The following is a 1,110,799-nucleotide window of genomic DNA, read 5'->3' as shown; positions in this document are numbered from 1 at the left end:
ACTTATGTTTCTGATTATTACATCCCACGTTATAGCATGATGAAAAGCTGAAAATTGCGTTAAGATGCCATGTTTGGACGCCATTTTCTCAAAAACCCCACCTTTTAAAAATCTGATTTTTTTTTACGACTATTGGAGAAGTACCTAAGTATTTCATATCCGTTAACCGTTCATGCGGCTACAGCCCCTAACATTCGCAATTAATTATTGAAATTTCGATTTTTGTACTTGAAATGTAAATATTTCCTATGGGTATTTAGGTCCTATACACAAGGCGATTTGAAAGGGAGTATGGAAATTTTGAGGGATGAATCCTGACATCAAATCCAGTAGAAAAGTTCCCATAAACATAAGTCGAATTCCGCTTCGTTTTCGAGTTACAGGGTTTCCAACTCGGGACCCAAAATCAGCTCGCAACAGTGGAAAATAAAATCTAAATTTCGCGTTAAATCAGAACTGTGTGTTAAAGTTATGATGAAGTTCCGAAAGTTGATTTGTATCAAATACGATGATTTTTTACGTTAGTTTCAATTCGGTTGGCAGTGTTGCCAACTTGGTAGCACTTTTGTTTGTTTCCAAATGACATTACATGTTTTTTTATTTGATATTTGGTATTCATTAACGATTGTAAACATCACATGAAACACAATTTTCCCCACATCATCACAGTTTTCGAAAATTTACATGTATTTCATTAAAAGGCTTTATCTCGTGCGTTATTGATAGCTCGCAACATTAAGTGAATTTCACTTGATGTTTGCCATCATTAATAAAACCAAAATCTTGAATAAAAACTACGTCTTTGTAAGTTGTAATAATAATAATAATAATAATAATAATAAAAGAAGAAGAAAATTATTTTTTATTATTGCAAAACCTCTCATAACTCCACGCATTAAGTTCGAACTTGTTCAAGAAGTTCTGCTGCAACCACGAAACAGTTCATTACGTGATTCGGTGTCGTGAACATCGTCCTAGTGTTCTCTAGAACCATGAAAATTGTTTTAAGTGGTAACATGACATTATAGTGCACTAGTTACAGTGTTTATGTGAATAACAAGAAGTCCTATTACAGTAAGGACCGTATTAAATGTGTTGATTATTCTAAAAGGCATAAGAGGATTGTATACAGAAAGAATTCTTGACAAAAATTTTATCTTGCGGTAAAATATATGTATTGCGTACAGCGCGTCTGCCAAAACGTCGTATTAAGAGAGGATGATTATTTTGTAAACGGTGCTTTCAATATTTACCGTGAACAACGTGAATGTGTATGAGATATTGGTGACCACGGAAGAAGGTGTAAATATGAAATTATGCACCAGCAAGATAAAGAATCTGTTCCTCTCAATGTAGATTTGGAAACCATTAACCAGACAGTTAACATGCTAAATATGAATGTGTAGCCATTAAAACGGCAGTTATCGGTGAAACCTAGACTACGGTGAAGTATTCACCTCTCAAAATTTTTCATACTGCTTTTCACATCGCTTTGTGTACAGGACACAAATAATCATCCTCCCCTAATAGTACGTTTGGGCAGACAAGCTGTACGCAATCCATATATTTTACCGCAAGATAAATTTTTTGTGTAGAATTCTTTGTGTACAATCTTCTTACGGCTTTTAGCATAATCAACATATTTAATACGGTCCTTACTGTAATAGGACTTCCCCATTGTTATTCACACACACACTTTTAACTAGTGCACTACAATGTCATGTTACCAGTGAAAACAATTTTCGTGGTTGTAGAGAACACTGTTCACGACACCGAATCACGCAAACTATCAATAACGCACGAGATAATACCTTTTAATGAAATACATGTTTTTTCGAAAACTTTGATGATGTGGGAAAATTGTGCTACATATGATGTTCACAATCATTAATGAATACCAAATATAAAATAAAACCCACGTAGTGTCGTTTGAAATATATAAAACGATAATCATGCCTGTTGTTCTGTATGGTTGTGAAACATGGTCGCTTACTCTGAGGGAAGAACATAGACTGAAAGTATTTGAGAACAGGATCCTGAGAAGAATATTCGGACCCAAGAGGAACGAAAATGGGGAATGGCGGAAGCTTCATAACGAGGAACTACATAGTTTATACGGTTTACCCAACATTGTTAGGGTCGTCAAGTGTAGGAGGCTTAGGTGGGCAGGTCATGTAGCTAGAATGGAAGAAAGTAGAAACGCTTTCAAAGTCTTGACTGGTAGACCCATAGGAAAACGACCATTAGGAAGACCTAGGCGCAGATGGGAGGACAATATTAAGATGGATCTCGCAGAGATAGAAATACAAAGTAGAAACTGGATGCAATTAGCTAAGGATAGAAGTCAGTGGAGAGCTTTTGTGAACGCGGCACTGAACCTCCGGGTTCCATAGGCCATAGAGTTAGTTAGTTAGTTAGTGTCGTTTGAAAACAAATAAAAGTTCTACCAAGCTGGCAACACTGCCAACCGAATTGGAACTAACGTAAACATCATCATATTGATACAAATCAACTTTCGGAACTTCATCATAACTTTAACATAGTTCTGATTTAACGCGAAATTTAGATTTTATTTTCCACTGTTGCGAGCTGATTTTGGGTCCCGAGTTGGAAACCCTATAACTCGAAAACGAAGCGGAATTCGGCTTATGTTTATAGGAACTTTTCTACTGGATTTGATGTCAGGATTCATCCCTCAAAATTTCCATACTCCCTTTCAAATCGCTTTGTGTATAGGACCTAAATGTCAGTAGGAAATATTTACATTTCAAGTACAAAAATCGAAATTTCAATAATTAATTGCGAATGTTAGGGGCTGCAGCCGCATGAACAGTTAACGGGTATGAAATACTTAGGTACTTCTCCAATAGTTGTAAAAAAAATCAGATTTTTAAAAGGTGTGGTTTTTGAGAAAATGGCGTCCAAACATGGCGTCTTAATGAAATTTTCAGCTTTTCATCATGCTATAACGTGGGATGTAATAATCAGAGACGTAAGTCCTTTACATTTTCAAGAGACCTTGTGGAGTAGATTTCGATGCTAGAAGGAGATGGTTGGTATTGCTCGTGAGGACAGAAAAATAAATGTTTGAAGTTAGCAAAAATGTCACCAAAGCTGGCAACATTGCGAGTGAATTGCGCGATTCCTATTGGACCAATAAACGAATTTTGGTCCTCCACCGAAACATACAACTTTACACTCTTCCTGCTATTGCGATTATGTTACTAAGTACACTCGTTTCTCTACAATAAAATTTTTAGTTTGAAATGTTTCTAAGTTTTTCGAGCAATCCGAAAGGAGGGCAGCCATTTTGGAAGGCTGTATATCGAAGAAAATTTTTTTTTCAGCAAAAAAGGAAAAATATGGGTCTAATAATTTTGTATGTTGTTTCTTATTTTAAAAAATAAACTAAATCTGAGACAGTCGTGTGGACCACCCTGGACGATTTGAAATAGAATCACTCATCTGAACTTTAATAGGTTCAAGTAAAATTGAAGTATGTTGATGCAGTGGGGAACAAAATACATTGGTACAGTATACAGTGTGTCCATAAAAATACTATCATATTTTAAAGTGGTATTACATCGCTTTGGATAATCGTATTTAAATTAAATTCACCATATTTGAAAGAAAAACTCAAATATTTTTGTGCATATCAACAATAGATAATAATGTCAATAATGGAGGGGATCAAACGCAGAAAAACTAAATTCACTCATGTTTACTTTGTGATTAGTCTATATGGGTTCATTGTTGGATATTTAGCAGGCAGTTGCTGTTTCTGCTGGAGGTCACTTGGGAAACTTTTATGTTTCTGTACTGTAATGTTTTATGTGCTAAATTTATTTTAGTTGTGTTGTTATTAAAGAATAAGTTTTAAGGAGTTGTGGCAACCTCGCCACAACGAAGTTGATGTGTTTTCAGGGTGGCCACTCACCTGGAAAACCGGGAAAAGTCAGGGATTTTTTTAATTCTGGAAAAGTCAAGGAATTTTGATGAAAAACATGGAATTTTTACTCGGGAGAAAATTCACGTTCTGCTGTATTCCTAGCCATTTAGCCGGTTTATTTATATACAAAATAGCTTTGGTCGCTGGGGGCTTCGCCCCCAGATTTCTCCTTCCTTCCAGGTTTCGTTTATCTAGCTCTGCTGGTTTGGGCTGCGCATACTTTCTTCATATTCTTTTGTCATTTAGTGCTGCCCATGAATTGAGCTGGAGCGAAATCGGGACCATTTTGTAATTAACACACTTGTTTAGTTCGATGGCTGCTTGATTTCCAGAATTCGCTCGGGGCTGCACCCCTGCATCTTGTTTTGGTGGTCACGTGATTAATATAAAGGCTGAACGATAGTTGAGTATTTCTGCCGGAAGAGTTCCGAATGTGTGTCGAATTCCACAAAATGTGTGGAATTTTGGTTAATGCGTGTATTTCTATGTGGAATCAAAAACTGTGTGGATTCCACATGCATTTGTACTCAGTGGCGGCAGTACTTTTTGCGCCACACGATTAATTGGCCATACTTTTTTACAGATATTTGACCTTTTGACCACCAATTTGAAGTAATGGCATTCCCCTCCCCCTAGTTTTTACACCCAATTCCGCTACTGTATGTACTATTGTTCTAAAAAAAAAAAAGCTTCAAACAAATTTTTCTGATTTCTTAAAAGCACATTTTAATAGTGCTCGTTTACTTCAGTTCCGTTGTTTTGTTACACAATATTTCCCATCTATGTCGACCTGCTCCCCGGTTGCATAACCACCACACGCCACTGCTGGCACGACAAAACCTTTGGGACCTGGGCCTACCTAAAGTTGTTAATGCCGGCTTTCTAGACCGAAGTCCGCTACTTCTTAATACAGGTAGCTCCATAATTGTCCTCTCCATTCATTTGTGACGTCAAAGAACGATAGCATAACCTTGTACTGCAATATGACAGTGGTTGCTAATAAGCACACCTGGTGAAGGTATTGTATATTTGTTGTTAAATCCGGAGAAATATTTGATTGCAAATTAACGAATAATAAGTAGATAATGAGTAGAACAGTTTCTTGATTTGAATTTTGCAATTTTAAACCGATTTTATGTAAATTCTGTAATGGTGTTTCTCCAAGAAAATAAATTTAAGAATTATTGACTACTTATTTTTTAAACATATATTTGTTTAAAAAAGAAATGAAAATTTCAGTCAAGGGAGTTGAGGATTGTCGCAGGGTGCGGGCTCCACCTCCATTGGCCATTTCCTAGCTATGGGCCTGGATCAAAATAGCATGTTTTCTATTAATTCTTTTTCTTAACACATGGATTTCTTTGCCGTATAACTCACATGATTTGTGTTTAATAATGGTTTATGGGTTTGCAGGGCCGGCGACAGGGGAGGGGGAATAGAGGACAAATGCCCGGGGGCCTGGAATCACAAAAGAATAATTAAAAGCAATAATTTTACTGGAATTTAGGGGTTCGTGTCCCTGAGTTGCCCAAGGTTCCTATATATACCAATTTTAGATATCTCTAGAAATTTTCTGGAAAACCGGGAAAATTTCTGGAAAAGTCAGGGAATTTTGAAATTCCAAATGAGTGGCCACCCTGGTTTTGAAATATCACAGCACGTATAGTCTGGTGCAGGTTCAGCGTGCTTTTAGGCGAAGGTTTCAACATCAGTCTCCTACACACACGTCAATTTTGAAGTCCATTCATTTTGAAGTAAGTTTTATGGGTCGTTGCTGCATATGTCATCAAAGGAAAGGCCACTCAGGAAGATCATCTGTCAATGTGGAAATTGTGGAACAAGTGGTCGCCTGACTTAACGGTCTATGAATTCTTTTTGTGGGGTTACCTAAAGGATTGTGTCTATGTACCCTCATTGCCTCAAAACGTGCTAGACGTGCAAGTTCGTATCAGTGCTGCCATCCAATCCATTTCATCAGATATGTTGGAGCGTGTGTGGCGTGAATGGGAATATTGTCTTAATATCTGCATCGCCACTCGTGGGGCCGATTCAATATCTGCGAGGTAGAGTAAAAAATATTTAAGTTTTTCTTTCAAATGTGGCCACTTTCATTTAAATACAATTACCCAAAGTGACAGTATGATAGTATTTTTATAGACAAGCTGTATATGAAAGTGATTTATGTTTATAACGTTAACATATTATTCTTTAAAGTAAGCTGTTCCGAGTTATGTGATCTTTAGATAATATTGAACGAGAGCTCATCTGATAAGACTGGTATTACATCAACATGTCCTCTCTGGCAAACACTAAAAATCGCATACATGTACATGTTGACAAAGAAAAGAAAAAAATGAAGGGAGAAGTTGTTTTTAAGAAGATTCTTTCAAAATAAAGTGTCAATATAGCAAAATAATTGCCTCCAAGTCCCAGGCGAATAGAGAGTTTACTTCTAAGGCATCATAAACGATATAATACATATTTTTTTCTTTTGTAATATCATATCCAGGACAATGATTTTTATATTTTCAAGCAGACAATTTGGTTGTTAAGGTGGATCGCCACCCGAAAATCAGTACATATTTTAGCTCATTCCCTTAAGTACTGCGCAATGAAGCGATACATATTATAAATATTGTATTATAAGGTAGAGTTATGTTTCAGCTACAACACATGACACTGATTCATTTGGTGTGTTTTCTGATATCGAAAAAGGTAACAAATAAAAGAAAACATTTGATTTGTTTTACAATGAGCATACAAGATGGCACTTGCTGTTAGATTTTACTAGAAGTGCACATTTTTATGAAATGTTTATTTTTATGTGTAAAGTATGTTGAAGTAACAATCTTTTACGAAATAGATATATTGTTATGACCGTTTCTCGTGTTATGTTTCACATTTTATTTAAATATTAATTTACATTGAAGGAAATAGATTTTGAGTAGGAACTTGCGCAGAACGCCGTAATGCGTAATGCGTTGTTGCCAAATTTTTACGTTTACTGTTGTAGTCACAATAAGAAAATTCCTGAATTGTAGCGTTGTAGTTCGAGAAGCGAAACTTAGCTGTGAATTCCGGTAAGGATCGAAAATTAATTTCTCCAGTAAGTATCCAAGCAGAGTTCCATGATAAATTCCTTTATTATCTGCCATAAGCAAACACTCGACACTATCTGGCAACGCCACACTATACAAGCAACGAGAACACTTAGTGATCCACTTTAATTATGTAGAATAGGAAACAGAAGCGAATAAATCAAAGAAAGTGTTCTTTTTAACGAATTGAAAATTCTGATCTGTATATATTTTATGGGTTGCTGTCAGTCATCTTAATAGTTGTATACTGAAATACAACACACAACGCTTCGAAATTGGATGAGAAATTTAATAGTAGAATTTCAGTTATTTGTTCTCTCCTTGATTGAACTTTGCACATTCAGTTCTTGAAATGTTGAATATTTTTGGAACTAATAGTGTTCATTTTAAAGGACATCTGTGATCTCTCTCAAACCATTATAATGTTTTAAATATATGATGGTATTTGTAAAGATTGTGAACTTATTTACTACATTTGTGATTTGTATTTAACACAGATTATGCTGATAGTTTTAAAGTTATGTAAGAAGTGCTACTTCAGTTACCATTTCAAATTTTCGACTATTATATATATATATATATATATATATATATATAGTGTGTTTCAAAACAACACCGACAACGTTTCTGAGGTGATTCCTGACACCAAGATAAGACAAAAAGTATAGACCAACCTGGGTGCACAAATGCTTCCTTTCGGAATTATAGGCTGCGGAAAACTCAAGACTTCACTTAGGAATTAATATGTGTGCTATCCAAACATACATGTTTCAGAATTCTAAGATACTCACGCAACAATTTTTATAGAGGGAGTTTGGCTACGGATATATGATTTGAAAGTACTCAGCAACAACCTTTATAAAAATTGTTGCGAAAGTACCGTAGAATTCTGAAACATCGATATTTGGATAGGACACATACTAGTTCCTTGATCCGACTACGGTAGTTCTCATAGGTTGGGAGCTTTGGTCCTTTAAAGTTTATTTTTTCGAGTTTTCGGCAGCCTATAACTCCGAAAAGAAGCATTTGTGCACCCAGGTTGGTCTATACTTTGTCTTATCCTGGTGTCAGGAATCACCCCCCAAACGTTGTCAGTGTTGGTTTGAAACTCCCTATATAATATCAGTCCATTATGATTTGCCATTTAGTAACACACTAATGTGATATAGGAGAGATGGATTTTAATGTCGATCCATTTCCATGGAGATTAATGGATCTTTTCGATAGTTCCTTTTCAAATTCCACTAGTATGTGAATTTATTTATCGTTTGTTTGTTTTTTGTGAAATTAGTGTTGTTTAACATGACTAGTCAAGTTTCATGTCTTATTCTTTTTTTTTTATCTTTACAAAAAGAAATATACATATATATATATACCTTGGTTATCTTTTTTAAAAGACTTCTTAGTCATATAATTTGTTAAACGTTTAATTTCAGAGATAGGTCAGTCGAAGATCTCGAATAAATCATAATGTGCTTCGATTCTTTCTTCAGGACAAATTATTATTAAAAAAAAAAAAACATATTAATTGGGAACTAAGGTGCTTAATAATAATGTACTCTGTGTGTGTGTTTTTTTTTTCCAAAATTTGTTTGAGATCAACTTGTTTTCGAATATCATGAATTGTAATTGTAAATTTTACTAGAGTTTCTTTTTTAACAAATTTTTGTTGCAATTTATTGTTGTGGCAATACTTGTTTTGTACAAAAAGACTTCCAAATATAACATTTTTTGTATGATAATGTCTTTTCCTTTCTTAGGATTCGATATAGTTCATAAAAATAGAGTTAATCCTTTACAGCCCAGACCACAGAAAATTCCGTAATACATGTAGTTAAGACATGACTTCACGTGCTGCTCAGACTAAATAGGAATACAACTATTTAGTCTATAGGAATAAATAGAAATAAAAAATAAGTAGGTATTAAAATCTTACGTTCAAGTTTTACAAGCATAAACATCACTCGTCAGACTTTACAAGATAAATACTATCTGAACCTGCGCTCTCGACACAGCACATCATTCACATATGACCATCAATCTCCTTGTCATTCCTCACAACATTTGTACATGTCCCTTTACAGACACAAGTGAAAGACGTCTTGATAAAAAGCGGCTAGGGATACCATAAAGAGGAGATTTTTTCGATTATCTTTTCAATATCTCGCACCGTTTGCAAGATTTGAGCCTACTTCAGGTTGGAGTTTCTAATTCATGTATGATCTGTTTTCTTTCTTCTTGCATACAGTATGTAATAAGCAAATACGTTGTTACACATACAATGTCAATGAAATATGGTGTTTATTGGGCAAAACACTCCAAACAGTAAAGATTCATCTTAGATTGGAGAAATGATTATACTTAGTTTTTCATTATCCATGAAACAAACGCCTGAGAGATATGCAACCCACATATGTGTGAATATGTGGTGTTGCGATGCATAATTCGTAGAATATATATATTTTTTTGATTCAACATTTCCAGTGTACTCGTAAAAATTGTAATAAAGAAATAACGGTCACGTTCTTTAAATATTCAATTAAAACTGGATAATCTACACAAAATTTGGAATCGACCAGTGAAAACGGCACGTTTCTAGCACTTGTGGTTTTCGAGATCTCATTGTCGAAAGGATTGGAGACAAACACATAAACCTAGCATTTTAATATACAGGGTGTTTGAAAAAGAACTCCCTAGTTCCAAGTATAAATTTAATTGGGAAATGAATGAAAACATCAATGAGTACATATCATGGAAGAGAATTCCTTCAAGTTTTGTTTAATGTTGGTAGACTTCAACATGGGATCCATTTGTGGCCCTGCACACGTCGAGACGATATTCCACCTCTCGCCACGTATTCACCAACATTTCAGGTGTACTGTCCCAACCGCCGCGACGATTCTTTCCCGTAAATGATTGATGTCTCTGATCTTTTCACTGTACACATTTTTTGTGGCCCCAAAAGAAAAAGTCCAGTGAGGTTAAGTCTGGACTTCGTGGTGGCCAAGGTATTGGACTAGCCCTGCCTATCCACCTTTCTGGAAAGTGTGTCAAGAGCCGCACGCACATGGTTACTGTAATGAGGTGGGGCGCCAGCTTGTTGGAAAACAAGCCCCTTTTCCGTCTCAATATCGTCCATTTGGGGAAAGACGTACTCTTTCAGCATGTCATAGTAAACATCCCCGTTTATTGTTTTTTTTCTACAAAACTGAAAGAACCAATCACACGATCTTCCATCAAACCGCACCATACATTAAGTTTGGAAGAGTCATGTTAATGCTGAATAACTTCATGTGGAAGTTCTGCCCCCCAAATTCTGCAGTTATAACGATTAACTGTTCCACTGACATGAAATGTAGCCTAATCAGAAAAGAGTATTTTTTTTAAAAAGATTGACATCATCAATTCTGTGTAGAAAGTCAGCAGCAAACTCATACCTTTCGATTTTATCAGCAGGTTTAATTTCCTAATTGTAGACTACGCGTGGCCAATGACTTCTTCGAGCTCCGAACACAAGAAACACGGATCTGTTCAACATCATCTTCAGAAGTTCTCGGTCTACCTGATGATTTTGCTTTTAAAACACTACCAGTTTCCTTGAAAAGCTTTAGCCAATGACGGATAGTTTTTGCTGTAGGTGGTTCAGGATTTCGTAACGGGGGGAGGGGGTGCGTGATATGAAATTCTGAAGGCTCAGGAGCTTGATCAATGTAAACTACTTTACTATCAACATATATTGGTTTGTTAGGACAATAAAATGAGGATATGTTGGTATTTTAATAAACTATGAAGAAATCTCGAGTAATAAAAGAAGTATTGAAAAAGATTTTACAATATTTACGTTCCTTTCTTTGTTCATTCAAATATATTAATTTTCTTTTCATTATGATCTCAACTATTATAAAAAGTACATATTCACTATTATAAAAATTACATACTCAATAATGTCTTGTAAGATATTTTACAATACCTGCGTTCCTTTTTCTGTTGAATCAAATGCTAATAGAACTCTTTTTCCATATAAATTTTTGTTTTTATTATTCCGTCAACTACTGTCGGTTCCAAATGACAGGTTAAAGGAGTAGTAGAAAATTGTTTTTTGAAATAACATGTTTGATTCTGCAAGGATGCGATGACGAAAAATTATGATAAAAATGTCCACGCTGTTACTGAACGGCACTATGCTTTAGGAAGCTTGAAATCTCCCTGACTAGTAGCAGAAATTCTGAGAATTCTGTAACTTTTCTAGAAATTTCAAATTTTCTGATTCTTTCAGTATATTTCGCCACCATGTATTGCAAATAATACAAATCTCCTCATAAGAAAGAGTAACCAAAAGCTTCCTGTAGGTTTTTTTTTTTATTTTTAACGCTGATCCTTCTTTTTCTCATTTCATTTTGTTTCATCCTTATTTTTTTCATTTCTGGTCTCGAGGGGTGGTGGACCCCCCCTTGGCTACGTGCCTCACCTCGCTCAACGCGGGTATCTCGAGATTGAATTCGCACGGACTGCCGCTTACAGATTCGGCCATCATGAACCTCTTCATCACGCTTGCTTATGATTGGCTGAAAATGTCCACTTAGCAATAGGGCTATTCCAAATTTGTCAGTCCGCAAGGGTTTACTCCTTTAAGAGTCGTGCAGGTCCCTGAGAACGAAACCTTTCTTACGAACATTGAATAATGACAGTGTGCGAATTAGATAATCTATATTGGGGGGGATAAAATTAGGCCAAAGGACATAGTCTGAAAGTTCAAATTTCAAAATGAGACAATAAATGCCTTACCCTCATATATATATATATATATATATATATAATTTGCGTGTGTGTGTGTGACCTGTAATAAATGAGATTTATTAATTTAATAAATCTACCGACAATAACTATGCACATATATATTGTCTGACATGCACACACCCCACTAAACCTTTCTGAACGTGTTTTAATGTTGTACTCACTCTTGTCCCCGTAGCTCTCTATGGTTTATTTAGTTAATAATTTGGCTCGAGCGATAGCCATGATCACAAGCATATGTTAATTTTTCCACTCATATTGAAAGCTTCCACTTTGCATTAATACATACAGGTTGCGAAAAGAAACCTACTTCAGTCTTGTGAAAACCACGAAAATTATCAGTTAAACCGGACTTTTTTTTTTTTTTTTTTTTTTTAAGAAAATTAGATATTAGCCTATCAAATAAGAAATGGATTGTTGCTGGTCCCGATTTCTCACATCAAGGTCAAATCGAAGGCCAAATATTTAAAATCTCTCAATTCAAATTTCGAGCTTGTGCTTCTACTTCCCGCTAAAGCTGTGCTCATCACGACTTTTTTTCTCCAAATATCGATTCCGTGATGGGCACGGAAAGTCAACACTTAAAAATTACTTTACTGTTAGGTTGAAGATGAGTTGATTCACTATGGGCTACGTTATTCAAATAAAGTAAAACATTACACTGAAGTTTTTCAGACAACATTAATTGCGTGGACAGCAAACTGTACAGCGAAAAGATGGAAAAATGAAGGGTTAACTTAAAAAAAAAAAAAAAAAAACGCTCCAGTTGAAATGCTTATACAGACACGGAGAACCAGTCGTATCAACAAATGCTGAAACAAATCTTGAATTATTCGCTTATTCACCTAAAAATCACCTTCATTAACATGTCTGCTCACTAGGAGCGTATCCCCCCAGCGTGTACGTTAACATATACTTACGAGAGAATACCTATATCCCAGATTTTGAGTACAGTTTCAAAAGTTCATTTCCGTAAACTGTAAAAGCAGTGATTACCATGCTAATTATCACAAATTAAATGCAACTTTTGAGTTGCATACACACAACCTACTAGGGAATGAAGACCATGTGCTAACAAAGAGTACACTGGAAAATGAAATAACATGTTATAACAAAAATTAAAATAAGATGATAATCGATACAAATGTAGAGGATGAATAAGACATATCCGAACTTCGCCAAGTACGGTAGAAGCTATTTGTTTACTTCTTCTTGGCCAACCGCTAAGAACATTTATAAATCTATATGTGGCTTTGTTATACGCAATTAGTACATTCAAATTCACAAACGATGACGAACTGAAGGGTACGAAGGTACAGTTGCAAGTAACAATGTAGTCATAATAATATAGTTCTACTAAACAACGTTGAAAATAGTGGGTAATTAGGTGGTAAGTAGAAATGACCAAAACTGAACAGTTTACATCGATCATTTCGAAATACAGCTAGAAGATTAAATTTACAAGAAATAAAAAAAATCAGTGAAATTTGGAGTTACACTAAGCATAGTTTGAGGGGGAAAGCGAGCATCCCCGGTGGGGATACTCCAGCTGACTTCTTTGGGGGGGAACACAATGTGATTGAGGGGGAAAATTCCCCTCATCCCGCCCGGTAATTCGCACCCTGAATAATGAACTATTCGAATTGCGTATTTTTGGGGTATTATCAAACTAGCTGACGCCGAAGTGTCGCGGGAACTAACTTTGCGGCATAATAGTGTTCACTTTTGGTCGCCCAAGGAATATCATGTTCGAAGAACAAAATGAATAAAATTTAGAATTTTTGTTTCAAAGTTAGAGCCCTCAAAATGACGGTGACACATAGTTTTCTAACATTTACTGTGGGCAAGGTTCTGTTCGTATTTTATTTGACTGTTCTCCCATCTTTATTTGGATTGTTTTAGGTAAGTACATAGGAGTGTCTAAGTTAAACTTGATGTCACACACGAAAGGCAAAACTGTCTTTTCAGCCAAGGTACTACTTCTGAAACATAAACTGTGTCACGTTAGGTGTTATAAAATCCACGAACCCTTCCTGTGAGTAGCAACAGCATTCCTACAAGCCGGAAAGTCAGGAAAAAGAAATAAGGCCATCGAGTCCTGTAGGAATAATTAAAGCAGGATCCTTTTGTTTAGTGCGTAAGATTTTTCAAGACGATTACTTTTAAATCCTAGCCATTTCTGCGAACTATATAAGGATCAGTGGTCCTACACTTAGTGCTGTAGGCAATTGTTACCAGACAGTTGTTTGCAAATAAAAAAATTCCCATAGCACATTCCTCACATTTGGACGTTCTCCATACTCAAGTCATTATAAGGTATTCTTATGTGGAGTTTTACGTCTCTATCTCATTAAGAACTCCTTAATCACTTAGATGAGTGAGTGAAACTATTTTAGTTTTTCTAAGGGCAGTTTTTGGCCCATAAAAAGTTTCTATAGCACATTTCTTACCTTTTCCATACTTTTAGAGGTTTATGGAGAGACTGTAATGTCACGTCAGCATGTCACAGAATAATGTCAAAACTTTGCGCCTGATAGAGAAAACGTCACTGTCTAGGAGCGCAGTGGCCGACCCAGCACGGCATTAACAGACCACCTCGCAGTGTCGCTGGAACATCATCAATCACCCTACCTACAACCCAGACCTCGCTCCAAGAGACTTTCACCTGTTCCCGCACTTGAAGGAGCACCTAAGAGGCCGTCGCTTCGCTTCAGACGAGGAGGTGAAACACTTCGTGACAACGCGACTGAACACGGAAGGACATAATTTTTAGCAAGAGGGAACCTTCAAAGTTATCCCACGATGCGACAATTGCCTCAACAGATATGGAGACTGTCGAAAAATAACCTAATGGATGTACTATCTGTGTTGGTTGTATGAAATAATGTATACACGCTTCACTGCAGGCTTTGTAACTTTACTTTCTGATCACTCCTCTTATAATAGACTATTGTATCTTACATGATTCTTTACGAGTTTGTAGAAACACAAGCACAAATATTTAATTACCTTATTACGTTATTAAAAGGAAGCTGCTATTACAAGAGTGTGACGATAATTGTTTTTAGAATATAATTGTAGAATCTCACTAATTTTTGGATCAAAAGATCCAATATATTTCAGGCAAAAATTTTCTAGTGGGCCTTATATCTCGAGAACTACATATAGTGTAGCCAAAACCAAAACTACCAATTTACTCACAGTCAGTATGATGTGCTTATTCCGTAAAAAATACGGAAACTCGATTTAAGGACGTTCAAAAAATTTTGTGGCCTCTGATCCAAAAGAATATATTTCATGCAATCAAACATTTTCTTGTGCGCTCCATATTTTGAGAACTACAAAAAGTGTAGCCAAACCAAAACTAACAATTTAATCAGTATGATGTGCTTATTCTGTTAAAAATACGAAAACTCGATTTAAGGACCGTTCAAAAGTTTTGTGTGTAACGTTATTTTACGTATTTCTCTTTCGTTACATTTATTGCCCACAGTTCGAATATTTGGATATGTCAACACATTCAAGTACACTTAATTAATACGAAAATTTGCAATAATTAATGATTGCATAACCAGAAAATTAGACACATCACATACAACTCACAACTACCTTTTATTCTTCAAAATCTCCATTTTATTTATGTTTGGTTGTCATAGCAACTCTAAACAAAAAACTATCTGTGGTTGCGGTCCCCACAATTACAGATTAACTATATAAAATCAACATATATTCTATGCCACAGAGATTAATCTTTCATTGTTCATTTAAAATCAACAACATATATCATCTTCTTCTTCCCAACAGATTGTGCACTTTTAAGCACCGTTGCCCAAAATAGCTACAAGAAAAAAATGGAAGTAATTAATAGAATAGATATACAAATATCGTTGTATAAATGGCTCCCGACGAGGACTTCTTTAATTGGTTACAATTGAAGAAAGAATCCTGGACTGTTTCATATATTACATACTGGGTTACATTACTTTCCGAATAGCCCTCATTTATATATATATATATATATATATATATATATATATATATATATATATATATATATATATATATATATATATATATATAAATTATAATACATATATATTAATTTCATTTTATCTCATTCTTATATTCATTTAACAATCAATTCCATATTAATTCTATAAAATTTTCGACGAAGAGGACTTATTCAAAAACGCGACCCTTTTTGCTAATTAATTAGGTCCTAAAATAGATTCTTTAAATCAATGTCATTGGAGCTCATTGACAAATTAAATTACTACATAACTTATTTCTTCCATTTGGGCATACTTAAGATGATTATAAAAGATTATGAAAACACAATATTGATAAGTGAAGCGAATTACAAAGAAACCATAGCAATACTCAAAGTGAAACAAAATAAAAATTGATCAATATCATATCAAAGAATAATACAAATAAAGAAATTATCATATTAAGAGTCAATCTGAAAACTCGACATCATCTATATTAATCTTGGATAAAACTTCTGAAGGAACTAACGTCTTAATTAATTGTATCCCCGTACTTTCTTAAGGTGACGCCAAGAATTATGATCTGTATAGAATTCAAACAGAGTACAAATAACAAATGAAGTCATTACGGTATTTAAAGTGAAATAAAACAAAAATCAATTGAATATATTTTCTTGGACCCCACAACATTAGCTTAAGTTATATTACCAAAGAATTTGGTTAAGTTACATTGCACGCCAGAATCTTGTATACAGTTCTGCCTATTATTTGCTTCCACGGTACCTTTGTTTCTATTTTGAGAATTTCTGCCACCTATGAATCTATTATGAAATCCATTTCGCGCAAAGTTAAACTTATTGTTCGCTTGATTCCTAAATGTATTACGATTATTGTTCCTGTTTCTCCTAAAATTCGATTCGGTTCTATTCTCGTTACAATGGAATATATTACTACTTCTCGCATTAAGATCACCTTCTTCCCTGACACTAATGTTGCGAACAGGTACATAACTAACTTGATTATGATTAGTATTGGCTTGATTCCGATTCTGATTCCGATTAGCCTGCAACATAGATTGACTTTCAAAATTTTGCACTATCATAATAAGGTGATTGAAATTAACGCATTGTACTGAAATCAACATTTGTTGCAACTTAAAAGGTAGCAAGATTCGGATTGATGCTATTACACTTCATTCATGTTGGTATGGATTAATTAACTTCAATTCATTATATACGGATATCACAAAATCAGTGGGGGCCGCGGTGGCTCAGTGGTAGAGCGTTCACCTCTCGTGCTTGGGGTCCCCGGTTCGATCCCAGCCCCCACCAAGTGAACCTTGTGGTGGACAAACACCGTGTGCGTGGATTTTCTCGGGGTTCTCCCGTTTACTCCCACTTTCTTCATTCCATCATTTCATTCATTAATCATCATCACCGTCTCCTTTAGCCTAACCGGCATAACCGTTGGACGTAAAACTCAAAGATTTCATTTCATTTACAAAATCAGTGAGACTCTTATCCAATTTTGGGTTATAATGTCTATTTCGAACTAAGCCGTCTCTATTGGCCAACATAAAATCGTTTTCAAAATTAGAAAGTAAAGCATTTTTAAAATCTAAATAATTACGTAAAATACTTCTGATCGCTTTGAACCATACGGAACATGGTTGTAGTAAAACATGTGGCAGGATTTTCAAAAATTTAGATTTGTCTACTCCAATTAAATCACATTTCTCCCCGAACTTTTCTAAGAATGTGCTGGCCGGGATGTCTTCTGATCTTCCGCTAAATTTTGTTAGAGATCTGATTTCACTAAAACGAAAATGATTACTTTTACTAGTATGCTTACAATGTTTGGAATTTCCATGAATGTTTTTCCTGTGGTGAAATGAATGTTTTCTTCTCCCATCTCTCACGATACTAGCTTCACTATCATCCTTCTCTGAATATCCCTCATGTGAATCTTCTACAGCTACTCCGGGTTGATATGTCACATGTTCTGTGTTGACAGTTGGAAGTGGATCACCATTTGTAATACTAAACTTTTCTTTGAAGGTATTTGTTTCTTCTTGTAATTCCTTAATTTGACTAGTGTGTTCATTCACTAAAGTTTCAACCACTTCTACATAACTTTGTACATCCGTGAATCGGTGCAAAATCTGTTCCATCTTACCATCGGTTCATTCTGGTTTATAGTGTGTTTGTTGAGTTATTTGCTCTAATTTGTTATCCATTTTAATGTCCATTTGTTGAGTTATTTGCTCAAGCTTTGCATCTATTTGCTGAAACTTAGTATCCATCTGCTGTGATAATTCTGTCATTTGTTGTGACATCTGCTTCTGTTGCTGCGACGTTTGCTGACCAAGCTGTCTTATAAGATCAGCCACGTTCGTTGATGTGTCAATACCTAATATTGCAACATTATCAAATCACATTAAATCACGGATTCGACCGCCATTTTCAATCATGCATATATCTATATCTATCTGCCTTCCTCTCTCTCTCTCTCTCTCTCTCTCTCTCTACATATATATATATATATATACAGGGTGGTCGTGCATCAATGACGGAAAATTCCGGAGATGAATCTACAGATAAAAACAAGCAAAAAATGTCATATGAACATTGGGTGAATGCGGCTTCGTTTGGGTGCTAGAGGCGTCTGAAATGTCACCTTCCGAGGCGGCAATTCGCAATATCGCAAGAACGGAGAGAAATACGAATGTCTGGTCAAAAGATATCAAAGGAAACCCTATCCGAAGAATCCAATTATGCATAAGTGATGGCGAAATGGTGGCGGCGCTAGAGGCGGGCACAAAGAAAGTGAATGAAACATGGAGAAAAGTGAACAATTTACACTGAAAAATTGTAGGAGGAGATGTTACTTGGAACATGCAGCAACAAATGTTAATGAACAAAGGCAACAATGGCTACGCTGTAGGAACACTATGGGAGGCGGAATGTAGGGATACAGTATCTTTGTAACGGAGAGAAATAGGAATGTCGGGTCAAAAGATATCAAAGAAACCCCCATCCGAAGAATCCAATTATGAGCACGTACTGCGAAACAGTGGCGGTGCATGGAAGCTACAAAGAAACTATTAAACCCTCTTAGTGATGATACATGCAAATCGTACAAAACACGTACTTAAGATGAGGCCCATTGTTTTGTAAAAACAAGAGGTATTGTACTTAACGTGGTCAATATAATGCTGTCTTAAAGAAGGTGTTCAATATGTCCTCCTTGTTCTTCGAGACAGACAGTTATACGATGGCGTAAGGATTCTCTGACTTTTGGCAACAACGCTGGAGTTTGCCTTAGTGTGGCAAATGCAGTTCATATACGCTAGCGAAGATCTTCAATGCCATGCATGGGCCGTGTATACACGTGACTCTTCACGTAACCCCACAGGAGAAAGTCTAGGGTATTCAGATCGGGTGAACGTGGGGGCTATACTCCTTTGCTTCCACGATCTATCTACCTGCGTGGAAATTTTTCCTTCAGATATGCACGAATAGTGGGACATGAATGGGAAATGATGCCATCATGCATAAACCACATACACTGTCTTGTCCTCAGTGGCACGTTTTTAAGTAGAATAGGTAGGCCCTAGGTCAGAAACTAAAGATACGATATTGCTTGCGTTCAATCGCTGTGGTAAGAAGTGTTGTTTCACAATGTCGTCATCAATAATACCAGTCAACACATGGAATTGGAAACGCTGATGATGCTTGGTCTCTGCAATTGCATGCGGGTTGTTTGATCTATCAAAGGTCATTGCGGACATTTGTGATGCCATCCCGTAGGAATGCCTCATCCGAGAACAATATCTGTGCTAGAACTTTTCTCCGCGTTTCATTTACTTTCTTTGTGCTCCTTGGGCCGCCACTGCTTTGCCATCACTTATACATAATTAGATTCTTCGGATGGGTGTTCCTTTGAAATCTTCTTACCCGACATTCCTATTTCTCTGTTATACAGATACTGTATTCCTACATTCCGTCTACCATAGTGTCCCTTCAAGGTAGCCATTGTTGCCTTTGTTCATTAACATTTGTTGCTGCATGCTCCATGTAACATCCCCTCCTACAGTTTGTCAGTGTAAATTGTTCAGTTTTCTCCGCGTTGCATTCAATTTGTTTGTGTTTCCTGGCTCCGCCACTGTTTCGCCATCACTTATGAATAATTGGATTCTTCAGATGGGGTTTCCTTTGATATCTTTTGATCCGACATTCGTATTTCTCTCCGTTCTTTAGATATTGCAAATTGCCACCTCGGAAGGTGACATTTCAGACGGCTCTAGCGTCCAAACGAAGCCGCATTCACCCAATGTTCATATGACTTTTTTTGCTTGTTTTCATCTGTAGATTCATCTCCCGAATTTTCCGTCATTGATGCACGACCACTCTGTATATATATATATATATATATATATATATATATAGTTTTTTAATAATAATACGCTGGATCTCACGTCCACAATTGTTAAAAAGTTGGAAAGTTGGTTGCATACCTTTCAGGGTAATAATAATAATAATAATAATAATAATAATAATAATAATAATAATAATAATAATAATAATAATAATAATAATAAGCACAATATATAGCACAATTAGCTCCCAATGTTCACACTTCAAACCCTACACTTTTGAGTAGAACAGCATTTTCATAAAAGATAATTGAAATATAAGCACGTACATAGCAATTTTTTCGGAAGAAAAATGAAATGAAATCTTTAAGTTTTACGTCCCACGATTATGCTGGTTAGGCTAAAGGAGACGGTGATAATGAGAAATGAATGAAATTGTGGAATGAAGAAAGTGGAAGGAAACGGTAGAATCCCAAGAAAACCCACGAGCGCGGTGTTTGTCCACCACAAAGTCCACAAGGCGCTAGCTGGGTACGAACCAGTGACCCCAAGCACCGGAGGTGAACGCTCTACCACTGAGACACCGCGCCCTCTATTTATTTTGGAAGGGTCAAAAGTATTCGGGGGGTTCAAGTTCAATTTGAGGATAAATTATATTACAATTTGTAAACTTGCCCCTAGAATTAGACTAAATTTACACAAAAATCAGGATTTCGGGGGGTCCGAACCCCCAAATTCCATCCTCTGAGTTCGTCCCTGTTGAAACATCTACGTTTTATAGCCTATTCCAGACAGCAACGTAGACTACGAAAATACAGCATAATATTTTATAACATGGTTCATAGGATAAGAAACGTACTCACATGGTCCTTGGCAATTTTGAAAAAGCGACTATATTTTGTGTCATATCTGGAGATAACTACTAGACACTCCTCTACACACTACACACTTATGCGTACGTTTAAGATCCAATTAAATTTTTCATAATTCGAAAATATTTACAGCTTTATTGTCTGCCACACCACGCAATAAATCACACGACCAACTAAATGAAAGATACTTTATTACTGATAATTCATTCCACGACGTTTTAGTGTCCCCGAAACCGAAGGCGCTTGCAAAAAGTTCAGATTTAAAGGACGTCTTGAGCCGCTGTGGTCGGAGCTTCAAACTTTTCCATCTGTAATTGAGCACAAACTCGAGAGCGCGACGAGTTGAAGTTACTTCTCAATGAAATAAACCCTAAGATTTTAGACAGAAAGCTTGGTTTGCACAATTGCTTTTCTCAACGTGTCCGCAAGTCCGAAGAATGAGCGGACTTCGATATCCAAAGAAGTATCTGCCAAAGCATACAAAGAAACAATAGCACAGTAGTTTCGATAACATCTGTGTGGTCCTTCGGTAGGCTACACATCCCGCAAGAAGCTAAATTCTAAATTGTAAAATTGGTAGGAAGAAAGGGTAGTTTGGACTGCAGCCGTGGAAAAAACAAAAGACTCGTAGCCGGCTCGTATAGATAATTGAATGCTGCATCTTGAATGCACATTTCCATTTACTGAATGCCCATTTGTGAGAGAAAGAGAGATAGGGTCTGACTTTTGCTCACCATTCACTTTTGCCTTATTGCTTTATTTATCTCAGGAATTCAACCCTCAACTTTCCATCTCTAATGGCCATTGAATTAGCGACAGACAAATTTGTTGGGACATATCAGTCTTTTCAGAAAAAAATCTGGTCCGTTCAGAGCTTTTATATTACTGTGCGAAAAAGGAATGAACAAAGGGAAGCTCGAGGACACACCAGCGAGGGAAAGATCCCTGAATCTTATTAACTGGCTTCAAGAAGGAACTAAGATTCGCAGCTCTTTCTCCTGAAAGAAAAAAGGAAAACGAAAACAAACAAACAAAAAAAAAAACTCTGATTTTCAATAAACCTATACATTTACTATTTGGAATTTCTAGTCAACTTATTTTTAAGACAGAAAAGGAAATATTCCGCTACCATTAAAAGGTGCCAGTATGCCGTACCGTTGCGTACCGACAGAAAAATCAACATACACACACACACACACACACACACACACACACATATATATATATATATATATATATATATATATATATATATATATATATATATATATATATTCTCCCTTCCGCCAAGTTGCGGAGCTGAATTTAGATTTAAACGGCCGGAAGTGTCACTGTTCATCTTAGCGACCCCGAAAACTATCGATTCGACACTAATATCGGTCATTTTCAATAATTTTCATATATCTCCTCCCTCCTCCAAGATGTGGGGCTGAATTTGGTTTAAATGGCATCGGAAGTGTCATTGTTCATTTTAGCGACCCCGAAAATTGTGGATTCGACACTAATATGTCATTTTCCCCTCTCCCCTTCGCTCAAGTTGCACCTTCAAAGTGAAATAATAGAAACCATTCCGGACCTCATCTATGTTGAAAACTTTATCGAGGTTGGTCTGATTATTCAAGAGTTATTAAGTTAGAAACATAGTCACTTTCATTTTGATTGTAATAGATAATCTGTCGCACTAGAAAACATGCATTTGTTTACATACAGGATTTTGTACATAAAGTTTATATAAGCATCTATATTAAAATATTAAATAATAGTAATTATTAGCATGCATTATGTATTAAGTATTAGTGAAATTTGCCTACTACTCTTTCTCTTAAGAAGTAATTTGGTTAAAATGAACAAAACTTTACCAGACCAAAGAGCATATTGAGAACTCAGTTTTATTCAAGAGACCTATTTGTTGCAACAGAACACTTCATGTTGGTAGGCTTGTATGTAACTAATTAATGCATGTACCTGTATGTAACTGTAACTGTAACATATGTAATTAATGCACATCCACGAATAAAGGACATAACAGAAATAAGTGCACACTATTCATTTTCAACTAACTTAACCTGCGCTCTCTAAACAGTGCATCATTCACATATGAGCATAAATCTCCTTGTCTTTCCTCATATCTGTACATGTCCCTTTACAGATACAAGTGAAGAATGCCTTCATAAAAATCGGCAAGGGGTATCATAAAGGGGAAATTTTGTCGACTATTTTTTTCAATATCTCACACCGTTTGCAAGATTTGAGCCGGCTTGTGGTTGGAATTTCTAATTCGTATATGACCAGTTTTTTAGCATGCATTATGTATTAAGTATTATCTTTTAGCATGCATTATGAATTAAGTAAATAAATTACACACACAATTAATTATGTCAGTTATATACGGAGTTCATTAATAAAAAACTCTCCAAACAATGAAGATTCATCTTAGACTGGAGAAATGGTTATTCTTCGTTTTTCATTATCATTTGATCATGAAACAAACACCTGAGAGATATACAATCCCTATATACAACTATGTGATGTTGGAATATATAACTCGTAGGGTATGAAGCTTTACTTTAAAAAAAATCAGTACTCCCAGTGTACTCCTAAAAATTTAATAAAGAACTAAGGGCCATGTTTTTTTTTTTAAATGTTCATTAGAACTGGAAAATTTACACAAAATTTGGAATCGACCAATGAAAACGGTACGTTTCTAGCACTTGTGGGTTCAATATCTCATTGCCGAAAGGACTGGAGACAAAACATATAACCTTTTCTGTGGGGACAAACATATACGCGTAAATCTAGTATTTTAATACAGATAATAATTGGAATAGTTTTATTTTCGAGTGCTATATTTTAACATTCCCAATATTGAAATGTTTGAACTTATATTTTTCACGCGTTTTTTTAAAGGTTATCTTTACTAGTAAAATTAACCTAATACTATTTTCTTTATTTTTTCAATGTTTCCAATTTTTTCTTAAAGAAATCGAAAAAAAACTATTTTTTTACCAACAGGTTCAAAATTTCCGGAAATTTTACAACACTAGTTCAGATACACTTGTACTTGGACCAGCATTAAACTCTGATGTTAGTTCCGACCAAGTTCGCTGCCTGTCCTGTTTTACTAGTCTGCTCAGCCTACAACGTCCGACATATGTAATGAGGTGGGGACACCCAACCCATCGACGTTTGGACGTCGTTTCCCTTTGGTTTCGCCAATTGTTGAAGACACTCACCTCAGCACTCCTCGAACACCTGACAAGTCCTGCAGTTTCCGAAATTCTCGTGCCGAGTGTTCCTGAATGAGTACTTTCTTCAAAATAATATTAAATATTAAATATTAGAAAGATATTGCAGACATTCGAGTCGAGTCGAGATTTTTACGAGCTGTCTCGACTCGAAAATTCGAGTGGAAAATACGTTTGTCTCGACTCGTATCGAATTTTACAAAGTGTGTCTCGACTCGAATTCGAGTCGAGTCGAGCCGAGATTCGAGACATGTCTCGACTCGTTCGCATCACTAAAGAAAATAACAGAAAACAAGTGCATTAGCAGCAAAAATCACACGAGATACTTTCACTCCAGCTCCAACGGCGTACTGAAAAACTAAACGAAGAGGAAACGTGCTCAGAAACACACACAAAGTATGTGCTGGTCATTTGGATTTCAAAGCAGCGTCCATATTTCAAGTTGTTATAGTTCTGTCACGTTCGAATTCTAGGGGTAATATTGTAATATGCAATTTATTCCCTACTGGTTATATGACATCCTTTCCTGCTTTGTTACGTAATTTTAAATATGTGCATAATTTGTGATAGTTTTTTGTAACATCTAATCTTGCCAAATGATACTGCTTGTCAGTATGTTAAAGAAAATATCCTAACAGTTTGTGTGAAGCATGAGCGCTCTTGTTAATGTTTCTTTCTTGCGTGGTACATAGGCCTACTTTCTTTAACTAATCTTCCAGAGTGTCTCGTCTCAGTTTCAATTACTTTTTTTTTTAAAAAAAATGGTTATGCATGATAAATGGTTCAATTTGTATCCTATATAATTATAATTCACGTAAAGTTTGTGTATTTTCCGAGCCAGACCTGGCGCAAAGATTCCCTAAATTTGCTCATGTCCATTCAAAACTGTGACCAAAGTGAGTCATCTTGTATTAAGTCAGATATACCCACACCAACAACCAGTAGCTTACGTAGAAAGTTATTTCGGGAGGGGTCCGAACTCAATATGAGGGTATTTTATATTAAAATTCCTAAAATTGCCCCTAAAATTAGGCTAAATTTATAGAAAAGTCGAAATTTCAGGGGGGGGTCCGGCCCCCCAGGACCCACCCCCTGCGTATGTCCCTGCCAACTAACCTTCGTCTTATCTCCATTCGCATGCAACTCACGGTGTGAGGGCCTATACAACACAGACCTCCACATAAAGGGGCAGAACTTTCTTGGTTACCTTTTTAGTTCCGCAATTACGTTACAATGGTAGTTATCGTAGTGGCTAGCGCATTTGTCTTTAGCGCGCGAGGTCTCATGTTCGATTCCCGGTGGGAGAACATCGAAAGTAATTTAAAGGTTCAGATCCCACTTTAAGCTGTCTCATCCCGAATAAACTTCCTGTTGAGAAAGGACGAAAATTAAAATAATCAGGCAACCAACTTCGTAGTTATATGGTAATTACGCGCGTCTTTAGCGCAGGAGAGCCGGATTTGAGTCCTAATGGGAGTTGATGTGCTACGAATCCCACGTTAAGCTTTATGTCCATGTTTCATATTGCCTCATTGCTGAAAAGGGACGTTAAATTTGAAATCAACTAATCGATTGTCCCACAACGTTAAGTCAATAGTGGACGTTATATCTTTCTACGGGAGAGCCTTCAGTGCAAGCAGTTCCTGGTTCGATTCTCGATGGGGGCACTCGGTCGTAAAAGTGTAAAAAGCTTTTTCAGCCAGCCATCTTGAGTGAGTTTTTTCCCTGGGTTTCCCTCATTCACACCAGGCAAATGAAGGGATGGTACCTAACACACAGGTCCCAGGCCTCTTCTTTCCTTCCCTTTCCTCGGATAGTATGATTGCCGAGGGACGTCATCTCTCAAAATATGATGGGCTAACATGGCCATAGATGCAGAAAGCCCAGAAATCTTAATCCTACATCTTAAAATCTTTCTACGGGAGAATCAAATCCAGCAATACGTACACTCAGGTCCAAAATGATTATCGCATATCTATAATTGTCTTCTTGTAAGAATATAATTTGATAATGATTTTGCAGGATACTTTTAATACTGATACAATGTGTATAATCGGCAAATGTATATTTGGGATAAATTTCATAGGAAAAGAATTATAAATACGAAAATTAGAATGAGTAAAACAAAATGTTGCTAAATGGGAAAGAAAATTTCATTTTCGTTTCATTGTTCTTATTTACTGCTCTTTTGACATGAAATTTGCCACATACATGTCCTTGCCGATTATACACATCCCAACATTATAAGAAATACCGGACGAATTCGTTATAAAATTATATTCCTACAACAACATATTTATAGACATGCGACAATAATTTTGGACATGAGTGTACATTCCATTCTATATATAAAAGACCAGTTTTTAAATGAGAGCAGTTGACCTCTTATGATTTGCATAGAGTTTTGTCAATAATAATAATAATAATAATAATAATAATAATAATAATAATAATAATAATAATAATAATAATAATAATAATAATAATAATAAAATATAGAATTGAAAGTCTATACTTTCGTGTCTGTAAATGATAAATGAAAAGCGAATGCGCACCATTTTTGTCCAATTGAAATCCTCCTTCAAGTCAAAGGATTCTAATTTCCTACATGCAATTGCCGAAATATGGCTTTTGAAACATAAGTGCATGATATGTTGCTTTGAACAAGACTATACACAGTACAGTGCGGTTTGCCTTTGTTATTGCTGATGATACATAGCGGTGAAGGGAATTGACAAAAGCCGGTGAACAGACGGGAATAACCCTCAGAACCAGTCGCTTCCTCTCTTGGTTTTTGCTCTGGATTATTCCATACAATTTTTACACACACACACTCAGCTACGGTTTTCATGCTCTACATCCTTTCCTAGGTTGTTCGTAGTTCACAATTTGTGAATATTCACTAATCCTCCTCGCTCGTACTAATAGTCTCTAAATTTCCAACATTAAATTAAACTCTAGTTCCAAACACGAGAAATGGAATTTTAAATATAACATCCTTCTATTACAATTTTCAAAATCATATACAGAGCGTTCCAAAAGTAAGTAGATGATTTGAGAAGCCAATACCTTCTTTAAGAAATTTATTCTACAAAAACGATTGGCACAGAAAGATACTATAATCTATAGTTTTATTTTTATTACTTCTTAAAGATAATATTTTTCAAACACCTGCCCTTTGTAGCCTCCCACAATTTTGCTCTTTCTAAGGTGTTTTCCTTTACATATTTTAAAATCTATTCATTTAAAAGCCTGATTTCAGCTTGAATGTTCTATTTTAGATGTTCACGGCAGTGGCGTCGATTGGTCGTTAAAAGTGGAGGGGGGAGATATGATCTGAATATTTGTATATCAATATTAGTTTTCCTGGCTGTTTCCTAACATTTTGTTTGACGAAAGGTTGTATAACTAATAGGATACTATCTTTTTCAGTTAAAATACCATATATCGTACTTTATATTTTATTAAATAAATTGACAAGAGTAACAGAAGTAGGTACTAGCTCTTTGTACTCCTAAACAAGGAAGGTGTAAGAAGAAATTTGATTTCTTGCTCATGTATATCTTAAAATTCTGTCTGGAAAATTGTGTGATCAGATTATTTAATGACAAATTTGCAAAACAAATAGAAAGGATAATAGTATTTATAGTATGAATAATGAGGCTTGTTTTGTAGAAGTTACATTGAAACTGGGATTAATGAACAACTTAATTTTTAATTCCACACATGCTATTAAATGTATGTTATTACTTTTAGAAAATGGAAGACAGTGAATACTACAAGCATATGCTACATTTAAAGAAATATTTACTTTTGCAACTTCCCGGAACATGTTTGGTCCAGTTTTCACTTTTTTTGGACCACATCAAAACACAATACTTAGAATCACTCCACACTCCAGTTATACAAAATAATCCTAAAATCTAGAGTTATGTTGAATTCACTAAATTTAATTGTATATACATTCGTCCACCTCCAAACACATCACTTCACTCGTATATTACAGTGCAAAATAATGGAAAAGTTAGAAGTTGTTTCATATTATTCTCTTTCTAATCAATATTCCTTACTATTAGAAAGAAGAAAATACGTTTTTGGAACTGTCAATTTTTGTGCAATTAAAGAATGGCTTGTGATAAACTTCTTTTTTGCAAAATATTCTCTCAATTAGTTTCAAAGTGGCTGACTAACATATTGAGCCCTTGTAAGGAATGAAAATATGCTGGAATTGTTGAGCTCCAATAGGTTAATTTTTGGGTTATTTTCCGTGGCAATTAAAACCCAATTCCAGTAATTTTCTTAACTCAACGGGAAGACAATCAATACGTACTCACGTAACGGCAAATATTATTTGGCACCATGTTTCCTATGAACCAGTAGTACATACAAAAACTTTACATTTCCAAATGAAACTATATATCTTAATGGGCTACTTCAAAAAAGTGGGGGGCTACTGCACCCTTTGCCCCCCTAATCGCCGCCCATGGTTCACGGGTTGTGGTTTTGTTGATGTAGACCCTCTCCTTCAGGTAACCCCACTGGAAAAAGTCGCGGAATGTATGACAGGCCCGTATCGAAGGGGATCTAGGGGGAGCCTCCCCCGCCCTAAATTCTGGCTGCTCCCCTAAAAGTTTCACGGTAGAATGGCAAATGAACTATAATACGGTGATGAACTATAATATGGTTGCATCGGGCCCCACCTAACTTCAGCCGGGCACCCCCTACATTTTTGGGCTGGCTACAGACCTGACGTGTGGGATATGAAATTGCAATTTTCTTTAAAAGATCCGTTTACTTAGGAGCTTTGGTAACAGCTCCATTGTTTGTTTTGCCGTGTGAGGTGTGGCTCCATCCTGTTGGAACCACATGTCTGACACATTTTGTAACGAAAGTATTAAAAACTATTGAAGCATGACTCTATATCGTACACCATTAACAGTTGCAGAATGTTCATCTTCTGTTTCAAAAAAGAAGAAGGAAAAGAAGAAGCTCAGTGATGCGTTGAGCAGTTGCTTCATACCAAACTGAATATTTTGTGGGATAGATTTTTATATGTTTACTAGGCCTAATTTGTTCGGATGGAAGTAAGCCTCAGGAGTTATGATTAATCTAAGGAGAAAGCAGCATTATTCCCTACAGGCCGGTAGCCAGCCCAAAATTTTAGGGGGGTTCGGCTGAAGTTAGGAGGGGCCCGATCCAAAAATATTATAGTTCATCACCATATTATAGTTCATTTGCAAGTTTACCGTGAAAATTTTAGGGGGGCCCGCAAAAATTTAAGAGGGCGGCCCCCTAGACCCCCTGGATACGGGCCTGATTCTCTACGCAGTTTTTGGAAACGAACAGCATATTGCAATCACTGTTGGTAAACTATAGATTCAAATGATGAAGAAACTGAATTATATAGCCGAACATACGCAAGTACATTGGAACAAATTTAAAAAGTATCTAGCTTCTAAATGCATCTACTGAGAAACACGGCCAAGACTGAATTTTCAGTACTCTCCTTCTGTTCTGGTGCTTTGTTTTTCCCTCCCCTTCTTTACAATGCACTAAATTTCAAGACTCACCGCGAAACGCTACACAGACCCACAGCAAGGACAATGTTATAAATAGATAGGAGTGTATGATAAACAAAGTCATTGAATTAGAAAATATTTTCATCGTTAAATTAGCAAATATTACTACTGATATCTTAATTTATAGTTGAACATTAATGATTTTAATATATTGAAATACCGCTTTTATGAAGTTAAGACCATCCACTAAACGAGAAATTGTAGAATAGTGGGAATATCTTTTACAAATAATGAAAATTGCTGTAGTTTTAGATTCACGAAATAGTGTTAGCAGAAATTGTTTTAAAGAACACAAATAATTTAGATATATGACACCACATTGTCATTACTGAAACACGATTTAATATTCAATAGATTGTTGCGTGGATAACAACAAGGCATAAACATAACAGTTTCTACACCTGTAAACTATGCTAAGCATAAGTATTTCAAGTCTTATATAAAGGTAACCAGGAAAGTTCTGTCGCTTTTTCACCCACCACCTTCGAATATCAATGTGTCACTTAAGAGGTACCTGGAAGATCAAAAATAGTCCCCATCAGCATCGACGACCTTCTGCCAACGTTCCGGAAGGCCATGGATTCCATCGCGGTAGAACTAGATGGGCCGTGAAGCGGAGAAAATATCATGTGCATTTTGCACCTCTACTAGGGATTTGAACTGGCGTCCTCTAAGGTGATTGAACAAGGAACGGAACAGGGAATAATCGGGCGTTACAATGTCCGGGGAGTATGGCGGATGCAATAGTGTTTCCCATCCAAGACGTAGAATGGTGTCCCGGGTCATCCTACTCACGTGGGACTTAGCGTTGTCTTGTAAAAGGGGGACCCCTTTGCGATTCAAAAGTGTTGGCTCCAGAGTTTTGAGCTTTCTTGAACACGGCTCAACTGCTGACAGTACACGGTTGCATTGATGCTCTGACCAGCTGGTAGCAGTTCCTGATGCACGATGCCGTGACCAGTCCACTAAATACACAGGAGGACTTCCTTCTGATGCACGCTGTTTTCGGCTATTTTGGAACCAGTTCATTTGAAGATAACCAATGATGACGGGGTCTCGGAGCTTTTTACAGGACTCACTTCTCATTACATGTCAACACCCTGTCCAGAAATGTCTCCTTCCTCAGACGAGACAGCAAAGAAACACAGTTGTCTGTTCGCGTTACCTTCTGACCCGGAGTCAAATCATGTGGGACACATCGACCCAACTTGTAGTATTGCCCAAGTTAATGGAGGTCCTGCCGAATGGTCTCTCCACTCACACTGAATTGTAGTCCCAATTCCTTACGTGTCTAGTCAGTGTTCGTCTCAATTGCTGCCTGAAGATCTTCATTTTGTACATGTGTTCGTCTTCCGGCACGTGTTGTGTCTTCGAGTGTTTCGTCACCTTCCTTAAACTTGTTAAACCACCACTACACTGTCTGCGTAGTCACGACACTGTCACCAAAGGCCTGGCATATCTTCCACCTCGCTGCAGCGGCGTTTGAGCCCAGTTTGAACTCGTTCAGTATACATGCTCTTATGCCGCTGTGTTCACTATGTCCTTACGCAAGTTCACGGTATAACTAAACTGCCGCAACCAGGTAGTATGGTCTATATACCCACACCAACAACTGACTTTCGCCTTATCTCCATTGGCATTCAACTCAGGGTGTGAGGGCCAATGGAAAACAAACCTCCACAAAAAGTTACAGAACTTTCTTCGTTACCTTTACATAATTACTACGTCCGTTCATCTATTAGTCCGTCTGTTGACAAGTATCAGAGCAAAAACGGTAACAGATATCGAGAAACGTTATTTTGGAACCGTTTTAGGTCCCAGTACTAGGCATTATGTCATTCGTTTACCCTCTATTGAAACTGAAAGTGGTTGAAATCAACAATTTCTGGTATCAACATTGATCACCGTAGAACGAAAGCAGTTATAGATAACGACAAGCGGCTTTTTTAAAATCAATTAATAGCCTCAGGACAATATAGGCATACCATCTATGTTTAAGTGGGAGGCCGCGGTGGCTCAGTGATAGAGCGTCCACCTCTGGTGCATGGACTGCCTAGTTCGATCCCAGCTAGCACCAAGTGGACTTTGTGGTGCACAAACACGGTGTGCGTGGGTTTTCTTGGGGTTCTTCTTATTGTCTGCAGTCGACTGAACATTCCAAGCACAGGTTCCATCTCTTCCGTTAACTCTGTACTCAGACCGGAAGTGGTTCAATTAGTCATTTACGGTTTGAACGTTTATTGCCATAGAGTGAAAACGGTAGCAAATAACAAGAAGCTGTTTTTGCAAATGGTTCAACGTCTCAACACAACATATGACTATCTACAAAATTCTATTAAAACAGGAAGCGGTTTAAATTTACTATTACTTCCGATTTTAATACCGATTTCAACGTTTATTGCCACAGAATGAAGATCGTAACCGCGAGAAGTGCCTTTTGCAAACGAAGCGTCTCAAGACAACACACCATGATTATCCCATACACTTCCAAAAACCGGAAGTGGTTGAAATTTACTACTACTTCCGGTTTCAATACTGATTTTAATAGAGCAAAAACCGTAAGCGATATCGAGATGTGTTTGTTTGCTATTGATTCAGCGTCCCAAGAAGAGGTTGCGTGTTCTCCATTAATCCTCTATTTAAACCGGAAGTGGTTGAAATAAGTGATTTTTGATGTCAACCTTTATCGTCATAGAACAAAAGCAGTAAGTGATTGCGAGTAATAGCTTCTTGATATGAATTCAGGTTCTATCTTTGATCTTATTCCTCTATTGCAACGAGTAGTAATAGATGATCTATTACAAATTTGAATATTGAATTCACATAGTTTGGAAGTCTTATAGTACTCGCGCCGAGTCGAGAAGCTTAGGCTCTAAATCAATCATTACACTTGGGGAAAATTCAAACAGCTGAAATTTGCCAACAATGTTGCCAAATTTTGAAGACAGTGTGAAAGACTTTTAAAAAAACGTTTAAAAATCACCAATAACAACACTGAACAACAATAACCACAGTAACAATTATTCTAAAACGGTAACAAAAACACGAATAGTAACAATGAGAATATAATGCAACAAAAAAAACAAATAACAAAACGGAACTTGGCGCAAATCCGACAACACTGTATTCTCGGGAGATGTTTTCCGTGTAGCATGAGAGACGACACTGACAAAATGTGATGGGTGGGGGTTGACGACCGGAACACACCCTCGCGTTCTATTCGGTGGTGAAATCAGTAAATCTAGGTCAAGCTTCACGACTCGGCGCGAGTACTATAGTTTCAAAGTGTGAAACGATGCTAACTTTATTATTATTATTATTATTATTATTATTATTATTATTATTATTATTATTATTATTATTATTATTATTATTATTATTATTATTATTAAATTTCTAGTAATTTCCCCTTCAATTAAAGAGATAAACGCTATTTCAAAGAAATTAATCTTCTTGCCTTACAATATTCGCAGAATTTAACCGTTAGCTTTACCTTCTTTTAATCTTTGTCCATAAATTTTCTCTGGTATGTTGTAATAGAATTTGAGGAAAAAAAGGAAAGCTAAGAATTGTAATATCGAGCGCTTTTTAACTAAGAAATTTGGCGTCTTTTGGCAGTTATTGTATCGCAAGAATGACATTTAAAAATGGAATTAGTAGCTGGATAAGCCATACATTGTTTCTCGCACGTTCTCTTGAAGGAAACCATTCGTGTAGTTTTCCTTTTTTTTTCGAATTACAATTCGTTCTGTTGCAGCAGTTCATCAGAGAAAAGTATTTTACGATGACAAGCGACACAATAGAATTCCATGCGTTCTTCATTAAACTGCAGCGATTTCGTTTGAAAAATCGTCCATTTTCTGAAGAGATACTGAAGTTTAATGGAAAACAATGTCCTTCAACAAAGTCGAGAGTCACGTGTGAGGCGAAGACATGACATCGATTCTGACGCAGATGAATTTCTAATCTATTGATCTTTGTAATATGTTTGCAGCTGAGTTATGAGCTTCTAATCTCACGTACTAATTGTTTACTGTTTGTTCAACATCCGGACGTGGTCAATTTATTACTTTAGTTCTTGTGTTAGTATTTTCTATAACATTAACGAAATGAACAGCATTGCTTCTTTCTTGCCTCATCAGAAGAAATGAACTAGAAAAACTTACACGTAATCGTAAAAAAAAAAATGGTTCTTCATTTGATTTACTCTGTCCGTGTGCCACCGTAGAGGACACAGAATCTCAAGAACTACTGGTGGATCAACATCGATTTTGACAAAAATCAGGGCCGGCCCTAGGCAATTTGCCACCCCGTGCAAGTATCATTTGCCGTCTCCCTTCTTTCTTCAGAAATAACAAATTTTAAAAGCCAATATTTTAAACATGCTACCCGATCATGAACAACGAAGGGGAGGGAAAATGCTCTCGCACTCAGAAAGGCATAAACACTACAAATAGAATCTCGTTGTGTCTGTTCTTTTTTTAAATATTAACCTATTATGTTAGTGAATGATAAAGAAACACACATGCAGAGGGAAGATGGTAGTCTTTTTTATAGAATTCAATATTGAGTTTCAATCTCAATATATCAGTTTGCAATTCTAGTGCAACTATCTCTTTTATATTTATTTCTTGATTTTCCTTCTACATCTTTTAAAAGTTAAAAATAACTCTGTTTCTACCATGGGTGCCCGCAGGATTTTTTCCAAGGGGGGGGGCAAGACACACACACATATATATACATATATTTCACTCTCACACACGATCACTTTAAGAGACGTGTGCACACAATCTTTCATGTCAAACTGGTAAATTATTTTAGCACATAATGTAACTGCACGTCTGCAAAAGAAACAACAAAGAGCGAAATAATATTTTCAACTCAACTGATGGATACTGTCATTCAAAATACTTTGCCATTGCATTCATCAGGCTGAGTACAATCATTACTGAAAATATATTAAATATCACACTGGGGAGGGGAGTAGGTTAAAATCTTGGGGATGGGCTCGACTAAATTTTGTTACTCCTAGTCATTTATTTGAATGTTGATTTTAAAAGCAAACTTTTGTCCCCAGAAGAGCCTATAAATGTTAACCTCTTTCTAAAATCCAGGAAGGGGCAATTGCTTCCTCTTGCCACCCTCTGTGGGCGCCCGTGGTTTCCACCTTTAATGATAAGGAATTTGTTTGTGACAAAGATAAGACTACTTTTTTTTAGTAGTTTTTATATCAAAACTGTGAAAACTAACTAAATGGAACAGGTATTCGTTACTGTTCGAGAATGGAATTCTTGTATTCGACAACAATCAAGCAATTCCTGGTGAGATTTGTTTGACCATTTGCCATGTGACCGTAAACTAACGCTACCTAAACATAATTTATGAATGTAGTATTCAAATAGAAGGCAAGCTTACGAGGAAACGGTCTTAAGTGTAAACAACCGATTTGGCTGGGGTCCGGATATGTGTAGAATAGAATAGAATAGAATAGAATAGAATATTTTATTGTCATTGAGCTTTACAAGCAATAGACAACGTCCGAATGAAATATACATATAGATACAGATATATAAAATACAGATACAGATATATATAAAATAATCATTACATACAATCAGTTATTCGTTAATATTACATATATATACATATATATATATATAAAATAATCATTACATACAGACAATCAGTATTGGTTAATATTAAATATATATATAAAATAATCATTACATACAGACAATCAGTTATTGGTTAATATTATTATGAACAACCTAATAATATTTGAAATAAAGTGATACTGCAAACTAGGACACAATGTCTTGACATTCACTAAACTCTTGAATTGAGTAAAATGGATACGTTATTAACCAGTCATATAACTTTTTCTTAAAAACCTTAAATGGCAGCTGTTGTATGGAGGATGTTAGTTTATTAAATAGCTTTGGTCCTATAACTAAATAACTATTTTTGATCTTCGATAATCTAGTGAAGGGTATATCAATTTTCTTACACAATCTAGTATTATATGTATGTACTTCATCTCTGAGTGTCATATTTGCCAGGTTTTTCTTAGTGTAAAGTAGCACTTGATAAATATATACATTAACTACTGTCATTATCTTAAGCCTGATAAATAGTGGTTTGCAGTGTTCTTTATCATGTGTTCCAACAATAATCCTGATGGCTTTCTTTTGCAAAACTAGAACATCATGTGCTTGGCTACTGTTACCCCAAAGCAAAATCCCATATCCAATTATGCTGTGAAAAAATGCAAAATATGAATTCCTCAGATACTCATAGGGAACTGTATCTTTCAATTTTCTTAGCAGAAAGAGCACTCGGGAGAGCTTTGTACATACATATTTGACATGTTGTTCCCAGGTTAGTTGGCTGTCTATATGTATACCAAGAAATTTAACCTCAGATACATCATAGTTTCCTCTATCATTGCAGTGATTGAGACTAAAGGTTACTTTTTTTGTTTTATCTTGATTTAGCACAAAACCATTTCTTTTAAACCAGGTCGCTGCCTCTCTTAATGCGCCTTGAGCTTCTATATACACTTCTTCAAAGCTTGTATTTATGTTAAGTAGCGTAGTGTCATCCGCGTATAGAATTGATGTGGTATTAGTATTTAGAGGCAAATCATTTATCATTATTAAAAATAGTACCGGACCCAGAACAGAACCCTGCGGTACCCCATATTTCACTTCTAAGATGTTTGAATACATGTTGTTAACACTGACTATCTGTTTACGTTCCTTTAAATAGGATTTTACAAAGTTTAAACTGCTACTGTGGAATCCGTAATACGCTAACTTATCACATAGAATTTTATGATCAACACAGTCAAATGCTTTACTTAAATCGCAGAATGTAGCTAGAGCAAAACCCTTATTTTCAAAAACTTCACATATTTTTTTCGTTAGTGATTCTACTGCATCAATTGTGGATTTCCCAGATCTGAATCCAAATTGAGCTTCTAGAATTATGTTTTGCTCAGTCATATATTTATATAGCTGATCTTTAACAATAGTTTCCATAATTTTAGAAAAAACTGGAATAAGGGATATTGGACGGTAATTAGATGAACACGATCGATCTCCCGTTTTGTGTATAGGAATAACTTTTGCTATTTTAAGTGCTTTGGGAAAAATACCTTGAGAGAAACATTTGTTGAAGCATATTGCAAGGGGTTGCGCAATTTGATTAATTATAGCCTTTATAAGGTTGCTCGATATGTCAAATATATCCTTACTGTCCGAAGTTTTCATTTTTTTAACTACTTTTATGACATCATCAGGGCTAACATGGTTAATAACAAAAGAACTATTAAATGGAGTATGCTGACTTAAATACTGATACATATTTACATTAGTATCTGCATTGTTTTTCTTGATTTCCTCTACGGAAGTAACAAAATACGTGTTAAGAGTATCAGGCGACAGCGTAACATTATTATTGTTATTATTATTTCTATTGCTTACCTTGTTGATTATCTTCCATGCAGTTTTGCATTTATTTGATGATAATTCAATGCAATTTTCATTGTATGTTGCTTTCGCTACCTTTATTGCAGATTTATATTTACTCCTTTGAGACTTATAAATATCACTGGATTCACTAGTCATTTTATTCTTATATATATTATAATACTGCATTACTTTATCTTTCATGGCAGAGAGTTCTGGGGTATACCACGTTCTTTTACCTAACTTTGTTTTCTTTGATGAATTATATCGGACCACCCTTTTAGGCACACACATATCAAAAATATTTAGAAACTTTGTTAAAAAAAGATCAAATGTATCGCTGGCATTTAAATTATCATACCTAATGTTAAGTTCCCAGTTTATACACGATAATTGTTGAATGAAACTTTGCAAATTAGTTTCTGTGATGGGCCTAGTTGCTATAAGTTCGGTGGTGGGAAAACTAAAGTTGCAGGATTCTACTTTTGTTGTACTTAGATTGACTAGCAGGGCATCATGATCTGAGAAAGGAAATTGACATACATTACTGGTTAAATATTCCGTTTTTACATTGGTAAATGCATTATCTAAGCACGCTGTGCCTCTAGTCGGTTTACGATTAATCACTTGAAGATTATGTTGTCTGAGTAGATTAAGTAACTCATGGACAGTTCGTTTGTCAGTAGTCACATCAAAATGTGCATTTACATCGCCCCCTATTACTATCTCATAATTATGCCAGTTGCTGAGAAATGCCAATAACTTCTCCAATTTTTCTAAAAAAATATTTGGATTACTATCAGGAGTTCTATAAACAGATACAATTATTAACTTGTACTGATCCAGAAAAATTGCAGTTGATTCAAATTCACGTTCAGTATTAAGAAAAGTTATATCTAATTGACGATATTCTATTTGACTATTAACATAGATAGCGACCCCACCATGTATGTATATACTCCTACTGTAACTATTTGCCATAGAAAAACCATCTATATTGTTGTATTGGAGTTCACTGTCCGCACTCCAATGTTCACTCACACAGAAAATATGTAAATCATTTTCGTAGGCAAAATCTGAAATAAGGAATGACTTGTCCTTCAACCCTTGTACATTAAGAAAGCATAGTTTAAGAGCATTGCTGGTCACTGAGTGTGTATCATCAGCTTTATTAGATAGTTGGGCTAATTGGACAGCATTGACTGAAATCGGTTCTACTCCCTGACTCATATTACCTTGTACATTTGATCGTTTATTAACAGTTACATTTCTACTTATATCATTAATTTTAAGCGACTTTGTTAGGTTTGAAGTTTCCACCCGGCCCCACGAAATTTTCAATTCATTCATGGAGTCGGGTGATTTGGGTTTTCCTGTACAGACCAAGGCATCGCTATTGCCTTTTTACTTTCTAATGTAGTGGCTATGCTCTTATCAATTATTTCACAGATCTTTATACTTAATAGATCCTTCCCTGCTTGATTCAGATGCATACCGTGTTGAGTATACATTTCCCTACCTAACTTACTGATATCAACCATATCAACATTCGTGAATTGATTACATACTGCTTTTAGTTTTAAGTTAGTGGCTTGTACAGCTTCATTAACACACGATTCTTTAATAAGGTCGTACCGGTAAGGAATGTTTACTACTATTAACTTACATTTATTCAAAACAGCTAGTTTATTTCTAATCCTACTCACAGCCTCACAACCTTCATTCCTAGCCACATCATTTGTTCCACTTAATATTACTACACAATTACCTTCTTTATTTACATTGTTCGTATTGATGCCAGATAACACATCAACACTTTTCGCTCCAGGCCTGATGTTCCCTTGTACTGCCAACTTGTGTTTAGAATTGTCGCTCACTTTCATAGACAGTCCTCGACCATGACTATCACCATATATGTACACTTGCGACTCTGTCTGGAGCTTTCTTCTTGTACCAATCTTATTGATTGAAGCTTTGCGCACTTGGGATTGCTTTATCGTTTGTCCTTTGTTTGTGGGCATTCTTACACTTGTCTTCTTTTGTGAGTTTCCTGCCTGATTTACATTTGACCTCATATCCACTTCACTTTCGACGTTTTCTAGCACACTATATCTGTTTACACATACAACTGAACTATTTGAAACCACATCTGAATATTTTCTAGGTCTACTGTAATTTACTTTCTGCCACTGGTTGGGGTTCCTTTGAGTTTCAACATCTGATTCTACTGACTTTATTTTTTGCTGCAATGCCTCGTTTTCTGATTTTAGGGACTTTATGTCATCCTGTAATACGTTTATTATTTGTACTAAGCTATCAACATCTACATTGCTGTCACAATGGTTCGCTTTTACCGTACTTGAACTCATGTTTTCTCCTTGCACTTGCACTTCATCACTTTTAATCACACTTCCTTCCTGTTGTTCCTTGATATCATGAATCGTACTTTTTAATGTATTCACATCACTAAGCAAAATATGTACCATTTCTTTCAAAGACGAAACCTCATGTTCTGTCCGAACGCAACTAAAACACTTTCCCTTTACTGTGTCATTTTCCACTCGATCGTCGTTTGTTTGCGAAGCACATGAATTCGTCTGAATGTTTTTCGATCTTGATCGTGTTACTATTGTATTTTTGTTTTGAATCTTTATATTGCATGCTTCACAAACATTTAATGTTGTAGATTCAATGTTGTATTTACATTTTTTACACAGTTCCACGCTAATACCTTGTTTCTCTTCAGGAGCTACGGGTCGTCCAACTACACTTGCCGCCATCTTGACTCACCCCTAGTGTTACGGGAGACCGAAGTAGGAGACACGTATTTTGGCGTTTGGGCCCATACGCAGAAATTTCCGAAATACGAGGCCCCAAGGTGGCCATACATGCTACAACTAGTGATGGGCAGTGGGAATATTCCCGGTGGAAAGGAATTTAAAAAATGGGAATATACCCGGGGTTTTCCCTGGCCTATAAATTCCCGGGAAGGAATTTATTTCCATTTCTTTACTTTATCTTCCAAATTATAAGAACCATATGACTAATCACTTTATTTTAATGTATTATGATTTACTTCCAGGTTTTGAAGAGTTTGGAGGTTAAAAAATTTAAAATTATTTGACGGTACTTTATATAACTAATAATATGATTTTTAAAGTTCCATTTCCATTTGCGTTAAAAGGGGGTAGTTGTTTAGTATTGGGGGGCCAAAACTAGCAAAAAGTAGGATGATTTACGGAAGAAATGAGTTGATAGTGATGTTCAAGTAGACAAGAAAGTATCGACCACATTTGTTTAGGGCAGTACTGGATTTATACAAAACGGAAAGGTAAGTGGAAGTGATTTATGTGAGAAAAGAAAGTGAATTGTTGATAACGAATATAGAAAATAACGTGCCATGCAGAGCTCTAACCCGCCTTCATTCGCTAACGCTCGCTCTGCAATGCTGTTTGAATTTAATTTTGGTAACGTAATTTAATGTTTGAAACCATAAAATAATCGCATCGGAATAGAATATCGCAAAAAAGTAGGTGCAAAAGATGGCCCCCAAAGCAAAAGAACAGTCAAAATTAGCAAAGCACTAATTTACAAATGGAGAAAAGAAACCATTTTGTAAAGTAATTTATAATTATGTAGAAACAGAGATGAAGTGCTGTTAATAAACCCTGAATCACCATTAGTAATAGACGTCGGTCTGTCTCCTCTCTCTGACTCGAATTTCTGAAGAGGTACTCGGACTTCTTTTACATGTGAATTAACGTATGGAATTTCGGGAAATAGGTAGAATGAAAGGTCGTGTATGACAATGTTACGTGCTAAAATATAAAGATAAGTAAGTATCTTGCAAATGTTGTGCGCGCAAATGTTGATAAATATATAGTATGCGCAAATATTGATGAATTGGTGACACAGGTATCTTCTGGCATTTACCCAATTTAATTGGTTTATAACATTTATAAATTTAATGAGTTCATAATATCAGGAATAGAGTCAAGTTGAGCAAATCCAATTACATATAAATTTAAACTGATACTATATAATTTACTATATAATTTTTCACACATATTTAATTGATAGAACATATTATAAATAAATATACATTTATGCGTACTCTCCAAATATGATAAAGTGTTAATAAAGTAACGTAGTGCCGTTCAGAATATACATTTTAAAGAATCCTCTGTGGACAACAGTAATATTATGCTGTGATATAAAAATTAATTCAACTTTGAAATCATAATATAGTAATAGAATGCAATTTTCTTTTTGATTGAACATAAATTCCCGGATAAATTCCCATTTTGGGAATCTTCCCGGGAATATTCCCAGAGAATATTCCCGAAAAATATCTTCCCGGGAATTTACCCATCACCCAGACAACACGTACGTGTACGACATATGTGTCCTATCCATGCATAAGCCGTACATGTGCACATGTGCATTTGTGTTAATGATGAACACATACATAACCCGTGCATAAGCCGTACACGTGAATTTACGTGGATGAAGCACACATACCTAACTCGTGTATGTGCACATGTGCATTTGCGTAGGATATGCACACGTATATAACCAGTGACTAAGTCGTGCATGTGCACATGTGCATTTGCACGGATAAAGCACACATTTATATAACCAGTGCCTAAGCCGTTACGTGCACATGTGCATTTGCGTAGTTGAAGCACACGTACAGAACTCGTGCTTAAGCCGTTATGTGCGCATTTGCATTTGAATGGATGAAGCACGCATTTATATAACCCGTGCTTAAGCCGTTATGTACACATGTGTATTTGCATGGATGCAGCGCACGTACGTAACCCGTGCTTAACCGTTATGTGCACATGTGCATTTGCATGGATGAAGCACACATTTATATAACCCGTGCTGTAGCCGTTATGTACACATGTGCATTTGCGTGGATGCAGCGCACGTACATAACCCATGATTGAGCCGTGCATGTGCACATGTGCATTTGCGAAGATGAAACACATTTAAATTACCGGTGCTTAAGTCGTTGTGTGCACATGTGCATTTGCACGGCTACTGCACGTGTGTATGAGACGTCCATAATACTGTGAAAGTGTATACTTTTACTTTCATTCTTTTACTCTCATTCTCATCAACAATATAAAGTAACTTCCAATTTTGGTAGGTGTCGTTTTTCCTCCAGGCGGTTATAGAAACTTTTCGACGAATGACAGCTGAATGATTGTAGAAACGCCATAACGTCCGCTGAGCTAGGATACAAGATCAACAGGTGACAGCACTGTACTGTTGTAACTACTGTCAGATAGTTCATAGGTTTACAAAATTATTTTCGTTACCGATTACAGTAGAATATGTTGCGTTATTTGTTACTTGGCAAACATGTCAAAGATACTACTTAAAGCTTTGCTCGCTGCAAATAATAAACTTCAAAAGTAAAATTCTCACTGACAATTTTTAGTTACTTGTGATATACTTTGAAGGTGATGTCTTTGGTGTTACCCTGAGCGTTCAATCTACCAACACCACTCTCATCTATATCGATAATAGTACAGTAGCAATAACTGCTTTTCCATGACATCACTGCCGAATCTCTCTCCCTCACCTCACACTAACGCATCCCATGACACGTGGCACTTCCGCAAATTGGACACAACATCATTATTACCGAGAAGCTTTCTGCTTACAACCATACTATATTAGCAACCTGTATCTAACCCCAATAATATTCTTCATCTAGTACAGACATCACTCTGGCCATAGAGACGGCATAACCGTCTGCGGCCCGCCCATCGCCAGATGGGAATGAAAGACAAAGGAAAAAAATTGGTGTTATAGATGGTGTTACTGCGTAAGCCACCAAATATATAAACTCTTTTTTCCGTTGCATCTCGAATATGCTTTTACATCACCTCTGCACTACGAGGAAATCACCTGTGTTCTACATGTAAATCATCTGGGTACTGGGTGTCAATCACCTGTGTACTACGTGTAAATCATCTCTGTCGTACATGTAAATCATCTGGGTACTGCGTGTAAATCACCTATGTGCTACGTGTAAATCACCTCTGTCCTACATGTAAATCATCTGTCCTACATGTAAATTACCTGGTTACTGTATGTAAATCACCTGTGTGCTACATGTAAATCACCTGTGTGCTACGTGTAAATCACCGCTGTCCTAAATGTAAATCACCTGTGCACTACATGTAAATCGAATACGTGCTACTTGTAAATCACCTGCGCAGTAGGTGTAAATCACTTGTGCAGGACGCGTAAGTGTGCATTGCACATGTCCTGTGCACGTGAATATGTTGAATAGGACTTGTGACGTATATGTGCATCACATGTACAGACGTGCATTTATACAGATGATGTACATGTTGCATCCGTGCAATTGTACATGTACTATACGGGTACTGTACGTGCATTGTGCTGTTTGGGCACTGGCTACAACTAGGAAGAGAATGACATTACTTTTACACAACCGATTTGGCTGGGGTCCGGTTATGTGTTACGGGAGACCAAAGTAGGAGACACGTATTTTGGCGTTTGGGCCCATACGCAGAAATTTTCGAAATACAGGGCCCCAAAGTGCCCTACATGCTATAACTAAGAAGCGAATGACGTTACTTGTACACAACCGATTTTGCTGGGGTCCGGATATGTGTCACGGAAGACCAAAGTAGGAGACACGTATTTTTGCATTTGGGCCCATACGCAGAAATTTACGAAATAGGGACCCCAAAGTGGCCCTACATGCTATAACTAGGAAGCGAATGACGTTACTTGTACACAACCGATTTCGCAGGGGTCCGGATATGTGTTACGGGAGACCAAGGTAGAAGACACGTATTTTGGCGTTTGGGCCTATACGCAGAAATTTCCGAAATACGAGGCCCCAAAGTGGCCATACATGCTATAACTAGGAGGCGAATGACGTTACTTTTTCACAACCGATTTGACTGGGGTCCGAATATGTGTTACGGGAGACCAAAGTAGGAGACACGTATTTTGGCGTTTGGGCCCATACGCAGAAATTTCCGAAATATGGGGCCGCAAAGTGGCCCTACATGCTATAACTAGGAAGCGAATGACGTTACTTGTATACAACCGATTTGGCTGGGGTCCGGATATGTGTTACGGGAGACCAAAGTATGAGACACGTATTTTGGCGTTTGGGCCCATACGCAGAAATTACCGAAATAAGGGACCCAAAAGTGGTCCTACATGCCATAACTAGGAAGCGAATGACATTACTTGTGCACAACTGATGTGGCTGGGGTCCGGATGTGTGTTAACGGAGACCAAGGTAGGAGACACGTAATTTTTCGTTTGGGCCCATATACAGAAATTTCCGAATTACGAGGTCCCAAAGTGGTCCTACATGCTATAACTAGGAAGCGAATGACGTTACTTGTACACAACCGATTTGGCTGGGGTCCGGATTTGTGTTACGGGAGACCAAGGTAGGAGACACGTAATTTTGCGTTTGGGCCCATAAGCAGAAATTTCCGAAATATGGGGCCGCAAAGTGGTCCTACATGCCATAACTAGGAAGCGAATGACATTACTTGTACACAACTGATGTGGCTGGGGTCCGGATGTGTGTTAACGGAGACCAAGGTAGGAGACACGTAATTTGGCGTTTGGGCCCATACGCAGAAATTTCCGAAATATGGGACCGCAAATTGGCCCTACATGCCATAACTAGGAAGCGAATGGCGTTATTGGTGCAGAATGTTGGCCTGGGTTGGAATATGCTATAATATATGCAAAGGTATGAGACTTCTGTTTGTTGTTAGGTCCCACGTAAAAGGAATGTCGAATGTACAGTGTCCGATATTGGTAGATTTTCAATAAGGCCATGAAGTTGGCGTATGTGGTACCCATGCAATTCTGAACAGATGTTCAGGTGGAACGAGCCGTCGAGGGGGATCTGCTAACTACGAGGGTGTCAACGGAGCGGAAGAATGTTTCCGTTTTTCGCTTGTATTTCTATGGCTAGATTATGTGCAAATACATGTTTCAGAATCCTAAGGCACCCATGCAACAATTTTTATAGAGGCAGTTTGGCAACTGGACTATAGTTGGAAGTGCTCATCAACTACCTCTATAAAAATTGTTGCGGAAGTACCGCAGGATTCTGAAACTTGGATATTTGGATAGGGCAAATACAAATTCCTAAATAAATATTTCACCCGACCACGGTATTTCCCACAGTATTGCAGCCATGGAACTAAATAATAACACGAATTTCCTGCTTCCAATGGACATTTAATTTATTCATCAATGTGGTTTTGGTCTGTTAATATGAATCCTAGTTATTTGAAAGTACCCACTTTATCGAAAGTATTATTTTATATTTTGACGCATCCATAATTTTCAGTATTACGATCCCTACGAACTGTCATGCATTTAGTTTTCTAAGATATCATACAGATAATGGAATGAAGAATGAGAACAAATAGAAGAATATTATAGAAAGAAGAGTAAAAGAACTTTAAGCAATATTTTCTTTTGAGATTAAATTAAGCTTTTGCTTGAAGCCAGAGTCGACCTTTACCCGTTTGGATCGATTCTTCATAATTGAGTCCCACGCTCCATACTAGAGTTCAACATACTCTCGGCTTGTCAAGTACAAACAACAACATACTGCAAGTCGGCTGGGAATCTAAGTCCAACCAAAATTGTTCACAGTTGGCCCCACACCTCCTACGACCGATCCTCCATGAAGGTTAATGTAATTTTTTTAGTGAAACGTTTAGCTGCACCACTTAACGTGGAATCCAAACCAAACAATCTGAGTTTCCTAGTAGATATAGCGTTAACGTACGTGCATTCGGTGCGGAGGGCCCATATTCGATTTCCACAGAGAACCCAAATGGTTTGGACCTCACGTTCAGCTGTAATGTCAAGTCTTATATAGTCTCGGTGCTGAAAGAGACGTTAAAGTCTAAATCAACTAATTTGAACCACATACTCCAAACGAAATAAGTTGTTGATATTTAGCTCAAAATGTGTGATGGACAACCACAAAAATGAAATATTTTATTTAACATTATCTAGAATTATCTTGTAACCTAAAGAAAACTTAAAAATGAGTAAATGTTTATAAAACAATTTATGGCCGTTTTGGGGAAGAACCAATAAGAACGGGAACAACTTTTTTAAAAAATGTAATGACGTTGATTATTTTTAACAACTTTAAAAGCTATCCAACACATAAATGTTAATATTAAATAGTGTAAATTATATAAATAATTGTTAAAAACATTTTCTAAATTTTATTTCTTTTAAAACAATTCCTTGAAGGCACTGTAAAGAAAATTACTGTAATTGTTTATGCCACGAATCGCAAGCGTGCAGGTTCCTTTAAAGTAGTGGGTAAACTTTTTAAGGAGAGAGCCAAAGAAAAACTATTTAGGCTGGAGAGTATAATTTATTAAAAAAGAACACTGGTATATTTTACAAAATTCTTGTAATGTAATGTTACAGACGCTGATCAATATAATTATTAAAAGTTTGTTCGTAATTGTACTTTTAGTTTATTATTCTTTAAAGGAGATTCAGCAAAAAGAAATCTTAAATATTTCAAAATTCAACTGTAATTAATTAATATTTTTTTATTTATACAAAGTGCAATACAATTCAGTTTCTGAAATCGTTGCCAAGCACTGATGTCATCTACCTTTCACAAGTCAACGTATAAAGTCATGCATTCACAAATATGATAAAGTTAATTCATAAGTACACGTTCTTACAATTTTATCACAAATACAAAAACCTCAACTCGAGTCAAAAATTAAAACTACTTTGCTTTCCGAAGTCGAGTTGATTGCAACAATAAACTTATATAAAACAAACCATCATATCAAAACTAGTTGTTACTAAAGTTATTTTCCATCAATCATCAATACTCTACACAAATAATCTGAGGTATATGCATGTTTCATATTTGTCAATGCCTAATCATGACTCAGTGCTTGGAAAATTTCAATAGACAGAACTAAACGTAAAAATACACACATTAAAACATTCAGAGAAAATATTAATCTTTCGTTTCAACAACAACAAAAAAAGTTTTAGATTTTACTGTAAAAATTATCAATGTCTAAATTTATTTTTTTTAAAAAATGATTATTCCTATAATTACAATAACTCTCGCGTAAGTCCCGTTGTATGTAAATCATAGATAGCACATAACGTAACCGCATAGTGAAGGTTACAAGGTCGATATTTGTCGAGGTTCGTCTGTTATAGAGGAATGAGGAGTGTCCGATAATTTTAGTATCATACATGGATTTGGCAAATGAGCATAGTTTCAGCCATCCGCCACCTACGGCGCTAGTTGTAGATAAACACGAATGCCGACTCGTTTGGAAAACTGGTCTCGCTAAGAAGTCAGCTCAGTTACTCTGTGAGCGAAACATGTAACTGCGCCTGAAATTCACCGGCAGCTGGTAGAGGTTTACGGAGAGACTGCAATGTCTCGTCAACATCTCGCAGAATGATGTTGAAAGTTCGTGGCTGGTAGAGAAAACGTAACGGACAAGGAGAGCAGTCGCCGACCCAGCACGGTATCAATAGATTTGAACACAGCTCTCGTGGACATCATCAACCACCCTCCCTATAGCCCGGATCTCGCTCCAAGAGACTCACCTGTTCCCACACTTGAAGGAGCGTTTTGGATGCAGTCGCTTTGCTTAAGACGAGGAGGTGAAACACCTCGTGACAATGTGACTGTACACGCAAGGACAATACTTTTTATCAGGAGGGAATCTTCAAACTCACCCACGATGCGACAAGTGCCTTAACTGATATGGAGACTTTATCGAAAAATAACCTATTTTATATACTATCTGTTGGCAGTATTGTTCATATGAAAAAATATATACACGTTCTACTACAGACTTTTTAACCTTACTTCCTGATCACTCCTCGTATTCATAAATAGTTTCATTGGACGTGGCTCGGTTCATCCTAGCTACGTGGGGCATACCGTTGTCCTGAAATCATTTGCGATTCAGACATGCTGGCTCCAGAGTTCTGAGTTTTTCTTGAACATTGCCCAACTACTGACAGTACACCGTTGCATAGCTGCTCTGGTCAGCTGGTAGCAGTTCCCGATGCACTATGCCGCGAGCAGTCCACCAAACAGACAGGAGGACCTCCTTCTGGTACAGTGCTGGTTTCAGCTATTTTGGAACCGGTTCATGGGATGCTAACCAATGATGACAGTGCCGTGGAGCTTCGTACAGTACCCACTTTTCATCATATGTCAACACCCTGTCCGTAAATGGCTCCTTCCTGAACGAGACAGTAAAGAAACACAGGTGTCTTTTCACGTTGCCTTCTGTCATGTGGGGCCCATCAACCCAACTTGTAGGGCTTTCCAATTTGTTGAAGATACTGCAGAGTGGTTTCTCCACTCACACTTAACTGTAGTCCCAGTTTCCCACATGTCTGATCACTGTTTCCCTCAACTGCTACCGTAAGATCTTCATTTTGTACATGTGTTGGTCTTCAGGCATGTGGTGTGTCTTCGATTGTTTCGACACCGTCCTTAAACTTGTTAAACCACCCTTGCACTTTCCGCGTAGTCATGACAACCACACCAAAGGCCTGGTATATCTTCCGCCCCGCTGCAGCGGCGTTAGACCCCAGTTTGAACTCGTACAGCATACACGCCCTTATAAAGCTCTACGGAGGTTTCATTTTCACTCTGTCCTTACACAAGTTCGCGGTGTAACTGACCTGCCACAAAAAGGTAGTATGTTGGATATACATACACAAACAACTGACTTATCTACATTCGCTTTCAACTCATGGTATGAGGGCCATTTGAACAGAGATCTCCACAAAAAAGGACAGAACTTTCTTGATTACCTTTAGAGAAGATAAGAACCTGGGGGGAGCAGCCAGATCCCATACTGTGGTAGGTATATCATTGGTTTACTATAAACTTTCAAAATTGTATAAATAATAAATTATTTTTGTCACTCAAAAACCTGTGGTCCGTATCCCCCGCCACCCTAGGCTATATCTCAACTAAGGAAAGGCTTTATTCTGAATATCTACGCAAGAACAGTTTAGCGAGTTAGTAACGCGATAGTTCGAAATATCACCTCATACACCAATATATATATATATATATATATATATATATATATATATATATATATATATATATATATATATATAACCGTCAAAATATGATGGCTTCGTGCTGAACTAGATGAATAGATAAATTGCAATTACCCCGCACCAGTTGTTCTTACGCCGCTTCTGGTTCCGGATACGATTCTCGATTGGAGAACACAAAAGTTAAATTTCATTTTCCTTACTCATCCGTCTCTTTTAACGTAAGCTAAAGAAACATTTAAGTCTGAGATCAGCAACGTAAAATAAATATAGCAATGGAGACAAAGAAGATCCTTGAGGTACGCCAGAGTGTAAGAAAATTTTGTGTGATTGAGCGTTGTTAATAGAAATATATGCAATACGTCCGGTTAAGAAGGCATTGATTAAGCGTATATAAGGTATGGGTAGTAGATAATTATGTAATTTGTATATCAAGCAAGGATGCCAGACTTTATCAAATGCCTTTTGCAATTCAAATGTAACTAAACAAGAAGGAAAGCCCTTATTGTATTGGTTATAAATTGCAGTGGTAAGTCGTAATAGTTGATCTAGTGTCCTGAAGCGCGGTCGGAAACCAGCTTGATGGATTGACAGCACAGGTGTTCGTGAAGCCGTCGAACGAGTATACGTTCGAATATTTTGCAAAGACAACTTGTTAAATGGATGGGACGATACGGATCGACGTCAGATGGTGGTTTCTTTGGCTTAGAAAATAAAAGAACTTTTTAGTATTTCCAATTGAGCGGAAAGAAGCCAGTTCGCAGGATGAACGTATAAATATGACTGAGAATCAGAATGAAAGAAGGAGGTGTATGTTTGATGAGAGCATACGTAATGGAGTCGAGTCCAGGTGTCGTATTGCGTTTAGTTGCTAAAGTAGCTCTGATGTCATCCGGATGTATGGTTTGAGTTAGTGGATTATTAGGTTCCAGAACATGCTGGTCAGATGGTTGCAAATGAACAGATGTCGGATCAGCGTGACGGTTGATCGAAGATTGAAGGCGTTGCGGTGGGTGGTATCCAGGAAGCGGAGTGAAGATATCTTGAAAAAATGCAGCAAAAAGATTCGCCTTGTCGATGTCAGTATAAAGAGCTTGATTGTTGTGAATAAGAGGGTAGGGCGTGCGAGACGTTTTGCCAGTGAGTCGATGGAATTTGCGCCAATATTTGCTGGGATGAGTTTCCGTGGTAAGAGTGTTACACGTTTGAATCCATTGTCTTTTCTTGTAGATTAAAACGCCTTTTTAATTGCTAGCCGAAGGCTAGCTCCCTTGCGAGGATTACGCCCTCTATCGAGGGTGAGAGGTGCAGAGACTGCGGAAGGAAGGATATTGGAGGTGGTCTATGGGAAGTAAGAATAAGCGAAAAATCATTTACTTTACTTTAGACCATAATGATTGGTTATGACTTTTATTTTATTTTATTCAATTGCAACGGACATTATGAACTTTGTTCATAATCATGAGATCAGGAGAAAATATAAAGACAGCGAAATGCATATCACAGGACAACACAAGGAAATATTAGTTAGACGAATGCAGATCATCTTCTTGTCCAGGGGCTGCTTTGGACAGTGATGTAGACAAGTGGATCCCTGTAAGCACAATAGGTTACAGTGCAGCGTATGTAGGTGATATATGAAGTGGAAGGTGATCAGAAGAATAAGCTGAAGCGACAAAATGGTCTGGATGGTCTGGTGGAATGGTTTTGAGATATAAAGAGAACAGTAGGAATACAGGGCAAGAAGAAAATTTATATCCTAAATCATAGTGGCGGTCGGCGTCCATAGTATCCAGAAGTAATGGATGACGTTACTGAAACCGGTTAGTAATGAACTTTACAAGTAACTGTTCAAGATGACAGAGAGAGGAAGGAAAAGTGATAGAGCTTATAAAGCTCCTGCAACGGACTGGGAAGCTTGATTCTATAAGTCAAACGAAATGCATGTCTGTGACGCTGGGCCCAAAAATATGGTTACATTGCTCTATATTGAAGGAATTGAAAAGGTTACTTTGGATTAATGTGCATTTTACAAGACAATTCTCTTTTGGCTTGTCACAAGCTAGCAACAAAGAAAGGAAACCTTTGAAGGTGACTGATGTTGCTTTTACTGCGCCAATTTCGTAGGATGTTTACTTGTTGAAGGTTATACTTACTCACCAACAGGATACACTATCACGATTTTGACAACGTGACCCCGCATTAATGTGCGGAAATTGGTTAAATAGTTAAGGATCTATGGATAAGTCTAGAAATCATGTCATTGAATTCTTCCGGCGGTGACCGTCACGCCGTCCACGCGTGTACATGTGTATCATGCCATGTATCCTGGGTGCGGTCCTTGCTAAGAGCCAACCAGAATGCAAAAGATCAATAAGTTTCCATATTTAGGGGTCTGACGCAAAAGGATGAACTAACTGATACAAGGCTTGGGTGTGTCCCTCGAAAAATAATAAAAAGGGACCTCAAGGTTTCAATATATTCATTCGGAGCTTCGGAGATACGAGAGTTGAGATTCGAGACGCAAGTTGTGAGCTGACAATCATCGTCAAAGTTCTACGAGCTACAAGACTGCTCCTATAAGGTGTGTACGAGCACTTGTTGCATCAGCAATTTCAAGTTTAGAGATGTCATGCAGTACTTCAAAATGTACTGTTTACCTGCAGTAAAACTTTCAAGATTAAGAACTGTTGTCGCATATTCGTATTGCATCTTCCATCTCCAATAATTTAAATATCTGAATAACTTGCCTGTTAATCGATCTATATTAAGGTACAAACTATCAAATGAACTATCAAATATTAAATAAGTCTTGTGAATCACTCAATTAAATGTTGTTGTATATTATCATTTTAGTATGTAATAAACTTTTTAGAAATATTGTTGTCATTCCCCTAGATTAATCCACTGTTCCCATGTAAATCATGGTGTAATTGAATTATATTTCTTTTGTGACAACCGCTAAGGAATTAGCGTGAGCAGTTTTCTACATTATGTGGAATTTAACGAACTAAGTAAACAGAAAGAGACCTGTACATCGTAACAAATGGGGGCCCTCCGTGGCCTTTCTTCCTTTTTCATTTTTTGGGACGAAAAATTTTGTGGTGCCGCTATCAAGATCTTGTAATTTCTGATAGAAAGAAGGTAGTGCAGCGATCCAAGCGGGATGACTATATGTTAGAACTGGGAGTAAGAATACCTTATACGTATTAAGGATTGTAGTGGGTTGCAATCCCCTGATGGTACCAACTAGATGTTTTAGTAAATTGAGCCGAGCATACGTTTTGCGAATGATTGCTTGAAGATGTTTCCGCCAAGTTAAGTGATGATCGATGATGACACCTTTAAAACGTTTTTTTGTCCGTCGTCCTGTTAAAGGGTTTTGCCCTTTCTTCGGGTAAGTGCATCATATATAGAAAAGCTGATTGTACTTTAATGTGGTTGGTCTAAGAGGTGTACATATTTAATATTTATTCATTTATTCATTTATTGAGTACACATACATACAGAGAGGTGATTGAAGGGTGAAAAATAACATATAGTGAGAATCAAACATATGATGGGAGGCCAAGTGTGCAACAATAATATTGTAGAAAAATACATTTATTAGCATGCCGTGCTGAGTTATGGCGAATGCAAAACTGAATTATTGTAGTGCAGGATGCAGTGGGCAGAGAAGTAGATGAAGATGGAATGCAGTGCTTTGGACACCACATCACAGGGTTTTGTTAGTACTGACGAATGCAAGTTATCCTATGTTCCTGGGGCGATTCAGGAACTGGTGAAAACAGAGGAAGTCCATTTTAATACGTAGTTACAGTGCATATGATGGGTAGATGAATGATGAAAGCTCACGTGGTTCGTAGATGTGAGAGATTTCGAGATCCACTCCAGCATCATCTACTTGTAAATGATAGAATGTAATGAAGTGCTGGACATGAGTATCGACGTAAGTTGAAGGCGCGTCGTGATCCCGATCGTACCGTAGGATATCAAGTAACATGGGATGCTGCTGGTCAATTCGCTTTCAAACGTACCGAGTACGAAGCTGTTCGAGATGATGCAATAAAGGTGGAAAATCAATCAGCTCGTAAAGTAACCGTGTCGGATGCGGTAAGCGGATGCAATGTACTAGGTGTAGAGCATGACGCTCTAGGATAGCCAATTTCTGATAGAATTTTGGCGGTGCGGATGTCCAGGCAGTGTGCCCATATATTAATGTACTGCGCATAAAGGCGTTGTAAGTATTAAGTACTGTTAATGCTTTTAGCCTCCAGTTGTACCGACTAAGCGCTTGAGTAGGTTGAGCCGATTTTGTGCTTGGCGCACGATCTTGGTGAAGTGTGGATTCCAGGTAAGTTTGGAGTCAAATATGACACCAAGACAGGTATTTCACGCCAGGACAGGTGTATGATTTTCTTGAAGGTTTAATGGACTTGGATTCCTGTATATTCGTGAACGGCGTCTACGTGCCAGGAAAACAATAGCCTGAGTTTTAGAATTAATACTTAATAGAATTAATACTTAAGTAATAGAATTAATATTTAACCGCCATATATTACACCAGTGAACGAATGCGTCAATTGCCGTTTGCATGTTTTTACTGATTGATTGCACTGTCCGTGCCGTCGTGAAAAGGCAGTGTCGTCAGCAAACTGAAATATGCTTATGTTGTGTGGGACAAGGTCGGCAACATACAATAAGTATAATAGAGGAGACAGTGACGAACCTTGAGGATCGCCAGATTGTAGGAAGATCGGATGAGAGAGTGTTCCGCTAAGAGAGATATATGCTAGCCTCCCTAATAAGAAGGAATGTATGAACCTGATATATGAAGATGGTAGTTGATCGTTATGGAGTTTGTAAAGTAAACCAGGGTGCCAGATTTTGTCGAAAGCTTTCTCTACATCAAAGGCTACCAGACAAGAAGGAAAACCTGTGTTTTATTGATTATAAATAGCCGTGGATATTCGTAATAGTTGATCCAGCGTACTAAAATGAGGTCGAAAACCGACTTGGTGAAGTAGGTTATGTGTTGCAAGGTGAGCGTGCATGCGGCGGACTAGAATTCGTTCCAAAATTTTACAGAGGCAACTAGTGAGGACTGGACGTCAGGCGGGGGTTTCTTAGGTTTCGGAAAGAGAAGAACCTTTGAGTATTTCGAGTCGATTAGAAAAATCCAGTTCGGAGGAAGAAAGTTTATATGGTGCTGAGAAAAAGAAGAATAGAAGGTGGAGCTTGCCTGATGAGAACATACGTAACAGAATCAAATCCTGGTGCAGTGTTGCGTTTACGGAATAATGTTTGGTGAATAACGTCTGGTTGGATCGGAGTAGTAAGTTGATTATTGGGTTCCAAAGAGTGGTTGATAGATGGGCGCAGAAAAGCAGAAGATGGATCTGTAAGTTGGTTTATTGACTTTTGTAGGCGTCGCGGTGTATGCCAACCTGGGAGAGGTGTAAAAATATCTTGAAAAAATGAAGCAAACGTATTAGCTTTATCCATATCAGTGATGACTGCCTGATTATTTTGAACAATGGAGTATGGTGTGCGGGAAACTGTCCCTGTGAGTTGATGGAATTTGCGCCAATATTTACTTGGATGTGATTCACTTGCAAGTGAGTTACAAGTTTGAATCCAATGGCGTTTCTTATATGCAGCAATATAATTATGCGTAATCCTGAGGTATTGGCGATGAAGTCGAAGCTCTTCAAGATTACCTGTAGCGAGATACTCGCGATGTGCTCGACGAGAAGCTGATATGAAAGGTAAATAATGAGGAAGCAATTTTGGTTTATGCAATTGTATTTCTGTTGTTGGAATGGAACGTTGTGTTGCTTCTTGAATAGATTCAGTAAGATTAGCAATTGTCTGATCAATATCGCATTGTGTAGTAAGCATGAGTAATTTATTAACAGCAGTTTCCAGGTCGGAGCGATATTGTTCCCAATTAGCTCGTTTGTAGCAGAATACTTACTGAGGAGGTAGTTTAGATTGAGAGCGAGGAGAGCAGTGAAGTGTAAGTGTGATAGGCATGATCACTACCTATTGAATCAAGCACATCGATATGAATACTCTGCGAGAGAGATGATGTAATGACATCAGGAGTACTATTGCTGACGTTGCGTGTAGGCTTCGGTAGAACATGGAACTCAGCAACTGTTTTAGTATGCAGAAAGTCGAGAAAGTTATTTTTGTCACGCTGTGACCGGCTATGAATGTTTAGATCTGCCATGATAATATAGTGCGTAAAGGTAGAATCGATGTATCAAAAGAAGTCGTAGTTGAGTGATGTACCTGGACGAAAATGTATGGTGACAAAGGTGACAGTGCGGCCTCGAAATTAAATAGTCGTGACATTATGCTCAGGTAGGTGGAGTGTGAGCGTTAATGGAACAGTGACTGCTCGATAAGGAAGGTGTTGGCTAACACCTATAGCTGTTCCTCCATAGACTCGTGGACCAGATGAAGCATCATGTCGGAGTAAGTGATATGTCGGAAAGTAACATTGGAGATGTGCTGCAAGATACATTTCATTAAGTGCAAAGGCTGCAATTTGTTCTTCTTGAAGAAGCCGTGTAAAAAGCACGTGGTGTGTTAAGCCTGATCGAATGTTAAGAAAAAGTAAGCTATAAGCCATAATTATATGTAGTATACAAGTGTATATAGAAGTACCCATGTTAAACGTAGACTTCTATTGGTTGAATTTGAAAGTGAACTGTAGGTCCGGAATAGGTAGCATGAAGTTGTAAGTTAAACAATAATTTGGCTGCATATATGATCTGGTTCAGGATGTGGTTGCGATCAAAAAGATGAATTTTTCGTAAAGAAGCGTAATAGGTCTTCAACGGTTATTGGATGGTGTAACGAATTTGCTGGCGGGGTTGGAGTGTCAATGGAACGTATCGGTACAACAAGCTCTGGTTTAGCTGGGTTGGGTTTAGGCTTAGCTTTACACTTGTAGCCATAAGTAGGATGTCTTTCAGAACATCGGTCACAATGTGGTGGTTCCTTAAGATTTGGACAGTTTTTTGTAGAATGTTCAAGTGAACAGTAGCCACATTTGATAGTATTTGGAAACTCAGATGTCGGATGAGAATTGTATTGTTGACATTTCTCGCATCTAACCGGTAGAGGTGCTGGTGTGCGAGATGGTTCAACCTTGTAACGACGCCGGTATAGATATGCACCGTTGAGAAGAAGTTGGTCGATCAACTGTTTTTGATCAGTAAGAACGTGGACTAAGTATTTTGGACCCTAGTTGTTGTTAATACGTATACAACATTGGACAGGTAGTCCTTCTTGTTGCAATTCAAGAAAAATTTCTTCATCTGTGAAGTCGGGTTCTACGCCACGAATGACAACAGATAACATTGGAGGACGCCGTGGTGGAGGTGGTGTTTTCCGTCCGCTCGAACTTAAAGTTGATATTTTTGCTTTCAACCCAAAAATCTCGTAAGTAGCTTTGTTCCGGACGTGTGTGGCGACGTTTGGATTGGCCGGTTTCAGGATTATGCACCGACGTGTCTTGATGATTTCTCGTATTTCTGAACGAGGAACGTACTTTACTAGTTGTTGAAATACAGCACGTACTGAATCATATTTTGGGTTATAATCGGTTAACAAGAAGTTATAAACTGTTTCTTTGTGTGACATTGATTAATATTCAGCAGAAGTGGATGCCCAATCCATATTAATGCTGACACTATTAGCAGCAATAGGATCTGCGATTGATGTAAGGCGTTGTTTCTTCGAGTCTAATGTTTGCTCACCATCGGAAAGAGATCTCGAACGAATTCGTTGCCCGTTAGTTACATATGATGCATAACTTGTAGGAACAGTTGTGGTAGCTTGTACTACAGTCTATCTCTGACAAGTTGATAGGAAGTTGTATCCCCACTACGGATCTGCTAGCTGTCTACTGTTTCAGACGGGATTGTGTTGCTGTTCCCTTTAGTAATACAAGCCCCCATTTGCTGATATGTAAATATTTTTTTAAAGTGTGCAAACAACGGATTGAAACTCTCATATTAAAGTGTACGTACTTCTTGGTTCTTAACACATTAAAACAGAGTAACCAAAATGGGTTAACAAATAACTGTCAACTCAATTTAAGTATGCTCATTATTTTAAACGGCGGGGGTGTGCAGAAGCGTTGGAATAGCGGACTTTGTCTGCTATTCGAGCGTGCATTATAACTGATGGCAGGGTTGGACCTTGTACACAATTTATTGTGTCGGCACGATTATTTTATCAGGTATCTTTTTTGTTAATACAGCAACATATGCATGAAAAAAATGAAAGGACATCTTTAGTTAACGTCTCGCAGGCATGCCATATAAATTAAGGGAGACTATGATTATTGAAAATGAATTATAAGTAAGGAATGGTGGAAGATGAAAGTGGCAACAAATGGAAAACCCGAGAAAAACCACTGACACGATGTCTTTAGCCACGAATTTACATGACCAAGGATCGAACCGGAAGTAAGTAACTTATCACTGAACGCCCATTTCTCCTTAGCATATGACAAGAAAACTAAAAATGTGTCGACTCCTTTTCCATGAAAACAGTATTCATACTGTATACAAGAAAAGGAAAAAGAATGCGAGTCAATTCCAAATAACCTAATAGTGATTCAAATTAGAGCAACTAAAGCAATGTTTAATACTATTTTCCTATTACTTGTTTTTGCTTGCCAAACTCGCGTTTCCGTTTTCTCCAGCAGTCGACTTCGTGTTGTACTTTTGCCCCTAGGAAGTCTTATTTCTTCGTTGCGGAATTCACTAGATATTTTTCATATTACAATTACTTGCTGCATAAAATGTTAACGGGTACAGCAAACTTTATATAAAACAATACTTACACGGTCCTTTGTCTCTTATCTTTTTTATATGAAGTGGAGGTATTGTCAATCTGTAACATAATGTAACGAAGCGACTTGAATAGAAAAATGTTCTTTAAAAAAGATATTTTTTCCTTCTAACATTAAATGAAAGAATCAGCATAAAATTGATTTATAAACAACTTGTTGCTATACTTTTTTAAAATGGTCAAATCAATATTTATTAGGCCTATAAAATACATAAACAATGCTATATCCTTTTCTTAAAATAACCGTATTGATTGAAGTTGTGAAAGATGGGTGGGTTAAAGGTAGTGAAAAGGAACAGCAAACTCCCTCAGATTGACACAAAGCGCGCGCGTACTGGAGTGGAAAAATGAGGTTTTAAACACTACTGAATGTCTCAAACATTTCCTTCCCTGTCAGGGGTGGTATACCTGCCTTCCTCTCTTGCGGCGAGAAAGAGGAGGAGAGTAGGGGAGTTTTCTTGGTTTCCTATCAACTAGTCTGAGATAGAGTTTAGACGTGTAGTACAGGCAACAATTCGCGGTTGCGTTTTTTGCCGACTATGTGGGCCAATATTTAACGGAGATGTGTGAACAAGATTCGATTGTCCGTGAGCATTGCCTGAGTCCGCCATAAGGATGAGGAATACTAGGGCCAAAGCCCAAACGAATATGAAAGAAGATGAAAAGATGATTAGATGAAATTCAAAAAACACGGAACCCTTCGAAAGTCATAACTTCCGTCAATCCTCTAAGTGTAGTATTTGTGTTATGCTCACAGGTACGTGTTGCAATACCTCGTCCTCGCTGACACAATAACACACACAAGAGAGGCTAGGTTTCTTGGTAAGGTATGTTTAAAATGCCTTTTTAATCGTCGTCCCGTTTAAAGGGTTGTGGCCTTTCTTCCGGTAAGCGCTGCAATGTAGATCTATTGTCTCTATGGAAATGTAGGTGGTCTAAGGGTTGTCAGGTTTATTATTTCTTTATTCATCATATTTATATTAAACATACATGGATTGAAATGATTCCAGGAAAAATATATATAAAACACAAGCAGTAATAGGTTGATGGCTAGAAGTGAATATTGGCAGTTATTACATAAACACAAATTATGAGAGGAAACGAAAGTTGAGGGCTGCAGTAAGAAAATGAACAAATGTAATGAATTGATGAAATGCAGTGCTTTGGACGTCACATCACAAGGTTATGTTAGTTCAGACGAATGAAGTTATCTTCTGTTCCTGGGGCGATTCAGGAACTGATGAAGACGGAGGAGGCCCTTGTTAATAGGTATTACTGTACATATGATGAATAGATATGAGATGAAAGTTCATGTGGTCGGTAGATTGTATAGATTTCGGGGTCCAATATGGCATCATCTAACTGTAAATGATATAATGTCATGAAGTGTTGGAGAAGGGTGTCAATGAAAGTTGGTGGTGCATCGTTATCACGGTCGTAGCGGAGTATATCAAGTACCATAGAATGGGGCTGTGCCATACGTTTGCTCATGTAACGTATACGAAGTTCTTCGAGGTGCGTTAATAATGGCGGGAAATCGATCATCTCATAAAGTAAACGTGTTGGATGGGATAGGGTTATGCGGCATGCTAGGCGTATAGCATGGAATTCTAGTATAGCAAGTTTTTGATAAAATTTTAGGGGCGCAGATGCCCAGGCTGTATGTCCATAGGTTAATGTACTCCACATGGAGGTTTTATACGTATTGAGAACGGTATGTGCCTTTAATCCCCAGGTTGTGCCCACTAATCGTTTGAGAAGGTTAAGTCGATTTTGCGCTTGACCTATGAGTTTGGTGAGATGTGGAGTCCAGGTAAGATGAGTGTCAAAAATGACACAGAGATACGTAATAGTACTTGAAACTGAAATAGGCGTAGGATCAACCTGAAGGCGAAGTAGATTCGGGTTTCGATGTACTCGTGAACGGCGTCTACGTGGTAAGAAAACTATGGTTTGTGTTTTGGAAGAGTTAATATTTAACCTCCAAATATGACACCATCGCACAAATGCATCAATGGCTACTTGCATGGTTTTATTAAGAGATTGCCAAATGTGGAAAAAGCAGTGTCGTCAGCAAACTGAAATAGTGTGGTGTTATTAGGAATAACAAGATCAGCAACGTACAGTAAGTATAATAAAGGAGACAATGATGAGTCTTATGGTACACCAGATTGCAGCAAGATAGGATGAGATAACGTTCCATTGATTGAGATATAAGCTAGTCGTCCTATTAAGAAGGAGTGTATGAAGCAGATGTACAAAATTGGCAGGAGGTAGTCACGAGTGATCGTGATACTTCGGTGTATAGTAAGCCAGGGTGCCAAACTTTGTCAAAAGCCTTTTCCAAATCAAATGTTACAAGACAAGAAGGAAAACTTGTATTATATTGATTGTAAATAGCTGTGGTGAGACGGAATAATTGAACTTGAGTACTAAAATTTGGTCAAAATCCAGCTTGGTGTATTGGAAGAAGATTATGTGAGTGAAAATGGTCGTGCATGCGACGGACAAGGATTCTTTCTAAGAATTTGCAGAGACAACTATTGAGGTGAATAGGACGATAGGATGTGACTTCTGATGGAGGTTTCTTTGGTTTAGGAAAGAGAAGCACTTTTGAGTATTTCCAGTCGAGTGGAATATATCCAGTTCGCAGAATAAAGGTATAAATGGTGCTAAGAAAGAGTAGAAAAGAGTGAGGCGCTTGTCTGATGAGTACATATGTAACAGAGTCAAATCCTGGTGCAGTATTCCGTTTACCTTTAAGTGTATTACTAATAGTTTCGGGTTGAATCGGCATGGTTAGAGGATTATTTGGTTCTAAATCATGATCAACAGGCGAACGAAAGAAAGGAGAAGCTGCATCGGTATGTCGGTTTATAGTTGATTGCAAGCGATCTGGTGTATGCCAACTGGGTAGAGGTGTAAACATATCTTGAAAGTAGAAAGCAAAAATATTAGCCTTTTCTGCATCCGTAACGACTGTTTGATGATTATGAACAATGGGGTAAGGCGTACGAGAAACTCTACCTGTTAATTGATGGAACTTGCGCCAATATTTTGTTGGATGGGTTTCATTAGCTAGTTAGTTGCAAGTTTGAATCCAGTGGCGTCTCTTGAACGCAACGATATAATTATGAGTGATCCTTAGGTACTGGCGATGAAGCCAAAGCGCTTCAAGGTTACACGTAGCGAGATATTCACGGAAAGCTCTCCGGGATGCTGAAATAAATGGTAAATATTGCGGAGGTAACTTAGGTTTGTGTAGCTGAACTTCGATTGTTGGAATGGAACGTTGTGCTGCGTCTTGAAGGGCTGTAGTAAGTCCAGTGATTGTTCGATCGAGTTCGTATTGTGTTCTAGGCATTGTGAGCGTAGTTATGGCAGTGTCTAAATCGGTGCGATATTGTTCCCAATTTGCCTTTTGATAGCAGTAGACCTTCTGAGGAGGAGGCTTCGGCTGAGTGTTGGGAGAACAATGAAGTTCGACTTTGATGGGGACATGGTCGCTACCTATGAAGTCAAGTACAGATATGTGAATAGACTGAGATAGTGAAGATGAAGTTATGACTACGTCAGGAGTAGTGCGATTGATAGGACGTGTAGGTTTGGTAAAGTATGAAATTCAGCTCGTGTTTCATTCCGAACAAAAACGAGAAAGTTATCTTTGTCACGTTGGGAACAGCTATGAGGTCGGCCATGATAATGTAATGCCGGAAGTTAGTATCAATATAGCGGAAGAAATCATAGCTGAAAGCTCTGCCTGGACGATAGTAAATAGTAACAAAGGTAACTGTTTTGCCTCCAAAATAAATTGTCGTGATGTTGTGTTCAGGAAGGTGAAAAGCAGGTGGAACAGTAACTACACGATAAGGAAGACTTTGCCGAATACCAATAGCTGTGCCTTCGTAGAGACGTGGTCCAGTTGGAGCATCGTGTCGAAGTAAGTGATACTTCAGTATATAGCATGTTAAATATGGTGCAAGGTAAGTTTCATTAAGAGCAAATGCGGCAATTTGTTCCTCCTTGAGGAGCTGTGTAAAGAGTAGTTGGTGCGTCAACAGTGATCTATGTTAAGGAAAAGTAAATTGTAACTCATAATGAAAGTGAATATAAGTCCGTAGGTAGAGTTGTCCATATCAAACATAAACTTCAAGTGGTTGGATTTGAAAATGCACTGTTGGTCCGGAATACGTTGCATGTAGTTGTAGATTAAATAACAGTTTCACTACGTGCATGATTTGAGTTAGAATACGGTTGCGAAGAAATGGGTGGATGTTCTGTAGTGAAATAGTGAGAAAACGGAATAGGTCTTCGACAGTAACTGGATGGCGTAACGAATTTGCTGGTGGAGTTGGTGCGTCGACCGAACGTATTGGAACAACTAGTTCAGGCTTAGCTGGATCAGGCTGAGGCTTAGCTTTACATTTATAAGTGTACGTTGGGTGACGTTCAGAACAACGATCACAACATGGTGGTTCTTAAAGGTTTGGACAGTTTTTTGTAGGATGTTCGCGGGAACAATAGCCACATTTGGTGCTGTTTGTGCATTCAGCTATTGAGTGTGAATTATACTGTTGACATTTCTCGCAACGAACAGGCAAAGGTGCTGGCGTGCGAGATGACTCAACGTTATATTTGCGTCTATAGATATATGCGCCCTTGGATAGAAGTTGATCAAACAGGTGTTGTTGATCAGTTAGCACTCGTACGAGATAAGTTGGCCCCTGGTTGTTCTTGATCCTAATACAACGCTTTATAGGTAGCCCTTCCTGATGGAGTTCAGCAAGAATTTCGTCATCAGTAAGATCAGGTTCTGCACCACGAATAACTACAGACAGCATAGGAGGTCGCCGTGGTGCAGGAGTTTTGCGTGTACTCGGTTGTAAAGTAGAAATCTTTGCTTTAGTCTCAAAAACTTCATAAGTTGCCTTGTTGCGAACATGCGTAGCGAAATTTGGGTTACTGGATTTCAAAATGATGCCACAGCGTGTCTTAACAATTTCACGGATCTCAGGCCGAGGGACGTACTTGACTAATTGCTGGAAGACAGCACGAACAATGTCATACTTCTGATCGTAGTCGGTTAGCAAGAAGCTGTACACGGGATCTGACTGGTATTGCTGATGATGATTATCGGCAGAAGTGGATGTCCAATCCATACAATGGCTGTCAGTTGTAGTGTGATTAACATTGGAAGTAATTCGTTGCTTCTTTGAATCTAGCGCTTGTTCGCCATCAGAGAAAGATCGAGAATGAATTTTGTGTCCTTTAGTGATGGAGTCAGCGTAGGTAGACGAAGGAATAGAGTTACTGTCTGAACGAGGTGTTCCCGTAACAATCCTTGGCTGCGTCTTTTGACGACCGTTAGGCCCGATGTTAAGTGGTGGAGGTTGTAATCCTAAATCCTGACCGAGATTGGTAGATCCGTTAACTTTCCCAGTGTCTGTCATCGTGATAGAGTAGCTGATGGCCGAATCCCATATGAAGATGAAAAAAATGAAAAACATTTTAGATGAAGTCCAAAAACAAGACACCCTCCGAAAGTGAAAACTTTCGTCAGATCTCTAAGTGCTGTAATTGTGCTATGCTCGCAAGTACGTATGCTATACTTGGTCCTCGCTGGCACAGTAACTGACACAAGAGAGGTTAGGTTTCTTGGTAAGATATGATTAAAATGCTTTTTTTAAGGGTACAGGAATAGGGTTAACTTTATAAATCTTTATTCATCATTTTATTTTATAGGAGCAAAAGAGTCCTCTACTCCCAGCCATTAGAGGGTTACGCCCTCTCTTTGGCAAGGATTTTTAAAGAATTGCTATTGATGATAAGATAATTGAAGATGGGCTAAGTGCAGAAAATATGAACATAGGGATTAGTAATCACGTAATAAGTCTCATTTTTTTTGAAGTAATAATTTAAAGTTGAGTGCAGATATGAGATTCAGGTGCTAAGGTACTAATAGGAATTAGAATACATGATAATAAATATAATAAAGAATAATGATGATTATGATGAATGAGGTGAAGTGCTAACACGCCACAAACATAGTTTGATTAGTGAGACGGATGCAGAGTTAGATCTTCTGTCCCGGGGCGACTCGGGACTAATGAACACATGGGGAAGTCCTTGTTAATGGTGAGGATCTAGTGCTGAGATGGAAAAAGATGCGGTATATGATGATCAATGACGTATATATCATATATTTCCCTTTCAGCCGCAGGAAGGTGCTCGTGTTTCACATATAGAGATACGAAAATATTTAAAGGTGAATGTTTGTATCGATAGGCTGCGTCGGTAAGAGCGTCTGTGTGAAGGATGTCCAAGAAAAGTGGATGGCCTGTTTGGATGCGAGAGCTGATGTATCTCAGGCGAAGTTGTGCGAGATGCTCGGTGATCTTTGGAAAGTCTATATATTCATATGTGAGCCACGTTGGGTATGGAAGTTTAATTCGATACGACAGTCGAATAGCATGCCGTTCCAATATGCTGAGTTTTTCATAGAAAGAAACAGAAGCATTGCACCAAGCGGGATGCCCAAAAGTAAGGGTCGGACGGAGGAACGCTTTATATGTATGAAGCAAAACATCGGCTTTTAGTCCCCAAGATGTTCGTGTGAGACGTCGCAGAAGATTTAATCTAAGATTAGCCTTCTCCGTTAGTTTTTTCAAGTGAGCATTCCAGCTAAGCTTCGAATCGAAAACCACGCCTAGATAGGTAGCAGTGGTGGATGGGCGTACATGATACCCATCAACAGTTAGTTGTAAGAGAGTTGGGTTTCTATGGACTGGAACGACGCTTAGGCGGTAGAAAAACCAGAGCTTGGGTTTTCTCGGAGTTGATCTTTAACTGCCATTTCTTGCACCACTTGACGAAATTATCGAGAGTTGTTTGTAAAGCTATGTTAAGCTGCACAGTTTTGCCGAGAGCTAGAAAAGCTGTGTCGTCAGCATATTGAAAAGTAAAGACATTGCGTGGTACAGAAGGGATGTCGGAAGCATACAAGACATATAGTAAAGGACTGAGAGCTGATCCTTGGGGTACTCCAGTAAGAGGAAAAATCGGCCAGGAAAGTGCCGTACCAACTGTAACATAAGGAATGCGATTTGAAATAAAAGAATATATTAGTCTGAGATAGCATATAGGAAGATTAAACGACTGCAATTTTTTAATGAGACCATAATGCCAAACCTTGTCGAATGCCTTCTCTAAATCCATGAGAATGAGACATGATGGAAATGCTTTGTTATACTGATTAGTAATTATTGAGCTGAGGCGAAGTAGCTGGTCATTTATGGAAAAACCAGGGCGAAACCCCGCTTGATGAACAGGTAGCAGAGAAGTGGTATCAAGGTACTTATGGAGGCGGCACACGAGAATTTTTTCTAGTATCTTACTGAAAACTGAGGTGAGTTGGATGGGTCTGTAAGAAGTTACTGAATGTACATGTTTATTCGGTTTATGGAACATACAGATTTTGGAGACTTTCCAATCTGAGGGGTAAAACCCGGTTCTGAGGATGAAATTGTATATTGTGACGAGGAGTAGTAAGAGAGATGGCGGGGCTTCTTTGATATGTCGGTAAGATATCGTGTCGATTCCAGGTGCTGTATTCCTTTTCCGTTTTAGTGCAGAGTGTAGTTCATCGACAGTGATGGATGAAGTAAGAGGATGATCTAGGTTAATAATATGCTCCGTGGATGGTTGTAAGGTAGGAATACAAGAGATATTGGTCCGTTCACAACGATTAGAAACAGCTGTAGGCGTAAAAACGGCCTGTAACTGAGCAGCAAATGCATTTGCTTTGTCTGCGTCAGAGAAGAGAGGAGTACCGTCGGCTATTAGAGGATATGTGATTTTAGTGCTTTTGCCAACAAGCTGGTGAAACCTCTTCCAATATCGAGAAGGATGTGCTTCCTCGGATAAGTTGTTACAAGATTTTATCCAGTTGCGACGTTTATATGCAACAAGATAATTACGTACCGCTCTTTGCCATTGGTGATGTAGGCGTAAATATGCATCGTTCCCAGTTCTATAATACTCTCGAAGATGGCGTCGAGCTTGCTGTATGAGTGGAACATATGTCGGCGGTAATTTCGGTTTGTGCGGATGCACTTGTTCGGTTGGAATATGATGCTTAGCACTAGTTTGTATTGCCGTGGTGATAGTTGTAATACAAGATGCTATCTCGGTTTCATTAGTTGGAGGCGTTTCACTGTGAAGTCTGCGCTCAAGGTCTTGCCGGAAAAGAGGCCAATTTGCCTTATCATATCGTGGAACATAGCGAGGTGCAATTTCTTGGCGTGGTCGTTGTCCTCGAGTGAGTGTTAGTTTCACTGGATGGTGATCGCTCCCGATTGAGTCCAGAACTTCAAGATGGCAGTCAGTAAGAAGATTTAGCGATGTAATGACAACATCGGGTGTAGTCTGACTTATATGTCTGGTGTGCGAAGGAAGAATATGGAGATGTAATTGGAGATTGTCAGTTAAATACTGATGAAACTCTGCTTTCTTACGATCACTTCGACTATGTATATTAATGTCCGCCATGATAATAATATTTCGATAATTATTGGCAATATGTTCGAAATAGTCTAGCGGGATAGGTTGTCGTGGTCGAATATAGATCGTACTAAAATTGATGATTATGGACGGAAAATATATGGAACAAAGAAGGTATTCCGGCAAAGTACTAAAAGCTTGTGGGTTGTACGAGCGAACTGGATACTTTGGAGGAAAGCCTATTGCAACTCCGCCTTGAGCACGAGCTAGGTGATCATGATAATCATGACGTTCTAGTTGATAGCCAGGAATGCGGGCTACCATGCTCGGTTTCAAAGCAGTTTCATTAAGCGCAAAGACGTTGATATGTTCCTCCAACAACATTGCTTCTAATAACAGTTTATGCTGCGAAAAGGATCGAATATTGACAAATAAGAAAGTAATCCCCATAATGAAAAATACTATGCAGATTGTACTAAACAGCAGTTTCCAGAGAACCAATATGAAAATGGACATAGTTGTTAGAATATGTTGCATGTAGATTGATATAGAAGATGGATTTTGCGGCAGAAATGATGTGATGAAGAATATTGGCTCGCTGAAAGGGAAATATATTTTGAAGCACCAGACTGATGTAGCGGAGAAAATCTTCGATTGTTAGCGGTGGTAAGATGGATTGGTTTGGTTTAGTGGCCGTGTCAGTCGTTTTTAGCGGTACTGTTAGCTCCGGATGCTCGGGAGTTGGCTCTGGCTTAGCTTTACAGCGATAACTGTAGGTTGGATGAAGTCCACTGCCACAGGTGTTACACTTGGGTGGTCCTTTTAAGTTTGGACATGCTTTGGTTTCATGTAGACCCGAGCAGTATCCACACTTAGATGGATTAGAGCAATTTGCTGTAATGTGGTCATTGTACACCTGACATTTTTCGCAGCGTATAGGTAAAGGTCCCTGAGTTTTAGAGGGTTCGACACGATGTATTTTCTTATAAATTGGAGCACCGAATCGTAACAGATAATCGATTGTCTCCTGTTGCTTAGAAAGCACCCGGACCATGTAGGTCGGACCATTATTATTTCGAATACGAATGCATCTGTCTACTGTAATCCCCTCCTGTTTTTGCTCCTCTTGAATTTCAGCATCGGTAAGTTCAGGGGAAACACCCCTGATTACAACCGAGAGATATGGTGGTTTGCGAGGTGGTGGAGGTTGTTTCTGCCGTTTATCTGTTAATTTTGTAAGTTTGGCGCTCTTACCGAAGATTTCGTAGGATGCTTTGTTGCGAATGGTAATACCAAAATCTGGATCTTTCGATTTCAGAATATAGCCGTTTCTAGTGGGGACGATTTGAACGAGAGTATCCCGTACCCGTGGAACGTATTTCATAATTTGTAGAAAAATCATTTTAGGATTGGTGAACTTTGTATCGTAGTCTGTAAGAATGAAATGATAAAGAGGATTGGCATTTGACTGTGCAGCAGCAGTAATTTGAAGCTCTGGAATAGTATTATTACACTGTGGATTGACTTGAATGTCCATAGATTCTATTGGAGACCGTGACCGTATCCGTTTTGCTGACTGTATTGAATCATTTGATGGATGTCTCTCTCTAGATGTAGACGGGATTGGTTGACTTTCCCAAGAAAAGTGCCGAGTGCGACGAGAAGGTACAATGGGTGCCGGTTGTGCAAGTGCAGAGCTTGAGTTTGCAAGAAGAATAGCAGGTAATCCGGAATGTCGTCCTAGAATCGATTGTCCGTTAGTGTTGCCAGAGTCCGCCATCGTAATAATGTAGCCAAGGGCCGAAGCCCAAATGAAAATGAAAGTGAAGTAAAAGATGATGAGATGAGATGAAGTTCAAAAAGCAAGTCGCCCTTCGAAAGTGAGAACTTCCGTCAACCCTCTAAGTGTTGTATGTGTGCTTTGCTCCCAAATGCGTATTGCAACACTTGTTCCTCGCTGGCACACTAACTAGCACAAGAGAGGTTAGGCTACTTGATTCAGTACGATGTGATTAAAATGCCTCAGCTCCAACCTCTAGCTTTTGATTTACGGTTATTTGTAATTTCACGTTTAAAAAATACAAATATTTAATCTATGTGTACTTTAATAAATTATTTAAAGATATCTTTTTCACAAGGTTTATTTCTTAAAATTAAATGTCGACTAAAAGCAGGGAATTCGTGTTACTACTCGGTTCAAAATCTCTTGTCGTCGCGAATTCTGTCGAGGAATTTGAAGCTTAAAATATATAAAACGATAATCATGCCTGTTGTTCTATATGGTTGTGAAACATGGTCGCTTACTCTGAGGGAAGAACATAGACTGAAAGTATTTGAGAACAGGATCCTGAGAAGAATATTTGGACCCAAGAGGAACGAGAATGGGGAATGGCGGAAGCTTCATAACGAGGAACTACATAGCTTATACGGTTTACCCAACATTGTTAGGGTCGTCAAGTCTAGGAGGCTTAGGTGGGCAGGTCATGTAGCTAGAATGGAAGAAAGTAGAAACGCTTTCAAAGTCTTGACTGGTAGACCCATAGGAAAACGACCATTAGGAAGACCTAGGCGCAGATGGGAGGACAATATTAAGATGGATCTTGCACATAGGCGCAAATCTGTCTTCAACATTGGGGGGGACAGGTAAGACGTTCCCATATATATATATATATATATATATATATATATATATATATATATATATATATATATATATATATATATATATATATATATATATATAAGCGATGTTTAAAATATTTATGAAGTTGAAAAACAATGCTGTGAAGGATCAGGGGAGCAGAATTGTCTTCAGTGACGTATTTAGGAAGCTGTCGGGCTCCTTCTCCCCTCCAAATAATTTGTTAGTTTTACGCATTCCACGTACAACAATAATCCTTCTTACCATTTCTAAGAATGTCATTGACTTTCCATTTTCTTATGCTTTTTGTTCAGAAATAATACTGTATTTGTCAAATTTCATTCCATGTAAGAACTGCGTCCTTAATTGTTCTTTCTGTCATCCTTTCTATTTTTCTGTTTCTTTTTCTTGACGTTACTACTTTCATTTCGCCTATCATACTTTATCGACCGTTGTCAGTTGTGATTCAAGTTAGCCGTCATCAGTAACACCAAAACTAAGAGGAGTTGATAAGTGAAACTAGTGTTCCACACCAACATGCGCGGATATCAACATGACAGGACTTTAGTTATTATAACAAAGGAACAATTATATCGTTTAGTTATTTTTAAAAGAAGGAAATGTTTGAATTAAAGAAAATTAAAACGGGGGAATAATTAGCCCGGGAAATTAGGACGGCCAAGAGGATGCTTTCTTTTTCTTGTATGAATAGAATAAAGGGTTAGATTCACTTCTAAATTTTTGTATCATATCATATAGGATTTATCGATCTGTAATTCTAGCCATTATAACTTCAATTTATGCATAAATTAAAATATATTTAATTCTCAAACTCAGGTGGGCAATTGCCCACTTCCTTCCTTGTGTTGTGCATAGCCCTCGAAAGAAAATCCTAAATACGCCATTGGTTGGCTTCAACATTGGAAGGTGGGCAGATTTGAGGCTTATTCTAGATAAGGGAGATGAAACTCATATTACGGTAGATGAATCTGATCAACTGTTGTAGAGTATATTATATATTAGGTGATGTAGATGAAGTAGTAGTACATATCAGTATTACAAATCACTGCCGTGAAAACATTCTGAAATCTGAATACATGCATATTTATAATTGGTATGTTTCTAATTAGGCATCCACAAAGATCCACGTTAAAATTGTTTTATAGTAATATAATAATATAAATGACGACTTCCCCAAAACTATGAAGAAAGAATATCAATTATGTATGACGCAACAATACTCTTTGAGCAAAATGATTATAATCTCAATAACACTACAGGAATCGTTTCAGAAATCTGACGCATGTCATACTCTTTACTTAACAGATGTAATCTTAAGATTATAGAGAAAAATATTCCAGCAATTGAATTCTTTTCTTTGCTTACGAAACATCCTCTCTTAAAAGAAAAATTGGGACACGCGGAAATACGTAGGAACAAGCCATGGTTCGAACTAGCAGAGAAGAGAAAACAGGCAAAATTACGTTGGCTACAAAATCCGAATGAAATAACTACACAAAATTTCGTAGACATCAGGCGAGGAACTTCCAAAACTTTTAGAACAAAGAAACGCGATATTTTGAAAGCTAAAATTTAGGAACTTGAAGATAATAGTAAAAATAAAAACATTCGGGACATGTATACAGGGATCAACAAATTTAAGAAAGGCTATCAACCTCGTTCTTATATATGAAAGGAAGCTGATGGAACAGTTCTCACTGATACAGATAGCATTTTAAATAGATGGAAAGATTTATTTGACGATTTGCTTAACACGCAGCAAAAAACTAATGTGTGTGGAGAAAGGAAGATACACACCGTAGAACCATATATTCCAGAACCCAATCTAATAGAAGTAAAAATCGCTATAAAGAAATTAAAGAAACACAAATCTCGGGTGTAAACGAAATTCTGGCTGAGTTAATTTTAGCTGGAGGCAAAAAATTATGGAACAAGATACACAAACTCATTCTCCTTATCTACAACAAGGAAGAATTGCCACAAGAGTGGGAAGAATCAATCATTGTTCCAATCCACAAGAAAGGCGACAAAACTGACTGTAATAATTATCGAGGCATCTCTCTGCTGTTAACATCCTATAAAATCCTTTCAAACATTCTATTAGCAAGATTGGCAACATACGCAGATGAAATTTTTGGAGATTATCAGTGTGGATTTAGACGAAATCGATCAACTATCGACCAAATATTTACCATTCGCCAAATACTCGAAAACAAGCGGGAATACAGTAGTCCGGTACATCAACTATTTATTGATTTTAGAAAGGCTTATAACTCGGTTAGGAGAGAAACATTGTACAACGTTCTTACAGAATTTGGAATACCGAAAAAGCTAATTAGATCAATTAAGGCATGTTTAAATGAATCCCAAAGTAAAGTCCGGGTAGGAAAATTTTTGTCCACGAGCTTTCACGTTAAGAATGGCCTGAAACAAGAAGATGCGTTGTCGCCATTATTATTCAACTTTGTCCTGGAATACGCTATAAGGAAAATCAAAGATAGCAACCAGGGCCTACAGCTGAACGGTGTTCACCAGGTTATGCGTACGCTTATTATGTAAATTTAGTAGGGGATGATAGGAGAAAAATAGAAAGAAATGCAGAGGTCTTATTAGACGCGCTTCCATGGACATGGGTTTAGAAGTAAATGCAGAGAAAACTAAATACATGGAAGTGCGTCGGGACCGTAATACGGCAAGTTATGTATGTGTTAAAATATTAAATAATACTTTTGATAAAGTGGATACTTTCATATCTAGGATCAATATTAACAGACGAAAATCATATTCACGAAGAAATTAAATGTCGACTAAAAACAGGGAATTCGTGTTATTATTCAGTTCAAAACCTCTTGTCGTCGCGAATTCTATCGAGGGATTTGAAGCTTAAAATGTATAAAACGATAATCATACCTGTAGTTCTGTATGGTTTCGAAACATGGTCTCTTACTGAGTGCAGAGCATAGACTGATAGTATTTGAGAACAAGATCCCGAGAGAAATATTCGGACCAAGAGGAACAGGAATGGAGAATGGTGGAAACTTCATAACGACGAACTACGTAAATTATACGGCTTACCAAACATTGTTAAAGTCATCAAGTCTAGGAGGCTTAGGTGGGCAGGACATGTAGCCAGGATGGAAGAAAGTAGGAACGCTTTCAAAGTGTTAGCGGTAAGACCAATCGGAAAACGACTATTAAGAAGACCTAGGCGCAGATGGGAAGACAATATTAAGATGGAGCTCGCAGAGATAGGAATACAAAGTAGAAACTGGATCCAGTTGGCTAAGAATAGAAGTCAGTAGAAAGCTTTTGTGAACGCGGCATTGAACCTCCGGGTTCCATGGGCTATAGAGTTAGTTAGCTTACGAAGCATGAGTAGATGCCTAGGCTGATTCTACAAATAGATTAAATGCACATTTACTGAAAAGATGGGTTCTACTGACATTGGATAGTCTATATACTCTTCGTGTGCTAGGGCCTAGGGGAGAGGAGGAGATAAGATTTCATATCAGGTTACGTCACGCACAGTCGCACGCCTTCATTTTCATTAAAAATGGAAAAGCCAAAAGAAACAAATTTCATCTCACTTTCCTTTGTGGCAGTCGGACACAACTCATCACAGTTTTCTGCAAAAAGCACTTTTCAAATCGGATTATTGGGAGAGCCTCCAGTTTCAATGTTGGGGGGGACATGTCTTCCCATTTCCCCGGAATTTGTGCCCATACCTACAGCTGAGACAACTTTCCAGCATGAGGAGAGGGGCATATCCTCCTCTAGCATTTATTGCAATTTGTGCCCAAATAGCGGAAGTGGAATTAATACATATTGATGAGACTACTAAACTCACTACAGCACGAAGTTCAGTGTGAAATACTACAGAATACGATTCTTTTTTTTTTTAATGGAAAAGCCAAGAGAAATCAATTTCATCTTACATTCCTTTGGGGCAGTCGGACACAAATCATGACACTTATCCGAAAAAGCACTTTTTAAATCAGATTATTGGGGGGGACAGTCCCCCTCAGGTCCAAGATTGGGGGGACATGTCCCCCTCGTCCCCCCGGGATTTGCGCCAGTGATCTTGCAGAGATAGGAATACAAAGTAGAAACTGGATGCAATTAGCTAAGGATAGAAGTCAGTGGAGAGCTTTTGTGAACGCGGCACTGAACCTCCGGGTTCCATAGGCCATAGAGTTAGTTAGTTAGTTAGTTATTTCTTAAAATTTTTAATCTTCAAAGGCTTTGTATTTTAATAAGCCTTCTCCAAAATCAATGCAAATGAATTGTGCTGCCATCTTTGGAGTTCTTTAAACAATAAGTTTGGTGGCGTTTATATGTTTGTGGCAAATCCTTTCGACAATGAGATCTCGGAAACTACAGGCTCTAGAAAGATGACGTCTTCACTGATCGATTGCAAATTTTGCGTAGATTGTCCAGTTCTAATTGAAACTAAAAAAAAGAAACATGGTCATTATTTCTTTATTACATTTTTACGGGTACACTGGAAGTGTTGAGATTTAAAAAAACTAATGCCTCATATCCTACCCATTATACATTCCAACACCAAATAATTGTATAAATGGGTTACATACCACTGAGGCACTTGTTTCATGGCCAAATTATAATGAAAAACGACGGATAGCTATTTCTCCACTCTAACAGTAAGTTGAATCTTTATTGTTTGGAGTGTTTTGCCCAATAAACACCATACATCACTGACATTATAATTAATTGTGTGTGTGATGTATTTGCTTATTACATACTGCATGCAAGAGGAAAGAAAACACTGATCATATATGAATTAAAAACTGCAATCTGGAGCAGGCTCAAATCTTGCAAATGGTGTAAGATAGTGAAAAAGTATTCGACAAAATCTCCCTTTTATGGTATCTCTTGCCAATTTTTTATCAAGATGTCTTTCACTTGTGTCTGTAAAGGGACATGTACAGATGTGAGTAATAACAAGGAGATTCATGCTCATATGTGAATGATGCGCTGTGTAGAGAGCTCAGGTTCAGATACTCTATATATTAAAATACCAGTTGAGAATGCTCCAAGAGCATTGCCAGAACGAACTTAAAAAGGATGGAGAGATGGGGTGAGAAGGATAACTGGCATTGTTCCTAGATGCAAAAGTAAATCTTTTCATCCACACCTTCTTTTCTTTTTCGCAAAAATTAGCAAATTATCATCTCTCTGTGACTTACAATTCTCGAGATATGGTTACTTAAATATCTCGAAGTTCAAAATATTTTGGCCAATATCTGGGCAACGCTGGCCAGTTAGCCTGTAGACAATTAATCAGTAGCGATCGGTTACTATTTGGTACCAACATGTTCACCATTCTCTTAGGTACTGACCAACACCAATATGATTTCTGAGTGACTTATGGTTCCCGAAATTTGGCTCATTAAGTCTCCCGAAATCGTAACTATCTTTTGGCCAATACCACGGAAACGGTAAATCATAAAAATATGATATTAGTGTTAATCAATCCCTAATAGAATGTTATAAATATTTTCGTACTGATATTAATTGATGACCACTATCCAACTGGTCACTGTCCAAACCAGTGCCCAGCTGGACAGTGGCCACCGGTTAATATTTAATACCAAAATATTTACAATTTTCTTAGGTATTGATCAACATCAATATCATCTCTCTTCAAGATATGGTTCCCGCGAACGGTAAGTCATAAAAAGATGATATTGTGTTAATACCTAAAACTATGTTAAACATTTGGGTACGGATAATAATTGGTGGCCACTGGTCAACTGTAGGGATCCGCACGAGTGGAGTCGAGTCGAGATTTAAGCCTGTCTCGACTCGTCTCGAGAAAATGTTGTCTCGACTCGAAAATATGTTTCTGTCTCGACTCGTATCTCGACTCGACTCAAATTCGAATCGAGACGTTTCGAAATTCGAGTCGAGATAAAAATACGAGTTAAAATGTACGCACACATCAGCCACACCATTATGACTACATACCTAATTTGTCAGTATGTCGACCCTTGGCACGGATAACAACAGCAACACGTCTTGGCATGCACGCAATGATCCTTGGTAGGTCGCTGAAGAGATTTGACACCACATATGCACACACAGGTCACCTAATTCCCGTAAATTCCGGGGAGGGGCGATGCGCCCTGACGTCACCTTCAATCACATCTCACAAGAGAACCTTCCGAAAATGATAGTTGCAGTGAAAGATATGGCCTATGCCAATTGAAAGAGCTGTAACAGAGATGAGCTTTCCCAAAAAATTAGCTGCCCATAGCAATAGGTTCAAGAAATATAAGGGGTGGAAGTTCGGGAAACAGCAAGGTTGGACAAGGGGGAAAAGTGCAAATTCCGCAAAAAGAGGGAGGCACGGCAAAATGCAATGCTGGCAAGTGATGTATAGAAAGAGACTTGCCACAATAGGGAACAAATGAAGGCCACCAGTAGGGTTAACAGTGTTGCCAACTGCAATAAAAAGTACATGTTTTGCAAAGAGCACTATATGAATTGAGTGCAATATTCAGTGTCATGTAGAACATAAGATTTGGCGTGTATAATCAGTGGTACAATCTAACAAAATAAAATAGAAAAAACAGGAAGTACGAAAATATGGAAAAGGCGAAGTTGGCCATAATGCGCCACATTTGATCACGAGCTGTGCATATTAGAATGAACAAAACAAGAAGCACCGACTATGCAGGAAACCGACGTACCTAGAGTCGAAAAGAAAAACGAGTTCCAAAGTTGGCAGTACTGGCCATAACCATCCAGACGAGTCTAATATAGTTAGGCCACTCGCTTCACACACACACACACACAAAAATCCGACAACAGGCATCACTCGGAATGCATCAATGGTAGAGTGATTGAGGCAATACCAAGTCGGGGAACATGAAATGGTTGGGTTGAGCCAACAACCTATAATAGAAGTAAACATTATGTCATGGTTGGGTCGTATGTGGGAATATACAGGGTGTCCCACGAAACTTTGTGACCTGAAAGATTTGAGAAATGAACAAAAATGTGACGGATCCAGTTGTGCAGGAATATACCAATGTCAGGGAATGATAAAAGTCTGTGAGAAGCAAGTGCCCCCAGGATCTCCATCATAGGGCCCCAGGAGCCAACTTCAAACTTTCAAATGGCAACAGGGACCGAGTGGTACTTCTCTCGATAGATCATGGAATGTGCAACAACACATAGGAAACATTTGCTATATGAAGCATGTTTTTCAAAATGGCCGCTACAAATATATGTTGTGTCTTAACATGGCATCGAACATTGTGATCTCAAATTGCTGCGTAGCGAAAAGAGATGTTGCAAATCCAATTGCACAGGAATGTGCTCATGTCAAGGGCCAAGAAAACTTTGTAAGAAGCAAGTCCCCAGGGTCCCCATCATAAGGCTCGAGGGGTCAACCGCAACATTTCAAATGGGAACAGGGGGCGGATGATATTTCTCTGGATAGATACAACACCGCCTATAAGAAACATTTGCCATATGAAGCGGGTTTCAAAATGGCCGCCAAAAATGCACGTTGTTCTTCTTAGGTGGGACACTCTGGATACATCATATAGGCAGTGATAGCACTGCGGACAGCAACACACAGCAGATCAAGTCTTTGATTATGTTTGCTTTCTACTGGTGTGGATATGTGATAGAAAGACTACCAAAGGTTCCGACACCTCCAGAGTACTGTTTCGAGACATTCACAGGCGATCATTGTACCATGTATGACGGATTGGCAGTATTCCGCTGTGCTCACTGCAAATGTATCTTCTGTTTGGACCATTGTCTCATCGAACAATTGCACGTACAATGTGGACGAGCATGTACAAACGATGCGAAGGCTAATGCCTCTTCCGGAATTTTCTTTTTGTGAAGCGAGTGGCCTAACTATATTAGAATTGTCTGGACTTTCATGGCCAGTGCTGCCAACTTTGGAATTTGTTTTTCTTTTCGACTCTAGGTACGTCGGTTTCCTGCATAGTCGGTGCTTCTTGTTTTGTTCATTCTAATATGCACAGCTCATGATCAAATGTGGCGCATTATGGCCAACTTCGTCTTTTCCGTATTTTTCGTACTTCTGTTTTTTCTATTCTCTTTTGTTAGATTGTACCACTGATTATACACGTCATATCTTATGCTCTACATGACACTGAATATTGCACTCAGTACATATAGTGCTCTTTGCAAAACATGCACTTTTTATTGCAGTTGGAAACACTGTTAACCCCAGTGGTGGCCTTCCTTTGTTCCCTATTGTGGCAAGTCTCTTTCTATATATCACTTGTCAGCATTGTATTTTGCCGTGCCCCCCTTTTTTTGCGGAATTTGCACTTTTCCCCCTTGTTCAACCTTGCTGTTTCCCGAACTTCCACCCCTTATATTTCTTGAACCTATTGCTATGGGCAGCTAATTTTTTGGGAATGCTCATCTCTGTTACAGCTCTTTCAATTGGCATAGGCCACATCTTTCACTGCAACTATCATTTTCGGAAGGTTCCCTTGTCAGATGTGTTCGATCGGGTTCAGATCCGGCACGTTGGGGACCAGCACATCACTTGGAACTCGCTCCTGAGCTCCTCGAATCACTCCATCACACTCATGACCTTGTGACATGGTGCATTATCTTGTCGAAAAATGCTATTACCGTTGGGAAACATGGTCGTCATGAAGGGGTGTGCGTAGTCTGCAAGCAGTGTGCAATACGCCTCGGCCGTCATGGTGCCTTGCTCGAGCTCCACTAGACACATGGATGCTTACGTGAATGTTCCCCAGATAATAATTAAGCCGCACCCAGCTTGTCTCCGTCCCGCAGTACAGGTGTTAAGGAGCTGTTCCTTGGAATATAACGGATTCGCACCGTCCCATCGTAGTGATGAAGAAGTTATCGAGATTCATCAGACAATGCAACGCTCTGCCACTATTCCAAGGTCCAGTGGCGATGGTCACGTGTTCATTTCAGTCGTAGTTGGCGATATCGTGGTGTTAACATTCGCACATGAATGGGTCGTCGGCTGTGGAAGCCCATTGTTAGGAGTGTTCGGTGCACTGTATGTTCAGACTACTGTTGTAAAGGCCTAGGAGAAAAAAAACGGAAATTTTGGGTTAAAAAAACAGTGTTTTACGGTATTTCCGAATTTGGAAAAAAACGGAAAATTTGGATAAAATTGAAATTTTCGAATATTTTATTATATTATGCTTTCAAAATTAAAAGTATTCTGTATTTACTAGTTTAAAGTTAAGATAATTGAGTACTTACGTTTCTTGTATTAGAATAAGGAAATTTTGAGCACAACTCATCCAAACACTTTAAAGTTAGCACCGTGATAGAACGGAGTTATGGCTACAAAATAAACTAAAATATAATCCTAGTTAGCTTAATTAGTATAGACGGATTAAAATTATCTTGAGCAATCTTATGAAGTTCCCACATGATGGCAGGGAAGTGTTAAAATAACGGGGCCAGAATCATTTTAGTTAATATGTTAAATCAAACATGTATTTTATAGAGGTCTTCCTTGTTCCATGTAAAATTTCCGGAAATTTTGAATCCAATATAAAAAAATCATTTGTCCGGAAATATTGGCAAAAACAGGAAAATATAGTTTAAAAACTATTTCTTGGCCTGATGCTAGGTATCTTACTTGCTGTAACATGTCTGCAGCATATACAGTAGGAAGTCGAAAATCCGAACTAATTGGGACCACAGGTAGGTAGTTTGGATTTTCGAAACTGAACAAGAAAATGCCATTTAGGCTTACACATACTGTACAGTATGTTCCTCTATCGATACCGTGGTTATTCAGTACATACAGTAATTACAATACCGTACGTAAAGCTACTTACATTTAATATTTCTGAAGAACCTGCTGGTACACTAAATTACACTGATCTTGTAAGTCACACTTAAAACTTATAGGCCTAGGAGAAAATAAAAAAAAATAAAATTATGTATGACAAACAATTACGTATGAATGAACTTTTGTAAAAATACTGAGTTCACACAACGTCAACGGACACACTATTGTTTGTTTATCGCTAGCGTTATATTAAGACAAAATGTAAAGAGCTTCTAGGGACTGCGTTCGGATTTTTGACGTTCGGATTATCGACGTCCTACTGTATATACAATGTATTTCGCTAACGGAAAAAAAATACTTAAAGCAACAGGTTTATTTCTACTTTTTAGTTTTCTGATTTCTGGTAAAATCCCTCTTTATTCTTTGTATAATTTTTCGAATAACAAAAAGAGATATGATTTTATTTACACATACACACATATACTGCACAAGTGAGTAAATTTGAGCAGCGAGATACATTAAATGGTTACGTATGTGAAACTTTCGTCCGTTATTATCACAGACTAGGAGAATACCCGCTTTTCGCACGGGGGGAATACGTTTCATTTTGGACACGAAGAGCACAAAAACTGTCACCAATAACCTTATGGAGCCTCAAAACTATGAATTCGACATTAATGTAGGTAATTTTCAATTATCTTTACATGTCACCATTCCTCCTTAGAGTACTAATGGGACTCAATATGCCGTACCGTTGCGTACAGACAGAAAAAATCGACATATATATATATATATATATTCTCCCTTCCGCGAAGTTGGGGGTGGATTTGGATTTAAACGGCCGGAAGTGTCAATGTTCATCTCAGCGACCCCGAAAACTATCGATTCGACACTAATATCTGTCATTTTCCCCTCTCCCCTTCCCTCAAGTTGCACCTTCAAAGTGAAATAATAAAAAACATTCCGAACCTCATCTATGTTGAAAATTTTATCGAGATCGGTAAAATTTCCAAACATTTTGAAGCCATTAATAAAAAAAATGTTCGGAAATATTAGCAAAAACCGGAAAATATAATTTAAAAACTATTTCTTCGTCTGATGCTTGTAATCTTACTTCCTGTAACATGTTTGCAGCATTATACAACGTATTTTGCTAACAGGAAAAATACTTAAAGCGACAGGTTTTAATTTTAAATTTTTAGTTTTCGGATTTCTGGTAAAATCTTTTCTCTTTATTATTTGTATGTTCTTCGAATAATTCAAAAAGAGAGATGATCTTATTGACACATACACACATATACCGCACAAGTGAGTAAATTAGAGCAGCGAGAAATATATTAAAGGGTTGAATATGTGAAACTTACGTTCGTTATTATTACAGACTAGCCGAATAGCTTGCACGGGAAGAATACGTTTCATTTTGGACATAAAGGGCACCAAAACTGCCACCAATGAACTTATCGAGCCCCAAAACTAATAATTCGACACTAATGTCAGTAATTTTCAATTGCCTTTACCTGTTCCCGTCCTCTCTTAGGAGTACTAATGGGACTAAATTTGTGGATTTAAACGGCATCTTCTGTTCATCTCAGGGACCCCGAAAAGTATGGATTCGACGCCATTTTCGATCATGTATATATCTATATATATCTTTCTCCCTTTCTCTCTCTCTCTCTCTCTCTCTCTCTCTCTCTCAGATATATATATATATATATTTAATAATAAAGATGCCGGTATGCTGGATCTCACGTTCACAATGGTTAAAAAATTGGAAAGTTGTTTGCGTATCATTCAGGGTAATAATAGTAATAATAATAATAATAATAATAATAATAATAATAATAATAATAATAATAATAATAATAATAATAATAATAATAATAATAATGAGCACAATTAGCTTCCAATGTTCAGACGTCAAAACCTACACTTTTGAGTAGAACAGCATTTTCATAAAAGATAATTGAAATATAAGCAAGTACACAGGAAATCTTTGGGAAAGAAAAATGAAATGAAATCTTTAAGTTTTACGTCCCACGGTTATGCTGGTTAGGCTAAAGGAGACAGTGGTAATAAGAAATGAATGAAATGGTGGAATGAAGAAAGTGGAAGGAAACGGGAAAATCCGGAAAAAACCCACGAGCGCGGTGTTTGTCCACCACAAAGTCTACACGACGCTCGGATCGAACCAGGGGCCCCAAGCAACGGAAATGAACACTATCACTCAGACACCGGGCCCCTATTTATTTCGGAAGGGTCAAAGGTATTCGGGGGGTTCAAGTTCAATTTGATGATAAATTATAATAAAAGTTGTAAACTTGCCCCTAGGATTAGACTAAATTTGCACAAAAATAAGGATTTCGGGGGTCCAGACTCCCAAATTCAACCCCCTGCGTTCGTCCCTATTGAAATATCTACGTTTTACAGCCTATTCCAGACAGCAACGTGAATTAAGAAAAGACAACATAATATTTCAAACATGGTTCATATAATAAGAAATGTACTCACATGGTCCTTGTCAATTTTCAAAAAAGCAACTATATTTTTTGTCATATCTGGAGATAATTACTCGACGTTCCTCTACACACTACACACTTATATGTACGTTTAAGATTCATTTAAAATTTTCATAATTCGAAAATTTTACAGCTTTCTTGTCTGCCACACCACGCAACAAATCACACGACTAACTAAATGAAAGATACTTCATTGCTAAAAATTTATCCCATGTGGTCGGAACTTCAATCTTTTGCACCTGAAATTGCTTCTGAATGCGAAAAAAATAAGATTTTAGACAGAAAGCTTGGTTTACTAAATTGCTTTTCTCAACGTGTCCACAAGTAACAAAAGTGAGCGGGCTTCGATATCCAAAGAAGTTTCTGCAAAGCATACAAAGAAACAACAGCACAATAGTTTCGATAACATCTGTGTGGTCCTTCGGTAGGCTACACATCCCGTAGGAAGCTAAATCTTAAATTGTAAAATGGGTAGGAGGAAAGGGTAGTTTGGACTGCACCCGTGGCCAAAACAAAAGACTCGTAGCCGGCTTGTATAGATAATTGAATGCTGCTTCTTGAATGCACATTTCCATTTACTGAATGCCCATTTGTGAAAGAGAGAGAGATAGTCTGACTTTTGCCCACCGTCCACTTTTGCCTTATTGCTTTATTTATCTCAGGAATTTAACCCTCAACTTTCTATCTCTAATCGCCATTGAATTAGCGACAGACAAATTTGTTGTGAGACATCAGTCTTTTCAGAAAAAAAAATCTGGTCGATTCAGAGCCTTTATGGTTTATATTGCAGTGCGAAAAAGGAATGAACAAAGGGAATTGCGAGGACGTACAGCGAGGGAAAGATCCCTGAATGTTATTAACTGGCTTCAAGAAGGAACAAAGATTCGCAGCTCTTTCTCCTGAAAGAAAAAAGGAAAACGAAAGCAAACAAAAAAAGCTGATTTTCAATAAACCTGTACATTTACTACACTGAGAAAAATTCGTTCTCCGAACAGTGGTATATTGTACAAATATACGGAATACTTTTGCTTACTAGAGAAATCAGTACGGAGCATACGTTATCCGTATGCTACATAGGTACTGCCCTAAGATGTTACATCATGCCGTTGCATCTAACGGTTTTCCGTATATTACATGCAAATACTTGTTACATTAATCAGCTATATATGTTATATACGTCCTTTTTGTATTAAGATCCTGACAGCCTATATTGTTTCATACACAAAGTACGTATAGATGGAACACTTATACGGAGGGTATTGTAAAACATGCGTTTTCAGTTATACGTCTACTGTACGTTAAGTCCAAAAAGTACAGGAATTACTAATGTAACCTAACTTTTTAAGTACGCCACCTACAATTTTTTTCTCAGTGCATTTGGTATTTTTTAAAGTTTCTTGTCAACCCATTTTTAAGATAGAAAAGAAAATATTCCGCTACCATTAAAAGGTGTCAATATGCCGTACCGTTGCGTACAGACAGAAAAAATCGACATATATATATATATTCTCCCTTCCGCGAAGTTGGGGGTGGATTTGGATTTAAACGACCGGAAGTGTCACTGTTCATCTTTGCGACCCCGAAAACTATCGATTCGACACTAATATCGGTCATTTTCAATATTTTTTATATATCTCTTCCCTCCTCCAAGTTGTGGGGATGAATTTTGATTTAAATGGAATCTGAAAGGTAATTGTTGATTTCAGCGACCCCGAAAATTGTGGATTCGACACTAATATGTCATTTTCCCCTCTCCCCTTCCCTAGAGTTGCACCTTCAAAGTAAAATGACAAAAAAACATCCCGAACCTCATCTATGTTGAAAATATTATCGAGGTCGACCTGATGATTCAAGAGTTATTAAGTTAGAAACATGGCCACTTTCATTTTGATTGTAATAAATAATCTGTCGCACTAGAAAACATGTACTTGTATTTGTTTGCGTACAGGATTTTGTACATAAAGTTTATATAAGTGTCTATAATAAAATATTAAACAATAGTAATTATATGTTTTAGTGCATGAGTATTAGTGAAATTTGCCTACTGCTCTTTGTCTTAAGAAGTAATTTGGCTAAAATTAACAAAACTTCACCAGACCAAAGAACATATTGAGAACTCAGTTTTATTCAAGAGACCTATTTGTTGCAACAGAACACTTCATGTTGGCAGGCTTGTATGTAACTAATTAATGCATGTACCTGTATGTAACTGTAACTGTAACATATGTAATTAATGCACATCCACGAATAAACAACATAACAGAAATAAGTGCAGACTATTAATTTTCAACTAACTTAACCTGCGCTCTCTAAACAGTGCATCATTCACATATGAGCATAAATCTCCTTGTCTTTCCTCATATCTGTACATGTCCCTTTACAGATACAAGTGAAGAATGCCTTCATAAAAATCGGCAAGGGGTATCATAAAGGGGAATTTTTTTCGACTATTTTTTTCAATATCTCGCACCGTTTGCAAGATTTGAGCCGACTTGTGGTTGGAATTTCTAATTCATATATGACCAGTGTTTTCTTTCCTTTGGCATGCATTGTGTTATAAGTAAATAAATTACACACACAATTAATTATTTCAGTTATATACGGAGTTCACCAAAAAACTCTCCAAACAATGATGATTCATCTTAGACTGGAGAAATGGTTATCCTTCATTTTCTTATCATTTGGCTATGAAACAAACACCTGAGAGATATACAAACCCTATATACAAGTATGTGATGTTGGAATATATAACTAGTAGGGTAGGAAGCTTTACTTTTTCAAAAAGTTCAGTACTTCCAGTGTACACCTAAAAATTTAATAAAGAACTAATGGCCATGTTTTTTAAAATATTCATTAGAATTGGACAATTTACACAAAATTTGGAATCGACCAATGAAAACGGTACGTTTCTAGCACTTGTGGGTTCAATATCTCATTGTCGAAAGTACTGGAGACAAATATATAAACTTTTCTCTGGGTACAAACATATACGCGTAAATCTAGTATTTTAATACAGATAATAATTGGAATAGTTTTATTCTCGAGTGCTATTTTTTAATATTCGCAATATTGAAATTTTTGAAATATTTTTAACTCGTTTGAAAAAAGGATATCTTTACTTGTAAAATGAACCTAATACAAACATTTTTTAAATTTTTTTTGAATGTTTCCAATTTTACCGGAAAGAAACCGAAAAAAAACGAGTGTTTTACCAACAGGTTCAAAATTTGCGGAAATTTTACAACACTAGTTCAGACACACTTGTACTTGGCCCATCATTAAACTCTGATGTTAGTTCGGACGAAGTTCGCTGCCTGTCCTGTTTTACTAGTCTGCTCAGCCTATAACGTCGAACATATGTAATGAGGTGGGGGGGACGTCGTTTCCCCTGGGTTTCGCCACTTGTTGAAGACACTCACCACAGCACTCTTCGAACATCTGACAAGCTCTGCAGTTTCCGAAATTCTCGTGCCGAGTGCTTCTGAACGACTACTTTCTTCAAAATAATATTAAAAATTATAGAAAGATTTTCGAGACATTCGAGTCGAGTCGAGATTTTTACGAGCTTTCTCGACTCGAGTCGTTTCTCGACTCGAAAATTCGCGTCGAGAAATACGTTTGTCTCGACTCGTCTCGAATTTCACAAAGTGTGCCTGGACTCGAATCTCGACTCGAATTCGAGTCGAGTCGAGTCGAGATTCGAGACAGGTCTCGACTCGTGCGCATCTCTAATCAACTGGCAATTGGCCAAACCAGTCGCCAGTTGGATAGTGGCCACCGGTTACTATTTGTTACCAAAATATTTACCATCCTCGTATGTATTGATCAACATCATTGCCATCTCTCTACAACTTATGGTTCCCGAGCTATGGCTCCGTAAATATCTAGAAGTTGGCCATTTTTGGCCATTATCAATTGAATGGTAAGTCACAGAGAATTGGTATTGGTGTTAATCAATACCTAAGAGGATGGTAAACATTTTGGTGTCGATATTAATTGGTGGCCACTGGCCAATTGGCCATTGGCCATACTAGTGGCCAGTTGGACAGTGGCTACCGGTCACTGTTTGGTACCAAAATGTTTACCATCCTTTTAGACATTGATCAACATCAATATGATCTCTCTATGACTTACGGTTCCCGAGATATGGCTCCTTAAATCTCTGGAAGTCGGCCATTTTTGGCCAATATCTCGGGAACGGCAAGAGTGACGTGAAAATTTAATCATTTTCTCTGATAGTTGTTGATGCTCTATCGAATGCAGGGCTCAAAACTGAAAAAAATCGTAAACAACAGACAGACAGACAGACATAGATAATTCAGTAGCGAGCTTTTTCAAGTTCGTTGACTAGGTTTATATGTTTGTCCCCAATCCTTTCAACAATGAGATCTCGAAAACCAGAAGTGCTAGAAACGTGCCATTTTCACTTGTCCATTCCAAATTTTATGTAAGTTGCTCAGTTCTAATTGAATATTTAAAAAAAAAAACATGGCCGTTATTTCTTTATTACATTTTTAGCGGTACACTGGAAGGGTTGATTTTTTTTAAAAAGTAAAGCATCGTATCCTACGAGTTATACATTCCAACACCACATAATTGTTTACAGGGGTTGTATATCTCTCAGGCAGGCGTTTGATACAGGGGCAAATTATAATGAAAAACATAGGATAACTATTTCTCCACTCTAGATGAATCTTTGTTGTTTCGAGTGTTGTGCCCAATGAACGCTATATATCACTGATATAATTAATTGTGTGCGTAATAAATTTGCTTATTAGGCTACATACTGCGTGCAAGAAGAAAGAGAACACTGATTATACATTGATTAGAAACTACAACCGGAAGTAGGTTCAAATCTCGCAAACGGCGCGAGATATTGAAAAGATAATCGATAAGATCTCCCCTTTATGGTGCCCTTTGCCGATTTTTATCAAGACATCTTTCACTTGTGTCTGTAAAGGGACATGTACAGATGTTATGAGGAATGAGAAGGAGATTCATGCTAATACGTGAATGATGCGCTGTGTAGGGAGCACAGATTCAGCTAGTCTATATATTAAAATGCTAGGTTTACATGTTTGTCCCCATTCCTTTCGACAATGAAATCTCGAAAATATGCAGTTTTCACAGATCGATTCCAAATTTTGTGTAGATTGTCCAGTTCTAATTGAATATTTTTAAAAAACATGGCCGTTGTTATATTTTTAGGTGTACAGTGTAAGTGTTGAAATAAAAAAAAAAAGCATCATATCCTACGCGTTACATTCCAACACACATTTTTATATAGGGGTTGTATATCTCTCAGGCGTTAATTTCATGGCCAAGTGATAATGAATATCGTAGGATAACTATTTCTCCAGTCTAGATGAATCTTTATTGTTTCGAGTGTTTTGCCTAATGAACACCATATATCACTGACATAATTAATTGTGTATACTGCATGCAAGAAGAAAGTAAACACTGACGTACATGAATTAAAAACTCCAACCGGAAGTAGGATCAAACTTGCAAATGATGCAAGATATTGTAAAAATAATCTAAAAAATCTTCCCTTTACGGTACCCCTTGCCGATTTTTAAGAAGACGTGCTACACTTGTGTCTGTAAAGGGACAGATGTTGTGAGGAATCACAAGGAGATTCATGCTCATATGTGAATGATGCGCTGTATAGAGAGTATAGAGGTTCAGCTAGTCTATATATTAAAATGCTAGGTTTATATGTTTGTCTCCAATCTTTTCAACAATTAGATCTCGAAAACCACAAGTGCTAGAAACTTGCCGTTTTCGCTGATCGATTCGAAATTTTGTGTATATAGTCCAGTTCTCATTGACATTTTCAGAAACCGTGTCGTTATTGTTCTATTCAACATTTCAGGGGCCGTTTTGAGCCCATAAGATTAACATTGTTGCAGGTCGAGACTGCGGTGTTAGGCAACCAGTAGAGAAGTTACGTATGGCGGGTTGACGGACATTGCAGGCTCTTTGTTTAAATCTGAATGGCAAAACTTACTGCATGCTGACAACTTCAAAGGCATCATGAGACGTAATGATGCCTACTTGGACAGATAAGGGATTTATTAGAAAAAGTATTTCCACCTGTAATCGTGTTACTTCTACAAATGTGCTACAAACTCACTCCAACATCTATACATAGCAATTCACTTCCTTTGTGAGTCTCCTATCCTTTACTTGTGTGAGTAAGTAGACATGCACAGTGGGAAGGAGATTCATAGTCATAACAGAACGATATGCTGAGTAGACGGCGCAGATTCAGTTAGTACTTTTGAAAAAGTCATCACAGAAACTGGATCAAACATGAACGTATTGATTGCTGTCCAACTTCCTCACTTCTTCGTCTATACACTCTATATTAGAAGCTGAATTTTTGCTGCGTGCGATGTGAAACTAAGGCACTAGTGCGAAAGTATTTTAGATCACCCAGCACACAGCATATCGCCCAATTCGAAAGAAAGAAACACCACAGAACCTGTAGAGGGTAAGTTCATCTTTGTTGGAATTTCGCATCACACTGGCCACTGTAATGGCAGGCTGATTGTAGCGTCTATACAGGACATGCTGCTAGTAGTATGAAGGTTATTGGTCAACATGATAAATGGTGTTAAATATGTACCGCATTCTGTTTTCTTTTAATCCCAGGACAGCACCAGCGAACGTCTAGGGGAGACTGTTGCACGTCGATTACAATGTACCTTTGATCACCCAGTGGTTTCTTTATATTACTGCTACCTCTGGAATAACAACTACAATATATTCCAGGAGTTGTTTACAAGTGAGTGGACTATTAAAGTTCATAGATGTGCAAAATTAAATCCTTTTTTTTTTTTTTTTTTTTTTGTAATTGTTGTTTCATTTACTCGGAAACACAAATCTGGAACACAAATAAGTTTCCTGGTGAAGAGGGATGAAATTGCTTTTAAAATGACATTCTAAAATGATTTCAATAAGAAAACCGCAACAAACTAGTCTTGCTCGTGAGACTAGTTTCAACGAAACCAACATGATACATTCTTTGATAACTTCACATGAAAATTTTCACAAGTGCTATGGCTCTTCCCCCCGACCCGAAAAAAAGAAACCAAGATGAAATAAAGATTAAGACTGTTCAAAACCCATCAAAAACAATTTGACCTAAGAGCGCAAACCAGGAGCCTACTTCATCATTGAACTTTGCAACTTTTCACTTTGCGCTTTGCAATTTGCAGCAAGGTTTATGTTCCACGAAAAAATGTTTCTGCATAGTGAAAAGTGCAAAGTGTAAAAGCGAATACTTGTAAAGACTTTGCAGAAATGTCTGAATTTTGTTCCACCATCAGCTTAAAATCAGTGGTTGAAATGAGACGGTATGTGGTGGTATGCCATACCGCCTCTAGTTTTTCAGTGACGAAGGCATACCACCTCTGGTTTTTCAGTGATCAAGACATACCGTTACTGGAGAGTAGATGCTAAGTATCTTTAATATAAATCCATTTTTATACGTAGTAATTGACGAATATCTTTGCACGTAAAAAGAGTTTATTTCTTATTGTAATAATTTCTAAGTTGACAACATCGACATTTTTGTTATCTTTTGCCTATCTTTTGATTCTAAAATGCGATGTCTTCAAAGAAGTTCATCTAGTTTGTACTTTGATGTGTCATGTTGATTTTTTTCTTTCTTGTGTATATGTGTGTCTTGCCTTAATACATATGTCGTGTTTTGAGCATCGGCGAATTTAGGGGTTGTTTGCTGTGGAGGGTGGATATTCCGGGAGGGGGTCCGGGAGTTTACCCGCAGGAAATTGAAACTCGTTTTTTTTTTTTTTTTTTTTTTTTGAGAATTTTCGTGTACGAGAACATGAAGGGAATATTTTTAAATAAAAATTTTCAGAAAGTTGTTCGCGGGGGATGAAAGTATCTCCATATCCCTCACGTAACTACAGAGAAGCTCTTCAATGCTTTTGAATCATTATGTAAATAGAAATGCAATCTTTCAGTCAACATTGCATCTTTTAGTTTGCAAGTTGCATTGTATTTTGCAAAGAGAAGTTTGGCTCTGCCTTAGTAATTGACTAAGAGCCATTGTCGTTTGAAAGTGTTTCAGAGATGATTATATTCATCAAGTTATGAATCAAGTGAAGATGTGCTTCCTAAGGGAGTATATAAAAACAGAATCAACTTCCACGACATTAATTTATTTCAGTTTAAAGAATGCTTTCGTTTGAAGAGTGAGCAGTGATGAAAATTTTCCGATTTATAAAAACATACTCCACTTATTCCTACGTCGTTGTTTAGTCGAGATGTGAGGTGGAAAATTTTCTTCTATATTTTTCCGGAAAATTTTACGTTTTTAACAAATGTCAATGATCAAGTAACAATTCGTCAGTATTCATAAAATTGATTGAATTCATATATAAAAACGTTAAAAAGTGAAAGATCGTTTAAAGAATCTGAAAACTTTCATGGTTCAGACAATTTCCAGTACGATGTAGGAACTAGTGGAACAATTTTTCATGAATCGAAAAATTATCTGTCCTGTACAGTGATGAAAATTTTCCGGAAAATTTTCCGATTCATAAAAACATAATCCACTTATTCCTACATCGTTGTTTAGTCGAGATGTGAGGTGGGAAATTTTCTTCTATATTTTTTCGGAAAATTTTACGTTTTTAACAAATGTCAATGATCAAGTAACAATTCGTCAGTATTCATAAAATTGATTGAATTCATATATAAAAACGTTAAAAAGTGAAAGATCGTTTAAAGTATCTGGAAATTTTCATGGCTTAGACAATTTTCAGTACTATGCACGAACAAGTGGAACAATTTTTCATGAATCGAATGAATAAGTGGAGTAAGTTTTTATGAATTGGAAAATATTCATGACTTTTAATAAATTGAAATTTTAAATAATAGAATGGGATATTTGTACTCTACGAACTCGAGGTATGTTCTCTGCACTTTGCACACACACACACACACACACACACACACACACACACACACACACACACACACACACACACACACATACATACATACACGCACACACACACACACACACAGAGAGAGAGAGAGAGAGAGTAGTTGAATCGAGTTGATTTTGAGTTTAACGTCCCTTTGAACAGCGACACCATATAAAACGGTACCAACTGATTAACGTGGAATCCGAACTACATGAGCTCCCGCTGGGAATCGAAGCCAGGTTTTCCATGCCAAAGGCGCGTATGCTAACCGCTTAGCAACGAAGGAGCTCGCAGAGCAAGAGAGAGAGAGAGAGAGAGAGAGAGAGAGAGAGAGAAATACTGTAAAATTTTATTTCTCAACTTGAAATAGAAAATGTTCCGGTTCACGAGAGATAATTGGAAAATTATAATTTGTTGCTGACTAACTTTCCTCTACTGAAATTCAATTTTGTAGCCCTATGTGCAGTTAAATATAGTGGAAAATTTTCCACCTAACATCACTATACATAATATCCAAAATTGTCAGGCCTATGAAAAGTGTTTTCCACTTGTTTCTACATAGTGATGAAACTTTTGCGATCTATGCAAATTCCTCTCACTTGTTTCTACAGAGCAATAAAACTTTCCGATTCACAAAAAAGTTCTTTTACTTCTTGCTTCAAAATGATGAAAACTTTCCGACTCATAAAAAGTTCTTCAATTTTTCCATATAAGGCAGAAAATATTTCGATTCATGAAAAATTGTTTAACTTGTTCCTATATAGTACTGAAAATTGTCTGAGCCATGAAAATTTTCAGATTCTTTAAACGATCTTTCACTTTTTAACACTTCTGTACATGAATTCAATCAATTTCATGATTCCTGAGGAATTGTTACTTGATTACTGATACTTTTTTAGAACGGAAAATTTTCCGGAAAAATATAGCGGAAAATTTTCCAGGGAAAATTTTCTACCTCATATCACTAAGAGTGAGTAAATAGAATTAGAATTGGAACACACATTGAACCGGCTTTGAAAAAAAATAACAAAACGTAGTAAAGCCCCATCAGCAAGACAACAAGTACTTCTATGCCTTCATTCATTGGCGTCAATAGTACCTAAACTTTGGGGGTTGGGACAAAGTACCGGAGGGACTAGGGTGTCTGTAATACCACAGAAAAGCGGAGTGTCCAAGGGTCCTCCCCCTAAAAAGAACTTCCTATATACCATTTTAAAGTACTTTTGACTTAAAAAGAAAACAAAAACTTATTTTTTTGTTTTGTTTTATCTTTATCAGTTTTTTTCCTTAATGTGGTTTTCAAACAAACACACACTTTACAGTTTGTTTATTTATTAAGCCTTATTTTACAATTTTAGTTACATTTAAATGATGCATATCAAGAACAAAATAATGATAAATGATAATGTGAAGTGAATACTAAGAGACAATAAAGTTTTGAAAACTGGTTTAAGGTCTACTAGTCTACAACTAATGTAAATGAGGCTTAACAGTGTATAGTTAAAAAAGTAGTTGAAAATTATTATTATTATTATTATTATTATTATTATTATTATTATTATTATTATTATTATTATTATTATTATTATTATTATTATTATTATTATTATTATAGATAAACTAAACTCGATTGGGAGCTTGCTATCTAAACAGACAGTTTGTTACTTTACACGCTAGCCAAAGGCTAGTCTATATTATAAAATTGAAAGCGGCTATGTTTGTGACTCCTAATCGCTTGAACCACTCGACCGAACTCGATCGAATTTTCAACATAGATGAGGTTACGGGCAGGGAGTGTTTTTATCGTTTCACTTTGACTATATATTAGGGGAGGAGAAAGAGGGGAGTTATAATAAATAAATAAAACTAAACAACTTTTGAATCAAACGACTAATCTCAGGCCTGTATTTATATATTGTGCATCCCTGTGCTCCAAATAATTCCCCCCCGCACAAAATCCCCCTGAAAATTACCAATATTAGAGTCGAATTCACAGTTGTTGGGGTTGTTGAAATGAATAGTGACAGTTTTAATCCGATTCAACTTCAGTCTATGCCATTCCCCAGGGAGGGGACGATATTTTAAAAGTAATCGAAAACGACAGATATTAGTGTTGAATTCATAGTTTTCGAGGTCGCTGAGTTTAACGGTATCAGTTTTCATGATGTTCAAGTTACCTTTATCCCATGATGTGGGGGGGAGAGAATAACTTTTTTAAAAATGATCAGATAAGCTAGCTAATTAGTAACTACTGTAATTAGAGCGAATTAAACACATTAACATATTTTCTCGTGCTTGCTCGGGTCCTTGTGGGTTGCTAGTTTTAAATATTGCTTTATTGTGAATCTTAAAAAATAATCCATAATTTTTGCCGGTCCCTAAATTCTGCTGCCCTGTGCTCGAGCACAGAATAGCACTTACCTTAATAGAGGCTTCAACAATCTCAATCAAATTTTTAACATATATGAGGTTTGTGTCTGGGTTGTTTTTTTTTTTTTTTTATCATTTCGTTTTGACGAAGCAATGTAGGGGAGGGGGAGGGGGGAAGGAGGGGAGATATACAAAAATCAATATAAATAAAATAAAAGGTGACTAGGTTTGTAACTTAATAGGCCTTATGAAGGGTTGTTTTGACTTATGATTAGCGTCATACTAAAGAGTTCTACTAACATATATTTTCTGCAGTAGTCAGGCCTTTAGTATGATGCTAATCATACGTCAAAACGACTCTGCATAAGGCGGAATAACTCTTGAATCACCGGGTCGATCTCAATTAACTTTTCAATATAGATGAGGTTCGGGGCTGGAAAGTTTTTCATAATTTCACATTGACGGTATAACTTATTGGAGGGGAAGAGGAGGTGAGATATAAATAAAAATAAATAAAACTTAATGCAGATTCATACTGACGCGTGATTAGTGCCATACTAAAGAGTTCGACTAACATATGTTTCCCGCAGTAGTCAGGCCTTTAGTATGACACTAGTCATACGTCAAAACGACTCTGCATAAGACGGTATACCTCTTGAACCACACAACTGATCCCAATCAAATTTTCAACACAGATGAGGTTCGAACCTGGCATGATCTTTGTCATTTTACTTGACGGTACAACGTAGAGGAAGGGAGGGTGAGAGATATATGTACAAAAATAAAAATTAAACTGACTGTCTTTGTGACTTCATTATTCTTGAACCACTCGACCGATCTCATCCAAATTTTTAACATAGATGAGGTTCGAACATGGAATGGTTTTCATTACATCACGTTGGCGGTAGAACTTAGGGGGGAGTAGGGGGGAGATATATAAAAATGAATAAAATAATAACTCTTGAACCTTCCAACCGACTTCGATCAAATTTCAACATAGATGAGGTCCGGGTCTAGGATGATTTTTGTTATTTTACTTTGACAGTGTAACTTACGGGAGGTGTAAGAGGAAAGACATTTATAAATGTTCGAAAATGACCGATATTAGTGTCGAATCTATAGTTTTCGGGTTTGCTGAGATGAACAACGACACTTCTTATGCCTTGCCCCGTAACAGGGGTGAAATGAGGCAAGAGAAATATAAAAATCATCGAAAATGACTGATATTAGTGCCAAATCCATACTTTACGGCATCGCTATGATGAACAGTGACACTTCCGATGCTGTTTAAATCTGAATTCAGGTACGCAACATGGGAGGAGAGGGGAGAGAAATATAAAAATAATCGAAAATGGAGAGCGCTTTAGTAATAGTAGAAAGTGACTAACTAACGGAACATATTACCATTTTCTCTTAATTTAACCGGGCGGAGCGGGTAATTGATGCTAGTTATTAATAATAATAAAACTCGTCATATCATAGAAACTTTGGATTTAGCATCAGAAGCCGATGTTAGGATTCTGACCTTTATACTCCACACTTCACATAGGCTGCAACCATTAGATATTTCAGTATGCTCTCTCTTTAAGGCCTACTACATCCAAGGTGTTAAAGCGTGGTCATTAAACAATCCTGGAAAGACAATGGGTATCTATTCTATTGAAGAAATTGTAAGTCAAGTTTATCCGCGAGCTTTAACAACGAGCAACATAACTAGAGCCCGGATCTTTATGTGCTAAAATACTGTAAAATATTTATTTTTTATGTGCTAAAATTGAAAAAAAATATTTTGCGTAGGAGGCTCCTTTGTGGCAATCGAGCATAAATCATCACATTTCTCCCCAAAATAAAACACATTTCAAATCGGATTATTGGGGGTAAATTCCTTCCAGTTCCAAGATTGGAGGGGACAGATCCCCCTCATACCCCTAGGATTTGCGCCAGTGTCTGTATGCATGGCGAGTATAACGTTTTGCAAGTTTTTTTAAATCGCAAATTATAAGCGGTCATATTTTCGAAAACAAGAAACCGTACTTCAAACTAAACCAATCACAGTGGATTTTTCCATAGTAGTACAACTCGACCTAATCTGTAAGCATGTGGAATACAACATTTTGCAAGCTTTTTATTTGTAAGTTATAAGTGGTCAAATTTTGCGTCATCCGATCGGGGTGAATCTTGGCGTAGTCGTACAAATTGACCTGGTATGTAAATTTGTGGAATATAAATTTTGCAAAGCTTCTGTTCACGAGTTCAATGAGATCGAAGTTTGCATAATATTTTTGAAAAGAAAATCCCATACTACAGGCACATTGTATCTGAATGGATCTTTGTATGGTGATAGATGTTGACCTTGTATATAAGTATGCGAATTATTTCCTTAGACAGACATTTCGTTCCAGAGTTCCGGGCGGTCAAATTATGCTTTATATATTCGAAACAAGAAAGCACACTCCAAACTAAACCGATCAGTGTGAATCTTAGTAGTACCTTGACTTCCTCTGTAAGGCTAGTTTTAGACGGTAGCATTTATCGTAGCATTTCTCGTAGCAAAAATCGTATCATCGATATCCTACCGTGTAAAGTAGTAAATGCTATAGCATTTCCAATGCCATAGCATATCCTATGGCATTTCTTGTCGATAGATCCTGCTCTATTTCGTAGCATTTACCCAAGCATTGCTGGTCCGATTGCAGCGCCGTAATGTGTTCAAAGGAAGCGAAAGATTTTGTCCCAATATATCCATGCTCTTTGTTTTGTGTGGAAAATTGAATTGTAGTAAAGAAAAATGAGTTGGAGTAGGGATGCTCTTTGCCCACATACTTCTTTCTAGTTTCCTTTCTTTAATATAACCGGCGAGAACTGTTGTTACAACCACTTAGCTACCTCATGCTTTAGTTTCGGAGACATAATTGCGCTCTTTTCCAGTGATTTGTTGGCCACGTCACGGCAAGATGCTTATCAAAATGCTACCGTGCAAAAGAACCATATACTTTTGATGCTATAGAATATTATACGAGATTTTTGGCAGCACGTCTGCAACGATAAATGCTTCCGTCTAAAACTAGCCTAAGAATGTGGAGTATAATGTTTTGCTAGCTTTTTATTCGCAAGTTATACACGGTCAAATTTTGCATCATTTACTCGAAAACAACAAAGCATAAGCTAAACCGATCGGTGTGGAACTTGGCATAGTAGTACAACTTGACCTTCTCTGTAAGCATGTGGAATATAATATTTTGCAAGCTTTTTATTTGCAAGTTATAATCGGTCAAATTTTGCGACATATATTCGAAAACAACAAAGCATTCTCCTATCTAAAACTATCGGTGTGAATTTTAACATGGTTGAGGAACTTGGTCTCCTCTGTAACGTTGTAAAATATAATATTGCGCAGGCTTTCTGTTCCATACCTATGGGTAGTCAAATTCTGGTCATATTTTCGAGAAGCAGAAAAAAAAAAACAGATCGAAATAACCCGATCGCGCTCAAACTTTACCTGGATGTAGAACTTAACATACTCTATAAGCGCGTCAACTATTATGTTGTGCAGGCTTTTGGTTCCCGAGTTATTGGTGGTCAAATTATCGTTCAAGTTTCATAAACAAAAACCTGTATATATTTAATCATCCGATCTGGATCAACTTTGACATTTTTATTTGTTATTGTAAATTTCATTTATATCTTCTTTTCATTATAATGTCATATAAGAAGAAAAACGTTATGTATATTCCATATAATTTTCAATATTTGGACGATACCAGGTACTCTACATTTAATATGAGAATTTTCGTCACTGCATCTGAATACATATGTGCAGACGCAACTAATACTTGGCGCGCTCCGCATCTTTCATTTGTTCATTAATATTAACCGGAAAAAGTCGTTGTCGTGCGTAGATTACGCATGCGTGAACGGAAGTTAAGAAGCCATCGCCCAAGATAACGGTAGTTTGTCCACGGTAAGTGTTTAATGATTTACTAAAATTAACGTAACCTGATTGAAAACAAGTCAAATTTCGTTTGAGACTCACAGCAAAAGGCTCTTACAGTTTTTCCCTGTGTGAACCTGGCTCTAATGTCAAGTTATTGTGTGAATTTCTGTATCAAGATATGGCGGTGTAACTCTGGACTTACATCCAAGTCATTGAGAGAATTCATTGGAAGAGACTACAACCGGTCTGTCTTACCAGTTTTCATAGAAAATATAGAGGTGGACTTCAAATTATTGTCCAGTCAATCATCATTTCAACAGTTGTTTTAAGGTCATAGTACCTGGTAAGTAGAGCGAATTTTTTCCGACTACAATCCGTGGTAGCTACATTGAGGCCACATAGTTTAATTACATAGGAATGGAATATTCTGATTGTACCCCGTAGCAAGATTTTCTTGAAAGAACTGTCATGTTCCTGTGTGTGTTTCTAGAAGAAATATGTGTATCTTTCGTACTTCTGTCAAAGAGTAATTCGATAAATGTATATTGTGACTTCATAACATTATGCTACAATGTAGGAGGAGGATAACCCCCTTACTATCGAAATTTGTTGGCTAATACATGATTTTCGGCTTCTTGTAACAATTTGGATGACAGTTTCATTCACCTATTTATAATTAGATTCATGTAAAAGTAACAAATCATTAAGAATTATGTAATTATCGGACTATATTAATAACTTTGCCCAAAATGATTCAATACCCCACAACATAAACTTAATGAGAATGAATGAACTGGACATCAAACGCATGAAAATAACTATTCACGTATAAAATTCGAGGTTGTATTAGGTAGGCGCGTATTTTGGAGTTATACAATGTGAGATTACTAACATTTGATACATTAAGTTATTTTTTCCCGGAAAAGCATGCGATTCGTTAATTTCCTTGATATTAAAAAACTGACTTTATAAATAAGATAAAAATCAAAGACATGAAATAGAAGGAAGTTAATACATACAATTTTTTAATTGCCTGAACTGCACATTAAACTATCAAATATACAATTTTAAACAGAATTAGATTATTTTATTGTACAGGCCTTAATAGCACAGCATGAATGTGTTTTCAAAGAATTATTGTAGTAATAATAATAATAATAATAATAATAATGATATAAAAATATAAAGAAAACTAAATTTAATTTTTACAATGATACAAACTGTTAAAATACACAATGGAATAAAATTTCGAGAAAATAAGCTGTTAATATCTGTTGAATGCCTCAAAGAATTTAGTTTCTTATCCCTGACATGGCATAATTTTATACCTATTAAAATTTCTATAAGAGGAATCTTCAGAGATAGTCGTTACGATATTTAATATCTAATTTGGAATAAAGTCTGCCAATGTTCCAGCAGAGTAAACGTTACTTATTTTTGTTATCAGGTGCAGACAATTTCTGAAGCTAACAAAAAATAAGGATAACGAACACCTGCTAGGAATTGCATTTCAATTATTATTTATTTATTTTATTTTATTTATTTATTATTTTTTTTAATGCCTCAGAACTAGCCTGAGACCCATAAACATTGGATTTTCTCGTGTAAAATATTATTGGCGGGACAGATTTTCACTAATATTTCAACTTTTAAATCATTCCATGAATTCACTTACTGTACTTGTTTGCTTTAGTTAAAGCATCGATTGAAGTCATAATGGATTTTTTTCTTCTGAATAAAAACTATTTCATCATCAATTTGGAACTTGCTAAAGAAAGAAATGATAGGGTTTCGACATTAAGCCAGATCAATGCATAAAGATTCGGGCATGTGTACCGGTAATTTTCTCGTGCATGTATACCGGTAATTAATAATTAAAAATAATAAAACCTCTTATTTTAAATATAACACTATAACTCTCGCTTGAGGTATGTCGTTTGAGATATATGCTCAGCGTAGAAAGATTGGGAGTAATTCACATTAAATTTTATAAATAAAATTGAGTAATTGTGTAAAAGCAAAATTTTTTGACAAAAGAGTGCAAGGTTAGTACTTGTCAGTCATCTAGAATTGTGAACTTTTTTGTAGTTCTTGTGTAAATAAGTACAAGGGACTGTTCATAATATGCTAATTGTTCTATAATGATTTGTAAGTTTTAATCAGGGGAGTAAATCAGTTCTCCCTATTAAACGTTTAATCATCAAAAAAAAATTTCGAAAAAGCTTTTAACAATACGATTTCATAATAAATTCGATAAACATTCACACGTTATTAAAAGTGTAAAAGAAAAAAAGAAAAACACTTCGGTTAGCTTGGATAACTTGAAATTGTATGAAATCACGAATTACTAATAATGGGAATTTCCATCCTATAAGATAAAAAATAGATGTATTGTAAAGTTGGTAGTACTCAGAAAAGTATCTAACTCTTTAATTAGCAATCGGCATTTTTGTCTAGGTGTAGGATAGATTCGTTGATTACGTATCATAGAAAACCAAGTTACTACGAGATATAAGAAAATTTAGTACTTGCAATTTCTAATTTTGCTTTATATTTGTTGAAGGGTTATAACCCTAGTTTGAAGGTTCATTCATAAACTTAGACTCCAGCTAGAGTTCGGAGTTTGTGTGTTGAGAGTACTGGAGTATCATCGACTGATACTCCTTTAAATAATTATTGCTAACAATGTCTTCAAATTTACTCTTCTTAATTAATTTTTATTTTGTAAAGTTTAACGATCGACTTTCATAACATCGGTACAGTGTTATACGGAAACATTAGAGAGGTATTAAAGATAATATACCACAGTCACGCGTAATGTACCAATTGTATGGGTGTAATGTATTAATTACCTTATGAATCCCATCCAGATCTTTGATTTTCTTTTCTTCTCTGCCTTTTTTCTCTTTTCTCGTAAATGAGTTTATAAATATAGTGATTCAATTAAGCGTTTGCTGCCTCTATTGCGTAAATACTGGAAGAGTTGCAACAGACCATGTCAAGTACCGTAGTATATTTTAGAGAGTACGGTACTCTCAGATAAACGAATTGTAAAATGTGTGTATATATCTTGGGTAGAAATGGTTACGGTTAGTTATTCCTACTTTTTTCCTTAGAGGAAATATGAGTTTTCTTGTGCAGTCTCGGTTAAAAGTTTCTCAGGGTATGCAGAGGAGGTTTATACATTGAATTTCCGTTATGTAATCCCCAGGAAACTTTTACTGTAATTGTGCCATCTCCAGGAAAATATTAATCTCTCATCTCCTACATAGTTTGGCAATAAATTTGGAACAAAAGGATTGGTTTCTTAATAGTTTTCTTTAACATAGAAAGATGATGATTCTTTGTAACTTTCCGAAATTTTATTTAAATAAAACTCCGTTTATAAGTCCAGGGTTCACACTGACCTCAAAAGTCAGGGAAAATCCTAGAAAATCAGTGATATCCTTCAAAATATGACCAGAGTCAGATAAATTGCTGTATTTCACAGCAGAGTCAGGGGAAATGTAGTCATATTTTACGAAAATATTCACAGTTTGTTACTCAAGTGATGTTAACAAGCAGCTCACAGGAAATAATGAAGTAACCTCAAAGACTCGCCACAAATTCAAAAAGGTTTATATATTAAAATGCTAGGTTTATATCTTTGTCTCCAAACAAAAGTTTGTGTTTGTCTTCAATCCTTTCGACAATGAGATCTCGAAAACCACAAGTGCTAGAAACGTGCCGTTTTCACTGATCAATTCCAAATTTTCTGTAGGTTGTCCAGTTCTAATATAATAACATAAGCATGTCCGTTCTTTCTTTATTTATTACAATTTTCAGGGGTGACTGGAAATGTTGAAGGTTTAAAAAGTAAAGCGTTATATCCTACAAGTTATACACTCCAACACCACATGCTTGTATACACGGGTTGCATACTTCTCAGGCGTCCGTTTCGTGACCAAATCATAACGAAAAACGAAGGATAACCATATTTCCAAGCTAAGAAGAATCTTTATAATTTGGAGTGCTTTGCCATGTACCACTGGCATTATAATTAATTGTGTATGTAATGCATTTGCTTATTTCATACTGCATGCAAGAAGAAAGAAAACACTGATCATACATGAATTAGAAACTCCAACCAGAAGTAGGCTCAAATCTTGCAAACGATGCGAGATATTGGAAGAACAATAGAAAAAGATCTCCTGCCTATGGTACCCCTTGCCGGTTTTTATGAAGACGTCTTTTGCTTGTGTCTGTGAAGGGACTTCTAGAGATGTTGTGGGGAATGACAGGGATATTCACGCCCATATGTGAAGGATGCACTGTGTAGAGAGCGCAGGTTCAGCTAGTGATTAAAAAACAGGCTGTAAGAAGATAACTGCCTTTAGAAGTAAAGAAACTTGAGTACCAAAAGATGTTCAAACTTCAAGCTTTGAAAGAACAAGACATTAAAAAAAAATTACAATGTTGAAGGAGCAAGAAAGTGTAATTGCAGGGGCGTAAATAAGGGCCCCGCATTCCAGGGGGGAGCCAAATCGTGAAGTAAGACGTAGAGAAGGGTCCCACTTCTTTGTGTGCGAGAGGGCCCGCAAATCTTTAGTTAGGCCACTGTTTGGTTGTATTCGTAGATACAGAGAGAGACCAAATTATATGTATACTTGTTTATGTTTGAGAGCTCCTCCGTGGCTAAGCGGTTAGCGTACGCGCCTTTGGCGCGGGAGACCCGGGTTCGGTTCCCGGCGGGAGCTCATGTGGTTCGGATTCCACGTTAATCAGTAGGTCCACGTCTCATATAGCCTCGCTGCTGAACGGGACGATAAACTCAAAATCAACTCAACTCATTGTTTATGTTTGAGTGTGTTGAGAATATTGATTAATCTACGTTTTTGTTTAACCTGCGTTTGATACTAATGTTTCATGGTATTCCAAATACCCAGAATAAGAATTTATAATGAGTATGTTTATGTTGTATTAAAAGAAAAAAGGAAAGCATTTTGTAGCTATGGGATTATTTTCTCTCCTGAACCTCACCATAAATGATAGCGTTCGTAATATCACGGGTCAGGGAAAGTCATGGAAATTCAGGGATAAGTACTTGAACTTAAGTACCCGTATAAGTAATTTTTTTTTGTACACGTTTCAACGTGTTCTTTTCATCATCCTCGGTATGTGTATTGAGGAATTTTTACTATGATCCAAGGATTTATATTGTCAGTAACATTGTTTTCCGTGGCGAAACCCTTGTACTTCGTTGACACTATGAAGAAAATCTTGCATTTTAGTTACTTGAAACGTTGATGCACTTTTGTATCACACAATAAATATTCTCCTGTTACCATGTTCAGGGATGGAGAACGATCTTATTTTAAATCTACGCCCTTCTTGATTAGAATTCCTGAAACTGCAAACTATCAGAAATTACTTCTGGTTTTCATCTTCTGATTACATGTAAAGTGAGGTCTTCAGTTAATACCAACTCAGATGTTAACTGTTAAATATACACTTCAAAGAATTTCTCTGTTTCAAAAACATATATATATATATATCGTTTTTTTTAAGGAAATTAGCTGAACCTGCGCTCTCTATACAGCGCGTCATTCACATGTGAGAATGAATTTTCTTGTCATTCCTCACATCATCTGTACATATCCCTTTACATGCACAAGTGAAAGACGTCTTCATAAAAATCGGCAAGGGGCACCGTAAAGGGCAGATTTTTTCGGTTACTTTTCAATATCTCTCACCATTTGCAAGATTTGAGCCTCCTTTTGGTTGGAGTTTCTAATTGTATGATCAGTGTTTTCTTTCTTCTTCCATGCAGTATGTAATAAGCAAATACATTACACACGCAATTAATTATAATGTCAGTGGTATATGGTGTTCATTGGGCAGAGCACTCCAAATTATAAAGATTCTTCTTATGGAGATATGGTTATCCTTAGTTTTTCACTATCATTTGGCCATGAAAAGGACGCCTGGGAGGTATGCAACCCGTATATACAATTATGTGATGTTGGAATGTATAACTCGTAGGATATGATGCTTTACTTTTTTAAAATTTCAACATTTTCAGTGACCCCTAAAAATGTAATAAAGGAAGAACTGGCATGTTTTTGTTATTTTATATATTCAATTAGAACTTGATAACCTACACAAAATTTGGAATCGACCAATGAAAACGGCATGTTTCTAGCACTTGTGGTTTTCGAGATCACATTGTCGAAATGATTGGAGACAAACATATAAACTTTTCTTTGGAGACAAATATATGAACGTAGAATCTTAATATATAGATAAAAAAAATCAACTGCCGATTTTGAAACAAGTTCTTAAAACGTTTCGTTGTTAAGTATTCCTGGCCCTTGGTTCCAGTACTATATCTAGTAGATTTCCCTGTAGCGGAAAAATTCATCTTTCATTCATTTTGAACAAATTCTGATTATAAATACACATTGCATCTCCTTCCCTTAACAGATGTAAGCTAAAACCTGAAGTTGCTGATCAATAACTCGGTAATGAAAGGTCTCCACTTCACCTAATTTGAAATATATTAACTTAACATGTGTATGAACTATCATTGTGTACAGGTCTTTGGCTCTTGAGTTATTCCTCCTGAGTTGGTGTTGTCCAACTTTGGGATTTTGACTCAAGTTTAAATCTGACTGATGGTACGTAACTGGAGAACTAAAGATTTGCACACTGATATTTCATATGCATATTAAGTTCATAAAGGTCTACCAGCATGCCTAAAACTGGTCAAGATCAGTTTAGTTCCATTTATCCATTCCGTATTAGTGAATATTATGTGATAGAGTTACTATAGTCAGAACCAAAGGACTACAGGAGATGATTGACAAAATAGTTGACACTGGAAAATTGTATGGAAGGGAGATCAACATCAAAGAATCGAAAGTCATGAGAATATACCGTGGGAACACGTCCTTACGGATCAGAGTAGAACAAAGAGAACTTCAAGAGGTCGATCATTTCAAGTATCTGGGAAGTATTTTGACGAGAGACGCTTACTGCAGCTAAGAGATCAGGTAAAGAATTGGCAAGTAAGCCAGTTGGACTGGACACTTACAAAAGAAATTGTCTTCATACTGCCATAGAAGGGAAGATGGAAGGAAAGCGAGGAATAGGAAGAAAAAGAGCACAATTGTTCGATGATTTAAAAAATAGAAGAAAATATTGGGAATTAAAAGAAGCTGAAGATTGAGAAACGTGGAATAAACATTTCCAGGCGCAAACCTTTTAAGAAAAGAAGAGAAAACAAAAATTTTAGCCCCAGGATATGCTAACGTGCAGAATAATTAACCCTTTTAAGATACGGGTTTTTTAGGCGTTTTTGTTGACTTTCAGTCAAGAAGGCACAGCATCATCCCTAATTATCGTAGGATTATGGTTCATACGTAGTTTTATTCAGAATAGAGTAGGTTTTCAGACAGTACCACTCACATGTCCCTATCATGTACCTGAGGGGATTTTAAAAGGGAAATCGGAATTTTTTGACCAAAAAAAAAATCTTCAAATTTTATCCCTCCCCCCTTGGGTCTGTGCACAAACCTGGAAAAAAATCTTGAAAAATACTACGTAGTGTACTAATTACTTGTGACAAATTAGAATTTTCTTTCTTCAGTAGTAAGGGCGGGAAAAATGTTTACCCGTGTAGGGAGAGCACCAAAAAACGCCCTCCCGGCGGGAGCTCATGTGGTTCGCATTCCACGTTAATCAGTAGGTCGACGTCTTATATAGCCTCGCTGCTGAACGGGACGTAAAACTCAACATCAATCAATCAAAAAACGCCAAAATTTCACTAAAATGCACCCTACAAAATTTTAAAAAATCCTCCTGATACATTCCTAGTTATCGTAGGATCACGATTCATACGCCGTTCTTTTCATAATAGGGGAGCCTTTCAGACAGTATCACTCAGGTGACCCTCGGACGTCCCTAAGGAGGGAAAAGTTGAGGAAAATAGGGATTTTTGTTAAAAAATCCTTTTTTCCCCATTTTTAAGCCCTCTGGCGCGGCCCTGGGTAAACATACAAATCTGCAAATCACTTGCAAAAATAGTACTTGTAATACTAATTACTTGTGACAAATACCAATCTCCTATCTTCAACACTAAGGGCGGGAAAAATTCTTTCCCTCTGTTGCGAATATCCCCAGAATTTGCCAAAGATCCTATGGAAATTTTCAAAATTTCCCGCCACGTCCCTAATCGTTGTAGGATGATGATTCATACGTCGTTCTCTTTAGAATAGAGTAAGCTTTTAGACATTGTCACTCGCATGTCCCTCGGACGTACATAAGAGGGGAAAAATTGAAAATACGGATTTTTTTAAAATCCCTTTTTCCCATTTTGGGGCCCTCTGGCGCGACCCTGGATAAACATACAGGTCTGGAAATCACTTTCAAAAATGGTACAAGTACTAATTAATTGTGACAAATACTAGTCTCCTATCTTTAATACTAAGGGCGGGAAAAATATTTTCCCATGTGCGAAAAGCGCGCAAAGCACTCCAAATTACAGTAGTAACAAAAAGGATATGTAAAAATCCCTGACGTATCCCTAATTATCATACAATAATGATTCATACGTCATTTTGTTCAGAATCGAATAGGCTTTCTGAAAGTACCATTCCAATGTCCCTATCATGTACCCGAGCGGAGCGATAATCGCGAAAGTTGGATTTTTGGTCAAGAAATATTCCTTTTTTTTTTTTTTTTTTACCCGTTAGCCCCTCTGAATCCCCCTTCTGTGTTGACGAAGAGATCCGAAAAAATTCAGATAAAAACTAAAGGGTCCACTGATTGTTTGTGTAAAACTTCAGAAATCCAGGGTTAAAGAGAAGCTCACCAAAAAATGTTAGACCACACTAAAAGAAAGAGGGAATTTGTAAAGTGATGATGTCATAACCCCCTATGTTCTGGCGCTCGGAAGCGTATAGACCCTTCCAAGGCTTTCTTCAGTGCCTCCTCTCTTGTATATTAAAAAATTTTAAAAAAAGGAACTAAATAGCTTTCTTATCTTTTAATCGAATTTTGAAGACACTACCATTTCGTAGTAAAAACTACGATATATCTGAAAAGGGTTAATAATTGTTTTTTGAAAATTTAACCACATCCAAACCGCAGCTTTAAGGGTTGATAACTCGATAACCAAAGATCTGTACAGCATAATATTTCAGAATGTGCTCCAATGTGTATGAATCTCTTCAACGCCTACTACCATGCCAAGTTTGGTCAAGATCAGATAGGTTTTATCGATCGTTATTTATTGAAATATCTTCATTTCACACCAAATTGATGGGCCAGATCCAAATTTGGTGGTCACTGAGTCGAGAACTAATTGTCCGCACACCATATTTCTTATAGGGTCTGAGCGCACCATCACCATGCTAAGTTTAATCAAGATTGAATAGTATCGTCGACAGTGTCCTTTCACTAAATCGAACCCCAAATATGGTGGCCAATAACTCAGTAACCAGAGGACACCACACAATAATATTTCAAAGGTGTACCTAACTCATGTTCCATCACCATCCCGATTTTGGTCAAGATGAGATGAGTTCCGTCGATTGCATACGATATATATATAGTATCTGTCACTGATTTTTTAAAAGATAAAATCAGATGAGGGACGAGAATAGAAAAGAGTGATATTTAAGAGCATAGAATCAGTGGTTTGCTTTCATATCCTTTTTTTTTTTTTTTTGTTTTTTTTTTGTTTCCTTTTCCTTTTAAGAAAGTAAAGAAAGAAACTAAATACATAATGTTTTTGTAATAGAAAAACTCTTTAAAGTGTATATTTAAGAGTTAGCGTTGGAATTTGTGTGGGAGTAAATTTATTTCTTTAAAATCGTAACACATGAAAACGAACTATTTGGTCTAGGAATTAATTCGTGCGGGTGGACAAGAGATGGCGCAACGAACGGAGCGTCCCACAGTTCCGTGTATCCACACATGTGTTGCAAACCCCTGTCATCGCGTATCGTTCGTAGTATAGGGCAGTGGATTAAAGCGTCAACAACACCAGTTTGTAGTTAAGTGACAATGGCGCAATTTGTGCCTGATAAAGTGTTTTTGCGGGGTGTCCTGCTGCATTACTTTAACATGCAGAAAAGTGCGACTGAAAGTCATCGTATTTTGGTGGAAGTGTATGGTGACCATGCTCTAGCTGAGCGAACGTGTCAGAAGTGGTTTGCACGGTTTAGAAGTGGTGATTTCGGCTTGGCAGACCAAGAGCGAGCTGGACAGCCAAAAAAATTTCAAGACGAAGAATTGACAGCATTGCTCGAGCAGGATTCGTGTCAAACGCAGGAACAACTTGCAGCAGCATTAGGCGTTGATCAAACAACAGTCTCCAAACGCTTGAAAGCCATGGGAATGATTCAAAAGATGTCACATTGGGTTCCACATGAATTGAAAGACAGAGACGTTGAAAGACGAAAAACCATTTGCGAATTGCTGCTTCAACGACAGAGCAGAAAGGGGTTTCTGCATCGAATTATTACGGGTGATGAGAAGTGGATCCATTACGAGAACCCTAAACGAAAAAAGGCCTGGGTGAAACCAGGTGAACCAGGTCCATCACAACCAAAACGAGATATTCACTGTGCAAAGGTTATGCTGTGCATATGGTGGGATATGAAAGGTGTGGTGTACTATGAGCTGCTGCAACCGGGTGAAACTATGAATGGAGAACGTTATCGACGACAATTAATGCGTTTGAAGCAAGCTCTGGCCAGAACACGACCAGAATGGGAGAACAGACATGATAAACTTATTGTTCAACATGATAACGCTCGCCCACATGTCGCAAAACCGGTCAAAACCTATTTAGAAAATGTCGGATGGGAAGTTTTACCCCACCCGCCGTATTTACCAGACGTTGCTCCTTCGGACTACTACTTGTTCGATTGCATGAACAACGATTTGATTGGACAGCGGTTTACTTCTTCAGAAGATATCGAAACATGGGTCTCTGACTGGATCGCTTCCAAGGATGAGGACTTCTTTCGCCACGGAATCCGTACATTGCCTGACAGATGGGCGAAAGTGGTGGCTAGCGATGGACAATATTTTTCTTAAGGTATTTATGTATTTTGTGTTTGTACTACAGCTTCAATGTGTGCGTACCAACCGCACGAATTAATTCCTAGACCAAATAGTAAGACGTTAGATTATGGGTGCAGCTTTAAAATAAGCTGGTTCTCCATCCCTCAACATTTTTTACCAAAGAAGTAACAGGAAGGCACTCACTGCGTGAAACGGAAGTAAATCAACCCTTCAAGAAGATTCTTTCGAAGTAAATTAAAGCTTGTGTATAAAATTTCAACGAAGTACAACGAGGATTTCTCTACGGGTAGAAATATTACCGGTAAAGTGAGTTCACAAATCACGTAGAAATTCCTTAATGGACTCATGCAAAGGATGATACGAAGTGCAGACATAGACGAAACGTTAAGTTAAAGATAAATATTTTATTAATTATGTTGAAGATCAATATTTTATTAATTATGCATCTTGTCAGTCCATTAAGTAATGTGTAGAGTAATGTTGAAAGATCGGTTTTCTGAACATAACTTCGGTTACGTATTTCTGTACAAATTTATCAACTAGTGTAGTATTCACTTTTTGTTAACTTCTCGCGTACTTGGAAATCTTTGAAAAAAGAAATTTTACTTCTAAACACGATTTTACAATCAACCTTGAAAGTTTCACTCTGTTAATAAAATTACCTTCAACAATTCACTTGTCTATTTTCGAGTTTGTCTATAATGTGTCAGTAAAACATTTTTTTTTTTTTTTTTTTTACTTCGTTACAATTATCATTGGACAGTAATTTATAAAAGAGGTAAGTAGGTTTCTACTGAACGTGTATAGTCAATATCGGTGAAAGTTGATTATATAGGAGAAATATAGTTAGTTCTCCATTGTGATTAAATATTGTTACAGCTATTATCACTATCCAAAGTTTTCAATCCCGAGAGTGTCCAACAGACTTTGTTGATTGGGTGCCCAATTCTACTATTTTAATATTTTCTCAGTTTCTTGTATGTACAGTTGACATCGTAAGATGAAAGGAGGGTAAATTTAATTATTGCACTGAAATTAGCGACCTTTCGCCACCGTCGATCCCGCCCACACTTCGGTTCTGCATCAGGCAGCTTTTATCATTGTGCAGTCAGTAACGGTTATTTTTATGAACATTCCCATCGTGAAGTTGAGTAAGTTTTGACAGTAAAAACCGCGAATTTGATTATTTAATTTGAGTGGAAATTCTGAGTAATCATTCATCAGTAATTAATTTTTAATCGTATGGTTGAATGTATCCATATCATCCGTGATCTTATTATAAAGGTTGTAACAAATTGATGCCATTATGCTATCACGGATATTTAGTAGTTCCTTTAACATGTTCCCGAATAAAACGAAAGTTAAAATATGAAGGTATCAAGAAAGTTTCCTTTCACAGCTGTGAAAATACAGTAGACTTCCAAACTATGTGAATTCAGTACTGACACCAATCTATAAACTTCCAGGGATAATGAGAGATGAAACCTAGAGATACAGAACAACAAAATATGTGTTCTTGAAATGAAACCTTGAAATACAGAAGAAGATGTATGTTTCCTTGAAATGAAACGAAACCTAGAGATACAGAAGATGGTATGTTTCCTTAAAATGAAACGAAACCTATTGTTGCTGAAGAAAATAGTATATTTTCTTGAAATGAAACTCAGATATACAGAAGAAGATAGTATGTTTCTTGAGACACTGAATCTATTCCATAAAACCATTTGTCGTTATTATAGTTTTGTCCTATGTCAATCAACATTGAAACAGGAAACAGTTGACTTGTGGCGATTTGAATAAAGGGTTAACGGAGGGAATACCTGTTGGACGCTGAATCAATTCCAAGAAACCACTTCTCTAAATGCTTTCTACCGTTTTTGCTCTTATGTAAATCAATATTTTAACTGGAAGTACTAGTAATTTTTAACCACTTCCGGTTTCGATAGTGATACGAGTGGAGATTGTATCTTTTAAGATGCTGAGTCGAATTAAAAAGAATCATTTCTGGCTATCTTTACGTTTTTTTCTTCTTTGGCGATCAACGTTGAAATCGGGGATAGTTAGTTTCTACCATTTTCAGCTTGGATAGAAGGGTAACGTAGGAGTCGCAGACTATTCTTGGGACACTGAATCGATTGCGAAAAACCTCTTTTCTCTATCTCTTACTATGTTTTTGCTCTGATACCTGTCGGCAGACGGACGGACATAGCTGCTCTGTAAAACTTCCAACATTTATTCATAATATGGTTTGGATATCTAATGAAATCTGGCCAGTAAACATCTATATTTTAATAACCTTTGTTAGTTCTGGCAGTATCATTGCCTTCAGCAGACACATTATCTTACGAAGGTATCTCAGTATACTTAAAGTATTAAGATATGTAAGTATAAAACTAATTAAAAAGCTGACATTAACATGAAAGGAAGATTCTTATTTACTCTTAGAAGTGGTGTCCTCTTTTTTTAACAAACTTCCCTCGGAATATCGGGAAATAAGTGGAAGGGTTGGAGGAGGGAGTGAATTCAGCCTGATATAGCATATGAACCATATTGTCAAAATCTAATACTGTAAATATACGTGTTTTAATTGCATAGTGTGTCGTGTTGGAAAGAATACGTTGTACTGCTTGAAAAAGACACACCGTTCCACGTTAGATTTTGGTAAATAGGGAAGAGATACAGCATTTCCTTTCTAATTATTGGCAAACTACTTTTAAATTAAGGGGGCGCGATGGCTCAGTGGTAGAGCGTTCACCTCCGGTGCTTGGGGTTCCTGGTTCGATCCCAGCTCGCGCTGTGTGAATTTGTGGTAGACAAACACCGTGCTCGTGAGTTTCCTCGGGGTACTCCCGTTTCCTCCCACTTCCTTCATTGTATCATTTTCATTCATTTCTCGTAATCACAGTCTTCTTTAGCCTAACCGGCATAACCGTGGGACGTAAAACTTAGATTTCATTTTATTTTTTAAAATTAAGAACCTTAAATTTTCTTTAAAAAGGGAGAATGGCTAAGCTTTCAATTTTACTTATAGTTAGTACTCATGACCTAATGTCCTTTGATTTATATCCAAGTAATTGAAATTTCCCTTTATTTCAAAGATAGTACTTTTTCATTTAAACTATAGGCCCGGAAAAGTCTGATGAAATGGATTTGGTTCAGTAATACACTGACTTCCGAAACGCAATTTATTATGTTCGAAACCTGGTCGCTCCATGTTGGGCTTTGTGCTGGATAAACGTTTGTTTTTGTGTGTTCTGGCGTACCAGTAATTTTAATACTTTATTTGATAGAAGGACAGAAGTGCTAGAGTTTAGGTATTTAAATATTTAAATTGGGTTATTAGATTTGAGTTACTTAACAAAGGTGCATATCTGCATCTGGAACTGTTCTTTATGAATTGAAATGTTTTTATTATCTTGAATCGTTGGTGTATCATTGGAGATTTTTATTTTGCTCATCGTATATAACGCTATCGCTGCTGTGTCATGTGAGCACTACTGGTATGATTGGTTCATTTGTATTTAACACTCACACATACAAACTTTAGTTTCATTTAAGGCTGATCTGATTAACCAAATGTCATACTTAAGATTTTTTGCATTAAGATCTTAACTAATTTATTCCTCATGAAATTCGTAAATGGTTCTTGGCTTTTTTCGTAACTGTAGTATCAAAGCTAAGCTTACCTTTCAAAGTGCTCATGTCACAAGACACCCTCTCTCTACATGTCACGACTTCGGAGTTAAGAGGTTTCTGAATAACAAGATCACCTGGCAGTCATTTGGTTGTGCATATTACTCTGATGCTGGAAGAGAAGCTGCTGCTGCTTCATGGTAGTGGTTGGAACTTTTATAACAAAATATGACGTAACACTCAGGAGTTTAAGAATAACTATTACTGAGAGTGTTTCGTTTTTAGAGTTCCAAACTGTGTTATGCATAATTGTATGAAGTCAAACAGAAGGGCTCTTCCGTTCGTCTGTCTGTCAACGGGTATCAGAGCAAAAACGGTAAGAGAGATCGAGAGATTTTTTTCTTCAATTATTCAGCGTCCCAAGAATAGGTTTCACCTCCTCCGATAATATGTTAGTCAAACCGAAAGTGCTTGAAATTAGTGGTAGCCAGTTTCAACGTTTTTCGCTGTTCACCATCCGTAACACGCTGTCAAAACTGGAAGCAGTTGACATTTACTACAACTTCTGGTTTCAGTACGGATTTTAATAGTACAGTAAAAGATACAACAAAGTGTTTTTTCGCAGCTGATTTAGCGTCCCAAGATCAGGTTCCATATTCTAGTCTAACTCTCTATTGAAATCGGAAGTGATAGGAATGAATCATTTCCGGTTTCTACGTTTATCGCTATAGAAAAAAAATCGGTAACAGGTTAGTGACAATCGGTTTTCTGGTATCGGTTTAGCGTCTTACGGAAACATTTCCACCTACAACACTACCAAAACCGAAAGTAGTTGAAATTTGCAAGTACTTCTGCTTTCAGTACTTATTTTGAAGGAGCAAAGTCGGTAAATAATTTCGAGAAACTGTTTTTTGTAATTTATTCAGCGTCCCAATGATAAGTTCCATCTCTTCCGTTCACTCTCTATTTAAATGGGAAGTATTTGTAAACCGTTTTCGGTTTCGTTCATCGCTTTAGAACAGAAACTATAATAAATAGCGACAAACGTTCTTTTGCAGTCGATTCAGCGTCTTAAGAGAATTTACCATTATTACTCTCAACACACTACCAAAAACGGAAGTGGTTGAAATTTGCTAGTACTTTCGGTTTCAGTACTTATTTTCATAGAGCAGGAATGATAAGGGATATCGGTAAACAGTTCTTGACAGATTCAGCCTCTCAAGAATGAGTCTTCTTTCTACTTTTATATATCTGTTGAAGCTGGAAGTGGTGAAAAATTGACTTTTTTCTTACAACACTGATTTCATAATGGATGAAATGGAAATATTTAGCAACTAGCAGTTGTTTCATGTCGATTCATTACCCAGAATATGTTTCACCTTTGGTGTTATTCCTCTATTGCAACAAGAAGTGATAGACCTCAATTACCACTTCCGGTTTTATTGTTAACCTCCATAGAGTAAACAGTAAGACGTATCAAGTAATTGGTTTTGGTACGGAATCAGCGTCTGAGGCACAGAATCTGTTATTCATCGTATTAATCTGTTGCAACGGATAGTTACAGATGTACTACTCCAATTTTGAGTATTGAATTCGTGTAATTTGGAAGCCTACCGTAGTTTTACACTATGCAACGAAACTCACTTGTTTTAATCCAGATGTAATTTGATTTATCATGACGAAAGAAATTGAAGAGTAACGAAATTCACTGGACGTAAGTGCTATCATTAGAAAGTGTACTATTAAACGTGAATTATGGAACGTTTACTTTTCTGTTGAGTAATGCAGCAACGGTGAAATGCAATAAATATATCTGTGGTATTGTATTTTACTATCACTAATTAAAAATTGCAAGTACAAAACTAAAAATTAAACTCCTGGCCACTGTGGAGTGTTTCGAGGGATTGGGTCCAGTTTGTTCGAAGAGGAATTGCAAAGGAACCGAACCGTTTCTCCAAATTGGACAAGCTTCTGCATTTTCTGCATTGTACAAAATTGCATATAGAGATTACTATAAATTTGAATAAGTTTCTACTAATTTTTAGCACATACCAACAGGCATATCTGCTGTTAAGGTGTGTAATTCTCGCCGATTACATTCTTACACTGATACATAGAAAATTGCACAGTACATTCACCAGTCATGTAATTACATATTTTGTACACTGTCATACTGTATTTTACTGCACTACACTACCTTATACTACAGCACATTCTAGGAGCTTCATTTTGTAGCATTGGTTCAGGTGTGTACATATTCTTTGACCTTGCATTAGCAAACTATTCCCAAGTGATTTACTTAATTCCCTCGTTGCTGGTTTCTTTGGTTTCCTCTTTATTTGACCATTTCCTTGCAGACATCTATCCATTTTCACGTTTTAGCACATCATAAATTAGGTTTTCGTGCACTTAAATCGTGTCGTTGTTCCCATACAAGGCGCATATATTTCTCTTTAGCTTTGATAACTTAATCATCAAGAGATATTGAGACATGCGACTTACCACTGATGTTCACTATTAAAAAGTCTGAAACAGACAGTTTCGCTAAAATGTTAAAACGTCAGTGGGGCGTGCTGTTGTAGGGTTAGTAGGCCTAATAGGAATATGCTATAAGAATTTTGATGTTTCCGCTATCCCTCACCCTCGAGGAAACTGTTGGTTTGGAGTATTATGCACGAAGACGCTCAGCACTGACAAAGCAGAAGAAAATGTTAAGACATTTTCACATCTTTTTCAGTAAGTGTCGAGGCATCAGTATTCATAGTCTGTCAAAAGATGTGTTCTAAGTTACCCGTAAACAGAACGGAACATGCGAAAAACATGATAACTGTGAAAGTACTGGAATGTACTAAATATGAATTTCTCTATCGTGTATTATTTTGAAGATATTTCGTAATATACATGTAGTTTCTAGTGAATTCCTCAATTATTGCTTTCTCGTTTCCGAGTTAGGTGAAAACATTTCCGTATTAGGCACAAAAATAAATAAATAAATAAATAAATAATATTGCATAACCAATTTCTTGGCTGGGACCATGGAATTTGTTGATAATGGGAATGTTTTCGCCGTATCCACCTTCCACTTTGAACAAGTTTTCTATATATATTTCCCCTACTGAAGGAAACTAGTACATTTTTTTTTTTTTTTCGGAGAATATGGTCATTGTATGAAAGTGGCAAGTGCAAAGTCAATATGAACGAAGACCAACTAAATATTATGGAGCAGTCGGCGCAGTGTTACATATTTATGTTGTTTCCCTTGCTGAAATAGCTGGTCTTATACTTAAGTTTTCTTTCTTAGACTTAATTTTCTTTTGTCTTTTCTTACAATTTAAATTTTGAATAAGAAGGTAGTAGCTCGCGTGTTGTCTCCTCAGTTTGATTGGTCGTAGTAGCGCATTAAGCTGAACGGTTCGATACCCATTTTGTATTGTATGAGTCAACGTCATATCGTAGACTGTAAATAATAAGTGTATAACTCACAGATGACGAGAAGAACCCTAGCAGAAGTAGTGTGACGTAGGTATGGGCTCGCCCACTTTTCGCACGGGGGTTTCAAATGACACCACGGAATAGCACACATAACTATACCCGGAGTGGCAGACGACATCTAAATATAGACCACACCTTAAAAACCGAAAATGGACTTGACCTCGTCGTTGACCTTTCCCCGCTACCCTGTTTTAGGGTTCTTCTCGTCATCTGTGAGATGTAGTTGCAAACTTGGTAGAGTCTTTGAATATTTATCACAATGTTTTTCACAAACTGTGATCGTAGATCACAAGTGGTTCTCGAGGTATACTGTAGTGGTCCTCTTAGATAGATCATTAGTCAAAACGAGAGAAAAATAGTTGAGAATTGGTAATTATAAAAAGTAATAGGTTAGACAATTTGGTAAGATAAATATTATAGAAATTATAATAGTTTGTAGAGATATATTACTATAAAATATTTTTGATAAGTCATCATTATACCAATATAAAATTAAGAATTTTAAATTAATACCGTAAAAAAATATAAGTATCCCGGTAATAACATATCAAAACAAAAGAAAAATGATCAATTAGCTTCGAAGCGTAGGGTGGTTCCCAGAACATTCTAGTAAAAGTAGTCCCTTGAAAAAGTATAAGGAACGCTAATATGTAGGATAACTCAAGAGTTTTCATAATTAGCATTGCGAACATTGAATGATACTCTGCAATACGGGCTAGTGTATAATTGGCACGAGCTATGGAGAGAACTTTGACTTCCAGTGTGCATCCTTGTATTATCGCCAGAAAAAGAAAAAAAATACATACTTTCTCAAATTTTCTTTTGTAAATAACTTTGAAATCTGATGACAAGTTTGAGTTTACTTTTCTTTCGATAAGAAAAAGGCAAATATATAGTGTATGGCACCAGCTATTTGTCAAATTTGTTTCTTCAATCCAAAGTTAAGGGAAAAATAAAATTTTGTGGAGGCTGTATGCACTGTCAGTGAAAACGGAATAAGGCTTGCACAATGATTGCCTGATTTGAGTGTTTATTGATGGAGTTGACCACAAAAGTTGTACTACAGGGTGCAGCAGAAGAAAGTAGCATATAAAGTTCAGTATGAACAGTGTGTATGTTGGTTGGAAACTTAATAGTGGCTACTATTTAATAACTACTAATAGAAAGGGATACGTGTGTCAAACTTCTATAGTCCTTCAGCGAAGTCCACAGCGGCCTCAACAACTCGTTGTCAAGGACATGAAAGTCCAAGTATCCCTGTATTAGCGTTTATTCTGTTTCTGATTCTAACGGAGCAGTCTTCGGGAGTAGTCCGGAAGCGAATGCCACGAATCTTCATATTTGGGATTAAATCATAATCATACTTAAGCCCTTCTTCAGTGCCTTTTGTTTGTTATTACTTAAAATTCCTAACTCGTAAAATTATTTATGTATTCTGAATATTTTGATTAAACACAATTTTGTGGTTGTTCGTAAGACGTGTGGTACGTCATGCGATGTGCTTCCTTGTTATTTGAGAATTCCTTTACTACATAATTTTTCTTTCTTTCTTCCTTTCTTGTGGTTCCATGTTTAAGCATCGGAGACGTTCGCCTTACATAGTTTAGAACCACATGCGCTTGCATGTAATCTCATGTTTGATTTAAGAGAGACAGTAACGGTAGTAATAATAATTTATTACTTTTAATTTGTATAATAGTAATCTTTCAATAACATGCGTGCACTTGCTGGTCTTTCGCGCCCTCAATTTCGGAGCTACTGCTTTATTCTAATTACATTTGTGAAACAATATTTATTTATTTATTTATTGCTGAGTTATCCGAAACAAAATGTTTGCCATAGGAGAAGTGAAAAATAGCAAAATAATTCCTATTTTGTGTTAGGATTGGTATGTATGATCAACACTGTGGAATGGGTATGTCAAATAATTTCTTTGCTTTCGGTGTGCGAATACATATACTTCACGTTTGTTGTCGTATAGATATGTTTCCTTAACTTTGATCGATTTATTCTGTATAGTTTTTTACTGTAATGCTTATGGATAAGAGCAAAACATGGCCATTACAAGCTCCATAAATATCGTAGTATCTTTCTTTGGAACCCACGCAAACGAATAATGCCAAAAGGGGTTCATAGTGGCTCAGTGGTAGAGCACTCACCTCTGGTGCACGGGGTTTTTGGTTCGATCCCAGCTCGCGCCAAGTGAGCTTTGTGGTAAACAAACACCGCGTGTGCATGAGTTTTCTCTGGGTTCTCCCATTTCTTCCTTCTTTCTTCATTCCACCATTTCGTTCATTTATCATCATCACTGTCTCCTTTAGGCTAGTCGACATAACTGTGGGACTTCAGATTTTATTATTTTTTTTTTTCAAATGCCAAAAATATTGGATAAAAATTCAGCCTACAATGCGAGAAGTGTAGTCTAAACGAATTAAGTCTGAGCCGAATCACCACACCATTGCCTACTTCACTTCTCGCCATGTCAGTTTATGCTCTTCGTTATTAATTTCTTTAGTTTGTGTCTTCAGAATGCAATGAATGATTAACTGCTCTATTGTATGGTTTGCTTTTAAAGAGTAAGGTTAAAGCTGGCCAACTCCTTGAAATATTGTAGAGAAAATATATGCACAGTACATTTTCCTTGTTAACGGACGAAGCAACAAGGGTCAAAGATCTCTGCAGAAATTGTGTGAGAAGAAAACCATATTTACATTTTCTCTCTCTCTCTCTCTCTTTCTCTTTTTTTTTTTTTTTTTTTTTGTTTAAATACCGGTAATTCGTTTAAATGAAATGAGTCATTAGCAATGTTTGCATACCGGAAACGATAACTGAAGTGGTGAATATCTATATTGATAAAGCAGATAAGGGAAAGTTGATCGGTTTATTTCATGAAAATATGATTTCCTCTTGTACGATGACTAAGTATATTGTAAATCAACTTTTTGGTGTTTAAATACTTAATCTGTATTCAAGCAAGTAAAAGACTGCTCATCTTTGTGTTAGTTTCACGTATAGCAATAATATATATTTTTGTAATCCTTAGAGTTACTTAAGAATGCCAAATGAATACTCTTTTAGAAATATGTTTTTAAACATTAAAATACACTAGGAAAGCGCGTCATGGTCAAACGGCAGTGCAAAACGTACTTTCAAGATTTCTTTGTGGTTGATAGTGTATACAGTAGTACTGTAAATAATTCGAGTAATTCATTATTCGGATATTTGACAGTATTTGTTGTTCGAATATTCGACAATGTTCGTTATTCAAATTACTTTCGAATATTCATTAAACGAACAATAATTCGAATAATGAACAATTATCCGAACAATCGTTGGAATAACGAATAATTTTTCGAATAAATCGTTTTGAATAACGAATAATTATTCGAACAAATCATTTGAATAACGAATAATTATTCTAATTTTAACAGCATTAGTGTATAGTCACCTAAGTCACTGTGCTGTATGAGTCGGTAGGTTTTGGTAGTAACGAGGGTGCAAGGACGAATTGTAGGGAAATGGTATTAAAAAGAAAGAAAAAAAAAAAGGAAAATAACATGTTGACGTCAATTTATTGCTTATATATGAAGTATTTATTATGTTATTTGATTGTACGTTCTAGGTTAAAAAAAAAAAAAAAAAAAGGGAATAAACTATAATTCCTACATACCCATGGATTCAAATGTAAGACTGGCACGTCTTGTAAATACTAAACCTAGCACCTCTTGCGAGTTGGCTGCATTTGGGTGTTGATTGATGTTAATAATTTGCTATCTTCTATTAGATACTTGTTTTGCTTCCTATATTTTGGGGTTTCGCTTTTGCAGTTAGCCAGCTGTTCTTATTAAATTGTTAACAGCTTTTCCGAATTCTTTTTCAGGAGTGGGACAGGGCAGTTCTGTTCAGGATGCGTGAGTACAAGATAGTGGTGCTAGGAAGTGGAGGTGTGGGAAAATCAGCCCTGACAGTCCAATTTGTGCAAGGGATTTTTGTGGAGAAATACGACCCAACGATCGAGGACAGTTACAGAAAGCAGGTCGAAGTGGATGGACAGCAGTGTATGCTGGAGATTCTAGATACGGCGGGCACAGTAAGTTTGAATGTATTTTGCGTGGATGTATTTTCATCCCATGTTCGGAAGACAAGATGGAGTTTGTACAGCAGTGTGAAATACGTGTTATTTGTACTGCGTGGAAAAAGATACATGTTTCTCTCTGTAATAACTTGGGCATCTTTGTTGTGACTCTAATTATTATTATTATTTTCCATTTATTTAATTTTGTAAAGTGCAAGTTGATCCAGTATGCTATAATTTTAATTGTTCTGATAATGATGCGAGGAATCGTAGATTACAGAATTTAACCATATGTCGTATTTGTTAATGCGTACCTGATAAGATGAAAGTATAAAGATGGGCAAAAACACATGACTGTTGAAATAAATGAATAGTACGTTTCATTAACTTCTAATAATGATTTGTCACTAACATACAAAGTGGTGAGGTGTTACCTTCTTGATGCTATGTTTGAAAATAATTACTTTCAAATGCTGTACATTGTGTTACACACATTGTTGACGTTGCTTTCTAAAGCTTTTCATTAACCACAGCAACATATTTTGCCAGTGTCATTTATTTGTAATATTCCTGAGAGCAATAAATATGGGTGGTTATGTTGCATACTCGGTACTTTCAAGATATACTGTGTATAAACAGTATGTGGAGAACATGGTGGCCTCATTTATGTTTGCAAATCTTGAGATTAAATAATGAGCCACGAAGCAAATTATGAAGCTGTGATATAGCTCCATGTAAGTGATCTCGCCATTAGTAGTATTGATTCTTGGGTCAAGGAAGTTGTTCAGCATGTCTACGTCAGGTACAGTGGATACTGTCACTGTATTGACATAGTCACAAAATAAGGCTTAATTATATGCGACGATGATAGAACACCAAACTCGTACATTGCGACTATTCCAAGGCCTGTGATGTGGCTTACGAGGATTGTGAACGACTAAGTGTCTGCGGTGAATAAGTCAATTAATTTATTCACTTTCACTGGCAACAAATTATACGGTTCGACAACTTACGATTCTGAACAACATGGCTCCCAGACATAGAAATCATAAGTTGGCATGAAGCATACATGCTGGACATATTCATATTTTCGTGTAGTTACTTTTCCTAACATTTATTTTTTTTCTTTTGTACATTTAAACAGGAATAAATATTTTTGTTTTGCCATAAGGTTTATAGATAGGTAGTGTTTGCGATAAGGTTGTGTATCAAGACCTAATTTTTAGTGACGTGCCATCTGGATTCTGTGGAAATGAAAATGTAGGTCTTTGAAGGATCCAGGAAATACTTAGCCGTCACAGGCCTAGAGCTGCAACATGCCTCTCAATCGCCCTTCATTTACTTCAGGTGGCTAAATTAAACTTCTGATCGATACTTTATTCTGCACGAACGAATCTTGGTTAAGCTCAGAGAACACACTTCTTGAAACTTGAAGTACTCAGTGAAGAACCATGTGATCGTGCATCGCATCAAAACTTTCTCTGAGTAGTACCCGTAATGCTGTATAATAGTTGTATGTCTATTTAAAAACAGTCGGGTGTTTTTACTCATTTACGTATTTAGTTTTGACTAACACACTACACAACAAACAGAAAACTGTAATTTTATTTGGAAGGTTAAGAATGATTATCATAGCTTCGTACACTAAAATATAGATGGTATAGACCTATGAGTATGTACAGACGTCTGTTAGGGGATCAAGTTTCAATGTCAGTTTATTTTTAGTTATGTACTAGGCAATTGGGCGTACAAAGCTTACTTATGGCCAGTTATTTATTAATTTGTTTTGCCTAAAGATGACATGATATGTCAAGTAACGTCTTGTAGACGAAAAAAGTGTATCAAATGGAGTAAAAAGTATTACTTTATATGGGAGAAATGTTTAAAAGAAGTATGAGAGGAAATACTTATCTGTAATTGGTTCTGTATGCCAATGTTTTGGGAGTGATTTTGCTATGTTCTAGTTCAGAGAGGAAGTTACAGGTCGACATTCAAAAATCGATAATCCGACTCCTTCAGATTTCTGTTGTACTAAACACATTTTCATATTTACCGCCTTGCGTGCCACTGTTCTCTACAGGCGCCGTTTGTTTCAATGGTGCTGCAGTTCTTAGGCACTATTTTATTCAGTTGAACTAAACTTCTGTTTCGTTTAGTTGGTGAACAGTAAATATTAATTTGCTTTTTATTTACTGTTCAATTTTCTTTCTATAAAGGACTGAACAAGTCTTATTTTCTGTTAAATATATACAGCATATATAACCATTCAAAATCCAGCATTTTTGAAAATCTGGTACTCCTCAGGTCCGGAGGCTGCCAAATTTTTTAACGCAGACCTACACAGGAGAAAACTAAAGAGCAGAATATAAAGGTTTCGGTGGCTGCACAAAAAGCTATTCCTAACAACAATTCCCGTGTTTCTCAATGTAACTTGGGTTTTAGTCTTCCAAAATAAAGAGCACATTGCTTTACTTGCTACAAATTATTGAATTCCTTCAATATTGAACGGAGTTGCAAGGATAGTACTGATTGCTGATCCTTGAGTTTTTAATTGTTGAATAGTATTACTAATAATAATAAACCAGAAATCTCGTTACCCTGTATTGGGTGATTGATACTTCTTTTCACTTGCTTTGACACTAAATTAGTAAAGAATTTAATATGAATGAAAGGAAACCTTAGTGGAAGGATATTCTAATTAGGAATCTCATCGATTCTCACTGTTTGATTTTCTACAATGCTCCTGGGTTTTCTCGCTTTGTGGATTCTTTTCATTTTACAGATTATTCACCTGGTTTATCGCCTTTAGCCTTAGTCTTGAAATTCGTCATGTATAGTCCCGTTCACAAAAATATGTTCTCTTGATAAATGTTTCTACCAGTAATTTCCATATTGATCAACTAATTTCAGAAGTTTTCGTGATATTAAAACTCACTGAAGAACGAAACCACTTTAGAAAGAACGAGAATATACTTTCCACCGTGTCAGGTAAATGTCAGGTTTCTCAGTATTCATTGACTCCTTTTTTTACTGGACACATTCTAAATACTTTATTCATAAGTAGCTAAAATGCCCGTTCTTCGCACGGGGAGAATAGTTTTATGGAAAATATAAAGGTAACTAAGAAAGTTCTGTCGCTTTTTCACCCACCATCTTTGAACATTGATGCGTCATCTAAGACTTACCTGGAAGGTCAAAAATAGCCCCCATCAGTATCGACGACCTTCTGCCAACGTTCTGGATGGCCATGGATTCCATCGCTGTAGAACTTGGTGGACCGTGAAGCGAAGAAGGTATCAAGCGCATTTTGCACCTCTACTAGGGATTTGAACTGGCGTCCTCTAAGGTGATTGTCCAAGGAATGGAACAGGTGATAATAGGACGGTGCAATGTCCGGGGAGTATGGCGAATGCAATAGTGTTTCCCATCCAATGCGTAGAATTGTATTCCGGGTCTCCTAGCCACGTGGGACTTAGTGTTGTCCTGTAACAGGAGGACCCTTTTGCAATTCAAAAGTGCTGGCTCCAGCGAGTTTTTCTTGAACACGGCTCAGCTGATGATGGTACACAGTTGCATTGATGCACTGACCAGCTGGTAGCAGTTCCCGATGTACGATGCCGCGAGCAGTCCACCAAAAAAAAAGGAGGACCTTTTTCTGGTGCAGTGCTGGTTTCGGCGGGTTTGCAACCGGTTCATGGAATGCTTACCAATGATGATAGCGCCATGGAGCTTCGTACAGGACCCACTTCTCATCACATGTCAACACCCTGTTCAGAAATGGCTCCTTCCTCAGACGAGACAGCAAAAAAAAAAAAAAAAAAAAAGTTGTCTGTTCGCGTTGCTTCTGGCCCGCAGTCAAATCATCTGCGACCTATCGATCCAACTTGTAGTGTTTCCCAAGTTGAAGGTGCTGTCGAATGGTTTCTTCACTCACACTGAATTGTAGTCCCAGTTCCTCACATGTCTGGCCAGTGTTCACCTCAATTGCTGCCTGAAGATATTCATTTTGTACATGTCTTTGTGGTGGACAAACACCGTGCTCGTGGGTTTTCTCGGGGTTCTCCCGTTTCCTCCCACTTTCTTCATTCCACCATTTCACTCATCTCTCATCATCACCGTCTCCTTTAGCCTAACCGGCATAACCGTGGGACGTAAAACTTAAAGATTTCATTTCATTTTCATTTTGTACATGTGTTAGTCTTCCGGAACGTGGTGCTTCTTCGAGTGTTTCGTCACCGTCCTTAGACTTGTTAAACCACCGCTGCACTGCCCGCGTAGTCACTACACCCTCACCAAAGGCCTGACATATTTTCCGCCCCGCTACAGTGGCGTTTGATCCCAGTTTGAACTCGTGCAGCATATACGCCCTTATGACGCTCTGTGGAGGTTCCATGTTCACTCTGTCCTTAACGCACGTTCACTTTGTAACTGAATTGCTATAGCTAGGTAGTGTGTTGGATATTCCCACACCAACAACTGACCTTCGCCTTATCTCGATTAGCATTCAACTCACGATGTGAGGGCCAATTGAACACAAACCTCTACAAAAAAAGCTATAGAACTTTCTTGGTTACCTTTATATTTCAATCCCCTTTCCCTTAGAGGGGCCGCGGTGGCTCAGTGGTAGTGTTCACCTCTGGTGCTAGGTGTTCCGGGTTCGATCCCAGCCCCCCACAAAGTGGACCTTGTGGTGGACAAACACTGTGTGCTGTGTGGGTTTCCTCGGGGTTCTCCCGTTTCCTCCCACTTTATTCATTCCATCATTTCATTCATTTCTCATCACCGTCTTCTTTAGCCTAGCCGGCATAACCGTGGGACGTAAAACTCAAAAATTTCATTTCCTTTTCCCTTAGAATATTTGAGTTTAACGTCCCTTTCAGCAGCGAGGCTATATGAGACGGAACCTACTGCAGGGCTTTTTTTAAGCTACCTTTTTGTATCCAAATGGATACCCAGTCCCAGAACTTGGATACCCAGGCTCAGCAGTTTGGATACCAGTGCTCCCTATAAAAATCTTTAAATTACTGGAAGAGTACTTGAACAATAAAGGGCCTATCCAGTTTGAATGATGTAAACAGACCTTTTGGGAGATGGCAAAAATTCAGCTTAAATGTGGAAGAGATTATGCATATTCTAATTCGAAAAGCAAATTGTCCTAAAATGGATGGAATATACTCAAAAACAGCACGAAACACTAACATTAATGTCAATGGAAAATCTACGGAAAACAAATAATTCCTCCACTTATCTCAAAAAACAAAACAGGGAGATGGCTGAAATTAAGTTCCAAATGTAGAAGAGACTACGCAGATTCTATATTCCTAAAGCAATTTGTCCTAAAATGGATGGAACATAGTTAAAAAGCACGAAACATTAATATTAATGTCACGAAAAATCAATGGGAAACAAGAATCTCCTCCACTTATGTCAAAAACCTGAAGAGGGAGATGTCTAAAAAAAGAAATTGTCCTAAAATGGATGGAACATAGTCAAGAAAGATCACGAAACATGGAAAAGTCAAGTCAATGGAAAATCAGTGAAAAAAGTGTTGTCCACATATCTCAGAAACTGTAACAAGGGGATGGCTAATAGAGAGCTTATTGCAAAGATATAGTGAAGAGCTTATAAATGATGTATAGCACATACAGTAGGGTAAATATAGGTAGAACATTGTCAAAAATCAAGTTGATTGAGTAAAATCAATAATAATGATAAAGTATATGTGTCTTCTTCGAATTACCCAGGTCACTCCACGCGGAGGTTACGTGCTTGAAATATCACATCTTGATTTGGAATCTCCAGACTCGATTTAGCATGCAACGTGACTTTTGATCTGATCACGTGAAACCGTCTGGTGCTTATGGTAAACCGGATAGGCTCTTAGTTGAAATACTTGGTTCGCTTTCCAGAGATTCTCAATTCTCATTATCGCCCAATTCCAGTCTTCTCAAAGATTGTTCTCTTTAACGTATCCTGGCCTAAACATTTTCTGGCAACCAAACATTTCATGTCGGCTATGGGCAATATCGCTATTTGAGATTTGTTTAGACAATTTTTCTGACATAATTAATAGATGGCACAAACTTGTAAGAAAGTAAGAGATTGTCCACTTAGTACAAAGCGCTATTTTTAACAATTTTTGACCCTCTTTGTTGCACAGTTACCTTCAGTGGAGAGGCTGAGCTCCAAAATTTTAGGATTTCTTTAGGAAACGAATCAAATGTTACTCATAATCTTCAAGCCCCTTCTCCCAAAAGTTTGGGATTCCTATACACGAAATATTCCTAGGAGAAGCCCCTATCAAAATATCTTTATAAATCTGTCGCTATTACCTTTGTGCCCATCCACCTTTTCCCGTATACTCAGATACTAGAATCTCTAATACTGAGTCACTGTATACTTTTCCGTTTTTTCTTCAGCGCGAGTTTTCTTAAATATTGCCAGAAAAAATCCTTTTCTTTGGTAATCAATCAATGCCATTTATTCGGGGATAGTAGATCATGTTTAAATTCCGTGACAGTAATTGTAATACAGGTATTAAGACTGCTAGTGATATTAACGGCTCTGTGAAGCCTTTGGGGAAAAACCTACTCAATTATATTCTAAACATGTAAGAAACCAAACAATGCAATTGAAGTGTGAAAATAATACTAGAAATTAATCAGTTGTAAATAGAATAACACGCTTTAAAACAGGAGAGATTTAAACCATAAAGATAAATTTTGATTACATTGTTTCTTAAAAAATAAAATATTGGTAGTAATATTTAGTATTGAATACATACGTATACACCTAAAATGATTTCGTTAGGGAAATGTTTAGTCAGGCTCACATATTGTTATTTCTTTGTTGAGTTGTTTGTCTTGTATTGTGTGTTTTTTGCCCTCTCCATCTCTCTAGTCGCGTTTCTTTGTCATTGTCCTGTCTATGTCCAACTTAAATATATGGATATAAAAATAAATAAATGAAGGAAAATATCCAATCATGATAGCACAGTATGGTTTTATCTTTAAATACCGACCTGAGGACGGATCTGAGCCAAAATGTAAAAACATGTCTGCTCCTGTATTAATGGCGATGTGTTAAATCCGAAATGAAATGGCTAGCAAAAGTCTGACAAATACGTCATTTTGTATGTCATTATTTCAAAAGTGTACATTACACAAAACTGCGCTTTAAAAACTCTGTGCGTTTGAATTTTGCTATGTGTGTGTAAAGGGCCCTTTTGTGCCTGGATACCCAGTAGCGATTTCTTAAAAAATGCACTGACCTACTGATTGACATGGAATCCGAAGCACGTGATCTCCTGCCGGGAAACGAGCCCGGGTCTCCTACCCCATAGAATATTTATTTCAATAAAAGTGTAATAAAATACAGAAGACACTCTACTTTTGGCAGAAATATTGAAATCTCCTAACACCACAGAATACATCTTTTAATCAAATTGATATGAATAATAATAAAAAGTTTAAAGTGGGTTCTATCCATCTTCCAAAAGTCATTTCGAACAGGTCAGTCATTTTCCCGCCCCGAAAAGTATGAACTCGACATAGATCTGTCATTTTTGACATTTTATTTTTCACGTCCCCATTTCTTCTGCCGATGTGGATGGAGTTAAACAACATTAGAAGCGTCAGTGTTCATTTCAGCGACCCCAAGAACTTATATACACGCCCCTCCCCTCCTCCTCTTAGGTGTGGAAGTGGCCTTACCCTAACTGGGGGGATGAACTTGGATTTAAAGTCCATCGAAACTGTCACCAGTCAGCTCATAGACCTCAAAAACTGGATTTGACATTAATATCGGTCATTTTCGAATATTTTTTATTTTTTTCTCCCTTCTCTCCCCCTAGGTACTAGAGGGGGGGGGGTCTTACCCTCGACAGTACTTTTTTTTCCAGACAGCAGGTAATATGTGGGTCAAGTTTAGTTAAAATAATTCCAGAGTTATTTCAGACATGCATTCCACACATGCATCCATATTTTTATATATATAAAGATTAGACTGGCTTAAATGGTTTCAGCATATGTATCGTAACTCGATTCAAATGAAAAGCTGAAATTTTACACAATGTAATTTTGTTTCCTCTTTGTTTTCGTCTAGTGATCGCTTGTCTGTATTGTCTGGAACCAAATAGATAACCGTTGAATGAAGTGGGAGTAGGCAGTGCACTCCGCAATCGAAAAAAGTTGAGCAGGTTGTCTTCGTTCTTATATAATTAGTGTGAAGGTTTTTAGTGATACGTTTTCTCCCTGCATGCTGTTTGCCAGGAAACTGTCTGTTTAAAGGTTCTTGACAGTTTCCGAGCATGCTACCGTCCTCCAACTTGTCTGCTACTGTGGCAAAGATTGCAAGTTCCTTCTTCTTTTTAACAATTCGAAACGACAAACAAACGTTTAAGTCTGCGGAGCTATATTGCGCACAAAGTTAAGATTGTAATCCTTAAAATAATGTCATCTCGCAAATTATAAATTTTAAACAGTATCAGATCGAATTTGTACACGCGGCTACACAGGAAGTCCAACGGATTTTTTTTATCCCTAAAGGTTGCTTTTGCTCCATACTCAGAGATGTACTAAGTTATTACTGCGGGGAGGTTTTTAGTTTTGATATACAAGGATTGCTGTAAGAGGAGACCAATGAATGTGCATTATAAAAGATGATTTTGTTAAAAATCTGTAGTGAGACGTAATCGTGGAAAGTGTAATCAGTTTCTTATTTTTGCCATAGTGTTTAATACATACCATGGGTGATACCAGCGTAAGAGCTTCAAAGTTGGTGAAAATTTAAATGATTAATGTATCTTGTGATATCTCAACCGAGTTAACAAAAGATCCTGTGGTATAAGGTACTCGTCGGTCCCACGTCTAATTTCGTTTTACTTTTTTTAGTATTACAGTAATCAAACAATAATACTAAAATTTATCCGCGTAATTAATTAGTATTTAGATTTATTTATGTATTTTTTTGCGCATTACCAGCATCACCAGCATTTATGGCCTTAAACCCATTACATATGAGGAATGACGTCCCGTGGCGAGGATACTATCTAGGGTAGAAGGAAAGCGGCCTGGGAAATGTCTGTTAGGTAGTATCCCCGGATTTGCCTGGAAAGCCTAGGAAAAGCCTTACTTACGATGCTTAGCCTGAAAAAGCTGTTGAACGAGTGTTCCCACCGGGAATTAGTATTTAGAAAATACTGATTAATGAAATAATTTGTATTGTGTGTATCTTTTCCAATGTGAGTAATGCTTTCGAATTATGGCGTCGAACTGCCCAAGAACCAAGATATTTTCAATAACATTGTTTAGTACAGTAGTATTTTGTACCTAGTGAAAAATTATTACGTTTTTCTTTGATTTCTGCAGTTCCTCGATTTCACTGACTTCTCACTGTGTATGTGGGTTTTCTCGGGGTTCTCCCGTTTCCTCCTACTTCATTCCACCATTTCATTCATTCTCATCATCACAGTCTCCTTCAGCCTAGCCGGCATAACAGTGGGACATAAAACTTAGATTTTCCCCCCAACTCATTGCATATACTTAACGCTTAACAAGCTTGTTCCATCTATCTTCCCCTAATTTTTGTTGAGGAAACATTTGTCTGAGTCGAAACTGCAAATTCGTCAATATAATCTCGGGACGTTCTGTACACGAAAATATTTCACATTTTTTACCAATCAAGTGAAGGACTAACTCCATGTCAAGTTGTCAAGATCGGATGATTTCTGTAGACCACGTTTGATGTATTTACCGTCCTAAGGATTGATTTGATGAAAATCAAATGAAGATGGGAAAAAAATTGGGACAGAGGTAATGAGTACTTCTAATGTACGGAAAGTAATGGATAGGAAGAATATTAATGGAAGGAGGAAACGTCCGATTTAAACTTGTTTTTACACACACAGTCCTCAGTAGCAAAGAGTGAAAAAGTAATTGAATGAAAGGATTTCCTACTTTCATTAATATATGAAATAACAACCATGAAATGGTGTTCTCAATATATGGACACTGGATTGTCCAAGCACAGCAGCTAGGCTGTGGTACATGCCATGTGGTCTGAGTGGAGAGCACCAATAACAGGGGTGAGAGCGTGTTTTGCTGTTCTGGGAAGCGGACTGGGTGACTCAGTAGTTAACGTATCGGTATGGAATACCGGATATCCCGGGTTCCAGTCCCGGTCCAGTCAATTACTTTTTCAAATCTTTCGAGTTTTACGTCCCACGCTTATGCTGGCTAGGCTAAAGGAGACGTTGATGATGAGTAATGAATGAAATGGTGTAATGAAAACACTGGGATGAAACGGGAGAACCCCGAGGAAATCCACGCACACGGTGTTTGTCCACCACAAAGTTCACTTGGCGGCAGCAGGGTTTGAACCCGGGACCCCCTGCACCAGAGGTGAACATTGTATTACTGAGTCATCGCGGCCCCCCCTCAATCACTTTTTCACTCTTTGTATGTTATAATAGGAAGAATATTTTATCACGCTTATCTAAAGATGATAGTGCAGTCAGTGCTTCGGTGAGTAGTGTTCCCAGTGTGACGAATATGAGCCGTTCCTATTTAACAATAATTATTAGCGTATCTTTTTGATTATGAAAATAATCGAACACGTTTGGTCCATATTATTTTTTGTCTTTTCTCATTACAATTTACGAAATAGACAATAGTAACATTTGTTCGCTTTTTGGAAAAATATCCAGAAAACTTTTCCTTTTAGTAAGTGCACAATAATTACAGAAAATTTAAATTACTGAAAAGTAGTTGTTGATTTCGAATAGCTCACTATTACAAATACAGAGAATTTGAATGGGGAAATTGGCTGTATTTCGGTTTCAGTATCGAACGAAATACAAAATACTTTGTCACGCCTTCCAGAATAATTGGCGGATTTATTTGCACACTATTTGGTGGGAAATTATATTGACTCAGTGAGTTGTTTTCTACCGATTGTGTGTGGGAACCCGTTAGAGGTTAACTGTTTTAAAATAAAAGAAAAATATTTCTTCTACCACAGATAAAATAAAAACATCACATGCGAGAAATATTACTCTCGACCATATGGAGAACAGTTTTTGTGCGCAATATAGATCTTCTCATCTTACTGTGTCAATTCTCGTTGTTGAACACTGATTTTTGGTATGTCCCAGAAATATATAATTGTGTGTTCCTTATGCGTGAACAAAAAAAAAGTCAGGATTTTTTTTCTGCATATCCTATTAAAGAAAAAAATAGTGACTAATTACATATCTATTAATTACATCTTGTTCCTTAACCTCGGGATAAGTTTTTTTTTTTTTTTTTAAGATCATTTCTCTCAATCCAGGTTTTCTTTTCCCTTGCACAGGACATTCATTATTCCCTGGTTCAATCCCAGCTCGCGCCGTGTGGACTTTGTGATGGACAAACACCGTGCTCGTGGGTTTTCTCGGGGGTTCTCCCGTTTCCTCTCACTTTCTTCATTCCACCATTTCACTCATCTCTCATCATCACCGTCTCCTTTATCCTAACCGGCATAACCGTGGAACGTAAAACTCAAAGATTTCATTACAGGACATTAATTAAAATCTAAGAAATGCCTTACGATCATTAAAAACAATTTTCGAACGGAGTATTTAGTGTGTAATTAGTTGTCTTACTATCCGTTCAATGGAAAATTTAATTTTGAAACTTGGCTAGACTCGGTGGCAGAATCATTATTTTGAATTGGCGTGATAAACATACACACACACACACACACACACATATATATATATATATATATATATATATATATATATATATATATATATATATATATATATATATATATATATATATAAATAATATACACAATGCCCCAACTTGTAAAACATGATCCTGTGGTACTTCAATTTGTAAAAATCTTGTACGAGATTATTATTTGGTTTTTTTTTGTTTCTTTTTGATCTGGGTAGGAGTTATTTCAAGACACTAATTATTCTTGTATAGGAACACTTAAAAGTACTATGTGACGTACAAAGGATTGTGAACAGGTTTTCAAGCTATTTTCACGTGACTTTGATTTACAGAGTGAATCCTCAATTATACAAACAAATTTATTGTTACTGACTTTTTTTTTTTTTCTTTCAAACAGTTCTGTACTTCAACGATACCTGTGGCATCTGTATACATTTTGATTGATTTTAATGTAGGATAGATAACTTGGGCGATGTTGCAAAAGGACCTATCCGGTTGCAATGGTGTGAACAGACTTTTGGGGGAGAGGGCTGAAATTCAGCTCAAATGTGGAAGAGGCTATGTAGATTTTATATTCCAAAAGCAAACTGTCCTAAAATGAATAGGACATAGTCTAAAAAGCACGAAACATTAAATGTCAATGGAAAGAAAATCAATGAAAAACAATTTCTGCATTTATCTCAAAACCAAAAGAGGGAGAAGGCTGAAATTCAGCTTAAATATAGAACAGACTATGTAGATTCTACATACCAAAACCAAATTATTCAAAAATGGATGAAACATAGTAAAAAATCACGAAACATCACCATTAAAGTCAGTGGCAAATCAATTCAAAACATCAAGTCGTCAACATATCTCAAGAACTATAAGGAGATGGCTAATTGAAAGCTTATTGCAAAGGCATAATGAAGAGCTTAAAAACGACGTATATCACGTAAGGTAAATGTAGATAGAACGTTATCAAAAGTCAAGTTTGAGTAAAATCAATAATAATATGCATATTCTTCGAATTTCGGTACTTGGAAGAAGATGCGCCCCACGCGGAGGTTACGTGCTTAAAATATCTCACATGTTGATTTGGAATCTTTATAGACTATTTAGCACGCAGCGTGCCTTTTGACCTGATCACATGACACAATCTAGTCCTTAAGGCAAACCGGATAGTCTCTTAAAATGGTACCATGCTTTGATATATACAAGTCTGCTTCTAAAAGACGAAGACTACATCGTCGTTTTCTACAGTCTAGTCCAGAGATAAGTGTGAGGAATATCTGAAACAGACGAATTTTTATTTATTTATTTATTCTTTGTAATATGTTCTCTTTCCTTAAATTTGTAACTGTGACCTATGCTTATTTCTGTATAATGTAGTGTTATTCCTATTAATGAGATGTAACCTTCAGGATTACGACCAGCATGGACTACAAAAGCCTTTTAGAATGTTGCAGAATACTACTAACATTTCAGAATGGTAAAAGCTCAGAAAGATTAATTTCTGTTTTCGGAACCTTTTTCATTTTTAAAAATTTCTTCCATTTGTTTTGTGTATTTAAAATATCTGAGAACGTGCTTGTTCTCTAATGTGATTTTTGAAGGGGTAATGGGTGAACTTAATTTCAGTAATTATCTGTATTGCTATTTTAGTAAACTATGTACACTGAGCCAAACTATTTTCAGAGTATGTCAGAATCTGCATCATTCTTGGCATATCATGGAATTGAATGTAATTTTTCTTTCTTTTTCAGTTATAATAAACACTTGATTGATATATTGTAATGGTATTTATATGGATTATGCGGAAGGTGCTTTTTCTTCCAAATGTTTTAAGTGTCTAGTGTAGTGTATTCTAAATACTGCAAGTGTCTCATGATGACTGCTTAATTCCAGGAGCAATTTACGGCTATGAGGGATTTATACATGAAGAATGGACAAGGCTTCGTTTTAGTCTACTCAATAACGGCACAATCAACATTTAACGATCTTCAGGATTTAAGGGAACAAATTTTACGAGTAAAAGTAAGTACTTTCAGGCATGATTCTTAGGAAACACGGACGTTTGTAATATTACAGTGGCCACGGAACTTCGAGTAGAAGATTTGGAATTTACCTCATATTAACGCTTACATTTGTATTCTGCTGTTCAGTTAGAGTGTAAAGTTACACGGCTTTCTGGTTTGATAGGTATAACGTATTAGGAGGACGGTGTTACCTAGAGAGGAATGTAGAAGTGGAAAAAAATACATACAAACTGTTACAGTTTTCGAGCCGTGATGGGTTCATTATGATATATTTTCTCTTTCACATTGTTGTCTATGACTCAGGATATCTCTTTTCAATTCACCCATAACAATGTACTTATGATACGCTTGTCTATTTAGAAATTACAAGAGCATTTAAGAACCAAAACGTATTTATCACACGCGGTTTTATATGCTTACATATGGCATAAACAGAAAAAAAAATATATATATGGGGAAATATATATTGGTCAGAAAGTAACACATGAATGAGGCAACATAAAATAACTGATGGTGACTTGTAAAACAATAGTTAAATAATGGAAAATGTATAACAAAGGACAAGCACCGATCTCATCGAAGAGTTACGTCTTCAGAGAACAACATTTGTTGGCAATGAGAAAGTGCAACAGGAACATCCCTAACGAAATTTTGAAATCCGTGAGCGATCAGAAAATACTTCACTCGTGTGCTTTGAAGGAGAGTTGACCCAAGCGAGTTATGTCCCAAAGAAGAATAGATTGTTCTTGCCGTTGTCTTCAGCGCATCATGATAAGACTGTATTTCCCGAAAAGAAGAAACCGGATATCATCAAAACTTATAATGAAACTAAGTCGGGTGTAAATACACTACACTATCTCTGGAGGTATTTCCTAAAGAACCTTGGGCGTCAATTGGTGGACAAAGAAATCTAGAGGTATTTTGAAAATCCTCAGTGCATACAAAGTAGAGCCAAATAAGCTATTACTGCGATTAGTATCTTGAAGTACATTAAAGGACGTTTTGAAATTACCAACTACGAAAAGTATAGATGCATTCTGTGTCCACGAGATAAGGATAGAGAAGTAAAAACACGATGTACTAATTGAGGTAATCCAGCTTTCTCGTGACATGTGAAACAACTGTGTAACATATGTGCTGGTGAATTCTGAAGTGAAGTAAGTTACAGTAAAACGCATATAAAGAAAAGTGAAAGTGTAGTACATAGAAAATTTCATTTGAATATATGATATATATATACACAATGTGTTCATTTTAACTATACTATAATAAATAAAAGTAATCAACTGTATTCAACAATATAATAAACTACAAGCTTATGAAAAAGTGATTACTAACAATATTATTGACTAGGGTCTACACGGACCCCAGGTTGGCATTAACGTAAACTCTGAAAGGCTGGCGTCATAAGATTAAGAATTTCCGTAATAGTTAGGGTGGATGCGTTGAATGCTAACTCACACTCTGACCTATGGAATCCAGAGGTTCAATGCCACAATCACAAAAGCTCACCATCGAAGTCTATCCTTAGACAACTGTATCCGGTTTCTACGTTATATTCCTGTTTGTGCGAGAGCCATCTTAATATTATCCTCCCATCTGTTACTAGGCGTTTGAATGCTAGGAAAACAAATTACACCGTAGTAATGCAGTCTGAAATGTATTGTAAAATAACACAAGCCGATACAAACACACTGGCGATACAAGAATGGGAAGAAACTGTAGAAAATTAAATTTGTAAGCAGTATGCGAAAGAAAATATCCTTCCATATCACTTCTAAACCTACTAGATGTATGAAAAAAGTAGTAGCAGTAATGCAAAATTTAAACCATAAGTTCTCAAAATTATAAAATAGGCCTACATACTTTGAACATAAGTAATGACGCAATTTACAATGTTACATAAAATAACATTTTAATATTCAAGTTCAAAGTGCAAACCATCATTTCTTATGCATAGTAGTCTGTTGCACGTTTCTTTCCTTATGATATTAAATTTTATGACTTGAGCTATGCCAGTCTTTGATTACTACGTTCTAAAGGCGTAATATCGCCTTACTCAGAGCTCTTTCGTACGTTTGTTTCCTAACCTCACACCAGTACTATGAGATACATGAGAAAAGCAGGACTCATACCGAGTCACTTTTTTTTTTATAACTAAAAGTTATTTTTTTCAAGTTGGTCACTAAAAGTTACTTTTTTTTTCAAATTTGTCACTAAATGTCACTTTTTTGGGAGGTAAAGTGACTTTTTCGTGTTATTTATGTTTTGAATTGGCAGTTTTGTATGAAAAATATTATAAAAATAAATGGAAAAGGCAGAAACTTGTTACTCAGTACTCTTCTGAAAGCTTCAGTACTTGCTTCGGGGTTCTTCCGGTTGCTCCCACTTTCTTCATTCACTGTTTCATTCATTCTTATCGTTGCTCTCTCCTTTAGTCTATACAGCATAACCGTGGGACGTAAAACTGAGAGATTTAGTTTCATTTACGGCAAATTTATTTCATGCTTTTGCTCTACCAAGCTTTGTACCGTCTTTTGTCACTTAGCTGCGCATTTAAAATTAGATTATAACTGCAAATACAGAAAGGATAATAGGTATAACTTTTGTTCTCTTAAACTTGAAGGTTATGCACTCCTATTGTTACACAAATTATCTCACTATCATTATGCTAAAAACAGCAGAACACTTCACTGTACTTCATTTTTAGACTTACAAACCATTCTATACATAAGCCTCGAAAAATTATATCGATATGTCCGTGTGACAGGTAGCAGAGCACAAACTGTAAGAGGGATCGAGAGGCTTTTTTTTTTTTCAGCATCAATCGATTCAGCATCCCAAGAATAGGTTCTCTCCTCCATTAAGCCTTTATTGAAATCAGAGATGGTAGAAATCAACCATTTCCGGTTTCAATCTTGATCATCATAGAACAAAATCGGTAGGAAATAGCTACAAACTACTTTTCGCAGTCTATTGAGTACTTTCAGGACAGATTTAAACGTGTTTTGTATTTCTTATAAGAAAAGAAGTTTAAGGAATATACTATTTAACAGGTTATTTTTCTTGACTCCTCCTCTGTTCCAGCCAATCCGTAGTTCCACAACTTCGAAACGAAACTCACTTGTTTCAGTGTATATATGTATACATACATACATTTACTTACTAACTTAATTACATACTCCTCCATACTTCCCACACGTATGTGTGATTGTTTTCCCTATTTTATGTTCTTGCTTCGCGATTGTTCTAGTTCAAACAAAGGATTTCCAAAGCGACAATGGAAATTGAATGAAAACATCACTCATTAAAAGAAAAGCTTACTGTAAATTATTTCGCTAATCTCTTTACCAGGTAGGGAGAAAATAAAAACGAACAGCAAATAATAGGTGTAAAGGGTACCATCCTAAAAGTAGGGTAACCAGACTGAAAGTAGGGAGAGTCTGGTGGGGAAGATAAAAAAAAAAATAATTAGTCTTGTAGGCCGGTAGGTCCCTGTCGGTATCAGTGATATATATAAATAACGAAGAGTAACGCTTTTGGAGCTGCCCCCGTCAACGAATGTAATAAATAAAAAATATAAATAACGAAGAGTAACGTCTTTGGCGATGACACTGTCAATAGGAGTGTAATAACTAAATAAATAAATAAACATATTAATAAGAAATAGGAACGCCTTCGGTGTTGTCAATGGCAGTGAAATATATAAATAACGAAGAGTAACGCCTTTGGAGCTGCCCCTGTCAATGAATGTAATAAATAAAAAATACAAATAACGAGGAGTAACGTCTTCTGCGAAGACACTGTCAACAGGAGTGTAATAAATAAACAAACAGATTAATAAGAAATAGGAACGCCTTCGGTGTTGTCAATGGCAGTGAAATATATAAATAACGAAGAGTAACGCCTTTGGAGCTGCCCCTGTCAATGAATGTAATAAATAAACAAAAAGTAACGAGGAATACCGTCTTTGGCGATGACACTGTCAATAGGAGTGTAATAAATAAACAAACATATTAATAAGAAATAGGAACGCCTTCGGTGTTGTCAATGGCAGTGAAATATATAAATAACGAAGAGTAACGCCTTTGGAGCTGCCCCTGTCAATGAATGTAATAAATAAACAAAAAAATAACGAGGAATACCGTCCTTGGCGATGACACTGTCAATAGGAATCTAATAAATAAACAAACATATTAATAAGAAATAGGAACGCCTTCGGTGTTGTCAATGGCAGTGAAATATATAAATAACGAAGAGTAACGCCTTTGGAGCTGCCCCTGTCAATGAATGTAATAAATAAACAAAAAAGTAACGAGGAATACCGTCTTTGGCGATGACACTGTCAATAGGAATGTAATAAATAAATAAATAAACATATTAATAAGAAATAGGAACGCCTTCGGTGTTGTCAATGGCAGTGAAATATATAAATAACGAAGAGTAACGCCTTTGGAGCTGCCCCTGTCAATGAATGTAATAAATAAAAAATACGAATAACGAGGAGTAACGTCTTCTGCGAAGACACTGTCAACAGGAATGTAATAAATAAACAAACAGATTAATAAGAAATAGGAACGCCTTCGGTGTTGTCAATGGCAGTGAAATATATAAATAACGAAGAGTAACGCCTTTGGAGCTGCCCCTGTCAATGAATGTAATAAATAAACAAAAAATAACGAGGAATACCGTCTTTGGCGATGACACTGTCAATAGGAGTGTAATAAATAAATAAATAAACATATTAATAAGAAATAGGAACGCCTTCGGTATTGTCAATGGCAGTGAAATATATAAATAACGAAGAGTAACGCCTTTGGAGCTGCCCCTGTCAATGAATGTAATAAAAAAATAAAAATAACGTGGTGTAACGTGTTTGGCGATGACACTGTCAATAGGAGTGTAATAAATAAATAAACAGAATAAAAATAAATAGGAACGCCTTCGGTGTTGTCAATGGCAGTGAAATATATAAATAACGAAGAGTAACGCCTTTGGATCTGCCCCTGTCAATGAACGTAATAAATAAAAAATACAAATAACAAGGAGCAGGGCCGCCCACAGGGGGGATGTATGGCGCAAGCTGCGCCATTGCGAAAAATTTTGGGGGGGATTTTACTCTACTTTCGAACTAGCAACTTTACTGTCGGAATAGCATTAAAACACGATTTTGAGAAGCTAATTTTCAAAAATTTTCCGGGGTGAACCCCCGTACCCCCTGCTTCGATACTCGATGAATGAAGTACCGCGCAAGCAGCCGTATGAAAGGAAAGATTGGTTCGTTTTAAGATAGAAGGGCCGCCCACAGGAGGGATGAATGGCGCAAGTTGTGCCATCGAGAAAAAAATTGGGGGTAATAAAAAAAATGGGGAAGGATTTTACTCTAATGTCGAATAAGTAATTTTGCTGTCGTCAGAATAACATTGGAACACGATGCGATTTTTTTAAAATCTCGAGAATGAATCCCCCCTGCTTAGAAACTATGAATAAAGTACCGCGCAAGTTGCTATATGAAAGGATGCGCTGATCGGTTTATCGCTTTGTGTAGGTAATTTACCCATTTTCTGCTGGGAGCATTTATTTACTTCTTATTTATACCATGTATGACACTTAATAAGTAATGCTGTTCAATTGCTACATGATGTATAATAAATGAATTAATGATAATATTTTGTATAGTTTTCTGTTTGTGCGATTATATTTTCCAGGGCCTGCGGTAAACTGAAAACCAGCTCAAAAGTGGCATCACTGTGTACAATAGAGACTTTCCATGAGAGGTCGCTCCAGTAGTATTCTATATATTCAGCACCATGTATTGTACAGAGTGAAGCCAGCTAGGCAGTTGTTCGTTTTTCGCAGATCCTGGAAAATGTAATCACACATTCACACACAGAAAACTATAGAAAATATGATCATTCATCATATATCAAGTAGTAACAGAATATTGTTACGTATTATATGTCGTCCATAATAAATAAATAAATAAATGTAAACATAACCGAACAATAGATCGGTTAAAATAGCGCCAAGAATTGAAATCACAAAAATGAGCGCCAAGTTCTGGTGAACAACAATTACAAACACTCAAGGAATCACTTTCAAATTTAGATTTGAAACTTGCCTATGTTGTCTGTTGATAATTATAAAGTAGTTTGACATAATTGTGAGCTAGTGGTAACCCTACAGACAACAGCCAAGTTTCAAATCTAAATTTGAAGTGAGCCAGTGAGTGTTTGTAACTGTTGTCCACCAGAACTTGCCGCCTATTTTTGTGATTTCAATTCTTTTTAAGGCCACTCGTACTTGGCTCTTTTAAAGGAATGTTTTTTGTTGGATATCACTTCTTTTTGTAGGCTAATTTCGAGGATAACATTTTCTTTTGGTATCAAACTCAATAAATTGTAACTTGCGTCTTACTTTTTATGTACAAGGGAATTATATCAATATTTTGTAAAGAAAAATAATAATAATACTAATTGTAAAAAAAGAATACCTGTGCCATACACAGTGTGTAGAAGTTTTTATACCCTTCAATATCCTTATAGAACATATTTAGTATTGTACACTACCAAGACTACTAATAAAAGTAATGCCATTTTTATAATTACTACTGCCCCTACTACTACTACAAGCATTCTATAATACTACTACAGGAAATAAAAACAAAAATAACAATTACTAGTACTATAAAAACTACTGTTACACTGGGCAATTGTTTTTAGAGGACTTGAGTTTTGAGGAGAGAAGAGATTATTAGTTTTGGGGGGGAGTGCGCCATCAGCTATGGGGGGGAATGGGCACCCCTGACAAGGAGTAACGTCTTTGGCGATGACATTGTCAACAAGAGTGTAATAAACAAACAGATTAATAAGAAATAGGAACGCCTTCGGTGTTGTCAATGGCAGTGAAATATATAAATACGAAGAGTAACACCTTTAGAGCTGCCCCTGTCAACAAAAGTAATAAATAAAAAATAAAAATAACGAGGAGTAACGTCTTTGGCGATGATACTGTCAACAAGAGTGTAATAAATAAATAAACGGATCAGTAAGAAATAGGAACGCCTTCGGTGTTAATGGCAGTGAAATATATAAATAACAAAGAGGTGACGCCTTTGGAGCTGCCCCTGTCAAAGAATGTAATAACTACATAAATATGAAATAGCAACACCTTTGGCATTGTCCTCAATTTTGAGTGAAATAATACGGAAGAGCAATGACTTTTGCTTTGCCCTTGTCAGTTCCTGCACTCGTGTCCCGTCTTAACCAAACTTGGGCTCAGATGTCAATGGCACTGCCACCAATCAGCTTAGTGATCCCGTAAACTTCAGATTCGACACTAATGTCGGTTGTTTTGGACGTTATTTTATATATTTTTCACATCCCCCAACAGTGTATGACATAGAGGTTTAAAGTTCTACTTCAATGGCGTAGACAATGTTCTTTTTCACCTCAACTACCCCGAAAACTATTAATTTGACATAGTTATAAGCATTTTGAATATTTTATTTCTCACGCCTCTCTAATTCTCCATGACGATCGGGGCTAAAGTTTGAGTTGAAAGGCATTGGAAACATTTCAGTGAATCCGAAAATTATGAATTTGACATTAATATCTGGTTCCCCTGGTGTTTATCATCTCCTTTTATGCATAATTTTTGACCACCATAATTCCCCGCAGTGCCGAAATCAAAAAAATGGGCATTGTAGGCGAATATGCCTAGGGAAGATCTAATTGTTTACAGAATTTGATTGCTTGAGATCGTTCCTTTCTTTCTGAAAATCTGATGACACACACACATTATTATATATAATATTGTGAGTGGTGCTAAGTTCAAATTGGGGTATCATTTTTCAAGTTCCGTTATCCCCAATATTTTATATTTCTTCATTATTTTCTACATGATAATAAGTCCATTTGATATGCCTCTTTTTGTTTTCAGCTCATCGTTAAGAGATATACCGAGCGTTCTTATATTCTGAAACGAAACATATATAGGCGGATTGAAGCTTTCCAACTTTCCAAGTGGTCTTAAGAAATAGTGAAGGAATAAAAGGCAATATGTGCATTTGACACGGATCTTGTTTGTTGTTCCCTCATCACTTCTGCTCTATAAATAGAATGGAACAAGCATCAAATTATCCAACTGCACTGCTGGTTCCAGGTTCCAAACGGCCTACTGTTAAACGTAGTTTGAGTTGCATTAGTTTATGCTCCTATGTCTGATATCACATAAAAGATTTAGGGCCATTTGAGCTGCTGCTTCCAAACAATTCTAAATTTAAATTAGATTCTAAACATGTTGAGCTTTTTGATAAATCAAAAGATGACATTTTAAATGCACACACTCTCTACCATTTCGATAGTAATTTGGAAATTAGAAGTTATTCTGACGAATCCAGCATTCAGGTCGGAGACCTCCTTGCTTGTTATGACCCTTACTAGTATCGAAAAAGTATTCTTATATTGAATTCGGAGATTAATTAAACCTGAACGCCGAGCGTTCATATGGTAGAAAGAACTTTACACATTAATATACATACGTCTTACAAAAGTTCCGCTACCTCTTAGTGAGTCGAGAATTTAAATTATAGGTGCAAAATGTCTGACATCTTTAAATACACAGCCCGACAAAGTTGGAAAATATACCAGATATGGAATTTTGTTAGCAGATTATAGTTTCGAAATTTGTCATTCGGAACGACCAACACCCCACCAACATAATCAGTCACTTAGAACAGCGAGAAAGCATCAAAAAAGAAGAAAACGAAGAAACCGATAAATTTACGGAAACTGAAGAGACTAATGCTTTCCGTTTTAACACTTTGGAGGACTCAATTTGTCAAATCTGAACATAATCTTTAACGAAGAAATCTCGCAGACCTATAACGCAAGATTGAATCTTACACAGGCATTATTTCCGTTCTACAGAGAAAAGACAGCAAAAATATCAACATTACGCTTTGCTCGTTACTTTCGATTAATGGACAAGTTATTATACAGACCACAGAAACATACAAAATAGGTTCAATCTATTTGCTCGGCATTCCTAAATCATTGGCTAATAATAGTTTGAAATAGCACACAAGCAGCCAATACCACCACACTTCGGATTTATGAAGACCTACAAGATTGTCTTAAATATATACTAAATAATATTGTATTTTAAAATGTACAGGGTGAATTCCTATGACATGAGAGTTTCTTACAGCAAATTATTAGACATTTTTAAATATTCGCCATTAACTACACGAAGAGAAATATCTCAATTGATTTTCTTATTTAAATTGGTGAATGGCATTATAGATAATCATGAATGCATAAGTAAGTTAAGTTTTAATACTGCCAAAATGAACTTACGGACTAGATCGCTATTTTATACTGTAAAATCTAGAACTTCTATACATATGAATTCCCCCCTAATTAGAATTTGTCGAAATTATAATAAAGTATCTAAGGAAAGTCCAGAGATTGATCTTTCTTTGCCATACACTTTATATTTGAAATTATTAAAACAAACATTAGATAAGAGGTGTGTCAGATGATTATTAAAATATTGTATATATTGTATAATTTTCTCTATTATATCCTTTATATTTGCAATTGTTGAAACAAATATCAGACAAGCAATGCGTCAGATGATTATTCGAACATTGTATACATAGTTCTTTTTTTCTATTACGTTATAGATGTAACATTGTTTTATTTTTATTTTTATTTACTCTTTTTTCTTTCTATTTTTCCTCTCTTTTAGTTTTATTTTATTTTTATTTTTATTCTTATTATTGTACATGTATATAAGTATTTGAATATAATTTAATTCATGTAAGCCTATTGTAATTGGGACAGCAGTCCTGTTATAGGTGACAAATAAAAAAATAAATAAATAAATAAATAAATACGAAGTCCTTTCTAACACTTAAAATCAAGTCATGTATACAATGTTAGAAATTTAAAAGGCTTCCTCAGGAAAATCAAGCTGAGTTACTACGTCATTCTGTGGACTTCATAGGTAACACATGGCAATTTGATGCTTTGGGGCCAATTCCAGTGGAAGATGGAAAGACAAAACAAATTTTTGTGCCTACCGAGTCAGCTACAAGATGCGTCATCAAATTATTGATACAATTACAACAGAGAACGTCGAAAATTTCTTAGTGGAAGATGTTATCTTGTCTATATATAATGTAGATGAATCAGCATCCTGTTCATACGCAAAGTTCTTCGGTTAAGACGACCAAACAGAATGGCCTCAATGGGTACCGCACATAACATTCACCTTGAATATACATATAAAAACAAGATTCAAGGACATACGGTGATTACCAATTAAAAACGTCACCATAGATACAAATCGAAAGGGATTCAGTAACCAAAATAAGGGATACCATGAAAATGCATCTGCAAAAAGCTCATGAGCACCAAAAGCGATACTTTGATAAACGTCATACACAAACTGAATTTTGTCCGAATCAAAATTTCGCCCCCCCCCCCCTCTCTTTTCAGAAAAAAAGGTATTGCAGAAATTTGATCCAAGTCATTTTGAACCCGTACAAATAATCTAAATTTAACCCCAATTTTTATCTGGTGTGACTACTACATACATTTAAAACACAGACACCTAACATATCTGTTGATATCTACATCCATTTTTTTTTCCAAGATTTGCAAGAAGGAAGAAAGCGCACCATTGGAAAAGCAACTTGAAACCAGTCAACCATATATCGCACGCGCCACGTCAGAAAAAAAAATCTGAGGAATTCTTTACTACGAACAAAGTAAACATCAGATCAAAGTAAACATCATTGTAATTTTCATAGCGAAATACAAGAGTATGACAATGTACTTCATTAATACACGTTAAATGTAACTTTTCGCTGGCCATTCTCAAACAAACATTTTTTGTATCTTAAATGGACCTCACCATTTCGTCCCGGAACTTCAAAATAACAGTTAATAATACTTAATTTTTTAAATACTCGTATGTCCTCTTTCCACACCCTCTTCAAATACTTACAGCCCTTCACTACATATCTTTTAAACTTCTCCCTAATACGCTCTCTTCAAGAAAATTCTCAACTTTTCAATAAACTTTTCACTTTACGATACATGTAAAGACCAGCTGGTATTAACGTGAAGACACTATAAATGTGAACTAAGCAAAGCATTTTTTTTCTCTTTCATAGGAAGAATTCAAACGCCAGGTGAACCACCTTCACCGTGAATACTATACTATTCCTTATTCTGCTCACATTCTTAGGATATATAGATATGAACGAACTGGTATTTGAACAGTTCGGGCTTGCAATCGTTAAATTCAAACCCGTTATTCACTATGAAAAAACAGTTCATACCTTACAGGCTACATTTAGATTTTTCCTCCGTAATATTAAAAAAAGAACTATGTTGAGGCTATGAAGAATTAGTATCGATATTACATGGAAAAGAAACACAATTTATAGAGAAAATAAGATATAATCTCGTGTGATTTTCAAACAGTGTAGTAAAATGTCCAAAGCAGTATGAGAATTATGTAATTTTGGCCTAATTGAATTCTCCGTATATGAAATTCAAAAGTTAAAATAAACCATCCATCGTATCAAAGCCCAAAACGATTAATTAATCAGATACAGGAAATTAAACAAAGCAATTTTCAACAGACTCATCTCGTAACAAACTTTACAGTAGCAGTAGGAAAATTAGTTACACAAATCCAGCATGAAATTTTCCAGCTTCTGTGTACAACAGCCACAAATAAACGTTCTTAATAACCCTATTACATTTTCAAATGCTTGAACAGCACTGACCTTATAATTCAGTCTTATTACATAATCAAGTTAACGATATTTTAATCAACCCCGCTTTGACATGTAAAATGATACAAAATTAACCCTAACATCAGAGGTTCACTAATCGAACAAAACTTGGATGCATTCTACAAAGGTTAAAAAGTATACTTAATTTCTTTTGAGTTTTCAACTGCAAATTTGGACATAGTTATCCAGATTCGAGTAACGCAAAATAAGAATTATCACTTTTCTATAAAACCTACGATAATTGTTTCTTTACTGATACAGACTATCTTCGCTTACAAGCACTGAACTTTGCTATTTGGACTAGTTCAGACATTTACAAACTTGATTTGTATCCATCAGACGCATCCGATAGTTTCGATATGCAACATTCAAGCCTAAGCGAGGTCCCAGCAGACGGACTACCTATCTAGAATTCTATCTTTACACATGTGTGGGTGTCTACTAAACAACAAGGAAACATGTCGAAATTACAAAACAATGGAACCATATGGCGGCAGACAGTGTTAATTTTTCATTAACATACGTTTTTCGTTACGAACAGTTCGAACATATAATCACTGATTCATTAAACCTATCTTCCCATCTCTTAGCTGACTTTACAATAGAACAGAACGTTGCCTGGCAAATGCAATTTCTACTTTACAATACATTCAGTCTGCAGACTCTTTAACACAATCGATCACCTGAATGGAAGTACTGCGGAGTTGAGAGCAGAACCATTTACCTGGTCACTTCTCCGAATTTAAATTCCACGATGCTTTCCCGTGGACGATTATTTCCATTAGTGCATTAGTTACCTTACTCCTTCCTGGAATTGGCACCTTTTTATATTTCCTACATAAACGTATGATGTGCAATGCTTAATACCGACAGTGACTTGTATCTTCCTCTTTTCAGTATGTTAATAATAATAATAATGATAGTACCACCATTGTTGTTAGATCTCTCATATGTATCTGCTTCAAAAGACAATTTCAAACAGTGAACCTCCAACTACTCAACAGATTATGCCTTTTAGTGGGACACCTACAATTAGTAGTCTGGTATACCAGTGATGGCACGACCCTACCCTTGATGGGCGTGACGCACTAATTGCAGAACCTGTTTGGTTCTTAGTGACAAATTGTGTATAATCACTTTTAGATTTTTTCACTACAAGTTCGTTCATATCATAGTTTTCTATCACAGTGAAACAGAGTTTTCTACCCACAGTAATATAAAGTGTTTTTTTTCACCAGTAAATTACAGTGTATTGAAAGAGTGCTCCACAGTGCATCTTATTTTTCCAGAGAGCTCTTCATTCTATCAGCAATTTTACTTCGTATAAAAGAATAATGTCCAATTTTACTCTCACCTGGAGGGTGCAATATTCCCTCTACATGATCAGCTCTACTTGTACGAAGTAAACAATAACAGAAGCAGACGACCTCTCGTTACCATTCCATCGACACATGACTGAAAAGGAACATCAACGCCACCACTACCCACGAAAAGGATATAAAAGACGCCTCAGGACCTCCGACAGCATCAGTCTGCGTTGGGACTGATCAACCACACAGACCTTCTGCGGGTGCTGTGAGCTAGTCTCTCTTGGACCCTCATCAAAGCCCACAATGATCTTTAGATAAACAATCAAATATATTATTTGATTTCATTTGTTATGATTACATAATTGTATATGTAGTTTGTATATAAATATTTGATACATTTGTAATAAAATAGGTGAGGGGCAAAGAAAAATGAATGTACCTTTATGACACCCGCATAGGAAATATTACAATACGCAGTTTATTTTAAAAGAGCTCCCACTCTCACCACGTCATATCTTACGCCTGTGTCATTCCAATTGGCTCTGGATCCCAATGTACTGCTCAATTGGATGCTTTGCAGTTATTCCCGGATTTTTTTTCCCCCCTTTCTCTTTACATAAATTTATTGTACGTATAATAGAGATAGTGTTGAGGGAATACAAACTGAAGTGCAGTGCTGTTAATCCATGACCAATATTTGTGTGGTATAAGACTATATTCCTCATACCCATCTTTTTTAAGGTTTACGTAGCTCTGTTACAACGCTGTGAAATTCACAGTAAACACAAATACAGTACATAACGGGAGTATTTTCTTCGAATAAACAGACTTCTTAGCCCGTTCCTTAACCAAAATTCTATCATATCTTTCTGTTTCGCCTTATTTCATTTAAATCTGTCTTTTCTTGAGGTAGAAGCTACGGTATTCAGATGCTGGGAAATATGGTTGAGAAGGGGTAGGTGCTTGACTGGACACGACTTTTGGTGGTAACAAGTTTTTTTACCTTTATATTTGTTACACAATTGAGTGTTTAATAAGAAGTGTTTTATTGGGATTTTCTTTTAAAACTTGTTACAGTAACGTTTCTAATCTTACAGTAGTTTCTAGTTGAATACAGTGGAAGATCTTGAGAGTCTGTGCCTTTTCGATACATGTTAACTGCTATGAATATGTATGTATCAAATACTACTTCCAGTAAGTTGAGTATTCGTATCTAATTTGTCTTCGTTGTAGGATACGGATGATGTTCCAATGGTATTGGTGGGCAACAAATGTGATTTGGAAGATGAGCGGGTAGTAGGAAAGGACCAAGGGGGCAACCTGGCACGTCAGTTCAACTGTGCGTTTATGGAAACTTCTGCCAAAGCAAAAATTAATGTAAATGATGTAAGTATTGATGTAAGGAGTAAGTCTCTCTTTATTGTGTTAATGCTAATTTGGTCACACTGAGTTTGGACATTGTATTGTGTAATCTGTGCCGTGGTGACACTTGAAAGTCTTGTTTTGTTTACGGCTGAAGTGTATTTCAAAATTCATCAAGCTTGACTTCAATTTTTGAAGCTACTTTGCTTCTACCATGACTGCTGTGACACCGAACATTGGTTTGTTTAAATATTTCTTTGTATAGAGCTTCGTTGCTTTTCTTTCCAAACGAATATTCTGTTTTAATAGTCTCGTTAAAGGAGAATCAGGGTTTTCAAAATAATTCGATTTTCTTTCATGTGTAACAGTAGTGCAGCGTTTCCCAACCTTTTTCAACTTGCGGCACACTTCAGGGTAACTTGAATTCTCGCGGCACACATATTCTTATTCTTCTTCTTCTTCTTCTTCTTCTTCTTCTTATTATTATTATTATTATTATTATTATTATTTGAAAATATAAAATACTGTAGTATTTTTTTCTGATTACTGACATCCTTCTCACAGAGAAGAAAGCTAGACCACTGTTTTTTCCCCGTGGTAAGTCATTATGCTTATTTTTCATTTTAATTTAAAAATAGAAAATAATTACAATCAGATATAGGGCTGAAGTTGTTAAAAATACACTTTTTTTTTTTTTCGAAAACTGTATCCAACCTTTCATTAAGAAGGAGGATCACTAAATAACGAACGAACAAACGAATCTCTTTAACTTTTAAAACACAAATATAGGTAATTCGTATGCATGTTTGTTTTGCCGGAAGGATTGAATAATATTTTAAAATTTCAAGTTACGAAATAGTCTTCAACAATAAAGAAGCAATAATGGTCATAACAATGATAACAAATACTTTTTTTTCAAAATTAGAAATGTACAGAAAAATGTTCTACAGAAAAGTAACACAGTATGAAACTTTAAATTTTAGATTCATAGTGGTAATTTGAAATACAAATATACCTTTTTCTGTATGTCTTGCAATTTGATTGCTATAGAATTAATAATTTTGTTCCGATTTCCTCGCGGCACACCAGTGACCCATTCGCGGCACACCGGTTGGGAAACGCTGCAGTAGTGGGACCACACCTTAGAAAATTAATAAGAATCAGTCACAGGCTTACTTATATATATGGGGCCACGGTGCTTCAGTGGTAGAGCGTTTACCTCTGGTGCGTGGGATGCCTGGTTCGATCCCAGCTCGTGCCAAGTGGACTTTCATGGTGGTCAAACACAGTTTGCGTGGGTTTTTTTTTTTTTTCGGGCTTTTCGCGTTCGTTCGCACCATTTCATTTATTTCTCATCATATCTCCTTTAGCTCACACAGCATAACCGTGGGACGTAAAACCCAATTTTTTTTTTTCATTTTTTTACTTATATATCCGAGTAACGCCTGAGAATTCCTGTAGTTTGTTCTGAAATATTGAACTGAACTGCAGCAAATTTTAAAATATTTAATAGATAAATATTTAATCTTGCCAAGACTGTGGTGGACAAACACCGTGTGCATGAGTTTTCTCATGGTTCTCCCGTTTCTTCGCACTATCTTAATTCCCACCATTTCATTCATTTCTCATCATCACAGTCTCCTTTAGCCTAGCTGACGTAAAACTTAAAGATTTCATTTCATTTTTTGTTTAATTTTAATCTGGGCAGCATTGTTTTCTCTTACTTGAAAATATGACTGATAAAGATCAGTGTTGAGTGCTTTATCTGGAGTTTTATTACAGCATAAGAATGCTTTGCTACATGCGTATCAATGAATAGCAGGAGGGCTGCTTCTGCAATCTTATTTCACTTGTAAAATAAACCACCATTAACCATAACGCACTTCAGATAATTGCATCATCTAACGGCAATCGACACATTTTTTGGTAAATATTTGTTACTACCAATAATGTACAAAACCACCTCTTCCAGACTTTTGTACTGTGTAAAGGCTATACGATTGTAGGATCACGCGATATTTCATGATACCAATCTTTGTTAAATTTATTTATTTTACCTTTTACAAGTCGAAGATGGAATGGCATACGTTTCGACGTTTGCTACAAGTTGTCATCAAGCGAGGTTTGAATAATGCCAAAGCGACAACAAGCACTCGGAATATCAATAGGAATGATCTTAGAAAACTCTCCACTCGAAAATGTTTTGCATGTTTTTAAACTTTTTACCTTCCCGACTTTCGGCAAGTCCATCAGACTTCTATGCGGAATGTTTGAAATGCTCATTTTCGAAAACAGTCTTTAGAATTGACCTAGGAGGTGTGCGCAAATACAGAATTCGCTCGTTACGTTAGAATTCGCACCTATAGAGGATTTGGTGTGTAAAATAAAATCGGTTGTTTCCTCCTTTCATTGTATATAGAAAAATGAATTAAGTTTTTGTCGTATTTAATACCAAGCTATTTGTTTTAAACCATAGAGAAGTATTTAGTACTCGGGGCCGCGGTGGCTCAGTGGTAGAGCGTTCACCTCCGGTGCTTGGGGTCCCTGGTTTGATCCCAGCTCGCGCCGTGTGGACTTTGTGGTGGACAAACACCGTGCTCGTGGGTTTTCTCGGGGTTCTCCCGTTTCCTTCCACTTTCTTCATTCCACCATTTCGTTCATCTCTCATAATCACCGTCTCCTCTAAGCGTTGGACGTTAAACTCAAAGATTTCATTTCATTTTCAAGTATTTAGTTCTTTATTTTTAATGTTCAGGTTAAGTATGCTAACATCATTCGTAATAAAAGTGGTGTCGTTCGCATAGATTGTTTTTATACAACAGGAAGTTTAGGCAGGTCGTTCATATGCACTAAAAATAGAGAGAGGCATAATACTGAGTCTTGAGGAACATCAGTTAAAACTTCACATTTATTATTTAATTTTACTATCTGCCGTTGATTAGTAAGGTAGGTCTTTAAAAGGGATTGTTCAATATCATAGAAGTGTAATTTTTAAAGCAAGATATCATGTACTACTGTGTCAAAGGTTTCAGTAATGTCAGACTCAAAACCGTTAATTATTTCGTTTATAAGCTTTTAAACAGCACTAATTATGGAAAGACCCGATCTGAATCCAGAATGGGCAACATTGATTAGTTTTTTTTTTTTTTTTTTTTTTTTCGATACAGTAATTTATAATTTAAGAAAACACTGGAACAAGAGTAGTTACCAGGGTTACCTCAAACACCTTTCTTGTAAACAGGTACTGGTAAAGTTACTTTTAGTCTGTCATGGTATAAATCAATTTCACGGATTTAATCAGTGGACGTTCATTTCCTAGTCGCAACTAAACACGAAATGCTCACATGGCAGAATTCACCAGATTTGTACCCCTTCTAAATCCAGGTACATGTACATTTTCTTTGGAGATGGCTTTTAGATGCTCCATAAGTCTGTCATACTTTATTGCAGGTAAAATGCCAGTAATGTGTGTGTGTTAATATATATTTTTTTTCCTGGACGGTGTTGGTATCCAGATAGATTTAAAGATATTGAGTAATAAATGTAACAAAGTAATATATAATATTTAATAATAATAATAATAATAGTTTATCGTCGACTTATGATCACCTGCACTTACAACGGTTCTAAGATTATATTAGGTGGCTTATATTCAATAACCTATACTACTATGGCTAGAAACGTGAAATTAAGACAGAAAACTTTTTGTCAAAAACAAGAGATAAATATGTAAGACTTACATACTAAAGGGGTAATGAACAATCCTGAAATTAAGGAAATAAAACTGCGTATAAACTCATCATTAAAAGTAACTAACTCGTGTTTCAACGTTATGAACATTCTTCTTCTAAAAGAAGGCAGGAAGACAGTTTCTGTAGCATTAAAGTTTCCGACTCTCAAATTCAAAAAACACTCAGTGTAGGGATTCACTTAAGATGGAAGTGTGAATTTTGTATACGAAATCTTAATTTAAAATAATGAATTGGTGCAACAGTTCCCAAAATTCCTCTCCTAAAGAGGGAAAGAAGGTAATTTGAATTTGCGATTGTTGTTTCAAAAAGTACCCCATGTGAGGGTTTGATTTAGTTGTGTGAAACTCTATATTTGAATTGTATTAAATCGTCGCATGAGAACGAAAGGAACGTAACTCCAAGAATGGAATTTTTGTTTGCTTTGATTATGAACATAACTCATTACTTACTACGTCTCTTGAATGGCGTAATTAAGTAAATCTGAACGTTGAGTAGTCGTGACATCGCGTATTTATTGATTGTTTTTTTTTTTTTTTCTTGAATAAAGAAGCAACGAACTCTGATGCACAAAGCCAGAAATAATTGCAATTAGAACCAGTGTGTTGAGTGCACAACCCCCGACTAAGCAATCTGGCCGGCCACAATCCTCGGTAGTCTATAACGCCCACCAGAGGGCTTAATGTTGTATTTGTTGTTATGACGTTTGGTGTGTTTTGTATTCCAATCACTATGATTTTTATTACTTTTTTCAGATATTTTATGATTTAGTGCGACAAATTAACAAGAAATCTCCCGAGAAGAAGCAAAATAAGAAAAAGAAATCTCCTTGTGTACTTCTATAAAAATGACTGGGACGCTATGTGAAGTCTTGTGTCACCAACCTTGTACTGTACATAAAATGTTGAGTGTGGACTGGCACGAGGGTCTTCCCCAAAGGTTTATCTTAACTAAAAAAAAAAAGATAAGAAAAAAATTGTTTCAGTTGTTGTTTTTCTGAATCTCTGGTGAACAGAAGATTTCTTCCGATGTTATTTGCTGAGGTGGCTGTTGTCCCATGCTTCTCTGTTCCTGTGGAGGAGATGCGACCTGCAAGACGGGTGTCAAATGGGGTGTGAAAGGATTGGTCCAATTGCCTATGGTGAGTGAATGATCTTGTGCATTCGATGTTAACGCTGTTACTCTCCGAATGACCCGGAAGGCCTACTGAGAAGATGTGTGCATTTCTTTGGGGAGAGTGAGAAACTTCACAGATCTCAAAAAAATATTATGGAAAGCTGTAGTTCAATACATCCTCTTTTCAGTGTGTGGCCTTATAATGTGTAGATTTTCCTGAAAGTTAACCGAACAAAAAGAGAAATCAAGTCGTTGTTAGTATGTAAATCATTTGGATCCGTGGGTACATTGTATCCGAAGTGGATAAATTTTTAAGTGTAATTGTATGGATTTCCAAGTCTGTGACCAAGGCCCTCCCACCCCGTTCATCCAGATTTCTTGCACTTCTTCACTATAACTGTCATGTTTCACTTTTATTGACAACAATCCATATTCCATCCTGACAAAGAAAACATGTCCTTTGTATATTTGTGCAATCATGGTGAAAGTGTTTCTATCTTCGCTATTCAGAGATCAATAAACATGACGTAGTATATATATTTTGTAAAGTAAATAAAATAACTATGACGACTAGAAGATTTTTCCTACTATTTTTTGCCCTCTTTTTCTTTCGCTCTTCCTTGATATTTTTTGAGTGTCATATTAGTTAATTGTTACGTAAAAAATGTATGTACTGTACTTTGACTTGTTGCTCATTGGCTGTATAATTATTTCGTGCGAAAGGATTTTCTTGCTTTGGTAAAACTTAGTTCTAAGGATTTTCATTAATGCTTGTAGCATGAAAAAAAGAAATATAAATAATAATAATAATAAAAAAAAAGGAAGTTGGGTTGAACCCATCCAATTAACATGAAGTGAATAGTGTTTAAAAGCGTAACTCAATGAATTGAGAAACATGAAGGCGAGGGAGTGTTCATAACTTCCATTTTAGCACATGTTTAAAAAAAAAAGAAAAAAGACAGTCCATTGTAATTATGAACGTTGTAAATGGATTTTTTTCTGAGCACATAATTTTTCTATCGAAACCCAGTGTACTTTTGAAATAACGGAAATTTTTGAGGAAGGCATGAAGTTTCAATCTGATCATGCTGAATGTTGACTAGTGATAGTGTTTGTTGGTCAGGAGTTGAAGACGTCATTTTTTCCAGTATTAACATAGTTTAACAATTTGAGTGAGTGTTCCAGGAGAGGTCCAAGGTATAGGCAAACAAGATAAGGAAGCATAAGTAAATATCCATACTGATCACTCATTCATACAAAGCAAAGAAAAGATTATCCACCTCTTTTTATTATTGTAAATGCTTCATGAACTGATAATAAAATGAATTTTTCTGTAAAGTATTATATAATAATCATTTTTATCACTAAAATGTTGGCATTATATTTTACCTCACAGGAAATATAAAAGTTTCTGCTAGTTGTTTTTTTTCTTTTCTTGATAAGTTCACTGCTAGTATTTAAAATATATATAAATATATTTTTGTTGTCCTTTTTGTTGACATAATATCTGCTTCTGTTCTGATTTTGTGTAATGCTGATTGTGAATGTAATAGGGAAGCATAATCATGTGATAAGGAAGAGAACTCTATTTTGAAGAAGAATTCACTTTGTCATATCAATTAATATCACTGTTATTCTGAAAAAGAAAAAAAAATACAGCTGGTATATCTACCTAGTCTGTCTGTATCTGTTTGTAAGATAAACGGGCTTTGTTATTCTTAGAGTGAAAGTAAATTCAATAAATGAAATGAATTTCTAATTCTTGTGCAGGATTGTGATAAAAGTTTATTTGTGTGAGAAATTTCTGATTGTTACCAATGACCATATATATGTGTGTATGTGCGTTACTATTCCTTGGACTTTTTTTTTTAATGCATATATATATAGAAATACATCTGTATAATTATCACATATATGAGGAGCGAGAATTTAATGGATTGATGTTATGTATCAAGGTTCTAGAGATGTGGATTCGCTCATTTTTTTTTCTCTTTGTATATTTTTATGTATTGTACAAATATTTAACAAGAAAAGAAATTGTCGGGTATTTACGTGATCCTGCACAACTCTAGAAGGTTGGAGAAGGGATGGGGGGATTACAATTGAATACAAAGTGCTCAGTGATATCAAACTTTGACTCCTGCTTCTTATCTTCTGCTTCGTACTTAGTTTCCACTGTAATACGACCATTTTCAACGAAGTTTATTACAGTATTCTGTCCTTATCTTGGAAATTCTTCAGTTCCTGCGACCAATTACTGCAGGCTCTTGAAATATTCTAATTCTTCCAATTAGGCTTGATGTGCATATAACTTGGACTTCGTAAAAAAAATATCTTCTTTCTGGAACCTTATTCTGCTTGAGTTCTAGTAAGAAAGATGAATTTTTTGAATCTTTAATAATTTCTTAACACTGTACAGCAGTGGTTCTCAAACTTTTTCTCTCTTCGACTTTTCTCCCCAAGACGACGTAAGAGAACTTCAGACTAATTTTTTTCATTCTTTTGACACTTACGAAGTTAAAACAATATTTCAACATAATTTATAATTGTTTTGTTATTATCCGCACAATAGTGAGTTATATTTAAGTATTACATGAAAACATCTGAAATTTGTTGTCATCAAAACTGCTTATACATATTTATTTGCTGCATTAGTTACTGCAGATGAAAATAATAAAGATGTTACTTGTTTTACATGCTTTGCACCATTATCATAGGAACAACGCATTGTAAACATGATTTGTATAAAACATATTTCACATATTTTGTTCAATAAATATGAAGGTGAATAATGCAAAATTGAAAATTTAATGTAATCTAGTATTCATTTCTTCTGATTCTTTACACTGCATTGTCTCACACAGTCAAATGCCCTTCAGTTTGAGAACCATTGCATGTGAATATGATTACGAGCTGCGTACAATAAGCACAAAAGCCCAAGTTTCCTAAGAATTTCTAAAGAATTAAAAAGTGCCACGAATCTTACTTAAAAGAGTAAACAAACATTTACTGTGAACCTCCGGATTTTCGTGGATCAAAACAAAGAGGAATCCTTTTAAAATGAATTTTCTGTTCTGGAGATACATTTGAATTTTCATCGCTGTGTTCTCTCCATCTTGGTAGGAAAGCCTGTTTTGGATTGTGATGATAGTTGTTTGCAAGCAATATGGCAATTACATATTTTTAAAATTCTGTACAATCTACATGAGTTAGCAAACATTTAACTGTTTCCTAGCTTGTAATTTTTTTGAACGGATCTGACACAATGGACAGTAGTATGCAGACTTCAATTGTTTCATAAAATTGCCTTCCTGATGGCACTAGTGTGAAACTAAATATTTCTCAAATAGTGTTATTCTGAAAAACACGTAATTTTAGATTTTGTATATACGAGGCATATGCCAAAAAAGGGCAGATAATTTTTACGCGGGGTTGGCTACACGTAAAAGTATTGAAGTTTAGTATGCCCTAGTGTTCTGTGATTGCAACAAAGTTAGTCGTCCGAGTGGGGTTATATACGTACGAGTAGCAGTAAGGTGAAACGGCTGGCGTAATGCAAAATGCCGCCAAATGTAAACGGAGATCTGCCATACGATTTTTGAATGCCAAAGGACAAAACGAAGCTGACATCCATCGGGAATCGTGTGTGATTTAGGGACCGACAGTAATGAGTGAAGCGAATGTCAAGCAATGGTGCAGAGAGTTTTGGGAAGGGCGTTCAATTGTTCATGACGATTAGCCGTAGCGGAAGGCCTAGTGTTCAGACGAACTATCTGGTAGAACGCGTTAACGAGAAAGTTAGATTCAGTTGAAGCAGCAGTCCATGTAATTGTGGCACTCTGGTTCTCCTAAAGCGAAAAAAATTCAAACAAACACCATTAGTTAACAAAACCATGGCAGTCGTGGTTTGGAACCAAACAGATGTGGTTCTTGTAGAATCCCTGGAACAAGGACGGACAATAACAGCAGACATGCATTGCAAAACACAGTAATCTGCGATGTGCCATCCAAAATCAGCGGAGAGGAATGCTATACTCTGGAATTCTGATTCACGAGAACGCCCACTTACACATGGCTACTTATATAGTTGAGACAATTCAGAGATTTCAATGGAAACTATCCAGTCATCCCCGTTACAGACCCGACCTTGCCCTCAGTGATTTCTTTTTCTTCACCTGAAAAAGTGGCTTGCATCGAAGCGTTCGAAACAGTTCTGGAATGGCTGTACTCTCAAGCACCAGATTTTTACACAAAGGGTATACGGAAGCTTATACCATGCTACCAGAAATGTCTGGAGTTTTAGGATGACTATGTCGAGAAATAGTGAAGGTATGTATTTATATCAATCACAATACATTTTTTGTGTCGATTCCCAGTTTTTTCTTTTATTAATATTGGCTCTTTTATATGCACCTACGTACATTACCGGTCAAAAGTTTCCGGACAGATAAATAACTGTGAAATATTAAGTTAGACTTGTAATATAGTGCAATTTTGGATAGGATACTTGGTAATTTACAAACACAATTGACATCTTTAACATCGGAATAACGAAATTGTTACCCGGCAAGAAAAATTGGCAATTTTTTTAAATGGTCTCGTAAAAAATAAAAAAAAAACTTCGCCACTATCATATATTTCGTCAATCGAGACATGCGGTTTACAGTTTTTTGCACATTCATCTTAAATAATATTTCATGCGTTCTGGAGAATGTCCAACATCAGATGTTGAATAGTCATTTTGTACACTTCTGTGCAGCTCTTCCTATAGAAGTTCAAGGTTAAGATCTGGAGAGGCCATTCCATGATACAAATACCTCCTTTGGCTTTTTTTTTTCTGGTGGTAGGTAGAACAAATTTTGGGTGTGTTTCGGATCATCATCCTGCTGAAAAGTTAATTCGTGACCAATCAAACGCCATCCTGAAAGAATAGCATGCCTGCTTAAAATTGAATGACAGCCATTTTTGTTGATTTCATTGTATTATGTGAAGTGAACCAACTCCGGAATTTGCGAAAAACACCCAAACTTCTCCGTGTTTAATAGTTGGGGTTACACAGAATGCATCTTCTAACAAAATCTACGTCGTCGAAAATGTTGAGATGTTGACACATTCGTCCATAACACGCATTTCCACAGCTCTGCTGTCCAATTTTTGTACTTTAAGGCGTATTGAAGCCTCTGTTGCTTGTTTCAACTTCTCAGCAATAGTTTCTGCAATGCAACTCTTCCCCAGAGTCCAGTTATTTTCAAACGTCATTTTACAGTACTAACTGAAATTTTGGTAGCGTTATATAATTAAATACTGATTGAAGTTTCTTTGCAGTAAACTTCCTATTTCTTTTGCTAGGCATTACTATAACACCATCTTTCGCACGTGACGTAATACGAGTCCGTCCAGTTCGATGTTTGTCCACGTTACTTCCTGTTCACGTAAAACGGAACTCAATATTACATGAAGCCAATTTCAGTTTGGAAGCTATTTGACGAAGAAAAATGCCACATTATGAAGTGCAAGGATTCCAACGTGTGTGTATATACGTAAGGTCTTATCCCTGACTATGATTTCTAATAATCTTAGCAACAATCAGAAAAGGTAAAAATTCACACATTTTTCAAGATGTCACCGCACTGTATCTTACAATAGTGTTCACTAATAATGCAAACTCCTGACATTGTCTAATAAGGCACGTCTTCCATAAATTCATTGAAATGAAAGTTAAGCGCCTGTCTGGAAACTTTTAACCGACTATATAGGAACAATTAAATTCTTGTTAAATAAGTGAAATATTTAATCTTGAGCTCTAATTACGCCACCTGATCGACAATATTGTAAATATATGAAGCCTGCACACTTATTCACCGGGCAGCCTGTGGTGTTTGTGCGGATAGTTGTTGGGTTGATAAATCTGTTTCGGAGCGAGCCACTAACATTGTACACTCATGTCCAAAATTATCGCATGTCTATAAATATGTTGTAGGAATATACAGGGTGTCCGAGAAGTCCTTCCCTGATTACAGAAATTGATAACTCAGGCTAGAAATAAGATAGAAATATGAAACTGGTGTTGAATTGTTTACAAACTATAAAAGTTTTGGTCACATCAGTACACTTCCATATGAGCACCCTTGGTAGCACGTAGCACATCTAGGCGATATTCAATTTCCATCCACACATTAGCCAGCATCACTGGAGGGATCGATGCAACGACTGTGGTTATTCGTTGCTGCAGGGTTTCAAGATCTGGTACACGTGTTCGGTAGACCTCATCCTTGACATAACCCCATAAAAAGAAGTCTAATGGGGTTATGTCAGGAGAGCGTGGAGGCCGCACAGCCTCCACCGTGTCTGCAGAGGTTCTTGGTCGACCAGACCTCGGAAGGTCAGCAACCGACCCTGTGTTCTTGAACTTCTCATACCAGGCTTTAATGCTCTTGACATCAGGTGGAGTCCTCCCAAATGTCTGGAACTGTCTCTGCACCGTGGTTGGTGATCGTGTCTCATGGTACCACAGGACACACTGTGCCTTCTTCTGGTTGGTTGGCATGGCTTCTTGGGCTTCTTACTTACGTACTACAAACCTAAAACAAACAAAATTGAGACTTGGTAAAACAGAACAAACCTAACACAGACAAAAACTTTTATAGTTTGTAAACAATTCAACACCAGTTTCATATTTCTATCTTATTTCTAGCCTGAGTTATCAATTTCTGTAATCAAAGAAGGACTTCTCGGACACCCTGTAATTTGATAACGAATTCGCCCGGTATTTATGTTAGTATGTGTATAATTGACAAAGACACGTATGTGGCAAATTTCATGTCAAAAGAGCAGTAAATATTATAAGAACAATAAAACCTTGTCCATTTAACATCATTTTCTTTTACTCCTTCTAATTTTCGTATTTATAATTCTTTTCCTATGAAATTTACCACAAATATAAATTTCTCGATTATACACATAGTATCAGTATTAAAAGTACCCTGCAAAATCGTTATCAAATTATATTGCTCCAACAAGTCATAGATATGAGACAGTCATTTTGGACATAAGTGTACATCATCTGAATCAATTGCAGTTTACAAAGAGGATCTTGTATCTTGTTAGTGAAGTGTTCCATTGAGGAAAATTATCAGTGCATATAGTCTTGTTTTGACTTGGGGTAAAGGAGTTTGCTGCTGACCTGGTATACGCAAGTAACTGAACTAAGTAGGTGACTTCGGTCTAAGAAGTCGAATGCCAGCGAGGGAAGCTGATGTGCAGGCCAACATGACATAGTTCAGTTAAACATTCGCCATGTTGTGCCCCTTCTTGGAAGGCCACGGAATTGTTTGAATCAGAATCAGGGATGTAATCGAGGGTATACGGCATATACCCACCTTTAATTTTTGGAAACTATATTATAGCCACATAAAATTTTGGAAGTGCCGTAAGACTGGATTACTTTGCACAAAATATGAAAAGGGTTGCGCAGTCCTCTGTTGGCAAAACCATGAACAGTAAAGAGGAAGTTTCAACTGCCACCGTAAGATGGAACATATTTGGCTATAATGTTGGTGGTTAACATCAGTTCTATTACCGGGAGGGTTCGTTGTTGTTGAGGCATGGAAAGCAGTCACTGTGAAGGCCGACAAAGTTTGAAAGGTATCACCTACAAGAATTTTTGTCAAAGTTATGTCAGTTTCGTAGAATACTTATTTGTATAATTTGACTTTGATGCAATAGTTAAAAATGAAATGTGAAACGTTTTAAAGTCATAAAAAAAAGTAAAACTGTAAGAAGGTGGTTTTAGCCTCTAATCGGGGTTACTTTGCACAGGTCAAAAATATCTCTTAGATTGGAAATTATTACTACTGGAACCTCCTGCATTCTAAATTTAGGTAAATTTCCTATTAGGTAGATGCCGGAATGAATTTCTTGTTGGAAAATAAATTATGAACAGTGGCGGATCCAGAAGAGTAGTTTGAGAGGGGCTTCACTCACAAAGGTTTTTTCTTTCTTTTTCTTTTTTCTTTTTAGAAATAACTGGACTTTTTTGGGGGGTTGCACCTTATACGCATAGGAACGACTAGTATTAGATTTTTTGATAAATAGATCATGCAATTTGGATGGACTTCAGCCTGAAAGACCCAAAGCCCCTAAATCTTCCACTAATTACGGTTTAGATGATAAACTTGGAGATAAGGAATAGCAAAGGCAAATCAGTTTACGGGGATTTTTTTTTTTTTTGTGTGTGTGTGCGCCTGAGTTGGCATTTGTGTGGGACATATGCTAAACCACTGGTATGTGGTTCCTTTGCCGGTACCAGACACTGCATAATTTTCTTCACAAATATTGGTAATTCATACTAAGTATCGATACCAGTACCCTCATTCTAATATCAATATTTGTAAACTGTATGCAGGTTTGTGTAGAAAGTAAAAGGTATAAATACTGAAAGGGAAGTATTGCACAGAAAGGTTATATTCGTATGTTAACATACTTTTTTTGTAGGTTGTGCAAAGTAACCCCAACTATGGGGTTACTTTGCACCAAAGTTTATATTTCAATAACTATGGTCATACTGAATGTTTACTCATGAACTTGCACGAATGTTTTCCACATATATCTAGCTATTATCCGCCTTATGCAGAGTCGTTTTGACGTATGTTTAGCATCATACTAAAGGCCTGACTACTGCAGGAAATATATGTTAGTAGAACTTTTAGTGTGACGCTAATCATAAGTCAAAACGACTCTGCATAAGGCCAAGTATCTTAACTCCTGGTAAAGGTATTAAATTAATAACAACAAAGAGGCAAGAATTGAATTGAAATTCCCTACATTAAACATGATCTATCGTTCGCAGTAGTGTACTGTTCGAAAGACAGCAAAGGTTTTTTTAAAAGAGTTGCTTGTTTTGTTGAACGAACTTCAACGTGTCTTTCCTTTTTTCATAAGTGTCGAATTGCTTGACCCCGCCCTGTAACAGAAAGAGAAAGATAAGAGGGACAGTTCTGCTATCAGAGTGCTGACAAGAACAAAAGTAGTCCAGGGTTGCTAATTTAGCATCAGTAACAGTGCATGCCACGTTCTTTTCACTTCTAGACGTGTTATAGCCAATTTTCATATGCATTCTCACGTCTCTAAAAAATAGTCATTATAAGTAAATTCAATGTTGGGTAAGTTACTTGTAAAAAATGTAACGCGTTACAAGTTACTTTGCTTTCCCTTAAAACGTAACGCGTTACTTATCTCAAAAAGTAACTGTTACTCCACTTCGAAAGTAACGCGTTACTTTTACCTTCGAAACTTTGAATATGTAAAAAAAAAAAAATCTTATTACTTCAATTTTCCGTATTTATTATTATTACTATTATTATTCGTATTTCTTTATAGCGTATTAAGTGGAAGCCGCTATAAAGAAATTAAAGAAACACAAATCTCCGGGTGTTGATGAAATTCCGGCTGAGTTAATTTTAGCTGGAGGCGAAAAATTGTGGAACAAGATACACAAACTCATTCTCCTTATCTGGAACAAGGAAGAATTGCCACAAGAGTGGAAAGAGTCAATCATTGTTCCAATTCACAAGAAAGGCGACAAAACAGACTGTAATAATTATCGAGGCATTTCTCTTCTGTCAACATCCTATAAAATCCTTTCAAATATTCTGTTAGCAAGATTGACCCCATACGCAGATGAAATTATTGGAGATTATCAGTGCGGATTTAGACGAAATCGATCAACTATCGATCAAATATTTACCATTCGCCAAATACTCGAAAAGAAGTGGGAATACAATACCCCGGTACATCAACTATTTATTGATTTCAGAAAGGCTTACGACTCGGTTAGGAGAGAAACATTATACAACGTTCTTACAGAGCTTGGAATACCGAGAAAGCTAATTAGATTAATTAAGATATGTTTAAGTGAATCCCAAAGTAAAGTCCGGGTAGGAAAATTTTTGTCCACGAGCTTCCACGTCGAAAATGGCCTGAAACAAGGAGATGCGTTGTCGCCATTATTATTTAACTTTGTGCTGGAATACGCCATAAGGAAAATCAAAGATAGCAACCAGGGCCTAGAGTTGAACGGCATTCACCAGGTTATGGCATATGCTGATGATGTAAATTTAATAGGGGATGATAGGAGAACAGTAGAAATAAATGCAGAGATCTTATTAAACGCTTGCAGGGACATGGGTTTAGAAGTAAATGCTGAGAAAACTAAATACATGGAAGTGCGTCGGGACCGTAATACGGCAAATTGTGGAGGCGTTAAAATATTAAATAATACTTTTGATAAAGTTGATACTTTCAAATATTTAGGATCAATATTAACAGACGAAAATCATATTCACGAAGAAATTAAATGTCGACTAAAAGCAGGGAATTCGTGTTACTATTCGGTTCAAAATCTCTTGTCGTCGCGAATTCTGTCGAGGAATTTGAAGCTTAAAATATATAAAACGATAATCATGCCTGTTGTTCTGTATGGTTGCGAAACATGGTCGCTTACTATGAGGGAAGAACATAGACTGAAAGTATTTGAGAATAGGATCCTGAGAAGAATATTCGGACCCAAGAGGAACGAGAATGGGGAATGGCGGAAGCTTCATAACGAGGAACTACATAGTCTATACGGTTTACCCAACATTGTTAGGGTCGTCAAGTCTAGGAGGCTTAGGTGGGCAGGTCATGTAGCTAGAATGGAAGAAAGTAGAAACGCTTTCAAAGTCTTGACTGGTAGACCCATAGGAAAACGACCATTAGGAAGACCTAGGCGCAGATGGGAGGATAATATTAAGATGGATCTCGCAGAGATAGGAATACAAAGTAGAAACTGGATCCAATTAGCTAAGGATAGAAGTCAGTGGAGAGCTTTTGTGAACGCGGCACTGAACCTCCGGGTTCCATAGGCCATAGAGTTAGTTAGTTAGTTAGTTAGTTAGTTATTACTATTATTATTACACATTTTGATTTTCCCGAAACATCATAAATGTTTAGAACTTTAGGTTGATAATAGTATCGCTGTTATATCCTTTCATGCGGACAATTACTTTATTGAAAATTTGATGTGCTTCGCTAACTTCATAAACGCAATATTTCACTTTCTGAATCGCTTTATGTAGATGCAAGAAGAAATTCTTACTTGACAGCTATATGAACATTTTTACATAATGTAACACTGACTAAAATGCCATACTGCGTTAGAAAAAATGACTGATTATTATTATTCTGCTAAATTAGTTATAACATTGTTATGTAAAAATTAAAAATACAGAATATATAGCAGCATTGCACTATAACTAATAAAATAACATGAACTGGGGGTGAATCAAAACTTGCCAGTAACTAAAATCGATACATGCTTTTTAAAGCTAGTTGTTGTAAACTACAATCAACTGGACTCTAGGATACGCAAACTAATCTGAAAGAACTCCAATATTACATACCATCAACAAACTATTTTGTAGTAATCAGAACATAGTTTATTAATATTAACCCCTTACTGTATGTCGTTAATTATGACACCCTAGCTGTTAATAAATATTTCTCGCTTCACTTCAGACCAGGGATAAAAGTGAGGGGGAATGCGGGTGGACGCGAACCCCCTACTTTCAGAAAATATCTGTGGCGTCTCCCCACTTTCTAAAGAAATATCAATGGGCAAAGATTGGCACGGGGACGGCGTGATTTTATGCGTCCCTTTACCTTTTCAGACCCACTTTTACCCCTACTTCAGACACTTTACTTCTAAAATCTGTCCAGAATCACCCTCAGCTTTTAAGAAAAAGTATTCTTTCAAATGTTCAAACTGTAAAATATTTTCGTTCTAGATCTTTATAAAAACAACACCAATCAAAGTAAAATGGACCACCATTGTACTTGTAGTTCACTCGCTGAATGTATTGATTTGGAGCTGTCAAAATCTATGACAAAATCTTACAGGTGCTTGTAATCAGTACATGTGATTTTCCTGAGGTTGCACTCATCTTGCAAAAACAGCAAGTGGTACTAAGATCTTATCTCTTTCTCTGTATGTCGGTCACTGACATAGTTCATGCTCCATTTCACCATTCTGAGAAATTCACTTACAAGAAAGAAACAGTTGTTTTCTAAAATATATATATGCATATATTGTAATTACTTATTCGAAATGTAACGCAAAAAAAGTAATGCAAACTAGGTACGTTACTTAAGAATTTGTAACGCGTTACCGTTACAGTTACTTTGGGGAAAATGTAACGCGTTACTTGGAAACGTTACTTAAAAAGTAACGCGTTACTTGCGTTACGTTACTTCCCAAGACTGAGTAAATTGTATGCAGTTAGAGGAAATTTAAACGGGATTTTTTTAGCGCGAAATCTATGTTGCGGGTACGGGTTAACATCACAGCAGCGTTGCCAGATCTAGCATAATGATGCTAGATCTAGCATAATTTGCATGTCTTTAGCATCTTGCTTTTAGCATCCTGCCCAAATCTAGCATAATTTCAGCAAGTTTATCAAAAAGTCGCAAAACCTGGAGATGAGAAAGAAGTTAGTAATGGGAAGAAATAGAACGAACGGCAGAAATGTATCCTGTCCCATTGATTAATACAATCAGTAAACCATACAGGCAGCCTTATTGTTCGAAGCAAGTTCGAAATGGCAGGAGGTCATCCCTTTACCGATACCTTTAGAGAAGAGGCGTGGGAATAAAAACAATTTAGTGTTTCTGAGTTTTATTGCAAACGGTAGCTTCTTGATAAAACATATAGCACACAAATGCAGGTGACTCAAAGGCCTTTCGGCATGTTTTTGATCCAGTCCACCCCAGAGATGCATGTTTTTTTTTTTTTTTTTTTTTTTTTTTTTTTTGGTAGCTCCAACCAGGGTTTTCTAATCTTTGACTGCGAGGTCATTTTCTTTCAAAATATGTAAGCAAACACTTTGCACTCATTTATACGACATATTTTTCTTTCTTTATTCTTCTTAGAAGCCAAAAGCTGTGAGTCTGGCAATGACTGCACTACTTTAGTTGAGTTACATAGATTTGGTGCGTGAAGTATTGAGTTCTATTCTCGTATCTTTTCGCTCTGCGTATTTTAAGGTACGTTATCGCATCTAAACTTTGGTTTTCTTTTCTTTAAAAACTTCTGAATTAGAAATTATGAGGATCTAGCATAATTTGACCGAATCTAGCATAATTTCGATCAGCTTTTGGAATAATTCCGAGCTGTGAGTCTGGCAACGATGCTTCACAGAGAAATTAAATGAATTTTATGAAAGACTAGTGAAGAATAAAAGCTGTTCTCAAGAAGATAGTTTATTCTGAGAAATGCTTCTGACATTCTTCAGTTCAAGAGTCAACTTCTCTTCAATGTAATATCAAGGATTCGAGCTAGTGCAAAAGAGAAAATGCAGGGAGCGTCATGTACTACTATATTGTAAGTTAAATCCTGTTTATATTTTATAGCATATAATATTATATTAGCCTACAATAAGGTAAGCAGGAACTAATTTACGCACTGACCTGTTTCTCATTTCTAAAGATTTTTAAAAAGCCGGAACCTGTCCCGTTTTCAGCTGAAAATTTTATGGCCTAAAAAGAATTCAAAGAACATGTTAATTTGCCAGCTACTACTTCAGAGGAAGACGTAGCTATATTTCTTTATTTCCTGTAACGTATTTAGGAACCCGATACATACGGATCTTTATCTCAACGCAACCAGCTTCTATCAAGTCACAACGTCTTACAGTGCTAAGCACCTTGATCTACAGACAGGGGTGTAGCCAGCAGGTTTATGTTGGGGGGCCGTCGTTTTTGAGGGGGGGGGGCAGCTACAAAGCCAAAATAAATTATGTTGCAGATGGTGTTTTGAGGCCTGAAAAAACCGGCAAATTTTTGTTTCCTTCCGGGAAACTAAAAAACACTGGTTTCTAGCTTATTATTATTATTATTATTATTATTATTATTATTATTATTATTATTATTATTTGCTTTTCGTCCATAAATTATATTCCAGGTAGTATTTTTATTATGTTTAACCAATAATTACTGTCCCGGACCAAACGTTATACCTTTATGCATAACTATTTTAGTTTAAGCCCTTGCACACAGAACCTATCTACATAAGGCTGATTTTCTTTGAAATTTCACTTATTTTCTATAAGATTTCCTGACAAAAATATTTTTTTATTATTTGTGACTAAAAAAAAACATAATTAGTTTATTAACATCCATGGCTCATTTCCAGTTCTAGGGCCGTCCACATATTACGTAACGCTATTTTTGACCAAGTTTTACCACCTCTCTCCTGCTTCTCACACTTCGTAACGCAAGGCGGAACCCCTCCACTTCGTTACGTAACACTTTTTGACCTTTGTTTTGTCATTATTTTGATTATTTTAGGGGTTATTACAATAAAAAAACTATTTTTAATGGTAGAACTTTTTATTACAAAATGCTTATATTATTGTGAATACATTTGTAGTGTTTTTCGCCAACAAATCAAAGTATTAGAAAATGGTAGACCCGTAATAATCTTTTATCCCAATAAGGTTGTTTAATTAACCAATCCTAATTCTTCAAAACTACTGTCGTTTCCCCAAGGAGATCGCATCCATCATTTTAGGTCACTGGTGATTGGCAAGGAGAGAGTACTGCGGAAGATGCAGTTAAAACAGGATTTAAAGAAATAACATCGACCTCTTCTTCCCAGATCGAGGATGCTTCGTGCATTTGAGGTTCGCCAGTGTTAACGATGCAGAGTTCTGTTCCTCGTCGACCACAGATTCGAAGTGGCTGTACACGTGAAGAAACAGGGACATCTCATTTGTAAACAAGCTTTCGAGCGTCATCTTTGGACTTCGGACTTCAGTTTACCACTTTACAAATTCCTTTTGTTTCCTAAATCAGTGCGAGAATGCGAATAAACTCGATTTCTTCAGAAATATTCAAATTCAAAAATAATAATGAAAAAGTAGTACGACATTAATATCTGTAGGTCTGCAAATCGTGCATTGTTCCGTCGCGGAAAATATTTCACGCACACCACACACACAAAAAGATTCTTCTGTTTCACATGCGAAACTTAAATAACATTCTCAGAAATAGCGATACAAGTGGGAACGCGAAGGAATTTTAAAACGGTGGTTACGATCAGTAACAACTAACTACAGAAAAGCGTGTGACGTAAATGCAATGCTGCAATAGCCGCAAAACGGAGTTTTATTGTATTGTAATACACACAGGGTTCTTCACGAGTCATGCTGGTGTCTAGTGCGTCTTAGAATAACTTCTGTATGATTCAATTTATACAGGCTATAGTTCGCAACTTTCTGAAATAATGTAATTATTTATTTATCTATCTATATATTGTGGAAGAACTCGTGGCTAGGTTGTCAATATCTATATATACAGGGCGAACGGTAACTATGTGGACGAACTTGGACAGGTGATAGTACATCTTTAAAAAAAGCAAAAAAAGTCCTAGTGAACATGGGGGAAATTCCGTTCCATTTAGGAATGACAGAGTGTTGAAAGCGTGGGAACATGAACTTCAGAGGCCAACAGCTTAAAAGACAATACATCGTGGAGAGTGCGGTTAAAATCGTCACTTAGAAAGTCATACCTACTCTATTGAAAAATGCATATTTGAAAACGCAGCTACGTGTGCGTACGGGATTAACAACGTGTGACACTTCTTTCCTTTACAGCATGTCCGGGAATCCCTCCGTTCCTTTGGGGAATCCCGTGCGCACGTATAGCTGCGTTTCCAAACATGCATTTTTCAACAGAGTAGGTATGACTTTCTAAGTGACGTTTTAAACCGCACTCTCTATGATGTATTGTTTTTAAACTGTTGTCCTCTGAAGTTCATTTTCTCACGCTTTCGACACTCTGTCACTCCTAAACGGGACGGAATTTGTCCCATGTTCACTACGACTTTTTTTTGCTTCTTGTTAGATGTACTATCACCCGCCCTCTGTCCACGTAGTTACCGTTCACCCTCTATATATATATATATATATTGAAATGACTACATTTGTAACAACTCTTGAGCCACCCGACTGATTTCGATTAAATTTTCAACGTAGATGAGGTTCGGGCCTGGAATGCTTTTTATAGCTTCACTTTGAAGAGAAGAGGAAGATATACAAAAATGATCGAAAATGACCAATATTAATGTCGAATCATAGTTTTCGGAGTGGCTGAATGAACAGAGGCACTTCCGGTGCCGTTTAAATCCAAATTCAGTCCCCATTAGTACTCCTAAGGGGGATGGTGACATGTAAAAATAATTGAAAATTACCAATTAATTGAAGTCCATACTGAAAACGTTGTTTTTCACTACATTTTTCATCTATATAAATATGTTTTTTTAAAAAAAATACTAGTTACAGCATATAAAAAATGTGATGCATGCCTACTTACAAATCAGTTTAGTACCATTGTTTGTATTTACAGTACCTTGTTGAAACGTTTGTCTTCAAAGTGTCAAATATAAATCGCAATAAATTGTGTAATCTGCTGTAAAAAGAAAATTAAACCATACTGTTTTCCGATAGGTATAAGGAGCAGATACCATACTATTTTTCGATTAGTATGGTAAAATAGTAGTTTTCCATACTATTTTACATTAAATTATTAATTATATGCAAACGTTGTTATTTTTAGGTGACTGAAGCGAGGTAATCTTACAATGATGTTTTAAAAGCTGGTCATTTGGGGGGGGGCAGGAAATCATTTGGGGGGCCTGGCCCCGATGGGCTTCCCCCGTGGCTACACCCCTGTCTACAGAGCAGTCTCAGTAAACGACCAGGAAGTTTACAAGAGCAATTAAACCATCTTCGCTCGACGCTACAAGAGAATGGCCACAGCCTTATAGGTATCAACATGGCCATGAAAAGGGCCGTTACATTAAAGCATAAAGGGCCTTATGCAGAGTTGTTTTGACGTATGATTAGCGTTATACTAAGGGTCTGATTATTGCAAGAACCATATGTTAGTCGAACTCTTTAGTGTGGCACTAATCACGCGTCAGAACGACTCTGCGTAAGGTCCAAAGTGATCAAAAAAGTTAAGATTGAGGATTATTTCTCTACTACCGTATTGCCTTTCATTTGCCGCATCTCTGGCAAACTGAGCAGAATATCTGCTAGAGATGATATAAGAGTTATTCATAAACCTCCAACCAACATCAGATCATTACTCACATCAGTGAAAGACAACCTTCACTTGCGCACTCCTGATGTATATCATATATCATGTGAATGTGGCAGATCATACATAGGACAAACTGGACGTAAAAAAGAACAACGATGCAAAGAACATAGAATTGATTTTACAAATACCACCATAGTAGTCGAGTGCAGCAATTTTTTGGGACAGAGCAATAAAGAAAACCATAGCTATCTCATGTAAAAGGAACAGTCTCAATAGAGACAATGGGTTTCAGCTCAGCCCTATCTGGTCTGCCCTTTTCAGATACAAAAAAAAAAAAAAAAGACGTTCAACAAAGCTATTTCTCGTAACCACAACAATAGCCAATGAGGAGCCAGAATCCCTTAGCCAACCAGAAAGCAGCATTTTTATCATCCAATCACAAGCACCCATTCATAGTTCCGCCCTAAATAGTCACCATATATACATGCCTACATCTCCGGTCTCATCATAATGCAAATGCTCACGGACCGTGAGAGGAAAGCTGCAGTCCACGTGACCGCACAAGAATTATCATCTATAACGTATTTTATTTATCCAGCTCTTTTTTTAGAGCCAAGAACCACTGTTAATTACCAACGTTCGGTTAGGTTATATGGCTAAGACTACAGATTTTGTCGGTCTTTATTAAGACCAGACGTAGACTCGAACAAAGGATTGTTCTGTTCTTCTAAGAATAATACTTATCCGGCTCCTTTTAGAGCCAAGAACTAACGTATTTTTCCTTCCCCGACAGTGTTGACATTTGAAAAACCGAAAGGAGGAGTTTAAATTATTTGCACTTCTATCCCTCTTGAGTGACGGAGCACAAAGTAGGCACTCGTGTATGTACAGGCATTGCCGACAGTCGGAGTGCAAGTAGGATAAACTTATCTCAACAGGATGATTCATCTGTATTGCACACAAGGACACACACACACATCCAACATCGCAACTCTAGATACCTAGCGGTGCTATGCCAAGGAATTGCTTACACACACAAATCACATACACTACAACCTTCTCCCTAACACTGGAAGATAAGCCATCAAGGAGACTACACGAACTACTAGGAGCAGAAGTCTCATGACAAACCAAGAGAAGCCACATCGGGAGACTTTCTCTAAAAACAAGAGAAAAGAACGGAGACCACTACAGTTATCGCCTGAGAGGACATCCACCACTGAGCACCTTCTTCTGATGATGATATACTACCGGAGGCTTCATTTCCACGTAATTCAGATTCTCCATCAACAGCTATGCTGACGCAACAAAATCTCCAACACATACCATATATAGGGAACTAGCAGCGTTCACCCCGCTTCGCTGCGGTCACCCCGGAACGCAATAAACTTTGTTACTTAGATAATTTTTACTTTTTCGCTTTCAAGTGATATGATAAAAACCATAGAAGATTGCACTAATGTTAACATTATATCGCCTGTCATTTATGTTAACGCGCCCCGCTTCGCTGCGGTCACCCCAACCCGCCCCGCTTCGCTGCGGTCATCCCGGAACGCAATAAACTTTGTTACTTAGATAATTTTTACTTTTTCGCTTTCAAGTGATTTATAGCGCCTGTCAGTTATGTTAACCCGCCGAGTCACAGGGTCATGCGGGTTGCATATAAATACGTTTATTTTTATACCTATGATGAACTAATAACAAAGGATTTGTACGTATGGACACCTGAATGGTCAATTATCTCAAGACACTGGTAATTGAAAATTAAAGTGATATGATAAAAACCATCTAGGGTCCACATCCTAACAACCCACCAAAAATGAAAGAAATCGGTTCAGCCGTATTAGCGTGATGAGCGGACAAAGGATTTTTTGTACGTATGGACACCTGATTGGTCAATTATCTCAAGACACTGGTAATTGAAAATTAAAGTGATATGATAAAAACCATCTAGGGTCCAAATCCTAACAACCCCCCAAAAATGAAAGAAATCGGTTCAGCCGTATTAGCGTGATGAGCGGACAAAGGATTTTGTGCGTTCTCTTTTATATATATAGATATACGGATTCAAGCAACAAGAGTAGATGTTCCTTCGTAGTAATCCCAATCACGATTCCCAAACGAAGAATACCGGAAACAGACAAGCACCAACATGAAGAAAGAGGCAAAGGTAGAGATACAGTGCAAACACACACCCAGAATTCTTGACCTTAGCAAGAACCAACAAGAGGAAAGGAAACAAGATGAATATCGGAATCCTACTCAGAAAGGATCTGGGCGACGCCAAGGAAAAACAGATCAACAGACCCGCAATACTCGGAAGAAATCAACGACGATAGAAATAGAAACCTCAGACAGACAGGACATCGAGGAGGCCACAACTCAGAGAAACCACAAACACAATCTAGAGAAACCAAACAAACTAAACCTAGGATACCTGAAGCAGACAAAAACCAACATGAAGAAAAGTCTACTAAATCGCTATATATAACATAGATCCCCAAAAGACTAGGCCATAGGGAAATCAATTCCAGAATACCTTGTAATAGCATCTATAATTTAATTCGAAATAATGGTATTAAAATCACTTTTCAAAATAAGAAGGACAAACTACGATTTCTTGATGGATTTCGAGTGTCAGACTTCCGACAGCATGTGCAATGGAACACGAGAGACTATTAAAAAATGTAGTCACCTAACAACAAATCCAAACAGGCAACATTTACATGTGTTGTCAGAGGAGTCCCTACTTCTCAAGACATTGAAGAAATCAAACAAGACTTACAAGAAAAAAAAAAAACATAAACTTTACTAATGTAATCCGAATGATGTCTGACAAGGGTCCCACTCCTTTACTTCGGATATTTTCTAAAGATCCTGAAACTATAAATCATCTCATCATAAATGGGATCTACATCGGATATCACTGATAGAGTTGAGAACTCAAGAACCACAGAGTGTTCTACTCCCTGTATCAAACGCAATCCCCATCCGAAGGCCGCACCTCGGGCAAACTCAGCAGAATACTTGCCTTGTCAGACATAATATAAGAGTTATTCATAAACCTCCAGCCAACATGAGATCATTATTCAAAGCAGTGAAAGACGACCTTCACTTGCAAAATTTCAGCATTTGCCTGATGTGAATGAAGAGAAACATCTCTTAGGATAGCTGATCTTCAAAGGCTTTTTCACACCTTCTTCACTGATTTTTTTATTATTATTATTATTATTATTATTATTATTATTATTATTATTATTATTATTATTATTATTATTATTGGAATTTACAATTGTGTGAACGGGCCCAGTAGATACAGAATTTCACAAATTAAGTCAAGTTCTCATAGATAATTGTGGATTGAAGGCGGCAAGGTTTAATGCAATCTTGCGTTATTTCCCGAACATCTTGAATGTAGCATTTGTCGAAAATACAAGTAAGGTTTCCTCTGAAATTCATCATACTGCTTCTTCTAACTCTATTAGTTTTTTTCACTATTAATGCTTAAAGTTTAGTTTTTAGCACTTTTCCGAGCTCATAACTCGGAAAGGACGCCGCTTTCGACTTCGGTGTAGTAAACTTGTTTTTGCATATTTTCCTGTTACTTTCAACCTGAAGCGCTGTAATAGTAATTATGAAACACCCTATATAAACATATATATATATATATATATATATATATATATATATATATATATATATATATATATATATATATATATATATATATATATATATATATATATATATGTGTGTATGTGTGTGTGTGTGTGTGTGTAACAAGGAATGGAGCGTATACCCACCTAAAAATTAGCATTACATCACTGGTTAATCCTACTATTGGCTAAAACTGATTTTTAAATTCCTGTATATCTGATGAACTAATTGATTTTGCATATATTTTTAAATCATACCAGCAAAGGAGGATAATGAAGTAGAAGCTTTGATGGCAGAAAGTATCCTGTATTACAGGGCAGGGTAATTCAGAAATGGAAATTTAAATTAAAACAAATATTTTGCTGCTTACTATTAAAAAAGCAAGAGTTTTCGATTGTTCCACCCCACTCAAGAAACACGAAGAGTTAAATAACATTAGGGCCGCGACTATAGAGTCGAAGTCGGCCATGTCACTAAAATTGTCTTTTGCAAGAATTGATTACGAATATAAGTTGATTAAAATTAATGTGCAGTAAACTGCGAAAGTGTGGCACGGACGAATCAAATTGCCTGATTCCGAATAAATTAATGTAATAATCAAATTGTGTTGTGTATACCTTTCGATTGCTCTGGAAATGGAAATAGCATGTTATTTTTGTTCATTCAATGTAATTGGGAACTAACTACATACATACAGTTAACGAAGTTTCAAGACAATTTACACTCTAAGCACTAACCATAACAACGAGAAAGTAAACCAACCACAACTCGCATTTAAAGGTCCTGTCTAGCCATTTGCTGCTGTAACTGAGAAAGATGTTCAAACAATTGTCAGAATGACCGGGTACCGGATTTGAACCGGAACTTTTCGATTACGAATCAACTACGCTGCTTGCTTTATAATGTGTGCTCGGTATTGCAAAATTGCTCGCATTACATATAGTAAAGCTTTTTCGTTAACTTCCTTTCTAACGTATATGCTGACTTTGCACACAGTATGATTAAGCGGATAGTTTTAGGCATGGAAATACCATTATTTCTTTTAAGTAAAGACTCTTAGCGAAAATATATGGAGAGAAAATAAATCTCATCCTACAATACGGGAGTGAAAAATATGCTCTTTTTTATGTCTATTGCAACAGGGGCACACACAGGGGGGTCCGACACTTAAAAAAAGAACTTCCTAACTCAACATACATTTGTACACTTCCGCATTTGTTTAACAGGGAGATGGTCGATGTAGCATGAACATTTGAGTTGAGTTAATTTTGAGTTTAACGTCCCTTTCAGCAGCGAGGCTATATGAGAGATGGACCTACTGATTAACGTGAAATCCGAATCACATGAGCTCCCGCCGGGAATCGAACCCGGGTCTCCCACGGATGAGCTCAGCATGAACATTTGATTTTACACTTGATCTGTACTCTTTCCCTTATAAAAGCAATCTAGTTCTATCATTTTTTTTTGGAAATATAGATGGAAGTATTTTAGTTACCGGGTACAGAAAATACCCATTCAATACTACATAGACGTATTGGCTTGTAGTGTTGGACACCCCCAAACATTTCTGGGTGCGCGACTGGACTGCAGCATGGATTTTATTAATGACCGAGCTTGTGAAGTATAGAGTACCTGCCATCAATGAGTTCTACTACCAAAGAGCAAGTGGCTCTTCCGAGAATTTTGTTTTGCTCCGATGCTGCGTCCGTTTCATGCCAGTGTGGTAATAATGTTGGGACAATTTTCACTCTTCGCTCCATCCTAGAGTTTTTGTCTTTCCACCAAGAATCTATTTGCAGTTTATTTATTTATTTTCAGCCCTGTCACTGAGCCCAGGTGCTAACAACTTTGCTTAGAGATCTCCAGTTGTTTTTTTTTTTTCAATTTACGAGTAACGATATCTTTGCTACAAAGACGTTAGGATAATCTTTACCATGATCTTGAAGACTTGCATTCATTGTGTGATAAGCCTTAGCCCAGAAATGTGTATGCATTAAAGATTAGCTTTACGTAACTGGAACTTTGAATTAAGATTCGAGCAATTTGTCTCACAAACTTAAAGGAAAATGGAATTTCAGGTATTAGATTTTCCCCGGTGTTACTTCCGGCCTGGCCCAACCTACTTGTTTATCTCCGCTGACGTGACGTGGAGTTAATGCTGTGTTGCAATTAAGCGCACATATCTGAACTTACCTAGCTCTACGGTGCTTGCTTATTGGCGTAACGTGAAAACAGCCGAGTGCTTTAAAGCAGTGTTTCTCAAAGTGTGGGTCCAGACCCATTGGTGTGTCGCGAGAATATTTTCCTTTAATTATGAAAATTTTATTTCAATGCAGAAACATATGTTGTGAAGTACTATTATTCAGAGAATTAAAATTGGATGCGTTTGTTAAGAAGTGAATAGTAAATTGTTACTCAGAGACCTGCCTTGTGCAGTCAGTAGAGATGCTGGGTTAGGAGTGGAAAGAGAGTGGGTGAGTCAAACTCTGTCACGGGTTAAGGCATTTCGTCGGGAGTAGTGTTAGCTCTGTGCTACCTTTCTATGGAAAAACTTTAACCCTCTTTGTGCATGCCTAGAATTTCATATGATACAGTTATTGACAAAGAAATTTACATTAAATTTGCTCGATCGTCACCAACTGATATTCTCGTACTGACAGGGCCACTATTTCCATAAATTTACATTACAATGTAGCTTGAAAGTGAGATATTTACGATAGATATAAAAGAAACCAACTAAAATTTGATTTATTAAAATTTAAGCATCGAGCTCTACTTTGTAACATTAGTGATCCCTCGGGGTGTTCACAACATTCATAATAAATTTCATGTTAATCACTCATATGGACTGTAGTTGAACGCACTGGAATTAGATATATGATTTACAAAATTTAATTGCTTTGAAAAACTCAACCATTACGTAGAATGTCAATGTGTGTTTGAATAATAGTAGGTGGGCAACAAAATACTTTTTTATTATTTAATGTGGGTCACAACAGCTAGAAGTTTGAGAACCACCGCTTTAAAGGATATAGAGTCAGCAGCAGCCAACGACAAGTGCACTGTCTTCTGCTTTAGACGGTAATGCTGTGATTGGAGGACGTTTTATAGAGCGGAGCGACTATAATATACAATTTAATTTTAGAGAATCGTAAGTTGGTTGATAAAGTCCTCCTCACATGGACCTGAACTGAGGCCTCAATCCAGGTTACAACTTGACAGTGTTGCTTCACTCAAACTTCCATGCAATTTCTTTTATCCTGAGGCGATATAGGGGTCTCAGACGATCCTTAAAACTAGGTAGGCAGCATTAAACCTTTTACCAGCAGAGCTTCTCGTGGACGCTGTATTAAAAAGATGGAAAAACACTTGTAGAATGTGTTACGCACAGTACAATCAGCTATTGTAATCGTAAATATTATCGTTTTCATATTTCGCAATATGAGTTCATCCGAAGAGGATGAAATAGCCATAGCAGCAATATCTGCTCTGTTGTAGGCACAAAATCCCCACAAAAAGAAGCTTCTGGGTCAGAGAGTAGGTTCTTCGCCACAATAATGCAGAGGAAAGCACATTATTTTTAATGGTGGATAATGATCTACTTGCAGATCCTTGTTCCTACAAAAAAATTCTACAGAATGGACTATTCAGAATTCCATACGCTACTGGAATTAGTAACTACGAAAATTCGGAAGCAAAATACGAACATAAGGGGGTCTGTAATAGCTGAAAAAGGTTTGTAGATTCTTGCATCAACCAGATTGTAGAACTGAAAATCAAGTGACTTGGCCAAATATGTAAATGAGGGCAGTTATCAGGCGTGGAAAGCTAAAATAAAGGAGGAAGGGCAATCTTCTAGTTCAGGCCGCTCTGCTCTCTAGTCACAAAAGATACCCACATACTCCATAAAGTAAACTTATGCCGCGCCGGGAGACCTCTCATGCACTACACCCGGACCTTTTGTAATGCGCCTGCATTCTAGAACCGTTCCGCAAAATTGCACTAAGGCCACACAACACTGATGACAATCAACTCTCATTGTTTCTTTTTTTTTTTTTTAACATATTACATTATCTTTTGCTATCCAAATTGCACAATATACTTAAATCACCTATTTTTTAAATCTTCTAAAACATGTAACTACATTTGTTCATATCTATGTTCATATACTGTGTATGCATAATTTCTGTTCTCTGATCCTTGAAGCTTGTGTACTCTATTGTTACAGAAATTATCTCGCTGTCGTTATGCTGAAAAGAACAACACACTGTTCAATGTACTTTATTTTTAGACTTCCAAACTATGCTATGCATAAGCCTTGAAAATCGTATAGACATTTACGTCCATCTGATAGGTATCAGAGCAAAAACTAACTTATCGAGAAGCATTTTCTGCAGTCGATTCAGTGTCCCAAGAATAGGTTCTCTCCTCCATTAACACTCTTTTGAAACCAGAAATGGTAGAAACCAACCACTTCCTGTTTCAACATTAGTAGCCATAGAAGAAAAACTATAATACATAGTGACAAGCGTTTTTTTTTAATCCATTCAACATCTCAAATAATGCCATTTCCATCTGTATTACTTTATTAAAACTGAAAGTGTTAAAAATTTTCTAAAGCTGTAAATACATGTACAGCTTTCTAAAGATGTAATTAAATTTGCTCATATCTATAGTATTCGGCAGACACTTCTTACTTCACTCCATACCTTCTCTAAGGCCTCTATTCTTGTAGGTTATATATATGTATCAGTGGCGTATTTAAGAGCGGCTTCTGGGTTTGAGCCCTCCCCGAAATCTTACTTACTATAGTAAAGTAAATGAAATATCTCGCAGAATTTTCCCATTTCCAGGCAGAGCCCCCCGAAACAAAATCGTAAATACGCCACTGTAGGGGAGGGGGGACATTGGTACACGGGGAACATAGGTATAAGGTAGATATTTTTCCACTGAGAAGAGGTAAATGGACAACAGTTTGGTGCTGGCAACATTAGTGTCGAGCGAACATCGTGAGGCACAGTTGATGGATGGACGCAGCGTTCTTTTCTCTGTGCAGAAAAAAACTTGATTTCTTAAAGCAAAAGTAAATTTTCACTTATGTTTTTTAAGCTTATATTTGTAATAAGCACTGGATTTTTGAATACTTATGTATGTTGCATGAAAGTGTAATTCTTTACAAATAATTTAATTTATGTTCCATTGCCCTGCGTGGAGTAATTTTTCAGTTATAGGAATTGATGATCCTGAAGTTCGGTTGGGGCACATTAGTACACATGCATGTGGGATGGATTGGTACGGACCAATGTGCCTCCACTGCTCTGTACCAATCTACCACTTCCATTTGTAATTATAAGGTAGACTACTCTTTATGCATTTCCCATGTATCACAGTTTTCGTTGCGATTAACATAAAGAAAAAGTTACTAATGATATAGGCTATCTCATGTGTGATCGCTTGATTTCCGTAATCAGAGCATAAAAATAAATTAGCCAAAATAATATGGAAAACTTTCCTATTATTATATTCCCGACTTTCCGGAATTATAGTTATAGCCGATATAAAAAACTTTTGAATGGAAAATTATTTAACTATTTAGGAGCCATGATAGCAAAAATGTGAAGATTCTTTCCCTCAAGTCATAACATGCGAGTGATTTTAATAAGCACATATCTAATGCTTCTTGTATACGATCCATGAAAGCTTGAACAAGACCATTCAAGACCTCAAATTTACACGTTCAAAGAAGTATTGTTCAAGACACTTGAGCAAGTCTCGAATGGTCTTGAAACAACTTTTACACGATCATATAGGTATTGAATCATGTTTTATATACTTGTTTATAGGTGGCAGTCCAAAACAAGTGACTAAAACTATGAAAACAAATGAAAGCGAAACTGCGTACTGATTTAGTTCAGACCTGCGCATGAATAGCTATAATATTAGCATATATTTCCTAACTTTCTGCAGGTATTAGGAATTTAATTGATTACCGGTATATTAAATCATTTAGAAAACAGGTCAATCGATTTTGTAGCAACCCCCTTAGAATTTTTACTAAGTATTATGCCGCTTTTACACTAAATGCGGATTAGGCTAGCTTAAGTTAAAAGAGTAAAGTTCTCCTTAGATATAAAATCCCTGTACTAAGCTTTTTAAAAATCTGATTCTTCAAATGGCATACTGATGGCAGAACAACAGTCAAAAAGAAAAAAAAATCTAACTGTTTCCCAAAATTGTATCACGAGGCAATGACTACCTTTTAATGTTATTTATGCTATGGCATCGAAGACTGTTTAAACAAAAGGCTGAAAACGCAGGAAACCAAACGAAGCAATGATATTTTTTTTACAGCCATTGGACTTACCGTCCATATCTGCATCAGATTTTCTTCACAAACCTATCCCATATTTGGCACTGGTTAAGAATAACCCGTCAAACAAATAATAATTTTACTGTTAAAATGTGTGAGTTCGTATGAAAAAGGATTGTTTGGGATAATAATTTCCACTGTAGGAACATGCCTATATAATGTAGGAAACAAGTATTTTATGTTTAGAAGTTTAATGTTACCAGTATCAAATCATTACAAGGGCTATAGTTGAGTTCAAATGAGTGAATACGATGTCAAGGGTTTGTCGTACTATTCTTATTCTTATGTTTCTTGCACTATAACCTCCGTCGATGACGCGTCTGCTTCCGACGGACGTACTCTTGCGTGGGTCCTTTTCTATGTCCCTGTCCTAACTCTGTTAAATAGCATTCTCGATTTTAGTGAAGTTTTTTTTTCACTTTCGTACATGTGGCATGTCTGGATGCGCATTTGTACCTTACGGGAAAGTCCTCGTAAAATTAACCTGCACGCATGAAAGCAACTCCTATCTTAAGAAATAACTCCTGAAATACTACGTGTGAATTCCGTAATAAAATAATTGCATATTTTATGATCGGATAACATGTAATAATTTCTAGGGTACTTCAGTTTGCGATCATAGAATCAATCTGAACGCAATTATTGTTTTATTATTGTCCCAGATTACTAGAAGTACAAATGTCTTATTAAAGCAAGAAAAATCAGATATATATTTTTTAATTTGATGAACTCTTCTTTATTAATCTACACCCGATATTCTTGTATTTTAAATTTTCAAATTAATACTTATGGCCTACCTATCATTGCCTCAAAATTTAACAATAGTTATGGGCATGCAAACACTGTAACTACATAAGTCGTGTATATTATCAACAAAAATACTAACAATATCTTCCAGCCCAGATATTAGCTTTTGTTTATTATTATAAGCACACTTTGAACATCAGATAATTATGGAAAAGAATAATAAAAAGATATTTATTCAACAACTGCCGCTGTCTCACGACGCCATCATATTGTTTTGTATTTTCCTGCACTCAATTCGAGCACTGATTGGCTATTGAATGTTCTTGAATTGGATTGTTTAGAACAGGACCGAAACGAAATCTCTTGAACGAAACTATTGAATTCAAGACAAAAATGACGTCAGTGCTGACGTCTTTTTCATCAAACAGTCTTGAATGGTCTTGAACAAGACTCTTGTTCAAACTTTCTTGGATCGTCTACAAACAGTATAACAAAATCAACCTCAAATATATATTTGTACATGGACGCTAAAAGCAAGGTAATAGTAAGCGTCATATTCGAATTTCAGTAACCCATTTTTTTAAAATTATTAGGCGAAGTTCCTGAAACTTTAATATTATAAAGGTAACCAAGAAAGTTCTGTCGCTTTTGTGGAGGTCTGTGTTCAATTGGCCTTCACACCGTCAGTTGAATGCGAATAGAGATAAGGCGAAGGTCAGTTGTTTGTGTGTATATAGCAAAATACTACCTGATTGTGGCAGTTCAGTTACACAGTGAACTTGCGCAATGACAGAGTGAAAATGGGAGTACCACAGAGAGCCCTAAGGGCGATTATAGTGTACCAGTTCAAACTGGGGTCAAACGCCGCTGTAGCAAGGGAGAGGATATGCCAGGCCGTTTGTGAGTGTTGTGACTACGCGGATAGTGCAACGGCGGTTTAACAAGTTTAAAGACGGCGACGAAACAATGGAAGACGCATCACGTACCGGAAGACCAACACATGTACAAAATGAAGGTCTTCAGGCAGCAATTAAGGCGAACAGTGGCCATACATGTGAGGAACTGATACTACAATTCAGTGTGAGTGAAGAAACCGTAAGGCAGCACCTCCATCAACTTGGGAAGCACTACAAGTTGGGTCGATGGGTTCCACATGATTGAATCCGGGCCAGAAGGCAACGCGAGCAAATATATGCGTTTCTTTGCTGTCTTGTCTGAGGAAGGAGTCATTTCTGGACAGATTGTTGCCATATGGTAAGAAGTGGGTCCTGTACGAAGCTCCACGGTGCCGTCATCATTGGTTATCATCACACAAACCGGTTCCAAAACAGCCGAAACCAGCACTGCACCAAAAGAAGGTCCTCCTGTGTGTTTGGTGCAATGCTCGTGGCATCGTGCACCGGGAACTGCTACGAGCTGTCAGAGCATTAATGCAACTGTGTACTGTCAGCAGTTGAGCCATGTTCAAGAAAAACTCAAAAGATTGGAGCCAGCACATCTGAATCGCAAAGGGGTTCTCCTGTTACAGGACAACGTCAAGCCCCACGTGGCTAGGATGACAAGGACACCATTCTACGCCTTGGATGCGAAATACTACTGCATCCGCCATACTCCCCGATCTTGCACCTTCCGATTATCACCTGTTCTACCGCGATGGCATCCATGGTCTTCGAGAACGCTGCAAGAAGGTCGTCGATGCTGATGGAACTATTCTTGATCTTCCATGTACGTCTTAGGTGATATGTCAATGTTCGAAGGTTGTGGGTGAAAAAGCGACAGAACTTTCTTGGTTACCTTTATAATAGCAAAGCTCCGCCTCCTTTGGAGACAAGGGGTACGCTCGAACCAAAAGTATAACATCTTTTCCAGTTAGTAGTTGAGGTATGAAAGATTTCAAAATTTTGTAAACTGTAGGTAGCCGCTCGATTATTTAATTGTATTTTTCCTTATAGAGACAGAACCTCATTTATAGTATGTTTTTATCTTTGTAAATAGCTTGCGGAACTTTTAAATTTTGATGCGAACACAAGCAAGCATTGGAGGTTTTATTTTATTTTTTAAATTCTTTTTTGTAGCAGGTTGAACTAAATCTGTTGAATTACTAAAGTTTCTACAAATCTTTACGTTCTTTTCTATGAAATATGTTTTTATTTTGCATTTTTCTGCTGTGGGTCTATTTTAAATCTATTGTTAAAATAGTTGAGTGTGTGGATGTTTAATAGAATATTATATCTCAAGATATTTCATGGAAAAATAAAACAAAAAATTACGTTATTTTTATTATCAAAAAGTCTGTGTGATATTTCACTATGCTCGTACCAATCTGCCCCAAGCCATTACCGATCTGCCCCCACATGGGGAAGATTGGTACAGATTGCAGACCTTTCGTAAAATGTAATTTACTTCAGGTGGCACATTAGTAGAAACAATATTGTACATTGTATAAGTAAAGAATCACAGTTTAAGTAGGAAAAAATCATGTTTCTCAAGCTGACGATATGTTCTAAAATCTAGGGTGAATAAAAATCGTACCAATGTCCCCCCTCTCCCATATATATATCTATATCTATCTATCTATCTATCTATCTATCTTTAGCTGCTAGGGGTCTAAAAAGGACGAAACAATAGATATATTCTAAATTTTCTAACTTTGATTTATTTGCTCCTCTCTATACTATATTGACTAAATCTTGATCTGAAGAAATGCGTGAAGCAATAAAATTTTGAATATGCTATTGCCATCAACACGTTCTGTTCTAATGTATTTTTCGAAATGTCATGATATTTTTCCTAAAATATCACTATTTTTGCAGAAATGACTTTTGATGTCACCGTTTTACAAAGAAATAAGTATATAAAGCTTTATCGACCCTATTATCTATTCACAAATAAATATTTTGTTGTTTTTTAAGAAACAAAATGTATTTTGTTCATTACATACCACCAAGGCATCTTTCTGTGAGGCGAAAAAGTCGAAGGACAAAAAAGTTTATATTTTCAAATAAATTTTGTTGAGAGTGGTAAAGGACTGTGAGAAACATCGTTATAGAAAGTTTCGTTAATTAATTTTAATAAATAACATATTTATACATATCTATAATTTTGAGGGGTTTAAACGGGACGAAATGTTTCCAATAATTTGGATTTTTTAAAAATAACAACGATATTTTACATCTTATTGCAATGAATCTGACATAATTCAATCTAAGTAGCATAAGAAACGTTTCCCCGAGATGTGTCAGTAATTAGATAGAAATAACGTTGATTGATATGACGATATTTTTTATGGTCAAGGGGTTTTTTCGGGACGATTTTTGGTTATTTCCAGGTATCCAACTCTCAACAGAATGTGTAAGAAAATGTCGGCAACTGTGAGCGTATTCTTTAAAACGTCTCTTCTCAAGCATTTCTCATTTCATAATCTATTCTGTTTAAACAGTTCACAGAAATTAGGATGGAAAATTGACAAAAACAGTGTCTACCAACATTTCAGATAGAACATCATCGCCATACACAATTGCTTCGGAGAAAGTCGCATCACCGTTCGCTCATAACAAACGCTATTGAGAAGGGGGAAGTATGTAGAGGAGGAGCCCTCCCCACGTGCGTCACGCAGCAGCTCAATAGTTGATTGACACCTGAAGTTCCTTTATAGCTGTTTTCTTCCGCTGGTTATAAAGCAGTAAAGCGAACAAGAAAGACTGGTTACAGATTTCAATAACAATTGTATAGTCTGTGCTCTACACAAACATATTTAAAGCTGAGAAAATATGTAGAAGCCCTAGACTAAAAGACACACACCATTTGAAATATTATAATATATAACTACAATACATGTATATAGAATAAGAAATACATGTTACTCAATGATAATTAAATAATCCAATGTAACACCACTCTACAATATATCCCATATTTTCAGGAACACCATCAATAAGACCGTTATATTAGTTTTATTTATGGTTTAGTGTCTCACTGGTAATTACACTGAAAGGAGAGGTTCCGACTTCATCTGATCGCATGCAGTTTTTATATGGTTTCTTGCCTTTCACTCCTTACATTGTGTCGTTTATTATTATTATTATTATTATTATTATTATTATTATTATTATTATTATTATTATTATTATTATTATTATTATTATTATTATTATTAATATTACATTATTAGTGAGTTGAGTTGATTTTGAGTTTAACGTCCGTTTCAGCAGCTAAACTGTATGAGAAGTGGACGTACTGATTAACGTGGAATCCGAAACACATGAGCTCCTACTGGGAATCGAACCCAGATACCCCACGCCAAAAACGCGTACGCTAATCGCTTAGGTATGGAGATACTCATAATAATAATAATAATAATAATAATAATAATAATAATAATAATAATAATAATAATAATAATAATAATAATAATAATAAAGTTTAAATTAAAAGACAAATTCTGACCGAAGCAAATATTAACTAATAAATAATAGTATTACAGTTTCGGCAAATTAATTTGCCGAAGCTGTAACGCTATTATTTATTAGTATATATATGCTTTGGTCAGAATTTGTCTTTTAATTTATACAAGAAGTTCCAAAGCTAGAATGAGTGGTATTCAAACAATATAGTTAATAACATCAAGAAATTTTGAAAACAATAATTTTGGGAGAAAATAGTTTTTGTGGTGGTAAATTAAAGAAATGAAATTAACACTAAAAGCATTTGCGAGATTAAATGTTTCTATAAACTAAACTACTTCCCTGATATTCTAGAAAACCGCACTCAATGTTTTTAATTTCTTCATTTTGCCTTCTCAAAAATAGTTTCTTCTTTTTAATGCATTTTATAAACACTTTGCTTTGTTATAATTTCAGCATCATCTTTACCAAAGGATTTACCAATGAATAAATTAGAAATTTATTTATGACCTCTTTCTAGTACCGAAGCTATACGTTGCTTGATAACAGTAATGGTTTTAGATTTTCCCTCATGGGTGAGGATTTTAATACACTAGGTGTGAAAAGTAATATTGTTGAAATGGTGGGAAATCCACATTTACCATGTCCAGGAGGAGTTCAATAGCTCCAAGGGGCTCCCTGTTAGTCTCTGAAATAATCACTGCTTGAAAATAAAATCTCTGAGTTAAGTGCCACACAATTATACTCCAAGGCTGAAGGAGATGGTTCCGAATGAAACAAACAAATGATGGTAAAATATTGGCGATATAAAAAGGGGGAGGTAATGGAAGGTCTTCGAGAAAACCCGTGCACATAGTTTTCATCCTCAATGAAACCGGCTTGCCGAGAACCAGGACCGAAGCTGGGGCCACATATCCTAAGAAGTAGATAGGAGCTCTATCACTGAGCCACCGAGGTTTCCGTATAAGTGAATCCATACCTTAAGATCGAATCAGATCTACGTTAATGAGTTCAAATTTTAAGACTGACCAAGAATCGAACTCGGAGCCTCTTACATCACGCTCGCTAGAACAGAGCGGAGACTGTAGGGGATGTAATACAGGGACCTGATCCCTATTAATTGTAACTTCCTGAAGTTAGCTCCCCACTCATCACAAATATATATTCCAAATATTATACTTTATTCCCTTTGAGACATTTTTAGTACTCAAAGAGCATTCCCTAAAAATCTCGAAATCTAATTTTGTAAAACAAACACAGGGGCGGATCCAGGATAGCGATCGGGGGCGATCGCAACCCCAAGAATAGGATTTTTAAAAAATAAAACCCATTACAAAGTTGTAGCTCTTGATTTTTTTTTTAAACATTGTATTATAATTATAGAATAAAACCTAAAATAAGTAAGTCTTCAATTGCAGAAGTTAAATGAATCAATACATCTCAATAAATTACTTGCAATGGAATTCTTGCTCAGAAAATGCCCACACTCGAAAATGAAGGTGGCCGCTTCTCTTCTTTCTTTTCAAGATGCAATATTTTGAGCTATCCGTTCCTTCTCAAAACTGATTTCTGCTTCTTGTTAACAACTGGTAAACAGTAAGCTATAAACCCATTTATCCGCAAGTGTTTGCCAATATTCCTGTTTTAGAAACTCCAGTTTGACAGTACAGAAAGTCAATAAACGTAATGGTTCTGGCATTTTACATGCAAGTGCAATTGAAAATACAAAGAAGGAAGTAATATAACTAGCGTATGAATAGAAATTAAAGTTCATGATTCAAGAAGAATTCGTATTCTTATTATTATTCTACTGCTACTACTGTTATTTATTATTATTATTATTATTATTATTATTATTATTATTATTATTATTATTATTATTATTATTATTATTATTATTATTATTATTATTATTTGTAATCCATCAGTATCAACGTTTAAACAAGTCAACATGCATGGTAGTGCATGGCAGCCAAGTTCCGCGAAGAAAATGAAAACTGGCCTGCACTGCCGTAAGCATATTATACACGAACAAGAGTTTTGGGTAAAATCGCCGATTTCGAGGCTCTGTAAAACCGATTCTATTAAGGGTAGAAACATTAAATTTAGGATATAAGGAGATATCCAAGAGATGGGCTAACATACCAAATCTCACATTCCTACCTTCAATCATATTCGAGTACTGGACCCCTAAAATATGCAGTTTTCAGGCTCACTGACTCACTGACTCACTCATCAAATTGATTAGGTACTTCCCAATGAGACAGAGACGTGAAACTTAGCACAAAGGTACCTTATAATGACCTGAGTATAGAAAATGTCCGAAATCTGATGAATGTGCTATGGGAAATTTTTCATGGGCAAAAGACTGTCCTTAGCTAAGCAAGAAATCGTTTCACTCACTCACTCATCAAATTGATAAGGTACTCCCCAATGAGATAGAGACGTGAAATTTTGCGTAAAGGTACTCTATAACGACTTTAGTATAGAAAAAGTCAGAAATCTAAGGAATACGCTATGGAAAATTGTTGATGGGCAAAAGAAACTGTCATCAGCCAAGCAAGAAATCGTTTCATTGACTCACTCATCAAATTGATAAGGTACTCCCCAATGAGGTAGATACGTGAAACTTTGCATAAAGGTACTCTATAATGACTTGAGTATAGAAAAATCAGAAATCTAAGGAATATGCTATGGGAATTTTTTTGGGCAAAAAACTGTCCTTAGCCAGGCAGGAAATCGTTTCATTGACTCACTCAACAAATTGATTAGGTATTTTCCAGTGGGATAGAGACGTGAAACTTTACATAAAGGTACCCTATAATGACTTGAGTATTGTGCTATGGGAATTTTTATAGGCAAAATACTGTCCATAGCCAAGCAAGATATCGTTTCACTGACTCACTCATCAAATTGATTAGGTAGTTCCCAACGAGATAGAGATGGGAAATTCTGCATAAAGGTACCCTACAATGACTTGAGTATGGGAAAAGTCTGAAATTTGAGAAATGTGCTATGAGAATTTTTTATAGGCAAGAAACTGTCTTTAACCAAGCAAGAAATCGTTTCACTCACTCACTCATTAAATTGATTAGGTATTTTCCAGTGAGATAGAGACGTGAAACTTTGCATTACTAAACACATCATGTGCATTGTGATAATGTTGTCAATCGTCCGAGTAGTCGAGTTGGTGCCCTCCTCGCTGTCTATCACGTGCGCCTTTGGAGTATGGGGTCCCGGATTCGATTCCCGGTAGAAGAGCCTTTGGAATTTTAACTCTCCTCGATGTTTCTGTGTTCGTGTCCCTGTCGTTCTAGATTAATAGAAAAACGAGCTAAGGTCACCGAGAAAAATTCGTTATCCGGACATCGGTATACTGTACAAATATACGGGATCCTTATGTTTACTATAGAAATCAATACTTAACATACGTTATCCATATGCTACATACGTACTGGCCTCTTTCCCGCTTAGATGTTACTCAGTGGCGTTACAGGATGTCTGACATCTAACAGTCTTCCGTACATTAAGCACATCAACTATAAGTTACAAACGGCCATCTGTATGTGAGATCCTGACTGTCTACATAGTTATTTCCTTTGTGCGGAAAGTACGTTCATTCGGAACACTTATACGGAAACTATGTTTAAAATATACTCTTTCAGTTATACGTTTAGTGTACGTTAAGTCTAAAAACTACATGATTTACATATGTGACCTACGTACGCCACATACCTACCTATGTAACCTATGTATCTACATACATTTTTTCTCAGTGTGCGAGTAAAATAAGTGAAAGCTAGTAATAAGTAGTTAAGCAAGTTAATGAAGCACATTCTGAGAATCAGTTAACTTTTAAAAACGTGGGCTAAGACACGTACATACTGCCGTAAATTTCGTGGTTGGAAACCCAGACAAGGGGAGCCAATATTTTTTTCTTTTTTCAGTGAAGATTTTTCCTTTATTGCAGTCATTTGTATTAAATAGATATTGAAATTAATTGATAAGTAAGAGATTGTAGAAGTGAGGATATTTAGAATTAATGAAGTTTCCGAAGAAATAAGAAATTTAATTGTTCGAGTTTACGTGAGACTAGCAACAAAATGTAACCGATTTCGTAAATATATTGGTACCACGAGTTGTATTATCGTTACCACAGTCAGTAGCGTAACCAGGATGTGTGTTTGGGGGGGCCCAAATGCTGTTATAGGTACATATAGAAAAATTACAAACAAAAAAATATATAAACATAAAAATATATAAAAAGTTACAAACATCAAAGTACCAAAGTACATTGTCGGACCCCTTTGGGGGGGCGGCCCCTCCGTGCCCCCTTCCCTACGCCACTGACCACAGTCATTATGTAAAAATGTTCTTGATGCTTCGTGTCTCTGTGAACAGTGTGAAAATCTCTTACGTATCAGCTTTTTCATCAACAGTGAATTTTGTACCTTTGCTCTTCATATTTCCTGAATTTGCCCACCTGGGGGTTCGCCCCCACGCGTCCGCCTTTGCTCGGCCTACTTCCTCACACCTCTTAAACTCACAATTCTACCGAATTTCAAATTTCTTTTCCTATTTCAACTATCTAAAACATAAGATTTTGTATCCCAGGAAAACGCCTATTTAAATAACATGGGGATTTCTTCATCTCCCTTTAGATTCCTTAAAAATTAAAAAAAAAAAAAATCACTTTTAGCAATTTTCCTGTAGGTTAGTCGCGGGAGGCTACAATCGTGCCAAATTTCATCATTCTAATCTTGCCGGAAGTGAATAAACATTTTGGGGTGTAGAAGACGTCCAATATAAATAACATGGAAATGTTTTTTCAGTTCCTCATAAAACCACTCTAAAGTTGGAATTGTTTATTTTTACTGATTACTTAGGTAATACTAACGAAAACGTAGAAGCATACTGAATTTCAAGTTTCTATTCCAATTCCAAGTTCCTAAAACATGAGATTATAAGTCCAAAAAAGACCCATTTACATAACAGGGGGAAATTCTTCATCCCCCCTCATCATTTCAACTTTCCACGTCAACCGGAAGCACTTCTTTAATTTATGTCAGTTCATGTAGTTTTATATACAGTTAGGATATGTTGATGGCAAATATTATTAAGATTACAAGCTATTTGAAAGGTGTATATCATTGGAAGGAAAACCCGAGGCAGTTGTCTATGAAACTGCGCAACATGCGCGCCATGTAATGAACTCCGTAATTTCGCAATGTGGAATGGTAGAGAACAATTAAGTATATTGAAACACCAGCCATGTCTAGTGATGTAGCAGCGAGGATTCAGCATTAAGGGTTTTGGGCCCTCTTCGTATTTAGGTAATGAAAAATGAGATGTTAGCGATCGTGATTTTGTAGTTCTGGTAAATGAATTAGAATCTCGTTTGGACATAACTCTCTGAGAGATATTTAATAGAATGAATCCTCCCCGCTGTTCTAGTGGCTAGCATGTGTGCCTTTCTTGTACGGCGTCCTGGGTTCGATTTCCGGTGGGAGAGCCCTTGGGAACTAATGTTGCATGTGACACATTATGACTGCTTTAAAAATGTACAATTTTAAATTTAAATCCAATAATATGCCACAATTAAGATATACGATATTGACATGGTGAACTACAAAAAGAAGTGAAATATGAACAAAAACACCAGAGGTACAAAAAGTGCAGCCAAGTTCGTCAGCCTCAAAAAGTGTTGAGATGAGGATGGATGAACCAAGTTCCTTGGCCCTGCATCTGAAACGAACACTGGAACTTGGCGCAAGATGTCAAGGAAAATGATGTTAAGGAACCTTAGGGATAGTGGTGGTGGGTGTAGTGGGTTTGGGACCACCACCAACCTTAGGAATATCAACTTCGCTAAGGCGCTAAGGCACATATACAGTATATTGCAGAAAGATTGGTGGTTCGAAACCCAGACAAGGAAAACTTATATTCCTTCACGAAGTGTCAAGGTAAATGATGTTAACGAACCTTAGGGATGGTGTTTGTGAGCGTGGTGGATTTGGGGGTCACCGTTAGCCTTATGGCTGAAATGTCCCGGCCGTGAAACTAGGAACAGACATCTTAATGTATTCGAATATGTTAGACATCTCGCGCCAAGTTCCAGTGTTCGTTTCAGATGCAGTGGTAAGGAACTTGGCTCATCCATCCTCATCTCAACACTTTTTGAGGCTGACGAACTTGGCTGCACTTTTTGTACTTCTGGTGTTTTTGTTTATATTAATTTTACAGAAGAGTCCATTCCCTTTTCTAAAATTGTTTGACTTTTCGTTTTTTCTTTCTTCTTTCTTTTTTGCAATATATTATTACCTTGTTTTGAGCTCGAACGACTGCACCCCCAATATTTAACTTGGATCCGCCTCTAGTTACACAGTTAAGGAATTATCCACAGAAAGATACATTTAAAATTTTTTTGTGTTTTATTACAATCGCTTGCATGCGTGGAATAAAAAAAATCTATTTTACGTAGATACCAATGTAAAGCTAATTAATGTTAACTGGAAAGCAAAGTTGTTAATGTTTAATTTAGTCGGCAATGTCCTAGTGAGATCAGCGAAGTTAAATAGTACCGGATCTGGCCCGAGTGACCATGCGTACTCATTACATGGTATTGGCATTTCGGTATCCACCCAGCGTCGTGAGAACAATTGGGGAACTACTTGAAAGAAAGTATTGAACTCGGTTCGGTGACTTCAACTTTCGGCTATTCAAGATTCGTCTAATAACCTCAGGCAATGAAATTTGCAGATTTTAACTCAAGAGAAAGTGTAAGCGAATCTTGAATTCAAGATTGCCTAATGTGAAATTATGTTGGTAGTACTGACAAGAAATGACACAATTTAAGAAATTTATAGTTTCTAAATTAAAAAAAAAATAAAAATAAAAATAAAAAAGTACACATCAAAACAGTATAAGCGCAATTACACTATATGACTAGATATTATATATTTGACACCAAGATATGAAAATATTACATGAAGTTACAAAATCATTACAGAAAATATAAAATGAAGTCACAAATTCGACGAGAGTTTGCATAATTCATAAAATAAAATTAAACAAAGCACCAAAGATCAGTATAAGCACAATTACGGTATAGATAGTATACGCTTGACATCGAGCATCACCATTAAAAGTGTAAATTTTTAATTAAGTGCGAACTGTTTTAGTGCAGTATGCAGGGGTCTGAACCGAAAAAAAAAAATAGTAACAATAAAACTTATGGGACAGCTTCTTCCCGTCAAGTATAGGCATATTGTAAAAGTGACCAGATATTCACTTAAGCTTCACCCAATATGGCTGCCATATCTCATGTGATCGCCGCAGTCTATAGAATATCTATGTTTCCTTGATTTCTTACCTTTCGTTCAATTATACGATTTTGAAACTTATAACACAATATTTTGTAAACAAATTTCTTCTCGTTTGATTAAAGTACAATCTCTGTAGGTTAGGTAGATATAAAGTTACAAATGGAGGAGAGGGTTGTGTCGTTTAGTCTTGTATCTGTTTCTCTCTCTCTCTCTCTCTCTCTCTCTCTCTCTCAAGCGTATTTTTCTGATTTTTCATAAAGAAAGCAGATTTCATCAATCAGTCAAAATGTTTAAATACATGAAAATACAGGAGGAAACATGGATGATGTGATGATATTTTTACATGAATTTTCAGGAAGTAACATGGCTTTGTCTCTGTTCCAAAAAGGGAAGAAAACCTTTGAAACTACTCAAGAGATAGACAGTTAATTGTAACAGGTTATGAGTATATTCAATAATTCTGCCACGAATCCTGAAGAATTAGTAAAAGTGGGATAACGTTTCCAATTATACTTTTATGCATCCCATGGGGTGACGCACTGGCTTTCTGTCGATATTTCACATACAGAAGACTTATTTCACACCAGTCACTTACCCCTCAGTTTTACTCTTAAGAGCAAGTGCGAGCAGACGGCACGTATAGAAAGTGTACCATGAGGAGCTAACTTTGCTGGAGCAACATATTCAAGTAATTGATATGGGGGAGCAACATATTCAAGTATTGGGGATCGGAAGAGAAAATGGAGAACGCTACCTAGTTCGTTGTTTGGACATAGCAACACCATTTTTTTTTTTTTTAGTTCGTGTATTGCAAATGTAAAACTCTCATGTACTTGGGCCTATTGTTTATGTTCGAGATTGTTTCACTCAGACATGCAGTGGCGTAACTAAGGGCTTGGGGGCCACCCAACAGACAACGTGGAATGGGGCCCCTTCTCTACGTCCTACATCACAATTTGGGACCCCGTGATGGCTTCGCGCCCCCAGCAATGCGGGGTCTGCGGGGCCCTTATTTACGCCCAATCGTATCGTTTATGTCCCAACAGTGTACCGTGCTAGGGATGGACTTTTTTTTGTCTTTTATGTACCATAAATTATTTCTATCGCTTATAAAAAACTGAATTTTGCTTAAATAACGTTTTCTCTATAGAGTATTTTGCTAAATAAGATTACAGAAACTTCCGCATAATGCCCTATTGTTCTCAAATGCATCATATTTTGTATATGTCAAGTGTAATTCTAGCATGTTCACATACTTTCTTTCTTTCTTTCTTTCTTTTTTTTACTTATATAAATATTATTTGTATAAACAAACAAAATAAATCAGAAAAATACGCTTGACAGAAACACAGGCACAACAAACAGGCAATACAATCCTACTCCTTCATTTCTAAATTTATATCTACCTGACCTACAGAGATGAATATACGAAACGAAACGAAATTTTATTTACAAAAATATTTTGTTACAAGTACCAAGACCGCATAATTGAACCTAAGCTAAGAAATCAAGGAAAACATTATTTTTCTATACACAGTGTCGGCCAAATTGAATATGGCAACCATATTGGATGTAGCTAAAGATGAATGTTCGGGGACTTTCAGGATATTACTACACTTGATAAAAGGAAACTATCCTGCAAGTTTCGTTAGGCTACCAATTTGCGCTAGGTTTGTCAATATTTTCCCCTACATACTGGACTACTTAATAAGAATGTGAAAATACTTTCAAGAAAAAATGATAACTATTAATAAGGTGCAGGACTACCAACGTATGCGAACTAAACGAAGTGCTTTAAAAAATCAACTTTCGCCTAGTAAGAAAATTAACTGTGTCATGGCTTTGATTGACGTTTACATAGCTAGGAGGTATTAGGCGAATCTTGAATAGGCGAAACTTGAAGCCCGGTGAACTCCCGTCTAATAATCCAGCATTAACGGCGAGGGGGGCGATGTGCTGACCACACATCACTCCAAAGGCATGAGTGCCGTAAACCAGCTTTTAAGCCATGGTCCCCTAAAGGCTGTTACGCCAGTGTTTTTTTAAAGTTTAATTCAGTGATGGTAGGTAGTATTCTGAGATTTATTATTTTTCTTTTTCCATTTTGCATAATTATGTTTCTTTTCTCGTTATATATATAAAACATTCTAGCAGTTTCGAGTTGCTCGACTACAAACACGGAAGTGTACGATAATTTGGAACTATTCATACTGTTAGGTGAAAAAAAGAAAAGTTGTATACCTATATAATACATCACAGTCTTATGAGCTTGTATAAGAAACAGAAAGTGAAATCTGAACTAGGAGAGATATCTGAGTTTGAATCTCGTGTTTGGTGACACAACCCGAGACCATAAATAATGAAAGACGATTGTTGGATTTGAGTTTAGTGTCCCGTTCTGCACCAAGGCTATATGAGACGCGGGCCTACAGCTTAATGTGTAACTATAATATTATGGAGAATAAGCGCATCGTAAGGTTGCAATAAGCTAGTGTTATAAAATGTCAATTAAAGTTGGTGTTGTGAAAGGTAATTAAGGATTTCATCCATTTGAAACAAATATTGTATTAGTAAAATATCTATTTGTTAAGATAATGAACGTAATTTTCTTTGTTTAACATGGTAGTCAAAGAAGAATTAATGGATAATAAATACGGAATTGTAAAATTTAAATTTCCTATCGTTTAAATACATTCTTTCTACTATCGACGGCATTATCTGGTAGGAATGTTGAATAATCCTGATTCAGCAGGAAGAAAATAAGCTATAGTATTGAAGTTGATTGATTAGAGTTTCACTATATAACAAATATTGAGGTTATATGAGACAAGATATGTTGTTTAAAGTGAAATGTGGATCACTATTCGAGTTTTATTCAGGCTTGATATACGTACTAATGATTGAATCCGCAAACACGCATAGGAAGCACGAGCATTGCAACTTAGCTATGAATGGACACGCCATTCAATAATTCTAATTCAAGAATGGAGGCTAAAAATAAGAAAGATGAAACGACAGTCTGTAAGATGATATTACTTTCACATTTTTTATTTCACACTACTTATTCCGAGACGAAATCGAGACTTGACATTCTAGATCGAGACAAGCATACAGTGTGTTTATCAGGATCGAGGCCATTATTTGTCAAACGATACAAGCCCTACACTGCGGTCTCGTCTCTATACCATCCCTAATCCGAACTCCTCTAAATTGGACGATTCTCTAAAAGAAGTTGAAAGAATTATAGGCTCAACAACCATTTGTAACATAGTTTAGAAACTGTTCATGATTTTTTGATGATGAACTTTATACCAATTTACCAACATTATTAGGGAACTATTCACACAGGTCCTGAGAATAATCAAGAAATCACCACTGGAACTGTTCACATAGGCGGTGACAAATATAACTATGTGTAAAATTTTGGATGGCTGATGCCGTGATTGATAAGAAATAGTAGCATGTTTTGTGAAGTTTATTTCTATGTGCCAAACAAAAGGAAAGACAAGCGGAAACAATGAAAGCAGAAATTTTATCTGCTTTAAATCCACTCGCTCATTTCAAACATGGGAGAGTGCAACAAGTGAGCGATGGAAAAAAAAACGAAAGAAAATAGGAACGAAGAAAGACAACTGACATAATTTACCTGGAATATTGATCATAAAAGAAAGTTCAAAACAAAGAAAACATTTTACAGGATGGTAGAATAATTATTTCGTTCTGATCAGTAACCTTAACAAAAAAGGAGGTTTATAAAATTAAGCATGTCTGCATGAACTCGTTTCAATCCCTGTACTCGTTTCAAAATTAACGTGGCATTTCTAGACATTTTCTACGTTCTATCTTCGCACTTTCCCCTCACTTATCTCCCACCCAGTATACGGTCTGCCACTAAACACTCTCTTTTTCTCTGTTTATTTTGGTGCTGAATCCAGTGCTAGTAATGAGTTTCAGCAATTTAATTCACCAAATCGGAATGTTCCCTTGTGAGTACTATATGTTCACGGAGTTGTTACTTGTTCTTTAGAAACACTTCGTGTATGTCGTTACTTTGGGGATTAAAGTCGATCCTTTGGCGATATCTCATACGGGCAGTAATGATTTCAGATTTGTTACTGATGGATTTCAATACATTGGATGTGAAAAGTACTACTGCAAAATACTGGGAATCCCCATTGAGCTCGATATGAAGTATGCCCTGGGGGAAATTTCGTAGTTCCGGGAGCAATACATTGGGCCACCTCTTGAAAAATATTACTGCATATGGGTGCTAGTGACCGCAAATTATTCATATAGCAATTAGTTCGTGTTGCTGCGGATCTCCTATTGATTTTTCTTGTAAAGTTAAACATTTTATAAAAAGTCTCTTTACTGAAGTTTTTGCGCGAAAAACTGCTTTGAAAGAGAAATGCGAGTAGAGATTATTATTATTATTATTATTATTATTATTATTATTATTATTATTATTATTATTATTATTATTATTATTATTATTATTATTATTATTATTATTATTGTGATGCTTTATTATTATTATTATTATTATTATTATTGTGATGGAACGGTCGACAGGTGAGCGCAGCGCTCACCCTATTTTATATTTTCGTTTCAAAGTCGCCCTATTGGGGTCACAGAATTAAAATTTTTTTGAGAGGATTTAAGACTGAAATCCTAAAGTTTGGAAGTTTACACTTCTCAAGATACATCCAGTAAAATAAAGGAGGACCCCCATTCGTCACGAATAATGAAACCTACGTTAATTGTTTTGGATTTGTTTCGAAGGGTTTAGGGGTGAAATTGTTAAGTTTATGAGTTAAAAGTTCTGGATATACAGTGCAACAAAATAGTGGGGTCTCCCATTAGTCAAACTCTTCGTGAATATCAATCGTTTAGGAGTTGTTTGCGAGGACTTAGGAGTGAAGTTCCAAACTTCAGGAGTTTTTTTTTTTTTTTTTTTTTTTTAAGATAAAGGGTTGGAAATAGTTTACGTGTTGTTTGCCACAACTTCATTTTGGTGTTGTTTGCCACGGTATTATCTCTGGCTTATCTTATATCACAATCGTGATTATTTATACATAATCAACTCATAAGCTGAGGGTTGCCAGATGACCATATCATAAAAATCAAATCTATTATATTTATAAACATAATACATACAATACAAACTGTCCCAAGCACGTTATTGGGTTACTACGCAATCAGCTGCTAACGCCGCTGTTAAATTTATTCAAGTTGAGTTCAAGCACTCGATGTAATCATTTGTGTGCTTAAAATCTCCCCAAATGCATTTTCAAAATTTATATGACGTACAATTTGTGTGTGTTCGAATGTGTAGCCAATGTTGAATGTAGGCATTTCATCAGGACCACCCATAAGTAGGAGGTAACCATCCCGAAAAATGAGAACTCGGACCTTCAGGAGAGGAATGTTTTTTTTTCTTTTAATCTTTCATAGCTTTCCTAGAGATTAAATTAAACAAAATTAGATTAAGTATATGGATTTAGCAATCTTTTAAACATCTTTGGTGAGAGGAAGGAAACTTCTATTGGTAATACAAAAATTTAGTGACTTTTGTATTGTTAGTTGGCTATCTTCAAGCCCACTCAGAGAGCTCCTTTTTTGCTAAGCGGTTAGTGCACGCGCCTTTGACGTGGAAGACCCGGGTTCGATTCCAGCGGGAGCTCATATGGATCGGTTTCCACATTAAACTGTAGGTCCACATCTCAATTCATGCACATCTCAGCCTCGATGCTGAGCGGGCCACTAAAAATTAAATCAAATCAATTCAACAGAGATTATTTAAATACATGGGTCGACAATCCCTTCATAGCTTTTTTGAAACAAGATGGAATGTGCATGAATTGGAGTAGATTTGAGTTAAACATCCCATTCAGCAGCAGACTGAGACATGAACCTACATCTTAACATGGAATCCGATCCAAATAAGTTTTCGCCGGTAATCTAACCCAGGTCTCCTACCCCAAAGGCGCGTGGCTATCCACATAACCACAAGGAAGCACTGTGTACGATTTGATACAATAAAACCTATGGCAGAAGTAAACTAGCAGATTACATTTCTCTAAGTTTGAACCATTAATTCTCTCGGACGTTTGAAGGTAAATTTAGACCATATAAGTGTAAGAAGTTGAATTCCGCAATCGAAAGATAAATCATTCGATACTGAACCACCCCCAGAAAAAAAGAACAATTTAAAATATTGTTTTTGTGGTGTAGTCGTACACAAGATCGTATATCAGATGGATTCTAGGGGTGCAGAAATGAGAAATATTTGCTTAATTTTTCAAGCAAGTCTCAGAGTAAACACTTTAGATGACAGTGATGCAGTGGGTTCTTCTGTTTCCTACCACTTTCTTCATTACACTATTTTTCATTCATTCTGATCATTACCATATCCTTTAGCTTACACGTCATAACCATGGGAAGTAAAACTGAAATATTTCATTTCATTTTTCTAAAGTATATAAAACCCAGTTCTTTAGTCGCGTAGCATAACGGAAAAAGTAACATTTTGTAATAGCCCATATTAAAAACTCAGTTAAAAGAGAAAATGCAATTATATCAATTTACTAAGCTATTGTGATATTAATGATGTTTTGTGTTCAAAGGCGAGAACATTTACCACTTGTTCCAGAGAATCAAAAAGAGAGGTGCCTTGCAACCCTTCCTTTTACTCCAGGTGTGTGTGAATTTTCGCAATAATGAGATATGGTAAGATCGGAATGCAAATCATGGCAAAATGGTGGCAATCAACACGAAAATCGAGTCGTGACAAACAACACGCCACCTGAAAATACTGGGGATTAACTTCGTGAGGGAGTAACTTCCTGAAACTAGCTCGTCACAAAAACAAAAAAAAAAAAAAAAAAAAATCAAGCTCACTCTCGAAAGTCTCGGTCTCTCGTTTCGAATATCGACAAGAAAAAAAAATACATATATATACCATTGTCTTTACTCAAAATGCACGCATTGTTAAGTTACATTTCTGATAGTAAACAATTACCCTTGGGTGATCGTGTTCAGAAGGGTATACACGGGAGAAAGAGGAATTCCATCTCTGATCACAAGGTATATCGAAAGTGTTGAAAACAACTCAAATTTTGAGTTCTGACTCAATATACTGTAGACCTATTCCCTTTCAAGTCATTTTTAGTCAAAGAGCATGTTTTCAACAAATTCCGAAACCTAATTTTGTAAAACAAGCACATAAGATTTCTACCTTCTAATATTATTTTGTTACACACAGCGGTAGATCCATAGGATTTTTTTTTTTTTTTTTTTTTTTACGTTGTAGAAGTTTAATGAAGCAATACATCGCAAGAAATTACTTGCATTGGCGTTCTTGCTCATAAAATTTCGACCTTCGAAAATGCAGGTAGCCATTTCTTGTTCTTTTTTCTTTCTTTCTTTTTCTTTCTTTTTTTTTTTAAGATGTGATATTTTGCGCTATCGCTTCGTTCTGAAGGTTTGGTGCTGATTGCCACGCGTGCTGACTGCCACAGCCAATTATTGGTGCTGATTGCCTCGACTGGCGCTGATTGCAAATATCAAGGTGCTGACTGCCACGAGCCTGAGAGAAACTATTTGGAAAGAGCGGAATTAATCCGTCATACTACTAAATCATCCGATCCGTTTACTAATCATCATACTAAATTAATATGAGGGATTAATTTAGTAATCATCACAGCAAATCTATGTGGCATCCTGTAAGTTACAAAGTTGCTCACTAAGTGTAACGACATACGCTTGGATGTTTATAAAGGGGATTGTCTTTTCTGTTATATGTACAATTTGCACATTTCGTTGCTTAAATTAATTGTTTTATAGTATTATTTAATGGGTAAGTATTATAAAGTAAAATTAGTGTTATAAAGTAACATTATTTATTCACCCAAATAATGTTTTTAGAGTCAAAGAAAGGACTATTTAAACAATGCTAGAAGGACAGTTCTTGGCATTAATAATAATAATAATAATAATAATAATAATAATAATAATAATAATAAATCCACGTCTAAAGAACTAGATTTTCCGGATGATCATCTTCGCTTCGAAGATGGAATTTCCTTTCTGCAGTACGATAGATTGGAACAAGATAAACGGATTTTGTGTTTTGGATATGATGGTCTGAAGTCAGTGCTGACAAGGGAAGTTCGGGACAAAGCACTCGCCTGCAGAGAAACTAAGCATACCATTTGAAGGACCAATTCATGCTGATTTCAACAGGTAATAATATTCCTGTGCAGTTGAGAACTGTTCGAGATACTCAGATTGGAAGTTTATATGAAAAAATGAGTGGATGCATATTTAAACGCGTTAAGTATTTTCTTCCATAGCGAAGCCTGATGTTTTGAACTTGCTACTGTTTGATCACTGGGTCCATTCACAGACAAATTGTTAATTACAAGTTGCATGACGGATGACAAAAGACGTAATGGTTGAGAAGATACCAAAGAACTGCTGCACACGGGCATACAACCATTTGATGTGTTTGGATTCCTACCAATCAAAGATTATGGCAGAAGATTTGTACAGAGTATGAAACAACTTCATCAGGACGTTATGATGTACCAACAAAATAATCAAATACAGTTCGTGTCCATACGAATCAATTCCGATCACCGCAATACATTGGATTGTTTCATTTTGCGTTTCACAAGGCAGGTTACGAACAAATTATAGGCCTATACCTTTTGAATCACTTGTCAAATTTGCTTTCTGCTTTGGTTCTGCAAACTGTTCCCTTGACGGATGCAACGCAATGGCACATATAAAATGTTCATGGTGCAAGGAAGTCTTTTGCCTGTGTCATTTCTTCATAAAACAGAAGAACAACAGTGATCAATTTTCATCTCTAACCTATATTATTGTGAAAAATATAATGATTAATTGTATCTAACAAGCCCGTTAGTTATTGCAAAACAGTTTTTTTTCTGTTACTTCCGATAGCTTTCAATTCGTATGTCAATATTCATTGCTAATTATGTTGCACTTGACGCGTTTAAATGTGCATATCCTCATTTTCTCATATAATGCTAAGCTGAATATCTCGAACCGTTCTCAACCGTACAGGAAATTTATTAGCTTGTTATAATCAGCATGAATTAGGGATTCAAATGGCATGCTTAGTTTCTCTACAGGCGACTGCTTTCTCCCGAACTTCCCTTGTGAGGGACAGCCAGCAGTGTTTTTTTTTTTTTTTTTTTTTTTTAATGTAATTTTCAAGAGCTGCTCCAAACAATTTGCGCAGCTGTACAGAGTTCATGCTGACATAGGGAGTTCAAGTGAGAACACATAAATCGAACCAATTTTGTACGTACCGCTCCCTGACAAAACTGAAAGTACATACAGAGACCTGTTTACGTTTGTTAGAAGTTGGTCCGAACAACATGATCCTAAGGTTCATCACGTTTCTTTCATGCTTCTTGACGTCCGGTAATGTTACGTCTAGCAACTTCCTCTCAGGCTCGTGGCAGTCAGCACGCCATCGTGATAATCAGCACCTTGATATCGACAATCAGCGCCAGTCGTGGCAATCAGCACCAATAATTCGCTGTGGTAGTCAGCAGCAATGACAATCAGCACCGTTCTGAAAACCGATTTCTGCTTTTCTTAAATAATTGGTAGACAATAAGCTTTAAACGCTATCTGTTCGCAAGTGTTTGTCAATATTGCAGTTTTAGAAATTCTAGTTTGATAGTGCAGAAAGTTAATAGACCTAAGGTTCTGGCATCGCATTCTTCTTCTTCTTCTTCTACTACTACTACTACTACTACTACTACTACTTATTATTATTATTATTATTATTATTATTATTATTATTATTATTATTATTATTATTATTATTATTATTATTATTATTCTACTACTACTACTACTACTAGTAGTAGTAGTAGTAGTAGTAGTAGTAGTAATCCATCAGTATCAATGTTTAAACAAGTTAATTGTACAGAAGAGTCCATTCCCTTTTATAAAATGGTTTGACTTTTTTTTTTTTTGCAATATATTATTACTTGTTTTGAGCTCGAACGATTGCTCGCCTAGCAATACTCAGCCTGGATCCGTCCCTGGTTACACAGTTAAGGAATTATCCACAGAAATATACGTTTAAAATTCCCTGTTGTTTTATTACAACCGCTTGTATGTATGGAATAAAAATAAATTTCTATTTTATGTAGATAACGATGTAAAACTAATTAATGTAGTAGAAAGCGAAGCTGTAAATGTTTAAATAACTCGGCAATGCCCTAGTGAGGTCAGTGAAGTCAATGAGTGTCGGGTCTGGCTCGAGGAACGATTGCCGACCATGCATACTCACTAGATAGTATTGGCATTATGGCATGCATCCAGCGTCCTAAGGACAATTAGGAAGCTACTTGAAAGAAAGTAATAGCGAACTCCGGTTGAGAAAGCCAGCATTAACGGCGACGGGAGTCGAGTACTGAGCACTCATCACCCCCACAGGCATGAGTGCCACAAACAGACTTTCAAGCCACGATACCCAAAAGGGGATTTTTTTTTTTTTTTTGTAAACTTTAATTCAATCATAGTATTTAGTGATGAGCAAATGCAAGACCAAGACCAAGACCGGTATTATAGGTAAATTTTACTATGGATATAAGGGATAATAAACTCTACAATGCGCCAATAGTAAAGGAAATACAATGCATGTTTCTAATTGTAATATAGTTTTAACTTTGTGTAAGTATCTTGATAGTATACAACATAGGTGATGACCTTTCATTTTTTAATGGGTGCCCACGCTTCACTACTTGTAAGATATGCCTAAATCACAACGTTTCGTAATCTGTTTATATTTTTAACAGATCCAACACTCCACTGGTTCCCAAACTGGAGAGGCTACCCCTGAAACGCATGAAAGATAAATCAAGGCGGCACAGATTATTGAAATACCAATTGCAAAATTATTTTTACACTCTAAAGGCGTCAGATTTTTTTTTTTCAGCCACGATTAGCTAATCCTTGTATTAATCAAACTTCCAATTAAATATTGAGATTTTGTTTTACTGATTCCAATATGTACTCTATGGGTCAGAAACATTGACATTACGCAAAAGTGATGACAAAATTGCAGGATTTCGATACATGGGCATGGAGAAAAAAGCAGAGAATTAGCTGTGTTGAACGGACAACGAATGAGATGTTTAAAAATTAGTAGTAGGGAAAAAAGAAGAATTTTAGATATTGTTAAGAGAAGGAAGAGGAACTGGTTAGGATATTTGCTGAGGAGAAACTGTATTATGAGGAACGTGCTGGAAGGTAGTGTGGAAGGAAAGAGAGGGAGGGAGCGAAGGAGACTAGTTGAAGGAAGGTATTAAAACAGAAAATTGCTACATCAAGACGAAGAGACTAACTGAGGACCACCGAACATTGAAGCTTCTCAGTTGCAACAAGTAACCTGCCAATAATGGCAGAATAGCTATTATGAAGATCATGATATATTTAGCAATATTGACTAAAAAAGAGAGAGGAAAAATTAAAATAATAATTATTATAATCAGACCTCTTAATATTGTAGAATAATTTGAGTCAAAACTGAAAACGATTCAACTGTCTATGCCTTTTGTGTAAAGTCAATCTATATAAATACTTTTGACTTGTATTTGATATACAAAATAACGGCATCAAACTCCAAGTTATTTGAAGTCTCACTTGTGAATATGGATTACTAGCATCATTTACCGACTTCATTGGGTTAAACATAAATAATAATAATAATAATAATAATAATAATAATAATAATAATAATAATAATAATAATAATAATAATAATAATAATAATAATAATAATAATAATAATAACAATAATAAATAATAATATAATAATTTCGTTAGTCACTTTTTACTATTAGTAAAGCGCTCTCTGACATCGATCATTTTTGATTATTTTTTATATTTCTCTCTCCTTCTCCACCCCAAGATCCGGGGCTGAATTTGAATTTAAACGGGATCGGAAGTATCACTGTTCATCTTAGCGACGCCGAAAACTATGGATTCGACACTAATATTTGGTCATTTTTGATCATTATTATGTATCTCCCTCTCCCCAAGCTACGATGCTGAATTTGGTCGTAAACGGTATCGAAAGTGCCAGTAATCAACTCAGCGAACTGGAAAACTATGGATTCGACAATAATATTTGTCATTTTCGATCATTTTTATATATGTTCTCTTTCCTCCGCCAAGCTACGGGGCTGAACTTGGATTTAAATAGCATCGGAAGTGTCACTGTTTATCTCAGGAACCGCAAAAACTATAGACTCCATTTTAATATGAGTCATTTTCGATCATTTTTTAATATCTTTCATTCCCCCTCCCCTAAACTGCACCGTCAAAGTGATATGACAGAAACCATCTCAGATCCGATCCTCATCTATGTTGAAAATGAGATCAAGTTCGGTCGGGTGGTTCAAGAGTTATTAAATTTTATTTATTTTTGTACATTTTCCATCCCCACCTCCTACCGTCAAAGTGATTTGATAGAAAAAAACACCCCAAGTCAGAACCTATGTTGAAAATTTGATCAAGATCGGTCAGGTGTTTCAAAAGTTATTAAGTTTTATTGTATATATATATATATATATATATATATATATATATATATATATATATATATATATATATATATATATATATACCTCTCCCTTCCTCCTCCCTTAGGTTTTACCATCAAAGTGAAACAAACTCTAAAAACCTTTTCAGGGCCGAACCACATACATGTTAAAAATTTGATTGAGATCGGTTCAAGAGTTATTGAGTCACAAACTTAGTCATTTTTATTTTTATTTATATTGACTTTTGCACATCTTCACCTCCTTCTGCTCCCCTACATTGCTCCGTCAAAGTGAACTGACAGATATCATTCCACAAGTCAGAACACCCCAACAGTCCTTAAAAAACACCCCAAATCAGAACCTCATCTATGTTAAAAATTTGATCGAGATTGGTCGTTTGGTTCAAGAGTTATTAAGTTTTATTTATTATTTTATAACTCCCCCTCCTTCTCCCCTAAGTTTTACTGTTAAAGTGAAATGATGGATACACTCCCAGGCCCAAACCTCATCTATGTTGAAAATTTGATCGAGATCGGTCTGTTGGTTCAAGAGATTGGGAGTCCCAGTCATTTTCAATTTTATAATTTAAATTTATTGTTGTTGTATAATGTTATATTGTTTAATCCTCGATGTGTCGTATACCTAACAAGGCTAAATATTAATAAACAATTATTCAATGTATAAGCATCCGCCCATGAAATCAAACTTGCGATCACATGCCCTAAGTGTTTCTCAATGTCATGAAAATGTTATTTCGATATTAGTTTTAAGAGTACACATGGAAAATTTCCAACTGATGCTTGAGTCTCGGAGCCAAGGCCATACCCATGTAGTCGACACCTATGGTGTACGGTATTACTGATGTTCGATCTACATTTCTCTTTAGTTTTGGAAGAAGAACACCGCTAACATGCTTTGAAATGAAATGAAGTATCTAGTTTAACGTCCCACGATTGTGCACCAAGGCTAAGGGAGGCGGTTATGATGAGAAATGACTGAAGAGGTGGAATGAAGGAAGTAGGAGGAAACGAAAAAATAACGAGAAAAACCACGCACACGGTGTTTGTCCACCACAAAAGCTCACATGGTGCGAAATGACACCTGTGTCGCTTGAAAACGAGTAATATCTACAGAACACGTGAACAACCAATTCAGAAAACGACATACTGTTGCTATAAGCTACAGGGGCAGATCGACTCACACGGATTGCATAAACTACTGGAATACATTCACTTCAGCAGCATTTTTACTGAAGCCAAGAAATTCATCTTTTTTACATTATATAAAAAAAATTCAAGTAGTGCCGGTACTTGTGCAAGACTCTTGCGCAAGAGTCTTGGTCTTGGTCTTGCAGGTATGGTCTTGGTCTTGGTCTTGATCTTGCATCGGGATTCCTGGTCTTGGTCTTGCATGCAAGACTTTTGCAAAAACTGCAAGACCAAAACTTTGCGCTCATCACTAAGTATTCAGCATTCTGAGATTTAAATTTTCTGTTATCGTTACGCAACTGTGCTTTTTTCGTAATTATATCAAACATTCTAGCAGTTTCGTTTTGCTCCACTATAAACACGAAAGTATACAACAATTTGTAATTTTCATTCTTTACAACAGAAAAAAAAAAAACATGCCTATATAATGCATCACGATTGTATGAGCTTGTAGAAGAAACGGAAAGTGCAATTCGAACTACGAGAGACATCTGAGTTCAAACCTAAACCTAACTCGATTGAAGACGCAACTGAGACTATAGATAATAAAAGGTGATTGTATGATTTGAGTTTAGCATTCCCTTCTGCACCGAGAGTATTTGAGAAGTGGTCCTACAACTTAATGTGCAGCTATAGTATTATGGAGAATAAGCTCATCATAAGATTATAAGAAGGTCGTGTTATAAAGTGTCAATTAAAGTTGGTCTTGTGAAAGGTAATAAAGCATTTCATATGTTTGAAACAATTATTGTAGTAGTAAAATATCTATTTGTGTAGATAATGAACGTGATTTTCTTTGTTTAACATGGCAGTCAAAGCAGAATGTAATCTATAGGCTATATACAAAATAAAAGTAACTACTTTTGTGACTTAATAACTCTTGAACCACCCATCGATCACAATCAAATTTTCAACATAGATGAGTTCCAGCCTGGGATGGTTTTTATTATTTCATTTTAACGGTACAATGTAAGGGAGGGGGAGGGGGATTCATTCAAAAATGATCGAAAATTACCGATATTAATGTCGAATCCATAGTTTGTAGTGTCGTTGAAATGAACATTGACACTTCCGATGCCGTTTAAATCCAAATTCAGCTCTGCAAATTGGAGGAAGGAATGGGTATATATATATAGACCCCATATATATATATATATATATATATCTTTCGGGTCCTTGTCTTCAAAAGCGAATTGCACTTTGTGGCAACGTCGCAGATAAAGAACCATTGATTACATCTACCAATGCATCAAATAATTACATCGATTCTTGCCAGATGAGAGTTAAAGTCAATCATGGGCGTCTCTAGCATGTTAAAATTGGGGGGCGGGGACGACTATTATGCTAGTAGACCTCAACTAAAGTTATGTGAAAATTATGAGTAAACTGAAATCTGCTTTACTAATGACATCCGCTCTTTCTAGCCTTAGCAACACAGTTCATCATAATTTTCTTCCATCGCTTTTAGACTACTTGCCGAATAAAATTATGTTTTTATATAATATGATTATTAGGTAAATTCTTCACCTTGATATTCCTACCGTTGAATTCCTGCTCAGTTTTCTTAAACGCATTTGCAGCAGTGTAGTTTCATAGTCCTCATATATTTCGATTCTTTAGCTAACAAAATCTTAACTCTCTGAAAGAAGTCTTACGATGATGATGCTTGATTTGATTGTGAATTTCGATTTTTTTTTAAATTTTTCTTCTGCATTCTTAATGAACTCAAAATGTATATTATCTACCTTTTTGTTCTTAATTTCGCTGTATGTTTTTGAATTTGTCCAATGGACCATCCTCGATTACTTCATTTTGCGTTTTAATGTCTAAAATGTACTGTTTATTCTTGCTGTCATCCGACTCCTCAAAGTATTCTTTGCATCTTCTTCAAACTCAATTCACTCATTAAACACTCATTTCTATCTTTAATTTCTATATTGTCATAGTAGTTGTCCCTTGCTGCCCTTCTACAGTATTCGCATGAAATTTACTCTCATATATAATATTCTAATTTCTCTATCTTTTAAAATTCTTTTTGGTCACCTTCGCTTCTATTGTATATTTCCGTCCTTGTAGATTTCCCTTCTTAATTCACAGATAAACTTTCTATACATCCTTTCCTCCCCTTATCCAGTTTCCCTTCGTCGTGTTGCTGTTAAAGCAATGAAAAACTTATGTGCCTGCAGCAGATACTACTTTGACTAACCAAGAAGCATAACTTTAAAAATAAATAAATAAAATCCTTCTTTCAAAGTGACATACGTCAGGCGGACATTCTATTCACGTTAACCTAATGCTTAAGAACAGGCATAATTTTAATTTGTTCTGCCTATATTTTTACTTCTTCCACATAGATCTAAATACTTTCAGCATTGATCCATTTATCTCGTATTCAGAATATTTGGGGGACGCCTCCCCTCTTTAGACCGCCAGAGACGCCCGTGAAGTCAATAGAGTTGACACTAGCACCAATTATTATCTTAACAATCGATATAACTGTTTGATGGATTTGTAGAGTGATGCTAATGCTCAAAATTAATATGCGATGTTGCCACATAATGAAATTTTAATTCCCCATACCAGCTGAGGGAGGCCCCGGGGAGCATTCCATCATATAAGATTTTCCTTTATTTGGACCTGCAGAATAGTGTTCTGTAGTTTGTGGGCGCCATTTTTAGGACACCCGATATATATATATATATATATATATATATATATATATATATATATATATATATATAACCGATATTAGTGTCGAATCCATAATTTTCGGGGTCGCTGAGACGAACAGTGACACTTCCGATGCTGTTTAAATCTTCTAAGTACAGTTCCCATTAGTGCTCTTAAAGGGGATGGTGACTTAAAAATAATTGAAAATGATCGATATTAGTGTCGAATTCATAGTTGATGGGTGACAGTATTTTTGCCCTATATGTCCAAAATGAAACTTATTCTCCCCGTGCAAAGAACGGCATCCTGGTAGCGAACAATAAATGAGAAATTGTACAATTTAAATTTCCTATCATTCAAATACATTCTTGCTGCTATCTACTGTGTTATCTGGTAGGATATTGAATAACTCTGATTCAGCAGGAAGGAAATTAACTATAGTATTGAAGTTGACTGTGAAGAGTTTCTCTGCATAGCAAGTACTGAGGTTATATGATAAGATCTGTTGTTTAAAGTGAAATGTGGATCACTATTCGAGTTTTATCCAATGCTTGATATACACCCTAATGATTGAACCTGCGAATACGCATAAAAAGCACGAGTGTTGGCCACCTAGCTACGAATGGATATGCCACACAACAATTCAAATTGAATAACATAAGCAAAAAATGATACTACTTACACATTTTTTTTTATTTTATACTATTTACTTTGAGACGAGATCGGAACTGAGACCACTTTTGTCAAACGAGACGAAACCGGAACTGCAGCCTCGTTTATATACCATCCCTACTCAAACTCCTTCAAATTTGACGATTCTTTAAAATGGCTTCAGTCTCAAAAAAAAAAAAAAATAATTTAGAAAGTTTTAATGATTTTTTATGATCAATTTTATATCAATTTGCGATCATTATTAGCGAATCATTCATATAGGTATTGAGAGTAATCAATAAATCACCATAAACCATCACCAGGACTGTTATTCACACAGGCGGTGTCAGATACAACTATATGTAAAATTTGAATGGCTGATGCCATGAATGATAAGAATGGTACCTTATTTTATTAAGTTTATTTCTATGTGCCAGATAAAAAGGAAAGACAACTACACTCTGTAAAGAAAAAATAGCGACACCTCAATTCTCAAGATAACTTACAGAGAAAACCATAGTTGCAGCCGGCTAGAAGAGGAATAGAGGGAAATTATGAGTGTGATAGTTCATTTGCATTACCTGTGACACCTATGGTTTACAACGGCGCTTACTAATTATTTATGTATCAGTAATATTCTCTCCAGGTGGCACCTGAGAACGTCTCATAAGTTATTGGAGTGAGAATTCTGCACTGCATTTGTGATGTGTAGGCCCAGGTAAATAGCATTTTGTGATTATTCTCTGCTTTGTCATTGTTTGAACAGTGTCAAATGGCAATATTGTTATTGGCAGCGTTGTTTTTGTATGAAATTGTTGCTACATGTGAACTGTAAACAAGTAAGGTGGGTAAGAAATGTGACTTGTCGCCACGAGAACAAGACATAATTCATGCTTTGCACAGCTAAGTTACATCTCTAAGGGAGATGGGTGGAATACTCAAAATCCACCATTCGACGGCAGAAAGAGTAATTCACAAGCGAAAACAGTATAAGAAATCATCCCTTCGTCAACAATGTGATAGAAAAAAGAAAGCATCACCCAGAGCAGATCGCCAAATAAAATCAATAGCACTGCAGAATTAAGGAATGTCATCCCCAAAAATCGTTTCTATAATTTGAGATGATCTTGGAACTGCAACTACTCGTATGATTGTATTGTCTTAACTGTATGAAGAGGATATTACGAAGAAGAAACCGCCTGGAAAGTCGAAACTGACAAAAACACAGAAGACTTCAACACGTAGGTTTGTGAGGCGATATGCTACTTGGATTTATGACAACAGGAAGCATGTTGTTTTCTCCGTTGAAAAAGTTTAGAATAGTGCGAAACGATAGTGGTGTGAAGTTGTGGATACGAATGAGCGAGAAACTTGATACGGATTTTGTTTAAGAGATGCAAATTTTCAGTTACTGAGTGATGGTATGGGCTTACTTCACCGCCAAAGACGTCAGAACAATGAATATATGTGAAGAGTCATTTGATGCACAAAAATGTCTTCAAATTCTAGTACGTAAAATTCTTACAACAGCTAAAGATCACTTTCCTGAAGAAAATATGAACTACTTCGTTTCCCAGGACGTTAATGCTTCATGTTACTGAGCGAAAATCGTTAATACGTGGTGCAAGAATATGACTATTCAAAGACTCGTGTGGCCTCCAAACTCACCTGACATTAATCCAATTGTAAATTTTGGGTCAATATGAGCAGAAGAGTCAATAGACAACTATCTGTGATAGAATGAAACTCACGGAACAGATAATCCGAGAGTGATTCCATGAAATCAAGGTTGCATTTTGCAATAGCCTTGTCACCAAAAAGCCTGGACGATTCCCTGCACTTCCTAAAGCCCATGGCCCACATACGAAATCTAGTTTGATGTATTGTACCTCTCAATGTTCGTACACAATATATCTTACTCTTAAGAAATTCAATGTTTTTTGTTTTGTGCTATTATTGTTGATCTTTTATACTTTTATGTATAGCTCTTTCTACAGCCGTTTTTGCTGAAAACACATATAGGTACTAATATATGCATATAAATTCATTATATGCATATAAAAAACCCGAAACTGCGGCGCAAGTATTAAGAATGAACTGCTTATTAAGAATATGCATTGTAATATTATCAGCAATTCATGTAAAAACTCATATTGGTTAATGTATGGTGTGAAAACCACATTTGAGCAAGTGTCGCTATTTTTTCTTTACAGAGTGTATATCTTTGAAGTTTTTTAGAGTACACAGACAGTAGAGCCTACAAACAATGAAAGCAAATATTATCTACTTTAAATGCACTAGCTCATTCGTAACACTTGAGCAAGTGACAAGAGAGCATTGCTTTTTTATAATAAGAAAAAAGAAAAGAAAAAGAATGAAAAAACAACTGACATAGTTTTCTTGAAACATTCATCGTAAAGGGAAATTCAAAGGATTTAAGAACACAAAGGAAAAATTTAACTTGATGATAGAACATCTATTTCACTCCCGTCAGTAACAAAAACGCAGGTGTGTAAAATTTTTGTTCTATTTTCATGTATTGAACCAACTACTTGCCACTTGGAAGGAGTTCCCCACCCCTTCCGCATTATGAAACCTTTTGCTGTGATTTAGCTTTTTGCGTTTTCCGACTATCCACTACAGATTTCTTCACACAATTGGATACTTGAGATGCAGTTTACAGAGGTCACATGGATCACAAGCACTTTGGAAAGAGACACCTGTGAAAAAAGGGGAAAGGGTAATCGGGTTAATGATCCCTAAAGAGTACCGCAGTGACTAAGTTCTAAAGGTATAACATCTGGTGATATTCGTCCTTTGTTCAATGGCAGGAAGTTTTATGTGAATTTTATAGTGTACAACGCGGTGTTTGAGCTTTATTCTACCTTTCTTTGGCGTTACATGGGTTCCTCCATTATAATTCACTGTATATCATTGTTGTTCTTCATCTCAATGGGAGTAAAAGTAAGATGTTGAGGAGTCATGGTTGGTTTAGAGGTTAGAACGCTTGCCTTCGGCGCGCGTAGCCCTAGGTTCGATTCCCACTGTGATACGAAAAAAGTGGTTCTGATTTCACAATAATAAGTAGGTTCACGTCTCCTTCAGCCACCACGGCGTAAGAGTGGGACGTTAAACTCAAACAAACCAAAAACAAAAATAGGTTAAGCTTTCATTTCATGTCGAGTTTTCTTCAATTATGAGTTTTATTTTTAAAAGTATTGTTCTTAACCCGTAGTTTTAAACACAACTTACGAGTAACGAGTAAGTTCTATGTTTAATTCTATGTCTAAAATCCGTCGATCGAGTTTTTCATTGTTGCAATGTTTTGAAATATTTTCCATAAAACTTATTCTACCCGTGCGAATAGCGGGCATCATAGGCGCCGACTTGGGGGGGGGGAGGACACTTTTGGTCGCCCCAATATTTAAAGGTGGGGTCCTCGCCCCCCAATATAATCCAGTTTAGGAAAAAGTAACAAAGAGGAGAAAGAATTTCTGTCGTAAACTTCGTCGTACCTTTAATTCAATATTAGGAACAGCCTTCTTATTCGATACAAAACGCCACTTTCAAAGTTGTATTTAATAGAGCACTGAAGCTTCAACCAACACTATCGCAGCACTGATATGACAAGGGACGATCAGTGTGGTGCGCAAACTGGCAGTGAAGTTCCCAAATTTTGAACTTGAATTTGTTTTAGGCAAATTTGATTTAGGTCTTGAAATTCGCAGCGGAACGGATGGAGCGGACCGAGATCCTGTGGGGGAGGGGCTTTCATCCAGCACCTGATAGAAAACGTCTGAATATGATGATATATTTATTCATTGTTTGCCCCTTCCCCCCCCGATCGGCGTAAATCTGTCTTCAATATTGAATATTTATATATATATAAAAGCAATGTTCAAAATATTTATGAAATTCAAAAACAATGTTGTGGAGGATCAGGGGATCAGAGTTGTCTTCAGTGGCGTATAGGGTGCTATCGGTCTCAAGATCGCCCCGTAATAAATATGTTAGTTTTTCGCATTCCTCTTAGAACAATAATCAAAGGTGTTTATTATCTCACAAATAGGAAGCAAAAATTGCACTCAGTAATCCTTCTTAGCATTTCTAAGAATTTCATTGACTTTCCATTTTCTTATGCTCTTTGTTCAGAAATAATACTGTATTTGCCAAATTTCATATAATGTAAGAATTGCGTCCTCTTTTTCTTTCTTTTGTCCTCTCTAATTTTCTGTTTCTTTTTCTTGATGTTACTATCTTTGGTTTCGCCTATCATACTTTATCGACCGTTGTTAGTTGTGATTCAAGTCGGCCGTCATCAGTAACACCTAAACTAACAGGAGTTGATAAGCGAAACTGGTGTTCCACACCAACTTGAGCGGATATCAACATGACGGAACTTTAGTTATCCCTTAACGGTTCACTACCTTTTCAGTCTGCTTTCGGCACTGCTTGCAAAACAACATATCCACAGACTACTTCTGGCGTAAAATTCATGTGAATTGTCACCAGAGGGCAATAGATGCCCTACCATCGCGGAAAGTATGTACACAAATAACCACAACAAACGATTCCTGAAAATAATACTCTTCAAACGCAATATGCAAGATCAAAAAATGTGTAACCAAATGGTTACGAAAACTCGTTAAGGGTTATTATAACAAAGGAAAAATTATATCGTTTTGTTATTTTAAAAAGAAGGAAATGTTTGAATTAAAGAAAATCAAAACGGGAGAATAATTAACCTGGAAAATTAGGTAGGCCAAGAGTATACTTCCTTTTTCTTCTATGGATATAATAAAAGGTGAGATTCACTCCTAAGTTTTTTGTATTATACCATATAGGATTTATCGGTCTGTAATTCTTGCCATTGAAATTTCAATTCATGCATAAATTAAAATACATTTAATTCTCAAACTCAGGTGGCAATTGCCACTTCCTTCCCTGTGTTGGGCGTAGCCCCTCGAAACACAATCCTAAAGGCCCCACTGGTTGTCTGCAACATTGCGAGGTGGGCAGATTTGAGACTTATTCTGGGAAATCCATATTACGGTAAAGGGCCGCAGTGGGTCAGTGGTAGACCGTTCACCTCTGGTGCATCGGGTCCCGGGTTCAAACTCTGCTCCCGCGACGTGCACTTTGTAGTGAACAAACACCATGTGTGTGAGTTCATTCGGGGTTCTCCCGTTTCCTCCCACTTTCTTCGTTCCACCATTTCATTCATTTCTCATTATCACAGTCTCCTTTAGCACAGCCAGCATAACCATGGGACACAAAACTCAAAGATTTTCATATTGCGGTGGATGAATCTGATTTCTGAGGTGAACATGTAGAGTATATTATATATTAGGCGATGTAGATGAAGTAGTAGTAGTATATATGCGTATTACAAATCACTGCCGTGAACGCATTCTGAAATCTTAATACATGAATATTTATAATTGGTATGTTTGCAATTATGCATCAACAATGATCCACGTTAAAATTTTGGACACTTGTTTTATAATAATATAAATAATGACTTCCCCAAAACTATGAAGAAAGAAAATTATGTATGACGCAACAGTACGCTTATTTGAGCAAAATGATGATAATCTCAATAGCATTACACGAATCGTTACAAAAATCTGACACGTGTCATATACACTTTAGTTAACAGATGTAACCTTAAGATTACGGAGAAAAATATTCCAGCAATTAAATTCTTTTCTTTACTTACGAAGCATGAGTAGATGCCTAGTCTGATACTACAAATAGATAAAATGCACGTTTACTGAAAAGATGGGTTCTACTGACGTAGGGTAGTCTATATACTCTTCGTGTGCTAGGGCCTAGGAGGGAGGAGGATATAAGATTTCACATCAGGTTACGTCACTCACAGTCGCACACCTTCATTTTCATTAAAAATGGAAAAGCCGAAAGAAATCAATTTCATCTCACTTTTCTTTGAGGCAGTCGGACACAAATTATCACACTTATCTGCAACAAGCACTTTTCAAATCGGATTATTGGGAGAGCCTCCAGTTCCAATGTTGGGGGACATGTCTCCCAATTTCCCCGGGATTTTTGCCCGTACCGACAGCTGGGACAATTTTCCAGAATGAGGAGAGGGACATATTCTCCTCTGGCATTTATTGCAATTTGTGCCTAAGTAGCGGATGTAGAATTAATACATATTGATGAAACTACTAAACGCACTACAGCACGAAGTTCAGTTGGAACTACTACTGAAAACGATTCTTTCTAATATATATATATATATATATATATATATATATATATATATATATATATATATATATATATATATATATATATATATACCGGTAAAAGCTGAGAGAAATAAATTCCATCATACATTCCTTTATGGCAGACGGACACAATCATAACACTTATCCCATAAAGCACTTTTCACGTCAGATTATTGGGGGGACTGTTCCCCAGGTCCAAGACTGGGGGACATGGACCTCCCATCCTCCCGGGATTTGCGCCAGTGGCTCCCCCAATATTTTCTTCAAGTCGGCGCCTATGAGTGTTACATTCCGTCATTTTCATATTTTTATTAAATCTTCTGGGCATGATGTATGTTTGGTATAAGTTATTATTAATGTCTGTATAACATGAATTATGATATTATTAACACTCCTAAAGGCAATATTTAGATGCATGTAGCAAATTCCTTAGTGTGTCGAATTTTCAACAGCTTCTCTCTCCCTACTATGTTCTAAAAATATGGGTATATTTTATAGGTTTTAAAATATATCACCGATAAAAACGTCAACCAGAATAGCTATAGCGCAAATTCCATTGCAATCAGTACAATACTTTCCAACTTACAAAGGTGTATACATAATTTTGAATCAACCTTTTATCTTATCGGTTTCATTATGAGGTTTCACTGTATATTATTATTTTATGTCATTCTATTTTCACGACGTAACATTCATATATCACATAGCTGGAAAACTGGGATTATAATTCTGTAGTTGATGAGACCATGTAATACATTCGTTTAATGTATCTTTTAATGTCTTTATTACTGATCTTGAACAATAAAGCACATTTTACTTATTTTTGCATAAAGCGTGATATTTGATATGCTTCTTAGTAGATATAGCAAATGTGTTCTTCAGGGATATTGCTATTTCAAGAATTTCAAACCAAAGTATTCTAAAATCAATACTTTGTATTTTTCTGTAAACATAAAGTATGTAACTGAATTAAATTATGTACCGCTGTATTTTCTAGTTTTCTTTTATTGCTGATAAAACATTCTAGTCTTGGATTTGTGTGCTGTAATATGTATCTCTATTACAGTACACAAATGGCATGTCTGTTACAGCATAAATATTCATGAGCCAAGTGAGTTTAAATCATAAGTTTTGTAAAAGGAGCTTCAATTCTTCCCAAATTCTGTATGCAATAAATAAACTCTTTCTTGTAATCTTTGATGACTTTGCCATTGCACCCTCAGTATTCATATCTCCCTCCCTCACGTAAGAAATCCATTTGGCTATTCGAGGCCGCGGTGGCTCAGTGCTAGAGTGTTCATCTCTGGTGTATGGGGTCCCGGGTTCAAACCCTGCTCCCACCAAGTGAACTTTGTGGTGGACAAACACCGTGTGCGTGGGTTTCCTCGTGAATCTCCCGTTTTCTCCCACTTTCCTCATTCTGCCATTTCATTTATTTCTCATCATCACCCTCTCCTTTAGCCTAGTCGAAATAACCTTGGGACGTAAGATATCATTTCATTTTTCCGGCTGGCTATTGACTTTCTAATCCCCCTTTTCCTCGCTAATAATACTTCTGTATAATTGGCAATCGCGGAAAATAAATATCCACATATTCTAAACATTTCATCTCAGTCTCTTCTGCGAAGGCACGGAAAATTCTGGAGTGCTAGATGTTAATAGAACGACGTCATAATTCTATCTTTTTAATCGATTATTAAATTTGGAAGTGGTAAAAACAAAGTAATATGGAAATCAAAGAATCGGAACAAAACTCTCCCAAAAGACAGAATCTACTGCCATGATGGCTTGTAGTTAGGAATGGACATGGCGAGTCCGAGCGAGTTTTCTTTCAATTCCACTCGAGAGCTCGGCTTGGAAAATTTATCCAACTAGACTCGAGTCAAATCCAGTGTAGTTTGAAGTACACTGGATGGGCGGATATATGAAGGGTAAAGGATCACACGCGAGCATTTTCTTTGTTCAAGGGAAGGATACAAGGAGGAGTTCGAACCTTCAGCACCGAGGTCACATTCGCCCTTTAGGTTGGGCTAGGATTAAGAAAGAAAGCGGCTCTAGCCTAAAACAGTAACTATCATCCCAGCATTCACCTGGAGGGACTGAATAAATCAGGAAACCCCTTAATCAGGATGTCCTACCGGAGCATGGGTTCTTGCCAACCTCGACCTACTAAATAACGTGTGGCAGGCATAGTGACCTCTACTCCACTGGCTGAGTGATTACACACGACTTCAATATTCATGGCAGTACCGTTACTACTCACAAACAAGAGGAAGAGGCAAATACAAAACAAAATTAAATTAAAACAGGGTGAATTTTACTATACATATGTTTATTAAAACGTTGATATTTAGTTATGATTAATAACCGAAAATATAGAAAAAGAAATATCTGTCTACTGAGCAATGAGCATTACTATCTAAATAGAGGTGACCTAATAGATTAAAGAATTTGTCTTCAGAACAACAACTGGTAGTTAAATGTTAACTCGTACTGTTCTTCAGCGTTGGATAAAGGGAAAATGTCTGCCTATTAAACGGTTTATTCGTTTCACAATAATTGAAATTTCAACGTTGAATCAACGTATGTATTACTAAGGTTGGTGGTGGCGCCAGTGCCGTGAACATTGAAGTGGGATGTGGTCCTTCATCCTTCATATGCTCGTCTCTTCCATCTTTCATCTTTCGTGGTTCAGAACACTTCAAACTACCCCGTCTTTCATTCACTTTGTCCATTAATGGCGTGGCGTGGTAACGCTACATTATTCTTTAATTGAGCGCTACACCACTGTAGAGCTCAGATGCTTGGTCCAATTTGAAATATTTGAAACATTTTAGACCGAAAGCCTATACTTTCCAGTAACATTGCTCTCTTATGTCTCATCACTTTTTCATATCTTTAATCGCTATCTAGATGGCCTGTGCAGCCAGACTTATGGGGCACCGTTTATTTATACAGTACACTCACATCCTATATAATATACTGTATATACGGGGATAATGTGTGCAGATGGACGTTTGTTGTTCATGAAAGTAATCATACTTCAGATGTTTTTAATAATATTGAAAACAACTTTCACAAAGCCTGTAACACATTGTTGGAAATCCCTGAGAAATTGAATCGTTGCAGAATGTTAAGCAGCAAGCAGGGGTGCAGCTGCACTGCAACAGAAAAAAAAATACTTATTCCTTGTACACTTTGTTGAAATGATCTGAATATTTTCTTAAAGAAACGTAGCGTTCAGAAAACAATGCTCTGAATAAGTAAATTTCTCCACCAAAAAAACGGGAACAGTAAATGAAAAATTGAAGTTGGGGTGCACGTGCAATCAATTGGTGCTACTAGGTTTAAAATGAATGAAAATAAAAGTTTTATATAATTTCAAACTTAGTTTTAAATTCTATATAAGAAGTGCTCTCAAGGTACTCGTATTAGTAACCCCTGAATCAAAAGGCCAGCCTAAAAAAATAACTATATGCATGTGATGGAAATGGATGAGAATAAAGTGTAACAGTTTCAAAAGTTTCAATTCTGTAAAAATGCTCCAAAGAACCCTGTCATAGTGTTTCTGAGGTCAACTTGAAAATTTTAAGCGATAACTGTTACAAAAAGTAGTTTTTTCTAATTCTAGAAGTTAAAAAAGTTACTTCGGAGTCTGAGGGAGAAGCCCCGAGAGGAGCTTTGGGGACGAAACCCACATGCGTAGAAACATGGAATATGAGGGCCTATACCTACGCTTGGTTCGTCGGTGTCCGGGTCAGGGCTCCTTGCGGCGGAATATCAGGGTTCTACGGTATTAGATTTTCACACTATTCTTCCGAGTTCATCCACAGGTTAGTAAGCACTGTGTTAGCATTTTCTCGAATTACTGGGAAAGAATCCTATTTACAAAATTTTAGCTTGATTTTGCTACATGCAGCGATGTTCATGAGACGATATTTGGGATTGTCTCAGGGTAATGTAGTTTCGTTTCGTTTTCGAGATGTGACGAGATGTGAGAATTGCCCTTTCTCGGGAGCAACACTAAAATTATTCCACGTTACTGCTTACTTTTTCATAACTTTCGTTTTCGAAACAAAGAAATCTATGATCTTTAAATGAGCTAAAAGGAGCCGCACGGGTGAACGAAGTATCAAACTCGATTCGACTCGAAAATCGACCTAAAAACTATGACTAGAATACAGAACATTTCTCTGCCTCGGCTGAAAACTCGACTCGTGCCCATTCCTACTTGTAGTAATCTGACAGTCTTCTAAGGCTATTCGTGGTATTTCTCGTGCCTTAACCGGCCGCGATTGTGCACCATTTTGTGTAAAAGTAAGCACATCACTATTTTGGCAGGATATTCTTAAATATTCACGAATATAACCAGAACTAGGAATTCAGAATACATGTGTGTATGGTTTTGTTCGGAAAGCATGTCCGTGCTGAGGATAATGACGTATAATACACGACCCACATGACTACACTAGCAAATCAATTTGTAGTTGTAACTATATTTTCGGAATGTGCGTTTTCAGTTCTCCGAAAAGTATTGAAACTCTTGCAAAATAGTCCAAATTGTTTGAAATTTCAGTTTTCCTGAAATTATTTGTCTTTCCTCAAGAGAGTAACGCATAAATAGGTGATTATATTACGATAATTATCGAACGGTCTATGGATCCTCGAAAACGGACATTTTTCTTGTAAATATACGCTGATAGAAGAATTCTTAAGGGAATATTACACATGGCTTTACGCTTCTCTTTAAGTCCAATTCCACTTTGGAACTATTAAGTAACAAGAGAATTTGGCCGTAGAAATAACAATGGAAATGAAGATAGTTTCGAAAGTACACTGTGTAATTTGAATTTCCTTATCTTGTGTTCCATTCTATTATTTTTATATCTGCTCCTTTAAAGAATTATAAATGGGTCACGATAAAACTCTATATTATGAGAATTCAACTAGACAATAATACATTATAATTCATTTTAGAAACAAAGTCAATCTCAAAAGTCGAGATGTGACTACGTGAGATAGCTTAGTGCCGCAACGTAGAATAGTGGTCAAAGTACTTGTTCCATTTTCTATTCTCGGTAGCATACTAAGCCGTGAATGAGACAAAACGGACCATATCTTTACAGAAACATTATATTATGTAGCTTCGTTTATGAACAAGAACGTCAGATTGCACCTAATAAAATAATCGAAAACTTCCAATTTTATCACTACAAGACGCTATATACCCAGAAATACTTCCTTGCTACTTACCACCTAAGCAAAAATCGACCGTACTCACCAGCTCGTTTCATTGATTGGCATATTCTTTGCATAGCCTCTTGAAATGGCAGACAAAAGGAGCTGTAAAGCAATAAATCACCTCTAGTTTTCATGTGTCAGTACCTCACTAATATTCTTTTCCTCTTGGGAATTCACTTCACCTGTAGTTTCAACTTATACACGATACATATACCATAACAAGTAAGCGGAAATTATGTGCTTGTTATGATTTTCAGTAATATTTTTGTTATTTTTTTATTTTCAAAATTTAATACCTACCATGTTCCATGTTTAGTCAATTATAAACACACAATAATATCCGAGTTGCTTCATGTAAATAGACAGAAGGCATACTAGCTGAGAGTAAGCGAAAACTTGCATTGACGCACTGTAGTGTCCATAAATCATGTCTATTTACTGTATAATTGCAGTGTCTTTTCTTCTTCACAGAGAGAATGAAAATACTGTAAAGCATATCGAGAATGTAGATTACACTTTATAACCAGCGCGAGCCAAAACTATATTTGTAACAAGTTTTGGCTATTTTTGTCTCATGGTAGCTAGCTACCTCAGCCTTTTAAAACGGGAGTGATAACAGTGTATAGAAAAATAGTCGAAAACGTTGTTTCATTTAGTCGTCCGTTTTAGACCCCTTGCATATTGTAGTTCATTCCAAGATGGGTCTAAACGCGCCGGAAACGATCCGAATAGGCCCATTGGATAAGAAGCGTATCTATCTACCTCTGGTTAAGACTAACAAATGGCTACAGCAAACCAAGTGGAGTACTTTGGCTCAATAATATGTGGGCAACACGTAGACTTCCAAAACTATTTATCGTTTATTTCTTTCGAAATAGAGATTTGATAACTCATAATTCAAGCGTTTTCCAATTGTCTCAAAACACGAGATCGACACCGTAATAGTCAAAATAATTTAAATTGTGAAAGAAATAAGTCATAAATATTATAATGTCACAATATGTGTTTTTGGATTTTTCTCCCTAATTTTCTCTTATAGGGGCGAAAATTGGAAGTTTCGAGTTTTCTCCCTTTACCTGTACTATAAATTATATATATGAGGCATATATTTAGTTGTTATATACAGGAAGTTGCCTATGGATTTTGAAGAAACATATCAGAAGTGAAATAACAATGTGTAATTTCACAAATGGCCCCTAGTTTACTCTCTTTGTGGGGAAATTTCGAGTTTTCGAATTTTTATTATTTACTTGTGTCACAAAAGCTATATATTTGTCAAATTTTAAGTTCCGATATTTACAGCAAATATTCTATAAGCTTTGATGAATGAACGAGTGAGTCATATCCCAAATATATAAGGTTTTCAGGACCCTGTTATTTGTAAATGAATTTGAAATGGAACTTCGAATTTTCAAGGCTGTCGGCTGGTGCAGTTTAGAATAGTAACGCAGTAAATTCTCATTGTATCATCTTCAAGAAAAGATAATTTTGTACATGTGCAGAATAATCCCTGAGTTGCTCCTCGTAACTAGACACACGGCATGCACCAACTGAAAGTAAGCGTTTTAGACAGCCAGTTGAGACTTTGATCAAATTGGGGGGCCCCATCCGCCTTTAGGCTCAGGGCTACAGCCCCCTAAGCCTCCTTAATCCGGCCTTGATCCGTGGGTAGGAAATGAAATGAAATCCTTGAGTTTTATGTCCCACGGTTATGCCGGATAGGCTAAACGAGACGGTGATGGTGAGAAACGAATGAAATGGTGAAATGAAGAAATTGGGAGGAAATAGGAAAATCCTGAGGAAACCCACGTACACGGTGTTTGTTCACCACAAAGTTCATTTGACGCGAGCTGGGATCGAACCAGGAACCCCAAGCACCAGAGGTGAACGCTCTACCACTAAGCCAATGCGGCCACTAATCCGTGGGTAGGTTTAACAATATTTTTATTTAATTATGCTATATCAATTCCTGTTGTTCATAGAACTTTCGTGTGGCCTTAAACTTAAAGTAATTTGACAATAATTGGATTTAAAAAAACGCAAACTAACTATAGAAGAATATACTCAAAACACAAACTGCACAAAACATAAATTTAGATGAGAAATTAGAGTAAATACTGGCATATTAAGAAACATTAGAAATTTTTAAAGTTGTAAAATTAAGTGCATTAAAAATGTTTACTTTGAATTGGAATTATCATATTTTTTTTTAATAATATAAACAATAACACACAGTGGCGTATTTAGGAGGGTCTTCCGGGCTTAAGCCCTCGGAAATCTTACTTACTATAGTAAAGTAAATGAAATATCTTGCAAAATTTTCACATTTACAGGCAAAGCCCCCTTCCCGAAATTTAGCAAAGCTCCTCCCGAAACGAAATCTTAAATACGTCACTGATAACACATATTGCAATTCTCCACTCATTCAATCTAATGATTGTAATCCTTCTCTCTTTGAATTATATTTGAAGTAAATCCGAAAATGTTAACACAAATAAAAAGCTAGTTGTTATTAATGATCCTATTAGCTATGGTGATTACTGAGGGAGTAATCAAAATTCGTATTACAAAATTGTCAATTAAAGAAACACTCATTTTGGAACAGGTTGGCCCCTTTTGTAAGTGCGCATTCATGGTATGGCTTCCACATATAAGGGCACGGGTTCAATGAGATGACATATATCTTTCATGTTTAACTTAAACCAAACATAATAGTGCCCCTTCGTTATTTGATATACATTTAGGCTTTATGCCTAACTTACCATCCATCCAACTGGAAGCTTCCAAATATCTAATTCTTAATTGGGTTGTAGCAAGGGAAATGTGGGGTAAATGACAAAGTATAAATAAATCATTATTTGTACCTCTAAGAAGCCTGCGGTGATTGGAGCGCGGTGATTAGAAACTGTTTGCCACTAGATGGATTTAAAATACTTTTTCCCAAGTTAAATTTTTTCCTTACCAAAAGCGTAAGAGTAGTGAACTTTGAATGCATACTACAGGTATCTCTTTACTGTTTCATAAGTTGAGACTAATCTAAAACGCTTCCGTGTATCCCGACTTTTTATTTTATTTTATTTTTTTTTAGTTCTTGCGAAAGCCGGTAGATCAATTTTCAAGATGTAATAAATACATTTTTAATTTTTCCCCAAACTTTTCGCTGGTCTAGTAATTAACACGCGTCCTTGGTTCATTAGATCATGGGTTCGATTCGTGATGAAAGAGTACCTAAATTTTAAAGTATTATAGTTGTTCACATTCCATATTTCACTGTAGATCTACGTCTTATATAGCCTTGGTGCATAAAAGAGATGCTAAACTTCAATAATCATCATAGTCTTTCCCCCACATACTTGTAACCGGTTTGAGTTTTATGAAATTTGAAACACATTTAGTTTGCAACATCATACTTGAAAAAGGACTTTGACCACATTTCGTGAAAATAGTGAAACTTCCAAAATGATTTTTTCTACGGAGGCTACTGAATCCTCCCACACTTGATAATAGATGAAACGGGAGAATCCAGAGAAAACCGATGCATACGGTGTGTTTCTATCCCAAATCTGACTTGTTACTAGCCACCATCGAACCAAGAAACGCCACCATAAGCGGTCTACCACTTTATCAATAAGATATTTATAAACTATACCGAAAAGATGTCCCAAATTGTAAGTGCTACATCAAGTGTTTCATGTTTTACGTTTCTATTTTAATGTTTTTGTGTATTTATCTTTTTATTTATTAAGTATTCCGAATTACTTGGAATTAAGATGTGTTTTGTTTACTTCGATGACTACTTTTAGTGATCTTGGTATAATGGTAGAGTTGGAAACTAGTATAATATTTCTCAATTAAAAAAAAAATCCAAATGAGATGGAAGAAATGTAATGGATATATGTAGTTTGATACTATAATGCTACCACAAGCTCTTATGCCATGATTATTGCTATTCTCGTTGCTATAGTGGCTAGCACTCACTTTGGTACGTGGGGTCCCGAGTTTGATTCCCGGTTGAAAAAGAACAGAAATTGGAACGCACAAATGTAGTTCGGATTCCACCTCAAACTTTAGATTCAAGTGTCTAATAGCCTTACTGCTGAAAAGAAACACTAAACTTCAAATCACTATCAGATGAGCATAATTTATAAAGTTTCAGTAAACACTTCAAGAAAAGTATGTTGGTAGCACTGATCGTCCTATTTAGACCCCTCCGTCCCATTTAAACCCCTATCGTCCGACTTAGACCCATTTTTGGTCCTCAATAGACCCATTCGTCCCGTATAGACCCCTTGTGTATTTTCGTGCATTGCAAAAGCTGTCTAAACTGAACGAAAACGTCCGGAATAGACCCATTGCAGCTACCTATCTATCTATCTATCTATCTATCTATCTATCTATCTATCTATCTATCTATCTATCTATCTATCTATATATATATATATATATATATATATATATCGTGCTTCACGTTATGCAATAAATCATATTTTTCGTATGACAATTAATACGATTGATGCTTCTCTTGTCCAGATAGCTATATTTGAAATGACAGCGAGAAATAAAGTTGAATATCGTCAAGTGCTACTCTTTTCTGATTGGTAGTTGTATGCAAATCCAATAAAAAATAGAAACTGCTTCTAGTTCTTCCAAGTCAGGTTCCAAATAGCACAAAATTTCAACCTTGAGTAAGGACAAGTCACTTCTCACACGATCGTTAAGTAAGGTCGTGAGTTAAAGATCATGAATCGCATCCTTACTTCAGGCCCGTCTGAGACGGCTTATGATGGAAATTACACAAGGAGAATTATATTAATTAATTTTCGTACCTGAGGAAGGTATCTCTCATATTCTCTACAAGGATGGATGTATTGTAGATTTTACCGTCCATTTCATCACCAAGGTTATGAGACGTGGAATTTTAGCTTAATGTAGAATACAAAGTGCATCAGTACGCCAGAATTTGAGGGAAGGTGTACCGCTGGTCCTTTTTTAAAGCTTGAACATGCCTTTGCGAAGAGGCTATAAGCCTGTCCTTCTTTGTATCATTCTGAGACTTATAGGTTATTGATACAGGGCATTATTCTGCAACAGTTTGCGTCAACGGTACGCATATTTTGCCTTTTAGTTTTCATTAACAAGTATAGCAGTTTTAATTTATTTTCTCATATATTGCGGTTTGCAAATTGTAGGAAGACTAATACGGAATGAGGCTCACATATGAGTTAATTTTCTTGCTGTCAGCAAATACGTTGAATTCCACCCAAGTCGAATATTGTGGTATAGAAGGATTTTGCAACTACAACATTGGAGAAAACAAAATTGTTAAAAGAAACATTACAAATAACACAAACAGTTCAAGAGTCACAGAGAGTCATTCCATACTAGTCATCACAACAATTTTATAGCCTTACACAATAAAAAAAAAAACATGGAAATCAATTATAGCTATTTGTATTATTGCAAACTAAAACACAGATTTTGTGTCGCGTTGACTCAAACTGTTTACATAATGAGGTCCTTACTTTCATAACTGTCTAGTAGTGGCTTACACAAGGGTTGGTTTTTGTGTTTCAACACCCTTTCCGAGCAAGATATATATATATATATTAGGGTGGTCCAGAAACATATGGCCAAAAACGGAATTTGTGCAGGATACCGGGGCACCCTCTAATTTTTTTACTTCCAATGTTAGTATTATTTTGGTAGAATTTCACCTTCCTAGTCCCACTGGATGATGGTGCTCAACCACCCTTTTCCTTAGAAATACAATTGGACCTCAATTATCTGATAGTTTTTGGGCTATTTCTCAGTGCCTATTCAACCGATTTGCACTAAATTTGGAGGGCAAGCTTCTATTGCTATCCAGTTTTGTTCCTTAAAATGTAAAACATATCGATTGGATAGAAGCTGAAAAATAGCCTGTAAACTGTCGGATAATCGAGGTTTTACTGTATTTTTATAGGTATACCGGTATAGAAATTTTAAATGTGAAAAAGTTAACTTTTACACGAAATTATTTTTATTTAGAAACGACATAAATTAGAGAAGCATGTACATTGTACACACAATTACATTTGTACGTTTTACATACTATATTTAGATACATTTATACCGGTGTATATGCACATGGAAAGTATAGCAAACTCAAGTGACGTCCTCCATGGTGGGTTACGGTACAGAAAGACAAGGTCGATAGAATGAACTTTAAAAGTGCAAAATAAAAGTAAATGCGCAAAGTAATAAACGACAAAGAAAACTGAAACAAATATTTTATCTCTATCTTGTCCTGATAAAACAGTGAATGCTTAACAGTTATACAGTGTCCAATTCACAATTGCAAGGTATCTATGGCGGACTTTTTAGTTGTCTGTGTCGAAACTGCTTTCCGATTTACCTCAGCAACTTGCAGGAGAAACTGTTTATGTTCTTCGTCGTTTGTTAAGAGATTATTAAACTCCCCGAAAAGCTTGATCCCTCTTTTTGCGGTGTCATTCACGACTCGAAGTTGTTTCACTCGCTCTCTGCCTTCCAGATATTCATAGTTCTTCTTCCATTCACCCGGCGGAAGGTTAAGAAATTTATCTTCAATCTGTGAACTGGAGAGATGCTTTGCCGTTCGGCTGGTTGCAAAATATCCGAGACTTACTCCTTCTTTAAGTAAGGTTGCATCATCTCTCACGTTCCTCTCTCTGGACTCAGGTGTCATTCCTTGGACAATTTTGTTTTTCTCTTCTACCGTAACTTTGTCTGAGAACAAGACGAGACCTATCAATTCATCGAAAGGTACCATAAATGACGTTCGAGGACTTTTCTTGTGGCGATGCTGATCTCATAATTGATATCTTGATATTTCTGCAACTGGATCCAGAAGTTCTTATCTCCACCAAGAGCTTCACCTAATAGTGGAGCTTGTATCCATACCTCGGTGTAGAGAAGGGCTCCGAACATCACGAAACGCAGAAATTGGGTTTCCTCCTCTTTCGGCAGCTTGAACACATCAGGCTGATCTTGAAAAAGGAAGTTTTTCATTACGTAGATTAACTTCTCCGTCCACCAAGTGTGGTGAACTGGCCCTGGAGCTCTTAAATGAATCTTGTTAGAGGAAGATCCTAGAACAAGCATCGTCAGCTCGATGAGTTTTTGATAATCGTCCCGGGTTGCAATTCCCTTTTGATATTTTTCTTTAGGAAGTCTACAGTTGAGAACATGCAAATTTCACTTTCCTTCTTGATTTCCAATGACCGAAAATTGTCTCTCTGAACCCGGTCCCAAACCGCCTTCAATCTCTTGATGATAGGAATATCAGGTGAACTCAAGCAACCGTAGCATAGGGTGAAGACTTTTTCCAAAATCAATTCCTTCACCTGGTGACGAAAGCTAACCACAGAAACTCTCGGCCAATCCTGTGTTGAAGAAGAACGCACACCCCATTGATATGACCTGTGTTCACAGGGATGGTGTCGAAACATATGGCCTGCACTTCTGTCGATTAAGTTCCAATGTGTGATAAGGTCACGAACGATCTTGGCTTGATTCTGCGCTGTCCCTGAATACAATTTTGGCACACCAAGAAGCTTCTCGTGACCATCGCCAGAAACAAGTATTGTCAGACGGTCAACATTTCCCCCACCGAAAATTTCAGGTAGAATTTTCCCATCCCAGTGGATCACGATAGGATATTCCGGAGAAAATTCTCTCTTCAGGGAATCCGATCTCTTTTCACTGAATTTCTCTCGTTCCCTGCGGACTGTGCTTCGTGAAAGTAGAAGGGATCTATAGTCGCAACCGAGAGCTGTTGCTATCGAAACCATTAACCGGACTGCTTGGCGATCAGATGTTTTGTTTTAATCCAGAGTCTGTTGCTAACTGGGAGAAAATCTCGGGTGTTGTGACCTTTTCCGCCCATTTCTGTTGTTTCCGGCTTAGACATCCAGCTGGTTCAAATTCCTCATCCGAATTGGAAGAATTTTCGGAGTTTTCTTCTTCATCTGTAAAGCAAACATTGGAAGCTGCTGCTGCTGATGATGATGAAGGAATTGCTCTTTGTCTGCGTTCTTCTTCTTTGTTTCGTCGCTGAAGAAGTCTCTCCTGCTTTTGTACTACAAGTGCCTTGTCTTCTGCAGCCAGAAACATCTTACGATTCCCCCTTTGGTCTAGGAGAAAATCGCTAGTTTACTTTATTTTTATAACGGTCAAGGCTTCAGCGTGGGCGATATCAAAAAGTGGTTCCAATAACTTTACGAACTCCAACTTCCTACTGCGCTGGGCTTCAGAAGTGCGCCCCTTCTTTGTTTCAGCATCAACCAATTGCAATGGATTTTTTTCTATTTTTACCTATATGTTTCCTCAGAGTTGTAGGAATTGCAGCCTTAGACCACATCATCAATTCCTCGGTTGTCACCTGGCTTGCATTTTGCACCGAATTATTGTGATACCTTTAGGTGATAATGAAACCGTGGCAAGAAATGCTTCGTAGTTGGGAGCTGTTTCAACTTTAATAGCGGCAGTAAGTCACGGATACCAAACAGGAAAACTTCGTTACTCGAGCGAGTTGATGCCATTTTGTGACAAGTTCAGAACCAAACACCATTAAAATCATTTCGAAACCTAGGTTGAATCGTACTTACAGTTTTGTCCCGAACTCTAACTTACTATAACTCATTTAATAATTACTAATAATACAGCCTATACTTAAATATTGAACACTTGAGTAAAAAACAGCAACCTTAGGCATGTCTCACTAATTGTATGTGTATACCTTGTAATAGAATAAATAAGGAATGTCTCACGTTTATGATATGCTTTAAAAACTGCTATATATAACAAAGCAAAATAATGGGGAAAATGTGATCTTTTATGGGATCATTGAGCATTATCTTCCCTTTGAGGTAAAATCCAAAATTTTACCCTAAAGTTACTATGTATGAATGTAAAAAAGCTTAGGGGGTGCCCGAGGTTGTAGCACAAAAATGATTTTTTTTGATCACCCTACTATATATATATAACATTTACCGTATTAAGATACGTATGGGAACACCTTGAAGTTATATGAACTTGGGAAATATATATACCGGGTATATTGTATGTGTTGCACTTTAATGCAGCTTTAAAAAGTCAGTTTTATTGTAATTTGCTATATTTAAATATGCTCTTCCTAGTTTACAATTTAAAGTACAAAGTTTGAAACATAGTTTCAATATATTTACACAGACGTTTTTGTTTTTAGTTTCAGTTTGTCCATGTTTTTAAAAATAGAAAGCTTTTTTTATATATATACATGTATAATTACTATATATTTCGACTATACCTTTTTCGTGTATTTGGTGTACTAACATTATACCCTATTACAAGTACCTTACAAAATCATTAATGAAATAATTCAAATACCATTAACAAATACACTTTATCGTACAATTTTATCGTACGATTACAAAAAATATTCAATATATTTTTACAGAATCAAAACAATATACTTATGTTAGTATACAATTCTACTCACTGACTCAGTTCAAGAAAAAAATCCAAACTTGGCATGGTCCAAAATAGTCTTGAAAATTTCATAGAACAGGCATAGTGAGAGTAAATAAACAGATTAATTGGATGTTTATTTTTTCTATCAATGTTGCAGTTTTTTTCGAAACTTGTATTCAAGACTGTATATAACTTATTCATTAAATATATAGATATACAGGGTGATTTTTTAAAACTCACGGATTTCATTTGGGTCTAGAATTTCTAACTGAAGTCTCATTTTCATTCAGTTTTTGGGAAATGATCAATGAACAATAGGAGATTTATGGGACTATGTTTACTGGTTTAAATTTGTCCGGGGCAACATCGACCATGCTTCAAGAAAAACAGCAAATCTTCACCAGTGTACTTTACAATTGGAATGACGTTTGGGATTTTTGAAGCAAAATTGTAGAATATAAATTAAATGTTAGTAGTAACACCCATAAATCACATGGCGACCTAAGGAGTCTACAACTGATATCTTTCACAACAACCGCCTGCGGGGTCCGATGCTTCCCTGTCTCACTCAGAAGCAGTCCTGTTTCTTCTAATTTATTCATTAGCAACAATATTATGTTCCTGTCTGGGGCAGAACGTCAGGCAAGTTTGTTTCTAAATGCCCCTTGTGTAGCAACAACAGATTCCGTTCTCCAAAATATTTTAAGGATAAACTCATGTTGCTCCAAAAAGTACACTATTCTGACTTTGTTCCTTATCATATTCACATAGTAGCACAGAACTGTAGAGCACAATTCCCAATGCAACGGCCCAGTTTCCTGTTTCTTATTGACCTTGTCGAGGTTGCCATCTAACGAAGAAAACTCAAATCTCCACACCGTACCGCACCTCATTCCAGCTGAAGGTACACTTGCGAATATTTTTTTAAGGTATGGCGCATATTACCAAGGATGAATTCAAACCAGTAAACACAGTTCCATAAATTTCCCATCCTTCCTTGATAAATTGCCACAAACCGCATGGAAATCGGACTTTAGTTAGAAATTCTAGACCCAAATGAAATCCATGAGTTTTAAAAATTTTCCTGTATCCGACAATAAAATCTCATTCTTAGCAAGCTGAAATTTCTTCTTTCAATGTTCTCTGGAACTTCAATAGTTATTTAATTGTTTAGAATGCTAAAGACATCAAAATTGATCAGTTGGTCCCATAATCTAGGATATATCATCTAACAATGTTGGGGAAATTATTGTTATATATATATATATATATATATATATATATATATATATATATATATATATATATATATATATATATATCTTCTTCTCTCGCATGGTATTTGAGAAGCGTAAGGGAAAAGGAGAAATGTGACAAAATTTGAAAACAAAAACGTTGATATCCGTCAGGTAGGTTTGTGTTAGGCGAAAAATGTTCTGTAGGAGTGAAATAAAGTATTGCAAGTTTTGGAGCGTAAGAGAGGGAGCATTGCGTTATTGGTCATTTAATATGTCTTATATGAAGCTTTCAGTAGAGTAAAACATCACATACTAAATAAATCCGAAGTCTCTCCACATTGCTGTATTATCAGTGTAGAAATCGCTCTTCCTATCATATTTTTGCGACATCTTTTAGAAAGCTGCTGCCAGCGATTTTGATTAGAAAATGATGAAAACTGGACATGACTGTTTTTCGACATACGATATATTACAGTATCAACGATAATAACCCTTAAAATGTATTTTAAAGACTACCATTCCTTTTCTACAGTATGATCTTCATTTTTCAAGAATATTCATAAGCAAATAATATATTTTGTTCATAGTTCAGTAATCTTTTTGAAGATTCAAAAGAAACTAGAGAAGGATTGCTTATTGGTTCGACATTTTTTATATTAACACTCGTTTACCATTAACATTTCCGTAGTATTTGAGAATCATGTGTTGGTTTTAGGAAGTAGAAGCGATTGATTATCATATTACATTTCACCCAGACACGTAAGTTGACTCATATGAATAATTATGATAATACTGTCTGGTTTGTGACATTCTTTCAGTTGTTACCACATTGCACATTGTTATCAGAGTTGCACATTTTTGTAATGGGAAATATGTGCGTTGCATAGTTATATTTAAGGTTGACAATCTATGTGCAGAATATCAAAGTTAAAATAATATATGCAAATTAGCAACTGCATTGCAAAAATTGACACGCTGAATTCTGCGTCCATTACAGTTGTGAGTTGATGTAGTAGATTATTTTCAGGACTAATTTATCTTAAGGTCTACACCAAATTCCATTTTTTATCATATCTTTTCAATTACAGCGACAACAGTTGGCATGTGAATTCGTGAAAGTCATATTGGTAAATTTGCGATGGGTAATGATCTGTAAACTTGAGATGCTGTTAATGTATTTTGTAATACAGGTTTAATCCTGTAATTCCATTTGTTTGTATCATCAATATTCAGAATATGTATTTGATAGTAGGGTACATCTACAGGACTTGTGAGAGAGTATACAGGATAAGCTGATTTAGCAAGAGCCTGAAGTTCGTCACATGAATTGCCAACATACAGGAATATTTGAGAAAGAACGGTGGGGTGCAGGAGGGACGGCTCTTTAGGTAGTTGAATGATACACCGTTTTGTTTGCCAACTCAAATACTTTATTCGGTGCAAACGCAAATGCAGTGCCAGCAGAATCTACTATACTGTGACAAACGAAACATGTTAAAGTGCGTTTGCATGTCAGAACGTTTCTTGTGAATTTTTCTTGGGTTTTTATCGAAACATTGTGCACCGTGTTAAAATTGATAATGCGAACCATTTGATAGTAGGGTACATCTACAGGACTTGTGAGAGAGTATACAGGATAAGCTGATTTAGCAAGAGCCTGAAGTTTGTCACATGAATTGCCAACATACAGGAATATTTGAGAAAGAACGGTGGGGTGCAGGAGGGACGGCTCTTTAGGTAGTTGAATGATACACCGTTTTGTTTGCCAACTCAAATACTTTATTCGGTGCAAACGCAAATGCAGTGCCAGCAGAATCTACTATACTGTGACAAACGAAACATGTTAAAGTGCGTTTGCATGTCAGAATGTTTCTTGTGAATTTTTCTTGGGTTTTTATCGAAACATTGTGCACCGTGTTAAAATTGATAATGCGAACCATTTGAAAGCAAGAATTAACGAAACGTTAGTACTGTACTCCGCATGGTAGATAAGGTCTGGTGTAAAACTGATTATTGCCTGGATGTATGTCAAGCAGTGGCGATTTCTCGATGTTACCGCTTTTACCGCCAGTAAACAAACAATTAAAGCACAATTTTTTATGGAAATTCCTCAAAATATAACTTTAAAATATTCCTCTTACTTTTACAATGTCATATGCATTTTAGTCCAAGGGCTACACTCCGTACGAGTTTTCGCAAAATTCTGCGTACAACAACGCAACTGCTATGACAATTATCGCAAACTAAATCGAAAATTTTGTGTTGTATTGACCAAACCGTTACGAAATGTATCCGCAAGACACAAAACACCAGCACCTTCTAGCGAATAGAAAATCATTCAAGTATATCGCTACTGCACGGTGAGCAATCATCCTATCCATATCAACGCATGAGTCGCAGAACAGCGTTAAGGAAATTGCAATACATCCCTAATAGCAGGCAAGTTTACTGCTATGTGTTCGCGAGATCTTCCAAGCTTTCTGTTTAATCGTAGAGAAGGGAAGGGGCAAGCGATTTTGATAGTCATCTTGAAAACATTTGGAGCCCAACTTCGTAACGGTTTCCATCAACATAAAGCAACGCATGATGTGCACTTTGATTTGCGATAGTATGCATACTAGTTATAATTGGTTTTTTTGCACGCTTTGCGTTGCAGTACCCTCCGCAATTTTTGCGAAGACTGGTACGGAATTACGAGCTTGAAACTGTAAGCAGGCGACGCAAAATCTATTGATTTCGTCAATACAGAATTAATTATACCGAATTAATATTTTGTCATATTCAATAGTGAAATTTCTCCAATATCTGTTTTCAAGAGGAAAGAATATAATACCTAAATTGTAATATTTTATCTTCTCCATATGCTATTTTAATGATATTTTGGGTATTACCCTCCAAAAAAGAACAGACGAAATACAGTGCAGTGAAACGAAAGAAATGATTGTCTAATTTGTATTTACATCCTACATCAGCAACGAAGTTATATAATACGAACCTACTTTTAAGATCAAATCTGACCACTGTGTTGCGTTCGAACCGAAACCCGATAAAACAACAGTATGCACTCTCCATTAAATTAAGAAAAAGCTAAAGATAAATATAATAAAATAGAATTTCTGACTATAAGCTAGTGTTGATTATGCATTGTAGGGGTAGAGCTGCTTTTTATTACTATGTTCAAATTTCAATATAGAATTTAATCGTCTCTTCGTCAGAGTGCCTCTTCAAACTGTAACGTGAATTCTGATATGGCATTCAAAAGATGGGAAAAATAGAATTGAGAATATCCACGACTTATTTAGGGAGTGTGTCGCGAGACAGACCCGTAGCCAGCCCAAAAATTTAAGGGGGGGCCGACCCAATCATTTATACTTCATCACCATATTATAGTTCATTTGCAAGCCTACCGTGAAATTTAATGGGGGCCAGCCAAAGTTTAGGGGGGCCCGGCCCCTTGCCCCCCGTGAATACGAGCCTGTCGCGAGAATAACCCTACAAATAATATCTAAAATTTACACTGTATGAAACTGCATTCTAAGTCAGTTTCAAGTTTTTCTTATTTTTTCATTTTTAAATGTAAATAACATATTCATTTGGAATTAATTTCCAAAGATACATTCCTTCGTATTTTTTCTTGGTTCACCCTTGATACCTTCAGGTAACATGCTTAATTTACAACTTATAGTAGATATATTATTATTGGTAAGATGACATTTATGCATGCGTTGCAAATTCCAAACCATGTAGGCTATCGAGAAATGCTGTTGCATTGTAAACTACTTGTATTTATCCTATGTCAGCCGTGGTAAACACGTTCAAATTTTCAGGATTGACCACTAGTTTCGTGCTGTGAATGCTACATACATAGAAACATACTGACATTGAAACGCAGTTTAGCATTTTTTGGCCACATTATAGTGGATTCTGGTACACTACATTACATTTGTTTTCGCACTGCATAACAATTACCAAACATAACGGTGTATCATCCAACCATCCAAGAGCGATCAGTCCTGCACAGAAACCTCACGAAACTCCGCCATTCTTTCTCGAATACCCTGTATTTCTTTGTTCATGATTATTTCGGTAATACCGTTAGCTAAGACTTTTTGTTAAAAACTATGACACCAGTAATAATTACGTACGGCCATTGAAGTTTTTTCAAAGTAAAAATGACCGAAAATAAGTAAAATCATATGTGGATACATTTTAAGTACTAACAACATTCCTCATGCGAACTATTAAAGAAGTAAAAATGGGGCAAATATCTAACTGGTAACAGGTAACACAAACTAACATTGAATGTAAATTAATATCTTAATTTTTATCGCCATGTATTTTAAATGAGAACACGTAACACAATCTTTTAAATTCGCAAACCAGAAATTTTAAGGGTTTTTCTTATTGTCGCTAAAATACTATTTATATATATTTACTATTTATATATATATGTCGCTAAAATACTGCTCATTTTATTTTTATATTTACCTCTGAGAATTTCTTCCAAAAATGTGTGTAATAATTTTTCGATTCAACCTTAATAGAAATAAATATATTTAACGGAATCATTGTTTGCGAACTTTTTGTTTGCGGCGCTAAACTTGACAAGTGTGATTCACAGAGAAGAAATTTTAAAAATCTATCAAATACACAAATTATTTTAAGAAATATGAAAATGAAATAGAGACTCTCAAGAGTTTAGAATTTATCTCTTATGCATGTTTTCGGCTTTGATTCTATGTGTGCGCAGGTGTATTAATGACTTTCTTGGCCTCGTAACATGTATTGAATATATGGACTCCACGAAATGCATTCAGGTTATACAAAGTTGGCGCAAATTCTGGCTTATGAAAATCATGTGATTTTATTTGCAACAGAATAACTTATTCTTTTATTATACACTCGTTAATTTCAGTTTTAATTAAATAATTCTGCAAAGGTTTAACATTAGTTTTAAGAGTGTTCTTTAGGTCCTTAATTTTCAATTTCTTCTAGAAACGCGAGCAATTTTATTTTGTTTTGAGGACTGATTTATAAGCTGTTAATGAACTTCATGAGGTTATAATCATTCTTATGTGACACGAATGTTAATGTAAGTAATTTCAGAAAGTTCTGCTTGTATGAAAATACTTTTAGCACACATAAATATTAGTGACATTAGTGTTCAATTAGAGCTTTAATGATTGGCTGTTTTTTCTTTTTCTTCAATTTGTTATTGGGTTATTGGACGAGAGTCATAATACTGTCCTGTCTAAAGGTTATTTGCTCATTTACTAGAAATGTCTGCACATTAATAGATTTGTTGAGAATATTCTGAACTTATCTAATGGATTATTATCAAATGTTCCTAATAGCTCTCAATGAAGTCAGGATTTTATTGTGGACAACGTAAAAAAAATATAGTTTTTCAATAATCATGTTTATAATATACTAAAATTCTTGTCATTTTTTTTACATATACACAAAGCGCATTTATTCAATAGAAAAGTTACCTTTTCTTGCAATTTCCATTGGTAAACATAAAGAATTTATTTTTATCACACAAACTATCTCTGTAAATTTATTTACTGAATAATGCTCGAAGTAAAAGCGTATCGCTTAAACTATATATATAATAATTTAATGTTTTAATCGGCTGCTAATACGCTAAAACTTCGTAAGTTTCAAAGCTATTTCTTCCTCTAATTTCTTTGTGGCTTTTATAACGTACCGCCTAAATGAACTTGTAACGATGATGGAGGGTTGTTTGCTGGATTACAAATTGCATTATTATTACAAAAAATTACATTTTTGTTTCTCGAAATTGGCGGTAAGACTCCACGCCATTCTTTCATCTAGTGCTTGAGTAGTACTTATCATTCCTAGTACAAAATGTGTACATACTTCTTTTTAAGTTCCTATATCACAGAAGGTATTGTTGATTGTATATTCTGATATAATTCTATGTTCTGCAATTTACTATAAGTGAACATACTTTAAATTGCAACAGAGACCTAAGAAACAGTTTTAAATTTTGTACAATTTACCATTACTGATGATGTAGCTACTGAAGTTACGGAAGAATCAAAACAATTCAGGTTAGGATAAACTAATTTTAACATTTACGTGTGTTGATGAAAATAATACAATATGCTATTTATCTTGCTGTTTACATCCATTACTTTAGTTGCGTAAGAAATGTTAACCAATTTCCTATTTGTTCTTAATACTTCAGGTAAAAAGTGTGTTCCATCAAACTTCATATTATACAATATTGTTGGTATCCTACATGTTCACACAATTTTATTGTCTTTCAAGACGTAAAAATTCAACTATTTACGTCAACATAATAATGTGACAATATATTATAAGGAAATCCAGTTGCATCTCCGGTTATAAATTTGAGCAAGTACTCTCAAATGTTGGTTATTATTCTTCATAATTCTGGTTTTCCCCAAAGATATAATCATGCTCTGCTAAGTTCACAAATCTTAACGATAAACAATTGAGACTGCATTTTTGTACGTACTTGTACAATACAAGTCAGGAAAAGTGGTATTTGTTACTCTTAGCAGACAATTTTAGTACTTTTCAATCACATAAATTAATTTCCAGTTGGAGGGGCTCAGTTAAAAACAAGGTTTACTCCAGCTAGTAAGGATACTACGCCAATATGTATGGCATTTATAGAACCAGTTTCTGTCACGTTGCAACAAGTAGTTGCTGTATCTCTAACCTTTGGATAGTATTCATTAAAAAATTTAAATGCTTTGTAATCAAAATTGTCAGTTGAACTATTCACTGTTTCATAATTTGAGTCAATTATTAAAAAAGGTGGAGAGGGTTGTTTGAACGGCATCCACTTGATGTTTTTGATGCCAGCAACTGGATCAGAGTCAGGATCTTTGATAAAATTAGCCCAAAGAGCCATAACATTATCCGATAATTGCTTATCTGCTTTGTTCCACGTTTTGACCTCTAGTGTCTCCCAATAAGGCATTCCCCACACAAAAGGTAAGTCAAATAGATTTGGCACACTAACCCAATCTGGTAGTTCTGGAATTAACTTATCTACTGTTTTGATTTTGTGATCGAACCGATAAGCATATGTTGGATTGTACCTACTCGCGTATGTAGCTTGGAGAAAAGTCCCGGCACCATACCTTTTCTCTGTAGCAAAGCTAATTAGCTTTTTCCTAAGCATATTACTATCTTCATCATCCGGTTGAGGACTATAATAAAATAAAAGGGCATCAGTAATGCTTTCGTAATTAATTGGACAGGAGTCGTTTGACTCTGGTAACTCAATCTGGAGTTGCTCGTACATCAGAGCTTCAAATTCTTCTTTTGTTGGACCTTGATCCGGTTTATCCATTTTTTCCTTCAGAAAAAGTGCTTCTTCCATATCAGTGTACCCAGCCATCAATGGAACCTTATGAAAATCTTCATCCATAAGAATCTCAAGTGGATCTTTTCTAAGAAACACTTCCGTATCGTTTGCAAAATCGACATCTACAACTGGGCCCCAAGGTTCATTCATTTCTGATGCCTTTGTCGCTAATTCAATGGCATCTATTTTTCTCAGACACTCAATTAAATCAGCATTTGTTTTCACATTACACGAAAACGCTTGTTTTATAAGTTCAAGTTTCTTCATTTCGTTCTGTGGGAGTTTTACAGCCCAAGGGACGGCGGCGTTACCACTCATGGCGATGGCTTTCGCAAATTTTCCTTTTGATAGAGGAGACAGAAGATGAAGCCCAACGCTTACACCCCCTGCATGGTTACCACATAACACGATATGAGAGCTTGATCCATTAAATACTGGAATTTGTTTCTGAACCCAATTTAGAGCAGCTACTTGATCTAGAAGTCCGTAGTTCCCTGGAGACTCCTTGTCCAGCGTAGTTAGAAATCCAAGGATATTCAATCGATAAGCTGCTGTTACCACAAGCACCTGGTAAGAAAGAAAAAATATATCCATATGAAATAAAGATTTTGATTGATTTTCTTAGTCAAGAATAATATTTAGTTTGCAATAGTAGATAATATTAAAATAACACAGAGTAACGGCTATTAATCATTGTTTATTTACCTATATTATTTTCGCAAGGTATCATTTTTTTCAGAGCAATGCACGTTTTCGATTGGGAACGACAATATTCCGAACGAACTCGAACATGTTTGATTGTGGGTTACTAACAATTAGTAATCAAGTTTACATTAATCGCTTCAAGAAATAATAAGATAATCACTCCAGTTTTCAAATTGAAAATCTTAACAATATATTTTAATGTTAAATGCAGTTTTCAAAACATTGTTTCTATCTTCTCGCTACATTCTACCGTTAAAGAATATTATCAATACTGTTTTTTTTTGCGTCTGAAAATGGGCTTAAATACTTGTATATTTATAAATATTTTTGCAGGTTTGTGAAACTATCTTGGCAAGATGCGCCAGCGTCATTCCTATGTACTCTACACAAATAATTCTGAATTTACTTTTATTTTCTCTTAGTATTTCTTCTATTTTACGATGAAGCAAATATTACTTTCTGTAATAGCTTGAGATATTAAATCCTTATAAATGATGTTTGTTATTTTTACAGGCCATTTTTCACGTAGGCAACTTGTCCGAGACACAGATCATTAACAATGTTACAAAATTTTTTACAAATTTTTAATCTTATATAACCAGTGGGGCTATTCAGCCGGTTCGCTACAACCGGTTGTTAAAATATTTTGAGTTTACAGAACCATTTGTTATACCCAGACATGAAAGTAAATTTTACCCAGTTATACGCAGGAACAGTAAAGTTTAGCTTAACTATCTTTGCTTTTAGAAATTCATACAGCTACAGGGTTAAACATATGATCTCTCAGAACAAGGTATAAGCATTTTATTTCTTGATCTCATGTTCAGATATCAAGAATGAGAACTGGGATCATATGAGTGCAGTGGTGAGGGTAATTTATATCTGAATCTTATACACACTATTATCAACAATTGTTGATTCAATGCTGGACTGTATTTCCAATAATTTTTGACAACCATCTATCTGTCTTGGATAATTCGTTTCCAAGATATTCGGAGTGCTACCTAATTTCGTCACACCACCTTGTATTAGTATGCTGTGTAGGTCCCTACTTGTCACTTGTATCCAGTAAAAAAAATACGTTTGTCTACCTAAAATCTATCTATCTTTATCCTGATTTATAATGATCAGTGGGGATACGGACAAAATCTCGTTTCCGAAACATCGCCGCCCAAAATCTCGCCGGCCAAAACCTCGCGGGACAAAATCTCGCCGCCCAAAACCTCGCGGGACAAAATCTCGCCGGGCCAAAACCTCGCGTGACCAAAACCTCGCCACCCAAAACCTCGCTTGGCCAAAATCTCGCCGCCAAAAACCTCGCGGGACAAAATCTCGCCGGGCCAAAACCTCGCCTTGCCAAAACCTCGCCGCCCAAAATCTCGCCGGCCAAAACCTCGCGGGACAAAATCTCGCCGCCCAAAACCTCGCGGGACAAAATCTCGCCGCCAAAAACCTCGCGGGACAAAATCTCGCCGGGCCAAAACCTCGCCTTGCCAAAACCTCGCCGCCCAAAATCTCGCCGGGCCAAAACCTCGCCACCCAAAACATCGCGTGGCCAAAACCTCGACGCGAATGAAACTTTTCTTTAAAATTTACCCAATGAGTTTCTTAATATGCAATTCCACATTACTAATAATAATAATAATAATAATAATAATAATAATAATAATAATAAGAAGAAGAAGAAGAAGAAGAAGAAGAAGGAGAAGAAGAAGATACAAAACATCGTGTGCGTGGGCTTTCTCGGGTTATTCCCGTTTCCTCCCACTTTCTTTATTCCATCATTTCCTTCATCCTGGTCATCTACGTCTCCTTTAACCTACAGGACATAATCAAGGGACGTCGTAAAAACTCATATATTATTTCATACTTTCATAAATATTATTAGATCTTTGTTGAAATTTTAAGTTTTTGCTTGTTCCAAAGTTCACGAAACTAACCCTGTTAGTTGTCATTACTTTCCTTATGCAGACTTTCTTTCCCTATAACCAGTTTAAAAACATCCTGTCGCCCTATCTTCACATTGAAATCCTCTAATACAGAAATAGAATTTTCATATGGTATCGCGGGACTTGGTCAAATACCCATGATACTTTTTCTGAAACAGCGTCCTTTATACCGTCATCCTTATCATCTTTAGGAACATTTACATTTTGGTCAGGTGAGATTTTGGGTATGGCGATATTTTGGGGCGCGAGGTTTTGGCAAGGCGAGGTTTTGGCCCGGCGAGATTATGGCCCGCGAGGTTTTGGCCAGGCGAGGTTTTGGCCCCGCGAGATTTTGGCCCCGCGAGATTTTGGCCCGCGACGTTTTGGGCGGCGAGGTTTTGGCCCGGCGAGATTTTGTCCCGCGAGGTTTTGGCCAGGCGAGGTTTCGGCCCGGCGAGATTTTAGGCCGCGAGGTTTTGGGAGACGAGGTTTTGGCCAGGCGAGGTTTTGGTCCGCGAGGTTGTCGCCGCGAGGTTCTGGCCGCGAGGTTTTGTACCCAAACCGATCAGTGATGATTTCAAGGGTGGTATGAGGAAAAATTTCCCTTATAGCTCACTAATACCTTAGTGGGTGTCGTGCTTAATGTGGATTACCAATATTTTTGCAGTATTACTTTTCATCTCCTTTGGATTGAAAGTTTAAAATTATTACTGGTGATAATAACATTGGTAACTATAGTTACCTACTATACACAGAGCTTTTTAATGGCTATGTAGTTAGAAGATAAACATAAGACTCTTGCTCGATAGTGGAAGCTCGTGTGGTTCTGATTCCATATTAAGCTGTAAGGTACATGTCATAATAGTATCGATAATTACCAGGACGTTAAACTAACGAAAATTTTGAATCTTGTAATAATTATTTCTTTACGTTTAATGTCTTTTAGCACCAAGACTATGTAAGGCGTTGTCTTACTGATTAATGTACAAACTTCAATAATTTCTAGTGGAAATCGAACCCAGCAAAAGTAAGCTAGCTGGCAACTTATCCGCGAGGATATTCTTAACCATGTCGGTCCCGGCGTCCCCCACAGGGAACATAAAATATGACATTATTATTTCTTTACAATTTTAAAATCCGACTGGCAACACTGAAAACTGTTTACAAGGGATGATCTATCAATGATCATCCTCTGTAAACAGTTTTCAATGTTGCCAGGCTGATTTTAAAGTTGTAAAGAAATAATAATGTCCTCATATTTTATGTCCTCTGTGGGGGACGCCGGGACCAACATGGTTAAGTCTCGTTTTCAAGTACACGATAGAACGAACTCATAACACGTAGCACCTTGAGTGTTTCTAGTTTTCCTTTTCATAAAGTGTGCGTCTATTGCATCAGATTACTTTGTATAGTGGTAGTCATGCGCGTAAAAAAAAATCTGTTGTTTAATGCATAAGAATATACGTCAAGCAGAATTACACTTTTTTTTTTTTTTTTTTTTTTTTTGCAGAAATATATTTGAAAATGATTTGTAATAATCATTTTGAAGTATCTTGACGTATCTTGAAGTATTTTGTAATAATCCCACGGAAGTACTCCAGAAAAAATCTGTTAGGTTCATTTCATTTTTCAGCTTCGACTGGGATAGTGATTACGTAATTTTATTCTACAATTAAAGTAAAATAACCGGAGTCCCATTACACAGTAATTTGTGTCTCTAGAAATACTTTTGCCAAGAGATACTAAGGAAAGAAAACTAAAAGATCTCACAAAAAATCAGAACCATTGGACTGATTTTGCTTCAGAATCCGTCCTCAAAGCTGAGTGTAATATGTGGTGTAAAAAATGACATCATAAACCAAATAAACCAGTCGAAATTATGGATGTGGTCAGTGCTTTTAACCTAGACTTCTTTCCAACAATCAGCTAGCTACTCAATACCATAGCTTGTTTGTCTGTTTCAACCGCGTCGGTTGAGACATCATTTTCTTCAATTTAAAAATAAAAATCAAATCCTATCTCCAAAACAGAAAGTGTGAGGAGCGGCTTTAGGACTTGCGATCTTATCAATCTATTCCTGTCTGTCACGGCCACCGAATGTTCGGCGGGGAAGGTGATTGATGTTATGGCCGCTAATGGACACACACACACACACACAAATACTTCTGTGAGCGGACGAATGAATCCTTTTCATAGTGTTTTGCATAGTGTATGCTTATACTTTAAAGAAAAATAATCCTTTTTACCCAATGGATAGTTAATAAATTGAAATTTAGTGGATTTACGTGTCAGCTCCCCAGTCGCAAAGTGCAGATCTATAAAGGAAGTTCCTGAAGCAGAAATCCCGAAAAAATTTCATGTTTTTGTCCCTCCACGAAATGAAATTCTGACTACGTGCCTGGGCTCAAGCACTGGCTCATCTGACGAAGCTAAAATCTGATGTTATGACTTAAGAATATATTAATAGAATAATGAATATATTATGATCGTAATATGTATCCAATATGACTTAGATGAAAGTGTGATGCATATTCTATGGAAATTCTATTGTTGAGATAAGAAGTTTGTCAGTTCTTTTCACCCTGAAACCATCATCATCATTATCATAGGTGTTCTGTGATTATTGGCAGATCACTTTTCGCAAACTGTGAAGTTTCCATGTTTCAGCTAACCTCTTCGTTGGTTGGTTTAACGTCCCTTTGAGCAGTGAGGCCATATGAGACGTAGACCTACAGCTTAATATGGAATTCCAACAACATGAGTTCCCACCGGGAGTTGAACTCCGAACTTCCACACCGAATGCGCGTACGCTAACCATATAGCCACGAGGAAGCTCGCTAATATATTTATATTGATGTACACATTTTGTGTTTTAATCGTGTCCATCAACTGTATCCTCTTTCAGTTCCTCTCCTTTTTTTCTACTACCATACACTCTAGCACGTGCTTTATGATACAGTTCCTTCTCAGCCAATATCCGAACAGGTTCTCCTCCGTTTTTTGATAGCATCTTCTGTAAAATTGTTCTCTATCACACTATTTCAAAAATTCTCTCATTCGTTTTCCCTGCGAGCTATTTTCTCGATTCTTTTGCACATGCACTTTTTAAAGGCCTCTAATCTTTTCTGTTTCTTTCTTTCTTTCTTTTTTGTAAATTTAAACACTTTTTGGAAGTGTCCATATCTTTGATCCATATAGTACAATACTCCACACGAGGCTCTTTATGAGTCTTTTTCTTATCTCTTTATAATTCAAGGATCCACAAAATAGACTTTTCTTCTCCCTAAAAGCTTCTTTCCCCATTAATACTCTTTCTTTTGTTTCACGTTCGCACTTCATGTCATCACTAATAATACTAGCCAGCTATCAAAGACTAGTCACCTGTTTTCCTTTCTCCCTACTCCCTCTCTCTCGTGCTTCTAACTTTGATTTTTCTGAAACAAAAAAAAAAAAAAAAAAAAAAAAACATTTAAATAATTGAACTGCATTCGTGACACCTGAATTTGAATTTATTTTTCAGGATGGCACAACCGAAGTGTCAACTATTGCTCCGGAAAGAAAATCATAGTTAATTTCCAGGTGACGGTTTTACTACACGTTTTCGAGGCGATGCAGCCTCAACTCTTCTTTTGCACGCAACGCTACTTCGTATACGTCTTCTACCTTCATTTGCTAGATATCCTGTTCTAAAGCTTATCGAGCACGTATAGGATATACGTAGTAGTACGACATCAGACAGCCAGCGGGGCTCTAGCAACTATAGTCCGGAAGGTATAGCGTCGTTGGCTTCCCGCGCTTAGACCTGCTCGTCACTGGGGGTGTGGTAAGAGGGTAGCCAATCACCACCAACCTTCTACTGCGCTCAGCGAGCCACGAGAAACCAAGCTGGCCACTCCCCATTAACGTCACTACAACTTTGCGGGGGAAGCAAACGACGTTATACTTTCCTTACTATACTATCGCTAAGCTATGTCAAAATCTGCAGCAAGCGTGACAGACTCCAGAACATTTCCAGTGTCTGTACTACCGGCCATTTGCGTGAACGTTACTTCTATAGCCCTTCTGGGGAAAGTGAGTACTGTCTGGGTACTTATTCTAACACCTCGTGCAACATGTTCGGAACGTTTCGCAGGCTCCTGGCCAGAGACGGTGTTAGGTGAACGTGGGGCCTATGGCCAATAAGGACCCCGCGGTGCCAGAGTACTGATAAAAATCGCTGAGCGTAAGACTTCAAAATTTACCTACGATATACAGGGTGTTTCAAAACAACACCGACAACGTTTGAGAGGTGATTCCTGGCACCAAAACAAGACAAAAAGTATAGACTATCCTGGGTACACAAATGCTTCTTTTCGGAGTTATAGGCTGCCAAAAAATGAATTTTAAAGGTCCATAGCTCCAAAACTATGGGACGTACCGTACTCTCGGGTCAAGACTTCACTTAGGAACTAGTATGTGCCCTATCCAAACATCAAGTTTCAGAATCCTGTGGTACTTCCGAAACAATTTTAATAGAAGTAGTTGGGGAGTACTTCAAATTATATGCCCGTAGCTAAACTCCCTCTGTAAAAATTGCTTCGTGAGTATCTTAGGATTCTGTAAGATGTATTTTTGGATAGTTAACATATTAGTTCTTGAAGTGAAGTCTTAACCCGACTACGGTAGGTCCCATAGTTTTGGAGTTATAGACCATTAAATTTATTTTTTTATCATGTTTTCGGCAGACTATAACTCCGAAAGGAAGCATTTGTGCACCCAGGTTGGTCTATATTTTTTGTTTTATCTTGGTGTCAGGAATCGCCTCCAAATGTTGTCGGTGTTGTTTTGAAACACCCTGTATCTCTCTCTCTCTCTCTCTCTCTCTCTCAGTGTGTGTACGTACGTGTGTGTGCAATGTGCATTTGTATCTAGTTCTTGGGCGAAACATGTTCAGAACAAGAGGTCTCCCTAAGCGCGGGTCCTGGGACGGTTACCCTAATGGCCACTTCCAAAATCCGCTTCTGCTCCTGGTTGATATGAGTCTTTTCTTGTGTATTACTTTGGATCAGATCCGTGAATTTCTATGCGCTGTTCTCAAACGCGCTTCTGCCATTATGTGCTTTTTCTATAGCCATATTTGCTTCATTTGATGCATTTACACTGCGCTGAATTTATAGCATCTCTATTTATCGTACTAAATACATATCCATAAATTGAAGTTACTATTGGAGAAACACAATTTCTTAAAATTTCACACGTAATTTGCGAGTGTTCTATTGGAGACTGGGTCAGTGGCGTCATTTGGGGGGACATTGACTAGGGTAGTTTACTAGATGGGGTCATGGTCCCTTACTTCTGAGAATTGAAAGAACCTTACGTGTGGTCCAACGATATTCTACGGAAACTTGGTCCCCTAGCCTTCCTGCACTTGCGCCTATGGCATGAGGAAATTACCATACCCTTAGTTTGGGAACTACATATTTTCTAATCAATTATAAATTAATATACTAATAAAAGATGTGAAAGCCGGTGAAGAATCTTTCCCCTTCCCTTCAAAGTAAAATCTGAAACGACGTTGCTGGATTGTATCTTAAATGAATTAGGCACCTACTCAGACCTACTATTTTTTTTACCCTGTTTTGGAAGTGATTACCTTATGTTTTGTTGCAAGGATAGAACCATCCCAAAATTCAGTGGCACCCGTTTCAAAAGCTCCTGGATGAAACCATAACATTACTGGCCACCCTCCATCTGGTGGGTTTCCTAGAAAAGGGAAACAAACATTAATATTGATTATTTCATTTTTTATTTTCACATTTACATAAAGAATTATTTATCATCAATATACAGACCAAAAATTCCGAAAACGTTAGTCCTTTTTTAATATAGAGACATGTTGGGCGGGATTTTGCTCAGATGATAAGTTGGGAGAGGGGACCTATAAACTGTGTACCAGAAATAATCGATCTTACCCTCATATACTCTGCCACCTGAAGAATTTTAGGGTGAGCATTGTGTAACTCCTGGATTTGTATAATTTCTAGGGAGGATAACTACAGCGAAGGTTGCTGTACATTATTATGTGTTAAAGAGAATTGGAAGACACACAGTAGTGAGTCAAGAATTGACAGATGGATTAAGATCATATGTGTTCATCAGTTCTCCCATTGGTTTTAGATTATATAAACATCCTGATATCTACACAAGGCCAAATAGTCATATCGTGTTTTAAAGGCAATTGAATGACTGAAAACTATAATGGCATAAGTGCATAATAGTCTGGTGGCAGAGCAAGAGAACCTTGCATTTTGGGGTGACCAATGTTTTTTGATATTTTCTTATAGATTTTGGTGTGCTGAATCCAAAACTGCCGGGTGCAACTCTGGCACCCTTGAGCATTTCCCACAAAACATACTAACGATTTCCCCTTCCCCTTTTTATTAAAAAAATGTTGACTTCAGGGAAATTATCTGTAACTTCTACAGTAATTAACGTAGAATAACGGTTCTCACCTTGTTATGTTTCTATTGGAACAGTCTTTCCACCTATGTTAATCACTTGCGGCTGCGACGAACAGGAAAGGGAAATAAAATGGGAACTTCTGGAAAATTCCCTCCCAAAGCATCTTTCAGCTCTTAATATCAAGAGCCATACCTCGAATCTCCATTCGGAAAGAAAGTATTTTTATATTTTCATGAAGTTTCGACACTAGCAAACAATATTAGGAAGGGTACCGCCCTGGCACCCTCGAATATTTCCCACAAAACTCACAATTTCCCATCATTTGTATTTTACCAAAAAATTATTGACTTCTGGGAAATTATCTGTAACTTCTACAGTAATTAACGTAGAATAACGGTTCTCACCTTGTTATGCTTCTGTTGGAAAAGTCTTTCCAACTATGTTAATCATTTGGGCTGCGACGATCAGGAAAGAATTCGTCAATGAGACGTTTGCTGTTCAGAAGCATAGCAAGAGCAGTCTGGAGAATAGTTGGCTGCTTTGTCAATGCTGCAGTTACGATATTGCAGGTAGTTTCCAATGAGTATTGCAGATAGCTCAGTAATTCCAAACATCTCTAATAGGGAAAGTAAAGTTTCACTAACATTATTTTTAATATTGTCTTCAGAAAGGGTAGTTTCGTAACTTTTCAATCTATCATCAGGCTTCTTCACTTCATTCATTATCTTTGTACTTAGTTCTTTTATTGTTTCTCCATCATCGTCGTCATCTTCGGTAATAATCATGGCAAGAGCAGCTTGATTTTTAAAGGCAAGAATGCTGGATACACCAGGAGAGGACAATACTAGAAGGTCTTTACCTATTCTTTCCTGAACATCTCTTATAATTGCAAGACGATCAGTTCTAGATCCATCGTTCTGTTGATAAAGATGGTAAACTTAGATGGAGTTCCAAATACGAGAGGCGTCCTCTTTTAAAGCTGTCGTGACTGCGTTGATTCCATCCCCGTCACTTCCTTTATTTATGCTGCGTTTCAGTAAACAAATTTTAGTTTGACTTACTGTGCAAGAATTGATTGTAACAGTCTTTGTGGTAACGAGTGTCTGCCGCATCTAGATCTCCAACAGCTCCATTTACAAGCACTCGAACAGCTTCGGATAATTCGTCATTTCTAACATCACATATTTTGAGGATAGCTTCTTGAATAGTAGGTTGCCGTGGACGATCGACCGTTCTAAGAAGGTGATATCTGCGCCATCGACTTGGATTTTTTGGATCAGGATCGGAACAGATCTCTTCACAGAATAGACAGTCAGTATGAAAATTGAAAGGTTTTGCGTCTGATCTTCTAATTCGTTTCACCTGTGGTTCAGAGGAGGTTGAAGTTGACTGTCTTTGGCTCTCTTGATATGCCACTTCGTAGTATATGTTGATACGCAGTCCTTATGAAAGTATACTTACACATTTTCCTCAAGAGAAATAAACCGTTCATCACGTCTAAGACTACTTGAAAACATAATTGATCGAACCCGAGCTGGTCCTCCAGTTATAAGCCGCTCTTGTGTTTTCTGACATGTGAAAATGCACTTCTTTTCATCCGCCATGATTTTAAAAAGTGCACTATGAAACACCAATTTGAAACGTGTTAACACACATAAAACAGTAACAGTTTATTCACTTGGCACTAGTCAGTTGTACACTCACCCACATATTCACTAAAAACTGTTATGTTTATGTGATGGCTGCTACCTGTAGATATATAAAAAGGTTGAATTAATACATTGAGGAACGTTAGAATTAATAACGATGAAAAGATAAAAGGAAATTTAAACATTAAGATACATGAACTTATAGCCAGGAATCGTAAACTGAACTTAAAAACAACAATACAAGTACTAAATATATCCTACTGTCCAAATTATATGAGGAAGATAATTGTACCATCTATTGTGCTACTTATCAATTCTATAAATGTAAATTCCTTTTAAATTTTAATTATTGAAATGTGTATCGCACGGTTACAGTTCACGTGTGTACGGTTATTTTCAAATGTAGAAAGTTCCTGAAAAAATAAAATTATTTTCTTTCCGGATGGAGATTCAAGGTACGGCTCTTGGATATTAAGAGCTGAAAGATGCTTTGGGAGGGAATTTTCCAGAATTTCCCATTTTATTTCCCTTTCCTGTTCGTCACAGATCAAGTGATTAACATAGTTGGAAAGACTGTTCCAATAGAAGCATAACAAGATCTGAACCGTTATTCTACGTTAATTACTATAGAAGTTACAGATAATTTCCCAGAAGTCAATAATTTTTTGGTAAAATACAAATGATGGGAAATTGTGAGTTTTGTGGGAAATGTTCAAGGGTGCCAGGGCGGTACCGTTCCTAATATTGTTTGCTAGTGTCGAAACTTCATGAAAATATAAAAATATTTTCTTTCCGGATGGAGATTCCAGGTACGGCTTTTGAATATTAAGAGCTGAAAGATGCTCTGGGAGAAAATTTTCCAGAATTTCCCATTTTATTTCCCTTTCCTGTTCGTCCCAGCCCAAGTGATTAACATAGTTGGAAAGACAGTTTAAATAGAAGCAGAACAAGGTTTGAATTTTTATTCTACGTTAACTACTGTAGAAGTTACAGATAATTTCCCTGAAGTCAACGATTTTTTTAATAAAAAGGGGGAGGGGAAATTGTTAGTGAGATTTGTGGGAAATGCTCAAGGGTGCCAGCGTTGCACCCGGCAGTTTTGGATTCAGCGCATCAAAATCTATAAGAAAACATCAAAAAACCTTGGTCACCCCAAAATGCAAGGTACCCTGCAAATCTTATGGACTGGCTGCCAGACTATAAATCCTGTTTCCGAGAGAGAAAACCGAGCTTAAAGTTGAATGGTATCGAATCTTAGTAAAGAAAAGTGCGATTATAAACAGTTAGATTAGTGGGAGATAACATTCTTCTAGTTAGATTTCTTTGCCACACACAGTTTCTAGTGTCTCTTTGTTTCTTATAAACTTACCTCAGTTTGGACCAAAACGTTATTTTTACCGTTAGTTTTCACCCATTCAACTGTCTGTACTATCAAATCTAAATCCGCACAAAACAATAAGTTTATGCCATTTCAATTCTTTACGTTCATATTCACAATGCTTGCGTACCGCGTTTTACCCTTTTAAAATTAATTTTGGCTAAAATGATTTCTGTCATGGATTTACCTTACTGATAACATTGTTATTATTAAGTAATGTTCACAAATATTTGAAGGACTTTTCCATCACAGGTCATTGACTGACCTTTTCTACAATTATTTGTAGGAAACACTCATTTCTGCGTCATGTATTCGAGAATGGATTGTTGACGTGCACAAAGTTTGAAACGCAGCACGAAACAGACATGTAAAGTGCTGGTGCTTGTAATAAAGATTTGCAAGATAAATAATGTTACGAAAGAAATTTTACTGTATTGTGAGTATACGCAAACTAGTAAGGCTTTTCCATTGTGAAAAAGAAACCGCCCTTCATTCATTTTATTTTTTAAATCTGTATCATAACTGCATAATGAATCAAACTTCTCATCTTTTATTTTCTTATGCATTAAGGAGGCACGTCAGTCTCAAAATCAGTTCTAACTAATTATTCCATTAAATTCTAAAATTCCGCGTCACATCCTGTAGGACTGCACGATACACCGGCTGGAAACCACTGCGGTAAGGTTTGACAATTATTGGACAAGTTAAAATTACAGTGGTATAAGTCACTTTCAAAAATAATAATAATAAAAACCAGATCTACATACGTCAAGGGCCGGCCTTAAGCCGATTGGACCGATTTCTCCCAATCGGGCCCCGCACCTAAGGAGAGCCCCGCGCTAATGCCATTTACTCTACTGTCCAGTCTAATCTAATCTCCAGTGTCGTTTTAACAACAAACAAGTGTGATGTGGATCCTATGACTAATTTTGCTCCCAATACATGAAATTAATACATGTCATTCCGCTCGCGGGACCGCCAATGCTTGCGGGGCCCCGGCCAAGTGGCTCTGCTACTCTCTGTTGTCAAGTACAACACAACATATTGAAATACAGGTACACTCATGTCCAAAATTATTGTCGTATGTCTATAAATATGTTGTTGTAAGAATATAATTTCATAACGAATTTGCCCGGTATTTCTTATAATGTTAGTATGTGTATAATCGGCAAAGACACGTATATGGCAAATTTCATGTCAAAAGAGCAGTAAATAAGAACAATAAAACAAAAATAAAACTTTCTTGATCATTTAACAGCATTTTGGTTTACTCATTCTAATTTTCGTATGTATAATTCGTTTCCTATGAAATTTACCACAAATAAACATTTCTCGATTATATACACAGTATCAGTATTAAAAGTACCCTGCAAAATCATTATCAAATTGTATTCTTACAAGAAGACAGTTATAGACATGTGACAATCATTTTGGACATTAGTGTACATCTATGGACTCCACAAGGGAGGGTATGACCTCTTCGAAGCAAGTAAATGAATAGTTTGTAACCCCTCTCCCTAACAAGTAAGGGAATAGTTTGTATTAAGTTTCCGGGCATAAGCAAATATTTTCCGTATTTAATGCTGGAGTAATCTCTATTTTTTTTACAACTTCTGTTGTAAAAGTATATATTATGTCCAGGGAGTATTCTGTATACCCACAACATCCCTAATACTCCTCCAAATTTCCTTACACACACCCCTGGGCGTAAAAATATTGTTTTCTTTGAGTTTGTGTATAGGGCTATTATTCTGGGTGCACACCCTCTTTTATCTTGAACATCCCACTAACTAGGAAAGTTCGCGGGGTGTTACTTTGACTTCATATCTATACTATGCTCAATTGATTCCTTTTTATATATGAAACAATTTCGCGAACTAAGAAATCCTCGATCACAAGCATGTTTGAAATACAAGGATCAAAAGTTCAAAACTGAACAGAATTTGTAAAATGTTTGAAGAAACTATTTTTGAGATAGATATTTCATTTTTCGTATCGGAGTGTTTACTTCGGTGCCCAACACAATGGTGAGGAAAAAACGTACGCATTTTGCAAGGTAAGGGCAGTTATTAGGGAGGAGGTGAAGGGTAATAGCGTCTTACAACTTGCAAATTGCCTCCTGTTGAGCACACCGTGTCGAAAAGTTAATAAAATGTATTTGTTACCCCTATTCGATTGTATTATTATAATATCACGTTCCTGTGTGGCCACCTTCAAATGTAACAATGGCATCTGTTCCCGAAACACTTTGCCAGGCGTGAGAAATTCAATGGAGAACGTCATGTTATTCATATTTAATCTTGTGATAATCTATATTGCGATATTTTTGCGTTTTGTAGGTAAAAGTGGAACCAATGTTTTCTCAAAAGACTCTTTTACCAATGTGTTTTTCCCGGATCAGCTGTCCAGCAAAAGATTTTGCACTTTGCGCACTACAACGTAGTATCATATGTGGAAAATAAAGATCAGTTGAAGATTAAAATAAAGTTAAACTAAATAAATTATCCACCACAGGTGGGTTCTGACAGTGAATACCAATATCAGTTTACACCACCGTTATTTTATTTGTAGTCAATCCCGAGGAACTGTTGCTTCAAACAAATCGCGCAGCACCAGAGCGCCGGATAACTGCGGAACTATCCCAAGCGGTACTCCGAACTCTGTCGGCCTATGCTTATTAATTACGGGAAACGGTGTTTCAATATATCATCACTTGCCATTTTTTTCAGCTAATTGAAATGCCAATTATGGGAAAATATTGGTCAAACTCCAGTGAATATTTGAAGATATTCAGCTACAACATTTTAAAAAGAAATGAATAGCGAGAATGTGCACTCAAAGTTGTGAACAAGGTTGCTTTTTTCTGGAGAAAACTGATGTTTGCATACATCAACGCTAGCCGATTGTTTGTTTCTTGGTCACATTTATCGCCGAATATCGTAAAATATTCCCTGAAGCTTCGGCACTATTTTCCAACAATCGTCATTAAAATCCGATAAAAAATTTAAAGAAAGAAAAGAAATGCTAGAGATGAGATATTGAAACACTGTCTTCGAGAATGCAGAAGCAGAAGCCTACTGGGTCCTGAGTTCCATTCACGTTAGTTCCACGACCAAGAGTTTTGAAGGCAAATGTCATTGTTCAATTTGAAGGTGGCCACACAGGAAAGTGATAATTGAATTAAAATACAGTGGAATAGGGATGGCAAATACATTTTGTCAGCCTATCGACCCGATGTGCCAAATAGGAGGAAATTTGCAAGTTGTAAGACGCTATTACCCTTCACCTCCTCCCTAATAAATGTTCTCATCTTGCATAATGTTTACGTCTTGACCTCAACCATTGTGATGGGCATCCTAAAAAGCCACACGATACCAAAAATGAAGCATGTACCTCAAAAATAGCCTTTTCAAACTTTTTGCAAAATCTGTTCAATTTTGAACTTTCAGCACTCGTAATTCAAACACGCTTATGAATGAGGATTTCTCCGTTTGCGTAATTGTTTCATATATAAAAAGGAGTCAATTGAGCATAGTACCGATATGAAGTCAAAGTAACGTGAAGTAAAAGTTCCTGGCGCTTTTACTGATTATGTCATGTGATACTAACGTGAATACCGAGATGGTATCAAATAAATTAGCCTCAGTGCAACTTCTTTGCATATCCTTTCTCTTATTGTAGCTATATATTAAAGATACAAAACCAGAGGACAAACTTTGTCCTCTCCTGCGAAAAATCCTGTCGATGTATTTTTCTTTAATCAAGTCAGGAAAACCGAATATATACTAGTGCATACTGAATAAGTGGCTGCTTATGAAGGTTTATCTTCTAACTCGAATAATCCAATGGAAAATATGTCATCCATCTTCCATCAGTCCCTTAAGGTTTGTGATCGTCTCATCACCATTTCATTTTGTCTGCAGTCGATAACAATTTCAAGCTGATTATACATTTCATAACTAGCTATTTACGATGTTCTCACTAGCGTACGTTAGGTTTCCCTGACTTGAATTCTTTTCAAAAAGACACAGCTGTTAAGAAATCTTGAAACCAATGAATTTACTTGAATGTGCATTTCGTTATGTCTTACAAATAGAAACTTACAGAAACATAGACATCACCATTGTATTTCTCGTATAATTCTAGTTCAATTTGATATATTACATGACCCCCATCCTACTTTTAAAAGTCGAGCAAGATACAAGATTGCCGAATTCAAGATGGCGGCCATGATAAGCATACACTGAAATAGATGTCTACTTCCCCCCAATGTCGGTTAATTTGTTTTTGTTTTTCATCCCTTTACTCGTTTTACAAATAAAATTAAATTTTCAAACTTGAAACATATTGTTATAATTTATTCTGATCAATCAGGTTTTTGGCCACTACGGCTGTATTTATGGACGGGAGCATTTTAAATTCTCCTTACGCTCTTTTCTTGATATTCCACACTTTTCTACCTAGTTTGGTCAAAAAACTATATTTCGAATCAATGGGTTTATTTGTAAGAGAAGAAAACTATGACATACCGGTAAAGATCCTTCTTGAAAAATTGCGAGGCACAAGGGTGAAATGTATTTTAAAATTCATTCAGTGTCTGCATTTTCATTCGAGTTATTTCTCTGAAAAATTAATTGTTATAAGCAATGAACAGGGTGACCGTTTTCACCAGAACATTTTGCAGATGGAAAAAGTTATAAAGGGAAATGGTTGTAACTATTAGACCAGCAGGGAGCGCAATATCTATCTATCTACATATATATATATATATATATATATATATATGTATATATATATATATATATATATATATATATATATATATATATATATATAGTTCTACAGACCTTGGTGCAAGTTAGTTGTAAACCTGGGGCCCCGCAAAATGTTCCCAATCGGGCCCCGCACCATCTAAGGCCGTCCCAGAGAAAACTTATGTCAGAGCTTCATTCAACTGACAACAGGTGTCAGTGGAATTTCTAGTGATAAAGGAAACAACTGTTTTGTTATCGAATTTATTATGCAGTGCTTTTTCCGTTAATTTCTAGAAAGCAAAGAAAATGCGACTTATTTAATTTGATTTGAATTGAGTTTAGCATCCCTTTCAGCAGCAAGGGTATATAAGACGCTTGGTGGACCTACAACTTAACATGGGATCCAAACCACGTGAACTCCTGCCTGGTATCAAACTCAAGGTCTCCCACGCTAAAGATACGTGCGCTATCCACATAGCCAAGAGGGAGCTCAAATTGAGACTTATATATTGCGACTTAGCACTGTAACTTTAACCAGCTCCAGAGCTCGGATCACAGAATTCTTTTGTCTTACTGGACGCAGCTCAGATCCTACATGTGTTACGAGTATCAGCACCATGATTATTGGGTTTCGACGTTTCGGTTTTGGATTTTGGCTGGAAGGCACAGTTTTATTAATTGCTAGAATCTAGAGGTAAAATGATTTCACTGGCTTGCTAGGTTTTTTAACTAACTCCACCCGTTCTACATTTAGTGCTCAGTTTCTTCACCTTTTTACTTTGACTCCAAGTAGATACTACTCTTGCGAATGCTAAAAGCCAGAAACTAACAAATATTTCCGTTATATGTAGTCTTGTAACTAGTGTTGGTCATTAGACAAAACCAGACGACGGGGCACAGTGACTCAGTGGCGGAGCGCTTACTTCTTGTGCGTGTGGTCCCTGGTTCGATCCGCAGCGAAGTAAATTTGTGGTGGGCAACATCAAGTCCGTGGGTTTTCTCGGGGTACTCCCATTTTCTCGTTCCACCAATTGTTCCATCATCATTCACTTGCCGCAGTTATTGTCTCCCTTAGCCTAAAGGGCATTATTGGAAGACGTTAAACTGAAATATTTCGTTTTCTTTATAAGATCAGGTGAGAAATAAATTTCTCGTCTCGTCTCGTCCCGTAAAATTTGTAAAAGTCCCATCCTTCATCTGATATTTTCTTTAAAAAATACAATATCAGAAGGATAGTATATATCGTATATGACTGATGGAGATTATCCGATCTTGTCCAAAATTGGGACGGTGATGGAACTTCACGAATTTAGTACACATTTAAGATATTATTGTATGGTGTTGTCTGTTGTTGTTGGCATGAGTTGTTGGCCGTCCAACTTGGGGCTTGACTTAATGAAAGGTTATTGCATGTGGTATACTATCGACGATACTAATCCGATCTTGACCAAATTTAGTATGGTGGTAGACTTTGTGTAAGCTTAATACGTACATGAAATATTGTGGTATATAGATAATTGGTTCTCAAGTTATTGATCACCAAATTTAGGTTTGGATTTACTAAAATCAAGAAATTTCAACTAAATCACGATCGATAAAATACATCCGATCTTGATCAAACTTGATATGGTGGTAAAAGGACGAAATATTATGATATACAGATCTCAGCTCATAGTTGGTGGCCATTGCATTTGGGCCAGAACTCAGTGAAATCATCTAATCTTGACCAAAATTGAGATGTTGACAGATCTTGACGAGCTTAATACAATATTATGGTACAGGGCTTTGTCTCCTGAGTTAATGGCCATCAAAATTGGGGTAGAACTTAGTTAAAGTAAATTATATACGGTGAGCTATCGATGATAGTATAGTGATCGCGACGACCCGTGAAGTCTGGTCTACTACAATTATAGAACTGCTTTGACTCACGTGTAATACAGTGGGAGACCCGGGTTCGATTCCCGGCGGGAGCTCATGTGATTCGGATTCCACGTTAATCAGTAGGTCCACGTCTCATATAGCCTCGCTGCTGAAAGGGACGCTAAACTAAAATCAACTCACGTGTAATACATCGGAAAAATTCGGTACGATTCGTGGGGCTGCCTTCTGAGCGCACACCTGAGAAAACGTGAAACACCAGACGTGCACCAAAAAGTTGCCAAACTTAAAAGACATGAGGAATGAGTGACAAAAAAGTAGCTTAAAGACCTGTAACATGAATACTAACAATTATTCGAATTATTCGGTAACAATAATAATAGCAAAATACAAAAGAACAACAATAATAACAACAAACGAAACTTGGTGGAAATCCGACAACGCCTCAGATGTTATCCGTATAGCCCGAGAGACGATACTGGCAACATTTCATGTATGGGTGTTGACGACCAGGACACACACTTCCGTTCTATTATTGAATGCTAATATAGATAAATCTAGGTCAAGCTTCACAACTCCTTGCGACCACTATAACTCGATCTTGACGATATTTGGCATGGTACCAGACCCTATGAAGCTTAGTATATATGTGAAATATTGTGGTATAGCCTCAGTACTTTCTATAAAATTAAACTCTATTAAATTAACTCCAGTACTATACAGTAGTTCATTTCCTTCCTTTGAATCAGAATTGTTCAATACCTCCTAACGGATAACGAAACACATAGCACAACAAATGTATTTAATCGTACGAAAATTGAAATTTTACGATTTCTCATTTATTATCCAACACATTCTGCTTTGACTGTCATTTTAAAAACATAATATAACGTTCATTATCTTAACAAACAGGGTAAATTCTTACTACAAATATATTTTGTTTCAAATTGGTCAAATGCTTTATTACCATTTCACATTTCCGTGTTTAATTGACACTGTATAACACGAAGTTCCTGAACCTTGTGGTGGAAGCTACGTCACTTATTTTTGCTATGTACGGTCTCGGGTTGAATCATCAGACAACTTAGATTCAAAGTTCGATTATTCCCATAGCTCGCGTCTCACTTTAAGTACATTTTTTTTACAAGGTCATAAAGTCGTTATGCATTACATAAGCATATATCCAGTGCCGTAACTAGGCAGGAGCAACTGAGGCAGCTGGGAAATTTTATATTGATTGAAAATTACTGGCGAAAGATGGACGTTTCACTTAAAAGAGTACGAAGCAAAGCAGGTATAATTTCAAGAAAGCCTGAGATATTTCCTTTAGACGTTAATGTAATATATTGCAGTTGTTTAAAAATCAAATTTTGTCTTTATTAGCACGGTCAAGCAATCCAATAGAAATGCAGTTGGCTATAAAACTCTTCAAATGTTACATGGCGAAACTTCAGTGTTCACTATCATATAAAAGAAACTTATGATTTTGAATGGAAATTTGAAATAAATGTTTTTCCATGGTTTTCCTTCTGACCCACGCCTGTCACGAAAGAATATAATTTGGAGTTATTTTAGCTAGAGATGTAACTGAAAGATGTTTGGAACGCGTTTCAATAGGAGTAAGTGGATGGTTATATGATATTCAGGTAGCCAACAGAATTGCAGTTCTTCACGTTCTCAATATATTTTTTTTTAAATTTTCTTTTTAGTACAACCACCTTGACCTTCATCAAGAAGAAAGAGAAACTAGTTATTCGGTTCTCAGCATAGCGCTATAAGATTATTTTCGTTAAGGAAAGGAACGAACCAGCAAAGATAAAAAATTATATCATAGTTTTTGAACGGATTTGGAGGAAAATAGGGTGTAATAACTAGGTCATATATTATTTAAAATTATTCTTTCGAAATTACAATTTCTTAACTAGTAAGAGGTAAATTCTAAATCAGCTATCTCCAGCTGGATGCTCTGTCATGTCACCGTTTTCTGCTCTCATTCCCAGAAAAAGCACAGAGAGAACAAGGAGCAGACAGGAAACCCGGCATTGAGAAAAGTCAGTGTTGGCAGGCAAATAAGAATATTGATTGCCTAGTCGATTGTATTCCAGATAAGCTACTTGTGTATCTGTAACTATTCTTACACTGCAAACACTTGTTTTATTCAACTTTCCTACCTAGTCCGTTCTTCTAATTTGTTCCATTTTTTATCTCTATCATTTCTTAGATAGTAAAAGTCTCCTCCTACATCATACAACAGCCATTTTGAAAGGAATGTGATAAATGGCGTTTATAGAATCGTAATCTACTAAATATCTAAATCAGTTATGGCCAAAAAATGTATATTTTATTTATTTATCTCTATCTATAACAGGAAGAATGTATCTTATAATATACGTCAATCGTCTCGTAAACGAAACGAGAGTGGAAGCGGGAAGTGTCTTTTGAAATTCCAGACAAGACTACAAATTTGTCGAGTCTCGTTGGCAACACTAGTTCACCCAAGTGTTACATCTCATAACGCTATGTTAATGTTATATGACTCATAGTATATGAACAATAAATTGGTAAAGTGATTATACGAACATATTGAAAACTACATATCAACGTTTAAAGATACGCAACTCATTGCGCAATATATTTCGATGATAAATATGGCCTAAATGTTGTTATATTACACACCGCTCTTTTTACACACCTGTCGTGACAAGGAAAGATTCTGATAACTTCTAGATGAAGTCAAGCAAACAGGCCAGGACATAAATTGTGTACATAAATTTACAAAACGAGACGAAAGAAAGCTTTTGGAGAATCAAAACGATACTAGAATTCGACAAAAATTACGATACCAGACTTAAAATCCTTATTTCTCGACTTCTCTCGTTTCATGGGCAACAATATACTTCACCCCGTTGTTATCCTGGCCTGGCACAACCCACTTGTTTACCTTCGCTGGCCTGAAAGCACGTGAAGTAAATGCTTTGCTGCAATTTAGCGTACACACTTGAACTTCCCTAGCTGTATGACCTTCGCTCATTATCATGAGGTGGCAACAGCTGGGTGCTTTCAACGACATGAAGTCATCAGCAGACAACGCTGTCTGGCGTTGGTTTCTGCTTGAGGTGGTAGCTAGGTGGTTGAAGGACGGATCATACATCGACACGCCTATAGTTACAAAGTTCATGCTGCTAGGTACAGCCACTTACAAAAGTATCTCCCCCTAAGTGCTCTAATTCTATTACTTGTGGTCCAGGTAATTTGCAATTGTGAGAATGCCTAGACAGATGCAAACCAACTTACGCGTAACGTTTCGCGGCATTGACAGCAGTTGGTAGACCTGATCCAGGTGTTTATCCAGGTAAAATTGTAAAGTAGGAGACTAACGAAACAGTTTTCCATTCTAAGACGAATCTCTATGATTCGGATCGTGTTTTCCAAAGAATACCATATATTAATCTCAATATTGCTGTGTATGTAATGTATTATTTCATTATATACTGTATGTTTAGAGAAATAAAATTACTGACCACGCATTGATCAGGAAATGCTTGAAAGTATCTGAAAATATCAAATCTAATACAACTGTGGAAATAAGTTTGTAAATGATTGCCTTCATTGACAGACATTCTCCAATTCTCCTCATTCCAATACGTACCGCGTCACTTAATCTTTTATCTAAACTTTTAGCTAGTTAAAATCGTTGAATATAAGACTAAAGAAAATATTAATGCTCGTATTAGAAGACGTTCCTTATGAGTGTCACAATGACTTACTCGAGGTTTCCTTATTTCACTCAAAAACAAGTTATACAGATCTTAGTGAATGAGGAAAATATCACAAAACGTTCTTCAAGTTGAGGCTACCTCATCGTTTTTAGCTGTTCCCAATTTACATTACTACTATTCTTCCTTATCGTAACTTCCAATTTCCAAAGAAGAAAACCCGGCAACATTTACGCCGATCTCAAGAGTTTCAGTATTCGCTTGCTACCATAGCCAGCTGTTTGAAGTTGGTCATGTAAAATGAACAGAAAAATTTGAGCAAGAGAACAGAACCTAACCAACCCCTGCGGGGCTTCTAACCCCTTCCTACTACTACTACTACTATTGCTACTATTATTATTATTATTATTATTATTATTATTATTATTATTATTATTATTATTACTTTTACTATTGATCCGTATAGTAAAACTGTAAGCATATTTTAATGAAAAAAGTATTATGAAATTTTTAAAAATCCTTGGGCAGGGTTTGAACCCACGCCAAAAACTATTTTCATTATTAGAATGTTGCCCTAGTACGCTCGGCCACGAAGGCTGACGGCAGTTAGCCTTAATTTCCGCTATATGTAGGTCATGACTCTTGATGTACTATCTGTATCGGCCAATAAGAGCAGAGGATATCTCATTGCTAAATCTCAAAGCCATACGAATAAATATTATTTCTAGAGTCCCTAATAGTAGACATACTTTACTGAAATATGGCCGCGACTCATTTTTGTTTTAGTTACCTTTTGTGTGCTGTTTTGTTTATATAATGTAGCGACCCTATTTCATGCTTCATTTCTAATTATATGTTCGTATCATATATGGAGTAAGAAAATTTTGTTCCAAAATGGGCCCTTTCGAACAGCAGGAAACTCCTCTGGGGGCAGTTGCCCCCTGCCCCCCCACAAGTTACGACTCTGTCGATGACGTAGCCTCAACTTTAAGAACGTTTAGTGATATTTTCCTCATTGAGGAACGTCTATATAACTTGTTTTTGAGTTAAACAAGGAAATCTCGAGTAAGTCATCAAGACACTCACACAAGTTGCTTATATTTTCTTGTTTATATTTTTATTTATATTTGTTTGTTTTTTATATTTGAATATCTTGTTTATATTTTTCCCTGAAACGATTTTAACTAGGTATTAGTTTTGGTGGAAGGTTAAGTGGTGCGGTAGGTGAGTGGTTAGCGCATTGAGCTTCTGTTCGGTAGACTCGGGTTCGAATTCCGGCCAGGCTGAAACTTTTTCAACTGTTTCAATTTCAATTTCAATGCATACTCAGTGTGACAAGTAAGATCTTCTCTTCCCTAGAAAGCAAAAGATGTTGGAATAAGGAGAATTGGAGAAGGTCTGTCAATGGTGATTTAGAGACTTATTTCCAGCAGTTGTTCTAGATTTGATATTTTCCTCTACTTTCAAGAATTTTCTGATTCATGTCTGATCATTGTTTTTTTTTCTTTGACTATCCAGTATAAAATGAAACAATACATTACACACACAGCAATATTGAGATTAACATATAATGTTCATTGGACAACACGCTTTGAACCAGAGAGATTGATCTGAGAATGGGGAAATGTTTCGTGCGTCATCTACTCACAATTTTACTTGCATAAATATTTTATTCTGTGCTACCAACTGATGTCAGTGCCTAGAAAAGTTACGTGTAAGTTGAGTTGCACCTGTCTAGGCGTTCTCACAACTGCAAATGACCTGGACCCCAAATAATGGAATTAGAGCACTTAGGGAAGGAGATACTTTTCTAAATAGCTGTACGACTATTGTACCGGAACGAAATTAAGAGAAATACTGTTTCATAGAGTTACCTTCAATGTTCTTAGTTTGGGTTCCAGTTGGTGTGAACACATGAAACAATATATATGCAAATTGAAACAAAGATTACTTAGAAAATCATTACTTACACATATGCAGCGTTCTGTAGCCTCAGAAAAAACAAGAAAAATGAAATATAGTCTCCACGTATAGTTGTTATTTTCTGCTGGCTCGCAATGTATTATAAATTGACTATCATTAATTTAATGAACAGTGTAATACCACATGAGCACCCATTGGAAATCGAATCTGGGTCTTCTGTGAAAAAGACGCGTGCGCTAGCAATATAGCCACACGGGAGCTCTGGTAACAGAGGAGTTATTTCAATAACAAAAGATGTTGGCCAACGTAGGGCAATCAATTAGGGTTGACTATTTGTTAGGGTTGACTAGGGGAATCAGAAAGCCAAGCTCTTGGCAAAGTTACATTATAGCATTGGTTGAGAACCTCGCGTAACTTGACCCAATCAGTAGGACTTACGTAATTTTTATGAAAGAGCCAGGGACGTTGGGTCCATTAAGACTGTAAGACCAAGCCCACCCAAATATTCATACACCAGTCTCAAATTATGTTTCTAGACATTGATACAATGAATTGTTTATTTTATAATGCGCTGTTTAAACTTCAAGCGAGTAACAATAGATTTTGAAGTAGAACTCCAGAAATAGCGCGTTGAAGGCCATTTTTCGGTAGCCTTCTGCCCTTCTCATGGAATCACAAGAATGGTGGTGACAATCCCCCATCCACCGTTTCCAGCAGACGAACACTATTTAAACAATACACAAATTCAACGCGGTGCAACAAAAGTGGACGAATTCTGATGAAGCTATCTAAGTCTAGCCTTTCGGGTGTTCGGGAAGACAAAAGGAAGAGACGCGGTCTTGAAAGAAAAGATAAAACAGGAAGCTATGCAAAATTGAGCAGCTAGCATTTAGTAAGAAATTCTGATAAAAAAAGAAAGACAATATAAATAGGTTATAATGAATTGTATTAATACACCAAGGAATTTATTATACACTGGTTTGCGCTATCGCAACGCAAACTTTGCATTTTAGTTTGCGATAATCAGCATAGCAGTTTGTATTGTTAGTTGTATTTTTTGCGTTGCATCGCAAATTTGGCGATGAGAGATACGGAATGAGGCCCCAAATGAATTATAGTTGCTCTTTTTTAATACTTTCGATTTAAAAATAGCTATTTCTTTAAAAGCATGTAATAACACAATTCATTGTGCGTTGATGGACCACTGTTTTGTATTAGTAGGCTGGTATATGTTGTTGTGGATGAAAAGTTTGTATATATGATTTGCGGAATTTATACTTAAATACAGGTCTATATCCGTTTTACTTGTTTCGTTGAAGTAGTAATACAGTGTACTTTGTCAGTTTTGTGTGATATGCATGTGCGTATGTGTTAGTGGAGTGACACATGTAGATTTACTATGGCTTTATCGCGAAACTTTATGGACAATCTCGTTCAGAACTAGACATATTTCATCTGTCTCACATTAGAGGAAAATGTTAAAACTAAGAAAAAGCGACACTCTCTTGTTTATGAAAAAAGAAGAAAAGCAAGTAAGACATTTCCAATCTAAGTGGTACCATACAAGAGCATAGTTAACCCTGCGTTACTCGCGCACCGTCTCACGTTCCAGGCGTAGTTTTTTTTATTATTACATCGCTATAAGCTGGCAACACGTCCGTATACTTTCCGTTTCCACCTCTTCAATCCCAGAGCAGCGAGGACAAATCTTCCTCGTGAACTGCAAATGAGGGTTCGAAGAACCGCTAGAGTTCCAGATCATCAGAAACCTGCAACTGTCGAAGGAAATGCTGGAAGATGTTCGTTTTGTTCGTGGAATCAGAATAGAAAAAAACAGATTTGTAAGTGTCAGGTGCAAGAAATACATCTGTGGAGAGGATATGGGACCAAAAGCAATGTTTTTTTTTTGATAAGTTATTTCCAGTTAAAATATTTTTTGTAATTAGATATTTTCTTATAAGTTTTTAGTAGACAGTTTTAAGTACAATTATTATTGTAGGCATGTAATTATGTAAAACATGTAATTAGCACTAGCACACTTGCTATTGTATATAATATTAAAGTTTGCCTTAAATTTTAACATTTGTTTTTCATTATAACCCAATTTTAACAATAAAAAGAAAACACGGTCTCTAAGTCGATGCGCAGACATTAATGTATCTTTTCTAGCACGGGTAACACAGGGTTAACTGGAAGTGCAGAGAGAGATGGAGGATAATTTCTGTTTATTTTACACTCATATATACGATACAATAAACAACGGAATGATTCAGGAGTTTACAATGATTGCAATGAGATTGACCCCTCCTAACCACCTCCAAGCTACGGTCCTGATTTTAGCTTACCTATTTCGAAACTTTACGCTACGTTACTGGAGTCAACGTTGGGAAATTGACAACTCAACAATAGGGTATGTTATGTATTATTATTATTATTGTCAAGTTGTTGGTAAGTCTTTATTAGCTCAACATTTCTTGGAGCACCATTCCGATACAAACATGTAGACCCTAATAATTTACCGTCAAATGGGGTGAATAGAAACATGGGGTGAATAGAAACAAAACTCCCAGATGAGTTTTGGATTTATCTGGACGATAAATTAATCAACAAAACTGAAATTTCTTAACATAGTCTTATATGGCTAAAGTGATCACAGCAGACATAAAATGTTTTAGTGAGTTGGGAACACTGAGGTAGACGGCAGCAGCGTTAATACGTTACTGAAATCCTACACGGTATTTTGGCGCTCCTCAAACTTTCTTGGTAAGTGTGACATTTTCATATTTGTTGCATTTGAACATATGCCTATTTTGTAGTTTGTTGTTTCATTTAATGAGGTTTATAGTTAAAGTTTTCTTTTGTAAATTATTTGTAATCAAAATTTAACTTTACTGGGTTATTGTTATAATTTTTAATTAATGGTGTGAATAAAAACACTTCTTGAATAGTGGAAAATTCTTGAGAAGCGGAAAAAAGGACCTGATAGGAATGAAATCAACCATCTGTAAGAACAAATTTCCAAGTCTTCTAAAAGAAAAAAAAAAGTGTGAAACTGAAGGAGGTAAATATCAGGGTTGGATTTGAAAAGTGTGGAATTTTTCCCCTTTGTCGAGACCAAGTACTGAGGATGCTGCCAAAAAGAGACACTGAACGAGAAGAAATAGAACAGCAAGAGACATCTCAGACTGTAGACCGTTCCCTTATGGGTCTTCTCAAGAGCATGCGAGAAGATGAAAAAATTAAAAAACGGAAGAAGAGAAAACGAATAGATGTTGTTTCTGGTAAGAATTTTGGTTTGTTTTCTGAAAATGATACACTTTCATCAAATCACAACGAACCTGAGCTCTCTTACTCCAACAGCAACGGAACGGATCTCTCACGAACAAGAAAGTTGATGCATGTGGAACACTCGTCATCAGAGAGCTCAGACTATTATTCTCTTCACGACAGTGACAAAGATGCGAAAATGTGAACATGGCGGGTATGTGGGAGTGTTTTATAACCCGTGTATTATCGGAAGAGGAGAAAGGCAACACTCCAGAAGACAACCTTCCAGACGATCACGAACTAGATGATAGTTTTCTAAAGCTGGTGATTTTGCTGTGGTAAAGGTTTAAGGGAAGCTAAAATACTTGGTGAGGCTATTCACTACCCAAGTGCGAAAATGTGAACATGGTTGATATGTGGGAGTGTTTTATAACAGCACCAAAAACAATGAAATTGTTAGAAACTTCTGAAGAATCGTTCTTACTACATGAAGATATTCTGACGAAACTGTCGGGTCCTATTAGGAGTTCGTCAGCACGCTTTAAGTATATGATAAGTTTCCCTAGTAATTTCAGTCGTTAAGTCTTTTTTTCAAATATCATCAAAACTGTATGGTCGTTTGTACCTACTTTGTATCCTCGTCGCCAAAAGTGCCTTTACATCGCCGTGACGGGTATGTGAGCGCGCAGTACTCTAAGGAAGGGATGGTTGCATAAGAATTTGTGATTAATTTTGAACAGTTTTTATTTTGACTAGGGAAATATCGTAGGTATAGAGAGTAAAGACACAGATTTCAAGCATCAGTGCACTGTCATCTCTGTTTTTCAATTTATTGCCTTATATGTTAAGTTAAACACCACAACATCTGTCACTGATAGCGTAGATCATCTTACTTTTTTAAATTGCCACTTTAGCTTATTTGTCCAAACATTAATCTCCAGATGTAGAGAGAAAAGAAAGAAAGAGATACAACATCTGTAAGATTTATGTAATCGGAACTATAGGGACCGACTGAGCTAATTACTGCTACTAGCGCTTTTCACACTTCAGGAATTTACTACGACATGTTTCGTAAGTCCTAAATCTGTGAATGAATTATACCATTCACCTCACTGTAATTATTTGTAAATGGAAACTGATTACGCTGAACGTGAATAGCAAAGACCGTAATAAATGTAAATAAGGTTCTCATTATTATATAAAAAACAGAAATATTTAGTCCGTGTATAGAACAATATAATACAGTAACTAAGCAACATCATAATCACTAACGCCCGCATAATTTTTTCCAACGGAAGGGGGGGGGGAGGCAAAGACCGATATAGAAAAATCTTTGAGTTTTACGTCCCACGTTTATTCCGGTTAGGCTAAGAGAGACGGTGATGATGAGTAATGAATGAAATGGTGGAATGAAGAAAGTGGGAGGAAACGGGAGAATCCCGAGAAAACCCACGCACACGGTGTTTGTCTAACACAAAGTTCAATTGGCGTGGGCTGGGAAAGAACCCGGTACCCCAAGCAACAGAGGTGAACACTGTACCACTGAGCCACCGCGGCACCTGAGTCAAACGGCCCCGCGTCAAAAGAGCCCGGGTCAAAAGGTCTCCGCAACAAAAGGATGCGAGTCAAAAGTCCCGAATCGAAACGCAATTCATCAAAAGGGCCCGGGTCAAAAGGGGCCAAATCAAAACGCACCTCATAAATAGAGCCCGGGTCAAATGGGTCCCACGACAAACTGACCTAAATCAAAAGGCCCTGCGTCAAACGGGCCCGGGTGGGAAAGATGTCCGTTACAAAAGGGCCCGAGTCAAACGGCCCTGTGTCAAAAGTTCACGGGTTAAAAAGGTCCGAGTCGATAGGGGACGAATCAAAACGCCCCTCATTAAGAGCCCGGGTCAAACGGGTCCCACGACAAAATGACCTAAGTCAATAGGCCCTGCGTCAAAGGGGCCTAGGTGACAAATGGTCCCGCTACAAAAGGTCCCGCGTCAAACGGCCCTGTGTCAAAAGGGCCCGAGTCAAAAGGCCTGTCATAAAAGGAGGGCGGGTCAAAATGGTTCCACGACAAAATGACCCAAGTCAAAAAGCCCTGCGTCAAACGAGCTCGGGTGAAAACCCACGCACACCGTGTTTGTCCACCACAAAGTTCAATTGACGTGGGCTGGGATCGAACCCAGGATTCCAAGCCGCAGAGGTGAACGCTCTACCACTGACCCACCGCGGCCCCTGAGTCAAACGACCCCTGGTGAAAGGGCCCGGGTGAAATGGTCTCCGCAACAAAAGGGCGCGAGTGAAGTCCCAAATCAAAACGCCCCTCATCAAACGGGCCCTGGTCAAAAGGGGCCAAAGCAAAATGCCCCTCATAAAAAGAGCCCGGGTTAAAGGGTCCCTCGACAAAATGACCCAAGTCAAAAGGCCCTGCGTCAAACAGGCACAAGTGAAAAAGGGGCCCGATGCAAAAAGGCCCGAGCCAAACGGCCCCGGGTTAAAAGGGCCCGAATCGAAACGAGCCGAATCAAAACGACCCTCATAAATAGAGCCCGGTCAAACGGGTCCCACGACAAAATGACCTAAGTGAAAAGGACCTGCGTCAAACTGGCCTTTGTCAAAAATGGGCCCGCTATAAAAGGGCCTAAGTCAAACGGCCCCACGTCAAGGGGGTCCGGGTCTAAATGCCTCCACAACAAAAGGGCCCGAGTCAAAAGGCCCGAATCAAAACGCCCCTCATCAAAAGCGCCCCGGTGAAACGATCTCCGCAACAAAAGGGCCCGAGAATAGTTTGTTAACGCAAAAATTTGGGATTTACGTAGCGATAATAAACATAACAATTATAATGACTGTCTGCATTTTTACATTACGTTACTATACTCAGAATTTTTGCGAAGACTGTTCAAGAATGACAACCAACGTCAGTAAATGAAATGAAATGAAATCTTTAAGTTTTACGTCCCACGATTATGCCGGTTAGGCTAAAGGAGACGCTGAGGATGAGTGAAATAGTGGAATGAAGAAAGTGGGAGTAAACGGGAGAACCCCGAGAAAACACACGAGCACGGTGTTTGTCAACTACAAAGTCCACACGGCGTGAGCTGGGATCGAACCAGGGACCCCGAGCACCGGAGGTGAACGCTATACCACTAAGCCACCGCGCCCGCACCAATGTCAGTAACAGAGGCGACTTTTGATGGAAGTTACAATTTTAAAAATTTACATTTTACGAATGTAATCCACGAGAACTGCGCAAATGTACGATGGAATTTAATTTACGGTGGAAAACACTAATGGTCTCAAAACAAAAGTTCAAAAAAAGAAAAAAGCACAACCACTTTTTGTTCATTGTTATGCAAATTTATTATTATTATTATTACGTTTTCTATTATTATCATTAATATTAATAATAATATAAAGGTCAGTGGTAGCCCATGCTTTCAAACCATATACGCCACTGCTCGAAACAGTTAACTCTACATTAACATCAGTTGTCTTTCGATCATTTTATGTTACTTCGTCCCACTCTCCAAAGCTGTGCAAAGGTGCCTTCTTAATCCTTGCCTCAAGGCAAGAAAAGGAACAATATTTTCGCAGGGAGTGACTCAGAACGCACACAGCTCGCTGTATAGCTGCAAGAGACCTATGGGTGAGTTGCCCTCTTGTTACAAGGCGTTTAGTCAGTACCCTATCAAGGGCAGTTCCGTTAGTTGAACATTGATTGACTGTTAGAATACAACAGCAGCATACAACCGTCCCTTCTGTTTACTTTTCACGAATATTTTACAGCTTAATGCGTACAGGTGACGTTTTGCGTATTTAACTGACATGCTGTGTCAAGTATATATTCCCAAAAAGATATGAGTACTCAAAAGGCAAAAACATGTAGCTATTTTTGTTTTCCCCTTTTCTATTAGCCAGTGGAAGAGTGTATGGTTGTTTCACACCCTTCTTGTAGTTTGCTTACTATTCCTTCTTTTCAGTTGAGCTTTTGGCTACGAATACCAACGCGACAAGTCGTGATTCTTATGATAGTGGCGTATTTTCGCCCCGAGAAATTACGGAAATAATAAAATAATGTAGACTACGATGCTTTTGAAACGGACGATGAACGTAGTTTGCAGGAAGATTCTAGCATCAATTTGTTACACACATGCCTTTTCTTGATATAGCCTCGCTGCTGAACGGAACGTTAAACCAGTGGCGGAGTAGACACACACATTATATATACAGGATGGCCCATTTTAATCTTTACACGGAAATATCTCGAAAACGTTTGAGCATAAATAAACTGAACCAAAACTCAAATAGGAAATACCATGGGGCAAATCGAACGGTGATGTCGCGATGCCCTCAGGGCCGCTCTTCAAGGGGGCCCGAGGTTAAATTAAAAATATTAAATGGAAACATGGAGCGAGTGACACTTCATTTGATAGATCTTTAAAAACGAAAAAGCGATGTGGCAAAAGATTTTTCATTTCGGTCACCGTGTTCAAAATGGCTGCCAAATATGTTACCTGTATCACATAAACGTCCAGTAGCACTAATATGGAAACGGTTGAACATAAATGAACCAAACAAATACTCAAATAGGATAGTCATGGGGCAAATCGAATAATGTTGTCGCGGTGCCCCCAGGGCCGCCTTTCATCTTAGCCCAGGCCCAAATTGGAAATTTTATATGAAAATATGGGTCACGTGATACATCGTTCGATAGATCTTCATACACTAAACAGCGTTGTGACAAAAGATTGTTCATATGGGACACCGTTTTCAAAATGGTCGCCAAGACATCTTGTCTGTATCGGATAAAACGTCCAGTACCACTAATATGAAAATGGTTGAAGATAATAACGGATGAACAGAATAAAACTCCTATAGGAAATCACAGAAGGTATTTTTCACTACACGGCTCGAAAATGTTGCAACGGAGGAGATGATTAAAGGTGCCATAATGCAAAGGAGGAAATCTAATTCCTAAAACACAGTCCAACGATAAGTGGGTGAAGAGGACGGGAAGGAACGGTGAAATTCCAAACGAGAACCTTAGTTTTTGCAAATTGTATTTACACAACAAAAGCATAAATAAACACTTGGGGTGATACATGTTTTTTTATGAGATATATGTCTTTAATGAAAAAAAGTAGGTAAAATTCTTGTTAAACGGTACCTTCCATTTTGATTGCAGGAAATAATTTGTGCAAAATGAATCAACTGAAATGCGAAACCAATTTGTCGAACAATGCAATTTTAGAACAATGTGTAGAAACATTGGTTTTCTCAAAAGTCGTCTGCAGAATATTGGTTCATTACAGTACCAGTCACTTGTACACCCCAAGTGTTTCAGGAGCTCCTCCATGGCTAAGCGGTTAGCGTACGCGCCTTTGGCGTGGGAGACCCGGGTTCGATTCCCGGCGGGAGCACGTGTAGTTCGGATTGCACGTTAATCAGTAGGTCCACGCCTCATATAACCTCGCTGCTGAACGAGACGTTAAACCCAAAAGCAACTTAATTCAACCAAGTGTTTCAGACAAACCATACCTATTGCAAGTAAATGTGGGGGTTCTCATTTGAAATTTTACCATTCATTCCCGCTTCGCCCATTACGGAAGGAGATCGGAAAGATAATTTTCTAAGAATTAGATTTCCTTTTCAGCATTATCACTTATACTTTAATAATATTTTTCTCCATTGGATTATTCTCGAGGCGTGGAATGAATAATACCCTCTGTGATTTCCTATAGGAGTTCTATTCTGTTCATCAGCTATTATTTTCAACCGTTTTCAAATTAGTGATACTGGACGTTTTATCTGATACAGGCAAGATGTCTTGAAGCCCATTTTGAAAACGGTGACCCATATGAACAATCTTTTGCCACAACGCTGTTTAGTGTATGAAGATCTATCGAACGATGTATCACGTGACCCATATTTTCATATAAAATTTCTAAGTTGGGCCTGGGCCCCCATGGAAGGCAGCCCTGGGCGCACCGCGACAACATTATTCGATTTGCCCCATGACTTTCCTATTTGAGTTTTTGTTTGGTTCATTTATGTTTAACCGTTTTCATATTAGTGCTACTGGACGTTTATCTGATATAGGTAACATATTTTGGCGGCCATTTTGAATACGGTGACCTATATGAAAAACCGTTTGCCACATCGCTTTTTAGTTTTTAAAGATCTATCGAATGAAGTGTCACTCGCCCCATGTTTCCATTTAAAATTTTTAAGTTGGCCTCGGGCCCACTCCATATTGTGCACCGGTTTCAAAATGGCCGCCATAATATGGTTCGGAAACTAAAGTACCCGTAGTGTGAAAACCATGGAGGGTAAATGAATGGAACAAAATTGAAATACGTAAATATCATAGGGCATATCGAACGGTGTGGTCCCTGTGATCCCAGTGGCCTACCTAAAGGGGTCTTGGGGGCTAACTTCAAAATTTCAAATAGTTACATGAGTCGAGTGGTACCTCGTTCGATAAATCTTGCAAAATCTAACATATTGCAGGAGAAAACGATTGATGTGAAATGGCAGTGTTCTCAAAAGGCCGCCGAAACATAGTATCAGTGTCAGAGAAAAGGTTTAGTACCCGTAGTATGAAAGCGATTGGAGATAAATCAACAAAAGAAAAACTGGAGTAGCTAACTGACGTAAGGCACATCGAGAGGTGTTGTCGGGGTGACTCCAAGGGCCAACTGAAACGTATCCGGGGCCAACTTGAAAATTTCAAATAGCAGCTTGAAGCGAGTAATATCACGTTACATACACAAATTAATATCAAACAGCTTCTGTAAGAAAATTTTCGACATGAGACACCGTTTTCAAAATGATCGCAAAGACATGGTGACTGTGTCTAAGAAAACGTCTAGTGCCCATAGTATGAATACGGTTAGACATAAATGAAAATAACGAAAATTAAATAGGAAAACCACGGAGGCGTTCCAAGGCTCGAGAATAATACAACAGAGATAAAAATATTAGAGTAAAATTTCCATAATGTATAGAGAGAAATCCAAGTCCTGCAAAATAATCTCTCCCTGCGCTCTGTATGTGAGTGGGGTGGAAAGTAAAGTGAAAGTTCAAATGAGAACTCTACTTTAATTCGTAAATTAAGGCTAACCTTACAAATAGGTATGGTGTGGTTGAAACATTTGTTTGTAAGGATGACGCTGTAGTGACTAAAAAAAGAGAAACTTTTATGCAATGCGTGCTGGTTATTCAGAAAGCATTTCGGGGATATACGTACACACCGTTTCGTCCCTCAAGCTCACAATATGACATGAATGCTAATAGTTAATCAAAATGTAACTGTGGCCATCCGCGTTAACTTAGTGCACCAATTCTCTATGCATGAAGTCTGCCTTCCAAACAGCATTGGGTAGGTCAAGCGTACGCCCGAACCGTTGTCCGGTCGGACATTGAAATTTTGAAGTTAGCCCACAAGACCCCTTCAGGGAGGCCACTGGGATCACAGGGATTACATCATTCGATACGCCCTGTGATATTTACTTATTTCAAATTTGTTCCATTCATTTACCTTCCATGGCTTTCATACTACAGGTACTGGAGTTTCCGAACCATATCATGGCGGCCATTTTGAAACTGGTGCACAATATGAAACATCTTTTGGTACAGCGTTACTTAGTTTTCCAAGACCTTTCGAACGAGGTATTACTCGACCCATGTTCCCATTTGACATTTCAAAGTTACCCCCCGTTACCCCCATTCAGGGGGGCAGGGAGGGGTACTTTTGGCGGAATTGGTTTTCCCCCTTAGCAATATATAACGTGTACTTCAAAAATTTCTTCTATGTTTTATCATTTTTCAGATATTTCCGTGGATTAATTAAAATGGCCCACCCTATATATATATACGAGGGTTGGGGCAAAAGTCATTGGCAACTATTTTTTTTTCTTCCAGATATGTGAGTGGATCACAAACTTACATGTGTCGTGTGGAAGTTCTGCAGGCATAGTGTGTATGCAGAACAATAGATCGCTCTGTGGTAGCTGGTAGTAGCACAGTGAGGGCTGTGAAATCAGTCAGTTGGTGAGTGTCGTGCGAGATGGAAGTAACCCGTGTTAAGCAGGGCGCTTACATCAATATAACCGTTCTCCGAGGGAGAAATGCGATGGAATGTCACAGTGAATTAGTGGAAGCCCTTGGAAATAATGCCCTACCATACCGGACAGTACCATGCACGCTGGGTAGGAAAGTTTCAGCAAGGATGCGTGTCAACCAGTGATGAGCAACGTTCGGGACGACCTGTCAGTGTGCGGACCGACGTGGCACGTGCCGTCACCGAGGAGCTCCTGGATGAAGACAGACGATGGAAGCTACTGGAGTTAGCGAAGGCAAGTGGCATCGAGAAACGTCGTCCAAAGGATATTGCGTAATGAGCTGCAACTACGCAAAATCGCATCGCGGTGGGTACCGCATGCACTGACGGAAGTTCAAAGATAGATGCGCTATGCAATATGCTCCGACCACTTTGCACGCTGGCAGCAGGATGGCGATCAATTCTTGTCACGAAAAATCGCCATCGATGAATTTTAGGCCAGGGCACACGAACCAGAACTGAAACGTCAGTCCGCGAAGTGGCGACATGTTGGATCACCAAGGAGGTAGAAGTTCTGTCAGAAACCTTCCCCAGTCAAATTGATGCTGATCGTCGCGTAAGACGTCAGGGGTGTCATTGTTTGCACTTTGTTTCACATGGTGCGGCAAATGCTGAGGCGGATGGTATTCAGCGCCTCCCACATCGTTGGCAGCGTGCGGTGCAAGTAGCAAGGGACTACTTTGAGGGTCTTTAGGCCCAGATTTATCATGTCAACTGTATGCGTACTGTGTTGTCATTCTTTTGCACAGTGAAGGCCATATTGCCCTGTATACTACCGTAATAAATTAGTGTGTTACGATATTTCAGTGTTATTCATTTCCACACATGTAGTTAACACCTTGCCCTTTCGTCTGTATATCTCACATTTTCCAACCGGACGGGTATCTTCAAGAAAAAAATATTTGCCATGACTTTTGCCCCAACCCTCGTATATATATATATATATATATATATATATAGTAAAACCTGTCAACTTGGCCATCTGTCTATCTTGGAAGTTGGCCGCATTGAAAAAATGTTTACCCTATAATGATAATGATAAATTTACCTGCATATCTTGGCCATGCAAAGTATCATTTTGTTGTTTTTCTTAACTCTTTTGCATTCCCATACGCGAGGCAGATGTTCTGTATTTGTAAGTGGAGACAAAGAAGCGTAGATTCCCACGATTTGTTCTTGGAGATCAAAGGCCAGAACACTACCCTAATAAAGGGTTGGGGAAGGAAGACATGAATAAGAAAAAGCACGTACAGGAATTCCGGAAATGATTGCACGTATTTGTTTACCCTATATGTTTTAGAAAAATCATTAGCTATAGCCTATCAGCTCCGTTCATCAGTGGGGAGCTTTAGTAATTCCGGAAAATTCTCAAGGCTAAAGCTAACCATCTCAATTCTCAACTATTGGCACATGACTTCTTGTCAAAAGGTAGTGGAGGTTTTAAAATATGAATTCCCTTAACATTTCTCAAAAGATCTTTTGCTCCGAGGGAAACACTTGTAGCTCATTAACAAAAAGTAGTTAAATTATTAATCTATATACATTGTTTTAAAGTAGCTGTCGTGCCATTGCTTATTAACAACCAAGTAATATTAGAAATCCTATTCTAAAAATACACGAATCAAACTTATTTTCTGGTAAGTTGGTCGCTTTTCAATGGAACCAATGTTGGCCAGCATAGACAGGTTTCACTGTTCATATATATAGTATTTGTAAAGCATATGTTTACTTTCTTCCTTTAAGTATAAAATTTTATAATTAGTGAAATTTGGTGAATAGTATTATTTTTTCGAAGCATAGATTTCTGAATGGTACCTCATTTGCAAGAAATGGGGGCATTGCTTCCCCATACCCTCCTTAGGGATAGTCATTTCTAAATCCCTTAGAAATGAACTGTAAAGTAAACAAAAAACAATAGAAAAAAAACCAAACACCTTACAACACCTAACTTAATACCTAATACCAAATACCTTACCCTTACCTAATTAATACCTTACAGTCTTGTAAACGAGCTCCATACCTTATTCTTTATTTCGGCAAAAATATTACTAGCTCTTTCTTTGAATTGAAATATCCTACAAAGCTTCCATACCAAGTTCTTTATTGTAAGTGTCCGTATTTCAGAAAGTTTGTCAAACTATTCGTTAAGTAAGATACACTCTTTCCAGGGCATTCATTCAATGTTTACAAAAAAACTGGAGTTATACCATACTTAGCAGCTTCGTTGTTTCCTGATATATGCTTTGAGGTTCATTACTGAGAATATATTTCAAGTATTCGGGAAGAGAAATGTGTTTGTTCTATCGGAACATATGTTGATAAGTTCATTCTTAAGCTGATCTGAGCAAAAAGTGTTAGGAAAGGTGGATATCAAGTCATTCAGTTTGCCGTATGGAATAATTTGTTGATGCATACTAAATATTCTATAATTTATTAGTTCTACAATGACCAGATTTTTGTATTTTTCAAATCTTTCATCTGCACAATTATTGAGCGAAGAATCTAATATAAATAAAGTAGAGTTTGTTTGTGTGTCTATCTATCTATCTTTGTGTCTGTGTGCACCAGCGGACCAGACGAGTGGACCGAGTTACCAAAATTTGGTCACGGCTACCTTGATCCAGGCCCCAGACCAAGACAAAAGGTTTCTCTTTCTCAAAATTCGAACCAGGGGAGAGGGGTATTTACCGGGACATGTAAAAGTACTTGTCACTCTTGCGAAAAACATAGAAGTGATAGAATTGTAATACATCTAAACTTTTCGTTAGGGAATCTTCTTTTTTTTATTATTCTGATGTTGGAGACATATCAAAGGTACGTTACAAAAATTTAACATTTTATAGAGGGAGCTCGAAAGATGGTTTAAAATAAAAACAAATAAGAAGAAATAGCGGTCTGTTTCTGTCGCTTACAAATCCAGCTTAAAATGAAGATAGCCAGCCCTGGAAACGTAGACAGAACAGCAACTGTCTTTTCGCAAGTACTAGTACACAGCACGAGTCTTTGGACTTTAACTTCTCACGTGGCTGCTTGTTTATCCTACGTTTCTATAATAATAATGTTCAAGGTTTCGTAAAACCCATTGCTTTCTGTCTTTCATACGGAAGCATTAAAAAAGCTTAGAATAAATCATAAGAAATTTTAAGTTCAGAATCTAAATTGCAAAATTTTAAGTTAGTAATTTAGGCTTAATGGCTTAATACATATAACATTCTAAAGGGTAGACCTTGTCTCCTTGTCTCCCCTCAAGCCTTGCCACTGCGTTAATCTCAAAATCAAAACTCAACACATACCTGTTTTTATTTAAAAATATTGTGTGGTATACAATATGTGGAATTCAAGATGGCTGCTATGATGTATACTAAAGCATTTAACGCAGTTTCTAAACCAATGTCAAATTGTAACATTTGCTTTTCCTCCGACTATGCATCTCTTTGTTACTGTCCTATCATAATAATTTTTTCTATGAGATACATATGTCAAACATAGCACACTCTGTCTGAAACAAATGATGTGTAATAAATGAGTTCACATTCTCAATTGTTTGAATATTCAAGCCTAAGTGAAGTGTAAAATCATAATCTTTTACATTTAAAACAATATTGTGTGATATGCAATATATCGGAATTCAAGATGCCTTCCATGGTGACCACACTCCAAATCAATACAGGTTTTGCAATAATACCATTTGTAACATTTATTTTTCCTCCGTTCGCTCATGTCGTTATTATTGTTCTGTCCCAATACTTTTCACTAACCCTGTATACAGATCCACATATGTATTCTCACAGTAAAATTAAACTAATCTTTTTCCACAGAATATTTTTCATACTATACTTTGATCCAGGGGTAGAAATGGAATTTTACAAGTAAGGGGAAAATCAACAATAGACAAAGTTTGATTGGGCTATGTCACTAGAATACAAACTCAGAAAGACGGGAGTCAGGGGCAGACTGGCCAGAGCCGTTAGGCCGCAGTCGCAGCCTAGGCCCTCTCAGAAAAAAATATGAAACAATAAAGAAAGAAAAAGAAAGAAAGAAAAGCTAAAACATAAGAAAGCTAAATAATTCGGTAGTTCACTTATTATGCTGCCAACACACACTCCTCTTCCATCCTTTCATCAAGCAGTAAGTTATCTTTTTCAATAAGGTCCTTTTGTTACTGGATTTGTTGCTAGATCTATCTTTCACTATGGTCTTTTATTATCAGAATTTGTGATTTAGTTTGTACCTGGGGCCTTGGACCCTTCTTTCAATATATTGGACAGTTGGGGCCTTCTTTCATTACATTGAGCAGTTGTGGCCCTGAGTCCTTTATTCATTATATTGGGCAGTTGGGGACTTTCTTTTATTTCATTGTGCAGTTGGGCTCCTAGGCACTTTCTTCATCATGTTGAGTTCTTGGGACCTGGAACTTTTTTCATTATGTTGGACAGTTGGGGCCCTTTCATCGTTGAAGACTGGGGTCCAGTTTGTAGCTGGGTCCATATTTAACCACAGGCTGATTTGTCCTTTATGGATGTTAATACATCTTGTAGGTCTATATTTGATAACTTAAAAATGGAAAAAACAGAGTATTAAAAAAATATTTTCTATCAAAAACGTTTACAAAATTGCAGGAGAAAACAGTGGAAGATGGCAAGAAAGCGGGCATTTTCAGCATAATGGTTGATTCTATTTAAGATGTTTCAGTACTGAACCAGCTTACTATAGTAATTCTCTGCGTTATAAGCGGTCAACTAATTGAGCGGCTGTTAGCAGTTGTCGTAAAGAGTGACACTGTAAGGCAAGTAACTTAAAATGAAAACAAAAGAGTGCTTTGTGCCAACAATTTTTTGATGTCTGATATTGTAAGTTGCTCTTTCGATGGAGCTGCTAACTTGAGTGGATGCTATAATGGAGTTAAAGCATTACTGGAGAAGGATAATCCTGAAATCATTTACCCCCAATGCATGGCTCATGCTCTTAATTTGTTTATGACAAATTCGATTGAGTAGATCCCTGAAGCTGCAAATTTATTTGGTGTGGTTGAAACCAGTGCCGTGTTCTGTCTGAATACTGCAAAAGAAAGAATGTTTGGAAGAAAATGATTGATGCAAGCCACGAGGAACATGACAAACTCAGAAAAGTTCAAAAGTCGGTGCAACACGATTGTGGAGCAAAAAAGGCACTGAATGCGGTAGTCAACACTAACGAGTTTCGCTATGAAACATGAAGTCAAGACGAGACGACTGTCTATCACCATCAAGATTTCTTTCATTTTTATTGTTCCTCAATGATGATGTGCAGGACAGGAGTTTTAATGCGAAATCAACATTTCAAGCTTAACTTTGCTGAATAAATTGATAGAATTTAACACTGTAATGATGTGCTCTGTGTTTCAGGACTTGTTTACAGAAACGAAGCATGTTTCAAAATACCTACACTCTCACGGATTGGACTATCGTACAACCTGGAGACTTGTAGACAATTTGCAGCAGCAGCTTCAGAAGAAAATAGAGGCAAAAGATGTCTGTTTAAGCTTTACGAAAATACAAAAATATTTTGTGTAAATAAAACAAGAGCTTGTGCAATCTGGTGTAGAGATAGCAATGGAAAAAGACTTTCCGCCCAGAAGAATCTTGAAGAAGAAAATGTCAGTGATAGATTTCAGCAGCCAAATGAACTCCAAATGATGGATCCCGAGCACCGTTCGGAAATCGGGAAGAATGGTGTGTCTGCAGGAGCTTTCGGAGTTCTTGCGAAAAAACTAAATTTAAAATAGGAGGAAATATACAAAGAGCTCCAGTAGTTCTTTGTCGTGTATTCTGTCACAAAACGTTCTTGTTTTTGATGATCCTGAAGAGAATGATACCCCTGAATCCGTAGAAGAAGAAGATGATGATTATGCATCTGAGCATGCTATGGGAGATGGAACATTTTGGACGGGATTCACGGCAAGAGTGATAATGATGCTGCAAACACCTTGTGTAAAAATTGTTTGTCATGTGCAGGGAAAATTGTGTACCAATTTTTGTCAGTCTAGTTGTTTGAATAATTTATACATTTGATACAAACATGGTTTGTCTCTACCATGTGAAAGGTGCTTCTCAAAGTTAAAGTTAGAGAGTAAACAAATCTCACAGCTAATTTGTGTGAAGACATTTTGGACACATTTATACTAATGAAAATGGAAAGAGATATGTTAAATTTAGTGTCTGTGAACAAATTTATTCAGGAACTCTCCCATTCGTAATCTGAACTGAAAAGAATCTTAACGTTTTAAAATTATTAGTTGTTTAGTGGTTCAGCAGTGTTTTTCATTTTCAGTAAAACGTCGTGTTCATTCCAGAGTCAAAAGTTATTATTAGTTGTTTGTTACGATTTTCAGTAAGCTGTTCTGTTCTTTCCATAGTACAAAGCTATTGGCTATTATTTGTTTAGTGTTTCAGCTACTATACAGAGTCTCAAAAGTCCCATGACATTCGGTAACTCTTATTATGAGAATTACAACAAAATGTAGGAGGAGAAACCATCTCCAAATATAATGTTTTCAATCTAAAGTGAAAGAATTTTTCAAATCGGATAAGCCGTTTGGGCTGTACGCTCTATATGCGCATAATGTTACATGAAAATGCAACGTTACCATTTACCTGGACCCACAACATAAATGAATCAAGTTACTGTATATTAAAAACTTTATTTGAAGACGGTTTCTCCTCTTACATTTTGTTGTAACTCTGATAATAACAGAGTTATCCTAAGTCAGGGGACATTTTAGACACCCCGTGTGGCAATACAATAATAATTATAAAACATTATCTTGAAAGTTTGTTTCTGGAAATCTTGTGCTTGCTATGACATCAAATTTCCAATGACCAATAAAAAATCATAGCTTGCAAAAACTATCATGTAACAACGAATTTACAACTACTTAACTCGATGGCTCATCGCATATGTTCATTGTACCCACCGGCGCAACCAGGAATTTATTTCGGGAGGGGACAGGAATATTCAATACAGTAGTCCACAAACGACGTGCTGCGCCATTTGATATGGACAAAATTGAAAGTTTAAATTCTCCTCATTACAAGCAATTTAGTTATCCTTATTATTAACTTGCTAAAGAAAACCTTAAAATGAAAATTCCAATTCACAAATTCCCTATTATTAATGGTTACAAGTTTTAAAATTTGCACTATAATTATTATTTTGTAGATCTATATTTTTGCATAAAATGACGCACTCTTTACTAATATTTATTACTCTAAGAAATTAATGTAGGGGTTTTCTCTGTGCATTTCTCTTTCTACAATGCTTTGACTTAATTCAATGTTCATTTATGCATTGATCTATTTTGAAATTTCACCGAAATTTGCCTGCATCGCGGCTTTATAAGATTGACCAGGTTTGTTTCGGGGAGGCATGAACCCCGAGCTCATAGCTGGTTGCGCCACTGATTGTATGATATTTTAGAAATTGGTGTTAGAGTCTGAGGGCCCTCCATGGTAACCGTGTCCTAGGCCCTAATACACCCAGTCCGCCTATGACGGGAGTGCAAGGAAACTTTCATGGAGAACGACTTAAGCGAAAGCGATTGTTGCAAACCAGTCAACAAGTAAACAAAACTAATATCACCATTCAAATTTCCTATTTGTTACTAATAACCATAGATATATTTCCTTCTTTTGCACAAAGACTTCAATTTACTAAGAGGACACAAACCCCTTGTGCATGCGTGATCTCCAATCTTGCTTTGATCTAAAGCTTTTTACCCGTGAAACCGTATTTACCATTTTGACGCGGGATCTTTCTGACTTGTGCCATTTTGACGCAAGGGCCTTTTGACTCAGGCCCAGCTGACGCCTGGCCGTTTTAACCCGTGCCCTTTTGTAGTGGTGCCCCTTTCACCAGGGTCCGTATGACGTATTTTACTATTGACTCGGGTCCTTTTTTCGCAGAACCCTTTTGACCCAGGCTCTTTTGACGCAGCGCCCTTATGACTCGGGCCCTTTTTTCGCGGAGACCTTTTACCTGGGCCCTTTCGTTGTTTTAACTCGGACATTTTGTAGCGGGACCACTTTTGACCCGGATCTGTTTGACGCAGGGCCCTTTTGACTCGGACCCTTTTGTCGTGGGACTCTTTTGACCCAAGCCCTTTGATGAGGGGCGTTTAGATTCGGCCCCTTTTGACTCGGGCAATTTTGTTTCGTAGACCTTTGACCCAGGTCCTTTTCACACGGGTCCGTTTGACTTACGCTTTTTGTAGTGGAGCCACATTTCACCCGGGCCCGTTTTACGCAGAGCCCTTGCGATTCGAGACCTTTTGTCGTGGGACTCTTTTGACCCGGGCTCTTTTGATGAGGGGCGTTTTGATTCGGGCCTTTTGACTCCGGCCCTTTTGTTGTGAAGACTTTTAACCCGGCCCATTTGACGCAGGTCCGTTTGACTCTTGCCCTTTTGTAGCAGGGTCCCTTTCTGACACGGCCATATTTGACGCAGGGCCTTTTGACTCGGGTCCTTTTGTCGTGGGACCATTTTACCCGACCCCTTTTTACGAATGGCGTTATGATTCGGGCCCTTTTGCCTCAGGGCTTTCGTTGTCGAGATCTTTTGACCCGAGACCTTTTGACGCGGGGCCGTTTTGACTCGGGCCCTTTTGTAGCGGGATCTCTTTAGACCAGGGCTCGTTTGAGGCAGGTCTCTTTTGTCGTGAGACCCTTTTGACCTGGTTCCTTTGGTGAGGGTAGTTTTGATTCGGGCCCTTTTGACTCTTGCCCTTTTGTTGCTGAGATCTTTGACCCGAGCCCTTTGACTCCTGTTCTTTTGTTGCTGAAACGTTTGACCCGAGCCCTTTTGTCCCGGGTCCGTTTTGACTCGTGTTCTTTTTAGCGGGGCCACTTCTGACTTGTGCCCTTTTCTTGCAGAGACCTTTTGACCCAGATCCCTTTGACGTGGGTCTGTTTTGACTCGGGTCTTTTGTAGCGCGGCAATTTTGACCAGGGCCCATTTGTCGCGGGATTATTTTGACCCAGGCTATTTTGATGAGGAGCGTTTTGATTCGGCCTCTTTTTGTTTTGGGCCCTTTTTTGCGGAGACCTTTTGACCTGGGCTCTTTTGACACGGAACCGTTTGACTCGGGCCCTTTTGTAGCGGGACCACTTTTGACCCGGGCCCGTTTGACGTAGGTCCCTTACAACTCGAGCCCTTTTGTCGTGGAACCCTTTTGACCCAGGTCCTTTTGATGAAAGGTGATATGACTCTGCCCCTTTTTTGCGGAGACCTTTTGAACAGGGCCCTTTTGATGCGGGGCCGTTTGACTGGCTCCTTTTGTAGCGACGCCCATTTTTTACCCGGGCCCGTTTGACACAGACATTTTGGATCGGGTCCTTTTGTTGTGAGACCTTTTTGGCCAGAGCCCTTTTTCTGAGGGGCGTTTTGATTCGGGCCCGTTTGGCTCAGGCCCTTTCGTTGCCGAGACCTTTTCACCCGGGTACGTTTGACACGGGGCCGTTTTGACTCGGGCCCTTTTGTAACTTGGCCCCCTTTGACCCAGGCTTGTTTGAGGCAGTTCCCTTTTTGCTAGAACTATTTTGTCTTGGGACCCTTTTCACCCGGCCCTTTTGATATGGGTCGTTTTGATTCGACCCCTTTTGACTCGAGCCCTTTTGTTGTGGAGACCTTTTAACTCGGTCCCTTTTGATGCAGGGCTGACTCGGGCCCATTCGTAGCGGGATCCCTTTTTGACTTGGGCCTTTTTGACTCAGGCCCTTTTGTTGCGGACACTTTTTCACCCGGGCACTTTTGACGCAGGACCTTTTTGGTCTGGCCCTTTTGTCGCGGGCCGTTTTGACTCGGGCCTCTCTGTGTTTGCTCTTTTGTTTGCCCTTCTGATATGGAACCATATATATAAGGCAGCAACTGAAATACCTGGGACAGGGGGCCTGGTGGAGTATGAGTAAATCAATGATCGACCGATCCAGGGCGCAGTAAAATTAATTACGCCACTGTTCATATCTCTTTCTTTCTATTCTCTCGACATCATGTCTGGAGATGAATGTTCTAAATAATGGGCTAGAGTGGCGAAAGACGAGATACGCTATCAATATTAATGTTATGGATTTTAACTTAACATAGGGCAATAAAACGAAAAACTCTATATCGATATTTTGCCCCCCCCCCCTTCCGTTGGAAAAAATCCTGCGGGCGTTAGTGATTATGATGTTTCTCAGTTACTGTATTATATTGTTCTATATACGGAATAAATACTTCTGTGTTTTGTATAATAATATCTATATTTATTACGGTCCTCGCTTTACGACAGCGAAACATATTCACGTTCAGCGTAATCAGTTTCCATTCTAAAATAATTCCAGTGAGAGGAATGAAATAATTTACGCACACATTTAGGACTTAGAAAAGTGCCCTGCGAACATGTCGTGGTAAAGTCCTGAAGAGTGAAAAGCGCTAGTAGCAGTTGTTAAAAGTTATTAACTTAACATATAAGACAGTAAATTGAAAAACTGAGAATACGAATCTTTTTAGAGATGACAGTGCACTGATGCTTCTAATCTATGCCTTTACTCCCTATACCTACGTTATTTCCCTAGTCAAAATAAAAACTCTTCAAAATTAATCACAATTTCTTATGCAACCATCCCTTCTTAAGAGTACTGCGCGGTCACATACCCGTCACGGCGATGTAAAGGCACTTTTGGCGACGAGGATACATTGTATTGTTTTATAAGTTTGTAACTTAGATAATGTTGGTCTTATAGAACTTATATCTTGCAGATATCAAATAAATAATTCGTTTCAACAAACACACTGTTTCTTTTTATCTTTCCAATAGTATAAAAGGAACAACAATGAAAATAAAGTCATTGTTTCTATTCACCCCTACCCATGGGGTGAATAAAAACATTAAGAAAAATCAAGGTGAAGAAAAGTGGAGTTGATAAATTAATATGACGTTTACTTAACTTCATTAGCATATTAAGACTGTTTTTTTTTTGGAATAATCTGATACGCGAAATCTTTAACATCACCAAACTTATATACTCATATAGCCAAAAATGTGTTTCTATTCACCCCATTTGACGGTACCTACAGTGGACCCTAACTAGTTCGCCCCCCTAGTGGTCTAGTGACTAGCGCGTGTGGTTTCGGTGTAGGTGGCCCCAGGGTTTATTCCCGTGTGAAAGCTGCAATAATAATAATAATAATAATTATTATTATTATTACTCTGTCTTGTTTAGCCTGAAGGGCATAAACATGGCGCGTTAAACTAAACAAATTCAATTCGTTTTTGGATCCTACCATTTTTGATAAAGGAATGTTTTTTTTAAAGCTAAGTATAACTGATATTTCTTCTCTAACATCTAAGTGTTATATACTAAATATGTTATCTATATACATGGAATTTGAACGTTTTAACACCAGGTAATTTGAGTATTCATTGGTTTCGTAAGGTGATTGTGCAGAAGTAGGATTTTACTAATAATGAATCTCAATTTGGAACATCAACATGTATCCATGATTGAAAACTAGACTATATTTTATTATAAGTTTCTGTCGTGATATATACTGTAACTAAATAACCAGAGAGATACCGAGCTATGCAATGTCATATGAGATAATATTTTTACAGTTCATGGGTTTTCCATCCAGATTGGGAAACTTTCTGAAAACACAAATTTAACGCAATGTTCCTGGAATTACTTCTATCTGATTGATTTTTATCTGCAACCTTCAGGTGTGCCTTACTAGTGTCGATACAATCACATTCGACAAGAATAAGTGGACAAAGGGCAATTAACTTCTATGACTCACAGTCATTTTCAACACGCTAACTAACAATACAAGTACGAAGAAACTTAACCGATAAGAAAAAAGTTCACCACCATTTCTTCAAGGCTACTCCTTGAGGTCGCTTAGTCAGAAAACGCGCGTATGGCCAGCGCTCAACATCATTTGAGATTCTTTAGTAGCAGGTCAAGAAATTGCAGTGATTATTTCAGGGAGTGACCCAAGGGGAATTCACCCCACGTAGATACGAAATTCCCCCAGGCCAAATCTCCGATCGTACTCAATAAGGGTTACCAATATTATCGCAGTACTACTTTAACTCCCTCCTGCGTATTGAAATCCTCCCGAGAGAAATCGTTTGAAGTCGTCACCGATTGCAAGATATAAATTACAATTTATTAATTGGATTTAAATGTCACACTCAAGACTCGAGGCTACATGAGATTGAAACCAACTCCTTGAAGTGGGATGTAAATTACTATTACGTTGGTGCGAATGAAATATCCATTACCTGGTATGACATTTCCAAAGGAAAAATAAAGAAATAAAGACAGAAAGAAAGAGAACTTGAAAACTTAGTCAATCAAAATAGTCGCTGTCTGTAACTGTGGGAAAAATTAAATGAAATGAAATCTTTAAGTTTAACGCCCGACGATTATGCTCGTTACGCTAAGGAAGATGGACGATTGAGGCAAGTAAATGATGATCGAAGAATTGGTGAAATGAAAATATGGGAGGAGACAGAAGTATTCCGAGAAAACTCACGGACTCGATGTTGTCCATCACAAACTTACTTCTCTGGGATCAAACCAGCGACACCACGCACCAGAGGTAGGCGCTCTAACACCTTTTTAAAGTAAAAGTTAACTGATTTACCGAAAGTTCCTCAGTTACTTAATTTTCCTAATTATCACTATTTTTACTTTCTTTTATTTTTCCATGAACTTTTCAAGAACAGGAACACGAACACAGAAACATAGAGGACGATTTAAATTACAAAAGCTCTTCCACCAGGAATCGAACCCAGGATCACATACACCAAAGGTGCACACGCTAGCCACTAGACCATCGGGGAAGGCCCACTGAGCCATCGCGCCTCTTCACACACTTTAGGTATCTTTCAATCAATGATTGAATTTGTGTTGAAAGTAGTCTGGAGTTTGCGGTAGGTAAAAGTCCTCAATCTCACGTTGCACTTTCTAATCGTTAGGGAGTCTTTCCTCCCAAGAAGAAATCAAGATGCAAAAGGACGTGGTAGTCAGTAGGGGAAACATCAGCGGAATACGATGGGTGTGGAAGAGTTTCATACTGCATCTCATAGAGGGCACGCGTTGTTCTTTGCGCGGCACCATTGTCTTGCAATATGAGAACACGCTTGCGGAGTTCAGGACTATAACGATCCACAGTGATGGTTTTGCCTCGATGAGGAAAGGACATGATGGATCCCATTGCCGTAACAGGAGCAGTACCTTTTGCGGTTAGAGGTGTGGATTAGGACACTGTTCTGGACGTTGATCACGATGCAACAACTGTTCTGACCATTTTCGATTTTCATAGGAGATCCATATTTTACCAAAAGTGACAATCGAATTAGCAAATCTTCTGTATTATACCTTACATTCAGATAACTGCACATCTTCTAAGTATTACTAAATTTAGGAATTATTTTGAAATATTGAATTTATATTGCCTTAAAGAGATTATTGTTGTGTAATTTTATGTATATATGTTTTTGCTTTGCTTCGATTTATTGTGTTATTTTATTCCTTAAGTCTTTTTTTTTCTTATTTCTGTTATTAGTATATTCTTCTTCACAGTATGCTGTGGCTGTAATGTTGTGCAATGGTTAAGAATTATTATGTACTTGCAAATATTTATATTATATTAATTATTTGTACAATGTAATTTCGAATATGTATATTATATATTGATTATTTGTACAATGTGATAGCTTATGTATGTTGTGATGTATGTTCGTAAATCTGCATATTACTAATTACATAGTTATAATGCCTATTGTAATTGGAACTCAAGCTCTGTTATAGGTGATAGATAATAATAAAATAAAATAAAATAAAATAAAATAAAATAGAAATCTTTAAACGGTGGTTCTTGTTGTTCGGTGTCAACTCATGTGTTTAAATTTTCCACGTTACCTATTGCACGGACCCGACAAACAACAGTGGTATAGCGTATGCCTAACTCATCTGCAATGGCACGAGCATGTTTCCAAGGCAATGGCATACAGGTCTCCTTTCATGGTGTTCGTGAGGAGCTCCTCCCGTACATGATATTGGTTGGCAGACCCGCAACCAGCCACAGAGTTTTTTTTGGGGGAGAGATAGTATAAATTTGTTAGGGGAGCACCAGTCCTGAAAAATTTTAAACCGTTTTACATCAATAACTATTCAGATCATTTACGCGTGGTAACCATAATTTTCATTATATCCCTTAACTCTAGCTACATACTCTAATAATAATAATAATAATAATAATAATAATAATAATAATAATAATAATAATAATAATAATAATATGTTTATTTCTGTGTCATGAAGAGCCTAATGGAAAAATACAGCACTTTAACAGACAAAAATAGACACATGTTGAATACAATGTAAGCTACCTACTGAAAGAATAGAACATATCGATACAATAAAATAGTATCGGATTAATAATTGCTTGCCAAATTAATATCAAATATTTTTAGTCTCAAAATAGATTTATCGTCAAAAATAGTCTATACAAATAATATTTGTTAAACTCTAAAATTCAATAATAATAGTAATGGATATTTCAAAAATTTAATAATCTGTTATATATATATATATATATATATATATATATATATATATATATATAGTGTTCAAAGACTCACTTCTATTGGATAACCAAAAGACTTCCTATAATGAAATGTTATTTATTGAAGTATATTGTAAGTAGTTCAGTGCTTTTGTACTGTACATGTAGCTATTTAATTTTCTAAGCTTCTCTTTTGCGACAATTGCTTTATCAAAAAAATATAATTAAACTGTTTTCCCATAATTGCTCGAAGTAAGTGTAGTGGCTCTTAGTACTACTCTTATTCATTTAGTGATTGTAAAATGGAGAATGATTATTTAGATGTAGTAAAAATAATATTCTTTACTGTTTAAATAATAATATCAGAGAAATATATTAATTTACATTTGAAAAGAAATGAAATAAAACTAAATTTCCTCGCTTTCATTTATTAAATTAAATGAAGTTATGCTGCAATTACTGTAACTGTAAGTTTACTCCAAGCGCCTCCAGTGGAAATCGAACACTTGAACACTCGCAGTGAAAGAAGCAAGAGCGCCACTGGCTTGGCCATGAACGGTTTTCCGGCTACGAAATTACTGCCTTGTAACTTCCACTAAATGTTAGAATGAATGTAATTGTGTTCTCGGTGGGTCTTGTTAAATAACTTAAAAAAAACAGTGACACCGTGTGCGTGGGTTTTCTCGGTGTTCTCCCGTTTCCTCCCAATTTCTTCATTCCACAATTTCCTTATTTTCTTATCATCACCGTCTCCTTTAGCCTAGCCGGCATAACTGTGGGACGTAAAACTTAAAGATTCATTTCAAAAACAGTGGATTTGTCATATGTCAGTACAGGACAGAAATCAAAAGTACAGACATATTTAGGATATGTACGTACATTGCCGATTGAAAAGAAAATTACACAATGGCAAGTTAATTTTTCGTCTCTGAATTCTTTTAAAACTACCATTTAATTCGTGGATGAATGGTTAAGGTGCTTGTTTACTGTATGCTTGGTCCGGTTTTGATTTCCGGTAGCAGTACTTGACCAACATACAAACCAAATTAGCATCTGAGATCCGACTTTAAATAGCAGATACCGTCTCACACACTCTTGGTGTTTGAAAAGGGACTAAATCTCTAACCAAGACACCAGCATTTTTCTGAGCTTAGATAAAGTTTCACATTCAATTGTCGAAATAATACCTCTGAGAAGTAAGCTTAAATCGTAATATCTACACTCCTTCTCAAATGCTAAGAAGGAACGAAATCGTGCTTCCCTTGCTGAAACAGATCCTTGATTCATTCGTAAGAGAAAACTGACTATGAAAATGAACAACGAGTTCTTAATAGATCCACTTAGGTATGGAATCTATTTCCTGCAGAGATTGTACGTCCACGCTAGTGGGAGGCCAAAAATAGAAGTTGTTAAATCATTATGAAGAGTCGCTAAGTTCCGTGAACTTGACGTAGACTGTGATTTCTCGGTGGAGGCCATAAACAAGCCTTTTCGTGCGATGGCACGTGGCTAATGCAACTGCCTGTGCACCAAATTCGCCAATGCGTGACCGGAAGTTCACAAAGAGTAGGAAGTGACCCAAAATGTTAAACATGAATCAGTACGACGTGGAATTTCCAGAACAAGCATTAGCAGTACTTGCTTTTTCTTAAAAAAAAAAAAAAAATAAAGTTATCTTTTTGCAATGATCTTCCTTGTGTTGTGAAAAGAAGAAATAGCCTTGAAATTTAGGTTAATTCGCTCAGGAATTTGGGATTCATATCGTAATTTCCACTTAATGAATACTAAGATAGGAACGCAGCGAGTCACGTAAATTCAAAAGTTGTACTTATCATTTTATACATTGAAGAGTTCAAGGACATTGCATTTTCGTGCCAATTCAATAAGAGTAGTTGTAGATACCAGAGTTGGCGTGGGTCAATGAAAACTTGACCCACGACCCATTGACCCACCACCCATCGTGACCCACGACCCACTGACCCACTACCCACCATGACTCACTCTGAACCACGACCCACCATGACCCACCACCCACCGTGACCCACTCTGACCCACCACCCACCACGACCCACTGTGACCCACCACCCACCGTGACCCACCATGACCCACCACCCACCATCAACCACTCTCATCCACTGTGACCTACTCTGACTCACCAAAATCTCGTCATCAACTCTTACACATAATCCACGGCCTCTTTTACTGACTAAAGAGTTTACTTGTAATAAAACAAGACTGTGAAATTGTCACTAATCGGAGTTTGAATTTTTACGGTCAGTTCAATCACCACTCTGTTAGAATAACGCTGGATCTGACATTTATGATATAAAATGGTAAAGTGTTTGTCAATGAGGAAATTGAAGCACTTCGAGGTGGGGGGAAATTAGTGTGTGCCTAAAATATACTTGTACTAAGAGAGTATTCTTGCAAGTTTTAATTTCTTAACACATTCCAAAAGAAACTTCTATTCGCAGAAAAATGCTTCTGTACAATATGGTAAAGGTTATGATTTCTCAGTTCACAGTATTTTTCTCCAAAGACTTCAAAAATCAGTTTTCCATAGCGTATAAAAGTGCTCGGGTACTGTCTGTAAGAACATCTCCATAAAGTATGCTCATAATTGTAATTTGTGTAATCACTAAAACATCACGTTAAATTTAAGTTACAAATATGCATAATTGCAATTATTATGAGTATTTATTCAAAGTAGTTTACCTTCTAGTTTATGAAAAGGAAAGAAGAGAACTTATTAAAAATTAGGTAAGTTGAAAAACACTAGGGATGGGTACGAGCGAGTTTTCTTTGACACTCTACTCGACTCGAAACATACATCTTTCAGCTCGACTCGAGAACTCGACTCGAAAACTTTCCTCCAACTCGACTCGAATTTGTTTCGAGTCGAGTCGAGCCAAAACAAGCCAAATCGAGCCAAATCCTGTGTGTAGTTCTAAATACTCTCTTCAAGTATCCTACATAGACAATATAATTATCATCAATGATACTACTATAACACACTATAATAATAATAATAATAATAATAATAATAATAATAATAATAATAATAATAATAATAATAATAATAATAATAATAATAATTATTATTATTATTATTATTATTATTATTATTATTATTATTATTATTATTATTATTATTATTATTATTATTATAACATCATGTAAAAATATGAAGTGGTTTGTATCTGAATACTAAAAACTAGTTGACTGCCAATCTCGGTAGTGGTGAAGTCTAAGAGGCAAGGACTTCGTTCACAAGGTTCCGGGTTTATATTTCGGAGGAGGGTGATGGTAGGCATGGGGTCATACGTTTTTAGGACCCACGAAATTAATTGTCCTAAGATATAAAGTACATTCCTAGGGAAAGTGCATTCCTTGGCATCTCTACCAGAAGCTGGTAGACCTGTGCCGACTCTGTGCCGACTCTTAATTCTGCAATTGGTTTAAATGGGTCGGCTCACGTCTCGTTCACCACAGAGCCGCTCTCAGGAAAATCGTTTGCATGTCATGTCTACTGAGCCGATGGCTCACCTCAAGCGAGCCGGATCGAGCTGATGGCTTACCAGAGCCGAACCAAACCGAGCTGATGGCTCATCCCAACCGAGCCGGCTCGAGCCATCGGCTCACTTGAAGCAAGTTGGTGGCTCACCTCAACCAAGTCGGCTCGAGCCTTCGCTCAATTGAGTAGAGTCAATGGCTCATCCCAACCAAACCGGCTTAAGCTATCGGTTCAATTGAACCGTGCCGATGGATCATCCCAACCGAGCCGGATCGAGCTGTTCTCTCAGTTGAACCGAGCTGAGCCTATTGACATCACTGCCTGGGTTGGGCTTCTGCTTGGACTCAAAAATTCGACCGTACAAGTCTCAGCCTTGATAGTAAGATCTACACAGTATACATACTTTATTGGTGCTCACAACATTTGAGACTTCTCGTTATAAAAATCTATTGTCTCGTTATCGAGACGAGACGAGACACGAACAATGTCCCCTCTCGTGAGCAACATTAAAAGTAATCCACTTTGCTACTTATATTTCTCACGGCTTTCGCTTTCCAGTCTAGTCAGGTCATGATTTCAAAACGAGCGAGCCATGTATCAAACTCGACTCGAAACTCGACCTCAAAATAGTGACTCGACTCGGAACTCGACTCGAGAAAATTACCTTTGACTCGACTCGTAACTCGACTCGAATTCGAGTCGTGTTTCGAGTTGAGTCGAGTTTTAGCTCGACTCGTGCTAATCTCTAAAAGAACACAAATAAGCCATTAGTAATACAAGTATACATTTTCCATAACTCGTAATTTTCCACCTTAAAACAAATCTAAAATCGGGTTTATTTCCTGTTGGCCTCCAGGACTTTTTCGTGGTAAATCATCCGCAGCGGAATGATGTTCATCCTTCAGCCAGGAAATAACTAGCTCGTCTACTTTGAACTTGTCTAGCGGTGGGCCATTAACATTGATGAACAACAAGTTAGACAATGTTTGAGCACTTAGTCTATTTCTAATGTTAGTCATCTATAAATTCATAAGGGGAAATCCCCGTTCGCACTCAGTCGTGGAAATTTGTAATACTCGACAATCTGCTTGCTAGACTTAAATCTGATAACGATTTTTCTTGGTCAGTATTGAAATTCTCCGCAAGAAGTACCACCTCTCTATCACCATACAACATCTTTTCCATATCGACCATGTCAGTTGGCAATTTCAACTCATGGAGAACAGAAACTTCATCTACCACATCTTCGATAGGAAATCTTGTGCATAAATTATCAATTAAAACCTGATAAACTGATGATTTCTTATTCGTTTATAAATTTAGTTTCCGTAATTACACATGAAAGTTTGATGTCATTACCAAGTTCCCTCCCCCCTAGAAGGCAAAAGGAAACGAGGTTTCAGAGAAGTGTTCAGAGGTGTCTCCCTGCTTCCTCCTTCTTTCCCTTCAATTACCACACTGCTGTTTGTTATGGGCCAAATTACGATGAATTCCAATTAAATTATCATAGTATAATTATTTCCTTGTTGAATTATAGATACTTTTCAGTGGAAAAAGGGATGAAATTTGAAAGTCCCAAATCAAGGTAAGTAGACTATTGTAAAGGAAAAAAGTGTAAAATTTTCCATATAATTATGCATACAATCCAAACTAAAATTTCCGTGCACTTAAGCTTACAGTATAAATTTTATGTCTATTTTTCTCACAACTTTATGGATTGATTGCCCTGTGTTGCAAGCGCTCCATATAATAAACATAAGCTTCAGCAATTATTATAGTAGAAAGCAATGGGTATATGAAGTGAAGTACTGTATTTTTTGTTTCTGATTTTTTTTTTTTTCGATAAATATCGATCATTTTTGATTATTTTTACAAACCAACTCACTTCCAATTTTCCAAATATAGAAAGTGTCCCCCTCCCTAAAAGGAGAATTTTAAAAAAAATGCTAGGACAGATTCTGTTTATTTTTAATAAAGAGTTAATACACTGAACTTCAGCTTCGTAAGTTTAACGGCTTGTGAGATACTAATTTTTTCCGCAAAAATTCGGATCCTCACTACCTCTTTGGGATGTGTATTATAATGAAAGCAATATAACATCCCAGTTTGGATTAAGGCCTAACTATATACCAAAAGTCATTTCATTTGACTTTGTAATTTGGCCGTTATGATCAGGCACACATAGTTACATTCAATTTTTTAATAATAATTTATACATTACTGTGATTCAAAATGTATTTTTCCAGTAGTTAGCTTCTCTACAAACTGACAGGCCTCGAAAGCCAAGTAGTAGTATGTATAAGTCCTACTGCTATTATTACAATTACAAATATCAAATCCAAAAGTCCATGAACTTCTTTTTTCACTTAGATATAGCCTACTCACCTTAGGTAAGCAGACGGAAACAAATGGAAAAGGAAGGGAAATGAAGGTCTTGAAAGTAAAACGAAGACACAATTTACCAGTCTTCAGAAGATACTGTCTACAATGCAGTAAGCAGAGTGAGTCGGTAGGTCAGACTGAGTCGGTGGGTCGCAGTGGGTCATGGTGGGTGGTGGGTTGCAGTGGGTCACAGTGGGTGGTGGGTCGCAGTGGGTCACGGTGGGTGGTGGTTCACAGTGGGTCACGGTGGATGGTGGTTCACAGTGGGTGACGGTGGGTGGTGGGTCACATGCTGTTGACCCACGACCCACTGACCCACCCAGAAAACTTGACCCACTTGACCCACCGACCAACTGACCCACTCCATCTCTGGTAGATACTCGTTGTATTGGCAGGTGTAGAACAATGTAAAGTAATAGTTTTTACGAAATAAGTGAGGATCCCGAGAAGCCATTTTGATTTACGTATTCTCACCATTTGTACTGTACACAGAGTAAACTAATTTGAAAGGAAACAAAATAAAAACTTTCAGTTTTACGTCTCACCTTTATCCCATGTAGGCTGAAGGAGACGGTGATGATGATGAGAATAAATGAATCGAACGAAGATAGTGGGAGGAAATGAGAGAACCGCAGAAAACAAACGCGCACTGTGCTTTTCCACGACAAAATCTACTTGGCGCGAGCTGGGATCAAACGAGGGACCACACGCACCAAAGATGAACGCTTTTCCACTGAGATTCCTGTGAATTAATTTGAAGACTCCGAAAGATGTAATGGGGATAATTAAATAAATAGTTATCTTGTATTTGAAGTTCTTTTTGAACACATTCTACTTCACTGATTTCCTAGTCTTTTCCCGTGTTATTTCACCTTGGAAAAAGTTTGTATTTCGTGCAAAAAATTCTGCAATCATGAAAGAATACACAGCAAACTTCTAGATTTCGCTTATGCAAATCTGTATTTCACAATAGTATAAAAATAAACCTTGCAGTATAGCAGATTATCTATGCCGTGCAAAACCACACGTCCTCTTCACTAGACACTTTGGACATGGACCAATAAAATTGGGATTTTCACTGATATCTCTCTCGGAGCCGATATTCTGGACTTTTTTTTCGGTTAATTAGTGCAATTTTGAACTTTATTTCTCTACGAGCGTTTCATCATTTTTCATTATTAAGTTAAAACATTGTCTTTGAAACTACAACTTTTCTTTACAAAAGGCAAAATATTACGTCATTCCTGCACTATTCAGATTAAGATACTGTTATTAGATCACACAGTGAGAGATATAATATTGTGATGTTAGTACGGCCGATTGTTCGTTGCTCAGCACGGTAACTCTTGAACGAATGTGCATTTTTAAATAGCTAGCTAGCCCGATTTTCTAGGCTGAGTTCGTTAAGGAAGTCATATCGTTAACGGATTAACGGATAATAGCGGTTTTAACGATAGTTATTTATAGCCAATATTCCGTTACTTTGAGTGAATCTTTTAATTCTATCTTTTTGCAACTACAACAATTATCTCGAACGAGTTCATTAATGTTGTCAATCCGTTAATATAGGTCTACTAACGGATAACGACGACTCTAACAATTGCTTTTTGTAGCCTATATCTCATACATGTAACCGATTTCTTAATTATGCTTTTGCAACAGATAGCTAGAACGATTATCTTGGACGTATTTGTTAGTGGAGTCAATCCGTTAAAGTGTTAACGGATAACGGCGACTTTAACGGTGGCTAACACTTTAACGGTGGCTATACATAGCCTATATGCAATAAATGTAAGCAGATTTTTTGTTTCTTTGCAGGAGATAGCTAGAGAAATTATCTCAACCAAGTTTGTTAATGGAGTTTCCGTATGAAACCATTCGCTGCTCCGCGGTGGTAACTTCAACACCCCGACACTAGATATCTGTTTCGACTCGACGAAACCCTACCGCCAGTGGCACACTAGCGGCAATCCTTCGATGCGTCGTTATATTGACAATCGACATTTACCGGCAAGTGGGCCACTAAGTGTTGGCGACGTTACGGCATGGCGAAATTCCTTCGAACGAGTTAGTTAACGGAATCAATAACGTATTAATGAATAACAACTTTAACGGTGGTTATCTGTGCAACTAATAACTAAATGAATAACAACTTTAACGGCCCATATCCCATATGTAAGTAAATTTTTGAATTGCTATTTGCAGCAAATGGCTACAACAATTAGCTGGACCAAGTTCTGTAATGTATTTACGTATTAACGAATAACGGAGACTTTAATGGTGGCTATCTATAGCCCATATTCATACATCAAGGCCAATTTTTGAAATATATATTTATTACAATAGCCAGCTAGAGCGATTATCTCGACTGAGCTCTTAATGGAATCAATCCATTAGCATATTAACAAATGGCGGCTACTTTGACAGTGGCTATCTATAGCCCTATATCTCATGTCTGTAAGCACATTTTTGAATTGTTTTTGCAACATATAGAGAACAATTACCTCAATTGAGTTGCTTCATGAAGTAAAACCGTTAACAATTTAACGAGTAACGGTGACTAACGGTGTTTACCCGTACCTCGTACATGGAAATAGTTTGGATGATCCTCTCTACTGACTTCACCAGAGTATATTTTGAGTCGTGAGAGCTTAGTTGCTGTCAATACCACATTATCCCACCTTATGCAGAGTCGTTTTGACGTATGGTTGGCTTCATACTAAAAGGTGACTACTGCAGGAAGCATATGTTATTCAAACTCTGTAGTATGACACTAATCACGCCTCAGAACGACTCTGCATAAGGCCCATAGTATTTTGCAGTACCTGAATTACGTGACCACGCAACAAACAATCATTTTCATGCATTATGAATACATGTCTATATGCGAAGAAGCAAAAAAAAATACTTAAAGATATTATAATTGCTATGCCGAATATCGCAAACTAACTTAGAAATTTTGGGATTTATGCAAAATAGTTTTGACGTATGATTAGGGTTATACTAAAAGCATGACTACTGCAAGAAACGTATGTTAGTCTAACTCTTTAGTATGGCACTAATCACGCGTCAGAACGACTCTGTATAAGGCCCTTTGTGTTATGTTGACGCAAACCGCTACGTATTGTGCCCGTAGGACACTAAACAGAAGCGTGCTTCGATCCGTTTCATTTCTTTTAAAAGTAGGAGTGTTAAGTCAATGAAATACCATCCCGATTAAAGACTTTTAGATACCGGTACAAATAAGGGGACCTGATTCCACACCGGTTTGCGTCAACGTAATACAAAATCTGCTTTTTAGTTTATGATGGAGATATAAGGCATTGTAGTTATAGTTAGTAATCACGGAATGAGGCAAGTTTAGAGTCTGTATCATTTTCACCATAACACAATGAAGTCGAAAAATATCAATGGTGTGCGTTTATGTATAAACATGGATAGCTTGCATTTACCCGTAGACAATGTAAATAACGTAGGATATGTAATCTATATAGCATCACGTAAACAATCTAATATGCGAATTTAAAATTTTTCCACAATATGAAAGTTGTAGTAGTTGCGAAAGAGGAAAAGCATTGCTATAATGATAGAAATTGAGATTGGAAGTTCTTTCTCTCTAAAAGGGAAATGAAAGATTTGTTGTAATTTGTTAACTCCAAATAAATAGACATAATATGGAAGTAATGTATGGTTTTTGGTACCAGATCGGCCAAATACCTGCACCCTGCAACATGGTTTTGTTGAAAGAGTGTTACTATCTATTTTCCAACATGCTTATTAGAAATTAATGTTTGTCTGTAGCAAACTGCTATGTGATTGTTGGCACTTGTAATACCTCGTAGCAGCGAGAATTTCATTTGGGTCCACGTTCTTTGGATTCGTAGTGGAGAATCGCGGAGATACCAACACGAACTATCGCCAGTCATGTGCATGCGGTTATTATATATTATTTTTTCCCTGACTAATTGTTCCTAAAGTGAGCGCCAGGGGTCAAGAGTAAGCCCTGCCTCTACATCATGAAGTGAAAAATCTTGAGATGAGTGCGTATAATTGAGTGCCTGAGAGTGAGAAGGGACTATGCCACACAACCTGAAATTTTGATGTAGGTACAGTTCCTGTTGGTGGTGCTATATAACGGTGTAACGCTGAACTAGTTGGACATGTGGCAGATCCCCTTCGCGTGTTACAAACAGTTGAAGATAGAAAACTGCAAGCGCCAGATGTTCGGTGAGACAGAGAAGAGGCTATACCACTCGGTCAGTGGTGGAGGAAGCCTCAGCTGTTTTGTTATGTTCTGCAGTCTGCTCGCGCATGAGCTTCTACACAGCAGTAAAATACTACTGTTTGTAGTCTAACCGCAAATGGCGGCTGTTGACGGTAATGAAGATGATTGTGTAGTAAAACCTAAACAACGTTTACGAAACAGTGGTGATTGGAAGAGAAATGTTGCGAAAAGACTGAGGAACAGTGGTGAAAGTTATGTAAGTGATAAAACCAACAAACACGTGGCAGCAAAAAGACATAGGGGAGGATGTGACTGTGTCATAAAGAATGCACAAGCCAAACAAGGTTGGTGTGAGTTTCATACATTGACAGACGTGGACAAAGATAACCTTTTCATAAGATTTTATAAGTTAGGTGACTATGACTTGCAAAATTCATTTTTGTGGGGAGTTATCAAGCAAAGTGACTGTAAATGTGCATGCAAAAACAAACGTACTGATATGAATAAGTCAAGAAGAACACAAATATTTACGTATTATCTGAAAAACGGAGATGGCAAAGGTGTTAGAGTGTTCTTAAACTCTTTTTTGGACATTTTTGCAATCTCGAAAAAAAGGGTCGCAGTTGTCAAGGCTGGAGAGAAGACTACAGCAACGGAGCCTAGTCTGTTAGGCGCAAGTGACGAAGATAATAAAGAGCATAACCTGTCACTTAATCGCGTAAGCCTATTTTGCCCCATACGGACAAATATGAAAAAGCTTGCACTCTCAAACTGATTTTGTTATCAACCACATCAAAAAGTTTCCTCGCCACTATAGTAGGAAAAAAAACCGAAAAGCTTTATTCGCAGTGTGCCATCTGTCAGTGAAATGAACAGACTTTACTTAAACGATCTGGTGATGATATAGGGCCGCCTGTTAAAGATGAAAAATACCTGTCTATTTTCAAAACAAAATTTAACGTTGGATTTAAACTGCCCATATCAGACTCTTGTTCAGTGTGCGACGAATGGAAGTTTAGGGACAACGAGCTTATTCCTTATTCCGTTCGCCTTCATCAGCTTAAAGCAGAACAAGGATATAACTTGCTTTCAGATGCTACCAAGAACTTGCGAAGTCTTACTTATGAGTATTGTGTCATTACGTATGACTTGCAACAAGCAATGCCGCTACCTAAAATTCCTACTGAAAAAGTATTTTATTTAAGGCAGTTATGGGTTTATAACTTAGGTTTTCATGTTTGCAACACTAACAAAGGATTTATGTGTATGTGGCCAGAAAATACCACTTCTCGTCGTGCCTGTGAAATTGGGTCTTGCGTGTACAAAGTCCTCTTGAACACACACATCACGGAAAACAAAACAAAGTTGTGGTTCTTTTCAGACTCTTGCAGTGGGCAAAATCAGAACATGGTGGTTTTTACTTTATATTACATTTTGGTCCATATTGGAAAATTTGATGAAATCATTCATTCTTTTCTTGTTCCTGGCCACACGCTCATGCCTAGCGACAGCGACTTTTGGTGTGATAGAGAAAAAGGCACGGAAACAATACTACCTTTTTTGTGTCGATGACTGGAAGAAAGTAGTCACAGAATGTAGGGTGAAAGATCCCTTTACAGTCATTGACATGGACATCTCAGACCTTCTAAACCTAAAACTGCTGTTAAATACAGTAGCAAAGAACAATACCAGTGTTGACAACAAAAACGTTGGCATCACAATTGCGACAGCAGTGAAAGTAACTAAAAGCAGCCCAGGATACATTCATTTCATAAACGTCATTTTAGCAACAGTGGGAGGATCTCAACATTTCAATGTTGCCACTAAATAGCAAAGACGTATTTCCAGAATGAAAGAATCGTCTTTCGTTTCTTTGTACGTGGAAGTGATTTTTTTAAAAAAAGCCCTCCCTTCCAAACCTACACAAACTGGGACGACAAACATATCCTTCCACCAATTCCAAACAAACCAACATTTAGAGATTTTTTTCGTTGACTCACTGGACAGTTCCAGCTGATGACCCACGATGCGCACGAAGTGGCAACAGCGTACCACGTGCTTCTCCAAATATCAATTTGTTTCTAGTTTTGAAAACATTATAGTTGCCCATCGGTGGTCCACCGACGTTTACGGCATGGGGAAGGCATATACTAAGTCTCATTAAAATCGAATAAGTTTTACAAGGGTTGGTGAAACAGACAGACGGACACACAGAGACATATATAAGCCTTATTTACGCTTATTTCAGGTGGAAAAATAAAGGCTGCGCAACAAGGTGTGCGCGTATAATTTCTCTTGAGAAATTTCCTCTATATATGGTTTTGCCAGGTGTAAATAGTAAGTGTGGCTCGGGTCTGAGTGAAGGCAGCTTATACCTTGAAAGTTTTCATTTCATTTTCATTTTTACTTTAATAAAAACCCTTGTCATTTGTCACTGACTGAAATAAAATTATTTGAAAAATTACCTCTTGACCCCGACGTGATTTGAACACGCAACCTTCTGATCTGGAGTCAGACGCGCTACCGTTGCGCCACGAGGTCACTTCAATTAAATCCTGAACTACTCTTCAGTAAATCATCGCCATTCTCACATTCTTGTATTTTCATGTGACGTATTATCAATGTTATTTTTTGTTTCTGATAATTTCCTATTCTATCATATCGAAATGTATACACAATACTTATTTAAAAATAGTTGAAGTCAGATAATGATAGAAGCTTCAAGTTGCGTGCAACTGAGACATAACATTCACATCCATATTACAACCCTCCTATTGATGTATTGTATATATTGTTCTACATACTAGCATAAACGTCAATCCTGAAGGGACCAGGGAGCCAGGACCTTTAACAACCCGAACAGAGCGAAAAAGATATTGCAGAAAGAGGAGGCAGGAACGAGATAGGTGGAATTCAATAAAACTGACAGAGCCAGCATACTCATGAATGAAATCTGAGTTTTACGCCCCACAGTTATACCGGGTAGGCTAAAGGAGACGGTGATAATGAGAAATGAATGAAATGGTGGTATGAAGAAAGTGAGAGGAAACGGGAGAACCCCGAAAAATCCAAGTACACGGTGTTTGTCCACCACAAAGTTCTCTTGGCGCTAGCTGGGATTGAACCAGGGACCCCAGTCACCACAGGTGAACGCTCTACTACTGAGCCACCGCGGCCTCCATACTCATGAATGCTCAACAGAAAATACAAAATACACTGACGTTCAACTGTTTCCCGTCCAAACAAATCTTTGACGTTGAAAATTTATTGGGTTGTCTTTCTTTAAATTTACACATGACGTGCCACGCCTGCGCCTTTCCCATGTCGTGCTCTCAAAGAGAAACAAGCTCGGTCGTAGCTCGTCGGCCGCGATTCTTGAGTTGAGTTGATTTTAGTTTAGCGTCCCTTTCAGCAGCGAGGCTATATGAGACGTGCACCTACTGATTAACGTGGAATCCGAACCACATGAGCTCCCGCCGGGAATCGAACCCGGGTCTTCCACGCCAAAGGCGAATACGCTAACCGCTTAGCCACGGATGAGCTCGGCCGCGATTCTTGTGCTTTCTTCAGAGCACACGAGGCAAGACGAAGACGAAATTTTCCTCCGAGCAATCCGTCTTGGAAAATGGTGTAGAAACAGCAGCGGGACGGGACGTGTGTGAATTGTCGCGGCCGTGGACGGACAGAGCATGGCAGGGGAGCGGTATGAGGACGGCATCCTTGTGTGAATCAGCCTTTAGTGTGTTTAGGATCCAATCAATCACCTTAAGCGAGGCAAAACATATGAAACTCGTGTAACATATATAAGTACAGGAGAACAAGAACATTTAATAGCCAAATACATTCTGGTTCTCTGGTACATAGTTAAAAGGAAGTTCCGATTTCTTCCGGTAGATGTTAACAAATGAATGGACATTTTCTTCCATCTAACGACAAGATGTGTAGTTATTACTACTTTTATTCAAATAGTAGAAAATGAGGTATGAGTAGCTACGGATAAAATCAACGTTACCCGTGAAAATGTTAACGAATTCATTTTAATAACAGACTCCGGTGTGATAATTGCTCTGGTTATCTATTGCAAAAATGCAGAATTCAAACATTCGCTTTAATTCAAGACGTTTCCCTGGCCCCAAAAACTACGAATTCGACACAAATCAGTCATTTTTGACATTTTATTTTTCACCTCTCTCCAACTCTACCCTCTGCCGAGGGACGAACTTGGACTTAAACGGCATTGGAAGAGTCACTATTCATTTTAGTGACCCCAAAAACTATGGATTACACACTAACGTCGGTAATTTTGGTTTATTTTTACATGCCACTCCTTAAAACTCTCACCACTTGGGATGTCTTAATTCTACAATAACTTTTCCAGATTGAAAATCGCATGTCAACCAAGTTTGGTTAACGTTGCTCCAAACGTTCCGGAGTTACTGAAATATACGGTCATCCAAATACATATACGGCTTTGGCGTTGCCCCTGTAGATTCCTAATACAGCTGACATGTCTCTTCATGACTGAACTTGAGATCAAATGTCATCGAGATTATAACCTAACAGCATGACGAACCCAAACCATGGATTCGGCACCAATCTCAGTAATTTCAGACATTCTATTTTTCACCCCATATCACCCCTCATGCCAATGGGGGCTGAGGTTAACTTTAGCGCTATCGGGAGTGTCATTATTAACCTTAGCGACATCGAAAACTATGGGTTAGACACTAGTATCCATCGTTTTCGATATTTTACATATCACCTTTATCCCCCCTGGGTGTTAATGGGAGCTTAAATTGGACTTAAATGGCATCAATAGTGTCACTATTTGAACTGCTTACTGCAGAAAGCAAACATGTCCAACATTTACACATTTCCTTTTTTGGGAAGATAATGGTTTGTAATAGGGCAATGTATTGTTGGTCAATCACCAAAATGAAACTTGTCCGCTCAATAACAATGGACATCGCGATGCCTTCAACTTTCCGTTTACTGCAGAAAGGAAACTTATCCCGGACGAGTTCCCTGCCACTAGTAAATAAGACTTTGTACTTTTCCCGTTGGAGGTCACTCAACGCTCAATGATAGGGATTTCGGTATAACGCGAAAGAAGCTGAGGAAGGAGATAAACTACATAGTGGATGTTGTTGTTGAGCTCATTAAAACTTCCTCGACCATCTCCAACAAGTTTTCCATTCTTCGAATGAAAGCGACTAACTTCATTAACTTCAGTTCCTGGTGGCCTGAATTTTTAAAAAATGGCGTGTTTGAGCGATGACTTTTATGGCAAAAAAGTCTCTAAACACTTAAAAACAACTTTCAGCATTTTAAAATACCATGAGATGTACTTCTCATCTCTAAGTAAAAATAGTGTTCAGTGTAACATAAATATTGGTCGCTTAATAGTGGATACCTTTAGGCTGTGAAACTCTTCTAAACACTCTGTCCTGACATAAACAACAAGAAAATAGATGACATAAAGAAAACATTGGTCTACATACCTCAAGAAAATATGCTATTTTGGAGTTCAATAGCATCCTGGCCTATCACAAAGGAAACACGTTCTGATGACAAAGATGACTGATTAATTTGTAGTTATACAACTCACATGTTATTCAGAAATGTTTGACAGCTATGTTTTTTTCCAATAAAGGATGTTTATCAATTTCATTGTCGTTTCCTTTAATCAATTCAATCCACAATTCGTTTGAACAATGCATTTACTGCAGAAAGCAAACATGTACAAAACACAAAACAGTGTCCCTCCTCAGTCCCCATACATGATACACAAATTTTGCATGTGTATTTTAATCACGTATACATCTATCATTAAAGGAAAAATACACGTTATGGTGGAAATATCGTAAAGGTAGTTTTATTCAGTTTTTTGTATTTCCTGTAAAATTACTAAATGTGGACATGTTTGCTTTCTGCAGTAAGCGGTTCATTTATGTAAGCGACCTCGAAAGCTATGGATTCGACATTAATATCGGTTGTTTTCGATTATTTTATATGTCTTCCCTCCCCCATAGAAGTGCTAAGGGATCTTACAACAACTAGGAGCTTACCTTGAACTTAATGTAAAGTGAAACTGTCACCAATCAACTTAAGGACCCGAAAACATATGGATTCAACGCTAACATCGGTCATTTTCCCATTTTTACATGTCACCTTCCGGTAGGAGTACTAATAGGGGCTGAATTTGGATTTAAACGCATCGGAAGCGTCACTGTTCATTTCAGTGATCCCGAAAACTACATATTCGACACTAATAATGGCCGTTTTCGATCATTTTATATGCTCCCCTAGATGTGATCGGGAGGTCTTTTCCCGACAGTACTGTTTTCTAGACTGTAATATGTGAACCAAGTTTAGTTAAAAGTACTCCAGGCGTTCTAGAGTTGTGTTAGAAAACTCAAACACATACACACATCCATTTTATATTTTTAAAGTTAAGTCACACTTCAATGATCCCAATAAATATTGTACAGAATGAACAGAAATATACAGTGTATATTAAATACGTACAGAAACAATGAATAATATCTGAAGATGTCCCTGCTTGCGTTTCAAGTGATAATTCTTGGACTAAAAGTGTATCAAATGGATTAACGTTTAGAATTGTAAAATAACGTAGGCTAAGTAACTACAGCACAAATTTGTCTGCTTTAGATCAGTGGTCCCCAACCTTGTTTACCTGGCACCCCACCTCGTAAACTATTCATACTTCACGCTCCTCTCCTTTCCATGACACAGGCTGAATGTTACACGTGTACCGCCATATGCAAAGTCGTTTTGACGTATGATTAGCGTCATGCTAAAGGCCTGACTACTGCTGGAAACATATGTTAGTCGAACTCTCTTAGTATGGCACTAATCACGCGTCAGAACGACTTTGCATAAGGCCCATAGTGTTTGTGAAGTTTGTTAAAGCCACATTCTAAATGGTCACTACAAGTGCTGCTTAATTCGTAACTCAAAGTACGTTTCCTGAGCAGCTTCTACCCCGCTTTTGGGCTCTTCACCCCTCCTCTTCCGACGCCCGCAAGTTGAGAAGCACTGGTTTAGATGATAAAATCATAAGAAGATAAAGGCGAGACGAGAAATACAATAAAATTATGAATGCAAATAACCCTGACATCTGGTGATAGATTTTGGTATTTTTCTCTTTTATGTGGTGTAAAGCTAAAAATCAAGTCCTGTGAAACGCAATTTTAAGTGAGTGAACAGATACAATTTTTCTTATTAAATATTACATTCTTTTCTCGTAGTATTTGTTTTTTGTAACATTTCTTGATTTTGCTCCATGATCTTTAATTACACTTAGGATATGTAAACTTCTTTTGTGACTAAAGTCGTATGCGCTTGTTGTGTAAAATACAAGCTAAGTATAGCAGTTGATTAGTATTCGTAAGTAACAGAGAAAAAAAAAGTTTGGTACCGTGACTGTTGGCGACTATTTAGCTTATGCAACATTCATAGTTTGCACAAATTTAATAAATCGTTTGTGCGTGATGTTGCAGTGGTATCTACATAAATTCATAAGGCTGATAATAGGAGAGTGAACGTTATCACAAAATAATGTGATCGAAGATAGATGCCATTGGTTTCTGTTTTATACGGCTTCCCCACGCAAGCCGAAGATAGTAGAAAACAAATTCGTGATTTCAGAAGCTCTAATATCGGGAGTCTCCTTACTCTGAGTCGACCGTCCTTGAAAAAATTATTCATTCTAGCACGAAGATCGTTTTCCGTGCTGACCTTTCCTTACACGAAAGTTACCTCCTTGCCTGGCATTGTAAGTTGCAATGAAACAGAAATTATTAGATTTGAATATCAAATCTAGCTTATTGATAGAATTATAGTTAAATTATGGCTGTCCATAAGGATTCTAAATAAATTGTTTCCACTATTAGTAATAATTTCAGGTGAATGGCCATGCGTTACTTTGATATGTTTAATTTACTTTAATAAGAATGAAACTATAGAATATTCATGAAAGAATTATTCAAGCTAACTCGTGGCTAATATGGTTAACTTACGCGGATTTGGATCTTGGTAAAAGCTCAGATGGTTAGAATCCTACGTTAAGGTATAGGACCACGTCTCATATAGCCTTGCTGCTGAAGTAACGGGAGACTCTAATCCAACAAACTAATCAAAGAATTATTTAATGCATATTCAATTATTTATTAGAATCCATATTTTGACAAAACATTCCAAATTTTAACGCGATTTTTAAAATAATCAGCTTCCCTTACGTAGCTCCGAACTTCCCATTTCCACAGTCAGTCAATACAAATACTTGAAAAATATAGTAAAATTCGATCGTAAAGAAATAGTATTTGTAGAATAAATTTATCCGTGCAAAGTGGGTCCCTGTCACTACGGCATGGCGCGTCCTCAGGTTGCGGATGGAGGAGAAGGCCTCTAGATATAGAGGTTAGCTGCGAATATACTGAATAAGCAGTCGCGGACAGACGACTAGGAGTGGTCCTCCAGCTTGGGGGTTTGGGTACCCTAACAGCACAATTACATAGCAGGCATATGCTTATCATGTTCCCTGAGGTACATGAGAATGTGTCCAGTATGTGCCTTATATACTTCTGAGAAAGAAATCACATGGATGGCAAATGATAGTCACAGTCTATGTCCGCCCCTAGGCACATGCCTGATATACACCTGGGGAAATTGCCTAATATGTTCTAGGTATGGCCCCTATGCTGTAAGCGTCAATGAACCACAAAATTACTCCCCAAAAATATGTTAAATAGCCTATATGCGTAATGCGTTTACATTAAGGCGAGTCTAAACACTTTAAACAAGTAAAAAAAATATTTTGGGTACCCTAGGATGGGCGCAAACCACCAACCTTTGGATTACTAGCCGCGTGCTCTTTCGAGTAGGCCACAGGGGCGATAAGGAGAACGTCGCTTGTAGAGGGATAAATTATTGAGGTCTTTTGCATTCAGCTAATCAGAGTGCTCCTTTAACTGCATATATTAAGTTTGGGATCAGATAAAATCTGCTCGCCATGAAATTTTATAACAAATTGACGAGTGTCTATTTACTTTATTTCATGGTTTTTCCATATTCACTTTCAAATGAACGGCGACAATTGTCATCTAATAAAGTTGCTGCGTTTGTTGTTTCTAGTAAACATTCGCTTAGAAAAAGAAGCAACAAATGCATCAAATGTGAGAGAAGAATTTAGAACACCTAAATGGCGAATGCCTAGCACATGTGCTGTTAGAGTATCTGAAACAGTATGTACCTAAAGGACGTACCTAGAACATGACAGATATATGTCCCAGGTGACGACATAAAAACAAATGACTGTTAGATTGCGAAACTGAGACAGGTATATAAATGCTTTATTTGTGGCACATAGTTGCAAATATCAATTAGGTGTAACAAGTACCTAAAACTGTAGGTAGCTGAAGCACATACTTAGCACATGAATATCATATGTGCCAAGTGTCGGGTGCCAAAAAAGTAGCTGGGACCCTAAATGGCACATGCCTAGCACATCTTGTGCTGTTAGAGTAAGGCTAACAACCTCATCCTCTAAAAGAAGGCACTTGTTCAGAAACATTCACAGAAGCCTCGGACAAGGACTGATAATTTGGAACGACCTCAGCAAAAGAAAAAGGAAATGAAATTTGGAACATGGAATATTAGAAGTCTTTATAGGGCAGACGCGTTAAAACCATTAACGAGTAAGTTAGAGAAATACAGGATGGACTTAGTAGGAGTTCAGGAAGTTAGGTGGGAAGGTAATGGATCTGAGAATTCCGGAAATATTACATTCTTTTACGGGGAAGGAAATAAAAATCACCAATTAGGAACAGGATTTTTCGTTCACGATCAGCAATTAAGCGGGTTGAATTTGTTACTGACAGACAGTGGCGTATTTAGGGGGGTGGCTTCCGGGCTTAAGCCCCCCCCGAAATCTTACTTAGTATAGTAAAGTAAATGAAAAATCTTGCAGAATTTTCACATTTCCAGGCAAAGCCCCCCCGAAACTTAGCAAAGCCCCTCCCGAAACAAAATCGTAAATACGCCACTGCTGACAGACTTTCTTTTATTACTCTTAAGGGGATGTGATTATTGCTTTATTGTTGTTTTAAATGTACATGACCCAACACAAGATAAGGATGACGATATAAGAGACAGTTTCTGCGAAGAAGTGGAACGGATATTTGACCAACTTCCAGGACACGATATGAAAATTCTATTTGGGGATTTCAATGCGAAGGTAGGACGAGAGGATATTTTCAAACCGATTATAGGGAACGAAAGTCTGCATAAGGAAATTAATGACAACGGTGTTAGACTCGTGAGCTTTGCAACAACCAAAAACTTTATCGTGAAGAGTACGAAATCCCCACATCGCGACGTTCATAAATACACCTGGACCTCACCAGAAGGAAAAACACATAACCAAATTGATCACGTTTTAGTAGATAGAAGAAGACAATATCTAGCATAATTGATGTCCGGTCTTTAGAGGGGCTGATTGTGACACTGATCACTACTTGGTAGCAGCGATAATAAGGGAGAGATTATCGTTGATTAAAGGAAATACTCAATGTCTGACAACGTAGAGATTTAATTTAAAGAAATTAGGGGAGAGCCAGGTAAAAGAGGAATACCAGGTTGAAGTTTCGAATAGATTCTCGGATTTAGAAGATTCGGAGTGCACTAGTGTTGAGAATACCTGGATAGAAATTAGAGATAGCATTAAAATTACGGCAAAAAAATGGGACACGCAGAAATACGTAGGAACGAATCTTGGTTCGATCAGGAATGCAGTAAACTATTAGAGAAGAGAAAACAGGGAAAATTACGTTGGATTCAAACTCCGAATGGAATAACTGCATAACATTTCGTAGACATCAGGTGGGAAACTTCCAAAACAATTAGAAGAAAGAAACTCGATTTTTTTAAAGCTAAAATTAAGGAACTTCAAGATAATAGTAAAAATAAAAAAACATTCCGGACATGTATAAGGGGATTAACGAATTTAAGAAAGGCTATCAACCTCGTGTTTATATATTAAAGAAAGCTGATGGAACAGTTCTCACTGATACAGATAGGATCTTAAATAGATGGAAAGATTTCTTTGAAGATTTGCTGAACACAAAACAAAAACTAATGTGCGTGGAGAAAGGGAGATACACACAGCAGAACCGTATATTCCAGAACCCAGCCGAATAGAAGTAGAAATCGCTATAAAGAAATTGAAGAAACACAAATCTCCGGGTGTAGATGAAATTCCGGCTGAGTTAATTTTAGCTAGAGGCGAAAAATTGTGAAACAAGATACACAAACTCATTGTCCTTATCTGGAACAAGGAAGAATTTCCACAAGAGTAGAAAGAATCAATCATTGTTCCAATTCACAAGAAAGGTGACAAAACTGACTGTAATAATTACCGAGGTATTTCTCTTCTATCAACACCTTATAAAATCCTTTCAAACGTTCTAATAGCAAGATTGACCCCATACGGAGATGAATTTAGTGCGGATTTAGACGAAATCGATCAACTATTGACCAAATATTTACCATTCGCTAAATACTCGAAAAGAAGTGGGAATACAATACCTCGGTACATCAACTATTTATTGATTTTAGAAAGGCATACGATCTGGTTAGGAGAGAAACATTGTACAACGTTCTTACAGAATTTGGAATACCGAAAAAGCTAATTAGATTAATTAAGATATGCTTAAATGAATCCCAAAGTAAAGTCCGGGTAGAAAAATTTTTGTCCACGAGCTTTCACGTCGAGAATGGCGTGAAAAAAGGAGATGAGTTGTCGCCATTATTATTAACTTTGTCCTGGAATACGCTATAAGGAAAATCGAAGATAGCAACCAGGGCTTAGAGTTGAACGGTGCTCACCAAGTTATGGCGTATGCCGAAGATGTAAATTTAATAGGGGATGATAGGAGAATAATAGAAAGAAATTTATAGGTCTTATTAAATGCTTACAGGGACAAGTGTTTACAAGTAAATGCAGAGAAAAGTAAATACATGGAAGTGCATAGGGACCATAATACGGCAAATTATGGATGCCTTAAAATATTAAATAATACTTTTGATAAAGTGGATACTTTCAAATATCTAGGATTAATATTAACAAACGAAAATCATATTCACGGAGAAATTAAATATCGACTAAAAGCAGAAAATTCGTGTTAATAATCCGTTGAAAATCTCTTGTCGTCCCGAATTCTGTCGAGGAATTTGAAGCTTAAAATATATAAAACGTTAATGATGCGTGTTGTTCTGTATGGTTGCGAAACATGGTCGCTTACTCTGAGAGAAGAACATAGACTGAAAGTATTTGAGGATGAAAGTAGCTAGAATGGAAGAAAGTAGAAACGCTTTCAAAGTCTTGACTGGAAGACCAATCGGAAAACGATCATTAGAAAGATCTAGGCGCAGATGGGAGGACAACGTTAAGATGGATCTCACAGAAGTAGGAATACAAAGTAGAAACTGGATCCAGTTGGCTAAGAATAGAAGTCAGTGGAGAGTTTTTGTGAACGCGACATTGAACCTCCGGGTTCCATAGGCATAGAGTTGGTTAGTTAGTTAGAATAAATTTATAATATTAAATAATTAAAAAAGGACAGCGTCGTTAGGTATTGATTCTTTACTTATTATATTTTGATAATTCTTACAATTCCATAGATCCTATGGATAACAAACCCAATAACCCTATGGTTAACAATGATTTTAAATTTCCTTTATGTGCGCAGAAAATTTGAGAAAGTGCAAGAAAACTAAAATGTTATAAATTAAAAGCTTCAGAACGAGGTTATTGGAACTAGCTGTGCAATTATTACATAACTATCAAGTTCTTTCTTCTTCTCCTCAGAAATCTATATTTATGAATTTATTTATGCATTAAATGAACTTTGTAGTTTAACCCCCTACGATTATGCACCGAGGCTAAGGGAGACGCTCATGATCGGAATGAATAAAAATGGTGGAATGAAGAAAGTAGAAGGAAAGAGGAGAGTCCCGAGAAAGCCCACAGTGTTTGTCCACGACAAATTTCCCCAGAGCGAGTTAGGATCGAACTAAGACCCGAGTCACCAGAGGCAAGGACTCTACCATTGAGCTACCGCGAGCTGTGACACCACTGACCCCTAATCTGTATTGATATAAAACAGTAAAGCGCTGACTCACTCATCAACAGACTTACGGAAGTATTAGGTCTATAAACAACCTTGACACTTGACTTTTGCATCTTTAGACTGCAGACAAGATTTTTTTTTTTTTTTGTGAAATACTACCCCTAAGGATAGGTAGAAGGTTTGAATGTTTTTTGTCACTCGCTAAGTCTCTGAAATTGCTAAGTGTAGAACCCCGAAATTTTCTACAAATGTGACATTTATATAGCAACCTCGAAATTAGACGGGATTATGCGAATTGCGATCCTTAAGCGGAAATGGGTGTTTTAGTTCATTTTGTTTACTAGGTCTCTGAAAAACAAAGCATAGAACCATGAAATTGTGTGTTATTCACTTGCACGTATTTAACAAAAGAGATCAAAGCCGAGTTGGATGAATTTGATTTGATTTGAGTTTAGCGTCCTATTCAGCAGCAAGGCTATATGAGCGAGCTGGATGAAGTTCATGGCACATGTACAGTACACCCGTGTTTGCGATTGTTTGAGAATGGGTAAATAAGTGTAAACGTGTCCGCAAATCCACAATGTTGAACATCATTCGGGACATACAGTGGAAGTGACTTCCTCCGAAATGATTGACAAAATCCACGATATGGTTTTGAGTGATTTACGAATAAAAAGTCCACGAAATAGTTGAAGCCACGGACATATCACAAGGTAGAGTGTTTTCAATTTTGCATGAAAATTTGGGTTTGAAGCTAATCTTGGCAAGACGGGTGCCGCGTTTGTTCTCACTAGGGATGATTCCATACCGAGACCAAGTACCTGGATAAAACCTATACATCATCTGAAAGCTCTTGCCATGAGAAGTACAAAACCGTTTTCAAGTCACGGGTAAACCTGACGCTATAAGGGGTCAGTTTGTTGGTGTTTGTGACCCTATGTATGGCATATTCGACAGAAGTAAAAATAAATGTTACGATGCATCACGCATAAGCGCCTGAGCCCATCATTCTCCTTTTCTGGCTCACTGCTAGAACGTGACTAGGGCAATTGTTTGATAACATCACTTTGCATCCAGACGTACCCCTTTGATCAGTGTAGGAAACGAATTGTAATTACAATGTGGTAGATGGTTTCTCTACCACTGGATGTATATCCATGTAACGTGGCCTTATCATCATTCGTCATTAGGGAAAATATAATGTGGACGTATTCCTCTCTAAAGGACTCCAGTTTGTCAGTGTTGCCAACCAATTGTAAAAATGAGAAGGTGTAAAACAGTTCCGTACGATAATACGTTTATACACCAAGCTTGGGAGAAACATCACACGGCACTAGAGCAAAAGGACATTGAATGTAACCGTCTTCCAACCATTCTAGGTTGTCAGTGTTGCCAACCAAGTGAAAAACATCACAATGTTGCAAATGACGTGCGTGCCGTTGAACAAGTATATGACAAATGCGACATAAGAAGCATTGAACAATGGAAATATAGTGTGAGTGTCCCCGTCTTCGAAGCACCCTACTTTAGCACTGTTGAGAACCAACGCGAACATTCAAGATTTTTGCATGAAGTCTACAGCATTGGCGGATATAACTAGACTGTGACCCATGCTAAGTTTTCCATTGACTAATGTTGCTTAAGTCACGTTTGTTATATATTCTTTCAATGGTACGCCCACCATTTGCAAACATTGTGATGTTTACACTTAGTTGGAAACACTGACAACCTAGAATTGTTGGAAGACGGTCACACTCAACATCTTTTTGCTATAGTATTGCGTGATGTTTCTGGCAAGCTTGGTGTATAAACGTATTATCGTACGGAACTGTTTTACACCTTCTCATTTTTACAATTGGTTGGCAACACTGACAAATTAGGATCCTTGAGAGAGGAATACGTTTACATTATATTTTCTCTAGTGAAGAATGATGTTTATGTCACGTTACATGGATGTACATCCAGTGGTATAGAAACCATCTACCACATTGTAATTACAATTCGTTTGCTACACTAACCAAATGGATACGTCTGGATGCAAAGTGATGTTATCAAACAATTGCCCTAGTCACGTTCTAGCAGTGAGCCAGAAAAGGAGAATGATGGGCTCAGGCCCTTATGCGTGATGCATCGTAACATTTATTTTTACTTCTGTCGAATATGCCATACATAGGGTCACAAACACCAACAAACTGACCCCTTATAGCGTCAGGTTTACCCGTGACTTGAAAACGGTTTTGTACTTCTCATGGCAAGAGCTTTCAGATGATGTATAGGTTTTATCCAGGTACTTGGTCCCGGTATGGAATCATCCCTAGTCAGTGCAGAATAAACGGAATCATGCAGTTCATTTAGAGGCTAGTTTGGCGCTTTTTCGTAGCAATCCCGAGGAGTTTCTGCATCGATACATAACAGTGGACAAAACATGGATACACTCTGAAAACAAAGGAACAGTCAAAATAGGCGATCCAGCTCCAAACAAGGCGAAGACAGTGAAATTGGCCGACAAGGTGATGGCCACATTTTTTTGGGAGGGGGAGATACACGCGGAATCATCTACAACGTTTACTTGGAAAAAGGACAAACGATAAATGAGAGTATTACGCGTCATTATTGGAGCGGTTGAGATAAGAAATCAAGAAAAAAGTACTAATTTGACAAAGAAAAAATCTCTTACATTAAGACAAGTTTTGATGGCGAAAATTATGGAATTAAAATTCGAATTATTAGTACATCCACCGTAATCACCAGATTTGGTCCCGAGTGACTGCTTCATTTCCAAACTTGAAAAATAGTTCGGCGGAAGCAGATTCACGTCAAACGCGGAGGTCATTGCTCAAGGAGATGCCTATTTTGAGGACCTTTCGAAATCTTTACAAAAGTTGGAGCAAATCTGAGAAAAATGTGTCGAGCTAAAAGAAGACTATGTTGAAAAATAAAAGAAATCTACCCAAAATGATTTCTGAGAATTTATTGAACGATCTTCGTGTATCTATGAATAATTGCCTCTGAATGTTCAGAATATGTGATTGCTGCACTGAGAAAAAAACATGTATGTGGCGTACGTAAAATCGTATGTTACAATTGTAAATCCTGTAGTTTTTGGACTTAACGTACAGCAAACGTATAAGTGAAAACGCATGTTTTATAATCCTTTCTGTAGGTACTTTCCGTATGAAACAATATAGGCGGTCAGGATCTCACATACAAATGGACGTATAATATATAGCTGACGAAGATAACATACATATATGTATGTAATATAAGGAAGACTGTTAGATATCAGACATCCTGCAACGGCATGATGTAACATCTAAGGACAGTGCCTATGTAACACACGGATAACGTATGCTCTGTACTGATTTCTGTAGTAAGCAAGAGGATTCCGTATATTTTGTATAGTATACCACTGTCCGGAGAACGGATTTTTCTCAGTGTGATACTGTAAAATAGTTCTGTATTCTCTTAAATTGCTGTTGCAATTAACAGTTGAGAGAATTAGTGTAATAATAATAATAAACGCTAAAATCATAGTTTTAAGTAGTAATCCATTTTCATAAATTGCTAATACTTCACATCAAAAATTTTAATGTATATATAATGTGAGCCAGTTTTGCGAGCATTGAACCTAAAACGTTGCAAGTGTCCCTCGTAGAAGTGACACCGACCTTTCTTATTGATACATGGTGTTGCCAGTCTGTTCACGAAAGTGCTGTCGTGTGCTGGACGACGTGAAAGTAGCTTACGTCAAGCCAGCTGACATCGCCATATTTCTTCAGATCGTTCATCACGCAAATTCTGAATAATGTGTAAATGATAAAGGGGTAGGGGTGGGAATTGCAATTCAAGAGGTAAAATATTACATCTGAAAATGATTAGAGAAATCTGCTGGTGCACTCATTTTATGCAATATGGCGGTCGTCCTACTCCATGCTTGATGATAGTACTCACACTCAACATCATAAAATTTCTTGCTAAACAGTTTACAAGTACTGTGTGTCACAGTTAGGAGAACAAAAAGAGTAATATGTACAATGTGCTTCTTGATTGGTTGATTGAATTTAAGTTAGCGTTCGTTTCAGCAACGAGCCTTTATGAGACAAAGATCTACAACTTAACGTGGGATCCTGAATCACATTAACTCCTACTGGGAATCGAAATCTTTCAGTTTAACGTCCTACGATTATGCCTGTTAGACTAAGGAAGACGGATGGAATGAGCGTGTGGGAAGAAACCTGGGGACCGGACGAGCAAAGTACGCACCAGAATAAGCGCGCTATCACTGAGCCACCGTTCCCCCATTTACGAAATATGAACAAAATCGCCTGACTCGTGAGTCGTTTTTGAGAAATCGTTAGAAAAGAACTCACCCAAAGAGTAAACTACCTCTTCTCCATTTTCCCAGAGAAATGACATATCACAGCATAGGGTTGCTAATGAAATATTGAGGTATGAATTTGAACAAAATCGTGAGAACCGTTTTCCAAAAAACTGCAATTTTCAATTTTCACCCATCAGTAAACTATCCTTAATTTTAGGAGTATCCTACACCATCCTACAGCTTATGAGTCGATAGTCTTTTAGGTTCTCCACTCATGGTTTCATGATTACTCGTACACTGCCAACAGTTCTTAACTCTTACCAACCACCCTACACCCTATGAGACTATGGTCTTTTAGGTTCTCCACTCGTGGATTTATGACTACTCGTAAACTCCCAACACTCCTTAACTCTTACCAACCATTGTACATGCTATAAGTCTATGGTCTTTTGCTAATCCACTCGTGAATTCATGACTACTCGTACACTACCAACACTTCCTAACTCTTGCCTATCCCCTCCTTCCGTCCCTGTCTCTTACCAATTATCGGTGTACATCCTCCGAGAAGAGAAACGTCTCCCGACGTTATGCAAGAGCCAGGAGGAAATTATTATAAGTATCTATGAATTAGCAATTACGAGTACACACGAAGAAAATAATTGCCAGTTATACAAGTCTGAATTACTTTTTCAAAAATATGGACAAATATACACTCCCGTGCTCTTCTTCTCCATATATTATGCTTATTTTTTATACATAGTAGATGCCATTGGAGTTACATAGTACAAACTAAAATGACATCTGTGAAGAGAAATTCTTTGTAAATTCTTCTCATTCCGTGCTGCATTCACTTGATCAGAAGATAATACAATTATATGAAGAAACACGAAACCTCCGATGCTGACACGCACCTTAGCTAAAGCAAACTTAATTGTAACGCTTGTTTCTACCTGAATGTATCTTCATTGTTTTCACCCATTTCCATGTAGACGCAGAAATTTTGCTTTCACTAGATTTCATCTCCTTATCTGTGATCCGCAGATCACTGTGAACGTTGATAGGTCACTGTAGGAGTAATAGTCTTACTTGGACATTTTTATAAACAACATAGTCTATTGCGTTAAATAATGTTTTCTATTTATATCGTTCCATCAGAAGAGTTCGTTTTTCGCACGAAAAGAACGCAGGAAATTATTTGAAAGACAAACATTCAAAATTTCAATTTCTTACGATCAACTATTTTGGAGACCTGTGGATCCTTCACCCCTTTAGGGTTCTACTTCGGGAAACTTGGTCTTGTCTTCTTCCTGTGGCTTAGGGAGAATATTCCTAAAATGATTCAATATCCTATGCTCAACGCTATTGAAGACCTAAAGAAAGGTGAAAAATGATTTACAATCTTCACTTCCCCTCTTAAAAGTCGTACTTTGTAAAAATATTTATTTTCAACTTAGGGGTCAATAAGAATATTTGCATAAATGTTTCAAGTTTCTTTGACAAACAGTTTCGGAAATCTCATGAACAGTAAAAATGTAACCTCTATTTTCCCCTCAGCTCCTTATGTTTTGTAAAACCCTGTCTTATTCACAGCTAGGGTTTAAGGAGAACATTGACTCAAAATTTAAAATTCCGAGGCGTAACAGTTCCGAAGCTCTTGTGATTAGATCAACAGTGAGAAATTGGGTGCATTGCAATACAGTGGACTATTTTGCTAAAGAATCTCAACTTTGTGGGTAGGTGATTATCAAAGCGAAATGATATAAACCCATCTCGTCAGAAGTGCTAACCACGTTGAAAAATTCATTTCAAACGGTACAGCCGTTTCGTCGTAAAAAGGAAACAAACAATGTCGGTTTCATTTTCATTATACATTTAGGGGTTAAATATTCATAGATCATGAACATTAAGGTGCCCTTCACTTCACAAAATCGGAAACTTAGCTTCATTGACCATATACAGCTTTATTGTTCGTGTATGTGATAAAGATAATAATAGATGATCATTCAAAACAGTTCCTAAGAAAACGTTACTGGTAAAATAGAGGTCATCTATAGATATATACAACTTCTTAATTTTTTGTTTGAAATTATTTTGTTGGATCAAAAGATCTAATATATTTCAGGCAAAATTTTTCTTGTAGGCTTAATATCTGGAGAATTAAATGTAGTGTAGCCAAACCCAAACTATCACTTAACTCAGTGTGATGTGCTTATTCTGCAAAAAACACGAAAACTCGATTTAGGGGCCGTTCAAAAATTTTGTGGCTCTTGATCCAAAAACTAATTATTGACCAAGATCGCAATCTTCTGATGCATTTTTTGATCATTTCTAAAATTCTTGGCAAACATCGCAATCTTTTGATCAATTTAAAAAAAAAAAAAAAAAAAAACATTCCTAAAATTCTTGTTGAATAGATCAACAGAAATTCACCAATGACTGCAGATATTTAGATCACTCAAAAACCACAGTAAATATCGTACGGATGTTTAAACTGCTGTGTTTATACATACATTCACTAAATACATTACTCTTGTTTTTTGAATTAAGATATTTTACTTATAAATTTAAATTTAAAAAAATGTTCTTTGTTCTTAATGTAAACTGGAAATATAAAATAATCATCAGACATGAAAATAAGTTAATTCTAAAAAATGGTATACATTAATCGTAATTTTTTACAGGCAAGCAGTCACCGTTAGATTTAGTCAACAATATTTTAAGTAGTGAATTTTTAAAACTCTATTAAAATTTCATTATTAGGATATTTATTGTAAGTGTAAAATATAGATATTATTGGGTATATGGTAATTATGTAAGGTGCTCTTAGTGAAAGATTTTGTGATAAATCTTATCCATACACGTTACATACTTAGTTTCTTTATTTCAATGTTGCATGTTCTATTCATCATAACTTCTTATTTTTTTCTTAATATTATGTACGTAAAGTGTTTACACACTTCCAAATGTTGATAATATCTTAACTGTAAATATTGCGTATGTAAATAGCAGCCTTAAGCCATTCAAGATTTTTGTACTGGTCTCAGTGCGTTTATAAAAGTGTAGGAGTAACTATAACAAAGGTTAGATGGATCGATACACCGAAATTTGTTTATTATGAAGGACAAATATTTAACATTATAAACCAAGTGATTTATGATACTTTTCATCATAAGAGAGATTGAACTTGGAGTAATTAAAGCAGCGAGATTATATACGACACAAAGCCTACCGTTTAAAGTGGGATAGGAACATTGTAGTACGCTCGATGATTCGCCAACGGGAGTTCAACTCAGGATCTTATACACCCAAATCAGACCCTACAGTCACTGGATAGGGACAGTTATATGTTGAAGATAATTAAAATCTAAACCTAAGGACAGTATGGAAATGAAATTAAATATTTGAGTTTTACGTCTCACGGTTATGCCGGACAGGCTAAAGTAGACGGTGATGATGAAAAATAATGAAAGGGTGGAATGAAGAAAGTGGAAGGAAGCGGGAGAACCCCAAGGAAACCCACGCACACAGTGTTTGTCCACCACAAAGCTCACTTGGCGCGAGCTGGGATCTATCCAAGGACCCCAGGTACCAGAGGTGAATATTCTACCACTCAGCTACCTCAGTCTCTACTTAAATAGAAATTAAAATTTAAGACTAATTATAATTTCAGGCTATGTCTAATTATATATGCATTGTCATCTTATTAGAAGGATAATGAAGAGTTTACTAAGGAAGTATTTTAATATCAGTTTCACTTGAATAAGGGGCACGGTTCTTCCACAACAGCAATTTTTAGGTACACATTTTTTTAATTTTCTGGAAATCTACGCATGAGGATTTAGATGTATTCATACCATTATGTTCAGCTCAGTGAGATCTATCTATTGGTAAAGTTTCGTCTTTGGATACTGTTTTTCGTTAAATACTAATAATATTGTGGAATGATGCTACCTAAAACTAATTAAATTTAAGAAGTTAATTAAATTTATCGTATGGCTCCATTTGCCACCTATTCGTCTTTAGTATAGGTGAAAAGGTTGATCGCATATTAAATATTTGATGTCAAAATCTGTCACAGAACAAGCAACTGGCATTTATTGTTATTTACAATATTCCCTTCATTTCTTAAACTAATTTATTGTGCGTGTGTGTAGTCTTAACAGACTTCAATATGTAACATACTGAAAAATGAAACATTCAGACGCTATCCTAGCTGACACCAAATGTGCTCAATTTTCTGTGAAAATGAGCTTCTAACCTTTATTATAAATGGGAAACGAAATTTTTGTAGTTAACAACTCTGCACAGGTTACATTGGGAAAGTTGGAAGGAGCACTTTTCTCCTATTGACGTTCACGCATGTGCAATCTAAGGAAGTTTTTCTACCTGGCGACCCTGTAACTAAGTCAGATCAAAAGATCAAGCAAGCACAGGAAGCCAAAACCACTTGGCTCATCCGATTGTCTATCTGTCAGCCCCTTATTTTATATAGTTTTAGCCCTAATACTATAAGGAGCCAAATGCACACAGGCTTTTCTGTTCATTATATATATAATGTAATGAGAACATATAATGTAATGCAACTGAGAATATATAATGTAATGTTTAATTACATTAATGACATTTTTTGCATAGAAAGACAGCAATAAAAATATGTAGAAATTTTCAATATTTTAACAGAATTTAATGTTTTTGTATTCAACAGACCGTCACTCGGCAGAATTTTTCTGCACGGTGTATGACAAATTTTCCGTGAGCTATATTTCTGATGTTTTTAATAATAACGGCAGTGAAATATTTTCACATAAAAATAAATAACAAAGGCTATACTATGCCCTGTGTTACAATAATTACAAATAATAAACGATTTCCATCAAATGTGTGTTCACTTAGAAGTTGATCTGTAAATAAACAACGTTTCCCGCCATCTAGTGAGCTAGTTACGATTTATTGGTTACATTGCTCTTAACGTAGCGGAGTATCTTAGCATTGCCAATACGAATAACAAACTTCGATGAAGATCAATGAAATCGTTCATCATTAATAGTCAGGGCTTTTAAAATTATATTCTAATGTGATCTATAGGGATGAGCGCCAAATAAGTGGGGCGCTGGGAGAACACAGAGGTTTTGTCACTTTTTTTTATGGTAATTGCTTTAAAAATCTGCCACCACATAGGCAAACTCTTAGACTTTGAAACTACTATAGGGTCTACATAAGTATCAGAAGCCCTGAAGTCCTGTAGAACGGCTGTCCGTTAGTCCATTTATCTTTGTGTTGATGTTATCAGAGCAAAAGCGGTAGGTGATATTTAGAAGTGGTTTTATGGAATCGATTCTGAGTATTAAGAGTATATTCCCTTTCCTCCGTTAACTAGCTACCCAAACCAAAATTTGGGGCACGGTGGGGTTCCTGATTCGATCCTAGCTCGTGCCAAGTGGGTTTTGTGGTGGACAAACACCGTGTGCGTGGGTTTCCTCGGAGTTCTCCAGTTTCCTCCCATTTCATTCATTCCACCATTGCATTCATTTCTCCTTTATCCTAGCCGGCATAATCGTGGGACGTAAGACTTCATTTCATTTTCAAACCAAAAATGGTAGAACCCAATTGCTTCCGGTTCCAATATTGATCACCAAACCTATCTAATACCATTATTGAAAAATGGTAACAGATAGCGACCAGCGTATTCGGACTTCCAAACTATACCATGCATAAGTGTCGAAAGTCTAACAGAACGGCTCTGTCCGTCCGTCTGTCGACAGGTATCAGAACAAAAACGGTCAGAGACATCAACAAGCGGTTTTCTGCGAACGATTCAGCTTCTCAAGAAAACATACCATGACTACCCACAACACTAACAAAATCGAAAGTGGTAAAAGATATCAAGAAGCGGATTTTTGGAATCAATTTTGAGCTCCATGATCAGGTTTCATCTTCTCTCCCAAAAATCTATTCAAAACGGATGTGGTTTAAATTGTCCATTTCCGGTTTCAGCATTGATCGCCAAAGAATGAAAATGTTAAGATATTGCGGAAAGTGGCTTTCTGCAAACAATTCAGCAACTTAACAAAACATAACATGACTAAGTCACAACACTCTATCAAAACTGAAAGTGGTTCAAATTTACTATTACTTCCGGTTTCAATACTGGTTTTAACTGTTCAAAAACGGTAAGAGATATCTAGAAATGGTTTCCTGCAATCAATTTAGGCTGTTAAGAGAACACACCATCACAACTCACAACATTCTACCAAAACCGGAAGTAGTTGAAATTTACTACTACGTCCGCTTTCAATACTGATGTTAATAGAGCAAAAATAGTAAGAGATTACGAGATGTAGGTTTTTTTTTGCAATCGATTCAGTATCCCATCTTTTCCACTAATCCTCTATTCATACCGGAAGTGGTTCAAATTAACAATTCCGGGTCTCAACATTTATCGTCATTGAAATAAATGGTAATAGATAACGAATGACCAACGTCTACAATCGGTTCATGGTCTCAAGAGAATATATAATCACAACTGGCAACATTCTACCAAAACCAGAAGTGATTCAAATTCGTACTACGTCCAGTTCAACGAACTTAAAAAGTTCGTTACTGAATTCTCTGTCTGTCTGTCTATCTGTCTGTCCGTCTGTGTGTCTGTCTGTCCGTCTGTCTGTTGTTTGCGATATTTTCAATTTTGTACCCTGCATTCGATAGAGCATCAAAAATTATCAGACAAAGTGATTAAAATAATGTTCGCGTTACTCTTACCATTCCCGAGATATTGGCAAAAAATGGCCGACTTGCAGGGATTTAAGGAGCCATGTCTCGGGAACCGTAAGTCATAGAGAGATCATATTGGTGTTAATCAATATCTAAAGGAATGATAAATATTTTGGAACCAAACAGTAACCGGCGGCCACTGTCAAACTGGCCACTGGTTTGGCCAATGGCCAGTTGGCCAGTTGCCACCAATTATTATTGGTACCAAAATGTTTAGCATACGCTTAGGTATTCATTAATACCAATATTATCTCTCTATGACTTACCATTTCCGTGATATTGGCCAAAATATAGTTCCGATTTCGGGAGATATAATGAGTCAAATCTCGGTAACTGTAAGTCACACAGAGATCATATTGATGTTGATCAATACCTAAGAGGACGGTGAACATTTTGTAACCAAATAGTAACCGGTGGCCCCTGATTAACTGTCTACTGGCAAACTGGCCACCGTTCCCCAAGAGAAGAAGGTGCGGATAAAAAGATTTACTTTTACATCATGGAACAATGACAGTTATCCTTCCCACTTCATCTCTCCATTCGTTTTAAGTTCGTTCTGGCAATGCTCTTGCAGCATTTCAGCTGGTTTATTATTGATTTCCATGGAGCAAAAACGGTAAAAGATATGGAGATGCTATTTTTTACAATCGATTCAACTTACCAAGAAGTGATTGAAATTAGTCATTTCCGGTTTCAACGTTTATCGCATAAAAACAAAAAATGGTAATAGGTAACGAACGACAAACGGTTTACTGCAATCAGTTCAGGGACTAAGGAGAACATATAAATACAACCTACAACACTCTACTAAAACCAGAAGTGATTCAAGCTTGCTATTACGGTTTCAACACTGATTTCCATTGAGTACGAACGATAAGAGACATCCAGAAGCGGTTTTTGCAATCGATTCATCCTCCTAAAAATAGGTTCCGTCTCCTCCACTAACCTTCAATTCGAACCAGAAGTGGTTCAAATTAACCATTTCCGGTTTCAATATTTATCACCGTGCAACAGAAATGATAACAGATAGCGACAAACAAGTTTTCTGCAATCGATTTACATTGTTAAGAGGACCGCTATCACAACCCGCAACACTCTACCAAAACCAAAAATGGTTGAATTTACTAGTACTTTTGTTTCCAATACTGATTTCCCTAGACCAAAAACTGTCAGAGATAGCGAGTAATAGGTTTTTGATACAGATTCAGTGTCCGAGGAACAGATTTTTTGATCTTATTACTCTAATGCTACCAGTAGTTATAGATGCACTACTTTAAGTTTGAGTATTAAATTATCAAGTCTTTGGAAGTCTATCCAACTTTAAGTTTGGAAGTCTACCCTAGTTTCACACTGTGAAACGAATTGAGTTGAGTTGGTTTTGAGTTTAACGTTCTTTCCAGCAGCGAGGCTATTTGAGATGGGACCTACTGATTAATGTGGAATGCGAACTACATGAGCTCTCACCGGGAAACAATTCCTTGTCTCCCACGCCAAAGGCGCGTACGCTAACCGCTTAGCCACGATGGAGCTCCACTGTGAAACGAAACTGACTTGATTTAAATTAAATTTGGGGTTCTGGACTTGATTTAAATTTGAAATGCAATTTTCTAAGTTCTACCAGCGATGTTCATTCTCAGTGTGAACTGGTAAGAATCAATTTCTTCAGTACTGAGAATTTTTGTTAATAGTTACTATACTTGTTCCTATGGGTGAACTAACTTGAATCGCTAAGGTTTTCAATTTACTAATTTCTTCCTTGGCTACAAAGTACTATCAAGTTCTCTCACAACTAAAATTCAATAATGGTACACCAATGACAATTTCAAGGTAAGAATCGATTTATCTTCTGTCAAAACTGACTTAAAATATTCAACTTGAAACATTCTTTAGTAGCTGATATTTTATTTTTTTTTCTAAAAAGAACAAGGAATAAGAAGAAAGTGAAGCAAATAATTGCTTGAGAAAATCTGGTTCTACTTCAGTAGCACTTAATAGGTAACAATTAAGTTCCGAAGTTTCAAACTGAAAGCACCTGAATCGTTAAGTGAACTAGTTAAGATTTAAAGTGACGTGATTTCTTAAACTGACAAGTCTTTTGGTCTTATTCCAACACAGTGGTTCGTTCCTTGTTCTTTTTCCTAACAAAGAAATCACGCGATGTGGGGCGAGCTTTTTATTGATTTTTTTCTACGTAAAGTTGTAAAGTTGTCTTGAAAAATACAAAGGAAATAGGCACATATGAAAATGTGAAATGTACGTTTCTGAAAAAGTATTCAATATTCTTTCTGACTGCCATAAATATATCAAAGCAGTCGTTCTGTTTATAACAAATGAGTCATTTTTTTAGTCACACATTTCAGTTTCTTCTATCATGATCGGTATTGCAAGATCGCTTCGTATTTACAATGCCAGACACACCTTACGTCCAGGGAGTATTTTCCTCGTCTAAAAAGTACAAACTATGTCTTTGTTTAGTTTGAAATTACCAAATCGAGTGCATTTGTCTGTCCCTTAGTCTTGCTATCCTATTTATTATAATGAAGAATTTACTTATTAAGTGGATAAAAACAACCTTAGCCAAACCAAACTATTCTCCATAAATGACGTTTGAAATTCATGTTAGTTTATATGTGACTACCCTCAATCATCCGCTTCTCTGGGTTAAAATTAGGGATGGGCAAAATCGTTTTTTATTAAAAAAAAACCGGAAACCGGTTTCTAAAAAAACGAAACCCGAAAAACCGACATTTCGATTTTCTCCAAAACCGGTTCGGTTTTTCGCAGACAACGGTTTCGGTTTTCTCCAAAATCGGCTCGGTTTTTTCCACCGAAACAGGTTTCGGTTTGCTCCAAAATCAGTTTCGGTTTTCTTCAAAACCGGTTCGGTTTTCACCGAAACTAGTTTCGGTGAAAACGTTTGGGAAACACGAAACTATTTCTGTGGAAGCGGATTCGGTTTCCGGAGAGAAACGAAAGATTATTCTCTTCAGAAATAGAACAAATTTTGGAAAAAAACGGAAATGGTTTTAAAGAAAACCGAAACCGGTTTTGGTTAAAAACCGAACTGTTTTTTGGAGAAAACCGAAACGACTTTTTGAAAATTTTCAAAAACCGGTTTCGGTTTTTCTAAAAACCGAAAACCGAAAAACCGGTTTTTTGTGACCATCACTTGTTAAAATAAGAAAAAATAGTAATATGTTGCGTTAATCAGTCACCTTTCATTACTACTGAAGTGTTCTCTGATATCGGTCATTTTCCATCATTTATATATATCTCCTCCCTTCTTCCCCCCCCCCACATTGCAGGGCTGAATTTGATTTAAACGGTATTAGAAATGTCATTATTCATCTGAGCGACCCAGAAAACTACGAATTCGAGACTATTATCGGTCATTTTCTATATTTTTTACTACCTGAATATATCCATTCTTCGCATGGATAAGATAAAATATCTATGTAAACAAACTGAACAACGAAAGAAAAATATTGATCATTTTTTGCTACTTTTACATATCCCAGTATTAGTCGGAACAAAATTAAATGCCAAAGTATGAGAGAAATTAATTAGACTAATGCCATGGGTTATTTCTGAAATATAAACATAAAAGCAAGAGATTTTTTAAAAATGTATTCACCATTAAACTTTCCTTACAGAGTGATGTAGGAAGAAAATTCGAATCAATCTATAGACAATCTTTTCAAAACAGTGTTTTAAAATTCAGTCTCATTGCATTGAATAATAAATATGGCCACTAAGTTGTAAGCTTCTGTATAGCTCTATCATTGACAGGTCTTGAGGAAGTCACATCGGTAAACATTGAAGTTTTATCCCCAAAAGAAAGGATCCTACACCTTCAGAAACCTGTATATAAGAATTACTACATTAGTTAGGCTATCTTCCTTTATCTTGTACGTAGATAGAGCCGACGGGGACCGTAGTGGCTCAGTGGTAGAGCGTTCACCTCCGGGGCGTGAGGTCTTTTTCATTCCACCATTTCATTCATTTCTCATCATCACCGTCTCCTTTAGCTTAGCCGGGATAACTCTGGGACGTAACACTTAAATATTTCATTTCATTTTTTTCTTACCGACGTGACTTGTCTCAATACCCGCCAGTGATGAATAAGAACAAAAAAATGGAACTCAAAAATTACTTTTTAGGAACTTTCAGACCACAAAACATGTAAACCTGGCTATCTTGCTGAGCTATAAATTTAAATGCTGAGTTCCATAAAATCCTACCTTACCTATGGTGTATGGCTTGCAGGGAACATTGGTACAAGACTGGAGTTTCTTACTCCCGAATGTAATTTTGTTTTTTCATGATTTACTAAACATTCTTTTCTTCTATCGTCGCTCGAAAGTAAAAATTACAACCAAAGATGTTTAGAAAACATATTGCAGAAAAAGGGAAGTCTTATATTTCTTTACAATTAAAATCCGTGTTGAATTACACTTGTCCAAAGCCCATTTGGAAGGAGTATTGATCTCACAGATTTTTGAACACCGTAACTGGGTTACAATAGAGGGTGCTGGCCATTTACAGGACACCGATGACAGATGATTGTGATTAGCAAAGACGAAGAGATGGAGGAACAATAGGACATTGCTCACACGCAAAACTGAGATTAGGTCGATTTTTTATTATTATTATACAAAGTTTGAAATGGAAGTAACAAGCAAACTCCGGAACTTACAATCTAAACAAATAGTTTGTTCAAACTGAAGAAACGAAATTAAACAACTGTAAATTTGGGTTAAAAATGAACGAGCGTTCATTGTATATACAAAACTCATCTCTATAAAGTTCATCTGTTTATATGATATTTTCTCATCTTCTTGTTTATCTAATTGGGAGCATGTTACAGTAATCTATCTTTCCTCAAGGTGAGATAGGGTGGTGGGGAACGGCCTATACAGTGAGAGTTAATCTTACATGATGTTCTGTGCACCCAACGTTTGTACAGTGAACGACAAAAGTTCTTTTCGTTCGATGAAGTTAGTTTCGTAAATTACTTCCGAATGGAAGAACGATTCGAGTACAGTTTTCAGTAAACTAAAGAGAATCTAATTTTCTATACGTTCCAGCCATACCACCGATATTCTCAAAATACATTTTACCAAACAGAAAGATTTTTTTTGTCTCTGACAGTATCAGATTTAAGCTCTCGCTGTAATTCGGAGTCCACGTTAAGTGTTGATTCCGTCTTTGTAACCTCGGTATTACATAAGAGTTCATTTTTTTACATTTAAGTATTCAAAGAATTGGTGAAATGAGAATGGGAAAAGAGACGGAAGAACCCCAAGAAAATCCCAGGACACGATGTTCTCCCTATAAACTTAATTGGCCTTGGAATAAACTAACGACCCCTCGTAGCAGAGATAAGAGCTTAATTACTGATCCATCGTTATCCCTTAATCTGTATTACTGAACGTCCATAGGTGTTATGTTTTTCGAAACTATTTTCAAAAGTGTACACGTACAATGATCTTTGAAAAGAGTATTGGGGTTTCTTGGAGCTGCTATGCAGGAGCGACATCTCTTGGGTGACACACCGTTTTGTTTGGGAACTCAAATGGTTTGTTTATTCAGTGCAAGAGCAAACTCAGTGCTACCAAAATCCACTACACTGTGACAAAAATATGTTAAAGTGCGTTTGTATGTCAGTATATTTCTGTGAGTAGCATTCAATGCACGACACACGTCCAGCCGATAATCAATTTCGCACCGCACTCAGTTGAACATGTCTAGCGTAACAGTTCAATTTCCTCGTTGATTCTTATTCGCATAATTCACATTATCGATTTTTACACAGCACGTAGCATCTTTGATAAAGCCCCACAAGAAAAAAAAATCCAATGTTGTAAAGTTGGAGCTTTCGGAGGGCCAATGAATAGCTCCTTGGTGTCCGATCCATTGTCCTCCAAAGCATACACCAGATATGCTCGATACTTGTGTGAAATTGCTTATCGCTCTCACGTGTTCAATGATCCACAAATACAAACATACTTACATACAAACGCACTTTAACATTTTTTTCGCAGTATAGTTGATTCTGGTAGTATTTGATTTGTTTTTGCACTGGATAAGCTATTTGAGTTTTCAAACAAAACGGAATATCATTCACCCTCTCAAGTGCCATCACTCCACCCTAAACCTCACGAAATTCCACCATTCTTCCTCGCAGACCAGTTTTTGTTCTATGATTATTAGGAACTTTTATTATATTTTAATAACCAATTTCCCCAAGTTTGTATATATATTTAAATTAAACTTTTATAGCAAAATTATAGGTGTAGTTAGTGTTTCATTTTCAAGTATTTACATAAAAGTAGGAAATTAGAAACTAAGTTTTCTATGCTAATATATGTTCTCGAGATATCATCCAGGTGAAGTGTTTCTTGTCCAACTTTTCGAGAACAGTCACTATTCTCATCTTCAGGGTCAATATGAAGAGACCAGGCAAAGGAATTGTGTATATATGCTATCAGGAGTGGGAAAAGTGCGCTCTGATTGGCTTATGGATTATAAAAGAAGGCAACAGTCTCAACAGAGATGTTGGATATCAATTCAGTAGCACCTGGGTTTCCCTAATCAGAAACCATCAACCAGCAACTAGTCACAGCCAGTCATTAGGCCAACAACTGATTGGACGACTCACCATCCAATAAGAAAGCAGCAACCACTGACCAATCACTACCAGTCTTCAGGCTGACAACTGGTTCGGCAATCCATCAGCCAACCAGAGCCCGCCTTGTTCACTCTGTATAGTATATATACACAATTCCTCTGCCTCGTCTCTTCACACTGACAATGAAGATGAGAACAATGTCTGTTCTCGAAACGTTGGACAACGAACGCTTCACATGGTTGATATCCAGAGAACATATATTCGCATCACGTCACCAGGAAAGTTTCTGCCGTTATTTTAAGTTTTCTATGTTAATAACTAAATATGTATGAAACATGAGAGCAGTATGGTTACATTTGAACTTTCCTTTTTTGCGTGTGTGTGAGTATGCAGGCATTTACAAGTTCCTTAATACTCATACTTCTGTCTTCTTTTTATTGCTCATTGCATTTTCGTACAAAAGAAGTACGAATTATGTAGGAGAAACTATTCTCAGTGTGAATAGAAAGCGATGACACGCTATCACTCAGCACGCATAGCCACCCACAGGAATCTACTGGCAGTATACCCACACAATGAAAGAGGATATTGGAACGAAACTTTCTGCATTCTATGTTATGTTTAAAAATACATTTAAGAATGGATATATACTGACCCAATTACTCTAATATTATTTTTCTAAGTTTTTAAGACTTCCAAACTATGTTTTGCATAACTATTAGAAGTTTAATCCAATAAAAGGAACAAAGGGTGAAAATAAAATCAAATTTATGTTAGAAAATAAAGTGACATATCCTTACATAACCTGGACTATATTCAATATAAATCACAGGCTACATGATAAGCTACCACAGGGCAAAACATTTCTTCCATAGTAGCTTCAATCAATTAGGAAATAACGTATTGTCATAGAATTAGGATTGATGATGGGTAAAAAGACTTAAGTTTAAAATGTATCCTTTCGAAATACCCAAGTTAGACATGATTTTATTAAATACTCTGGCTATATCTCCATTATTCTGTGTAATATTTTGTTTATGACGTTGTTTAATAGTTCTATTTAAATTCAAATACCGTATTCGAATATTCAACGAAATAATTAATCGATCGTTTCAAAATCCTACGAACATGGCAACGTCAACCAGACAGCGGGCCGACTTTATTGACGTGGGTTGAACATGGACCAAGTTTGACAACCAATTGCGAAGCAAGGGGAATTTTTTCGATCATACGTATAACTATTCGGTTTGAGTAATAACCATGTTTCCCCGAAAATCAGACAGAGGTTTATATTATTATTAACATTGGGGTCAAAAGACACATTGGGGTTTATCTATTTACACAAACACAAATATATATGTATATATTTATTTGTGTAAAGTAACTCATTTTGAGTTCTGCAACTACAGGGCTTAATTTCCGAGTAGAGCTTATTCTTGGAGTAGGGTTTATATTACTAGCAATCTGAAAAGTTATGTATGACTTATTTTCTAGTCAAGTCTTATTTTCAAGAGAGCACGGTATTCAAGAACGCATATATGAGTTATGCTTATGTCACTTTCTAAGCACTATTATTTACCAACAAAATTTCACCTTTATTTTCAAAACTGCTCTGTAGCCAGTAACATGTTTCTGCGTCACAAAATAGATACTTTTGAATATTTCTTTCTGGTCTGTTTAAAAATATCTTCCATTATTTTATTACTTGCATAATTTTTTTTATTTTTAAAGAATACGTGTGATCACAGCTCCATCATAGCTATATGGTTAGAATACACGTCTTCGAACGCCTAGGTTTGATTTCCGGCGGAAGCTTGGGTGGTTCCGTTTCCTTCGAACTAATCAAGTTCAATTGATGCCCTACTAAAATATTTTAATAGTTTATAGTATAGCCTGAATATTTACAAGAAGTTTTGCACAATGTAACAGATAACAATTGAGTAACAGATAATTTAACGTCTCTATCTGAAGCTTCTTCCAGAGCTTAAAGGACTCATGTCCAGATATTATAAAGACTGTTTTGAAAATAAGAATCCAAAAGTGAAGCTTTATATTTCTCTGTTTTTTTGGAACCAAAGGTTTTGAACTTCACGGGCAGCCATAGCAAGTGTCAGAATTTCAGCTTTGCATGGCAAAGAATATTCCAGTATTCTCAATGTCAACCAATAGATGGCGACATACACTTTGGAGCAACGGATTTTGATTATGCAACAGCCCGGAAACAGGCTCCTTTATTTAATGTAGGTCTACATACGTGGGGAGCTAATATACACTATGTGATCAAAAGTATCCTGACACCTGGCTGAAAATGACTTAAAAGTTCGTGGCGCCCTCCATCGGTACTTCTGCAATTCAATATGGTGTTGGCACACCCTTAGCCTTGATGACAGCTTCCACTCTCGCAGGCATACTTTCAGTCAGGTGTTGGAAGGTTTGTTGGGGAATGGCAGCCCATTTTTCACGGAGTGCTGAACTGAGGAGAGGTATCGATGTAGGTCGGTGAGGTCTGGCATGAAGTCGGCCTTCTAAAACATCCCAAAGGTGTTCTATAGGATTCAAGTCACGACTCTGTGCAGGACAGCCCATTACAGGGATGTTATGGTCGTGTAACCATTCCGCAACAGGCCGTGAAGTATGAACAGGTGCTCGATCGTGTTGAAAGATGCAATCGCTATCCCCGAATTGCTCTTCAACAGTGGGAAGCAAGAAGGTGCTTAAAACATCAATGTAGGCCTGCGCTGTGAGAGTGCCACGCAAAACAACAAGGGGTGCAACCCCCCTCTAAGAAAAACACGACCACACCATAACACCACCACCTCCGAATTTTACTGTTGGCACTACACACGCTGACAGATGACGTTCACCGAGCATTCGCCATACCCACACCCTGCCATCGGGTCGCCACATTGTGTACCGTGATTCGTCACTCCACACAACGTTTTTCCGCTGTTCAATCGTCCGATGTTTACGCTCCTTACACCAAGCGAGGCGTCGTTTGGCATTTACGCGAGCTATGGCTCGTTAAATATCTAGAAATTGGACATTTTTTGGCCAATATCACGGGAATGGTAAGTCAACAGAAATAATATTGGTGATAATCAATACCTAAGAGGATGGTAAACATTTGCTTATTTTTTTCTAATATTAACAGGGAATCTAGGTCCCCTAAGAGTTACGCTCTTTATTTGCGGTATTTACGGAGAGAGTGTATACACTATTTCGTCATCATCAAGTATAACGAGCGATTATGATTTCAATTGATGATTTCGTAACTTCATAAGTTTGCTGATGGTTAAAAATTTAGTACACAAGTTCCCTCTTCAATACAGAAATTCCCCCGTTACCATTTCAGGCGATATGAGATTAATCAACATGGATGCAAAATGGCGGAAATTCTTATCTTTGGAAAAATCAGTGGCTCATAAGCCGTTAGATGAGATGGAATAAGGGGGCACACCCATGTAGGGGTCCACCGGGTTCAGACTCCCCCCAAAACTTCCTAACCCAGCATATATTTGCATACTTTCTCAATATAATTATACATGTTTAACAGGGAAATGATTGATGTAGCATGAAAATTTGATTTTACACTTCATCTATACTGTTTCTCTAATAGAAACAATCTAGTTCTATCATTTTTTTCTGAAAATATAGGGGAAAGTATTTTACAATTACTTATCGTCTTTTCGAGTGCAGAATAATACCCGTTCAATAGTACATAGACACCCTAGATGTAGTGGCTTGGAGTATTGGACCCCCTGAAAAAGCGTGGAACCCTCAACAAAAATTTCTAGGTGAGCGCATGGATGCCAGGAACTATTTTCCTGTAATCAGCTGTTATAAAGCTAAGATTTGAATCCCAGTAAGAACATTTTTTTTAAAAAAAAATCCTACAATCTATCAATCTCAAAACAATTACAAACCTGAAGTATGTTTTTAGACAGCGCTCAATATTACCAAAATGAGATCTTCAAGATAGTATAAGCTAAAGTTATTAGTTTGCAAATTTCATATCTTTCAAAATAAACATTTGTCATCGGGAAAAGCCTAAAGAGAAAAGTGACATGCATTATCATGTACACACGTTTTCTTAAAGATTAGTATGCAAGGATATAATAAAGATGGTCTGATTTCACCGGAGTAATAATAATGATAATAAAAGCGTCGTTCACTGAATAATATATAAGTAAACAGGAGAGTGGAAAAATACAAGGCCACGGTCTGTATCCTATCTGGTTTATTAATGTTTTTTTTTTTTTTTTTAACCAGAGTGTGTGATGAGGAATTCATTTTTAGTGGGAGGGAAGTCACGTGAGAGGGGGAGATATAAACATGAATGCGTCACGCATACAACGAAACTAAGATTTGCATAAAACCGCTTCCGTGTGTGTTCTAGTATTAGGAGGTGAGGGAGAGCGCAAGGGAGCTGCAGTAACGAAAGCAGTAAGGCGCCTGAGACAAACTTCTCAAAGCAAGTGGAAATCAATGAAGTTAGAATTTTCTTACTGATCTGCAGATAACTGAAAAAGAGGGTTAGAACCTTACTGCCTACTCTAATGAGGAATGAGTGAGGAAGTTTTAGTTGCAACTTAAGGCACTGGTAAACTTATACAAACACTACACAATTCCACTGATAAATCTAGTACCAGAAAAATTAAATGAAAATTTTGTTTTACGCCCCACGATTGTACCCTATAGGCTAAAGAGACAGATTAAATTATTTTTTATGAAAGGATTAGTGGAAGGAAACGGAAGAACTTCGATAAAGTCCAAGGACACGATGTTGTTCATCACAATCTCATATGGCCTGAGATCGAACCAGCGACCTCTCGCACAAGAAAATTCGTTACCAAGAACAAAACTCGACCACTTGGTACCACAGACTACGAATAGCTGTAGGTATCATCCAGACAGCATGCGTTCAAGAAAACGATACGTGGTCAACACATCGATTAAAGAACCATCATTTTTACTTGGATTATCGCTCGCTTTTGTCAAAGCTCTCACTTACTGGCAATATAAGAAGCCATAGCGCTTTCTATTGGAAGAATATTTAACAAGTGACTGTCTATGTAATGAAGTCATAAGAGTTCTCGTATACGTCACATTCTCAATCTTGTTACTAATGTATTCCATTTCCTTCAATTTACAGTTTTCCATACACTTCTGGAACTGACCACAGTGGAAATACAGAGGAAATGAATTGATCACGTAGTTCTTGCTATACTGGCGTATTGACAACAAACTACGTTACACTAAGTGGGCTCGGAACTGTGTTATCTTTTACCTCCTCGTCGTTGCTGAAGCGCTTTCCTGCCAAATATTCTTTCAACTTGACAACAGGTGCTATAGACATACCACATTGACTTGACACTTAGTCTTCCGTTCCAAGCGCTGCTATCGGTTGAAGGAATTCCACTCCCTTTCGCTAAGGCTCTCTCACTTAGCAACAACTGAACCCTTATTGGCTCAAGGCGTGGGTGTGTCGAGGCTATAAGCGTTAGTTCGCATTTTTTCCACGGATCAAGACATTTTGGTAGCACTATAGTCACTGGTTTGATCAACGTTTGCGACTGTCTCGTCTGAAATCGACGTTCTCCTAGTCTTTTTCTTCGTAGCGAATTTCAAAACGACGATTGCGAACTCCCTATATCACGTGCGGACGTTCTTGGTATCCATGTAAGAGTCGACATACAATTATGTTAGTTGCTGATGAATTTCAATCGGCTGATCGCATTCCAAAACAGAATAACTGCGCGAAATATGCATTTGGCAAAAGCGCCAAGCAGCAGTTCTATAAGAAACGGCAGCCACGTTATGGTTATCCATCCCAGCGAGGTGCGCGATGGCTTATTTGAGAGTGGGCAAAGAGCAAATACAATAGTGTTGCCAGCCGGCTCAAGAAGCGTTCATAGCAGTTTGGATACCTTACTTTTGGGATTACCCTCATACAAGGACTGACGCAACATCACCTACCCTAGTAACCCAACATAATATAAACTGCTCTACTCTATTTTACTAACCTAACACAACCAATCCTACTCCACTTTACTGTGTTATTGTCTATTGTACTCTATTATACTGTAGCACACGTTCTGAGTGTTCTTTTTCATAAATAATTGTTTTCATAGAACATCAGTTTGCACCACATATTATCAATCTGTACACAATTATTTGCGCATGTGAAAAGAAAATAACATTCTAGAACTTATTAGGATATTATTTCGTTTTAGAAAAGTGACGTAAATAATTTTGTAATGTTGTCGCCATATTCTTAATCTGCACGTGGAGGAGTTATGTAGATGGTGTATGATGTCCTTCTTACATTATTATTATTATTATTATTATTATTATTATTATTATTATTATTATTATTATTATTATTATTATTATTATTATTATTATTATTATTATTATAGAAAAATCAAATTATAGAGGCTCGGCCAGTTTCCAGTTGGATAGTGGCCACCGGTTGCTATTTGGTACTAAAATATTTACCATCCTCTTAGGTATTGATCAACATCAATATCATCTCTCTTTGACTTACCGTTCCCGTGATATTGGTCAAAAGATAGTTCCGATTTCGGGAGATATAAGGAGCCAAATCTCGGGAACTGTAAGTCATAGAGAGATTGTCATAGATAAGTCATAGATGATATTTTGCTAATTTTTGCGAGAAAGAGAAGAAGGTGTGGATAAAAAGATTTACTTTTACATCTAGGAACAATGACAGTTATCCTTCCCGCTCCATTTCTCCATTCTTTTTAAGTTCGTGCTGCCAATGCTCTTGGAGCATTCTCAACTGGTTTTGTTATTCAACGGCTTTGTCCATCCGTTCGTCTGTCGAAAGGTATCAGAAGAAAATCAGAAATAAACATCGAGATGTGGTTTTCTGCAATCGATTCAACGTCCCAAGAATAGGTTCCATCTCCTCCATTAACCCTCTATTCAAACCGAAAGTGCTTGAAACTAGCTATTTTCCTATTTAAAGTTTTGCACCACAGAACAAAAAAATGGTAATAAACAGCGACAAGTAATATTTCGCAATCGATTCAGCGTCTTCACGGCACTCTGCCAAAACCAGAAGTGGTTCATATTAGTTACTACTTCCGGTTTCAAAGCTGATTTACATATTGCAAAAACATTGAGGGAAATCGAGAAGTGCACAGAGAAAAAACTTACGTATCGTACGTAAAAACGTACGTTACATGTGTAAATCCTGTAGCTTTTGGACTTAACGTACGACTATATGTAAAATCCTGCAACAAACATATAACTGAAAACGTATGTTTTATAATACTTTCCGGATAAGTGTTCCGAATAAACATACTTTCCGAACGAAAGAAAGAGCTGTATATATGCATTAAGAATCTCACATAGAGATGGACGTATGTAACCCAAATCTTCCATTAATCCTCTGCTCAAGTCGGAAGTGGTATAAAGCTACCATGTCCGGTTCCAACGTTGATGAGTATAGAACAAAAAAGGTAATAAATAGCGACAAGTTATTTCATGGAATAGATTCAGTGTCTCAAGAGAACATGTTATAATTGTCTGTAATACTCTACGAGAACTAGAAGAGCAAAAAACGGAAAGGAATATTAAGAAACCTTTTTTGGCACAGATTCAGTGCCACAAATATAAGATGTGTCTGTACTTTTTGTATCTGTTGAAACCGGAAGTGGCGAAAATCTATGTTTATTCAATGAATCGCATAATGGACAAAACGAAACTAATTATAATTAGCCACAATCAGATTTTTGACATGGATTAGTACCTAGTATACGTTTCATCTCTGGTTTTATCATTTTTGTTCCAACCAGGAGTGATAGGTAATAATTACATTTTCCGGTTGTAATGTAAATCGCCATAGAACGAAAACAATAAGATACAGCAAGCAGTTTTTTTTTTTGAAATAGTGCTCCGGGGCGCACACAGTATTCCAGGGGACACTGCTGGTACTATTCTATTTATTATTGTATTATAGAAGTATCTCCTCCGGGGTACACTCTCAGAGCTCCGGTTTATATTACTTCCGGTTTCAATACTCATTTTCACAAAAGGAAAAACACTGGCATAAGACATATCGAGATGCAGTTTTTTGCAATCGATCCATCTTCTCGGGACTAGATTCTAACTTCTCCTTTAAGCATTTATTCAAAATGAAATGAAATGAAAATTTTTGATTTTTACGTCCCACGGTTATGCCGGTTAGGCTAAACGGGGCGGTGATGACAAGAAATGAATGAAATGGTGGAATGAAGAAAGTTGGAGGAAACGGGAAAGCACCGAGAAAACCCACGAGCACGGTGTTTGTCCACCACAAAGTCCATATGGCGCGAGCTGGGATCAAACCAGAGGCCCCAAGCACCGGAGGTGAACATTCTACCACTTAGCCACCGTGCCTCCCTTAATCATTTATTCAATCCGGAAGTGGTTCAAATTAAGGATTTCCGGTTTGAAAATTTGTCAGCATAGAACAAAAATAGTAAGGCATAGCGAGTAATAGCTTTTTGATATGGATTCAGCGTCCAAGGAACAGACTTCAAGTTTGGATATTGAATTTGCATAGTTTGGAAGTCTATCGTAGTTTTACATTGTGAATCGAAACTCACTTGTTATTATGTTGCAACTAGGGTTGCCAACTGTCCGGCATTTTACCGACCGAGCGATATTTTTGTCAGTCTCAACTATATATTTCAAGGTTTAAAATACGATTATTCCTCATTTGCTTTCAGCATTATGAGTGAGTGCTGGTAATTTTATCTTTCAGAATTGGTAACTTTAGTTGCAACAGATAGTTTATTTATTTATGTACAGTTAAGTAGAGTTGATTTTGAGTTTAACGTCCCTTTTCAGCAACGAGGCTATATGAGACGTGGACCTACTGATTAACGTTGAATCCGAACCACATGAGCTCCCGCCGGGAATCGAACCCGGGCTTCCCACGCAAAATTCTCGTACGCTAACCGCTTAGCCACGGAGGAGCTCTTATTTATGTACAGTATACGTAGAAAATGCACTGTTAGGTTGCAAATTAGGTCTATTATTTGCCTTCCCGCAACGGCAAAACAATTTCTAGTGAAAACACTGGGTCGAGAAAGTGTAAAAGCTTTTCCACGCCAGCCATCCTGAGTGAGATTTTCCCGGATTTTCCTCATTCACACCAGGGAAATGTCGGAATGATACTTAACATAGGTCCCAGACGCTTCCTTCCCTTTCCTCGAATAGTGTGATCACCGAGGGACGTCATCCCTCATACGTGACGGGCTAACATGGCCATAGATGCCGAAAGCTCAGAAATCTAATCCCTAATCGTAATTCTAACGGCAACATATACTCGTAGTATTGATACATATAGTCCTAACAGGTACGCAAATACTACTTGTAAATTAAAAAAAAAAAAACGACTTAACTAGTTTTATGTAAAGACAAACAATTCCGTATGAATGCGTTCTGAATCAGGATAGCGATATTAACATCCAAACACAGCCACTTACAAAAGTCTACTTGTAAATCATGAAGTTTGCTTGACTTTGTTTTGCACTTTCGAACTAACATTTATCTTTATTGATGTCAAAGGATATGATGCCATTATTTTAAGTTCTAAAATCGCAAGCAGTTGAATTTCTCTAATATGTATGTCAAGTAATCATAAACAAACGACCAGTTGGGAATTCAACTACGTTTACCGCTCTCGCCTTCGGTGCGAGCGGTCTCGGGTTCGATTCCCGGTGGGGGCATTCGGGTCTAAAAAGTGTAAAACGCTTTTTCAGGCCAGCCACCCTGAATGGTCTTTTTCCTGGGTTTTCCTCATTCAGACCAGGCAAATTCCGGGGTGGTACCTAACTTATAGGTCCCAGGCCGCTTCCTTCCTTCCCCAATCCTTTCTTCCTTCCCTTTCCCCGGATGGTGTGCTCATCGAGGGACGTCATCCCTCAAAACGTGAAGGGCTAAATGGCCTTAGATGCCGAAAGCCCAGAAATCTAAATCCTAAATCCCCTAAATCAACTACGTTTGTTACACCTCAAATATTCCAAGAAATGGCGGTAATATAGTAACATTTGGTCATAGAAAGAATCTGTTCCAAAAGTGTCCAATTTTCCCGTTTGTGTCGCGCTCATACAATTTGGTGTGGGAAGAGGTCATGGCCTAAGACATGCACACATAAAAAAGGGTGGCCATAGCTCAGCGGGAACGTAACCAAAAATGGGTCAACAATACAATGAAAATGGCCACATATTTTGTCATATTTTTTTGTATATCGCCCAAAAGAGGGGGCGCGCTTTTTTGGGGTTTTATGGAAGCGAGACTACACCATTGTTACTTGTTTAGTTGTAAGGTGTGCAGGTATAATGAAACGATCGTGAATCCGTGGAAAACTATTTTTTGACATGATTGAAGTTTATCTTTTCTCCTATCATCATTCGAAAGTAAAATTAGCCTAAATAAAAAGCAACTTATTAGGCAATGCGTATGACAATATTATGAAGCCAAACTAGTGTGTATAGTGGGCGTTGCAACAAACCGAACAATTAATTTATGCATATGGACTGATAGCAAGCAGATGGGTTTGGCTGCAAACGTTTCTGATTCCTATTAAAATAGTTTATACATATAATCTGAAGTATTATGAAAAAGGAAATAACATCCAGTGATTTCATCATATTGGATATTCACGATTTGCTCATATGAACAACTGGAGGGAATGATATTTTCTATTTGGGGAACAGAATGGGGGGAAAAATTATATACTGTATTCATCCATCCTGTGTAATCATGGAATCAAAAGCACGAAACTGTCTCATGCAAGAAATGAAATAATTTGATTCCGATTTCTGAAAATCATAAATTATTTTTGCATGTTCTTTCTTTTTCTTTTATATATATAGCAAAAGAATATATTATGGTTATATTTTTTATGGCTTTTGATTTTTGTGTCCTCATGCAACACAGAGCTTAGAAGGAAGAAGAGCTACTGGTAATATAAACCAGAACCGCGATTGGGACATGAACCCTGTCCAGTTGAGGGGTGCACAGGTCATAATGCAAGGTCAACTCTGACATTATAGGCTGTTCCCCATCATACAATTTTGCCTCTGAAAGAAATGGATTGCAAGATCACGGCACCGGTCCCGATGGTTATTTTTACAGGTTCAAATGACTGAGTACTGCTGCTTATCTCGCATTAAAGTGAGAACTTCTTACACAGGTTAAAATGTTCCACCCTATTTCATCTGGGGAGGTAATCACGGAGGCTCAGTGTTACCCTCCCCGCTGGTCTAGTGGCTAGCACGTGTGCCTTTGGTGTACGGGGTTCCGGGTTCGATTCCCTGGGGGTTTTAACTGTCCCCGATGCTTGTGTATTCGTGTCTCTGTCGTTACCGGTTACTGGAAATATGAGTAAAATGTAGTAAAACGGGTAAAATGTATTAAAAACATAATGATAACTAGGTACATAAATTTACGAAAAACGTTCGGTAAATCAGTTAACTTTCAAAAAATGTAGAGCGCTTACCTTTCGTACATGGGGTCCCTGGTTCTATCCCCGGTCAAGTACTAGTGCTGGATAAACATAGTGCCCTGAGTGTTCGGGATGCTTCCGTTTCCTCCCACATTATCAATCCATCGATTATTCCATCATCATTCACTTGGCTTAACCAATCGTCTCCCTTAGCCGAAATGGCATAATCGTAGGACGTTAAACTCAAATATTTCATTTTATTTTCATTTCCTATTGCATATAATGCTATAAGGTCCATTTCACCTATGATTATTAACGTGGAATAAATATTGTTTTTATTTGGAATTTGACGTTGATAGCACGAAGCATAACGAGGAACTACATAATTTATACGCTTTACCGAACATTGTTAGGGTCGTCAAGTCTAGGAGGCTTAGGTGGGCGGGTCATGTAGCTAGAATGGAAGAAAGTAGAAACGCTTTCAAAGTCTCGACTGGAAGACCAATCGGAAAACGACGATTAGGAAGACCAAGGCGCAGATGGGAGGACAATATTAAGATGGATCTCGCAGAGATAGGAATACAAAATAGAAACTGGATCCAATTGGCTAAGGATAGAAGTCAGTGGCGAGCTTTTGTGAACGCGACATTGAATCTCCGGGTTCCATAGGCCATAGAGTTAGTTAGTTAGTTAGTTAGCATAAAGCTTATATGAGACATGGATATATATACTTTAATATAGGATCCGAAGCACATGTGCTTGCTCCGAAAATCAACGCAGGACTTCCATAAAAACGGTCAGGACGAAACGCATCTACTCATGTCAAATCTCAGAATAGGCAGTTGTAGTGAAAAGGCTCTCAACGCATGTTTTCATCATTGAATAAATTCTATCATGACAGCGTCTTGTATCAACACCTATTTTTATACCAGCTAAAGGAAAAGACGAATAAATCAAAATGAAATATCTCATGCCGTACATCATATCTAGGATTTTTCGAGATTCTTCCGTTTTCTCCCACATTTTTCAATTATCTTATAATCATTCCCTTTAATTAACCGCCAGTCCCCTCCAGCCTACAGAGGATATCTGTGTAATGTAAACCTAATGATTCATTTTTCCTACAATGGTACAACGATATGTATATTTTACTTCATTTTCTAATCCCAATAGTTTTTCTAATAGATCAAAATTCACTGTCATACCCCTCAAATTTTTTACGTATATGTGCGATTTCGATATATTGACAGTTACGTGACCAGTTGAAAATCATTTTAGAGAATTTTCACACAAATCTTTATGAAATGTAATTAAAGAAGTCCTTTGCACGAGAAACGAAAGTGATTTGAAGAGCAATGTACCAAACTAATTACACTGGGTTTCTAAAACAGAATCGTGTTTGTATTTTTACATACACTTCTTATCACGTTAGCAAGGATTCTTAAAAAATAAGAAAGAAGCTTGTTTATTCGTTAATTTGTTTCTATTCCTTGTTGATTGTTCTTAGCTCCTCTTAAACAAGCGATATGTTAAAACTATGTTTCGTATCCAATTATAGAACTATTACTTACCATCTGGAACAAAGATGTTTAAGTAGAGACAATCTTCACTGACTTTCTTAATATCAGGACGAAGATTTTTAATCATGAGGTCCTTGGAGAGGTCCTGAGGACACGCAGGCATGAACATGGATCCATTCTTCTCTCCATCCCACGAGGGCAAAGGATCCGTTTTCGGGGGACGAAATCGTAACTCTCCCACAGGAGGATGAGCAAATGGAATTCCTGCAAACAATGTTGGTGTAGCTTTTCGAAGGACTAAAAGTTTTTGTCCCACAAGACGCCCCTGTTCTGGGATTTCCACCACCGGAGGTCCTTTCGAAGACCCACGATTCTTCTGTGCTCGAACCACAGCCAGCACACACACTACTGCCAGACCGCGCCACAACCACATGTTGTTCGCACCAACCCAAAGCAGCGTCTGGTTTGATCTCTTGAACGTTCTGGGAGCAACGTCGGTCTTGAACGTCTGGCGCTCATTTCGTCACTGGATCACGAGAGGGCAAGGAGCGTCGTGCATGTATTAAACCGATCTTAGTGGAAAATCTTTCTATTGGTCCACCCACATCGTTCTTGAAGAAACATAATTACAGCTCCGAATATATGAGTCATATCAACATTACAGCATTCTTGTTACAACAATTACGTGACACGTTCTCCGTTAATGTCTTCCATGACATTTTGAAGAATTACTCAGAAATATTGATAGACATAGGAAACGTAAAAAAAAAAATAAATAAAAAAATAAAAAAAATAGAAATAAAATAAAACAAAAACTTGAAATCTAGTACCAGAAACATAAATTCGAGTAGCATTGCGAAATCCGTAGCACGTACAGTACCCAAATTCAAAATAAGAATTGAATATACTAATCAAATAACAAATGTGTACGTTATGTTCATAGAATATTGTAGACAACGTGTGGTACGAATAGAAAGTATATTTAAATTTTACAGCTTCCCTTAGCTTCAGGTGGAGGTTCGCGATTACACTTACGTTAATTCACACAGGGCCCATAGGCAGTTAACAGAATCGAGGTCGGGTTTAGAAAAGGAAACAAAGTTTACTTTTGTTATCTTTATTTAAGGTGCATTTTCAGATCTAGAAGGTAAAAATTGGGGGACAGCCAGAACCCAGGCTATGATAGGTATATTATAAGTTTACTATGAACTTTCAAAAATATATTAATAATAGCTTAAATTATTTTTGTCTCTCAAAAAACTGGGGGGCATAGGTCCCCTGTCCCAGGGCTAGATCCGCCACTGGTACTCTGACTTAGAAAATAGACAAACCCAATTACGCTAATAAATATCTCTAATACACACTTTCAACACCTACTAACAAAACTAGTTATAGGACGAAGTTATAGGTGTGATGCGAAACACAAAATCAAAGAACACTTACACAATGTTGCCACTTGAACTGTCATAAAAATAACTATGATCAATTATTTTCCATTTCATTTGGGAAAATTGATATGTTAATTCTGCGATCCGTGACCTGTGTTCTTAATGTGCAACCCACGGAACTAGCTGGGGCCCTATGCAGCTGACTCATTTGAATAGACAGAAGTTCTTCGCTTCAACAAATACTATAAGCAATAATTGTTGGATAGTTGAACGGGCGTTGTTAGAGGGGGAAGGATAGGTGGGGCATGTCTCACTCAATATTTTTTCGTGTCATGTCTCATATCAATGTTTAATTTCTTCTACGATGTTAAATGTGTTTTGGGTACATTAGAGTATTTAAATTTGAAACAGACCTATCAGAACTTCACAATAAAAGTTGTAGCTGTGTCTACGTATCTATATATTCTGATATACTATAGCACAGCCAACAAGAGATGGTCTCTGACGTTTCTTACCACATGCGGTGGGACATTGCAACCCCTACTTTGATACCAGTGTCACCAACCACGATCACTCTGTCTTATACCATTAATTAAATTGCCACTACAGTTACACCGAAAAAAACCTTGACACGCGAGTAGTGGCAATGTCACTGCGAGCTGTCAGAGACGTTCTCTTACTGGACGCACTATAGCTCATTTATTAGACTTCCAAACTATGCTTTGCATAAATATCGGAAGTCTTACATGTTGGCATTGTTCGTCCGTCCCTTTGTCGTCAGTATCAGAGGGAAAACAGTAAGAGACATCGAGATAAGTTTTTCTGCAATCGACTCGGCGTTCCAAAGATAGGTTCTGAGATCCAAAGTGGTTCCAATTTACTATTACTTTCAAGTTTCAATACTGTTTACCATACAGCAGAAACGGGAAACGCTATCAAGATGCGGTTTTGTAATTGATTCAGCGTTCCAAATTTAGGTTGTGTGTGCTCCATTAACCCTCTATTCAAACAAGAAGCGGTTACAATTAGACATTTCCGGTTTCAACATTTATTGCCATAGAATTAAACTGATAATAGACACCGACAAGCTGTTTTCTGCAATTGAAAAATGAAATGAAATCTTTAAGTTTTACGTCCCACGGTTATGCCGGTTAGGCTAAAGGAGACGGTGATGATGAGAGATGAGTGAAATGGTGGAATGAAGAAAGTGGGAGGAAACGGGAGAACCCCGAGAAAACCCACGACCACGGTGTTTGTCCACCACAAAGTTCACTTGGCGGGGGCTGGGATCGAACCCGGGACCCCAAGCACCAGAGATGAACGCTCTACCACTGAGCCACCGCGCCCCCCTTTTCTGCAATCGATTCAAAGTGTCAAGAGATCATACCATCACAAAGTACAACACTTTACCGAAACCAGAAGTTGTTGAACTACACTAGTTCGACACTTCCGTTTTCAATACTAATTTCCGTAGAGCAAAAATTGTAAGAGATATCGCGAAGGAGTTTTTTTCCCAATCGATTCAGCTTCTCAAGTGTAGATTATTTCTGCTCCCTTAACCATCTATTCAACTTGGAAGTGGTTCATATTAACGATCTCCAGTTTTAACCTTTATTGCTGTAGAACAAAACAGGAAGGCATAACGAGTAATGGCTTTTTGATACGGATTCCGCGTCAGAAGAACATATTCTATTTTTGATTTTATTACTCTATTGCAACCAGTAGTTATAGATACTTGAAGTTTAAGTATTGAACTCACATAGTTTCTAAGTCTACCGTAGTTTAACATCGTGAAACGAAACTCACTTGTTAGGTTGTTGATATGGTACTTCTTTGTAATACTCGAGTATTTATTGCACGGCAATCTTGATTGGCAACTTGTAACCAGTTCTAAGTTTTATATAAATGCATACGCATGTACTAACTTAGTTTAAACTTACAACGCCAAAGAAGATGAGTAAGTTTCGATTGAAATACTGTTCAGTTGTAAACAAAATTAACTAATTCTTTGATTGAGAGGGAGGAAATTCATATTCGTATAGTTTATAGTTTCTATGCAGGAGGTGAGTTAGAGTAAATTAATACATTTCTTCTATCAGACTAAATTAAAACGTAGTGTGGAGTTAAAAAAATAACCTGCACTTGTAAAATGTAACATATTCCCTTAATATATAAAAGCTAACGGCACCAGTATTTAGTTGTACTGTGTTAATGGGGAAAAATCTGGCCATCATACATCTCTCTTTTTAATGCTTGTTCTCACAAGCGTAGATACACCATGATAGGTTTTCTGCCGTTATTAGAAAGTCACTTGCTTCAAAGTGAGAAGCTTCCATGAACCTGGAACTTCAGCTACTTTCTTCTTCACATTAGAATCTTCAGTTTTCATACCATCCATAAATTGAACCTTCTTTCACGCCTCTTTTTTCTAATGCCCTTTATGATTCTTTAATCTCCAGTTGTTTCTTCGTTTTTGCTTTAAAAATCATTCTTTATTCATAAATATAAATCGTTTTAAATCTGGATTTTGGCAACATTGATAGAATCTGATTACGTACTTTTGATGTATATTTTGGATTTGGCAATAGTGACGTAACATAGAGATCGCGCTTCCTTCAACTCAGCTCATTCTTTCGCATTGTGCTTTCCTCGTAATATTTTAGCATCCTTTACATTATACGTATTTATTCATTCTGTAGTATGTATTCCTTTATCAATACCTTTTTTCTCTAATCTGTTTTTTTAACCATGTTACCTTACCACTGAAGACGGAACTGGCTTGTTGTTCCGATACATGTTGAGAGTGTTTAGTTTCCCCACGGGAGAATTTATTGGTAAGTAACCAAGTTTTTGTTAAGTTGAATCATCCTCTGATGCACCTACATAATAATTGTAATAATTTTATCATATAAATAGTTTTTCATTAAAAAATTCATAAGGGGTAGTGTACCTTTGAGGATGAGTTTTTCTCGGACAATTTTTTCAAATGCAACTCAGGTAATTTTATTCATATTTCATAAATAAATGATCTATTAAGAAACTTACAACATGATATAGATATTTCTTCACTAAAAATTCACAAAGGGTCGCTTATTTTTGTAGTGTTTTTCACCTGAATGATATTCTCAAATATGACGCATGCAATTTGGTTTGTATTTCATATATAAATATTCCATTAAGAAACGTACAATACGGTAAATTATCATTTTCCATTAAAAAATTCACAACAGGTAGTTGACTCTTGGGGGTGTTTTTCCCTAACGAATTTCTCAAAAATCACTCAGAAAAGTTTGTTCATATTTCATAAATAAACATTTCTCTAACAATCCTACAATATGTCATGAATAATTTCTAATAAAAAATCCATCACTGGTTGTTTGCACTTGGAAGAGTTTTTTTTTTCTTTTCGATACAATTTTACGAAAGTATCTATTTAAATTTTGTCTATATTTCGTAAATAAATATTTTCTTAACAATATAATTCAATTCAAGAAGTAAGACCGAGAAAGTTTAATACGGTAACCCATAGCTTTTATTATCGTTGATTGTATATTATTTTGTCAAAACGTGTTCATTTACTTGAACTCTCAAATATATTGAATTTTCTTTCCACCTTTAAGGCAACAAATTCTATTCTTGCCACGAAATAAAAATGAAAGTGACTATGTTTGGGAGTTAATAACTCTTCAACCATCCAACCGATCTCGATCAAATTTTCAACATAGATGAGGTTCGGGCCTGGTAGTGTTTTTATTTATTCACTTTGACGGTAGCGCTTAGGGAAGGGGGATATATATATATATATATATATATATATATATATATATATATATATATATATATATATATATATATATATATATATATATATATATATATAGGCTATATATATATATAAATTAAACTTAAGTCCTGAACCATTAAACTGATCTCGATCAAATTTTCAACATAGATGAGGTTCAGGCTTGGGATGGTTTCTATCACTTCACTTTGACGGTGAAACTTAGGGGAGATGGAGGAGGGAGATATATAAAAAAAATGACCAAAAATGACTGATATTAGTGTCGAATTCGTAGTTTACGGGGTCACTGAAACGAACAGTGACACTTGCGATGACGTTTAAATCCAAATTCAGCCTCGTAACTTGGAGGAGAGGGATATATATATATATAAATGACCGATATCAAAGAGCGCTTCAGAAATAGTAAATGGTGACTGACTGACGGAACATATTATTATTTACAAAAATAAACCTAGCAAAGGGGGTAATTAGCGCTAGTATGATATAATAATTAAGAAATATTCGTTTCTTTCAAGTTTAAGGTTCCTTTTCAACGCTGAAACCAGGAGACATGGACCTACAGATAAACCTGTTTCTTGAGTCATGTACGATCTCATAACAGATCGAACCCAGGTCTCTGCACTAAAAATGATAATGAGAAAGATCGAAAATTAAATCCATTCTCTGGTACTAAACACATATCCCTCGAGCAACTATGTTTTTTTTAATCCCCCGAAGATCAATATAAAGTGAACATTTCTGAATATTTATTCTGAATTTTTGAGTGTTAGGTCGTTGGTGGTTTGAGTGAATGTTTTGTCCAAATCATTTGGCCTCCTGACCCTTTCTCTGTTCAGTGAAATCTTCCTGTGTGGTTTTGTCACGCAGTTCAAACGAGTGGAATTTCCCTTTGCATGTTCTCTCCGGGACAGACTTGCACCGATATCGACTAACTTTGCCCTGATGACAGCCAGTTTAGACGGAATACGCGATACGTCTTTTCTTGAGTCCTCTCTCCCATCAGTAGCCTCTGTCTGCTGCCGTCATCAAAACCAGAAGGGAGATTCACAAACAAGGAGACATAAAATAAAAAGTCCTATCTCAGTGATAGATACGTAGGGAAAAAATGAATGAAGAGAAACGTCTCTACTTGTTGACAAAACATTTATTTTTAATTGAAAAATGAGTCATGTTTTAATGCATATTTTACAATTTATTTCTGAGTGTGATCTTTAAACGTATCAGCTCTGCAAGAGATTACCTCCTTTCAGGGCCGCGGGAGCTCATGCGGTTCGGATTCCACGTTAATCAGTAGATCCACGTCTCATATAGCCTCGCTGCTGAAAGGGACGATAAACTCAAAATCAACTCAACTCCTTTCAGGGCCGGATGAAGACCCTCAAAATCCCTAAACGCTTAAAAGGTTTTGGTGGGACATACATAGGGTGAATTTTCTAAGTTGAGACTCCAAAATATCTGGAGAAATAAGCATGGAACGAAAAAAAATGAAATAAAAAGTTATTTTGGTGGAGTGAGTTAACTTGTGGTAAAATTAGTCCCCGTTTCCACCCTTGGGGGTACAAGGGAGCAACTTTCGAAACTTAAATAAGGACTCTCATTTTTTTAAAGTGCAGATTCGGATTCTACAGAAATAATAAGTAAACTTTATTCGATTTTCCCCGTTCTATGATAGATGGCGTTGTAATCACAGAAAACTACTTTTGCTTACATTTTTTTAATTGGGAGCCGGTACGTCTCATTCTAGAATAAATCTGCGAAAAACGGTACAATTTTTTGTCTTAAATGTTCTGTAGACTTGTGGTAGATAGTGTGGAAGATGGCTTCACATATGGTGGAATTCAGATAACTTAAATGTGACAGTGTAGTTAGGTACAGCATGCGGTGATAATCGCAGTTGGCTACCAAGCGTTTTATTCGTCGCGGATATTTATTTTAATCAATTCTTTATTTTTGACAGGGCCAACGCCGATAGCATTGCTTTTCGTTACCTATTCTACTCAGGTCTTGGTTTATGACAGGGGCTACGCTGAAGGCGTTACTCTTCGTTATTTCTTCATTCAGTTCTTTATTTTCAAATTTTGTGCATAAGCATTATACTTCCCGTGGAACGCCGGGTATTACAGCTAACAATATATGAAAATTAATGTTTTTGCGCTTGTTTGTTTGTCCGGTACACATATACACACCGTTCACTTGGTATATTTGAAAGTCTCCTTATCAGGGAGACTGTAAGCTATATAGATCTTTGTGGTTCACATCCTAAAGTGGGAGGAGAGGGTTTCAAAGGACAAAAGATGGTTAAAAATTTATGTGATAAAATAGAGTATGACAGGAATTCTTCCTCGTTAGTAAGATGAAATTCGGTATCTGAACTCATTTCTAAGATCAAGTTGAGATACACATATTACTTACAATATGGGGGGAAAATACTGTGAGATTAAGACACCCCAAGGGAAGAGGATTGGAATGAATGGCATGTAAAAATAATCCAAATCAACTTATATTAGTGTCGAATTCATAGTTTTTGTTGTTGCTGAGATGAATAGTGACACTTCCGATAACATTAAGTTTAGCCCGCATTAGTGTGGGTCGGGAAGTGAAAATGAGAGAAAAAAGAAAATGTTTAATAATGACTGAGATCAGTATGGAATGTATAGTTTTCGGGGGTCGTTAAGCTGATTGGTGACAATCTGAATATCAAGCAAAAACTAGTCAAAACGTGCATGTCATCAGACCTGACAGGGGCAAAATCCTAGACGTTTTTTCTGGTTATTTATTTCACTGAATTCTTTCCTATTGATAGAGACAATGCTAAAGGTGTTGTGTGTTGCTTTTGCATTCTAATAGGTTCCATATTTCCTGACAAGGGCAACGCCGAAGGCGTAGCTTGTCATTTTTTTAATTCTATTCAGTTCTATATTTTCAAATATTTTGCGTAGACATTTTTCCCGTGCGTATTAAATAATACTGTAATAGCGTAAGTTTCAAAATTGAGCCTTATTGCTGTCGTTGTAGGCGTTGTGATACAGTTTGTCTCAACATTAATTTTAATTTATTATTATCGGCATTGACTGATTTACTGATTTCTTTTTAAATTCTAGTTAAATGACTCATGGAGTTTTGAAAATGCATTTCCATTTCACATAAATTTCATATTAGATAGGCTAAATTCAACTTAATATATTAAACATTAAAATTAATATAAGAAAATATAATTTTCAAGAAATAAGAGACATTTAAACAGATTTGATGAATAAATTGGTAAAATCAAAGCATTAAAATTATACTTTTTAAAAAGAAAAGAAAATGGAAAGTACATCTTCCATATAAGTCAAATTGCTATATAACAAACTGATACTCAGTACCGTTAAATACTCTACTGTTAAGTGACAAAGCCTATGATTATAGGCTTTCTGGATGCCATTTATTTTTAAATGCTAAAATTTTCCAACAGGCTCCATAGGTATTGCTGCACACACGATCAGAAATTACATTTTCAAATTCGAGATGAAACGAGAATTTTCTCGAGTTTCGTGGACAACACCGCAGTGACCGCGACGACTCGTGAAGTCTGGGATCCACACCAATTATAGAACTGCTTTTCGTCACGTGTGATGCCTCGGAAGAATTCGGTATGATTCGTGGAGCTGTCTTCCGAACGCACACTTGAGAAAAAGTGAAACAACAGAAGTACACCAACAACGTTGCCCAACTTAGAAGACATGGCAAACGAGCTACAAAAAGTAGCACTTAAACAGCTATAGCACGAACACCAACAATTATTGGAAATAAACTGTAACAATAATAATAAGAAAAATATAAAAGAACAACAGTAACAATAAAAGTAAACAAAACGGAATTAGGGGCAGTTCGACAACAATGTACCCTCAGGGGGTGTTCTCTGTATAGCGCAAGATATGACAATGGCAAAATTTCGTGGATGGGGGTTGACGACTGGGACATATTTTCGCGTTCTATTGAATACAGAAATTGGTAGATCTAGATCAAGCTTCACGACTTCGTGCGATCACTATAGTTCACCCAAGTCTTAGAGCTCAAACAGTGTTTTCAATTTTACATGACTCATATATAAAAGCTATACATGCATAAAGCGATCTTACGAGCATATAATTAACAGCGTTTATCAACATTTGAAAATGGACAAGTCATACACGAACACGTAATATACTCGGATGTTACTATATCCCGCCCTTCCTGGACTTCTCTTGATGTGAAAGGACTTTGATAGCTTGTAGATGATATTATGGCAAAAAGCATAATGGAATGAATTTTGTACATAAATTTACAAGACAACATTACAAAAGTTTGGAGATAACACTAGAAAATTTTCGGAGAATCGAGACGAGACGAGATTTCTTCAAAATTATTTCTCATCTCGTCTCTTCCGTTACCAACGCTACTTATGAAACTACACCGGCTGGGGAAGGCTAGTTTACCATAGCCACGAATCAGTAAATTGTTGGTTATTCCAATGTGGAAATGACATGATTTTGAATCGAGTGACGGTGCTCTATGAATGAGAATATTTAACATGAGTGAATTGTAGTTGTAACTTGATGTCACGCCATGATTACATGATTGGTGACTGACCCCTTTGCTTCTTTTGACGTCCAAGCAGCATCAACATTTCACCGATGACAGCACCTTGCACAAACGCATGTGTAATTCACGATCAATCGTATCTCAGACCATGAATTTTTCAACGATGAAAGCACTCCCCGCTCTACGGAAACGTGAAGCTAAGAAAATCAATGCTTACCCTCAGGGCAGTTAGTTTCACAGGTAATAATTCCCAGTGATTTGTTTAATAGAGTATAAATCGTTCGACTTCCAATTGTTTGATTTTTTTCCCACTGTCATTGGAATAGTCATGGCATGCTTTGGGATTTCTGACTCTCTTTTACGTACTTATTTAAAACCGAGGTAATGAAGGACTGGATTTACTGTTTTAATGAGATTTTAGCTACTAGTCAGGAGCAAATATACCCGCTTTGGACTAACCTCCCTTGTTCTCACTATGAGGCCATCAAGAGAGCATCACGCTCACTCAACCTGAACTCACAGTCAGTATTTCTTTCATCATGCTTTTGGGGGTACTGTTCCCCGGAGCTCTGAAAGTACCCCCCGAAAGCGACCAAAAATAATACGTGTATACTATAATAATAAATAGAATAGTACTGTTACAACGACATTGTGGGCCATATGCAGAGTCGTTTTGACGTATGATTAGCGTCATACTAAATGCCTGACAACTGCAGGAAACATATGTTAGTCGAACTCCTTAGTATGGCACTAATCACGCGTCAGAACGACTCTGCATAAGGCCCTGTATATTTATTTTGTAATTTCTTCTATTTTTATATCTTGGTTTTGGGCAACGGTGCATAAAAGTACACAATGTATCGTATAGAAGAAGAAAAAGAAAAGAATATATATGTTGTTGATTCTAAAAAGAAAGAAATAAGGTTTAATCTTAGTAGCTGAAGATATATGCTGATTTTATGTGTATAATCGTTACATTTAGTTACCTTAATAGCAGATAGTGGCTTGTTTAAAACGTTGCTATGACAACCAAGAAAGAAAAATATAATTAATGGAATTTTGGAGAATAAAGGTAATAGTGATATAATTTGTCGTGCCTGATTTAATGTGATTTGATCGTTTTTATATATTTTAAGACATATAAAATATATATTTTATATATATTTTTATATACACGGACTGTGGGCTGGAATGTAACGTAAAATATATGCATAATATAAATTAATCATTACATTTTAAATGATGGTTCCTGTATATATACATTACACTGTGTGAAAATAATATGTGCTCCTCCGAATACTAAGTGTGCCCCAAGAATTTTTTTTTTTCTGAAAGAAATACTTCTCACACTATCATTTTGTCATCACACAGACTCAACGTCACGATTACACTAAGCAAATTTTACGCTCATTCAGCCTCACAATCACATCAAGGCAGCATCATGCTGACTCAAATTCACGATGACCACATCATTTCGACATCTTATTCATTTGATTTCACACACAACTTACAAATATGACATCACTCTCACTCGACCTCATGTTCACAAAATAAATCCCACATCACACCCCCTCGACCTCACATTCACATCACCTGTCTCATATGACGCTCATTTGACCCTACATCCACCGATACAGCTTCGACATCGCGTTCAGTCGACCTCAGTCTTATCACTAGTTTAACAGGTTTTCGGCATCACACTCATTCAACCTCATAGTCAATTTGTTAGGTTAAGGTCTGGTAAGAGTAAGTTTCGTATTCGGGCATCTTTGCTTAGGAGAAAGTTATATGGTACCACACAAAAGTAAGATAATGATGGCCTTCTTGAAACGATAGTGCCGTGGCCATAGTAGAATGGTCTGAGGTGCTATACTGATGACCGTAGTTTTCCACTGTTTTTGATATTTCTGTGTTCGTATTCCTTTCGACTTAAAAAGCAATAATAGGTACGAACCACCGGGCTAAACTTTGTTCCTCCAATTTATGAAACGCTGCAGCTATTAACAGTTATTAGTGGAATACTTTCTTGTGATATACGATCAAAATAGTTAGGCATTATCACAAAATTTCATTCGAAGAAACCTCATTCCCAAAATCAAACCATCCCTTGTGGATTTTCCATAAAATGTAACCTATGTCATATTTTAAGATTATTAACGAAATACTTGGTTATAAAATATAACAAAATCGCATCAGTTGTATTTGAGAAAACTGTCACAAAGAAAAGAATCTCATCCCAAGAGTAAACTACGAATCTTTGATATTTTTGTAAAAAAAAAAAGTAATTTACGTAACATTACAAAGTTATTAATAAAATATGTATTTATGAAATATGGACAAAATCACATGAGTCATTGTTGATAAAATCGTCTATATCACCTTCAAGAATAACTTACTCTTATGGATTTTTCAGCAGAAATGAGTTATGCCATATTGTCAGGTTATTAATAAAATATGAATTTATAAAATGTAAATAAAATAGGTTAACTCGTTTTTCAGAAAGATGTTCGAAAAGAACCCGCACCAAGAATAAACCAGTTGAGAATGCTCCAAGAGCATTGCCAGAACGAACTTAAAAAAAATGGAGAGATGGAGCGGGAAGGATAACTGTCATTGTTTCTAAATGTAAATCTGTTTATTTGCACCTTCTTCTCTTGCTGACAAAAATTCGCAAAATATCATCTCTTTGTGACTTACGGTTCCCAAGATATAGCTCCTTAAATCTCCCGAAATCGGCCATGTTTTGGCCAATATCTCGGGAATTGTAAGAGTGACGCGAAAGATCCCATTGCTTTCTCAGATAGTTTTTGATGCTCTATCAAATGAAGGGCTCAAAATTGAAAAAAAAAATCGCAAATAACAGACAGACGGACAGACACTCAGACATTGAGAATTCAGTAACGAACTTTCTAATTCGTTGATCATTCCTTGTGTAGTTTTTCCTAGAATATGGCTTATACCACATTACAAGATTGTCAATGAAGTATTGATATGTGAAAAATAAACAAAATCCTTAAAGTGTTTTCGACAAAATCACATTTTGTATTGCCACTCTAATAAACTACCGTTAATTTTGCGGATAGTAAGAACTTCTGAAAAATATCCCTAGAAAATTTTCCAAAACAGCTTAATTTTAAAATTTGATACTGATGCGTTGAGCGATACGGCCTCTAGTCTTCTGAAGACTTTTACAGCGGACAAACAGACAGACGGACATCCAAAAATCAACTTTTCGGCTTGCAGGGCCCATGAAACGTGTAAGTCCGTTGAAATCTCGAATTCGATTTTTCTCACGATTATCATACTTTCGTCCCGGTGTAAATGTATCCACACTCGAAAGTAGAAAAAGAATCCGTGGAGAATAAAATAACAGGGAAAACAAGTCATGGAGGCACCTTTTGGAAGTCAATTAACTTAGAAGTAAAAACAGTGCCTATCATGCTTTTTATCCGTATATTCTCCGTCGATTCCTGACTAGGTATTTGAATCATACATAAGCTAAAGTAGTAGTTCGGATTTTATTTAGACGGTAAAGTCTCGGTGACGAAAATAGACGTTAATCTTCCTTTTTATATGTAAAAATGTATGTATGTACGTACATATTTTCCAGCATAACTCTAGGACACCTGGGGCGGTATTAACCAAACTTGGTACACGTGTTACTTACAGCCTGGAAAAAGGTACTATAGGGATAAGACACCCCTAGCACACCTAGGGGGAGTGGGGTGGGTAATAATAAAAATAATCATATACAGCCAATATTAGAGTTGAATTCGTAGTCTTCGGGTTCACTGAGATGAACAGTGATAGTTCGATTATTAAATCTAAATTTAGCCTCCATTAGTAATCCTGAGTGGAGATGATGACATGTAATACTAATTAAAAATGACCAATATTTGTGTTGAATTAATAGCTTTTGGAGCCCCTAACGTGATTGGAGACAGTTTTGGTGTGCATTAAGTCCACGGTCAGCTCTTAGTTGGGGAAAGAGTCCCATAACACTCCTAGATGGGGAGGAACAGACATAAACATGATAAGAAACGATCGATATAAGTGTCAAATCCATAGCTTTTGGTGTTGCTTAGATAAAGAATGACACTTCAGATAGTTTTCTTTAATAGCCGTGCAATGGACTTTTTGCATTAAGAGATCCAATATATTTCAATCAAGAATTTTCTTGTAGGCCTTATATCTGGAGAACTATATATGGTGTAGCCAAATCTAAACTATAACTTAACTCAGTATGACGCTTATTCCGTAAAAAAATAAGAAAACTCGATTTACGGGCCGTTCAAAAATTTTGTGGCCCCCTGATCCAAAAAATTATATATATATTTCAATTCATATATTATATATATATATATTTCATTCAATCAAACATTTTCTTGTACGCCTTATATCTGGGGAACTACATACAGTGTAGCCAAACTCAAACTATCACTTAACTCAGTATGATGTGCTTGTGCCGTAAAAAATATGGAAACTTGATTTAGGGAACGTTCCAAACTTTTGTAGCCTCTGATCCAAAACCTGGTTATTGGCCAATATCGCAATCTTTTGATGCATGTTTTGGATCATTCCTAAAATTCTTATTATATTCTAGTGATTTTGTACCATACTGCTTATAAAAAGAAGATTGTGTAATGAAACTTAGTAGTGAGAGGAAACGATTTCCGAGTAAAATTTGCTTCATCTTTGCTTTACCTAAAGCAGAACTTCACAACATTAACCGAATTCAGAATCAGGTCACTAACAATATGTCCTTTGATTATTAAACTGTACGGGAGCTGTATGTTGTGCAACTTTTATACGGTTGATCCATATAGAAAATCAAATATTTGTTATAAGAAATGTAATGGTGGCTTACTCCTTCCCCGTGTCAAAATTCCTTCCAGTATGCCTATGAGTTCCCTAACCCCACTCCCTCTTCATCTAATAAACGAATTCACAAAAGCAGAGTAATAGAATTCAGGATTTGAAATGACGTGAATTGCTGCCATAAACGTATTTAAACTACTCGATAGATATAGATTTGGCTGTGGACGTCATTTCTTTCTTTCAAAGAATATGTTGACTGAAAAACCCAATAAAAGAGGTGAAAAAAAGGGTTTTATTTTCCATCGCGTGACCAACTGAAGAATCTTAGAAACAAGAACGCTTGAAAGAAACACGACTGAAAAGTGGAAAACTTACTGAAATCTGTAGACGAGAAACGCAGAGTTTAGGTCAGTTTGAGAATAAACCCACTTCGTTTCAAGGAAGTGGAATGTGTTCTCTTGGTAACAAGTATCTACAGTGGATTCTCAATTAACCTGTGTTTATATTTGCTAGAGTTAGTTCAAAACTTATTTAACAGGGGGATAGACTTGACTTGGTCAGTACACATAATGTTTTTTTAAATTTTTGCAGAATTTTGGTTACTGAGTTGCGATCATCAAACTTGGGGCTTGTACTATCAAAAAGCAATGATTTCAAGGGGTAGTCTGGTGCGAACTTCCTCTTCCCCGAGGATACCAAATTGCACCCGAAGCATTTCTCCGATCATACTCAACTTGCAGTAACTTATCAATAATTTTGCAGTACTACTTTTGCCACCCCCTTTTATCAAAGTTCCCCAGGGGAAATCTTCTGAAACTGTCACAGCCTCCTCTCCTCCCTTATTGCTTACCCCTCGTTTTGGTGTTACTCTTACACCAACATTTTAGAAAGTAGTTTGTTTTTCTTCGTAAATTTTGTATATATTTTTATATCATTTGCAGTACATTTCCGTGAATCATGCAACACCAAAATATTGTCCAAGATCTAGAAGTTAGGTGAACTAGTGTTTGTCCACAAGACTCGAGAAATTTCTTGTCTCTTCTCGAAAACGAGACCAGAATTGACATGTTTCTCGTCTTGTCTGGAATTCGAAAAGGTACGTCTCGTCCAGAATTTCGTCTCGAAAACGAGACACACGAAACTAGACGAGAATCGTAGGAAACACCACCTATACGCGTAGCACAGCAATTCAAATACATTTCGTTCAAAATTGCATATTGTAATTGAGTGCATATTTGAAGTAACTTTGGATTCCTTCAAAGATTGGAATTTTTAGAGAATCGGAAATAACTGATACGAATCGCCGAAAGTAGTGATAACTTGAGATATAGAATGGCAAAAGTGCCAGGGGTTTGACTCTTTGTGTATGTTGATACTGGTGCTAAGGTTGCTCAGGAGATTACAAATGAAAATGTTTCGCCTCGGAAAGAGCTCCATCTTCTCTTGTATTACATCAGGAATTTCTCTCTCATCTTGTCTCTTGGGAACCCTATTCATGCGAATGGCCGACGGCTGCGATAACTCAGGGGTGGGGCGCCGCCGTTTGCGACAGATTATCCGGGTCAAGACTTCACTTAGGAACTAATATGTGCCCTAACCAAATATCCATGTTTCAGAATCCTGTGGTACTTGCGCAACAATTTTTATAGAGGTAGTTGGAGAGTACATAGAATTATATGACAGTAGCCAAATTCCATCTGTAAAATTTGTTTCGTGAGTACCTTAAGATTTTGAAACATGGATATTTGGATAGGCAACATATTAGTTCCTAAGTGAAGTCTTACCCGACTACGGTAGGTCCCATAGTTTTGGAGCTATGGACCTTTATAATTCATTCTTCACGTTTTCGATAGCCTATAACTCCGAAAGGAAGCATTTGTGCACCCAGGTTGGTCTCTACTTTTTGTCTTATCTTGGTGTCAGAAATCACCTCCCAAACGTTGTCGGTGTTGTTTTGGAACACCCTGTATATTCTTCCTGTCTATCCGTATGTCCGGCCGGCCGGGAAACAAAAATGTCAACAACTACTTGATGGATCATTATCAATTTTGGCCAGGATGTAGAGGACCATGAGAGTATTTCAGTTTGTTCATGGGATAATCCAACGATATGGCTCTTCATGTATCCCCACAGAGGGTTATTATAGATCAGTGATTCACAATCTGGGGGACGAGTTCCCTGCGGAAGAATCATGAAGAACAAGCAAAAGGCGCAAACTACTGACAAGGGGGCGTGAAATATTCAGAGTTTGCAAAGGGGTGTTGTTAAGTATTCGGGAATCACGAAGGGAGCGCCAGGTAAACAAGTTTGTGAACCAGTGATAGGTGTATTGCTCCTTGGCACCATGCAACCCAACTATACTTAGAAGCGAGGTTGGTTGCATATTATTCACTTTCAATCTATGTAAATAAAAATGGAAGTGATTGTGTTTGTGATTTAATAACTCTTGAATCACTCGACTGATCACGATCAAATTTTCAACATAGATGAGATAAGGGCTGGGATGCATTCTATCTTTTTACTTTGACGGTTGAACGTAGGGAAGAGGAGGGGAGGGGGATATATATATATATATATATATATATATATATATATATATATATATATATATATATATATATATATATATAAAATGATCGAAAATTACCGATATTAGTGTCAAATCCCTAGTTTTCGGGATCGTTGAAATGAACAGTGACACTTCCGATGCCGTTTAAAGCCAATTTTAACCCCGGAACTTGGGGGAGCGATAGAGGAATTATCTAAAAATGATCGAAAATGACCGATTTCAGAGAGCGCTTCAGTAATAGTAAAACGTGACTAAATAACGGAACATATTACTAATTTCTCTTATTTTAACCCGGTGAAACGGGTAATTGACGGTAGTATTCTAATAAAATTCATTCACATGTTTTATTATTGTTATGTATTACGATAGACTACGAAAATGTAACGGAACCTCAACGTATACTATAACATTTTTAGTAAGTATTTTTTTTTTTAAAAAAAGATGCTACACTCGCCGGCTTTTGGGTTCACTAAGATTATGTCCGTACATAAGGCTTTATCTGGGTGATATATGATCATTTCATCCAATCCTATCGACAATAGTTCTGTTTTTTTACACTGGTTTTTGGAAATACAAATTATAACTCAATAAAATTGAAGCTTTCGGTGTCTTTTTGTTGTTGTGTGAGATGTTTTGAGAGAGAAGAATAAAGCTAGTTCCTAGACTGAAAACTAGAGTTTTGTTTATGTTCATCGATAAAAACCAATTTGTGATGCCTGTGTGTTTCCCAGGAGGTCACGTGACGTGTGAGAATCAGGGCACTTTGAATAGTCTGACGCTTGCATGTCTGGTTTAACTTTGTGCGGAGCTTAGAAGCTGGAGCAGAAAACAGATTTTGCAACCAACAGGCTACAAACTGCGAAATACAAATAGGAATTACTGCTACTATTAAGCTTTGTTGTAAACATCTCACTTTTCGGTTCTCTCAGCAGAACTTATAACTTAAGGTTCCCTTCTGGACTCTCTCACGCACGTCCTCGTAAACAGGGATGAATAAACATGAAAAGAATAGCTGGAACACTACTAAATTATTCATCCCATCTTAATTACCCTAAATATTTCTCTCTTAAAGTTAGATAACTCAGTGGTTGACTGCATAATGGGTCGTCTTGGTTCTCTTGTTTAAGCTTTTCATAGATTTTTTTATAATAACACTTACAGTCATGTTCACAAAAATACGGTCACCCACTTTTGTCTAAGTTTAAACTTAGATGGCATCAGAAGTGCCACTATTCATTTCAGAAATCCCAAAAGCTATGGATGTGACACTAATATAGATCATTTTCGATTATTTTTACATGTCGCCCCTTTCCTTTTATTGATATCTTACCCCCCTCAGTATTTTTCTCTCACATTTTAAGTTTTATGTATATGTTAACTTGTATTTAGAAATAAGGATACAAATCGAATTTCAACATCTTAAGAACAAATCTTCGTCAGATATTCTATTTTTTAAACGTAAATTTTAAAACATCTGTTTCCCTTTAAACCCCCCTGTACGCTCTTAAAGTACGAACCAAAAAGTTCTATATAGCTTATGCTCTCTTCCAAACTATGGTCTCTTTAATAAAATTACTTTGAATGAAGTATGAAGTGTTTAATAAAATTACTTTCAAGTTAACGTTGTTGATTTGTATACGGAACAAACATACAAATACACACACACGTTCATTTTTATATAAACTATAGAAATAAGAGTATATTTTCAATTTCCATACCAGCAAAGTGTGGCATTCTTGAGATGTGCGAGAATATGCATAATTCGTCAAGTGGAGTTTCTTCGGGTGAGTGCTTAGCGTTGTGGCTTCATTACGCAGAGGTTCTGAATTCCTTATTCCCCAAATGTAAAGATATTTCTCTTCCTGTGAAACCATCTGATGCTCTAGAAAGAGTTTTCCACCTTCGTTCGAGAACTGCTGGTGTGATGATCGGTGGTTGTACTAAGAAACTTTGATCCTTCTGCTTCACAAAATCACAATTTCCCTTAAAATATGAATACTGTCCGACAATTTGTTTCAGCAATTCTAACCTCACATATGTGAATGTATTCCTCTCTGTCCCCATATTTAAATTTCTCTCTCTCTCTGTCTATCTCTCTATGTCGTTGGCCACGAACTTTGAATAAAGACATTCGTTTACTAACTGTAGGTAGTAACTTAAGTTTCTTCTTGAGTTTATATTCCAGATAATACTGTCTTGTGGAGAACAAAGCTTCTTTCTTTGGATCTGACCAGGTGTGCACCCAGAAATCTTTGTTGGGTGGGATCCCAGCTTTTTTAGGGTGCTCAATACTACAAGCCACTACGTTTGTGTAATATTGAATGTGTACTGTTTTTCACCTGAGATGACGATAAGTAATTGTAAAATGCTTCCACCTATATTTTCCGAAAACAAATGATAGAACTAGGTAGTTTTTATAAGCGAAAGAGTGCAGATGAAGTATAAGATCAAATTTTTGTGCTACATCAATCATTTCCCTGTTAAACAACGATAGTTTTATTGAGAAACTGTACGAATGTGTGTTGAGTTAGGAACTTTTGCAGGTGTCCAGACCCGGTGGACTCCCCCGTCTATGCGACCCTGAGTATCACCAGACAGTATTACAATACTTGCCCAATATTTATAGTATTTTGATAAAATTTTGAAATTCACTATTTAGTAAGTGAAATACTGTTACTATTATTTCTTCCAGGACTTTTTTTCTTTAAGTGAATGAAGTTTCAGAAAAGGATTACTGTTCGTTATTTATGCGTTTCTATGGAATAGAAATATGCACTAACCTTGCAAATATGAATTATATGCGCTGTAAAAGCTCGTTATTACAGTTGCAAACTAAGTTTAACGGATATCTTATTAAGATAGCATATCTATAGCACATTAGGAAAAAAACATGCGAAAATCTGAAGCCTAATATTATTAAAGTACTAATGATGAATTACAGTCTGTACTATGCTCTTTCACAGTTTGTGTACGCATTATAGTGGGTACAATCTTTACATTAACTCATCATTTCTATATGTTGAAAATCTTACGAAAAACCTGGGTTAGTAACTACGAAGATATGCTTCAAGTTATTCTTGGATTGTAAGTTGGACAGATATTTGTGACAACTGTGTGTCAACATAGAGACTTTTAAAAGTTTTGCTATATTATTTTAGCATTCGCTGTTTCTCGTCTAAATACGATCAGTCTCTACCATGGAAGTATCAAACGCTATAAAGGAATCTTTAAGAAAAATTTAAAAAAAAAACTTTACTCTAACAATTCAACGAATAAGGTGTTTATAATGTGAAGGAATAGTTACAAGTTGTGACTTGCCTTACAAATGCACACTGTTTGCTTAGGTGGTATTTGAAAACAAGTGGTTTATCAGAACATAAGAATATAACAATAGTATTTTAGTATGTTTAAATCAATTTGTGATATCTAAAGTCTGCTGAGATGAAGATGCTGCGGAGGATATGTAGAGTGATGTGGAAAGACAACATTAAGAACGAAGTGATTCGGAAAACGATAAAAGTGAGATCGGTACTAGAGAAACTGTAAGAAAGTACGCTGAGATGGTTTGGGCACGTAAAAAGATCATCTTTTAAATACGTAGCTCTCCAAGTAGATGCTACAGAAGGGAGTGGGAAACGAGCCTGAGGCGGCCAATGAAGAAGTGGGGAAGTTGCGTTAAGAACGCATGATGCAGTATGGTATCACAGTGGATATGACACAAGATAGAAACAGGTGGAGTACAGCGATTTGGAAAGACAACCCCAGCTAACTAGGAAAAAGACTTAGAAGAAGAAGAAGAAGAAGAAGAAGAAGAAGAAGAAGAAGAAGAAGAATATTTGTTAACACAAATTACATTTTCAGAAACAAATAAACGTGATTCTTTCATTATCCTTATTGAGAACTGTATCCTGTCTATAGCATGTTTTGTAACAATTGCAAATAAATTACATGATAATGAGTCACTCGAAAATAAAATTTTCCATGATGAAATTCAAGAATGGAAATAATAACCACGTTCTTTTTTTATTTCCTTAGGTGGGAAACAAATCTCGTTCGTTGTTACCAGGAACGACAATGTTGAATTTTATCATAGATTATGAAGTAAGAAATGAATACTTAGGTCAAGGTCAAATTGGCCTCACGCGAACGCCATCTATACCTTATAGCATGACAAAACAGAGGGAAGTGCAGTGTCGTTATGAATAAAAGTTGCAGGAAAGCATATATATTTTTTTTTTGTTGGTCGTGTTGATGAGTCTGTGAATTACGATGATCATAATTCATAAAACACTCTATCATTTTGCTGAGTCTTTTTAATTAAATTGAGATTAGAAGTTAATATGAAAACTCCTCCATGAAAATAAAATTAGCCGATAAGAGGAACTACCTGCTTCTGCAACATATTTTAATACTTCCTTAATCCTAAATACGTAGTTTAGATTCTCGCTTTGCGATGCGGGAGAACCAGGTTTGATTCTTTGTGATAATACATAGGTTTATTCTTTTGCACGAAAATGTTTGTGCGATCAAATTAAAGAAACAAAACAAGTCATTATTCAGCTTTTGTTATTTCAGTTCCGTCTCTTGCGCTATTGTTCAAAATGAAACGAAATGTTTGAGTTTAACGTCCCACGTTATGTCCTTGAGGCTAAGGGCTCCGATGATTAAAGCAAGTGAATGATGATGAAAAAATCGGCGGAATGAGAAAATGAGAGAAAAGACGAGCCCCCCGAGAAAACCCACGGGCACCATGTTGTCCACCACAAACTCATTTGGCAGGGGATAGAAAAAGGGACCCCACGCAGCAGAGAGAATCGCTCCACCACTGAACCACCGTGCCTGCGTTGCTGTTGAGTTTCCTCAAAACTATATATTATGATATGTAGCCTACAACAATGTTAACATGCCAGCGAAGAAAAAAAAAATAGAGACGAAATTTTTCAGTTCAAATCTCACGATTAAACCTTTGAGACAAAGGGAAAGGAATGACTAAGGCAAGTGGATGATAATTGATTGAATTAGAATGTGGGATTAAACGGGGGTACCCCGAAAAAAAGCCACGGACACAATGTTGGCTAAGGAAAACAATGACAAACGTTATATTCACATAATTTTGGTAAGTTTCACGTTAAATAAAATTAACATACATGCGATCTTAAGATGCTTACACACGATTATACTTTTTCCATCATACTTCAATTTAATTTTTCTTGTATGGAGTTTTAAAGTGATACGTTGGATGAAGATCAATTAGACATGACTACAATATTTCATCATATGTTGTTTCTAATTTTTCTTCTATGAACGTTTAAAGTAATGTGCTATCAAGTACTAATAAAATAATTGTTATTTACTTGTAAATATTTACTCATTCTATTGAACTTCAGATAGATAATTCCTTAGACTTTATAAATAAATAAAGACACAAGTTCTTATCTCTGTAATGTATCGAAGTGAATCAATAAACTTTGGTACATAAGATAAAAGGCACTAATACGCCTTCCAAAATAAGTATTTTGAAAGAACTTCATCCTGTTTTAAACCACTGAGAATACTTTTCTGGAAATAAGTACAATTACAATGACTTTCATAACCTTCACTTTTGTTCCGTGACAGTGAGTTCAAGAAGTTGCTCCGCACTGGGTGTAGGTGCTTGTAATTGTGAGAAAAAGGTTGAAACATTCATTTTTCACCTTATCTATGTATGTTTTGTTATGCATATGGCCGAAACAAAGCTAGACATTAAATTTGAACTGAATAGATAGGTGCACTACACAATTCGCGTTACATTGTAACCAGTTGTTGTGTTCAAAGATTGGTCACGGTTCTGTTGAGTATTGAGTAATACAGGTGTGTGTGTGTGTTATAATGTTAACAATGGAGCCATAAGTGTTTTTAGATGGTTGAAAACGTGTTTCGAGCGGGACGGGTAGAGAAGATGAGAAACACTATTCATTGAAAAGTAGTTCAACAACAGTCGTTGAACAGTGTCAGGATCGATCTATGGAGTGACGCTATCACATATAAGGTACATCAACTACCAATTTTTACTTCGAGTGTTCGCAAAAATGTGCAGGAGGATTGACTTGTGCTTTCAAGTTAAGATTAACCGTTTCCAACATTTATTGTAGTGGAGTGTTTCTGTTCATATCTTTGTCATAATCTACTGCAGAGTTACTTTTTGAACGAACCATATATATATATATATATATATATATATATATATATATATATATATATATATATATATATATACTATGTTCTGACAATGCGCAAATATGAGACTCTTAATGACAAAAATTCTTCCACTTGGTTATTAGATAAATATCGATACGTTTACCCTTTTTACTTCCAGTCAGAATGAATTTTTCACTTAATATTTTGGGAGCTTATCTAAAAAGAGGTTTATAAATTACTCCTCAAAGACATTTTCATGCTTATTAAACAGTGGCGTCGCTAGGCTCGTAATATTAGGGGGGCCAGAGTGGAGGCAAGAAAAATGGAGGAGGCGAGGCAACCACATTATTATTATAGGTTGTACATATTATTATTATTATTATATTATTATTATTATTATTCAACGATTGTACATAGAAAAATGGGAGCGAAGGGGACAAGAAAAATAGTGGGGTGGCTGTAGCCCCTCCTCGACTCCCTGTAGAACCACCATTGATATGAATTTGCATAATGAATATGAATTCCAATATTGTTTACCTAATAGAATCTGAGAAATAATAAACCTTCAGTGAAAGAATATTTCTGCTTTTAAGTTTTGAAATGGACGGAAATCAAACATTAATTCATGAAATAGAACTTTTTATTCACACGCACTTCTGAAAGCTAAATATTTCTTTCTATTACTTCCGGGGTTGGAAACTTTTCTAGTGACACACTTATAAATGGTCTTCCCTGGAGCTTCCTTTCAGGGAAATTAGAAAAGAAAAGAAAACCGATCACATGAAAATTGTTTTCCATTCTTCGTTCTACTTTTTTCCACAGGAAGTCATAAATGTAAACAATTCAAGATTTTTCTTCCTTCTTCTGTCTTCATTTACGTACAGAATATCAGAAGAAAAATGTAAAATGTTCTGTGTGCCAATTACAAACTACTATTAAATACTTTCATGAGTTCCTGTGCGTTATGGAAATTCAGACGCTTTGATGACCGGTACATTTTCAACTGCTGGGTAAATGAAAAACATGAATATTAAAGACAACGTCGTGAATAGCCGGAATTTATTTTACTATTATTTATTATCATAACAGGAACAAAGAAATGTACTATTTTGTCATTAGGAAACATATAAAATATTTCCTGTATTCCAGTTTGTTTAAAACATCTAAAGAATGACATGACAACCTCGATTTTAACCTTGACAGTTCACAGGAAAATCATTAATTTAAGTCACTTTGTGAAAATAAGAATGATATTATAAAACGTAATAGTTACTTTGTCGGTATGTATGTATGTATGTTCAGATTAAAGTTATTAGACACTCAGAAGAATTTGAAATGAAACATAGGGAGGGATTATGAAAGCAAACCGTCCAGAACCGATTATAAGGTTTTACTCCGCCATTTGCTGATGAAACAGTGATAAAAACATGGTTAAAACTCCGAAAATAATATTGTGGTGGGTAGCTGTCCATATTGTGAAGATAGATCTTAGATCGCATGATAACTGCACATGACTCAAGTACCGAGCGGCATTTGGAATCCAATTAATAGTAGGTCTCGTCTGCCTCAGTGTTGAATAAAGATGCAAAACACAAAAACTCCAAGCTCCTTATTGATCAAGGGCCTGTGACACATCCATAAGGTGTATGGGCCACAACAACCGATTTTGGTTAAACTTAGTAGACTAATAGGAAACCTTGCGAGACTAATGTAACTAGCAGCAATTTGTCGAAAAAGCTGTAGTTTCTGAGATACAGTCGATTCATTAAAGATGGCATTTGTTGTGATATCACGAGAACGGCTGCACAGAGATCAAGCAAACTTTGCGAGTCATAATAGATATTAGATTAACGAAATTAAAACAAAATGTCTGCACCTGCGCAGAACTGCGCATAATGCGCAAATAATTGTGTACATGCGCATCTCGAAAACGTGAAGACTGCGATATATTTTTCTCTTGCTTAGTTTGAACTACATGACGAGTATAATATAATGCAAGAAAAAAACTAGACTCAAAGGTGAGCGTTTTCAAGCAACTGAGGTGAGAAGATGTTGGGGGTGGTCTGCCCCCGGACACCACCCTCTAGTTACGGCACTCTGGCTTCTCAGTTATACATTTCAATTCAGGGGCGGATCCACGGGGGGGCGATCGGGGCGATCGCCCCCCCCCCCAGAAGAGGAAACTTTCTTATTTTATATATATAAATAAAAGCAATCCCAAAGTTTGAAGCCCTTAAAAGTGGCAGTATGACAACCCACCGCCCCCCAGAATTCGGTCCTGGATCCGCCCCTGTTTCAATTACACCTCTGTAAAAGTCATAGTTAACGTTAATTAGTTAACGTTAACGGTTACGGTTGCCGATTAGGCTTCATGCTGTTCCGTCTCGGAAAGATGTCGTAAAAGTGTTGTCTCGTCTCACAAAATGTATATGTTAGTATTGAGAGAACTCTGTCTTATCACGTATCTTATCACGAAAATTTTGTCTCGTGGGGCAGTCCTAAACGTCGTCTCACGTTTATGATCCGCTTAACACACGGTAAGATGTGTATATAACCTGTGAAGTTTTACAATATTTTAGAAACTAGGGATGGCCAGAACCGGTTCCTGGCGGAACCGGTTTTCGGGTCTGAACGGATCCGGTTCTAGAAGATTCGGTTCCGGAACTGGTTTTTCGGATCCAGGTCTGGAACCTGTTCCGGAATCGGTTCTGAAAACTGGATCTCCAAGAACCGGTCCTGGCGGAACCGGAACTTTGTGGCCATCCCTATTAGAAACTATAGAAAAATTCTAAGTTCTCAAAGAAAGAATGCAAAAATAAATGTAAATAAAAACGAAGCCCAAGCGTTTAAAATATATGAAAACTTAAACAACGTTCAAATAATAAACGCAATAGAATACAGTAACAAAATTTTAAAAATATAAGTTGAAATATATATGAAGTGCATTCAAGATATAACACTTCCAAGGACTGGTAACAGATAGAAACGTGCTGTTTATTTCAAAGTATGCGAGTACTCGTTATCAATGCGTGACAAAGATGCCAACACAGTACGACACACAGAACTCTAACGGCAGTGGTGAGAGTGATGACTCTTTTTGATACTTACGATACTCGTAAAATGGCGACATAATCATTCGTTTTCTCCATTTACGTGGTGTGACACCGCTTGAAATTTATCGCCGAAGTAGGGTGAGACATGTGCCCCCGTGGGTGCGACAGTTCAAAGAAGGCAGAACGTCGTGTGGCATCAAACCAAGACAATCTCGGCCTCCCACAAGTCGATCTGACGAAATAATCGAACGAGTGGAGAAAGTTATTTCGGAGGATTGTCGAATGAGTGTGGAACATATCGCTTCCAAAGTTGGCATTTCCATGGGATCTGTGCACGCCATCCTGCATGAAGACCTGAAAACACCAGAAGTATCCTCCAAGTGGGTGCCAAGAATGCCGACGGAAGGCCACAAAGCTGCGCGCGTGGCATGTTGTCAGGCAATGATGACGCGTAATGACAGCATGAATGGGACTTTCATACAAATGGAGAAAACGAATGATTACACGGTGTTCTTGTAATAAAAGCGTCGTCATTTTACGAGTATAGTAAGTATCAAACACAGTCATCACTGTCACCGCTGCTGCTATAGTTCTGTGTGCCGTATGCCGTTGCCATCTTTCATATATTGACAACGAGTGCTTACGTATTTTGAAATAAACAGAACGTTTCTATCTGTTACCAGCCATGAGAAAATAATAGAGATGTTATAACTTGAATGCACCTTGTATATGTGAATAAATGTTGGTCTCGAAATCGGTAAAAGAATAATGTAAATACTTGTATGTATATTAATCAAAAGAAAGAAAAGGTGTTTAGAAAGTTTTAAAAATAATACGGTCAGATGTAAGCTATCAAGAACTATATTTGTAAGATACATAAAATGCACTAAGTATTAAAAAAGAACATGACTAGCTCATTCATATTTATGAACTAAACTTCATACAGTTTCAGTTTTGTGTGTGATAAAGCACACTTGCTTCATACCAATGACATCCAATTCATTTCTGTCATTGTATATAGACACACAGATATTTATCTCATTTTTTAAGGGATGGTCGATTCAGTGAGAGTAACAAACAGCACCACCGGCTACAATCACAACATAAATTTGAAAAACGCACAGTTTAAAGAAAAGAAATCCAACTAAATTGAGACTATAAATCACATTAAAACAGCTGGAAGAGCAATTTATGGTACAGATTCCTTGCCAGTACGTACAAGGTACACTTTAGTAGTAGTACTATGTTTGGTAGTATACCGATCTCTTAATGTCATAAAATCTATTAGTGCGAGGGATGTTTTCAAAGCCTGTTGGGCAATATGTAAGTAAAGCGTGTACGTTCATAATTTTATGGATGCGCAGTGCCTTTTGGCATTCTTTGAGTATTTGGATTAACGTTGGTAGCATATGTGTTTTGTGGTGTGTAATGGAAAACTTCGAGAAGATCGTCACCTGTGAAATAACATATGTAATACGATTCTTGACTGCAAAAAAATGTGACTCTGGAAAAATCTTTGAGTTGAATGGTCCAAACACCACGAATCATAGGAAAGTTCTTAAGAGGATGAGACTATTTAAGTAAGGGGGAGAATGATCATGATGAACCACAATCCTTCTGGCGCTCTGTAGTCATTAACGATCTTGTCTGTACGGTACAGATCAAGATTCGTGAAAACAGACGATTCAGCATTTCCACGCTATCAGAGAATTTTCCGCAATCTTCAGTCTCTGTTCTCTACAAAATTGTATCCGAAGAATTTTCCTCTCATGCGGAGTGACATGTGTCTCCAAAGCTTGTATCCTGATACAACAAACGTCTCAACGTAAACGGAAATTAAGTTGAAAAGTACCTGAAGATATATATACTTCCCTGAAAATATAATATACTCGACATGTTTAGTAGTTCTTTCCTTTAAAAATGCTCTTCGCACAATGCAGTATTTAGTGAACACGTGGCTAACGCGTCAACTTTCTTGTCCACGTGGTCGCAGGTTCGATTTCTCGTAAGGTATAGTCCACCATACAGGTCTCTGCTGCAACAGAAGTGGCAAGAGGTGTTGCTACAACGGTGGGTCCAAATGCACATATACAGTAGGTGTGTAGTGTCTTATTCAGGAAATGACGATAGCGACATTCTGAGGACGTAAGAATTTGTCTTTACTTGTCTGTCGTGTTTCGAAACGTCCCTAGAAACAGTGAGTTGTTTTTCCTTCCATCCCCTTCCCTCTCCCGTGATACACATAATGCACTTAATTGCTGCTGGCAACACCTGGTATTTGCCAGTGATCAACAATGCTATTTGTGTTAAAAGCCAATATATCATTCAAATTTACGACGAGCTCTCCCTGCCACAAAAATATAGGCAACGATGTTTAACAAACTTGTGTACCAAGGAATGAAATGGCTATTGTGGAAACGACCAATGAGAGACGAGCATGAAAATGAAAGGAAGGCGGCACGATGAGACAAAATACTGTTTCTGCGTCGCAGCAGAAGCTTATGTGTTCCTCTACTTGCATCGAATACACATTCAACTAGTGACTCGGATTCTACTTATTTGAGCAGTATGTCCCTTTTTATGTAGCTTTGATGATGGAAAACAACGTTAAACTCTGGTGCACAAAGAGTGAAGAAATGGACGACTGGACCGAGACCCGAACCCGTGGTTATAGTTCGTCAGATTATGTTCTAGAGGAAAAGGAGAGTGAATGTGGTAACTCTGAACATTTCTATGATTGAAGGGGTTAACGTGGGATCCAAATCACATAAACTCCCATCTAGAAACGAACTTGGGTTTCCCGCAATAAAGGCGCGTACACTAACCATACAGCTTGAGGATCTCGTATTTCACTTCGTGTAAGGTGTCTAACGGTAAGGACTTTGAAGCAATTAACTCAAATAGAGATATAAAGTACATACCCAAAACATTTCATTGGAAATAATGTTAACAATTTTCGTTTCTACCAAAAATAAAACACTTTTCACTTTTCATTTTGGTCTTAATTTTTAATTCGCTTCGTATTCCATATAGCAGCTGTTGATTACAGCGTCAATTTGACAAAACTACAATCAATATTTCTACGATTACCTTGAAGATAAAACAAAAGGAAGACTTCAGCCTTGAGCAGACTATGATACGTAGCAATTGTTTCAATGTTTTAAAGAATAAATAATATATTTTGTCTGTTCAGACGCTTATTCTCGGGATTCAACTTGTAATCAAGAGCAGAGAACAGAGGGTCCAAAGAAACGGATGTGGGTTGAAACTTAAACCTCACGCAATAGTAAACTCTGTTGAAATGGGAGATTCTGACTAATATAAACATTGGACGTCATCCAAAGTTTTCTTTTCCCTAACAGAAGAAAAACGAGGAAAAGTAAATATTAAGTGTTTCTTCTTCGAGTAACGCCCTTTTAGAGAAATTTTTCTTCAGAAAGCAAAAGTCAGAATCATTTTAATGATAAGGGGTCACGCAAAGTTTCAGAGGAATATGTTCGCCATTTTGTCTATATACATACACACACACGTATATATACTTACACAGGGTGTAAGTATTAATTGTGCCAAGGAGAAGATCCTCCTCATTAAAGATAAGGATAATATTGTCAAGGACACAACATTATTCATATATACCAACCTTAATGTTAGCCTTCTGAAAAGTTTCCCGAGTCTGTTGAATACAAAACAATAATTGCCGTACTTGACAAATTGCCGTAGTTGAACAATTGCAAATATTATGAATAAGGGATTTTATTCCTTATTTTTAGTACTGTATACTTTTACTTGAATAATGAAGAATTAAACAAGTGTGCACGATCCAATCTTACTAAGTGCTAGTTTGGTTTCTAGTTTAAGTCCTTCTTTTAGAGTAACACTTTCATGAATTTTTTGTTAGATAGTTTCCAAGATAGCATGACAGACATGAATGCGTGCTTGCAGCAGAAAGTTATCTATCAAAATTATGATTAGGTTCCGAGTATTCTCTTTTTCTAATATGAAAAGAAGAAAATTAGGAAAATCAAAAATGGATCAAAAGATTGTGATCTTGGTCAATAGTTTTTAGATCAGGTGCTACAAAATTTTGAACGGCCCCTGAATCGAGATTTCGTATTTTCTACGGAATAAGCATATCATACTGAGTTAAGTGATGGTTTGGGTTGGGCTACACTATATGTAGTTCTTCAGTTATTAGGCGTACAAGAAAATTTTTTATAGAAATATGTTGGAGTTTTTGATACAAAAATGGAACGTTTATTAAAATCTCAAATTATTATCTACATACACTTCTGCTGTATGAGATCTTTATGTATTACATTTCCCGACAATTAATTATGTGTAGTTAAATTTATCGAGTTGAAGAAAGAGGAAAGAAACCTTAGAAGCTCGAGAAATCCCACGGAGTCAATATTGCCCAGTATAAGTGTTGTGAACTGGGATTGAACTAGGGATCTAGGTTTGTATTAGAATTTACCTCATGACCTCCGTCCATGACATGAACGAAAATAAATTACAATAGAGAAAAGGGGTGGCTTACCGTTAGAGCCCTCATCTTCGGCTAGTGAGATCTGGTTCATTTCCAGCTCCCGCCAAGTAGGCTTTTTTGTTGGACACAGGTCGTGTGCATGGTTTTCTACCGTTTCTTCCCATTTTAATCATCCCACCTTTACCATCCGTCTTCCTTAGCCTTGGTGGGAAATTAAAGGATATTAAACTAACAAAATAAAAATTTGTAAAGTGTTTCGCGAGGTTGTAAATAATATTGGCAAGGAAAATGTTGCATATGAGAAAAAAATTGACGCTATCTTGTCTCCAAAAGGTGTCGTAAAATGATGTCTAGTCGCAGAAAGTATATGTGTACATTGGAGGAGTCCTGCACTTAGAAAAAAACGCATATGGCGTACGTAAAAGCGTAAGTTACATGCGTATATTCTGTAGTTTTTGTACCTAGCGTATAACCCTATGTAACATTTTGCAACAAACATAACTGAAACAATATATTTGATACGTACTTTTCGTATAACTGTTCCGAATAAACGTACTTTCCGTAAGAATGAAAGAACTGTATATAAGCGGTCAGGATCTCACATACAGATGAACGTGACGTATGTAACATACATATACCTAAGTATTATACGAAAGACTGTTATATATTAGATATCCTGCAACGGCATCAGGTAACATCTAAGCGGGAAAAGGGGCAGTGTGTATGTAGCATAAGATGACGTATGCTGCGTACAAATTTCCATAGTAAACATATGGAATCCGTATATTTGTATAATATACCGCAATCCTGATAACGGACTTTTCTCAGTGTGTTTCATCTCATATTTCTTCACAAAAGTACTGTCTCGCTTTGTCTGTGAGACATTGAGCTTTAAGTATTAATAGGCCTTAGTGTTGTTAATGGAGTGGAATTACTTGGCGCTTCCAAACGCCAACAGGGATTGTCATGAAGTGTTCTTATAAAGAGAAACTTGACGCATTGGATAAATGCAAGCATGTATCAACTTGTCTCTACTAGAAGTATTTGTTCTTCCCTAGCTTCCTGCCAACAGTGATGCCAACCCGTGAAGAAAATCCCATTTTCTGGGATTTTTTGGCATTAACTTTTCGAATAGGGATAAAGGGTATTTTCTTCAAAAATTGGCCGTATATATGGAATTTTTAATATGTTTATTTCATCAACGTCAACAAAATTCTTTATGAGCGGTAAGTAGGCTAATAACGCCTGAATAAAAGTGAAATGAGTGTTAATTGTCAAATTTTATTATTTGAAAGTGCATGTTAGTGTGGAGGTGATTTATGCAGCAACTTACGAATCTCAAAAACAAGAACAAGAAACCTAAACTGTACGCTGGAGTTAAATTAAAAAACATGAACGAAAGAAAGTAAATTAGCACACAAGAAATTGCCAATTTCTAAAACATCCCACATGGAATAAGCGGAAAATGAAGTTTGCATACTTTCATTGCGTTCATCAGAACATTATCGCAGAAAAGCGTGGTGAAAATACTCACAACAAAACGTTATTGTTTTACATCAATAATTTCAATAGACACTCTTAATGAAGGACAATACTTATTAGGAAAATGATTTTTTTTAGTTTTACGTCCCACAGTTATGCCGGTTAGTCTAAAGGAGACGGTGATGATGAGAGATGAATGAAATGGTGGAATGAAGAAAGTGGGGGGAAACGGGAGAACCCCGAAAAAGCCCACGCACACGGTGTATGTCCACCACAAAGTTCACTTGGCGGGAGCATGGTTTGAACCCGCGACCCCAAGCACCAGAGATGAACGCTCTACCACTGAGCCACCGCGGCCCAATATACTTATTAGAAATTTAGTAGATCGGAATTTACGAATAATTGAGTTAAATATCGAAACAAGTGAATAGCATATATTAGTTTCTATTTTCACATTTTATAAATTTTGAAAATTTTGTAATTAGTATTGCACGTGGGAAATTTTTGAGGGAAATGCGAATTTCTGCCTTTCAAGACGGGGTACCAGGTTGGCATCAGTGCCTGCTAGTTGTAATAAACATGTGAGAGCAGGAGGTATACGAGACTTCAAAAAGGAGTTTCGGAACGATTGCCCCTTAATTTTCACTTTGTGACTGTGTATTTGCGCGCATTAAGAGCGGGTCGTAAAATGTTTGAGAATAAACAAGAAAGCCGTCAACGAAGAATCTATCAATAAAGAGAAGCAGACTAACATTGTAGTACTTATTCGAAAAGACAGAAGAATCACTGCTAGCAAAATCGCAGGGAAACTTGATATAAGTGTTGCAAGTCGTGCAGGATTTACGTATAAGCAAAACAAGCCATAGCTTAGGGCCCCACACACTTGGGGGCCCAAAAAATTTAAACAAAGAACTGATTGTAATGTAACTTCCAAATAACAAGGAAAAGCAAATAAGATGAAACCACATACAACAATGGTGTATTGTATTGATATGTACTAGGCTTTTATGAAGCTATTAATAGGGCTATATTTCTCAGCCCCACTTCTAATGAGGCCCCTGTTATCCAGCGTAGCTTATAATTGAGTCACATTTTCCAGCCCTGCTTGTAATGGGCCCTTGTTTCCATTTAGATCTCCATTAGGTTCATAAATTAGCATAAAACTTATATCATACATTCAAACCCCAAAAGAACGGCGACGTTTTGTCCCTGAAAAAGAAAGTTTGACGTACCCTTTCAAGAGCTTAAGGCCCCATCAAACCAAAATCCGACACTGGTTGCAAGGGTATAAAAAAAATGGGGAAATATCATCTTAAGCTTAACAAAATGAGTATCAGGTTGGTTTCTCGCCTTTTCAAGACTAAAAATAAAGAAAAAAACATAGTAGTCACACAATTTTTGCTTCGATCTGAAATAAATGGAGAATACTTTTTAGACTCTATCGTAACCCTATATCTATGACAACTTCATTTTAAGTACTAAAGAAATTTAATTTAATAGATGCTGTCCAAGATTGGGTCGATATGAAGACAAAATACTTCTACTTTTCTAAAGTTAAGAATCATTCTCGTTAATGGAACATGTGTATTATAATGGCAGGAGGTAACAGAAAAATAGTGTTATTACATCGTTTCCAATAAATACTGTTTAGTACAAACACTACGGTTCACATTTTTCCGATCCACCTAAAAAATGTTTCTAATGTAACACAAATCTTAGTCCTATTAAAATGTAAAAATTTATTAAATACACGTGGAAAAAGTTTTGACTATAACTATCTTTTTGAATATTCAGAATTTTAGATTTTCGTGTCTTTAAAACCGCGAAATAACGTTTTAAAATTTCTTTTCGGAGAAACCGATAAATGAAAATGAATCGATAAATTGTTTCCAGAGCAGGAGGTTATTAGAGACTCGGCCGATGTACCAAAACCCAACCACCACAAAAGTTGACAGTGACGTGGATTCAGCTAATGTGAACGATTGGCTTGTTTCGACGTGAAGTAACCACGAAATGAACGAAGTGTGGCAGGAACGGAGTTGCGTGAGCCCAGCACCGGAAGTGCATGTCAGCTGCACAGAAATCAGCTACTCCTTCTCACGGTGGGAGGCACAATCAAAAGAAAAAGCCTCGCCACTTGCTTTCAGTCTGTCCTCAATAACTTTACTTCAACAAATATATCATTGTTTTTTTCTTTTATTTTATAATAAGTAAATTCGATGGTAAATTTCTTATATAAGAATGTCCTTAATTCCACAATAGTATCAGAACGAGAAAAATGGCCAATGTGAGACATCTTACAATTAATAGGTCTTATTCAGGTAAACAAAATAATACTTATTCAGGCAAACAGTGGTTCAGTGCCTTTCCCGCTGGTCTAGTGGCTAGCACGTGCGTCTTTGATGTACTGGGTCCTGGGATCGATTCCCGGTGGGAGAATCTTTAGAATTTTAACTGTCTCCGATGTTTGTTTCTTCGTGTCCCTGTCGTTATTGGTTACTAGAAAAACAAGTAAGACATCATGTTTGTGGGTTTTCTCGGGGCACTCCCGTTTCCTCCCACTTTCTTATTCCATCATCATTCACTTACTTTAATCATCGTCTCCCCTAGCCTAAAGGGGTAATCGTGGGACGTTAAATTGAAATAATTTAAAAAATGTTGTTTGCCTATAAGATAGGACAAGTCAAAATGGACCTGATTTCAGACATTTATTCTGTGAAATCTAATAGATATACCTTTCTAAATTTAGTTTCTACACAATGTTTCTACTTTCTACCACTAAGAGTCAGTAGCGATCATTTAAAAGATATAACGTTGACTGAGAAACAGAGATTGTGTGTTTGAATATCATCTAAACAAATCTGTGATTAGTGTGCAACGGCCTTTTTGTACCACGAGAGACCCACTGAGGGGACTGGCCATTCGTAAGTGGTATGTATGGTTAAGAGTCTTGGACACTGCGGAAGTTAGAGAATAAATATTGAAAGAGCTTCGAAATGTGGTGTTGGAGGAAGATGAAGAAGATAAAATGGACAGAGAGAGTAAGAAACGAAGATTTTTTAAAACGGATAGGAGAGAAGAGGACGCTTTTAGCCAGCATCCTTCGTAGGAAGGCCAATTGGATTGGACACATCTTGCAAAGAAATTATCTTCTTCATACCACCATAGAACAAAAGATGGAAGGAAAACGAGGAGTAGGAAGAAGAACAATACAATGATCGATTATTTGAATAATAGAAGAAAATATTAGGAACTAAAAGAGGAAACTGAAGATTGAGAAACGTGGAAGAAACATTTCTAGACCAAACCTCATTTTTTTAAAAGAAAAAAATAGATCATTAGCCCCAGAAATTGCCAAAAGGCAGAATATAATAATAATAATAATAATAATAATAATAATAATAATAATAATAATAATAATAATAATAATAATAATAATAATAATAATAATAATGAACATTTCAGAGATTCGGGCTGCATCTGTCAACGAAAATCGACTGACCAAGCACAACAAGGTACAAAAGATTTGGCAGGAGATATACTATCGGATTTTGATGTGTGCTGTGTTACGTAACGTGCTCACTAGAACACTTGTGATGTGTTTGAACAAAACTTTGATAGTTCATCTTTCTTAGCACAAGCATCACAGTAACAAATGTTTATTAGATTTTACAACATACATTTCTAGAATCAGGCTCATCATTTTGACTTGCCCTATATTATCTAAAGATGAGGCATATAGATCACATTGACTTGAACAAAATGAGATGTTTCGTGGCAAATTCCTATGCGTAGTTTTTGAGAAAATCTAGGGAAGTGAATTTTATGGCACTAAAATTATAGCTTGTTCATTGCCAATAACAATTCATATTTTTTTTTATTCTGCTGAAATAGATTATCTATTAGTTTATATGTATATGTAAACATACGTTGTTAAGTAATAGGTTGTTTCTACTTTTATTTATCTTCTACCTGTGACACATGCACTCCTAACAGTGACACACACATACAACTTACAACTTAAAACTTGAGTTGTGAAAATTATTTAAATCATTTGATTATATACATGTTTTTCCTATCAGTATGTCTCCAATATTCGAGAAGATACTCAAGTGCACAAAGGATATTCACGGTGGGCGAACATATTAAACTAACTTTCCGACTCAAACACGTATTGCTAGTGATGGTGGACAAAATGAAATCTGTCAATTTAACGTCCCACGATTATGCTCTTTACGTATAAGGGAGACGTATGATTAAGGCAAGCGAATGAGAATGGAAGAATTAATGCAATGAGAAAGTGGGAGAAAACGGGAGTACCCCGAGAAAACTCACGGACACGATGTTGTCCACCACAAATTTACTTGGCCGTGGATCGAATCAGGGACCCTATGCACCAGAAGTAAGCGCTCTACCACTGAACCACCGTGTTCCCGGTGGTGCACATAAACTAACGTTCATCTTAATGACACCTTTAATAGTAACACAGAAGAACAAGGGTCAACTAGGGCCTTTCTTTGATATAACGTTTGTTCTGCTCCCGCGTGAACACCTGTTGAGATAACTTTTTCGAATGCAATCACATTCACTTTGCAGGGGGTGAGGGACGATAACACTGTCGCTGGATGAATGTCAAAGGTAACTTAAAAAAACTGATTCATTCTATAAATGGCCATGAGGTCATAAAGATTAGCGTTTTTAACAATGTAATTAATCTCACGAAATCTCCAGCTGATTTGAAATAATAATGCTAAATAGTTATTATCTCACACGCAAATTTGTGTAGAAGGGTCATGTTACAGTCATGTATGACTAATATTTGACATTGAAAACAACACTCTATACAAAGAATTCTGATTCACAAAATACTTTCAAAGTACTAGGAAAGAAGCATAGTACTAATGGTATTCTTTTCTTTATTTACTGGGAAACTATATTCTTCGGAAGATGTAAACATAGTATGCAATTCGAAAATGTATAGTTTTCATGTAAACAGAGGTAACCAAATAATACACTTCTATCCTGTCACCTTAATTAATTAATTAATTTTAGGAAACTGAACACTTGGTTAAATGTTAATGACTACTTAAAATTGTAACTGAGAATTGAAGAGCTCTGGTATTGTAATGTCAGACCACATCAGTCAAATTTTACTACAGAGCAATCTAGAACTTTTTAAAAAATAATGATCAAGGTTCTAGCAATTTCAAGGTTTAATAATTTGAAAACTTTGACAAGCAATGCATCCATTTCAATAGTCATAAGTCAGTTAAGTCTATCATACGTTTCTTTTTTTTACTACAAGGTTTAATTTTTGGGGCTTGTCATTATGTTGGTAGAATGTATTATTGCAATTTGAAATGTTTTAAACAGTACTACAAACCACAGTGGAATTTTTAACTGCTTAAATTTCAGGGGACATGTGAATTTCAATGAGCTCCGAAAGCAACCTTTTATTTGTGTTAATTCATTTGAGTAGTAATTTACATGTTCCAAACAAACTTTCGTATGCAAATAATTTTCTACAAACACTCTTCCCTGAAGAACTTGACAAACTGAAGACAAAAGTTTATGAAAAGCATATAATTCTTTTATTTTTAATTTTCCATGCTTGAATACGAAGATTTGCTATGTTTCATAGTGTATGCCACAGCCTAAAAATTCTTGTAAGGACTAAGCATTTTCTCCTTCTGAGATTCAACAAGTTCTTTCTATTCTCTGTTAATTTTATCAGTGGTTTGTCTCGTTTTGAAAATGAATAACATAAAAACACCACAAACAGGAAGACAAATTTTACCACTGTGGTACAAATCACAGAAACTTAGAAAAAGTATGTATTTTCAGTGTGTTGCCATAAAGTTTTTAATTAAGTATAAATTGCTAATTACAATTGTTGCTTGTTTTGTTAATTTAGGAATTGGTGCTCCATGACTAAAGCCTGTAGGCTAAAGTGCAGAATAAACTAAATAATGATAGGGAAACAACTGTTCTCTTGGAAGACTCTCTTGTGGTTATTAGCTTAGTACTTGCAAGCACCCTGCATGTTAACCGACAATTACTATTATTGCTAAATAGATGAATCAGTGATGCTGGTCTAGAAGAATGAAAGTTACATTCATGAAACTCATATTATGTTATTCAACGGGCTAAGATTCTTCAGTTAAGTGAATTATGTAAAAATATACATTATCACTATTAAGTAGCTCTTTCCTCTTTCGTTTCAATTATAACGTTCCTTCCTAGCAACAAAGACTGTAGACCTACTTCTTAAGATACAATCCAAAACATTTTTCTACGTCATGACTTGACCACTTGAAAATGGAAGGATCAGAAAGCGTTAATCTTGAATTTAAAGTGAAATACTGGGTAACATTCACGCAATGGCACCTGAACGACGAACAACCAAAACCTCTAAACTGTTTGGTGGGGTGCATGCCAGTAGGTAATGTTCCCTTTGTGTGTTTGGATGAATTCGTAGGAGAACGAAAAGTGTGGATTTATACCCAATGGAAACCGAAGACTGGTTTCTCCAGAATGTGGCGCACATTCAGTCTTCATTCCATTTCCATTACGTAACGTTGGTGTAAATCCATGCTTTTCGTTCTCCCATGTGTTCATCGAAACACACAAAAGGAACATTACCTACTGGTATGCAACCCACCAAACAGTTTAGAGGTTTTGGTTGCTCGCCGTTCAGGTGCCATTGCGTGAATGTTACCCAGTATTTCACTTTAAATTCAGGATTGACGCTTTCTGATCTTCTCATTTCCAAGTGGTCAATGTATGGTGTAAAAGAGTAGTTTTACAATCTGAGGAAAACAGAGAGAAATATAATGAAAAAAGGGAAAAGGATGAGATAAGAGATAAAGTATTGGTAGTGTACTACTTATAGTTATAGATACAAATATAATATTTTGTAGAGTAACGATACACGGATTTTCCCTTCAACTTTTCTTATTTTTATTAATGATGTTTATAGTTTGTGTACAAGATTACATATCAGTAAGTCTTTAAAAGTTTATTTTTATAATTGGACCTTCTACTCCTTGCAGCTCGGAAGTTTGAGGTTTGTTGTTTAAGAATGACTTTACCCGTTGCAACTCGAAGATAAGTGAGGATACCTCTTGCCCGTTGCAGCTCAGTGGTAAGGTTAAAGGTGTGTGTCCCGCCCGTTGCATCTTAGACAGATAGGTAGGATACGACTAGTTAACAGCTGGTGCCTTTTTGCCATGAGGTGTCCGTTTATATAGCTAGTGTTTGAAGGCGGAGTCTGGAGGGGTTGAAGGGGTCCTCTTTATATCCCTTCGTGTCCTTTTCGTGTTCCATCAGTGTGACGTCATCCGTCGGTTGCTTTCTGATACTTTTGCCGAAGCACGTGATTTTTAATTTACTAATACGAAATGCTTCTAACGAGAAGGGATATTGCAATACTATGCTTACAAGGCCATCAACTTTGTTATCGATTATCTTCTTTAGTTGCCTCTCATGTCTTTTATCTGTCAGTTCTTTCCCCTCTCACCGAGAAGACGAAAAGCAAACTGTGATATCTTCGAGCATTCAATTGAAATAGACTGTTCTAATCATTATTGCTGCTCCTTTAAAAACATCAGCTATCTTCGTATAGCACACTGCATATTCGCTGGGATCATTAACACTACACCGAAGCATCACCACAATAATCCATTTCCTTCTTTCAATTGTTCTTGTGATAAAGATTACCAAGGGATGACATATGCAGTAAAAATAGAAGGAATATTTTCTAAGATAAAAATTCAACACTTCTAAAATCTAAAATCTCCGTAGAATCAGAAGAAAAAGCAAGCAGCTTCGAAAAGAATGGAATTAAATCTTTGAGTTTAACGTCCCAGGATTATGCCTTTTTAAGTTAAAGGAGACAATGATTAAAGCAAGTGAATGATGAATTGGTAGAATGAGAATGTAGGAGGAAAGAGAAGTAGCCCGAGAAAACCCACGAGGACAATGTTGTCCAAAACAAACTTACTTGGCCAGGGATCGAACGAAGACCTCCGTGCACCAGAGGTAAACTCTCTACCACTGACCCATTGTGTCCCCCGCAAGCAGCTTCGAGACTGCCCAAGACATTCAGGAATTGCTTCCGGAAAATTCATGGGAGATAGGGGGCGCGGTGGCTCAGTGGTAGAGCGTTCACCTCCGGTGCTTGGGATCCCTGGTTTGATCCCAGCTCGCGCCGTGTGGACTTTGTGGTGGACAAACACCGTGCTCGTGGGTTTTCTCGGGGTTCTCCCGTTTCCTCCTACTTTCTTCATTCCACCATTTTCACTCATTTCCCATTATCACCGTCTCCTTTAGCCTAACCGGCATAACCGTGGGACGTTAAACTTAAAGATTTCATTTTTTCATTTTTTTCATGGGAGATAAGCAGCCAGGGCCATCACTGGCCACTCCAAGGACACTAGGACAGCGCAAATCCACGCAGACTTCTCCTTCCCAATGCCTCAGGAAGTGACAACCAGTCAGTCAACTTCTGGAGGAAGACCGCAACTTCTGTCAAGCCTGAAGTAGCTTGTCTACGGACAACCAATCCAAAGAGACGATGCTACAGAATGCCATGTCCACTAAGATATAGTCAAACATAAAACACTAGAAGATGGCGGCAATAAGGGATCACGACAGTTACGTCCCTTTCAGTAAAAATACTTTAACAAATAACTACACCAAGCAAATTACAACTCATGAGAGGCGTGAGCTCCGGCCCGAAACTTCAACAAAAATGTAAAAAACCATGAAGTTCTGAGTTTTCAGCCAAAAATTATGATCAACTCTTAAAGTTTATTTTCTGTTTAAATAACAAAATGTTCGAAATTGATACCACATGGTCAGATCATGCATCGATACATCGCTCGATAGATTAGATTCAGCTGAATAAAATTATATGATTCAGGGAAATTTCTGATCTGTAAATTTTGAGAAATTTCAAGAAAACTGACTTCTATGGAGCTAGAAAATATGCATTTTGTTGCCAAGTGGTAGTTTTAGTTCTGCTGGAACAGATTTTTATACATTTATTCACTACATATGTAAAACTATCAGATGAATAACTATCAAATTGAATTTAAGGTTGTTTGTGTTTTCATAGTGGTGACACAATAGTAAAACTGATGCATACCAAGTGTGTTCAGAAAAAAACAGAAATTTTACTATAACATCTGTATTGCTCATTTTACGATATTTTAAGCATTGTTACCCTCAAAGTAGTCCCTTTTACTGGCAATACACCTTTCCTAACGTTTCATCCATTTTTTGGAAAGCATCCTGCAACGCACTTTCTGGGAGGACGCGCAGCACTTTCCGTCGCATTGACCTGAATCTCCTCTATGGTTTGAAAACGATGTACTTTCAAAATAGTATTATGTTTAAGAAACAGGAGAAAATCTTCTGGGTCTAGGTCCAGAGAATAGGGTCGATGAGGAACAGTTGTCTGGGTGATATTTTGCCAGACAATTGTGGATGAGGAGCGACGCGTTAGCCTGTGCATTGGCATGGTGCAATATCCAAGTCTGGTTTTCCCAGCATTCCGGCCTCTTCCTTCGCACAGCATCCTTCAAACGCACTAAAGAGTTCTGTTACAACTATTTATATACCATCTGACCATGTGGTACAAATTCGTTATGAACAATGCCTTTCCAATAAAAGAAAACACAACCAGCATCTTCTTGATGTTTGACTGACTCATACAGTCCTCACTATATGCTTGGTTAAGCAACTAAAATATGTCTGTAAAATTTTTGCCAAGATTCTAGCAAAATTGTACACACAGACGTTATTCTTAAAGCTCTTTCATTGTCACTTTGCCATTAAGTCGACGAACAGATTATGCATGGGCTTACTTCAGCGGTTGTAGCCCGGCAACTAGCGGTCACAGTGTAACGAGGAAAATGAAAGTTTGTTGTCTAGACTTAAGGCTAGGAGTAACCGCAGCGCCCTCCGTGTGCCGGTTGATGCCCTATTTCAAAAGTTCGGTTTATTTTTGAACAAACCTCGCATTCTTCTGACAATGAGGCACATATCAGAGTACTAGTAAAATTTTGTGTTAACTTCTATGAAATAGAAAACAATTTCCATATATCGTCCCTCTCGAAACAAAAGGGCGTATCTCATTTTCCTTACCTATTCCAGGAGACAAATTTAAACCTTTTCTCATGGTTTATCTTATCGTCTTCTTTTAAAATTTAGTTTGATATCTTTTGTATCGGGAATATAACTTACGAAATCAAACTAAATTTTAAAAGAAGACTGTAGAATAAATCGTCAGAAAAGGCTTAAACTTGTCTCCAAGAAAAGTTAAGAAAATGAGATACGTCCCTTTGCCTCGAAAGGGACGATATGTGCCAATATGTCAGGAGTTTAATATTTATTTCCATTCTCATATCTCTTGAGCACTTGTTTAGTCTATTCTATAGTGCTGTAACAATGCATTGACAGACAAATGTTTATAATAAATTTTGGTTCCTTATGGTCCCAGCAACCATCTTCACAGTTTGCACATATACACTGTGACACCCTATAACCAACTAGCCGTTAGAGAAAGCATCTCATGGCTATATGGTTAGCGTGAGCGACGTTTACGCAGAAGATTCCGGTTAGATTCCAGGTGAGAGCTAACGGTTTGGATTACATGTTCAGTTATAGGTTAACGTCTCATATAGCATCAATACTGAAGGAGACACAAAACGTCAAACCGAAAACAACAACAATATAAAGACTTTTCAGCCTTCCCTGATGGTCTAGTGACTATTGTCTGCGTCTTTGGTGCACGGGATCCCGAGTTCAATTCCGTGTAGGAGAGCCTCCAAAAGATCCATGCATTATAGTGGTTCCGATTCCACCTTAAATTCTAAGTCCACGGTTTATATTGCCTTGGTGTTAAAAATAGATTAAACTACAGTCCAACTAATTCAAGGCATTACAGTTAACTTTTGTCACTTTTTTTAACTCTTAACCAACCAAATTTGCCCTCTCTACACAGCGCATTATCCACATATGAGCATAAATCTCCTTGTCATTCCTCACAACATCTGTACATGTCCCTTTACAGACACAAGTGAAAGACGCCTTGATAAAAATCAGCAAGGAATACCATAAAGGGGAGATTTTTTCAATTATTTTTTTTTCAATATCTCACACCGTTTGCAAGATTTGAGGCTACTTCCCGTTGAAGTTTCTAATTCACGTATGATCAGTGTTTTATTTCTTCTTGCATGCAGTATGTAATAAGCAAATACATTACACGCACAATTAGTTATGTCAGTGATATGGTTTTCATTGGACAAGAAATTCGAAACAACAAAAATTCATCTTAGACTGGAGAAATTGTTATCCTTCGTTTTTCATTACCATTTGGTCACGAAAACAAATGCCTGAGAGAAATAAACCTCTGTATACAGCTACGTGGTGTTGGAATGTATAACTCGGAAGATATTATGTTTTACTTTTTTAAAATTTCAACACTTCTAGTGCACCCCTAAAAATTGTAATAAAGAATTAACGGCCATGTTATTTTAATATTCAATTAGAACTGGACAATCCACACAAAATTTGGAATCGACCAGCAAAAAGGCACGTTTCTAGCACTTGTGGTTTTCGAGATCTTATTGTCGAAAGGATTGGAGACAAACACATAAACTTTTATTTGGAGACAAACATATAAACCTAACATTTTAATACATAGATGTTTGTCTGTTTTTCTAGCCAATCTATATAAGTGTGCTAGGAGCACGGTAGCTCAGTGGTAGAGCGCTTCTGTCTGGTGCGTGGGATTCCTGGTTCGATCCCTGACCAAGTAAGTTTATGGCGGACGACATCACGTCAATGGACTTTCTCGATATACTTGCGTTTCCTCCCACATTTTCATTCCACCAATTCCACCATGATCATTCATATTAGGGATGGCCACACTTTCCCAAAAAACGGAAAACGGAAAATATTTTTTCCGGAAACCGGAAAATTGGAAATGGAAGACGGAAAATTTTCGGAAAACGGAAGACGAAAAATTTCCCAGAAAAGCGGAAGAAGGAAAATTTTCCGGAAAAGCGGAAGACGGAAAATTTTCCAGAAAAGCGGAAGACGGAAATTTTCCGGAAACACGGAAGGCGAAAAAATTTCTGGAAAATGAAAATGTTTACTTGGGATAGTGACATTGGTCATTTTACATTAAGAAAAATAACGAAAAATGCTACGCGAAAACAAGTATATGAGGCAATGCTCTTCACCATCTAGTACTATAGAAACGCAACTGAAACTTAACAGTGGATAGGAGAGGAAAGGTTGAGTAAATCAGCGACGAAACATTCCTTCCTGCTACATCTATTTGTACACTTGCTTAATCACGTACTTTTTCTGTTTACATGAGGGCTTGCGGATGATTCGTTTGCACCGGGAAATTCCGATCATGCGTGTGTTTCGGGGAATCCCTGATTATCGTGTGCCTGAGGGCAGACCCCTGGCAGTAAAGAGAGCTGACAGTGTGTTATTAGTGCAACTGGTATGTTTATATTCCAACCATTTCTTCATTGCTTATCATGATCACGGTGATCTGTCAAGGTCACAGATCCCCCCATTCCCCCCCCCCAAGTTCATGTGGACCCCGCATTGTATTTATAAATCTACAATATTTTGCATAATTTGAATTCAATTTGTCTTAAAACCCTCATATATACCTTCTGCATCTGAATGGATCTCCAAAGTTACAGATAAATCGACGCCTTAGATTCTATAGAATCCACACGCAGTAGCCTTGTGTCATTTCATGGGTGGGAGTACACTACGGATTCCAACTGAGTTCAGGCGTTAGAACATCGGATTAACATTCAGAAGGCCGATGTTCGATTCGAGCGCCCTATCGTCCCGACTTTTATATATATATATATATATATATATATATATATATATATATATATATATATATATATAAATTTATTACTCGGTTACACCCGACCTGTGCCATAGACTTTTCAAACCCGTAAGATAAATTCAATTCTACTGATGTAATTCAATTTTGCACTATACCCTAGCGTTACCATCTTGCAACTATAAATGTCACGAATTCCAAATGCCGGTACTATTGACTATACATACTATAGTATGTAGCACTACTTGAAACTAGCGCCAGCTATTCATATAATGACCTATTCCATATAACTCTCTTCATAACTTTTCCCGCCAATTTCTCTTAAACTGAAGGACAATTCCACCTAGTCATCGATACATCAATTCAGTTCTCAATGCTGACTTATTATCTATGTTTTTGTATACATTTGAAAGTTTTACTTATTATTCTACATTCATGTTTTGTTACTAAATTGTTAACTCCTATTGCAATCAAAGTGTTTATTTTTTTTTATTTCAGAAACGTAGATGATAATCTAGGTGCTTCTACCTCTATATCTTATATTATCGCTTCACCTGGTGCAAGCTCAAATGTATCTAAAGTAACAGAAAGATCACAGGAAAAGTGATTTACAAAAAAGGGAACGTAGTAGTAAGAAACAGAAAAGGATTCTGTCTTATCTCAGAGACCCTAAACTTTGTTCTCCCGCAAGAACAGAGGTGCTTCATAGTAAATAAGTAATATGGTACCAAAGGATCTTTTTCCTTTGCCTTTCGTTGAAGCAGTTCGGTTTCTTGAATTTATGAATGAAGTGTAGAACCAAGTTACCAGTCACCATCCAGTCAAACTGTGACTCGCCGTATTGAGACCTTGTTTTCTAAGGAGAAATGTGGCTGCGGAATCGATTGATTTGACAACAGATAGCTGGACTTCGCATGCTACGGAAAGTTATATTACAATCACAGCCCACTATATGCTTCCATCTAAGTTCAATAAGTTCAGTCCTTCAAATAATTGAAATAGAAGCGAGGCACACAAGGGTAAACCTAACGCAGCACTTAGCACATGTTGCAGAGTAGTGGAACATTTCAGATAAAATACATGCAATTGTCTATGACAATGTTAGTAATATCACAAGTGCGGTACGAGAACTTTTGTATGCAAGCATATATTGTTTTGTTCAGACTCTACAACTCTCTTGCAATAGAAAAAATCGAGAAAATGTTACGTGTTGCTAGTCGGATTGTTTCCCACTTTAAACATAATGCGTTGGCAACGTCAGAACTGGAAAAACAGTAAAGGTTATTAGGATTGGCAGTACATTCCCTTATACAGCAAGTTAGAACTCGGTGGATCAGCATACATGGAATGCATGAGAGACTGATAGAAAAAAGAAGAGCTCTTAACAATGAATTATCAGATAGAAATGTAACTAAGTCGTCAGATTGCAAGAAGTTTAACCCTTTAAGGATTTCCACTTTCTGAGGTAAATTTTAGACTTTCACTCAAACAGCTACTGCTTCCTTACTATTTATCGTAGGATCATGGTTCATACCTCGTTTACAATAGAGCATATTTACCAACAATACCACGTGTCCGTATCATAAACCTTAACCGAAAAAATCGGGAAAAAACGAATTTTTTTCTGAAAAAATCATCCCTTCGTAACACTTGTGCCCCTCGTGCCCGGCATCAGTTCACGTAGGGACCTAAAAAAATAATAAATACTCAAAGGTACACACAATCCTTATGCAAAGTTTCAATCTGATATCTTGAAAACTAAAAGCGTGAAAAAGTTTTGAAATTTGCCTTAAGAAAAAAGTCACGTCCCTTCGCCCCATTTGGCGCCGCCAAGTTGACCATCCGGTTCCAAACGCATCTGCGGCGTTCTTTGGTCCTTCCTTGACTTGAAAAATTAAAAAAAAATCCCGGCTTAAATACCCGTTATAGAACCTAAATAAGCGGTCAAAGACGATAATACACCATTGTATATAAATATACCAGAACTCTTAAAAAGGTTAAACTTCCTACAGTCTAGGGATGACCACATTTTCAGGGAAAACGGAATATAATTCTTCCGGAAACTGGAAAATTAGAAAGGAAAGACGGAAAATTTTCCGGGAAAATGGAAGACGGAAAATTTTCCGGAAAATCGGAAGACGGAAAATTTTCCGGAAAAACGGAAACGGAAAATTTTACGAAAAATCGGAAGACGGAAAATTTTCCGGAAAAGCAGAAGACGGAAAATTTTCTGGAAAATCGGAAGACGGAAAATTTTCCGGAAAAACGGAAACGGAAAATTTTACGAAAAATCGGAAGACGGAAAATTTTCCGGAAAGCAGAAGACGGAAAATTTTCTGGAAAATCGGAAGACGGAAAATTTTCCGGAAAAACGGAAACGGAAAATTTTTCGGAAAAACGGAAGACGGAAAATTTTCCGGAAAAACGGAAGACGGAAAATTTTCTGGAAAAACGGAAGATGGAAAATTTTCTGGAGAAACGGAAGACGGAAAATTTTCCGGAAAAACGGAAAATTTGTTTTCCGAAAACCGGAAAACTCTTTTCCCGGAAATGGCCATTCCTAATTCATATGTCTTAATCATCCGTCTCTCATAGCCTTAAGAGCATAATCGTAGGACGTTAAACTGAAATATTTCATTTTCTATTTAAATGTGTTCACATGTGCACCATATGTGAAACATTCTTTATCGTGTTGTCATTGACTCTGATTTATCGCAATAACATTCACCTTGGGTTTACATCCTAACAAGCACTTAATATTTTCAATCGCATTAATGATGAAGAAGAACATAGATATCTAGGCTAGTTTCATTTTGTTTCTCACATTTCTAAACTCCAGTTAACTCAATTGGACACTAACTTCAATGTATTTTCCAATAAATTATATAGTACTAATGAATCAGGTGTTGAGAAATTGAATTATTTCTTTAGATTTCTTTTAAAGTAGATTACTTATCTTAACAATTAGTTGCTTCTGTATCTTAATTTGAAATATTATCAGTTAAGAAAGACAGTCGCTGAATAAGGAGATTTTCTATTGTTTGCCAAGCTTCAGAGAATACTAGAGAAGGGATCCAGGCATTTTGGCTACTCAATAACGTGTAATTAATGTTTGTAAGTAGTCATGCAACACGCTCTGTAAAGGAACGTCTCGGAACATTCAGTTTTTCAAGGGCAAATATTTGAATGCATGCATCATTCGTCACGTATCATTAAAATGCTAATAATTGCGATACGTGTGACAAGTTGACGTTTATGGTTGATTGACATCCATATAAATATTAGTAAAAAGCGGCATATTTTTTTTTATTTATGGAAATTAGGCAAAGAGAAGCCGTAGGGTGGAACTGAGAATCCGGAAGAAGGAAGTGCTTCATAAATAAACTACTCGCTGCGAACTACCGAAAAAAGACAACAGAAAGGTCAGGGAGAAAAATCGCATAGAATTACAAATTATTCTTTGATTTACGGCGTCTGCAAAGAAGTAGATTGAACCTCTGACCTTGGATAACTGTTCACAAAAGAGGGTATCTTTTACATACGAAATCAGCTGGATGAAACCACGCTTTTCACGTGAATTGGCAATATTGTTATTTTAAATATGTGTACTGAATATTATATAACGTGTTGCTTTAAAATAAATAAATCGAGTCATTGAATAATATATATATAATTTACATTATGTAATCAAAAGTAGGATGTGAACTTTTATGGCTAACGTACACTCATGTCCAAAATTTTTGTCGCATGTTTATAAATATGTTGTTATAGGAATATAATTTGATAACGAATTCGTCCGGTATTTCTAAAAGCAGGGAATTCGTGTTACTATTCGGTTCAAAATCTCTTGTCGTCGCGAATTCTGTCGAAGAATTTGAAGCTTAAAATATATAAAACGATAATCATGCCTGTTGTTCTGTATGGTTGCGAAACATGGTCACTTACTCTGAGGGAAGAACATAGACTGAAAGTATTTGAGAACAGGATCCTGAGAAGAATATTCGGACCCAAGAGGAACGAGAATGGGGAATGGCGGAAACTTCATAACGAGGAACTACATAGTTTATACGGTTTATCCAACATTGTTAGGGTCGTCAAGTCTAGGAGGCTTAGGTGGGCAGGTCATGTAGCTAGAATGGAAGAAAGTAGAAACGCTTTCAAAGTCTTGACTGGAAGACCCATAGGAAAACGACCATTAGGAAGACCTAGGCGCAGATGGGAGGATAATATTAAGATGGATCTCGCAGAGATAGGAATACAAAATAGAAACTGGATGCAATTAGCTAAGGATAGAAGTCAGTGGAGAGCTTTTCTGAACGCGGCACTGAACCTGCGGGTTCCATAGGCCATAGAGTTAGTTAGTTAGTTAGTTATTTCTTATAATGTTAGTATGTGTATAATCGGCAAAGACATGTATGGGGCATATTTCATGTCAAAAAAGCGGTAAAGAAGAACAATAAAACGAAAATAATACTTTCTTGTCCATTTATCAACATTTTGTTTTACTCTTTCTAATTTTCGTACTTATAATTCTTTTCCTATGAAATTTACCACAAAAATTCATTTCCCGGTTATACACATAGTATCAGTATTAAAATTACCCGAAAAAATCATTATCAAATTATATTCTTACAAGAAGACAATTATAGATATGCGACAATCATTTTGGACATGAGTGTACATGTTTTCTGCACCCGGAGTCCCGGGTTTGAATCCAAGTGGAAGATAATCATGTGGTATTTAACCCGAATAATGAATCAGCTTCCACTCTAACCAGTAAGTTGAAACAAATCCAGCATTTTGTTGAAAAGATACCTTAATTTCAGTCACTGAATCTAAAGCGAGCAAATCTTGGCTTTATGACTGAATGAATATTTGTTTGCAATGTTTATGGATATCTTTGAAAGCAAGTTTAATTATTTTCATGAAGTGAAGTAAATATTACATTCTTCTGTGCAAGAAAGCAATTAAAGTGTAAGAGAAAATTATGTAAAAATATCTACCTGTGTTAAATTGATCACTAAGCCTTAGTAACCTCATCAAACAAAGCTCAATGTTCCAAGTATTCAGGCTCTCAATCAGGGTTTGTGTCACCAGGGGTGAAACACGAAATTCGGCACCCTCAATGTATATGTATATTGCTTTTTTAGGAGCCCCTTGAACCACGTGCCCCGATTGCTTCTCCCTGCAAATATTTTTATATTTTTCTGTCAGTTTATTGCATATAAGGTCGCACAAAACCCTGAGGATATTTTTGACCCTTAATTTTAATATTGTAACTTTACATGGATGTATTTTGAAAACGTTGAAGATTTGAGGTGCCTAGTATCAAAATCTGCCACATCCATTTCGTTTAGTTTCAAGTAATCTCGCAAAACGTGCAGTGAAGCTCCATATACACACGTAAAAAGTCCCATATTTAAACTAGTTTTTTTAGTATGCAATATTAAGCTTTTAAACAAAATTCTGTTTCCATGGAATTCCTTTAGATCAAACATATAACAAGCAATATATAACTCAATTTCGGTAAAAAAAAAATAGATTTTGCAGCTTCTGATAGTAGATGTCTCATTTTATATTTCTATTTTCGAAAGACGAGAGGAGAGAAGAAAACATTGTGCTCGTGGAAATAAATTGAACTCGAGATTTCAATAAATTAAACGTTGAATGGGCTCTACATGCCAAAAGACTTAGTTTTGAACATCCCTTCATCTGTTCATCCATTCGACTGCAGCATTCTAAAAACTACAGCGTTTTATATATTCCGGCCAAATTTTACACTTAACATCTTTGTAAGATTCTGTAAAGGCTGGTTTTCATTTTTCTGTCTAGTCTCAAATATATCCCGATAAAACTCACGGACACGATATTGTCCACCACAAACTTACTTCGTCAGGAAACGAACCAGGGACTCCACGCACCAGAAGTAAGCGCTGTTTAACATAGAATCGAAACAACATATAGGGGACCGTGGTGGCTCAGTGGTAGAGCGTTCACCTCTGGTGCAAGAGTCCCTGGTTCGATCCCATCTCGCGCCGAGTGAACTTTGTGGTGGACAAACACCGTGTGCGTGATTTCCTCAGGGCTCTCTTCTTTCTTCCCACTTTCTTCGTTCCACCATTTCATTCATTTCTCATCATCACCGTCTCCTTTAGCCTAGCCGGCATAACCGTGGGACGTAAAACTGAAAGATTTCATTTCGAAACAATATATAATCCCATCGGGAGTTGAAGCTAGGTTCAGCATGAAAGAGAAGGATGAAAAACCATTTATTCATGACCAAGCAAGAAGCTCTTCAAAGCGTTTCAAATAAAACTGTTAATGGTAATTTTTAAGTCCATACTGTGCAAACTATTTAAAGACTTCTAACACAAAAATATTTTGTCAGTTCAGAGTCTGTGAATAAATCTAATGAACAAAATTTAAATTGACATTTTGAAACATAAAATATTTAACAATTAAACCTCATCACGTGAAAAGTTTCAGTTTTCTTGTTACTTTGAGCTCTCGTATACTTAAAAATTTAAAGCACTTAGCCCAAAATTTTCTTCTACCGCTATTGTCTGGTTGTTATAAAACTCGCGTTTTGAATTCCATTTTGAAGTAAATCTTTTAGCGGATCATTTTGGTTCTGTGTTCTGTGGAGGAATCCATTTTATAGAAAATTCTACTTCATGGTTTAAAAAAGAAAGTTTTACAACTTATCGATTAAACGGTACTGACCTACGCGTCTAAAAATAGATTCTTAGTAGGTTATTTTTTTTTCCATGACACAAAAACGTTTTGTGCTGGATTTGCATGAAATGCAATAATTTAAATATTTTAAATTTCTTTCCATTTATGACTGAAAAAATAAGAACTTTTACTTAATATGGAATTAGAACAACTGAAAATTAACTGTGAAAGTTAAATCAGAAATAATGTATGGGTAACACATACACCACTATCTTACTTCCTACATTTACAAATACACTATGTAATGTAACATAATTGAAATCGTTGGAGATAATTTTCTATATTGTCCTTCATGGATAGGCTCATCTACACACTTTTTCTCCGTAAAATCAACGAATGTTATAAGTCTGTCACTTTCAGTTTCAAGAATTGATCGTAATACAGAAAAAGAAGGTAACGAATAAGGAGGAAAGGTTTCTGGATATTGGAAGAATTCCTTGTCTCCACGCTCATTTCATCCTATGCTCACGCTCTTTATTAGAAGGGACAATCCAAATGAAATCGACCAATTTTCAGGTCAAAGGTTGCTGACAAAATTTATTTATTATTTATTTTGTTAACCTAAGATTGTACATTAATGGAGTTGAAAACGGGTACTCATTTATTTTCTAGCTAAGCAGGTTTTGGATTGATTATTTTAACAAAAGAGACACTGACCAAAGCTTAAAACCCACTTTATTTTAAATTATAATTTGTAACTGTTTCGGATATCTAGCATATCCTTCTTCAGACACTATCGAAAGATTTATTAAGTGTCTATTGAAACCGGAAGTGGACAAAAGTAGCCATTTCAGGTTTTTATACTTATCACCATAGAACAAAAATCGTAATAGATGGACACAAGTGATTTCAATTGATACAAGGGTTTCGAGAGAGCATACAATCACAGCCCGCAACACACTATTGAAACCAGAAGTGGTTGAAATGTACTACTACTTCCGGTTTCAACTGCTTTCCATAGTAATGGTAAGAGATATCTTACTCAAAAACAGTAAGAGATATCGAGATGCTTTTTCTAAAAAAAAAAAAAAAAAAAAAAAAAAAATCAGCTTCTCAAGAACAGGTCCTATCTCTACCCTTAACCATATATTCAATTCACAATTGACTCAAGTTAACTATTTAAGTTTTCAACCTTTATTCCTATACCGTAAAACAAAAGTAATAAAGGAAAGCAAGTAATGGCTTCTTTTGATATACATTCAGTGTGCAAGGAATAGATTCTATCTTTGACCTTATTAATCTATTGCAACCAGTAGTTATACATGTACACTCATGTCCAAAATGATTGTCGCATATCTATAACTGTCTTCTTGTCGCATATCTATAAACGTCTTCTTGTAAGAATATAATTTGATAATGATTTTGCAGGATACTTTTAATACTGATACTATGTGGATAATAGGGAAATGTATATTTGTGGTAAATTTCATAGGAAAAGAATTATAAATACGAAAATTAGAATGAGTAAAACAAAATGTTGCTAAATGGACAAGAATGTTTTATTTTCGTTTTACTGTTCTTATTTACTGCTCTTTTGACATGAAATTTGTCACATACATGTCTTTGCTGATTATACAGATACTAACATTATACGAAATACTGGGTGAATTCGTTATCAAATTATATTCCTACAACAACATATTTATAAACATGCGACAATAATTTTGAACATGAGTGTACCACTTCAAGTTTGAGTATTCAATGCACGTGATTTAAGTCTACCGTAGTTTCTCACTGTGAAACGAAACTCACTTTTTTCTAAATAGCATATATCATCACTACTTTATTTATCTATAACGGTAACAAAGAAAGTTCTGATGCTTTTAGTGTAGGTCTGTGTTCAATTGGCCCTCACACCGTAAGTTGTATGCAAATGGAGATAAAGTCAGTTGTTGGTGTGGGTATATCCAACATACTACCTGGTTGTGGCAGTTAACTTACACCGTAAACTTACATAAGGACAGAGTGAACATGGAACCTCCACAGAGAGTCATAAGGCGTGATTGCTGTACAAGTTTAAACTGGGGTCAAACTCCGCTGCAGAGGGGCGGAAGATATTCCAGGCCTTTGGTGAAGGTGCCGTGACTACGCGGACAGTACTTCGGTGGTTTAACAAGTTTAAGGACGGTGACGAAACACTTGAAGACGCACCACGTCCCGGAAAGCCAACACATGTATAAAATTAAGATCTTCAGGTAGCAATTGGGGCGAACAGTGGCCAGACATGTGAGAACCTGAGACTACAATTCAGTGTGAGAGGAAAAACCATTCGGGAGTACCTCCATCGACTTCGTGATCATTCACACATCTTGAGATTGAAATTTTTCAAGTATAATGGGGTGCATTTATCCTCTCTACCAATTTAAAATAAACAAACAAAAATCAACCGGATCCTTATGAAAATCCACTTCTCGTTATTCCTTACCGTTCTTGCTTTGATACTATAGAAAGTCAAATGGACAAAAGTTCTTTACGTTTGATAAAATTTATTTTGGAAATAACAGTGCTATGACTGGAATGTACAGAAAATTAATTCTTGTAACTCATGTTCTTTTAAATGCACTGAAAACTGTACGCAAATTGTCCTTAAATTCTGAAGTTATTTACGAAATTAATTTCATCAAACGGAAAGAACTTTTGTCGCTGACTGTACATAGTTAATCGCTATCAGTTCTCATACCTTGAAACTTTCCAATAGAATTAATTTAACAAATCTCAGTGATGGTCAAGAACTTGGGAGGCACATTTTGGAAAATCTGTTAGCTGTCAAACGCAGACCAATGTACAGTATATACAAGCAACTTACTCCTACATTAACGTACTGCAGATACAACACTGAAGTCTACATAAACATGATAGCGTAGGCATTAAACAATGCATTTAACGTACTATTTAAGATTATAAAGAAGAGAAACTTACATTTATACATTAATGCAGAGGTGTAGCCAAGGGGGGCCCATTGGGGCCAGGCCCCCCAAATGGTTTCCTGTCCCCCCAAATGACCAGCTTTTATAACATCATAGAAAAATTATCTTGCTTCATTCATTTAAAAGTAACAAAGTTTATTGACAATTAATAATTTATGGTAAAATAGTATGGAGAAATATTGTTTTTCCATACCGATCGAAAAATAGTATAGTATCTCTTCCTTATACCGATCGAAAAATGGGATACTTTTTTGTGACAGCAGATTTCACAATTTACTGCGATTTATATTTGACAGTTTGAAGACAAACGTTTTAACAAGGTGCTACAAATACAGCCATAAAACAAAGGTACTAAACTGATTTGTAAGTACAGTATATGTTTATATGCTTTAACAAGTGTTTTAAAAGACATAGAGGATGGAAAATTTGGTGAGAAACAATGCTTTTATTCAATTTGGATTTCATTCGCTCTCACTTTTATTTCTACTCAGTGTAATAAAATAATTATGTTTTTTTAGTCACGAATAATAAATAAATATTTTTGTCAGGAAACCGTAAAGAAATTAAGTGAAATTTCAAAGAAAATCAATCTTGTGTAGATAGGTTCTGTATACAAGGTCTTAAATTTAAACATAAAGGTAACCAAGAAAAGTTTTGTTGCCTTTTTACCCACCACCTTCGAACATCGATATGTCACCTAACCTGGAAGATCAAAAATAGTCCCCATCAGCATCGACGACCTTCTGAAAACGTTCTGGAATGCCATGGAATCCATCACGGTAGAACTTGGTGGGCTGTGAAACGAAGAAAGTATCAGCTGCATTTTGGACTTTTACTAGGGATTTGAACTGGCGTCCTCTAAGATGATTGTCCAAAGAATGGAACAGGTGATAATCGGACGGTGCAATACCCGGGGCTTATAGTGGTTGCAATATTGTTTCCCATCCAAGGCGGAAAATGGTGCCCTGAGTCATCCTAGCTACGTGTGACTTAGCGTTGTCCCGTAAACGAGGACCCATTTGCAATTCAGAAGTTCTGGTTCCAGAGTTTTGAGGTTTTCTTGGACACAGCTCAACTGCTGACACTACACAGTTGCATTGATACTCTGACCAGCTGGTAACAGTTCCCGATGCACGATGCACGAAACGCTCAGAAGGATCTTCTTCTGGTACAGTGCTGGTTTCGGCTGTTTTGAAATCGGTTCATGGGATGCTAACCAATGATGACGGCGCCGTGAAGCTTCGTATAGGACCCACTTTTTATCACATGTCAACGCCCTGTCCAGAAATGGCTCCGAAACAGTAAATAAACACAGGCGACTGCCGCGTTGCCTTCTGGCCCGGAGTCAAAATATGTGAGACCCATCGACCCAACTTTTAGTGCTTCACAAGTTGATGGATGTGCTGCCGAATGGTTTCTCCACTCACTGAATTGTAGTCCCAGTTCCACTTTGTACATGTGTTGGTATTCTGGCACGTGGTGTTTTCGGGTGTTTCATCATCGTCCTTAAACTTGTTAAACCATCGCTGCAATGTCCGCGTCGTCACGACACCCTCACCAAAGGCCTGGCATATCTTCTGTCCCGCTACATCGGCGTTTGACCTCCATTTGAACTCGTTCACCATACATGCTCTTATGACGCCCTGTGGATGTCCCATGTTCCCTCTGTCTTTACGCAAGTTCACGGTGTGTCTGAATTGCCACAACCAGGTAGTATGTTGGATATATCCACACCAACAACTGACGTTCGCCTTATCTCCACTCGCATTCAACTCACGGTGTGAGGTCCAATTGAACACAGACCTCCACGAAAAGGGACAGAACTTTCTTGGTTACCTTTATAGTTATGCACAAAAGTATAGCGTTTGGTCCCGGGCAGTAGTTCTTGATTAAGCATAATAAAAACTATATTGAACATAATTTATGAATAATAATAATAATAATAATAATAATAATAATAATAATAATAATAATAATAATAATAAGAAGAAGAAGAAGAAGAAGAAGCGAAAATAGTGTTTTTAGTTTTCCAGAAGGAAACCAAAATTTTCCTTTCTTTCAGGCCTCAAAAACACCAGCAGCAACACATTTTTTTTTGGCTTTGTACATTGTAGCTGCCACCCCCCTCAAAAACGACTGCCTCCCCTACACAAACCTGCTGGCTACACCCTGCATTACTGTTTACACACATATTTCTTAATTATTTATTTTAATTCGTATTGTAAGTAGAAATGTTTTCTAGGAAGTACAAACCTTAATATACGAGTAAATAACATATTAAATGTACCCTTACGCAACAGTCATATGCGTGAACAAACTCTCAATGTGACATTCTGTTTTGAATCTTCCCTATTGAAACATTGCGCAATGAACATGACGGATACATGACTATTTTCTGTTAATAAAGTTACTAGCTGAACCTGAGCTCTCTACACAGCGTATCATTCACATATATGCATGAATCTCCTTGTCATTCCTCACAACATCTGTATGTGTCCCTTTACATATACAAGTGAAAGACTTCTTGATAAAAATCGGCAAGGGGCATCATAATGGGCGGATTTTTTCGATTATTTTTTTTTCAATATCTCGCACCGTTTGCAAGATTGAGAGTACTTCTATTGGAGTTTCTAATTCGTATATGATGAATGTTTTCTTTCTTCTTGTATGCAGTATGTAATAAGCAAATACATTACATACAGAATTAATTATAATGTCAGTGATATATGGGTTCATTGGGCAAAACACTCCAAACAATAAACGTTCATTTTAGATTGGAGAAAGTGTTATCCTTTGTTTCTCATTATCATTTGGCCATGAAACAATCGCCTGAGAGATATACAACCCCTGCATATAACTATATACAACTATGTTTTGTTGGAATGAATAAATTCTAGGATATGATGCTTTACTTTTTAAAAAAATTCAACACTTTCAGTGTTCTCCTAAAAATGTAATAATGAAATAACGGCCACGTTTTTAAATATTCAATTAGAACTGGGTGATCTACACAAAATTTGGAACCGACCAGCGGAAACGTCACATTTCTAGCACTTGTGGTTTTCGAGATCTCATTGTCGAAAGGATTGGACACAAACATATAAAGCTAGCATTTAATATATAGAAGATAGATGAACTTCTCTGGTATTGCACAAAGAAGACATGGAAGAGGAAGATTAAATGCTCGGTAAATTGAAATATCAATAGAGATTCTATTTAGAAGAAACTCTTAAGTTTATGCCAGTATTCACCATCGCAAATGCGCCTACTCCCTCCGAGCCCAGCAGCTTCGTGCTGTCCGGAACCGGAATAGATAGAAATCTTGCTTTTTTGACTATGATAGAGTGGTGTGTTTTTCGCACGAGTAGTCATTTGTGTGGCATATCAGTTTGCCCGCATCTTATCAATCTCTACGCAGTTATTTGGGAATGCGTCAAGAAAATGCCGAAATGTTTTGTACTTGTTGAGATATTGTTTGAAAGAAGAAAAGTTATGTAAAAAAAACTTTTTTTAAAAAAAAAATAGCCCCCGTATTCTTAATCTGTACGCAATTTTAATCGGAGATGGATGAGTCTTTCTTTTGCGTTGAGCATTAAACAAAGCAGTACCGGACCGGTAATTCTGAAACAGAATACAAAATATAAATTGTACAAAACTTGAACTAACGTACTATTCTTAGGGTAACCTTGCTCCCATTTCTTCTTCTTATTTTTAAATAATAGGTGTCCGATAAGAAAGTTTGTATAGTTGAGCCCTGACCAAAGTCACGAGATCACCTTTTGCGTCAATTCTTTGCCAGAAGAGCCAAGGCGTCATTATGAAGGCGAACTTGGTAGTTATCGATAATTCACGTGTTGGCTATCGTGGGTTCATCAACCGTGGCTCCGACCAACTGCTTCACCTTCAAAGTGCGGGAGGCATTAGTTGAAGGACACTAAAAGAGAACCATGAAGAAAAATGAATCGATGCAGGATATTCTTTTTTCCATTTTTTCACACTTGACCTCGAATTCGAAAAACAAATATTTGTAAACTGGTTTTAGTTGCAGTTAAATCTACTTACTACTTATTATATATCCATCTTCAAGTAACGTGTAATATGCATACTTAATCGTATTGCATCAAATTGTGTAATGTGACTTGAAGAAGAAAATAAGACATTTGCTTTCTGGAAAGAAAGAAGAGAAATTTTATTGTATAGTAAAACCTGTCTTTAGGGGACTCGCAAAAATTTCCGTTAAAGATAGGTTTCCGGTTAACGAAGGTAGACCTATGCAAAAAAGCATATAATGGACATACTGATGCGGGAGGGTCCCACAAGTTGTCGATGAAATCTGATTCCCACATAGCACATCTGATAGATCATTTTCATGAGAAATGAAAATGAGCAAAATTTAAGGTACTATGGACCAGAAGAATAGGAGTTACGGGGTTTCAAAATTTATATATCAACAAAATTATATAATGGAATTATCTACGTTTCAAGTAAATATCTTGAAAACCGTTAAAGCAATCAAAACAAAAGTTGCACGATATAATGATAACAAAACTCCCTATCGAAAACCACAAACAGTGTTGCCATAAGTGAAGCAGTGTTGGCAACTCCGCATATATTTTTTGTTTGAAATAGCGCCATATAAAATTGTGCACAGACATAAAATACACTATGATTACTAAACTTAACAGTGAAGTGTAGTGGTACAGTGTTACATACTATTGGAGCTACGTGTGCGGAAACTGTACAATGGAGAAGCGTGATATGTCTCAACAGAAAGTAACAAAGGAATCTGGGTCTCATACTACGAATTTAGTTCAAATGCATAACACCAATAGTATAACATAGCAAAATGTCATCAGTGTCAAAATATTGATGCATTTTAGAAACGAAATTGAGTGAAGCCATTTTTACGTGCTTTGTCAGCACCGAAGCTATATAGGACGGGACCTAAAGCTTAAAGTGATACCCGAACCACTATGAAAGACGAAAGATGACAATGAAATGCAAAATGAAAAATACAACATAAACTCAATGTCCGAGGCCGGATTGGAACCCGCAATCCCTAATAAGTCGGTAGCCTAGCCTTCTAGACCACACGTCTATCCTGGCAGAATAAAAACGAAATGAGGTAGTAATAAAATAATTATATTTCCAATGTGTAATATTACAGTGTACAAACATAATCATAGGAGAGGAAGTAAAAGAATATGCCATTTAACACTAAAGACATAAACCAAGAATTAATCTTCCAAATATTGATAAGATAATCTGGAGAACCAGTTTGCAGAATTAGAAAACATGTGTTTCTTTCGTCATGTGTATCATTTTGTTTTCTCGAGTTGTCTGCTTATTCACCGTGGCTACGGAAGTGTAATGGCTATCCCTCACTTTTTCTAATGCATTCCTTTATTACCATCTGTCACCACATATCAGACTTCTCCATTGAACATTTTCAACACACATAGTGGTAATAGTGCTATGTTTAGTGGTAATAGTGCATTTTAAAATTGTGCACACTTGTATATGGTGCTATTTCAAACAAAAAATATGCTGAGTTGGCAACACTGCTTCACTTATGGCAACACTGTTTGTGGTTTTCGATAGGGCATTTTGTTCTCATTTGATTGTGCAACTTTTGTTTTGATAGCTTTAACGGTTTTCAAGATATTTACTTTAAACGTACATAAATCCATGATATAATTTTGTTGATATATAAATTTTGAAACCCCGTAGCTCCTATCCATCTGGTTCAAAGCACCTTAAATTTTGCTCATGTTCATTGCTCATATAGATGTGCTATGTGACAATCAGATTTCAGCGATAACTTGTGGGACCCTCCCGTGTGAGATAAAATAAAATACTATCTACCTTAGTCAATTTACAGTATTTATTTCTACTAGGAATTAATATACACAAAACTTACAATACTGTACACACGCTAATTTATTTTCTACAATTATCAAGGAGGGTTTTCTGTACACATCGCAGCTTTCCTGCTCAACTTTCCACAGAGACTTTAAAATGAAAATGAAATTTTTAAGTTTTACGTCCAACGGTTATGCCGGACAGGCTAAAGGAGACGGTGATGATGAGAGATGAGTGAAATGGTGGAATGAAGAAAGTGGGAGGAAACGGGAGAACCCCGAGAAAACCCACGAGCATGGTGTTTGTCCATCACAAAGTCCACACGGCGCGAGCTGGGATCGAATCAGGGATCCCAAGCACCGGAGGTGACACAAAGACTTTAGTCTGAGAAACCACATTAAAAAAATTTGTCATTTCTACCTAGGACAAATGTTGCACTTCTTTTAAACTTTTGACAGAATCTTGATAATTCTTTAGCCTACGCTCTTCTTCTAACTCAATACCATATTTCTCTTCTTAATCCACCTCCTCTTTTCCTTTCGGACTTCCCATACAATTCCCAATTAAGGCATGTATATCCGTCAGGTCTACTTTGGTTTGCACATCACTGTCTGTTTTGCTATATATATATGAAAAAAAAAGAATATATCTAACCTTTCATAAGCTATCTAAAACCTTTCTAAATGCTGCACTCCGAAACTTCAAATTTTCCGTTAAGAGGCTTATTTTGATTTCCGTTGTCCGGGTAACACAGTTTTCGTTTAACCCATAACTTCCCAGCTAATAAGGATAACTTTTTATGCCTGGGAGATTTTGTGTGTTGAATTTTGTGACACGGCTCACCGTGAACACATTACAACAATAACAACAAAAAAATTCGTTATTTTCACATTTACTACGATCATATGGAAAAAACGTAACTGAAAATATTATAAAATCAGGAAAAAATGAATTCGGGCAGTTATGGGATAATGAAGGGAACTTAACACGATTTTGCCAGTAAATTCCCGAGACCGTGAAATATTTCCGTTTAACACAAGTTTCCGTTTAATAAAGGATCCGTTGAAGACAGGTTTTACTGTATATCACTTGCAGAATAAAGAAGAATAGCGAAACCAGTAGCAAGAGGCAAGGAAATTAATAAAATTGTTCATAAGTTGAATGAGCAGTATCTGTGTCCGATAGTAAAAACAAATCTACAATATAACTTAGAATATTCCCCAATAAACCTAAAGAAATAGATTTTTTTTTTTAAAAAAAAGGTTCTTCCTTTCTATTTCGTGTTTAGACTTGACGTCTAAGTTTACTGATTAGCTTGAAATGTAAAGTATGACCTTTGCGTGGGTTTCAAAGTCATTATCAAGTTATGCGTCCAGTTCATTAGTACAAAGGCAAGAAAAATATTGAGGTGCTTGACAATTTAACCATGCTGAGAGGATATAAGTGTTTATTTAAGAAGCTTGTTTTTATAACACTATAACGAAGCATTCAACGAAGACATTTCTGCCTACAATAACACGGTTATTTGTATGAATTAAAAAAAAAATGTTTCATAAATTCTTGCGATATGAAACCTAAAATCTGTGTACTAAACCAGCAATTCTGGGTTCCTTGTTTGTAAATTTTCTCCTGGAAACGAAGCATATGAAGATAGAATCCAGGCAAGTTTTCAGGCGCTATAAAGCAATTTAGTTAGACCAGAACTACCATCAACGAACAAAGCTCTCTCTTTCAGAAGGGGCACGGTGGCTCAGTTGTATGGCGCTTACCTCTGGTGCATAGGGTCCTTGGTTTGACCCCCTGCCAAGTAAATTCGTGGTAGACAACATTGTGTTTGTGAGTTTTCTCGGGGTACTCCCGTTTCCTTCCACATTCTCATTCCATCAATTCTTCCATCATCATTCACTTGCTTTAATCATCGTCTCCCTTAGCCTAAAGGGCATAAAAATGGGACGTTAAATTGAAAAATTTAATTTCATTTCATTTCTTTCTTTCAGATCTTGTATTATCACCCCAGCAACAACTTAGAATGTGTCAAATAGTGCACTGTAGTTTACGCTGAATTTGGTTTGTGGGTAATATTTGATGCAATTCAAGTATTTTCAACGAACTTAAAAAGTTCGTTACTGAATTCTCTATGTCTATGTGTCTGTCTGTCTGTCCGTTTGTCTGTCTGTTATTTGCGATTTTTTCAATTTTGAACCCTGAATTCGATGGAGCATTAAAAACTATCAGAGAAACTGATTAAATTTTCACTCTTACCGTTCTCGAGATATTGGTCAAAAAATGGCCAACTTTCAGAGATTTAAGGAGTCATATCTCGGGAACCGTAAGTCATAGAGAGATCATATTGTTGTTGCTCAATATCTAAAAGATGGTAAATATTTTGGTACCAAATAGTAACCGGTGACCACTGTCCAACTGGTCACTGGTTTGGCCAGTGGCCACTAATTACGATCGGCACCAAAATGTTTACAATGCTCTTAGGTATTGGTTGACACCATTATCATCTCTCTATGACTTACCGTTCCCGTGATATTGGTCAAAACATAGTTCCGATTTCGGGAGATTTAAGGAGTCAAATCTCGGGAGCTGTAAGTCACACAGAGATCATATTGGTGTTGATCAATACCTAAGAGAATGGTGGACATTTTGGTACTAAATATATCCGATTTATTTTATAGGATTGTTTAAACAACAAAATTGTCCAGGAAACGTTCCATTTAAAGCAAGTTTGGCCATCATAAACTTTCATTTTGGGTCAGTACTCAACATAGTTGTATCTCTGTTACGTAAGAAGCCATAATAATCGAAGTTATGTACAGAAACATTGATAAAACTTGCAATTCTATGTATGTATGTATATATACACTGGTGTCCAAAAAGATAGCATAATTACGAAAAATGAAAACACACAATGGGAACAAGGGCATACAGCTGTCATAGAACAGTGCAAGTAGAACTGACCTTGCCACACAGAAGAAAGCGTACTAAAGGTCATACAAGGGTTGCTGGAGGGAGGGAAGAGAAATGCCCGAAGAAGAGCTGATAATAGCACACCACACCACCATTGCTGAGTCGTGTGCAAAGCAGACGTGTTGGAAATAGTGTTAGTGTGTCGTGAAGGCCTCAACATGCCACGAGGACCCATATTAGACCCTGTCTTGTAGGGCAGGATAATCGGACGGCTGGAAGCTTGGCAAACACAAACGGAGGTGTCCAGAACACTGCGTGAACCACAAAGTGTGGTCTCAAGGCTATGGCACAGGTTTCAAACCACCGGCAACATCGCACGTGCAACGATTCCGTTTCGCCCAAGAGTCACAACCCCTCGACGGGACCGGTATCTGTCGGTAAGAGCACATCGGAGTCGGTTGATGTCAGCACAGCAACTGTCATCAGAGCTTGCAGCTGCTACAGGAGCATGTGTTCCAAGACAAACGGTATACTGGCGACTGCATGAGGTTGGTCTTTACACAAGACACCCCGTCGCGTGTGTCCGTCTCTCTCGTGTGCAGCGCAGACCCCGCTTGAGGTGAAGCTAAGAACACAGGCACTGGACCATGTAACAGTGGGGTCACGTTCTATTCTCGGATGAGTCGCGATTCAGCTTACAGTCAGATTCTCGACGGACACTGATATGGAGAGAACAGGGGACGCGCTACAACCCGCAGAACATCATTGAAAGGAACCAATTTGGTGGTGGGGTGAAATGGTTTGGGCGGGCATCATGCTGACTGACCGTACCGACCTACACGTCTTTCAGGGCGGGACTTTGACTGGCCAGTGGTGAAGTGATGAGGTGCTGGAACCTTATGTGAGACTGTTTCGGGGTGCAGTTGGACCATCATTCATATTCATGGATGACAACGCACGTTGTCATCGGGCAGGTGTGGTGGATGATTTTTGAAGGAGGAAAATATTCGACGCATGAAGTGGCCTACACGGTCCCCAGACGTGAATCCAATAGAACATGTCTGGAATGCATTGAGAAGGCGGATTGCAGTCCGACACCTCCCATCGCGAACGAATCCGGACCTGTGTACTGCTCTTCGGGCGGAGTAGCCGAGGATACCGATGGATCTCATCAAGGAAGTGATCGGAAGCATGGAACGACGTTGTGCAGCCTGTGCAGCCGCGCGTGGTGACCACACGTCTTACTGATGCTCTTGATCCACCATAAACTCATTTGCATTCCCGCCACACACAAATTGGGTCATTTTCAAGTATGGTGAGTTTTGTGTAATAAAGGTATTGAGACTGTGTGTTGTGTGTTTTCTTCTTCCCTTGCGCAATTTTTTCACGCAGGTGTCCACGTTTTGAATGCCTAGGATCAGTCAGGTATGTTTGGTCCATGTGGACCAGCATTATGCTATCTTTTTGGACACCAGTATATACAAAATAACCAGCAAAGTCAAAAATGTACTAACAAGAACAGGATGTTTAGGTTCAGACTAATGTTTCTGTGAACAGGCATTGTTCTTTACATTCCGTTCTGAGAACGCATATCAAATTAAAAATAACAAAATAATCTTACTAGGATTGTGCTTAATCGCAGTTCAAAATGTTTCATTTTTTTTCACGAACAAAATTCTAAATCGCGTCCTGGTACCATTGGAAAGATTGACGTCAAACAATACAATAGCTAAGTATATTGTGTCAACTTTATAAGGATATTTAAATTTACTAATGTAATAAGCTATTATTTGTTGACTTAATGTTTACAGTCTTCTATTATGTACGTAATATTTTTAAATTGGCACTTGGACAATGTGTACATGACAAAAATTAACGATATATGTGTTCTTGGTTGATACTATCCTAGTTATAAAAGAATGCTAACAAGGAAACAGATCACAGTAATGGTTATGCACTCTGTGTAACATCGCTGTTACTAACAACCTCTGTATCCATAATGACTTGCAGTAGAAACCAGTAGAACTTCTGTAACTAATAAGGTAAGTAAAATCCTGGATATTTTGTTGTTATTTTTGAATGTCATACATAGACTTTCGTTCGTTTAGCTGATATCTATATACACATCTCGCAGCCAGAGATAGAATGGGCCAGTGGGTCATGGACCAAGTTGGTCAAGATTAGCGAATGGGTCAGTGCATTGTAGTCAACATCTTCTGAACACTAGCGAATTTGTCTACGTTTTCCCCTCAAGGCCTCCATTTTAATTTATTTTTTTAATTTGTTTTTATTTACTTACCTAAGATGAGTATATCTAAGTGAAAAAATAACTTCGGACACTTTTGGATATTACTATTTGTAATTGTAATAATAGGAATAGAATTTACTACTTGGCTTTCGAGAGACAGTTGAATTTTACACTTGTTTCCTTTTACGTGGGACAACTTTACCTTGATTTGAGACTCAAATTTCATTCTATTTTCTACAGAAAATTATCTCTAATTCAGCAATGAAATAATTATATAAGATAATTAAATTGAAATTCACCGTACTATGACCCATGCCCCAACACCTTACCAATATTGTAAAGGTCAGATCCACCGGTGGAGCGGAACGGTGCTTGAGCGATTGACCATAGAAATTCAAACTTCGAGTAGCTGTTATCCATCCTGCACAACTTTTTTTCAAACACCCCTGCACAATTCTTTAATATATATAGCGCTGGGTTGCTGTTCGCAAATTTTACGAGAACTAATATGAATTGAAGCCACTGGCTTTAGTCGCAATTGGTTAGCATATCTAGCACTTAACTCACACCAAACATTTATTAAAGCTTTCACTTTGCTATCATATTTATCCACTCTCTTTATTATTAGGAACAGAAATCTAAAGCTCTATCTAAAACCATATTCACCACATAAATATTATACTTAATGTTCAGAAATTTTGGGAAGAAGACTTTCCTTGGTGTAACGTATCTGAATAAGACTGGGCGTATCTGGATCTTCGTGATATTATTGATCAAACAAACAAATTTGCTGTATGGTTTATCCGTATAATGAATTAAAAGCAACAATAAATTACCATAGCACCAAAGAATTCATTCTCGAACATCGAGCACAGAGAAAATTCAACATTGCCGTCCTGACAAACCTACAGCTTAGCACACATACATGTGGCTCAAACACAGTTTGACTTAGTATGCATAGATCTGATTCGGCATGACTCAGCGCTAGTGATTTCGCATGACTCCGGCTGAGATCCATGTGAGAAAAAAAAAAGCCTTACAAGTCAAGATTATTGATAGGGTTTCGTATAACTGTTGACGGGCATTTTACCTCATCTGTCGAAACCTTGTTATTTATTCTCGGAGTAATTCCGCTGCCTTACGTTAATATAACATTTTGCTGTCACAAAAAGACAATATATAAACGAATCTCATTCCGGATTGGCTTGCGTCAACGAACGCAGTTGCTGCGTTTTAGATGCAATGGTCAACGTAGTAGCTATAATTACTTGCTGCATTATTAGTGTTGTTTTGTGATCCACAATATTTACAAACCGTTACGGAATAGGGCCCAAAATGGTTATTTCTTTTCATTCGCTTTGAATAAAATTATTCTTGACGTCACCACTGAGTAAACTCTACATGCAAATACAAAGGAATAACTGTTTTCAGTGTCCATTAGACAACCCTGTTAATTGCACTTAACCAATCAATAAATATAAAATTTTTTAAACATTTGGGCTTAAATTGTGTGGTTCGTTTTCTAACATTAACATTTTTTAATGTGTAATATTGTTTGTTAATGATCACAAGTCAAGATTATAGAAGTAACTTAGTTCAATATTACACCTATAGACTGAAATAGTGTGACATCGTATCCTTTTAGTTGTCATGGAAATTGCCACGGAATTTTATTTTCTAAACAAAATGGGCTACGAAACTAAATGTGAAATAAAAATTTGTCTTTTCAAAAAGATTTCTATTGAATGGAACTAAAGAAGGGTAGAATAATGTAATTAGGGAAATAATACGTTAAATACTATTAGGAAAGTTTTGATAAGCATTTTAAGTTAAATCAGCGAGTTTATATGCCTTGTGAAATATTCTCTCGCATATACGTTTTGTGTAAGTCATATAGTGATGTTACATTAAGTCTTATACTGGATTCACCTTGATCACTGTCCGGTATTAAATCTAAATAATTTGGAAAATTGACTTTCTGTCTTTTGGTAAGTTATATTGTGCCAAGTTTGGTTAAAATTGCTCCGCGTATTTCAGACTTACGGAATAACATACACACATGCGTATGTACATTTTTATAAAGATAGCTGTGCCCTTGAGACCTCCTTAAATTTTAGAAACACTATAACGTGGGTTCGTTTATTTCTAGTGAGGAGTACATTTACCAAGTTTCATTTTTCTGACTTGAGAAGCTCGTGACATACTCAACATTTGACTTAAATCATTACACCCCGCGCTCCGTCCTTAGCATAGTCACTTTAATAAATTTGATATAATATGATTCTTACGGTGCTAATGTTCATAATAGTGCCAAGTATAACTTCATTTAGTCAAGTGGTTAATATGTGACTCTAGCAGACAGAAATTCACTTTCTTTTTTTGTATAATAAATTATCATTTTTTCTAAATTTTATTTTCAGAGGAAACAGGGAAATAGAGATAAAAACGAGGCGTTATTTAGCAGAACGATGACCAAGATTTTCGTAGCTCTGCTAATAATTATACTGGTGAGTGGATACATTTACTAGTCATCTTTTTCTCGTTTCACAAATTATGTATTCACGTCCTCTCGTTCCTCCCTGTTTTTCCTACTGATATGGGGTCGACAGTAGTAGTCCCCGACGTATGGCTTAATGGCTCAAAGGTCAAAGGTCAATGACCTTAGCCCGGGGTCAATGACCTAGGGGTACCTAGGACCACCCCCTCTAAAATTTGGCAGGGGTACCATGGCCCACCCCCTAAATTTTGGCAGGGGTACATAGGACCACCCCCCTTAAATTTTGGAAATTGCCAAATCTAAAAATTTGGTATGGTAGCCTAGGACCACAGTATGTACCTCTATCAGTATTGGGTGTCTATGTCGTTCCCTTTCATGGGTAAAAAATTGCCAAAAATTCAAATTTCGGGGGTTTTGACCTAATTTATCCCCTTTGATGAGGTATTATTACCCTATATAGTTATATTGGCGTATACAGGGGTCCATTACCTTTCATAAGACATGGGTATATTAATGCACCCCTTGAAAAATTTGGGAGGGGTACCTTGGCCCACCACTTAAATTTTGGAAATTGCCCAATTTAAACATTGGGTATTATAGTACAGGACCCTAATATGTATTATGATAAATTTGGGTGGTCCACCTCGTTTCCTTTTAGGGGTACACAATTGCCAAAATATAAACGTAAGCAATACGTTATACCACGTGTTTGGTTTTTGGTCGATTTTATCCCCTTTGATGAGGTGTTATTACCCTATATGGTTATATGAGCGTATACAGGAGTCCATTACCTTTCATAAGACATGGGTATATTAATGCACCCCTTTAAAAATTTGGGAGGGGTACCTTGGCCCACCCCTTCATTTTTAGAAATTGCCCAATTTAAACATTTGGTATTATAGTATAGGACGCTAATATGGATCACTATAAATTTGGGTGGTCCACCTCGTTCCCTTTTAGGGGTACAAAATTGCCAAATTTTAGTACAACCACGTGTTTGGTTTTTAACCTAATTTATCTCCTTGGATGAGGTCCTATTACCTTATATGGTCATGTATAGGTGTTCATTCCCTATCATAAGACATAGGTACATTGGTGCACCCCTTTAAATTTTTAGGAGGGGGTACCCTGGCCCACCCCCTTCAATTTCAGAAATTCTCCAATTTAAGCATTTGGTATTATAGTACAGGACCTCATTATGTATCATGATAAATTTGGATGGTCCATCTCGTTCCCTTTCATGGGTACGAAATTGCCAAATTTAGGTACAACCACGTGTTTGGTTTTTGATTTAATTTATTCCCTTGGATGAGGTCCTATTACCTTATATGGTTATATGGTCATGTATAGGGGTCCATTTCCTATCATAAGACATAGGTACATTTTTGCACGCCTTTAAATTTTTGGGAGAGGTACCTTCGCCCACCCCTTTAATTTTGGAAATTGTTCAATTTAAACATTTGGTATTACAGTATAGGACCCTAATATGGATCACTATAAATTTGGGTGGTCCACCTCGTTCCCTTTTTAGGGGTACAAAATTGCCAAAATATAAACGTAAGCAATACGTTGTACCACGTGTTTGGTTTTTGACCTAATTTATCTCCTTGGATCAGGTCCTATTACCTTATATGGTTATATTGTAATGTATAGGTGTTCATTTCCTATCATAAGACATAGGTACATTGGTGCATCCCTTTCAATTTTAGGAGAGGTACGTACCTTGGCCCGCCCCTTAAATTTTGGAATTTTTTTGATTTAAGCATTCGGTATTATAGTACAGGACCTTAATATGTATCATGATAAATTTGGATGGTCCACATCGTCCACTTTCATGGGTACGAAATTGCCAAAATATAAACGTAAGCAATACGTTGTACCACGTGTTTGACATTTTGACCCAATTTATCTCTTGGATGAGGTCCTATTACCTTATATGTTTATATGGTTATGTATAGGGGTCTATTCCATATCATAAGACATAGGTACATTTGTGCACCCCTTTAAAATTTGTTAGGGGTACCTTGGTCCATCCCTTAAATTTTAGAAATTGCTCATTTTATATATTTGGTATTATAGTACTGGACCCTAACATGTATTATGATAAATTTGGGTGGTTTATCTCGTTTCTCTTTCATGGGTACATGTTATATGGGTATGTACAGAGGTTTAATACCTTTATATGTTTATGTTCCCTTTTAAATTTGGGGAATTATCAAATAACAAAATTCGGTAAACCTTTTTCTAGGACCCATTGTAGATGTTGGTGTTCCTCTTATGGCCAAATATTCAAAATTTAAAGGTTATTGACCGGCTTTATTATTGAATAAGTACAGGATTTATTACTTTTTTCATAACACACAGGTGTATTTGTGTACCAATCTTAAATTTTGGGAGGGGTACATTTCTTATTGTCATATCAATAATTGGTAATGGTTCTTAAAATAGGATAGTATCTCATTCATTGGGTAAATCATTGTGATCACGTAATCAGTTATTGACCTATGATGGAATTAGGAGTCCAGGACATTGGAACATTGAAACTTTGTAGGATAATTTGAGAATTGCGTCATTGGTTTTGATTATTCCCGCCAAATATAAACGTAAGCAAGACGTTGTACCACGTGATTGACCTTGATGAGGTAGTGTACAGGGATTCATTTCCTTTGTTGTGGTACTTCTTAAGTTTGAGTACACACACACTTCTAGAAAACAGTTGGTTCTACTCAGGTAAACATTTGACGGACATTATTGACATTATTGAGCATATAATGATATGATTAACTCTAAGACTTAGGTATATCAAGAGAAGTATTCTTTAAATTTGGGAATGGTGATAAACAGAATTTTAACATAAGGTGCGAAATTTGAAACAATACATTGAACTTTAGTCACAGCTCATAGTCTAAGATCATTGGTGGTGATTGATTTGAAATCTGATAGCTAACCTTATTGAATCTTATGACTCATAGACGAAAGGCAATACATGCTACAACACTGGCAAAGTTATTGTTAATGCAATTTGATTGGTTGATCACTATCTTTCCTGCAATCTGATTGGTTGATCACTATCTTTCGTGCAATCTGATTGGTTGATGATTTTCAAATCTTTGCTGTATTCAGTTTTAAGTTTTGTTTAACATTTAAAAATCTTGGTTTCGTTCAACATTTTGCACTCACTGATAAATATGATCAAAACCGTTTATTTGTTAATCGAATAGTTAAAAACCGGATAAAGTTTGACGGTGCACTCACTGATAAATATGATCAAAACCGTTTATTTGTTAATCGAATAGTTAAAAACCGGATAAAGTTTGACAAAATTTTTTTTTGCTTGAAATTTTTTGTTTGAAAATTTTTTGTTTGAAAATTTTTTTGTTTCAAAATTTTGTTTGAGATTTTTTCGTTTGAAATTTTTGTTTGAAATTTTTTCGTTTGAAATTTTTTGTTTGAAAATTTTTGTTCGAAAATTTTGTTTAAAATTTTTTGTTTAAAATTTTTCGTTTCCAAATTTTTTGTTTGAAATTTTTTGTTTCAAAATTTTGTTTGAAATTTTTTTCGCTTCAAAATTTTGTTTGAATTTTTTTCGTTTGAAATTTTTTGTTTTGAAATTTTTGTTTCAAAATTTTGTTTGAAATTTTTTTTGTTTCAAAATTTTTTGTTTGAAAATTTTTTGTTTTGAAATTTTTTGTTTGAATTTTTTTCGTTTGAAAATTTTTGTTTGAAAATTTTTGTTCTCGAAATTTTTGTTTCAAAGTTTGTTTCGACATTTTTAAAAGTTTGTGCACTCATTAGTAAAGAACCGGAACTGTTTAAAACAAAAACCTCTGGTAACATTGTGGTGCAATAGTACACGTCAGAACATGGGGTTGTACTTGAAATGAAAAAACACAATTCATTGAAATGGATCATTTTATTACACTCCACATACATCCATACCAGATAAAGGATTTGGATATTGTCGATACAATGTATTTTGAACTTCTTCCACTAGTTTGTCTTTAGCGTATAATTTTAATTCCAGTTGAAGTCTTTTAAGGTCTATTGCGATATCAATTGGTGGAAACTCAATGTCCATTTGATCACAAATAAACTGTTTATCAATACAGGTATGCACTAGCCGGAACTGTTTAGAACAAAAACATCTGGCAACGTTGTGGTGCAATAGTACACGTCAGAACATGATAATGCAACGTCATCAGTTTTGCATCATCGTTCGAGTTAGTATTCATGATAACGTCATCATGGCTACTTGTCTGCAGTTTCTAAACACACGTGATGTGATGAAATCATTTACCAAGATTACTGATTTACAACAGAATGTACCTTATAGAATCTTAGCTAGCCAAATGATCACTACAAAGTTTGGATTAAGAATCGTAGTGAAGGTTGAAAATGATAAGAATATAATTTTACCAGCAAGATATTTACCCATGGAAGCATCAAAACAAGAAGAACTGCTGCGTTTCTTAAATACTGGATCTGTATCTTTATGTTACAAAGGATTCTTGGGTCGAAGTCATCAACTTGAATTTAGTACACAGCCGGATTCGTCAGCCATTGTGATGAAATCATGAATCAGCACATTTCTTTCCAATGACGTCAGCTGTAGTTGTATGAATATGGTTGGTCGGCATGACGTCAGCAACTGTGATGAAATCATGAATTCAAATGTCAGCACATTTCTTTCCAATGACGTCAGCAATAACTATAAACCAGCAAATACAGTGTCATCCCACGAAATCATTTGAGCAAGTGCGTTTCAGGAGGAAAGATGTGTACTTCTAACGATAAAGAATTCATCTTCGCAAGCTATTATCCAACAAACAAAACATGTGATGATTGGTATCAGTGCTAGAACATTTGAACCAGTGATTCGATTGGGCAAAGCAGAACAATTTGGTGTACAACTGACCTGTGAAGAATGGCACGAATCGACCAAATGAACGATGAGCTAAATGTGACCATAGTCAAATCATTAGGCTCAAATCATGAAGTGGTGCTGCGTACAGTCCTCGAAGAGAAGATGGTGCTGTTACGTAAAAAGAGTACATTTCATGTCCCTCGCAACATGGTGTATCTAACACAAACAGAATGGAACAAATTCATCAGCGTATTTCAGTGTGCGAAACATGCAGTGGAAGTGTGCAACAAAACTAGTATATTCCTGAAAAAGTACTATTTATGCATATTGTACAACATGTATCTAGATATTGTGATGGTTGTCAACATCGTTCGTGGGTGCATACCTCTATTGATAAACAGTTTATTTGTGATCAAATGAACATTGAGTTTCCACCAATTGATATCGCAATAGACCTTAAAAGACTTCAACTGGAATTAAAATTATACGCTAAAGACAAACTAGTGGAAGAAGTTCAAAATACATTGTATCGACAATATCCAAATCCTTTATCTGGTATGGATGTATGTGGAGTGTAATAAAATGATCCATTTCAATGAATTGTGTTTTTTCATTTCAAGTACAACCCCATGTTCTGACGTGTACTATTGCACCACAATGTTACCAGAGGTTTTTGTTTTAAACAGTTCCGGTTCTTTACTAATGAGTGCACAAACTTTTAAAAATGTCGAAACAAACTTTGAAACAAAAATTTCGAGAACAAAAATTTTCAAACAAAAATTTTCAAACGAAAAAAATTCAAACAAAAAATTTCAAAACAAAAAATTTTCAAACAAAAAATTTTGAAACAAAAAAAATTTCAAACAAAATTTTGAAACAAAAATTTCAAAACAAAAAATTTCAAACGAAAAAAATTCAAACAAAATTTTGAAGCGAAAAAAATTTCAAACAAAATTTTGAAACAAAAAATTTCAAACAAAAAATTTGGAAACGAAAAATTTTAAACAAAAAATTTTAAACAAAATTTTCGAACAAAAATTTTCAAACAAAAAATTTCAAACGAAAAAATTTCAAACAAAAATTTCAAACGAAAAAATCTCAAACAAAATTTTGAAACAAAAAAATTTGGAAACGAAAAATTTTCAAACAAAAAATTTCAAGCAAAAAAAAATTTTGTCAAACTTTATCCGGTTTTTAACTATTCGATTAACAAATAAACGGTTTTGATCATATTTATCAGTGAGTGCACCGTCAAACTTTATCCGGTTTTTAACTATTCGATTAACAAATAAACGGTTTTGATCATATTTATCAGTGAGTGCAAAATGTTGAACGAAACCAAGATTTTTAAATGTTAAACAAAACTTAAAACTGAATACAGCAAAGATTTGAAAATCATCAACCAATCAGATTGCACGAAAGATAGTGATCAACCAATCAGATTGCAGGAAAGATAGTGATCAACCAATCAAATTGCATTAACAATAACTTTGCCAGTGTTGTAGCATGTATTGCCTTTCGTCTATGAGTCATAAGATTCAATAAGGTTAGCTATCAGATTTCAAATCAATCACCACCAATGATCTTAGACTATGAGCTGTGACTAAAGTTCAATGTATTGTTTCAAATTTCGCACCTTATGTTAAAATTCTGTTTATCACCATTCCCAAATTTAAAGAATACTTCTCTTGATATACCTAAGTCTTAGAGTTAATCATATCATTATATGCTCAATAATGTCAATAATGTCCGTCAAATGTTTACTCATCAAGGTCAATCACGTGGTACAACGTCTTGCTTACGTTTATATTTGGCGGGAATAATCAAAACCAATGACGCAATTCTCAAATTATCCTACAAAGTTTCAATGTTCCAATGTCCTGGACTCCTAATTCCATCATAGGTCAATAACTGATTACGTGATCACAATGATTTACCCAATGAATGAGATACTATCCTATTTTAAGAACCATTACCAATTATTGATATGACAATAAGAAATGTACCCCTCCCAAAATTTAAGATTGGTACACAAATACACCTGTGTGTTATGAAAAAAGTAATAAATCCTGTACTTATTCAATAATAAAGCCGGTCAATAACCTTTAAATTTTGAATATTTGGCCATAAGAGGAACACCAACATCTACAATGGGTCCTAGAAAAAGGTTTACCGAATTTTGTTATTTGATAATTCCCCAAATTTAAAAGGGAACATAAACATATAAAGGTATTAAACCTCTGTACATACCCATATAACATGTACCCATGAAAGAGAAACGAGATAAACCACCCAAATTTATCATAATACATGTTAGGGTCCAGTACTATAATACCAAATATATAAAATGAGCAATTTCTAAAATTTAAGGGATGGGCCAAGGTACCCCTAACAAATTTTAAAGGGGTGCACAAATGTACCTATGTCTTATGATAGGGAATAGATCCTATACATAACCATATAAACATATAAGGTAATAGGACCTCATCCAAGAGATAAATTGGGTCAAAATGTCAAACACGTGGTACAACGTATTGCTTACGTTTATATTTTGGCAATTTCGTACCCATGAAAGTGGACGATGTGGACCATCCAAATTTATCATGATACATATTAAGGTCCTGTACTATAATACCGAATGCTTAAATCAAAAAAATTCCAAAATTTAAGGGGCGGGCCAAGGTACGTACCTCTCCTAAAATTGAAAGGGATGCACCAATGTACCTATGTCTTATGATAGGAAATGAACACCTATACATTACAATATAACCATATAAGGTAATAGGACCTGATCCAAGGAGATAAATTAGGTCAAAAACCAAACACGTGGTACAACGTATTGCTTACGTTTATATTTTGGCAATTTTGTACCCCTAAAAAAGGGAACGAGGTGGACCACCCAAATTTATAGTGATCCATATTAGGGTCCTATACTGTAATACCAAATGTTTAAATTGAACAATTTCCAAAATTAAAGGGGTGGGCGAAGGTACCTCTCCCAAAAATTTAAAGGCGTGCAAAAATGTACCTATGTCTTATGATAGGAAATGGACCCCTATACATGACCATATAACCATATAAGGTAATAGGACCTCATCCAAGGGAATAAATTAAATCAAAAACCAAACACGTGGTTGTACCTAAATTTGGCAATTTCGTACCCATGAAAGGGAACGAGATCACCATCCAAATTTATCATGATACATAATGAGGTCCTGTACTATAATACCAAATGCTTAAATTGGAGAATTTCTGAAATTGAAGGGGGTGAGAAAGGGTACCCCATCCTAAAAATTTAAAGGGGTGCACCAATGTACCTATGTCTTATGATAGGGAATGAACACCTATACATGACCATATAAGGTAATAGGACCTCATCCAAGGAGATAAATTAGGTTAAAAACCAAACACGTGGTTGTACTAAAATTTGGCAATTTTGTACCCCTAAAAGGGAACGAGGTGGACCACCCAAATTTATAGTGATCCATATTAGCGTCCTATACTATAATACCAAATGTTTAAATTGGGCAATTTCTAAAAATGAAGGGGTGGGCCAAGGTACCCCTCCCAAATTTTTAAAGGGGTGCATTAATATACCCATGTCTTATGAAAGGTAATGGACTCCTGTATACGCTCATATAACCATATAGGGTAATAACACCTCATCAAAGGGGATAAAATCGACCAAAAACCAAACACGTGGTATAACGTATTGCTTACGTTTATATTTTGGCAATTGTGTACCCCTAAAAGGAAACGAGGTGGACCACCCAAATTTATCATAATACATATTAGGGTCCTGTACTATAATACCCAATGTTTAAATTGGGCAATTTCCAAAATTTAAGTGGTGGGCCAAGGTACCCCTCCCAAATTTTTCAAGGGGTGCATTAATATACCCATGTCTTATGAAAGGTAATGGACCCCTGTATACGCCAATTTAACTATATAGGGTAATAATACCTCATCAAAGGGGATAAATTAGGTCAAAAACCCCCGAAATTTGAATTTTTGGCAATTTTTTACCCATGAAAGGGAACGACATAGACACCCAATACTGATAGAGGTACATACTGTGGTCCTAGGCTACCATACCAAATTTTTAGATTTGGCAATTTCCAAAATTTAAGGGGGGTGGTCCTATGTACCCCTGCCAAAATTTAGGGGGTGGGCCATGGTACCCCTGCCAAATTTTAGAGGGGGTGGTCCTAGGTACCCCTAGGTCATTGACCCCGGGCTAAGGTCATTGACCTTTGACCTTTGAGCCATTAAGCCATACGTCGGGGACTACTACTTCGACGTTTCTGGTGAGTCTTCTCTATAAAGCCCTCTTATGGAATGCTTTCAATATTGTACCTTTCTCCCTGTATTCATTATTACCCACATTCATTCATTTCCTTCTTTGTCTCCCTCTATCTATCCTCCCATCCATATTTATTGCCATTACTCTTCTGACTGTATAGTCGTTTGTTCTTTCCATTAGATGGTCATACCACTGCAGTCTTCTCTCTGGGATCTCTGAGATATTTCTACAAACTTAGTTGTGCCCCTTACTCTTTCATTCCTCAATCTGTATGTTCTTATTATCCCTCACATCTAGCGTAACATTGTCATTTCAGTAACATTTTTCCTGTGCTTCCTATATTAAGCATCTTACTGCTTCATATCTCTCTTTGATTCTGTCTTTATCGTAAGCACCAATCTCTGGTGATCTTTCATACGCCTAATATCAGTAATGTCCTTTCTTGTCGTTTCTCTGTGTTTTGTTAATCATGCATAACTTCTCTGCTCCATCTGGTGTTTCAAGTTCGTAATATACTTCATCTCAGGCTTCGCTTTAGCTCTGACCACTGTCCTCTTTGTTACTTTATTAGCTACTGAAATAAGGCGATGTAAATCCTGAGTTGGGCTAGGCAAACATATGCGGAAAGCGTGACGTTCAAGGATTAGCAGTTCATTATAGAATTTAGGTGGGGCGGTTACCCATGCGGTAAAGCCATATATTAATATTGGACGTAGAACACTTTTAAGTACTTAGAATGGTGTGTGGTCTAAGGACCCAGGTAGTACCTGTCAAGCACTATAACAAATTTAGCCGATTGTAAGTTTTGAAAGTGACACGCTTCCATAAAGTGAAAACAGCGATAGTAGGCGATAGTGGTTTTCCAACATGGCTTCAGGATACCAAGAATAGATTTCATCTAAGATCTTTCTAATTTTCCCACTGAAACCGAAACTACTAAATCTAGTACAACTACCGGTTCCAACATTGATACCTACATAATCATACTTGTAAGAGATAGCAGAAAGCTGTTTTAGATGTGTGTTCAACATCCGAACAACAGGTTCCATCTCTGATCACCACATTTCTCAATTGCAACGAGAAGTTATAGAACTACTATTTCCGGTTTCAACGGTGAATCCCCATAGGTTGGAATATGAATTCAATACAACGTAGTACAATATGAAATGAACTTCATTTGTTTCAATTTGTGTTTAACCTAGAGGAACACTCAATGAAATTTGCCTCTTAAAAAGCCTACTAATAATGGAAGAGCTCAATTCCAAAAGAGCCTAAGACAAAAAAGTAAGTTTTTCAGGAGACGACTTCTTGTGTGTGTTTCCATCATCCTATTTCTGTGAAATGAAAGTAATCTACATAAAAGAAAACTGTAATTACTTGTTTTTCGTAAGATAACAGTGAAATTATCTATAGCAAGAGTTTTATAAGTGTTTATAGGCATGAGTCAGAAAATAACTGTCGACTAAGGACATTTTGGAAAACAAGGCTGTTTTTTTTTCTTGCCTACAATTAATTTGATTTAGGGAATTCTGGCATGAAACCCAGTTCAGTATATGGAGATACTAAAACGGAACTTAATAAAACCAATTGACAAAAAAATAACTTAAGCTCTTTTGGAATCCACCCCTTCAATTGTAATTTTTACAACTGACATTGTTTTTATATATAAGATTACCATTGACATGACGACAGTGCTTTTTTATATTTGACACTCAATTATACGATAAGTTATCAGAAAATAAGATAACAAAGCCTGCAGTGGAAAGTGTATATATTATTTCATACAACCAATACAGCCAACACATAGTACATACATTAGGCTATTTTTCGGCATAGTCTCCATATTATTTGAGGCACTTGTCGCATCGTGGGATGGATTTGGAGATTCCCTTCTGGTAAAAATCCTGTCCTGGCGTCTGCAGCCACGCTGTCACTTTCCTGTACTGTAGAATATCGTGCACGTTTCCAAACGACATTCCCACTTCTGCTATCAGATGCCGTAACGTGATAATACTGTTCTCATGAATCAGCTCCTTCACACAAGGTGTTTTCAAATCTGTAGATGCTGCGCTGGATTGGCTCCTCGTCGGTGACGTGTTCTATACCAGCCGCAAACTTTCGACACTATTCTACGATATACTGACGAGACATTACAGTCTCTCCGTAAGCCTCTATCAGCTCCCGGTGAATATCAGCCGTGGTTATATGTTTCGCCCACATAAATCAAATAACTGAGCGAACTTCCTCGTGAAACCAATTTTCCAAACACGACGCCATTTGTGTTTACCTACAACTAGCGCCGTAGGTAGCAGGTTGCTGAAACTCTGCACAATTGCCAACTAATGTATTAAAATTAACGCACACCCATCATTTTTCTATAACAGACAAAACTCAATAAATATTGGCCTTTTAACCTTAGTTTCTGATCCTTTCTCCTATATTGCTAAAATATATTCCGATGAATTTATGTGAATTTTTGTTTTTTCTTTTTCTTTTTCTTTTTTCTTTTTTTTTTAGAAAAGTGCAATCTTGTTTAATAAACCTGGCTTCTGTTTAAGAAAGCCTTCACTCTTACCAACAATTGGAAAAAATTAAACAAATCACGATTTTCTTTGGTAAATTGATATATTTATTTAGAACCGAACCAAACCTCAATTTCCTAAATATAAATGTCAGAATATGGTCTTCGAAAGCAAGGTAGGTGGTGGAGATTTTTTGAACAAGATTGTATGGCCAACTCCAAAAGTGCAATACCACCATCAATTCTCCCTTTCCTACAATTGTAGGCAACACTAAAAACACGGACGTTGTGGTGGTTGACAATAAGAAAGGTGTTAGACCAAACCTCAATTTTCTTAGAAATATAGCAGTGTAGCAAATTGCAAATAAGAGAATAAAATAATTGTTAAGAATGACGTATTTTTTATCGTGAGTGCAATGGATGGGATAAAAAGTTAAAAAATGTTCTTACTTAAGCACTTCAAATAACACGAATGTTAAGAAATAGATATCAGAGGAAAGCAATTTCTCTAATTTTCAAAAAAAATCTAGTGAAACAAGATAAAAGGTTACATAATGTAAAGGCTTAATATAAAAACCTAACAGCACAAAAATAAACATCAACACTAAACGGAAAGGAATAAAACAGAGAACAGAAGACACTAGTGGCATAGCAGACTTGAGGCACTCACATGCAAGATAAAGAGATGGGACCCTAGTTGCAAACATAATTGCTATAATATAATAATAATAATAATAATAATAATAATAATAATAATTATTATTATTATTATTATTATTATTATTATTATTATTATTATTATTATTATTATTATTATTATTATTATTATTATTATTATTACAAAAACTCAGTTTGTTTTCAATATCTCTGATTCTGGCTAAGAGCATATCAGGATATAGCGGTCTTGTATGGACTTTTTGTCAATGAGCGGTCCCAAAGGGCCATAAGGGATGAAAATCTCCAAGAGAGAGAAACAAAAAAAATTTTTAACATAAATTCTAGATCAAAGTTCGAAGCACTTGCTTTTGACAGGTGCTTTTTTGTTTCTCTTTTTTCAGAGACAGAAAATTTCTGGCGGCTAAGTTACAGTTTATAATATTGCAAATTTGCAGGAGGATTTATTTACATTGCAACTTGTGGTCCTAAAGAAATTGTCATTAGAAGACATTATTATAAAAGATAAGTTTTATTCCTTCATCCATCGCAAGTCTTTGCAGCCCCCCGAATATTGATATGGAAAATTTAAGATGTTGATATATCGATGTCGTTATATTCGCGATATCGAATTTTGATATATGTCAATATCAGTATCGACGATATCGATATATCGACATATCACACAGGCCTAGATCCGAGAAATGATAAAATAATAATAATAATAATACGAATATATAGATGTTACAAACATTAATTAAGTCACTTTCAAAATGAATAGAAAACTTGGTGGTCAAATAAAATACTCAACTTCCAGTAGAACTGTAGATCTCCGAGACACATATAGGATAATGTCAAACGTTTAACACGTGCTTTGTTTCCGCGTGGTAAGGTTCCAAATTTGGTAGTCTTCATTGGACATACTGATCCGAAATACATTCTAATAAACCCAGTAGGTAGCGTAGGCCATACTTTCCATTTCAGACTAGTAACACAAACTTAACAAAAAGAAGGAAAGAAAAAGAAAATAAACAAAAAAGAAAGAAATAGAAAATGAATGAGTGCTCCTTTACTGCTAAATTTCTATCAGAAACACTCTGTATTAAAAGTCCAAACTGTACCACAATAAACCGTTACAAATGTTCAAAAGGAAAATTGAATGTTTCTTATAGATGTAGCAGATCTTGCATGTTTCAAATTTCAAATGTGAGTATAAGTCATTGAAGTATAGGATGGAAACAAATTTTGTCAAACTAATAGAAATAAAATCTTGTTTTGAAACAACCAATGAGGAGGACATTTGCGATCCTTCTCTTTCCCATGAGCGACATCCTGTTTCAGTTTTGAATGGCGACCGTAACTTGGATAGTTACCATAGAAACAATTGTTTCCTTGGTAACGGATCTGAAATTACTTCTCGAATACAAGGATTGAGTTCAAGCAGCAAGTTGTTTGCAGAATTCTTGCTAGAGCTACCAATTCCGCAAGGGCGCTAACCTTGATGTGTCAAATAATTTACATTACATAGTTTAGAACTAACTATATGAAGATATTTGGGGGGACATCGACACCTTGGTACGGAATAATGGGACTCTACTGTAATAAATCTACTATGTTATTCAAGGTGACGTGGGAAAAGTTTCAAAGCCTCAAAGTACAATCGCATATGTAAGGCTGAACACATATATTTAAGCTGTACCAGTTATGGAAACGGCTATTCTGTTTTGTGATTACTTGGAAACTATCCGGAATCGTTTGCTACGTAAACACTATTCACATCGTCGGGCCAGATAAGCAGTTAATATGTACGGTTACTATTAAATGTCAAACCACGAAGTGAAAACATGGTCAGTCATTTTCATACGACACTTCCTCGCACGAAATTCTAACGTAATGGTTAGTACTCGAAACCTTCATCATTGTATATAAACAATCAATACCTTGTGACAAAGAACACAACTGGGCTCATGTATTTACAGGTGTCCTATTATTTAATCACACTTAGTATATTACATATATTATTACTAGTATTATCAATACGCATTTATCTTCATTCACATTTAAAACATAGATTCATTTCTGGACACCCTATTCTATAATTATGCCCAAGACTGTTCAAAGCAGTCTCATCCTATATATTAAAATCTACAAGCCACTACAGGAATTATCGCACTGATCAATACGTCGAAACTCGCATGAACCAACACTAGATTCTTTCAATACAAATCACACCATATTCGCACTTCACAGTTTAAAAATCATATACAGATGGTGATCAGAAAAATGGAAACACCTGTAGTTGGTAACACGTCAGATGTATGGGTTGGCAGTGGTGTTGTGGCGCCCGCAGCGCCGGACCGCTGGTGGTGGCGTGTTAGGTCGGTCTCCATACTACGTCAGGCGCAGTGGAACAGCAGTGTCCAGTGGCTGCAGCAGACGGAGGAAGTGTAAAATGGGAGACCCCTCAGATTTTCAAAGAGGGCAAATTGTTGGTGCGCGGTTATGTGGAGTGAGTGTGACGGCAGTGGCTACTGTGTTAGGTGTGTCGCGTGGGACAGTGTCTAAGGTGATGACGTCCTACACAACACACAGGAAAACCACATCGGGAAAGCGGAACAGTGGGCGGAAGAAAATCAGGAGTGACAGGTCACGCCGGGTATTAAAGCGCTTTGTCACGCAGAACCGTCGTGCCACTGCGGAGCAAGTGACGGAGGAACTCAATCAACACCTCCCTCACCCTGTTTCGACAATCACAGTCCGCCGCGAATTACATGACAAACTTACGGGGTCGTGTTGCACGGGCCAAACCGCTCATCAGGGACCATAACGCTTTCGCACGCCGCAAATAGCGCCGCGACCATGCAACTCGGACCGTTGAGGACTGGAAACGTGTGATATGGTCGGTTGAGTCATCCTTCACCCTATTCCCAACCACGGGCCGTGTTTATGTGTGGAGAACGCCCAAAGAAGCTTATGATTTGCAGTGTCTTCGCCCAACTGTGAAACATGGTTCGGCGGCTTGGTGATGCTGTGGGCTGCCATATCATGGTTTTCGTTGGGTCCTGTGGTCACACTTAGCGGACGAAATACTGCTAACGATTATGTCGCAATTTTAGGAGACCACTTGCATCCTATGGTCCGGATGTTGTTCCCGGACAATGATGCCATCTTCCAGGATGATAATGCACCCATTCACACAGCTGGCGTTGTTGCAGTGTGGTTTGAGGAACACCGGGATGAAGTTCAACACCTCTCTTGGCCCGCCCAATCCCCAGATCTCAACATAATTGAACATCTGTGGTCCGTCTTGGAAACACGACTCCTGCGACGATTTCCACCTCCATCCTCTCTCACAGAACTGGCCGATGCCCTGCACGAGGAATGGTGTAAAATTCCACTTGCTACCATTCACGACCTCTATGCCTCCATCCCACGTCGCATCAAGGCTGTTCTGAAGGCGAAAGGTGGCCCGACACCATATTAATCTGGTAAGTTGCAATTTCGTTCAGGTGTTTCCATTTTTCTGATCACCATCTGTATATGCAAGGAAAATTCAATATTATTGACTGTACTCTTGGATAAATGTGTTTATATTCTAAAAAAGCAATGAGGTTAATTACGGAAAGCAACGAAAGGAAAAAAAAATGAAATTGCAATCTGGTGACGGACTAACGTCATGTATGCTAAATCCTGTTTAAGCACGAACGTGAATTTCGTTTTCGTTAACTATTTAATTACTATACTACATAATGTATTGTGCTTTTCAGAACAGCTAGTTAATAATGCAATTTATTTATTTATCTACTTATGTAGACCAAAACTGCGACATATTTCTCAATAATCAGGAAAAAGGGGTGATTTTTATGCTAACTAATTTCTTAATTCTCGGAGCAACAGAACACTAAAGATGAGTAATTGTTTATAAGACGTGAGGCGGCGCTGTACTATAAAATAAACTTTGTACTACTGAACACGCTTTGTACTATATTAAGAGCTAGTTACGCGTTGTATATTATGGGATAATAGTATAGAATCATTATAAATTTGCATTACGGTCAAATTTACTTATTAGAATGAACCAAAAGAAATGAATAGTTAAGAGTCAACATTACACTGTCCTTAAATAAATTACTAACATTTTCATGCATACATCACACCTACTAACAACATACTTAATTACCCATATACACGATGGTATACGGACAAAATCTTGCGGCCGAAACCTCGCCGCCCAAAATCTCGCCGGCCAAAACCTCGCGGGACAAAATCTCGCCAGGCCAAAACCTCGCGTGGCCAAAACCTCGCCGCCCAAAACCTCGCGTGGCCAAAACCTCGTTGCCCAAAACCTCGCGTGGCCAAAACCTCGCCGGGCCAAAACCTCGCCGCCCAAAACCTCGCGTTGCCAAAATCTCGCCGGGCCAAAACCTCGTCACGAATGAAACTTTTCTTTAAAATTGAGCCAATGAATTACTTAATATGCAATTCCACATTACAAATAATAATAATAATAATAATAATAATAATATGATACAAAACACAGTGTGCGTGGGCTTTCTCGGGTTATTTCCGTTTCCTCCCACTTTCTTTATTCCATTATTTCCTTCATCCTGGTCATCTACGTCTCCTTTAACCTACAGGACATAATCAAGGGACGTCGTAAAAACTCATATATTATTTCATACTTTCATAAATATTATTATGTTTTTGTTTAAATTTTAAGTTTTTGGATGTTCCAAAGTTCACGAAACTAACCCCGTTAGTTGTCATTACTTTCCTTATGCAGATTTTCTTTCCCTATAACCAGTTTAAAAACATCCTGTCGCCCTACCTTCACATTGAAATCCTCTAATACAGAAATAGAATTTTCATATGGTATCGCGATACTTGGTCAAATACCCGTGATACTTCTTCTGAAACAGCGTCTTTTATACCGTCATCCTTATCATCTGTTGGAACATTTACATTTTGGTCAGGCGAGATTTTGGGTATGGCGAGATTTTGGTCCGCGAGGTTTTGGCCAGGCGAGGTTTCGGCCCCGCGAGATTTTGGCCCGCGACGTTTTGGACAGGCGGGGTTTTGCCCAGGCGAGATTTTGTCCCGCGAGGTTTTGGGCGGCGAGGTTTTGGCCAGGCGAGGTTTCGGCCCGGCGATATTTTGGGCCGCGAGGTTCTGGCCGCGAGGTTTTGTACCCAAACCATACACGATACATCACATATAAGCTAAAACTACATATACTAATACATATTACCACACAAATTGACTACATGTATGAACCGAACAAATCACTGACATTACAACATCAAGGATCGGCTCTGATACTGTAAAACAAGAAGGGATATAATCAGAGCCAGATGACCCTTCTATCAAATTAAACCATGTTTTCGATTATAAGATTATTTTTGATGCCCCCGAAGGGACATATCGAAGCTATGTCGAACAAAAGTGAAAGCACGCCAGAATACTAAAGCGGAAATATAGTTCTCAATCAGAGCAAAGGAAATTTCGCGGCAGAAAGTATAAAGCGAATATAAATTGTAAAAACTGGATTAAACCTGATTTTTGCACGATATGGGCATCTCAGAGGGACGAAAGGGGTCTAAATTATTCTACCAAATATTACATTGGTGGACACATACTGAAAAGTATGCTCAATTACTGACCTATGATTCATATTGCAATAAAAATGTATAATTTCAATAATCGTCCGTTTTTAGGTGCCCACATACAGAAATTTACGATGAAAGAATATATACTATAAAAATTATTCCCCGAAATATAATTTTTTAGGTTATTCTGAAGCGCCTGTCTTAATTTTGGTTTAAATAAATAATAAATGGATTTAATATGTAAACCGAAAAATATATGGTAAAAATTAACAATACACAGTACGTTCAAAAGTACTGGACCCAAAAAATATACTACCTTAACTGTAATGGCACATTACACATTTTCTTGTCATCTTTGAAGATTTATCTGTTCCGAACATCCAGTGTCGAATAACATCTATTGCGGATATAACGTTGTAATTCGCAGCCATTACTTTACGCGAAAAAAACGAGATTTTATGCAGGGAATCGAACCAAGATTTTCCACGTGGAAGTCTTGCATGACAAGTACCACTCTATTGCTTGCTCTACGCAAACTTTGCTTAACAAATGGTGTGGGGTTTCTATTTGAGAACGATAACATAAAAAGTGCTGCAGATCAATGAAGTGTTACGAATGTCTTGGTAATTTCCTTGCCCTTTCTCAACCAACATTCGTAAATCGTCTCTATCATCATACCGGTATTTGCTTCCACATTCTTAGGGATTGCTGGTTTAGTATGAGAAATCGATTCTTCACGACCACTTTGTTAATATAACAAACAAAATTGGGCGTGAACAGGATTTGAACCTAGGCTAGATAACTGTACTGCTTGTAAGTCCGTTACGTTAACCCTACACTATCATACCACATGAATCAAAATCCCAAGTATTACTAACTTCGGTTTTGGAACGAATTGGCTTCTTGTAAGGTTATTTACACCAAAATGTATCGTGCTGGACATTAAGTCCTAGACCAGGTAATTGCGACTGTTTAGGAACCGAATGCAGAGTATGAGAATTAAGTACAGGATGCGGTACGTAAAACCGGCCCGTAAAGTGAATGAAATGAAATGTAATGTATTGAATATGATTAACTACAACACATAAATGAAATGTAATGTATTGAATATGACTACTCACCTTCACAGCAGCCTTCACAGCAGGTGCTGAAAGTGTCCTCCGCCCACTTCAACACACATGTGAGCACGATTGAGGAGATTCATATATACCCTTGTCAGTTCTTGTGTTGTAATGCTATTGGTGACATCCTGGATCCTGGTCTTGAGTTCTTCAATTGTGTGTGGATTTGTTTCATATACTCTTCCCTTTAACAGTCCCCATAAGTAAAAGTCACACGTGGACAAGTCTGGTGACCGAGGAGGCAACAAGCCTTTGCCGATTGTACTCTCTGGTGTATTGCACAGCACTTATCCGGTACGGTTTTAATTTCAGTCCCCTTAAAACGCTTCTGCAACTTCTCTCACTCGCATGAACCTGTTGACTCAATCTCCTGGTTGACTTTCGAGGACTTCTTGTCATTATCTCCTCCACCTGCATCTTTAATTCAATTGTGCACACCGATGGTCGTCTCTTCCTGGGAGCATTTTGAACCGATCCTGTACGCCGCCATTTTTCAATCAAGTCCTGAATGGTGCTTTTTGCTGGCACAGAACGTCCTGGAAATTTCTCCCGAAACAAATTCTTTGTTTTCACAAAAGATCCAGTGAGAATGAACCCTTCAACAATGGCAACACGCTCGGGTATCGAATATGGCATTATTACACACTGACACTCACCCGGCTTAACACAACGAGGCCTTTTTCTCAACTGGTTTCGACAAGTTTCACTGGCTGCGGCTGCACGTGACTGCTGCAGGTCACGTAAGTCGACCCGACCTCGACACGCCATCTCTTGGTAGGAAGGTAAACTATTTAAGTGTTGCCAAAAACACAATATACCAGAATATTACGACGGGCCGGTTTTACGTGCCGCACCCTGTATGTTATATATGTAGTTTGGTGTGGAGAAAGAACTAAACTGTGAATCAAAGCTTTATGAACAACTCAAGTTATTAATATAAACTATACCGAAGATTATTGACGTCTAGATATCACAAAAGAAATACGAAAGACATTTTGAAACCAAGAAAACTAACGTATAACTTTGAAAACAGGCAATGAAACCAAACGTAAACACAGTAAAGACGAATCGTTTAGCGTATAGTGGTCGTGGTTCGGTGGTCTTTGAGGTAGCGGGTCCCGTTTTCGATTCCCGGTGGGAGAGCCTTTGGAATTTTAACTGTCCTCGATATTTGTGTGTGTTTGTGTGCCATTCGAATTTGGCAAAGGTTTAAAAAAAACTTGTATACGAAGAGACTCGGGAGCTCAGGAAACTGAGGTATAATCGGTTGATCTTCATTCTAAAAAAGTGGTCTAGGCACCTTGCCAGTAATCTCGAGGTTCTCGGATCGGATCCACATCAGGAAGTTTTTTATCCCTTAGGGTTTTTTGTGGTGATTGAACGGCGATGACACATGTTTAATTATCTTCAGATATTTGAATACTCGGATGTTTCAATACTTGAACTATCAAATCTTCAGGAATAATACTAATAACAATAATAAACAAATAATAATAATAATAATATCGTAGAAGATTAAAATTTAAAAGCTCATTATCGCTCAGGTCATACCATTATAAGCAGAAACGTGACTTTTGGGTAGAATATTTTGGTTTTGTTTAACGTTGCCAGGAAGAAGAAGAATTTCTCATCTCTTTTCTAAAACAAAATCGAGACTAGAATTAACATTTTACATTCGAGACGCAAATACGCTAACTCAAATTATCGTCTCACTTTGGAGATGGAAATCGAGACGTATCGTAAACATTTCTAGTCTTATGTCGATTCTCGAAATGGTGTATGTCCATTTTTTAAGCAATAATTGCTCTGTAGACTGAATGTTACACTCTATTTTATTACTTCTTATTTCAGAGCTCGCTGAGTTATGGTCTCTGTAGGTATTTTTGTAGCAAAGCTTTTATAATTAACTTTGCATATCCTAAAAATTATTTTATTATATGCCTTACTGTTCAGTAATACTCAGTTATTTTTATTACAGTTATTTTCCTTAAAACGCACAGTAGAATACTTTCTACACGAAAGTTTAGTGGACGCTTTGGTTTAAAATTTGGCTAGTTCCAGAGATGTATCTTGTAGGTACCGACCTCCCTCCGCGAAATCCCAACTTTTCTGTAAGTATTACCCAATTTTAGGGAAACTAAAAATTTAGTACCATTATAATAATTATTAGTAGTATTTATTATTACTGATGTTTGTGAATTTAATAGTTCAGAGTGTTCTATCCAGCTCCCGCCTAGTGGGCATTGTGCTGAACAAACGCCATGTGTGTAGGTTTCCTCGGGGTTGTATTTCCTCCCACTTTTTATTCCACTATTTCTTTCATTCTCATCATCGACGTCTCCTTTAGCTTAGCCGTCATAACCATTGAACGTAAAACTTAAAATCAATTTTTCTTACGGCTCTTGTGAGTTCAGTAGCCCAACTTTCTACATGAAATGCCTGGAAGTCTTTCGTTTAACAGTTAGCTTGTTGTAGGAACGTACGCAGGGGTATGTTATGTTGGTCCGGACAGTTCTCTTCAATTCCGACTATATTGTAACTTTTGCCTAATGTTAGGGTCGATTTTACAGATTTCAATGAAATCTGTCCTAATACGGAATTTTTCTTCTATATTATTATTATTATTATTATTATTATTACTATTATTATTATTATTATTCACCAACTTTTGACCTTGCACGGCTAAATTATGATATGTTATTATTTCTGTAATTTTTCCTGGATTGTATGCTATTTTCCTTATTAATGTCACTAATTTGTCTGCAGTTCGTGGAATAAATGAATATCGTTGTGAATTTTGGTGTAAATAACCTTACAAGAAGAAGTCAATTCGTTCCAAAACTGAAGTTAGTAATATTTGCGGTTTAGTTTCAACTATAGTGTTAACTTAAGGGAACTATAAGCAATACAGTTATCTAGTCTAGGTTCAAATCCTGTTCACGCCCAAGTTTTTTTGTTTTTTAACAAAGTGATCGCGAAGAATCGATTTCCCATACTAGAACCGCAATCCTTAAGAATGTGGAAGCAAACACCTGTATGATAATAGAGACGATTTACAAATGTTTGTTGAGGAAGGGCAAGTAAATTATCTGGACATTCGAAACATTTCATTGATCTGCAGCACTTTCGTTCGTTATCGTTCTCAGAAAGAAACCCCACACCAATTCTTAAGCAAACTTTGCGTAGAGGAATCGCTGGAGTAGTGCTTATCATGCAAGACTTCCACGTGGAAAATCTCGGTTTGATTCCCTGCACAAAATACAATTTCTTTCGCATAAAATAATGGCTGCAACTGTGCGAATTACAACTTTATATCCGCAATAGATGTTATTCGACACTGGATGTTCGGAACAGATAAATCTTCAACGATAGCAGGAAAATGTCCTCCTCTTTGGTTGTTTCAAAACAAGATTTTATTTCTATTAGTTTGACACAAAATTTGTTTCCATTCTATAATTCAATGAGTTTTACTCACATTTGAAATTTGAAACATGCAAGATCTGCTACATCTATAAGAAACATTCAATTTTCCTTTTGAACATTTGTAACGGTTTATTGTGGTACAGTTTGGACTTTTAATACAGAGTGTTTCTGATAGAAATTTAGCAGTAAAGGAGCACTTATTCATTTTCTATTTCTTTCTTTTTTGTTTCTTTTCTTTTTCTTTCCTTCTTTTTGTTAAGTTTGCGTTACTAGTCTGGAATAGAAAGTATGGCCTACGCTACCTACTGAGTTTATTAGAAAGTATTTCGGATCAATACGTCCAATGAACACTACCAAATTTGGAACTTTACAACGCGGAAACAAAGCACGTGTTAAACGTTTGACATTATCCTATATGTGTCTCGGAGATCTACAGTTCTACTGGAAGTTGAGTATTTTATTTGACCACCAAGTTTTCTATTCATGTTGAAAGTGATTTAATGAATGTTTGAAACATCTATATATTCGTATTATTATTATTTTATCATTTCTTGGATCTAGGCCTGTGTGATATGTCGATATATCGATATCGTCGATATTGATATTGACATACATCAACATTCGATATCGCGAATATAACGACATCGATATATCAACATCTTAAATTTTTCATATCGATATTCGGGGGGCTCCAAAGACTTGCGATGGATGAAGGAATAAAACTTAATTTTTACAATAATGTCTTCTAATGACAATTTCTTTAGGACCACACGTTGTAACCTTTTTCTTTACAGTATGTAACCTTTACAGTATGTAACCTTTTTCTTTTTTACGAGCTTTTCTGGAAAAAGGTGAAAAACTGCTTTCTTTTGATGTATATTTCTTACCATTCGTCTCATTTAAACTGCTTAAGTAAGATCATTTTGTAACTTTTTACGTCACCCATTGCCTTCACGATAATAAAATCGTCATTCTTAATCATTTATTTTATTCTCTTATGAGAAGTTTGCCACTCCGCTATATTTGTAACAAAATTTAAGTTTGGTCCAACGCCTTTCTAATTGTCAACCACCCCAACGACCGTATTTTTCGGTTGCCTACTATTGCAGGAAATAGAACATTGCAGGTGGAAATGCACTTTTGGAGTGTATACATTACAAAATTTGTTCCAGAATAGCTTTTTAACAAGTAAGTAAAATTATTCTTGTTCTTACTATTACTATCAGTATTATTAGTATTACTATTATTATTTCAGTGTGATACCATGGCCAATACTGTCCTTGTGAGTGAAGAAGTGGGAAGAGTTAGCAAACCGACATTATGTAGAGTCCAGTCATGGGTATGCCTCAACAACGCTGTCAACACTGCTGTTACCCGTAAAGAAAGGAATGTAAATGAACTTTTGGTCTCTACATCACCTGATCTTTCCAATAAAGCATCAGTTAATAGGAAACAAAGCCTAGATAAATATTTCCCATTTATTCGTCCCAACGTATTTAGTACCAAATTTTTACATGATGTTCGTCAAACAAAGGTTTACAAGAGAAACGCACCAGCTAAAGTGGCATATAGACCTAACGTTATAAAGAGAAAATCTCACGAACATAACAAAGTCTCCTCAACTCATCAGAAGCGTGACAAGAAATGGAAAATAATTCTTCATAAGGATAAGAAGCTAGGATCATGGTTTTTCTACGACCCTGATACTGGAAAGAAATTTTACTATAGGACAAATGCCACAAGACGAAATTTCGGGCACCTTACAACACACCGTCCTCTTTCGGCCAAGGAACTTCAAGATCTCATAATAGCATCTGATCCACAGTATCGTGCGATACTTAATCACAGACGTCGCGTGGAAAAATTAAAACATTTACCTGAATACGAATCTCTGCGAAAGAGGTGGAAAAGGTGGTAAGAAGAGGAAGAAAACTAAAATTACACAAAATACCGGTATTAGTCAATGATTAGTCCGACGTTGAAGTCGTGACTAAGTACGATTTATGTACATGCACAATGAGAAAACCTCCGAGAGTCAATTGTATATTTTTTAATAAAGAAGATAAATTGGATTAAAGTTGTAAACAAAAATGAAACGTTGTTTACATTAACTCGTATTGGTTTCGTGTGGAGTCAATACACATTAATTTTAAGCCGATTCTACATTCTATTTTTCTGATGTATAAGAAATTTTTTATTGTATGTATGCATGTTCGCGACGGCTGGGTTGGATTCTAGAGAAAATAACAGGAGGCGTTCTGAGAGTTAAGAACAGAAGTGTATCCACGTGGCAAATGGAGGCTCAGCCCCAAACGACCTCATGCCCCCTACAAATGCAGTTCTCCCGTCGTGTTTATTAAACTTATATGAAACTTACAGAAAATGGAGAATGTTTCTAATTGAATATGAAAGAAAAATATTTTAGAAAAGAAAACCAGTCAATACTAGGGACGACATCAAGACAGAGACTTATCTCGATATTGTCTCGAAATGTCGAGACAAGACCAAGATGAAGACGAGTGTTTCTACATCGAGAAAAGATCAAGAATTGCTGGAGACGAGATTGAGATCGAGACAGGCGCTTGTGATTCGAGACGAGATCGAGCCCAGTCTCGAAAGTTTCGGTCTTGTCCCGAATATTGACAAAAAATATTAATATAATTTTCTCTTCACAAAATTCTTTGCGTTGTTAGGTTATAGGCAAAATAGTGAAACTATTGTGCTTGGGTGGTCCCAGTAATAGGCATATAAGAAGGAAAAAACCGGAGAACAAAGGTCAATTCTCAGCACTTGATATCGCAAGTGCTTTAAAAGGCACACAATTTTGAGCTGAAATTCAATATATTTCACACTCTTTTCAGCTATTTTATATATGTACTCAAAGAGCATGTTGCCAACATATGTCGAAATTTAATTTTGTAAAGCAAACATATAACGTCACAAGTTTCAAAATGATATCCCACCACATACTTTAGAAATTCTCCAAGGATAGACTATGGGGCGTTCAGAGCACAAGGAATTCAAGTATGGTTACCAAAGTTGTTAGACAGAGAGATAAAGATTGTATGTCCTGTTTAATTACATGGAAAAGTTATCTTTCTTCTTATTATTATTCCATTACGAGTTATTTTCAATATTTAGACATGAATCTTGTAATCACTGAAAGGAGCTTCAGGTAGAGGTCGTATTAACTAAAAGCAGATTTCAATTCTTTGTGCACTGAGCGCCCGGTATTTAAACATTTCTTGTTCTGTAACTGCAACCAGGTCGGCCCTAGGCAATTGCTGCCCTGTGCAATGACATCATTTGCCGTCCGCCCTTTCTCCAAAAAATAAATCTCAATAGTATACTACCCCATCATGAGCAACGAAGTGGGGAGAAATTGCACTCGCACTCAGAAAGACCTAAACACTACAAATACAATCTAGTTGTGTCTGTGTTTATCTTTAAATAATAACCTATTATGTTAGTGAAAGATAAAGCAAACACACCTACAGAGGAAATATGGTAGTCCTTTTTATAGAATTCAATATTGAGCTTCAATCTTAATATATCAGTTTGCAATTTCAGAGCAATTGGCTCTTTTATCTTTATTTCTTCATTTCCCTTCAGCTGACTTCTAACTCCTTCAGCTGAAACCACTTTTCTTATTTATAGAAGACTGTTAACTCATGTAACATGATGGATAATACAAATGATGCGTAAAGAAAACTGCTTGCGCAATTCTCAGAAAATACTCTACATGTTTTGAGTTCGGAAGTTTATTTTTCTCCTCTTCTTCTTCATCATATAGTTTGGGTTCACTCTTGATACTATGTTCGTTAAGGTCAAGTGGAAATTATTCATATACACAAGGAAAATGTCAAGTGTTCTTTGATTCTATCTACGTGCATAAAAAAGTGCCTCGTGACATGAATAATACGTGAACAGTACGTTACATTTAGCACGTTTTGTTTCCTATCATCAAATCATTTTCTAATCTGAATGTGAAACAAATAAGAAAAGGGAAACAACTTCACGAATTCATGTGGTTCAACAGGTTACTAATCTAAGATAATGTGTTAGGTCACCTGATACCAAAGATCTTGACCTCTCTTTCTCTTAGTTTCCTTGGAATAGTCGCAACTTCAATACCAGATTTTTCATAGAAATCTTATATTCTTCCACTTATAAAAGCATCGTAACTAAAGTTTTTTTCAGTAAAGTTAGGAGAAATCATGTATCCTACCGTTATTGATTTCACAATCAAACGCTATATGAGGAATACGAGGGACAGTCAGAAAGTTCCCGAAATTTTGTTCTAGTTCTTTATTACCTCAATATAACTACACATTTACTTAAGCACTTATATTATGGAATATAGGGCGCTGTTCAAAATAGGCAATTTCGGAACACACACACTTTCTCGACCGTTCCTGCGGTTGCTGGAAACACCAACGAACGTCCTCTGTTGGTATGTTCCGAAGTTCATCCGTCACGTTTGTTTTGATCTCTTCTACAGTGGCAAAACATGTTCCTTTGAGTCACTTTTTTTTTGTTTTTTTTTGGGGGGGGGGGTTTGGGAAGATCCAAACATCCGATGATGCTAAACTGGTTTTAAGGTTATCAAAGTCTCTGAAGCAGATTTTCCCCCCATTTGCACATGAACTTGATGTTTGCACGTTGCTCGATCTGTGAAATTGCGCCAACTCATCACCACGCACAGTTCTCGTACACTGCTTGTTATGACCTGTTCACACTTGTCAAATTCATAACTAAGCAACCTAAGAACTGTACTGCACAAGATCCATTGTGATTGCGTCACAAATGCCAGAACTACAACAATATTCCAGGGAACTTTTTGACTGCTTTTCGTATGCTGTCGTACAAGTACTGTTACATTAATATAGTACTTTCTGCTATTACTGTATATAAACAACAGTTATCTTTGTATACAGTAATCTTTGTTGAGAAACTGAAACGGCATCACGACAGGTGAGAGGCAACGGTACTTTTATCAATTGTTTGTATGTTCAGGGGCTTATTTCTTAAAACTACCAGTCTATTACTTCACAAACTACAAGATATGAACAGGAAAGAATTTTCACTAGTCACGTAATGAAACCTACAGGTCAGCAGATAAAAATGTAGAAAGCCAAGATGCTGCCTGTTTGGCTATTTTCTGAAGAGCTACCTAATTCAATCGAAAATAAGAACAACAGAATTTAAATTAAACATTTTGAATGTTGATAAGAAAATCAAAAGTTATTTAATTTCACACTTTATTTAGTAGTTTGACACAAGTATAATGTACAAAAATATTAAAGAACATGCCACGCCAATGGAGTCGTTCCAGCAGACAAAAGTTATTCATATGTTCGGGACAGTTGTTAGCCTAAGCTAAATTAATCTGGAAGAAATATACAGGGTGGCCCAAAAGTGGGTATACAGTCCCATACTGATCAAATCATTGCTTTTTATATCATTTCTTATTGTTATTCATCAGGTAGACTTAGTTTATTATTTGCACTTAATGTCTTTTCACTTATATCTTAAGCTTGGAACAGCCGAAGCAAATAAACCTATAAGCTAGAATGTTATACCTGATAAATGCAGGAGCGTATACCTACTTTTGGGCCACCCTGTATATCTGGAAGAAACAATTTAATACTTCAGAAATATGAAATAGTTTCGTGATATTTTAACAAAAGTTAAAATATGAATATATTGAGCATTAGTGTGCTGTTAAATATTTCTCAAGCTGCTGAATGGAATTATGATGCAAAATTGGAAATGTCCATATACAAGATGTTTCAAAACAACACGGACAACGTTTGGGAGGTAATTCCTGACACCAAGATAAGACAAAAAGTATAGACCAACCTGGGTGCACAAATACTTCCTTTCGGAGTTATAGGCTGCCGAAAACATGAAAAAATTAACTTTAAACGTCCATAGCTCCAAAACTGTGGGAACTATCGTAGTCGGGTCAAGACTTCACTTACAGACTAATATGTTCGCTATAAAAAAATACAAGTTTCAAAATCCTAAGGTACTCATGAAACAATTTTTATAAAGGAAGTTTGGCTAGAGGCATATAATTTGAAGTAGTCACCAACTACCTTTATAAATTTGTTGCGGGAGTCAAATGATGTGAGACACATGAAACGCAACTTGTAGTGCTTCCCAAGTTGATGGAGATGCTGCTGAATGGTTTCTTCAGTCACACTGAATTATAGTCCCAGTTCCTCACATGTCTGGCCACTGTTCGCCTCAATTGCTGCCTTAAGATCTTCATTTTGTACATGTGTCGGTCTTTCGGCACGTGTTGCGTATTTGAGTGTTTCGTCACACCGCTGCACTGTCCGTGTAGTTACGACACCCTCAGCAAAGGCCTGGCATATCTTTCGCCCTGCTGCAGCGGTGTTTGACCCCAGTTTGAACTCGTAGAGCATACATGCCCCTATGACGCTCTTATGGACGTCTCATCTTCACTCTGTCCTTACGCAAGTTCACGGTGTAACTGAACTGCCACACCCAGGTAGTATGTTGGATATACCCACACCAGCAACTGACCACATCGCCTTATCTCCATTCGCATTCAACTCACGGTGTGAGGGTCAATGAACACAGACCTCCACAAAAAGCGACAGAACTTTCTTTTTTATCTTTATAAGAATTCGGTTAAGTTGAAAGTGCGAACATTCGTTACATGAAGTATTAAACAGTTCACGAAAGAACAAAAACGGAAATAGCAAGGAGTGGTCTTTTCGAATCGATTCAGTGTCTCAAAAATAGATCTCACCTCTTCTATTAACACCTGGGCCAACATGGGATATTGGCCCGTGGCGACAAATTTGTAGGACAAGATTTTTTATGCACACACTTGTGGGTATGGAATTAAATTTTTACATTTTTATATACTAGCTGAAATGCCCCTTCTTCGCACGGTGGAAATATGTTTATAGGAGATAGGTGACTCGCTATAAATTGATTTGTGACTATTTAATAAGTTTCGTACTTTTATGTATGAGGTGCACGGTTATGCAAGAATGGAAAATTTGGTGAACGGAAATTCATTTAAAAAGAAAAGCAACAATAATGCTATTAAATACAAATGAAAAAATGTAGTGAAAGGAAAATCTGGTTTCTATGTAATGTTATTTTCATTTTATTTCATACTTAACTAAGTTGTCTTATTACAATACTTGCTTATAAACTACATTTGTTATCTTATTGTTTGGTGAGTAGATATATAAATTCTTTGGGTTTCCCACTCTAGGGCAAGCTACATATAACTGACCGTGAGAGAAGCATGATTATTTTAAGTTAATACCACAATATGTTAATGTGTGTCCTTGTGCCTTATTTATAGTGATGCTGAATGCTAATCTTACTGGAAATTGCAGTATTTTGAATTGAAACGGCAGTTCGGTAGATATGAGCGGAATCCTTGGGATAAATACTTTTTTCCTTTATTCTTTTCTGGCATTATTTTTGCTTCAATTATATTGTTTGATAACTGTTTCACGGTCATTCTTGTTCCATTACATAATGTTGGTGAATACAAATTTCCCAACAAAATTATTGGAGATCCTATTTTTAATCTTAAACAATGTAAAGGCATTCCTGGCACTTGCACTGAATTCAAGAATTCGGTGGGAAAGCTAACACTTTCATTTTCATCAACCATAGAATCAATTGATTTATATATTCGTTCCTCGCCACGAATCTTGTTTTGAATTTTTAAATTAATATCCTTGTATCGATCCGATCTTATATTTTAAAAGTTTCCGTGACATATATTTAATTTCCAATTTATAGGGAGTAATTCATTTTCTATAAACGTATTTTCCTTGTGCGAAGAACGGGCATTTTAGGTACTTTGTGATAATTCTGAAACCATCATTGTATTTTCAACGATGTCTGTAGACATCATATCTTCTTCTTTTAAACAAACTTGTAAATAAATGTAATGGCTCAGACGCCGGTCCATCGTTGCTTGTTAACTTTCTTTGGTGCTATTTGAGCACACTGGTGCCAAAATGCATTAAGTAGTTTGCAGATGAAACTGACATGTATTTAACTTTCTGTAGTTAATTATGCTTCTGAACAAGTAATTCTTACCGTAACTCTGAAACACGTTTCTTTGTGGAAATAGCGTCGCTACTCTATATAGACTCTTCTTGTGTTGGCGCATGGCGATACTCAACCTGGAATAGGTGAACTTCAGGGGCGCCACAGAGATAATTGTGTTCAGATATGGGAGGCAGCCTTTAGTAGAAGTAGTAGTAGTAATACAAATAGTAGTAGTAGTAGTTGGTAGTAATAGTGAGTTGAGTTGATTTTAGTTTAGCGTCCATTTCAGCAGCGAAGGTATATGAGACGTGGACCTACTGATTAACGTGGAATCCGAACTACATGAGGTCCCGCCGGGAATCAAACCCGGGTCTCCCACGCCAAAGGCGCGTACGCTAATCGCTTAGCCACTTGGTAGTAATAGTGGAACAAATAGTAGTAGTAGTAGTTGGTAGTAGTAGTTGTTGTTGTACAAACAGTAGTAATAGTAGTTGGTAGTATTAGTTAGTAGTGTTAGTACAAATAGTAGTATTAGTAGCTCCGATTCGGTTCGGTTAGGTTAAGGTAGGTTCTGTTGTTTGGCCCCCATCATCTAGACATAACCCCACCATTTTTCTTTCAAAACATTAAATAGGTTAAGAAGAACCTGAGCATAATGATAATGATACCTGTAAACTTTAATAAAAATACCCCGTATTCTTAATGCGTACCTTCCTACTGGTGCTCATTCTAGAACATTTTCGAACCTATAGGAAAATAATATAATACGCTAGCACATTCTACAACAATTTCGAACATTCTGGAACATTCCAGAACATCGTGGATGATTCTAGAAGGTTCTAGAGCATTCTGAAAATTCTAGAACATTCTCGAACCTTTGGGAAACTTCTATAACAGTCTGTAACATTTTCCAAGATTGTTGATAATTCTAGAACATTCTGGAATATTCGATCAATAATGATTTGTGTAGAAAGAAGAGCAACATTGAAATTGAAAATAAAGAATTGCACGCATTGTCGTTAAAATTTAACCCATTTTTTTTAGCACAGTAACATTGTTGCTAGGGTGTTTTCTTCCTCTAGGACCCCTGCTGGTCCAAACCGAAACCTTCTTCATGGATGGGAGTACAGGGCTACAATACCATATAACTCCCATGGGGCTCCGGGTCTTGGTTTCGGAGCCTTTGTGGCACGCAAGGACATACCACACTTACTTTTATTATATATATTGATTTACCACTTTCACTTTGATAGTTAACTTCACTAAAGGGTATAGCGGGATAAGGCGGTGAAAAATGCCCTTACACGGATAATTGCGGTAATTATACCAAAGGTACCTTATATGCAATGTAATTTTGACCAGAAAGTCAACTTCAAATTCCTTCGAATTTCAAAGTTATTGTTGAAAATTCGAAAATCACAAAATCGTTCATGTCTCGAAAATGCTTTAAGTTACGAGGATGAAACAAAATGTAAATATACTTTGCTTAAAGGGCCTTACCGAAAACAAGAAACAATGTATTTCTACCTTCAAATTTCTAGCGAAAAGCGGGTCGAAAATATTCGAATTCAAATATTTTTGTTTTATGTTTGAGTAAACACCTTCCATTCTCCACCATAGAAGCAGCACCAACTTGCTTATAATATTTTTGAACGTGGTTTGATACTCGCGGTGCAGCATTTTCGTGTAGAATAAGGAAAACCAAAGTCGGGCACGCCTGGAAGATATGCAACCCGTGCTACGCCATAAATGTTTGGCCAGCACGAATATTGTTAGAATATTGCTACATGACAATATAACTTTCATAATTGTACCTCTTCGAGAAACCGCGTGAGAGTGATGCCTTGTGATGTGAAGAGAAACCTAGTGAGGCTGATAATCGAACTATCATTTAACTACTGTTACACTTTTTGTTTAAATTGCGCACTGGCAATTGGTTATATTGTAGATATACTGGGGCTATATACTACAATCAGAAATGACGCAGCAGTAGTAAAATGTTTATTTCAAGATTCAAACGGGCTATCGATTCTCATGGCATAAGGTGAATCGGGACTTTCGGGATAAAACTGAACATTTGGTAGAAAGAGGATTTACAGTTTTAATGTCTACACTGAAAGGTAAGTGCAGGGAATTTACTACGGCTGAGGCGAAGTTTTCCGCTATCTTACAAACATTCACTTGGTTGCTGAGGCCGTTCATGGTATTCCTGGACAAATATTGTCTTCTACGTCATCATCTGGACAAGTTTCTTCCTCAAGTTTGATTTTTATGCCTGATAGCTTCTTTTTTACATACTACTTTTGGTAATCCTCTTAATTCTGACGATGGCCTCAACGAGGAAGTTCAACAAATTGGACGATAGCACATCACAGAGAACACATTAGGGTTAGAAGTAGAAGAGCACGGTTGTTATAGGTATACACTCTCTTTCTCAAAAGCCACATCTGCAGACATCCTTCACTTCCGGGAGTTGACAAAAAGAGACCTAAACATTTTTTATAGGTTCCTATCAGTTGTCTCAGGTAGTCTCCTTCTCGGTTTAAATGATGAACGAAAGCCTTCACGGCTAAGCGGTTAGAGTACACCCCTTTAGCGTGGGAGACCCGGGTTCGATTCCCGGAGGGAGCTAATAGAATCCATGTTAATCAGTAGATCCACGTTTCATATAGCCTTGCTGCTGAAAGCGTTGTTCAACTCAAAATCCACCCAACTCATGCAATGATGAATGAACATACAGTATGAATCTCTATTTCCTGAAAGAAAATATCCACACAGTTAAATTGGAGGTACAGCGAATCAGAAAAATATCTCTCCCCTAAGTGCTCTAATTCCATTACTTGATGTCCAGGTAATTTTCAGCTGTAAGAACGCCTGGACAGATGTAACCCAACTTACACGTAACTTTTCTCGGCACTGGCAGCAGTTGGTAGCGCTGAGTCAGGTCTTTATGCAAGTAAAATTGTGAGAAGATGACGCACGAAACACTTCCCCATTCTGAGATAAATCGCTCTGGTTCAGAGCGTGTTGTCCAATGAACACCATATATTAATCTCAATATTGCTTTGTATGTAATGTGTTATTTCATTATCTTATATATAAAAGAGAACGTACAAAATCCTTTGTTCCCTCATCACGCTAATACGGCTGAACCAATTTCTTTTATTTTTGGGGGGTTATTAGGATTTGGACCCTAGATGGTTTTTATCATATCACTTTAATTTTTAATTACCAGTGTCTTGAGATAATTGACCATTCAAGTGTCCATAACGTACAAATCCTTTGTTAGTTCATCATAGATAAAAATAAACGTATTTATATGCAACCCGCATGACCGTGTCACTCGGCGGGTTAACATAAATGACAGGCGATATAATGTTAACATTTACTGCAATCTACTATGGTTTTTATCATATCACTTGAAAGCGAAAACTTCCGGGGTGACCGCAGCGAAGCGGGGCGGGTTAACATAAATGACAGGCGATATAATGTTAACATTTACTGTAATCTTCTATGGTTTTTATCATATCACTTGAAAGCGAAAAAGTAAAAATTATCTAAGTAACAAAGTTTATTGCGTTCCGGGGTGACCGCAGCGAAGCGGGGTGAACGCTGCTAGTATACTATATATTCAAAGAAATGAAAACGCTGATCACACATGAATCAAAAAATGCTTGAAAGTAGACGAAAATATCAAATCTAGAACAACTGCTGGAAATAAGTTTGTAAATCATTGTCTCCACTGACAGACCTTCTCTAATTCTACTTATTCCAATATATTTTCTTTCTAGGGAAGAGAAGATCTTGCTTGTCACACTGAGTATGCAATGAAATTGAAATTGAAACATTTGAAAAAGTTTCAGCCTGACAGGGATTTGAACCTGGGTCTACCGAGTAGAAGTTCAATTTTCTAACCACTCACCTACTGAGTTTTTATTATACATGTACTGGACTGTACAAAACTTTACAGAAATTCTACGGAATACGGTTGGCTCCGTAACAAAACACTATAACAAGTACTGAGACACAAACATGTATAATTAAGACTAACATAACAAATGAAATCACTTCGGCAGGGTAAGCTAGAAGTAACGAACAGGAAAGGGAGGACTCACGAAAGTATTACTTCTAGAAATATACTAAAATACAGACGAATAAACTTGTAACGAGTGTGTTTAAGAAAGTCGTAGTAAGTGTGAGCGTCCATCAATCGGGCGTAACGGTGAATATAGACGATGGTGCATGCAACTAGAAAACCAACGGCGTGATGTTTTGTAGGTGGGAAGAAACGGAAATCTGGAAACAAATCTAGAAACAAACAATATTTGACCAACTCCCGCGATACCATATGAAAATTCTATTACAGGATTTCAATGCGAAGGTAGGACGAGAGAATATTTTCAAACCGATTATAAGGAACGAAAATCTACATAAGGAAAAAATGACAACGGTGTTAGACTCGTGAACTTTGCAACATCCAAAAAACCTAATCGTGAAGAGTACAAAATTTTCACTTCGCGACGTTCATAAATACAATTGGACATCACCAGACGGAAAAACACATAATCAAATTGATCAAGTTTTAGTAGATAGAAGAAGGCAATCTAGCATAATTGATGTCCGGTCGTTTAGAGGGGCTGATTGTGACACTGATCACTACCTGCTCGCAGCGATAATACGAGAGAGATTATAGTTGAATAAAGGTAATATTCAACGTCCGAAAACGGAGAGATTTAATTTAAAGAAATTAGAAGAGAGCCAGGTAAGAGAGAAATACCAGATTGAAGTTTCGAATAGATTCTCGGTTTAGAAGATTCGGAGTGCAGTAGTGTTGAGGATATTTTGATTGAAATTAGAGATAGCTTTAAAAGTTCAGCAAAAGAAAATTTGGGACACGCGGAAATACGTAGGAACAAACCATGGTTCGACCAGGAATGCATTAAACTAGAAGAGAAGAGAAAAAAGCCAAAATTACGTTGGCTACAAAATCCGAATGAAATAACTACACAAAATTTCGGAGATATCAGGCGGGAAACATCCAATACTTTTAGAACAAAGAAACACGATTTATTGAAAGCTAAAATGAAAGAACTTGAAGATGATATTAAAAATGAAAATATTCGGGGCATGTATGAGGGGATCAGCGAATTTAAGAAAGGCTATCAACCTCGTGCTTATATATTAAAGAAAGCTGACGGAACAGTTCTCACTGACACAGATAGCATCTTAAATAGATGGAAAGATTTCTTTCACGATTTGCTGAACACGCAGCCAAAAACTAATGTGCGCGGAGAAAAGGAGATACACACCGCAGAACCGTATATTCCAGAATCCAACCAAATAGAAGTAGAAACCGCTATAAAGAAATTAAAGAAATACAAATCTGCGTGTGTAGATGAAATTCCGGCTGAGTTAATTTTAGCTGGAGGCGAAAAATTGTGGCACAAGATACACAAACTCATTCTCCTTATCTGGAACAAGGAAGAATTGCCACAAGAGTGCAAAGAATAAATCATTGTTCCAATTCACAAGAAAGGCGACAAAACTGACTGTAATAATTATCAAAGCATTTCTCTTCTGTGAACCTCCTATAAAATCCTTTCAAATATCCTATTAGAAACATTGACCCCATACGCAGATGAAATTATTGGAGATTACCTGTGCGGATTTAGACGAATTCAATCAACTATCAACCAAATATTTACCATTCGCCAAATACTAAAAAAAGTGGGAATACAATACCCCTGTACATCAACTATTTATTGATTTTAGAAAGGCGTAATCGGTTAGGAGAGAAACATTATACCACGTTCTTACGGAACTTGGGATACCGAGAAAATTAATTACATTAAATATGTTTAAATGAATCCCAAAGTAAAGTCCGGGTAGGAAAATTTTTGCCCACGAGCTTTCACGTCGTAAATGGCCTGAAACAAGGAGATGTGTTGTCGCCATTATTATTTAACTTTTTGCTGGAATACGCTATAAGGAAAACCAAAGATAGCAACCAGGGCCTAGAGTTGAACGGTACTCACCAGGTTATGGCATATGCTGATGATGCAAATTTAATAGGAGGTGAGAAGAGAACAATAGAAAGGGTCCGCGGTGGCTCAGTGGTAGAGCGATCACCTCTGGTGCTGGGGGTTCCGGGTTCAATCCCAGCCTCTGCCAAGTGAACTTTGTGGTGGACAAACACCGTGTCCGTGGGTTTTCTCGGGGTTTTCCCGTTTCCTCCCACTTTCTTCTTTCCACCATTTCATTCATTTCTCAATTTCACCGTCTCCTTTAGCCTAACCGGCATAATCGTGGGACGTAAAACTCAAAGAACAATAGAAAGGAATGCAGAAATCTTATTAAACGCTTGCAGGGACATGGGTTCAGAAGTAAATGCAGAGAAAACTAAATACATGGAAGTGCGTGAGGACCGTAATACGTCAAATTATGGATGCGTTAAAATATCAAATAATACTTTTGATAAAGTGGATACTTTCAAATATTTAGGATTAATATTAACAGACGAAAATCATATTACGAAGAAATTAAATATCGACTAAAAGCAGGGAATTCCTGTTACTATTCGGTTCAAAATCTCTTGTCGTCACGAATTCTTTCGAGGAATTTGAAGCTTAAAATATATAAAATGATAAGCATGTCTGTTGCTCTGTATGATTGCGAAACGTGGTTGCTTACTCTGAGGTAACAACATAGACTGAAAGTATTTGAGAATAAGATCCTGAGACGAATGAGACGAATCCTGAGGAACGGGAATGGGGAATGGCGGAAACTTCATAACGAGGAACTACATAAATTATACGGTTTACCCAACATTATTAGGGTCATCAAATCTAGGAGGCTTAGATGGGCAGGTCATGTAGCTACAATGGAAGAAAGTAGAAATGCTTTCAAAGTCTTGACTGGAAGACCAATCGGAAAACGACCATTAGGAAGACCTAGGCGCAGATGGGAGGACAATATTAAGATGGATCTCGCAGAGATAGGAAGACAAAGTAGAAACTGGATCCAATTGGCTAAGGATAGAAGTCAGTAGAGAGATTTTGTGAACGCGACATTGAACCTCCAGGTTCCATAGGCCATAGAGTGAGTTAGTTAGATGAGTGCTGCAGTATGTCCAATAGTGTTTGTAGAACTGAAGTGTCAAACCATCTTCCGCAGGGAAGCTGCGACGCCGCACCCGGTATATCATAGACAGAAAGTCCGTGGTCTGTGTAGCATCCATGGGACCCTCGGTCGTGAAATCCGTATAATAGAGTGTAAATTCACTTAATATTTGTTTGACGTCCGTGGTGGACGTACAGTCCCTAACAGCACAATTATATAGCATGCATATGTCTATCATGTTCCCTCAGGTACATTGGAATGTGTCAGTATGTACCTTATGTACCTCTGAGAGAGAAATCACATGGATGGCAAGTGATAGTCACAGTCTATGTCCGCCCCTAGGCGCATGCCTGATATATACCTGGGGAACGTGCCTAGTATGTTCTAGGTATGTTTCCCATGCCGAAAGCATCAATAAACCACAAAATTTCTCCCCCAAAATATGTTAAATTGCCTATATGCATGATGTGTTTACGTTAAGGTGAGTCTAAAAAACACTTTAAACAAGTAAACAATCGCTTAGGAAAAGAAGCAACAAATGCATGCAATGTGGTAGATGAATTTAGAACACCTAAATGTGCATGCCTAGCACATCTTGTGCTGTTAGGGTATCTGAAACAGTATGTTCCTAAAGGACGTACCTAGAACATGACAGATATATGTCCCAAGTGAAGACATAAAAACAAATGACTGTTAGAGTGCGAAATTGAGCCAGTTATATAAATGTGTGGTACATAGTGGCAAATATCAATTAGGTGTAACAAGTACCTAAAACTGTAGGTAGCTGAAGTACATACTTAGCAAATGAATATAATATGTGCCAAGTGTTGGGTACCTAAAAAGTATCTGGGATACCTAAATGGCACATGCCTAGCACATCTTGTGCTGTTAGCGGTCTCCCAAAACGAGAGAATGAATAGGCGTAGAACGTCTCTGTCGTAAAAGTAAATTGACTTGGTAAATAGAAGTACTTTCATCGGTGAAACGGTGATAAAAATCGTCTGACAAATAGACTTGGAGGGAATAATAGGAATATATCGTTTTTAAACGCTGTTTGATACTTTTGATATGCGCAAGGTTGGTAGGCGAAGGAGGGGCTACTCAAAACTAGCGAAGTGCTCGATAAAAGAATTCATGTAAATGGTGATGATCAGCCCGCGCAATTTGGCCGCGCCACTGCAAAAAGCTACGAATTTTTGGTTTGCAGTAAAGGGTCCACCATGAGCTTACAGTTGGCTAATATCTCTGCATACGACACCAGTAGAGAAACGAGAAAATGCTTCCCGTACCTCGTCTCGTAACATTAACTCATGATTCATCTTCCAATAAGAAGGGACTCTACACTCTGTAAAGAAAAAATAGCGACACCTCAATTCTCAAACTAACTTACACAGAAAACCATAATTGCAGCCCGTTAGAAGAGGAATAGAAGGAAATGAAGAGTGGGATAGTTCATTTGCGTTATCTGTAACACCTGTGGTGTACGACATCGCTTGCCAATTGTTTGTGTATCTAATATTTTCGCTAGATGGCACTGAGTGCGTCTCGTAAATTATTGTAGTGAGAATTCTGCATTGCATTTCTGATGTGTAGGCTGAAGTAAATAGCATTTTATGATTGTTCTTTGCTTTCTCATTGTTTGGAAAGTGTCAAGTGGCAATATTGTTGTTATGCAGCTTTGTTTTTGTGTGATATTGTTGCTACATGTGGACTGTAAACAAGAAGGATGGGTAAGAAATGTGACTTGTCGCCATGTGAACAAGATATAATTCTTGCTTTGCACAGCTAAGGCAAATCTCTAAGGGAGATAGATGGAATAGTAAAAATCCATCATTCGACGCCAGGAAGAATAATTCACAAGCGGAAACAGCATAACAAATCGTTCCTTCGTCAACAGTGTGAAAGAAAAAAGAAAGCATCACCCAGAGCAGATCGCTAAATGAAATCAATAGCACTGCAGATTTAAGGAATGATTTCCCCAAAAATCGCTTCTGTAATTTGACATAATCTTGGAATTGTAGTTATTCCTACAACATTATTGTCTTGACTGCGTAAAGAGGATATTACGAAGAAGAAACCGCGTAGAAAGTCGAAACTGACAAAAACACAGAGGACTTCAACATGTAGGTTTTTCTGAATCGATATGCAACTTGGACTTATGACAATTGAAAGCACGTCGTTTTCTTCGTTGAAAAGAAGTTTAGCATAGTGGGAAACGATGGTGATGTGAAGTTGCGGATACGAACGAGCAAGGAACTTGACAAGGATTTTGTTTAAGAGATACAAATATTCAGTTACTGAGTGATGGTATGGGCTTGGTTCACCGCTAAAGACGTCAGAACGATGGATATATGTGAAGGATCGTTTGATGCACGAAAATATCTTCAAATTCTGGTACGTAAAGGTTTTACAACAGCTAAAGATGACTTTTCTGAAGAAAATATGCATTACTTCCTTTTCCAGGATGATAATGCTTCATGTCACCGAGAGAAAATCGTTAATACATAGTTCAAGAATATGACTATTTAGAACCTCATGTGGTCTCCGAACTCACCTGACACATATCCAATTGAAAATTTGGGTCGATATGAGAAGAAGATTCAATAGACAACTATCTCGAATAAAACGAAATTCAAGGAACAGATAATCCGGATGTGATTCCGTGAAATCGAGGTTGCATTTTACAATACCTTTGTTACCAAAGGGCCTGATGATTCGCTGCACTGCAGAAAGCCCATGGTGCATATAGAAAATATAGTTTGCTGTATTGTATTTCCCGATGTTCGTACACAATATATCCTACCCTTAAGAAATTCCATTTCTTGTTTTCTGCTATTGTTGTTGATCTTTTTCACTTTTATGTGTAACTCTTCCTATAAACGATTTTGCTCAAAACACACATAGCTACTTATATATGCATATAAATTCATTAAATTCATGTCAAAAGCCTGAAGCTGTGGCGTAAGTATTAAGAATGAACTGCTCATTGGGAATATGCATTGTAGTATTATCAGGAATTCATGTAAAAAATCATATTGGTTAATGTATGTTGCGAAAACCATATTAGAGCAAGTGTCGCTATTTTTTCTTTACAGAGTGTAGAAGGTGGTAACAAAAAAGTAATTTAAGACTAATTTCGATTGCGGCGTGATCTAAAAAGACAATAGGGATTGTAAAAATTTGTAAGACCGCAGAACAGAGGCCATCTGTAATATAGGCCCTATTGATACTACTTTTGGTAGTAACGGAGCCACATGTAAACATGCTGTAACTGAGACACGAAAAACACGTTTTTCAATTTTAAAAACTCGGACAAGCTAAACCTACGAAGGACAAGGCGGGGTAGGTGTTAGTGAGTCCCGGGGGTTGATAATAGCATTAAAACCACCAATCAAGATATTTTCGACGCACATTTCGCTAGAAATTTGAAGGTCGAAATACATTGTATCTTCTGTTCGATAAGACTCTTCAAGAAAAGTATATTCACATTGTGTTTCATCCTCGTAGCTTAAGACGTTTCCGAGATATTAACATTTTTTGATTTACAAAGTTTCAACAATAACTTCGAAATTTGAAGAAATTTGAAGTTGATTTTATGGCCAAAGTTATCATTGGATATGAGGTGCCTTTGTATAAATATCACAGCAATCCGTTTAAGGGCACTTTTCATCATCTTATCCACCTATACCCTTTTCTACACCAGAATTTATTAATATTGGGAGAGGTGGTATTTTTAATTACCCGGGCTGTCAAAAATGTTAAATATGAGTCTACCTCAAAAGTCCAAAGAGGTCAACATTCTTCCGGGTTAAGATAACGGGCTTCCAGTGCTTTAAGAATTTCAGATTTGGACTGTAATCTTGAAAACAAGTTTCAACTGTATCAAAATTTGTATCGTCCAATGAAGCAATCAAACTAGAATTTTTCTTTCTTTCTTTTTTTCTTTTTCTACAAGGGTGCCCATTGGCAAGTTTGATTTGTTTTGATGTAATTTTAGCATCCCTTTCAGCAACGAGGCTATATGAGACGTGGACCTACAGCTTAACGTGGAATCCGAACTACATGAGCTCCAGCCGGGAATCGAACCCAGACACAAAAAAGGGTACACTAATCGCATAGCCATGAGGGAGCTCATTGGCTGGTTCCAAGGCGTAGATTGCACTCATGAAAGTTCACTAAGGGGGCATAGTTTGTAATGCTCCACTAAGTGAAATTTGCATTACAGACCTGCCATATCATACGGAGTAGAATGTTGGACAACGGAGAAGAGAGAAACAGATGTTCCATGTTGTGAAGATGAAGATGCTGCAGTGGATGTGTGGAGCGATGTGGAAGGAAAGAATTAAGAACGAAGTGACCAGGGAAACAGTAAAGGTAAAACCAATATTAGAAAAACTGCAAGAAAGTAGACGGAGATGGTTTGGACATGTAAGAGGATGCTATAGAACTGAATGGAAAGGGAGCTCGAAACCTGTCAAAGAAGTGGGGAGATTGTATTAAGTATAATATACTGCAGTTTGTTGTCACAGTGGATACACTGAAAAAAAAAATCTGTTATCCGAACAGCAGTATATTGTACAGCGGTGGACACTTCTAAATGGTACACCTTAGCCGTAAATCTCCATATGGCTGTACCATTTAGAAGTGTCCACCGCTGTACAAATATACGGAATCCTTTGTTTACTACGCAAATCAGTACGGAGCATACGTTATCCATATGCTACATACTTTTCCCGTTTAGATGTTATATTATCCCACTACAGGATGTCGGACATCTAACAGTCTTCAGTGTATTACATACGTATACGTATGTTACATAAGTCAACCATATGTTATATACAGTTATGTTATATATACTATAAACACTTCTTTCTGTCTGTGAGATCCAGACGATCGATATACAGTTCTTTCGTTCGTACGGATAGTACGTTGATTCGAAACACTTATTCGGAAAATATATATAAAATATACTTTTTTAGTTATACGTTTACTGTAGGTTAAGTCCAAAAACTACATGATTTACACATGTAACCTATGTTTTTAAGTATGCCACATACGATTTTTTCTCTGTGTATGGCACAAGATAGAAACAGGTGGAGGGGAGCGATTTAAAAAGCCGACCCTAACTAACTGGGTAAAAATTCTCAGAAGAAGAAGACAAAGAAGAAGAAGAAGAAAGAATAAAATAGGCAAAAAGCAAAATATTTTATTTCAATTGAGGTAAAGACGTTCATATTTTATACTTTCAATGTCGAAGATAGACGTTTAGGTTACACTCGGATATATAATAATAATAATAATAATAATAATAATAATAATAATAATAATAATAATAATAATAATAATTATTATTATTATTATTATTATTATTATTATTATTATTATTATTATTATTATTATTATTATTATTATTATTATTATTATTATATGAAAGTGCAGTAGACAGTGCGCAATGCAGAACAAATTTTCAGTTCGTGTTTATCTTTCATGCAAGTCTCTAAAGTTGTTACTTTGATTGCTTGTTGTACTCAGCATAAATTTCCTTTTGACGTGTAAGAAAGTCATAGAGTTTGCTCATTCATCATTTTGGGAGAAATATGAACAGATTACAAAGCATATTTCCACCCTGCTCACGAAGTACTTGAAAGTTTGGAAGTTATGGTTTCAACGTTCCACCTTACTCCATCGTTTGATTAAGAGATCCTTCTTGTCATTATGAACTCAAAAGTTTGTACAAACAACAGCAAAAGTATCTCCCCCTGACTGCTATAACACAATTAGGATTTTAACACTTTTGTAGGTATCACAAACGCCTGGACAGATGCAACCCAACTTACACGTAACCTTTCAGGCAGTTGGTAAGCCTGTAGAGCACTGAAACATGATTTTGCCGTCCAATTGATCCAGATTGAACTTCAACGTACAGTTCACAACTACGTTAAAGCATATAAACTTCGGTCCTGGGTGAAGACATGAAACAATCTTTACGAAACATCGCATCCTACAATATTCTGGATTCGCTTTAATGCATTGCGTGGGAATTCACTACCACGCCTTATCCTATTTTATTAGGCGACACACCTATTTCTACAGATCGAGATAAAGCGAATGCATTTGCAGATCACTTACAAGAAATGTTCACACCGTCATCTGAAACCGCACCACATGCTGCAGACAGGCTTAATACCTCATCGACGCAACTTCAACTAAATATTACTCATATCTTACCTACTAATGCTGCTGTCTCTGCTCCCATCACTGTTCACGAACTCTCTCAAGTTCTTCATAATAAACGAAATACTGCACCTTGTCTCGATAACGTGACATATCGCCATATCAAAGAATGCCCTATCTCGCTACTGCTTCTTCTTGCGAATGTTTACACATTCATACTGCGCACTGGATTTTTTCCTTTAGCTAGGAAAACATCTAAGACGCTCATGTTTCTTAAGCCACACAAACCTCCGCAGAATATTACATCCTATAGATCTATCCAACTTACTCCCACCTTCAGTAAGACCTAAGAGCGTAAACGATTACATCTTAAACGATTACATCTTTTCATCGCTGATCATAACTTACTTCCAGTTACACAAGCAGGCTTTTGACCAGCCTTCTCTATCAATGATCAGCTACTCCAACTCACAACGCTCATTACACATTATAATTCAGCTCGACCTTCCTGCTTAGTGTTATTTGACTTGGAGAAAGCATTCGACAAGGTCTGGCACCTTGAGATCATATACAAACTTCTCCAATTCCAGCTCCCTATCTCATATATTCGCCTCATATACAACTTCATTACCAATTGTAACACCTATATCTCAGTACGAGGCAGTTTATCACATCCTGTCTTTCTATTTTCTGGAGTACCACAAGGGTCGGGTTTATCCCCTTTATTATATCTTTTGTACGTAGCTGATATGCCCCGATTACCAGATAAAGTCCATCTCTTCCAGTATACGGACGACACGGCCCTTCTAGCACTTGGAACAACTATTTAGCAGATCAGCAATATCTTACAGACTGCTATCGATCGCTTTTACATCTGGTGTACTTTTTGGTGGCTTACTATAAACGCAGTTAAAACTCAGGCCATAGTTTTCTTACCATCCAGACGAACTTCCAAATTCCGTAGAAATTCACGTAAACTCTCTCTACACGTTGGTGGGGTGCCTATTCATCTCAGTAATACTGTTACAGATCTGGGAATTACATGTGAGCGCCATCTTACCTGCTTGAAACATCTAAAAACCGTACTGCTAAAGCCTATAATAGACTTAATCTCTTGAAACGCCTGACTGGTACCATTTGGGGTCTTAACGCATACACCATACTAAATACGTACAAAGTATTCTTACGACCAGTCCTCACATACGGATTTACTGCCTGGTTAGCTGCTCCGCCAAAGTTCTACAATAAATTTTTGATCCTAGAAAGCCATGCTTTCCGTACAGCATTCCGTATTAAGTTACCTAGTCCCACACAAGATCTGTATCGCCTAGTTACCTTTCCGACCTTACAGTTCTACATTAAAAAGCTGTGGCTCACTTATATCGCCAAACGCTTCGAAACTCGCCATCCTTTACTTCAAGATACAATGCGTTATTTAGCACTTCATCCAACACCTCAGCGTTATTACTATCCTCCACTTTCGCTTCTCTTCACATTATATCACTATACCACCATTAGACCCTGCTTTACTTATTATCACAGATTATGTCATTCATGAACATCTTTCTCTCATTCACCCATTATTTCCAGCACAGTGATTACCATTATTTACTAACATGGGCCTCACTTGTTTTCATCATTGCCGAGAGCAGCCTCTAGACTAAGGATAAGCTCATTTGTCTAACTAATATCATTATGTTAATGCCCTTATGTTATTAAAATTACACCTACCATTCATGTATGATTGTGATCGAAAAGATCATAATGTACTAGTAATAAATAAATAATAAATAAATAACTTTTAGCCCACCCATGCCTTACTCCTCTACCATAATACCTTCACTTCTCCCACCTAAGAGAGGGTGTAGCCCTCTAAAAGGGAGCTAGCCTATGGTTAGCACTTTCAAAGAAAAAAACAAGATTTGCGTCAGATCGGTACTCCTGTACGCCCACCAAGCCTGGGGCTACGTACCACAAACACATCTCCGTCAGCTGCAAGTGGTTCAGAACAAAGGTGCGAGAGCAATCACAGGACACTCGTGGGACACCAGGGTGGCTCAACTTCATGAAGATCTCAACCTGGTGACGCTGTTTGAGGTCCAACAACAACAATCAGCATAGAGTAATTATATATTATAAGAGGTTTCAACTGCCCTTCCCACTGAAACTGTGGAGACCGTGGCGCCACCACTCAAGGAAGTTGGGTACCACAATCTACTAAAAGCAAGAACGAATCAAATCATTCAGAGCGCCTGAGTCTGATAGAATTAGCCAATGATACACTTAGCTATTGCCAGTAGCAGACGATGCAGTTAGTTACAACTCTAGCCGGTAGTGTCGCAGAATCACTTTCGTTGCATTGTGGGGAAAAAATTAATTTCCATTAGTCATATAAGAAGTGATTCATCAAGGTAATCAGTGACAATCAACTTCCTTCTGGCGCCAGGTCAGAAGTTCTGCATACCCACACATTGAGAACATCACCAAAGAACCAAGAAGACATTTGTACAGAATGCCTCGCCCCTGAACATCCCAGATGACCAGCACGGAGCCAGCGACTGTTGCGGCCCCGAAGAACAGTTGCGCCACTCACAAACAAGCCACGCCACAACAAACTTAAAAGGCAAGAGCTCAAGCCCGTTACTTCACCAATCAACAACAGCCACGACAATGACTGACTGACTTCTTGAAGATCTTATATTATTCGTCGTTGAATAGGAGGCTCATTAAATATATTGTTTTACTACAAGTCTGAAACTAATTTATTAAAGTTGAACTTTTGGGTTAAAACATTCTACATGCCTATAATTATGCATGAATGCGGATATATGAGAACAATATATGGTATGACTGGTATAACATGGTAACCGTATCTAGGTTTTCAATACAACACTGTAGGGGTCTTATTAAGCTGAATAAAAGACAACAACAATTCAATTAAAAAGCAATTAAATTTTCTGTTACAAACCCGCTACAAATTCCTCATCCTCAACAAAATAGTTTTTATGATCACGTACTGAGACCTATAAGAGTATGTTGTTAGTACGTCTGTCCATTACTCCGCAAGATAATTCTTAAACATAAGTGAAATTTTAATTTTATTTTCTTGCAATAGATAACTAGAACAAATATCTTGGCCGGATCTAATATAAATAAAATAAAGAGTTTGTTTGTGTGTTTGTCTGTCTGTCTGTCTGTGTGCGGCCTGGGGCCCAGACGAGTGGACCGAGAGTTATCAAATTTTGGACAGGAGTACCTTGACCCAGGCCCCAGATCAAGACGAAGCCCTTTTTCAAATTTCGAACCACGGGGGTCTCAGGGGGCGTTTAGCGGAACCGACTTGGGAAGCAGACAAATTGACCGCGAGTTACCATATTTTAGTCACGAATACCTTGGTCCAGGCTCCAGACCAGAGTTAAACGTTTTTTTGTCAAAATTAAAACCAAGAGGGTCTCAGGGGGGCGTTTACCGGGACATGTAAAAGTAGTAGAAAATGACGGATATTAGTGTCGAATTCATAGTTTTCGCGGTCGCTGAAATCAATGGTGAAACTCCGATCGCATTAACTTCCAAATTCAAGCTATTCGGCTCCGGGCCGGGGGTTACTGGGGGGGATGAGATACCGAGACATATAAAAGTAATCCAAAATGACCAATATTAGTATCAAATCCATAGTTTTTACGGTCTCTGAGATCAATGGTGATACTCTCAAAGGCGTTGACTTCCAAATACAGCCCCCATGCGAAGCATGGGTATATTCAACTAGTTCGTTAATAAAGACAATCCTTTAACATCTTAACCGGTAACGCCAATTTCGACGGTGGCTAAATATAGCTCATATCCGGAAAGTAATAGGACTGAATATAAAAAAAAAGTTATTCACAATTTTCACACATTGACTTCATAGATTTCAAAATATGCCTCTTCTACATCAACAAGGCGTTTCCAGCGACTCTGCCGATCACTGAAGGATCCATGGAACGCAGAAACTGGAATTCTCTTCAGCTCTCTCTTTACGGCCTCTTGAATGGCCTGGACCGAGCCGTGGTACCGTGCTTTCATAACCATTTTCAGTCGGGGATAGAGGAAGAAGTCTGTAGGAGCGACATCTGGGCTGTAGGGTGGCTGGGGAAGCTGCGTGATACCATATTTGTTCAGGAAGTCCATGACAGAAAAGGCGGTGTGGCTCGGGGCATTGTCGTGATTAAGCTTCTATGATCCAGCGATTGGTGGACGGACACGGGGCAAAAAAAAAGTGGTGGTCGGACACTAAAGATTTTGCATTTTCACTAAGTTTTTGTCACTTTCTACCGTTGAAGGGCGTCCTGACCGTTGCTCACTTGTTCTCTTCCCTCCCGAGACAATTTGTGGCACTTAAAAACACTTGATCGACCCATGGCATCATAAGCAATCTTGATCATATCATGGGCCTCACTCGCAATTTTACCCAGTTTAATGCAAAATTTCACCGCGTAACGCTTCTTTAACAAACGATTCATTGTGGAGATGGCAAGGCATCTTGAAAGGGGTTCACCTTAAACTCGATCTACACTCCGTGAAGGCTTGCAGACGACTAGCGACGGGTAGCTAAGACCCCCCCCTCGCAACCAGTGCAGTAACATCCCCCTTCTTCACCACGTTTTGGCAGGGAAAACTCAATTCTACTACTTCCCGGACAAATCTTGTGGTAGAGCGAGTATCTCGTCCGAATTTGTTAGTGGAGTCAATCCTTTAACGTATTCATGGATAACGAAAACTTTAACGTTCGATATTTATAGACCATATTTCATACATGTAATTGACTTCTTTTAAAATTCTGTTTCCTTGAACAGAAAAATAGAGCATTTACTTTGATCCAGTTCATTAATGGTGTCAATCCGTTAACACCTTAAAGGGTAACGGTGACTTTAACTATGGTTATCTATATCCCATACATGTAAGCATTATTTTTAATTAGATAGCTAAATCGATTACGTTGGGTGAGTTTATTAATGGAGTCAGTCTGTTAACACCTTTAACGGATAACAATGGCTTTCTTTACTCCACACATGTAAATGTCACGAGATCCACTTACCAGAGTTTATATAAATTCTATCAAGCCATCTGGAGGGGATACAGCGATGAACTTAACACAATAACCCACGAGTTGTATGCAAACAGCATCGCACCTTACTTGGTATAGTCACCGGTAGTTTCATAACTAGAGATGGTCCCTAAAGCTCGCCTTTTCACCAGGCATTGCATTATCACCACCACTGCTTAGATAGAAAAACAATTTTAACCAAAGAACAAGGAAAAGCATCTGTCGAAAATTACATTATTTTGTCATCAGAAAGATTTCCACTGACGTCACAAGACGCAAGGGGGCCCATACACGCAGAGACATGCATGAAGAAACCTTCCAACATGCATGAAAAATGGTAAAACCACAAGGAAGTTGATTGTGTATGGCCTCGTTCATGCATGTTGAAAGTTTTCAAAAATCTTCTGTAAACATGCATGATGGTTTTGCCTTTCTTCATGCATGTTTAACGTGTATGTGCTCGTTCATGCAATTTGATTGTTTTATATTTAAGCCCACGAGTCACAACAGCGGAAGAAATCACGTGACTCTTTCCTCAGTAATGCCAAGGTCGTTAAGTTGGACAGCAAGTTGGTACGTGTGTGGGCAAAAAATTCTTCCAACATGCATGATGAAACAAATCTTTCATGCAAGTTGGTCATGCAAGTGTGTACGTCTATGGCCTCCTTAACGTCGTGTTACATACATCCGAGGATGCTACAGAAATTAACGTTAAACATAATTTTCAGTACGGATATGAGGTTACCAGGAAGAGATTGGATTTCATGATTCATGAATAGAAACCCTGAGCTTAAGGTGACCAGACGTACTGAGCAAGTACGGTACTGTTTCTCAAAGAGCTGTCCTGTGTGTTACAAAGACCCCCTAGAAAATCGAGAAATGTCCTTCTTTTTAAAATTATCCTGCAAAATGTCCTGATTTAAGGCATTTGCAATACCTTCATGTTTTATTCTTTATTCATAACATTTAGAATCACAGCACTCTTTTTTTCTGAATCGAATTTTAAGAAACATATGTGTTCATTTTATTCAACTTGTATGGAGTACATTGAGCAGTGTTCCACACCTTTCGCAGACATTAACATTTTGAATTGAATATTTAACTCAGTAATTGAATGGGATAATGTCCAGAACAGCTTGAAGTACATTGATAAATTGTTAGGAAAAGAAACAAACTATTTCTACCTGTTTGATGAGATTACAAATGTAAAGAAGTATGCTACTTCTGAAACACTGCTCGAATGAGGGTAGATTTAAGATGAAACGAATTGTTCAAGCACTTTTAAGAAAAATTCATTACATATTCCCAAGTATATGATAATGTGGAGTCCAGTACGTGCCTTTCTGCCACAAATACTCCGAGTAAAAGGGCATTTTGTATAATGAATAATTTGTGAACTGATGAGAAATTTCAGTTAAAAACTGAAACACATAATAATAGCCGAATGTAACTATATTTGTATATGTAATGTAGTGAATTTCATGACATGATTTTGCAGAATAAGTTACTACGCACTGCACATGCAAGCAAAAAATATGTCACCAAGCACTGTACTGATGTTTAGTTGGTATATCACGTATTAATGACAATAATTTAACATTTTAGGAAAAAGTTCAGAAGGTAGTGGATAAATAACTGTTAAGACTGTAATGTATCATACACGTCCCACCGGAAGTCAAGGAAGGCATTGTTCCACTAGTTAGATAATTTAATAATAAGCAACACTTCCCCGCAGCATAAACAACACATCCATAAAGGCACGTTATTAGATTGGATACCCCTCTTAAGCAGATATAGTATAAACCAGAAATTTTTCAAAATCAAAACATTATCCTCAATTAAAAGGTATACCAATGAACAATTTATTGATGAGATAATAAGGAATAAGTAAACAACAAAATACATATATATCAATGAAGTTCATATAGAACAAGATTTATATATATCCTCAAATTTCAATTTCAATTAACCTCTCTCTCTCTCTCTCTCTCTCTCTATATATATATATATATATATATATATATATATATATATATATATATATATATATATAACACGGTAGTAACAATTGGTTAATATCAAATTAACAAAAATAATTGAATTTAATTATACATTAAATTAACACTACTTTTACTTGTAGATGAAAAGGGCAACTTCCAATGGCCAACTCGGGAGCGACCGCTGGCAGGAAGTTTCCACAAGCACACAATAGCATATATTAAAAAAAAAAAAGCACTGAAGAAAAAAAAATTATTTAAAAAACACACAATTACTTTACACAACTAAATAACTGAACACTTCCGTCTTCGATTCATTCCCTCGTTGTCCATTGAATGCTGAGGTCCAATATTACACTTCAACTCCTACCCTCCCAACAATATTACACAAAAAAAACTCCAACCAATACGCACCTGATTTGAAGTCAATCTGACTAAAGGCAGGAGGACTCCAAATCACGTTGAAAGATATGACGTCATACCGTATGCAATAGTACCAGAACTTTAAACCAGCAGAACAATAGAATTTTTAAAAAAATGTAATTTTAGAGATATTAAAGTAGAATACACTACAAGACGAACCGCATTATTATGTTTTATTAAAATTTTATACTTCCAAATACTGAAGTTCCTTTTTCATTAAAGTGACTCCTTAATGTTAGTCCATCAAATTGTTTTAATTGTTTCATAAATATTATATTTGTCTTTCAGAAAAGTATTTGGAGTTGTTTTGAATTCCTTCAATATTTTTGTTTTTCAATGAAAAATGAATGCTTAGCTTAAGGTTAATGTTAAATGAAATAAGGACCTGTGTATTGCTGACCCAGTAGGCTATCATTTACTATTATACATGAGTCCTACTTTTCGCTTGTTAGAATCTGGTCACCCTATCTGAGCTGTTACTGAGAAAGCTATAACATCCATTAAATAATTCATGCAAGTAGTTTTCCATTTGATTCACATCACCTTTCATGGTCCACTTCACCCTGAGTTTTGGAGGGAAGTGAATTATACTTTCAGAAAGCATAGCTTTTCATATCTTTTATTATTAACGTGAACAAAGTTACAATAAATTCCGTTGTGAATATCACTTTGGAGCTAATTTTGACAAAAATTAAGTATGTTTTCAGGCTAGATGTCAGCTAGGATAGCACTTAAATGTTTAATATTTCAGTATGTTCCACATTGAAATCTGTTAAAACTATGCACACACAGAGTAAATTTGTTTTCAGAAATAAATTAGTTGAGAATGCTCCAAGATCATTGCCAGAACGAACTTTAAAAGAATGGAGCTGGAAGGATAACTGTGACTGTTTCTAGATGTAAATCTTTTTATCCGCACCTTGTTCTGTTTCTCGCAAAAATTCGCAAAATATCATCTCTCTATGACTTACAATTTCCGAGATATAGCTCCTAAAATATCTCAAAATTGGCCATTTTTGGCCAATATCACGGGTGCTGTAAGTCATAGAGGGGTGATATTGGTGGTAATCAATACCTAAGAGACTGGTAAACATTTTGGTACCGATATTAATTTGTGTCCAATGGCCAACTGGCCACTGGTGACACCGGTGGTTAATTGAACATTGGCCACCGGTCACTGTTTTGTACCAAAATATTTACCACCCTCTTCAGTATTGATTAACATCGAATGTATCGTCTATCTATGACTTACGATTCCCGAGATATGACTCATTAAATCTCTGGAAATCGGGCATTTTTGGCCATTATCTCGGGAACGGTAAGAGTGACACGAAAAATTTAATCACTTTCTCAGATAGTTTCTGATGCAGGGTTCAGAATGCAGGGTTCAGAATTTTAAAAATCGCAAATAACAGACAGACAGACACACAGACATAGAGAATTCAGTAACGAACTTTTCAAGTTCGTTCATAACATTGTAGGCAATAATAAAAGCGAGTTATTTGTTGTTCAACAGATTTTGATAACATTGAATTTTTGATATTCAACCAACTCTCTACCTAGTAATGAGGAGTGAGCAAGTTGCAAATACAGCCACGAACAGTGACGAACTAAGGGGGCAAACGGGGCTTGTGCCACGGGCGCCGGATTATTGGAGTGAAAAACTGCTCAAATATTTATTTTCACTATAAAGCAAGGAAAGGAGTTTCCGAAAATTAAAGATCGTAAAAAAAAATTACCTCAGAAAGTTAACAGGACAACAACGACTCACCAACCTTAGGATCATATCCATAGAGCTTAAGTTAGCTTCAAAGCTACCTTTTGAGAACATTGTAAAACCTTTGCAAGCAAAAGAGCCCGCAAAGTTAAATTTTCGTTTCAGCTTTTTGTGTTTTCATTTAACTTACATCGATTTAAGAAATTTGTAAAATGTCCGAGTATAATACTCAAGACAACAGCTTGACTGTATCGTAATTAAATATTCTATTCTAAAGCAACAGACTGTTGATTCATTCTACATACATGTATATCCCGATATAATTCCAAAAACATTTTGATTTACAGTTGTTACGACAAGACCATAAGGATATGTCAAGCATACTATTCTCAGATTATTTGGCAACTACTAATTAGTTTGATGTTTTATCCTGTACTAAAAACTAAATTATGTACTCCAATTTTGAAATCAAGCTTTACCAGTTAAAGAAAATTGTGAAATGGGAGAATTACTGTGTGATGCCAATATCAGGTGTAGTCGGAGAGTGTTTTGATTTAATTGGTCGAGGAGGGCGCTAAGGTGAGTTCTTGCCCCGGGCGAGAACTAGTTTAGTTTCGTTACTGGCCACGAAACGATAAATATAATGAGCTTCGCAATTGTAATTAGTCTTAGGAGGTGACATTATAAATCATAGTTATACGAAGGTTGAAAGAATGCACTTTAAGTTCAAGGCATCAACTACTGAAAATAATTCTTTACTTAAAATAGGGGTTAACGGAGAATATGGAATCTTTTCTTTGGACGCTGAATCGATTTGAAAACAGCTTTCCGCTGTCTATTACCGTTTATGTTCTAGACGATCAACTTGAGACCGGAACTACTAGTAAATCACCACTTCTGTTTTTTATTATTATTATTTTTGTAATGAGTTACAAAAGATAATTTTCTCTTAAGAGGCTGAATCGACTTTAAAAAAAAGTCGTCGCTATCTATTTACGATTTCTTTCTTTTGCAACCAACGTTAATAGCGGAAGTACTAGTACATTTTTACCACTCAAAGTTTTAGTAACCTAATAGGGTGGAGATGGTATCTTTGCTTGAGGCGCTGAATCGATTCAAAAGAAAAAAACGTTTGTCAGTTTGAATAACCGTTTTTGTTGTATGGCAATCAACGTTGAAACCGGAACGATTCACTTCTACCACCTCCGATTCCAATAGAGGGTTAACAAAAGAGATGGAACTTACTCTTGAAACGCTGAATCGATTCCAAAGAACTGCTTCTCGCTATCTATTATCGTGTTAGCTCTGACACCTGTCGACGGACCAACAAATGGACATAGTCGTTCTTTAAGACCTCCAGTGTTTTCTCCAGATATGTTTTTGGGGGAAGTGACCCCTGGAATTCTGAGAGTGCACAACGGAGGCAGGTTGCCAAATAATAATAGTCAAAATAAGGGATGGGTGGACCAGTTTCAGTAAGTATTACGGAAAGGATCTTAATAAACATGATCTAGTGGTTAAAAAATGAGCCAGGCATCAAATAAAAAAGTAATCGTTTTAGAGTGAAGAAATACAAAAGTATGAACTAATACAAAGAGTTATTATAAGAAAAATTAAGTAAATCTTAACATTGGACTTAGGACTTTTATAACATTGGATTTAGTTTACTTAAACTTTCTTCAAGAAATCGTACTTCACGCTTGACTTAACAGCACTTATAATCTTTTCAAGTTTGGATTTTTCTTTAGGATGTCGAAAAACTCGTTGCAGCTTAAAGTCGAAGAATTAATTGCTATTATAAGTTCAGCTTTCATCAACTGGGCTAAACTCTTATTTCTTGTGTCAGTCCATTTCAAATTCAATATGTGATTTTTTTTTCAGAATGATTTTGAAGATGGAATGCTTAAGAAAACGGAGACGACCTTAAATAAATTTGGCAACTCAGAGCTTTTCTGAAATAGCATTTGCCATTTACTGCCACACTCATGTCCTTTTCTGCCACCAAGATATCAATACAGTCTTCTACTGAAGAAAATTAATTATATAAGTCGTCTAATGATACCTTTTCTTCAAGTTTCAATTGTTCAACAACAGCCGATAAGTCGGTAAATTGGAGTTTGTGATTTAGAGCCATTGGTTTTAAAACATACAGGGAATTGCCATTTGGGAAAAATACGGGACTTTGCCGTTCCGTATCGAAGGTCCCCTCGACGCGGGACAAAATCATAAAATAAGGGACTGTCCCTTAAAATCCGGGACATATGGGAACACTTCAGGGAGGAGAAAGGTTAATATACTAGAATAGTACCAGAAAGGAGATAAGTAGTTTCAGAATACAATAAACAAATAGCTAAACATTTTAATATTGTTATTTTACAATTGTTCTAAAGTTCGCGCTGAAGCAATTGTTTTGTTTTCTTTTTTTTCATATTTAGAGATTAGGTGGTACCTTGTGCCTGGAAGTGCCAACCTTGAACAGATAAGTGACAATTAAACGTCTTGTTGCGTACTTCACAAAAATATAAGACAACTAACTAGCTGCAGGCTTTACGTAGTGTAGTCTTAGAGTGCTCCCCGGCTCTAAGAGTGTCCCGCCCCCTCGGCACATGTTTTCTGAAAGAAACACTGCCCCCAATACTTATGCATAGTTTTGAAGTTTTGGAAACAACTACTTCAAGGTACAGGGATTTTTAAATTAGATACAAAACAGCGTAAACTATTTTCAGATTAATCACTACAAAATAATTCGTTATATAATAATAATAATAATAATAATAATAATAATTATTATTATTATTATTATTATTATTATTATTATTATTATTAGTAGTAGTAGTAGTAGTAGTAGTAGTAGTAGTAGTAGTAGTAGTAGTAGTAGTATTTCTGTAATCGTCAATAAGAATGTATGTTCTTGCTTCCATTCGAAATTGCATTTGCTTGAAATATATGCTTGCTTGCTGTTTGTAATGCGAAATACGGTGAGTGAAGTACATCCACATTATAAACAAAGAAAGGAAATGCAGCACTAAACATCACGTAAGGAATGCGTTCATGCACTGATATCAGTCAAGTGAGTAAACAACAAAGTCATGATGGAATGTCGTAAGTCAAAGGAATGCTACCAAACAATCCTTCGCTCGCCGATGACTTCAGCACAAATCTATCCATGTATTAATGTCACAAACAGAAAAATCCAAGATATCAGTAGCAAGCACTTAAAAAATTCAGTAGATACGTTAAAAATTAGTAACACTCCGAACAATTAATCTATGCATCATAAGAAATTTATGTTAAACAGAAAATACTGCGTTAGAGTCCCTGTACTTTTTCCTTTCTAACACTATTTCAAAACTCTTTGAGTGCTACTATCAAATGAAATATTTCTGTTTTGCAGCAATTTCCACGCAATGTCAATTTGTTTTAAAAGTGCTGCCACAACAGAAATAAAGAATTTAAATGACAAAGCTAAACCTGTGAACATTTTGTCTAACAAATTCTATGTAAAAATCTAGACATAGAGTGTTTGAAGAATATTTATCAATCATGTTGGAAGATTTATTGTCTGTAGAGAATGTTCTACCCTCGCATTAAAATATTCGACAGTAAAATAGTCAATAAGTAATTTTCTCTAGGCCAGTGGCGTATTTAGGAGAGACTTTCAGGCTTAAGAACCCCCCGAATTATTTACTATATTAAAATAAATAAAATATCTTGCAGCACATTCACATTTCCAGAAATAAAATTAAATGAAATGAAATCTTTGAGTTTTACGTCCCACGGTTATCCCGGTTAGGCTAAAGGAGACGGTGATGATGAGAAATGAATCAAATGGTGGAATGAAGAAAGTGGGAGAACCCTGAAGAAAGCCACGCACACGGTTTTGGTTCACCGCAAAGTTTACTTGGCGGGGGCTGGGATCGAACCCCGGACCACAAGCACCAGAGGTGAACCCTCTACCAGTGAGCCAGCGCGGCCTCTTTCCAGGAATAAAGTTAACAAGGCCCCCCCGAAACAAACTCGTAAATACGCCACTGCCTAACGCATATATTTTGTAATATTGCAGGTAGAGAGTTGATACTTAACCGAAACAAAGTTCAGATTATTGATGCGCACGAGACGAGACGAGACAAACTTTTCCTGACAAAATTCTAGTCGAGCCACAGCTCTTCCAATAGACAAATAAACACTTTTCGAGTCGAGACACCACTTTTACAGCATATTTTCGAAATGAGACAGCCTCAAATCTTGTCTCGTGCGCATCCCTAGTTCAGATCTTGACTGTTTTTTTCTTCCTTAGAATCAAGTTTTAGTGCTTTACACTATGAAAAAGGTGGACACAAAATGGCTACTATGTTCTCTGTTTGGATACTAAAAGAGACGTGATCTGTTATTCGGTTGTTATGGGGAGAGAACCGGTTCTCACTCATAAAGAATTGCAACAAGCGTATGGTGGAATTACGATGCTAGTGAAGTATGTGCGTAAATGGTGTCCGAAATTCAGTGATGGTATCGTGAGTACGCAAGATCAACAGAGGAACGGGCGTTCTCGTGTAGCAGCAGAACTCCTCCTTGCAATTGAAGATACTGCATTGATGAATTACCAGTTGTCACTGGTAGAATTGGAAATGCATGACACGATGTGGGATATTGTCATGAATGTTTAGGATACAGAAATGTTTGCAGCAGGTGGGTTCCGCAACTGACAAATGACTACAAGACAACCTGTATGGTTATATCTCTCTCCTTTTCTTTACCGGACATTGGAAGAATTCTTTTGAGCCAAATCATTACCGGGAATGAAACGTGAGTGCAAGTGGATCAGTTCTGCCAGGATCCAAAAGTGCAACCGATATTATGGAGGTCCAGGATCTTCAACAGTCAAACATTTCAAGACATCACCGAGCACTGGCAAACTTATGACAATGGTCTTTGGTAATACCTACGGTGCGCATCTCGTGGACTTTTGTGCCCCTACTCACAGTCTCAAATTCATCACAATGCATCTTAATTAACAAAGACTTTTTTGTGTGTTTTGTTCATTGTAGATTTGAAAATATTCGACAATATTAATAAACTAAACGGTCATTTCTTTGATGAAGGGATGAACAGGGACGGACAGATGGGGGAAAGTTAGGGTGGGATGAACCATCGGGATGACTCCAGTTTCCGTCTTATCTCTCAGTTTGGCCCAAAATACGTAGGAATTACTATTATGAGTTAAATTCTATTTAGTCTACCTGAAACATAAGCTAGTAAAAGTGTATGCCATTAGTTATTTCTGTAAATGAATCAATCCCAGACAGCACAATGCACGTACAGTATCCGTATAGTACATGTACAATTGCACGGATGCAACATGTGCATCATCTGTATAAATACACGCCTGTATATGTGATGCACATACACATGCCAGGTCCTATTCAACATCTTCACGTGCACAGAACATGTGCAATGCACACGTACACGTCATGCACAAGTGATTTACACCTACCGCGCAGGTGATTTACAAGTAACACGTATTCGATTTACATGTAGTTCACAGGTGATTTACATGTAGAACAGCGGTGATTTACACGTAGCACACAGGTGATTTACATGTAGCACACAGGTGATTTACATGTAGGACAGAGATGATTTACACGTAACACACAGGTGATTTACACGCAATAACCAGGTGATTTACATGTAGGACAGAGATGATTTACACGCAACACACAGGTGATTTACACGCAGTACCCAGGTGATTTACATGTAGGACAGAGGTGATTTACACGTAGCACATAGGTGATTTATACGCAGTACCCAGATGATTTACATGTAGGACAGAGATGATTTACACGTAACATACAGGTGATTTACATGTAGGACAGAGGTGATTTACATATACGATACAGGTGATTTACACACAGTACCCAGATGACTTACATGTAGGGCACAGGTGATTTCCTCGTAGTACAGAGGTGATGCAAAAGCATATTCGAGATGCAACGAAAACAAAAGAGTTTATATATTTGGTGTCTTACGCAGTAACACAATCTATAACAGCAAAGACATCACCTTCAAAGTATATCACAAGTAAATAATAATTGTCAATAAGAACTTTAGTTTTGGAGTTTATTATTTGCAACGAGCAAAGCTTTAGGTAGTATCTTTGACATTTTTGCCAAGTAACAAATAACGCAACATATTCTACTGTAATCGGTCACGAAAATAATTTTGTAAAGCTATGAACTGTCTGACAGTAGTTACATCAGTACAATGCTGCCACCTGTTGATTTTGTATCCTAGCTCAGTGAACGTTATGGAGTTTTACAATCATTCAGCTGTTATTCGTCGAAAAGTCTCTATAACACCGCCTGGAGGAAAAACGACACCTATCAAAAATGGAGGTTACTTTATATTGTTGATGAGAATGAGAGTAAAAGAATGAAAGTAAAAATATATACTGGCACGGTATTATGGACGTCTCATACACACGTGCAGTAGCCGTGCAAATCCCCATGTGCACACAACGGCTTAAGCACCGGTAATTTAAATGTGCTTCATCCACGCAAATGCACATGTGCACATACACGGCTCAAGCATGGGTTATGTACGTGCACTGCATCCACGCAAATGCACATGTGTGCATAACGGCTTAAGCACGGGTTATATATATGTGTGCTTTATCCATGCAAATGCACATGTGCACATACACGGCTCAAGCATGGGTTATGTACGTGCGCTGCATCCATGCAAATGCACATGTGCACATAACGGCTTAAGTACGGGTTCTGTACGTGCGCTGCATCCACGCAAATACACTTGTGTACATAACGGCTTAAGCACGGATTACGTACGTGCGCTGCATCCACACAAATGCACATGTGTATATAACGGCTACAGCACTGGTTATATAAATGTGTGCTTCATCCATGCAAATGCACATGTGCACATAACGGCTTAAGTACGGGTTCTGTACGTGTGCTTCATCCACGCAAATGCACATGCGTATGTAACAGCTTAAGCACGGGTTATGTAACTGTGTACTTTATCCATGCAAATGCACATGTGCACATGCACGACTTAGTCACTGGTTATGTACGTGTGCATAACCCACGTAATTGCACATGTGTACATACACGGGTTATGCATGTGTGCTTCATCCACGCAAATTCACGTGTACGGCTTATGCACGGGTTATGTATGTGTTCATCATCCACACAAATGCACATGTGCACATGTACGGCTTATGCATGGATAGTGCACATATGTCGTACACGTACGTGTTGTCTGGGATAGTTGAGAATCTGAAGTGAAGAACATCTCAAGTTCACTTTAAAAAAAAATCGTTGACATCTATGTGTGTTCCAAGGGCTATTCACTCAAAATATTATTTTCAATACAAAATAATTTCAAAAGAATAATATTCCAAGTAAAGGGACTTCCAATGTTATTCAAGTCAGTTGAGGGATTTGGGAAGTTTCTGTATTCAGGTGAATCACATCGCTGAAATGGGAAACTTTAAGATTGAGAAAGATTTTATTTGGTTATAATGCTTTATTTGACCTCAATCACAAACAACGAGAAACCAAAGGCAAGGGCACCGACTTCTCTTTAATTTGGGGGGGGGCATTCAGATGCAGAAAGCATATATGAGGATTTTAAGACAAATTGCATTCAAATTACGCCAAATATTGCAAATTTACAAATACAGTGAGGGGGCCCACATGAGCTTTGGGGGGCCCGGCCCCTCTCGGTCCCCCGCAGAATCGGCGCCCTTGACCAAAGGTAGTCGCTTGTCACTGTCAGACACTTGGTAACATTATTGGTCTTTTCCGCCCGCCTTTTGAGGTCGGTGCGGTAATGCTTTTCTTTTTTCTTTTTCTTTTTTTTTACTTCTTTGATTTCGGTATATTTTATATGTAATATCACAACAATACATAAATCATAAAATTTGCTCAAGAATATAATCATCATAATGACGTTATTTCGGAATTTACTTAGGGGGAGAGCAACCATCTCCGGCATAAACAGATTTTCAAGTTTTACATCGTAATTACCAGGCCCGCTCTATTACATATGCAACACGTGCTAAATCTGTCATAACTATATTATTTAAAATAAATATTTCTTGTTGGAAATAGACTCCATGATGATGGTAATTAAATTTACTAAACTGACCTTCTATTTGAATACTAGAAACCATCTCAAGGTCACATAATAATGTTTAGTTCACATTAGTTTAAGCTCGCATGGACAGTGATAAAGTAAATGGTCAAACAAATCCCAGCATGAATTGCTTGATTGTTGTCAAGTACAAGAACTCAATTCTCAAACAGTAGCGAACACCTGTTCCATGTACAGTGAAACCTCTGAATAACGGACACCAATGGGACGGGAATTTTTGTCCGTTACTGAGAGGTGTCCGTTACAGAGAGGTTACAAAAATTTAATTTCTCTCAACGGTCGTTGTATGCAGTAATATACAGTAAATACATTATGTATGAGCGTAAATACGTAAAATTCAATATGAAAATACTCCATTTAGTACGTATTTGAATTACCGGGAGGGATGAAGGAGAAATTCATTTCTGTTAAATAATATTATTGTTGAAGAATGTGTTAATATGTTCGTATGCTGCAAATGATAATGCGTGTATGGTAATTATCTTAAGGACATGTTATCACCTTGTAAAAAAAAAATCCATTAATTCACATACCGCCTATGCGAAAAGTAAAAATAGCTTTACTAAGTATGCAATATTATTATTAAATACTGAAAACGTGGAGAAGAAACTCACCAAATTTCTTGGGAAAAGGTCTGCAGTAATTGTCTGCCGTGTACATCCTACGGACACTAGTTTCTGCTCAAAATTTGCTTGCAACTGTTGGATCAATTGGAGAACTTCTGTTTCACCGCGATTAATGGCACATTTCTTTAATTGTTCAACTGTTTGACACACCAATTTGTACAAAAGAAAAATTTTGCTTTTTCAAAAAAGTAAGAGAGAAAACATTGCTCGTTGAAAAATGTTATTGCATAATAAACAATGTTTATTTTGTTATCTATTGTCGGAAAAGATGCAAGGCCCGGAGGAAAAAGCACTAAATTTGTTACGGAAGGGAAGATCCGCATAGAATTCTTGACCATACGACTAACCCTGCATGAGTGTTAGTGCTTATTGAAGATTTTCTAGGATTTCCACCAGAAAGCAGTTTATTGCGGGCAGAAAGAAAGAAGCATTTCAAGTTCAGCTTGAAGTTGTTCTGTTTGATGATAGATATACTTGTGGGGAAAAGACTTTTCTGTCTACTGTCCTATATCGCAGAACCGAGAATAATTCCTGTCCGTTATAAAGAGGATATTGAAACGTTTGGGGGTAAAAAAAGAACTGTCCGCGTCCGTATCTGAGAGTATCCGTAAAAGGGAGGGTTTTGTTCCGTAAGAGAACATATATTTTTGCAAGGACAAAAAAAATCTGTCCGTATTATAGAGGTGTCCGTTATTGAGAGGTGTCCGTTAAGGGAGGTTTCACTGTACTTAGTTATCACAGTTTGATATGACAACTAGTCTTGACTTTGTCACAAACACGCCTTTCCTCTGCAGGTGTCTTTGCGTATTATTTTAGAAAAAAAACACACAACGAGATTGTATTTGTAGTGTGTAGGCCTTTCTGAGTGCGAGTGCTTTTTCACACTCTTTCGTTGTTCATGATGAAGTAGCATACTTAAAATCGTAGTTTATAAGATTTGTTCTTTCTGGAGAAAGGAGGCGGTAAATGAAGCCATTGCACGGGGCGGCAAATTGCCTAGGGCCGGCCCTGTTAATTATTCATACTTTGAACATGTAATAGTACTTAACAACACAAATTATTTTAAATTGAGGACTTGAACTTAAAAACATCTTAAACCCACAGACTTATTTTTCACTTTCATATATTTTTCACACAGTTAGAACTTTAAGGATGGGAAAGAATGAACACAGCTAATTAGACAAACCAGAAAAAGAAAACACTTGCAAACAAAAACATTTAATTTTATAATGGTTTTTGCTCCTCCTGAAAAAAATACTCGGTTCACTTGGGGCATTTTTCAATTCAGGACTTCAATTACATCTCGTGCATCCCCATTCTGTTCAATCAACCAATTAGATCCGTTGCCATACTTTGTATCAATATGGCGGCGTTACTGTCCATCAAATGTTCTGACGTAACGCTTTCAATGTTTTCAATTTATACTCTTTGTTAAGTTGCGTTGCATAATAGGCCGTAAAGACGTGATTTCTTAAGTATCAAAACGATTTCTTTCTGATATTTTTCTGTACCCGATTTACATATATGTACGTGGGCGCCTTTCAACAGCACATTCTATAAAACTTCCAAGATTCGTGATAGTTTCGCTATCACGTGGCTCAAAATCATGAGAAGTATATCGTGTGAAAATGTTTTTTTTTTTCTTTCTTAAATTCTTGCGTGTCAAGACTTTTTATTTGTATGTTAAAAAGGAGATTCTACCCTCCCCCTTTAACTAATATTGTCGAATGAATTGAAGTGGAAAATTTGATTGTGATTCACGCATTGCAGATTTGTGAATCAAGATATTGGAAACAATATAGAACAGGGAATACAGTACCTTTGCTGCTATAATGATGTCATTTACTCGCACGCAAATTGTCACAGCAAATTGATCATATCTTGTACAGTCTTGTTCAAGAAATCCTTCCAACCATTTTCCTTTGATATTTGCGATATTTGCAATATGAATGAACGGACCAAATTTGGTTTTAATCCATTCTCTTTTAGGGAAGTTATTGTATCCCTATATACAAGAAATCGATTCTACTATTATAGAAATAGATGTATACAGTGAGATCTCAGCAATAGGTATATTAAACATTCGACACAAGCTTATTACAAGCCAGAAATTATAAGGGGGGTCGCTGGCAAGAGGATGTGATAATATGGGGGTCATGATCGGAATTGGGTTAAGAACCACTGGTATAGGATTATTATTATTATTTTTTGTCGTCTTCTTCGTCTTATTGCCGACTTCATGTTCGTGTTGGTTGAGGCATCAAGCCAGCAACTCAAAGGTCTCGACTTCGAATCCCTGTGGTATGGTTGTTTGTGGATTCTAAAACCTTTCTAGTAGTGCTAGAGGACATTCAAGACGGGCCGAAGTCCTTCGTTACTTAACGGGCCCAACAATACATTTGTTTTCTTGGTTTCATTATTATTATTTTAACTTATCACACTGCTCATATTAATAACGCTAATCATACTACTACTAATACTACCATCACCACCACCACCACTACTACTACTAGTAATAATAATAATAATAATAATAATAATAATAATAATAATAATAATAATAATAATAATGTCATACTAATAACAACAATAATAATCATAGAAATCCATTTTTGCATTGTGATTTCAGCGTGTCCCTTTCCTTCACCGGTAAACGTGTTCGTTTGGAACTTACGATCGTGCATCGTGTTCTATTTTGACATCGATTCGTATCAATGACGTACTAGAGATCCCAATCACCACCGACTGTTATCATCTTGAGTTTGCAATGAGAAAACAGGTTCCAGTGTATCACATTCTGTCATGTATGACCAGAGTACATAACTTTCAGGGGCTATGGGCAAACGATCATTCTACTTCCGGTTCGACGACGTTGCGAATCGTAAGAGTAAGTATATTTCCATCTTTCAATGGGTTTTTCCACTTGTGCAAGTTTCAATGCGATACTCGTCGAGGAGTTGGATAGCTTTCCTTGTAAGTGGAGAAAGAACTTTAGGCACTTTTGGATATTGATATTTGTAATTGTAATAATATGAATAGGGCTTCTTACTACTTGGTTTTCGAGACACACTCGAATTTTACACTTTTTTTCTTTACGTTGGCCTGCTTTATCTTGATTTGAGACTTTCAATTTTCATCCTATTTTCCACTGAAAGGTATATGTAATTCAACAAGAAAACCATGGTGTAGAAGGTGATAACCCACATTCCAGAAGAAAAAAATTAGTTCTGTGAATGAACTACAGGTTGTCACCTTATAAGCAGTGGTGGTACTCAGCCGGTTCGCTAGAACCGGTTGTTAAAACATTTCGAGCTCGGACAACCGTTTGTTATACCCAGACATAAACACACGTACACACATAGCACATGACCTAACCAAGAGGGAAAGAAAGAAGCCAAACAAATTTATGGAAACAAGCAACATTGAATTGTTTCAATTCAATGGGCAAACAGAAATTTGAATGGGCGAGCGCCAAGATATTTATCTGATGCGATTGGTAAAGAGTTTTCCAGTAATGTCAATAAAAGGTTTCCAGGTCTTTATTGTTAATTCTTTTCAGTGCTTCATATTTGTATTGGTGGGAATAATCGTTTCAAATTTCCAGACAACAAAAGACTGGTTTTGGTGAAGCTTTGACTCACGAACTCTTACTAACAAAAATACAGTATTCTATATTCTGTCATATGTTTTCCCCTCCGAAAATCGGTTTTGTTTGAACGTGACGCTACAAAATACAATAGAAATAGTTCTTAGTTTGAACCAAAGGCGGTAAATTGGGATTTGGTTCTAGAACGTAAGAATTCTTGAATCTAATACCTTGCATGGTTTGTTTCCTAAGATAATTATATCTATCTACCGGGTGTTCTAAAATGGCGCCCACGAACAACAGAGCGCTATTCTTCAGGTCAAAATAAAGCGAACATTCTATATAATGGCATACCCTCCAAGGTCTCCTTCAGCCACTATAGGGAATCAAAATTTCACTACGTGACAACGTCGCAGATTGACTTGGAACCATTAGCATTGCTTGACGAATCCATTAAGCAGTTATGTTAATTGTTATGCTAATAAGTGTTGCTAGTGCCAACTTTAACTTCCATCTGGAAAGAATCGATATAAGTACTGTATTTGATAGATTGGTAGATCTCTGTGGTTCTTTATCTGTGATGTTGCCACATAGTACAATTTGTCTCCAAACGAGGACCCGAAAGTATACAATTATAAAAATCTTCACTCATATCTTCAACTAATAACTCAGATGACAAAGGCTGTTAGCTGTCTCCTCCTCCAAAAACGGAGCATGGCTTTAAGCCCTACCTTCTTACACACTCGACCTAGACCTTTCTAATCAGCTTTCGTATTGCTACAGCTCTGCGCTTAGGTGCTAATATTTGTGAGCCTCACTACTGTCCTGCTTGCAACGCATATGTTGGTATTAACAGATTACATGGTTTTTCATGTTTAAAAAATGCGGGAAGACAATCTCGACATCATATTGTAAACGACATCATTTGTAGAGCCCTCATATCAGCGGCAGTACCTTCAATAACAGAACTAAATGGTTGTTGCCGCTCTGATGGTGAAAGGCCTGACGGCATGACCTTGGTACCGTGCAAAAACAGAAAAGCACTAGTCTGGGATTTCACATGTTCCGATACGTTTGCTCATTCCAACATACCGCATTCTTCAATTCATGCAGGTCTCGTCGCTGCTCACAGAGAATCAGACAAAAGACTAAAATACACAAACCTATTGGACAAATATTGGTTTGTAACAGTAGCAATAGAAACCAGTGGGTCTTGGGGTCACGAAAGATATAATTTCATTAATGAAATTGGTCATCGAGTAGCGATCAAAACTGATGATCCCCGAGCTACTGCATTCCTTTTCCAACGTATCAGCACCGCCATCCAGCGCGGGAATGTGTCATCGATCTTAGGCACATTACCGCCGACAACCACTTTGACGATGTTCATGAAGAATGTTTTGAATCCAGTTTGGATAAATATAATGTGGCTAAACATATCATGTAGAAAACAAAACTGGAGTTTTATACGCCAAAGGTCAGACTATGACCTTGGAGAATTTAGGAGCTCGAAGGGAAATCAATCCAGTCCTTGACAATGTCGGCCTGTTAGAGACTAAAAGCAAAAATCATTAAAGTAACAAAGATCATAGTATATGATCCAAGTATATGCATTAACGTAATAATACTTTTGCACGTGTCCTAAATTCCATTCCATTGTTCTTACTGTAATCTTTTCTGTATAATTACTTATATATATATATATATATATATATATATATATATACATTTCATGTTAATGGTATATACACTATATATTTCGTATGTCAGGAAATTGATTTTCAACTGATGTAGTGGCATTTGTTTAATGTTTTATCTTGAACATTTTTGTTATTCATTTGTTAGTAAAATCCTTATATAGTTTTTCATATATATATATATATATATATATATATATATATATATATATATATATATATATATATATATACCGGGTGAGGCATTTAAAACTGTTTTTTTTAATATCTGGAAAACTACAAATCGGATTTTGAAAAAGTTGTAATAAAAGTTGTTCGTCTCGAAGGGGGACATCCAATGATACCACACTCGACCCCCTGCCCCCACCCCCCGGGGGCGGGAGGGGGGCAACTTTGAAATCTTAAATAGGAACTCCCATTTTTTATTCCATATTCTGATTCCCCGTGAAAAAATACGTAACTTTTGTATTGAACATTTTTTTCGTTGCGAGATAGATGGCGCTGTAATCGACAAAAATCAAAATGGCTCACAAACATTTGAAAAATGAGGCATTTAAAACTGTTTTTTGAATATCTGGAAAACTACAAATCGGATTTTTAAAAAGTTGTAATAAAAGTTGTTCGTCTCGAAGGGGGACATCCAATGATACCACACTCGACCCCCTGCCCCCACCCCCCGGGGGCGGGAGGGGGCAACTTTGAAATCTTAAATAAAAACCCCCATTTTTTATTCCATATTCTGATTTCCCGTGAAAAAATACGTAACTTTTGTATTGAACATTTTTTTCGTTGTGTGATAGATGGTAATGTAATCGACAAAAATCAAAATGGCTCACAAACATTTGAAAAATGAGGCATTTAAAACTGTTTTTTTGAATATCTGGAAAACTACAAATCGGATTTTGAAAAAGTTGTAATATTGAATAAGTCCCCTTGAGTCTCATCATCGAGGTGTTTGTTTTAGTTGAGCCTCTTGCATCCTACCATTCGGGTGTTTGTTTTGGGGTTGTCTCTTTGGCTCTCACACATCTTCATTGTTTACTGAACAAACGAACAAACGTTCGAAATGTCCCCCTTTTCTGCAATAGACTACACATTGCAAGTAGGGATAGGCGCGAGTCGAGCTTAAACTCGACTCGAGTTGAATTCGAGTCGAGTCAAAGGTAATTTTCTCGAGTCGAGTTCCAAGCCGAGTCACTGTTTTCAGCTCGAGTTTCGAGTCGAGTCGAGTTTGATAAATGGCTCGCACATTCAGCTCTTTTTAACTCGTTTTTAAATTATGACCTGTTTAGACCGGAAAGCGAAAGCCATGAGAAATATAAGCAGTAATGTCGAATACTTTTAATATTTCTCACGACAGAGGTACATCTGGTGGGGGTACGTTTAGTATATGTCATCTCGTCTCGAAAACGAGACAACAATAGATTTTTATAACGAGACAGCTTCAAATTTCGTGAGCACCAATATAAGTATATACTGTAGTTCTTACCGTCTAGGCTTAGACCTGCACGGTCGACTTTTTGAGCCCCAGAAGAAGAACAATCCGTGCAGTGATGTCAATAGGCTCGGCTGGTTCAACTGAGCGAACAGCTCAAGCCGGCTCGGTTGGGATGGAAAGCCATCGGCTCGGTTCAATTGAGCCGGCTTGGTTGGGACGAGCCAGCGACTCGGCACAATTGAACCGATGGCTCGAGCCGGTTCCATTCGGATCAGCCACCAACTCGACTCATGTGAGCCATCGGCTCGAGCCAGCTCCATTAAAAGCAGCCCATCGACTCGGTTCGACTCAGCTTAACTGAGCCTATGGCTGAGCCGGCTCGCTTGGGTGAGCTGTTGGCTCACTTTTCTGTTTGGCTTGATAGTGAATAAGCTGTGAGCCGACCGCTTGAGCCGATGACAACCCTAAACCCGGACCAAGCAGTTTTGAACATGTTTGACCGACGCCCTATAACTTTTATCAATTTTTGGCTTGCTCCTCCGGAACTCAAACCCAGAACCTCAGGACCGATGTCCTTGCCTCTTAAAGACCTGTCGACTACGCAGATAGACAGTCAACTAGTTTTTAGTATTCAGATACAAACCGCCTATCTTTCGTATAGTAATAATAATAATAATAATAATAATAATAATAATAATAATAATAATAATAATAATAATAATAGTAATAATAATAATAATAATAATAATAATAATAATAATAATAATAATAATAATAATAATAATAATAATAATAATAAGTTGTAGTAGTTTTAGTATATTACTAGTAATATCATTGATAATTATATTATCTACGTAGGATATTTGAAAAGAGTATTTGGAACTACACACAGGATTTAGCTCGAATTGGCTCGACTCGACTCGAAACTTAACCCGAATTCTAGTAGAATTTCGAGTAGAGTTGGAGGAAGTTTTTCGAGTCGAGTCGAGTCGAGTTTCAAAGAAAACTTGCTCGAACTCGCTCGTGCCCATCCCTAATTGCAAGTGTTACAACTACAGGAAATCTAACCATGGACTGCTACGCGTGATAGCAGTTCTTGCTTCGTAGACGGTAGTTTGAATAATGCAAAATATATCGCAAAAAATAGTCACAATTTCGAACATTTTCTTATCACTTGTCAGCGGTGTTTACTCATTTTGATTGTTGTCTATTAGAGCGCCATCTATTAGACAGCGCCAAGAAAGACAATGTTACATAACGTACTCACAAAGTACGTTCACATGTCATTCAGTGTTATGTCGTTGTTTGTATTGGTGAGAATAACTTGTAGTTTCAAGGATTAGTTTCTTGATGTAATTCTATTGAGTGGAGTTCGATTGTGGTTTTTACTTTTAATGGGATGTTAACTGAAAGAAAAGAATATGGGCAACAAGACAATAGTCCGTATCGTATGATGAAGTTGGACGTTGCTATGTAGTTAGAGTCTGTGATCAATAATGATGAAAATAGTTGTTCATTAGTTACAGAAAAATTCTTATTATGGATCAATTGAAGATATCAGTAACATTAGGTGACGAAGTTAAGGAGTACTTTGAGTCAAATAGACAGTGGAAGAAGCACGTTTAAGGTATGCTAACCTGTTCCCTGATAGGAATGTTCTTTCTGCAACGACTTTTCGCAGTATTATTCAATTATTTATTGAAACTGGAAGTATTTAACCCAGACAACGAGTCCGATGACGGCCTGTGACGAACGAAAATGCCGCAGTGAATGTTTTAGCTGCAGTTGCTGCAAATCCTCACATCAGTTCTCGGTAAATCGCACGAAGTTCTGGAATGTCGCAAAGAAGTGTTCTGCGCATACTGCATGAACACAGATTCCATCCATATCACGTTTCGTTGCATCAGGAACTACATGGGGACGACTTTCAACACCGCTTGAACTTTTGCAATTGGATACAACAGCAATTAGCAGTTAATGATGATTTTATTTCACAGATACTTTTCTCTGATGAGGCAACTTTCACGAATACTGGTCAAGTGAATCGGCATAATATGCATTATTGGTCAGTAGATAATTCTCATTGGTTAAGGCAAGCCGAGCGTCAACGTCCATGGAGTGTGAACGTTTGGTGCGGTGTTTTAGGTACTCGAATAATTGGCCCATACTTCATAGACGGGAATTTGAATGGTCAAATGTATGCCGATTTTTTAGATAATATTTTGCCAACACTACTGGAAGATGTCCCACTTCAAACAAGAATGAATATTTGGTTTCAACAAGACGGATGTCCAGCGCATTATTCACGGATATCTCGTGAGGTTTTGAATAGAAAATATCCTGATCGATGGGTTGGACGAGGTGGTCCTCAAAATTGGCCTACACGATCCCCTGATTTAACTTCTTCCGACTTTTTCCTGTGGGGAACGCTAAAAGCAAAATGTTACACGGAAGAACCAACAACACATTGCACTGACACAGGTATCGAGAGGGGAAGCACACAGCAGCAATAGGCTAAATGCGCGATGCGTTTCATTCACATGCACTGGTGGAGCCTCTGCAAGATGGTTTCTGCAACTGTCCTGATGTCTGTAATTCAACTGGTGATCAGTGTGTATATATATATATAAAGAGAGAGAGAGAGAAACAGTTGTTGAAAAAATTAGAATAGCGCCACTGCTTGTAAGTGCGTAAAATTCGCCAGAGTTGCATGTCACCGTGCCATTCCATGCCATCTATATATGAAAATCAAAAATGTTTCACCTTGAACAGACGAAGAAGATGCTTGTTGCCTTGTTCATTCACAGAACTAAATATTTTGTGATAAGTGGGTTACACTCTACACTCGAAGTCTACAATTATCTTTCGTTGTCTGAGATTCAATACCACGTACCTAAATTTCACCAATTTTACAAGAGAAACAAAAAACTGTTTAAAAACTAACTTCAGTCTCAATAAGCGCGGTATTACTTTGAGGGAATAACAGCTAGGCTATTTGTCGTGGTATAGGTGTACTACTTAACCAGATTGTGCACCATCCAAGGCTGATTCTAATGGTATGAAAAACTTAAATTCGTGAAAATTGAAGATAGGCGGTGTTGAATCTAAGACGACGATATAATAAATTGGAATTCATCGTAATATGACCCATGACAAACACTTTACCATTTTATATTGTAAAGGTCAGATCCACTGTTATAGTAACAGAGCGGTGCTTGGGGAATTGACCGTAGAAATTCAAACTCCGATAAGTGACAATTTCATAGTCTTGTTTTATTACTAGTCAGTGGAAAGGAGGGAGCAGATCATGGGTCAAAGTTGATGACGATGGGTTTTGGTGGGTGGTGGGTCACAGTGAGTCACAGTGGGTGATGGATTAGTGAGTCATGAGCCACGTTTTCATTGACCAACGAAATATCTGGATAGAACATCAATTTAAACCATGTTATTGGAGTATACTGTGTAATGAGTTCCGTATCTTTAAATGTTAATAAATGCTGCTCATTGTGTTGGCACCGCAGAAAATTATTATATAAGAGAGATTTGCTAGTAAGTAAATGGCAACATTGAACAAATCGGAAGTGGAGACATAAGTTGTCCGTTTGTTGTTTATAACGGACTTGTCGTGTGTCTCTTTGAGTTTAGCGTCCCTTTTAGCAGCGAGGCTATATGAGACGGGACGTGTCTCGTTGAGTTTCTTTCATTAGAAATACTATTTGTTGCGCCTAAGCCTTCGGTTTGCTCTACACTAAGGTTAAAATCATACTTAATTAAAAGCTCTGTCATTTAACATATTTTTTTTTTTTTTTTTTTTTTTTTGTAGTTCGCCTACCACCCCATGTAATATGGGTTCCTGTCACCACGGCATGGCGCGTCCTTAGGTTGCGGATGGAGGCTTCGGAGAACGCCTCTAAATATAGAGGTTAGCTGTGAATATAACGGACATATGGTTCACCCAATATTGTTAGGGTCATGAATTCTAGGAGGCTCAGGTGGGCAGATCATATAGCCAGGATGAAAGAAAGTAGGAACGCTTTCAAAATCTTAACTGGAAGACCAACCGGAAAACGACCATTACCCAGACAACATGTACGTGTACGACACATGTGCCCTATCCATGCATAAGCCGTACATGTGCACGTGCATTTGTGTGGATGATGAACACATACATAACCCGTGCATAAGCCGTACACCTGAATTTACGTGGATGAAGCACACATACATAACTCGTGTATGTGCACATGTGCATTTGCGTGGGTTATGCACACGTATATAACCAGTGACTAAGTCGTGCATGTGCACATGTGCATTTGCACGGATAAAGCACACATTTATATAACCCGTGCCTAAGCCGTTATGTGCACATGTGCATTTACGTGGATGAAGCACACGTACAGAACTCGTGCTTAAGCCGTTATGTGCACATGTGCATTTGCATGGATGAAGCACACATTTATATAACCCGTGCTTAAGCCGTTATGTGCGCATGTGCATTTGCATGGATGCAGCGCACGTACGTAACCCGTGCTTAAGCCGTTATGGGCACATGTGCATTTGCGTGAATGAAGCACACATTTATATAACCCGTGCTTAAGCCGTTATGTACACATGTGCATTTGCATGGATGCAGTGCACGTACGTAACCCGTGCTTAAACTGTTATGTACACATGTGCATTTGCGTGGATGCAGCGCACGTACATAGCCCATGCTTGAGCCGTGCATGTGCACATGTGCATTTGCGAAGATGAAGCACAATTAAATTACCGGTGCTTTAGCCGTTGTGTTCGCATGTGCATTTGCACGGCTACTGCACGTGTGTATCAGACGTCCATAATACCGTGCAAGTGTAAACTTTTACTTTCATTCGTTTACTCTCATTCTCATCAACAATATAAAGTAACCTCCAATTTTGGTAGGTGTCGTTTTTCCTCCAGGCGGTGTTATAGAAACTTTTCGACGAATGACAGCTGAATGATTGTAGAAACTCCATAACTTCCGCTGAGCTAGGATACAAGATCAACAGGTGACAGCACTGTACTGTTGTAAGTACTGTCAGACAGTTCATAGGTTTATAAAATTATTTTCGTGACCTTTTACAGCAGAATATGTTGCGTTATTTGTTACTTGGCAAACATGTCAAAGATACTACTTATAGCTTTGCTCGTTGCAAATAATAAACTCCAAAAGTAAAATTCTCACTGACAATTATTAGTTCCTTGTGATATACTTTGAAGGTGATGTCTTTGGTGTTTTTTTTTAACTTTCGGTCGCTAGCGATTTTGTTAGCGATAACCGCAATAGCCTGGCTATAGCGATTTTTGATATCCTTCCTGTTACTCATCCCGGGCTTTTTTCTGCGTCATTCCTTTGAGCACTACTCTCCAGACTAATCAAGCCAAGGGTGTGTAGTGCTACGGGTTTGTCCAGAGAACTGTCCCAACCTTGGTGACTATCCGAACGGGTCACCTCACCTGCATCACATTTCATCTCATTACGTCACATCTCATTGGTTTGGGCTTCGGCCCACCATCTACACTCCATGGCGGATCCTGCTCCAGGCGTAGGCTCTCAGGTAGATGGTCATCATGGAGGACTACCACCAGTCTTTCTTGTCCCTCCCGTTTCTTCCACGAAAGTGGAAAAGCGGAAGGATGGTCATAGACACCGCCGAGCTTCGGAGCGCTCTACAGCCTCCACTATTTCTAATGCCTCCAGCAAATCTAGATCACCACACCATCCAGAAAGCTATGCTGAGCGAGTCATGAACTCACCGCCAGTAAAGAAGCAACATTTGAGCCAAACAGATACTTCCGTTCCCATGGATACCGCTATCTCTTATCCATCGTCGTCACATCAATCTCATCCGCAATCAGGCATCTCATCCATTTCAGCTCCACAGATTCATTCATTTCTGCTCCAAAACTTCGATTCTAAGTACGATAACATTAAATACGTGGTTCTTCAACTGCGCAAGTACTTACCGAGCATCGCTCTTTCTCAAATAGTGAAGTCCCGTAATGGAATAATCTTGAAATCGCCGGATCCCAACTTTGCTATCACCATCCGGAACAAAGCTTCCTTCGAGATCTTTGGGAAAACTGCCAAAATCGAAACACTCAGTTCCTCGAGACGTAAGCAACCACCACCTCCTAGGAAACCTTCTCTTCTCTCTGTTGTTATTAGGGGAGTCGACTCCTCATACACAGATGAGGAAGTTCACGAAGAATTGCACCTAGAAGGTTTCAACATAACAAAAGTTCTTCGTATTCGCAACGATCAGGGGCCCACATACATGATGCGAATCTTAACCCCATCACATGAGACGATTGATTCATTGCTTACTCATGGCGCACTGATATATAAAAAGAGGCACCGTGTAGAACCATCTCGCTCATCACTACCACTTCCTCTTCTTTGCGAAAAGTGCCAAGCTTACAATCAGCATACCACTGCTAATTGTCGCAACACAGTTGTTTGTGGTTACTGCACTGGTAGTCACTCAATCCGCACGTGTTCCAATTTACAACTTCCGCCTCGCTGTGCTACATGCAATGAACAGCATCCAACTTATAGCTATAAGTGCAAAGGAAAGCCTCAACCGGAAACCTCTCGTCCTGAGCTAGTAGCTCTACTCCGGACTCACGACTCCTCCACAAACACTGACTTTCTCGTCGACTCCACTCCTGTCACCATCGATAAACTTCTTGCTTTCACTACATTAGCATTACAAAATATCCACCCCTTCATTCGTCCTCATATCCTCCAGCAAATCATTCACGCTGCTCGCATTATCTTTCATGTTTCATTCAACGCAACTTATTCTAATACAGATGCTCATTTTCACACAACAAATCTGCCACCCACTTCTTAACTGCCATCACCTATTGTACTTAATTATGGCTCTTGTTGTCTTATTCCTTAATATTCGATCCTTTTCTAAAAACAAATTACTATTCGAAACGCTACTCGAAGAAAAAGCAAACCCCTTTCTCCCAAACGAAACCTTCCTTAAAAGATCGGACGTTATCCACCTCGCTCGTTATAACATCCATCGCCACGACAACCTTCTTCCCGCTCAAAGAGCCAATGGTAGGCCAGCCATAGGGTTTTACCATACCCTTCCCTCTCGGCGCCATACTTACCCGTTACCAAATCTTCCCGAGCACGTTATCACGACTCTATATTTCCCTCAAATTGCCATCACTCTCGTCACCATTTATATAAGACCCGGAGATCCGATACCTCTTGCTTTCTTCCAACATATTTCCAACACATACAAGCACTATATAATCATGGCAGATATCAATCTCCATAGCCGTACTGATAATGAACGCACCACCTTCACTCAATTTGTTACTTCCAATACCACAGGCATTCTTCATGATCTACCGGCACCATCTCGTCCTGTCTCTCAAAGGACACCCGACATAGTCATCACTTCTAGTACTCTTGCCTCCTACTGTATCGTTGATGTGCTTCCACTTCTTGGCAGCGATCACGCACCTATTCGGCTGACGTACCGCCATTCTCAGGCCTCTCACTCTACTAATACACCACATCTTCGGCCAACTCTTCGCTACGACAGCCAATTGGGACAAGTACCGTGACCATATCTCTGAGTCATTACATCATCTGCAACCTCCAGCGACAAAAGACCAGTTATATGACAGTATTAATACCATTAACTCCACTATCTCTCATGCATCAGAACTTTACATTCCATCCACTTTCTCCACACCGTATAAACCTCGTCTTCCCCCATAATACTTACCTATGTTTCGCCGTTCCCGTCAATTGTACCGAGAATACCTCCGTACTAGAAATCCTGATACTCTTCATCATCATACCCAACTACAGCGTACCGTTCGAAACTATATCAAGGCTTATAAACTGAGACAATGGGTCGGAACGTGTAATACTCTTAATGAAACCAGTCATCCAACGAAATTCTGGAAAAGGTTTAATGCCCTGTGTGGCAAATATACCAAGCCGCATTACCCACTTCTTCACAATAACGCTCCGCTCCAAACTGACAAAGAGAAAGCAAACGCTTTTGCTGATTACTTACAGGACATCTTTACACCTGCACCATCTACCAATTTCATCAATGCACACCCTGTTAACCGCATCAATCTTGCATCTCCTGACTTACATCCTAACGTCTGTCATACGTTACCAAATCATCCACTCACAGCATCCATCACTACCGATGAAATCATTACTGTTGTTAACCGTAAGCGAAGTTCAGCCCCTGGCTTTGACAACATTACATATAGACATATCAAAGAAGGTCCTCCATTATTATTGAATCTGCTTGCCATCATCTACACATTCATTCTTCGCACAGGCTTCTTTCCAACAGACTGGAAAACTTTAAAAACTCTGATGTTTCTAAAGCCCAATAAGCCTCCAACCGACACATCCTCTTACCGTCCGATCCAGTTAACATCTACTTTCAGTAAAATTCTAGAACGTATCATTGTTAAGCGGCTCTATCCGTATCTCGAAACTAAAAGTATACTCCCTATTCTCCAAGCAGGCTTCCGACCTTCCTACTCCATCAACGATCAACTCCTTCGCCTCACCAGTCTAATCACAACACACTACAACTCTGTTAAACCCTCTTGCCTTCTACTATTTGACTTGGAGAAAGCCTTTGACAAGGTATGGCACCTTGCACTTCTTTACAAGCTTATTCACCTTAAATTTCCCACTGCTTACGTTCGCTTTATTTATCACTTTCTGGTCTGTCGCCTTTCATACGTTTCCATCAACAATCAGCTCTCTCATCCTATATTTCTTCTGTCTGAAATACCACAAGGCTCTGCCCTATCACCTCTATTGTACATCATTTTTGTGGCCGATTTTCCTTCGCTTCCTCCTGACATTTATTTATTTCAATACGCGGACGATACTGCCATTTTAGCCTTGGGTAACACTATTCGGCAAATTAATCAGCATCTGCAAGAGGCCATTAATCGCTTCACTCGTTGGTGCATCAAGTGGAACCTCTCTATTAATGCAGAGAAAACTCAAGCTATCACTTTCATTCCCCCCGCAAACGTTCTAAGGTCCATAGAAACCCGTCGTTGCTCTCCCTTCAGGTTCACGATACTCCCATCATTCCAACCAGAACTGTCACCTACCTAGGCATCATTTATGATACTCACCTAACCTGAAAAGCTCACCTACAGCACATCGCTGCCAAAGACTACAAACGCTTAAATCTCCTGAAGCGCCTCACTGGCACGACCCGGGGACTCCAACCGACCGTAGTCCTTAATACATACAAAGCATTCATGCGTCCAGTTCTCACCTACGGCTTCCCCGCCTGGATTTCTGCATCCGCTTCCTTTTACGAAAAGCTGCGAATTCTCGAACGACATGCTTTCCGCATAGCCCACCGTATTCAGCTACCCAGCCCTACCAGAGAACTTTATAAACTCATCAAATTCCCCAGCATCACATATCATCTTGAGTCTCTCCGACAGAAATTCATCTCAGCTCGTTACAGCTCTCAGCATTCATTACTCATGGCAAGTATGCACTTTCATGAACTTCATCCTGTCCGTCCTCGGTACGTTTACTCTCCACTCTGTCTCCTTTTCACACTTTACTGCTACACTCTGCCTCCCGATCATCCAGACCGAGTCCTGTTACAAGAGTATCAACTTCATGCCCATCTACCTCACATTTTCCCTACATTTACTGCACAGTAATACCTCTTGTAACTAACAGGGCTCCCATCGTCATCATCAGCCTAGAGATGCCCCTAGGCAGAAGATAACACTCATTCGTCTTCCTAACAAAACCCTGTGTTGTCCCGTGTATCGCACTTCATCCCATTCTTCGCCCTCATTATTTTCTGATTAATACTTTACATATTAATTATTTTGTATGTGTTCATATCAAATCATCATCATTTACTGTAACATTATATTTTGCGATTACCTTAAAAGTTATTGATATTGTATGTATTTTGTAATAGTCGTTGTTATTATATATTTCTATGTGTGACACCAATTAATCTACATTGCAAGTTCTGGCTAATAAACGTAGAATACCTTTCCCATAGTTATGATTATGGTCGCAAAGATCATAGTATCCTGGTTTCAGATAAATAAGAATAATAAAGGATCCATACAGAATATCACTTAGCCCAACCAATGTTCCTATGAACCTAAACTATCCTATCAGATCCCCTACCTAAAAGAGGGTATAGCCCTCTAAAAGGATGCTAGCCTCAGGCTAGCCTAATAAAAAAAATGGTGTTTCAACACTCGCAAGGTACTACTCCACACTCTACTGGTGGAATAAAATATACATGCCTTTGCCTTGAACGAAACATATCTTTTGCCCCACCAACATGTACATTATCAGCCATATACTATTTCTCGTTGCGATGGTCCACCTGGAGATCGAGCAAATGGCGGAACTTTAATAGGAATACGAAACAGACTACCACAACGCACGATCACGCATCACTTTCAGGCCTCTCTTCCAGAACACAACATCACTCTGATTTATTTTCCTTCACGTACTATTGCCTTTGCTACTATATATGTTAGACCCAATGTGCAAATTCCCTTGACATGCTTCCAATACATGGACACCTCGTTTCGTCATTATATTATTATGACTGATCTCAATCTATCCAGTCGCACTCTTACGCAACGACGGAACTTCTATCAATTTCTTATGCTGCACACAAATGCCGAACTATGCGCATTACCAAGACATACCCGGCCTTCCTTGAATACAACACCTGACGCAGTCATTGTCTCCTCTACATTACAACCATTCGTAAACTGTCATGTTCTATCTTCCATTGGTAGTGACCATGACCCAATTAAATTGACATTACATTTTCCAAACCACCGTCAAGCTCTTGACACGCCACCACGTATCGTTCTATGTTATGACCGTGCCGACTGGAACAAATATCGAGAAGATTTGACTACTACCTTATCTAACGTGCCTACTCCATTACATCACTCCGACTTACATAACACGCTTGATGCACTTACTACTGCTATACAACATAGTAGCAATCAGCATATACCCACGACTAAGTCTAATTATGCTCGACCCGCACTTCCTCCACAATATCGCACTCTAGTTGCTCTTGCACGGCAGGCATACCATGAATATCTTCGCACACGTGATCCAGGGCTTTTACAACTACAGCGCAAATATTTACGGCAAGTTCATAATTATGTCATTGCCTATAAAAGACGTAAGTGGGTCCAAACAGTTGATCAAGAACATAATCCTACCAAATTCTGGAATGCCTTTCACCGGCTCTGTGGGACACGCTCTTCTCTCTCTTTACCTCTCATCGTCAACCAGACCTCAGTACAAACTGATACAGAGAAAGCTAATGTGTTTGCTCAATCACTTCAAAGCATTTTTACACCACCACTCATCATCTACACTCCTGAACGTTTACGCACTAGAATAAGCAACGTAACAGATTCTCATCAACCACATCTTCGTATTAGTTCTAGCCACGACTTAGATTTGGATTATCCTCTTACTAGTCCGATTACACCTTTGGAGATCACCGCAGTCTTAGCAAACAAGAAGAATACAGCTCCTGGGTTTGATGGTGTAACTTACCGCCATATTAAAGAGGCTCCACTGGTGGTTCTGCTCTTACTCTCTGCTATTTATAATCTTATACTTCGAACAGGTGATTATCCGGCTTCTTGGAAAACTTCAAAAGTCTTAATGTTTCTGAAACCGCATAAAGATAACACCAAGGCAGAGTCTTACCGTCCAATACAACTTACGTTTACACTGGGAAAGATCCTCGAACGTATCTTAGTTCGGCGTCTACATACTCACTTCTTCTACAATCAAATTCCTCTACACCAAACTGGTTTTCGTCCTAACTACAGTCTCAATGATAATCTACTCAAACTTAGCACTATTCTTACCAACCACTTCAATAGCATCCAACCTTCCTGTTTATTATTATTTGATTTGGAAAAGGCTTTCGATTCAGTTTGGCACGATGGGTTACTTTACAAACTTCATCTTCTACGACTACCATTTGCATATATCAGATTTATTTATCACTACCTCACCAATCGCATAGCATATGTCTGCAATAATTCATCTTTATCTTTTCCTATTTTCCCACTTACTGGTGTACCCCAAGGGTCAGCGCTATCGCTACTCCTATATATACTATATGTTCGAGATTTGCCTGTTCCTCCTGACCCTATCCACACCTTTACCTTTGCAGATGATACTGCTTACCTTGCCTGTGGGAAATCTATTCAGCATATCAATGCTATACTTCAAGAGGCAATAAATAAGTTGTATGACTGGTGTAATACTTGGCACTTGTGGCACTTGGCACTTGGTGGCACTTGTCATCATACCATCTGGACATACCAGTCGGGTTAGACGAAATAGGTCTCTTTTACATCTAACTATAGCTGGCACACGCATTTCTGTCACACGTCCAGCGAGATATTTGGGTGTTATTTTTGATGACCATCTTTCATGGCGTGGACACCTTCAGCATCTCATAACTCTGGCGCAAAATAAACTAAACCTTTTGAAGAGATTAGTCGGAACTTCCTGGGGCCTTCATCAAGAGACTGTGTTAAACACTTACAAAGTTTTCTTGCGACCAACTATACTCCATGGACACATCGCATGGCTTAATGCCAGTAACAAATTCTACACCCGCCTGCAGATAATTGAAAGACATGCATTACGACTGGCATATCGCATCAAACTGCCTAGTCCTACCCGGCTACTCTATGATCGTATTCCATTTCCACATCTCCTTATTCATTTAGAAAAAACTGCGTACCAGGTACATCACTACTCGTTGGAGACAAGGCCATCCCATCCTTCGCAGTAGTATACGTATCGATGCTGAACAAGACGTTCCACCTCGTCTACAACCTACGCCACTTCAGCACTGAATTACAATGTATGTTCTTACACATCCTGACGAACACATAGACGACTTTCTACTGGCATATCAACCACCACATTTATCACCCAACATCTATCCATCGTTTACACCTTAATTCGCACTAACAAGGGCATCACATTGTCTCTCATTTTGTGTCGAGTCGCCCCGACACAAGAAGATAACCCTTCATCTGTCTAACTAACCAATATCACTGTGTTGTGGCGTCTGATTTGCACTGCATCTTTCATCCCATCATACATACACAATGACAAATAATGAACATACGTTGAATGACGATTATTAATCAATTGATGAATAAAGATCTCCATATAATGGATAAATAAAGATATCAAATAAATGAAATAAAATCTCTTTGTCCTTCCACTTTATCCTTAGTTTCCTTATACCATTAACTTCACTCCCAAGAGAAGGTATTCCCTTCTACGGGTTTTGCATGGTAAAAAAATCTTTGGTGTTATTGAACTGGCCACCTGTAGCTCTAACCAGGTTAAAAAATAGGGTATCCGTAGCTGGTGGAGAAAAATAAGCGAGTCATTTAGGCATTCCATCCTCATTGGTTGAATTTAGTCGCGATCTTCGTATATACGGTTGGATTACTTACCTCCTAGAGATGAAGAAAACAATCGTCGAATTATTTTTACACCTCCACGGAGGTTGGCACACCAAATTGATATTATCTGTTGACGACCTTGCTATTTCTCTTGGCTAAACGATTTATTATGTTACTCTCCTTTTCGGAGGGTAGCTTATATTTTTGACATATTATTTTCACTCATCATTTCTGCTCCTATGATGGCTACGTCCAACCCAGACATCTCGAAAAAGAAGACTAAGATACCCACGAAGAAAGTCAGCAGATCTCAATATCGGCCTGAGGACTTTCTTGTCCCGCTGGGGCGGCCCACCACCTCCTGCGCTACTGCCAAGCCACGACCATCTTCAACTAACCTGTCAGCGCCTGACGTTCCATCCCTTGCTCCACCGCAGGACGACAATGCCATGGACTTTACCCTGGTTACTACACCAAAGCGACGTCGCTCGTCCTTGGAGTCCACACTGGGCCAACAACATTCATCAGACTTCCCTGATTTACCAATGAGCAACAGATTTGAGCCTCTCTCTACTCTCCCAGCTGACGGGTCTCCTGTGATAGAGACACGACCCAAACCCACCAAAGAGGTTAAACCACCTCCTATTTACATTTACGGCATCCAAAACACTTACAACTTTACCAAAAGCCTTTGCAAGACCCTCAGAGAATCACCTCAGGTTCGGCATAATAAAGAACGTATCGTGATTCAGGTATCTTCTAGGGACGATTTCACAACTATAAAAAACGGCTGCGAACAGACGAAAACTGAATACGCTACTGGCATCACCAAAACTGACAGACCCGTAAAGGTTGTCGTTCGCAAATTACCCATCGATACAGACGTCGCTGATCTTCAGTCTGCACTATTCACTTTAGGATTTAAGCCGCTCACGATTCATCAAATGTCTCGTCGGGGCCCCACTGGTGGAGATAGTCCTCATGCCACTTTTTCTCATCTCCCTCGAGAAAACTCCAAATATACAGGAGATCTACAACATATCAGGATTGCTCCATTCACTCCTCACTTACATCAAAACCTTCAACTTTGGCCGCATTATCTCTCATCTCAAGAAAGGAATTACTAGACTTCTGGAAGCCACAGATCTTGCGTCCAAGGCTGCTGTCGTCATAGAGACATTTGCTGACATGATTGCTGATGGCTGCTTCTAACCAACCACTTATTCATCACACAATAACTATTGTAACTTTTAATGCAGATGGTCTTACCGACCAGAAGCGTCTCCTAATTCGTTTTCTAGCTGAACATCAGGTAGACCTCATGCTTATACAGGAAACTCACTTCACTGCCCAGCTTACACACTGGAGCCTGTCCAACTACCAATTATTTCGCCTTGATCGAGTTCAAAGACGGAAAGGAGGCTTACTGATTGCTCTGAAACGAAGTTTCAAGGCTAGACAACTCATTTTACCCCCGTTACACACACTAGAAGCCCTTGCTATAGTAGTTTTCCTCCCCGGGATCCCTCTCATATTGGTTACGGGCTACCGTTCTCCAGCACATGACTTAGATCCCAATGATTTCGACGCCATCTCGACTTTGGGCCCCAAAATCATATTGGCAGGGTACTTCAATGCCAAACATGTGGAATGGCACTCCAGACGTTCCAACGAAAACGGACGAATATTACACCGGTATCTGCACACATCTCCGTTCATCGCCTATGGGCCACCTGATCCAACTCACCATCCTAAAGCAGGCGGAGAACCGGATGTGCTGGACATAGTCCTAAGCAAAGATATCATCTTAGCTACACGTCCTTACGTGATCTCAGCACTGGACTCAGATCATGATCCGGTCCTTTTCAAAATTTCGCTTCGTCATATATCCCGTCCTGCACCCGCTCATATTTCCCGAACTACGAACTGGGATGTTTATAAGAAGGAATTAAATTCTTTACTCGACATGGCTGCTCGTCCAAATTCTCCAGCGGAAATTGATCAAGCGGTCGTCCATCTTACGCTTGCTCTACGTACGGCTGACTTCCTCAGCACATCAATAATTCCTGACTCGCAGTCCGATCCACACTGTGACTTTCCATTACTTCGTCTTTATATCCATCTCAAACGCTGCGCTCGAAGTACTTGGCAGCGCACCAGACATCCACTCTACAAAATGCTATGGAACACCTTAAGCCGCAAAATCAAGACCATCACTAAACGACAAACCGAGCAGTTCTGGGAAACACTTTTTCGTGGGGTCACACTTAATGACACTAAAGTTGGCAGTATTCCCGCCTTTTCCAGCGCCGGGAGACTTCTCGTCAGACTCAAATACTGCAAGGTCCGCATGGAGTCATACCTGACGACCAAGGGCAAGCAGACTTATTTGCTGCATCTCTAGAGCGCCAGTTTACACCTAATGCGACTCCTGTCGTCCCCCACATTCGGCAGGACGTTCGGGCCACTATGCGCATGCTCCATTTTCAACCAATATTTCCCCTGCCTGAGGTCGTAACATCAAGGGAAGTTGAGCGTCAGATTTGTCACTTGCCCAACAACAAAGCTCCTGGAGTTGATCACATCCGCCCGGAACTACTGAAACATGGGACACGGAAGCTACTCCTCTATCTTGCTGCTTTATTTAAAGGCATCCTTCAGGTTTGCTACTTTCCCCGTGCTTGGAAAGAAGCGAAAGTCATTCTTCTCCCTAAACCAGGTAAAAATCCGACTCTCCCAGAAAACTATAGACCAATTAGCCTGTTATCTCATCTGAGAAAACTCTTCGAACGAGTGCTTCTCGCCCGACTTCACGAGCACGTCACCACTTATGATATACTCCCCCACCATCAATTTGGTTTTCGTGCTAACCACAGCACAACAAGCCAATTAGTGAGGGCAGTCGACCACATGACTACCTCTTTTAACCGACGACAATATGTTGTGGGTGTATACCTTGATATCTCGAAGGCGTTTGATAAAGTGTTGTTACCAGGCCTCATTTATAAACTTCGCTTACAAGGCTTCTCTTTACCTTATCTCAAACTCCTCACTTCATACCTCTTTCATCGCTTTTTCCATGTCTCTGTGGGACGGGCCAAGTCTGCTCCCAAACCAATTCAAGCTGGTGTACCTCAAGGCGCGGTTCTTTCACTCTGCTTTACACCTTATACACCGCAGACTTACCCATTGTGCCACACTGTTTTCCTGCAACATACGCCGATGACACTGCTTTCTTCACGAACAGCAGCAACCTTCGTCTTTCCTACAACTACATGCAGCGCCAACTCAATGTCTTTCAACGTTGGGCTACCATCTGGCGCCTAAAAATCAACGCGGATAAGAGCGTTGCAGTCTGTTATAGCAAAAGACGCAGCAGAGCCATCCATCTTTTATACTATGACAACATTGAAGTTCCACAACGTCTGCATGCAAAATACTTGGGAGTTATCTTAGATCGAGGCCTTACTTTTGGTCTTCATATCAGGGACATTAAACACCGAGCCCTTCGAAAATTGTCTGCCCTCTATACTATTCTGCGTTGCAGTGCCTTAACTCATGAAACAAGACTCCACGTCTTTAAAATGGTAATTTTGTCCACAATCACCTACGCATGTCCAGCATGGCAACATGCGGCACTCAGTCACTTGCGCACGGTCGAGAGTGTGTAAACCAGGGCAGCTCGTATGATAATAGGCCATGACCGATATACGCGTAATCGTCAACCTTTAGAGGACTTAAACATATATCCTATCCGGGACGTGTTACATCAACACCATACTCGTTTTTGGGCCAACCTCCCACGCCACGTCAACCCCGCTATCGCAGCCATTGGCACAGCGCATACACATCGACGAATATACAGGACGCCAAGGTTGTAGCATTAACTCTTTACCCACACTCTACCCTCTCACTGCGACAGTTGCAGTGAAGACCACATGACGTAGTCTACTTCATATTCTAACTCACCCCCCCCCCCAAATGTCTAATCATCTTTTCTATAGCTGTCATCGAGTCAGGGACTTTTGTCCGATACTCGACACAAAACCTCACTTTTAAGCTGAGCTGAGCTGAGCTGGTGTTATAGATGGTGTTACTGCGTAAGCCACCAAATATATAAACTGTTTTTCGTTGCATCTCGAATATGCTTTTACATCACCTCTGCACTACGAGGAAATCACCTGTGTCCTACATGTAAGACATCTGGGTACGGCGTGTAAATCATCTCTGTCCTACATGTAAATCACCTGGGTCCCGCTTGTAAATCATCTCTGTCCTACATATAAATCACCTGGGTACTGTGTGTCAATCACCTGTGTGCTACGTGTAAATCACCTCTGTCGTACATGTAAATCATCTGGGTACTGCGTGTAAATCACCTATGTGCTACGTGTAAATCACTTCTGTCCTACATGTAAATCATTTGGGCACTGCGTGTAAATCATCTCTGTCCTACATGTAAATCACCTGGTTACTGCATGTAAATCACCTGTGTGGCACATGTAAATCACCTGTGTGCTACGTGTAAATCACCGCTGTCCTAAATGTAAATCACCTGTGCACTACATGTAAATCAAATACGTGCTACTTGTAAATCACCTGCGCAGTAGGTGTAAATCACTTGTGCAGGACGTGTAAGTGTGCATTGCACATGTCCTGTGCACGTGAAGATGTTGAATAGGACTTGTGACGTGAATCACATGTACAGTAGGGTGGAGTGAAATAGTGGTCAAAAAAATTTTTTGGAAGTAATTTTTCTAATAGGGCGGAAAAGTTGCCTTACCATTAGAGTACTGTATCACAAAAATATTAGTCTCGTTAATTAATTCCTTTGGGTGCCACACGAGACTTGAAATTTGCCTGAAATCCAATATTTTTATCCGTATTGGTAAAAGGGACAAAATTATTATTTTCTGTATTATTTTTTCTAATAGAGAGAAAAAGTTGCCTTACCATTAGAGTACTGTGACACAGAAATATTAGTCTCCTGAATCATTTCCTTTGGGTGCTATACGGACTTGAAATTTGGCTGACATATGTATTTTTAATAGTATTGTGAAATGAGGCAATTTTTTTTCTGTTCGGAAAAGTCGTTATATAACAATATTGTATCACAGAAACCCCACTCCTCTGAGTCAGTTATTTTAGTTTTATAGATATAGAGGGTTCGAAAAGTTAGTTGTAACGTACTTATATTTTTTACATTATACTTGAATGGAAAACTGAAACTAAGTATCTTACATATATGCTATATTCGAATACATATTTATAATTATTACAAATATTACGCAAGTTTCATAACATCAACTTTTTTGTTTCTTATCTTAGTTTGAAAATCAGTTGGAAAATCTTTATAAACATATGTGAACAAACAAAAAAAGAACACTACTTTGTACGTAAAATTGGACTAGATTTATGTGTAGTCTGTATTACCCTACGTATATACTCGACTACAGGCACCATTGATAAATACTGCGTATTAATAATATTAGAGAAGTTAGTAATGCGATTTTTCATTCTTGTCTGTTTGAATATAAGCTAAGAAAGCTTTATAATATGATATGTGAAAAAAAGATGACAAAAATACACCACTCAGTACAAACATAAGATTTAGGTTTTTGTGTGTAGTGTATGTTACAATAGACATCTTCACACAATTTTTAGATTATTGCAAATATAAGAAAAGTCATGTAGTGACATGAACATTTCTGATCTCAGTTTGAAAATAACCTAAGAAATCTTAATATACAAATAATATGTGAAAACATGACAAAATACATTACTTTCTATTCTTGAAAATGAGCTAGGAAAACTTCATATCAAAATAATATGTGGAGATACATGTCAACATACATTACACTGTAGAAAACTCTATGTGTTGAAGACAGGCGTACGTCTTCGGGACTCGAGTATTGCCCTTATGTATCCATCTTGTACACTATACATCACAAACACAAGATGATGCTTCTGTCACCAATTTTACACATTGTTCTACAGCTTGGCTAAGGCATGGAATATTCGGAATTTCAATATTTGTGGTATCACCTTGAATAACTCTATGAATATTCGCAGCAGTGAGATCCATAATAAGTGTGGGGGGGGGGGCAAGTTATAGCCAAATCTGTCCAGTTTGAGTTCTGTGTAGTCTTCAGCTTCAAAATTGAGTAATAGAATGTCGTAATTTCTGATTCCAGGCATTTGCGAGGTTTTTGCCTTAAGGACTCGTCTTAAGTCCAGTTCTCTGGTATGTTTTTTCTTATCTGTCATCATAGAGAGGAGAATGTTTTCAGGATGTGCAAAGCATCCATTTCTTTGAAGTACAGGATCAATGACAGCCTTGTACTTTTCAGGAAGGAAGCGCGATAACTGAATCATTTTGAAGAAATGTCTTGATCCATCTATGCAAAAAGGTTTCTGTTTTATGCTGAACCAAACTGGCGCATACACTTTTACAACATACTGAGAGAGCACTTTTAATTCTTCTGAAGGGTTTGGTGTAGCTACATACAATCGAATAATTCTGTTTGTTGTAGAAACCCACCTGACGTGCAAAATGTTTCCTGGATGGCGTTTTGCCAAAGAATCAGGAAAATGTCCATTTGAAACAGCTCTGCGAATCTTATACAAATATTTCTGATCCGCACTGAGATCATTATAATTCTCGAAAGCTGAAAAATGGCTCTCAATTACATCTTATTCCACAACTGGTTAGTTTTCACAATTTAAAAATGATCTTCCAATCTGTCCAGAAAATGCATAAGGATCTGTTATCTTACCATCAATTGATTCTAGCAAATGTGTTAAAGGGAGCTCATTTACGTGCAGCAGACAAACCAACCATTGCAAAAGTCTCTGAACAGACTCTTCTAAACTTCGTATTATTCCACCCTTTCTGTCAGTATTTGTAGCACGAAAATTTTAAATATTTTCACTCTACGTATTGTAAAATGTTTTGGCAGAATAAAAACAGATACTCTCCATTTCAGTTCTTTTTGGTTCAAGTTTCTAAGACAATTATTTGGCAGGATATCAACCATTCCTCTAGTCTCCTTGCTCGCCAACCTAAAAGTTGGAAAATTTTGCGGAAGGAAAGGGTTAGCTATGCTGGTGGCACCCAAAGATAATAGATTTCAACGAAAATAAATATTGATTTTTAAAATACTTACTAAGGAGCAATAATCCCGCACTATTAGAATACCGATGTGCAAACTTAAATTTTTCACTCCACCCTAATGTACAGGCGTGCATTTATACAGATGATGCACATGTTGCATCCTTGCAATTGTACATGTACTATACGGGTACTGTACGTCTATTGTCCTGTCTGGGTAGGAGGACCTAGGCGGAGATGGAAGGACAATATTAAGATGGATCTCGCAGAAATAGGAATCCAAAGTAGAAACTGGATCCAATCTGCTAAGGATAGAAGCCAGTGGAGAGCTTTTGTGAACGCGGCATTGAACCTCCGGATTCCATAGGTCATAGAGTTAGTTAGTTAGTTCGCCTACCACCGACTCAAATTTAGTACAATATTGTATATGTTGTTATCCAAGGACTTCGTTATAGACAACAATCACGCAGGTAGGGACTTGTATTAGCGTCAGGCAGGCAAGCGATAGCGCAAGTAGCGACATCTATTAGGAATTATAGTGACACAGACGTTTTTTGCTTGCGGGAGCTCATGTGGTTCGGATTCCACGTTAATCAGTAGGTCCACGTCTCATATAGCCTCGCTGCTGAAAGGGACGCTAAACTAAAATCAACTCAACTCAACGTTTTTTGCTTGTTAGTTTAAGGAATTGTCATTGGGCCCCTTGTCTTTCTACAACCAATATTACATTTCTTTAACGAGATTGTATAACATTCTAGGATACAGCGTGTCAAGATAAGTCTCTTGACACTAGCAGCTATTCAATTTTCAGTTGACTAGAGTTGCAGTAACTGATTTGTGTAAATAATACGCTATATGTGGTTCGTCAATAGTGACGACTCCAGAGGTAGGGCAAGAGGGCAGGCAACTCCTGGAGTCAAATTCTCCCTCCATACAGGATTTATTTTAATCTATGTCAAGTAACACAAAACTATCCTTTTTCGCACCCACAAATTAGCTGCGGCCCCCCGAAAAATATCTCTGCCCCTCCGCTTTACCCCTGAAAAAGAAGTGAAGCTAGCATCACCGCTGTTCGTGAATAATACAGTGAAGAAAGTGATTTTACAAAGGATTGAAACCTTGTTAAATATGTAATTAACTAAGTTTACAGTGAACAAAAAGTTATGAAAGGATGGTTCGTGTGATCGTACTTCAAAAGTGGTGATTACATGCGTGACAATTAGCAAAATCTCAGCTCAATGGACTTCCCTTTTTGGAGAATAATGCAAGATAAAGTTTTTCTCTTTTTTCAATTGTAGTTCTAGATCATTTAAATTCCGTATTACTTGTGAATTTGATAAATAATCATCCGAGTTCGCTTAAGAGCATGGGCGCCCCTCTGGCTCACGAAAATATATCCGTAATATAGCAAGCAACGTATATTAAATACCAGAAATACCAGACGTTATATAGCAACCATAGAGAAGGGCCTCCCTCTAGAAAATCTTCTTCGGGCGCCCCTGCTTAAGAGATGTAATTTATGCACTGGAAACAACGAAGGACACTTACACACTTATTTTAGACAAAATGACCTTAATTAAAGGTGAACCTTTAAACGCCCATGGACTCAATTGCTGCGACGGGGCTTTAGACCTCAATGGCTCAGCCACTAATTAAGGTAGAAAGATGACTGTGTTCCTGGAAAATGCAGCTTTTCTCCAGTGTCCATTTTGTATATGTGGGGAGTACCACGACGGGGGAAGAAGGGTAAGGTCGTGTTTTTTTAATTTTTCATTGCAACAGTTTTTTTGGGGGGGCATTCTCCCCCTTGGGGAACAATCATAAAAATTGGTATGCGAAGAAATGAAGTAGGCCACTACATGGTAATATCCTATATTCGTACTTCTTTCTTACATGGGGAGTAGGGAGGGGCCAAAGTTGGCAAATGTTTGGAGTTTCAGTTTTTTTGACGTAAATTACATTTATTTTTACGACAAACATCAATAGCAGAGTCACTAATTACGCCTTCTACGATCATAGTGGGAATTGCACAAATGTTATTTCGCTGGAATTTGTGGTCTATAAGCTTCCAAACGGTGTATGCATCATGACTCTGTAACAATTAGGGGGTCACCAAAGTCCCCAACGTGAGAATGTACGATTTTGTTAAAATCGCTGACGGGTATCTAAAGGTTAATGTTATGATACAACTTTATTGTTTCATACTTGATTTATAATTCGTTTCAATTTTTTTTTTTTTGCGGGGAGGGGGTCAAAAGTGAGTTATGGCTCACCGTATACATTGTGAGTTTGATACGTCAATTGCAGTCCTGCTGAGATCATCTTAATAAGAAAGAGTAATGAATCGATTTGTATTTACATCATTTTGTCACCAGCGAGGCCATATAGGGCGAGACGTACAGTTCAAAATGGGATCTGAACCACTGAAATCGTTATGTTATCCTCCCGGGAATCAAACCCGGGTCCTTGTACATCAACAACACTAGCACTAAGTACTAGACCAGTGATCGCCAGAGCTACCGTACCGCTTTTAAATGCTACTGTAAGCTACCAAACTAAACAACTACCAACTTTTTAAAAAAAAAAATCTTACATTTGTTTATTACCGAGAAACTTACATTTCAGGTAAATATGAACTCAAACTAAGTTTAAAAAATGCCTCATATACACATAAAAAACATAACATGCACAACCTTACACGTATACAATCAACTGTGAGATGAGACTGACAATGGCAGTTGCGCGGGAGAAATAAATTGTTGTCAGCGCCCCTTGTCGTTAGTGTCAGCTCAGTGGAAGAATCAAGGTTAACCAACCGGAGTGTTAACGCGATCCACCGAAAGTTTCCCCGCGAGCTACTAGCAGCTCGCGATCGACGGTTTGGCGATCACTGTACTAGACGAAAGAGAAATCCCCGAAATAAATGACAATAAATGTTTAACTTAATGTCCCACGATAATGCAATATACGAGATTAAAGGAGACGGACAATTGATAAAAAAAATGAAATGAAATCTTTAAGTTTTACGTCCCACGCTTATGCCGGTTAGGCTAAAGGAGACGGTGATAATGAGAGATGAGTGAAATGGTGGAATGAAGAAAGTGGGAGGAAACGGGAGAACCCCGAGAAAACCCACGAGCACGGTGTTTGTCCACCACAAAGTTCACTTGGCGGGGGCTGGGATCGAACCCGGGACCCCAAGCACCAGAGGTGAACGCTCTACCACTGAGCCACCGCGCCCCCCGAATTGATAAATGAATGATTCTGAAAGAATTGGTAGAATGAGAATGTGGAAGGAAATGGGAACATACTGAAAAAAACCACGGTCATGGTGGTTATTCACCGCAAACTCACATGACGTCGGATCTCACCATGGACGATAAATCCCTCACCAAATCAGAGGTGGGCGCTTTACCACTAAATCACTGTACCCATCGGACATCAGAGAGACCCTGAGACAAAATGTTGCATTACCATGGGCACCCACAGCAGGGTCAAGGGGAGAAGGTGCTCTTCCTCGAATTTTTGAAAGGGTTTCGTTTTTCGAAATTCATATCAAAACTTATTAGGTTTACCCACCCACTACAGCATTTAATACATTATCTGTAGTTAACAAAGCCATGAAATGTGCGCCAATAATACTTGTTTTACAGGAAATATCATGTGCATCTGTATATATTCGCGATTTTGCTTGTGTATCGGTCTCCCTCCCCATGAAAAAATCACCTGGGTATTTTGTGCAATACTTTAGAGTTATTAATGAAATAGTATTTACGAATTTTGAACCAAATAAGTAGAGACTTTTTAAATATATAAAATTGCTGTTTTCGATTATTCTTCTATAGTATGAGGATGAGGATAGTGCGAAGTAAAAGAAAGAAATGAGCTTGGAATCGATACGTTAAGTGATATGTTATTTAGGCATACAGACGAACGAATACACAGGCGGACGTCCAGTATAATTTTTTTCGACATGCAAGAAGACAGTTGGCACGGGAGGTCTGGATTCGATTCCCGTTGAGCGCATGCGATTCTGATCCCAAAGTAACTTACCTGTTAACGCCTTATATAGTATCTATATATTAAAATGTTACGTTTATATGTTTGTCTCCAATCTTTCGACAATGAAATCTCCAAAACCACAACTTCTAGAAACGTGCCGTTTTCGCTGGTCGATTCCAAATTTTCTCTAGATTGTCAAATACTAATTGAGCATTTAAAAAACGGACGTTACTTCTTTATTTCATTTTTAGGGATACACTGGAAGTGTTGAAATTAAAAAAAAAACTAAAGCACCACATCCTACGAGTTATACATTCCTGCACCACATATTCGTATACAGGGGTTGCATATCTCTCAAGCGTTTTCATTGATAAATGGTAATGAAAAACAAAGAATAACCTTCAATCCAGGCTAAGACGAATCTTTATTATTTGGAGTGTTTTTCCTAATGAATACCATATACCACTAACATTATCATTAATTGTGTGTGTAATGTATTTGCTTATTACATACTGAATGCAAGAATAAATAAAACACTGATCATACATGAATTAGAAACTCCAACCGGAAATAGGCTCAAATCTTGCAAACAGTGCGAGATATTGGAAAAATAATCGAAAAAATCTCCCCTTTATCGTACCCCTTACCGAATTTTATCACGACGTCCTTCACTTGTATCTGTAAAGGGACATGTACAGATGTGAGGGATGAAAAGGAGATTCATGCTCACATGTGAATGATGCACTGTATAGGAAGCGCGGGTTCAGCTAGTCTGTATTAAAAGGGATGCTAAACATCACACCATTCTATTGAAATTTCGGTTTTGATTTATTATTTATTATTTTTTTTTTTTTTTAATAATAGCAAGACTTCATCTTCAGTCTTAGGATCACTGAGAAGTTTAAAATCAAAGGTCATGTTGTTATAACATTTCTTGTTGGCGTTTCTGTTATCGAAGTGAAGAGAATAAGTTAAAAGCAGTGTTTGGCACATGTTTATATAATAATATATTGATGCTACGTACAGCTCCCCTACAGGAAGTATAGTCTGTGCGTAGAGGTTCGATAAACACGTTTTCTGTATTGTACTAATAATGATTACGTTATGCAAGATTTTACTGACTTGCGTTAAAGAAAAATATCCACCGAGATTTTACGCGTTTAAAATTCATCCGGCAGAAACATCCTTTTATTTTAGGATAAATAGATGTCTTGTAGCATAACTTGGAGAAATGACTTTATTAGCAGAATAAATTTATTTTAGGACGAATAGGTGTTCTGTAGGATAATTTGTGGATATAATTTCATCTGCACAACTATCCTATTATTTGAACACAAATATGTCTCGTAGAATGGTTTGAACCAACTGTAAAAATCATATGACAGAACTGTGCTTATACTGTAAGCTTGGGAAACAGGGTCACTTGCTTTGAGGGAAGAACGCATACTGGATGCAGTGGCGTATTTTAAGCAGTGGCGTATTTTATGGGCAACCGAGGGCTACCGGCGGTATCCCAGCAGCATTAATAAGAAAGTTAATATAACGCTTATAAATTAATTTAAAATAATACGTTTACAGTTTATCTTCTTTTCATGGTACTAGTTTCTCCATATTTTCGCAAACGTGAATACGTACTAAGACAGCCGTTAACGCTTAGCACGAAACGCAATCCTTCTTGCTTTCGTAAACACCGATGATTCGGCAACCTCTGAGATACCACTGTCAACTACTACCAGCAGAGAGAAACGTGTAACTTCTTGCGCGCCCATGCAGGTTCCTCCGTAACAGTGTGGAGCCACGGCTGACAACCAAGTAGATTTCCTTTCTGTGGATCGGTTTCCGTAGGCGGAACGAGTAAATCGATGTTAAGAATAATGACATAGCAGCGATTTTGGGCTACCTGAGAATTTCCGGGCATCATTTCGTAGCGCTTTCCGTCAACGCAATATAAAATTTGTGTTTTATTTTGCGATTCTTGTTATTGAACTTATAATTACTTATTGCATTATTTGCATTGAGTTGAATCAGTTGATTTGGCGCCAACCGTTACGAAATGACACCCACAGACAGTATTGTAGATTACAGAAAGTATTAACTTCTATTTCTCTGGAGAGTAAAAATGAAATGAAATGAAATCTTTGAGTTCTACGTCCTACGCTTATGTTGGTTAGGGTAAAGGAGACGGTGATGATGAGTAATGAATCAAATGGTGGAATGAAGAAAGTGGGAGGAAACGGGAGAACCCCGAGGAAACCCGTGCACACGGTGTTTGTCCACCACAAAGTTAGTGGGCTGGGATCGAACCCGGACCCCAAGCACCATAAGTGAACGCTCTACCACTGAGCCACAGCGGCCGTACTCTGGGGAGTATTGTGAGTAATACCTAGATGGAAAATGAAATGCTACGAAGAAAATTATCAATTTTTATTTTTGCTACAAAGTAATTTGATTATAGAGCGTTTTCTTGTAAGGCTAAAATCAATACACTAATGGATTTAAGACCAAATAGCAGGGGCGGCTTTAGGATTTTATTTTTGGGTAAGCCCGCTCCCTCGCTTATGGATAGGGATACATTCGATTGATTAATGAGACTAGAAAAGTACATTTACAGTAGTGATTAATGCTATTTCTTAAATAATTATCTGCCATTAATATAAATAGTTAAAAAATATTTACTATTTATTGTATCTTTAGAGTTTATATATTTTTCAAAACTTTTGGGTAGACCAGTGCCTACCCGACCTACCCGCTAAGTAGCAAAATCACTATACGTGTTTCGTGATGCAAATTGATGAACGATAAAGATTGTATGGGATAACCGGGCACATTCCATAACCGTTTGCATTAACAAAACGCAAAGTTTGCGATTTAGGCAGCTATAATGGACATAAAAATTACAATGACTATCTGCATTTTTGCGTTATGTTGGTATACTCGGAATTCTTGCGAAGACTGTAATGGAATGACAACCAACGTCAGAAACAGAGGCGACTCTTGAGGGAAGTGCAATTGGTAAAAATTAACATTTTATGAACGCAATCCACAAGAAGTTAACTGCGCAAATGTATGATGGGATTTCATTTACGGCGGAAAATATTAATGGTGTCAAAGCAAACATTCAAACAAAACACACCAACCACTTTTTGTTCATTGTTGTATATTATTATTATTATTATTATTATTATTATTATTATTATTATTATTATTATTATTATTATTATTAGTAGTAGTAGTAGTAGTAGTAGTAGTAGTAGTAGTAGTAGTAGTAGTAGTAGTAGTAGTGATAGCCCATGCCTTAAAATCAGTGCACGCCACTGCATTTGAGAAAAAAATCCCAAGGTGAATATTCGGACCCAAAGGACCTCTCAATTGGGTGTGACAGTAAGTTCATAACGAGGAACTGCATAATTTAAACCATTTATCTAACATTGTTGGGGCCATTAATTCTAGGAGACTCAGATATTCAGGTCATGTAACCAGAATGGAAGAAATTAGAAGACTTTCCACATTTTAACTGGAGATACAATCGGAGAGAAATTAGGTTCAGATAATAAAGCAATATTAAGATGGATATCGCAGAAATAGGAATACAAAGCAGAAACTGGATATAGTTGGCCAAGGACAGAAGTAATGGAGAGCTTTTGCGAATGCGGCATTGAACCTCCAAGTTCCATAAATCATAAAGGTAGTTCGTTAAATTATTCTTGATCGTATTTAAATTTCGTCCAAGTTGCCGATTCAAACATTTATGAAAGAAAAAATTACAACTTAAAATTAAGACGTGTCATCATGTCTAATCATCCTTTGGTTTAGGGGGCTTCATGCAGAAGCATTCTGACGCGTGATTAGTGCCATACTAAAAGTTCGACTAAGAGAAGTTTAATACACTAATTAGGTCCTTAGTATGGCGCTAATCATACGTCAAAACGACTCTGCATAAGGACGTAGGAGACTAAATCACAATTTCCATGCTGCCCGACACACTATGAGAATTTCCTTATACTCCTTTAGCATCTCCTCCGTTGCTACCCTTCTGGTCAAGAATCCTTCGCAAAACTCTATCGAAATCCCGAGGGAAAATCATTCCCTCATTATTATAATAGTTTGCCTCAGTTTTATTTAAGAACATTTATAAACTTGATGTATTAATAATTATATTTTTTAAGTTACACGTTCATCTAGTGTTTGTATAATTAATAGACAACAAATTTTAATTAGTTAACCCTTTTACCAACCTTTCTGATGAATTTCATTAAGGAATTGTTCAAATTGGCGTAACAAAGCCTAAAGTATAAGGGTATAGGAAATGAGAAAGAAGACTACGTAAATGCTACTTTTGTCTGTGGTAGAAGACGAGAAAGAAGACGAAGTTACCGGTAAATGTTCCTGTAGTAGAAGATCTCGTATGTTCTAGTCGAGGCTGGTAAGTTGAAATTATTATTAATTATAGTTTTAAAGGGATATAATAATTATTTTTTTAATTACAGTGTGACTTTCATAAAGGCGACTTCGTGGACTCATTAGGGAATGTTGTCATGTAAATATTACATTGGAATCCACTTTGATCATTCATCCTGCAACCGTTAAGGGTTAGCATACCTGTTAGAATGTGCACGTGTTATTAACGGCTGTCAGAATGACATGTAGTGTTCGAGATCAATATTGAAATTAAATTGGTAAGACAGTTGTTGATTCATATGAATAATACGGTTTCTAAATATGAAAATTCACACTTGATCCGGATTTGAGTAACTGAAAATGATCACAACTTCAGAAAACTACGAGGACTGATAGGCCATTTGTGGCCTATCGTATAGTATAGTCAATATACGTATTTCATTTTTCAAACACTTCGGGTATTTTTGTAAGAAATGTAGAATATGTGCTTTTTTTTCGTGTAATTAGGGTATCTGTACAAATAGTGTAAGTTTATTCGCCCAGGTTTATGATTAATGTGTCAAAGTAAAAAAAAAAAAAAAAAAAAAAATGGCTTAAGTTCCAAAGTTAGTCATCCGTTTCTAGCAAGATTTTGAAAATTTACTGGGATGAAATGAATAATTTACTCGTTTCTGTGCTAAGGAGAGAGAGAAAGTAGACTGAGGTATTTTATTATTTTTAAATAGAGCATAAGCGGTTCTAAACATTGAACTATTTGGGTAAGCGGAGGGAACTACTTGACACAAGGTTACCTCATGGTACGATTGTGGGAAAATAATGAAGGTTTGTATTACAACATGGCTGCAGGTATACTGGGACATTACACTGTATGTGAGGTAACTAATGCAGTGACACAATGCGGTGATAATAAGGAAAAGAATATAAAATGTATGTGAAAGTAATCGCTAAATATACGTATATACTAATAAATTGCAGAAAGTAAGATAAGCAAATAACTGCAGAGACACGACGGGAAAGTTATACTTTTCAATGTAACTGTAACATAACCAAGCTGGCTATTAACCCGCCTTCAATCGCTATCTCTCGCTCGGCATTACTATGTGAATTGAATATTGAACTTTGATCAAGTAAATTAAAGTTAAAACTGATGGTTTTTAAATTTTCGTAACTTTTCTTACCTTTTCATCCGAAAACTAAGCGAATGCCCAACTTCGGAATAAATGCCAAAACTTCTATTTCAAATAAATTCCTAAGACATTCTGCACTCTTGTATTTTCCTGGCTCATGCCCAGATGATTGAGTATAGATTGACAATATGCGTGAAAATAGATGCGTTTTTAAAAGATCTCTGTTAAGTGCCTTAGAAATTTGAAAATTACATAGGGACATTATCCGAGATGACTGTTCTGCCACGTTTTCAGATTAATTTGTAGCTTTGTATTTATTTTGGCACAGCATGCACTAAATGAGGGGCTAAATTACTATTTGCAGATAACTTCAGGAGAGCTCAGTGTGTATATATACAGTGTGGACGTATGGCATAAAAAGTACAGTGCATAAAACACGAACAAACTTGTGCTAGGTAAGCACTTAAAGCACAAGTACTATCGACCCAAATCATTGTAGGAGTGTAGAAGGGGCCCCCGTGTGGCATCGAGGGTTGCGTCTTTAGGGAGCAGGCGCGTCAGCGACGTGCGGTACACACAGAAAAGAGGATAATAGGAAAGCTCATTTGCAGATCCAATACTTTCACTATCACTCAAAATTAACTTTAGTGTGCTGTGCACTGGAGTAATTACTTAATTCACACTCTCGTATTTCTTGAAAAATGTTTCGCATCGTATTTTACCTGTAAATTTTCTGTTTAGTGGGATGGTCAGCTCGAGTGAACCCACGTAAGGTTTACAAGAGAGAGATGGTGAATTGGTTATTTTTCATGAACTTCATGCTTTAAAAAAAAGAAAAAGTGTTTTCTGGTGTTAGAATTTGCGTCTTGGTACTATTTTTAGTGCTGACATCGAACATCATAATGTAATGAAGAAATTAATTCCCAGCATTCATAAAAGGTCAATTGCATGTGACATTTCGAGTGACAGTTTAACAACCTATATTGGTGTAGAAAAAGGTTATTACGTTAAGTGGAGTGGCATGAATTATTAAAATTGAGCAGAGATTGTGACAATTGTAGTTAGGCATTGACAATAAAGAAACGGAGGAACTTTTGCATTTTCTGATGTGAACATTTTTGTTGATGGTGTGAAATGTCATTGCTAAGGGTCGGTAGGAAAAGATACTTTTTTCGAAGGGATAAAGTTGTCGATAGAGGATTTATCAAACCTAGTATTTTTAGGACATACTCACCATCGCTGATGCGCCTGCTCCCGGCGGACGTTTCGCTCACTTATCTCTCGGGTCCCTGGATTTTTTATATGGCACATTTCCTGGAACGGTAAATTCTTCTTAAGACGCCTTATCACAGTGAAATTTAAAAAACCGCTAATTTTACAGTAATTATGTGATATCTTCAAACAGGTAAAAGATAATCGGAAAGTGGAACATGAACTTCCTAGACAACATTATTTTAACGTGAGATACTGTTATCAAGACTTACTTATCCGCTGTCGATTTCTAGCCAGTTAGAAAATAGGTATTTATTTTCGCGTTTCTAAACGGTTGCAAACTGAAAGCTACTAGGTGACTCGTGAAAACTGTATCTCATACAAAATATTGTCTAGAGCGCTCTTGTTCTACATTTCGATTATCTTTTATCTATTTGAAGATATCATATAATTACTTTAAAATTAGTAGAATTTTAATTTCGCAGCGAAGTGCACCGAGGAATTCTTAAGGAACATTTTCTAGGGTAATGGCAATGAATTTCTTCATAAATAACAGAAATGTCACGTTTTCCAGCCTGAAAATACGTGACCTACTCTGCAGCAGAAAGGTCAAAAATTAGTTATGACAAAAACCGTGCACCAACTTGTGCTTTCCTTAAATCCATTTCCTAGGTCATACTGCAGCATTTGTTTCGTTAACTCCCGCCAGCTATTGAACAGAAGTAACTGGCCCAAAATTATAAATCGCATGCCGGATGACATTGCCAGTTTTGACTACTAGGTAAGGTTTCGTTCATGGTGCTGTCCTGCTTTTAGGGAAGCCCACTTACATTTATGAAATATTATTTGCTCTTATCGTATTAGAAAATGTTTTTAGTGTAGGGTAGGCGTTGAATTATTTGGTTTAGATTGACTTGATAATGGCTGAGTGTAAAACACGAACAAATTTAAGAGCACAAATGTAATCTAACCGAGTCAGGACAGGAGCGCAGCAGGGAGACCCATGTATAGAGAGCAGGCACATCGGCGATGCTGAGTATATACGTAAATTACGATAATAGTGATATATATGGTATACAAGTACATGCCTTGCGTTTGACACAGCTATACTTTGATCACTTTGTGCACACCCTTCGCATAGAACTTCACTCTTTTACACTGACAATCGAGCATGCTCGAAAAATGTTGCTATTGTTGCCGCTTTTCCCCCATTAATATTTCACACCATAGACTCTTGCATTACATTCGAAGACACAACTTCTTCTTTTTTTTTTTCTTAATATCTTTCCTGTACTTTCGATATTGCGACTTTACATTCATTGATCCATTTTTTTCGCATAATTTCAGCAGATTTTCCTCATTCTTGGTATTTAACTGCTCAAACCCGAACTCTGTTAATTCATAACACGCAGAGTTATTCTCAATGTTCTCAATATACTTCCTTCATGGTGGGGTAACCTTACACTGTAATGTCCGCCACAGCAAAATAGATCCATCTTCGCTATCAATAATATTCATTACAAAAATCTCGTTTGTACCCTTTTCTTATCACAGTTTACTCGCCCACAGTCATCAATTCTTTCTGGTAAGTTTTGCAAAGGTTATCACGCGGAGCTTAACGTAACTTGACCTCATGGCACACTCTTATTTCTGTGCAGCATGTCCAAATACGTATAGGTTTATTATATACATACAAACTGATGTGATATAGAAACTTATTGAAGAAGAAGAAAAAAGACAATGAATGCTAGGTGACAATTACAAACACTTTTTGTTTTATTCTACGTCAGGGCAGGCGAATCTGGTGTGCCAGGACATGGTGGTAGCGGCGACTGTAGTCAAATGCCAAGCGATGGTGGTCATACCCAAAAACGATTACTCATGGAGCACTCTTCTGCGTTAACTGGCCACAACAAGCAGCAATTCGACCTCTTTTGTATGTTGTTTGGAAGTGTCATAATATGTTTTTTACGCGTATAATATAGGAAATAACTCTCGTGAGCGTTACAGTAACATTATTTGTTATAAACATTACAGTAAGTTCTCATAATTACTAACAGGTATGGGACATACTACAGCACTTGTAATAGTTACATAGTAGTAGACGTATTCTTGTAAACATAAAATACAGGTCTATAAAATGCAGAAATACTCCGGAAATTAATATCTTAGACAGTCCTGTTTCGTATGCACTACCACATTTTAATTGTAAAATTACCATTTAGTAACGGATTGTAAATCCGCACTAGTTTGTTTGTTCTGTTTATAAAGTTCTTGAGGGGAAGGGGACAAGTTGAACATTCTATTTGCGACTTTTCATTTTTACTGAGTACTTGACGAGGAATTTTTGTCGAGTGTCACTAAAATAAGTTTGGGCGTGTGCAGGCGAGTAGCATAGAATATTAGAGCGCCGAAGGCGTAGGGACGAACAGTATTCAGGTTTCTGTGACTTAGGGTGTTAGGGGAAAGTATACTGGTGGTATTTGAATATACATACAGTTTGGAGTACTTTTATAGATTATATCATAGTAAGTGACGACCTTTACATTATTTAAGTAATTTCTACCTTCTTAAATAATGTTTTTGGGGGTCTTTCATTCTGGTGTAGTTCACCGATAATATTTTCTATATCTCGGTCAGCGGCACCAATTTACTTTCAGTTTGTCATTGCGTGAAAGTTTTCATTTATTTTCCATGTTTCATGTTGTTCCCAAGGCGAGACGTTATACAGTGAAGCACAAATCCAACATTCATTCAATGAAGTTCACACCAGTTAGTGAGTACTCCAATTGCGTACTTCGAGTTTCCACATTTCTAATGTACAGTACATTTCGCACTTTAGAACGCAATTTTAAAATTCTGAGTTTAGAGATTCATCATCCATCATAAATTCCATTCCTACGCGTTCTACTTTAGGAAATGAATTATAATAACACGCTCCCTGAAGTATATTGTAAATTGTATTAGTACGCTCTTATATATAAAGGACCTTTTTCTTTCTTTCACCGAAACTTCTTGTAACGTGAGTGATTGGCATTCTTGGAAGAAAATGTAACATTGTGCTTCGTGTAGGCCGTCTTCGGAAATGACACCATATTGATAAATTAATATTAGGCTACTTGAATTTAATGAACATTAGGTTATATGTTGTGTAATCGTAATATTTCTTGAATTTTCAGGTGCCGTAGATCACAAGCCTAGTAAAATGGACCGTCGTAAGTCTACTGAGGATGAAGATCCTATTGGTGTAGGTGCAGGAGCTTGCAGTTTCATACAGGAGAGAAATATGGGTAATCTTTCGTTACTTGTCTCAGTGATAGAAATGTTAGCATCACACGTGGACTTTTGTAGCCTATCATCAAAACTTCATAGTATGCGTTAAAAGTAAAATACGAGGGATAATGAATGATGACATGGTGCCTCAGTGATAGTGCTCACGTCTGATGCGATGAGTTCCTGATTCGATTCCAGGCCATAATGAGTTTGTGCTGGATAACGTCGTGTCCTTGGGTTTTCTTTGGATTTTCCCATTCGGAATTTTCCTACATGCTCACTGCACCTTTCTTCCATAATTATCCGTCTCTTACCAGCTGTCGTACATTACTCCAAAGATTGTTTTTTCTTTCACGAGGGTGATTAAAAAAAATGTTAAGACAAAAGAAGTGCCAGGTATAGGATTGCTTTCTTTACTAATTAGTGGTTGTTTTCAGTACGCAGGTTTCAGCACATATAAGCTAAAACGAAGAGCCGTAATTGACTTCTTGGTGTAAAAAAGAATAAATAAATAAAAAAAAAAAAATGCGTAGCTGTACATACCTATAGCTGGCTTCAAAATGTGTGGGATCATACGATAAATGATCAGAAACAATTGAAAAACGGTGCTTTCATCAACCGACGGCAGCAAGAGTGGGGATCACTTTCATAATTCATTGAGATAAACTATTAACCATTGAAAAACTCACGGACCCGTTGAAATGGTATTTGGATATAGACAGACACTGACATCATAATGTAGAGTCTGCGCCAAGTAAGTGCTACTCCACATGACATGCAACATGATACATACTTGTGGAACTGTTTCAGATAAATGAGGGGCATGAAGAGAACTTCAAAAGTATAGAGTCGAGAGCTGCCCATACCTTGGACGTACTCATATTTGGGACATAAGAGAATACCTTCCCCGGACAAATTGTCTGCATTCATCGGTCTGCAGCAAAAATGATGGTAACATTCTTGTGGAATAATGACACCATTACTGTCATGGAATTCTTGAGAATGTTACATCAAATCTCCGTACACATTAGGAAGCCATCAAGGTTATTCCGAATCCATTATACCACGACAATGGATCTCCTCATACCCACGAGAGTTCTTACGCTGTAACTTCAGCGTGTCACATTTTCCTGCAGCCCCATTTGTATTCTCGGATTTCATTGGATACTTTCGTCGTTGGGTAGATGATGAAAGAACCGCACAGTTCCATTGTTTACGTCGCCTAGTTTAGTATTACCTTTATCAATATACACGTAAGTACTAACTCTGCTATTACTAGAACTGCCATTTAAATACAGGTGTTTGTAATGTACGAAGTAACAAAGGTTTTGTGGTTCTTTTAAGGATGGTTAATTATTGTAATCAGTAGGAATTAACTAATGCAAATCGTAGTTTTAACAGCTAAAACCTTTGAAAATAGTTATCAGTTATAGTTTTTTTTTCTACCCTGTCTTTTGAATGCAATTTCTAAGGAATCTGAACCAAGTTCTTCGCCCATTTGTAATGAACCACGCCCCATTCTTCTTTACAAGCATTTTGTTATCGTTTTGATTTAAAGTTGAAATGATTATGTTGCTTCTTCAATAAACAAACAACTTGCTGTCGCTCTGTAAAAATCTGGGAAAGAGAAAGACAATTATATACACCAAGAATGTAATATATGAAAGTAACTTATTAAATTATAAATTAAGTAAAAATCAAACGACTTTGTTGTTGAAATAATTAAGCTGTTTAAAGGTAAAACCGAAATTATAGATACACAACTGATAATTGTGGTATTTAGTCAGCTTTATAAAAAGAAAACAAATAATTGCTTTAAATATTGAGAATTCCAGTATGGACACGAGATACATTGAAGTGGAATTCTAAACCAGATTGTACCCACAAGGTTCTCATAGTCCTTCAGTCCTATTTCGATATCTACAATATGAAATAGTTTGGCTATATCATGCCGAACTTCTAGTTCACCTGCTTAAATGGATACCTAAGATAATATGATGCCATGCACTCGGTCGAGAAAGTGTAAAACGCTTTTTCAGGACAGCTACCCTGAATGAGGTTTTTTTGGGTTTTCCTCATTCACACCAGGCAAACGCCGGGATGGTACCTAACAAATAGGTCCCCCAAACCGCTTCCCTTTCCCCGGATAGTGTGATCGCCGAGGGACGTCATCCCTCAAAATACGACGGGCTAACATGGACATAGATGCCGAAAGCCCAGAAATCCTAATCCTAAATACAATGCCATGTCATCTGTGGTAATGTACTTCTGTTGATTCTTTCGTAGGGGTTATGGTGTTATTTAATACATTGATCGACATCAGCATCTTACCTAAAGGGAAATCAAAGATACATAATATTTGTGTGTCATGTCCATGTTTTGATCCAATTACAAAATAAAGTATTGGAAATTATGTTGATATGAATTTAAGCTAGAATGTGAATAAATGAATTAATAAAACGTACGTATAAATCATAGTCAGTTAAACAACCTACGAAATGTCGAGAAGTGCGCTAAAGTACAATCTAGGTAATGTAAATAACCTAACCTAGCTAAGCTAACTGAATCTTACCGTAACCTAGACTACTACTTGTTCGCCACAACCTAGGTTGGTGGGCAACATGGCAATTTTAAAACTTTTCTCTCGCTTGGGAGAGCTGTTTTATAACCTAACCTAACCTGTCGAATTTAGGTTATATATTTACCTGATTGTTGCTCCAACAAAGACTGCATTCCATGGTCAGTGGTTATCTGAAAATTTATCTATTATCTTGTACATTCTGTGGGAAGATTTCAGTTAGGAAAGAGGTATATTATAATTATTAACTACGAATATTGTGTATCTGATCTTTGTAATGCTTACTTGCCTATTTGAATAGTTATTTCTTGTGCATTTGTGTCTTAATATTATTTTCCTTTTACAGCATATTTTTTATAAATTTAAAGTTGTTTAAGATATGTTGAAAAGTTTCACTCGCGGAATTTCAGTATTTATGTCGTTCTTTATATTAATCTTATACTTGTAACGGCTTTTGTGACAGATTTGCGTCATGATTGCAATTCAGTTGCGTTATTCGGTAGTCCAAAACTACGCTTTGGTGGCGGCCAGATACGAGTTGGTGCCATCTAGCGACGGCTTCGTGAACTATCTTAGAAGCAGCGGGATGTCATCATTTATTATGAACGAGGTATAGCCTTGTGATTATATTATCCTACCTTTGGAAGAAATCGAATCAATGGCTGCAGACCTCGACGTAGACTTGATTTTATTTGCCCTGAAATACATGTAAGTAGAGTTGAATCCATCTTGCGAAGGTCCTGCGCCACAATTGTACGGAACAGGTCCAGTCTAGAACGTCGACTGTCAAAGCAGTATTAGATTCATGATACCTATAGTAATGGATCCGTTATGGTGTTGCAACATAATAGAAGCGTTATAGAGTGACTGATTCCAGAAGCCAGCTCTTGTAAAGTTGAATCTTACAAGAACATTTGACGTTGTTAAGTCGTGACATTGTTGTTCTCATTCTCACAGACAGCTAATTTTCTCCATGCTTCTGTCCAACGTGAATTCAGATGCGATAACTCGTGCATGACGGTGCCTCACTTAGAATTATTACGATGTTGCAATTAACCTGCATGTTTAATGCTTCAGTAGAATAATTAATAAGAGTCAATTGTAGTGTGTGTAATAACACGATTATCTCTGATATTCTACAGGTCATTTTGTTACAATTTTCGGTCTGCTTTGTTATTAGGTACCGACAGTAGTAAGCGTAAAGTTTCAAAGTAGTCTGCTTAATTTCAATCAATGTTTACAACTGATCTGATATATGTGTAGCATTCCACATTCTGTATGGGTGGTGCATGAACAGCCATTTTTCTCATTGAAACAGTCCTAGTGACACGAAACGTATTTCATGGAAAAAAAAAAAAAAATCCGACGCATAGTATCACAATTCGGAATGGGGTATAACGCGAAGGACACACGCTCACGCATACAATTACTTGTGAAATGGCTGAGAAAAAGACGTTAAAAGTTTTGTTTTTTGTGTGAACAATTTTACATGGTGGAGACTCACGAGATATTTTCACTCATTTCACTATATGATTGGATTCTGTCCAGATATCATTTGGAGAGTTTCACAACAGTTTGAAATTAACTATTGATGCTATGCATTGATTAAGCGAGCGATCCTTTCTCTCACTAATTTCAACGCTAAACTATAGTAGTAAGTCTCTAATCTCCGACAAAACACGCACAATATTCTATAAAGTCCCCAGTGTGTTTAATAAATATTCAGAAAAATACACAGGATAGTTCATTTATAATAGTAGCAAATATCTCAGAAATCGAAAAAGCCAGAGAAGCGAAATTTTGCACCAAGAAACTATAGGGAGGGGGACAACGTTCTATATATTTTGTAACATCACTGGATGAATAGTGTTGCCAACTCAGTATAAAATTATTTTTTTCAAATGGCACTAGGTCACATTATTACATATTTCAAATCAACATGAGAAACGAAAACTTAAAATACCACGTTTATTATTCAGTGTTGCAAACTGTTATAGTATCACAAACATCCAGAGTTTGGAAGCCTCTAACACATACAGCACAACGCAGATGGACAGGATAATACACATCGAAAGTACATTAGCATTGGATGTCATGGTCCTGGTATGACTTGTTTCGAATGAATAGGAGCCACTTTACCGCAGCTTGAAAATTTGAGTTTTGTTAAAATGTTTTATTTCGAAAGAGAAAAAAAAGCATAGATAAGTATCGTGTCTACTTACTTTTGTGGTTTGCAATCGACATACAAATTGTTTTGCCGTTTACTGCACATTGATCGGGAGATACGATAAACATTGATGAAGTTCGCAGTACTGCTGAAAATGGCGTATTTGTGGAAAATATTTAAACCTTCTCTTTTATAGCATTACAGCAGAAGCTTTTAGTAGCTGTTATTACAACATGTCGTAATTACATGGTTAAGCAGTGTTGCACACTTCAGCAGTGTTTATCGTATCTCCGGAACGGTTTGACATATCGAAGTGCTGTAAATTGCAAAATAATTTACACATCCGTTACAAACCACACAGGTAACTAGATATAATACTTATAGAAGCATTTTTTCTAATAAAGCATTTCAAATTTTCAAGCCCAGGTAACATGGTTCCTATTCATTCGAAACAAGTCATACCATGACACCTAACGCTAAGGTGCTTTCGATGTGCATTATTCTGTGTATCCACGTTGTGCTGTATGTGTTGGAGGCTTCCAAACTTTAGATGTTCGTGATACTATAACATCTTCATTTTCAACACTGAATAATAAACGTGATATTTAAGTTTCGTTTCACAAGTCAATTTGAAATACGTAATAATCGGACGTAGTTCCATTTGAAAAAATGTAACTTTATAATGGGTTGGCAACACTGCTGATCCGGTGATATTACAAAATACCTAGAACGTTGTCCCCCTCCGTATAGTTTCTTGGTGCTAAATTTCGCTTCTCTGCCTTTTACGATTTCTGAGATTTTACTACTATCATTATAAATGGACCACCCTCTATAAAATTGGGGAGAACATGCTCCCTCATTATTGGTCCATTTCAATTGGAAGCAGCTGAGATGATTTTCCGAAAAAAAAAAAAAGTTGTCATGCTCGACAAAATTGTACTTTTTAGGAAGATTTTTACATAGAATTTCATATCTAATTAAATTATGTGAAAACCTCAATAAACATATACATTATATTGTGTTACAATCGAATAATGTTTACAAAAGTTTTAGTGATTTTTTTTTTTTTTTTTATCTTGGAAAAAGAGGGAAGGGGCGGAGGTTCACTCTCGTTCTCTATTGATTTTAAATCCCAGTAGTGAGAACGATTGTGAAGCTTCAAAGAGTAAACGCAACATTTCCATCATAACTTGAACCATCTTTCTTTTAATTTCACGGATGAGGAAGGAGGGGTATCCATGCAACATTAGGGGGCTAAATTCATTCGTCATTCTTGACTGGCATAGGGTATTACTGAAAAGAGTCGAAGAAAATATATGAAAACCGAATGAGTTTTATGTGTTATTTGACCCTAAAGATAAATAAATATAATAATAAAAGAAAAATCGAATGTTTTCGGGCTAATACAACTACTTTATTCTTTACTGGTTCAGCTCCTTGCGTAATAAATGATTGTGAAGTCTTAAAGAAAATGTACGACGTATTAGACCAAAAATCGAACAGTTGTAACGGAAATTATCGTTTACATTTTTTTGTAATTGGATGCGGGGAGTTCCTGGCCAAGTAAATTTGTGGTAGACAACACAGTTCTTGTCCGTAGTTTTTCTCCAGGATATTCTCGTTTCCTCCCACATTCTCATTCCACCAAATCTTCTATTATCATTCACGTGCCTTAATCATCCGTCTCCCTTACCGTAAAAGGACATCATCATGGGACGTTAAACGGAAAGATTTCATCTCATTTAATTTGGGGGAAGGGGGAATCTATTTGAAAATTTATCATGGAATTTAAAAAAAAAAATCGGGTGGGGGATGAGCTAGAAGGGTAACTCCACTACTTTTTTCTTTAACTCCCTATAGAGGGAATGATTAGGTGAGAAGTGTGAAAGAAAATGTACGCCATATTATGTCAAAATCAAACACATTTTTAACGAAAATAACCGTGGAACACATTCTTGAAATCGAGTAGTGAGGGGAGAATTCACCCTTTTATTCTTGACAGAATTTGGGCCGCGGTGGCTCAGTGGTAGAGCGTTCACCTCTGGTGCTAGTGGTCCCGGGTTCGATCCCATCTCCCGCCAAGTGAACTTTGTGGTGGACAAACACCGTGTGCGTGGGTTCTCTCGGGGTTCTCCCTCTTTCTCCTTCCACCATTTCATTCATTACTCATCATCACCGTCTCCTTTAGCCTAACCGGCATAATCGTGGGACGTAAAACTCAGAGATTTCATTTCATTTTCTTGACTGAATTTAATCCCAAGCTGTGGGCTATTCACAGTGCCTTAAAGAAAATGCAAAGTTTTGACATGGAATAATTTTGTAGTGCGAGAATTTTCTTCCATATTCATATATAAATTTGCAACATGAGATGGATTTTGCCCCCTTATTCTTGACGGATTTCAATCCCAAACAATAGGGTTATTTCTCCAGGTGGAGGAAAAGTAAATACAAAGTTTCATCAAAATCGGAAATGTTTGATGATAGTTATCGTGGAGCTGACTGACAGACGCGCACACATGCCAATCGAGTCGATTGGTAGAAGCTGCGCTGTCGCTCGCTTCAACTATGTTGTGTTGCTCAAAACGAAAAGGCATCCCTTTAAGATCTGTATGCCATTAAAATCAAGGGAATTCACATGAGTTATTCGAAGTCTGTCCAAATGAACGAGGCAGGCTCCTGATGAATAGGAAGTTCTCAACCGCTTCAGTCAGAAATTATGCGCCTATATCTTCATTTGTTTCCATATGAGATCAGCCAAAAATTTAAATTGCTTGCCTCATCAAAAAAGTGGTTTGAACACAACGATTGCTTTGCAAGAGTTTGTGACCCAAAAAGTACAGTCGTGTTGAACACTCTCTTCATTAAGGTCATATGTGAGTCTGTAATTTTGTTACCACTCAATAAAAGTGAAAATGTGTTACTGTAAAAACAAGTAATACGGCTTTTCGTGCGCCACCCTATAGTAGAGCTTATTGTGTATGTCGTTTTCTTGTCACACGTTGCAATTGAATAATTTCCTACTGTAGCAAACTAAATCTTGTTCATTTTAGCATTTGACTTTAATTTCTTTGAATGCATTCATGAAGTGTTGGCATCTAGCTGGAAGAACCGCTGATTCCTCCAGGGAAATGAACACTGGGATTTTGGAAGAGATTTGTAAGTATATTCTTCGTAGGAAACAGAGTATTGCAAATCATTTTGTGATATTAGTGATTTTTTTAAAGGACATTCTAAATGATTGTGGTCTTAGTTGTCAGTATAATACAGTAGATGTGAGAGGTTGTTTCCGATCTATAGTGACGATTTCAGGGTGTACTTACCTTATGAAATTCCATGATGCCACCACCGAAGACGGTGTATGTGGTGGTTTTGTATTGTGGCTATCGCCAAGCAACAGTTTCCTTTGTAGAAGGTTGGCACACACTACAGACATGTCCAGTTGTAAGCATTGCTTTTGACAGACCGCTAATAGTATAGGGGGTCTACTGTGCTAAGGACCGTTTCAGGAGACCGAAGGTGCAAATCTATCAATTAAGGCATTCGGAGATTTCACTGCAATGGAACGTATACCAGTTTATTCTACAATTTGTTGAAGGAAAGGTCAGCCGAGTGAGAGGTATGTCTTAATGTAGTCATACCCGAATTGTCTCCCACCCATATAGAGGAGGGCTCTACTGGTGCACAGGGTTCCGAGTATGATTCCCAGTAGGAGAACCTTGGCATTTTAGCACTATACTGATTCGGATTCTCCCTTAAATTGTAGATATCACGTCCATACCGAAAAAGAACGTAAAATTCCAATCGACCAAGAGCTCCCTCGTAGCTGTATGGTTAGCTTATGCACCTTCGTTGTGATACCTGGTTTCGATTCCCGATGGGAGCTCATGTGATTCGGATTTCACGTTAGGTTGTAGGTCATCCCATACAGCCTCGGTGCTGAAAGGGGCGCTAAACTGGAGTTTAGCTAACCATATTAACGAGGAACATCATAGCAATAGATTACGAGGATATTAGTCATTAGCCTGATAATTATTAGAATAAAACGTGGCTTTTTTTTTGCAAGACTGTATCTTCAGATTCTCATTGTGAGAAACTAGTACTGCCTTCCAAAGGCAAAGGACCGTATCTGCGGATTTGAGACGAAATTGAGTTACTAACAGCAGGTAAATCATATAATCATGGGACATTCACGTCAAAAGCAGAAAAATCTGTTTATAATATTTGCACTGTTATCATAGGTATCAACTTCCCACATCCCTAAGTTTGCTACTTTTAAATAAACAGAAAATCATTTTTTTCTCAAGCCCATTTTTCAGCATATGCGGTCTTCCGTGTTTGGACGACAGATTGACGATCATAATTCCCCTGCCAGAACTTTCACTATATCACGGTATCGTCTTTGGGAGTCGTCAGTAACAGACGTCCTGTGTTTAAAAAAATAAAATAAAATAAAAAAAAAAATCCACGCGACGCTGTCTATCATAGGTGCGATGTTACGCAATGTGTTTTGCTAGTTTCTGAACATATCCTTTTCGACGTTTATCCAGGCACAGATCACGATAAATTAAGACGTGAATTATTTTGGAGGAAGGGGAGGGGGGTTTCCAACACGGATTATTCTACCTGCGTTCTTAACTATGACGAAAGTCTGCACTTTCTGGGTGGTAACTGGTGTATGGCTCCTAGCAGAACAGGGGTTGGCTGCTTTCTATCCTTCAGGAATTTCCTTCCCTTTCGCCTTTCCTGTTTCTTTTACAACACATACTTCGGCATTCTTCTACACGATGACATCTTGTTTATGGCACTATAGTTATATTTGGGAGTTACGTAGCCTTCCCTGCAGGAGTTTATCTTCGGGGGCATTCACTGCACTCGCCACCCATAAGCTGAGGTCCAATGTATCTATACTGCCGGTGTTATTTACTTCGTGGTAGGTGGCGCTACTATTACTTATGAAAATCGACCCTATAAATCGGGAACAACCTCTATTTTTTGAAGTATAAGGAATCCAATGCATGAGCATGTTCATTTTAAACTTCATGACGATTGATTTTGGAAGCCTTAATCTAGTCTTTGTTGAAAGTTAAATGTAATATGTGACATCGACAAGAGTACATCTTGATAACATATATGAAATGTACTTTTTGAAGGGCAACGTGGAAATTGTTTTAGAGAAATGAAGCAAGATAGACTGAATATTATTTTAAACAGATCCTCATTACAGTCTATATACATTTTTCCTGAAAGCTCTAGATCCATACGTCTGGAGGCATCTTGCTAAAGCCATTGGACGAAGGCAACATGTGCTTTCTCATGGGCAGGAAATGAAGTTCCTCGTAATTGATTCATTTTAGGTCAGGTTTGTGGACTTACAGAAATGGCTTGAAGGGTGGAAAATTTATCAACTGTGATTAATATTATTTTGAGAAAGTATAATGTGCGTACTTGGGTCATGTGTCATTTTGTCTAAAACCTTTCTCATATAGGGTGTCTCAAAAGTCCCCTCACATGGGGTAACTCTGTTTTATCCGAGTTACAACAAAATGTAAGAGGGGAAACAGTCTCCAAATGTTTTCAGTCTAGAGTGAGGGAATTTTTCTAAATCGGAAGAGCCGTTTAGGCTGTACACACTTCATGCTCCCAATGTTAAATGAAAATGCAACATTGTCATTAACTGAACCCACACCATAAGTGAATGAAGTTACTGTTTGAAATGGGGGCTCGCCATCGACACGTTAGTGTAAAAGGCACAATATATATATACAGTGAAACCTACCTTAACGGACACTTCTAATACGGACAGATTTTTTTTTCTTTTCTTCCAGCAAAAATGTGTGTTCTCTTAGGGAACAAAACCCTCCCTTTTACGGACACACTCAGATAGGGACGCGGACAGTCCTTTTTTCTGCAAACGTTTCAATAACCTCTTCATAACGGACAGGAATTATTCTCGATTCTGCGATATATTACAGTAGATAGAAAAATCTTTTTCCCATGAGTCTAGACCTGGTGAACCATCAAACAGAACAGCTTCAAATTGAACTTTAAATTCTTTTTTTCTGCCCGCAATAAACTTGTTTTCTGGTGGAAATCCTAGAAAACCTTCAATAAGCAATAACACTTATGCAGGGTCAGTCGTATGGCCAAGAATTCTATGCGAAGGATCTTCCCGTCCCTAACAAATTTAGGCCTTTTTCCTCTGGGCCTTGCATCTTTCCCGACAGTTTCATAGGATAACAAAACAAACCTTGTTTGTTTTAGAATAACATTTTCAACGAGCAATGTTTCCTCTCACTTTTTAGAAAAGCAACATTTTTCTCTTTACTTATGATACTGGAACAAGTCTGGGTTGGAGTTTTGCCGGCTTCCTTTTTCACTGTCACTAAGAGGATATTCTTTGTGATTAGGGCTGGGTTAATAAACATATGCACTCCCAATAACTTCCATTTTCATCCATTCTACCAACGAAGATACCGTGCCAGTACGCACACACACACACACACACGTGTTTCTTCCTCAGACGTACTGAGGATTCTCAGAGGACACTTGCTAATGAGTTTTATTACACTTGTAGAGGAAAAAGCCTGCCTTTTTCGCTAAAGAAAAGAGTTAGCCGGTTAGTTGGTTCCTAACGCATCTTTTGAGTAGGTTCTGAGAATTTGAAATAAATGAAAAGCGCTTTCCCTCCCATGTAGGAAAATATCCAAACATCTTTGGCATATTACTCTTCATCAGTTGATGCAGTGCAAAAGAGAATGCCGTGTTACTTAAAAAAATTACCATACACACATTATCTTCTGCACTATACGAATATATTAACACATCCTCAGCAACAATATTAAACAAACTAATTTCTCCTTCATCCCTCCCTGTAATTCAAATACGTACTAAATGGAGTATTTTTATATTGAATTTTACGTATTTAAGCTCATACATAATGTATTTACTGTATATTACTGCACACAATTACCGTTGTGAGAAATTAAATTTCTGTAACCTCTGTAACGGACACCTCTCAGTAACGGACAAAAATTAATGTCCCATTGGTGTCCGTTATTCAGGTTTCACTATATATATGATACTAATTCAGCAAAAGTACGGGTAAATGCGATGTGAACGAAGTCTATTACGAAGAGGTATAACACGTGCAGTGAGACGGAACTTGCTTTTAGCCTGTTCACGTTTATTGTCAAAAATTGCTTGTGAACTTTCCAATAAATATTATCCCTGGCAAAATAATCCAGAAAGATATGTTCACTCTCTCGATAGCGTAGTTCAAACGAAAATAAGAAATTCAAGTAATACTACATTGAAGAAGGAAATAATGCATCTGAAAGGAAAAGTGCAATACGCTGTATAAGAAGTTTTCCTCGTGGAGTTATCCCTTAAGCCTATTCCTAACAGAAGTAGCTTCACAACATCTTAAAATATCAACTAGTAATGCTATGTGTAGTATTTGGAACTAGTTAAGTGTTGGTTTGTCGAAGTTCATTTGTTAGTCCGTATTCATATTTTCTAACACATTATATTTTAAAAACAAATCATTTGCCCCTTACCGTTTCTTTTGATAGTCTTACTATAATTTTATTGGTATGTGGATGTTATCGCTAGATTTTTTCTATTCTTAACCAGATTCTACCTTTCTCTCTCTCTCTCTCTCTCTCTCTCTCTCTCTCTCTCTCTCTCTCTCTCTCTCTCTCTCTCTCTCTCTTTCCATGTATACAGACTGTTTTTAACTTGAGATAACCAATATATAAGAAATGCTTAAATTTTGTAGGGGGGCCGTGGGGCTCAGTGGCAGAGCGTTCACATAGGGTCCTGGAGATGATCAACTTCTAAGTAGCCAGAAGCAGTGGAAGTCTGATGAAGACAAAGTTATTGTGTTGAAACTGTTACGTGATTGTGTTTAGTTAGAATTTCTTATTACACACAATAGCTGAGATCGTACATAAACAGCCGTCTTTCACTTTCTCGTCCAGGACTGGCATTTTACGAAGTTTCTTATTCTATGTAATCTCTAAAATATACTTGATAGCCTTCAGTTATTAAAAAGAATCATCTGGTTCACCCCAACCGTAGGTTGGTGGGCAATATGGAGGTTTTAAAACTTTTCTTTCTCTTGGGAGAGCTGTTTTATACTTTGATAAGATCTCTTCTTCATAACTGCCACTAGATATTTTGTCCTAGGTCTTTCTCTTCTCACTTCCATTTTTCCCTCTGGGTTTTCCTCTATCAGCATTGTGATCCAACAGGAGTGCCGAATAAGATGGCCAAGCATACTGTTTAGTCTTTTTCCTATTTTCATGATCTGTCGTCCGTCATTAGCTTCCTTTAGTACGTCTTCATTCTTTTTCCTTTCGGTCCATGATATGCGCACCATTCTATACCAACACCACATTTCTAATGCTTCCAGCTTGAATATTTCTGCTTTTCTCAGTATCGACATCTCTGATCCGTAAAACGTCACGCTTTGTACCAAGATCTTAATAAATGGTTTTCGAACGTCCAATGACCATTTCTTGATATTAGCAGTACTCTTTGTCTATTGAATGCTTGTTTACCCTATACTATTCTGGAACTTCCGTCTTTTTCACTTCTTCCGTCCGAGAATATTAGACTTCCTAAATAGGGGAACGTCCTAACGTCTTCGATTTTCTCTCCATTTAGCCATACGTTTGCCCCTTCCTGCCCTGTTCTTGTGCACTTTATCACTTTGATTTTCTTCTTATTTATCTTCATTTTGCTTTTTTTTTTTCAGTGGGTTGTTCAAGTTTGAAAGTGCTTCCTGCAGGTCCTCTTCGTTTTCTGCTATCAGTGTCATTAGCAAACCTTATTGTGCTGAAAACATGGCCATTTACTTGTATTCCTTTCTCGTTTTTATCAAAGAATTCTTTCATAACTACTTCTATATAGACGTTAAACAAGAGAGGTGAAAGTCCATATCCTTGCCTTACTCCTTTACTTATTCTTGCTTCCTTCTGATCTCTTCCTATAACAAATAAGAATCTATTATATAAATGAGAACGCACAAATCCTTTGTTAGCTCATCACGCTAATACGGCTGAACCAATTTCTTTCATTTTTGGGGGGTTATTAGGATTTGGACCCTAGATGGTTTTTATCATATCACTTTAATTTTTAATTACCAGTGTCTTGAGATAATTGACCATTCAAGTGTCCATAACGTACAAATCCTTTGTTAGTTCATCATAGGTATAAAAATAAACGTATTTATATGCAACCCGCATGACCGTGTCACTCGGCGGGTTAACATAAATGACAGGCGATATAATGTTAACATTTACTGCAATTTGAAAGCGAAAAAGTAAAAATTATCTAAGTAACAAAGTTTATTGCGTTCCGGGGTGACCGCAGCGAAGCGGGGCGGGTTAACATAAATGACAGGCGATATAATGTTAACATTTACTGCAATCTTCTATGGTTTTTATCATATCACTTGAAAGCGAAAAAGTAAAAATTATCTATTGCGTTCCGGGGTGACCGCAGCGAAGCGGGGTGAACGCTGCTAGTCTAATATATATCTTTTTCTCTATTAACACAAAAAATAGTTAAGGAAATTTTAATTAATGCTACTGTAGCAATTAAAATGCACGTAGTCGTAAAAAAAACGTCCTTTGATTTATTTTTTCTGTCCGGGACTGACCTTTAGTTACTATTTGAAAAGTATTTTATTATATTTCTGTTATGTCCAATGGATTGATTTAGAAATTCGATTGTACGTAACTCGGGAACCCAAAGCCTGCACAGTATAATATTTTACACATTTACTCAGGGTGAATCATTTATCACGATACGGCCTTGCAACTTTTGTTAATAGGACAGGAAACTCAAATTTTGTACCATGCAAATATCGGCAGGGGGACATTGTTTGAAGTACTTTGTGAAACTACAAGATTACCAGTGTTGCCACCTCATCATAAAGATTTTTTTTTTCAAATAGCACTACGTCAGGTTATTATGTATTTCAGATTTACATATATTTAAAGATACATACAATATCACATTTCTCATGGCGTTTCGCAAACTAAGAGCGATACAGTATCACAAACTTCCAAACTTTAGAGACCTCTGTAGCAGTACTAACCAAATGACACAAACAGGTTAATGATATTAAGAAGTGTTTAAGAAGTTCCTACAAATCGCCTTTTAAAACAGTATATCCAATTTAACCGTTTTTGTTTTTTTATATCTCCGGAACAATTGAGGTATCAAATTGCTGTAAACGCTATTATGATCTTGATTTCTATTGTAAACCCTCTACAAACTGGATGTGATACTTACCTATACACTTTTCCGAAATAGTCCTTCGTAAGAAAACCAATTTTCAGTTCCTTGGAACTTTTTTTCTAGCTGATCGAAATACATCATATGATGATCGTAGTATTCGATACTAGGATACTTTGGATGCGCGTTACCCCGTCCGTGTCACTTCTGTGATTACTGTTGTAAAATCCTCCAAAATTTCGTTGTTCGATGTTTGTAATCCTGTAGCGTATTTGGTTTGCAACACTGCATAATTAGTGTGGAATTGTAAGTTTTATACGTAAATTTCAAATATGTAGGTCCATTTGAAAAAATACAGTTCTGTTTATATAAATTAGAGCCACAATATTCACAAGATGTAGTCAAGTGACACATATGTATAGGGTGATCCATATTTAGCTTTTCCATTTTATCATCTTGTAACTTCTAAAGAAATCACATCAAGTATGTTCAGTGATATGTGAATTATACAGTTGTTGTTGGTAATGTCTTCCACCTTGTGCTTTTGGTCAATTCGTAATCACCTTATTCATTAAGCAGCCGCATAAGAAAAAGTCGGGCCATCTGGGATGCGATATTGTTTTCTTCTTTCCTTTATTTTTACGTTCAGCAAAGAAGCAGTTTGATTTGCATGGAGGCGGTGGATGTATGATTTGTAGTCATACATGTTGAAAGTAGTCCTCCATGACTTGAGGTTATTCCACAAATTTGTTTTTTTTTTAAATATTCGTAAGTAAGCTTCAGTGATCACCTAGTTAATGTAACTCTCTCTTCCAAAAATTTAGCGGTGTATTTAGCAGCATATAATTTATGTTTGTCTATTGTTTAGTGTGTTACTAACTAGTAGATTTAATGATTGCAGAACCAATTAAATAATTATTTCTTGGTCGTGTAAAATGAGAATTTATTTCAATTTCCTTATTAAGTTTAATTTATCCTATCCGTTGAAGATACGTAGCATATCAGGAAAAATTTCAACACGCACGTGTACTATATGCAAGTGTGTATATGCTTACAGTAAAGTTTCTGTTCCGGCATATTATTCGGCAAACCAGCACAGAACGAAATTGCTAAATTAGTCCGTTGGGGGTCTCAATGGCTTAGTGGTAGAATACTCCTGGTATATGGGGTTTCTGGTTTAATCCCAGCTCGCGCCAAGCTGGCTTTGTGGTAGACAAATACCGTGTACGTTTGTATTCTCGGGATTCTCCCTTTCCTTCTACTTCTTTCATTTTAATTAGCATTGGTTCCCTTAGCATTGATGCATAATCGCGGGACAAACTTTTAAAAAAAGAAGGCAAGCAAGCTACTGAAGAGAAAACAAACGATACACTGTCCATCAATAAATGTAACATACTTTCACTCACATCTTACTTCTAAAAATCTACGTACTCAATTATAGACATGCACATTGCATTCTACATACCCAAGAAAGCAAATACTGATACATATTATCACACCATTTAACTATATATGAACCAAACAAGATTTTTGAATTTCACCCAATCGGCTCTATGAACTAAAAAGGGGTAAACGAAATAATCAGAGCCAAGTAGCCCTTCTACCAACTAAATCGTGTTTTCAGGATACTATTAATGTCACTGAAAGGACATATCAAAACTGCTAATGGCAAGGGTCCCTTTCCTGAAAGGAAAGAACCCTAACGAAAAATCCTTCAGCCCATTTCGGTTGGAAGCTTGAGTCAATTCAGGAGTAAATGAGAGCCCCTTTTTTTACGTTTACACTTCCATAATAATAATTACCCTAACTACAGTAAAATTATATACTGCCATGTTAAAAATAATTCACATATACATACACAAATATATACACTACACAGATATATAAATGGACAGGCTGCCGCAACCCTAAACTGAACTGTGGGAGGGGTGAAAGGGAGATTTAAATGTTTTAAATCACTGACACTTAGATCTTGAAGATTCGCAACACTAAAATCCAAGCACTTCAATGCTACTCCTGTCACCACTATTCATATCGACAAACATGGCGTCTTCTGAATTAAGTTCTATATCTTAATATTCTCTGACTGTTTTGCTGCTGAAATTAACTATTTCGGGCTCCCTTCTGCTCAATTGTTCATTTCTTAAATATATCTAGTTTTACCTGATTTTTTGCTGCTTTTCCTGCTAAATATCCCAAAATTTGAACGAGCTGAGAATACGTGCTGTGGCTTGGTGCTTGTCCGGGTTGAGAATGAGGATTATCGCGACTTGATATGAGAGCGCCAGAAAATAGTTCAATCAGAACAGATTTGGCGGCGGAAATTATAAAGCGAATGAAAAATAGCAAGAACTGGATAAAACCGGATCTTGGTAGGATATTGGCATCTCAGAGGGACGAAGGGGGTTTAAATTATTCTGCCGAAAATCAGATTGGTGGATAATTTCAAGCTGTCCAATTGTGGGCCTATGTTTTCGTATAGCATTAAGATGATAATTTAAATACTCATCCATCTAAAGTATCCATATACGGGACTCATAATAAACTAATGTATAAATAAAGATATTCCCCGAAATATAATTTCTACTAGATTATTCAAAGCTTCCACATTAATTTTGGTTTGAATAAGGGACAAATGAATATACTACACGGACCGAAGTTATATTTAGAAAATCACATAGTACAGAAATTAAAAAAATATTGGACCCCTCCAAACAAAAATTCCAATATCTGTATTGGTACATTACACTACGTGTCTAAACGGATTGTATAGATTAGACTTTAACTTGGATTCGCAATACATTTGTTTACAGCAAATAGCAATGTATCAAAAGTCCAGGGCCAAAGGCTAACTGTGTTATAAGTAAAAATACAAAAAAGTGGAAAAAGAATGTTGTTGGAAAGAAGTAGTTTTCAATCTGAAATGGTCGAATTCTTGCAATCACTCCAGCTGATCTTCATTCGTTTACACTGGTAAGGCCCCCTATGTTAAATGAATAAACAATGTTCCCTTTGCACCTCATCATACCTGAAATATAGCATTGCTGGAAAACTGAGGTGTTCTAAGTTTTTCATACAGCAATATGCACGTTCACCGTATCATTTAGCGTGCCCTTCCCGTTCCTTCCGTTTGAACAGCTTACTAAACTGAAAATATTACTTTTTCATTTACGGTAGGGCGCCTTTCCACTGTGGAGCCAAAATAACTGGAGCAATTAGAAAATTTCACAACTTTAGATTGAAAACAAGTTATTTCCAATCTCTCTCTCTCTCTCTCTCTCTCTCTCTCTCTCTCTCTCTCTCTCTCTCTCTCTCTCTCTCTCTCTCTCTCTCTCTCTCTCTCATCCTAACGGAGTTGGCTTATGGCCCCGACTTCTAATACACCTGGTATATACAATGCATTATATTATATTAAAGTTGTGTATTTTATTCAGTGATGAGCAGTATTGAATGATGTGTGTTTGATTTTCAGAACTTTCTGTAGCTGGCAACAACAATAGATGGGATAATGTAATTGCTACGTCTGTTTGCTCACCTCTTCTGCTACGACGTTACCCAGTTGCGATAAACAATTTTCAGAATACCTGCTATATGAACGCTATCATCCAAGCGCTCTTCATGACTTCCAAGTAAGTGATGATAATTGCTAACCTTGTATCCCAAAAGAATGCTGCTTCTTTTATTTATATAATTTCGATCCTCTCTGGGGTGTTCCTAAATGGCTTATCTCATGCTGCTGTACATTTTCTCGAATGTTCATCCACGAGAGGAAGATTCTTGAAACACCAAAACTACGAATGTAACAAAACAACTTCTTCGCTTTTGTACTTACGAGGGCAATTTAAAACAAAAAAAAAAAAAAAAAACTTTTTGCGCATGTGCGAGAAATGGGTAATAAGAGTGACGTCAGTCCAGTGGCGCTGTGTGCGGTAGTTCAGTAGACAGTGAGCAGTGGAAGGAGGAGGTTGTTGCAGTTCACTTGTCCACTGTAACAATTGAAAATCAACGGTCGAATAGAAAACCCCGCCAAATGTGAAGTGCAGTCGATAATAGGATTTCTGAGTGCGAAAAAACTTTCGGCAGCTGCGATTCATCGCGAACTGTGTAGTTTTCACGGAATAAACGTGATGAGGGAAGGCATCGTACGTTAATGGTGTCGCATGCTTAAAGGTGGACGAACTGACGTGCACGATGCGGCGAGGAGTGGGCGCCCGCCCGTCTGTAGCTAGCAGGACATTGACAAAACTGTCCGTGAAGTCCGTCGGTTCACGATATCGTCGAGCAATTACTATTTCTTCAGGCACATGAAACAGTGTCTTGAGTCGCACCATTTCGACAGTGACAATACACTTCACAATGCTGTTAGCGAGTGTCTTCATTGCCAGGCGGGAGATTTTTTCGCAGAAGGAATTTCAAACCTTGAAAATGTTATGACAAGTGCCTCAATTTGCATGGTAAATATGTTGAAAAGTAATGTAATGTTGTACTTTTCTAATGTGCATAATAGAAGTTCTGTATCTGCGAGTGTATGTCATTGGTAACCAAAGGGTTAACTCAAAATCAACTCAGATAACCAATAGGCGGTTTCTTTTCCGAATTGCCCTCTATGTTCTTTAGAATCAAATTATAAAGCACGTGAATCGGTAGTCTCAACCTTGTTTATCGGGCGTCCCCGTCACAAACCTGCATACTTCACGCTCTGCGTCCTCTCCTTGACCCTCAATGGTCTTCCAGAAATGCTTCCCGTCATGTATTCAACGTTGGGATAAGTGCATTGCATGAACAGTACTTTGAAGGATATTAAATCAAATTCCATGTAAGCTTATTACTTTGTTTCTAATGAAATTATTCATCTTATTTTTTGATCACACCTCGTATTTCATGTCCACGTAAAACAATAAAATTAATGCTAATTTATCTTTAGCTGTTGAATATGCTATACAAAACTTATAAAGTGAAATACAAATTAGAATTTGTTTAGCTGTTTGCTATGAAAAATAAGTATTAAAGAAACTTGCATGATTAACTAATACAGCTTAAAGTTCACTGTGAAAGATGTTTTTAGTTATTGTAGAAAGCTAAGTTTAATAATCTTTTATAGGTTTTGCTCTAGTGTACTAAGAGCTTCACCTTCAAATGACCAGCAGTGTCTGGCCGAGCTCCGAAAGGTGTTTGCGTATTTGTACTTCTCCGAGCGAGAGTTGTATGCCTTATTTGAATATTTTCAAGTTACGGTTGCTCCATGGTTCGGCAGAGGCCAACAACAGGATTGTTCTGAGTATCTGAGGTACAGTATTCATGTTCAATACAAAATAAACGGATTCTGTCTTATAGCAATTACTTTTTGTCGTGTACACTGTCTTGACATAAATAAATAAAATACCCAAGAAATGATCGTGTGTGTCCACTGCTACGTACCAGTCCACAGAATGAATCATTGCTACTGCAGTTAGTTGTTGATGGAGCCTCCTTTGGCGCTGGCATCCAGTAAAACATTGCAAGTCACTGATGATATCCTGTGACAGGGGTACCATTCATTACAGGAACTCACGTAATTTGTTTAGAGGGAATTTTTCGACCACGCATTTTTAAATGTAGATTACAAGCATTTTCTTAAATATACATATCTGGATCACGACACTTTAAACCCCCATTTTGCCCCATGCAGTGCGTGGTCAACTTTGCCCTATGGCATGGTGCTCAATCATGCATGAATTCCGTGGCGTCCCGCGGCAATTCTCTCTCAAAGAAGGGTAAAAATTCATCTTGCAGTACATCGATGTATTTTGCAACATTGAGGTGCCCATCTGAAAAAAATGAGTCACTATGAGCACCTTCCAAATTATAACCTATACCATTATATTCTGCTATATGTGACCTTAGGATGGTGGAATTATAATGAATCATAGCCTGTCGATCACTACCACGCTAAATATTGATTGCTGTCCGAAAATTGGCGAAATCGGCAGTCATCGGAAAATGCAATATAGTTTCCAAAGTATTTTCTTATTGCATATGTTGGTGGGCCAATTGTTGTCTAAGCAAAAGCGTCCTTTTGACGACACGTCTGTATATTGACGCACCATGCAAATACTGTTAGGCGGTTCGTGATCTGTTAACGTCAGGTGGGGTGTCATTAGTAGATTTCGATGGGTCCTTGTACTCCAAATGACCGGATGCTTTAGGCGTGGCATCGGTCGCGATCAACCTGATCTTGTGTGTGTGTGCATATTTTTACGTCAATTGAACTCTATTGTAATGGTATTAACACTTTGCTAAGTGTATGCATAACACTACATTGACAGTACTGACTACTTCTGCGCCCTCAGTGCCCAATTTTGCGTCCTCGGATAAACCCTGTCATCGTCTGCGAGGACAGTGGCTTAATGGTAGTTCTCAGCTCTGGTTCAATCTCAGGTAATTTAGTGAGGTGGACAACATTGTGTCTGTAGCTTTTGAGAGGGCTCTCCCGTTTCCTCCCACCAGTTCTTTCATAATTAATCACCCATGTCCTTGAGCCTAAAAGACAACCGTGGGGCGTTAAATTTAATTTCAGTTTTTGTCAGCTAATTACACACACATTCGCACGCCAGAGTGCCACTTCTACTGCATGCTCACAGTAATGCCTGCGACATACTCATCGACCGCTTATATTCCTTCGGTGTTTATCTACTAACGTCAGGGTTGTATATTTTAAAATAATATTTCCGCACATTACCTAGAAACTAGCATAATACGGAACAAAACTTGATCGTGTAGATTCACGTAAATCATGGTTTTATTATTGTATATCAACTTATGCAAGGTAATATTTGTTTGGTTGTGTGCAGTCTGAAAGTGATTACTTACAGAAACACGTTCAGTGTCCTTGACTTCAAACCATTAAAATAGCTTCGAAGGGTTTTACATTCCAACCGTCTTTTAATTTGGTTTTTGTGCCGATGACAAGTCTGACAATAAGCTATATTCTAAATTAATCGTAATTGTTGCATTACATCAGTAGAATTATTTCAAACAAATTTTACATAATTTGTTCACATTGTTCATAATAAATAAAACTGATAGTTACTTATAGCAGGGAATGTAGTATCATTGTTTTAGCACGAACAAGTGGTATTTTACAGCCATAAATTTATTTTATCCATTTATTTATGATATTAACGTGTGTGGGAAGTTGGAGACTGAAAATTCGTAGTTAACTCAGTCTGTAAAGGGTCTTTTCGCCATTCCGATTCATTTTATTATTATTATTATTGTTATCAGAAAACTCAAATTACTTTATTCCCTCCGCTTATTGAGTAAGAATATGTATGGAATAGGTATGCACTTTGTACAATTATCTTATTCATTCCATAGGCAACAGTAGCAGCCATCACATGCACTTCCAGTATAGAATAGGATTAATTCTATTTATTACTCCACTGAAATTGAGATTTAAATGTTAGTTTCCCTTTTTGTGTGTAGCTAACTAACCGATTGGCACATTTCGTGTTACAGATATTTGCTCAATGCCCTGCATGAAGAGGAGGTTTCGTCTATATCCGCCCTAAAGGCCGCGGAGGTTTTAGAGGAGACAAAAGATTGTCCTGGGACTGATCCACATATGGAAGAACACAAAAAATTGGAGTGTGTGTCAAAAAGCGAAGTGCAAAGAATTGCATTTACCGGAATAGATGAAACCCGCACTGAAGAGGAATCTTGCTTAGCTCCTACTGCTAACATGAACGTAGAAGGCAGAAACGAACAACCTGATGAATCTTGCAAGGATTCTACAGATACAAGTATCAAATCAGTTGATTCTGCTATAAGTGATGATGAGAGCCCTGGTTACAACTCTTCTGCGGAATCTGAGGATAAGTCTCATCCTTTGAATCAAACTCCAAATGATAAACAACAGCCTTCTCGAACAATAGTCGAAAAAGTCTTCGGAGGCATCTACAGAACAAGCACTCAATGTGTTGCCTGTCAGTCAACCTCCGTGCGCGAGGAGTCATTAACGAATCTAGTGTTGTCATTTCCCGAGCCGATGCGAATGCTCAGACCACCATGTAGAGAAAAGAATGGAAACATAGAATATAAGGCGCAAGCAGCGAGTATTGATTTGGAAGATTTCATATTGCACACTTTTGCACCAGAAACACTAACTGGTGAAAACCAATATTACTGTGAAAGCTGTAAAAGGAAAGAGGATGCCGTGCGCACTTCAGAGGTCGTCCAATCTCCAGAACACCTAATTTTAACGTTGGTGATATTTGAATTCCAAAAGAAAGCACAAGAGCATGTAAAACTGTTTACTCGTGTAAAATGTCCAGAACAAATTGAGTTCCCTGTAAATGCTGAAGCTGCTGCTTGTGATATTTGTGGTGACAGGGTGTGTAATAAATACGCTTTGTATGCCATGGTTTTGCATCGTGGGTGGGATGTAGACAGGGGACACAACTACACCATTGCCCGTCGTCCACCTAGTTTTTCTCAGGAATTGTTGGACGCCAATGCAAGCACATGGTACAAGCTGGATGATCTGACCATCGTAAAAAGTAGTTACGAATCATTCTTGAATATACCCGAAATGTCTTCCGATGTGCCATATGTAATTTTCTACAGAAAATTACATTCAGTACCGTACATTGATGATGATAGTTTATTTCCTTCCGTGGAAGATCTGCCTACTCCCTTAAAACAGGCAATCGAGGAAGATAATATGAGGTTTCTCAGATTGAAATTTCGAGAATTCAGAATATGAGCATCTTCTGATTGAAATCTTTATTTGTAGTTCCTGTGTTAAGAAAGTGATAAAGAATTTAAAGATAAAGATAACCATGATAAAGAATTTAGAATGTGGCATGTTGTTATATACACACAGAGAGAAACTTGGTTGGCAAAGGTGGAAGGAACTTCGTTCCTGACGTAAATCTCATAGAAGGCAATCGACAGTGAAATCTGCTGGAAGTGAGTCTGAGGGGAAACCACGATGTGGTGTGTGTTTTCCATTACGCTTATAAACTTACATTTTATTTTTTGAATACTATTTTTAATGAACCTCTTTGTATGACTTATTTTTTTGCCAAAATAGCCGTATATTTTGTGTGTATATACAGTCGACGACATAGCACATTCCAGTTGTTACAAGTACAGTTGTTATAGTAAATGGAAGGATTCGAGGATCTAGTCACTCTTCAACTTATATTAACTCTTCTTTAATTCAATTATGTTAATATAGCTTTGAAAATATGTATTATTAAAACATTTGTGGAACAATTTCGGTAATGTAAACAGCAAGTGAAAAGTCACACCCACTTATGTAACTCATAAAGGTGATCATACATTGCCGGAACCGTAACACAAGTGTTTTGGTCAGTGTGTGATATATTAATGCAGGGTAAGGCAATAAAATGTGAATGAAGGAACTATAAATTCAGTAAAATGTAACACGAAATGAATGATCGTGGAAAGAATGGTTTTGGAACTCGAGACGAAAATGTATAAGGCTTAATCGTCGATGTACAGGGTGTTACAAAAATTTGTCACAATATTTTGGGAATAGATTCTTCACATCAAAATAAGAACAAAAAAAAAAAAAAAAAAAAAACAGTTCATCTGGTTGGAAGTGCATAGTTTCGGAGTTACAGGGTGCCAAAAAACTGAAAGAAGTGAACTTTAAATGTCCATAGTTCCACTACTATAGGACCGATCGCAGTCGGGTCAAGACATCACTGAGGAACTGCTATGTGAACTGTCCAAATATCCATCTTTCAGAATCTCCGGTACTTCCACAATTATTTTTAGAAAGGCTGTTTGGGAGTACTTGCCCCACCTACCTCTAAAAATTGGTGTGCAAGTACTCAAGCATTCTTAAACATGGATATTTGGATAGTTCACATACCAGTTCCTCAGTGGTTGACCCAACTACGATAGGTCCCATAGTAGTGGAACTATGGACATTTAAAGTTCACTTCTTTCAGTTTTTTGGCACCTTATAACTCCGAAACTATCCAATTTTGAGCACAGGTCCATATGAACTTTTTCTCTTATTTTGATGTGAGGAATCTCTTCCCAAACTAGTGTAACTTATTTTTGTAACACCCTGTAATTACTAATGTAAGTTTATTGCCTAGAATTTTACAAATACCTGGACGTGTGATCTTATTTGTATTACCCATTCATTTGTATGGGTATATCTATTATATTAAAATATGTAGACTGTTAGGAAATTCAAAATATGGGTTTCCTTCATGTAAAACTTGAAGAAAGGAACAAAAGTGAAGATACTCTTGTGATCTAGACCTTTAGGTGACAATATATTGGGTGTTTCAGATAAAATGTCCAGTGCTTTTAAATCAGAAAGGGTTGGGAGAAAAACAAGTGAGATATAAAATGTCAGAAGGTGTATCGAATGGACTGCTCTGGTTGACACATAGGCCCCTTTATCATCGAGTTACGGGAGGCCATTCAAAAACTGCAAATGGTATGTAATTTGATAGTTCATTGAAAGAAAATCATCGATAAACAACTTGTAGGAAAAGGTTTTTCGTATAGGGCACCGTTTAGGAAATGGCCACCCTTTCATTGTGAATTCTTGCACAGTGAGATAAAATCAGTTAAATTGTGGTAGTCTTTTAGTGAACGGTGTCCCAGATGAAAAACTTTCTATTATACAATTACATATATATAATCGCCATGTTCCTTTTAATGGTGTATGAAATTATGTACCATTTGCAATTTTCAGATGGCTCCTCGGGACCTCATGATAAGAATCTCGGTAGGTCAGGTAGAGCGCTCCATTCGATCTACCTTCTGAAATTTTCGTTTCATACATTTTCTGTAGGCGTTGATGGTTTATGTTTGATGATTTATGTGAACTACTAATCGAATGGTGACTATTTCTTAAACGGTGCCTCATAAAAAAACCCTTTTCTACAAGTTTTATTTTTCCGTGATCTTTTCAATGATGTAAAAAAAAAAAAAAAAAAAAAAAACACTCCTTGCTATTTAAAATTTTCTGGTGTGCCTGGGACCCTATGGGTCAAACAAAACATTCCATTCGTTACACATTTTCATATTTTGCTATCTTACAAACTGTTGAAGATAAAGATGAAACAAAACCTGACTTGACATTTTATCTTAAACACCTGGTATATTACATAAACGAAAATACATACCGTTCGTGGATAAATAGGATTTTGAAGTGTTATTAAAAGTTAGTTTATACTTTATTTATAAATAAAATGGTTAAGAAATACGCTTATATGGAAGTACAAAGTATATACAAGCATTGGTGTCTCTTGATCAGTTACATCCGTAAAAATTTGAATGGTATCACTACAAGATTAGTATATTCGGTATTTTTTTAAGTTTGTAGCGATGTGACTTTACTCAAGAACCATCTGTGTTTGTATATATGTATGATACATGTAAATCACTGTTACAAACATTGAATACGAATTTATACAGTTGTAATAAACTATTGTCTTGATAAACGAATAGAAGTTATTTCTGGAAACCATATTTACTAACCATTAAGGAGATTTGGCATTGTGCCAGTGTAGAATTTTGGCTAGTTTCACATAAGTACATATCCTGTACTTGCAAAATATGTATTGTATTTACCTCTGAACAGACATTTCGAAAGACAGATTTATAACCTTTAAACGCGATAATATATTCGAGGACTGTCCAGAAACTGAGACGTTTTGAATAGAAAAAAGTAACATTAAACAAACTAAATTGTATTACATATATTTGAAAGGTACATTCTTAATCTATTTCTTCACATAATTGCCATGCAAACCGTGGCTCAAATTTTTCAATACTGTTGCGGTAAAAATCTGCCGGATGCGATTTCAGCCACTGGCTTACACCGGCATGCAGTTCGGCTTCAGTTTGAATTGTGTAGCAAGCCATGACTTCATCGCTAAGTAGTCGCTTGGCGCCAAATCCGAGCTGCATGGTGGGTGATTGAACACCTACCATCCAAGAGCTCTCGGGTGTGCATGGCCATATATGGACGTGCGTTGTCATGAAAATCTCGACCTTCACTCATTATTTCATGTTCGTACACTTCACACAGTTGGTAATGGATTTCAATTGGCTTCTGGTTTCTACATTGCCAACAGAAACCTGATCACAGAAAGCACAGGAAGAGCCTCAGTCCTCATGCGTACAGATGGATACGTACTGTGTGGGGCAACGATCTGACACCAAGATTGCGAGAAGCCCCACCCACTGCCGGAATAGGCCAAAATGTCGGGTACTTTCTGAACAGTCTTCGTATCTATCTATCTGGACAAACTGTAAGAAATGACTCCTTACATCAAAATAAGACTTTTAAAAAAGGTTGATTATTCTAGAGCTAGGGCTGTCTGTAATTGTGGAAAAGTTAAATTTCAACACGCGCCGTTTCGAATTCGAGAAAACTTGGAATGGCGATCCATATCAGCGTAAAGGAAGTCATACACAATCCTAAAGTGCATATTTCATCAATATGTGATTGGTGTGCAAGGGATTCCCTTATACTCCCAATAGAATTCTCTAGATGTGCTGATTTCAAGGTAGGTCCAAACTAAACGAAAGATTAAGCCTACACGGAATACGTACTGCGATGTATTTTGTCAACGTATAAGCGTGAAAACTTAAGATTTTTCAGTTTGGTCAGTCAATATGGTTCGACATAGCATTGTGGATACATGTTATACTGGGACGTACTGGGAAATATTGAGAGAACACACATCAGATTTTGCTTGTTAAATTTTTATTATTTTTTTCTTACAAACATTAACTAGAAAAATTAAACACATTTAAAAAATGGCAGTGTTTTCCATATATCATGTGCACACAGTTCTTATCTTTAAAATTAGACAGTCCAATATTGTTATATGTCCTTTAGAAAATGTTTGTTGATCAAGTATTTGTTTTGAGAATCTTGACATATTTTTGCAAATGTTGCTTTACATTCATAGTCAGTTCCAATGTCTCCAGCAAAGCTTCTTTCTAAAACAAAGTAGAAATAATAATAAACTAGTAAATGAACGTCCCATCACGCACGCTAGTGACTTACAGCATTTCACAGTTTATTCATCAGAGATTCGTACTTTGGTAATTGAAGAGGTTCAGAGCACCGGAGAATCAAGTCCAATTGACAAGAGTTTGTATGGTACAGTCCGCAGCAAAAAGCTGCAACATGAGCATGTAAGTTTATTGTGAAACGACGAAGTCTTTTGCTCCAAAAATAAGTGTGCAGAGGAGAACGCCGAGATTTCTCCTGTCACAATAAACTTACATGCTCATGTTGCAGCTTTTTGCTGCGGACTGTACATGGAAAAGCGAACACTGTTCTCTACATTATAAGATTGAGTTACAATATTTTTATGGTTTTTGTAAGCTCGGAAAGATGCTTCAGATAAGAGATCATAAAGATGTGTCCAAAATTGATTAGGAACTGCACGTCATTCCTTTGTGAACTAAACACGCAGTTTTTATTTTTATCAAAATATCCAATATACAGTCTGTAACAAATTAACTGCACCACTTAACCCAACACAAGGAATATTGTGTTTTTGATTCACAGCAAATAATACGGTTCATGTTAAACATTACATCTATCCGAGGTCTTGTCTGGTATGTATGTTAATAACTTACAAACTACTTGTTTACATAATACCATAATTTATGCCTATATGATGCAGATATCTCGGTATGTTGCTTCTGAATAAAGTAACACTTAACATATTGCAAAATATGACATTACAATGGTGAATATTATGAGCAAAACTTAGTATTCATGAAGTCTTTCATTTGTATAGATACATTAAGATAAACAAAAAAGTTCATTTTCCTTTAAATGTCTGTTAGAACATCATGTCATCCTTTAGCCACCTTCAGTGCTGCCAACCTCTGTGACATGGTGTAAACCAATGCTTGCAACACATCAATCTCTGTTCTGTGGTACCATACGGCAACAATGACTTAAATAAGCTCTGTCCTAGTCTTAAAGGTTTTTTCCTGAAGCTACGGGACATGAGGTGCCACAAATTCTCAATGGAGTTCATGTCAGGGGAGCTCGGTGGCCACAACAGCCAGTTAATGGCCATCTCAGAACACCACGTATTAAATACTCGTGCTGTGTGACAGAGAACACAGCACGGGTAATTTGGAAGATGAAGTAATCTAAATTTTCACATGAAGAGTAATGTCGAGCAGTTGGCAATACACTTTTTGATAGTATTGTGGGTATATTGTTCGGCAGAAGCGGTTCCAGCTCAAATTTTCAGTCTACCTATACCTCTCGAGGTGAAACAGCCCAACACCATAACAGCTGCACTGAACTTTCGTGTTGTTAAAACACAATCAATCTTCAGTACCTCATCCAGAGCATGTCACCCCTATCATTCCCAAGTAGCATTTCTTTTCGGCAGAAAATATTGTGTTTCCATTGGTCAACACCAAGGTACCGTACAAGTCACGAAACTGATTCCTCGCTTTGATGTGCTTTTCTGCAAGACACGGCTTTTCCCGTGGCCTCTTGGAAATTCCTTCTTTCTTCAGTGCCCTGACAATGGTAATGTGGGTCACAGTGACACCATCAGAAACAGTTCGAGCAATTTTTCTTGTGATAGAAGACCGATAGCTTAATGCTACTGCTTTTATTTTTCGCACAACACGTGGACTTATTTTGGTTTTCTCCTCAAAGATGACGTGGGAAGGTTACTTTGCTTCCTAAGAACTCTTCCTACTGTTGTATGATCCACATTAGCTTTTGCAGATATCTGCTGCTGCGGACAGCCTGCTGGTTTTAGAGTATCATCTCTTATTTGCGTCGTGACGTATCGCTTCTTACAACATATTTTAATGTTTCTCTAAATTTCTTCAGTGGTACAGTTATTTTGTTACAGACTGTATTTCAGGCAAACATTTTCTTGTATGCCTTATGTCTGGAGAACTATATACAGTGTATCCAAACCCAAACTATCACTTAACTCAGTATGACATGCTTGTTCCGTAATAAAAAAAATAAATAAAAAAAAAAAAAAACGAAAACCCGATTTAGGGAAAGTTCAAAAATTTTTGTGGCTCCTGATCCAAAAACTAATTTTTGCCCGAGATCGCAATCTTTTGATCTATTGTTTAGATCATTCGTAAAATTCTAGTTATCTCAACATGTAAGTATATAGCAGTAAGGATAACAAAGTTAATTATTTATAATGAAAATAATTCCGGTTATGTGGTACATTTTAGCTTGCTGTTTTCTATGACAAACTATATATTAAAGACTGGTTTCCTACTACGATTCTCTTTCAGCCTCTATTCAACGTTATATAATTTTTAGAACTATTTCATTACTAAAAACTGCAAGGTATCAGGAGAATTTAATCATGGAAGGATTAAAGCAACCACTCGGTTATTATTGGAAAAACAAATTACAGCATTTCAGAGTTTTTATAGCGGTCAATCAAAGATCCTCTAAGACGCATATGTGGCACGATGCATGGAAAAAGTGGAAGGTTAAAAAAAAAAATCAGTTGTAAAACCCAAAAACGAAGAGAAACTGGACATACAGCATTCATACTGGTCCCTTGAAAGTTTGTGTCCGTAGAAAATTTCTGTTTACTTTGTTTTGAATTTCAATGAAACGATTGGGAGTTCTTCGGAGTAAATTGCTTCCGAATCAGTCTTTCGAGGAGAAACGTGTCTTAGTAAACAGGCCTAGAAATATTTCGGAAAATGTACTGTTTATAAGGACGAACATTTGAAGTTTATTCCACATGAACAGACACTACTGTAAAGACAAAAGTAACCTTTGATAACTACATGTTGAACATTAAAAACCTTGCATTCCATATTTGAGAACTATAAAGAAAAGACTAACAAGCAGTGGCGGCGATTGGACGTTAAAAATTGGGGAGGGGAAAGATTGAATATTTGTATATCAATGTTAGTTTTCCTGGTTGTTTCTGACATTTTGTTTGAGGAAAGGTTAAGTAATAGTTAAAATACCGTATATCATATTTTATTAAGTAAATTGACAAGAACAGCACAAATAGGTACTAGTACTTTGTACTCTTAAACAACGAAAGTGTAAGAAGATATTTAATTCCTTGCTCATGACCATCTTAAAATTCTGTCTGGAAAATTGTGTGATCAGATTATTTAATAAATTTGCAAAACAAATAAACAGAAACGATAATATTAATCATTGTAATGAATAATGAGGCTTGTTTTGTAGAAGATATATTGAAACTGAGGATTAATGAACAACTTATATTTTTAATTGCACATATGTCATTAAATGTATGTTATTACTCTTAGAAAATGAAAACAGTAAATACTTCAAGCATATGCTACGACATTTAAAGAAATACGCAACTGCAATATAAATTACTTTGAATTGCAATTAAAATGCAATTCCTGTAGCTTTCTTAACTGCACGGAAAGACAAATGACCAATACGTACTCACGCAACGGCAAATATTATATGGCACCATTATTTCTATGAACCAATAATACATACAAAAACTGGACATTTCCAAATGAAACTATATACATTAAGAAGTCACTTCAAAAAAAAAAAAAAAAAAAAGTGCGGGGGGGGGGGAACTGTCCCCCTAATCGCCGACCCTGCTAACAAGAACTTAAAAATGTCTTACAAAATCTACTATGAATACTTTTAAGACAAAATTTGGATTTAATATACGAAAACCCAATACAGATGTTTTTTTTCTTTTTCATTCTTCACACAAAAAAAAAAAAAAAATTACAAAGAAATTAAAGCTGATCCTCATGACCTTGAAAGACCCTCTATGAACTACATAAAAGAAAGGAAATTCGTGACGATTATATTGTAAAAGTAACAATCATAACTGCAATACGTTAGAATTTGACTATTCCCAAAGTACATGTGAATAACCAATTCTATAAAAGGATGTTGTGGCTTTATTTAATGACGACCTGAGTTACTACTATACATTTAGTAAAATGTGTCGGTTTAAAATGTCGAAACTCTGTTTTTTTTTTTTTTTTTTTTTTTTTTTTTTTTTTTTTTTTTTTGAAATGACTGACTGAAAAACCAACTTCAGAAGTTTCCTAATATTTCCACAATTGTTTCGCCTTCTGTTGCCACAGGTAGTCAAAATAGAAGTGTAGACTGAATATAAAATCCGTGCTAAGTGCCAAAACGAAAATATTGAGTAAACAGCCGAGATGTTACTTCAGAACTGATGGGACATACAGGCACGCGCATTCTTCTGGGGATTATTTGAACTACTTCCACAGTGACCGAACTTTTCCATTTTTGGAACTTAGAAAGCATTTTATATTCAGTCTGCAAATTTTCTGATGACTAATTTTACTCCCTGGTTTGAAAGTGTTTTTTAAAAAAAATGATTGGCTTCAACTTTTTCCGGTCAGAGGACATAGTTTCTCCCAGTGCGACCGAAACTTTGGTCTGATCAGAAAGAACATTTTACAAAAAAGTAATCCAAAGCCTTATCTTAACTTCAATGGGGTTGTGCAGGAAAAACCGATCTTCTTTTTTAAGTTGTTATGGACGCAGAGCTTTTACATGACTGGAAGGCTGTTCTAGCCCCCCCCCCCCTCCCAGTTTTTTGAGTGGCAAAAATAACTGAAGCTATTATTTATATATTTTTGAAAGTCTATAGTAAACTCATGATATACGTATCATAGTCTGGGTTCTGGTTGCCCACCGCCCAGTTTTTATTTTCTATATCTCCCTCTGCCTTTTCTGAATAGTTTGAAAAAAACTGTCTCAAAAATCAAGGTTCCCTTTAATGTAATATGTTATCATCAAATCATTACACAATGGTGGGTTGCTGTGTTCTAAAACTTATCTTTGACAGTATTATGTGTTTACTTATTGGTAACTTACAGAAAATCTCCACCTTCTAAATAAGTAAGAACCACAAGGTACCCTTACTTTTGAAGTGAATCAAAAGTCGATGATGTTAGAAGTTTGTATCACATTTTACAGCAAACGATTTTGCCTATCGAATATATGATATCACAATCTTCATACATTTTGAGAATTAACTTAAAGATAGTTTTTCAAACTTAAATATGGCTTTCAATTATCCGTTCTGTACTACAAAACTAGTTTGTGTAGAAAAGGGCACATAAACATATGTATTACTCATTAACATATAAGTGCAATAGTGTTATCGGAGATTACGTTTTGCAAAGGCTGTATCTTCTATGAGGTTTCTTGCCAACTCAGTAACCGTTATTTTATCGACAGTATTACCACTTTCTTTTTGGGTTTACTCGAAATAGTTTTTTCCTATGTGCCCTTTTTTACGTAGACCTCCTCAATTGTGGTCTGAATGGATGAGCACCGAATTCAAGTGTGATAAAACGTATGGCTATTCAGATAGAGGACTGAGTAGCATAGTGATTAAGCATCAGCATGTTAAGCTACGTTCCGGGTTCTATTCCTGGTCCAGTCGTGCACTTTTTTATAACCTAATAACTCATCAAAGTGAAATGTGTTCAACAACCAGACGAACTACCCTTAACTGAGACAATCAATAACAAAACACCATCGGCTAGAAAGTGTTTCACATGGTGTCACGATTACGCAACTAGCGTCAACTGAAAGAAAATAACGTAATACTTGCCTGGAGATACGGTTTACGTGGAATGTTCTGAAGATTATAGACATGAACATCGCCCAGATGATCTCCAGTTAAAATATTCTATGGAAGAAAAATAATAATTATTACAACTTTAAAAAACTGGTAATCCTGTGCGTTGTTGAAGCAAGCGCTCCTCCCTCTCACTAATTTCAACCCCAAGCTATAGGCGTGAGTCTCTCATCTCAGACAAAAACTCTCTTTCATAAATAAAAAAAAAAAATATTTTTAATAAATATTCACAGAAAATATATTATATAAAATTGAGGAGAACACATTTCCTCATTATTGGCCTATTTCATCACGAACTGAGAGAACTGCAGTAGCGTATACTAGTTCGAACTGCTACTCTAACCTTTATAACACATGGACATTATTATTATTATTATTATTATTATTATTATTATTAGACTTTAGTTTCCACGCTATTATACAGTCTTCAAAATACAGCCTTACAACACACTTTGCTTTTATCAAGTAGATACATATGATTTGCTCTTCACTAGAAAGACTTATTAGAATTACGGAAAAACAATCGTACATTTCTACCTTCATTTGTTCCATGAAATACCCCTACATTTTGCTTTGGATAGGTAGTACTACCAGAGTAAATGGAAGCTGTCCAAGTAGTAAACAACGACGAAATAGGGGATTAACCAACGAAGGAGCCTCAGTCTGTAAGAGCCTTGGCAACGAAACGCAAATAATTAAACAAGTATTTGTAACAGCTATACCAAAATACAATAAAAAACAAAATTTTCGTTGCGTTGACGCAAACCGCTACGGAAAGATGGCTCAAGGTATCCAGACACCACCAAAATGCCTTGTCAATGCTCGTATAATTTCCCTTTACTCTTCACTCACGCCCAAGAAACCGCCCTAAATTCACTATATTATTCTTTACTGATTTTAACACTATGCAGAGGGGATGATTGGAAAACAAAGCAAAATGTTCGAGATACTACACCAGAATCGAACATTTTAAACGAAAACTACCGTGGAACATATTTTTCAACTGACGGGAGGGGGTGGATGGGGTGAGAAGCTTTCATTCTTGCTAAATTGTAACTCGAAGCTCTAGGAATATTCACAATGCCATAAAGAAAACATACACTAAGTTTTGTCATGCTCGAATACTATTTTCGTGGTTTATATTGGAAAATTGTCTTGCTTGAATATGTTCAAACTTACCATGTGGGGTAATTTTATCCCCTTATTCTTGATGTACTGCAACCCCAAACCACAGGGTTGTTTCTACAAGTTAAAGCAAGGAATACAAAAAGTTTCATTTAAATCGGATAAGATTTACGAGAGTTACTGTGCAACGGACAGATATAAAAGTGCCGATTGAGTTGAATGGTAGAAGCTTTGCTACGCTCGCTTCAATAAAGCGCTTTTCATCTACAACACAATTAACTCATACTGATGCAAGCCAAGCTACTGCTAATGTACATAGTACCAGAGCGTAACTGGTTCAAGTTCCTCGGGAGAGGCTTACATTTTGTGATGTCGTGTACAATCTTGTTCAGAAACATCTGGTCACTCACCTCTCCTTGAAAGCCCTGCATCCTAATCCATAAATTAAATTAAATCGAAGAATTTATTTAAAAAGGGGGCCAGGTTTCTTCGAACAAGACTGTACATTCAAAAACCATAAGAATCCACCTTTCTTTAAAATGTACATAGTAAATTCTGATGCATACTCTTGGAATAAAAGATTCAAAGTAACGAAGAGTACATGTTTACCTTTGATAGTGTACAGTCAGTGACAAAAGTTCTTTCCGTTTGGTCAAATTTATTTTGGGAATAACGGTAGGATGTACACCGTTTCACCGAGCTTGAATGCTGGAACGTAAAGAAAATTTTATTATTTTTAATTTACTGAAAACTCGGCTTAAATTATCCTTCCATTCTGAAGTTATATACGATACTAATTTTATCAAACGGAAAGAACTTTTGTCGCTGACTGTACGATTCTAGAAATATGCATAGAACTGTTCTGAAACAAAAGAGAGTATAATGACTACTATCCTGGTAGATGAGATTAAAAATAAGCAAACAAACTTAAAAGGTTCTATATGCATGGGTGGAAATGCATTTAAGAACACCCAGCCGAGATCGACGGATCTAACCTAAAGTTAGTACCCAAGAATTAAGTGGTGGTAGGGTGATGTCAACATGGCACCCATGGGATATCTTACAGTATAGGGCACTCAGAAACATACAGCACGTGTAATAACCCCCATCGGCCACACAAGCAGTTATTTGGGGAGAAAACATATTCCAGACAGGCATTCATAACCTATACGACTTACATCCTACTCTTGCTGCAGATTGGCGCAATTGAGCAATGGACGTTATAGGAATCCGGCTGCTGGCCAGGTGCTATCGCACACGTCCTCAAGGATTCAAAGGCATAGGAGTCCACAGCTGGAGACGTATATACTGAGTGGAGCGCGTGTTGGGTTGTCCTAGTGGTATGTGAATGCGCTTTATCCTGCTGGATGATGGGATCCCGCAAAGTATCCAGATAACGTCGTAAGACAGGATTGATGTCACAAATGTAGGACAGGGGGCGCGGTGGCTCAGAGGTAGAGCATTCACCTCCGGTGCTTGGGGTCCCTGGTTCGATCCTAGCCCGCGCCGTATGGACTTTGTGGTGGACAAACACCGTACTCGTGGGTTTTTTCGGGGTTCTCCCACTTTCTTCATTCCACCATTTCACTCATCTCTCATAATCACAGTTTCCTTTAGCCTAACCGGCATAATCGTGGGACGTAAAACTTAGATTTAATTTCATTTACAAATGTTGGACACACTAGTAGTGATCTTCCCTGAATGGAGACCAGAAGCGAGTGACATGTATAGCGTACTATAATTCCAAACTTCTGTTTTATGGTTCCCCAATTGATCTCCACGCTTTTAATTTTCAAAATATTTTTAGCAAAAATAGTTTGTCTATGGTTCAACCGTTTTCTGGGGAGGGCCAACGTTGTTCAAAAGGATGAACTGCCACTTCTGACCTCCCTCCTACCTACTTGTGTTGAAAATCACAGTAACATTGAATTTTTGTACAACTTGTAATTTACTTGCTTTTGGTTATTATAAGGGCCAGAGCTCAAAAGCGAAAGACTATAGGAGAGAAAGTAACATTTTTTTACAGGAAAAAATGTTGACATCAAAATTACAATTTGTGCAATCGTGGTCAAAGAGTTCCTGGGAATCACATGTATAAGTTCGAATTATAACATTTCACAATGAATTTGACACAATATCCTACCTGTCCCATAGAGGAAAAAATGACGGCAGATAAATCAATATTCTTCTTCGGTTTTGCGACAGTCATAGGAGCATGAGTTTTGACGTGAATGTCCCAAACAGATACCTCATCTTTGCTAATAGATGTGAGAATAGTCGAATAGGACTGAGACCATAACACTTTCTGAACTGCAGTCTGAAAGAAAATAAGCAGAAAATACTTCTTGTGTTCGTAGGATTATGTCAGTGTTTATAACACTTACAGTTTATTTTGCAAGTTCAATACACTATAATCGAAGCAGTATTACATGGGATATGTCAGAACTCTATTTTACGTTTTCAAAAATTACTTTAACACCAAATTAAATAAGAAGTTCGAACAAACACAGATAGAAACATAAATGCCTTGGCTAGTGTTTCCAATATTAGACAGCAATAGTTAAATGTACATTCTGCAGCTCCTCTTTTTAAGGCTACACAATCCTTTCTGCTTAATTTAACCTTAGGAATCACTTTCTGAAGTCTGTAGATATAGTTTTCAAATATCTTCTGTAAATAATGATTATACTTTCTTGCTATTACTCGAACGTAGATGCCATTTGCCACCATATTTTTTTTCTTTTCTTTTCTTTTTTTTTTTTTTCAAATACTGCTAAGAAATTTACCAACACAAATTTTTGTTACTGTGTATAATAGTCAGTGTTTCCAAATAGTTTCTGAATGCACAGTAATACGTCTGCAAGTAAATTGTGAAGACAGATATCGGTCAGGTACTGTCCAACAAAATCGAACGTCTTTACACTAATAAAATGTGAAATAAGTTTTAATATTTTGTAAACACAAACAAATGCTGCACTGTAAAATGTTAATATTAGGTTTGGTTTATCACACGCGTATCAGACACATGATGTATCAGAAAAAAAAGTCACTTACTTTTAAACGGAACTGCTTTTACTTACTACATTATACGAAGCGAATCCAGTATGGAGCGAAGGAGTTGGTTGGTTGACTTAAGTTAGCACTTAGATCAACAATATTTTGTCTACAATGATCCATCTCTGAACGAATGATACGAATCCAGGCTTATTCATCAATTTTGTCGAGTATTCTGAACAATGTAAATGTTGGTTTTGATTTCAACCAACACTTTTTATGCATAAATGATTTCTGAACTATGATTAAACCTTTCATAGACAGCCATATAAATATACAGTCGATTGTTTCATTGAGAACAGGTGTGATATATAAACAGCTGGACGGAGAGGACGCGTGTTGTGCATAAGCCCCGTTTGCATTTAATGTGTGAGACAAGTTATTCAACACTCAATTATAGGCTTCAATGATATTGGAAATGTAAGACGTGCGCTGGGCAAGAACAAGTGTCTTGAATTTAAGCGCGTGCCGGCTAGTGTACTTAGGTTAATTATTCTGTTTAAACAAGAGAGAATTTTACCAACGAGGAAACTACTTGAATGCGAGGTCAAGAAAACAAGAAATGGTCGGTTGCATGTGAAGCGCCAGCCCACCAAACAATCGCATATAAAATATTAGCTGCTAATGGCTACCACAGGGGTAGGTACAGGGGAACTTATCTCAAAATCAGGCGAAATTTGGTCAATTTCAGGACGATGTATCGGACACCCGGAATGTGCAAGGAATGTGACTCTTTGGGAATGAATAGACGAAGATAAAAGTAAGGACTTCGTATTTCACAAAAAGTGTGTACAAGGAAGGGAAGAGGAGTTACAAGCGTCCAAAGTTTGTCGCGCGGGACATATTTCACGAATGGCAACGACAGAGAGTCGACGGAGCGCCTGGGAACCGATGTTAGCAGCGACTGCAGCGCCACTTGATCCCGACCGTTGCAATTACCTTTCGTCAGTTCTTCTCACCTCGGTATATCAATATGATTGTGTATGCATTCCACCGAAGTGGCTACCAATTTGACTGACGTGAACGCTTTTTATACGGTAACTCCCAAGGAGTTTGCATTTGATCTCGACGAGGTTACATTCCATCAGGTGTGGAGCGTCAGTTTTTATTCGTTGTTTATGGTGCAATTTGCCAGTGTTTCTGGATCATTTTGTGAACGTGGCAGATGTCCATTTTGTGTCGTGTAACACGTAACACGCAGAATGGTCGGATTCTGCATCACTAATGCGACCTTGCCTTTCCATTGGTGTCACCTGTACGAGGTAAGTCATTAGTAGCTCAATTATTGGTACTGCAATTGTCGAATGGTATACAGTAAGTACTGTATTTATGCGACATCGACCTCAGTTTGGTCTGATACCATTCCTATAGTTCGTCCCGCGCAACGCACTTTGGACGCATGTAACCTCTCTTCCATTCCCTCTCAACTTCCCCTTACTACTATGTTTTTGTCATTAGTTGAAGAAGAAAAAAAATGTTTTTTGTGTGTAAACGTCGAGTACCGACGACTGTCGGTGCCAATAATTTTTACCACAATTTTTAAGTACTTTATATATAAAAAGTACATCAACACATTTTAGAAGAAAACTACGACAAATATTCTATTACCAATTAAACTATAAATGATAAGAATTTCAGACCAAATATTTTCTATATAAAAAACATAAGTTTGTTATTTTGAAAGATAATTTTATATATAGCATATCGCATAGATCTTTAGAACTTATAAAACCTAAAGAAAATACCTAAAACCTACAACGCATTACAACATATAACTTGTTTAAAAGTCTGATACATGTTTCTTTTAATGCTATTTGAATCATAAAAATTGATAAATAAATAAAAAGTTATATGCTTTAGAACTGTGTATATGTTTATTTCTGCTGATTGCTTACCAAGACACACACACGAACAAACAAAAGAAGCGTTACTATGCATTACCTAAGAGAGCGGATGAAAGTCATATTTACCTCACACATACAGAATTCTACATATAACGTCACTGCATGAGACTTATCTTTCGTTCGGATGATTTTCGTTTCAAGACCCTCAGATATGCAAATTTCCTATAGTCCCTATCCCTAATGTTAACCAGATGTTGAAGAAGAGGTTTACAAATTCGCAGTGTTACCAGTGCACTCAATAAAAATTATCATATTTATACCTAATATTTTCATATAGTTATTTTTGTACACTGTAGTGTGTATAAACAATTCGGAGAAAAAATATTAAAACACTTTCTGCCATAAACGTGCAAAACGGACATTGGCCCATTTTCCTAGAAGATACATGTACAGGAAGACATATATTCTTTTCTAAGAGCAGAAAACTGACAAAAAATCATGATGGACATGATAACTTCCTTTTTTTTTTAGTACCACTTGAAGGTTGCCCTCATATTCTTCGCTTAATATTCAAAATATCAGCTTTTTACATTTCTACACTGTTTTGTAGTTTTTAAAAAAAAAGTAAAGATGGCAACACTAGACTCTATAGTTCAATAGGAAGGAAATAAGGCAACACTAAAGAAGACAATACTATCGCGCCGACTACTTGCACGTTGTTAGCTGTCTGAAGTAAGTAAGTGGTGTCGAGAGAAACAAGTATTGAACATGTTTCGATACTCCGTGAAAAGTAAGTGTTTATCTCGAAGAGTTATCGGACTAGTGAAAATAAATTTGTTGAAAAGTTTAATGGCCGCAAACCGACGTTCAAAAGTCAGTACAAAAACTTGAAACTATAGAAACATTGTTGGATCAACATGACCAACGATGTCTGAAGAAACGAGCCATGAGATTGTAGATTACAAGTTTGTCCAAGTAAAGCTCCTTCAAGCATTATCGCAAGAAATCAGAATATCCAAAACCAAATGCCAAAGAAAAGAGTCTGATCTGCATACGTACCACTTTAACAGGAACTAAAACGGTCAAATAATTGAAAACTTATGGTGTGATGCCGTTGGTTCCAGATACTGATTGCTGATAATTAGAGACACGATTTTGTGGTAAATAAGAATTCATAATTTCGTTATAAAAAATATGCGTAAAGCGGGATAAAATCGGTGAATTAAAAATTCAATGTATGAACACTATTTTCCCTGGAAATTAGAATTAGTTACATTTTATTTCACCTTAATTTCCACTCATCAATCATCATGACATAAGTTCATGCATGACTATATTAAACAATATTTGAGTTTTTAAAAAAAAATAACACTAAGCATCCTCACTGAATAAAAGTATCATTTAAAGAAAAAAAAAAAACACACACACAGAGAACATTAATAGAACAAATAACTTTAGTGTTCATAGTTTACTTATGCAAATAATACTAGGAGCTGTTTCAATGTTTTCTGGTGTTAAATTTGTTCTTTTGTCAGTAAGTATGTCATTGTAAGAAGAGAGAGCCCTCTGCACATCAACATTCGAAACTGATATGTACTGTACATTAGTTGGAGACACTTTCCAGCGGTTTCTAAATTCTCATCTAACCGGGAACAAAAGTGAGGGGGACATGGGAGGACTCCGTTCCTGCACTTCCGCAAAATATTTATGACGTACCTCCACTTCCTAAAAATATACAATGAGCAAAGATAGGCACTGCGGACGGCGTGTCATCATCCGTCCCCCTACCTTTTCATATCCACTTTTACCCCTGCATCTAACATACCTCGCAACACTCCTTCCAGAGTTCACTTCACCAGTGGATGTTGTTTGGAGCTCATTTCGTAACTGCATGTAAAATTTCAAAAATTCATGGTGGTCTATTTTCTCAACAATGGGAATTTTCATCACGTTGCCAGTAATTGCCAAATAATGGTAATGAATAAATCGTAGAAGCGTCGTAAAATTGTCACTTTTGCGTAAATTTCGTGGAATATCGATACGTTGCAAATTTCGCGTTTAATCGCGAGCGTTATATGGCCTAACAAATAGTGAAAAAAATATATTTTAGGTACACAACATTTTCGTACAAAACTGATACATTTCGCGTTTTCGCGTGTCACCAAAAAATCGTGTCTCTACTGATTCAACTGTCTCTACTGACTCTACTGAGTCTCTACTGTCTCTACTGACTCTACTGATCCATGGGCGCAAGGTTTCTGGCTAAGTAAATTCCCACAGAAAGAAGTAGTGAAAATCTATACACACTGCACAAGTAGTCCCTTCATTTCCAGAAAGACTGTGTGTTCCTTTGCGACGAATTATCTAATCTAACCATAATCGAACCAATTATCTTTGATACAATTATAACAGATGCTGTCCACTTCAAATATTTAAGACTTTTGTTAACCATTTAAACGATAAGGAACACGGATCCGGCTCTTTTCAACAAAATGAATAGACATTCCGAACTTTTACGGTGAGTATGGCTCAGATTGAAACATTCTTTCCGGTAGACATTTCAAGAGGTTTATAGCCCCCACGGTCATCCGATCTGACCCATCTGACTTCCTGTGGGGTCATCTCAATTAGTGTGTGCACATGAACAGCCATACTCAATGATTTACAGGAGATTCTAGCGGTATCTTCTCAGATTCTGTCTGCTATCTTTAGAAGTGCACATTGCCGAGTTTACTTGTGTCTGGACGCCCAGGGAGGATGCTTCCAACATCTGCTGTGATCATCCCACTTTCTCATAGATCTAGGTATGACATTAGAGTTTAGTTTTATTTCCTCCGTGCTGTTATGTTAAACTGATACTTTCCAGGGCTACCGTAGAGTAGGACACCTTTATAACATGCACACAAATAAAGACAGTGAAGTTTAAATATGATACGATTACTTGTAAAAGTTACCATTGAGTTTCTAAGGGTAATTATGGGTTCCGGAACATCAGTAACCCATATCCGGATTTTCCAATCAGCTCCGCACGTAACAAATACATTCTTGCAGAATGGGGAGAATTCAATGGAGTAGACTGGTCCACTGTGGGCCATAAGAAGATCTTTCGGCTCTTCAGGACTGCTTAACAAACACTATAACAAAAGAAAACGACGTTTAAGCACATCATAAAGGCACACTGAACAATAATGGAACACACTGACAAAAAATCTCGACCTAACGAAAAAGATTGTATCTAACTTTTTTTTTTTTTTTATGAATTATGAAGTGCAATGACAAATGATATTTGTGTGTGTGAAAAAAGTGAAATTTTCCTCTACTGTGCTTTTTTTTCCCTCAAATGATTTCCAAGCTAAATACTTATTTTGTGAATTCAAAGAAAAAGTTAACTTAGAAAAAAAGAAACTATATTTTTGTGAAAGTAAGATAAATGTGATTATTTTCTGTGCTCTACCCATGCACAAGCACAACAAGATACCCTACATATGTAAGAAGGATAAACTCATTTCAAGCTTAAAACAACAAGGATACGCTTTTAAAAAATCTTCAAAGCACGCTGGTCAGTATGATTTTTGCCTTTGCGAGAAATGTTTCTTAAATGTTAATTTCGAGAGACGTGGAGCTATTAATTTTTTCTACGGAAATTGTTTAACGATTAGAATGAGCGTTTGAGAAGTTTGCTGGAACCAATCGTTTGGTTCATCAATTGATTGATGAATCAGAAGCCGGAAGGACATATTTAGAAGACAATTTCCACAGTGGATGCCTAAACAAAGCTGCAAACGGAAAGAAAAATCAATTACTGCTGTGAAGAGTTTATTGCAAGATGACAAATGAGGTTCGTGCGAGAATAATCATTAGCACATGACAGGTTCATGGGATTCGGAAGAGCATTTCGGAATCAGCAAAATGTAAACTTCCCGGAAACCTATCTTTAGGACCAGAGCAGAAACTTCACAACTGTGACATTAATAATTAACTACAAGAGCTATTAGCGTTTTACAGAGACTTATTCTGGCAACGAATAATAACATCTGACATAACATGGATCCCATATTTTAATCAGGAAACCAAAAGTTTGTCTCAAGAATAGCAGAGACCAGAAACAAGGCCTCTACTAAAAAGTACGTTCTGTTTCTTCTGTCTATAAGGTAATGATTATAGTTTTCTGGGATTATGATGGAACAATCATGGTGGATTATCTACCGAATGAAATCACAAGTAACGCGGATATTATACTCAGCTTTTGTCCAATCGACTGTGATCAGTGCCTATAAAACATCTACCTGAAATCTCCAAAGTTTCCCATTCCTACAACGTGGTAATATAAGACTACATACTTAACAGAACTGAGCTGGGAGTTACTCCAACATCCATCTTATTTGCTTTATCTACCTCTCAGGAACTACCAGTTCTAAGGAGAACTAGAAAACTGCGCGATATGCGACTTGAGGCCTTAAATGAAATATTGTAGAATATACTGTAGCCCAATGGAAGCAAGAAATGATGTCAACTCTTTTCATGTTGCGTTCTGTGGAGGTAGTTTTTGGATGACCGTGTTTATGTTTCGATTTAAAATGTTACACCGATCTTCTGGCACTGCTACTAACCATGCACACATCTCCATACGCACGCTGAAGTCCATTGTGAATTTCAGCAGCACAAATTTTGATTTGAACAAGTAATTAAATCACAGCAGGTTAACGAAACGGAACATATTTGTCAGCCATTTTGAAACAACTGCCTGCGGTCACGCGATAGAAAATAATCGACGTATTCTGTAGATTGCGATTATTCATGTTGTTAATAAAATTAAAGATTGTTGCTCATTACTGTTAGTACGCCATTTGTATACAGAATCTAGCAGAAGATGACTCAGACAAGTTGAATTCTGTACATAGGTCTTACGTCAACATCAACAGGATCTCGCGTTCGAACTGAGCAATTAGTTCTCTGATAACGGTATTTTCACGTAAACTGTTAGAACCACTTGTGCTGCAGTGACACAACAACTATAACTAGTCGCATCCATAAAGCTACTGGCTCAAAGGTGACGATAGGGTGTATGATATGGGGCACCCATGTCATTAAATCCATATTCATAAACAGCACTATTACTTCTCAGTGCTTTCTTGAATTGCTTCAGGATAGTGTTTCCGTTCTCCCTTCTCACAGAAGATAGCACATTCCCTCAATATTTCGAGCAGAATCATGCAGCAGCACACTGCGGACAAGAGGTTCGTCAATGGTTGCATAGGGCAGTGTGGACGCATTGAATGGCCACCGAGTTCACCGGATATCATCTTCCTACACTTTTTTCTATGGAGGTGAAGCAGCTTGTTTACTAAAAAAAAAATAAATAAAATAAAAAATAAAAATAAATAATAATAAAAAAACATGATGAACACCACCTTCGCCACTGCATCATGGACAACTGTATTAACACACCTTAGCAGATGCTCAAGCTGGACAATGCAGAGTGGATCACATGCTCTGAAGTGTTTCTTCGGCATGACAAGTAACACACTGAGTATATCCTCTAGAACTTATCTGTGGATATCTCAGCACGAGGTATCAATCTTTAAAACTAAGTACAAATAAGAATCTAATTACAACATTTCCTTTATGGGAAAAATTCTTGTGTTGTTTGATATCCCACATGACCACCTTCCAATTGATAAAATGTGAAGTCGATCAAATATAGCGTCCATGATCGAGAAGAACCCTAAATCATAAGGCTTCTAATCTGATTTACATATGTGAAATCAGATCTCCTGTAACTTCGTCTATTTTTTGAATGTCTTAGAACTTTTGAATCACCCTGTACAGTTATTACAAACAAATCACTGAAGGAGTAGCTGAACTGGACATGTTGTCCAAAAATTAGTTACCAGAAAATATTGAAAACGTATTCACATACGCTAAAGGTAAACTATGAGCTCTTTCGTTAAACGATTCCTCATAAGGAAGAAGAACCAGAAAAATTAAAGAACAAAACTATCGAGTCAAACTGGTGCCATATTGTAATCAGACTGGACATTACAATATGGCTCGCAATTATGCTCCACAGCTACTTCCCTGCTTCTAAAAAATATTTTTGTTCATTTCTTCTTGCTTCTTTCCCTCCAGGTGAAGTGTTCAGCAAGAATGTCCACAGGGCACTTTTTAGTGCTAATGACTTTTTTCCCAATATTTTCTGGTAAGTAATTCTTTTTCCCATGTCCGTTTCCATATTCCTCTGTTCCAACTTATGTACACAAACTAGAATTTCTTTATTAGCAAGAGTTTTAGCATTGTGCAAGTGACTGAATGAAACATGCAGGGTGAACTGTGTGGAAAGATGGAAATGAGACTACTACGCACCACGTAAATAATACCAGCATCAGTACCAATGTAAAACAGACCGTTGTTATCAGGATGGAATGCAAGAGCTAAAGCTGACACATATTTAGAGATCAAAGACGTTTCATCAACCCTTTCATGCTTAAGAACAGGAACGCCTTTCACTGTGCCATGAACCCTTTTAAGCCTTACTAGCCCTGAGAAAAAAGAAAGGAAAATGGATGGAAGATAAAATTTTATACCAAAGACAATCAAGTTGTAAACACTGAGCGTGCATACTAACTCTCTCGTGGCTGTATGGTGGGCGTATGCTCCTTTGGCGCGGGAGGTCCGGGTTTGATTTCTGATGGGAGCACAGGTGGTTCGGATCCCGCATTTAGCTGTAAGTCCACGTCTCAAATAGCCTCGGTGCTGAACGGAACACTAAACTCCAAATCAATTGGCCAACTAATAAAAGTGCATACCTAACGATTAGCATTATCGCTTTGTAGCTAGAAGGTCCTTAAGTCGGCCACTCTGAATGAAATTTATGCAAGATATTTCCTACAAATAGCAGGCGAAAACATGGCTGATACCTTTAATACAAGCTCTGGCTGACTTCTTACCAAAGTTCTTTCCCATGATTCATTGCTAGAAACGTTGATTTTTATACATAATGACTTGACACCTGTATTTTACTAAATAAATCAAATTAAGGACAAAAATCAGTGAATGAATTTTTTTTTTTCTGAAACTTACTAGCACAGTGAACACAAAATACTACTAAGCAAATTAGTCAAAGTTTCTGAGATACTCTTCATTCTCGCTCAATACTTCATCTAAGCCCTTGTATTCTTTGACAATTAAATTCACCGCCTATCCTCCCATCTTGCATCCATCTTTCAGTTTAACGTCCGACCATTATGTCCTTTAGACTAAGGGAGACTATGATTAAAGCAAGTGAATGATGATGGAAGAATTGGTGGAATGAGAATGTAGGAGAAAACAGGAGTATCGTGAGTAAACCCACGGACACCATTTTGTCCACCACATACTTACTTGGCCAGTGATAGAATCTGGGATCCTACGCACCAGAGATAAGAGCTGTACCACTGAGCCACCGTGCTCTCTCCATTGATTGATTGTGCGTTTAGCGTCCCTTTCAGCAGTGAGGCTATATGAGACTGGACCTACAGCTTAACGTGGGATCCGTACCATATCAGCTCCCGTCGGGAATCGAACTTGGCTCTCCCACGCGAATGGCGCGTACGCTAACCGCTTAGTCGCGAAGGAGCTCCTTTGACAACAGAAAACGTATCAAGAGCAAAATCTGTTCAAAAAACTCAAATGTTTAATTTAGCGTCGCACGGTTATATCCTTTAGGCTGAAGGAGACGGATGGTTAATGAAAGCGAATGATTGATGGAAGGAAACAGCACAACGCCGAGAAAAACCACGGATACGATAAAAGCTCTACCATTAAGGGTCCACATTTCAACTATTTTCCAAGTCGTAAGTATTAATTACACAGCTCAGTGTCTGTCTTTGATTTTTTTTTTATTCTCTGACTGTTGTAATATTAAAAAAAAAGAAAGAAAAAGAGGGGGAAAAGGCTCAGCTTAAATGCATACGAATCATCATCATAGGTATTCTGCAACTGACAAGCTTCCATGCTCCACGGTCTTTCGCTAACTTCTTCGTCTTCACGTACGATTTTCTGTTTTGATATAATCCATTAATTGTAGTTTCCTTCGCCCTCTCACTGTCCTTCTTTCCCCATACCCTCTAAAAACGTCCCTCATGAGACAATTCCTTGTTTCGCAATGTCTCAACCAGTTTCTCTTCTTGTTTCTAATAATATGTAAAATTCTTCTTTTCTCACCCTCTCATTCGTTTTTCGCTCAAACCAGCTAATTCTCTCAATTTTTCTCCACATTTCCAAAGCTTCCTGTCATTTTTCATCATTTTTGCGTAATGTCCATGTATCTGACCCATACAGAGCAACACTCCACACGAAACATTTTATGAGTCTTTTTCTCAACTCTTTATTCCAAGTCCCACAAAATAGTATTTTCTTTCTCCTAAAGGCTTCTTTCGCCATTCCTATTCTTGCTTTTGTTTCACGTTCACTTCCAGGTATCGAAAACTAATCACCTTTGTCTATTTCCTCCCCTCCTACTTCTAAATGCATTAAGTGTCTTTTTTTTTTTAAAAAAAAAAAAGTACATCTTTTGTTTGGGTGAATTATTAGAAGATGATTTTATGCATACTCTGATAAGATTATGTAAATCTAAGATTTATATTCAAGTTTATTGGGTATAATGACTACGTGATTAGTTTACGGAATGAAAGAATCTGCACTTACGTGTACATTCGAAATTTCTCTCTAAGTTCCACCTATTGACACATCCTTCATCTGAGATAGTTAGTAGGTAGTCTCCAGGCTCAACGTAATAGTCCCACTGAAACCACTGTGCGTCCCAAATTGGTCCACAATGCTGTGTTGTACTAACACTGCAAACAAAATTAAGCTAGTGCTGAAGTCATTAAATAAAACTTAAATTAAGTCTGTAAATGAAGATTTCAAGAGAGAAGGAAAAAAAAATAATGAAAAGTTATTATTATGAGGTCAACGTTAAATTTGATTAATTGCTGGAAAACAGGTATCTAGAACAAAATGGGATTTTCTGTAAATGGACAACAGCCGTTTTGAAACTGGACGACTCATATATATATATATATATATATATATATATATATATACATACCCAAGTTTTGGTAAACCATACTCATTAACAAGCAGAAAAAATTCGCGAGAATAATGATGATAATAAAACAGCGAGGGAAGTCAAGTGTTGATGTCACATTCTAAAAGTAACAACAATTTTTCGTGGAGTTTAATTTCACCCTCGCTTTGTATTTTAAAAATCTTCTTTTAAATTGATTTAATCCAGTTTAACACTAGCGAAATTTACGAAGCCTTTTGACACCTTGATTGTGGATATTTTACTGTAACTAGCTTTAAAACTGATGCATGATGTTATGCAACTACAATATTCATTATATGTGCCTTAAATATACTTTTTCTGTGACACTAACATATTTTTAGAACAAAAATGCTGAAAGATGTATCACACTATAATCTACTCAACAACAGTTATTTACGACTTCCTAACAATCAATATCTATTAAATTTCAACAGTGAAACAATGAAGCTTCCTTGTTACAAGCTTGTACCGTCTCTCAATTGATAGAGTCACTCTGGGGTCAGGAAAACCCCACTTGTGCTGATACAAAGTGTCATTAGTATTAGGAATTAGATTGCCTTGAGCTTTCGCCATCGATGGTCATGCTAGCCCGCCACATTCACGTATGAAGGATAACGTCCCTTGGCGATCACACTGCCCGGGGAACTTGGAAGAAAGAAAGGGATGAAGAAGGAAGGAAGCGGCCTGAGACCGTTATGTGAGGTACCATCTCGGTATTTGCCTGGTGGGGTGGGAATGAGAAAAACCTCACTAAGGATGGCTTCAAAGTCGAGACAGCTCGTATCAAAGGCGAGACCGTTAGCCATCACGCTATGCAGGACCATTGATGGAAAATTGGTTAATCAACCAATATATATTTCAGGTTCATTTAATATTTTCTGTTTTTATTATTACATTAACATAATAGTTGTAGAAAAAAATATTCAGCAGGTTATGATTGGAGTTTGTTCTAAAGCGCTATCTTTGAAGCTTTCATTGCTGAAGAGAAAGCAAATATGTTCTATTATCCTTGAGTCAAAATCTGAACAACAAACAAGGAAACTGGACAAACACTCAACAGTACAAAAGCAAAATAATAACTGAAGTAATAGAAATGAATTTCGAGCATTCGACAAATAGGATGAAAATGCATTTGGTTGTGCGTATCTGTTATGAAAGCTCCATGAAGATTATTCGTTCTTAATAAAACATTTCCCTTGAAACCTACCAACCGTCTCTATTCCTTAGTGCTGAAATAAGACAAGACTCCTTGCAAACATCTAAAATATATATCCTCCACCCGCTTGTACTCTTCAGGGAACTACTAATATTAATAATATCTATTCTGAGAACTGTGCACCAGCCACATTAAAAAAAAAAAAAAAAAAAAAAATACTAAAGATAAGCTTGTTTGTAGCATATTATAGAAAAGCACTTAAAAATATTTACACTACATCCATTTCGAAACTAGAAGACGAATTAGAAAACAACAAGAGTTTTAGAAATGAGCAAAAAAAAAAAAAAAAAAAAAAATCAAAATATTGCGATCTTGGACAATAATTAGTTTTTCGATCAGGGGTCACAAAATTTTTGAACGGTTCCTAAATCAAGTTTTCGTATTTTCTACTGAATAAGCACATCATACTAAGTTAAGCGATAGTTTAGGTTTGGTTAGACTATATGTAGTTCTCCAGATATAAAGCGTACAAGAAAATTTTTGATTGAATGAAATATATTGGCTATTGGATTAGGGCCCACAAAATTTTTGAAAGGCCCCTAAATCAAGTTTTCGTATTTTCTACTGAATAAGCACATCATACTGAGGTATGTGATAGTTTGGGTTTGGCTACACTATATGAAGGGTAAGGGAAAAAACAAAGGATGTCCATGTGTGTGCTTTATCAGGTGCTTTGTCCTATCTGTTGGTGACTCTTGGTACTATTTGATTGTATATGCCATGCATGCGTAGATGTAGAAATATCCATGTAAAATGGGCAAAAGATTTAACTAGCCCTTTTCTTTTTATGCGGTTTTCAATATTAAAACGCCGTTTTCTTGAAAATGCAATTTTGTGACATTCCTTCTTTTGTCCCCTTACCTTTCATATGTAGTTATCCAAATATAGGGCGTACAAGAAAATTTTTGATTGAATGAAATGTATTGGATCAGCGGCCACAAAACGTTTGAACGGTCCCTAAATCGAGTTCTCGTATTTTCTACGGAATAAGCACATCATATTGAGTTAAGTGATAGTTTTAGTTTGCCTACATTATATGTAGTTTTCCAGATATAAAGCGTACAAGAATTTTTTTTTATTGAAAAATGTTGAATCTCTTGATCCAAAAATTCTCTACAAATGATAACTACATAATCTACACATAATCAATGCCTAGGCCTCATTTCAATTTCAAATGTACACAAATGTTTCTCACCCGCTGTCAGCTATCACAGTCTTCTGTTCATCAGTGATATCAATAATAAATATTCGTCCATCGTAACATCCAACTGCTAGGAGACTTGGGCTACACTTCGAGAAACTAACAACAGTCACTGGCTCATCAAATTCATAAGCTCTTATTGGTTGAATTGGGTTGCTAATTGACCAACAGCAAACGAGGCCGTCCGTTGCTTCTGTCAAGTAATATTTTCCATAGCCAACAGCAATAATATCCTGGAAACAGCAACAAAATTATAAAATCTTAATAAATATATTTAACAAAGTGATTATAGTTAAACAACATAAGGCAAATAATACAACTGAAGTACATTTATACATTTTTATAACAGTGTGTCTATATTTATTATACAAAAGTAACGTTATCTGTAAAGAACGTATATTAGTTTCAAAAATTTCATACAGCACTGAAACGAACGTATCTTCAACGAAAATGTCGTTATCGATTTCCTGCCAAAGCCACTAAATCATATTCATCTGCATCGATGGTGGCACGTTCGTTAATATAACAATAGATAGAGAACGCCAATAACTCAAATCAGGTGAACGATGTGGCCATTAAATCGTTCCACCATAACCAACCAACGTCGTCACTTCGCGATTGAGAGAGGCGGTAACTTCATGTTGAAAATACAAAGGTGGCCCCATCCAGCTGGAAAACGCAACCTGCACTCATATCTTAATGTAACTGTGGCATTAGATAATTCTCCAGCATGTCAAGTATGAATGACAGTGATAGTGGGCTTAGCAAATTAAGAAAGGGACGTAAATTCCTTTCACGCTTAAGGCACAAAACACATTTACCTTTGGTGAGACCTGTACATATTCTATCGACTGATGTATAAAAGAAAAATAAATGTTCAATTTCTTTTAACTTCGTTCCTATTCCTTCGAAATGCATCGTATCATGTTCATAGTATTCGTTAGATATGCGCCGCCCCGTTTATCTCAGTTGGTTCATTACTGTTCTAGAGCCCTCTGAAATTTGGATATTTGTGGTACCATAGCATTCTTAGTTGGCAACACTGAACAAATAGTGTGGTATTTTAATGTTTGGTTTTACATGTATATTTGAAATATGAAATAACCTGACGTAGTACCATTTGAAAAAAAAAAAAATGAAACTTTATATTAAGATAGTTATACTGTTAGCTTTGTGATATTATCGAGTATGTCACACGTTTTTCCCCTTCTGATATTTGCTTGGTACAAAATTCTAGCTATTTCTATCACTTAGTTTAGAAGTTAGGAGGGGTCACTTTAAGTGATTTACCCTTGTATATACCGGGTGTTTCAAAGCAACACCGACGTTTGGGAGGTGATTCCTGATACCAAGATAAGACAAAAAGTGTAGACTGACCTGGGTGCACATGTGCTTCCTTTCGGAGTTATAGACTGCCGAAAACATGAAAAAATGAACTTTAAAGGTCCATAGCTCCGAAACTATGGGACGTACCGCACTCAGGTCAAGACTTTACTTAGGAACTAATATGTGCGCTATCCAAAAATACATGTTTCAGAATCTCAAGGCACTCACGCAACAAATTTTATAGATGGAGTTTAGCTACGGGCATATAATTTGAAGTACTCATCAACTGCCTCTATAAAAATTTTTCCGGAAGTACTGCAGGTAGTACTGAAACATGGATATTTGGATAGGGCACATACTAGTTCCTAAATAAAGTCTTGACCCGACTACGGTAGGTGACACAGTATTGGAGCTATAGACCTTTAAAGTTCATTTTTTATTTTTTTTTTTATGTTTTTGGCAGCCTATAACGCCGAAAGGAAACATTTGTGCACCCAACTTGGTTTATACTTTTTGTCTTATCTTGGTGTTAGGAATCACCTCCCAAATTTTGTCGATGTTGTTTTGGAACACCCTGTATACTAGCTGAACCTGTTCTTCGCACGGGGAGAATAGTTTTACGAAACATTTTGAGCCTCCTTTTCCCCTTAGGATACGTATATTAATGAAAATTAAACAATAAAAATATCATACGTTATAGTGTTTTTGCTATAAATTTTGAACCCCCTATCCCCTTAGGACATGCTTTTTAATCCAAGTTGGTACTATCTCCCAAAATTCACTTCAAACTGCTCAAGCGTTTTCCCCTTCCGTGTGATGCAATCACAAAAGGCAACAACGTTTTCAATGTTAACAAATGAACTATAGAAAATACCTCCCCCGCCCCCATCTTAAAACAAAAATGTTTAAAAATGCGGAAACACGTGTCCACTCATTGTTAATGATTTTATATACCGATTTTCATCCTACTAACTTGACAGGCTCATGGTATTATTGCCTAAGATTTTGTAACCCTCTTCTCCCCTTAGGATGTGCTCTTTAATCAAAGTACCAATAAAACTCCACTTTTAGGTAGAAACTAACTCTCTAACTAACTCTATGGCCTATGGAACCCGTAGGTTCAATGCCGGTTCATAAAACCTCTCCACTGACTTCTATCCTTAGCCAACTGGATCCAGTTTCTACTTTGTATTCCTATTCCTGTGAGACCATCTTAATACTGTCCTCCCATCTGCGCCTTGGTCTTCCTAATGGTCGTTTTCGATTGGATTTTAGTTAAAACTTTGAAAACGTTCCTAATTTCTTCCATTCTGGCTACATGACCTGCCCACCTGAGCCTCCTACATTTGATGACCCTAACAATGTTTGGTAAACGGTATAAATTATGCAGTTCCTCTTTATGAAGTTTCCGCCATTCCCGTTCCTATTGGGTACTAATAGTAACTGAGATTTAAAACGTAGGTAGATACTAACTACTTTTCAAATTTCATTTCAAACTGGTCAATCGTTTCCCCGTGATGTGATCACAAACAACATGCATCATGCATCATCGCTTTCGATGTGAAGTATAAAAGATCCCTCCCCCTCCTCCCCCGTACCTTCTTAAAACGGGAATTCTCAAATATGCTGGAACGCATGTCCACTTATTTTTAATGAGGAATTTATATACCAAGTTTCATCTTCCTAATTTGATGGGTTCCTGCTTAAATTTTGAACCCCATCTACCCCTTAGAATTCGCATTTTAAATCAAAGTAATAGAACAAAAACCTACTTCGGGATAGCTCATAACTATATCCGAAAATTCACTTCAAACAGTTCAGCCATTTTCCCATAGTGCAATCAGAAACAAGATCCTTTTCATTTTTAGATAATAGATATATGGATATTTATTCAACATCGATCATCACTTTTTGAAATATTCAAGATTTTGCCCAACCTTTTTCATGATTTTCCTAACTCGTAGCTATCTTGTCCCTATGCTAAAGCATTCCTGTAAAATGAACGTATTTTCTTATTCAAGGATTACGATTAGGATTTAGATTTCTAGACTTTCGGCATCTATAGCCATGTTAGCCCATCACGTATGAGGGATGACGTCCCGGGGAAAGGGAAGGAAGAAAGGATTGAGGAAGGAAATGAAATGAAATCTTTGAGTTTTACGTGCCGGTGAGGCTAAAGGAGACGGTGATGATGAGTAATGAATGAAATGGTGGAATGAAGAAAGTGGGAGGAAACGGGAGAACCCCGAGAAAACCCACGAGCACGGTGTTTGTCCACCACAAAGTTCACTTGGCGGGGGCTGGGATCGAACCCGGGACTCGAAGCACCAGAGGTGAACGCTCTACCACTGAGCCACCGCGGCCCCGATTGAGGAAGGAAGGAAGCGGCCTGCGTATTAGATACCATCCCGGTATTTGCCTGGTATTAATGAGGAAAACCCAGGAAAACCTCACGCAGGATGGCTGGCCTGAGATAGCTATTACACTTTTCCCCCCACTACGTCCCCACCGGGAATTGAATCCGAGACCGCTCGCACCAAAGGCGAGAGCGTTAACGACTGCACTACGCGGAGCCAGTTTTTTATTCAAATATGAATTCACTTGCACAATTCATTCCAATGATCCAACTCCATTTCGGATTGAAAGTAGGTTATAAAATGGAAACAAGGCATACAACACTAATTACCTGATTATGATCATTTGGAGAAATTGAGGTGACTGTACGATCTTCTGTCCTTTCGCAGTGAAAACTCCATAATTCATTCATTTGAATGCTGTACGACGTTGTTTTCTCTGAAAATATTTAAATAAATACATATAAATAATTAGAATTAAAAGATTTTAAGAAAGGAAAACGATTTTAATTATCATTCCTGTGCTTATTGAATGTATACTTCGAACTGCAGTCCCAAATTCATTGGTCATCTGTTTTCGCCGGTGACAAACATAAGCGCTAAGTGAATCATACTGCAGAATACGGACAGAAGTGTCTACAAAGAACACATTATGAAACCCGGAAAATAAAAATTGAATAAGAATTAATATTGAGGAAGTATACAGAGGAATTGATCGCTGATTACCGGCGGATAATAGAACCCCGGTCCCCCGTCTGCCAGGATGAAAGTCTACCACTAAACTATAAGCAACATGGACAGCTTTTTTTTTTACGCTCGTTGCATCTTTCTCGACCTCAATTTCCCAAATAAGTTCTGGCAATATATATGCATTAAAAATACCAAATACACCGAATAGGCGCGCACCCACAAATTTTTGTTCGGAAGGTCCAGGCTTTGGGGGGTCCAATACTAGAAGCCACTACGTCTATGTAGTATTGAACGGGTATTATTCTGCTCCCGAAAATATGATAAATAACTGTAAAACACTTCTACTATATTTTCAAAAAAAGATAAAACTAGAATGTTTTTATAAGAGAAAGAGTACAGATGAAGTGTAAAGTCAAATGTTCATGCTACACCAACCATTTTCCTGTCAAAGAAGTATAGTTTTATTAAGAGAGTGTACAAATGTATGTTGAGTTAGGAAGTTTGGGGAGGATCCGGACACGGTGAACCCCCCCTTCCTTCCCGTGGGTGCGCCCCTAACACTGAACCAAACTTAGATGAGTAGTTACTATTCTCGTTTGAGAATAAAGAAGTTTTGAATTTCAATAATGCTGCAGCCAGCCATCTCGATTGAAGTTTTTTCCAGGGCTTTTCCTCAATCTCTCGATGTAAATTCTGGGATCATATTGACCCTAGCTGACTTCTTTCCAATGATTTTTTCTTATGTATCTTTCACTGTTACTTCATAATTGTATTTCGAACCATGTCCATAAATAAATAGTTATTTTATACCATACAATTTAACAGCGAAAGAGTAACAACATAGGATTTTTTTTTTTTTTTTTTTTTAAAGGAAAGTGCCCCAAGGCTGCAAATATTCGAGATGCCATTGCAGCATCCGCTTTTAGGGGCTGGTGGAAAGACTGAAAACAAAGAGGGTAGGTTGATATCCTTGGATCTGAACCCAGGAAATCACTATAATGAAGCAGGAATGTTAAACGTTTGTCTAGCCCCTCAACTGGAATTTGTAGAGATAATCCATTATTTTGTGGAAGTGTTTGGATAATTAGTTGAATAAGAATTCATTAGTACTGTGCAGTAGACAAGGGAGTATCGTTTCACAATGTGAAACTACGGTAAAATTCCAAACATTTGCAATTCACTACTCAAACTTGAAGTAGTACATCTATAACTACTGGTTGCAATAGATTCATGAGATCAAAGATAGAACCTGTACCTCGGACACAGAAGTCATTAGTCACTATCCCTTACTGTTTTTGTTCTATGGTGATAAAGGTTGAAATCGGAAATTGTTAATTTCAATCACTTCCGGTTTGAATAAATGGTTAAAAAAGGACACAGAATCTATTCACAGTCTTGGGAAGCTGAATCGATTGCAAATAACTCCATCTTGATATATCTTACCGTTTTTTTGCTCTACGGAAATGAGAATTGAAACCGGGAATAGTAGTAAATTTCAACCAGTTCTGGTTTCGGTAGAGTGTTGCGGGTTGTGATGGTGTGTTCTCCTGACAGCCTCAATCATTTGGAGAAAACCGCTTATCGCTATCGAATACCATTTTGTTCTATGGATATAAATTTTGATATTGGATGTGATTTATTTTAACCACTTCCGGTTTGAACAGAGGGTAAACGAGGGAGATGAAACCTATTCTTGGGACCCTAAATTAATTTTAAAAAAAAACAGATCTCGATCTCTCTCACCATTTTTGCTTTATGAAAATCGGTACTAAAACCGGAAGTAGTAGCAAATTTCAACTGTATTAGCAATTTTCAACAATTTTTGGTTTTGGTAGATTGTGTGGGATATCCTGGCACGTTGCTATAAGACGCTGAATAGTTTTCGAAAAACCGATTCTTCCTATCAGTTACCGTTTTCGTTCTATGGCGATAAACGTTAAAATCTGAAATGGCTAATTTGAATAGAGGGTTAATGGAGAAAACGGAAGTTATTCTTGGAACGCTAAATCGATTGCAGATAACCGTATCTGGATATCTTTTACTGTTTTGCCTCTGTGGAAATCAGTATTGAAACCGGAAGTAGTATTACATTTGAACCACTTCTGGTTTTGGCAGAGTGTCTGAGATAGCCATGGTCCATTATCTTGAGAGACTGAATCGTTTGTAAACAAAAGGTTTCTCGCTATCTGTTACCTTTTTTTGTTTTATGGCGAAAAACATTCAAACCGGAAATCACTAATTTGAACCAGTTTCGGTTTGAATAGAGTCAACAAAGGAGATGGGACTTACCCTTGAGACTCTAAATCGATTGCAAGGAATAGCATCGTTCTGATACCTGTCGACAGACGGACGAACGGACAAAGCTCTTCTATATACTTCCAACACATATGCATACCATAGTTTGAAAGTCTAAAAAAGGAAAAATAAATTAACATCATATAGTTAAAATGACAACTGTTTATTAATAAAAAATAGAAATAAAAGCAATTACCTGGAGACTTAAGACCTCTGAAGATGGCTTGTTGTGTAGAAAATATATTTGCAGCTAGGAGTCGTTCTACTACTGTGACCAGATAACGAAATTTGGGAAGTTTTGCAATATATGTAAGTTCCTCTTCCTTTAATGCTATATCTATTTCTTCCTCTTCATCATCATCATCATCCATGGGCAATAATGTCGGCTCTGGTTCTGGAAATAAGCATGGAAAATTTAACGTTTTGCAGTTAGGGTAATAATTACAATTTGATGGTGAAAATATTTATGGAATAACTAGCAGCGTTCACCCCGCTTCGCTGCGGTCACCCCGGAACGCAATAAACTTTGTTACTTAGATAATTTTTACTTTTTCGCTTTCAAGTGATTTATAGCGCCTGTTAGTTATGTTAACCCGCCGAGTCACAGGGTCATGCGGGTTGCATATAAATACGTTTATTTTTATACCTATGATGAACTAATAACAAAGGATTTCTACGTATGGACACCTGAATGATCAATTATCTCAAGACACTGGTAATTGAAAATTAAAGTGATATGATAAAAATCATCTAGGGTCCACATCCTAACAACCCCCCAAAAATGAAAGAAATCGGTTCAGCCGTATGAGCGTGATGAGCGGACAAAGGATTTTTTGTACGTATTGACACCTGATTGGTCAATTATCTCAAGACACTGGTAATTGAAAATTAAAGTGATATGATAAAAACCATCTAGGGTCCAAATCCTAACAACCCCCCAAAAATGAAAGAAATCGGTTCAGCCGTATTAGCGTGATGAGCGGACAAAGGATTTTGTGCGTTCTCTTTTATATATATAGATAAAATAGGAGAAAGAAGAAACCCAGAAAACCTACGTTCACCATAAAGTCATATAATCTGAAATCCAAGAGATCTATTCTATGTTAGTCATTTCATATTCACAGCTTTTCCTCGTTTCCTAACACATCATTAATTTTCTGTTTATATTGTGCAACAAGAGCTATATCATCAGTCTACACCTAATACTTGCACCTCCTACCTTTCCTGTGTGATACACTGAAAGATGATGAAACGATTGTGTATAACATTAATTAAGGTAAATAAAATCAATTAACAATAAAATGACAATGTCTTCCCATAGCCAATCGAACAAGTAATCTACACGTAAATATCATAGTAACATCTCAATAGTTTGATTTTTAAATTAACTTTTATTTATTACTACCTGAAATACCCATTCTTCGCATGGGTCAGATAAAATATCTACGTAAACAAACTGAACAACGAAAGGAAAAAAACATCGGTCACTTTCTACTACTTTTACATATCCCGGTAAACCCCCCTGAGACCCTCTGGTCTGAAATTTGAAAAAAAAAAAAAGCCTCTGGTGTTTCCAGCCTATGGAGGCTGTATTTAGAAGTCAACGCCTGTGCGGGCATGACCATTCATCTCAGCAACCGCGAAAACTATGGATTTGACATTAATACCGGTCACTTTGGATTATTTTTATGTGTCTCGGTAACCCCCTCCCCGTAAGTGACCCCTGGCCCGCAAACAATGGTAGCTGAATTTGAAAGTCATCGCTAATTGAAGTGTCACAATTGATCTCAGTAAGCGCTAAAAATATGGATTTGACACTAATATTGGTCACTTTAGATTATTTTTACATGTCTCGGTATCCCCCCTACCCGGTTACTCCGGCCCGCAGCCAAATGGGGTGAATTTGGAAGTTAATGCGATCGGAGTTTCACCATTTATTTAAGCGACCGCGAAAACTATGAATTCGACACTAATATCGGTCATTTTCTACTACTTTCACATGTCCCAGTAAACGTCCCCCTCTGGTTCGAAAAAAAAAAAAAAAAAAACGCTTCGTCCTGGTCTGGGGCCTGGACTAATGTACCCGTGACTAAAATTTGGTAACTCTCGGTCCACTCGTCTGGTTCCCACGTCGCACACACACACACACACACAGACACAAAACAAACTCTTTATTTTATTTATATTAGATGTTGCATTTGGGGGTCTACTCGTAAATACACGAAAGGCGCTTAAGTCTTGAGTGATATTGAGAGGGGGAAGGAATCAACCTTGGATTTTCTTAAAATACATCTTAATCAAGAAGCTACAAGAAAAATCTAATCATGAGACAAGCATGAACGACGGAGCATTTACCCCTCAATAGTTGCACATTAATTATGATCTATGATAAAACTAAAGGAGACATCAGCGGAATGGAATATTTTTCGGAGAAGCGAGAAAAGTGTATTATTATTATTATTATTATTATTATTATTATTATTATTATTATTATTATTATTATTATTATTATTATTGTCTTTGGCGTGGGAGACCCGGGTTCGATTTCCGGCGGGAGCTGATGTGGTTCGGATTACACGTTAATCAGTATGTTCCGTCTCATACAGCCTGCTGAAAGGGACGTTAAACTCAAAATCAACTCAACTATTATTATTATTACTAGCAGCGTTCACCCCGCTTCGCTGCGGTCACCCCGGAACGCAATAAACTTTGTTACTTAGATAATTTTTACTTTTTCGCTTTCAAGTGATTTATAGCGCCTGTTAGTTATGTTAACCCGCCGAGTCACAGGGTCATGCGGGTTGCATATAAATACGTTTATTTTTATACCTATGATGAACTAATAACAAAGGATTTCTACGTATGGACACCTGAATGATCAATTATCTCAAGACACTGGTAATTGAAAATTAAAGTGATATGATAAAAATCATCTAGGGTCCACATCCTAACAACCCCCCAAAAATGAAAGAAATCGGTTCAGCCGTATTAGCGTGATGAGCGGACAAAGGATTTTTTGTACGTATTGACACCTGATTGGTCAATTATCTCAAGACACTGGTAATTGAAAATTAAAGTGATATGATAAAAACCATCTAGGGTCCAAATCCTAACAACCCCCCAAAAATGAATGAAATCGGTTCAGCCGTATTAGCGTGATGAGCGGACAAAGGATTTTGTGCGTTCTCTTTTATATATATAGATTATTTTACCTTTATTCATGTCTTCCAGATGCTTGTATGCATCATAGATTTCCCACACTGAAACAGAGGCATAACTGTCCTGAAAAATAAATAAAAAAATAAATACATAAAAATTGAAAACAGTTGACACATGGAACTATTAACCATTTTAGAAGTGATTTCTCAGTAAAATAAGATATAACGCAGAATTGCGCTGACTTGCAGTATATTCTTGAGTGAAAATAGGGTAAAATAAGTAAAATGAATAAGGTTAAGTTAACAATCATGTTATGCTTTAATTAAGGCACCTTATGCTTTAAAATACGAGGGTGGTTTTTACAGCCTCCGTTAAGCTACCAGAAAATGTGGACAAACAAAATTTGTTTATTGAAGGTCACACATCCTCCATACCAAGGAATAGACTATACCATTCTACTATACCATGAAGTAAAGTGTGTCTTAAATATATCGTGTTAAATCGAAGCGCCCGTCAAGTGTGAACTATGTGATGTAGTTTGATTTCTGCAGGCGGAAAGGCATAATATAGCCGTAATTCGTCATCGAATCATTGATGATTATGACGGGAACTTTATAAGTGATTGCTCTGTGTACAAGTGCTACAATGAGTTTAAAGGAAAACTTAACCGACAAGGTACACAAGGAGAGTAGCCAAGGCTGGAAATCTGTGGCGGAAGACAACCTTGAAGAACATCTGAATCTCCCGGTTCGTGAAAGGGATAGATATGGTTTCTGAACTGATCTTTAGATTTCACGGAACTCAGCAGCCGCCTGGAAAAATCGTATTATATCACGTAGTTCACACTTGGCGGGCGTTTCGATTCAACCCGAAATGTTTAGGCGCTCGTTACTCCACAATGACTGTACATCAGAGTCTGTCTTTTGTTATGGAGAATGTGTGACCTCCAATGATCAGATCTAGTTTATCTGCGTTTCGCCACCTTACGTGGTTCTCCGCTGGTAGCTTAACGTACGCTGAAAAGACGCCCTCGTATATAATGCAAGGTTCTACACGTGTTCCCAACACAACGTGCTGGCTTTAAACGCACTTCATGCGACAACCACGAAGAAGACGTCGTCAATCATCGTCAACTGATGAATATTAATGAACTCAACGACATTTATGGATAAACAGAGCCAGAACACCGCAGAAGGCATCAATTTCCATCGATTGATCATCACCTCCACTCTAGGATGCGTGGTATCTTCCTTTATCCTTACCACTCCCTAGGACTCCTGGTCTCTGAGAGTTCCTTTATCCTTACCACTCTCTAGGACGCCTGGTCTATGAGAGTTCCTTTATCCTTACCACTCTCTAGGACGCCTGGTCTATGAGAGTTCCTTTATCCTTACCACTCTCGAGGACGCCTGGTCTCTGAGAGCTCCTTTATCCTTACCACTCTCTAGGACGCCTGGTCTCTGAGAGCTTCTTTATCCTTACCACTCTCTAGGACGCCTGGTCTCTGAGAGCTCCTTTATCCTTACCACTCCCTAGGACTCCTGGTCTCTGAGAGTTCCTTTATCCTTACCACTCCCTAGGACTCCTGGTCTCTGAGAGTTCCTTTATCCTTACCACTCTCTAGGACGCCTGGTCTCTGAGAGTCCCTTTATCCTTACCACTCTCTAGGACGCCTGGTCTCTGAGAGTCCCTTTATCCTTACCACTCCCTAGGACGCCTAGTCTCTGAGAGTTCCTTTATCCTTACAACTCCCTAGGACGCCTGGTCTCTGAGAGTTCCTTTATCCTTACCACTCCCTTAGGACGCCGGGTCTCTGAGAGTTCCTTTATCCTTACCACTCTCTAGGACGCCTGGTCTCTGAGAGCTCCTTTATCCTTACCACTCTCTAGGACGCCTGGTCTCTGAGAGTTCCTTTATCCTTACCACTCTCTAGGACGCCTAGTCTCTGAGAGTCCCTTTATCCTTACCACTCTCTAGGACGCCTGGTCTCTGAGAGTTCCTTTATCCTTACAACTCCCTAGGACGCCTGGTCTCTGAGAGTTCCTTTATCCTTACTACTCCCTTAGGACGCCGGGTCTCTGAGAGTTGCTTTATCCTTACCACTCCCTTAGGACGCCTGGTCTCTGAGAGTTCATTTTTTCTTACCACTCTCTAGGACGCCTGGTCTCTGAGAGCTCCTTTATACTTACAACTCTCTAGGACGCCTGGTCTCTGAGAGTTCCTTTATCCTTACCACTCTCTAGGACGCCTGGTCTCTGAGAGTTCCTTTATCCTTACCACTCCCTTAGGACGCCTGGTCTCTGAGAGTTCCTTTATCCTTACCACTCCCTAGGACTCCTGGTCTCTGAGAGTTCCTTTATCCTTACCACTCTCTAGGACGCCTGGTCTCTGAGAGTCCCTTTATCCTTACCACTCTCTAGGACGCCTGGTCTCTGAGAGTCCCTTTATCCTTACCACTCCCTAGGACGCCTAGTCTCTGAGAGTTCCTTTATCCTTACAACTCCCTAGGACGCCTGGTCTCTGAGAGTTCCTTTATCCTTACCACTCCCTTAGGACGCCGGGTCTCTGAGAGTTCCTTTATCCTTACCACTCTCTAGGACGCCTGGTCTCTGAGAGCTCCTTTATCCTTACCACTCTCTAGGACGCCTGGTCTCTGAGAGTCCCTTTATCCTTACCACTCTCTAGGACGCCTGGTCTCTGAGAGTTCCTATATCCTTACAACTCTCTAGGACGCCTGGTCTCTGAGAGTTCCTTTATCCTTACAACTCCCTAGGACGCCTGGTCTCTGAGAGTTCCTTTATCCTTACCACTCCCTTAGGACGCCGGGTCTCTGAGAGTTGCTTTATCCTTACCACTCCCTTAGGACGCCTGGTCTCTGAGAGTTCATTTTTTCTTACCACTCTCTAGGACGCCTGGTCTCTGAGAGCTCCTTTATACTTACAACTCCCTAGGACGCCTGGTCTCTGAGAGTTCCTTTATCCTTACCACTCCCTTAGGACGCCTGGTCTCTGAGAGTTCCTTTATCCTTACCACTCCCTTAGGACGCCTGGTCTCTGAGAGTTCCTTTATCCTTACCACTCCCTTAGGACGCCGGGTCTCTGAGAGTTCCTTTATCCTTACCACTCTCTAGGACGCCTGGTCTCTGAGAGCTCCTTTATCCTTACCACTCTCTAGGACGCCTGGTCTCTGAGAGTTCCTTTATCCTTACCACTCCCTTAGGACGCCTGGTCTCTGAGAGTTCCTTTATCCTTACCACTCCCTTAGGACGCCTGGTCTCTGAGAGTTCCTTTATCCTTACCACTCCCTTAGGACGCCGGGTCTCTGAGAGTTCCTTTATCCTTACCACTCTCTAGGACGCCTGGTCTCTGAGAGTTCCTTTATCCTTACCACTCCCTTAGGACGCCTGGTCTCTGAGAGCTCCTTTATCCTTACCACTCTCTAGGACGCCTGGTCTCAAGAGTTCCTTTATCCTTACCACTCACTAGGACGCCTGATCTCTGAGAGCTCCTTTATCCTTACCACTCCCTAGGACGCCTGGTCTCTGAGAGTTCATTTATCCTTACCACTCTCTAGGACTCCTGGTCTCTGAGAGCTCCTTTATCCTTACCTCTCTCTAGGACGCCTGGTCTCTGAGAGTTCCTTTATCCTTAGCACTCTCTAGGACGCCTGGTCTCTGAGAGTTCCTTTATCCTTACCACTCTCTAGGACGCCTGGTCTCTGAGAGTTCCTTTATCCTTACCACTCCCTTAGGACGCCTGGTCTCTGAGAGTTCCTTTATCCTTACCACTCCCTTAGGACGCCTGGTCTCTGAGAGTTCCTTTATCCTTACCACTCCCTTAGGACGCCTGGTCTCTGAGAGTTCCTTTATCCTTACCACTCCCTTAGGACGCCGGGTCTCTGAGAGTTCCTTTATCCTTACCACTCTCTAGGACGCCTGGTCTCTGAGAGTTCCTTTATCCTTACCACTCCCTTAGGACGCCTGGTCTCTGAGAGCTCCTTTATCCTTACCACTCTCTAGGACGCCTGGTCTCAAGAGTTCCTTTATCCTTACCACTCACTAGGACGCCTGATCTCTGAGAGCTCCTTTATCCTTACCACTCCCTAGGACGCCTGGTCTCTGAGAGTTCATTTATCCTTACCACTCTCTAGGACGCCTGGTCTCTGAGAGCTCCTTTATCCTTACCTCTCTCTAGGACGCCTGGTCTCTGAGAGTTCCTTTATCCTTAGCACTCTCTAGGACGCCTGGTCTCTAAGAGTTCCTTTATCCTTACCACTCTCTAGGACGCCTGGTCTCTAAGAGTTCCTTTATCCTTACCACTCTCTAGGACGCGTGGTCTCTGAGAGGTACCTATGCACAATTCTTGACCGCAAAGAGCCTTGGACGCTTGGTCTCTGGGTTCCCACAAACTCACCAACAAGCCACCAAATATTCAAGAAAAACTTATATTTGAACTGTAATTATTATTACTACTGTATATAAGAATAATTTTTATAATAAAAGGTGATTGGGAAGGTCCAAAATTCCAGTGTACCACTTTTTAGCTGTTTCTTAAAAAGACAGAATTTTACAATATCTTTGTGCCTAAGTACTAATATTTTTGAGAATGTATTAACTAACGTTACTGGCCTGTAGTTTGAGAATGTGTCAATCACCCGACTAATTTATCAGTACAAACATTTTTTTCATATTGAAGAAACTATATTCTATGTTGGGAAATATCAATTTTGCTGAGCTGGCAGCAAGTTCAGTTGCAGAAGCTTGTATGGTGTAATACAGAATGCCAACTAAAAAAGGGAACTGTTTTTGCTTATAATCATTTTAATAGCCTCAATTACATATAGTTATGTAATAATAAGAGTTCCTCTGAGAATAGGTTTAAAAATGGAATGCGTCCTGCACCCCGATACAGAGATTTTGATTATTTCAATTTTAATATGTATTTCCCATTCTGTGTTGCTTCATGTTTTTCTTGTTTCCTTGCGGTGTACAACAGCATTCCAGCGACTCAGCAAACGTAGTTTAGATACAATCACTTTATTTGTCGTTTCATAGTATGTATGCGTGTCTCTGGACCCACGTGCGGTACAGATGTTCCCAAACATGCGTGTGGTTCTACACTTACAGGGTTCACACTAAAATTCTGGTATTAACTTCTCTGACTTTCCATGACTAAGTAAATTTTCGTCATGATTTCTCATTCTCATGGTTAGGTTTAGAAATTTTCTTTTTAACTGGCCTCCACCATCTTCATAGCCCTCTAAGTCTCTCCTTATTTTTAAATACAATATAAGTTTAGTTTTTGACTGCAAATACTTACTATGAGTCAAACTTTCTGTGTTTAAAATACAGGTTGTTTCAAAATGAATATCTGGGATTTAAGGCCTTGTAATATTTATTACAATGAACTTATAATTCTAAATAATACATCAAACGGAAGAGCAACTCAAACAGTTACAGTCCTACATTCCATGTTCCTGTAACATTTAGTGTTTTCTAACTAACTTTATGTCCTGTGGAACCCGGAGGTTCAATGCCGGGTTCACAAAAGCTCCCATTGACTTCTGTCCTTAGCCAACTGGATCCAGTTTCTACTATGTACTCCTACTTCTGCGAGATCCATCTTAATATTCTCCTATCCATATGCACGTAGGTCTTTCTAATGGTTTTTTTCCGGTTAGATTTGTAGTTAAAACTTTGAAAGCGTTCCTACTTTCTTTCATTCTCAATACATGACCTGCCCACCTAAGCCTCCTAGACTTGATGATCCTAACAATGTTTGTTAAACAATACAAAATATGCAGTTCCTCGTTATGGAGTTTCCGCCATTTCCCATTCTCGTTCCTCTTGGGTCCGAATATTCACCTCAGGATGTAGTTCTCAAATACTTTCAATCTACTGAACATTTGAAATACTTTCAGTCAAAAACATCAACTTTGTAATTAAAAGCTTACCTTTGTCTCTAACGCTGGTGTCGTAGTACCTTTGGATTTCATTGGGTTATCAAAGGTCTGAACTTCCTGGGTAACCATTTTTCTTAGCTTTCCCTTACCAACCGTCAGCTGTAGAAAATAGAAAGTAATCTTAGCACTGTAGAAAGCTTTCAAGTATAAAAGAAAAGAAAAAAAAAACTACTCTAGCTTTGGAACCACTTACGACTATAAATAAAAATAAACTCTGACCGAAGCACCGTTGCTTTCATCAGACATTAATATTTGGTAAACACTTTGATAGTTATACAAAGTACTACAATTAAAAAATACATTCTTAAACTGTGGCGCTTAGCTCAGAGTTTCATGTATCTGAAAGGAAAATTAATATGGACAAAGATAACAAAGTCTCGAGCAATTTAAACACTGTTCTGGCTTGTAAACATTTTCTGCCCAATTTACAAAAAATGTCAAAGATCCATAGCATTACAGTAACTCCATTTAGTGATCGCAACGCTAAAGTAATATTTTACAGAAACGAAGAAGAGACTTTACTTTAATGAATTAAATAAATAAATAAATAAAAATGAAAAGACGACGGAGAGAAACGTAGAAATTGCTAAAGATAGTGTTGAAAACAAGTTTCAGTTTTTTGCAAAATTTTTAAAAATTTCAAACCTGTAGCCTAAGACTCAGCAGGAATGACAACAGCTAGCAGGAATGACAATATATATACAGGGGTTGGACAAAAAAATCTAAAGCGATTGCAAAAGTTTGAAAATCATACCTAGTATGGTGTGGGGCCTCCTTTTGCGTCCAAAACAGCTAGGATCCGACGTGGAATGCACGTATACAGCCCCTGAATCGTGGTGTGTGGAATTTTGTACCATCGTTCCTAAAAAAAAAAAAAAAAAAAAAAAAAAAAAAAAAAAAAAAAAAAAAAAAAAAAACTCCAGTTCCTTAAGGGATGCTGGTGGAGGGTAATGAAGCCGAACACGCCTTTCTAACTCAGACCACAATGACTCAATGATGTTCAAATCTGGTGATTGTGGGACCCAGGGGAGGTGTGATAGCTTCTGGTCATGCTCCTCAAACCATGATTTCACCGTTTTTGCAGCGTGACAGGGTGCTAAATCATCTTGGTAGATGACATCACCATCAGGGAACAATACGGGCCATGGGTAGAACCTGGTCCCCCAAAATGCCCTCATACGCCTTAGCATTCATCATTCCATGCAGAGCTATGATGGGACCTGCGGAAAACCACGATATCACTGCCCATACTGTAACAGAACCACAACCATGTTTTACAGTTGGGAGCAGATAGTCTGTATCACAGACGTAAACACGACCTGCGACGATGTTCTCCATACGTAAACACGACCGGTTGTTGGAAACAAGGTGAAGGTCGATTCATCGGATCACATTACGTGTTTCCAATGCTCATGAGTCTACGCCTTGTGGTTCTTGCACCACTGGATAAGCCTCTTCGCATTTACTGCTGTGACCAGGGGTTTAGCGATAGCGGCCCTGCCATGAATTTTCATTTTATGAAGTTCCCGTCGCACTGTTTTCGATGAAACCGGGTTCTGTAGGCCGGAATTGAGTTCGGACGTAATTTTCATTTCAGTGGTCTTCTTTTTAGCTGCTACAATCCGTTTTAATGCCCTCCGGTCCCTACCTGACAGAATTGTCTTTCGACCACTGTTGTGCTTTGCAGACGTCGTTTGCCCATGAATTGTGTATGCCCTCGTGACGTTGGGACACAGTGCCTTTCGATACTCCCACAATGTTCGCCACTGTTGCCACTGAAGCTCCAACCAGATGGGCACCAACGATCACGCCTCTTTAGAAGTCTGTCAGGTCGCCCGTTTTACCGCACCACTTTCATACCACGACACTCACAGGTGTCGTGCTGACGGAAGAAGAAGGTCTACATGACACATTGAAAACAAAAAACGATCGGCAACCGCAACACGCGTTGTACAGTGGAGGGCCAAACTTACGTGTCCTGTATGAAGTGTTTTTAGATTTTTTTTGTCTTTCCCCTGTATATATATTTTATTGTGTTTAGTCTTATAAAGCCTCCCATCTCATTGAAGGCATTTCATATTCCGTAACTTATAAATCAACGTAGGACCAAACTGACACATTGAAAAGATTGTCCCTCGTTCTTGGCTAAATCGGGAGTCTCTAGATCAATTGAAGGACACAGGAGCTATTTAGAAAGGATTCCAGATTAGAAGAAGAAAATATCTCATATCCACATTGACGTTTTCGAATTGTTAAACTTGACAAAATGCCCAAAATATTTGGAGAAAATTTTCTATTGAAACGCCTTTGCATAATCTTTTATATATAAAAATTGATGTGTCTGTGAGTGTATGGTGTGTTCCAGTATAATTCTAGAATGCCTGCAGTAGTTTTAACCAAACTTAGTTTACACATTACATACAGTTTGGAAAAAAAGTACTGTCGGGGTAATATTCCCCAAGCACACCTAGGGAAAGCGGAAGGGGGTAACACATAAGATGATAGAAAGTGACCAATATTAATAGAGAGTTCATAGTTTCCGTGGTTGCTGACACAAATAGCGACACTCCCAATGCCATTTAAATCCAAGTTAAGCCCCTATTAGCACCTTGAGTGCATGGAAAAATAATCAAAAAATGCCCGATATTAGTATCAAATCCATAGTTTTCCGCGTTCCTAAGTTGATTGGTGACACTCTCTGTGCAATTTAAGTCTACGTTTAACCTCCATTAGAAGTCCTAGGGTAATGGAAATAGGTTGACATGTAAAAATAATCGAAATTGACCGATATTAGTATCGAATCCATAGTTCTCGATGTTGCTGAGATTAATAATTCACTCTCAACACGTTAATGTCACCAACACAAATTTAGATCTATCGGTAAAAAATATTCTTTTGTACGAATGTTGATTTTCTTTGCAAGATTGGTGGTTCTGGCTTGAAGTCAAGCTAGAACCGTCGTTTTAAAATTATAATAATGCTGTGCTTGTAGTTGTACAAACGAAATATCGAAAAACGAAATTTTCGAAAATAAAAAAAAATCGGGAAATACCATCCCTAATTCCTACAGGCACTGATAATAATAAAAAAGATCCTGAATTTTTCCTGACTTTCTATGACTTCATAAGAATTCCATCACTACAGGAAATTCTTCCACCTCCTCCTCCCCTACAGCCGAACTTCCTCACCAATTTGACAATTTCTCTTCACCGTTTTTTTTTTTTTTTTTTACTTTGCTTTTGTTTCTATACTAGCTGAAATACCCACTCTTCGCATGGGGAAGATAAAATATCCATATAAACAAACTGAACAACGAAATGAAAAAATTATCGGTCATTTTCTACTACTTTTACATGTCCCGGTAAACGCTCCCCCCCCTCCCACCCACCCATGAGACAACTCTGGTTGGATTTTTTTTTTTTTTTTTTTTTAAAGCGCTGCATCTTGGTTTTGGACCTCGGTCAAGGTACCCGTGACCAAAATTTGGTAACTCTCGGTCCACTCGTCTGTTCTCCAGGCCACACACAGATAGACAGACAGACACACAAACACTTGATTTTATTTATATTAGAAGATACATTGTCGCTATTATTTTTCTTTTATTTTAAAATAGATTCCATAATTATCTACAAACAAGATTACATATCTCTACATAAAATACGTAAACATATGTCCAAAGCTTTCAAAGAGAAAAAGGAAAACAGGAGTTTTATTTGGATTCATACTATTAAACTATAATTCAAAATGTGATTAACGCAAACTCGTGACCAAACACCGACCTTCGCGCCACGGGGCTACTGAAATTTACGTCAAGGACTTCTTTTCTTCTTGATATCTTTAAGTTCGGTATCAATATAGATTTCCTTTATCTTAAACTGAGGGCTGATCCTTCGAACCTCAAATATATAACCGTGAAAAATCTTCAACTTTTCTACAAATGAACAACAGAAAATACATTCATCGCCAAGTAAAACAATTTGTTTAATAGTGCGAGCATCAACCTTGTCTTAGCACAGTGTTTGTACGAAGTATACATTATATTGATGAAGTCTGAATCCTTTGTATTGTTAATTGAAAAAAAAAATCATAATACTAGTTAATTTTTAGAAAAACTTATGTGTATTTTGGAACAAGAAATAGGAAAACAAAAAATGGATAAAAAGATTGCGATGTTGGCCAATTAGTTTTTGGATCAGGGGCTACAAAATTTTTGAACGGCTCCTAAATCGAGTTTTCGTATTTTTCACGGAATAAATACATCATACTGAGTTAAGTGATAGTTTGGGTTTGGTTACACTATATGTAGTTCTCCAGAGAGAAGGCGTACAAGAAAATTTTTGATTGAAATATATTGGATCTTTTGATTCGAAAAAGAACAGAATTTTCATCTGTTCTCTGACTTCCTGTGTCCTTGTATTTTAGTAATTTGGCTAACTGGGTTGCAATTTAACATCCCTTCCAGCATCAAAGCTATATGAGACATGGACCAATAATTTGACAAATTACACGGTTAATATGCCTCATGTACAGGTAGTTTTCAACAATACAATTTCATTAACGTATATAGCGTTTTAAGTCAACTAATGTGTCATTTCTTTAAACACTTCATAGGCTCAAGATATTTGGTAAGTGTGCGTGACACGCTATATTTTTAAGTTTAACGTCACACGATTATGCTTCGAGGCTATGAGAGGCGGCAATGATAATAATGAATGAAATAGCAGAATGACGAGAGTGGAAGGAAATGGAAGAACCCCTAGGAACCCCATGCACATGCTTGTCCACCACCAAGGCTACTTGAAGCGAGCTGGGATCGAACCAGGACCGCGCGCACTAGAAGTGAGCGCTCTACCACCGAGCCGCCGCGGTTCGTGCCACATGGTAAATTGAATTTGTTACTCAATACCAGCTGTTCCCATTCCTGTTTCTTCTTATAGAGGGTGTTTCAGAAAGAATGACCTGATTTTAAAAGTCCATATGTATTGATAAAAACATACTACAAAAATGGAATAAATTGAAAAATACTCACAAAATATTAAACTTTTAGCTATGCTATTACAAATGAAGGGTAAGGGAAAAAAAGAACGAATGTCACAAAACTGCATTTTCAAGAAAACGGCGTTTTAATATTGAAAACCGCGTAAGAAGAATAGGGTTAGTTAAATCTTTTGCCCATTTTACATGGACATTTCTACATCTACGTATGCATGGGATATACAATCAAATAGTACCACGAGTCACGAACGGATAAGGCAAAGCACCCGATAAAGCACATACATGGACATTCTTTGTTGTTTCCCTTACCCTTCAAATGCTGTATGTGTCCACCAGCAGCAACACAAACAATAGCTAAATTCAACCATTTCATCGGAAGTGGGAGGCCGACCTACACTCTTATCTTTGCACAAGCATTGTTTCTTCAAATTGGCGATACAAACGACAAATGTTTTTGGGTGTAGGCGGATCAATGCCAAAACGCCGACGAAAAGCACGCTGGACCGACACTGACTCAGTCTTTGGCAACTGCAGCACACACAACGCCTTTTGTTGAACGGACGCCAGCCTACTTCTGACTGACTGCAAACTGAGAAGACGCATTGACTGACATCTAACGGCGATTTTCTGAAGCTCTAAGCCCTCAACACTTATTTCCTTGCCGGCACGTCCCATGTTTTGCAATTATTAACGTCCAAAAGCAGGTCATTCTTTTTGAAACACGGTGTATATTAGTTATGATCTGAATTCTATTTTTTAAAAATTATATTCGTACAGTAATTTATTAATCACTTCATAAAGAAAAGGGGGGAAAAGAAAGAAAAGAAACATTGAAATACTAAGAATAGGACAATACAAACCCATTTATAACGTTCATTCCTCATTTTAATTTCTTCGGCTGCCTCACTTCCTGCAAGAGCAGATGCTCCATGGAGTTCGAAAAACAACATTGTGTCTGTTTCTTGCAGAATAATCTTTATGTCTTTCTTCACCGGCTTTTTGATTACCATGGATTCATAGGTGCCTTTGAAAGAGGAAAACACTGTCTCACACATACATACACACAAAGGTATGCTAACAGTTTACATAACTAAGGAATATTCCCTACAGAATGGAAGACAAGTACTGTATCAGTAATGGACACATTAAAGATTTCTTTCTTTCATTTTTTTTTTTTTTTTTTTTTTAACTTTTTGTGCAGTAACTTCATTAGTTTGTGTAACTTTAATATCATTAATCTTGGCATTATTCTATTTCATAGAATAAAAGTTTCACAATGAAAGTCCAGTTTAAATGGAACACAGGGGTACATATCAACCACATCTATTGAAACCATTTTAATGAACGGAACATCATATAAATCGAAGACCATAAATGATGGATAGGCGAAGATTTGCAATTTTGAGTGATCTAGCACTGTCTTCTAATATATATAACTGATACAAAATGTACAGTGCAGCCCACTTATAACGAACTCGGAAATAGCGAATTATTGGATATTACGAGCATAAATCCACACCGCCTATTTAAAACATGGAAGAAACAACCGTACACTACGAACAATATTTTCCGTAAAGACCGCTTATAGTGAAGTTTTCAGAATAGGATCTTGTTTTGTTTTCTTTTCTTTTGCTCGTGGATAACTCAGATACCGCCAAGCTGGTTTTCATAGCTGTTGTCGCCGTGCAAGCAAGGCAAGACTCACTCCTCCTACTCCCGATGTTGATAATTCAGTTGTGGAAAGCGTAAGGGAGGCTACGAAGGAAGATGAAGCTCATTCCGATGGAAGCGGAAAATGTGAATCAACCAGTGAGTGAAAAAGAAGCGATCCAAAGTTTGGAAAACTTGCAACGCTATCTTTTGGAACACAGCAACACGGTGCCGGACAATGCATTTCGGGTATTTGAGGAAGTGGAAGCGGCGGTGCTACGAACAGCGGCAGCAGACATGGTTCAGAAGAAAATTACACACTTCTTCAAGCGTGCTTGAACAGGTAGGAAGAACTGCAATACGTACGATAGGCTAGATAACAACCCAATTATTACCAGTTGAGAATGCTCCAAGAGCATTGCCAGAACGAACTTAAAAAGAGTGGAGAGATAGAGTGGGAAGGGTAACTGTGATTGTTCTTAGATGTGAAAGTAAATCTTTTTATCCGCATCTTCTTCTCTTTCTCGCAAAAATTAGCAAAATATCATCTCAATATGGCTTACAGTTCCCGAGATATGGCTCCTTAAATCTCCCGAAATTCGGACATTTTTGGCCAATATCTGAGGAACGGTGGCCAGTTGGCAGTAGCCAGTTGATCAGTGGCCACCGGTTACTATTTGCTACCAATATCTTTACTATCTTCTTAAGTATTTATCAACACCAATATCATCTCTATAACTTATGGTTGCCGAGATGAATCCATAAATATTTGGATATCGGCCATTTTTTGGGCAATATCTCGGGAACGGGAAGAGTGACGCAAAAAATTTAATCACTTTCTCAGATAGTTCTTTATGCCCTATCGAATGCAGGATTCAGAATTGAAAAAAAAAATCGCAAATGACAGTCAGACGGACAGACAGACACACAGATACAGAGAATTCACGAATTTTTTAAGTTCGTTGAAAATTACCTTCAGATGTAATGCTGTACTGCTATATATTCTTTTTAATACGTATCTGCTTGTTATCTAACCCTTTGTTTTTTCCATAATTCGGAAAAAAACATGAGTTTGTTTATAACGAAGTTCGGATATAAAGAACTCATTGTGTTGGTCCCTTGAAATTCGTTATAAATGGGCTGCACTATAGTTTCTTCATTGGTGTGCATTGTAAAAGCTTTTGATTGGAAGTGAAAGATATTTTTACACAAGCCAACATCGAAAATATACCGTCAAACTGGAAATAAATCAAGGCAGAAAGATTTTGAGGTAAGCTGCAGCAGTCGACTATTAGTATTCTCTTTTATTATTATTTTATTTCTTTATTTGTTTATTTTATTAGGTACTTAAAAAATACTTATCCCTAACTGACCTGTTTGCTTTGCATAATCTTGAAAGAACATGAATTCAAATGGTTCACTTTTCGGGAGACTTTCACTTATCCAACCCTTAGTATTCACTTCAGCCTGGAAGCTTTTGTCAACATATTCTTTCCGTGTAGCTAGAACAGTCTGCAGTTTCTTCTTCTCCTGAAAATACACATGTATTGAGGAAATCAGGATGATTTGATCACATTTTACTGCTAAAAGCTAACAAAAGAAAATAAATCATTGTCATATCATTATGGATGGGCCAAGAGTGACACATTTCCACTATGAATTATCTCTGTTGGGTTTCAAACAAGTGTATTATACACGGAAGTTGATGGTCTTTTATTTTGAGTAGCGAAAATGGTAATTTTAGACTTCCACAGTACGTTATGCATAAGTACCGAAACTCTAACCATTACGACTCTGGAACTTATTAGAGACATAATAACTTTTTTGACCAGAGTAGTACACGCATTTATTGCAACTAAAATAGTGTGTTACAGTTTCAGGAACTTAATGCTGTCTTCCTCAGACAAGCGATTGCGGATTGAGTGACTGAGGAAGACGTTAAGTTGTTGAAACGGTAACACACTATTTTAGTTGTAAAAGATAAATGTATTAATCTGGTCAGAAAGTTGTTAAGTCTTGAAAGTTTTGTAGAACGGCTATGTTCGTCTGTCTGTTTGCAGGGTAGACAGACAGAACAGAAACGGCAAGAGATATCGAGTTGAGTTGAGTTGATTTTAACGTCCCGTTCAGTAGCGAGGCTATATGAGATGTGGACCTACTGATTAACGTGGAATCCGAACCACATGAGCTCCCACCGGGAATCGAACCCGGATCTCCCACGCCAAAGGCACGTACGCTAACCGATTGGCCACGAAGGAGCTCCGGCAAGAGATATCAAGAAAAAGTTTTCTGGAACTGATTCAGCGTCCCAAGAATAAGTTCTATCTCATCCGTTAACCCTCTAATGTATATAAACAATGGGTAAATGCCCATGGCAGGATCTGTTTCGACTATAGGTGCCTTCCATTTCAATTCAGGCAGAGCATGTACCATCATCATCTCAGATATTGTTGAAACCTTTTTTTTTTTTTTTTTTTTTTTTTGTATAGCAACTAGACATGTTTTTAAGAGACCCATATTTTTTTGTTTTGTCGAAAAAAATTTCCCGCCAAGTAATGGGCCACCAAAGACGAGGAGTACAATTTATGAATTGTAGAATACATGGAAAATGGTCAACTTCGGAGCCTCACCATTCGGCTATGGAGACAGGTAGAGCTATAATTCTTGTTGTAGTATGTACATAGGGATATAAATAAACTATATTTTATTATAGTTTGGTTTGCGCATGCGTATCTTTTTATACATAACTTAACAAATGAACGTCAGTTTATCTGAAAAGTCGAAGTTTGCGAACTTTTTCGAGCACTTCCGGTTCGAATTTTAAAATTCTGTTTTCACGGTTGGTAAGACCTAGTTACCCACTTTCCGAAAAAAAATATATATCGCTTGTGTGTGCAACCGTTTTGTCGCAAAATATTCGAGAAATTTTAAAATTTTCAAAAATCGCCATTTTTAGGCGCCATTTTCTCGAAAACACCATCTTTTAAAATTCTGAAATTTTGACAGATGGTATAACTTTACATGAATAATAAACACACCAAATACCATTCTCGACCAATGCTTCATGAATTAACTGCAGTCTTTTAAAGTTAGCGAAGTTTCGTTAACTTTGATTTCACAGTTAGCAACACTGGGAACAATAAAAATGCAATGATTTGATGATGTTTGTGGTTCACATTCATTAAATGAAGGATAAAAGGTTTTTTTGACTGTTTTTTTATTATTATTATTTTGACCAAGAAGGCTCTCTGAAATAGTAAAATGAGCCTCCCCTACTCCTCCGTTCTCTTAAACCGAAATAATCTGAGGTGGAAATTACGATTACGAAACGCACAAATTTCAAGTTCACTTACTTAAAATGGTCTTCGGAAACAAAATTTCACTGATTATTATTATTATTATTATTATTATTATTATTATTATTATTATTATTATTATTATTATTATTATTATTATTATTTTTACATGGACCAATCATTTGCTTGGTTGGTGCCTTCTTCGCTAATAGCATGTAACCGTGCAGGTGCTCCAATAGGTGTTGGCTCACTCACAACTCGTCCAGGAGTGGATTTAGGGGGAAGAAACTTTTTTATTTTGTATATAAATAAAACCGATCTCAGAGTTTTGAGCTCTTAAAAGTACCTCTAAGTAGCAGTATTACCCCCCCCCCTTCCAGAAGTCCGTCCTGGATCCGCCCCTGCGTAGCACATTGTCGATAGTCACAAATGCTGAAGGTCCATGTAGAATCATAAACAGCACTTCAACTTCACGTAATTCATGATTTATTCATAATATTTCTGCTACGCACCACTGGTTATCATACATATATGTATGTAACAAAAGTTCCTTTTTGCAGATTTCTTAAATCTACACTTTGAATTGCAGAAGTTCGATTTTGGGGGAAGCATGAAGTTAGTTCATGGTGACCCGTTACTGCCATAAAAACTTCGCCATTTTCCGAAAGCCAAAGATGACTTCGTTGAATACCAGTTACCGGTCGCATACTTTCCCTTTTTTTCTTCCGGAAGTCGTGGAATTCAGTTCCAGGCAACAAAACGAGAGTAATACCCGGAGTTTGTACTTACACTATACTCACGAATTCTTCTGCGGTTTTAGTGGGGGTGCGGTAGCTCAGTGGTAGAGCGTTCACCTCCGGTGCTTGGGGTCCCTGGTTCGATCCCAGCGATTTTTGAAAATTTTACAATTTCTCGAATTTTTTGCAACAAAACGGTTGCACACAGAAGCGATACAATTTTTTTTTTTCGGAAAGTGGGTAACCAGGTCTTACCAACCGTGAAAACAGAATTTTAAAATTCGAACTGGAAGTGCTCGAAAAAAATTCGCAAACTTCGACTTTTCAGATAAATTGACGTTCATTTGTTAATTTATGTACAAAAAGATATGCATGCGCAAACCAAACTATAATAAAATATAGTTTATTTATATCCCTATGTACATACCACAACAAGAATTATAGCTCTACCTGTCTCCATAGCCGAATGGTGAGGCTCCGAAATTGACCATTTTTTTATGTCTTCTACAATTCATAAATTGTACTCCCCGTCTTTGATGGCCCATTACTTGGCGGGAAAATTTTTTTTCGACAAAACAAAAAAAATATGGGTCTCTTAAAAACATGTCTAGTTGCGATAAAAAAAAAAAAAGTTTCAACAATATCTGAGATGGTGATGGTACATGCTCTGCCTGAATTGAAATGGAAGGCACCTATAGTAAAATGGGGATGGATGTCTATGTTTATACCAAATATGCATAACACGATAACAAAAATCAGAATAGCACAAAACAACTCGCACAAATCGAAAATAGCAACAATAGAATTACGAAGATTTATAGAAACAAGCAACATAGATATCTTAGCCATACAAGAGCCATATCTATATAACAACAAGTTAACAACTTTCCCTGTAACAAGTAAAATCATATACGGAGGTGAAGAACCCCAAGCAGCTACAGTAATAATGAACAGGAACATTGTTAAAACTTTCACAATATTGTGACAACTGGATAATCTGTATAGACATAACGAAAGGAACAAACACATTTTGGATAGTTAATTCATATTTCCAGTATAGCAAAGACATTGAAATATTTATAGGTAAACTTCAACAAATCATTTGGCAGAACCCTGAAAAGAAAATATTGTTTGTTTTGGACTCGAAGGCCAAGAGCAGTGCTTGGGGATCACCCTCTACAGATACTAGAGGATCGATTATGGAAAACTTTAGAGCCCAGAATGGATTGGTAATCGTAAATACTGGAAACAAACCAACGTTTGTGAGCTCCCGAGGAGAATCTTATATTGATATAACACTCTGTACCCCAAATTTAGTTGATAACATTACAGATTGGCATACATGGGATCGAGAAACAACAAGCGATCACGAAATAATAACATTTAGCATGGAATTAAATATACCCAGTAAGAATAAAGAAAGGCTAAATATTAAAAAGATAAATTGGGAAAATTTTAAAAAGAAGCTTACCTTACCACAATTGGACACAGATAAAAGCAGTGACGAATTGGTACAAAAAATTGAACAGGCTACTAAGTTGGCAATAGAGGCATCCACCCCTAAAATCACGCAGAGAACAGGATACGGCGATTTTTGGTCACCTAAATTGGAAAGATTAAGAAAAATTGTACATGCAAAAGAAAAAGTTATCAAGCCACAATAATCCCAAATTTGAAAGCAAGAAGACTCTTAGCCTATAGGAATGCCAAAGAAGAGTATAAGACAGAAATCAGAGAAGCAAAGAAAAGAAGCTGGTAACTATTCCTATCTAAAAACATAGAGCTTGATCAGTGGGGATTTGCATGCAAATTAATAATGAAGAAAATAAACCCCTTAACACTTTGCACGGTAAGAAAAAAATGATGGATCTTATACAGTAACTACAAAGGAAACCATTGAAAATTTAACACAAAAGTTTTTCCCGAAGGATATAATGGGAAATGAATCAGAAGATCAGAAACGGATAAGAAATAAATTCGAAGAGCCGACACAAGTAGAACAGGTAAATAATGAAGAAATGACAACGAATGAAGAAATCGAAAACATCATTAGGAAACTAAAAACAGGAAAATCACCAGGATCGGATGAAATCCCAAATGAAGTCTATAAGAAAAATAGAGAAGTATGGACCCCGTACCTGACAAGACTTTGCAACATATTACTACAAAGGCAAGAGTTTCCTGACTCATGGAAAATGTCAAAATTAATAATCCTGCTAAAACACGACGACACGGACCCATCGGATGTAAGCGCATATCGCCCAATTTGCTTGCTAAAAAACATAAGTAAAATATATGAAAAGATTATAGCAAATAGGATTAACAAACACAGGAATATGAAAGAAGATACACTACAATTTGACTTCAGAGCTGGTAGATCAACAGGAGACGCTCTAAACGCGTACATAGAACAAATACGAATGAGTAATTCAGAAAGTAAATATGTCCTGTCGCTCTACGTAGACATAGAGGGAGCATTTGACAACCTATGGGTCCCATCATTGGTCGATAAATTAGTTAAACTAGAAATGCCAACCTACTTGATAAATATCATTAAACACTACTTTCGGAATAGATGGATCTCAGTACAAATGGAGCAAGAGGAGTTGCAAATTCGTAATGAAAAAGGCTGCCCACAGGGCTCAATATTAGGAGCCTTAATGTGGGACATTTTGATACAGCCCTGCCTAAAAAAATTAAATGTTAACAATCAAATAGAGAAAATAATAGCCTTTGCCGATGATATTGCAATAATATTATCAGCCAATTCAAGAAGAGAAATAGAAATGAAAACAAATGCAATAGTTGAAGAGCTAAACAATTGGTGTCAAGAAAATAAACTAAAATTATCAGTCAAAAAAACAAAATACATGCTTTTCGGTAGAAAATTGAATAGAGGCCCACAAATAAAACTAGGCAATCATAAAATAGACAGAGTTAAAGAATTTAGATACCTAGGGGTAACAATCGATGAAAACCTGAACTATGGTAAACACATTCAAGAAACAGTTACAAGAGGAAATAAGGTGACAAATAAATTGATAACCCTAGGTAAAAATAGATATAAACTACCTAACGAAATATTAAAATTGTATCACGAAACCCTGCTATGCGCTACAATGACTTACGGATCTAGCATATGGGTACACAGACTGCTTCAAAACAAGAGAATAAAAGAAAACTTTATCAAACCACAAAGAAACCTTCTGATGAGATTAAGTGGTGCATATAGCACCAGCCCCAACAATGCTTTGTGTTTGTTAGTTGATGTCAAGCCTTTGAACTTAATAGCAGTACAGAGAGTGGCAAATTATTGGATGACGAAGAATAATAAAGAAGAGGTAAGAGCATTGTTGGGAGACGGTTTTCAAAGCGCCCAAGAGATTGAAGAAAGAATTAAAGAGATGTGGAATATTGAATGGACACCCTCTAATAAGTCACAAAAACTTAAAAATATTATACCAACGGTAGAAATCAGAGAACAAATAAAGTTTCTTGACCCAGGCTCAGGACTCATTCATTTTTTAACAGGACATGGTCCATATGAAACCTACCTGCAAAAAATACAGGCCAATGATGATTCAAATTGTGAGTGTGGTGAAACGGGGACACCAGGAGCATCATATTCTCTGGTGACCCTTGCTCGAGGAGTTATTTAAGGAAAGAGTGGACATAAGACAGAAGACGATAGCTGATATAATGAGAAGCGAGAAAGGTTACAATATCCTAAAGAAAATAACAGATCTTTACTCAGAACTAAAGAAAGAACAATTCTACAGAGAAAAAGATATAAGGGAAACAATACGTAGCAGAATGAGTGTGGAAGGATGAATGGAATCCAGTTTCTCCTCTGGACCGAGGACCTTAGGATGTTTCGCGGAAGATAGAGGAACTCCGTATCTGCCGGGGAGAACGAGTGTGGTTGTGCCAGTGCGTCCCCAGGCATAGGTGTTTTGGAGTGGAACTCCGGACGCACTAGAGTGTGTTTTTGGAAGTGTGTCTATCCTTCGGGTGGCGGGTCCATCTGGTGTGACTGTGTCCCCATATTAGACAAGTTTGACTTCGTGAATGTCTCAATTACGGTGTGTTAATAAAGATTGATCCCTACATCGGCACAGGTAGAAGGATACCTCGGACCAGGGCCCACACTAAGTACTCTGAGTGGGCTCTGGACCTCAAACCTGTGCTACTGGGAGAAAATCTATCGCAACCACGAGAACATTCGATAAACGAAGACCCAAAGGACTATCAAGAGAAACGCGTTAAAGATTAGTGTAGGCTAGTGTGGTTTAGTGTGGTTTGGTAAATATTGTTGAGGAATCAGAGTTAAATAAATTTATATGTTAAAAATCTATAATAATTGGCTCAAATAAATGTAAGATGGTTTTATGTAAGATGTAAATACAGACATGTGAATGTGCAATGTTTTGATGACGAAGGACAACAAAGAAGTAATGCAGAGTAAGAACTATTGTGAGAGTCGGTGTAAAATTTATTTTGTTATTTGTTAATTGTAAAAATCAACACAAATTTTAGGATGTGACAAAACTGTCAGATTACGGAGATAGACTTCTGGAGATTTTGTCTATTTGATGATCATTGCAGAAATGTGAATTTCGGCAATGAGATAAGCAAACACGTGGAGTGACGTGAAGCAAACGTGGCAGTTTGAAAATTGACATGTTGGAAATAAATACCCTACCAAGATTGGAAGGAGATCATTCGAAGAAGAGCCTTCCAAGACGTTCATTCGAAGAAGAGCATTCTAAGACGAGTATTATTCAATGAGATTTATTTCTAGAGAGTCAGTCGTTAGAGAATAGTCACTAGCCATGGTGAACTAGTCTTCAGTATAATTTCTACAACTATTCAACATTCTAAACTCTTGGTAGCATCATCATTACAAGTGGTTGGAGTTTAGCTCTGCTGCACCTTGCTTCCTGAGGACCATCATCAACATCGAGTCAGAAGGTATGTGTTTGCTATCTGGTCATCGTTGTCAAATAGAGAAAATAGTCAGACTTCGCGGATTGTGATCTGATAATGTTTTGTACATTCTCTACACAACACACAGTACACTTTAATAACGAAGTTCTTTACTGAAAATACAAATACAAATGTTTATTAATGAAACTTGTCATGTGTTTATTTTCTTGAAATTAGTTACTGAATTTTCCCAGACATTATAGAGAATGTTCGGAAGACAATCTCCCTGCGTTTTGAGCTACGTATTTGCTATAGAAGGCACACGAAGGGGGGTTGACAATATGAATTAAATGTCAAGTTAGTGTTCTTAGTGCTTTTAGTGTGCAAAATGGGCAAAATTAACCATACAGGGGAAAACCAGTGTATAAATAATGAAAGAATTAAATAGGATCACAGGAGAGTCAATCCATCTGAAGTGGTCCAAAGATTGAGAAAATGGTTGCTCGACCATCTCCGAAAATTATAGAAATTGGAGTGTAATGAACCTTGTGTATGAGAAGGTCAATAACATCATTCACGTTGTCATATGTACAAGTGTTGATGAATGGTGGCCATCTTTGTTCTCGGTAGAGTGCCATTTTTTGCATTTGCGTGTACGAAAACTACAGTTGCTGAGGACATATGATTCAGACGAACACCAAACAAAAACGAATGTTTAGAGGAAGGACTGGGGTACACGAAGAATATATACTCTCGCTTCTAAATAAATACGCAGGATTGCAAACCCATACATGAAATCACTAGAAAAAGTACAGAAAATTACACTTTTAAAGGGGCTGTATTTAGGAATGGCATAAAGTGAGGGATTCATAAATTTTGTGCTAAATACTATTGCATGTAAAGAGTCTAGAAATATCCACAGCTATGATACTACTGGTACCGTAGATTTATGGAGGTCCGAAAGTTGAAGTTTCTGATCTTGATGCCATTTTTGGGGCGTAATATCTCAGGAGGGCAAAGTGCTAAAAAATCCTGCTTAGGCCACAAAGTAATTCTGTATGTGAATAAACTATTGAAAAAAAAAAAAAAAAAAAAAACATTACATGGAGAAAAAAGTAAGGACATCGTAAAAACGCGAAGAAAGCAGTTGCGTGACGATGGTCGTAGAACGAAAAAAAATGTTTTGATATGTTTCACGCTAGATCTCAAAAAACTACGCATGGTTCAGCAATTAGGTCCGCTTTTGTTTGTGTTCAGTTGTGCAAAAGCTTGCGAGTGGCCTTTGTTCCGTCTTTCTAGCTCTATGGTCATTGCCATGTCTATTGGTAAAGGATCAGTTCCCCTTGTACCCACGACACCCATCGTCGAACTGGACCGCGGAATTAAGACACTTAATATATCAGCAAAGTATCATTGAAATCCAATCCCAGTTACAGAAGTTGATGTGTTCATAAGGCTGCGTTAAAACTATCTATCCTATCCTGCTGAAAATATCGTATTTGTGGAAATTATTTAAAATGATTGTTGTTTCCTTTCTCTTCTATAACATTAGAGCAATAGCGTTTAGTATCTGTAATTACAACAAGTTCTCGCAATTATACGATTAAAGCAGTAAACTTCAGCAATGTTTATCATATCTCCGGAACGGTTTGAGATATCGAAGTGCTGTAAACGGCAAAATAATTTACACATCCATTACAAACCATACAAATAACAAGGTATGACGCTCGTGTCAGCATTTTTTTTTTCGAAATAAAGGCTTTCAAAAAAAAAAATTAAAATTTTCAAGCCCTGGCAACTTAGTTCCTATTCATTCGAAACAAGTTATACCATGACCATAGTATCCAACACTAAAGTACTTTCGATGTGAGTTATCCTGTGCATCTCCGTTATGCTGTATTTACGTTAGAGGCTTCCGAACTTTGGACGTTTGTGATACCATAACATCCTTAGTTTGCAATACTGAATAACAAAAGTAATATTTTAAGTTTATATTTGACACGTTGGTTTGAAATATGTAATAATATGACGTAGTGCCTTTTGAAAAAATATAACTTTATATTGGGTTAGCAACACTGTTAGTTGGTTTTTTTCTTATTAATACATACACAGATGCCCCCTTCTTATACTTGGTTCGTGCAAAGTTTCGCTTTTCTCTCTCTTTTGGTTCGTCTGTTATATCGGATAATTAAGATATAAATTGTCCACCCTGTAGACGTGGCAATTATCATGGAACTAGAAAGATGGAACAAACACCACTCGCAAGCTTTTGCAAAACTGGATACAAACAAAAGTGGGTCTAATTGCTGAACCATGCGTAGTTTTTGAGATCTAGCATGAAACATGTCAAAACAATTAAATTTTTCCGTGCTACGACCATCGCCACGCGCGTGCTTTCTTCGCGTTTTTACCATGTCCTTACTTTTTTCTTCATGTAATATCAGTCATGATTTTTCTCGCAATAGTTTATTCACATACAGAATTACTTTGTGGCCTAAGCAGCAATTTATAGCACTTTGCTCTCCTGAGATATTACGCCCCAAAAATGGCATCAAAATCAGAAACTTCAACTTTCGGACCTCCATAAATCTACGGTGCCAGTAGTATCATAGCTGTGAATATTTCTACAGACTCTTTACACGCAATAGTATTTAGCACAAAACTTATGAACCCCCCCACTTTATGCCATTCCAAAATACAGCTCCTTTAAAAGTGTAATTTTCTATACTTTTTCTAGTAATTTCATGTATGGGTTTGCAACCCTGCATATTTATTTAGAAGCAAGAGTATATATTCTCCGAATACCTCAGTCTCCCCTCTAAACATTCGTTTTTGTTTGGTGTTCGTCTGATCCGTACGTCCTGAGCAACTGCAATTTTCGTAAACGCTTGTAAATGCAAAAAATGGCACTCCACCAACAACAAAGATGGCCACCATTCATCAACACTTGTACATACGACAACGTGAATAGCGTTATTGACCTTCTCATACACTAGGTTCGTCACACTCAATTTTTTATAATTTTTGGAGATGGTCGAACAACCACTTCTGGACTATTTCGTATGGAGTGACCCACGAGAGAAAAATGAAATAGCAGGTGAAAACCAAGCTCATACAGGGAAAACCTGAAGATAGAAGTCCACCAAAATAAACAAAATTATACAGTAATAAAAAATTAAACACTAAATAAACATCTAATCAAAAAATAAACAAAATAAATAAGGTACAGAATAAATAAATAAAGCATAAGAAAATTAAAAGAAGAATTAAAAAAGAAAAGCACAGCTTTCTTACAAGGCTGGCTAGAATATTTATTATAAAAAATAAACTAGAAAAGTAACGGTTTCGGAAGAATAGCACTTCCTTCCTCAGACTACATTCTACAACTGAAATCAGAAATAAAATTACATGCAATAAAGAAAGGAGATCATTAGTTCTTTCCACCGACTAGGAATCAAGTTTTCACGAATTTATTGTTAGAAAACTTTTCCGGCTATTATCAGTTCATAGTTGTTTGTTATGTGGTTACTCATCAAATTGTATTTGCCAGGTGAAAGGCAGTTACGCTCGTCCCCCCCCCCCCGGGGGAGGTAGTGCTATTAAAGAAAAGTGAAATTTTAATGAGTAGTGATTCCAGATTGGTGGAAAGAACTAATGATCTCCTTTCTTTATTGTATATAATTTTATTTCTGATTTCAGTTGTACAATGTGGTCTGGAGAGTGTAGTCTGAGGAAGTGCTATACTTCCGAAACCGTTACTTTTCTAATTTAATTTTTTATAATAAATATTCTAGCCAGCCTTGTAAGAAAGCTGTACTTTTCTTTATTCAAGATGGACACAAGGCCGTATTGTTATAATAAGAATTAAAACATAATAATTGTAGCTAAGAAATATGAACTCAACCAAGTTAAAGAAATAACATATAAATAACTTTAAAAATAGTAATAATAATAACATATAGACATATAAATACCCAAACAAATAGAAGCAGCTAGATAGTTAGAAGTAACTAACTAAACATTTGTAGGATTAGGATTAAATAAATAAAAATAGCAAACAGAAGTAGTAAAAGATAGGGTAGATCAGATAGAATTTAGATAATTTTGTATTAGAATATGCTGGGTCCTTGGAAATTGTCGATAGTTGAGTTTAGCATAGTTTATTCTTTGTTTTGTTTAGTCTTTTTGATTCCTGTTCGTAGTTTTGTTTCCTTTCCTTTATCCAAATCTTCTTTTACTTATACCAAAATGGAAAAAAAAAATAAATTAAAGAAATAAAAGGCAATGATGATAACCCGTGCTGGTTTTAATTTTCAGATACCGATTCTGAAAGAGGGGCCTGAGCATAATTAAAAAAAAAAAAAAAAAAAAAAAAAAAACTCTAATCAAAGGGAAGTAGTAAAACTTAACCATTTATGGTTTCAACGTTGATTACCATAAAACCGGTAAGAAATAGCGAGCAGCAGTTTTGTTTTCAGTGAAATATGTACCGCAACAGTAGGTTTAATTTCCGATATTATTCCTCTGTTGGAACGAAAAGTGGTAAAAACGAACAACCACTTTCGGTTCTGATATTGATTTCGATAGAGGGAAAGCGGTAACAGGAGGCGACAAAGGTTTTTGGTATGTATTCTGAATCTCACGAATAGAAATGAAATCTTTAAGTTTTACGTCCCTTATGCCAGCTAGGCTAAAGGAGACGGTGATGATGATTAATGAATGAAATGTTGGAATGAAGAAAGTGGGAGGAAACGGGAGAACCCCGAGAAAACCCACGAGCCCGGTGTTTGTCCACTACAAAGTCCACACGGCGCGAGCTGGGATCAAACCAGGAACCCCAAGCACCGGAGATGAATGCTCTATCACTGAGCCACCGCTCCCCCCTCTCTACGAACTAGTACACCTTCCGGTCTCTAAGAACTAGTACAACTTTCGGTCTCAATATTAAGTCCTATAAAGTAATAACTGTTTCCAATGTGGATTCTGCGTCCAATGAACCGGTTTCGTCTCTCATGTTATCGCTCTGTCATAGTCTTCCTTAGCATAAAGGGCATCATTGTGAGACGCTAAACTGAAAGATTTCATTTCATTGTTGTAGCCAGAATTTATAAATTTACTACTCTCGGTTCCAATATTGTCGCATTGTTTGGAAGTACACCATGGGTCTGAAATATTCTACCACTATGTCAGACAAATGTGTCGTTGGACGTTCGAAAACCATTTATTAATATTAATACTCTGGTATGGAGTGTGACGCTTTACGAATCAGAGACGTGGACATTGAGAAAAGTTAAAATATCCAAGCTCGAAGCATTTGAAATGTGGTGTTGGAGCAGAATGCTGCACATATCATGGATCGAAAGGAAAAGGAATGGAGACGTACTAAAGGAAGCTAATGAAGGACGACAGATTATGAAGATAATAGGAAAAACAAGAAACAGCATGCTTGGCCATCTTATTCGGCACTCCGATTGCATCACCGTGCTGATAGAGGGAAAGACAGAAGGAAAACCAGGAAGAGGAAGACCAAGGATAGAATTATCTAGATGCAGTTACGAAGAAGAGACCTTATCAAAGTATAAAACAGCTCTCCTAAGGGAGAGAAAAGTTTTGAAATTTCCATGTTGTCCACCAACCTATGGTTAAGGAGAGAAAGAAGATGATGTCAGAGAATAGTATATGAAAATCGATTTTGAAGATATTGAGGAAAACTATAGCCCACGCGCGACGAGAACACTGTACAGAAGGGAGACGGGATAAAGAATGGAGAGAAGATCAAGTCTATTTTCATAATCTGGGGATGAAAAATGGTTTATGCTTAGTCTTTCCGTGAGGGAAGGATAAGGTATTAAGGGTTGCCAGTATGGTGTAGTGGATTTACAGTAGGCTACACTGACTTTCAAAACTTTGCACGAAGAAACCACTAATTGGAAGCCGAAATAATGAGTTATTGCTTTTTCTTTAGCACTGTTTTTCGTCCTTCACTAGATTTCTCTCTTAGAAGAAAGAAAAAAAACACCAAATTAAGGATACTGGTGATTCATAAAACTCATCCGATATTAACCAAACTTGGCCTGTTGGTAGGCTCTGATTACAGTGACGACCCTAGTTTTAATTTCTCGGGTGGGCAGTTTTTTTTTATTATTATTACTTAACCTACATTACAACTCAACATGTTTGAGTCGGAGAACCGGGTTCAATTCTCGGCGATAGTTCATGTGGTTCGGACCCCACGTTAAGTGATGGTCCACGTCTCATACAGCCTCGCTTCTGAAAATCAAATCAAATCGAACATCATATTTGGGAAGAGCGCAGTCGGGAGGCGGACGATTTCACTGGAGAACGCCCGCTCCCCTCTAGGGTATCACTGACGAGCTTAGTATGTGTAATCAATATTATGTTGTGCAGATTTTTGGTTCCCAAGTTACTGATCATCAAATTTGGGGTTTAGACGTACTGAAATCAAATATTTCACAAAAGACGCGACCAATGAAACTCATCCAACCTTGACGAAACTTAACATAGTTGTTGACATTGACCTGCTTGGTGAGCATGCGAAATTGTTGATAGCCGTTCAATAAAGCAGTTAGGATACAGAACATCGGCACGATACAGAGACAATCTATACGATGGAAAGGTATATTGTATTGAAATCAACTATTAATTACTTGTGAAATCTGTTTACTAAAATGCATTTCCAGGTGGGAAATAGAGTTTTATAAAAATTGCCTATGCTGATATCTGTTACATTGTATACTCATAGTAGTAAAGTTATCCTAAAATTTAATGAAGGACGGTCTTTTCTCCCTTGCGTTAAACCCACTTGTTTTTAAATGAAACTGTCATTACCTTTTTCAACTTTGCTTCTTAGTATCATATTTATTCTTGATAACAAAAATTATTATTTTTTTATTATTTCATACGTAGGCAAAGATAATAATAATTAAAAATAATATATATAATTAGAATGAAAAAAATCATGAAGTGAGGATAGAAAGTGAATTATATACCAGATAATAGTAAAAAAAAATAATAAAATAAAATAAAATAAAATAATAATAATAATAATAATAATCTCAACACTAAACAATATACTACTGAAACTTTCGCTAAATTGCTTTTTCAGAGACGGCAGAAGTATAGGTTTTTTAGACTTTCAGACTACAAAACCGGGAGACACTATGAAAATTTATAGTATAGTGTCGACTTCAAGGTGATGTGCTACTATCAGCTCAGAAATGAAACACAAAGAACTTAAATTGAACAAAGCAGAAAGAGGAGACAGATGAGGTGGTTGCGAGGAAAGAATTACGAGGGTTGCCTGATATCTATCATTACTGTCATGCTGCGCTCTTGGAACCAGAATCCTGTAGCCTAGAGATGGGCGAGGGGAAAAAAATCCAACTGAAGGGGAAAATATATTTTAGGTTTAAACCCGTTTTTTTTTTTTTTTTTTTCAAATCGTATTTTTCCACCCAAAAAAAGGGTTTTTATTAAAAAGCAAAAATATGTCATTTTTTGTTGATGTTTGTTGATCTCAATTTTAAGAATCTTTACTGATGTGACGTACGTTATATTCAAGGATGTTATAAAATAGGGGATGTGGACTTACTGCAAATTCATGAAGCCATACACACAGCTCCGCCATGCCATCTTTGTTGACTTAACTCATGATCAATGTCCCCTAAGTTCGAGTTAGAAACTGCGTGCCAGTTCAAGTTAGAACTAGAAACTAGAATATTTTACGTGCTATTTCTTGAAAATTAAGCAAACAATCGGAAGTGAAGCCGATCACGAAAGCAATTGAGATTAGTGAGCCCGAGTCCGAGTGAGCATGAGTCTCACAGAAAGTACTGAGTCCGAGTTCCATTAAAGGTAATGATTCTAAGCCTGAACGAAATTATTATTTGCAAGCCTAATTGCAGGTTAAAAAATGAGATCTTTGAGTTTTACGTCCCACGCTTATCCCCGCTAGGCTAAAGGAGACGGTGATGATGAAAAATGAATTAAATAGTGGAAAGAAGAAAGTGAGAGGAAACGGGAGAACTTTGAGGAAACCCACGCACATGGTTTTTGTCCACCACAAAGTTCACTTGGCGCGAGCTGGGATTGAACCAGGGACCCTATGCACCAGAGGTGAACTCTCTACCATTGAGCCACTAATTCCAAGTGAGAGCGAGCCCCGTTCAGGAAAGTGACCCAAAGCGCGAACCCATTTGAACCTACGGAGCCCAAGCCTAAGTGAGCGCAAGAAGAGAGCCCAGGCCCCACTGAAAGTAATGAGCCCGAACTCCATTAAAGGTAATGGCCAGAGGTCCGAACGAAATTGAACATGAGCCTAATTGAGTGCAAGTTCCACTGAGGGTGGTACGCTCGAGCTGCAACTGCGATTAGTAAGGGTGAGCTCCGTTGAGCAGTGGTAAGCCTAAGTCGAAATGAGCATATGCCCGAATAAAATTAGTGAGTGTGAGGCTGGTGGCTGCAAGTCTCATTAAAGAATGTGAACCCAAGTCCGAGTAAACGGGAGTCTCAACGAGAATAGTGAGTACGAGCTCCACTGAAGGCTCATATGAGTGTAAGATCCATTGGTAACAATGAGCTCAAACCTAATTCATAATACTGAGCTCGAGTTCAGTTGACGGAAGAAAGCCCTCGCGAGGGAGCACGAGTCTAATTCCGATTAATGAACCCGATCCCAAGTAAACTCGTGAATGAAAAAAAAACTAGAGAAGGCAAGCTGCAAGGAGCCAAGTGAGTGCGAGCCTCATTAAAGAATCTCAGACCAATCCCAAGTAAGCGCGAGCCTCCAGAAGGATTTGAGCCCGAGCACAAACGAGTACAAGCCCCACTGACGCCAGTGAACTCGAGTCCCACTGAGTGTAGAAGCCTGAGGCCAAATAGACGAATGCTAAAAAAGAGATTAGCCAGCGCGAATTCAAAAAAGCTAGTGAGTGCGAGCCTCATTGAAATATGAGGCCGAGTCCGAGTAAGTGCGAGCCGACGAGAATAGTGAGCACCTGTCTCACTGAAGGTAATGAACACGAGCCTATTGATGGTAGTCAGCTCGATCCTAGTTGAGATTAGTAAGCCTGAACTTCACTGAGTGTAGTGGGCCCAAGTCCAAGAAAATGCAGAACCTAACGAAATTAGTGAGCGTGAGCTCCAAGGAGAATAGTGAGTCCGAGCCCCAGTAAGAGTGAGCCTCAACGAGAGTAGGAACTCGATCCCCATCGAAGGTAATGAACATGAGTCCGTAAGCTGCACATGTAACCATTTTGAACGTTAAGGCGAAGATATAAATAAAAATAAATGCAATAAACTCTACATGTTCACTCGCGGAGAACTTAACGATTTGAGCGAACATTAATGGTGGAAAAGAGAGAAGTGAATCAGGTTTATCGATGCTCGTTCTGCTTCACCGAGTTACGGAAATAAATATAGCTATGGCAAATCATCTATTTTATAATATCCTTCTCAATTTTAGTCACTTAACTTCTTTGAATCTACAAGAGGGTGTAGCTGTTGCGTCAAGCATGCTGATATAAGGGAAAATTTAAAAAAATAGAATTCTAGTAAATATAAGGAAGTGGGCAAGATGTTTATGGTCAATACGTGGCAAGGAAACTTTCTGCGATGTTTGTTATTTCCATTCAAGTTATATAAGTTTATGTACCAGAAATTCCCAGAGTAGCTAAATGCCTTATGAGCTTCTTTCCTCGTTTGATATACTGCCTGGCCACCCGTTCGATATCGGGGTGGCAACTAATATCTCTACAACAGTCATAATTATACACTTTATTTTTCTGAAATAGCACACTTAACTACATAATGAGTCAACACTAGCCGGAAATGAGTTACAGGGAGTAGATTTTCCATGTTCGTTGAATATCGATGACTAATAGAAGCAGTATTTTTTTAAATATCACGCAAAATTTATATTTTGGCGATACACCACACATTTGGAGTTTTAAACAATTTTTAGGGAGACACCAGATGTAAATCCAGACAGTCCCGGCCAAACTGGAACGACTGGGAGCCCTAGAGAAGTAGCCAGAAAGAAAAGGAAAAAAGGCTCAGAAGCTTCCAGGAGGGTGCCAAACTGAACTTTGGGGGTGGGGGGGGGGAAGTTACGAATTAGATTTCTGGGCTTTCGATATCTATCGCCATTTAGCCCGTCACGTATGAGGGATGACGTCCCTCGGCGATCACACTATCCAGGGAAAGGGGAGGAAGAAAGGATTGGGGAAGGAAGGAAGCGGCTTGGAACCTATATATTAGGTACCAGACCGGCAATTGCCTGGGGAGAATGAGGAAAACCCAAGAAAACCTCATTCAGGATGGCTGGCCTGAAAAAGCTTTTTACACTTTTTCGATCCATTGTTCCCAACGGGAATCGAACCCGGGACCACTCGCACCGACGGCGAGAGCGTTAGCGACTACGCCACGCGGGGCCACAGCAGTGTCAAATTGGAATACAGAGTTACGTCATCATGTGATAGTTTTACTATTGGTACCCACCTGTATGCTTTTCAGTTTTTCCTCTGTTCTTTAATTTAGTTTTCCTTTCTGTTTTCTTCTTCCCTTCCCTATTTGATGAAGCATTTTAACGAAAGTGCTTATAGTATATCTTCTTAGTGTTTATTGTTTATACTATTTTCAGATAAGTACTGTATATATCACTTAAAAAGCACTTAAATAACAGTTATAAACAAACACCTAAGAAAGAGCTTAAACACTGATACTTAGTTTTGAAGACTCAAACGGCTCTTGAAAGGAAAAGTAATACTAGGGAGAGAAGCCAACCACATTAAATGTAATCTTTTAACAACATATAGAATGATATACGACCAAATTTCTATCTCAAACATTTTAAGTTTCTTCAATCATTCTCTACGCTCTGCTCGCAAGCAATTAGAGACTCGGAAGCTAAATGCCTTCCGTTTAGAATGTTCATGTTTGAAATTATATGTACTGTATGTACTTGTAAATATTAGGCAGTGTTGGGAAGTACCTAGGTACGATTTTCCTGTACCTAGTACCTATTTTTTAGGTACATTTTTATGAATGTCGCACACAAATCATCAATGATTAAAGTAAAGCTATATCATTATTTGTTAGCTTATGTTATTCTTGGTTTTAGTTTGAGCTAGTATCAAATCTAAAGCACAAATAAGTCGAGGCTTGTAATTTCATTTGGTTCGATTGGTCATATTTGGTAAGAACTGGTCAGTGCTTTCTTTAGCTCACGATTGTGTGGCTTCAAACTACTCAATTTCTATGCTTCAAAGGTCGAACGAGAAAATGTGGAACGACGTGAAGAAAGAAAGCCATATTTACGGTTAAGAGTTTTCGTGGCGACAAAGGACTCCGAAAAAGCTCTCCTGGATATACAGTAGAAAAAAGCGTACAATTCTGCACTAGTTAAGTGTTGTGCTTTATGGAACACTATCAGCAGATCTACAAAATCAGCGGGTGTTTCCGAGGATGTGGCTTTTGTCTTCCAGTCCCATGTCCAACAAGATGGAATTCTTCATTCGACTCGATGACAAAAACTGTTTCGTTCAAAACTCATCTAGGAGACCTATGCGAGCGATTGAACATAGGCAGGTTCAAAACATCTGACATTGATTTTTTGAGTGAATATATCACAGTTATGAATCCTTTGGGGTCAGCGCTGAACAAACTACAGGGTGACAACTGTTATTTGGGGTTTGTTTTACCTGTAGTGTATCAAGTGAAATCGAAACTTCACACATTTGGAATTCTGTTCTCCTCTTGTAAGCTCTATCTTGGATGGCTTGGAGAGTCGCTTCGCGTTAGTGATTGACATAAGTTCTTCCTCAAGAAAGGCGTACGTTCTTGCAACTTGCACTATCCCGAAGTTCAAACTAAAATGGATCGACTCTGATCCCGAGAAGCTCAACATGTGCAAGCAGTTATTGTTTAGCGAAGCTTCAAAGTTATCAGAACTTAAAACCAGTGATTTAGGAGCAATTTCAGAGCCTTCTGACTGCGATTCTGGTAACTTTTTGATTTTCTGAATCAAAAACCTTTCTCAGACACGCTTTCATCGGCAGGTAATATAGCCAAAATGCAAGTACTGGCCTATTTTTAGGACAAAAGCAAAGATCTGTCAGCATTTCATTCGTTCCCAATTGTGAAACAGATCTTTTTGAAATATAATACAATTTTGCCTTCATCTGTCCCAGTCGAGCGGCTTTTCAGCACCAGAGGACAAATTTTGACTGCGAAAAGAAACCGTCTAACTGAGATATGTTTGAAACTTTATTACTTTTAAAATTAAGTTACGTTAAGGAGAAGAAATTTTACTACTGGTGAAACTCGAATTGCTTCATTTAGCCTCGAAGTGTATTAGTAAAAGCTGCAATGGGGAACAAGGGGGATAAGTCTTTGAACAAACAAAAAAAAAAAAAAACTGCTCACTTTTTATTAATGTAGGGTAATGGCAGTAAATATCGAACGCCCCCTAAATATCGAACACCTTGGTCATTTCGTTAAGAAATAAGAATATCAAAAACGTTGCGTACTATCTGAAATTTGCGAACACAGCCTTTCAAACCTCGCCTTATGAAAATCAATAGGTGGATACGTTTCGATATTAGCGAACGCGGGAAAGTTTCCTAGTCTGTGGTTTTGGTGGGAGATTGGAGAAATTGCTATATATTTTGTAAGGTGCAGCACCGCAGTAATAATTCTTTTTCCCATGTGTGATGGTGTCATTATAAGGTATCCTTTTAATAATACGATGTGTTAATATCAATATATGTATATTTATTTGTTACAGTGTTACTTTTCAGCTATCATCTTATTTGAAGAGAAAAGAAAATAGTGTTCGATATTCGAGACTCATTTCATAATATCGAAATGCCGTTCGATAAAAGAAGTTCCTTTAAGGAAAAATGTTCTTTTGTATCGAACATTATTGTAATTGGAAGGGCTATTGGTTATTTAAATATTAATTCAACTAAGTTGTTGATTTCTTTTGCACTGAATACCGAGTTTTACACTGAATTGCAAGCCATCCACCTTGTACTGATAGTTCTTGAATTAAAACCGTTATAAAAATATTTAGATTTACCATTTTAAAGTGCTGCCAAAATGTCTTGAGCCGTGCCAAAAATGTGAACTAAAGCTCACCCTCGACACACCCACGCGTTGAGCCAATAAGGGTTCAGATGTTGCTAAGCGAGAGAGCTTTAGCGAAAGGCATTGGAATTCCTTCAGCCGATAGCAGCGCTCGGAACGGAAGATTAGGTGTCAAGTCAATGTGGTACATTTATAGTAATGTTTTATCATAGAAAGCCTATCTAATCGAGGTCTTACGTCGTGCTGATCGCATTATTTCACACTTTTGACCCGAGCTCTTCTCCTCAATGTATAGACCAGTAAACACAGTTGAAGTTAATCATAATAATTGTTTACATTTTTTGTTGAGTATTTTTAACTACTGCTCAGAATTCGACAATGGGCAAAATTAAGAACCCCAACAAGGAAGGTGTCCCCAAAATCACAATCAAACTTGTCATATAGTGAAACTATTCCAGTATTCTTTATCTGCCTTGACAAGCTGTTTAGCACGTGATGTCCGGTATGATGTCCCAAAGGCAGGCATCGAGAACCTTTCAGGTTCCTATAACAGTTTAAATGATAAATTATCTCGGCGTCAGAAGACTGAGATTGCTCTTGGCCGAAAGCCGTTCCTGAGCCCACAAAAAGAAGAGAAAATTTCTGAATGGGCAATGAACATGGCAAAGAGAGGTTTTCCGTTTAAGAAAACTAATTTACGGGACTGTTCAGGAAATTTTACAGTCTTTAGGAAGAAGCACATCGTTCAAACATGGAGACCAGGAAAATTTGGTTCAGGTGTTTTATGGGACGACATCCTTGCCAGTCTCAGAAGGCTGAAACTATTAGCAAGGACAGGGCTGCAGTTTTGGAAGAGAGAATACGCGGCTGATTTTTTGAACTTTAGAGCTAGCTTGAATGTGAGAGATTAAGTGCAATTATTGAAGACCCAAGAAGGATCCTCAACGCAGACGAAACAAACTTTCTGTTCCACATGGTTTCAGGAAAGTACCTTGGTGTGAGAGAAGTACAGCTTAAAATTACAGCAACATCTAAAGAAAAGAGGGCATAACAGTGCTTGGCCAATTCTGTGCTGATGGGCGTTGCGCTCAAACCATGATCATCTACAGCAACATATGACTTAAGCAAATTATGAAGAATAATTACCTGAGCTATGGATCTACGAGAAAACAGAAAATGGCTGAATGAAGACTACAACATTTTTGACTTACCTCCAACGGTTTAGTCCGTGGATAGAGACTAAGAAACTCACACTTCCTGTTATTCGCTTTCTTGATGGGCACAGGAATCATCTATCACTTCAGGTCAGTGGATATTGTCACGATCATCGAATACAGGTGTATTGTCTTTTCCCCAGTGTCACTCACCTTCTGCAACCAGCAGACGTAGGCATATTTTCACCCTTGAAACGAGCACTGAATGCTCTTTAGAACGAGAAGATCAAAACTCTCGGAGGATGGGTAACGAAGGTAAATTTTTCACCTCAATTGAAGAAAGTTTGGGATGATGCCGTCAAACCAGAAATTGTGAAAAGCGTATTTCGTAAGTGTGGTCTTTATCCATTGAGTTCTACTGCTGTGGACAACTGCAAGTCTGTTGTCGATTTTCTGAAGATCCCAGTAGGAGAACCACAGCAAGAGAGTGACTAGAGTACCCCTTCATCTTATCAACAACTGTTCCCTACTCCTCATCAGAAACTGAAGTTCGTGCTTGATGATCTGGAAGAATTCATGTCATCTCGTGTTCTTAAAATGTTCCGTGACAAACTAAGACGTGACGTAGAGGAACAGAATGATGGTGATTCAGATTTAGATGCTTATTGGAAAAGTGTTAAAACCCGGTACAGTGTAACATATGAAACTAAATTGGCGGATAAAAGCTAAACAACAAATGATTCAAGCTCAGAAGAAGAAATCGAGGAGTAAGAAAGTGATTGTGAATTCACATGGAATAATGAACGCTTAAATGTGTACGCACCTTCACCCAAGAAGGATCTTCTAGGTGCCGTCATTTCGAAAACTGGAGTAAATATTTACAAGTCAAAATTATTGCATCAAGATGAGATTGCTTCGGAATATTATGCTCGCCTTCCTCAGGTAGTAGTGATGATTTTTCAAAGAGTTTCTCAAACTTCCTGAAACCACGGAGAAACCCCATCAATTTAGTCTGAAGAAAATGTATGCAATATCTTCCAAGGAATACCGAGAAGAACTGAAGAAGAAGAAAGGTAACAAAAAACATTAACGGAAGATGCTCCTCTGTGCTGAAGAGTGACGATATGAAACAAATAGTTTGTAGCATAGAACATTTTAATATGTATTTCTCTTTGTGTTTGCTATCTTAGTTTATATTTTAGAATTATTGCAATGTGTTTACAATGAAGCTATATCCATATTATCCTTGAAGTGAACTTGTTTAAAAATAAAATATTCTGTTCGATATTTAAACTCCGCTGTTCAATATATAAAACATCCTGTTCGATAATTAAAACCTCATTGGTCGATATATAGCACAACCCGTTCGATACAAGAAGTAATACAACTTTGCTATTTAAATGTTCTTCAAATTTCAAAATTGTTAATTATAATTGTCATAGTAGGCAAGTTTCAACCAATAAATAACACATTTACAGTTTTATCGCTGAAACAGTGCCCTGTTCTTCATTGATAGAAAATAATGATTAAATATTCATCGGAATGTCCTTAAGTGTTCGATATATAGTTCCATAACCCTAAATTGCGTTTATTGTAGTCATTTTCAAATAATATAAAATAGATCACTTCTTAAACAGTGACCTACTACAAATTATTTGTGTTTACCATTTGCTGTCAATGTTGTACTTAAGGTTTCAAGCGTAGGAGAAATCCTGGAATAGAATTTGTGTTAAGGAAATACAAATATGTTCGCTGAACGCCAAAGTGGAGATGCACTCTTAATCTACAGAACTCAACTGTCTTTATCTAATGTACAATAAAGCCCCCCCCTTCCCCATGGTCTATTACTATAATTCTAACTTCATTTGACAGACGACTGTTTATTTATATATCAAAATTCTTGGGTAGCAACTTGTACCTAGAAAAGTACCCTAGGTACTTTGATCAGTACCTGTACCTAGGTACATTGGCCAGCTAGTACCTAATACCTGAACCTAGGTACAATTTTGGTCAGTACCTTGTACATTCACGAAAGAAAGTATTCTTCAGTTGACAAAATTTATTTTCATAATAACTCAACAATAAATTAACCTATTAGAGTACCGACAATGGTAAGTTGTCAAGTTATAACTATTCTAAGAATAACAACAAAAAGATCCAAATTAATTCACTTGTTCCCGAGTTATTGGCAAAAGAAAATTTGTCAACTGTCAAATACTTTCTTTTCCGTGTGTATCTGTACCTAGGTACAGTCCGCAGCAAAAAACCTGCAACATGAGCATGTAAGTTTATTGTGAAACTACGCCTAACAGCACAGGGAATCAACATAACGTCCAAGTGGCACGAATCACGCCAGAAGAAACCTCAGCGTCCTCCCCTGCACACTTACTTTGGAGCGAAAGACTTTGTCGTTTTACAATAAACTTACATGCTCATGTTGCAGATTTTTTGCTGCGGACTGTACACAAAATGAGTACCTAACCCAAACACTGGTATTAGGACAACTAAAGAACCGAAATGAAAATGTATGTAGCAAAACGATCATACCTCTTCTTCACTCTCGAGAATAAACGTTAGTGGATCATACAAAGGCTTGGGTGTAACATCCTCTCCATCTTCATTATAAACCTGTACGAATAAGGAAACTAATGTCAGTCATTCACTACTTTTGTGTAATAGGAACTAAACTCACGCTTCACTTCCAACGAAACCCAGATACCTAAAACCTTCTTTTTAAATTTAGTTATTGAAACTTTCCATACACAAGGATCAAAATTCAACTACTTCTAGGCGTTATATACTTCAATGTTCATTTCTAACTTTGAACATATGTCGAGAGATGGTGACAGTTATACGTTAAAAAAAAAGAAAGAAAAAAGAACATCTAACGTTATAAACAACTCTTTATGTTCCTTTGGAATTAAATCCAGTTGCGTTTTCAGTATACCTATGACAGTATTGTGAATACAAAAGTGGTGACGGTAAACAGAAAGGGATGACTTACAGACTGCTGTATGGAAAGTTTAGTGTGATGTAATATTACATTGCTGAGGTACCTAGTAGAGGAAGTAGCGAAGCAATGGTCGGCAGAAACAATTTTAAATAAATAAATAAATAAATACTTTTAAAAAAAGTCTAGGAACTATCAACAAATATACAGGATTAAAAAAAACGCATAACCAATAAACTGGATTTTATCCAAAATACACATCTGAGTATTTTCTAAGGTTAAGAATAACATATTAAAATTCATTGTTACCTTCACTGGACATTTCCGAATGCCTGTACGCTTTCTATATTTCGAAGACACTGATCGCGGAACTTTTAGCACTTCCATCTTCTTCCTTACTTCTTTGCAATTCTACACGACAATAGACCCTTGAAGGGAGAAGAGAAAATAAAAATATTAGTGTGATTAATATATGCAATAACATCTTGCATAAAACATTACATGCTGTATGGGATATACGAATAAATATCTGCCAACAAGAAAATTATTATCTCAGCAGCCAACTGTGACAAAATTGTTTTTCTGAAACAGAAAGTTAAGTTTTATGTTCACCTGCAACATCGCACTACTCAGGGTTATCAAATTTAATGAAGTGAAACAGAGCACATCTGACAAAATCATGTTTTTTACAAAATGAAAATGAAATGAAATCTTTGAATTTTACGTCCCACGGCTATGCCGGCTAGGCTAAAGGAGACGGTGATGATGAGAAATGAATGAATTGGTGGAACGAAGAAAATGAGAGTTTACGGCAGAACTCTGAGGAAACTCACGCACATGGTATTTGGCCACCACAAAGTTCACTTGGTGGGAGCTGATTGAACCCGGGACCCCATGCACCAGAGGTGAACGCTCTACCACTGAGCTACCGCGGCCCCGTTTTTTACAAAATGTAAACAAGAATACATACTCTTTCATACTTTAAATCATATTTTCTTTACTGTTTTACAGAACTTTAAACCGTGTTCCCATTCGTGTTAGATCGAAATGAGCTATGAAATTTATGTGACTAATTACTTTCAAAGAAGTTTCAACTGCTTCCGGGAATTTCGGATATTAGGGAATGTCTTAGGACACATTGTACCTATGCTTTTTGTAGTTATGACGGAAGGGGAACGATGCTTTGAAACCTGAAACTGTACATGAGGTAAATGTCTCTACTATACACATAAAGTTTGCGGAGCAGTTAATTGAAAACCTCCAGGCGAAAGACAGATCTCGAATCGTATCTGCTATTGAAATGCTACCTTGCATTGGTGGTAACAATGAACCTGTGAAACGTGCATTTTCCAATGAACTCACTTTTCATGCATTCAGTAAACTAAAGCGGCTAAACAGAAGGCTATGAGGTATGGAAGAATCCCATACGGTATATGACCATACAAGTTCGTATCTTAAAAGTGACTTTCACATAGACTGGCTAAAAATATAAATTTGGGGGAGTTCGAAGTTCGTCTTTCAGTACCTTTATTTATTATTATTATTATTATTATTATTATTATTTTGTGGATTTATGTTTTTTAGGTATGTTCACAGAGAAAATTCCTTTCACATTCCACTGCGATGTATATCTGTCAAAGAAAAAATGTAAGAGCAGGGGTTAAAGCGCTGATGATCCTGCGGCAGTAGCTATTTGAAGTCAAGAAAAAAAGAAATCCTTCAGTTTAACGTCTGACCATTATGCCCTTTAGGCTAAGGGAGACGATGATTAAAGCAAGTGAATGATGATGGAAGAATTGGTGGAATGAGAAAGTGGGAAGAAACGGGAGTAAACCAAGAAAACTCACAGACACAATGTTGTCTACCACGAATTTACTTGGCAGGGGATCAAACCAAGGACCCTATGCACCAGAGGTAAGAGCCATACTACTGAGCCATCGTGCATCCTTGAAGTAAAGAAGTTACTGATGTTTACATTACCTTAGACAATTGTATATAAGGTGTTGGAGTGTATATAATACATGCAGTGATTTTCTTACAGAGTCTTATAAGCAAGTCGCGCTTACATGTGTGTGTTTGTGTCCCTGTTCAAATAAGAGAAACAATAACTCTATGGTCTATGCCGCGTTCGCAAAGCTCTCCATTCACTTCTATCCTTAGCCAACTGGATCCAGTTTCTACTTCATATTCCTATTTGGGCGAGATCCATCTTAATATTGTCCTCCCATCTACGCCTAGGTCTCCCTAACGCTGATTTTCCGATTGGACTTCCAGGTAAAACTTTGAACGCGTTCGTACTTTCTTCCATTCTGGCTACATGACCTTCCCACCTAAGCCTCCTAGACTTGATGATCCTAACAATGTTGGGTAAACCGTATAAATTATGGCGTGTCCACCTGAGCCTCTTAGACTTGATCAGTTTAACAATACTTGGTAAACGGTATAAATTATGCAGTTCCTCGTTATGAAGTTTCCGCCATTCCTGTTGCTATTGGGTCCGAATATTCGTCTTAGGATCTTGTTCTCAAATAAAACAATAAGTATTCCAAGAACTAAAATGATGCGTAACTTTTTTTTTTTATTATTTTTTACATCAGTTGCAACAGAATAAAAGCTCTCATTTATTATTGGTAACAAATGTGATACAGGTGCCTTCCATTTCAATTCAGGTAGAGCATGTACCATCACCATCTCAGATATTGTTCAAACTTTTTTAATAGCAACTAGACATATTTTTAAGAGACCCGTATTTTTTTGTTTTGTCTAAAAAAATTTCCCGCCAGTAATGGGCCATCAAGGATGGGGAGTACAATTTATGAATTGTAGAAGACATGGAAAATGGTCAACTTCGGAGCCCCGCCATTCATCTATGAAGACAGGTAGAGTTATAATTCTTGTTGTGGTACGTACATAGGGATATAAATAAACTATATTTTATTATAGTTTGGTTTGCGCATGCATATCTTTTTGTACATAAATTAACAAATGAACGTTAGTTTATCTGAAAATTCGAAGTTTGCGAATTTTTTTCGAGCATTTCCGGCTCGAATTTTAAAATTCTGTTTTCACGCTTGGTAAAACCTACTTACCCACTTTCCGAAAAAAAAAAATTGTATCGCTTCTGTGCGCAACCGTTTTGTCGCAAAAAAATTCGAGAAATCGTAAAATTTTCAAAAATCACCATTTTTGGGTGCCATTTTCTCGAAAACACCATCTTTTAAAATTCTGAAATTTTGTCAGATGGTTCAACTTTCCATGAATAATAAACACATCAATACATTCTCGACCAATGCTTCATGAATTAACTGCAGCCTTTTAAAGTTAGCGAAAGTTTCGTTAGCTTTGATGTCACAGTTAGCAACACTGGGAACAATAAAAATGCAATGATTTGATTATGTTTGTGGTTCACATTCATTAAATGAAGAATAAAAGGTTTTCTTGACTGGTTTTTATTATTTTCATCAAAAAGGCGCTCTGGAATAGTAAAATGAGCCTCCCCCTACTCCTCCGTTTTCTTAAACCGAAGTAATCTGAGCTGGAAATTACGATTACGAAACACACAAATTTTAAGTTTACTTGAAATGGCCATCCAATAAATTCTGATAATCTATAAAAAGCCTGAACAATTACCTCAGTGATGATTTGGAATGCTCCAGACAAAGTCTCAATTAAGTGCGATGTCATTACAGTGATCGAAAAAGGACAAAAAGTTAAAAAAAAAAAAAAAATCGAAACGTTTTCTTACTCGTTCCAAACAAATTTACTGACTTTTTAAACAGAACAATCCCAGCATAAGAATGGATCACTCGGAATTTTATAGTATTCGACTAAAGTGGGTCAGTCCGCAACCTGCGAGGGAAGTGTGTGTGTGTGCATTGTGCAAATTTTAAGTTAGCTGCTACTGCATTGCTACAAATCAAAGGTGCAGCCTGTATTGAAGCTGTCATGAGTGACCTATTTCCTTTAGTAGTATGATCCATAGAAAATGACAGCTGTCTTCTTCAGGAATGTGGTGAGTGTCCTGGAGTGGAAGGAATAAGTATGGAGTCTTTAATTATTGATCCTGATGAAAATGAAAGTGTTACGTATGCCATATGGGAAAACAATGATCTCGTTAAAAAACTGTGCCACTTTCTGTTTTCGTATCGTACATTGCTGGTTTAACTGTAAGAATTATAATTCATGACTACGTCAAGATAATCCAAAGAGAATTAATTGCTACCGAAAAGCACCGTATAAAATTTCAAGATACAAATTCTATTTTACTTCATGTGGACTTCGTTGAAAACTGGACTGTTATTCTGCAAAGTGAAATTCAGAGTTATCACCGGAATATGAAACAACTGACAGTTTTGTTGTAATAAACGACGATAAAACACACGATTCAGCTCATGTACTCATAGCCATAGACAAGATTCTAAAAATACTCGAAGAAAAGAAGAAGGAAGAAATATAAAGAAAATATATTTTATAGAAGAAGGTTTGAATACGTGAAAATAAGTGTCTACAATTTCCCAAACCGTGTCATTGATTTCTGATGGTGCTGCATCCCACTTTAAAAATCGCTTTCAGATGTTCGAGATGCAGACAGGTGCGACAAAGCAGTGTTTTTGCACTGAAACCGGCCATGCAAGGGTCTCTGCGACGGTAGGGGGGCGGTAAAGAATGCGGCAACGCGGCATAGTCTTAGGCAAAAACAGATACACAGTATTAAAACCGCAGAAGAAAAAAGAATGAAATGAAATCTTGAAGTTTTATGTACCCAAGATTATACCGGTTAGGCTAAAGGAGACGGTGATTATGAGAAATGAATGAAATGGAGGAATGCAGAAAGTGGGAGGAAACGGGATAGCCCCGAGAAAACCCACGAGCACGGTGTTTGTCCACCACGAAGCCCACACGGCGCGATCTGGGATCGAACTAGGGACCCCAAGCACTGAAGGTGAACACTCTATCACTGAGCCACCACGCCCCCACTAAAACCGCAGAAGAATTCGTGAGTATAGTGCAAGTACAAATTCCGAGTATTACTCTCGTTTTGATACCTGGAACTGAATTCGACGACTTCCGGAAGAAAAAAAAGGTAAAGTATGCAACTGATGACTGGTATTCAACGAAGTCCTCTTTGGTTTTCGGAAAATGGCGAAGTTTTTATGGCAGTAACGGGTCACCATGAACTAACTTCATGCTTCCCCCAAAATTGAACTTCTGCAATTCAAAGTGTAGATTTAAGAAATCTGCAAAAAGGAACTTTTGTTACATACAAAACTTTTGTTACATATGTATGGTAACCAGTGGTGCGTAGCAGAAATATTATGAATAAATCACGAATTACGTGAAGTTGAAGTACTGTTTATGCTTCCACATGAACCTTAAGCAGGGTACAGGTTTCCAGAAGAGCATAAGAGAAACGTTTTGTGACTATCGACAATGTGCTACGGAGGCGGATCCAGGACGAACTTCTGGGGGGAGGGGTTGTAATACTGCTACTTAGAGCTACTTTTAAGAGAACCAAACTCTAGGATGGGTTTTATTTATATATAAAATAAGAAAGTTTCTTCTTCTGGGGGGGGGGGGGCAATCGTCCCCCTAGATCCACTTCTGGATGAGTTGTGAGTGAACCAACATCTATTGGAGCACATACACGGTTACATGCTATTAGCGAAGAAGACACCAAGCAAGCAAATGATTGGTCCATGTGAAAAAAAAAAAAAAAAAAATCAGTGAAATTTTGTTTCCGAAAACCATTTTAAGTAAGTGAACTTGAAATTTGTGTGTTTCGTAATCGTAATTTCCACCTCAGATTATTTCGGTTTAAGAAAACGGAGGAGTAGGGGGAGGCTCATTTTACTATTTCAGAGAGACTTCTTGATCAAAATAAAAAAAAAAAAAAAACAGTCAAGAAAACCTTTTATCCTTCGGTTCCATTCCTGGTGGGAGCTCATGTGGTTTGGATACCACGTTAAGCTGTAGACTCACGCCTCGAATAGCCTCGGTGCTGAACGGGAAACGAAACTCAAATCCAATCCAATCTTATTGGACAATATTGTAGTTAACAAAAAAGACTGAAGTTTCAGAGTTGAAAATTTTGGGCTACTTCTCATTAATCATACTACGCACAATACTGTAGTTTTGCTCGTATCATAATGAAAACTTTGAGTGGCATATACTTTAGTATCACTTTCATTGTAATAGGTGGGGATTATCCCTTTTAGGATTTCTACTTCTTGAGGTAAATTTTAGACTTTCAGTCAGACAGCTACTGCTTCCTTACTATTTATCGTAGAATCATGAATCATACACTTTTTTTTTTTTAAAGAATAGATCATCCTTTCCAACGGTACCACTCGCTTCTCCGTATTATACACTATAAACGGGAAAATCGGGACTTTTTTTTTGAAAAAAAAAAATCAAAATTTTTGCACCATCCCTCTTGCCCAGGCGTGGGTTCACGTAGGGATCTGAAAATCTCTTGAAAAATGCATACTTATGTATACAATGCGTGTGCAAAATTTCAATCTGATATCTTGAAAAGGGCAGAATTTTTTTTTTTTTTTTTGAAAATCTGAAGGTGACCCATTCATATATATATGTATATATATATATATTCTAGAATTTTACTCCGTCATTACTATTTGACCTAGGGTCATGGCTCAAACGCCACTTTTTCATTATTACTCGCTCTTTCCAACGATATCACTCACATGTCCGTATCATACACCTGAACCGCGACATTCGGGAAAAATTGGAAATTTTCTTTAAAAATCACCCCCTCGGAATAGCTGCGCCCTTCGGGCCCGGCTTCACGCAGGGATCTCAAATGAGAAATACACAAAGGCGCATACAATCCGTACGCAAAATTTCAATCTGATATCTTGAGAAATAAGGGCTTGAATTTTTTTTTTGAAATTTGCCTTAAGAAAAAAACAATCACGCCTCTCCGTCCCCACCTGGAGCTGCCAAGTTGACCATCCGGTTCCAAAATACATCTAGGGTGTCGTTTGGCCCATCCTTAACTTGCGTCAATTTTTATGTTCAGACGAGAGTTAGTTTTTCTTGGAGGATTTACACTCACCCATGTCATTTTAAGTTTCGATAAGGTCCGCTCTGCCTAATCAATGAATTAAGGTAAGTGAACGACACTTAACCTAATTGAAATTATTTTATTCTTAAGTCATTATTCCTGTGTTGAAAATCTGGTGGGCCTGAACGGAATAATCGCCTGATATTGTTCAACTCAATGAGAACTTTGACTGGACTTTAGATGATTTTCTTTTTTCGTTCTATGCTATCTTATATTTTCTTATTTCTAGTTTGTCACTACAATATTATAGATTTGTCGCTTTCATAAATCCTTAGAAATGTTCACTTTAAGGCTGGCGTTCACTAACCAGAGTAGAGAGCAGGCCAGCCGAGCTGAGGTTCAGCACTGACACTGCGAGGAATGCAGCAAAGGCCCCTCCAACGTTGTGACCGAAATACACAGTCAATGCACTCAGGTCACTCTCTCCCCATATTCTTGTGCCTCGGCTTGGCTATCATTCCCCTAGTCAATATTGTTATTCGCCAAATTTTAGTTATCAATTTCATTTTTCAAAATTTCGTTTGGATTAAGAATACGGGGGCATATTTATATAGCAGTACAACTCACATTTCTTCATAGAAATAGTATTCTCATGCCTTCTATACCCTTCTTTGTTGGCACTTGCCGATACTACACTTTGAACAAGTAAAACTGACGCGTGTGACCAAACGTAATTATTCAATTAATTACAATTCTTTCGCTATAATTACCTCCTAATGACTTTTGGACTATCTTCTTGGTGCCCGCTCACTAACTGAGTACAGATTTATAACATGCCTGGAAATGTATATGCCATTAAAGCGATTAAGCTGAGGAAAATACGCACCAACATGTGCTAGGTGATCACTGCAAGTTGACTTTACAATTGCCTAGAATGACCACATTTTTTAAAGCTGTTTCTGTGTTCACACAGGTAACTTACATTCTCCGCGTATATAAATTAGTTCCTAATGCCCGCTCTAGTTAGTACCACAGGCACGAGAAATGATATTTGATTATCTCTAATAAAATGGGTTCTAACTTCCCTAACCCGACCCTACTCTGCTCTACAATATCCTTTTAAAACGGTCCTAACTATCGATGCGCAGCTGAAGCATGTATTGTAGACTACCACTTCCAATATTAGTCTTTCTAGACTGGCTCACAGAAAAGATCAAGACGTAAAATAACCATTTGTGTGACGACCACTGCTCTGAAATATTGGCACTCTTCCTATTTGTATTAACAGATTCTACCTGCAATCTTAATATAACGTGTTCCCCTATTCTTAATTTGCACCACTTATTTTGCTATATAAGGGCTAACCTTCCCACTGAGCTTTGCGACATAAGCGTAATCACATATCAATCTAAGAAATGATTTAAGGAAGTCTTTCATTCCTGAATATTCAATTTCAGCTTCAAAATTCGTTTAAGTTCCTTCTTCGAAATACTCAAACACTGTCTATCGCTTTAACATCCACAGCTTCTTTATTATTATTTATTTTTTTTTGTGAATTTCCGGAATCAATTGATCAAACAACCGGTGTAAAACATAAATACTGATGTAAAAAACAAAGCAGACAACAAGCAACAAACTGAGCGAAAGAAGACATCAATGAACAAAGTGACCAGCAGTTCGTTAAATATACGATTCCTATTCACAAATTTGATCAAAATATTCAATTATGCGTGTTCACTTTGATATATTAAACTTAGGCCGCACCTCCATTGCATCCGAATGCGTTTGCGAACAACTGCCCACACTGGAACCAAAAATCTGGGAAAGCGAATTATAGCTTTTATAGCTTGTATCTTTATAGCTTTTAAAGAAACAAATTTGAGCTCGGTTTAAACTGCGCTAGAGTTAACATCGTGCTTTCAGTGTCTTAGTTATAGAGAATGAAATGTTCGCTTTACTTCCATGTGCCTACTTGCAAATGCTTGATGATTTTATAACTGGAATTTTGTGTAGTGCACTTATCTTCTTTCCTTTTTCTTTTGTGCTCCGTTATAATGGTGAAGACTTCTGATGGTCATGTGGCTCCTCAAGCCGATACTATGGTTCTAGATACTTACCCTACAGTTACATCTCCAGTATCTCCAATTCCTACTAATGTTTATGCGCCACATCATCTGGAGCCATATTTTGTTCATGTTACTGACTCTGGTACATTGGGACATCAAGGTCCCATGAAACTGAACTACTTCACACAAATCGAGTCGAAGATATTATGGATATCAAACACATTGGTAGTGGTTTGATGAAAATTTGCTTTCGTACTGATTCTGCTGCGAACAAGTTTCTTAGCAATTCCTTACTCTAGAAACATAATTGGAAAGGATATATGCCTAATTACCAAGTCTCTCGTGAGTGAGTGATTCGTAACGTGAACCCATCGCTCTCTAATGGGGAACTTCTATCAAACATCAAGGTATTACTCACGTAACCCATGTCCATAGTATATTTCGCACCATTGCTCGTCTCCTTCTGTTTCTAAGCCTCCCACAACTGAGGCTGAAGAGGTCCTTCTGCCACAATTTCCTCGACTCCCGTCTACCTCCTCTTCCACCCATACGAAAACACCCACTGATACTGTCATCCTTGCTTTCAATATTAATATTTTGCCGGACACTTATACACATCAATTAAAAAATATGTTTCCATTATAGATATTACTCTCCAAATTGTAAAGGGCGACCCCACTGTGCAAATTGTGATTCGGAAGGGTATCTTTCCTTCACCTGTACAGAAAATCCTGATCGTCTACATTGTTACGGCAATCACATGATAACGTCACGTACCTGTCGCGAGCGTTCCTTATAAACCCAAATACAACAGATTATGACTATCAAAAATCTTTCCTTTCAAGAAGCCAAAGCCCTAGTGCATACACCTTTACATTCTACTCTTGCTTTGTCGACGTTCCCTTCACATACTGTCGTCTTTCTCCCACCCCATTCCCCATCCTTTTTTTGTCCTTTGCGGACACAATTTTCTTCCTATTAAAATTTTTACAATCGGATCTGCTTCTCCCGAAACACCACATAAAACTTCTTTCCCTTATGGCCTTCTAAAAACATCAGGTTTCGTCCCTTACTCTGCTTTCGTCACCCATCCGCTCTTCAATTAATTCAGTTTCTTCCCTGTCTTCACCTTTTTGCCTTACTTCATTCTCTCCCTTATCTGTTGCTGAACCGATTGAGATTCATCCGAACTTTTCTGCTGCAATTAAGACTACTTCAAGTTCTGGAAAAACACTCCATTAATTTTCTCGCAAAGACTTGAACATCTCTTTACATGTACCGAACTCTTTACCTTTACTTCCACCATGTAATTTTTGGCTTTTCCTATCTAGTTCATACTTAAATGCAACTTGCGAAGTTGCACCCAATAATCCAATGTACTTCATAAATTTTGTACTTAATTTCACCTGCATATTCTTTTTACAGGAAAGGTTTCTCAAATTTCCCTCACCCCGTCTACGTTCTACACTTAATTGGATGATAAAGCGGAAGGGAGAGAGAGGGAGGGAGAGAGAGATAAAAAGAGGGACAGAGTAACTTATTTTATTGCTCGGCAAAATTAAGTGCCTAAAAGTGCTTAAATGTGTACTTAAAACGAAAAATATATTAATAGAGAAAAAAGATAGAATGCAAAACGATATGTTCAGAGTAAAAGATAAGAGGTAGAGAGAGAGAGAAAGAAATAAAGAGAGAGAGAAACAAACTTATTGCTCGTTAAAATGAAGTGCTTAAAAGTGGTTAAATGTGTTCCTGGAATGAAAGTTGGGAAATGCAAAAATGGAAGGAGTCTCAAAAAACATCTGAAGAAATTTGTTGTTACAATAAAAGTTCGGAAATACAAGAATGGATGGAAACGCAAAACGACATGTGGAAAAAGAGAGAATGATGAAAAGGGGAAGGGAGAGAGGACATTAAGAGGACAAACTAATTTATTGCTCGACAAATTTAAGTGCCAAATAGTGCTCAAATATGTACTTAAAAGGAAAAATATATAAATAGAAAAAAGAAGTAAAATGCAAGACATGTTGAGAAAAAAAGAAATAAGATATATATAGAGTGAAGGAAATAATGAGAGGGAGACAAACTTACTGCTCGTGAAAATGAAGTGCTTAAAAGTGGTTAAATGTGTTCTTAGAATGAAAGTTCGGAAATGCAAAAATGGATGGAAACGTAAAAAGACATCCGGAAGAACAGAAAATGATAAACGGGAAGGGAGAGAGTGAAACGGAGAGAGAGATAAATAGAGGGACAAAGTAACTTATTGCTCGACAAAATTAAGTGCCTAAAGTTGCTTAAATGAGAACTTAAAGAGAAAAATATATTAATGAAGAGAAAGGTATTGAATGCAAAACGATATATTGAAAAAAAGACGTATAGAAAAAGAGAGATAAAGAAATAAAGAGAGAGAGAATAAATCTTATTGCTCGTTGGAATGAAGTGCTTAAATGTGTTTAAATATGCTGTTACAATGAAAGTTCGGAAATGCAAAAGAGGATGGAGTCAAAAAAACATCTGGAAGAAAAGAGAATGATAAATCAGAAAGGAGAGAGAGACAGAGAGAGAGAGAGAAAGAGATCGACAGATTAACTTATTGCTCGACAAAATTAAGTGAATGAATGAGCTTAAATGTGTACTTAAAATGAAAAATATATTAATAGAGTAAAAGGGATGGAATACAAAACGATATGTTGAGAAAAAAGTGAAAAGAGGTAGAGAGAGGGAGAGAAAGAAAAAATGGAGATAGACAAACTTATTGCTCGTCAAAATCAAGTGATGGAAAGTGGTTAAATATTTCGTTAAAATAAAAGTTCGGAAATGCAAAAATGGATGGAAACGCAAAAAAATATCTGGAAGAAGAGAGAATGATAAAGCAGAAAAGAAGGAGAGAGAGATAAAGAGGGGGACAGAGGATCTTATTGCTCGACAAAATGAAGTGAATAAAAGTCTTTAAATGTGTATTTAAAATGAAAAATTTATTAATAGAAAAAAGGGATGGAATTCAAAACGATATGTTGAGAGAAAAAGAGATATGAGGTAGAGAGAGAGAGAGAGAGAGAGAGAGAGATAGAAATACAGAGAGAGAGACAAATTTATTCCTTACCAAAACCATGTTCTTAAGAGTCGTTAAATGAGTTCTTACAATCAAAGTTCGGAAATGCAAAAATGGATGTAAAGTCAAAAAGACATCTGTAAGAAAAGAGAATGATAAATCAGAAAGGAGTGAGAGAGAGACGCAGAGAGAGAGAGAAAGAGAGGTACACAGCAACTTATTGCTGGACAAAAGTAAGTGCCTAAAAGTGCATAAATGTGTACCTAAAATGAAAAATATATTAATACAGAAAAACAGAAAGAATGCAAAACGATATGTTCAGAGAAAAAGAGATAAGAGGTAGAGAGAGAGAAGGAAATAAAGAGCGAGAGACAAAGTTACTGCTCGTCAAAATGAAGTTCTTAAAAGTGGTAAAATGTAATCTTACAAGGAAAGTTCGGAAATGCAAAAATGGATGGGAACGCATAAAGACATCCGGAAGCAAAGAGAATGATAAATCAGAAGGGAGAGAGAAAGAGATGGAGAGACAGAGAGAATGAGAGGGATAGTTTAAGTTATTGCTCAACAAAATTAAGTGCTTGAAAGTGCTTAAATGTGTACTTAAAGGGAAAAATATATTCATAGAAAAAGGGATAAAATTCAAAACGATATTTTCAGAGAAAATGAGAGAAATAGATATTAGGTAGAAGGAGAGAAAGAAATAAAAAGAGAGAGACAAAACTCCTGCTCGTGAACATGAAGTGTTTAAAAGTGGTTAAATGTTTTGTTGCAATGAAAGTTCGGAAATGCAAAAATGGATGGAAACCCAAAAAGACATCTGGAAGAAGACAAAATGACATAGAGGGAGGGACAGAACGAGAGACGCAGAGAGAGAGAGAAAAAAGAGGTAAAGAGAACCTTATTGCCAGACAAATGAATATAAGTGCTTGAATCTATACTTAAAAAAGAAAAGATATTAATAGAGAAAGAGGGATAGAATGCCAAACGATATGTTGATCGAAAAAGAAATAAGAGGTAGAGAGAGAGGGATAGAAATAAAAGGAGAGAGACATACTTATTTCTCTCCAAAATGAAGGGCTTACGAGTGGTTAAATGTGTTTTACAGTGAAAGTTCGGAAATGCAAAAATGTATGGAAACGCAAAAAGACATCTCGAAGAAAAGTGAATGCAAAAGCGGAAGGGAGAGAGAGAGAGGTGTAGAGAGAGAGAGAAAGAGAGGGACAGATTAACTTATTGCTCGACAAAATTAAGTGAGTAAATGAGCTTAAATGTGTACTTAAAATGAAAAATATATTAATAGAGTAAAAGGGATGGAATACAAAATGATATGTTGAGAGAAAAAGTGAAAAGAGGGAGAGAAAGAAAAAATGGAGAGAGACAAACTTATTGCTCGTGAAAATAAAGTGATGGAAAGTGGTCAAATATTTTGTTAAAATAAAAGTTCATAAATATAAAAATGGATGGAAACGAAAAAAGATATCTGATAGAAGAGCGAATAATAAAGCGGAAAAGAAAGAGAGAGACGGAGAGAGAGATAAAGAGGTGGAGAGGGTAAATTACTGCTCGACAAAATTAAGTGCCTAAAACTGCTTAAATGTGTACTTAAAATGATAAATAAATTAATAGAGAAAATGGGGTAGAAGGCAAAAGGATACACTCAGAGAAGAAGAGATAGAGAGAGAAAAAGAAATAAAGAAAGAAAGAGATAAATATATTACTCGTTAAAATGAGGTGCTTAAAAGTGGTTAAATATGTTCCTACAATGAAAGTTCCGAAATGCAAAAATGGATTTAGTCGCAAAAGGGCATTTGGAAGAAAAGAGAATGATAAATCAGAAAGGAGAGAGAGACGTGGAGAGAAAGGGACAAAGAGAGGGACAGAGCATCTTATTGCTCAACAAAATTAAGTGAATAAAAGTGCTTTAATGTGTGCTTAAAATGAAAAATATAATAATAAAAAATAGGGATTCAATGGAAAACGATATGTTGAAAGAGAAAGAGATATGAGGTAGAGAGAGAGAAAGAAATATAGAGAGAAGACAAACTTATTGCAGGTCAGAGTGTAGTGCTTAAATTGGTTAAATGTGTTCTTACAATGAATGTGCGGAAATGCAAAAGTGGATGGAAACGCAAAAAGAGATCTGGAAGAAGAGAGAATGAAAAAGAAGAAGGGAGAGAGAGAGACGGAGAGAGAGATAAAGAGAGGGAAAAAGCAACTTATTCTTCGACAAAGTAACTGCCTAAAAGTGCTTAAATATGTACCTAAAATGAAAAATGTTTTGCTAGTGAAAAACAGATAGAACGCAAAACGATATGTTCAGAGAAAAAGAGATAAGAGGCAGAGAGAGAGTAAAATTAAAAAGAGGGAGAGACAAACTTATTGCTCGTCACCGTGAAGTGCTTAAAAGTCGTTAAATGTGTTTTAAAAATGAAAGTTCGGAAATGCAAAAGTGGATGGAAACGCAAGGAGACATGTGGAAAAAGAGAGAATGACAAAGGGGAAGGGAGATAGAGAGAGACGCCGAGAGAGTTACAGAGAGGGACAGAGTAACTTATTGCTCAACAAATATAAGTGTCTAATATTGCGTAAATGTGTACTTATAATGAAAAATGTATTAATAGAAAAAAGTAGAATGCAAAACGATATGTTGAGACGAAAAGACATAAGAAGTAGAGAGAGCGAAATCAAGAATGAGAGATAAACTTGTTAGTCGCAAAATGAAGTGCTTAAAAGTGGTTAAATGTGTTCTTACAATGGAAGTTCGAAAATACAAAAATGAATGGAAACGTAAAAAGACATCTCGAAGAAAATGGTATGGTAAAGCGGAAGGAGAGAAAGAGATAAAGAGAAATAGAGAAAAAAGTAGAATGCAAAACGATATGTTGAGAGAAAGAGATAAGAAGTAGAGAGACAGAAATCAAGACAGAGAGACAAACTTATTAGTCGTGAAAATGAAGTGCTTAAAAGTGGATAAATGTTTTTACAGTGAAAGTTCGAAAATGCAAGAATGTACAAAAAAGCAAAAAGACATCTCAAAGTAAAGATAATGGAAAAGCGGAAGGGAGAGAGAAAGGTGTAGAGAGAGAGAGAGAGAAAGAGAGGGACAGAGTAACTTATTGCTCGACAAAATTAAGTGAATATATGTGCTTAAATATGTACTTAAAGTGAAAAATATATTAGTATCGAAAAAGAGATAGAATGCAAAGCCATATGTTGAGAGAAGAAGAAAAAGAGGTAGAGAGAGAGAGGGAGAGAGAGAAAGAAAAAAAAATAAAGGGAGAGAGACAAACTTATTGCTCGTCAAAATTAAGTGATGGAAAGTGGTTAAATATTTTGTTAAAATAAAATTTCGGAAATGCAAAAATGGATGGAAACGCAAAAAGATATCTGGAAGAAGAGAGAATGATAAAGCGGAAAAGAAGGAGAGAGGGACGGAGAGAGAGATAAGGAGGGTTATAGAGGATCTTATTGCTCGACAAAATTAAGTGAATAAAAGTGCTTAAATGTGTATTTAAAATGAAAATAATATTAATAGAAAAAGGGATGAAATGAAAAACGATATGTTGAGAGAAAAAGAGATATGAGGTAGAGAGAGAGAGAGAGAGAAAGAAATAAAGAGAGAGAGAGCGACAAACTTATTTCTTACCAAAACCAAGTTCTTAAATGTGGTTAAATGAGTACTTACAATCAAAGTTCGGAAATGCAAAAATGAATGTAAAATCAAAAAGACGATTGTAAGAAAAGAGAATGATAAATCAGAAAAACGAGAGAGAGTGACTGAGAGAGAGAGAGAAAATGAGGGACACAGCAACTTATTGCTGGACAAAAGTAAGTGCCTAAAAGTGCATAAATGTGTACCTAAAATGAAAAATATATTAATACAGAGAAACCGAAAGAATGCAAAACGATATGTTCAGAAAAAAAGAGATAAGAGGTAGAGAGAGAGAAAGAAATAAAGAGCGAGAGACAAAGTTACTGCTCGTCAAAATGAAGTTCTTAAAAGTAGTAAAATGTAATCTTACAATGAAAGTTCGGAAATGCGAAACCGGATGGAAACGCAAAAAACATCCGGAAATAAAGAGAATGATAAATCAGAAAGGAGAGAGAAAGAGATGGAGAGAGAGAGAGAAAGAGGGGTATAGTTTAAGTTATTGCTCAAGAAAATTAAGTGCTTGAAAGTGCTTAAATGTGTACTTAAAAGGAAAAATATATTCATACAAAAAGGGATAAAATTCAATACGATATGTTCAGGGAAAAAGAGAGAAATAGATATTAGGTAGAGAGAGGGAAAGAAATAAAAAGAGAGAGACAAAACTCCTGCTCGTGAACATGAAGTGTTTAAAAGTGGTTAAATGTTTTGTTGCAATGAAAGTTCGGAAATGCAAAAATGGATGGAAACCCAAAAAGACATCTGGAAGAAGACAAAATGACATAGAGGGAGGGACAGAACGAGAGACGCAGAGAGAGAGAGAAAAAAGAGGTAAAGAGAACCTTATTGCCAGACAAATGAATATAAGTGCTTGAATCTGTACTTAAAAAAGAAAAGATATTAATAGAGAAAGAGGGATAGAATGCCAAACGATATGTTGATCGAAAAAGAAATAAGAGGTAGAGAGAGAGGGAAAGAAATAAAAGGAGAGAGACATACTTATTTCTCTCCAAAATGAAGGGCTTACGAGTGGTTAAATGTGTTTTACAGTGAAAGTTCGGAAATGCATAAATGTATGGAAACGCAAAAAGACATCTCGAAGAAAAGTGAATGCAAAAGCGGAAGGGAGAGAGAGAGGTGTAGAGAGAGAGAGAAAGAGAGGGACAGATTAACTTATTGCTCGACAAAATTAAGTGAATAAATGAGCTTAAATGTGTACTTAAAATGAAAAATATATTAATAGAGTAAAAGGGATGGAATACAAAATGATATGTTGAGAGAAAAAGTGAAAAGAGGGAGAGAAAGAAAAAATGGAGAGAGACAAACTTATTGCTCGTGAAAATAAAGTGATGGAAAGTGGTTAAATATTTTGTTAAAATAAAAGTTCATAAATGCAAAACTGGATGGAAATGAAAAAAGATATCTGGTAGAAGAGAGAATATTAAAGCGGAAAAGAAAGAGAGAGACGGAGAGAGAGATAAAGAAGTGGAGAGAGTAAATTACTGCTCGACAAAATTAAGTGCCTAAAAGTGCTTAAATGTGTACTTAAAATGAGAAATTTGTTAATAGAGAAAAAGGGATAGAAGGCAAAAGGATACACTCAGAGAAAAAGAGATAGAGAGAGAAAGAAATAAAGAATAAAAGAGATAAATATAGTACTCGTTAAAATGAGGTGCTTAAAAGTGGTTAAATGTGTTCCTACAATGAAGGTTCGGAAATGCAAAAATGGACGTGGTCGCAAAAGGGCATTTGGAAGAAAAGAGAATAATAAATCAGAAAGGAGAGACAGACACGCAGAGAAAGGGACAAAGAGAGGGACAGAGCATCTTATTGCTCAACAAAATTAAGTGAATAAAAGTGCTTCAATGTGTACTTAAAATGAAAAATATAACAATAAAAAATAGGGATTGAATAGTAAACGATATATTGTAAGAAAAAGAGATATGAGGTAGAGAGAGAGAGAAAGAAATAAAGAGAGGGGACAAACTTATTGCACGTCAGAGCGAAATGCTTAAAGTGGTTAAAAGTGTTCTTACAATGAATGTTCGGATATGCAAAAGTAGATGGAAACGCAAAAAAACATGTGGAAGAAGATGGAATGAGAAAAGGAAAGGGAGACAGAGAGAGACGCCGAGAGAGATACAGAGGGGGACAGAGTAACTCATTGCTCGCGAAAAGTACGTGCTTAAGGTGCTCAAATGTGTACTTAAAATGAAAAATATATTAATAGAAAAAAGTAAAAAATTCATAACGATATGATCACAGAAAAACATATAAGAGGTAGGGAAAGAGGGAAAGAAATAAAGAGAGAGAGACAAACTTATTGCTCGTCAGAGTGAAGTGCTTAAGATTGGTTAAATGTGTTTTTACAATGTAAGTTTGGAAATGCAAAAGTGTGTGGAATGAAAAGAGACATCTCGAAGAAAACAGAATGGTAAATCGGAAAAGAGAAAGAGAGACGCAGAGAGAGATGAAGAGAGGGACACAGTAACTTATTGCTGAAAAAATTAAATGAAAAAAATGCTTAAATGTGTAACAAAAATGAAAAATATATTAATAGAAAAAGGTTTAGAATCCAGAATGATATGTTGAGAGAAAAAGGATAAGATGTACATAGAGAGAGAAAGAAATAAAGAGAGAGAAAAATTTATTGCTCGTCAGAGGGAAGTGATTAAAAGTGGTTAAATGTGTTCTTACAATGAATGTTCGGAAATGGAAAAATGAATGGAAACGGAATATGACATCTGGAAAAAGAGAGTATGATAATAAGGGAAGGGAGAGAGAGAAATAAAGAAATGAACAGAGTAATTTATTTCTCGACAAATTTAAGTAACTAAAAGTGCTTAGATGTGTACTTAAAATTAAAATTATATTAGTAGTAAAAAGGGATAGAATGCAAAACGATTTATATAAGCAAAAGACATGAGTTAGAGAGAGAGAGAGAAAGAAATAGAAAGAGAGAGGAACTTACTGCTCGTAAAAATAAAGTATTTAAAAGTGGGTAAATGTGTTCTTACAATGAAATTTCGGCAATGCAAAAATAGATGGAAAGGCAAAAAGACATCTGGAAGAAGACAAAATGATAAACAGGGAGAGATAGAAAGAGAGACGGAGAGAGAGAGAAAAAAAAGAGTGACAGAGAAACTTATTGCTCGAAAACTTAAATGAATATAAGTGCTTGAATCTGTACTTAAAAGGAGAAAGATATTAATAGAGAAAAAGGCATTGAATGCAAAACGATATGTTGAGATAAAAAGAGAAAAGACGTAGAGAGAGAGTGAGAGGGAAAGAAATAAAGGGAGAGAGACTAACTTATTGCTCGTCAAAATCAAGTGATTGAAAGTGGTTAAATATTTTGTTAAATTAAAAGTTCGGAAATGAAAAGTGGATGGAAACGCAAAAGGAGATCTGGAATTCAAGAGGATGATAAAGCGGAAGGGAGAGAGAGTGGGACAAGGAGAAAGACAGAAAGAGAGAGACAAAGAAACTTATTGCTCGAAAAAAGTGATTATAAGTGCCCAAATTTGTACTTAAAATGAAAAATATATTAATAGAGAAAAGGGGAAGGAATTCATAACGATATATTGGGGAAAAGAGATAATAGAAAGAGAAAGATATGTGCAGGAAGAGAGAAGGATAAAGCGGAAAAGAAAGAGAAGGAGACGGAGAGAGAGATAAGGAGGGGGACAGGGGATCTTATTGTTCGACAAAATTAAGTGAATAAAAGTGCTCAAATTTGTATCGGAAATGAAAAATATATTAATAGAAAAAAGGGATGGAATGAAAACCGATATGTTGAGAGAAAAAGAAATATGAGGTAGAGAGAGAGAGAGAAAGAAAAAGAGAGTGAGAGACAAAGTTACTGCTCGTCAATATGAAGTGCTTAAAAGTGGTAAAATGTAATCTTACAATGAAAGTTCGGAAATGTAAAATGGATGGAACGCAAAAAGACATCCGGAAGAACAGAAAATGATAAATGGGATTTGAGAGATAGAAACGGAGAGAGAGTTAAAGAGAGGGACAGAGTGACTTATTGCTCGAAAAAATTAAGTTCCTAAAAGTGCTTAAATGTGAACCTAAAGAGAAAAATATATTAATACAGAAAAAGGGGTAGAATGCAAAAAGATATGTTCATAGTGAAAGAGATTAGGTGTAGAGAGAGATAGAGAGAAATATATATATAGAGAGAGACAAACTTATTGCTCGTTAAAAAGAAGTGCTCAAATGTGGTTAAACGTCTTGTTACAATGAAAGGTCGGAATTTCAAAAATGTATGGAAAAAGACATCTCGAAGAAAAGAGAATGCAAAAGCGGAAGGGAGAGAGAGAGGTGTAGAGAGAGAGAGAGAAAGAGAGGGACAGATTAACATATTGCTCGAGAAAATTAAATGAATAAATGAGCTTAAAGGTGTACTTAAAATGAAAAATATGTTAATAGAGAAAAAAAGATGGAGTGCAAAACGATATGTTGAGAGAAAAAGAGATATGTGGTAGAGAGAGAGAGAGAAAGAAATAAAGAGAAGGTAAAAACTTATTGCTCGTCAAAATAAAGTGATGGAAAATATTTTGTCAAAATAAAAGTTCATAAATGCAGAAATGGATGGAAATGAAAAAGATATCTGGTAGAAGACAGATCATTAAAGCGGAAAAGAAAGAGAGAGACGGAGAGAGAGATAAAGAGATGAAGAGGATAAAGTACTGCTCGACAAAATTAAGTGCCAAAAACTTCTTAGATGTGTACTTAATATGAAAAATAAATTAAGAGAGAAAAAGGGTTAGAATGCAAAAGGATATGCTCAGAGAAAGAGAGGTAGAGAGAGAGAGAGAGAAAGAAATAAAGAAAGAGAGATAAACTTATTACTCGTTAAATGACGTGCTTAAAAGTGTTTAAATGTGTTCCTACAATGAAAGTTCGGAAATGCAAAAATGGACGTAGTCGCAAAAAGACATCTGGAAGAAAAGAGAATGATAAATCAGAAAAAAGAGAGAGAGACGAAGAGAAAGGGACCAAGACAGGGATAGAGCAATTTATTGCTCAACAAAATTAAGTGAATACAAGTGCTTCAGTGTGTACATAAAATGAAAAATATAATAATAAAGAAATAGGGATTAAATGATAAAGGATATGTTGAGAGAAAAAGAGAATGTGGTGGAGGGAGAGAGAATGAAATAAAGAGAAGATAAAAACTTATAGCTCGTGAGAGTGAAGTGGTTAAAGTGATTAAATGTGTTCTTATAATGAAAGTTCGAAATGCAAAAGTGAACGGAAACGCAAAAAGAGATCTTTAAGAAAAGAAAATGACAAAGGAGAAGGGAGAGAGAGAGACGGAGAGAAAGATAAAGAGAGGGAGAAAGCAACTTATTCTTCGACAAAAGTAACTGCTTAAAAGTTCTTAAATGTGTACCTAAATTAAAAATAAATTGCTACAGAAAACAGATAGAATGCAAAACGATATGTTCAGAGAAAAAGCGATAAGAGGTAGAGAGAGATGGAAAGAAAAAAGAGGGAAAGACAAACTTATTCTTCGTCAGAGTGAAGTGCTTAAAAGTGGGTAAATGTGTTCTTACAATGAAAGTTCGGAAATGCAAAAGTCGTGGAAACGCAAAAAGACATGTGGTAGAAGAGAGAATTTCAAAGGGAAAGAGAGACAGAGAGAGATACAGAGAGAAACAGAGTTTCTTATTGCTCGAGAAAAAAGAGACTAAAAATGCTTCAATGTGTACTTAAAATTAAAATTATATTAATAGAAAAAGGGATAGAATGCAAAACGATTTATTTAGAGCAAAAAAGATAAGAGGTAGAGGGAGAGAAACAAATAAAAAGAGAGAGACAAACTTACAGCTCGTGAAAATAAAATGCTTAAATTTGGGTAACTGTGTTCTTACAATGAAAGTTCGGAAATGCAATAATGGATGGAAACGATTAAAGACATCTGGAAGAAGACAAAAAGATAAAATGGGAGGGATAAAAGGAGAAGGAGAGAGAGAGAGAAAAAGAGAGGGAAAGAGAAACTTATTCCTCGACAAAATTAAGTGAATATAAATGCTTGAATCTGTACTTAAAAGTAAAAAGATATTAATAGAGAAAAAGGGATAGAATGCAAAAGGATATGTCGATTTGAAAAAGAAATAAGAGGTAGAGATAGAGAGAGAAAGAAATATAAAAGAGACATACTTATTGCTTGTCAAAAGGAAGTGCTTACGAGTGGTAAAATGTGTTTTTACAGTGAAAGTTCGGAAATGCAAAAATGTATGGAAACGCAAAAAGACATCTCGAAGGAAGGAGAATGGAATAGCGGAAGGGAGAAAGAGAGAGGTAGAGAGAGAGAGAGAAAGAGGGGGATTGATTAATTTATTGCTCGAAAAAATTAAGTGTATAAATGTGCTTAAATGTATACTTAAAGTGAAAAATATATTCATATGGAAAAATGGATGGAATGCAAACGATATGTTCAGAGAAAAAGAGAAAAGAGGTAGAGACAGGGAGAGAAAGAAAAAAATGGAGAGAGACTAGCTTGTTGCTCGTCAAAATAAGGTGATGTAAAGTGGTTAAATATTTTGTTAAAATAAAAGTTCATAAATGCAAAACTGGATGGAAATGAAAAAAGATATCTGCTAGAAGAGAGAATATTAAAGCGGAAAAGAAAGAGAGACACGGAGAGACACAGAGATGAAGAGGGTAAATTACTGCTCGACAAAATTAAGTGCCTAAAAGTGCTTAAATGTGTACTTAAAATGAAAAATAAATTAATAGAGAAAAAAGGTTAGAATGTAAAAGGATATACTGAGAGGATATTGCTCGTGAGAGTGAAGTGCTTAGAAGTGGTTAAATGTGTTCTTATAACGAAACTTCGGAAATGCAAAAGTGGATGGAAACGCAAAAAGAGATTTGGAAGAAGAGAGAATGAAAAAGGAGAAGAGAGAGAGAGACGCCGAGAGAGGTACAGAGAGGGACAGAGTAACTTATGGTTCGAAAAAAGTAAGTGCCTAAAGGTGCTTAAATGTGTACTTAAAATGAAAAATTTATTAATGGAAAAAAGGATAAAATACAAAAAGATATGCTCAGAGAGAAAGACATAAGAGATAGAGAGAAAGAAAGAAAAAAGAGGGAGCGACAAACTTATTGGTCGTCAAAATCAAGTGATGGAAAGTGCTTAAATATTTTGTTAAAACAAAAGTTCGGAAATGCAAAAATGGATTGAAACGCAAGATATCTCGAAGTAGAGAGAATGATCAAGTGGAAAAGAAAGAGAGAGAGACGGAGAAAGACATAAAAAGGGGGACTGAGGATCTTATTGCTCGACAATATTAAGTGAATATAAGTGCTTAAATGTGTATTTAAAATGAAAAATATATTAATAGATCTAAGAAGTAGAATGGAAAACGATATGTTGAGAAGAAAAGAGATAAGAGATAGAGAGAAAGAGATAGAAATAAAGGGAGAGACACAAACGTATTGTTCGTCAAAATGAAGTGTTTTAAGTGGTTAAATATGCTCTTACAATTAAAGTTCGGAAATGCAAAAATGGATGGAGACGCAAACACACATCTGGAAAATAACAGAATGATATATCGGAAAGGAGAGATACAGAGACTGAGAGAGAGATTAAGAGAATGACAGAGTAACTTATTGCTCAACAAATATAAGTGTCTAATATTGCGTAAATGTGTACTTATAATGAAAAATGTATGAATAGAAAAAAGTAGAATGCAAAACGATATGTTGAGAGGAAAAGACATAAGAAGTAGAGAGAACGAAATCAAGAATGAGAGATAAACTTATTAGTCGCAAAATGAAGTGTTTAAAAATATTTAAATGTGTTCTTACAATGAAAGTTCGGAAATGCAAAAATGGATGGAAACGCAAAAAGACATCTCGAAGAAAATGGTCTGGTAAAGCGGAAGGAGAGAGAGAGATAAAGAGGAAGAGAAAAAAAGTAGAATGCAAAACGATATGTTGAGAGGAAGACATAAGAAGTAGAGAGAAAGGAATCAAGACAGAGAGACAAACTTATTAGTCGTGAAAATGAAGTGCTTAAAAGTGGTTAAATGTGTTTTTACAGTGAAAGTTGGGAAATGCAAAAATTTATGGAAAGGCAAAAAGATATCTGGAAGAAGAGAGAATGATAAAGCGGAAAAGAAAGAGAGATAAGGAGGGTTACAGAGGATCTTATTGCTCGACAAAATTAAGTGAATAAAAGTGCTTAAATGTGTATTTAAAGTGATAAATATATTAATAGAAAAAAGCAATGGAATTCAAAACGATATGTTGAGAGAAAAAGAGATATGAAGTAGAGAGAGAGAGAGAAAGAAATAAAGAGAGAGAGAGACAAATTTATTGCTCGTCAGAGTGAAGTGCTTAAAAGTCGTTAAATGTGTTCTTACAATGAAAGTTCGGAAACGCAAAAGTGGATGGAAACGCAAAAAGACATCTGGAAGAAGACAAAATGATAAAGAGGGAGGGATAGAAAGAGAGACGGAGAGAGAGATAAAGAGAGGGACAGAGTAACTTATTCTTCGAGAAATGTAAGTGCCTAAAAGTGCATAAATGTATACCTAAAATGAAATATATGTATTAGTACAGAAAAACAGATAGAATGCAAACGATATGTTCAGAGAAAAAGAGAGAAGACGTAGAGAGACTGAAAGAAAGAGAGTGTGAGAGGCAAACTTACTGCTCGTCAAAATGAAGTGCTTAAAAGTGGTAAAATGTAATTTTACAATAAAAGTTCGTTAATTCAAAAACGCATGGAAACGTTAAAAGACATCAAGAAGATGAGACAATGATAAAGAGGGAGGGATAGAGAGAGAAACGAAGAGAGAGAGAGAGAGAGAGAGATAAAAGGAGGCACAAAGAAATTTATTGCTCGACAAAATTAAGAGTTTACAAGTGCTTAAATCTTGAGTTGATTTTGAGTTTTACGTCCCGTTCAGCAGCGAGGCTATATGAGACGTGGACCTACTGATTAACGTGGAATCCGAACCACATGAGCTCCCGCCGGGAATCGAACCCGGGACTCCCACGCCAAAGGCGCGTACGCTAACCGCTTAGCCACGGAGGAGCTCAAGTGCTTAAATCTGTACATAAAAAGAATATATTAATAGAAAAAGGGATAGAATGCTAAACGACATATTGATCAAAAAAGAGATATGCGGTAGAGAGAGAGAGAAAGAAATAAAAAACAGAGACAAACTTATTGCTCACCAAAATGAAGTGCTTACGAATATATAAATGTGTTTTTACAATAAAAGTTCAAAAATACAAAAATGTATGGAAACCCAAAAAGAGATCTCAAAGAAAAAACAAAGATAAATCAGAAAGGATAATTAGAGACGGAGAGAGAGAGAGAGAGAAAGAGAGGGATCGAGTAAGTGATTGCTCAAAAAAATTAAGTGCCCAAAAATGCTTAAATTTGTATTTAAAGTGAAAAATATATTTAAAAAAAGGGGATAAAATTCAAAACGATATGTTCAAAAAAGAGATAAGAGGAAGAGAGAGACTGAAAGAAAAAAAAGAGAGAGATAAACTAATTGCTTGTTAGAGTAAAGTGCTTAAAAGTGGGTAAATGTGTTCTTACAATGAAAATTCGGAAATGCAAAAGAAGATCGAAACGCAAAAAGACATGTGGAAGAAGATGAATGACAAAGGGAAAGGGAGAGAGAGAGTGACGCCGAGAGAGATACAGAGAGGTACAGAGTAACTCGTTGCTCGAAAAACGCAAGTGCCTAAGGTGTTTAAATGTGTACTTAAAATGCAAAATTTATTAAAAGAAAAAAGGATAAAATTCAAAAGGATATGTTCAGAGAAAAAGAGATAAGAGTTTGAGAGAGAGAGAAAGAAATAAAGAGAGAAAGGCAAACTTATTGCTCGTCAGAGTGAAATGCTTAAGGGTGGTTAAATATGTTCTTACAATGTAAGTTTCGAAAGGCAAAAGTGGGTGGAATGGAAAGAGACATCTTGTGACGACGTGGATCGTCACGAATATGTGGGTCACTTGTTATTATGTATTTATTTAGAAATAGATGGCGCCATCTATTATTAATATGGAGACTTGCGACCTTATTCTCCCTTCACCCTTTTCTATCCTACCTTTTTGGTCTCAAAATCAGGTTTGTGTTGTAGTAAGAATATATATATGAAGATCTGGTACCAGCTGGTAAGGTAATATGACGAGGTCCTCGTGATGTAAAATCCGGATTGTGATTGGTTGGTTTTGAACCCGGAATGGAAGCCATGGATCAACTGACGTAGATCGTCAGTTGGTCACTCTTCGAGGTACGTAGTGTTTCTTTTTCAAATCTGTTAAATTATATTATTGTTTTTTTGTGAAAATTGGTGTAAATTTATCTTCAGAAATTTCGTGAGTATACTCATAATGGTATTTGAAAAATGATAAATACTTCTGAATTGTCTTATTTAGTCTCGAGCAAGTGTAAAATATTGCTGATTAAAAGTTAGATTACTGAAAAGACGAAACATAGTGGTTGGTGTAAGCCATGTTGGAATGGCGGCTTTTTTTTATTGTGTGCTAGGCTGTTTTTCCATCAGAAACAGTAAGATTGTTTATTCTTCTTATTACTATTAATATCGAACTGTTAATAGTTTGTGTACAATTTTGTTTTTTTTATTTTTATTATTTTTTTCTTTTTGTTATAATAAATTGTTTATCCTTGTTAAAATTGAAATAGTAGGTTTTGTCATTGCTAATTAACTTCCTTGAAACAACTGAGAATTTTTGCTTGCATTTTTCGTAAATTAAAGGTGAGGGTCATACCTATACATATTCTGGGTGCGCTACGCGGCCTTTTAATACAGTACCGGCGAAAGCTCTCCTCGCTTTTTTTTCAGGATTATTTCCCTGATGGGCGGGTCTGTATTTGAATGTTTAGATGTGTGCTATTCTTTTTCATTCTATTCAAGTATGGATTTTGGCCCGGGGTGGTCATTCTGAAAAAGAAGGGGGATTAAGGGTGTTTTTTTCGTTACAGAAGAGTGACCAACTCGGTTAGAATACTCTCACTTATTAAATTTAAATTTAAATTCAGTTGTTTACTTTTATGTTAATGGCATATAAAGTCAGTGGTGTGCATGTAATTACTTGCTCGTATATATTAATTGGGTACCTTGTAGGAAGTCTTTGTACGACAGTTCAAGGAATTGGTTCCGGGGATCGAACCCATACTATCTGGTATATAAGTATAGAATCGTATCCAAAAATAAAAACAATGGCTGTAGGTGGTGATTCTAGTTTCTTTCTTGATGAAGAGTTTATAGACGAAATTCCTGTGGATGTTAATGCGTTTTTGAATATGACTATAGAAGAAAGGCAATCGAAAATATTTTCTATGAATGAAAGTGATGCTAAGAAACTGCTGTTGTCCATAACAACTGTTAACAGCAAGTCTGCACCTGTTGGTTCGGGTGTTGTAGTAGGTCAAGGTAGAGGCACTGATAACACAACCACACAGCCGGATGGTAGTGTGTGTGTGCAAACAGCTGGCAGTCAGCCAGGTCATTTACCTTTTAGCTCGAACGATAAAGCTAGAACTGAAACTCTATCTGGATTGACACAAAATAGTTGTTTTAATAAGATGGAACAATCATCAGCATTTTTGGTTTTACGTTCATTCATGGAATCATTAGAGAATTGTGATGGTACGGATCCCTTAAAATTGTATCAGTTTATTCAAAAGATTGATGAGTTTTGTAATATTGAGCGATTTCCTTTTTCGGCGGTTTTGTATTCATTGCGTGGGAAAGTTACGGGTCCACTGCAGGAAATTCTGAACGAGCTGCCACATACATGTAAAAGCTGGGATCTTGCACGTGACTTTGTTTTTCATAATTTATTATCAGAATGTGCTATTCAGGGAATAATAGTAGAATATATGTATCGCCATCAAGAAAATAACGAGGATTTAAAAGCTTTTGTAAAGCGTGTAACTACTGTTGATAAACTTCTGAAGTTGCGTTGTGGGGACGAAAAGCTGATTAGTTTTATTACCAGTGGCGTTCTTCCGAACATAAGGGAGCGGTTGTTTTACCAAAGAAAACCCCAGACAATAGATGAACTTAATAAACTAGTTAGTGAATACAGATATCATGAACTTTATATGAAGCAGTTTAGTTATAAAACGACGTCCCAAACAGGGTTGCCGGATGCTCCGGTAAGGAGTGACTTTAAGAATTCTCGTAGAACTATAAGCTGTTACAAGTGTCAGGGTCCACATCCAGTGAGACTATGCCCAGAAAACAAAAGTTCGAAAACATTTTCTTCTTTTTCAAATAAGATTAATAGGAACTTAAATCGTTTAAATAAAAAAGATGATGCAGCGTGTATTGAAGTTAAAGTATGTGGAACTGCAGTGAATAGTTGTTTAGATAGTGGGTGTGTGACTAATCTTTTGAATTTGGAGCTTTTCAATAAAATTAAAAACTCTAGTGATGTGCAAGTAAATTATAAAGAGTGTTTTAAAGGAAAGACTATAAATAACGAATCTATGGTGTTGAGACCTTCAGTTTTGATTCCATTTACGGTGAATGATTACACCTTTAAATGCAAACTGTTTTTGTTTAAAGAATTGGAATTTCCCATTTTGATGGGACTAGACTGTTTTCGTCAGGAAGGAGTTTTAGTGGATTTCAATGAATCTAAGGTTGTTTTTAGCAAAGGAAATGTTACAACCCCTCTTGTTGACTTCCCCTCCCCCTCATCTTTCCAAACGAATTCTTCTGCGGCTTCTTGTCATTCCAGGGGTCCTAGCGACGGAGGGTCATCCGCTAGGCTATTTTTGGGAGATCTCTCTAGTCCCGATGGTACGCCCTGGAGCAAAAGAAAGAACAAACGTGGAGTAAATAGGCAATTGATCTTCGCTCGCTCGAGTTTTCCTGAAACTACTGCTGATAGGGAGAGCGACACTGGAACTTCGTCTGGTGGTCCAAGGATGTTTGGTAATGGAGAGGAAAAGAACAGGTTTGACAAAAAGCATTCATTCCAGAAGAAACAACATAAAACAGTAAATGGTCGGAGAAACAATAAACATTCGGTTGCGAAAATAAAAGAGAATTCCAGCTTTAATTCTAATCGAAAAAGTGTCGCGGATATAGGTGGCTCTGTTAGTTCTATGTCAATAGAGGGAGAAAAACAGTGTGTTAATAATGATGTAACGTCTTGTTATAGTAAAGAAGATTATAATTCTTCTGATGTTTTGGGTCAGGAAGGGGATCCGTTACTATTAGCATTTAACAAATGTAAAAGCGGTAAGTGGGAAATTAGTACAGATGAAAAGGTTAAGATTTTGAATGGTATTGATGAGGATATGGTGAAACAAGATCCTACTTTGGTTCAGTATGTAGAATATTTATTAGATAAATATGCGAATGTCATTACCCACCGAATTGGTACTATCAGTGACTTTGAATACACTATTCAATTAAAGTCCGATGAAGTAGTTCGGGAGCGCCAATATCCTTTTTCGAAAAGTCAGCAACAAGAGTTATCGAACTTAATTGAACAATTATTAGAAAATGGTGTGATGCAACCTTCTAAGTCTGAATATAGATCTCCGTGCTTCCTAGTGCGTAATAAAGATGGGTCACCTCGATTAGTAGTCAACTACTCTAAACTGAATCGGCTCATTTGTGGGGACGGCTTGCCATGTCCTAATATAGAGGAATGTATTAGTTCGCTCGCTAAAGCTAAATATGTAAGCAAGATAGATGGAAAAAAAGCTTTTCTCCAGTTACAGTTGACTCCCGATAGCCGTAAGCTCACAGCATTCGCCGTACAGGATAAATTATATGAATATTGGCGAATCCCCATGGGTATTTGTGTCGGAGTACAAGCACTTATGAGGGCCTTGGATGAGATCCTGGGAGACTTACGTGGGCGCGGGGTAGAATACTATGCAGATGACATTGTCATCTTTGGTTCTACAATCCAAGAACATAATCGGTTATTAGAAGAAGTCTTATCGCGTTTTGCGAAAAGGGGCTTAACCATCTCACCAGATAAATGCTTACTTTTGAGGAGTAGTATTGAATTTTTGGGGTTTCTTATTAAAGATGGTGAGATATCTATGTTGCCAGATAGGTTGCAAGCTATACAGGATCTCCGTCCGCCTGTAAATCGCCGGGGGTTGTGTAAAATGTTAGGATTTTTAAATTTCTACGCTAAATTCTGCGATAATTATGCAGGTATCGTAGAACCGATGAATCGATTAAGATCTCCGAAGGTGAAGTTTGAGTGGGGTCCGTTACAGGATGAGAGTCTTGCACAAATAAAAGAGGCTTTTTCAGAAAAAATTATTTTGCGGATTCCAGACATGAGTAAGCGCTTTTACTTACATACCGATGCAACTTTACGTTGCCAAGCGGCTATTTTGTCACAAAAGGATGAGCAAGGTTTATTGCGTCCTGTATGGTTCTACAGTAAAACTTTGAAACCAGCTGATTTTACTCGCACTATTTTTCAACTTGAACTTCTTGCTATATATAATGCGGTAATGAGATTTCGCCCGTTTTTATGTTCGGAGTTTACTATTTTCACGGATAATAGTGCCTTGGTTAATATGCTGCGAAACCCTAAGAACTTAGGAAGATATGCCAATATTGTACAGAACTTATTTGAGTTCAGATTTAAAATAGTGCATGTCTCGTCCTATAAGAACTATCAGGTAGATTTTCTTTCAAGGATTTATGAGATAAATCCGAATGATATTGATGTTGATCCTTGTCCTTTTAATGACTCAGAGGGATATATGTATAGTCTGTGGAATTTACCGCTAGCACATGAGGACATTAAACAGTATCAGCAATCAGAGGCAGATACTAAGGATATTTATGAGATGGTAAAGAGCCATGGCGGAGAGCATGAACAATATAAGTTAATGAGAGATACTTTATACATAAAAACCAAGGCCAAGGTGTCGTCTTATAAAATACTCGTCCCACGTATATTGAGACCTCTACTACTAAGCTATTATCATACTTTATTGCCCAATGGCGGGCACTTAGGTTTGTTGAAGCTATACAAAAAGATTTGTAGATATTTTTCTTGGCCAAATATATTCAACGAAGTGCGGGACTTCGTTCGCTCGTGCCATGAGTGTCAATTAGTAAAGGCACGAAATACTCTTCCGCAAGGACAACTAATTTCGGAATATTGTAAGGAAGTTAACGCCCACTATTACGCAGATTTAGCGGGGCCGTTGCCGTCTAGTTTCGGGTATCAGTATGTCCTTCTGTGCTTAGATAATGCGAGTCGTTATCTACATTTAGTTCCCTTACGCAATGCTACTAGTAAGTTAGTAGTTAAGGCGCTATATGATATTTTCTGTAAATATGGATTTATTAGAGCTATTTCCACGGATCGGGGCCCTTGTTTTTCTTCTGCCTACTTCAAACAATTTTTGTTTGGTAATGGGATAAAGCACATACGCTGTTCTCCGTATTTTCCAGGAGGGAACGCAGTTGAAAAATATGTGAGACTGGTTAAAACGAGCCTTCGGGCATATCTGGATGGTAAGCAGGAGAAATGGGTGCGTTTCCTGAATGAGCTCCAATTTTGTCTTAATGCTGCGGAACATGCGGAGCTTAAGTTTAGTCCATTTCGTCTGTTTTTTGGGAGAGAACTGGTGGATACGTTGATGGTAAAGTGGAGTATTACACCGGAGGATTTGGAGGGTCCTAATAATGCCCAAATATGGGAGCAAGCTTTCGTTAATATGGATAAAGCATGGGAAGCAAGGCGTCGGTTGTATAATAAGCGGATGCTTCCAGTCACGTTTGCTGTCGGAGACAGGGTGTTGGTGAAGTCTCAGTTAAAATCTTCCTTGAAAGATAAAGTAACAAAGTCATTGATGCCACAGTGGTGGGGGCCAATGACAGTCGTATCTAAACCTACTGCCAACACACTTCAATGTAAGACTGAAGATGGTAAGATGGTTGTTACCCATACAAGTTTAGCAAAATTATATAGAGAACATAGAAATGTTAATAACATCAGTGATAATTGAAAGGCATAATGAGAATTGAGGGTACCGATTTTGTGTGTATATTTTGTTGTTATTGTTCACTTTCATAATCAATCAATCATCTACTAACACTTTTTTCCATCATCATTTCATTTCATCTTCATTGAAAAATGTGTAAGGTACTCCTCAAATCTGGTTAAGATGATTTAATTTGTTCATTTTATTGAAAATTGGTCAGTAATGAAAAATTTCTTTGGGTAAAATTTTTCATCTATGGAGGGGAATGTGTGACGACGTGGATCGTCACGAATATGTGGGTCACTTGTTATTATGGATTTATTTAGAAATAGATGGCGCCATCTATTATTAATATGGAGACTTGCGACCTTATTCTCCCTTCACCCTTTTCTATCCTACCTTTTTGGTCTCAAAATCAGGTTTGTGTTGTAGTAAGAATATATATATGAAGATCTGGTACCAGCTGGTAAGGTAATATGACGAGGTCCTCGTGATGTAAAATCCGGATTGTGATTGGTTGGTTTTGAACCCGGAATGGAAGCCATGGATCAACTGACGTAGATCGTCAGTTGGTCACTCTTCGAGGTACGTAGTGTTTCTTTTTCAAATCTGTTAAATTATATTATTGTTTTTTTGTGAAAATTGGTGTAAATTTATCTTCAGAAATTTCGTGAGTATACTCATAATGGTATTTGAAAAATGATAAATACTTCTGAATTGTCTTATTTAGTCTCGAGCAAGTGTAAAATATTGCTGATTAAAAGTTAGATTACTGAAAAGACGAAACATAGTGGTTGGTGTAAGCCATGTTGGAATGGCGACTTTTTTTTTAATGTGTGCTAGGCTGTTTTTCCATCAGAAACAGTAAGATTGTTTATTCTTCTTATTACTATTAATATCGAACTGTTAATAGTTTGTGTACAATTTTTTTTTTTATTTTTATTATTTTTTTCTTTTTGTTATAATAAATTGTTTATCCTTGTTAAAATTGAAATAGTAGGTTTTGTCATTGCTAATTAACTTCCTTGAAACAACTGAGAATTTTTGCTTGCATTTTTCGTAAATTAAAGGAGAGGGTCATACCTATACATATTCTGGGTGCGCTACGCGGCCTTTTAATACAGTACCGGCGAAAGCTCTCCTCGCTTTTTTTTCAGGATTATTTCCCTGATGGGCGGGTCTGTATTTGAATGTTTAGATGTGTGCTATTCTTTTTCATTCTATTCAAGTATGGATTTTGGCCCGGGGTGGTCATTCTGAAAAAGAAGGGGGATTAAGGGTGTTTTTTCGTTACAATCTCGAAGAAAAGAGAATGGTAAATCGGAAAGGAGAGAGAGAGACGCAGAGAGAGATGAAGAGGGGGACACAGTAAATTATTGCTGAAAAAATTAAATGAAAAAATGCTTAAATGTGTAACTAAAATGAAAAATATATTAATAGAAAAAGGTATAGAATGCATAATGATATGTTGAGAGAAAAGAGGATAAGATGTAGATAGAGAAAGAAAGAAATAAAAAAGGAGAAAAATTTATTGCTCGTCAGAGAGATGTGATTAGAAGTGGTTATAAGTGTTCTTACAATGAAAGTTCAGAAATGCAAAAATGGATGGAAACGCAAAAAGACATCTGGAAGAAGACAAAATGATAAAGACGGAGGGATAGAAAGAGAGACGGAGAGAGAGAGAGAAAAAAGAGTCACAGAGTAACTTATTGCTCGAAAACTTAAGTGAATATTAGTGCTTGAATCTGTACTTAAAAGGAGAAAGATATTAATAGAGAAAAAGGCAAAGAATGCAAAACGATATGTTGAGAGAAAAAGAGAAAAGAGGTAGAGAGAGGGGAGAGAGAAAGAAACAAAGGGAGGGAGACAAACTTATTGCTCGTCAAAATCAAGTGATGGAAAGTGGTTAAATATTTTGTTAAAATAAAACTTCGGAAATGCAAAAATGGATTGAAACGCAAGTTATCTCGAAGTAGAGAGAATGATAAAGTGGAAAAGAAAGAGAGAGAGACGGGGAAAGAGATAAAAAGGGGGACTGAGGATCTTATTGCTCGACAAAATTAAGTGAATATAAGTGCTTAAATGTGTATTTAAAATGAAAAATATATTAATAGAAAAAAGGGATGGAATGAAAAACGATATATTGAAAAAGAAGAGGTAGAGAGAAAGAAATAAAGAGAGAGAGAGAGAGAAACTTATTGCTTGCTAAAATGAAGTGCTTAAATGTGTTTAAATATGCTGTTACAATGAAATTTCGGAAATTCAAGAATGGATGGAGTCAAAAAATACATCTGGAAGAAAAGAGAATGATAAATCAGATAAAAGAGAGAGACAGACAGAGAGACAGAAAAGGAGAGGGACACAGCAACTTATTGCTCGACAAAAGTAAGTGCCTAAAAATGCATAAATATGTACTTAAAGTGAAGAAGATATTAATACAGCTAAAAAGCAGAATGGAAAACGATATGTTAAGAGGAAAAGAGATAAGAGATAGAGAGAAAGAGATAGAAATAAAGAGAGAGACACAAACGTATTGTTCGTCAAAATTAAGTGCTTTAAAGTGGTTAAATGTGTCCTTACAATTAAAGTTCGGAAATGCAAAAATCGATGGAGACACAAACACACATCTGGAAGATAACAGAAAGATATATCGGAAAGGAGAGATAGAAACTGAGAGAGAGATTAAGAGAATGACAGAGTAACTTATTGCTCAACAAATATAACTGTCTAATATTGCGTAAATGTGTACTTATAATGAAAAATGTATGAATACAAAAATAGTAGAATGCAAAACGATATGTTGAGAGGAAAAGACATAAGAAGTAGAGAGAACGAAATCAAGAATGAGAGATAAACTTATTAGTCGCAAAATGAAGTGCTTAAAAAAATTATATGTGTTCTTACAATGAAAGTTCGGAAATGCAAAAATGGATGGAAACGCAAAAAGACATCTCGAAGAAAATTGTATGGTAAAGCGGAAGGAGAGAGAGAGATATAGAGAAATAGAGAAAGAAAGTAGAATGCAAAACGATATGTTGAGAGGAAGAAATAAGAAGTACAGAGAAAGAAATCAAGACAGAGAGACAAACTTATTAGTCGTGAAAATGAAGTGCTTAAAAGTGGTTGAATGTGTTTTTACAGTGAAAGTTCGGAAATGCGAAAATGTATGGAAACGCAAAAAGACATCTCGAAGAAAAGAGAATGGAAAAATATGAAGGGAGAAAGAGAGGTGTAGAGAGAGAGAGAAAGAGAGGGACAGAGTAACTTATTGCTCCACAAAATTAAGTGAATAAAAGTGCTTAAATGTGTACTTAAAGTGAAACATATATTAGTATCGAAAAATGGATGGAATGCAAAACGATACGCTGAAAGAAGGAGAGAAAAGAGGTAGAGAGAGAGAGAGAGAGAGAGAAAGAAATGAAGGGAGAGAGACAAACTTATTGCTCGTCAAAATCAAGTGATGGAAAGTGGTTAAATATTTTGTTAAAATAAAAGTTCAGAAATGCAAAAATAGATGTAAAATCAAAAAGACATCGGTAAGAAAAGAGAATGATAAATCAGAAAGGAGTGAGAGAGAGACGGAGAGAGAGAGAGAAAGAGAGGTACACAGCAACTTATTGCTGGACAAAAGTAAGTGCCTAAAATTGCATATATGTGTACGTAAAATGAAAAATTGATTAATACAGAAAAACAGATAGAATGCAAACGATATGTTCAGAGAAAAAGAGATAGAGAGAGAGAAAGAAATAAAGAGCGAGAGACAAAGTTACTGCTCGTCAAAATGAAGTGCCTAAAAGTGGTAAAATGTAATCTTACAATGAAAGTTCGGAAATGCAAAAATGGATGGAAACGCAAAAAGACTTCTCGAAGAAAAGGCAATGACAAATCAGAAAGGAGAGAGAGAGAGACGGAGAGAGAGAAAGAGAAATAGTAAGTGATTGCTCAACAAAATCAAGTGTCTAAAAGTGCTTAAATGTGTACTTAAAATGAAAAATACAATAATAGAAAAAGGGATAATATTCAAAACGATATGTTCAAAAAAGAGATAAGAGGAAGAGAGAGACTGATAGAAAAAAAAGAGAGAGATAAACTTATTGCTTGTTAGAGTAAAGTGCTTAAAAGTGGGTAAATGTGTTCTTACAATGAAAGTTCGGAAATGCAAAAGAAGATCGAAACGCAAAAAGACATGTGGAAGAAGATGAATGACAAAGGGAAAGGGAGAGAGAGAGTGACGCCGAGAGAGATACAGAGAGGTACAGAGTAACTCGTTGCTCGAAAAACGCAAGTGCCTAAGGTGTTTAAATGTGTACTTAAAATGCAAAATTTATTAATAGAAAAGAGGATAAAATTCAAAAGGATATGTTCAGAGAAAAAGAGATAAGAGTTTGAGAGAGAGAGAAAGAAATAAAGAGAGAAAGGCAAACTTATTGCTCGTCAGAGTGAAATGCTTAAGCGTGGTTAAATATGTGCCTAAAAGTGCATAAATGTATACCTAAAAGTTCGGAAACGCAAAAGTATATGGAAACGCAAAAAGACATCTGGAAGAAGACAAAGACGGAGAGAGAGATAAAGAGAGGGACAGAGTAACTTATTCTTCGACAAAAGTATGTGCCTAAAAGTGCATAAATGTATACCTAAATTGAAATATATATTAATACAGAAAAACAGATAGAATGCAAACGATATGTTCGGAGAAAAAGAGAGAAGACGTAGAGAGACTGAAAGAAAGAGAGTGTGAGAGGCAAACTTACTGCTCGTCAAAATGAAGTGCTTAAAAGTGGTAAAATGTAATTTTACAATGAAAGTTCGTTAATGCAAAAATGGATGGAAACGTTAAAAGACATCAAGAAGATGTGACAATGATAAAGAAGGAGGGAAAGACAGAGACGAAGACAGAGAGAGAGAGAGATAAAAGGAGCACAGAGAAATTTATTGCTGGACAAAATTAGGAGCTTACAAGTCCTTAAATCTGTACATAAAAAAAATATATTAATAGAAAAAGGGATAGAATGCTAAACGATATATTGATCAAAAAAGAGATATGAGGTAGAGAGAGAGAGAGAAAGAAATAAAAAACAGAGACAAACTTATTGCTCCCAAAAATGAAGTGCTTACGAATATATAAATGTGTTTTTACAATAAAAGTTCAGAAATACAAAAATGTATGGAAACGCAAAAAGAGATCTCAAAGAAAAAACAAAGATAAATCAGAAAGGATAATTAGAGACGGAGAGAGAGAGAGAGAAAGAGAGGGATCGAGTAAGTGATTGCTCAAAAAAATTAAGTGCTTAAAAGTGCTTACATTTGTATTAAAAGTGAAAAATATATTTAAAAAAAGAGGATAAAATTCAAAACGATATGTTCAGAAAAAGAGATAAGACGAAGGGGAGACTGAAAGAAAAAAGAGGGAGAGACAAACTTATTGCTTGTCAGAGTGAAGTGCTTAAAAGTGGGTAAATGTGTTCTTACAATGAAAGTTCGGAAATGCAAAAGAAGATGTGAACGCAAACAGACATGTGGAAGAAGATAGAATCAGAACGGCAAAGGGAGACAGAGAGAGACGCCGAGAGAGAAACAGAGAGGGACAGAGTAACTTATTGCTCGAGAAACGTAAGTGCCTAACGTGCTTCAATGTGCACTTAAAATGAAAAAAAAATATTAATAGAAAGAAGGATAAAATTCAAAACGATATGTTCAGAGAAAAAGAGATAAGAGGTAGAGAGAGAGAGAGAAAGAAATAAAGAGAGAGAGAGAGAGACAAACTTATTGCTCGCTAAAATGAAATGCTTAAAAGTGTTTAAATATGCTGTTACAATGAAAGTTCGGAAAATCAAAAATGGATGGAGTGAAAAAATACATCTGGAAGAAAAGAGAATGATAAATCAGATAGGAGAGAGAGGCACACACAGAGAGAGAAATAAGCATAGGGACACAGCGAGTTATTGCTCGACAAAATTATGTGCCTAAAATGCTTAAATATGTACTTAAAATGAAAAAGATATTATTAGAGTTAAAAAGTAGAATGCAAAACGATATGTTGAGAGGAAAAGAGATAAGAGATAGGGAGAAAAGGATGGAAATAAAGAGAGAGAGACAAACTTATTGCTCGTCAAAATGAAGTGCATAAAGGTGGTTAAATGTGTTCTTACAATGAAAGTTCGGAAATGCAAAAATGGATGGAGACGCAAAAACACATCTGGAAGATAACAGAATGATATATCGGAAAGGAGAGATAGAGAGACTGAGAGAGAGATTAAGAGAATGACAGAGTAACTTATTGCTCAACAAATATAAGTATCTGATACTGCGTAAATGTGCACTTATAATGAAAAATGTATTAATAGAAAAAAGTAGAATGCAAAACGATATGTTGAGAGGAAAAGACATAAGAAGTAGAGAGAAAGAAATCAAGAATGAAAGATAAACTTATTAGTCGTCAAAATGAAATGCATGAAAGTGGTTAAATGTGTTCTTACAATGAAAGTTCGGAAGTGCAAAAATGGATGGAAACGTAAAAATACATCTCGAAGTAAAGGGTATGGTAAAGCGGAAGGAGAGAGAGAGATAAGGAGAAATAGAGAAAAAAATAGAATGCAAAACGATACGTTGAGAGGAAGACATAAGAAGTAGAGAGAAAGAAATCAAGACAGAGAGACAAACTTATTAGTCGTGAAAATGAAGTGCTTAAAAGTGGTTGAATGTGCTTTTACAGTGAAAGTTCGGAAATGCGAAAATGTATGGAAACGCAAAAAGACATCTCGAAGAAAAGAGAATGGAAAAATTGGCAGGGAGAAAGAGAGGTGTAGAGAAAGAGAGAAAGAGAGGGACAGAGTAACTTATTGCTGCACAAAATTAAATGAATAAAAGTCCTTAAATGTGTACTTAAAGTGAAAAATATATTAGTATCGAAAAATGGATGGAATGCAAAACGATATGCTGAAAGAAGGAGAAAAAAGAGGTAGAGAGAGAGAGAGAGAGAAAGAAATGAAGGGAGAGAGACAAACTTATTGCTCGTCAAAATCAAGTGATGGAAAGTGGTTAAATATTTTGTTAAAATAAAAGTTCGGAAATGCAAAAATGCATGGAAACGCAAAAAGATATCTGGAAGAAGAGAGAATGATAAAGCGGAAAAGAAGGAGAGAGACGGAGAGAGAGATAAGGAGGGTTACAGAAGATCTTATTGCTCGACAAAATTAAGTGAATAAAAGTGCTTAAATGTGTATTTAAAATGATAAATATATTAATAGAAAAAAGGGATGGAATTCAAAACGATATGTTGAGAGAAAAAGAGATATGAAGTAGAGAGAGAGAGAGAAAGAAATAAAGAGAGAGAGACAAATTTATTGCTCGTCAAAGTGAAGTGCTTAAAAGTCGTTAAATGTGTTCTTACAATGAAAGTTCGGAAACGCAAAAGTGGATGGAAACGCAAAAAGACATCTGGAAGAAGACAAAATGATAAAGAGGGAGGGATAGAAAGAGAGACGGAGAGAGAGATAAAGAGAGGGACAGAGTAACTTATTCTTCGACAAAAGTAAGTGCCTAAAAGTGCATAAATGTATACCTAAAATGAAATATATATTAATACAGAAAGACAGATAGAATGCAAACGATATGTTCAGAGAAAAAGAGAGAAGACGTAGAGAGACTGAAAGAAAGAGAGTGTGAGAGGCAAACTTACTGCTCGTCAAAATGAAGTGCTTAAAAGTGGTAAAATGTAATTTTACAATGAAAGTTCGTTAATGCAAAAATGGATGGAAACGTTAAAAGACATCAAGAAGATGAGACAATGATAAAGAGGGAGGGATAGAGAGAGAGACGAAGAGAGAGAGAGAGATAAAAGGAGGCACAGAGAAATTTATTGCCGGACAAAATTAAGAGCTTACAAGTTCTTAAATCTGTACATAAAAAAAATATATTAATAGAAAAAGGGATAGAATGCTAAACGATATATTGATCAAAAAAGAGATATGAGGTAGAGAGAGAGAGAGAAAGAAATAAAAAAACAGAGACAAACTTATTGCTCCCAAAAATGAAGTGCTTACGAATATATAAATGTGTTTTTACAATAAATTTCAGAAATACAAAAATGTATGGAAACGCAAAAAGAGATCTCAAAGAAAAAACAAAGATAAATCAGAAAGGATAATTAGAGACGGAGAGAGAGAGAGAGAGGGATCGAGTAAGTGATTGCTCAAAAAAATTAAGTGCCTAAAAGTGCTTAAATTTGTATTTAAAGTGAAAAATATATTTAAAAAAAGGGGATAAAATTCAAAACGATATGTTCAGAAAGAGAGATAAGACGAAAGGGAGACTGAAAGAAAAAAGAGGGAGAGACAAACTTATTGCTTGTCAGAGTGAAGTGCTTAAAAGTGGGTAAATGTGTTCTTACAATGAAAGTTTGGAAATGCAAAAGAAGATGTGAACGCAAACAGACATGTGGAAGAAGATAGAATCAGAACGGCAAAGGGAGACAGAGAGAGACGCCGAGAGAGAAACAGAGAGGGTCAGAGTAACTTATTGCTCGAGAAACGTAAGTGCCTAACGTGCTTAAATGTGCACTTAAAATGGAAAATTTATTAATAGAAAGAAGGATAAAATTCAAATCGATATGATCAGAGAAAAAGAGATAAGAGGTAGAGAGAGAGAGAAAGAAATAAAGAGAGAGAGAGAGAGAAACTTATTGCTCGCTAAAATGAAATGCTTAAAAGTGTTTAAATATGCTGTTACAATGAAAGTTCGGAAATTCAAAAATGGATGGAGTGAAAAAATACATCTGGAAGAAAAGAGAATGATAAATCAGATAGGAGAGAGAGACAGACAGAGAGACAGAAAGAAGCAGAGGGACACAGCGAGTTATTGCTCGACAAAATTAAGTGAATAAAATGCTTAAATATGTACTTAAAATGAAATAGATATTATTAGAGTTAAAAAGTAGATTGCAAAACGAGATGTTGAGAGGAAAAGAGATAAGAGATAGGGAGAAAAGGATAGAAATAAAGAGAGAGAGACAAACTTATTGCTCGTCAAAATGAAGTGCATAAAGGTGGTTAAATGTGTTCTTACAATGAAAGTTCGGAAATGCAAAATTGGATGGAGACGCAAAAACACATCTGGAAGATAACAGAATGATATATCGGAAAGGAGAGATAGAGAGACTGAGAGAGAGATTAAGAGAATGACAGAGTAACTTATTGCTCAACAAATATAACTGTCTAATATTGCGTAAATGTGTACTTATAATGAAAAATGTATGAATACAAAAAAAGTAGAATGCAAAACGATATGTTGAGAGGAAAAGACATAAGAAGTAGAGAGAACGAAATCAAGAATGAGAGATAAACTTATTAGTCGCAAAATGAAGTGCTTAAAAAAATTATATGTGTTCTTACAATGAAAGTTCGGAAATGCAAAAATGGATGGAAACGCAAAAAGACATCTCGAAGAAAATTGTATGGTAAAGCGGAAGGAGAGAGAGAGATATAGAGAAATAGAGAAAGAAAGTAGAATGCAAAACGATATGTTGAGAGGAAGAAATAAGAAGTACAGAGAAAGAAATCAAGACAGAGAGACAAACTTATTAGTCGTGAAAATGAAGTGCTTAAAAGTGGTTGAATGTGTTTTTACAGTGAAAGTTCGGAAATGCGAAAATGTATGGAAACGCAAAAAGACATCTCGAAGAAAAGAGAATGGAAAAATATGAAGGGAGAAAGAGAGGTGTAGAGAGAGAGAGAAAGAGAGGGACAGAGTAACTTATTGCTCCACAAAATTAAGTGAATAAAAGTGCTTAAATGTGTACTTAAAGTGAAAAATATATTAGTATCGAAAAATGGATGGAATGCAAAACGATACGCTGAAAGAAGGAGAGAAAAGAGGTAGAGAGAGAGAGAGAGAGAAAGAAATGAAGGGAGAGAGACAAACTTATTGCTCGTCAAAATCAAGTGATGGAGAGTGGTTAAATATTTTGTTAAAATAAAAGTTCAGAAATGCAAAAATAGATGTAAAATCAAAAAGACATCGGTAAGAAAAGAGAATGATAAATCAGAAAGGAGTGAGAGAGAGACGGAGAGAGAGAGAGAAAGAGAGGTACACAGCAACTTATTGCTGGACAAAAGTAAGTGCCTAAAATTGCATATATGTGTACGTAAAATGAAAAATTGATTAATACAGAAAAACAGATAGAATGCAAACGATATGTTCAGAGAAAAAGAGATAGAGAGAGAGAAAGAAATAAAGAGCGAGAGACAAAGTTACTGCTCGTCAAAATGAAGTGCCTAAAAGTGGTAAAATGTAATCTTACAATGAAAGTTCGGAAATGCAAAAATGGATGGAAACGCAAAAAGACTTCTCGAAGAAAAGGCAATGACAAATCAGAAAGGAGAGAGAGAGAGACGGAGAGAGAGAAAGAGAAATAGTAAGTGATTGCTCAACAAAATCAAGTGTCTAAAAGTGCTTAAATGTGTACTTAAAATGAAAAATACAATAATAGAAAAAGGGATAATATTCAAAACGATATGTTCAAAAAAGAGATAAGAGGAAGAGAGAGACTGATAGAAAAAAAAGAGAGAGATAAACTTATTGCTTGTTAGAGTAAAGTGCTTAAAAGTGGGTAAATGTGTTCTTACAATGAAAGTTCGGAAATGCAAAAGAAGATCGAAACGCAAAAAGACATGTGGAAGAAGATGAATGACAAAGGGAAAGGGAGAGAGAGAGTGACGCCGAGAGAGATACAGAGAGGTACAGAGTAACTCGTTGCTCGAAAAACGCAAGTGCCTAAGGTGTTTAAATGTGTACTTAAAATGCAAAATTTATTAATAGAAAAGAGGATAAAATTCAAAAGGATATGTTCAGAGAAAAAGAGATAAGAGTTTGAGAGAGAGAGAAAGAAATAAAGAGAGAAAGGCAAACTTATTGCTCGTCAGAGTGAAATGCTTAAGCGTGGTTAAATATGTGCCTAAAAGTGCATAAATGTATACCTAAAAGTTCGGAAACGCAAAAGTATATGGAAACGCAAAAAGACATCTGGAAGAAGACAAAGACGGAGAGAGAGATAAAGAGAGGGACAGAGTAACTTATTCTTCGACAAAAGTATGTGCCTAAAAGTGCATAAATGTATACCTAAATTGAAATATATATTAATACAGAAAAACAGATAGAATGCAAACGATATGTTCGGAGAAAAAGAGAGAAGACGTAGAGAGACTGAAAGAAAGAGAGTGTGAGAGGCAAACTTACTGCTCGTCAAAATGAAGTGCTTAAAAGTGGTAAAATGTAATTTTACAATGAAAGTTCGTTAATGCAAAAATGGATGGAAACGTTAAAAGACATCAAGAAGATGTGACAATGATAAAGAAGGAGGGAAAGACAGAGACGAAGACAGAGAGAGAGAGAGATAAAAGGAGCACAGAGAAATTTATTGCTGGACAAAATTAGGAGCTTACAAGTCCTTAAATCTGTACATAAAAAAAATATATTAATAGAAAAAGGGATAGAATGCTAAACGATATATTGATCAAAAAAGAGATATGAGGTAGAGAGAGAGAGAGAAAGAAATAAAAAACAGAGACAAACTTATTGCTCCCAAAAATGAAGTGCTTACGAATATATAAATGTGTTTTTACAATAAAAGTTCAGAAATACAAAAATGTATGGAAACGCAAAAAGAGATCTCAAAGAAAAAACAAAGATAAATCAGAAAGGATAATTAGAGACGGAGAGAGAGAGAGAGAGAAAGAGAGGGATCGAGTAAGTGATTGCTCAAAAAAATTAAGTGCTTAAAAGTGCTTACATTTGTATTAAAAGTGAAAAATATATTTAAAAAAAGAGGATAAAATTCAAAACGATATGTTCAGAAAAAGAGATAAGACGAAGGGGAGACTGAAAGAAAAAAGAGGGAGAGACAAACTTATTGCTTGTCAGAGTGAAGTGCTTAAAAGTGGGTAAATGTGTTCTTACAATGAAAGTTCGGAAATGCAAAAGAAGATGTGAACGCAAACAGACATGTGGAAGAAGATAGAATCAGAACGGCAAAGGGAGACAGAGAGAGACGCCGAGAGAGAAACAGAGAGGGACAGAGTAACTTATTGCTCGAGAAACGTAAGTGCCTAACGTGCTTCAATGTGCACTTAAAATGAAAAAAAAATATTAATAGAAAGAAGGATAAAATTCAAAACGATATGTTCAGAGAAAAAGAGATAAGAGGTAGAGAGAGAGAGAAAGAAATAAAGAGAGAGAGAGAGAGACAAACTTATTGCTCGCTAAAATGAAATGCTTAAAAGTGTTTAAATATGCTGTTACAATGAAAGTTCGGAAAATCAAAAATGGATGGAGTGAAAAAATACATCTGGAAGAAAAGAGAATGATAAATCAGATAGGAGAGAGAGGCACACAGAGAGAGAGAAATAAGCAGAGGGACACAGCGAGTTATTGCTCGACAAAATTATGTGCCTAAAATGCTTAAATATGTACTTAAAATGAAAAAGATATTATTAGAGTTAAAAAGTAGAATGCAAAACGATATGTTGAGAGGAAAAGAGATAAGAGATAGGGAGAAAAGGATGGAAATAAAGAGAGAGAGACAAACTTATTGCTCGTCAAAATGAAGTGCATAAAGGTGGTTAAATGTGTTCTTACAATGAAAGTTCGGAAATGCAAAAATGGATGGAGACGCAAAAACACATCTGGAAGATAACAGAATGATATATCGGAAAGGAGAGATAGAGAGACTGAGAGAGAGATTAAGAGAATGACAGAGTAACTTATTGCTCAACAAATATAAGTATCTGATACTGCGTAAATGTGCACTTATAATGAAAAATGTATTAATAGAAAAAAGTAGAATGCAAAACGATATGTTGAGAGGAAAAGACATAAGAAGTAGAGAGAAAGAAATCAAGAATGAAAGATAAACTTATTAGTCGTCAAAATGAAATGCATGAAAGTGGTTAAATGTGTTCTTACAATGAAAGTTCGGAAATGCAAAAATGGATGGAAACGTAAAAATACATCTCGAAGTAAAGGGTATGGTAAAGCGGAAGGAGAGAGAGAGATAAGGAGAAATAGAGAAAAAAATAGAATGCAAAACGATACGTTGAGAGGAAGACATAAGAAGTAGAGAGAAAGAAATCAAGACAGAGAGACAAACTTATTAGTCGTGAAAATGAAGTGCTTAAAAGTGGTTGAATGTGCTTTTACAGTGAAAGTTCGGAAATGCGAAAATGTATGGAAACGCAAAAAGACATCTCGAAGAAAAGAGAATGGAAAAATTGGCAGGGAGAAAGAGAGGTGTAGAGAAAGAGAGAAAGAGAGGGACAGAGTAACTTATTGCTGCACAAAATTAAATGAATAAAAGTGCTTAAATGTGTACTTAAAGTGTAAAATATATTAGTATCGAAAAATGGATGGAATGCAAAACGATATGCTGAAAGAAGGAGAAAAAAGAGGTAGAGAGAGAGAGAGAGAGAAAGAAATGAAGGGAGAGAGACAAACTTATTGCTCGTCAAAATCAAGTGATGGAAAGTGGTTAAATATTTTGTTAAAATAAAAGTTCGGAAATGCAAAAATGCATGGAAACGCAAAAAGATATCTGGAAGAAGAGAGAATGATAAAGCGGAAAAGAAGGAGAGAGACGGAGAGAGAGATAAGGAGGGTTACAGAAGATCTTATTGCTCGACAAAATTAAGTGAATAAAAGTGCTTAAATGTGTATTTAAAATGATAAATATATTAATAGAAAAAAGGGATGGAATTCAAAACGATATGTTGAGAGAAAAAGAGATATGAAGTAGAGAGAGAGAGGGAAAGAAATAAAGAGAGAGAGACAAATTTATTGCTCGTCAAAGTGAAGTGCTTAAAAGTCGTTAAATGTGTTCTTACAATGAAAGTTCGGAAACGCAAAAGTGGATGGAAACGCAAAAAGACATCTGGAAGAAGACAAAATGATAAAGAGGGAGGGATAGAAAGAGAGACGGAGAGAGAGATAAAGAGAGGGACAGAGTAACTTATTCTTCGACAAAAGTAAGTGCCTAAAAGTGCATAAATGTATACCTAAAATGAAATATATATTAATACAGAAAGACAGATAGAATGCAAACGATATGTTCAGAGAAAAAGAGAGAAGACGTAGAGAGACTGAAAGAAAGAGAGTGTGAGAGGCAAACTTACTGCTCGTCAAAATGAAGTGCTTAAAAGTGGTAAAATGTAATTTTACAATGAAAGTTCGTTAATGCAAAAATGGATGGAAACGTTAAAAGACATCAAGAAGATGAGACAATGATAAAGAGGGAGGGATAGAGAGAGAGACGAAGAGAGAGAGAGAGATAAAAGGAGGCACAGAGAAATTTATTGCCGGACAAAACTAAGAGCTTACAAGTTCTTAAATCTGTACATAAAAAGAATATATTAATAGAAAAAGGGATAGAATGCTAAACGATATATTGATCAAAAAAGAGATATGAGGTAGAGAGAGAGAGAGAAAGAAATAAAAAAACAGAGACAAACTTATTGCTCCCAAAAATGAAGTGCTTACGAATATATAAATGTGTTTTTACAATAAAAGTTCAGAAATACAAAAATGTATGGAAACGCAAAAAGAGATCTCAAAGAAAAAACAAAGATAAATCAGAAAGGATAATTAGAGACGGAGAGAGAGAGAGAGAGGGATCGAGTAAGTGATTGCTCAAAAAAATTAAGTGCCTAAAAGTGCTTAAATTTGTATTTAAAGTGAAAAATATATTTAAAAAAAGGGGATAAAATTCAAAACGATATGTTCAGAAAGAGAGATAAGACGAAAGGGAGACTGAAAGAAAAAAGAGGGAGAGACAAACTTATTGCTTGTCAGAGTGAAGTGCTTAAAAGTGGGTAAATGTGTTCTTACAATGAAAGTTTGGAAATGCAAAAGAAGATGTGAACGCAAACAGACATGTGGAAGAAGATAGAATCAGAACGGCAAAGGGAGACAGAGAGAGACGCCGAGAGAGAAACAGAGAGGGTCAGAGTAACTTATTGCTCGAGAAACGTAAGTGCCTAACGTGCTTAAATGTGCACTTAAAATGGAAAATTTATTAATAGAAAGAAGGATAAAATTCAAATCGATATGATCAGAGAAAAAGAGATAAGAGGTAGAGAGAGAGAGAAAGAGAGAGAGAGAGAGAAACTTATTGCTCGCTAAAATGAAATGCTTAAAAGTGTTTAAATATGCTGTTACAATGAAAGTTCGGAAATTCAAAAATGGATGGAGTGAAAAAATACATCTGGAAGAAAAGAGAATGATAAATCAGATAGGAGAGAGAGACAGACAGAGAGACAGAAAGAAGCAGAGGGACACAGCGAGTTATTGCTCGACAAAATTAAGTGCCTAAAATGCTTAAATATGTACTTAAAATGAAAAAGATATTATTAGAGTTAAAAAGTAGATTGCAAAACGAGATGTTGAGAGGAAAAGAGATAAGAGATAGGGAGAAAAGGATAGAAATAAAGAGAGAGAGACAAACTTATTGCTCGTCAAAATGAAGTGCATAAAGGTGGTTAAATGTGTTCTTACAATGAAAGTTCGGAAATGCAAAAATGGATGGAGACGCAAAAACACATCTGGAAGATAACAGAATGATATATCGGAAAGGAGAGATAGAGAGACTGAGAGAGAGATTAAGAGAATGACAGAGTAACTTATTGCTCAACAAATATAAGTATCTGATATTGCGTAAATGTGCACTTATAATGAAAAATGTATTAATAGAAAAAAGTAGAATGCAAAACGATATGTTGAGAGGAAAAGACATAAGAAGTAGAGAGAAAGAAATCAAGAATGAAAGATAAACTTATTAGTCGTCAAAATGAAATGCATGAAAGTGGTTAAATGTGTTCTTACAATGAAAGTTCGGAAATGCAAAAATGGATGGAAACGCAAAAAGACATCTCGAAGTAAAGGGTATGGTAAAGCGGAAGAAGAGAGAGAGATAAGGAGAAATAGAGAAAAAAAAGTAGAATGCAAAACGATACGTTGAGAGGAAGACATAAGAAGTAGAGAGAAGGAATCAAGACAGAGAGACAAACTTATTAGTCGGAAAATGAAGTGCTTAAAAGTGGTTGAATGTGTTTTTCAGTGAAAGTTCGGAAATGCGAAAATGTATGGAAACGCAAAAAGACATCTCGAAGAAAAGAGAATGGAAAAATTGGAAGGGAGAAAGAGAGGTGTAGAGGGAGAGAGAGAAAGAGAGGGACAGAGTAACTTGTTGCTCCACAAAATTAAGTGAATAAAAGTGCTTAAATGTGTACTTAAAGTGAAAAATATATTAGTATCGAAAAATGGATGGAATGCAAAACGATATGCTGAAAGAAGGAGAGAAAAGAGATAGAGAGAGAGAGAGAGAGAGAAAGAAATAAAGGAAGAGAGACAAACTTATTGCTCGTCAAAATCAAGTGATGGAAAGTGGTTAAATATTTTGTTAAAATAAAAGTTCGGAAATGCAAAAATGCATGGAAACGCAAAAAGATATCTGGAAGAAGAGAGAATGATAAGGCGGAAAAGAAGGAGAGAAACGGAGAGAGAGATAAGGAGGGTTACAGAGGATCTTATTGCTCGACAAAATTAAGTGAATAAAAGTGCTTAAATGTGTATTTAAAATGATAAATATATTAATAGAAAAAAGGGATGGAATTCAAAACGATATGTTGAGAGAAAAAGAGATATGAAGTAGAGAGAGAGAGAGAGAAAGAAATAAAGAGAGAGAGACAAATTTATTGCTCGTCAGAGAGAAGTGCTTAAAAGTCGTTAAATGTGTTCTTACAATGAAAGTTCGGAAACGCAAAAGTGGATGGAAACGCAAAAAGACATCTGGAAGAAGACAAAATGATAAAGAGGGAGGGATAGAAAGAGAGACGGAGAGAGAGATAAAGAGAGGGACAGAGTAACTTATTCTTCGACAAAAGTAAGTGCCTAAAAGTGCATAAATGTATACCTAAAATGAAATATATATTAATACAGAAAAACAGATAGAATGCAAACGATATGTTCAGAGAAAAAGAGAGAAGACGTAGAGAGACTGAAAGAAAGAGAGTATGCGAGGCAAACTTACTGCTCGTCAAAATGAAGTGCTTAAAAGTGGTAAAATGTAATTTTACAATGAAAGTTCGTTAATGCAAAAATGGATGGAAACGTTAAAAGACATCAAGAAGATGTGACAATGATAAAGAAGGAGGGAAAGAGAGAGACGAAGACAGAGAGAGAGAGAGATAAAAGGAGCCCAGAGAAATTTATTGCTGGACAAAATTAAGAGCTTACAAGTCCTTAAATCTGTACATAAAAAAAATATATTAATAGAAAAAGGGATAGAATGCTAAACGATATATTGATCAAAAAAGAGATATGAGGTAGAGAGAGAGAGAGAAAGAAATAAAAAAAACAGAGACAAACTTATTGCTCCCAAAAATGAAGTGCTTACGAATATATAAATGTGTTTTTACAATAAAAGTTCAGAAATACAAAAATGTATGGAAACGCAAAAAGAGATCTCAAAGAAAAAACAAAGATAAATCAGAAAGGATAATTAGAGACGGAGAGAGAGAGAGAGAGGGATCGAGTAAGTGATTGCTCAAAAAAATTAAGTGCCTAAAAGTGCTTAAATTTGTATTAAAAGTGAAAAATATATTTAAAAAAAGAGGATAAAATTCAAAACGATATGTTCAGAAAAAGAGATAAGACGAAGGGGAGACTGAAAGAAAAAAGAGGGAGAGACAAACTTATTGCTTGTCAGAGTGAAGTGCTTAAAAGTGGGTAAATGTGTTCTTACAATGAAAGTTCGGAAATGCAAAAGAAGATGTGAACGCAAACAGACATGTGGAAGAAGATAGAATGAGAACGGCAAAGGGAGACAGAGAGAGACGCCGAGAGAGAAACAGAGAGGGACAGAGTAACTTATTGCTCGAGAAACATAAGTGCCTAACGTGCTTAAATGTGCACTTAAAATGGAAAATTTATTAATAGAAAGAAGGATAAAATTCAAAACGATATGTTCAGAGAAAAAGAGATAAGAGGTAGAGAGAGAGAGAAAGAAATAAAGAGAGAGAGAGAGAGACAAACTTATTGCTCGCTAAAATGAAATGCTTAAAAGTGTTTAAATATGCTGTTACAATGAAAGTTCGGAAAATCAAAAATGGATGGAGTGAAAAAATACATCTGGAAGAAAAGAGAATGATAAATCAGATAGGAGAGAGAGGCACACAGAGAGAGAGAAAGAAGCATAGGGACACAGCGAGTTATTGCTCGACAAAATTAAGTGAATAAAATGCTTAAATATGTACTTAAAATGAAAAAGATATTATTAGAGTTAAAAAGTAGAATGCAAAACGATATGTTGAGAGGAAAAGAGATAAGAGATAGGGAGAAAAGGATAGAAATAAAGAGAGAGAGACAAACTTATTGCTCGTCAAAATGAAGTGCATAAAGGTGGTTAAATGTGTTCTTACAATGAAAGTTCGGAAATGCAAAAATGGATGGAGACGCAAAAACACATCTGGAAGATAACAGAATGATATATCGGAAAGGAGAGATAGAGAGACTGAGAGAGAGATTAAGAGAATGACAGAGTAACTTATTGCTCAACAAATATAAATATCTGATATTGCGTAAATGTGCACTTATAATGAAAAATGTATTAATAGAAAAAAGTAGAATGCAAAACGATATGTTGAGAGGAAAAGACATAAGAAGTAGAGAGAAAGAAATCAAGAATGAAAGATAAACTTATTAGTCGTCAAAATGAAATGCATAAAAGTGGTTAAATGTGTTCTTACAATGAAAGTTCGGAAATGCAAAAATGGATGGAAACGCAAAAAGACATCTCGAAGTAAAGGGTATGGTAAAGCGGAAGGAGAGAGAGAGATAAGGAGAAATAGAGAAAAAAAGTAGAATGCAAAACGATACGTTGAGAGGAAGACATAAGAAGTAGAGAGAAAGAAATCAAGACAGAGAGACAAACTTATTAGTCGTGAAAATGAAGTGCTTAAAAGTGGTTGAATGTGTTTTACAGTGAAAGTTCGGAAATGCGAAAATGTATGGAAACGCAAAAAGACATCTCGAAGAAAAGAGAATGGAAAAATTGGAAGGGAGAAAGAGAGGGACAGAGTAACTTATTGCTCGACAAAATTAAGTGAATAAAAGTGCTTAAATATGTACTTAAAGTGAAAAATATATTAGTATCGAAAAATGGATGGAATGCAAAACGATATGCTGAAAGAAGAAGAGAAAAGAGGTAGAGAGAGAGAGAGAGAGAAAGAAATAAAGGGAGAGAGACAAACTTATTGCTCGTCAAAATCAAGTGATGGAAAGTGGTTAAATATTTTGTTAAAATAAAAGTTCGGAAATGCAAAAATGCATGGAAACGCAAAAAGATATCTGGAAGGAGAGAGAATGATAAAGCGGAAAAGAAGGAGAGAGACGGAGAGAGAGATAAGGAGGGTTACAGAGGATCTTATTGCTCGACAAAATTAAGTGAATAAAAGTGCTTAAATGTGTATTTATAATGATAAATATTTTAATAGAAAAAAGGGATGGAATTCAAAACGATATGTTGAGAGAAAAAGAGATATGAAGTAGAGAGAGAGAGAGAAAGAAATAAAGAGAGAGAGACAAATTTATTGCTCGTCAAAGTGAAGTGGTTAAAAGTCGTTAAATGTGTTCTTACAATGAAAGTTCGGAAACGCAAAAGTGGATGGAAACGCAAAAAGACATCTGTAATAAAAAAGATGATAAATCATAAAGGAGTGAGAGAGACGGAAAGAGAGAGAGAGAAAAAGAGGGACACAGCAACTTATTGCTCGACAAAAGTAAGAGCCTAAAAGTGCATAAATGTGTACCTAAAATGAAAAATATATTAATACAGAAGAACAGAGAGAATGCAAACGCTATCTTCAGAGAAAAAGAGATAAGAGGTAGAGAGAGAGAAAGAAAAAGAGAGTGAGAGACAAACTTATTGCTCGTCAAAATGAAGTGCTTAAACGTAATAAAATGTAATCTTACAATGAAAGTTCGTTAATGCAAAAATGGATGGAACGCAAAAAGACATCCGGAAGAACAGAAAATGATAAATTGGGTGTGAGAGAGACGCCGAGAGAGATACAGAGAGGGACAGAGTAACTCATTGCTCGAAAAATGTGTTCTTACAATGTAACTTTGGAAATGAAAAAGTGGGTGGAATGAAAAGAGACATCTCGAAGAAAAGAAAATGGTAAATCGGAAAGGAGAGAGAGAGACGCAGAGGGAGATGAAGAGAAGGACACAGTAACTTATTGCTGGTCAAAAGTAAGTGCCTAAAAATGCATAAATGGGTACCTAAAATGAAAAATATATTAATGAAGAAAGAGTAATTGAATGCAAAACGATATATTGAAAAAAAGAGGTAGAGAGAGAAAAAGAAATAAAGGGTGAGAGAGGGAGAAAAATTTACGGCTCGCTAAAATGAAGTGCATAAATTTGTTTAAATATGCTGTTACAATGAAAGTTCGGAAATTCAAAAATGGATTGAGTCAAAAAATACATCTGGAAGAAAAGAGAATGATAAATCAGATAGAAGAGAGAGAGACAGACAGAGAGAGAGAGAAGGAGAGGGACACAGCAACTTATTGCTCGACAAAATTAAGTGCCTAAAAATGCTTTAATATGTACTTAAAATGAAAAAGATGTTAATAGATCTAAAAAGTAGAATGGAAAACGAGATGTTGAGAGGAAAAGAGATAAGAGATAGGGAGAAAAGGATAGAAATAAAGAGAGAGAGACAATCTTATTGCTCGTCAAAATGAAGTGCATAAAGGTGGTTAAATGTGTTCTTACAATTAAAGTTCGGAAATGCAAAAATGGATGGAGACGCAAAAACACATCTGGAAGATAACAGAATGATATATCGGAAAGGAGAGATAGAGAGACTGAGAGAGAGATTAACAAAAAGACAGAGTAACTTATTGCTCAACAAATATAAGAGTCTAATATTGCGTAAATGTGTACTTATAATGAAAAATGTATTAATAGAAAAAATAGAATGCAAAACGATATGTTGAGAGAAAAAGACATAAGAAGTAAAGAGAACGAAATCATGAATGTGAGATAGACTTATTAGTCGCATAATGAAGTGCTTAAAAGTGGTTAAATGTGTTATTACAATGAAAGTTCGGAAATGCAAAAATGTAAGGAAGCGCAAAAAGACATCTCGAAGAAAATGGTATGGTAAAGCGGAAGGAGAGAGAGAGATAAAGAGAAATAGAGAAAAAAAGTAGAATGCAAAACGATATGTTGAGAGGAAGACATAAGAAGTAGAGAGAAAGAAATCAAGACAGAGAGACAAACTTATTAGTAGTGAAAATGCTGTGCTTAAAAGTGGTTAAATGTGTTTTTACAGTGAAAGTTCGGAAATGCAAAAATGTATGGAGACGCAAAAAGACATCTCGAAGAAAAGAGAATGGAAAAGCAGAAGGGAGAAAGAGAGGTGTAGAGAGAGAGAGAAAAAGAGGGACAGAGTAACTTATTGCTCGACAAAATTAAGTGAATAAATGTGCTTAAATGTGTACTTAAAATGAAAAATATATTAGTATCGAAAAAGGGATGGAATGCAAACGATATGTTGAGGGAAGAAGAGAAAAGAGGTAGAGAGAGAGACAGAGAAAGAAATAAAGGGAGAGAGACAAACTTATTGCTCGTCAAAATGAAGTGATGGAAAGTGGTTAAATATTTTGTTAAAATAAAAGTTCGAAATGCAAAAATGGATGGAAACGCAAAAAGATATCTGGAAGAAGAGAGAATGATAAAGCAGAAAAGAAGGAGAGAGAGAGAAAGAGGAGGACAGATGATCTTATTGCTCGACAAAATTAAGTGAACAAAAGTGCTTAAATGTGTATTTAAATGAAAAATATATTAATAGAAAATAGGGATGGAATGAAAAACGATATGCTGAGAGAATTAAAATGAGGTAGAGAGAGATAGAGAGAGAAAGAAATAAAGAGAAAGAGACATGCTTATTGCTTACAAAAACCAAGTTCTTAAAATTGGGTAAATGAGTACTTACAATCAAAGTTCGGAAATGCAAAAATGGATATAAAATCAAAAAGACATATGTAAGAAAAGAGAATGATAAATCAGAAAGGAGTGAGAGAGAGACGGAGAGAGAGAGAGAAAGTGGGTAAATGTGTTCTTACAATGAATGTTCGGAAATGCAAAAGAAGATGGGAACACAAAAAGACATGTGGAAGAAGATAGAATGACAAAGGCAAAGGGAGACAGAGAGAGACGCCGAGAGAGATACAGAGAGGGACAGAATAACTCATTGCTCGAAAAAAGTAAGTGCCTAAGGTGCTTAAATGTGTACTTAAAATGAAAAATGTATTAATAGAAAAAAGGATAAAATTCAAAACGACATGTTCAGAGAAAAAGAGATAAAAGGTAGAGAGAGAGAGAGAGAGAGAGAGAGAAATAAAGAGAGAAAGACAAACTTACTTAGCTTTCTTTTTTTCTGCGGTGATGGACCTTTGCCAAATAATTGAATGAATACATTAGAGGAAACGAGAGATAACCGAGAAAACCTAAGGGAACAAGGTAGCCACGACAAACTTACTTGGCCAGGAATCGAACTAGGAAGCACGAGCACCATAGGTACCGGTACGGTAAATTTTCTCATTTTTTAAGGTGATTATTTTCACAATCATGCAACGAGAACGTGAGTGCAAAGGAGAGTAAACGGAAAACCAACGAAGACAATTTATCCACCGGAAAACTTGGTTTGCATTAACTAAAATAGGAGTCGCCGCAAGAGAGGCGTGACAAGTTTTCTTTTTTTTCTGCGACGATGGATCTTTCCCCAATCATGGAATGAGAACATGCTATTGCCTCCATCAATAATTGGACAGGCATAAGATAAAAGCTAATCCTATGTACATTGATGAAGGGTCTGGCTGAATTTTGGATGGACAATACTTCCAAAAATCCCGAATTTGCCAATTGGACTTACGATCTGTTCAAAGCAAAATTAATAGAAACTTTTGGGAGTAACACCATGCCTCAGTTGACAGAAAGTGAAATGCGTGCTCGGGAACAAGGAGAAACTGAGAGCATATCTGATTATGTTTATTCTAAACTCAACCTCATTTTGATGGTAGACCCTCAAGCCCCCCCGCCCCCAGCGAAACAAACACAATTAATCATAGACGGGTTGCAATCTGAGTATTTTAGGGCCGTTATTCGCAAGGAATATGATTCAGTTGAAAAACTGATATCAGACTTAATAACTGAGGAAAAAACAAAGATCTTATTAGAACGGAAAACCATCGAGAAATACATTAAGAATAATTCGTCAATATTGCAGTCTTCATTAGTTTATAGCAATACGAATGTTGACCCGATGAATACGCATTCTTGCTCTCAGCCTACCACACAGTCCAGAGCAGTTGAGAAAATTTCCGCTCTGAGAAATGCTGACGCGCATATAAACTCTCAGGTCCCTTACTCCAATGCACTGCAGCAAATACAGCAACAGTTAGAGAAACTTTCTTTAAATATTACGTCTCTCACTGCAAATCAAGGTCAATCGACAAACACAGGAAATACAAGTTCATCTTTTCGTGGTAATAACAGAGATAGAAGAGGCCGAGGTAGAGGGGGAAACCAAGTTCGCTACTACAACAACTATGCTCAAAATCAAGGGAGTAATGGTGACTGGGGTAACGCGATTGAGAATAGCTCGAGTGACCAGGGTTCAAGCCCCGCTGCGGGAACTTCTAAACCACCACGTTCTCCCATTGTCTGTTGGCGCTGCCAAGGATTAAACCATATAGCCCGAGATTGTCGCGCATTTTTAAACGAAGAAACAGAATAGTTGGTCGGGACACAACTATTCGTCATTCTGTGCTACAAGTCCCTATATTCAAGGAATCAGAACTACCATACATTAATATTAGAGCAGGGAGCGTGTACACTCCATTGTTAATCGACTCAGGATCACAAGTTTCTTGTCTCCCTGAAAATTTAGTTCCTAAAGGAGAAAGGAAAATAGCAATTACTACAAAATTAAGGGAGTGACGGGCAACACAATTGAAGTATCTCATATTGTTTTTTGCGTTTCTTAATAGGAAAAAAGAGTTTTACGCATCCGTTCAGAATAATTCCTCGGTTTCCATTTAAGCCCCTGCTTGATCAGGATTTCTTAACATCCCATAATGTTTTCCTGGATTTTCAAAACAATATTTTTTCAGTTAATAGATTTGGGAAACCACCTCTAAACCAGCTTCCACGTAATAACAATGAGGGTGTAATTTCTGAAACTTTAAAAGAGGAATTAGCATCTCTTTCTAAAGCTTTTTACACACTTTCTGAACGAATAGTGCTTCCAGCGAAAACTCATACTCGAGTTTCTCTCACTAAACGTTATGACATAGAAGGGAATAAGAACCTTTTAGTGCGAAATATTTCTTTGCAGAATAAATTAGAAATTTTTATTCCTTTTTGTGTGTTGTCACCATCTCAGTCTTGTGTATGGATTACGAATCCCACTATTAAAGACATAACGTTAAATGAGGGTCAAGAAGTAGGGTTAGCCGAAGAATTTGAAGAAATATCAGAGGAAGACTCTGCTTATCTAGTAGGTCAAATTCAGGAGGAATTGTCACCGGAAATTTTAGAATAAAGAAAACTGTTTGATAGGTCACAAATTCAAGTTAACCCCTAACTTTCTAAAAGTGATAAAGAGAAGTTTTGTGATCTCGCTTATCGTTATAGTGATATTTTCATGTGGCACGATCAAGATTTTTCTTTTGTTAAGGATTATGAATATCAAATCCAACTCAAAGACCACACGCCTATTTGCAAACCAGTCCTACCTATACCGTATCATTTGCGCGCTGTACTTAAAAAACAGCTGGACAAATTATTACAAAGAGGGATATATCCCCATGGAACTCACCCATTCTCTTAGTTAAAAAAGGAACCGGTGATTAACGTTTTGTTTCTGATTTTAAATATCCATTGATTGTAAATATCCAATGTAGGGTGGATTCTTTTCCGATTCCTAGCATGGAGGACGTGTTAAATCGTGTTTCTGGAAAGAAATTTATTACAACCTGTGACCAAAAAGATGCCTTCTTCCAAATCCGTATTACAGAAGATAGCAAACCAATCACAGCATTCTCTGTTCCGGGGGAGGGATCCTTTCATTATAATGTGGTTCCCCAAGGATTACTTTGTTCTTCTGCGGCGTTGAACCGGCTCATAAAACTGACATTAGCCGATATTCCATCGCCCCATATATTGAATTATGTAGATGACTATTTTATAGTAGCTGACACCATACCAGTAATATTAGAATTATGCACATTACTTTTTGATGCTTTTCGCAAGCGAGGTTTAAAATTGCCTCCAAAGAAAACCAAGTTTGCACAGACTTCTGTAGTTGTTCTTGGACATAAAGTAAATAAATATGGTATTTCTGTGTCTGACAAAGTGATTGACACTATAAAATGTTACAAACGTCCTAAAACTAAAAAACAACTAAAGTCATTTTTCGGCACTTATAGTTTTGTGAGACGCTTTCTAAAGAATTTTAGTGAAATTTCAGCTCTTCTCTTACAATTACTTAAGCGTGATGCTAAATATAGCTGGAAAAAGCCACAACAGGATGCTTTTGAAAAACTCAAAGAAGCAATAATAAATTCACCAACTTTAATGATCACCCCAACAGACCATTATTTTTGTACACGGATGGATGAAAATCAGGGGTGGGGGCGGTCGCTAAGCAACTAATTGATGAAAACCTTGACAGTGAATTAGTTCCTATTGGGTATTGTTCCCGGTCTCTAAACGCCACAGTAAACAATTATTCAATATATGAGATTGAGCTTCTTGGGGTGCTGTATGCACTACTTCGTTACTGGTTCATCGGAAGACAATTTTTTCTAAAAACGGACTGTAGAGCGATCACGTTCCTGAAACAATCTACAAATGTTAGTGGCAAGCTAGCTCGGTGGCTTTCTCAACTGGAGCAATTTGACTTTACAATATCCCATGTCTCAGTAACCGCCAATATAGAAGCTGATAATATCAGTCGTTTTGCTTCCAATGAAAGAGATCTCGAAGATGAAAAGTTAAGTTCAGAGGACCCCTGTGTTTTTTTTCTAGAAGATAACACCGATATTAATATTAGCGAAGCTCAGAGAAAAGATAATGTTCTTAAGCACATTATTGACTTGCTTGAGGGCAAATCTAAAGACAATCAGTATGAAAGACAAGCTTCCTGTTACGAATTGTGCAATAACATTCTTTACAGAAAAAACAAAACACCTATGGGTATGAACTGCTTGCTTGCCATTCCCTTGTCATTGCGGGAAACAGTTTTTAAGAAGTGTCATGAGGAGATTTTGGGAGCCAATCACTCTGCTTTTAGTAAAACATATAAATTATTAGTTAACAGTGTATATTTTCCTGACATGAAACGTTTTGTATATAGACGCTGTAGAGAATGCCTTCACTGTCAAATCTTAAAGAAAAGAGTTGGTTTGAGTTATGGAAAGCTGCAAACTCACCCTACTGTTATGCCCTTTTACCGGCTTTATTTAGATGTAGCTGGGCCTTATTGCACTAACAATATTTTGAAACAAATATTTTGTGGTCTGTGTGGATGAAGCCACAAGATTTTGTATAACAGCTAGTATTCCGGACAACACTGCCAATACTTTGGCATCGTTCCTTCTTAATGACGTCATTTTAAAATATGGGTTATTTTATGAACTTTGCCTAGACCGGGCAGCTGCTTTTACAAGCGCCATATTTAAGGAGTTGTGCAATATTTGTGGTGTTACGTTGAAATTTGCAGACGTGATGCACATTTTTCTATTGCGCTTGCTGAGGTAACAATACGTAATTTGGAACAAAAATTGAAGTTCAAAATTGACCCAGATAATTCAGAAAACTGGGTGTAGTTACTTCCCAAGGTTACCTTTAGCCATAATATTTCTATTAACACAAGTATGGGACACTCCAGTTTTGAATTACTCCATGGTTTCAAACCAAGGTTAATACATCAAGCTATGTTTGACACACAGTGTCAATTTCAAGACAACGCAGTCAGGCTATCTCATTTTAATGATATTCGAGAGCAGGCTGCTGAAAAATTATTCAAAAGGTTCCAAACTTCTGCAAAATCATATCACAAGCGTCATAAACAAGTGCAATTTCAGAAGGGAGATCTTGTTTGGATATATATAGATAACATGAAACGGGGCCAGACACGCGCTTTCACTGGGGAATACATTGGACCAGGTGAGATACAGGGCCAGAATAATGAAAATAGTTACTTCGTTAAATTCACTACTGGTACAGTAAGACAGAAAATAGACTCTATTACGGTTGACCGTCTTAAGAAATATTACCCTCCGTCACCTCTGGACGAGTTAGGAGATCACGACCATCAACGCAAGAAGCCTCCCACCAGTGACGATATTGAAGCCAAAGACTCAGCCATTCAAGGAGAGAACGTACCCCCTGAGGATAACTGTGCAGAAGATGAGGAGGAACGGAATCAGCTGTCTCTATGAAATGACGAAGACGAAACAGGCTTACCAACATCTAGGTTTATTATTGAATTCACTGGAAGGAAAGAAGGAAAGGAAGAAAAAAATGATCAAACTGACAATTACACGTGCCTAAATATCGTTAATGCCATTCCTATGCTCCATTTACCGGCGTAGGATGTCACAGCCAGACTACGCTACATAATGCAAATAAAGTTCCTTCAAAATTTGGTGTGAACACTGAGATCAATGCTAAAGTAGCTTTGTACCATGGAAGCATTGTAGAACTCCAGGGTGACGCCATTGTAAACCCAAGCAACACGGATTTATTACCCATAGGGGGCGCAGACAGGGCAATACACTTAGCAGCAGGGCCACAATTAACTCAAGAATGTGCACGCATTGGGAAATTAAAAGAAGGTTCGTGCATAATTACAGAAGGCTTCAATCTTCCAGCTAAACACGTAATACACACTTGTGGACCTAAAGATGAAAATAGCAAATCATTACAGACTTGTTACGAGAAAATTTTATCTAGTGTTTTAAACAACGATTTTCGTACAGTTGCATTGCCCACCATTTCAACAGGTGCATTTTTATATAATAAAACACCAGCATGTCACATAGCCTTAAGAACTGTGAGAAATTTCTTGGAGGAAAATTTGGATTCCATAGATAAAATTATTTTTTGTGTTTACGATGTACAGAATAAACGAATATACGAACATTTGATGCATAAATATTTTCCTGTGGTGTAAAAAAAAAAGTGAGCTTGAGCATATGAGTGAATAAGCTAATCTTATTATTACGATACGTTAGTAATGTATAGTGAAGTATTGATACTCTATTTTTGATAATTTTGAAACTACTTTTTAGTTTCTGTGGGATATTTTATAGTCCTTTCATTTGAGTATTATTTATTGTGTATGAGTAGTGGGTTGCATGACAAGTGTTCTTTGAATATGTTTCATACTCTTTCTTGACCTTTTTGTTGGTCGTTTTTTTTACTGTCAGTGAACCTTCAAGTAACATGGAAATAAATAAATAAATAAAAATATATATGTACATATTAGACGAAAATAAGGGAAAGAAGCACTCAAATTTTTCTAGTGCTGTATATAGTATATAATTTTAATATTATTTTATTATTGCTCATAGCTCTTCACCATGAAGTTAAGAAGTAAACACAGGAATACTGCTTCAAATCTATATTTAATAGGCAGGGGTGCCCACAGAGGGGGGCTATGACGCAAACTGCGTCATTGAAATATTTGGGGGGTTAAAAATCTGTATAAATATGTTTAAGGGGGTGTAAAAATTAATCGAAAAGAAGATTTTTGTCGTGGAAGAACACCTACGGATAGACAATTGAGGGAAGGTGCGTCATGGACATAAGGGGGGGTGGGCACCACTGTAATAGGCATTATTTTTTGTAGAAATAGGCATCATTCTATTCACTTGGCGTGTCTAATGCTCCACTTTTTTCACTTTGTTGCAGGCAAAATATCTCATTCTGCTTTTTGTGACGATAACTGCTGTCACTACAGTAGCAACTTTAGAATTCAGTATTTCGTCTGGATTTTATTTTAAAAAGTTAAGTAATATGGTCACCTATCAACACTCAGTACCATTAACTTTCAATATCAGTTTTGTGTTCCCGGAGAAATTAAACTCTTCTACGTTGTATAAATTCTTACACTGCAATACACAACAATATTATCACATTGATGTATGTAAAGCCGCAGATACGCTTAAACAATTACATGATCACATTTTGGAAAATTTTTTGCATATACCGAAACCTATGTTTCATAAGCCGGCACCTAAGAAATCTAAGAGAGCGTTATTGGGTTTTATTGGCAATCTTCTAGGATATTGTTGTGATGTAGCTGAATCATCAACTGTAGATGCTTTGCATCGAAAGGAAGAAAAGTCAGAAGAAACTGTATTGCAAGTTCAGAAACAATTAATGAAAAATAACATATTTTTACAGAACTCATCTCAAGAACTTTCAAATTTTCAGGCTCAAATTCAAAACAACTTCCAGAGAATTAGAAATTTTTCCTAACACATTGTAGAACAAGAAAAAAGATTAGACAAATCTCTTAACACGCTAGGTTCTAAAGTGACGGCTGAATCGTATGCTTTTATCTCCGAATTTTATGAAATCACGGCACAATTTTTGAAATTTTTGGAAATTTATAAATATGATTTATTAGTAGAAAGCTGTAGAGATGGTAAACTCAATGCCAATACTATACCATATGATGTTCTTGATGCACAACTATTAACTTTAGAATCTACTCTTATTAAACCTGGGTTCGTTTTAGCCATTGATAGAAACCTATTAGAAATTTATTACACTATTTCAACTCTGTCATGCTCTATAACAGAAAATTACATATATTTGCAACTGAAAATTCCTATCCTGGAAAAAGATTCTAGCTTTGAATTTTTTTCTGTAAGAAGTATACCGTTCGCAATTAGAAACCAAACATGTATCGTCAATTTGGAACCTGCTATTGTAGGAGTACAAAACAAAAAGACTATAATTCCCATAATAGGATCTGATATACTTGGTTGCCAGTTTCGAACTACTCGCTTATGTAAAATTCCCAACTATGTTATTACAAATTCTCGCCAAACAGAATGTATTACGCATGGATATAGAGGACAAACTGTAAAGGATATTACTTCTACTTGCGATTTTCGATGTGAATCAGTCACAACAGTTCAAATAATGGAATTAGATGACCACCAATACTTATTAACGCACCCTCCAAAATTTGTTACCCTATGGAATAATAGTATCCCAACCTACCTCTCATTACCTGATCACTTGAATTTTGGTGCTGTACAAATAACTCTACCGTGTAACATCAAATTGGAAGTCACTCAGCATCTCTTTGTAAAAATAAAATTTCCCTACTTCGATAATGATTTATCAAAACCTAAACTTCTACATTTATTCCCGGCAATGATCGTAAACAATGGTTTATTTCTCGTTGGACAAAAATTCAAACCCAATGATTTCTTTAATGTCAATACATTAGTGAATGATTTATGGATTTCATCTGTTAGCCACATGAATGTAACACCTTTTTCATTGGTTGAAACATCATTTGAACGTCCTATCTTTGAACATGAATGGTTTGTTGCCGGAATCATTTTTCTTTGGCAACTGATACTCACCATTTACGTAATTTATGTTCTCAAACAAAACAAAATGTTAATTCTGCCATTTTGCTCCAAGCCTGTGAGGGCAATGGAATTATCTTCGGCGTTTCAAAGCTTTTTAGGAATTACTGACCTGCTCATCTTTACAACCCTAGCTCTCATGTTATTTGTGTTAATAAAACTCTTCCGATTATTACAAAAGAAACCACCATCTCTTCATCGTACTTTTCCAAGATTTTTGCCTGCTACTGCTAGAAACAACGCCTCAACGGAGACACGCGAGGACTTGCATCACTCCAGGCTAGAACTCACTCCGAGAAATATCTCAGCAAAGAAATAAAATATATGGAATTTTTCTGGATCTCACAAAAGCCTTTGACCTGGTTAATCACAAAATTTTATTGAATAAATTGCGTAGTTATGATATTAGAGGTCATGCTAATTTATGGTTCCAATCGTATTTGACTAACCGCATGCAATATGTAGAAATAGGTGCAACCAAATCAGAGGTAAGACACATTAGGCACGGAGTTCCACAAGGATCAATATTAGGTCCTATACTTTTCCTTATATACATTAACGATCTCCCCGATTATATAGTTCCAAACAAAAGCGTACTTTTTGCGGATGATACAAACATTTTAGTTGAAATTCCAAATAACATTGGCATCGCGGATTTCATATTTAAGAATACGACAGACAAAATTACAGAATGGATAAAAGCAAACCAATTTAACTTAAATACAGCGAAAACAACTATAATGAGTTTCAATGAAGGAAAACTGAACTCTCTAAATATACATAAAATACGTATAGACGGGGAACTCATACAGGTATCTGAAACTTGTAAATTTTTAGGGTTAAAATTAGACTCTAAGTTAACATGGGATGATCACGTGAATGATTTGTTGAGGAAACTAAGCGCGAAAATATATCTTATACGTAAAGTTAGTAAGATTCTAACTACAGAAACCTTGAAAACAATTTATTTCGGATTGATCCAGTCAGTTCTATCGTATGGAATCATTTTCTGGGGTAATACCTGCTATGCGAAAAAGTATTTACAATGCAGAAGAAAATGTTACGAATAATGTTATCAGTTCCATTTCATACACCAAGTAGACCACTGTTTCAGAAACTTAAAATATTACCATTGCCGTGTATATACATTCTCGAAACAACATCATTCATACATATGAATAAAAGTAACTTTCAACTCAATTCGGACCTACACCAACACAACACAAGAACAACCAATCATATTCATATACAAAATTTCCGCCTAACAAGAACTCAAAATTCGTTACACCACATAGGAATAAAACTTTATAATAAATTACCAGACCGTGTCAAACGAATGCCAAACTTGCAGTTTAAAAGGCACCTCAAGTTACTGTTACTTAAACATCTTTTCTATGGTTTAGAATAATATCTTCAGTGTGATATTTCTTTGTAATGTACATATTAAGATTTACTTGAATTTTGAAATATATAAAACAAGATACAATTTATATTTTCTCTAAAAATACACTTTGTTTTATGGTTACGTATATATTTTGAATTATTATTATATATAATGTATTATATATATATATATATATATATATATATATATATATATATATATATATACAGGGTGACCGTGTGACTATGTTACAAAATTTAAGGTATGATTCCTGACACGGAAACAAGAAAAAAAGTTCAAATAAACTTTTGTCCAGCGTACATAATTTCGGAGCTACAAGGTGCCGAAAGCGTGGGAAAATGACATTCAAAGCTCTATAGCTCGACTATGGTGAATGATAGAGCTAATGCGGCATGGTCACGTCAAAGACACCGAAGCTGCTGTATTCAAAAATGCTTAGGTCGAGATCGTGCAATTCGTGCACAAGGGATTCCCCAAAGAAGCGTAGGGATTCCCGGATAATCTGTCAAGAAAGATGGGTCGAAAAGGATACGGATGAATAGCTGTCCCAACTGCTAGCAATAATGCGTCTGTACTAAGTCGATATCTCGCACAAACACAAAATGGCGAACAGTTTTATACGTGCCATGTGTGGTTGCATAACGCGCACTAAATAATAGTGGGAAAATAAAAAGGAAAATGTGAATAAATTGGTACAAATGGTAAATACGTGATATTACGCTGTCCTATTATTGAACAGACGCTTTTAATAAAAGGTAATAGTCATGAAACTTACTAAAATGTTGTAAAAGGATCACAGTATTAAAGTCTTTCTTCCATGTATTGTTGTCATTGAAAACAAATAAACAAAACTGAGCGAAACAACCATAATGCAAAAGAGGTTGTTTCCTAAAAACAAAAGTCACAAGAATGGGAATAATGTCTTCAATCAACATTTTACAGCAGGATTGAATGCAGCCAAGAACATCATCAATTACCTGTAAACGAGACAAATCTCCCAATTATCCTACAATAGGTGATGGACATGGCGTCCCTCTACTTCAACACAGGCGTTACAGCGTCGCAGTAAGTTCTGATGCATCCGCTGTAACAACCCAGGAGCTGTTCTTATAGTATCACAGGCAGCGAGTATTCGTGCTAATAGTTCTTCTGTGTTGACTATAGGCGTTTCATAGACAAGTGTTTTGACATGACCCCACAAGAAAAAATCAAGTGGAGTCAAATCTGGGGAACGTGCAGGCCAATTACAAGGACCGCCTCTTCCAATCCATCTGTCACGAAACATTTGATTCAAATACTCTCGAGCACTAGCTGAAAAGTGGGCTGGGGCGCCATCATGTTGAAACCACATCCGTTGACGAACACCGAGAGGGACATCCTCTAATAACTCTGGAAGTATGTCTTGTAGGAATCTCGTATACACTGGTGCAGTTAATTGTGGTGGTAGTAAATATGGACCTATTATCTGATCACTGATAATACCCGCCCACATATTTATGGCGAATCGGTCTTGGTGACCCCTTTCCACAATTGCATAAGGATTTTCGTCTGCCCATACATGACTATTGTGACTATTAAATATCCCGCCTTTCGTAAAACAAGCTTCGTCGGTGAAAAGCACGTAGGAAGCAAACTGCGGATCAATTACAGAGCGTTGCAGAAACCACTCACAAAACTGAACGCGAGGTTGAAAGTCAGTTGGACGTAAGGCCTGAACCCTCTGCGGATGATAGGGTTGTAACTGTTGCTCGTGTACTACTTTCCAAACAGTATCTTGTGCTACTCCCATTTCACGTGCTACTTTCCGGGTACTTACTGTTGGGTCTTGGGCGAAACGATCAAGCACTTGTTCTTCAAAGTCCGGAGTCCTTGTGGTTCTTCGTCTTCCTTGGTCGTAGTATTGAAGTTGTAAATTCCCCGTGTCTCGTAAGCGTTGAAAAAGTCTGGTAAACATAGTATGGGCTGGATGTCTTCTTTGTGGATACTTCAGTCGATATAACCTATCAGCTTCTCGACTGTTGCCATTTGCTTGACCGTATACAAATATCATGTCCGCAAGCTCTGCTATCGAATACTCCATTTGATCTCACATTCGAACAAGCAAAGCACAAACTACACTAAGGAACTCGTACGCTACGAACAAACCACATGAAGAATGACCTTCCACCTTCCACAATGCCTTCTAGTAGGGTTGTCTTATACTTTCCTTACCTTCGATTGTTTTCTACGACAGAAGGAAGAACAAATGCTTGTGATCGAACCTGAAAACTGTGGCGTACTTCAGGTGATAACACCGTCTGTGAAAACAAAATATCTTCTAAACGATAACAATATGACGACATGTTAAGCATTCTAGACAAAATCTCGGAATCAGTCCTGCAAAACATCGGAAGCAGCGACTAAAACAAACGTCCTGATAAATTGTTTTTCCTTGTTCTTTTTCAATGTTCGGGTAACGCACATTATGGCTAATGATAAGAAACGGATATTTTACTGTTGTTCTCTGGCAGTGGTCACATTAACATGGGATGGCGGAACAATCCCCCTCTCGTAAAAAGTATCCTCGGCTCGTATCATCAAATAAAATAAGATTTCTGCCTGGAAGAAAGCACCCATATCCCCCGGTTTTTCCCCTTAGTTTTACTTGCTTTCAATGACAAAACTACATGGAAGAAAACAATGTTAGTGTGATGTTTGTATAACATTTTAGTACTTTTCATGATTATTCCCTTTATTAAACGCGTCTATACGTACAATGAACAGGACAGTGTACTATCATGTATTTACCATTTGTACCAATTTATTCACATTTTCCTTTTTATTTTCCCACTATTATTTAGTGCGCGTTATGCAACCACACATGGCACGTATAAAACTGTTCGCCATTGTGTTTTTGTGCGAGATATCGACTTAGTACAGACGCATTATTGCTAGCAGTTGGGACAGCTATTCATCCGTATCCTTTTCGACCCATCTTTCTTGACAGATTATCCGGGAATTCCTACGCTCCTTTGGGGAATCCCTTGTGCACGAATTGCACGATCTCGACCTAAGCATTTTTGAATACAGCAGCTTCGGTGTCTTTGACGTGACCATGCCGCATTAGCTCTATCATTCACCATAGTCGAGCTATAGAGCTTTGAATGTCATTTTCCCACGCTTTCGGCACCTTGTAGCTCCGAAATTATGTACGCTGGACAAAAGTTTATTTGAACTTTTTTTCTTGTTTCCGTGTCAGGAATCATACCTTAAATTTTGTAACATAGTCACGCGGTCACCCTGTATATATATATATATATATATATATATATATATATATATATATATATATTTAAATAATTGTATTATTAATTGTAGCGTTTCTCTTGTAATTATTATTATTATTATTTGTAATAGTAACTGTATCTCTTGACGAAGCCATGAACGCTAAGTTCTTACGGCGGAAAATGAAATAAATAAATAAATAAATTATATCCCTTATGTGTAACGTATTTTATCTCGTGGTATCCCAGTCATTTAACTAATCTGGAATAGTGCTACTCTTCATATACCGTTACCGAGTAGTCCGCGGTATATCGGACTTTTCAGGCACTTAGTAGAGGAAATGCTACTAACCAAATTAGTTAATCTAATTGTATCCTCCCATATTCTAACACTCCCACGAATATCAATTTTAACTAACACAAACTTTTACGACTACCTAAACTTAGAGAGATTTTACTTTGCATATGTATAAAACATATATTATTTATCTTATTTGTTATTCATTATTTATAATTTATCTTATTATATTACATATATTCATATATTTATTTTTCATATCACAATTAGGTTAAGGAATCATATAATTATTGTATATAAACAAGTTACAATTAATTTTTTCTTTCAAATGTCATTTTTTCCTTCCCACTTAACCCCTCACTTGTATCAGCCATAATCTATATTAATAATCCCATATTAAAATTATTACACTTACCTCCCATCAAGATTGCATAACACCACACTTCCTGATGTACTATGAACTAATTCGTTTTATTTTTCTTTCATGTAAAAAAAATCTGAATCAGCGCAACCTTGAATTCTATCCTTCTACATCTTCAGTTTCTACGTAGTAATGAGAGCGTCCACCAGAGGGCAACCTTCGGCAACATATTATAATTAATTCATACCTGACCGCCATCTTAAGGACATTGGAGAATTACTACAGCATCCTTTGGTCAACAACACTCGTCTCCAGGAGGACACTCCGAATTTTTTTCAAAATCGTCGTGGAGAAATAGAGCAGGAAGTGTAGAGGATATCAGGCTTAGCGCCTATTTTGAATTCTCCCTGTATGTTGTTATTGTTCTTCAAACAAGAAATTGTAATTATTAAATAATAAAGAAGAGACTTTCCTATGTTGTCACCTCATCCCAATACAAATTTATGCTTACCATTCTTTTCCTAGTTCCCGTAACTTCATCAAAACAAACTCAGCCACGCCGTTTCAGTAATTAACAAACTTCCCTATTGACCAAGTTAATTGTGATGAGCTAGTCATCCACGTGCGGAGCAGCAGGAAGAATCGAAAGCAAGGAAGTAGAACAAAACCAGGAAACACGGGACCCTCGCGGTGAGAAGTGTGACAGAAACCGCCAGAAACACACTTTGGACCCCTATTCAGAAGAGTCGTCGTAGAAGCAATTGAGAGACGGTCGGCACGCCTGGGCCCTCACCATCCACTGCATGACAGAGGTGTCATTCCGAGGAGGCCAGGACATCTGGAAGTTGTTGCCCTGAGGTCGAGAGGTTCTTCACTCTCGAACGTGAGGTCCGGGATCGATACCAGACGGAAACACTCAACGGATTGGAGGATAAGGCTTCACCCGATATTTGAAGAGGCTCATCACATCGAAATGGCTGAGGTACAGTAAAACCCTTTCCTTTCCTAACCTTTGCGTCTCTGTGATCTCTTCTATTAGAAAACATGCATTTCATTTCATTCATCCCCAATTAATTACTTCAGCGCTGTACTGCTCAGATCCCCACGTGACCAATTCCATTTCAAATCGTCCAGGCAAACCACGATTGGTCCCCATCATAGTCTCAGATTTAGTTCATTTTTTTAAAATAAGAAACTACATACAAAATTATTAGACCCATATTTTTTCTTTCTGCTGAAAAAAATTTTTTCTTCGATATACAGCCTTCCAAAATGGCCGCCCTCCTCTCGGATTGCTCGAAAAACTGAAAAACATGTCAAATTAAAACTTTCATTGTAGAGAAACGAGTGTACTTAGTAACGTAATCGCAATAGCAGGAAAAGTATAAAGTTGTATGTTTCGTTGGAGGGCCAAAATTTGTCTACTGGTCCAATAGGAATCGCGCAATTCACTCGCAATGTTGCCAACTTTGATGAAATTTTTGCTAACTTCAAACATTTTTTTTCTGTCCTCACGAGCAATATCAACCATCTGCTTCTAGCATCGAAATCTACTCCATAAGGTCTCTTGAAAATGTAAAGGACTTACGTTTCTGATTATTACATCCCACGTTATAGCATGATGAAAAGCTGAAAATTTCATTAAGACGCCATGTTTGGACGCCATTTTCTCAAAAACCCCACCTTTTAAAAATCTGAATTTTTTACATGTATTGGAGAAGTACCAAGGTATTTAATATCCGTTAACCGTTCATACGGCTGCAGCCCCTAACATTCGCAATTAATTATTGAAATTTCGATTTTTGTACTTGCAATGTAAATATTTCCAATGGGCATTTAGGTCCTATACACAAGGCGATTTGAAAGGGAGTATGAAAATTTTGAGAGATGAATCCTGACATCAAATCCAGTAGAAAAGTTCCTATAAACATGAGTCGAATTCCGCTTCGTTTTCGAGTTACAGGGTTTCCAACTCGGGACCCAAAATCGGTTCGGGACAATACAAAATAATATATATATTTCGCGTTAAATCAGAAACTATGTGTTAAAGCTTTGTAAAGTTCAGAAAGTTGATTTGTATCAATATTATGATTTTTACGTGCGTTGCAATTCAGTTGGCAGTGTTGCCAACTTGCTAGAATTTTTATTTTTTTTTTCTTTTCAAATGACACTACGTGGATTTTATTTGATATTTGGTATTCATTAATAATTGCAAACATCACACGAAACACAATTTTCCCTCACATCACCACAGTTTTCGAAAACTTACATGTATTTCATTAAAAGGTTTTATCTTGTGCGTTATTGATAGTTTGTGTGATTCGGTGTCGTGAACATCGTCCTAGTGTTCTCTGCAACCATGAAAATTGTTTTCACTGGTAACATGACATTGTAGTGCACTAGTTACAGTGTTTGTGTGAATAACAATGGGGAAGTCCTACACAGAGAAAAATCCGATCTCCGTACAGCGGTATATTGTACAAATATACGGTATCCTCTTGCTTACTATAGAAATCATTTTTTCTCATTGTATTACAGTAAGGACCGTATTAAATGTGTTGATAATTCTAAAAGGCATAAGATAATTGTGTACAGAAAGAATTCTTGACAAACATTTTGTCTTGCGATAAAATATATGTATTTCGTGCAGCGCGTCTGCCAAAACGTAGTATTAGGGGAGGATGATTATTCGTGTAAAGGGTGCTTTGAATATTTACCGTGAACAGCGTGAATGTGTGTGATATATTGCTGATCACGAAAGAAGATTTAAATATGAAATTATGCACCAGCAAGATAAAGAATTTGTTCCTCTGAATGTAGATTTGGAAACCATTAACCATGAATGTGCCCCCATTAAAACGGCCGTTATCGGTGACATCTAGACTACGGTGAAGGATTCATATCTCAAAATTGTTCATACTGCCTTTCAAATCGCCTTGTGTACAAGACACAAATAATCATCCTCCCCTAATAGTACGTTTGGGCTGACACGCAGTACGCAATCCATATATTTTACCGCAAGATAAATTTTTTGTTTAGAATTCTTTCTGCGCACAATCATCTTACGGCTTTAAGCATAATCAACACATTTAATACGGTCCTTACTGTAATAGGACTTCCCCATTGTTATTCACACAAACACTGTAACTAGTGCACTACAATGTCATGTTACCAGTGAAAACAATTTTCATGGTTCCAGAGAACACTAGGACGATGTTCACGACACCGATTGATTGATTGATTGATTTTGAGTTTTACGTCCCGTTCAGCAGCGAGGCTATATGAGACGTGGACCTACTGATTAACGTGGAATCCGAACCACATGAGCTCCCGCCGGGAATCGAACCCGGGTCTCCCGCGCCAAAGGCGCGTACGCTAACCGGTTCACGACACCGAATCACACAAACTATCAATAACGCACAAGATAAAACCTTTTAATGAAATACATGTAAGTTTTCGAAAACTGTGGTGATGTAAGGGAAAATTGTGCTTCGTGTGATGTTTGCAATTATTAATGAATACCAAATATCAAATAAAATCCACGTAGTGTCATTTGAAAAGAAAAAAAAATAAAAATTCTAGCAAGTTGGCAACACTGCCAACTGAATTGCAACGCACGTAAAAATCATAATATTGATACAAATCAACTTTCTGAACTTTACCAAAGCTTTATCACATAGTTTCTGATTTAACGCGAAATATATATATTCATTTTGTATTGTCCCGAACCGATTTTGGGTCCCGAGTTGGAAACCCTGTAACTCGAAAACGAAGCGGAATTCGACTCATGTTTATAGGAACTTTTCTACTGGATTTGATGCCAGGATTCATCTCTCAAAATTTTCATACTCCCTTTCAAATCGCCTTGTGTATAGGACCTAAATGCCCATTGGAAATATTTACATTGCAAATACAAAAATCGAAATTTCAATAATTAATTGCGAATGTTAGGGGCTGCAGCCGCATAAACGGTTAACGGATATTAAATTCTTAGGTACTTCTCCAATACATGTAAAAAATTCAGATTTTTAAAAGGTGGGGTTTTTGAGAAAATGGCGTCCAAACATGGCGTCTTAATGAAATTGTCAGCTTTTCATCATGCTATAACGTGGGATGTAATAATCAGAAACGTAAGTCCTTTACATTTTCAAGAGACCTTATGGAGTAGATTTCGATGCTAGAAGCAGATGGTTGATATTGCTCGTGAGGACAGAAAAAAAATGTTTGAAGTTAGCAAAAATTTCATCAAAGTTGGCAACATTGCGAGTGAATTGCGCGATTCCTATTGGACCAGTAGACAAATTTTGGCCCTCCAACGAAACATACAACTTTATACTTTTCCTGCTATTGCGATTACGTTACTAAGTACACTCGTTTCTCTACAATGAAAGTTTTAATTTGACATGTTTTTCAGTTTTCCGAGCAATCCGAGAGGAGGGCGGCCATTTAGGAAGGCTGTATATCGAAGAAAAAATTTTTTTCAGCAAAAAGAAAAAAATATGGGTCTAATAATTTTGTATGTAGTTTCTTATTTTAAAAAATGAACTAAATCTGAGACGGTCGTGTGGACCACCCTGGACGATTTGAAATGGAATCACTCACGTACTTTCTCTCTTGCCATGCGAAGTGCTATCCCCACATTCTTTTAGTAAAGAACTGATAATTGAGACAAATAACTGTGGTTGTAACCCCACAGTGCAGTACAGCAAGAATATATTCCAACCAATTTTTCCTATCCTTTTTCCTTTTTTCTCCCGAATTTTTCGCCCAACTTACTTCGGCGCCCGGGGCCGTCGCCCCCGGACACGGCCCTGTGCTGAACCACTCATAATTGGATGTTTCCTTGTTGTTATATTTTTAACGTAAGAACGAAATATAAGGAAAGATCCGATGCATGCTAACCGACCAGAAATTGGTCCAGATTAAAAATTCTCAGAACGCATATGGTTACAAGCTTCGTGTCTTTTTTTTTTTTTTTTTTGATTGATTGTTTCTTTATTTTGTAGCCACTGTAACTATGTACTCATATTTTAAAGGGTGGGCGTAAAATATCTGAATATGCCAGTATAATTAACATCAAAGATTTCAAAGTAGACTATATTTTCCCTTGCAAACAAATAAAGTATTTGTTCTATTTTCATTGTGCCGACAGCTCATCAGTCTGTACCTTACGAGTATTTGCATTGCGTGTAGTTGCTTTTGTTCATTGTGCATTACCTGGTAATGGCGTTGGCATCACTTATGCAATTTCTATTTTAATCAGATTACCTAGAGATGTGCCCCCTATAGAAAAAGGTTCCTTATATGTTACTTCGTTAATTACTAGATTTTACTCATAAATTTTCTAAATAGTGGACCCATATTCTTAATCTGTATGTTTTCCTGTCAACTTTACTTTGTCCTCAAAATATTCTAAAATTATTATTAAATGTGTTCTTATTAACAGTATATTTCATAGTATTTCTATCACTTCATGCATTTGTTTAGAAAACAACATGGCGATCACCATGGTAACGAAGAGGAAATGACGACATCAACTTCGTTAAGTACTACTCCTTGACTACACATAGAACGAATAAGGCATTCTGTTAAGCTACATTCCCCAACTGTTATGTTTACTTCTTCAACGCTAGTTTCACATTTCCAGAGATGTTTCTTGTGGATCTGAAGAGCAAATCTAGATTATTTTGGAATACTTTCTAATTATCTCACGGCTGCTGGTACCAGTGTTCAAGCCTCTGGAGATGCACATACCCAGATTTGCGTACAGCAATACAACTCTCTCCCAATCAGTCACATCCAGTGTCAACTATTGGGTAAGATATAGATCTGCTTGTACTTTTGGAATCATTAGCAAGCGAGGAAATATACAAGTAATCAAGAAAGTTCTGTCGCTTTCTCACCCACCACCTTCGAACAACGATATGTCACCTAAGACGTACCTGGAAGATCAAAAATAGTCCCCATCAGCATTGACGACCTTCTGCCAATGTTATGAAAGGCCATGGATTCCATCACTTGGATAGAACTTGGTGGATCGTGAAGCGAAGAAGGTATACCAAGTGCATTTTGCACCTCTACTTGGGATTTGAACTGGCGTCCTCCAAGGTGATTGTCCAGGGAGTATGGCAGATGCAACAGTATTTCCCATCTAGGGCGTAGAATGGTGTCCCGGGTCATCTTAGCCGAGTGGGACTTATCGTTGTCCTGTTGAAGGAGGACCCCTTTGCGATTGAAAAGAGCTGGCACCAGAGTTTTGAGTTTTTCTTGAACACGGCTCAACTGCTGACAGTACACAGTTGTATTGATGCTCTGACCAGCTGGTAGTGGTTCCTGATTCATGATGCCGTGAGCAGTGTAGGACCTTCTTTTGGTGCAGTGTTGACTTCGGCTGTTTTGGAACCGGTTTATGGGATGCTAATTAATGATGACGGCGTTGCGGAGCTTCGTATAGAACCCATTTCTCATCACATGTCAACACCTGTCCAGAAATGGCTCCTTGCTCAGACGAAACAGCAAAGAAACAAAAATGTGTCAGCTTGCGTTGCCTTCTGGCCAGGAGTCAAATCATGTGGGATCCATATATGATTCAACTTGTAGTGCATCCCCAGTTGATGGCGATTGTGCCGAATGGTTTCTCCACTCACACTGAATTGTAGTCCTTGTCCCTCACATGTCTGGCCACTGTTCGCCTCAATTACTGCCTGAAGATCATTTTGTACATGTGTTGGTATTCTGGCACATGGTGCGTCTTCGAGTGTATCGTCAACATCCTTAAACTTGTTAAACCACCGCTGCACTCTTCGCATAGTCACGACACACTCACCTAAGACCCAGCATATCTTTCTCCCTGCTGCAGCGACATTTGACCCCAGTTTCAACTCGAACAGCATACACGCCCTTATGACGCTCTGTGGAGGTCTCATATTCACTCTGTCCTTAAGTAACTTCAAGGTATAACTGAACTTCTACAACCAGGTAGTATGTTAGATATACCAACGCCAACAACTGACCTTCGCCTTATCTCCATTCGCATTCAACTCACGGTGTGAGGGTCAATTGAATACAGACTTCCACAAAATGCGACAGAACTTTCTTGATTCCTTTTATATTTCCACACTTGCTAATGAGGCCAAAAGTACAAGCAAATCTATATCTTGATACTGGATGTGGCTGTTTGAGAAAGAGTTCTATTGTTATACGCAAATCTGGGTATGTGCATCTCCAGAGGCTTGAAGAACACTGGTGGGCGCAGCCGTGAGATGATTAGAAAGTATTCCAATAAAACTAGACTTGCTTTTCAGATTCACAAAGAACTTCTCTGGAGATGTGACAACTAACGTTGAAGAAGTAAACATAACAGTTGGGGAATGGAGCTTGACAGAATGCTTTATTCGCTCTATGTGCAGTCAAGGAGTAGTATGAACGAAGTTTTATTTGTTTTTCCGATTCTATCACTATGATTTGAATGAAACTTGGATGTTATATTGTGTGTATTATGGTGTATTTAATGTAAGATTAATTGCTACTCTCAGAGGACGAGATTCTTAACTGATTAAGGAAAAGGAATCTGACGAAGTAAAGTTTATGGATTAAAAAAAAAATCCTCCGCAACTTCCTTCATGTGTGTAGTAGACTGGTAAGGGTCTGTAGCCGTTGTACTTTGTTATTCGAATGAACTAAAAGTAACATAAATATTGCAAATACAATGTGAGTTATAGCTATTAAAGTGAGAACCTATTATTACCTTAAAAAACAATATTTGACGGCCATTTTCCGATATGGCGGCCAGTGCCGTGCCGTGGAAAATCAGCGCCCGGGGCGATAGTATACGACGGCGCCCCCATACATATATTCCAAGTAATTTTTCCTTTCTTTTGCCCCTTTTTCTCCCGATTTTTCGCCCTCCTTACTTCGGCGCTCGAGGCTATCGCCCCACTCGTCCCCCTGACGGCACGGCCCTGATGGCGGCCAAACCCTTTACCAGATATTTCAGGACTTTGAGTATGTTGTTATACACACTTTCCCAAAGGTATTGTGCAAAAATTTCACCTTGTTATGATTTTTTTTTCTGGGGTAATGTATAAGAAAACTCATGTCCAGAAGGATTTTTTTTTGTGATTTTTAAAAGAAACCCCTCCGTTACTTCCCGAGTGTAAAGTAAACTGTTAAATTTAATACGTGGTATGTAAGCGTAGCCCTTTGTTATTCGAATGAAGTGAAAATAACATCAATATTGCAAATACTACGTGAGTTATACCTATCAAAGTCAGAAACAGTTATTACGTTGAAAGACCACTATTCGGCGGCCATTTTCCAATATGCCGTCCAAATCCGTCATCAGATACTTCAGGAGTTTTAGTATGATTTAAATGACTCATTAACTGAAGAGTTGGTAACATATACTTACCCGTGAGTACATGCCTGGTGTGGTACAAACAGTTACCTAATTAGATGTAAATTGTCATGTTTTTATACTTAATATATCCTATTATGTGGTTTTGTATTTTAGAAAGATTGCATGATGTATACCTCTGGTACTTGACAATATTGTATGTTTTTTCTTTCTTTCTTTCTGACAACTCTAATGCTTACATGAGAATTTCTCATGCTTTGTAAGCTAATGAAGCAGGCAAATAAATGAAATGAAATGAAATGAAATATGTGGTTATATACACGTCCTCTAAGGTATGTGCAAAATTTCAGTTTGTTATGATTTTTTCTGGGCTAATATATAAGAAAACTATTTGGAAGAAAGGACATTTTGGGAATTTTAAAAAGGAAATCTCTCCGTTACTTCTCGCATATGAAATAAACTGGTAAGTGAAATACGTGATCTGTAAGAATAGTCCTTTGTTTTTCGAATAAAGTAAAATGAACATCAATAGTGCAAATACAACGTGAATCTACTATTAAAGTGAGAATCAGTCATTACGTTAAAAAAACAAACTTTGACGGCCATTTTCCAATATGGCGGCCAAACCCTTCACCCAAGGATCTTATAAAATAGAGGATCTGCCCTTACAACAAAATCTTGAAGCCATACGTCACAGTTTCGCCACTCCTACTCTGCCCACTCCGCCCAATAGGATCGCAATGTTTTGAGCCAACAATCATGGCGGAAACAAAAATGAAATGAAATATTTGAGTTTTACGTCTCACGGTTATGCCGGTTAGGCTAAAGGAGACGGTGATGATGAGTAATGAATGAAATTCTGGAATGAAGAAAGTGGGAGGAAACGGGAGAACCCCGAGAAAACCCACGCACACGGTGTTTGTCCACCTCAAGGTTCACTTGGCGGGGGCTGGGATCGAACCCGGGACCCCAAGCACCAGAGGTGAACGCTCTACCACTGAGCCACCGCGGCCCCTATGGCGCAAACGAAAGTAACCAATCAGACGATGGCAGAAACGAGAGTAGCCAATCAGACGTGCCGATGCTCGGTTGCTTTTTGGCTTCACCGATGTAATAGGATGAAGATACAAAGGAGCAGATCCTCTATTTATAGCATCCTTGCCTTCACCGGATTTTCCCGGACATTTAGTATGTTGATATATACACCTTCTCAAAGATATGTACAAAGTTTTAGCTTCTTGTGATTTTTTTCTAAGTCAATGTATAAGAAAACTTATCGAAAGAAGGGAAATTTTGCGTTTTTAAAAAAGAAATCCCTCCGTCACTTCCCACATGTGGAGTAAACTGGTAAGTGTGATGCATGATCTGTAAGCGTAGTCCCTTGTTATTCGAAAGAAGTAAGAATAACATCAATAGTAGAAATACAACGTGAGTTATAGCTATTAAAGTGAAAACCAGTTATTACTTTAAAAAAACGGTTTGTCGGACATTTTCCAATATGGCGGCCAAACCCTTCACCGGATATTTCCAGACTTTTAGTATGTTGTTATATACACTTTCCAAATGTATGTACAAAATTTCAGCTTGTTATGATTTTTTTCCGGGTTAATGTAGGCCTATATTGACTGGACTATAAGCCCAGGGATAAAAGTGGATCTTGAGAGGAAGGGGACGGTAGGTAGCGGCATGACGTCACGCCGTCCCCCTGCCCATCTTTGCTTATTGTATTTTTTTAGGAACTGGGAGGACGCCGCACATATTTTAAGGAGGTGGGGGGATGACGTACCTCGCGTTCCGCTGCGCTTTTTCCCCCTGCTTAAGCCCCGATGTCCCACTGAGTTTCCTAGACATCACCAAGGTGACCAGAACTTTTATTTTAAAAACGGGACGCATTCGAATCGGCGACGGGGGGGAAGGAACGGGATTCCACATTGCATTTTGGGACTTAGCAATGTTTTCAATTTACAAAATACACAAGTAAGAATGATAACACAGCGTTTCTAACTTAAGTACAATCCAACAATACTTTTAACTACTTGAACACTCAGAATTCCCACTCAATTTCTACTTGAACTACAGAACACTCAATTCCCATTTGAACATTCAGAAGCTCCAGACACGGCTGAACCTTCTTAATGAGTGTTGATACGGAAGAGTATAGAATTTGCATTGATCATTTATATTTTGACTAATAATTACCGGACACCTGAGTCATTTTTGCTTAAAAACGGGACATTTATGTGTCCCGTTTCAGAATCAGAAAAAACGGGACAACGGTTGAAAATAAGGGACTGTCCCGGCTAAAACGGGACGTCTGGTCACCTTGGACATCACTCATTTTTTTGTGTAAATATCACGCGTGAAATAATATAATTACATTTTTCAATTCGCGAATTCATTCAAAACCTTCTCCTATTATTATTTTTGTATTTTCTGAAGATCTGTTTCAGACCAATGTTGCTTCCCAACATACAGATACAAAATGGAATATTATTTACAATGGTAAGGCACACGCTGTCACACCACACATCTTTCAAAAGAAGATCAACATGGCGTAGTTGCGTTGTTTGTGTACGGTGGTAGGAAGTAAATATCAATAAAAATGAAGTTATTTTTGGTAATTTTTTTTATTTTGTTGCAACAATACGATGTAAGTGCAATGATTGAAGGCCTATATTGTGGTAAACTCGATTGTTATGAAGGTAAGTTTTATTATTTATAAACTTCCACGAGAAAATTATGTTGTCGGTGTTATGTTGTGGATAGAATATGCATGAGCTTCCACGTCTTACTGCTCGGTACGTAGAATTCTGAATAAGCACTATTCAGTCGTGAATTATGTTGCATTATGTATCGGTGCAAAGATCTATTGAAATAATTGCATCTCTCGGAATCATTGTGTAATGTTTAAGTAAATTCCTGACTTTGTATCCCGTACACCTGCGTCTATCATTGTCCCATCAACTTTATCTTTTCTTGTAGTGGGTAGACGAAACCGGGTCTTTTTTTTTTTTTTTTTTTTTTGTAATCAAACATGTGTGATGAAGGTGATTGTAAGTGAGTCAAGAAATCGGAAATTGTTGGGTTAAATACTTTATTATTATTATTATTATTATTATCTGGAAACTTATATTTCTTCTAGTAATAATGTAAGGTTTGGCCATGCAAGGCAGGGGAAGTTTCTCCCGGGGCAATATCTCCGGTTGTGTTCAACGTGGATTAGCGGTATTTTTGCAGTACTACTTTCCACCTTCGTGTATTTTAAGACTTCCTGGGGAAGTAGCTTCTCAAATAATCGCTGATTTCTTTTCTTTATGTACGGTAACCTCAGTTCAGTTTACATAAAGTTCTAGACAGACAATCTAATGAATTTAACACGTATGATTAAACTACTAGATATATGTTATTTAAAAATTTTTCACTAATTAGCTCTTCATCTCTTCGCAAAAGTTTCTACCAAGCAAAATTCATTATTCGTAATTGGTACAGATCGTTTTGAAGGGGACTACCAGAAGCATTATTTTACATTTAATATTTTTTTTATTGTAAGAATTATCAGCTAACGTCTTACAAACAACGTATCCTCTTAATTTCTTTCCATTTGTACTATGTTACTACGTAGGTTAAGCTGAGGAGAGACAAAGTAAACATGGCTATAAATAACTGTTCGGGAAGTGTAGAGGTTGGACAGTGACATAACAAAGGGGAAGGGCAAACGGGGCTTGTGCCTCGGGCGCTGGATTGCGGGGGCGCAAAACTGCGCAAATCTTTATTTTCATTATAAGGCAAGGAAAGGAGTTTTAGCAAACTAAAGATCATAACAAAGATATTTCAGAAACTTAACAGGACAACAACGACTCACCAACCTTAGTATCATATCCATAGAGCATAAGTTAGCTTCAATGCTATCTTTAGAGGATATCGTAAAATAAAACTTGGCAGTCAAAAGAGCCCGCAAAGTTAAATTTTAGTTCGAGCTTTTTTTTTTTTTTTTCATTTAACTTAGATCGTTTTTAAAAGATTTGCAAAACATCGTTTTTAAAAGATTTGCAAAATTTCTGAGTATAATACTCGAGACAGCAGCTTGACTGTCATAATTAAATATTCTATTCTAAAGCAACATATTCTATTCTATTCTTGATTCATTCTACACATATGGGCATCCCGATATAATTCCAAAAAAATCGTGAGCTGCAGTTATTACGATAAGACTATAAGAATATGTCAAACATGCTTTTTTCAGATTATTTGCCAATCAAATGCTAATTAGTTTGGTGCTTTATCTTGTACAAAAAATCAAATTATGTACTGCAATTTTGAAATCAAGCTTTACCACTTGAAGAAAAAATGGAATGGGAGGATTACTGTGTGATGCCAATATCAGGTATTTTTTGGGGAGCGTTTTGATTTGGTTGGTCGGGGGGGGGGGTATGCGAGTTCTTGCTCCAGGGTTTGAAAAAGCCCAACCCGCCTGGGCACATATGGGTTTTTCGGGTATAATTGTTTTTTATTTCGAAATATTTCAGTGTCTTTGGGGTAAAAGTGTTAAAATGTAATTTATATTTCGAGATCATCATTGTCACAACGTGCAACAACTTTCAATTCAGTGCAGTTTTGAAAAATGGCCGCCATTTTGAAATGTTACATTGGATCGCCAAGAAAATCTATACAGCAAATTTAGAGTATCTTGTGCTTCTGCTCTGAAAATTTCAACTTGTAAGACCGAAAATTGCGTTTTGTAGCGTGGATAACAGCTATTTTGAAAAAAAATGGCCGCCATTTTGAAATTTTACGTTGGGATGTCGTTAAGATCTATACAGAAAATTTAGAGTAACTCGTGCTTGTAACCTGAAAATTTAAACTTAAAAGACCGAAAGTGATACCCTGTAGTATGTGTGGTACACCAGGGGCGGATAGCCTCCAAGGGGGGGGGGAGAGCTGATGGAGGTGAAATATTCGTCTAATGATCTAAAGGACGAATGAACAAATGTAGATCAAATCATCCCAGGAGCCTCAGTGACATTCACCAAATGTTTTGTTGAAGTTCACTTCCGATACTTTGTGCATTGAATTACGGGAATTTCCCGAGCACTTGTTGCAAGACTGTTCTTTCCAGAAAATTAATTTAAAACAATTAAATATATAATTCATATTTTATAAAGTAAATGTTTCAAATAGTCTTAAATGAAATTAAATATTTTCTAGCGTAAAATAAATGGTTTTAATGTTAAAGTATTCACTTCCAATGCTTTGTGCGTTTAATTGCGGAGTTTCCCGAGTACTTCTTTCACGACGGGGGTTTTCCCCTTCGAAAGTGCAGCTTGCTTTCTTTACTGTATATCGAAACATCAATTATATAGTACGGAATTTTGAATTAAGCACTTGAAATAGTAAGCGTTACGTAGTCTTCGGAACTCCGAACATTAAGCTTTTAAATTTGACAAGAATTTTTACGCTATTGCTGGTGTTGATTCTACCGAATGCTTATTTGAAGAGTAGCAACAAATAACTGAACTAAACTTTTGTTGTTGGAAAACCAAATTTTACCGAAGAATACTTGTGTTACCATCGAAGGTATTAAAAAATAATACTAGTAGTTTTACTAATGCACTGCATATTTATTGGTAGTATCGGTATCTATGGTCTTAAACCCGTCAAACATATGAGGGATAACGTCCCTCGGCGTCGCCGAGCATATTATTCATGCAAAGTATTTTGTAAAACATAAAATCACATATTTTATTTCAAACAGCCTATAAGCGTAGTCCATACATTAATTTGTTCTATAATTATCTCAAGCTAAGGTAAGGTTTCTTGTTCATTCAGAACTTTATAAAGATCTTATGTTGAAAGGTGTTGTATACTTCAACGCAAAAGCATCTAATTCGCCCAAGGAAAGGCCAAAATCTGATAAAAATGACTTTCAATGTGATCACCTTAGTTGTACTAACAAAAAGCTTAGAAACCCAGGTGGGTTTTAAAGTGGGTCTTTTCAGGTGGGTCCAACCCGAAAAAACCCATAGGGCAAAAACCCTGTCTTGCCCCGGGTGACAACTATCCTAGTTGCGTCGTTGAGGTTGGAGGTAGGCAGGGATTGCCCAAGTGGGCCCAGCCCGAAAAAACCCGGTGGGTTTTTTCGGGTTGGACCCACCTGAAAAAACCCACTTTAAAACCCACCTGGGTTTTTGAGCTATTTGTTAGTATATTATTGGTACAACTAAGGCGATCACATTGAAAGTGATTTTTATTAGATTTTAGACTTTTCTTGGGCGAATTAGAGGCTTTCACGTTAAGGTATACAACAACATTCAACATAAGACCTTTATAAAATTCTGAATGCACTAAATGAATTAAAAAAAAAAACCTTAGTTTGAGATAGTTATAGAACAAATTAATGTATGGATTATGCTTATAGCCTATTTGAAGTAAAATAAGCAATTTTGTACTTTAGAAAATATTTTCCGTGAATAGTGTGCTCGTCGACTTGGCAACACCGAGGGACATTATCACTCATACGTTTGACGGGTTTAAGGTCATAGGTGCCGGTACTAATAGTACATATGTAAATACATTGGTAAAACTATTAGTATTATTTCTTACCTTTAATGTAAAACACAAGTTTCTTCAACTAAAATTTGATTTTCCAACAATAACAGTTTAGTTCAGTTGTTTGTTGCTACTCTTCAAATAAGCATTCTGTAGAATCAACACCAGCAGTAGCGTAAAAATTCTTGTCAAATTTAAGAAGCTTAATGCTCGGGGTTCCGAAGACTATGTAACGCTTACTATTTCAAGTGCTGAGTTCAAATTTCCGTACTAGTGGAAGTTTTGACGTACACACCCTGAAAGAAATGCTCGGGGAATTCCCGAATTAAACGCAGAAGGATCGGAAATGAATACTTCAACAATAAAACCATTTATTTTACGCTTGAGCCTGCCATACGTCCCGTAAAAAGCGGGACAGTCCCGTTTTTGGGCCCGAGTGTCCCGCGTCCCCGTAAATTTAGTCGGGACAGGGAAATGTCCCGTATTTTAACTCCGTTTCATTTCTGCTATCAATATCATCTTATTCGAAAAGTGAAAAACAAGAAATTCTGACATTGGCTGGGAATCCTGTAATTAGTGAATGAACAAAACGCTGTTGCATGTAACAGTTTCGAGAATGTTATTACACCACCCTGTTCGACTTGATAGCGAGCGAAATTTGCAATGCTACTTTTTCCATTGCACTTGATGGAAACTCAGATACTCTCCGGAACATTAAAAAAAGGATGGCTTTGAGTGTTTCTACATTTACAAACACAGGGAAGATGACTGACTTTTTCTCCAACAACACATTAGATAAGTTAACAAGAATTATAATCTTTTACAGAGGCTAGAGGCACAGAATTGTGCTTTGGTCCAGGATTTAGAAAAGCGTAAATCTGGTCCTGACAATTACACACGACACAAGGAGAAAAATCAGCTTTTCATCAGATTAAACTGACGAACGTAATTTTGGCAAATACAGCCATGTAAATAAATATTGCTAAAGGCGCGAAGAATATTGAAGGTAGATTATACCACTGATTTAAATAATTTGCATATTGTTTTCCTGTAAAGCATTTTTATAGTACATCTGAAGTTTTTTAGGCATCTTCAGTCTGTACAATTAATTGCAGGGTACGAACAGAGAAAAGCAGCTGCTGCTTAGTGAACTTTCGCCTATTATATTCTTTAAAAAAAAATCTTTTAGTTTTAATCTCACGGTTATCTCTGCTATGCTCAAGGTGACGGTGATTATGAGAAATGAATGAAATGATGGAATGAAGAAAGTGGGAGGAAACGTGAGAATCCCGAGAAAACCCACGCACAAGATGTTTGTCAACCACAAAGCTCACTTGGCGCGAGCTGGGATCGAACTAGAAACCCCATGCACTAGAGGTGAACGCTCTACCACTGAGCCACCGCGGCCTATTATACTTTTGTTCATATTGTTCATAACCAGACTACAGTTCATTGCATTGTGTTGGAAAGTTGAGGGGGGGGGGTGATCTGAGGTGTCCCGTATTCTCATGGAGAAAATATGGCAAGTTTATTTACGCTGGAAGATGTTAATTTCATATAAGACATTTTAAAACATTTATTTATTTCATACAACATGAATTGTATCTTTGTTTTAAATTAATAGACCCCTTTTGGTATTCATATTTGGCAAACGTCAGTCAGGCTTCTGGATGACTTCATCTACATTTGTTCGTTTGTCTGCCGAGCTCCTTCATGGCTATGCGGTTAGTGTACGCGTTTACGGCGTGGGACCGGGGTTTGCTTCTCGGAGGGAGCTCATGTGGTTCGGATTCCAGGTCCCGTCTCATATAGCCTCGCTACTGAAAGGGACGTTAAACACAAAATCAGCTCAATTCATTTGTCTCCCTCTACCACACACACTACATGGTACTTCTTTCGTCCAAAATTTTCAGAGTACAAGCACGAGACACTGTAAATCTCCTGCATAGATTTTGGCGGCATACCAACGTAAAATATCAAAATGGCGGCCATTTTTCCAAACCAGCGAGTATCCACGCTACGAAGCGCAATTTTCAGTCTTTTAAGTTGAAATTTTGACGGTGGAAATTGACCTTCATGTATAAATATGGGCTATAGATAGCTACCGTTAAAGTATCCATTTTAACGGATTGAATCTATTAAGAGCTCAGCCGAGAGAATTGCTCTAGCTGCGTAGTGCAATAAATAGAATTCAGAAATTGGCCTTCATGTATTAATATGGGCTATGATGGCCACCGTTAAAGTAACCCTTATCCATTATGTTAACGGATTGACTCTATTGAGATTTATGCCGAGATAATCGCTGTAGCTGTCTATTGCAATAAATAGAATTCAGAGTTGTCATTGTATTTATGCATTGAAAAGACAGCAGTTCTTGTATTTACTGACGTAGCCTCAGTAGTTTTCTGTATGTCGCCACCAGTCTGTTCTATGATACATAAACCTATAGAACGAAGTGACTCTGTGACATAAAATTTCTATTATCCGGTTGACGTTGAAAGTTGAAATTCGGCATACTTGTAACTTTAGAGAGGGGGAAATTGATAAAAGTATATCTTTCACATTTTCAGTAAGTAAATAGGGGAATGAAAAATTCATCGTCATTTAAATGTGCATTTTTCTTTAGACAGAAAATGTCATACTTTAGGAAATTGCAATAAAAATTTGAAATTATGTATGCTATGGTTTTTCGTATCGATATGTTAGTAAATTGCCAGAAATAAAGGACCTTATGCACAGTCGTTTCGACGTATGATTAGTGTCATACTAAAGGCCTAACTACTGCAGGAAACATATGTTAATCGAACTCTTTACTATGGCACTAATCACGCGTCAGAACGACTCTGTATAAAGCTCAAAATGTCTAACTTTAGTGAGGTTCTATAGGGAACTGAAAAACCTTCCTATGTTATTTAAATGGGGCACCTTCTACACCCCTAATTATTAGCCACTTACGGTCAGGGTTTGCCCAAGTGGGCCCAGCCCGAAAAAACTCAAGTGAAAAAAAAAAACACTTTAAAACCCACCTGGGTTTTTGACCTTTTTGTTAGTATATTATTGGTACAACTAAGGTGATTACATTTTATTTTTATCAGATTTTAAACTTTCTTTGGGCAAATTATATGCTTTCACGTTAAGGTAGACAACAACATTTAACATAAGACCTGTACAAAATTTTGAATGCATTGAATGAGTGAATTTAAAAAAAATGAAAAAGAAACTCAGCTTGAGATAATTTTAAAACAAATTAATGTTTGGATTATGCTTATAGCCTATTTGAAGAAAAATAAGCAATTTTATATTTTAGGAAATACTTTCCGTGAATGGTGTACTTCCTGACTTGGTGTATCCCTTATACGTTGACGGGTTTAAGGTCATAGGTGCCAGTACTAACAGTAAATATATTAGTAAAATTACATTAGTAAAAATACATTAGTAAAACTATTAGTATTATTTCTTATCTTTGATCGTAACAAAAGTATTCAGTAAAATTTGGGTTTCCAACAGCAACACAGTTTCGTTCAGTCATTTGTTGCTACTCTTCAAATAAGCATTCTGTAGAATCAACACCAGCAATAGCGTAAAAAATTATTGTCAAAATTAAGTAGCTTAATGCTCGGAGCTTCCAAGACTACGTAACACTTACTATTTTAAGTGCTGAATTCAAACTTCAGTATTAATAAAAGTTTTGATGTACAGCAAAGCAAGCTGCATTTTCAGGGAAAACCCGTCGTGAAAGAAGTGTTCAGGAAATTCCCGTAATTGAACGCACAAAGCATTGAAAGCGAACTTCAACAATAAAACCATTTATTTTACGTTGATAAATATTTATTTTATAAAAGACATTTTGATTAAATATGTCTTTGTTTTAAATTAATATAGCTATTTGGTATTCATATTTGGCGAACGCCACTCAGGCTCCTGGGATGACTCGATCTACATTTGTTCATTTGTCTGCCTGTACCACACAGTGTTCAACTTTCTGTATAGATTTTGGCGGCATACCAACTTAAAATTACAAAATGGCTCTTTTCAAAATAGCGGATATCCAAGCTACAAAGGGCAGTTTTCGGTCTTTCAAGTTGAAACTTTCAGAGTAGAAGCACGAGAGACTACATTACCTGTATATATTTTGGTGGCATAAAATTTCAAAATAGCGGGTATCCATGCTACAGGGTGTAATTGACTTTTTAAGTTGAAATTTTGAGGATAGAAGCACAAGACATTTTAAATTTTCTGTATAGATTTTTTCGGCTATCCAGTATATAATTTCAAAATGGCGGCCACTTTTTCAAAACAGCAGTGAATAGAAAATTGTTGCAAGTTGTGACAATGACAATCTTGAAATGTAAATCATGTTTTAACATCTTTACCCCAAAGACATTAAAATATTTCGAAGAAAACCAATTAAACCCGAAAATACCCACATGGGCCCAGGTGGGTTGTTTTTTTTTTCTTTCTTCAAAAATACCCGGGTTTTTTGAAACCCTGCTTACGGTAGGGCTATAATGAAACTTGGCATGTTTGTAGCCTTCCGGTACGAACCAAAAGTTAATATTGTATTCTAAGGAGTCAAAGGGAGAGAAGGAACATTTCCCTATGTTATTTAAATGGGGTTATTTGTCAATGAAAAATTAAAAGTTTAGGTACTAGTACTTCTAATTGAATTAGAAACTCAGAACTTGGTATGATCGTAGGTTCTTGAAAGTGAGAAGCAATAGAATCGTCAAAAATAAAAGGTTCTGTTTTAAGAGGGCTATGTGTGTTTTTATTCGACTCTATATATTTTAAATGGAACCACTTTCACACCCCAAAATGTTTAGGTATTTCCAACAGCTGTGAATCGTAAAATTTTGTGAGGTTTTAGAGTTTGCGGTGTAACCTACAGAAAAAGTCCGAAATGTTAGGATTTTGGTACATAAGGAAAAGTTAGAAGGTTGCAGGGTGCGGAAGCGTTCTTAACATAGTAACACACCTTATGCAAATTAATGGTTATTTATTACCCTTTTTGTCAAATATTAGTTATAAGTAAGCCATTTGTTAATTTGCAAATCAGTGCTTGATTGGGTTAATTATCATTTGAATATAACTGTATTCAAATTATGGCCCCTCCACAATACATTCATCTAAGCGGCGTTGGTAGCTGTTTATAAGTTGTCGTAACATATTGCCGACGCAGTTCTGATGCGGCCCTTCAGCTCAGGCACGGTGGCGCAGCGTGCTCGGATTACTTCTTGATTGAGATACCCTCAAAGGAAGAAATCAGCACATCTGAGGTCGGGTAACCGTGGCTGCCAAGCAATCAGGCGTTAGTCTGACCATCGACCTTCAGTAATACAGCCACGTTGCGTGCACACAAGTCATAGCTCGTCCAGTGTCGAAGAGAAATGGTGGTATCGAAGCAGCTTGTTCGCGTATGTTTGTTGTATGACTTTAAACTCGGCTTGTCAGCTGCCGCATATGCCAAGCATTTGGGGAGAATGCCGTAAACGAACGCACCGCCAAGCATTGGTTCCAGAAATTTCGTTTTGGAGATGTGAGCCTTTCGGACGAACCTCGCAGTGGACGACCACATGTGTTGCATGACGAGACCCTGGAAGCAGCCATCGAGGAGGACAGTGGTCTAGCGTGTGATGAACTCGCAGAAAGGTTCCATATTTCCGCTGATACAGTCAGTCTGCACCTACATGGGATAGGGAAGTCATATGAGCAAATGGGTACCCTACATGTCGGCAGCCAACAAGGAACAGCGAGTGACAACCTGTTTGTCCTTCCTCATTCGGGAGCTGAATATACCCATCTTCGATCGCTTGCTCAATGATGACGAAAAGTGGGTCCTCTATGATATTCCTAGGCGTACCAGACATTGATTGTCGCCACGCGACCCTGATCCTCACAGCTGAAGATACTTCTGCACCCATGGAAGGTTATGCTCTCTGTGTGGTGGAATTGTCGGCAAATGGTGCATTGCGAGCTCCTTCCACCTGATCAGACCATCACTGCTAATCTGTACTCTCAGTAGTTCAAAGAGCACCGTGCATTAGAAAGAAAGAGCTAGCATTGGTGAATCGCAACGGTGTGCTGTTCCAGCACGACAATGGCATGTGGCAAAGAGGACCCGGGGGACCCTTCAGCCACTTGGCTGGAAGATACTGTGCCATGCACAATATTCACCGGATCTTGCGCCAACAGATTACCACCTGTTTCATTCTCTCGACAACCACCTCCGTGAGAGATCCTTCACAAATGAGGGAGACCTGCGGGACGCAGTCACTTTTGCGCATCCATGGCTGCCGAATTTTATCATTAGGATATTGTGCATCTGCAAGAACGTTTGCAAAAAGGTGTCGGATGTTGAAGGAGACTACTTGGAAACCTAAAGGTATGTGTCATCCACTGTATTGCTCTTTGTTTATCACTGCTTGAGAAGAGCAAGAACTTTTTTGGTTACGTGGTAGATACAAAATGGCAGCCGTTTAAGAATATAATAGATCCGTAACTTCTTTACTGTTGTGACATCTTACAGTTACCTGACATATTGCTGTCTAATGAATGAGACACTTCTGAAAAGTACTGGTGTTTGCACAGACCATAATGCAAGATAATCCTCACAGTGTATGCCGTTCCCCATCATATTATCTCGCATCCGAGAGAGCTGGATTACAGAACAACGCTACTGGTCCCAACTAAAATATTATTATTCACTATTTTGAAAAATGTTGAAGTTCCTCTAAAATTCAACAAAGCCGTTGAAGTACAGTATGTTATGTTTTCATAATTTCAGCGATAATAAATGTTCATAAATTAAAGTTAAGAATGAAAATATGTTTAGGGCGACAGGCCGTCCCGTCAGTAAATAGAAAATAGTAGTATATGTCCCGTTTTATGCGAGTGAAAGAAGTAAATAACAAACCAAGTACCTTTACTCCTTGGAAAAGTAATACCAAAGAGGCAAGAATTGAACTGAAATTCCCTATATTAAACATGATATGTAGTTCGTAGTACTGCTCCAAAGGCAGCAGAGGTTTTAGCAATTGTTTGTTTTTGAACAAACTTCAATGTGTCTTTCCCTTTTCATAAGTATCGAACTACTTGATCCCGCTCTAACAGAGAGAGAAAGAGACGAAGGAGGGCGCTGATAAGAACAAAGGTAGGCCTAAAAGTCCAGGGTTGCTAATTCAGCACCAGTAGCAATCCTAACCATATTCTTTTCACTCGTAGCCATTTTATAGCCAATTATCATATTCATTTTTACGTCTCTAAAAATATAGTCATTATAAGTAAATTGTGTGTAGGTAGAGGAAATTTAAACGCGAAATTTTTTAACGCCAAATTTCTGCTAACGCTTATGTTATATTACAATATAACTGTATTAGGTATTGCTAAGGTAAACAGGAACTAATTTACGCACTGAGCTATTTCTCATGATTTTAAAAAAAGCCGTAACCTGTCCCGTTTTCAGCTGAAAATTTTATGGTCACCCTGAATATGTTTCCTGTTTGAAGGCAAGTGGGAAGCAAAGTGGAAGTTTCTTATACATAGAAAGAATTAAGATGGTCACGGGAAGAGTAATCCGAATCCTTCAATAATGTTATTGTAATGAAAATTCTAGTACTGCTGTGTAACATTGAGCAGCATACAGGATGTTTTGAAAATGAAGAGACATATTTGAGTTTTACGTCCCAAGGTTATGCCGGTTAGGCTAAATGAGACGGTGATCATGAGAAATGAATGAAGAAAGTGGGGGGAAACGGGAGAACTCCAAGAAAACCCACGCATACGGTGTTTATTCACCACAAAGTTCACTTGGCGCGAGCTGGGATCGAACCAGGAACCCCATGCACCAGATGTGAACGCTCTACCACTGAGCCACTGCGACCCCCATGATGTTTTGAATAAGAGTTCTCTGATTGCTTACGTAATCAAGTTTATTGCTTTCTTACCTAATATAGTTTGTTCACGTAAACAACTGAAACAACAGGTGTTGCTTTACGTGGAGATTTGTGTATCTGATTTTCTGCTTTTTTTTTTAATAATAATACCTATACAGGAAGTAATATATCATCACAAGAATTATTGGATCAACACAGAACGAAGGTAGTTACTTTATACCTGGTTTTGTCTTGCAATAAGAAGATTTAGGTTTCAAATCTTTGGTCGCCATCTTCATTGCAGTTTATATCTTGAGTCAATCCATTTTAAGTGATCAAGCATGCGCCGCTCGACCATCTCTCAAAAATCTAATTTTTTCATGAATGTTTATCCTATATCAAGGTACTTCAAAACCATAATTAATTATCTCTTATAACATCCCATGGTGACACAGCGGCTTCCGCCATTTTGCGTTTTTTCGATTTTAGACGTTTAGATTGTACACAGTCAGTGTTTACAGCAAGTAAGTGTTCACTGACTTGGGAATGTAGATCAAACGAAAGGACAACAGTCTTCTGCATGAGTTGACAGCTAAAACAAGAATAAACATGATTGAATATCATTGATATAGCAAGGAGTACTTACGGACTTTTTTTTTTTTTTTGTCAAGTGTGCATTTTGATTTTCTTCGCCTTCTGCTGATAGCGGCATTCTTCACCATTGCTAAGACAGTGATAATAGTGATAATACAGTGTTACAACTAGAGGAAAGAAACGAGCTTGATAACCTTGACTGGATTAACCATTCACCCTACTTTATTTTACTTCACAACAACAAATTTCCAGTTGAATTAATGAATAAAACACCTCCAAGAGTATGGCGTCATTACTTAATACTTTGACCTCTCTGCTCAAAAACACAAAACGGACTTTGTTATGTGTTATGGTATACTAAAGGACTAACTATTCCCAAAATTTCAGATTTTTTTTTTTTTTTTTTTTTTACCCAGGCCCATTGGAGATATTGGACAGTGAAACATGTCAAATTGGCATAATTCCCCAACTTCACGATATTTTTCAAGCCTTTGGAAGCAGCTACAGGTCTGCAAACTTTTGTGTATTAACTTATGACCCCAGCCTACATGCACACAGAAATTCAGACCTCTACACCAATTGTTTCCTCCTCCCAAACATGTTTTCAATTTTCAAAAATGTTGCTACTGTAGGCCCTGATTTCACCCTCTTCAAGTGGTTTTAGACAAAAATATTAAGATCAAAGTTTTAGCTCTGTACGAGTTGGAGACGTCCAGCAATTTTCAATTTGGTAGGACAAATACATGCTGAGATATACAAAACAACGTAAACACCTAAAATCGAAAAATACGCAAAATGGAGGCAGCCGCTGCGTCGTCATGAGATGTAAAAATAATTAATTGTGGTTTTGAAGTACCCTGATATAGGTTAAACATTCATGAAAAAATTAGATTTTTTTGAAAAGGTCGAGTGGCATTTTTTCTTTTTTCTCGATCTCTTTGCATAGATCTCTGCTTTTTTCAGAATGTTAGTGATTTATTAGAATGCTAGACCTGTGTAAAATTATTCATAGCTTGAATAACTAGTTGCAGACGTTCAATGCCGGGTGTTGGGTTTATCCTATTTTTTATTTTCTCAAAAATATTGCAGAAATTAACAAAAAACATACTATTGAAGAAGTCGCCTTGGAGATCCTGCGCTCGATTTCCACTAAAACATGAATTGCAGGAAAACTTTATTATTTTTTAAATCATGATTATGTAGTATCAAGCAGGGTTGCAAACCGTCCCGATTCTGTCAAGACTGTACCTATTTCTGACCTATTTGTCCCACGTCCCGACCGGACACTCGTCGTGACGCATATTGTCCCGATTTATCGGTTTTCAAAGATAATTCATATTTTACTGGGCCATTTTTAGAAAGGAACGACTTATTGTTTTACACGCACAGTTTTATATTTAGAATCAATTTAACAAATTTGTGTTTTAATTTGACTCATGAAAAAATAGCAGCTCATCTTTAATTTATAGTTATTCTCTAATTGTTTTGAGTTCACAATCCAGCCGATTATGATGATAGTGTATTCCATGCAGCGCTAAAAATATTATTTTTGTAACCTCTACATAAAAGCGACTGCTACGGTAGGGGCAGTAACATTAGCGCTCAAGTCAGCTATTTAAATTTACCAAAGGCAATATCCAAAGAAAAGACTTGATTAGTTACACTGAATAATAGGCTGTTTCAGTCATTCCTTATAGGGATTCATTTGTTTGTGATAAAAACTAAACATCCTCTATAGTTTTCTTGTTAAACGTTGTTAATGTTAAACAAATTAATTGCTTTGGTTTGGATTTGTTGTATGATGATAGCCAAAGAATAAGACTTGATTTCAGTAATACTTTTTGTCAGAATTCCTTAACAGTGTTATGCAATCATTTGTGATTAAAAAAATCAATATAGATTTCTCTCTAACCTTTGTTTATATTAAATAAATTACAGTTGTTTTGGTTTGAATTTGTTGCATATATTGCTTATACTTAGTGATTAGCAGTGCGTGGGAAAATAATAATAATAATAATAATAATATGCCGCATTCATTTAGGTTCGTGTTATTCAGTTGGTTATTTACATTGTTTTCAACGACTCGCTGTACGTGTAGTCGCCCCGGGGAGGGGGGGAGCTCCAACACCGATTGTCCCGTCCCGATTTTTATAAAAGAAAAGTTGGCAACCCTAGTATCAAGGCTCATAGAGCACTTTGTAATTTTCTTTTCCTTTTTTTTTTTTCCTAATGCATTAAGGCAAACATTCTTTAAGTCCTTTAGGTTTCTTCAATTTCCGCTTATGCTATCATTATGCTATTTATGCACTAACATATTAAGAAACGCTGATTGGTGTATTTATTGGTTGCTTCCGTGTTCCGTAACAAGGGAGATAAATTTTACTGAGGTCCGTATCTACCGTGTTCTCCTTTGAAGAGTCAGAGGTTTGTTTTCGGAAATATACATATCGTTTGCATTATTATCGGAAGTCTTACAGAACGGCTTTGGCTATCCGTCTATCGACAGATATCACAGCAGAAACAGTAAGAGATATTGAGATGTGGGTTTCTGCATTCGGTTCAGCGTACTAAGAATAGGTGTCATCTCATCTGTTAACTTTCTATTCAAACTGGAAGTGCTTCACATTTTTCTTTTCCGGTTTTGACATTTATCGTCCTAAAAGGCAAACGGTAAAATAGCGAGATGCAGTTTCTTGCAAACAATTGCGCGTCTCAAGACAACGCACTATGACAATTCCGAACATACAGCTGAAACCGGAAGTGGTTCAAATTTACTACTATTTCCGGTTTCAATACTGATTTCCACAGACCAAAAATGGTAAGAAACACCGAGATGCGGTTATTTGCAATTAATTCATAGCCCTCTATTCAAACCGGAAGTGGTTAAAATAAACCATTTGCGATTTCAACATTTATGGTCATAGAACGAAATGGTATTAGATAGCGATCGGTTTTCTACAAACGATTCAACGTGTCAAGAGAACATACCATCAAATCCGCAACACTACCAAAACGAGAAGTTGTTGAAATTTACTTCTTTCCGTTTTAATGATTTCCGTAGAGCAAAAACATTAAGAGATACCGAGACGCAATATTTTGCAATCGATTAATCTTCCCAAGAGTACGTTCTCTCTCCTTAACCATTTATTGAAACCAGAAGAGGTTCTAACTAGCGATTTCCAGTTTCAACCTTTCTCGCCGTAGAACAAAAACAATAAGTCATAGCGAGTAACTGCTTTTTGATATTGATTCAACGTCCGGGGAGTATGTTCTGTCTTCGATCTCATTAATCGATTGCAACCAGTACTTATAGATGTACTACTTCAAGTTTGAGTATTCACTTCACATTGTTTGGAAGTCTGTCATAGTTTCACACGTGAATAGAGTGGCCAGAAGGCAATAATTAAAAAACTGGACACATTGACTTAGAAAGCCGAACTTTAGGACAATTGAAGGCTTATGAAGCAGATGGATATTTATAATTAGTATGGCCTGGCCAGGGTTGCCAATCTAATGGGTTTCCTACCAAATTTTGGAATTCTAAACTTTTCTTACTTTACAACTTACAAAAATGTACTAATGATAATTTGCAAATTCTGAAATGTCTGAGACTGGAGCAGGCCCGTATTCACGCCCCCCTTCTAAATTTTTACTGGCCCCCTAAATGTTTTACGGTAGGCTTGCAAATGAACTATAATACATTGGATCGCCCACCCCAACAGTTTTGGGCTGGCCACGGGCTGGACTGGAGCCGTCGGGTCATAAGAATAATGGAATGTTAAACATTTATAATGAGACAACTGTGTAAAGCAGGACAAATGGGCGTCCGGCTTGACTTGCGCCTTTGGCGTGGGAGACCCGGGTTCGATTCCCGGCGGGAGGTCATGTGGTTCGGATTCCACGTTAATCAGTAGGTCCACGTCTCATATAGCCTCGCTGCTGAAAGGGACGCTAACCTAAAATCAACTCAACTCCGGCTTGACTACTAAGCCGGACATGGGACAGGACCTCCAAAAGCCGGACTGTCCGGATAAAAGCAGGACATTTGTCCACCTTACACGTGAAACGAAACTCACTTAAATTTTAATTTCCGTTTAATTAAAACATTGTCCGAATATAAGATAGATTACATCGTCCTGAAGAAGATATGCTTCAAAGTAAATTCTCATGTCTAATTTTTGAGACATTCGAAGTAAACAACTTCTGTGGCGCTAAAGTGTATGTCATTTGCTGTCATTACATTGCAAATGTGGCAAGTGGTAGAACGCTTACCTCTGATGCGTGGGGGTCCCTGGTTCTAGTGGTGGACAACATCGTGTCCGTTAGTTTTCTCGGAGCACTCCCTTTCCTCGCACATTTTCATTTCACCAATTCTCCCATAATCATTTACTTGCCTGAATCATCCGTCTCCTTTAGCAAAAAGGGCATAAACTTGGGACTTAAAGAAAAATTTCATTTAATTTCATTTGCAAATGTAGCAAAATACAGTATGAAGTAGCCATGGCTCATAGCAAGTCACCTTTTTTTTTTTAAACTAAAAGTTACTTTTTTGGGAGTTAAAAAGTGATCTTTTCGTGTGATTCATGTTTTGCATTGGCAGTTTTCTAAGAAAAATATAAAAATAAATGGAAAAGGGCAAAAGGGCAGAAGCTTGTTACTCATTACTCTTCTGAAAGCTTCAGTACTTGCTGCTGCCACATGTGAAACAGTCAGCTCTATTCTCACTTCAGCTTTTATTCTTTCTAAAGCACAGTGGATGGTTGGTGGATGCTTAAGCTCTCAAGGTGGGATTCAGAACCCTTCTGTGTCTATTCTTTCTTCTATCATAATAGTCTTTTAGTTTTCTCTGGTAATAGTTAACGCTCCGCTCAACGTTGTGTGTGTGTGTTTGTGTGGTTCATCATGTTCGTCTTGTGTTATGCTTCTTGTATGTTCTTCTTAAGAGTAGGTGATGAATTTGAATATTTCATGGCTTTGAGAACTCCCAATGCTAAGTTAAATATAATGTCTGGGGTGAAGAAATTCGAAAATAGACCAGAACTTGTTCCACTTAGAAGCTTCTTACATCTGCTAAGTCTGCTTACCGTAACTACAAAGCATACTTAGAAAACCTAAGAAAGAAGGAAGCTCAAAAAGAAGTAAAGAAGAAAAGATGAAACAAAACAATAAATAGAGAGAGAGAGGTGATGGAGAAATTGACAAAGAAAAAAAAGGGGCATGATGAGATTTTGGTCAATTTTTCGTGTGCTTTTGGTCAGTTTTCAACTATTTACAAGAGACCAGACCACTATGAGCTCTGAGTAGCAGATCGTGTCTATTATTGTTTGGGCATTTATTCCAAAGTTGGTCGTCCGCCTGGTTTTCTACCAGAAGCGTAATAACCGCTACGAAAATTTTAAAAATCATTAATTTTTAGGACCGCTTTAAAAGGGTATAATAGAGTAGGGTAGGGTAGAGTAGAGTAAGGTAGGGATAAGTAGGATAGGGTAGAATCGGATTAGCTTAGGTTTAGAGAAGTTTGGACCTATTTTGTTAAAATTATTAGAGTGTAATTTCTCGTCTCTGTATAAGGATAGTAACTGGTGCGTCTCTGTACACCTGCTGCCATGTTCAGAATACAAATTCTCGTTACTTTCCCACAATTCAGCCATGCGGTAATCTTGCGCGAAATAGTTCCATCCGCTTGCCAAATGTTTCTATGTTTACAGCCGCTTATAAAGAAAAATAAACACAACTTCCGCTCTCCTTACATATTATCAAGCACACGAATGAACAAATTATCCAATTTTTCCCGGTAAATTTTCAAAATTTTGGTAGAAACGAACGACCAACTTTGGAACTTAACCTATTGTTTGTGTTATCCTAATGGTGATATGCATACTCAATACGTACATACTACTTGTAATATCCATATTTCACATTATTAGTGATTAACGAAAAAAATATCCAAAAATGAGACATGTGCCAGTCATTAAAGTGAATAAGATGATACAGGTGACTGGAGATTGTCATGAGTAGTTTTCGAGAAAATAGAAAAAAAATGAAAATTTCTCAGTTTAACGTCTCTCGTTTATGCTTTTTAGTCTAACGGAGACGAACGATTAAGACAAGCGATGCTGTACAATAAGCACCCCACCTATTAACGTGAAACTAATAAATACTCAGTGTGCGGATATGACTGTCCGATTTGCCAGATAAATATGCACAAGCTCTCTGTTCTCGCGCCTCCTGATATAGCGGGTTGTTGGGATCCAACGTGTCGCTGCGTAGTACATTTGTGGAGCCATCGAGTCCATATGCGCTGCAGTGTGGCCGTATTCTATGCAATACGGGTACCAATGTAGAGGAAGGATAAACCACACTCGCGATACGCCACTGTTCGTCCGCGGTCAAAGGTCGAAACCTGCTGGAAAAACTTTCTTATTGGACTGCGAGGCGTCTATTGACAATGTGCGCACATTCACGTTACACCAACTTTTTCGTTTAGCACTGAGCTATGGCTCTGTGGCCGGCCTTCGCTTGTTGTCACTAGATGACAACCCGGCACATGTGCTGCTTCACATCTTTCTATTGTGGCAATCAATTGTTCATCGTTGCATATTCTCAAGGTGACCAGAATTTTTACTTGCGAAAACGGGACGCATACGAATCGGCTACGGGGAGGAGGGGGGTTATCTGACTTCGAGATTGAATTTTGGGACGCAGCAGTGTTCTCAATTTACAAAATACACAAGAGTGATAATACACCGTTTCTAACTTTACGTGTACCACCAGGTCGAAGTGAGACGGTATGTGGTGGTATGCCATACCGCCTGTGGTTTTTCAGTGATCAAGGCATACTGTCTCTGGATTTTAAGTGATCAAGACATATTGTCACGGGAGAGTAGATTTCTTCTGTAGAAATAATTACTAAGCTGACAACATCGACATTTTTGTTGTCTTTTTCCTACCTTTTGTTCTTAAAATGTAGTGTCTTCAAAGAAGTTCATCTAGTTTATATTTTGATATGCCATATTGAATTGTTTCTTTCGTATGTATATGTGTGTGTCTTCTTCTCGTAATTCATATAAATGCCATGTTTTGGTCATGAGCGGATTTAGGGGGTGTCTGCTGTGGAAGTGATTCTTCCGGGGGTTTGAAATACCTCTCAAACAGATGGGGAGTCCGGGAGCTTTCCCGCAGGAAATTATTAATATACAAATTGGATTTTTGAGCATTTTCGTGTATAATTCTCTATAATTCAACATAAGAGGATATTTTTAATTATTTTTAGAACGTTGTTGGCGAGGGATCAAAGTCCCTCCATGCCCCCCCTTCCCCCCGTAACTAAACAGAAGTTCTCCAGTGGTTTTCAGTCATTATGTAAATAGAAATGCAATCTTTTGGGCAACATACCCTCATTGTATTTCAACATTTCGATAGCCGGTGTGTCGAGTCAAAATCGTAATAAAACATATCGCCTCTGCTTTTTTTTCCCACTTCGAACACTGTGTACCACACAACAAATAATGGTTCCCGATTGCAAGTTCTACCCAACAATTCATTTAACTAGTTGAACACTCAGAATTCCCACTCAATTCCCACTTGAACCACGAACACTCAATTCCCATTTGAAAATTCAGAAGTTCCAGACACGGCTGAACCTTGACAACGAGTGTTGGTATGGAAGAGAGTAGAATTTGCATTGACGATTTATATTTTGAATAATGATTAGGGGACAACTTGGTCATTTTTACTTAAAAACGGGACATTTAGGCGTCCCGTTCGAGAATCAGAAAAAAACGGGACAACGGTTGGATAAAAGGGACTGTCCCGGCTAAAACGGGACGTCTGGTCACCTTGCATATTCTACATATTCTGCAAATTTGAACTTTGTACGATGTCTCTTTGGTGTTGTATTTCTAATGTCGAGGGATCCAGTACAGTGGCAGAGAGGAACACAAGACAGGAAGAGGGAGTTCGATTCACATTTAGCATAACCATGCAGTGACGGCTTGAACAATTTGGATATGATTATACCTTCAAATCAGAAAGAGTTATACACTCGCAACTTGAAAAAAAAAATAGTAATAAGTTTCGTGATAACTTTTGTGAAAAGTGTTTAAGTTTTGTGGTGCATATTTTTTCTCTCTCTCTCTTTGAAGATTATTAATTATTCCTTTTGTTTTCGATTGAAATCTAATGTAGTAAAGAAAAGAAAAAAAACCACGAAGTTCAACAAAGCACAAATTTGTTTGGTGGTTATTTGTCCCAAGGGACACTAAGCACTCTTTTATATAGAAGTCAATAGTAACAATAATAAGTAGTGCTAGGAAAAATAATGACGAGATTTTCTTTCTTACAAACATCCGCAATTGTATCCGCCATTCGCAAAGAAAAAACATTCTCATCCATACAGACTTCTGCAGGTATTGTGCTGTACGGAAACGAGTATGAGAACCGCAGAGAATTTGTAACGGGTAAGAATTGCAGAGATAGGATTAAAAATAAGCAGAAGTAAGACATGAAATCTGTTGAAATACGGGAGAAAATATTCACTTCTCCTCATTCTAAATGAACGGAAAATCAAAGAGAGTACGCTGCTTCATACAGGCTATTTATTAGGTTGTCCCGTATGAAATGACCGTTTCAACACTTTTTTTTTTTTTTAACGTCACAAACATAATGTTTGAAAATACTCAATCAAAATAGGCTCCATCTGTATGGATACACTTTTCTCATTGACTGCAAAGGTTTCTGAAATTACAGTTTCAAAGAACTCCTTAGTCGTAGAGTTAACAAATTCTTTAAAGGCTGTTCTGACAGATTTCTGAACCTCAAATTTCAACTTATTCAGCTTCTGTAGTCACACGCGGAGCACGTGATCGTTCATTTTTATGGAGAAGAATTGTGTATTTTTCTGTTTACCAAAGCTGGCTCTGAGAACAACAATTTTTCATGCACAATATTAATTTGTTGACAGCAGTACTCTGCAGCAATGATTTCACCCACTTGTAGAAAGCTGTAATGGTTAACTTTTCTTTGATTACGCCAAACTGTCAGCATTATCTAGCTTTCGGTCTGCATCGATCCATTATGCTGAACGTTCACGATTATCATAGGGTATCCACTTTTCATTACATGTTACTAGACGAGCCAGAAAGGGACGATTTTTAGCGTAAAACTCAGTGATGTACAGATTTCCAAATATTGCAGTTTGTGCCTTTCTGTCACTCATGACGATCCCATTTGTCAAGTTCTTTCACTTTCTCAAGAACTACAAGGTGTCTTGAAAACTGCGGCTATGCCTCCTCTCAGTTTGGCAGCAAATAAAAAGCAAGTTCTCTGACAATTATTGAAATATTGTCTTGAACTAGTTCATTCAGGTTATAATCACAGATGACTCTTTCAAGTCTCCTACGGTGTTCATTTACTAAGGCCATATCCCCTGAACAAACTTCCTTAAGCCAGCGTTTCACTGTACATTCATTAGCAGTGTCCTTCCCAAAAGGGCGTTTATTGCTTGTTTTCATGTCTATATTTAATTTAGAATTTCTTCAGCAACTGCAGTCCGTTTGATACAACTTGTCCCTTCTGACAGTTGCTTTCCCCTGTTTTTCCTTCCTGCACGTGGTCATAACAATCAGCCAAGAAGAACTGTTTCTATGGCAACAACACGTTCAGCCAATTATAATGGCTCATTTCTCTCTCTCTCTCTCTCTCTCTACAATGGTAAATATTCCACCCTTTCCATACGTTGCCAATTTGAATATATACAAGTGCACATTGTTTTAATCGAATGCAGGGGCGGCCGGTGGATTGTGGTTTCGTGTGTTGCAGTACGAACGATCGGAGACAGAAGATATAAAGTGGACTCATTGACTAATGAGAAGAACTTTAGATGCAAACGCTATGTGACATGTGAAATTAAATAAAATTCTGTTTTTTAAAAATAAAAAAACGCAGAACATTTTATCCGATTAATCACTTTATTTAATTAGTAAGTTCATTCTCCTCTCTTTGATTAGAGCAAATCTGTCTAATACATGCTGGTTGAACTCTAGTATTCTTATTGTCAGGTCTTTTTCGATGGAAAGCATAACCAATGGTGATAACCTTTCTTGGGACATTCAATTCCTTGAAAGTGTCAATTCTTTTTGATGCGAAAAAAGAAAAAAAAAAAAAAAACTTTTCGTCTTTTCCTGACGCCATAGGTACAGTTAATATTAATTTCAGAAGCTTTGTAGATTCACTAAATATTTTTTTCTAGATTATTGCGAACGATTCATTCTAGCAAACTCAGTCCCTGACAGTGATCCGAATTCCTCTTCAGCGTTGACTGAAGAGAGTTCGTAGCAGAGATTAGTGTTATAAAAAAATGTATTTACGACAGTTTTTACGAAGAAGTGGAACGGATATTTGACCAACTCCCGCGATACCATATGAAAATTCTATTAGGGGATTTCAATGCGAAGGTAGGACGAGAGGATATTTTCAAACCGATTATAGGGAACGAAAGTCTGCATAAGGAAAGTAATGACAACGGTGTTAGACTCGTGCAACATCCAAAAACCTAATCGTGAAGAGTACAAAATTCCCACATCGCGACGTTCATAAATACACTTGCACATCACCAGACGGGAAAACACATAATCAAATTGATCACGTTTTAGTAGATAGAAGAAGGCAATCTAGCATAATTAATGTCCGGTCGTTTAGAGGGGCTGATTGTGACACTGACCACTACCTAGTAGCAGCGATAATACGAGAGAGATTATCGTTGAATAAAGGTAATATTCATTGTCCGAAAACGGAGAGATTCAGTTTAAAAAAAAATTAGAAGAGAGAAATACCAGATTGAAGTTTCGAATAGATTCTCGGCTTTAAAAGATTCGGAGTGCACTAGTGTTGAGGATACCTGGATTGAAATTAGAGATAGCGTTAAAATTTCAGCAAAAGAAAAATTGGGACACGCGGAAATACGTAGGAACAAACCATGGTTCGGCCAGGAATGCATTAAACTAGCAGAGAAGAGAAAACAGGCAAAATTACGGTGGCTACAAAATCCGAATGAAATAACTGAACAAAATTTCGCAGATATCAGGCGGGAAAATTCCAAAACTTTTAGAACAAAGAAACGCGATTTTCTGAAAGTTAAATTAAGGAACTTAAAGATAATAGTAAAAATAAAAACATCCGGGACATGTATAAGGGAATCAATGAATTTAAGAAAGGCTATCAACCTCGTGCTTATATATTAAAGAAATCTGACGGTACAGTTCTCACTGACACAGATAGCATCTTAAATAGATGGAAAGATTTTTTTGACGATTTGCTTAACACGCAACCAAAAACTAGTGTGCGTGGAGAAAAGGAGATACACACCGCAGAACCGTATATTCCAGAACCCAACCGAATAGAAGTAGAAACCGCTATAAAGAAATTAAAGAAACACAAATCTCCAGGTGTAGATGAAATTCCGGCTGAGTTAATTTTAGCTGGAGGCAAAAAATTGTGGAACAAGATACACAAATTCATTCTCCTTATCTGGAACAAGGAAGAATTGCCACAAGAGTGGAAAGAATCCATCATTGTTCCAATTCACAAGAAAGGCGACAAAACTGACTGTAATAATTATCAAGGCATTTCTCTTCTGTCAACATCCTATAAAATCCTTTCAAATATTCTATTAGCAAGACTGACCCCATACGCAGATGGAATTATTGGAGATTATCAGTGCGGATTTAGACGAAATCGATCAACTATCGATCAAATATTTACCATTCGCCAAATACTCGAAAAAAAAAGTGGGAATAAAATACCCCGGTACATCAACTATTTATTGATTTTAGAAAGGCGTACGACTCGGTTAGGAGAGAAACATTATACAACGTTCTTACAGAACTTGGAATACCGAGAAAGCTAATTAGATTAATTAAAATATGTTTAAATGAATCCCAAAATAAAATCCTAGTAGGAAAATTTTTGTCCATGAGCTTTCACGTCGAAAATGGCCTGAAACAAGGAGATGCGTTGTCGCCATTATTATTTAACCCTGTTCTGGAATACACTATAAGGAAAATCAAAGATAGCAACCAGGGCCTAAAGTTGAATGGTATTCACCAGGTTATGGCATATGCTAATGATGTAAATTTAATAGGGGATGATAGGAGAACAATAGAAAGAAATGCAGAGATCTTATTAAACGCTTGCAGAGACATGGGTTTAGAAGTAAATGCAGAGAAAACTAAATACATGGAAGTTCGTCGGGACCGTTAACACAGCAAATTATGGATGCGTTAAAATATTAAGGAATACTTGTGATAAAGTGGATAGTTTCAAATACCTAGGATCAATATTAACATACGAAAATCATATTCACGAAGAAATTAAATGTCGACTAAAAGCAGGGAATTCGTGTTACTGTTCGGTTCAAAATCTCTTGTCGCGAATCCTGTCGAGGAATTTGAAGCTTAAAATATAGAAAACGATAATCATGCCTGTTGTTTTGTATGGCTGCGAAACATGGTCACTTACTCTGAGGGAAGAACATAGACTGAAAGTATTTGAGAACAAGATCCTGAGACGAATATTCGGACCCAAGAGGAACGGGAATGGGGAATGGCGGAAACTTCATAATGAGGAACTACATAAGTCATATGGTTTACCCAACATTGTTAGGGTCGTCAAGTCTAGAAGGCTTAGGTGGGCGGGTCATGTAGCTAGAATGGAAGAAAGTAGAAACGCTTTCAAAGTCTTGACTGGAAGACCAATCGGAAAATGACCATTAGGAAAACCTAGGCGCAGATGGGAGTACAATATTAAGATGGATGTCGCAGAGATTGGAATACAAAGAAGAAACTGAATCCAGTTGGCTAAGGATAGAAGTCAGTGGAGAGCTTTTGTGAACGCGGCACTGAACCTCCGGGTTCCATAGGCTATAGAGTTAGTTAGTGCTTCTCAACAGCTGGGCGTCCCACACATGACAGTTTGGCGTGTGATGAGAAAACGGTTGCATCTCAAAGCATAAAAATTACAAATGGAGCAAGAATTAAAACACACTAATTGAATTGCTCGTAAAAAGGGTTTGGCAAGAAAAAGACTTCAGATGGGATGTGTGCCGCATCACCAATGGAAGCAACATTAAATCTCGTTAGGTGTAAGCTAAAAAAAAAAAAAAAAAAAAAAAAAAAAGAATTTTGCTACAAAATGATACTAAAACAATATCTGTAACCTAAATAAATAAATCAATAAGGAATTTTCAAAGATGTAAAGTCCTTTTTGATACACTCTGTACATATATCTTACGAATAAACAAACAAAATAGGCTACAGCATGCTACTCAAGATATACCACATTGACTTGGCACTTAGTCTTCCGTTCCAGGCGCTGTTATCGGCTAAAGGAATTCCACTTCCTTTCGCCAAACCTCTCTCGCTTAGCAACAGCTGAACCCTTATAGGCTCAACGCGTGAGTGTGTCGAGGGTGTGAGCTTTAGTTCACATTTTTGCCACGACTCAAGACATTTTGGCAGCACTATAGTAGCCAGAAAACGCATAGTTATAAAAATTATATTTTTTAAATTTGAAAGTAGCATTTAAAATTATAGGAGTTATTAATTTCGTAAGTAGTGTATATCGGTCGAATTGTTAGTGTTACTGTACATGCAATTATAATTTCATATAATTAGTAACATGGACTACGTATACTGTTAGTCAAAGAAACATATGGAATTAAAACTAGAAACTGATACAAGAATATTAAAATACGATATAAACATTTGCATGAAGGTTTATATATAGTACTAGCAGCGTTCACCCCGCTTCGCTGGGGTCACCCCGGAACGCAATAAACCTTGTTAATTAGATAATTTTTACTTTTTCGCTTTCAAGTGATATGATAAAAACCATAGTAGATTGCAGTAAATATTAACATTATATCGCCTGTCATTTATGTTAACCCGCCCCGCTTCGCTGCGGTCACCCCAACCCGCCCCGCTTCGCTGCGGTCATCCCGGAACGCAATAAACTTTGTTACTTAGATAATTTTTACTTTTTCGCTTTCAAGTGATTTATAGCGCCTGTCAGTTATGTTAACCCGCCGAGTCACAGGGTCATGCGGGTTGCATATAAATACGTTTATTTTTATACCTATGATGAACTAATAACAAAGGATTTGTACGTATGGACACCTGAATGGTCAATTATCTCAAGACACTGGTAATTGAAAATTAAAGTGATATGATAAAAACCATCTAGGGTCCACATCCTAACAAACCCCCAAAAATGAAAGAAATCGGTTCAGCCGTATTAGCGTGATGAGCGAACAAAGGATTTTTCGTACGTATTGACACCTGATTGGTCAATTATCTCAAGACACTGGTAATTGAAAATTAAAGTGATATGATAAAACCCATCTAGGGTCCAAATCCTAACAACCCCCCAAAAATGAAAGAAATCGGTTCAGCCGTATTAGCGTGATGAGCGGACAAAGGATTTTGTGCGTTCTCTTTTATATATATAGATTTCTTTCTTTGTAACTAAACATTAAATTGTAATACTAAAATTAGCTTGAAAACATAGAACATAAGGGTGAGATGTGGTCAGCTATAAGGGGAAAGAAAGGCCGACAAAAAGTTGGGGAAAACTTATATTAAAATCAGGCAAAGTTAGAGAAATTACAACTTATATCCCATAATTATGTATATGATGTTTGACTAATAGTATTTATAATTCTGGACAAAAAGTTTCAACATAGCAACACTGTGTAGCCTGAGAATGGGGATAACAGTCACTGAACTTATAACCTTACAACCATACCAGTGCAAGAATGGCTGAACGAAACATTCCCGAACCGTTGGATCGGTCGACGTGGGTGTGTGGAGTTGCCAGCTCGATCTCTCGATTTGACACCACCTGACGTTTTCGTATGGGGTGTCTTAAAGGGCAAAATGTATCAACATCAGATACACAATTTGGCCGAATTACGAGAAGCTATAGTACGTTCGCTATCCTGGTATACAGTTGCTGTCCGATGCCGACACATCGCGAGTGGTGGAGGATATCACCAAACACAGTATGAGGGCTTATTTATGGCTGGTCGAAAGAAAGTGTGTGAGAGTGACAGATCTGTAGTTGCCACATTTTTCTTTTTGTGTTATTTCTAAAGTTCTTTAAAAAAAAATGCACGGTATTAAAACATAATACCTAAGAATTTGGTATACAAGGAAACGATTGCAAAATTGCCAATATATATATATATATACATAAGTGATTAGTAAGGGATAATAATAATTATTATCATTATTTACGTATTACGTTTGTCCCGCAGACTGCCTAAGTAGGTTTTAAATGAGCCCATATAATTTTTTTTTTAAAATTAACTACTGAATCCGTAATGATTTAAGAAAAACAAGCAATTGGAATTGTGCAGACCAGGAAATAAACCTTCATAATTATAACAAAAGCACAATGACATGAATTCACGCAGATGTTCATTTCTAATTTATAATTCAGCCAAATGCTACTGGAACGTTTTTATTTTTTCACTAGTTCGTAGTTTTTCCTAGGGTTGCTGTAATTCTACGTCTTTCCTACACGGCTAATTAAGCGTAATTTATTGTTAGGATATATAGTATTAGACTAGTGTTGCTCCCGAGATGAGAAATATCTTTTAAATTCGAGACGAGATTAGAAAAATGGCCATTCTCGTCTCATTTTCGAGACGAGACGATAAATTTCCCGAGGCTGGCGGGCAACTCTAGTTTATCCCAGTTTTAGTTCTCAAACTTCGTTTTATTGATACATGAATCATAACATAAAATCATAAGTTGATAGAATGATTGTACGAACACAGTGTAGAACGTTTGTCATGTTTATAAAGATACGCAAGTCTTACGCCATATACTCCAATGATAAATATGGTTTGAATGTTAAGGCAAGTGATTTTGAAACTACGAAAGACTTTCAAACCACATCTGAATACAATACTCAAACTTCGAAGTAGTAGGTTACATCTACAACTACTGGTTGTAATAGAGAAATAATATCAAAGAAAGAACCTGTTTCTGAGTTCACACACACACACACACACACACACACACACACATATATATATATATATATATATATATATATATATATATATATATATATATATATATATATATATATATATATACATTTCTCTCTATTCATTACCATTTTCGTTCTATGGCGATAAATGTTGAAACCAAAAATCGTTAATTTGGAACCACTTCAACTTGAATAGAGGGTTAAGGAAGGGTATAAAACCTATTCATGGGACGCTAAATCGATTGCAAAAAACGTGCTTCTCAATATCTTTTATAGTTCTTGCTCAGTGAAAATCAGTATTGAAACCAGAAGTACTGTAATTTGAACCACTTCCGGTTTCGATAGAGTGTTGAAAGTAGTAATAATATATATACTCTTGAGACCATGAATAGATGGCAGAAAAATGCTTTTAGCCATCTATTACCATTTTTGTTCTATGGCGATAAATATTATATTACGAAATGATTAATTTTAATTACTTCTCGTTTGAATAGAGGTTTAATGGAGAAGACAAAACCTGTTTATGGGATGTTGAATTGATTGCAAAATCCACATTTCGATATCTCCTATTGTTTTGGCTGTAATACCCGACACAGACGGACAAACCCGTTCTGTAAGACTTCCGACACTTATGCATAGCATAGTTTGAAAATCTAAAAAATCAGGTCATAAATTTTGTATGTGATTTTACAAAATGAAACGAGACGAGGACATCTTTTTCGATAATCGAAACTCGAGAAAAAAATTCTTCGAGAGTAGAGACGAGATGTGACTTACAAAATTTAGATAAGGAAACCCTATTTCTCGTGTCGACTCGTGAACATCACTATATCAGACGTATTTCTTATTATATTGGTAATACTATTCAAACTGTGTTACACAATAGACTTCAGTGTTTATCAAAATTGGAGAGTGCGTCCATTACAGTACATTTCTTTGGTTTTGCTGTAGTCAATACGTACTATTTATATAGCGCTTATTATTCTATTGCTGTTTATGCTTGCTGTACTACATTGCTCTAGTTTCGTAGCAAAATGTTTACTTTATCTGAGTCACGGTAAAATAAAAGTGTGTTGCGAAAAAGATTTTTAAAAATTGACAACAAAAAAATAAATAAATAAAAAATTAAAAAAATAAAAGAGGAAAAATAGTCACTGACCATCCCTTTCTTGACAATTTGGAAAGACATAAGGCAACGTCGTACAAGCATTGATGGATCGTTTTTGCCAGCGGGAGGGTTGTCCGCTGGCGTTATTTGAGTGCTGTTTTGTGGTTTTTGGGAGAAAGGGACCATGCCTTTGAGTTTCTGAAACTGTATAAGAGGATAGCGAACCAACTATACCACAAAAGATTTCCACAGGATACCAGTATGGGGTCTGTCAAGCTGTTTGTGACAACGTTGCTCTTCGTTATGAGAATAATGTGTTTATGTTCAAGTTATGTTGCTAGTTTCTTTATCGCAGTTTTTGAAACATCATATATATAATTATGGGGCATCCTGTAAAAATCTCCAATGGGCATTTTGCCGAACATCCGGTCTCTACAGTGATAATTACAAATTGGTCATTTATTTGCTTAGTGGGAACAGGATGTCTTCTTACAATAATTATGATGTAGTTTGAGTATCACTAAAGAACAATACCTGTCGGTAAGACCAACTTGGCAACGTTGTGTGGGGGAGGAATGATACTGGACATGTAATAAAGCTAAAGTACACTTAGTTATTGGAAGACTGTGCAGGCAGAAGCATCAGATCACCTTCACTGCTAACTATGTGGTACCTTAAGTATTGCTTAATTATTGTACTTGGGTTCCATTTGTGCTGGCTTTTATATTCTCCCAACTCCAAATGCCACCTTTGTAACTTATTACTTGTGAGAGATGCGGCAAACATGGATTGTTTGCATGTTCCACGAAAATCAACAGATGTGTGTAAGTATTTTTCAAAAAATCGAAATTTCATTCTTTGGAACACACATTCACAAAGTTCGAAGCGGGTTGGAACAATACACAAAAATTAATAAAATCAGTAACTGCATCTTTCTGTTTATTGTACTTCTGCAAATAAATATTTATGACTTTCACCGTTAAATTATCTGTCTAAACGACATGTGGACTTTGTCCCCCGTTCTTGAACAATAATCTGTAGCATTATCAATATGCCGTTCATTCTTGATATGTTGTATAGAATAGCATTAGGCTGTTGTTGATTCTTGCTCTAGAAATATATCCATTTATTCTTTTTCTTTAACTTTTTGTGCTCTCTGCATAGACTTGTAAACAATTTTTCAATAATACATGTTGTTAAATGAGCGGCTTGGGCGAACATAATGATATGTCATATTTTTTCTAACTTTCGAGTAAACTGGGAAAAAAGTTGAACATTCCCATGGAATTCAATGCAATAACACACACCAAACAAGCTTTCCCTGCCATCTACAGGCACATTTCCGAAATTAAACTACCTACATACTGTTCTATGATTCAATCCCAGCCCATTCCACTTAATAACTAATTTTACCGGAAATGGCGTTTATCATTATGTTTGCCCGAGCGCTCAAGTATATAAGTGAATAGGTTTTCTCCAAACATATCTGTATGTATAAGAAAAAAATAAATATAAACGTTGAAAGGAAAAAGGTAAAACTTTGAATCTTCGGTTTCAAAATGATTTTGTCATACTTTTGTAGTGACAGCTTTGTATTACATAAACATAAGTTACGTATTAGATTGATTCAATGGTATTTGCTTAAGTTCAGTTTTGGCAATGTGTGTTAAGTTGTAGTTATTCAGTTAGTATAGCTCCTGTAAAGGCCTTAACTAGACATTTCTCGTTATGAAACATCAATTCCAATGGAAATACTAAGATCTGAACTCCACCAGGTGACCAGAGAGGTCAATTAGTAAGTAAATCTTTTGTGTTGAGCTGTTGAAGACAAAATGATCATTTGCCCTTTGACCGCTCCCGGTTGACTGGTGGAGTTAAGCATTAATAGACAGCTTCTGGTGAATGAGAAATCTTTCATTCACTAAATACTTCTAACAAAGAAGCTTTTCATACGTTGGGTATTGTGTATAAATATAGTTGTTGAATATTGTGGCATAAATAGTCTTACAATCTGGTTTTGTTTATTTTTGTTTGTCTATTTGCATATCTCACAAGATTATCTAGGAGACTGGCTTTCCACTGAGAGTAATTTACTGTATGTTAACCTCTTAACAGTAGAAGTGAAAACCCGTTGAGTTTCAGAGTGAAAGTGTTAAATTGAGAAGTTGAATATCTGTTTATTTGAAAACACTAGATAAGTGTGGTTACGTGCTTATCAGAATCACATGATCATTAACTAATCATACAGTTTTACCGTGTGGAAAATAAAATTACGATTTTTTTTTTATTTATCATTTAAGTGTCTACAGCAATCACTTCATGTACAATAATTTCTTGTACATGACTAGAGCCTGTCTATTTCAGGTGTGCCCTCGGAAAATATGCGAAACATATTTCTGTCCCACCTACGCCGCCCTCTGACGGAGGAAACTTTCTCTTTGCTTAGGGAAAAGAAGTTGATGATCTCAGCAGTGTTGCCAATTTATTTAGTCGTTTTGTCCTGAGTGAAGCTCGTAGACTACTTAGAGTGGCTAGCAAGAGAGAGCACAGCAAAGTCCGTGAAGTAATTCATTGTGCCAAAGCTTCCTCATTCAACAATTGAAAGATCTTGGCCGCAGCAACTTGTCTCTCCTCCTTTGAGGGAGGAACGGGAAAACACACAGTGACAGCAGTGAGAGAAGGGGCACAGTTCAAATAGAAAGGCTCTAGTATTTATTGTTAGTTTTCTTTTATTATTATTTTTAGTCCATAACCGTATCATGTTTATTGTGTCATGGAAATTTAATATATGATTTAATATCTATCACGTATGCGCATTAATGTATGATTTCTTCTTTCTTTTGCAGTCTTGGGTATTGACCGAGGAGCGTCGAAACATGATATTTCCAAATCATACAGACAGTTGGCGAGGAAGTATCACCCGGATATGCATAAGGGTGAAGAAGCCAAATTGCAGGCGGAAGAAAAGTTCAAACTAATAGCTACAGCGTAAGTGTCGCGTCTCATCTATACCATTATCACCGTAAACCGTGTTAACATTCGACCCAAAAGTATAAAATGACTGTTCATTGGCTGCAGTAAGATATTTTGTTTTTTTCTTGTAATGACTCTTGGTGTTCATCGCAATAAAATTCGTTTATTTTCTATAATTTGTGAAAGTAAATATAAATTTCTCCAAATTATTATCTGTTCCACTTTACTTCCTAATGACCATAAACAAAGCTATGTGTAACAAAAGGACGCTGATTTGTTGATGTTACACTGACGTATGTACTCTTAGAAATATCAGCCAATCAGTAGGAATTTAATTTTATTATAAAACCACCACATAAAGTGCCATACGCTATAATGAGAGACACCAACACGGTAGAAATTACAATACTGCAATCAAGTATATCTAATGGAATAATAAGAAGTATTTTGTTTAACCATACGCAGTGATGAACTTTCTGTTCAACTTAGTTAAAAAGTCTGTGTTTTGCTTCTAAGTCGGGAAAATGGCTGGCTAACTCCTGCTTCTGCGAGTTCTGTGGTGAAACGATGAAAGAGCTATTTTATGTACTGACAAGAACCACATGTTCTAAACATGTTGGTCAGTATAATTACTGACCCCTCTAAACTATTTAAGAACAAAAGAATATAATTGTTTTACGAAGTATGTACTGTTTTCTTGGTGCCGACTCAGGTTTTATCACGAAAAAGCACTGTAGAATGTTATCACTTTGTAAGCGTGAGAGTGAATCACCAGTAGCCAATCAGGTTTCTGAATAGCGTAAGGATTAAAATATTGTTTTGTTTACTGACGCTTAGAAGTAAGAAGGAACAGAGAGTAGTTGAGTCATTTTTACTTTGTGGATATTTTGAAGCACTCAGTAACCTCGGAAGTGGTATTTATGTTTAGTGCCGTCAGCAGCTATGTCAATGCTGTCATATTTCAAAAACTGTGAACTCGGGTTTGTTTTATTTTCATTTATCTCGAAGACAACACTGTAGCTGTATAACCTTTTAAGAAATCGAATTATTTATAACGAAATACTTTAGTTTGTATAATATTTACCTGTACCGTGGGCAAAAAGTGCTCATAAATATGTAATATACTTAGTAGAATGTTCATTTTAAATTAACAGAAAAGAAGAATGTTTTTAATATATGTAGGAGATTATTATGGGATAGTTGTGGCTATGTACATGTTATGTGTTGACCTAGTCAAGTGAATTTATGTATTTCACGGTTTTAAAAAGGAATATTTAAGACATATCAAGCAATAAAGGTGAGACTAATGATCTTTGAATATCTGAGTTGATTCTTGCATAAAGAAAAGTAATTATCGCTTCGTAACTTATATTTTACAAGACGGACCAGGTTGACGACGCTTTTCTATAGAGTCGTTATAAAAATTTGGTTTACCAAACCCGGGACTTTTGAAAATTCAGTTCCCGAAGAAGGAAAGTAAGGCTGAATTTACTTGGATATTACCATTTATGAATACGAACTTAACCGTATTACGAAGCGGTAAGGTCATCAAAAGAAAAATGGATAGTGAAATAGTGCAACAGGAATCTAATACCAGTAATCCAGGTGAAATTAGTGCAACACCAAGTTTGTCATCTGAGGATCGACTTTTGTTAGCTGTGCAGCGACAAATTATGCAAATGACGACTGAGATAAAACAAACCATGGAACAGAAGCTCAATGAATCTAACACAAACATGGAACAGAAGTTCTATGAAGCTAACCAGACCATGGAACAGAAGATAGAATTGAAATTCAACGAAGCTAACAAGACCATGGAACAGAAGTTCTATGAAGCTAACCAGACCATGGAACAGAAGATAGAACTGAAGTTCTATGAAGCTAACCAGACCATGGAAAAGAAGATAGAACTGAAATTTAACGAAGCTAGCAAGCAGTATGAAGAATTAAGTAAACGAATAGAACGGATAGAACTGAAATCAGACGATACGAAACAAACAATCGTCCAGGTGATGAACGACATATCCTCGCAGTTTGAAGAGAAGTTAAAAAGGATAGCCGATGAGTGTCAAGAAAAGCACGATCATCAAAATCATGAAATCTGTGCTGTAAAAAAGGATTTAACGTTAATAGAATCTTCCGTTAAACATCAAAAGATCCAGTTGGCTACTATGCAGGAAGAAATTAAAACGTTACAGGCTAGAGACACCATTTATCGCAATAATCTGGGCAGTGATCGCTTCGAGTTTCCCCAATCACCGGATATAAATACGCCTTCGCCGGAATCTGAGGAGGATATTATATTAGAGGAAAATTGTCCGAAGATCACTGATGAACGAAATATAAATGGTATCATGACACAGCACGCTACGGACCGGAACAATCACACCACAAGAACAAGGAGTGAGAAAAGAAAGGTAAAGTTAAGTGTCAAGATGAGCGAAATCAAAGCCATGAGTAAATTTAGTGGTAAGTGTAATGAAAATGCTAGTTCCTTCTTAGAGCAATTCCAAGACGAATGCAATATAATGTCTATCGACCGATCACAATACATGAAATTAATACCCCATGTATTACTCCCACCTTGTTCCTTATGGTTTAAGGCAATACGTGATCACATTAGTACATATGAGGAATTTAAAGCGGCATTGATCGCGAATTACGAAAATGACTTTTTGCTGGCAAACAGAGATGCCACTCTTAGAAATCAACATTTCAATCCTCGATTGCACAAATCTATTGTAGAGTTTGTTGTAAATGTCTATAATGAATTAAAGGTTGTTAATCCCTTGCAATCGGAATCAAGAATAATTGCATCGATTCGCAATTTGCTTCCATTTAAATTACAGCAGATCTTATTTTCCACTCAGTGTATGAGTTTCAGTCATTTATTAATGCTTGTACAATGCTACGAAACTCAATACCATGCTATGAATCTAACACAATCAGGAATGGGTAAAAGTAAGAATAATTCAGATCATTTGGTCCCTGTTCGGAATTTGAATATCCGAAGTATGAATAATACTGAACCGAACCTAAGACGAGTATACTCTAGCAATCAAAATGAACAAAATAGACAAGGTTATGTAGGGAATCCGCCTAACCTAATCAACCGAAGTAGACGCAAAAACAATAGAAATAGATGTCGAAATCCTAGAGATGCTACCAATCCTATGTATAGACATAATCAGTGTTCACGAGATGGTACTTCGTATCAAAATTCAAATCACGATGAAAGACATGTACAACCTAATGTAGAACATAATCACGATTGTGCGGTACAGTGCACTTTATTAGATTCATATGCCAGTGCGAATGTAACATGATTACCGTTAACGAAATTAGGTTAAACCCATGTTGGTTATAGATTCTTATGAATTTTCGTTTTAAAGTTTGTGTTAATATTAATAATGAAAACGATTGTTATAAGTATTTGAAATGCTCAAATAAATAAGAATGAAAAAGAATAATAATAATGAAGAATGTGTTTATGTAATAACAAAAGGGTGTCTTTTGTTTCTGTAAAATAAATTTATTTACTTCCATTTGATTATTCAAACGTAGGTTATGTTTAATTTTTATTCTTTCTTATTAATGTGAAGAATCATAATTCAGTTTATAATTAGTTAAAGGCAAAAATTATTTTATATCAGATTGATTTGTGTTTAATTGTCAAAGATTATGTTAAGAATAAGATCCATTCTATAAAATCAATTATTCAATAACTACCTTGAATGAAATTCTTCTTTATTTATGACATCTTAGTGCTACTATGTATACATTACAATTGCAACATCTAACTTATTTGTTATACAATGCGCCCGAAAAGAATAAATATTATTTGTCACATCATCGTTTGTAATAATGATCGAAACTAGTAATCTTGATAATTTGTGTTTCACCCTCGTTAATTATATTTATAAGCGACGATGTTTTTAATAATAAAGAATAAATAATAATGTGATAAAAGATAAATATTAATGAAATCAAAGATTTATTGTGAATGTATTTATGTGAATGATAATAACTAATATTTTATATATATATGAGGGTTAACCAAAAAGTAATGAAGATATATACGAGGTGTGATCAAAATATAAAGAACATATGTAATGTACGAACATTAATCTAATCAGACCAGTGGTTCTTGAATATAAAAGCCAAGCCTACTCATGACTTTTATATTCAGTCCCTTTGTCGGGCGACATTTTCTATAACGAAATACTTTAGTTTGTATAATATTTACCTGTACCGTGGGCAAAAAGTGCTCATAAATATGTAATATACTTAGTAGAATGTTCATTTTAAATTAACAGAAAAGAAGAATGTTTTTAATATATGTAGGAGATTATTATGGGATAGTTGTGGCTATGTACATGTTATGTGTTGACCTAGTCAAGTGAATTTATGTATTTCACGGTTTTAAAAAGGAATATTTAAGACATATCAAGCAATAAAGGTGAGACTAATGATCTTTGAATATCTGAGTTGATTCTTGCATAAAGAAAAGTAATTATCGCTTCGTAACTTATATTTTACAAGACGGACCAGGTTGACGACGCTTTTCTATAGAGTCGTTATATATTATTACATCTATTTGCATGAATAATTGAGTAAATTACTGAATTATGACACAAGATTGTAAGAGAAACTATACCCTCGAGAGTAAACGAACTATTGAATTTGGAAAGGTTTATATGTAAAATAGTGAAAAAATATGCCATTATGTCCACGTTTAAAAACGTAAAACTTTATGCAACACTGAATAAAGTGTGATTGACAGGGAAATGTTTTCGTTACATTATCTCATTAAATGGCCTTCTCTGTTTCGTTCTCTTTGCGTCAGATTTTTCAATCCATCGTTCACCCACTTTTCTGTAAATACCGGGTGTATCGAAAGTTCGGGGCCATAGAAGAAATAGAAGTGGAATTTTCCAATCGCTCCAGCCATTTTGGCTCCACAGTGGAAAGGCGCCCTATCTTAAATGAACAAGTAGCGTTTCCAGTTTAGGAAGCTGTTCAAACCGAAGGAACGGAAAGGCATGCTAAAATGATACGGTCAACGTGCATATTGATATGTGTGGGAACTTAGAACACCTCAAAATCAGTTTCCCAACAATGCTACGGTGAGGTGCAAAGGGAACAGACTGCTGAACTGGGAACATAGCATTTTCATTTAACATAGGGGCCTTACCAATGTGAATGAATAAAGACTAGCTGAAGCGATTGGAAGAATTCCACAATTTAGATTGTAAATCACTTGTTTTTTTCTTTTTTTTTTTCGTATTTTTTCTCATAACGGACTTCGTCTATGGCCTCGGACTTTTGACACACCCAGTGTCATGCTTCTCCCCTATGACAGTACAGTAAATTAGGGAGCCCATTCTCGAAACTCCAAGACGCACCCACTCTAAATTCTTCTGAAAAATCCTTATAAAAGCAATCTCTAGAATACTCTAGTCTCAATGGTCTGATCTCCAGTAACCCTCTCTTGGCTAGATATAGCCTAAATTGATAGCTTTGTTCTGCGTAAATTTTGCACATTTCTATGCAATTTATTTGCCAAGTAGTTTGAATGTCTCATTTTTCACCCGTCTCTAAAATTTGCATCATGACCCTTCCTTGTGGGCACCACTGCAATAATTTATCTGCTCCCAGGCTGGGTTTTTCCATTAATTACTGTAAAATGAAATTTTTGAGAACAGAATGCAGTTGTACACTCAGAACATGTTTACGACTGATTGTTATGGAAACAGTCCTTATCTGCAACGCAAGATATCACTACTAATTTAGCTTCAAAGGACTCTTACACAGTTGACAAACCTTTGTTTCAGTTTTAATACGTTACCGGTTTCGAAAAAAGTCAAAAAATCAGAGTAAAAACAAAAATCAAGAATAAGTCCCCCCCCTCCAATTTAGCTCTTGGAGTACGTATGAATTATGTTACATACAAACAGAAGACAAGTCGAATGAATTTGCAGTCCAATCTACCGAGAAAAAAAAAAAGTTTAGGCCAATAGCGAAATTTTTAAATGATCTCGAAAAGCTTATTTAGAGGTACAAATATGAAAACTCTATTTGGGAGCAGTTCAAAAATTTGTGGCCCCTGACCCAAAATGTAATTATTGGCCAAGATCGCAATCTTTTGATCCATTTTTTTATCATTCCCAATATTCTTGTTTTTATGTACATTTAAAAAAAAATTATGTACACTCATGTCCAAAATTATTGTTGCATGTCTAATAAATGTGATTTTGTAGAACTATAATTTGATAGCGAATTCGCCCGGTATTTCTTATAATGTTAGTATGTGTATAATCGGCAAAGACATGTATGTGGCAAATTTCATGTCAAAAGAGCAGTAAATAAGAACAATAAAACTAAAATAAAATTTTTCTTGTCCATTTAGCAACATTTTGTTTTACTCATTCTAATTTTCGTATTTGTAATTATTTTCCTATGAAATTGACCACAAATATACATTTTCCGATTATTCACATAGTGTCAGTATTAAAAGTACCCTGCAAAATCATTATCAAATTATATTCTTACAAGAAGACAATTATAGATATGCCGCAATCATTTTGGACATGAGTGTACATGGGACATTCGAATATTAGAAGGATAAAGAAATATTTATAACATAATATTCCGTGCAGTTTTGCATGAATAATAGATTGGCGATAAAATGAAAACCAGTAAAATGCCACATGTATGAAACAACCTGTATACGCATAAAGATGCAACTGAAATCGTGCATTTATACATTGCCAACCAAATAAAAATGATAGTCAAGTGACAAGGAAGGAAAGTGGCAAAGACATAGACATAAATTAATGTATGTTAAAAAGCTACAGAATACAAAAAACAGCTTTCCTCTTGTGTGATGTGAGAAGCATGTCACGTGCCAAGTTCCAAAATAATCTGCGAACATTGACACAGCATATTTTCCTTTGTATCGCTGCTCCAGGACCTGAATTGATTGGTGAAACCTCTCACCATTCTCATCAGACACAGGTCCTAGGCTTTCGAGAAAGAAAGACGGGTGGCTAATATGGGAAATACACTTTCAGCGACAGATTAAATCGCATAGTGTGCAAATACGTACTCCTCAACGAGTTGCACATACTTAGCACTTTTGTTATTTTCCAGAAAGTTTTCTGAGACACTCTAAGAGAAATCTGAGGTCTGCCTCTCCACTTCTGTCAGCTTTCCATGAAATACATAATCTCTTTCATCAGTTGGCGTATCTCGAAAGGGGGGGGGGGCAGTGAACACACCTTCTTTTAGTTTAGCGTATGATATATATTTGGGAATATTTCCTGAATGTACTTAAATCCTTTTTCACTCCTTTACAAATACCTTCATAAGGCCCAGTTTGATATGTGTGTGTGGGAGTCGGGGAGGGGGAATTTTCTTCGGATCGACAAGAGGTTACTCTTTCACATTCTTGATTCGGAAGTGAGAGATGCACTAATAGGCCATTCCCTTTGTGTGTGTACTGCATTTTGTTTGCTCTACTGCCCCACTCCCAAAGAAAACAACAGTACTATGAGTAGCCTAATATCAAACTAATCGCATTCAAGTCACCACGTACGTTTTACGTAAACTTATCATACATCACTTTCTGTACCATGAGTTTCAAATTTTGATAAGTTTCCTTCATGTTTACTAAATATCCAACTGGAATGGAAGGGTAAGTTTTACCGTTGTGGAGGACACACTTAATGCTTGCTTAAGAATAGCCGCGACCCATTGCCTTTATACTGTATTTCTAATGTCTGTGTCAGTCTCACAATATAAATTAAGCAGTCTTCGGTGAATGCAACTTAATATCTTTAAAGATAGGAATTTCGAATGTACAGAACACATTATTCATTTTTCTGATTGGTAGGATACAATTGTTTTTTTTTAATAAATGACTTGTCACAATGAAAGGGTAAATAATTTCCAGAAAGAAGTGAAACGGAGCGTATATTGACAAACTTCAGAGTAGCATTCTCCTTGGGCTTTAAAGAAATGATCAATCATTGAGTCACTACACTGCACCAAACATTCAATCTATAAAAATAAAAATGAAGTTTGTGACTTAATAACTCTTGAACCACTCAATCGATCAAATTTTCAACATGGATGAGGTTTCGGCCCGGGATGGTTTTTATCATTTCACTTTGACGGTGCTACTTACGGAACGGGAAGATATATAATAATGATCGAAAATGACCGATATTAGTGTCGAATCCATAGTTTTCGGGTTCGCTGAGATGAACAGTGACACTTCCGATGCCGTTTAAATCCAAATTCAGCCCCACAACTTGAAGGAGGGGAAGATATATAAAAATGATCGAAAATCACCGATATCAGAGAGCGCTTCAGTAGTAGTAAAAAGTGACTGACTAACGGATATTGATAATTCTTCGTATTTGAACCCAGCGAAGCGGATAATTGACGCTAGTTCCTTCTAAATTTCAGATCACAAAAGAAGACTCCGTAATTCACGATTTGACAATACTCTTAATAATCGGCTAATTTTCTACAGACAAAAAACATAGATATAACGATGATCTTCTATTTTAAAGTGAGCTGTACAACAATAAATTGTAATGGGCCGCGGTGGATCAGTGGTAGAGTGTTCACCTATGGTGCGTGGGGTTCCTGGTTTGATCGCAGCTCGCGCCAAGTGAACTTTGTGGTGGACAAACACGGTGTGCGTGGGTTTCCTCAGGGTTCTCTCGTTTCCTCCTACTTTCTTCATTCCCCACCACTTCATTTACTTCTCATCATCACCGTCTCCTTTAGCCTAGTCGGCATAACCGTGGGACGTAAAACTTAAAGATTTCATTTTTTTTTTAATAAAGTGTATATTGGTCAATTGCATGTACGTGAAGCTGTGGACATTTAAAATTTGTGATTGTCAAAAATGCACTTTCTTGGCTAGTTGCTGATTGTTTCCACTGTACAACTCTAAAATCATGGTTAAGTGAGCGTAAAATCCGTTAACACATGACATGCTTTTTAAATTATAAAAGAACTGGTCTCTTTTTTCAGGTACGAAATTCTAAAAGACGAAGAAACCAGAAACGATTATGATTACATGTTGGACCACCCCGAGGAATTCTATAGCCACTATTATCGGTACTACCGGCGACGAATGGCCCCGAAGGTAGATGTTCGGATTGTAATTGCTGCGACAATTACTGTTATTTCAGCTATCCAGTATTTTACTGCATGGCAAAGGTATAGTATCGTGTACTACATTTTCTACTAGATTATGATTAGCCAAGTGAATTAAGTCACTCCTAGTGGTGTATACTAATTATTGTTTGAAACATTTGTACAGCTGGTATCAAAAGTTGTATCATTTTCTTTCAATTTACTTTTCCTTTCTTCCAACATATCTTCACATAGAGTGGACAGGAATAATTTGTTTTTATATGTTGAAATATATCGAAACTGTATAAAATTCAACAATACAATCTTCACAGAAGTCGAAAAACGACACGTTCTCAGTGGTTAGGATTAGGAATTAGATTTCTGGACTGTCGGCATCTAAGGCCATGTTAGCCCGTCACGTATGAGGGATGACGTCCCGCAACGAGCACACTATCGGAAGAAACGGAAGGAAGAAAGGATTGGGGAAGGAAGGAAGCGGCCTGGGACCTATAAGTGAGGTATCACCCGGGCATTTCCCTGGTGTGAATGAGGAAAACCCAGGAAACCCTCACTCAAGGTGGCTGGCCTGAGAAAAGCTTTTTACACTTTGTCGACCGAGTGCCCTCACCGGGAATCGAACCCGGGATCGCTCGCACCGAAGACGAGAGCGTTAGCGATTACTCCACGCGGGGCACGTTCTCAGTGGTGTAAACCGAATGGGGTAGACTAATGGTTAGTGTTTTGGCTTCGCAGTCGGTAGGACTTAGGTTCGAATCCAGTGGCTAGCCATCGTGACTGAAAGATTTCCTCATGCTCACCAGCCGAATACTGTAGTGATACCATTAACTATAGGTCCTGACCGATTTCCTCTCACTTCTTTTCTCATTGTTGTTATTGTTAGTGGTATTAGTTGTTAGTTATTCCATTGTAAACTAGTCTCGTATGCTGTATCTGGAAGCTTGTTATATAAATAATTCTTATCTTGCTCTTGCAGGCACAAACATGCATTATCATTAGAGTCTTAATCCTAAAATAGCAAATGCTTGTCATATTGGTGTCTTTTTTTTTTTTTTTTTTTTTTTTTTTTTTTGTTCTTTTGTTAAAAATAATAATAAATAAATGAACCAGCCAACTTTATGGTTACGTATATAATTGTCAAGCATACATTTGAAACTTAAAATATGGTCCCAGAACTATACCTATGCTGTGTGTCTGGTTACAAATATTTATTGGGACCAGAAATATTTATGTGTTACAACTGTAATTAGTATGTCCATGCATAATAGTCTGTCCAATCTCTTGAAGTTAAGGGTGAGAGTTGCGAGCGAGAGGGTGCAAGCTGGTCCTTATTTCACAATCCTGAGATCTCGGATCTCGACCAACCTAAGGGTTTTCTAGCTTTTTTTTTTTTTTTTTTTTTTGTTCGTTTTTTATTTGTTTCAACAGGCAAGTACTGGGATGGTGTCCTTACTGTCCTTTTCATTGTTTTTGTTGATAATTAATATAACATGTCTTCGCATCTATATCTAGAAGTTAAGTAAATTGTTTACTTCTTCGTGCGTGTACTCCACTTCAAGACATCCCCGCTGCTTCAATGTTGCTATGTTGATTTGATTTGAAAATAAAGTGTACTATAAAGGAAGGCAGTGTAAAAAATATTCAGATGATCCATTCATGTACACTCTTCAGCAAAAAATACAAACTGAACCTTAACCGTTATCTTTGTAAATTAGCAATAAGTATTTCAAGGAATTGCAACATTGACAAGGAAGGTTCTGACGATTAATTTTCAGCTTAGGAAGGAAGTGGATTTCAAATACCTAAGAACATACAATAAAAGTAAGGATAGTCTCTTGACTTACCAGTTAAAGTATTGTATATATTTATTGACTTATAACGTTCGAGATGTTATGGCCAACCCACCTGTTTACAATTCAAAGAGAAAAGAATTTGAGAAGGAGGGGTATCGTGGCGTCAGGATATATTTCGGGACTGAGAAAAGAAACCAATCGCGATGGCTTGTCGCAGGATTCGAATTTGGGACCACCTTGTTATGAGATAAGGACATTAACCATTCACCTATGTCCGCTCTTTAAAAGCAAAATTTTAACGAAAAATGAAGCATACATATTAATGCCATTGACATGATATAAGCTCGAGTACAGAAACCTTACGCGTGTGGTGCTTATGAAGTAGCGTTAAAGTTTACTTGCTAAAATTATGAGTTTAAGATTTAGGTGGTTCTTTAAATAAATAAATAAATAAATAATAATAATAAAAAACTTACATTCTATGTAATAGTGTCATTATGAATGATAATCGTAAGTTCTGGGAACCCAAAGAAAATTATAGAAAATATTTACGTTGAGGAGTAAATGTAGGGAAACTTACACATAACATAAGCTAAAGATTTAAGTAATAGACGTTCCGATCGACATAAAGACAAAAGACAACTCTTAAATTATTTTGGCTATCTTTCCATATTTCAATATAACTACAGTTTATTTATTTATTTGTTTATTATTAAATTCTATATTGCTAGCATGGAAATGTTATTACCAATAAACAGTTATCCTGATACATGTATTTACCCTTGTATAATTAAAGTGTTTTGTGTAAAATGGAATGTGAATGAAAATTGGATGATAAAACATTTTGGACATCCAATTTAAGCATTATTATTGAACTTCAAAGTAGAAAGAGGGAATACGGTGCAAATTTAGCTAAAGCTTGAAACATTTTTGACATTCGTTTGTGCGCACAAAACCATTAACAAATATTGCTATAGGATGTTCAGTTAGCTCTAAGTGTTTCTGTTAGAGCAGAGTAGTTTCTGGAACAGCTAACTCCATGGCATTCTTAATTTGATTTTTTGGTTGAAGGAGTTGCTCAGGAAACAAAATTTTTGAAAAAAAATGTTAATGTGAATAAAACCCTGATCAGAATTTGTTATTGGTTTTGTATCTATTGAGTTATTGAAAGAAAAATGTTCGCCTTTGTATTGAGTTATATTGCACAAGAAATGGAAATTTTGTCGTGAAAGTAGATTAGCCACTGATGTTTTTGAAAGTTTGAACTTTTCTACTGCAAATTATTTAATATTGATTGAGAAAATAATTTGCAGTTAAGAATTAGTGTTGTTTTTATCAGAAGTTATAACTTACATTCCAAATCAGTAAAATGTGGTGTAGTGAGATAGATTCTACTTGATTTTTGCTGGAAAATCTGTTTCATTTAGTGAATGCATATTTAATTTGTTACACTTTTGTAGGGCGTCATGATTTTACACTGTTCCTGATCTTAACTATAGTTGAAGGAATAATATTAGCAGAATAATAATAATAATAATATTTCAAACTACTTCTGTAAATTTTAGTTTGTAGTGAACAAGAGTGTAGAAGTAAGACGCAGACTTCAACATCAACACCAGCGATTCGTCTGGAAGTGTCATTCACATGCCCTTTGGTTCCATTGGCTCTGTAGTACTTCAATATAAAACTAGCAATTATATTCCCTTAAAATTTCTCCATCTGCCTTTCCCTTTAATAAATGTTCAAATTTGTAAATCTGTTTGAAATTTGAATATGCTTAGGTACAAACTAGATCACGTTAGAAGACCTAAATGTACAAGAAACTGGAAGGATTTCTCTTGCTGCCTCCACCTATTTATGAACATCGTTATTAATCATATATTAATGAAAAGAGGAAACAACCGTTTTAAACTTATTTTTACACACCAGATCCTCCGTAGGTGTGAATTCAATAACACACAGAGTGAAAAAGTGAATGACTGGACCAGGAATCAAACCCAGGATCTCCAACATACCGTACCTATGATTAATCACTTCACTACCAACTCCACTTCCCAGAACAACCACACACTCTCTCACTTCTGAAATCGTTGCTCTCTACTCAGACGACATGGCTTGTACTTCAGGAACTTCAGGACAGCATCGACTTCAGGAGTGTGAGAGTGTGTGGCTGTTCTGGGAAGCGGACTGGATGGTGTAGTGGTTAACGCATCGGCACAGTTTACCGGAGGTCCCGGGTTTGAGTCCCGGTCCACTCATTCACTTTTTCACTCTGTGTGTGTTACTGTTATTAATCAATTTGAAGCAGGTTCTTTTAATCATTTTATTCACAGTTTTCTGCGGTTCCTAAATACTACTTGCACTTCAAAGCTTTCGACTCTCCGCTGGAGTCTTGGTTACGGAGGATAAAAACAAGAAGAAGAAGAAAATATCAGGGGTAAATAATAAAAGAACGGACTTACCTGTGAAGAGCGGTGCTAGAACACACTTTGTCAAAAACAATTCACACGTCAAATTCTTTTAAAAAACGGGAAATAAAATATACTAGAGAGAATTAGTTTGTTGGTAGTTTGTTTCTACAAGAAGACACAATTACAGTTTTTCTGTTTATATACAAAAGTCATAGTGTAATGTGTCATCATTATACAGGGTGTCCCGCTCGTAAGAGGCCCCGGGAAAAGTGTTATAAAAATTTTAATAAAAGAGGATATTGAAATCAAATTATGGTGGATGTTCGTACGTAACTCGTCGATGATTTGTTCTTGTACACATTACCTTTAAGGTAACCCTACAGGAAAAGTCAGGGGTCAAGTCAGGTGACCTGGGACCATAATCCTTTGAAAATCACTCTGGCAGGGAAAAATGATTTCATCACAACCATACTCGCCTTAAAAGTATGGCATGTTACCCCATTTTGCTGATACAAACCAAGTGTCACTTTCTCGTCTCCCAACTGGTTCACAAATTCATGAAACAATACCTCGTACACTTCACTGGTGACAGTAGTACCAAAGAAAGAAAAAAAAAATGGCCCGATGATGCGTTGCTGTGATACACACACGGAACACACCCATCTCTGAATGAAGGGGTTCTTCAATGACTGCATGCTGTTTGTCACTATTTCATATATAACGTTATTGTATACCAGTGTATTACTTTCATTTTTATCTTGTAGTTATTTTGGGCAACGGTGGTTAAAAGTACACAATCTGTTGTGAAGAAGAAGAAAAAAAGAATATATAATATATATATATATGTCGATATCAGATAGATATTCATGTAATGGTAGTTACAGTAACAAGATATAGTTATTTGTTTAAAAGTTGCTATAACAACTGAAAAAAATTATTATTAATGGAGAATAGAGAATAAAAGGTTTTTGTGAAGTGTATTAGATGTGTCTAATTTCCAGGCTATGCAATTGCTAATTCTTGTGGTGCATGATAGTGGTGACTTATCTTATTATTCAAATTGTGGGCATAAATGTAACGTATAAAAGAGAAAATTACGTATAAAGTAAGAAAAATATTATTTATTAGTAAACTGTTACGTTTTTAGATGGTGTTTTCCGCCCAGGAGTATCTTGAGATTTGGTAGGAGTTAAGTAGGCAGTCTCATCAATATAGTCACCACGGAGTATACTTTATTAAGAAGTAAAAAGAAAATTTATCGGAACCTTAAAATGGATATTCACAGAGGTGAAAGTATTAATAATGAAGTTGGTGATGTTGAAGCAACAGGATCTGACACATCAACCAATGTGGCTGATCTAGTCTTGGGAAGTAACGTAACGCAAGTAACGCGTTAGCGTTACTTTTTAAGTAGCGTTTCTTAGTAACGCGTTACATTTTTCCCAAAGTAAATGTAACGGTAACGCGTTACAAATTTTAAAGTAACGTACCTAGTTTGCGTTACTTTTTTTGCGTTACATTTCGAATAAAAATTAAATTCGGAAACAAATGTTTCTTTCTTGTAAGTGAATTAATCAGAACGGTAAAATGGAGCATGAACTATGTCAGTGACCGACAGTCAGTCACCGACATACAGAGAAACAGATAAGATTTTAGTGCCACTTGCTGTTTTTGGAAGATGAGTACAACCTCAGGAAAATCATATGTAGTGATTACAAGCATCTAAGATTTTGTCATAGATTTTGACAGCTCCAAATCAATACATTCAGCGAGTGAACCACAAGTGCAATAGTGGTCTATTTTACTTTGATTGATGTTGTTTTCATAAAGATCTAGAATGAAAATATTTTAGTTTGAACATTTGAAATAATATTTTTCTTAAAAGCTGAGGAAGATGGTGTACAGAGTTTAAAAGTAAAGTGTCTGAAGCAGGAGTAAAAGTGGATCTGAAAAGGTAAGGGAACGCACGACGTCACGCCGTCTCCGTACCAATCTTTGCACATTGATATTTCTTTAGAAAGTGGGTGACGCTAGATATCTGAAAGTAGCGGTACGTTCCCCCTTGCGTTCCCCCTCACTTTTATCCTTGGTCTGAAGTGAAGCGAGAAATATTTATCAACAGCTAAGGTGCAATAATTAACGATATACAGTAAGAGGGTAATATGAATAAACTCTGTTCTGATGAGCAGGCCTATCTTATTACTAGAAAATAGTTTGTTGATGGTATATAATATTGGAGTTTTTTCAGATCAGTTTGCATATCCTAAAATCCAGTTGATTATAGAGTTTAAAACAACTAGCTTTAAAAAGCATGTATCGATTTTAGAGATAATGGCAAGTTTTGATTCACCCCCAGTTCTTGTGTTATTTTATTAGTTATAGTGCAATGCTGCTATATATTCTGTATCTTTAATTTTTACATAACAATCTTATAATTAATTTAGCAGAATAATAATAAGCAGTCATTTTTTCTAATGCAGTATGGCATTTTAGTCAGTGTTGCATTATATGAAAATTTTCGTAGTATAGCTGTCAAGTAAAAATTTGTTCTTGCATCTACATAAAGCGATTCAGAATGTGCAATATTGAATGTGCAATTATGAAGTCAGCGAAGCACATCAGATTTCCAATAAGGTAACTGTCCACGTGAAAGAATAGAGCAACGTTACTATTACCTACCTACAGTTCTAAACATTTACGATGATTGGGGAAAATCGGAAACTGCAATAATAATAATAATAATAATAATAATAATACGGAACATTGAAGTTTTTTACATATTCAAAGTTTCGGACCTAAAAGTAACGCGTTATTAACGCGTTACTTTTGAAGTAGGGTAACAGTTACATTTTAAGGGAAAGTAAAATAACTTGTAACGCGTTACATTTTTACAAGTAACTTACCCAACACTGGGCTGATCTTACAAAACAGCAAGGTCAACAATTAACACAGCAAATGGATACTAAATTCGAACAGGTAAATTCTACAATGCAGCAAATGACACAGCAGATGGATACTAAATTTAAGCAAATAACAGTCCATGACGTAGCAAATGGATAATAAATTGAAAAAAATCACACAGCAAATAAACACTAAACTAGAACAAAGACTGTAGGATGGAACAAATTGTGCACAGATTTTCAATGGTACAAAGTTCTGTGGAAGTGGTTGAAACTCAAGTTAATGAGCACACAAATCAAATTTTAGAATTACAGGAAGAAATACATTCGATCAAGGAAAAGATTAGTACCGTAAATGGTAATCTGATCCGGTCGTCAACATAGACAATATGCCAGCTGAACCCAGATTAGCTATAGAAGAAAGTGATATACCTGAAAGCTATTCGGAAAGGGATGATAGTCATTCTAGTATCGGGAGAGAAGACCACATTCATCGCATCGTAGGAATCATATATACGTAAAGTCTAAACTTTTGAAACATTCTAATAATAATAGTCATTTTAGATTTAGTGAAATAAGATCTTTAACCAAATTTAGTGGCCGATCGGAAGACATACCAGCCAGTACATTTTTGAAGAGTGCGATCTAATTGGCGTAGACAAATCCAAATTTCTGAAAATTTTGCCTCATGTTTTAGTACCACCTTGCTCAGTATGGTTCAAAGCGATCAGGGGTAGTTTACGTAACTACTTAGATTTCAAAAACACACTGCTTTCAAATTTTGAAAATGATTTTATGTTGGCAAACCGAGACGCCTTAGTTCGAAACGGACGTTATGATCTAAAAATTGATAAGAGTCTTACTGATTTTGTGATTTCCGTTTATAATGAGTTGAAATTAATTAATCCATACCAACAGGAATCACGAGTTATAGCATCGATTCGAATATTGTTACCTTTTAGGTTACAGCAAATACTGATCTCTGCATAATGCGTTAATTTCAATCATTTAATTATGATAGTGCAAAATTTTGAGAGCCAATCAATGATGCAAGGTAATAATAACCCAAACCAAGCTAATACTAACCGAAACCAAGTTAATCCTATTCATGTTCGAAATATCAGTGTAAGAGAAGAGTGTAATCCAAATGTAAGAAGTAATGATAGATTCAACACCGGTAATAGAACCGAACCTAATTTTAGAAGAAACAGAAATAGTAATCGTACAACATTTAGAAATCGGACAAACAATAGATCCAATTTTCATCGAAATGGCTTTCGTAGTAATTTCATAGAGGGCAGAAATTATCAAAACAAAAATCAAAGAACTGGAGACATAAATAACATACAGGACGGTACACAGGATTGTGCCATTCAATGTAACCTAACCGACTCATTTGGTAATGTTAATTTAAACTAGATGTGGCTGACATGGGACGGGTTAAAGCCACGCCAGCAACTTATTCGCAAGAGTGATTTCCTGTAAATGAAACTAACCTTAAGACTTTAGACTTTAGAAATAATTTTCAATATATTTCCATCAGTAATTGTCGTTAGAAATGAAATGAAATGAAATCTCTGAGTTTTACGTCCCACAGTTATGCCGGTTAGGCTAAAGGAGACGGTGATGATGAGTGATGAATGAAATGGTGGAATGAAGAAAGTGGGAGGAGACGGGAGAACCCCGAGAAAACCCACGCACACGGTGTTTGTCCACCACAAAGTTCACTTGGCGGGGGCTGGGATCGAACCCGGGACCCCAAGCACCAGAAGTGAACGCTCTACCACTGAGCCACCGCGGCCCCTAAATAATTGTCGTTAGATTAACATTGATAATGTCGAGCTTCCAAATTGATTCTTAGTATGATATTTTCCTTATTTGTATTATTCTTTGATATGATATTGATTAATTCTTGTTTTGTTTCACTTTTGAGTATTGTTATGATTTATTTTGCAATTCGCTTCACTTATCAGTATTGTGCTTTCAAAGTCTTCTATAATCATCTTAATGATGCCCAAATGGAAGTAATAGGTTATGTAGTATTTCAATATACTCTAATTTCATTTGCCAATGAGCCCGAATGATGTTGAGTCAAAGAATCTATTTTAGGACCTGAATAATTAATAAACAGATCACGTTTTGAATAAGTCTTCTTCGTCGATAATTTTATAGAATTAAAATGTAATTAATTATTCAGTGAATATAAGAATAATATTATTCAGTGAATATAAAAATATATGAGAGAATATAAGAAATATATATTTATTATAATTTATATACGTGAGGGTTTTTCCGAAAAGTAAGGTAACCAAGTATGTACAAATATGTAACGGTCCAGGAATCTTTCTTCAATTGTAACCAATTTAAGAAGTCTTAGTCGGGAGCCATATATACAACGATATTATATATCAGTGAATTACTTTCATTTTAATCTTGTAGTTATTTTGGGCAACGGTGGTTAAAAGTACACAATCTGTTGTGAAGAAGAAGAAAAAAAGAATATATAATATATATATATATATACTAGCAGCGTTCACCCCGCTTCGCTGCGGTCACCCCGGAACGCAATAAACTTTGTTACTTAGATAATTTTTACTTTTTCGCTTTCAAGTGATTTATAGCGCCTGTTAGTTATGTTAACCCGCCGAGTCACAGGGTCATGCGGGTTGCATATAAATACGTTTATTTTTATACCTATGATGAACTAATAACAAAGGATTTCTACGTATGGACACCTGAATGATCAATTATCTCAAGACACTGGTAATTGAAAATTAAAGTGATATGATAAAAATCATCTAGGGTCCACATCCTAACAACCCCCCAAAAATGAAAGAAATCGGTTCAGCCGTATTAGCGTGATGAGCGGACAAAGGATTTTTTGTACGTATTGACACCTGATTGGTCAATTATCTCAAGACACTGGTAATTGAAAATTAAAGTGATATGATAAAAACCATCTAGGGTCCAAATCCTAACAACCCCCCAAAAATGAAAGAAATCGGTTCAGCCGTATTAGCGTGATGAGCGGACAAAGGATTTTGTGCGTTCTCTTTTATATATATAGATACTAGCAGCGTTCACCCCGCTTCGCTGGGGTCACCCCGGAACGCAATAAACCTTGTTAATTAGATAATTTTTACTTTTTCGCTTTCAAGTGATATGATAAAAACCATAGTAGATTGCAGTAAATATTAACATTATATCGCCTGTCATTTATGTTAACCCGCCCCGCTTCGCTGCGGTCACCCCAACCCGCCCCGCTTCGCTGCGGTCATCCCGGAACGCAATAAATTTTGTTACTTAGATAATTTTTACTTTTTCGCTTTCAAGTGATTTATAGCGCCTGTCAGTTATGTTAACCCGCCGAGTCACAGGGTCATGCGGGTTGCATATAAATACGTTTATTTTTATACCTATGATGAACTAATAACAAAGGATTTGTACGTATGGACACCTGAATGGTCAATTATCTCAAGACACTGGTAATTGAAAATTAAAGTGATATGATAAAAACCATCTAGGGTCCACATCCTAACAACCCCCCAAAAATGAAAGAAATCGGTTCAGCCGTATTAGCGTGATGAGCGAACAAAGGATTTTTCGTACGTATTGACACCTGATTGGTCAATTATCTCAAGACACTGGTAATTGAAAATTAAAGTGATATGATAAAACCCATCTAGGGTCCAAATCCTAACAACCCCCCAAAAATGAAAGAAATCGGTTCAGCCGTATTAGCGTGATGAGCGGACAAAGGATTTTGTGCGTTCTCTTTTATATATATAGATGTCGATATCAGATAGATATTCATGTAATGGTAGTTACAGTAACAAGATATAGTTATTTGTTTAAAAGTTGCTATAACAACTGAAAAAAAATATTATTAATGGAGAATAGAGAATAAAAGGTTTTTGTGAAGTGTATTAGATGTGTCTAATTTCCAGGCTATGCAATTGCTAATTCTTGTGGTGCATGATAGTGGTGACTTATCGTATTCGAATTGTGGGCATAAATGTGACATATAAAAGAGAAAATTACGTATAAAGTAAGAAAAATATGATTTATTATTAAACTGTTACACATAAACGTATGTTTTGTGAGTTCACGTATTCTGACATGTTTTAAAGGAATTACTTGTCCAATACTGTTTCACAAGAAACACACGCTCTACCACAGAATATAAATACATCGGAATCAAACAGCATTGGAAGAAGCAGGTCGCACGAAACACCACGAACAGTAAGCCAGGCTACACTGAAACACGAGACCTATACACAGCTCGCGGAATCTCATTGTTGCCACATTTCACAGAATTACAATGCTGCCACGTAGACGAGTTACATGAGAACATCCGCCGTGAAATCCAGACAGTCACGCCTAATACTCTGGCAGCAACATTCAGGAACATGCAGCGCCGTGTTGAACTATATATACAGTTGGAGGGGTCATTTCCAGTACCTGTTGTAATGTACCTTCATTTCTCAACCATAAAGGTATGTCATGTAGAAATTTGGTTTCATATCCTCTTTTTTTAAGATTTTTATAACACTTTTCCCGGGGCCTGTTACGAGTGGGACACTCTGTATTAATGCAAATTTATTTTCTTTTTACTGATAAATTAGCGTAAAAGTTTGTAAAAGAACAGAAGAGGATTACACTACTTGAGAACTTATACAGTTGTGTGGATAATAGTAATAATAATATGTACCTCTCTTTCAGAAGCCCTTATCCCAAAATATAATTGATTGTTCAATTAGAGTTTAGTGTTCCTTTCATCACGAAGGCTATGTGAGACATGGGCCTAGAACTTAACATGGAATCCAAACCACATTAACTTCCGCTGGGAATGGAACCCGGATCTCCCGCATCGAAGACGTGTATGCTAACAATTAGCCACAAGGGATCTCCCCTCCGCCACCCTCAAATATAACTAACTAAACAGAATATTATTCGTTTACCTGAACCCTTTTTTTGTTAGCTCTTAAAGATATTATGTTAAGGTCAAAGAAGCAATGAAAAAGTAAAATCTGGTGCTTTTTCTTTCTTTCTTTTTTTTTTAAAAAAAAAACTTTATTGTAAAATTATGGTATGATATAATTAATCTTTCTCTTTACTGTTGTTATAACTTAGGTATGAGTCTGCTATCAAATACCTGCAACAAGTTCCTAAATATAGACTGAAAGCCCTAGATGTAGCAAGACGGGAGGGGATGTTAGACAACTTAAATAAAAAAGGCCGCAAGAAAAGTAAAGAAGAAATAAAGGAGGAAGAGGAAGCGATTATAAGGAAAGTGTTAGAAGAGAATATGGATATCAGGTTCGTAGACACTTTTTCTATTTTCTTTCATTTTCACCTCTCCGCCTATTGATCAATGTAGTTGTGAATTTTTAAATAGAATGTGAACAGCAGCTGTCTAAATTGGCCACAGTTGGATCTACAGAAAATGTTCAACTTGTAGGAAAGGACGATTTGCGAAGTAATAACACAAATGGCCTTTGGTACATGATTTCTGATATGTGACCAGTTTGTAGATGTATCCAACTTCAGAAGTTCGACTGCACTCTGTTAGTCGGGAAAGAAAAATACAGGTTGTGTTCTGTGCATAGATGAAGAAAGTTCATTATTGTGCGACACAATCTACACTTACATTTAATTGTGTTTGTGTGTGTATGCCCACGCTGGGCTTCTTTATTCTGATCGCGTCTGTATATCGATAGAACCACCACAGTATGAATGCAATATTCTGTATACTGTTACAGATTGGTTCCAAAAATCATGTTAAACGTTGCACGAAATAAGTAACTGAAATCAGTGTGTTTTACTAAACATCGAGGAGAAAATTGTGTAAAAAATAATCATATGATCTTAAAACATCGCTCAAAATGGAGAGTACTAATACAAAAGATGATACCAACAAATGCATAAGTATGCTTTATGTAGTTCAGTTTCAAACAATTGCAAAAACGTTTTTAGGAAATGTAATTTTAACACAATAGCAGCCTTGTCTCTAAAGAGCACAGTGAAAATTAACAGGTTATAAAAGCTTCTTTACAAATTCTGCATGTTTTTCTGAAGTCTCATGTATATGCTAGAATACTTATACAGGGTGTTAGATTACGTATATCAAAATAACAACAGAAGTTCATATGTACCTGTGCTCAAAAGTGGATAGTTTCGGAGTTATAACTAAAATTAACAAATTCTGTGGTTAACTAAAACTAACTCTGTAACTTACGGAACCCGGAGGTTCAATGCCGCGTTCACGAAAGCTCTCCACTGACATCTATCCTTAGACAACTGGATCCAATTTCTATTTCGTATTCCTATCTTTGCGAGATCCATCTTAATATTATCCTCCCATCTGCGCCTAGATCTTCCTAATGGTCGTTTTCCGATTGGTCTTCCAGTCAAGTCTTCGAAAGCGTTTCTACTTTCTTCCATCCTAGCTACATGACCTGCCCACCTAAGCCTTCTAGACTTAATGACCGTAACAATATTTGGTAAACCATATAAATTATGTAGTTCCTCGTTATGAAGTTTCCACCATTCCCAATTTCCGTTCCTCTTGGGTCTGAATATTCGTCTCAGGATCTTGTTCTCAAATACTTTCAGTCTATATTCTTCTCTCAGAGTAAGCGACATGTTTCATAACCATATAGAACAACAGGCATGATTATCGTTTTATATATTTTAAGCTTCAAATTCCTCGACCGAATTCGCGACGACAAGAGATTTTGAACTGAATAATAACATGAATTCCCTGCTTTTAGTCGACATTTAATTTCTTCGTGAATATGATTTTCGTCTGTTAATATTGATCCTAGATATTTGAAACTATCCACTTTATCAAAAGTATTATATAATATTTTAACGCATCCATAATTTGCCGTATTACGGTCCCGACGCACTTCCATGTATTTAGTTTTCTCTGCATTTACTTTTAAAACCATGTTCTTGCAAGTGTTTAATAAGATCTGTGCATGTCTTTCTATTGTTCTCCTGTCATCCCCTATTAAATTTACATAACTATTCTATTCGGCCTTGCTTCCATTTTGTACTAAAACAATACACTGAGCAAGGCTATGTGATAATATGTAAAAAAACACAATCACGTAACAGTTTCGACACAATAACTGTGTCTTCATCAGCCTTCCACTCCTTCTGGCTGTTTGGGAGTTGGTCACCTCTTATATACTCTCCGGAGATCAACTTTTAATTAGGCTCCGCCCCATCTTTAAAAAGTAACACTTGTGTGGTCTTCACTTTCACTTTTTAGCTGCACACGTGTCCAATTAAAAGTTTACATTTTTCGCTGGATACATTCTGCCTTTAATTATCCTTATTTTTCTTATTAGTTTGTTGTCTTTCTTTCTTCTTTCTTTTCATTTTTTCTTCTTTAAGCAGAATCTTCTTCCACTCTTTATTTATCGAGAATCCTGCATTCCAATTCATCACCTTGTCTCCTTTCCATTTTCTCACCAAAGTTCTCTTCTCTACTTCTATGACCTCTGCTCCTTCCCACCCTATTTTGTCGTTTGTCTCTTTCTGATGTTTATATATCGCATTGTTATCCCTTTTTAATCTTACATCATCCTTGTGCTGTTTTATCCTTTCTCCCATCTTCTTTGTTTCTCCTATGTAAATTTTGTTACACTCCGCGCACCCTCCTTTATATATTACCCCCTTTTCGTCTTGGTCCGCTATTGCTTTTCTCTTGGTTTTCTTGACCAGTTCAATTATTCTTCTTCCTCCTTTTCTGTACGTCCTTGTTCCTGCTTTCCGAAGCATTCTCTTTATCTTCTCTGTTTCTTTGCCTAGACTTTCTATTCCAAACCATTTTTTGTTCTTGTCTTCTTCCTCTTTCTTCCTCTCTCTTGCTATGTTTCTTGTTACCCTGTCCTCTTCGTTGCATCCATTTCTGCTTAGTTGTGTCCAGAACTTCCTTAAATTCCTTTTCCTCTGTTCTTCATTTGTGTTTATATCTCCTATTCTTTTCTCCATGTTTTTATGAAATTCTTCTTTGTACCCTCATCCACATCACTTCGTTTGTGACAATACACTCCCGCTGCACACTCTTTTTGGTACCAGGATGTAATAAACTCTCCTCCTTCCAACTTCTTTATTTTCGTATCTAAATAGTTTATCTCCTTGTCTACTTCTATTTCATTTTCTAGTCTAATCCCTTTCTTTTCATCTTCCACTTCCCGTATGAATTTCACTAGTTGCCTTTTCGTTCCCTTCCATATTCCTATACAGTCGTCCACATAACAGCAATAAAGAAGCAGTCTTTTCTCCTCCTCTTTCTATCGTCTCCTCCCATCGATTCATTATTATATCTGATAGTACTGGACTCAAACAAGATCCTATATTAAGTCCTTCCTTCATTTTAACAATCCTGTCTCTGATTATACAGTACCCATTCTCCCACAATGCCTCTTTTCCTTTTCTTACCTTCTTACTGTCCCAGTTTTCTATTTTCTTTTCACCCATTTCCTCTTCTATTATTCTCAGTATTTCTTTTCTCTTAAGGCTCGGGAATATACTTTTAACATCCTGAGAGAAGGACAGGAAAGTAGGAGAGTAGAGAATGCACGAGAGGTTAAGAGGATGATAGATAGATTAGGAAAAAGAAAGGAGAGCACAGTGTTATTTAGCTTGGATGGATAGAAAAAGGAACACACACTTACTAGACTCGGAGAATATACTCGTACCCCAACACTTTAAAAGATACAAAACATAACATCGAGAAATAGAAACGATCAAAAAATCGTCTTTCATGCAAAGACAAAACACGGCACCTTTTTTATTCGAACAAAAGAATCAATTGGAGTAATTTTATTAGCACTTTCACTTCATAATATTATTTACAACCACAAAAGAAGCTTAAGGATTTAGAGTTTGTATACTGTGAAGTTTCAAGAATTTAGTGTTTACGACTATGTATGTATATGTATGTAAATACTTTTAATTATTACCTTGTAATTAATTCCCATGCATTCCATCTACTCTGAATTTTTTTCTTCCCTATGTCTTGACAATGCTGATAGCTGTGAACGATAATTCGAAGTTTAATATGATTTTTTGAACCAATCAGTAACAAGATATACAGAAACAAGGTAAGCACCTTTTGAGTTTATTTAAACCTTAAGCACTTCCACTGACGCTTCAGCAGACAGTAAGAAGGATTAGAATAAATAATTAAAATAAAGTCAAGAAAAAAGCAGGGTAGTTGAAGAGCATTAGGTCCGGCTTATGTGATGATGTATCAGCGAAAGCGCTTGTAGCTTACTTTTATCTATAGCTGTGTTATAATGTTTCTCTCCGATTTCTGTTATTATTATTATTATTTTAATACCCGTTCCAGGATTAGTCACTTCATCCATTCTTTGTACATTTTCTTGTATTTTCAACGAACTTATAAAGTTCGTTTCTGAATTCTCTATGTCTGTGTTATTTGCGATTTTTTTTCAATTTTGAGTTTTCCATTCGATAGAGCATCAAACACTATCTGCGAAAGTGATGGAATTTTTCGCGTCACTCTTAACGTTCCCGAGATATTGACCAAAAATGGCCGATTTCAGGAGATTTAAGGAGCCATATCTCGGGAACCGTAAGTCATAGAGAGATGATACTGGTGTTGATCAATACCTAAGAGGATGGTAAACATTTTGGTAGCAAATAGTAACTGGTGGTCACTGGCCAACTGGTCACCGTTTCCCAGATATTAGCCAATAAAGTTCGAATTACTAGATATTTATGTAGCCATATCTCGAAAATTGTAAGTCATAGAGAGATGATATTTTTCTAATTTTTGCGAGAAAGAGAAGAAGGTTCGGATAAAAATATTTACTTTTTCATGTAGGAGCAATCACAGTTACCCTTCCCGCTTCATCTCTCAATTCTTTTTAAGTTCATTCTGGCAATGCTCTTGGACCATTCTCAACTTTTTTTTTTTTTTTTTTTTTTTTTTTTTTTTTTAAGTTTGTTCCTCAGTTCATACTATCTCTTATTCTATTTTTCCAATACTCGTGAACATATCTACTACTACTGTGGAATTCTGACTTTCCCGTTATCATAACCCTCATTGCTTGTCTAATGAGTGTTGTGCGCACCTTTGGTACACAGGATCCCGGGTTCAGTTCTCAATGAGACGGCAGTGACATTTGAACGCTTTAAGGTAGTTCGGATTCCATATTAAACTGTACGTCCACGTCTCATAGCGTTGGTGCAGACAACGGATGCTAAACTTCAAGGGAAAAAAAACAAAAACAAGCAAACCGTTATCATACATACATCATAGATTCAACCAACCTTTGTCTATGTTGAATTTCTAAAGTTCTACTTAGGTCCGGGACTGACTCCTGAAGACCTAATGTCCTTTTCACACGGAGCCACTGAGTTGCGCCACTAGTATGAACGGAAATATAAACCAAGCAACTGATAGCAGACACTGTTTTTTTTTTTTAATCTTATCTTTCAACACCCACGTATTTTTTCTGTAGTGGGGCGGGGTTGCCAGGACATGAGAAATATATAGAAATACATAACATTTAGGTACTAGTAGGCTATATTAGACGTAGATCCGTGGCCTTCAAACCACAGTAGTGGGACACGATGGCTCACTAGTAAAGCGTTTACCTCTTGTGCGTAGTGTCCCTGATTCAATTCCCGAAAAAGTAAGTTTGTGGTGGACAACATCGTGTCCGTGTTTTTTTCGGGATACTTCGTTTCCTCCCACATTCTCATTCTACCATTCTTCCATCATCATTCACTTGCCTTCATCACCCGTCTCCCTTAGCCTAAAAGGGCATAATCGTGGGACGTTAAACTGAAAGAGCCTCCTCCATAGGCAGCGAAGTTCTAACCACTTAGCCACAAGGAATCCCATCGATATATGTTTGGTTTTATCAACAACATATTTCCCTCCATTACTTTTTTCCTTCCGGATATGCTTCATTTGGTACATACGGGTGGCTGGAAATCGGATGATTAATATACGAAGGACAAAACATAATAGACGACTCGACTAGTTAGCTCCCACGGGTACGTTGTACGTCACAGAAAGATCAGGATTTATAAAGGTAATTTGGAAGATGGTAGTAATATAAAGAAGCAGGCAACAATCTGTTTCTCGTATATCACAGGGATGATACTCCATTGTAACATAGGGGGGCGCGGTGGCTCAGTGGTAGAGCGTTCACCTCCGGTGGTTGGGGTCCCTGGTTCGATCTCAGCTCGCGCCGTGTGGACTTTGTGGTGGACAAACACCGTGCTCGTGGGTTTTCTCGGGGTTCTCCCGTTTCCTCCCACTTACTTCATTCCACCATTTCACTCATCTCTCATCATCACCGCCTCCTTTAGTCTAACCGGCATAAGCGTGGGACGTTAAACTTAAAGATTTCATTTCATTTTTTCCATTGTAACTTAGAACACAGCAATAGTCTATAGTTAAGACAGTCGAGAACTTCAGTATGTGGTGTAAATTAATCTTGTTACTACTTTTTTAATCTTGTGTAATTTTTAAAATCTTTTTACTAATATAATCCCTCTTAGAAATATTCTATTGCCTCGACTTCCCTCTTCTGCCAGATTGTATGCTTAACTTGGAAACTTCTTGCCTCTGTCTTGAACTTCAAAGTAAATACTTAAATTTACTACTCTTTTCCTTCACCTCTTTTCTTTTAGAATAGCAGCCTATCACCCTGGCTCTGTTTGCAACACCGTTGAATGAACACAAACCCAACCTGGGGTTCCTGATGATTCTGTCCATCACCCACACAAGAGGAAATACTTCAACTTCTCAACAGACCCTTTCACCCCGAACGAAGAAGAAGTCCTATCTTATGACGCCTACTGTCCTTTTCGGTGAACCAAGCCAAACTGTATATTCACGTCTTCTCTATTACCGCCTCCATCTTCAGCCTTTGCTGTCGGTTTTACAGGTCTGTTCATTCAAAATATACTCAACGTCTCTGACAGGGATCCATCCTAACACTCAAAAATTGTTCAGCAGCGAGGCTATATGAGACATGGAATCCAAACCAGATGAGCTCCCACCGGGAAACGAGCTCACGTCTCCCCCGCCGACGAAGTTCAAAAGTTTCTGTGCCCCTTTCCATAGTTGCTGTTCCTGTGAAATATACATATCTTTCTATCCAAATTGTTGATCACCATTTCACGAATACCCTGCAAACGCAAGATTATCTCGTCATGAGTTCTGATTCATTTTCGTTATTCGCCCTACACATAAGGACCACCATAGTAGTAATACATTACTGACACAACCTGTCTGAGCCGTACAGCATACGGCCCCGCGTAGCGTACAAGCTATCCCACCTTCGATTCCCAGTAGAGATACTTGGTCGACAAAGTGTAAAAAAGCTTTTTCAGGCCAGCCATCCTGAGTGAAGTTTTCATCACTCACATGAGGCAAATGCTGGGATGGTATCTAGCATACAGGTCCCAGTCCGCTTCCTTCCTTCCGTTTTTTCGGATAGTGTGATGGTCGAGAGACGTCACATGGCCATACCTGCCGAAAACCCAGAAATCTGATTCCTAATCCTAATCCATACAACTTCCCAAACACATGTATTCCACTCCCAGCAATAATTTCGCCCCAAAATTCGAACTAAATCCCCGCGGGTCCAGAAGTAAACGTGCTCCAAACTCTTTAAATGTTTCTATTATCATCAACTCTTGTCGTTTTACCATTTTCCATATTGCTGTAACAAACATAAAGAAAAAAGAAAAACAAAACAAAGGAAAAGCAAATTCGACAAATTCAGGTACAACCATTGTCCCTATTATTGGTAACCCTGTCGAACGCACTATGATTTCCTGGACTGTCGTTTTTTATACATTATTTCCGTCGCCAAAACCCTACCATCGAATGCACTACACTTCTTTTTGAGAGGTGATCGACTATTCCCAAATTCAGTACAAGGTTAGGAGCTGAAAAAGAAGCATAAAATAAATAAATAAATAAATAAATAAAGTAAAATGAGATAGTACTGGCACTTTTTCCCAATAATAATAATAATAATAATAAGCAGAATCTAGTACTGGCATCTTTTCTTGAGGTTCTCTTTCATTAGCCATTTTGTCTTACATATATTGTGAGTATTCCTTCAGAATAGACAATATCGAAGTTGGAAGCATGCTTCGAAATATTGTAGTGATTTCAGCTTATTTCTCCTGGACTAATGGAGAAAATAAAATCACAGCCATATTTATTATGTTGTTGGTATTTCTGTGCACTTGAATTCATTTCGTTTGCACCTCATTATGTCCCAAAATATAAGTTGGAAGATAGAATTAGTGCATCACGGACTCCCATAACTTTTGTTTCAAATCTTTTGATAATTCATTGATAAACTTAACCAGAGGAGTAAGTTGTGAATATGTGTTCTACGGTCTTCTGATAGTAGTAGATATCGGGTATAAAACTTCGATAATTTTCTCGTACTTAACAAACTGAAGACTTAGCAGAAGTTCGTAGAAATAATCCCAGGAAATATAAACTAGTTCTAGGAAATATAAACTGAAAGTTAGGTTGTGTGTGTATTTACACAAATGTTGGATGATTAATTCTTTACAAGTAAACAATGTGAGTAGTGTTATTTGATATTAGAATATTTTTTTTAACGTTTATCATTTATATATTATTTTAGATAAATATAAGAAATAACTGATTCCATATCGCACTGATTCTTCCATAAGTGCGAATTCAGTGTGTACAAAGAGTGCAAAACTGCACGACTGGAGGGAGCACGGTGGCTCAGTGGCAGAGCGCTTATCTCTAGTGCGTAGGGTCCCTGATTCGATCCCCGTCCAATTAATTTTGTAGTTGATAACGTTCTGTCCATGGGGTTTTCCGGAGTACTCTCGTTTTCTCCCCCATTCGCATTTCACCAATTCTTCCATCATCATTAATTTGCCTTAATCATCCGTTTCCCGTAGCCTAAAGGGCATACGTTAAACTTGAAGATTTAATTTTTTGCACGACTGAAACCGAAACTGGGTCTCTGGTTTATTGTGCAGAGTGGGTAGTGTGATGATTGAGCAACACATCGGCGCAGTAAGCTGGAGAATCGATTTCGGTTCTTGGTCCAGTTGAACATTACTTTGTATACCAGGAGCGGCCAACGCGTCGACTACTTTGATCTGTGTCGTACTGTGTTATTATTTATTAAATGGGCTTTTTAATTAAGTGTAAATATATACTTGAACGCTTTTCATCACTGCTCACATCAGGGACACAATCCAAAAGTCAAAAGCGTTGATTATTTTATTACGTATGAGGATACCCCATAATCAAATATGGAATTTTTATTGCACTTACCACTTGTATATTTGGGAAAGTGACAACAGAAATTGTTGGATGCACATAAAATTCGGGTGTTCACACTTCTGAAAGTGTGTACATAACAATTATTTTGAATCTGGAAACAGTATATATGTCTATCAAGACGATTTGGCCATGGCAATCCTCGTCAACATTTTTAGTCAGTAATGTTTTCCATCAGTTTGAATGGGATTTTTTTTTTAAATCTATTTTAAAATTTACCAAATGTTACAAGGCCATGTGTGATGTTCTCTTTATTTATTAAAAAATATTTAATAATATCCAGTCCGAAATTAAGATTACTGTAAAAGAAGAAAACAATAGCTTTAAATTTTTATACCAAAATTACTATACCAGAAAGATAAAACTTCACACCGAAATTCATAGAAACCCGTTTGCGAATTATGTACAGGGTTATTACAAATGATTAACCCGATTTCATAAATTCACTGTAACTTTATTGTTGGACATATTATCACAAAACTTTGCAGACAGATTGAAAAACTAAAAAAAAAAAAAAGTTTTTTTTTTTTTTAATTTTGTAGTTTTGGTCCTGTTTTCTGCCACCACAGCCCAGCAAAGTACTTATTCAAGATGTGATAGGGGCAGAAAAAGTTTATGTTGTGTTCGAGTTTCATTCACATCAGTCCGTCGTAACAGTCTAAGACACTTCCAAACGAAGTTCAAAAAAAGATCCACCAACTGCCAAGTTAATTCGGCGATGGTATGCACAATTTACAGCCTCTGAATGCCCCTGTAAGGGGAAATCAACTGGTCTGCCTACAGTGAGAAACGGTTGAACGCGTGCGAGCAACTTTTGTATGAAACCCACTGAAACAGAGCATGCAGAGAGCTGAACATTCCACAACCTACCGTTTGAAAAATCTTACGAAAATGGTTGAAGCAGAAGCTTTACCGCTTGCAATTGCTACAAGCCCTGGTGCCTGATGAGACGCACTGAATTTTTGTCACAGTTACAATAGCTTATGGAAGAACTTAATATTTGCAGAATTGCTAGATGGTGTATATATAAAGCACTTATAATATGTCTCTAAAGAACTTTGAGTTTTTCAATATGTTTGCGAAGTTTTGTTTAATAATAAATCTACAGTGAATTTTTGAAATCGAGCCAATCATTTGTAATAACCCTGTTGTATACATTTTCAATCGGAGCATCTCTTAGTTATGAGAGCGAAAACTTGACATTGCTCTGTGGAGAAGTGCTAAACGAGAATGGTTATCGTATAAACATACGTCATTTGTTGCCAATGGTGTCATTCTGTGAAGAATACTTAATATTGGGGCGTGAACTGAGAATCGAACCCTTGTCTATAGGTTCTCCGTCTATCTAAATCTTAAGTCGATTTCTCTCAGAATAGTGCAAGAGATAGAGACAAACATGAGTTGAAGAGAATAGGAAAGTGATAAAGAGGTTTTAATTTCATTACTCGTTCTTATAATGAAAATAAAGGCTGTGCTTGAGATACGAATCAGGGAATCTGAAACTATCAGATAAGGTAATATGAAAAGGCACATTATGATCCTTGAGGTAGCTGTAGTAAACTTCGAAGGTTCCGTCTCCTCTGTAGCTTACGTAACTTCTAAGCGAATGACACGTCTATAACTGAAGTATAGACTTGAGGTGTTTGTTGAGTGAACGTTGGTGGTCCTTTTATATAAAACTGCGGAATACAATCCGCATTCCTTCATATTTTCTTGTCTGGAAGTTCCACGTGTATGTCTGATAGAATAAAATAAGTTTTGGGCTTATTGCAATAAAGCAAACTAGATCCTGGAAACAACCCTGACTTAATTCATTCAATTCAGACAGTTAATATTTTGTACTCAAGCCAGCCTTGAACTGTTTACATAGATTTTTACAAAAGTTTAAATATTTACAATAATTTTGGGGTTTTAAAAATTTGGTATACTACAATAGTAATAAAAAGTTTTTATTTTCTGTTATTTATTTGTGTACCGTATATGTAGCAAACCAGATTGTTATCTGTCAGATTGTTTTTCCTAGTGTTGACACAGATACTCTTTACGCATATAATACTTATAAAACAATTGGAGGAAATGTTAGTTTTTACAATAACCCTATAATTAATTTCGAATATATAGTTATATTTAACCTCTGCAAATGTATGGTGATTTTTACTTATTTATCTCATGATGATGATAATGATGTATTTGCAGAGGAGGTTACGCTAAGCCAAAGGTCACGGACATCTTGTGGATTCAGCTCTTCAAACTTCCATACAGCATAGCGCTATACGTTGGATGGTATGCTCATTGGGTGTGGGTGTTCGACATCCGAAGAAAACCATACGGCGAGAAAGAAAAATTATACTTGATTAGAAAGAATATGAAGCTGGGAGAGACGCAGTTTGACGTAAGTACTCTTAACGTGACACTAAAGCAATAACTGGTAAAATCCGATCTTAGCATTGTATAATCAATTGGGCGTACTGTGAAGGCTTAACTCCATTAGACGATCGGGAGCGACCCAAAATAAAGTTTAGGTGGTCCTTTGTGTTTCTTTCTTCATTAACCCTTTCAAATATCAGAATACACAAGCTGTATGTACTGCATGGTACGTAAATTAATTTGAAAATGATTTTATCCAACGGGATTTTTGAAAGAGTTGAACACGTCTTTGGTTATTGTCACACTCAAAATTCTGGCCAAATTGAGGACAATTCTAGAGAATCAGTGGTATCATCTCTATAATTATAATCTAAAGACAATTTATATTTCGTTTTTTCCTAATTGACTACGCTTCCAAATAATATTACAGCAATTGTCGTAGAACATATAGGTTGGAGATATTAGGGAATTTTCTGCTTACTAATTTCCCGCTATATCATGCCCTTACCATCGTGTACCAAAACACAGTATTAACAGTTGGAGGACACAGAACTCTAGAACATAGCAAATACTATGAAATGTAATGCGAAGACCTTGGACAAGGTATCCTCGAGTGAGAAATATTCACGATATTGTGACGGCAGGTATTTTATTTTTCAGTTGAAAATAACATATTAAAGGTACTTACCACTGTGTTTAAAAGCATTTATCGTGTTGCAGGACGCTACATTATGAATTTTAATACAGCACTGCCAATTGTTTTCAGAGTGCCAAATTGCAAGAAGTTTAGTTCGATGGCTCTTAATACAACACAAAGCTCTTTTAATGCTTTACTGTTGTTGGTCGCACCCCGATATCTAATGGAGTTGGAATTTGTAACGACATATTTCAGATCTGCAGTCGTTGTTTATCTACGATGCCACTACTTTTTTTCTTTAAAACAAAGAGAAAAAATGTTATTGAATAACGTAAGAATATCAAAAGTTTAGAAACTGTACCACGTAGCATATATATAATACTATGAGTACTTTCAGACTTCTTCGTGTAGGCCACAAATCGGGGGACCTATTGTATGACGTCATACTTATCGAGCATTCAAGCTACTGTACTGTATGAGGGGTTTGAAACCAACAATTAGGTCAGTAAATAGCATCCTGTTTGTTGGTACTTTCAAAAAATAAGGAGAACTTGGCTGAAGCGTAGTACAGGTCCTGAAGTGCACATCGTTTTTTTAAGAATAATTTATTTGTCGAAATGGAATACGCAAGATTGACAACTACGAAGTTCCTTTTCAAACAATATGTAACGATTAATGTTAGCATGAAAATGGTGCAAGACAAAGTGGAGTTTTAAATGTTCGGAAATATGTTTAAAATTTATTATATACAATGACTAGCAGCGTTCACCCCGCTTCGCTGGGGTCACCCCGGAACGCAATAAACTTTGTTACTTAGATAATTTTTACTTTTTCGCTTTCAAGTGATATGATAAAAACCATAGAAGATTGCAGTAAATGTTAACATTATATCGCCTGTCATTTATGTTAACCCGCCGAGTGACACGGTCATGTGGGTTGCATATAAATACGGTTAGATTTAGCTATGATGAGCTAACAAAGGATTTCTACGTTATGGACACTTGAATGGTCAATTATCTCAAGACACTGGTAATTGAAAATTAAAGTGATATGATAAAAACCATCTAGGGTCCAAATCTTAATAACCCCCCAAAAATGAAAGAAATTGGTTCAGCCGTATTAGCGTGATGAGCTAACAAAGGATTTGTACGTTCTCTTTTATATATATACTAGCAGCGTTCACCCCGCTTCGCTGGGGTCACCCCGGAACGCAATAAACTTTGTTACTTAGATAATTTTTACTTTTTCGCTTTCAAGTGATATGATAAAAACCATAGAAGATTGCAGTAAATGTTAACATTATATCGCCTGTCATTTATGTTAACCCGCCGAGTGACACGGTCATGTGGGTTGCATATAAATACGGTTAGATTTAGCTATGATGAGCTAACAAAGGATTTCTACGTTATGGACACTTGAATGGTCAATTATCTCAAGACACTGGTAATTGAAAATTAAAGTGATATGATAAAAACCATCTAGGGTCCAAATCTTAATAACCCCCCAAAAATGAAAGAAATTGGTTCAGCCGTATTAGCGTGATGAGCTAACAAAGGATTTGTACGTTCTCTTTTATATATATAGATGTACTTTACGTTGGTCTTGAAGATGAAATTTTCTAACTAAAATTAAAATAGTTTAGCAGAAAGAAAGCAATATAACGCTGATTCATACAATCTTGCACTTATTTAAATGAGACGGTTTAATATATATTTTTTATTTACCTTCTTAAAAAGAGGTAACTACTATAAACAATAACATGTGTGTATGAAGTTGGATTCAATTTGTTACACGAAAGTTTAAAAGAATTTTGTGAAGATGAAGTCCATTTTAGTACGTTGTTTGTTGAACCTGTCAACATTCAGTAACAGTTACTATTTGGTGATTGTGAAATCAATATAGACAGTGTGTACCGTGCTTTATAGCAATATGTGCGAATATTTAAGAGAACTATTATATTGGAAAAAAATATCAGTGTATTTCGTAGAATTATGTTAGTAAGTCTCTGCTACAAGAAGCCTCTAAAATTTGACAAGATTTTCCCACATTTATAACAAACTGGAAAGGTTTCGTGTATATTATATTTATTACTTAAATGTTACAAAGCATGCGAAGCAAGGTAAGTGAATAACGTAGAACATTATAAAAAAAACTTATGAAACAATGCAAAAATCTATTTGTTGTATCAGAGGATAGTTTGGCAGACTTTTCTCAACGCGGAACAGTTGTTAGCAAGGGTTCATTGAAAATATCTTGAGTTCGCCTTTAAGACTTTTTTTTTTTTTTTTTCATACATCACAAGGAATGATTTAATATAATGAGCATATATGTTAGTAATAATTGAGCGTAATATTTTTTCGTCAACATTGGATAATGCGCTGCTACATTCATTAATTGAAGGATATGCAATAGTTACTGTATCTGATATTTGTGTAGTACGCTGCATTTTCTTCAGTAAAAAGGTAATTGAATTACTGAATTGAATAATTTTACTGAAAATTTTATTCATTAAATATTACACAGATAACGTTTGATATAGTAGCATTTTATCCAGAGAACATCATGTAAAGTTCTGTTACAAAATAAAGTTGTTTCTCAAAATTAAGAAATTACGAAATGTGCTAACCTAAGGCTTGATTTTCTGAGACATTTTGTAATCTCATATGTGGATGATGGAAATAATAAAAAATAAATAAAAAATAGGAGAGACCGATGTAAAATTAATTGGTGAGTCACTAGCAAATGGACCAGTACAAGGAACATAATATAATTTGCTACGAGATTTTCAAGAATCTGTTACTCACCCAAATCTACTGATTAAATAAACACGACTTTTGATTAGATAAACCAAGAATTCTGAACTATTTGAATAATAAATCAGAAAAAAAAGTACTCGAAAATAATAAAAAAAAAAAAGTTCGGGATCATCATCTTTAATGTAAAATACATATCAAATATTATTCTATTACGAATTGTGTAATTTACGGTAAGGTTTTAAAGTAATTTCTTATTGCACACAGTTTAACGAAGTGAGTGAAACAGAATTTTAAAATTTACTGTCTTTTAAGTATCTGAATATATATATAAAAAAATATAACTCAAAATATCATAGTTTGCACTCTCAGCAGTGTGTTTGTGAGATATAATGACTTGATTTAAGAAAAAAAGAAGTACTACTGTGGAGTAGAATAATATGGTCACTTCTTTGTTAAATAGAAGTCAGCAAGTTAGTCAAAAGATAATAAAGATCATTGATTCAAGACTAATTAAAATTCTATATATATAAAAAAAGAAGAAAAACTTGAGTGAAACAAGTTACCTGTGAACTGGAAATAAACTTACAATAATAATAAAAAAATCTATTAAGACAATACAAGTATTATAATTTTAAATGTTATTTGAACATGGCAATACCGTTTTCATGGTACACAAAGAGAAACCGTACTATGTGGACATTTGATAGCTGCTCTTCCAATAAGATCTCTGTAAAAAGACTACCCAGAAGTCAGCTGGACATCACGGAATAAATACAACGGAGTTTATGTCTGCCAAGTCAAAAAAGAAAAGTTCTACGTACTTTTATAGACATTTGTCTTTTAAAATATCAGATGTAATGAAACATTTTTCTAGTGCAGATCATTTGAATCGATGAAAAATTAAAAAAAAAAAAAATGAAAGAGAAAAAAGTGAATCAACGAGTGAGTGTAGGGGAAAACAAAAAAAGTAACCTAAGCGTGGAAAGTTTTTAAAACCAAACATTAGATGCATGATGGATGAAACCATTAGTTCCTCATAACTTAAAGGTTTTCACTTCACTCCCACGTGTTTGAATCTTAGTGAATAAATTAAAGACACTGAACAGTATCAAAAGTTAGAAAAGTGAGCCTGATGCTATTATATAAAATGAAAATCTATCTATTAAAATGCTACGTTTATATGTTCGTGCTCAAGAAAAATTTATATGTTTGTGGCCAATTCTTTCGACAATGAGATCTCGTAACCACAAGTACTAGAAACGTGCTATTTTCACTGGTCGATTCCAAATTTTGTGTAGATTTGCCAGTTTGCATTCAAATTAAAAAAAAAAAAAAAATTCTTCAGTTTTCTATTCCACATTTTATTCGTCCTTTTGGCCCTATTAGTTTAATGTTGCAACTAAGGTATTAAGGTTGATACCGTTGTGAAAGGCAACCAGTAGACAAGCTACGTATAGCAGGTTGATGGACATTCCAGGCGTTTTAATCTGAATGACAAAACCTATTGCAAGCGGTAACTTCGAAGGCTTGTTGACCCACAATGAGACGTACTCGGATATGGAATTAGAAGAAAAAAAAATGTTTACATTTGGTATCATTTATTACTTATCCAAACATTCTATATATTAAAAAAAAATACTACATTTGTATATTTGTCCATAGAGTTCACTCCCTATGAAAGTCTTCCTGTCCTTTACTTGTTTTCGTAAAGGGATTTGCACAGATATACTGTAGTGAGAAGTGAGAAGGAGATTTACGCTCATATTAGAACTGTGCGCTGTGGAAATAGCGCAGGTTCAGCTAGTTGTTTTTAAAATGTTTCGTATAATGAAGTAATTTGGATGCCTAACTAAAAAAGAGAAGAGCTATACACTGTTATTACTTTCTTTAATAGCACTTAAGTATGTGGCTCACTTTGTAAATTTTAGATGCTCTTCATTACTTTTCAGTTATTCACTAAAATTCTAAAATCGGAAAGTTGGGGAAACACAGTGAGTATTTCATAGTGACTGACATTTTTGCCGTTGATATGAGAAACTCTGAATTCGATTTCCGTTGGGAGAGTCATGTGCTTCGAATCTCACGTGCTGCGAAGGGACGTTCAACTTTTAAAGAAACAATGGCAACGTTCTTCTAAAGGATTCGATATCAAATCATGGATTAGCACTTAAGTAACATGTCTCACACAATGGAGGAGAGAAGATACACATAAAAATGTAGAACTGACATTCGTTGAACCTAGAAGCGTATACACCGACAGGAAGCTTTCTAACAGTTTAGTTATTTTGAAGTTTCATAATTTTTTTTTTAATACAATCAATTACATAAATTTGTAATTTGTAAAAAAAAAAAAAAAAAAAAAAAAAGAAAAGAAAAGAAAAAAAGCAAGAAAGAAGAAAAATCGCTTTTGGAGAGCCTAATTCACTTTGATTTTACAATTGTATTGAGATTGTTTAATAGAAATTAACAAGTTAAAAAGAAAGGAGCAGTTTATTATACATTATAATGATCTACTTGAGTCATCTGCTAAGTGATGTGAGACAATGTGGCCATTTTTTAATTTGTTATGCTAATAGATGGCGTGACATATATAGTAGCGTTTTGCAACTGATTAAACAGTCTACCAAAATGTTAACAAAAGAAACAAAGTGTGACGTTAAAATTCAGGTTTGTCAGAGATCAATGTGAAACTACGCTGGTCTTTCGGAATGAGAAGTACAAGTTTAACTTGCTATAAATCGAAAATACGGCTCAACTTCAGGAGGTGATAATTACAAATATTCAGTTCTACCAGAAGAAAGGACGTAAGATTTGAAAGGACCATCTTCAGGATTAAATAATAAAAATCTTTATAAGATGTTTTTAAATTTATGGTATGTGCTACTGTACTCATATACGCATTGCAAAAAGTACATACTACAACTGATATGATTAAAGTGGTAATAAAAGTATGTCAGAAAAGATAATTTTACAAGTTGCTTTATGTGGGATTTAAGGAATTATATGCTTACAACTGCATATATATGAAAGTAAATCATTACAGGCTTGGGAAATCAACAAATAAGCGTTCATATGACCGTCAAGTTTTACAGTGAAAAAGATAGATGCGTCCAAAAATGAGACTGAGATATGGAAAGAAGGGAACAGTTATGTCTATCAGTAAGAAGTATTCTTCTGTACTTGAAGTTGAACGTAGTACTATAATTTCACAAATATTGAGCTGAAATTGTCGTATCCAACTCGCCGATGTATGACGTAGAAGCAGGCTTTACAGTTAGCACCAGAAGAAAGAGAACAGGTTGAACAAAAAAGGGGAAGAAACGAGGTAGGCGGAATGGAAGTGTTGCCAGTGCTCAATTAGTCATGAATCTTCGAGTAGATATCTGCAAAACCATCGACTGCGCATTCTTTGCCCGCCACCACTGTCTTCTATCAACGCTAAGTGCGGTGCCATCCTCTTTCTCTGTGTGAGCGAGTGGTTTACTGAAAATCCGAGCAGCAAGCTGTGACGTCACAGAGCATCCAGTTGTTAATTGTTTTTTGGTAATCCGAGATGTTTAGAAAATTTGAATTAAAACTAAGAATGACTTTGATTTCCTTTAAGAAAGAAAGTAATTCATTAGTGACTGATAGTTTGAAATAGCAGATAGAGATAGAGATCTGCGTTTAAGTCAATACTGAATAGGAAGGTGACCAAAGGATGTTCATAAATTCCCATCTGAGCGCTTCCTTCGATGTTCCACTACTTAGAATAATTGGAAAGTGGGTGTACTATCATGATTGTAAATTTCGTGGAACTGAAGATCTAATATTTTGTTAAGTTGTATACAGGTAGCTTCTACATTTTCCAACTAGAAGAAAATTTACAAAAATCATGCAAATGAGAAAAGACAAAAGAAGAAATTTTGTGGAATTTTTGGAGGTAAATCTCTTCTACATACAGACACTTTCCAGAAGTACCAGATTTACGCACAGATTTATTTATTGACATTAACGACCCTGTAGCATTATTCCTTCACTCTTATTTCCAGATATGAAGGATTGTAATGTTTAATAGAATTTACAGTCATAAATAATATTGCATTCGAGTACAGCAATATGTTTGGCAGAATGCGACATCAACATTATTATTGCGTAATTCAATCGTTTGTTAGTGGTCAAAAATGACAATGAAGATAAATGAATCGTTATACAGAATCTGATTTTATATATGTTAATAAAAATACTGTTTAGAAGAAAGATCGTTTATATCAAGATTGTTGATTTATGTTAAAAGTTTCAGATCCAGTAGAGTGGTAATTTTACTCAAGGGATGTTTACCATAAAGTAACTAAACTGAAAAGAGAAATTTTATGTACGAAACAAATGTCATATTAATATATATATCTATATACAAATAGTTTATACTCATTGTATTGAATAATGAATGGAGCGTATTACTATCATATAAATGTTTCAAGATCTATTTCTATTCTGCGTGGTCCCTGGTTCAATGCCGGTGGAAATTCATTCGTCTACAGGGCATAATAGTGGGATATGAAATTGAAAGAGACACCTTTAAAAACAACACAGTGTTGATCGTACAGTAAAATTTTAACTTATTTCTTAGTGAATGAAAAATTTAGTTCTAAAATAATCATGCAAAGTATGTACTGTTGTTATTTAATGTAAAACACAAGAAAAATATGCTGACTTCACACAATCACAAATGAATTATGAAGTAAGGAATACTTCAACTCAGACAACATAAAAAGAAGAAGAAAGACTCTATGAAGGGGTGTAGTATGTTTCGGTGTACCTATAATGAATTAAATATTCTTTATGTACTAGCACCTAGGTGCGTAATAGCTGACTTGGAAATATTTTACAATTTTACATGACATTATTTCTTTACTACTGTATAGTAATAGCAAATAGTCTGAAACAGGACAAAAATAGATATATATCTTTATGAATGTTTCCAGTGTGTTAGTTCTTCATTCATTGCAGCATTAGTTTTTTCTTTGACAGTGTTTAAGTTTGGCAGTCAAGCTGAAAGTTATTGCACCTATTGTTACAACATTCATTTATCAGGGTATCTGAGAATGTTTCTTTGATTCATTATTCAGTGTTTAGGATATTTTCAGAATTTATTTCCTGTCGAAATATTAATAACTCCTGTGTAAACAATTTAGCTGCGTATGAAAGCATAATACAAGAAAGAAAATTAAGAACAATTGAAACCTTTTTGAAGTAGTGTCGATTGTGAATACGCCTTTAAATCATATAGTTTTGACCGGCCATAACTTTATAAAACATGAATGCGTATATGATGTTGGAGACCGTATACCTTGCTAATGATGTTGCAAATTGTTTGTTATATTTCATTGAAACATGATGATGAATTCACCGTAGTAAAATCGAACAGTCTTCAAGGATCATAGTAATTTTCACTAAATCACTTTCCGTATCTTTTCACTGGAAACAAAAATGTATACACAATAAAATAATTAACATAGTATATTTGTTACGTTGCGATTTATATATTTACAAAATACTCATGGTATGTTGCGATTTACATAATACATTCAACCTAATAATGTAGAAATTCTGTAAAGGATATATTACGAAATGTTATACTCTTACATAAATCAAATATAACAATGGATCACATATATGAATAAAATTCATTCACCATTCTGGAAAAGAAAAAAATCGTCGTGACTTCTACATAGTACAAGATAAAAGAATCCATATCGTTGCATATCACTATGAAATGAAAATGCTGACGGCATTAAAGGAATGGAAACATACATCGAATAGTAAAGAGGAGTCTTGTTGACAACATAACTTCATAAATAGATCACTTCTTGCGCTGCAGACAGAATACATTCTCCAAAGTGGATACTCAACGCTTGACAGAAGATGAAAGAAGCAACCTTATTGGAAAATTGTGTAAGTAGAGAGCATGTTTCCTACTTATTATGTACTGCAGTATGATGTATGATTTGGGCAGTAATAAATAGCACGCAAATTGTGTGGGGGAAGCCTAGATTAAAAACAAAAAATCACAAAGATGGAAATACGTACTGAAGTTGCATATAAAAGCATGAAGATTTTGGTTACCATCAAGATCAGTTGTATTTGTGCACAGAAAATGTGTAGTTGTATTTGTGTACCAGTAAACAACAATGTAATTCTCCGTAGTGGTTTGTTTTGCTTCTGCTTTCTGTATATCTTCTACCGCTCCAATTGGAAAGATAGTTCATTAAAAAAAAAAGAAAAGAAAAAGTAAGAACTGTGAACAAAATATTGAGATATTATCTAAATATACGTAGAAAATAGTAGCGAAACTGATAACATGTAACATTTTTTCTTATCATGATCTATATACGTATATATGTTAGTAGGGACTTCCATAGTGGCTTAGAAGGGCTTCTGAAGTGCGAGGCTCCAAATTTGATTTTATGTATTAAGATAAATCAGTACTGAACGTTCAAGACCTCTTGAGATGCTTCTTTCTCTTCTCCTGTCCTCTCTGTGTCTCTCTATCTTCCGCCCTATTCATCCACATTTATTGAGCGTAACATCTCTGGTAGAAGGCGCGGCGTTCGGGTGGGCAAGGCAGCGTTTACTTCAGCTCGGAGTGGTTGTAGCAAGGCGTAAGCTGCTGCTCTATTTTCTTCCATTTTTACGCGAAATATTGTTTAGAATTTTGCTCGCTGTTGTGTATTTAAATGTAGAATGTCTAGGATAATTAATTAATCAGTAATATTCACCATTTTTAATCTAATTAAGTACTACAGGGTGATTCAAAGGTCAGATTAAATAAGGATTTACAGCATATGTGTAATATATGCACCTCCAACATCAGTGCATGTATGTAAGCGACGTTTGTAGTTCTCCAGAGACGTTCACAGAACATCCAGCTTAACCACGTTTATACGTTACACAATGCTTTCTTCAGATGCTGGATATTATGAACCTTAACTGACTAAACCGCCGCCTTTAAATAACTACAAAGGTAGAAATTCATCGGTGTCAGATCTGGAGACTTCGGTGGCCAGTCAACGGGACCAAGACGACAAGCTCAACATAAAACAATTCACGGACAGTTAACCTGCAACAAGGAGATGTATAATTCTATTGAAACAGTGCTGGGAAATCTCCAGCTTCATTTAACATGCTCGGGAATACTGTGTTCAAGAAGGTGTTTGTAACCCTCCGAGGTAAGAGTACTTTCGATGATAAACGGACCTGTTATTCCCTGCCTCGAAATCTAGCACTACACCATGATCTTATCCCCTTCCTGCGGTTTTTAGGAATGTGATCAATGAGGATTTTTATCATTCTACTATCCCAGTTTTGCCTAACTTCCTCATTAATGTAGCAAATACCTCGTCACTGAACAGAACAGTTAGTTCAAAGTCAATGTTTCCACTGATGTGGTCGTGTGCCCATTTATAGAGTTGTAGGCGACGATCAGGGTCATTCTGACTGAGGTGTTTGCAGCATTTGGATCTTGTATGGATGCCACTTCTTGTGCAAAATGCGACATACACATAATTGCCTTACACCGAGTTCTATTGACAGAAGTTGGATACTCTTCGTTGGTCAGTATGCACACAGCTGCTAAATACTGGTTGATAACCTTTCATATGTGGCAGTTAATTACTCGGTTATGCGGTTTGTCGTGCACGCTACCAGTTTCAGTTTGAATTGCTGTACCAATTTTGCCACTGCATTGTGCGTCATTGGCGTCCTTTCTTGGTATTTGGCTAAATTCAAGTGCTGACCTCTATAAATACGACTAGTTACCAAAAAAATCACCACACCCTTACGTTTTACATTAGCATCTATTGTGATCACGCAGATGGACTAAAAAGAGAAAAAGGAAAAATTTCTATGTAGGGGAAGGTCGGGTAGTATCGGACACTTAAGGAACATGTGATGTAACAACTTTATGATAATCAGAAATTAAATAAAAACCTCATATGTGCAATCCTCATACATATCTTTATAACACTATATAAACCATATTTTACTTTTACTACAAAATTTAGAGAAACTGAAAAAAATGTAAAAGTCTAATTTTTCAAGATATAAAAAACTGGCGGGTTATATCGGACAGATCTGTTATTACCTTCTTAGATTCCTTACATGTCTTCTTACATACCTTACAAACTGCAGATTGTTATGTTGTACGGTATTGCAAATATCACATTTATAATAAAATGCATCTCTCTCAAGACTTACACAGTTTTCATGTGCCCAACCTTTGCACGAATTACACTGTATCCAGTTCTCATCAAAGTTTTCCCCACAAATTATGCAATCAGTCTTTGTTTCACCGTCGAATTTCAGAGACTTCTTTGCTGATCCAACTGCTTGGTTGAGCATCAAATACGGCTTCCTTCGGGAGCATCTTTCGTAAGTTCGTTGTTCATTCTTACTCTTGGAAACACAAATGATGGAGGGATAAATTGATCACCTGACGCGTTTATGCACAGAAGAATTGTTACGTTTTTGCCTCTTTCTCCAGATGTTAAATTTCTCTACCTGCTTTTTCCCTTTTATAGACACAACTTTTTACTGATTTTGATGAACTACTGACACACCAGTTTCATCAGCATTAAAAATTCTCGATGGTTTAAAATAATATTTATTCATAAGTTCAGAGAGTTTGTCAAAAAAAAAAAATACCAACGTGCTCCTTGTTGAATATTATAGCTCGCTGCAAACTTGTGGACTTCGCGCACCTCAAACTTAAATCGGGATCTCTCTTCATGCAAAAACAATAAAAATCTTTCCCGGCTAGTCCTTTATTTCCGTTAAATTTATGGTTCAGTTTAAAGTGTTCAGCGAACTGAAATGCTAGTTTCAAAAATTATTTCTTGTTGAGAGGCATCAACTGGCTGTCCAGATATTTGACAAGATTATACAGTAACTTATCTTGTTCATTCGTAAAAGTGTTTTGAAATTTACCCATTGGCGGTTTTACTTGAATTTCCTTTCCCAAGGAAAGAAATCTTACCCTGTCACCTAAAGTGCTTTTCAGGGCGGAAGACTGTTTACTTCTTTCTCTTGTACTCATCCCACCACTTATTACTTTTTCAATTGCTGTTTTCATATTTTCCACTGACCATTTACCTCTCTTTTTGTCCATTTCTACCTGAAAAACTATAAGATTTCGCATTGAAACTTCGAATATTGCTGTCCGATATTGGCCGCCAACACCCTGTCCGATACCACCCGACCAACGTGCATGATAATAAAGAGTCCTGAAATAATTTGTGTTGCAATGTAGGCAATGATATAATGCCAATTAGGATACAAAACTACAACAAAAATGTACAACTACTTAAATTCATATTTCATTTACCTTTGTTTCTGTAATTAGCCGACAAAATTAAGTACGTGCAACCACAAACCGCATAAAAACTACAAATCGTCGCACCACATATACACCTTTCAACGTACTATCTCAGAATGTTGGCGCCACGCTTCCCCCACAAAGAACTACTAACACGTGGTTAAAGAGTGTCGCCATCCTATTCCAAAAATAGTGAACTATACACTGTCCGATACTATACGCTGTCCGATACTATCCGACTTTCCCCTAACCTTACTTTTGATTCACCTTCTAGTATAAATATCGTAATTTACATACCTATAATATTAAATGGTTTAGATAACTCGTTACTGAATACTCAGCTATAATCGTCTTGAAAAACTTTTTTTTTTTTTCTTTTTTTTTAATGTAAATCCAAAACATGTTTTTCTTTTTGATAACGCTGAATCCCATAAGATACGGAAGTTAGAGATGTGAAATTTAGTACATAAAAATCTTTGTGTGTGTGTGTGTGTGTATAAAAAAATGAAATTAAACTTCCAAGGCGAGTGAAAGGGGCTAAAGTTAAGACGAAATTCGGATGTAAAGTACGCAATACTTACTTAACACATTGATCGCCTGAGTATGTTTTGTAAATTTTACTGTCAGCGCCAAGTTGATGTGCATCAGAAATGATACTGGAAGTTTAGGCGGAATACACTTAAAGAAAAGTATTCAACTGCGCCAGAATTACTGCTGCAATATGATTTTCCAGCGCCCTAACTTCAGGTCAGATGTGTTAAATATACCAGCATGTGTATCAGATCGCATACACGTGGAAACGAAAAGAACGTTTGTTGTGTATCGGAAATGATACACGAAGCGTAGGCAGAACACGCCGTATGTATCACCTGTAATACACATGGCGATCAATGTGTTAAACAAACAGGTTTTACAAAATTTAATTCTTATGGGAAGAAATGGATTGGGGCGGTTCTAGAGATTTAGTAATAATAGTTTACAGAACAAGTATAGTTAAATGGTCGGTAAATTTTATAAATATATATCAATAACTGTTCAGGGGATTTCTTTATAAGTATTTCTCATAAAAGAAAAAGGTCAGTATTTACTGGTTTAGCCTTGCGATGGGTTCATCGAAGTTTTCCGAAAACGTCTATTATAATTTCGTCTACGTGTCCTAAATAAATATTTCAGTAATAACCACAGATTCATTTGATTTAATTGAAGAAGTGGGAGCAAGAAAGATTAGTGTGGTGGTTCCTACCATGGGCACACAAAGGTGGGAGCAGGGTAGGACCCAGGCCCCCTGGCTCATGAAAATGTATACGTAATATAGCAAACCACGTATATTAAATACCAGTTATACCATACGTAATATAGCAACCATGGAGATGGACCCCCTCCAGAAAAATTTCTTCGGGCGCCCCTGGTTCATACTCTTTATTTTTATTGGTTGTAGATAATTTCAGTGTGAAGTTGCTTGTAGACTATATGTAATATAGGTTTCTCTGTAATTTATTCACACTGCTTATTTCCTTGTGTGTGTGTGTTACCAAGTCAGAAACATACGTACAAATGCTTTACACTTACAATTGACCAATCATTTGCTTCTCAGGTGTCTTGAATCCATTGACGTCGTTGAGTACTGTCTTTGGGGAATCAGAAAAAAAAAATACACATAATACCATATATTTAATGAAGACACATAATTACTTTGGCACGATACAAGAATTACGTATGATGTCAACGAACACAGAAGACCTCTCACTTGCTCTGTATATAAACAATTGGTGGCATCCTCCGTAATTATCCATTGAGAACAGCGTTGCCATGTTTGCATGACCATTGCCTTCTACTAGAGATGATTATGTGATAATATTCAGGTTAAATCATGCTCATACCTATTCAATTTGATGTATTGGGTTTACGTTTTGACAGATTATTTGTTAATGCAGTGACGTGAAGACCTTACACACCATTGATCTTTTTAAAATTGTAGTTCACATTAGCTCTGACCGGTGCTCTAAATGAGGGCTGAACGTAGGATTTTATATATCTTTGTAGGAATTAGAAGTAAAATTATTAGTAAAATTCTTGAATTTAATATATATATATACACTATGTGATCAAAAGTATCCGGACAACTGGCTGAAAATCACAAGTTCGTGGCGCCCTCCATTGGTACTGCTGGAATTCAATATGGTGTTGGCCCACCCTTAGCCTTCATGACACCTTCCACTCTCGCAGGCATACTTTCAATCAGATGCTGGAAGGTTTCTTGGGGAATGGCAGCCCATTCTTCACGGAGTGCTGAACTGAGGAGAGGTATCGATGTAGGTCGGTGAGGTCTGGCACGAAGTCAGCGTTCCAAAATATCCCAAAGGTGTTCTATAGGATTCAAATCAGGACTCTGTGCAGGCCAGTCCATTACAGGGATGTTATGGTCGTGTAACCACTCCGCCACAGGCAGTGCAGTATAAACAGGTGCTCGATCGTGTTGAAAGATGCAATCACCATTCCCGAATTGCTCTTCAATAGTGGGAAGCAAGAAGATGCTTAAAACATCAATGTAGGCCTACGCTGCGAGAGTGCCACGCAAAACAACAAGGGGTGTAAGCCCCTCCAAGAAAAACACGACCACACCATAACACCACCACCTCCGAATTTTAATGTTGGCATTACGCACGCTGACAGATTACGTTCACCAGGCATTCGTCATACCCACACTCTGCCATCGGATCGCCACATTGTATACCGTGATTCGTCACTCCACACAACGTTTTTCCACTGTTCAATCGTCCAATGTTTAGCTCCTTACACCAAGCGAGGCGTCGTTTGGCATTTACCTGTGTGATGTGTGGCTTATGAGCAGCCGCTCGACCATGAAATCCAAGTTTTCTCACCTCACGCCTGTCATAGTACTTGGAGTGGATCCTGATGCAGTTTGGAATTCCTGTGTGATGGTCTGGATAGATGTCTGCCTATTACACTTTAATACCCTCTTCAACTGTCGGCGGTCTCTGGCAGTCAACAGACGAGATTGGCCTGTACGCTTTTGTGCTGTACGTGTCCCTTCACGTTTCCACTTCACTATCACATCAGACACAGTGGACCTAGGGATGTCTAGGAGTGTGGAAATCTTGCGTACAGACTTCTGACACAAGTGACTCCCAATCACCTGACTACGTTCGAAGTGCGTGAGTTCCGCGGAGCGCCCCATTCTGCTTTCTCACGATGTCTAATGACTACTGGGGTTGCTGATAATGAGTACCTGGCAGTAGGTGGCAGCACAATGTACCTAATATGAAAAATGTGTGTTTTTGGGGGTGTCCGGATACTTTTGATCACATAGTGTATGTCAAGAATTTGATGTATAGTCCTTGTTATTTATTTATTTATTTGTCAATAAGTTTGTCATTACTAAATATACTATCGTTTGTTACACTTTACAGTTCCAACTTACTTATCTAGTCTTCATACTTTTCATCTATTAACCATTTTGCATTTGTTCAGACATGGGCCTATATTTCGTAGACACCATTAATTAGTGTGAATAATTTGAAGTAAACTTACAGTTTGTTATAGTTTTTTTTTTTTTTTTTTTTTGTATATGAATATTTTTTTTTTATATATTTCTTCAATTGCAGGCTATAGAGGAAAGCGAGAAAGCTCAGTATTTGAAGGAGGAGTTATGGAAGAAAGACAAATATGAGGTAAGATTCATACATGTTCTTTTTGAAATAAAGTTCCAGACTCCAACACATATAGTATGAAATAAATTGCAAGCTACTATAATGTATCTTGCAAAGCCGTCCATCTTGATGATTTTTTAACATGTTCGCTGCGGCAGTGTAAAACTGAATTTGAATCTCAGTGCTATACGAGTCACGGTGTGTCTCGTTGAAGGTTTGTCCGTCGGTGCGTTACGAATCAGCAGTGACTCGTGCACAGATCTTACTTAGAGCTTCTTTGTGACAACCCGGTATTTCAAATTCCCACTTCAGACATCTGTTGACAGAATCTGAAGCTATTACGCCAAAGCAGGACGCATCACGGTATTACGGTGAAGGGTTCGATCCGTGTACCTTTTCAATTGAGACTTTGGTCCCAGTGAAGGGCTCAGTCGTTCTATTGTGGTTCCGGGGTTCTAGCAGCATTGCGCTGCGGAGTGCACACCATCCTAAACCGGCCTCCGTGAAGAACTCCCTACTCCCTGCCCGCCAATAATACAGCTTTGCACTATTTTATTCACGGGTACGGAAAGTTCGTCCCCCCGACGATCGTTTGAGGAAGGTGCGATACACCTCACCGTTACGGTCCAGATTCGGACGGGAACCACCTGGGCGAAGATCTAATGTGCATTGCGAAAATAGACGAGAGCATCACCTACTTTCAAGAACTGTACACAGGTTATCCAACAATCACTTTCTTATTACGTCATGCAATCTGTAAAAGAAAAACTGACAAATTTATATCTTATTGTGCCATTTATTTAAAATGAATAAACGTACCTGAGATAAACAAACTTTCCCTTATATTATTCGCCCCGTTTACGTAATGAGTTTGTAAGTGCACTTTATTACTCACTTCGTTATATTGTCCGCCATGGCTTGGTGAAAGACGTGATCACATTTTAGGTTGGAACACTATATATCCGTCGAATCCACTGACCAAGATCGTTCTTTCTTCCAATATTGAGAATTTAGTAGACGGTTATTGCAAGTGAACACAATGATGACATTATGTCGTGGTTTTGATCAGGAGTTGACCAGTTTTGGGATATTTTTGTGTTGGTCGTTTACTACATGTCCGTTGCGTTTTTGTACCACCTTCCAAGTCCTTTGTGCTCTCTTTTTAGTCTCCAACACGCCCCCTCGTTGTTATAAAATACCACTTGGGGCTAATTTGTTTTGATAATGAGTAGCATAAGAATTGCCAAAATGTTCAAGTTAATAATACTGTTTTCGTTAATAATTTCTACATATTTGAAGACAGTGATAGATATCTAGATTACAAGGTAACTAATATTCCACTTAAAAAAAACGTTTGAGGACGAGATATTGTAGTGATCAGCAAAATAGCTGAGTCACTCATATTCACACACACCAACACAACACGACGAAAAACTAGTTGTCCTCTCATAACTTTCTTCTTCCTCTTCTTCTATCCTGTCTTTTAACACCACTAGGCGGCAGCACAATCAACAAGAAGCATACACTGCACAAAGTGTACGAATTCAGACGAACGTCACATCACGCTCTAACGCAGAATTTGCGTTTATACGAAAAATATTATAAGCAGAATTTTGGTACAGTTACATTGGCGGTCGAAAGGAATGTACGTGCGCCATTGGATAATGGTAAACGTTCAAGAACCCTGACTGTAATTCCACTTCAACACTCACCACTGTTCCAAAGTGAAGACGAGCATTAGTTCACAATGAAGTTTATAAGAACTTTCGTCGAGTTACACTTCATCAGATGAAAAAGTTTCATTAAGTTTCATTTAACGTAGAAAAACGACAAACGCGTGGGGCATTTATACTCTTACATAATAGTTTCATGGGGCTTTAATATGTAAAGTCTTTAAAATTCTTTTTTTTTTTTTTTTTTTTTTTTTTTTTTTACATTCGGCACTGCTACTAAATTAAACATTTATAAGTGCATGACTCACAATTAACATTCAAATAATTCTCATGATATACCTTTAATATGCAAATTATTATATTGCTATATGCGCTCTTACCATTAAAAATTAACACAAACATTATATGAAATCATGGCATTATTTAGAAGTAAAATATTCACATTACTTACTTTACGATATTATACGAAAACTATAGAACACGAACAAATAATTATCATGGACAACTCAACTTTTCAACAAACAGATAAAACAAATATTATTTGAATAATATACTTCAATATTTCACGAAAGTAAATGAACAAACTTATTCTACACACATGATATTTAAATTGCATAAATGACAAAACATACTTGCGTTTCTCAAGCTATTCTGACAAAAAGTTACGAAAACAAAATTGTTATTCACAAATACAAAGATTACACATCATTTAAACAAATAACTACATGAAACAAATTTATTACCACTCTATTGTACTGTAACAATAAGAGTGAGGCCAGATAGAAGTAAGTCTGCCACACTTTTACGCTAATAAGCGCCTATCCACTTAAGTTTTTAAGTCTCCCTTCCCCATTATACATTTATATTATTATCCCACCCCTTTGGAATGGCAACAAGACCTTCTAGTGAGGTAGGAATATAAAACAACATAGAAAAATGTACCCAAAGGTTAAAAATAAATGAAAGGGGGGGGGGAGGTTGCCATTCATAATTCATTTCTCGTGTCACAGTGTTCCACTGACACATAAAAACTTATTTTTACTCTGACTACATCAGAGCATATCATCGTTTATATTCTTACTAACACATGAATGCTATACAATTCACCTCGTACATAAGGTGTTTTAAAATTCTACAGTTAGCCTTGACGACTTATCACAAAGCATCAACAAGACAATACATTATTCATGTAAATGAGTTTTTTTTTTTTTTTTTTACATGTCACGTCTGTTTAGCTTAGGATTCAGCAAATGATTTAAAGCTAACACAAGAGTACGATATCGACAATCTAGCTTGTCGTTTAAATATTGCAAATATGCATCACATTTCAATAGTTCTTTCAACAACAACTGAACATTAAACTTATTACTTTCGCTCTCGTTGAAAACAGACAAACTAACTTTCGTTATATTCAAAGAATTTACATTTACTAAAGTTTCTGGCTCACAAGAATCGGTTTTTTCACTATTTTCTCTTAAAGAATCAAATTCTTTTTCATGAATATGTTTCTTAGCTAATTCTAACCAGATGTTCCTAGTTTTTTGAGTGGGTCTCCACACTCTCATACGATCAATAGAATGTACACCACAAGATTCTCCAGTTAAAGGATCTACAAGCTCAAAAACTTTGTCTGAAATTTTATTTTTACAAAACAGTGGACCTTTGTAAAGCATGAAAAACTTGCGGATTTTTTTGTCTACTGCCGAACTCAAATGCGATTGCAACAAAAATACCAAATCGTTTTCTTTTATTTTGTATTTTCTTTCTTGGGACGCATTATATTTCTCGTTTCTTTTTCTAACTTTTTCACTTCTACGGTAGTCAGCCATTATGAGTTTATTTTCCCAATTTACAGGTTCACTTTCATCATAGCTTTCGTTTGTTACAATGCCAAAATGCTTCAACACAGAATAATTTGCTTTTACATTCAAATGAAGACTAGCAGGGCTGACACCTAAACTACTACACACAGAATAATTTAACAAAATGACAATCTGAGGTATGTATCTTTCCCAAGAAGTATGTTCTTCGTTACACAACAATTTGAACAATCTGTTCGTCTCTCTATGGACACGTTCTACAATTGAGCTCTTTGGATGGTAAGGAGTTACATAGTGAATTTTAATACCATATTCTTCCATTTTAGATTTAAATTTTGCTGATACAAAACATCCACCATTGTCTACTAGTATGGATTTCGGAATTCCCATTGTTACAAAATAGTAATATTCTAAACATCTCAAAACACATTTAGTCGTTGCATTTCTGATTGGGAACATTGTGTAATATCTACTAAATACATCTAAAATTGACAATGCAAATTTATTTCCAGTATGAGAAGGTGGATAAGGTCCTAACAAATCGATCGAGACCATGTCTCTTACATTCTTTACAGCCACAGTTTGTAAAGGTCTAGCTGGTGGCGAAGTTTCAACTTTCGTACGTTTACAAACAACACAGTCACGCAAATAATTGCTGATATCTCTACGCATGGACTTCCAATAACAACAATCACTTACAAAGCCTAAAACCTTTTCAAAACCAAAATGACCTTGTTCATGATAATTTTGAATTACATCGTTTACAAGTGAAGGAGGAATACAAATTTTCCATTGATTAGGAAAATGGTAACTACGATTCAACAAAATTCCATTTTCGATTTTGTAAAATTCACCAATATTTCGATTCTTAACCTTAACATAAGGATCGTTGGGATTCTCTAAGTACTTCATGATATTTTCATACTCCGGATGTTCTCTTTGCTTGCTAATTAAATCTTGAACAGTTAAATTTTTAAAACAAGATGGCAACACTTCGTACTTATTAACTTCATACTTTTCAACCTCAGGGAACAGAATAATACGTGACAATGCATCGCTAGCTTGATTATCTTGACCTTTAACATATACAATTTGTACATCAAATCCCTGAATTTGCAAACTCCAACGAGCAAGTCTAGAGTTCCACTGTCTCATTTTGTGCAAGTATACCAATGAGTTATGATCCGTGTAAATTTTTACATGCCTTCCATACAACAATTGAGACCAACGTTTGAGCGCGACTACTATTGAAAGGCACTCACGTTCAGTCACAGTATAATTCTTCTCAGCAGGTTTTAACGTTCTACTATAAAATCCTAAAATATGTTTCTTACCATCTACTTCTTGAAAAAGAATGTTTCCTAAAGCAACTGAACTACAGTCGGTAATTAAACAAAAATCATGATCTAACAAAGGATGTGCAAGCATTACCTCTTGAACCAAATCACTTTTCAATTGGTTAAAACTATCATCACAAGATTGATCCCAGATCCATTTTTTATTTTTCTTTAACAAACCAAATAAAGGTTCAGATTTTTGAGCGAAATTTTCAACAAATTTGGCGCACCACTGAAACAAACCTAAAACTCTTTGCAATTCTTTTAAATTTCTAGGCCTTGGTAGGTCTTTAATACACTGTACATAAGAAGGATTTTTTGTTATGCCTTGCGGACTGATGTCAAACCCTAAAAAACTAAATTTCGTGTTACAAAAAGTACACTTTTGTAGATTTAACGTCATGCCAGCCTCGTAAACTTTCTGAAATATTTGATCCAAAAACTGTAACTGTTCTTCAAAAGTCATAGAAATTACAGAGACGTCGTCGATGTACGAGACTACTTTTTCATATAAACCTGCCCCAAGGACAGTTTGCAAACACAACATAAAAGCAGCTCCTCCGTTTATGTAACCAAACGGAACTCGAGTATACTGATACATTTTTCCATTCCAACAAAATGCTGTGTATTGTTTACTTTCTTTACTTAAACATACTTGTAAATAACTTCCCACAAAATCTAAACAAGACACGAATTGGATTCCTTGAAATTTGATAAGAAGGTCATCGATCTTATTGACTTTTAACTGCTTTAATTTTACAAATTTGTTCAATTGAGTCAAATCTACGACAGTACGAAGTTTACTAGTGTTTTTCTTAGCTACACACAATAAAGGATGACAATGCACAGAAACACATTCTTCCACTACGTTACATTCTAGCCATTCAGCTATTTGTTGTTCAATATTTTCTTTGTACTTAAAAGGTAATGGGTACTGACGTTTTACAATTGGTTGGTCTGTTTCAACTTCGATGGTGTATTCAAACTTATTACATTTACCTGGCAAGTCGCTAAAAACCAATCTATGTTTCACCAATAAATCATATAGTTGCTGTTTTTGAACATTAGACAAATTTTCAATTTCAAGAACTTTTGTTCTAATTTCAGTAACAGAAGGAAAGTGACTTTGGGTATTACGAGTAATTTTACTTGTATTACAAACATCCAGATTTATTTTTACATAGTTATGAGACATTTGAATTTCCTCATCCAATTTATGTATTTGTTCCCCATAAAAATGATACAAAAAATTTACTTCAGCAGCTTCGTTCAAACGTGCTTGTTTTATTTGCTCTATGTTTAAATCATTGTTGGTAGTGTACCTATCTACATGTTCAAATGCTTTACTATTTTCTAACAAACTATCCGTCCATTCCTGCGTCAGCTGTTTCTTATGAATTTCTAAACTCTGAATTATCGGACACTCTAGCACAGGTTCGACTACATCTTCGTTTTCGCTTTCAATAGTGGAATTAGCGTCAACACAATTCGCATTATTTAAATGAAAACCAACCTTATTAACACTCTCTCTAGTAAGTATTTTTACTTTACCTTTACTTTCATTACTCAGAAGGGGGTCACTACCAAATCCGTGTTCATACTCTTTCATTGGTACCTTACAAGTGTTAGGGTCATAACCTACAGTAACGGATTTCTCGCCAAAGTCTAATTTCGCATTAACTAGCGATAGGAAATCTCTGCCTATCAGACAATTACAATTAAGGTCATTGACAACAATAAATCTAACATCACAAGTTACAGGACCAACTTCTACACAGAGGGTAACCTCGCCCTTAACTGATTTTGTTCTTTTACCACTATAATCTACTAGAACAATTTGAGGAGCGGGTTGCAATACAGCATTTGACACTATATTAGATATTTTTTTCCACGCATTATAACTTAACAAGCTAGCCGAAGCACCTGAATCGCACAGAGCGTACATGTTCTCATTCATGATTTTGACAAGAATTTCAGCAGTGGCACATGAATTTACATTAGTTTTACAAAAATCTTTAGTTTCTTCTTCATCAGACGAGAAAACATCATCCCACTGTACTACATTTATCAGATTTTTATCAAGCTTTACAAAAACAGTCTGACTACTTGGAAGGAGTGCATTATTTAACTCATTACTACACGTTTGAATCAATTCCCTGCTATGAGCACTCTTCAGGCAGGGTGCTTCTAGTTTGGGGGAGGAAATCTATTTTGAAACCCAAAATTACCTGCAGTGACGTTCGTAAAATTCGGTCTTGGTGGCCTAAAGCCAGTAGGATTACCAAAATTCGAAGAATTTACAAAATTTCCATTACTGTAACCGGTCTGAGGTGAATTTCTTGTTTGGGAATTACCATTCACTGACCTATTAGTCATATCACTAGTGGCTTCATTTTGATTTACATTAGCACTGCTATTACTTACATTCGTACTATGATTGCAAAAACACACTCTTTCTTCATGCCTATCAGAACTACTATTGTTATTCCATTTTTTCTTTTTGTTTCTACGAAAGGAATTTTTTCTTTTCCGATTACCTCTGTTATTTGAATTTTCGTTCGAACACACCTGATCCGACTCATCACAATCATTAACATTATTCTGATTACTTTCACGCTTACCATTCTTATTAACGGACACCTGGTTGACTTTCAGAAACTTATGATTGTTGCTGTTGATACGATTATCAGACCTGGGAATTGCTTCTAATCTTTGTATAACAGACAATACAGAAGACAAATTCATAGTAGACAAAGTTGTTAACTGACGCCGGTAGTAAGGTGGAATCAAATTAAGAATCATACTGATAGCTAACGATTCTTTTATGTCGGGATTGATTTCTTGTATCTTATTACATCTATATGACACGAAATTGTACACACTTCCGTCAACTTTTGCATCATAGGGTTTGTATTGCAATACCATTAACTTGTTAGCGCGAACCTGTTCATTCTCAAACTCTAATTTGAACAATTCGGCAAAACGATCGTAAGAAGTGAAAAACCCGCAATTGTTTATGTACCAATTTTGTGCAGAACCAGTCAACAAAAATTTGATAATGTCTAAATATTGACTACGAGTAATTGACATAAGCGAAGCTTGATCTTCAAACTTACGTAAGAACGCAGTGGCAGTCAATTCATTCTCGTGACCGGAGAATTTCTCGAAAGATTCTAAATCTCGTAATTTCAAAGCTACTTTTCTTTCTCGCTTTTTCCTCCGTTTGATTGTTTTTATCCCAACAAAGCTATTATCACTGTGAGAGTCCGAAGAATCGTTTTCACTTAACACCGAACTAACATCATAGTTAAGAAAAGGGTTGGTATTTTTACGTACACTGGTATCAACTTTTTCTTCTTTAATTTCTACCTCGGGCTTTACATTTCCCACGAACGTAGATGACCTAATTTGACTTTCAATCATACTCACGCGCAAGTTTCTGACCTCTTGATTTACTATCTCGAATTTACTTTCTACTTCACCCTTAACATCATCTATTATCGTTTGAGTATGATGTGCTATTTCTCGTGTTGCAATACTTACATCATAAATCTCACGAACACTTTGATCTAATTTCACGATTCTACCTTCGTGTTCACCCACTTTTTCCTGCGCTCGCTCAGCTTTTTCATTCACTAAATCAACATCGGAACTTAAATCCTTAACTTTATTCCCAATCATTATAATACGTTCCTCAGTGTCTCTGACTTGATCTCCTAACTGATTAGCTTTAGCATTGACAAAATGTATTTTGTCTTCGTTATTTTTCACGTCAAGTTTAACTTCATCAACTTTTGTTTCTTGTACATTTAATTTCTCTTGAAACTGTGCTGACAGTTTTTCAAAGTTATCCGTACAAGTACGACTAACCCTGTCTATTTCATTTCTCATTTGCACTAACTCAGTCGACAGTGTCTGAATTTGCCCATCCATCCTACATTCTAACATTTCTAATTTACCTGTAAGATCGTTAGAAAACTTTTCTATCTGAGCTTGGGTTTCATTCACAGCACCATTAAGTGATTGCTTAGTGTCATTTACACTGTCATTAATTTTATTAATAGCTTCAAGCAAAGTTTGCAAACTCAAATTTTCACTTTCTGCCATGATTGCAAATTACAAATATACAAACACAACAAACACCAATAATATCTTCAAGTTAGCGCATATAGCATACCATGAGAAATAAAACCTGTCAAATATTACACCCAGATCTTCTCCCAGATGTTACATCCGTTACGAATCAATTAATAAAAACGTGAATAATTATTAATTGATCCGTCCCTGTTCGGGCGCCATTCTATTACGGTGAAGGGTTCGATCCGTGTACCTTTTCAATTGAGACTTTGGTCCCAGTGAAGGGCTCAGTCGTTCTATTGTGGTTCCGGGGTTCTAGCAGCATTGCGCTGCGGAGTGCACACCATCCTAAACCGGCCTCCGTGAAGAACTCCCTACTCCCTGCCCGCCAATAATACAGCTTTGCACTATTTTATTCACGGGTACGGAAAGTTCGTCCCCCCGACGATCGTTTGAGGAAGGTGCGATACACCTCACCGTTACGGTCCAGATTCGGACGGGAACCACCTGGGCGAAGATCTAATGTGCATTGCGAAAATAGACGAGAGCATCACCTACTTTCAAGAACTGTACACAGGTTATCCAACAATCACTTTCTTATTACGTCATGCAATCTGTAAAAGAAAAACTGACAAATTTATATCTTATTGTGCCATTTATTTAAAATGAATAAACGTACCTGAGATAAACAAACTTTCCCTTATATTATTCGCCCCGTTTACGTAATGAGTTTGTAAGTGCACTTTATTACTCACTTCGTTATATTGTCCGCCATGGCTTGGTGAAAGACGTGATCACATTTTAGGTTGGAACACTATATATCCGTCGAATCCACTGACCAAGATCGTTCTTTCTTCCAATATTGAGAATTTAGTAGACGGTTATTGCAAGTGAACACAATGATGACATTATGTCGTGGTTTTGATCAGGAGTTGACCAGTTTTGGGATATTTTTGTGTTGGTCGTTTACTACATGTCCGTTGCGTTTTTGTACCACCTTCCAAGTCCTTTGTGCTCTCTTTTTAGTCTCCAACACGCCCCCTCGTTGTTATAAAATACCACTTGGGGCTAATTTGTTTTGATAATGAGTAGCATAAGAATTGCCAAAATGTTCAAGTTAATAATACTGTTTTCGTTAATAATTTCTACATATTTGAAGACAGTGATAGATATCTAGATTACAAGGTAACTAATATTCCACTTAAAAAAAACGTTTGAGGACGAGATATTGTAGTGATCAGCAAAATAGCTGAGTCACTCATATTCACACACACCAACACAACACGACGAAAAACTAGTTGTCCTCTCATAACTTTCTTCTTCCTCTTCTTCTATCCTGTCTTTTAACACCACTAGGCGGCAGCACAATCAACAAGAAGCATACACTGCACAAAGTGTACGAATTCAGACGAACGTCACATCACGCTCTAACGCAGAATTTGCGTTTATACGAAAAATATTATAAGCAGAATTTTGGTACAGTTACAACGGTGACTCGTGTAGCACGTGGATGCTAGTAATTTTTAAAATCTGTACAAAAGAAAATACAACAAATGCACAGAGATAATAGAATACATAAAACGGCACCACACAGAAATGAAGTATTGCACGAGCCACCGGTGACTCGTAACGCAGCGAACGTGTTAAAATCTCTTTAAGTAAAAGGCAGGCAGACCTTTTTTTCTCTTTACACGAGGTGACCAAAAAATTTCTTGCCGTTCTAGAGCAGTGATGAACAAAGAGCAATACAGTGAACGGTACGTACCTTTAGTTTTGGAGGTAATCTCCGTCAGCATGCAGCACACTTTGCCAGCGTTCCTGTATCTGCATAATACCCTAGTAATAAAACTCGGCGGTTGTGTATGCAAGGAAATTCGTAAGTGCATTCCACAGGTCTCCCTCATTAGTGAAGGATCTCCCACGGAGGTGGTTGTGGAGGGAAAGAAAAAAAGATGTTAATTTATTGGTTCAAGGTCCGGTGAATATAGACCATGGCACAATCTCTCCTAGCCAAGTTGCTGAAGGTTCTCCCGGTCCTTTTTCCCCACGTGTGGCTTGGCAGTGTCGTGTAGGAACAGCACACCCTTTCGATTGCCAGCTCCTACCGCAGTGCACGGTGCGCCCTTTATAATTGCTGAGATTGGAGGTGAGCAGTGATGGTCTGACAAGGTGGAAGGAGCTCGTAATGCAGCACTTGCCGATAGTTCCACCATACAGAGAGCATAATCTTTCGTGCGTGCAGAGGTAGTTTGAGATGTGAGGAAAAGAAATCACATGGCGACAACCAATGTCTGGTACGCTTGGCAGAGTCATAAAGGACTACTTTTCGTCATCATTGAGCAAGCGATCGAAGATGGGTATGTTCAGCTCCCGAATGAGGAAGGACAAACAGGTTGTCTCTCGCTGTTCCTTGTTGGCTGCCGACATGTAGGGTACCCATTTGCTCGTATGACTTCCCTATCCCATGTAAGTGCAGACTGACTGTATCAGCGGAAATATGGATCCTTTCTGCAACTTCGCCAGATGTTAGACCACTGTCCTCCTCGATGGCTGCTTCCAGGGCCTCGTCATCCAACACATGTGGAAGTCCACTGCAAGTTCATCTGAAAGGCTCACATCTTCAGAACGGAATTTCTGGAACCAATGGCTGGCAGTACGTTCGTTTACTGCATTCTCCTCAAATGCTTGACATATGCGGCAGCTGACAGGTCAACTTTAAAATAATACAAAAAACACACGTGAACAAGCTGTTTCGGTACCTCGATTTCTTTTCGACACTAGACGAACTATGTGTGAACCAACGTGCCTGTATTACTGAAGCCCGATTATCAGTCTAACCCCCGATCGCTTGGCAGGAACGTGCGTCATTTCATTTTCTCTCTGTGAGCGCATGATTAATGGGACGTCAAAAACGGGAAGAGCTTCTTTGGTTATCGTGTAGATTTGCTACTCATATAACTGTATCCTGTATCCGTCTCAGCTAAATAGTTCTAATGTTCTCCTTTCTGTACGGGAGGTCCTAGTTTCATTTCCGTTCGAATCTCATGTTCGAAAGCTGTAGGTTCACTGCTGCAATAGAACGATTAACCAAATAGACAGTTATACCCTGCTCATGGGCAAATGTTACTGCAGCAGTTGTACGGGCGTGCACGACTTCCCCCGATTACGAGTCATAAATTCTACAGATATGACTGACTATATGCTATTTTGTTTACACGCTTTTGCTACAAGCCGTACTTAATTAAAACAAAAATAAAAAAATAAAAATAAAATAAGGTTACACATTAACACTCTCCGATCCTATGTCGGACCTGGTCCGACATGATGTTCTTGCTGTTCTGCTCCGATGTCGGAATACATCCGACACTCTTTGTTGCGTTTGCTCAGCCACTCTATTGTGTGAGTCTGTCCAACACCTTTCCTCATGTTCTACTGACCCTAGCCAACATACAGCGTAAATTGTGCTCTTCCTGTTCTCGGCAAGTAATGTGTTTTGGTGTAAACAGTTGTATTCTCGCGGTTGTGCTTGTACGGAAAATGGCAGGGAGAAGGCGTGTAAGTGACGAGAACATTGTGGATTTTTGAAGAAGTGAGGTACGTAAATTATGAAACCTACAATACATTGGTGTGCCTTTTTTTTCGCTCAAGATATGACAACTAATCTACAATTTTCTTTCCCGTACAAAATAAATAAATAATACTGTAAGGATGTGGGCGGTAGAGAAGTTGGATTGGATAGGGTTAATAAGTAAAGAGTATGAGGATATCAGCACTTAAGGCAAACTAGTGACTTCCGTATTCACATAGGGTAGGGTGAAGCAACCTGAATCAGTCATTCTAGCTATGGATCACTCATTGTAGCATTGTGACTTTCCTAACCAGGAAACCCATGGACGTCGTAGAATTGTTGCATCAATAATCCCGATAAGTGCCGGGGTACATTGGCTCAGTGGTAGAACGTTTACCTCTGCTGTATGGGGTCCAAGGTTCGATCCCAGCTCGCGCCAAGTGGGCTTTGTGGTGGACAAACATCGTGTTCGTGAGTTGCCTCGGTGCTCCCCCCTCTGGACAAACACCGTGTGCGTGGGTTTTCTCGGGGTTCTCCCGTTTCCTCCCACTTTATTCATTCCACAATTGAATTCATTTCTCATTATCACTTTCTCCTTTAGCCTAGCCGGCATAACCGTGGGACAGAAACCTGAAAGATTCCATTTTATTTCCGGTAAGTGCCTAAAGTACTTGTCCTTAACAAAAGCTTGAAGATGAGTAATACTAATTTTACTACTGTCACATAACTTTCATGCCTCTACGCTAGTGTGGCTCTGCATGGCGTAGTCGTTAACGGTCTCGCCTTTGGTGCGAGCAGTCCCGGTTTCGATTCCCGGTGGGGCCACTCGATCGAAAAAGTGTAACACCAAATCTTTGAGTGCGGTGTTTCCTGTGTTTTCGTTATTCACACCAGGCAAATGCAGAGATGGTACCTAACATAACGGTCGCAAGACGCTTCCTTTCTTCCTTCTCTTTCATCGGATGATGTGATCGCCGAGGGACGTCATCCCTAAAATATGTGACGCGCTAAATGGCCTTAGATGCCGACAACCCGGAAAATCAAATCCTAATTGCTATTCCTCTACGCTGGTCTAGTGATTAGCGCGTGGATCTTTGGTGCACGGGTGCCTGGGTCCCATTTCCGGTGGGGGAGCTTTGAAATAAAAACGCATTGCTGTGATTCGGATTTCCTCTTCATCTCTAGGTCCACGTCTCATGCAGTCTTTATGCTGAAAAAAACACTAAACTTCAGCCGACACTAAACTTACGCTGAAAAGAATAGCAACCAATCAACCAACCAAATCTAGTAGCCAAGAACTTACAATAACCCACCATTGCGATCGACGGCGGATTTTTCATTCTTTATTGTGAGAATATTCTGAATTAACAACGTGGAGACTTTTTTCCTGTTTTAAATAAATGAATAAAGTATGAAAACAGTTAACATAGGCCTAGAATTTAGCTTCGAAGTACAAACAACAAGAATTCAAGGGGCCGCGGTGGCTCAGTGGGAAAGCGTTCACCTCTGCTGCGTGGAGTCCGTGGTTCGATCCTAGCTCGCGCCAAGTGAGCTTTGTAGTGGACAAACACCGTGTGCGTGTTTTTTCGAGGTTCTCCCGTTTCCTGTCACTTTCTTCATTCCACCATTTCCTTCATTTCTTATCATCACCGTCTGCTTGAGCCTAACTGGCATAACCGTGGGACGTAAAACTCAAAGATTTCATTTCATTTTTCTTTTTCCCCTCAGATTTTCGTTCCACCAATAATCACATTCACTGACGTAATAAATACGCTTAAAACAATCACGAAATTAAAAGTAAACATATCCCTGAAAATCTTTCACCCATTTATAATATTTTGAAGAAAAAAAAGTTTAGTAAATTAGCAAATACTGTTACATTAATACTGTTTGATTTCTTTTGTACTGTCCTGAATTGTGATAATATAAATTACTTTGGGATTTTCTTAATTAGAACATAAGTTTTGAATGTTATGTAGGGAATACCATTGTGCCGAGAACATTCCTAGTCTCTATCTCTCATCTCCAATACGATGCAGTTCAGTTGGAATCCCTAAAATTTTTCTGCTCATGCTTTTCAGTTCATCAACTGTTCGGGCTTTTTGGCTTACACTCTTTCCTTCAGGTAACCCTAAAAGGAAGTGCCCTGATGGTCAGTGGATCCGGTGATCTTAATGGTCCATGAATGTCACCGAATCTCGAAATTGCTAGCTAAGGGTTGCTATGGGCTCTTGTGCTGTATGACAAGTGGCACCGTGATACTACAGCCACATGTGTGACAGACTAAGGCGTTTTAACTCAGGAATGAAAAACATGTTGAGCATGTGGTTGTAGTACTCAGCAGTGAGTGTAATAGCAGAACCGTGTTCACTCTCAAAGAAAGGAAAAAAGGGACTGATTACACACACATGAGTCACGATGTAGTCCGTTTGGCACTGTACAATGTTTTTTTTGTTCAGAGCATGAGGGTTTTGTGTACCTCAAAATCTATAATTTTGCTTGAAAAACATATCCAGATAAATGAAAATGAGCCCCATGTGACGCGATCAGGTTCTCAAGAAATGTTTGATACTCGTTGCACTTGTGCAGGAACGCATCACAGAAAGTCTTCCGATTCAACCTATGTATCGGGAGCAATTCTGGCTGCCAGTACCGTATACGGATACAGTTACAAGTCTTATTTTAGAACCCCATGGACACTGCTGCGAGAGAGACAATCGACGGGTGGACTTTGTTTGTGGCTTTTGCAACATGTTGAATTGTCTCTTTTCACGGAGATTGTCTAGATTGCCTAGTTTTTTTTTCTGCCTCACGATAGTTCCGAAGTGCACGATAATTCACCTACCGGAATGGTGCATCTTGCTTCCTGAAATGCTTTCTGAATCGCATTTGTATTGTGGTGATGGAGCCTTGACTGGAGTCCATGACATCACGAAAGACTAAAATATAGATGGGAAAGATTCCTCATATTCATGTAAATTAAAAATTAAATGTCTCATCAATATGGTGAACGCTGTATTATTTAGTATAATATTTATCGTTTATAAGATGATTTTTAAACCTTGTAAAATACTTCCTTGTATCCAGGGTGCGAAATCATCGTAGTTGAAGTTGCTGTGTGAGAGAGGAGGAAGGGAGAAGAAGTGGAAAAAAAAAGGAACTCTCTGTACCGAATACTTCGACATAAGAGTTCGCATTTTTGAACATCCATAAACTAAGTAGAATTACGGATACCGCTAACATACGAAATAATATCAAAAAGTTTCGAGACTAGTTCTATAATACGCTAACAGATGATGGCGCAAAGCTGCATGCACAGGCACAGGGACTACCAATCTTCATAAGTCAGTGTGCCAAGAGACATCGTCCTCTGTACATCGGGAACTGTTCAGTTGTGTGCGTAACGTGGACAGCAAGTTAGAATAACAAGTGAACGTGAAATTCTGTGTGAAACTGGATAAATCCGCCAGAGACACTTGACATGATTCGGCAAGTGTACGGCTTTTTGATACTATCTTATGTGTTACAGAGGGTGGTGCACAGTACGGAAAAATGTGAAGAACATAAATTGAATATTAATTACATAGGAGCTATTGTAATTAATTTGCTAGTTTCTGACAATAGTGTCACTTTGTTTACTTCCCGCTCCCCCAGGATTTCGTACCTTATTTGTATCAAAATGGTTAGTGCACGTGTCTCTGGTTTGATTCCCGCTGACAGTACAGAAATTTCGGTGCTGATCCAACTCATGACGTGGTTTTGGGAAGTACTTCAGTTACAAAGCTAGAAAAATCCCATTGCGTCAGTAGCACATACCGTCTGACTCCTCACGGATTTTAGTGAATTGTACTACTAAAAACTTTAGATTTTTGTGGCCCCGCGTAGCGTAGTCGCCTTCGGTACGAGCGGTCCCGGGTTCGATTCCCGGTGGGGCATTCGGTCGAAAAAGTGTAAAACGCTTTCTCAAGCCAACAACTCTGAATGAGGTTTTCCTGGTTTTCTTCATTCATACCAGGCAAATGCCGGGGTGGTACCTAATATATAGGTCCCAGGCCGCTTTCTTCTTTCCCCAATCCTTTGTTCCTTTGCTGTCCTCGGATAATGTGCTCGCCGAAGGACATCATCCCTCAGACGTGACGGGCTAATATGGCCTTAGATGCCGAAGGCCCAGAAATCTAATCCCTAACTTTTGATTCTTTAGATCACGACTCCTTTCTTCATGTTTCAAAATCATTAAAAAAAAAAAAAAAAAAGTGTGTTAATATAATACTTTGTGAACAGTTGCGTGCATTTATTACCGTGTCCTTCAGCATAAAAAAATATGATTGTAGTATATTAAGCTCATTCGTTTTCTGTATTTTGCATTCAGATCAATAGTAGTAAACTGTTAATATATAGTTAAATTGTTTTCCAGGTTTGGCATAAAAAGAAGGAAGAAGAGATGCGGAAACAGTTAGCCGAAAGCTCAAGGTACAAGCAGTACAGAAGATACATGAAGACTCACGGCCCCGGAAGGATAACATTCGATGACTCTTAAATATGAAATTGTTGATCTTTTTTTCTTCTTTAACACTGTATCAGTGTTATCGTTTCGATATGGTTGTTGACGTATTTTAAGGCGGTATTTATTATTTTGTATTTGTTGATTTGTTTTCGGTTATGTTTGAGTGGTGCGTGATATTTATAGAGATGGGTCATTTCATGTCAGTTCGAGCTTACAAATAACATTGGTAGTTACAGATTTGGTTACCGTTCATAACAGTTAAGGACAGCTTTAGACGAAAGTATTTTATCATAGAATTTCTACCGTGGAGAACGCTAAATGACACCTTTTTTAAAAACCATGACACATAATTAGAGTATTTCTCCGTTCGATTGAATGTCGTACTGTGAACCTCTCATTCTAAATATAACGAATCAATCAATCAGAATATGCGAGAACGAACATTTGGTATGTCGAATGCATTTGTTGTACACGCACACCTTCGTCAAAAAAGAATTAGGGGAGGGAAAATTTTGAAGAGGCTGTTCTCAAATGAAAGGAAATTAAATGTTGAACCAATGTTATTCCAAGAAAAATCAAGTACTAGGAAGTTCCATCCCAGCTCGCCCCGAGTGAGCTTTGTAATGGACAAACACCGTTTGCGTGGGTTTTCTTGGTGTTCTCCCGTCTTTTCCCACTTTCTTCATTCCATCATTTGATCAATTTTTCACCATCACCGTCTCCTTTAGCCTAGCCGGCATAATCGTGGGACGAAAAACTTAAAGATTTCACTTCATTTCATTTCAAACACTAATGAGTGTATTCAACATATTGAGTGCTGTGTCCCTTTCCGGCTTGTGTGCTTGCTGTACACGTGGTCGAGGGTTCGATTACAGGATGTAATTACTTTGGAGTCCGAGTAGAGGTTTAGATCCCATGTTAAGCACTAAGTATCGTATCATATATCGCTTAGATGTTAAAGTGGAACTATTAAACTCGAATCAGCAATAAGTATTGCTTTATGGGGAGACATAAATATTCAGATTGATCATAAAATATATGCTTTGCACTCATAATATCGTTAAGACCCGAGTGGATGCTGATAAAGTTTAGGTAAGTCACAATTTGAAGTAGATTTTCGGTTAGGAACCAATTATGTGCAACAAATATACGTACAGGGTGTTTCGAAACACTGACAACGTTTGGGAGGTGATTTCTGACACCAAGATAAACCAAAAAGTATCGACCAACCTGAGTGCAGAAATCCATTATAGGGTGACGAAAACATGTCAAAATTAACTTTAAAGGTCTACAGCTCCAATACTATGGGACCTACCGTAGTCTGGTCAAGACTTCATTTAGTAATTAGTATGTGCCCTATCTAAATATTCAAGTTTCAGAACTTCCGCAACAATTTTTATAAAGATAGTTGGTGAGTACTTTAAATTATATGTCTATAGCTAAACTCCCTCTATAAAAATCGTTGCGTGAGTACCTCACGATTCTGAAACATGTATTTTTGGATAGCGAACATTTTATTTCCTAAAAGTCTTGACCTGACTACAGTAGATCCCATAGTATTGGAGCTATGGACATTTAAAGTTCACTTTTTCATGTTTTCTGCAGCCTATAACTTCGAAAGGAAGCATATGGATACCCAGGTTAGTCTATACTTTTTGTCTTATCTTGGTGTCAGGAATCACCTCGCAAACGTTGTCGGTGTTGTTTTGAAACACCCTTTATATAATTGAAAGCAAATCTGAAAGTATGCCTTTTCGAAAACGCATTTGTTGCTACACGATTAAGTAGCTGTTATTGTAAGAGAGAATAGCTTACGCCTGTATGAAAATAGTAAAGATCTTTAGAAAATCAGTGTATTTTCTTGCTGCTGTGCATGGTGTCATGTACATCTTGACCACGAATTATTGGGTATAAAACAACGAAGGAATGCTAGTACTAGTGGAGCAACCAACATGGCCTAACTTAACCAGTCTTAATTTGTTTTGAAGTAAGTTGCAGAAAGTGTACTAAAATGTGGAAACAGTTTCGTCAGTTTTTACGTCAAAGCGAAAACGCAGAAAATGCTAGTGACATCTTACAGCAAAGGCAAAGATTTCCTTTCTCTTTTACATTGAAAATGCTTTAGCAAGGAGAAACAGTATTTAAGCTAAATTTGAAATTTTACATAAGTATTTCTCATAAGTGCCTAAACTTAAGGTGCACCCTATAACGTTTGCACATTTTTTTTTCTCTTTACGTAACAAATTCACGTGTAAAAATTGTTTTCACACAACAGTACGTCTTTGGAGTTTTATATTTAACATGCTATTTATTACTGTTGAACCCAACCGTTCAGATCCCGACTGTAACAATACAAATGCTTATGCGAACGCCATTGTTTAAAACATTAACAGCTATCTTACATATTTTAATGACATTTTTCGCAGCATATCTAAACAACCCGAAGGCTCATTGCTGCAAAAGCAACCGCTATCAATTGGATCGTAACCCATCTCAAGCTAATCCTGTCCGGATAGTTATACTCACCTTCGTAACATCCTTTTTATAGTGTCCTTGCATCTCTTTGGTCTACCTAAAGGTCTTTTCTCTAAAGAATTAGCTACGAGAACTTAAAACATCCTGATTATATTTCCCATACGAACCATGTTTACTTCCGCTCATAGCCTTCGATCTTATTTCGCGACATACAATTCCTTCCGATAAATACTGCCGTCCAAAATAGCTTATATAAGGAGTAGTTCTTTTTTTATTATTATTTTAAATTAAAAAAATTGACCAAAACAAATATTTATTACTAAACTGTATTATAGTTTCGGCATATACCATTGCCTTTGTCAGACACATCTTTTTAATAAGACCACTTTCGTACGCCGCTTCCTAGTTCTGTCAGCATCAGATTCAAGCACTGAAGCACGAATACTACTGAAAACAATTTATTCTGTAATCATGCTAACGTATTAAGCTTACTCCGCAGGGTTCCCTCATCACATTAGGAAGAACAAGAAAGAATAGTAGATACTATCTTAGTAGTAGTAGTAATAGTAGACACTCTCAATTACTTACAATTTATTAATTGTTTCTTCGTTTGTGCTTGATACTTCACCATTTTTAGGTTCTATGTCAACCCTAGCATTTTTAAGTACTCAAGTACCAAGCTTTGCATGAATATTCTGAAAATTACACATTTATTAGTCTGTAGCAACGGCGAAAACTCGCAAGTTTTTCTCACTATTTCAAAGAACCGTTCTGTAATTTCACTCAGTTTATTATCGTCTCCAAAATTGACAAGTAGAAAATATGCTTTCATCCAGTGAATGTAGTAAGAGCCTCAAAACTGGAATCATACTAGAGGTGTAGAGTATTCAGAATAGAATAGCATCTAGAACTTTTTCACTAATAGTATCCACTCTATTAACATTACAATAAAACAAAGTATGATAAATTGCCGAAACTGTAATATAGATTAGTCATAATAGATGCTTGCTTTGATCAGATTATGACGTCCTCAAAATCAATTGCAGATGAAATCAAGTTTATTAGCAGCCTTCAGTAAAGAAATTGTCCATAAATAGGAAAAGGTTGCCAAAACCGCATTCCCAGAAACATCCCAAATATAAATATCATGCTTGATGGCACGTAAAGGATGACAATACAGGAGTTGGCCAAGGTGTTGTAAAGAAAGATCATGCCAATGTCATTCGTTTCCAGTATTCTTTTCCGTAACAGCGCGCCACCAAAACACAGCATGTGCCCTTTATGGTTTGTTGGGAAAGATGCGGTCAACGGAAGATGTCTTACCTTCAATACAAAGGCAGTCGATCGGGGACCATTTAGCCTTTTTTATTTTTATTTTTTTTTTAAAGCCAGCGGAGCAAGGACTTTAAAAAGATGTTCTTTTATATTCTTTTGCATTTTGCTTAAAAAGTAAGCTAAATAGGACCTCCTGTTGACAAAATGGTTTCCACTTTTTTTATAAATTGCATAAGCTCAAAAAGTAGTTAAGACGAAACAGTCTTTATTTTTTAATAATTATTTCTTTCTAAACATGATCAGCAACTAGTTTTGCACAGTAAAATATTCTTACAATAAAACACTAGGTACAATTGAACTGTGTGTTTTAATATCTAACATTTATAGTTTACTTGTAGAACGAACCGTCAATTTAGCTGCACGTAAAATACAAATAAACCGAATTTAGGCACATAAAATAAACTGCAACTGAAAAATTAGTCAAGTCTCAGTGATCAAATTTTAAACACTGGTTGCTACACAAATAACAATAGTTTCATGAAAATTTGAGATATTTCAAGCGTGTCCCTCTTGATATATTTTAGGTTGAAAATAGCCAATTTTCTAAAAATCGCAGTATTTGAGGACACAAAACAGAAATAGGATGGGGCTCTCAGGTATCAAACGTTTTAGGAAGTAGTATACTACAAATTCTATGCCTAGAAAGAAAATTAGTAGTGAGGTTGTTTTAATTTCAACAATGACAATTTGCGTTTTTCAGATTTTAACATTCAACGATTTTTTTAAATGACATTTGTAGTTTAGTAGGCTTAAATATTCACTGAACATAAAAAGTTGTACATTTAATTTTCTTTCAAATGGTTGTCGTTTGAAATCAATATTTTCAAAAATAACGGACCCAGAAAGTTTACCGCAAACCTTTGTAAAGTGCAAAATAGGCTTTTACGCCTATACAAAATGGCCGTTAAAAGAGAAACTAAACATTTAAAAAGCGATTAAATGCTTGTTTTCAACTCTCTAAAGATAATGAAACTTGTTGCACTAACATTTAAAAATAATAAATTTGGTGAGCAACTATCATTGGTTGATACGGACTTACCCGTGCATAACAAGGAACAGTACCTCCTAACGCTTGAGATGTTTGCATTTGTTAAAGAAAAGAAAAGAAATCGTTTAAACACCCAATTTAAGCCAGCTGCGCAAAATAAGGCTTCCTTTCGATAACGTTTACGAGATAGCGCTTTTATCTCTTTGTCCCAAAGTTACCATGTAATTTCTTGTGGGACTGTCGTGCCGTACTTCTCATTTGGCTATGGTCTTCATCTTGAAAGTAATTCCACACCAAAAATTATTCAACACAATCCACGCCCTGTTCTGAAAATGCTGAGAGAACGGATGATCTGCATAATCAGCTGTGGTGTGATTGATCTGATGTGAAATGGCCCAAGTGAAAGAACATTATACATGGATTTTGATGAGTATGTATAGTCTAACTGTATTTCTTAAGCATTTATTGGTAAATTTATACAATCAGAAGAGTTTGTAGAAGATCAAATAATAAGAATTATTTTTTTGGTATTGTTGACAATTTAGTTTGGTATGTCACAGTGGTGTGATGGAATTAAAAAACAATTGCAGTCTGTTATATACAAGTCACGCTGTGATATATATATTATATATGTATATTTTTAAATATTTATATTTGTCAATTTTTTCTTAAATGAATTTATTATAATTATCAGTTCTACAGTTAATTTTGTGGACCACACTTTGTACAGTATTCATTTAAGGTTTAACAGCATGTTGCTTAGTTTGTTCTGTCATTTTAAAAAGCAACATATTTTCTTCTACTTTGTATTTCCAATTTCTTGTAATATTGTGCCAAGAATAAAGCATCAACCAAAACTAAACTTACCATCAGTTTCCATTCTCTAAGTATAAAGGTTATCCGCTTGAAAGTACTCTTATCAAGTGTAGTCCATTTTTTTTCCCTCCGTGGCTAAATGGTTAGCGTTACTGCCTTTGATGTGGCAGACCCTGATTCGATCGCTAGTGGGAGCTCATGTGGTTTGAGTCCTACGTTAATTTGTAGGCCCGTGTTTTATATATCTTTGCTGCTGAAAGGGACACTGAACTCCAAAACATCCAAGGGAGAAAAAAGGCTCAGTGGAAGAGTGCGCACCTCTGGTCCCAATTTCACTTTCACGCCATGTGAATTTGTGATGGACATCTTGTCCTTGGGTTATCCCGTTTCCTCTCCATTATCACCCCACAATAATAATTCAGTTTGATTAATCCTTTATGGCTTTTTAAAGGTAAATTATAGATTTTAAGTCAAACAGCTACAGCATCATTCCTATTTATCCTAGGATCATGGTTCGTACCTCGTTCTTTTCAGAATAGAACTGCCTTTCAAATGGTACCATTCACATGCCTCCTTCATGAATCTGAGGCGGGAAAATCGCGAGAAAGGAGTTTTTGTTAAAAAAATATCCCTTTTCCTGCCTCTGCCCCCCCCTTCCTTGTTTTAACGCAGAGATCTGGAAAATACTAAAGGATGCACTGAATGTGTGTTCAAAACTTCAATCTTGTAGGTGCAAAAATAAGGCCGCCAAAAGATAATAAAAATAGACATAACAAAAAAAAAAGTTAAGACGTTATCACACTCTGTGTCGACGCAGAAAGGCGTTAAACCATACGTAACGTGTTTTACAATGCCTCCAAGCTTGTAAAAAAAAAAAAAAAAAAAAAAAAAAAAAAAAAAAAAAAAAAAACTATTGGTACTTTTGTAATCCAATAATGAAGACACTACCCTAGTATCTAAAAATAGGCACCAGAATTTATAAAAAAAATAATCGCAAGTTCTTTAGCCTAGGGCATATTCGTAGCAGAGTTCATTTTTTTAAAACATCTAACAATACCAAATCACTCTAAATATAATTTGTTTTCACTGTTCTGACCAAGTTTTCAAACTATTTTGTTCAGTAACCGGTCTTTTCCGTCCTAGTTGGTTTTTCATCATTTCTATCGATTAAATTTCTATTACAGTATATTTTACGTATATCTGACCAAATTGTACTTACCAAGTAGTTAAGATGATCCATGGCGCCGGGTGCGGCAATGCTCCCTATGAAGTCGCGGTGGCTCAGTGCTAGAGCGTTCACCTCTGGTGCATGGAGCCCCTGGTTTGATCCCTGCTCGCGCCAAGTGAACTTTGTGGTGAACAAACACCGTGTGCGTGGATTTTCTCGGGTTCTCCCGTTTCCTCCCACTTTATTCATTCCACCATTTCATTCATTTCTCATCATCATAATCTCCTTTAGCCTAACCGGCATAATCGTGGGACGTAAAACTCAGACTTCATTTGATTTTTTTTATTAATAATAAATAGAGCAAATTTATTACGAGATGCTATTTCAATCAATCAATTAGGTAAGTAAATTGCAAGAGTGTATCTTTATTTGCATTTACACAAAGAATTCTGTTACATCGAGAGGCTTGGCTAAGTAGTAGAGTATGGACTTAGCATTCAGGAGGTCCTGGTTCAAAAATCGAGACCAACATCATAAGTGGGCGTTTTCAGTTACTTTTCCTCAGTCCCATCAACAAATGCCGGGATGGTACGTATTGATAAAAGGCCGTGGCCGTATCTTTCCTCATTTTTTTCGTCCCTTTCGTGTCCATAAGCATTAGTAGCCAATGTATGAAAACATAAGTTACTAGATAAAATCAACGAAAGATGCTGAAATGCTTTTTCCTTACAAATAACAGCAATGGGCTCTGTATGATAATGATTATTATTTATTAGTATTGCCTTAGGCTTTCTCACTTTCTGTATAGTATAGTCGCGTATAACTCAAAATGTTTTTTCATTCTGTCATAATTTCATAGTGATAGTGATAGGCAAACTTTGGATGGGGCGAGCCAGAGAAGAAAACAGTTCACTTTGTTCAATATAATTTATTAAAAAAAAAAAGAAAAAAAAACACTGGCAGCCAGTGACTCCATGAGTCAGATTAGGAATCGTGTCATTTATCACATAACTTTCAAAGTGGACGCGTCTGGCCCGCGGGCTGTAGTTGCCTATCATTGGTCTAGGTGATGCACGCCCGCCTCTTTGTGTAAGTAGGCAGGCGTGTTTATTCTAGACGTCTTTTTCTATTGATCCTTATAAGCCTTGACACGTGACTAGTTACAACGCCTCTGCGAGCTGTCAGAGACTTAATCTTTACGCTCCTTTACCTACCCTGACCCAGAATAGATGCAACGTTATAGACATACCACATTGACTTGACACCTAGTCTTCCGTTCTGAACTCTGCTATCAGCTGAAGAAATTCCACTCCCTTTCGCTAACGTTCTCTCGCTTAGCAACAACTGAACTGTTATTGGCTCAACGCGTGGGTGAGAGCTTTAGTTAACATTTTTGCCACGGCTCAAGACATTTTGGCAGCACTATACTTTGTAGTGACCTTCTCATGGTTGGTGCATTGTTTTCTCATGAGTAATTGTTTTAATACAGTAGAAATCTGCTCGCAGCTGCTGGGCTGGTGTCAAGGAAACAAGCTGAGAAATTATTTCTTTTGGCGCTCCTCAATGTTACCAATTCAAGTAGGTTATCGGCATGTAGCAACATAAGAAGAATAAAAGGAATGATGACGTTATTTTCATGGAAGAAATTTTAGTTTCCTGTTATATACAATTGTCTCTATTAATTTGAAATTTAAATTAAATCTTTAAGCTGGGATCGAACCTAGGACCCCATATACCAGAGATAAATGCTCTACCACTGAGCCATCGCGGTCTCCGTGTATTAATTTGTACGGCATTTGTACAGTATCGTCGGGTCACACTAAAATGTGAAAAAAAGTAATAAAATGTACTACATTTGGTTAAATTACGTGAGGCGACATTACATTAAGTTCACAAAAAAAGAATCGTATAAACTTTTATAATTTGGAATGAAAAATTACTATTTGCTTATAAATACGGTATCGGGATTTTCGGCATAAAAACACGAACTAACCTGTGCCGTGTGGCCACTAAAAAGCAGGAATGTTATCTAACCGACTACGGGAAGAGCGAAGCCAGCGCGGGGGTGCGTCCGAATGGAACAGGCGAATCAGCGATGGTGGCTATACGCGTAAGAGAGGGTAGTAAAAAAAAGTAAAAAAAAAGCAGGCTATGGCAATTATACGAGTATTAATAGCACTTGTCATAGTTCCATACTAGTAACACTTCACTTGTAAACATAAAATACAGAAATGCACCGCTATAGTGGCCACCTAGTAGGTTAGGTTACACACTCGTTATTTTTGTATAATTCTATAAAACTCAAACACAATGTGTCACAACCTTAACATATAGGCCCCATTTCCACACTGCCTTTCTCACACCTAAGTTATAACAAGTGTACCTCTCCGTCAAGTAGTTCCTTCCGCCCAGGGGTGAAAGTGCGGGAGAACGCGGGGGACGTCGTCCCTCCACCTCCAAAAAATATGTATGGCGTTCCCCCAGTTCCTAAGAAATTACAATGGACAACGATAGGCAGGGGGACGTCATGCCGCTACCTACCGTCCCCCTAACCTTTTCAGATCCACTTTTACCCCTGCTTGCACCTTCACATACAGCGCTGCTTACAACATCAAAAATACACTATAACAACCACTGCCTTCTTAACTTCAACTATTCCCCTCATCTGTCTTTCATCTGCTCTTCCTCACAAACCAAATTAATTTCTCCAATTCACCCGGAAAATTTCCTAAAATTGGTCTGGCTATACAGCACTTAACCCATTTGTAGGACTATCTTCTTATCAACTGCGTACATATTTGTGTGCCATTAAAACGATCACGTGAGAAATACACACACTAACATGTGCTAGGTAGTTACTTCAAGTCAAAATAATATCAATTCCTGTTTAAAACAGTATAAAGTTGCAGGGTTCGCACGGGACATAAGGAGCAGGCGCGTCAGCAATGGTGGGTACATATAAAAGGAAAGGAAACTACGCGTTCAATTGCCAAGTATTAAACCAATGTTTTTCTTGTTTAGGGAAGGATCTTGTTTTTTCAACCTACATAAACAAGTTCCTTAAACATTTTTTTGTAAAGTAACAGATTATACTTGTAAATTAAAAAAAAAAGTATTCTGAATGTGCACCTATGATAATACTATACACTTTATTCTAAACACAAAAATCATAATATCGTAATTTGGTTTCAACCTAATCAACGGTACGAAGTTTGATCAAACAGGACATTCGTAATGCAAAAACTTGATAATTTAGTCATAATTTGGCGCAATTAGTGTTATCTGGTAACAAGTTGTTCAATTAGCTAATAGGTGCAACTACAAATGTTGCAATGCGTGTTTTCTTATACTATATATAAAAGGGTAAATGCTCCACCATCTTCGGTCAACGATTGGAGCGATCATACCAAATCCTAGTGCAGAATAAGAATGCGGGAACATTTTATTAAAAGACGGAAACTCACATTTCTTCTTGGAAATAATATCCTCATGCATCTTCTTTCGTTCGAGAATATCCATATTTCATTCGGAAGGGGGCGTCATCAGAAATAATTATTCAAAAATTACAAATGTCCTAATGCCTTCTAGGGTCCATTTCCTTTGCGCCTGCTTACCAACTGCGTACAGATTTATAACATGCCTGCAAACTCATATGCCGCAAACAACATGTCTATACACATATCATAAACAATATACCTGCATAGTTATTCAGGGTTAATTTCCGGTAAGCCCCATACTTAAAAAAAAAAGGAACATTTAGGTGGAATCCTACTTAATACAACTCTTTTTTTTTTTTGGATTAACTTTACAACGCCCGCTCCAGCACGTATACTCACTAGGAAACGATAAATTATACTCTAATAATTTTATGAAAATGGATCAAAACTTACCTAACGTTAAGCTAACCCGTTCCTAACCCCTACCCTACTTATTTCGGAGTATGTTTAGTACAATGGGTCCAGAAGCACGTAAAAAACGGACGGGAGAAATGAATGATGCAAGTACTTAGACGTAACATAACGTAACCAAATCTAACCTAACCTTACATGAACTAACCTAAACTTACATAATATTATAGAAATAAGCGAAATTCTACCATTTTTGGGGAAAATTATGCGGGACACCTACACTAATTTAACATAAACTAAACTAAGCTAAGCTATCCTAAACCAACATAATCTACCCTAAACTTCCCGAATGTGAACAGAAATTACCAAAATTGTAACATTTTTTAGAGAAAAGGGATATAGTATAATTGAAGCTGCATCAGTTCCCAAAGGAGCAGGACGCTCATACTTTTCGGGATTATTCATTGAGTATGTACGAACTTAAAGAGGTGTTAACAAAGCGAATTTTATTTACTTATCGACTGATACGAAAATAAAAAAGAACGTACCTGTACTTTATATCTGCATGTGTAGTGCCCTTGTACTTTATCTATGATTATGTGTGTGTGTGGGGGGGGGGGGGAATTTAACGCATATCGCATGTCTTGTGCACATGGATACTTCTTACTATTGCACTACGTAGAAAATTTATGGTATTTCATGTAGAAGTGGTAATAGAACACAGAAGAAACGCAGATCATGGAGTTCTCATGTATACTATTTCCGAGAAAATAGCTGGACCCCTTCTGCTAAACATAGGCCCTTATTTCTATCTTACTGTACTCTACCCTACCCTACTCTACTATACTTTTTCAAAGGGCTCTACTTCTCAATGCACAGCTGGAGCGTGTCTTGTAAAGTTTACCACCTTCTTTTTTTGGCTGATATTTAGTATCTCCCCAATATTGCACATATAACATCTCCAGTGTTACTTACTTCACAAAATATAGCTGAGTGAGCGAAGAGAGTTAGAAGCTCCGCAGGACCCTTTTTTCCCCCTCTATCTTTATCACAATTGTAGACAAAAACAAGGTACTCGGTTCTGGAGCCATTAAACGAGTTGGTGGAGATACTAAATGTCATCCTTTTATTATTATTATTAACCAGTCTTCTTCTATTAACATATGCACATGCGCTATTGAAGGATTTTTTTCAGTCTGGTGACCTATAACTACGTAATATCAAAAGTTGAAACAAGCGCAGAAAACCAAAGCCTAAACCAAAAACCTATGTAGTTTTAGCCCAAACAATGTTGGGGCCAAATGCACACAGACCTACCTGTTTATTATAAATTGGGAATTGATCATATAGTATTTAATTATATTAACAGATATGATGCATGAAAGACTGTAATAAAAAATATATAATTTTTTAAACATAAAATTACAGTGTTTAATGTCTATGTATTCAACAAACCGCCACTCGGCAGAACTCTTCTGCACGGTGAGTCACAAATTTTCAGTGAGCTATGTTCTGATTTTATTAATAATAATGACAACGAAATATTTTAACATATAAATAAATAATAAACAGTATACTGTGTCCTATGTTACAATTATTAGAAATAATAAACGATCTCCATCAAATGTGAGTTAATTTCGAAGTTGCTCTTTAAATGCACAACGCTACCTACCACCTAGTGAGCAAGTTAGGATTTATTCGTTACATTACAGTTAGCACTGCAAATACGAGTAACAAACTTCGATTAAAGTCATAAAATCTTCGTTCATGATTAATAGTCAGGACTATAATCCTATTGGGGCTATAATCTGTGGGCGCCATATAAGAGAAGCTCTGGGTAGGGGGACACAGGAGTTTTGAAATCTTTAAGTTTTACGTCCCACGGTTATGCCGGTTAGGCTAAAGGAGACGGTGATGATGAGAGATGAGTGAAATGGTGGAATGAAGAAAGTGGGAGGAAACGGGAGAACCCCGAGAAAACCCACGAGCACGGTGTTTGTCCACCACAAAGTTCACTTGGCGGGGGTTGGGATCGAACCCGGGACCCCAAGCACCAGAGGTGAACGCTCTACCACTGAGCCACCGCGCCCCCCCACAGGAGTTTTGTCACTTTGTATCGTAATTGCTTTAAAAAGGGTCTATCATAATAAGATAGTGAAATCGGCCCTTGATCCAAATTGGGTCGCTATTGACCCAAAAAGTTACCCTTGACCTAAAACTACCTAAAAAAAATTGACCTCCCACCCCCTCCTCTTACCGAATTATCGTATCATACATGCTCAAAATTGAATATTTTTAAATTTTGGTGGGGGTGATCGAAAAATTTTGAAAGTTTCACAGATTGTAGATACTATTTAGATGTAAATGTATATTTTTTTTTCAAAACCACCGGTGCGTATTTTCTTTCTTTTTCTTTTTTTTATGCGTGTTGAAACTTTCAAAAAAATGTAGGAAAAATTTTTGGGGGTACACGTCGCTGATTTTTTGGTTAAAAATTTGTTATACCTTTAACTACAACATATATTTTTTCGGGGCCTGAAAGTGATGGTAACATTGTCAAAAATAAATAAAACTGAAAACAAACGTGTTTTTTCGGTCTCAAAAAACCTCGCGTCGGCTGAACGTATTTATCAGTGCTTGCTTCGCTGGCCGCACACAGTGGCGCTATCTACCGGTAGCGCTCTCTACCGCGAGCTGAGTGTAACTTTGTTGTGTAAGAGTCGTTGAAGGTTGAAGTGGAAGCACTGTTACGGAGATATATTTGGTGTTTATTCCGATATGGACCCAATCGAAGTAGCCGAAGAAGAACAGAAGCAGAAGTGACGCAAGAGAAAGGAAAATTGTCAACTTTGGCAAAGGATTGTTTGAAGGGGCCCTCACCTTCAGGGCAATAAAATGGTGGAATAACTGTGCAAAAAACACGTTTGTTTTCAGTTTTATTTATTTTTGACAATGTTGCCATCATTTTCAGGCCCCGAAAAAAATATATGTTGTACCTAAGCAGGGGCGGATCCAGGATATGATCAAGGGAGAGGCTAAACCATATTTTGCCGTTTTGTCCAGTGTAAAGCAGGATTGAATCCCATTTTATCCAGTGTATACCTGAGCGTCAAGGGAGGAAGGCTATAGCCCTCCCCTTGGATCCGCCACTGTACCTAAGGGTATAAGAAATTTTTAACCAAAAAAATCAGCGACGTGTCCCCGCCCCCAAATTTTTTCCTACAACTTTTTGAAATTTTCAACACGCAAAAAAATAAAGCAAATATGCATCGATGGTTTTGAAAAAAAATGCACATTTACATCTAAATAGTATCTACAATCTGTGAATCTTTCAAACTTTGTCGATCACCCCCACCAAAATTTCAAAATATTCAATTTTGAGCATGTATGATACGATAATTCGGTAAGGGGAGGGGGTGTGGGTCAAAAAATTTTTGAGGTAGTTTTAGGTCAAGGGCATAGGCGCCGACTTGAAGAAAATATTGGGGGGTCCAAGCAATGAATAAATATATCATCATCGTATTCAACCGTTTTCAATTAACTGCTTGATAAAGGCCCCATCCCCCCAAGTCTCGATCCGCTACTCCGCTGCAAAATTCACACTGCATTGATCTTCACTTTTCAGGTCAGTGTTGCCAGAGTGTTGGTTGAAGCTTCAGTGCTCTATTCAACACCAGTCTGAAAACCGCCTTTTCTATCGAATAAGAAGACTGTAGGGATGGCCACGAGAGACCTCGAGCGTGTTTTCTTTGAAACTCGACTTTACTCGAAACAGACATATTTAAGCTCGACTCGAGAACTCGGCTCGAAAAATTTCCTCCAACTCGACTCGAATTCAGGTCGAGCCAGAACGAGCCAAATGGAGCTAAATTTTATGTAGTTTCAAGTACTCTCTTCAATTATCCTACATAGACAGTGTAATTATTATCAATGATACTACTGTTACTACAAATTATTATTATTATTATTATTATTATTATTATTATTATTATTATTATTATTATTATAACACCGTGTATAAACATGAAAGATAGGTGGTTTCTATCTGAATATTAAAAACTAATTGACTGGCGAACTAGGTAGTCGTGAAGTCTAGGAGGCATGGTCATCGTTTACGAGATTCTGGATTTGAGTTCCGGAGAAGCAAGGATTTGGCTAAGGCCAAATATTGTTAAAAGTTATAGGCCGCTGGCCAAACATGTTCAAAACTGCTCGGCTCGGGTTTAGGGTTGTCGGCCTGGGTGAGCCATCTAAGCCGATGGCTCACCCAAACCGAGACGAACAGAGTTGATAACTCAGTTAGGGCGAATCGATGGCTCATCCCAACTATGCCGCCTCGAGCATTTCTCTCCGTTGAACTGAGCCGAGCAAGTTTGCATCACTACCCGGGTTGAGCTTCTGTTTGGGCTCAAAAATTCGACCGTGCAGGTCTCAGCCTTGATGGTAAGAACTAAAGTATATACTTAAATTGGTGCTAACGACATTTGAGGCCTCGTTATAAAATCCTTTGTTTTCTCGTTATCGAGACGAAATGAGATACAAGCAGTGTCCCCTCTCGTGAACAATACTAAAAGTATTCCACTTTATCGCTTACATTTCTCATGGCTTTCGCTTTCCAGTCTAATCATGCCATGATTTTAAAACGAGCTGAACGAGCGAGCCATTTATCAAATTCGACTCAACTTGAAACTCGACCTAAAAAACAGCGACTCGGTTCGGAACTCGACTCGAGAAAATTACGTTTGACTCGACTCGGAACTCGATTCGAATTCGAGTCGAGTTGAGTTTTAGCTCGACTCGTACCCATTCCTAGAAGGATATTCCTAACGTTGAATTAAAGGAATGACGAAGTTTACAACAGAAATTCTTGCTCCTCTTTGTTAATTCTTCCTCGGTCGGATTATATTGGAGGGGCGAGGATCCCACCTCTAAATATTGGGGGGGGAAGTGTCCTGCCCCCCAAAGTCGGCGCCTATGGTCAAGGGTAACCTTTTGGGTCAATAGCGACCCAATTTGGATCAAGGGCCGATTTCACTATCTTACTAGGAAAGACCCTTTGCCATCACATGGCCATAAACTACACTGGCCGTCATAAATTAAGAAACAAAGACAAAATGTGGAATAAAAAAATGGCATGGTGAAATGCAGAAAAAATGGATGTAATAATAGAACGAGCATTGTCGAATGATCGGGGAAAGATTATGCGGAAGAACTCGCTATTATGCTTGCCTTACACGGCTTCGCAAAGTACTAGTTATGGGCGATTACATGAGTTTACGGAATTGTTGGCTGACAGTGTGTGTGTGTGTAGAGTTAGAAGCGGATTAAGCGCGGATCCAATGGAGCCCAGGCTCAGGGGCCCCCCAAAATCCTTCCCTTTAATACTAAAATATAGCAATCAACTTATTATATTATAGGCTTCAGACCCATGCTAATTTTTTTCCACTCGCCACACTCGCGGTATCGCTAGAGTTTAAGTCTTCTTCCACCAGCGTCTTCACAATACTTATTTTGTGAGGGAGTGAGGTATTTTGGGCCTCTATTACAAACCAAATTGTTAGCTTGTAGTGCCAATTTCTTTGATATATCTCTGTCATTTCAATGTCGCCTAATGACATAATAGAATCCTTTCCAGAGTAAAAATGTAGGAAGAAAACTTTTCTAACATTGTAGCCTTGTACAGCTTTACCAATTTGTATATGATTTTTCTCCTTTTACTCTATTAGTGTTTTTGCAGGGACTGTTGACTATTTGGCTTGTATTTGGCATTTATGTGGTACACTCAGCATATGAGCGTTTAACTGTTAATTAAAGGCATCAAAAAAATTAATGCTTTGGAATTTTTCATAGACATAAGGCCCCCTTGAAATACTAGGCTCCAGGGCCCCAAAAGCCTTAATCCGCCCCTGTGTAGAGTGCAGAGACATGTCTAATGGAGTGAAATAGGCGAATATGGCAACGAGGCGTCATTTGCCGGATGAATTACGCTGGTGTGCCATCTGTAGATTGGAAGCAGGGCAGGTCAGGGCGACGTGGCCCGGTGGCTCAATGTCGATCGAGCAGTTGTCAGTAGGTTATGGAGCAAGTTCCAGAGAACGCAAAATGCTTTCAGAAGTTACAGTGGCGGTCGACCGTGTGTGATATCAGCCAGGGATGTTCGATATATCCGTTTGACTAATCGAAGAAACAGGTCTGCAACAACAACTCAAGTGCGCGTGGAGGCTGTTGCTGCCGCTGGAGTCCTCTATCAACAAATACAGTACGTAGCCGACTTTATGAGAATGGGTTGTATGCCAGAAGACCAATGTTATATGTATCTTAACCCGGTGGCACAAGAGGCAGTGATTAAATTGGACAATAGTGCATTTGAATTGGACCAAAGAGAAATGACAGTCAGTTATCTTTACTGATGAGTCTAGATTTTTTCTGGACAGTGATTCTCGACGCAGATTGGTCTGGCAAGAAACAGGAACCCGTTAACATCCGTCCAATATTCTTGAAAAGGAAAGGTATGGTGGTGCAGATGAGCTTGCGTGGAGTGGCATCTCTCTTGGAGGACATACTGATCTGTATGTTCTCCCCTGTAGTACAATGACAGCTTAGTGCTATAGGGATGATATTCTGGATCGTCACGTTGTGCTCTTCACACGTACTGGAGGTCAGGAATTCATTCTACAGGGCAATAACAATCGTCCCCATAGAGCACAACTGGTTGGTCAGTACTTGGAGCAATACTATATTTAACGAATGGAGTGGTCATCGAGGTCCCTGGACCTTAACCCAATCGAACACATGTGGAATGCTCTAGGGCGATGCATTGCAAGCCTTGTACCCCCTCCACGAATTCTCCAAGATCTTTAACTGGCTCTTTGTTAACAACGGACCCAAATATCAAATGAGCTGGTACAAACACTTATTACCAGCATGAGACGACGTTGTGAATCCTGTATTGCTATGCGTGATCATATCCCTTATTAGTGTCAGCAAACCATCCTTTTGTGCCTTCAGTGTTTCCCAGTTTCAGTGCCACTTACGTCCAGCATCATTTTGGCTCACAACTATAATTTCATTTGGTAGTTTTCCTTACTGTATGGCGTAAAATGGGTGCTGCTTTAATTTCAATAACAGTTTGCTCACCAGCATTCGTTTACTTTTGTAAGTTTTATGTCCCACAGTTATGCCAGTTAGGCTAAAGTAGACGGTGATTATGAGAAATGAGTGAAATTGTGGAATGAAGAAAGTGGAAGGAAACGGGAGAACCCCGAGAAAACCCACGAGCACGGTGTTTGTCCACCACAAAGTCCACACGGCCCGAGTTGTGATTGAACCAGGGACCTCAAGCACCGGAGGTGAACGCACTACCACTGAGCCACCGCGCAGATTCCTTATGTACCTGAGTATCCATTTGTTGCTTAATTTATGATGGCCAGTGTACTGTTCATAAGTATCGCAAGTCGAGTAGAACGGCTATGTCCGTCTGTCTGTTGACAGGTATCAAAGTAAAAACGCTAAGTGTTATCCATCAGCAGTTTTAATGGAATTGATTCTTAGTACCAAGAGTACATTCTAGGGATGGCCAAAATTATCCGGATTCCGGAAAATCGGAAATTTCACTTTCCGTATTTCGGAAAAATTGGGAATTTGGAAAAATCCCGGAATCAGAAAAAATCGGAAAATTCCGGAATTCAGAAAAATCCGGATTTTTCCAAAATCCAGTATTGTTTAAATTCCGGATATTTCCAAATTTTGGATTTTTTCCGATGTTACTTTCTGGATTCCGAAAAATAAAAATTGCGGAATTGGCCATTTCTACTACATTCCATCTCCTCTGTTAATCTGCTGCTCAAACCAGAAGTGGTTCAAATTAATAATTTCCACAGATTTTTTTGATTTGATTTGATTGTGAGTTTAGCGTCCCTTTCAGCAGTGAGGCTATATGACAGATGGACCTAGAGATTAACGTGGAATCCAAACCACATGAGCTCCAGCCGGAAATCGAACCCGGATCTCCAACGTCAATGACGCGTATGCTAACTGCTTAGCCACGAAGGAGCTCATAATTTCCATAGAACCGCCATGTAACAAAAACGGGAAAAAGTAACCAGAAGGATTTTTTTTTTTTTTTTTTTTGCAAACGATTCAGCTTCTCACGATAATATACCTATCATGACTATCCACAACACTACCAAAACCGGAAGTGGTTCAAATTTACTACTACGTCCAGTTTCAATACTGATTTCCACACATTCAACATTTATCGCCATGGAACAGAAATGGTAACAGATAGGGGATATATCTTTCTTTTCTTCAATTGGTACAGCGTCTCAAGAGTATACCCTATATATCATCACAACTTGTAACACTATATAGAAACTTGAAGTGATTCAATTTACAAGTACTTCTGGTTTCAATATTGTTTTTCATATAGCTAACTAAACCTGTAAGATCAAGAAGCGGAATTTTCCAACTGATTCAGCGTACTAAGAATAGGTTCTATCTCACCCCTTAACCTTCTATAATTAGCAGTTTTTGGTTTCAAGTTTTATTGCCATAGGACAAAAAACAGTACAACAGTGGCGGATCTAGCCCGAGACCGTGGGGCCTAGGCCCCTCAGTTTTTGGGTGACAAGAATAATTAAAGTATTATTTATATATTTTTTGAAAGTTGATAGCAAGCATTGCCATTTATATTTTACTAGCAGAATACCCGTTCTTCGCACAGGGAGAATATGTTTAATTTTGGACACAAAGGGCTGAATTTAGATTTAAATGGCATCGGAAGTGTCACTGTTCGTCTCAGCGACCCGAAAAACTTTGAATTCGACACTAATATCGGTCATTTTTGACCATTTACACACACACACACACACACACACACACACACACACACACACACACACACATATATATATATATATATATATATATATATATATATATATATATCGTAACTACTGCTGTCTATGCGATAAAATTTAGAGAATTGTCGTCTCGAAAAGTTATCCTGATAGCGCTGTCTCGTACCGTATCATATCTCGCCATAGATTTATGTTGTCTCCTCTTTCGAGAAACACTATTTTCATCTGCCGTGAAATCAGCAATAATACGCTCCAAGAACACATGAACTATCTGTTTCGCTCCTTGCAAGTTGTATAATCTGTCTTAAACTTAACATTAAAATGAACTCTAGGACTGGATAAAAAAAAAATTAATGGCTGGAACCCTTTTACTACAAACCAAACGCTCAACCATCTATATCTTTCTGTATACTTATTCTTTTGTTTTAAATTTTGATTTTTTTTCCGGGACACGAACTTACTTCGTTCATAAGTGCCCATTTAAAAAGTTCAAATTATTACTTCCATATTTATATTTATCCCAGCTTCTCAAATTCGGTGCCTATAGCTCGGTATGCAAAACAGTAGCTATAAGAATTAACATATCCATGAAAAAGAAAAGTGAATGGAATTGTTAAATTTGATTAGTCTTTTGTATTCCCTTAGGTTTTAAGAAATGTAATTAAAAATAAAAGAAATAAGTGTTTCTATAATTAACACATATGTGTAAAATAAAAGGAGATGAATGAACAGTTTTGTGCACCATCTATAATGTAATTTTTAGAAAATACAACCATTTCGAAAACACATTCGTAGTTATTGTTAAACACACAAGCTTTTAGAAATTTATAATTGAAGAACGGTTTACCGGAGTAATACAGTTTAACATATCCATAGTTAACTGCTACTCTACTAAAACCGGAAGTGGTTCAAATTTACTATTATTTCCGGTTTCAGTACCAATCTCTACAGAGCAAAAACGATGAGAGATATCGATATTCGAATTTCTGTAATATATTTAACTTGCCAAGAATGGATTCCATCATTTCCGTTAACCCTCCTCAGACCGGAAGTGGTTCAAATTAACCATTTTCTGTATCAACATTTATCGCTATAGAACAAAAATGGTAATAGATACGGCAAACGGTTTTCTGGAATCTATTCAGAGTCTCAATAGAACATATCGTCACCATCTGCAACACTCTTCAAAAACAGGAAATGGTTAAAATTTATTAGTACCACTGGTTTCAATATTGATTTCAATAAAGCAGAAACGGTAACCAATTTTCAGATGTGGTTACGTGCAATCGATTTACCTTGAAAAGAATAGGGTCTATCATTTCTACTAACCCTCTATTCAAACCGGAAGTGGCTCGAATTAACAAATTTTTGTTTCTACATTTATTACCATAGAGGAGAAACGGTAATAGATTGCGGGAAACTGTTTTCAATTGATACACCGTCTAAAGAATGTCATACAACTCTATACTGAGACCAGAAGTCGTCGAGGGGGCATGGCTTCTCAGTTGCGGAGCATTTACCTCTGGTGCGTGGGGTCCCTGGTTCGATCTCCGAGTAAGTTTCTGGTGGACAACATCGTGTTTATGAATTTTATGGAGGTACTTCCCTTTCTTCCTACAATTAAATTCCACCAATTCTTCCATCATTGTTCGCTTGCCTTAAGCATCCGTCTCCCTTAGTATAACGGGCATAAACGTGGGACGTTAAACTGAAAGATTTCATTTTCATTTCCGGAAGTCGTCGAATTTACACATACCTTTGGTTTCAGTACTGATTTTTACAGAGCAAAATTTATAGGAGATAATCTGTTTTTCGCAATCGATTCAGCGTACCAAGAATAGAATCTCGTCTTCAATCTTCTCTTTGAAACGGAAGTGGTTAAAATTAACTGTTTATGTTTCAACCTTTATCCCCGTTAAACAAAAGCAGTAAGGGAAAGCGTGTAATGGTTTTTGATCTTCAGCCAGAGATGAAGTGGGTCATGGGTCAAGTTGGTCAAAATTTGTGTGTCAGTGAGTCGTTTCTGAACAGGAAATGACTAACTACGACATACCGTGACCCACTGACCCACTCTGCTCAGCGCATTTAGACAGCATCTTCTGAACATTGGTGAATTTGTCTATGTTTTACTTTCAAGGCGATGGTTTTTTTCTTCCTTTTTTTCTTTGCTATCTGAGATGAGTATATCTAAATGACAAAAGAACTTCAGGCACTTTTGGATATTAATATTTGTAATTGTAATAATAGCAATAGGACTTCCTGGCTTTCGAAAGAGTTGAATTTTACACTTTTTTCCACGTGCCTGAAGTTGCTCCCCCCATCTCCCAAATTACACCAAACGTTGCACATCGTTAGTGCATCGTTAGTGCACGTTAGTGCATTTAGAACTAACGTTAGTGCTATCAGCGTTTACGAGATATTGAAGTTTTTTGGTTGGGGGGGGGGCAACTTCACATGAAGTTAGCCCCCCACCCATCTTTATGCAGACAGATTTTTACAAAACTTAGTGCATCGTTAGTGCACTTAAACACACTAAGCCCTACCGTTAGTGCTACCATATTTTGGGATTTATTCAAGATTTTTGGTGGGGGACCAACTTCAGAAATATCAAATTCTATACAAATAGAGGTAGAAACATGGGGTTAACGGCAATCGTTATTGCACTTAAACGCACTAAGCACTAACGTTAGTGCTACCATATTTTGGGATTTATTCAAAATTTTTGGTGGGGGACCAACTTCAGAAATATCAAATTCTGTACAAATAGAGGTAAAAACATGGGGTTAACGGCAACCGTTAGTGCATCGTTAGTGCACTTAAACGTACTAAACACTGACGTTAGTAGCGTTGCCACGAGACGAGACATTTCTCGTGTCTCGTCTCGTCTCGTAAACGAGATTCTCATCTCAGATAGCAAAGAAAACAAGGAAGAAGAAAACGGTCGCCTTGAAAGTAAAACATAGACAAATTCACCAATGTTCAGAAGATGCTGTCTAAATGCGCTGAGCAGAGTGGGTCAGTGGGTCACGGTATGTCGTAGTTAGTCATTTCCTGTTCAGAAACGACTCACTGACACACAAATTTTGACCAACTTGACCCATGACCCACTTCATCTCTGGCTGAAGATCAAAAACCATTACACGCTTTCCCTTACTGCTTTTGTTTAACGGGGATAAAGGTTGAAACATAAACAGTTAATTTTAACCACTTCCGTTTCAAAGAGAAGATTGAAGACGAGATTCTATTCTTGGTACGCTGAATCGATTGCGAAAAACAGATTATCTCCTATAAATTTTGCTCTGTAAAAATCAGTACTGAAACCAAAGGTATGTGTAAATTCGACGACTTCCGGAAATGAAAATGAAATCTTTCAGTTTAACGTCCCACGTTTATGCCCGTTATACTAAGGGAGACGGATGCTTAAGGCAATCGAACAATGATGGAAGAATTGGTGGAATTTAATTGTAGGAAGAAAGGGAAGTACCTCCATAAAATTCATAAACACGATGTTGTCCACCAGAAACTTACTCGGAGATCGAACCAGGGACCCCACGCACCAGAGGTAAATGCTCCGCAACTGAGAAGCCATGCCCCCTCGACGACTTCTGGTCTCAGTATAGAGTTGTATGACATTCTTTAGACGGTGTATCAATTGAAAACAGTTTCCCGCAATCTATTACCGTTTCTCCTCTATGGTAATAAATGTAGAAACAAAAATTTGTTATTTCGAGCCACTTCCGGTTTGAATAGAGGGTTAGTAGAAATGATAGACCCTATTCTTTTCAAGGTAAATCGATTGCACGTAACCACATCTGAAAATTTTTTACCGTTTCTGCTTTATTGAAATCAATATTGAAACCAGTGGTACTAATAAATTTTAACCATTTCCTGTTTTTGAAGAGTGTTGCGGATGGTGACGATATGTTCTATTGAGACTCTGAATAGATTCCAGAAAACCGTTTGCCGTATCTATTACCATTTTTGTTCTATAGCGATAAATGTTGATACAGAAATTGGTTAATTTGAACCACTTCCGGTCTGAGGAGGGTTAACGGAAATGATGGAATCCATTCTTGGCAAGTTAAATGTATTACAGAAATTCGAATATCGATATCTCTCATCGTTTTTGCTCTGTAGAGATTGGTACTGAAACCGGAAATAATAGTAAATTTGAACCACTTCCGGTTTTAGTACAGTAGCAGTTAACTATGGATATGTTAAACTGTATTACTCCGGTAAACCGTTCTTCAATTATAAATTTCTAAAAGCTTGTGTGTTTAACAATAACTACGAATGTGTTTTCGAAATGGTTGTATTTTCTAAAAATTACATTATAGATGGTGCACAAAACTGTTCATTCATCTCCTTTTATTTTACACATATGTGTTAATTATAGAAACACTTATTTCTTTTATTTTTAATTACATTTCTTAAAACCTAAGGGAATACAAAAGACTAATCAAATTTAACAATTCCATTCACTTTTCTTTTTCATGGATATGTTAATTCTTATAGCTACTGTTTTGCATAACGAGCTATAGGCACCGAATTTGAGAAGCTGGGATAAATATAAATATGGAAGTAATAATTTGAACTTTTTAAATGGGCACTTATGAACGAAGTAAGTTCGTGTCCCGGAAAAAAAATCAAAATTTAAAACCAAAGAATAAGTATACAGAAAGATATAGATGGTTGAGCGTTTATTTTGTAGTAAAATGGTTCCAGCCATTAATTTTTTTTTATCCAGTCCTAGAGTTCATTTTAATGTTAAGTTTAAGACAGATTATACAACTTGCAAGGAGCGAAACAGATAGTTCATGTGTTCTTGGAGCGTATTATTGCTGATTTCACGGCAGATGAGAACTAGTGTTTCTTGAAAGAGGAGACAACATAAATCTATGACAAGATATGATATGGTACGAGACAGAAAAAAAAAGCTTCTGGTTACTTTTTACGGCAAATTTTTGTTTCTACATTTATTACCATAGAGGAGAAACGGTAATAGATTGCGGGAAACTGTTTTCAATTGATACACCGTCTAAAGAATGTCATACAACTCTATACTGAGACCAGAAGTCGTCGAGGGGGCATGGCTTCTCAGTTGCGGAGCATTTACCTCTGGTGGGTGGGGTCCCTGGTTCGATCTCCGAGTAAGTTTCTGGTGGACAACATCGTGTTTATGAATTTTATGGAGGTACTTCCCTTTCTTCCTACAATTAAATTCCACCAATTCTTCCATCATTGTTCGCTTCCCTTAAGCATCCGTCTCCCTTAGTATAACGGGCATAAACGTGGGACGTTAAACTGAAAGATTTCATTTTCATTTCCGGAAGTCGTCGAATATTCACATACCTTTGGTTTCAGTACTGATTTTTACAGAGCAAAATTTATAGGAGATAATCTGTTTTTCGCAATCGATTCAGCGTACCAAGAATAGAATCTCGTCCTCAATCTTCTCTTTGAAACGGAAGTGGTTAAAATTAACTGTTTATGTTTCAACCTTTATCCCCGTTAAACGAAAGCGTGTAATGGTTTTTGATTGGATTCAGCCAGAGATGAAGTGGGTCATGGGTCAAGTTGGTCAAAATTTGTGTGTCAGTGAGTCGTTTCTCAACAGGAAATGACTAACTACGACCTACCGTGACCCACTGACCCACTCTGCTCAGCGCATTTAGACAGCATCTTCTGAACATTGGTGAATTTGTCTATGTTTTACTTTCAAGGCGACCGTTTTTTTCTTCCTTTTTTCTTTGCTATCTGAGATGAGTATATCTAAATGACAAAAGAACTTCAGGCACTTTTGGATATTGATATTTGTAATTGTAATAATAGCAATAGGACTTCCTGGCTTTCGAAAGAGTTGAATTTTACACTTTTTTCAACGTGCGTGAAGTTGCCCCCCCCCCACATCTCCCAAATTACACCAAACGGTGCACATCGTTAGTGCATCGTTAGTGCACGTTAGTGCATTTAGAACTAACGTTAGTGCTATCAGCGTTTACGAGATATTGAAGATTTTTGGTGGGGGGCCAACTTCACATGAAGTTAGCCCCCCCACCCATCTTTATGCAGACAGATTTTCACAAAACCTAGCGCATCGTTAGTGCACTTAAACACACTAAGCCCTACCGTTAGTGCTACCATATTTTGGGATTTATTCAAGATTTTCGGTGGGAGGGCCAACTTCAGAAATATCAAATTCTATACAAATAGAGGTAGAAACATGGGGTTAACGGCAATCGTTAGTGCATCGTTATTGCACTTAAAAGCACTAAGCACTAACGTTAGTGATACCATATTTTGGGATTCATTCAAGATTTTTGGTGGGGTGCCATCTTCAGAAATATCAAATTCTATACAAATAGTGATAGAAACATAGAGTTAACGGCAATCTTTAGTGCACCTGAACGCACTAAGCACTAACGTTAGTGCTACCATATTTTGGGATTTATTCAAGATTTTTGGTGGGGGAGCCAACTTCAGAAATATCAAATTCTATACAAATAGAGGTAGAAACATGGAGTTAACGGCAATCGTTAGTGCACTTAAACGCACTAAGCACTAACGTTAGTGCTACCATATTTTGGGATTTATTCAAAATTTTTGGTGGGGGGCCAACTTCAGAAATATCAAATTCTATACAAATAGAGGTAAAAACATGGGATTAACGGCAACCGTTAGTGCATCGTTAGTGCACTTAAACGTACTAAACACTGACGTCAGTAGTGTTGCCACGAGACGAGACATTTCTCGTGTCTCGTCTCGTAAACGAAACAGAACCCTTTTAGACGAGACACGAGACGAGACAGACTACTTGTCCCGTCTCGAAAACGAGACGAGACGTCTCGTGAAATGTCTCGTGTCTCGAAAATGAAAACGCTGGCGGGAATAGCCAAGATTGAAATTGTCAGTGGTCATATAGATTGCAAAAGGAAAATCCCCTTTGTGAGAAAACATGTTGAAAAGCCTTCATAGAAAAGTGTCTTCTGTCTATTGAATGAAACAATCGTGTACATGAGCTTCCAGGAATATCATCTTTAATGTCTTGTCCCTAATTTCGGCGGGAGCTCATGTGGTTCGGATTCCACGTTAATCAGTAGGTCCACGTCTCATATAGCCTCGCTGCTGAAAGGGACGCTAAACTGAAATTCAATTCAATTCCATTGTCCCTAATTCCCCTTGCTGTAAACTGTTTAAGTCCAATCAATCAATCAATTGAAAATGCATATATCAAAGACGCTGTTTGATGCATACTTTTAGTGTGTATTATTTTATGCAGCATGATTAATGCATAAACATTTCTACTTGTATATTATGCTTTAATAAAACATTGTACTACTTGATTGTATGTAGATCAACTGGAGTAAAATGAGAAATGACAACAAAGATTAAACTGTAGCATATCGATGCTTCATATTATGGTTTTAATCAGTTTCTGATGTCATGCGAGTATTTAAAAAAATGCACTAAATATTTTAATTAATAATAAATAATGATCGCTGTCTTAAACATATTTATTCATATCTGCAAACATGCATTCAACCTATGGTCTTTCTTACTCTTCCTGTCAACTTAATGTGGTTACTGTCACCAAGGACGTACAAGGAAGTTATTTTGGGAGTTCCAATGCTTTTCGTGAGGTTCAAACTCAATGTGAGTATAAATTATACTAAAATTTGTAAAACTACCCCTGAAATTAAAGACTAAATTTACAGAGAAGTAGGATTTTGGGGAGACTAAACGCTCAGAATCCACGACCTGCATACATCCCTAACTGTAACTAATCTTCAGTAGATAAGTTATCAATTGCTTTGAAGTTTTCTAGAGAATTAGAAACCTCCCTCATATATGATTAAAATAATACGAACATTAACTTTTAAGGCAATTGAGCAAGGTTGCTGCAGTTCGAAGAGCCAGTAAGTGGGCTACGACAGTAGTCTTGATTTTACAGATTAAAATACTTTTTAGATAAATAATTTCCGATATCTAAAGATGTAACTTAAGCGTGAAACGATGTATCATTTTCTCTTTTAAATTTCTCTACACAACGATAAGACGCACAAGAAATTTAAGTTTTCTTCATTGAAACAAACGCCATTCATAATACACAATGCCATGCAAGCACGCTTTTGCCATACAACAGTGCGGTTGAAAAGGACTAGCTCGGAAGAGTAATTCCCCCGGAAGTAGGAACGAAGTATACGGTTCTGATTGGTTGGCGATATTCATTTCTTGCCAAGTAGCAAGCATATAGCAGAAATCAAACACTTGCTGCTGTCTGCCCTCGCGGCCGAGCGTGCTAGCGCTACGTGCTAGTAACAGAAATAGCTTTTGGCGCGGGTTCAAACCCGGCCCATGGAAAGTTTTTTAAATTTTCATAACACTTTTTTTATAAAATAAAATGAAAATAATACTTTAAAAAGTAATTTACTTACTTTTGTCCAGATAAGTATTAGCATTAGTAGTAGTAGGAACGGGTTAGAAGACCTGCAGGGTTCATTTTGTTCCACTTTGACCCCCATGATATAAATTTTGTGACCAACTTAAAACAACTGCCTAGGATAGCGCATGAAACAGCTGGCTAGAGTAGCGCGCGAAAATACGTACTTGCAGGAGTATTACTCTCCCGAGCGGGTCGTGGCTGAAAGGGCAACGTGTTTGCAGCGCCAATTTTGCCTCTTGTGGTTATTTTATAACTATGCTCTTTACTTATTTTTAATGAGGATTCTATATACCAAGTTGAGTCACCTGAAGTTCAGAGACTTGTAAGATTCGGTACTCTATTCTTGGCAAAAGATTTTTTTTAAAACTTTCTTTCCTCACGGTGTGTATTTTCATCGAAGTGAAATTACATAAACCGAGCTCGACCCAAGTCCTTTATTGAAAAATATATTTCAAATTGTTCAGCATACTCGCCACATTGTACATTTTATGAGTACAAAATCGGAAATTTGTACTTCGGAAATACTTAACCTTCTATAATTAACAATTTTTGGTTTCAAGTTTTATTGCCAGAGGACAAAAACAGTACGGCAGTGGCGGATCTAGCTCGAGACCGTGGGGCCTAGGCCCCTCAATTTTTGGGTGACAAGAATAATTAAAGTATTATTTATATATTTTTTGAAAGTTTATAGCAAGCATTCCCTTTTATATTTTACTAGCAGAATACCCGTTCTTCGCACAGGGAGAATATGTTTAATTTTGGACACAAAGGGCTGAATTTGGATTTAAATGGCATCGGAAGTATCACTGTTCGTCTCAGCGATCCGGAAAACTATGAATTCGACATTAATATCGGTCATTTTTGATCATTTCCATCGATATGCGATAAGATTCAGAGAATTGTCGTCTCGAAAAGTTATCCTGATAGTGCTGTCTCGTATCGTATCATATCTCGTTATAGATTTATGTTGTCTCCTCTTTTGAGAAACACTAGTTCTCATCTACCATGAAATCCGCAATAATACGCACCAAGAACACATGAACTATCTGTTTCGCTCCTTGCAAGTTGCATAATCTGTCTTAAACTTAACATTAAAATGAACTCTAGGACTGGATAAAAAAATTAATGGGTGGAACCCTTTTACTACAAAATAAACGCTCAACCATCTATATCTTTCTGTATACTTATTCTTTGGTTTTAAATTTTGATTTTTTTTTCCGGGACACGAACTTACTTCGTTCATAAGTGCCCATTTAAAAAGTTCAAATTATTTCTTCCATATTTATATTTATCACAGCTTCTCAAATTCGGTGCCTATAGCTCGGTATGCAAAACAGTAGTTATAAGAATTAACATATCCATGAAAAAGAAAAGTGAATGGAATTGTTAAATTTGATTAGTCTTTTGTATTCCCTTAGGTTTTAAGAAATGTAATTAAAAACTAAAGAAATAAGTGTTTATATAATTAACACATATGTGTAAAATAAAAGGAGATGAATGAACAGTTTTGTGCACCATCTATAATGTAATTTTTAGAAAATACAACCATTTCGAAAACACATTCGTAGTTATTGTTAAACACACAAGCTTTTAGAAATTTATAATTGAAGAACGGTTTACCGGAGTAATACAGTTTAACATATCCATAGTTAACTGCTACTGTACTAAAACCGGAAGTGGTTCAAATTTACTATTATTTCCGGTTTCAGCACCAATCTCTACAGAGCAAAAACGATGAGAGATATCGATATTCGAACTTCTGTAATTTATTTAACTTGCCAAGAATGGATTCCATCATTTCCGTTAACCCTCTTCAGACCGGAAGTGGTTCAAATTAACCATTTTCTGTATCAACATTTATCGCTATAGATCAAAAATAGTAATACATACGGCAAACGGTTGTCTGCAATCGATTCAGAGTCTCAATAGAACCTCCCATTTTCCATCATTGTTATATATCTTCCCCTACCCATGTTGCGGGACTGAATTTGGATTTAAACGGCATCGGAAGTGTCACTCTTCATTTCAGCAACTTCGAAAACTATGGATTGGACACTAATATCGACCATTTTCAATCATTTTTATATATATTTATCTCCCTTTCTACCTCCCCTAAGTTGCACCGTCAAAGTGAAATGATATAAGCCATTTTAGGGCCGAATCTCATCTATGTTGAAAATTTGATTGAGATCTGTCAGGTGGTTCAAGAAGTACGAAGTCACATAATTACATAGTGATTTTCATTTATACCAGGGAAGCAAGAAAGTTCGTGCGCTTTTATACTATGGAAGAAAACTGTCAATTACAGGGTTTTAACGGTTTGTTTATTCGGCAAAATAGCCTCCATTTGCTTCTACAACCTTCTCCCAGCGCTCAACAAGCTTGTAAATGCCAGTTTTGTACAATATTTGTTCCCGAGACTCGGAAAACTCAGCAACTGCATTTTTGACGTCTTGTTCAGTCTTGAACTGCCTGCCACGCATAAAGTTGTCTATGGCCAAGAATAAATGGCAATCCGAAGGGGCGACATCTGGGGAGTAGGGAGAATGAGATACAAGCTCCCAACCAAGTTCTGAGATTACTTCCAGCGCCTGTTTTGCGGTGTGAGGGCGCGCGTTGTCCTTGTTATAGAGCACACCTCTTTTGTTTACTAATGCTAGCTGTTTCTGGGTCAGTTTGGTGGCTACCGTTCTCAGTTGTGATGAGTACACATCTTTGGTAATTGTCTTACCACGTTCCAAGAATTCGTAGTGCACGATACCGTTTGTAGTCCACCAAACACAGAGCAAAACCTTGTGTTGATGGATGTTCGGTTTTGCAGTCAAAGGCTTCGGATCATTCGGTGATAGCCAATGGTATGACCGTTTTTTATTGTCATACATGACCCACTTCTCGTCACAAGTTATTATACGGTCCAAAATTGGACAGAGTTTGTGTCTCGTCAACAAAAATGAACAGATATTCAGTCTTAGAACTTGGCTCATAGCGGTCAGCTCGTGAGAGACCCACTGACCCAGTTTTCAGGTCTTCCCCAACTGATGCAGACTTACCCGAATAATTTTCCTGCTTACCTCGAATCGGTGAGCAAGTTCCTGGCATGTTTGACTGGAATAATCTTCAATAGAGGCCTTCAGGTGGTCCATATCCACTGATTTAGGTCTCCCAGAGCGAGACTTATCTTGAAAGGTCTCGTCACCAGTTGAAAAGATCTGGAACCATTTTTGTGCTGTACATTTACTTATTACACCCTCTCCGAGCGCAACACATATTATTCTAGCTGCTTCTGCACCATTTGTCCCCAATTTAAACTCGTAAAGCAAACAAGCTCTAAAAACTTTATTTGACACTGACATGATCACGAGCGATTTTTACACATTACACTGACAAATGCGTTGTTATATTCACCGTGGCTGATGAGTCAATGAATAAGCTTTCCCAAACAGTCAAAACTTTCATGCTACGGGGACAGATGTCGCCGCAGCAGCCAAATGGAAGCGGGAGTGGTTTAAAAGCGCACGAACTTTCTTGCTTCCCTGGTATATATATAGGGCCGGATTTAGGAGGGTGCAAAGGTGCACGTGCATCTCCCCTTTGTTGTAAATATACACTATCTAAAATGAGAAGCTAGCAGTGAAAATAGCAACACATTCCGAAACTTTCTTCCATCATATTTCCGTTTGGGGTTTAAAAGAAAGCAGAGCTTTGCAAAAGAAAGATTAAGTTGATTTTCTGAAGGTTCAAGCAAAAGGATTCACCAAGCAAAACAATATAATATTTTTAAAGTAGGAAAGAAAACAGAAGGCAGAAGCAGAGAAGGACATTTTTGTCCTCCATTCCACTTGCGACCCTCTTTAAAATACTTCCCCCCTTCGTTCTATGTATCAGCGTTGTCAGGGGTAAAGAACACTGTCACATGTCACTTTGAAGAGTTTCAGTATGATTGGTTATTTTGATAGTTATTGGTGCACCCCCCCGGGCAACCCTGGATCCGGCCCTGTATATATATACATCCTTCTTGTCAGGTATGTAACTTACGAGATCAAATTAAATTTTGACACACACAATAAAATAAACTTATCAAAACATATTTAAACTTGTATCCTGGAAAAGTTGAAAAATGAGATACGCCCCTTCGTCTCCAGAGGGACGATATATATATATTAGAGTTGAGTTCAGTTAATTGTGAGCTTAACGCCCCTTTCAGCAGCGAGGCTATATGAGACGGGACCTGCTGATTAACGTGGAATGCGAACCACATAAGCTCCCGCCGGGAATCAAACCCAAACATCCTACGCCAAAGGCACATGCGCTAACTGCTCAGCCATGAACAAGATCTATATATAAATTAGAATTTGAAATCGTTACATATCGGGTGGGGTACTAGCACAGAAGCGGAACTTAGTTGTTTTAAAAGTAAAAATCATAGCATTTTAAAATCAAGTAGTCAGCTTTGTAAATTATGTGATACCTTTGACATATTTTAATTTTTTCAAGCTTAAATTCCCAATACGTAGAAAAGGCTTGGTTACCGTAATAGCATTTTTTTTTTTTTAAATCGTTTTCTTGTCAGCATAAGCCGAAGAAAAACGAAACGCAAACTGGCTGTGCTTTAAAGGCATTCTAGACGGTCCTTCTCGATTTCTTAGCATTCTATTGTCACTTGCTTCTCAAAATAAACATCATGTGAAGCTGTATCCTCGTAAAGTTATTTACTTCTTCTTTCTTTTACCTAGCGACGTTCAGGTTCTGCAAGTCTTGAAGCTCTTAACGTCGTACACGTTGTTTCTGAAATATACAAAGAATACAAACAATTACAAAATAAAATCATTTTTACCAACTAATTCTTCATCTATAGAAAAATATGGTACTAAGTAAGAAAAATATTCAAATACTATGAATAACGTAAGTTTCCATAAAGACATAATACAACCTATAATAAAAATAACATGAGAAAAACAAAACAGAATATTTTGTATATTGCTAACTAAGTAAATACATAACAATATGGTGTACAAAAAATCGAAATGTTAAGACGGGTAGCGCGGAAAACTGCCCGTTTGTGACCAAAAAGACGTCTGAATTTTTCAGATCTTTTGGAGGTCGTTTAGATAGTGTGCTTAGGTTATGCAACACGCACAACAGTTTCACAAAAATGTCATTATTTGGCTATTTTTCTATTTTTTTTTTCTGCATTATGGTCGTTTATGGTTTTGTTTATGACAAATGATAAACTCGTGCATCAACGTTGGTTTCCTGTGCTGTTTACTTATGCTTTTGTCAAAAATTGTCAATTTTAGGCTAAAATGCCTTTTTTTCTATTGATGTTTTCCAATTGGATTTGACTTTGAATTTTATTCGAAAGTTTTCGGGATAAAAGACTAAATAAAAGATTTAGCTATCTAATTGCTAACACTTCCTCAATTACTGCCCAGTACTTCGCTTATTTTCATAGCTTATTATGCTCTGAAAATAACCCAGAGCTCACCACAAGAAGGTGTCTAATCTGCGAGGTCCACCCACCCCAAATTATGTTGGCAAACATGATTTTACTAAGGGGTAGGCCAAGATTTTCTTCTAGTTTTCTCCTTGGACTTTATAGTCACTTTTTGTTCCAAATGGCGTATATCCTCCAGATTTCAATTTCGCTCTGATGTGGCCATCACATGTGCTGACACCGAAAACGGAAGAAGCAACTTCTGTAATGATTTTCCCAATTCCTGAGTGTGGCAGGATGATTCTTAAATTTCCGCTATTTTTTTTTAATTATTTTTAATATAGTCTTCCACTTCTTCATTTGTAACATAATTGGTCAACGGAGTTTCGTGGAGGGAGCATGAAGCTCAATCATCCATGTCATAGTATTGTTCTGCATTAAAATTGATGGTTGGCGAAATAAAAGTGCAACGTTGTTTTTTCCTTTATCTTTTCTAAATCCTCTTGCTTTCTTAATTCCTTTGAACGAACAGTATGTAACGAAATAATATAGTACATACGCAGCAATACTGAGAGTAATGTTTGGTTTTCATTGGACAACATGCTCTGAACCATAGAGATTCATGTCAGAATGGAGAACTGTTTCGTTAGTCACCTACTTTACGATTTTAGCTGCATAAACACCTGGGTCAGAGCTACCAACTGCTGTCAGTGTCGAGAAAAAATTCGGGTAAGTTAGGTTGCATCTGTCCAGGCGTTCTCACAACTGCAAATTATCTGGACCCCAAGTAATGGAATTAGTGCACTTAGGGGGGGGGGGAGGGGATACTTTTGTTGGTGGCTGTACAAGAAAATTTTTGTTTGACTCAAATATATTGGATTTTTTGAGTGAGGGGCCACAAAATTTTTGAAGGGCCTCTTATATGAGTTTTCGTATTTTTTTTACGGAATAAGCACATCATACTGAGTTAAGTGATAGTTTTTGTTTGGCTACATTATATGTAGTTCTCTAGATATAAAGCCTACAAGAAAATTTTTACCTGAAATATATTGCATCTTTTGATCCAAAAAGGGATAAAGAAGCAGTTTAAGACAAACTATTTGTTATATCTGCATTTTTACACATAGATTCTTTACTCTATCAGTTTATGAATTATTGCCGACATTCTATCATCGATAGTTTCAGAGAACGGACAAAGTGTTTTTCGTAAATGTACAAAGAACACTTCTCTCACTGCGTATTTGGACTCACTTTAGTCATCGATTGATTATCTGACATGCTTCAAAGTGCATCCGAGAATATACGTTATTCTTCCCTTAAAGTTTGGAGTGCTATACATGTTAATAACATTTATTTTCGCCTCAAGAGGAAATTTCACCCTTATTCCTGTAGAAAACATATAAGAAGAAATTATTTTCTATTTTATCTACTTCGCATATTGATATGAATTTAAAACTTGCAAAAATGTATTCTTAAACTTAAAATGAGAGAAAAAAAATCTTATAATAGGTGTGTTCAAGAAAAAGACCGAACTTTTGCTATAAAATTTGTATTACTCATTTCAAAACATTTCACAAGCATAGTTTTTGGGGTCACTGAGATCAACAGTGACATTTTCGATGCTGTTTAAATCCAAATTCAGCCCCGCTGGTTGGAAGAGGGGGAGCGATATATATATATTTCCAGGTCAATGAGATAAACAGTGACACTTCCGATGCCGTGCCCCGCAACATAGAGAGGGGAGGGGATATATAATGTCGTCGAAAATGACCGATATCAAAGACTGCTTTAGTAATAGTAAAAAGTGACTGACTAACGGAACATATTACAGTACTATTTTTTTAATGTTTAACCCAGCGAAGCGGAGAGTTGATGCTAGTTTATTATAATAATAAGTTTCTATAAACGATTTACAAAATTTGTTTGTAATATTAATAAAAGCGTTTCCAAGTTTATTTATAGCTATCCTTTGCACACAGCAGTGGCTTCGGATATTTAAGAGTCTTCATCCCGTCGAAATTAAAATACCGCTAATTTTACAGTAATTATGTGATATCTTCAAATAGATAAAAGATAATCGAAATGTGGAACAAGAGCACCCTAGACAATATTATTTTACATGATAAATCGCTATCACGACTCACTTATCTGCTTTCGATTTCGAGCCATTTTGAAAATCGGCATTTATTTTCGCGTTTCTAAACAGCTGAAAACGGAAAGCCACTAGGTGACTTGTGATAACGGTACCTCACGCAAAATAATATTGTCTAGGGCGCTCTTGTTCCATATTTCAATTATCTTTTATCTATTTGAAGATACCACATAATTACTGTGAAATTAGCGGCATTTTAATTTCGACGGGATGAAGACTCTTAATTTATAGTTAGGTTTGTATGGGAATCCCTCCGCTCACGGCAGCCTACGGGGTTTGTTTGTTAAAGGAATCCGTAGCGACCTTGGCAGAGGGTTTATTAGGAACCTCCTTTGCCCACGGTGGCCTCGAGAGGTAGTTAGGAAATATCCTCTGGCCAGGGCGGCCTCAGAAATAGGGTTTGTTTAGGGACTCCCTCGACCGAAACGGCCTGAGGAGAAGTGGTCCTCTTGCGGTCCACTTTAATTGGTGTCCTCTTGGAGATTTTTCCATCTTTGGTCTCCTCCGGATCAGCTTCGTAACTCCCTGCTTCCTCTTACCAGGGTGCTTTAGTAAGTCAAAGCGTCCTGCTTCTACTATCGTCTGCTTGTAATTGTGTTGTTAAACAATAGCATGTGCTTACAGTTGTTACGTGTGTTCGTACAAGTAACATACACTAGAAGGTGGGGATCCTTATAATATTTTTGACAATTCTATACTCATGAAAGTAAACGAGATGGATCACAAGGTACACTCATGTCCAAAATGATTGTCGCGTATCTATAACTGTCTTCTTGTAAGAATATAATTTGATAATGATTTTGCAGGGTACTTTTAATACTGGTACTACGTGTACCAGTATTTTACATTTCCTGGCACTACGTAATCAGGAAATGTATATTCGTGGTAAATTCCATAAGAAAATAATTATAAATACGAAAATTAGAATGAGTAAAACAAAATGTTGCTAAATGGACAAGAAAGTTTTATTTTCGTTTTATTGTTCTTATTTACTGCTCTTTTGAGACGAAATTTGTCACATACACATACTAACATGTCTTTTCCGATTATACGCATACTAACATTATAAGAAATGCCGGGCGAATTCGTTATCAAATTATATTCCTACAACAACATATTTATAGGCATGCGACAATAATTTTGGACATGAGTGTACATATTATAGTCCTATACTACCATACCAAATTTTAAGATTTGGACAATTTCCAAAATTTAAGGCTGGGCCTATACATTACACTCCAGGAGTGGCGTTAACGTACTCTTGTCCTGAACCCCTGTACTCAATCAGATAATCATATAATTTAATGAGGCATCATGAAATATGATTCAGAAGGTCTAAAATGTCTTAAATTTGAATTTTTAGTAATTTTGTACCCTAAAAGAAAACGAGATGAACTTCCAAACAGATAGAAGTCCTATACATTCCTTCTGGAGTGGGTAAAGGTAACCATTGCCTTGGAAAGTGGCCTATGCACCTCTGGATCATAGCCCCTGAACAGGGTACGGAGGGGCACAAAAGCGAGGTTAACTGACGCTCGTACTATTTCTGGCATTCGCGCATCGATGCCCGTAAGGGAGCAATTGCCTACCCCTGGATTTTCGAAAGGGATTCAGTTCTTTTAAATATATGCCAATACTTATTAAATTGCTTATTCATACAAAGCAGTAATCAAAATACATATTTATATTAAACGCCATAGAATATTTATTGTAGTTAATAAATTTATGGAAATGAATAAAGAGTTGTTGTTCTACACTAACCTCTAAGTATTATGCTAATACTTACTCTAAGTTGTGCGTAAGGCGTATTGATTTTTTAGCCCCTTTTCCCTTTGAAATATCATGGTAGTTGAGTTGATTTTGAGTTTGACGTCCCTTACAGCAGCGAGGTTATATAAGAAGGAACCTACTGGAATCCACTTACCGTGGAATCCGAACCAGATGAGCTCCCACCGGGAAGTGAATCCGGGTCTCCCACGCGAAAGGCACGTACGCTGTTTAGTCATGATCATGGTAGTGTCCCTCTTTGTATGCTTTTGGTTGAAGTGGGCCAGGGTTCGATATCCGATGGGAAAGCATTGATCTCATTACATGTGGTTTAGAGTCTACCTTAAATTGTTGGTCAACGTCTCATATACCCTCTGTTCTGGAAAGAGCACTACAGTTGCTGTTCATCTCGGAAAATCCGGGACCGTCAAGGAACCGAGATTTGCATCAAGGCGTCCCGAAAATGTTTCTCGGTACGCTTAAATGTTCTGGATTTCAGCGAAGAAGAAAGGAAGGGAATGTTATAGTTAATTTTTCCCACAGGGTTAGGTATTCAATTATTTTCTTCAACTTTTGAATATGACAATTCAACAGTTGAAAATAAATAAAGAATACACAAAACATGAAATTAATTAAGTTCACGATTTCACTACTTTGACATTGAACGAAGCATTCATTTCATTGGGTCAGGGACAAAAGGCTTTACCAGTCAATCTTATTGTTATCTTTAGTACTTTTGTTTCAATCTGCATCTTGCTTCTGAAATATTTTAATCAATAATCCCTGACAGATACATTTGGTGATTTTCCGATGCCCATTCAGGAAGAAAAATATATTGTGAAAGGATTCATCATACCTTGAATGAGCTAAAACAGACTCTGAAAGCCACGAAAATAACAGATCCTCAGAAATTAAAAAAAAAAGTGATTACCAGGAGGAGAGGATAAATCATCTGCTTAGTTAGTGAGGAGGTCTACTAAAATGACTGAAATTGTTATTACGTAATACTTGAACAACTGTATCTAATGGACAGGGGGTAAAAGTGGATCTGAAAAGATAGGGAGAAGGTAGGTAGCGTCATGACGTCACGCCGTTTTCCTGCCTATCTTTGCCAATTGTAATATTTTAGGAACTGGGGAGACGCCGCACATAATTTTTGGAGGCGGAGGTACGGCGTCTTCCTGCGTTCCTCCTCACTTTTAACCCTGCTAATGGAAGAAAGTAAATTAGTATATAACATTTCTTTTCATTTTAAGCGTTTCAAAGATTCTCGTAATTTAGTAGCGTCCAGGATTTTCATTTTTGAAATATGGCAGCCCTAAAGAGCACTAAACTTCGAAGAAACAAACATACTCATCAATTAGTTTAATATCATAGAAGATAATTAAGAATAACAAGACGAGGGCTTAAATTACCCATATGTCTCTCCAAAAAGAAAATGCTAATGGAGAAACAAAAAGCAACATTCAACTCAACCTTAACTTATTTCTAAGTTGATTGCACCATATTTCAATTGAGAACTGTTTTTGTGTATCTTTATTTGGTCTAATATGGCTTAACCTAACCCCAGTCAAAGCTTATGTTAACAGAACAATAATTTTGACATTTGCCTCAGACACTATGCAAAAAATAGATGTTAATTTCTGTTGGTAGCTTTTTAATCTAAGAAGAAAGTATTGGTCACATCTAGTGACAATTTTAAAAAGCTCTAGAAATTATCACAAACACCTTTCTTCTTCTATTGGCGAACAGCTGAAACTAATAACGAACTATTTTCAAATTGAACCGCAGGAAGATACACGGTTGGCTCTACCGTATGTGTAAGACATGCATTTGGACGGCGGCATGTTATGAGGGGTAGCGAAACCTATCATGACTATGTTATTTAAAATAAATATTTATTGTTGGAAACAGACTTCATGATGATGGTAGTTACATTCACTAAGCTGACCTTCTATTTGAATACTACATTCATAAATCGTGTTTAGGTCGCATTAGTTTAGAGTCATATCGACAGTGTTAAAGCAAATGGTCTAACAAATCCCAGCATGAATTGCTTGATTGTTGTCAGATATAAGAACTCAATTCTCGAACAGTAGCGAGCACCTGTTCCATTTAGTTAGTTATCACAGTTTTAATATGAAAACTGGTCTTGTCTTTGTCACAAACGAGTTCTTTATCATTGAAGGTGGAAACAAGTTTATTTTTAATTTGTTAACAGATGTAGAAGGAAAATCAAGAAATAAAGATAAAAGAGCCAGTTACACTGGAATTTCAAAATGATATATTGAGGTTGAAGCTCGATGTTGCAGTCTATAAAAAGGATTACCATCTTTCCTCTGGAGGTGTGTTTGCTTTATCTTCCACTAATATAACAGATTATTATTTAAAGAAAAAAGATACATGATGGGGTATCATATTTAAAATCGTGGGTTTTAAGATGTGTTCTTTCTGGAGAAAGGGGGAGAGCGGCAAATGATGGCAATTAGCGTAGTAAAAAATACCTAGGGCCGGTCCTGTGATGATATATATATTTATTGTATATACGGTGATTGAGAACTTCTATAGGTCGCTAATATTGCTCTAATTGTAGCCTATACTAACAAAATAATAATTATTTTGTTTGTTTTAGAATAAATTCAGGAAAAAATGTGCTATTTTTATACTGATTTTTTTTTCATTTCCCAGAACAGAATCATTTACCTCAACCAACAATTCTGAGAAGTTCTATGAATTTTAAAAATAAATTGTAATTCCGAACACATGGAGTAAGTGAAGGAAATGTAGGCGAAAGGAATTTGCTTCTAAAGTATTTTAGATTTATTATATCTTTAGCTATATTTAACTATATTTAAACGGGAGCGAATTGCCTCAGTAGTATTCTCTCATCAGTGGTATACTCTCATATTAGGAGTTAGGAGTTCGTGGTTCGACTCCAGGCCTAATGAATTTCAGATGGATGAGTTTTCTGGAGATGTCTTCGTTTCTCCCACACTTGCATTCCACGACTTCTTTTATTATCATTGAAATTGATTAATCATCTGCTTTGTTCAATTTTAAAGTAAATAAAACTTATTCATTTTGTAGCGTACGTAAGAGAGAGGTTTCCAAGTTTTAACCCCCACATCAAATATATTCTGAATACGTACTGTATTCAGCTGTAAGCAGTAAGAAAGACGTTTAATATTTCCGTAATCGGCATCATATAAATTATAAGTTTTCGTACGCTATTAAGAAGTTTGCCGGATAAAATCTAGAAATGTCCTCTTTCTTCTTATTTGTGATGGTGCCACGGTAGCTCCGTAGTAGAGTGCTTAACTTTCATGCTTGGGGTCCTTGGTTCGATCCCGTTCAAATACATTTGTGCTGGACTGGGTTTTCTCGGATACTCCGCTCGTCTTCTACATTGTCATTCCACCAATTCTTCCGTCAACACTCACTTGCATTAATAATCCGTCTTCCTTAGTCTATAAAAGTGGGACATGAAACGGAAAGATTTAATTTTTCATATGTCATATGGTAACCCTACATCAGTGATGATTTCGGAAGATTTCTTCCGGGGGGATATTGATTAAACGGGGGTGAAAGTAGTAGTGCGAAAATACTAGGAATCCAGGTTGAAGACGGTCGGAGAAATACCCAGGGAGGAAATATCGTAGCCCTGGAGGAGGGAGGATTTTTCTTCTGTCATTCGCTGAAATCATCAATGGCAGGCAGGCACCCAGAAATTTTTTGTTGGGAGGTGTCCAATCTTTGGGGACGTCTCCACTACGTCTATATTGTTTTGAACGGTAAATATTCTGCACCCAAAAAGACGATAAGTAATTGTAAATTCTTCCATCTACATTTTTAGAAAAATGATTGAACTAGATCATTTTTATAGGACAAAGAGTACAGACAAAGTGAAAGAGTACAGAGTACAGAGAAAGAGTACAAATTTTCATGCTACATCAATAATTTCTCTGTTATTTATGTATGCGAAAGTGTATAAATATCCTCCGGTGGATGCGCCCCTGATCATTGGCCTTCATCTTCCGACTGCGTACCATTGCCGTCAGTGCTATGTAAAAATATATCTGAACTGAAGTTCTTATTCGCATTCATCAGAAACCTCCAACAATGATTGCTGTTTTTGTAGATTGTGTTTGTCCATATTGGAACTACAATGCATAAATATTAACGTTATTGGTCGCGGATAAGCACTGTGCTCACACACAGAATGTGTCCAGAAAATAATAAGACTGGCCTCCGCACGGCGCTCCAGTCGCTAGAAGCAAGCTGCCCCGGGGGATTGTGGTGGGGGATCTAAGCTATACATCGCACTGAAGCACTGTGCTCACATACAGAGTCTGTCCAGAAAGTAATGAGCCTGGCCACCGCGCGGCGCTCTAGAGGCCAGTACTACGCTCCCCGGGGGAATTGTGGTGGGCGAGCCAAGCTAAGCAACGCATTGGGTGGTACTCGCTTCCAATCTCTGATGCAGTGAGGATCATGCGTGGCAGAGAACATGCGAAATGGGGCACATTTCTGTTGGAGCAGCACTACAAGATGAAATTTTGCTCTGGAAGCTTCAATGAGTGGTTTCGATAGAAACGTGGCCAAAGTGAGAAAATCTCCAGGACTTCAACCACCGTTCGTTCCATGCCTTCAACGGCCTTCCGTCCGTTTTTGAATTCACTGAACCACCGGAAAACTTTTGGGCTTTTGGCAAGGCGTCGTCTTTGTAGGCCTCCTTGACAAAGGCAAGTGTCTCGGAAGCGGTTTTGCTCAGGTGAAACCAATTTAATCGCGTAGCGCTGCTTCAGCTAACGCTTTCCTTTTTCACATTCTCTGCCGTGACAAAAACTGAAAAGCAGCTTTTCCGTCACGCGTGATCCTCACTGCGTCAGAGCTCGGATGCGACTACCACCCAGTGCGTTTCTTATTTTGAACCCCACCACCACAATTTACACGCGGAGCATGCTACTGGCGACTGAAGCGCCGGGCGGTGCCCAGTCTCATTACCTTCCGAACACACCCTATCAGAAACACTACGAAAAAATATGGTTTAAATTTTAATAGATACCACATCTTTTTCGGAATGTCAAGAAAAGAAAAGAAAAAAATGCGTTGTCGCTTTAGTTGGACGAATGTGCCATGGTTGGCTCTAAACTTACAATACACGTGTTTTTTTTTTTTTTTTTTTTTTTTTGGAGTGGTGTTCGTTTATTTTCTGATTCTTGTCAACAAGGAACCTTTGTATAATTTCTTTTCTACAGGGTGGTCCGTAAGTCTTAGTACAATGGATTATTTGGAAAAAAGAAAAACACAATTAAAGCAAATCTGACTAGCGGAGAGTGGGCTTGGGTAAAGGAGCTACCGATTGATGCATGCGTCGTGAATGGCGGCCATCTTGATGGGCGCCATCTTAGATCCAGGTTATTTTTTTTAAATGTAAAGGTAGGCATAAGACACATCACTTAACACTGTTTTTTGCAGGAGAATACAGTCCCGCAAGCAGAAATGCGTTATCATGTCCCGTTCCAAAGTTATGACGCCCCAAGTTGACGGTTTTCTGTTTCCTTGCAGGGAGAGCGACATGGCACTAACGCTGCAAGAAAGACGTGATGCCCCAAATTTGACAGTTTTTCTTTTCGTTGCAGGTAGAGCGAGATGGCTTTGACTAAGCAGGAAAGAATTGAGAACATCCTAATGTCTTTTGAAAGAAACAGTCGTGTGATTGCTCAGGACTTCAACGCGCGCCACCCCGAAAGACCTGCAATAAGCCACAACACCGTTAGCTACTTCATTAGGAAATTCAGTGTAACTGGTAATGTTGCCGACATACCACGGTCAGGTCCTCCACGAATCGCGACAAATGGGGAAACATCCACAATGGGGCTTGCTGCGAGTGTGAGAAGTCCGAAGCGCAGCACAAGTCGATAACAGGCGTAGCGCGTGCTTCCGTGATGAGGATTCTCCATACGAAGAAGTGGCATCCCTTCAAGCTGCAGCTTGTCCACAACCTTTCAGAGGATGATCCAGACTGGCGCATGGAATTCGCGAATTGGGCTTTGCTACAATATGACCGAGATCCGCATTTCTCAGCCAGCGTTCTCTTCACAGACGAGGCAAACTTTTATTTGGATGGGGAAGTGAATCGCCAGAACATGCGGTATTGGTCGCATGCAAACTCACATGGGATCAATCCTTGCAAGAGGGATACCCTTGCTCATATCATGGTGTGGTGTGGCATATGGAACACGTCGATCATAGGACCGTTATTCATTCCTGGTACCCTAAATGGTGTCCGATATCTGGACATGTTACAGGAGTTGGTTTTTCCGTTGCTTCTCCGCCCTGATGCCACCTTACCGCGATATTTTCAGCAAGATGGTGCTCCACCGCACTATGCGCTGTCTGTGCGGGAATGCTTGGATCTGCATTTTCATGGACGTTGGATCAGTCGCCGAGGCCCTGTGGAGTTTCCAGCCGGGTCGCCGGACCTCACTCCCTTGGTTTTTTTTTTATGGGACACTTAAAACACCTGCTGTATCAGGAGAAGATTCGGGATGTTGCACACCTACAGGGACGTATTCAGAACGCCTGTGGTAGCATCACCCCCGCTGTGTTGTTACGGGTTCAGGAGGACTGGATTAAGAGACTCCGGTGTGTGCCGCAATGGAAGAGAAACATATGAAGCACATCCTGTAGGTGGGACTTTGGGGGCGTCGTAACTTTTGAACGGGACATGATAACGCATTTCTGCTTACGGGACTGCATTCCCCTGCAACAAACAGCGTTAACTGATGTATCACATGCCCTCCTTCCTATTAAAAAAAACTGGATCCAAGATGGCCGCCATTCACCATGTGTGCATCAATCGGTAGTTCCTTTATCCAAGTCCGCCCTCCACTAGTCAGATTTACTTTACTCATGTTTGTTTCCAAAATAATCCACTGTACAAAGACTTATGGACCACCCTGTAGTTTATCAATACGAGGAATAACTTCATACTTTGTATGTTTATTGAGTTTTTCTCAAGTGAGATAAACTTATCTTTTTGCTTAGTCTACCTTTTTTTTAAATACGAAGAATCACTTCATGTTTCGTATGCTCCTTGTTTAACTTAAGATTCTTGTAGAAAGCAAAATAATTCAATAAAAATTCCTGCATGTCGATTTCCTACTTCGTGTATTTCAGCGGACTTTTGTCCCATTGCGATAGGATTTTTGCCCCATTGCGATAGGACTTTAGTCCCCTATACTGGGGTAAAAGTCAGAATTTGTCCATCCTTTTTTAAATTGGTGTATCTTATTAAGTAATAAATTGGTTTTCTAGCACCTTCAAAATATAGAGGAATGTTTACTTATACTTCTGTGCGAAATTCGTTATTTTGCCGTTATATCTTTCGGCTCCAGCGCAACACCAAACTGCGGATTTTTGCTCCCGCTTACTCTATAATGTTGCACAAATCACCTGTCACGAAAATGTTTACAATAGTAGCTTCATTTTTAGTAATATTATTATTATCTACTGTTTCCTCAAATACGACTCATACGATTTTGTTGGTAACTCATAAACTAATGCTTAATAAATAATTCTATTACATGGTAGTCATTTTCATAAAAGGGTACAAAAACTGTAGTTTACTTCTGAAGTTGTTTCTTTGATTGTAGTTTTTCGAAGGCAGAATGTTGTTCTTATTTTATAAATAAATGTTTCAGTAATAACTGCAACATAACATGGTTTAGCTTAAGAATTTAGAACGAGAAAGTTTAGTGCTGTAGTCCGTGGCTTTTATTTACATACGTGAAGACAAAGTCAAACAAATGGACTTCCTAAAATACTTTTTTCTTTTTCTGTGAGTGATTTACTTGCACATTTCCTTCGACGTAAGATTCATATTTTGACCACTCTCAAAATAAATGGTTCAAGTAATAATAATACTAATACTAATAATAATAATAATAATAATAATAATAATAATAATAATAATAATAATAATAAATTTAATCTATCCATGGTGAGTTATTATTACTTTCACATTCTGAAACAAAACTTTCGGTTTTCTTTTAGTAGACTATGTTAAATTCTGGTTATTCTGAGAAAGTCTTGGGTCCCCTCAAGATAAATTTACTGGTACGCCCCTACGATTATTATATAATAAAATAATATATTTGGCCACGAAACAACTTATTTTAATACTTCTAGATACGTTCCGTTTTTAACTGATGGGTTAGCTTATAAGCATGATGATAGATATGCCTCTTGTGATAAATGTGAATTTAATTCTCTGGATGCTCACTAGATTCTTACATTTTCACACTTTACATTTAGCAGCCGGTATTGGGTTCAGAAACAATTATTATAATTTTTGACAAGGTAAGAAAACACAATTTAAATATTTCTTTAACACCTAAGGAATGTGTTATCTAAGTTAAACTAAAGTTATAATTCTTTCTCAATTATTCAACAGAACCAACAAGTTTATTATTAATATACATAAAGAAAAAGAAGAATTAACGAGCTGTGTATTGAAGGCATGAAATTGTAACTATTGAACGATATAATTTCTCTTACCTAATAAGGTCTTTCTTAGGACTAAATAATTAAAAATGAGAAAAAAAGTTATCGTAATTTTCTGTAGAATCCTTCGGCTAAATTACTTCAAATCAACTTCTATTCTTTCCTTTCTTTCATTTGTTTCCTGTTAATTTTCTTGAGGATGTACCAGTTGAAGGTTTCCCTACATGACAAATACAGAGTAACGTTACATATATGCTCTATGCCCCCCAAATCCTTTTCTTATCTTTGGTTACAGGAAAATATTACGTCCCTGATAAATAGGTATATTATTACTTAAGAAATAGAATCCGTATTACTTTATAATATTAAGGTCTCCGGAGGAACAACAAGACAATCACTTCTGAATAAATTGTATAGAAAAGGCAATTTAGCAAGCTTCAGTTCAATAACACCCACCTAGGACGATAGCAGAGGCGATTTCAAAGGTTCTTGCTGATTTTGCAACCACCTAAAACGGCAGAAAGGTCAATTAAAAGAGCTTCAGGTAGTTTTTTTTTACTCACCTAGGACGACAAGAGAGGTAATTTAAAAGATTTAACCTCAATTTGCAAATAAACTAGGACCTTCTGTTCATGCACTTCGTTGTTCCACTTAACTTCGCACAAACAAAGTCCTTTTCTTTACCAGTATCTCGACGTTCAACTGACTATTCCAGCTTTCTAAGAGATTCTGCCATTGTTCCTCCGAAGGTTTCAATGCTAAAGGACAGTATTTGCCCTTTCATACCGAAGTGGATAACTTTTTTGTTCCCAGCACGTGTAGTCCCTGGTTAGATCCCAGCTGATGTACTAAGCCGCAGAAAGAAAATTAACAAATGGTTCATATCCCACTTAAAGCGGACAATCCTGTCTCATATACTCTATATATCGAAAAGGAATATTAAAGTTAATTCGATTATTTAATTAATCTAATCGACGGTATATAAGTGTGCATTAAAGATTATGGTGGGTGTTGGGGAGTATACAGAGCAGGGGCGGATCCAGGGGGCGATCGGGCCTATCACCCCCAGAAGAGTAAACTTTCTTATTTTATGTATAAATAAAAGCCATCCTAGAGTTTGGAGCTCTTAAAAGTAGCTCTAAGTATCAGTAATACAACCCACCGCCCCCCAGAAGTCCGTCCTGGATCCGTCCCTGATACAGAGCTGCCTCAAACAGGACAATGGAGGATTTCTAGCTTAATAAGCCAAACGCTGTTATTTAGACGTTTGAGGTTTTGACGGAGAAGCGTGTATACTTGGATCGGATGTCGTATTTTACACACACACACACACAAATGTCGCCCATGAATTACAGAACACTATTCTACAAGTCATAATAAAGTGAAAATGCTCCATAATGGTATACCCTTCAGGGCCTCCTTCACCAGCTATGGAGAACCAAAAATTTCATATGTGGCAACATTGTATCTTAAATTTGAATAATTAGCATTGCTCTATCCACTACGCTCACCAGCAACATATCTAAGGCTTGTTAACATCATTTTCCTTGACACCACGCGCCAAGTTCCATTGTTCGTGTATGCTAACTGCTGAGCCACGAAAGAGCTCATAATTTCCATAGAATCGCCATGTAACAAAAACGGGAAAAAGTAAGCAGAAGCTTTCTATCATGACTATTCACAACACTACCAAAACCGGAAGTGGTTCAAATGCAATATTAATTCCAATTTCAATACTGATATCCGTAGAGCAAAGACGATGAAAAATATCAAGAAGCGGCTCTTTCAAATCGACTTAACGTTCCGTCTTCTCTGTTTTAGTTTAACTCCAAATTCAAGTGGTTCAAATTAACCATTTCCGGTTTCAACATTTATCACTAGAAAACAAAAACGTTAAATAGTAAGAAGCAATTTGTCAGAAACGATTGAGCATCTCAAGAAAACATAACATGGCCATTCGCAACACTGTACCAAACCGGAAATTATTCAAATTTACTTTTGCTTCCAGTTTCAATACTGGTATCTATTGAGCAAAAACGGAAAAGATATCGAGTTGCGGTTTTTGTAATAAATTCAGCTTCCCAGGAATAGGTTCTGTTTACTCCATTAATCTTCTATTCAAACTGGAAGTGGTTCAAATTAAACATTTCCGAATCCAACATTTATCGGCATAGAACTAAAATAGTAATAGATAACGAACGACAAGTTGGTTTCTGCATTCGGTAAAAGGTCTCAAGAGAACATATAATCGCAACCCACAACATTGTACCAAAACCGGAAGTGGTTCAAATTTACTACTACGTCCAGTTTCAATACTGATTTCCACACATTCAACATTTATCGCCATGGAACAGAAATGGTAATAGATAGGGGAAATATCTTTCTTTTCTTCAATTGGTACAGCGTCTCAAGAGTATACCCTATATATCATCACAACCTTGTAACACTATATAGAAACTTGAAGTGATTCAATTTAAAAGTACTTCTGGTTTCAATATTGTTTTTCATATAGCTAACTAAACCTGTAAGATCAAGAAGCGGAATTTTCCAACTGATTCAGCGTACTAAGAATAGGTTCTATCTCACCCCTTAACCTTTTATATTTTACTAGCAGAATACCCGTTCTTCGCACAGGGAGAATATGTTTAATTTTGGACACAAAGGGCTGAATTTAGATTTAAATGGCATCGGAAGTGTCACTGTTCGTCTCAGCAACCGGAAAACTTTGAATTCGACACTAGTATTGGTCATTTTTGACCATTTACACACACACACACACACACACACACACACACACACACACACATATATATATATATATATATATATATATATATATATATATATATATATATATATATGTATGTATGTATCGTAACTACTGCTGTCTATGCGATAAGATTTAGAGAATTGTCGTCTCGAAAAGTTATTCTGATAGTGCTGTCTCGTATCGTATCATATCTCGTCATAGATTTATGTTGTCTCCTCTTTCGAGAAACACTATTTCTCATCTGCCGTGAAATCAGCAATAATACGCACCAAGAACACATGAACTATCTGTTTCGCTCCTTGCAAGTTGCATAATCTGTCTTAAACTTAACATTAAAATGAACTCTAGGACTGGATAAAAAAAAATTAATGGCTGGAACCCTTTTACTACAAACTAAACGCTCAACCATCTATATCTTTCTGTATACTTATTCTTTGGTTTTAAATTTTGATTTTTTTTCCGGGACACGAACTTACTTCGTTCATAAGTGCCCATTTAAAAAGTTCAAATTATTTCTTCTATATTTATATTTATCCCAGCTTCTCAAATTCGGTGCCTATAGCTCGGTATGCAAAACAGTGGCTATAAGAATTAACATATCCATGAAAAAGAAAAGTGAATGGAATTGTTAAATTTGATTAGTCTTTTGTATTCCCTTAGGTTTTAAGAAATGTAATTAAAAATAAAAGAAATAAGTGTTTATATAATTAACACATATGTGTAAAATAAAAGGAGATGAATGAACAGTTTTGTGCACCATCTATAATGTAATTTTTAGAAAATACAACCATTTCGAAAACACATTCGTAGTTATTGTTAAACACACAAGCTTTTAGAAATTTATAATTGAAGAACGGTTTACCGGAGTAATACAGTTTAACATATCCATAGTTAACTGCTACTCTACTAAAACCGGAAGTGGTTCAAATTTACTATTATTTCCGGTTTCAGTACCAATCTCTACAGAGCAAAAACGATGAGAGATATCGATACTCGAATTTCTGCAATATATTTAACTTGCCAAGAATGGATTCCATCATTTCCGTTAACCCTCTTCAGACCGGAAGTGGTTCAAATTAACCATTTTCTGTATCAACATTTATCGCTATAGAACAAAAATGGTAATAGATACGGCAAACGGTTTTCTGGAATCTATTTAGAGTCTCAATAGAACATATCGTCACCATCCGCAACACTCTTCAAAAACAGGAAATGGTTAAAATTTATTAGTACCACTGGTTTCAATATTGATTTCAATAAAGCAGAAACGGTAACCAATTTTCAGATGTGGTTACGTGCAATCGATTTACCTTGAAAAGAATAGGGTCTATCATTTCTACTAACCCTCTATTCAAACCGGAAGTGGCTCGAATTAACAAATTTTTGTTTCTACATTTATTACCATAGAGGAGAAACGGTAATAGATTGCGGGAAACTGTTTTCAATTGATACACCGTCTAAAGAATGTCATACAACTCTATACTGAGACCAGAAGTCGTCGAGGGGGCATGGCTTCTCAGTTGCGGAGCATTTACCTCTGGTGCGTGGGGTCCCTGGTTCGATCTCCGAGTAAGTTTGTGGTGGACAACATCGTGTTTATGAATTTTATGGAGGTACTTCCCTTTCTTCCTACAATTAAATTCCACCAATTCTTCCATCATTGTTCGCTTGCCTTACACTGTAAAAACTGTATAGTTGGAATAACCCAGAATTCTGGGTTGAAAAAGTGACAACCACGCCGTATTGTCTTAGAAATCAGAAAATATGGTTATAATAACAATACGAGAAGTCAAAACTAGTAAAAAATAAAAACCTCTGGCATGACCTGGATTCGAACTCACACCGCGCGGCTGTTAAGCGCGTGCGTTATCCACCAGACCAACCGGAATCTTAGTTTAGGCTGTGTGATAACAAGAATTACAGCATACTTTGGAAGCAATTGTTTAGTCACTTTGAATTTAAAACAAGTCAATTAAAAAAACTAAACCAAACCAAACATCACTCGGAATATTGAATCAATGCCATTAAATGCTAGTTTAGTACAGCAGCTATTTATCAATGTTAACGTATGTTTTGAGAGAAATTGTCTTCACTCTTGGCGAAGTGTACTGAGTGAACTGCAGTGCACTTCGCCAAGAGTGAAGAAAATTTCTCTCAAAACATACGTTAACATTGATAAATAGCTGCTGTACTAAACTAGCTTTTAATGGCATTGATTCAATATTCCGGGTGATGTTTGGTTTGGTTTAGTTTTTTTAATTGACTTGTTTTAAATTCAGTGACTAAACAATTGCTTCCAAAGTATGCTGTAATTCTTGTTATCACACAGTCTAAACTAAGATTCCGGTTGGTCTGGTGGATAACGCACGCGCTTAACAGCCGCGCGGTGTGAGTTCGAATCCAGGTCATGCCAGAGGTTTTTATTTTTTACTAGTTTTGACTTCTCGTATTGTTATTATAACCATATTTTCTGATTTCTAAGACAATACGGCGTGGTTGTCACTTTTTCAACCCAGAATTCTGGGTTATTCCAACTATACAGTTTTTACAGTGTAAGCATCCGTCTCCCTTAGTATAACGGGCATAAACGTTGGACGTTAAACTGAAAGATTTCATTTTCATTTCCGGAAGTCGTCGAATTTACACATACCTTTGGTTTCAGTACTGATTTTTACAGAGCAAAATTTATAGGAGATAATCTGTTTTTCGCAATCGATTCAGCGTACCAAGAATAGAATCTCGTCTTCAATCTTCTCTTTGAAACGGAAGTGGTTAAAATTAACTGTTTATGTTTCAACCTTTATCCCCGTTAAACAAAAGCAGTAAGGGAAAGCGTGTAATGGTTTTTGATCTTCAGCCAGAGATGAAGTGGGTCATGGGTCAAGTTGGTCAAAATTTGTGTGTCAGTGAGTCGTTTCTGAACAGGAAATGACTAACTACGACATACCGTGACCCACTGACCCACTCTGCTCAGCGCATTTAGACAGCATCTTCTGAACATTGGTGAATTTGTCTATGTTTTACTTTCAAGGCGATGGTTTTTTTCTTCCTTTTTTTCTTTGCTATCTGAGATGAGTATATCTAAATGACAAAAGAACTTCAGGCACTTTTGGATATTAATATTTGTAATTGTAATAATAGCAATAGGACTTCCTGGCTTTCGAAAGAGTTGAATTTTACACTTTTTTCCACGTGTCTGAAGTTGCTCCCCCCATCTCCCAAATTACACCAAACGTTGCACATCGTTAGTGCATCGTTAGTGCACGTTAGTGCATTTAGAACTAACGTTAGTGCTATCAGCGTTTACGAGATATTGAAGTTTTTTGGTTGGGGGGGGCCAACTTCACATGAAGTTAGCCCCCCACCCATCTTTATGCAGACAGATTTTTACAAAACTTAGTGCATCGTTAGTGCACTTAAACACACTAAGCCCTACCGTTAGTGCTACCATATTTTGGGATTTATTCAAGATTTTTGGTGGGGGAGCCAACTTCAGAAATATCAAATTCTATACAAATAGAGGTAGAAACATGGGGTTAACGGCAATCGTTATTGCACTTAAACGCACTAAGCACTAACGTTAGTGCTACCATATTTTGGGATTTATTCAAAATTTTTGGTGGGGGACCAACTTCAGAAATATCAAATTCTGTACAAATAGAGGTAAAAACATGGGGTTAACGGCAACCGTTAGTGCATCGTTAGTGCACTTAAACGTACTAAACACTGACGTTAGTAGTGTTGCCACGAGACGAGACATTTCTCGTGTCTCGTCTCGTCTCGTAAACGAGATTCTCATCTCAGCAAAGAAAACAAGGAAGAAGAAAACGGTCGCCTTGAAAGTAAAACATAGACAAATTCACCAATGTTCAGAAGATGCTGTCTAAATGCGCTGAGCAGAGTGGGTCAGTGGGTCACGGTAGGTCGTAGTTAGTCATTTCCTGTTCAGAAACGACTCACTGACACACAAATTTTGACCAACTTGACCCATGACCCACTTCATCTCTGGCTGAAGATCAAAAACCATTACACGCTTTCCCTTACTGCTTTTGTTTAACGGGGATAAAGGTTGAAACATAAACAGTTAATTTTAACCACTTCCGTTTCAAAGAGAAGATTGAGGACGAGATTCTATTCTTGGTACGCTGAATCGATTGCGAAAAACAGATTATCTCCTATAAATTTTGCTCTGTAAAAATCAGTACTGAAACCAAAGGTATGTGAATATTCGACGACTTCCGGAAATGAAAATGAAATCTTTCAGTTTAACGTCCAACGTTTATGCCCGTTGTACTAAGGGAGATGGATGCTTAAGGGAAGCGAACAATGATGGAAGAATTGGTGGAATTTAATTGTAGGAAGAAACGGAAGTACCTCCATAAAATTCATAAACACGATGTTGTCCACCACAAACTTACTCGGAGATCGAACCAGGGACCCCACGCACCAGAGGTAAATGCTCCGCAACTGAGAAGCCATGCCCCCTCGACGACTTCTGGTCTCAGTATAGAGTTGTATGACATTCTTTAGACGGAGTATCAATTGAAGACAGTTTCCCGGAATCTATTACCGTTTCTCCTCTATGGTAATAAATGTAGAAACAAAAATTTGTTAATTCGAGCCACTTCCGGTTTGAATAGAGGGTTAGTAGAAATGATAGACCCTATTCTTTTCAAGATAAATCGATTGCACGTAACCACATCTGAAAATTGGTTACCGTTTCTGCTTTATTGAAATCAATATTGAAACCAGTGGTACTAATAAATTTTAACCATTTCCTGTTTTTGAAGAGTGTTGCGGATGGTGACGATATGTTCTATTGAGACTCTGAATAGATTCCAGAAAACCGTTTGCCGTATCTATTACCATTTTTGTTCTATAGCGATAAATGTTGATACAGAAAATGGTTAATTTGAACCACTTCCGGTCTGAGGAGGGTTAACGGAAATGATGGAATCCATTCTTGGCAAGTTAAATATATTACAGAAATTCGAATATCGATATCTCTCATCGTTTTTGCTCTGTAGAGATTGGTACTGAAACCGGAAATAATAGTAAATTTGAACCACTTCCGGTTTTAGTAGAGTAGCAGTTAACTATGGATATGTTAAACTGTATTACTCCGGTAAACCGTTCTTCAATTATAAATTTCTAAAAGCTTGTGTGTTTAACAATAACTACGAATGTGTTTTCGAAATGGTTGTATTTTCTAAAAATTACATTATAGATGGTGCACAAAACTGTTCATTCATCTGCTTTTATTTTACACATATGTGTTAATTATATAAACACTTATTTCTTTTATTTTTAATTACATTTCTTAAAACCTAAGGGAATACAAAAGACTAATCAAATTTAACAATTCCATTCACTTTTCTTTTTCATGGATATGTTAATTCTTATAGCTACTGTTTTGCATACCGAGCTATAGGCACCGAATTGGAGAAGCTGGGATAAATATAAATATAGAAGAAATAATTTGAACTTTTTAAATGGGCACTTATGAACGAAGTAAGTTCGTGTCCCGGAAAAAAAATCAAAATTTAAAACCAAAGAATAAGTATACAGAAAGATATAGATGGTTGAGCGTTTGGTTTGTAGTAAAAGGGTTCCAGCCATTAATTTTTTTTTATCCAGTCCTAGAGTTCATTTTAATGTTAAGTTTAAGACAGATTATGCAACTTGCAAGGAGCGAAACAGATAGTTCATGTGTTCTTGGTGCGTATTATTGCTGATTTCACGGCAGATGAGAACTAGTGTTTCTTGAAAGAGGAGACAACATAAATCTATGACAAGATATTATATGGTACGAGACAGAAAAAAAAAAGCTTCTGGTTACTTTTTACGGCAAATTTTTGTTTCTACATTTATTACCATAGAGGAGAAGCGGTAATAGATTGCGGGAAACTGTTTTCAATTGATACACCGTCTAAAGAATGTCATACAACTCTATACTGAGACCAGAAGTCGTCGAGGGGGCATGGCTTCTCAGTTGCGGAGCATTTACCTCTGGTGCGTGGGGTCCCTGGTTCGATCTCCGAGTAAGTTTCTGGTGGACAACATCGTGTTTATGAATTTTATGGAGGTACTTCCCTTTCTTCCTACAATTAAATTCCACCAATTCTTCCATCATTGTTCGCTTGCCTTAAGCATCCGTCTCCCTTAGTATAACGGGCATAAACGTGGGACGTTAAACTGAAAGATTTCATTTTCATTTCCGGAAGTCGTCGAATATTCACATACTTTTGGTTTCAGTACTGATTTTTACAGAGCAAAATTTATAGGAGATAATCTGTTTTTCGCAATCGATTCAGCGTACCAAGAATAGAATCTCGTCCTCAATCTTCTCTTTGAAACGGAAGTGGTTAAAATTAACTGTTTATGTTTCAACCTTTATCCCCGTTAAACGAAAGCGTGTAATGGTTTTTGATTGGATTCAGCCAGAGATGAAGTGGGTCATGGGTCAAGTTGGTCAAAATTTGTGTGTCAGTGAGTCGTTTCTGAACAGGAAATGACGAACTACGACCTACCGTGACCCACTGACCCACTCTGCTCAGCGCATTTAGACAGCATCTTCTGAACATTGGTGAATTTGTCTATGTTTTACTTTCAAGGCGACCGTTTTTTTCTTCCTTTTTTCTTTGCTATCTGAGATGAGTATATCTAAATGACAAACGAACTTCAGGCACTTTTGGATATTAATATTTGTAATTGTAATAATAGCAATAGGACTTCCTGGCTTTCAAAAGAGTTGAATTTTACACTTTTTTCCACGTGCGTGAAGTTGCCCCCCCACATCTCCCAAATTACACCAAAAGGTGCACATCGTTAGTGCATCGTTAGTGCACGTTAGTGCATTTAGAACTAACGTTAGTGCTATCAGCGTTTACGAGATATTGAAGATTTTTGGTGGGGGGCCAACTTCACATGAAGTTAGCCCCCCACCCATCTTTTTGCAGACAGATTTTCACAAAACCTAGCGCATCGTTAGTGCACTTAAACACACTAAGCCCTACCGTTAGTGCTACCATATTTTGGGATTTATTCAAGATTTTCGGTGGGAGGGCCAACTTCAGAAATATCAAATTCTATACAAATAGAGGTAGAAACATGGGGTTAACGGCAATCGTTAGTGCATCGTTATTGCAATTAAAAGCACTAAGCACTAACGTTAGTGATACCATATTTTGGGATTTATTCAAGATTTTTGGTGGGGTGCCATCTTCAGAAATATCAAATTCTATACAAATAGTGATAGAAACATAGAGTTAACGGCAATCGTTAGTGCACCTGAACGCACTAAGCACTATCGTTAGTGCTACCATATTTTGGGATTTATTCAAGATTTTTGGTGGGGGAGCCAACTTCAGAAATATCAAATTCTATACAAATAGAGGTAGAAACATGGGGTTAACGGCAATCGTTAGTGCAGTTAAACGCACTAAGCACTAACGTTAGTGCTACCATATTTTGGGATTTATTCAAAATTTTTGGTGGGGGGCCAACTTCAGAAATATCAAATTCTATACAAATGGAGGTAAAAACATGGGATTAACGGCAACCGTTAGTGCATCGTTAGTGCACTTAAACGTACTAAACACTGACGTCAGTAGTGTTGCCACGAGACGAGACATTTCTCGTGTCTCGTCTCGTAAACGAAACAGAACCCTTTTAGACGAGACACGAGACGAGACAGACTACTTGTCCCGTCTCGAAAACGAGACGAGACGTCTCGTGAAATGTCTCGTGTCTCGAAAATGAAAACGCTGGCGGGAATAGCCAAGATTGAAATTGCCAGTGGTCATATAGATTGCAAAAGGAAAATCCCCTTTGTGAGAAAACATGTTGAAAAGCCTTCATAGAAAAGTGTCTTCTGTCTATTGAATGAAACAATCGTGGTACATGAGCTTCCAGGAATATCATCTTTAATGTCTTGTCCCTAATTCCCCTTGCTGTAAACTGTTTAAGTCCAATCAATCAATCAATTGAAAATGCATATATCAAAGACGCTGTTTGATGCATACTTTTAGTGTGTATTATTTTATGCAGCATGATTAATGCATAAACATTTCTACTTGTATATTATGCTTTAATAAAACATTGTACTACTTGATTGTATGTAGATCAACTGGAGTAAAATGAGAAATGACAACAAAGATTAAACTGTAGCATATCGATGCTTCATATTATGGTTTTAATCAGTTTCTGATGTCATGCGAGTATTTAAAAAAATGCACTAAATATTTTAATTAATAATAAATAATGATCGCTGTCTTAAACATATTTATTCATATCTGCAAACATGCATTCAACCTATGGTCTTTCTTACTCTTCCTGTCAACTTAATGTGGTTACTGTCACCAAGGACGTACAAGGAAGTTATTTTGGGAGTTCCAATGCTTTTCGTGAGGTTCAAACTCAATGTGAGTATAAATTATACTAAAATTTGTAAAACTACCCCTGAAATTAAAGACTAAATTTACAGAGAAGTAGGATTTTGGGGAGACTAAACGCTCAGAATCCACGACCTGCATACATCCCTAACTGTAACTAATCTTCAGTAGATAAGTTATCAATTGCTTTGAAGTTTTCTAGAGAATTAGAAACCTCCCTCATATATGATTAAAATAATACGAACATTAACTTTTAAGGCAATTGAGCAAGGTTGCTGCAGTTCGAAGAGCCAGTAAGTGGGCTACGACAGTAGTCTTGATTTTACAGATTAAAATACTTTTTAGATAAATAATTTCCGATATCTAAAGATGTAACTTAAGCGTGAAACGATGTATCATTTTCTCTTTTAAATTTCTCTACACAACGATAAGACGCACAAGAAATTTAAGTTTTCTTCATTGAAACAAACGCCATTCATAATACACAATGCCATGCAAGCACGCTTTTGCCATACAACAGTGCGGTTGAAAAGGACTAGCTCGGAAGAGTAATTCCCCCGGAAGTAGGAACGAAGTATACGGTTCTGATTGGTTGGCGATATTCATTTCTTGCCAAGTAGCAAGCATATAGCAGAAATCAAACACTTGCTGCTGTCTGCCCTCGCGGCCGAGCGTGCTAGCGCTACGTGCTAGTAACAGAAATAGCTTTTGGCGCGGGTTCAAACCCGGCCCATGGAAAGTTTTTTAAATTTTCATAACACTTTTTTTATAAAATAAAATGAAAATAATACTTTAAAAAGTAATTTACTTACTTTTGTCCAGATAAGTATTAGCATTAGTAGTAGTAGGAACGGGTTAGAAGACCTGCAGGGTTCATTTTGTTCCACTTTGACCCCCATGATATAAATTTTGTGACCAACTTAAAACAACTGCCTAGGATAGCGCATGAAACAGCTGGCTAGAGTAGCGCGCGAAAATACGTACTTGCAGGAGTATTACTCTCCCGAGCGGGTCGTGGCTGAAAGGGCAACGTGTTTGCAGCGCCAATTTTGCCTCTTGTGGTTATTTTATAACTATGCTCTTTACTTATTTTTAATGAGGATTCTATATACCAAGTTGAGTCACCTGAAGTTCAGAGACTTGTAAGATTCGGTACTCTATTCTTGGCAAAAGATTTTTTTTAAAACTTTCTTTCCTCACGGTGTGTATTTTCATCGAAGTGAAATTACATAAACCGAGCTCGACCCAAGTCCTTTATTGAAAAATATATTTCAAATTGTTCAGCATACTCGCCACATTGTACATTTTATGAGTACAAAATCGGAAATTTGTACTTCGGAAATACTTAACCTTCTATAATTAACAATTTTTGGTTTCAAATTTTATTGCCAGAGGACAAAAACAGTACGGCAGTGGCGGATCTAGCTCGAGACCGTGGGGCCTAGGCCCCTCAATGTTTGGGTGACAAGAATAATTAAAGTATTATTTATATATTTTTTGAAAGTTTATAGCAAGCATTCCCTTTTATATTTTACTAGCAGAATACCCGTTCTTCGCACAGGGAGAATATGTTTAATTTTGGACACAAAGGGCTGAATTTGGATTTAAATGGCATCGGAAGTATCACTGTTCGTCTCAGCGATCCGGAAAACTATGAATTCGACATTAATATCGGTCATTTTTGATCATTTCCATCGATATGCGATAAGATTCAGAGAATTGTCGTCTCGAAAAGTTATCCTGATAGTGCTGTCTCGTATCGTATCATATCTCGTTATAGATTTATGTTGTCTCCTCTTTTGAGAAACACTAGTTCTCATCTACCATGAAATCCGCAATAATACGCACCAAGAACACATGAACTATCTGTTTCGCTCCTTGCAAGTTGCATAATCTGTCTTAAACTTAACATTAAAATGAACTCTAGGACTGGATAAAAAAATTAATGGGTGGAACCCTTTTACTACAAAATAAACGCTCAACCATCTATATCTTTCTGTATACTTATTCTTTTGTTTTAAATTTTGATTTTTTTTCCGGGACACGAACTTACTTCGTTCATAAGTGCCCATTTAAAAAGTTCAAATTATTTCTTCCATATTTATATTTATCACAGCTTCTCAAATTCGGTGCCTATAGCTCGGTATGCAAAACAGTAGTTATAAGAATTAACATATCCATGAAAAAGAAAAGTGAATGGAATTGTTAAATTTGATTAGTCTTTTGTATTCCCTTAGGTTTTAAGAAATGTAATTAAAAACTAAAGAAATAAGTGTTTATATAATTAACACATATGTGTAAAATAAAAGGAGATGAATGAACAGTTTTGTGCACCATCTATAATGTAATTTTTAGAAAATACAACCATTTCGAAAACACATTCGTAGTTATTGTTAAACACACAAGCTTTTAGAAATTTATAATTGAAGAACGGTTTACCGGAGTAATACAGTTTAACATATCCATAGTTAACTGCTACTGTACTAAAACCGGAAGTGGTTCAAATTTACTATTATTTCCGGTTTCAGCACCAATCTCTACAGAGCAAAAACGATGAGAGATATCGATATTCGAACTTCTGTAATTTATTTAACTTGCCAAGAATGGATTCCATCATTTCCGTTAACCCTCTTCAGACCGGAAGTGGTTCAAATTAACCATTTTCTGTATCAACATTTATCGCTATAGATCAAAAATAGTAATACATACGGCAAACGGTTGTCTGCAATCGATTCAGAGTCTCAATAGAACCTCCCATTTTCCATCATTGTTATATATCTTCCCCTACCCATGTTGCGGGACTGAATTTGGATTTAAACGGCATCGGAAGTGTCACTCTTCATTTCAGCAACTTCGAAAACTATGGATTGGACACTAATATCGACCATTTTCAATCATTTTTATATATATTTATCTCCCTTTCTACCTCCCCTAAGTTGCACCGTCAAAGTGAAATGATATAAGCCATTTTAGGGCCGAATCTCATCTATGTTGAAAATTTGATTGAGATCTGTCAGGTGGTTCAAGAAGTACGAAGTCACATAATTACATAGTGATTTTCATTTATACCAGGGAAGCAAGAAAGTTCGTGCGCTTTTATACTATGGAAGAAAACTGTCAATTACAGGGTTTTAACGGTTTGTTTATTCGGCAAAATAGCCTCCATTTGCTTCTACAACCTTCTCCCAGCGCTCAACAAGCTTGTAAATGCCAGTTTTGTACAATATTTGTTCCCGAGACTCGGAAAACTCAGCAACTGCATTTTTGACGTCTTGTTCAGTCTTGAACTGCCTGCCACGCATAAAGTTGTCTATGGCCAAGAATAAATGGCAATCCGAAGGGGCGACATCTGGGGAGTAGGGAGAATGAGATACAAGCTCCCAACCAAGTTCTGAGATTACTTCCAGCGCCTGTTTTGCGGTGTGAGGGCGCGCGTTGTCCTTGTTATAGAGCACACCTCTTTTGTTTACTAATGCTAGCTGTTTCTGGGTCAGTTTGGTGGCTACCGTTCTCAGTTGTGATGAGTACACATCTTTGGTAATTGTCTTACCACGTTCCAAGAATTCGTAGTGCACTATACCGTTTGTAGTCCACCAAACACAGAGCAAAACCTTGTGTTGATGGATGTTCGGTTTTGCAGTCAAAGGCGTCGGATCATTCGGTGATAGCCAATGGTATGACCTTTTTTATTGTCATACATGACCCACTTCTCGTCACAAGTTATTATACGGTCCAAAATTGGACAGATTTTGTGTCTCGTCAACAAAAATGAACAGATATTCAGTCTTAGAACTTGGCTCATAGCGGTCAGCTCGTGAGAGACCCACTGACCCAGTTTTCAGGTCTTCCCCAACTGATGCAGACTTACCCGAATAATTTTCCTGCTTACCTCGAATCGGTGAGCAAGTTCCTGGCATGTTTGACTGGAATAATCTTCAATAGAGGCCTTCAGGTGGTCCATATCCACTGATTTAGGTCTCCCAGAGCGAGACTTATCTTGAAAGGTCTCGTCACCAGTTGAAAAGATCTGGAACCATTTTTGTGCTGTACATTTACTTATTACACCCTCTCCGAGCGCAACACATATTATTCTAGCTGCTTCTGCACCATTTGTCCCCAATTTAAACTCGTAAAGCAAACAAGCTCTAAAAACTTTATTTGACACTGACATGATCACGAGCGATTTTTACACATTACACTGACAAATGCGTTGTTATATTCACCGTGGCTGATGAGTCAATGAATAAGCTTTCCCAAACAGTCAAAACTTTCATGCTACGGGGACAGATGTCGCCGCAGCAGCCAAATGGAAGCGGGAGTGGTTTAAAAGCGCACGAACTTTCTTGCTTCCCTGGTATATATATAGGGCCGGATTTAGGAGGGTGCAAAGGTGCACGTGCATCTCCCCTTTGTTGTAAATATACACTATCTAAAATGAGAAGCTAGCAGTGAAAATAGCAACACATTCCGAAACTTTCTTCCATCATATTTCCGTTTGGGGTTTAAAAGAAAGCAGAGCTTTGCAAAAGAAAGATTAAGTTGATTTTCTGAAGGTTCAAGCAAAAGGATTCACCAAGCAAAACAATATAATATTTTTAAAGTAGGAAAGAAAACAGAAGGCAGAAGCAGAGAAGGACATTTTTGTCCTCCATTCCACTTGCGACCCTCTTTAAAATACTTCCCCCCTTCGTTCTATGTATCAGCGTTGTCAGGGGTAAAGAACACTGTCACATGTCACTTTGAAGAGTTTCAGTATGATTGGTTATTTTGATAGTTATTGGTGCACCCCCCCCGGGCAACCCTGGATCCGGCCCTGTATATATATACATCCTTCTTGTCAGGTATGTAACTTACGAGATCAAATTAAATTTTGACACACACAATAAAATAAACTTATCAAAACATATTTAAACTTGTATCCTGGAAAAGTTGAAAAATGAGATACGCCCCTTCGTCTCCAGAGGGACGATATATATATATTAGAGTTGAGTTCAGTTAATTGTGAGCTTAACGCCCCTTTCAGCAGCGAGGCTATATGAGACGGGACCTGCTGATTAACGTGGAATGCGAACCACATAAGCTCCCGCCGGGAATCAAACCCAAACATCCTACGCCAAAGGCACATGCGCTAACTGCTCAGCCATGAACAAGATCTATATATAAATTAGAATTTGAAATCGTTACATATCGGGTGGGGTACTAGCACAGAAGCGGAACTTAGTTGTTTTAAAAGTAAAAATCATAGCATTTTAAAATCAAGTAGTCAGCTTTGTAAATTATGTGATACCTTTGACATATTTTAATTTTTTCAAGCTTAAATTCCCAATACGTAGAAAAGGCTTGGTTACCGTAATAGCATTTTTTTTTTAAATCGTTTTCTTGTCAGCATAAGCCGAAGAAAAACGAAACGCAAACTGGCTGTGCTTTAAAGGCATTCTAGACGGTCCTTCTCGATTTCTTAGCATTCTATTGTCACTTGCTTCTCAAAATAAACATCATGTGAAGCTGTATCCTCGTAAAGTTATTTACTTCTTCTTTCTTTTACCTAGCGACGTTCAGGTTCTGCAAGTCTTGAAGCTCTTAACGTCGTACACGTTGTTTCTGAAATATACAAAGAATACAAACAATTACAAAATAAAATCATTTTTACCAACTAATTCTTCATCTATAGAAAAATATGGTACTAAGTAAGAAAAATATTCAAATACTATGAATAACGTAAGTTTCCATAAAGACATAATACAACCTATAATAAAAATAACATGAGAAAAACAAAACAGAATATTTTGTATATTGCTAACTAAGTAAATACATAACAATATGGTGTACAAAAAATCGAAATGTTAAGACGGGTAGCGCGGAAAACTGCCCGTTTGTGACCAAAAAGACGTCTGAATTTTTCAGATCTTTTGGAGGTCGTTTAGATAGTGTGCTTAGGTTATGCAACACGCACAACAGTTTCACAAAAATGTCATTATTTGGCTATTTTTCTATTTTTTTTTCTGCATTATGGTCGTTTATGGTTTTGTTTATGACAAATGATAAACTCGTGCATCAACGTTGGTTTCCTGTGCTGTTTACTTATGCTTTTGTCAAAAATTGTCAATTTTAGGCTAAAATGCCTTTTTTTCTATTGATGTTTTCCAATTGGATTTGACTTTGAATTTTATTCGAAAGTTTTCGGGATAAAAGACTAAATAAAAGATTTAGCTATCTAATTGCTAACACTTCCTCAATTACTGCCCAGTACTTCGCTTATTTTCATAGCTTATTATGCTCTGAAAATAACCCAGAGCTCACCACAAGAAGGTGTCTAATCTGCGAGGTCCACCCACCCCAAATTATGTTGGCAAACATGATTTTACTAAGGGGTAGGCCAAGATTTTCTTCTAGTTTTCTCCTTGGACTTTATAGTCACTTTTTGTTCCAAATGGCGTATATCCTCCAGATTTCAATTTCGCTCTGATGTGGCCATCACATGTGCTGACACCGAAAACGGAAGAAGCAACTTCTGTAATGATTTTCCCAATTCCTGAGTGTGGCAGGATGATTCTTAAATTTCCGCTATTTTTTATTATTTTTAATATAGTCTTCCACTTCTTCATTTGTAACATAATTGGTCAACGGAGTTTCGTGGAGGGAGCATGAAGCTCAATCATCCATGTCATAGTATTGTTCTGCATTAAAATTGATGGTTGGCGAAATAAAAGTGCAACGTTGTTTTTTCCTTTATCTTTTCTAAATCCTCTTGCTTTCTTAATTCCTTTGAACGAACAGTATGTAACGAAATAATATAGTACATACGCAGCAATACTGAGAGTAATGTTTGGTTTTCATTGGACAACATGCTCTGAACCATAGAAATTCATGTCAGAATGGAGAACTGTTTCGTTAGTCACCTACTTTACGATTTTAGCTGCATAAACACCTGGGTCAGAGCTACCAACTGCTGTCAGTGTCGAGAAAAAATTCGGGTAAGTTAGGTTGCATCTGTCCAGGCGTTCTCACAACTGCAAATTATCTGGACCCCAAGTAATGGAATTAGTGCACTTAGGGGGGGGGGAGGGGATACTTTTGTTGGTGGCTGTACAAGAAAATTTTTGTTTGACTCAAATATATTGGATTTTTTGAGTGAGGGGCCACAAAATTTTTGAAGGGCCTCTTATATGAGTTTTCGTATTTTTTTTACGGAATAAGCACATCATACTGAGTTAAGTGATAGTTTTTGTTTGGCTACATTATATGTAGTTCTCTAGATATAAAGCCTACAAGAAAATTTTTACCTGAAATATATTGCATCTTTTGATCCAAAAAGGGATAAAGAAGCAGTTTAAGACAAACTATTTGTTATATCTGCATTTTTACACATAGATTCTTTACTCTATCAGTTTATGAATTATTGCCGACATTCTATCATCGATAGTTTCAGAGAACGGACAAAGTGTTTTTCGTAAATGTACAAAGAACACTTCTCTCACTGCGTATTTGGACTCACTTTAGTCATCGATTGATTATCTGACATGCTTCAAAGTGCATCCGAGAATATACGTTATTCTTCCCTTAAAGTTTGGAGTGCTATACATGTTAATAACATTTATTTTCGCCTCAAGAGGAAATTTCACCCTTATTCCTGTAGAAAACATATAAGAAGAAATTATTTTCTATTTTATCTACTTCGCATATTGATATGAATTTAAAACTTGCAAAAATGTATTCTTAAACTTAAAATGAGAGAAAAAAAATCTTATAATAGGTGTGTTCAAGAAAAAGACCGAACTTTTGCTATAAAATTTGTATTACTCATTTCAAAACATTTCACAAGCATAGTTTTTGGGGTCACTGAGATCAACAGTGACATTTTCGATGCTGTTTAAATCCAAATTCAGCCCCGCTGGTTGGAAGAGGGGGAGCGATATATATATATTTCCAGGTCAATGAGATAAACAGTGACACTTCCGATGCCGTGCCCCGCAACATAGAGAGGGGAGGGGATATATAATGTCGTCGAAAATGACCGATATCAAAGACTGCTTTAGTAATAGTAAAAAGTGACTGACTAACGGAACATATTACAGTACTATTTTTTTAATGTTTAACCCAGCGAAGCGGAGAGTTGATGCTAGTTTATTATAATAATAAGTTTCTATAAACGATTTACAAAATTTGTTTGTAATATTAATAAAAGCGTTTCCAAGTTTATTTATAGCTATCCTTTGCACACAGCAGTGGCTTCGGATATTTAAGAGTCTTCATCCCGTCGAAATTAAAATACCGCTAATTTTACAGTAATTATGTGATATCTTCAAATAGATAAAAGATAATCGAAATGTGGAACAAGAGCACCCTAGACAATATTATTTTACATGATAAATCGCTATCACGACTCACTTATCTGCTTTCGATTTCGAGCCATTTTGAAAATCGGCATTTATTTTCGCGTTTCTAAACAGCTGAAAACGGAAAGCCACTAGGTGACTTGTGATAACGGTACCTCACGCAAAATAATATTGTCTAGGGCGCTCTTGTTCCATATTTCAATTATCTTTTATCTATTTGAAGATACCACATAATTACTGTGAAATTAGCGGCATTTTAATTTCGACGGGATGAAGACTCTTAATTTATAGTTAGGTTTGTATGGGAATCCCTCCGCTCACGGCAGCCTACGGGGTTTGTTTGTTAAAGGAATCCGTAGCGACCTTGGCAGAGGGTTTATTAGGAACCTCCTTTGCCCACGGTGGCCTCGAGAGGTAGTTAGGAAATATCCTCTGGCCAGGGCGGCCTCAGAAATAGGGTTTGTTTAGGGACTCCCTCGACCGAAACGGCCTGAGGAGAAGTGGTCCTCTTGCGGTCCACTTTAATTGGTGTCCTCTTGGAGATTTTTCCATCTTTGGTCTCCTCCGGATCAGCTTCGTAACTCCCTGCTTCCTCTTACCAGGGTGCTTTAGTAAGTCAAAGCGTCCTGCTTCTACTATCGTCTGCTTGTAATTGTGTTGTTAAACAATAGCATGTGCTTACAGTTGTTACGTGTGTTCGTACAAGTAACATACACTAGAAGGTGGGGATCCTTATAATATTTTTGACAATTCTATACTCATGAAAGTAAACGAGATGGATCACAAGGTACACTCATGTCCAAAATGATTGTCGCGTATCTATAACTGTCTTCTTGTAAGAATATAATTTGATAATGATTTTGCAGGGTACTTTTAATACTGGTACTACGTGTACCAGTATTTTACATTTCCTGGCACTACGTAATCAGGAAATGTATATTCGTGGTAAATTCCATAAGAAAATAATTATAAATACGAAAATTAGAATGAGTAAAACAAAATGTTGCTAAATGGACAAGAAAGTTTTATTTTCGTTTTATTGTTCTTATTTACTGCTCTTTTGAGACGAAATTTGTCACATACACATACTAACATGTCTTTTCCGATTATACGCATACTAACATTATAAGAAATGCCGGGCGAATTCGTTATCAAATTATATTCCTACAACAACATATTTATAGGCATGCGACAATAATTTTGGACATGAGTGTACATATTATAGTCCTATACTACCATACCAAATTTTAAGATTTGGACAATTTCCAAAATTTAAGGCTGGGCCTATACATTACACTCCAGGAGTGGCGTTAACGTACTCTTGTCCTGAACCCCTGTACTCAATCAGATAATCATATAATTTAATGAGGCATCATGAAATATGATTCAGAAGGTCTAAAATGTCTTAAATTTGAATTTTTAGTAATTTTGTACCCTAAAAGAAAACGAGATGAACTTCCAAACAGATAGAAGTCCTATACATTCCTTCTGGAGTGGGTAAAGGTAACCATTGCCTTGGAAAGTGGCCTATGCACCTCTGGATCATAGCCCCTGAACAGGGTACGGAGGGGCACAAAAGCGAGGTTAACTGACGCTCGTACTATTTCTGGCATTCGCGCATCGATGCCCGTAAGGGAGCAATTGCCTACCCCTGGATTTTCGAAAGGGATTCAGTTCTTTTAAATATATGCCAATACTTATTAAATTGCTTATTCATACAAAGCAGTAATCAAAATACATATTTATATTAAACGCCATAGAATATTTATTGTAGTTAATAAATTTATGGAAATGAATAAAGAGTTGTTGTTCTACACTAACCTCTAAGTATTATGCTAATACTTACTCTAAGTTGTGCGTAAGGCGTATTGATTTTTTAGCCCCTTTTCCCTTTGAAATATCATGGTAGTTGAGTTGATTTTGAGTTTGACGTCCCTTACAGCAGCGAGGTTATATAAGAAGGAACCTACTGGAATCCACTTACCGTGGAATCCGAACCAGATGAGCTCCCACCGGGAAGTGAATCCGGGTCTCCCACGCGAAAGGCACGTACGCTGTTTAGTCATGATCATGGTAGTGTCCCTCTTTGTATGCTTTTGGTTGAAGTGGGCCAGGGTTCGATATCCGATGGGAAAGCATTGATCTCATTACATGTGGTTTAGAGTCTACCTTAAATTGTTGGTCAACGTCTCATATACCCTCTGTTCTGGAAAGAGCACTACAGTTGCTGTTCATCTCGGAAAATCCGGGACCGTCAAGGAACCGAGATTTGCATCAAGGCGTCCCGAAAATGTTTCTCGGTACGCTTAAATGTTCTGGATTTCAGCGAAGAAGAAAGGAAGGGAATGTTATAGTTAATTTTTCCCACAGGGTTAGGTATTCAATTATTTTCTTCAACTTTTGAATATGACAATTCAACAGTTGAAAATAAATAAAGAATACACAAAACATGAAATTAATTAAGTTCACGATTTCACTACTTTGACATTGAACGAAGCATTCATTTCATTGGGTCAGGGACAAAAGGCTTTACCAGTCAATCTTATTGTTATCTTTAGTACTTTTGTTTCAATCTGCATCTTGCTTCTGAAATATTTTAATCAATAATCCCTGACAGATACATTTGGTGATTTTCCGATGCCCATTCAGGAAGAAAAATATATTGTGAAAGGATTCATCATACCTTGAATGAGCTAAAACAGACTCTGAAAGCCACGAAAATAACAGATCCTCAGAAATTAAAAAAAAAAAGTGATTACCAGGAGGAGAGGATAAATCATCTGCTTAGTTAGTGAGGAGGTCTACTAAAATGACTGAAATTGTTATTACGTAATACTTGAACAACTGTATCTAATGGACAGGGGGTAAAAGTGGATCTGAAAAGATAGGGAGAAGGTAGGTAGCGTCATGACGTCACGCCGTTTTCCTGCCTATCTTTGCCAATTGTAATATTTTAGGAACTGGGGAGACGCCGCACATAATTTTTGGAGGCGGAGGTACGGCGTCTTCCTGCGTTCCTCCTCACTTTTAACCCTGCTAATGGAAGAAAGTAAATTAGTATATAACATTTCTTTTCATTTTAAGCGTTTCAAAGATTCTCGTAATTTAGTAGCGTCCAGGATTTTCATTTTTGAAATATGGCAGCCCTAAAGAGCACTAAACTTCGAAGAAACAAACATACTCATCAATTAGTTTAATATCATAGAAGATAATTAAGAATAACAAGACGAGGGCTTAAATTACCCATATGTCTCTCCAAAAAGAAAATGCTAATGGAGAAACAAAAAGCAACATTCAACTCAACCTTAACTTATTTCTAAGTTGATTGCACCATATTTCAATTGAGAACTGTTTTTGTGTATCTTTATTTGGTCTAATATGGCTTAACCTAACCCCAGTCAAAGCTTATGTTAACAGAACAATAATTTTGACATTTGCCTCAGACACTATGCAAAAAATAGATGTTAATTTCTGTTGGTAGCTTTTTAATCTAAGAAGAAAGTATTGGTCACATCTAGTGACAATTTTAAAAAGCTCTAGAAATTATCACAAACACCTTTCTTCTTCTATTGGCGAACAGCTGAAACTAATAACGAACTATTTTCAAATTGAACCGCAGGAAGATACACGGTTGGCTCTACCGTATGTGTAAGACATGCATTTGGACGGCGGCATGTTTTGAGGGGTAGCGAAACCTATCATGACTATGTTATTTAAAATAAATATTTATTGTTGGAAACAGACTTCATGATGATGGTAGTTACATTCACTAAGCTGACCTTCTATTTGAATACTACATTCATAAATCGTGTTTAGGTCGCATTAGTTTAGAGTCATATCGACAGTGTTAAAGCAAATGGTCTAACAAATCCCAGCATGAATTGCTTGATTGTTGTCAGATATAAGAACTCAATTCTCGAACAGTAGCGAGCACCTGTTCCATTTAGTTAGTTATCACAGTTTTAATATGAAAACTGGTCTTGTCTTTGTCACAAACGAGTTCTTTATCATTGAAGGTGGAAACAAGTTTATTTTTAATTTATTAACAGATGTAGAAGGAAAATCAAGAAATAAAGATAAAAGAGCCAGTTACACTGGAATTTCAAAATGATATATTGAGGTTGAAGCTCGATGTTGCAGTCTATAAAAAGGATTACCATCTTTCCTCTGGAGGTGTGTTTGCTTTATCTTCCACTAATATAACAGATTATTATTTAAAGAAAAAAGATACAACAAGATTGTATTTGTAGCGTTTAGACCTTTCTGAGTGCGAATGCTATTTCCGCCCTCTTCGTCGTTCATGATGGGGTATCATATTTAAAATCGTGGGTTTTAAGATTTGTTCTTTCTGGAGAAAGGGGGAGAGCGGCAAATGATGGCAATTAGCGTAGTAAAAAATACCTAGGGCCGGTCCTGTGATGATATATAAATTTATTGTATATACGGTGATTGAGAACTTCTATAGGTCGCTAATATTGCTCTAATTGTAGCCTATACTAACAAAATAATAATTATTTTGTTTGTTTTAGAATAAATTCAGGAAAAAATGTGCAATTTTTATATTTTTTTTTTCATTTCCCAGAACAGAATCATTTACCTCAACCAACAATTCTGAGAAGTTCTATGAATTTTAAAAATAAATTGTAATTCCGAACACACGGAGTAAGTGAAGGAAATGTAGGCGAAAGGAATTTGCTTCTAAAGTATTTTAGATTTATTATATATTTAGCTATATTTAACTATATTGAAACGGGAGCGAATTGCCTCAGTAGTATACTCTCATATTCGACGTTAGGAGTTCGTGGTTCGACTCCAGGCCTAATGAGTTTCAGATGGATCACATCATGTGGATGAGTTTTCTGGAGATGTCTTCGTTTCTCCCACACTCTCATTCCACGACTTCTTTTATTATCATTGAAATTAATTAATCATCTGCTTTGTCCAATTTTCAAGTAAATAAAACTTATTCAGTTTTGACGTAGGTAAGAGAGAGGTTTCCGAGTTTTAATCCCCGCTTCAAGTATATTCTGAATACGCTATTGTATTCAGTTGTAAGCACCAAGAAAGACGTTTATATTTCCGTAATCGGCATCATATAAATTATATGTTTTCGTATGCTATTAAGAGATTTGCCGAATAAAATCGATTATTGTCCTCTTTCTTCATATTTGTCATGTAGCTCCGCAGTGGAGCGCTTACCTTTAATGCTTGGGGTCCTTGGTTCGACGTTTTTGCTGGACAACATCATGTCCGTGATTCTTCTCGGACACTCCCGTCCTCTCCTACATTATCATTCCACCAATACTTCCATCAACACTCACTTGCATTAATCATCCTTTTTGCTTAGTCTAAACTGCATAAAAGTGGGACGTTAAGCTGTAAGATTTAATTTTTCATATCTGTCATACAGTAACCCTACATCAGTGATGATTTCAGATTTCTTCCGGGGGGATTTTGATTAAACGGGGGTGAAAGTAGTAGTGCGAAAATACTAGGAATCCAGGTTGAAGACGGTCGGAGAAATACCCAGGGAAGAAATATCGTAGCTCTGGAGGAGGAAGGATTTTTCTCCGTGTCATGCGCTGAAATCATCAATGGCAGGCGGGCACCCAGAAATTTTTGTTGGGAGGTGTCCAATCTTAGGGGACTCCGAAACAACAAGAGTCACTACGTCTATATTGTTTTGAACGGTAAATATTCTGCACCCAAAAAGACGATAAGTAATTGTAAATTCTTCCATCTACATTTTTAGAAAAATGATTGAACTAGATCATTTTTATAGGACAAAGAGTACAGACAAAGTGAAAGAGTACAGAGTACAGAGAAAGAGTACAAATTTTCATGCTACATCAATAATTTCCCTGTTATTTATGTATGCTTTTATTGGGAAAGTGTATAAATATCCTCCGGTGGATGCGCCCCTGATCATTGGCCTTCATCTTCCGACTGCGTACCATTGCCGTCAGTGCTATGTAAAAATATATCTGAACTGAAGTTCTTATTCGCATTCATCAGAAACCTCCAACAATGATTGCTGTTTTTGTAGATTGTGTTTGTCCATATTGGAACTACAACGCATAAATATTAACGTTATTGGTCGCGGATAAGCACTGTGCTCACATACAGAATGTGTCCAGAAAATAATAAGACTGGCCTCCGCACGGCGCTCCAGTCGCTAGAAGCAAGCTGCCCCGGGGGATTGTGGTGGGGGATCTAAGCTATACATCGCACTGAAGCACTGTGCTCACATACAGAGTCTGTCCAGAAAGTAATGAGCCTGGCCACCGCGCGGCGCTCTAGAGGCCAGTACTACGCTCCCCGGGGGAATTGTGGTGGGCGAGCCAAGCTAAGCAACGCATTGGGTGGTACTCGCTTCCAATCTCTGATGCAGTGAGGATCATGCGTGGCAGAGAACATGCGAAATGGGGCACATTTCTGTTGGAGCAGCACTACAAGATGAAATTTTGCTCTGGAAGCTCTTCAATGAGTGGTTTCGATAGAAACGTGGCCAAAGTGAGAAAATCTCCAGGACTTCAACCACCGTTCGTTCCATGCCTTCAACGGCCTCCCGTCCGTTTTTGAATTCACTGAACCACCGGAAAACTTTTGGGCTTTTGGCAAGGCGTCGTCTTTGTAGGCCTCCTTGACAAAGGCAAGTGTCTCGGAAGCGGTTTTGCTCAGGTGAAACCAATTTAATCGCGTAGCGCTGCTTCAGCTAACGCTTTCCTTTTTCACATTCTCTGCCGTGACAAAAACTGAAAAGCAGCTTTTCCGTCACGCGTGATCCTCACTGCGTCAGAGCTCGGATGCGACCACCACCCAGTGCGTTTCTTATTTTGAACCCCACCACCACAATTTACACGCGGAGCATGCTACTGGCGACTGAAGCGCCGGGCGGTGCCCAGTCTCATTACCTTCCGAACACACCCTATCAGAAACACTACGAAAAAATATGGTTTAAATTTTAATAGATACCACATCTTTTTCGGAATGTCAAGAAAAGAAAAGAAAAAAATGCGTTGTCGCTTTAGTTGGACGAATGTGCCATGGTTGGCTCTAAACTTACAATACACGTGTTTTTTTTTTTTTTTGGAGTGGTGTTCGTTTATTTTCTGATTCTTGTCAACAAGGAACCTTTGTATAATTTCTTTTCTACAGGGTGGTCCGTAAGTCTTAGTACAATGGATTATTTTGAAAAAAGAAAAACACGATTAAAGCAAATCTGACTAGCGGAGAGTGGGCTTGGGTAAAGGAGCTACCGATTGATGCATGCGTCGTGAATGGCGGCCATCTTGATGGGCGCCATCTTAGATCCAGGTTATTTTTTTAAAATGTAAAGGTAGGCATAAGACACATCACTTAACACTGTTTTTTGCAGGAGAATACAGTTCCGCAAGCAGAAATGCGTTATCATGTCCCGTTCCAAAGTTATGACGCCCCAAGTTGACGGTTTTCTGTTTCCTTGCAGGGAGAGCGACATGGCACTAACGCTGCAAAAAAGACGTGATGCCCTAAATTTGACAGTTTTTCTTTTCGTTGCACGTAGAGCGAGATGGCTTTGACGAAGCAGGAAAGAATTGAGAACATCCTAATGTCTTTTGAAAGAAACAGTCGTGTGATTGCTCAGGACTTCAACGCGCGCCACCCCGAAAGACCTGCAACAAGCCACAACACCGTTAGCTATTTCATTAGGAAATTCAGTGTAACTGGTAATGTTGCCGACATACCACGGTCAGGTCCTCCACGAATCGCGACAAATGGGGAAACATTCACAATGGGGCTTGCTGGGAGTGTGAGAAGTCCGAAGCGCAGCACAAGTCGATAACAGGCGTAGGGCGTGCTTCCGTGATGAGGATTCTCCATACGAAGAAGTGGCATCCCTTCAAGCTGCAGCTTGTCCACAACCTTTCAGAGGATGATCCAGACTGGCGCATGGAATTCGCGAATTGGGCTTTGCTACAATATGACCGAGATCCGCATTTCTCAGCCAGCGTTCTCCTCACAGACGAGGCAAACTTTTATTTGGATGGGGAAGTGAATCGCCAGAACATGCGGTATTGGTCGCATGCAAACTCACATGGGATCAATCCTTGCAAGAGGGTTACCCTTGCTCATATCATGGTGTGGTGTGGCATATGGAACACGTCGATCATAGGACCGTTATTCATTCCTGGTACCCTAAATGGTGTCCGATATCTGGACATGTTACAGGAGTTGGTTTTTCCGTTGCTTCTCCGCCCTGATGCCACCTTACCGCGATATTTTCAGCAAGATGGTGCTCCACCGCACTATGCGCTGTCTGTGCGGGAATGCTTGGATCTGCATTTTCATGGACGTTGGATCAGTCGCCGAGGCCCTGTGGAGTTTCCAGCCGGGTCGCCGGACCTCACTCCCTTGGATTTTTTTTATGGGACACTTAAAACACCTGCTGTATCAGGAGAAGATTCAAGATGTTGCACACCTACAGGGACGTATTCAGAACGCCTGTGGTAGCATCACCCCCGCTGTGTTGTTACGGGTTCAGGAGGACTGGATTAAGAGACTCCGGTGTGTGCCGCAATGGAAGAGAAACATATGAAGCACATCCTGTAGGTGGGACTTTGGGGGCGTCCTAACTTTTGAACGGGACATGATAACGCATTTCTGCTTACGGGACTGCATTCCCCTGCAACAAACAGCGTTAACTGATGTATCACATGCCCTCCTTCCTATTAAAAAAAAAAAACTGGATCCAAGATGGCCGCCATTCACCATGTGTGCATCAATCGGTAGTTCCTTTATCCAAGTCCGCCCTCCACTAGTCAGATTTACTTTACTCATGTTTGTTTCCAAAATAATCCACTGTACAAAGACTTATGGACCACCCTGTAGTTTATCAATACGAGGAATAACTTCATACTTTGTATGTTTATTGAGTTTTTCTCAAGTGAGATAAACTTATCTTTTTGCTTAGTCTACCTTTTTTTTTAAAATACGAAGAATCACTTCATGTTTCGTATGCTCTTTGTTTAACTTAAGATTCTTGTAGAAAGCAAAATAATTCAATAAAAATGCCTGTATGTCGATTTCCTACTTCGTGTATTTCAGCGGACTTTTGTCCCATTGCGATAGGATTTTTGCCCCATTGCGATAGGACTTTAGTCCCCTATACTGGGGTAAAAGTCAGAATTTGTCCATCCTTTTTTAAATTGGTGTATCTTATTAAGTAATAAATTGGTTTTCTAGCACCTTCAAAATATAGAGGAATGTTTACTTATACTTCTGTGCGAAATTCGTTATTTCGCCGTTATATCTTTCGGCTCCAGCGCAACACCAAACTGCGGATTTTTGCTCCCGCTTACTCTATAATGTTGCACAAATCACCTGTCACGAAAATGTTTACAATAGTAGCTTCATTTTTAGTAATATTATTATTATCTACTGTTTCCTCAAATACGACTCATACGATTTTGTTGGTAACTCATAAACTAATGCTTAATAAATAATTCTATTACATGGTAGTCATTTTCATAAAAGGGTACAAAAACTGTAGTTTACTTCTGAAGTTGTTTCTTTGATTGAAGTTTTTCGAAGGCAGAATGTTGTTCTTATTTTATAAATAAATGTTTCAGTAATAACTGCAACATAACATGGTTTAGCTTAAGAATTTAGAACGAGAAAGTTTAGTGCTGTAGTCCGTGGCTTTTATTTACATACGTGAAGACAAAGTCAAACAAATGGACTTCCTAAAATACTTTTTCTTTTTCTGTGAGTGATTTACTTGCACATCTCCTTCGACGTAAGATTCATATTTTGACCACTCTCAAAATAAATGGTTCAAGTAATACTACTACTACTACTACTACTACTACTACTACTACTACTACTACTACTACTACTACTACTACTACTACTACTACTACTACTACTACTACTACTACTACTACTAATAATAATAATAATAATAATAATAATAATAATAATAATAATAATAATAATAATAATAATAAATTTAGTCTATCCATGGTGAGTTATTATTACTTTCACATTCTGAAACAAAACTTTCGGTTTTCTTTTAGTATGTTAAATTCTGGTTATTCTGAGAAAGTCTTGGGTCCCCTCAAGATAAATTTACTGGTACGCCCCTACGATTATTATATAATAATATAATATATTTGGCCACGAAACAACTTATTTTAATACTTCTAGATACGTTCCGTTTTTAACTGATGGGTTAGCTTATAAGCATGATGGTAGATATGCCTCTTGTGATAAATGTGAATTTAATTCTCTGGATGCTCACTAGATTCTTACATTTTCACACTTTACATTTAGCAGCCGGTATTGGGTTCAGAAACAATTATTATAATTTTTGACAAGGTAAGAAAACACAATTTAAATATTTCTTTAACACCTAAGGAATGTGTTATCTAAGTTCAACTAAAGTTATAATTTTTTCTCAACTGTTCAACAGACCCAACATGTTTATTATTAAAATACATAAACAAAAAGAAGAATTAACGAGCTGTGCATTGAAGGCATGAAATTGTAACTATTGAACGATATAATTTCTCTTACCTAATAAGGAGGTCTTTCTTAGGACTAAATAATTAAAAATGAGAAAAAAGTTATCGTAATTTTCTGTAGAATCCTTCGGCTAAATTACTTCAAATCAACTTCTATTCTTTCCTTTCTTTCATTTGTTTCCTGTTAATTTTCTTGAGGATGTACCAGTTGAAGGTTTCCCTACATGACAAATACAGAGTAACGTTACATATATGCTCTATGCCCCCCAAATCCTTTTCTTATCTTTGGTTACAGGAAAATATTACGTCCCTGATAAATAGGTATATTATTACTTAAGAAATAGAATCCGTATTACTTTATAATATTAAGGTCTCCGGAGGAACAACAAGACAATCACTTCTGAATAAATTGTATAGAAAAGGCAATTTAGCAAGCTTCAGTTCATTTAACACCCACCTAGGACGATAGCAGAGGCGATTTCAAAGGTTCTTGCTGATTTTGCAACCACCTAAAACGGCAGAAAGGTCAATTAAAAGAGCTTCAGGTAGTTTTTTTTACTCACCTAGGACGACAAGAGAGGTAATTTAAAAGATTTAACCTCAATTTGCAAATAAACTAGGACCTTCTGTTCATGCACTTCGTTGTTCCACTTAACTTCGCACAAACAAAGTCCTTTTCTTTACCAGTATCTCGACGTTCAACTGACTATTCCAGCTTTCTAAGAGATTCTGCCATTGTTCCTCCGAAGGCTTCAATGCTAAAGGACAGTATTTGCCCTTTCATACCGAAGTGGATAACTTTTTTGTTCCCAGCACGTGTAGTCCCTGGTTAGATCCCAGCTGATGTACTAAGCCGCAGAAAGAAAATTAACAAATGGTTCATATCCCACTTAAAGCGGACAATCCTGTCTCATATACTCTATATATCGAAAAGGAATATTAAAGTTAATTCGATTATTTAATTAATCTAATCGACGGTATATAAGTGTGCATTAAAGATTATGGTGGGTGTTGGGGAGTATACAGAGCAGGGGCGGATCCAGGGGGCGATCGGGCCTATCACCCCCAGAAGAGTAAACTTTCTTATTTTATGTATAAATAAAAGCCATCCTAGAGTTTGGAGCTCTTAAAAGTAGCTCTAAGTATCAGTAATACAACCCACCGCCCCCCAGAAGTCCGTCCTGGATCCGTCCCTGATACAGAGCTGCCTCAAACAGGACAATGGAGGATTTCTAGCTTAATAAGCCAAACGCTGTTATTTAGACGTTTGAGGTTTTGACGGAGAAGCGTGTATACTTGGATCGGATGTCGTATTTTACACACACACACACAAATGTCGCCCATGAATTACAGAACACTATTCTACAAGTCATAATAAAGTGAAAATGCTCCATAATGGTATACCCTTCAGGGCCTCCTTCACCAGCTATGGAGAACCAAAAATTTCATATGTGGCAACATTGTATCTTAAATTTGAATAATTAGCATTGCTCTATCCACTACGCTCACCAGCAACATATCTAAGGCTTGTTAACATCATTTTCCTTGACACCACGCGCCAAGTTCCATTGTTCGTGTATGCTAACTGCTGAGCCACGAAAGAGCTCATAATTTCCATAGAATCGCCATGTAACAAAAACGGGAAAAAGTAAGCAGAAGCTTTCTATCATGACTATCCACAACACTACCAAAACCGGAAGTGGTTCAAATGCAATATTAATTCCAATTTCAATACTGATATCCGTAGAGCAAAGACGATGAAAAATATCAAGAAGCGGCTCTTTCAAATCGACTTAACGTTCCGTCTTCTCTGTTTTAGTTTAACTCCAAATTCAAGTGGTTCAAATTAACCATTTCCGGTTTCAACATTTATCACTAGAAAACAAAAACGTTAAATAGTAAGAAGCAATTTGTAAGAAACGATTGAGCATCTCAAGAAAACATAACATGGCCATTCGCAACACTGTACCAAACCGGAAATTATTCAAATTTACTTTTGCTTCCAGTTTCAATACTGGTATCTATTGAGCAAAAACGGAAAAGATATCGAGTTGCGGTTTTTGTAATAAATTCAGCTTCCCAGGAATAGGTTCTGTTTACTCCATTAATCTTCTATTCAAACTGGAAGTGGTTCAAATTAAACATTTCCGAATCCAACATTTATCGGCATAGAACTAAAATAGTAATAGATAACGAACGACAAGTTGGTTTCTGCATTCGGTAAAAGGTCTCAAGAGAACATATAATCGCAACCCACAACATTGTACCAAAACCGGAAGTGGTTCAAATTTACTACTACGTCCAGTTTCAATACTGATTTCCACACATTCAACATTTATCGCCATGGAACTGAAATGGTAATAGATAGGGGAAATATCTTTCTTTTTTTCAATTGGTACAGCGTCTCAATAGTATACCCTATATATCATCACAACCTGTAACACTATATAGAAACTTGAAGTGATTCAATTTACAAGTACTTCTGGTTTCAATATTGTTTTTCATATAGCTAACTAAACCTGTAAGATCAAGAAGCGGAATTTTCCAACTGATTCAGCGTACTAAGAATAGGTTCTATCTCACCCCTTAACCTTCTATAATTAGCAGTTTTTGGTTTCAAGTTTTATTGCCATAGGACAAAAAACAGTACAACAGTGGCGGATCTAGCCCGAGACCGTGGGCCCTAGGCGCCTCAGTTTTTGGGTGACAAGAATAATTAAAGTATTATTTATATATTTTTTGAAAGTTTATAGCAAGCATTGCCTTTTATATTTTACTAGCAGAATACCCGTTCTTCGCACAGGGAGAATATGTTTAATTTTGGACACAAAGGGCTGAATTTAGATTTAAATGGCATCGGAAGTGTCACTGTTCGTCTCAGCAACCGGAAAACTTTGAATTCGATATTGGTCACTAATATTGGTCATTTTTGACCATTTACACACACACACACACACACACACACACACACACATATATATATATATATATATATATATATATATATATATATATATATATATATATATATATATATATATATATATATATATATATATATCGTAACTACTGCTGTCTATGCGATAAGATTTAGAGAATTGTCGTCTCGAAAAGTTATTCTGATAGTGCTGTCTCGTATCGTATCATATCTCGTCATAGATTTATGTTGTCTCCTCTTTCGAGAAACACTATTTTCATCTGCCGTGAAATCCGCAATAATACGCACCAAGAACACATGAACTATCTGTTTCGCTCCTTGCAAGTTGCATAATCTGTCTTAAACTTAACATTAAAATGAACTCTAGGACTGGATAAAAAAAAATTAATGGCTGGAACCCTTTTACTACAAACCAAACGCTCAACCATCTATATCTTTCTGTATACTTATTCTTTTGTTTTAAATTTTGATTTTTTTTCCGGGACACGAACTTACTTCGTTCATAAGTGCCCATGTAAAAAGTTCAAATTATTTCTTCCATATTTATATTTATCCCAGCTTCTCAAATTCGGTGCCTATAGCTCGGTATGCAAAACAGTAGCTATAAGAATTAACATATCCATGAAAAAGAAAAGTGAATGGAATTGTTAAATTTGATTAGTCTTTTGTATTCCCTTAGGTTTTAAGAAATGTAATTAAAAATAAAAGAAATAAGTGTTTATATAATTAACACATATGTGTAAAATAAAAGGAGATAAATGAACAGTTTTGTGCACCATCTATAATGTAATTTTTAGAAAATACAACCATTTCGAAAACACATTCGTAGTTATTGTTAAACACACAAGCTTTTAGAAATTTATAATTGAAGAACGGTTTACCGGAGTAATACAGTTTAACTTGTCCATAGTTAACTGCTACTCTACTAAAACCGGAAGTGGTTCAAATTTACTATTATTTCCGGTTTCAGTACCAATCTCTACAGAGCAGAAACGATGAGAGATATCGATACTCGAATTTTTGCAATATATTTAACTTGCCAAGAATGGATTCCATCATTTCCGTTAACCCTCTTCAGACCGGAAGTGGTTCAAATTAACCATTTTCTGTATCAACATTTATCGCTATAGAACAAAAATTGTAATAGATACGGCAAACGGTTTTCTGGAATCTATTCAGAGTCTAAATAGAACATATCGTCACCATCCGCAACACTCTTCAAAAACAGGAAATGGTTAAAATTTATTAGTACCACTGGTTTCAATATTGATTTCAATAAAGCAGAAACGGTAACCAATTTTCAGATGTGGTTACGTGCAATCGATTTATCTTGAAAAGAATAGGGTCTATCATTTCTACTAACCCTCTATTCAAACCGGAAGTGGCTCGAATTAACCAATTTTTGTTTCTACATTTATTACCATAGAGGAGTAACGGTAATAGATTGCGGGAAACTGTTTTCAATTGATACACCGTCTAAAGAATGTCATACAACTCTATACTGAGACCAGAAATCGTCGAGGGGGCATGGCTTCTCAGTTGCGGAGCATTTATTTCTAGTGCGTGCGGTCCCTGGTTCGATCTCCGTGTAAGTTTCTGGTGGACAACATCGTGTTTGTGAATTTTATGGAGGTACTTCCGTTTCTTCCTACAATTAAATTCCACCAATTTTTCCATCATTGTTCGCTTGCCTTAAACATCCGTCTCCCTTAGTATAACGGGCATATACGACGACGAGAGCTTTTAGTGATATTGTCATGTGCACTGGAGTCCAAAGTTTGTTTTGATTTCTGGCAACACTTGAAAATACATACTTCAAAATGGTAAGTTTTTAACGGCGGAACAGAAAAGAAGTCGTACACTGCCGTGCAGAGAATGTTCAGAAAGGATTATAAAGAGTTTGATAAGGAATTTATGCCAAATTTGACCTAGAAACAACCACAAATGGCAAATGACAATTTCATCCTTCACATCGACAATCTACCGCAACATCATGCTAATATTTTGAATTTATTCTTGGTTGACCATGGCATTAAACTACTTTCACACTCACTATACTCGCCATATTTAGCCCCGAGTGATTTTTGATTGTTCCCAAACTTCAAAAATTCTCTTCGTGGACATTTTCCTTTCAGATTTTTCATGAGAGAGCTAGAATAAGAAAAAATAGTTCAGTGCCTTTTAATTTTATTTTGTTTTTTTGATACGGTTTCTTACATATTTCTACGAATGCTGGATCAGCGATATGATTACATCATTACTATTATTGTATTATATAATCAGGGAAAGCTTCAGTTTCCTTGCAAAAAGAATAGGGTAAAAGCTCTGTTGTTATCACTTACCTAGCGCTTCTACCTCAAAGTGGAACTAGTATCCAAAGAAGTAATCATATCCCTGTGAAATGTTGCAAGTACACCAACGAATGTATGGAATTGAACGCTTTTCAAGACTAAAAAGTATTAAGACACGAACAATAGATTCCTTAACAGTTATTTCTTATTTAATAACTAACTACTGACATTGCAGTAAATAGTAAAACAAACACTAAGAATTTCGGTTTTCACACAGACACCTAGTGGGTTTCTAGGAAAGTTAAGGGTTCTTTATGATGATTTATTGGATCGTTCAGTTCAAGGAAATCTAAAGCTTCATCCTAGTCTTTCAATTTTTGGTGTTCAAAAATACAAACAAATATTGTGTTTAACAGTGGGGGACCTAGCCCGGAACCGGTTGAGCCGAGGCATTCCCGGTCTTTTGAGTGACAAAAATAATAGAAGCTCATTATTTATATATTACTACCTGAAATACCCATTCTTTACTTCCATCATATGAAGTTAGCCCTTCCCATCAAAAATCTTTAATATCTCGTAAACTCTGATAGCACTAACGTTAGTTCTTAGTGTTCTAATGTACACTAACGATGCACTAAGGATGTGCAACGTTTGGTGTGATTTGGGAGTGGTGGGGTGGGGGCCACTTCAGACACATTATTAAAACACTTGTTTTGCTTCTCAGTTTTGTATCAATTGTTTTAAATCATGAGTTAAGAATTGTTCCAATTTTTAAATGTTTCTCTTGGTGCTAGAAAAACACATTATCGGGAGGATACACAACGCTGTTACTTGAGGTAGTATGAAGATGAAATAAATTGAATGCTACATCAACAATTTTCTATTAATATACCTATTTAGTAGCTGAAGTCGGAATCCCAGTGGTTGGGGAGAATCGAATTAAACTTCAGATACAACAAGACATAATTGTTTTACCAAGTATAACCAGTGTTATCTAAAACAACATTTGAAAATTGTGAAAAGATTGAAGTTTTAAATTCCTTATTTTGCCGTTATATCTTTCTGCTCGAGTTCAATTCAAACACCAAACTGCGGCTTTTTGCTTCCGCTTACTCCATGTATAACAATCAGTAAATGATATAAAATGTCACGACCGAACAATACGGGACAGCATACCTACTTTTAGGCCACTCTGCAGTCAGTTTTGGCAATTTTGCTATGTGTTAGTCTTGGAAGACTACAATCATGACCTACAGTAAGTGAATGAACATTTTAGGGTGTAGGAGATGCCCATACAAATACCATGGGAAAAATTTTTCAGTTCCCCATAAAACCACTCTAAAATTGGAAACTTTTATCTTTACTGATTTAGTTAAATAGCTCTAACAAAAACGTACAATCATACCGAATTTCAAGTTTTTATTCTAATTACAAATACCTAAAACATGAAATTATATGTCTAAAGTAATGTATATCTTAATACCAAGGGGAATTTCTTCATTCCCCCTAAAAATTAAAAATATTAACTTTTGGCAATTTTCTTGTCGGTTAGTCTCGGAAAGCTACCAAATATCATGCCAAATATCAACTTTCCACGTCAACCGGAAGTAGGCGTTATTTTATATCAGTGAGTGGGTGAGTTTCTGTACTTTTATATATAGTTAGGATATACATGCAACCCTTTCTTATTAAGGCTTTCTGCTATATCTGCTGGTCTGGTAGCCAACGCACACGCATTTGGTGCACGTGGCCCTGAGTTCGATTCCTGGTGGCACAGGAATGAACGCATTCTTGTACTACCTTATATAGCCTGGTAGCTGAAAAGAGTCACTGAATTTAAACAAACTTATAGGTCAGCTCCTAGCATTGAATATTATTAAGAATTATTAGAGACGCGGGCTTAAAATACCCATATGTCTCTCCAAAAAGAAAATTATACAGAACGAGAAATACAACCGTTTGACGTTCAACTGCATTTCTTAGTTGGTTGTCATATTTTCATTGAGAACTGCTGTTTTAGATCCTAGCGTGATCTACCATAATTTGATATTAGTTAATTCATAATAATTATTATTCTATTTGCTTCAGAGACAATACATTTAATTTATGTTAATTTCTGATTATTGTGTTTGTTTTCAACAGAACGGGAAAAGCTACATCTAGCAACAATTCCGAAAAGGTCTGGGATGTATTCTAAAAACGTTGCTACGCCTTTATCGGCAAACGAGTAAAACTATCGAGAAAGCATTTTTATTTTAAACACTTGAATATAATGTACAGTAAATATATTGGGCCTTATGCAGAGACGTTTTGACGAGTGATTTGTGCCCTACTAAAGAGTTCGACTAACATATGTTTCCTGCGTACAGAGGCCTTTACTATGTCTCTAATCGTAGCTCTAAACGACTCTGCATATGACCTATTGTGTTTACGGTTATATGTATCAATATATTCATATCCTAAAACCCACTGATTACTGTCTCTTGTAACTGAGTAATAGCTTAATTACTAACAAAGAACATTCGCGGAGTGTGTAGCGGGTATGTACAGGGTGTCTCAAAAGTCCACTGACATAGGGTAACTATTATTATGAGCTTTGACTCGCCTTTGACCAGCTGGGGATCTTGCCCCCAGACCCCCGTGTTTGATCGGCCTACGGCCTTGCACTTCAGACCCAAAATTCTATCGAATTTCAAATTTGTTTTTCTATTTCAACTACCTAAAAGATAATATTTTATATTCCAAGAAAACGTCCATGCAAATAACAGGGAGATTTTTCATTTTCCCTTCAGATCCCTAAAAATCCAAAAATATTCACTTTTCGCAATTTTTCTGTGGGTTACTTCCTGAAGGCTACAATCGTTCCAAATTTAATCTTTGTAGCCCTACAGGAAGTGCCTGAAAATTTTAGGATGTAGAAGATGTTCCATATAAATTACATGGGAAAGGTTTTTCAATTGCCCATAAAATCCCCTTTAAAGTTTGAAATTTTTATTTTTGGTGACTTGTGCAGGTAACTCTAACGAGAACCTACATGCATACCGAATTTCAAGTTTATATTCTAATTCCAAATATTCAAAAACCTGATATTATGTCTAAAATAACGTCTATTTATATACCATGGGGAATTTCTTCATACAATCTTTAGAGTCCTTTCGTGGCAAAGTGGTTATAGTTCGCGCCTTTGGCTTGGCGAATCCGCGTTTGACTCCCGGTGGGAGCTCATGTGCATCGGATTCCACGTTAATCAGTAGGTACACGTCTCATATAGCCTCTTTTCTGAAAGGGACGTTAAACTCAAAACCAACTCAATTCATCCCCCCTTTAGACTCCCTAAGACTTAAAATTATTCAGTTTTGGCAATTTTCCTGTGGGTTAGTCCCAGAAAGCTACAATCATGCCAAATTTCAAGTTTCCATATGAACCGGAAGTACCATTTTATTTATGTCAATTCGTGTAGTTTTATATATAGAAAGAATTAGGATTATTGTATACATACAACCCATTCTTAAGAATTTCTGCTCTACCTGCTGGTCTGGTAGTTAGCGCACGTACGTTATGTTCACGTGGTTCTGGGTTCGATTCCTGGCTCAGAGGAATGAAGGCATTCCGGTATTACCTTAATCTATATGTCTATGTCTTGCATAGCCTAGTAGCTGAAAAGGGTAACTGAAGTTAAAGAAACGTATAAGTTAGCTTCTAGCATTGAAGATTATTAAGAACTACCTGAAATACGGATTCTTCGCATGGATCAGATAAAATATTTATGCAAACAAAGTGAACAACGAAAGAAACAAATATCGGTTATTTTATACTACTTTTACATATCCCTGTAAACGCCCCCTGAGACCGCCTGGTTCGAAATAATAAAAAAAGCCTCACGTCCCCAGCCGATGGGGGCTTATTTGCAAGTCAACGCCAGTAGAAGTATCACCGTTCATCTCAGCGACCGCGAAAACTATGGATTTGACCCTAATATCGGTCATTGTGGATTATTTTTACCTGTCTCGGTAACCCCCACCCACCGGTAATCATACAATGGTAGTTGAATTTCAAAGTCATCGCTAATGGAAGTGTCACCATTGATCTCAGCGACCGAGAAAACTTTGAATTTGACGCTAATATCGTTCATTTCCTAGTAATTGTACTGTTCCGGTAAACACCCCTCTGAAACCCACCTTGTGCGAATTAAAAAAAAAAAAAAAAAAACGCTTCGTTCTGGTTTGGACCTGGACCAACGTACCCGTAACCAAAATTGGTAACTCTAGGTCCACTCCTCTGGTCCTCAGGCCGCACACAGACACAGACACACAATCAAACTGTTTATTTTATTTATATTACGTTAGATTATTAGAGACGCGGGCTTAAAATACCCATATGTCTCTTCAAAAATAATAAAAAAGAAGAGAAATCAAAAATGCCTTTTTCTTGTGCTACATCCATTTCAGGTTTAATTTCAGGTCTTAGTTAGTTGTAACAAATTTTTATTGAGAACTGTTGTTCTATATTCTAGGATGACCTACCATAACATAATATTGGTTGATACATAGCTTATACCAACAGAATAATTATTATTCTATTTGCTTCAGAGATAATACATTTAATTTATGTTAATTTCTGATTATTGTGTTTGTTTTCAACAGAACGGGAAAAGCTACATCTAGCAACAATTCCGAAAAGGTCTGGGATGTATTCTAAAAACGTTGCTACGCCTTTATCGGCAAACGAGTAAAACTATCGAGAAAGCATTTTTATTTTAAACACTTGAATATAATGTACAGTAAATATATTGGGCCTTATGCAGAGACGTTTTGACGAGTGATTTGTGCCCTACTAAAGAGTTCGACTAACATATGTTTCCTGCGTACAGAGGCCTTTACTATGTCTCTAATCGTAGCTCTAAACGACTCTGCATATGACCTATTGTGTTTACGGTTATATGTATCAATATATTCATATCCTAAAACCCACTGATTACTGTCTCTTGTAACTGAGTAATAGCTTAATTACTAACAAAGAACATTCGCGGAGTGTGTAGCGGGTATGTACAGGGTGTATCAAAAGTCCCCTGACATAGGGTAACTATTATTATGAGAGTTACAAGAAAATGTAAGAGGAAAAAACGTCTCCAAATATGATGTTGTCTATCTAAAGTGAAGAAATTTTTCAAATCGAACGAGCCATTTGGGCTGTACACTCTTTATGTGCCCAATGTTAAATGAAAATGTTACGTTGCTATTTACCTGGACCAACAACATAAGTGAATCAAGTTACTGTCTTTTACCTAACTTGTCGCTTGCCATCCCCTATTTCAAACAGTAACTTCATTTACTTATGTTGTGGGTCCAGGTAAATAGCAACGTAACATTTTCATTTAACATTGGGCACATAAAGAGTGTACAGCCCAAATGGCTCGTCCGATTTGAAAAATTCCTTCACTTTAGATTGGAAACATCATATTTAGAGACGTTTTTTCCTCTTACATTTTGTTGTAACTCTAATAACAACAGAGTTACCCTATGTCAGGGGACTTTTGAGACACCCTCTATATCTCGTCCTTTGTAAATAGTGACTAATTACTCACTAGATATCAGGAAGAGCTCCTCCATGGCTAAGCGGTAAGCGTGCGCACCATTGGCGTGGGAGACCCGGGTTCGATTCCCGGTGAGGATTCATGTGGTTCGAATTCCTCGTTAATCAGTAGGTCCCCTCTCACATAGCCTCGCTGCCTAAAGGGACGTTAAACTCAAAATCATCTCAACTCACCTAGATATCAGGAACACAAGTTTTACCTGCCCATATGGACTGTTTCGCTAATAAACACTTTAAGATAGCCGTACGTGAAGGAAAATTCTTTTGTATTACAGTAAAAAGCTATTGATTCTGACACCATGCCATTGGTGAAGACTGATACAGTGTTTTCCAACCTTTTTCGACTGACGATACACTTTAATAAACTGTCTGTGACATCGTGACACGCTTCTTTGATATATTATTAGTAATCATATACTTTATAGTAGTGTATGACTCTAAGTTTCTGTAAGGTAAAAATTGTATGTAGTACTGAGCTCATGTGGTTGAGGCATTGCGTGGTACAGTCTGTCTTAAAAAAATAGATTTCAACAAATTATTAAATTCTAAATTTATTATAGGCTACGGTGACCCATCTTAACGAGGGGTGTGGAATTGGTTGACATGGTAAAACAGTAGAAGAAGACATATTTTAGTATCCAGTCTATGGGTTTCGAGGTCGCTAAGATGAATGGTGAAACTACCGATATTGTTATCTCCCATTGGAATGAGGGTTGTGGAATAAGACTGCAAATTGATTGAAATATAAAAGTAATCGAAAACGACCAATATTAGTACTCAATCCTTTATTTTTTGGGATGGTTGAGTTTAACAGTGGCACTGCATAAGTTCAAGTTCAGCTCCCGTTGACACGGGGAGGCAAGGAGTCAGGGATCAAGGTGTGAAGGGGTAACGTTACATATTTTTATCGTTATGCTTTCATTTAAATAAGTACCATAAACGCTGAAGAGGATTAAAGTACAGGGTGTTTCAAAATGTATATCGATGTTTTAAGGCTTTGTAATATGTATTACATTTAACGTACAGCTACAAATAAAACATTAGATGAAAAGCAACTCATGACGTTTTTGCTACAAGTGTTCAATATGAGCTCCATTCGTAACACGGCACGCACCGAGTCCATAGGCGAGGAAGGCCTATAAACTTTCCGTCGGAATATAACATAAAAAGCATTCAGGAGCTCCTCCGTGGCTAAGCGGTTATCGTACGCGCCTTTGACGTGGGAGACCCGAGTTTGATTCCCGGTGACGGCTCATGTGGTTCGGATTTCACGTTAATGAGTAGGTCCACGTCTCATATAGCCCCGCTGCTGAACGGAATGTTAAACTCAACAACAATAACAACAACAAAACAAATTCAATTTAGAGAAGTTTCGTTGCAACTATACCATCTCGTGAGGATTTGCTTACCAACAGATGCAAACATTATGAATGTACACATTGCCACTTAGCTCAAATGCCTATTCATCACTGAAGAGGACACAATTCAGATAATCTTCATTGTAATACAGCAACATTTCGTTTGCAAAGTTGGCACAAAAACCGTAGTTTATAGGCTTTAGCGGTTGTAGCAACTGCAAACGATAGGCACGTAATTGTAAGCGTATCCTTAAATTTCTCCACACAGAGGGTTGCACTGTAACTACAGATTCAGTCATTGCATAATGTAAACCCAAAAGACTGTCTGCTCACTAGTCGCCATCTTTGCTCTAGAACTTTCTAACAGACAGACAGAGGAAACGGTTTATGCGCATGCGTGCGTACAAAACTGTTTGAGTTGTTCTTTCACTTGATGGATCCATCTTCTAATATAAATAAAATAAAGAGTTTTTGTGTCTGTCTGTCTGTGTGCGGCATGGGGACCAGACCAGTAAACCGACCAGTTGAAACGCGACAGACACGGTAAATACAACCACACTCTAGTGGCACTGGACGGTGACTAACAAGTTATAACATGTTCCAACCTGATGTTGCCTGTCTTAATGGTTCAGGGTATCGGACAAATTACATCAAATGGTTGTAGCGTGAGCAGCTGTTGCTAAAAGAAAAAAATCATTCATCCTGTTTTTTGATAACGCCTTTGTAATATGATCGACCAAGCAAACATGGTAGGGCACATGAGGACATCGACGGCCATTTTGGAACCACCCTATTGGATTCGGGTTAAAAAAAACTTAAATAGAAGTCATTGTCGATATATTTGTACTTGGAAGTATTTTCCGTGATACGTAGGTTCCTAGCACCATAGCATGGCAAGTCCTCAGGTTGTGGATCGAGGACAAGGCATCAAGATATGAAGGGTAGGTGCGAATATATTAAATAAAGATTCGCGGATGGACTAAAATTGGTAGTTCTCTAGCCTGAGGGCTTGGCGCTGGGCTAACAACCTCATGCTGTAAAAGGGCACTTAGTCAGGAATATTCACAGAAGCCTCGAACCGGGACTATTAACTTGGTACGACATAACAAAAATAAATGAACATGAAATTTGACGCACGGACTATAAGAAGTCTTTACAGGACAGACACATTAAAATACGTAACAAGTAAACAACAGTTATATGCGAGAAATATAGGATGGACCTAGTAGAAGTTCACAAAGTTAGATGGGAAGGAAAGGGAGCAGTGTAGACCGGAAATTTTACATTTCTTTTATGGGAAAGGAAATAAAATGGCAAAAGGAGACGGTGATGATGAGAAATGAATGAAATGGTGGAGTGAAGGAAGTGGGAGGAAACGGTACAACCCTGAGAAAACTCAAGGACGCGGTGTTTGTCCACCACAAAGCTGAATTGGCGCGAGCTGGGATCGAACCAACGACTCCATGCACCAGAGGTGAACGCTGTACCACTGAGTCACTGTGGCCTCCCGGAAGGAAATACAAATTACCAACTGAGGTCAGAGTTTTTCGATCACTAACGAATAATACCAGCAATTAAACGTATTGAAATAGTTAATGTCAGCTATTGCCGAGAAATATAGTATAACACACTACACACACACACTTAGAATGAAACTATAAGTACCCGCATGCTTAAGCTGGGAATTAATAAAACTATAATTATGCTGTTGTGCTACATAGTTGGGAAATACGAAGGCTTACTTTGAAGGAAGTACGCAGACTGAAAGTAGTTGGAAACATAATCCTGAGGCGAATATTTGGACCCGAGAAGGACTAAAATGTGGAATGTTGAAAACTTCATAATGAGCAACCACATATGTTATACTGGTTAACTAACTTTCTTAAGGTCATTAAGACCAGGAGGCTTAGGTGTGCAGGTCATACAGTCAGAATGAAAAATAAATAAATAAATAAATAAAAAATTAAAACGCTTTCAAAATTTTAACTGAAAATCCTATCGTCAGAATTTGGCATACACAATAGTTCCAGTTGGCTAAATATAAAACCAATTGAGAGATTCTGTGAATTCTTTCGTAAGCCTTCGGACTCCAGAGGGCATAGAATTAAATAGGAGTCATTGTAGAAACGACATTAAAAAAAAAAGTTTATAAGCAGCTAAACAACATTGGAACAGTGTAGAAAATGTAAAATGTAATATAAGGAGTAATTGTCAGAGGGACAAAAATGGCAGGATTTATGTTAGGATTTTCAAATTGGATCCATATAAGGTGATACTATTTTGTGGGAGCGCATACTCTCAAAAACATAGAAGAAGCTATTCTAAGAAGACGCTCTTGCTTTTGAGTAGTTGATTAAACGCAATAAAATTGGAAGGGAAAAGTAATTGTAGAAGTATTTGAAGGCTTTGGGGCAAAAGCCCGTTAAGTCCAAAAAGTGAAAGTGTAAAGGAGGTAGCTTCACAAGGGTTTCTCGTCGTCCGATTTTCTTCAAACTTAGCACATATATGCTAGAGCGGAAATATATCGACACGAATTTTTTGTTTCTTTCGGAAAACAAGTTAAGTGGGCAAAGGGTCCCTTTTCGAAAAAGGGTCCCCTTGACTAAAAGGGCCACATTAAAGAAACGAAACTCTCCAGGTGCAAAGATGAATTCAAAGTAGGAAATACGGGTTTTGTCGATCTTGCGAAAAAAGAGTTTCAGGGGGCAATGGCTCCCTTCTAAATGACAAATAACCACGCACAATCCTTACGAAAATTAGATTTCGGTGGAATTGCTTGAAATCGTGATATGTTGTAGATATTGTGTACCTGAGAAAAAGTCTCAATGGGCACAACCAAATATCACTGACCGCTGGCCACTACAGGGCCACATTTTTACAGGACGGATAGGGATTTCAAGAAAATCGTAGACATTTACGTTGGCAGCCCTAGTAACCCTTCTAATTGTCACAAAGACATGAACTATAGCTCGTTGTAAAGGTTATAAAATGCAAATTCCAACGAGCAAACTTTTGTGTCCCTCGTGCCAAACTCGTAGAAGAAAAAAAGATGAAAATTTTGAAGAAAATGATATTTTTTGTTTTTGAAAATTTGTCTCAAGCTGGCAACACTGTTACTTGTCGCACGCAGGAAAAAATATTTTCCCGTGTACGCCAGACATTGGGTACAATCATGTAAAAAAAAGTGAAGGGCGAAAGTTCAATACCAAGTGAGAAAAAAATCCGAATGTGTTTCCTACGAGAATCACTCTGTACATATTTTTCGAAATATTTTGGTCTACCCTGACGTACCTAATTGGCACAGAGATATAAGCCATACCTCGTTTGAAAGCTTATGAGACACAAATTTCAACGAGGTAACCTTTGTGCCCCTCGTGCCCAACCCGTAAAAGAAGAAGAAGAAGAAATTTAAAAAATGAAATAAAGAATACATTTTCTTGAAGTTGGCAACACTGTTATTTGTTGTGCGCAAGAATGGCCATACACAAGGAATCATTATTTAGAATGTTTGTTTATCTTTATTGATACCACTTTTTATGCTTGTAGCTCCTTTGGAGGGAGAGTCTCCCTCCCCCCAAATGCTGAGGGGGAGGGGGAACTAGTACATCCAACTTCTCCCCCACCCTTCCGCTGCTGGACTTCCGATGAGGATGAAATGCACACCGTTGGAAAGTTTGATCCTTCCTAAAGACATAGACTTCTAAATCATCTCTTTAGGTTTATTAGGAGCGAAGTGATGGAGGTTTGAACTGCTGGCTCAACCGTTAAGCCGTTCGTCCTGTAAAGGTTAAACGAGAAGGTAACGGTATTCTGGATTTCCTTGTAATTGGTGTTTGAGATTTCTACATTTAATAGCTGTCACTAATTGCGTCAAAATACTAGGTCAACACTGGAGAAGCTTTCTTTCACAGGGAATCCAACCTATCACTGCATATTACAGTGATCATTCAGTCACACAAGGTCAGTAAATTTTTAATTGGGGGAGAAAATGAAATCGAACTACAGTAGACTCCCGAGTATCCGGCTCGCGATTATTCGTCCTAGTTTTCTTTTATCGTAATTAATTGAGGAAGGCAAGGCGTTTCAACATTGCCAAGGCATTGGAAGCGAGCGTCTGCTACAATTCTCCTATGTGTCGTGTGCAAAATACAAGCTGTGACAGGAAAAGAGCAGCGTTTTGTTCCTTGTTCATTGTTTCATCAGTGTATAACGGGCCTAAGTACAGTACGCTTGCCGCTGTTCCTGATTATTACTGTATTCGTAAATTCTGGGGGTATTCTTAATTTTCATAAAGAAATGAGTCCAGCCTATCCGGCTTTTTTCTTATTCGGCCTACCCTTCCGCCACATTAAGCTGGGTACTCGAGAGTCTACTGTATTTTTTCTTTTTTAGTTTTTAAAACATTTTGTCAATCATACATATTTTTTTCTATTCTTTCTATTCGATGTATGTGAAAATTTTTACAGCTTAAACTTAGGTTCGAATGCATATATTTTATGTGTTTAATTATCCGTAGTTTCTTTATTGTACACCAGGTGCGCATCCTGAAATGTTTGTTGGGAGATATCCAAGCTTCGTGGAGTTGTCCAATACCACAAGCCATTATGTCTATATTGTACTGAACGGGTATTATGCTGCACCCGTCAAGTAACTCTAAAATTCTTCCACCTATATTTTCAGAGAAGAATGATAGAACTAAATTGATTTTATAAAAGAAAGAGTACAGATGAAGTATAAGATCAAATGTTCATGATACATCAATCATTTTCCTGTCAAACAAGCATTGTTTTATTGAGAAAGTGTGTTGAGTAAGGAAGTGTTTGGGATGGATGGATCGGGACCCAGTGGTGCACCTCTCCTGTACACTCACTACTGCAAATAGCACCAATTTCAGTAAAAGTTGAACAAACGGTACTGATTTCTCTTGACCTAACAACTGGTTTTTATATCCAGTAGTTTTCCATAGAACACGTGTTTGAAGGAGGTTCCCATGATTTACAACTGAGAAACTCACGATGTCAGAGCACCGACAGAGAGAAACATGTTTTCCAGAGAAAGGAAATTACCTACATGTTGCCTTACAATCAGTCCATTGCAAAATCTTTTGTAGAACATTGTTGTGAATACAACTCACTATATCAACCACGGGATCATTCATTTCTATTTCATCTTCTTCAGCCTCTTTTGTCCTTTCTTGCTCACTAACATCATCTTCACTTTCTTCGAAAACATCAGAGTCACTATAGTTCTTACTATCTGCTGGAACATACTCACTTCCACTTACTAGTAGTTCACTACATTCTGAGAAGTCTTCGTCCCCAAACAGTGTTTGTTCAATTTCACCTGGATTTATTATCAAGTATCTGCTACCACATTTACAAGTATTTCCCTAAGGCTGATAAAGAACCACAATAGCACAGGTTATTACACTAGTTTCAGCTTCTGCAACAATGCTACTGCAAACAATCTCCGAACACAAACACAAACGAACTAACACACATTTTCTGCAATAAAGCTGCTCTTTGTGAGTATACGCAGTTTGAACTTTCCCAACTCTTTGACAAGTAATGCCATTATGCAGGCATTCATCAAACTACCTAACCTTCAAATCGAAAAGATTTGACAAAATTATTGTGCGCCACTGGTGAAACACTAGGCTTATGGTACAATAAACACTGGTCGCCATGAGCCACCGGTGTCAAAGGAATCCAAATACATGGAAATTCCAGAAAAATAGTATTTTATGTCCAAAGAGGCACCTCAGAATGGATTGCTTCATAAAAATCCCAAAATTCCCTGAAATTTGAATTCTTTTTTTAAAAAAATTATGAAAGTAACGCTTTTCCAACTGCGTTACTTTAATTACCTTATTTTGTAGAACATGCGCGACCGGTGGCGCACGTCCGGGCTAAACGCGCTAAGTTAAGAATTAAGAGCGAGAAAACTTAATGCAGTGGTCCTTACTTTCATTCTTTTCTTTAAAATTTTGTATAGGCGTACATTTATTGGACCAAACCAGTGATGCCAACCCATAGGAAAAATAGCATTTTGTGGGATTTTTTGGCACTAATTTATCGAATAGGGGAAAGGGAATTTTCCTAGAAATTGACATCATATATTGGATTTTTCTCACATTTACTTCATCAGTGTCAACAAAAATTCTCTATAACCATCGAGTAAAGTAATGAGTCTTCAGCAAACATGAAATCAACGCTTATTATCAAATGTTGTTACTGCAAAATGCATGCTAGTGTAGAAGTAATTTATACCATGACTTGGAAAGCTCAAAAAAGCATTAGAGAACATACAGTAAATGGTTCTCTACGGAAGAAAGTAAAATACGAATCAATCGACCGCCAATTTCGGAAACATTCATTCCAATCCATATGAAATAAGTGAAGACTGAAACTGGTCTACTTTCATTAGGTTCAGTAGAAGATTACAATACAAAATTGAGATGGAAGAAGCTAAATTCTGACATCAAAATGTAGTTGTTTTCCTCAACACTTGTAATTACCTATTTGACTTAAGGAAGATGATTTTTATAAACGTAGATAATCGGAATTTACGCATAATTTACTCATATACAGGGTGTTTTAAAAGTCTCCTAACACCCCGTTTAAAATTCGCACGGATGTATTTATATTGAACTTGATGTAGGTAATATACAATACGGCTAGGGGCACACCTTTTGGATAGTGGTTCGTGGACGGTTGCCACCTTGAATGCCGCCATCTTGAATTTCATTTTTTTTTATTTCAAACGATAAGTGGACCATGTGATACATGAACTTAGGCTAGAATTTACTCAGGATGCCATCTGAAATCAGATTTCATTTGTCTTTATTTGGTGAGAAGTTATTCATCTTTATTTGGGGAAGCGCGATGGCTCAGTGGCAGATTGTTCACCTTCGAAGATTGGGGCCCCTAGTTTGATCCCAGCTCGCGCCGTGTGGATTTTCTGGTGGACATCATGGGTTTTTTCGAGGTTCTCCCGTTTCCTCCCACTTTCTTCATTCCACCATTTCATTCATTTCTCATAATCACAGTCTCCTTTAGCCTAACCGGCATACCGTGGGACGTAAAACTGAAAAAGAACTCCTTCGTGGCTAAGCGGTTAGCATACACGTGCCTGTGGCGTGGGAGACCCGGGTTCGTTTCCCGGTGGGAGCTCATGTGGTTCGGATTCCACGTTAATCAGTAGGTCCACGTCTCATATAGCCTCGCTACTGAACGGGACGTTAAACTCAAAATCAACTCAACTCAACTCAAAACTGAAAGATTTCATTTCATTTCCTCTTTATTTGGTGATTATTCCTCTCTTTGCAGGTGGTGAACCATATCGTTAACAACTGAGGAACGCATCCAGATCGTCAAACTGTGGGGTGGGTGAAGTGCTCGTGCAGTAGCAGCCGATTTCAATCAGCGTCATCCACGTCACTCTGTGTCACATGTTGCAGTGACACAGTTATTAACCAAATTTGAAGTGACATGCACGGTCGGGGACAGACCGCGTAGTGGACGACGGACGGAGGACACAATAGCTACGGTAGTGTTGGCATCCTTCTCGAACACACTTCGTCTCTTCGTGCAATGTGATATGAATCCCAGTTTAGTGTACAGGGTGCTACAGAGGCACAAATGGCATCCGTATGACTGCCTGTGAGCAAATTTCCCCAGCTACTCTGCTCCGTGTTCATAGCAATTGGGAGAGGCGTCTGCACACGTGCATTGTCCAGCACGGAGCACATGTAGAGCACATTGTGTAACAGGTGAACATCAATTATCGTTCTCCATAACTTCTCACGAAATAAAGATACATGAAATCTGATTTCAGATTTAACATCCTGAGCAAATTCTAGCCTAAGGTCGTGTATCACATGACCTACCTATCGTTTGAAATAAAAAAAAACTGAAGTTCAAGATGGCGGCCGTCCGCGAATCATCATCCAAAAGGTGTGCTCCTAGCCATGTTGTATATTTCTTACATCAAATTCAATATAAATGCATCAGTGCGGGTTTTAAAAGAGACGGTATTGTACTTTTGAAACACCCTGTATTGAAGAATGTGAGTGACATAGAGTAGTTTTTATTTTCATATTATTGAACTTTTGGTAATTAGTATAGCGTGGGAAATTCTAGAGTAAAATATGAATTTCTGACTCTCGAGAAAGGATTTTATAAAGTTTCAGGTTGGCATCACTGGACCAAATTCAGTTTGAGTGTTACTATTGTTTTGTGTACATACAACTACAGACTGTAGCTGTTTTCTGTTTTAAATTACTTTCAGAGTGGATAATATTGATAACTAAAATGTTTTTATCATTTCCAACCAGTAAGTAAAGCAGATTTCTGACGACCTCTGCGCAACTGCTTAGCCTAGATAAATCATGGAAGACTACATTCAGTAGGAGAATACGTTATTGAAGGTAAAGAATGGCTATGTAGGTCAAATTTATTTTTAAAAAATACAGTTATCAGTTTAATGAATTTTCTGTCTCTGTTTTATCTTCCATAAGAACTAAAAATGTAAAAGGTTGCGAAAGTAGAAGATAAATTTCAAATGCTTGCTTCTGCACGCCATCTTCATTTAATAATTTTATATATATATTATTTACGTAAATTATTATTAATGTAAGTGTATTTTTGTATACGTATGATGCATTGTTCTTTGTTTTAAGGTTAAAACATACTTCCTAGAGAGGCTTTGGTTACAGTTGAATGGAATGGAGGGGGAGGGGGGAGGAAATTGTAGGTAGAAAATTCACAGTGTAGTACATTGTATTTCTGAACAACAACAGTTATGTTCGTATATTTTACGGATAATTACACTTGTTCCCATTTTCCTTGTTACTTGCATATTTTCTGTAATACATTTATTTTTTTTAATTTAAAGTTTACTCGTATTCTAACCTAATACGAAGCTGCCATATTATATAATAGTGTTTCTAATTTATTATTGTGGGATAACAGTGGATCAGTGGTACAACACTTACCTGTGGTTCGGGCGGTCCCTTGTTCGATCACCGGTCAAGTAAGTTTTGCGGTGGAACATCGTATCCGCGGGTTTTCTCGGAGTACTCCGGTTTCCTTCCACAGTCTCATTTCACTAATTCTTCCATAATTACTCACTTGCCTTAAGGTCATAATCATGGGACGTTCAAGATTTCTTTTTCCAATTCACTATTCTTTAAAAATGACATAATTAGGCCATATGTTAAGTAGAAAAATATAAATGTGATTATATTACGTTTATGTTACGGTGATGGAGGAGATGTCAATATTTTATTTGCAACCTAACAGTATGACATTAGTAATTTCCCTGGGAAAAATCAATAAAGGGAAATGTTTACTCTTGGAGGCTGATTTCCTTTTGGACTATCTTCTGAGAGACTACTCATGTAATTATGTTCGTGTTTCATAAGTACAGTTTAATATGGAATCCTATTCACTCTGGGCCCACAATTTAAGATGGAATCCAAATCAGTGAATACTTTCCAATATTTCAAGTCTATCTTTCTGGAAATCGAACACAGGACTGTTCATAAAAAACCCGCGTAGTAGCTACTAAACCAGGGCAGGTCTCCGGAGAACATGGCCCGGGTCCTCCACACCAAAGGCGCATAGTGACCTATGCTAACAGTAGGTATCTATGGAGTAGCTCCAGAGTTACTACCTGATCAATCCCGAATTTGGAGAAAATGCTCTGCTTCCCGACAGCGCTCTGTCAGGACTTTAAAATGTGTCGACGTTCATATTTAGTGATTGGAATTGAATTTCCACGTTATTATACAAAGCATTCGAACTATGAGAAAACCCTATAATACCCGCAAGCAGACAGGCAGGTATGTATCTAGGTATGTACTGTAGCATATAAGCCTATATCTGGACTACATACTATTTAAATTGACCATATTTTTTTGAAGCTTGAGACAACCGTGTTACATCTAAACTAATAGATAGAAAACGCTGAAATTCTGTATAAAGCAAACATCAACAGGTAAAAATTGTTTAAGATACCCAGCAACACCAAGAGATGTACAGCGTTGCCAACCCAGTGTTCGCAGCTTGAGGGAAATTTCCCTAATCTATGGAAATTTCGTAGATAAATTTAGCAAAAAGGGAAATTTTTCCATAAAACGTAAAAATCCGGGGGAATTCTCTCGCTTGCTATTTGACCAATATAAATGGTTAAATTGCCTTCGTTCTTTAGAAATAAACAAATACAATAATAATAATTGGTGTGTATGAGTTCAAAGTAGCATAATTTGCACTCATTGTTAGCTGGGTGTATTTGTATTTTTTGTAAAAATAAAAAAAAAACGTTAAGGAAAATGTAAACAATATATAAACAAAAAGCAAATGAATAAATAAATGTGATTGGCACTTCCTGTAATATAACTAAATTAATATTATCACATAATTTCCGTCATGGGAATTGGACAGTCAACAAACTAAAGAGAATTTGGAAAGGAAAGGGAACGTTTTATCTCAGTCGAGGGAAATTTTCTTAAGGAAACCTACCAACACTATGTTAACCCAATATGAAGTTACATTTTTCAAACTGTACTGTCAGATGATACCGTATTTAAAATCTGCATGTCAGGCGAAACATTTATTACAGAGTGTTACAAACTAAAGACTCTACAGTGTTACAAACATGCATTTCCTTCGGAACGTGGGTGCCGTGGCTCAGTGGTAAAGTGCTCACCTCTAGTGTATGGAGTCCCTAGTTCTATCCCAACGCCCACCAAGTGGTCCTTGTGATGAACAAACACCTGTGCGTGGGTTTTCTCAGGGCTCTCTCGTTTCCTCGTTATGTGGTCATCCGTCTTGATTTGTTTTGTTTTTGAGTTTAGCGTTCCTTTGAGAAGCCTGGCTATAAGAGGCATATAGGTAACGCGGGCTCCGAAACGCATGAGATTCCGCCGGGAATCAAACCCAGATCGTCCACGCCACAGGAGGCGTACGCTGACCGCTTGTCTACGAGGGAGCTGCGTTTCATGCCCAAAAGTGAAGTTTAAAGCTGATACGTTTTGTGATGTTTGTTTAGTGAGCTAAGCCTATTGATCATACTAGTCGGCAACTATTTTCTTTATTAAACATAAAACAGAGGTTTTGGGAAGGAAGCGACTCTGGTCTCCATTCAAGAATTTTACTGTCAACAGAACTTAAGTAAGATCTCACTAAGGAGAACTTGTTCTACCGTGAATTGAGACCAGGTACTTCTAATACGCATACAGTGCAATTAGACATATTGGTGGAAAGAAATATATAAACAAAAAATGGCTATAGATCCAGAAGAAGTAATCCTTTAAGATCAAAATTGTTACAATTACTTCATGTCACGATTCAGGGAAAATGATTATAAAAGGTGTTGTTGTTGATTTTGAGTTTAACGTCCCGTTCAGCGGCGAGGCTATATGAGAGTGGACCTACTGATTAACGTGGAATCCGAACCACGTGAGCTCCCGCCAAGAGATTATAAAAGGTGGTTCGAAAGTGTTTGAAATACGTAAATTATACCGGAACGGAGTACAAATTATAAAATCAATGTCTTTGAATGTGATTTGGTAAAGGGGACAAGCATGGCAGGGTACGTTAGGTTCTTAGGGGCAGTCTTGAAAACTCCATTATTGAACTGAGTCAAAAATTCTAAACTGGAACCATAAAATATGGCACTATTTTCCCGATAGCATATGCTCTCAGAAATATATCAGTGTAATTATTTTTTATTCTGTTTTTATTAATAGTTAACTGTAATTGGTTTTGAGAGCATACTCTACCAGAAAACGGTACTTTTTTAAACCCTTTTTCTAATGTTTCGAATCTAATATTGTGGCTTTCAAGGTAACGTTTTATTCCTGTTTCCATACTTTCGAACAACCCTATAAATTTCTTGTTTAATGACTATATGTAATTTAATTGACCTAACATTTTTTAAACAAAGGAGTGTTTTAAGAAAATAACTCTTGAAATACTGAATCTGAAATATGTCTATGATTTAAAATAAAATTTCAGAATCTTATTAACAAATACTGATATATGTTCATTGTTTTCAGGTCGTTCTAATATTTGTGTTCCAGGATTAAAGCGAAGGGGTTCTGAAAATGGCATCACCATATAGTGCAGTGTGTCTAAGTTTAATATTGAGTGATTACGTTTCATCTTTACGTATTTTGTATAAGTGTAAGTGATTCTAGTGGATGCAGTTGGTTGCTCTGTGTTTGTAAGTGAAGTGCATTATTTTCAAAGTTCACCATTCGTTCTATACACTTTTCGTGAAGTATGTGTGCTGGCAAAGATAGCAAACAATTGTGCTACTTTGACTGTTGATCTCTTTACAAGGATGGCCAACTAAAGGTAAGCAATATGTTTTAATTTGCTCTAAAAAATCAAAGGTACAATATTATTAATTTTCTTATATATGTACTTTAAAGGTAACCAAGGAAGTTCTGTCGCTTTTTCACCCACCACCATCAAACATCCATATGTCACTTAAGACATACGTGGAAGATCAAAATAGTCCCCATCAGCAAAGACGACCCTCTGCCACATTCTGGAAGGCCATTGGATTCCATCGCGGTAGAACTTGGTGGGCCGTGAAGCGAAGATGGTATCAAGTGCATTTTGCACCTCTACTAGGGATTTGAACTGGCGTCCTCTAAGGTGGTTGTCAACAGAATGGAACAGATAAAAATCGGACTATGCAATGTCCGGGGAGTATGACGGATGCAATAGTGTTTCCATTCAAGGCATAGAATGGTGTCCCGAGTCATCCTAGCCATGTGGGGCTTGCCGTTGATTGTAACAGGAGGACACCTTTGCAATTTTGAAGTGCTGGTTCCAGAGTTTTGAGTTTTTCTTGAACACGGCTCAACTGCTGATACTACACAGTTGCATTGATGTTCTGACCAGCTGGTAGCAGTTTCCGATGCACAACGCCGCAAGCAGTCCACCAAAACAGGAGGACCTTCTTCTGGTGCATTGCTTGTTTCGGCTGTTTTGGAACCAGTTCATGAATTCTAACCAATGATGACGGCGCCGTGGAGCTTCGTACAGGACCCACTTCTCATCACATGTCAACACCCTGACCAGAAATGGATTCTTCCTCAGACGAGACAGCAAAGAAACACAGGTGTCTGTTCGCGTTGCCTTCTGGCCCGGAATCAAATCATGTGGGACCCATGGACCCAACTTGTAGTGCATCCCAAGTTGATGATGGTGCTGCCGAATGGTTTGTCCACTCACACTATATCGTAGTCCTAGTTCCTCACATGTCTGGCCACTGTTCGCCTCAATTGCTGTCTGAAGATATTCATTTTGTACATATGTTGTTCTTCCGGTACGTCGTGCGTCTTCGGGTGTTTCGTCACCGTCCCTAAACTTGCTAAGCCGCAGCTGCACTGTCCTCTTAGTCACGACACCCTCACCAAAGGCCTGACATATCTTATACTCTCTGGAGCGGCATTTGACCTCAGTTTAAACTCATTGTGAGGCTCTGTGGAGGTCCCAACTTCACTCTGTCCTTAGGCAAGTTCACGGTGTAACTGAACTGCCACAACCAGGTAGTATTTTGGATATACCCGCACCAACAACTGAGCTTCGTCTTATCTCCATTTGCATTCAACTCACGGTGTGACGGCCAATTGAACACAAACCTCCACAAGAAGGGACTGAACTTTCTTGGTTACATTTATAGCTGAAATGCCCGTTCTTCGCAGGGGAAGAATAGATTTATGGGAAATATTTGAATCCCCTTCCTTCTTAGAATATATATTTCAATAAAAAGTAATAATAAAAATTCAGAATATACTCTACTTTTAATATATTGAAACATCCTATCACACAGTATACGCCTTTAAACAAATTTTTGTGGTTAAAGAATCCAGCTTGAAGTGGATACTATTTTTCAAAAGTCATTTCAAAAGGATCATGTGCTTATTCGACACCGAAAACTACGAATTCGACACAAATCTCATTTTTGACATTTTATTTTCACCTCCCATTCACCGTCTGTTGATTGGGATGAATTTGTACTTATAAGAAGTTGTGAGCGTCACTATTCATTTCAGCAACTTCGGAAACTATGGACTGCACACTATCAGTCATTTTACATTGTTTTCACATATCACTCTTTTTAACTCCCACCCTTTCAATTGTATTTCTGCCACGGTATTTTTTCCAGATTGAAAAATTATATGTCTACCAAGTTTGGATGAAATTGCTCCAGAGTTTGAATTCACATTGGAACTCTCTCCAGTAAACTGGAATCAATCTGTCCAGTAAACTTCGTAAACAACAGTATCAGATGTAGTTTTAACTGCTTTATGTATTTCGCATCTTAACCATGACTTCTAAAATCAACTTTCAGATCGTTGCAAATTGCATCTCTCCTACCCCGGCCCGCCTTTGCATCCCCGATGCTAAATGATCGCAACTGAGATTTGTAGTATTTTTATTTCTTCTCTGCGATATAACTTTTGTCCGCTTTCCATTCAATTATTGCGTGAACTAATGCTTCTATTGTAACCCTATGACTGGCAACATTGCTTTATCAATTACCATTGGAACGACTACCAATGTACAGCCAAAACTGCTGGTCCGATTTAAAAAAAATTCTTACACTTTAGATTGAAAACCTACCATTTCCAGAAACTTTACTACCTTAAAATTTTCTGCCTGCGATCATAACGAAGTTGTCCAATGACAAGGGACTTTGATTACACCCTGTATTTTCATGCTACTTTGTAGACATATAAAGAGAAGGGTAGGCAGTATTCCTTGAGAAAGACTGGTTGTTGGATAGAAATAGATAAAGAATTCAGGTTCTGCAGAAAATTATCTTGCCCGTGTCTGTTTCTTCTTTGCTGACTTCTTGACGTAACCAAGTCTCGGTGATTCCGATGACCAGCTAATAAGTGAAACTGTTAAAGTGACTTCCAACTGTCTTCTGTAAGAGCACCCAAAGCCTTCCAAAGGCTCCCGACAGCCTTTCGAGTCGGGATGTAGACGAGGATATGTAAGGGATCCATCTAGGTTTGATGAGCATCTTATTTCGTCGAAAAATGCCAAAGGCATGAACGCAAAATGGACAAGGAATGTGGAGCTATGGATGGAGACATTCAAAAATAACTTTAGGATTCTGTGCCTCCCAGTCAACTTATGGCACCCATGCCTTTGGAATGATGTGTGGTCAAGGCATCTGCTCCAGTCGTTGTTAATGCTTGCTTTCTAAAGAGAAGCTCGCCATTTCTTTCTTTCAAGTGGCTCCCAATGTGTTCTAAGACGATGGATGAATGCCGAAACGCAAAAGTATCTACAGTGAGTGTAAAAAGTCAGTCATCTTTTCTCTGACCAGACTTGGCACTGCTTGACTTTGTTGACTTTACAAGAAGCGGTAACTTACAGTGTTTGGGTACAAAACCTCGCGGCGATAACCTCGCGGACCAAAACCTCGCCGCCCAAAACCTCGCGGGACAAAATCTCGCCTGGCCAAAACCCCGCCTGTCCAAAACCTCGCCTCCCTAAACCTCGCAGCCCAAAATCTCGCTGGGCCGAAACCTCGCCTGGCCAAAACCTCGCCTCCCAAAACATCGCGGGTCAAAATCTGGCCGGGCCAAAACCTCGCGCCCCAAGATATCGCCATACCCAAAATCTCGCCTGACCAAAACCTGACATCAACATAGATGAGTTTCGAGCCTAGGATGTCTTTAATAATTTCACTTTGACGGCACAACAAAAGGGAGGGGGAGTGGCTAGAGATTTCGGCGCCCCTACTCTCACCACACCAAGCTTTTTTTCTTTTTACTTATAAGAAAAGCAGCAGTATTGTTATATTACACTGAATTTTTATTAAGCTGCTTGGGCAGAGCATTCCAACAGCCAAAAGCGATTATTATGCATTCTTTTGCAAATAAGAGCCGTTTTCAAGAGACATATCCCGCAAGGTTTTGGCGAAGCGAAATTTTGGTTCGCGAGGTTTTGGGCGGCGAGGTTTTGCCCAGGCGAGGTTTTAGCCCGGCGAGATTTTGTCCCGCGAGGTTTTGGGCGGCGAGATTTTGGGTGGCGATGTTTCGGCCGCGAGATTTTGTCCGTATCCCAACTTACAGAGCCGTATTTATTCATCGCCAACATGGAGCATGGCCGGGGTTGGCAAGTTTCGGAAGGCGACAATTTTTTTCAGACCAGTTTTTTTTTTCACACTCTTCAGAAAATTTTAGAAATTCATTATGAATGCAGATGTGAATATGTCATGTGATTTTAATATTTGTCAATATCCAAATGACAAGAACGTATAATTAATATTTTACTTATGCATTTATAATCATTATTTCTCGCCTTTCTTTTATTGTTGAAACCACGTTCTTTTATCATAATTTGAAAATCTTTCCAATGTTGACTAACTTACAGGTTTACATTCAATTTCTTAAAGTTTGTCAACCCAGCTGCCAACGCAAGAAAATTATAAGTGTTTCATTGTAGTGGAAAACATTATTATTCTTGAGCTTGGCTTATTTTCTCACCATCAGCTTGGTGTCATCATCAGCTACTGTCTCAAATCAATTTTATTATCGGTATTTGTTGACGAGAGGAAGGGTCATTTTTATAATGCCTCGGGCCGGCAAACAAGTTAAGTAAGGCCCTGGTAATTACGAATAAAGCATGATTCTCTATATGCTCTTATTTTATTATTATTATTATTTCTTTTACAAGTATGGGGTTGAAACAGTGTTCCTTCCAGGTATGCTTCAAAGGGAATTTGTCGTTTTCTGTGCTAAGATAAAAAAAAAATAAATTGCGTTTATATGTAACTGTTGTTTATGGGATGTCCTTAACAAATAGTGCCTCACTGCAGCCCCATTACATTTGGAAGAAAGCCTGAGGTAAAAAAAAAAAAAAAAAAAAAAAAAAAAAGTAAAATTTGAAAGGTAAGACTTCGGACAGTTATATAATTTGTGCAAAATGTGTATTAATGCGAATTAGCAAAGCCTGAAAATAAGGATTTTACGTAGAAGAAAGGTAGTGAGTAAGAAAATAAAATTTAGGTATTTACGATTTAGGATTTATATTTCTGGGCTTTCGGCATTTAAGGCCATTTAGCCTGTCCCGTTTGAGAGATGACGTCCATCGGCGAGCACAAAATCCGGGGAAATGGAAGGAAGGAAGGACTGGGAAAAGAAGGAAGCGACCTGGAACCTATAAGTTAGTTACCATCCCGGTATTTGCCTGGTGTGAATGAGGAAAACCCAGTAAAAGCTCATTCAGGATGGATGCTATGGGAAAAACTTTTTTTCACTTTTTCGACCGAGTGCCCTCACCGTGAATCGAAAGCGGGACCGCTCGCACCAAGCGCTAGGGCGTTAGCGAATTGACTGAAAATGAAATTGAAACAAGTGTAATTCCTCGTAAATATAAATAAATAAAAAAATAGTGTTGTGCACACAGTTTCTCTCCCTCTCAACACCAGCAGAAACTAATCAGAGATTACAACTAACACTCTGAGTCAGTGGTGTATTCAGAAAGGGGCTGACCCTGCCTTAGTATCGTGGTTCCTCATTTCCTTCGTTCTACCACTTCTTCTATTACCGTTCACTTCCTTTCACTCATTGACATTTTCTTTGGTGTAGAGAGTATGGTTATGGGATATTAAACTTAGATTATTTTCATGTTTTATCAGGGAACGCAAAGAAAATAGGTATAAAAGAAGCAAATAAGATTTTTTGGTAAGTGTTTGAATTACCTTCTCCCTTAGGGTACGCATTTCAATGAAAATGTAATGACAAAAATCAGCAATATCACACTCTTCGCACCGCATCCTTTTTCATTCCATGCCAATGGACTGAACTTGGACTTAAACGTCATCGTGATTGTCACTATACATCTTAGCGACCCTAACAACTAAGTTTGCAGAATGTAACATTATTGTTCTGTGGTGTTTATGCATGGCTTGTAGCTGTTCTTTTTTGTGTGTTTGAAACTCACTAGGGGAAGACAGGATGTCATACACTAATAGTAATGAAAACACATTTTGGCACCGACAACATATGTGAAAAACTAGGTTATCCTCTTGCAGCGTCCTGATCTATATTCGTGGTTAACTGTGGTTCAGAGGATGATACTCCTAGGACATGAAATTAAATGAAATCTTTGTTTTACGTCCCACGTTTATGCCCTGTGTGCTAAAGAAGAAGATGATGATGATGAGAAATGAAGAAAGTGGGAGAAAACGGAAGAACCCCGAGAAAACTCGCGCACACTGTTTGTCCGCCGCAAAGTTCACTTGGCGCAAGCTGAGATCGAAGCAAGGACCCCACACACTAGAGGTGAACACTCAATCACTGAGCCACCGTGGCCTCTTCTAGGACATGTCAATCTGCTATTCAGCAGTTGTAAAACCTGAAGGCAATTATGAACACAGAGTACATTTAACAGGATTGGTAAAAGTATTTTAATGTGAAAATTAATTAACTAATCTTACTGGTTCACATAAAAGCAACTTACAATAATTATACATATAGGCCTAAATATCTTATAAGACCCAGTGACAAGTTTATTTATCTGATTCTTGTAGATTTGGATCTCGAAAGATATGCCCACCATCATTCCCGAACATTCTACTTCCGGCCTGACATATTCATAGTTTCATCACTTCCCTGTACTTTTTTGAAAAATATTCTAGTTAGATTTTATAATATACAATAACATTGATAATAAATATTAAAAAGGAAATATTGACATCGGATTAGAATTTTATAAATCTATATCGCCATTTCTACTTTTATAACTAACATGTTCTGTGATCTTATTGAGAGTTACAGTGTTGTGCAACGCCTTAAATAAGATAAATCAAATACGGACTGAACAAATGCAAATTTTAGTTGCAATTATTTGTTTTCAATAAATGAATATACTATTGATTTTATGTGTTTAGTGTTTTTATGTGAATTTGAAACCCTCTGTTCGACTTAAACTAAGAAATACTTATATAGAGAAAACTAACGGTCAATTTATCCGCCATTTTTGATCCTTCCAAACAAAATTAATACATAGCTTTAACATTGGATATTGTATTGCTAAAACCATTTTATATTTTCATTGGCGTTTTCTTGGATTATTTTGAATTATTTCCAAACTATTGTGTTATTGTAAACACACTAGTTGCGTAGAAAATTTTAAATGTTACAGTAAGCTAGCTGATTACGTTTTTTGCCTCGTACGAAATTAGGATAGCATGTACCTCATTCCATATTGGTCCTCCAAAAATTTGCGTATCTTAACATAATGCAAAACATGCAACAAACAATTATAGCCCCTGTCATGATTATAGCAAAGTAAAACGCAAAAATGTCGTTGTGTTGACGCAAACTGCTCTGGAATGAGGCTAAATATAATTTTTAATGTTAGATATTTTTATCCATCTCAAACTTAAATTAACAATATACGGTGTCTTGCTACTAACAAAAATAAAGTCGTAACTAGACAGTCGAGAAACACTAGTCTCCGTACTACTGGCTGCTTGTGTCATGCAATTCCTATGCAAAATAATCAGTTGTGCTTCCATCTCATCCGAATGCGAATGCGAATGCGAAATTCCCAACAGTGCATTAGACCTGCAAGTTTCTAGAAGGAACGAAAATATATAAATGCAAACGATTCCTATATGATTGTTCTTCCAGAATCTTGGGAATGTAGCGCCACCTATATAAACTGTATTTAATAATTAAAAAAGTAAATAAAAATTACTGGAAATATGAATCACAGAAAGGATAGTATAAAAAAAATACTTTTCATTCTGTGCGTAGTTTTAATATGGGCCATCATAAAAATGGTAGTTTTACTTTGAAAATGAGGGATTGTATGGGAACGACGGCAATATTCGATATTGACTACCGTCAATTACCTGCTTCGCTGTGTTAAAATAAGAAAAATTAGTAATATGTTCCGTTAGTCAGTCACTTTTTAATATTACATAAGCGCTCTCTGATATCGCTCATTTTCCATCATTTTTATCTCCCCATGCTCTGGTGCGGGGTTGAATTTCGATTTAAACGCCATCGGAAGTGTCACTGTTCATCTCAGTGAACACAAAAACTATGGATTCAATACTAATATCAGTAATTTTCGATCATTTTTATTTCTTGCCCCTACCCTTACTCCAAGTTGCGGGGTTGAATTTCGATTTAAAGGCCATCGGAAGTGTCACTGTTCATCTCAGTGAACACAAAAACTATGGATTCGGCACTAATATCCGATATTTACGATCGTTTTAAAATATTTCCCCTTCCTCTTCCGCAAGTTGCAACGTCAAAGTGAAATGATAAAAGCCATCCCAGGACCGAACCTCATCTAAGTTGAAAATTTGACGGAGATCGATCGGGTGGTCCAAGAGGTGCGAAGTGACAAACATAGTAACTTTCATTTCTATATACATTTATGTAGGTGAACAAAATCGGCTGAGAGGTTTTTGAGAAAATCATCTGATTAAAACATCTCATCTACAAGAGTGTTGTACCTCTTGTGGACTTTCCAAGTGGAACGGTTTATGCCATATTATAACGTTGTTAAAGACATATCTATCTATGAAATGCACTGAAGTTTCTAAGAGAAACGTCCGATAAAATCTGATTTTCCCAGGAAAAATGGTTTATGCCACATTATGAAGTAAGTAATGAAATATGAACAAAATCCGTACAGCCTTTCTCAAGAAAATTGTAAATTTTGTTTTTCACCCTTCGGTACTTGGTCTTGATGGTAGAAAGAATATTCGAAAAATGCTTCTAGAGAATCCTATAAAGCCTTAAATTTAAAATTCGGGCTAGATTTATTGAATGCTATGGCCTTTAGTGTATACAGCGGAACGAACGAATGGATAAGTGAACAGACGAATAGGCATTCGGAAATCATTGTGTCAGCATATAGGAGCCATGAAAAATTGTAAATCGTTGACATATGGAAGTCGATTATTTCCACGATCACTATCTTTTCTTGTTTTCTCAAAAGCATTAATAAAACAGCATATAAAAGGATATCGAGCTTACAAAATTCTTTCGTTTTAACGAAGATTTGGTGGAGTAAGGTTGTGGGAGGAAACGGGAATACCCTGAGAAAACCCATGGGCACGATGATGTCTACCACAAACTTACGTGGCCGTGTATCGAACCAGGGACCACACACACCGTAGGTAAGCACTCTACCACTGAGCCACCGTGCCCCCTGGCATATAAAAGGTAGTAAAAAATATCCCTTTTATTTATTTTACAAAAAGTAAGGAAATCACAATATTGTATAATTTCTCCTGAATCATGCATTTTTTAGTCATATCATCCTACTCAACTATAGTGCAATAGCCCAAATTTGTGATCCCATGTTTGACAGTAGCCTCGATTAAATCTAAAACTGAATAATATCCATTTATCTTTTCTCTAGTAATAGAAAAAACAAAAATACACAATGGGAGCACGGTGGCTTCGTGGTAGAGCTCTTACCTCTGGTGCGTGTGGTCCCTGGTTCGATCTGTGGCCAAGTAAATTTGTGGTGGACAACATCGTTCCCCTTGAGTTTTCTCGACGTACTCCCGTTTTCTCCCACTTTCACATGTCACCAATTCTTCCATCATCATTCACTTGCTTTGATCATAGTCTTTCTCAACCTAATAGACATAATCGTGGGACCTTAAACATAAAGATTACATTTCATTTGATTCGATAAAAATACACGAACACACTCTTAAAAAAATATATTTTCTCTGTTACATCTCATTGAGTTATCAATCTTATTTTCACGTGCTAGCTTTTAGACGTTTCTCTATTTATCACACGTTCGTAGCTCGTTTTTTACACACATATTTTTTTAAATGGACCACAGAACGTTGCCAACAATAAAAATAGTCGAATTATGTTTCATAGAATTTTCTGATTTCAGCATGCTTTGTTACGCGTTTACAATGTAAACTTCTTCCAGATGATGTTGGAAGCTGCTTTTCAGATACCGAAGTTGTGGCCAAACTTCTCTCCATTGAGGGATTGTCCTATGTCATTGCTGCTCTGATGGCGTGCATTGTATAGGAATTCGAAGGGCCTCGGGTCGTGTTCTATTCACAATTCCGATTGGCCACCTATTGCAGGAGGCCTGTTGGTCACATCGTCGTGTGGTGAAAAGTCCATAAACCCCTTCCTGAAAGAAACCACTTCTACCTTCACCGTTTCATTCATCGTGCCATACAGGTACTGTTATTAAGTACAGGCCTCAGTGTTGCCAGCAATGTATCGGGACATAACCCCGGTTAAATGCGTTGTTCGGGAGATCAGTGAAAGTCGACATTTTTTAATCGTGGGCAACCCCCTGTTAAACGAATTTAAAGTAATGCATCTCTTACTAATGGACAACCCATTGAACTACAACGAGTGAGCGCACTTATGGAGTAAAATTTTTGAACGCCATGCCTTTATGCAACCAACAATACACAATAGCATGGAAGGTTTCATAACATCGTGCTACTACTGTTAATTTCAATACTTCCGAACAAAGATAAAAGATGGGAGTAAACTTTTTAATATCGAAAATATGTTTTTTGGGTGTTTGTATTCATGACTATCTGTTCGTTCCTTTATATAACATTATGATACTATTCCCTCCCACAAATAGAATATTTGGTTGAAATACACCGAAATTATTCTTCATTAGTGTTATTCTTTTGAAACAAAAATCGAGTTTTTTAGAACTAGAAAGGTACAAAAATAAAATTCTGTCGCTTTTTCACCCACCACCTTCGAACATCGATATGTCATCTAAGAGTTGCCTGGAAGATCAAAAATAATCCCCATCAGCATTGACGACCTTCTACCAACGTTCTGGAAGGCCATGGATTCCATCGATGTAGAACTTGATGGGCTGTGAATCGAAGAAGGTATCAAGTGCATTTTGTACCTCTACTAGAGATTTGAACTGGCGTCGTCTAAGGTGATTGTCCAAGGATTGGAACAAATGATAATCGTACGGTGCAATGTCCGGGGAGTATGGCGGATGCAATAGTGTTTCAGATCCAAGGCGTAGAATGGTGCACCGGGACATCCTAGCCACGTGGGGTTTAGCGTTGTTCTGTAACAGGAGGACCCCTTTGCGATTCAGAAGTGTTGGCTCCAGAGTTTTGACCTTTTCTTGAACACGGCTCAACTGATGACAGTACACAGTTGCATTGATGCTCTTACCAGCTGGTACCTGGTCCCGATGCACGATGCCGCGAGCAATCCATCAAAAACATAGGAGGACCTCCTTCTGATAAAGTGCTGGTTTCGGCTGTTTTGGAAGCGGTTCATGGGGATGCTAACCAATGATGACGGCGCCATGGAGCTTCGTACAGAATCAACTTCTCATAACATGCCAACACCTGTCCAGAAACGGCTCTTTCTTCAGACAAGGCAGCAGAAAACACAGGTGCCTGTTCGCGTTGCCTTCTGGCCCGGACTCATATCATGTGGGACCCATAGACTCAACTTGTAGTGCTTCCCGAGTTGATGAAGGTGCTGCCGAATGTTTTTTTTTTTTCATTCACACTGAATTATAGTCGCAGTTCCTGATTTGTTTGTCCCAAGTTTGCCTCAACTGCTGATTGCAGATCTTCATTTTGTACATGTGTTGCTCATCCCTCACGTGGTGCGTTTTCGAGTGTTTCGTCACAGTCCTTAAACTTGTTAAATCACCGCTACACTGTCGGCGTTTGACCCCAGTTTGAACTCATACAGCATACACGCCCTTATGACGCTCTGTGCAGATCCCACGTTTACTCTGTCTTTACGTAAGTTCATGGTTTAAGTGAACTCCCACAATCAAATAGTACGTTAGGAATATATTCACACGAACAACTGAGCATCTTATCTCCATTCGTATTCAACTCACGATGTGAAGACCAATTGAACACAGACCTCCACAAAAAGCGACAGAACTTTCTTGGTTAGCTTTATATAAAAATATACCCTGCCTCCAAGTTAAAATCATTCGTCCAAAATGGATTTATATTCCTGTATGGTTAGTTATCCAATGTTTCTCTAATGATTTTCGGAAAACAAATCATAAATCGATTAACCTCCCCCTGGTTTCTTTATTTGTTTTCTTTGGGTAGGTGCGTACTCAGAAATTTTTGTTGGGAGTGGTTCAATCTTTGAGGAAAGGCCGACTACTACAGGCCACTACGTCTATGTACTATTCATCTAAAGACACGATATTCTGCATCTAAAGACACGATAAATATCTGTAAGATACTTTCACCTATATTTTCAGGGAAAAAAATGATAGAACTAGAATATTTTTAGAAGAGAAACAGTACAGATGAAACGTAAGATCAACAATTATTTCATCCTAGATTAATTATTTCGATGTTAAGCAAGTATAAATTTATTGAGAAAGTGTACAAATTATGTTGAGTTTGGAAGTTGTTTGGGTGGTTTGGACCTGGTGCACTCCAACGTGGGTGGGCCCCTGATAAGACGAACTATGGAAAACAGTTCCCTTTATAAGTAAGTAAGTATATATATATATATATATATATATATATATATATATATATATATATATATATATATATATATATGAGCGACACGGAAAAAACATAATGATAAGCGTCACTTTAGCTGAGGTTGGCTTGTTACGTAAGATGGGTTGCGATCGAATCACTGAATAGTAGTTAGGTAGTTTTATTTGTGAAACGTACCTGCAGGAAAAGCTTGTCTGATGTATGTTATTGCATTAAATTGAATGGGAATGGTCAAGCTTCTTCTCCAATTTACTCGAAAGTTAGAAAATGTGATATACCGTTATGTTTTCCCGAGTCCCTCATATATAGGCTGATTTTGGGAGTCGAATTTTTTTCTCTGGTTGTTAGACAGCTCCATCCAAGTTTTACGTTCACCTTGTGCATGGATGGGAGAGGGAGTAAATTGACGAGAGGCGCTTAGGACATACGCATTTATTCAAGGGACCGTTATCCTCGAAAAGATGCACCAACCACCGTTCTAAAGAATCTAGTCTTTCAAGGGATGCAAAGCTACGAATCCCCTACTTCAAATATGCTCTTAATTCTAACTTAACTGTAATGTGATACAGAGTTTATTCGGAAAATAGTACGACTGATATTTTTTCAAAAAACGTATTCACAATTTTGACACATTGACTTAATAGTTTTCAAAATATGCTTCTTCTGCATCCACAAAGCGTTTCCAGCGACTCTGCCAATCACTGGAGGCTCCCTGGAACATAGAAACTGAAAGCTCTTCTGCTCCCTCGTTACGGTCTCTTGAATGGCCTGGACCGATCCGTGGTGCCGTACTTTCATGACGCTTTTTACTCGAGGGAAGACAAAGAAGTCTGCTGGAGCGACATCTGGGCTTTAGGGTGGCTGGGAAAGCTGTGTGATCAGACAGTCCATGACAGCAAAGGAGTGTAACTCGGCGCATTATCGTGATAAAATTTCCATGATCCAGCGATTGCTGGACGGACGCGGGCGACTCGTTTTCTGAGTCTTTCAAGTACTTTCACGTAGAATGCAGCATTCACAGTCTAACCAGGCGGTACAAACTATCTGGGAACCACTCCTTTGCAATCAAAAAACTTTATCAACATTAGTTTCATTACGAAACCATTTGTACTACTCAAAAACACTTGGCCGACCCATGGCATCATTTCCATAAGCAGTCTTGATCATGTCATGGTTGTCTCTTGCAGTTTTAACCAGTTTGACGCAAAACTTTACTGCGTAACGCTGCTCTAACAAACGATTCATTGTGGAGATAACAACGCACCTTGAAACGGGTTCGCCTTAAACTCGATCTAAACTCCGCGAAGACTTGGAGACGACTAACAACCAGTAATGCCAACCTAAAGCAATATGAAATCCCATGTCGAAAGGCAAAAAAAATCCCATTTTACGTGTGAATTTCCCACGTTATACTAATTAAAAGTATGCTATAATATTAAAAATTAAATTTCTTTGTGTTAGTCACTTTTTACAATATCTAAATGAATAAGCCGTAAATTTCGATCTTCTCGAAAAATCCCATATATGCTGCTTATTATCCCTTTCCGAGAAAATAGGGTCAAAAGCTCCCACAAGTTGGCATCACTGCTAACGACTGTTCGCTGGTATATAAGACCCCCCACCCATCCAACCATCGTTGTAACATCCCCTTCCTTCACCACGTTTTGACGGGAAAATTTCAGTTCTAGTACCTTCTGAACAAACGCTGTAGTTCTGAATAAAGCATATTTAAATAACCATATGCACGTAATCATTCATTATTGTAAAAATAAGGAATTGTAACAATTCAGAATCAATCGTAATTACCAGCGCCTCTGTTGGAATAAATGGAAAATGTCTATATAAGTATGAACAATTTATATTTACTACCGATTCTAGTGACAACATGCGGCGTAAGTCTTGACCATTTGATTTTCGTATCGACAGTTGCAGCGCCATGCGGTGCACCTGTAAAGCTTTTGCTTCCACATTCTCAGTGTATGGCCGATTATATCGATAAAATAGAATCTAAATTTGACTGTCTTAAATCTATTCTTAATTGACAGACCTTCTTAAAATTTAATTGCAATATCTTCTGAATAAATATTTTCAACCGATTAAAAGAAAAAAAAACTGGATTAGATACCCATCTTCCTTATACATACATGTGGTCAAAATTGTAACGAATCTAAATTATGGTAGACTTCCAAAATATGGGAATTCAATACTCAAACTTGAAGTAATATACCTATAACTACTGGTTGCAATAGAGGAATAAGATTAAAGATAGAACCTCTGGGGCGGACCAAAGGCCGGGCAACCCGGGCGTCTGCCTGGGGCGCCACAGTCAGAGGGGCGTCAAAAAGAGCCTCAAAAAGTAAATTTTATAACGTTTTTTCTACCCACTTTCTTTTGTTTATATTCTTGTAAAGTAGCATCAATTACATCGTCTTTTTTCTATTCTACAATCGAAGAAGGGAGTTTCATATTATTAGGGGGGACCTGTATCGGCAAATGAAGACATGACATGTAGAAGAAAGAATGGAGCTATATCATAGATTTAAGTATTAATTTTTCTTTATGAAAAATGGGTTTAAAATATTAAAATGACTGTAATAAAATGTAAAATATAGGCTAGGACTAGGGGGGGGGGGCGAAAAAGTCACTTAGTCCGAGTGAAAATTTTGCCTTGGTCCGCCCCTGTAAATCCATATATATATATAAACATTCCTACTTGCTTTTGCTTACGCCTTTTGTTTTATGGGGATTAAGGCTGAAACAGAAAACGTTAATTTGAACCACTTTCGGTTTGAATAGAGGATTAACAGAGACGTTGGAACCTATTCTTGACACGCTGAATCGATTGTAAACAAACCGCTTTTCGACATTTCTTATAGTTTTTACTCTATGAAAATCTCTATTGAAAGCAAAAGTTCTGGTAAATTCGACGACTTCCGGAAATGTAAATAAAAATGAAATCTTTCAGTTTAACGTCCCACGATTATGCCCGATAGACTAACGGAGACGGATACCCCATGTTGTTCACCACAAACTTACTTGGTCGCAGATTGATCTAGGAACTGCCTTGGAAACGGAAATGGTAAATTTTAACCACTTCCAGTTTGAATACAGGATTAATGTAAATAATGGAATCTGTTTTTGGCAAGCTAAATCAATTACAAAAATTCGCATCTCGATATCTCTTACCGCTTTTGGTGTGTAGAAATCAGTACGAAAACCGGAAAATAATAGTAAATTTGAACCACTTCCGGTTTTAGCAGGGTATGGGTTAACCGTGAATATCTTCTGTATTACTCCCATAACTCGTTCTTCAACTGTACTCATTTGTAAGAGTTTTTGTATTTAGCATTAACTACGAATGTGCTTTTCAAATGATGTTATTTTCCATAATTTACTTGACAGATGGTACACAACTCAGTTTATTTATCTTGTTTTATTTTATTCATATGTGTTAATTATAAAACACTCATTTTTATATTTTTTCTTATATTTCTTAAAATATGAAAGGAGGTGAAAGGTTATTCAAGTTTGGAAATTTCCTTCAGCTTCCCTTTTCAAAGATATGTTACTTCCCGTAGTTACTTCTTTGCATGGCAGAGGTATAGGTACAGATTTTGGTAAAAAATTAATTATTTAATTTAATGTTTGGAACTTTGAACTTTTTAAATGGGCACCCATGGGCGAAGTAAGTCCGTGTCCCAGAAAAACTCGAAATTTCAAATAAAAGAATAAGTATACAGAACGATATGGACGGTTGTGAGTTTGATTTGTGGCAAGAGGGTTCCAAACATTAATTTCATATTCAGTCCTAGGCTTCATTTTAATTCTGTATTTACGACAAATTGCGGAGCTCCAAATTAGCGAAACAGGTCGTTCGTATGTCTTTGGCTCGTATCGTTGCGGATTTGGTGGTAGGTGAGAACTGGTGTTGCTCAAGACATTACCGAATATGAAATTTTCATGATAAGATGCGAGACACGAAGAGACAACACTGTCGCGACACCATTTCGAGAAGAGAATTCTTTAAATCTTCTCTCGTAGCTAACACTAGTGGCCATTTGCAATCCATAACATGGCACGTAGGGTAAAGATTGGTAATATCGTTATACAAGGGCCTGGGGAGATTTTTATTTTACTTTGACGGTGCAACTTAGGGGATTGCAGGGTATATATATATTTGAAAGTAACTGTCTTTGTGACTTCATCACTATTCAACTACCCGACAGATCTCGATCAAATTTTCAACATAAATGATGTTCGAACCTGAGATGGTTTTCGTCTTATCACTTTGACAGTGCAACTTAGGGGAAGCAGAGGGAAGAGACATTTAAAAATGATCAAAAATGACTGATATTAGTGTCGAATATATAGTTTTTCGGGTCACTGAGATGAACACTGACACTTCCAATGCTGTTTAAATATAAATTTAGCCCCTTAGCTTGCAATAGGGGAGCGGCAGATATATAAAGATGAACCAAAATGAAGAATATTGGTGTCGAATCCATAGTTTTCGGGGTTACTAACATGAAGAGTGACACTTCCGATCCCATTTAAATTCAAATTCAGAATCAGTTATAGTAAATTTCAACTAGTTCCGGTTTGTAGAGCATTGAGGGCTGTGACGAGGTGTTCTCCTGAAAACCTGACTCAATTGCAGAAAACCTTTTGTCGTTATATATGACAAATTTTGTTCTATGGTGATAAGTCTCAAAACGGGAAACGACTAATTTTAACCCCTTAACCCTTGGAGTACCAAGATATAAATTTTACTTAAATGCCCAAAATGGGGTCAAGTTGACCCCGTATGTTTCCGTGAGTCTAAGGCCAGCAAAGAGATCAAATGATATTCTGTTGTTACAATACAAGCAATGAACATTTATTGTAAAGAGGAAAAAGTACCACATAAGAGAAACTAACAAAATGATTATGGCGTCCAAAACTCGCTTGCACGAAAATGCCATGCCCTCAGCGCCATCTACATTTGGCGGGATGAGAAATTTTTTCTTCCCTTCTCTCGGAATATGACTGAAAACTCTTTTATTCTATGAATGACCAAGATGGGGTCATTTTGACCCCATTTTCCATTTCTGTGAATAAAAAGAAAAATTAGACTACGGTACTTGTTAAGTGTACAAAATTATTCAAGAGACTTATAAAAGCATTTCTAGAAGACATTTCAGTATATATTTTTTTAATACAATAAAAAATGGAAGATGTCTCGCTGGGGTCAAATTGACCCCATCTTGGTACTCCAAGGGTTAAGATTTAAATACAAGAACCTATTTGTGGGACGCAGAATATATTGCAAAAATCCGCATCTCGATATATCTTACTGGTTTTTGCTGCATATAAAGGAGTATTACACTTGTCTCGAGACGCTGAGCGCAAAAAAAAAAAAAAAAAAGAAAGAAAAAGAAAGAAAAAAGAAAGAAAGAAAGAAAAAAAACCTTTTTCGCTATCTGCTACCCTTTACGTTCCATGACATTAATTGTTGAAACCGAGAATGGTCAATTTGAATCACTTTTCGTTTGAACACAGAGTCAACGACAGACATGGAACCTATTGTTGGGACGTTGAATCGATTGCAGGAAGCCAATTCTTATTAATTCTGATCGTTTTTGCTCTCATATATCTGTCGACAGATATACGGACAGACGGGTGGACAAAGCAAATGATATTCAACAACTGTGCTCGTGGGTTTTCTCGGGGTTCTCCCGTTTCCTCCCACTTTCTTCATTCCATCATTTCACTCATCTTTCATCATCACCGTCTCCTTTAGCCTAACAGGCATAACCGTGGGACGTAAAACTTAAAGATTTCATTTTATTTCATTTATGATATTCAACAATAATTCACAGTTTTCTATAAGACTTCCGACACATGTGCATACCATAGTTTTGAAATTTAATGCACACATTTAAATGAAAACTATGAATTATTGTTCTCACAATTTACCAATTAGTCATACTTTCCTTTTCTTCCTTTCGAGCTGATAAGGACACAAGGGAAAAATTAATATAAGTATTAATTTCGGATTATTTGTAGGCGGATGCAGTAAATACATTAGTGCCCTCGTTTTGATATCAAGATCCCAAGGAAAATAATGTGAAGAATATAATTATGTATTTAAAATAAACTAGCGTCAATTATCTGCTTCGCTGTGTTAAAATAAGAAAAATTAGTAATATGTTCCGTTAGTCAGTCACTTTTTACTGTTATTGAAGCGCTCTCTGATATCGGTCATTTTCGATCATTTTTATATTTCTGCCCCTTCCCTCCTGCAAGTTGCGTGGCTAAATTTGGATTTAAACGGCATCGGAAGTGTCACTGTTCATCTTGGCGACCCCGAAAACTATGGATTCGACACTAATATGGGTCATTTTTGATCATATATATACCCTCCCCCACCCCTAAGTTTCACCGTCAAAGTGAAATGATAAAAAAAAAATCCAGGCCCAAACCGCATCTATGTTAAAAATTTGCTCGAAATCGATCGGGTAGTTGAAGAGTTATTAAGTCACAAACAGTCGCTTTCATTTTTATTTATGTAAATAAATATTTAGATTTTACTCTGAGTGCGACATAGAGTCTTATCTGTGAATGACTCAGCTGATAAAGTATTAGACGAAATTATAATTAGCTGAAGTAAACAGATTTCGTCTTGATTACTCTTTTCTACCCCTTATTTAAAGCTTCCCCTTCAAACTACACAAACTCATCTACTCGAGGGTTAAATTCTTGAATGAACCTCGAGAAACGCGCTCGTAAATTATCTTTTCCAAAGCCGATATCTAGTTATATTGCTTTTTCGCTCCAAATACTGCAGATTCATTTCATTCCATGAAAGTTGTTATACAAACTAGTTATTACAATTTGCACAGATCTCTCCTCACCTTTCATGATATTTATTTAGTTTAATGGAGGCTTAGTGTGATTATAGATGTTCTGTAATATTCAGAGATTTCAATGAAAGTATTAGTACAAACACCTTCTTGAAATCAATTCTATAGCTTTTCAGTTAAGAAACACAAATATAGACATATATATGTATTACAGTTTTAAGTTGATGTAAATATATCCCTTCCTCGATCTGTTTTGCTCCTCCGGTCCCGCCCTCTCTCTCTTGCTTGTCAGCTGTGTACAAAACCATGGCAACTACGATTTCACAAAATGACCTTTATTTCACGGGAGAGACAACGCTTCAGTTAACGACACTGCCTTTGACCAACATCCACTTCTCTCTCCAATACACTTGCGTGAGAAGGGTTACTGTAGAAATAGCCTAAATAAAAGGTATTTAATTCATAACTACGTAATAACTAATTGGAAAGAAACATGTTCAGTCAGAACATGTAAATAGGTCATTTATATGTCCTCGTTCCATTGAAAACGTCTGCGATAATATGCGTATATATATATACATTTCATATATAATATATTTTTTAAAAAATGTAATTAAAAGAATCAGAACTACTGTATCTCCAGAATATTTAATACGAAAATTTCTTTTCTAGAATTAGACAGATATATACGTAAAAAAATACAAATGAAATACAAATGACATTTGAAGTGTGTGCATATATGAATGTGTTTAAGATACAGTAACCACTCAACTAACAGTTGTCGGATATCTGTAATTCTAGCCCGTTTCTCCTAGTCACAGAAACCTTCTCTCCTTCGATGTTTCCCTATTAGATTATTATAGAAAATAGTATATTGTAGTCTCTACTATTTGACAGAATATGAAATAGCTATTTCTACAACTAGTCTAGTAACTACACTAGTCACTAGTTTTTTTTTTATTCTAGGCTAGGCATCCCTCATATTTTTTTTCAGTTTCTTCTAGAAGAGCGCAAAAAACGGATAGTTCTACGCAAAGCTTTATGTATAGTACGGAGCGTGCTACCCCACGAGAACTAGTTCCATTACATTATTCAACCAGATATTTTTTTCCTTTTCCAATGTGCAGTGTAGTCTCTGCTATTTCTATTAGATGCTTTTACACGTGTAATAGTTTTGTCTAGGATGTAATAGTGAGGTAAACTAGTGCTCTAGTAACTAGAAATAGAGAATATGATGAGGAGATGATAAGTATTCAAGATGTAATTCCACATCCTTTTCGTCTCCAGTACGCGTGGCCCAGACGCACCGCCCACTGTACACTTGAACACGCCCCCCTTAACTACAATATTCTCCACTATGGCAGACATTCGCAATTGTTTCCACATTTACCAAAATTTCATACATTTTCACACTAGGTTTCTTATCTGGCAAAAATTATGAATCATTTATTCAAAAAATCTTCCATTAATACATTATTTTGTGATTCAATTATTTTTTTCTTAAATAGCAATGGGGACATATTGAGTATAAAAGTATGAATGTTATTTTACATTTTTGAATTCTTTATAACAATATTTTACAACGTACTAGCAGTAAAAGAATGGAAAGAGAATACTAGATCTAAATATGAATTTAGTTCAATTTTAATTAATTGGAGATTAGCATCACTGCTATTGATTTTAGGTTTCATTTTATTATATTTTTGATTAGCATAAAATTTAAGTCAGGATAATACGGCTCCAGAAATATGTTCTCCTGTTACAGTAGCTCTAGTTTGTAGTTCTAAATTTACTATGAAACTAGTCCTAGAGCTAACACTAGAAATTTACTATTTTGTACAATAGCTGAAGCAGTTCTCTCATCTCGCCTCACTCTCTCTTTCTCTTTCTTTCTTTCTTTCTCTCGCTTATTTTATTTTTACGGAAGGTACCTTAACAAATCTATTCTCGTTTGCTTTCTATTTCCTATAGTAGAGACTGAGATTCCTAGATAGATATGGAAGGGGAAGGATGAGATTGAGTGTGGAAAATCTAGGAGAAACTTCTGGTGACAGTTTCATCTATTTCTCTTGGTCGTTCGTTGTTGAAATTCACGTGGCTACAGGTGTCATCATCTCTATGTAGCGCGGGAAGCTGCGTTTGTCTCGACGGATCGATCCATAGCGTCTCGCCAACGTCTGTCTGGAAACTCTGAATGGGAGTTCGATTTCACGTAAAAACTTTTTAATGTTGACGCGTCACTACGGCTACGAGGACGGCGCGTACGAGCGTCTAGCGTTGTAAACATAAAATTTTAACTCATCTCTTGGGGGAAATAAATAATTACAGGTTTTCATTTTACTTTTGTTTAAAAAATACAAGCAAATAATACTACATATGAGTGTATGAATGTTAGAATTGTCATTAATTAAATTCAGTAGACAATATTTCTGATTTGAATTTTCAGTATAACGTTTACGATATCAATAAGATTGCAAACAGTAAAATTTTTGACAATTTCTTGAATCAAGTAAGATATTTCAATATTTCGAATTATACATATTACTTCTGATAACTTAGGTCTATGTTTCGAATTATTATTATTAATATTATTATTATTATTATTATTATTATTATTATTATTATTATTTACTCCATGCAGTTTAACTATTTAGGCTAAAGAACAGGGGATACAGCACCTCAGATTACTTTTTGTTCGAGAGATCCCTGGTTCGACCCCATGTCATGTTAGTTCGAAATGAAATCGTGAAGTTTTACGTCCCATGGTTATGCCGGCTAAGCTAAAGGAGACGGCAATGAGAAGTGAATGAAATTGTGAAATAAAGAAAATGGGAGGAAACGGGAGAACCCTGACAAAACCCACGCGCACGGTGTTTGTCCACCACAGAGCTCACTTGGCGCGAGCTGGGATTGACCCAAGCACCTCATGAACCATTGGTGAGTGTTTTACCACAGAGCCACCGCGCCATGTGTGTTTGAGGTGGACAGTATTATGCGTGGGTTTTCTCGGATATCTCCCGTTTCCTCCCAGTTTCCTTACCACATATGAATCCGTTCATAAGATTTTACTTTCGTTAATCATTTGCCTCCTTTAGCATACACGGTATAAAATGGAATATAAATTTATTATTATTATTATTATTATTATTATTATTATTATTATTATTATTATTATTATTATTATTATTATTATTATTATTATTATTATTTATGCTTATGGAGGTGTTACTAGTTAAATACAATGGCACTTTCACTTTATTCTTCAATTAGACAAACTAATTTCCTTTCCCCAAACCTTCAATCCATATATTAAATGCCTGAACGCTAGCAATATCTCTTGGCGTTAGGTAGGAGACAGAGCAGCTAGCGACAACTATTAGCCTCATTCCGAACTACTAAGAATGGGAATGACTGATAGACTGCGGCGTGTTGCGTTTGTAATAAAGATTTATTCAACCCTTACTTCTTAATTGTTTTGAAGTTTGCATATTAGCGTTGCGCACAGATTGAGAGGTTTCTGCATTATAAATAGGATTCTTAAAGCACATCTGTTAGGGAAAATATTAATTGAATTTAAATCTTTATCTCTCAGTTTAACGTCCCACGTTTATGCCCTTTAGGCTAAGGGAGACGGGTTGATTAATGCAAGTGAATGATGTAGGAATAATTTGTGAAATGGGAAAGTGGGAAGAAACGGGAGTACTCCGAGATAAGTCATTGACACGATGTTGTTCGCCACAAACTTACTTGGCCGTGGATCGAACCAAGTATCGCGCGCACAAGAGGTAAGCACTCTACCACTGAGGCACTATGTCCCATTAATTTAAATTAATTTAAATATAGAGCTAATTTAAGGATAAAATTGTTACAATTATTTGATGCTTTGTGGTGACTCCGCATAGCGTGGTCGCTAATGCTCTCGGCTTTGGTGAGAAAGGTCCCAGATTCTATTCTCGGTGGGGACACTCAATCGAGAAGTTGTAACAGCTATTTCAGGCCAGCCATCTTGAGTGAGGTTTTATCTTGGTTTTCCTCATCACACCAAGCAAATTCTGGGATGGCACTTAAGATAATAGTTACAGACCGCTTCCTTCCTTCCCCATTCCTTTCTTACTCTTCAATTCTCCCGGCACTGTGATCGTCGATTGAAACCCTCATATGTCTGAGAGCCTAACATAATCATAGATGCTGAAAGCTCAGAAATCTAATTCCTATCCTAATCTTTGGTTCTATATTTCCTGTTTTTGTTCCAAAACTAACATGCACTTCATGGCAAATTACAGAGGTTGTACAAATTAATGGGCTTATATTGTATTTTTAAATGAATATTGTTATAAATATAGCCACTCTTTTAGACGAAATTTCCTTCTCGTAATAAGGCGGGGAGATGAGTTTTTTCATGTAAATTACGGAAATGTTCGTATTTTTTTACGCTTTATATGATTTTCTTATCCAACTACCACCTTCGTTTTCTTGTACTGGATTCTATAATTAAGAGACAACTTTCATAACACAGCACTTGTGAGTTCTTCGGGCTGGCTATATTGATCGGTTTTCAAGCTATCACATTGCTCCTATGCGGTTGTAGGGTATGCAACCCAACATGCCACCCTGTTGATTTGGTTGCCTAACCACCTGCTAAGTGCCTCAAAATATTGCGGGTTGCCTTAATTCACAGTAGCAGACAAGAACAAACCAAAATCAAGAAACGAATCTAATTGTAAGACCTCTTTTATTTTCCTATAAAAGTACGCTTCCATCTCGTTCTGCGTTCGGGAAGCACTTTACTGCGAGCGCCAGATATTCTACTAAAACCTAATATGAGATCACATTGTAAAATTGATGCAACAAACGACCATTTTGGGCAGAAGTTAGATTAAAGCGGTAGTGAAAGTTCATTATTCACAGAATTTTATCTTTATTTTTAGACCGTGTCAGTTTGTTTGGAGTGGATATTTTTCTGTTCTCTAAAACATAATACTGACTCAACCTTTATTTTATGCATAAACTAGCTGAAATGTCTGTCCTTCGCATGAGAATAGATTTACCGAACTCTTTCTCCCCTTAGAATAGGCATGAGATATGAATTTGAACTTAAAGGGCATCAAGAATGTTACTGTTCATCTCAACGACCACGAAAACTTTGGGTTCGGCACTCATATCGGTCGTTTTCTATTATTTTTTTTACATGTCACTCCTTCATCCCCCCCATACCAATGAGAAATGAATTTGGACTGAAATGGCATCGGAAATGTCTTTATTCATCTCAAAGGCCCCAAAAGCTATGAATTGGAGTCTAATATCGATCGTTTTCCATTATCTTTACATGCCACCCTTTCACCAGATTTTCTAACGGTGCTAGGATTGTCTTATTCCCACTACATTTTTTTCAGATTGTAAGTCATCTGTATATCAAATTTGATGGAAATTTCTCCAGGCGTTCCAGAGTTACCTTGGGACGTTTTTATATACGTATATGAAAATATATACGTATTACGAGTAGATCTCTTCATATCTTATGCCGGAATAGCCACAGCAGCGTCGTAAGGTATATATTTTATTTTCTATTCTTCGAACAGTCTTTTACATCTCTTCTGTCCATTGATAACACCACAGGAGACAAGAGGGTGAGCTTCCCTCGGTGTTGGTGTGCTCCCTGAATGTCCCCGCAGACTTATTGTGCTCTATTGTAGTTCAAATAATACGGAAGTATTTCTTTCAGTGTATCAAAAAAGAAGCCGCCTTCCTGAAAACTTCTCCGCCCCTCCTTTTCACTCCCGCAAGGAATAAGTGCAGCTGTATTTGTCACTGTCTCCGTTCTTGCACCCTTAACTCTTTAACCTGCACTGTTTTATGGCACTGATGCCAACCTAAAAAATTACAAAATCCCGTCTCGAGAGGCAGAAATTCTCATTTTGTTCTTGAATTTCCCACGTTAAACTAATTACAAAATTTAATATAAAATATGAAAAATATTGTGTCACTCACTTTTTTCAATATATGAGTGAACTAGCCTATTTGTAAATTTCGAAATCCGCATTTATCAAATAGTTTTTGATTAAGTATTTTCCTTAATTGAAAGAGAAAATTTAAAATATGGGCGAAAAGAAGTATATTTTTGGCAGTATTAAGCATTTACATCATACCTTTGTGAGATCATCTTTTAATGAACGTAACGATATTGGAAGAATTTTACTCTACAATCAGTTTGTGTCAGTCAGTTCTAAGTTGATTGTTTCTAATCTCATATTTTACTTCTTCCGTATTTTTTAAAATTTATTTATTAAGTACCAGAACACTATTTACCTGACTTGGAACTTTTTTTTTTTTTTTTTTTTTTTTGAGAATCACGAGTAACTTCTACAGTAACGTGCATACGTTTTCCGGTAACAAAATTTGACAATTAACACTGACTTCAAGCTACTGAGGAGTCATTAGTCTGCTTCGCCTCCATAGAGAATTCTGTTGTCTGACGATGAACTATTAGTCCAGTCAATTGAACGCTCAAAACCGGGGTGTAGAGGACAAGGTCGGGAACAGAATTTTTAACTTCAGGGCTGTGTTTGAAGTAGTTAGAAGGTAAACATACTTAAAGTCCCAGGACCTACAAGGTCAGGGGAAACATGAGGGGCGCGGGAAGGTCACTTTTTTTTCGGATTTTCGCTTATATCTCGAAAACAGTGCGTCGTAGCGAAAAAGTTTTTATGTTAAAAAAGAAAGCTGAGAAAATTTCCTACAAGATTGTTACTATTCCTTTTTTCCTTGTCCCTAATAGTTTTCGAGATATCCGCTTGCAAAAATTGCAAATTTTCAAAAATCGCTTTTTTCCTTCACTTTTATAGACAAACTTTGCCTTTTAGTACCTCATCCCTTAACTTCAGTCAAATCCTCAGGAAAAAAGATCTTAGAACATTAACGTTTCTTTGAAGTGAGTTATTATTTAATATTTTATCTTCAGTTATTCATTGAAACTATAGAAAAAGTATTCATACGAGAATTTTGTTGTTTTGGCTCTCTTGGGACGGGAAGATCCGGTAATTGGCTCACGAGGTGGCTCGTATCGTTTATCTATATTTTCACCTATATCTTCATCTATATTTTCTTCCACCTTAGTTTCCATGTCTTCCAGGGATTCTGTCTCTTCAGAGATGCGTAGGGATTCTCTCTCTTCAGCGTCATCGTCCTCATTGTCCAACGCGGGGACACCATTGGAATAATTTCCCAGACAGTGTTGACATAAAAGAGAACAGTTCCTTGAGGCTCTTCTGCACCTACATTCGACACTATAGTATTTGGTGCACTCGCAGAAAATAATCTTCAAAAGTTTCTCTGGTGCTAAGAGGTCTTTAGTCTGAACAGAGGTGAGTTGGTTGACCGTCTTGCGCTCCCAGGTTTTTCTAGTTCCACCTTCATTGAACAAGGCTAATGGAAACGGGGCCAATTCATATTCTAAAAAAAATCTTCAAAATCTTCATTCCTTTTTTCATTACTGAAATCCTTTGAAAAAGCAGGAAATGATCTACTGTAACTTTTTCATCGTTGATCTTTATGGATGAACTGACAGAGGAAAGAGGGAGTGTTCTATCTCTGCGTGACAGTGTGATTGTCACAGGGTTTCTTTACCTTATTCTCAACAGTATCAGCACATAGAAAACATTTGTTTTTGAAATCAGAATCTGGTAGTAAAGATCTCAAACTCACTATTTCAGTTGGTTGTGATGCTATTGATGCAACATGTCTCTTCAAATCAGCGACAATGGTTTGGATCGTTGTGTAATTTTTCCGACATGAAGTGTGAACTAGGAGGGATTTCAAACCATGTATCTGGGAGATCTTGTTGTCCTTCCTTTCCTTACTTGCTTTTATAAGCGAAAAGAGTTCTCGTTTTCTGACACTCTCAAAACGTCATCAGCAGATTCGTGGATGTCTCCATCACACACAAAACACTCACAAGTATTACCGGTAGTCACGGCGAAAGTGAATCACTCTAAGGAAATATAAAAGCACTCTTATAATTAAACAGATTCTTTAGCAATGTCACACAGTTCGCGTTAAAAACTGGACTCGAGTCCTAATGCCTGAATATAAGGGGCCTTTAAAGGAAAATTTTCCTCCACTCTCCACCCTTCCAAAGTTGAGTTGATTTTGAGTTTAACGTTCGTTTCAGCAGCGAGGGCGTATGAGACGGGATCTACTATTACGGGATTGTAAATGTATTAACCGTGGAATCCGAACCCCATGAGCTCCCGCCGGGAATCGATTGGTTGAAGTTAAGGGATGAGGTACTAAAAGGCAAAGTTTGCCTAAAAAGGCCGTTTTTGAAAATTTGCGATTTTCGCAAGCGGATATCTCGAAAACTATTAGGAATAGGGAAAAAAGGAGTAGAAACAATTCTGTCGGAAATTTTCTCAGCTTTCTTTTTTATAAAAATCCCTACAACGCAGCGCTTTCGAGATATAAGCGAAAAGCTCCCAAAAAGTGACCTTCTCCCGCCCCTCCTGCCCCCCGCTCATCTTGTAGGTCCGGGGGCTTTTAGTATGTTTACCTCCTAACTACTCCAAATACAGCCCCCCAGTCAAAAATTCTGTTCCCGACAATGTCCTCTATACCATCTTCATTGACTGGACTACATGTATAAGCGGTTAGCGTACGCGCCTTTAGCGCGGGAGACCCGGGTTCGATTCCCGGTGGGAGCTCAAGTGGTTCGGAGTCCACATTAATCAGAAGGTCCACGTCTCATATAGCCTCGCTGCTAAAGGGGACGTTAAACTCAAAATTAAATCAACTCAACTCAACTGGACTATATGTAAAATCCAATATAATTGCCAATCGCGACTACAATTCCCTTTATCTGTTTTCGAGAAATTAATGTAAAAATCTCATAAAAGTGGATTTTTCCCACGAGTTGGCATTACTGCTTGATGGTATGGTTATAGAAATGTGGTTTACTCAAATTGTTCCTAGCCCTTTCATCTGCTAACGTGTAAGTACTGTTTGCATCTAAGTCGTACTCAAGTAACACAGTAGATGGCACTGTCACATCAAGTTCGGCAAAACGTAAAAAAGTTTAATTCTGTTGTAATTCGTTGATTAACAATGAATTACAAAATTGGATTAAATGTATTCGTAGTGATCGCAATTTGTAAATTAACAAAATTCTTAACATAACAAGAAATTATTTCTATCTTGAAAACTGTCACGGTTAGAAATTAGAGGCCTAGTATTTTATGTTCTATGTGCGGCAGATTCTTTGAGTTCCTTATTTTCCTTCAGGAAAAAGTGTATTGAAAAATATTATTCGACTTGAAGTTGGAGGGTTTCAATGCTTGCCAAGCTTGCCAACTATACGATAATTTATCGTGATACATGATAATTTAAGTCTTAATGATAGGTGAATATACAATAATTTTAGAACGCACACTTTTTTTTGCAGTTTTTAAATGTGAAAATAAATTGTAGATGAGAATTAAATAATTATAAAACACACACAGTGAGGCTTTTAACAGTTATTCCCGCTAAAATAAATCAATAACGATTTGAGAATTGGCAAATGGCTACCATGCATCCAATCTTTAAATTATATTACGTTTAGCGGTGTGGAAATATTGTTGTTGTTCAGAGCATGGATAAAAGTGCGGGGGAACGCTCGGGACACCGCTCCCCCACCTCGAAAAGATATATACGGCATCCTTCCAGTTCATAAAAAAATTACAATGGTCAAAGATAGGCAGGGGAAAGGCGTGGCGTCATGCCGCTACCTACCGTCCCCCCACCTTTTCAGATCCACTTTTATCCCTGGTTCAGAAAAGTGGTAAGAAGGATTTTTTTAAATATTGTTTTACTATTTCTGGTATTATAGCCTACTTGTCCAAGAGAGACATTCTTTAAGGCTTTGCGTAACATAGAATACTTTGGAAATTTACACTGATAAAAAATATTGTAAGTGGCGTACTTAAAAAGATAGGTTACATGCGTAATTCCTGTAGTTTTTAGACTTAACGTACAGCACACGTATAACTGAAAACGCATGTTGTATAATACTTTCTGTATAAGTGTTCCATTTATACGTACTTTCCTTATGAAACAATGTAGGCGGTCAGGATCTCACATACAAATGGACGTATATAACATATAGCTGACGAACGTAACATAAGTATATACATGTGATATACGGAAAACTGTTAGATGTCAGACATCCTGCAACGGCATGATGTAACACCTAATGACAGTGCCTATGTAGCATACGGATAACGTATGCTCCATACTGATTTCTATAGTAAGCAGAGTATACTGTATATTTGTACAATATACCGCTGTCCAGTGAACGGATTTTTCTCTGTGAAAAACTGGTCAAGAAAATCAACTTCTTCCTGTCTTCGTTCTTAAGTTTTGACTCATTTAAATTGGTTCTAACCAGGCTTATTTCATTGCACTTTCTATCAATAACTAAACGGCGAGAAAATATTTTCAACAAATATCGTCATTAGTCCTAATAACTGAAGACGATCGTAAAACTGCTTGATGTATATGGTTTTGTCTTTGTAAAATTGCGGAGGGACAAAGTTGGATCCGACACCAGTGGCGCAGCCATGGAGGTCCACCGGTCCCAAAACTCCACTAAACTTCTTAACTCAACACACATTTACACACTTCCTCAACAAAAAATATACCGTACTTGTTTAAGAGAGAAATGATTGATGTAGCACAAATATTTGATCTTACACTTCATCTGTAACCTTTCTCTTATAAAATGAATCTAGTTCTATCTTTTTTTTCTGAAAATATAGGTGGAAGTATTTTACAATTACTTATCGTCTTTTCGGATGCAGAACAATACCCATTCAATATTACATAGACGTAGTGGCTTGTAGTATTAGAGCCTCCTCCCCAAAGCTTAGACCTCTCCTAACAAAAATATAGGTGGAAGTATTTTACAATTACTTATCGTCTTTTCGGATGCAGAACAATACCCATTCAATATTACATAGACGTAGTGGCTTGTAGTATTAGAGCCTCCTCCCCAAAGCTTAGACCTCTCCTAACAAAAATATAGGTGGAAGTATTTTACAATTACTTATCGTCTTTTCGGATGCAGAACAATACCCATTCAATATTACATAGACGTAGTGGCTTGTAGTATTAGAGCCTCCTCCCCAAAGCTTAGACCTCTCCTAACAAAAATATAGGTGGAAGTATTTTACAATTACTTATCGTCTTTTCGGATGCAGAACAATACCCGTTCAATACTACATAGACTTAGTGGCTTGTAAGTATGGGGTTCCCCCTCACCTCAAGCTTGGAACCCTCCCAACAAAAATTTCTGGGTGTGCACCGGCCCCACACCAACCACAAATCTGGTAAGTCTAGCGTAATTTCAAAATGGTACGGTCTTACAGTGATAAGTGTAGACGTCGCTGTTTTAGTAATGACTTTAAACCGTTTTCCAACTAAACATTTAGTAGAGAGGAAAGTCGAAAATTCACTTTTCTGTTAAACTTCAATCCCGACGCCGATTGTGCTTCCATATTTCAGGAAGGCTAAAACTCGAATGCTTGGAAAAGTTCCGAGGCAGAGTTGCCAACCTCAGAGAACAAAATTGTCGGTTTTCATTTTTGAGCTGAGCGAAGCGAAGCTCTTATACTCGGGTTAGCCGTTTGGTTGTCCGCGAACTCCTCCTAGACCGTTTGGCCGATCTCAACCAAACTTAGCACGCTGATAGAGTATGTCGTGCTGAGTGACAACATAGGTTGAAATCAAAAATCCGATGTACCATCGAGGAATAATCACCGAAAAACGCTTGCTGATTACGTAGTTTAAGCTCGCTCAGCTCATTTCATTGCAATCGGGTATATACATTGCATTCCTAGTTAAAATTATCGTATATTACAAATAAAATATCGTATATTCGTTATGCACGTGATAATTGTAGGAACAATTATAATACTAGTAATAATAGCAATAATATGTAATAAACTTATCTAGAAATCTTCAGTTTCAAACTTCAAATTTGCATCACTATCCTCATCATTTTTAAAATAATTATTAACATTACTCTGGACAATAAAAATATTTCCAACCACTTGTAAAGGTAATTGAATTTGAACAATGGATTCAGGGTTGCCATTTGCCGATTTTCAAATCGTTATTCATTTATTTTCCCGGGAATGGCTGTTAATAAGCTCAGTGTATGTGTTTTATAATTATTTAATGTACCTCTAAAATTTATTTGCTCGTTGAAAAACTGAAAAAAAAGTGTACGTTCTAAAATTATCGTATATTCACATATTATTGCAAGGGAATTATCGTATATAGCATTAAGGCTTCCATTATTGTATATGACGAAAAATTATCGTATGATTGGCAAGCCTGCTCCGAGGGGAAGATAGCTAGCTGTTCGGCTCTATTCAGCGGACAGCTGCTAGGCCAAAATGTGATTAAGATGATTTGGCCAATCAAAAAGCATAATTTAGAAATAGTAGCCAATTAAATTTTGACATCTTATTGAGGATTTGTGAGGGGAAAAAAACATAGGATGGGGGAAAGGAAAATTACCATGTCTATTCCGTGAAATTTTGAAACTAAATATCTGAAATCTGGAAGATGTGTTTGGCACAACTACCACACCTATCTATAGCCAGTTCAACTTAGAGAACCGTAAAGATAATTATCTTGAATTTTGAGAAGCGTTGGATAAAGAATGCTCTTATCTTAAACGTTTCCCTATCCGAATTCAAATAAAGGCTTTAGATGAACTTTGAATGTCACCATGTTGTTCCCAAACTGTAGATTTTTTTATAAAATGAAGATAAAATAACGTTTTAACTAAAAAAAATACAATAATATAGAAAATATGGCCGAGAAGAATTTTACGAGGGAAAATATTTAGAGTAAATCTAGAAAACCAACCAAAGAAATGTTAAATTTACAACCAGCTCTGCCAGATTGGGTTTCAAGTAGCGTATTGGGCTATTTTTAAGTGCCCTTGCTAACAAAACTTCAAATTGGGCGACATGATACTTTTTGGGCCACTTTTCATTATTTGCAGACTATATCTCTTAATGTCCTTCCGGAAATACGTAATGTCCTAAAAGGCCTTCCATGTTTTTCTATAAATTAGAGTACTTTGTGTATTTCAGCAGGACAGAAAGTTCTGCTGGAAAGAGCATGAACTCTAGTGTTAGCACAGAAAAAATCATGTTGATACGACTGGCAGACGGCTACTCTGTACAAAAGTCCTCCCGAAAGAGCCTTCCGGAAGGACGTAGGCTTGTACGTTCTATCATTAAAAATATGCTACTTGTGTATTTCCTAACTATATATAAAACTACATGAGCTGATATAAATTATTGTGCACTTCGAGTAGAGCTACAATTTGACACGATTGTAGCATTTCGGACAAACCCACAGTAAAATTGGCAAAAGTGAATATTTTTAATTTTTAGGGGGTCTAAAGAGGGGATGAAAAATTTTCCCGTGTTATTTAAATGGACTTTTTTTGGACATATAATCTCATGTTTTAGGTACGTAGAATTGGAATAGAAACTTGAAATTCAGTATACTTGTACGTTCTTGTTAGCCTTACCTAGGTAAATCATCAGAAGTAAAAATTTCCAATCGTAGAGCGCTGTTATGGGGAACTGAAAAATCTTTCCCGTGTTATTTATATAAGACATCTTCTACACCCGAAAATATTTAGGTACTTCCGGCAGGATTAGAATGATGAAATTTGGCATGATTCTAGCCTTCCAGGACTAACCGATAGGAAAATTTCGAAAAGTGAATATTTTTAATTTTATAGGTCTAAAGGGGGATGAAAAAATTCCCATGCTATTTAAATGGGCGTTTTCTTGGGATAAAAAATTTTATCTCTTAGATAGTTGAAATAGGAAGAGAAACGATAGAACTGTGGGTTGAAGAGGTGCGAGGCCGTAGGCCGAGGAAATACAGTGTGTGGGGGCGAAACCCCCGGATGGGCAGATTCTGAAAATATGAAGAATAACTTCACGAAATTCACTGTTGATGCAAAGACTGATCATCCGGGGGTTTCCCCCAGGAGCCCCCAGCTAGCCAAATGTTAGTTCATATATGAAATCACGCATTATTATTTTTAGATAATACAATAAAAGTTTTGTTTGTGGAGTATTCTATTACACAATGAACGATAATTATATTATACCCCATGCCCTAAACGTCGCCAACACCTAGTGGCCCAATTTACGGTAAATGTCGATCGTCGATATAGCGACGCGTCGAAGGATTACCGCTGTTTTAGCTCTGGTGGCAGAGTTTCGTAGAGACGAAACATATATCTAGAGTCGGCGTATTGAAATTACCACTGCGTAGCAGCGAGGACTTCATTTCGGTCCACGCTCCTTCGATTCGTCGCGGAGAACCGCGAAGGGACCAACACGAACTATCGTCAGTCATGTGCATGCGGTTAATATTATATATTACTTTTTCCTGTCGAATTGTTTCTCAAGTGAGCTCCGGGGGTCAAGAGTAACCCCTACCTCTATATCTCGAAGTGAAAAACCTTTAGATGGGTGTGTACACTTGTATGAATTTAGATGGCAACTGTCGCTGATCATTGGAAAGTGAATATGAGAGAACTACGAAATAGTTTCGTCACGTTTTAGACTGTTTTAGTATTTTTCAGTCTGCAGATCTCACAACACTAAGCTTTTGCTCAATTTGCGTTGCTGCAATTATCACTGGCTGTGTGACTCCCTTAGTTCATATCTACGCCTAATACTTGTACAGAGCTCTATAAACGTGAACATCGCAAATTTAATTATGTTACTGTATTATCCATATTAACATAATGAGTAAGTGGAGCTACAGTAAAAACTTCTAATATTTATGGCTCCCAGATAAAGAATTTAGCAAATGAATTAAAGGAATAATACTGAAAAAAACACGGCGTAAAGTGTATTTCCGAGCCCATAAAACTGACTTAAGCAAACATGTCTCCTTGGAAATAAGAAAGGCCGTCTATTGTATACTATCACCGTCTGCCCAGTTGATTGCACAGTTCTACTGCTCCTGACTTAGTATGGAGTTTTCTGTAACACACCACCTCCAACAATCCAAGCGAAGTAGCTAAGTAATAGAGCGTTGGCTTCGCATTCGGGAGGTTGTGGGTTCAATTCCCGCTGCCGACCATCCTGACAGGGGTTTTCCAGACTTTTCCTCAGTTCTACCAGGCAAATGCCGGAATTGTACCCACCAAACAGGTCCTGACCGATGGGATGGTACCCATCAAACAGGCCTTCCTCAATTCTATGTCCTCTGAGCTGCATCTGGTGATTGTTAAATAAATAAATAAAATATAAACTGTGGTCGCCGCCTGACCGTTGTTAACCCAGACATCTGACGTATTTCCAACTACAGGTGTTTCCATTCAATTAATAAGGCTATATGTACAATCAGTAAAAGTATATAGATGCAAAATGATTCGATTTATGTTTGGGCTACAAATAGTTTAATCTGCTATTTTTGGAGCTCAACCTCGCTACTTTTTAATCTTCAGAACTAGCAACACTGTTTATAGCCGAAATCGTAATTTTATGAAGGATGTACTCTCTATATGCTTAATTTTTATTGGCTACTTTGATGAAAAAGAGATGATTATTTAGAATGAATGAAGCACTGTATTGAATGAAGAATAAGCTCTTTTTTTTTCTTCTTTCTGACTGAAATAAATTCTTGAGCATCTACACAAGGAATGCACTACAAAAATACTCAAAATAATACATGATTAATAAAAGTTATATAACTGCAAGTTTAAACATAAAATACTGTTTTCTTTTCTCATAAAATCTCTTGGAATTAAATGAAAACTACATTGTTGAACAAATAAAAGAAGAAGAAGAAGAAGATAAACGAGCGTTAAATCGCTTATCAATAGATTTGATCTCGACAAAGAAAAATCTCTCTTTCCATTACCACAACCAAACTGTTATCAGTTGGTAAGATCTAGAAAAGAAGAAAAATTACCACAACCGAATTAGCACTTGCCTTTTTCTACCCTTGAAATTTCAAGCGTAGAAAAATGAATGACATTATCTTATCTGCAAATAAATCTATAAATCAAAGATAACAGCTTTCTGTGTATATACAATCAATTAAGTAAACAACAATGCTCAAGAATAATAGTAAAGGAAGAATTATAACGAAATAGTCAGTACATTCTCTTGAAACTTTTATCTTTTGAGCCCTGGAGACAATGTTTCCATCTACTTTGTTGTTCCACTGACCCTCTCTGCAATTTCTCTCATTATTCTTGTATTGCAAACTAGCATTTGACCAGTTGGGGACCTGTCTTGGTACTCTCAATTGATTACGAGAAATCACTTATCGGTACCTGTTACAGTTTTTCTTATGATATAACAGACAGACGACAGGGCGGACGGACTTCCAAATTATGCAAGTTCAATTATCAAGCTTGAAGTAGTTCGGAAGCTGGATCCATATCAGAAAGCCATTACCCAATGTTTCTGGCTCTTTCTGTCAGGGATGAATTCAGGGGGTAGCCCGGGGGGAATCTCTCCCCCGAAGAAAATTCATTCCCCCCGGAAAAACTCAAAATTTCAATCACAAAATGTAGAAATTACTTCACTCAAGCTCCCCTCCTCCCGAGGAGTTCATATTCCCCCTCCGGGTGAAAATGTCTGAATTCAACACTGCTTTCTGTTCTATGGAGATTGGCACATTGAAACCGGAAGTGGTAATAGATGTCTTTCGCTTTCTATTGCAATAAAGCAATAAAATTAGAGGTGAAACAAATTCCTGCGGTACTGAGTCCATATTTAAAAAAAAAAAACTGTATTTTTCTACTTTCGTTTCATTAACTAATCGATCAGTGTAGTAACCGAGAAACAGTAGATTCACCTCACTTCTGATTTCAACAGAAAGAAAAAAAAGTCGGGACAAAGCTCATTCTTTGCACGCAGAACCTGCAAAAAAATAAAATAATAATAATAAAATAATAATAATAATAATAATAATATGGAAATAAGTATTGAAACCAGAAACACTAGTAAATTTCGGGGGCACGGTGGCTGAATGGTACAGGGCTTACCTCTGGTATGTGGTGTCCCTGGTTCGATCCCCGGTCAAGTAAGTTTGTGGTGGACAGCATCGTGTTTATACGTTTACTCGGAGTACTCCCGTTTCCTCCTACCTTCTCATTCCCCCAATTATTCCATCATAATTCATCCGACTCCCATAGTCTAAAGAGTATAATTGTGGAATGTTAAGCTGGAAGATTTCATTTATTAGTAAATTTCAACCACTTCTGATTTTGGCAGAATGTTGTGTTGATCGTATGTTCTTTTGAGACGTTGAATTGGTTACAAACCACTTGTCGCTATCTATTAGCGGGGGCCGCGTGAGCTCAACGGTAGAGCGCACACCTCTCGTTCACGGGGTCCCTGATTTGATCCCAGCTCTCGCCAAGTGAACCTTGTGGTGGACAAAACACCGAGTGCATGGGTTTTCTAGGGGTTCTCCCGTTTCCTCCCACTTTCTTCATTCCACAATTGCATTCATTTCTCATCATCTCCGTCTCCTTTAGCCTAGCCGGCATGAAATAAAATAAAATGAAATCTTTAAGTTTTACGTCTCACGATTATGCCGGCTAAGCTAAAGGAGATGGCGATGATCAGAAATCAAGAAAATGGTGGAATGAAGAAAGTGGGAGGAAACAGAACCCCGAGAAAACCCACGTACACGATATTTGTTTATCACGAAGCTCACTTGCCGCGAGCTGGGATCAAACCTGGGACCCCATGTTCCAGAGGTGAACACTCTATCACTGAGCCACCGCGGCACTTCTATGAAAATCAAGATTGATACTGGTGGCACTAGTAAATTTGAACCACTCCATTTTGGAGAGCGTGCGGATGATGATGGTATGTTCTGTTGAGATTCTGAACCGATTGAAAAAAAAAACGCTTCTCGATGTTTTTAGCGTCTTTGTTCTATGAGGATAAGCGTTGAAACCGGAAATAGTTAATTTCAACCACACCTGGTTCAAATAGATTGTTAACGGTAGAAATAGAGTATATTCTTTGGCTAATGAAACGATTCAGAAAACAACTCGATATCTCTTACAGTTTCTCCTCTGATACCTGTCGATAGACGGACGGACGTACTCGTTTTGAAAGACTTCTGATACTTAACTTATGCATAGTATAGTTTGGAAGTCATAACAGTTGCAAATTCATTCATCACGCAGAAGAAACACGACTGAGCTATTGTTCCCTCTATTCGTTACCTAGATTGGTTGATTTCGAGTTTAGCATTCCGTTCAGAACTGATAATATGTCAGACGTCGTCCTCCAGCTTAACGTGGGATCCGAAACATATGAAGGATAAGGGGAAAGAAGAAGGAATGTCACAAAACTGCATTTTCGAGAAAACTGCGATTTAATATTGAAAACCGCTTAAGAAGAATAGGGATAGTTACATCTTTTGCCTCTTTTAACATGGATATTTTTACATCTACGTATGCATGGCATATACAGTCAAATAGTAACAAGAGTCACCAACAGATAGGACAAAGCACTCGAAAAAGCACATACATGGACATTCCTTGTTTTTTCCCCTTACCCTTCATATGAGCTCCAACCGGGAATCTATTCGGGGTCCCGTGCAACGAAGGAGTATAACCGTATACAGTTGGCTACGGTTTACCTGTGGCGGCTTATCCGGGTTGCAGCTTAAAAGGTGCTCGCAAAAAGAGAGAAAGAAAAAAGAGATTTACACCTATTTCAAGTATCATCAACAGACACACTAGAGAGAGAGGGGGAACAGACTTGGAATTTGAGAATGAGATTCGAGTTGACAATAATTTTTCAGATGTCTTCCCCATCCTCCCCCACAGTTTTAAAAACCTGCTGCAGTTACAAATCCCTTCCTCACCCAGGGGCGGATCCAGGGCGGACTTTTGGGGGGGACAGTTGGTTGTAATACTGCTACTTAGAGCTACTTTTAAGAGATCGAAACTCTAGGATGGGTTTTATTTCTATATACAATAAGAAAGTTTCCCCCTCTGAGGGGGCGATAGCCGCGATCTCCCTGTATCCGCCCCTGTCCTCACCTAACAGAGCGTTTTCTGTGTCCCGTCCATTACGTAGTGTCCCTGTTACTTTCGGTGTTAAAAATGTTTTTCTGATGATTTCTGTTCGATTTTAAAGCGATAAGTTTTTTGCGTAAGTATAATATTCCTTTTTTTTTTTTTTTTTTGTTGATACAGTTAAAATGAAATCTTAGTAAAGAACAATTCCTGAAAATACAAAACAGGTAATTGCCATGCACCATTTTTCTATTCATTATATACAGGTAGTGTATATTTCTCGTTTTAGTTCCTGCCTTTGGATTAACCCTTATTTTTAGTAAATCGTGGATAACTCCTCTCTATTACCCTAGTAAGTCCGAGTCAACTATAGTCATTTCTAAGAGCTTGAGTGTACAGCAATAATTACTAATGTACTTTACAAATGGTTGTATTTTCCAAAACTTACTTAACAGATGGTGCACGACACAGTTCATTAATCTTGTTCTATTTTATTCATAGGCGTTAACTATAGAACATTATCTTTTATATTTTTTCTTATATTTCTTAAAATTTAAAACGAGATGAAGATCAATTGGATTTAGCAATTCCCTACAGCTTTCTTTGCCATGGATATGTTAGTTCTTATAGTTATTCTTTTGCATGGCGGACGTATAGATACAGAAATTATAGAATTTTATTAATTAATTCCACTTTAACCTGAGTGATTTAAACTTTTTAAATGGACACTCATGGACGAAGTAAGTTCGTGTCCCAGAAAAAAAAATATCAAATTTTGAAGTAAAAGAATAAATATACAGAATGATGCGAAATTTCGAGCTTTTGGTTTGTAGTAAAAAGGTTCCGCAGATTAATTTCCTATTCAGTTCTAATTTCCTATTCATTTTAATTTTATACAGATGTCGATTCATATATATTGAGCCGAAGTCAATGCACAACCCATCGTCATAGAGCAAGCAACACTATCTCGTTAGTCTCATTAGTCACGAGAAGTGATGTCTTGTCTAGCGTAGCCTTATTCCGGCGAAACTGAACAGATTATAGGAAGGAGAGGTTCATTGAGGCCCTTACATACGCTAAGTACACGGCTTTTCGCATCATAGAAATACGTATAAGTGTGTAATTTTCGTGTAGGTCTTTCTACTGTGAATTGTATTATAGAGAGATATGCGGCATGGAGTCCTGTGCCGACCACATCTACGCGACGATCTAGAAACCAGCTTCCTGTGAGTAGGCCCCGCCGCTATTGCGTGTGATTCGGCGGCCTCCAAAACTCCTATCACACAGCGTGTAATGACTGGCAAATGCCGCAGATCGCAGCGACAATCAACCATGCCATACTCACGGATTTACACCTCACGGTTGTTTGCAAGAGAAGTGTGCTTGCCCTGAAACCGTGTCATGTGGCTGAGCGAAAAATGAACTGCTAAAGGCTGTATGAACGTGATCTCGCGAGTGATCGGTGGCCGGTTCGAATAGTAAGTTAAAGGAAGAAATATAATGTATTCTTGGGACGCTGAATCGATTTTAAGAAGCCGCTTTCCGATATCTCTTACCGTTTTTGTTGTAGTACCTGTCAAGAGACGGAGGGAAAAACAGCATTTCTCTATGACTTCCGACACATATGCATAGCATAGGTGGAAATCTAAATAAATCTAATAAGAGAGCCAAGTCCATTCATCAAGCAGAACAACCACCAGTAAGCCATTGTTCTCTCTATTCAATGTATAAATTAGGGATGGGCAGAACCGTTTTTTTTATATAAAAACCAGAAACCGGTTTCTAAAATCAGAAAACAGACATTTCGATTTTCTACAAAACCCGTTTCAGTTTTCTCCAGTTGTGGAAACGGAATCGGTTTCCGGAGAACAACGAAAGACTATTCTGGTGGGAAATGGGACCAGTTTTGGAAAAACTGAAACTGGTTTTGGATGAAAAACTAACCTAGTTTTTTAGAAAACCGAACCGGTTTTGGAGAAAACTGGAAACCAAAAAACCGTTTTTTATGACCACCACTAGTCTAGATCGGTTGATATGGATTTTAGCGCCCTCTTCAGAATAGATAGTAAATGATACATGGTCCTACAATTTATTGTGCGACCCCAAGAAAATGAGCTTCCTGTGGTAATGTAATCTGATTTCCTGCGCCGAAGACGCATACGCTAACCCCATCCAGCTGCTCCGAATTTACCGCGTTATGGTTATAGGGTCTGCACGTTAGAAAAAATCGGTACTCGTCAGAAAACATCAATCATCAATATGGACTTTTGAGAAAGAGATATAGAGAACACACACGGATTTTGATAATGAGACTCACGTTAACAACGACTTTTTAGGTCTACCCATTCTTCCTCTTAAACAAATGTTTCTTAATAACTTGCGTGCAATTGTAAATTTCTTTCTCTGTAACACAGCATTTCCTCTGTCCTGTCTTCCATCTAGAGTCCATGTTACTGCCAGCATTACAATCGCGTTTCTGTGCATTCCTGTTCGATTTTAAAGGGGTAACAATCTCCCCTCTCCAGAGTACTTTTGTGTACAATTTATTCTTCTTTCTTTATTCTTACTTTCTTTCTTTCCTTTTCCTTTTCTTTTCTTTTTCTTTTGTCGATACAGTTGTTTTGAAACATTTTTCAAGCACAGTTACTGAAAATACAAAACAGGTAAATTGCTATGTAGCATTTTTCTATTCATTATACATGAAACCTCCCTGATTGCAGGGTACCCACATAAAACCCCCTGATTATGAATATTAGAGTAAACGGGGGCAAAAAGCCGCAGTTTGGTGTTTGAATTGAGCTGGAAGACTCGTATTGATAAACTACAGGGTGGTCCATAAGTCTTTGAACAGTGGATTATTTTGGAAACAAACACGAGTCAAGCAAATCTGACTAGTGGAGGGCAGACTTGGTTAAAGGAACTACCGATTGATGCACGCATGATGAATGGCGGCCATCTTGGACCCAGTTTTTTTAATGGGAAGGAGGGCATGTGACACATCAATTAACACTGTTTGTTGCAGGGGAATGCAGTCCCGTAAGCAGAAATGCGTTATTATGTCCCGTTCAAAAGTTGTGACGCCTGAAAGTCCCACCTACAGGATGTGCTTCAGATGTTTCTCGTGCATTACAGCACACACCGGAGTCTCTTAATCCAGTCGTCCTGAACCCGTAACAACACAGCAGGGATGGATGCTATCACAGGCGTCCTGAATACGTCCCTGTAGGAGTGCAACATCCCGAATCTTCTTCTGATACAGCAGGTGTTTTAAGTGTAAAATCCATATAAAAATCCAAGACAGTGAGGTCTGGCGACCGGGCTGGCCACTCCACAGGGCCTCGGCGACTGATCCAACGTCCAGAAAAATGTAGATCCAAGCATTCCCGCTCAGACAGCGCATAGTGCGGTGGGGCACCATCTTGCTGAAAATATCGCGGCAAGATGGCATCAGGGCGGAGAAGCAACTGAAACACCAATTCCTACCACTTCATAACTCATACAGAACCTCCCGTACGTTGAGATAAAGTTGAAAGTGAATGTGTGTGCTCCTGATACCATAAGATATGATACAGTGAGATATACGTTGAGATAAAGTTGAAAGTGAATGTGTGTGCTCCTGATATGATACAGTGAGAAGCTCCTGATATGATTCAAAAATGAACTTTCGTTAATATAGAAAAAATCATATTTCATTATTAGAGAAATAAAAGAGAGTAGCCCCAATCATGATATCTGCTTCCGTGCTTTTCCATTTTCACATTTATTTAAAACTAGCTGACATATCCATTCTTCGCATGAGTTAGCTAAATAGCTATGTAAACAAACTGAACAAGGAAAGAAAAAAATATATCGATTATTTTCTACTACTTTTACATATCCTGGTAAACGCCCCCTGAGACTCCCTGGTTCGAATTTTGAAAAACAAAACGTTTCTGGCCCCCAGCCGATGGGGGCCGTATTTGGAAGTCAACGCCTGTGGAATTATCGCCATTTATCTCAGCGATCGCGGAAACTATGGATTTGACACTAATATCGGTCAGTTTGGATTGCTTTTACTTGTCTCGGTATCCCCTCCTCCGGTGACCAACGGCCCACAGCCCAATGGAATGAATTTGGAAGTTGATGCGATCGGAGTTTCACCATTGATATCAGCAACCGCGAAAACTATGAATTCCACATTAATATCGGTCATTATCTACTACCGGTACTTTTACATATCCCGGTAAACGTCCCCAATGAGCCCCCTGGTTCGAATTAAAAAAGAAAAGAAGCTTGATCTTGGTCTGGGGCCTGAACCAAGTACCCGTGATCAAAATTTGGTAACTCTTGGTTTACTGATCTGGTCCCCATGCCGCACACAGACAGACATACACACAAACTCTTTATTTTATTTATATTAGAAGATGGATCCATCAAATGAAAGAACAACTCAAATAGTTTTGTTCGCACGCATGTGCATAAACCGTTTCCTCTGTCTCCGTTAGAAAGTGCTAGTAGCAAAGATGGCGACTAGTGAGCAGGCAGTCTTTTGTGTTTACATTTTGCAAAGACTGAATCTGTAGTTACAGTGCAACCCTCTGTGTGGAGAATTTAAAGGAGACGCTTACAATTACGTGCCTATCGTTTGCAGTTGCTACAACAGCTAAAGCCTAAAAGCTACGTTTTATGTGCCAACTTTGCAAACGAAATGTTGCTACATAACGATGAAGATTACCTGAATTGTGTCCTCTTCAGTGATGAATCGACATTTCACCTAAGTGGCAATGTGTACATTCATAATGTTTGCATCTGGTGGTGAGCAAATCTCCACGAGATGGTATAGTTGAAACGAAACTTTCTTAAATTGAATGTGTTTTGTTGTTGTTGTTTGAGTTTAACCTTCCGTTCAGCAGCGAGGCTATATGAGACGTGTACCTACTGATTAACGTGAAATCCGAACCACATAAGCCGTCACCGGGAATCAAACCCGGGTCTCCCACGTCACAGGCGCGTACGATAACCGCTTAGCCACGGAGGAGCTCCTGAATGCTTTTTGTGTCATATTCCGACGGAAAGTTTATAGGCCTTCCTCGCCTATGGACTCGGTGCGTGCCGTGTTACGAATGGAGCTCATATTGAACACTTGTAGCAAAAACGTCATGAGTTGCTTTTCATCTAATGTTTTATTTGTAGCTGTACGTTAAATGTAATACATATTACAAAGCCTTAAAACATCGATATACATTTTGAAACACCCTGTACTTTAATCCTCTTCAGCGTTTATGGTACTTATTTAAATGAAAGCATAATGACAAAAAGATGTAACGTCATCCCTTCACACCTTGATCCCTGACTCCTTGCCTCCCCGTGTCAATGGGAGCTGGACTTGAACTAAACTAATATGGAGAGTGCCACTGTTAAACTCAACCATCCCAAAAAATAAAGGATTGAGTACTAATATTGGTCGTTTTCGATTACTTTTATATTTCAATCAATTTGCAGTCTTATTCCACAAACCTCATTCCAATGGGGGATAACGATATCGGTAGTTTCACCATTCATCTTAGCGACCTCGAAACCCATAGACTGGATACTAAATTTGGTCGTATTCTACTACTTTTCCATGTCAATCAATTTCTACTCCGATTCCACGCCCCTCGTTAAGATGGGTCATCGTGGCCCATAGAAAATTTATAATTTAATAATTTGTTGAAATTATTATTTTTTTTAATAACTAACTGTACCAGTTAATGTCTGAACGCAGCAATACTGCTCAGTACTACCCAGAATTTCCACTTTAAAGAAACTTACAGTCATACACTACTATAAAGTATATGATTACTAATAATATATCAAAGAAGCGTGTCACGATGTCACAGATAGTTTATTAAAGTGTATCGTCAGTAGAAAAAGGTTGGAAAACACTGTGTAGTCTACACCAATGGTATGATGTCAGAATCAATAGCTTTTTACTGCAATACAAAACAATTTTGCTTCACGTACGGTTATCTTAAAGTGTTTATTAGCGAAAGAGTCCATATGGTCAGGTAAAACTTGTGTTCCTGATATCTAGGTGAGTTGAATTGATTTTGAGTTTAACGTCCCTTTAGGCAGCGAGGCTATGTGAGAGGGGACCTACTGATTAACGAGGAATTCGAACCACATGACCCCTCACCGGGAATCGAACCCGGGTCTCCCACGCCAATGGTGCGCACGCTTACCGCTTAGCCATAGGGGAGCTCTTCCTGATATCTAGTGAGTAATTAGTCACTATTTACAAAGGACGAGATATACAGGGTGTCTCAAAAGTCCCTTGACACAGGGTAACTCTGTTATTATCAGAGTTACAACAAAATGTAAGAGGGAAAACCGTCTCCAAATATAATGTTTTCAATCTAAAGTGAAGGAATTTTTCAAATCGGACGAGCCATTTGGGCTGTACACTCTTTATGTGCCCAATATTAAATGAAAATGTGACGTTGCTATTTACGTGGACCCACAACATAAATAAATGACATTACTGTTTGAAATAGGGGATGACCATCGACAAGTTAGGTAAAAGACAATAACTTGATTCACATATGTTGTTAGTCCAGGTAAATGACAACATCGCATTTTCATTTCACATTGGGTGCATAAAGAGTGTACAGCCTAAATGGCTCGTCCGATTTAAATAAAATCCTTCATTTTAGATAGAAAACATCATATTTGGAGACGGTTTTCCCTTTTACATTTTGTTGTAACTCTGATAATAATAGAGTTTCTCTATGTCAGGGGACTTTTCAGACACCCTGTACATACCCGCTAGACACTCCGCGAATGTTCTTTGTTAGTAATTAAGCTGTTACTCAGTTATAAATGCCTTAATCAGTGGGTTTTAGGATATGAATATATTCATACATGTAACTGTAAACACAATATATTTTGTTCGAAATAAAAATGCTTTGTCGTTAGTTTTACTCGTTTGCCCATAGAGGCGCAGCAACGTTTTCAGAATACATCCCAGACCTTTTCGAATTTGTTGCTAGATGTAGCTTTTCCCGTTCTGTTGAAAACAAACGCAATAATCAGAAATTAACATAAATGTATTATCTCTGAAGCAAATAGAATAATAATAATTCTGTTGGTATAAGCTATGAATTAACTAATATTAGATTATGGTAGATCACGCTAGGATCTAAAACAGCAGTTCTCAATAAAAATATGTTACAACCAACTAAGAAATACAGTTGAACGTCAAACGGACGTAACCTTGAAGCTTATTTTCCTCTAGAGAGATATTTTTTTTGAGAGAAATATAGGTATTTTAAGCCCGCGTCTCTAATAATTCTTAATAATATTCAATGCTAGGAGCTGACCTATAAGTTTGCTTAAATTCAGTGACTCTTTTCAGCTACCAGGCTATATAAGGTAGTACAAGAATGCGTTCATTCCTCTGCCACCAGGAATCCAACCCAGGGCCACGTGCACCAAATGCGTGTGCGTTAGCTACCAGACCAGCAGATATAGCAGAAATTCTTAATAAGAAAGGGTTGTATGTATATCCTAACTATATATAAAAATACAGAAACTCACTCACTCACATATAAAATAACACCTACTTTCGGTTGACGTGGAAAGTTGAAATTTGGCATGATTGTAGCTTTCCGAGAATAACTGGCAAGAAAATTGCCAAAACTTTTTACTTTTTAGGGGAATTAGTGTTGTAAAAAAACGTTTTTTTTCCCTATGAAGTTCCTTTTCAATAAAAAACATCGTTCTTTTTCATGTTTTTCTTCATATGCCTGTTTTTTTATGGCAACTATTATTTATTGATTTATGTTGCAGATTATTAAAATAATCAACAGAACTTGAGTCGAAGCCCTCGTAACTTACAAATCGTTTGTTTCTTTGTACCTATACGAGCAAAATTCTGTGATTATTCCTTTCGGACCCAGGTCATTCGTGGTGTTTTCCTACATTTTCAGTTAGTGACTTATTGCTCAAAAACCATTCATTCGATTGATATGGTTAAGGCCTTGCTTTTTAGAAAATGGATGTGGATATTTTTTGGTGTAAGTTGCATTGCAATGTTGCCAACGGGTGGGAAATTATTGAGGGAAATGTAGGGGTGAAAATTTACAACAAAAAAATCCCTAACCGAATTGCATTTTTTTTTTTTTTGTATCTAGCACCACTGCTGCTATATGGGTTCAAGTCACCTAAAAAAATATTTGGTGTGTTGACAAGGTACAGTGAAATCCTGAAGTCGCTGGCTTCCATTCAAAGTGGGAAAGAAAAAATTCCCCCCTAGATATGGGCCTGGATACAAGTGTAACGGAAGCTACAACCTACAACAGAAATAACAATCTTAAGAACAAACAAAATGTAACAATCAAGAATCCAGAATTTATCCTACACCTATACTATCGTAGTATCAACGCTTACTAATAATACAGTTAAGAGACAAATTTACGTACAAAACGTAACAATGAGCTGACATTGCAAAAATTGCAAATAATAATATGACCGATGCGATTTTTAAATGTAAGCTCTATGTTTTCTAGAATACTTTTGTTCGGTTCTCGCCTTTGATGTTTCTCCTGCGCAAATTTTCATATGGTTAAGTTTATTCATGGTTTCTCCCTTTGTCTGAATTTGCGTTATATGGGTTTTATTTGATTATTTTTTCTTCCTGCAATTAGCTCCATTCACTTTAACATTTGGTTTCTCTCCAGTGATAATGTACGATCTATTTAGTCCCGCTGCTATTGCCGAAATATCAATGAATAGTTAAGCACTAGAATATTTCTCTCCTGCTTGTCTTTTTTACTACTGTTTCCCGATTTCGCACTTGTTTTATATTTAATAATTCCGTCATGTTCATGTTCTGTCACTTATGACTATTTCCATTACCATTTACTAACATACTTAGAATATATTATAACAAAAAAAAAAAAATCCTGAATATATTGAACAATTGGGGATATTATAGATTAAATATGTGAGCACAGAATTCTACTATGGGTTATCCCATCCTACTTTTCATTACCACCTATCACCAGTCAACTGACAAATTTTGACAGTTTTTTATTACTCTTATGGTACTTTTGGGGGCGCGGTGGCTCAGTGGTAGAGTTCACCTCCGGTGCTTGGGGTCCCGGACTCTGTGGTGGACAAACATCGTGCTTGTGGGTTTTCTCGGGGTTTGCTCCCATTTCCTCCCACTTTCTTCATTCCACCTTTTCATTCATTTCTCACCATCACCGTCCCCTTTAGCCTAACCGGCATAACCATGAGACGTAAAACAAAGATTTCATTTTCTTTTGGTACTTTTGTATTTTTATTGCCTTTACTTGAAACATGAAACTACTTTCGACAGTAGTTCCACTACCATATTAGCCTATGTTCCACCAACATTCAGAATGATACCTTCCTTGCTTTGGTAGCACCGAAAGTCTCAACCATATTATCAAAATTCAGTGGATGTTATTTCATTTTTGATAGAAAAAATGGCTAGATTCTTGAATCTTTCCTGGCATTGTGGAACGCAAGTATGATTTTATCAATTTCATTTTGGTGAAAAACCTTTCACATGATGCGACAGGTGCGGGCAGTGTTATCAAAATCTGAAGGGCAATTCCCAAACTTTAGTAAATTTCAAGCCCCATTGAAGATATATATTTCATGATACATTGTGGTGAAAAGTCAAGTTGCTCTTTAGCTTTCTGAGCACACCCTAGTGAACGGATTAAATCCTTACAATCCTGAAATAATAATAAGCCATCCAGGTCATTCGGGTAGAACAAAGCCAAATCAGAGCAACATGCTTTTAGCCTTTCCTCACTCTCATAATCTCGCTGCTGCACAAAGTTGGCCATAGAACATAAGAATCCAAATCTGTCGTTCAAGTCATGCATCTGAGTGAAATGATCATTTGTTTTCTCATCTCATCTAGAATTTCATTGATAGAGCGCTTCACTTCGGTCTGTGCAGTCAGGGGTTCATTCTTTGCTTCTCCAGGTATGCATCTCCTTCTACTGTGTGTACCCACAATTATGTTCCATGCCTTGCAACTTCTTTCAGCTGTGGATATGATTTCCTTGTCCAGCTCAAGTCTCCAGATTTTAATGGTGTTAACCAGGCTCTGTAACTGAATAAGAGTTTGATTGAAACTCATATCCTGAGATTGAAGGCATTTTTGAATCCGATCAATATATGAGAGATTTGCAGACCAGAAATATAGTAAAGCGATGAAGTTAAATGACTGGATGTTTGCAAGAAGAAGACCAGCATCTCCTGTAGTATCAAGCGTTTCAATCGAAGTATCACGCAGATCTTCCAACGGATCAATTACTTTATCCAATTGACTAGAAAGTGCCTTTAAAGCTTCTGCTTTTGAACTCCATCTAGTGTTATTTTCACGTTTCAGACCAATCTTTACGTGATTTTGCAGCACATTCCATTGGTGAGTAGATCTAGAGAAGAATACCGAGAAACGTTCCATTGCTCCCAACAAAGTCACCGCCAGAACGTTAACGTGCGCAGCATGTAAGCCACAAGATTCAATGAATTATTGTTACAAGGAACGAAAATGGCCAAAGGACTTATATTCCGTATGAAAGTTTGAACTCCAGAATATTGCCCGGCCATTGTAGCCTGATTATCACAAGACTGGTCTCTGGAATCTTAATACCAAGCCTATCACATTGAAGTTTCTTCAGTATTTCAGCAGAAATACTCTTAGCAGTCTTTCCTTCGACAGAAATGAAATCAATAAATGTTTCCCGAACTTGAACAGAATCACGTTGTATGTCAACAAATCGAATGATTTGTGACAAGTTTTCCATATGAGAACAATCAGGAGTTGAATTAAATATAATGCTGAAGTATTTTGAATATTTGAACACTTGTTTTCTTATTGAACATTTTCTTCACTCTAAATTTGTGGGCTGAAATGTAAATTCATACGCCAAAAAACAAGAGCAGAAATGGGGAAACCAGCTAACCAAAATGGTTTCGCTCGCTGAAAATTCGACTTGTAAAGGACAAAAAAATAAAGACATAAGGAAAACAAGTGAATCAGCGGCTATAGCGTCTGCACCAAAGAGCTTTTAATTAGGAACAGAATGCTGGTACCCTAATGAAGCATTATATACGTTGATCCCTTCTTTCTACCATTCTCTTGAACTGATATATGAATAAATAAATAAACAGTGATAGTTTAGGAAGCAGGCCAGCAGACGGCCCATTACTTGCATCATAAGACCTTAAAATTTAAATTACACAATATACTTTGACTTTCATTATATTTTAATCCACATACATCTTTTCCTTTCAAATTTCTTTGGTGCCCCAAGAGAGTAAAACTTTTATTTTATTTATTTTTCACCTACATTCAACTTTAAAAAAAATTCTTGGGGGTCCCAAGAAAGTGAAACGTCTGTTTTATTTTTTCGCCTGCATTCAGCCTTTTCCTTTAAAATTCTTTGGGGGGCCCCCAAGAGTATGAAACATTTACTTTATTTTTCACCTATATTCAGGGCTTTTCCCTTTAAATTTCTTTGGGAGCCTCCAAGATAATGAAACTTTTATTTTATTTATTTTTAATCTACACTGTTTTTTCTTTAAATTTCTTTCGGGTCCCCAAGAGAGTGAGGCCCGAAGCTTATAGTCTGTTTAGCTTATACGGAAATCCAGCACTGATTAGCTTTATTAGACGGATATTTCTGTTGTTTCATCCGTTATTTGGTGTAATATTGATTGACAATTAATTCCGCTTACATTTAGGGAAGATGTGGATTATAAACCTTGCCGGCCCTTGTACAGCTCATGCTAACAAAGTTCCTTAGTCATTATTTTTTACCTACCGTCGGGGCCCCCCCACAAAGTGGGGCCCGGGGCGGAGGCACCGCTCGCCCCGCCCTTACTCCGCCACTGCTCCAGAAAGACAAATCTTAAAATCATGATTTTAAGTATGCTACTCCAGCATGAAGAACGAAGGGGAGGGTAAGTGTAGTTGCACTCAGAAAGCTTAAGTACTTACTAATAATGCAATCCCGTTGTGTCTGTTTTTTTTTTCTTCTTTAAATATTCATCTATTATGTTAGTGAAAGATAAAGCAAACACACCTGCAGAAGGAAGATGGTAATCCTTTTTATAGAATTCAATATCGAACTTCAATCTCAATGTATTGGCTTGCAATTTCAGTGCAATTAGTTCTTTTATCTTTATTTCTTGATTTTTCTTCTGCATCTGTAAACATTTTTTAAAAAAACTTGTTGTTATCTTCAATGATAAGGAACTTGTTTCTGACAAAAACAAGACTAGTTGTCATATCAAAACTTTAATAACTTACTAAATGGAACAGATATTCACTATTATTCGAGAACTGAATTCTTGCATTTGAAAACAATCAAGCAATTTGTGCTCGGATTGATTCGACCATTTGCTTTAGCATTGTCCATGTAACCTTAAACTAATGCAACCTAAACATAATTTATGAATGTAGTATTCAAATAGGTCAGCTTATCAAATGTAACTACCATCATCATGAAGTCTGTTTCAACAAGAAATATTTAATTTAAATAATATACCTATAACTAGAGACCGGATGTTAGGCAAAATGCCAATTCTTTAATGCAAAAGATATGATAAAAAAAGAAGTTTTAAAGTTTATATCGGGGATTACAGTTTCAATTTAAGCCAACTTTATTTTGCCCATTTTGATTATTTCGCCCCTCACTGCCTAAATAATTGCTCTAGTGCCTAATGTTGAATTCAGGGGCCGCGGTGGCTCAGTGGTAGAGCGTTCACCTCTGGTGCTTGGGGTCTCGGGTTCAAACCCTGCTCCCGCCAAGTGAACTTTGTGGTGGACAAACACCGTGTGCGTGGGTTTTCTCGTGGTTCTCCCGTTTCCTGCAACTTTCTTCATTCCACCATTTCATTCATCTCTCAACATCACCGTCTCCTTTAGCCTAACCGGCATAACCATGGGACGTAAAACTCAAAAATTTCATTTCATTTCATTTTAAAATGTTGATTCACTTACTGTAGGGCTACAATAATTAAATTTGGCATGATTGTAGCTTTCCAAGACTAACACATAGTAAAATTGCCTAAACTGACTGCAGAGTGGCCTAAAAGTAGGTATGCTGTCCCGTATTGATGGGTCGTGATATTTTATATCATTTACTGATTGTTATACATAGTCTAATTGTATGGAAACTATTAGTGCCAGAGAATAACGGTTTGCAGCTTCTTGAAGAGCAACTCAAACAGTATTATTTTGGTCTATGTATGCACTTCCATATGGGCCCCGTTAATAGCTCTCAGAATGTCCAATCGATATTCAATCTTCCGCCATGTGCTGTAGCGCCTGAACGATTTGCACCTTATATGCATGCAAACGCAGTCTTTCGTGGAGCACTTTATGGACCATTGCACGTGGAATGTTCAGCTCGCATCCCACTCTGCGAATTGACTTTGTTGGGCTTCTAGTGAACGCATCCCTGACCTCATCCACAGTTTCCTCAGATGTTCGTGCTTTGGCCGAGCCGAGCCAGGCTGTCTTTTGAGACTCACCGTGGCTAAAAGCTTCTCAAATCTTGTTTTAATGGTCTTGGCATCCGGTGGGTTCCGTTGGTACTTTCGTCTAAAGTGCCTTTGCACGGTAATTGGTGATTTAGTCTCAACCAAACGCACCTCACACTGCGCTCTCTCTTGTGCTGTTGTCATCTTTGTTCATAAGCACCTCCATCAAATAAATAAAATTCATATAAACTTTGTTACTGAACACCAGCAACAAATAAGAACAATTAACAATCAACATCAAAAAGCTCTTTGAGTTGCTCTTCAAAATGCCATAAACCGTTATTCTTTGTCATTAATAGTTTCCATGCAAATAATATTTGTAATCAGGTAGGTTTCATGTGGATACCCTGTATGTGGTTTTAATCATCTTTCTTATTTTTCTTCCTACTTTTCGAGTAACCCTTATTTTTAATAAATTGTGGGTAATTCCCTTGTATTACCGCGCTAAATCAAAATCAACTGTAGTAGGGTTTGTGTGTTTTGCAAGTTACGAATGTACTTTACAAATGTTTTTTTTAAAAACTTACTTAACAGATGGCGCACGACTCAGTTCATTTATCTTGTTTTATTTTATTCATAGGCGTTAACTATAGAACATTATCTTTTATATTTTTTCTTATACTTGTTAAAATTTAAAACGAGATGAAGATCAATTGGATTTAGCAATTCCCTACAGCTTTCTTTGCCATAGATATCTTAGTTCTTATAGTTATTCTTTTGCATGGCGGACGTATAGATACAGAAATTATAGAATTTTATGAATTAACTCCACTTTAACCTGAGTGATTTAAACTTTTTAAATGGGCACTCATGGACGAAGTAAGTTCGTGTCCCAGAAAAATAAAAGAACTTTAAAACAAAAGAATAAGTCTACAGAACGACGTAGATAGTTGAGCGTTTGATTTGTAGTAGAAAGGTCCCACCCCACACAATAATTTCAAATTCAGTTCTGGGTTTCATTTTAATTTTATGCTTAAGACAAGTTATGGATCTCACAAGGAACGAAACAAATATTTCATGTCTCTGGTGGGCATCGTTGTTGATTTGAGGGCCACGGTGGTTGAGTAGTAAAGTGTTTACCTCTGGTGCATGAGCAGGGATGCACACCTGACAAATTTGTGGCTTTGTCGTCTCGAAAATGTGCTGTAAAAGTGATGTCTCGACTCGAAAACTGTATATTTCTCTATTGGAAGAGCCGTGTCTCGACTCAAATTTTCTCAGGAAAATCCTGTCTCAACTCGTGTGGTGCGCATCCCTATGCATGACGTCCTTGGATCGATCCCAGGTCGCGCCAAATTAGCTTTGTGATGGACAAACACCATAAACTTGGGTTTTCCCGGGTTTCTCCCGTTTCCTTCATTTCTCATCATCATGGTCTTCTTTAGCCTAGCCGCCATTACGTGGGACGTAAAAGTTAACCATTTCATTTCATGTTTTACTGATTGGACGGCAGATGACACTAGTGTTTCTCAAAAGACGACACAACATAGAATTTTCATGATAAGATACGATACGAGACGAAACAGCACTATCGCGATAACATTTACAAAATAAAATTCTCTAAATCTTATATCGTAGGCAGCACTAGTTACCTCTTTTGCAATTCATATCATAGCTTGTAGGGGAACGATTGGTAATATCGTGAGATAAGTGAGTTTCGTTTACGATAGACTTCCAAACTATGCGAATTCAATACTCAAACTTCAAGTAGTGTATCTGGAACTACTGGTTGCAATAGATGAATCAGGGCAAAGATAGAATCTAGTTCTCGGATGCTGAATCCGTTTCAAAAAGCTATTAGTTTCCTATCCCTTACTGCTTTTGTTCAATGGTGGTAAAGGCTGAAACATGAAATCGATAATTTGAACTATATCTGGTTTGACTAGAGAGTTAAGGAAGGAGATACAAGCCATTCTTGGTACGCTGAATTGATTCTGAATAACAGCTTTTAGATATTTGGAACAGTTTCTGCTCTATTATGGATATTAGTATGGAAACCGGAAGTACTAGTTAACTCAACTACTTTCGGTTTCGGTATAGTGTTGCAAATTGTGATGATATAATATCCTTGACACTGTATCGGTTGCAGAGCAAAGTTCGTCGCTTTCTGATACCGTTTCTGTTCAATTGCAATAAATGTTGAAACCGGAAGTGGAATATTTGCAACATTTCCGTTTTGAATGGAAGGCTAATGAATGATTTGGACGCTGAATCAATGCAAAAAAAAAAAAAAAAAAAAAAACCTATTTGATATGATTTATCGTTCTTGCTTTACCGAAATCAGTGTTGAAACTTTGAAGGATCGTTGAAACTTTTTTTCTTTGAAGGATCGTTTCTGCATAGTGGTGTAAAATTTTCGAGAATTTTGAACCACCGGGAAATTTTGACCACACAGGAAAGCCCAGATTATCCGCGAGCGGTATTCACAAGTGCTGTGAAAAAAAAATAACTCTGCTGCATTCGCGCCCAATTATTTTTCATAAATAGTCGTGCGGACTGACTCCACATGTAAATAAGTACTCTTCTAAAACATAAAAATAAATTGTATTGTAAAAATAAATATTTCCAAATGTTGTAAGGTATGAGAAACAGGAATTGGGAAGAGTGATTTCCGTGGTAGTAAATTACATTCATTGTTCGAGTCCGCAGACAACCACTGGAGGATTAATTACGAACCTCAGAAGAAAGTGATTTTAATCCAAGCCAACAAGCGGAAAAATACAATAGGCCCTACAGTTCGAAGGTCGAAAATTACCGAAAGCTTTGTTGTGCATCGCAGTGGTGCCCCCCCCTTATGTTCATGACGCACCCCCCAACTGTCTGACTTACCCCCCTCCCAGCCTGATCGTATAATTATGAAAATTCAAATTTAAATGTTATGTATATACAAACACTTTCTCTCACCAAATCGTCTGTTCTACTATCCATAATTTTAAGTTCAAATACAAAATTATTCCTGCGAACCACAAACAGTTCTCAGCAAGCAAAATCCAGAGAATACTGGCTAAAATTCAGGCTCAACTACAGTATGCCAAAAGTAAAAAGGAAATCCTGAAACAGTTTCAAGATAGCGGCCCAGGATAACAAATATCTTATCTGAGGCTACTGATACGTGGAAGTTGTCGTCACTATAAAACATTTAAAATGCTGTTACATAAAAAAGCTACTATAACCGACTAATTCAAATATCAATCTGATCTGATGCAACGAATTTTAACGCATATACAATATAAATCAAAACAACGCTTTAATCAAAGAGGATTGATGACTCTGGTTAAACATGGACAAGAGTAATGACTGGTCAAGGATCTGCTATCTAAATACCACTTTCCATATTCCAAACTCTGGACAAAACACACGTGAACTGCATGATTAGTTACTTAATTAACAGGGCTTTTGACATCGAAATTAAACTATCAGCTAATTTTTTAAAAATTCGTAAATATCCCCTAATGTAATAAAGTTCAGAAAAAGTGGAGATTGAAGTGGCGTAGACAAGATGATTTTCAGGTAAGGAATGCAACCGAAAACCTTAAAACCGTTTCAACCATTAACCAAAATGGTCAGTATCGTGATATAAAGGACAGAAGAAAAAATGTATGCATTGTGTTATCCGTAGATGTTCTTCCATGAAAATAAAATATTCTTTTCGATTAATTTTTACACCTCCCTTCAAACATATTTATATAGATTTTAGCCCCCCCCCAAATATTTCAATGACGCAGTTTGCGTCATAGACCCCCCTTGTGGGCCCCCCAGTGCATCGTAATCCTATAGGTGTTCTCGGAATTTGTGGATGAGTGGCAGGCTCTTGTTCTTTTATTTTGGTCATGGCTTTCACATTTTCTGATGACTGGCCTTCACGACATGAACAATACAAACAATAGAACATAGTTTTTATGCTGAAATACTGTACTTTTTTTCGTGTTTGCATCTCATTCTTAGGTCATTTTTCGGGTTATCCGTGATTTTCGCTATCACGGATAATCGGGGATTTATTGTAGTTATTTACAACCTAAGTTGTTAAAAGAATGTTCATACAGAATTTCAAAGTTCCCCGCATTACACTTTTGGAGGTCTAGTGAAAGATAAAAATCATTTAAGCCCTATCCTCTATTGGAATATGCAATTCCCAAAATCTGGCCTTATTTAGAGTCTAGAGAGCAACTAAAACTTTTCTACAAACTTTCAAGGTTCTACGTCTTCTACTTTTAGAGATCTGGTCACGCAAATATATATATGACGCATCCCTCCTTAGGATATCCAATTTCCAAAACTTCGCCTTATTTACAGCCTAAGATGCAAGGAAAACATTTATACAAAATTTCGAAGTACTACGTCCAATAATTTCGGAGTTCTGGAGAGCGTAGAAAAGATAAAGAATGCTTAAGCCCCGCATATCTAAGTAGGATACGTAATTCTCAAAACCTTGTATTTGCAGTCTAGGTTTCAAAAAGAACATTTATACAAAATTTCAAAATTCCACGTTTAATAATTTCGAATAACGGCACAAAATAAAAAAAAAGATCGTCTTCCCCCCTTAGGACGTGTATTTTGCAAAACCCAGTATCATCTAGAACCTACATTGCAAACCGGAACATTCGTAGTAAATTTTCTACGCCTAGTAGTTTCTGAGATCTGTTTATGAGTGAATCAGTGAGTCAGTCAGCAGATATCCTTTTTTTCACATTAATTATAAATTATAATTTCTGAAAGTAAATGGGTAGGCCGGGCCTCAGGGCCTCTTACCACCCTTCGCCACTGTTCATAACATTGTCAGTACAATTAATGTTTGCATTGTAAACAAGATTTCTGTTAATAGTCTGCTCAACTGCGGCAATCCAAACAATTGAATGAAACAGCATACGAAATTAAAGGATTTTGTAAGTAAAGTTGGTGTATTTCATTACATATTAGAGTAAAAGGTGTATCTAAGAATAATAATTGGTATTCATTTTTTCGTAAACTGTTTACGCTTTCGATCAGCTTCCTAGAATCTAATCATGATTATAGGTAAGCGGTAAGCTTTATGCCAGAGATTACATTTTGCATTCGCGACTAGGTATCCTCAATGAGGCATTCTCTCACTCAGGCTCACACACTCTATTGACTTCGCAATCCTTAATGAAGCACACGTTAGATAAGAGTTAGGTTTTGCTACCGTGAATGGGGCTCACACTCACCTGTACTTGCTTGGACTAGAGCTCTGACTTACTATCTACTTTCAGGGCTCCTTCTCACACTGGCTGGGGCTCAATGGTTGGGCAGGAATTTGGGTTCTTGAGTTTGTACACTTCGGGTGTATGCTCGAAAAATACTTTCTAGTGTTACCCACAAGACACGACAGGACGACAAATGAAGATTTCTCGTCATGTCTCAAAAATTTTGAAGAATTGTAGTGTCGCCTTGATTCTCAGAAAGCTTTTCTCCTTCATCTCGTTTTCTTTTAAAATTTATGTGTAAAATTTATCCTCTGATTTTTTAAAATTTCATTATGAAGTTATCAGGATCCTTTCGAGTCACGAGAGGTCCACGAAGGGTGTGGTATAACTACAGTAGTACGTCGATAATCCGAACGTCAAAAGTCCGAACGCGGTCTCGAGAAGCTTTTCACATTTTGTCTTAGTGCTAGGGATAAACAAACAATAGGGTTGCTCATTGGCGTTGTGTGGAGTCAGTGTTTTTAGAAAAGTTCATTCATATATAGTTGTTTGTCATACATATTTTTATTTTCCCTTAGACCTATAAAAGTTTAGTTTTAAGTGTGAGTTACAAGAACAGTGTAATTTAGTGTACGAATAGGTTCTTCAGAAACATTAAATGTAAGTAGCATTTCGTGGAGTATTGTAATTACCGTATGTACTGTATAACCACTGTATCGATAAAAGAACATACCGTACAGTATATTTAAGACTAAATCGCATTTTCTTGGTCATTTTCCAAAAGCCGAACAATTTGAAAATCCGAACTACCTGTGGTTCCAATTAGCTCGGATTTTCGACTTCCTACTGTATATTTATTTAAATCATGTTTGTTATTATTGGTGTGTATTGTGTAATGCCTTGTGTATCTTCAGACGTTGATAAATGAATGCTCTTCTTTGTGTTTGTACTATCACTTCAGCAATTGATAACTTTCACACCATGAACTGTGTAGCACTGAAACAGTGTTTTCAGATTTAAGACTTGGGTGAATTTGTGTTCTATACGAGACTCCAGAAATTTCTCTTTTCATCCTGAAGACGAGACAATTAATTATCATGTTTGTTGTCTCGTCTAGAATTTTTATATGTAATGTAGACTGAAAGTATTTGAGAACAGGATCCTGAGAAGAATATTCGGACCCAAGAGGAACGAGAATGGGGAATGGCGGAAGCTTCATAACGAGGAACTACATAGTTTATACGGTTTACCCAACATTGTTAGGGTCGTCAAGTCTAGGAGGCTTAGGTGGGCAGGTCATGTAGCTAGAATGGAAGAAGGTAGAAACGCTTTCAAAGTCTTGACTGGTAGACCCATAGGAAAACGACCATTAGGAAGACCTAGGCGCAGATGGGAGGACAATATTAAGATGGATCTCGCAGAGATAGGAATACAAAGTAGAAACTGGATGCAATTAGCTAAGGATAGAAGTCAGTGGAGAGCTTTTGTGAACGCGGCACTGAACCTCCGGGTTCCATAGGCCATAGAGTTAGTTAGTTAGTTAGTTTAATTCTTATCTCCTTTTCGAGACTAGTCTCGTCTCGTGAGCAATCCTAATGCTTTCGTAGAACCTCTGGTTCTAATCTCGTGTTAAACTGTAAAATCGTGTTTGCCCCAGTTAGCTTCGGTATTTGGTGTTAAATACGAGCAACCAAACGCCAGATAATCACAAAGACTACAACGATTTTCATTTACGATTTTCAAGAAAATGAAAATGAAATCTTTCAGTTTAACGTCGCACGATTATGTCCTTGATGCTAAGGAAGACGATGACTAAGGTAAGTAAATAATGATGGAAGAATTGGTGGAATGAGAAGATGGGAGGAAACGGGAGTACCCCGAGAAATCCCAAGGACACGACAATTAAACTTTTCTCCCTTAGCCTAAAGAGCATAATTGTGGGACGTTAAACTAAAGGCAGTTCAACTTTCAAATTTATGTACCTGGTTTATATTTACATTTCAAATTAGAATGTAGTAACGCCAATATTATTTTGCTAAGAATTGTTATAAATCAACACCCATTATTACTCTTTATATACAAAAAATAATTGATTCAGTGATCAAGTTCATTTTTCAAAAATAAATAAATAAATAAATAAATAAAATAAAATAAAATAAAATAAAATCTTTATAATTGACACCATACTTTTACCAAATTGAAGAAATGATTTAGTACACAACACAATGAAAGCTAAGAGTCGCATTTGGCGTTACATGTATAGCATTGTATGTCAATTAATAAGATAAAGTTATAATATTCTGAAGTAGTGCTTTCTGTTGCATATAACACGACCATTGTGTTTTATTTACTTGACACGACAATTAACATTTTATAATATATAGTGGATTCTATGATAACACTTCAGTAAGATTCGTTTATTCTTCTGCTCTAACCTTCCATTTGTCACTGTTCTATGAAATTTTGTAATGTCCGAATAGCACTCACCGGCTTCCACGTTTGAACTTTGGCGTTTTTCGCGAAATTTCTCCTGTTTTAGTTCTTTGTCTGCATAAAAAATCGCAGAGATTTTTATAAAAGTAATTAACAATAGTTTCCACACGTATGAAATTATTTACTTTAGTGAGAAATGCGCCTATAGGAAAATTAACGAATTTAAGAATACAGTGAAGGAAAGTCATACAACACGAATCAATGCATAAAAACTTAATTTGACATATTTTGGCCGTAGTACTCATTGTCCATGAGAGGGGCACATCCGGTACGGTCGGAGAGCCTACTGGGTTCGAACCTGTCTAAAACTTCCTAACTCAACATAAGTTTGTACACTTTCTCAATAAAACTAGTGAAAACTTGATCTTACACTTCATCTTTACTCTTTCTCTTAAACAAACAATCTAGATCTATCATTTTTGGATCAAAAGATCCAATATATTTCAGGCAAACATTTTCTTATAGACCTTGTATCTGGAGAACTACAAATAGCGTAGCCAAACCCAAACTATCACTTAACTCAGTATGATGTGCTTATTCCGTAAAAATACGAAAACTTGATTTAGGGGTCATTCAAAAATTTTATGGCCCCTGATCTAAAAACTAATTATTGGCCAAAATCGTAATCTTTTGATGCATTTTTTTGATCATTCCTAAAATCCTTGGTCAAGATTGCAATCTTTTGATCCATATTTTTGGATCATTCCTAAAATTCTTGTTTTCTGAAAATATAGGTGGAAGTATTTTACAATTACTTATCGTGTTTTTAGGTGCAGAATAATACCCGTTTAGTACTACATAAACGTAATTGTACACCTCCCCCCCCCCAAAAAAAAACTTGGACCGCTCCCAACAACAAAAATTTTGGTGCTTGTCTGAACGTATATACACAATGGCTGCAGCTATAAACTAAGATTATTTTATATTTGTTTCTGTTCATATACGTATATATATATATTAAACAATGATAATTTTTTTTCCTTGTGTTAAGTAAATAACAGCCATAGAGAATATGCTATGCTATTGTAATCTTACAGCTTGAAGAAGTAATGGTAAGTAGTTAGTATAAATGATTCATTGACATTATTAGTTATACTATGTGAACACTATATGTTGCCTAAAAAGTGCGCAAATCAAAGCGGTTTTGTTTCTATTGAAATCGAAATAGAGAAAAACGTAAGTTGCATGATTCGACTATTGCATATTAAACTAATTATCTTACGTCGAGAATTAAGTTCTATGAAATCAAAGGATACATTTTGTGTTACGATGCCTTGGCCCGTAAAAGATCTACTACTTACGTACTTGTCAGATGAACATATCTCGTCAGTCGAGTGTCGGAACGACGCCAACGCGCTGCGTATGTGTTTGTGTTTGTCTTTTGCGTTTCGACGCTGGAGGCGGGGCAGACGGATGCGAATAAACCTGATCCAAGCATCCTTCTGATTGGTCATTGAATACTAGATACATTGCAAGACCACACCTTCACTATGATTTGTTTTTTTTACAAAATTCAAAAGGAAGCCATTATTTTCTGTATGATGACAAGGAGTTTAACTACATTATAAATTAGTGATATTTAGGTTTAATAATCAGGAACTAGTCATTTGGTTATTATATGCTATGTTGCTGTTTATTACACAATAGAATAGCTATTTCTTTTCTTCATTCATATGTTATCTAAGAACTTTGCAATGATACGGTAATTTCTTTCAATGTATTCATATAATTCTTCCATTGTTTGCCTTCTTAAAAATATGCAGCATCATGAGTTCAATCCAAAATTATTATGCTCAAATTAGAAACCAAAATGTTGAAATAAAATAATTGTTTCAACTAAATCTTCCATTCTATATAATTATAGAATGCAATTGTACGCAACACTATTTCTTCCACATACATTACTCAATGTCCAGAAACACATGTTGAAAGCAATTCTGAACATGTATTACAACTAGCTGAATTACCCATTTTTTCGCATGGGTCAGATAAAATATCTATGTAAACAAACTGAACAACGAAAGGAAAAATATATCGTCATTTTCTACTACTTTTACATATCCTGGTAAACGGCCCCTGAGACCCCCTGGTTCGAATTAAAAAAAAAATCGTTTTTGGCCTCCAGCCGATGGGGGCTGTATTTGGAAGTCAATGCACGTTGGAGTATCACTATTCATCTCAGCAACCGTAAAAACTATGGATTTGACACTAATATCGTTCATTTTGGATGTTTTACGTGTATCGGTAACCCCCCGCAGGTAACCCACAGCCCGCATACCGAATGGAGTGAATTTGGAAGTTAGTACAATCAGAGTTTCACCATTGATCTCAGCGACCGCGAAAACTTTGAATTCGACACTAATATCGGTCATTTTCTACTACTTTTACACGTACCGGTAAACGCCCCCTTGAGACCCCCTGGTTTCAGCTTAAAAAAGAAACGCTCCGTCTTGGTCTGGGGCCTGGACCAAGGTACTTGACCAAAACTTGGTATCTCTCGGTCCACTCGTTTGGTCCCCAGGCCGCACACAGACAGACAGACACACAAACAAACACTTTATTTTATTTATATTAGATTTGTAAAATTTTTCTGGTTTATTTCTCTGACGTGAGTGGTGGATTAGTCAGTTTTATTTTACTATACCGTCATTACATTGTAAAATGAGGGAAAGCTTAAGCCCCCTTACAAAAAGTAGTCATCGATGCAAGGAGTCGAGTCCTGAAATGTAAATAGATCAAAGTACGACTACAGTCTACTTACTTACCTAAAGTTTGTCCCTCAACGTGGAACTAGTATCCAAACCAGTGCAATATATCAACGAATGTAAATAACTGGATATTTCTTCAGGGCGATAAGTATCAATACATGAGCAAAGCGTTTGATAACTGTTGTTTCTCCATTTAGTAATTAAATACTGACATTTCAATAGGTAGTAAAACAAACACTAATTATTTATGTTTTACAGAGACACCTAGTGGATTTCCACAAAATCTTTATCTTTCTTACTATCGTTCTATAATTTTGTGTTGAAGGTATCTAATTGTTCAGTATAAATGGCTGTTTAGCTTCGTCTAAATTCTTCATTTTGTCGCTATTTAAAAATGCAAACAAATACTACTACTACTACTACTACTACTACTACTACTACTACTACTACTACTACTACTACTACTACTACCACTACTACTACTACTACTACTACTACTAATAATAATAATAATAATAATAATAATAATAATAATAATAATAATAATAGTAATAGTAATAACAATCTGCTGACTAGATTAGCGCGTCATTTATGTTTACTACTTAAGATGCTTGCATTGGCTATGGCTCCCATTAACCAATTTGTTTAGACGTTAGAATTATACTATCTTATCTAATCTAAGCAATTTCTTACAATCTTCGTATTCTCCTCCCTCTTTTATATTTTATTAAGTCTCCCACGAAACAATATCGTAGGTAATATTCAGCTCGGTTTAGATAAATCTGTTTGGTTTAATTTGATTTGATTTTGTGCTCAGCGTTCCTTTCAGCAGCGTGGCCATGTGAGATGTGGACCTACAGCTTAACGTGCGATTCGAACCACATGAGCTCCTGCCGGGAATCGAAACCTGGTCTCCCACGCCAAAGGCGCGTGTGCTAACCGCTTAGCCAAGCAGGAGCTGAGAGATCTGTTTTAGTTATTTCCAATACAGTTCTTCTCTTCCTTTTCCTCCATTCTGATACAACTTTGTCTATGATATTAGATTTCGCAAAGCTATGTTTCCTCATACTTCTCCATAAACACATTTTCAAAGATAGTGGTTTATTTTCAAAACTCTCTCGTAATATCTACGTGTCTTATTACAACAAAACAAGTTTAGTTACTCTATGTATGCAACAAACACTGAAGATGACTCAAAGCCAGAAATAATAAGGTGTCGAGTGAACCAACATGTTGACCCTGCATTAACAGCTGAAATTGCGCTGTCGATACCTTCGCGCGTTGTAGCGTCGGAATTTTTGATGTCAATATTGGAGAATATAGCCCCAATTTCGGAAAGTATACAGCATATTTCCCAGTGAACTGTATTCGTTGAAGTTAAAATTCACAAGAACAAGGGGATGGATTTATCCCCTCCATAAAATAAAAATATGCCCATAAAAATTTATAAAACAATATTCGCATTTTTTTTTTCGAAAAAAGGCGTAAATTTGGACGATTTCTAATCATTGCTGATGTATGGCTTTAGAATCAGTCGAGAATGAGAAAGTGAATTTTACTCCTTCATTGATTTACGTTATGGGGTCATTGCGGGTCAATGGTAGAACGCTTATCTCTATAGTACGGAAATTATAACGTCGTTGGCTTCCCGCGCTTTGACGTGCTCGTCACTGGAGGTGGGGTAAGAGGATAGCCAATCACCACCCTTCAGGTTTGCCTAACTTACTCATCGCAAGGTCACTCAACCTCAACCGTCTACTGCGCTCAGCGAGCCACGATTAACCAAGCTGACAACTCCGCATAAACGTCACTACAACTTTTCGCGGGAAGCCAACGACGTTAGACCTTCGGTACTATAGTGCGTGGGTTTCCTGGTGCGATCACTACCAAAGCGAGTTTGTGGTGCACAACATCGTGTCCGTGAGTTTCTTCGGGGTACTCCCGTTTCATCTCGCATTTTCATTTCACCAATTCTTCCATCATTATTCATTTGCCTTAATCACCAGTCTCCCTTAGCCTAAAGGACACGCTCCTTGGATGTTAAACTGAAACATTTCATTTCATTTTTGATGTAAGATATATGTTTGAGAATAGCTTCCGTAAAAAATTATTTGACTTCATATACACTATATGTTCCAGGAGATTTTCACATAATTTCCGTTGTTTGCGGTTACAACTGGTCGATAATAATTGAGTCAGTTTATTTCCCCTTCCCATTAGAAATATGATGCATGAAAAATTCGTAAAATTTTTTTATGAAAAACCTGCTGTTTCCCGAGGCTCTCAACTCGCTGCACACTGTAGGCTAAAATTATGCTTAATTAAAACTTCTAATTTTTTGCGCTTAATCTTCTTTTTTGTTTCCCTAATTGCAATTAGGCAAATATTAATGATCGAATCTAAGAAGATAACCATGAAATTTCTGTCGCTTTTTCATCCACCACCTTCGAGCATCGATATGTCACCTAAGACGTACCTGGGGTCAAGAATAGTCCCCATCAGCATCGCTGACCTTTTGCCAATGTTCTGGAAGCCCATGGATTCCATCGCGGAAGAACTTGGTGGGCCGTAAAATGTATCAAGTGCAATTTTCACCTCTACTAGGGATTTGAACTGGCATTTTCTAAGGTGATTTTCCAAGGAATTGAACAAGGATAATCGGACGGTGCAATGTTTGGGAAGTATGGCGGATGCAATAGTATTTTCCATCCAAAGCGTAGAATGGGTCCCGGCTCATCCTAGCCACGTGGAACTTAGCGTTGTCCTGTAACAGGAGGACCTCTTTGCGATTCAGAAGTGCTGGCACCAGAGTTTCTTTAACACGGTTCAACTGCTCGCAGTACACAGTTGCATTGATGCCCTGACCAGCTGGTAGCAGTTCCCAATGCACGATGCCGCGAGCAGTCCACCAAACACACAGTTGGACCTTCCTCTGGTTCAGTGCTGGTTTCAACTGTTTTGGAACCTGTTCATGGGATGCCAGCCAATGATGACGACACTGTAGAGCTTCGTACAAGACCCACTTCCCATCACACGTCAACACCCAGAAATGTCTTCTTCCTCAGTCGAGACAGCAAAGAAACACAGGTGTCTGCTCGCATTGCCTTCTGACCCGGTGTCAAATCATATGGAACCCCTCAAGCCAACTTGTAGTCGTTCCCAAGTTGATGGAGGTGCTGCCGAATGGTTTCCCCACTCACACTGAATTGTAGTCCTAGTTCCTCAAGTCTGGCCACTGTTCCCCTCAATTGCTGTTTAAAGATCATTTTGTACATATGTTGGTCTTCCAGCACGTGGTGCGTCTTCGAGTGTTTTGTCACCGTCCTTAAACTTGCTAAACCATCGCTGCACTGTCCGCGTAGTCACGACACCCTCACCGAAGGTCCGGTATATCTTCCGTCTCGCTGTAGCGGCGTTTGACCCCAGTTTGAACTTCTACAGGGTACACGCCTTTATGGAAGCTCTATTGAGGTCCCATGTTCGCCCTGTCATTACGGAAGTTTACGATGTAACTGAATTGGTACAACCAGGTAGTATGCTCGATATACCCAAACCAACATTTGACCTTCGGCTTATCTTCATTCACATTCAACTCACGGTGTGAGGGCGAATAGGACACAGACCTCCACAAAAAGCAACAGAACGTTGTTGGTCACCTTTATAAATATGATTATGGTCTTTAATGGTAATGTCAGCTGGTGGTAAAGCATATTGCACTGTCCTGAAGTCAAACAGTAACAGCATTTCCCTAGTTTATATACTCTGTTCATTTTGTTTAGTTTATATACTAGCTGTCCGCTCCTCGCACGTGAAGAATTAGTTTGCGGAAAGTATTTGAACCCTCTTTACTCTACAGAATACGCATTTCAATGAAAGAGCACAGATAGTGACCCAGTTCTTCTCTTGCAAAGTGTAAATTTGAGCTACATAAATTTATTTCTCTTTTCTTTAATTTCTATACTTTCTTACAAAGTACACACAACCTAACAACTCGAAATATTTCTTACGAACTAACTTACTGTTTTTTACCTTCCTTTGCTCAATAATCTTTAAATTAAGTGTGGGTTCTTGTATTTAGATGAAATCTGAATTCTTGAAGTTTCTTCAGAGGTGACTTTCAAAGCAATAAACACGGTAGTGCTTGACTCAATTGGTACGATAGAGGAGTCTAAGCAGCTTGGGAGAAGAGAAGACTGATTAAAAAAAAAAAAAAAAAAAAAAAAACCTAGCAAACAATAAATACACGTGTAGTGGTAGTAGTGTTGCTTGCACACATAATTTTGGGTATCTTTGCTCTTCCGGAGCTGGACAATTGCGCCCCCCCCCCCCAGATCTAAGAAAAGGTAAATTGTTATCGAATCCAACTCCTTCGTAATTTGATCCTGCCTGCGGACAAAAGTTACCGAAACAAAACTCTGTTGGTAGAGGAGAAAGTTTATTTTAGCAGCGACGTAACTTTTGGGCCACCAATGCATGTAGGCTCGTAGTTGTTTAAAGTTTGCGGGCTCCCAGACTTCGTCCTCTTCTGATTAGATTCGCTACATTATGTATTAAAAAGGTTCTATAGTATAGTCTGAAATATAGATCAATTAAATTTAAGAATGTATTTAAATAAACAAATAAACAAATACAGCTTGAGACAAATACAAATACAAATATGAGACTTCCCTTTTCATATTCCCTGAATATTATTTGAATAAGTCCCAAGAACCACGGTGGAGGGGAAGACTCGTGTGTACGCTAGAGACCTGCACGGGCCGAATTTTTCGGCCCGAGCCCGGGCCCGAAAAGTTTTGGAGATTTTCGGCCCGAGCCCGGCCTGGCCCGATAAGTTTTTCAAAATTCTTGGCCCAAGCCCGGTCCGGGTCCGATAAATTTTAAAATTTTTGGCCCGACCCCGGCCCGTTAATTTTTTTAAAAAATTAGCTCGAGCCCGAGTCCTTCTCAAAATTTAGTACTAAATTTGACCTAACCCTAAGAAACATTTTCTAAACTCTGGTTCACAACCTGACGCTTGCCTCCCAAATCGTACCATTGCCTCCTAGAACTTTGCCTATCATCGAGAGAAAAAAAAAACTCCATTCCCTGTAACAAAAATCTAACTTAATTGATTTTTAGCATAAAGTGAAGATGGCAATATTGTTTAGCGACAGGCAAAACATTCCCACCCCTTCTTTTTATATTTTGAGTTCAGTGAAGGCCTAGGTCAGAGCTCAATTTACCGCATAATGCCTGCAATCCTCTATAGTGAAAGTGGAGCCGCTAAGCAGCACAAACTGTAAATAGCTATTGCTTTCTTTGTAACATTTTTCACACACACGCTTCTTCAACGTTTGGCTTTATTCCAATTATCGTTTAACGAAAGTCAATAATTATTAAAGAGTTGCAATTGATCGGCCCCAGCCCAACCCGACCTGAAGAGAAATCAGTGTCGGCCAGCCCAAGCCCTGCCCGGCCCAAAGAAATAACAGTGTCGGCCCGCCCAAGCCCGGCCCGGCCCAAAGAAATAACAGAGTCGGCCCGCCAGAGCCTGGCCCGTGCAGGTCTCTAGTGTACGCACGTGCCTTTGCTATTGCAACAGCTGCTACTGTAGACTACGATCGCTACTGATATATATAGTTTCAAATAAAGAATTCATTACTAAGCCTAAAATATTACTTATATAATTTCCTTTTTAGGAACCCAAAATTTGTTTTACTAAAATAATGAGTTTCCTTAGAGCAAAGCTTTTAGGAAATGTCTACCATGATTCTGTTTATGAGTATTGTTTTAGCAGTAACTGCAATGGAATCTAGGGGCCGCGGTGGCTCAGTGGTAGAGCGTTCACCTCTGGTGCATGGGGTCGTGGGTTCAAACCCTACTCCCGCCAAGTGAACTTTGTGGTGGACAAACACCGTGTGCGTGGGTTTTGTCGGGGTTTTTCCGTTTTCTCCCACTTTCTTCATTCCACCATTTCATTCATTTATCATAATCAGCGTCTCCTTTGACGTAGTCGGTATAATCGTGGGACGTAAAACTCAAAGATTTCATTTCATTTTCATTTTTGCAATGGAATCTAATAAAATGAAGAGTTTGTTTGTGTCTCTGTGAGGCCTGGGGACCAGATGAGTGGACCCAGAGTTACCAAATTTTGGTCAGGGCCCCAGACCAAGACGAAGCGTTTCCTTTTTCAAAATTCGAACCAAGGGGGGTCTCTCGGGGTGAGTTTGCCGGGACATGTAGAAAATAATGGAAAATGACTGATATTAGTATCAAATTCATAGTTTTCTCAGTTGTTGAGATCAATGGTGAAACTCCGATCGCATTAACGTCCAAATTCATCCCATTTTGCTGCGGGCCTTGGTTCACCTGCGGGAGGGGGTACCGAGACATGTAAAAATAATCCAAAATGACCGACATTAGTGTCAATTTCATAGTTTTCGCGATCGTTGAGATGAATGATGATACTCCCACAGGCGTTGACTTCCAAATACAGCCTCCAGAGGCAGGGGGACAGAGGCATTTTTTTAAAATTCAAACCACGGGTTTGATGGGGCATTTATCGGGATGTGTAAAAGTAGTAGAAAATGACTGATACTTTTTCCTTTCCCTGTTCAGTTTGTTTACATAGACATTTTATATGACCCACGAAATGAATGGGTATTTCAGCTAGTATAACATTAATTAAGAAATGGAAACACTCAGGTGTATACCTCATATGAATACCTAATATTTTAGACCAATTTCAACAACTCATAATCAGTTATGTCGACTAGGGAAATTACATTTGTCGGTAAAGAATCATTTTTTTTTAAATTACAATTATAGATCGGTACCCATACGTGCGAAGGCAAATCAACTTACGCCAGTCGAACGTCAGGTATTACTGAAGAAAAGCTAGTACATTTACTAATGCGTTATTAGGGTGCGTACGAAAAATTCGAATTTAGTTTTTTTTTTTACTTTTCTAAATTTTTTAAATTGCAAGCTCCCTTCTCTAGATTTCAACATAGTACTTGTTTGTTATATTAGTGGTGCACCGAAGTTTATTTAAGGTAGGTTTCATCTGTCTGGTAGCAACGTTTCCAGCCATAAAAATTTTCATTCCATATTTTAGGGGAAAATTCGAAAACTACTCTATAGCTAACCTTCCCTGTTCTAAGCTAGATTGGAACAAACGTGCAAGTATCTGAAATCCTCTTCATTGGCCTACAACACGCACCATAGAAAGTTTCACTTAGATAATTAGGGGAAGTACAGTTGAGGTTTATAATGGACATTGTTCTCTAAGTGGAAATATAATTGTGATTTTTTAAAGGTAGAATGAGATATTTATTTTAAATGACATGCTTAGTTTATCAGAATTCACGATACTTCTTGGATATATTAGAGGTGTAACAAAGTTTATTCTAAGATAGCATGCGTCTTTCTGGTAGCAGTGTTTCCAGGCACAGAAAATATTGATTCCCGAATTTAGGTCAAAAATTCGGAAAATATCCTACTTTTCCCTCTATAACTACATTTTTATTTATTTATTTATTTATTTATTTATTTTTGGCTACGTTCGAACAAACGTACCAATATTTAAAAGCCCCGTCTTTGGGCACCACAACGCACTATAGAAGGATTCAACAGGGTAATTAGGGAAGCTACAGCACTTGCATAACTGTTGATCTTTGCTTCTGAGCGGAAGAAGTGTCTAAATTTCGTTTGTACGATGTGAAAGAATTTTTTCTTTATGTTTCTCTATGACAGCCAATATTTTAGTTTTAATGTGTATTGTCGACACACCAAAGATTTTTTTGAGATTACTTGCACCAATGTAACAACAGTGGTGCCAGCTCCAAAAGATCGTAAATTTCGGTTAGGGATTTTTTCATAATTTCACCCCTATATATATCACCATAATTTCCCTCTCGTTGGCAACACTGCAAACAAACTTACGCCATAAAATTGCCACATCCCCCCCCCCAAAAAAGGTCTCAATCATATCCATCGGGTTATGGTCTTTTAGTTATAATTCACTAACTAACGCCAAAAATGTATAGGGCCCGAAATTGATAAGCCTAAAGTATGATTTATATATATATTTAAGAAATCAGAGGCGTGTTTTACTAAAATACTGAGTATCCTTTAGCCAAAGTTTCAAGGAAATGCCTACCACAATTTTGTTTATAAGTAAATACTCCTGTAGTAATTCGCAATATAACTTAAATTAAGAAATGAGAACGAGAAAGATTAGTTCGGTGGCTTATGCCTTTTATTTATTTATTTATTTATTTATTTATTTATTGACACGGTTTCTTATTTTTTTTCTCCGAGTGCTGGCTCGGTTTTACTTCATTACTATTATTGTATTATATAATCAGGGAAAGCTTCAGTTCCCTTGCAAAAAGAATAGGCGAAGACACCCTTTGTTATTACTTACCTAGCACTTCTACCTTAAAGTGCAACTAGTATTCAAAGAAGTAAACATATCCCTGTGAAATGTGGCAACTACATCAACGAATGTGAAGAATTGTATGGTTTTTCAGTGTGAAAGGTATTAACGCTTGAGCAACGCATTTGATAACCGTGGTTTCTGATTTAGTAATTAAGTACTGACATTTCAATAGGTAGTAAAGCAAACGCTAATTATTTCTGTTTTACAGAGACTCCTAGTGAGTTTTCCGAAAATCTTTATGTCTCTTGCTTTCGTTCTATAGTTTTGTGTTGACTGTTTCCCTAAGAGCTCACACGTTAAGGTCCCACAAGATATCGCTAAAATCTCATTGCCACATAGCACATCTGATAAAGCATCATGAGAAATGAACATGAGGAAAATTTGAGGTGCTATGGACCAGAAGGATAGGAGCTACGAGACTTCAAAATTTGAAAAAATTATGTCATGGAATTATGTTTGTTTAAAGTAAATATCTTGAAAACCGTTAAAGCAATCAAAACGAAAGTTGCACAATGTAATGAGAACAGAAAGCCCTATCGAAAACCATAGACAGGGTTGCCATAGGTAAAGCAGTGTTGCCAACTCAGCATAGACATTTTTTTTAAATAGCACTATATACAAGTGTTCACTGATTTAAAATGCACTATTATCACTAAACATAACAGTTAAATGTAGTGATACAGTGTTCCACACTGTTGGAGCTACATGTGCTGAAAATGTAGATTGAAGAATTCTGATATATAGAACAGATGGTAATAAAGAAATCTGAATCTCATACTATGAATTTAGTTCAAATGCATATCACTGATAGTATAACATAGCAAAATGTCAGCAGTGTCACAAAATAGTGATGCTTTTGAAAAACGAAAGTAAATGATACCATTTTTTCGTTCTGTGTCAGTTTCGAAGCTATATAGGACGGGACCTATAGTATAAATTGGGATTTTATGAAATAGAAAGATAGAAATGAAATGTAAGATGGAAAATACTACAAAAATATGTCTGAAGCGAAATTGGAATCGGCGGTCCCTAATATGTCGGTTGTCTAGCCTTCTAGACCCACTTCTATTCGGGCCGATAAAAACAAAATGAGATAGTAATAAAATAATTATATTTTCAATGTGAATATGGTAATGTTACCCTGTACAAACATAATTATATGCTATGTAGGAGAAGAAGTAAAATAATATGTCACTTAACACGAAAGACATAAACCAAGAAAGTACTCTTCGAAATATTGATAAGTTGAGTTGAGTTGATTTTAGTTTAGCGTCCCTTTCAGCAGCGAGGCTATATGAGACGTGGACCTACTGATTAACGTGGAATCCGAACCACATGAGCTCCCTCCGGGAATTGAACCCGGGTCTCCCACGCCAAAGGCGCGTACGCTAACCGCTTAGCCACGAGGGAGCTCTAAATATTGATAAGATAATGTGGAGAACCAGTTTACGGAATTAGAAAATACGTGTTTCTTTCCTCGCGTGTATCATTTTGTTTTCGCAAGTTGTCTGCTAAATCACCGGAGCTACAGAAATATAATGCTAAGCCCTCACTTTTTTCTAATGCATTCTTTTAGTACCCTTTGTTGCCGCATATCAGACTTCACCATTGTACATTTTCAGCACACGTAGCTTCACTACACTTCACTGTTACGTTTAGTAATAATAGTGCATTTTAAATCTGTGCACACTTGTATACCTATATAATGCTTTTTCAAACAAAATATGTTTATCCTGAGTTGGCAACACTGCTTTATCTATGGCAAGACTGGTTGCGGTTTTCGATAAGGAATTTTGTTCTCTTTATATTGTGCAACTTTTGTTTTGATTGTTTTAACGGTTTCCAAGATATTTACTTCAAACGTACATAATTCCGTTATATATATAATATTTGGATATTTAAATTTTGAAGCCCAGTAGCTCCTATCCTTCAGATCCATCCAGCAGTGTATTAAGCCTTTTTTCATACTGTGTAAGAAAACCATTAACAAATGAAGTTGTACTCTTTTTTTTCTGTTCACATGCAGTTTTATGTCTTCTTTTAGCCAAAATGAAGTGTTTTGAGTACAGAGGCGGATCTAGAAGATAAAAACTGGGGGATGTGCAACCAGAACCCAGACTATGATAAGTGTGAGTTTACTATAAACTTTCAAAAATACGTCCGTAAACTTGGCCCCCCACTTTGAGCACTAACGATAAAATTAGTGTCAATCGTTAGTGCATCGTTAGTGCTTCTTAGTGCACCAACCTCTAACGTTAGTGCTTAATTAGTGTAGGAGCTACAAGTAAAAAACCTTTGGGGGGGGCAAGTTCACGCTGCCCCCCACTTCAAGCACTAACGAAATAACTAGTGCCATTCGTTAGTGCATCGTTAGTGCTTCTAGAAAATACTAAAAGTTTCGTTAGTGCTTCACTATTAGTGTAGATATAGCCAATTATAAGTCACGAAACTCCCATAAGAAATGCATGGGGAATTTTTCATTGCGTCAAATTACCGCCAAATTCAAAAGCATTATTGATCTCTTCTAGTGCAATCGTTAGTGCATCGTAAGTGCTTCTTACTGCAAAAAACACTAACGATAGTGCTTCATTAGTGTAGGAGTTATAAATAAAAACATTTGGGGGGGCCAAGTTCACGCTCCTCCCCCACTTCAAGCATTAACGATAAAATTAGTAGGCCTACCATTCGTTAGTGCATCGTTAGTGCTTCTAGAAAACACTTATAGTTTTGATAGTGCTTTAATATTAGTGTGGTTATGGCTAATTACATGTCACGAAACTCCCATAAGAAATGCATGGGAAATTTTTCATTGCCTCGAATTACCGCCGAATACAAAAGCACTAATGATCTATTTTAGTGCAATCGTTAGTGCATGGTTAGTGCTTCTTAGTACACCAACCCTAACGTTGGTGCTTCATTAATACAGGAACTACAAGTAAAAAACACTTTGGGCCTAGCGTGAACTTGGCCCCCCACTTTGAGCACTAACGAAATTATTAGTACCACTCGTTAGTGTATCGTTAGTGCTTCTAGAAAATACTAATAGTTTCGTTAGTGCTTCACTATTAGTGTAGATCTAGCCAATTGTAACTCACGAAACTCCCATAAGAAATGCATGGGGAATTTTTCATTGCGTTTAATTACCGCCAAATTCAAAAGCATTAATGAATTCTTGTAGTGCAATCGTTAGTGCTTGAAGTGGTGGGGCAGCGTGAACCTGCCCCCCAAAGGTTTTTTACTTGTAGCTCCTACACTAATTAAGCACTAACGTTAGGCATTGGTGCACCAAGAAGCACTAACGATGAACTAACGATTGACACTAATTTTATCGTTAGTGCTCAAAGTGTGTGTGTGGGGGGGGGGTGCAAGTTCATGGACGTTTTAAAAATATATAAATAGTAGCTTCAGTTATTCTTGTTACTCAAGAAACTGGGGGTACCTAGACCCCTCAGGCTCCGGGTAGATCCGCCATTGAAAGAAAGCGTATGGCTGTGTATAATAGCTTGGATATTTTTTTTTAAATACCAGTGACGATTAAATATGACATTGTAGATAATAAACAAACCGAAAAATAATAATATAGGAAATACTTCATAAAATTAAACTAAATTTCCTTATTGAATATAATTTTTGCGGCTTGTATTTACATCCTATTTTTATGCTTCAGGTGCTGCCATCTGCGAGCAAGAATGTAAAGCTGCAAGGATCTTGATTACAGTGAGTTGTTCCCATCTGTATACACACAAGTCGCACTGTTGCTTTTAATGACGTCATTGGTTTGTACTTTCACTGCAAGATGTCTCACAAGTTAGTACCGAAAATTATTTGCTCTTCTCATCGCCGTTGGAGGTAAATATTTTTTCAGTGATAGGCTACTGTGTATTACGTAAGTTGAGAGAAGTGTAAAACATCTCCAGTAAAGATAAGAAATTTACACTTGTTTCATAGACTACTTTTCTTATACCGTAAAACTTTGCACATCAGGGCTAACTTTGCACAAAATATGAAAATAGTTGCAGAGTCCTCTGTAGGTAAAACCATGAACTGTAAAGATAAAAATTCGACTGCCACCGTAAGATAGAAAATCTAACTGTATTTTGACTATAATGTTGGGGTGTTAGCATCAGTTCTAATCACCGGGAAGGTTTGTTGTTATAGAGGTATGGAAAGCAGTTACTGTTAAGACAGCGAAAGTTTAAAAGATATCTTCTACAGGAATTTCCGTCAAAGTTAAGTCATTTTCGTAGAATACTACTATAAATAATGTATAATGGGACTTGGATGCAATAGTTGGAATTGAAATGTGAAAAGTTTTAAAGTCATAAAAAATCGGGGTTACTTTGCATAGTCCAAAATACATCTTAGATGGGAAATCTTACTACTGGAATCTCCTGCATTCTAAATTTAGGTAAAATTCTTATTTAGATAGATATATAAGACTACCTGAAACACCCATTCTTCGCATGGATCAGATAAAAATATGTCTGTAAACAAACTGAATAACGAAAGGAAAAAATATCGCTCACTTTCTACTACTTGTTCATGTCTCGGTAATGACCCCCCCCCCACCGCGGGTGACCCCCGTCCCGCATAGAACAGTGGCTAGAATTGAAAGCCATCGCTAATAGAGATGGGACAAGTCGACCTAAAACTCGATTCGATTCGAGTTTCGAGTGAAGTCAAAGATAATTTTCTCGAGTCGCGTTCCGAGTTGAGTCACTGTTTTGAGGTCGAGTTTCGAGTCGAGTTTGATAACTAGCTCGCTCGGTCAGCTCGTTTCAACTCGTTTTGAAATCATAGCCTGATTAGAGTGGAAAGCAAATTCCATGGAAAATGTAAGCAGTAATGTGGAATACTTTTAGTGTTGCTCATGACAGGGGTGCATCTCGTCTCGTACTTTTAGTGCATCTTGTGATTTAAATTTAATGTGTCTCGTCTCGATAACGGGACAACAATAGATTTTCATAATCAGACAGCCTCAAATGAAATGAGCACCAATATAAGTATATACCAATATAAGTGTTTAGCTCTTACCATCAAGGTTGAGATTTGCACGATCGAAATTTTTTAGTCCAAGCAGAAGCTCAACCCGGGTAGTGATGTCAACCGGCTCAGCTCGATTCAACTGAGCGAATTGCTCCATTGGGATGAGCCATCAGCTCGGTTGGGACAAGTCATCGTCTTGGCTCGAGCCGGCTCGGTTGGGATGAGCCACCGACTTGGCTCATGTGAGCCATCGGTTCGAGCCAGCTTCGTTCAAACGAATCCATCGATACAGCTCAATTGACTCGATGGATCAATCTCACTCGGTTGGGTGAGCAATCAGCTCAATTCGGTTGGGCTCGGATGAGCCATCGGTTCGAGCCAGCTCGATTTGGTGAGGTGTTAGCTTGGGTCACTTCTCGGTTCGGCTCGATAATAAATGAGCTATGAGCCGAGTCGCTCGAACCGTTGACAGCCCTGAACTCGGGCAGAGCAGTTTTGAACATGTTTGGCCGGTTCCCTATATGTTTTAACAATTTTTAGCTCGAACCCGAATACTTGGTTCTCCGGAACTCAAACCCAGAACATTCTGACCGATGTTGTTGCCCCTTGAAGACTTACCGACGACCGAGATCAACAGTCAAATAGTTTTCAGTATTCCGATACATACCACCTAACTTTCATGGTTATACACTGTGTTGTTACAACAACAACAACAATAATAATAATAATAATAATAATAATAATAATAATAATAATAATAATAATAATAATAATAATAATAATAATAATAATAATAATAATAATAATGTTTTAGTAGTAGTAGAAGTAGTAGTTGTTGTTGTTGTATCATTGATAATTATATTGTCTATGTAGGATACTTGAAGAGAGTACTTGGAACTATACACAGGGATTAGCTCGAATTGGCTCGTTTTGGCTCGACTCGTCTCGAAACTCGACCCGAATTTGAGTCGAGTTGGAGGAAATTTTTCGACCCGAGTTCTCGAGTCGAGCTGAAAGATGTCTGTTTCGAGTCGAGCCGAGTTTTAAAGAAAGCTTGCTCGAACTCGCTCGTGCCCATCCCTAATCGCTAATGGAAGTGCCATCATTGATCCCAGTGACCGCGAAAACTATGAATTTGACACTAATATCGATCATTTTCTACTACTTTTACATGTCCCGGTAAACGCCCTCCCCCTGGTTCGAATTCTGAAAAATCGCTTCGTCTTGGTCTGAAGCCTGGACTAAGATACCCATGACCAAAATTTGGTAACTCTCGGTCCACTCATTTGGACTCCGGACCGTACACAAACACACACACACACACACACACACACAGACAGACACAGAAACAAACTCTTTATTTTATTTATATTAGGAAGAATAGAATATACATTTTGTACTAGCACGTTGTCATAAGTAGCTTTCCACTGAAATCAGAGAACATGCCTTGCAAGCTAATAAATAAATAGTTTTGCAGTTTAACCAGTGCTCGAAGTGAGACGGTATGCGGTGGTATGCCATACCGCCTCTGGTTTCTCAGTGATGAAGGCATACCGTCTCTGGTCTTTCAGTGAACAAGACATACCGTCGTCACTGGAGAGTACATGTAGATGCTAAATACCTTTAATAAATTCATTTTTATACACAGTAATTGACGACTACCTTTGTACGTAAAAGAATTTTATTTCTTAGTTGACAACATCGACATTTTAATCTTTTTCCTACCTGTGTTTTTAACATTAGGCGTCTTCAAAGAAGTTTACCTAGATTATATTTTGATGCAGGGGCGGATCCAGGACGGACTTCTGGGGGGGCGGTCTGTAGTAATACTGCTACTTTTAAGAGCTCCAAACTTTTTATGGATGGGTTTATTTATATATAAAATAAGAAAGTCGCCTCTTCTGGGGGGGGGGGGCGATCGCCCCCCGCTGTATCCGCCACTGTTTTGATCTTCCATATTAAATTGTTTCTTTCTTAAGTATGTGTGTGTGTGTGTCTTCTTGCCTTAATACATGGGTCTAAATGCCGTATTTTGAGCGTGGGCTGATTAGGGGTTGTTTGCTGTGGGGGAGGATCTTCAGAGGGTTTGGAATATCCCTCAGTCGAGTGAGGGGGGTCTGGGAGTTTTCCCGAAGGAAATTGTTAAGATTAAAACTCGGTTTTTGAGCACTTTCGCGCATAATTCTCTCTAATACAACATAAGGGGATACGTATATATTTTTCAGAAAGTTATTGGCGGGGGATTAAAATCTCTCCATGCCCCCCTAACTACAGAGAAACTCTCCAATGATTTTCAGACATGTAAATAGAAATGCAATCTTTTAGAACAACATACTTACACTGTAGGCCTATTTCAACATTTAGATAGCCGGTATGTCAAGTAAAAATTGTAATAAAACATACCGCCTCTGCTTTTTTCCACTTCGAACGCTTATTTTAACGTCCCATGTGTATGCCCTTTAGGCTAAGGGAGACAACGATTAAGGGAAGTGAATAATCATGGAAGAATTTGTGGAATGAGAATGTGGAAGGAAGTGGGACTACCCCGAGAAAACCCACATACACAAGGTTGTTAACCACAAATTTACTTGGCCGGGAATCGAACCACAGGTAAGCGTTCTATGACTGATCCTCCGTGACCTACTACTTCAAAGATAGGGTCACTGTGCTTTAGTAGTCGACAACAAGAGCCGAAAGTTCTCGGGTATTCGGCTTCAATTCACGAGGCGCAATTCATAGTGGGTTCAAGTCCCTCTGAACAGAATGGACACCTTTAATAACTGCTCTCGAACTTTCTGTGTTCGCCCTGTCGTAGTGGATTGAGTATTGATGTTGAATTCGTTTACTTAAAGGGCCTTGGTGGCAAATGTCCTGGGTGGTGCTATTGTTTTTTTTTTGTCCTGGTGATGCTATTTTTTTAAGTGGTAGGTCAATTATCTCTGTTGTCAGAGGATCCTGGATCAATCCCAAGTCGTGTGAGTTTATGATAAACAACATCTTGTCCGTAGGTTTTCTATAGGTTCTTCCGTTTCCTTCCACATTTTTCATTCCATTAATTCCTCATAATATTTCGGTTTCCCTAACCTTCCTAATCCTTCAGTCTAAAAAGCATAAGGGGACACGGTGCCTCAGTCTTAGAGCTCTTACCTTTGGTGCGTGAGGTCTTTGCTTCAATTCCCAGCCAAGTAAGTTTGTGGTGGAGAACCTCGTATCCACGGGTTTTGTCGAGGTACTCCCGTTTCCTCCCACATTTCATTCCACCAATTCTTTCATTAGCAGGCCGCGGTGGCTCAGTGGAAGAGGGTTCACATCTGGTGCTTCAGGTCCTGGGTTCGATCCCAGCCCCCGCCAAGTGAACTTTGTGGTGGACAAACACCGTGTGCGTGGGTTTTCTCGGGGCTCTCCCGTTTCCTCCCACTTTCTTCATTCCACCATTTCATTCACTCCTCATCATCACCGTCTCCTTTAGCCTAACCGGCATAAACGTGGTACGTAAAACTTAAAGATTTCATTTCATTTATTCAACTTTTGTGATTAAATAATTCAATTGAAATCCGTTGCAAATAGTTCTCGAACAACGTCGGTTTGCATAGAGAGGACATTTCTTGAATTGGACTGCATTAACGTTAGCGTTCTTTTCGCCAGCAAGTATATGCGACATGTCCTACAGCTTAATGTGGGATTCGAACGACGTGTGCTTTCGCCGGAATCGAACCTGGGTCTCCCGGGTCGGAGACGTGTACGCTAACCATATAGTCACGAAGGAACGCGGCCCTGGGGACACTTGGTCGGAAAGTTGTAAAAGTAAAAGCCTTTTCAGAAAATTCATACTGAGTGAGATTTTCAGCGGGTTTTTCTCATTCAAGATTTTTCCTTCATCCAAACTAATAAACAGCAGCTTTGAGTGCTGAGTTATCTAACAAAAGTTTCACGGCACTTCCTTCGTTCGAGAATTAATCATGTTATGCTTTCTACCCTGGATGTTTCAAATTTTCTGAACATTAGTTATTACGCAAATATTTTTATTTTAGAGCATGAGCTCCTTAAAGGCGTTGGAGCCGCGATGGCTCAGTGGTAGAGCGTAGATCGTCGAGGGACATCAGCCCTCATACGTGACGGGTTTCAATAGCAATAGAAGCCGGATGCCCAGAAATATAATTCCTAATCTTAATCCTCAACAAAAGAGCTCAGACCTTTCTTGGAACCAACTAACCCTGTTACGCAAGGTATTCTTGTGTGTTTGTAAACTGAATTTCTCTGGAAAATCTTTAATGGAAAAAGAAAATCAAATGAAATCTTTAAGTTTGACGTTCCACGGATATGACGGCTAGGCTAAGGGAGATGCTGATAATGAGAAATGAGTAAAATGGTGAAATGAAGAACGTGAGAGGAAACGGGATAACCCCGAGAGAACCCATGTATACGGTGTTTGTCCACCACAAAGCTCACTTCGCGCGAACTGGGATCGAACCAAGGACCCCATGCACTAGAGGTGAACGCTCTACCACTGAGCCACCGCGGCCCCAACATCTTTCAGGAGCTCATGCTCTAAAATAAAAATAGTTGTGTAATAACTAATGTTCAGAAAATTTGAAGCGTCCAGGATAGAAAGCATAATATGATTAATTATCGATCAAAAGTAATAAACAACACTTTTCAGTTATTTCAATAGTTCGAACTTTTTACTCGTCTCTAAGAAAATGAAATGAAGTCTTTGAGTTTTACGTCCCACGTTTATGCCGGTTAGGCTAAAGGAGACGGTGAAGATGAGAAATGAATGAAATGAAGAAAGTGGGAGAACCCCGCGGAAACCCACGCACACGATGTTTGTCCACTACAAAGTTCACTTGGCGGGGGCTGGGATCGAACCCGGAACCCCAAGCACCAGAGGTGAACGCTCTACAACTGAGCCACCGCGGCCCTCGTCTCTAAGAATTTAAAAAACATTTAGAATCTCAAGATATTTGAATAAACAAAACATTTTCTTCAAAAATGTGTGTATGACAGCTAATTATATGTGCTACGTACTATATATTTTTCTGTGCAATTTTATTCCCATCCGAAGATGGATTAGGGGCAGAAGGTAACGTCTTTTTTGTGGGGCAATCAGGTTTCATTGCGAGATGGGGATCAGAATTTATTTATTTATTGATATATTTATCTGGTTAGGCATACAGAAGAATTTTCCTTTCTTTATTTTTTCAAAGTGCAGTTTCATTCCCATTAACTGATGGGCGGGCCACAGAAGGCAACGCCTTCTCTTGGACCAGTAACATCAATTTATGTGTAGTAAAATGGTATTAGGAGTGGGTATCAGGAATTATTTATTGATTTATTGCCATTAATACATAAGAATCAGATGAGATGATGGTATCATTTTTTTTAACGTAAGTGCCAGGAAGATATTTAATTTTCTGTGGAATAATGCTAATTTTTTATATAATTTAAACGAATGCAACTTATTTTTTTATTTAAATCAGTTACAGGAAGCGCAAGTATAATTCTATTTCTTTTGAAATTAGGTTCTATATTCACAAAATAATCAGTTGTACAAGACAGTCAACTTGAACACTTGTGATGTTTTCGAGAGCCATCTCTTGAATTCCTGGAGAACAAAGTGTTTAACAACAACACAGCAGAAAGTCATGATTGTCTGTTGTCTGATTAAACCTAGAATTACAAAATGCAACTTGGAACCGCTTCCATCTGGTGTTGGAATTTACAAACACGACCAGGAAACAATAGCAGAAATATGGCTGACTGACGTAATGTTTTATGATTAATCGTAGCATATGTAAGTTGTTTCCGTGCAGATTATGTTGAACATTTAAATAGTTAGACTCATCATCTCTCTACCCTATTACAAAATATTTGCTTTAGGCGACATTAACGTAAATGGTAGCCTATTGGTGGAATACATTGGTACTCAGCAAAATGGCTAAAAAAAAAAAAAAAAAAAAAAAAAAAACTTGGCAACTAAAGACTTGCAAATTCGTATTCTACTAGATGTTCCATTTATATCAGTTTTAAGTGAAGTTTAGTAGGCCTGACGGATATTGTTTCCCGGGGGGTGGGGCAGCTTTTTCATCTTTTCTTTTTTGCGATATTCTCCTCAGATTTGGTCGCTTTATGGCTCCATGCATTAAATTAGATCATGTTAAGTGGCAAGAGTTTACTTTGTGCCGACCAGTGACTGGAACCGATTCATCTGACCTGGTTTCCGGAACAGTTCACGAAGAACATAACCCAACCAACCCCTGTGGGGCTTCTAACCCATTCCTACTACTACTACTCCTACCCCTACCCCTCCTCCTCCTCCTACTACTACTACTATTACTTCTACTATAGAGTCACTGGTCGGTACAAAGTAAAGTCCTACCGGTAAGGTTACCACTATATAATGTTCGCACAGTATTGCCGAGCGAGCGTTAGCGAGTGAAGCGTTAGAGTCCCGCAGGGCACGTTGTTTTCTGTCTTTGTTACAACTTGTTTACTTTCTTTTCCCACATAAGTCACTTCCACGTACTTTTACGGTTTTTAAGGTCCCTTACGATATTTTCTTGAGTAATTGAACATCGAGACAGGAATATCAACTAACTACTCCTGTAAATCATTCTTTTTTCTTTCTTTTTTTTTTACTAATTGTGGCCCCGCATCTGGAAACCGTTAGGCCTACTGGCCTCACAAATATGAATATAAATACAGTAGTTTCTCTTTTAAATCATCAGATACGGGGTGCTTACACTACTAGGTGTGCTTACAAGAAAGGATTTGTTATGTAACCAACTGAGAAGCGTTGGTTGGGTGGGAGTGACAGTGAACGGAAGCAGTTAAGTAGCATAGAAACTTGCTGCGCCGAAGGCACTGAGGCAAGCGTTATTCAAGGTCTCAGCTGCTGCCCACATTTTAAAATGCACAGAAATTTGAATGAAATCGTCTGTAATCAGTGACACACACAAATTGTCAATGTGTGAATGTATTGATTCTAGCTGAAAGATGAGTTGCAATCCGTGAATTTTCTTCACACTTTCTGTGATCGTGATGCAATGTAAACGACAGTAGAAGGCTTAGATCTCAATTGATGGTGCTGATTTACAATAGTTCTCCAAAATTGAAATTTTATGGTTAAAATAAGTCAATGCTTATGATAGAGGATTATATTAGATATTAACGTGCAGGTTTACTTTTGGCACTCCACTTTAAATATTCGTTGAAAAATTGTAATTCTTTCACTAATTTCCTTGTTATTGTCTCCTAAATGATTTGGAACTGGACGACATGAAAATATTTCACTTGGCATATATAAAAATCAAGGGAATCATCAGAAGTAATTTTTGAAAATTAGAATACTTTTACGATTTGCGTATAAATATGACGTCCGGATGTATTACAAAAATCTACAATACAATAAAACGAACCAACCTGTGCTAGCAGATCACTAGAAAGCACAAATTCTATCTAACCGAGTCAGGGCAGGGTGAGGCTGGTGGGTTGGTAGTAAAGCGCGTGGATGCATCCGAAGGAAGCAGGCGCTTCAGTGATGGTGGGTATACTCGTAAGAGATAGTAGTGAATTCAAGTGGGTTTTGGCAGTGATACGAGTTTCAATAGCACTTTTGATGGTTTAATACTAGTAGCGCTCCACTTGTAAACATAAAATACAGCTTCTGCACATTTTACAGAAATACATCGCCGGTGGAAAATAGTATCTAATAGTCATCTTTCATATGCACTCACTAATTTTATTCGTCGTAAAGCAGTTGTAATGATTTTCCACTAGTAACCCTACACTTGTAAACCTAACATACAACTCTATTACCTTGTATGTAATATTATCATCTGCAGAAATTTGTTGTTAATTGTAGTGAACATGCAGCCAGAATGGGCTAAATTATACGTTTAATTTAGCCCATTCTGGCTGCATGTTCGCTACACTATTGTTTTGGAAGATATGACATATGTTTAAATATCATTTTTCCTTTATTGTTTTTTTAACTTTTTGTTCCCTACATAAATTTGTTCCTTATAATTGGCTTTGTATGACGAGCACTCAATTTTGTCTGTATTTATTCCAAGCTGTGGTGCCTTTATACCTAAGGTACAGCGTTGTTTCTTTGACGCTTAAGTATTATGGCATACAAAAAGACACAAAACATGTACTTTATCAGAAAATGAAATGAAATGAAATTTTCAGTTTTACGTCCCACGATTATGCCGGTTAGGCTAAAGGAGACGGTGATGATTAAAAATGAATGAAATGTTGGAATGAAAAAGTGGGAGGAAACGGGAGAACCCAGAGAAAACCCAAAAGCGCGGTGTTTGTCCACCACAAAGTCCACACGGCGCATGCTGGAATCAAACCAGAGACTCCAAACACCGGAGGTGAAAGTTCTACCACTGAGCTACCACGTGTACTTTATCAGAATAGGGAAAGGGGAATAAGTCAATGTTGATTTTGTAATAGGAAAATGACTCAACTCAAAAATGAACCCTATTTAGACACGATATTGAAAGTAGTCCTAGAGGCCAAAGGTCTTGTGTGAAAACATCGGAGATGAAAGTACACCCTCCCCATGAGAAGAACTGTACCGTTTGTCCGTCCCTATTAACTGCAACAGTGTGAATATTAAAATCACCTGAAAGCTTTATTTTCAATTGTGTCCATTTTCTAATGAAGGAGCGATTTAGGTCTAGCCGCGTCTATGCAGCGGTAAGACGGGTACCTATCAGTAAGATGGCCCGGTTCGAACCCTGGTGGGTGGTAGGATTTGCATCATTTCAATTTAATATAATAAATAAAAGTCAATATTGTTTCAGCAGTGATGATTTCAGGATGTGCCGTGCAGGGAATTTCGTACATTCAAGGGAAAATTTCGCAGGGCCACACCTCCGTTCGTGTTTAACGTGGGTTGTCAATATTTTCATAGTACTACCTTAACGTATTGTGTATTGAAGGTCCCCCTGGGGCTAGATCTCCTGAAATCATCTCTGATTTTCAGTGTTACAATCGTAGTATTCATTGTTTCTTGTTGCTTGGTAATGTCTCTGATGATTTATTTATTTATCAACACAACAGGCGTAAGCCCAATAACGGTGTTGGTGTATTACAAAATAAATTTACAACAGTTTTCTTAAACATATTGTAGTTCATACTACAGATGTCAACTTTTTTGTGTTCGATACATTTTCTGTTCTAACAAGCAAGGGGCGCGATATCGAGACTCGAATTGCGTAATAAGAGTTATATATACTGAAAGAGCATCAGGTAATTAGTAAGTTACCAAATTATTAGCTGCAGTCCGCCAGTAGGGAAAAAGTTATGGGACTGTAAAGTTCAAAGCCTAGCGTACGAAAACTACGCAAAACTTAGCATTCGGCTTGTTTTTCTTTGTATTGACAAGAGATAATGAACTCTAACGTATTCTCATCACAGAACATGATGTTTGACATAAGAAAATCTGTATGAGAAGAATTGTCAGTGTTTTCATCTATAGAAATTACAGTATTGCCAGAATAAGAATACCGCGAAAAGCTCGGTTTCCAGCGAATGAAACAGTGAACACAACAGTGTTCTGTGACATCATGTTTTCATGGTTCGCACGGAACTACGTTTTACATAATACGTTATTTAGTTTTTAAGAATCAAAGTAGTTATAATATACTTGTATTAACATTACAGAATATTATTTAAACAGAAGTGCAAAAGCTACCAAGAGAACACTAGTATGAAGGTGCTTCGCAAAGTAGACCTCACGATAAACCTGTGAAAATGTCATTCGGGTTCGAATCGGTTTGTTCGTTGGGCATTTATCGTGAGGCATACCGACAGACAGACAACACAAATGCCGAGCATCGCGAATCGTAAAACTCGGTTCGTGTTGTCAGTGATATATCATCCAACGCCGTTCAATTCATTCTTGTAGTCCGTGCCTTAACGAAAAATGTAGAGTATTCTAGCAACACTGTATGTCTATAGATGATGTGTTGTCACTGCGCGTCGCTGGCTATCGTCCAATGTGCATATTGTACTAACTGTTTTTGTTTGGATCACTCAATATTTCTGCTCTTCATATCAATTGTGTGGCTTAACACTGTCATTTACATAGCTATCTCCCCTTCCCAAACAAATACCATTTGCTATTGCACACACAAACAGGTTATTCCTTAGCCATAGTTATTGGTTTGCCATAGTCTCTCATGTTCACCTTGCAGCGCCATAATTTGGCCCTACTGGCGGACTGCAGCTAATAACGTGGTCACTTCATGCTTGATGCTCTTTCAGAATATACTTTATAACCCGTATTGTGCAACGCAAGTCCCGATCACGTACTATTTGCTTGCAAGCTTTTCGAGGTATTCTTATTCTGGCAACACTGTAATTTCTATGGATGGCAACACTGGCAATTCTTTTCATACAGATTTTCTTGTCAAACATCATGTTCTGTGGTGGGAATACGTTAGAGTACATTATCTCTTGTCAATACCAAGAGGAACAAGCCAAATGTTTTGTGTGGTTTTCGTACGCCAGGCTCTGAACTTTACAGTCCCATAACTTTTTCCCTACTGGCGGACTGCAGCTAATAATTTGGTAACTTACTAACTACCTGATGCTCTTTCAGTATATGTAACTCTTATTACGCAATTCGAGTCTCGATATCGCGCCCCTTGCTTGTAAGAAGAGCATATTCTCCAGATTGGTCCTTGCTTTTCTTTAGAACAGAACAAACCAGAGTTGTCAACACGAGTTTTAAGTGACGGGACACGAACATTTAGTGTTGATATCAGATCCATATACTTGAACTCATTTTGTATTATTTTATGGAGAAAAAACAGATCTATCACATTTCGCCTTTGTTCAAGTGTGGGTGTACAGAAGTTGTCTATTAATGTTAAGATAGTTTTCGTAAGATGTGTAGTTTGCAGTTCTCTTGTATGCTAAGTATTTGATGGTATATTGTTAAATTCTTTTCCAGTGCTACTTATGAACCCTAACATCTTAATAGATTCGTTAGCTATGTTGACGACATATTATATAGCACGTTCAGTGCTGAAGGGAATCAACTCCACCTTAAAAAAAAAAAAAAAATGGATATATTTTACCTTTAAGATTTCTATCCGATGCTACTTACAGAGTTTAAAAGATTCATGCCCAGATATTGTAAATATCTTTTATAACGTAAAGAACAGTCTTAATTTTTCCATGTAGTTAGACGTGCTGTACAAAATGTATGTGTATTTTTTCCTTACAACTTTGATAATTTGGTTTGGTTCCCTTGTGTTCTGAACACCCCATATGAATAAATCTTTAACGTTGAGTTGAGTTGAACGTCCCTTTCAGCAGTGAGGCTATATGAGACGGCACATACTGATTAAAGTGGAATCCAAACCACATGAGGTTCCACCGGGAATCGAACCCGGGTCTCCTACGCCAAAGGCGCGTACGCTAACCGCTTAGTCACGAAGGAGCTCTAAATCTTTAACGTGTAAGATAGGTATATATAACATAGTTCAATATTATAAAAGTGTTTGTAACATATTTCAACTCAGTGTAAGACTTGTACACTAAGGAAAATAATATTTAAAGAAATACTACCCACAAACATATTTTAGTTTTTATTATTAATAGGCAGCTGTACAATTAAAAGATGTTATCCATCAATACGATGTCCATTAAGAGAGAGAGAGACAAAAAATTTACATCAGAGTATGCCAAGAACAATGTGTCAGTTTAATTTCAAAATTGTGGGAAAATCCCAATACCAGTTATGCAAGCTAAGCCAAACATATTAGTTGTATATCTTGCCATAGTCGATCACAAGTAAGTGTTATATTGGTCAAAATATGACGGGAACTTGCTCAAATGTCTCTTCCGGGGCGGGAACTGGTAATTGACTGTTAAAAGCAAAATAGTAATAATAATAATAATAATAATAATAATAATAATAATAATAATAATAATAATAATAATAATTCAACATGTGAGAAATAATAAATAGAAGACATTTAATTCTGAAAGAATAATCAAATATTATTAACTAACTAACTCTATGGCCTATGGAACCCGAAGGTTCAATGCCGCGTTGAACAAAAGCTCTCCATTGATTTCTATCCTTGGCCAACTGGATCCAGTTTCTACTTTGTATTTCTATGTCTGCGAGATCCATCTCAATATTGTACTCTTTTCTGAGTCTAGGTCTTCCATATGGCCGTTTTCCGATTGGTCTTCCAGTTAAGACTTTGAAAGCGTTTCTGCTTTCTTCCATCCTGGCTATGAGCTCCTTCGTTGCTAAGCGGTTAGCGTACGTGCCTTTGGCGCGGGAGACCCGGGTTCAATTCCCGGCGGGAGTTCATGTGGTTCGGATTCCACGTTAATCAGTAGGTCCCGTCTCATATAGCCTCGCTGCTGAAAAGGACGTTCAACTTCAAATCAAAATCCATCCTGGCTACATGAACTGCCCACTTGAGCCTCCTAGACTTGATGACTCTAACAATGTTTGGTAAACGGTATAAATTATGCAATTATTCGTTATGAGGCTCCCGCCATCAAATCTTATTATCAGGATGAAAACTGACTGCACAAGACATGCAAACATTGCGCAAAAATGTTTACTAAGAAAGGGGAAGGTTGGAATTAATAAAGGTTAAACCTAATACTATATTAAAAGCACAAAAATTCGCTGTTAAGGTAGCAACCATTTCATCAAGCTTATTAATACGGAGAGAATGTGATAAGTTTACTGCTTCTTTTAAGGGGATGATCGGGGGTATTAACCCAAAAACTTCTAAATTTACCCCACAAAAAATTGTTAAATCTGTGATTGATGTAGTGAAAGAAGACTATAGAAGAAGAAAAATGTTTGAAAATACTTCTTAACACGTAGACTGCCGTGTGTATGGAATTTCATACATACGGCTCTCCCCTGCAGCGCCGCGTGTAAGATTTTTCATACACAAACAATATATTGCACTTCTGTCACGGTTTGTACGGAAGCGGTAATTTGAAAAGCTTTTGATATTAGGTCTGGTTCAAACTAAAATTTCTTTGTCTGCTGTTCCTTTAGAGAAATTCTGAGTATTTTTTAAAGTGAAGGTTTAAAATAACAGTAGATTAGGTGTTTTTGGTTCATAATAAGATTTATAATTATTTACTACTTACAAATTTATTTAGTAATCACTTGAACACATGGGCATATTCTTCGTTTTTTTTAAAAAAAAATAAAATAAAACAGTAAAAAATATAATAATTTTTAATCTTGTATTATTTTATGAAGTACATTATTTCAAAAAGTAACACCACTGTAATATTCAGGATTTTCAGACACGTTAGCTAAATCCAAAATAGCTATGAACATGTTTTTATTATAACATTACATATTAACTATTAAATGTAAAAAAAAATGTAGCTTCAGATTTTTGGGGGTAGGAGATATTTCACGCCCTACAGGTCTTTGTAAATACACGTCTTTGTAATTCCGATCATCCCCCTCACGCACTGAAAATAACCCCGAGAAAGACTTTTCTGAAAGAAGCCCTGGATACGTTACAAGTGAAGAAGTGTTCCATGATTGAACAGCTTATAAGGGGTACAAATATTCTCATCATTGAGGTCCAGATTAAACCTGGTTTAATGAATCAAAAGCTAGTAACATTGGCCTTATCTTGACGGAAACAAATAGTCTCGCCTGCGGCGTCCCCATTAAACCTGGTGGGACCGCGGTGGCTCAGTGGTAGAGCATTCACCTCTGGTGCTTGGGGCCCCGGGTTCGATCCCAGTCCCCGACAAGTGACTTTTGTGGTGGACAAACACCGTGTGTGTGGGTTTTCTCGGGGTTCTCCCGTTTCCTCCCACTTTCTTCTTTCCACCATTTCATTCATTCCTCATCATCACCGTCTCCTTTAGCCTAACCGACGTGGGACGTAAAACTCAAAGATTTCGTTTCATTTCCATTAAACCTGGTATAATTACTCTAAAGCTCGTAGCAAAGTATAAATATATGTGTGTAAAAAGGACAAGGTGAAGCTATATTGTTCGGAACATATTACGAAGAAAATAATTTTATTTTTATTTATTTTTTTAGACGAGGTCAAGTGTACTTTTTTCCATCAGGTTGCAAAATACTAGAGGAGAAAAAGATGGACATGAGAAAATAATTTACTTCTTCCTATGAAACATGTTGGGTGGTCAGTCGTAGGTGAAAGGTAAACCATTAAGGTCTTATGTAGTTTTTATTATTATTATTATTATTATTATTAAACGATGCGTCTGTGTTAATTACTCTGAATCCGTTTGAGTTTCGGTGCGAAAAACTTAGACACTAAAATAAATAAATAAAAGCTTCATTGTTGTCAGAATAATAGAACTAAGTACAAGAGACACGTTGTGCATCGCCAGCAAGTGTTCTAAAGGAATTGAAACTTCTGTGGTTTAAGTTAATTTTAAATGTAAATGTACGCGCAGTACGGAAATTTGTGAACCGGATTAGAAAAAAGAAAACTAAAAGTCCTTCATCGACAGAACTGAAATTAAAACAAGGATTCAGTAAGCAATGCTTCAAAATTGCCCCAATTTACGCTGCACCATCTTTAGAAAGAGTGGATAAAGCAGAAACTATTTAATTCATTTTGAGGTGAATTTTGAGGATTGATTACAGTTTATATTTTTCTCTTTCGTTGATATTTTTCTTCTTTCAGTTAAACAAGGACAATATTACAAAGAACATGTTAGTAGAGACTTGTGTGTTCTATTTTCTTTCCTTGAAACAGTATTTTTCTTAGTATATCAAGTTTACTTTGAGTCATTAGTATTGAGTCGTGCATTTTCAAAACGCCTCTTGTTCATTTACAGAAAATCCCAGAAACCTTTTTTTAAAAAAACGTATGATCTGCATGTTTCGTAGAACTGGGAATACTTCAGTGTGTTCATGTGAAACCTCTGAACATCCTCAAGTATTTTCAGTTCTACAAAACGCGTCGATCCTGCAGTTTCTCTCGATTTTATGTGATTTTCTGCAAATGGACAAGAGCCGTTTTCGAAGTGGACGGCTCATTTGTACTTATCACTACGTAACTGGGTATTTGGCTGTTGTTTTCCGAAATAAATAAATAAATTGTAATTAGAAAATTCTACTGGATAAAGATTAATAGTAATTTCAGAGTTATTCATAAGAACATGAAAATATCCCATATTTTTATATAAAAATAAATGGAACTGAATTGTGTTTATTTTTTAAAGGAATTTAACGCTATAGAAGTCACTTTCCTGTCATATATGTTTGTCTGTATATTTACTTCTATATTATGGTGCGACAATAGTATAATTGTGTAATATATCATTTGTTTCAGATATATGTGGCCTACACATGAAGATATAATTTTTGAATTGATGTTTCTAAGCCGTAAGCCTGCTTCCACTGACTGATGATCGAGCACTGCTTGAAAAATGGAATACCGACTTCGGTTCAAATCATGGAGGATGAAACAGGTACCCGATTACCACTTTATATATTTATTATACACTTCCGATGGTGAACTCAGAATTTTATCAAGGGAATATCATTTTAGGACACTCGCGATTTTTGTATACCTACCTTAATATAGTAAATGCATATTTCTCTGTAATATCTTGTTGAAGAGAGGCGATAAAAACCCGAAACACCTTCTTTGCCTACGCCACTGTATAGTCTAATGTATAATTAACATTTGCAACAGACGCTTCATAAGATGTACATATCCAACCCACATGTAAGTAAACGCTTTGACTTTTTGATATTATTAAAAACTAGCATCAATTACCCGCTTTGCTGAGATAAATTATGAAAAAATAGTAATATATTCCGTTAGTCAGTCACTTTTTACTATTACATAAGCGCTCTCTGATATCGGTCATTTTCCATCATTTTTATATATCTCCCCTAACCCAAAATGCGGGACAGAATTTGAATTTAATTGGCATCGGAAGTGTAACTGTTCATCTCAGCGACCCCGAAAACTATCACTTCGATACTAATTTCGGTCATTTTCGATGATTTACATATATATATCCCTTCCCTCCCCCATGTGCGGCATAAACTTAGGTTACAGGCAAAGGTTCTTCGTTTTACACAGCGTACCAAGTGATATGAGGGGCTTGGGAGAACGTAATGGTATGCCACATTTTCTAACTTCGAAGTAAAGTTTCAAAAAATGTTGACCATTTCCATACAATTGAGTGCAATTACACATACCAAATAACCTTCCCCTGCAGGTACATTCCTGAAATTAAATTTCCTACATACTGTTCTGTGGTTCCATCACAAACCATTTCACTTAATAACTCAATTTCAGCGAAAGTGGCGCTTACCTGAGCCGTTCATATATCAGTTACCAGCACAACAAATATTCGTTTAGTGCACTTCGTTTCCTGTAAAATAGCTAGAAACACTCTCTTCCTACGGTACACTGAGAAAGTGGTATGTCACATCTACCTAGGTACTCTATTACTGTGGTGACGACTACGTTTTGTTTCTAAACAATCGCACTTGTCTTGTTATAGAATTAAAACCAGTTAAGAATACTCCATGAGCATTGTCAGAACGAACTTAAAAAGAATGGAGATATGGAGCGGGAAGGATAACTGTCATTGTTCCTACATGTAAATCTTTCTATTCACACCTTCTTCTGTTTCTCACAAAAAATCGCAAAATACCATCTCTCTATGACTTACGGTTCCCGAGATATGGCTCCTTAAATCTACCGAAATTCGAACTTTTTTGGCCAATTCCTGGGAAACGATGGCCAGTTGGCCAAAGCCACCAGTTACTATTTGGTACCAAAATATTTCCCATCCTCTTAAGTATTGATCAACGCCAATATCGTCTCTCTGTAGCTTACGGTTCCCGAGATATGGCTTCTTAAATCTCCGGAAATCGGCCATTTTTTGGCCAATATCTCGGAAACGGCAAGAGTAACGCCAAAAATTCCATCACTTTCTCAGATATTTTTTGATGCTCTATCGAAAGGAGCTCTCAAAATTGAAAAAATGGCAAATAACAGATAGACACAGACATAGAGAATTCAGTAACGAACTTTTTAAGTTCGTTGACTAAAGATGCAAGAGTTTGAAGAACTTCTTTTCGAAAAATAATAAGTTTTCTCCACTGCTTTTGTGCCTGGAAAATTTTCGGCTTTTTTTTTTCAACCTTTGAATTTTAATTAAGATATTCCTTCGTCCTATCTTTCCTTTCTGATTATAACACGAAAAATTGAGTACTGTATTCTGAGGAGAAAAAGAAAACATTAAAAGATTAAAAAATCAAAGAAAATTGGTCATTCGTTAGGAAAGAAAAAGGGCAGTTAGGTTCACTTAGTGGGTTTTCTAATTCCAATGAATTGATTGTAAAATTGTTAAAAGTAACTCTTAATGGTAAAAATGTTCTAGTAAAAAGTTTAATCGAGTTCTGTTCAATATTTGTTCTGAGAACATTACACCAATATCCAAGGTTTTGTTGTTTTGAAGTATTGCAATGGACTTTCCCTACAGATTCCGAAAATGACCTTCAAAATTCCGTGCCACGTAAGATGTCCACAAATCAGGAAAATGTGAAAATTGAAAACAAAATACGTAATTTTTTAATGACATTCATATGGCAATGTTTCTAACGTGTGAAAATATGCTCTGGAGGGATGAGTTGAATGTGTGAGGAATACATATTTGAAAGCAAGCATACCTGACATTCACCACTGGGCTTTCCTTGCAATTTAATATTCAAGCATCGTATGTACAGCCACTTTCTTTGGTATTTCTTTTCCATCACTTTAATATTCTGATGGAAACATTCTCCATATTCTTCCGTAAAATCAGCAAGTTTTCCAGGAAATTAATTTAGATGAATATGAAGAAAGAAAGCTTCGACACTCATGTTGCAACCAAATAGTTTATATGATTCCAACATCTCATCGGCTAAAATGATGTAATTATAGGCCGTTGTGTTGCCCAAAAAAGTTTTGTACCACATTTCTGAATGCAGTCCATGCTTGCAATTCACACTCACTCATAGTTTTCTCGAAGTTTCATAGTTTCTGGTATGCTGTTCAGCATTAATTTTCGTTTCTGTGGGCCTGTAAATATGCCAGCTTTGATGTTTTCGGATGTGACTGATGGAAACGTAACACTCAGATGCGGAAAGCTCGTTCCATTCATGCTTAACACTGTCACAAATTCCTAAAACGGTTCTAACAGTGCTTCCGAGGGATCGATGAGTGGAACTCAAACAATATTTTTATCGCCAAGTGTGAAGAAATTTTCGACTGGTCAGGTCTCATTCGCACAATATAAAAGGAAAGAGTGCATCCTAATTTCGTCTCCCCATGAATCTGCCCGAACGTGATTGTAATCGATAGTTTCCGATGCGTAGAACTCGACCGTGAAGGAACCAGAGCGGTCAGTTGCACCGTTTCTGAGATATCGCGTTAAAAACGTGTAGGATGCCATGAGTTGGCGCCAGCATCGAGGTTGAGATCGACGTGGTACTTTAAGTTTATGAAACTCAATCAGAAACATCCTCATTATCGGAAGCATTTTCAATGCGAAGAGAAACGTTGGACTATCAATGATCGGGCACAACAAACTCATAGTTGTGGCCGTAAGAGAAGTATCAAATAATGGTGGCCATATGTGAACATCCTTCTGTACGTGCTCCAGAATCGCTACAACAAGTTTAATACGATACGGAGTTATATCTGTGACCACTATAACGTGATAGCTTCACACTTTATACAAATACCCTCGATGCGTTAAGAGGTGATCTCGCAGCTGCGCCTCGATACTGGCGCCATCTCCTGGCATCCCACACTTTGGAACGCGGTAACGCAGGAACGGTACATCTGACCACTCTGGTTCTTTCAGAGTCGTGTTCTATGAATCGACGCTATCTTTTACACTCGAAGTTCGAGCACATTCATGGGAAGGTTCTGCCGTTTCCTCCCACTTTCTTCATTCCACCATTTCATTCACTTCTCATAATCACAGTCTCCTTTAGCCTAGCCGGCATAACCGTGGGATGTAAAACTCAAAGATTTCATTTCATTTTTCCAATCAGTCTGAAATTCCTGCACACAAACCATTCATGATACTCGTGCTGCAATTTTTCCAACAGAAATTCAAGTTTTTCGTTTCGAGTGAGAGAATGTGTAAGTGAAATGGATAGATGGCTGTTAATATTATATAATAATAAAACAATTTTTAAACACTTTTATTTATTTATTTATTATTCAATTTTCACGTTGCTGTGGTTTGTATAAAAACCTTACGTGATATGTAATTTTGAAGGTCATTTTCAGAATCTGTGGCAAAAATCAATTTCAATATATCTCTTAATTTCAAAACAAAAAATAAACAAATAAATAAATAAATAAATAAAAAATGCTGACTAGTGTTATAGTTAGATTTAATGGAACAAAACTATCATTTACAATTTATTCATAAAGTGAACCTTTATTAACAAAAAAGTTTTAGGAGCTACAGATACATTTTATGTAGAACGATACGTAAAATAAGAATATTAAGGGTAGGGAGATGCCAGAGATACCTCGTGATCGAGGTCGAGGTTTAAGTCGCGGTTACTACCTCGATGTCTAGGTCGCGATGGATGAAGGGCGCACATTGTGAGGAGGTCGCACCCTCGCTGGTTTGACGCTTGTGAAATTATTCCGTCAGTGCATAAAAATCACTGCGAAACCACATTTTGAAATTGAAAGGACCAGTTTATAAATAGGGATGGACGCGAGACGAGATATGAGAAATACCAAAGTCTTGTCTCGTCTCTTGTTTTGCAAAAATATTTGAGTTTCATCTCTTCTTCCTCTCTATCAATATTCTAAATCAAAGACTTCTACCTTGTATTCAATTTTCTATGAAGACAATGCCCTCTTTCAGCACTCACGCGAGAAATCGTTTCCCAGTAAAATTTAATAAATAAATAAATAAATAAGGTATGTCTTCAGGTTTCGAGGTGGATGGGGTATTAACTGCAGCAAATGAAGTTTCGGCACTGCAATTCCATTATTCGACGTTTCCTCCCTATGGACACGTGCCTGTTTTTGCAGGTATTTCTTTACCTTACATCAATAACAAATTTAGAACAAACTTCAAACAAATCTTTTTATTAATCTCGGAATTGGGAGGGGGGCATGGAGTTTTTAAGCATAAATATGATTATCAGTAGCTTTTTTTTTTCTTTAAATATTCTACAATTTACGAACTTAAGCCCAAAAGCCCCCTCGCTGTGACCACCATTGTCTTATATAACACTAAGCTACAGTATAATTCTCAAATAACTTATCTAACAATCCGATTTTAGTTCTATCCGCTATTTTCTTCCATTCTCTATTTAAAATGTGTCTATTATGATGATTGTGTTTCTTATTCCATATTGCTGGATCATTCCTCATTAGTTCTATTAATATGTTTTTCATAATCAAATATAATAGTGCACCAAAACCTCTCGAGCATAAAGACACACAATCCTCTGCAAACGAAATTCTAAACAAATGAAGACTTTATTCCGTGTAACGCTTCAGGGAGAGCCAATGAGAACACGAGCCACAGCGATGCTTCCGCTGAACATCAATGTAAAAACAGACTCAGTTGTTCATCATCGCAACCACTAATTCACCCTCGCTGTCGACCTCTACGTAGGTCGCGATGTAGCATACATCTTCGGCATGCGCTTACTCATTTGAATACATGGGTTTGTGCCAGTATCGAGGGTGCGACTGCGACTTAAACCTCGACCTCGATCGCGAGGTATCTTCGGCTTGTCCCTACCCTAATTTATTGAGGCCGTTAAAGCCCGAACTGGAGAAACTTAAAACCACTGTCCACACGTTTCCTATTTCAAACATATTGATACAATGCAGCAAAATAAATAAAATAAAGAAATTCTCTTAATAATAAACTTCACTACCGTGTAAAACTAACACACTCCAAAACTGTCAGTTTATACCTTTATTTCTTAAAATTCAACTCATATTAGGTTCTAATAGATTATCAGCTTACAATAAAATGCTTTCCGAAGGGGAACGAGACATGACCGAAATATTAATAAAACCAAACATGATTTTGTATCAGTTTCTTGTTTTATGCTAATTTTTCTTGCCATGTTCTTGCAAAGAAAAACGGTACACGCTTAGTTTGAATCAATCAACAATTGTTTTTATTGCTTTTTTTCCTCTTTACTCCTTATTTTTTTTTTTTTTTTTTTTGTAAAAATACATTTTTTCGGAAATTGGAAGCAAATGAAATAATAAAATTAATTTAATTTCATAGTAGATCAGTCTCATATCAAGTAAGGCGTGCTTAATTATTGTTGACGGTATGTCTTAATGGCACTATTATAAAGATGAAAGTAGATATTTTTCTGAGCAGAGTATGTTTTTCTTTATTAAAAATAAATTATTTCGTAACAGTTTCCATAACGTAACGTTATCTTCCTCAGACGTTAATATGTATGTTCATATTAATGTAGCTAATAAAGATATCATAATATTAAATTGTTAATATTCATTGTTGCTTATAATTTTAAATTTAAATTATGTAAAAATACGATATTATTATAATCTACCGTTTCATGTAAGTTTATATACATATTATAACTATATATATATATATATATATATATATATATATATATATATATATATATAATCACTATTATTATCATATTTCTCTTTCTCTTCTTATTCCCAAATATTAGTTAATTTGCTAAGTTCCTAAATTTAAATAATAATTCCAGAGTGAACATGGAGGAAGTTACAAATGAAAGAAGAGTTTAAATACTGTAATACAGTGGAATCTCTTTAATTCGAAATCTTAGAGAACACGAAAAAATTCGAATTATCCAAAATTTGAATTAACCAAACACACTCATTTTTCAGTAAATTCAAGGGAACAAAATAACTGTACTGTACATAAAAAACTAATTAACATGCAATGCATCTTACCTCTAAAGCACCACATTTTCTGCGTGATGCAATATTGATGCACAAGAAGAAACTTATATCTACTATACTCACATAAATTAAAGCAAACGTATAATGGAAAATGAATTTATATATACAGTAGTACCACATACACACATAAAACCAAATACACAATTAACAACATTGATTCTGTTATTCTCTCACTTTAAAAAAAAATATGATTTTCGTTTCCTTTCTATTGTTTGTTTTCACGCCACCTACAAAATCTTCAATTACATTAATTGAATGAAACACGTCGTTAGTTACATTTGGTTGAAATTCAATAAATCGTCTTAATTTTTCAACGATTTCGAAAGCTTCTCATGATATAGGTACACGTTCTTTCGTTACTTCATCGCCGATCTCGTTTTCTTCTTCTTTCTCATTATCAGATGAATCGTACTTTTGTGACACTTCCTGCACAATTTTATCTTTCTGTCAAGCCTCCACATACAGTCGCTTCACGGTCGACATTTACATATTCGTCGTAACTGATATCAGGTGCCACTTCTCGCCAGTGTTCGAAAACCACAGCATCAGATTCTTCTGCAAAGACTTCAGCATTCGATTCTTAGTTATAAAACCCAGCTTTCCGAAAATAATTCGTAATTGTTTGTTGACTAACCCGCCTCCATGCTTTGTCCAGCATACGACTATCATCCAACGAATTAATGTAACATTGTCTAAGATCTTGAGAACAACTTGCCGTCGATGTAAATGCTCCAAATTTTGTATCATCCCTTGATCCATAGGCTGCACCACTGATATCATGCTGAGAGTAAAATATATTATCTTTATGCACTTGAGTTTAGGGTCCAACCGTGCAGTTATCAAGAAACAACAGTATTTTCTTGTTAGATGTGTACAGTTTTTTGTGAAGATTTGTAAGCCAGTTTGCAAACAGTTTGCTGGTGATCCACACCTTCTTATTACCCTCGTACTGCACTGGAAGATTTTTCACAAATTTGAAACACGTTGGGTTTGCAGATTTATCGATTATTAGTAATGGTAACTTTTCAGAGCCATCCATGTTCGCGCCAACTAAAACAGTCAGTCTTTCCTTGCTACTTTTTCCTCTACTGTATTTCTCCCCTTTGAATGTGAATGTTTTATTCGGCATGCACTTGAAAAACAATCGTGATGGTGCGGTGGCTCAGTGGTAGAGCGTACACCTCTGGTGCATGGTGTCCCGGATTCAATCCCAGCTCCCGCCAAGTGAACTTTGTGGTGGACAAACACCGTGTGCATGGATTTCCTCGGGATTCTCCGTTTCCTCCCACTTTCTCATTCCACCATTTCATTCATTTCTCATCATCGCCGTCTCCTTTAGCCTAACCGGGATATATGTGGGACGTAAAACTCAAAGATTTCATTTCTTTCTTTTGAAAAACAATCCTGTTTCGTCCACATTAAACACGTTTTTTGGTTCATACTCCTTCATGATTTCAGATAATCCCTGAAACCACTCGTCAGCTTTTTCTACATCCACCGAAGCACTTTCACCACACACGTTTTTAAAAGAAATGCTATTTCTTTCTTTAAAGCCAGCAAATCAACCAGAACTTGCTTTGAAGTTCTTAATTTTACGTTTTTCAGCAAATTCCTCGGCTTTGATGCGAATTAGTGGACTACACTTATTGGTACATTTTACTCACGAGATTGTTTGAATCACTTAGAGACTCACTGATCTACGTCAAGAAATTCACCGCCTCTTATGCATTTCCTGTGTCCTCCACTTTGTAGACTCCAGTTCTCGAAAATTTTTCCTTCATTTTTAATAAAAGTGATAATGTATTCGGCTGTAACCCATACTTTTTTTTTAGCAATGTCACCTTTCTTCATTACACCAATTTCCACTTTCCGTAGAATTTCTACTTTTTTCTCTAACGTTAACGTATATGCGCTGCGCTTCGACATTATGCATAATAAACGTCAATAGACCGGAAACGAATCTGTTTACCTTTTTGTCACTTGTTTTATTTCAGTTAAAAAGAATTGCACAAGTGTGTTGTTCTTACAAGTCATCTGCTAGTGGAGTACAGGGTTCAAGATTATTCACACTTCTACAGAATGGATGGACACTTCCAGGTTATTGAGGAGGGGAGATGCAACCAATCACCTTCTTTCGCATTCTGTATAGCGGGAAGGAATCCAGCGGAAGTGATATCAACAAACAAAGATTTCTCTTTTTCACGGCCGCCTCTGGATAAGATAACAGATAAAAGCCAGTTGAAATTGCATTTCTACGTTTGCAATCTGTCGAACACTGCACATTTTCCCACTGTAAATACTTCGAATTATCCAAACAGGAGGTTCAAAAGTTCGATTTACCCACGATTTTTTACTATTGTTTTTAATACAGTTTTTAAAGGGAATAAATTTTTGTTCGAATTATCCAATAATTCGAATTATCCAAGTTCGAACTAGAGTGAGTCCGCTATATTTAGTGCCGTAAAAACCCTTCTATTTTACCGATATTGTATTGGTAATTTTAGTTTTTTTTAAATAGAAATTAATTGCTTAACACGGAAGTATCTGTTATGAGTTTAATAGTTTTTTGTTGAACATTTAGGAAATGTAGTGTGTTTAATGTAGTGTAGTGAATTTGTGTATGTAAATAACATTTTTTTATTAACCTCTTGTTAATGATGTAGATGGCTCTTTTTTGTGAACCTGGAAAGGGTTTGTTTTTGCCGATTGATGACTGAGATTAGACGCGAAATCTACTGGATTTACTATTTACTTAGTGCAACAGAGAATTAGGATAGATGGTAAACTGAGAGTGTTATTTTTTATAGGATAGGCTGAGTTTAGAGTTAGCGTTGCGGACTTGGCTGTTTAGTTTTGAAAAGTTAAAATGTTGGTTTGTTACTTACGAGTGACTATATTAGAGACCGAATTGAATGAAATTAGGAAGTTTTTTAGTTTATATGTCACGTAAGAGGTAGTACTGAAACGTGGAAAACTATTATTTGTGGTGCCTTAAATTTAAAATTTTGACGTGTGCAGAAAAATGTTAGTTTGAGACAAATATGTTTAATAGCATGATTAACTAAGAAGTTTTTACAGATTGTTACAGTTTGTTGCATATATAGTTTTATATATCGTAATAAGGAAGCTATACAAAAGAGACATACAACATAATTTATACATGTAACATAACGCTATTTTATTTCGGGTTGTCTGGACAATTTAACAAGCGGATAGAAAAAACTGAGATATCCACGTGCATGAAAGAAACATAAAATTTTGATAAAATTAGAATATTGATTTTTATTTTTACATTTTAAGTCTACATTATCGTTTTTTTCTAGTGGCACTATGCTCGCAACATAACAGTATTATCAATTTAGACGAAAGCTATCAATTTCTTGGCAATTGCGTTTTAAATTAAAGAATCAGAATGTTAAACATATATTATAAGGCAATTGTGTACTCTGAAGAATTTTATCGGGATACCAGGGCACAACCTCTTAGTATAGGACCATTCCGTAAAATACAAGACCTATACGAACCCCGTGATTTGGCAACCGAAACAGCAGCTGTGGTATGTTGGTTGCATAACTTACAGTTGCTGACAATGGATGCCAGTTTGCAAAGTAATCAAGATAGGTAACTCCCGGCTGAAGATTAACTCGTTAACTGCCATAATGTATTAGCAAAAACTATATCCCTGGGGCAAAAACGTAATTTTGATTTTTCTTATTTTATTTGGACCGATTCTGCGTACTACATGTGTATAATCTTCGAAAACAAAAAAAAGTGTGAGGTATCCATAAGTGCCACGCAGCACAAATTTATAAAAACAGTTAGGCATAGCGCTGATGTCTCATGACGGTTAAAGAGTTAAGATCGATCGAAAATGACACTTTCAATTGAGAATAGCTTAGTGCGCAAAAGTTGTCTAAGGATGAATGTAGTACATCTGCAAGATTTGATTCAAACCGTACATCTTGAAGTGCCACTGGCGCCATTTTTCGGCATGTATTTTTTTTACGCTTTTCAAGGGTATTTCTTCTATTTTTTTTTTTTAAAAGGAAAGATAACTATGGAAAGGCAAAGTATGAAGAAACAAAGTAAGAAATTATGAAAATGAGAAGTCCAAAAATATATAATAATAAGAAATTTTACACATAAATTTTATATGTATATATCACCTTATTTTATATCACGTATCCATTTATCTCTCTAAAACACATGAGAAGTAGGATTACACCATTATTTACACTATTCTATAGAAGAATAGAAGTGAGTGACTCATCATCGCTCAGGACATGGCACTAGAAGTATAAACGTGAAATTGAGAGAGAATACTCCTTTTGTCACAAATGGAAGGGATAAGGAAGGATTATTGGAAACATGTGTCCAAAGAAGGGTAAAGGATTTTTTTTTTTTTTCAAGAAAGGTGTATCTCAAGAATTCATAACGTTGGAGAAATGAAACTCGGTATATAACTCTTCATTACAAGTAAGGTTACACTAGTTTAAGCGTCTTCGAAAATTTCGCTCCTAGAAGAAAAGGGGAACATTTATGAAATACTAAAATTTCCTTTTGTTTAATCAGAAAGTGTCAAATATAAGGATTCGTTTAAGTCTGAGATTTGTTTATTCGGTATAGCTGTAGAATTTTAACTAACAATAAGGAAACACGTATTTCAGTGTTCCTGAAACCCCCGTTCCTAAAGGGAAAAGAAGGGCAATTTTAATAATATTAAAATTTCCCTTTATGTAGTCACAAACTGCTGAATGCGAGGTTTTGCTTAAGTTGGAGATGTAAAATTCGTTATAAAAATAACATAACACGTGTTTCAGTGTTTTAATAAATTTCACTTCTTTCTATACTATTGAAAATTCTCTTTATTATTTACAACGGGGAACGTGGGGATTCACTTAAGTTAGAAATGTGAAATTTGGTGTATAAATTCTTAACCCTCTTCTTGACAATGTATCCTTTGGGATACGTATTTTTTTGAACATTTTTCGTTCCTTGACTACCTATTTTGGCAATGCATCCTATGGGATACATTACATCACAGCCTTGTCTAAATAAAACATGTAACTAAAATGTGCAATTATCTATTATTTTATAATGGCACGGAAGTCGCATCCAGTATTTTTTCTGAGCAACAGAAGTCTCCTTGCCAAGAAAAGGGTTAAATAGAAATAATGAAAGTCTGTTTCAACCTTTTCGAAAATTCCGTTTCTATAAGAGAAAAGAGGGGTCATTTATATAATATCTAAATTGTCCTTTCTTTGTCAAGAAAGTGCCCAGTGTGGGGATTTGTTTAAGTTAAAGTTGTGAAATTCAGTTCATAAACTCTTAATTAAGAATAAGAGAAAACGTGTTTCAGCAGATACGCTCCTAAAGGAGGAGAGAAGAAGGACAATTTATATAATAGTAAAAGTTACTTTTATTTATTCACAAAGTGGCGACTGTGAGGGATTCGCATTTATCACATTTGTTATAAAACCTCTCAATTAAAAATAGGGGAACACACATTTCAGCATTTTCGAAAATTCCTCTTCTGAAAGGAAAAAAGGTCAATGTGTACTATTATGTGAAAAAGCTAAAGGAATTCAATCATAGGCGCCTAGGTCATTCTAATATATTAGCTATAAATGTAAGATTGGGACAGAAAACTTACTTTGTTACAAGAGCAATACATAAGAAATGGTTTTGTTTAGAAATACATATTATCTAGAAATACACTTCCATTGAAATAAATATCCTATGCGGAAGGGCATTGAAATACATCCCATAAACCTATTCTCCTCGTGCGAAGAACAGGCATTTTAGCTATTAATGTTCAAATTATTTAGCAATAATGTTCAAATTATTTAGCAATAATAATAATAATTTGAACAGTTTTGAAACTAAGCAATTCTTCTATCGAAGTAGTAAGTAAATGCGCCTCTTCCTTTAGATATGTTGGTTTTAAGAAACAAAACATTGAGAAAGTTTCTTACATACATTTTTTTTTGAATTCAGGAATGTTTTTGTTTGCTTGTTTGTAAATCAGAATAGTTGTAATCCTATTTGTACAATATACCTAAATATATACCTTCTGAAAACCAAAGTTGAATGTTAAAACTTCCATCCAGTGTGTATTATACAGGGTTTGTCCAAGAAGTAATGAGACTGGCCGCTGCGTAGCGCTCTAGTCGCCACTAGAACGCTCTCAATGGGTGGTATCGGTGGTGGGGGTCTTACCTCGCGGCATTCGCTTTTGAGCAGTAAGAGAATGAAGATCGATAGTTAAGCAAAGCGTGTTTTTCATTTTGATCACGAGACAAAAAGCGAAAATTGGAGATTACGATAGAGCAGCGATACGCCATCAAATTGTGCCTTCAGTTGGGCAAAACTGCTTCAGAGACTCTTGCCTTGATCGAGCAGGCCTACGGACATGTTGAAAGCCCAGATTTTTCGCTGGCATAAGGACTTCAAAGACGGGCGGGAGACAATTGAAGACAAAGATCGATTTGGACGCCCTTCGACGAGTTCTTCGGATGAAAAGGTGTCATAGGTTACAGAACTCTTGGACTCTGACTCTTGGACTTCGAGATTAATAGAGGAAGAGCTTAACATGCAAGTCAACGATACACAACATTGTAACCAAGAATCTGAATATGAGAAAAGTTTGTACAAAATTGGTACCAAAAGTGTTGAGTGATGAACAAAACAATGACTAGTTGACGTGTGCGGTGAAATAGTGGAGGTTGTGAAAGGTAAAGCAGACTTTTTCCTGTTCCCCAAAGTGAAAACCACCCTAAAATGTCACCGTTCTGATGACGTTGCCGCGATCCAGAAGGCCGTCACCAAATCTTTAAAGGGCACTTCGGAAGCTGACTTCCAGGGAGCGTATGAATCATGGAAATCGCGTTGGCAGTGGTGCATCGACACCCAAGGGGACTGTTTTGAAGAATTTTGAGAAGTTGTTAAAATCGGATGAATAAATTCCTGTTTATAGACAGTCTCATTACTTCTTGGACAAACCCTGTACTTAGTTTAATATTTTCTATTTCAGTGAAAATTGAGGAAAGGTTTTCAAAATTGTTTGTAAGGGCTTAAGCCTCTTGTGAAAAACTGGTGACGCCATTTGCATGTATGTTAGTGAGCACTATTGGCAAAAAGTAAATTGTTTGTTTTCTGACTCATGTTATTCCTTTTAATTCTATACTTAGTGCAGCTGCATGGATTGATTTTTAGAGTATGGATGCATGTAATTATAATGATCTGATTAGCTATTACTTTTTCTTTATTTGCAGAACCTCTTTACATGTTGCTGATACCTAACACTGAACGTGTATCTCCACAGTGACATTTCGATACATATCCTCCTCTCTATCCTGATATATATACCCTATCCTATAAGGAAGAACGTGAAGATGGGTCTTACTAGGATCAGTTTCTGTATGTGGGTGTTCATATCCTTCACAAGACTGAGCAGTGGTTAATGGTTACATACTGAAATCATACTTGTCAACTATTTGTAACAACCAACAGAAAAGTATCCAAACCTATCACTAGATGTCAGGGTTATCTTCATTTACAGAATTTTGTGACAATGTCTATTTTTTAGTGGCTTTTTTTTTGTAAATTAATTTCTTATTCTGTGCAACATTTTTTTAAAAAATAATTAATTGATCATATAGTATAATGTTTTGGCTAACATTGGCATGAGCAGAAACCCTATTTAAATTTTGAGTTTTTAAAGGTTATTTTTATAGAACGAAGTTGCTCAGAATTATTTTAATTGTTTAGTGATACGTCCTTGAAATGAAATGAAATGGAATGGAATTTATAGTTTAAGAGGCATAATCACTGCGAAATTAAAAATACCACTAATTTTAGAATAATTATGTGATATATTCAAATAGATAAAAGATAATCGAAATGTGGAACAAGAGCGCGCTAGACAATATTATTCTGCATGAAGTACCGTTATCACGCAAGAGTCACTTAGCACTTTTCCGTTTGCAGCCATTTATAAACACGAAAATAAATGCCGATTTTCTAAATGACTGGAAATCGAAAGCAGATAAGTGAGTAGTGATAACGGTATCTCATGTAAAATAATATTTTCTAGCGAGCTCTTGTTTCACATTTCGATTATCTTTTATCTACTTGAATATATCACATAATTACTGTAAAATTAGCGGTATTTTAATTTCGCCGTGATGTATGTGTCTTAACGCCCTACAATTATGCCCTTTGGTTTAGGAGAAGGGTGATTTATGGAAGTAAGCGATTAGAAAATAATTGGTGGAATGATAATATGGGAGGAAACCAGAGATGAACGATCTACCACTGAGCCACCGTACCCCAAATATGCCTTTGGTTCCTAGTTTGGCTAACATAAATGTTTGGCATTAAATTTTCTGAGGACTTTAACCTAGCATAAGTAATTAATGTATAACTAAAATCCATAGACAACGCTATTGGAATTAACAAGCTGATGTATATAAACGCATAAAAAATGTTGTTCCACGATAATCTACTAATATGAGTGCGAATCTTGAATAAAGGTTCTTCTTCATTGATTTTCAAGGAAATCTTTGTTAAAATTGTTTTGTTCAAGATCTCCAAATTTAGTGACCCATAACTCCGTAATCAAAAGCTTACACATCGTAATATTTTACAAGCTTGTATAACAGGTCAATTTTTACTACCATGCTAAGTTTGATCTATATCGAATGAATTCGATTGATAATTTTTTGTTGTTGTTCTTTTCGAAAATATGAAACTGCAAATTTGATGGTCAGTAACTCGGGAATTAAAAGCCTTCTGAAAACAATATTTTAGAAGCTTGTATAGCAGCTCAAAGTCTATCGGCATACCGTGTTTGATATGGATCGAATGATTTCTGGTGAATTTGTACTAGTTATAATGTTATAGTCCTTGTTTTTGTTTCTTTTTTTTTCAGAATAAAATCAGTGAAGACGAAAAATTAACAAATGCTTTTTTTCTGGCGGTACGCAACGGTTAGTAAGTACCGGGACTTTTTATGAAGTGAAAATGCAAATTCTCTTGCCATTTTGTCACTTTTTACATTTATGAAATGAAAATTGAATTTGAATCGAATTCAAGAGTACAACAACAGTATATTCTATACATTTTAAAAGGTACTACAATGAATAATCGGCAGCACATGCTAATTTATTGAAGTTCTTCAGATTTTGTCGCTTGACTTCACAGTTGTTAAGTGAAAGAGTTACAGTTTGTGGTTTCCGGAAGTATCTTTAGAAAAATATAGTCCTGGGCTTAATATTTCCTCTAAAACTAACTTTGACCACAATTTGAATATTTTCCAGTGAATGTGAAATAACAGTAACTTGATTTACAAAAGATTTCCCAAAACAACTGAGAGAGTGGTAAAAGAAGAAAAATATGTGTCTTAATTAATAATTAAAGTTATCATTCTTCTTAAATTGAATGCAAGTCTCCCAGCGTTCCTGCTATTCTTGAACGTCTTCTGGAATTATGTTTGTGGCATGCTGTCTAAGAACCTTCTGACAAGCTCTTATGAGTTGTTGATCACTCTCAAATTTTGTTCCACGTAACTGCTTTAAAAAAAAACGCAAATATACAAAAGTCACATGCTGACAAATCTGTACTATATAAAGGTTGTGGCATTACAATGACATTCATTTCCTGAAAGTAATAAATAATGGACTAGCCGTATGTGGCCTGGCGCTATCATGGTGCAACGCACAATTGGTTTTCATATCTGATTCTTTTCGTGCCATAAGATTATTCAATATCTGCTGTACGTTCTATCGTCCTGTAATTGTAAAGTGTCTGTATTTCCACATGATATCACTTTTAATGCTGATATTTACGACTGTTACAGTAATTGCATCCTTTTTCTGTGCAGGATTAGAGCGGGGGATTCACAATTGTTAATAAACTCTTTGAACAACCTATATACTGCTTATTTTCTTCGGACTTTTTGTTTGTAAGCTTTCTGCAGAAGACTTCTGTGTCAAATAGGGAACTAAACTTAATGGAAGCCTCGTTCTTTCTTCACATCCATTTCATCGTGATAGTATAAGCTCTTGTAGAGGGTACAGAAAACAACGCTCAGTCTAGTTCATTTAACTATCAAAATGCGCGTGATACACACCTGTCCTCTGTTTGTATAGCTACTAGAATAACTGGTCCACACATTGAAAAACGTGTCAATCTTATATGCAGTGTTATCAATCGTCGATATGGAGTTTCTCAGTTGTTTTGGAACGACTTTTGTAGGTTACCCCTTCTTGTACACAAAATATTATTCTGATGTTCATCTGTCTACTAGAACCGCGTCTCCTACAATTTAACCCTAGCAAATTTGTAGAGCCATGGCTACTCAAAGGTCGTCATTCTGCAGTTGATACCAAAAGAAAGAAACAATCTGAAGGTATATCGGACGATATATTTAAAGTGAGCAAGCTACTATAATAACTTATTCACAATGTGTATTGGCACATATTTTTTACTTTAATTAAGTAATGTGCTCATATCCTATATATACACACAGGACTGACCCTAGACAATTTGCCGCCCTGTGAGTTGAGTTGATTTTGAGTTTAACGTCCCTTTCAGCTATATGAGACGGGACCTACTAGCTAACGTGGAATCCGAACCACATGAGCTTCCCCCGCCCCGTGCAATAGCATCATTTCCACCCCCTTTCTCCAGAAAGAACGAATCTTAAAAGCCTCGATTTTAAGTATGCTACCCCATGATGAACAACGAAGGGCAGGAAAAAAGTACTCGCACTCAGAAAGGCCTAAACACTACAAATACAATCTGGTTGGGTGTTTTTTCTTTAAATAATAATCTACATACATGCAGAGGAAAAATGGGAATCCTTTTTATAGAATTCAATATCGAGCTTCAATCTCAATATATCAATTTGCAATTCCAGTGCAACTAGCTCTTTTATCTTTATTTCTTGATTTTCCTTATACATCTGTTACAATTACGAAAAAAAAAACTTATTTCTACCTTTAATGATAAAGAACTTGTTTGTGACAAAGACAAGACAAGTTTTCGTATCGAAACTGTGATAACTAACTAAATGGAACAGGTGCTCGCTACTGTTCGAGAATTGAGTTCTTGTACTTGAGAACAATCATGCAATTCATGCTGGCATTTGTTTAACTATTTACTTTAGCACTGTCCGTGTGACCTTAAACTAATGCGACCTAAACATGGTTTATGAGTGTAGTATTAAAATAGAAGGTCAGCTTAGTAAATTTAACTACCATCATTATGAAGTCTGTTTCCAACAACAAATATTTATTCTAAATAATATAGTTATGACATATTTTGCCGCCCCATGCATGTGTTGCACATATGGTAGAGCCGTCCCAGTATACACAGTACAATAGAGGTGATGCAATTTCAATGAAAATTTTTACCAGTACGTTCATTTGTAACGAGTTGAAATGGGACTATCGCGGCACTTACGCTCTGTAGTTACAGAGAAAGTATGATAAATGAGTTGTTTTTGAGTTTAACGTCCCTTTCAGCAGCGAGGCTATATGAGACAGGACCTACTGATTAACGTGGAATCCGAACCACATGAGCTTCCGCCAGGAATCGAACCCGGATCTCCCATGCCAAAGGCACGTATGCTAACCGCTTAGCCACGGAGTACAAGTATGATGAATGTTTATGTAAGAATGTATGGGATGAAATGAAAAAAGCACACGGACACAATGTTGTTCATAAAATACTCACAACACCTGGGATACAATCAGATATTCTTCGTTCGAGTGATCCGCGGTCTATAACCGAGTGATCCATTGTGCTCTCTATTTGAAATCAGTACATGTGTCTATTTTACAATCGGGGCTCAAGCTTACTATTCTCAAAATGGCTCGTGCTCACAAATTTGAATGAGGCTCACGCTACGTCAGACTCGCGCCCAGAAACTTGTTGGGGCTCTCGCTTGCTCGGACTCACGCTCTTACTTATAAGACTTGTGCTCACACGTACTCGTCCTTAAACTACTGAGCTTGAGATTGATTGAACCCAAGAACTGGAGTCGCGAATTTGAACATGTATCAGCTTTGTAAAATGATAATGTCATTTTCGAACCGTTAGAATTACCACAATGATTGTGCCCCCGCATCCTGTAAAAATAACCATGGTTACTTCTGTATTGATTTTCTTACGCGGCAAAGTAGCTGCAGGTCTTAACACGTATGTGTGTGTATTTTCGAAGCTGAGCTGGTGCTAGAAGGCTACGGTGGCTCATCAGTGGTGCCCGACGCTGGTCTAGTGGCTAGCACGTGTGCCTTTGGTGCACCGGGTCCCGGGTTCGATACCCGGTGGGTGAGCCTTTGGAATTTGAACTGTCATCGATGTTTCTGTGTTCGTGTCCCTGTCATTCTAGGTTACTGGTAAAGCAAGCTAAACAAGTACAAAGCGAGAAAAATTAGGTAAAAACTAGTAATAAGTAGATAAGCAAGTTAATGAGGCACGTTCGATGAATCAGTTATTTTTTTTTTAAAAAAAAAGTGGTAGAGCGTTCACCTCTGGTGCATGGGGTCCCTGGTTCGATCCCAGCTCGCGCCAAGTGAACTTTGTGGTGGATGCACACTGTGTGCGTGGGTCTCCTCGGGGTTCTCCCGTTTCCTCCCACCTTCTACCATTTCATTCATTTCTCATCATCATGGTTTCCTTTAGCCTAGCCGGCATAATCGTGGGGCATAAAACTTAAAGATTACATTTTCTCTTTCTGAGCTGGTGCTAATGATATGCCGAAAGTGGTTGTTTTTCTTTTTTATATAACTTTATCTTTTCTGTTAAATAACACTACACAAACAAGCTAAATTTATCCATCGTGACTAAGAGGTTCTTGCCTTTGAAACGAGAGACCGAATATTCAATCTAGTACACGTGGTTAGAATCGCACGTTAAATGCGAAGTCCATGTCTTCTGTAGCCTCAGTAACAAACAGGAGAAGAAACTTACAGAGTTCAGTGCCATACTATTCTGGAAACATTTCTTCTTCTTTTAATTTGTTTTATTGATATTAATAGTATTAATGAATTCAAACGTAGAGGGACAGTGTTAAAGTGCTGTCACAGTACCAATGTTGCTCCCTAGAATGGCCAACTTGCAAATTCGTAATTGATCGAAAAAGATGATCAAAGTTATAAAAATCAAGTGACTTAGTGATCTGATGCAGGAGTCCCTGGTTTGAACCCAGCTCATGCCAAGTGGCCTTTGTGGGGGACAAACACCGTGTTATCTGATTTTATCGACGTTCTCTCATTTTATTGATTCGACTATAATAATCATGTCTTCATTGGTCTCGGTGCATAAATGTGGGACGTGAAAGTAAAAATTTCATTTCATTTCGAACGTAGATGAAAGTAATATTATATTTTATGCTTAAAAGTGTATCAAGTAACACATATGAGTACTTCAAAACCTGAATCAATGCTTTAAGTTACACACCAAACATCTACCGGATAATAACTTAAGAGATCTGAAAAATATCGTGGTGCTCTAATTTATTTCATTTAAATTTTAGTGTATAAGAGATTTGTTTCTTGCGGATTACTGTTTCACCTTATATTATTATTATTATTATTATTATTATTATTATTATTATTATTATTATTATTATTATTATTATTATTATTATTATTATTATTATTATTATTATTTTATTATTATTATTATTATTATTAAGCATATATTTTGAACAGTACTTGAAATAAGCAATCTAACCTCTTGGTATAGTAAATCCGCCTTTAATATTAATTATGCTAATTCTGACAACAAATACTTTAGCCAAGGCCTAGATATAAACTTTCGCGCCAAGTTTGTTTGCGATGGTTTAAGTCCTTCTAAAATCTTCTGGCAGGCATTACTACAGGGCATGCCCCTTCGTCGGGAAAAGGTTTATAACCGTGGTTCTTAGGGCTTGGTCTTGGGTTCGATTTCCGATGGGAATGCATGTTTCGGATACAAATGCGGGTAGTGCTTCAGATTCCATTTAAAGGATCAGTATAGCTTCATTGTTTAAAAGAGCAGTTTAAATTCTAACTGCAAAACACTGTAAAAGAATATTTTACTCTTTATGAGGTTTATTCAAATTTTCTATGATTATCAAAGTAATATCGAAATCGTTCTATCATTCAGTCTCAGGCTATAAAATATTTTATAGAACGTTAAACCTGCACTGAGAAAAATCCGTTATCCGGACAGCGGTATATTGTACAAATGTACAGAATCCTTATGTTTACTACGGAAATCGGTACGGAGAATTATCCATATGCTACATATTTTCCTCCTTAGATGTTACATCATACCGTTGCAGGATGCCTGATATCTAACAGTCTTCTACATATTACATACGTATCTGTATGTTTCATACGTTAGCTATATGTTATATACGTCCATCTGTAAGTGAGATCCTGACCGCATACATACAGTTCTTTCTTTCATACGGACAGTACGTATAGATGGAACAGTTATACGGAAAGTACGTAAAAAATATACTTTTTCAATTATACGTTTAGTGTTTGTTAAGTTTCAAAAACTACAGGATTTACACATGTAACCTACATTTTTACGTACGCCACATCTGTTTTTTTCCTCAGTGTGACTGTTATGTATACAATAGAGTGCACTTTTTCTCTCTTCACTCCCTAGTCTCTAGTAGCACTATCTAGATCTAGTAACAGTATCTAAAATGTTATTAAATAAATCTAGTAACAAATTCCATGCAGTGAAAGAAATAAAATGTTGCATCAGTGCTGTAAAACTTTCACTAGCAATAGTATGTAATATAAAATATAATTCTACAACTAATAACCGGAATCAATGTCATTAGTTAGAACATGCTAGCTACAATGCATATTTGATTAGTTAACGTTCCAGCGCATTCAATTAAGATCAGTATAGCAAATACGCGAAAAAATTAAAAGAAATAAAAACCGTTCTTCTTTTGTGCGTATTACACTAACGAAAGTTTAAATACTTGTTTAAAAATCAACTCGAACTGTTCTTATATTTAAATCGGAAGTGGATATCCGCCATTTTGAAATGTTTTTAATTTCACAGTTGCGTCGGTAGACTTAGGAGAGCGGTTGTAATGAATAAAAATATAATTCAAATTGGCAAATGTTACTTAAACTGTTATTTTTAAATATGACTACTTTTGTAAAATACTTTTGTTTATAATGAAACATTTAAACTAGTTAAATAGTTTTGACACATGTTTCGTGTCTGATAGTACTGAATAGTGAAAATAAAAGTGAATTTTTATTTATAATTTATCACTCAGGTAACTAAGAAGAATTTATAGATTTACAAATAAAAAATTAAAATTGACATTTAATTATTAGCTTAAATATAGATGTATATTTTAAATTTAGATAAATATTATTTCCTAAATTACATTTTGCATTTCGACGCGCCACCTCCTTTCAGTCATGATTACGGAGCTTATTGTCACCAGATGGCGTTCGTTATCAAGTGCATCAGAACGACAAAAGCTCACATCTCATTTTTCCCGCTCTCCAAATTCGTGATATTGTTTGCCGCTTACAGCGAGATGCAAGTACAATTTCTAAACTGAGTGAAAGCCTTGCACTTGGATCTAACCGGGGTGAAATACTTTGCTGCGCAAAAAGAGAGCCATTCGTAATCGATAATATGAAGGGGTTAGTGCTTTTGCGCAGCCTAGAGTAAGAAGTGACACCCCTTTTCTCGTAATAACAAAGGGGGCGTTACGACGGAAAACACAAAATAACATGGAATTGAGAATTACTACACATGCATATTAGTTTACATGTATTGTTTACATGGAATCAAATCATGTACAGTAATTGTTGTTTCTATTAGCATTGCAATAAATAAAAATTAAGTTTGTCCCGTTCTTCCCCTCTTCAGTGACAACTTTTTGATTTTGCAATCAACACATTTTATTTCACAAACGAAATAAATATTACTGTAATAAATACAAAATATGTTTGAGAAAGAAAAGAAAGTACAATATTTCCCTCGATGGATTATGCAATCAAACACTAAAAAAACACATTATTGTACGGTGTTCATGTATTTAAAAAATGCTTATGTTGCATAACTTTCAGACCAGAATAGTGTATTATACGTTTCTGTTTGATCTCAAAGTAACATCTGTACTTTGATAACGTAATTATGCATTGTGCGGTTACTTCAATGATGGTGTAATTTGGCATATTTCATTTCGTAAATATTATGCAACATTTTTTGTCCTAAGCTTTATGTTTGCGTTCAGGCGCGCATCCAGAAATTCTTGTTCGAAGGACAAAAAAAGGCTTGGGGGAAGGGGGGGAAGGTCCAATACTAGAAGCCACTACGTCTATGTAGTAGAGAACGGCGATAATTTTGTACCTGATAAGTAATTGTAAAGTGTTCCCACCTATATTTTCAGAAAGAAATGATATAGCTTGCTTATTTTTATAAGAGAAGGAGTACAGATGAAGTGGAAGATCAAAATTTCATGCTACATCAATCGTTTCCGTGTTAAACAAGCATAGTTTTAAATTGAGAAAGTGTACAAATATGTATTGAGTTTGGAAATTTTATAGGGGGGTTCGGACCCAGTAAGCCCCTCTTCCCCAGTAGGTGTGCCCCTGACATAACATTATTAAGCTCTTTTATACATGAAGCACTTGTTCATACCCTGTGCGTATTGAGTTCCTATTTAGAGTTTAATAAGAAACATCACTAGAATGTAATGTGGTAAACAAAGTTTACAATTGAATCGGTCATTGTTAAAAGGGGATATATATATTTCATTTTGGAATACATTGTACGTGTATCACCTTTTAACAATGACAGATTCAATTAGCATGTGCAGCTTTGTTAGGAGTATGTGTGATACTGTTAGGGTGTGTCATCGTTAAACAAGAAAGACCAGAAACAATACTACTATATACTAATCTGCGGCTTAACAGTGCTACTTTTTACATATACACAGTACAATTTTCTCGAAAACCACGCATGAGATTTTTCTGTCAAGTATCACATTTTGTTTACCTCGCTGCGATCCATCAAGGGTGCCCAAGAAGTCCCTAACCATTTCTGGGAAGGAGCAGCAGAATTCAAATGAAGTGTGTATAATATCGAAGAAGATAAAATAAGTCAAAGAAACCACAACAGTTAACATGACCGCTCTCAATATCCAAACAGAGTTGACATCTCTCCGCGGTGTAACTGAACACACGCTGCAACATTGCTGGGGTATTAATTGTACGCACCAGTGCCGATATGCGTTCATACAAGTACGCTAATTTCCTAAGCTTCACCTTGTACACCTAACTCTTGATGTGACCCCATACAAAGAAGTCTTAAGGGCATTAGATCAGACGAGCGTGCTGGCCAGAACCGTGGTGAGGCTCGTCCAATCTTGCAATTCCTGTGTTCAGGTGTACTGTGGAGAGATGGCAACTTTGCTTGGATGTGAAGAATGGTCATGTCGAACTTTTGTGATTTCTTTGACTTACGGTGTCTTCTTTGATATTATAAACACTTCATTTTAATTTAAGTTCACTTTCCCAGAAATAGTTACGGTCTTGTTGGATACCCTATTTGCACAACATTACAGTTGAAAATATTAAAATGTAAGGGTTGATCATAATGTCGGGCTATATCTTATTAACCATGCTGCGTACTTTCATGTTGCTCAGTTGATAAAGAAAACCTTGATGAGGACATACTGGAGAATCATTTTCGTCTTAATAGGTAGTGTGGTAATGGTTACACCATCACTTTTCTAGATTTACAAAAATTCATTTTTCTAGATTTTATCAAATACTGCGCATGAGAACTCACACTTAACAATATAATTCTGTTTAGCTCAATGGAATCTATCTCATCTTTGGACATTTTTTGTTATTGTTGAATGCTAATAACGTGAAATTATGTAATGACTCCATATGTAATTAAGTGTAGGAATGTTATTTTGTATGAGTTTCTTCATTTCTGTGTGTGTTGTTTCTTTTCATATGTGTAGTGAAAATTTCACTTATCTTCTGCACTACAGGTTGTAACTTCTTGCACAGTACAAACGAATAAACTTTTAGAGTATTCTATTTTATAGTTTATTTTTACAATTTGTTTTTTCATCTTTTTCTTTTCTTTTTTTTTAGTATTTACCACAAATATTTGAAAAGATTCACAATTTTTAAACTTTTACACAATGAAAATACATTTTAAGTAGTTGTTAATCGGGGTATCCCATTTTGAGAACACAAAATATTATCTCTCCATCTTTTTTTTTTAAATGCAGACTAATCAAATTCAGAAACTAATGAGCTAATAATAGTATTTTGTCATACGTTTATCGTCTCTTTTACTGTAATATAATCACTGTTTACTGTGGTAATAGTATATTCACTGTGATATACCACCACAAAGTTTTATTGTAATAATATATGTTCATTATATAACACTGCTTTATTACGTTTCCAACTACACAGCACAAATAGCGTCGCTGATGACGTTTTACTCAATCAATCAACTGATTACACAGCAAAGACTGTTTTATTTCGCATGTTCATTTTGCAGTAAAACTTTACCGTGCAATTATTATCTTAATGTAGCATAAGCTTTTGCTGATTTTTGAAAATAATACTTCTATCTGTTGAAATTATGGTCACCTTATTTTTAATATTGATATTCCTAGTAGATTTACAGTTACGATAAACAAAGGCATACTACAGACTTGTGAAAAGGGGCAAAATTTGTTTTTGTAAACTGTCTTGTAAAACCTGCCTGAAGACAGGTTTTAAACTACTTACCCGCAACAGATAGTGGGCTGAATAAACCAGTACAACAGGTTCTCTGTGGCAAGTTTTTTTTATTTTATTTTTATTTTTAGATATAAGAAAACCTGAATACTAACCAACTGGAACGAAGGACTAAAATGAGCATTGTGACACCCTACATAGTTCAATTCACAAATTATGGTTTCATTATACGCATCAAAATCTCTTTCATTAATCGATTTCCCTAACTTGCTCAGTTACGTAACTGCTTTCGTCAGTGGATTATCTACACAAGACATAGAGACCTGACAGAAAACAGAACAAGTTTTTAGCTTCGGCGACATGCTACTTTGGATGAGAAGAGTTGGTTTGCTTTTAGTCTTCCAAATCATGCTATGCATAAGCACGGAAAGTCTTACAGAACGACTATGGCCACCCGTCTGTCTGTCGACGAGTGTGAGTGTAAAATATAGCACGAAATTTGAATGCAGGGCCGGCTCTACCATATGTGCAACACGTGCATTTGCACAGGGCGGCAAAATTTGTCATAACTATATTATTTAAAATAAATATTTCTTGTTGGAAACAGACTTCGTGATGATGGTAGTTAAATTAACTAAGCTGACCTATTTGAATTCTACATTCATAAATCATATTTAGGTCGCATTAGTTTAAGGTCACATGGACAGTGCTAAAGCAAATGGTCAAACAAATCCCAGCATGAATTACTTGATTGTTGTTAGATGCAAGAACTCAATTCTCGAACAGTATCGAATATCTGTTCCATTTAGTTAACTATTGTCAGTTTTGATATGAAAACTAGTCTTGTCTTTGTCACAAACAAGTTCCTTATCATTGAAGGTAAAAACAAGTTGTTTTTTTTTTTCAAAAAAATTAACATATGTAGAAGAAAAATCAAGAAATAAAGGAGCTAGTTGCACTGGAATTGCAAACTGATTTATTCAGATTGAAATTTGATATTGAATTCTATATGAAGCATTACCATCTTTCCTCAGCAGGTGTGTTTGCTTTATTTTTCACTAACATAAAAGATTATTATTTAAAGAAAAAACAGACACAACGATATTGTATTTGCAGTGTTTAGGCCTTTCCGGGTGCGAGTGCTGTATCCCTTCCCTTCGTTGTTCATGATGGGGTAGCATAGCTACTTAAATTCGTGGCTTTTAAGATTTGTTTTTTCCGGAGAATAGTAGGGAGCGGCAAATAATGCCAATTCATGGGACAGCAAATTACCTAGGGCCGGCCCTATATATATGAATTCAGTATCGAAGAATAGATTCTTATGGTACGTTGTCACGCTACATGAATCTTGTAGCTGTCATAAAAAAGAACCTTGCAACCTTACTATATTTCTCCATGTAAACATAATCTTGAGAGGGACATTCAGCATTTTTTTCCACCTAGCAAGGAGTTGAACCACGTGCAACTTTGTGGTACGTTTTGCTTGCTACCTGCTATCGCCCTCCCGCTGACATAAAGGAAAAAACAGTTTCGGCGCTTCCGAAACCACAGATTCTTTTGGACAAGAGGGGTAAGTTCGCCAAAATACACGTTTTTAATGAGGAGATTCACTATTTGTCCACTAGAGTGCAGTGCTGCATGGGTGGAAATACCTTTTTTGCTTTCAGGAAGTTGTAACATGCAAACAGAAAATAGAAAGATCGGTTTGCAAGTTTCTTTTCTTCTCTTTTTTTTATGGCAGCTACAAGATTCATTTAAAATGGAAACCTACCTTTAATTTTCTAGTCCAGTGATAGCCAAATTACAATCTGGGGACCAGACGCGGTCCCCGAAAACGTTCTATCCGGCCTACTACATTTTTGCTAATCTTTGGAATTAGAATTAAAGAATATAAACTTTTGAATAGAAACAGACAAACAGATAAGCCCTTGATCTCTGAGAATCAGTAGGTTCCAGTTGGAACCAGATTATGAGAAAAGTTTAGAAAAGCAGTCACAATTTCATTAATTTCATTGTTCTTCATGATTTTTCAATCATTAATAGAACTTAGTATTATAAGAATTTTGTAAAATGTACCATGATTGTTTTCTTTAAATAAATTTTATTGACTTGCCTAAAGTTTCTAATTTATGCTTTGGCCTCCTCCTAAAAAAATACCCATTATTGCTTTAGTCTAACAAGTAGTTACAGAAGTGAATCATTTCCAGTTTCAACAGTAATTACCATAGAATAAAAACTGTATCAATCTTAAAAATTCAAGTGGTTTCACACAGAAAACACCGTAAATTTGACAGGTCTTTTACCAGAATGGTCAGGTGAAATTTCAATACTTTAGTACAATTACCCAGCATTTGGCAAATGCTATTTTGAGATGTGTGAAATTCTATCCTAACTATATATAAAACTACATGAGCTGACATAAATTATTGAGCACTTCCTGTAAGGCTACAATGAATAAATTTGACGTGGTTGTAGCTTTTCGGGACAAACCCACAGAAAAATTGCCAAAAGTGAATATTTTTAATTTTTTAGGGGTCTAAAGGGAGATGAACAAATTCCCATGCTATTTAAATGGGTGTTTTCTTGGGATACAAAATCTTATCTTTTAGATAGTTGAAATAGGAAAAGAAACGATAGTATTGTAGGTTCAAGAGGTGCGAGGCCGTAGGCCGAGCAAAGACAACGTGTGGGGGTGAACACCCCGGATGGGCAGAGTCAGGAACTATGAAGAGCAATTTCACGAAATTCACTGTTGATGCAAAGGCCGATAGATAAGAAATGCGAGACCGTAGGCTGAGCAAACCCGAGGGTCTGGGGGCGAAGCCCCCAGGTTGGCAAAGGCTAGTCTATATTATAAAATTGAAAGTGACTATGTTTGTTACTCTTAATCTCTTGAACCACCTGACCGATCTTCATCAAATTTTCAATGTAGATGAGGTTCGAGAGTGGGATGATTTTTATCACTTCACTTTGACGGAGGAACGTAGAAGAGGGGGTGGAGGAGGAGATATACAAAAATCAATAAATATAAAAATAAAAGTGACTATGTTCGTGAATTAATAACTTTTGAACCACCCGACCGATCTCGATCAAACTTTCAACATGGAAAAGGTTCGGGCCTGGGATGTTTTCTTCATTTCACTTTTACAGTGCAACGAAGGGGAGGGGGAGGTATATATGTCGAAAAAGTAAAAATAAAGGTGACTGTCTTTGTGACTTCATCACGCTTAAACCACCCAACTGATCTTAAAAAACGTTCAACATAGATGAGGTTCGGACCTGAGGTGGTTTTCATCATATCATTTTAATGGTAGAACTTAGAAGAGGGGAAGGGGAGGGGAGAAATCTATAAAAATAAATGAGACTTAATAACTCTTGAGCCACCAGACCTATCTTGATCAAACTTTCAACATAGATAAGGTTCGGGCCTGGGATGTTTTCGTTATTTCACTTTTACGCACTGAGAAAAAAAAATGTAGGTGCCATACTTAAAAAGATAGGTTACATGCGTAATTCCTGTAGTTTTTGGACTTAACGTACACTAGACGTATAACTGAAAACGCATGTTTTATAATACTTTCTGTATAAGTGTTCCATCTATACGTACTTTCCGTATGAAACAATATAGGCGGTCAGGATCTCACATACAAGTGGACGTATATAACATATAGCTGACGAAGGAAACATAAGTATATGCATGTGATATACGGAAAACTGTTAGATGTCAGACATCCTGCAATGGCATGATGTAACATCTAAGGGCAGTGCCTATGTAGCATACGGATAACTTATGCTCCGTACTTATTTCTATAGTGAGCAAGAGGATACCGTATATTTGTACAATATACCGCTGTCCGGAGAACGGATTTTTCTCTGTGCGGTGGATCTTAAGGGAGGGGGAGATATATAAGTAAAAATAATAAAAATATAAGTGACCGTCTTTGTAACTTCATCACGCCTTAACCACAGGACCCATCTTCATTAAATTTTCAATAGGGATTAAATTCGGACCTGGGGTGGTTTTTATCATGTCACTGACGGTAGTCCTTAGCGGAGGGGGAAGAGGTGGGACAAATATATAAAAACTCAATAATTCTTAAACCAACTGACTGATCTGGATCAAATTTTCAACATAGATGTGGTTTGGGCCTGGAATGGCATTTATCTATTCACTTTGATAATAGAGCTTATGGGGGACGTAGGAGGGGGAGATATATAAAAATAAATAAAACTTAATAACTAAGTACGGGACTGATCTCAATCAAATTTTAAACCTAGATTAAGTTCGAAGATGAATGATTTTTGTCATATCACTTTGACGATGTAGCTTAAAGGAGGGGAAAGACATTTAGAAATGATCGAAAATTACCGATATTAGTGTCGAATCTATATTTTCTGAGATCGCTGAGATGAACAGTGACACTTCTGATACAATTTAAATCCAAATTGAGCCCCACAAAAGTTGTGGGAGGGAGGGGATACATATACTGATATACAATTCGACACTGATATTGGTATTTTGATTATATATATATATATATATATATATATATATATATATATATATATATATATATATATATATATATATATATACGTATATAATCAAAATGACCAATATCAGTGTCGAATTCATACTTTTCGGGGTCGCTGAGATGAACAATGACACTTCCGATGCCGTGGTACGTAACATGGGGAGGAGAGGGGATATATAAAAAACATCGAAAATGACCACTATCAAGGAGCGCGTTTGTAATAATAAAAAGCGACTGACTAACGAAACATATTATTTTTTTTCTTATTTAACCCAGCAAAGCGGGTACTTGATGCTAGTATATTATGTCTTTAAACACAGCAGAGAATTAAACAAATGGGAACCCCGTGTAGGGTGTAGGTCGTTTTCAAGATCTCTCTCGTGAAATCAAAATATTGTAGTCTATTTAATATTTGCATCCATTTTTGAATAGCGACAAAATGAAGGACTAAGACCAAGCTGAACAGTTATTTGAAATAAACAGTTAGACATTCAATCAGCATAAACCTACAGAATGATAGCAAGAAGCAAAAAGATTTACTGGAAACTCACTAGGAGTCTCTGTAAAACAGAAATAATTAGCTTTTCTTTTACTACCTATTGAAATGTGAGATGTTAATTTTTAAATAAAAAATAACGGTTAACAAATGCGCTGTTCGTGTATTTATAGTTTGTAGTCTTGCAAAGCGTTAAATTTCTTACATTCGTTGATTTATTTCCAACATTTCTCAGGGATATGATTATTTATTTGGATACTATTTCCACGTTGAGGGGCAAACGCTAGGTAAGTAAACAGAAAATGACGTCATCTTTTCTTTTTGCAAGGGAACTATAGTTTTCCCTAATCATATAATACAATGATGCTATAAAAAATCATTGGCTAATTCAGCACTCGGAGGAGTAAGCAAAAACGCTTTGCAAATATAAAATAAAAGAAAAAATATAAGCCACTCAACTGATTCTTCTTTTTCCCATTTGTTAATTTATGTTATATTGCAATTATACCGGAACATTTACTCATGAACAAAATTATGGTATGGATTTCTCAGGAGCAAAATGGAGAAGTGAAAGTTTACAAAAAATTCCCTATCCGAAATATAAGTCTTTTTGTAGTTGGCATCATTGTTGCCACATGGGTGCAACTCACCTCAAAACATTCTTCCACAATGCACACTGAAAATGTGAAATCGTTGTCCGCCTTACAAAGAGACAAAAAAAAAATCCCTAGTCGTACATACAATATTTAGAAACTCCTTACGCCTCAGCAGTACATACCAACAGTTATGCAGGTGCAGCAGCTTCACTAATTATCAAATTGAAGCTTCCTATGGCGCGTTGTGCTTTCAAGAGCGAGGCTTTTGGATACCGGAAAGTTTGTTCCAATATAGAAAACGAGAGGGAAATTATAGAAAGAAAAGTGGGATATTTTCCTAATATTTCACCTGAAATCGGGAATTAAAATATACTGCGAAGGAAACACTACTTCATATAGACGAAAACTAACATAGAATAAACCTTTGTACCCCCTAACATGAATTAGAAGTATGAGGTCGATATCTAACAAAAGAAGCATGTAATTTTAAAAATATCATTCTACATAAAATAGTCACAATTTTCTTTCCACTTAAAAAACAAGTTCTACTGTAAGCCACAACTTTACCTCTCCTAATTATCCAATACAAACATTCTCTAGTGCGTTGTGTAGTCCACAAATTAGGGTTTCAGTTGTTTGTATGTGTTCAATAAGAAGGAAATTACACAGGGAAAAATAGAATTTTCTCCCTAAATTTGGATATTAAAATTTTATGTCTCAAAATATTGCTTCTTTATTAACGCAAGTCATCTCAAAATAAACTTAGACAAACTTCTAATATACTGAACATATATTGTGTCGACATCTAAGAAAACGTACTTGTAATTAAAAAACTAAATTATGATAAACATGGAATTAAAGAAAACCAAGGATTAGAACTAAATTTCGATTTTTTCGTGCCCCTTTAATAACCCAATTGTAATTATGTATACTTACTTTTGTTGAGTAAGGACTGATGTTGACTGGCGTAAATTGAATTGCTTCGTACATATAGGCAAAGGTTTATAGATATTAATTTCGAAAATTTTGAATTCTTTGACAGAAGAATTAGAAAGTAAAAATTTCCGTAGTTGGCAACACTGATTGCGAATTGTTCAAATTGCTTTAAAAAACTAGATATTACTATGGGGAATACTTCTGATAAGTCCTAACTAGGTCTCTCTCCAACGAGGGAAAGTATACGGAAAAAATCGAAGGATTTCGATTTATTGAATTTGAGGTCAAATTTCAGAGGGAAATTCAACACTGAGAAAAAAATATTATAATGCGTCCAGTAAGAGAACGTTTTTGGCAGCTCGCAGTGATATTGCCACTAATCGCGTGTCAAGGGTTTTCTGGGTGCAACTGTAGTGGCAATTTAATTAATGGTATAAGACAGATTGATCGTGGTTGGTAACACTGGTATCAAAGTGGGGGCTGCAATGTCCCACCGCATGTGCTAAGAAACGTCAGAGACCATCTCTCCTTGGACATGCTATAACAATACGATAAAATTCAGTTCAGTGATACCATCTGAAAGCCTGCTCCATTCTGAAGAGAATGAGGTATGAACCATGATACTAGGATAAATAGTGACGATGCAGTAGCTGCTTGAGTGAAAGTCTTAAAAAATACCCCCAAAACCCCGGATCCCTTAACGGTTAGAACCAAATTTCGATTTTTTCGTGCCCCTTTAATAGCCTAATTGTAACTATGTATACTTACTTTTGTTGAGTAAGGACTGATGTTGACTGGCGTAAGTTGACTTGCTTCGTACATATAGGCACTGCTTTATAGACATTAATTTCGAAGAGTTTGAATTCTTTGACAGACGAATTACAAAATAAAAACTTCCCTAGTTGGAAACACTGATTGTGAGTTGTTCAAATTGCTTTAAAAAACTAGATATCAATATGGGGAATACTTCTGATAAGTCCTAACTAGGTGTCTCTCAAACGAAGGAATGTATACTGAAAAAATCGAAAAATTTCGATTTTTTGAAATTGAGGTCAAATTTGAGAGGGAAATTCGACACTGAGGAAAACAATATTATAGTGCGTTCAGAAAGAGAAAGTCTCTGCCAGCTCGCAGTGACATTGCCACCAATCGCGTGTCAAGGTTTTTCTCGGTGCAACTGTAGTGGCAATTTAATTAATGGTATAAGACAGATTGATCGTAGTTGGTAACACTGGTACCAAAGTGGGGGCTGCAATGTCCCACCGCATGTGGTAAGAAACGTCAGAGGCCATCTCTCCTTGGACGTGCTATAACAATACGATAAACTTCGGTTCAACCACATTTGGCATGGAAAAAAATCTTTCCGATATCTCAATTAGTGTTCACACTGCAGAAGATTAAACAAATGGGAACCCCGTGTAGGGTGTAGGTCGTTTTCAAGATCTCTCTCGTGAAATTAAAATATTGTAGTCTATTTAATATTTGCATCCATTTTTGAATAGCGACAAAATGAAGGACTAAGACCAAGCTGAACAGTTATTTGAAATAAACAGTTAGACATTCAATCAGCATAAACCTACAGAATGATAGCAAGAAGCAAAAAGATTTACAGGAAACTCACTAGAAGTCTCTGTAAAACAGAAATAATTAGCTTTTCTTTTACTACGTATTGAAATGTGAGATGTTAATTTTTAAATAAGAAATAACGGTTAACAAATGCGCTGTTCGTGTATTTATAGTTTGTAGTCTTGCAAAGCATTAAATTTCTTACATTCGTTAATTTATTTGCAACATTTCACAGGGATATGATTATTTATTTGGATACTATTTCCACGTTGAGGGACAAACGCTAGGTAAGTAAATAAAAAACGACGTCATCTTTTCTTTTTGCAAGGGAACTATAGTTTTCCCTAATCATATAATACAATGATGCTATAAAAAATCATTTGCTAATTCAGCACTCGGAGGAGTAAGCAAAAACGCTTTGCAAATATAAAATAAAAGAAAAGGTATAAGCCACTCAACTGATCCTTCTTTTTCCCTTTTGTTAATTTATGTTATATTGCAATTATACCGGAACATTTACTCTTGAACAAAATTATGGTAGGGATTTCCCAGGAGGAAAAAGTAGGGGAGGAGGTTTCCCGAAAATTCCCTATCCAAAATATAATACTTTCTGTAACTGGCATCATTGTTGCCACATGGGTGCAACTCACCTCAAAACATTCTTCCACAATGCACAGTGAAAATGTGAAATCGTTCTCTGCGTTACAAACAGACAAAAAAAATCCCTAGTAGTACATACAATATTTCGACACTCCTTACGTCGCAGCAGTACATACCAACAGTTATGCAGGTGCTGCAGCTTCACTAATTATCGAATTGAAACTTCCTATGGTGCGTTGTGTTTTTCAAGAGCGAGGCTTTTAGAAACCGATAAGTTTGTTCCTATATAGCCAACAAGAGGGAAATTGTAAAAAGAAAAGTGGGATATTTTCCTAATATTTCACCGGAAATAGGGAATTAAAATATACCGCGAAGGAAACACTACTTCAGATAGACGGAAACTAACATAGAATAAACCTTTGTACCCCCTAACATGAATTAGAAGAATGAGGTCGATATGGAACAAAAGAAGCATGTAATTTAAAAAATCTCATTCTACATAAAATAGTCACAATTTTCTTTCCACTTAGAGAACAAGATCTATTATAAACCTCAATTGTTCCTCCCATAATTATCCAATTCAATTGTCTTTGGTGTATTATGTAGGCTAGCACATAATTCTAAAAATATTTTTTCTTTTATTAAGCTTATGTTCATTATATTTTGGCGTCTTATTTCTGCAGGTAGAAGATTGAAATTTTGCACAAACATTCAGTGCACCGAGTAGTATTTACCAGTTTTTTTTAGATTTCTGAGTTAAAACAGGGAAGGGAGGGCCAGAGATGCAATATTTGAAAAAAGGGATAATATTACCATAAAATCCCTTTCTTCTTTATTTTCCGCCTTAGATACATGATGTAGACATGTGAATGGTGCCGCCTGAAAGGCAGTTTTATTCTGAAGAAAATGATTTGCAAACCATGATCGTAGAGTAATTAGGGATGTCTCATGGAATTTTTACAGAATATCCTTCTGTATACGGGAATATGGTACATTGTCGGTATATATATATTTTTGGCGAGCTTACTTTTGCACCTAGAAGATTGAGATTGTGCATAAACATTCAGCTCACCTAGTAGTAATTATCAAATTTTTTCAGATCTCTTCGTTAAAACAGGGGGGTCCAGAGGGGCTAAAAGTTGAAAAAAGCGATATTTAGACCCAAAAAATCCATTTTTTTTCAAAATTTTCCCGTCTTAGATACTTGATGGAGACATGGGAATGGTACCGCCTGAAAGGCAGTTCTATTGTGAAGAGAATGATTGGCGGATTATAGTCCTAGGGTAAATAGAGATGTCTCTGGAAATTTTTTTACCTGAGATCATGGTGTTTTGCGGTAATTTGTGGCATTGTGGGAATTCTTGATAAACTTTCTTCCGCCATTAGTATTGAAGATAGAAACTTGAAATTTGGCACACACATTTAGTATACCAAGTACTATTTATCAGATTTTTTTAGATCTCTATATTCACACAGGGCCGCTCCAGAGGGTCCTAAATTTGGAAAAAAAAATTTCCCCCGAAATTTTCATTTGACATCATTTCTCTCTCTTCTCGTATATGGTATGAGCATGCAAGTGATACCATCTGAAAGCCTGCTCCATTCTGAAGAGAATGAAGTATGAACCATGATCTTAGAATAAATAGTGACGATGCAGTAGCTGCTTGAGTGAAAGTCTTAAAAAATACCCCCAAAACCCCGGATCCCTTAGCGGTTAGAACCAAATTTCGATTTTTACGTGCCCCTTTAATAACCCAATTGTAACTATCTATACTTATTTTTGTTGAGTAAGGACTGATGGTGACTGGCGTAAGTTGACTAGCTTCGTACGTATAGGCACAGGTTTATAGACACTAATTTCGAAAATTTTGAATTTCTTGACAGAAGAATAAGAAAATAAAAATTTCCGTAGTTGGCAACACTGATAACTAGTTCAAATTGCTTTAAAAAACTAGATATCAATATGGGATATACTTCTGATAAGTCCTAACTAGGTCTCTCTCCAACGAGGGAAAGTATACGGAAAAAATCGAAGGATTTCGAATTATTTAATTTGAGGTCAAATTTGAGAGGGAAATTCGACACTGACGAAAACAATATTATAATGCGTCCAGTAAGAGAACGTTTCTGGCAGCTCGCAGCGATATTGCCACTAATCGCGTGTCAAGGTTTTTCTCGGTGCAATTGCAGTGGCAATTTAATTAATGGTATAAGACAGATTGATCGTAGTTGGTAACACTGGTACCAAAGTGGGGGCTGCAATGTCCCACCGCATGTGGTAAGAAACGTCAGAGGCCATCTCTCCTTGGACGTGCTATAACAATACGATAAACTTCGGTTCAACCACATTTGGCATGGAAAAAAATCTTTCCGATATCTCAATTAGTGTTCACACTGCAGAAGATTAAACAAATGGGAACCCCGTGTAGGGTGTAGGTCGTTTTCAAGATCTCTCTCGTGAAATTAAAATATTGTATTCTATTTAATATTTGCATCCATTTTTGAATAGCGACAAAATGAAGGACTAAGACCAAGCTGAACAGTTATTTGAAATAAACAGTTAGACATTCAATCAGCATAAACCTACAGAATGATAGCAAGAAGCAAAAAGATTTACAGGAAACTCACTAGAAGTCTCTGTAAAACAGAAATAATTAGCTTTTCTTTTACTACGTATTGAAATGTGAGATGTTAATTTTTAAATAAGAAATAACGGTTAACAAATGCGCTGTTCGTGTATTTATAGTTTGTAGTCTTGCAAAGCATTAAATTTCTTACATTCGTTAATTTATTTGCAACATTTCACAGGGATATGATTATTTATTTGGATACTATTTCCACGTTGAGGGACAAACGCTAGGTAAGTAAATAAAAAACGACGTCATCTTTTCTTTTTGCAAGGGAACTATAGTTTTCCCTAATCATATAATACAATGATGCTATAAAAAATCATTTGCTAATTCAGCACTCGGAGGAGTAAGCAAAAACGCTTTGCAAATATAAAATAAAAGAAAAGGTATAAGCCACTCAACTGATCCTTCTTTTTCCCTTTTGTTAATTTATGTTATATTGCAATTATACCGGAACATTTACTCTTGAACAAAATTATGGTAGGGATTTCCCAGGAGGAAAAAGTAGGGGAGGAGGTTTCCCGAAAATTCCCTATCCAAAATATAATACTTTCTGTAACTGGCATCATTGTTGCCACATGGGTGCAACTCACCTCAAAACATTCTTCCACAATGCACAGTGAAAATGTGAAATCGTTCTCTGCGTTACAAACAGACAAAAAAAATCCCTAGTAGTACATACAATATTTCGACACTCCTTACGTCGCAGCAGTACATACCAACAGTTATGCAGGTGCTGCAGCTTCACTAATTATCGAATTGAAACTTCCTATGGTGCGTTGTGTTTTTCAAGAGCGAGGCTTTTAGAAACCGATAAGTTTGTTCCTATATAGCCAACAAGAGGGAAATTGTAAAAAGAAAAGTGGGATATTTTCCTAATATTTCACCGGAAATAGGGAATTAAAATATACCGCGAAGGAAACACTACTTCAGATAGACGGAAACTAACATAGAATAAACCTTTGTACCCCCTAACATGAATTAGAAGAATGAGGTCGATATGGAACAAAAGAAGCATGTAATTTAAAAAATCTCATTCTACATAAAATAGTCACAATTTTCTTTCCACTTAGAGAACAAGATCTATTATAAACCTCAATTGTTCCTCCCATAATTATCCAATTCAATTGTCTTTGGTGTATTATGTAGGCTAGCACATAATTCTAAAAATATTTTTTCTTTTATTAAGCTTATGTTCATTATATTTTGGCGTCTTATTTCTGCAGGTAGAAGATTGAAATTTTGCACAAACATTCAGTGCACCGAGTAGTATTTACCAGTTTTTTTTAGATTTCTGAGTTAAAACAGGGAAGGGAGGGCCAGAGATGCAATATTTGAAAAAAGGGATAATATTACCATAAAATCCCTTTCTTCTTTATTTTCCGCCTTAGATACATGATGTAGACATGTGAATGGTGCCGCCTGAAAGGCAGTTTTATTCTGAAGAAAATGATTTGCAAACCATGATCGTAGGGTAATTAGGGATCTCTCATGGAATTTTTACAGAATATCCTTCTGTATACGGGAATATGGTACATTGTCGGTATATATATATTTTTGGCGAGCTTACTTTTGCACCTAGAAGATTGAGATTGTGCATAAACATTCAGCTCACCTAGTAGTAATTATCAAATTTTTTCAGATCTCTTCGTTAAAACAGGGGGGTCCAGAGGGGCTAAAAGTTGAAAAAAGCGATATTTAGACCCAAAAAATCCATTTTTTTTTCAAAATTTTCCCGTCTTAGATACTTGATGGAGACATGGGAATGGTACCGCCTGAAAGGCAGTTCTATTGTGAAGAGAATGATTGGCGGATTATAGTCCTAGGGTAAATAGAGATGTCTCTGGAAATTTTTTTACCTGAGATCATGGTGTTTTGCGGTAATTTGTGGCATTGTGGGAATTCTTGATAAACTTTCTTCCTCCATTAGTATTGAAGATAGAAACTTGAAATTTGGCACACACATTTAGTATACCAAGTACTATTTATCAGATTTTTTTAGATCTCTATATTCACACAGGGCCGCTCCAGAGGGTCCTAAATTTTGAAAAAAAAATTTCCCCCGAAATTTTCATTTGACATCATTTCTCTCTCTTCTCGTATATGGTATGAGCATACAAGTGATACCATCTGAAAGCCTGCTCCATTCTGAAGAGAATGAAGTATGAACCATGATCTTAGAATAAATAGTGACGATGCAGTAGCTGCTTGAGTGAAAGTCTTAAAAAATACCCCCAAACCCCCGAATCCCTTAGCGGTTAGAACCAAATTTCGATTTTTACGTGCCCCTTTAATAACCCAATTGTAACTATCTATACTTACTTTTGTTGAGTAAGAACTGATGTTGACTGGCGTAAGTTGACTAGCTTCGTACGTATAGGCACAGGTTTATAGACACTAATTTCGAAAATTTTGAATTTCTTGACAGAAGAATAAGAAAATAAAAATTTCCGTAGTTGGCAACACTGATAACTAGTTCAAATTGCTTTAGAAAACTAGATATCAATATGGGATATACTTCTGATAAGTCCTAACTAGGTCTCTCTCCAACGAGGGAAAGTATACGGAAAAAATCGAAGGATTTCGAATTATTTAATTTGAGGTCAAATTTGAGAGGGAAATTCGACACTGACGAAAACAATATTATAATGCGTCCAGTAAGAGAACGTTTCTGGCAGCTCGCAGCAATATTGCCACTAATCGCGTGTCAAGGTTTTTCTCGGTGCAATTGCAGTGGCAATTTAATTAATGGTATAAGACAGATTGATCGTAGTTGGTAACACTGGTACCAAAGTGGGGGCTGCAATGTCCCACCGCATGTGGTAAGAAACGTCAGAGGCCATCTCTCCTTGGACGTGCTATAACAATACGATAAACTTCGGTTCAACCACATTTGGCATGGAAAAAAATCTTTCCGATATCTCAATTAGTGTTCACACTGCAGAAGATTAAACAAATGGGAACCCCGTGTAGGGTGTAGGTCGTTTTCAAGATCTCTCTCGTGAAATTAAAATATTGTAGTCTATTTAATATTTGCATCCATTTTTGAATAGCGACAAAATGAAGGACTAAGACCAAGCTGAACAGTTATTTGAAATAAACAGTTAGACATTCAATCAGCATAAACCTACAGAATGATAGCAAGAAGCAAAAAGATTTACAGGAAACTCACTAGAAGTCTCTGTAAAACAGAAATAATTAGCTTTTCTTTTACTACGTATTGAAATGTGAGATGTTAATTTTTAAATAAGAAATAACGGTTAACAAATGCGCTGTTCGTGTATTTATAGTTTGTAGTCTTGCAAAGCATTAAATTTCTTACATTCGTTAATTTATTTGCAACATTTCACAGGGATATGATTATTTATTTGGATACTATTTCCACGTTGAGGGACAAACGCTAGGTAAGTAAATAAAAAACGACGTCATCTTTTCTTTTTGCAAGGGAACTATAGTTTTCCCTAATCATATAATACAATGATGCTATAAAAAATCATTTGCTAATTCAGCACTCGGAGGAGTAAGCAAAAACGCTTTGCAAATATAAAATAAAAGAAAAGGTATAAGCCACTCAACTGATCCTTCTTTTTCCCTTTTGTTAATTTATGTTATATTGCAATTATACCGGAACATTTACTCTTGAACAAAATTATGGTAGGGATTTCCCAGGAGGAAAAAGTAGGGGAGGAGGTTTCCCGAAAATTCCCTATCCAAAATATAATACTTTCTGTAACTGGCATCATTGTTGCCACATGGGTGCAACTCACCTCAAAACATTCTTCCACAATGCACAGTGAAAATGTGAAATCGTTCTCTGCGTTACAAACAGACAAAAAAAATCCCTAGTAGTACATACAATATTTCGACACTCCTTACGTCGCAGCAGTACATACCAACAGTTATGCAGGTGCTGCAGCTTCACTAATTATCGAATTGAAACTTCCTATGGTGCGTTGTGTTTTTCAAGAGCGAGGCTTTTAGAAACCGATAAGTTTGTTCCTATATAGCCAACAAGAGGGAAATTGTAAAAAGAAAAGTGGGATATTTTCCTAATATTTCACCGGAAATAGGGAATTAAAATATACCGCGAAGGAAACACTACTTCAGATAGACGGAAACTAACATAGAATAAACCTTTGTACCCCCTAACATGAATTAGAAGAATGAGGTCGATATGGAACAAAAGAAGCATGTAATTTAAAAAATCTCATTCTACATAAAATAGTCACAATTTTCTTTCCACTTAGAGAACAAGATCTATTATAAACCTCAATTGTTCCTCCCATAATTATCCAATTCAATTGTCTTTGGTGTATTATGTAGGCTAGCACATAATTCTAAAAATATTTTTTCTTTTATTAAGCTTATGTTCATTATATTTTGGCGTCTTATTTCTGCAGGTAGAAGATTGAAATTTTGCACAAACATTCAGTGCACCGAGTAGTATTTACCAGTTTTTTTTAGATTTCTGAGTTAAAACAGGGAAGGGAGGGCCAGAGATGCAATATTTGAAAAAAGGGATAATATTACCATAAAATCCCTTTCTTCTTTATTTTCCGCCTTAGATACATGATGTAGACATGTGAATGGTGCCGCCTGAAAGGCAGTTTTATTCTGAAGAAAATGATTTGCAAACCATGATCGTAGAGTAATTAGGGATGTCTCATGGAATTTTTACAGAATATCCTTCTGTATACGGGAATATGGTACATTGTCGGTATATATATATTTTTGGCGAGCTTACTTTTGCACCTAGAAGATTGAGATTGTGCATAAACATTCAGCTCACCTAGTAGTAATTATCAAATTTTTTCAGATCTCTTCGTTAAAACAGGGGGGTCCAGAGGGGCTAAAAGTTGAAAAAAGCGATATTTAGACCCAAAAAATCCATTTTTTTTCAAAATTTTCCCGTCTTAGATACTTGATGGAGACATGGGAATGGTACCGCCTGAAAGGCAGTTCTATTGTGAAGAGAATGATTGGCGGATTATAGTCCTAGGGTAAATAGAGATGTCTCTGGAAATTTTTTTACCTGAGATCATGGTGTTTTGCGGTAATTTGTGGCATTGTGGGAATTCTTGATAAACTTTCTTCCGCCATTAGTATTGAAGATAGAAACTTGAAATTTGGCACACACATTTAGTATACCAAGTACTATTTATCAGATTTTTTTAGATCTCTATATTCACACAGGGCCGCTCCAGAGGGTCCTAAATTTGGAAAAAAAAATTTCCCCCGAAATTTTCATTTGACATCATTTCTCTCTCTTCTCGTATATGGTATGAGCATGCAAGTGATACCATCTGAAAGCCTGCTCCATTCTGAAGAGAATGAAGTATGAACCATGATCTTAGAATAAATAGTGACGATGCAGTAGCTGCTTGAGTGAAAGTCTTAAAAAATACCCCCAAAACCCCGGATCCCTTAGCGGTTAGAACCAAATTTCGATTTTTACGTGCCCCTTTAATAACCCAATTGTAACTATCTATACTTATTTTTGTTGAGTAAGGACTGATGGTGACTGGCGTAAGTTGACTAGCTTCGTACGTATAGGCACAGGTTTATAGACACTAATTTCGAAAATTTTGAATTTCTTGACAGAAGAATAAGAAAATAAAAATTTCCGTAGTTGGCAACACTGATAACTAGTTCAAATTGCTTTAAAAAACTAGATATCAATATGGGATATACTTCTGATAAGTCCTAACTAGGTCTCTCTCCAACGAGGGAAAGTATACGGAAAAAATCGAAGGATTTCGAATTATTTAATTTGAGGTCAAATTTGAGAGGGAAATTCGACACTGACGAAAACAATATTATAATGCGTCCAGTAAGAGAACGTTTCTGGCAGCTCGCAGCGATATTGCCACTAATCGCGTGTCAAGGTTTTTCTCGGTGCAATTGCAGTGGCAATTTAATTAATGGTATAAGACAGATTGATCGTAGTTGGTAACACTGGTACCAAAGTGGGGGCTGCAATGTCCCACCGCATGTGGTAAGAAACGTCAGAGGCCATCTCTCCTTGGACGTGCTATAACAATACGATAAACTTCGGTTCAACCACATTTGGCATGGAAAAAAATCTTTCCGATATCTCAATTAGTGTTCACACTGCAGAAGATTAAACAAATGGGAACCCCGTGTAGGGTGTAGGTCGTTTTCAAGATCTCTCTCGTGAAATTAAAATATTGTAGTCTATTTAATATTTGCATCCATTTTTGAATAGCGACAAAATGAAGGACTAAGACCAAGCTGAACAGTTATTTGAAATAAACAGTTAGACATTCAATCAGCATAAACCTACAGAATGATAGCAAGAAGCAAAAAGATTTACAGGAAACTCACTAGAAGTCTCTGTAAAACAGAAATAATTAGCTTTTCTTTTACTACGTATTGAAATGTGAGATGTTAATTTTTAAATAAGAAATAACGGTTAACAAATGCGCTGTTCGTGTATTTATAGTTTGTAGTCTTGCAAAGCATTAAATTTCTTACATTCGTTAATTTATTTGCAACATTTCACAGGGATATGATTATTTATTTGGATACTATTTCCACGTTGAGGGACAAACGCTAGGTAAGTAAATAAAAAACGACGTCATCTTTTCTTTTTGCAAGGGAACTATAGTTTTCCCTAATCATATAATACAATGATGCTATAAAAAATCATTTGCTAATTCAGCACTCGGAGGAGTAAGCAAAAACGCTTTGCAAATATAAAATAAAAGAAAAGGTATAAGCCACTCAACTGATCCTTCTTTTTCCCTTTTGTTAATTTATGTTATATTGCAATTATACCGGAACATTTACTCATGAACAAAATTATGGTAGGGATTTCGCAGGAGGAAAAAGTAGGGGAGGAGGTTTCCCGAAAATTTCCTATCCAAAATATAATACTTTCTGTAACTGGCATCATTGTTGCCACATGGGTGCAACTCACCTCAAAACATTCTTCCACAATGGACAGTGAAAATGTGAAATCGTTCTCTGCGTTACAAACAGACAAAAAAATCCCTAGTAGTACATACAATATTTCGACACTCCTTACGTCGCAGCAGTACATACCAACAGTTATGCAGGTGCTGCAGCTTCACTAATTATCGAATTGAAACTTCCTATGGTGCGTTGTGTTTTTCAAGAGCGAGGCTTTTAGAAACCGATAAGTTTGTTCCTATATAGCCAACAAGAGGGAAATTGTAAAAAGAAAAGTGGGATATTTTCCTAATATTTCACCGGAAATAGGGAATTAAAATATACCGCGAAGGAAACACTACTTCAGATAGACGGAAACTAACATAGAATAAACCTTTGTACCCCCTAACATGAATTAGAAGAATGAGGTCGATATGGAACAAAAGAAGCATGTAATTTAAAAAATCTCATTCTACATAAAATAGTCACAATTTTCTTTCCACTTAGAGAACAAGATCTATTATAAACCTCAATTGTTCCTCCCATAATTATCCAATTCAATTGTCTTTGGTGTATTATGTAGGCTAGCACATAATTCTAAAAATATTTTTTCTTTTATTAAGCTTATGTTCATTATATTTTGGCGTCTTATTTCTGCAGGTAGAAGATTGAAATTTTGCACAAACATTCAGTGCACCGAGTAGTATTTACCAGTTTTTTTTAGATTTCTGAGTTAAAACAGGGAAGGGAGGGCCAGAGATGCAATATTTGAAAAAAGGGATAATATTACCATAAAATCCCTTTCTTCTTTATTTTCCGCCTTAGATACATGATGTAGACATGTGAATGGTGCCGCCTGAAAGGCAGTTTTATTCTGAAGAAAATGATTTGCAAACCATGATCGTAGGGTAATTAGGGATCTCTCATGGAATTTTTACAGAATATCCTTCTGTATACGGAAATATGGTACATTGTCGGTATATATATATTTTTGGCGTGCTTACTTTTGCACCTAGAAGATTGAGATTGTGCATAAACATTCAGCTCACCTAGTAGTAATTATCAAATTTCTTCAGATCTCTTCGTTAAAACAGGGGGGTCCAGAGGGGCTAAAAGTTGAAAAAGGCGATATTTAGACCCAAAAAATCCATTTTTTTTCAAAATTTTCCCGTCTTAGATACATGATGGAGACATGGGAATGGTACCGCCTGAAAGGCAGTTCTATTGTGAAGAGAATGATTGGCGGATTATAGTCCTAGGGTAAATAGAGATGTATCTGGAAATTTTTTTACCTGAGATCATGGTGTTTTGCGGTAATTTGTGGCATTGTGGGAATTCTTGATAAACTTTCTTCCGCCATTAGTATTGAAGATAGAAACTTGAAATTTGGCACACACATTTAGTATACCAAGTACTATTTATCAGATTTTTTTTAGATCTCTATATTCACACAGGGCCGCTCCAGAGGGTCCTAAATTTTGAAAAAAAATTTCCCCCGAAATTTTCATTTGACATCATTTCTCTCTCTTCTCGTATATGGTATGAGCATGCAAGTGATACCATCTGAAAGCCTGCTCCATTCTGAAGAGAATGAAGTATGAACCATGATCTTAGAATAAATAGTGACGATGCAGTAGCTGCTTGAGTGAAAGTCTTAAAAAATACCCCCAAAACCCCGGATCCCTTAGCGGTTAGAACCAAATTTCGATTTTTTCGTGCCCCTTTAATAACCCAATTGTAACTATCTATACTTACTTTTGTTGAGTAAGGACTGATGTTGACTGGCGTAAGTTGACTTGCTTCGTACATATAGGCACAGGTTTATAGACACTAATTTCGAAAATTTTTGAATTTTTTGACGGAAGAATTAGAAAATAAAATTTCCGTAGTTGGCAACACTGATTGCTAGTTGTTCAAATTGCTTTAAAAACTAGATATCAATTTAGGGTTTCGATTTTTTGAATTTGAGGTCAAATTTGAGAGGGAAATTCGACACTGAGGAAAACAATATTATAGTGCGTCCAGTATGTTCTGGCAGCTCGCAGTGACATTGCCACTAATCGCGTGTCAAGGTTTTTCTCGGTGCAATTGAAGTGGCAATTTAATTAATGGTATAAGAGAGATCGATCGTGGTTGGTAACACTGGTATCAAAGTGGGGGGCTGCAATGTCCCACCCCATGTGGTAAGAAACGTCGGAGGCCATCTCTCCTTGGCCGTGCTATAACAATACGATAAACTTCGGTTCAACCACATTTGGTAAAAAAAAAATTTCTTTCCGATATCTTTATTAGTGTTCACACTGCAGAAGATTAAATAAATGGGAACCCCGTGTAGGGTGCAGGTCGTTTTCAAGATCTCTCTCGTGAAATCAAAATATTGTAGTCTATTTAATATTTGCATCTATTTTTGAATAGCGACAAAATGAAGGACTAAGACCAAGCTGAACAGTTATTTGAAATAAACAGTTAGACATTCAATCAGCATAAACCTACAGAATGATAACAAGAAGCTAAAAGATTTACTGGAAACTCACTAGGAGTCTCTGTAAAACAGAAATAATTAGCTTTTCTTATACCACCTATTGAAATGTGAGATGTTAATTTTTAAATAAGAAATAACGGTTAACAAATGCGCTGTTCGTGTATTTATAGTTTGTAGTCTTGCAAAGCGTTAAATTTCTTACATTCGTTCATTTATTTCCAACATTTCACAGGGATATGATTATTTATTTGGATACTATTTCCACGTTGAGGGACAAACGCTAGGTAAGTAAACCAAAAGTGACGTCATCTTTTCTTTTTGCAAGGGAACTCAAGTTTTCCCTAATCATATAATACAATGATGCTATAAAAATCATTGGCTAATTCAGCACTCGGAGGAGTAAACAAAAACGCTTTGCAAATACAAAATAAAAGAAAAGGTATAAGCCACTCAACTGATCCTTCTTTTTCCCTTTTGTTAATTTATGTTATATTGCAATTATACCGGAACCTTTACTCATGAACAAAATTATGGTAAGAATTTCCCAGGAGGAAAATCTAGAGGTGAAGGCTTGCAAAAAATTCCCTCTCCAAAATATAAGACTTTTTGTAACTGACATTATTGTTGCCACATGGGTGCAACTCACCTCAAAACATTCTTCCACAATGCACGGTGAAAATGTGAAACCGTTGTCTGCGTTACAAACAGACAGAAAAAACAAATCCCTAGTAGTACATACAATATTTCGACACTCCTTACGTCTCAGCAGTACATACCAACAGTTATGCAGCTTCACTAATTATCGAATTGAAACTTACTATGGGGCGTTGTGTTTTTCAAGAGCGAGTCTTTTAGATACCGATAAGTTTGTTCCTATATAGCCAACGAGAGGGAAATTGTAAAAAGAAAAGTGGGATATTTTCCTAATATTTCACCGGAAATAGGGAATTAAAATATACCGCGAAGGAAACACTACTTCAGATAGACGGAAACTAACATAGAATAAACCTTGGTACCCCCTAACCTGAATTAGAAGAATGGGGTCGATATTTAACAGAAGAAGCATGCAATTTAAAAAAATCTAATTCTACATAAAATAGTCACAATTTTCTTTCCACTTAGAGAATAAGATCTATTATAAACCTCAATTGTACCTTCCATAATTATCCAATTGAATTTTTTTCTGGTGTATTATGTAGGCTAGCACATAATTCTAAAAATATTTTTTCTTTTATTAAGCCTATGTTCATTATATTTTGGCAGGCTTATTTCTGCAGGTAGAAGATTGAAAATTTGCACAAACATTCAATCCACCAAGTAGTATTTACCAGATTTTTTCAGATTTCTGAGTTAAAACAGGGGCGTCCAGAGGAACAAAATATTAGAACAAGGGATATTCTTACCAAAAAATCCCTTTCTTCGGGATTTTCCGCCTTAGATACATGATGCAGACATGTGAATAATGCCGCCTGAAAGGCAGTTTTATTCTGAAGAAAATGATTTGCAAACCATGATCGTAGGGTAATTAGGGATGTCTCATGCAATTTTTACAGAATATCCTTCTGTATACGGGAATATGGTACATTGTCGGTATATATATATCTTTGGCGGGCTTACTTTTGCACCTAGAAGATTGAAATTGTGCATAAATATTCTGCTCTCCTAGTAGTATTTATCACATTTTTCAGATCTCTTCGTTAAAACAGGGGTGTCCAGAGGGGCTAAAAAATTGAAACAAGGGATATATAGACCAAAAAAATCATATTTTTTGGAATTTTCCCGCCTTAGATACATGATGGAGACACGTGAGTCATACCGTCTGAAACGAAATTCTGTTCTGAAGAGAATGATGAGCGAAACATGACTCTAGGGTAATTATCGATATGCCAGGGAATTTTTATCAAAATATACTTCTGTATAGGGAAATATGGGAAATTTTCGGTATTTTTTTTGCGAGCTTATTTTTGCACCCAGAAGATTGAAATTGCGCACAAACATTCAGTCCACAGAGTAGTATTTAACATATTTTTTTTAGATTTCTGCGTCAAAACAGGGGGGTCCAGAGGGGCTAAAAGTTTAAAAAAGCTATATTTAGACTAAAAAAATCGCATTTTTCAAGATTTTCCCGCCTTAAATACATGATGAGGACATGGGAATGGTACCGCCTAGTGATGAGCAAATGCAAGACCAAGACCAAGACCCAGGTGGTCTTGGTCTTGGTCTTGGTCTTGCACATGCGGTCTTGGTCTTGGTCTTGCACTGGAACCCTCGGTCTTGGTCTTGGTCTTGGTCTTGCACACCTAGTCTTGGTCTTGGTCTTGGTCTTGCACACCCAGTCTTGGTCTTGCTTGCAAGAGTCTTGCAAGTTTTGCTTTTAAGAAAACCATGATTTTCATAAGTAAATTTTACTCTGGATATAAGGGATAATAAATCCTACATTGCGTCAATAGTGAGGGAAATACAATGTATGTTTCTAAATGTAATATATTTTACCTTCGTGTAAGTGTGATGATACTGTACAACATAGGCGATGACCTTTACTTTTTTTTCAATGGGTGATCACTCTTCACTACTTATAAGATAAATCACAACATTTCGTAATAATTTAATATGTTTAACAGATCCAATACTCCACTGATTCCCAAACTGGGGAGGCTACCCCTGACAGTGAGACGCGTGAAAGAAAACCAAGACCTCACAGATTACTGAAATACCATAAATTGCAAAATTATTTTTACACTCTAAAGGCGTCAGATTTTTTTTCTTTCCAACCACGATTAGCTCATCTTTGTATTGAACAAACTCCCGATTAAATATTGAAATTTTGTTTTACTGATTCTAATATGTGCTGTATGGGACAGAAACAAGGACATTGCGCAAAAACGATGAAACAATTAGACTTTCGAAATGTGGGCATGCTCAAAAAAGGAGAGAATCAGCTTGGTTGAAGGGAAAACGAATGAGGTGTTAGAAATAGTAGCAGTCGGGGAGAAAAGAAGAATTTTAGATGTAATTAACAGGAGGACATTGGCTGAGGAGGAACCGTATTATGAGGGACGTGCTAGAGGGAGGGGGCGAAGGAGACTGTAGTTAAAGAAAGATATTAAAACAGAAAATTGCTACGTTAATACGAAGAGACTAGCTGAGGACCACAGTCATCGAAGCTTCTCAGCTGCAGCAAGTGACCTGCCAATAATGGCAGAATAGCTATTATTATGACGATGATAATATGTTTTGCAATATTCACCAAAAAAGAGATAAGAAATTAAAATAATAATAATTAAACCTCTTAATATTTTAGAATATGAAATGAAATTTGTGAGTTTTACGTCCCACGATTATGCCGGCTAGGCTAAAGGAGACGGTGATGATGAGTAATGAATGAAATGGTGTAATGAAGAAATTGGGAGGAAACGGGAAAACCCCGAGAAAACCCACGCACACCGTGTTTGTCCACCACAAAGTTCACTTGGCGGGGGCTGGGATCGAACGCGGGACCCCAAACATCAGAGCTGAACGCTCTACCACTGAGCCACCGCGGCCCCAATATTTTAGAATAATTTGAGTGAAAACTGAAAACGACTCAACTGTTTATGTCTTTTCTGTAAACTCAATTTATATAAATACTTTTGACCTACATTAGAAATACATAATAACGGCATCAAACTTCAAGTTATTTGAAATAAGTACGAAATCACTCTCAGTTGTGAATATAGATTATTTATTGTTGTATAATGTTATATCGTTGAATCCTAGATATGCTGTATACCTAAGGGGGCTATAAGTTATATTGATAAACAATTATTCAACGTATAAGCATCCACCTATGAAATCAAACTTGCGGTCACATGCGCTAAGTTTTTGTCAATGTCATGAAAATGTTATTTCAATATTAATTTTATAAGTACACATTAAAAATTTCCAATGGATGCTTGAACCTCAGAGCCAAGGCCATACCCATGTAGTCGGCACCTATGGTGTACGGAATTGCCGATGTTCAATACTACATTTCTTTAGTTTTGGAAGAAGAACACCACTAATATGTTTCGAAATGAAATGAAATATCTACTTTAACGTCCCACGATTATTACACTGAGGCTAAGGGAAACAGTGATGATGAGAAATGGTGAAATGAAGAAAGTAGGAGGAAACGGGAAAACCCACGCACAGGATGTTTGTTCACCAAAGAAGCTCACATAGCGCAAGCTGCGATCGAACCAGGGCCCCATGTACCAGAGGTGAACGCTCTGCCACTGAGCTACCGTGTCCATAACATGCTCTACTTTATTTTTGCTTATCCACTTCTTATGGACACAACTATTCTTCGTATGATTTCTCAAAATCCAATCATGGACCGTCGTGAATGATCAAATGATGACCAAAGTAAATCAGACACTGAAGTTATTATAGCTTGTAACAATTCATAGAAATATGCTGTCAGTCGTCTCGTGAACAACCGATTCAAAAAACGACATACTGTAGTTATATGTTACAGGAGCAGATCGACTCACATGGATTGCATAAACTACTGGGAACGCATTTACTCCGGCGGTATTTTTACTGGAGCCAAGAAGTTCACGTCAAAGATGTAATGATTTTTCCCCTTCCTTTTTACATTCTATAAAAAATCAAGTAGTACCATACTTGTGCAAGACTCTTGCGCAAGAGTCTTGGTCTTGGTCTTGGTCTTGCAGGTATGGTCTTGGTCTTGGTCTTGGTCTTGCACCCCTTGGTCTTGGTCTTGGTCTTGCATCGGGATTCCTGGTCTTGGTCTTGGTATTGGTCTTGGTCTTGCATGCAAGACTCTTGCAAAAACTGCAAGACCAAGACTCTTGCGCTCATCACTAGTACCGCCTGAAAGGCAGTTCTATTCTGAAGAGAATGATTGGCGGATTATAGTCCTAGGATAAACAGAGATGTCTCAGGAAATTTTTTACCTGAGATCATGGTGTTTTGCTGTAATTTAGGGGCATTGTGGGAATTCTTGATAAAATTTCTTCCGCCCTTAGTATTCAAGATAGAAACTTGAAATTTGGCACATACATTCAGTATACCAAGTACTATTTATCACATTTTTTAGATATCTATGTTCACACAGGGCCTCTCCAGAGGGGCCTAAATTTCGAAAAAAAATTCCCCCGAAATTTTCCTTTTGACATCATTTCTCTTTCTTCTGGTATATGGTATGAGCATGCAAGTGATACCATCTGAAAGCCTGCTCCATTCTGAAGAGAATGAGGTATGAACCATGATTCTAGAATAAATAGTGACGATGCAGTAGCTGCTTGAGTGAAAGTCTAAAAAATACCCCCAAAACCCCGGGTCCCTTAGCGGTTAGAACCAAATTTCGATTTTTGCCGTGCCTTTTTAATAACCCAATTGTAACTATCTATACTTACTTTTGTTGAGTAAGGACTGATGTTGACTGGCGTAAGTTGACTTGCTTCGTACATATAGGCACAGGTTTATAGAAATTAATTTCGAAAATTTTGAATTCTTTGACAGAAGAATTAGAAAATAAAAATTTCCGTAGTTGGCAACACTGATTGCTAGTTGTTCAAATTGCTTTAAAAAACTAGATATCAATTTAGGGAATACTTCTGATAAGTCCTAACTAGGTGTCTCTCAAACGAAGGAATGTATACTGAAAAAATCGAAAGATTTCGATTTTTTGAATTTGAGGTCAAATTTGAGAGGGAAATTCGACACTGAGGAAAACAATATTATAGTGCGTCCAGTATGTTCTGGCAGCTCGCAGTGACATTGCCACTAATCGCGTGTCAAGGTTTTTCTCGGTGCAACTGTAGTGGCAATTTAATTAATGGTATAAGACAGATTGATCGTGGTTGGTAACACTGGTATCAAAGTGGGGGGCTGCAATGTCCCACCCCATGTGGTAAGAAACGTCGGAGGCCATCTCTCCTTGGCCGTGCTATAACAATACGATAAACTTCGGTTCAACAACATTTGGAATAGAAAAAAATTCTTTCCGATATCTCAATTAGTGTTCACACTGCAGAAGATTAAATAAATGGGAACCCCGTGTAGGGTGCAGGTCGTTTCCAAGATCTCTCTCGTGAAATCAAAATATTGTAGTCTATTTAATATTTGCATCTATTTTTGAATAGCGACAAAATGAAGGACTAAGACCAAGCTGAACAGTTATTTGAAATAAACAGACATTCAATCAGCATAAACCTACAGAATGATAATAAGAAGCTAAAAGATTTACTGGAAACTCACTAGGAGTCTCTGTAAAACAGAAATAATTAGCTTTTCTTATACCACCTATTGAAATGTGAGATGTTAATTTTTAAATAAGAAATAACGGTTAACAAATGCGCTGTTCGTGTATTTATAGTTTGTATTCTTGCAAAGCGTTAAATTTCTTACATTCGTTCATTTATTTCCAACATTTCACAGGGATATGATTATTTATTTGGATACTATTTCCACGTTGAGGGACAAACGCTAGGTAAGTAAACCAAAAGTGACGTCATCTTTTCTTTTTGCAAGGGAACTCAAGTTTTCCCTAATCATATAATACAATGATGCTATAAAAATCATTGGCTAATTCAGCACTCGGAGGAGTAAGCAAAAACGCTTTGCAAATGCAAAATAAAAGAAAAGGTATAAGCCACTCAACTGATCCTTCTTTTTCCCTTTTGTTAATTTATGTTATATTGCAATTATACCGGAACCTTTACTCATGAACAAAATTATGGTAAGAATTTCCCAGGAGGAAAATCTAGAGGTGAAGGCTTGCAAAAAATTCCCTCTCCAAAATATAAGACTTTTTGTAACTGGCATAATTGTTGCCACATGGGTGCAACTCACCTCAAAACATTCTTCCACAATGCACGGTGAAAATGTGAAACCGTTGTCTGCGTTACAAACAGACAGAAAAAACAAATCCCTAGTAGTACATACAATATTTCGACACTCCTTACGTCTCAGCAGTATATACCAACAGTTATGCAGCTTCACTAATTAACGAATTGAAACTTACTATGGTGCGTTGTGTTTTTCAAGAGCGAGACTTTTAGATACCGATAAGTTTGTTCCTATATAGCCAACCAGAGGGAAATTGTAAAAAGAAAAGTGGGATATTTTCCTAATATTTCACCGGAAATAGGGAATTAAAATATACTGCGAAGGAAACACTACTTCAGATAGACGAAAACTAACATAGAATAAACCTTGGTACCCCCTAACCTGAATTAGAAGAATGGGGTCGATATTTAACAAAAGAAGCCTGCAATTTAAAAAATCTAATTCTACATAAAATAGTCACAATTTTTTTCCACTTAGAGAACAAGATCTATTATAAACCTCAATTGTACCTTCCATAATTATCCAATTGAAATTTTCTCTGGTGTATTATGTAGGCTAGCACATAATTCTAAAAATATTTTTTCTTTTATTAAGCCTATGTTCATTATATTTTTGCGGGCTTATTTCTGCAGGTAGAAGATTGAAAATTTGCACAAACATTCAATCCACCGAGTAGTATTTACCAGATTTTCTTTCAGATTTCTGAGTTAAAACAGGGGGGGTCCAGAGGGGCAAAATATTAGAACAAGGGATATTCTTACCAAAAAATCCCTTTCTTTGGGATTTTCCGCCTTAGATACATGATGCAGACATGTGAATAATGCCGCCTGAAAGGCAGTTTTATTCTGAAGAAAATGATTTGCAAACCATGATCGTAGGGTAATTAGGGATGTCTCATGCAATTTTTACAGAATATCCTTCTGTATACGGGAATATGGTACATTGTCGGTATATATATATTTTTGGCGGGCTTACTTTTGCACCTAGAAGATTGAAATTGTGCATAAATATTCTGCTCTCCTAGTAGTATTTATCACATTTTTTAGATTTCTGCGTTAAAACAGGGGTGTCAAGAGGGACTAAAAAAATTGAAAGAAGGGATATATAGACCAAAAAAATCATATTTTTTTGGAATTTTCCCGCCTTAGATACATGATGGAGACACGTGAGTCATACCGTCTGAAACGAAATTATGTTCTGAAGAGAATGATGAGCGAAACATGACTCTAGGGTAATTATGGATGTGCCAGGGAATTTTTATCAAAATATACTTCTGTATAGGGAAATATGGGAAATTTTCGGTATTTTTTTTTTGGCGAGCTTATTTTTGCACCCAGAAGATTGAAATTGCGCACAAACATTCAGTCCACCGAGTAGTATTTAACATATTTTTTTTAGATTTCTGCGTCAAAACAGGGGGGGCCAGAGGGGCTAAAAGTTGAAAAAAGCTATATTTAAACCCAAAAAAATCGCATTTTTCAAGATTTTCCCGCCTTAGATACATGATGAGGACATGGAAATGGTACCGCCTGAAAGGCAGTTCTATTCTGACGAGAATGATTGGCGGATTATAATCCTAGGGTAAATAGAGATGTCTCAGGAAATTTTTTACCTGAGATCATGGTGTTTTGCGGTAATTTAGGGGCATTGTGGGAATTCTTGATAAAATTTCTTCCGCCCTTAGTATTCAAGATAGAAACTTGAAATTTGGCACATACATTCAGTATACCAAGTACTATTTATCACATTTTTTAGATATCTATGTTCACACAGGGCCTCTCCAGAGGGGCCTAAATTTCGAAAAAAAATTCCCCCGAAATTTTCCTTTTGACATCATTTCTCTTTCTTCTGGTATATGGTATGAGCATGCAAGTGATACCATCTGAAAGCCTGCTCCATTCTGAAGAGAATGAGGTATGAACCATGATTTTAGGATAAATAGTGACGATGCAGTAGCTGCTTGAGTGAAAGTCTAAAAAATACCCCCAAAACCCCGGATCCCTTAGCGGTTAGAACCAAATTTCGATTTTTGCCGTGCCTTTTTAATAACCCAATTGTAACTATCTATACTTACTTTTGTTGAGTAAGGGCTGATGTTGACTGGCGTAAGTTGACTTGCTTCGTACATATAGGCACAGGTTTATAGAAATTAATTTCGAAAATTTTGAATTCTTTGACAGAAGAATTAGAAATAAAAATTTCCGTAGTTGGCAACACTGATTGCTAGTTGTTCAAATTGTTTTAAAAAACTAGATATCAATTTAGGGAATACTTCTGATAAGTCCTAACTAGGTGTCTCTCAAACGAAGGAATGTATACTGAAAAAATCGAAAGATTTCGATTTTTTGAATTTGAGGTCAAATTTGAGAGGGAAATTCGACACTGAGGAAAACAATATTATAGTGCGTCCAGTATGTTCTGGTAGCTCGCAGTGACATTGCCACTAATCGCGTGTCAAGGATTTTCTCGGTGCAATTGAAGTGGCAATTTAATTAATGGTATAAGACAGATCGATCGTGGTTGGTAACACTGGTATCAAAGTGGGGGCTGCAATGTCCCACCCCATGTGGTAAGAAACGTCAGAGGCCATCTCTCCTTGGCCGTGCTATAACAATACGATAAACTTCGGTTCAACCACATTTGGAATAGAAAAAAATTCTTTCCGATATCTCTATTAGTGTTCACACTGCAGAAGATTAAATAAATGGGAACCCCGTGTAGGGTGCAGGTCGTTTTCAAGATCTCTCTCGTGAAATCAAAATATTGTAGTCTATTTAATATTTGCATCCATTTTTGAATAGCGACAAAATGAAGGACTAAGACCAAGCTAAACAGTTATTTGAAATAAACAGTTAGACATTCAATCAGCATAAACCTACAGAATGATAGCAAGAAGCAAAAAGATTTACTGGAAACTCACTAGGAGTCTCTGTAAAACAGAAATAATTAGCTTTTCTTTTACTACCTATTGAAATGTGAGATGTTAATTTTTAAATAAGAAATAACGGGTAACAAATGCGCTGTTCGTGTATTTATAGTTGTTGTCTTGCAAAGCGTTAAATTTCTTACATTCGTTCATTTATTTCCAACATTTCTCAGGGATAGGATTATTTATTTGGATACTATTTCCACGTTGAGAAACAAACGCTAGGTAAGTAAATAAAAAACGACGTCATCTTTTCTTTTTGCAAGGGAACTCAAGTTTTCCCTAATCATATAATACAATGATGCTATAAAAAATCATTGGCTAATTCAGCACTCGGAGGAGTAAGCAAAAACGCTTTGCAAATACAAAGTAAAAGAAAAGGTATAAGCCACTCAACTGATCCTTCTTTTTCCCATTTGTTAATTTATGTTATATTGCAATTATACCGGAACATTTACTCATGAACAAAATTATGGTAGGGATTTCTCAGGAGGAAAAAGTAGGGGAGGAGGTTTCCCGAAAATTCCCTATCCAAAATATAATACTTTCTGTAACTGGCATCATTGTTGCCACATGGGTGCAACTCACCTCAAAACATTCTTCCACAATGGACAGTGAAAATGTGAAATCGTTCTCTGCGTTACAAACAGACAAAAAAATCCCTAGTAGTACATACAATATTTCGACACTCCTTACGTCGCAGCAGTACATACCAACAGTTATGCAGGTGCTGCAGCTTCACTAATTATCGAATTGAAACTTCCTATGGTGCGTTGTGTTTTTCAAGAGCGAGGCTTTTAGAAACCGATAAGTTTGTTCCTATATAGCCAACAAGAGGGAAATTGTAAAAAGAAAAGTGGGATATTTTCCTAATATTTCACCGGAAATAGGGAATTAAAATATACCGCGAAGGAAACACTACTTCAGATAGACGGAAACTAACATAGAATAAACCTTTGTACCCCCTAACATGAATTAGAAGAATGAGGTCGATATGGAACAAAAGAAGCATGTAATTTAAAAAATCTCATTCTACATAAAATAGTCACAATTTTCTTTCCACTTAGAGAACAAGATCTATTATAAACCTCAATTGTTCCTCCCATAATTATCCAATTCAATTGTCTTTGGTGTATTATGTAGGCTAGCACATAATTCTAAAAATATTTTTTCTTTTATTAAGCTTATGTTCATTATATTTTGGCGTCTTATTTCTGCAGGTAGAAGATTGAAATTTTGCACAAACATTCAGTGCACCGAGTAGTATTTACCAGTTTTTTTTAGATTTCTGAGTTAAAACAGGGAAGGGAGGGCCAGAGATGCAATATTTGAAAAAAGGGATAATATTACCATAAAATCCCTTTCTTCTTTATTTTCCGCCTTAGATACATGATGTAGACATGTGAATGGTGCCGCCTGAAAGGCAGTTTTATTCTGAAGAAAATGATTTGCAAACCATGATCGTAGGGTAATTAGGGATGTCTCATGGAATTTTTACAGAATATCCTTCTGTATACGGAAATATGGTACATTGTCGGTATATATATATTTTTGGCGTGCTTACTTTTGCACCTAGAAGATTGAGATTGTGCATAAACATTCAGCTCACCTAGTAGTAATTATCAAATTTCTTCAGATCTCTTCGTTAAAACAGGGGGGTCCAGAGGGGCTAAAAGTTGAAAAAGGCGATATTTAGACCCAAAAAATCCATTTTTTTTCAAAATTTTCCCGTCTTAGATACATGATGGAGACATGGGAATGGTACCGCCTGAAAGGCAGTTCTATTGTGAAGAGAATGATTGGCGGATTATAGTCCTAGGGTAAATAGAGATGTCTCTGGAAATTTTTTTACCTGAGATCATGGTGTTTTGCGGTAATTTGTGGCATTGTGGGAATTCTTGATAAACTTTCTTCCGCCATTAGTATTGAAGATAGAAACTTGAAATTTGGCACACACATTTAGTATACCAAGTACTATTTATCAGATTTTTTTAGATCTCTATATTCACACAGGGCCGCTCCAGAGGGTCCTAAATTTTGAAAAAAAATTTCCCCCGAAATTTTCATTTGACATCATTTCTCTCTCTTCTCGTATATGGTATGAGCATGCAAGTGATACCATCTGAAAGCCTGCTCCATTCTGAAGAGAATGAGGTATGAACCATGATTCTAGAATAAATAGTGACGATGCAGTAGCTGCTTGACTGAAAGTCTAAAAAATACCCCCAAAACCCCGGGTCCCTTAGCGGTTAGAACCAAATTTCGATTTTTGCCGTGCCTTTTTAATAACCCAATTGTAACTATCTATACTTACTTTTGTTGAGTAAGGACTGATGTTGACTGGCGTAAGTTGACTTGCTTCGTACATATAGGCACAGGTTTATAGAAATTAATTTCGAAAATTTTGAATTCTTTGACAGAAGAATTAGAAAATAAAAATTTCCGTAGTTGGCAACACTGATTGCTAGTTGTTCAAATTGCTTTAAAAAACTAGATATCAATTTAGGGAATACTTCTGATAAGTCCTAACTAGGTGTCTCTCAAACGAAGGAATGTATACTGAAAAAATCGAAAGATTTCGATTTTTTGAATTTGAGGTCAAATTTGAGAGGGAAATTCGACACTGAGGAAAACAATATTATAGTGCGTCCAGTATGTTCTGGCAGCTCGCAGTGACATTGCCACTAATCGCGTGTCAAGGTTTTTCTCGGTGCAACTGTAGTGGCAATTTAATTAATGGTATAAGACAGATTGATCGTGGTTGGTAACACTGGTATCAAAGTGGGGGGCTGCAATGTCCCACCCCATGTGGTGAGAAACGTCAGAGGCCATCTCTCCTTGGCCGTGCTATAACAATACGATAAACTTCGGTTCAACAACATTTGGAATAGAAAAAAATTCTTTCCGATATCTCAATTAGTGTTCACACTGCAGAAGATTAAATAAATGGGAACCCCGTGTAGGGTGCAGGTCGTTTTCAAGATCTCTCTCGTGAAATCAAAATATTGTAGTCTATTTAATATTTGCATCTATTTTTGAATAGCGACAAAATGAAGGACTAAGACCAAGCTGAACAGTTATTTGAAATAAACAGTTAGACATTCAATCAGCATAAACCTACAGAATGATAACAAGAAGCTAAAAGATTTACTGGAAACTCACTAGGAGTCTCTGTAAAACAGAAATAATTAGCTTTTCTTATACCACCTATTGAAATGTGAGATGTTAATTTTTAAATAAGAAATAACGGTTAACAAATGCGCTGTTCGTGTATTTATAGTTTGTAGTCTTGCAAAGCGTTAAATTTCTTACATTCGTTCATTTATTTCCAACATTTCACAGGGATATGATTATTTATTTGGATACTATTTCCACGTTGAGGGACAAACGCTAGGTAAGTAAACCAAAAGTGACGTCATCTTTTCTTTTTGCAAGGGAACTCAAGTTTTCCCTAATCATATAATACAATGATGCTATAAAAATCATTGGCTAATTCAGCACTCGGAGGAGTAAACAAAAACGCTTTGCAAATACAAAATAAAAGAAAAGGTATAAGCCACTCAACTGATCCTTCTTTTTCCCTTTTGTTAATTTATGTTATATTGCAATTATACCGGAACCTTTACTCATGAACAAAATTATGGTAAGAATTTCCCAGGAGGAAAATGTAGAGGTGAAGGCTTGCAAAAAATTCCCTCTCCAAAATATAAGACTTTTTGTAACTGGCATAATTGTTGCCACATGGGTGCAACTCACCTCAAAACATTCTTCCACAATGCACGGTGAAAATGTGAAACCGTTGTCTGCGTTACAAACAGACAGAAAAAACAAATCCCTAGTAGTACATACAATATTTCGACACTCCTTACGTCTCAGCAGTACATACCAACAGTTATGCAGCTTCACTAATTATCGAATTGAAACTTACTATGGGGCGTTGTGTTTTTCAAGAGCGAGTCTTTTAGATACCGATAAGTTTGTTCCTATATAGCCAACGAGAGGGAAATTGTAAAAAGAAAAGTGGGATATTTTCCTAATATTTCACCGGAAATAGGGAATTAAAATATACCGCGAAGGAAACACTACTTCAGATAGACGGAAACTAACATAGAATAAACCTTGGTACCCCCTAACCTGAATTAGAAGAATGGGGTCGATATTTAACAGAAGAAGCATGCAATTTAAAAAATCTAATTCTACATAAAATAGTCACAATTTTCTTTCCACTTAGAGAATAAGATCTATTATAAACCTCAATTGTACCTTCCATAATTATCCAATTGAAATTTTTTCTGGTGTATTATGTAGGCTAGCACATAATTCTAAAAATATTTTTTCTTTTATTAAGCCTATGTTCATTATATTTTGGCGGGCTTATTTCTGCAGGTAGAAGATTGAAAATTTGCACAAACATTCAATCCACCGAGTAGTATTTACCAGATTTTTTCAGATTTCTGAGTTAAAACAGGGGCGTCCAGAGGAACAAAATATTAGAACAAGGGATATTCTTACCAAAAAATCCCTTTCTTCGGGATTTTCCGCCTTAGATACATGATGCAGACATGTGAATAATGCCGCCTGAAAGGCAGTTTTATTCTGAAGAAAATGATTTGCAAACCATGATCGTAGGGTAATTAGGGATGTCTCATGCAATTTTTACAGAATATCCTTCTGTATACGGGAATATGGTACATTGTCGGTATATATATATCTTTGGCGTGCTTACTTTTGCACCTAGAAGATTGAAATTGTGCATAAATATTCTGCTCTCCTAGTAGTATTTATCACATTTTTCAGATCTCTTCGTTAAAACAGGGGTGTCCAGAGGGGCTAAAAAATTGAAACAAGGGATATATAGACCAAAAAAATCATATTTTTTGGAATTTTCCCGCCTTAGATACATGATGGAGACACGTGAGTCATACCGTCTGAAACGAAATTCTGTTCTGAAGAGAATGATGAGCGAAACATGACTCTAGGGTAATTATCGATATGCCAGGGAATTTTTATCAAAATATACTTCTGTATAGGGAAATATGGGAAATTTTCGGTATTTTTTTTGCGAGCTTATTTTTGCACCCAGAAGATTGAAATTGCGCACAAACATTCAGTCCACAGAGTAGTATTTAACATATTTTTTTAGATTTCTGCGTCAAAACAGGGGGGTCCAGAGGGGCTAAAAGTTTAAAAAAAGCTATATTTAGACTAAAAAAATCGCATTTTTCAAGATTTTCCCGCCTTAAATACATGATGAGGACATGGGAATGGTACCGCCTAGTGATGAGCAAATGCAAGACCAAGACCAAGACCCAGGTGGTCTTGGTCTTGGTCTTGGTCTTGCACATGCGGTCTTGGTCTTGGTCTTGCACTGGAACCCTCGGTCTTGGTCTTGGTCTTGGTCTTGCACACCTAGTCTTGGTCTTGGTCTTGGTCTTGCACACCCAGTCTTGGTCTTGCTTGCAAGAGTCTTGCAAGTTTTTCTTTTAAGAAAACCATGATTTTCATAAGTAAATTTTACTCTGGATATAAGGGATAATAAATCCTACATTGCGTCAATAGTGAGGGAAATACAATGTATGTTTCTAAATGTAATATATTTTACCTTCGTGTAAGTGTGATGATACTGTACAACATAGGCGATGACCTTTACTTTTTTTTCAATGGGTGATCACTCTTCACTACTTATAAGATAAATCACAACATTTCGTAATAATTTAATATGTTTAACAGATCCAATACTCCACTGATTCCCAAACTGGGGAGGCTACCCCTGACAGTGAGACGCGTGAAAGAAAACCAAGACCTCACAGATTACTGAAATACCATAAATTGCAAAATTATTTTTACACTCTAAAGGCGTCAGATTTTTTTTCTTTCCAACCACGATTAGCTCATCTTTGTATTGAACAAACTCCCGATTAAATATTGAAATTTTGTTTTACTGATTCTAATATGTGCTGTATGGGGCAGAAACAAGGACATTGCGCAAAAACGATGAAACAATTAGACTTTCGAAATGTGGGCATGCTCAAAAAAGGAGAGAATCAGCTTGGTTGAAGGGAAAACGAATGAGGTGTTAGAAATAGTAGCAGTCGGGGAGAAAAGAAGAATTTTAGATGTAATTAACAGGAGGACATTGGCTGAGGAGGAACCGTATTATGAGGGACGTGCTAGAGGGAGGGGGCGAAGGAGACTGTAGTTAAAGAAAGATATTAAAACAGAAAATTGCTACGTTAATACGAAGAGACTAGCTGAGGACCACAGTCATCGAAGCTTCTCAGCTGCAGCAAGTGACCTGCCAATAATGGCAGAATAGCTATTATTATGACGATGATAATATGTTTTGCAATATTCACCAAAAAAGAGATAAGAAATTAAAATAATAATAATTAAACCTCTTAATATTTTAGAATATGAAATGAAATTTGTGAGTTTTACGTCCCACGATTATGCCGGCTAGGCTAAAGGAGACGGTGATGATGAGTAATGAATGAAATGGTGTAATGAAGAAATTGGGAGGAAACGGGAGAACCCCGAGAAAACCCACGCACACCGTGTTTGTCCACCACAAAGTTCACTTGGCGGGGGCTGGGATCGAACGCGGGACCCCAAACATCAGAGCTGAACGCTCTACCACTGAGCCACCGCGGCCCCAATATTTTAGAATAATTTGAGTGAAAACTGAAAACGACTCAACTGTTTATGTCTTTTCTGTAAACTCAATTTATATAAATACTTTTGACCTACATTAGAAATACATAATAACGGCATCAAACTTCAAGTTATTTGAAATAAGTACGAAATCACTCTCAGTTGTGAATATAGATTATTTATTGTTGTATAATGTTATATCGTTGAATCCTAGATATGCTGTATACCTAAGGGGGCTATAAGTTATATTGATAAACAATTATTCAACGTATAAGCATCCACCTATGAAATCAAACTTGCGGTCACATGCGCTAAGTTTTTGTCAATGTCATGAAAATGTTATTTCAATATTAATTTTATAAGTACACATTAAAAATTTCCAATGGATGCTTGAACCTCAGAGCCAAGGCCATACCCATGTAGTCGGCACCTATGGTGTACGGAATTGCCGATGTTCAATACTACATTTCTTTAGTTTTGGAAGAAGAACACCACTAATATGTTTCGAAATGAAATGAAATATCTACTTTAACGTCCCACGATTATTACACTGAGGCTAAGGGAAACAGTGATGATGAGAAATGGTGAAATGAAGAAAGTAGGAGGAAACGGGAAAACCCACGCACAGGATGTTTGTTCACCAAAGAAGCTCACATAGCGCAAGCTGCGATCGAACCAGGGCCCCATGTACCAGAGGTGAACGCTCTGCCACTGAGCTACCGTGTCCATAACATGCTCTACTTTATTTTTGCTTATCCACTTCTTATGGACACAACTATTCTTCGTATGATTTCTCAAAATCCAATCATGGACCGTCGTGAATGATCAAATGATGACCAAAGTAAATCAGACACTGAAGTTATTATAGCTTGTAACAATTCATAGAAATATGCTGTCAGTCGTCTCGTGAACAACCGATTCAAAAAACGACATACTGTAGTTATATGTTACAGGAGCAGATCGACTCACATGGATTGCATAAACTACTGGGAACGCATTTACTCCGGCGGTATTTTTACTGGAGCCAAGAAGTTCACGTCAAAGATGTAATGATTTTTCCCCTTCCTTTTTACATTCTATAAAAAATCAAGTAGTACCATACTTGTGCAAGACTCTTGCGCAAGAGTCTTGGTCTTGGTCTTGGTCTTGCAGGTATGGTCTTGGTCTTGGTCTTGGTCTTGCACCCCTTGGTCTTGGTCTTGGTCTTGCATCGGGATTCCTGGTCTTGGTCTTGGTATTGGTCTTGGTCTTGCATGCAAGACTCTTGCAAAAACTGCAAGACCAAGACTCTTGCGCTCATCACTAGTACCGCCTGAAAGGCAGTTCTATTCTGAAGAGAATGATTGGCGGATTATAGTCCTAGGGTAAACAGAGATGTCTCAGGAAATTTTTTACCTGAGATCATGGTGTTTTGCTGTAATTTAGGGGCATTGTGGGAATTCTTGATAAAATTTCTTCCGCCCTTAGTATTCAAGATAGAAACTTGGAATTTGACACATACATTCAGTATACCAAGTACTATTTATCACATTTTTTAGATATCTATGTTCACACAGGGCCTCTCCAGAGGGGCCTAAATTTCGAAAAAAAAATCCCCCGAAATTTTCCTTTTGACATCATTTCTCTTTCTTCTGGTATATGGTATGAGCATGCAAGTGATACCATCTGAAAGCCTGCTCCATTCTGAAGAGAATGAGGTATGAACCATGATTCTAGAATAAATAGTGACGATGCAGTAGCTGCTTGACTGAAAGTCTAAAAAATACCCCCAAAACCCCGGGTCCCTTAGCGGTTAGAACCAAATTTCGATTTTTGCCGTGCCTTTTTAATAACCCAATTGTAACTATCTATACTTACTTTTGTTGAGTAAGGACTGATGTTGACTGGCGTAAGTTGACTTGCTTCGTACATATAGGCACAGGTTTATAGAAATTAATTTCGAAAATTTTGAATTCTTTGACAGAAGAATTAGAAAATAAAAATTTCCGTAGTTGGCAACACTGATTGCTAGTTGTTCAAATTGCTTTAAAAAACTAGATATCAATTTAGGGAATACTTCTGATAAGTCCTAACTAGGTGTCTCTCAAACGAAGGAATGTATACTGAAAAAATCGAAAGATTTCGATTTTTTGAATTTGAGGTCAAATTTGAGAGGGAAATTCGACACTGAGGAAAACAATATTATAGTGCGTCCAGTATGTTCTGGCAGCTCGCAGTGACATTGCCACTAATCGCGTGTCAAGGTTTTTCTCGGTGCAACTGTAGTGGCAATTTAATTAATGGTATAAGACAGATTGATCGTGGTTGGTAACACTGGTATCAAAGTGGGGGGCTGCAATGTCCCACCCCATGTGGTAAGAAACGTCAGAGGCCATCTCTCCTTGGCCGTGCTATAACAATACGATAAACTTCGGTTCAACAACATTTGGAATAGAAAAAAATTCTTTCCGATATCTCAATTAGTGTTCACACTGCAGAAGATTAAATAAATGGGAACCCCGTGTAGGGTGCAGGTCGTTTCCAAGATCTCTCTCGTGAAATCAAAATATTGTAGTCTATTTAATATTTGCATCTATTTTTGAATAGCGACAAAATGAAGGACTAAGACCAAGCTGAACAGTTATTTGAAATAAACAGTTAGACATTCAATCAGCATAAACCTACAGAATGATAATAAGAAGCTAAAAGATTTACTGGAAACTCACTAGGAGTCTCTGTAAAACAGAAATAATTAGCTTTTCTTATACCACCTATTGAAATGTGAGATGTTAATTTTTAAATAAGAAATAACGGTTAACAAATGCGCTGTTCGTGTATTTATAGTTTGTATTCTTCCAAAGCGTTAAATTTCTTACATTCGTTCATTTATTTCCAACATTTCACAGGGATATGATTATTTATTTGGATACTATTTCCACGTTGAGGGACAAACGCTAGGTAAGTAAACCAAAAGTGACGTCATCTTTTCTTTTTGCAAGGGAACTCAAGTTTTCCCTAATCATATAATACAATGATGCTATAAAAATCATTGGCTAATTCAGCACTCGGAGGAGTAAGCAAAAACGCTTTGCAAATGCAAAATAAAAGAAAAGGTATAAGCCACTCAACTGATCCTTCTTTTTCCCTTTTGTTAATTTATGTTATATTGCAATTATACCGGAACCTTTACTCATGAACAAAATTATGGTAAGAATTTCCCAGGAGGAAAATGTAGAGGTGAAGGCTTGCAAAAAATTCCCTCTCCAAAATATAAGACTTTTTGTAACTGGCATAATTGTTGCCACATGGGTGCAACTCACCTCAAAACATTCTTCCACAATGCACGGTGAAAATGTGAAACCGTTGTCTGCGTTACAAACAGACAGAAAAAACAAATCCCTAGTAGTACATACAATATTTCGACACTCCTTACGTCTCAGCAGTATATACCAACAGTTATGCAGCTTCACTAATTAACGAATTGAAACTTACTATGGTGCGTTGTGTTTTTCAAGAGCGAGTCTTTTAGATACCGATAAGTTTGTTCCTATATAGCCAACCAGAGGGAAATTGTAAAAAGAAAAGTGGGATATTTTCCTAATATTTCACCGGAAATAGGGAATTAAAATATACTGCGAAGGAAACACTACTTCAGATAGACGAAAACTAACATAGAATAAACCTTGGTACCCCCTAACCTGAATTAGAAGTATGGGGTCGATATTTAACAAAAGAAGCATGTAATTTAAAAAATCTAATTCTACATAAAATAGTCACAATTTTTTTCCACTTAGAGAACAAGATCTATTATAAACCTCAATTGTACCTTCCATAATTATCCAATTGAAATTTTCTCTGGTGTATTATGTAGGCTAGCACATAATTCTAAAAATATTTTTTCTTTTATTAAGCCTATGTTCATTATATTTTTGCGGGCTTATTTCTGCAGGTAGAAGATTGAAAATTTGCACAAACATTCAATCCACCGAGTAGTATTTACCAGATTTTCTTTCAGATTTCTGAGTTAAAACAGGGGGGGTCCAGAGGGGCAAAATATTAGAACAAGGGATATTCTTACCAAAAAATCCCTTTCTTTGGGATTTTCCGCCTTAGATACATGATGCAGACATGTGAATAATGCCGCCTGAAAGGCAGTTTTATTCTGAAGAAAATGATTTGCAAACCATGATCGTAGGGTAATTAGGGATGTCTCATGCAATTTTTACAGAATATCCTTCTGTATACGGGAATATGGTACATTGTCGGTATATATATATTTTTGGCGGGCTTACTTTTGCACCTAAAAGATTGAAATTGTGCATAAATATTCTGCTCTCCTAGTAGTATTTATCACATTTTTTAGATTTCTGCGTTAAAACAGGGGTGTCAAGAGGGACTAAAAAAATTGAAAGAAGGGATATATAGACCAAAAAAATCATATTTTTTTGGAATTTTCCCGCCTTAGATACATGATGGAGACACGTGAGTCATACCGTCTGAAACGAAATTATGTTCTGAAGAGAATGATGAGCGAAACATGACTCTAGGGTAATTATGGATGTGCCAGGGAATTTTTATCAAAATATACTTCTGTATAGGGAAATATGGGAAATTTTCGGTATTTTTTTTTTTTGGCGAGCTTTTTTTTGCACCCAGAAGATTGAAATTGCGCACAAACATTCAGTCCACCGAGTAGTATTTAACATATTTTTTTTAGATTTCTGCGTCAAAACAGGGGGGGCCAGAGGAGCTAAAAGTTGAAAAAAGCTATATTTAAACCCAAAAAATCGCATTTTTCAAGATTTTCCCGCCTTAGATACATGATGAGGACATGGAAATGGTACCGCCTGAAAGGCAGTTCTATTCTGACGAGAATGATTGGCGGATTATAATCCTAGGGTAAATAGAGATGTCTCAGGAAATTTTTTACCTGAGATCATGGTGTTTTGCGGTAATTTAGGGGCATTGTGGGAATTCTTGATAAAATTTCTTCCGCCCTTAGTATTCAAGATAGAAACTTGAAATTTGGCACATACATTCAGTATACCAAGTACTATTTATCACATTTTTTAGATATCTATGTTCACACAGGGCCTCTCCAGAGGGGCCTAAATTTCGAAAAAAAATTCCCCCGAAATTTTCCTTTTGACATCATTTCTCTTTCTTCTGGTATATGGTATGAGCATGCAAGTGATACCATCTGAAAGCCTGCTCCATTCTGAAGAGAATGAGGTATGAACCATGATTCTAGGATAAATAGTGACGATGCAGTAGCTGCTTGAGTGAAAGTCTAAAAAATACCCCCAAAACCCCGGATCCCTTAGCGGTTAGAACCAAATTTCGATTTTTGCCGTGCCTTTTTAATAACCCAATTGTAACTATCTATACTTACTTTTGTTGAGTAAGGACTGATGTTGACTGGCGTAAGTTGACTTGCTTCGTACATATAGGCACAGGTTTATAGAAATTAATTTCGAAAATTTTGAATTCTTTGACAGAAGAATTAGAAATAAAAATTTCCGTAGTTGGCAACACTGATTGCTAGTTGTTCAAATTGTTTTAAAAAACTAGATATCAATTTAGGGAATACTTCTGATAAGTCCTAACTAGGTGTCTCTCAAACGAAGGAATGTATACTGAAAAAATCGAAAGATTTCGATTTTTTGAATTTGAGGTCAAATTTGAGAGGGAAATTCGACACTGAGGAAAACAATATTATAGTCCGTCCAGTATGTTCTGGTAGCTCGCAGTGACATTGCCACTAATCGCGTGTCAAGGTTTTTCTCGGTGCAATTGAAGTGGCAATTTAATTAATGGTATAAGACAGATCGATCGTGGTTGGTAACACTGGTATCAAAGTGGGGGCTGCAATGTCCCACCCCATGTGGTAAGAAACGTCAGAGGCCATCTCTCCTTGGCCGTGCTATAACAATACGATAAACTTCGGTTCAACCACATTTGGAATAGAAAAAAATTCTTTCCGATATCTCTATTAGTGTTCACACTGCAGAAGATTAAATAAATGGGAACCCCGTGTAGGGTGCAGGTCGTTTTCAAGATCTCTCTCGTGAAATCAAAATATTGTAGTCTATTTAATATTTGCATCCATTTTTGAATAGCGACAAAATGAAGGACTAAGACCAAGCTAAACAGTTATTTGAAATAAACAGTTAGACATTCAATCAGCATAAACCTACAGAATGATAGCAAGAAGCAAAAAGATTTACTGGAAACTCACTAGGAGTCTCTGTAAAACAGAAATAATTAGCTTTTCTTTTACTACCTATTGAAATGTGAGATGTTAATTTTTAAATAAAAAATAACGGGAAACAAGTGCGCTGTTCGTGTATTTATAGTTGTTGTCTTGCAAAGCGTTAAATTTCTTACATTCGTTCATTTATTTCCAACATTTCTCAGGGATAGGATTATTTATTTGGATACTATTTCCACGTTGAGAAACAAACGCTAGGTAAGTAAATAAAAAACGACGTCATCTTTTCTTTTTGCAAGGGAACTCAAGTTTTCCCTAATCATATAATACAATGATGCTATAAAAAATCATTGGCTAATTCAGCACTCGGAGGAGTAAGCAAAAACGCTTTGCAAATACAAAGTAAAAGAAAAGGTATAAGCCACTCAACTGATCCTTCTTTTTCCCATTTGTTAATTTATGTTATATTGCAATTATACCGGAACATTTATTCATGAACAAAATTATGGTAGGAATTTCCCAGGAGGAAAATGTAGAGGTGAAAGTTTACAAAATAAAAGACATTTTGTAACTGTCATCATTGTTGCCACATGGGTGCAACTCACCTCAAAACATTCTTCCACAATGCACAGTGAAAATGTGAAACCGTTCTCTGCGTTACAAACAGACAGGAAACACAAATCCCTAGTAGTACATACAATATTTCGACACTCCTTACGTCTCAGCAGTACATATCAACAGTTATGCAGGTGCTGCAGCTTCACTAATTATCGAATTGAAACTTCCTATGGTGCGTTGTGCTTTTCAAGAGCGAGGCTTTTAGATTCCGATAAGTTTGTTTCTATATAGCCAACGAGAGGGAAATTGTAAAAAGAAAAGTGGGATATTTTCCTACTATTTCACCGGAAATAGGGAATTAAAATATACTGCGAAGGAAACACTACTTCAGATAGACAAAAACTAACATAGAATAAACCTTGGTACCCCCTAACATGAATTAGAAGAATGGGGTCGATATTTGACAAAAGAAGCATGTAATTTTAAAAATCTAATTCTACATAAAATAGTCACAATTTTCTTTCCACTTAGAGAACAAGATCTGTTAGAAACCTCAATTGTACCTCCCATAATTATCCAATTGAAATTTTCTCTGGTGTATTATGTAAACTAGGAATGAAGCTTTTAGCTGCTGGTACATTTGTATGAATGTAGCAAATAAGAGAAAACTACAGAGGGAAAAATGGGACTTTTCAGTAATTTTGAATATAAAATTCTATATTAAAACTTTGTGGCTGGAAACACTGCTACTGTATAAGCAGAGACCATCTGAAATACTCTTTGGTACCCACTAATAAACTTTAGAAGTATCATATCGATATCTAGCAAACTGAGCATGTAATTTTTCAGAAAATATCTCATTCTACCTAAAAAAAAGTCACACTTTTCTTTCCACTTACAAAACAAGCTCTACTGTAAGCCACAACTGTACCTCTCCTAATTATCCAATACAAACATTATCTTGTGCGTTGTGTAGTCCACAAATGAGGCTTTCAGTTGTTTGTATTTTTCTTTGAATGTGTTCAATGATAAGGAAATTACACAGGGAAAAATGGAATTTTCTCCCTAAATTTGGATATTAAAATTTTATGTCTGAAAACGTTGCTTCTTTATAAACGCAAGCCATCTCAAAATAAACTTAGACAAACTTCTAATATACTGAACAGGTATCGTGTCGATATCTAAGAAGACATACTTGTAATTAAAAAAAATAAATTTGATGAAAATGGAATTAAAGAAAACCAAGTTTTAGCTTTTTGGGGATCCATTGGTACAATTTGTACCATACGGGTGTTTCATGGTACATTGCGTTATAAGTCTCTTATTTGAGCTTTATCGTCCGTTTTTTTTCTTTTTTTTAGTTTTCCAAGTCCAGAGGCATTGTAGAAGACCTTACGTATGGTTTCACACCTTCCTGCGTCGAGACATAGGAGGTGATGACGTTAAAATTCTAAAAATATATTTTCTTTTATTAAGCCTATGTTCATTATAATTTTTTTGGCGGGCTTATTTCTGCAAATAGAAGATCGAAATTTTGCACAAACATTCAGCCCACCAAGTAGTATTTACCAGATTTTTTAAGATTTCTGAGTTAAAACAGGGAAGGGGGGGGCAGAGAGGCAAAATTTTAAAAAAAGGGATATTTTTACCCAAAAATCCCTTTCTTCAGGATTTTCCGCATTAGATACATGATGCAGACATGTGAATAATGCCGCCTGAAAGGCAGTTTTATTCTGAAGAAAATGATTTGCAAACCATGATCGTATGGTAATTAGGGAGTAGGGGAAGGATGTCAAAATATCCTTTTGTATACGGAAATATGGTACATTGTCGGTATATATATATTTTTGGCGGGCTTACTTTTGCACCTAGAAGATTGAAATTGTGCATAAATATTCTGCCCTCCTAGTAGTATTTATCACATTTTTCAGATCTCTTCGTTAAAACAGGGGTGTCCAGAGGGGCTAAAAAATTGAAACAAGGGATATATAGACCAAAAAAATCATATTTTTTTGGAATTTTCCCGCCTTAGATACATGATGGAGACACGTGAGTCTTACCGTCTGAAACGCAGTTCTGTTCTGAAGAGAATGATGAGCGAAACATGACTCTAGGGTAATTATGGATGTGCCAGAGAATTTTTATCAAAATATACTTCTGTATAGGGAAATATGGGAAATATTCGGTATTTTTTTGGCGAGCTTATTTTTCCACCCAGAAGATTGAAATTGCGCACAAACATTCAGTCCACCGAGTAGTATTTAGCATATTTTTTTAGATTTCTGCGACAAAACAGGGGGTCCAGAGGGGCTAAAAGTTGAAAAAAGCGATATTTAGAACCAAAAAATCCCTTTTTTCAAGATTTTCCCGCCTTAGATACATGATGGAGACATGGGAATGGTACCGCCTGAAAAGCAGTTCTATTCTGAAAAGAGTGATTGGCGGATTATAATCCTAGGGTAAATAGAGATGTCTCAGGAAATTTTTTACCTGAGATCATGGTGTTTTGCGGTAATTTGTGGCATTGTGGGAATTCTTGATCAAATTTCTTCCGCCATTAGTATTCAAGATAGAAACTTGAAATTTGGCACAGACATTTAGTATACCAAGTACTATTTATCAGATTTTTTTAGATCTCTATATTCACACAGGGCCGCTCCAGAGGGTCCTAAATTTTGAAAAAAAAAATTTCCCCCGAAATTTTCATTTGACATCATTTCTCTCTCTTCTCGTATATGGTATGAGCATGCAAGTGATACCATCTGAAAGCCTGCTTCATTCTGAAGAGAGTGAGGTATGAACCATGATCCTAAGATAAATAGTGACGATGCAGTAGCTGCTTGACTGAAAGTCTAAAAAGTACCCCCAAAACCCCGGATCCCTTAGCGGTTAGAACTAAATTTCGATTTTTTCGTGCCCCTTTAATAACCCAATTGTAACTATGTATACTTACTTTTGTTGAGTAAGCACTGATGTTTACTGGCGTAAGTTGACTTGCTTCGTACATATAGGCACAGGTTTATAGACATTAATTTCGAAAATTTTGAATTCTTTGACAGAAGAATTAGAAAATAAAAATTTCCGTAGTTGGCAACACTGATTGTGAGTTGTTCAAATTGCTTTAAAAAACTAGATATCAATATGAGGAATACTTCTGATAAGTTCTAACTAGGTGTCTCTCAAACGAAGGAATATATACTGAAAAAATCGAAAGATTTCGATTTTTTGAATTTGAGATCAAATTTGAGAGGGAAATTCGACACTGAGGAAAACCATATTATAGTGCGTCCAGTGAGAGAACGTCTCTTGCAGCTCGCAGTGACATTGCCACTAATCGCGTGTCAAGGTTTTTCTCGGTGCAATTGTAGTGGCAATTTAATTAATGGTATAAGACAGATTGATCGTGGTTGGTAACACTGGTATCAAAGTGGGGGCTGCAATGTCCCACCGCATGTGCTAAGAAACGTCAGAGACCATCTCTCCTTGGCCGTGATATAACAATACGATAAACTTCGGTTCAACCACATTTGGCGTAGAGAAAAATTCTTTCCGATATCTCAATTAGTGTTCACACTGCAGAAGATTAAACAAATGGGAACCCCGTGTAGGGTGTAGGTCGTTTTCAAGATCTCTCTCATGAAATCAAAATATTGTAGTCTATTTAATATTTTCTTCCATTTTTGAATGCAAGGACAAAATGTAGGACTAAGACCAAGCTAAACAGTTATTTGAACAAAACAGTTAGACATTCAATCAGCATAAACCTACAGAATGATAGCAAGAAGCAAAAAGATTTACAGGAAACTCACTAGGAGTCTCTGTAAAACAGAAATAATTAGCTTTTCTTTTTACTAAGTATTGAAATGTCAGATGTTAATTTTTAAATAAGAAATAACGGTTAATAAATGCGCTGTTCGTGCATTTATAGTTTGTAGTTTTGCAAAGCGTTAAATTTCTTACATTCGTTCATTTATTTGCTACATATCACAGGGATATGATTATTTATTTGGATACTATTTCCACGTCGAGGGACAAACGCTAGGTAAGTAAACATAAAACGACGTCATCTTTTCTTTTTGCAAGGGAACTCAAGTTTTCCCTAATCATATAATACAATGATGCTATAAAAAATCATTGGCTAATTCAGCACTCGGAGGAGTAAGCAAAAACGCTTTGCAAATACAAAGTAAAAGAAAAGGTATAAGCCACTCAACTGATCCTTCTTTTTCCCATTTGTTAATTTATGTTATATTGCAATTATACCGGAACATTTACTCATGAACAAAATTATGGTAGGGATTTCTCAGGAGGAAAATGGAAAAGTGAACGTTTACAAAAAATTCCCTATCCGCAATATAAGTCTTTTTGTAGTTGGCATCATTGTTGCCACATCGGTCCAACTCACCTCAAAACATTCTACCCCAATTCACAGTGAAAATGTGAAATCGTTCTCTGCCTTACAAAGAGACAAAAAAAGAAATCCCTAGTCGTACATACAATACTTAGACACTCCTTACGCCTCAGCAGTACACACCAACAGTTATGCAGGTGGTGCAGCTTCACTAATTATCGAATTGAAACTCCCTATGGTGCGTTGTGCTTTTCAAGAGCGAGGCTTTTGGATACCGATAAGTTTGTTTCTATATAGCCAACGAGAGGGAAATTGTAAAAAGAAAAGTGGGATATTTTCCTACTATTTCACCGGAAATAGGGAATTAAAATATACTGCGAAGGAAACACTACTTCAGATAGACAAAAACTAACATAGAATAAACCTTGGTACCCCCTAACATGAATTAGAAGAATGGGGTCGATATTTAACAAAAGAAGCATGCAATTTTAAAAATCTCATTCTACATAAAATAGTCACAATTTTCTTTCCACTTAGAGAACAAGATCTGTTAGAAACCTCAATTGTACCTCCCATAATTATCCAATTGAAATTTTCTCTGGTATATTATGTAAACTAGGAATGCAGCTTTTAGCTGCTGGTACATTTGTATGAATGTAGCAAGTAAGAGAAAACTACAGAGGGAAAAATGGGACTTTTCAGGAATTTTGAATATAAAATTCTATATTAAAACTTTGTGGCTGGAAACACTGCTACTGTATAAGCAGAGACCATCTGAAATACTCTTTGGTACCCACTAATAAACTTTAGAAGTATCATATCGATATCTAGCAAACTGAGCATGTAATTTTTCAGAAAATATCTCATTCTACCTAAAAAAAAGTCACACTTTTCTTTCCACTTACAAAACAAGCTCTACTGTAAGCCACAACTGTACCTCTCCTAATTATCCAATACAAACATTATCTTGTGCGTTGTGTAGTCCACAAATGAGGCTTTCAGTTGTTTGTATTTTTCTTTGAATGTGTTCAATGATAAGGAAATTACACAGGGAAAAATGGAATTTTCTCCCTAAATTTGGATATTAAAATTTTATGTCTGAAAACGTTGCTTCTTTATAAACGCAAGCCATCTCAAAATAAACTTAGACAAACTTCTAATATACTGAACAGGTATCGTGTCGATATCTAAGAAGACATACTTGTAATTTAAAAAAATAAATTTGATGAAAATGGAATTAAAGAAAACCAAGTTTTAGCTTTTTGGGGATCCATTGGTACAATTTGTACCATACGGGTGTTTAATGGTACATTGCGTTATTAGTCTCTTATTTGAGCTTTATCGTCCGTTTTTTTTCTTTTTTTTTTTAGTTTTCCAAGTCCAGAGGCATTGTAGAAGACCTTACGTATGGTTTCACACCTTCCTGCGTCGAGACATAGGAGGTGATGACGTTAAAATTCTAAAAATATATTTTCTTTTATTAAGCCTATGTTCATTATAATTTTTTTGGCGGGCTTATTTCTGCAAGTAGAAGATCGAAATTTTGCACAAACATTCAGTCCACCAAGTAGTATTTACCAGATTTTTTAAGATTTCTGAGTTAAAACAGGGAAGGGGGGGGGGGGGCAGAGAGGCAAAATTTAAAAAAAAAGGGATATTTTTACCCAAAAATCCCTTTCTTCAGGATTTTCCGCATTAGATACATGATGCAGACATGTGAATAATGCCGCCTGAAAGGCAGTTTTATTCTGAAGAAAATGATTTGCAAACCATGATCGTATGGTAATTAGGGAGTAGGGGAAGGATGTCAAAATATCCTTCTGTATACGGAAATATGGTACATTGTCGGTATATATATATTTTTGGCGGGCTTACTTTTGCACCTAGAAGATTGAAATTGTGCATAAATATTCTGCCCTCCTAGTAGTATTTATCACATTTTTCAGATCTCTCCGTTAAAACAGGGGTGTCCAGAGGGGCTATAAAATTGAAACAAGGGATATATAGACCAAAAAAATCATATTTTTTTTGGAATTTTCCCGCCTTAGATACATGATGGAGACACGTGAGTCTTACCGTCTGAAACGCAGTTCTGTTCTGAAGAGAATGATGAGCGAAACATGACTCTAGGGTAATTATGGATGTGCCAGGGAATTTTTATCAAAATATACTTCTGTATAGGGAAATATGGGAAATATTCGGTATTTTTTGGCGAGCTTATTTTTCCACCCAGAAGATTGAAATTGCGCACAAACATTCAGTCCACCGAGTAGTATTTAGCATATTTTTTTAGATTTCTGCGACAAAACAGGGGGTCCAGAGGGGCTAAAAGTTGAAAAAAGCGATATTTAGAACCAAAAAATCCCTTTTTTCAAGATTTTTCCGCCTTAGATACATGATGGAGACATGGGAATGGTACCGCCTGAAAAGCAGTTCTATTCTGAAAAGAGTGATTGGCGGATTATAATCCTAGGGTAAATAGAGATGTCTCAGGAAATTTTTTACCTGAGATCATGGTGTTTTGCGGTAATTTGTGGCATTGTGGGAATTCTTGATCAAATTTCTTCCGCCATTAGTATTCAAGATAGAAACTTGAAATTTGGCACAGACATTTAGTATACCAAGTACTATTTATCACATTTTTTATTTTCTCTATGTTCACACAGGGCCTCTCCATAGGGGCCTAAATTTCGAAAAAAATTTCCCCCGAAATTTTCCTTCTGACATCATTTCTCTTTCTTCTGGTATATGGTATGAGCATGCAAGTGATACCATCTGAAAGCCTGCTTCATTCTGAAGAGAGTGAGGTATGAACCATGATCCTAAGATAAATAGTGACGATGAAGTAGCTGCTTGACTGAAAGTCTAAAAAGTACCCCCAAAACCCCGGATCCCTTAGCGGTTAGAACTAAATTTCGATTTTTTCGTGCCCCTTTAATAACCCAATTGTAACTATGTATACTTACTTTTGTTGAGTAAGCACTGATGTTTACTGGCGTAAGTTGACTTGCTTCGTACATATAGGCACAGGTTTAGAGACATTAATTTCGAAAATTTTGAATTCTTTGACAGAAGAATTAGAAAATAAAAATTTCCGTAGTTGGCAACACTGATTGTGAGTTGTTCAAATTGCTTTAAAAAACTAGATATCAATATGAGGAATACTTCTGATAAGTTCTAACTAGGTGTCTCTCAAACGAAGGAATATATACTGAAAAAATCGAAAGATTTCGATTTTTTGAATTTGAGATCAAATTTGAGAGGGAAATTCGACACTGAGGAAAACCATATTATAGTGCGTCCAGTAAGAGAACGTCTCTGGCAGCTCGCAGTGACATTGCCACTAATCGCGTGTCAAGGTTTTTCTCGGTGCAATTGTAGTGGCAATTTAATTAATGGTATAAGACAGATCGATCGTGGTTGGTAACACTGGTATCAAAGTGGGGGCTGCAATGTCCCACCGCATGTGCTAAGAAACGTCAGAGACCATCTCTCCTTGGCCGTGCTATAACAATACGATAAACTTCGGTTCAACCACATTTGGCGTAGAGAAAAATTCTTTCCGATATCTCAATTAGTGTTCACACTGCAGAAGATTAAATAAATGGGAACCCCGTGTAGGGTGCAGGTCGTTTTCAAGATCTCTCTCGTGAAATCAAAATATTGTAGTCTATTTAATATTTGCATCCATTTTTGAATAGCGACAAAATGAAGGACTAAGACCAAGCTAAACAGTTATTTGAAATAAACAGTTAGACATTCAATCAGCATAAACCTACAAAATGATAGCAAGAAGCAAAAAGATTTACTGGAAACTCACTAGGAGTCTCTGTAAAACAGAAATAATTAGCTTTTCTTTTACTACCTATTGAAATGTGAGATGTTAATTTTTAAATAAAAAATAACGGGTAACAAATGCGCTGTTCGTGTATTTATAGTTGTTGTCTTGCAAAGCGTTAAATTTCTTACATTCGTTCATTTATTTCCAACATTTCACAGGGATAGGATTATTTATTTGGATACTATTTCCACGTTGAGAGACAAACGCTAGGTAAGTAAATAAAAAACGATGTCATCTTTTCTTTTTGCAAGGGAACTCAAGTTTTCCCTAATCATATAATACAATGATGCTATAAAAATCATTGGCTAATTCAGCACTCGGAGGAGTAAGCAAAAACGCTTTGCAAATACAAAGTAAAAGAAAAGGTATAAGCCACTCAACTGATCCTTCTTTTTCCCATTTGTTAATTTATGTTATATTGCAATTATACCGGAACATTTACTCATGAACAAAATTATGGTAGGGATTTCTCAGGAGGAAAATGGAAAAGTGAACGTTTACAAAAAATTCCCTATCCGCAATATAAGTCTTTTTGTAGTTGGCATCATTGTTGCCACATGGGTCCAACTCACCTCAAAACATTCTCCCCCAATTCACAGTGAAAATGTGAAATCGTTCTCTGCCTTACAAAGAGACAAAAAAAGAAATCCCTAGTCGTACATACAATATTTAGACACTCCTTACGCCTCAGCAGTACACACCAACAGTTATGCAGGTGCTGCAGCTTCACTAATGATCGAATTGAAACTACCTATGGTGCGTTGTGCTTTTCAAGAGCGAGGCTTTTGGATACCGATAAGTTTGTTCCTATATAGCCAACGAGAGGGAAATTGTAAAAAGAAAAGTGGGATATTTTCCTACTATTTCACCGGAAATAGGGAATTAAAATATACTGCGAAGGAAACACTACTTCAGATAGACAAAAACTAACATAGAATAAACCTTGGTACCCCCTAACATGAATTAGAAGAATGGGGTCGATATTTAACAAAAGAAGCATGTAATTTTAAAAATCTAATTCTACATAAAATAGTCACAATTTTCTTTCCACTTAGAGAACAAGATCTGTTAGAAACCTCAATTGTACCTCTCATAATTATCCAATTGAAATTTTCTCTTGTGTATTATGTAAACTAGGAATGCAGCTTTTAGCTGCTGGTACATTTGTATGAATGTAGCAAATAAGAGAAAACTACAGAGGGAAAAATGGGACTTTTCAGGAATTTTGAATATAAAATTCTATATTAAAACTTTGTGGCTGGAAACACTGCTACTGTATAAGCAGAGACCATCTGAAATACTCTTTGGTACCCACTAATAAACTTTAGAAGTATCATATCGATATCTAGCAAACTGAGCATGTAATTTTTCAGAAAATATCTCATTCTACCTAAAAAAAGTCACACTTTTCTTTCCACTTACAAAACAAGCTCTACTGTAAGCCACAACTGTACCTCTCCTAATTATCCAATACAAACATTATCTTGTGCGTTGTGTAGTCCACAAATGAGGCTTTCAGTTGTTTGTATTTTTCTTTGAATGTGTTCAATGATAAGGAAATTACACAGGGAAAAATGGAATTTTCTCCCTAAATTTGGATATTAAAATTTTATGTCTGAAAACGTTGCTTCTTTATAAACGCAAGCCATCTCAAAATAAACTTAGACAAACTTCTAATATACTGAACAGGTATCGTGTCGATATCTAAGAATGGGGCCGCGGTGGCTCAGTGGTAGAGCGTTCACCTCTGGTGCTTGGGGTCCCGGGTTCGGTCCCAGCCCCCGCCAAGTGAACTTTGTGGTGGACAAACACCGTGTGCGTGGGTTTTCTCGGGGTTCTCCCGTTTCCTCCCACTTTCTTCATTCCACCATTTTCATTCATTACTCATCATCACCGTCTCCTTTAGCCTAACCGGCATAACCGTGGGACGTAAAACTCAAAGATTTCATTTCATTTTCGATATCTAAGAAGACATACTTGTAATTTAAAAAAATAAATTTGATGAAAATGGAATTAAAGAAAACCAAGTTTTAGCTTTTTGGGGATCCATTGGTACAATTTGTACCATACGGGTGTTTCATGGTACATTGCGTTATTAGTCTCTTATTTGAGCTTTATCGTCCGTTTTTTTCTTTTTTTTTTAGTTTTCCAAGTCCAGAGGCATTGTAGAAGACCTTACGTATGGTTTCACACCTTCCTGCGTCGAGACATAGGAGGTGATGACGTTAAAATTCTAAAAATATATTTTCTTTTATTAAACCTATGTTCATTATAATTTTTTTGGCAGGCTTATTTCTGCAAGTAGAAGATTGAAATTTTGCACAAACATTCAGTCCACCAAGTAGTATTTACCAGATTTTTTAAGATTTCTGAGTTAAAACAGGGAAGGGGGGGGGGGCAGAGAGGCAAAACTTTAAAAAAAGGGATATTTTTACCCAAAAATCCCTTTCTTCAGGATTTTCCGCATTAGATACATGATGCAGACATGTGAATAATGCCGCCTGAAAGGCAGTTTTATTCTGAAGAAAATGATTTGCAAACCATGATCGTATGGTAATTAGGGAGTAGGGGAAGGATGTCAAAATATCCTTCTGTATACGGAAATATGGTACATTGTCGGTATATATATATATTTGGCGGGCTTACTTTTGCACCTAGAAGATTGAAATTGTGCATAAATATTCTGCCCTCCTAGTAGTATTTATCACATTTTTCAGATCTCTTCGTTAAAACAGGGGTGTCCAGAGGGGCTATAAAATTGAAACAAGGGATATATAGACCAAAAAAATCATATTTTTTCGGAATTTTCCCGCCTTAGATACATGATGGAGACACGTGAGTCTTACCGTCTGAAACGCAGTTCTGTTCTGAAGAGAATGATGAGCGAAACATGACTCTAGGGTAATTATGAATGTGCCAGGGAATTTTTATCAAAATATACTTCTGTATAGGGAAATATGGGAAATATTCGGTATTTTTTTGGCGAGCTTATTGTTCCACCCAGAAGATTGAAATTGCGCACAAACATTCAGTCCACCGAGTAGTATTTAGCATATTTTTTTAGATTTCTGCGACAAAACAGGGGGTCCAGAGGGGCTAAAAGTTGAAAAAAGCGATATTTAGAACCAAAAAATCCCTTTTTTCAAGATTTTTCCGCCTTAGATACATGATGGAGACATGGGAATGGTACCGCCTGAAAAGCAGTTCTATTCTGAAAAGAGTGATTGGCGGATTATAATCCTAGGGTAAATAGAGATGTCTCAGGAAATTTTTTACCTGAGATCATGGTGTTTTGCGGTAATTTGTGGCATTGTGGGAATTCTTGATCAAATTTCTTCCGCCATTAGTATTCAAGATAGAAACTTGAAATTTGGCACAGACATTTAGTATACCAAGTACTATTTATCACATTTTTTTATATCTCTATGTTCACACAGGGCCTCTCCATAGGGGCCTAAATTTCGAAAAAAATTTCCCCCGAAATTTTCCTTCTGACATCATTTCTCTTTCTTCTGGTATATGGTATGAGCATGCAAGTGATACCATCTGAAAGCCTGCTTCATTCTGAAGAGAGTGAGGTATGAACCATGATCCTAAGATAAATAGTGACGATGCAGTAGCTGCTTGACTGAAAGTCTAAAAAGTACCCCCAAAACCCCGGATCCCTTAGCGGTTAGAACTAAATTTCGATTTTTTCGTGCCCCTTTAATAACCCAATTGTAACTATGTATACTTACTTTTGTTGAGTAAGCACTGATGTTTACTGACGTAAGTTGACTTGCTTCGTACATATAGGCACCGGTTTATAGACATTAATTTCGAAAATTTTGAATTCTTTGACAGAAGAATTAGAAAATAAAAATTTCCGTAGTTGGCAACACTGATTGTGAGTTGTTCAAATTGCTTTAAAAAACTAGATATCAATATGAGGAATACTTCTGATAAGTTCTAACTAGGTGTCTCTCAAACGAAGGAATATATACTGAAAAAATCGAAAGATTTCGATTTTTTGAATTTGAGATCAAATTTGAGAGGGAAATTCGACACTGAGGAAAACCATATTATAGTGCGTCCAGTGAGAGAACGTCTCTGGCAGCTCGCAGTGACATTGCCACTAATCGCGTGTCAAGGTTTTTCTCGGTGCAATTGTAGTGGCAATTTAATTAATGGTATAAGACAGATTGATCGTGGTTGGTAACACTGGTATCAAAGTGGGGGCTGCAATGTCCCACCGCATGTGCTAAGAAACGTCAGAGACCATCTCTCCTTGGCCGTGCTATAACAATACGATAAACTTCGGTTCAACCACATTTGGCGTAGAGAAAAATTCTTTCCGATATCTCAATTAGTGTTCACACTGCAGAAGATTAAACAAATGGGAACCCCGTGTAGGGTGTAGGTCGTTTTCAAGATCTCTCTCATGAAATCAAAATATTGTAGTCTATTTAATATTTGCTTCCATTTTTGAATGCAAGGACAAAATGTAGGACTAAGACCAAGCTAAACAGTTATTTGAACAAAACAGTTAGACATTCAATCAGCATAAACCTACAGAATGATAGCAAGAAGCAAAAAGATTTACAGGAAACTCACTAGGAGTCTCTGTAAAACAGAAATAATTAGCTTTCCTTTTTACTAAGTATTGAAATGTCAGATGTTAATTTTTAAATAAAAAATAACGGTTAATAAATGCGCTGTTCGTGCATTTATAGTTTGTAGTTTTGCAAAGCGTTAAATTTCTTACATTCGTTCATTTATTTGCTACATATCACAGGGATATGATTATTTATTTGGATACTATTTCCACGTTGAGAAACAAACGCTAGGTAAGTAAACAGAAAACGACGTCATCTTTTCTTTTTGCAAGGGAACTCAAGTTTTCCCTAATCAAATAATACAATGATGCTATAAAAAATCATTGGCTAATTCAGCACTCGGAGGAGTAAGCAAAAACGCTTTGCAAATATAAAATAAAAGAAAAGGTATAAGCCACTCAACTGATTCTTCTTGTTCCCATTTGTTAATTTATGTTATATTGCAATTATACCGGAACATTTACTCATGAACAAAATTATGGTAGGGATTTCTCAGGAGGAAAATGGAGAAGTGAAGGTTTACAAAAAATTCCCTATCCGAAATACAGAAGGTCGATCCGCGTATATGTGTCCAATATTTCACCCGTACCCCTGACCACAGAAGCGACCGAACCAAGTGGTTGAACGCGTGTGCTATACCTGGAGGTCCATTCTATCGTCTGCCAAGCGAAACTGTATATCGTGTGCATCATGGCTCCAAAGGTGAACCGTTTTTGGATGGGCTACGTAATTGGACTTTTCCACGCCAAATATTCGGTTTCTAAAATTCAAAAGCAGTGCAAAGAAAATGGTTGTGCATTGGGTTCGACGACTATCAAGAACATAATAAAGCAGTATAAAAAAGAAGACATACCAGGTAAGCATTCACCCACTAAGGGGCCGAGGAAGCGAGCGTGTACCACAGTCGCTCCACAAGTAGCTCAGAAGTTTCGGCGAATTGCCTTACAAGAAAATCCCCCTCCGCAGCGTGTGATGGCAGTTCGACTCCACATACCACAGTCAACTGTTAACCGTGCCCTGAGTGGGAAATTAAACATCCGGAGGGTCTTTAAAAATCATGGACATTACCTAAGTGCGGCCCATCGCCGTGGGAGAAAGACCAACAGCAGGGGCCTCTATGAACGCCATCTATCTGGGGAAAAGTGGAAGTTTGTGGCCACACTAGATGAAGCATGGGTGTATCTATCAGATTGTGGCAAAATTCGCTCAATAACTTACACTTCGCAAGATGCAAAAAGCCGTCCTGCGTTCATCCGTCATCGCAAAGCAACTTTCTCGAAAGGGTTTATGGTTGTCACTCTTGTCAGGGCAAGTTAACAATTCGTCAGGTCCCTAAAAACTGTAAAATCAACTCTGCATTCTTTCAGCAACATATACTGACCCCAATTTATACAGAAGATCGGCCTCGTTTGTATGGGCATGCCATAAAGCAAGTGTCTGTGCATATGGATAAGGCCTCCTCACATACATCTCGTTCTACCCAGAACTTTCTGAAGCAGATGGAGACAGACAGCGGTATTCGTGCTATTCCATTTCATGATATACCAGTAAAATCACCAGCTGCCAGTCCCATGGATTTCTGCGGGTTTGGTCTACTGAAAAGGGCACTTTCTTCTCGTCGTGTCACTACTCTCGGGGGCCTGTGGAAAGCCTGCCGAGAGGAATGGGAGAAGATTCCACTTCCTGTACTTCGTCGTAGTCTTCTACAGTGGAAATTACGGTGAAGGGCTATTGCCAGAACACATGGCCATCACACTGAGGCCAACCGATGGTGGTCCCATGGATTTTTATAAGGTTAGTGCTATTTCAAAATTGGACACATATACGCGGATCGACCTTCTGTATAAGTCTTTTTGTAGTTGGCATCATTGTTGCCACATGGGTCCAACTCACCTAAAAACATTCTTCCACAATGCACAGTGAAAATGTGAAACCGTTGTCTGCCTTACAAAGAGACAAAAAAAAAATCCCTAGTCGTACATACAATACTTCGACACCCTTTACGCCTCAGAAGTACATACCAACAGTTATGCAGGTGCTGCAGCTTCACTAATTATCGAATTGAAACTTCCTATGGCGAGTTGTGCTTTCAAGAGCGAGGCTTTTGGATACCGGTAAGTTTGTTCCAATATAGCCAACAAGAGGGAAATTATAGAAAGAAAAGTGGGATATTTTCCTAATATTTCACCTGAAATCGGGAATTAAAATATAGTACGAAGGAAACACTACTTCATATAGACGAAAACTAACATAGAATAAACCTTTGTACCCCCTAACATGAATTAGAAGTATGAGGTCGATATCTAACAAAAGAAGCATGTAATTTTAAAAATCTAATTCTACATAAAATAGTCACAATTTTCTTTACACTTAGAGAACAAGATCTATTATAAACCACAATTGTACCTCCCATAATTATCCAATTGAAATTTTCTCTGGTGTATTATGTAAACTAGGAATGAAGCTTTTAGCTGCTGGTACATTTGTATGAATGTAGCAAATAAGAGAAAACTACAGAGGGAAAAATGGGACTTTTCCGGAATTTTGAATATAAAATTCTATATTAAAACTTTGTGGCTGGAAACACTGCTACTGTATAAGCAGAGACCATCTGAAATACTCTTTGGTACCCACTAATAAATGCTAGAAGTGTTATATCGATATCTAGCATACTGAGCATGTAATTTTTTTAGAAAATATCTCATTCTAACTAAAAAAGTCACACTTTTCTTTCAACTTAGAAAACAAGCTCTACTGTAAACCACAACTGTACCTCTCCTAATAATCCTATACAAACATTCTCTAGTGCGCTGTGTAATCCGCAGACGAGGCTTTCAGTTGTTTGTATGTTTCTTGGAATGTGTTCAATAACAAGGAAGTTACAGAGGGAAAAATGAGACTTTCTCTGAATTTACTCCGTAAATTTGGATATTAAAATTTTATGTCTGAAAACGCTTCTTCTTTATAAACGCAAACCATCTCAAAATAAACTTAGACAAACTTCTAATATATTGAACATGTATCGTGTCGATATCTAAGGAAACATAGGCCTACTTGTAATAAAAAAAATAAATTATGATGAACATGGAATTAAAGAAAACCAAGGATTAGAACCAAAATTCGATTTTTTCGTGCTCCTTTAATAACCCCATTATAACTATCTGTACTTACTTTTGTTCAGTAAGAACTGATGTTTGACTGGCGTAAGTTGACTTGCTTCGTACATATAGGCGCAGGTTTAAAGACATTAATTTCGAAAATTTTGAATTCTTTGACCGAAGATTTGGAAAATAATAAATTCCGTAGTTGGCAACAGTAATCGTGGGTTTTTCAATTGGCTTTAAAATAAATTAGATATCAATATGGGGTATATTTCTGATAAGTCCGAACTAGGTTTGCATGAAACGAAGGAAAGTATACTGAAAAACTGAAAACAAAAAAATTAAAATCGAAAGATTTCGATTTTTTGAATTTGAGGTCAAATCTGAGAGGGAAATTCGACACTGAGGAAGACAATATTAACAACACGATAACCACTGCTTCAACCATATTTGGCATAGAAAAAATCTTTCCGATATCGTAATTAGTGTTCACACAGCAGAAGATTAAACAAATGGGAACGTCGTGTAGGGTGTAGGTCGTTTTCAAGATCGCTCTTGTGAAATCAAAATATCGTAATCTATTTAATATTTGCTTCCATTTTTGAATAGCGACAAAATGAAGGACTAAGACCAAGCTGAACAGTTATTTGAACTAAACTGTTAGACATTCAATCAGCATAAATCTACAGAATGATAGCAAGAAGCAAAAAGATTTACAGGAAACTCACTAGGAGTCTCTGTAAAACAGAAATAATTAGCGTTCATTTTATTACCTATTGAAATGTCAGATGTTAATTTTTAAATAAGAAATAACGGTTAACAAATGCGCTGTTCGTGTATTAATAGTTTGTACACTTGCAAAGCGTTAAATTTCTTACATTCGTTGATTTATTTGCAACATTTCACAGGAATGTGATTATTTAACTGGATACTAGTTCCACGTTGAGGGACAAACGCTAGGTAAGTAACCAAAAAGAAAAATGGTGTCATCTATTCTTTTTGCAAGGGAACTGAAGTTTTCCCTAATTATATAATACCAGTTTATCATAAAATAAGTATCGCTCTGGAAACGTATCCACTTGACAGACTTGGTAGGAGTATATATGAAAACATGCAGAACCGATTGGTGTAGAAAACAAAATTAATTCCAATTTTCGCCACCAGAGTCTATTATGGCGCCGTACAACTGAAGTAAATGTAGCGTGCAAGAAAAACTACACTAGTGATGCGAAATAAGATAGGCTGTAGTTATCTCCAGGGGCGTCATTTAGGAGGGGCAGAAGGGGACAATTGCCCCCTTTAAGAGTTTGAGCAATACATATACTTCAATATATTGTCTACTAATATACTAGTACAAAATGTGAAAGTCTTATGTCTGTGGTGCTCTTGCCTCTCTCAAGCGAAGTCTGAAATGACGCTCCTGGTTATCTCTGCTGTGGGTCTCGTGACATTGTTGCACTATGAACATCCCGTGGGCCGTGGCGGACTTATAGATGGGGATGTTGATCTGAAGCTCTGCTTAAACTTCCGGGATCTCTTAAAGAACAAAGGAAGTAAATGTTAGTCTTTCTTATGCTCATAAGCGTCGATCTCCCCTCCCCGCTCCAAATCCCAGGATTTAGAAGAAAAGGAAAATTCCTTGTGGAGAAACCCTCCCAAAATGTTGTTCCACTACTATTTGTGGTTTAATGGCGGGGTAAGAAGGGAAACGTAAGCAAAATGCAAGCCAAAAGCCAGAGTTGGGATGGAAGCTCCTTACTGAGCAAATTACGACACAGCACAATCAACACAGTATAAGCACGGCTTAACCTATATGTGCAGAATATGGAATAGGATACTGTTCACCTGCTGGTCTCCATCCTGATGTTCCATGAATTCGACCTACTGCATGGTCAATTGCAGAACACAGTTGATCTGCAGTAATAACCTGGACATAGTGAATAATGTTTACCAACACTAACATTTACCAAAAATCACATGGAATTTAGTCGGGTGATCAGGCTGGTCATGAAAGGCAAAGCAACAACTAAGAATTCGGTCTTCTGTGAAGTTTTCGCGAATAATCTGCAACGTTACGCGCCACAAATAGCATCGCTCTGTCCTGCATGAAAACAATTGATTGGATACACCTGTCTTGCTGCAGCTGTTGAATAAAAAATGCGTGCAGCACGTTGACATACCTCTGTGAAGTGATGGATATTGTCGCTGGCCCATTTTGACCATCGTCCTTAAAGAAGTACGCTCCGAGGATAAACTGGGCAGTAAACCCACACCACACAGTAACTTTAGGTGAATATAGGGGCACTCCGTGTATTTCACAAGGGTTTTCGCTAGCTCATATGCGGCAGTTGTGGGTGTTCCCACCCTCCCCTGTAGGTAAATGTGAGCCTCATCACTCCATAGAATATTACACGGCCAACCATTGTACACTTCCATGCGTGCACGAAATGTCAATGTAAATTCATTCGAGCATCGGTATCTGCTAGACACAATTAATGTTTATTGTTCTCTTCTAAGGATATCAATGCAGAACTTTCCGCAGAATTTTTCACACAGTTGAATGGGACCTTTCTAGATGTTTTAACACTGTCTTCGAACTTACCACGTCACTGTTACACATGGATTTCTCCACAAGGGCATTATTTTTAACTTCTTCCTGTGTTCCACTCTTACGATCTCTTTCTGGCTCCTGCTGGTCTCTTCAAACTTTCTCACCATTTAGTTAACGCACATGGTGTAATGGGACCACGACGTAACTCCTTTCATCGGCGATATTCACAAATGGCACCAAAACTATTGTTCAACGTATGGTAAAGTTTCACTAACAAGGTTCTTTCTGGCAACGTCAGCACCATAGTTGCTCTCTTCGTACACCATTCGTAACCTGGTCTTGCACTACACTACAACGCAGGTGCTTATTCACGCCTGCATATGTTCAAGTAGTATGGACTCGAGTGCCTCTATGTGTCATAAGTGAACTGCTCTGACCTTGCTAATGCCCATGCTTGCTTCTGTTTTCTTCCCCCAATCTTGGCCTTGTGATAAAAGGGTCCCGAGTTCGATTCGCGGTGAAGACATTGTTAAACTGTAGGTCCTGTCCTTAGAACGTCACTATCATCTCATAATAAAGCAATAGTAACACACTATGGGTTCAAATTGCCCAGAGACCTTCACGTCAAAGACCTCCCCTCGGACAGAAACCTACATTATCATCACCGCCCATAATACATCACTATACAACCGGGTTATTAATATGACTACATGTCAATGCCACACGTCTTATGGGCGAGATATTTACATTTCTTTCATTTAACATCAATAATGTCCTCATTTGTCTTCCATATTGCACTTATCGTACTTGCGTACTTGCAACTGAACAGCACCAGAATAGCCTGTGGAGGCGAGATTTCAAACTAATCTTTTCTCGGAATTGTGGGGAGAGCTTGCAGTTTATGAGCATAGGACAGACTAACATTTAAATTCGTTGTTGTAAGATACATTGGAATTTTAAGGGGACGCTTCAGCCTCCCCCTCTGATTTCGGGGTATTAATAACATTAGTAGTCACTGCCACAAGGCCCACATGAGAGGTCATTATATCCTTTCATAGCATCACTAGTGACAGTTGTCGTGCATGCTGCACTACTTGGCGTTGTACAGCGCCACAATTACCTCTGCGGGCTGAACTTGGAACTATTTTTGTTTTCTACACCAAACGCTTCTCCATGTCTCCAAATATAGGCTATTCCTATCAAGTTAGGTTGCATTCTGCCAAGTTAACTCCCCAGAGTTCTCTGAACAGCGATATTTATTTTATAATAACCTGTTAAAATGATTTTTATACAAAAAATACTGGTAAATTCAGCACTCAGAGGAATGAGCAAAAAAAAAAAAAAAAAAAAAAAAACGCTTTGCAAATACAAAATAAAAGAAAAGATATAAACCACTCAACTAATCCTTCTTGTTGCCATTTGTTAATTTATGTTATATTGCAATTATACCGAAACATTTACTCATGAACAAAATTATGGTAGGGATTTCCCAGGAGGGAAATGTAGAGGCGAAGATTTATAAAAAAAAAATCCCAATCCGAAATATAAGATTTTTTTTGTAGCTGGCATCACTGTTACCACATGGGTCCAACTCACCTCAAAAAATCCTTCTGTGCGTCCACTTCGCAGAGGGAAAATGTGAAATCGTTGTCTGATCTACAAAGACAGAAAAAAATTCTCTCGTCGTACATACATAATATCGACACTCTTTATGCCTCAGCAGTACATACCAACAGTTATGCAGGTGCTGCAGCTTCACTAATTATCGAATTGAAACTTCCTATGGCGAGTTGTGCTTTCAAGAGCGAGGCTTTTGGATACCGGTAAGTTTGTTCCAATATAGCCAACGAGAGGGAAATTATAAAAAGAAAAGTGGGATATTTTCCGAATTTTTCACCTGAAATCGGGAATTAAAATATACTACGAAGGAAACACTACTTCAGATAGACGAAAACTAACATAGAATAAACCTTGGTACCCGCTAACATGAATTAGAAGTATGAGGTCGATATCTAACAAAAGAAGCATGTAATTTTAAAAATCTCATTCTACATAAAATAGTCACAATTTTCTTTCCACTTAGAGAACAAGATCTATTATAAACCTCAATTGTACCTTCCATAATTATCCAATTGAAATTTTCTCTGGTGTATTATGTAGGCTAGGAATGAAGCTTTTAGCTGCTGGTACATTTGTATGAATGTAGCAAATAAGAGAAAACTACAGAGGGAAAAATGGGACTTTTCCGGAATTTTGAACGTAAAATTGGATATTAAAACTTTGTGGCTGGAAACACTGCTACTATATAAGCAGAGACCATCTGAAATACACTTTGGTACCCACAAATAAATTGTAGAAGTATCATATCGATATCTAGCAAACTGAGCGTGTTATTTTACAGAAAATATCTCATTCTACGTAATAAAGTCACACTTTTCTTTCAACTAAGAAAACAAGATCTACTGTAAGCCACAACTGTACCTCTCCTAGTGCATTGTGTAATCGCCGAGGCTTTCAGTTGTTTGTATGTTTCTTTGAATGTATTCAATAAGAAGGAAATTACAGAGGGAAAAATTTTATTTTTCTGAATTTTCTCCCTAAATTTGGATATTAAAATTTTCTGTGTGGAAACGCTGCTTCTTTATAAACGCAAAGATGTGTTTAGTTACAAGAATTATGTGGGGAAAAATCATTAAAAATATAATATGATAAATCTGACCTAGTGCAGAGATCATAAAAAAATCCGTACATCATAAAAAATACTGTTTATTAGTCTAATTTATGTTAATCATATTTTATCAAAAGTATGGTTATAGATCAAAATATTAGTGTTAGTTCATATACAAGAAAGATCACTCGTCTTTGTCTGAGATTTCACATTGTTAACAGACAAGAAAGGGATTTTCTGAGTGAGGAACACAATCCACGTGAAATCAATTTTGTACATTGCATCCGATCAGTGGAATTGCATTTGCTGTATAAACCTACCTCGCCAGATAGCACAATTTTCTTTTGGAGTTTTCTAATTTTTGTCACTGTGTTTTGAAATATTTTTATGTATCTGCACATTCTTCTGTGTTTCACTACCTTTTGATTCTTTTTATTTTACTATTTTTCTGTGCTAATATTATAAAGGTAACCTAGAAAGTTCTATAGCTTTTTGTGGATGAATGTGTTCCATTTGCCCTTGCACCGTGAGTTGAATGCGGATGGAGATAAGGCGAAGGTCAGTTGTTGGTGTGAGCAGGGAGTAATCTACACCCCCCCAACACCCCCCTAACACCCCTCCAAATTTCTTTACACACACCCCTGGATGGAAAAGGAATGCTCCCCCAAATCCAATTGTATCAATCAGTATCACATATCTTATTTATTACATCAAATTAAAAAAGGTTTAGCGTTTAGGAAAGAAGGCAATATTCTTATTTTATTTCACTTCAAAATAGTACGAAGCGACCTCGTTTTCATGTACGGCTTCGAGAACATGGCCTCATTGTTTCGGGCAGTGTTTCGATCGAAACAATTGACAAAACAGACCGCTGATATCTACCCTTCTGGGCTCCGCGGTCGTTTCCGAAAATAGAGATTGATGTACAGATGGAATGACTGAAATTGGCAACGTCTTGAGCGGTCATTCACCTACCTCCTCCTCAATAAGGAAAAATGTGACAATTTAGTAATAAGCCTATACCAGATTCAGTTGGTAAGTGCTACTTTGCAACAGCTCGCAACCAGAGGGGGGCTTGGGAGGGCCAGGCCCTCCCTAAATTTTTCATGGCCCCTCCAGACCTCAATACAAAATGCACAATTTAGATATTTGTAAGAGAATTTTTAATGACTTGGCCCCTCCTAACATATTCATGGCCTCCCAAAGCTGTGTGGCTGGTTTCGAGCCTGCTCTGCAAGTGGTGTATCAACGGACGGACGTTAGAAGGGTGTAGTAAAAACGTGTTTAGAAATGAAGAGATCGGTCGAATTAAGAATTATATATATTTTAGACTGAGTCTAGTGTTATGCAGGAACGCATTTGGCGCTAGCTTAATGTTTTGTAAAGTATATTTTTATTCACGTAAATTCATTGAGTGGAACAGGGCTCATAGCGAGTCACTTTTTTTACTTTACTTTTCTTCAAGTTGGTCACTAAAAGTTACTTTTTTTCAAATTTGTCACTAAAAGTTTTTTTTGGGGGGAGGTAAAGTGACTTTTTCGTGTGATTTATGTTTTGCATTGGCAGTTTTCTAAGAAAAATATAAAAACAAATGGAAAAAGGCAGAAACTTCTTTTGAAAGCTGCAGTACTTGCTGCCACATGTGAAACAGTCAGTTTTATTTTCACTTCAGCTTTTATTCTTTCTAAAGCACAGTGGACGGTAGGTGGATGCTCTCACGGTGGGGCTGAGAACCCTTCTAATCTATCCTTTTTCCATCATAATAATCTTTTAGTTTTCTCGCGTAATAGTTAACGCTCCGTTGAACGTTGTGTATGTGTGTCTGTGTGGTTCATCATGTTCGTCTTGTGTTATGCTTCTTGTATGTTTTTCTTAAGAGTAGGTGATGAATTTGAATATTTCACGTTTTTGAGAACTCTTAATGCGAAGTTAAATATAATGTCTGGGATGAAGAAATTCGGAAATAGGCCAGAACTGGTTCCACTTACTCAGAAGCTTTTTACATCTGCTAAGTCTGCTTACCGTAACTACAAAGCATACTTTGAAAACCTAAGAAAGGAGGAAGCTCGAAAAGAAGAAGTAAAGAAGAAACAAAACAACTAACAAAGAGAGACGTGATGGAGAAATTGACAAAGGAAAAAAGGGTCATGATAAGATTTTGGTCACTTTTTCGTGTGCTTTTGGCCATTTTTGGTCACTTTTCAACTATTTACAAGGGACCAGACCACTATGAGCCCTGGGATTATTAAAATTAGGTTATGTTAGAGAAGACAAAACAGAAAGATACAAAATATTTGTAAATTGAAAAACTGGATTTCTTGAAAACAACTAAATCAATGAATAATTTTCTTATGAAAGATATTCAGAGCGACAAACGTAGCCAGGAAGGGCAGGAACGGAGATTAAAAGGTCAAATAATATTACAACAATTAACGTTAACAACAGGGTTAGAATATTAAAATAATGAAATTGGAACTATGTACAGTATTAATTACTAAACGAATGTGATTTCAGCATGGGATGAGGGAATTTTTTCCCAATTAATATTTTGGAAAAAATCACCCACTAAAACTTGCTGGGGGTGAATAAATTGAAATAATAGCAGAATTTTGCAAAATAATTACAATAATTCGTATGTAATCAATTCACATGTAATTACTGGGTAAAATAGTGGAGGATAATTCCTACAGTGAAACCTCTCTTAACGGGCATCTTTCAATAGTGGACATCTTCATAAGAGGACAAACTTTCTTATTCTTCCATGCCATAAATATGTGTGGTGTGGTGTTATGAGAGAGAACCCTTCCTTTTAGGGACACCTCTCATTTACGGACAAATAATCGGTTCCACCGATGTCCGTTTTGAGAGGTTTAACTGTATTACTTAGTTTAATAATAAAATAAATGCCCAAATGTGTGAACTTACTTTATTGAACCTACCACTGCGAAGAGCTGATATTATTATTATTATTATTATTATTAGTAGTAGTAGTAGTAGTAGTAGTAGTAGTAGTAGTAGTAGTAGTAGTAGTAGTAGTAGTAGTAGTAGTAGTATTGCAATAGTTGCGTAACAAAATATACTGTTTTCTTGTTTGAGTTTGTTTAAAAATTATATCACTATTCTGAGAGCACACCCCCTTTTATTTTGAACACTCCCCCAAGTAAAAATTTCTGGCGTACTTACTGGGTGTGGGCATATCCAACATACTACGTGGTTGTGGCAGTTCAGTTACACCTGAACTTGCGTAGGGACAGAGTGAACATGGACCTCCACAGAGCGTCATAAGAGCGTGTATGCTGTACGAGTTCAAACTGGGGTCAGACGCCGCTGGACCGGGGTGGAAGATATTCCAGACCTTTGGTGAGGGTGTCGTGACTATGCGAACAGTGCAGCGGTGGTTTAACAAGTTTAAGGCCGGTGACGAAACACTCGAAGACGCACCACGTGCCGGAAGACCAACACATGTACAAAATGAAGATCTTCATTCTGCAATTGAGGCGACCAGTGGCCAGGCATACGGAAAACTGAGATTACAATTCAGTGTGAGTGCAGAAACCATTTGGTAGCACCTCCATCCACTTGGGAACCACTACAAGTTGGGTCGATGGGTCCCACATGATTTGACTCCGGGCTAGAAAGCAATGCGAGCATATACCTGTGTTCCTTTGCTGTCTCGTCTGAGGAAGGAGCAATTTCTGGACAGAGTGTTGCCATGTGATAAGAACTGGGTCCTGTACGAAATTCCATGGCGCCGTCATCATTGGTTAGCATCCCATGAAACCGGTTTCAACACAGCCGAAACCAGCACTCCACCAGAGGAAGTTCCTCCTGCGTGTTTGGTGGACTGCTCGCGGCATCGTGCATCGGGAACTGCTTCCAACTGGTCAGACAATCAATGCAACTGTGTATTCTCAGCAGCTGACCCGTGTTCAAGAAAACCTCAAAACTGTGGAGCCAGCACTTCTGAATAGCAAATGGGTCCTCCTGTTACAGGACAACGCTAAGCCTCACGTGGCTTGGGTGACCCGGGACACCATTCTACGCCTTGGATGGGAAACACAATTGCATCCTCCATACTCTTCGGGTATTGCTAGGTCCAATTATCACCTCTTCCATTCCTTGGACAATCGCCCTAGAGAAGAACAGCTCAAATCCCTAGTAGAGGTGCAAAAAAAAAAAAAAAAAAATTGATACCTTCTTCGCTTCACGGCCCATCAATTCCTATCGCGATTGAGTCAGAAGTTTTTCGATGCTGATGAGCACTATTTTTGATCTTCCAGGTACGTCTTAAGTGGCATATCGATGTTCAAAGGTGGTGGGTGAAAAAGCAACAGAACTTTCTTGGTTACCTTTATAAAAGTTTGGCACTATTGTCCTTCACTTTACCACATCTTATTTTGTTGGGTGAACCCATATGCGTCTAACATAATTAAGTTTTATTCTAGTGCTTGTTCGTCTTTCCCAGGAAATGTATGTTCATCAAAATGTTTGTTGCAGTTAACTTTGAATAACCTGTCACGTAATGTATGCGAGGAACTTCAAAAACTCTTGCAGCAGTAACAAGTAGCATTTCATTCTTAACGGGCTCTATGACTACTGACATTTTGTTCAAATTCCAGCAGCATCTCATTCTTTTCCGTCTGTAATTTCGAACCGTGATGCAATGGAAAAAGGATACAGACGTTCTATTATCTACATGTTAACGCTAATGTCATATTTTTGATATATAGTTATTAAAAGTCACAACGAAAGGGGAAAACAGCATCTGTCGAAAGTGCTCCAAATGTGAGTGTCGAAAGTACCCCGAATGTATATGTTGCACTTAACTATATTTTATGCAAGTTTGAAAGACTGTACACTGATGCCTCAACTACCTGTTACTGCACAACTTTCAGCTGTATGCTGTCCACCATGAGTACTGAACATTGCAACTTTTACTTCCAAACAAGAGCTTAACAAAACATAGTCAAATTTTACAATGACCTTTGACTTCTCACATATCTCTCACACTTTACCTCATAAATTTAGACCTTTCTCGTCAAATTATTCTACTTATTCTTAAGCTTTTACAGATATACATTCCATACACCCCACAGTTCTATTTAGTACTAATTGCGCCAACATCTTCACTTCCAGGTAGAATTGGTAGTGTTGTACGTTTAAAAGTGTTGGTATTTCCCAACTGACGTCCTTCCCCTAAATGTCCATATATCTGTTCATGCTTCATACTAACTATATTTCCTTTGACTACTGAACTTTCTTTTAATATCAGTTATTTTTAAACAAACTGCAACTTAAAAGTTATTGTGAAAAATTTTCACCTTTCAAAGAAATGAAGAAATAGACCTATGACTTACAATTCAAAGAAAACAACGCCATAGCAAAAAAAAAAAAAAAACTAACATAGCCACGCAATTAAAATTAACATTTGGAAAATTGCTCAGTTTTCCCTGCCTTCTAATGGTTAGTAGATTTACTTATATAGAATGGCTCTTTTCTTTCTTGTAAAATATCCAGTTCGCTGTTGTCATAGTTGAGAAAATTTTTCGTGGGCTTTTGTCTGCCGTTTAGAAATTGAGAGTGATCTTTGGTTCGGTGGGCTTTTGCCCGCGCCCTACCTGAATCAATATTTCCTTGGTTCGATCCCAGCCCACGCCAAGTGAGATTTGCGGTGGACAAGCAGCGTGTGCGTGGGTTTCGTCGGGGAACTCTCACTCTATTCATTCCGTTATTGCATTCATTTTTCATCATCACCGTCTCCTTTAGCCTAGCCGGTATAAGCCTGGGACGTAAAACTTAAAAGATTTCATTTCATTTCTAAATCAACTCTACAACTTTGTGAAACTTCCAGTGAGGAAAAAGCAAGTATTACGCCTTCGTCATTAAAATGATTTCAAATAAAGTTTTGAATCTTCTCGTTTTGATTCGAAAGGAGCTCTTATGAAAGACATTGAATGGATACATCCACTATATTTTAAAGAAATCAATTTGTTTTTTGACTTCTTGAAGACTGTATGGTTGATTTAGCTTTTTATTTCGCCAGAAATAGATATTTGAAAACAACTGCTTCTGCTTTTTCCAATATCATGGTGACTATATCAAATCATTATTAAAATTTAAAGATATCGATGTCAGCAAAAAAGCAAACCAGGGCAAAGCAAGAGAAGAAGTTATAGAAGATGAAGGATCCGATGAAGAGAAAGAGAACAAGGAAAAACAATGAAGACACGAATCATAAATTACTGGATTGCGAAGTTCGAAGAAAGTACAAAAGGTGCCTGTTCTGCGCGTTAGAATTACTCTATGAACTAAATTTCTAGTCCTGTAGCAATAGAGATGCAACAGTTTAATGTATCCGTCATTGTATATGGTGTACAAATTTATTTGGACTGTTTCACGCACCCGAGTATCGTGTGAAAGCATTCTCTCCATCATGAAAACTATCAAGAATCTATTATTACTATTTTCTCTTGACCAAGACTTACTAGCGGATTTCATTCTCTTTTACGCTGAAAGATAATTGAACTTTGAATTTGACAAAACTATCGAAGACTTTCTTCTACTTCTATAGACTTAGGCCGTTATTTAAATTATTAATCAAGAAATGAAACTTAAATGACAATAACTGAAATAAACTACAAAGTGCGGTTGCGTTTTATGATATGAATATTTTCACATTTTCCACTGCTATCTAGAAGTTTAAATATTTTGAGTCACAGGCATTTCTCAATGTTTCTGAATTGTTGTGAACCTTATATATATGAGCGGATCGGTTGAACAATAATAATAAGAGCCACTTCCATTGAGATTGAGTTATTAGGTAGAATAGGTTGTGATCAAACTAAAAAAGAGTATGCAGGTAATTTTATTTCGGAAATGTACATATGCAGATGATAAGGAAAGCTTGTTTGGTATGTGTCATTGCATTGAATTGAATGGGAATGTTGAACGATTTTTTCCAGCTTACTCCAAAGTTAGAAAATGAGACTACCATTATGTTCCCCTGAGCCGCTCGTAGAAGGAAACTTATAATCTATGGACACTGAGTGCTCACTGAATTGTAACCACTACTCCACACAAGAAAATGTGGCCAGCAGCCGAGCTGATTACATGACGTCCCTTACTAGTAGTATTGCAGAGAAAGAACAGACCCGAGGCTATATGTTGGCAGACAGTACACTATTATAATAGTAGGTGTTCAAGATTTATCCGTATTCCAATAGGACATGATTTTATACCCGAGCAATAGGTGTGTCAATAACCCAGGCAGCAATACTTGTGGGATGGGCCCGTTTCTGTGTAGTGAAGGTGTACAAGGAGTGGGAAGAAAATGGGGGTAACGGCTTCAGTAGACGGAACTGCAGGGGCGTAGGGAAGTTAAAATCGTGAGGTTAGCATAGCATCAAACAGCTTGTGACAGCCAAATGAACCACCAGTGTCTAGGAATTACGTGACCAATACAAATACCTATATCCCATGGTTATGCAGTACCTATATCCCATGCAACTTTACAGCTTACAGTGGCACGATCTAGGTTAGTGCGTAGACGATCTAGGTTACTTGTCACCAGCTCTTATGGACTCGTAACCGCCGACTTCGTCGCGTTTGGGCACAAGAACACGCTAACTGGACCGTAGATAATTGGAAAAGGGTGTTGTTGGTCCGATAAATTACGGTTTGTGCTACTCCTCTCAGACAGGCGTGTGCATATGTGACGCGAACAGAACAAAGTTATGTACCCCCTCGTGCATGGTGCGTACTATACAGGCAGGAGGAGGCGGATATATGGTTTGGAAATGCTTCTGTTGGTATGAACTGGAAACGTTGGTGAGCATGGACCACAGCGAGACATCCGTTGTGTACTTGCATGTGTTAAAGGATCACGTACACTTCTATCCACATGAAGACGACATTTTCCAGGACGATAATGCACGGTGTCACCAAGCTAGGGACTGACTTAAGGAACATTCCACGGAGCTGTAGCATATGAATTGGTCCCCTAACTCACCTGAAATTAATCCTATAGAACATTTATAGGATGTTGTGATACGAGCTCTTCGCATCATGACTCATGCACCGATATATGTGAGCTCAATGTGGGATGCCATCATGAATACATTGTGTCAGACCCCCGTAGGAACATATCAGCGACTACCAGAATCCATGCGAAGCCGTGTCCAAGCCGTCCTCTGAGCAAAAGATCGGCCAACAAATTACTAGATAGGTGGTCGCAATTCAGTGAGCACTCAGTGTAAATTATGATGTTAAATGTACAAGATAGCTAATTAGAAGAAACATATTGCTGAAAAACGTGATTTTGTAACATATTAAAATTTTTCAATCATTTACAGTTTTGTTTCAAAATTGAAAATCTTATCGCTTGTGTAACGTTAGAAAATTTACCCATGCTCAAGCTGTTAGGATTATGTAGAAAATATAGGTTTGCTTTATCATCAAATTGTAGTAGCCTATTGTAAAGCGCTAAAGCACAACAATATCAATAAGGTGTGAATATTTATTCACTCATTTTGCAAATATACCTGTAGAGTTTTTTATTAACAATTTAAAGTAGATCCTACCTTTGGAATCCTTCGTTTCTCTTAGTTATGAAGAGAGTAGACCAAATATATGCTGGTAAAGCAAAAGTTAACTTACGGTTCTATTGAAAGAGCTGTTTTAAGGGAGCCATAGACACACACAGTTCCATGAACAACATGCATGAAAGATTTGTTTTATCATGTATGTTTGACGATTTTTTTTCTACACACGTACTAACTTGCCAACGACGTTGACATTACGGAGGAAAGGGTCACGTGATTTTGTCCGCTGTTGTGATTGGAAGACCTAAATACGTACAAAACAACAAACTTCCATGAACAAGAACATACACGATAAACATTCCTGAAAAACGTCAACACCATCATGCATGTTTATAGATTTTGAAAACTTTCAACATGCATGAACGAGACCATACACGATCAACTTGTCTGTGGTTTTATCATTTTTCATGCATGTTGGAGGGTTTCTTCATGCACGTGGCCCTTTAGTTTTGCTAAGAAACCGAAAGATATTAACAGGTTAACCAGAATAGGTAACCTGTCAATCAATGTTAGGAAAAAAATAGATAATCACATTACTAAATTCAATTGGACGCGATTTAAGCTACTACAGAACTTAATTGTTCTTAGCTGACTTTCGAAGAACTCCCCCTTCTGGCAACTGAAACTACTACCATAAATTTTGATGGTGGGCCTACTTTTAGCTAAACTGGGTGGGCCAAAGTTTGCCAGTCCACCATAGGTCATTTAACTACATTAATTCAAGAAACGTTATTGTTTCTGTGAGAAGTAACAGATTTTACATATAAATTATATTGTCAATCATATTCTTAATTTCTGTTTATTTATTTATTTTGGTAATATCTTCCAATTAATAAACTGAAAAATTATCAGATAATGGTAAAAGTGGGACCTAGTTTCGTAGCGGATTTCATCTTGCATTTTAGTTTGCGACAATCTGCATAGCATTTACGATTGTTTTGCGTTGCGTTGGTGTCTGCAAATACCAATACTGATGCGGAATGAAGCCCCTGATCGTACATGAGGTAAGCATTTAGCGAATGAAACATGTTGTAGAACAAATTAAGTATTTTTCGTCGGTTCAGTGTTTCGACAATTATACTTTGTACACAAAATACTACATCTGTCCCTTGTAGTTAGTGTTGCCAATCTGCTAAGATGATATGGGACATAACATATAAAATTATTATATCTTTTGTTTCCGCTCACAGCTTTCAGTATTGCTGTTATTGCATTTTATTCCTCAATATGTATTATTATTATTATTATTATTATTATTATTATTATTATTATTATTATTAGTAGTAGTAGTAGTAGTAGTAGTAGTAGTAGTAGTAGTAGAAGTAGTAGTGGTAGTAGTAGTAGTAGTAGTGATATTATTAATTACAACAAGCTGTAAATGTTGCTCGCAATTGTGTTACAGCCAGGAGTAAAAGTGGATCTGAAATTTTAGGGGGACGGTAGGTAGCGGCATGACGTCACGCCGTTCCCTGCCTATCTTTTCCCATTGTATTTTCTAGGAACTGGTAGAGATGCGCACGAGACAAGATTTGTGGCTGTCTCGTCTCGAAAATGTGCTGTAAAAGTAATGTCTCGACTCGAAAAATGTATATTTCTCTATTGGAAGAGCGTGTCTCGACTCGAATTTTGTCAGGAAAATCCTGTCTCGACTCGTCTCGTGCGCATCCCTAGGAACTAGGGGGATGCCATGCATATTATTTGAAGGTGCGGGGACGGCGTGCCCCCGCACTTTTCCCCTGGTTACAGCATCTGTATATCAAACAAAACCAGGAGTCAATTCCTTACCTATCTAGTACATTTTCCCCGTCTCCTTTAGCCTAACCGGCATAACCGTGGGACGTACGACGTAAAACTCAAAGATTTCATTTTTCATTTTAGTGCATTTTCTTTTAACAATTCATCTGGAAGTAATAACAACTGCATGTGTAACATTTTAGTAGTATTCTTAAAATATGATAAATACAATATAAACAAGCTTAGCTATATTTTGAAAATGTCATAGAAAACCTGGACAGGATTTAGTTTTTATTAAAATTTATATTCAAAGAAACTAATTTTTCTGAACCATTTATCTATCTAAGTGTTTTGTTTCCCAATGTTTGGAAGAAATCTATCATGTCTGTCCCAAAGTTTAGATATTACTTTTCTTCATGCAATGAACAATTCATTCAGTTTTCAAGGACGTCCAGGAATTCTTTCGCAAATTTCCATGATTTTTAGATACCATCTAATAATCGTATACGCTAGGAACGCTGTTTCTATAGTAACCTTGACATTACCTGTTTACAAGTTCATGTATTTGTGACATCTAGTGGTTGTAAAATCAACGAGAGTTTCGACAAGCAACTCTGGTCCCATCTTGTGGCAATTTTTAGTATTAAATGTTCCAGGTAATAGATATGTGTCCAGCCATCAGGTGCGTAAAGCTTTGGGGTAGGATCCAATAATACGAGCCACTAAAAGAAAGGAGGGCAAAACGAATCAGTTAACTTCAACACCCTGCAGTGACAACTAAAATTAGGATAAGAGAAACTAAAACTTTGAAGAGATATTTTTTGTTATTAAACTTCCAAATAATAATATAAGAATAATTAGAATCTCATATACATAACTGATATTACGTAGTAACTAAACTATTTCAATTTATTCACTTTGTCCCAATGGTCGGGTAAAGCGGATCATAATAGTGGGGGAAAGTGAATATGCAAAAACTCACATATTAAAGGCCAGAGTTTAATACAAATATGCAAAATATAAGTTTTATATAAGAATATATAGGCCTATATATTCTATAATAATAAAAGACCTATCACCTAAATGAACTGCTTGACAAAAATACTGAAGTTCTTAACATTTTGAGAGTATTGGTGTAATGCAATTAAATACGGAATTGGATCTACACTAGGTTTACATACATACTAGACCTAAACATATTCAAAGAGCTCAAGTCCATATAGGTCTACTTTCTTATGAAATATGCAGTGTTCTATGCGTCTAGTTTCTTTTAATCTAAAGTAACCTTAATGACAACAATCTGCGTAACAGCAAACAAACTGAAGAAAACAAATTAGGGCGTAGAATATCACATCACATGCTTGCTTTACACAGATCACAAACGTAAATGGGGGCCGCGATGGCTCAGTGGTAGAGCGTTTACCTCTGGTGCTTGGGGTCTCGGGTTCAAACCCTGCTCCCGCCAAGTGAACTTTGTGGTGGTCAAACACCGTATGCGTGGGTTTTCTCGGGGTTCTCCCACTTTCTTCATTCCACCATTTCATTCATATCCCATCACCACTGTCTCCTTTAGCCTAACCGGCATAACCGTGGGACGTAAAACTCAAAAATTTCATTTCATTTTTTTCACAAACGTAAATGTCTTGAGTTTTATAATCAGTGCAATTTTCGTGAGAATATGACAGACAAATAGAGCACTGGATCCAGTTTCGATAGGTGAGTGTGAAAAACATTCATGATGAAACTTGCACTGGTAACTACCGTCTTCCTCTGAAAATTTTGGAAATAGTTTTTTTCTTTGTAATTCCAGATGCACTTGGTATTTCTATAGCAGCAGCAAAAAATATTTCTTTTTGCAGAAATATCTTGATCAGTACATTTCCCTTTTTCTGGTAATTCTTTCAAGGAAAATGCACTAGTACTTCCTTTGGTAGACTTAGTAGACATGCTATACTTCTTCGCACTCTTGTTTTGTAGAGATTTCTTGACAGTGAATCGCTATTCTCTTTGCCCCACACTGACACAAGAAACAAAAGAACATCTACAGCATATGGACTGCGTAGTTACGATTACTTCCAAATATGATAATGAAAGTAAGATCCCACACCAGGGCCGGCGCTAGCAGTTTTGCCGCCCTGGGCCGTACTTTCAAATGCCGCCTCTTCAATCTGCAAACCTTATTTTGACAAAGGACGTTCAGGTATTAAGAAAAAGTAAGATGACATATTTAAAAATATGTATGAAAAGGAAAAGTAAACAAAAAAATTAAACTACCTCTCTCGAATGCTTACGTAATATTTTAAACGACTCCATACATGACACAATATTCAGTATGATCGATTTCGCTGTACGTGATATACAGCAGGGCATACAGAAAATTATATATATATATATATATATATATATATATATATATATATATATATATATATATATATATGCTTTAGTCCGACTAAGAATTTTAATTTTTTTTTTAATTTTTAAGCTTAGTTTATATCAAAAGGTATTTTCAATAATGTGGAGCATGAAGATAATATAGTGAATCAGATATTACGGCAAAAGTAAGTGATTAGCCTAAGTCTTATAGCGTACTAAAATACAATAGAAATACACAAATTTTACATATCTTAATTGAAAAAAAACTTTTCTTGCTTTCATATGAGCAAATTCCTTTATCACATTCGCGTAGTCCAATGTTTCAGCCAATTCGTGTTCCATTGATATCATCACTAGACCACCTAGGCGTGTTTCAGATATGGAAGAACGTAGACAGTTTTTAACAAGCTTAGAGTAAGTTTCGAAAAACTTCTTTCTCTACTTGCCACTGTTACTGGTAAGGTAAACAAAATCATAACTGCAACACTGACATTGGGAGCAAAGCCATATTCTTAATTAATTTTAGTCTCTTTTGTTGAACTTTTAGGCTTAATTATAGCCGATAATAGTTTCAGTTCGTCTTTCAAATCACTGGGGTTAATATCTTTCGATTCTTCACGTATTAAAGTGCAGGCACTTCTCAGACAAAAGTTCAGGTGGCAATCTTTCAGATTACTTATATCATAAATAAAATCGAAATACTCGCTGTGATGTTTAAGTTGCCCAAACCTTTTTCTTAAAGCTAACACAATGAAGTAAGTAGAACTTTGAAATAAAAATCGATCTTGTATTTTGTTTTGCGGATCTTTAATAGCTTCATCCTCTGCCTCGTACTGAAACTGTCTCTTTTTCTTTCGACTTCGAGCATGCACTGTATTACCTATCTGTGGATAATCCATACTGATGCCAACTCCATCGCATCAACTAAGTAAGGTTGAAACTTTGCATAATATCTGCTCCTCTTAAAGTATTTAGATATATTTTGAAGAAACTCGACTGCATCCGAATCAGTGCTTTGGAGACTTTTGCTTACTATGTTTATGTGAAGTGAAAAGCCATACCAGATAACGAGTGAGCAAAGAAAGTAAAGCCACGCAGCTGGTTTGCTATACATAGAGAATCGCAGGCGACCATTCTGTTTGTTCTATTGTTATTACTTATTTGAAGTAAGGCATCATAAACCTCTCCTATTTGATATCTAAGTGAAGTTAGAGCATCAATTCGGCTCTCCCACCGTGTGGTGCTGAATAGTTTTAAAGTGAGGCTGCTAATATGTTCCTTTAATATGGCCCAACGTTGAACTGACGCAGAAAAGGAGTCATAAACTTTTTTAACTATACAAAAAAAATGAAACGGTGGACTGAGGTGTTCTGGTTGCATCGTTAACGACAAAGTTTAGTAAAGGAACATAAAAGACTTGGGAATTTATTTCTAATATCCTCTTCTGAATACCTGAATGTTTGCTTTTCATATTGGAACTATTGTCATATCTTTGACCGTTCTTGTCTTCGATAGGAAGTTCATTTCCTTTAGCTGTTTAATTATTACTTCTGTCAGTCCTAGACCAGTGGTGTCTGTTACTGGTACGAAACCAAGAAAGTGTTCGCAATTTTTTACAAAGCACTCTTCATTACTGTATGTAATTTGTACAAAACGATTGTTGTCATTTGCTCTGTACCAGAAATATCTGGTGTACAGTTTATTATTACACTATAATATGTTGCAGCTCTCAACAAAGACAATATTTTACTTTCAATTCACTCACTAAGAATTGGAATAATTTCATTTTGAACATCTTTTCCTTAGTAATGGTGCTATTTATTTTGTCCTCTCATGGTTCTTTTAATGTGTTCGGCCATGACGCTGTCAAACTTATATTGCTTAAATATAAAAACAATTATATATAAGGTGTTCTGTAAAATATATATTGTTGATAAGATATGAAAAATTTGTAAATTGGTTAAAAACTCGCTGCTAGAACCTAAATGTCTCTAGGTGTTGTAGGCTAGAACCGCCTGTCTCAAGTGGGGTTGTACCTTTTGTATATTTGGAGTGGAGCGTTAGGATATTGCTGAATAGAAAAAATTATATATATATATATATATATATATATATATATATATATATATATATATAAAAGACACTTGATAATCTTATCCGCCCTAGTTGAAAACCTTATCTACGCCGCTGCAAGGGAAATATTGAACGAGATAGCTGTGGCTAGTAGTTTGATCATTGAAAATGAGGGGGAATGCTTTGAATTTCCTGAGTGAGTATTTTCCTGAATGTGAGTGAATTAAGTTTAATTACATTCTCAGGTGAACAAAATTTTATTCTTCCATGTGGGCCTATTATGAACCATTATATTTTGATATTATTCTTTCTTTTTCAAATTTTGGCGCCCACTAGATGTGCCGCCCTGGGCGGTGGCACGGCTCGACCCCCCTCGCGCCGGCCCTGTCCCACACTATCCATGCATGTCATGTTGGCAAACATTTTACGGAATAGTAAGAAAAGATTTTGAAAACCTAACGATGTGATTTTTTTTTTTAGCAAACTGCGTATTTTCTTTTCTTCTTCTCTCTAGTGGAAACAACAACACGTAGACATTAGGCATTAACGTTTTTCTCTTCTTTCAATAGTGACGTCATAAGCTTGGTCAATCATTTCCTGTCATCTATATTCAGTTGACTGTAAATTGCGTTATTCGCTTTGCCTGATATATTCATTTTGCCTCCCCTTCTTCTACGTCTATGTAGTATTGAACGGGTATTATCCTGCACCAGAAAAGACAATAAGTAATTATAAAATATTTTCAGAAAAAATGGTAAAACTAGATTGTTTTTTATAAGAGAAAGGGTACATATCAAGTGTAAGATTAAATTTTTATACTACATTAAAACTAGAAAGACCAAGGGGGTCAATTTTGCCTGCGAGTTCTTTTTTATTTAATTTATATGGATTAATATACAATCAGGATTCTCTTTTTTCTGTTATTCTTCCTTTTGATGAAAGTTTCATTTTCGCCTTTTTTCACTTGGAATATACTGCATTGTTTTTCTTTGTAAAAAAAAAATAATTCATGTTATGCAAGCTGATTTGGCCCCTATTTGGTCATAGGTGTTACCCATCTTTGTTTTCCCCAAAATTTCTTTCATTTGCTTTTTATATCTAAAACTTGTGTCCATTTTTTTTAAAAAAAAATGTTACTTTTCTCCTTTATATAAACACTTAGGCTTTCATAGAACTTGTCAATTGTTAGTTGTAATAATGGTTTTCTGCATAGTATTATAAGAAATTTGGTATAATACGTAAGCAGTCTTACGCACTGCATTTAGCCCGTTATTTACCAAACCAGCTCGGGCAAATTTGACCCCCTTCCCCTTGGTTCTTCACGTAGAAGATGGGAGCAAGGACTTTCTAGGGTCAATCATTTCTCTGTTAAACAAGTATGGTTTTACTGAGAAAGTGCAGAAATATATGTTAAGTTAGGAAGTTTTCTGGGAGGCGAGGGGTCCAGACCCAGTGGACCACCCCCCGCGTGTGCGCCCCTGGTGTCCAGTGTTTCAATTTCAAAATTTATTAAAGTGCTGAAGTACAAATTTAGGTACGAATACATTTTAAACAGTATTAGGGAACACCAAGCAGAATGCAATCCGTTAATTCCATCTATAAAGAAAGTGAGAAGCGTGGATTTAGGATTCTCTGGTAAACCGTACATACTTCAGCGTGTCACCTAATTATGAAATATGTTACGCCAAAACAAGTTTTCATCTCTATTGTGAATATATGGTGTAACCTGAACAGGAGCGTAGTAACTGGGGGGAAGGGGCAGTTGGCATCATGAATTGTGAAGGGGCAAGGACCATACTTCCCTACCATGATTCTCTATCAAGATGTCCTTATTCAAGATCATTGATGATAATTTAAGCTAGATCGTGTTTCTGAAAGTCTGTAGTAGTATTTGCAGAAGAACTATGTCGTAAATATATTTGGTTCAAGGGATTCCGTTTTCTAAATTTAGTCCTTTATATTAATACTATTCTTTAATAAGCACCAACATTATTACTTCAAATTCAAAAATAGATGTACTGTATGCACTGTACGCACATACATTTAGTGTTATATATTTTGAAATTACATAACTCTAAGACTATTTAATAAGACCAGTAAATCGAAAACAAATTATGAATCAATTCAAAAAAAAATAATAAAAAGGAAGATATTTCTTACATTTTCCTCTATTAAACCACAAAAAATCAACACTTTGGGACTAAATGTTAACTTATAGTTGAAACCACCCTATTGTCAGAGCATGAATTCGGTATATTTTTTCTGAAACTTTTAACTGAATGATAGGAAGTTAAGAACACATGACAATATTATTGACAGTTAGTGGTGGCTCAGTGGTAGAGCGTTCACCTCTGGCGCATGGGGTCCCTAGTTCGATCCCAGCTCACGCCAGGTGAGTTTTGTGGTGGACAAACACCATGTGGGTTTTCTCGGGGTTCTCCAGTTTCCTTCCACTTTATTTGATGCACCATTGCGTTCATTTCTCATTACCACCGTCTGTTCTAACCTAGCCGGCATAACCATGGGACGTAAAACTGAAAGATTTCATGGGCCGCGGTGGCTCAGTGGTAGAGCGTTCACCTCTGGTGCGAGGGGTCCCGGGTTCGATCCCAGCCCCCGCCAAGTGAACTTTGTGTTGGACAAACACCGTGTGCGTGGGTTTTCTCGGGGTTCTCCCGTTTCCTCCCACTTTCTTCATTCCACCATTTCATTCATTACTCATCATCACCGTCTCCTTTAGCCTAACCGGCATAACCGTGGGACGTAAAACTCAAAGATTTCATTTCATTTTTTGAAAGATTTCATTTCATTTCATATTGACAGTTTTGACAGTTTAGCGTGAAACTTGGACTACAAGAGGAAGGCTTTGATTGGTCCTGGAAGCACCGGAACTTCGTTTTCCGATTGCACTTTCACTTAAGACTAAGGGTAAAGACATACCGAAGACACCTCGCGATCGAGGTCGAGGTTTAAGTCGCGGTCGCTACCTCGACGTTTAGGTCGCTATAGATGAAGGGCGCGCATAGCGAGAAAGTCGCACCCTCACTGTAAGTTCTCAGTTTAAGGAGAAACATTACTGCGACGCGTGTGAAATTATTGCATAAAAATCACTGCAAAATGACATTTTGAAATTGACAGAACACAACAGTTTATAAATAGGGATGGACGCGAGACATGAGAAATGCTAAAGTCTCGTATCTTTTTTCGTAAAAATATTTGAATCTCATCTCTTGTCCATCTCTATCAATAAATCAAAAACTTTTACATTTTTTTCAATTTTCTGTGAAAAAAATACCCTCTTTCAGCACTCAGGCGAGAAATAATTTCCCAGTAATATTAAAAAAAAAAAAAAAAACTGATATGTTCTCAGGTTTCGAGGTAGAGGAAGTATTAACTTCAGCAAATGAAATTTTGTCACTGCAATTTCATTATTCGACGTTTCCTCCCTACGGATACGTGTCTGTCTTTACAGGTATTTCTTTACCTTATATCAATAACGAATTTGGAAGAAACCCTGTTTTATTAATCTCGGAATTGGGAGGGGGCATGGAATTTTTAAACATAGATATGATTCACAGTAGCTTCTTTTTTCTTTAAAAAATCACAATTTACGGACTTCAGCACGAAAGCGCCCTCCCTGAAACAGCCACTGTTTTATATAACAATAAGATACAGTATAACTCTCAAATAAATATCAATAACTTATCTGACATTCCGATTTCAGTTGCTATTTTCTTCTATTCTCTATTTAAAACGTGCCTTTTATGTTTGTGCCTCTTATCTCACATTGCTGGAATATTCCTCACTAGTTCTATTACTACGTCTTTCATAATCAAATTTAATAGTGCAGCAAAACCTCTCGAGCATAGACACACACAATCCTCTGCAGACGAAATTCTAAACAAATGAAGACTTTATTCCGTGCAGATCTTCAGGGAAAACCAATGAGAACATGAGCTACAGCAATGCTTCCGCTGAACATCGATGTAAAAACAAACTCGGTTGTTTATCATCGCGACCACTAATTCACCCTCGCGGTCGACCTCTAGGTCGCGTCGTATCGTACATCTTCGGCATGCGCTTACCCATTTGAATCCATGTGTTTGTGCCAATATCGAGGATGCGACCGCGACTTAAACCTCGACCTTGATCGCGAGGTGTCTTCCGTATGTTTCTACCCTTAGAAAGCGTTCCTGCTTTCTTCCATACTGGCTACACGACCTGTCCACCCGAGCCTCCTGGACTTGATAACCCTAATTATGTTTGGAAAACGATATAAATTATGCGGGATACGGACAAAATCTCGCGGCCGAAACATCGCCGCCCAAAATCTCGCCGGCGAAAACCTTGCGGGACAAAATCTCGCCGGGCCAAAACCTCGCGTGGCCAAAACCTCGCCGCCCAAAAACCTCGCGTGGCCGAAACCTCGCCGCCCAAAACCTCGCGGGACAAAATCTCGCCGGGTCAAAACCTCGCGTGGCCAAAACCTCGCCGCCCAAAACCTCGCGGGACAAAATCTCGCCGGGCCAAAACCTCGCCGCCCAAAATCTCGCCGGGCCAAAACCTCGCCGCGAATGAAACTTTTCTTTAAAATTTATCCAATGTGTTTCTTAATATGCAATTCCACATTACAAATAATAATAATAATAAGATACAAAACATCGTGTGCGTGGGCTTTCTCGGGTTATTCCCGTTTCCTCTCACTTTCTTTAATCGATCATTTCCTTCATCCTGGTCATCTACGTCTCCTTTAACCTATAGGACATAATCAAGGGACGTCGTAAAAACTCATATATTATTTCATACTTTCATAAATATTATTAGATTTTGGTTAAAATTTTAAGTTTTTGGATGTTCCAAAGTTCACGAAACTAACCTCGTTAGTTGTCATTACTTTCCTTATGCAAACTTTCTTTCTCTATAACTAGTTTAAAAATATCCTGTTGCCCTACCTTCACATTGAAATCCTCTAATACAGAAATAGAATTTTCATATGATATCGCGGGACTTGGTCAAATACCCATGATACTTCTTCTGAAGCAGCATCTTTTATACCGTCATCCTTATCATCTGTTGGAACATTTACATTTTGGTCAGGCGAGATTTTGGGTATGGCGATATTTTGGGGCGCGAGGTTTTGGCCCGCGAGGTTTTGGGTGGCGAGGTTTTGGCCCCGCGAGATTTTGGCCCGCGACGTTTTGGGCGGCGACGTTTTGGCCAGGCGGGGTTTTGGCCTGGCGAGATTTTGTCCCGCGAGGTTTTGGGCGGCGAGGTTTTGGCCAGGCGAGGTTTCGGTCTGGCGAGATTTTGGGCCGCGAGGTTTTGGGAGGCGAGGTTTTGGCCAGGCGAGGTTTTGGTCCGCGAGGTTGTCGCCGCGAGGTTCTGGCCGCGAGGTTTTGTACCCAAACCAAATTATGCAGTTCTTCGTTAGGAAGTTTCCGCTATGCCCCATTTCCATTCCTCTTGGGTCCAAATATTCATCTTAGGATCTTGTTTTTAAACACTCTTAGTCTGTGTTCTTCCTTCAGAGTAAGTAGCCATATTTTGCAACCATACAGCACAACAGACATGATTATCGTTTTATCCCTGTTCCTTTACATGTCAAAAAGCACACACATTTAGATTGTATGTTTTCGATTTTGTTTACATATTTCTTACTATTAGAACCCCATTTTATCGCTGTATATTCCACCTCAGACCTTATAGGGAGTGTAATGTTTTGAGTGCATTAGCGTTAGAATAATTAGCTCCTATGCTAACCACAAAGCTAAGGATCCTAAAGGACTCACCAACTACTCTGTTAACATGAATATCGAATGATAGGTTTAACTACAGAGTGACTCCAAGATCAGTTATGTAATCCATTGTGACAATTGGCGTTTCATTAATAGTATGCTTGTTAAATTCAGCAAACGATCAATAATTGGGGGTATTTATTCTGTTGGAAAAGATTGTTATTTATTTATATAATTACTGTATACACACAAACAAATACGCTTGTATAGTTTGGTGTTTGTTTTTCAACAGTGAAACGCAATCACCTAATATTGACACAGGTACTCCCTGCAGTTACGCGCTTATAGTGATCGCAGGGACTCACGAAACTTGGCCTAGATATACCAATTTCAGCATCCAATAGAATAGAAGCGTGTTTCCCGGTAAACTGCCACCCATGAAATTTTGCTAGGGATGGCCAGAACCGGTTCCAGGCGAAACCAGTTTTCAGTTCTGAACGGATCTGGTTCTAGAAGATCCGGTTCCGGAACCGGTTTTTCGGATCCAGGTCTGGAACCGGTTCCTAGGATCCGGTTCTGGAACCAGATTTTCGGTTCCAGGTCTGGAACCGGATTTTTGGATCCAGGTCTGGAACCGGTTCCAAAACTATGTGGCCATCCCTACGCTAAACCCGAGCTGCTGCCAGGCTTTGAGCAGTGTGCTAGATGAAATGGTGGAAGCGACAGGCAGGCGCTCATTCGGCTACCGCTTGTCTCATTTGCCTAGTGCTTGGGGTCCCGGGTTCGATCACAGCCCCCGCCAAGTGAACTTTGTGGTGGACAAACACCGTGTGCGTGGGTTTTCTCGGGGTTCTCCTGTTTCCTCCCACTTTCTTCATTCCACCATTTCATCCATTTCTCATCATCACCGCCTCCTTTAGCCAAACCGGCATAACCGTGGGACGTAAAACTTCAAGATTTCATTTCATTTCATTTTCTCATTTGCCTAAACAGTGTAACTGGCAAACTCGTTGACTAAACAGGCAAACTGGCAAACTCATTTGGCTAAACACCCACTGCTGGACCAAAATTTTTTTCTGGGGGGCACAAGCGGGTCTGGGCGGGAAAAGCACAAGCGTGTGGTCCCCTTTGCAGTGTTTTGAAGGTGAACTTTGCGCCTCCTTTACGGGTCTTTGGGGACTTTCGGATCCAGGTCTGGAACTGGTTCCTAAGATCAGGTTCTAGAATCGGGTTTTCGGATTCAGTTTTGGAACCGGTTCCTAAGATCCGGTTCTGGAATCGGGTTTTCAGATCGAGGTCTGGAACTTGTTCCGGAACCAGTTCTGAAAACCGGATCTCCAAGAACCGGTTCCGCCGGACCCGAAACTTTGTTGCTATCCCTAAATTTTGCCAGTGTTATCTCTCGTTCTGTACGGAGAAGATCTCCTGAGGGTGTCAGATAGCCGCTAAGTTTCGTTTTGTTGTTGTTGTTGTTTTTTTATATTTTTGCTGTTATTATTGTCACCATTTAATACAAATAATTGTTAGTGTTCGTGTTGCAGTTCTTTAAGTCCTGTTTTTTATCGCTCGTTTGCCATGTTTTGTAACATTGATTGGCAACGTTGTTAGTGCACTTCTGATGTTTCACTTTTGCTGAAGTGTGCGTTCGGAAGGGAGCTCCACGAATCGTACCGAATTTTCCCGATCCATCATACACGAGGAAAAGCAGTTCTATGATTTGTGTATAGCCTAAGCTTCAGCAGTCGTTGCGGTCACTATAGTACTTTATAATATTAAAATATTTTTTAAACTTGAAAAGTGATAATTGACGAAGAAATATGAAATTGCTTACGTTAAATTTAGAAATCTTATGTTGTGATTCTTCATTCTGCACAAAATAATAGCAACAATGAATACTAATGCCCAGAAATTGTGAACAGCAAGAACACCACATCTTCCTTACAAAAAGGTAACAAAAAACAAAAAAAGAGTAGTGTTTGGCTGGGGTCCGGATATGTGTTACAGGAGACCAAAATAGGAGACACATATTTTGGCGTTTGGGCCCATGCGCAGAAATTTCCGAAATACGGGGCCGCAAAGTGCCCTACATACCATAGCTAGGAAGCGAATGGCGTTACTTGTGCAGAATGTTGGCCTGGGTTGGAATATATCCAAAGGTATGAGACTTGTGTTTGTTGTTAGGTCCCACAAAAAGGAATGTCGAATGTACAGGGTCCGATATTGGTAGATTTTCAATAAGGCCATGAAGTTGGCGTATGTGGTATCCATGCAATTCTGAACAGATGTTCAGGTGGAACGAGCCGTCAAGGGGGATCTGCTGACCACGAGGGTGTCAACGGAGCGAAAGAATGTTTCCGTTTTTCGCTTGTATTTCTATGGCTAGGATGTGTGGAAACCGGACGGCACACTTCTGTGCAAGAGAGTGAACATTAATATTTAATCGATATGGCGTGTGTTGTCAGGAAACCGAGCACAGTGGCGGAAGTAAAGTTTGCCGCCCTGTCAGATTTTGTCGGAAGATAAACTACATGTCTTCGACTTGGGCTTATAATAGCCATATCCGGATCCCAGCCAAACCAGTTGTGTACAAGTAACGTCAATCGCTTCCTAGTTATAGCATGTAGGGCCACTTTGGGGTCCCGTATTTCGGAAATTTCTGCCTATGGGCCCAAACGCCAAAATACGTGTTTCCTACTTTGGTCTCCTGTAACATATATCCGGACCCAAGCCAAATCGGTTATGTACAAGTAACGTCATTCGCTTCCTAGTTATGGCATGTAGGGCCACTTTGGGATCCCGTATTTCGAAAATTTCTGCGTATGGGCCCAAACGCCAAAATACGTGTCTCCTACTTTGGTCTTCCGTATCACATATCCGGACCTCAGCCAAATCGGTTGTGTACAAGTAACGTCATTCGCTTCCTAGTTATAGCATGTAGGGCCACTTTGGGGTCCCGTATTTCGGAAATTTCTGCCTATGGGCCCAAACGCCAAAATACGTGTCTCCTACTTTGGTCTCCCGTAACACATCAGGACCCCAGCCAAATCGGTTGTGTACAAGTAACGTCATTCGCTTCCTAGTTATAGCATGTAGGGCCACTTTGGGGTCCCGTATTTCGGAAATTTCTGCCTATGGGCCCAAACGCCAAAATACGTGTCTCCTACTTTGGTCTCCCGTAACACATATCCCGACCCCAGCCAAATCGGTTTTTTACACTTAAGACCGTTTCCTCGTTAGATTTACATATAAAATCAACATATTTCACTTATGGTTTTTAACTTCTTTTGTGAAATCAAGTATAGTCATAGGGGTGAGATACCTGAATTCGATTCCCAGCGGGAGCTTACGTCTTGAGAATCTTACATTGAACTATACGTCAACGTCTCATATGGCCTCACTGGTGTACAGGCTATACCTCACTCCTAAACTGAAAATCAAATCAAATCAAAGTATAGCTATGGCTATTTACCATAACGATAATTTCCAAGAATACGTAAGAGCTTTACAATGGTTTAAAACAAAATATTGTAGTCTCTTAAACACTGTTTTAATATTTGGTTACATTTTCAAATTGGTAGAGACCGAAAGATTAAGACGAAACCAAACAACCATTTAAACTGAAAAAATAGATATACTATCAGCACAAAACTATAGAACGATAGCAAGAAGCATAAACATTTTCCAGAAACCCACTAAAAGTTTCTGTAAAACAGAAGTAATTAACGTTTGTTTTACTAGCTATAGAAATGTCAGTATTCAATTACTAAATGAGAAACAACGGTTATCAAATGCGTTGCTCATGTATTAATACTTTTCACACTGGAAAATCATACAATTTTTCATATTCGTTGATGATAATACTACAACATTTACTCGTAAACAAAATTATGGTAAGCATTTCCTGAAATCTTTGATTAAAGGAAACTCGTTATTTTGGTACAACATTCTTTTAGGTTCTTAAAAGAAATTATATAAGCTATATTTTAGGATTAACAATATATATATATATATTATAATATTATATATTATAATAACAATATATATATATATCAGTAGCGATTGTGGTTTACATTAGCAGCGGTTGCAGTATCAAAGGTACACTCATGTCCAAAATTATTGTCGCATGTCTTAAATATGTTGTTGTAGGAATATAATTTGCTAATGAATTCACCCGGTATTTCTTATAATGTTAGTATGTGTATAATCGGCAAAGACATGTATCTGGCAAATTTCATGTCAAAAGAGCAGTAAATAAGAACAATAAAACGAAAATAAAACTTTATTGTTCATTTAGCAACATTTTATTTTACCCATTCTAATTTTCGTATCTATAATTCTTTTGCTATGAAATTTACCACAAATATACTTTTTCCGATTATATACATATCAGTGTTAAAAGTACCCTGCAAAATCAATTTGAAATTATATTATTACAAGAAGAGAATTATAGATATGCGACAATCATTTTGGACATGAGTGTATGTGCATACACACGAGTATTCCCCTCCTAATCAAGTCGTCGTTCTTGAGTCTTATCCAAATAATATTCAGAGAATATGAAGATGAAGGTCTCTTCAAGTCTATTTGTATATTTACTTATTTAAGCACATTCTTAAATTTGATTGATTTATGTTTTTAGACTATACTGTAGAACGTCCGTAATACGTATTCTGGCGTATCTCAACCAGAAAAGGACGAAGTACGGAACCGTTAAAAAAGATGAGCCCTTATGCATTGCTGGCCCTAAAGTTACCCCGCTGTTAATATAAACTTTCTTCTCTACGACCAAAGCTTCGTTCCAGAAACTTTTGCCCGGGAGCAGGATACAAAGTAAGAACGGGTTGGACTCTATAATGATTTAACTTTTCTTAGATCTGGGAGGACAACTGTCCAGCTCCGGGGAGGGGGAGGGGGGACAAAGATTTAGAAAATTTTGCCCAAAAGTAGCAGTACTACCACCAGACATGTATTTATTCTTTTACTAGTTTGCGCTTTGTGAATCAGTCTTCCCTTCTCCCAACCTTCTGAGAATTGTTGGTGAGAATTCTAGTATCCCAACCCAATTCTGAGATCCACCCTACAAATTGAGTCAAAAGCTGGCATAGAAAATGTAAACATACCAGGTGGCGTTTTGTGTTCGTCTCTTTAAAGTCGCTTCTAAATATACTTCAAGAAAACAGATTACATCTAAATACAAGAGTTTATATTTGTTGAGTTGAGTTGATTTTAGTTTAGCGTCCCGTTCAGCAGCGAGGCTATATGAGACGTGGACCTTCTGATTAACGTGGAATCCGAACCACATGAGCTCCCGCTGGAACCACATGGAGAACCACATGGAATCGAACCCGGGTCTCCCAAGTTTATATTTGTAAAGATAACCAAGAAAGTTCTCTAGTTTTTGTGGAGGTCTGTGTTCAATCGGCTCTCACACAGTGAATTGAATGGGAATGAAGTTAAGTCGAAGGTCAGTTGTTGGTGTGGTTATATCCAACACACGACCTGGTTGTGGCAGTTCAGTTACACCGTGAAGTTGCGTAAGGACAGAGTGAACATGGAACCTCCACAGAGCGTCATAAGGGACTGTACGCTCTACGAGTTCAAACGGGAGTCAAACGCCCCTGCAGCGGACCGAAAGATGTGCTAGGTCTTTGGTGAGGATGTCGTGACTACTGTGCCGTGTCGCCTTCGGAATGAGGCTGACTGTGGAATGAGGCCGACGAGTATGGACACGACACAAGAAGAATTCAATCCAATGAAGGGTAATACAATGTAAAATAGATTGAGCTAATCATATTTCATGGTAAGAGTCACTATGGGTTGTGTTAGATTCATTGGTATTGTTATATTATGTTTTCTTTTTAAAAAAAGAAAAAGTAAAAAATGTTGGAAGGAAGGAAGAAAAAATATTGAAACTGTTTTAAGGAAAGAGAGTTGGTAAGACTGTTAGAGGAAAGATTGCAGTCGCGAATTGTGGGCGTGGTCTATAAAAACCGAATCTACAAGCTAAAGTGGGTCCCGTGCCTACTTTACTTGTGTTCGTATTTACCTAGCCGGAAGGTTACTCTGTTGTATTTATTTAACCGGAAGGTTACCCTTCTGTTTCGTAGTGGTATTGCCGGATGATTACTCTGTTCGTATTATATAGCTGGAAAATTGTCAAAACGGAGTATTGGTTTAACGAGAGGATTGTGCAGTCAATGGAGTTTTGTTTCGTTTCTGAAGGGTTTCTCTTTTGAGAATTGTTTCACCGTTGTTATTCCTGTTTGTGTGATGAGAGTATTATCGTCGATTGTCGATGAAGTCTTATTGGTGTTAAGTCAGTTAAATAACGAAGTGATCAGTGGAAAAAGGAATGTTTTATTCATCGTCTATTCAATTCTCGCAAGCAAACTTAGTGGCAAGTCAAACGGGCTCTTTTTGTTTCATCGTTTTGTGGCCGCTAAGTAATGAAAGTGAATAGCAGAGTGAAAGTTTTCTTTCATAGTGATATTTATGCTTGTGAATTAATAGCACAGAGAGTTATTTACTTTGTAAGCTTGTTCTTTCTTTTTCTGTTACTTCTGTGCAGAGGAATAGTGAGTTTTAAAGGGCAGTGCTTGTGGGGCCTATTGTGCCGAGTGAAAGCCCGCTTAGATCACATTATTAGTAATTCCTATCGGGCACTAGCTGGTGTAGTTAGCTTAAATACCAGATATAATTCTTTCTTGCTTCACGTCATTCAAGTGTAAATGATATAATATTAAGAGCATTAATATCAGCAGGGATCCCAGCAGTGAGGGAACCGATTGGATGCAGCCGATCTGACGGAAAAAGACCCGATGGTATGACATTAGTACCTTGGAAGAAAGGAAAGGCATTGATTTGGGACTTCACATGTTCAGACACCTATGCCCCCTCCAACCTACAATATGCCTCAGTACAAGCTGGACTCGTAGCTGCTCGAAGAGCGAAAGAAAAAAGGAAAAAATATAGCAATCTACTCGATAACTATTGCTTTGTCGCAATAGCAATTGAGTCTAGCGGTTCTTGGGAAGAAGGAGGCCTCAAATTTATAAAAGAAATCGGCCACCGTCTATCAATTAAATCAGGAGATAATCGAGCAAAAAGTTTCCTGATTCAACGCATAAGCATAGCCATTCAACGTGGGAACGTGTCGGCTATAATGGGACCGTTACCCACTAGTAAAGAGCTAGAAGAAGTCTTTCTTCTGTAATTGCGGAGAAGGGAGGTTAGGAGAAAAAACAAACATTATTGGTGCATCAATTTATGTAGCAACCGAGCAAGGAATATGGAGAGACAGCTCACAGTCCATAAGTTTATACAGTGACATAACATGACAGGTTGGAGCCTTTGAAAGCAGAAGATTTAGTAGTACCTGCCGAACATCATGGGAACAAAGTACCGAAGAATAGATATTTACTGTTTCATTTGAAATTTTCATTATAACAGTTTTTTTTAATAATCATTGTTATTTTACAATTCTTATGTAATTACTTATGGTTGTATCTAATTGCTTTCAAATCTCGATTATTGGATTAACTTATTTACATGAATGTAAACAGATGTTTTCAAATGCCGATTAATGAAGGTACAATATAATTTTGTTATTCTTTCTTGCTTTATATTTTCGTTTTGAAAAATAAGGCTTAGAAAGATTATTTTAAGGAATTACTTTACTATCTAAAACTGAAGTTTTTTCCACCAATCTGATTTCACTCGAATATCAGAAAGCTCAGACGGAAGCCTGACTACCGAAAGAGAGCGAGCGTTACACATAGAAGGTAATCCATACTATAAACAAGTCAATGTGAGTGTAATTTTTGACTTATTACAAGTAATGACTGTGACTTGTCTTATTCTGTGTTTTGTGAGGTTGTACGATTTGAAATCCACTTCAGGTTGTATTGCTAAGGCAATTCCTTCATTTTTTCACCCTTACGAAAATTTCTAGAATTTTATGGAATTTTTCATTCTTTCGGAGTTAAGTAGTACGGGGGACAAAAGTGACCAATTATTGAAAAACCTTAAGAATTCCAATATTTCCAGTTTAATTTGGATTCTTTTACAGTATATATTTAATCTTCATGTTATATGAATAGTTCCGAGTATTTGGCCGTTAGAAAATCTAGAATGCAAATATCTTTTCCTCTAACATTCTCATTCCACTATATAGAAAAGAGTAATGAAAGAAATTAAAAAGGTATTGATTAAGAATTGTTTGAAATGTTGAATATTATATGTTTACGTCAAGAAGAATTGAGATTCAACATTTTCATTCCATTTTTATAAAATTGAGACTGAGAGTTCATATAATAGATGCATTGTTTGTTACAGCATAAAGTGACATTATAAAGACTTTTTTGCTTGAAATTGAATATTTCAGTAATTAAAAATCTTTATTAGAATTCATAAAGAAAGAGATATTTAGATGCGCGCTTGTAAATTGTTAGTTTGATTATCTTTATGAATTCAGGTAATAAGTAACGTATAGAGAATTATTGAGAATCATTGATATTTAGAGGAAATTAACTTCACGTATTGCTTTTGTATTTACTTGGATAATAGAAGATTCATTTAAGTATTATTTTTTTTGATATTATTACTACTTAGAATTCAAGTATATAAAGAAACTTTTTGCTTATAGATTCACTCAGGTATTTTGATAGTATATTTTTTTAATATAAATTTTTTTGGTTGTATTTTTTTTCAATAGTATATTTACACTATTCTAACGCAATAGTGCAAATATACAACCAAATATTGTTAATAAAATTGTTATTGAAAATTGAATTTTGGTTGTCGTCATTTATTTATTATTTAATAATTTGTCTCCTATTTATTTTGGATTTACTGTTGTTTGGAAATATTGGAATGATAATTCACTTTCACACTGACTGGATGTACGATGGAGAACTAAATCTTCCGGTTCAAAGTCCCATCGACTAGGCGTTAATCGGATTGCATTCGGTCTGACGATTATTATTATTATTATTATTATTATTATTATTATTATTATTATTATTATTATTATTATTATTATTATTATTATTATTATTATTATTATTTGAATGATAATAGTTGTCGGACTGGGAGCTTTCTGTGTATGCTAGGTGGAAGGGGCGTTACACTACGCAGATAGTGCAGCGGTGGTTTAACCAGTTTAATGACGGTGACGAAACACTCGAAGACGTACCACGTGCCGGAATACCAACGCATGTGCAAAATGAAGATCTTCATTCTGCAATTGAGGCGAACAGTGGCCAGACATATGAGAAACTGAGATTACAATTCTGTGTGAGTAGAGAAACTATTCGGCAGCACCTCCATCAACTTGGGAAGCACTACAAGTTGGGTCGATGGGTCCCACATGATTTGACTCCGGGCCAGAAGGCAACGCGAGCAGAAACCTGTGTTTCTTTGCTGTCTCGTCTGAGGAAGGAGCCATTGATCCACGGCACTGTCATCATTGGTTAGCATCCCATAAACCGGTTCTAAAACAACCAAAACCAGCAATGCACCAGAAGAAGGTCCTCCTGTGTGTTTGGTGCACTTCTTGCGGCATCATACATCGAAAACTGCTACCAGCTCGTCAGAGCATCAAAGCAACTGTGTACTGTCAGCAGTTCAGTCGTGTTCGAGAAAAACTCAAAACTCTGGAGCCAGCACTTCTGAATCTGGTACAGGACAACGATAAACCCCACGTTGCTAGCATGACCCGGGACACCATTATACACCTTGGATGGGAAACACTATTGCATCCGCCATACTCCCCGGACATTGCACAGTCTGATTATCACCTATTCCATTCATTGGACAATCGCCTTAGAGGACGCCAGTTCAAATCCCTAGTAGGTGCCAAATGCACTTGATACCTTCTTCGCTTCACGGCCGACCAAATTCTACCGTGATGGAAACTATGGCCTTTCAGACGTTGGCAGAAGGTCATCGATGTTGATGCGAACTATTTTTGATCTCCCAGGTAGTCTTAGGTGACATATCGATATTCGAAGATGGTGGGTGAAAAAGCGACAGAACTTTCTTGGTTCCCTTTATAATCTAAAAATTATTTGTTCTATTATTGAGCAAAGGAAGATAACGCTAAGTTTTATATACCTTGTAGGGAAGTATAGAAACGAAAGAAAATAGGTTCAAATTTATGCGGCTCAAATTGACACTGTGTAAGAGAACAACTGGGTCACTACCTATGTTCCCTCATTGAAATGCTTATCCTGCGGGGGAAATAGAGTACAAATACTTTTCACAAAACTATCCTTCCTTTGTGAGGAGCGGATATCTAGTATATTAACTAAACAAAGTGAATAGAGTATATAGACTACAGAAAGCTGTTACTGTTTGAATTTAAAATAGTGGAATATTTAACATGATACCGGCCAGCTCACATGAAGTAGCTATACTACCATGAAAGATACTAACCATATTTAGCTTTGAGTATTAATATGTGTCTAACATTTTCAAGTCAGTGAACACGTACTCGCTGTAAACACTGACTGCGGAATGTAGATCAAACGAAAGGACTACAATATTCTGCATGAGTTGACAATTAAAACAAGAATAAACATGATTGAATATCATTGATATAGCAAGCAGAAAGAACAAGGAGTACTTACGGACATTTTGTCAAGGGTGCATTTTGACTTTCCTCACCTTTTGGTGATAGCGGCATTCTTCACCAGTGCTCCTGTGGTTGTGATAAGACAGTGTTACAACTAGAGGAAAGAAACGAGCTTGATAGCCTTGACTGGATTAACCAATCTTCTTACTTTATTTTACTTCACGACAACAAATTTTCAGTTGAATTTGTGAACGAAACACCTCCTAGAGTATGAAGTCATTACTTAGTACTTTGATCCGCTTCTGCTCAAAAACATAAAACGCGCTTTGTTGTGTTTTATTGTATACTAAAGGACTAACTAGGCTTATTCCCAAAATTTCAGATTTTTTTTTATGCAGGCCCATTGGAGATATTGGACTGTGAAACATGCTAAATTTGCATAATTCCCCAAATTTATGATTTTTTTCCAGGCCTTTGGGAGCACCTAAAGGTCTGTAAATTTTTGTGTATTAACTTATGACCAAGGACTACATACACACACAAATTCAGACCTGTACGCCAGTTGTTTCCTCTTCCCAAACATGTCTTGAATGTCCAAAAATGTTGCTACTGTAGGCCCTAATTTCACCCCTGCAAGTCGTTTTAGGTAAACATATTAGGAGATGAAAGCTTTAGCTCTACACGAGTTGGAGGCGCTCAGCAATTTTTAATTTAGTAGGACAAATGCATGCTGAGATATTGAGAACAACGTAAACGCCTAAAATCGGAAAAACGCAAAATGGCGGCAGCTACTGTGTCGCCATGGGACGTTGTAAAAAATAATTAATTGTGGTTTTGAAGTATCCTGGTATTGAATAGCCATTCATGAAAAAAATAGATTTTTTGGAGATGGTCGAGCGGCATATGCTTCATCACTTAGAATGGATTGACGCTATAGTAAGCTCTGGCGCTACAGCCCATAAAGGTAACGATGATGAAATTTGAATTGGGTAATTGCATGCTCAACATGTAGATTCACTCGATATATTATTATTTTTAGGCTTCAACGATTCTCAGTGTAGTTTGCCTACTCAGTTACCAAATTTGTGTTGTTCGAGGAAGAAACGTAGCTATTACGAAAGAGTTTTAAAGTAAACCAGTATCTTTCAAAATGTGTTTATGGAGAAGAATGAGAAAACGTAGGTTTGTGAAAGATAATAGCAATTAGAAAGTGCTGTCAGAATGGAGAAAGAGGAAGAGAAGAACACTAATGGAAATAAACATATTTATAAGCTCATGCATGGATAAGCAGTTGGCATACGCGCTTTTTGCATGGGAGACGCGGATTAGATTCCCGGCTTGAGTTCGTGTGGTTCGGATCTCACGTTTAGCTGTAGCTTCACGTCTTATATAGCGACGCTGCTTAAAGGGACACTAAATTAAAAATTATATCAAATCAAACCAGATCCATCTAAACTGGGTCGAGTATAAACTACGAAATTGTTTCCTGGGAGACCTAATAGAATATAAAATAGGGAGGAGAATACGAAGATTGTAAGCAATTCCTTAGAATAGATTAAAATAGCATAATTCCATCGTCTAAGCCAAATAGCTTAATGGAGTACCATAGTCAGTGGAACCTTCTTAATTACTAAAACCCAGTTGAGGTGCTAATCAAGTCAACAGATTAAAATGTCAGTTATTATTATTATTATTATTATTATTATTATTATTATTATTATTATTATTATTATTATTATTATTATTATTATAAGTAGTAGTAGAATACTCTTAAGATACGGATATTTTTTTTTATTGAAGTGCATCTACATTTCTCACCACGACGATGAAGCAATATCGAAAGATCTTAAGATCTCCCCAGGAATTGAATGTGGAAGCTTCCGTGTGGAAGATAAACCTAGCAGTCACTAGTCTAAATTTAAGCTCCTTTTCATATTTACATATAAAATCAACATATTTAACTTACGGTTAAGTTCTTACGGCTAATTTTCTCCAATTTATAAGAATTTTATAATTATTTAAAGCAAAATATTGTAGTTTCTTAAACACTGTTTTAATATTTGCTTGTGTTTTTAATAGAAACAAAATGAAGGATTAACACGAAGCTGAACAATTGCACAGGGGCAAATGAAAACCATTTAAAACTAGTTTTCGTGTTGATAGGCGAATTCAATACTTTATGACGAGCTAAATCCGAAAATGATATCCATTTTCTCTCACCACCCTAGGTTTTTCCGAAAATTGATTTTAAAAATCCAACCCGATGTGTATATATTGTAGAGGATGGTAAGAAACTATTTAAACAAACTTCGGAAAATGATTTCCGACACGGAAACCAGCAAAAATGTCCTTTGGAACTTTGGTCAGTGAGAGATAGTTTCGGCGATGTAACGTGCCAAAAGCGTGGGAAAATAGACTTCAGAGGGCTGTAATTCAAAAGCAACGCAACGTAGAGAATGCGGTTTAGAACATGACACTCGAAGTCATACCTGCTCGGTTGAAAAATGTATGTTTCAAACCTCCGCAAGATGTGTGCGATGGATTCCCCAAAGGAACGTAGGGATTCCCTATAACCTGGAAAGTAATCAATACCTTTCTGTGGGGAATCCCTCACACACATGTTGCGGAGGTTTGAAACATTTTTCAATTGAGCAGGTATGACTTCGAGTGTCATGTTCTAAACCGCACTTTCTAGGTTGCGTTTTTTTAAATTACAACCCTCTGAAGTTCGTTTTCCCACGCTTTCGGTACTTTATATCGCCGAAACAACCCCTCACTGACCAAATTCCACAGGACTTTTTTTTTTTTTTTTTTGGTTTCGGTGTTGGGAATCATCTTCCGAAGTTTTTTCAAAGTTTCTTACCATCCTGTATATGGAAACAGAAATACGAAAGAACAATACAGATTTTGCACAGATTTATAAGTAAATGTGAATGAATATGAATAAATTCACCCACAAACCTATTTTCATTCTTAGATAGATATACATAAGTACACACACACACAAAAACCTACATCTGATAAACATGTAAAACAAACAAATACTTTTAGTTGCTTTTCACACGCTTTTTCCTGTAAGCTTTGATTAGTTTCTTATGCTTTTCTTCTGCTGTTTGTTTGCTTATGCTCCAGCATAGTCCGCCATCATGCCAACACTCTACCTACCCTGGTATCTATGCCCCATATTTCTCATATCCTGGTGAAATCTTTCACCTTACTCCTCACTTACTTGATCAAGATTTTCTGGGCAAGACACGTACCAAATTTCACATAAGTAAATCCCCACGCTAAGCGGGTTTGCATATCCAGGCTCCTAACTATGAAAACATTTACGATCACTCCAACCCCAATCATTTCACAGATTCAACCTGTTGTATATAAGTTATTAGGACATAAAATTGAATGTAATTTATACGAAAAACCCTTTTATGCATTGCAAGACCTGTAACGTCCAAATATTCACCACAAACTTATAGTTGTATCGACATAAACAAACAAACAAAATAAAAAAAAGTGTGGAGCAGGAAACCACTTTACACAAAAGTCAAAAGAGGTTATTGAAGGCATACGAACTGGTCGAGCGGTTTGGGTGACTAGTCTGTCAATCAGAAGTTTATGTGTTCAAACCCTGTAGAAAATATTCATTTTTTTTTCTTAAAAGTGTGTTCCTATTTTCATCAGAGGACTGAGAACATTTCTTTGAATAAATCTTTGGAAACTACTTTTCTCTCAAATTCGATTAGAAGCGAACATTATATGAATTGCAAATCTAACATCCACAGCTGAGAACAAAATATTAAGTATGTTCAATATGTCATTATTATCCTTTGATTTGTAGTGAAAAACTAATTATAAGCATTGACAATTTCAGAAGATTCTCCCCCGGTAATGGTCAAGATATGAATGAGAAAAAACTGATAAAACATTATTAGTCCATTTGAGCATGATCGAAGATAACTTATGGCCACGAAGGGGAAATTTATGTCGACAGGATCTCAAATTCTCCGACAGGTCATGCCCTGAAATCTTCACTGTTTGAAAGGTATCCTTAACAAATAGAATATTATATTTATTTCTCCTTCTACGTTTTGAAATGGAAAAATCATAATTTTAAATAGAATTATAATACGATAAGCATAAAGATTTATACAACTAATGAAGTAAATATCCTTGTGTAAGTTATCGATTTCTATTCGGATTAAAACTCGAATATTCGTTTGCATCACATTTTAAAGTAAATCCTCTCTATATATAGTTCCTACTGGAAAGCATGTTTAACTCCAATTACTTAATCAATATTTTTAATAATATATTTTTATTGTAATACTCTTACTATTCAATGTTGTATGCACTTAATTTCCCAAAGCAAAACCTCACAAATGTATAATTGACTAGTAAATATTATCAAATAAATTATCATTTAGTTTACGTAAACATTGCATCACCTGATTTGAAACTTCGTATTTTAAATAATAATAATAATAATAGTAATAATAATAATAATAATAATAATAATAATAATAATAATAATAATAATAATAATAATAATAATAATAATAATAGTAGTAGTAGTAGTAAAATCATAGCCATATCTTTATCAGAATTTCAGGCTTAGTCAATAAATGAATTCAACATAGTCTCTATTCGAAGCTCTATTTAATCGAATCAGATAGAAATACGAAGAGGAACTTCGAGAACAGGTAAAAGAAAATGTTACTTTGGTGGGTTTGAAAGTAACTTTTAAGAGTTTTTTTTTTTTTTTTACAATTACAGACAAATGCCTTGGACACTATTTTCTTTTCTTTAAGTTAACTGATTCACCGAACGTATCTGACATATGAGTAACTTGTCTCTATTTTCTACTCGGTTATACACGTTTTACTATCTTTTCCATTAACCTTGAACGACAAGAACACGAACACAAGAACATCCACGTAGGTATGACAGTTAAAATTCCTAACTTCCCCCACGGGGAATCGAACCCGGAACCACATACACCTGAGGCACACGTGCTAGCCACTAGACCAGCGGGAAGAACAAATAAAATGTATTTTGTAGTGTCTGAAGTTTATAGCTATTTCACCCTGTTGTAGTATGTCTATTGATTTTTTAATGTTTACCGTATTCGTTACTTTGAGGAATGATATATATTATTGATATAGGTTTTATTACATATTCGGCCATAAATATTATATAAATTATCAGAATTATTCATGATCTTCCATGGAAATTCACTGGTGCATGCGCAGTAGAAACAGAAGAACACAATTTTCTGATGTTGGTCAGAACGCAAATTTCTAACAGGCTGTCTGAATTCCTTGGTGGAAAGCAGTAGTTCCCAACCTAGGGACCTACAGCTTCCTCCTGAGTAAGCATGAAGAGCGAGTAAGGTGGCGAAAGCTACTGGCATAAAAGAATTGTGCAATAAGTAAATAAAGCACTACTTATTATGACTTTCAAATTCAGCTTGACAATTTTATAATTGCCGTTTTACAAAAACATCATATTGCACTAGGAGGGTATGCAAAAGTTTTGCTGGAAATAAATATAAATTCCTGGGATGATGATGATGATGATGATGATTATTATTATTATTATTATTATTATTATTATTATTATTATTATTATTATTATTATTATTATTATTATTATTATTATTATTGGTCTCCTACTTCTTGGCCAAGATGTGAAATATTCATTACCTTCTTCATACCGCTAAATCAATTTCTTCACTGTTTTCTCGTCACAGCTCATACCCCTAGCTATCTGAATGGCAATTTGTCTAATTGTTGCTCGACCTATGATTTTCCCTCGCATAGTAACAGATAGTTTTCTACAGCTTTTAGAGCGAGGTATTTTGACAACCTGTAGAAATTTGCATTGTGATTCGTATTAGCAATGACAGTAAAGTGGATATTTCTGTTCCTACTGTGCATCATCAG

At 36.9% G+C, this 1,110,799-nt stretch overlaps 6 protein-coding genes and 1 non-coding gene across 21 annotated transcripts; 4 read left to right on the top strand and 3 right to left on the bottom strand.

Moving 5' to 3' along the window:
* The first annotated feature begins 97,006 nt into the window (after positions 1-97,006).
* Positions 97,007-155,294, top strand: Rap1 (RAS oncogene family member Rap1). 2 transcript variants are annotated; one of them, XM_081761346.1, is made up of 5 exons: positions 97,007-97,152; positions 119,204-119,413; positions 133,006-133,134; positions 147,495-147,647; positions 152,128-155,294. In XM_081761346.1, exons 2-5 carry the CDS (start codon positions 119,231-119,233, stop codon positions 152,215-152,217), a joined length of 555 nt encoding a protein of 184 aa, XP_081617472.1. In that variant the 5' UTR covers positions 97,007-97,152; positions 119,204-119,230; the 3' UTR covers positions 152,218-155,294. The 2 variants fall into 2 exon arrangements, with proteins under 2 accessions (XP_081617472.1, XP_081617473.1); XM_081761347.1 differs by lacking the exon at positions 97,007-97,152 and adding an exon at positions 97,159-97,468.
* Positions 155,295-165,756: 10,462 nt separating this feature from the next.
* On the top strand, positions 165,757-436,127 carry LOC145687638 (uncharacterized). 2 transcript variants are annotated; one of them, XM_081761102.1, is made up of 3 exons: positions 165,757-165,902; positions 411,474-411,560; positions 435,298-436,127. In XM_081761102.1, the coding sequence occupies exons 1-3, from the start codon at positions 165,888-165,890 to the stop codon at positions 435,958-435,960; spliced, it is 765 nt and encodes a 254-aa protein (XP_081617228.1). In that variant the 5' UTR covers positions 165,757-165,887; the 3' UTR covers positions 435,961-436,127. The 2 variants fall into 2 exon arrangements, with proteins under 2 accessions (XP_081617228.1, XP_081617229.1); XM_081761103.1 differs by lacking the exon at positions 165,757-165,902 and adding an exon at positions 408,693-408,847.
* On the bottom strand, positions 231,540-343,643 carry LOC145687855 (carboxylesterase 5A). Its single transcript, XM_081761345.1, has 3 exons — positions 343,190-343,643; positions 247,084-247,193; positions 231,540-239,385 (listed from the first exon to the last, which is right to left on the bottom strand). The coding sequence occupies exons 1-3, from the start codon at positions 343,569-343,571 to the stop codon at positions 238,054-238,056; spliced, it is 1,824 nt and encodes a 607-aa protein (XP_081617471.1). The 5' UTR covers positions 343,572-343,643; the 3' UTR covers positions 231,540-238,053.
* Positions 301,750-301,821, bottom strand: TRNAW-CCA (transfer RNA tryptophan (anticodon CCA)). The gene has a single exon. It is a non-coding gene; the product is annotated as a tRNA-Trp (tRNA).
* Positions 436,128-493,880: 57,753 nt separating the features above from the next.
* Positions 493,881-540,830, top strand: LOC145687129 (ubiquitin carboxyl-terminal hydrolase 38-like). The gene is made up of 7 exons (XM_081760586.1): positions 493,881-494,390; positions 509,101-509,174; positions 513,279-513,424; positions 514,668-514,778; positions 533,224-533,380; positions 534,853-535,038; positions 537,249-540,830. Exons 1-7 carry the CDS (start codon positions 493,881-493,883, stop codon positions 538,492-538,494), a joined length of 2,430 nt encoding a protein of 809 aa, XP_081616712.1. The 3' UTR covers positions 538,495-540,830.
* A 1,633-nt stretch (positions 540,831-542,463) lies between these two features.
* Positions 542,464-804,348, bottom strand: LOC145687853 (dynein axonemal intermediate chain 4-like). Of its 7 annotated transcripts, none has more exons than XM_081761336.1 (16): positions 804,206-804,348; positions 799,092-800,859; positions 614,839-614,957; positions 614,127-614,207; positions 589,733-589,889; positions 587,570-587,733; positions 581,706-581,813; positions 575,807-575,876; positions 572,791-572,988; positions 569,942-570,048; positions 565,924-566,162; positions 563,110-563,258; positions 560,788-560,963; positions 557,379-557,558; positions 551,670-551,843; positions 542,464-548,452 (listed from the first exon to the last, which is right to left on the bottom strand). In XM_081761336.1, the coding sequence occupies exons 3-16, from the start codon at positions 614,914-614,916 to the stop codon at positions 548,345-548,347; spliced, it is 1,989 nt and encodes a 662-aa protein (XP_081617462.1). In that variant the 5' UTR covers positions 614,917-614,957; positions 799,092-800,859; positions 804,206-804,348; the 3' UTR covers positions 542,464-548,344. The 7 variants fall into 7 exon arrangements, with proteins under 7 accessions (XP_081617462.1, XP_081617461.1, XP_081617466.1 ...); XM_081761335.1 differs by lacking the exon at positions 804,206-804,348 and adding an exon at positions 803,864-804,093; XM_081761340.1 differs by lacking the exons at positions 799,092-800,859; positions 804,206-804,348 and adding an exon at positions 623,671-623,762.
* On the top strand, positions 693,241-1,008,839 carry LOC145687854 (dnaJ homolog subfamily C member 25 homolog). Of its 7 annotated transcripts, none has more exons than XR_014131799.1 (10): positions 693,241-693,428; positions 725,745-725,886; positions 734,920-735,108; positions 747,280-747,465; positions 758,693-758,888; positions 892,295-892,595; positions 966,688-966,827; positions 982,084-982,204; positions 983,348-983,486; positions 997,267-1,008,839. XR_014131799.1 is itself a non-coding variant. In XM_081761343.1 (7 exons), the coding sequence occupies exons 1-7, from the start codon at positions 693,329-693,331 to the stop codon at positions 792,289-792,291; spliced, it is 1,002 nt and encodes a 333-aa protein (XP_081617469.1). In that variant the 5' UTR covers positions 693,242-693,328; the 3' UTR covers positions 792,292-792,980. The 7 variants fall into 7 exon arrangements, 2 of the variants coding, with proteins under 2 accessions (XP_081617469.1, XP_081617470.1); XR_014131800.1 differs by having other exon boundaries at positions 966,688-966,869; positions 982,113-982,204; XR_014131798.1 differs by having other exon boundaries at positions 966,688-966,869.
* Positions 1,008,840-1,110,799: the final 101,960 nt, after the last annotated feature.

The sequence above is a fragment of the Thermobia domestica genome, chromosome 6 (assembly GCF_964235325.1).
Source record: "Thermobia domestica chromosome 6, izTheDome1.hap1.1, whole genome shotgun sequence".
NCBI classification, from domain to species: domain Eukaryota; kingdom Metazoa; phylum Arthropoda; class Insecta; order Zygentoma; family Lepismatidae; genus Thermobia; species Thermobia domestica.
Note: the sequence above shows the minus strand (reverse complement) of the source record. Positions and strands in the feature narration are given on the sequence as shown.

Coding starts and splice junctions, on each gene's coding strand:
- Rap1 (XM_081761346.1), top strand. CDS start 119,231: ATGCGTGAGTACAAGATAGTGGTGCTAGGAAGTGGAGGTGTGGGAAAA. Junction 133,135..147,494: donor AACAAATTTTACGAGTAAAA/GTAAGTACTTTC, acceptor TCTTCGTTGTAG/GATACGGATGATGTTCCAAT. Junction 147,648..152,127: donor CAAAAATTAATGTAAATGAT/GTAAGTATTGAT, acceptor TACTTTTTTCAG/ATATTTTATGATTTAGTGCG.
- LOC145687638 (XM_081761102.1), top strand. Junction 411,561..435,297: donor CTCTGCTAATAATTATACTG/GTGAGTGGATAC, acceptor TTATTATTTCAG/TGTGATACCATGGCCAATAC.
- LOC145687855 (XM_081761345.1), bottom strand. CDS start 343,571: ATGTGGTTGTGGCGCGGTCTGGCAGTAGTGTGTGTGCTGGCTGTGGTT. Junction 247,194..343,189: donor AAACATCTTTGTTCCAGATG/GTAAGTAATAGT, acceptor TCCCTTTTCTAG/GAAACCCACCAGATGGAGGG. Junction 239,386..247,083: donor TCCTTGCAACAAAACATAAG/GTAATCACTTCC, acceptor CTTTCTTACCAG/GTGCTTGTGGTAACAGCAGC.
- LOC145687129 (XM_081760586.1), top strand. CDS start 493,881: ATGGCTACGTCCAACCCAGACATCTCGAAAAAGAAGACTAAGATACCC. Junction 533,381..534,852: donor GCGCTCTTCATGACTTCCAA/GTAAGTGATGAT, acceptor AATCTTTTATAG/GTTTTGCTCTAGTGTACTAA. Junction 535,039..537,248: donor GATTGTTCTGAGTATCTGAG/GTACAGTATTCA, acceptor TTCGTGTTACAG/ATATTTGCTCAATGCCCTGC.
- LOC145687853 (XM_081761336.1), bottom strand. CDS start 614,916: ATGGAAGTGCTAAAAGTTCCGCGATCAGTGTCTTCGAAATATAGAAAG. Junction 587,734..589,732: donor AGATTATGCAAAGCAAACAG/GTCAGTTAGGGA, acceptor CCTCTTTCAAAG/GCACCTATGAATCCATGGTA. Junction 548,453..551,669: donor TTTTTTCCTCTATGGGACAG/GTAGGATATTGT, acceptor TTTCTTCCATAG/AATATTTTAACTGGAGATCA.
- LOC145687854 (XM_081761343.1), top strand. CDS start 693,329: ATGAAGTTATTTTTGGTAATTTTTTTTATTTTGTTGCAACAATACGAT. Junction 725,887..734,919: donor TTCAAACTAATAGCTACAGC/GTAAGTGTCGCG, acceptor CTCTTTTTTCAG/GTACGAAATTCTAAAAGACG. Junction 735,109..747,279: donor TATTTTACTGCATGGCAAAG/GTATAGTATCGT, acceptor GTTATAACTTAG/GTATGAGTCTGCTATCAAAT.